This window comes from Crinia signifera, chromosome 5 (assembly GCF_055691185.1).
Source record: "Crinia signifera chromosome 5, ASM5569118v1, whole genome shotgun sequence".
NCBI classification, from domain to species: domain Eukaryota; kingdom Metazoa; phylum Chordata; class Amphibia; order Anura; family Myobatrachidae; genus Crinia; species Crinia signifera.
Genome location: NC_139221.1, coordinates 239,646,943 through 240,800,375, shown reverse-complemented (window position 1 = coordinate 240,800,375; position 1,153,433 = coordinate 239,646,943). Strand labels below are relative to the sequence as shown.

At 43.1% G+C, this 1,153,433-nt stretch overlaps 6 protein-coding genes and 2 long non-coding RNA genes across 23 annotated transcripts; 3 read left to right on the top strand and 5 right to left on the bottom strand.

The window, feature by feature from the left end:
• Positions 1 to 200,731: 200,731 nt before the first annotated feature.
• On the bottom strand, positions 200,732 to 218,026 carry LOC146080959 (uncharacterized). Of its 3 annotated transcripts, none has more exons than XR_014475041.1 (3): positions 217,922 to 218,026; positions 204,400 to 204,508; positions 200,732 to 200,977 (listed from the first exon to the last, which is right to left on the bottom strand). It is a non-coding gene; the product is annotated as an uncharacterized LOC146080959 (long non-coding RNA). The 3 variants fall into 3 exon arrangements; XR_014475040.1 differs by lacking the exon at positions 217,922 to 218,026 and adding an exon at positions 215,274 to 215,374; XR_014475042.1 differs by lacking the exon at positions 217,922 to 218,026 and adding an exon at positions 215,164 to 215,195.
• RARB (retinoic acid receptor beta) lies at positions 214,874 to 965,611 on the top strand. 11 transcript variants are annotated; one of them, XM_083188721.1, is made up of 13 exons: positions 214,878 to 215,081; positions 376,278 to 376,434; positions 421,754 to 421,892; positions 490,093 to 490,183; positions 523,693 to 524,192; positions 767,038 to 767,121; positions 816,122 to 816,270; positions 874,839 to 874,980; positions 908,768 to 908,928; positions 924,161 to 924,337; positions 954,305 to 954,509; positions 955,617 to 955,775; positions 964,062 to 965,610. In XM_083188721.1, the coding sequence occupies exons 5-13, from the start codon at positions 524,015 to 524,017 to the stop codon at positions 964,253 to 964,255; spliced, it is 1,449 nt and encodes a 482-aa protein (XP_083044847.1). In that variant the 5' UTR covers positions 214,878 to 215,081; positions 376,278 to 376,434; positions 421,754 to 421,892; positions 490,093 to 490,183; positions 523,693 to 524,014; the 3' UTR covers positions 964,256 to 965,610. The 11 variants fall into 11 exon arrangements, with proteins under 11 accessions (XP_083044851.1, XP_083044847.1, XP_083044846.1 ...); XM_083188720.1 differs by lacking the exon at positions 421,754 to 421,892; XM_083188725.1 differs by lacking the exons at positions 421,754 to 421,892; positions 924,161 to 924,337 and having other exon boundaries at positions 214,874 to 215,081; positions 964,062 to 965,611.
• LOC146079662 (uncharacterized) lies at positions 314,633 to 316,806 on the bottom strand. Its single transcript, XM_083186344.1, has 2 exons — positions 316,741 to 316,806; positions 314,633 to 316,018 (listed from the first exon to the last, which is right to left on the bottom strand). The coding sequence occupies exon 2, from the start codon at positions 316,015 to 316,017 to the stop codon at positions 315,079 to 315,081; it is 939 nt and encodes a 312-aa protein (XP_083042470.1). The 5' UTR covers position 316,018; positions 316,741 to 316,806; the 3' UTR covers positions 314,633 to 315,078.
• On the top strand, positions 417,129 to 417,665 carry LOC146079661 (uncharacterized). The gene is made up of 3 exons (XR_014474679.1): positions 417,129 to 417,246; positions 417,328 to 417,445; positions 417,533 to 417,665. It is a non-coding gene; the product is annotated as an uncharacterized LOC146079661 (long non-coding RNA).
• LOC146080954 (uncharacterized) lies at positions 839,801 to 846,211 on the bottom strand. Of its 2 annotated transcripts, XM_083188716.1 has the most exons (3): positions 845,977 to 846,211; positions 844,492 to 845,782; positions 839,801 to 843,729 (listed from the first exon to the last, which is right to left on the bottom strand). In XM_083188716.1, the coding sequence occupies exons 2-3, from the start codon at positions 845,103 to 845,105 to the stop codon at positions 840,495 to 840,497; spliced, it is 3,849 nt and encodes a 1,282-aa protein (XP_083044842.1). In that variant the 5' UTR covers positions 845,106 to 845,782; positions 845,977 to 846,211; the 3' UTR covers positions 839,801 to 840,494. The 2 variants fall into 2 exon arrangements, with proteins under 2 accessions (XP_083044842.1, XP_083044841.1); XM_083188715.1 differs by having other exon boundaries at positions 839,802 to 845,782.
• Positions 965,612 to 965,846: 235 nt separating the features above from the next.
• TOP2B (DNA topoisomerase II beta) lies at positions 965,847 to 1,047,092 on the bottom strand. Its single transcript, XM_083188717.1, has 40 exons — positions 1,046,494 to 1,047,092; positions 1,023,054 to 1,023,233; positions 1,022,218 to 1,022,308; positions 1,020,979 to 1,021,042; positions 1,018,014 to 1,018,159; positions 1,017,490 to 1,017,587; positions 1,015,274 to 1,015,486; positions 1,015,023 to 1,015,196; positions 1,012,701 to 1,012,802; positions 1,011,609 to 1,011,746; positions 1,011,243 to 1,011,381; positions 1,009,352 to 1,009,509; positions 1,008,837 to 1,008,962; positions 1,007,799 to 1,007,909; positions 1,007,616 to 1,007,721; positions 1,006,961 to 1,007,070; positions 1,006,196 to 1,006,288; positions 1,005,992 to 1,006,106; positions 1,003,212 to 1,003,333; positions 1,002,164 to 1,002,312; positions 1,001,839 to 1,002,070; positions 1,001,382 to 1,001,516; positions 1,000,984 to 1,001,184; positions 998,930 to 999,125; positions 998,196 to 998,287; positions 997,783 to 997,938; positions 987,665 to 987,748; positions 986,274 to 986,468; positions 985,492 to 985,636; positions 985,026 to 985,193; positions 983,920 to 984,130; positions 983,750 to 983,829; positions 982,946 to 983,053; positions 982,582 to 982,689; positions 981,592 to 981,699; positions 980,254 to 980,364; positions 979,717 to 979,821; positions 978,970 to 979,095; positions 978,202 to 978,302; positions 965,847 to 966,189 (listed from the first exon to the last, which is right to left on the bottom strand). The coding sequence occupies exons 1-40, from the start codon at positions 1,046,572 to 1,046,574 to the stop codon at positions 966,028 to 966,030; spliced, it is 5,340 nt and encodes a 1,779-aa protein (XP_083044843.1). The 5' UTR covers positions 1,046,575 to 1,047,092; the 3' UTR covers positions 965,847 to 966,027.
• Positions 1,047,093 to 1,067,010: 19,918 nt separating this feature from the next.
• NGLY1 (N-glycanase 1) lies at positions 1,067,011 to 1,131,332 on the bottom strand. The gene is made up of 12 exons (XM_083188718.1): positions 1,131,038 to 1,131,332; positions 1,116,161 to 1,116,275; positions 1,112,565 to 1,112,777; positions 1,104,433 to 1,104,595; positions 1,096,561 to 1,096,780; positions 1,091,853 to 1,091,974; positions 1,088,059 to 1,088,204; positions 1,082,728 to 1,082,838; positions 1,077,441 to 1,077,605; positions 1,072,307 to 1,072,492; positions 1,069,466 to 1,069,643; positions 1,067,011 to 1,069,020 (listed from the first exon to the last, which is right to left on the bottom strand). Exons 1-12 carry the CDS (start codon positions 1,131,157 to 1,131,159, stop codon positions 1,068,848 to 1,068,850), a joined length of 1,914 nt encoding a protein of 637 aa, XP_083044844.1. The 5' UTR covers positions 1,131,160 to 1,131,332; the 3' UTR covers positions 1,067,011 to 1,068,847.
• OXSM (3-oxoacyl-ACP synthase, mitochondrial) lies at positions 1,130,779 to 1,152,736 on the top strand. 3 transcript variants are annotated; one of them, XM_083188734.1, is made up of 3 exons: positions 1,130,779 to 1,131,058; positions 1,140,062 to 1,141,041; positions 1,152,243 to 1,152,736. In XM_083188734.1, the coding sequence occupies exons 2-3, from the start codon at positions 1,140,068 to 1,140,070 to the stop codon at positions 1,152,643 to 1,152,645; spliced, it is 1,377 nt and encodes a 458-aa protein (XP_083044860.1). In that variant the 5' UTR covers positions 1,130,779 to 1,131,058; positions 1,140,062 to 1,140,067; the 3' UTR covers positions 1,152,646 to 1,152,736. The 3 variants fall into 3 exon arrangements, with proteins under 3 accessions (XP_083044860.1, XP_083044859.1, XP_083044858.1); XM_083188733.1 differs by having other exon boundaries at positions 1,130,779 to 1,131,251; XM_083188732.1 differs by having other exon boundaries at positions 1,130,784 to 1,131,425; positions 1,152,243 to 1,152,735.
• Positions 1,152,737 to 1,153,433: the final 697 nt, after the last annotated feature.

Here is a 1,153,433-nt window from a genome sequence, read left to right as displayed (position 1 = left end):
GGGAGGAAGAGGGGTGGGGAGGGGGGGTGGGAACTGAAAGCATTTGGTTTAAGTATCTACATATATACGTATCAATCGTCTGAGAGTTGGCTGTAGGGGAGGAGTGTGTGAGTCCTCTATGTCTAGATCTCTGGGGGGGGAAGGGGAGGGGGGGTTTATGCTATCTGCAAATTCTTGCTGGTTATTTTAAGTGTGAGAGTAGGTCAAGGGATTCTAAAATTTTGTTCTGGGTGGCAATTGGGCTAATTTTGATGTAAGGTTTCCATTTTTTTAGGAAACTTTTTGTTAAGGATTGAGTAGCGTGGATATTGTTGTATCTATCATAGGTCATGTAACTGTTTAGCATCTCCTCCAAATCAGAGAGATTTGGTTTGCGATGTGTAATCCATGACTTCAGTATAGTTTTCTTTGCCACCGTGAACAAAATTGTTAGGAAAGGTATTATATAGGTTTGATTGTCAGAGAGGCGCCACTCATCAAAGTTTAAAAAGAGTATTGGTGTGGGTAAAAGTTTTAGTTTTAGTGAAAAGTGTTTCTCTATGTAATGCAGTATTTTATACCAGAACTTCTTAATGTGTCCACAGGTCCAGAAGTTATGGAACAAAGTACCGGAGTGATAGCCGCATTTCAGGCATTTTCCAGTTTCAGAGGGGTCGAAGTAGCTTCTTTGCTTTTGCGAAATAAAGGCTCTGTGAATTATTTTGTAATGTGTTTCTTGTAAGGCCGAAGCCTGGAGGATCCTCATTGTGGATCGTAATACTTATATATATCAGTGGCCTGGATCAGGGGGATATCCTTCTCCCATGCAATCTTTGTTTTTTCTTGTGTTGTTAATAAAAAATTTTCTTGTAATGCTTTGTATATGAGTTTTGATTTAAAGGAACCAGCTTGGAGTTTGCTGATCCATGAAGTTAATGTAGAGTGGGATGAGGATATTATATTGTGGGTAGAAAGGGATTGCACAAAGTGCTGGATTTGTATTATTGGGAATAGGGCATTAGAAGGGAGGCCATATTTATCTCTAAGGGCAGAGAAGGGTAGAGTTTTCCCTCCCGGATCAAACACTTGGGAGATTAGTTTTAGACCTTTCCCTTCAAGTCTATTGAAGGCTGGGTTGTTTACTCCGGGGGGGAAAAGAGGATTTCCACAGATTGGCATCCATTCCGTATTCTGGGGGTCAATTCCTATTTCTCTGCATGTCTGGTGCCAGGCCTTATGGATGTCTTGGAACATTGGGTTTTTGTATATTTGTAAGGGAATTTTGTTTTTTGGTGCATGAATGAGAGCTTTGGGTGAATAAGGGAAGAAAGCAGCCTTGTCCAGTTCATATAAGGAAAAGGAGTTAGAGTCCTGTAACCATCCTAGTGCCACACGGGCTAAAAGGGAGCAGGAGTAAGTATTTATATCTGGTAGGCCAAGACCTCCTTCTGCCTTTAAAAGGCTGAGTTTGGCCCAGGCTATTTTTGGTTTCTTTCCATTCCATATAAACTTGGAGCAGGTTCGGTTTAAAATCTTGATGTCTGTAGGTGCTATTTTTAAGGGTAACATTTGCATGGGGTACATTATCCTGGGGAATATGACCGTTTTCACCACCTCGATCCTTCCCAAAAGGGAAAGGGGTAAAGAGGCCCAGTCTGTGAGGGTTTTCAATATTTTTGGTATGATACAGGAGTAGTTTTTTTTGTATAAGTTTGTGAGTTTATTCGGAATCTGAATGCCCAGGTATTTTATATGGGATTTTTGGATTTTAATGGAATTTAGAATGTCGTCTGGTGGGAATATGGGTGGGGGGCCTTTTAAAGGTAATAATTCGGATTTATCTATATTCACTTTGTAGCCCGAGAAACTGCCAAACTTCTGTAGTATTTGGAAGATTTTCGGTATTGCATGCTGTGGGTGAGACAAGAATAAAAGCATGTCATCAGCAAATAATGAAACTCTAAGGTCTATGCCGCGGATCTGGATTCCTTGGAATTCTGGGGATTCCCTTAGATGGATGGCTAGTGGTTCCAAGGCCAGGGCGAACAGCAGGGGTGATAGAGGGCAGCCCTGCCTCGTGCCTCTCAGGATGGGGAATGGGTCTGATAACAAGCTATTACATATGATTCGCGAGGATGCTCCCTCATATATCGTTGATAGGAAGTGGGTGAATGCTTCTGGGAAGGCAAATTTTCGAAGTGTATTATGCAAGTGCTCCCAGTGTACCATGTCGAAGGCTTTTTCTGCGTTGAGTGATAATATCGCTTTTGGGTCCTCCGACATAGCACACTGGGTAGCATAAATTGTCGAGAGGACTCTTCTAATATTTATTGTGGAACTTCTTCCCATGACAAAGCCTGTCTGATCTATGTGGACTATTTTGGGTAGAATTAATTTGAGACGTTCTGCCATGATTTTCATGAGTAGTTTATAGTCGATATTCAATAAAGAAATTGGTCTATAGGAACTGGGCAGAGCTAAATCTCTACCTGGCTTCGGGATCACTCTGAGAATAGCTGAATTAAAGTGACTGGGCATCTCATTTGTCGTTAGAATTTTATTAAAGGCTTTGGTGAGAGTTGGGACTAATTTAGGGGCTAGCAATTTGTAATAGTCTGGGGTAAGGCCGTCTGGGCCAGGAGCTTTACCTGTTTTTAGATCTGAGAGGGCCCTTGCAACTTCTTGTGGTGTGATGTCTTGAGTGAGGAGGTGTGAATCTTCCTCTGTTATTTGAGGGGTTGTGATGGTTTCCCAGAATTCTTGGGAGTTTGTGGGTTCTGATTCTGGTGCAGAATATAGATTAGTGTAAAAGTCACAGAGGACCTGTGCTGTCTGGGGGTTTGTTGTGGTGTAGGAATTGTCTGCTTTGCGAAGGGGGCGTATTGTTGCCGGGGGGCTTTGGCCTTGTAGGAGTGAGGAAAGTAGTTTGCTGGATTTATTTCCGAATCTATGGAACCTAGCTCGTTTAGCGAAGGAGTAAATAGATTCAGATTTTTCTATCGAGGCCTCATAGGTCCTCTTTGCAGCTAGGTAAGTATCTCTATTTGAGGGGGAGGGGGAGACCCTGTAACTCCGAAAGGCGTCTGTAAGCGTTAGTTGAGCTTGTAATTGCTCCCGCTTTGCTTTCTGTTTTATGAAAGCCATGTGGGAGATAATTTCTCCTCTGATTGTGGGTTTGGACGCCTGCCAGAACAACAGGGGATCCGCCTCCTCTGTCTCTCTGTTTTCTTTGGCATAGTTGTCCCATGCATTTGTTACTGCATCTCTCAGGTGTACCGATGACGCTAAGGCAGGTGGGCATCTCCATGTTGTTGTAGGGGTTTGGCTATTGGTGAAGTGAATTTTAATGTGCACCACTGCGTGGTCAGAGAGAAGGATTGGAGCCATTTCCGCATATTCTACCTTGGGGAACAAGAAGTGAGAGAGCAGGATGTAATCTGTCCTGGACATTCTATTGGTGGCTGCTGCTAGGCAGGAGAAGTTTTGTTCTGTGGGGTGTGAGACCCTCCAGGCGTCTATCAGTTGTAGGCGTTCACACAGTTTTGGGATGCCAAATTTGGGGAGTTTACGTGATGGGGTGTGATGTACTTGCTTATCTAAGGCGTTAGAGGAAACAAGATTTAAGTCCCCACATAGTACCATTGGGAGGTGGTGAAAGGGGGATGATACCGAAATTATTTGTCTGAAAAAGGGGTTGGAATATTGATTGGGGGCATACACGTTGAAACAGACAAATTCCTGCTGCTCATATTTCAGGTGGCATAATACAAAGCGGCCTTGTGGGTCCGCGACAGTTTTCAATATTTCTAAATCTATGTTTTGTTTTGCTATGATCACCACACCTCTTGACTTTGAGTTATGAGAGGATGAGGCTAACACCTTCCACTTTAACATGTTTAATTTAACAACTTCTTGTGGTACCAAATGTGATTCTTGAATACAGACCATGTCTAATTGTAGCTTATTTAAGTACACCAGTATTCTCTTCCTTTTCACTGGGGAGTTGATTCCTCCCACATTCCAGCTACCAATTTTAAGTGCCATACTTGGCGATCACTAGGTACATATTAGCGAAGGTTATTACAATCAAATTTGGGTTACATCTGGGATGCACGAGGTAAAATGCTTTCTTTCCCTGTGGGATTTGGGTGGGAGGTTGGGACAAACTAGGGGGTAGGGGGGGGGAGAAAATAAAATCAAAACTTAGTAGCCATAGTGGCCTGCTTCCTTTAACAATTGGGGGAGATGAGTCCATCTCTCCCTACGTCTGCGCTTTATAGGCTCCTATGCCTACCAGCTCACTTCTGTTAAGTAACTATGTAAAACTGTAAACAGGTTATAACATTTGTGACATTTGTTTGCTTAGCAATACACCCCAAAAAACCTGATCCGGCTGTAGAAGATCTCAACTGCTTCCTTCTTCTGGAACGAGGGCCGGACAGTTCAATAAACATGAGTGGGTGTGGGGGGCAAAAAACAATACCCGGCAGTGTCTATGTGGGCCGCCAGGGTTAACTGTGTTCAGGTACCTTCTTTTGGTAAGTGTGGTGGGGGGGGGTTAGTCACAGTCCGACATCTGGGGGTGTCCGTGGTCTCGGGTGTGCTCCTCTCTCAGAAAAAGCTCTGCATCACGTGCCGACATAAAGTCTTTATAATCAGTGCCGTCGTAAATCCTCAGTCTCACAGGATACATTAGGGCAAATTTCCTTTCAAGTTTAATGAGACGTGAACAGATGGGTGAAAATTCTTTTCTTTGTTTCATTAACTCTGCAGTGTAGTCCTGGAATATAAGGATGCGATTGCCCTCCCAGGTAAGATCTCTGTGCCTGCGTGACATTGTCCAAATAAGCTCTTTGTGGAGAAAATTAAGCGTCTTAAAGATGACTGCTCTGGGTCTGGCACCCTCCTGTGGGCGTAGTGGGCCCAGCCTGTGTGCGCGCTCCACCACCATGTCTGAGCACCTATCTTGAATGTGAAGCATTTCTGGCAGTTTATTTTTAATAAACTTCCTTTAGTGTCTCTGGTAAGCCAATTATGCGTAGGTTCTGTCTCCTGGATCTATTTTCCAGGTCCTGCACTTTATTGTACAGATACATCAAGTCTGAGGAGTGTTGCTTCAACATGGGCTTTATTTCTGCTATGTCTTGGAAGCATTCCCCCACTCTGTGCTCAACCTCCGCAGCTCTTTGGTGCAGCTGTGCTAGTTGTGAGTTTATCTTATCGGTCTGGGCGTCTAGCAAGGGAGCCATTGCCGCCCTTATCGCTCCCACCATCTCCCCGTATGTGACTGGGTCGTCTGTGTGCGGGGTTACCTTTTTGCTTGAACCTGGGGAGGCTGGCTGGGTATTCATTGTGCGGCTGATAGCTGGTGTGGGTGAGGGCGGCTTGGCTCTGGGGGGCAGAGGGGCTGCTTTCAATTCCTCCGTCCGCGTGTGATCTGCTGCGGTCGCCATCTTGGGGGTGGCAGAGGCTGGCGTTTTGGCTCTGGCTGTACGGGATCGGGAGCCTGGCATGTCCTCCAGGATTCTCTCCATGCGGGGCCGGGGGTCTCCGGACACAGGTAGTGAGGCGATTGCGGGGGGTTTGGAGGCTTAAAAGCCTAGTAAAGGTGCTTGTGAGCCGGTCAGCAGCGGAGCGCTTCTCACATGCGGCTGTTCATGCCGCTGCCGGAACCGGAAGTCCAACTCTTTTTTTTTAGTAGCTGTAGTAAATTTACCTCTTACATCCCATTTGCATCCATGTACTTCTGGGCAACATTTGATATGCATTTTATATTAAGAATAAAATAATTATAAAACAAATCTCTGACACAGTGGAAACTACTAGCCACAAGAAAATAGTAGTTAGTATGTTAAAGTTAGAATAATAAGTTCCACCGAAAACACTACAGTTGGGATGTAACCTAATGATTGGTAGTGAAATGACCACCCTTGAAGACGCCGCTGTATCAGATCACAATGAAATTTACAGTATAATATATATATTATATATTTAATTAAAACATATATATAAAAAAACCTATTAAGAATGCACTCCGACAAACAATTTACATACACAGGCACATTATACAACAATACTTATACAGGTTGAATATCCCTTGTCCGAAATGCTCTGGACCACAAGCATTTTGGATAAGGGATATTTCCGGATTTTGGAATATTTTTTCCCCCATACTTATCTGGTCCCCTGGTGGTGCCCCGATGGTCCCCCAACATTCCCAGTGTTCCCCGGCATCCATGGCGGCCTTTAGGATCCTCTTCAGCAGCATCTCTAGTCCCAGGGGTGCACTGCATTCGTGACATCACCGGCGCACCCCGCACTCGCGCAATGCACCTCTGAGACTGGAGATGCCGCTGGAGAGGATCCTGAAGGTTGTCATGGACATCGGGGTCAATGTAAGTATAAAAAAAGGGTCGGGGGTAACCCCCCCACCCCCCCCCCCCCAAAAATATATAAATTCTAAAAAATATATTCTGAAAAATCAAATTGAGGCAATAATAAGGCATTTATAGATGTCCAGATGGATATAGTAATCTAAGCATATCTAATTTATAACATACAGTATTGCTTTATTATGTGTCTGTGTGTGTAAATTATTTGTCGGAGTGTACTCTTGATTTTAAATCAAAAAATTAAATATTTACTATTTAAACTGTGAATTTGATTGTGAACTGATACATCAATGCCTTCAAGGGTGGTCGTTTGACTACTAATCGTTAGGTTGTAGCAAGAGGTACACAATTGTCTGTATTGGAGGCAGCAGCTACGTCGGGTCTTTTATAAAGTATAAGATTATATAAAATGTTGCCACTGTTATAGGGACTACTTAAGGTAGTTTTGTTTCATTTGGGATGTATTCTGGGAATAGAGTCTGGCTTGGGACTGTACACATTCCTTATGCACTGGGACGCCAAGTATCGAATAGTGCTTAACATTATTGTATGCTGTAGTTGGCCAGCAGCTCTTATTCTCTGCAGCCAGGTTTATTAATAGTAACAACTAATAGTAACAAATAGTAATAACTTGCTTCCAGAATAACTTGCAGCTAGATTGGCTAATAACTGGTAACCTCTAACTTGGGGTATACCTGGCAATTTAACATCTTTGCTGCTGATAGTTAATAGCAATTGCGGTTTTTACCTATGGCCTGCAGGGCTGCAGCTCCCCCAGGTAAAATCTGCCACTGTCTCTGCCTAAAAAGAAGCCAGATGCAGTCTGAGAGACTGCACTAGCTTCACTGTGACTGACAGTGACTCAGTGGCGTAACTATAGCCCCTCAGCCCCCACTGTGGCAGGGAGGCGCTGAGAAACTGTGAGCGCTGGTCTGCGGGGCTATGGTTACTATGCGTCTATGGCCAGGACTCTCCGTCTCCTCCTGGCCCCACAGCGCAGAACTCCTCCTGCAGTGCTAATGAAAACCACCCCTCACAAAATGGCTGCCCCATCCTTAGAAATTGTCTGCTATTAGTGGGCAGCCATTTTGTGATGGTCATTTTTCATTAGCACTGCAGGAGGAGACGGAGCCAGGAGGATATCTGCGCTGCTGAAAACGGCGAGGGGGGTCACATATATCCTAGTTTTGCCACTGCAGTGACTCCCTATTGGAAGTCAGACCTGCCAGTCACTCAAGGCAGTCCCATCAGGTGGTGTTCCCTCCTTCTGGGATGCCTCTCTATGGGCCAGATGTATCAAGCTTCACAAAGTGATAATATGGAGAGTTATAAACAGCCAGCCAATCAGCTCCTGCCTGTCATGTTACAGGCTGGGTTTGAAAAATGACAGGTAGGAGCTGATTGGCTGGTTGTTTATCACTCTCCATTTTATCACTTTGTGAAGCTTGATACATCTGGCCCTATGAGCAGCTGCGTGGTAATCCCTAAAAATGGGTTCTGCGGATGCGCAGTACTGCGGATGATACTGCGCATGCGCCGGACCCGGGACCGTCAAAACGATTCTACGGGTCTGCTCCCGAAGCAGCCACATAGAGGCTGGGGCCAGAGCATGCACAGTACCAAAGAGGCTACTGCGCATGCACTGGTTGAGCAATGGTGATCGGGACAAGACGATGGAGGCGGCTGGGACATGCGGGAACCAGCAGCGGCAGCACCATTGGGGGGGCGACATCTCGGCAGCTCCTCTCCTCCGTCGAGGTAAGAGCCGCCACTGGTTTATAGGCATCAAGAGTTACCATACAGATGTGTCCTCATACACCTATCATCTAGGTGTGGGCAATAAGTGGCCCTCCAGGTGCTGTAGAACTATACATCCCAGCATACACTTCTTTAGTTTTTCTATGTGGCCATACTAAATCTGTTGCAAAGCATGCTGTGGTGTGTAGTTCCACAACAGCTGAGAAAGTAAGTAAAAAATGAAGATTCCTCCCACACCAGGATTGTGCTACAAACGTACTACTAGTACAATTCATTCCAAATGTATCCCCAAAAAACTGGAGCAGGAAAAATGTTTTTCCTCAAATAGATTTACAGGGGACTAGGTTCCGCCATGAATTTGCCTCTAAGAGTGAACTAGAATAAGGCCCAATGTTCCTGCAGGAGGTGTCTAAAAAGAAAAAGACACCTCCTGCCAGCATCTCAGAACTGAGTATTTAAGGGGGTAATCAGACCTGATCGCATGGCTACGAATTTGCCAGCGTTCAGGTAGATGCTGCCACACTAGAGTGAAATCCCGCCTCGCAAATTAATGTGCTTGCTTGGCGAATGGATGCATAGGGCTGCAAAAACTCCCTGTTTTTTTCTGGCACGCCTAGTGTTTTCTTGGCACTTCCAAGAAACCACAACCAGTAGAAAAAAAACTCAAAAAGACGCCCCCCCCCCCCCCCCCCCTCAGCCCTCCTTTGGGTGCTTGCACCGCCCGCACAGTCCCTGCAACCCACCTTCCCAAGCAATCCCCACACATCGCTGTGGAGCGAAGCGCTGGCCAACATCACCCCCAGTTGGTCACAAGCACACCCCCCATTGTGTTCGTGTCATTACTGTGATTACTGTCATTTATGTAATAAGTGGAAACTTGATATTTATGTATTATTGCATGTGAATTTTATATGTGTATTTCCTCACCGAGTGAAAACACTGCACAATAACTAACTTGTCAGTCATCATTACCGCACACACCTAGGGGCGGAGCGCAGCGCTACCAACCTATTTAAAATATTATGGTATGTTCTGCAATTGAACAGAATTGTATACTGTAAGCGTTAGAAGATATTCATTACATTACAGTATATTTAGGGTTGAAAAAAAAATGCCAAGGGCTTCGCTGTCAATTACAGCCCAAAGGGAAAAAGCCTGCGACCCCAATCAATGTTTTTCTATGGGGAAAAAAATCACGACTCTGAAGCTTTATTCCCCCACAACCTGACCACTTACCAAACATCTAAGCCTAAGGGGAATGATGAACTCATCGGACATAGATTATGTGCTGAAAAAGCATTCGATTTGTCAGTATCTGTACCGTGAACCACATTTCCTTCATGTTTTTCATTTTATGAAGCAAAAATGTAGTTATTCCAGCAACATAATTCATTTTATCATTTTCAAAGTTGTGTTCAATAAGCACTTTTACTTCCCTGTTACATTTAATTTCTCTTTTCCTACTGTCAAATGTCTGGCTGGATGTTCTTTAGATCAGAAGAGCAGTATTTATTTAAAACATTCACATGTCATTTTACCGCGATGCAGACTATCACTGAAAAAATAACTGTATGCCCGAAAAGGAAATAAATATAAACACACCAGCAGTTATCCCAACTGGAGATGAAACAAACCATCACATGCATCTTAAACATCAGCTTAGCAAATGCTGACTCAGGCACATACAGAGATTTAATTAAAAACGTATATAGCTAGGGGCATGGCATTGGCGTGAGACAAGATGTCTATTTATCTGAGGAGCTCCCAAAAAGCTTTTTAAAAAAAAAAGGAAAAAGCTAATTTTGGTCAAGGACTTAAAAAAACAACATAGGCCATAAGCAGCACAGAGTACACAAGAAAGCTAGCAGCCACTAAAGCAGGCCATGGGGCCTGTCATGGTGCTGTTATATGCTGCAAGGTTTACTAGCTGGGCTATCTTCTGAGAAGTCTCCTCATGATGCTCCTGTTGAGATAACCTAGTATACTGTGTTTGCAATCCTGTAGTACATATTCTTATGATCATCTGATTGTTTTCAGCCATTCACAAACACGTTGGGTGACATTTAATGGGATGAGATTTTTAGTCAGAGCCGGCCCTAGCCTAAATGACGCCCTAGGCAAGATTTTGGCAGATGCCCCCTAGCACCGCCACTAGTTCCGCCTCTGACCCTGCTCCCCTTTCCCAGCACCATCAACCCTCATTATAGCAGTCATCATTTTGGTGCTCCTACCCGCAATATTTTAAATAAAAATAGTGCACACATTTGGTGTGCAGCCCAAACAGGGGTGTGTTCTTGCTGGGAAGGGGCATGGCCACACATTTTTACCCCCAATTCAAATTATGCCACACAGTAGTGCAATTTTATTCACATTATATTATGCGATGGTGTCCCTTATTCAAGTTACATCACACTGTAGTACCATTTTACCTTATATACATTACTCCTCACATTATTCACATTATACCCTTAGAAAAAAATCCTGAGAAAATATTGTATTTTAACCACCTCCATGGCCACACTGCAACCCAGCACAAAGCAGTGTGTGCTGGGCAGAGGAGAAGAGCTGCAGCTGCTGCTGTCACTTAAGGGGAGGGGGCCCGGGGCCCCCACTGGGCCCTCCCATCAGACTTTGGCCTGGGTAATTTGTACCCCCTACCCCTTTCTCTCGGCACCCCTGATAATACCACAAAGTAATGCCCCTTACACATGACACACATTATTAATGTCCTTATAACCATACTGCCCCTTACACATTATGCCAACCTTTATTAATGCCCTTCATACACATAATGACACACATAATTCCCCTTACACATATGTTGCACATTATTAATGCCTTTATACATATGACACACATAATGCCCATTACACATATGTCGCACATTATTTATGCATTTATAAATGACACACATAATGCCCCTTACACATATGCCGAACACTATTGCACAACCAACCCACCCGCAGACAGTACTCGCACAGCCGCTAACACTGTGACCTCTGCTTCTGCTTGGATACAGATGTTTCCTCATACATCTTGTCTCAATAGGCCATGCAGCTCCTGGTCAGTTCTGCTAACGTTTGGTGCCTTTTTTTGCTGAAAATTCATCTTATTTGCATTGTTATGGCCAGCACACACAAGGAGCTTCCAATGATTAAAATGATATGTGGCATGCATATATATTCTGTGCGACTGTGGCTGTACCTGAATACGGAATGCTATGTTATAGTGATTTCCATATGCAGATACAGCCTCACTCACACACAGAATATAGGCGTGCTGCATATCATTTTAATCAGCAGAAGCTGCTGATGCCCCATGGCATACCAAATGCCCTAGGCAATTGCCTAGTTTGCCTATGCCTAAGGCCGGCCCTGTTTTTAGTCACTTTTATAGCAAAGGACAGCTCTTGCGTTAAGAGCTGTCCTTTGCGGTGAGAGTCTCCCCCTCCCTCCCACACCCGGCGCTGCTGCTGCTGCGCCGGGCTCTCCTCCTCCCTGCACCTGGAAGAGGATCAGTGCAGGGAGGAGGTCACAGGTCCGGGCAGCACAGCTCTGAAGCTATTCCAAAAATATGGGGGACAAAAAGCGTAGCTGTCCCCCGTATTTCTGAAACCAGCCCCGGACTCTTAGACCGGTCCTGTTTCCAAAAATCTGGGGGACAAAAAATCTGGGGGTCCCATGTATTTTGAAACCAGCACCGGGCTCCAACAGCCCGCTGTGTCATGCCACAGCCGGGGGACACTTTTTACATAAGGTCCCCCGGCCGAACCATGAGCAACGTGGCTGGTCAGCCTTGGACAGGGTACCTGGGGGAGTGGAGACCCCCCCAATAAAGGTGTCCTCCAGGCTTCACCCATCCAGGGCTGAAGCCCAGGGCTGTCACCGGCATCCCAGGGCTTTGGACGCCAGCATGATAGGGTTAAAACACTCATTCATAACATTGCTTTATACAGGTGAACTACAAGTGCCAGCAGGCCTCCCCCGCATGCTGGGACTTGGCGAACCACAAGTCCCAGCATTTAGGGCATTAATGGGCCCGCTGTGATGGGTGGGTGTGATGATAGTGTGGGCCACACTATGATGTATTGGGGTGCAGTGCAGTGCAGCACACCAGACACCACAAACAATATAAATAAAAGAAGAAAAATATCTATATATTTCTTTAGCGTACACTACACTGATTGACAGAAAGTGACACACAGCCCCTTATAATTATAACATGACACACTGACTGACACAGCCTGCCTGTACACTACACTACATTGACTGACACAGCCTACTTTGCCCACTATACTAACTGACTGACAGTCTGTCTGACACACAAACCGAACACAAGACCCACAAGATCCAGCACAAGACAAGACCTAGCATGAGACTCACAAGAGTGACCCAGCACAAGAGTGAGGGCCAGATTCTCTAAGCTTCAAAAGTGATAAAAAATAGAGAGTGAGTGATAAACAGCCAGCCAATCTGCTCCTGCCTGACATTTTTCAAACAGTCTGTGACAGGGCAGGTAGGAGCTGATTGGCTGGCTGTTTATCGCTCTCCATTTTATCACTTTTAAAGCTTAGAGAATCTGACGGGCAGATTTATTAAGCTTGGAGAACAGATAAACTGGAGATAAAGCGGAGAAAAGGTAAGAACAACGTAATGGCTAGGTAGACATGAAGAGTGTTAAACATGGATAGCTGGGTGGGTACCTTTAGAGCATGTGACTCGGAGAGCCAATGATTTGGCTAGGTTTGGCAGCTTAGCTGAAATAATATCCCTGTCAGGAGGAGGAGTCTTCCTGTTTTTCCTGAAGGTTCCCCGCCCTCCCTTCCCAATTTTACGGCGTTAAAGGGGTGGGTGTAAGCGCGTTAGCTGTTAGGCGGGAAAGAACGGCAAGTTGATACATTTTAAAGCGTTATTAAGTTAGGTTTGCTGCGTAGTTCGGTTTGTTTCGGTGCGCTTGCCTCTCATTGGCTTAGGCCTTAGCTGTATCACCCGCCCGGGGACAGCGAGCCCACCCGGCTGGGTGGGCAGTCAATGCTGTAGTTTAAGTGAATACCGCTTGTTGTATTAGGCCGAACTACGTATGCCAGTTTGGGGTGGAGTTAGATAATAGCCGTTCTTTCTTGGCCACCATTTAAATTAATTAATAACCTAAATTAAATTAGCTTAAAATTATTCTCAAAAAAATGTATTCAGCTAACAAGTTTCTGCCAAACCTAAGTCTCCGTGTCTTTATTTCTTATATAGAAGTTAAGTTTTATGTGGTCATCTGGTACATGCAATGGGTCACACACATCCGCTATTACAATGTTTAAAGGAGATAAAGCACCAGCCAATCATCTCCCAACTGTCTTTTTCAAACACAGCTGATTGGCTGGTGCTTTATCTCCTTTTCCCTTTTCTCCGCTTTATCTCCAGTTTATCTCTTCTCCAAGCTTAATAAATCTGCCCCTGAGTGTCCTAGCGCAAGAGTGACCCAGCTCATCTCTAAAGGTGCCCATACACGTACCGATTACCTGGTACTTTTTGTGCTAAATCACATGCGATCAAAAGACGGTACAAAAAGTATGTGCAGCACATACTTTTTGTAGTGTGCGATTAGATGCCGTGGGAGAGCGCATCTCATCGCATAGGATCGCATCGGGAAAATCGGTGCGTGTATGGGCACCTTAATTAAATCAATATCATAAATTTCCCCAACTGTATAAATAACAGAGAAGTCACTGATTTTGCAATCTAGCAATGTTTATTTCTGTCGTTTGTAAAACTGACAATCTATTTTTTATAATAAAGTTGGAACTTAACATGAAAATTCATCAAAAAGAAGAAATCCTCCCCTCGTATCTTATCATAGCTAGGTACAAAACATAACCAAGGCTCAGGGTTTCCCAATAGACTGGGATTCCACATTGAGGCAAAAACTTCACCCTTCTGGAATCAGATACTTGCAGGTCTTGGATTCAATATAAGGAGGGTGTGGTAAAGAATCACTCGGCCCTCTGCAGGCTGTACTGTGTATTGTACATGCCTGGCTGGGGGACCACCGGGTGGGGGATGCATTGTGCGACTGCAGGGTTGGGGGTGGAACCGCACCATTGTCGCTGTGGGCAGCTGCCTGGGACTGCTGTACCCACAGCACCCCCCTGTCGGTGGCCCTGTACATTGCTGTAAATTGTCTGAGCTGTGTATTATAGTCAGTCATATCTCCCAACTGTCCCAATTACAGCAGGACAGTCTTGCTATTTAGAGAGTGTTCCGCTGTTCCTCCCATGGCTGGCAATGTTTGGTGGGCAGGGGGGCAGTTAGGGGGAGCCGGAGATCAGCCAGTGATCGCTGAAGAGATGCCTGTGCACAATTACACAGCATCTCTTTAGTTCAGGGAGGAGGGAAGGACTGCAGGGTGGGGGCTGCACATTTGCTAGGGTACTGTGCACTCCCCAGAAAATGGGAGTTGTGATGTCAGGCCACGCCCCTCTAACCAATGGTAGCTCTGACTCTTTCCAAAGGCTCTGTTCAGGTTGGACGAGCCTTTGGCATGGCAGGTCCCGAGTTGAGGGAAGTTGGGAGGTATGGTCAGTGTATACAGAGGCATAATTCTGTGTGCTGTGCTCTGCGCTGCTTTATTGGCTTAGCTGTGTATTATAGTCACTGTCAGTGTATATGGGGGCACACTGCTCTGTGTCGCACTGTACATTGCTATACATTGTCTAAGCTGTGTGTCAGTGTATACAAGGGGCACACTGTTATGTGCTGCACTGCACCATATACAGAGTTTGCTCTTGGAATTGTGGAATGTTCCCCATAAGATTGGAATTGACAGACTGTAGATATATTTATGGAAGGATTTGATTCTTTTGCGAGCACACCGGAGCATTTGAGGCTACTAGCATTAGTATGTTGATCTAGGGAATTTTTTGATTGCAAGCATGGCGTCAAGGAGAAATATTTCCCCTTACACTAGACCGTGTCTTTAAGATTTTTTGCTTTTTTTCTGGATAACTAGGGTGTTTGAGTTGGACTTAATGGGCATACAGTATGCCTTTTTTCAACCTAAACAACTGTGTAATTCTGTAATTATATTTTTCAATCAGTGCGTGAACACACATGGAGACTCATTTAAAATTGAGCACATGTCTGTTTTTTGCATAAAATATGCATTTTTGTTTCCTGGACATGTGTACAATGAGCCCCATTGTCTATGATACAGCCTTGCAGGAGCGGTCTCTTGCATCACACATACCTAAAACGCAAAGTAACATGACCTTTATATGACAGGTGCAGCCTGACTACTTTGAAACTAAGGGGTTTATTCTAGTTCATTCTTTCTGACAAAATCCTTCTTAGATGGACAAAACCATGTGCACTGCAGGGGGGCAGATGTAACATGTGCAGAGAGAATTAGATTTGGGTGAGTTATTTTGTTTCTGTGCAGTGTAAATACTGCCTGCTTTATTTTTACACTGCAATATAGATCTCACTTTGAAGAAAAACCCCACCCAAATCTAATTCTCTCTGCACAAGTTACATCTGCCCCACCCGCAGTGCACATGGTTTTGTCCATCTAAGAAGGATTTTGTCAGAAAGAATGGACTAGAATAACCCCCTAAGAGAGGAAATAACTCAAACTATACTTTTAGCTTACCACAATCACTATCAGTGGGCGGGATGCTCTAAACCAGAAATGCGGAAAAAAAACATTATTGGGGTTTTTACCGCATTTCTGTTTGCCGTAACCCCCCTCCGCAGTGTCAGCGCTGCGGAGGGATTCCCTGCAGAAGCCTATGGGCTTCTTACCGCAGCGCTGTGTGAGGGATTTGTCACGGATCCCTCCCAGCATGCCCAGCGGTCGGCGTTGTGCTAAATCTGCCCCACCTACAGTGAACATGGTTTTGCCCATTTTGAGAATACATTTGTACTGAATAAGGGCCAATGTGTAAATAGTAAAAAAAATCTTGCCAGTTTTAAACACAAGTAGCTGTCTTACCCAAGGTTCTCTGCTGTATGTAGATTCCAGCTATGACATGCCCCACATTGGGCGCCAAATGTGACAAGGAATCACATACACTGGATCGAGATGAAGTCTTTGGGCGGGATGTTATAACATCCGCGGCCCCCCTTCGCCGGACATCGCATTTTTAATAACGGCATATGCTGTAACATATGCCGTTATTAACGCAAGGGACAGCTCTCAACTACTGTATTTCCATTTATTTTGTTCAGTAGTAGCACACCCCTGAGTAACCAAAGGGCATTGTCCAAACTAGATAAATAATCAATAGGGGGCCTCAACGATATTGTGATTATAAAACACACATACATCCCTCCCATGTTAAATGCCCCACCCCACCTCCCTCCAAGGCTTAACCCAACCCTGTGTGTTGCTATAAACATACTTACCTTTATGTACCTCACTTAAACAGATTTATTTAAATGGAGCTATACAAAATTGCAAACGGTATTGTCCATATAAAAGTCTGGTTAATGTGAACTGTAATGATGGGCAGTTTGGCTTAAACTACACTCCATTATTTTTCTTCACTTAGAATCGATCTTTCAATAAAACTTCAGCTGTTCCAGATGTTTTTCATCCTATTCCCAAGAAATAGTGTATGCTTGTATGGCCCCAGATGGAGCAGAACAAAGAAGGATGATTAATGGATCTCAAATGCAATTTGACCTATAAATATTTTGAAGTACTTAAATATATAGCATTTTATATTTGACCACCAACAACTTCCTAAATACAGCTTGGTGCTTCATTACATTTGTTAATATTGGTAGGTAAATGTTCAAAATAAATATCAGATGCCCCTACGAGTTCCAGGAAGATGTTTTATGTTAACAGAGATGTGTATTTAATATATTATCAATTGAGTCAATTGCAGGTAGCAACACCTTTGGTAATACAGTACATACAGTATTAGTAATTAGTACATAAGTCCTAAATGGTTTTCTATTATATTTTCCTCTCTTCATAGTAAGGTAACTTTAGGCAGTAAACGAGGGCATAGAATATAAAGTGAAATATGTTTTGCCCAGTAGATGTAAATTATATGGACATTGTCATTGCCCCATGTAACCTGTATGTGGCATGCAGGGCATCTGGAACAGCACTTTGCTTTCTCATAGCCCTTCCAATCAGCTGTCACTGAACTGCCAGAGCAACCATAGGAAGGTCCAGGTGCTCAGCTTCTGGCCTAGTCCCAGCAGCAGGCCACCACAACACCATCTGAAGCATCATTTGGACATTTTCAGTTGCTCCACTTATAACCCTAGTGCTGGTGGCCCTGTCCCCTATTTGTGATTTCATGATATTGCAAGATCGGAGGCAAGTTCAGCACAGGGCTCCTTATTGGCGAGTTTCAGCCCTGGCTCTGAACATTAGGGAGGAGCTAATGTAGGAGAGGCCACATTGTTGTAGGACAGCATTTACATTATTATCCTAATGACCAACTAGTCCTTATTTCTAAACCATAACATTATTTTTAGTTATATTAAGGAGTAAATTACTTAAGTTCGAAAAATGAAAAAGGTAATGTATCCCATACCAACCAATCAGATGCTGTATACCACATGTCTTCAACCTGTGGCCCTCCAGATGTTGTAGAACTACATGTCCCAGCATGCCCTGACAGTTTTGGCATGCTCTCATAGGAAAAAATGTGGCAATGCATGATGTAACATGTAGTTTCACAACATCTGGAGGGCCACAGGTTGAAGACCCATGCATACTATTTTCTAGGATGTAATATAGAAATGAGAGACATAATCTGATTGGTTGCTATGTGTAACATTGCCTCTTTAAATTTTTTATATTTTTATATTGAAAGAGGGGAGTTTGTATATTCTCCCCGTACTTGCGTGGGTTTCCTCCGGGTGCTCCGGTTTCCTCCCACATTCCAAAAATATACTGATAGGCTAATTGGCTCCCAACAAATTAACCCTAGAATGCTTTATTGTGTGCGACAAGGATCACAAACACGGGGACTCATGGAGACTATGATGTTTATTTTCACAGCACGTCACAGCATACCAGGTTGATTCTATATGTGATCATAATTACAGGCAGCAGCATACAGGCAAACGCAGCATAATAGGCTCTTGAAAGGCTCCAATGGTCCTTAAAATAGAACACCCCCGACCTATCACTTGGGTAGCTAATCCACCATCAAGAGCAAGGTGACTCTGCCCTGGAAACCCTTATCTCAGGAAATCCTAGGTGCTGCCAATTACACACCTGACATTCTGCTACTGCTTCTAAAATCTGGTCTGGATCCTCCACATTACTTTCATGCGGGGAGATGCTGTCTCTGCCACATGTGCTATATGGATTTCTAATAATTAAACATTAATTTCATAATATTTGGACTTACTGTTATTTATTGTTACTTAGAATATATGTTTTTCAACAGCATTTATCATGCTTGCCTATTCTCTGGTGTCATGCGAGGGTATACTGTGCTGCCAGAGAGAAGAGGGTCTGCTCCCAAAAATTGTGTTGCTCTCAGCCAACCAAAAAGAAGAGCAAATCTCCCGCATCCTCCCTTACAAGCATAAATTGGCAAACCAAGGAGGACTCGATAATACGACTTGCGCTGAATTTTGTCATCATAGCCCCTATTCCCAGATTAATTTATGCGTCAGACATAAATCAAACAAGAAACAGAAAAAAAGAAGACACTAACAACCCAATACAAGCTAAGTGAATGTAAAATAAGGGAATTACATTTTGTTCATGTGTGTATGTACAATAACCGCCGCTATTTTTATTGGGGAAAAAAATCTGTTTTTAAATATCAACAAATTAAAATCTAACCTAGTTTTGAATGTATGTAAAATGTTTTCTTGGCAAGAAGTGTAATTTAAAAATGTTGAGGCTTCTAGATTTTCTCTTTCATTTACTGACATCTAGTGGTAATTTAAATATTTGCAGCATGTAGTATTTACTGTAGATGTGTGTTCTAGAATTTATACTCTTCAGTGTGTTCAAGTTGTTTGGTTGAAATTTCAGTTTATAAACTGAATGAATTACAAAAAGATAAATAGCACAGAAAACCTTATGTTTTCAAAACAACATTTTTTTTACCTGATCTGTATCATCAGTTCCGATATTTTACATGAAAAGTATTACAATCGCGTTACTGTACGTCTAAGTTTATAAAACCACACATGGGGCCCTTATTCTGATCGGTGCGGATATATCCGCGTGCGTTCGCCCCGCCGATGTTTTGTGTCTGCGCATGTGCAGAGGCGTCTCTGCGCATGTGCGAGCGGGGCGTACGGCCAAATCCTGCATGATCTGTGAACACTCCGAACAGGGGGTGGAGAGGGGCGTGAGGGGCTATTTGGGCTCATTACCATATGCATACGCCCCGCGTTTCATGGGCGTTCCCATGCAAACGCTGGGCGTACGTATGGTAATGCAGTCGTGACGCACGTGTAGGGGGCAGACATATGACATCGCCGGATGTCAGCTGCCCGCCCAGATCCCTGCTTTTGCACGGAAACATGTCCGTGTGGTCTGAGGTTGCGGGAGCTGGTGGAGCACTCGGTCCTGCATTCCATGGTCTGCGACCATCGAATGATGGGGGAGGTTCCCTTAGATGGAGGAGGCGTATTCCGTGAAAAATACACGTGCGGTCCGTTCGGCCAGCTTCTTACCGCATACGGACGGAGTTGGCGATCCGTATGGAAGGCGGGGTTTCGCACGCACGGTTCTGGCCGCATATTCGGCTCCGGCCGCACCAATCAGAATAAGGGCCATAGTGAAGTAGATTTTCTTTTGGTGTAGATCGGATTATGATAAAATAACCCCATTGCCTGTCTTTGTTCTTAGGGGCCCATCTGGTGTGTAGGGCAGGATTATAAAAAATCAAACCACTGCCAGGATATTATTCCTAGTCCCAAGTACATGTGATATAGGCCCAGCAGAATTGGCAACCCCTTCCCTCAAGTCCCTAGAGAAACACGTAGCAGTTACCAATCTGGTGGTGGATGCTTCGGTCTCCCTAACTTGAGACAAAAAAGGGAAATCCCAGCAGGTACTCCAGCGCATCTCATCGTACGCTGCACATACTTTTTGTACTAACTGTTCATCGCATCGCATTGCATGCACAATGCATGCACAATGTACTATATAAGTGCCAAACGGATCCGATGAACGGACCGTCTATGGGCACCTTAAGGGTGATAAAGAGAGATAAACATCCAGCCAATCAGCTCCTTAATCCTTTTTTTCAAACACAGCCTGTAACATGGCAGTTAGGAAGTGATTGGCTGGAAATCTATCTCTCTTTATCACCCTTGTGATAAAGAGAGAAAAAGCTCTTATTAAAGCTTAATACATCTGCCCCAGTGTGTGAGGTTACTAGGTTTATGTGTGAATTATTCTCACAAATTGTGAGTCTTCACCTTGGAAAAAGCAGCAGCTAAAGCTCTGGTAGCAGTGGCGTAACTACTGTAAGGCAGCCCCAGCTGCCACTTGGGGGAGCAAGTGGCAGCAGGGTCCGTGTGGGCGCCTCCACCCACTGGATGCACTGACATGCTGCTGCCTGCTGCTGCCCACTGGCTGAGCACCGGAGGCGAGTCAGCCGCAGCACAGGTGCGGCCATGGCAGAGACAACAAATCCCCCCTGAATAAATTGACTGTACACAGAACCAGCTATTGGCAACTGTGTACAGGATGGGCAGGCGGACAGGGGCGTGCTAGGGCAGCCTGGGGTGCGTCGGAGACAAGGGAAGCAGCAGTGTCTCCTGTTCTCTCTTCCCCTATCTTGCTTCAGCTTCCCCGTTATGCGTGTGATGTCATCACGTCACACGCTGAAGAAACATGCTGGAGAGGAGCTGGGGGGGGGGGGGGGGCACAAACTCTTTGGTAGGGGGGAGCAAAATTTATAGTTACGCCACTGTCTGGCAGGGTATCCCAGTTCATATATGAATCACAAAGGATAAGTACACACTACTACAATCATGTCGTCCACTCCTAAACACTGTGCCCTTTAGTGATAGAAGTAGTGGTTAGTTACAGAGTCACACTTACCTGTCTGGACAACATATCACTGTGAGGGAGGCTGCTGAGAAGGGTCCAATGGGGGCATGCTGCAAGGAAACACGTCCACCAGGTCAGGCACAGTCCAGATATGCCCTAACCCAGCAATGGCTAACCTTTTTAGCTTGGTGTGTTGAAAATTGTGAAAAAGTGTAGCCTTCCTCGAGTCGTGTGTCACTTCAAGAAATATCAATAATGTATTATTATTATTTATTAACATTATGCTCCATTGTACATATGCCACACACCTTTATGCTACAGTATACATATGCCACACACCGTGATGCCTATTATGTGTATCAGCCTTCCTGAATACAATGCCTGCACTGCCATACTCCAGGCTGCACGTCCACTCAGAGCTACAGTATCTACTCTGGTCACACACACTGTGATCTGCCTGCCCCGCACACACTGAGCACTCTGCATTTCATGTGCTTGCTGCCTCCAGCTCCCAGCCCCCAGGCAGCTTCTGCAGAAGTTTGTGACCTTGACCCACATGCTGCTGGAGGTGCCCGGAGATAGAGAACATGCTTTGGCTATGAGTAGGGTGAGGTGCAGATGTGCCACATGGTGTACACCTGGCACTCCAATCACACAGTACACATACACAATCATTTAGAAAAATCTTTCCTGTTCACTTAGCGCAGTTTCCCCAACCAAAACCCTTTTTACTCCAACCACACACGCAGCCCAGCCCAGCACTGAGCGCTGGTGAAACTTTGTCTGGCGGGCGGGGGGTCCATTTCAGTGCGCACTCCGCAGACCCCGCTGGGTCCTCCAAGCCACTGTGGGGTCTGCGGCCTTATACAGTAGTTACGCCACTGCCCCCACCCTATCCCCGGCCAGCACGTGCCACCCCTGCAAAGTTTAAATAGGTCACTCACTGTCTTGGTGATTTGTTAATGCTTCTTGGTGGGCTTCCTGGGCATGAGAGGAGGAGACAAGACAGATCAGCACGCGCTGATCTCTGAATCCGCTGAACCAGCAGGCGGCTGCATTCATCAAAGCCCGCGTCTCCTGGGAAGAGTGAAGCTCCCTGCCCAGGCATACCAATCATGCACCGAGCATACTGTATCTCTCCACACACCGGCACACATGTCACTCAAAGTGCCTTGGCGTGTCATGAGTGACATGCATGTCATAGGTTAGCCATCAGGGGCCTAGAGTTAGGTTCAGGGATTGATTAGCCTCTGATCTGATTCCAGCAGGTAAATAAGTCTTGTCTACACTGGCAAGGAACCACCTACTGTGGCCATTTCCAGCAAGCCTGTGCTTGCCGGGAACCCTATTCTAGATGTGGGGGTTTAAGAAGAGGTATTACCTACTTGTGTATCATGTTATCTCTACAGTCTTTTTAAATGTTTAATGCACTACTTGCTGTTTGCTAAATACAGAACATTGGTCATAACCTCTTTAGTTATGAGGGTATGGGTCATTCCTAAACTCTATAGTGTTTTTGAATTCAGGAAATAAAAGTAATCTAACTGAATATTAACTTTGAAAATCTACTTTATTGTGAATGGGACCATGTACGACAAGCTGGCATATGTAAATGGAGTCATTGGTTTACATAGGTGACCAGATACTCATAGCAAGAGAAGGGCAGGTTTAGGGGGGAGCTGGGGGCAGCTGAAGCAGGTGGCGGGGGACTCCAGCAGGTGGCGGATGGCGGTGGAGGGATCCATCGGAACAGGGAGCGCAAGAGTCCCCTTGTGTGTGCGCCCCCTTTCAGCGGATGGTGGGGGCTGGCGGTTGGCGATTCTATTGCGTGGAGTGCGCAGCGAATCCCGCGAGGGGACGCGGATACCTTCACAGGTATCCGCGTCCCCTGGCGGGCTTCACAGGTGTCCGCGTGGCGAGCCACGTGAGGGGACGCGGACACCTGTGAAGGCCGCCAGGGGACGCGGATACCTGTGAAGGTATCCGCGTCCCCTCGCGGGGCTGGTTACGCTCGCCACGCTTCGGGCCACTTTCTATTCTCAACTCCACGCCGATGTGGATAGTGGGGGTATGAAAAGGTCGTAGGACACGTACCGCCGCCCCTCGCGGGCTCGCTGCGCTCGCCACGCTTCGGGTTCACGTTTATAGTGGGGGGGTGGCGTGGGGGTGCATTTAACATTGTAAGCACCCATTAGGGTGCTCAAAAGCACCCTTTAGTGTGCTTATACGATTTTTCATCGCATAGGGGGTCAAAATCGCATCGCATGCCATCGGGTACATGGCATGCGATGCGATGCGTTCATCGAACGATGCTGAAATCGGGCGCCGCCAAAATACACAAGTACCAGGAATTCTGCTCTCGAGAAGAACTTGGGGGTCATGAAAAATTGGGTAATAGTGCATACTGCTCAAGTGCAGCAGCAAAAGCAAACCGGACACTGGCATGCATTAAAAGGGGAATGGATTCAAGGGATGCCAATGTTATAGTGCCTCTTTACAAGGCATTAGTGAGACCACACTTGGAATACTGGGTGAGATTTAATAGGATGGAGATTTAGAAAGTGAGAGATTTGGTAAGAAATCTCCAGTTTTTTTAAAGCGGCAATCATTTTACAAAACTTGTTTTGCAGTGTAAATGATTGCCGCTTAAAAAAAACTGGAGATTTATTACCAAATCTCTCGCTTTCTGAATCTCACATCCTATTAAATCTCACCCACTGTGTCAGTTCTGGGCACCGCACCTTACAAAGGTAATAAATGAATTAGGGCAGGTACAGTGAAGGGCGACTAATCTAGTAAAATGTCTTGAATCACTAGAATACAACGATAGGTTAACCAGGCTGAATATGTTTTCACTGGAGAAACAGAGGTTGAGAGGTGATATGATTAGTATATTCAAATACAGAATTGGGAATCATATGGAACTGGAAGATGATTTGTTCACTAAGAGAAGGAGAGGAGAGAACCCCCTTCACTATCCCCATCAATTGCAGCCACTAAAACAAGATAACACGCTGGGACGCCGGCTGAACACTGCTTGCGGTAGCTGTGGCAGCTCCAGTGTACAAATGCTGGAGCGGAGGTGAAGGGGGGGGGGAGGGCTTTACGTTCTGTGGTGGGTTTTGCTGGGGCAGGACAAACCTGCCCTGGTAGATTTGTCCTGCCCCAGCAAAACCCACCAGTCAAGGGGTTAATGAATATATTAAACCAGGTGGGTCCCAATATTGAACCTTGCGGGACTCCACTTTGGACCTTATCCCAGCTGGAATGCATGCCCCTTACCACCACTCCATGTCCCTGATTGCGCAACCAGTTTTTAATCCAATCGCACATTTTATCTCCTAACCCTAAATTACCTAGTTTTATTAATAACCTTTTATGAGGCACCGTGTCAAAAGCTAGCGAAATCAAGAAGTATTACATTGACAGATTTCCATAAGTCTAGCCCCCTACTGTTTTTCTCATAGAAGCTAATTAAATTAGTCTGCCATGATCTACTTTTGACGGACCCATGCTGAGCCTTACTTATCACCTTCTCCTGTTCTAAGAAATTTGGATACTATCTCTTATTATTCTTTCTTATATTTTCCCCACAATGGATGTAAGGCTGACCGGTCTATAATTTTCAGGGTTAGTTTTGCTACCTTTCTTCCATATTGGTACTACATTAGCTATGCGCCAGTCCCTTGGTACCATCCCCGAGTTTATTGATTCATTGAATATCAGATGTAATGGTAGTGCTATGACATAACTAAATTCCTTTAGTATCCTAGGGTATATATCATCCAGGCCAGGAGATTTGTTACTGTTTACGTTCTGTAATTTATTTTTTACTATTTCCTCACTCAAACATACAGGGGGTTATTCTAGTCCATTCTTTCTGACAAAATCCTTCTTAGATGGACAAAACCATGTGCACTGCGGGTGGGGCAGATGCAACTTGTGCAGAGAGAATTAGATTTGGGTGGGGTTTTTCTTCAAAGTGAGATCTATATTGAAGTGTAAAATCATGCAGTCAGTATTTTCCCTGCACAGAAACAAAATAACTCACCCAAATCTAATTCTCTCTGCACATGTTACATCTGCCCCCCTGCAGTGCACTTGGTTTTGTCCATCTAAGAAGGATTTTGTCAGAAAGAATGAACTAGAATAAACCCCACAGTTTGGGAGCAGTCAAGAGCCGAGCATTTAATCTCTGGAAGATGTTCTGAAGATTCTTCCCTTGTAAATTCCAAAGCAAAAAAATATTTGAATAATTCTGCATTCTCTTTTCCTTCTATTACCAGGGTCCCCCTTCTGTTACCAGGGTACCCCACTCTCTCCCCTTCTGTTTCCATTAGAAACTACTTTATTTATAAATCACTGCCATATTGATATGCTGGTATATTAACCCTTTGATTACCAACATCTGTGTGAGAGATGTGCAAATATCCGCTAAAAATGCCAGCGTCGCTTACATTTGTTATATAAATTCAAATAAAAAATGTGTAAACAACGATTATATTTCTGGGTAAACATTACAGGTCATTATGATGAATAAAAATGATTGCTTGGTAATTTTCACACATATTTTGACAAATTCATTTGGCACTCAAAGGGTTCATTCTGACTCATTTCTTCCAGGAACTGTATTCTTGTCTGTTTGTTTACACCCCTGATAAACCTGTTTTTTCATCTGAACATTTATAATTCATGAATTGCCTGAAGTCTACCAAAAAGATTCCCTAGCAGTCTTATTTAATTGGTTAATAATGATGCTAATAAAGATCAGATAATTACAGATGTGCACATTCAAAAATATGATCACAGTAGAATCTATGAGTTACTTATAGGAAATCTATGAGTTATTTATAGGTAACTGCAAGATTTACCATGCTCTGCCATGTACCCCTTTGCAGAACTCACATAGTGTAATGTTAAGACATAAAAATATTGCTTTCATTTGTTTGTAATGTGGTAGTGTTGCATCTTTGGTGGAAGTTAGTTTTTGTGAATTAGTAAATCCATACTTATTTCTGTAGTTCAATACGGTGAGAAGACTTGATAGTAATTGATTCACAAATCAATGTACTTGAGAGCTGTTACCAAGTCAGGAAGTCATTTCCCCACCAGGTGGCACCATTTACCTCTTAGTCAGAGACATCTTTCCATAAGGCAATATACGCCTGGAATTCAGGAAATTGTTACTGTGATATTCATGTAATGGCCTGATTTACAATGCATGATTTGATAGTGTATGTATTACCATTTTTATTAGGTTGTAAACCTTATTGACTGTACCCAGTGCCATGTCTGCTACAATGCTTGGAAACAGCCATTTAATTGTTTGACTTATAAAATAAACAAGCTGGATACATACAATGATTTTCATAAAGAGCGTCATTTGACATCAACCATCACATCTCAGACTCTGCTGCTTTATCTGTCTAACTGCTGGCCATGGCCTCCTATGTGCCTTGATAACACTGATCACAACTCAAAACTGCCTCTGTCACATACAGCACAATCTGAATGAATATTATTATCCATTATGGTGCCATAAGGAGTACGTAGCTTCTTACAGAGTATATAAACAGTATGTAGAGAACAATCAAAATATTGCAGAACATGGTTTATAAACATTACAGCAGTAGCAGCAGTCATACCCAGAAGAGCAGCAAGGCAGTCAAACCAGTGGCGTAACTATGTAGGGTGTAGGAGATGTAGTTGCTATGTGGCGTGGGCCTTTGGGGGGTGCCTGAGGGCCCAGCAGGCAATCTGCTGCACCCTTTATTTTCTATTTAGGAAGTGCTGAATGGGCAGGGTTGTGACTAATTCCCCTTCGCCCAAACAGGCAGCTGTGATGATTTGCTTAATGAAGGGGGTCCAGCTGATCCTACAGTCTCCCCGACACCCTTCTCTATTTTTTCTGCCCCCCCTGTGGGGCATTGTAGTGACAGTTAGGAGGGCTCTTTCAAGATATGGGGCCCAGAAGGTGCTAGTTATGCCCCTGAGCCAAACCCAAGGTTTGGTGCAGTTGTAGATAATGGGAAGGAGATGATGGTATTAGTGAGAGAAGGAAACATATATGAGGGAAGAGGGCCTTGCTTATAAGAGCTATCAATGTAAAGGGGAGTGGGAGACAGGCAGGGGTCACACAAATTAGAGAGACAGTGATCACGAAGCGTGGAGCCATGACCTGGAAAGCTTTGATAAAGAAGTGAGCCAATTTGGAATGTTGTAGAGGCATGGAGAATCTGTTAGGGAGAGGTAGGGAGTTCCAGTGTTAGAGAGAAGTACAGCAAATCCCCATGGTGGCACAAGTGTACAGACCATCACTCTCCCAGCATCCATGCGTTCCTCTCCTGCTGCAGATAATCTGACTAGCTGCAGAGTTTTCTATCCCCATACACTTCAAAACTTGAATGAGAAGAACATGCACCTTGAAGCTACCAGTATCCAGTCAGTGGGTCAGCACCATATTTTCGACATGCATAAGGGTGACACACACAAAAGGTTGACATCGCACTAGTAGACACATGAAAAGTTCAACATTTTTTGGATTCTTTTTCTTTATTTGGACTTTTTCATACTTTACCATCTATGGTTGGGGTATGGGCGATTGGGTTGACCCATATTAGGTTGACATACATTGGGTCGACCACTGATGGTCAACATGGCTTAGGTCGACTCATGAAATGGGTCAACATGGCTTAGGTTGACAGGGTTGGAAGGTGGACACAAGCATCATGTCGACAATGGCTATGTCAACAGTCAAAAGGTCAAAATTAGTATTTAACTTTTTTGTCCTGGATGTCAACATGGACGACACCATAGTGTACCACGTACCTCAAAACATCCAATGTGATAATGCATTGGTCCACTGCACACAACAGACAGAGACCCTTATTCTGGTTCACTTGCAAATGCAAATTCTTTCTCAAATGGATAAAACCATATGCTCTGCAGGGGGGCAGATGTAAAATGTGCAGAGAGAGTAGGATTTGGGTGAGTTATTTTGTTTGTATGCGATGCAAATACTGGCTGCTTTATTTTTACACTGCGATATAGATCTCACTTTGACGCAAAACTCCACCCACATAGAATTCTCTTGGCAAAAGTTACATCTGCCCCCCTTGCAGTGCACATGGTTTTGTCCATTTGAGAAGGAATTTGCCCTTGCGAGTGAACCAGAATAAGCCAGAGAGCAGTTCTAGGGTACGAGTTCAGCAGTAAAACTGCACATACAACTACAGTATGCAAAATTACCCATACCCATAGATAATGAGGTTTGCTTTGTATATATTTTCACACCTACATTATAACTGGTATAGTGTACATTGCATATAAGAGTCAACAAAGACAAGTAAACTTCCTCTGCAAGAGTGTAATTGTGAGTGAACAGTTAACCACGATATGTTGAAATTTCTACAAGATCAGCAGTCATAAAATGCAATTTTGTCATCTCTCAGCAGTAGGCCTTTACTACAGCAATTTTCATGTAGCCTATTACAGTACTAACACATACTAACTATAGGCCATCTAGAGGGACATTATGATTGTAAATATGCTACCAAATTCACAACACTGCAAAGTACTTGCTGTCTATGGGGGCTTACAGCAGAGTCTGGCAGAGTTCTCATGAATAGCTGATGCACAGTCAACTGGATAATATTCCTAATTTTTGTTTCCCTCCAGGAATGAAGGGACAGACCTCACTAGGCTTCAGCGCATTTGACCATTCCACTTTAACTATCTCAGTGTTACAGTATATTATTTGTTTGAGGCCCTATTTTATAAAAAAAATATGCTGGAGAGGGTTTAAATTGATAAAATTTGCAACTCTTAAATTCTATAGTGGTCAAGTCATGCAGATCTAAGCAGATGAAGGCAATAATGCAATAACAGTGCATGGTTTGCGGTCTGTTATTAATAGAGACAGGATTATATGCAACAAAAAAAGCTTGAAATATGCATGAAAAATACCAAAAATATGCATGAAAAGTGTTAAAATATGCTACATTAAATAATAAAAAAAAGTAATTTTTAACATATTTATTTAAAAATCAGCATACAATTTAGTGCAAATAAACCTCAAAAATAGGCCCACAGCATCTGCAGATGTCTAGTGTTGTGCACAGGATTTTTTTTTCTTCCTGGCTGCTACAGCATCCAAAGCTCTTCTTGCATCAACTACATGGCTTCCTCCCTGTGCCACATACTACATGTGACACAGCATTTTCTCTGCGCTGCCTGATGTCACAACCCTTCTGCCCGCCTCCTCTGCTGCAGAAGTCTGTCTCTTGGTGTAAAGTCCCAGGCCAGGGGAGGGCAAAGGTTCAGGAGCTTCATAATGGCATCCGCCCCAACTGACTTTTATCAACATGGATTGGCAGCCTAGAGCAGTGTCAGACATAGCGTACATCCAAGGTTCCCCACACTGCGCACATATTGCCCCAGCCTGCACACTCTACCACTACCTGGCCAGCAGGGCAAAGCAGTGCTGTAACGCGCGGATGGGAAGAGGGCGGAGCCTAAAATATGCACCATCACTAAATTTTAGGTAAAATATGCAATAACCAGTGAGAATGGGCAAAATATGCAAATGCAAATGCAAATATGCAAATGCATATAATCCTGTCTCTAGTTATTAATTATAGACAGTACAAAATAAAATAAATATTTTGCAAACATTACTTTGCAGCCTCTGGATCAGGTTGCACTGCAAGAAAAAAAATGATGGATTTTATGTTTTAATACATTGGTGTGGACCACATTTAAGAATCATTTTAGAATACAAACATTTGAAGAAAATACAAGCAGAAAAATGACAGTTAACTGAAAACATGCGCGGTCCAAATAATGGCCCTTATTCTGATCGGTGCGGATATTCCCGCATTCTTACGGTGCGGTCCGCACGCCACGGTGTTTTGCCGCGTGCGGCCATCGTCCGTAGAAACGCCCACGTGTCCTCCGCATTCGGACGGACTCACTCTTTAAGAACAGGGCGTGTTTACGGACGACATACAAAGCATGCGTGTGCGGGAGAAACACTCCGATTCGGCACGGTATTACAGAGTATTACAGAGTATGCTCGGGAATACCGCATTCGAACGGGAGCCAAGCGGTGCTACCGCACGTAAGCGGAGTATTTACGCCAAACAACCCACTATGAAGTATCTTCTGCTATACATCACATGACCCACTTATTCAATTACCTATCCTCATAAAAAACTTCTTATTTTGAATTGGAATCAATTAGATGCCAATATATCCTTACAAGCATGCCTAACACATGCATTGCACACATTAACCCTTACAGCAATTGAAGTGCAATGGTTTCAATTAAAGCACTGACAAGCGTCCTATTAGTGAGTAATGAGTAAAGGAGTAGATTCTATTGGGTTCAGGTGTTAATGGTTGTAGTCATTAGGCGTACGTTCGCCTAGCGCATGAACGAGTGGTGTCCGCAAAGCAATAGTACACTTGTGGACACCGCACATTTCTGCCCTTTTTGATCGCGTGCATTCGGAGTGGTTTCCGAATGTACGCCCCCCAACATAAGTGTACTCCCCCGTGTCCGCCCATGTTTCCGCCCCGTTTTGCCCACTTTGAAACTACGCCCATGTGTCATTCCGCATGACGCCCATAATACGCCCCTATTTCCCGAATGATAGCGGTGAACAGTTCTGGACGGGATCTGGCCGAACTGGTACCGAGTCAAGGCGTGGCACATGCGCGTTGCGTTCTCCACGCATGCGCAGACGCCGTAAACACGCGATCCGAAAGTATGCGGTAAAGTCCGCGTCAATCAGAATAAGGGCCAATATTAGTTACCTTTAAAAGCACTGTTACATGACAATTATTTGGTTGAATTGGAACAAATGCTGCCTGAATTAAATTAGTGAAGACTAAACTAATTCTAAATCATTCCATGAACAGCGTTGTGCTTCTATTCTAAGGGGGACACTAAGGTGGGAGTTCTATTTAAAATGGGATGTTGCTATGGGCAATCAGAACCTACTTCATATTTATTTAGCACCTCCTAGTAGATAATAGATAGGATCTGATTGGTTACCCATAGCAACATCCCATCTGAAATAACCCCCCTCACCACCATCACCATTTTATTAAATTTCCCCCCTAGCAATCTGTAGCGCTTTATTTTAGTTTCCTAATCACATTCTGAAAATATTTGCCCAAATAGGTCCCCTGTAGTTTGAAGCAATATCCAGTCCACTCTCACCACTGTCCTTCTCAGAGAGTCATACAGGAAAAGCAATCAATTCTTCTAGGCTTTGTAGCTGCCCTCTGACGTGTATCGGTAATTCCAGTAATGGGCACAATGTGTAATGGGCAACACGGTGTGTGGCATAACATGTAATGGGCTTTCAGTGTGCACTGTCCATGTTGCTGCTCCTTGACAAAAAATTTGTTAAGTCCTGGCATTATGTGCAATGGGCATTGCGGTGTATGGCATAACATGTAATGGGCATCCCGGTGTGTGGCATAACTTGTAATGGGCATTACTATGTGTGTGATGTAACATGTAACTGGCATTAAGGTGTGCAAAATCAAGAATAAAAAAAAGCAAAGGTTAAAAAAAATACATAAGGCGGGTCAAGGGGCGGGGCTGGGGTGGGTCAGTGGGTGGGCAATGGTTGTGTAAAGGGGCTGGCCACTGTCTGGGAATCTCTCAACACAAAGTGGTAACCCTAACCTATAAGCATAGTCACCTATAAGAATAGCCATCACAGCTGGACATGCTGATTTTTACTCTTTCCAGCTAAGCACAGAATAAGGGATAACTTTACTGAAACTTCTAACAATAAAAATAGGTGAAGTGTCCAATAACGACCAATCATATTCTGTCTATCATTTCTCTATTGCATCCTACACAATTCTAGACAGAATCTGATTGGTTGCATCACCTATTTTAATTTTTAGAAGCTTACCTCTAAGAATCAAAACAGGACTACACTACTTTAAGATCTTGAAATGACACAGACATTCCTTTACTAAATATAATTAGTCTAAATTATTGTTTCTATATATCCATGTCTTACATAAAATTAAAAATGCAAATAATGGCTGCATAGTTAAATCATTGTGGAGTGTTTTCACATCTCATCTCATACACAAGTCTTCCATACCTGCTGTGCAATTGATAGAGATGCTCATTTTTATGTATACTATAAGGAAAACAGATGTCTCCCTGGAAGATTATGTTATATCACTGTCAGGTTATATCACGGTCACTAAACTATTGCTTTTTGGCTGCATGAAATCACAAGGGTAAAAACACCTTTGCTTTACTAGCTGTTGTGTCTTAAATGAAACACACTCAGCAGAGATGTGCGGATAGTTGATGTGTTACAGACTGACATTGTGGCTGAGTTTATTGCACCTATCCCCCCCGCACCCTGTAATCACACTCTAGTAATATGTCTTTGTTGTGTGTTTCTAAACATCACATTTTCGAAGACCCATTTATCCTGTGATTTTCCATCTGTAGAAACTGGCAGAAAATACCTTTATCCTGTTTAGTCTAAAAGTAACACTGAATTTGTAAGTATATGTATATGTATTTTTTTCTCCCGTACCTGAATTTGTTAATGAATTGTTTTTAATTGTATTTCTCCATTGCTCTCATATACATATGGTTTTTGAGTAGTGGATCATGCTTTAATTAACTTCCAGCTGTAGATGAGCATTTGCTAGTTAGCCATGTATATAAACCCTGCTATACTTACCAACGGACACGCCTCCTGACAAAGTCCTTGATGATGAAACGCGTTGGGTGTGGCTTCCTGACGTACTGTGTCCAGGTCCCGTCTTGTGTGAACATCGTGGAGACGCTGCCGCTAAACCATCTGGCTGGTGCACTTGAATTCTGACGGTGGATGTGCTGTGCGGTTATGTCCTATGCTGATGAATCTTTTCTAATATGTACCTGAGCTTTTATATTTTTTTAGTAAAGGATTGATATATGCTTGCTCATTGGTGCGCTCCTTCTTCTTTCTTTTCTATATGTATATGTATGTATATGTAAGTATAACTTGCAGCAATTGTATTCGATGATCGAGTTAATGTAATCTGATTGGTTAAACTCTGAAAGTCTGTTTGGCAGGTGCTGTATAACACCTTTTCCTGAACATCATTATTTAGTACAGTCACATGTACATATGGTCATGTGTATACACGGTCATGGGATCTCTTTCAGTATCTGTTTTACATCTCTATCAGCTCACCACCAGATCACAATTCCTGGGTGAAATGTAATAGGATGAGAGATTCAGAAAGTGAGAGATTTGGTAAGAAATCTCCAGTTTTTTTAAAGCAGCGATTATTTACACTGTGACATCAAATTGGTTTTGCAGTGTTTAAAAAACCTGGAGATTTCTTATTAAATCTCTCACTTTCTGAATCTCTCATCCTATTAAATTCCCCGGTACTTGTGAGTTATCCGGGCGTCCGATTTTTTGATTGTATGCCTTAAGTTAAGGCATACAATCAGATGCGATGCGATGCGATATCGCATCGCATCGCATCGCATGCGACCATCGGATGCGATGACCCGATTTTTCCATAGGAATCAATGTTAAAATGATTCCTATGGAAAAAGGGGTCCTTTTCATACCCCTACTATCCAAGTGGGCATGGAGTTGGATATAAACCTGTGGCGAGCGTAGCGAGCCACCGAGCCCGAAGCGTGGCGAGCGAAGCGAGCCCCGCGAGGGGACGGTATTCTGTGTCCCCTCGCGGGGCTCGCTACGCTCGCCACGCTTCGGGCTCGGTGGCTCGCTACGCTCGCCACAGGTTTATATCCAACTCCATGCCCACTTGGATAGTAGGGGTATGAAAAGGACCCTTTTTCCCATTGAATTCCATGTTAAAATGGACTCAGTCCATTTTAACATTGATTCCTATGGAAAAATCGGGTCATCGCATCGCATCCGATGGTCGCATGCGATGCGATGCGATGTCCCGATCCGACCCGATTTAAAAATCGGACGCCCGGATAACTCACAAGTACCAATTCCCCCCCTAGTCTCTGTATGCAATACAAAGAGCTCAACAAAAATAATTGAACTAGATGGTTCAATTATTTATTAATAATATTACATTAATTATTAAATATGTTTCATTTTATAGAGAAGTTGGTGGTTTGTAGTAGAGTGAAAGAAGAATCGGTTTGTTTGTAGCCACTTCGAGGAACCAAGGAAAACTGATCTGTATCGACGCATCAAGGGAAATAATTCTAGGGCTAAAAGTCAAATTTTAACCTCAATTTTTAAACAAACAATACAATGTGCAATTGTAAATTAACAATTTGTCAGAAGCGGAGAACTTAGGGGGTTATTCTAGTTCATTCTTTCTGACAAAATCCTTCTTAGATGGACAAAACCATGTGCACTGCGGGTGGGGCAGATGTAACTTGTGCAGAGAGAATTAGATTTGGGTGGGGTTTTACTTCAAAGTGAGGTCTATATTGCAGTGTAAAAGTAAAGCAGCCAGTATTTACCCTGCACAGAAACAAAATGACTCACCCAAATCTAATTCTCTCTGCACATGTTACACCTGTCCCCCTGCAGTGCACATGGTTTTGTCCATCTAAGAAGGATTTTGTCAGAAAGAGTGAACTAGAATAAGGCCCTTAATCTTAAAAATGGTACATCATTAATGGATTTTGGTTAAGGATGAAACGAGAAAAAGGGATCGTAATTTTTGCATGGGTCACCTAGTAGGAGTTATTTATTTTTCCTTACATTTTAGACATACCTCAGGAGGAGAAGGAGCCCTTCCCCTCTTATTAGAGAAAAGGAAACCAGGTCTCTGGAGGACCTGTCTGCAGAGAAAGGGAAGGACGTATCAGGCCGTAGAGGCCTGTGCTGTGATCAAGACTGCTTGCTGTACCCGAAGTGCAGAAGGTAAGCAGCCTTACTTGTGCTGCCTTTGTATGCCCCAAATCTATGTCTCCAGAATAACCAGTGGCTGGTTCTCAAGCTTGTACTGAGGTCCGCGTGTGCTCGTGCTGCTGCAGGTGCACAGAGCTCCAGGGTCCAGTTCTGGTGCCGGATGTAAGGCGGTGTCAGTGGCCGGCCTCCGAATGGGGTCGCGTGTGCGCATCCTGCAGTAGCTGAGTGGGCTCTATTATAGCTGACAGATAGTGGGAGGGGGCAGAGACTGCACAATGGTGTGGTAGCAGCACTGGTGGTAATATACCAGTGCTGCTAGTCTTATTAGTGTGTGGAATCCCCTATGTTTTTCATACAGTGAGCAGATCCGGGGCAGCTGGAAGGTGGAGGGGCGAAGCTAAGTCAGTTTTTAACTTTCATTTGTAAACAAACAATACAATGTGCAATAACAATGTGTCAGAAGCGGAGAACTTAAGCTTTAAAATAGTACCTCATTTATCGATTTTGGCTAAGTATGAAGGGAGAAAAAGGAATCCTCACCTAAAATCACCATCTAAAAAAATTATATATGATGATTATGCAACACATTTAGGTGCTACATTTGGGAAGTTTTGTGCTTCATTGTATTTAGCACAACAAAATTTGGTACCCAAACACCACAGAATTAGCTTATGCCTGTAAGATACTGTATACAGTATTAGCGAGTGGTCGAAGTGTAAATTTTAAAGTGGGGGTATGAAAACTTGAAGGATGTTTCTATGTTCGTGCCTTTGGCGTGTGTGCTCCAGAAAAAGGGGTGTGGTCACTCAAAAGGGGGCGTGTCCTTCAATGTAGTGTGCCATGCCATATACCTCTTATACACATTATGCAACACAATAGTAGACCCCATTATACTTGCCCCTTAAACATTATGCGATACACAATGAGCCAGAATTCAAATTCACGTTAAGGTGCCCATACATGGAGCGATGTGATCCGTGCATTTTAAAGTAGATAGCATCGCATCTAGTTAAAAATGTATGCAATGTAATCTAGTTCAAAAATAATGTGCAGCACATACTTTTTATGCTTTGCGATGCGGAGGACCGCTCAACGTCTCACAAAACAGGATCGCTCTGTGTATGAGGACCTTATGCCAAAATTAAAGTGCCAAAATTCACATCCTGGTACCCGGACTGAGCCAAAATTCACATCCTGGTACCCGGACTGAGTCAAAATTCATATTATGCCACCCGGACTGAGCCAAATTCATATCATGCCACCTGGATTGAGACAAAATTCACATCATGCCACCTGGATTGAGCCAAAATTCACATCATGCCAGAGCCAAAATTCACATTATGCCACCCGGACTGAGACAAAATTTACATCATACCACACTGAAAGAACAAAAAATCACATTTTGCAACACGTATTGAGCCAAAATTCACATTATGCCACCCAGATTGAGCCAAAATTCACATCATGCCCAACAGATTGAGCTAAAATTCACATCCTGCCACCCGGACTGAGCCAAAATTCACATCATGCCACCCGGACTGAGCCAAAATTCACACATGCCACCCGGACTGAGCCAAAATTTACATCATGCCATTCAGACTGAGAAAAAATTCACACATGCCACCCGGACTGAGATAAAATTCACATCTTGCCACCCGTAATGAGCCAAAATTCACATCATGCCACCCGGATTGAGCCAAAATTCACACCATGACACCCGGACTGAGATAAAATTCACATCATGTCACCCAGGTTAAGCCAAAAATAATGCCATGCCACCCGGACCGAGCCTAAATTTACGTCATGCCACTCGGATTGAGACAAAGTTCATGTTATGCTACATGGATTGAGAAAAAAAATCATGTTTTGCCAAACTTTACATGTAATTCGAGGACGCAGGGAAAGGAAATACAGGGAGGCAGGTACTGCTGGGAGGCAAGAAACAGGGCAGAGGGGTGGCAGGGACAGGAACCGGCACAGGAGGACTTTGGTGGCACCTTGGATCAGCATCGAGCAGGCTGGCCATTCTCCATGCTTGCTGCTGCTGCATAGCGCTGTGCTGCCTCTGCACAATATTTTAATGGAAAGTAAACACACTTCCGGGTCCCTAAAATAAGTGCCGGTATGCCATACTTCGACCACTGGTATTAGCAATATAGAAAATATATTGCTATTTAAAGTTGTTTTCTCCATCAAGTTCAACCTGTTTAACTAGACTCATTGGACTAAGGGGGTTATTCTAATTGCTTCGGTCCTCATTGCGACCGATGTGGCACGTCTGCGCATGCGCATTTCGGTTCGCCAGGTGCACACACCCTAGACAGTGTGTGGGGGGGCGGTGATGGGCGGGGGGCGCTGGGCTGCCCTATAACCATATGGGAACGCCCAGCGTTCCATGGGCATTCCCATGAGAACGCTGAACGTTCTCATGTTAATGAGGTTGCGATGGACATGTGGGGGGCGGGCAGCTGACATCACTGGATGTCCTTGCACAGGGCGTCCACAGTTTAGAGTGACTATATAGGTCACTCTGAACTGCATGCAGTTCATGGTGACCATCAAATGATTTGTCCCCGTCTGCGAATGGATGATGATGTAAATCATCCATTTGCAGCCGTGCGGGGGGCGCGGCGGGAGAGGGGGAGGCAGCCGTCACTGCGGGCGGAGGGTGGCATCTGATGGACGTGCAAGGCTGCGAATTTCGCAGCCTTGCGAGTCAATCAGAATAAGGTCCTAAATCCTAGATCCGATCTACTTCCTCAGAATTGTATATTTTGATTCTATCAACTGAATAACTATTTTGTTGGATATGGCAAAAGATACCCCGCTGACACCCCCACTAGACCATAACTTGCTGATTATAGCCCTAAATGTTATTATCTATCAAGTACTTGTTCAATCTGCAGAAACTTAATTTTATAGTGGGACAAGTTTTCCAAAACTTTAATATAATTAAGTGTTGAAATTTTAAAATGTAAACAATTTTCAGTAAAGTACTGTTGCTTTTGCAAAGAATAAATAAAATGGGAATATACAATTTTAATTTACATCATGTGAAAAAAAAATGCATTTTAAATCTGGGTCCTAGTTCTGTACTATCAAAACATTTTTATATTAATTAATCATGGTCACCTGGTTACAGTGAGGGTTTTTAGTCTTTTGGAGTGGAAACTGCCAAAATCCACTTCAAAGCACTTCACAAACGCTTGTAAAATACAAAGAAGAACTCTTTCATTGTCTTGGCAGCAAAAGCTGCGGTACTGATGTTGATGTTCAGGCTCCACTGCTGCCCCAGGGCAAATGCCGGATTTCAAGAGCCAGGGGGTTTTCAAATAGTATAAGATTTTATAAAAAAAAAAAAAGGAAAACAAATAAAGAGAATGGAACATCCAACATCCGACATTACTTTTTGATAATTCTAATCACTTGTCTTTATGCACTTATTCAAAGGCAATGTAAAAAGTCTGTATATTTGTATAAAATATTGAATAAAATGAGTGAGGTTTTCTTCACATGCTCTTTGTGTCAACTAAATTGTCCTCAGATGCCTCTTCTACCCAATCATTATCTTTTCCTTACATGCCCCCACTGCCAAATAGTTTTTTCCTCAAATACCCCCTTTGTACACCAGCACTTGTTAACATGCCTTTATGTACATAATATTTGTGACAGTAAGAACAGAGCTGGCCCTAACCAATTTGATGCCCTAGGTAAGATTTTTACAGATTTTGCCCCTTTAACCCCTCAGCTAACTTTACTCACTCAGCACCTCTTCCTATTAAGTCGCAAAGTAGTGTCCTTTATTCCCTTTACACCCCATGTATTGCTCCTATTCATATTACACCCCCATTCTGATGGTTCAGCACTTGCTCCGAGGCAAGAAAGAAGTGCCACACATGATCAATGTGTTGCATGTCACCTGTCACGATCCGAGTATTAAAGCAAGCTCTCTTACCGGCTAAATATCTGTGCAGGCTGAGCTTGTGTTTCAAGTCCATACGCAGCCGGAGTCCTGTGTGCTGTGATGCTGTCCTGCGGTCATCTCCTGGTTCTCTCAGCACTGCTGAGTCTGCGGCTGTGCAGTGTGCGCTGCTCCTCTCACGCTGAGTGACAGTGTCCTGTGTCCGGCAGTCTCCCAAGCTGCCGCCATTGCTTCTGGCCACAAGCATGGTGGATGCAAACAGACATTTCCCGCCTTAGCCTGACATGGGGACTGCCATGCTTCTTTCAGTCACATGTCATGCAGAACCAATTATATGCAGTCTAAGCTCCCTGTCAAACCTACCTGGCCAATCATGGCCTTCCATTTGGTATAAGTATGCTGGGAGCCCACAGACCGATGCTAGTGCTTCAATTGTCAATATTCTCCGGTTGGTGCAGTTGTCTCTCTCTCTCTCTCTGCTGCAGTGTGCTTCATTCCAGGTATTCCAGCTCCTGTGATCCGGTGTCCATTATAGGATACTCACAGCAGTTCTTGGCCTAGCTCCTCAGGGAATGTTCTAACCATCGTTCAGTATTCGATGTTCCAGCCATCGTTCAGTGTCCAGTCGATGTTCTAACCATCGCTCAGCATTCAATGTTCCAGCCATTGTTCCATGTCCAGTTGATGTTCTAACGATCGTTCAGCATTCGATGTTCCAGCCATCGTTCTGCATTCCATCTCAATTCCAGTCAACTCAAGTAAAGTATTGCTCTCACATTGGAGTTGGCTGTTTTCCACTTAAAGGACTTCATCAGTCCGCTGCACTGCACCTATACCAACTGTCCTCCATTGTTATTGTTTACCATCCTGCATATTTACTTCCTGCTCGTTGCCAAGTACAACCTTCCTGTTACCATCTATTTCAATAAACCTGGTTGTACTTTTATCTGGTCTCCTTCCTGCCTCTGGGTACACTACGGTGCTAGTCAATGCACAAAGGTTTCCTGAAGCCTCCTCGATTAATTTATCGGTCTGAGTTCCCACTAGAGGTCTTAGTCACAGTGACTCAGACCCCTGGTGTGACATCACCTACCTTGCACATGTGCACTGCTGTAGTTTCCTGGTGTCTTACTACAGGGGTAACAATGGTAGGTTCCTTAAGTTTACCTGAGCTGTTATTGATCATATATTGCTGTGCGGGGGTGGATCCAGAAGAAAATGACATGGGAAAGGCCACCATGATAGCGGAAGGAGGTTGGATACCTGCAACAAGTATAAAGCATACATGCTTCTTAGCACTGAAATCCACCCTCAGATACTGTACATCATCCCCCCCCCTAGCACAGAACAGATATATATTTATCTCCCCTTAGCATTGAATAGCCCTATCCCTCCAGACAGATTATCTCTCTATAGAACAGAACAAAGTATCATCAAACCGGAACTGTACTGCTTAACTTAGGTCCTTATTCTGGTTAATTTGCTCAGACTCGTGCACGCACCCTTGTGAATGACCCAAACCCTGCCTTGCCAAATGGTTAGCCCACACCACCCATTCGTGGGCCACATTCTTCGCAAGGCTTGCAAATGGATGTTTTTACATGAACATCCAATCACATGCCAGTGGGAACCTCTACCATCTTTCGATTGTTGCTGACCATAGAATGATGGTGAAGGCGCACGCATACAGTATGTAGGGGTGGACCAGACCACTCATAAATATGAGTGAAGAAATGTAGGGAATTGGGCTATGTCAGCTGTCCGCCCCCTGCACGTGCGTCATGACCGCATTAGCATTTGTACGCCCAGCGTTTTAATGGGAATGCCTATGAAATGCAGGGCCTACACATATGCTTATGCCCCAGCACCCCATGTCCCTCTCCACCCACCGCAAGGCTGGGAGCATGCACTCGGCGACCAGACTTCTCACCGAGTTCACACTCAGCATATACACATGAGCAGAAATGCTGCTGCACATGCGCATATGCAAAACATCGGTCCCTGTGCGAACTAGCGGCCACTGCAAATGAACCAGAATAAGGCCCTTAGTGTGTATTAATATCTTGTGTTATACTAGCATATCTATAAAAAGATCAGGGTGTGTGGTGAACACGAGCCGCTGTATCAAGGACATACCTTCCAACTGTTCCCATTTTTGCTGGGTCTTTTTTTCTTGGTGCTGTCCCACAAATGGGCAGAAGTGTCCCGCAATGGGGGGGGCAGTTGGGAGTCACTCAGTGGCTCTACTCATCTAAGCACTGAATGTGGGTCAGAGGGACTTAGGGCATGCCAGGAGCTCATAGAGTGCTGCACATGCCGTCACTCCACACACCCGCACTCCCTGCACTCATTTAATTATACTTACCACTCCATTGGCAGTAGACTCTGGCACAATGTCAGGGTCTGTCACACTGCCGGAAAGGAGGGAGCCTGTGTGCAGACCCCGATTGGACCCCCTCTTCTCTGTAACCCCCTTAAAGCGCCTATTTTGTGTTCATTGTAAAATGGATTATACATTATAATAGATTTGTACCTCAAAATTAAAATGCCAGAAACAGTTATGATAATTATTTATTTATTTATTTATTAATAATGAGGTACAAATACATTGTTATATGTACAGTATATGATGTTAGAGTTTAGGGTTTTCTCTTACATTCTCTTAATTATAAAGATATCAGCTAGTTAGAAATTGAAATGACCTCCTATACCTATATAAGTTCCAACTTTATGCAATCAATTTGTTAATCACTGTTTAGGATCATTAGCAAGGTTCCATATATTCCTATGGAGTTATAGGCACTAATATAATGGCCACAGAATTGTATGTACTGTATTAGGCCCCAAGCGTGTAACATTAGCTCGCCACATTCATTGCAGAAGTCGGAGATGCAGACTGCTAATTACTCTAATGAAAGTTGAAGCAGATGATCAGATCTATCTAAAGGCTATACAATATAATTCAATAATTTAAATATACATGAAACCCTGAGCCTGTAGCTATTTCTCAAACAAAAATGAACAAATTGAGCAGTGCTTAGATCCAAATACACATTATTATAAAAATTATAGATACTGTTTATTATACCAATAATAAGATGTGAATAGAAAGATATACTATATGCACGAGTCACAAGCTAGGTTAAAATAAAACGTGTATAATACTGTATATATAAATGTACTGTAAATGTTCTCTTGTATCAATATTTTATACATTTATTGTTATATATTTTTTGCCAAAGTCAAGACTTTCCGTTCCACTGCAAGTGTGATCAAATTTGCTGAGATAGAACCAGACTGGATGGCATGAGATGGAACCAGACTGGATGGCATGAGATGGAACCAGACTGGATGGCATGAGATAGAACCAGACTGGATGGCATGAGATGGAACCAGACTGAATGGCATGAGATGGAACCAGACTGGATGGCATGAGATAGAACCAGAATGGATGGCATGAGATAGAACCAGACTGGATGGTATGAGATAGAACCAGACTAGATGGCATGAGATGGAACCAGACTAGATGGAATGAGATGGAATCAGACTGGATGGCATGAGATGGAACCAGACTGGATGGTATGAGATAGAACCAGACTAGATGGCATGAGATGGAACCAGACTAGATGGTATGAGACAGAACCAGACTAGATGGAATGATATGGAACCAAACTGGATGGCATGAGATGGAACCAGACTGGATGGTATGAGATAGAATCAGACTGCATGTCACATGACATAGAACCAAACTAGATGACATGAGATGGAACCAGACTGGATGGCATGAGATAGAACCAGACTAGATGGCATGAGATAGAACCAAACTAGATGGCATAAGATGGAACCAGACTGGATGGTATGAGTTTAACCAGACTGGATGGTATGAGATGGAACCAGACTGGATGGTATGAGATTTAACTAGAGTGGATGGCATGAGATGGAACCAGACTGGATGGTATGAGATTGAACCAGACTGGATGTCACATGATATAGAACCAGGCTGGATGGCATGAGATGGAACCAGACTGGCTGTGAAGACATAGAACCAGACTGGATTGCATAAATTGGAACAAAGACTGGATGGCATGAGTTGGAAACAAGACTGGATGGCAAAGAGGTAAGTGAAGAATTGTCATGGTCAGTCAGCTTCACAAGTAGCAGAGCATCATTCATATCAAGGGTTTAATGATAAACTGCAGTGATAGCAGGATTTACATTGCTGCAATAAGCATAGCAAAAATAAATCCTGTCACTGCCTATTAATAAATATGTCCATAAAGATTGAAATGGAGCTTAATTATAAACAAACACACTTTTAAATGATAACAAATACTTTCTATCACAGATCCATTTTAAACCAAAATTGCTTTTGATCTCAACCACCAACTACAGGCCAGTACGAAACAACATAAAATACTAACATTGCCTGACGTTTTTGATCTCAGTGAGTGATTTCTTCAAAACTATGAACATCTTTGTGTTGATCCTCAAGGTGATATAGGGGCAGATTTATTAAGCTTGGAGAAGAGATAAACTGAAGATAAAGTGGAGAAAAGGTAAAAGGAGATAACGCACCAGCCAATCAGCTGTGTTTGAAAAAGACAGTTGGGAGCTGATTGGCTGGTGCTTTATCTCCTTTTACCTTTTCTCCGCTTTATCTCCAGTTTATCTCTTCTCCAAGCTTAATAAATATGCCCCTAAGAATGAACTTCCCCCTCCTCATGGTGATATCCACCCTAATACATGATGCCCTAATCAATTTCCCATACTTGTAAGTATTGGACTCTCTACAATTGACCTAGCCCTGTTTCTCAATCACAAAAGATCATATTGTATTTGAGATATACTGTAGGCCTAATTCAGTACTGGTTGTAGATTTGCGCAAATCGCAATTCAGAGTTTGTAGCAATTCTGCGCATGCCTGCATGCATGAAACTGCAGTCACATTCTTAAAAATGTGACTGCAGGCTAGGTGACAGCGGGGGGGTTAGGGACCTGGGGGTGGCACAGTGCTGGGTTGGGTGGAATTATCGCATTGGCTGGGCACAATCCAGACGACGGAGGCAGTTTCGGGGAGGTTTGCAGCTTCTGCATGACATCACACACAGCCGCTGCAAGCCACAAGACGGTGCCTTGGCGACTGCCTTTACTAGGCTGGCTGGCACTCAGCGAGTGCTAGGCTGTGCAGGCAGGGGGCTACCATAGACACTCTGTGCTTCACATTTCTCCATTACGATTTAAAAAATGTAGCAATCACATCACAGGGAGTGATCCGGCATGCAGAGCTGCCTTGCCCTGTCCTGGGCAGCACATCGCATGTCAGGGAGGCAATTGTAGTTTTGCGTTGTTTTGCAAAACTACAACTGAAGCTACATTAGGCCCATAGTACAGTACATGGTCTCCTCTTCTTGTCCACCTCTTCCATTACTAACTTCCTCACATTTCACTTTCCACACCTACAGAATTTACCCTCTCTAACATGTAAGGGGTCATGTTCGCTAACACATCCCCTCTCATGCTTCCAAATGGGAGAGAGATCGTTTGATAGTTGCACACCGAAGGATTTTCAAGCATCCCCATGCCTGCATGCGTAGGGGAACGCCCAGCATTTTTATGGGAATAATCATAAAATGCAGGGAGTCCCCCTGCTGCCATCCCCTGCCCGCCGAATGGCTCAGCGAGTGTGAATCTCGCCGAAGCCATTCGCTCCTTGGGTATGCGCATGTACATAATCACACATGTGCATGCGCAAACACCAGACATCGGGGATGGGGACAATTTCAGACCCAAACAAATGGGTCTGTATCGGCGGGATGTACTAAAATTAAAACGCGGTCAAAAATAAGTAAACCGTTGTTTTTCGGAATTATCCTGTATTTTCCATATGTACTAAGCTCCGGAATGCGATACATACTAGAGCACATACTGGGGGCAGTGGGTAATGCCATCTGTATGTGGCATTAGCTAATAATAGCCTATGCACTTCTCTTCGCATTTTATCCCTGAGCGCCCCCTGCAGCCACTCTGTTACTCTGCGCAGCAGGACTGCTCTGTGCCCTATTATAAAGGATAGCTGCACCACATTGAGACTAAAATGCATCAAAAAAAAAAAAGATGTCCGATGCTAGCTGAGTGTGCCATGAGAGGCTGATTGGAGCAAAATCAAGATGTGAGAGGATACATCTCTATAGGTCATGTCTTTTACCCAAAGCCCCCTCACCCCCTTTTCTTCAGAGCCAATTAATCATGTTTATTGATTAAAAGTCAAATAAAAACATATTATCAAAAATAAAAAAAATAAAGATAGTAATGAAGATAGACATATCTTGGAATTAATGTCCCCAGTTCTGCTGCCCCAGAAAACCCGCTGCATGAAACAGCTGCCTGTTTTTCTCTTTATATCTTATAGGCCCATCATATCTGATTGTAAAGATATGAAGAGTTAAAGATACTTCACTATTGATTACAATTCATTTTCGGAATGTGTGGAGTGAACACAGGAGCAATTATACCAACACTGCTTCGGGACTAAGAAATATACGAGGGTCTGCCAAAGCCTTCTGCCACATAAACAAGGAATGACCATGTCAATATTTCTCAATCTGTCTGACATATGAGACACCAGCAGCTTTGTAACTGTCTGCGGCTTTGGCTGTTAGGGCAAAAGATAGTTTTTACAAGCAGATTTGCGGTACTCTATAGCTTTTCGGCCATCTTGTTGAAGGTGTGTAATATCTAACTTTAATCTACCTGTCAATCTTTGAAATATGTTACCATGGGGAACATCTGAAATAGACCAGCAAGACAAATTAGTCTAGCAGCTCACAATCCGCTCTGTAACATCATATTGCTTTTAACAAGAGAAATACAACAGCCTTGGGAATGGCTTAAATAAAGTTTCCCTGTGAGAGAGCAGGACTAAACATTAAAGTGTACCAGTGGCTTACACAGAAGGGAGGCAGCCATCTTGTGGACTGCACTACTTATCATGAAAAGTAGGAGATATGGACATTGGGGAGACACAAGGAAAAATGGGTTTATGTCTCAACTGATAATTATCAACAAAAAATGGGTAATGTGGTTTCATCATAGATTAAGAATCGGAGAAATCTGACATTTTCCAGGCAATACCTTTACTGTTTTCTCTTAAAAACAATGCAGCCGTAGCAGCAGACTATAGTATTAAGTGACACAAAGCTGAGGGTGACATTGAGCCCAATGAAAATGAATACTTTGCTTTAAGATGATTATTCCAAAGCATGTACAGTACTGACATTCTCTAATTGTGTGCTTGTTTTTAAACCCTCATGCCAATTACAGTGTGATGCTGTGAGACCATGGGACAGAAGATTGTCGGAGGGTTGAATTTGTTGCAGCACCGCTGAGTTACAGTGCAAACACAACCTGCAGCATCCCTGTGATTAGCGGTGGTGCATGATGAGTCTTTGCGTGTACACCTCAAAGTCAGGTTACTAGCTCATGACAGAATGAATAGCCCGGCGGTTTCAGTAAATGACTGTCCCCGCTGTACTGTATGTCCACATTTACATTATAAAAACACTACAAACAGTGATACTTGCAGTTAACTAATTGCATTAATGTTAGAGAATCCCAGCGTGTTTTTCTTATAAACATGCAACTCTTGAATATTTATGCATTTTTCCAGACAAATGTTCAAAAAGAATTGTAAGCCAATTGTAGCCGCAAAGCCTTGGGCTACTTGAGTTATATGTTGAAAGAATATTCAGGCAACAAAACAAAATCGAAAAAGGACACACTTGTACTTCTAGCATCTGTTTCAGCAACCAGCCTTCTCTTTAGTCTGTGCATAATCTATTCTTTACTGTATCTTGCGGCTCTGTTGTAGTCATTCTCCTTCTGGACTCATTTTATACAATTAAATCCCCATTTAATCTCTTTAAATTGGCAAACATGTCCAACAATGTATATAACAGTACCTGCAGTATGTTTACAATAAACTAATAAATGGTCCAATAAGAACAAATCAATATTGTTTCATCAGATTAAGATTATACATTTTTTTTAATTAATTAAAATAAAAAATAAAATAAGTTATTAGAAAAATATGAGATCTACACACAGGAATTTGGGAAGAATTTGCCAATTAAACCTTGCGGACTACTAGACGTAAAGCCAAACCTGGCCATTTAATGGACGTGTTTTGTAACTAGGCTTTTGTCATGTAGCAGAACTAAATCTCACCTTATTTTAAGGTCTTTATTCTACTCATCTTCCTAATGAACACAGTATATTGTCACATCGTGTATTATGTTTATGTAGTGAAGAGACACGGGCCCACCCGTCTCTGGGGAAGATCCAATTACATGCCAGCTGCCATTATACTAACAGTTGTTTTTAGATGAAGTTTCTGTTATGTGTTCCAGTATATGGTTTCAAATATACATAACCTTGGATAAATACTAGCATAAATGCAGGCAAGTGTTTAAAGCTTTGAAGGAAAGAAGTTTGTTTTAAGTGAAGTCAAGGATAGTGATTTGAAGAATATACAAAGAATTGCTGAACGATAAATAATGTACTGACAGTGGCTAACCAGAATGCTGTAACACAAGGACCAGCATATTTGTTGTTTAGGGGCACACTGCAGGAAGCGCCATGCAACAACCTTTTATTTGAACACCTGACTTTCTACAATTACAGATCTCTCTATCTCTCTGACAATTTTGGAATAATAGTATTGCCTGAACATGCATGCTACTAACTACTAAACCGGGGGGGGGGGGGGAGAGACCACTTACAGATGTGTCCTCATACTGTACAGTACATCTAGCCTCGATATGCACTGTAGCAGGAGATTCTTGGTGGGGTGTGGTATAACACCCCAACAGTCGGGATTCTGACAGTCATTAGCTGGACGTCGGAATCCCAACTGCCTGGACTCAGACAGAGGGTTGAGCACAACGAAGCCCCTTGCGGGCTTGCTGTGCTTGCCACGCTGCGCTTGCCACCTATTTTATTCTCCCTCTATGGGGGCTGTGGACCCCCACGAGGGAGAATACCCGCTGCCCATGTGTCAGGCTTTTAGCAGTTGGGATTCCGACATCAGGGTAATGACTGTCGGAATCCCGACTGCCGGTGAGTCCTCCGGCACCCGCCTGGTGCGTGCCTCCAAGCCTTGTGCAACTCCTCTAGCATCTGGCGTCTTTTTACCACTGCAATTCGACTAGGATGCCCCAGGAGACTGTGCCCACTTATTTGATATCTGATAATTGTATATCTGTGTGTGACAGCCTGTATATGTAGAACAATGGAACATGGGAAAATGGAACATGGGAAAAAAGCTACTGCCAATGCATTGCAGCACTGTGTATTCATTCTCATAGACTACATTGCTCACAGACATACAGTACTAGCACTGCAGATCAAGTTACCTAGCACAGTCTCCTGGTGCATCCTAGTCACATCACATTGCAACTAAGGGGTACATTTACTAAGATAGGCGTTTTATTGAAAATGGGATGTTGCCTATAGCAACCAATCCAATTCTATGTATTATCTTCTAGAAAGTGCTAAATAAATAATAAATAGAATATGATTGGTTGCTCAGGGCACCTTCAATTGAACTTTGATCTGAGTAATTTTTACCCCATAGACGCCTATTTATCAAAAAACAAGCCGAACACTGGCAAAGGACCTGCAAGACCAAAAGGGGCTTTTTTGGTGCGATTGCATCAAAGCTGTGGTGGACACATCCATATATATCCAGCACTGACCACCATGGACTACAGCCAGCCAGGTGTACGGACACACAAACTGTACCAATCACACTTCAAAATGCAGATTACTATTACCCATAGTCAGTGCTATTTTCCCAGGAGCCAGCAGGGACTCAGTTCCTGAACCTCTCATTAAATATCACTCTTTGCTAGCTCTGTACTATTTACATACAATTCTTGCTATCTGCATTAGATTTGCACTATATAGTCATTGCTGCCCTGTCTATCTATTTCGATTTGTGCTGTCCCAGGAGCGTGCATCAGGATCGCAAGGTAAAAAACCTGTTCGATCTGCATGCGATCCCGATGCAATTTTGACAATATAGTCCAAATCTCATGCTGATTGTGCCCGTGCATACACACCATAACACTTGGCAAAATCAGCTACAGTATATGAATTAGATTTAAATGTTAACTTTGTATCCTGTGTTTAACATATTGCTTTCAAGTGCTTATATAAGTTTCAACCGTACTTCTTTATATGCAGTTATACTGTAACACATTAATATTTACGAATAGTAATAGATTTGATTGCTTATTTTGTATCTAACCAATAGTAATTTTACATGTTGCAATTCTAATGCATTCTTTCTATACTTGTCATTGAGGGCCAGATGTACTAAGCTTGAAAAGTGATAAAATGGAGAGTGATAAACAACCAGCCAATCAGCTCCTACCTGTGATCTCACAGGCTGTGTTTGAAAAATGTCAGGTAGTAGCTGATTGGCTGTTAGTTTATCACTCTCTATTTTATCACTTTTCAAGCTTAGTACATCACGCCCTGAGTAACTACAATTCTGTATACAACTGTACCATACTACTTATAAATACAAGCCCACGTACAAAGGTTTTTTAATGATTCCTCTACATTTGCACAGATGATGCAATGCCTCACATTATCATGTCACAGTTGAGGTCTGGGTTTCAATTCCCACCACAGCTGTAACTGTGTGGAGTTTGTATATTCTCCCCATGCTTGCGTCGAGTTCCTCCAGACACTCTGGATTTCTCCCACAAACTAAAAATATACTGCCGGCAAATTGTCTCCCAACAGAAAATAACCTAAAAACAGTGGTTCCCAACCACTAGGCCAAATGTTTCTTATTGACACATTTGCCAAAAAATATGAACTAAAGGAATTTGTGTTTATATTCCATCCATTCCTAGATTTGATTTTGTGGTGAGGGACAGGATTTGCTTCTGTTTGTCAACATAAATTATGATTGGAAGCCACTAGCATTGGTTTTGCCTATTACTTTGACCATAAATAATTTGATTTGGTCCTGGACCACCAACCCAGTGCACCCCTGCAAGTGTCCTGAGGGACCCCAGGGAGCATACAGTTTGGAACCACTGCCCTAGAGTGTTAGTGTGTGTGTGTGTGTGTGTGTGTGTGTGTGTGTGTGTGTGTGTGTGTATGTGGTAGGAAATTAAGATCTAGTGGAGCAGGGACTGATGTGATTGGCCAAATAGTCTGAGCAAAGTGCAGGGCTGGATTAAGGGCCTAATGGGCCTGGAGCTAAAAATGTTCAAGGCCATATTATGAGAAGTGGAGGAGGTGAGACCAATGCCATGTAGGCAGATAAAACCCATACTCTATAAGCCTCAGTGTCTCCCTAAATATATAAAAGTACAAATATTGCATGAGTACAATTTTAATACTTATGATTTATGACCAACCATGTGACCAGCTGGTACTTATCATGCTGTCATGATGATGGCCCTATTTTTATGAGGAGGCCTGGAGCTCCTTCCGCCCCATTGTTAAATAAATAATCTATCTCAAACCATATCCAACTCTGGTCATGTAAATCAAATATGATTTGAAAACAAAACATTTAATAGCCAAACCAAATCAGTTAACTATACAAAGACAGGAGAACCATGCACATCACCTAGACATCTTGCAAAATATTAATTTACATCTTGAAGATCAGCCTACAAATGTAAAAGCTTGGCCGAAAATTGATACTATAAAAATATATACACAATAAAAAAGTGATCAAGTTTATATTGCACTTTCTGGGGAATAGTAAATCAGCTATTTTTAAGGATGTGTTTCATTTTTGTATTCCTCCAGGCATCTTCTGCACTCCGAGAGAAAAAAAAATCAGTTTATAGGTAACAGTAAGACTGAAATGATTCATATAACAGCGACAGCAGGCAGCAAAATGAGTCCCTAAAGTGGCAATATCGTTACTTTTTGTTTTGCTTTAAGACTGCGAAGTGATGTGTAATTTATCTCCGATGCTTTCTATTTGAATAGTTATAAGGAGTTTAGAAAAACATTATCATTGGCTGAAAATTCATCAGGAAAATATAGTTTATTCAACAATGACAGTCATTTGATCACATGGGAAAACTGCAATCAGAAAATAGCCAGCAAACAATAGCATGCAAATGAAGTGCTGGTATTCTGGGAAATGGAAACTGCTTTGTACTGGATGGGATTCAAGAGGCAGTTTGCTATTCACAGACAGATACAAAAATGAAGCCTGATTTAGCCATTTCTCTTTTATCCAGTCTAATTGTTTAGATATAAGAGTGATTTGGGCATTTCCATTTTATGTAACAATAAGGGATTAAAAATACACCTTCATATAAATAGCAAATTATCTGTTAGCTACATAGGGAACTACTGGTTTTACTTGTATAAGTAATTAGCTTATAAAGCTATCCCATACAATATATAGTAATAATCCATTGTGCAAAGTAACCTTAACTTATTATTGCAGTGTTTTCCTACATTTTTCGTTTTCTTTTAGCCATGTAACATCTGTAGTCATGGGAAAGCCCAGAAGCAACTGCCATGATTGAACATCCGCAGGGGGTGGGGGTGGGGGGGGATGGGGGATGTGGGGGGTAGAAACAACCTTAGCCTACAGTATGGGGGTTATTCTGATTCACTTGGAAAGGCGCAATCACTGTCTAATGGACAAAACCATATGCACTGCAGGTGGGGCTGATGTAACATGTGCAGAGAGAGTTAGATTTGGGGTGTACTTCAGTTCAAACAATAAAACACCCAAATCTAACTCTCTCTGCACATGTTACATCAGCCCCACCTGCAGTGCACATGGTTTTGTCCATTAGAGAGTGATTGTGCCTTCCCGAGTGAATCAGAATAACCCCCTATGTGTGTAAATCAGGTGAGCAGTTATTAATGAAACATGTATTCATATCTCCCAACATTTTCAATCTTGAAATCAGGACGCTCAAAGGAGCGTGGTCCATGTCAAATGGGCCAGTATGGTTGCGGGTGATAGATCTACAGTGTCTACATAGAAAGTCAAAAGAACTACCCCGAAATGTGCAATAGATCAACTCAGCCAAAAGGTCGACAGGGTCAATAGTTCGACATGCACAAAGGACGACATGCAATATTGCATATCAGCGATTACTTGCAAATCCATTTGCAACTCTTTACATCTAATGATTTTGCAGAGCAGTCAGCGCAGTCTGTGTGTAACCCAGAACCTACTCAGCCAGTGCAATAGGAAAAGGCTGATCGGGGCCGTAGCTGACATCACACACCCTCCCTGAGAATGCTTGGGTATGCCTGCGGTTCTACTGACACTCCCAGTAAACGACCAGGTGACGCCCACAAACACCGGCTTTCTGTCAATCAAGTTGCACGCGGCTTGCGATTAAATAAGACGCTGGATGTTATCGCTTAATGGCCTCTCGCACGCATGCTGTGATCCGTACACATGCACAGTCCATCAATAATCGGCCTGTCTGCAAACTCGCAGCCCAGCGATCCAGGTCTGAATAACCCCCTGTATTATAAAGTGTCTGACATGTAAGAGACAAATTATTTGAAACATTCCAATATACTTTTTATATGGAATCCAAGTTACTACCTTATGCTAAAGCCATATCCCATAGATGTAATGCGAGTGTTTGGCCATCTGCAAATGGAAACCCTTGTTTCCCTTTGATTTTACATGTATAATAGTGCATTCTAAATGATCCATATACAGTAATAGTTACCAGCCCATTAAAATGACAGAACATCATAGTAATGCATACTTGCCGACTTTTGCTGGCTGCCTTCCGGGAGAGGGCAGCCAGCTACGTTATACAGGGGGGCGGGGCTATCGCCGGGAGCTTAAGAGACAGATTGGGGGCGGAGCCACAGACGGGCTTCCCTGTTGGGGGGCGTGTCTACAACGATCGGGTCATTTTAGCCCCGCCCCCGCCGTGCAATGCTGGTATTTCAGGCATTGCACGGCGGGGGGCGGGGTTAAAATGACGCAATCGCGTCATTTTACTCACGACCCCCCCCCCCCCGCCGAGGGGCGGATCGCGGGGGATTGGGGTTAATGCGGGAGGGTTGCCCCCCTTTCCGGGGGGCCGGGAGGGGGACCCGATTTCCGGGACCCTCCCGGCCATTCCGGGAGGGTAGGCAACCCTGTAGTAATGTCAGTGCCATTGGCTCTGCGTGCAAGAATGGGACAACACTTGAATTGCTCCATCTAGTGGCTGCCGTATTTTCAGAGAATAAGGAGAGGCTTCATAGCAGCCTGGAGGCGACAGCCTCCTACTCCCTACTCCTGGCACTATTGGATTGGGGTGCTGCTGCTGCCTAGTTTCTGCTCTTGTCTTCAACAAATCAGCATTGAATATGAATGTATTAAGTGATGTTGTACACGGGGATGAATTATTAGGTCAACAGTGTCTAGGTTGACAGGCAGTAGGTTAGCATGTGAAAAAAGGTCAAAATGATGTGTGTCGACTTTGACAAAAGGTCAACACATGCATAAGATCAACATGAAAATTTTCAAGACAAGTTTTTTTTCACTGGGGTGTCTATGTCAACATCTGTGTGCGTGTGGTGGGGGGAGGGTAGTAGGGCTGTGAGGGGGGCACTGCAGAGGGGCTACCAACAATACCATAGATAATCCTGCAGAATGGATAATCCGACACAGTGTCAGAACTTGTGGTGTACCTGTAATTGATAAAAAAAAAAAAATTATATATATATTTTTGTCTTTTTTAACACTTTTTTTTGTTTCATCCTGTCTTGATTTGACTATTTACTTATTAGGGGTAAAACACACAGCTTTCTCAGTGACTGGGAACACAGAGTTTATTTCAATATTTAGAGTCACCTCCCCATACAGCAGGGCTGGGCAACACCGGCCCTCCAGATGTTGATGAACTACACATCCCAGGATGCTTTGCATTAGTTTTGCTATGTGGCCATGCTGAAACTGATGCAAGGCATGCTGGGATGTGTAGTTCATCAACATCTGGAGGGCCGGTGTTGCCCAGCCCTGCCATACAGTGAACTGTATACCTGTGATAAATCTGCTGAATCACATGGTCCAGTGGTAGCCAAATCCAGTCCTCGAGAGCTATCAACAGTTCACATTTTCCAGACAACCTAGCTGCTGCACAGGTGCACTCATTACTCATTGACACATTTTTAAAGATCCACAGGTAGACCTAATTACTTCACTTGTGATTCTGTGAGGAGATCTGGAAAACATTAAAGCCCTGTACGCATAGATTTTTCCAGATTTTCGATTAAATTCTGCTTATAGAAGCAAAATCGGTACTTGTGTATTATCACGCCGCCCACGATTTCCATCGTAGGGCATTGTACAATCAAAAATCGGTCGCATTGCATGCGATCATATCGCATGTGATGCGATGCGACCCGATTTTTAATTGTACAGGCACCCTGATGCCTGATTCCTATGTTAAATGCACCCCCAGTCCCGATTTTGAATTGTACATCCAACCTGATGGCTGATTACTATGTTAAATGCCCCCCATTGTTAATGCAACGCCACGATAAACAGCAACCCGAAGCGTGGCGAGCGCAGCGAGCCCGCGTGGGGTGGCGGTACGCGTCTTCCGACCTTTTCATACCTCCACTATACACATCAGCGCGGAGTTGACTTTATATAGTGTGGCGAGCGCAGCGAGCCACCGAGCCCGAATCGTGGCGAGCACAGCGAGCCACGCGAGGGGACGCAGATTACTTCACATGTATTCTGCATCCCCTCGCTGGGCTCGCTGCGCTCACCACACTTCGGGCTCGGTGGCTCGCTGCGCTCGCCACACTATATAAAATCTACTCAACGCCGACGTGGATAGTGTGGGTATGAAAAGGTCGGAGGACGCTGCGCTCGCCACGCTTCGGGTCGGCGTTGATAGTGGGGTTGCGTTAACAATGGGGGGCATTTAACATAGTAATCACCCATATCTCCGAGGGCATATCTCCGAGGGCCAGCAGTTTCCTGTGGTGGGGGATCGTTAGAAGTGCCCCCTGCCAAGCGCTGCAGAGCAGGGAATAGACGCTCTGCACATGCACAAAGCAGCTATTCAGAGAGGTAAAGGGGCTGGGGGCATGGATTAGAGCTTGCTCATTGAGAGAGAAGCTTGCAGACTAAAGTGAAGCTTGAATATTTAAGTGACTTGTGAGTTGGAAACAGAAGCAGGTGAGTTAGAATACAGAAAAAGGTGAGTTTGAACACAAAAGCCAAAACACATATAATTATTGTTATTACCATACATCTGATACAATGTTTGGCCTGGTGCAGTGCAGTGGATGTAATGCATTTGTTTTGAGGGAGACATTCTGGAGACTCGGCTGCTGTCCAATCTGCAAACAATTTTCTTTGCTGCAGGAGGAGATAGCTAAACTGCATGCTGAGCTACGTAGGATGTCTGTGTCCTTGCAACCACCACTGCCTCAGAGAGCCCCCAGAAGACATTCTGCCTGGACTGCTGTGGGCTCTGAAAGGCAGAGACTGACAGAGGGCATCAGACACATTCCCCAAGTGGTCACACTGCAAAACTCATATGCTGCTCTTGCAGGGTTGGAATGTATGACCAACATAGGCAATAAAGAACAGGAAGATATGAGGACTTCTACCTCTTCTAACTGTAGGACCAGGAAAATTTCACCTCCAAAAAGGACTGCACTTCTTTTGGGAGATTCCATAATTAGAGGAGTTAATCTGGGAAATGCTACTAAAGTAGAGAAACAAGTAAGGTGCTTACCTGGAGCCACAGCTCCAAGAGATAAAGAACGCATGCTAAGAATTGTAAAGGCAGCAAGAAAAGATGGGGAGGTGGATGTCATCGTCCACCTTGGCACAAATGACCTGGTTAATGCTGAAGTCAAGGCCGTAAAAGATGAATTTAGAAAGTTAGGAACTGCTCTAAAACAGGTGGCAACCACTGTAACTTTTTCAGAAGTATTGCCAGTACACCAAGGGGAAGATAGAACTCTGAGAATTAGAAACTTCAATGTTTGGCTAAGGAATTGGTGCAACGAGGAGAGATTTGGATATTTAGGTCAAAGTCAAGCTACCTGGCAAGACAGAGCCTTATATAAAAGTGATGGCCTGCACCCATCTTCAAGGGGAACGAGAATATTAAGTGAGAAGTTTGGAAGCTTCATAAGCAACTATTTAAACTAGCAGAGGGGGGCAGTGAACCAAATAAGAATGAAGAAATCTGCTCCCCCAACCTAGAGGTATTGTCTCTGCAGGCAAATGGAACAGAAAGCCTATCCACTGCAACAGAAGATAATGCCGATCAAAACCGAATAGATATAGGCAGAAAGATGAACATAGCTAGCAGCAGGAGAAGCACAAACACAACTTTAAGAGCTATGTGTGCAAATGCTAGGAGCTTAGGAAATAAAATCCCAGAACTAATTGCAATAATGACAAGGGATGAACTGGATATTGTGGCTATTACAGAGACATGGTGCAATGAAAATCATGACTGGGACATAGCTATACCAGGATATACTTTATTTAGGAAGGACAGAATGGGAAAAATTGGAGGAGGGGTTGCAATATATGTGAAAAAATATATAAAGACTATCTTAATACAAAGTATTGAAGAAAAAACGGAGGCCCTTTGGGTGACCATAGAAACAGGGGAGAAGGCGATTCTTCGTATAGGGGTGATCTAGAGACCACCAGGTCAGGAAGAGGAACTAGACAAGAGCTTATTGCAGGACATCAATAAAATGGCATTAAAAGGAGAGGTGATAATCATGGGAGACTTTAATCTACCTGATGTAAACTGGGAGCTGCCTGTTGCAAGTTCCACCAGAAGTAGGGACATGCTGAATTCCTTGCAAGGAGCATCCCTCCAGCAATTGGTGAGGGAGCCCACTCGTAAGGACGCAATATTAGACTTAATACTTACAAATGGTGACAGAATATCTGACATAAATGTGGGTGAAAATCTGGGATCCAGTGACCATCAAGCAGTATGGTTCAAAATAAAGACAGAGACTGACTCATCGCACACAAAAACAAAGGTGTTAGATTTTAGGAAGGCTGATATTGTAGAGATGGGAAACTCTGTAAGGGATTCTTTGGCAGAGTGGAAGAACTTGGAAGGAGTGCCGGATAAGTTGGAAAAATTAAAAAGTGCAATTCTAAAAGCAACAGAACTTTGTGTGAAAAGAGTTAGGAAAAACACAAGAAATAGAAAGCCATTGTGGTTTGCAAAAGAAGTAGCAAGTATTGTGAAAGCAAAAAAGTTGGCCTTTAAGAAATTTAAGCAGACGCAGAAGAAAGAGGACAAAGAGGTGTATCTTGTTAGACAGAAGGAGGCTAAGAAGGTAATCAGATGTGCAAAAGCACAGGCTGAAGAGAAAATGGCCCTGTCAGTGGGTAAAGGGGGGAAAACTTTCTTTAGGTATATAAGTGAAAGGAGAAAAACAAAAAGTGGAATAATTAGACTGAAGACAGAGAGTGGAAGTTTTCTTGAGGGGGACAATGTAATAGCAGATAATATTAATAATTATTTCTGCTCAGTATTCACTGCTGAAAGAGAGGGGAAGGGGCCACAGTTAAGTTGCAAGTATAGTCAGAAAACTGAGGGAGAGACAAGTACATTTACAGAGGAGAAAGTCCTCACAGAACTCTCAAAACTGAAAGTGGATAAATCAATGGGGCCAGATGGGATACATCCAAGGATACTAAAAGAGCTTAAAGGGGAGCTGGTAAAAACAATAAAATAATTATTCAACCAGTCACTAGCTACTGGAGTAATCCCAGAGGACTGGAAAACAGCGAATGTAGTCCCACTGCACAAAAGTGGAAGCAAGGAAGAGGTAAGCAACTATCGACCAGTGAGCCTTACATCAGTAGTAGGGAAATTGATGGAAACACTCTTAAAACAAAGAGTTGTTGAATATCTCAAAACCAGCAATTTACAGGATCCAAAACAGCATGGGTTTACTGGGGGAAGATCATGTCAAACAAATCTTATTGACTTTTTTGACTGGGTGACTAAAGTAATAGATCAAGGTGGGGCTGTAGATGTAGCTTATCTAGACTTTAGTAAAGCTTTTGACACTGTTCCACATCGCAGACTGTTAAATAAACTTGAAAGCTTGGGATTGGATTCTAAGATAGTTGAATGGATAAGAGCGTGGTTGCAGGACAGAAAACAGAGAGTTGTAGTAAACGGAGTACAGTCAAAGGAGGGAAAGGTTACAAGTGGAGTACCCCAGGGATCTGTACTTGGACCGGTGCTTTTTAATATCTTTATTGGTGATATTGCAAATGGAATTGAGGGTAAAATGTGCCTTTTTGCAGATGACACAAAGGTATGCAACAGGGTAGACACACCAGGAGGGGTAAAACAAATGATTGAGGATCTAGGCAGATTAGAGAAATGGTCAAGAGAATGGCAACTACAGTTTAATGCCAAAAAATGCAAAATCATGCACTTGGGTCTCAGAAATCCAAAGACTCAATATAGTATAAATGGCACTATAATGGAAACTACTGAGGAAGAGAGGGATCTAGGTGTCACTATTTCAGGGGACTTAAAAGCAGGTAGGCAATGTAACAAAGCAATGAAGAAGGCAAGTCAGATGCTTGGTTGCATAGGGAGAGGTATCAGCAGTAGAAAGAAAGAAGTAATAATGCCACTGTATAGGTCATTGGTACGTCCTCACCTAGAGTATTGTGTTCAGTTCTGGAGGCCATATCTCCAGAAGGATATAAATACATTAGAGACTGTACAAAGAAGAGCAACTAAAATGGTGCATGGCCTACATCACAAAACGTACCAGGAAAGACTAAAAGATCTTAATATGTATACTTTAGAGCAGAGAAGGGAAAGGGGGGACATGATAGAAACTTTCAAATATATCAAGGGCTTTAACAAGGTACAGGTGGGAATTTTTTCACAGAAAGAGTAGTAGATAAGTGGAATAGCCTCCCAACAGAGGTGGTAGACGCAAATACAGTAGTACAATTTAAACATGCTTGGGATAAGCATATTGATATCCTTACAAAAAAATAAGGATCAAATATGGTTTGAGGTAACATGTTTAAAAAAAGGGGCAGACTAGATGGGCCAAGTGGTTCTTATCTGCCGTCAAATTCTATGTTTCTATGTTTCTATGGAAAGCAGCTTACACAGTGCTGGCCATGTCCCCATAGTGAACTAAAATAGAGGCAAGGCCTGCGGTTTCAGCATCCCCTTAAGGCCAAGCCTCCTATTACATTGGCCATGCCCCTATTTCAAGAGGCAACCCGATTTCTAAAGTGACAATGTTGGGACTGTAAAGGGGATGAGTTATGTTGTAGAGAAAGATATGCCGATTTTATATAATGTTTCTTTTTGGGCAATCAATTACAGATCGTGTTTGAGTTAAAATAAACAAAAAGGTAAGTTTTTATCGCCAGATCAAAGTTGGGACTTTCTATGCAGTGGGAAGGCAAGACTCAGATGCAAAAGCAAACAATCGTGTATTGTATGCCAGTTTTCAAAAGAGATGATGCTAAATGGTGAGAAATTTCTGCGGTCATAGATGTTAACTCAATTGTCAGCAACAAATTATACTGTATTTGCTGCTGACTATTTGCCATTGGCTTGATTAAGACCCGATCACAGGGTGCGCAGTGTGCAGCTGTGAGCGAGCCATCCTTGCGAACACAGCCAATGATGGCTAGCTTGCAAGTTGACTCACAGGAGCTTGGGGTCATATCACCAGCATTGGTATTGCCTCAGAAAATGCAGGTGGCTCCCAGATCCACATCTCCCCACAGCCATCGCATCACTGAGCAAGTCTCTGTTTATGTGGCGCTGTACACAGGGGGGAGAGGGGGAAATCCTTTGATGGTCAAATGAATTTCCCCCTCTTCACACAGCTGCGAACATTCGCATCTGTACACATTGGACCTTATTCTGATTAGTTAGTTTGCACAGAGGCACTGGCGTAACTATATGCAGGGTGCAGGGGATGCAGTTGCTATGGGGCCCGACAGGTTGGGGGGGCCCCAAGGCAATCCCCTGCACCCTCTATAATATAGTGAGACCAACATGTAACTTACTGGTTGAGAGGACGGAGGTGAAGCTGCTGCAGACTCCGAAAGCACTGTACAGTAGCTGCCGCTGCCCCATCATGAGCATGTCACTGTCTTACAGGGTGAGAGGACGGAGGTGAAGCCGCTTCATGTGCAGTCTCTGAAACTACAGTAGCTGCGGTTGCCGCCTGCGCGCGGCTGACAGACTGTTCAAGCACTTTACTGCGCGTCTGTCAGCCACGCTCAGCCGGCGCCTCAGCTACTGTAGTTTCAGAGACTGCAGATGAAGTGGCTTGACCTCCGTCCTCTCACCCCGTAAGTGACATGCATTGCTCATGATGACAGGATGGGGCAGCGGCAGGTACTGTACAGTGCTTCCGGAGTCTGCACACAAAGCAGCTTCACCTCCATCCTCTCACTCAGTAAGTTACATGCTCAATCATACTGACAGCCAGGGCTCACAACCTGGATGGGGCAATGGCAGCTACAATAAAAACTATGGGGAGGGGGAATCGGGAAGGTGGAGACATATTTGCATAACAGTGGAGGTGGCATAATAAAGGATATATGGGATGTGCGGGAAAAACAATGGCTATACACTGGAGGACATGGGGAACAATTAGGCCTATGCGGGCAGAGGGTGGCACAATAATGGATATACAGGGAGGAGGTGATGGCCCAACCTGGCCTGTGGCAGCAGTGATTAAAAATAAAAATTATAAAACTTTGAAGGGTGCATTGGGATTGCCTTGGGGCCACCACAAGTCATTGTGCCCAATAAAAATTGCATCCCCTCCACTCTCTGTAGATAGAGGGGCCTGCCTGCCTCTTCGGCTATGCCCTCTCCTGTTCATCAAAGCCCCCTCCCATTTGTCAGTCTGTCTCTCCGTCTATTCCTCCGGCCGGCTGGGGAGGGGGGGCCTATCAAGATTTTGTTACGGGGCCCGCAGAGTTCTAGTTACGCCCCTGCACAGAGGACCGATGTTTTGTGTCTGCGCATGTGCAGACACAGGGTGCGTGCACCCACGCAAACTTTCGGTTCGTCGGCACCCTACACGCATATGGGAACGCCCAGCGTTCCATGGGTATTCCCATGAGAACGCTGGGCGTTCCCAGGCTAATGAGGCCGTGACGGACCTGCATGCGGCGGGCAGCTGACATCACCGGATGTCAGCTGCCCGCCCTGTCCTTGCACAGAGCGCCTGCAGTTTAGAGTGACTATATAGGTCACTCTGAACTGCGAACACTGGAGAAATCATTCAATGGTCAACGACCATCGAATGACTTCCCCGCCTGCGAATTTATGATTATGTAAATCATCCATTCGCAGCCGTGCAGGGGGTACTGCGTGGGAGGGGGGAGCGGCCAGCACTTCGGGCGGAGGGCGGCATCTGATGGACTTGCAAGGCTGCGAGTTTTGCAGCCATGCGAGTCAATCAGAATAAGGCTCATTATTTCACTCATGCAGTGCGGTGTGGGGCAGTTTTTACCTGATCTCTGGTCTCCAAACCCTCACAGCCCAGCTATCAGGTCTGAATCGTACCCTTAGGTTGAACAAAACCATTGATGCCAACAAAATTTTTTTTTTAATGGAAATGTAAAGAAAAAGTGTAAGGACATTTTGCACAGATTGCTTGATGTCACGTTGTTTGTGCCAAGCAGAATCTGGCATTCCTTGACTACAAGGAAACTTCATTGAGTAAAGGGAACTTTCTTAAAATGGTTAAGACAGGGTTGCCTACCTTTGGGCTGCCCTCTCCTGAAGAGGGCAGCCAGTTCTTTTGAGGCAGGGGGATGGGGCAGCTGATGGGGTAGGAAATGGGGGTGGTGCTAGAAAGGTATGACTCTTTTCACGTCAACATTTTTCCATGTCAACCTAATGTGCGTGCCGACCGAATGGCCATGTCGATGCTTGTGCTAATGCATGTCACCCTATAGTGGTCAACCTAATGACTGTTGACCTAAGTTCTGTCTCCAGTCTTATCTAGCACCGAACACTCAGAATGAGTTTATAATATGTGCCCAGGCAAGACATGTGAAGGAGCAGCTTGTCATGGATATAAAGGGGGGAATTTAATAGGATGAGAGATTTAGAAAGTGAGAGATTTGGTAAGAAATCTCCAGTTTTGTTTAAAGTGGCAATCATTTACACTGCAAAACCAGTTTGATTTTGAAGTGTAAATGATTGCCGCTTTAAATAAAACGGAGGATTTCTTACCAAATCTCTCACTTTCTAAATCTCTCATCCTATTACATTTCACCCAAAATCTTTAAAATGATCATGTTCAGGGCCGGTGCAAGCCCTGTTACCGCCCCAGGCGACCTGCCGCCCCTGCGCCCCCCCCCCCCCCCCCCCCCCGCGCGCGCGCCGCTCCGACCCAGTCCACAGGGGAGGCTCACGGGGGGAGGGTGGGTTGACAGCAGGCACCACCTGCGGATTACAGGGGGGGGTGGGTGCACGCCTCTCTGCACCACTGATTGCCAACTAACTCCGGGGGGGGGGCAGCGGGCTTAACACTGCAGGCAGGAAGGGGGAGCGGGCACCTGCAGCAGATTGCTGCCGTCTAGCAGGGAAGGGGGTGCAGTGGTGCCGCTGATTTGCAACTAGCTCTTGGGGGGGGGCAGCGGGCTTAACACTGCAGGCAGGGGGGGCGAGGGCGGGGACGTACGGCTCACCTGCTCCCTGCTAGTACGAACTCCTGGTCACGTGCTGTACTAGGCAGCGCAGAGCTTTCTTCTTCCTGCTCTCCTGCAGCTCTTTACCGCCCTCTAGTGGCCGGCACCCTAGGCAAATGCCTAAAGCTGCCTAGTGCTGGCGCCGGCCCTGATCATGTTTGTCAGTACACCTGACCTAACACATACTGACCAGATGTCTGTAATCAATGATATGAAAGTTGAAGTAAAAGAGGTATTTATTGGATCATTCCCTTTAAAGGGGAAACAGCTCCAGTCCTCAGTTCTGAGTTTCTTACAACACTAGAAAATGATGGATTGGACATAATGATGTGCCTGGCTCAAGGCTACGATAATGATGCCACTATGGCTGGAATCCAGGGTACTAGCCATTTTTCTGAGAAAGAACAGGAAAGCTATTTTTAGTGGATGTGTGGACCATTCACTTAATATATGTGGTCAGCACTCTTTTGCTGAAAATGTATCATGTGTGACAGTTCTCGGAAAATCTTGAGACAATGTTTTCTTTCTTTGCTGCTTCCAGGAATCAATGGTATTTGAACATACTGCAGTGTATTATTTGTATTGTATTATTTGTGTTATTTGAACATACTGGAGTGTCACTGAAAAGGCTATCAGCAACATGCTGAAGAGCTCATTATACTGCAGTTACACCAGTTAAGGAAAAGTTGGTAAGTTTTGATCTACACAAGAAGAACAGCACAAGGTCTATTGCCTGCTGTCTTTCATTCCACTTTTCTGTATGTCCAGTTCTTCTGGTGTGATGTACTTCACCAGACCAGACATAGGGCTAAACTCTCATGGTGGTGACAAAGCTAGAGATGCTTAAAAAATTTCTGATTGAGGAACGCAATTAACCAGTAGAGTATGCAATTCAACAGATGCTTTCAAAATCAGATGAATATGGACATTCAGTACAGAAAAAGCCAGGTTCAAGAAGAGTTTGGCAGTGGAACAAACAAGTGATGCTGGACTCTACCCTCAAGAAGAAAATAAGCAGGTGATGCTGTAGTGCATTTGATTATTTTCTTTTTGCAGATCAGATCAGGAGCCATCCTGGAAATAGCAGCCATGTTTGAAGCCACTGATAAACATTTTAAGGTGTCCATTCCAAAATTGAGCACTTCCTATGATGAGTTATGTGAAAGTTGTATCTTTTAATAGAAATATCAAGCCTGAAAATGCACCTGAAAGCAGCAAATGTTAATTTGATTTGCATAGGCTGTGGCCGGTATAGGCTCAGGCTGTGTGCATGGTATAGCTGTGTGCACAATATTTGAAGAGCATAATTTTAAAGGGCGGCTTCATTTAAGCATAACTGCAACATTATACCGGCGTTCTAGACATATCTTCAGCTTATCCTGAATGAACTGACTTCTCTTCTCATCCAGGTAACCAACATTCTACATAGTTGATCTGGGCTGCAGATTTTTCCACCTCCTGTCCAGGGCCGGCGCTACCCACTCAGCAGCTCCTGCAAAGCAGGGAGGCGCCATGCTGAAAAGGCGCTGTCTCCCTCCCTGCTCTGCTAAAGCTGCCTCAGCCCTCACTGTCACTGCCTCCTGCACGCCGCCCCCAGCATCTGTCTGACAGCGGGCAGGCGGCAGTATAAAGAGCTGCTCCCTACACCACACACAAACTGTCCTCCTCCTGTGACCTGCACCCTCTTCCTCGCGGACACTTGCGCTGAGGCATGAAGCGCTGTCTGTGAATGCCTTGATGACATGTCATGTTCGGATCCTCCCCCTACCAATTGCTCCTTGCGCCTGTCAGCTGTCAAACAAATGATGAGCAGGCAGCAGCGCCGCCTCCCCTTCCTTCCCTCTTCTCAGTGTGCTGTGCCAGTGCCACTGTCAGTCCTCAACACTCCATCCCCTCTATCTCCTCCCCTCTTCTTCCATCTCCTCCTTCTCTCCCCTCCTTTCCCCCTCAGTCACAAGAGGGGTGTAATGGCGTCCTCAGCATCCTGCCTACACAGATAGAAGAGGAAGGACTGCACAAGAGTTAAACAGCAAAAGAACAGTGAGTCTTTTATTATACATGTTTATAACAATTTTTTTTTAATAATTGTAGACTTTTTTTATATTAATTTAGACATTTTTTAAATAATGGGCTGGGTTATGTGCCTAAAGGTGGCCATACACGCTGCAATAGCAGCATGCGATGCAATGTGCACTCCTGCGGGCATCGCACAGTACAAAAAGCATGTGCTGCACATACTTTTTGTACTGCTTTTGGATCGCATCGCACACACATTGCATGCATGCGATGCGATGCGATCTAGCACATAACGTATGCGATTCTCGCAGTGTGTATGGGCACCTTTAGTGCCTGCAACATTTTGCAGACACAGCACTGAGATGGTGTATGCATACATGTATATGCACCCGAGATCCTCCATAGGATCTCATGTTGCATACACTCCCACAAACGGGCTGCAGCTTGTTGCAATGGCAATGTGAAAGGGTGCAAAATTTATGGTTTGCAGGAGGGCGCCGGACACCCTAGCACCGGCCCTGCTCCTGTCCTAGATTGAGTGGATATTGTCATAGGTAATTGTTCATTCTGCACACTGCTTTAGATAGGTGAAATGTGTAATTTACTAACTTAATTTTACAAGTTAACTAGACAATCTCTCTTGCCTCTGTGAAGGGAGAAACTTCATATAATTCTTAATGATACATGTTATCTTGGAATTCCATGGTTGTTTCTGTTAGCCACTTTTATTACTTTTTATTGTAGTAGGGGGTGGGGAATGGGTGGTAGAGTTCAATTAAGGAGAGCACGTGTAATGTCTCAGCATTTAAGGATCATTGCATAGGCTGTGGCCGCTATAGGCTGTGTGCATGGTATAGCTGTACCTTCAATGCCTCCACCTGTCCTGCACTTCCAATGTCAGTAGGTGTCTCCCAAGGTTCTGTTCTTGGTCCTCTTCTCCTCTCTCTCTCTCTCTCTCTCTCTCTCTCTATCTATTCTTGGATGATCCAGCGCTTTCTTAGACTTAAAATGTCTAGGACTGAACTGTTCATCTTCCCACCCTCCCACATAAAATGCAACCATTTTTCATCCTAACAGTCTATACTCACTGCTACCCCTTCTGTGTCACTCCTGTCTGTCTTACCCTCCCCTTTAGAATGTAAGCTCTCACGAGCAGGGCCCTCTCTCCTCACATACTTTTCGTAAAATATATCTTTGCCACCCCCAGTCCCCTGGTGTAACTATCCTTGTTTACCATGTACTTGTCCTAAATTGTCTTGTACTGTTATTTGTTTTTTGCTCTTTTATGTATTGTTAGGCACTGCAGAACCCTTGTGGCTCCATGTGAATAAACAATAATAATAATCTGAAAATGTTAAATGTTCTAATGTACTAGCAGAATGAGACTTTGTGGAATATCTACCAAACCTTCTACTTAAGCTGGCCATACACTTGGAGATTTATTGCGCAATCTGGCTGGTTGGAACAAAAATCTGTTAATTTATGGGAGCAAATGACAAGTGACCCTTTGCTTTGAAATGCTGGAAAACTGACAAAGTGTCATTCAAATATTACCAGATTTTTGTTCCAACCAGTCAGATTGAGCAATAAATCGCCAAGTGTATGGCCAGCTTAAATCTTAAATTCTTTTTGACAATCTGTGTGTCTGTGGCTAACGTGAGAGGAGCTTTTCAAAGCTGATACAATTTGTGATCTATTATCAGTCAAGGCTTTCAGATCTTGCAATACTAATGCAGGGTACACACCACGACGACCCGCTCACGATGCACATCATGAGCGGGTCGTCAGTGTCTCGTCCGACCCGCTCACGGTGACGCGGGGGGGGGCACGACCCGCTCACGATGTCCACCGTGAGCGGGTCCGATCTGATGGCGACCCGCACCCGGCTGTATGGTTATCCTTCAGATCCTACCTGCAGCAGGTAGGATCTCAATAACGACCGACTGACCCGCGGGACCGCGCATCGGATCGGTATCGGTCCACACCAGGACAGAAAAGGGCCCAATCACCACACAATCTACATCCAATTGGTCAGAATTGGATCTAGATTGAGGGGATCGGGCCCTAGTCGTCCTGGTGTGTACCCAGCATAACAATTGAATGTGAGTTAGCGAAAGGCATTGGCATTGATGAAGTTTGCATTATTGAAGGCCACAAAAGAAAGTTTTGATAATTTTGTTGAGATGTTTACTAAAGACTGATTCAGACCCAATCTCTGGGCTGCAAATTGGCAGCCTGAGCAATTATGGGAGGATTGCGCATGGTACGCAATACTCATGCACAAGCCATCCTAGCGATCACAGCCAGTGATGGCTAGCCATCGCTGATCTTTCACAAGTTGATTGACAGGCTCCAGGCATTTGGGTGTGTAACGCCTAAATTTTTCCTAGAAGTGCCCCAGAAAATGCAGACAGCTCCTGGCCGTTGGGAAAGAGGGACACTGACATCATCAATGGTCCTGATCTCCCCACAGTCTCAGCTTATGCTACACATGGGGGGGGGGTGTGAATTTTGATGGTCGAATTTCTCCGGCAGTCATGCACATCGGTGGGATTTCGCTCATGCGGGGTGTAAGACAGTGGCAGGGAAAGTCATAGACGGCAGGTACTTTTCCCCTAGAATCCTGTCTTATGGCATATAGACTGCAGGCTATTTCAATCTGTGTGGTAAGCTCCGGCTTACAAAGGGTGTTCTGTCCTGGGCTGGTAATCAGGAGAACACCTGATTCTTTAAAAAGGAGTCAGCCCTCTCCTTAGGTCTCTCTCTCTCTCCCTGGGTGTTGGAGGCAGTAAGCTGCTGCTAGAGAGAGACAAGGCTGTAAGTACTGCATTACTTGATCTATATCTGCTGTGTGTGTCCAGTGTCACATAGTGTGGCCCTGGTATAGAGAGGGACGTTTATTCTGTTTAGTTAGAGCTCAGACGAGCAGGTTTTTGTTTTCTGTTTTGCCTGAAGTGTAAAGGCTGTTGTTAGTTTCTTGCTCTGAGTGCTGCAATAAAACTCAGGCAAGCCCTGTTTTGGACCCAAGCCGTGATGTCACTGTCTAAGTCTGTGCCAAATCCTCACCTGTGCCTACCCGTTTGATGCTAAAACCCCACATATGGTGGAGAATGCGAGCAAGCATCTCACTTAAAGAGACATACATCGAACTATAGGACTTTTGCTACAGCAAGCTGGAAGTTGTTGCTAAAGGCAACCAGCCACAAGTGAGTGTCTGGAGTGCACTGATACTTGCATGTCCTGGCTAAAGGCTGCTGTAACACTGCAACAGGAGACTGTTAAAATGGAGGACCTTTTAAAACACTTGGTGCAGGCAAATGAGCTGCAGCGGCAGGCCAACGCACATCAGCAAAAGGTGCATGAGGAGGCCATGCGTGCCCAGGCTGAAACCAATGTTTTGCTGCTTGAATCCAACAGACTAGCCTTAAAGGAACAGCAGCAAATTAATCTGCAATTACAAGAGCAAATACAGAATGTGGCTAAGAGTGTGGCGCAGAGTGTGCAAACACCCCAACCCTTGCTTCCAACCACACGGGCTGCAGTACAGAAATCTCTGCAAAAGATGACTCTCACGGATGATGTAGAGGCCTTTCTTGCGGTGTTTGAACGTGTAGCAGAGCGTGAACAGTTACCCGTGGATCAATGGGCAGGTGTGGTAGCACCTTTTCTAACTGGAGAACCACAAAAGGCGTATTTTGATCTGAGTGAGCAGGATGCTAACGACTACGCGAGACTCAAGGGAGAGATCCTTGCTCGCTTAGGCGTAAACATGAGTGTGCGTGCCCGGAAGGTGCATAACTGGACTTTTTCTGAACAGTTACCTGCGCGGTCCCAAATGTATGACCTGGTTCACCTGGTAAGGAAATGGCTACAGCCAGAGGAGTCTACACCAGCGCAGATCGTGGAGAGAGTCGTGCTGGACAAGTATCGTTGTTCCTTACCTCCAAAGGTTCAGCGCTGGGTCGGTCAGGGCGACCCTAATGATGCCGAGGGGCTTGTCAACTTGGTTGAGAGGTACAGAGCTACTGAAAATCTACTCCAAGAAGTGCCTCCTGGACATTCCACCCTCAAGAACAGCAAAGCGGCCGGATCATCTGGTAAGACTGTTCCGTTTACTAGAGGGGTGAATAATGTTGTAAAGGGAGGTGGCCTAGATGGGGAACAAACAGTGGAGAGGCGTTCCCAAGGGACAGTAGGGTCCAAACCTGGGTCGCAAAAAGACTGGGGCCGCATACAGTGTTGGCGTTGTCATGGACCTGGGCATATTGCTGCCAATTGCCCCCTTACTTCTGAGCCAATGGAGTGTGATACAACCTGGCGAAGCTCTTTATATGCACGTTCTGTTTTCTCTGCTGAGACTGTGTCAGAAACTGGACAGCAAATATGTCATGTAAAGGTGGATGGTTATCCCGGGAGGGCTCTACTGGACTCTGGGAGTTTAGTTACACTCATCCATGCCAGCTTGGTAGACCCTCGGACACTCACAGGACGTTACATAGGGGTCTTGTGCATACATGGGGACACCAAGGAGTATCCCACAGCTTTAGTCCAGCTAAAGAGTACTTGTGGAACTGTGTCCCATGAAGTGGGCGTGGTAGAGACCCTGATGCATAGTGTGATCCTGGGAAGAGACTTCCCATTGTTCTGGGACTTGTGGAAAAAGAATGTACACTGCACTAGAAATGATGTTAATAATGAGAATGTGTGCCCTGTGATTAGTCCTGAGCCTTTTGATCAGGATACTGAGGTTCAAACGGTAGGGGTGACCACTATTGAATCTGACCGTTTTCCCCTAGCTGTTCTTGCAGGTGAAGCTGAGGAGCAGGAAGAAGCATGTGACATGCCTGAGCTAGAGATGTCACGTGATAATTTTGGGACTGCTCAACTTAGAGATCCCACCTTATTAAGAGCTAGGGAAAATCCTAAAGTCATAAATGGTGAGCCCCAATACCCCAATGCTGACAAAGAGTTCCCAAAGATGGCCGTTAACCAGGATCTACTGTATCGGGTAGATAAAAAAGTGGGAAGTGTAAATTATAAAGTGTATCAACCAGGTAAACGGAAGCCAGAACAGTTGTACCATGTGAACTTAATTAAACCCTATAGAGTACCAGAAGCGCGTAGACAGGCCATATCTGGGGAGGTCCAAAAACGTTACCTGGGGTATGTTATCGGGAGAGGTATAATAAAGCCACAAATAAATAAAGTGGAGGCTATCCAAGACTGGCCTCGTCCTTCAACAAAAAAATAAGTCAGGGTTTTTTTGGGAATTCTGGGGTATTACCGTAGGTTCATTCCCCAGTTTGCAACCATGGCAGCGCCCCTAACCGATCTTACCAAAGGAGGTAGGGCAGTTATGGTCAGCTGGAACCCAGAGGCTGAAAGGGCATTCCAAGAATTAAAAGTGGCCCTTTGTAATCAACCAGTCCTGATCACTCCAGATTTAAAAAAAGAGTTTGTCGTACAGACTGATGCTTCTGATGTGGGACTAGGTGCTGTCCTCTCCCAAGAAGTTGGTGGAGAGGAACACCCGGTAACATATTTGAGCAGGAAGCTCACACCTACGGAGAGAAACTACAGTATAGTCGAGCGGGAGTGCTTAGCAATCAAGTGGGCCCTTGAATCCCTAAAGTACTATCTCTTAGGACGCTCCTTTAGATTAATCACTGACCACTCCCCACTTACATGGATGTACCAAGCCAAAGAGAGAAATGCAAGGGTCATGAGATGGTTTCTCAATTTGCAAAATTTCAAATTTACAGTGGAACACAGAGCAGGAAGGCTTCAGGGTAATGCCGATGCCCTATCCCGAACATACTGCCAGTTGGCAGACAGTGTCCGACCCCACAGGTTCGAACAGAGGGGGAGGGTATGTAAGACAGTGGCAGGGAAAGTCATAGACGGCAGGTACTTTTCCCCTAGAATCCTGTCTTATGGCATATAGACTGCAGGCTATTTCAATCTGTGTGGTAAGCTCCGGCTTACAAAGGGTGTTCTGTCCTGGGCTGGTAATCAGGAGAACACCTGATTCTTTAAAAAGGAGTCAGCCCTCTCCTTAGGTCTCTCTCTCTCTCCCTGGGTGTTGGAGGCAGTAAGCTGCTGCTAGAGAGAGACAAGGCTGTAAGTACTGCATTACTTGATCTATATCTGCTGTGTGTGTCCAGTGTCACATAGTGTGGCCCTGGTATAGAGAGGGACGTTTATTCTGTTTAGTTAGAGCTCAGACGAGCAGGTTTTTGTTTTCTGTTTTGCCTGAAGTGTAAAGGCTGTTGTTAGTTTCTTGCTCTGAGTGCTGCAATAAAACTCAGGCAAGCCCTGTTTTGGACCCAAGCCGTGATGTCACTGTCTAAGTCTGTGCCAAATCCTCACCTGTGCCTACCCGTTTGATGCTAAAACCCCACAGGGGCAATATGGGGCATTGTGGGGCAGTATTTACGTGATCGTCGGCTCCAAACTCTTGCAGCCCAGCGATTAGGTCTGAATCGGGCACTAAGTGCTAAAAGGCAGCTCTATTTCTTACTGTTTATGTTTTTTTGTGGTATTATTTCAGGTGTGCAAATAGATTAGTATATAATTGTTGCTTATAATCATTTTAATATGGTTTCACATGCTGTTCATGAGAGTTTCTCTTGGTGTCTATATCACTATGCCCTATTCAGAATCTTGGGTAACACATGAAATAACCTCATTGCATTGCAAAACAGATTACAGTCTAATTTTGTGTCCAGTAACTAATGAAACTGTTGAGTCTAATAACACCGGTCTACAGAAAAAATTCTTTGAGTCTTTATTTTAATGACTATTTTCTGATTGTCTATATCGAAAAATAACAAAAACCTTTGTTTATTTTTTAAAACCTTTGCTTTTGTCCGCCTGTTGATGACATCATTCCTGCTGGCGATAGCCGGGAGGCGTGGAGAGAACGATTGCACATGACCTGCACAGCCAATCAGTGCTGTTACAGTCACTATGGAGACAACAAACATAAACAACATTTAAAACCACATGGATATCAAAAATAAGAAGTGCACAATGTTATAACCAAAGGGACATCAATCATCTAATATATATACACTGTTCTTCACTTTTAGTTAAACTAGTGGTATTACGTAAATATCACCACCGATGTTTATTCAGATATCGCTATTACCATGTCTAAGTTCACAGTCGACACCAAAAAGGTTGACATGAACAAGGACAACACTAACAAAAAGTTGACCCAAATAAAAAAAGACAACATACATGTAGGAAATGTTGACACATGACAGATCAATATTGGCCAACCAATCATCGGCAATGACAAAGAGCTGATCTAATGCAGAAAATGGGCGTGTCTTAGCGCCCACGATGCCATGCCCTATTTTAAATTGGTTGTGACCTAGTTGGTACAAGCCCATGCCCCATTTTTGCGACTTAAGAATGACGTTTCTAGGAGCATGACCTTGTGTCAAACCTCAGTTTTTAGTTAGGCTGGGGGTGTGATAAGCACATTGAAAATGCACAATTTACGTAATCATCCCAATACAAAAAAACTGTACCTTTTCACTTTGCTGTCATTTTCTTTAGTGGGACATTTGATCCTAGTTTTCAATATTTTTTTTTAAATTCTGGCTCGTATGCAGTTGAAGCTACTCGCAGAAATTCTCTAACGTGTGTCTGTAAGAACAAATCGATGTTTTGTTTTCACTTGTTTAAGTGTTGAAAAAAATGACTCTCAAAAGTAACTAGACAGCCTCCACACCCACTCTGTAGCCACATACCTTATCTGTCGTCCATCCATCGCACCCAGTCCCATCAGAGCCGGCCCTAGCCTAAATGATGCCCTAGGCAAGATTTTGGCTGGTGCCCCCTAGCACCACCACTAGTTCCGCATCTGACCCTGCTCCCCTTTCCCAGCACGATCAACCATCATCATAGCAGTCATCATTTTGGTGCTCCTACCTGCAATATTTTAAATAGAAACAGTGCACACATTCGGTGCGCAGCCCAAACAGGGGTGTGTTCTTGCTGGGAAGGGGCATGGCCACACAATAGTACCCCCAATTAAAATTATGCCACACAGTGCAAATTTATTCACAATATATCATGCGATGGTGTCCCTTATTCACGTTACATCACACAGTAGTACCACTTTACCTTATGTACATTATTATTCACATCATACCCTTAGAAAAAAATCCTGAGAAAATAATGTATTTTAAGCACCTCCATGGCCACACTGCAACCCAGCACAAAGCAGTGTGTGCTGGGCAGAGGAGAAGAGCTGCAGCTGCTGCTGTCACTTAAAGGGAGGGGGCCCGGGGCCCCCACTGGGCCCTTCCTTCAGACTTTGGCCTAGGTAATTTGTACCCCCTACCCCTTTCTCTCGGCACCCCTGATAATACCACACAGTATTGCCCCTTACACATGACACATTATTAATAGCCTTATAACCATAATGTCCCTTACACATTATGCCAACCTTTATTAATGCCCTTCATACACACAATGACACACATAATGCCCCTTACACATATGTTGCACATTATTAATGCACACAAGGAGCTTCCAATGATTAAAATGATATGTGGCATGCCTATTTTCTGTGTGTGGCTGTACCTGCATACAGAATGCTATGTTAGTGATTTCCATGAATACACTATTTCATATGCAGATACAGCCTCACTCACACACAGAATATAGGCATGCTGCATATCATTTTAATCAGCAGAAGCTGCTGATGCCCCTAGGCATTCCAAATGCCCTAGGCAATTGCCTAGTGTGCCTATGCCTAAGGCCGGCTCTGAGTCCCATACCCGTCATGGGCTCTGTTCCCACTCCCTAATGCTGGGTACAGTATGCTCTCGTGCGATGTGAGGTCAGGACATCAGTTCAAGCACACAGCTGAGTAGCGCACAGTCAGAGGAGGCAGCTGTTGTGGGAGCCACATCTCATTAAGAAAAGAGTTACATATGGTTCAAGAACCACAGGTTGACCAAGCCTGCCCTAAACCATTGCTGATGTATGGGCTTCCCCAATTGATGATTGTGATGAAAAGTTGATCACAATCACCATTACAGATTGACCAACATGTTGGACAATCTGCAACAGATGGGACTTGCAATTGCTAATGTATGGTGAAAATTGGTCTTTTATGTGACTGTTTTGACAATCATACAATTCTGCCACTGCTGACAATCACTGATACAGAGATTACAATTAGGTGGTGTATGGGCATTTTCAGATTTGAAGATCCGATTTGAAGATCACAAAAATCTGTAAATCACTGCTAAATATCTGATTTTAAGATATTGGGAAATTGTGCAATCAGGCACGACATTGCAAAATCTTCAAATCATTTATTACAGATTGCTGATGACCAGCTCTAATGACTGTCTACCTCAGGCATGTCCAAACTATGGCCCTCCAGCTGTTGTGAAACTACAAGTCCCATCACGCTTTGCCACAGTTTTGCTATTAGGGGATGCTAAAACTATGGCAAGGCATGCTGGGCAGCTGGAGGGCCACAGTTTGGACATGCCTGGTATACCTAGGCATGTGGCATACTTGCCTACTTTTGAAAACTAGTTTCAGGGAGATTATAGTTGATAATTGAGGGGGCGTTTCATGCTCCACCCAAAGGGTGTGTTTAGTTCCATATATGGAGAGATTGTAAATAGAGATTGTGCACATGGCACCTAGAAGCGTGGGTGTGTACTGCTACATCTGAGAGGAATCTTTTAAAATTACTTATATCCAAATGTAGATGAGCCCCAAAGCAGTTAGTAAGAGCTACTGTACTTGGTAAAGTGCTGGGAAATGGTGCTGATGGTTCAATGTAAATGTATCTACATATATCTCTCATTCCTTTTTTCCCCAAATGTGTGACACTGTAATATGGGCTAGGTGAAATGAGGGAGATTGCTAGACTAATGAGGGAGAGAGGGAGATTGCTGCTATTTCAGGGAGTCTCCTGCAGAATGCAGGAGGGTAGGCAGCTATGGTCTGTGGCCTATACCACACCCAAATAAATATATAAAATAATCTTATTTTACATTTACTGGCATGAACACATCTTTATTCTTTAAATGAAAGAACAGACTGTGGCCACCCACCCGTTATGCACCTAATTGTTTACTATTTGCATTCATGCAAATTGTATAAATAAGATTTTGTCACAGAAAATACTATTTTGCATGATATTCTAAAGCACTGATTGTGAGTTTACAATGATGATTGTGTTACAATGCATGTAATATATATCATATCCTTCTGCTACGACAACCTTGACCTTCAGCTCCTTGCCATGAAAATAATGTTACATCATATCTTAGAAGTACAATGTAATCATCTTGTCTGTTTGCAGCATTAAGACAGTCAACAGCACTTGATACAATCAGCATGTGTCTTGATATGAAGGCACATTGCGACAACTCTAACTGAATGTAGTTATTCGACTGTCATGAAATGCACCTTATGGTGATAAATGTTGGCTATAAAGTTGGGAGACTATAACATAAACATGTTTCATGAAGAAATACACTAACAGAATTCACTGCTAGTTTATTGTCAGAAAACTGCATTCCATTTATTGTGGCACAGTTTACACAGTGACTGTCACTTTTCTGATGCTCGTTACATCTTTAGGAATAAGTTATTATACAGAACAGCAGCTTTCTCTGTTTTTACTGGTAACTAAATATAATTGGGATAAAATATATTGTCATACTTGGAATAACTGTATTAATCATTCAGCACTTCCCATGTAACCTTTGGCAAGATATGGCACAGAGTGCACAGGCAGAGGGAACATGGGCACTAAGTGGCTCTATGGTGATCCAACCAAATGTTAGTAAAAACACTTCTTTCACAACATCTCACTTCTGAATATTTAAAATTTACATAAGTATAACTGGTGTTTGTTCTGTGATTAGATCAGGCATGTCCAAACTGTGGCCCTCCAGCTGTTGTGAAACTGCACATCCCAGCATGCCTTGCCATAGTTTTAGCATTCCCTAATAGCAAAAGTGTGGCAAGGCATGATGGGACTTGTAGTTTCACAACAGCGTGAGGGCCATAGTTTGGACATGCCTGGATTAGATAAACATTGGCAAAATGAGTAGGTGAATATATATATATATATATATATATATATATATATATATATATATATATATGGTCAGACTAGCCTGTTGGCTAGCTGGACAAATCTTCAATAGGCACCCCTGCTTCACGTTGACTCCATGTCCATACAGAGATCACTGAGGAGTTTCTTAATCAGTGCAAGAACTCTTCTGCAATGCCTGCCGTGCTCTGATTGGCTAGGCGACACATCACTCAGCTAATTATAGCAGGGAAGTGGCCTCCATTGACTGACATGATAGGAAGAAACATGAGGCTGTTGGATGCTGGAGAGGAAACTGCAAATAGAACACAGGAAATATGATTAGTGTCAGTCAGGGCTGGATTAACAATGGGCCTGATGGAGCTACAGCACCAGGCCCACTCTACAAATAGGCACATTTTGTAGCTTAGGGCCTGGGCTTTCCAATGAGCCCCGTATCGCTAGCCCCCTGGGAACCCGGAGATACCACCATGCAAAGCTGGAACGTTTTCCCCATAGGAGAACATGGGACCCGCTAATTCCGACCCCCACCCGGTTCCAACAGCTGACAGTTCCCCCTCCAGCATCTTAGTCGAACCCAAATCGTTGGGCCTTCAATCAGATACCAGTCTGGTCCATATGGGTTCATTGGTTCTAGAGATATTGTGGGTAAACCAATGTTTTCATTTCTGAAATGTAATTTCATGACTGTTCATGTTGTTTGAGGACAGATTTCTCTGGAGCCAAATGGCCCAGTTTCACGGGACCAAAATCATTCAAATCCCACATGTAAATGGGTCATTTGGTTCTGAAGATATAGCTGGTTGTTTAATGGGGGGGTGGGGGGTTCTCTCCCCCTATCACCAGAAAATGCAGGGACTAGGCTGGTGTAAAAGCCCGGGAATGTCCCTGCAAGATCCTGGGACCATATTCCTGGGTTAATCCCTGCATTGTCTGAGGTGAAAGGGGTATTATTTTAAATAGCTGGGACCTGCAGTGGTCTGAATACAGCCGGGCAGCCCCCTGCACTCTGGCTGGCTGTCAATGGCTGTCATTTCTGCTTGGCGGAGGCTGTCCCCCAGTTACCGCGAGCATGTATTCCCAATTGGCAATGAGCATGTAATCCCACATGGCAACGAGCATGGAACCTCTGGCAATGAGCATGTAGGTAAGCAGCACTTATGTATGGACATTTGGTGTGTGGCTTAACATGTAATGGGCATTATGGTGTAAATTTTTTATGCACGCCTTTGGCGCGCAATGCCCCTGTTTATGCAGCATATTGTGCATTATTGCTTAATCTGTTTGGTATAGTGTGTATTTTGGCTCAATCCATGTGGCAAAATGTGAATTTTGTCTTAACCTGTGTGGCATAGCGTGAATTTTTGACTAAGCAATTTTGAGCGAGATTTTGGCTAGATGCACTGGAGATTTTAACTAAGTGATTTTGTCTAAGTAATGATAGTCTATGACAGTGATGGCTAACCTTGACAACAGCTGTTGTTGAACTACACATCCCAGCATGCCCTGCTATAGTTTTATTGTTTGGCCATGCTAAAACTGATGCAGGGCATACTGGGATGTGTAGTTCAACAACAGCTGGAGTGTCAAGGTTAGCCATCACTGGTCTATGATCCAGTCAAAATTGCCTTGCCTGCAAAGTCAATATATGCTAAACAATATATGCTAGACAATATTGACTAACGGGGAGTACATAGGGAGAACTTTTAACAGGAGATTTTGACTAGATAGTCAAAATCTCCTGGATGGTTAGTCAAAATCTCCCTATTTTTCTCCTGCTTAGTCAATATTGTCTAGCAGAAATTGCTTAGCATAGATTGACTGTGCAGGCATGGCAATTTTGAATAGATCATAGACTATCATTGCTTAGACAAAATCGCTTAGTCAAAATCTCCAGTGCATCTAGCCAAAATCTCTCCCAAAATTGCTTAGTCAAAATTGTCCATTAGTCAAAATCTCCCTGTGTGTACACCCCTTAAGCAGGAGAAAAATAGGGAGATTTTGACTAACCTTCTAGGAGATTTTTACTATCTATTCAACATCTCCTGCCGAAATCTTAAAGGGTGTACACACGGGGAGATTTTGACTAATGGACAAGTTTGACTAAGAAATTTTGACTAAGCAATATTGGGAGAGATTTTGGCTAGATGCACTGGAGATTTTGATCAAGCGATTTTGTCTAAGCAATGATAGTCTATGATCCAGTCAAAATTTCCTTGCCTGCAAAGTCAATCTATGCTAAGCAATTTCTGCTAGACAATATTGACTAAGCAGGAGAAAACAAGGGAGATTTTGGCTAACCTTCTAGGAGATTTTGACTATCTAGTCAAAATCTCCTGTTAAAAGTTCTCCCTTTACTGTGTGTAAACCAAGCTGAATTCAAGGGTTTAGATTGCAAATATGGACATGATTTAGCTGGTTTTATCAATTTGTATCAATATTTTGTGTATTTTTATTGATTTTTCAATTTTTTTCAATTTTAAATGGAACCAAAATATGAATGCGGACCAAAAAACTTGAGGGTGGTTTTATCAAAACCAAAACATATGGTTGAATTAGAACCAAAAGAAAAGCACAAGGCTCCACACACATCTCTGGATTAAGGGGGAAATTTACTAATATGAATTCTTAGAAAAAAATCGTATTTTCCTAGGAAAATACTAATTTTTGGGGTGTATTCGTATTTTTGGCATTTACTATGCCAAAAATACAAATATTCGTATTCATATTGATTAGAGATGTGCGGCGGCCACTTTTTCGGGTTTTGGTTTTGGATCTGAATCTCCCTTCGTGTTTTGGATCTGGATTGGTTTTGGCAAAACCACCCTTTTGGGTTTTGGATCTGGATTTTTATGAAAAAATGCTAAAAATGGCTAAAATAACAGAATTTGGGCCTGTTTTTGCCCCTAAAGTATTATTAACCTCAATAACATTAGTTTCCACTCATTTCTAGTCAATTTTGATCACTTCACAGCTTACAAAATTGTTTTCATTTAATGTAGTTGGGCCAAAAGGGTATACCGAGGTAGCTGGATGACTGAGCTAAGCGACAGCAGTGGGCATCACATACTGTTCATGTGGACTTTACACTTCCAACCTGGCACATCTTGGAAGCAGAGCGGCACTGCAGGGGCAGACAGGGTGGCAGTTTAATAAACTATCCCAAAAAAAGAGAAATGCTCCAAAGAGCAAAAAATACAAAGAGGTATCGGCCTTGTCATGACTGGTGGTAGCAGCTTCAGCACTTCTATCAGGTTGCTGATCTCCCACTATTTCCTCCTCCATCATCCTCCAAAAATGTGACTGAATATATGTCGTCACAGTGGACAATGGATATATGTCGTCACAGTGGACACAGGATATATGTCGTCACACTGGACAATGGATATATGTCACGCTGGACACAGGATATATGTCGTCACACTGGACACAGGATATATGTCGTCACACTGGACACAGGATATGTCGTCAGTCGTCACACAGGACAGGACACAGGATATATGTCGTGAGTGACTTGTGACACTGGACAATGGATAAGATATAGGCCGTCCCACTGGACACAGCCCCTTGTATTAATGCTGCCCCTGTACACAGTGTACTACTCAGCAGCACTGCAGCCCCTGTGTGTGAGCACTGCAGCACTGAGTTAGTTAGTTAAATCACAAAAAAAACACAGGGTTCAGGGCTAAATAAAATAAATCACAACACAGGGCTTAGGGCTAAATAAATCACATCAGGGTACGGGCCACAGGACAGCCCCTGGACAGTGGACACTGCAGCCCCTGCGTGTGAGCACTGCAGCACGACACAGGATATATGTCGTCACACTGGACACAGGATATATGTCGTCACACTGGACACAGGATATGTCGTCAGTCGTCACACAGGACAGGACACAGGATATATGTCGTGAGTGACTTGTGACACTGGACAATGGATAAGATATAGGCCGTCACACTGGACACAGCCCCTTGTATTAATGCTGCCCCTGTACACAGTGTACTACTCAGCAGCACTGCAGCCCCTGTGTGTGAGCACTGCAGCACTGAGTTAGTTAGTTAAATCACAAAAAAAACACAGGGTTCAGGGCTAAATAAAATAAATCACAACACAGGGCTTAGGGCTAAATAAATCACATCAGGGCACGGGCCACAGGACAGCCCCTGGACAGTGGACACTGCAGCCCCTGCGTGTGAGCACTGCAGCACGACACAGGATATATGTCATCACACTGGACACAGGATATATGTCGTCACACTGGACACAGGATATGTCGTCAGTCGTCACACAGGACAGGACACAGGATATATGTCGTGAGTGACTTGTGACACTGGACAATGGATAAGATATAGGCCGTCACACTGGACACAGCCCCTTGTATTAATGCTGCCCCTGTACACAGTGTACTACTCAGCAGCACTGCAGCCCCTGTGTGTGAGCACTGCAGCACTGAGTTAGTTAAATCACAAAAAAAACACAGGGTTCAGGGCTAAATAAAATAAATCACAACACAGGGCTTAGGGCTAAATAAATCACATCAGGGCACGGGCCACAGGACAGCCCCTGGACAGTGGACACTGCAGCCCCTGCGTGTGAGCACTGCAGCACCTAGTTAGTTAAATCACACTACAGGGCTCAGGCCACAAGTCTACAACACAGGGCAGTGAGGGCAGGTCACGGAGCACAGCACGGAGCACATGGCACGGAGCACAGCACAGGGCAGTGGGGGCAGGTCACGGAGCACAGCACAGCACGGAGCACATGGCATGGAGTACAGCACAGGGCAGTGAGGGCACAGGTCAGGTCACGGAGCACATGGCACAGAGCACAGCACGGAGCACACGGAGCTTCCCAACCACCCTCTTCCCTCTCCAAGATTGGAGTGAAGATGGCGGGCGCGCGTGCGTCTTTTATAAGATCCCGCTCCCGCGAGAATCCGACAGCGCGATGATGACGTTCGGCCTCGTTATTGGTCCGGAATTCAGGCGGGAACACCCGAGCCGGCTCGGATCTGGCCCGGATCCCCGATATTCGGATCTGTCGGATCTCGGGGATCCGGACCCGCTCATCTCTAATATTGATGAGACATTCGTATTTGTATTTACAAATATGAATGCATATTGATGGGACATTCGTATTTGTATTTACAAATACGAATGTCTACACCATACGACAGGAATCACCATTCAAAAGAATGGTGGTTCCTGATTTACTAAGCAGCCATATTGAAAATACGGCTGCTAATTGGCGTAAAACGGCCGCGAATATTCGGCAGGAAAATACACTTTATTTTCCTGTCGTATTTGGCTTTAGCATGCACGGATCAGTCAGATCCGTGCAGGCTTCAGTGTAAAAAAAAAATAGAGAAATAAATAAATAAATAAATAAATCAGCGTGGGGTCCCCCCCACAGCTGTAACCAGCACCAGGCTGAAAGAGTTATAGTAAGTCCTACTATACATATATGCTGAGTGTTAGTCTGTGGGACTGTGTTTGGGGCGCAGGGCTCTTTGGGCTGCTGTTGCTGGGCTGCTCCATGGCATCATATCGTACACTTTCCATCACCCCTTTAGTTTGTTTAATATATATGTAGCACCCTTCACATTTATTATTACCTCTTACCTAGGTAAGTCTTATCACATATAATTTCCCCTATCCCTTTTACTATCACTTCAATTTCACACTAATGTGATGCCATGGGGTGGCTCTGCTGGGCTGGCCTGGGGGGTCCTGTGCCCTGGACCTGTCTCAGAGTAGTGTTAGGGACTTGTCCTATTGAGGTAACCTGGACGTGGTGGACAAGCCCATAATAATGGCCATCATTATGCTAAGAACCTCAGAAATGCAATATAGCAATGATATTAAAAGATCTAGCATTTATATTTAGTGTGCACCTGCAAACTCTTCCTCCTGCTTGCTGCACTACAGGTCTCAGCAGGTAGCACCTCATATGTCCAGGGTGTGCATTTTAGGGCCCCTCCCCCTACATGAACTCTATTCACCCTGAAGGTCTAAATGACCAAGTGGAATTGAATGTCTGTCTTTGAAACCCACACTCGATGTAATTTTCATTTATTATTTGTATATACCTTACCAGTATATATTTGATATATTTCAGGAGTATGAAATAATAGATACAGTATACAATTATTTCCCTTATCCCTCCTCTTAAAATATTCAGGACAATATAGCTCTCCCCTTTACCAATCACTATGGGTCACCATAGTAACCGTTACATCGTAACATAAAATACTCATATTATAAAACCTATCTTCAACCTCTATTATTTTACCAGTATGTAATAAAGAATGATCTTTCTGTTTATCGTATATGGTATTGTTTTATTGGGTAATAATAATATGTACATAAAACGGAGCCGGATACCGGAAGTCCGTTCCCCATTTATCTGAAAGACCTCGAAACGATATGCCCGAATATATAATTAGAGACATAATTCACACACTGGCCCTCCACGATGCGTTCCACAATACCGGAAGTGACGCCGGTCACCAGCCTACTACAGAAAGTCTGACGTACAGAACACACGCCGGCTGTTCTATCCACCCCTTCCGGGCAATATATGCCGCTGCCCTCTTTCCACTCCTCATCACCAGATTCCTGGTTATATAATTACCTACTGTACAGCAATGATATTAACGTTCATTTGCGCTCCACATACCGGAAGCTGAGCGCGGCATGCGTTCCAGCGACCGGATGTGTAGCGCAGATGACACTAAGAGGTAATTACACCTGTATAATGTGTTTTTCTATATGTATGGTTTATAACTTGACTGCCTCCTTTTTTGTCCTTTTACTATATACAAATATATAACAATTTTATTGGATTTATACACATTTTTTAAATGACCAATTGGGTAAACTGTCTGAGGTCAAATGTTGTACTTCCTGTTAGATAGTATAAAACCTCAGGTCAGACCTAGAATGGCATACCTTTGATAAATTCATCTGTGGATGACGAAACGCGTCAGGCCTGCACACCCCTATTGCATCCCTGTGGATTACAAATATTGCCTCTTACTTGGACCAGCTTTCCGAACTTTTACCGGTACCAACTGGACTTTCGAAAAGGGACACCACCACCTGCTGAATCTTTCCTCACAACGGGAATTGAGACATCATGCTGCCAGTCAGGTATATGGATACCCGCCAATCCAGTATTAATTGACTATTCAAATAGGAGAGTAGCACTAGGAACAAGTGAGACTTTATTTCAACTATCCAAAGTCCACATCCATTTTTTTCCATAGGGGTGAATATTGCTATTTTATTGATCTTTATTGCATGCAAGCTATATATATATATTTTATATGTATATTGTGATTTTATATTGTACTAATGTGCCAATGATAAATTAAAATCATTTATTATATGTAATAGCCAACTGGTCACAACCTATTTTTTTTTTACATTTAGACGCTCCACTACCAATTTGCTTTTTTTCTGTTCCAATATCTATAAGGGTCTGACCACCCCCAGGTGTGAGCTGCTCAGCATCAGACAATTCACCTCTCTAGCGCCTGTCTATATTCTCTTACATCTAGGTGGTAGAGCATTTATATCTTTTTTTTTACAATTAGAGATGTGTGGGCTCGGATTTCCCTGGTCCGAAAGCCCACAAGAACGGCATGAATCCGAGCCCAGATTCGAGCTTCCCCTCTGACTCGGATCTGGGCACGTTGGCAACACGTCATTGCCCGGCACCAGATTCTCGCGAGATCCAGGTCTCTATATAAACCGTGAGCATCCGGTGCCATTTGTCACTCGTGAGTTGAACTTCTTAGAGTAGGGAAGGGATAGTCAGACTCTGTGTGCGGAGCTTTGTTAGGTTAGGTAGGTTAGAAGGAGCTGTCTTTCTTTTGCTGCTGGGGCAACTGCCAGTGCCTAGTGCCACTGTCTGCACTGCCAGTGGCTGCCAGCCTAGCCAGTACTACATGGCCACTTCATTGTATACAGTATGCTCACTGTTAACCACTTGTATACCAGTCTGCTGGTGCATCTGCTGTATATTATTATTAATACCTCCCTGCTGGTGCATTTACTGCTGTATGTAACTAAAGTAAACTATATACAGTATATACTCTCTGCTGGTGCATCTACTCTACTGCTATATACTGTAAATATTAATAACACCAGTGTACTGGTGCATCCACTGCTGTATATATAATACCTCTCTGCTGGTGCATCTACTGCCGTATATATAATATCTCTCTGCTGGTGCATCTACTGCCATATATATATAATACCTCCCTGCTGATGCATTTACTGCTGTATATAACTAAAGTAAACTATATACAGTATATACTCTCTGATGGTGCATCTACTGTACTGCCATATAAATATTAATAATACCAGTGTACTGGTGCATCTACTGCCGTATATATAATATCTCTCTGCTGGTGCATCTACTGCCGTATATATAATACCAGTCTGCTGGTGCATCTGCTGTATATTATTATTAATACCTCCCTGCTGGTGCATTTACTGCTGTATGTAACTAAAGTAAACTATATACAGTATATACTCTCTGATGGTGCATCTACTGTACTGCCATATAAATATTAATAATACCAGTGTACTGGTGCATCTACTGCCGTATATATAATATCTCTCTGCTGGTGCATCTACTGCCGTATATATAATACCTCTCTGCTGGTGCATCTACTGTACTGAAGTATAAATAAATAATACCAGTCTACTGGTGCAGCTACTGCTTTATATATAATACCTCTCTGCTGGTGCATCCACTGCTGTATAAATAATACCAGTCTACTGGTGCATCTACTGCCGTATAAATAATACCAGTCTACTGGTGCATCTACTGCCGTATATATATATATATATATATATAATACCTCTCTACTGGTGCATCTACTGCCATACATATAATACCTCTCTGTTGGTGCATCTACTGTACTGCCGTATAAATAATACCAGTCTACTGGTGCATCTACTGCCGTATATAAATAATACCTCTCTGCTGGTGCATCTACTGCCGTATATATAATACCTCTCTGCTGGTGCAGCTAATGCTGTATAAATAATACCAGTCTACTGGTGCATCTGCTGCCGTATATATAATACTTTTCCTAATGGTGCATCTACTGCTGTATATATAATACCTCTCTGCTGGTACATCTACTGTCGTATAAATAATACCAGTCTACTGGTGCATCTACTGCCGTATATATAATACCTCCCTGCTGGTGCATCTACTGCCGTATATATAATACCTCTCTGCTGGTGCATCTACTCTACTACCATATAAATATTACCAGTCTACTGGTGCATCTACAGTACTGCTGTATAAATAATACCAGTCTACTGGTGCATCTACTGTCGTATATATGATACCTCCCTGCTGGTGCATCTACTGCCGTATATATAATACCTCTCTGCTGGAGCATCTACTCTACTACCATATAAATATTACCAGTCTACTGGTGCATCTACTGCCGTATATATAATACCTCTCTGCTGGTGCATCTACTGCCTTATAAATAATAAAGACAGTTCCTTCTAACGGTAAGTAACAAAGCTCCGCACACAGAGTCTGACTATCCCAGCCCTACTCTAAGAAGTTCAACTCACGAGTGTCAAATGGCGCCGGATGCTTGCGGTTTATATAGAGGTCCGGATCTTGCGAGAATCTGGCGCCGGGCATGTCCTATTTCCACAACATAAGGGTGGGTGGGTGTGCCCAAGGACAATTCCATCTTGCATCACCATTCATTAATCCCACTTCTGAAAGTCATTGATATGTACGATAAGTGGACTCGTCTTTAATCACATACAACTGTTTGCGCTCAAGTGGTAATAATCACAGAGCTGAGCAATCCCACTGTTGAGAGTCATTGATATGTAAGCTGCATGAATCGCCCACTGCTCCTCGGCTGGTGGTAAACACGATCAAGCCAGATAGGGGTCTTATTGGGTATTAAACTGACAAAAACAGATACACACTCGCAGAACAACTCAGTACTGCACAGATCACCTGATCCTCACCTGGTGGTAAACACGATCAAGCCAGATAAGGGTCTTATTGCATATTGAACTTTGCTTGTAAGTCAGGTTGAAAGTCTCGCCTAGCTTGCTATAAAAAAGAAAGTTGATGCAGTTCTGTTGGAACTTCGTAGCAGATCTCAGTGCTGTACAAATCACCCACTGCTCCTCGGCTGGTCAGAAGGTTCCATTCCTTTGCAGCTCCGCAGTGCAGCTATTGCATTGCTGCACGAATTGCCCACTGCTCCTCGGCTGGTGGTAAACACAATCAAGCCAGATCGGGGTCTTATTGGGTATTAAACTGACAAAAACAGATACACACTCGCAGAACAACTCAGTGCTGCATGAAACACCCACTGCTCCTCGATTGCACATCGTAAACACGATTTTGGGGCCTACTTTTTCAAACTACCATCGTGTCTGCCTCTGCAATGCTACTCCTACTGTAGGTGAGCTACATGTTTGTGCCGCACAGTTGTGTGGCTTAGCATAGTTATCCAGCTACCTCGGTGCAACCTTTTGCCCTAAAAACAATATTGTGAGGTGTTCAGAATAGACTGAAAATGAGTGGCAATTAATTTTATTGAGGTTAATAATAGCGTAGCAGCAAAAAAAAAATCTGCGGTTTTAGCAGTATTTATGCTTTTTTTAAAAAAAATCAGAACCCAAAATGTTTAGGGGATGTTTTGGCAAAACCCATTAGAACCCAAAACCTGAAGGTAATCAGAACTCAAAACCCAAAAAGTGGCCAGTGCACATCCCTAATAACAATAAATAGACAGGGCCATCTTAACGTATGGTCACAGTGGGCAACTGCCCAGGCCCCCCCCCCAAATCTAGGAGACTTCAAACACGGGGCTGTTGTGGGGACATCTGCACTCAGGCTGTGCCTCCAGAGCTTCTTGGGAGGCGAGTAGAGAGGGCCACCCAGCTGCTCTGACTGTGATTTATACACAATTGGAGCAGCATGCAGCAATCTCTACTTGCCTTCCGGACTGCAGCCAGACAGTAAATGTCTGCCAGCATGCTGATTGGTGGATGGAGCTATCCACCAATCAATGTACTGAGAGCCATTCAGTGTATGGAAGCATGTGGACAGAAGGTGCAGGTCATAGGAAGGGTAAGTTATTTTTTGTTGTTGTTATCGTCAATGGGAGGGTAGGGTTCCCAGTTCCTTGCTTTGCCCAGGGCCTGTAATATTCTGGTACTTTTGAATAGGATCAAATAGAATACAAAACACATAGGATACACTAATAAATCAAATGAAAAAGCACAGGTTAATATTTTAAACAGCAAATAATCACTTCTGACCAGAAATTATAAGGCTAATGAAAGCAAAATAAAAATAGCATGGAAACAGTACACAAGATAGAAAAAAGTCATACACAGTAGGCTCAGTGCCATCTCTCCATTAGCTGCAATTAAAAGTAAATTGTCAGGATGTATTATCATTGCGAAATACAACCCGCCCAGCATTGCAGCTAAACCAATCACATACAGTATGTATTAACGATGGACATTTCTTGCAAAAATAGCTGCCCTTTGCAAAGCCGCCAGCGCAGAATGAGAGAGTTTCCTTGGGTCTCCCTCACCTTCTATGCCCGGGAGCCTCCTGCTGCAGGCAGCTGCTATTGCAACCTAAATAATACCTATATAAACCTACAGGGTAATATGTGGACCCTTGACTGAGCACCCCCTAAAGAGCCTGGATGTCTGTCTGTTGCAAGTCTCTAAGTGGGGTTGGAGGAACAAATGCCTCCATTTTGAATACTTAATAAAAACTTGAATAAATACTTGAATACTTAATAAAAACACAATGCACAATAAAATGGTCTGACTTAGATTTTCATGCTCTTTGACTGACCTTATGCAATTATGTGCAGGCAATTAAGGGCCTTATTCTGGTTGGAGCGGCCGGGCCGTACGCGTACGTCCCGGGGTTTTTCATGATCTGCGCATGCGTAAATTCGCTAATGCGCAGGCGCGACCACTCCACAACGCTTACGGACGGGTCTCTACGTGTGAAAAAACCTGTACGCGAGTGTACGGGCATTGGGGGCGGCATAGGGGCGTGATGAGGGGAGCAGCCGAAATAATGAGGGAAAATGGGCGTAAATATGGGCGTACACGGGGGTGTGCACCAAAAATGAGCGGTGCTACTACCGCACGATCGACTAAAGCACCGTTCATTTCGGACACCAAACAGGCGGCTGCCAACCGCCATCTCAAACCACCCCTACAGATACCGCATGCCAGCGTGAGCTAATTTACGCTGATTACTACCAAACACATACACCTGAATGTAATAAGCAATGCTGCAGTCTATTAAGTCCAAACCATGATTTCACTACCTGCAAGCCACACACAGCACTCAAACACATTGGAAGCTTATCTTTCTATACTTCTCTACATTTAAAGGTTGGTTTAATTTAAGGTAAGAATCTTTTTAAGACCTGCTTATATATGCTAAGGTAGGTATTTGCTAAACAGTTATACACATTCACTACGTGCTTTCATAGACTTTACACAGTAGCACACTCAATCTACACAAGTCGACATGTGTCAACGTGTTCACTCTAATACAAACATAGGTTTTGTATTTAGGATACAATAACATAAACCACATCTAACACCTACAAAGGATGTTTCAGCAATGTTTTAAGCCCATGCCCACTATTTTGCACATTAATTAATTCAATCAATTAATTAATTTTCATAATTAGAGTTGAAAGGCAACATTTGCAGGTCCATATATATGAAGGGTATGTCAGCGTACACGGACGTACGCTCCCTCTCATGAGCGGTGACATAAGCTGACTTTTCTATTGAAAACAATAGGGACCCGTCCGTGCAAGCTGGCGTACGCTCAGATAGCCGCAAGAAGTCGGTGGGGAGACGGACGAAAGACGTCCGCGTACGTTGCCGTACGCTCATTTGTACGCCAGTTGTCGGAGTGTAAGGGCTGGGCCGGCCGCGTACGTTGCCGTACGCTCATTTGTACGCCACTCCCCTTCTACGGTATTTCTGCCCGTACGTAAGCGGCTGATTTGTGGGTGGACCTAACCCTAACGGCCGCGTACGGCTAGCGTGCGGTAATGGCGAACGTACGCACGTTTGGCCGCTCCGATCAGAATAACCTCCTTAGTGTGGTACGCATCTTCCTTTCATTTCCACTTGTGCCTAAAGGCTGAAAATGACTGCCGTGTCCTCATACACTGATCATCCTTACGCCAGTACAAGTGAGATGCCCAGAAATGAGTAGCATATAATATTTTTCTTAAATATTTTGCATCTTATTCGCATTGCCGACAAGGTAAAAAAAAGCTCAAATTGTACCACAGATGCTAAATTGTGACCATAAAGGAGTTGATTGTACAGAGGGGCATTTCTATGCCTGGTGACACCCGTTGCGTTGCAATTCCCCCTGTGTGGTCTCGCTGAAAGGGGGCGTGGCCTTATGGGCTGACCCCATTTTCATGACTGCGGGTACAGGAAATGCTGGGATACCCCCAGACGCTGCTGAGGCTGCACTGCCGCCTCCTATACGCTTACAGGAGCTGAGTGCTGCACTTAATGTTACAGTGCAGCACCTAGCTTCTGCCACTAAGAAGGAGCTGGCATTTTGTTGCCACCCCACTGAGGTTTACACCCGGATGTGACCATCAACCCCTAGTTAAGCCACTGGTTTTACAGTCGCATATTAAGCAAGGAACTTAGCATGAGGAAAAGCCATGATTGCTCATCCATTTACACAACTTTAGACTCAGTCGCACACAGATATACAAATGTTGCAAGCCCCAGTGGTCAATGTATGATAACAATGTAACTTTGTTGCTTCCAGTTGTATTCTGAATAAGACGCACACTTGAGGGAAAATGATGCACACTTGGGTGATTGTGACCAAGTCACCCGAAACCTGAGTGTGATTGCACATATTGAGGTCGCAAAAGGGTATTTATAGATGGACTAAGCAGACCTGAGGGTGTGAGCTTACACAGAGATCCATCTGATTTTGGATAGATACTTGCAGCAGTTATAGAGCTGGTACATAGGCCCTTATTCAGATCTGATCACAGTACAAATTTGTTCTCAAAATGGGCAAAACCATGTGCACTGCAGGTGGGGCAGATGTAACTTGTGCATAGAGAGTTACATTTGGGTGGGGTGTGTTGAAACTGAAATCTAAATTTCAGTGTAAAAATAATGCCAGTATTTACCCTGCACAGAAACAAAATAACTCACACAAATCTAACTCTCTCTGCACATGTTACATCTGCCCCACCTGCAGTGCACATGGTTTTGCCCATTTTGAGAACAAATTTGTACTGTGATCAGATCTGAATACGGGCTATAGTGTGCAGATGTAGATGACAGCTACTACAGCAAGCGGCTGGATGTGGGCAATGCTGCCAAATAGGTATATACATATGGGCAAATATCCACATTTGTTTTGATTCAGAAAATACAGCCTTGTGACTGAGGGGTAGATTTATTATAGCGGCGCTAAACGCGCTGCTATAACAGTTCCTGCTTTGCCTCATTAACGAGGCTAAGCAGGAGGGGACACCGACAAGATGTATTACCATCTTGCCGGCCGAAGCGGGGGAGCGCTAACTCCTCCCTCCGGCGATGTCCCCTCCTGGAGACAGCGCATCAGTTAATACTGATGCACCCTCTCCTTCCCCCCGGCCAGCTGACTGCGCATGCGCGGAATCTCGCTACTCACATGAGATCCCCAGCGCAGCTCAGAGCCAGCAGCAGGGACAGCGCTGTCCCTGTTGTGGTTCTGAGCATCTACCACTACTAAAATATGTCTTCTATGAAGTTACCATTATTATGTTATACAGAGAGCAGCTGAATATGAAAAAGTAGAATCATTTTGCAGATGTCATGATAAATGAAAAATAAAAGCTGATATACATTTTCTGTATACATGCTATACTGTGGGTGCTAATTATACCCCTGGAACATCAAATGAATAATTAAAACATGAGCTACTCTCAAAAGTTAGTGCTCCCACGCAGCTTGGTGCAAACAACTTTTCTGGCTTGTACATGCCAAATTCTATGGGCAGTATTCAATGAGAAAGTTCTCCGTGCATGGAGAGCGTTTTATTTCGCTCTCCATGCACTCTCCGTGTTTTAGCGGAGATTCTCCCTGTTCCGGAGCCTCCTGCTCCCACTATTCAATGTATTTAAGACTCGCGGCCACTCGCGGCGAGTCTTAACCCCTGCAGCGGACGAGCGTCCGCGGCAGGGAGCTTTCAGGGAGCCGGGGGACGGAAGCAGCCAGAGAGATTAAAGTCTCCCTGGCTGCTCCAGAGGAATGTGGAGGGGAGGTGGGCTCCCCTGGACCCAGGCAGCACAGGCTGCCCCCCCCTATAGCCAGCGGGGGACCCAGTATTCACTGCACCTGATTGTGCATATTAACGATCGGGTGCAGTGAATATATGAATATCTAATGAGCGGCTCGAGCACTCCGGCCCCCTGCTGGCTGCACTGTGTAAAAAAAAAAAATAATTAAAACAAATATTTTTTTTAAAATTAAATATATATTCATGTGCTATAAGCACATGAATAAAAATAACATGCCCCTTCACAGAAAAAAAACAACCTGATTTTTTGACACCAAAATTAAAAAAAAAAACCTTTTAGTTTAAAAGTTCACATTCCAGATCTCCATCAAAAGATGGAGAATTTCTACACGGAGAGAGACGGAGAAAATCACTTAGAAAGACGGAGAATATTTCACATTGAATAGGGTTGCTCGCTTTTGGAGAGCAAAATGCTCTGTCCAAGGCGAACAAAGCACAAATTCTCCATAAAACACGGAGAATTTTTCTCATTGAATACTGCCCTATGAGTGTATGATTTACCCTGCAGATACTCAGGCCTCATAGCCATAGATGCATACCATATATATTCGAGTATAAGCCTACTTTTTCAGTAGTTTTCCCAGTTTTTTGTTGTAAAATTAGGTGCCTCAGCTTATATTCGGGTCGACTTAGACTCGAGTATATACGGTAATCTAAACCTCTGTAGAAGCACTTAAATGCACTTTCTGACCCAGATCTTTAATGTGCATATGCTGCCCCCAGTGACAGCGACACGCGTTGGTGATCCAACAGGACCTTCAGTGGACATTCTATCCACAACCTGCTTAATCCTCTGGACTTTGCAATATCTACTGAAATACTTGATACCTGGCACTGTGCACTTTCAATTTTCTTTATATGTATTGGTTGACTCATTAAAATATATGAGCGCTGCAATATCTCTTTTCTTTCTATATGTGCATATATCTGCTGATGAAAGCATTTTCCTATACTGTAGTAACTAATGACCAATTTAAAGTCCAATGAACGATTATCATTCCTTAGAACGGTGGTTTCAAACTTATGGCCCTCCTTCTGTTATGGAACTACACATCCCTTCATGCCCTGCTACATATTTTATATAATAGATTGCTAAAACTGTGGCAGGGCATGTTGGGACGTGTAGTTTCACAACAGATGTAGGGCCATGAGTTTGACACCACTGCCTTAAGGCCCCCATACACTAGCCGATTTTGGTCAGATTTAGGCCAGATCAGTTGGATCTGGCCTAAATCGGACCAAAATCGGCTAGTTTTGATGTCCCCTAAGATCCGATGCGCGGTCCTGTGCGCATCGGATCTGCGTCGGGTGGTCGGACCTGCTGCACGTCCGACCACCCGACTTGGGACCTGGTGGGGCGGTGCGGCGGTGGAGGGAGCAGGGGGGGCTGGGGACGCTGCGAGGGACACAGGCGGCATAGAGCCGGACGGGGGGAGCCGGGAGCTGTCAGCACTGAATAAAAAAAAAAAAAGCCCATACAATGAATGGGCGGCCTGTGATTGGCTGAGCGCTCTCTCAGCCAGTCAGCAATTAGCTGAGAGAGCGCTCAGCCAATCACAGGCTGCCCATTCATTGTATACAGTAGGCTTTTTTTTCTAGCACTGACAGCTCCCGGCTCCCTCTGCCCGGCTCTATGCCGCCTGTGTCCCCCGCAGTGTCTGTGTCCCCCGCAGCATCTGTGTCCCCCGCAGAGTCTGTGTCCCCCGCAGAGTCTGTGTCCCCGCAGCGTCCCCAGCCCCCCTGCTCCCACCAGCAGCCCCCCCTGCTCCCCGGGTTTTTTACATGTGATAAATCGAGACGATTTATCACATGTAAAAAATGGCACATCAAGTGCCAATCTAATCAAGCTCCCCCGGGGAGCAGCCGGGGAAGCTCAGGGGGAAGTCGGGGCCGACTTGTCCTAAGGACAAGTCGCCCTAGTGTATGGGGGCCTTTAGACTTTCATAACACCTGATCACTTGTAATATCTAAGTGCAAATTGAGTATATTAAATAGTTCTGTTGCTTAGTTAGTAGTATAACGTGCTACATTTATTAATATTGAAAGATGTTGGTAGCTCACAGATCGCGCTAGTTCTCCACTAATAATTTTTGAGTAAGTAATTAAGCTGAAAGAATATGTTGGTAGCGTGAGAGCTGGTGGATCAGGTCTTCAATTTGTTATCACGCACATTTACTTGACTTCTGCCTTGAAATCGATGTGTGGCAAAACCAAGGAATGGCTGCGTAAGTAATTTTATTTTTCATGATTCAAGCCCTAAAGGTCTTGAACTGTCAGATTTATTGTCCTTCCCATTTTATGACTTTTAGTTGTATTTATTCTTTTATGTTTTCCATCAGCCGTGTTTACATGGAATCCAGTCTGTCGACTTTCATACTGTTAAATCATTTCTTTAAGCTTTAGCTTCTGTTCAGCATCAATCCCCTAAGACATATCATTAACATGAATCATTTTGGAAAGTGTTTGGTTCAGTATGAACTTCTCATTGAATCAATCACTCACTGTGATGGAACGAAGTGATGACCTTCAAAGAATTTTTGTACCACAGCAGAGAATCCAAAGATGGACATTTTTCTTTTATTTATTTATTTACTTATTGCTATTGTATTAGTGTCGGTTTCCTTTTACTCGTGTCTCCCGAGGAACTAACCAGGAAAAAGAGAAGATTGCGTTTAAATGGATTTGTCTGTATTTATATGTATTTAAATTAGTATTAATTAAAGAATTCTAATTAAAATGTTGAGTTCTGTGTTATAGTAACTACCTGTTGGCAAACACCGTAATATTATTTTGGTTTGTAGAATAAATCATACTTCACAACTTCTTCACCTTTAGAAGAGGGACACTCACTCAGCGGAGCTGCGCACGTGCCCGAAAGGGGGATGTGACCTATGCAAATTAGGGTTTGGTCTATGCAAATGAGAGCGCCGTTGAGCCACACCCCTGTTTTCCGCCCTTTGCGTTGCTGACACTGCGGCCCTGGTCGCGGGGCGGGGCCGCCCCCCCCAAAAAACGGGATGGTCCCGAGAAAAAAACGGGACAGTTGGGAGGTATGGAATGAATGCTTAGATTTTTAATTGATTTGTCCCAAGATAAGATCACTCTCAATATATGTTAAGTACTGTAGTTTAATTCAGTTTTCTAGCTCATGATATTTATGTGCTGCTAGGTCTGCATAATTGGGATGTACTAATGGGGCCTACACATGGGGTGACTTCAGGGTATTTTCTAAGCGATCTCACTAGAAAACGCCCCTACATAGCTCCATGTGTAAGCGATAGCAATGTGCAGCCCCGCACGTCACTATCGCCCAGTGATTGATATCCAGCATGCTGGATAAATCTAGTTTATGGCCAGTCTGGGCCAATGTTCTCACCGGAGAGCACTGGCCCTAACAAATTTCTCAGCACTGACACATAACTGTGCAGTGCTGTGTGCTGAACAAACTTGCCAAGCAACTCCCTTGCCTCCTGTGTCTGGCACTGTGTGCAGCACAGTGTGACAGGCCACGGCCGTGATGACCCGGTGCATGCGGTGTCACACTAGATGCCAGCAGCCCCGGCACCATGGGCAGAGGCCGTGATGACCTGGCACATGTGCAGTCGCACTAGGAGGCAGCATCCCCAGCGCCATAGGTGTCCTCCCTTCCGTCGGCTCATTCACCGAGGCCTCCTGCTCCCACCATACTGCTTAAAACACTGACACTAAACTGGAGTGAGTATTAATTACTGTATTTAATTATTAATACCCCGGGATTGGCTTCCCTAGTCGCGGCTCTTTGTCTTAACGGAACAAATTTTGGGGCTCTTTGTCTTTGATTGGTTGGCCACCCCTGTCCTAGAGGGATAGCCAATTGTATAAGGGAGGCCTGTCCAATTATCCCTGATAAGCCAGCACGGTCCACAGCTCATTGGGGATTTTGTTTCACCTCTGGCAGGCTTAAGGTCCATATTTTGAGCTCAAAGTCTCCTAATGTGTATGGACGGCCGAAGAGCAGTGATCACTAATGCTCAATCCCGCATCATCACCGGCCAGCGGCGGCCATTGGCCTGTGTTACATGCAATGTGAACCACTTTCCATGGTCTCCTCCCCTGTGAAAAATTGGTGGGCCGGGTGAAAATCTCTCAGGGTGTATGCATTGAGCATTACATTGCTGATGGGCAAAAACATCCAGTGTGTCTACTAGAGATGGGCAAAACGGGTCACTAAGAAGAGCTGAGATCGAGCGGTCAATCCGTGAAAAGATCTGAATCTTTTAGACAGGTCCTCGGCTCGCATTGAAAAAAGGGGTAATTTGACAACAACGAAGCATAATTTGTTTTACAGTTATCATTTATTGCCTTTTTTTTTTAAACAGTGAGCTGAACAAATAAGAACATACATGACCAAGTAAAACACTGATCGATGGCTGGGTGCAGAATCGCCATTGATGGCAACCATCGATGACATCTGTTTCTTTTACTTGCAGTCGCAGCACTGTACTCAGTCTCCAGAGTTAGTGCATCTCAGCTGATGGTTCACCTTTTTGGGATTGGCGGCTCACTTATTCTTTTGTGGGATCCATCTCTAGTGTCTACGCCAGGGCTGGGCAACACCGGCCCTCCAGATGTTGATGAACTACACATCCCAGCATGCCTTGCAGCAGTTTCAGCATGGCCACATAGCAAAACTAATGCAAAGCATCCTGGGATGTGTAGTTCATTAACATCTGGAGGGCCGGTGTTGCCCAGCCCTGGTCTACACCTTTAAACATAATCCCTCTAGAGTGGCCCTTTTCCATGTAAAAACAAACCTACAGCAGCAAAAACAAAAAGGTGTCACTGAACCCATATCCAGATTAAGGCTGTGATGCAGGGGATACTTTACCCTGGGCCTCCCTCCATCCAGCGAACAGTGACATCATTAGCTCTCCTGATTCCTGTCTCACTGTGTGAGTACTACAGAGGCTGCTGCTATTCTTGCATGTGTCAAGACAGATGACAGTAGATTATTTTTTTCTATGAGTATTTTAAGGTTCAGGTGTCTTTGTTCCGCTACAAGAAAACTTTATAAAATAGTTGTCTCTCAATTAGGTGGAGCTAAAATGAATCATTCCAATAGGGACAAAATCCTCTCTACTTGGACGTCCCTCTTCATTTATGATCACCTGTGGTGGAACACCTTTCGTATCAATTAAATGGTTCAACACAGGTGACACCAATCATATATTTAGAGAGAATGGGGCATATGTATCAAACTGCCTATAACGTTTTTTTAAATAACGAGTCCCACTTCTCCAGCATAATGTGGAGAAGCAGGAAAATGTTATAGGCAGATGTATTAAACCCCCCCAAGCCGATAAGGAGAGCCGCTATGCCCAGCGTGAACGGCTCTCCTTATCGTCTCCTCCTGGATGCTGGGCTTGCCCCCAGCATGTCAGTTGGCGTTGCAGGGGTCCTGGCTGGCGGGTTTCCTGGTGCTTCGAGATAATGTCTCCAAGCGCCGGCTCAGGACTCAACTTCACCGGCATCGCCCACCTGGCATAATGCCAGGGGGACACTGGTGTAAAAGGTAACAACTGCCTGGTCACATCCGGGTCCAAAAACCCGGGTGCGACTTGGCAGTTTTGGTGTAAAAGTGGTATTAGAAGGAAATCTAGGAACAGTGCATTGTGTCCCTCCTGGAAAGTATCATGTTGGGAGGTATGCAATTATAAAGAACATTTTTACACACAGTCACCCACAGATCACTCTCTATGTACTATTATTCATATATAAAACTGATTCAGGTTAATGGATCTACAGTGTCTAGATAGACAGTCAACCGGTGGACATTTTTCGGGACTAATTTTTCTAAACTGGGGCATTTTTACTTCACCATCCATGTCAGCATAGAAGGAGAAAATAATAGTGTGGCGAGCGCAGCGAGGCACCCAGCCTGAACCATGGCGAGGGTACACATTACACTAATTGGGAGTTCATGTGAAAAACTTATGTCGACCTTTTCATGTGTCTACCTTTTTCATGTAAATCTTTTGACACTGTCGACCTATTCCATGACAACCTTTTTGTGTATATCTATTGACTGTCTAGATACATTCTATTCTTATAATACACACCCAGATCACAGGTATAGATCATTAGCTCGACCAAACTAAGGTTGACATGCATTAAGTTGACCACTGAAGGTCGACATGCCTTAGGTAGACATATGAAAAAGGTTGACATAGCTTTAGGTCAACGGTCATTAGGTCGGCACCAGCATTAGGTCAACATTGGGAAGGTTGACAGTCAAAAAGTCGACATGGGTTTTTCACTTTTTTTGTGCCGAATGTTCACACAGTAGACATGGACACTGAAGAAGTGCACCGGGTCCCCTTGCTTCGGGCACAGTGCCTCTCTACACTCAGCACACTATTATATTCGGTACTTGTGTAATATCTGGGTGCCCGATTTTTTCATCGCATCGCATTGCATGCAATATAGTGGCATACAATTCATGCGATGCGATTTTTCATTATAAAGACCCGATTTTTAATTGTATAGTCACCCATGGGTGATTTCATACCCCCACTATCCAACTACGCATGGAGCGTGGAAAGCGCAGCGAGCCACCGAGCCCAAAGCGTGGCGAGCGGACGCAGTATACATGTAAAGTATTCCACGTCCCCTTGCGGGGCTAGCTGCGCTCGCCACTCTATATAAAATCAATTCCATGCGTAGTTGGATAGTGGGGGTATGAAATCACCCATGGTTGACTATACAATTAAAAATCGGGTCTTTACAATGAAAAATCGCATCGCATCGCATGCCTTAAGTAGTAGCATGCAATGAAAAAATCGGGCGCCCAGATAATACATAAGTACCTTATATTCTCCCTCCACGCCCTATTGGGTGGGAGGGCAAGAAATACTCACTGAGAGCACGTCAGTTCCCAAAAACTGTGAAAAACCCATGTCGACCTTTTGACTGTCGACCTTCCCAATGTCAACCCAATGCTTGTGTCGACCTAGTGACCATGTCAACCTAAAGCCATGTCGACCTTTTTCATGTGTTAAACTAAGGCCAGTTGACTGTCGACCTACAGTAGTGACCATATAATCAGATCACTGTCTAGGTACAGTATTTAACCTACAGTATATAAAACAACCACACACAGATCATTGTCTATGTATAACACCTATATAAATCAACCACAACTGTGGATCACTATGTATAACACTATATAAAATAACAACAGCCACAGATCACTGTATATGTATTACACTTACTGTATATAAAATAACATGTCTTACACCTATATAAAATAAGCACATCTACAGTATGTATTACACCTAAATAAAATAGCCAAAGCCACAGGTCACTACCTATGTAGGCTACGGGTTATAGGGTCGACATAACTAAGGTTGACATGCATTGGGTCGACATGGGCTTAGGTTGACACCTCAAAAGGTATATGTGGGCTTAGGTCAACACAAGCATTGGGTCGACATGGGCAAGGTCGACAGTCAAAAGGTCAAGATGGCTTTTTCACATTTTTTTTGGCCCGGTTGTCAACACAGTCGACATGGACACCAGTCAGTATTTAGCTTGCACAGAAACAATAAAACACCCAAATCTAACTATCTCTGCACATGTTACATCAGCCCCTCCTGCAGTGCATATGGTTTTGTCCATTAGAGAATGATTGTGCCTTTCCGAGTGAATCAGAATATCCCCTATGTCCTTACACAATGGGTTACAATAACAAAACCTCTCACTGCTCACACTACAGCAGCTCTGTGAAGCTAATTCAGTAGAAGGAATTTCTTGGATCTTTCTCTCACCTCACTTGACCTGTACACATGGGCTCTTAACTCACACACTTCATCAAAAAGACACTTTTAGACTCCTACAATCACCCAAATTGCTAATTACTTTTGCATGACTCCAGCTTCTTACTTATAACTATAACCAAATCTGTTGTTTCCTCTTTATTCATTTACATGACACACTTGCATAGTTATGCCTCTGTATTGAGGTCATGTTGGCATTAATAACGTACTTACTGCATCACAGCCATGTGCAATGTGTTAAGGTGCCCATACACCGAGATGATGTGGGCTGATTGCAATGAATCAGGCTGTGAAATCGGCCCAAATTGTCTCGGTTTGATGTCCACTCAGGTCAGATGTGCGGTCCCGTGCGCATTGAACCTGAGCAGGTGGTCAGAGCTGCTGGCCGTCTGACCACCCGTCCTGGGACCTCCTACGATTGTAGCGGGGGGGGGCTGCAGGGTCCATGGCCAGCTGGTTGGGTGGCGGCTGGGAAGCGGCGTGGGTTGGGCAGTGGGGTCCCTGTGGCACTATTCACCGGGTGGTGGCAGGGGAAGCACTGCTGAATTTGGAAACACTGGCCAGACGCTGATTGGCGGAATCTTAACCAATCAGCGTCCAGCGAGTGTTTTCAAATTTGACAGCGCTTCCCTGGCTGCCGTCTCGGTACCCATCCAACGCACAGACACACTGACCGGTGCACAGAGACCCCTCTGCCCGCCACATGACGCAGGGACCCCGCTGCCCGACCCACCAGCTCCCCGGGGATATACATACAATAAATAACATGCAATTTATTGCATGTATAATTTGGCACATCAATTAGGTATGTTGGATGCAAAGCAAATACAAATACAGACACTGGTGATGACTACAGGAGACATACATACATACATACATACATACAGCTCCCCCTCTTCCATTGCACAGAGCTAAGCAGTGGGTATAGACAATGGTGATGACTACAGGAGACATACATACATAAATACTTACAGTGGCATCTAGAAGGGTGGGTACTTTTTGTCCAGGGCTGCTGAAGGGGCCTAGCTCCCGCTCCCCCATTGCAGATAGCTGGGCAGTGGACAGAGAGATGACAGGCTACTGCCGCAGCACAGCCTCTCTCCCCAGCTCAGCACATGCTGCTCAATGACGTGTTCTGAGCTGGAGAGAGAGACAGATGCAGCGGCATGTATTTTCTCATAGGGTGTGGCACCTCCCCCTGCATTTTATCGGGCCCAGATGACCTGTTGATGCCCCTGTATACATACATACGTCATATAGTGAGCACCATTGTCATACTGGCCCACCGGGAGAACAGGAAAATTCTAGGTGGGCCCCAGCGCTGATAGCCTCTCCTCTACACTAGAGCAAAACTGAAGGGAGGTTGTTGGAGAGCAGACTAGTTAACGCATGCTCTATTTGAGTTGGATACACCCTCTTGGCAGACATTCTAAAGGCACACTTCCACAGCCATTGCATTCCAACAATGGAACCTGTCCTTTAAAAAAAAGCTTCAATCAATAGATGAGCTGTTTTGTTCAAACATGCCCTATTAAACTGATTCATACTCTGCACTGCACATACAGTACTCTGGGCAGATTTATTAAGCTTGGAGAAGAGATAAACTGGAGGTAAAACGGAGAAAGTTAAAGGAGATAAAGCACCAGCCAATCAACTCCCAACTGTCTTTTTAAAAAACAGCTGATTGGCTGATGCTTTATCTCCTTTTACCTTTTCTCCGCTTTATCTCCAGTTTATCTCTTCTCCAAGCTTAATAAATCTGACCCAGAGTGTCTTGCTGTTAGAAAAGGAAAGATGAGAGTAGCATTCTGGGCAGGGCATTATGGACTGGACCATGGCAGCTGTACTACAGATAAGTCCTAGGTAGGAAGATTTACTTTCTGAATAATTTCATAGTACACATTTATTTGTTTTATTTTAATGCTATTACATACCCTCAGGCAGAATGATTAACTTTCCCCAGAGACTTTATACTCTTTGCTTATAGTGCTAAATTGTCTATTCCAGCACAATAAATGTGATGGTAAAGTTTGCCAAAAACTATCAGCTAGATTCATTATCTGTGTAGCTACAAAGTTCAGCTAGTGAGACTAGAGGAGGATTGGGCTCTCTTGTACTTGGACATAGCAGAAAGACAGCCACACATTTACCTGACTCCACTTTAACGTTTCATATTTAGAAAAGCCTTAATCATCTGATGATTTCTTTACATACCTTCCAACATCTATAGGGGAGAAATATGGAATAGGATTCCTTTACATACCTTCCAACATCTATAGGGGAGAAATATGGAATAGGATTCCTTTACATACCTTCCAACATCTGAAGGGAAGAAATAGGTACAAATTCAGAAAGAGGGCGTGGCCAGGGGTAAAGTGGATGTGGTCACGCCCCCCTTTCCAATACTTTCAATGGACGGTTGGAGACTGAGAAACCTGGTACAAAGCTCTTTTTGGCCGGTACAGGACATAAAAAAAATATACTAAATTGGCCAAAAAGGTACAGTTGGAGGGAATGTCTTTTTCATAATGATTACGCCTAAAAACGTATACAATTACTATATTTTTGTATTTTTTTTTTTTTTTTTAAATGATAGGACAAGTCAATAAATCAAAGGAATATGCAATTAAATATCATGCAAGTTGCAGGCCGCTGGGAGGTGGCCATGAATTAGCCCATAGACTTAAAATAGAAACTTTTTAAAAGGCAAAATCATGTTATACCCCTGAATCTCTTTAATGCAACAAAACCAGCACATGACAGGGTGGACACCAACATGATGTCTCCATTGTTTGTAAGGTGATTGCTACTCTATTCATGTTACACAGCTGTATTTTGTAGTGTCATGTAGAACTTGGGTGGAGAAAATACAGAACAAGAGTCAGGTGCACAATCCTGTGTTTGGAACAGTCTCTATAACAATGGTTTGGACCACCTTTGGTAGTCTTGGCCCAGTTAGGCACAATAGCAACATCAGTTACTAGATCAGCCTATCACCACTTTAACACCATCGCCTTCATTTCAACTTCTATGTTTTCTTGTTTTAGTCTAATTTATGTCAAATTTACTTCATAACAATAACACAAGAGGTAAAGGACATCAGGACCGTATTTATTACATTAGTTACTATTATGTATGTAAACAGCTTTAAGAAAGTTTGGTCTTGGCATTTACTTTTTTAATGTTATTGTTTTTTCTACTTTTGTCAAGGAGATCTCAGTAACACCTTGGGCAAATTACTTACTGTAAATTAAATTCGAAGTTACCATCTTTGAAACTAGAAACATCTTGCCTTCTTAATGCTCAGTTCCTCACCTATGGAAAGTCCATTACTGATAGATAGACAGACAGACAGATAGTTATTCTCACCTCAGAAAAGAATCCATAGCTCCAGCTCTTTCTTAAACAATATTGCTTCTTTCCTCAACCATGGCTTCATCATCCACACCTTGGTTTGGAATCAAGCACCTGCACAGGACAAAAATGTCATTTATGCAAAATTTAGAAAAAAAAGATGTATTTGTAAGGCACATCCTGATTCTCTTCTAGACATTTGTAATAATAGGAATGTTCTGCGAAACAACCATGCATGGTTGCGGCAGTAATTTGCATTCCTATTGGATATCAGTAAATTAATCCTTGGCCAATCCTCAAATAATTTAATCTATGTATAATTTTAGAATTAAATTTAATTTACTTAACCCCAGGGTTGCCGGGTGGAAGAGGGGTGGGTATTAATTACCCAGGCACGGATCAGCACCGACTGACCTGTGCGGTAACCTGGGAAAAGTGCTTTTGCTATTTATTTTAAGAAAGCATGGCCACACCTCCTTGGATTTAGCCATACCCCCCCCCCCCCCCCCCCCCTCAGTACCCATAGCCACACTTGGCGGCCCTGCTTGCCTCTACCAAGTAGCCAGATCTCGATTTAGGTTAAACTCTTCAATAGATTGTCGGGTGTCATACAGTTACTTATCACATTGTTGTTTTTATTTTTTCAAGGGTCCGAAAAAGGAACCTACAGGTACAACAATTTTAAATCCTAGTTTGTGCATTGCAAGGTAGCATACAAAGACTTCTATTTCATACCTCACTGTTAGAATTCCTATTTCTGAGATTAGTATTCCTAATAAGCATAATACAGCTTTCCTCTCAAGCACATTTCTATGGTTGGTTTTCAGCAACCATTGTGAAGCAATTATTTGGTATTTCAGCACAGTCATTTATGATGTCAATTAACAATGGAAGCAGACATTTTTCTTTAAAATTAGCTTTTTGAGATTAACAAAACTCAGCATTCATGCAAGTCTAGTTTTATGGCAGAATTTTTAATCCCTCTCAACAACCACCATTTGTGTTTTGATAATGCAAGAGGGATGAATGAAAACATATAAGTACTGTAAATCAGAACTTTCTTATTGGAATTTTACTAATTAGTTTGGATAGACAAATAACAAAGAAATGTTTCCCCACATGCTGTGATGCCCTTTATCTGCCCTGAGCCGAAAACATAAACAACTAAATTTTAATCAAATAATTTGCATTGCAAGTAACTTAAATAAAATATATTTAAAGATAAGTTATTTAAATTTCACTTAAAGTCTTGGAATTCCTGTAAAATAATGATTTTCCTTTGAAAGCAACTTCTATTAACTTGTATTTACAGATATGAAGTCAAAAGATTGATATACAGTAGATATAGATTTCATGAATATGCTTTATTGTGTTATGTAAACCATTTTCTGCATTGCAAATGTCAGTTTGACAGGCCAAACTCAAATTAAAATCAATTTAACAGCAAAACGGCAAATCCACGAGATTGATATGAAGATGCTTAAGTGTTACCTTTAATAAAAAGTCAAGTGTTCCTATTTCAATACTAATATAATTGCACCTTGCTGGTTTAATGTATTTTTGTGGCCTAAACAATCAGATTTTAACAAGCCTTGGTTCCAGCTAACAAAAGATTTGTGGATTATAATTACGGTGATGCATGTATAGTGTCAAAAAGATCCGTGAGTTTTTTGTTGTTATGTTTAATACCCTGTTTTATTGCACTAATTTAAATTTAATGTCTGTCTCTAGTAATAACACTCAAATAAAACTAGAGTGATGTGTTTTCATTGTGATATTTATATAGACAGCTTCCTAAAATATGGTAGAACATTACAGTATCTCAGTTTTATCTAAGAAAGCTTTGTATAGGTCTGTAGAGCAGTTTGTCTGGGTTTAGTATATTTTAGGCTTCACAGTTGTCTCTAGGATGCTAGTGTCCCAAAATAGCAGGGCAATAGTGAAAGGGTACATTATGGGCTTGTGACCGTGCTAATGTTTATCAGCTTTTAAGAGGAGGAATCAAAAAGGACTTATTCAAAAAGGACTGGTTAGGTTGCAGTGCTAAAACAGGATGTAGGATAAGGGCGAAAGCACTTATTTAACATTTATTTTAAATTTTTACTAACCCTTTTTTTGCCAAAACGTTTTCATTTAGCTTTGGCATACTGTAGGTGGACTTTGCTGCGAGCAGCTGTATTTCAATAAACTGGACTTCCACATTCAGGTCATTGTGCCTGACTCAGAGATGGATGTGCTAAAGTTGCTAAAATATGCTAATGAGGTGGGAGATGTCTTTTGTAAATAGACTTTCCCTGCCAGCTTCTGTGATCTGCTAGTGAGTCTGAAGACGCAGTATTGGATATTTGAGGTTACACAGGATAGCTGATTCTGTCACACAGCTGGGGCCAGTGAGGCTGCATTCAAGGATGCTGCCATTGGACCTGTGTGCCCAGAAAATTGGGCAGAAACAACCATGTTTTCTGGAACACTGGACATCACAAATTGTCAATCAAGCTGCGGAATCGGGGGAGACAAGAAATATAAAAAATTATGGCTCTGTTTAGCTAGTTCAAAAGCGGATCTCTACCTCCAACACCTATAGGTATGCAAAAAAAAAAAGAAAAAGATAGAACAGTTTTCATAAAATCAGTAGAAAAAAATGTAAATCAATAAAAAATCAATTACCCATTAGAGCAATGATTTTCAACCTTTTTACCTTGCGGCACACTAAATAAGATTTTCAAATTGCCAAGACCCACTATGAGATCCCCACAGGGCAAAACACATTGTCCCCCACAGGAAAAAAAACCTATTGGCCCCCATATAAAAAACAATCGCACTGGTCCCCACAGATAACAAAATAAAATACATTGACCCTTTACATGAAAAGAGGGGACCAGTAAATAACAGTTGAACTGGTGGTGGTTGTAAACTGGTTTGGGCATCTCTCTAGATCTGGGGGCACACTTGAGAACAGCTCAAGGCACACTATTGTGCCACGCTACAGTGGTTAAAAAACACTGCATTAGTCAAAGTTAGAAGTATGGACATTAACCATCCCTGTTATATAACTTACAGATAATTCATGCAAATTTTTAATAAAAAATCCTGTAAATAAAAACAAGCAGTCCAGAATCATTTACCAACAGTTTTGGAACCTTGTGAGCGATCAGTATAAGAGGAGGCTACTTCCAACAAATGTGAAAAAAACGGTGTTCGTTAAAATGAATTAAACCTTCATTGAGGAAGACCTGATATTAATTATAATTATATTATAACAAAAACAAATTTATTCTGGATTACAGTGGGAATGAGGTAATATTGTGCGATGATGATATTAACAATTTCTATATATTAACAATAGGAGGGTGAGGAGGAGTCTAACATGTTCCAAATGTGAGTATGAAAAACAAAACTGATGGCTTCCTTAAGTCCACTGGTAGCTTCATTTATCCAAACCACAAAGATGTGGTCTTCTGTTGGGGCCCAAACAAATTATAAAATATATCTACGCTCATCGTTGCTTTGTCTAGGCAAAGGTTTGACTAGTTTGCCGTGATACGCACACATCTTAATTGCACTTGCGGCCATTAATATTACATTATATGGAAAAAATCACATCCCGGCATAGGACTGAGCTTATCGAGAGTACACGTGTAACCGCATCAGAGCCATGATGAGCATGGCTACATCTCTCCTTGGCTTGTTAAGCTGTGTATGTCCTTTTTACCATAAAATAAAAGGGTGAGTAGGAGGGCCCAAGGACAATTCCATTTAAAGCTCTTGTATTGTCCGGACTCCTGAGGCATATGTTTTGTTGCATGGATCAGTTTGCAATTGCATTAGAATTTAGAATTTTATAATTTCCTCAAAGCTCACATTAGGGTGTTTTTTACATTTCTAATCATTTCTTTTTTTAAATTCTACTTTTCTTTATAAATTTTAATGAATAATCAATCAAAATTAATTAATTCAAAATAGACCTCATATTAGGATGCATGCTTTTTTAAATTTCTAATTATATGTACCTAAATAGTTTTTATTTTATGAATAATCAAATAAAAATAATCATCAATAAATTCAAAATAGATATCAAATCTTACATTAGGATTCTTGGTAGGGGGTTTACCTTTTTTTTTCTTAAATTATTTTTACCTTTTAAATTGCAATGAATAAACAATCAAAATTAATTTGTAATTAATCAGATTAAATCAGTCATAATTAAACAATCAAAATTAAACATTAAAATCTCATGCAGGGATGCATTTTTATTTTACTCTCTTGTATTTTACTTTTTTTAATCAATTTATCAATTAATTATTCAATTGATGAATTAATGCTTTCCACTACATAATCCAACTCAATTTCTCTGTATTGCTCTAAGGCCTCTAATTGAGTTCTGGAGTAATAAAAAGAACAATCTTTGGGGTCATTTTGTTTATTAACCTGCCATCCTGTCTGCCACTGCTGTGTCACAATGGCCCTTATTCTGATCGGTGCGGATATATCCGCGTGCGTTCGGCCCGCCGATGTTTTGTGTCTGCGCATGTGCAGAGGCGTCTCTGCGCATGTGCGAGCGGGGCGTACGGCCAAATCCCGCATGATATGTGAACACTCCGAACAGGGGGTGGAGAGGGGTGTGAAGGACTATTTGGGCTCATTACCATATGCATACGCCCCGCGTTTCATGGGAGTTCCCATGAAAAGGCTGGGCGTACGTATGGTAATGCGGCCGTGACGCACGTGTAGGGGGCGGAGATATGACATCGCCGGATGTCAGCTGCCCGCCCAGATCCCTGCTTTTGCACGGAAAAATGTCCGTGTGGTCTGAGGTTGCGGGTGCTGGTGGAGCACACGGTCCTGCATTCGATGGTCTGCGACCATCGAATGATGGGGGAGGTTCCCTTAGATGGAGGAGGCGTATTCCGTGAAAAATACACGTGCGGTCCGTTCGGCCAGCTTCTTACCGCATACGGACGGAGTTGGCGATCCGTATGGAAGGCGGGGTTTCGCACGCACGGTCCTGGCCGCATAATCGGCTCCGGCCGCACCGATTAGAATAAGGGCCAATGTTTTCTATATATGCAATATTCTTTTAAAGTAACGGCCATGTGTTTGTGCAACTGTTCTGTCACTTCACTTATCCAGCCAACTTGCTGCAGCCCTTGGTCAATATTTGTTATTGTTATTGTGAGGTGTGAGATGGTCAGCGAGATGAAAGGGATGTTATTGATGTTAATAATACTATAGGAGCAGAAATAGGTCCAAATTACATCATCTGTGCTGTTAATCAATTTTCAAGAAATCCAAAATCAAATAATTTGATTAAAAACACTTGAGGATGGTTGTCAAAACTGAAAGATAAAAAAAAATACTGGGGGTGGTTTTGGCAAATCCAAAGTGCTAGAATTTAAGGACATCTCTACGCAATACCCAAAAAATATTTATAGAGCCACAGAACAGTACCATGTAAAGTTTCTATAATTCTCTCACCCACATGGAACCCAAAGCTTTTAAAGAAAATCTTCAGTTGTGCCTGAGAAAGTATATTATATCGAGCATGGTAATTTAAGGGGAAAAAGTCATCTTGCTTACTCTTGGTTGGTATTTTATCTTTTCAAAGTTTGATCCAACTCTTCCTTTGCCTCTTTTTCTGTTTCTCCCTTTAGGCCATGTGCAAAAAGAATTTTTTGACTGATATAGTGCTTTCTGAGTCATATCATGCAGATAAACAACACCTTTAAGTGAAAAAAAAGTTAGGATATACATAACTTTATTGATAACGTTATAGATCCACAAATTGGGAAGGCAAAGATGGTCTGAAATGACAAGAAAGGTAGCACCCCTTACCCAGTCATAGTGCACATAAAAGATCATAGTGTAGTATTTATGGTAAAATATAGATTTTAATTTACACATAAAACTCACAATAATTTGACGTTTAAAATCGCATGTATCAGACTCCCACTGGCAAACTGCAACAAGATGAATTTTTTCTGGATCCGGGCCTCTTTGATGGCATCAGAGGGATGAAGGGATTCACAAAACCGGTGAAGGGATCCTCCTCATCGAACATCAGGAAGCCAGGGCAGATGGGCAGGGAAGTCTGGATTAAGCTGGTAAGTACCACCACTTAACGCATTTCGGACGCACTGCTCCTTCTTCAGAAGTGTGGTACAAGTGGGTAAGCAATCTCCTTATATCCCCCAAGAGTAAATGGACAAAATGATAGCACCTGTATGAAAGATGGCTCCAGCAGCACATGGATCACCAGAAATGAGCTCCGGGCCGGGACCAGAAGTGGATTGATGTCACTTCTGCCGGAAGAATGCGGGACATGCTGACCGGAAGTCATACATACCCCACTTCCACCGGCTCCAATCTGAGGTGAGTTCCTGTGCTCCTCGGATTGGAGTTGCAGAATCTGGGATGACTGGGATGACCATGACTGGGATCTTTATTCTGTCACACATACCACAACCTGATTACTCATAATATTTTGATAATTATGTGTGTCTCTCTCTCTCTCTACCTCTATCTTTTTATCTATCTCTCTATCTCTCATACCTAATTACTCAAAATATTTAGCTCTATCAGTAAATTAAAGGTGTGAATCAAGTGTACATACACAAAAAAATAAGCTAAGAATGCCTTGTTCTATTTCTAGATCAAAATATTCTATAGAAGCAGTTATTACTGAAGTTTTCCATCCCAACTTTTGGGTCACCGCTATAGTTATAGTTCAGAGTTGCACATGCAGTAGCTGCTCTCTTGCTTAAGACTCAAATGTCTAATGCAAGTCTAGCTAAATTCTTATGCTTTATCAGAAATACCCAGGATGCTATGTTATGCTTTGATTTACAAGACACTGCTTTATATAATTCAGATGGGTCTTATTTGAGATTTGAGAAAGAGACTTGGGCTTCAGAAAAATGCAGTGTGTTCTCGAAAAGAGGTCAATGAAAACAATAGTTTATTTTCAGCATATTCAACCAAGAGTTTGGAAAGAAAATCTGCCAATAACTTTACTGTTTCTTGCTATGCATTTTGATGTGACGAATGGTAGTAAAAAAATTGTGAAAATTTTTATGTATCATATGCACAGATACAAAATATTTATGTGCATAACTATTTACCTAGTTTAGTTCCACTGTATATCTAATAATGTTTGAAGAATAGTGCTAAGCAACATGTTTCCTCACCTCAACCTAAACTTGTTAGTTAGAAATACTCACTCTCCTATGATTATCCTCAAGTATATATAGTGACTGCTGCATCTGAATCATGTATTGCCTCACTTAATGGACATCTAGTAAATGCAACAGTGCTTCCATATTTTGCTAATTTGCAGAGTTGTATGGCACAAGTATGCATTCCTCACTAGATCATAATATACTGTTTCAAAATATGCAAAAAGAGCAGAACAATATTGCGAGTCAGTGCTATTACACCATCCATATGAAACCTGAAAATACATAGGGGAAATTTACTAAGATGGAAATAAGACTCCCACTTTCCCTTTCCTTCCCCATGCCACTTCCCTACTTTGAAGTCCAACTTCAATTCAAATAACACTAGGTAAAGTCTAATCCGATTTCTCTCCCCCAATGGTTAAGTTTCTCTCTATAAATGTAAATGGCCTAAACTGTCCTAACAAAAGATGCCCAGCTTTAGAAACTTTCCACATTGAACGCGCCAAAGTAATTGCCCTCCAGGAAACTCACTTCCTGGCTTCTGCCCTCCTAAATTTCACAACACTCGTTATCCTCTAGGTTACTTCTCAAATGGCCCTGCCAAAAGAAATGGTGTAGCAATTCTTTTTCATACCTGTAGCTCTGTACATTTCAAAGAAGTTTCCCAACATTCAGATAAAGAGGGGAGATACTTGATTCTAGTGGGAAAATTAGATGACGTAGGAGTTACCCTCATCTCACTTTACGTTCCGAATACTAAAGAAATTGCATTCCCACACAAACTCTTTGAGACAATCCAATTGGTTCAAAAGGGTCGTGTGGTTGTTATGGGCGACTTCAACCTGGTTCTAGATGAGAAACTTGATAAATCCCCTGCCACGTCCAGGTCGCTTTCAAACTGCCATCCGTCACTTACTCTTAGTTGCTTACTCGCTGAGTTTGACCTTTACAGTATATGGCGCACGCAATCACCTTCAATTAAAGATTATACTTTTTCTCGCACGTTCATAACTCATACTCACGTATTGATCTAATAGAGGATAAATGGTCACTGCAACACACTACCAAATCAACTATTGTACCAATTAAGTGGTCTAATCAAACGCAATTCTTCCCTAAACCATGGAGACTTCCGGATTACATTTTAGACTCCCCTGAGGCCTCAGTACTTATCTCAAACACCCTTTCTACATACCTAGAACTTAAGAACAGGTGGGTGGTTGGCGCTCTCTCTATGGTATATGAGTGCAGCAGCTGGTCTCCAAAAATAAGAGGGAGGCCCCTCTTATAAATTTGCAATATAAAGGAGATAATTGGATACCTGCGCTAAAAGGACAAGAGTGAATGAATAACTGAGGTGGGTAATGAAGTGAATTATATAAACAGTGTGGGTAAAGAAAGAAAGGTTTATTAAACACATTGGCAAAGATGTTATGATCACGAATGTGGTAGAAATAATGTTGCAGTTAACGTCACTGCAACTATAATGGGAAGTCCAAAGAACAAAGTCAAATACGGGTAACCCCCGCTTCACCTCACAGGTGTCTGCGGTCTGGTTGCCTGATAGTATCTCAAGTGCTGTGTAAAAGTCCAGGATCTGCACTGAGGTTTCCGGGGCGCAAACAGTGGGGTATTGCAGGAGAGTGTCACAGTCTGTGGGGGTCAAGTAAAGTGCTGAAGTGCCGGTGTCCCTAGCACTCCCGGTGGTGCACTGTCACACTTACCTGATACCCTTGGGCTTCCTGTCTTCCGACCGTCCCTCGCCGTAGTTCTCTTAGGTCCTCTGCTGATGCCTGCAACTCTGTGCAGCAGTGTAGGTTGTAGATCCGCGGCTGTACAACGCTGGCAGACACAACTTCCGGGTGCCGCTGGGAGCATGCATCGTGAGTGCGGTGTCAGCGGAGTGACGCGCGCTCAACTCCCAACTGGGAGGAGACTAGTGGGGTTGTATGGGCTTGATTGGCTCCAACACGTATAGACCCTTGAGGGTCTTCTTCAGGAAGCAGTGTTCACAACACTCAACACTCATTCCCAATCTGATCCATCCGGATCAAGTAGGTTTTGTTAGAGGTCGCCAAGGGACAGATAATACTAGAAGAGTATTTGTCCTTGCGGAATACATCTCTCGCAAAGGAGACAAAGAATCTTCCAATCTTTAGATGCCGAGAAGGCTTCACTGGGTCTTTTGCGCCATACTGGCCCTTTATAGCTCTCCCAACGCGGTAGTGTTTAGTATCGGTTTTATATCGCTCCCCTTTAAGATCTCCAATGGAACAAGGCAGGGGTTCCTCCTGTCTCCCATTATGTATGTGTTAGCTATAGAACCCCTCGCAGTGATGATATGTCAGTCCTTAGCCTTCCCAGGTGTAAGTGTGGGCTTGTCTACTCATAAGATAAGCATGTTTGCCGATGATATCCTTGTCTTGGCAACATAACCTGACACCTGATTACCTGCCCTACATGACATTATTGATTGTTTTAGCGCAGCGTCATTCTATAAACTGAATATGACCAAAAGTGAAGCCCTGCCATTCAACCTGAGCATAGAGAAAATGCAATACAAATATATTTGGAAGAAAGATTACATTGTATACCATGGAATTAATATCCCCATCTCCTTATTCACGGTCACAGACATCAACTTCACTCCTCTGATTTACCAGATCGATGCATTATTAAAAGCTTGGTTCAGCCTGGAAATATCTTGGCTTGTAAGGATTGCAGCATTTAAAATGTCAATATTTCCAAGACAAATGTACCTTTTTAGTGCGATTCCATACCTAGTCCCTCAGAAAACCATTAACCAAATTCAATCTATAATTTTAAAACATATTTGGAAGAACCCCCCCCCATTCCGCTTAGCATATAAGAGATTAACTAGACTGCGGAAACATGGGGCCTAGACTTAAAGAAATACCAACTAGCTTGTTTAGTGGCCCAAATTAACAACTGGCCTTACCTGAAGGCAAAAAAACAATGGGCTGGATCTGGAGAGTCAGCTGCAACCCAAGTTCAGACTAGCAGTCACTGGCTTGTGTATTCTGTTTGAGCTTGCTTCCAGACAGCTTCCAGGTTTTCAGAACCTTCCAACCTGCAAATCTCACCTGTTCCTGCTCCCGGATGGGTCCAGACTCTTTTACCTGCTTCATTCTACAGTCTGCTGTATTACTCCATTGTCTCCGATCCAGTCCTTTGGTCATTCTCCAATATAAGTCACCCAGACTCCACTAATGCTTCATTCTACAGTCTGCTGTATTACTCCATTGTCTCCCGTCCAGTCCTCTGGTCATTCTCCAGTACAAGTCACCCATACTCCTCTACCTGCTTCATCTCAGAGTCTGCTGTATTCTCCAAGTCTGGTTCCAGTATATTCTCCAAGTCTGGTTCCAGTTTTGTTCTCCGAGTCTGGTTCCAGTGTTGTTCTCCCAGTCCGGGTCCAGTGTTATTCTCCCAGTCCGGGTCCAGTGTTATTCTCCCAGTCCAATTCCAGTGTTATTCTCCAAGTCCATCCTCAGTGGTGTTCTCCAATTCCATCTCCAGTGGTGTTCTCCAAGTCCGTCTCCAGTGTTGTTCTCCAAGTCCATCTCTGGTGGTGTTCTCCAAGTCTGTCTCCAGTGGTGTTCTCCAAGTCCGTCTCCAGTTTTGTTCTCCATGTCTCTTGAAGGGGAAACAAAAAATGTGGACTGTAACCTTAAAGATGATTTTTATGATTTGGAGAATTTACTTAAACTAGAAACACGATGCTGGTTAGATAGTGTCAATCTCCAAAAATATTTGGATAAAAAAATGATCCCCAGAGGCCTCAGACTTTTTAAGCCCTCGATATTCCAAGACAACATTCATTATCAGGGCGAATGGGAGAAACAATTAGATATATACTCCCTATCCCTTATGGAATTAGTTATATAGACAAGAACAGGTTAAACAGACAAAGAGTCAAATATCGAGAGCTTAAACTCGAAACTGGAACCTTTTAAGAACACTAAGGAGTTCAAAGAAAGAGACACATTAATCACAGAGAGGATCTCTAAGGAGGTTATTCTGGTTGGTGCGGTCCGTTCCGAAATCTTTCAGAGCGGACCGCACGCCACGCTGTGCGGACATCGTAAGAAGAAACGCCCACAGGTCCTCCGCATTCGGACGGACTCTCTCTTTAAGAAGAGGGTGTGTTTACGGACTACATCCAAACCGTGCGTGTGCGGTGGCCACACACAAATTCTGCACGGTCTTACAGCGTCAGAACGGACGGGAAGCTGCCGTGCTTTCAGCATATATTTGTGTGTTTTGTAATGGTCCATTTAGGCTGCAATGGTTCCAATTGAAGCAATGAAAAGAGTGTAATTAATGGGTAATGAGTAGAGGAGTGGATTGTATTGTGTTCAGCTGACAGTGGTTCAGGTGCGGCCGTACTAATTGGGCGATCCGAATGCCTAGCGCATGACCGAGTGGTGTTGGCAAAGTAATATTTGCTTATTAAGACCGCATATTTCCTGGCTGTTGGTTAGTTTGCAGTCGGTGTTCTGTCCGAATGCACACCTACCAGATTTAGTGCACTCCATCGTGTACGCCCATATTTACGCCCAGTTTAGCCCTTGTGTAGTTCCGAATGACGCCCATATTACGCCCATATTTCCCGAGTGAATGCGGTGCACATTTCTGTACGGTATTAGTGAGAACGAGTATGGAGACACATGCGCATTGCGTTGCCTACGCATGCGCAGAGGGCTAAAAACCGCCATCCGAAAGAATTCGGTAAATTACGCATCGACCAGAATAAGGCCCTAAATTTGAACAAACACTAATGGAAACAGGGTGTTCTAAATTGAAAAGGGATCTAGAGGATTATCAAGGGGGTTCAGTTATGACCTATAAGAATAAAAATAATAATAAAAGAACCGTACTTGTGTATTACTACGTTGCACGCGATAATACACAAATACCAAAATAACTTATGCCAACCCACAAAATCAGACAGGGAGGTCACAAAATTCTTATCAAAATTGACCTAACCATACACATCAGATTAAAAGGCGCTCCAATCGTAATTATGGAGAGGATAGATCTCAACCTATGGCCTCATCCAAATCAGATTTTACTCATACAGAGAAACCAACACTAAAGGGGAGGTTGAAAGAGGTGCTAGACCAAAAATAAAATCTCAAACTATTCGTGACACCACTAATCACCAATTAGAAGTTTTTTTAGATCATCCAATAAGGAGGAGATATCCCAGCCACCAATCAAAACCAGACCATCGGTCAGGAACCAATCAAAACCAGACCATCGGTCAGGAACACCAAAAAGGAGGAATTCAAGTTTCGAGGAGGAAGGGGTTGGAGAAAGGTACGATCAAAGAAACAGAAGATAGAATTTAATTCTAAGTGCAGTATTCAATGCTCCCGATTCACTGGTTTTTTTGGGGGGGTTTTTTTGCCTGAATCGGGCTGTTTTCACTCCTTGCGGTGAATCTTTTTCACTGAAAATGTGATTCACCCTATTCAATGTTCATTGTTTGCCGAAAGCAAACAGTGAATGCCAGCCAGTTCTACGTTCCATTGTAATTTCGCTGCAATTTGCTGGTGTATTTCAATGGGGTTTTCACTGGAATTCACCGAGAGTGTATACAATGCTAGGATGGAGAACTGCTTTCAGCATGATTTTCACCATGATTCACCATTTTGAACTGCAATGTGACCTTTTAACATAAAAGGGTTTTTTTGGGGTGTCAAAAAATCTGATTTTTTTTTCTGTGAAGGGGCATGCGATTTTTATTCATGTGCTTGAAGCACATGAATGTATATTTAATTTGTAATTATTATTATTATTATTTTTTTATTATTCACACTTTCGCCAGCAGGGGGAAATTAGAGAATTGGTGCCGGGTGCCGCGGCCGTTGGTTTACCCTGCCCACCTTATATCTGGCAGATTGTCGAGCCGGTATAGTGGGATTGGCCAGGAACGCTTTGGCGCCTTCTATGCAGAAGGCTTATGATGCGGCTTGGAGGGATTGGCAGGCGTTTCTGTGTAGGTATGGTCAGGAAGGTGAGTCCTTGGAGGATAGGTTGTGTGCATTTGCTTGGGAACACTTCAAAGCAGGGAGGGCAAAAGGGGCCATGTCCACTGCCCTTGCGGGCATTGCTTTTCATTCGCGTATAAGAGTTCAGGAGGACCCCACGCGGTCTTTTGTCTTGAAAAAGGCAATGAAAGGTTGGGCAAAGGCGGTTCCGGTGGGCAAGGATTCGCGGAGGCCTATAGATTTGGCTTTATTGAAGGAGTTAGTGAGGATCTTGGCGGAAGTCGCCGAGTCCGAGTTCGAAATCCTGCTGTTTCGCACAGCGTTTGTAATGGCATTTTTTGGGGCATTTCGGGTTAGCGAGCTGGTTGCCAAGAGCAAGAGTGATGGTAAATCTGGTTTGCTGTTCAGTGATGTTCAATTGCGCAGCGGAAGTGTGCTTTGCAAGATAGTTAGGTCCAAGGTGGGTTGCGTTACAAGCACAGAGCGAGTCGGAGATTTGCCCAGTCCAGTTGGCGCAGGCTTATTTGGGGATCCGCCCTGTGGGGGTTGGGGGTCAGTTTTTGTTGCATAGAGATAAGTCTGCACTTTCTAAGTTTCAATTTGCAGCTGTGTTAAAACGTTGTCTGAGTGCGTTGGGGCTTCCGCCTCATGAGTATGGTTCCCATTCCTTTCGGATTGGGTCAGCTACACAGGCTGCGGCAGCTGGGTTGTCCCCAGGGGTGATCCAGGCGCTAGGCCGGTGGAAGTCTGATTCGTATAAAAGTTACGTTAGATTGGATAAATTGTAGTTGTGCCTGTTGCGCCAACCCTAAAACGTAGTTTACTCCCGGTTTTTGAACGAAAGCGTTCAGGAATCGTGGGTGTGAAGGTTGTATTTACTTTTTCCTCCGAGGGGGCCTAAATTCAATTGGCAAACCAAGGTCCACGGGAGGTTTTTTAAGTTTTCTCCTTCACATGGGTTGAATATTTAAGTTTGTGTGCTTTGATAAGTTACTGACGGTAAGGATTCTTCTTTTTTCAGTTTCAATGGAATCCTCGGGACAGATATGACTCATTGGCCATTCCTTTATTTACTGGGCAGGGAGGTCACATGAATATTTAGGAAACAGGACAGTCAGGTGGATAGGTGTAAGAGGCATGCGCTGGGGAGAATTTTTGAATGAACTTTTCAGGCATGAGAGGAATTGGGGTCGTCCCCAGTGGTTGGTCATCCACCTGGGTGGCAACGACATGGGGATGGTCAAGGGCATAGACTTGATTTTAAGCATCAAGTCTGATTTGGTGGCCGTGCGGGCTCATTGGCCCGAAGTGAGGATAGTTTGGTCCGAAGTTATCCCTCGGTTCCATTGGCGGGGAGCTGTCCGGACCTCAGCTATTGAGAAAGCACGGAAAAAGGTGAATTCAGCGGTAGGCGTCTTTGTCAGGGTTATGGGCGGTAGAGTGGTAAGGCATCCTTCACTTGTGCTGGACAAAGTGAGATATTATAGAGAGGATGGGGTGCATCTTTCCCCTGCGGGAAACTGCATGTTTCTTGAGGACATCTTCCGTTTGTGGGCCTGAATAGTTGGGGTCTTTATTCCCAGATAGTTATATTTTTCTTTTGGGGATGGCGGCTGCGGTTGGTTAACCTTGTTGTGGCGGGAAGTCGCTACCAGCCAGCGGTCATCGTGGGGCACAAGCGGTCATCGTGGGGCACCACCCCTTTCGTAGGACGGCGGGTGGTCCTTCCCATGCGGGTGGACAGGGGGCGTTCCCCTGCGGGACCGTCCGCTAAGGGCTCAGCCATGGTAGGGGGTGGTGAGACCCTCACGGTGCAGGTTGTGCCATTAGGAAGCGGTGGTGAACCCTTCCTGCAGTTCTGTTTTACGTATTTCAAATTGACTGGGCTGGCGTGTTGGTAGCGGCTTAGTCTTTGCCATCCTCCAACCTTTAGTTTAAAGTTAGGGACTTGATATCCAAATTCAAATCCCAAATTTACTAGTTTAGCTTACAAGGTCTTCAATAAATATTCCTCTGACCTTTTTAAACTTAATTCTTGGAGTCAGTGTGGTTATTTCTTGTCCGTGTGAGTTATTTTGTGTCGTCTCATTTATTTTAGATAAGGGTCTATATTAATAAATAATGTAAAGGTATTTAAGTTATGGGCTACTTAAATTGGCTGAGGGCTGCCTAAGCCAGAGGCCATATAAGAGCCCTGACTTAGGTCACAGAAAGTTCAGCAGGGAAAAAACTTAGGCTAGTCTGTTCTGCCTGGATACGAGCTGGTGATCAGGCAGGGACCTATCAGGAGGTTAGTGGGAGTAGCCAGAAGTAGGTTATATAAGTCAGGTGATCATGTGACCTCTTCCTTCTTTTACCATTTTGAAGCCCTCCCTCCCACCCTATTTATCAGGCTCATCGGGGGGGGGGGGGATGGTTCATCCCTATGAGCGGTGGTTTTTTGCAGAAGTGTTTTGCAAAATTTTTATTTTTGTGGCTTTCCAGCCAGTATGGCGGGAAGTCGCTACCAGCCAGCGGTCAAAGGGGGGCACAAGCGGTCATCGTGGGGCCCCACCCCTTTCGTAGGACGGCGGGTGGTCCTTCCCATGCGGTTGGACAGGGGGCATTCCCCTGCGGGACCGTCCGCTAAGGGCTCAGCCAGGTTAGGGGGTGGTGAGACCCTCACTGTGCAGGTTGTGCCATTAGGAGGCAGTGGTGAACCCCTCCTGCAGTTCTGTTTTACGTATTTCAAGTTGACTGGGCTCGCGTGTTGGTAGCGGCTTAGTCTTAGCCATCCTCCAACCTTTAGTTTAAAGTTAGGGACTCAATATCCAAATTCAAATCCCAAATTTACTAGTTTAGCTTACAAGGTCTTCAATAAATATTCCTCTGACCTTTTTAAACTTAATTCTTGGAGTCAGTGTGGTAATTTCTTGACCGTGTGAGTTATTTGGTGTCGTCTCATTTATTTTAGATAAGGGTTTTTATTAATAAATAATGTAAAGGTATTTAAGTTATGGGTTACTTACAGAAAAATACTCAAAAATACACGTGTCAGAACAAGGCTAGCTACTATATTTAATTTTTGAACACTGTTTATGTCTATTGAAAAACACAGGCAAAAACCACCTTAGGGCCCCCAATATAAATTACAGCTAGCAAACTGCTAATACTTTATATCAGATGTATGTATAGTAGTACAATTGTAAACTGTATTAGATGGATACATCAATTTTGACTTTGATTTAGTGAGCAGAAAGTTATGCGTGACAAGCTGATAAAGATGTTCATTATACATACTAGATTCATAACATTAACTGCTAAGTCAATATGCCTCTAAAATGTTAACTTCCCAAGCAAATTCATCAATATTTATTACAGATACCAAACTTCCCAAATATTTAAATCAGCAAGATTTATCGCAGTCTGTATTCTACACAGAATTAGAATTACACAGGAATATTTTGTTTTTCCCTGTACTGCAGCAAGCCTAAAGAAGAAAAAAGTGAAACTACATCTCTTTCTCTCTCACACAAGTACAAACACAGAGGCAATCACAAGGTAGCAGACTAGCTTTTAAAGCATTGCTTTGAGCAGGATTACTAGTATATATATATATATATATATATATATATATATATATATATATATATATATATATAGAGTGTTTGTGGTTCTGGCACTCACTGCTTAATGAGGGTAATGGTATCCTGGTGCCTTCCGATGGGTATCCCTCCTGCCAGGTAGGTATAGCCAAACATGTAGAATATGCGGCGGCACTCAGTAGAAATAAAAGTCGACACAAAGCCTTAAAGACGCCAACGTTTCAATGTTTTTCACATTTTCGTCAGGGCAGCAAACATACATGTACACTCACCATTTTTGTAGTGCAGCCATCACCAGAACCTCCCTCCGGGTGGGCGCCGGCAGACGCCGGTGTCGCGCCCGGAAGTTGTCACCCTGTGCTCCCATCACCACCATCTTGAAAACTGGAAAAGCAGCATAACATTATGAATAGAAGTACTGGCAAATATTTGTACAGACACAAATACCATAACAACATACTTAATGCATGTAACATAGCCCATGGACTCATTTAGTCCTACAGGGCTCATTGTATCCAGCAGAAAGATCCATTTAGCTTCCTTTTGCAACAGGAGTTTTGACCTATTGCCTCCTCTGCGAAGAGGCGGCACATGATCAATGATCATGTGATGTAATGCAGTGGGGGAGTGGCCCGCCTCGGCATAGTGCCTAGCAACGGGTTGTATACTGTTGCCAGTAAGGATCGCAGCACGGATAGCTTGTCTATGCTGCGCCATTCTGGTTTTAAACTGGCAATCAGTTTTGCCGATGTAGTAGCGGCCACACGGACAGATTAATGCATATATAACATAGCACGATGTGCATGTCAGTCTATGGAAGATTTTAAAGGTTTTTGCAAGAGATGGATGTTTAATAGAGTCGCCTGTTAACATGTATCCACATGTAGTGCAACCTGTGCACTTGAAGCATCCATTTTTAGGAGTACCCCAAAAATGCCCAGTTGTTTTTTTATTGAATCCCGTAACATCTGAGTGGACCACATAGTCTCTAAGGTTTTTACCCCGAGAATACCCAGACATAATTTTTTTGGAATTAAGGGAGGGAAGACTAGGGTCAGACGTTATAATGGGCCAATATTGCTTAACAGCTTGCTGTGTTAAATCTTGTGGGCCAAATGATGGTATCCTTTAAACACTTTTTTGTTTTTTTGGCCAGCGTACTGGCTCTAGTTTTCTGCATAACCTGTTCTTTAATAGCTAAGAGGTCAGATTTTATGTACCCCCTTTGTACAAATTTGTCAATCATGACATCCATTTGTTTAGAAGCCTCATCATCATTGTTACATATCCTGCGGACCCTTAAAAGCTGAGATAAGGGTAATCCCTTATGTACAGGTGGGGGATGGAAACTAGTAGGAGGTAGTAACACATTACGATCGGTCGGTTTCACAAACAGAGTAGTTTCGAGGAGATCATTGACCTTCTCGATGCGGACATCTAGGAAATCAATTACTGAAGGAGAAATCTTAAAGGTAAGTTTGACCGGACTGCTGCTTAAATTGTGCTCATTAATGATATTATCCAGAGCATCATTGCTGCTCCCCCAGATCATGATCATATCATCTATATATCTAGAATAATATATGATGTGCTTGGAAATATTAGTTGAGGAAAAAAAAGATGTCACGCTCAACCATAATCATGTAGGCGTTAGCATACGCCGGCGCGACGGATGATCCCATTGCGCAGCCGGCCAGTTGTAGGTAATAATTACCGTCATAAAAAAAGTAATTGTTGGTTAACACCTTTTCCAATAGACCACAAAAAAATTATATTTCAGGACCGATATATGTCGAGCAAGATGAAATAAGCTGACGAGTAGCGGCAATGCCCTGGGCATGTGGAATCAGTGGTGTAGCTAGGTGCCACAGCGCCCGGAGCAAAGGCATGTTTCGCGCCCCCCCTCCCCCCCAATTTGTAGTAGGTGAGGCTCCTGCACAGTGAAAAGTGGGCAGGGACCAACATTATACTACGGTACTTATGTAGTAACTGGGCTGCCGATTTTTTGATTGTATGCCTTAAGTTAAGGCATACAATCAGATGCGATGCTATGCGATATCGCATCGCATCGCATCGCATCGCATCCGATATCGGATGCGATGACCCGATTTTTCCATAGGAATCAATGTTAAAATGATTCCTATGGAAAAATGGGTCCTTTTCATACCCCTACTATCCAAGTGGGCATGGAGTTGGATATAAACCTGTGGCGAGCGTAGCGAGCCACCGAGCCCGAAGCGTGGCGAGCGAAGCGAGCCCCGCGAGGGGACGGTATTCGTCCCCTCGCGGGGCTCGCTTCGCTCGCCACGCTTCGGGCTCGGTGGCTCGCTACGCTCGCCACAGGTTTATATCCAACTCCATGCCCACTTGGATAGTAGGGGTATGAAAAGGACCCATTTTTCCCATTGAATTCCATGTTAAAATGGACTCAGTCCATTTTAACATTGATTCCTATGGAAAAATCGGGTCATCGCATCGCATCGCATCGCATCGAATCGCATGGTCGCATGCGATGCGATGCGATCTCCCGATCCGACCCGATTTAGAAATCGGCAGCCCAGTTACTACATAAGTACCTATACTACACACCGTAATGCCCATTGGACATTTTAGTGAACTCTGTAATTCCAATTACACATAAGCCCACACATGATGCCTATTGCATACTATATAACATTCCGCAATGCCCATGACATACTATATAACATTCCGCAATGTCCATGACATACTATATAACACACCATAATGCCCATGACATACTATATAACACACCATAATGCCCATGACATACTATATAACACACCATAATGCCCATGACATACTATATAACACTCCGCAATGCCCATGACATACTATATAACACTCCGCAATGCCCATGACATACTATATAACACTCCGCAATGCCCATGACATACTATATAACACTCCGCAATGCCCATGACATACTATATAACACACCGCAATGCCCATGACATACTATATAACACACCATAATGCCCATGACATACTATATAACACTCCGCAATGCCCATGACATACTATATAACACACCGTAATGCCCATGACATACTATATAACACTCCGCAATGCCCATGACATACTATATAACACTCCGCAATGCCCATGACATACTAAATAACACTCCGCAATGCCCATGACATACTATATAACACTCCGCAATGCCCATGACATACTATATAACACTCCGCAATGCCCATGACATACTATATAACACACCGTAACGCCCACGACATACTATATAACACTCCGCAATGCCCACGACATACTATATAACACACCGTAATGCCCACGACATACTATATAACACTCCGCAATGCCCATGACATACTATATAACACTCCGCAATGCCCATGACATACTATATAACACTCCGCAATGCCCACGACATACTAACACACCGTAATGCCCACGACATACTATATAACACTCCGCAATGCCCATGACATACTATATAACACTCCGCAATGCCCATGACATACTATATAACACACCGTAATGCCCATGACATAATATATAACACTCCGCAATGCCCATGACATACTATATAACACTCCGCAATGCCCATGACATACTACATAACACTCCGCAATGCCCATGACATACTATATAACACACTGTAATGCCCATGACATACTATATAACACACCATAATGCCCACGACATACTATATAACACTCTGCAATGCCCATTACATACTATATAACACACCGTAATGCCCATTACATACTGTACTATAAAACACTCCGCAATGCCCATTACATACAACACACCATAATGCCAATTACACATTTGACACATAAGTGCCACTTACCTCAATGCCAGGGGCTTCATGCTCAATGCCAAGGGGCTTCATGCTCGATGCCAAGGGGCTTCATGCTCGATGCCAAAGGGGCAGTAGGGTGCAGCAGGGTGGGCGGGTGCAGTAGGATGCAGCAGGGTGGGTGGGTGAGTGCAGTAGGATGCAGCAGGGTGGGTGGCTGCAGTAGGATGCAGTAGGGTGGGTTTGTGGGTGCAGCAGGGTGGGTGGGTGGCTGCAGTAGGATGCAGCAGGGTGGGTGGGTGGCTGCAGTAGGATGCAGCAGGGTGGGTGGGTGGCTGCAGTAGGATGCAGCAGGGTGGGTGGGTGGCTGCATTAGGGTGGGTTTGTGGGTGCAGCAGGGTGGGTGGGTTATGTGGTTAGGAGGGTGAGTGCAGCAGGGTGGGTGGAGGGTGGGAGTACACCATAATTACAGCCAGGCGCCCCCCTGCCTGTGCTCACAGAGACAGTGTGTGTGTGCTGTGAGTGTGCACCCCTCCCCTCTCCTCCCCCCTGCCAGTGTGCACACTGCCGCCCGCTCACGGCTCTCTGCGCTGTGTCCGGGGCTACTTAAAATTCATATCTCCCGCTGGACCGCTAGCCAATAGGCGCTCGCGGTCCAGCAGCCATCAGTTGATTGGCTGCTGGACCGCAAGCGCCCATTGGCTAGCGGTCCAGCGGGACCCGGCGTGAATTTTACATAGCAGCAGCGGACGGAGTGGGGAAGCAAGCTGGCGGGCGGGCGCGCCGGGGAAGCTAGCGGGCGGGCGCGCCGGGGAAGCTAGCGGGCGGGCGGGGGAGCTGGCTGGCGAGCGAGCTGGCGGTGCCATAGCACAGCTCCGGCGCCATGCAATCATCCTGCGCCCGGAGCGTGTGCTCCGCCGGCACCGCCCTCGCTACGCCTCTGTGTGGAATGCACGTATATAGAGAGCATACATCAATGCTAGAAAGTAGACAGTCACTAGGTATACTAGTCAGTCCATCCAAAGCCTGTAAAAGAGCAGTAGTATCCTGTAATACAAAGTTGGAATTTTGTATACACGGCTGGAGATATATATCCAGGTACATGGATACAACATGAAAAATAGACCCCCTGGCAGAGATGATGGGTCTGCCAGGGGGGTCTACCAGCGCTTTGTGCACCTTGGGTAAGGTATACAACAAAGGTCTGGTAGGGCAATCGGTAACAAGCAGGTCATGTATTTCTTTAGTAATGATCCCGTTAAGGACCGCACTGGAAAGGTAGGCATCCAGATCACATTTGTAGGCGTTTGTCGGATCTCCCGTTAGACGGGCATAAACAGCTTCATCAGCAAGTTGTCGTTCTATTTCTTTTTTGTAGGCTCCAATGTCCTGCACAACGATCGAGCCCCCCTTGTCAGAGGCTCGAATAACTATGTCCTCTCTTTTTTCCAGGCTCTTGAGGGCACGCCATTCATTTGGAGATAGGTTGGAATGCTGTTGTTTAGGCTGTGATTGTGTATCGTTGAGAGAATTCTCGACCAATCTAGTAAAGGACTTGATTGAAGCATTTGCAACGGGGGGGTCAAATGTGGAACGTTTCTTTAGTTTCTGAAGTTCAGGAGGAATAGATATCTTTCTGTTGGTTTGGCTATGATCTTTAAAATAATCTTGGAGCTTCAGTTGTCTGTTAAGTTTGTACACTTCAGTTTTCCAGAGGAAAGGGTCGTAGTTGGTAGTGGGGACGAAATTAAGTCCTTTGTTGAGAAGACTTATCTCATCATCTGTCAGAGGACAGGACGAGAGATTAAAGATCAGGTCCGTTTGCCCCTTGGGGGAGGCTTTTGACCCCTTGATGCATTTCCATTGGCCGCCTCTCCGGTTGTATCGTCGGGGAGTTTTAACTGGGCACTTGTGCGGATCGCTAAAGGGATTGGAGCTTTCTTGGTTCTCCGTTTGCTTACTTCCCCCTCACTGGCTGATGTACCGGACTCGTTTGAGGTATCAAATCTGTAACCGCGTCGAGGTCTCCTATTGGAGCTGTTTCTGCTAGTGGCTTCTGTACCACCTGTCAGCCACGCATAAACATTGTGGGACTCGTAGTCGTGATTAACCTTGTTGTATTTGTCCCGTTTATATTTCAGGAGATCTCGCTTATATGTGTCCATTTGGCTTTGTAATTTTTGTAGCCAATTGTCACACCAGGGGGCTTAGTCGACAAGACTGAGGCCTCTGGTGGGGACCTGGACCGGTACCTGAACCGGGGAGGTTGGAGAGGACCCTTGCGCATGAACTGCGCGACAGTGCACCCAGAGCCAATAAGCAGTCAGAGGTAAAAGTACAACCAGATTTATTATGCAGAAGGTTGTAACGGTACAGGCAGTAAAGTATGCAGGAGTAATGACAGTTCATGCAGATTGCAATACTTTACAGATGGGATGGATATGGTATCGATGGTGGAACATCGGATGGATATCGGATATGGAGACTGTGGGTCCGGAATGACGGACGGAAGATAGGAGCTTGACTGTGGGTCCGGAATGACGGACGGAAGCTTGACTGTGGGTCCGGAATCTCGGACTATCGATGGTGGAACATCGGAGGCGGATGATGCTGGAGCACGGAGGACCAGAGTCCCGGAGCTAGGCTTGGTCGCTGGGCTGACGAGGCAGGCTCACAGGTGATGGAATAACCTGGACTTCAACAGGAGATGGAATAACCTGGAATACACTGCAGCATGGAAGACAACACCAGCAGAGAGATACACTTGCACGGAGACAAGGACAGCTGACCATACACAGGAGACAACTGAAGCACTAGCATTGATCTGAGAGCTCCCAGCATACTAATACCCACTGGGGGGCCAGGATTGGCCGGGCAGGTATGACAGGGAGATCAGATCAAACAGGATTGGACAGTACAGACATGTGACTGGGAAGAACATGGCAGCCCCCATGTCTGCTATGGCGGGAAAGTGTGTTTGTGCACGCCATGCTGGATACTGGGAGCAATGGCGGCGGACAGGTGGATTGCCGTGCACTGGGAACTGTCACTGGGAGACAGGAGAGCGGTGCGCCGCGCAGCCGCGGACTCAGCAGCGCTGAGAGGACTGGAGGATGGCAGCGGTGATGGCGCACGGCAGACAGGACGCCGGCAGGGATGACGTCTGGACCGCAAGCTGAACCTGCGGAGGCACTTAGCCGGTAAGAAAGTCTGTCTGACAGCTCGGATCGTGACAGCACCCCCCCCTTTAAGGGTGGCCCCATGACACCTTTTAGGCTTGCGGGGAAACTTGGAGTGGAACGCCCGGATGAGTCTGGGAGCATGGACATCGATGGCATTGGTCCATGATCGTTCTTCGGGGCCGTAGCCCTTCCAATCGATCAGATATTGCAGACGACCATATCGGATGCGAGAGTCCAAGATTTTACTGACCTCATACTCTGTTCCACGCTGGGTGCAAACCTTAGGAGCCTTGGGGAGCTTGGAATGAAAGCGATTCAGAACCAGCGGCTTGAGCAGCGAAATGTGGAATGTAGCTGGCACTTTCAAATAGGGCGGCAACTTGAGCTTGTAAGCTACTGGATTAACGACTCGCTCAACTGGGAAGGGACCAATATATCGGGGAGCGAACTTCATCGATGGCACTCTCAATCGAAGATTCTTGGTTGACAACCAGACACGATCTCCTGGACGGAGGGCTGGCACAGCTCTGCGTTTCCTGTCGGCAAATTTTTTGTACCTGCTTGAAGCTTTCAGGAGTGAAGAACGAATGAGCTTCCAGGATTTGACGAATTGCCGGATGGTCGTGTCGACCGCTGGAACAGAGGACACAGGTTGCAGAGTGAAGTCAGGAACTCGAGGATGAAACCCATAGTTGGCAAGGAATGGAGTGACATTTGATGAAGAATGATATTGGTTATTATGGCAGAACTCTGCCCATGGAAGGAGTTGAGCCCAGTCATCTTGGGAAGAAGAGACATATGTGCAGAGAAATGCTTCAAGGTCCTGATTCACCCTCTCCGTTTGGCCATTGGTTTGAGGGTGGTAGGCTGTGGAAAACTTTAACTTGACTTGAAGCAGGGAGCACAGGCTTCGCCAGAATTTGGCTATGAATTGGACTCCTCTATCGGAGATGATTTCAAGAGGCAGTCCATGAAGCTTGAATATCTCTTTAATGAAGAGCTGGGACAGCTTGGAAGCTGACGGAAGACCGGTGAGGGGAACGAAGTGAGCCATCTTGGTGAACCGGTCAACAATCACCCAGATGGTGGTGAATTTGTCAGACTCTGGAAGATCAGTTACAAAGTCCATAGAGATATGCGTCCAAGGACGATGTGGCACTGACAGTGGCATCAATTGCCCAGGAGGAGACTGACGACTGGTCTTGTGCTGAGCACATTTAGCACAAGAGGAAACAAAGTCCTGTACATCTTGTTTGAGGGACGGCCACCAGTAGGACCTGGTGATAAACTCGTAAGTTTTCTGAATGCCTGCATGGCCAGCGAATTTTGAAGAATGCGCCCAACAGAGCAACTTCTTTCTTAGAGCTGGCTTTACATATCTTTTCCCTGTAGGGGGCGTGAGATTTGAAACTCTCGTTGCGGAGAATGCCACTGGATCAATAATAAAGTGTTGATGCGTGGACTTGGACTCACTTTCTTGCTCCCATGAGCGGGAAAGGGCATCAGCTTTTCGGTTTTGTGTCCCTGGACAGAACGACAGCTTGAAACGGAACCTGGAAAAGAAAAGTGTCCATCTGGCTTGACGGGGATTTAAACATTGAGCAGACTTGAGATACAGAAGATTCTTGTGGTCTGTGATAATTGTGATCTCATGAACAGCGCCCTCTAGAAGATATCTCCATTCTTCTAATGCCAACTTGATGGCGAGGAGCTCTTGATCGCCGATGGCATAGTTACGCTCTGCAGGCAGGAACTTACGGGAGTAGAACCCACAGGGATGAAGACGACCATCGGGCGCTTTCTGCGAGAGGACTGCCCCGACACCCACGGAGGAGGCATCAACCTCGAGAATAAAGAGCAAGGTGGTATCAGGTTGTCTTAAAACAGGAGCGGAAGTGAACCTCTGTTTCAACAGATGGAAGGCTTCGATGGCTTCTGCCGGCCACTTCGCTGGATTAGACCCCTTTTTAGTCAAGGCAGTGATGGGAGCCACAATAGAAGAGAAGTTACGAATGAATTTTCTGTAATAATTGGCAAAACCCAGGAAACGTTGAATACCTTTCAGCGAAGAGGGAATTGGCCAATCTTGGATGGCCTGCAGTTTTCCTGGATCCATTTGAAGACCGGAACCGGAGACAATGTACCCTAGGAAGGGTATAGACTTCACCTCGAAGACACACTTCTCCAGTTTACAGTAGAGATGATTAGCTCGCAGCCGGGACAGAACCTCTTTGACCCAATAACGATGTTCTGTGATGTTATTGGCGTAGATTAAAATGTCATCGAGATATACAACTACATGACGATACAGAATGTCCCGAAAAATCTCATTAACATAGTGCTGGAACACGGCTGGGGCATTGCTGAGCCCAAAAGGCATGACGAGGTACTCATAGTGGCCGTCTCTGGTATTAAACGCCGTCTTCCACTCGTCGCCCTCTCGTATGCGGATGAGATTGTATGCACCCCTCAGATCGAGTTTCGTAAAGATGGTTGCACCGCTGACACGGTCAAACAGCTCGGTGATGAGGGGCAACGGATATCGGTTCTTTACTGTAATGTCATTGAGGCCGCGATAATCAATGCAGGGACGTAGGCCTCCATCCTTCTTCTTGACGAAGAAGAATCCTGCGCCAGCAGGGGAAGTCGAAGGACGGATGAATCCCTTTGCCAGATTTTCCTTGATGTAATTGGTCATGGCTTGAGTCTCTGGAAGAGAGAGAGGATAGGTTCTACCTCTGGGTGGTTCTTTGCCTGGGATAAGTTCGATAGGGCAATCCCACGGTCTGTGAGGAGGTAGAACATCAGCGCCAGACTTGCTGAATACATCTGAGTACTCTTGGTAGGGAAGAGGCGGAAGGTCTGCTGCATCGGCTGAAGAATGACGAGCTGGGAGTACCTTTTGGAGACAGGTACCAGAGCAGGAAGGATCCCAGGAAAGGATTTCCGATGTCTTCCAATCAAGACGAGGATTGTGAAGACGGAGCCAGGGTAAACCCAGAACCAGAGCATGAGTGGCTCGGGGTAAAACCAGGAAGGACAAAAGTTCAGTGTGCAGGACTCCCACTTTGACTGCAAAGTTCTGCGGGAGACTGTCGCATCAGGAATCCTACTGCCATCCACAGCAGTAAGGAAGACAGTCTTGGAAAGACTTTCAGTGGGTAACCCCCACTTGCGGACCAGTTCTGCAGTAACGAAGTTGCCAGCGGCACCGGAATCAAGAAGTGCGGAGACAGTCTTGAAATGCTGACCAACTTGTAGGGAAACTGGAAGGACACAATCAGTTGCTGATGGAGAGGACTTAATCACTCCTAGCCTACCCTCTCCTTGACGGGCTAGGAGGAGGAGTTTTCCTGACGCTTTGGGCATGCAGAAATTTGATGTGCAGGATCGGCACAATACAGGCAGAGCTGTGCCAACCGTCGACGTTCTCCTGGAGACAAACGGAAACGGTTTATCTCCATTGGTTCTTCTTTGGAATGGACCGCAGGAGCAGTGGGTAAAGAAGGCGGAGGAGTTGGCACTCTAACTGGAGCGCTCTTGTGACGTTCTACAGCCCTTTCTCTGAAGCGTAGGTCTACTTTGATACACAATGAAATAAGGTCACTTAGACCTGAGGGTAAGTCTCTGGTAGCGAGTTCATCCTTGATACGGTCGGATAGACCCTGCCAGAAAGCTGCGTATAAGGCCCCATCACACCAGGAGAGTTCAGACGCCAGAATATGGAACTGGACCAGATATTGCCCGACGGAGCGGGATCCCTGTCTGAGACGGAGGAGTTCAGTGGAGGCAGATGCTGATCGCCCAGGCTCATCGAAGATACGCCGGAATGTTGACACGAAGTCCTTGTAATTGGACAGGATGGCATCAGATCTTTCCCATAAGGGAGACGCCCATTCTAACGCTGCTCCACACAGGAGGGAGATGATGTAGGCGATCTTGACCCTTTCAGTAGGGAAGTTGCTGGGTTGCAGCTCGAAGTGAATCTCACACTGATTGAGAAAACCTCGACAGGTCTTGGGGTTCCCATCATACTTGGTGGGGACAGACAGATGAAGGCGAGGTGCAGCAGCCATTACAGGAGGATGAACTGGACTTGGAAGTTCTCTGACAGGCTCAGGGCCACTGAGAGTGGTCTGTAGCTTATCCAGCCGGGAAGACAGATCTTGCAGGCAATGAATCACTTGGCTCTGCGCAGCCTCTTGCTGATCCAAGCGAACAGCCAGTTGCTGTACAGGGCTGGGTGGAGATGCTTGGTTTGCGGCTGGATCCATTTGGCTAGTGCTTACTGTCACACCAGGGGGCTTAGTCGACAAGACTGAGGCCTCTGGTGGGGACCTGGACCGGTACCTGAACCGGGGAGGTTGGAGAGGACCCTTGCGCATGAACTGCGCGACAGTGCACCCAGAGCCAATAAGCAGTCAGAGGTAAAAGTACAACCAGATTTATTATGCAGAAGGTTGTAACGGTACAGGCAGTAAAGTATGCAGGAGTAATGACAGTTCATGCAGATTGCAATACTTTACAGATGGGATGGATATGGTATCGATGGTGGAACATCGGATGGATATCGGATATGGAGACTGTGGGTCCGGAATGACGGACGGAAGATAGGAGCTTGACTGTGGGTCCGGAATGATGGACGGAAGCTTGACTGTGGGTCCGGAATCTCGGACTATCGATGGTGGAACATCGGAGGCGGATGATGCTGGAGCATCGGAGGACCAGAGTCCCGGAGCTAGGCTTGGTCGCTGGGCTGACGAGGCAGGCTCACAGGTGATGGAATAACCTGGACTTCAACAGGAGATGGAATAACCTGGAATACACTGCAGCATGGAAGACAACACCAGCAGAGAGATACACTTGCACGGAGACAAGGATAGCTGACCATACACAGGAGACAACTGAAGCACTAGCATTGATCTGAGAGCTCCCAGCATACTTATACCCACTGGGTGGCCAGGATTGGCCGGGCAGGTATGACAGGGAGATCAGATCAAACAGGATTGGACAGTACAGACATGTGACTGGGAAGAACATGGCAGCCCCCATGTCTGCTATGGCGGGAAAGTGTGTTTGTGCACGCCATGCTGTATACTGGGAGCAATGGCGGCGGACAGGTGGATTGCCGTGCACTGGGAACTGTCACTGGGAGACAGGAGAGTGGTGCGCCGCGCAGCCGCGGACTCAGCAGCGCTGAGAGGACTGGAGGATGGCAGCGGTGATGGCGCACGGCAGACAGGACGCCGGCAGGGATGACGTATGGACCGCAAGCTGAACCTGCGGAGGCACTTAGCCGGTAAGAAAGTCTGTCTGACAACTCGGATCGTGACACCAATCACACGAGGGATCTTCAATGAAAGCCTGTTTGTGCGCTGTTTCAAATGTGCTAATCTTCTCTTTGGTAACATTAAGTTCTCTTGTTGATTCTTCAATTAACAAAAGAAGAAGGTCCAGCGAGCACTTATTCAATATGGCACACCAGCGCTTACAAAACTGCGTGTTATTACGGCCGATGGTAGGTATATTGCGCACGCGAAACCCGCGTGGAATTTTTTTAGCAGTAAAATATTCGGACAGAGTAGCCCCATGATAATAAAAGTCCGTTTCCCGTCTCTTTAATTTAGCCCAGTCTCTGAACAGATCCTGCAGCGGTATGCTGTCAGTTGCTGCAAACACTTTTTCTGTGTAAACAATATTGGTGGCTTCCATATCAGAGAAGGTTAATACGTCGCCCACATCCAAGGTGACCCTTTCTGAAGCTTGCTCCATGTTGTCAACAAGATGATATGAAAAAAATTCACCAAAACAATCGCAGTGTCACCTGACACTTGTCACAGTAAACCACCTGTTTACTTGGTCCAACGAGGGCCAGCCTGCTACAGATTAAAATGTCACCAGGGTGCCTGAACAAAAGAAGGATGCAGCACACGTTGCTCCGTCAGATAGAGAGTGTTTGTGGTTCTGCCACTCACTGCTTAATGAGGGTAATGGTATCCTGGTGCCTTCCGATGGGTATCCCCCCTGCCAGGTAGGTATAGCCAAACATGTAGAATATGCGGCGGCACTCAGTAGAAATAAAAGTCGACACAAAGCCTTAAAGACGCCAACGTTTCAATGTTATTCACATTTTCGTCAGGGCAGCAAACATACATGTACACTCACCATTTTTGTAGTGCAGCCATCACCAGAACCTCCCTCCGGGTGGGCGCCGGCAGACGCCGGTGTCGCGCCCGGAAGTTGTCACCCTGTGCTCCCATCACCACCATCTTGAAAACTGGAAAAGCAGCATAACATTATGAATAGAAGTACTGGCAAATATTTGTACAGACACAAATACCATAACAACATACTTAATGCACGTAACATAGTAGGTCACAGAAAGCATTGTAAGCCCACTACTCTGTTTGTGAAACCGACCGATCGTAATGTGTTACTACCTCCTACTAGTTTCCATCCCCCACCTGTACATAAGGGATTACCTTTATCTCAGCTTTTAAGGGTCCGCAGGATATGTAACAATGATGAGGCTTCTAAACAAATGGATGTCATGATTGACAAATTTGTACAAAGGGGGTACATACAATCTGACCTCTTAGCTATTAAAGAACAGGTTATGCAGAAAACTAGAGCCAGTACGCTGGCCAAAAAAACAAAAAAGTGTTTAAAGGATACCATCATTTGGCCCACAAGATACCATCATTTGGCCCACACAGCAAGCCAAACAGCCCGCAAAGCTGTTAAGCAATATTGGCCCATTATAACGTCTGACCCTAGTCTCCCCTCCCTTAATTCCAAAAAATTATGTCTGGGTATTCTCGGGGTAAAAACCTTAGAGACTATGTGGTCCACTCAGATGTTACGGGATTCAATAAAAAAACAACTGGGCATTTTTGGGGTACTCCTAAAAATGGATGCTTCAAGTGCACAGGTTGCACTACATGTGGATACATGTTAACAGGCGACTCTATTAAACATCCATCTCTTGCAAAAAAATTTAAAATCTTCCATAGACTGACATGCACATCGTGCTATGTTATATATGCATTAATCTGTCCGTGTGGCCGCTACTACATCGGCAAAACTGATTGCCAGTTTAAAACCAGAATGGCGCAGCATAGACAAGCTATCCGTGCTGCGATCCTTACTGGCAACAGTATACAACCCGTTGCTAGGCACTATGCCGAGGCGGGCCACTCCCCCACTGCATTACATCACATGATCATTGATCATGTGCCGCCTCTTCGCAGAGGAGGCAATAGGTCAAAACTCCTGTTGCAAAAGGAAGCTAAATAGATCTTTCTGCTGGATACAATGAGCCCTGTAGGACAAAACGAGTCCATGGGCTTACAATGCTTTCTGTGACCTACTATGTTACGTGCATTAAGTATGTTGTTATGGTATTTGTGTCTGTACAAATATTTGCCAGTACTTCTATTCATAATGTTATGCTGCTTTTCCAGTTTTCAAGATGGTGGTGATGGGAGCACAGGGTGACAACTTCCGGGCGCGACACCGGCGTCTGCCGGCGCCCACCCGGAGGGAGGTTCTGGTGATGGCTGCACTACAAAAATGGTGAGTGTACATGTATGTTTGCTGCCCTGATGAAAATGTGAATAACATTGAAACGTTGGCGTCTTTAAGGCTTTGTGTCGACTTTTATTTCTACTGAGTGCCGCCGCATATTCTACATATATATATATATACATATATACATATATATATATATAGTCAGTACAGATGGGCGGCACTCACAGGATTTCTTGATGAACAAACGTGTAAATTTATTTCAAACACGATCCAACATGTTTCGGGTCTTGCCCGTCCTCAGGGATCTGAGGACGGGCAAGACCCGAAAAATGTTGGATCGTGTTTGAAATAAATTTACACGTTTGTTCATCAAGAAATCCTGTGAGTGCCGCCCATCTGTACTGACTATCTGCAAGGGTGTAAGACCCCACCGTGGAGGGCACCGGGTATTACCTACGTATTCAAACAGCGAGTGCCGGGCAACAAGAATATATATATATATATATATATATATATATATATATATATATATATATATATGGAAAAAGAGATGGGAGGAAGCGCTTCATAGTGCAATATTATTTTAATAAAACAAAGTATTTCCTTTAAAAGAGAAATGCAAGTAATCAATTACTTCTACCCTGGTTTTCAGCAGTGTGGGCTAAAAATACCACATGGTGTTTTATAAAACATTTATATCCCGGACACCTGGTCACCGTAGGTCTCTGCAGTCAGTTCTTATTGGGTCCCGCTGTAGTGTGTGTGTACTGCCGACACACTGTCAAGGCTGACCAGCTTCTCTCCCGCACTGCACAAATGATGGACCGGCTTCAGGTGAGTGTATGCGTCTGGTAACTCGCGCCCAAACGCATTTCGTCGATGACTTTGCCAGTGGGCACCATATATATATATTTCAGTTCCCTTTATTGTGTGGTACTTTGAGGTAATTCCCCCTGGGCAACGAGCATGTAATGCTCCCTGGGCAATGTGCATGTAAACTCCACCCAACAACAAGCACGTAAACTTCCCCTGGACAACAAGCATTTAAGCCCCCGGGCAATGAGCATGTAAACTCCCCCTGGAAATGAGCATGTAATCCCCCATGGCAACAAATATGTAATCCCCCATGGCAATGAGCATGTAATCCCCCCTGGACAACGAGCATGTGTTCACCCCCTGGGCAATGAGCATTTAACCCTTCTTGCAACGAGCATAAAACCCCTGGCAATTAGCAAGAAACCTCTGGCAACAAGCATGCAACCCCTGGCAACAAGCATGTAGGTAAGCAGCACTTATATGGCGTATTATGTAACAGATATTACGGTTTGTGGTATAATACAATGGGCATTAAGGCATGAGGTATATTGTATAATAGGCTTTAATGTGTGCGGTATAATATATAATGAGCCTGTGGCGTGCACTGTTCCTATTTTTATGGTGAACGAGGTGGTACTAAAACTCCATGTAATGGGGTGGGGTTGAAGGGGGTACTCTCATTCGATAGGAAGGGTTTAATGATGAAGGGGGTAGGTGCTCTCATTTGCTGAGGTGGGGGGAGTTTTAATAAAGGTGGTACTCCAATTGGAGGTTGTCAGTTCAGAGGTGAGGCTGTCTGCAATCGGGGCAGCTATTATATGGTCCTTTTGCCACCAATACTCCCATCCTCCCTGCCTGCTCCACACCAGTACTAGTGCTTGAGAGGGTGGGGGCCCCAGAAATATTAGTGTATGGGGCACCAAGATTTCTGTTGACAGCCAACAACTGGCAAAGTGAATGCAAAACAATTGCAATACAGAGATGCTAGCGCATCTCAAAACTGCAATGCACTTGCATAACTATGGTAGCCCCCTGCCTGATCGGCCTACTGCGAAGACAAGCTCTGTGCCACCATTTATATATATATATATATACGTCTAGTGTCTGTGTGCCCCCGAAACACTGCCATCTGTTGGCAACAAGTGAAACTACACCTACTAGCTTTGGAAGCATTTGCTTCGAGAGGGCTTACACTGCCATCTGTTAGTAGCAAGTGAAACTACATCTACTAGCTTGATCTATAGACCAGCTGTCTCTGAGTCTGAAGCTTCAGGTTCTAGAGATTAAGGTCAATTTCTGAGGCCTGATTTTAGTTCATTATTTTATTCCTTGATATACCTTCATGAGCATTTTATGTACATTTGTCATCATCCTAAAGATGCAAGCTACTTATAAACATCTTACAAAAAGAATTTTTTGGGGGGAGAAGTCCAACTAAGAACGAAACGCGTTGGTTACTTCTGAAAAAAAAAAACATTGCAGAATGTGTTGACATGTGCAAGCTCACATCTAAGAATTTTTTGGTACTTGTTTCCTAGCACGGCGCCCATCACATTGTATACCATAAGACTAAATATGTATTGCGATGCGATGCTGCGCGATGTTGTACGATAAAAAATTGTATGGCATTGTATGCCATACAATGGCATACAATGCGATGGTATACGATTTTTTTATTGTACAACCACCCAGATGGGTCCTTACAATGTTAAATGCCCCCCCACTATCAACGCCAACCCGAAGCGTGGCGAGCACAGCGACCCCGCGAGTGCGGCGGTACGCGTGCTCCGACCTTTTCATTCCCCCACTATCCACATCGGCGTGGAGTTGATTCAATATAGTGTGGTGAGCGCAGCGAGCCACCGAGCCGGAAGCGTGGCGAGGGGACATGGAATACATGTAAAGTAATATGCGTCCGCTCGCCACGCTTTGGGGTCGCCACACTATCTAAAAACAACTCCACACCGACGTGTATAGTGGGGGTATGAAAAGGTCGGAGGACACGTACCGCTGCCCCTGGCGGACTCGCCGCGCTCGCCACGCTTCGGGTTCGCATTGATAGTGGGGGTGGCAGTGGGGTTGCATTTAACATTGTAAGCACCCATTACGGTGCTTATACAATAAAAAATCGTATCGTATCGCATGCATCATATGCGGCTATATGGCATGCAATGCGATGCGATGGCATAAGATGCCATAAGATGAAAAAATTGGGCGCCGTGCTAGGAAACAAGTACCAATTTTTCAATAAAACTCTTTGGATAAGACTTTTTCACCTGATTCAAACCTTGGGAAAGCTACAGCTCTGCTAAAAGCTGAAATACCCTTTTGTGGGCTTAAGGATAGCGCTGATTCACTATTGTCATATATATATATATATATATATATATATATATCCAAAAGAGCCCATCCAAAACTGAACGAAACACAAGGACCAGCACACCACCATCAAGGGCATGAAGGAGATGTACTCCGAAACGGCCGTCGGGCAGCACAGTGTTATGGAAGGGATACGCTGGCACTCTTATACATGCAGCTCCCTCTGAAAATTCTGATAAGTATCCATGACGCTTGTAATCTACTTTACTGGATTTACTTGTGATATTTTTATTCACTAAAAAGACTCTTTTTTGCATTCTAAAAACGGTGGTGTGCTGGTCCTTGTGTTTCGTTCAGTTTTGGATGGGCTCTTTTGGATATACTATTGCTATGCTCCAGCACCTGCAAAAATTGAATTATTAAGTGTGCGGTTTTTCTACCTGGTTAAATATATATATATATATATATAAATACTCTACTTATCTGTAATAATTGCTTGATTGAGAACACTGCAGGTGAGTCTTTATTTAAGCAACAGCATAGCAGGTTTCTCTGATCCTCTAGCATCCAGCAGTTTCCAACTTGTATAACATATATCTCTAACTGCTCCTTGGCTTCAATCAATGCTAATTTGAAATTGTTCAATTAAAATCAGAACTAAATGTAGCCGGTTAGCACTTAGGCAAGCCAAACAAATTTGTTAAAGAACCATTAACATTTATGCAATGCTGCATCAATCTCGAGCCTCAAAACTTTGAGATAACATTGCAATGCCTATTGCTAATAACTGGTTGATGGTAAAACATACATGAGTTAGAACTACTGTAACTACAGTAAAAAAAAAAAAAAGATAAGTGCACCTTTGTGTGTATGAGGGCTGTATGACACACTGCCCCAGTAGCACTCACATATCATGTTGTGTAAACATGAGCACCAGGAATTCTATCAGTGATCACCAATTGTAAAGTGTTTTGATCTAAGATATAGATAGAAATGTTATGGGTAGATTCAGAGATACTCTTTGCAAAAGCTACCAGCTTTGGAGCGAAATGCATTAGTTGAGAAGGACCCAATATCCAAACATTATTGAAAGGCTTAAACAACAGTTACTCCAACTCCCTGTACAACTGCCAGCATTTAAAAAAAAATGATAGAACAGGACATAGCCGACAAAGCAAGCACAAACCTGGATGCGCAGACACTACATTGGTGGGGCCTCAGTGATCATATTTCCTGCATGGAGGACAAGCTCCAGAGACATATCTGCCAGCCTCTACATCTCCCTGATTAAAGACAGGTAATGTGACTTACAGTACCTTTCTTACTGCATATTAAAGCCATTACATTCCATTACCCTGTATTATCCATATTAACAGCTTTTGGTTGGACACATAATATATATTTTGCTTCATTTGGACATTGATTCAACGTTCCTTACTGGCAGCACTGCCATCAACATCTATGTATTAAACAGTCTAGCCAGGACTTTTTTAGGAAATGATCTGCCTCTTATAGTTATTAATACTGCAAGCATTTACTGAACTGTAGCTATTGGCATAATTGTCTATAATGAATGATTACAATGTATGATATTAATTATCCACACCAGTGTCTAGTTCTTTAATTAATAGCGCAGTATTCGTTGTTATGTTTTCAGTATACTGTGTATACCCATGTGAAGCATGGGTTTTTAACTTGTCTCCACAAGCAAGTTTGCAAATCTGCAGCTCATAATACTGTATAATATATATTGTATTAGTGTATAACGCACTCATTGACTTTGATCAATTAAGAATTCATTGCGCCGGAATCTAGTAGTATTTGTAAAATGTCGACAGTGACAAAAGGCAAATACACAAAAAAAGCATGCCATTTTTTCAAGGGCAATTTTGTGTCAATGTCAACCCCCACTTAGTGTAGCGCACACTGAAATGGCTTATTTCAGTCACCACTCCACACTACCATTTCCAAGTGGATGGTAAAGCAGGAAGAAGTGTAAACATTTGGGAAAAAAACTGTGAAAAACAGGTCAACCATTTCATGTGTCTGCAATTGACAAATCAACCTTTCATTGTGTCAACCTTTTGTCAGTGGCGAACTAGTGCATGTTAACTTTATGTCAATGTTTTCCTATTGCATGTCAAACTTCAACTTTTTGATTGTAGACATTTTCTGTGAGCCTGTTATGATTGTCACAGGATGGTACAATGTTGGGTACCCTTTACCTAGCACGGCGCCCATCGCGGGCATTGAATGCACTAAAAAATCGGGTGCGATGCGACCGACGCGATGCCCGCGATTTCCCATAGGGAACAATGTTAAATGTCTCAATTGACCCGATTTTCCTGTTCAATGCCTCAATTGACCCGATTTTTCCATAGGAAACAATGTTAAATAGCCCACAGAGGCCAAATAGGCACCCTGAAGTGTGAAATGGCCCCCACAATTGTTAACGCCACCCCACGCTCAACGTGAACCCGAAGCGTGGCGAGCGCAGCGAGCCCGTGAGGGGCGGCGGTACACGTCCTACGACCTTTTCATAGCCCCACTATCCACGTCGGCGTGGAGTTGAGAATAGAATAGTGTGGCAAGCGCAGCGAGCCACCGAGCCCGAAGCGTGACGAGCGCAGCGAGCCCCGCGAGGGGACGCAGATACCTGTGAAGCCCGCGAAGGGATGCGTTTACCTGTGAAGGTATCCGCATCCCCTCGCCACGCTTCGGGCTCGGTGGCTCGCTGCGATCGCCACACTATTCTATTCTCAACTCCACGCCGACGTGGATAGTGGGGGTATGAAAAGGTCGTAGGACGCGTACCACTGCCCCTCGCGGGCTCGCTGCGCTTGCCACGCTTCGGGTTCACGTTGATCGTGGGGTGGCGTTAACAATTGTGGGGGCCATTTCACACTTCAGGGTGGCTATTTGGCCTCTGTGGGCCATTTAACATTGTTTCATATGGAAAATCGGGTCAATTGAGGCATTGAACAGGAAAATCGGGTCAATTGAGACATTTAACATTGTGAGAGAGAGAGACTTTTCAACCCGGCACTCACTCCAATTACCTCAGGCAGGTAAAATGCTTCGGTGCCCTCCGTGGGCATAACCTAAAATTTAGATTTCAAAATATGACAGCGGCACTCGTAAGACTTGTAATGCAGGTAAAGGCGAAACTTTAATCCAACATGTTTCGGGGAAATCGCCCCGTCATCAGGCAACCCTGATGGCGGGGTGATTTCCCCAAAATCTACCAAACACCATAATGCCACTTAAAAATTATGCTACATAAGTGTTGCTTACCTACGTGCCCATTGCCAGGGGTTCCATGCTCATTGCCAGCGGTTCCATGTTCGTTGCCACATGAGATTACATGCTCATTGCCAAGTGGGAATAAATGCTCGCGGTCACTGGGAGACAGCTGCCGCCAGGCAGAAGTGACAGCCATTGACAGCCAGGCAGAGAGTGTGGGGGGGGGGGTGGCTGTATTCGGAGCACTGCAGGTCCTGGGTATTTGATATAATACCCCTTTCACACCAGAAAATGCAGGGACTTACCTGGCAATATAGTCCCAGGATCATGCAGGGACATTCCCAGCCTAGTCCCTGCATTTTCTGGTGTGAAGGGGAGAGAACCCCCCTCCCCTTTAACCAGCTATATCATTTAACCAGCTATATCTTCGGAACCCACAGACCCATTTACATGAGACAAGTATCATTGACGAACTTTAAAGTGGGCTTCAAATGATTTTTGTCCCATGAAACTGCGCCATTTGGTTCCAGAGTAATCTGCCCTCAAAGAACATGAACAGCCATGAAATTACATTTCAGAAATAAAAAAAATCTGTGGAACCAATTAACCCATATGAATCAGCCTGGTATCAGAGGCCCAGCGATTTGGGTTCGAATGAGATCAACTTCGAACTTCTGTGATGCCAGGAGGGGATCTAGCAGCCGTCGGAACTGGGTGGGGGAGACAGAATTAGTGGGTCCCATGTTATCCCATGGGGAAAACGTTCCAGCTTTGCCCGGCGGTATCTCCGGTTCCCGGGGGCTAGCGACACGGGGTTGGGCTCGTTGGAAAGCCCCTGTCCTCATTTACAAAATGGGCCTATTTAGAGAGTGGGCCTGGAGCTGTAGCTCCATCAGGCCCATTGTTAATCCGGTCCTGAGTCCACCATAGACAAATTGATAATCTGTGAGGATGAGGAAGTACACACTGAAGGGGGCGAGGAATCAGAGGAGGATGACGAGTGACGATGACATCTTGTCTCTGTAGAGCCAGTGTATACAGGGAGATATTAATAGTTTTTTTTGTGTGGGGGCCCAAACCAATCATTTCAGCCACAGTTTTGTAGGCCCTGTCACTGAAATGTTTGGTTTGTTAAAGTATGCATGTCCTATTTCTGGTTCCCGGGGGCTAGCGACACATCTTCTTCAGGAGATTCAACACTGCTCCTGAAGAATACGTGTTAACACGTCGAAACGCGTTGAGCCACCGTTTGTTTGCAGCTCCTATTGCACCAACTACCAGACCACCCGGACCGGCTTTGCAGCTCCGCAGTGCAGCTATTGCATTGCTGCATGAATCGCCCACTGCTCCTCGGCTGGTGGTAAACACGATCAAGCCAGATAGGGGTCTTTTTAAGGCCTAGTTTTTCAAACTGCCATCCTGTCTGCCGCTGCAGTGCCACTCCTAGATGAGCCACGTGTTTGTGCCACACACCTGTGTGGCTTAGCATAGTTATCCAGCTACCTTGGTGCAACCTTTTGCCCTAAAAACAATATTGTGAGGTAGGTGGTGTTCAGAATAGACTGGAAATGAGTGGAAATTAATGTTAATGAGGTTAATAATAGCGTAGGAGCAAAAAAATATATATTATGAGATTTTAGCAGTTTTTATGCTTTTTTAACAAACATCAGAACCCAAAACTTTTAGGGGGTGTTTTGGCAAAATCCATTAGAACCCAAAACCTAAAGGTAATCAGAACCGAAAATCCAAACCGCGAAAAGTGGCCCGTGCATATCCCTAATTATTAGTAAACAATGCAGCTGAGATATAGGGAAGTGAATGAGAATAGATGCAGGTTTAGATTGTAGGTGAGTAAGAGAGCTGTAATTGAAATGCAAGAAGAGTGCTGTGAGAACAGGAGGAAAGAGGACCCTGTTCTAAGGAGCTTACAATCTAGAAGGAGGAGACAGACAGGTGACATGAGGTGCAGGTAAGGAAACCCGAAGGCAAGAAGTGAGCATGGCAGGGATGGTCAGGACATGAGGCAGCAGGTAGAGAGAATGGGCAAATATAGTAGAGGTGTAATATACATTGGGGTAACAGGAAGAAAATATAAGAGAGTAAAATAGAGTAGCATAAATGGCAGTATTAGAACAGTGGTAAGTTCAGTATGAAAGTAAGATTACACATGTTTCATGGAGCAGCAGATGATATTTGTAGCAATAAGGGAGCAAAGTGGTCCAGTCACATGGGTGGATGCTATAGTCAGAGGAGTATCCAGAGTAAGTAGCTAGTTGAATGCAGTCCATAGCAGAAGAGTTGGCTGACAGATGTCACAATGTCATAGTCCTGCAATGCTCCTCTGGGATCATTATGAGTGGTCAGGATATCTTTATGGGGCCCTAAGCAGGCTCCTAGGTTGACTTGTGGAAAACCAACCACTGGGGGGTAGGTCTCATTAGGTGGGGCTGGGATCTTGAGAGTTTGGACATCAGAGGTAACCCCCAATCCTCACCTTTCTTTGCACAATTATCCTCCACCATTTAAAAAACATAATAAGCACAGCTTTCACAATAACCGAACTTCACATATATAGAAGCAAATGGATGTCCCTACATTCTTAGCCTTTATCAAACAGAGTAGATAGCCCAAATAAATGACAATCTATTTAGAGGGAACAAAACTCTGGTAATGTATTGGAGCACATGATAATCATTTGCTCCCAAACACAAGAAAATGAATAAAACTGATTGTTCCGATTAATTTGTTAAATTAAACCGATATAACCAATTTGTCTGAATGATCATTGTCTGTTTTCCAATGTTTGGGAGCAAATGGTTGATTGTCATTTGCTCCAATACATTAACAGATTTTCATTTGCACCAGATTGGATAGATAAATCTATAGATATGTACCCAGATTTACACTCCCAGCTGAAATAATTTCCTATATACAGCATCTGTTTGTTGAATGTTCACCTACTGTATAGTAATTGAATTTAATAATTGATAGTAGTTTGTAGCAGTATAAAGTAAAAATTGTAATCTCATAGTAAATAATTGGTTTCATATTCTGTAGGTAAAACTCCTGGTGTTGAGTTCTGTAATCTGCAGTGAATTTGTGTGTTTACATTTAATACCAGCATGAGACATAGTCAACAAACAGAAATCGTTTCAAGACTTGACGGGCAATTCTCTTTAGAGTTTATTAGTCTCTATCATGCCCAGTGGATTACGCTGTATTGTAGATATCTTGGAGATCATATTGACAGTTATTCCTGTTTACAGACTCTCTGGTAAAATGCTGAAGAGCATAAACTGACATGATATGACAAAAGAAAGAGATGAAATGATTAACTGCAGGTCTTCATTGAGTATTAGATGTCAAGTGAACTCACAATGAACATTCCCAGGAAGACATCCGTCTATAATGCTCTAATTAAAAAGTATAAACTCAAATCAACACAGTGTGAGACCTCCGAGTTTGCTAGGAGTTAAAATAAACAAAGAGAAAATAAAAATAAAAAACACAGCACTTCAACATGTAGTTGATATTATTTTAGTTTGTAACTGTACGTTCAATAGCTGTATGTTATTTTTTTAATAACTTTTATGTACTTTCATCTCTGCTAACTTTGTCTTATGAACATAAACATTAAATAAATGTTGTGATAAAAAAAAAAAAAAAAACAAGGCATCTACTTAAAGATAAACTATCCTCAGGATACAATTTTTAATATGTTACACAAACGTAAATAGAACACTGTGATTTCAGTTTAAAAAAAATCAGATCTTGTTCATTTTGAATTAAATGTTATCTGTGTAGACCCCTCTTATGTAGCTTTCACATCACATAAAACATTTTGAAACGTTTTGAAAAACTGTAATTTTAAATGGTATTTTAAACGGGTCTAGTGTTCATATTGCAGCAGATTACCATTTAAAAATACTGTTTAAGTACCATTCACATCACCAGTCAAGCCGTTTAACCTCTGAACACGTTTCTACCCACAGCTTATTTCCTGGTTCAGGGAAGGGACACAAGACAAGGGACAGCCTATCACAGTGCTCTAACCTTTATTTTTTACTAAATACCATTTCAGTGCCATTCAGACAGCACAAAAAACGGCTCTGAATTGGCTTTAAAACGGGTAGGACTCTGCTTTTTAAACGTGTTGAAATACCAGTTAACTTTAAATGGTATTTCAACTATGACACTTTCACACTGCAGCCTTAAACGTTTTAAAAGGCAAAAAAACGGCAATATACCGTTTTAAAAGTGTGATGTGAAAGGGGGGGCGTGGCTTGGCGAGCGTCCTGACCAGCCACGCTTTAGCTTAGCTCCTGCTGCGCCGGCCTTTTAACCTCTTCCTACCCGCACTACACCCCATCCCAAATCGCCTCTTACCTCCTACCCAGTCCCCCCTGTGCCCGGCTGACCTCCGACCCCTACCGCGGAGCCGGGGAGTGCTTTTAAGCGCTCCCGCGGGTTGCGGCCTGGTCGGGAGGCCGGAGCCGGGACCTCAAGTTCCAGCGAGAGGCGACGCTACGATCGGCGGGGTGCCCGGAACTCGCGACACCCGCCGATAAGGAGAAGAAGACCGGGGATAGTGCAGCAGCGGCGATCCCCCACAAGCCCGCCGCCCCACCAGAGCCTGCCCCGGACGCCCGCCGCCGACCGCTACCACGAGCGGCCGCCGGGACCGGAGCTACAGCTGGAAATAGAAGCGGTGAGTGACAGCTGCTGCAGCCGGGAGAACACACCAGCCAGAAGACACCCCGCTGGTGAGCCCTCACTGGGAGCCCACATAAAAGCTCCCCCCCCAATATTCAGACTAAAGGCCACATCAGTCCCCACTGACCTGCCGGCGCCATCTTGAGGGCTGCTGCTGGGCATTTCAATCATACAGCCGCCCTGCGTCTCACTGATCCCCCTCACAGCATCCCTATCTGTGACCTCCCCCCCAGTTGTCCCCCTGGCTCTGTCCATCAGGGGCAGGGGGCAGCTATAACCCAGCAGCCTATATTACAGAGCAGGCACCCAAGGGGCTCAAAGTCAGCATATCTCACCGGCTCTTACTGCTGGACCCCCCACACAGGACTCCCTGGGCAAAACATGCCCTAGCAGACCCTGCTTCTCGACCAACATACCAGCTCCCCCTCCCAGATTGGGCGGCGGCGGCCACCCTGGTGCGGGCTCCCGGGGAACTTAAAACCAGCACACATCACCTATTCATACAGACGGGAGCTACACACAAGACCCCCTGGACAAAACACCCCCAACAGCCCCTGCTTCCTGACCGCAAACACCGGCTAAGCAGCTGGCGCTATATGTTGCTGTGTCAGCTACACCTCTCATACATCAGGGCCCTGATGCCTATCTACATGCCCGCCTGAGCACTCCCGGGGACCCGCCGGGGCCATGATTGTCCCTCAAGAGTGATCTGTCTTCAGTCTCCGCTTGGCTAATCTCCACAAGATGAACGCTCCATAGCCGTGTTAGCCACAACTCTTGACCTTGTAGCCTTCAGTTGATGATGTCTCAAAAAAGCAAGAAGGCCGCTCAGGCAGCAGGGAATTTCTTCGGCTCCAAATCCAGACCCACCCTAAGCACGTCGCAACTTTCAGACTCCCCCACCCGCCCTGACGCAACGGACGCTGTCATAGACCCACAGATCCAAGCGGTTATGACAGGGCTTCTGGAGGGCGTGCAAAATGCATTCAAACAAGAACTCGCCAAGGCCGTTTCAGAGTTCCGCTCAGATCTTACTGCCCTGGGCAACAGAACTGACGCCCTAGAGACAAAGGTGGACGACATGTGCCGCTCCCAGGGGCGTATGGATAAGGAACTCACCAGGCTCCATGATGAGTTGGAGGCCCTCAAAGAACGCCAGGAAGACCAAGAAAATCGGTCCCGACGTAACAACCTGCGCATCCGCAACGTCGCGGAATCTGTCATGGGGACCTCCCTACCGTCCCTTCTCAAAGACCTGTTCCAAAAAATCCTTCCATCCTTAACAGATGCAGACTGCCTACTAGACCGGGCCCACAGAGCCCTCCGGCCAAAACCTCCTACTTCCCAACCCCCAAGAGATGTCATCGTTCGCTTCCATTACTATCAGACGAAAGAGAGAATTCTTGCTGCCACCCGAGACACCCCTACCATACTATTCCAGGGGATGCAACTACAACTCTTTCAAGATCTGGCCCCATCAACTATCCAGAAACGGAGAGACCTACAACCGATCACGAGAATTCTCCGTCAACACAATGTCCGATACAGATGGGGCTACCCCTTCATGCTTCTGGTATCAGCCAACAACTCAACGCATAACATCAAGAACCTGGCTCAAGGTCAAGAATTCCTGTCCAAAATGAATCTCACCCCGAACCCGCTAGAAGAAGCTGAAGCGAGCAACTCCCTCCCAAGATCCCAGCGACAGTCTCCTCCCCTACCAGAATGGACGAAAGTTGCCCATAGACGAGCAGAGAACAGCGAACCGAACTGAACCGACTGCGCTGATAACCCCGCTTTCAGGCTCACGAAGCCGACCCGTCATGGGTGAGATCTAACCTTACTGTTGTTTAATTCAATACTATATGTTGTTGTTTTTCTTTTTGTTTTTCTTCTCTTCTTCAGTATTGATATAAGTTTTGTGGACGTTCATCTATATATAAAGACTGACTTCATCTTTATAAGTTACCTGAGAACGGGACATGATTGGCCCAGGTGGTCCTAGGCCCAGGACTGCCATTCTCTTGTTGTTCCCACCACCCCCCATACTCCCTTACATAAAAGTTCACTATGTATATTGAATTGTGCTTTGATATAGCGGCCCCAGATTGGGACCCTTCTTTTCAGGGACTGTGCCCCTTTGGGCCCTCTAATTTTCCTCTCTCTCAAACTCTCCTTTTTGCTTTCTTGCCCACTCTCTCTGTATCTTTCCCCCCCTCCCGCCTTTCCCCCCCTGCCCTCCCCTTTCCCCTGGGGTGGCCTCCACCCTCTGACGGGCTCATCTTTATAGAATACCAACTACTTAACAATGGCCCTTAAATTTCTATCCATAAATGTTAATGGATTGAACTCCCCTAGAAAACGAACGACTCTCCTGGGAGCTTGCAGAAGGGAGAAAGCATCTGTTGTTTTTCTGCAAGAAACACACCTTACAGGTAACCACTCTCAGCTAAGAGGCCGTTCCTTCTCCAACACCTTTTTTGCATCAGCGGACTGCAAAAAACGTGGAGTCGCCATCCTCTTACGCAATGATGTACCCTTCACCCTGATTAAAACAATTACTGACCCAGAAGGCAGGTTTCTCATCCTCATAGGATACATTAGGTCGTTGACGGTGACCTTGGTCTCACTCTATGCCCCCAATCAGGATCAATCCCAGTTTTTTGATACCTTCTTTAAAAGATTGAACAAGGTAGCCCAAGGCCACATCATTATTGGAGGGGATTTCAATACCGTCATAGACCCATTGCTAGACAAAACCCACTCCTTCTCCCGCACCCAAACAGCTGAGGTCTCCAGGTCCACACGCACCCTCACGGCCGCTTTGAAACACTATGGGTTACGTGACTCCTGGCGACTATCACACCCACACACTAAAGATTTCACCCACTTCTCAGCCCCCCACCAACAGTACTCCAGAATTGACATGCTCCTCATTTCCTCCTCTCTCATACCACAGGCTAGAGAAGCAGGTATAGTGCCGTTCTCTTGGACAGATCATGCAGGTACCCACTTCGAACTTACCCTTTACGAACGCCCCCCAGGTGCACATAGATGGAGACTAGACGATTCCTTATTAACCCACCCCTCCTCCCTGAAGGAGGTCAAATTAGCCATCACCAATTACTTTAAAGAAAACTCCACTTCAGAGACCCCTGTGGGCATTGTCTGGGAGGCCCATAAAGCAACGATCAGAGGCGTGATAATCTCTAAAGTGTCTTCCATTCGGAAGAAATGGGCCTCACAGATACAAGTGTTAGAACTACAGCTGACTACCTTACTGGACCAACACAAAAGCACCCCTTCCCCCGACCTTTTGTCCCAGATTGAAGCCGTTAGAGGCCAATTGAACACACTCCTGTCCCAACGAGCGGCTAATATCCTCGTAAAACTCAGGCAACGTTTTTATGATAAAGCGGATAAAATCGACTCGCTATTAGCTAATAAACTTAGGCGTCAACAGGCTGCCAGGTTGATTGAAAAGATACATTCCACAACACTAGGAACTCATACATATGACCCCAGGGAAATAGCGGAGGAATTCCGAATTTATTATGATTCCCTCTACAATTTGAAGACCCCCCCCTCTACACACTCCCCTGACCGAGACGAGCTGCCCACGTATCTTACAGACACCCCCCTCCTGTCCCTGTCAGAGGAGCAACTCGAATCCTTGAATGGAAAAATAACGGAAGAAGAAGTTGTCTCTGCAATTCGCTCTATGCGATCTCACGCAGCCCCGGGCCCGGACGGCTTTACGGCCACTTATTACAAACGCTTCGCAAAAGAACTGTCCCCACATCTCGCGACCCTATTTAATAACATACTTGAAGGCGCATCCTTTCCCCTTGAGACAACCCTGGCGGACATAGTGGTGATCCCCAAAGCGGGCAAAGACCCAACTAACTGCGCGAACTATAGACCGATCTCGCTGCTAAACGTTGACTTAAAACTTTATGCAAAAGTTCTAGCCGGGCGCCTGGCGATGTTGCTCCCATCCCTCGTCCATCCAGACCAAGTAGGCTTCATTCCCGGACGCCAGGCATCGGATAACACGCGGCGGGCGATTGATCTCATCCATGTCATCCAAAAACAGAAAAATCCAGCCCTGCTGCTATCCCTAGATGCAGAAAAGGCATTCGACCGTATATCGTGGTCGTTTGCCTTTGCAGTTCTGGAAAGGGTGGGCATCAAGGGACCCTTCTTAGAGGGAATCAAGGCCTTATACCGCACACCGACCGCCCGGGTTGTAGTCAACGGGACAAGCTCCGACCGCTTTAACATAACCAATGGCACCCGACAGGGATGCCCCCTATCCCCACTGATCTTCGCCCTTGTCATGGAGCCTTTGGCTGCAAGGATACGCAATAATCCAACCATCCACGGCATTAAAACTGGCTCCTCAGAGCACAAAATAGCACTATATGCAGATGACGTACTTTTGACACTCTCTGACCCAAAGAACTCTGTCCCCTCCCTATTATCCGAAATACAACAATACTCCCATCACTCAGGTTACAAAATAAACGTACAGAAAACTGAGGTTCTCGACTTCCATGTTCCTGGACCCCTGAAAACAGACTTAGTGACCCTATTACCATGCAACTGGAACAAAAAAAAGGTCAAGTACCTAGGCATATATCTAACTCACCATTATCACCAACTCTTTCAGGCTAACTTCCCAAGGCTGTTGGACTCAATAAAAACAGACCTCTCCACCTGGTCCTCTTATTTCATCTCGTGGATAGGCAGAATAAATTCAATTAAAATGAACATTCTCCCGCGCCTGCTTTACCTCTTTCAGACCCTCCCTATATACATCCCCCCCTACGTATTCAAAACATTACAATATCAATCATCCCAATTTATATGGGACAAAAAGCGCCCACGCATACGACTAAAATTACTGCAAAAACCCTCCTGCCGGGGTGGACTGGGGATCCCAGATTTCAGGCGATACTATTACGCCTCGAGCCTGTCCCAGTCGGTGCAGTGGTGCAATCCATGGGGTACATGTAAGGTCTGGGTGAACATTGAATCCGAGGACATAGGTCTGTCCACAATGTCGTCCCTTCTCTGGCTACCTAGACCGAAACGCCCACGCTCAGTTGTCTCACACCCGGTAATTTCTCGTGCCCTTATGATCTGGGATAGAGTGAACAAAACGCACAATTTAGCCCCGCTCCCTTCCCCACTGATACCACTCTGTCATAACCCGGTTTTCCCTCCCGGCTTGGGTCGCTCCACCCTGTCCAACTGGTTGAAAGAGGGCATCTTCTACTTAAACGATATAACAGACACCACAACCTTTCCTCAGTTCTCTGATATTCAGGGGGGCTCGGCGATCCCTAACACGGAATTCTTTCGCTATCTCCAGGTCCGCCACTTCCACTCTAAAATCCTAACCACCCTAACAGCCAGACCTCTGGCGTCATTCGAATACATCTGTTGGAAACGCAATACATCTAGGGGACTGATTTCTGCGATTTACTCCTTGTTGGACAATCACACGTCCTCGTCTAGGGCCCAACATGAACTAGCTTGGGAAAGAGACCTTGGCTCATCCCTGGATGATGAAGACTGGGAGGAAATACGCGACAACGCGGCCTCTAGCTCGATCTGTGTTAAAATCAAAGAAAACACATACAAACTTTTATACCGCTGGTACTACGTTCCTTCTAGGCTACATAGGATGTTCCCTGATGTGTCCGACAGATGTTGGCGAGGGTGCCCTGCGGAAGGTAACTTTCTCCACATTTGGTGGACTTGCCCGAAGATTGCTGGAGTGTGGAGGGAAGTGGTGGACCTACTGACAACCCTGCTGGGAGTTGCTGTGCCAGCCGACCCTAAATATTTCCTACTCCCACTAAAACCCCCGGTACTTAACTTACACCAACACAAGTTATTAAGACATATCTCCTCGGCTGTAACTTGTCAAATCGCAGCCGACTGGAGGAAACCCACTTTGGCCCCTCTGCAGGCAATGCTCTCACGGATATGGTACGTCTACAAGATGGAGTTTATCACTGCGAACATACGTCACTCACTCAAAACTTTCCACAAGGTCTGGTCCCCTTGGTTGTCCCAACAGAACTCGTCACCCCCATTCGATCCCCCTTGATGGAGACCACCCCGCTTCCCATCACCCTCCCTATCCCCACCTCAGCCCCCCCCCCCCCCAGACTCCCCCTTCTTCTCCCCCTTCTTTTCTTCTTCTATTACGGACATTCTCCCCTCCTATAAAAAGCTGCTGCGGGGCCTCCATAAGAATACCACGCAATAATACAGAGAGACGTGGAGACCTCCCGTTCTGCTAGAATCTTTCCGCCTCTTCTCTCTTTCTCTCTTCACTCAATGCTCTGTGCTCTTCTTACTGTTCTTTGTTCTTTCCTCTCTATACTCTGACTACATTATAAAATTTGGCAAATTGTGATACTCGATACCTAGATAATCTTGTGTAACAGCTGGACTGTGATCATCTCTGTACCATCACCTTTGCCTAATAAAAAACGTTATTTAAAAAAAAAAAAAAAAAAAGTGTGATGTGAAAGCTACATTAATTAATTAACTATTATTATTGTTACCAATTATTTATATAGCGCACATATATTCCACAGCGCTGTACAGTGAATATTTGAACTTTCACATCAGGCCCTGCCCCGGTGAAGCTTACAATCTATATAACCTATTACATGTACATGCACACACATTCACTCCAGGGTTAATTTTGCTGGGAGCCAATTGACCTACAGTACCAGTATATTTTTTGATTGTGGGAGGAAACCCACACAAGCATGGGGAAAATATACTCACTCCGCACAGTTTGGGCCATGGTGGGAATCGAACCCTTGAATTCAGTGCTGTGAGGCCGTAATGCTAACCATTACTATGTTTATTTGTTCTTTTAATAGGCATTTCACTTCCGTAGGACATGTTTTAGATGTATGTACTACAAGACAGCAATCCAAAGCCCATTGTCTGGATTGGGACTATGAGTAGTTTCTAGCCCAAATATCACCTGAAACCCCCTTCAAATGCACATTCACTCCATACATGGCTGTTACTATTATACCTACAATTAACCCCTTAGAGTGGGTTCTAAGGCTCATAATTAAAATAAATTTGGATAACAGGTACTTCATTGGATGTGCTAGGTATATATTGAATAAATAGTGTATATATATATATATATATATATATATATATAGTAAATTTGCGGTGGGGCACTCGTGGCTATTCTTCCATAAACTAGACAAGCCAGCTAGTATGCAGCAACGTTTCAATTTATTTCTCAAATTGTCGTCAGGTTACAATTTGAGAAATAAATTGAAACGTTGCTGCATACTAGCTGGCTTGTCTAGTTTATGGAAGAATAGCCACGAGTGCCCCACCGCAAATTTACTACATTTTTCTAAGTGCTGGCACCGGCGCTACTGCATTTGGTTATAGTGAGTGCCAAACCCGAGTTGGATATATATATATATATATATATATATATATATCTCTTTGGTTGAGCACCGGATCCTGCTGTTATTGTTAATAAGAGTGTCGGAAAACTTTGGATTGTACATATATATATATATATATATATATATATATATATATATATATACTGCTTTACATGGTGCCTTATGAGATATGGGTGATGAATTCATTCAAAGGGGATATCATAGAGCTGATGTTGAGGCTTCTATCCAGCAATGTTTGGCCATCAATCAAGAAACCCTTCAACCGAAAAGGATACAATTATCAATCATATGATTTTTCCAACCACATACTCTATTTCTTCTGGAACGGACTCTGTTATATCCAAACATTGCCAGAATAAACCACTATTTGCATACAAACGCAGTAGCAACCTTAAGGATTTGGTCACATTCTCTGACATTAGTCCTACCTGTCTCCAGGAAGTATGGATTGTTAGATTTGAAGGTTGGATCATTTAAATGTGGGTCCTGTGTCCATTGTTAGTTTTTACTGATGGGTGACTCATTTATACATCCAACAAGTGCTGATGTATATAAATTACAGCAAAGGATGTCCTGTGTGTCATGGGCTGTGACCGCAGCCACCGCTGTTATTTATGTTCTATATACTGACCGGATCAGCACTCCAGGTTTTGGCTTATCCACTTTGCTGGTTTCCATGCATGCCTTAGTCTGTCTTGGGTATGGCCACTTGGTATATACAGTAGATGTGCTCTAAGAACTGAATCCTGACGGTTATACTCCTGTTATAATCCTGTGATATTCCTTTGTTACTCTTATTATATTCCTTGATCCCTGGTGATTTCTATGTTCCCAGAGATTCTCAGAGATCCTAGTAAACTCCTGTCTGAGATTATTCCAGAGTCCAGTGTATTCCAGCCTGTGTATCTATGACCTTAGTGCAACAGCTGTGTCCTAGATTGTGCCAGCCTGTGTCTGAGCATTCCAGTAGCATACCTGCCATGTGTCCTGTGAGATCCTGCCTGTGTCAGTTAATCATTGCATCCAGTTTGGGAGATCTTATCTGTGTCCAGCTTCAGTACGGAGGTACTATGAGTACCAGCGGCTTCCCCACACATTGTGGAAGAAGTTGCACCTTTCATTACTATCTGCCATTGGTATTCTCACAGCACCAGCTGGAGCGATAGGTCTTGTCTCACGACAGAGTAACTGCATGATAACTTGTCTTGTTTGTTTGTCTCATGGCAGATGCCATAGACGTTGGTCTAGCCTTGCAACGTTGTTCCATAGTCAGTTAGGTTGCAGACCTTGGTTATAGTTCCTGTTTTGTTTATTGTGACAGATTCACATTACAGCGGTAAAGGCCACAAATCCTCTGTTCAGTCCTTGTCTGCAAGGTTGCATGCTCTAGTTTTTGTTCATGTGCAGAACCTATCTTTGTGTCTAGTCAGTTACTATTACCCTAACTCGGCTGGGACTTTGTGTCACCGTGATAGACCAGCTGGCATCCGAGTATGGAGTGGAGCTAGTCTGTCCTGGAAAGGTGGCTATTATTGGTAAAGTCTATGACCTCGGCAGGTGCCAGCCGACTCAGGGTATAGTAAGAGTCAGGGTCAGGCTCAGGTGCTGCTGTGGCTTCACCACCACGGCCAAAGAAGCACAATACAGGCTGTAATAAACACCCTGCAGACCTGCCAGTCAGAGAGAGGGTTAACTCTGAGTTACCATAACACTGTGAAAGCAAGTTTATAGTATACACTATGTCATCAGAATAAGAATCAGCTTTATTGGCCAGCTATGCTTGCATATACTAGGAATTTGATTTGGATTGCTGTGCAACAGCCAGTTAGGTAACAGTTAAATAGTGACAGTACAGATATACATAACATGTACAGGTATAAACTAGAAGTACCCTGGGAATTATAGAGGCAGAGAACACATACCTGGCGAGCTGCACAGCGCCTAGGCAGCCATCCGCGGCACCCATTGGTCATTGCAGCAGCCAGGTAGGTGACAATACAAGCAGAGACAGTACAGTTATCACACAGGGAACATATTCAAGAACATATGCACGCCGAGCTGCACAGCACATAGGCAGCCGTCAGCGGCGACACTGGTCGCCACAACAGCCAGGCAGGCAACAATACAAGCAGACAGTGCAGTTATCACTCAGGGAACACATACCCGCTGAGCTGCACAGCGCCTAGGCAGCCATCAGCGGCGCCACTGGTCGCCGCAACAGCCAGGTAGGTAACAGATATGCAGACACAGATACAGTACAGATTGTTGTGCAATGTACTAGACAGGGGAGACATGGGAGTTACAAATGGCTGAATGCACAGTTCCTAGGCAGCCATCAGCAGTGCCATCTTGGTCATAGTTACTTCCAGGTTAGCAGCAGGGCCTGAGCAGGCCATTTTCCATATTCAGTGAGGTTTTTTGGCTGAGTCTCGATCTACTGGGTTTTCGAGTGTGTCCATGGGCCTTGGCTGGGGATGCGGCTGAGGGGTGGGCCAGAGTGGGGTGGGGGGGGTGATGTTTGGCAAGGGGCCGGGGTTGGGCCTTCTTTTGGTTGCAGGCCTATTGGCTTCCCGGCTCCTCTCCAGGCTCCAGCGTGTGACGTGATGACATCACACGTGGAGCAGTTGAAGCTGAGGCAGGGACCAGCAGACACTGCTGCTTCCTCTGCCTCAGTCTGACACTTCAAGGCCACACCCTGGCCGCCCACCCCCCTCCCATTGGATATCTCGCCCGCGAATTTTTTTTTTTGACAGATCCATCATGGCCGCAGCTGCGTCGACTCAGCAAGCTCATGGACAGCGGCGGGCAGTGGCAGGTGGCGGTGTGATTTCATGTGTTTTAAGTCAAACATATAAGTTTGTTATGATGACACAATTGTTTATGTTTACCCATAAAATTTACAAAAAATAAACATTTTAAATGTTTAGTAAAAAATAAAACAAATGTTTGTTCAAACAATACCAAAACATTTTGCAATAGCAAAGTCGTTATGTTCCAAAAATGTAAATATCCCTAAACATTTTTGACCCTAAACATTTTTGTCCAATAAAAAAGACAGAACACCACGAGTATGTAAAGGAATATTTTTATTTCCATACCCTGTATCATTAAAACAACTTTCACAGTCTTTCCATAGGCGCCCCATTCCATCGTGACCCACCTCTGGTGTATTGTATTCATCTGGGTGTTGTTGTGACTGGGGTGTTTGCGTGATATTACTTACTTCAGATGGGTGGCAGCCTTACGCTTCCTGCACTAGGACCATGTTCTAAACAAATATGATTTTCACATTTTGCCCTGTCTTGGTATTCCCCCCTCTAGTGGGCATGTCATCACTGCCCCCTATCTGAAGTAAGTAGGGGCTCATCAGCAGCCACCTCCGCTGCCATACTCTCTATGCCTTTCCTCTGCCATTGACATCCTCCACACACCCTTACTCAACAAATACTAAACATTGAGAAAACACACACGTTTCACTACCTGTTGCAAACACTCTGACACACAAAGAAACTCTGACAGTACAATAAAAAGACAGTGAAGACAGGACCATCTTAGTGTGTAGGCTAACTGGTCATACTCCCAGAGCCCCATGACTAGGGTGAGCTGCAGTGACTTGGGCCTCTGGATCTTCTTGGGAGGCAAGTAGAGAAAGCTGTTACACACAATCAGAGCAGTCTCTGAATGGTGGATGGCTGGAGCTATCCACTAATCAAAGTGCTGAAAGCCATTCAATGTATGGAAGCATGTAGAAAGTGTAGAGAGAGATAATTGTTATACCCAATTATTCCCAAGAATGGGTGTATAGAGGCCTCAGTGCATTGTTTTGCCAAGGGCCTACAATACTGTTTAGATTTCCCTGAATGAAGACAGAAATATATGACAAATATATAGAAGTATAAACACATGACTACTTACACACCAAGCAACAATCAGAAAATCACTAGCTCCTCCTGCAATTGCACAATATACCACACCGTCCATCTTCCTTCTTCCATCTTCAAACTCCAAACTCTGCAACCCACAAAGTACAAGAAGTGTAACGTGTATTTGAAATCCTTTAGTCATGCCTGAGACTTTGATTTGTTGTGCAGCTGGAGTGTAGTGGAAGCTGGGGACTTGATAACTTGCACCCACATATGTGGGGAAACCTCAGGGATTGAGGTGGTGTATAGGTACCAAAGGTGTGGCTGAGAAGACGTGGTCCAGAACAGATAAGTCAAATATTATGGTAACTTATTGAAGATAAGTACAGAGTCCATGATTCAGCAAGTATCGAAATAATACTAAAAATGGAATGGAACTGGTAGAGTTCTTGGAATCACCTGGAACCGAAAATGAATTGAAAATGAATTGAAGCTGGCCTGGAACCGGTAGGATTCTTGGAATTGGCTGGAGCTGAAATATAATTGGAGTGGGACTGAAACCGGTATAGTTCTTGGAATCATCTGAAACCGAAATATATACTGGAATTAGATACTGGAATCGGTAGTAACCGATGGTAGCCGGATAGCAGGATTGCCTGATGATGACCATTGATGATGAGATGATAATAAAGCTATGATGCACTGCAGGTGAGTCAAACATACGTAGTATACCAATAACACAGGCACTTGATAAAGGTTCATTGGTGATGATGGCCTCTGATGTGGTTTACCGATGATGATGTATATCAATGAATACCCTGGTGACTGGTATAATGAGATGGTACTGCAGTGATAAGCTGGTAGCTAGATGTAGTAAGCAAGGATTGCAGGAAGGCAATGGAGTTCAATGGTATCGATGGTATCCGGACAAATGTAGATAACCCGGAATAGAATAATTAATACTGGGAATCGGCTGGAACCGAAGGACCACTGGAAAGAATCAAGATGGAGCAAGATGGAGTTTTGCACGATGCTGTGAAAAGCAGGATATACTCAGGAGCAGAGCTGGAGGTGCAGCTACTCTAGAGACATCATTGCACTGACCAATTGGGGCTGCGCTCCCAGCAACCTTATAGTGGCTGCTCACCACTGACTGTGACCCAGTGATGTCAGTCATGTAACAGGATTGGCTGTGGGAAGTCATGTTACCTGATCTAAAATGGCCGTGCCCATGGCCGGAGAATGGAGGGAATACCGGCGTACTGGAGGCATTGCTGCAGCCTGCAAACATGGCGATGAGGATGAGCATGGCAGAGGGCTATGAGAAGCAAGTACCTGTTGCAGAGGAGACTGTGCCTTGGTGTTTGGATGAGCATTGTTGGACAGACGCCATTTCACCTGCAAACTGCACACTGTACCGCAGAGCAAGCTTATAGAGACACTTGAATGGTAAGAAAGTGTATCTAAGTTTCTGGATCATGATACATTTGTATGGTCCAAAAAACATATGACATATACTAATCCAAAACACATTTCTATCTTTACGTGCGTTTATTTGCCGGTGTTTTGCATTTATGAGTGTGTTTTGAGAATAGTCGCCCGAGCTAACATGAAAACACAAAATACGACTGATAGTACATTTGTGTGTTTGATTCTGAAAATACGAGCTCGTGTTTGAGTGATGCTGAACATGTTTTATATCGACCAAACACAAATCTTAGCACACACTAAATGCCTGATTCAGACCTGTTCACAGCCCAGTGAACAAGTAAACACCGCCCACCACCCGGCCAAAAGCCCTGCCCACCCCATCTGACATGCGAGGGGTTGTTTTCCCTAACACTTGCCCTTGCATGCGGCCGAATGGAAAATAAATCATTCTTCCAGGCTGCATATGGCTTTAGTAATGCTACGGCTGAGCAAGGTTGTAGATTATACTGTGGGGGGGCTGAGTTCATTGGTATAAACTACCACTGCTCATATTTTTTCAATAATAAACAATGTATTTCCAATAATAATAATAATAATAATAATAATAAGAAGAAGAAGAAGAAGAATAACGTAATGTCTGCAATAGGCATGGAGTGGGTTAAACATCCAAGACTGTTGTGTGACCTAGGGAAGCATGTGACTCGGTGGTCCAATAAGGACTTAGGGAAGAGCAGTGTTAGCTGGGATATCAGGGCAGGAAAGGGAGGAGTATTTCTCTCTTTCCTGAAAGTTTTCTGGTGAGTGGATCTGTGCCCCTGAGCTCCCCAGTTAGTGTATAACTGTATTCAGTTGAGTGCTGATACATTGCTTTGCTGCCTCAGTAGTGCTTTCCCTGACTATTACCATGCCATGCATACCTCCCAATTTCTGAAGATTGCTAATAGGGACTCTCACAGCGCCCGCAAGGGGCATCGCCTATGCTAATTAGGTCGCGATGTATGCTAATTAGGTCGCGGCATATGCTAATTAGGTCGCGGTATATGCTAATTAGGTCGCGGTATATGCTAATTAGGTCGCGTTATATGCTAATTAGGTCGCGGTATATGCTAATTAGCCGCGATTAGGCCCCCCCACCCCTCTGCAATGCTGAGTAGATGCTGTGCGAAGTCAAGGAGGCCTGAACAGACGCTGTGACATCATCCCTGTCTCTGGTCCCCGTTCACGGATGGGCTTGTGGTAGACGCCCGGCTGCAGGTGAAGCCTTGGAGGCTCCTGCGCTGCGGCCTGCTTCCGGCCCCAGGCCCCGGGGCGGCTAGAGCCAAGGGGTGGGACGCCGTGGGGCAGCAAGGCCCGGTGTTGTAGGTGAGCGCTACAGTAGCTGCGAACATTAGGGGTCGGGCAGCGTGGGCCAGGTTAGTGCGGGCAGCATTTACATGTCCTCATCGGCCAACTGTGAGGCGCTGCCACCTAGGAGACATACTACTGCACGGGCTTCTGGGGGGTGGAGTCAGGGGAATTGGCAGGCTTCCACCGGTGGGGTGCTCTGGATCCAAGGCAGGGTCTGGGGGTGCAACCACGGCTAGAGTCTCCACTACCTCCTGTGACCCCTCTCTGCTGTCCGCAGCAGTGTCCTCCGTTGCTGAGGCTCTGGTGCCCATTGTGAATACTCTGCCCCGGGAGACGGTGGGGTCCCAGACAGTTAGAGGATTGGTCTCAGGGGGCACAAAGGAGGCCCATTCCAGGGTGCTCAGAATTCTTGCAGGCTTTCAGGGATATGGGGTCAGCTGTTGCCATGATGGAGAGGGAGACACTCTGAGGTGATGGTTCTGCAAAGAGCCGCATACGTGACCGAGGCCTACAGTCCTCGGGGTCCCCCCCCCCTTTTTGCATGTTCCCACAGATGTTGAGGCACAGCTGGACTACAGCGAAGAGGATTCGTTCGCTGCTGGCGAAGTCGGGGAGGACGATGCAGATGATGACACATGGGCTTCTCAGCCTGAATCTTCAGACGTCAAGTCCCCACGGATTTTCGGGCAGTGGAGTCGGCTATGGAAGCGGGCATGGATAGTGATGCTGATGTTGGTACATGTACGGCGCGGCCTGGATTTTCAGGTGAGGGGGCTGAGCCTGTGTCGGGCGGCTTATCTGGCATTTCTCACTCGTCCCTCCCCCCCATGGGGTTGACATTGGTTGGGCGCTGCGAATGCACAGCAGTCCTTCAGGTATCGAGGCATTAAGTGAGAGCCGTAGGGGGTAAATTTAGAAGGATGACTTTATGTACTTGTTCAGCCTAACCGACGAGTCCAAGTAAGCCTCCCAGGCTCGGTGTTCCTATGTCTCAATTAGATCAGCCTCAACCCCTAGATCAGTGGTTCCCAAACTATGGGCCTAGGCTCCCTGGGGTGCCTCAGGATACTGGCAGGGGTGCCTCGGGTTGGTGGTCCGGGACCAATTCAAACTATTATTTACGTTCAATTATTTACGTTCAATTATTTCTGGACAAAACCAGTGCTGGTGGCTGCCAATCATAAAATGTGTACAATCGGAAGCAAATCCTGCCCTTTACCACATAACTGACCCTAAGAGAAATATATCAACAGAATCTACTTGATTTGATATATTTTTGGGGCCTGGGGGTGCCTTGGAAAAATTCTGATACTCTAGGGTGTCGCAATTAGAAAAAGATTGGGAACCCCTGCCCCAGATACAGCGTTCCTAATAAAGTAGTTCAGCTCAGGGACCATCCTTCTCCAGGGCATTTCTCCAGAAGGGTGTGATTATTACTGCAGAATAAATAGATTACATAACATGGCGGTGGAAGCGCAGTACCAGCTAATGAGTTATTTAGGAGCATCAGCCTCTAAAGCTTGGATTAGCTGTATTCTAAGGTACAAGACCTGTCATTTGCTTTGCAATGCTAAAATTACGATGAGTGAGGGAAAGGTGACATGATTGGCGGTAGAACACATCAGGTAAGCGCATGGGCAACGCTGTGTTCTCGCACAGTAATATTCCCTTCTAAAAATTTCCAGCGCTCCAGGCTATGCTACGGACGCATATCTGGATTAGGGGTCGTTCAAATCAAAATATTTGCTTCTCGAATGTGTGACGAGCAGCAAAATAAAAAAAAAAAAGGCAAAATCTCTAGCATTGCAGTAATAATCATTATTTTCGATAATAATATTCCACAATAATACTTCTAAAATGTATTGGATGCCAAGAACGAAATGAGTTTTGGTGGGCATACGTGTCCAGGTGAATTAAAATATAGACTTTAAATTCAAGGCAGCAATCTATGGGTGCATAGATCCCCTGTAACACACTACGTAGTATGGGAACAATGTACATCACCACTACCAATTAAATAGCAGCAATGCCATGAATAAATAAATCAGGATTATAACACCTTTAGCCTGTTATTCACTAGCCTTAGCGAACGGATCTGCTGTGTAGAGGCGAGGAATACTTCATCGTCAAGTGTTGCCGATGGGGTGTTCCATTTCTCATGCATAATTTAAGGGGTTACACACCTTTACACTGGGGCGTTGAAGTGTCCCCATGTCAGGGCTGTATCTCTCACTACCTTTAGGAATTGCTTTTTGTTGGCCCTGCTTATTCGGAACGCTGCGCTAGGCTCCTGGGTGGTTTCCGTTCGCTATTCGGACCTTTTGGTGTGCTAATTGCTGAGGTTGGAATGGAGGAGCGGTTACTTACCTGTCCTTTCTGGGAATCCAGATTGCCGCTGTGTATGACCTCTGTTACCTGAAGTCATTTGTACCCATGGGTCACTTGTCTGCCACTCACTAATAAGGGCCGCTGCGGGCGTGTCCAGATCCCATCATCTGGTTCGCTTGTCTACCATAATTGGGCAGGATGGTATCCAGCTGGCTCTAGTAGTTGTCAATGCAGGGCTGCAGCCATCTACCCAGTAGGCCGGGTCTTCTTGGTTGCGTGGGCTAGGGGCAGCTCACCCTGCAATGTTTTCACTTCCCAATTCTATTTAGGGAACGTATGTTCCGGGCGTTGGGTTGGCTGATCTGCGCAGTCAGGTTGGCGGGGGTTGGGGTTAATGTTGTCTATTCTAGGAGATGTTTAGTGCCGGGAACTTCAGGGTGGTACTGGCGCATTACCTAATGGGTATTTTCTTTTTTCTTTTGATTTTTCCAAAAAATGCCCTCCCCTCCCCACCACCCCATCACCTTTTGCTTGCTGCTGGTTTAGGGTTGCGCAGACACTGCTTACGATACGCTATTGTCCGGGAGGAGTCTATCCTTGCTGTTTTGCTACAGCTGCATGGTGCCCCTCGGGTGCCTTATCTGGTAGTGCTTTCTAGGACCCGCGCTGCGTTTTTTGCTGGCATAAGATATCCGACTAGTCCCCGGGGTTCGGGGGTTTAAGATTAGACGGCCGAGATGGATCTGACGGCTGGGGGCGGAAGTGTGTCCTTGGTTCCTGTGGTGCCCTAGGTCATCCTCCCAGTGGCCTTGGCAAACATTTATACACTGGTCAGGCTTTCCTTTGCAGGCTCTGGCTCCTGCAGTTTGGTGGCTCTCTGATGACCTGATGTCAGTTTGCTGGGTCGAGGTGGCGTTGTCCAGCGAGTTTCCATTGGGAATTTGGAATCCATTCCCACTGCCTTGGGGCTGCCACATCGGCTATAGCCGCTCAATTGGCCTTGTCGAGCTTTAAATCGCTAGGAAGATGGCGCTCCGCAATTTAAATAGGACAGTAGGCCTCACCTACTGCGCTGTAGGTCCTTGCGCTTTGTATGTATGTGTTTGATTGAGGTCATTTGTTTATTCCCCCATCCTTGTCCATCCTACTCGGGGATTAGCTACGCTCTGCTGTTGGGCCAGCGTCCGGAGTTTTCTCGCTTTTTGCCTGAACTGACGGACTGAATTTGATCACTCTGATTCGGCTATAGTCTCAATTAAGAGTCCCTCAGCAGGTCCAGTCGTTTTTTCTCCGGCCGAGTACACCCGTTTTTTCCTTATACCCTTCCATTACCTTGCCCTCCCCCTGTTTGTCTCTTTCCATCTTTGTTTCCTGGTATGGCTTCAATTGGTATTGGAGCATGTCTTAAGCACCTAAAATTGTGCTTCAACAGAACAAATTTATTTTCTTTTTGGCAGATCCTCCTATTATACTTAGGTCAACCCTTTAATATAAATACTACTAGTCTCCTCTTATAGCTTCTCCTTTAGAGGTATGAAGGATAGGCTCAGAGTGTGCATAGTTGAACATTCATTTGTGTATTGGGCAGCCGGCTGGGCCTCATCTGGGGGTAGGCCGGTTGCGAATTCTCTGTTAGTCTGGTGGCTTGGAGTTCGAGGGCCGTACTGGCTTGAGTTTAGAAGCGTTCCTTGAGGTGAACGTCCGCCAGTGTCTGAGGTCTTTGGTACTTCAGCTGGAGGCAACAATTTGGGAAAATGTCCCGATTGAAGCTGTCGGCCTTGATCTTGAGTGATCTTGCAGCCATTAATACAGCTTGGTTTTTCTGCACCTTGGTTGGTCTCCAATTGTTTCCCCGACTCCGTTTTGAGAGATGTTAGAAATGGTAAGGCTTCAAATGAGGCTCGGAAGCAGCTATATCGGCGGTGGCACAGTGGGTTCTAGCTGCCAGAGGTGCTGTTGACCCACAGGAGAGGATTAGGTTTTGGTGCCATCAGGTCTTCCTGCCTAACGGGGTGCATTTGGTTAGGGATGGTTCATTAATTTTGGAGGATCTATCTCTGGTTGTAGCTCAGTGCGTTAGGTTGGTGGCCGGGCGGGGATTCTGGGCTCAGAGTCCCCGCTTTGGCGGGAAAGAACGGCAGGTGAATAGAATTAGTTCTTATTCAAATGATGATGCTACGTATATGTTTGCTTTTCGGTGCGCTCGCCTCTCATTGGCTTAGGCCTTCGCTCGATCTCCCGCTCGGGGGGCAGCGAACCCATCAGATGGGTGGGTAGTCAATGCAGTAGGTCGAGCGGATACCGCTTGTTAGGGTAGGCTTGATTACGTATGCAGATTGTGTGGGTGGAGCTTAGTTAATTAGCCGTTCTTTCTGGGCCACCATTAATTAATTAATTATTAATAAATTAATCTAGCTTAAAAGTGCTAAAATAAATCAGCTAACAAATTCTGCCAAACCTAAGTCTCCGAGTCTTTATTTCAGGTTTAGTTTGTAAGTTTTGAAATGTGATGTATATACATGCTAGAGGTCACACACATCAGATGCTAGGATGTTTAGAATAACGTAATGTCTGCAATAGGCATGGAGTGGGTTAAACATCCAAGACTGTTGTGTGACCTAGGGAAGCATGTGACTCGGTGGTCCAATAAGGACTTAGGGAAGAGCAGTGTTAGCTGGGATATCAGGGCAGGAAAGGGAGGAGTATTTCTCTCTTTCCTGAAAGTTTTCCCGCCCTCCCTCCCTTGTGTTATTATGGTTGGGTGGGTGTTAATCGCGTTGGCTGATAGGCGGGAAAGAACGGCAGGTGAATAGAATTAGTTCTTATTCAAATGATGATGCTACGTATATGTTTGCTTTTCAGTGCGCTCGCCTCTCATTGGCTTAGGCCTTCGCTCGATCTCCCGCTTGGGGGGCAGCGAACCCATCAGATGGGTGGGTAGTCAATGCAGTAGGTCGAGCGGATACCGCTTGTTAGGGTAGGCTTGATTACGTATGCAGATTGTGTGGGTGGAGCTTAGTTAATTAGCCGTTCTTTCTGGGCCACCAAAAATTAATTATTAATAAATTAATCTAGCTTAAAAGTGCTAAAATAAATCAGCTAACAAATTCTGCCAAACCTAAGTCTCCGAGTCTTTATTTCAGGTTTAGTTTGTAAGTTTTGAAATGTGATGTATATACATGCTAGAGGTCACACACATCAGATGCTAGGATGTTTATAATAATAATAATAATAATAATAAAAAAGAGAGAGCCCCAATGGCTAATTGATCAAATTACCTATGATATTGTTAATATGATTGCTATTGTTAAATTAGCTTCAATTAAATGAAGAAAAAAGTTAAAGATCAAATTAATTAGAAGACTGTGCCAAGTGTGATAGAACACAGTGCTTGGAGCTCACTTTTCAAGTAATATGCGTCTGATTGACAGTAAGAAAATGAAATGATCATGCAAAGGCTATGTATAAATAGGCTTCTTACAGTAATTTTCTGTTTGAAATAGGAACTTATACATACAGTACACAGTGCCTAATCAGAGAATTTGCAGAGGGCTGGGAGCAGAAAGCTGCCGCCCGGACAGAAACATAAAATGTCTCTTGCAAAATTGTAAATGCATCGCAAAAAGGGATGTATTCTTAAATCCAAAACACCAACCATCAAAAAAAATTCCATCTGCAACAGCCTCGGGGTTCACCAAATATGCTCAAGAATCTGTCTGGAAGATGGTCATCGCTGATGTCAGAGACCCACCTGAAAACCACCTTGACACACCTGCATTTTCACAAACACACCCAGAAAACACTATATTTCTGCCCCTAAATGGCAAACTCTGCGATATCTATGCATATGGATATTTTTCACTATTTGGTTGATTTGTGACTTTTCCTTTTAGCGATCAATGCTGAATTAAGCTCACAGTGCATAAAAACCTATACATACAGAACACAACTGTATATTTTGAATTTGTAAATGGCTCCATTGTAATTATGCAGACAGCAGAGGATTACACAGAATAGAACAGAATAAAATAGACAGAATACACCGTGGAGAAATTGCCAGTTTACGACATACATGTGTTCTCAGTTTATAAAGCAACATCCTGCCTCCCTGGTAATATAAATGACAAATATCCTGAATTCTACACATTTTTGTTTTTTATTCAAGAACTGTTTGATGGTTCAGCCAAGTAAATAAATAAAGAGGAAACAAGATAAATGTACGGAAATGTTGGAAATTAAAAGATAGGGAAATAATGAAGTATTTATCTAAAATCTAGTCATTCTAATAAAAGGGTTCATTGTTTCAGTAAGAAGGATAACTGGGTACATTCGGAAGGCTTATTGCAATAGTGTTGATGGATGCATTGGAAAAAAGTAAGCTTTTTTTTTTTTGGCATCACTTAAGTTTTAAAGTAATGTGCACTAAACATCTGAATCTATTGTGACTTGTGCCAAGGAATGCAGAGAGAGTGTGTAAGAGCCAGTCTTCTACCTATTATGGTTAGAGAACTGTAGTATACTGTACCAATGGTGATGCATCAAGAATCTTGACATGATAAAACAGAACATCCATATATTAGACGGAAAAAAAATGTACTACAGGTTGAGTATCCGGTATCCGGACATCCCTTATCCGAATTATTCCAAAAACCGTGGTTTTTGGAATCATTCGAATTTTTTTTTTTTTTAACCCCTAACCCTCTTTTCATACTTACCAAGTCCCCGGGCGTCCACAGCAGGCCTCCGGCATCTTCTCCAGGGTCTCCAGCGGTCCCAGGAATGCATTGCGCGAGTGTGCGCGCGCGCCGGTGACGTCACCGGTGCGCGCGCACACTCGCGCAATGCATTCCTGGGACCGCTGGAGACCAGGAGAAGATGCCGGAGGCCTGCTGTGGACGCCCGGGGACTGCGCGGACGCCGAGGGACGCCCGGGGACCATCAGGGGACAGGTAAGTATGGCTGGAAAAAAATATTCCAAAAACCGGAAAATTCCCCTATCCGAAATGCTCGCGGTCCCGAGCATTTCGGATAGGGGATACTCAACCTGTATTGAACTATATCAGATACATGAAAACACTTATTACAGTATTAGTTTATGGAATAGATAAAAGGTACTATACTGTATTGGTCTAATCACATTGGTTTTACCATGATAATCTATATCAGGGATTACCAAACCTTTTCAGGTCGCTGTCCCCTTGGTTCCATACATATATTCCAGCTCTCTCCCACTCATTGTACCCAAAAGGATTTAGTCAAAATTAAGATACATGTTTTTGTTTGATCAGTTACTAGCTAATTTGCCTGGATTCAGCCACTGGGCGGAACCTTGTAACCCTTTTCACCACCCAAGAAGTTGATACCCTGTGGTGTCTCTGCTTAGTGGGTGGCTGCACATAACTGTGACAGATTCCAGGCCATCCGACTGGTCACCCAGCAGATGCACAGGCACAGTTGACCAGCTGTCACATTTTTAAAGAGCTCAGTGATGATGCATTGTGAGTGGCTGTGAGACATTTTGCCACATACTGTAACTGAAATGAAGAAATTCATTACAATGATTATTTAATTCTGCACATCTATGATGTGGCCTGATCAGGCAATAGCATCATTCAAATAAGTCACTTATAAAAATCACCCTTATGCTATTATATTATAGATATTTATTTCTTATTTATTTGTTAACAATTTCTTATACAGTACAGCAAGTTCCATTGCGCTTTACAATTACAAATAGGGATAAAACAAACTGGGTAGTTACAGACAGTCAAAATGGTAGGAGGCTTGAAAGCTAACAATCTATAAGGTAATAGGCATCGATAGATAAGGACAGGTGTTATCTATTGAATAGTGGTCCCCCAGATTGCAAAAGTTCTTGGTAAGCTGATTGATATGGTGACTCAGCAATGCTGGCCAGGGGTCATGAGTATGGAAGGTGGGTGAGAATGTAAGTGAGCATGTTTGTGCTGTACAGTAGGAATATAATTGGATAGCAAAGGTTCATGAAGTTTTTTGTGGGCGGTTCTGGAATCTGATATGCTTGTCTGAAGAGGTGAGTTTTCAGGGAACACTTGAAGATTTGGAGACTAGCGGATAGTCTGATTGAGCGTGGTAGGGCATTCCACAGAGTAGGTGCAACCTGAAGAAAGTCCTGCAAGCGTGAATGGGAGCAGGTAATGTGTGTGCATGAGAGATGTAGATCTTGTGAATAGCAAAGAGGACAAGTTGGGAGATATTTTGAGATAAGATAAGAAATGGTGTAGTTTTATTTATGTCCCTGTGTAGGTAAAACTAGTTTATATTGAATATGGTAGAATACAGGTAGCCAATGGAGGGACTGACAGAGCAGTTTTGCATACGACGCATTCATTATAGATTGTATTGGTGAGAGTCTGTAATGGGGAAGACTATTGCATTAATCAATGCGGGAGAAGATAAGAGCCTGGATTAGAGTAGCATTGTCTTGTGTAAGGTATGGGCATATATCATGTGACATCATTTTAAGACAGATTGAATGTGGGGATCAAAGTACAGTTTAGAGTCAAGGTGAACATCTAGGCAGGGGGCTTATTATCTAGGTAGGACTGATTGTGGCGTTCTCAACAGTGATAGAGATATCAGGTTGAGAACTACTATTGGTTGGTAGAAATATAATTAATTCTGTTTTTGAAGTATTCAATTTGAGGTGGCAGGATGACATCCATGATGAAATAGCAGAAAGGCATTCAGTAGCATGGCCCAATACAGATGGTGATGGGTCTGAGAGGATACAGTAGGTAAATTAGAGTATCATCTGCATACAGATGATACTGAAATCAAAAAGATCTGATTAGTTTGCCAAGAGATGTGGTATAGATTGCAAAAAGCTGAGGACCCAAGACTGAGCCCTGAGGTACTCCAACTGACAGAGGTAGAGAAGAGGAGGTGGAATAAATCCAATGAAATAAATAGTGAAAAGACTATCATCATGGTATCTGGCAATAGAGTGGCAACTACTGCAGCCATGGAACGTATGTTGAATCAGCGGAGAAACTACAGGTGTGCGGTTTGTGCCATTGCCCAGTGTGCAGGATCCTGGGGTGACACGGTTGTGTTTCTACAGCACCAGTACTTCGAACCCTCCAGGCAGTGCTCTTCTTCCTGGTGTCAGAGGACTCACCACATCACTGTTACCATCTGTGCCTGATTATCTCTCATAGCCTTGGTAGGTTACTCTTGAGGTTCTTCTTCAGTCCAGTATTTGGCATCATGACAAGCACACAGTGAAAAATGCTATGACATTTAACCTTTTTCCTGCATGCATTACAATCTTTAAGCATCCTTTTACATAAGGATAATTCCACAAATTACATATATATTTTGACCTTGGTTATTTTTGTGAATTTCATCATCTGAGTTTCACTTAGAAACCAATTTTTTCTATATTTAATAAGGGTGCCAGATGACCTCCAGACAGTCGGGATTCCAATGGTTAATAAACCAACATTTGAATCCTGACTGTTAAATGCCCGACAGTCGGGATCCCGACTTACAGGGACTATTTTCCCTCTTGGGGGTCCATTATAGAATAGAACCTGTGGCAAGTCACAAAGCCTGCAGTGTAGTGAGCGCAGCTCACTCGCAAAGGACATTGATGTGCTCTCCCCGTTAGAATATCGGCAGTCGGGATTCCGATGTCAGTGTACTGACTGCCGATATTCTTTCACCCTGCTAAACCACACCAAATTAATAACATAAACAACATATTAAAAATAATTTCCATATCTTGACAGGGTTTGCACGTGCAACTATTACAGTCGTTTTAATTATTTTATGGTTAAATTTTTTTTTCAAACAATTATTTTGTGGTATAAATGCTTTCTACACTTACAGTATGAAATCTAAAGATAAAAATAGGAGTATGGAATTTCTGCCTCAATTCAGCTCCTGAGCATGTACTGTATGTGAATCATAGTGCAAATTAATCCTGAATGTAAGACTGATTTGAGGACTGACCTTGGATTTTAAAGCAGGGCCTAGAGCGCTGGCAAGTATACAGTGCTCTACCAGCCAAACACACCAAGCCGAAATACAAATGCAAATGATGTGTTCAATATTTAATGTAACAAAAGCCTCACTACATGACTTTAATATGAAAGATTCCATAATTTAGACACACACAGTAATACACATAATTTTGTTCAACTTTTCAGTAATTGGGGCACGTATAAAAATATATCTAATGATTTTCTTCACATAATTTAGTGTTTGTTTTTTATCTACTATATTGATTGCATTATATGTATGCCAATAATGTACCGTTGCACCATTTTTTTGTGTGTGTTTAATCTCATTATGACCTAGATTTGTCAAAGGGAGCAATCATGCAAATGAGAGTTAATCTACTCCTTCATCTACATTGCCAAATGAAGAAACAGTTTGTTTATAAGAAATATCCCGTAATGTTTCTGATATAAAGTAATGTTATTTACAGATTTAAAGTGAACTTGTCATTTTGAAGAGGAATATGTTTACCATATAGGACAGCTGTGCATATTTCTAATACAGAACAGTTCATGAGGCTTTAATGAAAAGGTTTATTTTAATAACAATTTCCTTTTAATGTGCGCCTTTTAATGTACGGTACTCTTTACCTAGAAGGGCGCCAGCGATTGGAATCGCGGGCGTCGGGGGTAAAAATCGCGGTCATCGCGGGCATCGCGGGTAAATCGCGGGTACATAAAAATCTGCTACCCGCGATGACCGCGATTTTCCCATAGGGAACAATGTTAAAAAGGCTGATTGAGCGCGATTTTCATGTAAAATGCCTCAATGCCCGCGATTTGGCCATAGGAATCAATGTTAAATGGGCTACAGAGCCCAAATAGGCACAATTAACCCTTAAATGTCCCCCCAAATTTTTAACGCCACCCCACGATCCACGCCAACCCGAAGCGTGGCGAGCGCAGCGAGCCCGCGAGGGGCGGCGGTACGCGTCCTCCGACCTTTTCATGCCCTACTATCCACTAGGGCGTGGAGTGAGAATAGAATAGTGTGGCGAGCGCAGCGAGCCACCGAGCCCGAAGCGTGGCGAGCGCAGCGCGCCCCGCGAGGGGACGCGGATACCTTCACAGGTAAACGCGTCCCCTCGCGGGCTTCACAGGTGTCCGCGTCGCCACGGACACCTGTGAAGCCCGCGAGGGGACGCGTATAACTGTGAAGGTATCCGCGTCCCCTCGCGGGGCGCGCTGCGCTCGCCACGCTTCGGGCTCGGTGGCTCGCTGCGCTCGCCACACTATTCTATTCTCACTCCACGCCCTAGTGGATAGTAGGGCATGAAAAGGTCGGAGGACGCGTACCGCCGCCCCTCGCGGGCTCGCTGCGCTCGCCACGCTTCGGGTTGGCGTGGATCGTGGGGTGGCGTTAAAAATTTGGGGGGACATTTAAGGGTTAATTGTGCCTATTTGGGCTCTGTAGCCCATTTAACATTGATTCCTATGGCCAAATCGGGTCCATTGAGGCATTTAACAGTAAAATCGTGCCGGTCGGGCCATTTAACATTGATTCCTATAGGAAATCGGGTGCATCGCGTCGCGGGCATCGCGGGTACATTTATGGACGGCCGCGACGCGACCGACGCGATTTCCATGTTTAACATGGGTTTCAATGGGAAATCGCGGGCATCGCGTCGGTCGCGTCGCGGCCAGACATAAATGTACCCGCGATCACCACGACGGGCGCCCATCTAGGTAAAGAGTACCTCCTGTACTCTTTCTGACAAAATCCTTCTTAGATGGACAAAACCATGTGCACTGCAGGTGGGGCAGATGTAACATGTGCAGAGAGAATTAGATTTGGGTGGGGTTTTACTTCAAAGTGAGATCTATATTGCAGTGTAAAAATAATGCAGCCGGTATTTACCCTGCACAGAAACAAAATAACTCACCCAAATCTAATTATCTGTGCACTTTTTACATCTGCCCCCCTGCAGTGCACATGGTTTTGTCCATCTTAGAAGTATTTTGTCAGAAAGAGTGAACTAGAATAAAGCCTGATATTCAGAAGCATGGGAAGAAATTGGGCCTAATTCCAATTTGAACCCAAACCTTATGGTTTGTGTATAAATATAATGTTTGGGGAGTCTCTGCAAGAGCAAGCCCCTCTCTGTGTATATCCAGCAGCATGAAGGGTAGCACAGGGGATGGCACCAGACACCATTCTTCAAAACTTAATTTTTAAGGTGTGACGGTCCGGGGTCTGCATAGTCGAATACAGACTTCCTGGACCCAGCTGTCTAGATCTGACGGACAGTTTCCATAAGCTTCAGCTTACACCGACTGCCTGGTTCCTAAAACCATAACGAATCGGCAACAATCACGATAATAACCCAGGGGTGTGACCTCAGATGCAGCACTCAGATCCTTGCTAAGGCAAACAGGAGGCATATATCTCCTTCAGATACTGCTTGGGCAACTGTCTATATGCATTTTTTTGGGGTAGATAACTCCCTCTATGGAAGTTCCCAAACTGAGTGCCATTGCACCATGGGGTGCCACAGAGCATTTGCAGGGGTGCCCTGGATTGGTCATCCAGAACCAATTCAAATTATTTATGGTCAATTTAACAGGCAAAAGCAGTGCTTGTGGCTTCCAATCTTAAAAATATTTGGAGAAACAGAAGCAAATCCAGTCCCTCACCACCTAAATTATCCTAAGGATGACATATAAACACAATTTATTTAATTTCATATTTTTTTTACTAGTACTAAATAAGAAACTATTGTCCTAGGGGTGCCATGAAAAAAAAAGTCTGATACTCTAGGGTGCCGAGATTTGAAAAAGTTTAATAACCACTGCAGTATGTGATATCAACTGACATTAATCATGACCAAGGCCCAAGGTACCTGAAGCAGCTTCTGATCCCATACTGTCCCATCCGATTTCTGGGATCTGTAGATGAAGGACTTCTATTAGTACCTAGAATCTCCCGTAATTCATCTGGAAAACAAGCTTTTAGCCATGTGGCTCCAACTCTATAGAACTCACTTCCCCGCACAGTTCGAGAGGCCACCACTATTTACTCAAGCATTTCTGTATTTCCCTTAAGTATCATTTATGAAAAGCTTTTCTGTACTTCATTGTTCCTGTACTATATTACATTTATGCTATCTGTTGAGCGCCTTGAGTCCTATTGGAGAAAAAGCACTATATAAATAAAATTATTATTATTATTATTATACATTAACAACTGCAAAATCACAGTGCAAATACTGTATTTCAATTTAATCAGAAAGATTAAAGAAGTTTATGTGCTTATGTAACAGTAGAACACCATACGGTACTACAGGAGCTTTAATCTGCCTCTGATTGAATTGCACAGTTGAATTGAATTAGTAATAATAAATAAACAATAAAGTAGTAAAAAAGGCATGGTATGTGGTTGTTAGGTCAATAGGTCATCTACTTTTGGTAAACAGCCAATAAGTCAAAACATGAAAAAGGTTGACATGGTTTAGGTCAGGATGTTCAAAAGGTTGACATGAATTTTCCATTTTTTTTTTTTTGTGAATTACCTGTTCATACTTCATCATCCCAGTGGGCACAGACGGAGAATATAACAGAGTGCACAAAGCATGGCGAGTGCAGTGAGCCATGTGAGGGGACACGGTACACTAATACTGTGTCCATGTAGACATAGGTCGACATAGACACAAACAAAAAAATTAAATCACGTTGACCTATTGACCATGTCAATCAATTGATCATGTCAACCTTTTAAACATGTTGATCTAAATTCTAAATCATGTTGACCTTTTCCATGTGTCGACATATTCACTGTTGACCAATAGTGGTCGACCTATTTACTGTTGACCTACTTATTGTCCACCTAATGATCCACACTCACCCGCAGCTACAGCCACTTTACAGTCGGCTAAGAATCAGTACCTTGTTGTGTGTGTACTTGCTATATGAGCTATTTCTCAGGTCCGGTCTAACATGACATCAATGATCATGATATGCTGGATGGTGATTTCTATAGCTTTCAAAAAAAGGACACAGAACAAGTATAAAAAAAGGCAACTGTATCTATAAATCTCAGTGTTTCTTATTTCTAAGGCAGATAATTTATTACCTTTTTGGCTCCAAGAATATTGTACAGCACTTGGTCATCACCTTTCACATTCTTTACTACTATATATTTCCTAACACTTTACTGTTGGATCAATCTTCTCCCATCTTTGGTTCTCCTAACTCTGTTATTGTGACATAATTGATTGATTGTTGCTATGAACTATACATGCTTTGGGACATGAAATAAAAAAATAAAAGGAAAGAACCTGAGTTTTTGGTAGTTGAACATGGACTGCAATACGTTTTTAAAGGGGAAGAAAAAAAAAGTCGATACTACAGTATATCTGCAATATGTTATATGTTAATAAACTGTCACCTTACAAGCTTATAAATGACAGGTGTTTGGGGAAAATAGAATAGAAAGCAACTTAACTGACTCTAAACATACAGTATGTACATGCTTGTCATATCCTCTAATACACATTGCATTTATCTTTTGCTACAGTACAACGGTGTTACTGAACAGTCAAATATAGAAGAATTTGTTATTCACAGAAGAACATGTGGATTAGGATCAATATAATCAGATTTTGGACATTCTGGGGCATATTTAACAAGTGATATTCTACTTATCACTTGTTACTAATCTTAACAGGTGCTTCATTTATTACACCTTTCGGCAAAATGCAGTTTGGTGTGAAAGAACCAAACCTTATCACCCAGGGGGAGCAACTCAGCATTTCATCCCGGGTAATTAAAAGGATTAAACCAGGTTCCCACTCTGTATAATGGGTGACTCAGGTTTAACGTGAATATGCCGGAACAAGGTCAGACCCATGTCTGACCCGTGTTTGCGATGTGAAAGGGGTATGAGTAATAACAAGACAACTAAAATATCACTCATTGTTACATCTGCCTCTTTGTTTCTTTATTGCTTTAATGTGTAATCTTCATCTGTCTGAAACTTGGTAAAATAGTTTTTTTGCATTTTAAATGTTTAACTATAGAGATTTTGAAAGCCTTTGGAACTTGTCTGAAACCAGTCCACTGAAACGGTGCAAAATTCACAAATTTAGATAGTACTTCTCAAATTATCGCAAAATCTAAAGATTTGACCTGTTTCTGGCTGAGAGTCAATAGGTCTTCCCCAAAAGGTCAACAGGCAAAAGGTCGACAGGGCGAAAAGGTCAAAATGATGAAAGCTCGACATGAAAAAGTTAGATCCATGACAAGCTTGACATGAGTTTTTCATAGTTTTTTACTGGCTTGTCCTTACAACACCATCTATGTCAGCATAGAGGGAGACTATAATTGTGTACCGAGCCCGAAGCAGGATGAGCCATGCAAGAGTATGCGTTACACTAATTGGGGTCCATGCAACAGTTATCGACATAGACACCAAAATATGTGAAAACCTCATGTTGACCTTTACATGTGTTCACATTGATGATGGCGGTCCAGTGGAAATTTTTATGAATGCATGGCAGTGGGTTGCACATGTGCGGCCATGAGCCATTGATAGCTCAACCAAATTTGGTTCTGTGGCAATGGTTGGAAACTGTCAATGGCATAACCCAAAGCAAACTGCATTTCAGTGGAAATGGCTACTTATACCTAACCATAATCCCAATATTTAACCTGCTCACTGTAACTTAACCCTATCCTCTCCCTATTGCTTAACCATAACCCTCCCATCCCACAGTCTAACTCTAATAGCAGCATCCTGAGAATGTTGGGATTTCACATGCTGATATTCAAGGTCTGAAGTTGACATTATGGTGCCAACATTATGATTTACAACATTTTGAACATCAACCAGCTGCATCTCACTGTAAAAAAACTGACATATAAAGAAATTATGTCAATATAACCATAATAAATTAAATGCCCCTAAATTGTAAACAGCATCAAATCATGTTCCCTGATCCAGGTATTTAATAGGCTATTTACTGTAATCTCATCTGAGATACCCACAAAATATTTGCTAGAACCAGGGCCGGGTTTACCACTAGCCAGCTGCCTAGGAAACTGTGATCTGTGAGGGGTACCACCGAATCTGCCTATAACAAAACTAAGGATATCTATGAGTAAGACATCCTTGTTGTACTTAATGTAGGTGGCAGCTGTGGAACTTCTACACTCCTAAGACTCCACTTCCACACCTTCACTTGAGGGTCTAGTGGCAGTGTTGGGTTTAAGTTTTGCCTAGGGTGCAGAGAAGCCTTACACCAGCCTTGGCTACAACAAAATGTATTCACTGAGAACAACCAGGCAACACAAAAGCAGGTTCTTTGGATGTTAGCATGTTCATACATTGAGTTAACGATCTGAAATCCCTGAAGGATGCTATACTGTATATTCTTCTTCATTTCTACTGTATAATCAGCAAACCACTGCCATTGGAATGCAGTGGAGCGCAGTACATACAGCAACCTTGCTAATGGTATCTGGACTGAAGGTATTACCCTTTTCATCTCTCCAAAGACCCTAATACCAGCTGTAATATAGCGGTTATCTAAACATTGCAGGACTTGTTTACCCAGGTGGGAATCATTCTGGACTTTTGCTATATCAACTACCCTGATATAAGACACTGAATCAGGCCCAGAGGAATTTTATGTTTTGTGTTTGTTCGTCTGGTTAGTGTATACCGGTATTAGGAGACACTCCGGTACTCTTTACCTAGAACGGCGCCCACGATGTCCATCGCGGTCATCGGGGCTAAAAAATCGCGGGCATCGCATGCACTAAAAAAACGGGTGCCCGCGATTTTCCCATAGGGATCAATGTTAAAAGTGTGATTGGACGCGATTTTAGTGTTAAATGCCTCAATGCCCACGATTTTTCCATAGGAAACAATGTTAAATGGGCCACAGAGCCCTAATAGTCCCCCTGAAGTCTTAAATGGCCCCCACAATTTTTAACGCCACCCCACGATCAACGTGAACCCGAAGCGTGGCGAGCGCAGCGAGCCTGCGAGGGGCGGCGGTACGCGTCCTCCGACCTTTTCATACCCCCACTATCCACGTCGGAGTGGAGTTGAGAATAGAATAGTGTGGCGAGCGCAGCGAGCCATCGAGCCCGAAGCGTGGCGAGCGCACGCGGATACCTGTGAAGTCCGCGAAGGGACGCGTTTACCTGTGAAGGTATCCGTGTCCGCTCGCCACTCTTCGGGCTCGGTGGCTCGCTGCGCTCGCCACACTATTCTATTCTCAACTCCACGCCGACGTGGATAGTGGGGGTATGAAAAGGTCGGAGGACGCGTACCGCCGCCCCTCGCGGGCTCGCTGCGCTCGCCACGCTTCGGGTTGACGTTGATCGTGGGGTGGCGTTAACAATTGTGGGGGCCATTTCTGACTTTAGGGTGACTATTTGGGATCTGTGGCCCATTTAACATTGTTTCCTATGGAAAAATCGCGGCCATTGAGCCATTGAACACTAAAATCGCGTCCAATCACACTTTTAACATTGATCCCTATGGGAAATCGCGGCCATCGCGGGCATCGCATCGCACCCGTTTTTTAGTGCATGCGATGGTCGCGATGGTTGCGATGGGCGCCGTTTAGGCAGAGTACCGACACTCCTTAGCTATTTTACTCAATTTTGACTGTATATAATATATCATTCTTATCCATACCATCCCTTATGTGTATTATAAATAAAAACACTATTTTTATTTTTACCCAATAGTGGTCACGTTTATTTGTTATTTAGCAGTGGGGTTTGCGCACAGTTATCCCATCTTCCTTCTTGCTAATGGTGTCTGCCCATCTATATGTGCTGGAACATAATGGGCCAGATGCACTAAGCTTCAAAAGTGATAAAATGGAGAGTGATAAACAACCAGCCAATCAGCTCCTACCTGCTATGTCACAGCCTGTGTTTGAAAATGTCCAGAAGGAGCTGATTTGCTGGCTGTTGATCACTGGCAATTTCATCACTTTTAAATCTTAGTGCATCTGGCCCAATGTCCTTACAAGACACCATTGGTTGCACCATACACAGTCCTATAGCAATGTGCAATTTCTCTGTCTGACTATTGCTTCATATGCTTGTGGCTGTTATGTTTGCATCTCTAAATCCAGCTTAGGATAAATAGTTTTTTACTGGCTTGTCCTTACAACACCATCTATGTCAGCATAGAGGGAGACTATAATTGTGTGCCGAGCCCGAAGCAGGATGAGCCATGCAAGAGTATGCGTTACACTAATTGGGGTCCATGCAACAGTTATCGACATAGACACCAAAATATGTGAAAACCTCATGTTGACCTTTACATGTGTCTACATTTTTAGGTCCGATGGTGCACATTGATGATGGTGGTCCAGTGGGAATTTTTATGAATGCATGGCAGTGGGTTGCACATGTGCGGCCATGAGCCATTGATAGCTCAACCAAATTTGGTTCTGTGGCAATGGTTAGAAACTGTCAATGGCATAACCCAAAGCAAACTGCATTTCAGTGGAAATGGCTACTTATACCTAACCACAATCCCAATATTTAACCTGCTCACTGTAACTTAACCCTATCCTCTCCCTATTGCTTAACCATAACCCTCCCATCCCACAGTCTAACTCTAATAGCAGCAAATATCTAAACATTGCAGGACTTGTTTACCCAGGTGGGAATCATTCTGGACTTTTGCTATATCAACTACCCTGATATAAGACACTGAATCAGGCCCAGAGGAATTTTATGTTTTGTGTTTGTTCGTCTGGTTAGTGTATACCGGTATTAGGAGACACTCCGGTACTCTTTACCTAGAACGGCGCCCACGATGTCCATCGCGGTCATCGGGGGTAAAAAATCGCGGGCATCGCATGCACTAAAAAAACGGGTGCCCGCGATTTTCCCATAGGGATCAATGTTAAAAGTGTGATTGGACGCGATTTTAGTGTTAAATGCCTCAATGCCCACGATTTTTCCATAGGAAACAATGTTAAATGGGCCACAGAGCCCTAATAGTCCCCCTGAAGTCTTAAATGGCCCCCACAATTTTTAACGCCACCCCACGATCAACGTGAACCCGAAGCGTGGCGAGCGCAGCGAGCCTGCGAGGGGCGGCGGTACGCGTCCTCCGACCTTTTCATACCCCCACTATCCACGTCGGAGTGGAGTTGAGAATAGAATAGTGTGGCGAGCGCAGCGAGCCATCGAGCCCGAAGCGTGGCGAGCGCACGCGGATACCTGTGAAGCCCGCGAAGGGACGCGTTTACCTGTGAAGGTATCCGTGTCCGCTCGCCACGCTTCGGGCTCGGTGGCTCGCTGCGCTCGCCACACTATTCTATTCTCAACTCCACGCCGACGTGGATAGTGGGGGTATGAAAAGGTCGGAGGACGCGTACCGCCGCCCCTCGCGGGCTCGCTGCGCTCGCCACGCTTCGGGTTGACGTTGATCGTGGGGTGGCGTTAACAATTGTGGGGGCCATTTCTGACTTTAGGGTGACTATTTGGGATCTGTGGCCCATTTAACATTGTTTCCTATGGAAAAATCGCGGCCATTGAGCCATTGAACACTAAAATCGCGTCCAATTACACTTTTAACATTGATCCCTATGGGAAATCGCGGCCATCGCGGGCATCGCATCGCACCCGTTTTTTAGTGCATGCGATGGTCGCGATGGTTGCGATGGGCGCCGTTTAGGCAGAGTACCGACACTCCTTAGCTATTTTACTCAATTTTGACTGTATATAATATATCATTCTTATCCATACCATCCCTTATGTGTATTATAAATAAAAACACTATTTTTATTTTTACCCAATAGTGGTCACGTTTATTTGTTATTTAGCAGTGGGGTTTGCGCACAGTTATCCCATCTTCCTTCTTGCTAATGGTGTCTGCCCATCTATATGTGCTGGAACATAATGGGCCAGATGCACTAAGCTTCAAAAGTGATAAAATGGAGAGTGATAAACAACCAGCCAATCAGCTCCTACCTGCTATGTCACAGCCTGTGTTTGAAAATGTCCAGAAGGAGCTGATTTGCTGGCTGTTGATCACTGGCAATTTCATCACTTTTAAATCTTAGTGCATCTGGCCCAATGTCCTTACAAGACACCATTGGTTGCACCATACACAGTCCTATAGCAATGTGCAATTTCTCTGTCTGACTATTGCTTCATATGCTTGTGGCTGTTATGTTTGCATCTCTAAATCCAGCTTAGGATAAATATTTGAACATAGTTATCCTGAAAATTAATATGTGTAATATAATTGTCTAATTTAAATCAATTAGTACTGATCACTCAGCAGGCTATCTGTATATGAAGATTGTCTTGTTACTTGGAATAAATCTGATATCAGACTGGTCTGTATATTCTCTACCCATGGAAACATCACATGTATGAACTCAGAACAGCTTTAATTGGTGTTATCTTAAAATTATTTCTTATATAGCAAATTGAGAATGAAATAACAAATCTTAAGCAAAATGATCATATACATGCGTATATTTATAGAGTTTAAGAATTATTTGCAAATAGAAATTAAATGTACAATATGTTAAAATCTGTCAAGTTTTACAGAAGTCTACAGCTGAGCAAATAAATAGGATATGTCTTCAATTCCAGAACTGATTGTAACTCAGAATCCCAGCAGCGATCTAGATTGGTCCACTGAGTGCTATCTGGTATATTTATTGTTAGTATATTTGCTTAGAAGGTGAACGTAAACCTTTATTGCACAGGATATTTAGGAAAGTCTTGAAAAGAAACAAAACCATTCAGTGCTAAATATACAGTATAAAGGTTTTTGTTTATGATTCACAAAATAGCCAAGGCAGGAGTTAAGCTAGGATCTATTTTACCCAGGGCGAAGACCCGCCACACACACATGCACACACATATGTACAGTACTTAACACGTTTATTCTTAAACATCCCCACTTGTCATCAGACATTCTCATATACGCATGACATGCCATCAGACATCCCCACATGACTCTTGCATATGCAATCAAACATCCACATATGTTCCTTACATGTCCATCAAGCATACCACATGCCCTATTCATGCCATCAGACATACTGTACATGCGAGTAATCAAACATCATTAGCACCTGAAATGCCATCAAACATGCACACATGCCTCTTACATGCCATCAAACATCCACATAAGCCCCTTACATTTGGCATAACTAGATGCCCCTTACATGCCTACATGTCCCATAAATACCATTAGAAATGGAATTGGCTCCTTCACACATCACAACATGCCATTCATACACCCATTAGACTTCCCCACACATGATATCGGCCCCTCCACCCAAAACAACCACAGGTATGTAACTGTATTTATATATTGCCCAATATTCACAATAGAAGGGCTAGCTGAAGGTCACTTGGTCTCCTAGGTAAAAATGTTTTCCAGCAGACAGCATTCTCTGTTGAGATCATTCCCATGAAACTGCTGGGTAACGGTTGTTAGAGGAACATGTGATGGCCTCCACCATCATTGTTGTATTCTGCCATATAAGTTTTAATGCGATGGTAACTATCACATCAAAATAATTAAATGGGGATTAAACATTCCAATGGGACAACATTAGGCGACTGGCTACGGAGATATTGGGCCCCCCGGTCCCTGATTTTTGTCTATTTTCTCACTCTAACATACCTATATCTTCTTTTTTTTTTTAAATACGTTTTATTGTAGAGGTCACAAATATGCATGGTTATGTCAAGGCAATGATACATTCCTTGTTTGACATCAAAGCACCGCGCAGGGTGACCAATTTTTCCAGAAACACAGAAACACAATATTTGTAAACATACATGTAAATAAAGAAACAGACAATACAAGGGAAGGATATGGGGAAGGGTAGGTAATGGGACAACTATGTCTAGCTTTCATGAGAGGCACAGGGGTGGCCATGACATGTGATTTTATATAATTAGGATTACTTTAGACCAGAATCCCTTCCAATGAATCAAGCGTTGTTCAGTTGGCGGACCAAGAACCATGAGGTATTCTCGTATAAGCGTAATATTTGTGATTGGGTGTCACTAGGTAAGGTTTCTATATATGACCCCCATTTTTTATAGAATCTCATCACCCCGGATTCAATGTCTGGTATTGTGGCTTGTCTCTCCATATAGAGGGTGTTTAAGAGTGTGCTCTTCGTTTCCAATATGTATGGGGCAGATTTTTTTATCCAGTGTTTCATCACTAACTTCTTTGCTATGCCTAGTATCGTAGTTATTACTGGAAGTAGTGCTTTCTTTTTTCCTCCCCAATCCCATTCGCCCATTTCCAACAATAGACAGGCCGTGGGATTTTTTGTTAGTGACAAGTGGAAAGTGTAGTTTATAAATGCGAACAGTTTGTTCCAGTATGTAGCGATCTTGCTGCACCGCCAAAGGTTGTGGAACAGAGTGGCCCTTCTCTGTCCACACTTAACACAGGAGTCAAGTTCTCCAGGTTGTATGTGTGCTCTTTGTATCGGGGCCACATATGCTCTGTTCAGTACCTTCCAGTGTACCTCCTGGAGGGCCGCTGAGCCAAGGTATTTCATAGTCTGTTGGCAGTGCTTCAAGACCGTCCCACAATTCGGGATCGTGGGTATATCTGATTTCCAAGCTGTCATGGTTCTAAGCCATTTCTTCTCCCCTTCCGTGACCCTCGCCTCTGCGTAATAGTACCTTAGCCTATATGTCCCAGTGTGGGCCATTACCATGATGTTGTGTATCGGATCCTTGTCTCCTCCCCCCGGGCCAGCCGGAGGCAGGGACTGGATCATATGTCTCACTTGCAAGTACATGAAGAAGTGATTCTGTGTCAAACCAAACCTATCTTTCAGATCTGCAAAGGACCTGAGGGAGCCTCCCGGATCATATACATCCCTGATCGCCGCCAGACCTGCCTTTTTCCAGACCAAATATTGGGGATTGTCCAATCCCGGGGTAAACCCCGGGTTGCCCCAGAGTGTAATATGCCTTGAGACCCGGGGGGATCGCCCCAATGCCTTGTTCGTGTAGTTCCAAGCTTTATATGTGTCCTTGAATAAAATATTGTCCAATATGTCGCCTCTGATCATGTTTTTGGGGGAGTGAATTAATGCTGCCGGGGAGTACGGGGCAAACAAAGCCTCTTCAAGAGCTTGGTTAGTGAACGTGGACTGTTGCCAGAACCAGTCTGTTATGTATCTAAAACAGACTGCTCTGCTAAACATTGCAGAATCGGGTATATTAAGCCCTCCTTCAGGTCTCGGAAGTTGTAATTTGGCGTATGCCACTTTAGGCTTTTTATCTGCCCACAGAAATCTGGAGAAGACCTTTTGTACTATAGAGCAATCATGTCTGGTGAGGGATAAGGGTATCATTTGAAGCAGGTAGGACAGCTTAGGAAATACTATACTTTTAATAACCGCTGCCCTGCCCAGCGTAGAGATAGGGAGGGAGGACCACCTCTGTAGGAGCGCTGATATTTCGGCTATCACTGGACGAAAGTTTACTGCGTAAATTTCTGACACGGACCGAGGGATGCGGACGCCTAAGTATTTCATAGTGTGGCCTGCTGCTGCAAATTGGGTTAGGGGGGATCCTGGAGCAGATAGTTGTTTAGGTCCTGTGAGGACCATTAACTCGGATTTATTATAATTGACCTTGAATCCAGAGAAGGAGCCGAATCTCTCAATGATAGATATTATTTCTGGCATGGCCTCCTCTGGGTTCGATACAAACATTAGCATGTCATCAGCGAAGAGTGCCAACTTGGCCTCTTCCCCTCCAACTTTGATTCCTTTGTATGTGGCAGATGATCTTAGGGCTATGGCCAAGGGCTCTAGGGCCAGTGCGAATAGTAGTGGGGATAAAGGGCATCCCTGTCGGGTGCCTCTTTGCGTGTAAAAGGGTTGGGAAAGAAATCCATTGTTAAGTATTTGAGTGGCGGGTTCTGTGTAAAGGGTTTTGAGTAAGGTGGTGAACTGTGCAGGGGCCCCAAATCTGTGCAGTGTTTCCAGGACGTGGTCCCATGTGATCAGGTCAAATGCTTTTTCCGCATCCAGGGAGAGAACTATGTTCTGATCCCTGGATGGGTGAGTCTTGAGCCACTCCATAACTGCTAATAATTTACGTATGTTCACAACAGACTGGCGCCCCCACACGAATCCAGATTGATCCGGGTGGATCAAGTGCGGGAGTGACATTTTGAGCCTGTCTGACATCACCTTCGTAAGTAGCTTATAATCTGTGTTTAACAGAGAAATTGGTCTATACGAACTAGGGTCCTCGACGTCTCTCCCTGATTTGGGAAGGAATCGTATAATCGCTGAGTTGAAATACTTAGGAATGACCTCACCAGACATGACTGCATTAAACATTGCCGCCAAAGGGGACATTAATTTAGGTGCTAGAATCTTATAGTATTCGTTGGCGAACCCATCTGGGCCTGGGGATTTCCCATTTTTAAGCCCTGCTATTGTGGCCTGAATCTCTTCCGGGGTAATAGGTGAGATCAGAGATTCCTTCTGGGCATCAGTGAAACTGGGTAAATTGAGGTTTGTCCAAAAGTCTTTTTTCACTGTGCTGTCTATTACGGGAGAGGAGTAAAGGGTAGAGTAGAATTGGTGGAACACCTCCGCTATGTCAGCATTCTTTTTTTTCAGAGTACCCCGTGGGTCTCTGACCGCTCTTATAATATTAGGAGGGCGCCTACCAGCTAGCAAGTGTGTTAGTAGTTTTCCGGCTTTATTGCCAAACCTATGGAATTTGCTATTTTTAAGGAAGCTAAGCTTCTTCTCTAGGCCCGTTAATATATTGTCAAAGTTCGTCTTGTCCCTATAATAGTTAGCTTTATTAAGCGCTGTGGGGTTGTTTTTAAAGGTAATATATGAAGCAGTTAGGTGAGCCTGAGCTTCTAAGTAGTTTTTATTTAGGTCTTTGTCCCTTTTGCCGCAATAAGACATGATGTTCCCTCTCAGCACAGCCTTAGAGGCCTGCCAGAACAACAGGGGGTTGGTTGTTTCTAGGTCTGCATGTGTATGTTTAAAATCCATCCAGGCCGCCTCCAACATGGATCTGAACTGGATGGAGTTCGCCAGGTAAGCTGGGAAGCGCCATTGGCGGATCGGACCCCTGTCAATCTGAGCAGCCAGTTGCACCCAACACAATGCATGGTCTGAGAGGCTAATTGTTTCTATCTTGGTCTCCGTCACTCTAGGGAACATGTGCCTGGGGATTAGGATGTAATCAATCCTGGAAAGAGTACCGTGTGCAGCGGAGAGGCACGTGTAGTCCCTCTCCACTGGGTAGCATGTCCTCCAAGCATCTACCAGTTGGTAACGGTCGCACAGGGAAGCTATGGTGTTGTCAGCTTGGCGTTTGCGGTTAGGCAGAGTGGTATTCCTATCTAGTGTGTGGGATGCTACAACATTGAAATCTCCCCCCAGGATCAAGGAATGGGCCTGTAATGTGTCTAATTTGGCGACCAGGGATGTATAGAACACACGTGGGTTTGCATTGGGAGCGTATATATTACAAATTGAATATGGAATGTCATCTATGGAGACATTTACTATCACAAATCTTCCCTCCTCATCAACTTCAGTCGACATTACCTTGTAGTCAATAGCGCTTCTTATGAGGATCGCCACCCCCCGCGATTTAGAGTTGAAAGAGGCCGATGCCATCACCGACCATTTCAACATGTTGAGCTTCACAGTTTCACGGGGGACGAGGTGAGTCTCCTGAAGGAGCGCTATGTCCAGAGACATCCTATTCAAGTATGTAAGTACCTTCCTGCGTTTAGCAGGGGTGTTAAATCCACCAACATTCAGCGAGCCTATCCTGAGCCTCATCACTCAACCTGTTGTTATATGTTCCGAAGTACGTCCCATACCTGGGTGTGGACACAAAGGGGAAAGGTGAACATACAGGGGAAAATCAACATAAAAACAAAAACATACATATAGTACAAAAAACAGTGCTACCTCCTGCTGTGCCGTAGCAGGCAAGAGGGATAGAACTAATCCTACTTCTATCAGAACTTCCACAAACACCATCCTCCTATCTAGCGGATTCCCCTAATTAACCCCACCCCCCCTCCCCCCATCCTTCAGAACGTAACAAGCAAAAAGAACATAGAGTCCCGCACAGCCCATGGGTTTAGAAGTCATATGAAAAGTTCAGTTCCCCTTCCAAAAGGTCTACCTATCCCTATGGCTCTAAACTAGGGGACCCAAAAAACATAGCTATAATCTTGTATACTAAGCTGTGGCCCTATATTCGGTACTTTACCCACTTCTATTCTAATTTAACGAGTTAACTCTACCAACCCTAGCAGTAAAAATCTCTCCTAACTAGCAATTATACCTAGGCATAGACTAACTACACCTTTTGTACTTTAGTCACTTCGATATGACAACTTTACACCTTGAAATCCTCTCTGGGATGCGATTATTACCCATACAGTTCATTTTGCATGATCAGCGGTATCCTGTTGATCTGGGTCATTGTCTGCTGCCTGTGCCTGGTCGGCCAGGTAGCCCTCCGCATCAGCCGCTGTTGAGAAGTCTCTTGACCTGTCTCCTTCAAATACCCTCAGACGGGCCGGGTAGAGCAGGGCGAATTTCCTCTTAGCATTAAACAGCTTCGTGCATATTGGTGCGAATTCCTTTCTGGCCCTCGTCACTTCCGCAGAGTAATCTTGGAATATAAAGATCTTGGCGTCATTCCACTTTAGGTCTCGATGTCTTCTGGACGCCGACCAAATGGCCTCTTTATGTAAGTAGTTCAGGCATCGGAAGATTACTACTCTGGGCCTATTTCCTTTAGTGGTACGGGTAGGGCCTAGTCGGTGGGCTCTCTCAATCACTATGTCCTTGCATTGCTCCGTAATCTGAAGCATTTCGGGCAGAGAGATTTGGAGAAATCTGTATAGGTCGGTGCCCCTAATGTCCTCGTCCAGGCCCACAATCCTCAAATTGTTTCTCCTGGATCTGTTCTCCAAATCATCTATCTTGTTTTGCAGGTCATAGCATGTCTGTTGAAGACTAGAAGAGGAGTTCTTAAGAGTGGCCACATCCTGGAAGAGCTCTCCTACCCTGCTGTCAGTGGCATGTTGCATAGTGGCCACCTGTTTTAACTGGGCTGTTACATCTTTTATAGCCGTATTAAATTTAGCTGCTTGTGCTTCCATAAGGGGCCCCATGGTCTCCTGTATGGCTTTCACTACTTCAGAGTATGTGACCGGAGGTCCTTCGGGGACATCAGTAGGCTGGGAAAACAATATCTGGGACGCTGTGTCACCTTGCTTGGTATGTGGAGCAGCCATTTTGGATTTGGTTTGTGACTGTGATCTAGTAGTAGATTTTGATCTCTGTTCCCCTTGGCTGTGTTTCTGTGATCCCCTCGGCATCTGTGGAATGGGGAGCCTGTCCCTCCACTGCCCAGGGCTCTGCCAGGGTCTACCGTGTCCAATATTAGCTGAACACTGTGGGGTGGGGAAGTTACCAATGTAGTTTACAGGTATGGGATTGAAGAATTTCTGGGGTGCCCCGCTATGTCCTCTCCACCAGCCCTTATCAAGGTCTGCTTCAGCTGAGTCTGCGCCGGTTTATTTCCCCCTGGACTGCCCGGGGGGGGGGCGATTTTGCTTTATTTTTTCCCCCTCCTCCTCACCTGTGTCCCTGGCAATAACAGTATCCCCTAGCAGTGTAGGGGGGAGCAGATAGGCTTCGATATATTAAAGTGGTGTGCCTTGACACAGGGGGAGCGGTGAGCTTCTGGCAGCGCTGGTGTACCTAAGATGGCCGCCGCGTCTGTGGGAGCGTGAACTCAGCTGGTGGTGTGCAGTGATGTATGGCACAACTCACCAGATCCGTAGGTATGGATGTGGGGGAGGCCGCCGGCGGGTGAGCGGTGTAGTCTCCGCTCGGCTGTCTCTCCCTCCAAGCGCCGACGCAGCAGCGCGTCTGTCAGGCACAGCTCGTGGAAGCGGGCGGGTCTCTCTCCCTCGTGGCGCGGCGATGGAGTCCGGCTGCGGGAGCGCTTGTTCGGGTGCCGTCAGATCTGGGCACAGCGGGGCATGTCGTCAGTGGCGGTGCATCATCCCATGGCTTCCAGGTCTGTTTAGGGGAGCAGGGGGGGCCGCGAACGCCGGGGGTGCAGCGGAGATCTCACTAGCTGCGGCCGCTCACATCGGGACCGGAAGCGGAAGTCACATACCTATATCTTCTTACAACAAATCCCTATTGAGGCAGTGGAATAACGCAGCAAGGGCAATTATACCAGTACGCTGGCGATCTACAACTCCACCGCCCTTATGGGACTGTTGTAATCTCTTGAATTTTTATATGGGTAAGGATTACATTTTTTTTCTCTATCTCAGAGAAGCATGGGCTTTTCCAGACCATATGGTTCCGGTGGTTAGAATTCAAGACAACATCTTCGTATAAAGATTTAATACCCACAATGCTGACCTAAGTCTGAGAATTAGACAGAGAATAAGCTACTAGGTAGCTAAGTGGGCGCTGACAGTGGATGTTTTGTAAAGCTGCTACCACTGGGACTGAGTAGGTCCCAAAAAAATAGAGAAGGAACAGAGAAAAAGGTAGCGCTTGGACCAATGAGGATTTACAATAAAAAATTAAATTTATTGGTACACATACATGTTATATCACATTAAAAAATGAAAAATAAAAACACTGCCCACCAAGCCACTAATGTCAATGGGTTTTCCTAAGTCTGAGAATTAGCTAATTAGCGTTCTGGCTGCAGTCCTCATAACTATGCGGATTATGCACCACAATACATTTTTTGTTTACTCTCTCCTTTTAATTGTTACATTCTGGATGGACTTCCCTGTCAGATATCCCCTCCCTCTCTTCTTCCCCACTTTATGCTCTGTTTCTAGCAGGTTCATGATTGATGCCTTTGTTATACATTTATGTTTATGGTCATGCTTTTTTATTTCAGTTTGGCTGAATGTTATTGTTCTTATGATCCAGTATACCATTTCTACATGTCTGTTGATATCTGAAGAATTTATAAACAAAAAAAATCCAAATGGTTAATTCTTGAGCTGAAATTAATCTGTATATCGACATTGAACGGCGATCACTTGATGGCCACTACCATCATTAAGCCACCATCAAATGGTGAAAACCCTAAAAATAAACACAGAGAACCCTCTCCTGTGTGCCTCCCCAAGCCCAATGTGCATCTCCCCTCCGCCTCTGTGCCCACATAACTTCTCTGGGCCCCCTTTTAAATCCTGGATCGGAAACACTTGCCTCACTATCCTCGACCTAGATTTTACATTGGGCCAAGATGCAGAATATAATCCTTTGGTATATTAAAGCCTAGTTTTCTGTCAAAGCACATGGGTGGAGTAAGAAGAGTAAGAAGAACAGACTGTGAATACTGATGTTACATGCCAAGTAAGACATAGGTACATTGGTGTACTTCATTTGTACAGAAGCTGAATAAGGGATTTAATTGATGATTTCAATTAAATAAAGTGGTGGAGAAGGTACATGTTTATTGGCTTCCTTATTTGGTGGAAGGGTTTGCTCATATTTGCTGTACAAACACTAGCATATACAGTAAAACTAGTTGGTCAGACTTCGATGTGACATCTACAGGTTATTGCAGGTTCTCCATCTCTATGCTTCCAAGTGCTCTTCAGAAATAACAGACAACTCAATGTACTGTAGAATATACAATAAATATAGGAAACAAACTGTAATGACACTGGCCCTTATTCTGATCGGTGCGGATATTCCCGCATTCTTACGGAGCGGTCCGCACGCCACGGTGTTCTGCCGCGTGCGGCCATCGTCCGTAGAAACGCCCACGTGTCCTCCGCATTCGGACGGACTCACTCTTTAAGAACAGGGCGTGTTTACGGACGACATACAAACCATGCGTGTGCGGGGGAAACACTCCGATTCTGCACGGTATTACAGAGTATTACAGAGTATGCTCGGGAATACCGCATCCGAACGGGAGCCAAGCGGTGCTACCGCCCGTAAGCGGAGTATTTACGCCAAACAACCCACTATTATGTATATTCTGCAATACATCACATGACCCACTTATTCAATTACCTATCCTCATAAAAAAATGCTTATTTGGAATTGGAATCAATTAGATGCCAATATATCCTTACAAGCATGCCTAACACATGCATTGCACACATTAACCCTTACAGCAATTGAAGTGCAATGGTTTGTATTAGACCCTGTGTAAAAGATTATAAACAATCTACACATATACTGTTTAATGTGCAAAGAAAACCAACAACTTTGAACTTGCATAAATTATTTATTACGAGGAACAATTAACAATTAAATATCCAAAAAAAAAATAAAAAAAATTAAAGAAGTAAATCGCGCAGGTCCTGCAGATCCGCGATTAATAATCGTAAATGGTGTTCCGCACGCAGGAGGGCCCCACGAACCCCCTCATCTGCCGGTGTTGTGTCATCTGTGGGCATGTCAAAGGGGCAAAAATTAGTCATGATATTCATGCATACATTTCACATACTGCTACATAAATTGCAGAAATGCTAGGTGACATGTGTATATATATATATATATATATATATATGTAGAGAGATAGAGACACACATAGATAAATAGATATGACACACACATATATACATACATGCAAACTTATTTACTACATACTGTGTTTTTTTCCCTCTACCCTTTACTCTGCAGAAGACATAACAGTCATAGTGTTTCTTCTCATTTACAACCCACCCATGACTAACCAATGACAAGCATGTCATGGCCTCCGTCAATAAGAACTTGTCACAATCTCCTCAGTCTAAGTTCAGTGATGGTTCGTGGCATGGGAGTTATGCAAATGTCAGGAATGCACAGTACACATCCTCAAAATCATAATTCAGTCTAAACCAACCTACAATTCTGTGAGGCCAAAAAAACAATCTGAACTACAGGGGGTGTTTAGGTAGAGGAGGCTACTGGGACACTGGCAACTTGTGACTCCATTCCAAGGTAGGCCGGCCCATACTCCATTTATAGCATACATCCTATAGTTTATAAATAACATTCAACAACAATATAGATTCCACTATATGATGGGTCAGAATCGAGGCTTGCAGCAGGTGAATTTAATCCACAAATGATCCACTCATCCCTTTACTCCAGGATCCTGTTTAACTGCAACGGTTATGTGGCAGTCAAAATGGAGCTCCAAGCCATCCCACAAACCTGTGTAATTCAGAGGTGTCCTGGATGAAAGGGATGCCTTGGACACCCCATCTAACCCGTCCCAGTATCTGTAGCTACCCACTTTGGGGTCTGTATTAATAGTATTGTACCAAAATTTTTAATCACCAGTGCTACATAACAAATACCAGTCCAACTACTTCATGAATGATGCATTATGTAAACATACCGATCTGATGGGACTCCGGGGCCTCACACGCCTCCTCCCCCTCGGATTCGGACACCTCTGGGGCAACCGTGGCCTCCTCAGCCCCCTCCTCCGCCAGCTCCTCCGCCACCATCACCTCCTCCACCTCCTCCGCCACAACCACCTCCTCCACCACCACCACCTCCTCCTCCACCACCTCCTCCACCACCACCTCCTCCACCTCCTCCTCCGCCACCAACACCTCCTCCACCTCCTCCTCTGCCACCAACTCCTCTTCCACCTCCTCCACCACCACCTCCTCAGGCACCTCCTCCTCCTCCACCACCTCCTCCACCATCTCCTCCACCATCTCCTCCACCATCTCCTCCACCTCCTCCACTTGCTCCTCCACCATTTCCTCCTCCTCCTCCACTTGCTCCTCCTCCACCCTCGCCGCCACCTCCTCATCACGCTCTTGCGCCTGCTCCTCCGCCAGGGCTGCCTCGGCCTGCTCCCGTGCCTGTCGTGCTCGGGCTCGTGCTGTGTGGTAGAAAACAAAATCATGGTCAATGTCGGGTCATTGGGGCACATGTAGTAATCCATAACAAGACATACATGGAAGGGTGATAATGTTGGCAAACGATGCTTGAAAGTAGCACCTTACTGTTAATGGACTCCAAAATGTGACATTTAAGTTATTATGTGATTGTTAGTAATTTGTTCAATCATTACAACCCTGGCATTTATCAATGTTGAACACATATTAGATCTGGCACATTGTATGCATCTGAATCATGAATGCTATGTCATTACATATAAAAGCCACATGACTGCATGTTAACCAGGAAGAAGCACACATAACAGTCTATGGACTTTTAAACCCATGGACACCCACTTATCATGAGACACATTTTATTGTTTATAGATGGTATGATGTAAGTGCGAAATTTCATAGCTAAAATACTCACAATCAGCTATCTCGCCCCTAATTTGCTGGAGAAGCTGGGGCTGGCGCCTGCGGAGGTCCGACCACCGCCTCTCGAGCTGGCCGATGCTCCTCCGCACCCGGGTGCGGGCGTAAATCCGGCGCCCTGCCGCAGCATAGGCCCGCCGCTTCTGGCCATTTGTGATAAAGGGCCCCGCACGGCCCAGCCTTGTCTCCATGACGGAGACCAGAGCCCTCAGCTCCGCAGGCGAAAATGGCTCTGCCCTGCATGTCTCCGCCATGTTAACAATGGCATCAATCAACCAATCAGGTGGTGTCATTGGTTTATCACAGTTATTTGTGTTAATAACTTTATTGTTCATCTTTACATGAACAACGTCTCTGCGCCAACACAAATGGTGACAATTTCGCATGCCTTAAAAACAGTAGTGCTGATGTATGGGAATGAACAAATCTGATATATATAAAACACAGTGTGTATGCACTTAGCAAATCCAATAAGGCCTCGCTCCGCCAAGCAACGCGTGCTATAGCTTAGCAACGCATAGCTGTACTTAGCATTACTTACTCTATGCATCTATGTGTATGCGTACATTTATGTTTAAAAGACACATACACATACTTGCAGGTATCCTGAGTCCAGCATTATACACCAGCGCTGCCTGCCTGGCTGCATGGCTGCCTGCCTGCCTGCCTGCTCCTTGAAATGTTTAAACATGTTAATAAATTGAAATATCATATATATATATATATATATATATATATATATATCTGCAAACAAATCATACATCAACACAGGAAAAAATCCCCAACACATTAGAGAATAAATCAATGTACTCACCAGTCATCAGGGATAGTATCAACTACAATAATGAAGATATAACAAACACATAAGATCCCTTGTACAAGGTATAATAATGAGCACCTATATTGTACTTCCCCCAAAACTAAGCACATATGATAAATATCTACTATTTCTTTGCCATTAGGAGGGCAGGCTGGCTAATTGTCGTTTTGTAACACTGACAACTACCACACTGTACTTATTTGAAGGGGTGATTTTTACAACAATTGGTGTGTTCTGGTCCACTAGATAAAATGTACCTGAAGTATCTTAGCGCCACAGAGTCCCGCAGCTGGTATCCCCTCCGGCATTCAGGGGCGCGGGATGGGCGCATGGGCGGATCTTGCGGCTCAGATGGTACCTCCCACTCATCAAAGGGTATCTCACGCCGCACAGCAATGTTGTGGAAAAATATACACAGGCCCACGATCCTCGACACCATTTGAGGCGCATACTGTAAGTCACCACCAGTGCGGTGGAGCACTCTAAATCGACCCTTTAAAAGGCCAATTGAGCGCTCCACCACTTGCCTGGTGGCAACATGCGCCCGATTGAATGCCTCCTGTGGGCCCGGTGCTGGGTAGCTGTACGGCGTAAGTAGCCAGGGCGTACATGGGTAACCGGAGTCACCCAGAACCCACGCATCACGGCCTTCCAGCTCTTGTAGTCTTTGCCATATCCCGGTTTGTCGGATGACATGAGAGTCATGGGCACTTCCGGGAAACTTCGAGTTGAAGGCGAGAATCTCCATGGATGGGCCACATACCACCATCACGTTCAGTGAGTGGAACAATTTGCGGTTCCTATATATCTTCTCACTTCGAGATGGAGGCACAAATGGTACATGGGTGCCATCCACAGCCCCTATCACATTAGGGAAGCCAGCAATTTGATGGAAGGCCTGCTGGCTTCTGCGCAGGGTCTCGGTGGCAAATGTCATGGCCATGAAGTGCCCCTTGCGCCTGAACATGGCCGACGTCACACGCCTCAGGATTCGGCAGAAGGCCGGCTGAGATATTCCAGCAAGTACTGCCACTACTTGTTGGAATGATCCTGAGGCGCAGAAATGCAACACCGCCAGCAGCTGTGTGTGAGGCGGAATTGCTGTCGTGATCCCGTGTAGAGGTTCCAGATCACTCTCAATTAACGAGAGCAGATCCAGAATTACATGTGGCGGTAACCGGTACCTAGTAAGTACCTCATCATCGGGCATAGCAAACAGAGTCACCCGTGTGCGATAGATTCTAGCACGTCCTGGCCTCCTTGGGCGACGAGTGGGGAGAGCCGCAAGTGCCCTTAGCCTCCTTTCCATGTCCCGCATCATTGCTTCAGCAACCTATAAAGAAATGAACATAAATACTGATGCACCTATGCACATAATGGCCATATCCCACTACAAATAGATTTGTAGGCTTCAATACGTACAATAGATGGCCGCCCCGTAAAATCCCGAAGATCCATTTGACTCTATAATGATGTAACAATAATATGAACTCAATACACACCGTCCTAAACACACAGATGCTTACAACATCGAACTACTAAACACTACTTGAGTATCAAAGGTGTCTGCATTTGTTGCCGACATCATGTACTATGAGACATTCCAGCTATTGCTGGGACATGTTGTCCTGCAATAGATGAACACACACAGGTTTAAGACCTGTGAGTGAAATAGTGAACATGTGACATGTTGCAATAATGCTACAAAGACTTTGCTGGCCCAACAATCTGTAGTCAGTGAGGCAATGGTGCATACATTCATACACTTACATTGTTAATGGATAACATATCTACAAGGACCATGGAAGAGCTTACCTTAGACCCTGACAAGTCCAGATCTGGAGACAAATGATTCTAGCAGCAACTCACTATTTATAGGCCTGTCACATGTGTGGTCTATAACAGTAGTGATGAGTATTGCATGACTTGTGGGCTGGATTTTCTAAGGGATTGGGCTACTTTTAGCTTGCAATCAAACGCCACAATACCACAGTAGTCATGAACCAAATGTCATGTTATGCTAGCAAATAGCATGTGTATTGTGCGATAGTCACAGGTGTATCAGAAGATTCTATGCAATGTTAGAATTGGTGACCAGTATTTCATGTAGAAGTTTCGCCAGGTTTTACACAATGGAATTTCCGCCACCGTATGCGGCGCGAAAAAACAGCGACGTACGCTCGTGCACGGAACGCAGCTGCCGCGGATGTCCGCCAAACAGGATACACAAACAGTATATAAAGGTGTATTAGAATGTGACAATGTTGTTGCTAACATGTCTGGATCACAACCAGAGGTGGACCAGGAGCTGCAGCAACTATTTGACCAGATGGACTCCAGCACCACCTATGTGCCACTGCACATGCAGCCAGTGGGTAATGAGGAGGCTGCTGGCCCTTCTACAGCAGGGCAACCTGCACCTGACCATTCTACAGCAGGGCAACCTACACCTGGCCCTTCTGCAGCAGGGCAACCTGCAGCTGTCTCATATGCACCATCAGAAGAATCTTTTGGAACACAACCGGGGACTTCACAAGATAGTACCATGGCCAGCACTTCAAGTGCAGCGACACGTGCCAGGGGGCGTGGCCATGGACGTGGCAAGGGGAGAAAGAGGGCAACAGAGGAACCAACTACAAGAAATAAGGCATATGAAGCACAGGAGCTTGCCATCCTGGTTCCCCGAGCACGTGATTTGATTGAGTGTCCATCAGAGAGGCTGACACACACACGCAGATGGAAGATTTGGGAAGAGATAACGGCAGAGATTAATGAAGTTGCGCCACAAGTTCGTGAGGCCGACCATGTCAAGAAGAGGCAAGTTGTTTTGTGATACATGTGCCCAGTAATAGACAAGTAATGATTGAATTCATGCTTAGATGGATTTTGCAAATGGCCGGTGAGGTTGTTACCATACACAGACATTATTGACATGTTATTTGGTTGAGAGTTAGAGTAGGGTGATTGTGAATGTGTATTGTAACGGTTGATATCATAGTTGCATGTAATGTTATCTTTTGGACATTAAGCACATGTCGTAATATGTAGCACAGAGCAATGGCAGCAACAGCAAACATCTGGAGTGACATGTATTAATATGTCAACTTACATTGCAGGTGGCAGGACTTCAAAACCAACCTGAAGAGGAAGATGACCAAGCGGTGGGAACACAGCCAGACATCTGGGGCCGGGCCCATGCCATCAGGGCTAGAGTTCACCCCCCTGGAGTTGATGGCCGAGAGCTGTGTATCAGTTGAGGAGGTCAGGGGGGTGAGCACGATGGATAGCGAGGCCCCAGCTGAAGTGTTTGCGTCTTTTATTGAAGGTAAATATTTGTCATGCCATAAACTTGTGCAAGTAATTATCTTAGAATGTGTCCTAATTGTGTTTATCATTTTCCACAGACACCCCACTGCTTGGTGACGACTCTGGTCAGGAGGTGGAGGAGTCCGTGCCACCTGGCCCCAGTGGTAGGCCTGTGCAGCAGCAGCCATCGGCCCAAGCCGATTTGGCCAGGTTGGCCCAGATGCTTGGGGACATAAACCAGCAGGGAGAGTTGGCATCAGAACGGATGCATAGGACCGAGGAGATCATGGCGAGCTTGGTCAGCACCCAGCAGGCCATCGCTGGGAGCCTGCAGGCCATGGCTGAGGCGCATCAGGCCATGGCTGCAAGTGCTCAGGTGCTGGCCGAGCAAGCCACCCGCCAAAATGATCTCCTCCTCCACCATAATGAGCTTATGGTGGAGCTAGTTACCAGCAACAGGGTCCTAATGTCATCCGTTTCTGGTGCATTACCACCAGCAACACTCCCTGCTGGCAGGAGGGGTAGACCAGCCAACCCCTCACCAGCATCTGCTCCACCTGCCCCAGCATCTGGCCGTGCCCGAAGAGCTGCTGCACAGGCCAAGGAGCCTACCAAGGCCAAACATGGTCGAAAATGAACTTGTGGCTGCATTAATCTCCACCGTTATCTCATCCCAAATCTTCCATTGTACTGTGTGTGTCAGCTTCTTGTGTCCAATCACGTGCTGAGGGTAACCAGATGAGCCCTTGCTTCAAATGTCCTTTTTGGTTCCCCTGTTGCCCTCTTTTGCCTGCCATTACTGTCAGCTGCACTTGATGTGATGTTGCTAAGTCCCCGGTTGTGTTCAAAATGATTCTGCTGATGGTGCATATGAGCCAGCTGCAGGTTGCCCTGCTGCAGAAGGGCCAGGTGTAGGTTGCCCTGCTGTAGAATGGTCAGGTGCAGGTTGGCCTGCTGTAGAAGGGCCAGCAGCCTCCTCATTTCCCACTGGCCGCATGTGCAGTGGCACATAGGAGGTGCTTGAGTCCATCTGTGTGCAATTATATTTGTTTTGTATTATAATTTATTTTGGTACATTCCTGCCATGGTTTGTTTGTTTTGGTATTTTTATTTTTTTGTCATTGCATCACAGTGGCATTGACTGTGAAATGTATATAAATAAATTTCTTTACTTTACAACAATTGTGTGGTTTAATTAGTACATGTCGCATACACATGTGTATTGCTAGTATTAATATTCAGTCATGTCCATTGTTAGCAGGTTTAAAGTGTGTCAGAAGTACAGCATATGTGGGTGATTAGTAAGGTTTCCTTGAAGCAGCAATGGTTTCAATTAAAGCACTGACAAGCGTCCTATTAGTGAGTAATGAGTAAAGGAGTCGATTTTATTGGGTTCAGGTGTTAATGCTTGTAGTCATTAGGCGGTCCGTTCGCCTCCCGCAGGAACGAGTGGTGTCCGCAAAGCAATAGTGGCCTTTTGGACACCGCACATTTCTTTCCTTTTTGTTCGCGTGCATTCGGAGTGGTATCCGAATGCACGCCCCCCAACATAAGTGTACTCCCCCGTGTCCGCCCATGTTTCCGCCCCGTTTTGCCCACTTTGAAACTACGCCCATGTGTCATTCCGCATGACGCCCATAATACGCCCATATTTCCCGAATGATTGCGGTGACCAGTTTTGTACGGGATTTGGCCGAACAGGTACGGAGTCAAGGCGTGGCACATGCGCGTGGCGTTCTCCACGCATGCGCAGACGCCGTAAAGACGCGATCCGAAAGTATGCGGTAAAGTACGCGTCAATCAGAATAAGGGCCACTGTGTAATGCCATACCTTATGCCACCTTCTACTATTCCCTAGGTGTGCGTCTGTAACATACAGTATAGAAGGGTGCACCTGTCCCAAGTGTTGGGGCCTCACTTATGTAATTTATTTTTATAATTTACAAATTTTGCATTTGTATAGTGACCATGTACCGGTTACTACAGTTCCACACATCCATTTTGCCATGACTTGTACAGTATAAAAGGATTCTCAATGACGCCCATGGATATAAACACACAATAGACAATATACAGTATAGACTTACTGTATATTAATTACTTTCATATCTGTTATGAAGATCTTTTATGTATATTGCAGTGTACATAAACCTTTTTGCACAAGTGACCTTGTTGCACTTGACAATTGGTTGTTTAAATATAAAAACCAATAGTAATATCATTTAGGTATTGTTATAATCCTGCAAACCTGCTTGCATCGTTGCTTGCGGCTAGAGATACTGTATCTTATGATGCTGTACTATAGGGAATAAAGTACAGAATAAAATAAGTTCTGAACAGAAATACATTTGAATCAGATATGCTGTATGAACTTAGTGATGTAAACAGAATATTGAAACCATTAAATGGTTATTGTATAGTTTTATATAAAAATAAATAATAATTATTAACACAGTAATTCAAAAAAATGTATTCTCCGTTGCTTATCTTATTGAATCTAACCAATAGTGCTATGACAGTTTCTATTTTGTAAATTCAATAGTTTTTATTGAGTTTTGTACATAAAAAATGCACAAATGCAAAAAAAAGAGAAAACAATGCTGTTACCATACAAAGAGTTTCAAGTGTCATTGTACTTGCTAATAAAAATATTTTAAAAACAAATATGCAGGCGTTTATTTTCTAAACCATGCTTAGCGCTCACTTATTTCTAAAGCACATTTCTATTTGAAAAAAAAATGTATTGGGTGTGAGGCTTATTCTGGTTGATTCGTTAGTATGCGAATTTGCACCCTTGCGAGTCATCCAAACCCCACCTTGCGAATGGTGGCCGGCTGCCACCCATTTGCAGGTGGATTCGCATGCAGGGCTTGCGAAAGGGATGTTACATACATTCGCATCCTTGTGGTATCCGCCCCATCATTCGATGGTCGGTCATCATCGAATGATGGCAAAGGCGCACGCAATATAAAAGTGACTCTAAAGTCACTTATTATATGTGTGTACGCTTGGGGGGAAATGGGCCGGTGATTTCAGCTGCCCGCCCCCCACACCCGCGTCATCGGATTTTAGTATAAGAATGCCCAGCGTTCTCATGTGAACGTCCATGAAACGATGGGCGTTCCCATATGCTAATGGCCGGCCTGCCACCCACCGCATGGTCCGGTGTGCGCACCTGGCAAACTGATTGTTCGCCGTGACCTTCATGCACCCAGCACATGCGCAGATAAGCACATGCGCATACAGCAAAAATTGTCCCCGTGCGAACGAGCGGCCACAGCGAACAGACCTGAATAAGGTCCATAGCGCAGATGTCTAACGTGTGTAACAATAAAGAGTAGATTATCTAAGAATTCCCAGAGGAATGATAGAAAGGGGATTCTTGCCATCGATCCCTAATTCTGTGATACTTACCTTCCGCACTACACGATATATATGTGAATTTCTCATGACCAGCCACCTCATCAACCCATTGATCCACTTGTGATGGGTGATGAATAAGCCACGGATATGGAATGTCTAGGGCCGAGTGAGTTCTGGAATGGGAATTGCGGAATTGAGCGGTACAGGCGTGCCTCAGGTGTAAGCATCTAAAGAAATATGTATTGGGGATCTGGAAAGCAATCTGCAATTGTTGAAATGTCTTAAAGATGATACATCTGGCCTATGGAAAACACATTCCATTTACCCTATATCACACACAGCTGCATAACAGAAAGTTCCCCAAATCCCTTAGTACCATCTAGGGGTGAATCTGAGTCCCAGTCAACCTTCAGATAACAAGCAGTAGCCCATTTCCAAACCAATATGGCTTCTCTCAATATTTGTACAGGTATTTTGGTAGTTAGCGTACTCAACGAAGTGACTCTGCGGCAGCCTGTCTCTGTCCCCGGTGTCCATGGCTCTGTCCCCGGTGTCCATGGCAAGCCTAGTGAGTGCCTCTCACACATCGCCGGTAACCGCCAGATCCCCTGCGCTGGTGGACGCTGGCGGAGAGGGGATAATTCAAGCGTCGGCAGAGAGGCGCTCCAGCTGTCTGAGACGCAGGTGCGTCTCAGACGCTCCTGCATCTCAGTAATTATTGTGGCAGGGTATGGCAACCCTGCCCGTGACCACTTCAGGGAGACGGGGTTAGGGGGTTCTCTAGCGCGTCTTGTGCACAAAGGGGGTATGCGGACGCAAGTGCGTCTTATGCACAATAAAGGAGGCATTTGGCAGTGCTCCATGTTACATACTGGCAAATGCCTCCTTTTCAAACCCCCACAGTCCACGCCAGCCAGAAGCATGGCGAGCGCACGCGTTACACACCCCCCCGACCTGTTCATACCCCCACTATCCACCTCAGCGTGGAGTTGATTTTATAAAGTGTGGCGAGCGCAGGGTTACATGGGCGGACCCAGAAAATGCTGAGCATTCCCATGGGACTGCAGACGGGAGGAGGTGGGCTGGGAGCTTGTGGCTGATGTCATAAGACGTCCGCTGCCTGCCCTGTCTTCGGACAGAAGTCCGCAAATATGTCTCCACTGACTTATATATGCGTTACCTGAAGAAATCATTTGATGATTGGTGACCATCGAATGATTTTTCCAGCAGCCGGACATGCGAGGGGATGTATTTTTGTTACACATCGCAACCATGCGAGGGGATACAGTGGTGGTGGGGGGGGGTCGTGGGGGCAGCGATTCGGTGGGCCAGGCCCTCTGGTACTCGGTAAGCTGCGAACTTCGCAACTTACAGAGTCAACCAGAATCAGGGCCCATGCTCCTATTTTACTAAATAGCTCCATTGAAATTAGACAGTCTGTCCAGATGTACCTTAAGTACCTGTGTCTTGTCCAGGTGAAATAAAAACAAATGTCCTTTTTCTTATATCCAACTGAGATGGTTGAGAGAGTTCGGTAAATATCCCTTTGTGACTGAACCATACTTTGAAAATAAAACTGTTTCATCCACTTAAAGAATAATAATATTGTTCAATTTATACCACAATAAGCGCCTCCACTCCGGATTATGCACGTAACACTGCAGCTTTGCATTCTAACAAATGATTCATTGAAATAACCGTAAAAAAATATTAACGTGGATGTTAATTTTTTATGCCTTTTTATTTATTTGCTTTATTGTTCTTATAGCCACCAGATGTTGCCTCAGGAAGTTGCAACGAGAAGTGAAGATCTGGCAGCAGAATAATTAAATGGGAAAATGTTGGCAGGCTTCCTGCTATTTCCTCCAGTACAGAGCGTTTATGAATGAGAGAGTACAGTACCACAGTGGCTCCAGTGCACAGGCTCATCTTTTATCATGTAACGATTTTCCATCGGAGCAAGCAGCAAAGCCAAGGGCTTATTACACCCTCTGCATAAAGTTAAAAAGACATTATTAATAAAGTGTTCATGTTGCTTTCATAAACAGTTCAACGGGATTGCCCGCTGACAAGCGTTTATTACACTTAATAATGTTTACATAATTCTTGTGTGAACTCATTAGAACTGTCACATCTCAAACAATTTTAGAGGTTTGTTTATCTGCAAAGATTTCGGTTCACCTAACAATGCAACAATCCCAGTTCTTTACATAGCACGCATTCCTTGCCCTGACTGCAGCAGCAACTGGAGAACGTTGGTCTTAAAACCAGAGATAGTTCTCACTTCATCAATGAGATTTTGTTTACAATTGTTTTAATACTGTTGCTAAGATTTCCTAATTAGAACCTGTACCATTATTATTATTATTTTTTAAAGATAAGGACCGGCAATGAGAGTTTAATAGAGAGCTTCCTTTAGCTTGTGTAGCTGCTAATGGATGTCCCTCAGGCATATGGACCACAACTATGACTAGCCTGCTGGAGACACAGCTGCCAAACCATTCCAGCTAATCAAGCCTGTATTCTTTCCCTCAGCCTATTTTAGTACGTAGCCGATTCTGTTGTATGATTGGTCACTTACTTATGCTTGCCAACTGGGCCAAACACTGCCAAGCATCCCTTGGGTTTTGAGGTTTAGTAAAAAAAAAAAAAATCTGTACGTTGTATAATATATTGAATTAAAGCAATTTTCAAAACAATGTGTATGTTTGTTTAGTTTCAGAGCAAGCATTTATTTATTTAATACCAGTTATTTTTATAGTGCACACATATTCTGCATTGTTTTACAGAGAATGGTCCGCATTTTCAATGGTGTGTGTGTGTGGGGTGGGGTGTACGCATGTGCATATATGTGCATGTGCAGTCCCTCTGTGCAAATGGTAAGTATCACATGGCAGGCGACGGCACCAGGGGAACGCCCAGTGTTTTATGTGGCTGTCCCCATGAAAACGCTGAGCATTCCCCTGGGAATACAGGCGTGGTGTTGCCTGCTCGGGGTGGCCGGCTGACATCACATGACATCAGCGCCTGCCCCATTTGCACCAATCAACAGTGGAAATGCTTTTATTTCTGAAGGGAAGTATAATCATTCGATGGTCGGTGACCATCAAATGATTTCTCTCCCCTTCGGCCAGATGCGAGGGGATATGTTCTTGAGTACATCCCCTTGCATGCTAGCGTGGAGATGTGGGCGGCACTGGTGGCGCGCAGGGGGATTTGCGGTGGGGTGGTGGGTGGTCCGGTCCTGTTCGCTAGGCAGCCTAGTATATATACGCGCACACACTTTCACCATAGAGTTAATTTTGTTGGGATTTCACCATAGAGTTAATTTTGTTGGGACCCAATTGACCTACCAGTAAATTTTTAGGTTGTGGGAGGGAATTGGAGCACTCGTAGAAAACCCACACAAGCAGAGGGAGAATATACAAACCCCACATAGGTAGGGTCATGGTGGGAATCGCTCTCAGTGCTGTGAGGCAGTATTGCTTTAATTAAATACATTTACCTTGCTATCCAGTCATTAGGTCTACAGTGTCTAGGTTGACAGTCAAAAGGTTGACAACTGTTAGCTGCTAGTGAGAACGTTGACATGGACAAAAGGTTGACATACAATAGGTCGACTTGGACAAAGATTGACACAATCAAAATGTCAACATTAAAAGAGTCAATAAGAAAAATGTAGACATGAAAAAGGTGGACATCCACGTGGGCATAGAGTTAGATTATAATAGTGTGCCGAGCGCAGGTGTCCATGTCGACATATATTGACATAAACTCCCCCAAAAAACATGAAAAAATCATGTCGAACTTTGTTGACCTTTTGATTCTGTTGACATTTTGTCCATGTTGACCTACATTATGTCGACATTTTGTCAATGTCTACCTTTTGACTGTCAACCAATAGTTGTTGACTTTTTGACTGCAGTTTTAGACAGTGTAGACTTAATATACCATAACCATTTACCCTCATGTATTTACTTTAAAGAGAAAGTTTGCATGGACTAACAGCATGGACAGCACTGTCCCTGCTGTTTAGATAGGGCCAAAACCAGCATTGGGCAGAAAGGTCAGCTATGCTGACCATTCATACATTCAGCCTGCTATCATATAGATAGCAGCGGGCACTATGGTTTTCGGAATAATTTTGATAACAAATATCTGGATAATATCTGGACAATGGATACTCAACCTGTACTTTATTTGCTGTACAGTAAAATGATTGAAAAAAAGGTTAGGGCTAACCTGGAAAGCTGCTATTTAAAAAAAATATACAAAAAAAAAACACTTTTCATTAAGTGCTATAGAAGTCTAAAGGGAAGCATTTATATGCACTACACTAGTATGTTACAGGGATACAACATCCCTCCATGTTAACAGTTGCCATGCCGCTGCTTCCTGGGACACGGCTCTGTCTCAGCGTATCTCCGAGTGATTGCATAGCTACTTGTCAGTGGAGGCTGGCTCCCGAAGTAGCCGGTAGCTTCTGGCCATTGGGGGAAAGACAGGGGAGGTTTCCTGAGGTTACTAGATGTCCAGATTGCTGGAAGGCTGCAGGTGTAAAGCTGCAGCTGTGTATCCTCTCACCTAGACCTCATGGTGTTGATTGTCTGCTCTCTCTATGATTGGGGGTTGGTCTTTTATAATGCCCTCTGTCTTTCCTACAGTTATAGATTATAGCAGAGGTTCCCAAACGCAGTCCTCAAGGCACCCCAACGGTCCAGGTTTTATGTATATCCATGGCTCAGCACAGATGGTTAAATCAGACTGACTGAGGTACTAATTAAGTCACCTGTGGCCAAGCATGGATATATTTAATACCTGTACTGTTGGGGGGCCTTGAGGACCGCGTTTGGGAACCTCTGGGTTATAGCACTTGTAGTTATCTGGTCTGGTCCTTATACTGCTATTGAATCCTCTGCCTGTGCAAGTTGTGCTGCGGTTCCAGCTATTTATGTCCACTGCAGACAGTTTAAAACAGTGGTAGCCAACCCTAGCCCTCGAGAGCTACCAACAGTTCACATTTTCCAGACAACCTAGCTGCTGCACAGCTGCACTCATTAATCACTGACACATTTTAAAAGATACACAGATGGAGCTAATTAGCTCACTTGTGATTCTGTGAGGAGACCTGCAAAACATGCACTGTTGGTAGCTCTCGAGGACTAGGGTTGGCTACCCCAGGTTTAAAAGCTTTAAAAATACTTGGGAGTTTCTTTGTACCCCTCCTTGTTGCATTTATATCTGCATTTATAACACCCTGTGCATTGTTGCATTTGTATTCTTCATATATATTATTATTTATTACACCCATATTATTTACTACAATGCATTGTTGTATTCATAGACTGTGTTCATTGTTGCATTTAAATCCAATATTATCTGGTGGTGCATAACACCTGAATTACAGACTCACATTTCAGTTCAGTGTGGTTCCATTCCCTGTGGGCTTCAGTCCTGTTCTCTTCCCTTGCACAGCCTCCAGTAGTCACCTTGTCCTGGGGGCATCTGAGTACTGGGCGGACCTAATTTGCAGAGGAAAGGCAGGTACTTGTGAGTTATCTGGGCTGCCGATTTTTTGATTGTATGCCTTAAGTTAAGGCATACAATCAGATGCGATGCGATGCGATATCGCATCGCATCGCATGCGACCATCGGATGCGATGACCCGATTTTTCCATAGGAATCAATGTTAAAATGGACTGAGTCCATTTTAACATGGAATTCAATGGGAAAAAGGGGTCCTTTTCATACCCCTACTATCCAAGTGGGCATGGAGTTGGATATAAACCTGTGGCGAGCGTAGCGAGCCACCGAGCCCGAAGCGTGGCGAGCGAACGGTATTCTGTGTCCCCTCGCGGGGCTCGCTACGCTCGCCACGCTTCGGGCTCGGTGGCTCGCTACGCTCGCCACAGGTTTATATCCAACTCCGTGCCCACTTGGATAGTAGGGGTATGAAAAGGACCCCTTTTTCCCATTGAATTCCATGTTAAAATGGACTCAGTCCATTTTAACATTGATTCCTATGGAAAAATCGGGTCATCGCATCGCATCGCATCCGATGGTCGCATGCGATGCGATGCGATGTGCCCGATCCGACCCGATTTAGAAATCGGCAGCCCGGATAACTCACAAGTACCGAAAGGCATGCAGCTAAAGGTGAAGTCTAGCTTTCAGGAGGCTAGAGGACTGCTGTATCCTAACACTCCAAACCATTAGTACAGACATTCCCAACTATGGTCCTCAAGGGACACCATCAGTGCCTAGTGATATTTTACTGATATCTAGGCTTCATCACAGATAGCTAAATCAAAATTACTCAGGTACTAATTAAATCACCTATATACACTGTGGCCCTTATTCAGATCTGATTGCAGTACAAATTTGTTCTCAAAATGGGAAAGACCAAGGCCCTTATTCAGATCTGATTGCAGTACAAATTTGTTCTTAAAATGGGCAAAACCATGTGCACTGCAGGTGTGGCAGATGTAACATGTATAGATAGAGTTAGATTTGTTTGAGTTATTTTGTTTCTGTGCAGGGTAAATACTGGCTGCTTTATTTACACACCCCACCCAAATTTAACTCTCTCTGCACATGTTACATCTGCCCCACCTGCAGTGCACATGGTTTTGCCCATTTTGAGAACAAATTTGTACTGCAATCAGTTCTGAATAAGGGCCCATGTGCACTAAAGGTGAGGCATATCGCTTCTCGGTCTTTTGGCTAAGATCAAGGGCCTTATTCTAGTTCACTCTTTCTGACAAAATCCTTCTTAGATGGAAAAAAACATGTGCACTGCAGGGGGGCATATGTAAACTGTGCAGATCAAATTAGATTTGGGTGGGGTTTTACTTCAAAGTGAGATCTATATTGCAGTGTAAAAATAAAGCAATCAGTATTTACCTTGCACAGAAACAAAATAACTCACACAAATCTAATTCTCTTTGCACATTTTACATCTGCCCCCTGCAGTGCACATGGTTTTGTCCATCTAAGAAGGATTTTGTCAGAAAGAGTGAATAAGGCCCAAGTGTAGAATATGTTCTTATCAGTTCATTCTGAGAGGCAGCTCTGCTCCTTGTTTCTTGGACCGACAACAGTCCTTCTCAGGGCTACTGCTGCCAGGCCGAGAAGAGCGAAAGAGCGAAGACATCAAGAGTACAAGGAGGAGAAGACATCGCTGAAGAGGGAGAAGCCGGAGAAGACTGAGGGTCAGACTTGCTCTGCCCTCTGAAGCGACTGCCGACCCTCCTCCTCTTGACGCCGAGGAAAAAGACGCTTCGCCCCGACTGCAAGTAGCAGAGGACTTTGCCTGAAGAGGATTGCAACGCACTTTAGCCACCTTGGAGAGGCAGACTTGTTTGCTATGCCCTCTCAAAGCCTTGCAGCGCTCCTGAGCTGCCCAAGGAGTCAGACTTGTCTGCTCTTCCCTCTGAAGCCTCCACCACTCCCCAGCCTCCGTGGAGGGTTAGACCTGCTTTGCTCTGCCCTCTGAAGCCGTGCATTGCTCTCTAGCCTCCTTGGAGGGTTAAACTTGTGTTGCTCTGCCCTCTGAAGTGACCTCTGACTCTCCTCCTCTCAACGCCAAAGAAGAGCCTTCGCCTCAACTTTGGCTGCCCCGAGAAGCCGGAAGGATGGCCACAGCTGCTCCAGTCCTGGTGCCAGCCTCAGCCTCCATTTCGGCCTCCCTCACTGGGAGGAAGCCCGGGAAGAAGGGAAAGTCACTGGCCAAATGTCTGACCGGATTGGCCGGCCCTAGCTCCACTGCCCCTTCTGCAACACCTCCAACGGTGCCCATCCAGGAACACTCCAAAGGCCTTCCAGCCCTGGATGAGGCAGACCATGGTGATGAAGCTAAAGGAGGTAGGCGGACGGGTGCCAGACATGACGGTTGAGTACTTCGGCAAGAAGATGGTCCTGGAGCAAGGATTATCTGCACCTGAAATGCTCAGCATCTAGACCTTCTTCAGAGGCATCTTCTACGCCACCTTTGCCTCCATAGCAATCTGCACGAGGTATTGGGAAGCGGTGAAAGCAGCGAAGCCTGATTCCCCTTTCTCTCGCTTTGTGGGCAACTGCCCTATTCAAAGAGAGGAGAGGCGGGTGACGGTTTCAATGTGAAGCCCACACATGCCTGTCAAAGACATGATCACATTTCTCAGCCGATCCTGTACCATAATAAAGGACCCCTCAAGCATCCTTTACGAGAATCGACTCTGAACTGGAAAGTGGTCGGTGATTGTCAAGCTGCACAAGGACACTTCGTGCCCAGACAGAGTCAAGCACCTCCGACCATGCATCTACCTGGGGGGAACTGCAGGACTTATCCACTACGTGGACCAGCCCCCCACTTGTTGCAAGTGCGACGGAAAGGACTACTTTGGGAAGGAATGCAAGGTCCTGGCTTGCAGGGTTTGTTGAATGGCCAGCCACGAGACAAAGGACTGCCCCACGAAGAAGACCTGCAACCTGTGTGGCTCGGTGGATCATGTCTACAAGGATTGTCCCAGTAGAGCAAGATCCTATGCCGCAGCAGCATCGGGTGTGGTCGTCCCTCCCAAGGTGCCACCCACACCTGTACAGAGGAAGACGATCCCGCAAAAGCAAGGCGGTAAGAAACCTTCCCCCACCATTCCTAACCCTCCTTCCCTCCATCCCTCTGTGACAGCAACTCCCATCCCTGCTGATTGCACCACCCCTCCTCCCTCATCCTCCCAACCTGTGATCCAACCCACCCTTCCTCCCACCACCCCCTCTGTCCCCCTCCCTGTCCCTCTCCTCTCCGAGGAAGAGTATCAACCTCTTGACCCCACAGGAAATGTACAGCCGAGAAGGAAGAGGAAGGAGTTGGACATCCCAGCTGCTAACCCAGAATCTTCCAAGAAAGCGGCAGTTGAATCGGTCGAGCCAGACCAGGACTCCCTCGCCCTCAAGGAGGAGATGGAGGCATATGCAGAGGTCTTCGAGGAGAGTGGGGTACCTGAGCTTGACAGCCTCAACAAAATAGACCAACTGCTCAACACCATCGAGACACCCCAGCAGGGAGATCCAGTGGCTGACCCAGAGGAAGCGCCTCCCGATGGGAGTGGTAACGTAAACGTACTGTAACCATAACCTTTTCATTAAAAAAATGGTAGCTTTTAACCTTTTTACCATTAATGTGAGGAGTATTAAGGATAAGTGCAGACATCAATCTATTTTTTTCCTTTCTTCACATTCAGAAATGTGATGTGTATATGTTGCAGGAATGCTCTCTCCCTTTCTCCAGGTATTGCAAGCACCTGGCCTGGCAGCGGTCCCATGGTCCGTCCTACTGGTCCGGTGGAGGTGAGTGTAAATCTGCAGGGGTAGCCATTCTTAATAGGGGGAGCCTCTTCACGTTAGATTCTGTTCAGGAGTTTGTCTGCGGCAGGCTACTTGTCGTAGATGGCTCCTTGGCTCCTGGGCAGGTGAGCCTATCAGGCTAATCTGCGTGTATGCTTCACCTATTAAGAATGAGCGTTTGGAACTATTCCAGACCTTGCGGACCCAGCTAGCCACCTCCAGCGCGGTAGTGATGGCCAGGGACTTCAACTGAAGGGGATGGTCGAAGCACCTGCAACTCTGCGAAGCTGGATATCACGTCCAACCTGCTCAGGGAAATAGTGGCCGAAGCATCACTGTGGGACGCTGTGGGCTCCATGGGTGCTGTCTCAGTGAATTTCACGTGGAGCTACCCCGATGGTTTTGTGCGTTCCCACATTGACTTTGTGTTCACATCCCGGGCAGTGCAGCTGGTGAGGCATTCTATGGTTCCCTGCTTCTTCTCTGACCACAGGGCCATTCTCTTCCAAGGGGTTCTGGGCCATGGTTTTCCATCTAGTCCAGGCTCCTGGAAGTTGAACTGTGCCCTACTGGAAAGGGAGGAAGTACAGAGCTTAAGGATGCCTACATCACATGGAAGAATGACAAATGTTATTTTGACTGTATGTCTAAATGGTGGGAATATGCCAAGTCTAACATTCACAGTTTCTTTCAGGTCAAAGGGCGTATCCAGGCATGCGACCATAGGAGGTACCTCAGAAAACTGCAGCGTGAGCTCCAGTCCCTGGTGGACCTCTAGCGATGCGGCTGGGACGTGAAGGATGACCTGGACGAGACCAAAAATAGCCTGAAAAGGCACTTTGAGGAGGAGTATCGTCTTCCAATCCAAGGTGGAGAATCTGGAGAAGGGTGAGAAATGTTCTTCTTTCTTTTTCAGAAAAATCCACTCTGGCCATATGCCCCGAGCTGCGTGATGAGAATGGCATCCCCAGACAGAAGAAGGAGGGCATGATGAAGGTCGTTCGCGACTACTACAGCGACCTCTACTCCCCTAAGACTACAGACACCGATGAGGCGGATAAGTTCCTGTCAGGCATCACTAACTCTATTGAACCTGCAGGTAAATCAGTCATGGACGCTCCCTTGACGCTGGAGGAGGTGCTCTCTGCCGCTAAATCCTTTATGTAAGGTAGGACTCTGGGTAGTGATGGTCTTCCAGAAGAGCTTTATGTTGCGCAGTGGTACCTCATTGGCCCAGACCTGCTCGAGCTGTGCGAGTAGATGGTGGTGGAGGGCAAAATGCCTCCTTCGCTGACGGAAGGAATGATCACGATCTTGTATAAGAGTAGAGGGAGAGATGTGACCTGAAAAATTGGCGTCCCATCTCTCTCGTGAATGTGGACTAAAAGATCCACGACAAGGTACTGGCCAACCGGCTGAAGCCTGTCATTGGGCAGATCGTTCATCCAGACCAAACCTGCGCCATTCCCGGCCGTAGAATCACAGACAGCCTTGCCCTCCTCGGAGACACAGTCCATTACGTGAAGGACCATAATGTGCGCACGGCCCTGATCAGTCTTGATCAGGAAAAGGCCTTTGACCGTGTCTCCCATGAGCTGATGGGCAAGGTACTGTGTAAATTTGGTCCTGGTGAGCTATTCTGTTCTTATGTTAACCTGATGTACCTTGACATTTACAGCTCCATGTTGGTGAACGGTTGGAAGACTGACCCCTTCTCAGTACTGTCTGGGGTCAGACAAGGCTGCCCTTTTTCACCTCTTCTTTTTGTTTGTGTTATAGAGCTCTTCGCTGTATCCATCAGACAAAATCCAGAGATCAGAGGGACCACAGCACTGGGTCCAGACCACCCAGAGGCCAAGTGTTCGCTGTACATGGATGACATCACTGTGTTCTGTGCATACCAGAGATCGGTGACGGCCCTTGTTCAGACCTGCGAAGACTTCGGCCCTGCTTCAGGAGCAAGGATCAACCTTGGCAAGTCAGAGGCTATGCTTTTCAGAAAGTGGCACCTGTCATCCTCCATCCCATTTCCATTCATGGTAAAGCTAGACCTCGTCAAGATCCTTGGTGTCTGGTTTGGGGGAGAGGCCCTGAAGTGCTGGGATGAAAGATTGGCTACGATGCTCTAAAAACTCAGACTGTGGAGTCTCAGAGACCTTACCATCGAAGGGAAAACACTTGTGCTGCTTAATGAGATTCTTCCCGTTCTTCAGTACACTGCCCAGGCCTGGCCACGGTCTGCAAAGCCATCACACGGGCCATTTTCCACTTCATCTGGGGCTCCAAAATGGACAGAGTAAAGCAGATTGGTATGTACAAAGTTCCCCTCAAAGGCGGCAAAGGCATTCCAGACATTACAACTATGCTGAGAGCCTTCTCTGCATGTAACTGTATACGCAGAACTCTTATTGACAATTATACTGGCACTGCGGGGAACTCCATGTCCCGCTTCTTCCTCCTTCCAATGTGGAGGACCCTTAAATGGGAAAAGTGGAACAGCTCCATCCCTTACAACTGGACTACTCCATGGGTCTACCTGGACATGTCCAAGTTTGTGAGGGAACACCAACTGGAGGGATTGACAGAAACTTCTTTGGTGATAATGCTTCTACTGACTACCTAAGCCAGCATAGAGAGCTGCAGATAGGGATCCCAACTCTTACGTTCCCCTCAGCTCTACAGCTCTCCCTGGCTGCCTGCTAGAGACAGCCAAAGTCTCACTACTACAAAGCCTGTGTCCCTCAAGCCACTCCACCCCCTCCCCCTGTCCATACATACCCACACTTCTGCCTCCTTAATTATGGGTACCTGCACATCACAATGGGGATGTGGGTTAATAGAGATAAGAAAGATGGGAAAAAGGAGAGAAGAGGGACTAAAAATACAGAAAGAGGGGGAAGACATTAATTGCTGAATAAAAGAGAGTGTGGGGTGGGGGTGAAGATGAAAGACAAAAAGGCAAGCAGAGATGAAAGAAAATGAGAGAGGAGGGTGGGGACAGAGATGAGAGAGAGAGTAAAAGAGGGGCAGAGATGAAAATAAGATAGACAGCACTAAGAGCTGGTGCACTCCCATTACTCCTTAAACCCCATAAATCCCTTATTTTACCTAACAGGGGTAATATGGACAGAGAACAGAGACACATGGGAGACAGAAATGAGAGGAAGATGGGGGAAAGGAACAGGAAAGTGAGAGATGAGGGAGTGTGAAAGAGATAGATGGGGAACAAAAATGAAAATAATGGGGCATAAGGCTAGAAAGACATGAGTGGCATGAGGCTTTATAGACACAGGAGGGACATGAGGCTGAAGAGACATGGGACAGGGCAGCCGAGAGGGGAGCCACACCTTCCACGAGTAGGCCACGTCCCCAAAATTTTACCGGGGCCCGGCAAACCTCTCGGCTGCCCTGCGTGGGGGACATGAGGCTGGTTGGTACACAGGGGGAGCATAAGGTTGTATAGACATTGGGAGGACATAATGCTGGAGAGACATGGAGTGGGAGGCATGTGGCTCAAAAGAAATAGGGTGGGTGGCACGAGGCTTGAAAAATAGTGATGGAAAAAGAATGTGAACACAGAGAATGTTTGACTATGGACCAAACATGTGGTGGAACTGATGAGACTCCATGGTGGATTAAACTATATGGCAGCCACACTAGTTAACAACCTGGCGACTGACAGTTAAAAATACTAATTATGGTTATGCAGCTGTAATATTCATCCATGTGGACCATTCTTGGGCTATCCAATATATATATATATATATACACACACACACACACACACACACACACACACACACACACACACACACACACACACACACACACACACACTAATGTACTTATTAAAGAGCACTGCTATATGCTGGCCAAACTGCATATTTGTATGCTACATGATGCAAACATGTATTTTATGCAATAAATGGTTGCCATTTATCCCATGAAATTCTGACACTTTGGCTTAGATGTTTAGTCCTCTGCTGAGAATATATAATGTGAAAGAATAACTGGATATTTATAATCATTGCACTGCTAGGATGAAAGTCACTGTTAAGAAGTCAATGCTGCTATTTACTGTTTTAAATCTATGGAGGCTGACATCTTGTTTGTAATAGATAGAGGAGGCTTTGTCCAATACTGTGGATGTCAGCAGAAGATATTTATCAGGTATAACAGCATCCTTAGGAGCCCTATTCATACTGTATGGAACAGATTCACAATATTGAGCATGGTCAAATGACATTATTCACTGGGCAAGCATCAATTATTCTTGACAAAAATTATATTATAACCAACAACAACAACAACAAAAAATTACAATCCCATCTACTTGCAATCAATCAATTCACACAATGATTAATTCTAATGGTCAATTCATTTGTATTTCTTCAGCATGCAGTGAACAATGCACACTTGAAACATAGGCAGTAACTGACAATGCAGATAAAGGTCTACATTGTGCTGACTGAATCGCTGGGCTAGTGGTAAATCGCTCAGTGTGTGTGCACTGAGTGATTTAAAATCCACCGATTTCAGCGATCATCACTGTGCAAACCCCAGAGTGTATGCACCTTTATCCGGTAAAAGTTATATTGATTAATAGTTATAAAGATTTAAACTTCTCTAATTACTATACTACAACTGGTAATAAGATGATTTTGTAGTCATTGTTGTAAATGTATTTGCTACACTATGGATGATGTACAACATATAATTGCTATTTGCACATATCAGTTTATTCAACGGAATGTATTAACCATACCACAATGAGACATTCCCATACTGAACACACCCATCCACAGACCTGGAAAGATGATTCTGAAATCATGGATAAAACTGGATTTATACTTAATGTGACCCATTACTTTGGTCCTACAACTCCTGCCAATAGTAGAGGGAGTTTCTGTAACTTCTTAAGGTAACCCTGATTTTAAAAAGTGCATAAAAGGCAAACAAATCCATCGGAATTGTGTGAAAATGGCCAAAATTGCATAAGTGTACAGTATATGGCCAGCTTTATTGGGCTGCAGTTTTTACGTGTTAATTAATATCTCAGTTATTTGCACAAATGCTTTAAAAGATGAATTAACCAGGCAATTTACCATTGAAGTGGTGTGGTAATACAGGTTGAGTATCCCTTATCCAAAAATCCGTTATCCAAATTATTCCAAAAACCATACATTCCAGGAAGTGCAAATATATACTAAACATCGGCACTCACCTTTCCTAGTTTTGGGGTGCCCTATGGCTTGTGATCACAATGTTTACACAGAAATTGTAGAGGCTGATACATTGTACAATGTATCAGGAATATAGAATAAAAATATAAAAATAACAAAAAATAGGTTTCTGACAGTAGAGACAAGGAAGAGTGCCAGAGTGAAATTGGCAGAGTCTCAACAACAATGTCAGGGATACATCACACCCTCCAACGTGTTTCGGGCCTGCCAATGGTCCTTGAAAAAGTAATGTAAAGCCAAACTAAAGAGCCAGTCGTTGCCGTGTTGACTTATAGAGGGTACACACGGTGAGATGTGCACTATTTTTCTATTCGATTTTACTTATAGAAGCAAAATCAAATAGAAAATCGAATGGTCATCGAATGTTTTTTTTTTTTACATTCGATGCAGATTCGAATCCAATGCGTTCTCCCGTGTAGTGTCAATCAACGGGAAAAATAGTCTTGTCAGGCAAGACTACATAGTACAGATCTGTAATATATAGTCAAATCAAATGCATTTTGCATAATATTTGATTAGATTCCAATGTGTACCCACTATTAGTCCTCTGGAGTGCTGCTTCAACTATATATATATACAAACTCTCTCTATATATACATATACATACACATTTTTATTTTCTCTCACCCCACAAACTGGTGAAAATGCAGTAACTGTGAGGAATGAAAGACCTTTGATAGGTCTTTCAAGGCGACCCCCCTGCCCCCCCCCCCCTCTCCCCAACGGGCACTGATCGTCTGTCTCACGGGAGTGCCGCAGCGTCACCTTAGGTTTCTGCATGGAATCGCCAGCTTTTGCTGGCGATTCCCTCTGCAGCGCTGCCACTGCGGAGGGGCCAGAGAGCATACATAAATGCGGTAAAAAGCCTGATAACGGGTTTTTACCGCATTTCTGTTTTAGAGAATCTCCCCCTTTATCACCCTTGCATTTATCTCTTGATAAGGCTTAATACATCTGCCCCAAAGAATTAGATGGATGCTCAGCTGCGACAGGGTAAATGTGTATCACGCTAATGCTGTACTACCAAGGTTACATACGTCCCATAATGTTGTACAGTATCTAATAATAGTACTGAATGTTTTGTATACGAATATATTGTATATGAATGACACATGGATATAAGCAGCCGCAGGACTGCGCTCTGTGTGCATGTGTAAAATTTGCAAGACAAGTATAGTAAGTGGCGTCCCTTACAAGCACATCTCTCTCTGTACAGACATGTGTACTGGCAAAGGCACAGCGCCAGGAGCGCAGTAAGATAGCGTCACAGAGCTAGTATAGAAATGTCACCCCCGGCTGGTGCCCGGCCGGGCAGGTGGCAGTAGCCGGGGCAAGGGACCTCTGCACATGCGCTGCCTCCCCGGGTCTTCCCTGTGCGCGGGAGGGGGGAGCTGCTGCTGCAGAGCGCGGCGCTTGTGTCTCTCATGCTGCTGCTGCTGTCACTGGTGCTGCTGCTGGTGCGCTCTGCCCGCCGCCGCTCTCCCTCTCCGCCCGTACCCGGCTGCTGCTGTGAGAGGCGCTGTGCAAGGTAAGCCCGGGCACGGGGTGGCAGTCTCTGCTGGCAGCGGACATGTTTGTGTGTGTGGTACCCAGGGGCATCTCATCCTCACTCAGCTTATCCCTTGGCGAGGGCAAGTTTCTGATATCTGCAGGTCTGACCGCCTGCTGTGTGCAACCCGCGCCGGGCGGCTGTCTGTGATGGGACACGCGTGGCTGCTACCTGTTAGTGACACTCATCCTGCTGCTGCTGCTGTTGTCACCGCCGGACACTCCCGCCCCACGTGCGTGGGACATACTGGGTGGCGTGGCGGAACTTTTTTCCTAATTTTAGAAGAGGTTCTGTTCTCTCCTCCGTTGACAGTTTAATTTGCATGTATGTGTGCGTTTATGTGTGTGTGTGTGTGTGTATAGATACAGAATATATATCTGTATAGATACAGTATATATACTGTATCTATCTATTCAGCATAATCTGTCATGTGTTTGTTTGTGTGTGTGTGTGTGTGTATATATATGTATATATATAATATATATATGTGTATATATAATATAATGTATATCATTGATAACATCATCATTGAGAGCAGATTGTGCCAGACTCACTGGCGGCCACGGTGCTACATCTGTGAATGAATGATAGCTGATGCCCTCTGCCTGCCCTGGCACCTGCCATACATTCCCAGTAAGGGAACCTGTATTGGTAATTGCATTATTGTGGCAGGGAGCATGGGCACTTGCCATACAGAATCATTGAGGGCACGTGTGTTTGTACATTACCACAGCTTGGGACATGGGCACCTAAAGGGCTGCTCACACCGGTTCTGACTTCTTAGTGCCAATCACAAGTTAAGAATTGAATGGAAAGTGCATTATGGACAGGACAAGTAGGGGCATGGGTTTGTCCATGATCCCAATGTGCACTTTACTGTAGGTGTGTTTTAGTGATGCATTGTTTAATGCAGTTTCCACATGCTGTACACACTGTACGTTGTACTTTTGCCATTGTAGGGGTAGCACGAGAAATCAGCTCTTCTACAGTATTTTCTAAACAAACAAAAAAATGCAGTTTTTTAGAATGCAGCCCATAAGATATCATTCATCCTGCTTCTTATGTGGTTTTCAGGTGTTACATATATTTGATTACAATCTTAAACTGCTGCAAGTTTTCCTGTTTAACACTTGTTACCAATGCAGTAGATTGTACAGTATGTACATACAAAGTACAGTATTGGTTGAATTAGGTTTCCTCTGTTTTCAATGAGTTCACTACTACTGTATATTTGTGAATGATGCATTGGAGGTGCATAAGAAATTGCAGGCAGAAAACATGTTGTAGTGTCTCAGTTCCTGTATGTTCCACCTGCTGATGACCATATTGTGAGTAATGTCAGAGCTGGGTTAGTGTGCCCTCGGTGACCCACTGCTTCCGATCCCTTAATTGCATTAGTGCATTATGTGTAGTGATTACAACAGGAGGTCATTTTGTCCCCTCCCCGAGTCGCCAAAGCATCAACTTCCATAATTATTTAACCTCTTTACTACATAAGCAGCATGCAACCATTGTTGAGGTTAAGTAGTATGGAACGCATTATAGCTTTGGGGGCAGTGGAACAATAACCGGACTGTTCATGCTTTCAGATTACTACTTTCTGTAAGGATAGTGTTTACACATTTGATTATAAACTGCTTTGACAGGGGAAGTGCATGATCCAGAGAAGTGTATGACAGGGTCATTGCTGAAATATCTAAAAACTGCAGGATGCCTGCCCAGATCAGCAGGACTTCACTCATAAAGGCACCTTGAAAAGATGGACTGAAAGTACCTTTAATACGGTCTATAAAACATTCAACTATTTATAGTCCTACTCGTATTTTATATATATATATATATATATATATGTATATATATACCTGTCGGCGGCACTCAGCCAAGGAAGAGGTCCCACTAAAGGTATATCATACCATTAGTGGGACCTCTTCCTTGGCTGAGTGCCGCCGACCGGACCATATTGCGATTTGGGACATAGCTCCTACTTCTTGTAAGGCACTGCCTGTTTATAGCTTTTGCTACCTGTCTGGAGTTGAGTGCCGCTACCTTATATATATATATATATATATATATATATATATATATATATACATATATATATATACATACACACACACACACACACACACACACACACAGGAATAAACAAGGGCGTCACTCCGGGTCTTTTAAATGTGAAAAAACTTTAATTTGCGGTCTACATCGTTTCGGGACACACACTCCCTTGTTTATTCCTGCATATTGGCGTGCACCAGCAACAGGACCCGCGGGAAGGCACCCAGGCAGGCTACCATTATTCCACCCAGAGAGGCAAGGAGTGATGGTCTTTCACCATATATATATACAAGAGGGCATAGGTCCCCGGCACTCCGGATAACGGGAAAACTCGCCTGGTGCCTTTCGAACTGTCCTCTGCATCCAGGCAGTGGCAATATATACGTGGCAGCAGCAATATATACGTGCGATGCGGCGGCACTCAGGACTTGGAAAAAGAATCAAGCAAACTGCGTCTGAGGTTCAACCTTTCAACGCTTTCGCGTTTTTATCAAGAACAGAAAAAAATGTGAAAGCATTGAAACGTTGAACCTCAGACGCAGTTTGCTTGATTTTTTTTTTACCAAGTCCTGAGTTCCGCCGCATCGCATATATATATATATATATATGTATATATATACTGTTTTCTGAAGGCGGCACTCAAAATAAATCAGCCAAAGTACAGTAATTTGGTTTCAACTTTTCAAAGCGACTTTTAATCTTTTAATATGCTTCTTCCTCAGGACACAAACATACAATAAAACAATACAGGTTTATATACATACCAACTCCCAGTGCATCCAGACGCTGGTTCCCGGGCACACACGGTGGCGCAGCATCATGATGTCATCAACCCGACTCCGCTGCTGTGACTACACGTCACATGCAGCGTGTCCATTAATGCATCGCCACGCCCGCTGTCCGGCTATCCATTACCATGACGACCCGACAACAAAAGTTTAAAAACAATGGAACTTGACATATACCGTAAATATACAGACTCAAAAATCTACATATACAATAACAAATTACGTTCACATAGTGACAGCAGAATACATAGTGGCTACAGTATATTACTTTATAAAAAAAACAGTGTGGGCCAGGGGATTCATTCAAACCACCTGTTGCTAATGTTCCCAGGCTTTGAATCCACATAGCTTCACACCTCAATAGTTTTAATTGGTGATTGCCTCTGCACAATGATGCCGGTATATGATCAATAATAATGCATAAATATGATCAATAATAATGCAATTTTATAAAGTAATATAGCCACTATGTATTCCACTGTCACTATGTGTATGTCATTTGTTATTGCTTACGTAGATTTTTGTACCTGCAAATTTATGTCAGGCGCCATTGTTTTCAAACTTTTGTTGTCGGATTGACATGGTAATGGGTGGGTGGACGCAGTGACCCATTGATGGACGCGCTGCATGTGACGTGTAGCGGAGTTGGGTTGATGACGTCAATAGTGGGTCCCTGGGACCCCTCACTCACAAAAATCGAGGTCACACCTGACCTTTTCTGGGTCCCAACGGAATAAAGTCTCCTCTCCCCTTCCCCCCAGCATGGCACATACTAAAGCCTCCTCCTCTCCCCACATGACCATATACCCTGAGCCGAGGGCCGGCCTGAGCCTATTTTTTTTCTGGTAAGCAAACATAGATTTGGGCGCCCCTCACTATGACTGTCGTGGATACGGAGGGAAGTATCAATTGGTCCACTCACATAAAGCAAGATAGACATATAGTAGAAAAGACATAGGGGCCCATTTATCAGGCAGGGTGGAATATTACTGCCCCGGATCGCATTGTAAACTGGGATGTATCCCTGACATGCAAAGACAGGGCTCCAAAAGGAGCCCGACCCTGCGATATGCTGAGCCGGGCGCCAGGGGGTCTGTGCATGCACGGTTAGTGCTGACCCCTCGCCGAACCCACCGACTGCACTGCCCTGGCAGCAGTGCGATCCGTAGCCCATAGGCTACAATGGGTTACCGCCATCTCAGAATGGCGTTAGCCAAGGAATGTGAAGCGCTGCAGCTTCGCATCCCCCATAAAAACCTATGGGGAATGCGGCCGGCGGCGATGCAGGAGGAATCGCAGCAGGTATCGGAGATTTCTGCTATGGTCCCTCCGACATACATTTGGGTGATACTTAATATTTGCAGCTAACCCCCGAAAAGGGGAGTTTTGTGGATTTAGATGCAAATATTGAATGGTAAATTGCATGTGTTTGTGGGGAAGGGGCATGACCACATAATAGTACCAATTCACATTACACCCCACTATAGTGCCACTTATACACACTGCACCAGCTAGAGCCACTTGGACACCCTGCGACAGGATTACGCCACACTATAATGACCATTACGCATTATGCCACACACCGTTATGCCTATTACACATTATTCTACCACCATTATGCCCATTACACAACATGCCACACCGTTATGCTCATTACACAACATGCCACACACCATAATGCCCAGTACATATTGTGCCGCACACTGTAATGCCCAATACTCCTGCTTATACATACTTTAATATATATCACACCGCCTCTGAAAGGGGGCACCTGGCCTCCCCCTGGGACCCTTAGTTATGATAACACAAGTGCAGTCCAGGCAGTGGGTGTAGCATAGGGTGCCCAGCTGCATGTCTTATTTAAATCATAATTTCTGAACAAAATGAACTTTTTTTTTTACAACTATTAATAATTAATTTATTTATCATTTTCAGTTGATGCAATAAGGCTGCAGAGTGTATGCTGCCACACAACTACTTATTGTGAGCATCATCCCTGAAAACACTCTGTGCTGCACTGTAAGCTAGTAGAGAGGAGGTAATGCAACTACTAGGTGACAATATGCCACTGTCACTGCGCACAGGTACAGGACGGCTACTGCTACACTCGTGCTGCTCCCTGTAGGTCACCACCGCGCACACTGCTGCTGATCTCTGGCTCCGGTCGCCCAATCCGGGCGAGGCGCATCCCAGGGAACCTGCCCCTTTTGAACAAGTGAGTCCCTGATCTCATTTTCGGTCCATGCTCTGGACCGGGTGCCTTGCTGCGTTCGGCACACTATACTGTTTCCCAGTCAGTGTCCAGATGGATGGGAAAGTATGAAAAAGGTCAAGAAATAAAAGAAATCCCCAAAAACTTGTGTCAAAGTTGTTGACCCTAGGCATGTATGTAGACCTTTAGACCATGTGGAAAATACAGTATGTATATCGACATGGTGTTCACAGATTGACTCTCAACCTAGACATTTTCTGTCAGCCATTCGGATACCATCTTCCACATAGTCCTTTTGCTGAGTAGAAATGACCATCTACCATTTTAATACTGTATGTTTTTTTTTCTCAGAGCAACCACCTTACTTCACATAATGGAATTTGATTTTCCCCTAGTCTCTGCAAGTAGTCACACCAGTACAACGCCTCTGTACTTTGCAAGGAGTGGGCTCACTGTGCTTTCAGTAGCTCATTGCATTATCAGATGCCTCGACAAATGCCTCTGGCAATTTGGCTGCATTTATGTAAACTCAGTCTTGCGCTCCGTGGCCATTTTGCTCTACTTGCTGCTACATTATAAATAACATATATAGGGCCAGATTCTCTAAGCTTCAAAAGTGATAACATGGAGAGTGATAAACAGCCAGCCAATCAGCTCCTGTCTAACATTTTTTAAACCCAGGGCCAGATTCTCTAAGCTTCAAAAGTGATAAAATGGAGAGTGATAAACAGCCAGCCAATCAGCTCCTGTCTGACATTTTTCAAACACAGTCTGTGACATGGCAGGTAGGAGCTGATTGGCTGGCTGTTTATCACTCTCCATTTTATCACTTTTGAAACTTAGAGAATCTGGCCCCGTGTCTGTGACATGGCAGTTAGGAGCTGATTCGCTGGCTGTTTATCACTCTCCATTTGATCACTTTTGACGGTTAGAGAATCTAGCCCATAGAGTATGGCATGGAGCATTACATTCTAGCACATGCGGTTACTTAGCACCGTGGGTCATCCAGTTCGATATATATATATATATATATATATATACAGTATATGATGTCACAGAGCCGTATGCAATGCATCAGAATTATAATATCACTGGATGGCACGCAGTGTAATAACGTATAGAATAACATAGAGGAACACACAGCAAGTTAGAGCAAGTGGACTATATATATAGTTATATATGTGAGTAATTAATTCTTTTAGACAGACGTGTATAATGTAAATGTGAAAGTAGTATCATCAGTCACAGATAAATGCAAATAGACATCCTGTAGCAGTTTAGTTTATATTAAAATGGCATTGCAGTAGTAACACTGACGTCATCTAGAGGAAGCTGAACATTTTCAAAATACTATGTACGACTTGAGTGGCGTAATTCAAAAAGGGTGAAACTGTACCCTTGTTTTTCATATTTAGCTTATTTTGCAATGTTTACACTGATGGCCCGTTTTATCAGGGTGCCGGTAAAAGGGCAAGGCATATTTTGCCCTTTAAAAATTGCCCATGGTGCGTCACCTGGTAAAACATCTCTTGCACCAAGAATAGAGCTGGTGCTGACAATGATTGCTTCCACAAGCGGATGAAGGTGCAAAATATTCACTTTTACACTGGGTCTGCTCTGATGCGCAAGGGACAGTGCAGCAGATCGAATGTCAGACATGGTATTTGGGCCGATTTCACACAATTTCTCAGCTTGATACTTCAGAAATTGGGCCCAAATCACATAGTGTATGGGGGCCATTATAGTTGATATATAGCATGGATTTACTTTGGGGGAGATCAAGTTCAACAAACCTTTTTGACTTTTTTGAATGGGTGACTAAAGAAATGGATAAATGTGGGGCCATAGATAAAGCTTATCTAGACTTTAGTAAGGCTTTGACACTGTCCCACATTGCAAACTGTTAAATAAACCTAAAAGCTTGGGATTGGATACTAAGATAGTTGTATGGATAATATATGGGTTGCAGCATAGAAAAAAACAGAGGGTTGTAGTAATTAGAGTGCATTCACAGGAGGAAAATGTTACAAGTGGTGTACCACAGAAATCTGTACTTGGACCAGTGTTTTTTAGTATCTTTATTGCTGACATTATGTAGATATAAGGTGGTGTACCTGTGCGCTGAGTAGAAGTGATTTGGACTAGCTGCAAAGCACTAACACGGTCTGACTAGTACCATTTGCATAGGTTTAACATATAGAAGATGGGTTTGTGCTGCACTCCGTCCCTATGTGCCTGGTCTGTGTGTCAAGACCTATTATAAATCTACCTATGTGCTGATAATTAGTGTTCCCGCTAGGCTGTTTTAGCAAAATGCGCCCTGCCCGTCTAGCAGCGCCCGCTAAAACAGCCTCACGGGGAAGCCCAGCGTCGCCGTTGACGGTGATGCCTGGCGCTTCCCCGGCAGCACAGGGGCCGGGCCCGCCCCCTTTGATGACTGTGGCGGCCGGGCCTGCCCCCTTTGATGACAATGGCGGCCCAAGCATGGCTTTTTCATTACGGCGGCGGCCCGGGCACGCCCCCTTAATGACGTCGGTGCCCGGGCACGCCCCTATCATGACGTCGGCGGCCCGGGCACGCCCCCAGCTGTGACGTCGGTGTGCCCGGTCCACCCCCCAGCGCCCTGCCCGGTGTCACTCCTAGAGTGAACACTAATAATTATGACACAAATGTGGGTTTCAACAACTTTACTCAAATAAATGGGAGTTGTTACATACATTGGTGTGTACTATACACAGCGGTGAACATCCCTAGTATCTGCAGATCATATAGCACCGTGCCCCCAAATTTGCACACTGGGCTCTCAGCCTGTCTTGCTAAATAAGGGATAGCGGTCTCTGATCTGTTTAAGTGGATGATTGAAGAAGTCCAATGGTTCCCAAAGGGAAAAATAAATAAGTATTTTGCACAGTCTAAAAGATGTATCTGAGTGCGGCCTCCCGCTAATCAGATATACATATGGTGGCCTTCAGGTACGTCTTTTTAAAGCTGGTGATGGAGTGCACTCTTGCCTCCGGGCCATCTGGGTACCGCACGCGTGTGGAGACACAGCATTCTGTGACCACGGCTCACTCCGGTGGCTGCGAGTTACAGAAGGGTGAAGCATGTCGCTCCGGCCGCCACTGGTAGCGTGTGCGCCATGTCGACCTCTCTGTCTGGGATCCCTCCTGCCTCTCCTCGTACTCACGGCCTTCTACTTACCCTTCCCCATGATATGTATATTCCATTGACGACTTCCAGTTCTGGCTCCCGTTCAGCTGTAAGTTCTTCCAGGCTGTCCCCATTTGCGGGTATGGGTGCAGGATACTCTGGCGTGGGTTAAGTCTTTATGTGTCTGCTCCAACGCGTTTCAGCTCTTTAGAGCCTTCTTCAACGAGTTTTCATTGCTGACATGCAAATGGTATTGAAGAGAAAGCATATGCCATGGGTCTTCAAACTGTGGCCCTCCAGATGTTGTGAAACTACATGTTCCAACATGCATTGCCACATTTTTTCCTATAAGAGCATGCCAAAACTGTCAGGGAATTGCGGGAACATCTAGTTCCACAACATCTGGAGGGCCATAGTTTGAAGACCCATGGCATATGCCTTTTCGCAAATGACACAAAGGTCTGCAACATGGTAGACACACTAGGAGTGGTAAAACAAATGATTGATGATCTAGGTAGACTAGATGGATGGTCAAGAGCATGGCAATTATAATTTAATGCAAAAAAATTAAAAATAATTTCTTTAGGTTTCAAAAATCCCAAGGCTATATATACTATAGTATTAATGGCACAATATTTCAGACAGTCGGAAATATCGACACATACGTATTTAAGTGTTATGATTTACTTATATTTTGGTATTATTTTGGGCTGTTGTTTATATATATATATATATATATATATATATATATGTGTACAGTTGAGCCCTATTTTCAAGGGTTTGTTCATTTGACAATAATGTAAATTCTTTATGGTACATTGTTAACATATATTTTAGCAGAAAATTACAGCCAAGTTATTTCATACAATATACAGTTATATAATTACTTATTTGCTTACAGCAAGTCTATATTGATATGTACCATTTGTGGGTCTGTTGGGAGGGAGATACGGAGTATGTCTTGTGAAATCTTAACAACGTCTGTCCAGAAGGGTGCAATGAGTGGGCATTCCCACCATATGTGTAGGAGAGTTCCGGTGGCTTTCTTGCATCTCCAGCAATTTGCCGAGATATTAGGGTTAATGATGTGTAAGATAGATGGATATCTGTGCCACTGCATGATTATTTTGTATTGGCTTTCTCTAGTTGTATTGTAAATAAAGACAAGCTAACGTTACTTGGCCAAGGAACAAAACAGTGAAATTCCAGGGGTCATATGACTGTTTTAAGATCAATAATGTTTTTTCTTTATTAATTTACTAAAAAACAATATTCTTCAGTGTTTGATAAATATGCAATTTTGCCTATGTATGGTGATATTAGCAGGCTGCAGTTAATAACACCAAGATCATTATTTAAGACCCCCATGCTGGCAATAAAGGGATGAGTGGATATTGAAATCTACACTTCTTTATGTGTATTTTATCAATTATATACCATAGAAACGTAATATACAATTATATGCTATGAGTCTAAGGACACCCAGGATGTTTAGTCAAGCTATAATCATATACAGGTTGAGTATCCCTTATCCAAAATGCTCGGGACCAGAAGAATTTTGGATCATGGATATTCCGTATTTCAGAATATTTTTATTTTTCAATGATGAATCTTAAGGTATCTTGCATTTTATGTATGTATAAACACATCAAACACATGAAATACACACAAATATATTTTATTTGTGCATAAAACAAGGTTTTAAAACATGAAACAAAGTTTGTGTACAATCTCAGAAACTGAATTTGAATGGCAGGCAATCATTTTCTTGCACATATTTAGTGGCAGTTACAAATCATGTTGTCAGTATTTCCAGTTACATATCATGTCCTCAGTACTGCTGTTACAGATGTCCCAAGTAGGTTTTTCACTTTCTGGAATGTATGGTTTTCGGAATAATTTAGATAACAAATATTTGGATAAGGGATACTCAACCTGTACAAATATCATCAGCGCTTTGTTAAGAGAAATTAATAAAGCTTCATATATAAAAAGTAAAAAAGGTCTATTTAATCCTTAAATTGCACAAATGACATACATAAACTGATACCATTTACCCTTTTATATTGGTACTATGGTCAGACCAAGTTTTGTTGGTACTGTATTTCAGTACTGTTTCAAAATGAACCTCCCTGCAGTTGATCATATTAAAACTGGCAGCTGCCATAAATTAAAGGAGAAATAACCAGTTATTATGTTATATTAGCAAACCATGTTGGTGAATCCTGTTTTTTTTTAACAGAAAAGAATCCATGTTGATTGATTGTCTCCTCTGTTGCACAGTTACAAATGCTGATCATCCCAAGGATGGAAAAGTGAGAGATATCCAGTTAGGGCCTTATTCTGCTTGGAGCGTCCGGGCCGTACGCGTACGTCCCGGGGTTTTTTACGATCTGCGCATGTGCAGATACGCTAATGCACCGGCGCGAACACTCCACAACGCTTACGGCCGGGGTCTCAACGTGCGAAAAAACCTGTACGCGAGCGTACGGGTAATGGGGCGGCATAGGGGCGTGTTGATGGGAGCGGCCGAAATAATGAGGGAAAATGGGCGTAAATATGGGCGTACACGGGGGTGTGCACCAGAAATGAGCGGTGCTACTACCGCACGATCGACTAAGGCACCGTTCGTTTCGGACACCAAACAGGCGGCCGCCAACCGCCAGCTAAAACCACCCCTACAGATACCGCATGCCAGCGTGCGCCTGAGTTGGCTAATTAACGCTGATTACTACTCAAACACATACACCTGAATGTAATAAGCAATGCTGCAGTCTATTAACTACAAACCATGATTTCACTGCCTGCAAGCCACACATGCAGCACGCAAACACATTGGAAGCTTATGTTTCTATACTTCTCCACATTTAAAGGTTTGTTTAATTTAAGGTAAGAATCTTTTTATACGCTAAGGTAGGTATTTGCTAAACAGACACATTCACTACCTGCTTTCATAGACTTTACGCAGTAGCACACTCAATCTACACAAGTCGACATGTGTCAACGTGTTCACTCTAATACTAACATAGGTTTTGTATTTAGGATACAATAACATAAACCACATCTAACACCTACAAAGGATGTTTCAGCAATGTTTTAAGCCCATGACCACTATTTTGCACACAATCTTCTATTGAGTTAATAGAAAACAATAATTGAATAACAAATAGATTAATTAATCAATTGTCAGATTAGTAGTTGAGAGGCAAGATTTGCAGGTCCATATATGTGAAGGGTATGCCAGCATGCACGGACGTACGCTCACTCTCACGAGCGGTGACATAAGCTGAGTTTTCCATTGAAAACAATAGGGACCCGTCCGTGCAAACTGGCGTACGCTCAGATCTCCGCAAGAAGTCGGTGGGGAGACGGAGGAGAGACGGCCGTAGACGGCGCCGTACGCTCAGTTGTACGCCAGTTGTCGGAGTGTAAGGGCTGGGCCGGCCGCGTACGTTGCCGTACGCTCATTTGTACACCACTCCCCTTCTACGGTATTTCTGCCCGTACGTAAGCGGCTGATTTGTGGGTGGACTTAACCCCAACGGCCGCGTACGGCTAGCGTGCGGTAATGGCGAACGTACGCACGTTTGGCCGCTCCGATCAGAATAAGGCCCTTAGTGTGGTATATTACCATAAAGGGGGATATGTACTAAGCATTGAAAAGTGATAAAATGGAGAGTGATAAACCACCAGCCAGTTAGCTCGTAACTGTCATTTTTCAAACCCAGCTAATTGGCTGGTGGTTTATCACTGACCCAAAGAGAAGCACAGTTAGGAAATAAATACTTCTCTTTTACATTTAATATATGAAGTCTTATTAATGTTTCCTTGGTAAGCGCTGTTATTGCATTTATTTGTATTTATTGCCTGTATATTGGAGAAGGACTACCCCCTACTTTAGAATAGCAGCTCTATCTTAAATACTAACTATTAGTAGTAGTTCTGCTTAACTGTCAATGTTACTTTTTGCGGAACCAACACTGAGGGGGAGAACTATCAAACTTATAAAAAGGAAAGTAGAGATTGTTAACAATATTAAATCAGGTAGTAGATATGATTTTCTAGACCTTAGTAAATTAATCACAGCTAAAATCTGAATGCTTTCTATGGGCAACAACTGGTATGGTAAATCTAATCTGTAGGCTGGTATCCAGTGTTATTGCCATGCTGATGGCTGTTTATTTCACATCATACTTTGGATACTTATGGCACCTGAATCATAATCCCCAATAAATACCATGTACTGGGGCTAATTGGATAGCCTTGGCCAAAATCATTAGCTGCGGTAAATTAACGCAGCTAATAGGTTCCTGGCCTATAGTCTTTGATGGCTTGGAATAGGGCTAATTAATCTTTCCCAACTGCATTTATAATGCTAATAGTGCACTTGTGCGGATGAGCCCGTTCTCTGAATATGCCGTTAGACACTGAAAGTAAAGGTCTAACAGGTTACTGTGGTTTTAGGGAAAATGTGAACTTTTGAGAAATGTTGGAACATAACCCTGAATGTCTTGTAGTTTGGTAGCTAACAGGCTATTTTTGCTTCCAAGTGCCTCCTGTCATGGTTTGTTATTTTCAGTATTGATGAATATATCAAATGCCTATTTTTATTGAATCACCCTGTAGCTTGTGTGTGGCTCATTAAAGAGGAAAAAAGGATCAACATTTGTTTTTATTTTGTTTATTGCATGTGCCTAATAAATAAAGTTAATGGGGATAGTCTAGTATTCCAAAATAAACAGGGAGAGAGGATTTCGGTACTTGTTTCCTAGCACGGCCGCAAAGATCATGATCGTGGGCATCGTGAGGAAAAATCGGGGGCATCGCGGCCATCGCATGCACTAAAAAATCGGGTGCGATGGCCGCGCCGCGATGCCCGCGATTTCCCCATAGGGAACAATATTAAATGCCTCAATTTAGCCGCAATGCCCCCGATTTCCCATAGGAAACAATCTTAAATGGGTCAATTTACCCAAATCATCATGGGGAACAATGGTAAATGGCCCAGAAACCCCCCAAAACACCCCTGAACAGTGAAATGTCCCCCAAAAGTATTTTACGCCACCCCACGATCAACGTGAACCCGAAGCGTGGTGAGCGCAGCGAGCCCGCGAGGGGCGGCGGTACGCGTCCTCCGACCTTTTCATACCCCCACTATCCACGTCGGCGTGGAGTTGAGAATAGAATAGTGTGGCGAGCGCAGCGAGCCACCGAGCCCGAAGCGTGGCGAGCCCCGCGAGGGGACGCGGATACCTGTGAAGCCCGCGAAGGGAAGCGTTTACCTGTGAAGGTATCCGCGTCCCCTCGCGGGGCTCGCTGCGCTCGCCACGCTTCGGGCTCGGTGGCTCGCTGCGCTCGCCACACTATTCTATTCTCAACTCCACGCCGACGTGGATAGTGGGGGTATGAAAAGGTCGGAGGACGCGTACCGCCGACCCTCGCGGGCTCGCTGCGCTCGCTACGCTTCGGGTTCACGTTGATCGTGGGGTGGCGTAAAATACTTTTGGGGGGACATTTCACTGTTCAGGGGTGTTTGGGGGGGTTTCTGGGCCATTTACCATTGTTCCCTATGATGATTTGGGTAAATTGACCCATTTAACATTGTTTCCTATGGGAAATCGGGGGCATCGCGGCTAAATTGAGGCATTTAACATTGTTCCCTATGGGGAAATCGCGGACATCGCGTCTGGACCATTTAAGCCTTTTTTAGCCGCATACGACGCGACCGACCCGATTTTGACTGTTTTCAATGCATTTCAATGGGAAAATCGGGGGCATCGCGTCGGTCGCGTCGTATACCACTAAAAATAACACCCGATGCCCGCGATTGTGGCCGTGCTAGGAAACAAGTACCAGGATTTCTCTAGCTCTAAAGCTGGATACACACTGGGCAATATTTCATCAAGGATATGGATATGGGCATCGTTCTCCGGCAGCACCGCTGATATAGTTAACTATATTGGTGGCCGCAAAAATCGTCTCGTTTTTACCCAGCACTAGAACTGTGTGTATATATAATATCAACACCTTGCATTCGCTAGTACCCTGACATAGCCAAGTAGAGGTGCTAGCTTTAATACATTCTATAGGTCAATGAAGGGACCCTGATTTCTTTTTCACTTATTCAAGGCTCTGGCAAGCGCAGAGGCAGCATATGCTGTAACGCTTTCACCTGCGCTCGCCGGGCTTCACTGGCATTTTGATTTACCACCTGCCCCGCCATGCACCCTATTCAACGCTTCAGGGGCTCGCAGCCCCTGACGGCGAAATCACCCAGAACGGCGACACGGAGGCGACAGGCAGGCAGGAGGGAGAAAGGGCGGTCGCTGCGGAAGGACGGAATGATGCGCTGCTGATTACATTACATATTGCAGGGGGGGGGGGGCGCCACTGATCTCACATAAGGGCTGCAGGTGCCCCCTGCCCGCTGGTGGGTGGCATGCAGTGGGGTCTGGCAGCGCAGTCAGGTCGGGTAGCGCTGGCGTGCAGGGGGTCCCTGCGGCATATGTGAGATCAGCAGCGGGGTCCCTGTGGTGGATGGGAACTACAAGCCCCTGCCCGCCAGTGCAAACCGACCGGATCCTGCGCTGCCAGACCCCACTGCATGCCACCCACCAGCTGGCAGGGGGTCCGTGCAGCCCTTATGTGAGATCAGCGGCCCCTCCCCTGCAATATGTAATGTAATCAGCAGCGCAGCATATGTAGTGTGATCAGCAGTGCCCCCCCCCCTCTGCATATGGTATGTTAAAAAAAAATATATATATGTATATATTTATGTGATGCTTGTCAAGTAAAAACAATAGCAAGACCCTTCAAATAATTAAATAACTTCTTTTTGGGAACCCCCAAAAAAAAAGAAAACCTTTATTTTAAAAGAACACATTCTAGTTGACCAAAAAAAGATGGCGAATGCAATACGGAAAAACTCTGCGAAAATGACGGTGAAAGCAGTTTTCCTTCCTAGCATTGAATACACTCTCTGCGAATCCCAGTGAAAACCCCATTGAAATACACCAGCGTCTTGCAGTGAGCATGAAACAGAGACCTGTCCGGCATTCACTGTTCGCTTTTGGTGAGCAGTGATTGTTGAATAGGGTGAATCACTTTTTCAGTGAAAATATTCACCGGAGAGCCAGAAAACAGCCCAATTTGCCGAAAAAAAGCAGCAAATCAGCGGCATTGAATACTGCCCTATGTCATAAGGAGTTATATATTTATTTAGTATGTTTATTGTTCTTAAGTACTTGAGTTACATCAGTATACTAAACATTTGGACATCAAAATAAACCTGTAAGTAAGGTCAAAATGTAAATTATTTTCTTATTAAAAAGAATCTAATTTAGAAATACAATCTGATCCCTAGATAAGTTTGAACTATAGGGGTGTACACACGCTTCGATTTTAACAGGTTTTTGATTAGATTTTGCTTATAGAAGCAAAATCGAAGCAAAATCAAATGGTTTTTAAGATGCTTTCGATCTGCATTTGATTCGATGCACGCTCCCGTTTTCTCTATATCGAGAAGAAAAATATATTGTACAGGCAATTCAATCCAGTAAATCGGATGTGTACCATACACTGCACCTTAAATGTAAATCAAATTCAATATCGAAATCAATATCTAATGCAAAAGTACAGATCTAATGCCAAATTGAATGCAAAGCTCTAATGACAAATCTAATGAAAATTCGAATCGGACATCATATCTAAAGCAAATTGAAGCGTGTGCACACACCTTAACAATTCAGACAGGCTAATACAAATACAGACCATGCACCACTAATGGTGACATGATGCTAGGTGTTTACATGTGGCTCCTTTCCACTATACCCCCAAGTAAATGTACTGTACTAGCTGACACAGGGATTGGTGTTACTATAGTGTTCTCGGCTTCATGTTTCCTATAAAGACAGTTCACATGGAAATATGTCTATGTGAATGATAAGCTTTAAACAATGCACACGTTTTAAAAATAGTTTTTAGTCATTTACATAAAACAATTATAAAGTCTTACAAATATTTTTTAAGATGACACAATTGTTTTTTCCACTGTAATTGAGGATTCCACTTAAAAAATGAACGTTGATTGGCTATCTCCAGAGTTCTAATTTAATATTTTTTCTTTATATGATATTTTACATTTGGAAAAATCTCATCAGCAATATTGTGGCGTATGTATGTTTCCTCTGCTCTCTCCCCTTCAGCTGTGTCCTGCTTGTTAGCGATGAAGTAGAACACTCACCGTTAATGCATTGCTGTCTATACATCGCTCAAATGAAGTTTCAATGAAGCTTTAAACAGAATTAAATGAATTGTGTAACTGCTGAACAATGCTAAAGTACTGTTTTGCGGCTATAAAATAATCAGCTAAAAATAGAGAAAAGTGTTATAACAAGAAAATGGAGAGTGATAAACCACCAGCCAGTTAGCTCGTAACTGTCATTTTTCAAACCCAGCTAATTGGCTGGTGGTTTATCACTGACCCAAAGAGAAGCACAGTTAGGAAATAAATACTTCTCTTTTACATTTAATATATGAAGTCTTATTAATGTTTCCTTGGTAAGCGCTGTTATTGCATTTATTTGTATTTATTGCCTGTATATTGGAGAAGGACTACCCCCTACTTTAGAATAGCAGCTCTATCTTAAATACTAACTATTAGTAGTAGTTCTGCTTAACTGTCAATGTTACTTTTTGCGGAACCAACACTGAGGGGGAGAACTATCAAACTTATAAAAAGGAAAGTAGAGATTGTTAACAATATTAAATCAGGTAGTAGATATGATTTTCTAGACCTTAGTAAATTAATCACAGCTAAAATCTGAATGCTTTCTATGGGCAACAACTGGTATGGTAAATCTAATCTGTAGGCTGGTATCCAGTGTTATTGCCATGCTGATGGCTGTTTATTTCACATCATACTTTGGATACTTATGGCACCTGAATCATAATCCCCAATAAATACCATGTACTGGGGCTAATTGGATAGCCTTGGCCAAAATCATTAGCTGCGGTAAATTAACGCAGCTAATAGGTTCCTGGCCTATAGTCTTTGATGGCTTGGAATAGGGCTAATTAATCTTTCCCAACTGCATTTATAATGCTAATAGTGCACTTGTGCGGATGAGCCCGTTCTCTGAATATGCCGTTAGACACTGAAAGTAAAGGTCTAACAGGTTACTGTGGTTTTAGGGAAAATGTGAACTTTTGAGAAATGTTGGAACATAACCCTGAATGTCTTGTAGTTTGGTAGCTAACAGGCTATTTTTGCTTCCAAGTGCCTCCTGTCATGGTTTGTTATTTTCAGTATTGATGAATATATCAAATGCCTATTTTTTATTGAATCACCCTGTAGCTTGTGTGTGGCTCATTAAAGAGGAAAAAAGGATCAACATTTGTTTTTATTTTGTTTATTGCATGTGCCTAATAAATAAAGTTAATGGGGATAGTCTAGTATTCCAAAATAAACAGGGAGAGAGGATTTCGGTACTTGTTTCCTAGCACGGCCGCAAAGATCATGATCGTGGGCATCGTGAGGAAAAATCGGGGGCATCGCGGCCATCGCATGCACTAAAAAATCGGGTGCGATGGCCGCGCCGCGATGCCCGCGATTTCCCCATAGGGAACAATATTAAATGCCTCAATTTAGCCGCAATGCCCCCGATTTCCCATAGGAAACAATCTTAAATGGGTCAATTTACCCAAATCATCATGGGGAACAATGGTAAATGGCCCAGAAACCCCCCAAAACACCCCTGAACAGTGAAATGTCCCCCAAAAGTATTTTACGCCACCCCACGATCAACGTGAACCCGAAGCGTGGTGAGCGCAGCGAGCCCGCGAGGGGCGGCGGTACGCGTCCTCCGACCTTTTCATACCCCCACTATCCACGTCGGCGTGGAGTTGAGAATAGAATAGTGTGGCGAGCGCAGCGAGCCACCGAGCCCGAAGCGTGGCGAGCCCCGCGAGGGGACGCGGATACCTGTGAAGCCCGCGAAGGGAAGCGTTTACCTGTGAAGGTATCCGCGTCCCCTCGCGGGGCTCGCTGCGCTCGCCACGCTTCGGGCTCGGTGGCTCGCTGCGCTCGCCACACTATTCTATTCTCAACTCCACGCCGACGTGGATAGTGGGGGTATGAAAAGGTCGGAGGACGCGTACCGCCGACCCTCGCGGGCTCGCTGCGCTCGCTACGCTTCGGGTTCACGTTGATCGTGGGGTGGCGTAAAATACTTTTGGGGGGACATTTCACTGTTCAGGGGTGTTTGGGGGGGTTTCTGGGCCATTTACCATTGTTCCCTATGATGATTTGGGTAAATTGACCCATTTAACATTGTTTCCTATGGGAAATCGGGGGCATCGCGGCTAAATTGAGGCATTTAACATTGTTCCCTATGGGGAAATCGCGGACATCGCGTCTGGACCATTTAAGCCTTTTTTAGCCGCATACGACGCGACCGACCCGATTTTGACTGTTTTCAATGCATTTCAATGGGAAAATCGGGGGCATCGCGTCGGTCGCGTCGTATACCACTAAAAATAACACCCGATGCCCGCGATTGTGGCCGTGCTAGGAAACAAGTACCAGGATTTCTCTAGCTCTAAAGCTGGATACACACTGGGCAATATTTCATCAAGGATATGGATATGGGCATCGTTCTCCGGCAGCACCGCTGATATAGTTAACTATATTGGTGGCCGCAAAAATCGTCTCGTTTTTACCCAGCACTAGAACTGTGTGTATATATAATATCAACACCTTGCATTCGCTAGTACCCTGACATAGCCAAGTAGAGGTGCTAGCTTTAATACATTCTATAGGTCAATGAAGGGACCCTGATTTCTTTTTCACTTATTCAAGGCTCTGGCAAGCGCAGAGGCAGCATATGCTGTAACGCTTTCACCTGCGCTCGCCGGGCTTCACTGGCATTTTGATTTACCACCTGCCCCGCCATGCACCCTATTCAACGCTTCAGGGGCTCGCAGCCCCTGACGGCGAAATCACCCAGAACGGCGACACGGAGGCGACAGGCAGGCAGGAGGGAGAAAGGGCGGTCGCTGCGGAAGGACGGAATGATGCGCTGCTGATTACATTACATATTGCAGGGGGGGGGGCGCCACTGATCTCACATAAGGGCTGCAGGTGCCCCCTGCCCGCTGGTGGGTGGCATGCAGTGGGGTCTGGCAGCGCAGTCAGGTCGGGTAGCGCTGGCGTGCAGGGGGTCCCTGCGGCATATGTGAGATCAGCAGCGGGGTCCCTGTGGTGGATGGGAACTACAAGCCCCTGCCCGCCAGTGCAAACCGACCGGATCCTGCGCTGCCAGACCCCACTGCATGCCACCCACCAGCTGGCAGGGGGTCCGTGCAGCCCTTATGTGAGATCAGCGGCCCCTCCCCTGCAATATGTAATGTAATCAGCAGCGCAGCATATGTAGTGTGATCAGCAGTGCCCCCCCCCCTCTGCATATGGTATGTTAAAAAAAAATATATATATGTATATATTTATGTGATGCTTGTCAAGTAAAAACAATAGCAAGACCCTTCAAATAATTAAATAACTTCTTTTTGGGAACCCCAAAAAAAAAAGAAAACCTTTATTTTAAAAGAACACATTCTAGTTGACCAAAAAAAGATGGCGAATGCAATACGGAAAAACTCTGCGAAAATGACGGTGAAAGCAGTTTTCCTTCCTAGCATTGAATACACTCTCTGCGAATCCCAGTGAAAACCCCATTGAAATACACCAGCGTCTTGCAGTGAGCATGAAACAGAGACCTGTCCGGCATTCACTGTTCGCTTTTGGTGAGCAGTGATTGTTGAATAGGGTGAATCACTTTTTCAGTGAAAATATTCACCGGAGAGCCAGAAAACAGCCCAATTTGCCGAAAAAAAGCAGCAAATCAGCGGCATTGAATACTGCCCTATGTCATAAGGAGTTATATATTTATTTAGTATGTTTATTGTTCTTAAGTACTTGAGTTACATCAGTATACTAAACATTTGGACATCAAAATAAACCTGTAAGTAAGGTCAAAATGTAAATTATTTTCTTATTAAAAAGAATCTAATTTAGAAATACAATCTGATCCCTAGATAAGTTTGAACTATAGGGGTGTACACACGCTTCGATTTTAACAGGTTTTTGATTAGATTTTGCTTATAGAAGCAAAATCGAAGCAAAATCAAATGGTTTTTAAGATGCTTTCGATCTGCATTTGATTCGATGCACGCTCCCGTTTTCTCTATATCGAGAAGAAAAATATATTGTACAGGCAATTCAATCCAGTAAATCGGATGTGTACCATACACTGCACCTTAAATGTAAATCAAATTCAATATCGAAATCAATATCTAATGCAAAAGTACAGATCTAATGCCAAATTGAATGCAAAGCTCTAATGACAAATCTAATGAAAATTCGAATCGGACATCATATCTAAAGCAAATTGAAGCGTGTGCACACACCTTAACAATTCAGACAGGCTAATACAAATACAGACCATGCACCACTAATGGTGACATGATGCTAGGTGTTTACATGTGGCTCCTTTCCACTATACCCCCAAGTAAATGTACTGTACTAGCTGACACAGGGATTGGTGTTACTATAGTGTTCTCGGCTTCATGTTTCCTATAAAGACAGTTCACATGGAAATATGTCTATGTGAATGATAAGCTTTAAACAATGCACACGTTTTAAAAATAGTTTTTAGTCATTTACATAAAACAATTATAAAGTCTTACAAATATTTTTTAAGATGACACAATTGTTTTTTCCACTGTAATTGAGGATTCCACTTAAAAAATGAACGTTGATTGGCTATCTCCAGAGTTCTAATTTAATATTTTTTCTTTATATGATATTTTACATTTGGAAAAATCTCATCAGCAATATTGTGGCGTATGTATGTTTCCTCTGCTCTCTCCCCTTCAGCTGTGTCCTGCTTGTTAGCGATGAAGTAGAACACTCACCGTTAATGCATTGCTGTCTATACATCGCTCAAATGAAGTTTCAATGAAGCTTTAAACAGAATTAAATGAATTGTGTAACTGCTGAACAATGCTAAAGTACTGTTTTGCGGCTATAAAATAATCAGCTAAAAATAGAGAAAAGTGTTATAACAAGAAAATTAAGGCCTTAAAGGATCGTCTGTAATGAACATAAAGCAATTGATGCTATGATAGAGTAATTATTTTCGTATTTACATCATTAACGATTGTAATTTAACGTTAATGTCTTGGTATTTTATGCCTTCTCATTTGCAGACAAAAGCACATCTGAGACATCATCAGGGAGTAATTTGGTAATATAAAGTCATGAATAGAAACACTAAACTATGCTCAGAACTCTGACAAGCACAGTGCCGCAGAATAACCTCATTTTCTGTTTATTATCTACCTTTATAATTCTGTTTACCATCGTTGGAATTAATGAGTAGATAAAATGTCTGCAGCGTTCTTCCTAACTTAATGTACCGTTGTGATGTTAAACATTTCTGAACAAAAAAACAAAAAAAAAGGGGGGTAGAAACAGCATACATATTCATAGATAAACTAAGGAGATCTAATATATCCCTTTAATAATATCTTTAAATAGACACAGAGCAAATGAGATCAGCTTCAGGCAGCCCCTGCCTAAGTCCTTTGAAGAGTTTTTTGTCTGTGAGGCATACATCCCTCTCTGAATACAAGCGAATCCTTTCTATCCTTTTTTGCACATTTGGGAGTTGAGAATATGTTTGTTATGCAATGAAAGGCAGAGCAGATGAACTGCGCAGGGAAAAGAGGATCAAATCAACCCAGATCAAAAATGGTAATTTATCTACATTTCTTGTTTTATCCTAATCCGATTGTGTCACGTGGCACTTCAGAACAGTCAAGAAGTGACGTGCGACCTGCGCTGCATAAATATTACGTTGTTTTTTTTACCCTCTGAAATAAATGCTTTCCTTCAGGTTGGATGAGTGCACAGGATTAGGAATCTTAATACAGACCCAGACTCTTGAGATTAAAATGACTGCAGACTTCAATTATGAAAAAAATTCATGTTTGGTTAATCTCTGACATTATTTAAGCATTGTATTTGCTGTGGTGAAGACTGCATAGTGTGCGCGCGGGTAATAATTAACAGCTTGCTTCTACTGTGCTGACAGAATAGATTACCGTCATACTCATAGAGTACAAAGAGTAAATATAGTGACATCCCTTGTATGGGCCTAGAATACGCAATACATCTGTAAGACAATACTGGTTCTACAGAAGATTAGCTGACATTGTTCTGTATGTTCTTCTTGCTGCATTTCACCGTACCTTCCGACTTTTATAAAAATGCAATTGGACCTTTTGCAACTGCGCATAAAAAGGGGGCATGGCTTAATGGGAATGTCGTACCCACAAGCCATGACCCGCTGTTTTCAACACCCTGGAGGAATTCTCAGCTCTCCATGAGCTGATGCCATGATCCTGGCCCTTTTTCCACTGCATAGATGCTACATGCATATGCATGGCATCTATTCACCATTGGCTCTGTTAAGCAGAATAGTGGGTGAGAAGAGGCTTTCCCAACCGCCCATCAACTACCAACCACAGGACAAGGCCCGCATGACTGCCCAGTCAATATCAGGATGTTTTTGAGGTATTTTACTTTTAAACAATTTTGCTAAATTGATATTGGTATTCAGGACTGGTGCAAGAATTCTATGTGCCCTAGGCAAAACTATGCAGTCCCTGCTTCCCCAATAGCCTCCTCTAAATTCCTTATATACAGTGGCGTAATTACCGAGGGTGCAGGGGTTGCAGCTGCTATGGGGCCCGGGCAGTCTCAGGGGCCCGCAGCTCCCCCTGCACTCAGTAGTTATACCAGAGCAACAAAGTGTCAGTGACACTCAAGAGGCACCTGACGCTGCTCTCCCCGTGTAGCGCGCACCGCATAGTGAGTGATCGGCACCAGCAGGAAGGTGAGGTAACCACTGGGGGGGGAGGAGGAGGATATGGCGTCTGCAGTGAAGGAGGACCGGGGGTGCTGGACTGAGCAGAGCGGAGCGCGGGAGGAGAGTGAGACTACAACAGGAAAGGAGGAGAGTAAGTGATTTGAAATCAGGGCAGTGCAGCAGCACGGACGGGACTCCAGCACTCACGACAAGTTTGAGGCCCCTGGCGTCCACTGACTGCAGGAGTGGACTTGCTGAGCGCTGGTGTCCCGTCCGTGCTGCTGCCGCTGCCCTGATATTGCGGCAAATCCTTTTTCATGCCCAAAGTGGCATGGGGGGCGGTGGGGTTTTCTTAGGCAATAAATGCGACATCTTATTTATTTTATTGCATTATTGCACAATTATATTTTAGATCTCTACCCCTCAATGTATCTCTCTTCCCATCATTCTCCTTTCTTTCTCTCCCTGTCACTATACTTCCTTCTCTCTTTCTCTCTCTCCCCATCGCTATCGCTCCTTTCCTCTCTCCCCATCGCTATCACTCCTTCTCCCTCTCCCATCACTTTCTCTCCCTCCCTCTCTCGCCATCACTGTTGCTCCTTCCCTCTCTCCTATCGCTGTCGCTCCCTATCTCTCACGACATTGGCAGGTATTCAATGCTGTGGGCGAGCCGCGACAGGGAGCAGGGCTTCCTGCTCGCTGTCACCACTCACCCTGTCAGTATTCAATGCAGCCCCCCCCCCCCCCATACGCCAATTCCCCCTCGCTCCATTTTTTGAGCGAGGGGGAATTGGCGTATGCGGCTCCAGAAGCAGCAAGACTCGTGGCTAAATACAGCAAGTTTTCTGCATTAGCCGCGGGTCTCGCTGTTTTGGGGAATTGTCGCTGTCCTGTGACGGCGAGGATTTCCCCAGAATGTTAATTAGAGCGAGTGGCCGGTGCGGGGGTTAAACAGCGAGGATCGCTGGTTTTCTGCAATCCTCGCTGTTTAACCCCCTCGCCGGCCGCATTGAATACCTGCCATTGTCCCTGGGGGGGGCCCCTTTCAGTATTTTGCTATGGGGCCCATTAAGTTCTAGTTACGCCCCTGCTTATATACACCCGCTCCAGCCCCATTGTCGTATTCTTTTAAACCAGATTTGCAGATGTAAAAAGACGCTAAAGCACTCGAAAAGAAAAATCCTACTTGCAGGAAAAATTGTTTCAAATTCCATATACTTCTGGACTACCTTTAATGCAGTGTATTTCAACCACTGTGCCATGGCACACTAGTGTTCCCTGAGCTGTTCTCATGTGTGCCCGCAGATCTAGAGATGCCCAAACCAGTTTACAGCCACCACCAGTTCAACTGTTTTTTACTGTACTCTTCTTTTCAAGTAAAGGGTCAATGTATTTTATTTTTCACTAACGTCCTTGATGGGATACTGGGAATGGTCTTAAGACATTGGGTATTAGAGGGTATCCGCAGGAGACAGGCACATCTATAACTTTGAAGCTGGGTGTACTGGCTCCTCCCCTCTGATTCCCCTCCCATGAACCAGTTTAGAAAAATGTGCCCTCAGGAGAGGATGCACACTGCTGGAGCTCCAGAGAGTTTGTCTTCAGTTTTATTTCTTTTATTATTTTGGGGTTACTGTGTTGGACTTCACAGTATCCCTGCTTCGAGGGAGTCAGTTGAGGAGGGTTCAGCTGCAGGCCTCTTAAGGTACCGAGCTGTCCCTGCTGCAGGACCACTGTCCTGAGAGGGTGTTTGTACTCACGGGCATTGCGCTGCAGTGATACTCACCCCCAGCATGCCGCACACTCCTGACACAGTCCGAAGACGTCTGTGGTGAGTAGAAACCGGGTCCCCACAGTGGGGTACCCCGGCTCATCGTGCGGCAAGATGGCGGCGGCGGCAGACGCGGTACCCTGCACAGGGGCTGCGCAGACCCCCCGTCACAGACTGGCTGAGGGTGACAGTCCCTGGGCTACCAGGGCAGATCCCACCTTAAAACGCTGTTCAGTGTAAAGGGCGCCATTAAAACTGACAGCCAGCGCCAGTATAAAGATCAGTGAAGCCCCTGCGCCATCACAGGGGGGCGGGGCTTCAGCGGAGCGAGGCCAGAGCTCTGAGCGCGCATACACTACTTCCTGCTTCTCCCTGGGCGCCATTACTGCCTCCAGATCACTCCTCAGCGGTGAGGTGTTGGACAGAGGAAATCTGCAGAAAACAGCAAGTGTATTTAGCGCTAAAATCGCTTAATTGATCACACTGTTCTGTGTTTATGCGTGTTACCAACTCCTAAATAGGAGTTCAGGTTGTACAGGGTGTGCTGGTCTCCTCAGTGTAATCTGAGCGCTCCCCCACGTGCTTGTTAAGCTACACACTTCCAGTGATAGAGCTCACACATATATAGCTACTATACACTGCACATTGAATATATATATATATATTTTTTTTTTTATATATAATTTTTATTGAAATATAAGCAGTTAACATCACATAACAAGTCAATAAAGTTCGCATCACAGGTACAGGTAGTATAGGGTACATGTATACTTAGACATATATATATATACATCGATAGAAGGGCAAGCAAGGGTTGCAGTACTAGGGTGCACTTAGTTGGTATTAGGAAGTATGGAGTAGCATTCCAGGTTTTCCCGTGGTGAATTAAAAGGGTGGGGTCCCTTTCTCCAAGACCGTCATGTTGTACCAAGTGGACAATTGTACGGCTTTTCTAATATTATCTCGTTCTGTGGGGGTCAGTGTTAGTATATAGGGCAGCCAGATATCAAAAAATTTAGAAGCCCGGGATTCCACATCGAGCACACATTCTACCCAGTCCATCTGGTACATGTAGATCAGTCTAGGCATAAAGAGGGATAGTGGTATGTGGTCTGCGTGTATCCATTTTGACAGTATGTTTTTTTTTGCTGCCGCAGCAATCCTTGCTAAGAGAAGGCGGGCTCCCGAAGTAGGTTTGGGGGTGAGGGAAGAAGGGTAGTAGTTCCATAGGGCCCAGGGCATAGTAATTTTAAACGATATATGTAAAGTGTTGGCGATATACGACTGCACTGCGTCCCAAAAGAGCTGTACAATCGTACAGGACCAAAGACAGTGGGTGATCTCTGCATCGGCCGAAGCACATTTGAAACAATTAGAGTTATCAGACATCCCTGTGAGATATCTCAACTTTGGGGTGTAGTAGGCTCTGTGCAGGATTTTGTATTGCATTTCGGCATATGATGCAGAGACCAATTGCTTGTTAAGTCGGACTGTGAGTCTGATTACATCCATTGTGCTAATTCCCGGGGACGTGTCATGCCATTTGGATAGTCCTGTGGAGTTCATTGTTAGATCTATTTTCTTCCGTGTCAGGTCATATAGTATAGAAGTGGATAGTGACCTGCCTTTGGACGTGATTATTAAATTATTTAATGTGTTGGTGAACTCAGCTTTTGGAAGAGTAGTTATTAATTTTGAAATATAACTTCTGGCCTGGAAGTATGCAAAGATTGGGAAGGTTATATTTGGGAATCTTTCCTGTAAACTAGATAGTGTGAGTACTGTGGTGTACTCCGCGTCTAGAAATTGGTGTACAAGTCGTAGCCCCTGGAGGTGCCATCTCCCAAAAATTACATCTGGGTTACCACCCTGGAAGGCACGGTTATGGGTTAGTGGCATAAACAGGGAGCTAGTGGTAGGCAGTTTGGAGCGCCGGCGTGTAGAACGCCAGGCTAGATAGGGAGTAAAAAGTAGGGGGTTAATTTTCACATCTTGTTCTATCGCTGACAATGGCAAGTGTAAAAGTGCCGCCAGGGAGGAGTTCGGGAGGAATGCCTGGTCTAAAGTTAAGTTAACATAGTGGTTTGTCCCTCCCACCCAGTCCAGAGCATACCGCACATTTGAGGCCAGAGCATAATCTTGTATGTTCGGGAGGTTAATGCCTCCTAGCGTTAGGGGTTGTTGCAGTTTAAATAATGCAATTCGGGGGCGCTTTCCAGCCCATATAAATTTGGTGAGAGCCCTGTTAATTGACAGAACATCTTGTTTACTCACAAGGTATGGCAGCATCTGGACCGGGTAGAGGAGGCGTGGAAAGGATATCATTCTAAATAATTGGCATCTCCCCATGTAAGATAGTGGGAGATGTTGCCATTTATCAAAATCTGCCTTCATTCGGGAGATAAAATACGTATAGTTAATTGAATATAGATCAGATAACTGTCTAGGGAACCGTAAGCCTAGATAGATCAAATAATCTCGTGCCCAACGGAATGGGAACGGGAAGGGCCATCCCTGCATGGCCTCAGGGAATATTGCCAATGCTTCTGTCTTATCAAAATAATCAAAAATCCAGATATCTCATGAAAATCTGACAGGGTTCGCTGTAAGCCAGGTATGGCCACCTTGGGGTTACTAATATATAATAGTAGATCGTCTGCAAAAGCCGACACCTTTATTTCAGATTCACCTAGGGATATGCCTCTCCAGGTATTATCTTTTAAGAATGTCCTAATCAGTGGGTCTAGGGCCAAGTTGAAAAGAAGTGGCGAAAGTGGGCAGCCTTGTCGGGTCCCTCTATGCAATGAAAAGGCCGTGGAGTTTAAACCATTAACCTTCAGGTGCGCTGTAGGACAGGAGTATAACATACTAAATATTTTCATAAACCCGTCTCCAAACCGCTGGGCCTGGAGTACCCTAAGAATATGCGCCCAGGAAACTCTGTCAAACGCCTTTTCGGCATCACAGCTAACTATAATAGCTTCCTTATTGGAGAGCTGTTGAAATTTATGTAGGGCAGCAACTAACATTCGTATATTGTGTACAGAGGTACGTCCCCTCACGAAGCCATTTTGAGCAGGATGCAGAATCCTGGGTAGAATGGTTTGAAGCCTCTGAGCTAGTAATTTGGTAAAAAGTTTTAAATCCTGGTTTAGCAAAGAAATAGGTCTGTATGACTGCACCTTCATAGGGTCCTTCCCAGGTTTGGGAAAAACCACAATTCTAGCTTCGGTGAAGCCATGTGGGGCAGGGCCTCCCACAAGCATAGCGTTGAAAAGGGAGGTGAGGTGAGGTAAGACCTGTTCATGTGCCATGCGATAAAATTCGGCGCTAAAGCCATCGGGGCCCGGGGACTTGCCATTTGCCAAAGACTTGATGATGGGGGATAATTCTAAGTCAGTGACAGGGGAAGTCAGCGCTTCTCTTTCCTCCGAAGTAAGCTCGGGTAGGTCTGCTAGTCTAAGAAAATCAGAGCTCGCCTCAGGGGTGTCAGGTTGGGCTGAATAGAGTTGTTCATAGTATTTTTGGAATGTCTGGAGGATCTCCCGAGGGTTCTCAGCTAGTGGGCCCTGGGGTGTTTCAATTTGTAAAATTTGGGAGGGGGCGGATTGGGAGCGGACCAGATTAGCTAGCAGTTTCCCAGCCTTATTACTGCCACGAAAATACCTATTGCGTTGGATATTATGTGTAAATTGGGCCCTCTCTGTGCACAAGGCATCATAGGTTTGTTTGGCAGCACGGTATGAATTCATTGCCTCCTCGGAGTCTTGTAAGAGTAAGGTATCATAGGTCTTAGCTACCCTAGAACTGCACTCCGCTATGGCATTTGCTAGTTTTTTGCGTTTCCTGGCCACATACTCCATGATCTGTCCTCTGATCACCGGCTTGGCCGCCATCCAGAACAGATTGATATCCTGCTCATGTTCTGCATTATCTTTCATGTATGTAAGAACTGTCTGTCTCAGGTGGGCCTGGAAGTCTGTGGAATTAGCCAGATAGGAGGGGAATTTCCAATTATAGGATGTGAGGATTGGGTCATTTAGGGCTAACGTAAACCACATCGGGGCATGGTCTGATATAGTGATAAGGTTGATCCCTGAGTCTAAGACCTTATGGTATAGAGAGTTTGACAGTAACCAGTAATCTATCCTGGATGAGGAGTGGTGGGGGTGTGAGTAAAAGGTATACTCTCTGGATACTGGGTAGCGGCACCTCCAGGGATCGCATAAGCCCAGGCCATTAGTTAGTAAACTTATAGGGGTTACATCTCTTCCCCCGATGCCCCTCCCCATGTCTGTAGACCTATCAAGCCCATTGGATTGAACACAATTGAAATCTCCACCCATTATTATTTCCCCCTCTGCCCATGCCAAAAGTTTAGTGTATATGTTAGTAAAAAACATTTTATGGTGGCTTACCGGTGCATAAATAGCGGCTAATGTGTAAACTGAGCCGAACAATAGGAGTTTTAGAAATATGAAGTGGCCCTCTTGATCCGACCATACGTCCTGAATAGTATAAGGAAGGTGTTTGCGAAAAAGTATTAATACGCCCCTGCGTTTTGAGGTAAAGGAGGCCGCCTTAAATTCACCCACCCAGGTATCTCTCAAAACATTATTATCGCCTATATCCCAGTGAGTCTCCTGGAGAAATGATATGTCTGGTTTTAGCCGTTTGAGATGAGTCAGTATCTTACGGCGTTTAATGGGGGAGTTTAACCCTTCCACGTTCCATGAAACAAATTTTAAAGAAGATTGCACCCTAGTGGAGCTGGTAAATGTAGTGGACATAGCTACCCGATGCCCGCCCTGGGCCAATCAAACTTTAGGTAACCAATTTCTAGAGTTCTCCTCCCCGTCCCAGTGAGCGGGTCGTAGAACATACGATGTAAATCATAGTGAACCACTGTACCTGTAAGAACGTAAAATTTTTCATATGCAATAACTTGAAATGTAAACCAAACATTTTTAAGTAGTTTCAAGAACCAAGGGTGCAGCTGGCATTGCTGCAACATGACACAATAGAATATTGTATACCGCGGGTGGACATCCGCAGGGGAAAACATCTGAACAATGTAATGAGAATAATCAACTGTGGGGAATGTTTTCGAGTCATGGCTTAACGTAGCATTCTCTGGCAGGAGGGGGATAGGGGGTATCCTGGATGCAATAGGCGCACCGGTGTTGGAAGCTGCACATGACATTATTATGAAGAGTATTGTAAGTAGCAGGACATTATAAGAGTAGATGAGAAATTTACACATATAATAAGCTACACATGAAACGAGCTGGAATGAAAAACCATGTAAAGGATATGTTGGCAGAAGCATTGTATAGCAGGAAATGTCAATCTGCGTCAGACATGTGTGAGGTCGAGCCATCTTTGAGGGAGTCAATGAAGTTGCTTGCGGCTTGTGGAGTGTCTAGGAAGTAGGGGCGTCCCTCGTGGAAAACTCGTAGTTTGGCCGGATATAGTAAGGCGAATTTACGGCCCATTTCAAATAATTTCTTACACGCCGGTGCGAATTCTCTCCGTTGTGCCGCCACCAAGAAAGAAAAGTCTTGAAACAACAGCAATTTGTTTCCTTGGTATTGTAAGTCCTTGCATTTTCTGTAAGCCTCCAAGAGGCGGACCTTGTCCGCATAGTTAAGAATTCTCAGAATAACCGGTCTTGGTCGGTCGCGTGAAGTCTGCCTATCCGGTCCCACCCGATGTACTCGCTCTACCACCAGGGAACCCTCCGGTGACACACAGCCCAGTTCCCGAGGTAGCCAGTCCGCGACCAGGGGCATAAGCTCTGAGTTTTTAACGGATTCCGGCAGGCCAACGATGCGGATATTGTTCCGTCGATTCCGGTTCTCCAGATCTTCAAGCTTATCGTGTATGGTGGTCACCAACTTCTCTTGCGCCGCAATTGTGGCTTTGGACGCTTCTAGTTCGTCCTCCAAATCAGAGATTCTCTGTTCCGCTTCGGACAGCCTTTGCGTGTGCTGTGTCAACTGTGTGAGGGTCGATTCAATTGAATCTTTTATGGGCGCCAGTTTTTGATCCAATAATGTCGCCAGTATGGCCGTGATCTCTTGTGTCGACACAGCATTGGCGGTCGGAGAGGAGGGAGTATCCAGGTCTCCCTCCTGTCCCGACATAGGAGAGTTGGGTGAGGATTGAGAAGTAGTAGCTTTCCCACGGCCCTTGCCCTGTTGACTGCTCTTTTGGGCCCTCTGTGGGCGAGCCATAAATTTATCCATAATGACTGGGTGCAGCATACAGGGATCTGGAAATTGGTCCGTCAGATGTCACTCAGGCGTCAGTAGCAGATTTTACAAAGGCACACCAGCGGGGTGCACAGCTCCCCTGACCAGCAGCGGTGAGCTTGTGCAATTAGACCAGCCACCAATGTAATGCGACCAATAAACAGCAGGTATCCCAGTAGTGTAAGGGGCAATGTCCAGCACAGTAAAGCAGTTTTGTGTATTATACTGCAGAGGCACACCAGTAAGGTGCACAGCTCCCTTGGTCAGCAGCAGTGTGCCTGTGTAAGTAAACCAGCCACCGATGTAGTGTGGCCAATGAACAGGGGGTGTCCCTGCAGTGTGGGGAGCAGAGTCCAACACAATAATGCAGTTTTGTGTATTATATTAAATTGATTTGGGTTGTGGGGGTGTAGCCAGCAACTGCCCAGTGATCTTCAGTGCAGTGAGGCAAGGTAGGAGATCTGTCCACTGGTGAAGTTAGGGGAGAGGGCAGGAATGGCTGGGGGCACAGAGTAATGGCGTCTGTCTCAGTCCCCCTCAGCTGGCCTAGCCAGTAGCCGCCTGGTACCTGTGTCTCTGTGCGCTCCAGCACTCCCCAGGCTGCGCTGTAGTGTGTGCGTCGTCTCCCCCGTCCACCCGCGATACCGCTGTTAGTCGCGGGTCCCGGGACTCCAAAATCGAGGCCGCGGTCTCAGCTTCCGGGTAGGCCGCAGCACGGATCTCCGCGCCCGGGCCTCTCGGACTCGGCAGGGGGCTCCCGCCGTCTCTCCGGTGCCTCCTCCTATGGGACTGGATGCCGCTGCTCCGGTGAGTGGGCTCTCCCCCAGCTTTTAGGGGTTTTAGCCCCGGAGCTCGGCCAAGATGCGTCCGTCCAGTCCCATATATATATATATTTTATTTCATTGTGATTGTGGTGTGTTTGTGGAAGAAGGGTTACTTATTCCTCCAACATGGTGAGGAAGTTAACCTGTCTCATTTGCAGCAGCAAGTTTGTGCCTAAGTCCACCTCACAGATTACCTGTGAGGAATGTATGTCCACTCAAACGAGTGGGGCAGGGGTTTCACCCCAGATCAGTGGTACTCCTCAATCAGACTCACAAGAGCCTGAGTGGGCGGCAGGCATTAAAACCATGCTGCAGGCAGTGTCAACTCAATTGGCTGCAAATACAGTGCAGACCAAACAGGTGCAGCAGGACTTAACAGTTCTAGCCGCACGGGTGGATAATATAAACGCCACCACGGGCCAGTCACGGAAGCGTGCTGCGGCCGCCATGTTGCCTGATTCAGATGATGATCTGCAGGCGGGTGACGACACAGATGATAATGTGGATGACGGGGCTCTGATCCCTGATTCACAGTCATCTCTTAGAGGCCCAGAACCTCTTATTACAGCAATAAGAGAAGTGTTAGACCTTCCCTTAGCAGACATGCAGGAAGGTGACCCGTTTTTTGGGTCCCAAAGGAAACAGCAAATTGTTTATCCTGAACAAGTTGACCTTGATGAGACGTTTAAGGAGGCTTGGAAACAACCTGAAAAGCGTTTCCAACTTTCTAAAAGGTTTAAGTCCAACTTTACCTTTGATCCCGCCACTAGAGCAGTGTGGGAAGAGCCTCCGGTTGTGGATGCATCAGTGTCCAGACTGTCCAAGAAGGTGGTTCTCCCCGTTCCAGGGGCAGCAACACTAAAGGATAGTACAGACAAAAAACTGGATACTACCCTTAAGTCCATGTACACAGCGAGTGGGGCGTCTCAGAGACCTGTCCTCGCCAGTTGTTGGATGGCTAAGTCCATTTATACATGGGCTTCCCAAATCCAGGAAGGCATGCTGGCCGATATGTCAATGGCGCAAGTCGGAGAGAGACTTCGCCATATCCAGGATACTGCAAAGATCCTGTGTGACACTCAAAAGGAGCTTGGAGCTATAAATGCTCGCTCTTCCGCAATGGCGGTTTCGGGCCGCAGGGCACTCTGGTTAAGGCAATGGGTAGCTGATCCAGAGTCAAAGCGTAGTGTGGAGAGTTTGCCTTTTAAGGGAGAAAAGTTGTTTGGTAGCGAACTTGACGACCTGATATCCAAGGCTACAGCCGGCAAGTCGACTTTTCTGCCGACAGCTTCCACGCACGCAAAACGTCCCTTTCAGGGGCATGCTTCCCAGTCCTTTCAGGCGTCTCAGTCCTTTTGGCCTTCCAGGCCCAGGCAGAGGGCGAGAGGCTCCAGCTCGGCCGCCAGAGGGGGCCGCGGTAGGTTCAGAAAGCCCGCCAGCACAGGATCTCAGGATCGTGCCGCTAATGCCACCGCCTCTAAGCCTGCGGCATGACTCGGGTTCCGGCCCTGGAGTCACTTGCGAGGTGGGGGGTCGCCTGTCAGCTTTCAGCCACGTGTGGTCAGTCTCTCTCCTGGATTCCTGGGTGAGAGATCTTATTACCAACGGCTACAGGTTGGAATTCGAAAGACTTCCTCCTCACAGGTTCTTCAAATCAGGTCTGCCGGCCCTACAGGCGGATCGAGTGAACTTACAACAGGCAATACAACGCCTGCTAACGTCACAGGTCATCACACCTGTCCCATTGGAGGAACAAGGAAAGGGTTACTACTCCAATCTGTTCCTCGTGCCGAAGCCGGACGGCTCGGTACGCCCCATTTTAAATTTAAAGTCATTAAACCCTTTCTTAAGGGTTTACAAATTCAAGATGGAGTCCCTCCGGGCAGTAATAGCAACCCTGGAGGAGGGAGAGTTCTTAGCATCGCTGGATGTGAAGGACGCCTACCTCCACATACCAATTTGGGGTCCACACCAGGCTTTCCTGAGGTTTGCACTAAAAGATCTGCACTTCCAATTCAGAGCGCTGCCATTCGGCCTGTCATCAGCGCCGCGTGTGTTCACGAAGGTTATGGCAGAGATGATGGTACTGCTCAGGAGGTCGGGTGTCAACATCATCCCCTACCTGGACGACTTGCTGATCAAAGCAAGGTCGGAGCAGGTCCTGTTGCAGGATATAGCAAAAACCAGGCAGGTTTTATCCGAGCATGGGTGGATCCTAAATATCCCCAAGTCCTCCCTGACGCCGTCGCGTCGTATCCTCTTTCTAGGAATGTTCCTAGACACAGAGTTGAAACGGATTTTCCTCCCTCGGGAGAAGATGGAAGCCATACAATCCCTGGTGATGGTGATTTTGGCAAAGCCTCAGGTGTCGGTTCACCAATGCATCCAGCTATTGGGCAGGATGGTGGCCACCTTCGAGGCCATTCAGTTCGGACGCTTTCACACCAGGGTGTTCCAACTGGATCTGTTGGCAAAATGGTCGGGCTCCCATCTCCAGATGTACAAGAGGATTTCTCTGTCGCATCAGTCCCGGCAGTCCCTTCTATGGCGGACCCAGGAGTCGAACCTGCTTGCAGGTCGGAGATTTGGCATCCAGGATTGGGTGCGACTCACAACAGATGCGAGTCTGCAAGGATGGGGTGCTGTGACCATGGACAGAACCTTTCAAGGTCAGTGGACTCGGTGGGAAGCGAGACTCCACATCAATATCCTGGAGCTGAGAGCTGTATACTATGCAGTGTTACAAGCCCAGGATCTCCTCCAAGGTCGGGCGCTCCAGATACAGTCCGACAATGCCACAACTGTGGCCTACATAAATCGCCAGGGAGGCACGAAAAGCAGGACTTGCATGAAGGAAGCCTCCAAGATCCTGGCTTGGGCGGAAATGTACGTGGTGGCTCTGTCGGCCATCTTTATCCCGGGTGTGGACAATTGGGAGGCGGACTTTCTGAGCCGTCACGCCCTCCACCCCGGGGAATGGAGCCTAAATTCACAGGTGTTTGCAGCAATTGTGGACCGTTGGGGCCAGCCATCGATAGATCTGATGGCATCCCGGTTAAACCACAAGGTCCCCATGTATTGCACAAGGACCAGGGATCCCTGCGCAGTGGCAATAGACGCCCTGACAATTCCATGGGTGTTTCCCTTGGTGTACCTGTTTCCACCCATACCACTGCTGACAAGAGTTCTAAAAAGGGTTCGAAGTCAGGGAGTGGAAGCCATTCTTGTGGCTCCGGACTGGCCAAGAAGGGCTTGGTTCTCGGACCTACAGAGCCTGCTGATCGAGGATCCTTGGCCTCTGCCTCTAAGGAGAGATCTTCTCACACAGGGCCCTTGCGTCTTCCAAGATTTAGGGCGGCTACGTTTGTCGGCGTGGAGGCTGAGCGGAAAATCTTAGCTCAGAAGGGTCTGCATTCATCAGTTATCACCACGATGATTCAGGCCAGAAAGCCGGTGACAAACACCCACTACTACAAGATCTGGAGAAAGTACGTGGGTTGGTGTGAGGAACAGAAGGTCCCCCCTGCGAAATTCAACCTGAATAGGTTATTGTGCTTCGTACAAGCGGGATTGGATTTGGGTCTCCGTCTGGGCTCACTAAAAGTACAGATTTCGGCCCTGTCCATATTCTTCCAAAGAAAATTGGCTATCATCCCGGAAGTACAGACCTTCCTTCAGGGAGTGCTTCACATCCAGCCTCCCTTTGTACCTCCTACACCTCCTTGGAGTTTGGACGTTGTTCTAAACTTCCTTCAATCCTCCTGGTTCGAACCATTGGAGTCGATTGAATTGAGGTATATCACCTGGAAGGCAGTGGTCCTTTTAGCTCTAGCCTCGGCTAGGAGAGTGTCTGAATTGGGAGCCCTTTCCTGTAAGAGTCCCTATCTAATTTTCCACTCAGACAGAGCGGAGTTGAGAACAAACCCGCGTTTTCTCCCTAAGGTGATTTCTTCCTTTCACCTAAATCAGCCAATTGTAGTCCCGTCTGCATCTAGTTCGCCGGATATTCCGGTATCCCTGGATGTGGTGCGTGTCTTGCGTGTGTATGTCCAGAGGACGTTAAGAATCAGGAAGACAGATTGTCTATTTATTCTGTATGACGCACAAAAGAAAGGACACCCTGCATCAAAGCAATCCATTGCTAGATGGATTAGGACTACAATCCAACAAGCCTATGTGACGGCAGGCATGCCGACCCCTCCGGTTTTAAAGGCTCATTCCACCAGATCGGTGGGCGCATCCTGGGCGGCTGCTCGGGGTGTGTCAGCTCTGCAACTCTGTAGAGCTGCTACATGGTCGGGGCAACACACCTTTGTAAAATTTTACAAGTTTGATGCCTTGGCCAAAGAGGATACCCAGTTTGGGCAGGCAGTACTGCAGCAGTCTCCGCACGTACCCTCCCTTTCTGGAAGCTTTGGGACATCCCCAATGTCTTAAGACCATTCCCAGTATCCCATCAAGGACGTTAGTGAAAATAGGAATTTAATACCTACCGGTAATTCCTTTTCACGTAGTCCTTATACTGGGATACTGGGCGCCCGCCCTGTGCGGGGGTCTGGCTGCAGCTTTTTACTGCTGAAAGAGTTCAGAAGCTATCTAATTGTCTTCTGGTTCTAAGGTCTAGTTTAGTGACCTTTGTTAAAGAAAATCCACCCAGTTGGTGGTATTATAGTTGTTTTTTGTTTTTGATGAATGCGGGTGTGCTGGCATGAATCTCACCACACTATTCACACTTATGTTTACATAGGTGACATATAAAGTATTCCTCTCATATGTACATTCTCCTTCGGGCACAGTTTTTCCATTAACTGGTTCATGGGAGGGGAATCAGAGGGGAGGAGCCAGTACACCCAGCTTCAAAGTTATAGATGTGCCTGTCTCCTGCGGATACCCTCTAATACCCAATGTCTTAAGACCATTCCCAGTATCCCATAAGGACTACGTGAAAAGGAATTACCGGTAGGTATTAAATTCCTATTTTTGTTACCTGTGGGGACCAGTGTGATTGTTTTTTTATATGGGGGCCAATAGGTTTTTTTTTTTTTCTGTGGGGCCAATGTGCTTTGCCCTCATCCTGTGCCTTGGCAATTTTAAAATCTTATTTAGTGTGCCGCAAGGTAAAAAGGTTGAAAATCACTGCTCTAATGGATAGCTTTACTAGAGTTTCAGCAGGCAACCAATCATATTCTGTCTAACATTTTCGAGGGAACAATAAGGAAATGATAGACAAAATCTGGTTGGTTACTATGGGCCACATTACCAGGTATACTTTTTACATTCTTTACTAAATTTCCCTCAAGACTCTTTTTATTTAAATTTATCGGTAATTATAAAACAGAAATGTTCATGTTATATAATAACAAATACATCTAATTAACAATTGAACAATAACATTTCTAAACTTCTAATATTTTAATTAGAGGTTTTTTTTCAGACTCTTAAATAATACATTTTTCTATTGCATTTAACAAAGGATTGTATATTTACATAAAAGCTACATCAGAATTTCACAAATGCTGCCAATTCAGTCCATATCTATGTGTGAGTCCAAATAGTTAAACCAATTTAACTGAGGGGAATTAAATGACACGTCTACAATGATTATTATTACAAATAAGCTGAGTCGCAGTCCAAATTGCATACAGATACAAGGCCCAAAACAAGGTACAGCTTAAATCAATGCACAAATCAAGTATATAATTCAAAACGTACAAGTGTAAGTTATTCTTTACCAAGAAAGTAGTAAGAGTCCAGACCCGAAAGAGGCTGCAGGACCCAGTAGAACTAATATAATAATACAAGAACAATAGGGAGATCTCCCACTGCCTTTTCTCATACCACAGCCTATATTTAAGGGTGTCTCTAATCCTTTTCTGTGGAGAGTCCACTGGGAGAGTATCGATATAGCTCTACCAGCATTCAAATAATTTTTTGATCCATTTTTTCTTTAAGCAACCTTTGGCAACTCTCTGGCCTATGGTGATAATTCCATGGATAACTCATTTTGAATTCAATGGCACATGATTTATTAAATATCCTATGGACTGCATCTGCAACCTAAAGTGACATAGCAAAAGACTTGTCCAGAGATAGTGCTATAAATCTGCCTCCAGGGTGTGGCAAATAAGGCATTCACCTGACGCAAGATCTGCGTCTCTCTTCTGCACGGATCGCTAGCTCCCATTCACTATTACAGGACTTTTTACGTGCTGCTCCCACCCTATGGAATGCCCTTCCACGCACAATAAGACTTTCCATATTTAAGTTCCACACACATATTCCTCTGAGGCACTTATGTATTATATAGCTTCCCTTCCGGACTTGTAACTTGGTGGGACTGCTATGCTATTACTGGTGCCTGTCCTTGTGTTTCCCTCCTATATCCCTATAGATTGTAAGCTTGCAGCAGGGCCCTCTTACCTCCAAGTCTGCCTGTTGCTACCCAGTTTGTTTTATCACTGTCTACAATTGTAAAGAGCAATGGAATCTGCTGCACTGTATAACGAACTGTAAATAAATAAATGAAGACGTACCTGCTAGATGTTGTCGACAAGACTTTATAACATTTTTAAGCAAGAAATTTTGTGAGTTTGGGAAATCTGACAACCATTTTCTCTGTTGCAATTGTTGCAATTAAAAGTATGCCAATGTGTATTATTGGAAGACTTTTACAAGCTTGTGCGAATAATAATATATTCTGGGATGTAGGATCAGTTATACAATTTACATCATTAAGGCTCTCCCGCCACAAATGCAGTGAAAGGGAAATTCACTATTATCTAAGAAGGCCAAATATTAAAATGTATAAGCAGTCAGACCCTGTCTGCACCACTCCATTATGTTTTAAGCTCTGTTCATGCTCTGGTCCATATTCTCTGCTATAATCTGGTGCTTTCCAATTTATCCCTTAGATTGAAACAATTGAAATAATGCATTAATGGTTTAACAGTTTATCGATGACAATTAAAATATAGAATTCGATCGCAGCTGTTCACATAATGGGAAAACTATAAAACTCACCACTGAATGGTTTCCCCCTCTTGTCGCAGCCAGGACTTACTAAGTGCTGTGATGGCCATGGGGAGAAGGAGGCTGCTGCTGATGTTAGCGGCCCTCCCTCCCAACGCCTGGGGAATGCTTGCGTTTTCTTTTACAATCCCAGAAAACGCTGATGTTACGCCCCCAATCGCCCGGTGCCTGTCAATAAACTTTTGTACGGCCAGCGTTGGCTAGCCATTGCTGGCTGTGATCACAAGGACGGCTTGCATTTGCGCTCTCCGTACCATGTACATGAGCAGTCGTTCGATAATAGCCCATGCTGCGAAATTGCAGCTGTGCAATCAGGTCTGAATCAGGCCCATAGGGACTAATTCAGTAATTGCAAAGCAAAAACTTTCTCTGCTACAATGCAGGTTGGGCTGATATAACGTGCAGAAAGAGTGGTATATGGGTGAGGTGTGTTCAAACTGACAGCCAGTATTTACACTGCACAGAAAAAGATACCCAAATCTAGCTCACCCAAATCTAACTCTCTGCACATGTTACATCGGCCCCAACTGCAGTGCAACATGGTTTTTCTCGTTAGAGAAATATTTTGCATGTGAGATCCTTACTGAATTACCCCATTGAGAAGCATTGATAGTTTGTATTGAAATATTACAAAATAATGTTATTAGATTTCTGTATCCCATTGCCTATAAAAAATGTATTTAGAACACAAATCAAATAAAACATAAAAATATTTGCTGCTGTGACAAACCACCAGTCTCTGCTAATTAACATCTCTTCGTTTCCAGCAAAAATGAAATCTGATTGGATTTTTTTTACAGATTTTGCATTCTTTATTTCAAGCCCTTTCCATTGCAAGTCCTCTTTTCATTTTTCCATCACGTTACTTCTCTTTCTATATGCAGCCTCAGAACAAAGTTTTAGATACTTCTGCGTTTAGCCTGCAGCTTTCCCAGTATGTAAAGTCGAATATTCCTCCATCTTCTAAGGTGTGGACTCAGATCAAGGTGAACAATATCAATGTCCTGTCCCTTTGTTCCCTGCTTTGATGCCACACCTTCAAACAGATGCGTATTGTCAACCTGTGCTGTGTTTGGGGCACTGTGACTAAAATCACAGCCACAGATCTGCACTTGCTCAGTGCGTCTTTTGCTCATGAAGATCCAAAAATATCCGAGACCTGCGTAAAGTAGCAACATTGAGGAAAAAGGTAGGCTAAAGACAGGTCAAATACAAGTGACTCTCATCATTGAAAAATGTTATATCAATTACAGTATCTTGCTAAAAAATACTATTCCTAAATACACCATAGGCATAGTAATACCACTTTCAGACAGCTGCGACAGAATAACCTGGCAATTTCCCTGCATTTGAAGCGCCAGGTTATTTGGCAAATCTCCAGTTCTAACATTTAGAACCGGGAATTTGCTCAATTACATGGGGATTGCACGTGTGTGAAAGGGTCAACCTGTATCCGAAACTCTCCTAAACTCTCCATGGTCTCCGACCATGGTCATTTGCAGGGACAGAGACTCGGAGGTTATGATCCGGGTTGACCCTTTCACACAGAAAAAGGACTTGTGTATTTCGTGAAATTCCTGGGTGGAACTGCTTCACCCTGGAATTTCGATTTCTGTGTGAAAGAGGCATAAGACACAAAATTGAGGAAAAAATTGAGCAAATTGTATGCAGTCCATGTAAAAAGGCAGGTCTGATATAAGTGATCACACCTTCATCGTTATGTTTAAACTGGGATTTAATGCTAAACATTTGTGACAAAATAACCCTGAATCCTAAATATGTAGTTCAATATGGGCCTAATTCAGGTCTGATCGTATCTGTGCCCATAATTGCCAAAGTTCAATTTTTTGGTACTTTGCGCATCCACGGGACCAAGGGCTGCGAATGGATGTACACATCCGTTTGTTGGTGCCCACACTGAGGAGAAATCCTTTGATGGTTACTTGCATGTAGTGACACAAAATCGGGGCGGACACTGAGGTCATGCGCCCGCCCAGAGCAGGCAGAGGAATGCCTGCATTCGCTGGGGTCTGACAACCATTTTTATGGACACGCCCATGAAACGCTGACGGTCCACCCTGGAGTACCCTCTGCCTGTCAGGACATAAAATTGCATCTTGCACTTGGTGAGATTTGGGTGAGAAGGGGCATTCTAATAAAGGCCATGTACAGTAAGTGCTTAACTCCAAATAAATGCAGACCTACCTGAAGACACCTTTATGCCCGTCTGTAACCTGTTTCATATGCCTGAGGGCTGGCGCAAATACATGATAATGTTGGCAATGGTAACTTCCGACTGGCTAATTGTTATTCATGTTGATGGTTTTGTTAATGTTGAAATTAGACTGTGGATGAAAGTGCTCAAATTAAAGAAAGATAAAAATATCTATGTACTGATAGATATAAAATGATTACCTTATTTATCATTAGGCAATCCAGGGATCGTGGCTGGCAGCACAACTGACAGGAGAAGTTGTTCTAGGCCAGTGGTTCTCAAACTGTGGGTCCTGACCCCAAAGTGGGTCCCAAACTTCTCAGCTTGAGGTCGCGACTCCATGTTCCTGACCATCAGGCTGATGATTTCTAATTTCAGGAAGTGATCTAAAGAGTCTGAAAAATCTGTTGAGTTGTCTGTTATTTTAAACTCCTCATATTATTTTGTGCTTTCACAATGCTGCCATGTATGTGCTGTCAGCTGACTACACATGTGATGTGATGACCTTTGGCAGTAACTTGCTGGGGTCCTGTCATTATTTTTATTGTTGGATGGGATACCAGAGCAAAATAGTTTGAGGACCCCTGTTCTAGGCCATGCTTTTATATCTTACTTTCTCTACCCGTGTTACATTTGCCCCACCTGCAGTGCAACATGGTTTTAGTCATTTTGAATATCTCATTGAGGTGGTATATCCGTCCAAACACCAAGCCTTTGTATTAGCCATGCTCCAGCACCACCAGATTTTACCACCGTAACCTTTTATAGATGGGGATATTTTTTCATAGGGTGTGCTGCAGAGGTTGTTACTAAATAGCGCACTCAGGGCCTGATTCAGATCCAATCGGTACTGCGCGCATTCACACGCAGTACAGATGTTGTGCGTCTGCGCATGCGCAGGCGGGTATCTGCGCATGTGCAGGCGTATGGTGCGTGCACCCACGGCGACCTTTCGGGTCACCGGGTGCACGCACCCATGCCGGCGTGGGGGGTGGAGATGGGCGGGGGGCGTCGGGCTGCCCCATTACCATATGGGAACGCCCAGTGTTCCATGGGCGTTCCCATGAGAACGCTGGGCGTTCTCATGGTAATGAGGCAGTGACGCGGGTGTGGGGGGCGGGTAGCTGACATCACCGGATGTCAGCTGCCCGGCCATATCCACGCCAGCGTGAACGCATATATCCGCAACTGAAAAGTCACTTGTATATGCGTGTACGCTAAACATCATTCGATGGATGTGGGCGGTTACCCGAGCCATGTGAATGGATGTTTATGCAAAACATCCATTTGCAGCTGTTCGGGCGAAGCCGCACTTTGGGGGAGGGGCGGTCGTTCGCCGGGCGGGGTTTGGTGGACTCGCAAGGCTGCGAATTCGCAGCCTTGCAAATCAACCTGAATAACCCCCTCAGTTTCTCTCTTCTTTTTTTTCTCTTTCATTTTATAAAGTGTGCTACATAAACTGCGGTTACAAGCCGGTTGGTTGCTATGGCTATTTTATCTCCGGCTAAGGTTGGATACATCTCCCCTTACAAACAAGTTCACCAGAAAACTATCACCCTGACAATACCATCTTCACTGTGTTTAGTACTTTGATCACATTGCCTTTGCTACCCAATAATGTTGGTGTATGTCAGTGTTGTCCTTACCTGGGATGACACCCGATGTGGGAGTGCTTGTTCTTTGTGAGTTAATGTCACACTGAATGTTGGAAAGGGCATGGCCTTGCGGGTATGGGACATGACCTCACAGGAATGGGCGTGGCCAGACCCCCATTTTTCGTCACTCTGGGGGTCATGGAGCTGCTGAGTGCCCCCCAAAGGCTAGTCAGTATGGAATACTGGCTCCTTCAGTACTCGGTAGCCAAGCACTGCTTGTAATGTTGCAGTGCAGGACCTGATGCCCCCCCTTGGCAAGTGACACACGGTTGTGGGCAACCCCCCTAGTGATGCCATTGGTGTGTGTGAATATTGTGGGGCCACAACAGAAAGCCATTTTGTCAGGCTACACTCCAGGAGTCATTATACATCCATCTTGAATATATTTAACTTTCAATAGGTCTTATTTAATGCGTGGCATCTGTCTGGTCCCTGTAGACTGTAGCACTGTACTGTATATTCTCCCAGCATGACTCTACTGCTGACTAATGATAATCTTCATCTGTTATACCCGATGATGTTGAGTTTCACCTGCAGCTGATGAGGTTATCACTTTCTAGACTTATACAGTGGCCTCTGGTAAGGGTGGTAGTGCACAAATCTCCTGACATCTTAATGCTGGTTCGAGTGAGAAGTAAAGTTCTCCTGATATCTCTGCTCATGGCTCCACAGAGAAAGATACCTGCCAGGGAAGATTGTCACTTAATTGATGTGCTGGCTAGTAGCAGTACAGTGTTTAGATCAGGCATTCCCAACCGCGGTCCTCAAGGCACACCAACAGTGCAGGTTTTGTAGATATCCAGGCTTGAGCACAGGTGACTTAATTAGTATCTGAGGGATTCTGATTAAACCATCTGTGCTGAAGCCTGGATATCACTAAAACCTGCACTGTTGGTGTGCCTTGAGGACCGTGGTTGGGAATGCCTGGTTTAGATGGTCCTCGATTGTATCTTGTGAGTGAACTACAAAAGGAATTAGGGAAGGAATGAAATATTCCAGTCATTTTCTTGTGATGCAAACCTAACATGATCTGCTTCCTCTTACTATTTAGTGAAAGCATTAAAACAGTCTTACATCTTGATATGTCTGCTGTGCTTATGTTTTCTGATAAACTAATGTTCTCCTCCCCTAGAAATGCACCTGGCCACTTAATGTTCTTAATGGTTACTCTGCCCAGAGTAGAGATGCCAAACGCAGGAAGAGGATTGGTGGGCTCCCAGGATTTAGGGTATTTTTGACCCGGTTTTGATTCCTAGATTGGAGCCTCCAATCCCAGGATTTCAGGATCGATATCCACATGTGCAATTTATCCCTTTCTGCCAGGCAGTCCTGAGCAGCAGAAGCGCACAGCTCATGGACTGCCTGGCAAACATGTTGTTTAACGGCGTATTATGATGTTAAAGGCCCTGAAGCACAGCCACGTACCTACCCTCCCCCCCCCCCCACCTGCTGAGGGACTGCTAAGCAGTTCCCAGCATGGCGCAGCATCAGGAGGTCACTCCCAGGAATCCTGGAATTGACAGGTTTTTTTTAATTCCAGGACTGAAAAAGTGTTTGGCCTTCCCAGCCCAGAGCCCCCTGGTCTCTGCTTTTCTTATCATGATTAGATGTTGTGTTCCTAGCTGAGAATGCTGGGACAGTTTACATAAAAATACACTTTTAAAAAAATTCAAGAGCTTGTCAACAAATCCTCACTCAGATGTGGTATAACTGCTTCAGGCCTTTGCACATTTCATGTGTTTTTGATGTATGAAAACTGGAAGATGTGCCTTGATTTCCATGATGACAGGCCAGCATTTGACATAAAATGAAAATCCATGAAAAATACATGTGCTTTATTAATACTGTAGTGAAAAGCAAGAAAAATGCAAGTGTAAATAAGTCATTACTCAGCAATAAAATACATAATTGGCAGTGTGCTGTATATGTTTTCCAGTACCATGACCTTTTATAAAGGATTTACAAAGTTCAGGTTAAACCCCCCAAACTTGAGAATTAATAGTATTGTGTGTTTTTAAATGGGAGAATAGTATTGAATTTCGAAGCATCAAAACCGCAGAGAATGCTTGGAGGATTGCATGACCTTCACTTATACTGCTTTCACACACTATATTTTTTAAAAGGGTCCATCTTGGGTGTGACCTCACTGAGATACCTTATTATACTGCTGGCCTGACCTGGCTCATTGCCAGGCCAATGACACAACCGGAGCCCCATGCTGAGCTCGTACTTGGAGATAAGATCAATTCCAAGCGTCTGGCTCTTCCCATGCTGTTAATGGGTCTTGAATGGCATTGACCCAGGCTACATGTTCTAACTGCCCCACGAGCTGGATTACCCTGTTTTTTAATCCTGCCCGTTATCTAGATCGCTGGGCCCAGGTTATTCCAACTGGGTTCTTTCACATTGCACTATGGGGACGATTCTGGTTCACTCTTAGTGAACCAAATTCGGCCCCTGCCCCAATGGTCGGGGTGTGTGCATGTGCATTTCTGCGCATGCGCAAACCCAGACCGTGAACAACCTCAGCGATTTACAATGTTGCTGGGCTGTTCGCATCTGGGGGGAGAGATGGGGTGGTGGCGGCACTGGGCCATGGGAATGCGGGCGGGATGAAGTCTGCCGGGGGCGGGCGGCTGACGTCACATGACCTTAGCCGTTTGCCCTGTCTTCGTCCCGGTGAATATAAAAGTACATTATTCTCGCTCTCCTTATATAAAACCTGATTGTTTAGACATTTAGGTAATGCTGCAAGAGCATCAATACCACTTCTATGGAAATCCACAACCCCTCCCATACGTAAATCCTAGTTTGCCAAAATCGACTATTACATAAACATGGAGGATGTATTACTATGCTCAGTCGACAAACACTCAGACTTTGCAACCACCTGGCTTCCCTGGGTAGAATACAAGAACCTACAGGAGTACAAGACTCTATTTCTTAACTAGACTAGCTGAATACAGCACTAGTCTATCATAGCTTTAAATCACCTCTATCTGTCTCCCCTACTTTGGGAAAGGTCAACTCCCCCTCCTCTTCTTTTTTCTCCTCTCTCTTTCTCACCTGACCCCCTTCACCTCAGTTTGTTTGTATTATTGCGATTACCTACAACACACTTTACTAATTATACCCCTTTTCCATCTACAAGCCGGGTCGCACCCGGGATTTTGTACCCGGCTACAACTTGGGTGCGACCCGGCTTGTGAACCCTTTTACACTAGAGTCCCCACCCGGCATAATGCCGGGCGGGTGACGTCATTGGGAGGCGGGGTCGGGGAGGCGCTTTGCATTGTAGTGAATGGGACCCGGGTCTCATCGACTGGTTTACACTACACAGTGACCCAGGTTGAACCCGTGTTCAACCCTGGTCGCTACCTGGATAGAAATGCAGGGTCTCACGACCTGGGTTATTTCTACAGGGAGCGTTTCCACCTGCCTAAAATCCCGGGTTTTGCGCGCTCACGTGCAAAAACCCAGGATATTTAGGCTGGTGGAAAAGGCGTATCAGTTTACAGACTCTTGAGGACCCCCTTTTTGCAGTGGCCATTTTGTTACCCATTGGTCTGTCTTGCTGCGTCGAGATATGTTTGCTATATGTATGTCTTCTCTGAGTGAAATTACCTCAGTCTGTTACTTCTGTTATTCCTTTTAAATCTCAATAAAAACAGATTATACAAAAAAGTACATTAACAGTTACATGTATGTTCTATGATGAAATTACATGTAACTGTTAATGTACTTTTTTTTATTAACTAAATGATAATGACTAGTTCACTGTACATGGATACTTCAACATTGGCATCCGGATGGCTGACAGACAATGTATAGGTCGACAAACATATAGTCAACATATTTAAATGGTCGACACAAACATTTTTCCATTTTGTTTAGACTTCATACTTTTCCCTCCATGTGTGCACTGAATGGAAACAGTAAACTGTGTCAAGCAAAGCGAGGAACTTGGCTCGAAGCAGTTTGAGTGAAGATAGGGAACGTATTACAGTAATTGGGGGTTCATGTGCTCAGGTGTAGACATTGATACCCGTAAAAGTGAACAACTGATGTTGGCCTTTTTCTGTGTGGACTATTGCCCATAGCAACATCCCATGTGAAATCGAACTCCCATCTTATTAAATGTCCCCCTAACAGTGAGAGCTGTATGATATTGCTAGTGTGGCCTTTTTGAAGACAGTTTTAATTTACATTCATGACTTGTGATTAATGACAATCCATTTCTATCAATAGCATTCTATATGAATTTGTTTCATGCAAGAAAAATATAAAACAACAATATTATAGACTTAAAAGCCGAAAGCATAGCAACATCCCATGCGAAATATAACTCTCATATTAGAACATTTCCCCCTTACTGTCCACTCCACCTTACCTGCCAAGCCTGCTTGTCCCACACCTTGCTGTGCAGGTCATCATTATTCCACAGGGGCAGTAGGTGCTTCCTACCTGTGCACAGTAGTCATAGGGATCCTGTACCTGGATTTGTATTATGCAGTGTATTGAGCAATAAAATATGAATGAGACCCTTTTAACAGTGTGCCTGTTGGATTATAGGCGCGTTTGACACCTGTACAGGTGTTATGGATATTTCTGCTTCCCGAACTTACATAAAATCAGTATAACCTCAAAAACGGACTTCTGCTTTGACAAGAATTAAATATTAAGCTTGAAGACTGGTGAATGATCACCTCACAGAGAAATGGTTCATTTGGTTATTGTTTGGGCTTATGGCACTTGCTGAATGAACATTTATGAACATACATTTTCGTAAAGGGACAGTTTACTAGAACTGTAATAGAATAAACCTTGGGAAAGAGGCGATCTGTGTCACAAAAATGCTTTGTTTGGAAGGGAAGCCAGAACTCCACCATTTATCTTGGTAAATGATTATTACAGTTCCATTGACATTTCCTTATCTCAACCAAGTGGTACAGCTGCTCTTCATGTTAGTGAATGCAGTATGAACAAATTAAGATGCAGAGTGTCTTCAGTGCATTTATTTATTTGAAAGTAAGCAATCTTTGGGTGTATGTAACCATATCATTCTTAGTTCTCAACTGCTTTAAAAATATTCAGAATTTCTGCTGAATTTTATAGCACTATTTACACATGCTGCTTGACATTCTGGCTCACCTCATTATAATCATGTATCTTCAGTATGTTGATTTTGTTCTATGTAAATTGTGTGTAGTCACCCAACATACTGTACAGTACTTTGTTGTCCCTCAATGTATGAAATGCCAGTGTGATACTCCCCCTTTGTGTGGCATATATTGGGGTATATTCAGTCAGCTGCAGGGTGAACTCCAGGGTTAATTGTTGGCTAGCTATTTTTCTGGGTTCCGAACATTGGGAATTTACAAACGGAAACTCATGGATTCCACTTAAACTACAGAATCAATGAGTTTCCCCTCTGGCGGATCCACTGGTGCTTCTGATTATGAGTATGCCAAACACCTATCTTTCATAGTCTAATGTAGGGTACACACCACGATGACCCGTTCACGATGCACATCGTGAGTGGGTCGTCAGTGTCTCGTCCGACCCGCTCACGGTGACGCGGGGGGGGGCACGACCCGCTCACGATGTGCACCGTGAGCGGGTCCAATCCGATGGCGACCTGCACCCGGCTGTATGGTCGTTCTTCAGATCCTACCTGCAGCAGGTAGGATCTGAATAACGAACGACCGACCCGCGGGGCCGCGCATCAGATCGGGATCGGACCAGAAAAGGGAAAAAAAGGGCCCAATCTACCTACAATCTACATCCAATTGGTCGGAATTGGATTTAGATTGAGGGGATCGGGCCCTAGTCGTCCTGGTGTGTACCAGGTATAACTCTTTGCTACTGGTCCATGCAGAATATTGTCATTTCACATGTGGACATTCTGCATATACCAACATATTAAATGTTGACATTTTAACAATGTTGACATCAAACCTGTTTGATATTATCAGTATCAACATTTTGACTGCATTCCATTTATGGGTTAGGTAAATTTGCTTTAGGAAAAAACAATTAAAGCAAATAATCCTATAAGTATTGTAAAAATCAGTGTTTGAGCAGTTGGATTTTATCAATGTCAAAAAATCCAATGCATGAGGTATATCCTAAAATGGCCACCATATCTATTTTTTCATACCTGTTCATCATCTGTATTCACATCATGTTTGTCAGTGATTTTCAATCTTTTAAAATTTTCAAGATTCACCCTGGTCCAGAGATGGACCTCTCCTAGGCCTGGCCCAATCCCTCGTCGGTAAGATGTTTTTATATTCCGATGACTTTTCTTCAGAGTGTCTCCTTATTCCTATATATTCAATGGTTTGTTTCTCCCCAAAAATAAGATTAAATAACACTCATAATGCATTACCAATGTATAATATTTTGTACAAGGAAACAACCCAAATAAGTGTAACTGCGTACCGGAAGGGGGCATCTCCTAGGCCTGGCGCAATCATGTCCTTTTTAGAGAAGAAACAGGCAAAAACTCTGTCCTTATTCCTTGATTACCTCTGAAACAAATGGGAGGGTGCAAATCTCATAGTGCACTTTATTTAAAACAACAAGACAATACAATAAAATAGAAAAAAATCTTAATACTGTAAGGGGCCTTATATTTTAAGGCCTTTGTGATCGTTTATAGGCGGTCGATGTTAATACCGGGTAACACCATCCAAATACTGGCCAGCAAGCACATCAAATATCCGTGATCCCACATGGTCATAAGAGCAAACTCCTATACCACCAGCGCATTTTGGCTATCTCAGTGTACCTTGAGGAAGGCTCTGAGATAGCTGAAACTCGTTGGTGGTATTTAGTTAGAGTGATATTGAGTTGTTATATGTGCACAATCTCATGTCTAAAGTGACGGGATATCGTGCAGCGATATAAAATCAATCTATTTTTTGGTGCATATCACACTCATTATGGTAAGGGTTAGCCACGCATTTGTGCATTTCAGATCACCACCCCCAGGTGTAGCAAGTGGAAATGTTAAAGAAAAACTATTGAATAACACCTATAATGTGTATGTCTGTAAATGTAGCTTGCAATTGAATACAGAACATAAATGTGGAATACAAATTTACTACTTTCAATGGTATGGTAAAGATGAATGTAATTAATATTTGGATGAATTTCAAAGTATTAAATCATGTTCAAACAGTGTTTTGCATGTTGTTTGCCTTAAACCGTATACAGATGAATAAAATGTGTTTTATGTTTAAAAACATCACCACACTGATCATAGTTTTAAAAGTAAATGTTATACTGCATGTTGGTATTGCTTCCTTTGTATCTGCTAAAATATGCATCCTTTTGCTTCAATTAGTTTTTAATTCATTCTTCACTAAATCTTTATCTGTCTATACACTTTCCATTCCCTCAGCCACATTTTATTTGTAGCTTATTTTTCAATGTACAATATCCTCTCCTATCTCATTTACTTTCAGTTATATTTACTTTTCCAGCCTCCCATGGCTCAATTTTCATTTTAGAAAATTACCCTACCCCCTTTGATTTAATTATGAAGCTGCAGGGTTTCAGACAGTGGAGATGATATGTTTTAGTTAATGAAACTGCCCAGGTTCCTCTGAGAATGTCTTTTTAGCTTGAAACTATGCAGTCCTTGGAAATGGAATTTTTTAGACTTATTGTTGTGGTTTATAGGAGACCCCCAGACAGGCTGAGTACAATAGGAGCATCAGCGATATTTCACACAGTGCCCTGTTTTACAGTATGTACAGTATATTGTAGGGGTGAATCTGTTGGTAATCCCTTGCTTTCTATTTAGTTCTGATAGCTCTTGGGTCTGGGCAAATGTGACCAGGTTGCTCTGCATATATGACAACATTAATCAGTTATGGTTACAGATATAGGGGGTTATTCTGGTCGAATTCACAGTCCACCAAACCTCGCCCGGCGAATAAACGCCCCCACCCCCTCGAAGTGCGGTTTTACCCGCACGGGTTGCGAATAGCTTTTTTGCATAAACATCTATTCATATGCCTCGGGAAAGCGCCCACATCTTTCGATGGTTCGCGACCATCGAAAGATGTGGTGCGTGCACGCATATAAAAGTGACTTTTAAGTCACTTACATATGCGTGCATGTTGGCACGGATATGGGCGGGCAGCTGACATCCGGTGAGGTCAGCTGCCCGCCCCCCCCCCCCCACCAACGTCACCGTCTCATTACCATGAGCACGCTGGAACGCCCATGGAACGCTGGGTGTTCCCATATGGTGATGGGGCAGCCCCGCGCCCCCGCCCTTCTCCGCTCCCCTCACGCCACCATGGGAGCGTGTGATGTGGGCTATACCCCTAAGTCCTTTACTGTATAATCTGTACTGTGCAGCTCTATTTCATGTGGTTCTATACAGATAGTTTACCTGTGGTGTGTTGCTAATATTTAGGTTGTTTCATAAGACATTATTTTTAGATTATGACATTTTTAATATTCCAAGGACTAATGTACAACAGATTTATAAGAAATCCACTTGCCTTCAATATCAGAATCTAGGAGATATTATTTGTACTTTAAAGCTATCCATAGTCAGCCATTGCAATTGTGACATCTGCAGGTAAAAAGTATGTACTACATACTGTCGATGGCAAATCTCTTCTGGTTTGCACTGGTTTGTAGCTGCAGTATAAGTAAATGCCCCCATACACTGGTCTGACTTGTCCGAAGCACAAATCGGCAGCTCCCCGGGAGTACTTCATCCAATTTGGCACATGATGCGCTATTTTTACATGTGATATATCGCATGTGATTTATTGCATGTAAAAGGACTTCCGGGGAGCTGCCGGTAGGTTGCGATACATTGGTTGCGATACATTGAAGGTGCTAAAAAGCACCCACAATGTGCAATTGATTGCTGCTCATACGATTTATGTTATGTGCAGCATGTCAGACCTTCTACTCCGACCCAACTGGGCGTTTTCCGTTGATTAATTTAGGTCTTTAGTCACAAGAACTGGCATTCCTTGGCTCAAGTGTCTGCCACGATGCTGTTTGCGCTGCACTACAGGCACAGCACTGCTTTGTAGTGTCGGATTTCTGCCTGCATCTCACGAGGAGTGCCAGAAGATATAGAAATACTATTCATATTGCTTTGAATTGAATTGATCGTAAAATGACTGAAACAGGAATTCATTTCTTGTCTAACGGTTGTTTATGCCACAATTGGCCTAAATGGCTGCGTTTTGGTATTATATGGTAGCATTTTGCTGTTCTGGGCGGTATTCAATGAGGCTGATTCGCCAGGTTTTTATGGCGATTTTGTGCTATAAGGCGAATTTCTGACTAAAACTGTGAATCACCCTATTCAAAGACCAGATGACGAATACATTTCAAGGTTTTTTTCGCCTATGACTATGGTTTTTGGAATAATTTGAATACGGGATACTCAACCTGTACTATTAGTGAAAACCAGGTGTGTTTGCTATTCCAAATTCTGCAACCCAAAAAGCAGATTATCAGTAGCCATGCAAATACTAGAGGCACTCCTGAAACTATTATCTAACCTGTTTTGTAAATGGTTAAAGAAGATGTCCACCAAGCCATGGCAAGAGAATCCCGGTGTCGTAATTGCGTACAAATGTCTCAGGTTCAGTTGAACTCTTTTGGAGTTCTAACCACTGATGGAAATGTTGTGTTCTGTTGTGTCTGTTTGCCTGACAGAATAAAATATTGCTATAAGTCTTTTGCAGAGCACTCAGTATTTTATAGCTGAGATTGGGCAAGGTCTTTGATGTGAAGTGGATGCAGGGGACAAATCTAATCAAGTTACAAGCATTTTACAGTGAAACTAAAACCCAGAGATTTATTTCCCAGACTGTACAGCTGTTACAAAATCATCTTTTTTAGCCGTACATTAAATCAAGTTGCAGAATTTGTATATGTATCTACTGTAGTTTCCTAATTGCTTTGTCTCATTTCTTTAATGTGCATGTAGAGGAAGTAATGTACTTTTATGTCATTCACCAACATTGCGCATTAAAGGCATTGCATATTATTTTAGATAAATGTATTTATAGGAGCGTTGTTTATTACTTTGCATAATCCAAATCAATTTGAAGCTGTGATGTAGGTTACGCTAAAATTAACTTTGAGGAAAGTAGCATCACTTGGAAAGCACTGCATGAATATGTCCATTCTGCAAGGGCTTGAGTTCTAAACTGAGTGAAATTCTGATTTGATAAGAAGGCATAATAATAGTATTATTAATGATCATATTTGTCAAATAGCATCTAAAGGGTGACATATAATAGGATGAGAGATTCAGAAAGTGAGAGATTTTGTAAAAAAAAATTCCAGTTTTTTTAAAGCAGCAATCAATTACACTGCAGTTTGATTTTGCAGTGTAAATGATTGCCGCTTTAACAAAAATTGGAGATTTCTTACCAAATCTCTCTGAATCTTTCATCCTATTAAATTGCCCCCATAGTGTTTGCTTTGTACCTGTATGCTTTGCACTGTATATAGATATACATTGTTATTATATATGTTATTACAAACATTAGTGTTCTCTGTTCTGTTTTTCTGGTTTGTCACAAAATGTTTATATATTCATATTAAAGGACTGATCGAGACTGTGTGTTAAGTATGGCATTGTATACTATTGGTCTGATTAGGAGATGGAAGCAGTAGCGTAGCTGCTGTGTCTTTGTGCGCATCAACTGTATTATAATATCCCCTTCCTAGTCTTGACTCCTCCCCTTCCCAGTCCCCTACCAACAACTATATTTAAGTAACTATACTTAAATTACTATATTATATTATACTTAATGCCCTCTGTAGTGCTTCTTCATAATGCCCCTCACCAGGGCTCGACAAATTTCTTAAAAATTTGGAGCCAGGATGAAAATGTAGGAGCCAGATAAACTAATAAGGGAGAGTGCGCACTGAAGGGGTGCCCCAAAAATGTACACACGCCATAATGCCCATTTACATATACCACACACCGTAATGTCCATTACACATTATATCAATCATCGTAATGTTCATTACATATAATACCACAGGCCGTAATTACATATTATGCCACATAAGTTCTGCTTACCTACATGCTCGTTGCTATGGGTTTTGTGCTTTATGCTAGGGCTTAACATGCTCTTCCAGGGGTTAATATGCTGTTGCTATGGGGTTACCATGGTCTGCCAAGGGTAAATGCTTGTTGCTACGGGGTTACCATGGTCTGCCAGGGGTAAATGCTTGTTGCTATGGGGTTACCATGGTTTGCCAGGGGTAAATGCTTGTTGCTATGGGGTTACCATGGTCTGCCAGGGGTAAATGCTTGTTGCTATGGGGTTACCATGGTCTACCAGGGGTTAACATGCTCTGCCTCTATGGGGTTACCATGGTCTGCCAGGGGTTAACATGCTCTGCCACTATGGGGGTTAACATGCTCTGCCACTATGGGGTCTAACGGGCTGAGCAGGGTGCTCATGCTTCTGCGGCAGCCGGACTGCCAGATGGGGGTGGCCGCAAAGGCCTGGGGGTGCGAGATGACAGCCGGCTCCTACACAGCGACCGCAGCGCTCCGCGTAGTGGCTAATAGTGTGGCAAAACCCTGTGAAGGGAGCGGGAGAGCAGGGATAACGGGCACATGAGTGTAAGATCCGAGCTGCTGCTGGAGGCCAGGGAAGGCGAAAACCCCCGTCATCCGTATCAGGCTATCTTAAAACTTGCGCCAGATCAGAGCCAATCAGGAGCCAAGCTACCACTGCCGCTCCTGATTGGCTTCCGAACTGCTGACCATGACGGACCTGCTCTTGCCTCTCTCTGGCTCCTATACAGCCGGTGGGAGCGGAGGAGGGGTTGATGACTGGCACTACACCACAAGCCCACCCGGCAAAGACCAGGTCGCAGAATTTGGTCGCCGTGGCGACCTGGCGAACGGGGTTTGTCGAGCCCTGCCCCTCACACTATCTGTGACAAATAGGAGCGAAGGATAACCACTATAAAATAATGGGCACTAATGAAAAAAATATATAAACAGATAATTAAATATATACTCTTTGAAAAAGTCCTAAGGAGAGCGAAATGCGTTAGTGACTACCCAGTCGCCAGAGGATCAGATTTCTATACTCTGAATATCAGTCTTTTACCAGCTTCCTGTACCATCATGTCCAACGCTCATTAAGTGCGTTAACCCACTCCGGCACAATCTGCTCCAGACCATTTGGTCTTATTACCACTATAGAACAGACTGACTCCAGGTGTATCTATCAGCGTGGGTGAGAGACACACTACCTGTCTGGAAAACCCAGTCCGCCAGTGTCTGGCTCCCCGTTACAAGCATACAACACGGGTTGAGCCGACATACTGACGTCACATCACCAGCTCCCCGGATTGATACTAAACAGCATCATACTCCCCGCTGCAAATACTACAACACGGGTCGCAGTCCCCAGCTAAGCCGACTTAATTGGAGCAGAAGCACTGTGACTTGCAGGTGAGAGACGCATCGGCTGTGAGTTATATATTCCATCCCCACTTGATTCCTATCTGTTCCCACGGGATTTCCTGCCGTGTGTGCCTCATATGGTTTTGCCACAGGTTGAGAAACTGAGCATTTCTAAATATACAACTAACTATAGCAATGCAGCTCCTTATTTTATTACTGGATCTCACTAGTAAGCTGGAGTGCGGACTATGGGGAGATTCTCTAAACTAAAAATGCGGTAAAAACCCCAATAACGGTGCTCTGAGTATCCCCCGCCGGGTTATCGCGACTGGGGGGGGGGGGGGGCTTATCGCGTGAAAAATCAAGCCTATGGGTGGGCTTCTACCACAACCCACCGCGGCCCCGCACTGACCCACCACCGCCCCGCATCGACCCCCGCCGCCCCGCATCGACCCCCCTCACCTGTGTCCGGGCAGCACAGTGCTGTGCTGCCCGGACCTGTGACCTCCTCCTCCCTGCACTATGATCCTCTTCCAGGTGCATGGAGGAGGAGAGCCCGGCGCGTAAGGGAGGGAGGGGAGAGCCGCCGGGTCCCCATGGGACCCGCTGACTCTCACCGCAAAGGACAGCTCTTAACGCAAGAGCTGTCCTCTGCCATAATTATCGCATATGTTAGTGCATATGCGATAATTATGAGTGAAATGGGCAGCGGTGGGGGGGCGGAGCTGGGGTGCGGAAGATAGAACATCCCCCCTATATTCAGAGCAGATCTTGTTCATCTGCAATAATTTAAATGTTTTTATTGCTGTAGCTTATTTCTATTATATTAATATTAATTCTATATTGTACCTTTGTGTGAATATATTTTTCTAGGTGGCCACCTAAAATCTTACAATAAATAATTGTTATATATTTTAACTGTATTTGTGCATTTGTACAGGTGGATACACCCTTGGTGCCTTAAAACAAATTGGCGCAATATCCCCAACCTTTCCAAATCTGTGACATATATACAGATGTGTTCTCATACATCATGCCTCAGTATGCCATTTATCGTGAGATGCCTGGTGTGAGTGAGCCAGCAGGTTTTGGGTAGGTCTGATAATGTTGGACTCATTTTGTGTCGTATATGTGTCTTATTCACATCCCTATGATATACATTTGTATACAGTATGATAATCCTTATTCCTGTGGCTGTAACTGCATACCAAATGCTACATTACAGTTATATCCAGGAACACACTTTAACTTAGCATTTCATATACAGATACAGAAACATTATGCAAATACAGACACAGAAGCCGTAAAAAAGCCGTTTTATATTATGTATGTTTTACGGCGTTTTGAAAATGTGAAATTAAATAAACACTTAATTAAAAAAAATACAGACACAGAATATAGCAGTGATGAGGAGCTGTTGTTGAACTACACATCCCAGCATACCATGCTACAGTTTTGATATTTGGCCATACTGAAACTGTTGCAGGCCATGCTTGGATGTGTAGTTCAACAACAGCTGGAGTGCCAAGGTTCCCCATCACTTGAATATAGGTATGCTGCATGTAATTTTTGTCAGGTTATTCATATAGTAGTGCAAGTAAGACGCATTTAAATGGACAAATATGCACATAAATACAGTCATGGACTCGGACTCGCCCCACAGCATGGTGTGACTAGAAGGGCTGTTTATCGTGACTGCAGCAAGGATATAGGAGGACACATGTATGCACAGAGGAAGGAGACCATATTGTAACAGCAATACATTTCACTCTTTTGAAAAAAACTAAATGTTAGTCCACAATTTTACTCACCTTCATTTGTTTCCAATGGCTTAGCATGCTTTGGGCGGGGTGGCTCTGGGAGTTATACAAGGTGGAGTTGGCAGACGCAACTACTCACATTGGTACAACTGTGACTTCCATTATCACTGCAATTATCACTCTTACTATCTGTGCATCAATGAGCTATGAAAACTGTGCTGTCAGATCTATGGGTTTTTCTGTTCCGGTAGTGAATGTAGTGGGCCATTGGTGGTCGCAGAACTGTGAAAGCTGGGTGGTCTGAGGGAGCTTCTGCACAGGACTGAGATGTGGAATATGTCTATGGTTCTGCTGAGTCTACTGAGTATCAGGGAGTTGGTGGATACCCAAGATAAAGGCATGGAGTCTTTTCCAGAGACCACAGCTGTGTAAAGTAGTCAAAATTGTACATAGCCAAAATCTTACATAGTCAAAACCACTCTGTGTGTATGCACCTTCAGATTCAGGCTCTAACATTAGGAGCTTCAGAATCCACAAAATTAAGGATGACTGTGAAAGAGGCGTCCGTGTTGAATGTAATGCAAATGGCAGTTGTTGAACTTCTAAGTAGCCACCTCCACACTTTCACCTGAGGTTCTGGAGTGTTCAGTATTTGTGTGTGGGTGGTGGTGGGAGCAGTAAGCTGAAGTTTTGCCTGGGGTGCCGAAAATCTGAGTGACTAAAGCTGTGTACACACGTGGGTGTGCTCCTGCAACCAGCGGCCTCCCTGGTGCAGCATGTCACCCGGAGCAGGAGGTCAGCGGCGGATACCCATACCCCGGCGCAGCATGTCCCCTGGAGCAGGCGGTCAGTTTCGGACACCCACCCCCCAGTGTGGCGTCCCCCCAGGTGGAGCAGGTGAGCGGCACCCGCACAGGGTGGAGAAGCATGTTGGCAGTGGAGGCACCTTCCAAACCCCCCCCCCCCATCCCTGGTGGTGAGCAGCGCCCGCACCGGCTCTGGCTGTGTCCCCCTTCAGCTTTCCCCGGCAGTGTCTATTTTCCATCGCTGATGAAAAGGAGACACCTAAGCAATATGATTGCTGAGCAATATATTGCCAGCAATCGTATTGCTCCGTGTGTTAACAGCTTAAAAGTCATACAACCCAAATATTTCTTTCCTATGAAGTTTATTTAGTATTTTGTGTTTTTTTAAATGCAAAATAGTGTGGGTCCTACATTATTACAATTATTATTACAACATTATAATCAGTATATTAAGATGGTATCATCTGTGACAGAATGTGATTTCATTAGGATTTTTTGAGGTGCTTATTTCTCTGATGTTCTTTTGTTTAAAATGTAGTTGTCAGTGCCAGAGATCAGCTTGTATTAGGTGAAGGACTTGAGGTGTCTTGGAAAAAGATGTTAAGAATGGGAGAATGGTGAGAACATATTCTGCCACTGATGGCCATCTAGAGATTCTACATTCTTGACTTTCACTTGTTTTGGCCTTTTTGTTATTAATTTGTGCCAGGGCATTATTGTTCCCTGATTTATTTTTACTTTACAAAATAGGATTTTTTTTTGTCGTTTTGAAAGACAATAATAACATGTCAGCATTTTGTGTTTCCCTCTGAAAGAGCAAAGATTTTTTTTTTAAATATTGTATTGATTAAGCTGTCAAATTCACTAGAAGAATTAAGGAGAGTTTTTTCAATAACGTCCATTGGACACCAGGTAGCCTTGTTTAGAATAGGATGCAAATGCTAATAGACAAATATCATCATACTTTCATTAACCTTAACTTTTGTTTATGAATACATATCAGATTGATATCTGCACGATTTGCCATATCAGAACAGCAAATCACTTATTATATGATGTGCACGCTCAAATATGCTATCTCATGCGTCACAGTGCATAGTAGTAGTAAAGGATTGAACAATTATCATTCTGTCATTCAATAAATCTACCTGGTGTGAATTCGACCTGACCATTGGCTCGATTGCCGCCATCTTGGTGTGTACCCACCCTTGGTTGTTAGAAATTGCCCTGTGATGCCCCTGGAACGCAGCTTCCGGTGGTTGCCTGGCATCTGGGATGATGCATCTCTTTCGGCTGTAGCGGCTGGTGGTGTGCGTTCGGTGTCTGACAGTTGAGGGTCTGCAGCGCTGGGAGCAGCTGGTTGCATGGCAATGGGGATTGTGATGTCGGACAGGTGTTCTCCATTGCCTGGCAGCTGATTAAACAGGTGTTCACTTTTGGGTGTACATTGAAGCAGTTGCATACTTTTTTGTTTTTAGGCAGGTGCACTTGTGAGTGGTGGCTCTCCCTGTTAAAGGTACTTCCTGCGCACAGAGACTTTGCTGATGATAATCTTCTTGTTCAGAAAGCCTCCAGTCCTGTGTGCTGTACTCTCTGCCCTGTGAGACTCAGTCCTGTGTGCTATAGCCTGTCTTTATCAGGTGTATTAATTTCTGATTCACATTAATGTTTGTTTTGCGTATTTCTTTACTAGTAATGTGTACACAAGGTTACAATCAGTATGAGATTTTGACTATATAGTCAAAATCGCATCGGGATCGCATGCAGATCGCACATGTTTTTTACCTTGCGATCCCGATGTGCGGTCCCGTGGCAGCACAAGTCGAAACCCAGATAGACAGTGCTGCAATGACTATATAGTGCAAATCTAATGCAGATTGTATGAATTGTATGTAAATAGTACAGAGATAGCAAAGATTGCATAGAACTCAAATCTTATATCGAATAGCAAGGGAATCTCACCGTGTCTACACATACTTAGGGCCCCCGTGCACTTTTCCAACTTATCTGAGGGACAAGTTGGACCTGATTGACTTGAGATTTATCCTGTGCAGGAGGATCAATCTCTTGGTTAGACCCAATGCGCACGGGAACGTGCATTGAGTCCTACAGCATCAGGCACATCAGATTTTGACAAGCACATCAGATCAGATAAATTGGCCCAATCCATCTGAATTATGTCAAATCTGACAAAATCTCAAAAGTGTGGGGTGCCTACACTGGCACCAGTAGCATAAGTCCTGTTAGCATCCAAGTACCTGTAGGCATACAAAGCCTTATGGGAACATGGATATTATTATCATGAAGACCTACTGGTGACCTCTGTGAGTCCTAAGGTGAGATTTTTCCTGTGTGGTTTGTACTAAATCGCATGCATGCAATGCGATCCGAAGGCATCCAAAGTATGCGCAGCACATACATTTTGCACTGTGCGATGCCCACGGGAGCGTGCATCGCATCGAATGGTGCAATCGCATTGTGTATGGGCACCTCTCTACAAAACTTTAATGGGCTCTCAAGACTCACTTCTGGACGAAACCCAGCCAAAACTCACCATAACTGTCTCTCATACTTATTGCCTACCACATCTGTGTCACCTCTACTTGTCTGCTGTTATACCACATTAATGTAACTGCCTTTTATATATGTGGCACTACTGTGTTTAAGTAAATAAAGATTTATGAATGTGCACACGTATACTAACAAGGAGTGGAGTGATACACAAAATTGTGTGATCTGTCTCTGAGGATAGGGGGATAGGGGCGGAGTGATTTAGTCTGGTGTGAGGAGTCTAATGAGGAGAGCTCTCTGAGATAATGGAGGAGAGAGAGGAGTGCTGCATGGGCTTAGAGAGCTTAAAGCTAAGAGCTGATACCAGGGTCCTTGGGTGTTATGAGACTGGAACTTCCAATCCAAAAATATGGTCCCCCTCTTGGAGAAGGGTGGGTAAGCCTCCCAAATTCAGCTGGCTCCCCCTGCAGTACCCTGCTCTATTGGTGAAATACCTGTATTCGCAGCTCTTTGGGAGGGGATGGGGCCAAAGTTACGCAAATTGCATCATTTAAGCCCCTCCCATTCGTAAAGAGCCACAAATAGTGGCATTTTCTGTGCTGGGGCCAGGGATTGATGACATCTTCTCCTGGAGAGGAGACATGTATTTCACCTCAGATGTTACACAGGCTGTGCAGGAGAACACAGAACTGTCACAGGCAATGTTAGCGCCATTATCAGAAAGGTCGCAGTTCACCTCTGCACAGTGACTCTACATTCTCAGAATTAGGTGCACACTTGCAAAGACTGCCTAACATGGGACTTACTATTAATGTAGACAGGAGTTATAGTTATTGCCCAACGTCTCAGGAAAGCTAATAGGAGTTATTAGCCTGAAGTATTCTACAGTACTCCAAAAATGACATCCAGTGACACTGGCTCCTAGAGATCCTGTGATCCTTGGTTTTGATAGCACTCAGAGGCTGTAGAGATTGCGAACAGTCTGATATTTCATTGGATGTATTTTTGTCTGCTGAAGATCAGTCTTCTCCCCAGTTGGAGAGATCCTTTTCTAAACCTGAAGCTGCATACTTCCCACTGCGATAGGAGAGACTGCGTGTAGAACACCTTTTTATTTGAATTCGCAAAAACCGGGTCCGAGAGACCGAGCTCACCTTAAATTGATTGGTTCATCGCCCCTGATGAAGTCCCAAGGGACGAAACGCGTTGTGCAGCGGATCTGAACTATATGTGGCACAAATCAAAAAACCTGTGAAATGAAAACTGAATGTGCTGGATTTAACCTTCCAATAAATGTTGATTTGTTTTTATTCATTTTATTTGATTTAATGTATGTAAAGCCACAGAGTGGTACACTTAGCGCACCCCTATCCTTTCTCTCTTTCCGTCCTATCCAACCTGTACCTTTATTGCCAGCAAGGTACGATAGAGGTGCTGCTCTTTGAAGCACATTATTGGGACCACAACCTTCTGTCCTATATATATATATATATATATATATATATATATATATATATATATATATGCAGTATTAGAAAGCCAGCAACATCCAATTGTCAGAAAGTGTCAAAAAATGTATTAATGGCATAATAAATTGCATAAAACAGACACAAAAAGTCATGAAAAAAGCAGGAGAGAGGGTGTACTAAGCATCATGGTAAGTAAGAGTATTCCACCCATCAGGTCCCGCATGCAGTCCCCATGGTGGGAATGGGTGGAATACTCTTACTTACCATGATGCTTAGTACACCCTCTCTCCTGCTTTTTTCATGACTTTTTGTGTCTGTTTTATGCACTTTATTATGCCATTAATACATTTTTTGACACCTTCTGACAATTGGATGTTGCTGGCTTTCTAATACTGCATGTATTATACCATATATGAGCCTGGCACTCCCCAACTGAATTTGTAAGTGTGCAGCCTAGTCTCAAGACCTATATATATATATATATATATATATATATATATATATATATATATAGAGTCCTGGGGGTGCGGCGGCACTCAGAATAGAAATAAGACGCGTAGGCAGAGGTTTACCAACGGTTTCGGAGCCTTGGCTCCTTTATCAAGGTGTCATAGAGAACGGAGGGCACCAGCTTATTGGAATTTATTTTACCTTCTACTACACTTTGGAGTGCCGCCACAGGATTGTATATATATATATATATATATACACGGAGAGTGGATATATAGCGCTATTAAGTCCTCAGTCCAGCATAAAAGAGCCTCTGATTCACAGAGCTATAAAAGCACCAAGTCCCAGTAAGACTGCAGCTCCCTCAAAAGAAGACTCCCTGGATCCTCAGGAGTAAAGGTGATCTGTAGCGAATAGACAAAGAGAGGGGCGCTCCATAGTGCATAAAAACAGTTTTATTCAAATAAACAGCAAACAGCAGCAGCAAATGGTCACAAGTTGCTCGTACCAAGTATTTCAACAGTTGTGGGCTGGATACCACATGGTCTAAACAAATAGATGTTACCAGGCCAAAGCAGGTCCAACGGGAGTCCGGGGCACCGTCAGGAGCACAGCCCACGCCGCTTTCCCCAAAGGGATGCACAGCGTGCCGGGAACCTAAGCAGGAACAGACCGCCGGAGGACGCCTGGAGGCAGGACAGCGAGCGTCACCGTAGCCACGCCCTAACGCGTTTCGTGGAACACTTCGTCAGAGGGCGTGGCTATCGGGCGCTCGCTGACGTCTCAAAAGGGTGTATGTAGCCAATAGGCTCTCACCCTTTACGATAGGTAAAGCATCTTAACCTATCACATATAGCACCTGTTCTTAACCAATCGGACAATGACTTAGCCCAGATTGACAGGGTAAACAGCAAATCCTATTGCACATGCCTGGTTTCAATACAGCATTTTGCGAGCAGCACTTATAGTTTTAAAAGTGACTCAGTATGATTAAAAAACATATACATTTCATTACACAAATATTTACACTGTTTAAAACATGATTAAATATAGAACAAATCGGCACTTGGTATATACAATAATACATGTTGCACATCCTAGCCGTAATGCGTTTGCTGTCATTAAAAAATCACATTAAAAACAGATACATAAATTTAACAACTACATGAATTAACCTAGAAAAATATTTCATAGGGTATAGTGCTATCACAAAATTCATGTTTCATGTCCATAAAAGGAGTATATGAAAAAATATATAAAAAAATACAATTCATAAAGAGAATAAAAAAGGCATTAGAAATAATATTATCATTTTAAAAAGGGTGTGATTTCATATCCCTCATTCAATCCTTCAGGCGTCAGGGTATTTAGATTCAGGATCCAGAATGACTCTCTCTTTATCAGATCCTGATCCCTATCCCCACCTCTCCTGTTGGCATATACAATTTCTATACCTTTACATTTCAAACTGCTGGGATCGCTGTTATGAAAATTTTTAAAATGTCTTGGGACACTATGATTTAGCACCCCATTCTTTATATTCCGTATATGCTCCAGCATCCGGATTTTCAGGTTACGTTTAGTTTTTCCCACATATACTTTACCACACCCACATGTAAGCATGTATACAACAAAAACAGAATTACAGTTAATAAACTGTTTGATTAGCATGTTATCTTTGATTTTGTTCCCCTTTTCAATATAAGAGCAGACCTTACATCTTCCACAGGGGAAGCAACCTTTAATGTCTAACATGTTTCTGGGGACATCACTGCTAACGGGTAGCTGTAATTGACTTTTCGCCACCATCGACTTGACAGTGGTAGATCTTTTATAGACAATTTTAGGTCTGTCTTCAATATAATCTTTTAAGACAGGGTCCAATTTGAGCACATGCCAATTTTTTTCCATAATATTCTTAATTTCCCTCTGTTTATCGTTGTATTTAGTGATAAACAGACAGTTAAGTTTGTCATTAGCCTCTTTTGATGTTTTATCCTTATACTTAAGAGTTTCTTCCCTCTCTTGGGATCTAGCTCTTATAAAGGCTGTTTGTACAATGCTACTCGGGTACCCCCGTTCCCGAAACCTGGTTTTATAGATCTCAGCCTGGTCGTCAAACACTTCCAGGCTGGTACAGTTTCGCCTAAGACGCAAAAACTGTGAAAATGGAATGTTATTTTTCCAGGAATTCAGGTGACAGCTGGAGTACTCGAGGTAGCTATTACTATCGACCTCTTTAAAGTAGGTAGATGTTTCGATAGTATTAATCACTGGGAAATTTTCCACACTTAACATGAGGTCTAGAAACTCAATTTTAGTGGTTTGTATATTTGAAGTGAATTGGAGACTAAAAGAATTTACATTTATTTGCTCCATGAATTTCTCAAATTCGTTCACCTCACCACTCCAAATAATCAATATATCGTCGATATATCGTTTGAACAATTTTATGTTTTCATTTTGGGAAATAGTGGGCGTGGTGGTCTCCCACTCACCCATGTAGAGGTTCGCCAGGCTTGGGGCCTTTGTCCTGCAGCACAATTATTTTGAGTTTCTGGATGAGTGGTTCTTGCAGGTTTGGGGCACGGCGATGGGGACGATCTGTGCCCCAAGCCTGGCGAACCTCTACATGGGTGAGTGGGAGACCACCACGCCCACTATTTCCCAAAATGAAAACATAAAATTGTTCAAACGATATATCGACGATATATTGATTATTTGGAGTGGTGAGGTGAACGAATTTGAGAAATTCATGGAGCAAATAAATGTAAATTCTTTTAGTCTCCAATTCACTTCAAATATACAAACCACTAAAATTGAGTTTCTAGACCTCATGTTAAGTGTGGAAAATTTCCCAGTGATTAATACTATCGAAACATCTACCTACTTTAAAGAGGTCGATAGTAATAGCTACCTCGAGTACTCCAGCTGTCACCTGAATTCCTGGAAAAATAACATTCCATTTTCACAGTTTTTGCGTCTTAGGCGAAACTGTACCAGCCTGGAAGTGTTTGACGACCAGGCTGAGATCTATAAAACCAGGTTTCGGGAACGGGGGTACCCGAGTAGCATTGTACAAACAGCCTTTATAAGAGCTAGATCCCAAGAGAGGGAAGAAACTCTTAAGTATAAGGATAAAACATCAAAAGAGGCTAATGACAAACTTAACTGTCTGTTTATCACTAAATACAACGATAAACAGAGGGAAATTAAGAATATTATGGAAACAAATTGGCATGTGCTCAAATTGGACCCTGTCTTAAAAGATTATATTGAAGACAGACCTAAAATTGTCTATAAAAGATCTACCACTGTCAAGTCGATGGTGGCGAAAAGTCAATTACAGCTACCCGTTAGCAGTGATGTCCCCAGAAACATGTTAGACATTAAAGGTTGCTTCCCCTGTGGAAGATGTAAGGTCTGCTCTTATATTGAAAAGGGGAACAAAATCAAAGATAACATGCTAATCAAACAGTTTATTAACTGTAATTCTGTTTTTGTTGTATACATGCTTACATGTGGGTGTGGTAAAGTATATGTGGGAAAAACTAAACGTAACCTGAAAATCCGGATGCTGGAGCATATACGGAATATAAAGAATGGGGTGCTAAATCATAGTGTCCCAAGACATTTTAAAAATTTTCATAACAGCGATCCCAGCAGTTTGAAATGTAAAGGTATAGAAATTGTATATGCCAACAGGAGAGGTGGGGATAGGGATCAGGATCTGATAAAGAGAGAGTCATTCTGGATCCTGAATCTAAATACCCTGACGCCTGAAGGATTGAATGAGGGATATGAAATCACACCCTTTTTAAAATGATAATATTATTTCTAATGCCTTTTTTATTCTCTTTATGAATTGTATTTTTTTATATATTTTTTCATATACTCCTTTTATGGACATGAAACATGAATTTTGTGATAGCACTATACCCTATGAAATGTTTTTCTAGGTTAATTCATGTAGTTGTTAAATTTATGTATCTGTTTTTAATGTGATTTTTTAATGACAGCAAACGCATTACGGCTAGGATGTGCAACATGTATTATTGTATATACCAAGTGCCGATTTGTTCTATATTTAATCATGTTTTAAACAGTGTAAATATTTGTGTAATGAAATGTATATGTTTTTTAATCATACTGAGTCACTTTTAAAACTATAAGTGCTGCTCGCAAAATGCTGTATTGAAACCAGGCATGTGCAATAGGATTTGCTGTTTACCCTGTCAATCTGGGCTAAGTCATTGTCCGATTGGTTAAGAACAGGTGCTATATGTGATAGGTTAAGATGCTTTACCTATCGTAAAGGGTGAGAGCCTATTGGCTACATACACCCTTTTGAGACGTCAGCGAGCGCCCGATAGCCACGCCCTCTGACGAAGTGTTCCACGAAACGCGTTAGGGCGTGGCTACGGTGACGCTCGCTGTCCTGCCTCCAGGCGTCCTCCGGCGGTCTGTTCCTGCTTAGGTTCCCGGCACGCTGTGCATCCCTTTGGGGAAAGCGGCGTGGGCTGTGCTCCTGACGGTGCCCCGGACTCCCGTTGGACCTGCTTTGGCCTGGTAACATCTATTTGTTTAGACCATGTGGTATCCAGCCCACAACTGTTGAAATACTTGGTACGAGCAACTTGTGACCATTTGCTGCTGCTGTTTGCTGTTTATTTGAATAAAACTGTTTTTATGCACTATGGAGCGCCCCTCTCTTTGTCTATTCGCTACATATATATATATATATATATATATATATATATATATATATATTTACATGTGCACAGAAAATAATTTGCTATCACTTCCTTACTTTTATTATTATTTGTCAGGGCCGTGGTGCTGACAGAGGGGAAGCCAGGAGCATTACTGGACTTGCCTGCGTGCGTAGCCGACCATTAGCCGCCTCATACACAACCCGGCAAAACTCGAAAGCATTACTTGCAGTGTGGTAGGGGACGCGGTCACGGCAGGGAAGCGGCTGCCGTGTCCCCGCGTCCCCTCCCACACTCCCAGTAATGCTGTGCGCGGCGAGCACAGTCTTGCAGCGGCTGCGGTACTACACTTCTTTTAGCCCTGCCGCTGCCGGTTAAATGACAAGCGGCTCAGCTAGTCGGGCCGCTTGTCATAGTGACAGAGGTCAGTGTGGCTGGCCAGACCTGAGCGTCTCGCAGGCCGCATCCAGCCCGCGGGCCGCCTGTTGCCCACCTCTGACTTACACCGTGTATTTCTTACATTAAAAGTGTATGCAAGCAAGTACATTTAATTTGTTATAAATTGCTACTGCTTGTGGTAACCTCATGTTACTCTTGTAGGCAAACAATTTTACAAAGTGTTCCAGTGTAATAAAAATTCAAAAGGAAACTGGTAATTTAATGTCTGTGTGATATATCTTGAAATTCATGTGAATTTTTTCCTTTGAGTGTTACACTGCCCCTCCAGTTTAGAATGTAAGCTGTCATGAGCAGGGCCCTCAACTGTAAGTCACTGTTTTGCTTATTCGTTTATGTACTCTGTAATTTGGTGCTGTGGATCCCTTGTGGTGCCAAAGAAATAAAGGATAATAATAATACAGTGACGAGGGATTTGGTTATGGGGGAAGGGTATAGGTGGTAAAGGACCCCATATACTGTGCATCTTCTTCTACAGGAGAAGTCGCATCTAATTCCCCTTAGCATGTGGCTCTTCTGCCTGTATTCATACCGCTGGGATAGGGGCCGTGCTGAAGATCTTACATGCAGCACATATGCTCTCCGGGTCCGATCCGATGCATAGGGGTTCGCGCATCGGATGTCAGACACATGCTATTTGGGGCAATGTCACAGATTTATCGGCTCGATCCTGCAGATCGGGTCAAATTAGTCCCAAATCTCCAGTAGGGACAGAATACTTACTAAGCACATTAGATCATTCTACCCAAACTGCTTGCCAAATTACTGCCGACTCACAAGTAGACGCTGAAGCCCCTACAGCCACTGGGACTGCTGTGCCACCAGGGAATGTTTGGTCAACATTCTATCCTGTCAACATGGTCACTGTCAATATGCTGCAAGACAACAGGCTCATTTTGCACTGAAGCACAAAGAAGTAATACATGTGGACCTAACATACCACGCCCAGTGACCATGACCCCTTAGAACTAAGGTCTGACGTTTATCATGGATACCTGTTCACTTAATGCTGTTCCTATACAGCAGAGTTGGGGAACCTCAGGCCATATGGCCCCCGTAGCCGGTCTGAGTGGCCCACCCACCCGCCCGGCACCTTTGCCGGGAGTCAAGTACAGGGGAATTATCGTGAGACATCGGTAGTTCTCGCAAGATTCCTCTTTATCAACAGCAGCCGGAGACTGTCAGTCCTATTCAGTGGCAGCCGCCGGAGCGTAGGACGGCTGCAGCAGGACAATTTGTAAGATATTTTTTTACATATGGCCCCCGAAGGATTTTTTCCCCATACAAACGGCCCTTGGCACAAAAAAGCTTCCCCACCCCTGCTATACAGTATATTAAATTGGGATAGTGATGTGGAATCTAAATTTCTTTAAAATGTAAAAACCTCATTCAGTTGTTGTGATGGTCTTTGGAGCATTTAGTGTGTCCAGCTGTCATTCAGTATCATAGTGTAATGAGAAACAGAGTAGCGTAGTGGTTAGCATTGATACCTCATAGTGCTGAAGTCATGTGTTGAATCCAACCATATCGGAATACATGGCTGTAAATAAATAGTAGCTCAGTGGTTTTTGTATGTTTCTTAATAGCTGTTCCAGTAGACAATGTACACATGAAGCAGGAGGAAACACCAGGCTCTTAGCATTCAGCATTCTATTACAAATAATATGAAAACATGTCAGGCCATTGTAGGACGGCCTATATATTACTCATTATGATGGCTTTTGTAAGTGAATTAATAGTCTTGTCAAAGATTGCGGTGAATGTAGCATTGGTATTATAGTATTAGCATTAGTTTTCATAAATATTTTATTCTCTGGATCTAATTTGAAATGTAATTACACAGTATACGGCGATCCTGATTTGTGCCATTTGTGAGCCACCTAAATGTTTATAAAATATAGATTACTGTAACATTTGTGGTTTCTACAAAAAGCCCCAAGCCTTCCTAGATGCCTGGAGCTCCGAGACAAATTTATAAAATTAAAAGACAGGTTTTCATTTTGGTTGATTTTAATGCATAATAATAATGATCACACAAAACACAAAGAGCCATAAAATAACAAACTAGAAATGTGAATAGAAATATAAGTCATTCAGTATTCTGTGCCCTAAAGCAGCTTGAAGCTGTAATGTGTTGCTATAAATTTGACATGCAAGGACATTTATCTAATTTATCACTTTAGTTCACACACACAAACACACACACACACTCACACACACAAACACACACACACACTTGTTGCACTGACATGCATGTACGGAGTGACAAGTGATCACACTCCAATATGACTCCCATTATTATATTCTGATGCACATGAAGTGAGTACAGTATCTGGTACTTATTTGTTAGTTGGGCGCCCACTAAGCTATTTGCTTAGTTTTACGCGTCCGTTCGCCATGCTTCGGGCTCGGTGGCTGGATGTGCTCGCCACACTATATAAAATCAACTACATGCCGACATGGATAGTGGGGGTATGAGCGTAATTACTATAGTGGTCGCCCAACTAACATATAAGTACCCAGTATCTCTCTACACTGAAGAAGTGTGAGAACCAGGCATATATTAAGCCTATAAATTCAAAATGTCCTAATGACATCACTGATCATTGTCTCTTCTAAATACCAATAGACGCAAATGTCCTTTCTGATAGTCAATCTTTATATGTTTTAAGGTGTACACACACACACACACACACACACTTCGTTTTGCTTTAGATTCAATGTTCGATTTGATTTTTCCATTCAATTTGGTATTAGATCTGTACATTTGTATTTTATTCTATATTGATTTCACAGTGCACACAGTGTACCCATTCGATTTACTAGATTGTATTCGATATAGTCTTGCCTGCACAGTCAATTTTTCTATTCAGTTTAGACAAAACGGGAGTGCCCATATCATGGAATGCGGATCTAATGCATCTAAAAACCATTCGATTCTAGAAGCAAAATCGAATTGAAAACATTTCAAAATCGTAGCATGTGTATACCCAATAAGGTTTATCTTGCAACGAGTATGGGTCATAGGGTCACCAGAACTTAGGTCGACAGTCATTTGGTTGACCACTATACTGTAGGTGGACAGTCACTCGGTCGGCACATGAAATAGGTTGCCATGCATTAGATTGACAAGGTCATTAGGTCGACACAAGTGTTAGATAGACATGGAAAAGGTCGAGATGATCCTTATAAGTGGTACCGCTCATTTCACTTGCCATGCTTCGGGCACAGTGCCTCGCTATGCTCAGCACACAATTAGATTCTCTCTCTCTTTATGCCCACTTGGATAGGAAAGTATAAAAAAATCCACCTTTTTTAAAAACAAACAAATATGAAAAACTCATGTTTTCCAGGTCGACCTAATGACCATGTCGACCTAGTGACTCGACCTATAGCAGTTGACCTAATGACTTGACTTAATGCTTGTAGACCTAGTGACTGCATCCCTTGCAACAGATACAGTTTGGGAGAAGATACATGAGCTAAGAAACTGACTTGAAAAAAGTAAAGTCTTTTTGTGACTGTTCTGAAGAATTGCCACAATTCTAATGGAATAGCTAGTCTGAGTATTCCCTTATTGTAGTGGCTGGAGACACAGGGGTAAATTAAATGGATGCCGGATCTATTCTGAATTTCTTTTGACGGAATGATCCGTCATCCATTATTCAATGCAGCGGGCAAATTTGGATTTGGATTTGCCCGCTGAATTGATGCTCACCCGGCCAGCGTGGGGACTGGTTGAGCGTGGCAGGCAGCGGGAGCCGGGCCAGAGCTAGGATGGGGCCGGGTGAGCTACTCTCACCTGGCCCGGCGGCTGTACAGGTGAGTGCGGCGGGAGGGTATGGGAGGCGGCTGACAGGAGGACTGCGCCGTGTAAGCTGCTGCTGCTCACCTGGCGCCAACCTCCCTGCCCCATTACGACATCTTTTCATCTTGGATTAAGATTGCCGGAAACAAGGCCATAAGCTTTCAATTTTGGCTGTGTTTCCGTCAAAAGTAGGTGGTTTAGCGGCTATTCTGTCAATTCACCTGGATTCGGCAGGTCGGAACACTCCGACCTGCCAAACAAACCCAGCTTGAATAGATCAGAACCCCTTCCAACCTATTCATGTTGAAAATTGCCATCTTTTCAGCAAGACTGCAGTTTCGACATCAATTGAGTATACCCCACAGATAATAATTTTTTCTAGCTTTTTTTTACTTTTTTTGAGTAAGGGCTCAACCCATGTTTCCTACAAGTGTACGAGATACTGAACAGTGGTTCGACAGCCCTTGTGCAAAGAAACTGTTAGATATATGCTATATTAGAGATATACTCAGTGGCAGTACATGTTTGGCTGTGCTGCTTTTGCATACCTGTAGTCTAATCCTACTGTACATTGTATAGCTCTCCTGCCATAGGCTCCTCCATGAAACCACAGTAAAGTTTGCCTATCCAATTAATGTGACATTAGGATGATCAAGAGCTTTCAGATTCTAGACTTGGTTATCTTCCTAGCCATTTTGAGTAGGGCTGTTTTATAATAATTCAGTATTAAGGGCAGTTTATTTCAGAACTGTGTATCATATTCTTTCTCTTCCCAAACGCAGATAATTTCAGAGTCTGCAGTAAATAGTCTTTGGGAGAACATTCATCTTAATTATGCTTGCTATAACAATATAGCAGGGGTGGGGAACCTCAGGCCCGGGGGCCGTGTGCGGCCCCCGTAGCCGGTCTGGCCCTCCCACCCGAATGGCAGCTTTGCCGGGAGTCAAGTACAGGGGAATTCTCGCGAGAGGTCAGTAGTTCTCGCGAGATTCCTCTTAATGAACATCAGCCGGAGACCGTCAGTCCTATTCAGCGGCAGCCGCCGGAGCGTAGGACGGCTGCAGCAGGACAATTTTTAAGAGAAATTTTTACATATGGCCCCTGAAGGCTTTTTTCCCCATACAAATGGCCCTTGGCACAAAAAAGGTTCCCCACCCCTGCAATACAGGATAAATCATTTGACCCCATGTAGTTAAATCCTTTTCACCTTACAGCTTTAAGGAAGCAAAAGGTAATTGAATGTGGAATGGATTGTTCTTAGAGTTATTTCTAAATATCTTAATTGAAAGAGATGCCATGGAATTTGGATTCTTACTAAATTGGATGCTGAATTATGAGGAAGAGCGAGCTGTAGAGTCTCTGTGTGCTGAATTATCGGTCTGGTATAGAAGTTACTGAGGGTAAAAATACTGTAGCAGCACGGATCGTGCCGCTATAGCTCTTCTTGGTTTGCCTTCATACAGAGGGCAAGTAGGTATCAGTACCACCAAGATGTATTGGCATCTTAGGCACCAAAGCACTCCCCCCTTCCTCGATCCCTGCCATAGCTCATCTGCCACGTTCGGGCGACCCCTGCCAGAGCGCATAGCGCATCAGCATTGTTCCGCTCAGCAGTGCTACTCCGCAACTGACCTGTGCATGCTGCACCACAAACTGCAAAGTCCCCACTCAGAAGTGCTGCAAAGGGGGACAATGTCCCCCTTGGCAACTGACTTGAGTCCCTATAAGCCAAGGTTGCGGTAAAAAAAATTTAAAAACATATTTTTCAGATTCTTTGATATGGTTTGAATGGGGCATTATGGGATTTGGTGCAATCTATAAGTTATCAGCAAATAAGGTAACCATACTGTACAATACTGAACTGGAAAATGTTGTTTTGCTCCAAACTAATAGTGGTTAGTGACTGGAATTTATACCCTTGTCTTTCGTCTTTTGCAATTGGAAGAGTGTTTGTTTGATAAAGAACTATAAATCCTTATTCTAAATGATCATGAATTTGGGGGGATAATTTTTGCCTAGTTTCGTAGAGCATATGTGAATTGCCAAATTCATTTTTTCAAAACCTTATTCTGTGTCTATTGAAAGACTTATCAATAGTTCTATGGCATTGCCCTTTGTCTCTCATGGAACTAACCCTACATAATCACCATTCAATGGGTTTGAGCAAGCTATTAATTTAGTTCTCACAAATGTACTGAAATCAGGATACTTCTTTGGAGAGCTTGTTCATACTAAAGTACATTTGGTGCAAAACTTGGGCTTGTCCTGGTTGGGAACTAGTAAAGATATTTAGCGTTACCAACAGAAACATCCATCATAGGAATTGATTCTGGTTCACTTGCAAATGCAAATGAACCAGAATCTCTCTGCACATGTTACATCTGCCCCACCTGCAGTACACATGGTTTTGTCCATTCCAGAGAGAATTTGCTTTTGCAAGTGAACCAAAAGCAGGCCCATAGTGTGGTATGATAAAGGAATCATGTTCAAGGATAGAATGGCTACTCCTTTGGATTTTGACTCAGGGTTGGCTTTAAAAAATGTGGGATAGTGTTCATTCATAAAGCTGGAGCTGCATGATTTGTGAAGCATTCTTATGGCATTACCCCACATCAGCATAAGGATTACATTAGTACTGTCAATGGGAAGATAGTTGATACCTTGTGACTTATTTCAAATGTGGCCAAGCCTTTTACCTTTTGCATTCAAGGATTGTAATACAATATAATGGTTTCTGAGATTGTGCTATTTTATCAGTTCTTTTCAATGGATGAGATATATATGAATCTTGATATTGCCAACAGAAAGTGTGTCCTGTGTCTGAATGGAAGTGGGAGTGGTGCGAATACCGAGTGGAAAAAGTGAACAGATGCAAACATAGTCATACTAAATAGTAACTTTATGCAGACATAAACATGCTGAATGTGTCCATTCTGTACTTGCATCTTAATCCCTGGATGCTCATTCTGAAGCAAAGAATAATGAGAAGGAACAATTAGGATTTCTGTATCCCATCATGTATTCTCTTCCCTCTTGAGCTGGGGTTGAGATTTTTTTATACAATGGTCTGAGTCTGACGTCTATCTTGCGCAGGCTGGAAGACAGGAGCTCCATCTGACTGGAATGCGTAAGTGTCTCACACGTTCGTTTGTCCCAGTCTCAACACAGCGGAGGGGAAGGGATTTCCTGCCCATCTCAACTTCAGGGAGATGGGCAGGGCGAGTGGGGGTTGTGGGGGGGGGGGTTTGCGAAGAGCCAGCGGTGGGAGGCAGCGGGCTCCGACAGAACGAGGTATGCAAGCGTCTCATGTGGATGACGCACAGCGGCTATTGGTGATACTGTCGCCAGGAGCTGCTCCATTAAGATTGTACCGTGTATGGGCACCTTTAGCTTTGATATATACCACCCTACTTTTTTAAAATATTTTACAAACAATAGTTTCTAGATATTTACTTCACTGTCTTTGACAAAACATACATATGAATGCCATACTTGTTTTCACATACTGTAGGGCCTAATTCAGACCTGATTGCAGAACAGATGTGTTCTCAAAATGGGCAAAACCATGCCCACTGCAGGTAGGGCAGATGTAACATGTGCACAGAGAGTTAGATTTGGGCGAGTTATTTTGTTTCTGTGCAGGGTAATTACTGGCTGTTTTTTTACACTGCAATTTAGATTTCAGTTTGACTACACCCAACTCATATCTAAAGTGGCATACAAGGGCCAAAATTGCACAGTGTTAATGGGCTTGCGATACTGATGCATGGCCCCGTGAGGTCGTTATTTCAAGTGAAAATAGGCTGTGTAGGCACAGTCTATTTTTACTACAGAGCAGATTACTACTGGCATCAGCAAGTGTCTATGCACTTTCTGACGCCGGCACCCCGCCAGGTAGCGAGTATATGCCCCCCAACTCTCTCTCCACATTACTTTTGTCCACCTGGTTTTGTTTATTTTAAGAACATGTTTTCTCTGCAATCGGGTCTGAATTAGGCCCCTACTACAGGCATTCATTCTAGAATTCAAAATATATTGTAACTCAAACTAATACTTTCTCAATCTAATAGATTTATTGTTTTTCCTTCTATAAAGCCTTGCACACAATTATATTTTTGATTGTATATCAATGTCCCTTATAATGGATTTATCCTATGTAAGTGACAATAAAGTTGGGCCAACTTGCATTTATTGAGAAGAAAACTAAATTTGTTATCTGTTTATACAGTATAAATAAAGACTTTCGTATTTTTAAAATGTAATTATCAACATTGCACTCTTTCAACTTTGACTTATTATTTAAAACCCCTCTCTATTTAGTATATTAAGATGATTGTATTATGACTCCATTTTGTAGTAGTTCATACTGTACTTTATAATTTTTTTTATTTCACTTGGAAAGTTTAGCTACCATTTTCCTGCAGTCTATTAAATTTCAGCCTGTTTGCAGATGTCTGTTTCATGTGCGATTTGATTTTATGGCAGTATATAATGACAATGGTGCTTCCATATCAATGGCTTTTCATTGTAATTGCCATCACCATCGACATACTCACATGGAGCTTGGACTGAGGTCTGCTTGCAAGCAGCACTTTTATCTACCTGTGAGCTCCTATCAGTGTGTCTGTAAATTTACGGAAGTGATTCCCTGCACACAACATACTTTATGCTAACATGATTGGACGTCTCTGGGTATATGTTTTATAAGTATTGTTTCCCTTATATGTTATGTACTGTTGATCACTGTTGATCATTTTTGATTGCTACGCTTTGTTTACTCTCAGAATCTGCAACTGGCTGATTAGCCCCACGTGTTTAATTGCTGTTTTCCTCCAGAAACATAAATATTCAACTGTCGGTTATCACATTGAGCATTGCTCTGCAGGTAATGACGTTGCATAAGTTAATTTTGTTTTCAAAATTCAATAATTAATCTAAAATGTGTCTGAATAAGACTTGTGTTAATGATACACCTTTCAGTGCTCAAATCAATTGTGAATAATTAGATTCTACTGGGAAAAAATAATTAAGTAAGCATTGAATTCCAGTCATCTAATACAGAATATTTGCTAAACAGTTTTGGCAGCCGAGAGTACTTATAGACTCTGAGTGATGAAAAAAATATAAATGATCCCTGCAGAAGTTATATTTAGAAATATGTAGAGAATTTTATTGGACCCATATCATCATTTTTGCCAGTGATACAAGGAAACCAGTTATCTACAGTACATACAATGGATGGAGCCATTTTGTGAACTGATCTACAGGAATATTCATGAAATTGCAGTACTTAAATTTAGTGATATCACTGAGGCATGAGGCATAAAGAAGAGAGTTTTCTCCTGACCAGATATGCTGTGTACTATTAGTGCATAATGTTCAAACGGAACCCTGCAGCTAATTGAATTTCCCATATAGGTTGAATATTTGATCACATTTACATAATGCCTCCTCCCTCTGTGTGACTAGTCCACTGCAGTATTTATACATGTAGGCACGGTGAAATCTATAGCAGTGCGACACCGCTGTGTATCTTCGTACGGCTGCAGAATGTTTTTAGATAACATCTTTGAAACGCTGATTATTTGATACTACTTGATAGACCCCAATTGAGAAATTTAGCTGGTCATGTTTAGTGCAGCAGTCAAATATATTGGTCATAATAAAACTTCTGAGGCAAATTAAGCAGTTCAGCAGGGGGTTCCTCGAGAGCTTCATGAAGCTATATTGCATTCAGTTTTAATAGCAAGGCTCCAAAAAAAATAAACAAAATAAAACCTTTAGTAAAATGTCTGTTAAATGCTCAGGTAATTTTGCTTAAGCCGCAGACGACATCTCATATTCTGTACCTTTAGAATTTTTCATTATGTAATTAATACTGAAAGCCCAGATATCCTTTGTTCACACCACTATGTGGCTTCTGCATTTGTGAATATATAGGCTCTGTGATCCTCTGGATGCAATGTCTTTCTGATAAATATTCCTGTAGTATGTATTTAACCCTTTGAGTGCCAAAATCTCTGTCAGAGATGTGCAAAATATTGGTTTAAAAATGCCAGCGTTACTCACATATGTTATATAAACTCAAATAGAAAAATATTATATTTCTTGTATAAGGTAAACATCACAGGTCATTAGGATGAATACAAATGTTTGTTGCAAATTTCACAGCAATTTTGACATATTCACTTGGCACTCAAAGGATTAAGCTCCAGAGGTTCCATTTGGGAGAAACCAGTAAATGCATGATAATGAAGGATACTCCTTACCGTTGTGACCTTAGAATCTGGGGTCACATGCGTGTCAGCAGGCAATGCTTGTTCACCAATAAATACTAATCACTTGCAAACGATACCTGTCACATATCACATACAAAGTAAAAACCCAACATGCACAGCCTCAGACCACTCAAACAATTTTCTATTTCAAATTAAGCTGCAGCATTGAAAATAGACATGTCCAAAAACATGAATAAAATGCCTGCAGTTGTATGCTTGCAAGCGATTTGTTCCATATAGTCTTCAGGAGGGTAATATGCTTCCTGCAGCACTGTCCAGCATGGTCCTAGCCTGTATTATTAAAGCACATGGAAATGGGGATAGACGGTATTTCGCAAAGTATTTTTTCCCCTCTCTACTAAGGTACTAGCATGGCTATGCAAAAATACAAATAAAAAGTATTCTGCAGGAAACAAAAAGCTTTTTATAGCACAATGATTACAAAAGAAGACAATAAAAGAAACTTGCAAACATTAGAGGTTTAGTAGTACAATTATATGTGGTGGAACATTGTATGCCCCAGTGTGGTATACGGACAATGGGTGTTATGCAGACCTGATTGCAAGGCTGCTAAAAAGCAGACCCCTGTGATCACGTAGCCAACACCGCACCAGAAGGGAAACCCCCCCCCCCTTTTTATGCCTGCCAATAGGCTACAAAAATATTGCAGCCCTGCAAAGAGGACAACGAGGATTCCCTTAAACAGTGAGGTCCGCCTCAAATGAAAGCCTGCTGCATTTTGTGGCGAGCCTCGCTGTTTTAATGGGTGCACTCGCCATTTCCACTTTGCAGAAAAGAACCAGCGAGGTGGAAATGGCGAGTGAAGGGGTTGAGTTGAATATACCTTGAATATACCTCAATGTATGATTTAGACTGCCATTGCCAGTGTTCAGAATGCCGGCATCACTCGTACATTGCATGTCATTTTCATGGTGCATAGCAGCTCTTACCAACTTTCTATTGTGTATGTTTATATATGATTACTTACAGTATATTTGTTTAGAGTATCTTAACATATTTTTTATTATTATTTTTTATTTTATTATTATTATTCAAACTTTTATTTATTCTTTGTGCATTCAATAACTTTGCCACAAAAACTTGCGGCTTGTCACAGGGGAAAATTAATAGCTGTATCTTACATTACTTTGATGTTTGTTTTGGCTCTTTTGGTATTTTATTAAATGATTTTCATTTTATTTTCTAAACAATTTACAAAAACTGCATAAAAACCCAAGTAGCTCTGATAATAAAATGTTCTACTATGTACCGTAAGAAATATTACTACTTTAAGCAAAAAAAAAGTTCAAATATTGCTGACTTGTACAGTTATATGTAGTATGTGGTGTTCGCATAATTATTCCATTGTAGTTATGATAGAAAAAGAACACACACTGTGAAGGTTGTGCCTTGAGTACAAGTAAAATGAAAATGGTGTGTTTTCTCTGCCCATGTCCCACTCTGTGAGCAGCTAATGAAATGCATAAAGCATGACACTGGTGTCTCAAACTGCAGATCAGGCTAGCTCCGTAATAATGTCAGCAGTTATGTCTGGATTGCATGACATGGGTTAAATTGGTAATCCTTGATGCTCAGTGGTGCACATTTTTCTTATGTGCTATTGTATTGCTAATATTTTCCTGACCACTTCACAGTTTACAAGTTACACGTCTATTTATATTACATATGTGTTCACATATTTCTTTTAATGACTTTTGGCTGAATCTCTATTTAAATTGAACTCAGTCTTCGGGGGCGAGTCTCTAACACAGAAATGCGGTAAAAACCCTGTTATCTGGGTTTTTACTGCATTTCTGTATGTTTTGTCCCCCCTCTGCAGTGTCACCGCTGCGGAGGGAATTCGCCAGCAAAAGCTGGCGATTCCCTGCAGAAGCCTATGGGCTTCTTACCGCAGCGCTGTGTGAGGGATCCGTCACGGATCCATGTCAGCATGCACTGCGGCCGGCGCCGTGCTCCACACAGACCCGGAAGTCCAGCACCGGCGCCGCATCGCAAGGGACAGCTCTTATAGCAAGAGCTGTCCCTTGCGTTAATAACTGCATATGTTAGAGCATATGCCGTTATTAATAATGCGATGCCCGGTGATACAGGGCAGCGGATGTTAGAACATCTCGCCCTCAGTCTTTAAGACATTGAGTAAGCTAATTTACCTTTTGTTCTTCCCATATGATCTTTTATTTTCTCTATTACATTTTCTTGTATCTCCAAAGAGGCATTGTGGTTAGCTTTCTCCAGATTGCTGATTTATTGAATAGTAACAACTTTTGGTGGTCATTTATGAAAACCAAATGTATAGTAGCTGTAGATAAAGTGCTGAAACCTTTATGGGGCCTTCACATATGTAGGCATTTTCGGAGCGATTGTAGTTCATTTAACTACATTTCTCAGTAAATGCCCCAACGTTGCTGTGTGTGTAGAGGCCATAGCGATGTAGACGCGCGGCCCCGTGCATCGGTATCTCCCTTTGATTAGTAACCTGCACGATTGTTATTAGTCAGTCTGGGCCAGTGTTCTCATCGGAGAACACTGGCCCTGCCACATTGCTCAGCACACAGTGCTGTGCAGTGCTGTGTGCTGAGCAATCAGAACTTTCTGAGCGATCTAGCATCGTTGATAACGCTCTCCTACACACATCGGTATGTGCGTAGGCCCCATTAAGTAACTAATAAGCTTTTTTCCTTTCTTACTTTCTTTCTCTCTCTAAACTATACTAGGAAAATAGCGGGCACAGTTTGATTGGTTGCTTTGAGCTGTAGATTTTTTTAACACTGCCTCTTTCCTCACTTGCTTACAATGCATTTTGTACATAAATGCTAAGTGAGACAAAACATGAATAACTGGACCTATAAGTTATTTGTTTATTAAAAAAAGTGCAGCAAATTATCCGCCATGGTAAATAGCACAATGCCCTGGCAGCTACAGGGAATAAGCTGAGCTGGCACAGATTTCTGTTACTTTGCTGGTAGCAGAATAATGCATCCATGCTTGAAACGCTGGTAGTTGAAGCCTAACACGGCTTTAAGTGCACTCCTCTATCTTCTCGGTAGCCAGCAATGAATTACCTCATACATTCTTCTTTTTCCTCAACTTTTGTACTTCTGTGCTTTCTTTTGGTTGGGATCTGAAACACAAGATGTCTGCAGGCATTGACATTATATACTGTACAGTACTTCTGTGAAATATTTTTATCAAGTGATGTCTTAGAATGTGATCATCTCTTATTTCTGCCATCATTCCTCACAAATTTTTTCTACTTATTTAAAGAACTGCTCTCTATAGCTCTCTGAATTACTCTTTGAATTTATAGCTTATCCATTACATGTACTTTATCCATTCCAACTCAGCGGTATATTCAATTAGTGTCAGATCCATTCTGACATTCATTTGTCGGAGTGGATTGGACACTGCCTATTCTTTCAGAATGATGGATTTGGCAGCTGCTGCTGCTCACCTGGCTGGCGCTAGAACCCAGGTGCGCTATGGCAGGAGGCGGCCGGGAGGCGGGAGCAGCTCTCACTCATCCCGGCGTGGGGACCTGTGAGTGAGGAGGAGGGTCTGGGAGGCGGTCGGGAGGAATGTGCCGGGTGAGCTGCTGCTCACTAGGCGCCGTCCTCCCTGCTTCAATCCGACATTCAAGTCTGATTGAGATTGCTGTACACAGTGCCAAAACCTCAGATTTGGCTGCGTTTCCAACAAAAGCTATTCCACCAATCCACCTTGTTTCAGACACGTCGGAACATTATGACCTGTCAGAAAAAAACAGACCTTATTGAATAGGTCGGAACCCCTTCTAACCTATTCAATTCGGAAACTGCGGTCTATCCGACAAGACTGTATTTCTGACAGGAATTGAATATAATATACATATATATTAGAGTTCTTTCCTTGGATGCGTCGATACAGCATGGCTAATCGGGCCTGCACACAAAGCGATGTAGGGGCATTGTCGAAGCGATCTTACTAACCCCTACATTGGCTATGTGCAGCCCCTACATCGCTACTTGTGTAGAGTCCATAGCGATGTGCAGCCGGTGATTATTAATCGTACAGGGCCAGTGTCCTCAACGTCGCCAGTGCCCTCAACATCGATATGTGCAGCATCTCCCCGTGTGTAAGCCCCTTAAGATGATCAGTTTTGCTTGGCTACTTGAAATGGCTACAAATGAACTGGTTCTTCTTTCATCCTACTACAAACTAATAAGCTCGCTATAAACCTAATTGTATGTAATTTGCATGAGAAAATTTCACATGGGCCACCTAGATATTAATATTTGAAATCAAAGAAGCAGTTTGCTGTGTCTTGGGAATGGGCATTCTCAGTGGAATCCAGATGGAAGTACACAATAAAAAGACAGTCAACATGTTGACAGGGTAATGCTGGGGCCCTTATTCTATTTGATTTGGACGGATGCATATTTCGGACAGGAAGCGAGTGTTCTTAGCTCCGCCTACCATACGGATCGCTCACACCGTCCGAATGCGGTAAGACGCCGAGCGTATGGACCGAGAGTGGATGTTTCATGTGAACACCTCCTCCATCTGTGGGAACCTCCCCCATCCTCCGATGGTCGCCGACCATCGAATGATGGACCGAGCGGTCAGGCAGCACCGAGTGCACCAGACCACTCAGACATTTTTCCCTATGAAAGCAGGGATATGGACGGGCAGCTGGCATCCGGCTATGTCAGTTGTCCGCCCCCCACATGTGCGTCACAGCCACATTACCATAGGTACGCCCCACATTTTCATGGGAACACCCATGAAACGCGGAGTGTACGCATATGGCAATGTGCCCAAACAGCTCTTCACGCCCCTCTCCACCTCCTGCTCGGATGGTTCCGTACGATCGTTTTCTGCATGGACCTCACTCTGTGTTCGGACGTGCGAGGCGTTCGCACATGCGCAGATACGCCTCTGCACATGAGCAAATACCTAACACTGAGCCAGACTCAATCAGAATAAGGGCCATTGGGTGAAATTTAATAGGATGAGAGATTCAGAAAGTGAGATATTTGGTAAGAAATCTCGTTTTTTTAAAGCAGCAATCATTTACACTGCAAAACTAGTTTGATTTTTGAAGTAAATGATTGCCGCTTTAAAAAAAACCCTGGAGATTTCTTACCAAATATCTCACTTTCTGAATCTCTCATCCTATTAAATTTCACCCATTATGTTTTAGCAGGATGCAGGCGAACAGAAGCTATTTTGCAGGATGCAGCTTTATCTGTTCACACATGTGTCCACACATGGTTTTTCATGATTTCTAGAGTTAAGCACTTGGGGGGAGGGTTAGGGTTAAGGTGCCCATACACATTACAATTATTGTATACAATATCGCATCTCATCGCATCTTGGTTTTGTGCAGCACATACTTTTTGTACTAGATCTCATCTCATCGCAAAACCGAGATTCGATGAGATGCGATATTGTATACAATATTGTATACAATAATTGTAACGTGTATGGGCACCTTAAGGCTGATAGAGAGGACTGCTAGGGTTAGGTACTTATCAGAGGTTTAGGTAGTGGAAAAGGGTCAGTTACAGTTAGCTGCTATGTATAGATTAGGATTACTGTAGGTTTAAAACAACACAAAAAAGTTGACCATTTACTATATCGACAATATGCATGGTAACGTTTGACCCTGTCGACCTAAATCCATGTTGACTATTTACCATTGACCTTTTGACCCTGTCATAATATATAGACTATCAACCATCTGGTGCAGACCTACTGACAGTCTATCTAGACACTGTTGATCAAATAGTAGGTGTGTTACATTTATTTCTAATGTATACAAAAAAATGTGACCTTGTACAAAATCGCTGAAAATGCAGCAAATAGCCCCTCTTGGCGCCGCAGGTCATACGAGTTTTGACTTCAACAAGCGTCTTTCTCTCTTAAAATGTGCATTTTATTTGCATAAGTAAAAAAATGTAAGCTAGTTTACATTTATTCATTTTAAGTGCGACATTTGTACATCTGTGTGCTTCTAAGTCTGAATCTGTTTAGCAAGTGCTAGGATGCAGCAGCCAATATTGCTGCATCTTGGAATGTCCCAGCCTTGACATATTGTTTAGATATAAGGTGTATGAGGATGCATCTATGCACCCATGCTGCGTACAGTTCTGTGTACATCAGCATAGCTGTTAACATCAACCAAGACAATCAGTAATTATTAAGTTCATTTTTTGCCATTTGCAAATTAGCATCAGCAATCATAAATGCTACCAGTTTACAGTCAGAAAAGGGATTCTGAAAGCAAAGTAATGACACGTAAAAATGACTGGGAAATGTGAATTCCTGTTAAAATGCTAAATGTGTTTCTTGTGGGACAGGGAATCCATGCTCTGTTTACCACTACTCAGACTCCAGAGCACTAAATATTTCTGACTGTGAAATAGATGCGTTCTTGGCGATGTAGCTCAAGGCGAAGGTTACCAGGTGAGTGAATTAACCGAGGACACCTGTGTACAATATATCTTGCACAGCTGATCTATTTGCGAACTGATGACATTTAAACAGCTGGAACACCATCTTTTCTGTAAATTCCTGATTTAGTTAGGGATCTGCAGCACAGCTTTTAAAAAAGGAGGACCACATAATTAGCTTTGATCCAACGAATTGTATGCTATCCTCTACAGTATAGAACATTTTTTACAAATAAAAATGTTGATCTTTGGATATGGGGATTTAAATTGCACTGCATCTCATGCTATCTCCTGTTGCTCTGTAGATTTGGTAAGTTCAGTATGGGTGGATTCAGTATGAAATCCCGGCGGTCGGGATCCCGGTGTTCAAAATCCCGACGCCGGAATCCCGACCGCCGAAATCCCGACAAGGGGGGGGGACGTGGATAGACACATTCCCAATTTTACAACATTTTCCACTAGCATTTCTACAGACGCAGCACTATGTGGCTGGTCTCTCCAGAGTGCTCTCACCAAAGGACTACAGTAACCCATTGGATACGTTGTTGTTAAAGGAAAACGTCTCTTGTAATGCGATTTCGACTCATGCATTTCTACATACTCCTCTTCAATATGACAATTTACGAACTGGGATGACACAATGGAGAGAACACCTACCTATGTTGACTATAAAAAAATTATTGAAAGCCCTAGAAGTTTCTATTAAACTGGTACCAGCTGCGTCATATGTAGAAATATTTCTTAATGTGTTACATAGAACTTATTTGTCACCACAGCATAGATACTTGATGGGATTAATCTCTGACCATCTATGCCCGCGATGTGGTACACAAGGGGCCGAGCTATTTCACTGTCTGTGGAAATGCCCAGAAATAGAGAGATGTTGGGCTCAAGTATGGAGATATACTACACAGTATTTAGTTTCTGCATTATTATTAACTGCAGAATGGGCAATCTTTGGTCTTATGCTGGAGGGTACTCTTATCAACCAAGGAGTACGCAAACTCTTGATTATTATATCAGCGATTACCAAAAAGTGTATATTGCTATTTTGGTTGCATACTACGGCACCACCATTCTCCTTTTTTTCTTAGAGAATTAAATTATATATTTAAAATGGAATGGTTGGAAGCATCCATGAGAAAAGATATAGTTGCTGAAAATTTTTTCAACACATGGGAAAGTTAAATTGAAACACAAACCCATGATATAAAGGTCCATATATGGAGTTCTAAATTGGGGGCCTAGAAAGGGGGAATATTGATTGAGAGGAGAACCGGACCGACCATACCACGCAGAGATAATTACATTGGTTTTCTTTCTTTATGAATAATCAAGAATTGGAAGTGTTTGTCAATTTTTTTTCTTCCTTTCTCTTTTTTCTCCTTTTTTTTTCTTTTCTCAATTTATATCTGTACAGAAAGTCTTTAGCTAAGCATGGTACTGAGAGAATCTTGATGATATGAAAATAATCTTGTTTATTTTACTCTTTTGTATCTTAAGTTTTGCACTATATACAAGCAATTGGTTGTATTGATTTTTTATTTTATGCTTCAATAAAATAAATTAAATTAAAAAAAGTTCAGTATGGCGTTCAATCTTAATGGTTAAATTAATTTGCTACAAGTTGGGTTCTGTGAGCCGGTTTCACAGTGAACATTCACTATGATTGCATTTGCAATTCAATTGAAACATTGCATTGGTTATATTGAGGAAACTCACTTTTTCCTGTGCAGCCACCTGAGCCAGTCAATAGTTAGGGGATAATCTTTATTTTAAGCTAGTAATGCCGGGATACAGTGCAGAATCTCTTGAACATAAATCATGCACTTGGGTAGTGTGTGCGTGGGGGGGGGGGGGGGGGGCGCAGTGGGAGTTTGAACTACAGTATATATATCTGACAACAAAGACAGTTAAAGTTCAATAATGGGTTAAATAGATAGTAATAGTTTTATTTTTATAGAGTTTTTTCCAATAGGACTCAGACCTCACATGAACACAATACTAAAGATTTAAGTAATACAGCATTAATCAGACAGGTTGTGTATTCCACTCTCACAAGATACCGTGAGAGGCAGCTGGAATAGTCCACCCCATGCCACAAAATGGGGTGATTGCAGCTCAGAGTAGGGTCCCAACAAAACTGTCAGGTCCATGTATCTTTCTTCCCATAAACAAGTGCCACAAGGTATGACATGTACACTAGTGTTGTATTAATGGGAGAGGGGATTTAGAACCTGCAAATGGAAGCTAAGAAGCATTTATCAACTTTTGACAAAATAGTATCAAAACTTTGAAAACTCACTTTACATACATTTTTTCTGTAACCAAAAATGCTAGGAAGAATTTCATTTTTTGAAAGATGCATACTTGTTAGAATTTATCCACCATTAACGAACAGGGCAAAAATCAGCCACTTGTTACATATGACGAACCTTTAGTACAGTACTTCCTTACAGCCATTAACATCTTCTATATGGTACTGCTGTCTCAGATGTTACTTTTTGGGGTCTAGGATGGTTTCTTCACTCTTTCACAAACATTTCCCAGCTCACAGTTTGTAGAGAAGCTGTACAGCCTCGCTGCGAGTCCCACACACTGCCACTTCTCACTGATACTCAGATTTCTGAGGGGCCTGCATTTACTCAGTGTATGCGAGTTTCATGATACAAACTCGCTCCTAATTGAATTAGCCCCACGGTGTCTTGCCCAGCTCACGGCAATGCCATCCACTGTGTGTGTGTGTGTCAGCCGTTTAGATAAAAATAGTACTGGAGGCATGGAGGATGCTAACATGATTAAAAGGCAGTTATTGGACAGGAGCAAAACAGAAGTGTCCCATAGGGACAGTATCTATTGATGTTATGGTGACTGGAATTGGTATGTGACACACATGTGCCTTTATATTTATGTGAAGTAAAGTTATAATTCAGTAAACACTCTTTTATTATCATTAATTGTAATTACTAACATTCATGAGCTTTTATTACGTTTTAAATTTAATTTAGTGCCATGTGTAAATGTTTAGCTTTATTGAACATTTTATCATTTGCAGCATAGCAATAGCAAAACTAATACTGTATATATAGACCCCATATAAATGGATGAAGCCTAGCGTGTGATTCCTTAGTGATTAAAGCCATCTCTCTTGGCTGAGACATTATTATCCCCCCAAATCTTTAAGCTTTTCTGGAGCACTAAGGGTTAAAGAATTCCTCCTTTAAATAAAATATGTAACAAAGCTAGAACAGGTCCACAAATATCTGCTTATGTTTTATTAGTGCAACCACAGGATCACATTTTTAATGCAGTTTTATGAATCCCAGTAGCAGTTGTTTGGCCTTCTATTGGGTCAATGGGTGCTTGCAGTGATATCACAGCACTGCCTGCTATAATTGAGGCAGTAACTTAAGTTTCAAAATTTATAGCAATTATGTATCCAGAAGCAGAACTGAAGATTATGCTACAGTTTTTACTTAGTTTTATAATGCGAATGTGCACAAAGCAGGCATGCCTATGTCTGTGCCATGTTTTTTCTCATATATTCAACTTACGCTGCACCACAGGGACGGGAAGAAGCAGTAGAGCCTAGGCTAAGTACAGAATGGGTGTGCAACTAAATTACATGCGGATGGAGAAGTATCAATAGGGCTGGTGCAATTATATGAGATCAGTAGGACTTAGCTCCTGCTTTTTAGCTGTTTGTGGATTAAACTACAGTTTACAGAACTTCATTTATGTCCTTCATAGCTAGTGTATGTTCTGATATTTAATTAAATTTATTAGCACCTGCCTGTTCACATTACTTCCCCATTTATACCCCTTTAGACCAGCCTAAATAACCCGGTTTTTGCACTGGAGCGAGCAAAAAGCCAGGCTTGCAAGCAGTGTAAACGCTCCAATTTGAAATGACCCGGTTCACGATACCCCAGGAATTCCAACTGGGTAATGAGCAGGGTTCAACATAGGTTCAACCCTGCTCACTGTACACTGTAAACGAGTAGCCAGGGTCGATGCAACGCAGGGCCTGATGCTCTCATCTCACAGTGCCGGCTCAGGGTCTGCCTCCATTGATGTCATTAGCCTGGCATTATGCTGGGTGGGGAGGCAAAAGGGTCACAAGTCAGGTCGCACCCAGGTTAGAGCTGGGTCTAAATCCTGGGTGTGACCCAGCTTGCTGGTGTAAAAGGTGATTACAAACAACTGCTGCAGGAAAAACAAATCTTATTTAGTTTTTAAGAGATAACTAAAGGATATTGTATTTAATTATTTTTACTATATGATAAGAAATAGTTAAGTTTAAGAAATAAAAATGTGCGGGTTCTCCCCCATCCAAATTCATAACCAGCCCTGGATGGCATTGGAAAATAAGCATAACATTGTTGTAGGGATATTTTCCGATGAAAAGCACCAGGCTGCTAAAGCAGGGAGATGACCAAAGCTAGGGATCCCCTTGCAATAATTCCTAACCAGACCCAAACTGGTCAACCTAAGGCTCAAATCTCTTGGAAAGTCTGGACTTTTAGCAGTAATTGAGAGACACCAGCCATCAGGTGCATCTTTGTCAACATTTTAACTGTCCACATATTATGTTTTTGATTACCTTTTTGTTGTTTTTTCACCTTGTCGATATTTTTTCAGTCAACATTTTTCAAAACTTTCTTTTAGTGAAGCATAATATAAACTTACAATCAAAATGTCATCTTTGTGTACAGTACATAAAACTATATATTATTATTACAATTTGATATGCAATACAAAGAAATATATACCATTGTACATTGTGTAGTAGTATCTTTTGTTACAATTATCTAGCGCAATATATTAAAGGGATTTTGGGGAAGTATGCCTGGATCCGTGCCCATTCTTCCCTTGCAAAGGGGTACACTATCAGCAGAAGCAGTGTATCTATAAATCATGTAACAGCAATCGATATTCGAGGATCTCGTAAATACATTTCTGTTTCATACCATAATGTATTTTTAAAACATTTTCATATCTGCTCTTTCAGAGACTCTGACAAGGTTCTATGTAACTTTTCCATACCTTGACATTTTTTTCAGTGAGCTCTCTTTTTATAATGAAGCCTCAAGCCACTCCATTGTAAAGATATAAAGCAATTTTGCCAAAAGAAGTGATAATGGGGGGCTGTAGGTTGGATCCACACATAATTTTTTTAGCAACCGTAGATATTATTATGAGAATTTTCTAACTCCATATGCTATTTGAGTTCTTTCTGGTGTAATGCCAAATATCGCCCAAATGTTGAGGAACGTATTTCGAAGTCTGGATCCAAAATATCGGGAATTCCCATAATCAGTGAAACAATTCTGCTCTTTGAGATCCACACCTGGGACATGAATGATTTGTTAACATTTCCATGAGATATTAGTGATGTTGCGACAAATATGTTTTATGAAGTATATTTAAAAATAATTTCATAGGATGTTGCTGATTCTAATTTAATGGATAATTCAAATGATTTTAGTATTTTGGGGGGGGACTGAGTGATGGGAATTGATTCCTCCATTGTGCTAATCCTGTTTTTTGAGTCTCATAATTTAGAGGGCTATGAAGGAATGAGTAATGCACAGAAATCGCTTTGAAAGAAGAATATTCCATCATTAGAAAGTTGACTTATAGGTTGTTTTAATCTTTTGGGGAAAGCACCTCGGAGAGACCAGCCACATAGTATTGTGCCTGCAGGCATGCCAAGGGAAAAGGCCTTATTATTGGGAACTGTTCCACTGCCTGCACAAATTGTAATGTTTCCCTGTTTCACAGTTCATGAGTTGTTATATAGTTTTTAAGCCATTCTTGTTCCATATTGTAAAGGGGTAACTTGTGTTTCTGTTTTGAAAGGACAGATTATGTACGAAGGGTAGGAATATTATTATTAACAGTTTATATTAATTAACAGTCTTATTTAGCGCAGCATATTCCGTTGCACTTTGCAAAAGGAGACAGTGATACAACAAACTGGGTATTTACAGACAGTCAAATAAGGATACTTACAAATGTATAGTATTTTTATGGTGTAGCGCTGTGCTGTGGACATCAAAAGTGGGTTTGCACAAACTGATATGGGAATTTCTTCCTCTTGTATGTGCAAGAAAGAAATTGTACTATTGCCAATTAAGAAAGCTGCCTCTGTAGTAGTATTATAATAAATATTATCCCCATGTAGCCAGTCTGGTAATTAACATTAATGGGAAGCATGACTGTATTCCGTATAATACCTCCATTAAATCTTGTTGTTTTAACTTTATCAGACTAGGGGGGAGATTCTCTAAGCTAAAAATGCAGTAAACCCCCCCCCCCCCCCCCCGTTATCAGGGTTTTTACCGCATTTTGGGATGCTGTAAGCATCCCCCGCCGGGTTACCGGCGGGGGGCATCGTCAGAAAAATCTGGGGATGCCCCATAGAAGCCAATGGGCTTCTACCACAACCCTCCGCCGCCACCCCGCATGGACCCCCGCCGCCCCGCATCGCCCCTCTCACCTGTGTCCGGGCAGCACAGAGCTGTGCTGCCCGGACCTGTGACCTCCTCCCTGCACTGATCCTCTTTCGGGTGCAGGGAGGAGGAGAGCCAGGCGCAGCAGCAGCAGCGCCGGGTTTGGGAGGGAGGGGGGAGCCACCGGGACCTGCTGGGACCCGGCGACTCTCACCGCAAAGGACAGCTCTTAACGCAAGAGCTGTCCTTTTCTATAATTATCGCATATGTTAGAACATATGCGATAATTATAATTGCGATGGGCGGCGAAGGGGGGCGGAGAGTGTTAGAGAATCTCCAAAGGAAAAATATTGTGGAGCGCTAAAAACGGATCAATTGGATATTACAAGGTTAATTTATTAAAAAGAAACATAAAAAAGTCATCAATGACAATAATTTAAAATGGTATATGTATAAAGGTTTAGACAATCAAGGTTTATACTTATATATCTGGAACACTGCTGGTTTTATCTTGCTCCCATATAAATACTGGGCTCCTTGATCCACTGGATTTATACCCCTTGATGGTATGAAAAACGGAATACAGTGCTGGATTGCGAAAATAACGCTGTAGGATGATCTTGTTCCCAATTTATTGTGGGGTCCTCACAATGGTGTGAAATTTGTAATCCACAGTGGGTTTGTTCACGCTGGAGGATGGTCTTATTCCTGGATGTTGGAAAGGTCCTCACAATATATGCGGAATTGGGGATCCACAGTGGGTGGGAGATTAAGTCCCATGCAAGGAGGTAGCAATCCGGGTATTGGGCAATGAGGGGGTCCAAGGGTGGGCAGGGAGTGATGAACGGCAGTGTCCAGAATGATTTCAGAGTCCAAGTTAAAAGTAGCAAGTGCTGCCTAACATGTTTCGTCGTAACCTTACGACTTTATCAAAGGTATCATACCTTTGATAAAGTCATAAGGTTACGACGAAACATGTTATCCCCAAAGAGATTGAATGAAAAATTAAGTATGCATTGCTTTCTGTAGATATATGTGTCTTTATTGATGCAGATATCAGCATAGTTGTTCTAGTGTTGGCTAGTTTGCCAACATACTGTTGGATAGCTTTACTGTATATACAATATAACTTCTTGTGTAACTGATTGATGTGTCTATTCTTGCCTCTTTATAGCATATGATAATGCAACTATTCCTAATATTATGACAGCCGTTTATGTACATATTTGCATTTCTTTTGTTCCTTTAGTCTAAAGTATTTTAATATATTTGGTTTTAAATTTTGCACTGGGCATAGGGCGCACTGAGGTTTCCCTGCACCTTCACCCGTTCAGCATGCCGCTGATTGGTCAGTGTTGATCAATTGGTGGTAATGTGGATACAGGTGTGATTGGCGGTGGCCTTTGTTGCTCCCTAGCCTGATTGGTGAATGTGGACTCTGTGGTGAATAAAAACCTGCTTTGATTCATATGTACCTTGTTCCCTGACGACGGGTGAAATATCCCGAAACATGTCGGAATAAAGACATACTTTTTGAAATTGAACAGCCTCATGAGTGCCGCTTCTATTTGTTGGTATATGTATATATATGTATATATATATATATATATATATATATATATATATATATATATATATATATATATATGTCTTCCCCTGAGATTGCCTGTATGCTACTGCCTGTAAATATGATCGCGTGTGGAATCAACCTGGTATGCTGTGACCTGCTGTTGAAAATAAACATCAAAGGCTTAATCTGAGTCCCCGTGTTTGTGATCTGTGTCACAATATACTGTATATAGTGTGTGTGGATTTAGGAGTCTTTGGAGGAGGTAAGTGTAGTTGAGGGGGGGGGGGGGGCGGACCCAACACTGCACCACTGCATGTGAAGGAGACTGTTTTTCATAGCACCTGTTTATTTTCTCGTACCAGCATGAAGAATAGAATTGTTATAAATGTGTTATGGAGAATTTTAAGGAATTCATGAGGAAATTTTGGCAATGTCTGTTTAATTTTATCCTGCAATAATGCAGGTGCAATTGAGACAGATTTGTTTTTCCTCGTATAAGACCCCCTTGTGGTTACATTATATGCGTGTGTATATTCTGGGACAATTTCACAACATAAGCATTTTTTCACTTAGACAGCTTCCATAACAAATTGAAATAAAATCCAGGCCTGATTGATGTTCTCTGTGTCATGCACAGACCAAGTTCCATCTATTAAGTGTGGTTTGCTAAGGAAGCAATATTACAAGCATTTTGATGTTTTTCTTATTAAGCAGAAAAAAAGTCCAGCAACTGCCATACAGCTTGCGTTAAATAATGCAGAGAATGCAAAGCGTTTGAAGCAGAATTTAAATGTATTTTCTTCCCCCATAAGGTACAGAAAATGCTCTTTTCTAGACTGAATATTAGTATAGACTATTAAATTCGTAGGATGAAAGAGAGTGGCTGAGTACAACATAATGGAGTCTACCATATTCATCTCTTTCAAATATGACCTCACTCAACCTTTCCTATTTTACAGTGGATATTCTCATTCCCTTAATGAACTGTTCTAACACAAGTCTATTTTGGAATGTGAAACTGTCTCTATACCTAACAAATGTCCTGTCTTTCTCTGTCCAATATATAAATAATATTACAATACTACAATGGTCACTTTTTGGAGCAAAGAGACTTGGGGGGGTTATTCTGGTTGGTTTGCAAAAACAAACTCCTTTAATGGACAAAACCATGTGCACTGCAGGGGGAGGCTGATGTAACATGTGCAAAGAGAGTTACATTTGGGTGGGGTGTGTTCAAACTAAATTGCAGTGTAAGAATAAAGCAGCCAGTATTTACTCTGCACAAAAACAAAATAACCCAAATCTAACTGTGTCTGCACATGTTACATCAGCCCCACCTGCAATGCACATGGTTTTGTCCATTAAAGTGTTGAGTAAAGCAGAGTATGGTCCGGACCTTGCCCTACTTGTAGCTCCATAATGATAGGCTACACTCTGCCAACTGCACATGTAAAGTAAGTTGTAATGGCGCTACCATTGGGAGTTACTAGACCATCCTTCCTACAGCCCTGACCTGACACCAAGTGTTTTCAAACTCTTTGAGCCATTGAAAAAGCACCTGGGCAGAATCAATTTGCAGCAGATAGTGAAGTTCAGCAAGTTCAGCACCGCTTACCCACTTGGACTGTCTGGTGAGTGCTTCCTCCATCCTCTTCTTTGCTCTGACGGGTTGGTGATGAGTCTTTTTGCCCCCTGGTGTTTGCTTCTTCCTGCTTCAGCAGCTAGCTCCAGTGTCTCCTCATGGTGTAAGGCAGGAATGGGGAACCTCAGGCCCTGGGGCCGTATGCGGCCCCCGTAGCCATCTGAGTGGCCCTCCCACCCACCACACAAGATTCCTCTTAATCAACAGCAACTGGAGACTGACAGTCCTATTCAGCAGCAGCCACCGAAGCGTGGGACAGCTGCAACAGGACAATTTGTAAGAGACATTTTTAAATATGGCCCCTGAAGGATTTTTTCCCCCATACAAACGGCCCTTGGCACAAAAAAGGTTCCCCACCCCTGGTGTAAGGGATGGCAGCAACATGAGTGTCCACTGGGAGCTGTCATCTTGTTGGAGTTCAACAAATAGACAGATGGACATTCGCCCATCCACACTGCAACCAATCAGCAGAACACAGGAAGTTTAAAGCTGAGGCTCTGACTTCAAACAGACGCCAATACAATGCTTTCAAACTGCTGTAAGGTTCCGCATCCGGAGCTCCAGCTAAATTCTTCAGATCAGCATTGCTGTATTCTTCGTTTCTTCAGCTCCAGTCCAGTAATCCTGGTAAAATCTCCAGAGCAAGTATATGTACAATTAATTGTTTCTTTGGTACCGATCCAGTAATTCTTGTAAAACTCTGGATCAAGGATTTCCTCATTTCTCCAGCTCTGGTCCAGGAATCCTGGTAAAATCTCTGGATCAAGTACTTCATATTTGTCTTCAGCTCTAGCCAGTCATTCTGGTAATTACCTGGATCAGTACTCCTCTTCTCTTACACCTGTCTGCAACTACGACTTCATCTGTCTTTGAATATCTATTCATCAGTTGCCAGCGTTGATCAGTCCATAAAGAGGTCCAGACAGGGGGCTGCAACCTGCACCATAAGGCCACCAAAATCCACACCTCCTTGAGGTGGTTCTCTGTGAAGACAACTTGCCATGTACTGGGTAACATTGACTCCTTTTGGAATTATCTGATGTTTTCTATTTTATGCTCAAGACTTCATCCAATTTGCAAGACTACAATAATCATCTACCAAACTTCCGGTACCTCAAGTATTCACAAAAAAACAACCTGTGTGATACGGGTGCGTCCTAATACATCTAGCCTCAATTCATCAGTCACAGCAAGATGCATCACAGGAGTGAGCCAGCAGTTCCCAGGCACCATGTTTTCAGCAAATATGCATACAGTATTATTCACATTTCTACAATGTAACATCATTTTGTATATGAATACAGAAGCAGTCACACACAGAATAAGAATGCTGTCTATCATTTTAATCATAGAAAACTGCTTGTGCATTCTATTAGCATAGCAATGCAAATATGATGCATTTTAATGGAAAAACAGACGTAGTGCTACCGAGATGGGACACAGCAAGCAAACTTTGTTTTATATGGAAAAAAAGAGGAATTAAGAATGAATGTGCCAGCAGTGCCTCTCATTATATTTTGGGAGGTGGTCTCATCCACAGTGGGAAGTAAGGTAGGTGGAGTGAACATTGAATGAGTGCAGCTACAGTAAGCGAGAGCAGGATTACCATCTCTTTTGTTACACATAGAGGGACTTATTAAGGATTGCATGCTTTAAGACATGTCAAACTTTCAAAAACAGTTTCTAAGAAAATTAGTAATAGTATGCACACTGCTTCAACAAGGGGCATTTTAAGAGATGAGGAGGCCAGCTTGATCTGGAGAGGTTGAATAATAAATAGGGGTCCACAGACTGTCCATGTTGTATCCTCCAGCTCTGACTTCACTGCTGTGTATGATGACCCAATCTGATTTTATTTTTTTCACTACATTTGTGCATACGCTTTTTCAATGCCCTTCTGTATTAATATAATGATGTTATTAGTGCCTTCAAGTTGATGATAACGTATGGCAGCCCAATGGATAGCTGACTTGAACAAACTTCAATCTTTAGTCAAGGGGCTTAGTGTAAATAGTGTGGCATCCATTGATTTGATTGTATCAAGCCATCTCACTGCTACAGTAGTCTTCTCCTTGTTCATTGGCATTCGACTTTTCCAAGCATGAATTTCTCTAGAGATCTCTTTGTTCACATCAAAGGCCAAATGTAATAGCCCCCTATTTCAGCAGCCGTGTGGGATGCCACTTACTAGGCAAATCCATGCTGGCCGAACTCGGAGGTTATTGCATTTGGCTGAATGTATCCAAAGTAGGAAAGGTGCAGTCATGTGTACTTCTAGGGCGAGCTTAGCTTTTATCTTGTCTAATTAATGTATTGTCATCAATATTTTTTTACCATCAGCCAGCAACTTTGTCACAAAATCAACTTGACACCTTTGGATACAATTGTGGTCACCACAGATTTTTTGAAATAGTACTAAAGGGGCATACACATGGGGCAATTTTAACTATATTTCTACGAAGTTTGACTAGATGGCTTAGAAATGGAGCACTGATTGCTTCAGGTGTATAGTGACGGCCACGCCCTCACCCGCAGGGAGAGACAGTGCTTGGCGGTGCTTTGCCTGTAAACAATAGGCATAGTGCTTTGCCTGTAAACATAGCAAGTGTGCACTGATGATGACCATGTCTATAATTCTAAGCATTCGAATAGGGCAGGTTTGGCTATTTACAGAAGATGTACAATGATTCCGTACATGCGAAGCGGTTGTAATTGAGCCTGACATGCATCAGAGTTCTAATGAATTTAAATTGGTTGTCATTTTTTTATACTGAGATTTCAAAAGGAATTAGAGATTCGGAATTGTTACATTTTAAAGTGTTGCACTATTTGGCTTCTGACTTAGTTTATACTTTAACTGCCAATAAAACATTTTCTCTTTTGTTATACTTCTCTGACAAAGCAATATGACATGGCACATTGGATCTTTCAATCAAGCCACAAGCCCCAAAAGCTTAAGAAGTGACTGCGAAAGTGCCATTTACTGGTCGTCATCTTGCCTAGCATCTGACATTAATAGTCAAGGAAACTAAATCATCCTCTTGCACACAGACACAATGGGCCATAAGCTCTGATCCCAAATGGGAATAATATGTTGATGAATTCTCTCTCTCATCAGCTGCCAATCGCTTTCACTTTCATTGACATTTGTTTCTTCCCCATATCTTATTTGCCTCATTAAGGACCATATGTCAGTGTGTTTTCTAGTTTCCCATAGCAAACAACATTCCCTTGTACAATTGCATTACTTTACTGACAATTAAGAGTTCCATTTGTGCAAGGTATAATCTGATGATGCTTACCGGTTTTCTCTGCTGTGCAACGACAGTTTGCAAATAGTAATGAGACACAGGAAAATAGAAATGTAATACAATGAGGATGTTATCGACGGTGGAACACACTTGCCAAGATGACAGCAGTGCTGTTGGCTAGCATTTGGTTGCCATAATTAATGTGTGGAGATGACAGATCCATTGGCATTTAACGTGGGTGGTTTTTCCAAAGCTTTGCAAAATTTATATCCGTATTACTCCAATGTATAAGAAACAATCTAGGTCACATTCACAAAAGCACTGCATACATGGCAAATTAAATAATAAAGGAATGATGACCCTTTAAATAATTTACAGGACAAAAATAATACTGTATATATTAAAATATATCTTCCGTCTGCGTACTGCATATAATAATGTTGCGTTTGAAGCTTCCCTCTGGAAGATCCACATCACCACATTTCTGAAGAATGTCTTTGTTACAAGTTTGGAAAGTAAGGTTATTCTTTTATTATATAGTCACAATTGAGACTTTAGGAAGAGATCCTGAGTCAGGTTGGTGCAAAGCTCCTGACAGCATTGACAGAGATACCCATGGTAATGAGCAAAGGATGACAGAACAATTAATGTAATGGCAGGCAAACTCCTATTTATCAAAATCAGCCCCCTCATTAGCCACTTAGAGATATGGCATGTCAACACTTGGTTCATAAATGTGTTAATGAACCTGTGAATGCAGGTAATGAAAAACAAGATAAAACATTAAAGACGTAAAGAGTTGGGGATAATAGATTCTGAGTTCTTGGTTTTATAGATATGTTGCTAAATGGCTGCTAAAATGCTGAGGTCAAAACATTTTCTCTTTTAAAGATTTTTTACTTTTAAATGTTAATGTATTTGAGTAGTACTATTTTTGTTAGTTTGCTAGCAGAGTCAGTGTCCTGTATCTTTCAGTATAGAATCAGTCAATGTAATACCAATGTTATGAAGGTTTAAATAGACTTAATTAGAATTTTGGCATTATGTTTCATTTTATTTGCTATTGTGAAAATATGAAGATCTCTGTAGTAAATGTGATTATTGTTTTTGGTACTTGTTTCCTAGCACGGCCACAATCGGGATCGGTCGCGGCTCTTATTTAGTGCACTTTAAGGGCCGCGATCACCCCCGACGGACGCGATTCTCTTGATTTTTGCTAATCCTGTGTATCGTGTACCATGCTTCAATTACCGCGACACGACCGACGCGATAATTGAAGATTTTCCTGAAATCGGGTGGATTACCAGATATCGGTCCCATCGGGAACACTAAATGACAGGATTTATTGTCCCCGACGCGACCGACGCGATAATTGAAGCATTCACCGATATCGGGGGTTTTAACATATATCGGTCCCATCGGGAGCACTAAATGTCAGTATTCAATGCCCCCGACGCGACCGACGCGATTTTTTTATCAAAAGCAGCCATTTTATGGTTGTACATGGCTGCTTCCAATACAACCCCACATTTACACCCACATGTACAAGTTGCACCCTATTTTTAATGCGGGGTACACACCAGGGTCGTCAGTGTCTGGTCCAACGCGCTCACGATGACGCGGGAGGGCACGACCCGCTCACGATGTGCACCGTGAGCGGGTCCGATCCGCTCAATAACGACCGACCGACCCGCGGGACCGCGCATCGGATCGGAATCGTTCCACACCAGGTCAGAAAAGGGCCCAATCAACACACAATCTACATCCAATTGATCGGAATTGGATCTAGATTGTGCTGATCGGGCCCTAGTCGTCCTGGTGTGTACCCAGCATTACTCCACCTCAACTATCGGTCCCATCGGGAGCACTGAATGTCACTATTCAATGCCCCTGACATGAGCTACGACATTTTTTTTATCAAAAGCAGCCATTTTATGGTTTTACATGGCTGCTTCCAATTGAACCCCACATTTACACCCACAATTACAGTTTACACCCAATTTATAACTAAACCTGAACTATCGCTCCCATCGGGAGCACTGAATGTCTGTATTCAATACCCCTGACGCGAGCGATTAAATGTGTTTTATTGCAAACACCCATTTACAATTTACACACTATTTCAACACACTATTTCAAACTACACCTGAACTATCGTTCCCATCGGGAGCACTGAATGTCATTATTCAATGGCCCTGATGCGAGCGACGCAAATTTAAACACACATTTACACCCGAAATAATAAATAACACGACACATGATAATATATTTCAACACTTTTATTGAAAAGTTATTTTTTTTACCTTTCTTTTTTTTAAACCTATTTCAAAATTTATTATTTTTTTCCTTTTTTTTTTTTTTTAATGAAACATATTTTATTACATTACATAGAAAACAATCAATAAATACAAATATTATGTTTTTTGTCTTTTATTTTTTTTATTTTTTTTTCTTTTTTTAAATTTTTTTTTTTTAACAATTTAAATGTCATTTTTAAAATATTTTTTGACATTTTTCTTTAGGTTCATTTTTTTTTATTTTTAAACAATACGAATGTCGACACACAAAATACAAAATCTCAATAAATACAAATATTATGTTTTTTGTCTTTTTTTTTTTTGTTTTTTTTTTTCTTTTTTTAATTTTTAATTTTTTAACAATTTAAATATCATGTCGACACACAAAATACAAAATCAGAAGAAGTTGATCGATCAGTACAAAGAGAATAGATGCCTGGCTATCACAACCAGGCAAATTGAAATGAGGCGTGGGAAGATCACGGCACACTCCAAAACAGTGCCCACTAATGCAAACAATCACATGAATCCGAAAGAAGTTACAAATATGCAGAACAGTGGTTAGTGAAGGAGCAAAACTAGTACAGCCATCGCAAAATTCAGGAAGACCGCACTGCAACGTTCACCAACCAAAATTGTAGTACATGACTAAAAACTCATTATTGTAGAGTACTCAGAAAGGAAGAGAAACAAGAACATTGCTGCCAAATTATAAATTAAAAGTCAAATTAGCCGAATTAGCCGAATTAATAATTTGAATAACGCTCTTCGCCTGGGGTGGAGGGCTGCACATTCCGCAATGCGGAGTACACAGCACCAGGCAAAGTCGAGGGATCAGTGGGAGGTGGCATAGGGGGTCCCGGCGCATAGTAAGGGGCAGGCGGAGGAGCAACCGGCGCACTGAACATGGGGGGGTGATGTGGGTGTGGGCGTGGTGGCTGTCTGTGCGCATTGCGGCATGACGTTCCGTTGCAGTCAGCACAGATATCATCCTCTGCTGCCTGCAACATCAGGCCATACAGCACACGCTTAAAGTGGTGTTGCGTTGATCCCTTCCACTTTCGCATTTCTGCGCACACATGATTCGTGAACATTTTGCAGTCATCTGAGGGATTGTTTACTGCTTCCTCCTTGTATGGGCAGCAATATTCCTGGCCGGTAGCAGCAGGTCTTGTCGCACGTCTCCTTCTACGCCTCCTGGGGGGAGCTGATGAGGTGCTCGCCACCGCAGGAGGCGCCACCTCCGACAACGACTCACCCTGCTGCGACGACTCAGAGGGAACTACTACGTCAGCACTCTCCTGTGCAGTGGATGAAGAGTCTTCATCCGTAGCAGTTCCCTCTGCTTCCCTCCTTCCTTGCTCCTCCACAATAAAGAGCATACGGTCGTAGTACCACAACTTTGGCTGGTACACATCTGCAGGGTCAGTTCCTGAAGACCGCGACTGCTGGACCCGATTGTGCTCCTTCACCAGCACTGTCCGCATATTAGTGAACTTCTTTCGGACCCACGTGACGTCTGCATTAGGGACACGTCTCAAAGCGTAGGCCGAGATCTTCCCAAAGGCCTCATTCCTCTTTGCCTGGTTGTGAAAATCCATGTGATCTTTTCGCCACAGACATCTATTCTCTTTGTAGAGATCGATCAACTTCTTCATGACGTTTCTATCAACCTCACGGGCCATTCTGTAAAAAAAAAAAAAAAAATTAGGTTTACACTATTAAAATGAGCGCACTGCACTGTTATTCATTAACACACTACAAAAAAAAAAAAAACATTTACCTCAGTCAGTAGCAGGTGTAAAAAAAAAAAAGAGTTTTAAACTAATTCCCTTAAACGGCCAAAAAAACACAATCAAACTGAAATACAATCCGCAAAAAAAAAAAATTTTATCTGAGATATTGATAGCATATGATATAATAAATGCAATTTACACCACATTTGACAACAGAAGTAATTATATATTTGTGTCCCTCCACTATACACACGCACCCAAAGCGTTGCAAGCGCAGCGAGCCCCGCGAGGGGACGCGGATACCTTCACAGGTAAGCGCGTCCCCTGGCGGGCTTCACAGGTGTCCACATCACCACGGACACCTGTGAAGGCCGCGACAGGACGCGCTTACCTGTGAAGGTATCCGCGTCCCCTCGCGGGGCTCGCTGCGCTCGCCACGCTTCGGGCTCGGTGGCTCGCTGCGCTCGCCACACTATTATATTCTCAACTCCACGCCGACGTGGATAGTAGGGCATGAAAAGGTCGGAGGACGCGTACCGCCGCCCCTCGCGGGGCTCGCTGCGCTCGCCACGCTTCGGGTTCACGTGGATAGTGGGGGTGGTACACTGTGAAAAAAAGTCATTTTAGGTACATTAACAAATTTATTAGAAGCACAATTTAAGCACAACTTACATTATTCTGTTCAAAGGTAGAATTGCCTTCCAAAATATTCAAAATATCTTGTCGGTCAAATTCACCGATAACCGCAACTGCAATTCCACAAAACAGATAAAAAAAACATCAATAATCAAAATGGAATGACATTCAAATCCACCCCCACTATCCACGTGAACCCGAAGCGTGGCGAGCGCAGCGAGCCCCGCGAGGGGCGGCGGTACGCGTCCTCCGACCTTTTCATGCCCTACTATCCACGTCGGCGTGGAGTTGAGAATATAATAGTGTGGCGAGCGCAGCGAGCCACCGAGCCCGAAGCGTGGCGAGCGCAGCGAGCCCCGCGAGGGGACGCGGATACCTTCACAGGTAAGCGCGTCCCCTGGCGGGCTTCACAGGTGTCCACATCACCACGGACACCTGTGAAGGCCGCGACAGGACGCGCTTACCTGTGAAGGTATCCGCGTCCCCTCGCGGGGCTCGCTGCGCTCGCCACGCTTCGGGCTCGGTGGCTCGCTGCGCTCGCCACACTATTATATTCTCAACTCCACGCCGACGTGGATAGTAGGGCATGAAAAGGTCGGAGGACGCGTACCGCCGCCCCTCGCGGGGCTCGCTGCGCTCGCCACGCTTCGGGTTCACGTGGATAGTGGGGGTGGTACACTGTGAAAAAAGTCATTTTAGGTACATTAACAAATTTATTAGAAGCACAATTTAAGCACAACTTACATTATTCTGTTCAAAGGTAGAATTGCCTTCCAAAATATTCAAAATATCTTGTCGGTCAAATTCACCGATAACCGCAACTGCAATTCCACAAAACAGATAAAAAAAACATCAATAATCAAAATGGAATGACATTCAAATCCACCCCCACTATCCACGTGAACCCGAAGCGTGGCGAGCGCAGCGAGCCCCGCGAGGGGCGGCGGTACGCGTCCTCCGACCTTTTCATGCCCTACTATCCACGTCGGCGTGGAGTTGAGAATATAATAGTGTGGCGAGCGCAGCGAGCCACCGAGCCCGAAGCGTGGCGAGCGCAGCGAGCCCCGCGAGGGGACGCGGATACCTTCACAGGTAAGCGCGTCCCCTGGCGGGCTTCACAGGTGTCCACATCACCACGGACACCTGTGAAGGCCGCGACAGGACGCGCTTACCTGTGAAGGTATCCGCGTCCCCTCGCGGGGCTCGCTGCGCTCGCCACGCTTCGGGCTCGGTGGCTCGCTGCGCTCGCCACACTATTATATTCTCAACTCCACGCCGACGTGGATAGTAGGGCATGAAAAGGTCGGAGGACGCGTACCGCCGCCCCTCGCGGGGCTCGCTGCGCTCGCCACGCTTCGGGTTCACGTGGATAGTGGGGGTGGTACACTGTGAAAAAAAGTCATTTTAGGTACATTAACAAATTTATTAGAAGCACAATTTAAGCACAACTTACATTATTCTGTTCAAAGGTAGAATTGCCTTCCAAAATATTCAAAATATCTTGTCGGTCAAATTCACCGATAACCGCAACTGCAATTCCACAAAACAGATAAAAAAAACATCAATAATCAAAATGGAATGACATTCAAATCCACCCCCACTATCCACGTGAACCCGAAGCGTGGCGAGCGCAGCGAGCCCCGCGAGGGGCGGCGGTACGCGTCCTCCGACCTTTTCATGCCCTACTATCCACGTCGGCGTGGAGTTGAGAATATAATAGTGTGGCGAGCGCAGCGAGCCACCGAGCCCGAAGCGTGGCGAGCGCAGCGAGCCCCGCGAGGGGACGCGGATACCTTCACAGGTAAGCGCGTCCCCTGGCGGGCTTCACAGGTGTCCACATCACCACGGACACCTGTGAAGGCCGCGACAGGACGCGCTTACCTGTGAAGGTATCCGCGTCCCCTCGCGGGGCTCGCTGCGCTCGCCACGCTTCGGGCTCGGTGGCTCGCTGCGCTCGCCACACTATTATATTCTCAACTCCACGCCGACGTGGATAGTAGGGCATGAAAAGGTCGGAGGACGCGTACCGCCGCCCCTCGCGGGGCTCGCTGCGCTCGCCACGCTTCGGGTTCACGTGGATAGTGGGGGTGGTACACTGTGAAAAAAAGTCATTTTAGGTACATTAACAAATTTATTAGAAGCACAATTTAAGCACAACTTACATTATTCTGTTCAAAGGTAGAATTGCCTTCCAAAATATTCAAAATATCTTGTCGGTCAAATTCACCGATAACCGCAACTGCAATTCCACAAAACAGATAAAAAAAACATCAATAATCAAAATGGAATGACATTCAAATCCACCCCCACTATCCACGTGAACCCGAAGCGTGGCGAGCGCAGCGAGCCCCGCGAGGGGCGGCGGTACGCGTCCTCCGACCTTTTCATGCCCTACTATCCACGTCGGCGTGGAGTTGAGAATAGAATAGTGTGGCGAGCGCAGCGAGCCACCGAGCCCGAAGCGTGGCGAGCGCAGCGAGCCCCGCGAGGGGACGCGGATACCTTCACAGGTAAGCGCGTCCCCTGGCGGGCTTCACAGGTGTCCACATCACGACGGACACCTGTGAAGCCCGCGAGAGGACGCGCTTACCTGTGAAGGTATCCGCGTCCCCTCGCGGGGCTCGCTGCGCTCGCCACGCTTCGGGCTCGGTGGCTCGCTGCGCTCGCCACACTATTATATTCTCAACTCCACGCCGACGTGGATAGTAGGGCATGAAAAGGTCGGAGGACGCGTACCGCCGCCCCTCGCGGGGCTCGCTGCGCTCGCCACGCTTCGGGTTCACGTGGATAGTGGGGCTGGTGTTAACAATTGTGGGGGCCATTTCACACTTCAATTACCAACCACTTTACATGCAAATTACTATAAAGTAGACACAGCATACTGCCTGCTGCACCATTTCAATAACAAGCACAACACACCTCAAACTGCTCTATTTAACAAATATGTACCAAGAAATCATTACAGTCTATGTCACCATGCATTACTATCAGAAACAACAGACTATTTTGTATGTATTATAACACACAGTACATCATTTCCAGGCACATATTCTCTGCACATAAACCTGTGTTATCCATATTATCATTATTTCCTTGACACTAAAGTCATACACTTCATTAACTACTGCACATAAACACTTTATAGCTATTTAGATAAGCACTACCCCTTGAACATAAGCATTATCCACTCTATACAGCCAATGATAAACCCCTAATCCTCAAACAAATGATATATGAAGGACACATGTATAACCACAGTAAGCACCCCTACCTCTCCAAATCCCCCCCCCCCACCCCCACCCTTCTAACCCTGTATATATTGTTCACAAACCCAAAGGCCCACCTATGCTCAGTAAGTCTGTAAATCTACTTACTGTTTTGTGCAGGGGCAGGGAGACAGACACAGCTGCTGCGTAGTGCTCTCACTGATTAGCATCAAAATGGCTGCTGATGTCCTTCCCCAGAGTGCTTTTGGCGCGTTTTTTCCGGCAGGCAGAAAAATCGCGTCGGTCGGGCGGTGATGTTACGCTCACGACAATGCATAAGACCGACCGACGCGATATTTCTTTGTACATTGACGGTGTAGCGCGTAATACCGCGCGTAATACAGGGAGTTACTTCAAAATTGATCGGTCGCGTCGGTCGGAGCCATTGTAAAATGCTCCCGACGCGACGGACATGTTAAGAACAGTATTAAGCACTGTATAGTGCTTATACTGATCGGTCGCGTCGGTCGGAGCCATTGTAAAATGTTCCCGACGCGACGGACATGTTAAGAACAGTATTAAGCACTGTATAGTGCTTATACTGATCGGTCTTGTCGCTCGGAGCCGTTGTAAAACGGCCCCGACGCGACGGACATGTTAAGATCTTGATTAAGCACTATATAGTGCTTAATCAAGTACATGTCACGTCGGTCGGCAGCATTGAGCTGTTAAGCTCACAGTACATTGCGGCCGACGCGATATGCTTTTAAACATGTCAACATGTGTATCATGTTGACATGTCGACTAAACATGTCAACTTAAAGTTGAGCATGCTTAGTATGCTTAAAAAAAGTGGTTCTCTGTGTCCAAACCATGGTGAGGGCCCCAAGCCCCAGAAGCCTATGACAATTATAATGTTAATAACCCACACAGGCTTCTTGGGGTTTGCTGCGCTTACCACGATTTTAACTTAGTACTCCACTACACTCACCGCGCTCCAAAAATTATTTTGAAAAGTGGTGGTGTGACTACATAGCATTCATCCATCACAAATCATTCACCTGAGACAAGAAACACAAGTGTTTTAAAAGCATTTTTGAAAATTTACTTTGGAATTGAAAATAGAAAAACTTCAATGGCAAACAAAACATATGACATCAGCATTAATGGGGGACACAGAAATGGGGGTAAATCTCAAGAGTCCTTGGGCAATAAAGTCAGGGCAATTAGTATGCGGGCAAAAGGATTCTCTTGTCCCAGGCTCTTCCGCCACATGAACTCCTCCAGATAGCTCTGGAGCATATGCCTGGCGGTGCCCCTGTGGCGTTTATTCCGCCACTTACATGCCCCCCACATCCGTTCAACATTCTGGGTATGTACCCCTGTTGTAGGGTCTACAAAGTTATAACGGTGATTGACCTGGGCATGTTCATATCCTGCAGCATTCAGCTGGGCTGTACTGTAGGCTCTCCAGCAGTCAGTGTACACATGAGAGCCCGGCTCCACAAACTGCAGGATAGCTTGCATGAGGGTGTTGGCGTCCCGAGTGGCAACCTTGGTGGCGAAACATTGGCCAGTTTCTCTGCATATGCCACCAAATACCCATTGCTGGGGCAGTACTCGGCCAACATTGGCTTGCCTTTTGACGAAGAGGGTCTCATCCACCTCGACAATCATGCCGGGACCTCCGATCCGGCGCTGCGGCTGCGCCATGAGGTCCAGCAGGCAGGCCTCCCTCATATACTTGTTGTACAGGACAGCCGTCTTCTTAGAGAGGGACAAATTCTTCTCGCAGTAGTCAATGCTGGTATATTCCTGCACCCAGGAAAATATGAAGCGGACCAGCGTAGCGAAAGGCAAACGACAGCCAGGAAAGAACAGTCCTGCTCTCAGACTCCTCTTCAAACGGCAGTCCCTCACGTTACAGCGCCACATGGTCTCCTTCAAATTCAGCCGCATCGGATGACCATTGTCGCATGTAGCCTCTGATGGCAGCAGATGATGGCGCTGCAGAAACGCCACTGCCTCCTCCTCACTTGTAGGCAGTGAGAACATATTCACCTCAGCCATCTCAGAGGTCTTGAAATCACCCACAGAGCACTCCACAGCAGACCAATCCACAGCTCAGGACTAACGATCAGCACGGCTCAGGGTCAGGATCAGCAGAAATCAATCGCAGAATAATCAGGATCAGCAATAATCCACTGGAACAGCAGCAATCCGCAGCACAAGGCTCACGAACAACAGCAAATAGTATTCAAAGCACAAGATCAATCAGGGAGATATCACCAGCAAAGGATCAATCAGCCAAGAAATCACCAGCAACTGAATACACGTCTCACTCCTACCGAGACAAACCCACAAAGGCAGTAGGGGAAAAAAGAACAGAAGGGGCTGTCAAAGTAAGGGGCCGGACTATCACAATAAATATTGACATTGATGCTGTAACTGAGCAGATTACAGAGGGAAGATTTCATATTGACATAGAAACACACACTCCAACACATTAAAACATATGTTACTAGGTAGATTTTATAGGGGGTCGGACTATATAGATTAATTGGGCCTATTAAAATGGGCCTAAACAGCGGGAAAATCGTTGGGCCAATGGGACAGATGAAAATCGTGTGCATCGTGAGCATTGGGGGGTTTAACTTAAACATGCGACGCGACCGACGCGATTTAATAGAGAGATCGTGAGAAAAGAAGTAAATCGGTAGTATCGCGTCGGTCGGGGGTATACAATTAAAAGGGCCACGACTCAATCAACAAGATGCCGATATGAAAACCGACGCGAAAAAAAAACATCGTGAGTACATAACTATATCGGGGGTATCTTATCGGTCGGGAGCATCGTTACCATACAAAAAAACCACCGATGCGACGCGATGCTCAAGACTCTCAAGATTGCTATCGGTGTGGCCGTGCTAGGAAACAAGTACCTTGTTTTTAATTTGGCGCTTCTAAAATATGGCAGCTTCTTTTCATTTAATTAAAAGTAATATCCGCATACATGTTTAGAAGAAAACAAAGAAGCTGTAATATACAGTACAATGCTTATTTTATTATTTCACCATTTTTATATACACTAAAATCACCCATTTTGGGTAATTTCTTTTAGGGTTAATCTATTCCACGCAAGGTAATCCTACGCAGAGCGCCTAAGATGGCTGCCGCACCTGGTACCTTGTCTGGGTGGAGTACATAACCCAAGGAAGTTATTATCCAAAATGCTGCACCACTCCTGCATTATGCTTACTGTATGCTCAACGGTTTATTTTGTCTGTCACTTGTCTGTTGTCTGTTACTGTACTACTTACATCCTCTGTAATGTGTGCATTGTTATAATGTCTGTAAAGCGCCTTGAGTCCTGTTGGAGAAAGTGCGCTATATAAATTAAACTTACTTAACATTTTTATATAGTCTAACTCCCATTGTAATTTTTTCAAGGAAAATGTGCGTGAAGTTTATGAATGTATAAAAGAAGGAGTGTATGACGTAAAAATGGTATAAACACAAGCAGTGGTGGTTTTCACCTGCTGAGGGGCTGCCCGCCCCCCAGGTAAAATCCACCACTATATGAAGCCAAATGTCTCTGAGACTGCACTATCTTCACTGTGACTGGCAATGACTTCCTATTGGAAGTCTGACCTGGCCTGTGCAGCAGCCCATAAAAAAGTGTAGTGAGCATGCGCAGTACTGAGGACGATACTGCACATGCGCTGGACCCTGAATATGTGTCTGTGGACTGCTCCCGAAGCCGCTCATAGAGGTACTTGTGTATTATCACGGCGCCCATCGCATCGCATACCATAAGGCATACGATGGTATGCGATGCGATATCGCGCAATGTTGTACAATGTCATACAATTTTAAAATTGTATGATATTGTATATGGCATACAATGCCATACAATGCGATGGGATGCGATTACAAATTGTATAAGCACCCTAATGGATGCTTAAAATGTTAAATGCACCCTAATTGGTGCTTACAATGTTAAATGCACCCCCACGCCACCCCCCACTATAAAAGTGAACCCGAAGCGTGGCGAGCGCACGCGCATAACTTCACAGGTATACGCGTCCCCTCGCGGGGCTTGCTGCGCTCGCCACGCTTCGGGCTCGGTGGCTAGCTGCGCTCGCCACGCTATATACAATCAACTCCACGCCGACGTGGATAGTGGAGGTATGAAAAGGTCGTAGGACGCGTACCGCCGCCCCTTGAGGGCTCGCTGCGCTCGCCACGCTTCGGGTTCACGTTTATAGTGGGGGGTGGCGTGGGGGTGAATTTAACATTGTAAGCACCCATTAGGATTCTTATACAATTTTTAATCAAATAGGGGTCTAAAGTCGCATCGTATGCCATCGGGTGTATGGAATGCGATGCGAAAAAACATTGCACGATCAATATCGGGGGCACCGTGATAATAAACAAGTACCGCCATCGCATGTGCAGTACTGAAGATGCTACTATGCATGCCCTGGTCCAGCGGCAGAGACCAGCTCCGGCTATGGAGGGGACCAGCAGCAGAGATGGGGGCCCCGGTAGCCTTGGTTCCGGGGCTGGTTCGGGGTTCCAGGGCTGAAGAGTTCCTTCCACAGGTCCCCCATGGATTTCTTCAGATCCAGGACCCCGGACTCTTCAGCCCTGGAGCCCCGGAACCAAGGCACTGGAACCAAGGCACCGTACCCGGACCCAGGGACCTACCGACTGGCTCAAGATAGGTAAGTATCAGTATGTATGGGCTTTGGATGTAATAAAGTTTTATTTTTATTGTGTGTAAGTGTGTTTATTTGACTATTTTTATTACTGTGGAACTACAAGTGCCAGCGGGCCCTTTAATGCCCTGCATGCTGGGACTTGTGGTTTTCCAAGTCCCAGCATGCGGGGGAGGCTTGCTGGGACTCATAGTTCCACAGTAAAAGACAATAAATTTTATTCTAATTTTTTTACACTTCAATCAGCCCGGTGACCACCGCACTGGTTCAACGGGGACAGCACCAGGCTTCAGCCTGATCAGGTAAGTCCTTAATTGGGGGGTCCCCACTCCTCCAGGGCCCCTGGGCTGAATGCTTTGGCCGGGGGGACTTGTATAAAAAGTCTCCCCCCGGCTGTGGCATTAGCCTGCTGGCTGGTTTGGCCTGGGGCTGGTTCTTAAAATACGGATGACCCCTAGTCATTTTGTCCCCCCGTATTTTGGGAACCAGCCCCGGACCTGGAGCCTGGGGCTGGTTTTAAAAAATCAGCGAAGCCCTATTTGTCGGGTTTCCTGATTTTCATTGCCATTTTTATTTTAACGTGTAAAAGGGTTCCCACTTCAAGAAAAAACGGATTTTAAACGGGTAAAACTCTGTATTTTTAAACGGGTACAGCAACCTGGAGCATTCCCACTGCAGCTGTATCCGTTTTAAAAAGCCAAAAAAAACGGCAAATTACTGTTTAAGGGCTGCAGTGGGAAAGGGGTATTATTAAGGACTTTGCATCAGTTACCACCTTGGGACACTCCGCATAGTCAGGGAAAAAGGCGGATTCACCACTCTTTCCACAGATCTATCGCCACTTTATCACCGGTAGATTCTCGGTTATTTGTGCCAACTTTGGGCCAACCACACGTACACAGGCAGATGTCATACATACCCTACGAAGGGTGATAACTATTTCTACAGCTTTATTCCATTTAAAAACTCATGGGTATTATAGGAACTGACTCTCTGGATGATTAAATTACCTTGTGGGTGTCCTTATTATTATTTTGCACTTATATTTTAATGCAGTTTTAATTTATGTCTTTTATTATATTTCATTAAAAATCTGGTAAAAGATCTATTGATTAATTAACCTTGTTGTAAGCATTGTGTGTGTGCTGCTACCCCCCCCCCTTTTTTTCTTGACTGATTTTTGGCGATAATTATTTATGCACATGTGCAACCGCTGTGTGCAAGTGGCCACAGAGCTTGCATACAGATGTCCAATCGGGGGTCGTGGGGTGGCGGGCCAGGGGATTCGTCCATGGGAATGTCCAGCATTTCATGGGTGTTCCCATGAAAATGCTGGCCACTCCCATGGAAATTCCCAGATGGTGCGGGGGGTGGCAGCTGCCTGCCTGCTACCCGCACAGAACACACAGAGATCTGAGACACCACAGAGGTGTCTCAGATATGTGAGTGCTGGAGAAATCATTCGATGGTCACCGACCGTTGAATGATTTCTCCCCCACACCCGAGGCTGCAAATGGATGATTATGCAAATCATCTATTTGCATCTGTGCGCGGTATCATGGCATGCAAGTGGGCGGGTGGTGTCTGGGGGACTTGCAAGGCTTTCAGGCCTGCAAGTCAACCAGAATAAGGTCCTAAGTTTAAACGGCCCATTGGAATGTATTCTGGATCAATTGTGAAAAAAATATGACAATTATGGAAAATGTTTACATTTTTAATAGGGATTTAAACTTGGGGTTTTACTGTATACTTACAATGCATGTGTTGCCTTTTTTATATAACACATACAAGATATGTATATGGCTATATTCTTCATTTGTTATTGCATCAATTATGCATACTTGATAACTTATATAAATCTCTTTGATGAATTTCCAGTGCAAGCTGGTAAGGAGTCTAGGTAATGTAGGTAATTTAATGTTGTAGACACACAGCCCCTTAGGGGTAAATTTACTGAAGTGGGAGTTCTATTGAAGATGGGATGTTGCCCATAGCAACCAATCAGAGTATATGTATTATCTTCTAAAAGGTGATAAATAAAAAGGAAGTAGAATTTTATTGGTTACTATGGGCAACATCCCGTCTTCAAAAGATCTCCCATTTTAGTAAATTTCCCCTTCAGGAATCTACGTATATTGGAAAAGCATGGATTATGAGATAACATTCTTTAGAGCACTTGTTGTTGGAATATCATCCACAGTCAGTTTCTTAATACGGTTTTCCTAATGAAAGCTGATTGACTTTTCTAATAGTTGTTCTTGCTTGTTTATATATAGTGTTTCCCATCGTGTCACCGAGGTCCCAGTAACCAGCGTTCTGATTCATTCAGACTGTTACCGTTTGCTGTCACAAATAGTTTCTGAAAAGCCCCCTGAATATTCTGTGGGTACATTTGAGGCACACATTCTTTGATCATAAACATATGAAATATTTCAGTTTTCCTAAAGATGGCTCCTTTCGCTGCTGACAAAACTGAAGAAATAAATGTAAAAAAAATTCTATCTGACCTGTTTGCATAAATGATAGGCCCATTTTATGTATTTGTCTGATATTTTCTAATTGCTATTTGATACAAGAGGAGCTTTCGGAATTTTTAACTAAGGAAGGCACAAAATAAATGCTGTTCAAGGGTTTCTTCAAAATAAAAATCTATTGTATAAAATCTAGTTTACTGTGTTCAGGCTTCTGGTATGTATAGTTTATTGGTCTGGCTGCCTTGGTTTCCTGAATTTATGAGCTGTGTCACTAGCTGCTCCAGTCTTGGCTTTCAGAATGTACAGTTGCTAATACTTTGTGCCATGATGTCCCTTACAGCTGCCTTAATCAGAGTTATGGGCTGTTTAAGGGAGGCGCGCAGATTCTCGAAAATCTGCTCAGATTGAGACTTGTGTGGTCACTGGTAAATTCACCTCTTCCACTGCTAGATGGACAGGCAGTGGCATTGAGGGGGTGGGGAGAAGGTGGAGGGAGGGTTGTGTTTTTAGAAATGGGATGTGTCATGTATGTTTCTGGGAGTTAGAAGTCTGCATGTAACCACTTTCTGACCTTGCAGTCCAGGCTTCCATTGGCCAGTTGCACTAACTGAGACTAATACCACTTTCAGACCACAAATGCCGGGTCTCACCCGGGATTAGGACATGGGTCTCATCCCCGGAGTGACATGGCATTTGCGGTTTGAAAGCTCCACGTCCGACCTGGCTTATTGCCGGGTCAGTGACATCACCCGGGGCGAAGCTAAGTGATGGCGTGTCATCCGGGGGCTGGGGAGGAGACAGCGCTTGGAGCAGACAGCGCTGCCTCCTCCATACTGTGAACAGGACCCGGGTCGCTCGACCCAGGATACCTGTTCACACAGCAGTTGACACGGGTCAGAGCGTGTTCAACCCTGGTCATGACCAGGGTTGAACTCCTGTGTCGCTCCACCCGAGGTAGCCCTTTCAGACCACACCTCGACCCGTGTTGGCGCCGCAAGGACACGGCAATAACCCAGGTCTAGAGTGTGGTCTGAAAGCGGTATTACTCACCTAGACATCAGCGGGAAACAAGTTGCAATGTTGAGATCGCAGCTACATTAAGGCAGTTTCTCTTCTATTGAGAGGTCTTCTGAATTCCCCTACTAGACATTGGATGAAAGTTCAATGCTGTCGGCATTCTATCCATCTCTGAATCAGGCCAACCAGTCAGCTCCTGCCAGTTTACAGGCTCTGTTTGAAAAACTACAGTTAGGTGCTGATATTTTGGTACTTTATCTCCCTCATTTATAGGCAATGACTCTTAAGGCCCCATATACTTGTCCAATTTGGGCACGATTTCACTCGATTCCAATGAGTTTGTGCCCAAATCGGATGTGTCTGACATCTGATCCGATGTGTGGTCCCACATGCATAGAGTCAGACACGGAGATCATACGTGCTGCACGTATAATCTATGTGTCGGACCCTGTCCCGGGAGCAGGGAGCGCGGAAGGGCCACATTCGATGTATTGCATGTGATCCTGCTGCCCAGGGAAGGTCCTGAGCGGCTGGAGCGGGATTGTATGGAAATTCTCAGTGGGAAGAAGTTGCATAGTGTATGGGCACCTTCACAGGCCTGTATAATTGACAGTTACCATACTAATAGAACACCATAGAACATATTATGCAAATAGGGGCAGATGTACTAAGCTCTAGAGAGAGATAACCCAGAGAGAGATAAAGTGCCAGCCAATAAGCTCCCAACTGCCATGCCATAGGCTGTGTTAGAAAAAGGACACTTGTGGGCTGATTGGTTGGTAGTTCATCTATCCTCACTGTCTCTCTCGAAGGCTAAGTACATTTGCTCCCATGTTTGGAAAGGGGACTTACACGGTGAGGTTCGGTTGGGAAGATTAGATCTTACACAGCAAGCATATGGCAGATTGTTATAACACACTAGATCATTGCAGGTGTAGTCACCTTCTGGGAGACAGCTGTTTTATAGGCTTTTAAATATAAAAGGAGTGCAGACATTATCAATTTACTGTTATTTCTCATATTTGTACAGCTATTTACTTATGCTGTAGGAAGAAAAAATGGGTTCTGATTGTTTGTGTACATGTAATTAAATTAATACTCTTGTGTTAAAATCAAGGCATAAATAGGAAAGTTTTTTAGTGTTCTGCCAATGCTTAACAAGTATTAATGAAGGGTAACATATGGCTCAACATGCTTGTCTTCTAATTAGTATCATCAAATGTGTCTCTGTTTTTATTAGGAAGTTTAGTTTAATATGGCCTAAAGCACTGTAATTGCTTACTATATTTTTGTGATAGTATCTGTTTAATGTTTTTCTTTGATATCCTTTATTGCTTGCAGCACATGTGACCACACACTGTGCAATTACGCTGTGCTGAACCTTTTTACGTGTATGAATACAAGAGATGGCAATCGTGCTTGACTGTTCCATCTGTCTGTCCATGTTTATGATGCAAGTGTTCTACATTGCAGTGTAACTGTTGAACAGGAAATGTATTTAGCAATGTACAGTATGTTAATACTGCCTCAGCTGTGAATGTGGATGCAGCGACTGTATGGAAGAAGAGCAAATGCCACGACCGCCTACATTTTTATTGAGACGCTCACCGGTAGCTTTGTGAATTTCAGCTGTTGCATACAAAAATGCAGCATCAATCCCAGATCATTAGATTATTAAACTTCTGGTTAGCTCTATGATTGCACAGCATGGGCACAGATAATAAAGCAATAGAGCCACTGTAGCTGCATACATGTCACAATGCGCCTTGCTGGAATCGATCAACTTCATTTACTTTACTTAATGGAGCACAGTTTGTGCACCCAGCTCTGAAACCTCTGAAGGCCAAATGCTGCCCTCTGAATCGCAAAGATACTTCATTTCATAAAAGAGTATGGCCCAGGATTGAAATGTTCATTTCTTGAGAAATTCTCCAGCATATTATATACTAACCAGATCATTTCTATTAATTTTAAAAGCTATAATGCTTTTATTATTATTTTATAAAAACATTAAAAAGAATAGTTTTGAAGGGAAGCAGTTGACTATACAAATGAAATTGTATTGATTTGCGTATGCTAGGTAATGCCCGCATGGTGTTCAAAAGTTAAAATTAAAATGGAGGGTTATCTCCAGTTTTGTTAAAGCTGCTATGGATTGATGTTCCCAGCATGGTTTGAAAAGAAAAGAAAAACATAACCGTGCTTTTATGTATCTACCTATGTTTATTTTGCTGCTATTATGCTGTAGTCCTTTTTGTTATGCAATGTCACATATTTACTGCCATTTTCTAGAATTTACATTTTCTCATAGAAAATTATATTGTTGACTTCCATGTGTTTGTATTATTATATTTTGTATGCTGTCCATTTTTACTGCGAATGTGATTTATTGCTCTATTACAAAAAGTTTGAAAACTAATTAAAACATTTCTGTTTTCACAATAACTCACGTTTTATCGTCCCCATTCGAACCAGGAATAATGGTGTCCAGTAACTCTTTTGGCCTGTAGCCTTAAGATGTTGGAAGCCTGTTCCAATTGGGTTCCAAACTTATGCTGGCCACACATCAGACCAACTTTCCTCCAACATCCAACTAGTTGCTTGGATGGAATAAAAATATGGTACTGGATGGGAGCAAAGGACAATCAGAAATGTGCTCACAAACACAGGAAAATGGACAACAAATATTCAGTCAAATTGTTTAAATCATACAGGTTCAACTACAGTACCGTGTCTGAGCGTTTTTGTCTTTTTTCAGATTTTGGGAGCAAATTTCTGAAGTAAATATTAAATTTGCTCCCATCTAGTACCATATTTTTATTCCATCCAAGCAACTAGTTGGATGGTTGGAGGAAAGTTGGTTATAATGTGTGGCCAGCATTTAGAATATTGATTTTTGGTTGGATGTTTTACATGTAAAGGCGCAGACATTTCAGATGATGAAATTAGCATTGGAATGTGTATGCAGAGTTAGTTTGTGGCCTTGGCTTTGGTTAGGCTGTTAATAATTTCTTGGCTGAGATGCAACAAGTTGATGGAAGCTTATGTTTTAACTCTACTACTTGTTTAAAAACTCCTTGACTGCTTTTGAATGAGAGATGCCAAGGGGGGCCTATGGCTGTGCCTGTAGTACTAATCTTTATGAGCTTTAGTTTTGGCATCGACTGCGTTATTTTCATCTGTGGTTAGAGACCTTGTAGTTTCACATCAGCAAGTCTCTGGCCCAACCCAACATGTTCATGATGATAAAACTAGCATTGGCCATATTGCACCTCCCAGTTATCTTGTTTTGTTAATCGTTGGGACAGTACGTGAACAACATGGTTCACAAATCTTTTAACTCTTCCAGGACCAAAGTCTATTGGTTCGTGTTCCGAGGGATGGCTTAGGTCATCCAATTTACAGTACTTTCAGTATCCTTTTATCTTTCTTATTTTATGCATCTTGTACTTGGGGTTAACGCTTGCTGTGACTGGCAGGACTGCAAGATCTTGATTACAGCCTGATTTTTATTCCTGTGGCTGAGGTGGTGAAGTCACAGCAGTACCTGAGCCTGAACCTGCCTCTCTCACTATACCCTGCGTCGTCTGGCACCTATGCTGGTCTTAGACTTCACCACTAATAGCCACCTTACCAGGGCAGATTAGCTTCACTCTGTATTTAGATGCCACCTGGTCTTTCGTGGTGACACATAGTCCCAACCGAGTCAGGGTACCAGTAAGAGGAAAAATTAACTAGACAAGACAAAGATAAATTAGGCTCTGCACATAAACATGGACTAAATAAGCAACCTTGCAGACAAGGACTGAACATAGGATTTTTGGCCTTAACCGCTATGATACAAATCCGTCACAATAAACAAAACAAAACTAAATACCAACTGCAGATAGTAATGAAAGGTGCCATTTCCACCACAATGTATAAAATGACTAAACAGATATAAACAGGACTACAACAGAACTGTTACAGTCTTTAATGAGACATGAACAGGACTATAAACGGCGGTTCTGTGTGCTGGAAGCATACCTAAATACCCAATGGTTTAGGAAACAGCCACACCCAAAGACTAAGGTAGCATGGAAACAAGTCAAGATGGATCACCAAAACCTGGAGTGCTGATACGGTGAACACACAAAACTCCAAACAGAACATTGCTTATGCAGCAGTGACTGCTGCATAAACTCTGATCCTCCGGAGGCGGGACGTAACACCCACTGTGGAAGCTATGACAGAATGTCATGCAACTTTCTTTTTCTGTAGTGATAGTAGATACAGTGCGGCCACAAAGATGCTCTTATGAGCAACCCTGATGCAGGACCTATGACTTGGCATGCTGGCTCAGGCATCAGACATCATTTAAATAAGGACTGCTACGGACATTATTGCCTATATCAAACCCTCCATTAGGATTCTTTGAACCTCACCTGCACCATGGATACAGAGCCTTCTCCATAAAACAAGAGTGATATTTTTGGAAGATACCTGAAACGGGCGCAAAATTGCAGTTTAGGGTAGCACAACACCTCCCAAAGGATGTCACTAACAGTGAATAGACGAAGAGGTGGAGATGGAGTATTCACCCCGAACACCTACATACAGTATATGGACAATAACACAATAAAACGGGATGCGGTCATTTGGTCTACTGCATTATGGTAGAAAGTCATTAGGTCGAATCCATTAGGTCGACATGCTAAAAGGTCGACATGACTCTAGGTCGACATGGGAAAAGGTCGACATGATTCTAGTTCGAAAGGTCATTAGTTCGACAGGTCATTAGTTCGACAAGGTCATTAGTTCGACATTGTCTATGTCGACATTCACAAGGTCGACATGGAGTTTTTCACTGTTTTTTGAGCCAACATGTGCCGACAGGCAGTATTTCATGCCCTACCATCCACTAGGGCGTGGTGGGAGAATAAAATAGTGTGCCGAGCGTAGCGAGGCACCGTGCCCGACGCATAGCGAGCGCAGCGAGCGATGCGAGGGGATGCAGTGCACTTTAAACTGTGTCCATGTCGACTGTGTTGACATTCAGGTAAAAAACAGTGAAAAACCCCATGTCGACCTTGTGAATGTCGACATAGACAATGTCGAACTAATGACCTTGTCGAACTAATGACCTGTCGAACTAATGACCTTTCGACCTAGAATCATGTCGACCTTTTCCCATGTCGACCTAGAATCATGTCAACCTTTTAGCATGTCGACCTAATGGATTCGACCTAATGACTTTCTACCATAATGCAATAGACCAAATGATCCCAACCCCAATAAAACACTATAAAACAATATTATTGTGTTTTATAGTTCTATTGTGTAATTGTCCATATACGTAGGCGTTCCGGGTGAATACTCCATCTCCACCCCTTCTTCTTAAAAAGCTGAGGACTCCAGTTCACACTAAACCCATTATATTTAAAAGCTTTTCATTTTATTAGGTAGTGTAGGTTAGTTGTTTTTTTTTTATTGCGCTATCTAAACCTGTACAAGCAAACTAAAGATCTTATACATTTGAACTGTTTTATCGCTAAATAGGTATTTTAATCTAGTCACAATGTGAAGATATACCCTGAAGATTAATACTTTCAGAGCGGGATGCATCAATACTGCCACTAACCACATTTATTCCGATGCTTAATAACACCATATGCATAAATAAAATCATATGTATGCATAAATAAAAATCACAAAGCACAACTCTTGCGGTAAGAATGGTATTTTGAGGTGATTGGACTTTTATGACCCCAAGTTCCATCTGCGCATATGTCGAGTGACGCACAGGGGTGTGTTGGGAGGGATCCCAGGGGGCAGTGTGATAGAAATGTATAGGCTTCTATAGGGCAACCACATCCAAACTATCACATTTAAGGGCTTGATGCATATGCAGTACATGGCCAAACATGGCATTTTTTAAGCTTCTTGCATTCTGCCCATGGTTTTCACTCCCATTGGAGACTGTACTTTGACGAAAAAAATCTGCACCTAGCATGGCACTGGTGTAGTGGATGCTCAAGGTGGGTTTCTTTTTCCAAAAAGAAGCATTGTAAAACAAGGATGGGCTTTTAGCAGTATTTGTAATTAGCAACACATGCACACATGGACATGGTAGCCTCCGACTCATTTCTGGCCTTCACCCTTCTCTTAAGTACTGAGTTTATTTTTAAGTCCTAGTAAGTGGTTATTTTTCTTTTTCAATTGTAAGTAATTACTGTATTGAATTCAATTACATGATATTCCCTTTAGTAAGTAATCCCTATGGCATGATTATTATGTTGTTATTATTTAATATTTTTGATAACTTTTTTGATGAAAGTAAAGATTAATGTGGAGATCCAAAGCACAGAGAACAGATACCACATACGTGGTGTCCATGTTATTTGATGCCATCAGTTTGGGGCTAGGGACTTAGGGGGGTATTCACTTGCTCGACTGCCGTGACCCAGTACCGTTCTCGGTCAGCTCGGCCGAGAACATGCAGACGGGATTCAATGTCCCGCCTGCAGTGGGACGAGATGGGGCATGGCCGCGAGTTGCGGCTGGGAAGAGGCGAGCTGCAGCCCGCAGTTCGTCACTTCCCGGCTGTTCTCGGCATATCGAGCCCGACAGCTAGTGATACCCTGCTCAATGCTGTCGGGGAAGACAGCATTGAATAGGGCCCGGCGGGCATCTCCCCAATGGGAGGTGCTCGCCGAAGATTGAATATCTCCCTATGTGTCCAAGGATTGCGTCGATGGACATAGACTTACTGGATACATGTGTCCGACAGGGAGATTCAGCTTATGCAAGCTGGCTGGTGTACAAGCATTGCAAATTGTGACCAATTGTGGATCTTGCTAAGGCATGCAGGAGGCATCTATCTCCTGCAGACACCTCCTGCTGCATTTGAATTTTATTTGCACAGAATTGCACATCTGCTTCCTCTATACAAACATGAATTAGGCCTTGTAAGAGGATTCTTTCCAAGTAAATGTGGTTTATTTAAGTCTACTGTATGTGTACAAGGAAACTGAAAGGCCCAGAGAGAACTCTTGCAAACAGTACATGTTAAGGGGGTTATTCAGACCTGGTTGAAGAGTAAAAACCCATCCTGTGCAATGCTGCGAATGGCATGCAAAAATAACGGTTGTCTGCGTTTAGCTGCAAATCCATTCTCAACTCACTCACCATCTAATGATTTTTCATTGATCGATAATTGCCTGCCTTTACAAAATACAGGGCTGCGATCAGGTCTGAATAACCCCCTTATTCCCTGGTTGCATTTGAACCCATGGTTTCAATGATAAGCATTGTGACACTATGCCATATAGGGTTTCATATCATAAGAAGCCAAGCTGTAATATTGCAAGACATTTTAATTGCATTGTGTCAGATGATGTTATAGTGTTGCTCACACCAGAATACTAAATTATTTATACATAGTGTTTGGATTACTACAGGGATCTTGAAGCACATTAATAATAACAATGGAATAGAACCTATTTACAGCATGGTGACAAGTGTGCAAGTATTAAATGTGTCTAAATGCTGCATCTCATGTTTAGTATTTGCACCACCTAGCTTGTTTGCAATCGTATTAATGTTTAGATTAAATTGATATTTGTACTACAGTATATGGTGTTTGCTGTCTTTAAACATTAGTCAGTGCATAGTAATCTCCCTCTGGCCAGAACTTTGTATTTTTTCTATAAAATGCTAACAGAGACATCATGAGAGATATTGATGTAAACTAAACAGACCCTTAGATTTAATTACTTTTGTGCCCAAAGACGTATAGGACATATTGGGCGAGATGTAATAGGGTGTGATTTTTTTTAAACTGTGTGATTTTTTTGGGGTCAAAAACAGCCAAAATCGCAAGTTTCCTACAAATCGCACATGTAATAGTGTGCAATTTGAGGTAAAAATCGCACATTTTGCCGTGACCAAAATTCTAAATGGCATGCAGATGTTTTCACATAGAAGTAGAGGTGGTTCCTTGTGCTGAAATGGGTTTAAATACTAAGCTGCTGCCATAGGTGGGGTAGTTAGTCCCACAAAGAGTAATAAAAAACAGCTGCAGAACCTGTGTAAATCATAGGGTTCCACAATTGTCTCTTCCATCCGGGGGGTGGTCGGATCGCCATCCGTCAGAAAGGGGGCACGCGCACATCCCCTTCAACCAGAGCTCTTTGCCGCCAGAACCTGATGCTCGCCCCCACCTCCCCGCAACCCCCCCTAACTCTGCCCATCTCCCTGCAGCGGAGATGGGCAGGGTTTGCGTCCCCCCGCCGCTCGATAACTGGGATGCGCTGCATGTGGGACACTCACGCGTTTCAGTCAGATGGGGCTCGCCATCTCGCCATCGGGGGGCAATCTGGCGAGCCCCGGCGCTGGCTGAGAAGCGCTCCATTTGTATATCTAGGTGTGTGTGTGTGTGCACACATAATTTTCTTTACTTTTTTTGCTCTATTTTTAGGTTTACAGTAAGCAGACAATATGTTGCGTATTCAATCAATAAATACATGTTTGTTAAATAACAATTTATGATAAAATATTTTTCTAGTCCTTTGCTCTCCATTTTTTGTACACAGTGAGAGACAACACTACATATTTTAGCCTGAAATTTATCTTCACATTCTATTTAAGTCTACTTGATGTAATCATGTTGTCTCTGGAGGGAAATTATTTTCTGAGGTGATCTCTTTCTCTCCTGAACTAAATGTGTTTTATTTTTTTTATTTTTTTAAGTGTTAAAGACGTTTCACCTAGGATGCAGCTTGAATCCTCAGGTAAAATCTTCAACCCTTAAGATGCAATCGTGAAATAAATATTGCAGAATTCCCATAATTATTACACATTGATAGCTTATGCAGGATTTCTCATCCCTGCCTGGGATGCCTCCCAGGTATTGATTGCGAATGATGAATGCAGCTTGCTATTAATTACACTGCCAAAGCTAGAAAGCAGTTCGGATCCTGTGGTTCTCTACCACTTTCCTTTGATGAATTGCCAAAGGGGACCTTAGCACATGAGTTTTAACTGATAATACTTTGCATTTTGGAGCATGAGATGCATGCAAATTGCCCTATAAAATATTCAATACTCTGCTTTCATTTATTTTTCCTATAGAAATGAAGTGAATTCACCCTGAACAGTAATGGCAGCCATTTTTGGCATATTATATAATGTGTCTTATATTAAGTAGTTTGTGGAAGTACACATTACGATAATTTGGAGATGCATTGCAATCTTATTTTATTTAAGCTTTTAAATAAATATTTACTAAGGCAACTGAAACCTACATACATATTGTTGTGGCTAGAACCCTATGCAGAATATTGACAGAGTATTAATAGTATAAGTGGTAAAAATAAGAGTTATACCATCACTGGCCAATTACTTAGTACAAAAACATACATTTTTCTAGATATAGGTTTATAATAAAATACTTAGGAGCAGATTGATCAAAGCTTAGGGCAGTATTCAATGAGAAAAAATTGCCGTGATTCATGGCGAATTTGTGCTTTTTTCTCGTTGGAGGGAGAATTTTGATCTCAAAAAGTGAACCACCCTATTCAATGTGATATTTTCGCCGTCTTTCTAAGTGATTTTCGCCGTGTCTCTCCATGTAGCAATTCTCCATCTTTTCATGGAGAAGTGGAATGTGAACTTCAAAATGTAAAAAAAAATCCTTTTTTTTTTTGTGTCAAAAAATCAGGAATTTTATTCTGTGAAGATGCATGCTATTTTTATTCATGTGCTTATAGCACATGAATATATATTTAATAAAAAAAAATATATATATATATTTTTTTACACATAACAGCCAGCAGGGGGCCGGAGCCGAGAGCCGCTCATTAGATATTCATATATTCACTGCACCCGATCATTACATATGCATGATCGGGAGCAGTGAATATACCCGGTCCCCTGCTGGCTCTGGGGAGGGGGGGGGGCAGCTTGTGCTGCCTGGGACCCGAGGAGCCCTCCTCCCCTCCACATACATTCTGGGGCAGGCAGGGAGACTTCAATCTCCCTGCCTGCCACCGTCCCACGGCTCCCTGCAGCGGACGCTCGTCCGCTGCAGGGGTTAAGATTCGCCGCGAGGGGCAACGAGCCCCTGTGACATTAAATAGTGTCTAAAGAACCGTGACGGAGAATCTCCAAACATGGAGAATCTCTGTAAAAACACGGCGAGTGTATGGCGAGAGAAAAAAACCTCTCGCCATGCACAGAGAAAATTCTCATTGAATACTGCCCTTAGAGAGAGTAAATGGAGAGCGACAAAGTACCAACCATTTCACAAGAGCAGATTGGTCGGAGTTTTATCTCTCTCCAGGCTTTGATATATCTGGGCCTTATTCTGTAAGATGTACCAAATCCTGATACGAATGAAATTGTGAACCAATTTATATACTGATTGACCATTTAAAAGGATGGAAAAGAACTTTCAGTATGCATGTTATACGGTCAGAATAATGATATTAGAATGCTGATATGGTCATAATGTTTACATGGATGGGTGGTCGACATCCAAGATGTCAATAAGAGCAGAATGTCAACTTGCCATAATGTGGGGTACTCCATTAGATCAGATTTTTCCACTTTTGGAAAACATGTAGATCGTCGTATTACTTGCTGATCCACATGTTTTAGAAAAAAATGCGTCTGTTTTCGACTATTTTCCACCAATGCATTTTCAAATTTTTACTTAAGCGAAACTGCATCAGTGTAAAAACCATCCGAAAAGGACCGCAATTGAATAGGGACAGTCTGATTTTTTTTCCAGCTATTTGAATACCTCAAATGTCTACATTGTGAATGTCAACAGATTCAATCCCATCCTGATTTTTGTTGATTTTATAGGGTTTGGTTTAACCCTTTGAGTGCCAAGTGAAGTTGGCAAAATTGTTGTGAAATTGACAAGCAAACATTTTTATTCATCACAATGGCATGTAAAGTTTACCTTTTATAGAAAATATTGGGTGACATTTAATGGGATGAGATATCTCGATTTTTAGTAAAAAAAGGTCAAATTGGCATGTTTTTCCAAAATCACCAACTTAATAGGATGCAAACTGCGGAAATCGCACATTCTGAACTGTTGATTTTTCGACACACTTCAATTCCCATCCAGATGTTTTCCCATTAAAAAGTATACAACTCGCAAATTTAATAGGATGCGATTTTGTCAAAACTTTACCAAAAATCGCAACACAAACAGACGAGGTTCTGACCGACGATTTTGACCAAACCATGCACAGACCAGTGTGATCTGTGTATGGTTCTGTCTTAAAGTGTAAAAGTTACAATAAAAAAATAAAATATGGTGTGGGAACCCCCCTCCTGAATATAACCATCCCCGGGTTTATTGAGCCGGACCTGGTTCCAAATATACAGGGGACATTTAGGGATTCCCCGTATTTCTGATACCAGCCACGGACTCCAAAATATGGGGGGACAAAAAAAATAGGGATCCCCCATATTTTGGAACCAGCACTGGTCTCCAACATCCCGCGGTGTCATGCCACAGCCAGGGGATTCTTTTTTGTCACAGTGACTGCTCAGCCTTTGTCGGGGTACCTGGGGGAGTAGGGACCCCCTCGATAAAGGGGTCCCTCCCCAGGCATGTGCGGCATTAATAGGCCCCCTTGGGCTTGTATTTCACCTGTAAAAAGAATGTTTAAATAAAAACACACACACACACACAGAAAAGTATAACTTTAATACGTACAATAATTTTACACCAGTATACATACCATTCCAGTCTCCAGTGGTGACTCTCTGCTGCAGCTTCACCCCGCACTGACTGTGGGGTGAGCTGGCTCCCCTCACACTGACTGCGGGGTGAGTCGGCTTCCTTCGCACTAATGACATTATCCCCTCTGTCATCCTGCTATAGAAGCACTCAGCCCTGATTGACTGTAGGAATCTCCATGGAGAGGCTTTCAACTAGGTGTGGCTCAATGCTGGTTATGCTCAGGTGGGGGGACCCAATGCCATTTTTGTTTTTACTAAATACCGTACTTTCATGTCTTAAAAATTCGCACATGTCTTAAAAATTTTAACATTATTATTACTAAAAAATCGCAAATGTTCACTAATTCGCACATGACTAAAATTCACACATTTTCATGACTGAAAATCGCACCATATCACACTTTTCACCCGCAAATTTACATAACATTAAATAGTAGATTTTTTTTTATAATTCACTTTTTCAGAAAATGCGATAATGTGCGATTTCAGAATCTTACTACAAATCGAATCCCATTAAATTTCACCCATAATCTTTTTTACACAACATTTTTAATTCATATAACAAATGTGAGCGATGGCGGGATTTTTAGCCAGTATTTTGCAAATCTCTCAAAGAGCTGTTGGCACTTATATTTTGCGCATCTCTCACCGAGATATTGCCATTTTTTCCGGATAATTTTGCACATCTCTCACAGAGATGTTGGCACTCAAAGGGTTAAGGTTAGTTTGAAGACCACATGGTCAACAACTTGAGTGTCGAATCCAGTCCATGACCACGTTCTGGATGGCGACTTTTCATACCACACCCACACGCATACCATCATAAGTACTGTATTAATGGTAATGGGTTACTGGTAAAGCACAATTTGTCCATGTTGTTCTTTGCTTAATTTACCCTGAAAAGAGTAGAGGGCAGATCACATAGGACAGTGGTTCCCAACCTGGGGTACTAGTACCCCTGGGGGTACTCTGCAGACCAGTTGGGGGTACTTGAAAATAATATTGGTAATGGCGGACGATGAAAAGGTCTTCTGATGGTTGAAGAATACCCAATGCCATGGAGACAAACCATGTTGCGTCATATGCCTGACCAGCAATCCACTGGGAGCTTCCCATGCTGCCGTCAGACATCAGCAGTCATCTGCCCAGCACTGACAAAGGTGGAGGAAGTAGCGGCATTAATCCTACCGGTGTTGGTGGGAATCCTGGAGATAATACACAACCTGTCTAGACACAGAAGGGCATGATTCCTTGCTGTATACTACTCCTCCGCTCCTCCTTAATATAAGGACATGCATAAGGATCCGCATACCGCTAAGTACTGTCCATATTTCAAAATGAGAGGAGGGGGTACTTATCAATGAAAAGCCTAATCAAAGGGTACGGTAGAGAAAAAAGGTTGGGAACCACTGACATAGGGGCATAAAGGAAGCATAAATGCATCTTGTCCTACTCTACATGTGAAAACTGCATGGAAGCTACATAAGTAAAAAGACACCCATTGCCCACTGATCTTCTGTGATCCAAATATGCAGGGTCAAATATAATAGGGCAGGGCTTGGCAACACCGGCCCTCCAGATGTTGATGAACTACACATCCCAGCATGCCTTGCATCAGTTTCAGCATGGCCACATAGCAAAACTAATGCAAAGCATCCTGGGATGTGTAGTTCATTAACATCTGGAGGGCCGGTGTTGCCCAGCCCTGCAATAGGGTGTGAGAATCATAAAGAGAGAGATAAAGTATTGGGAGCATTTTTTAATTCTTTTAAAGCGGAAATCATTTACACTGAAAACCAGGTTGATTTTGCCATGTAATTGTTCGCTGCCTTACAAAAATGTTAACACTATAGCAAAATCATTAACTTTTTGATACTCACAGCCCCTGGAGTATCAGATCAACTGCATTAGCATTGGACATACTGTATGAGTATCCTTCAGATTACTCAGCATGTCCGAGGTCACTGAAGCTACTTATAAGGATGCAGCCACTGGCTTTGGCATGTCCATAAATTGGGGTAGACATTTCCCCCTGTTTTCTGAAACACTTCCTGTCACCAACCAGTTGCTGCCCTCAAACACCAGCAGCATGTCAATCATGCTGCGGCATTTGGGGCAGTACTAGTGTCATTGGGCAGGATGTTCTAACAGCTGCCTCCAGTTTTCACAACCCCCCCCCCCCCACACACACACACACACACACACACACCTCTGCCGGCTACTGCATCGATTCTAATCACATATGCTCTAACATATGTGATTAGTAAAGCAAAGGATAGTTCATGCATTAAGAGCTGTCGTTTGCGATGCAGAGTCCCTCTGCGCATGTGCAGAGTCACGGTACTGGCCGGGGGGCAGGCTGTGTGAGGAATCGGTGACAGATCGCTCACACAGTGCTGCGGAGAGAATCCCATAAGCTTTTACTGAGCTTGCGATTCCCTCCGCAGCACTGACCCGGTGTGTGGGCTTTAGAGCATAGGTAAATGCAGTAAACCCCTTTAACAGGGTTTTTACTGCATTTTCACTTAAGAGCGCCTCCCCTTTGCTCACTCGGATCTGCACATGCGCAGTGCAGCTACTGCAATGTGTAGACCTTTAAACATTAACCATCTGTGAAAAAAAATCACCTTTGAATCAGCCCTATATTTTACAAGTTCAGCAAACTTATGGGATGCAGGTAGTTAATGCAGTATTCGCATTAGGGTTTTTTAAATGGGGGTGCCTCTTGCTGCCCGATTTTAAAAAGTGAAAATTGTGGCCTGCCCCTTTAGCAGTTCCCTACTAAAACAACCTGCTTGTGCCATCACTGCTGCCACCTATTCACATTAAGCAGAGAGCTTGGGAGAAGACCAGCACCTCTGTCGGCCTCTGTCTACCCCCAAAATTACGCCGGCGGGGCTGTCCCACCATTAGCGAATATGTAGGTCAATACCCATGCAGATCACCAGAGGTGTAGTTTAAATTAATTGCGATTTACAGAAATACTGTAGATTAATGGTAAGGGACACATGTTTGATAAAGCATTTTTTCCTGACTGCCTAGTTCTTAAATGCAACGCATATGCAGGTTAGAAATATAAGCAAAAATATGACTCCATTTAACTTGGTTCAATTTGAGTGATGTCTCTGTAATATAGACATTTTTCTTTGTGAATTAATATATGGAAGATCCTATGGTTTTACCAATGTTTACTATATTATGGGGTGACCAGGCGTTGTCAGGGAGGAGGGTGTGTGCTGTCAGCTCCGGCCTTGATCAGCCTTTATCTGTCACACAGGCAGAGAAGTGTTCTGGGTTACACACACTGGGAAACTCATTCAATGGTGAGTGAGTTGCGAATGGCGTGATTTCCCAGCCTTACTGGCTATCTGATGGCAGGTCTCTGCAGAGCAGCGATCAGGTCTAGTGGGTTACACTATGTTTCTCGGGGAAGGGAATCAAATCCCCAATAAACTGACCAGTTTTGAAACACACAGATTTCACTGAACATGCAACCTAATAGGATTGCACAAAAAACAATATTGGAGGAACATCGGGATAAATCACGAAAAATTTACGTTTTCGCTTTTTTCTCCTGTAATTGCATACCCCCTTTGTGTTAAAAAGTTGTAACTCCATTTTAATGAGCAAAGGTGAAGTGCACTGGCCAAAAATGTACAATATTGATTTTACCTGTATGTTGTAAATGTTTTTGCTATGCACCTGAAATTTGGCAAATCTGGAAAGCAGTGTTATTTTCTCATAAATATAAATCCAGTTTCTTTTTATTTAAAACTTTAATTTGAGAATTTTATTTACTATCCACATACAGTATCAACATCATACTGTAAGTTTTTGAATGTTGCTTTTTGCCACTATTGCAGACCAGTAAAATACTTTCTCCTCTTAAAGGTCTAAAGAGCAGCAGTTTGCGCAATGTGCAATAATTCATCATTTTCTAATCTAGAAGTTTATTAAGGTAATTTAATTCAAATGAGGCTTTTAGTCTGTGTCACAGGCTTCCAGGAGTGGCAGAATTACTTGCATAAGTGAGTTGGCTGATTAATGGTAGAGTTATTGTATCATCATGTCTTAGTATACTTCCTGTTTAATGTCATCTGTTTGCAGAATCATGTGCTTTTAAGACAATACAGTATGTGTACTTTTGTTATGTTATGTCATTATTATTAGCTTAAGTCTTTAAGGAAACTTATAATTAGCTTTACATTAATTGCCTTCTGAGTAAAAGCCTCCAGCATCCTAGTATTTTACCTTACCAGCTGCATATATTCAGGAACTTCATCTCAAGATAATAGATTGCTTTACTACTTATGGTGTGTACACACTTGTACAATGTGCATGTGATTTTGAGTATATTGTCAAAATCTCATCGGGATCGCATGCAGATCGCATGGGTTTTAACCCTTGCGATCCCGATGCGCACTCCCGTATCGCAGCCAGAAAGTCTTGGCTGCATAGACTATATAGTGCAGATCTGCACTATATAGTCAAAATTGTATGCAGATCACATGCGCCGTGCGATGCGATCCCGATATGATCGCATCGCAAGACAAAATCGATAGTGTGTACACACCCTTACTTACTTATTTACTTATTTATGTTTTTATTTACTTAGCTATTTATTTATTTATGGGTGTATTATCTGTGACAATTACTAGCCCAGTGCTTTTTAATATCTTTATTGGTGACACTGAAAATGGTGTTCAAGGGAAAGAAGATTATGTATTTTATGGATAAAACAAAGGTATGTAATAATAATAATAATAATAATAATCTATATAATAAGTTGAAGAGAGTGTGTGTGCGTGTATGTCTGTCGCATTGCGGACACACCATGGCACTCAGAGCCACCAAATTCAGCAACAAAATACCTCTGGACCCGGTGGTGTGCACCTCGAAGACGTTTTGGGGAAATTTCACTTAGCAAAGTTTTTTAATTTGCCTTGATTGATGATCTGGGAAGAAGATTGACGATCTGGGAAACCGTTGACGAAGGAATAACTCCACACCTGATTTCATTGCGGTCATTGAGTATGAATGACACATTCGCACATGATGGTGAAGGCTTTAAACAATTAGGAATAATTGAGGATATACATAGACCACACATCACACACACACATACACATTGTACATGCACACACACACAGTACACCACATACGCACACATAGCACACAAGACACACGTATATACGTAGCGCACCTCACACACGTACACATTGGACAGATACACACAACAAAACACACACACATAACACACCACTTAAAGTACAACACACACCCACATTCACTACAACACACACCCAAAAACAGTACAATACACAGAACACACACACTTAAACATTGCACAGATACACACAGCACACACCACACATTTATAAATAGCACACCTTACGCACTCACACATAGGGCAGATATACACAACACACACTCATAACATACCTCCAACAGCACCACACACACCCACATTCACCATACACACCAAAAAACAGTACAACATACACAAAACACACACTTAAACATTGCACAGATACACAAAGACACTACACACACATACTGTATATACATAGCACACCTTACACACTTACGCATTGGACAGATACATAAAACACAACACAACACACACAACCACATACACTACATCACACACACACATCAAAAAGACAAAAACATTACAACACACACAGAACACATAAAAAAAGAATTTGCCGTTTATTTAACAGTCTGTACCGGCAAATAAAAACTGTACCTAATGTACAATTTTTTCTTTTTTTCCCCATATCCGTCTCTCCAGTCCTCCAGCCTGTCACTGTGCTCTCCGGCTAGTTGCACTGAGAAATCTTTGTCCTGGCCAATGCACCCATTGATCAAAACAAAGTGGGTACACTGCACTCACCCCGTTAGTCAGTTGAATGTTAAGCACTGTTTTGCCTTATGGGTTTCCCAGACTCTTTTGGTTCATAGATAAAGTTTGATCGATGGGCATGAGCGCTGCATGTATTTCTTTGAATGTTATGAGTGTAAGAAGTTGAAGAATAAGACTGAGATGAAGATTTGTCACGTTAAAGTGTACAGTTTACTCAATAAATCGCGAAAAAAATATGTGTACATAGAAGTACAATCAAGAAATGAAAGTAGGATTAAAAAATAAATTCTGAATCAAATTAATAATTGTTTGGATGGGGGTGGGTTGCGAAACAAATCTATAGGTGGAGGGGGGTATGGATATTGTGGGCATAATTGGTGTTTGGTAGACCTACAGGGGGTCCCCAGTTGATTAGAAATTTTCACTACAGTATCACCATAGGGGGATGTCCAAATGGGACATCCCCCAGTGTCCCATTTCTCCCTCAGTGATTGACTATCATTAACCCCTTCCCGCCGCAGCATGTTTTTGCCTTCCTGACAGAGGCCTTTTTTTCAAATCTGACATGTATCACTTAAGTGGGGATAACTTTTTTTGCTTTTACTTATCCCAGTGATTTTGAGATTGTTTTCCCGTGACACATTGTACTTTAAATTAGTGGTCAATTTTGGTCGATACAATTTTTTTTTTTTTGTGAAAAATACCAAAATGTCGTAAAAAAAATGGAACATTTTCTATTTGCAAAATGTTACATTTTCTGCTTGTGAGACAAATAATCATACCACTCAAAATAGTTAATAACTAACAAAGACCATATCTATACTTTATTAAAAAATCATTATTTTAACCTCCTTTAATTTTTTTGGACACTAGGGGGCAGCAGCGTCTAATTTTTACACTACACGCAGTTTAACGCTGGTTTTGGCTGTTCATGTTTGAACAGCCAATCACAGCGATCGCCCATGACGGGGGGCATAGCTGCCCCCCCTGGGCAATGAGGGAGGATGTCTGCTGTCAGGGACAGCAGACATCATCCCTCTGTCACCGCGTCTCTGGACGCGGTGGCACTTTAAAGTCATGACGTATATATACGTCATGTGTCGGGAAGTACATCCCGGCCATGACGTATATACGTCAAATGTCGGGAAGGGGTTAATGGAGACCGTAGGCTCAAGGAGAAGAGACCTACGGGATTGTAAAGGGTTCCTAAAAGACCACCTGGACCTCAATTGGGAATCCCCCTATGGTGACACTGTAGTGAAAATCCCATCAATTGAGGACCCCCTGTAGGTGTACCAAACACCAATTATGCCCACAATATCAATACACCCCACCTATAGATTTGTTTCGTAACCCACCCCCATCCAAACAATTATCAGTTTGAATCAGAACTTATTTTTTAAACCTACTTTAATTTCTTGATTGTCCTTCTATGTACACTTATATTTCACGATTTATTGAGTAAATTGTACACTTTAACATGGTAAATCTTTATCTCAGTCTTATTCTTCAACTTCTGACACTCCAAACCTTATCAATGCACCCACTGATGATTGCAATGGCTGGATCGGTGGATTGGCCCGGCGGGTATAGGGAAGAACTTGGCCCATTGCACCCATTCCCAGTGGTGCATTGCAGTGGTGCGGGTAGCGTGCGTCGGGTTATGATGTCATGTGGCCAGGCCCGCGGACCTGCTCCCACACTCAGGGGCTGCCCCACTGTTTGGTAGAGATGCCCAGTGCATGTGCTTTACAGATCTTCAGACCTCAGAGACTGCAGCAGGCAGGATCGGTGAGGGGAGCGGCAGTGAGCATTTAATTTTTAATTAATTATGGCGCGGTAAGTAACGCCCACCCCGGTCTCCACGCACTCAGCGCCTGTAATTACAATTACTAGAAACTGTACCATTGAAAGTACAGAAATGGTGGTGTGACCACGTCCCTTTCTGATTTTATACCGATTTCTGACCCTCAGATGCTGGAGGGTATGTCATAGGTGCTAAATCTCAGGAGTGGATGTAGAATTCATCAACACATACAAGTTATCAACTCAGGAGTGTTGTGTTTCAAACAACAACACCATATCTGATTTCATTGCCTTTAATAAGTAGCAATGCAAACACATTCTAACATTATGGTGGAATCTATAACAAATTACAATCGGTCTTTGGCACAGCATACTGTAAGATTAAATTTTTCAGCAATTTTGGAAATAAAAAAAACCCCAAGGTTTTCCCTGGCAATGCCGGGCGGGTTAGCTAGTAATAATAATAATAATAATAATAATAATAATATTACTTATATAGCACTTTTCTCCTAATCGGACTCAAAGTGCTTGCATTAGCCTTTTACAGCACAAAATACAAAACAAACTTAACAACTTAACAAGGGACATTAGTGAAATGCTTGGGTGAACAGGAAAGTCTTGAGTCTATTTTTGAATGTTTCCAAAGTGGAAGCTTCTCGAACTGAGGGGGGAAGTGAGTTCCATAGAGTTGGCACGGCGCTGAAAGCTCGACCATCAGATGAATTCAGGGAAATTCTGGGTACTGTTAGTAGTCCTTCATCAACCGATCGCAGTAATCGAGTGGGACAACAAGGGATCAGATGCTGCTGCAGGTACCTTGGGCCCTGGTCATGTAGAGCTTAAAAGTCAGTAAGACAATCTTGAAAATTATTCGCCAACTTATAAGCAGCCAGTGAAGGGAGTACAGAATGGGTGTTATGTGGCTGGAACAGGGCTGATTGGTTAATAGACTGGCAGCTGTATTTTGTACCATCTGCAAGCTATGTACGGTAATTCTTTTGCTGGGAGAGGTAGAGAGCATTGCAGTAGTCAAGGCACAATTATACAAATGCATGTATGACTTTAGGCAGATCTTCTGAGGGAATTAAGTGCTTAATTCTGGCTATATTCCTTAGATGATAGAATGAGGATTTATTTGTGGCAGATACCTGATGTTTAAGTGTCAAGCCACTATGCAGGACAACACCAAGATTCCGCATATGTTCCGTATTTTGAAATTCTGCATCCCCAAGCGTAAGTCCTTTTGGTTGGCTCTTCTGCAGTCTTGTCCTGTGACCTATCATAAGCACCTCTGTTTTATCAGGGTTCAGTCACAGCCAACTGGCACTCATCCACTCCTGTAGCTCAGATATACAGCCATTTAGGGTTGGTAATAGAAAGGTATAGAGAGGTTGGCGGCGCCAAGAGTTGCAGCCGTGGGTATATTTGTGGGGCACTAGCTCCCCTCGGGTACACGTTCAAAAAAGCAGATAAATATACACTTCGGCGCTACTCAACAGAATTTTTACAGAATTTTTTATACAGTATGTCTGGTCTTGCTGGACTCTATTCCTCCTGGTAACGTCTTAAGGGCACCTACTGACCTTAATGAAGGTCCCTATGTGCCCGTAGAGGTTTCTTTGGTCTTTATCAGGAAAACATTGGTACTCCCAGCAAATACAGTAACAGGATTACTGACCTTGTACAAAGGCCCTATATTCATATAGATGTCTATTTTGTGTTTGATTGTTTAGTGGGTATAAATACCCTGATATTACAACACTCCTCACACCTTGAAAAAGGGCTTACCTTAGAGCCCGAAACGCGTTGGTGAGGACTGATCCACAGCATAGGTGAGACCCTTTACCACTTTTTTCCATCTGGTAGCACTCCTCCTAGTATCCGGATACAGGGAGTGAGTTGCTTTTGGGCTCACCTGAAACTGTGTGTATTTTAATCTATTGTTTTGCATGTTTTTTATTGTATACGTCCTGGAATAAAATATCTTTTTGCTACGGCTATATCTGAGCCTTATTACAAGGGGATCACTGGACGTGGACATGCTTAAAGATACCTTTCTATGAACATAGGGCCTCATTTTGAGGTGAGTGTGTTTCCTATGACTACATGCGGAGTGAAGTTGATGCGATTTTGGTGTTGTTGAAAGAACAATAGGACAAAGATACCTTTATATGAATATAGGGCCTTTGTACAAGGTCAGTAATCCTGTTACTGTATTTGCTGGGAGTACCAATGTTTTCCTGATAAAGACCAAAGAAACCTCTACGGGCACATAGGGACCTTCATTAAGGTCAGTAGGTGCCCTTAAGACGTTACCAGGAGGAATAGAGTCCAGCAAGACCAGACATACTGTATAAAAAATTCTGTAAAAATTCTGTTGAGTAGCGCCGAAGTGTATATTTATCTGCTTTTTTGAACATTTAGGGTTGGTATTGGGTTCTCAGTACCTGGAGCAAAGGACAGGTATAGTTGTGTATCATCTGCATAGCAGGCCATGACGTCTGATTATTTCACACAGTGGTAGCATGTAAACAGCAAAAACCATGGGAGACAATATGGAACTCTGCGGGACACCACATGGAAGTGGCACTGGTGATGATGAATACACTCCAGATTAAACTCTCTGTGACCTACCGGTGAGAAATAATTTGAACCAGCTAAGAACCGTGCCATCCAACCCACAGAATTTTTTCAGGTGCTGAATTAGAATATCATGGTCCATGGTATCAAAAGCTGCTGAGAGATCCAGTAGGATTACGATTGAGCAGTCACCTCTGTCTCTTGCCATCAGAAGATCATTAAGCACACATACCAGGGCTGTTTCAGTGCTGTGTCTTCTCCTGAATCCTGACTGGAATGGATCATAAATATCATGGGCTTACAGGCTTACAGGCGGGTTTCTAGTTAAGTTGCTACCACTTTCTCAATAACCTTTCCTAGAAAAGAAAGGCTTGATACCGGTCTGTAGTTGCTCATGCATTCGGGTCTAAATTATTTTTTTTAAGATGTGGTCTAACAATTGCTTCCTTTAGTGGCTCAGGAAATATGCCTGTTTGCAGAACTATTTTTGCAAATACAGGGCCGATTATATACATGCACCCTATTAGCAGCTTAGTTGAGGCAGGATCCAAGTCACAGATGGTGGGACGCAGCCTTCGGATAATTTCTGCAATGTCTTTTACATCCATTGGGTCAAAGCTGTTCCAAAAAGTCAGGTGGCTTACATTTGCAAGCTTGATAGTTTGGAACTCCTTTGATGACACTGTGGGGATTCCAGCCTGGATGGAGGATACTTTATCTGCAAAGAATCTCATTGCAACTTGACTGGGAGAGGTCTTCATCAGGCTGCAGTCATGCTGGTTTGCAAAGCTTCTCCACTGTACGGAAAAGCTGAGCAGGCCTATTGTTTGCTGCTCTGATCTAATTTGATAGGAACTCTTTACGTGTGATTGTTGATTGATAGTCTTCAAAATGTTTCATTAGTTTTAACTTATCCTCTACCATGTTTGACTTCCTCCACAGTCTTTCAAGTCTACGACCCCTTTTCTCTACCGTCCAATGGGATACTGGGCTTCACTACTATGGGGATTGAGACCTCCGCAGGAGAGACAGGCACATAAAAGAACTTTCAGTGTGGGTGCACTGGCTCCTCCCCTCAATCTCCCTCCACTAGTCAGTTTTGAAAAATGTGCCTCAGGAGAGGCAGTGCTTCTGGATGCTCCAGAGTTTTTCTACATTTATTTTCAAGTTTGTTATTTTGGGGCGCTGTGGTGACCACACAGCTGTCCTGCTTCGTGGGTGTCAGGGGAAGGGTCAGTCCCCGACCTCTTCAGGTGCAGAGCTGACCCTGCTACAGGACATTTCAGGTCCTGCGTGGGACTTGTCACCGCACAGCATTGCGCTGTGGCGAGCAAGTCCCCTAGCCGCCGCACACCCCTGACAGGTCAGAAGACTTCAGTGGTGAGTACAGGCTGGGGGTCCCACAAGGGGTCCCCGCAGCCATTTCTGGTGCGGCAAGACGACGGTTAGTAATGGCGGCCCTCCAGCAGGGACTGCGTGAACACCGCGTCTGGTAACTGGCATAGGGGTGCTGCCGCTGGACCACCAGGGACACCCCTCAGGTTAAAATGTATGATACATATATATATATATATATATATATATTTACACCTTATGTCAGTATAAATATATAGAAGCGCCAGCTCCGTGTACAGGGGGCGGGGCTTCACTCAGAGCGGGACCAAGCTCTGCTGGGCGCGCGCTGTCACTTCCTGCTTCTTCACACGCTGCCAGACTCCATTACAGAGGGCTCCTCACTGGCGTGGTGGATCCGGGTACTTGCAGCACGGCAGAGACAGCAGGTTTTTTATAGCTTTTTAGCGCTGCTGCGCTATCTGGCTGATTCAGACACTGTGTTGTTCATATCACTGTGTTTAGCGTTACCAGCTCACCCAGATCTGTGAGTTCAGGTTAAGGGTGCACTTGGCTCCCCAATTGCTCTGTTTATTCCCCACTGATTAGTTACAGCACAGCATAAAACAAACACATACCTGTAGTCTGTTTTTTCACATCCAGCAGTGTGGTGTGTGCACGTGGGTGACTGCGTGGGGGTTGTGTTGTATTGCAGACATTGTAGTACTATCTCATCATGGTGAAAAAGTTCACTTGTATGGTGTGTAGCACCAAGTTTGTGCCAAAGTCACAGTCCCAGGTTACTTGTGAGGCTTGTATGTCACCACAGCCCAGTAGTGCTGACACCCAGATCAGTGGGGTACCCCCACAGCTTGTGGGGCAGTCGCAGGCAGACGAGCAGGAGCCTGCGTGGGCCTCCAACATAAAGACCTTGTTGGATTCTGTGGCTTCACAGCTTTCCACTAACACTCAGCAAACGCAGAGGGTTCAGAGGGAATTGTCCATGTTAGCTGCCAGGGTGGATATTCTTCATACCCAAAATGTACCTCCTCCTCCCGCACAGCCTCAAAAGAGGCAGGCTACTGCTATGGATCCTGACACAGATGAGGACGATGAGGACATATTGGAGGAGGGTGAGGAGCAGGGTCTGCAGGAACCAGCTCCTGAGGCGGCAGTGCATGGTCCCGAGCCCCTTATCAGGGCCATTAGGGATGTTTTAGATCTCCCAGTAGAGGCATCCACAGAAGGAGATCCTTTCTTCATGACTCAGAAGAAACAACCAGTGTACTTCCCTGAGCAGGCAGAGTTAGAAACTGCTTTCAGGGCTGCATGGCAAAACCCTGATAAGAGGTTTACTCTTTCAAAAAGGTTCACAAATGCATATCCTTTTGAACCTTTGGGCAGAAAGAAATGGGAGGAGCCACCGGTAGTGGACTCCTCTGTTTCCCGCCTTTCTAAAAAGGTGTTGCTACCAGTCCCAGGGGTATCCACCCTTAAGGATGGGGCGGATAGGAGGCTGGAAGCTACCCTCAAGTCCATATATACGGCTAGTGGGGCATCTCAGCGCCCAGTTTTAGCCAGCTGCTGGATGGCTAAGGCAATTCATACATGGTCAACCCAGATTCAGGAAGGGTTGTTGGGTGACATGACTGTGGCCCAGATAGGTGACAGTCTGCGTCACATTCAGGATACCGCTAAGATCCTGTGCGAGGCGCAAAAGGAATTGGGCGCAATAAACGCGCGCAATTCAGCCATGGCAGTTTCAGCCAGACGGGCCTTGTGGCTACGTCAGTGGTCTGCAGACGTAGACTCAAAGAAAAGTGTGGAGGGTATTCCCTTTACAGGAGAATGGCTGTTTGGGAGTGAATTAGACGGTTGGATTTCCAAAGCCACGGCAGGAAAATCTACCTTCCTTCCATCAGCTCCCACGGCTGCAAAGCGTACCTTCACAGGTGCTTCCCAGCAGTCCTTTCGTGGGAACAGGTTTCGCCCCAAGGCCAGGGGCGCCTCCAATGCCAGCAGGGGCACGAGAGGCAAGTTTAGGAAGCCTAGCTCCTCCAACACCCAGGACCGTCCAAATGCCGCGGCTTCCTCTAAGCCTGCAGCATGACGGGGTTTTCCCGCCACGAGACTCTCTCGCGGTGGGAGCGCGATTGTTGCATTTCAGCCAGGTGTGGGACGCATCGGGTCTGGATTCCTGGGCCAGAGGTCTCATTTCTCTAGGTTACAGGCTGGAATTCGACAAACCTCCTCCCAGACGATACTTCAGGTCGGCACTCCCAGCATCCCAGGAAGATCAGGTGCTCCTTCAGGGGGCCATTACCAGGCTGCTTCAGTCTCAGGTAATTGTACCGGTGCCAGACACGGAGCAGGGCCAGGGATATTATTCCAACTTATTCCTGGTCCCGAAGCCAGACGGCTCAGTAAGGCCCATCCTGAATCTAAAGTCACTGAACCCCTTCCTGCGTGTGTTCAAGTTCAGGATGGAGTCCTTGCGCTCTGTGATCGCCAGTCTGGAGAAAGGGGAGTTCTTGGCCTCTATAGACGTCAAAGACGCCTATCTACACATTCCTATTTGGCCCCCACACCAAATCTATCTCAGGTTTGCCTTGGGGAAATACCATTACCAATTCCGGGCGTTGCCCTTCGGCCTGTCGACAGCCCCGCGGGTTTTCACAAAGGTAATGGCGGAAATGATGTCACTACTCAGGATCCGAAGGGTCAATGTAGTGCCATACCTGGACGACCTGCTAATAAAGGCAGGGTCGGCGGAGGCTTTAAGCAGTGCTCTCAATCTGTCCATACAGGTTCTAAGAGACCACGGGTGGATCCTGAACATGCCCAAATCATCGCTGGTTCCGGCCCAGAGGATGGTTTTCTTGGGCATGATCCTGGATACATCGGAACAAAAGGTCTTTCTGCCGATGGAAAAGGTCACTGCAATTCAACAGCTGGTCAGGGAGGTCTTACAGTCACCTCTGGTACAGATCCATCTTTGCCTCCGGCTTCTAGGCAAGATGGTGGCTTCATTCGAAGCAATACAATTTGGCCGTTTCCATTCCAGGACTTTTCAATTGGACATTCTGACAAAATGGTCCGGCTCCCCCCTGCAGATGCGCAGAAGGATTGGCCTTGCAACAAGAACCAGGATCTCGCTACAGTGGTGGCTAGATTCATCCAATCTGTTGGCAGGCAGACGGTTCCAAATCCAGGACTGGATTCTGGTAACCACGGACGCCAGCCTAAGGGGCTGGGGAGCTGTGACACAGGGAGTCCGCCTACAGGGTCGATGGTCCCCACTGGAGTCGGGCCTTCATATCAACAAGCTGGAGTTGAGGGCGGTTTACTATGCCCTGTTACAGGCAGCTCCATTGTTACAGGGCAAGGCGATCCAGGTCCAGTCGGACAATGCCACCACTGTGGCCTACATAAATCGGCAGGGTGGTACAAAGAGCATGCCTTGCAGGAGGGAAGCGTCAAAGATATTGTCTTGGGCGGAACAGAATGTCCTGGCCCTGTCTGCCATTTTTATCCCGGGGGTCGACAATTGGGAGGCAGACTTCCTGAGTCGCCACGATCTTCACCCGGGAGAGTGGGGCCTTCACACGCAAGTGTTCAATGCCATAGTGGATCTGTGGGGGCTCCCTCAGATCGACCTGATGGCTTCACGTTTGAACCACAAGGTAGCAAAGTACTGTGCACGGACCAGAGACCCAGGGGCCATAGCGGTGGACGCTCTCACCTGGACTTGGGATTTCCAATTGGTGTACTTGTTCCCACCTCTCCCATTGTTGGCTCGGGTGCTAAAGCGGCTCCGGCATCAGGGGACGGAGGCAATACTGGTGGCACCAGATTGGCCAAGAAGGGCCTGGTACGGGGACATTCAGGCCATGCTAGTGGAAGACCCGTGGCGTCTGCCCCTAAGAAAAGACCTGCTCCTCCAGGGCCCGTTCGTCTTCCAGGACTTACAGCGGCTACGTTTAACGGCCTGGAGGTTGAGCGGCAGATCTTAGTCCATAAGGGTCTCCATCCCTCGGTCGTCACTACAATGATCAAAGCCAGGAAGCCGGTGACGGCTTCTCATTATCATGTAATATGGCGAAGATATATTGCCTGGTGCGAGAAGAATGGCTTGCCTCCGGCCAGTTTTCGATTAAACAGCCTACTACGTTTCCTTCAGGCTGGTTTGGATAAGGGACTCAGATTGGGTTCCTTAAAGGTCCAAATCTCCGCACTGTCTGTGTTTTTCCAGAAAAAGATTGCGGCCTTGCCGGAAGTGCAGACCTTCTTACAGGGGGTTCTCAGGATTCAGCCCCCCTTTGTGCCTCCCACTGCACCATGGGATTTGGAAGTGGTTCTTACTTTCTTGAAATCAGCCCGGTTTGTTCCACTGGAGGAGTCTGAGCTGCGACACCTCACGTGGAAGACAGTTGTTCTGCTGGCTCTAGCTTCGGCCAGGAGGGTGTCCGAGCTAGGGGCCTTATCTTGTAGGAGCCCTTACCTTGTGTTCCACAACGATAGGGCGGAACTCAGGACTAGACCACAATTCCTTCCAAAGGTGGTGTCAGGTTTCCACCTAAACCAACCTATTGTGGTTCCTTCTAGCGCAACACACCCTGATATACCAGATACCTTGGATGTGGTCCTCACCCTTAAGGGGTATGTCAAGCGCACAGCTAGGATCCGTAAGACGGACAGCCTGTTTGTGCTTTATGATGCGCAGAAGAAGGGTTTACCTGCTTCAACGCGTACCATTGCCAGATGGATAAGATGTACTATCCAACAGGCTTATGCATCAGCTGCTTTATCGCTTCCTTTCTCAGTAAAGGCTCATTCAACCAGGTCTGTAGGTACCTCTTGGGCGGCTGCTCGAGGGGTGTCGGCAATGCAGCTCTGCAGGGCCGCAACTTGGTCAGGGCAACACACATTTGTGAAGTTCTACAAGTTTGACACCCTGGCCAGGGAGGATTCCCAGTTCGGGAATGCGGTTCTACAGCAGAATCCGCACGTTCCCGCCCGTTCTGGTAGCTTTGGGACCTCCCCATAGTAGTGAAGCCCAGTATCCCATTGGACGGTAGAGAAAATAGGATTTTGGGTACCTACCGGTAAATCCTTTTCTCGTAGTCCATATGGGATACTGGGAGCCCACCTCGGTGCGGCTTTTCTGCTGTCAGATACTATTTCATTGTTAGGCTTATTGCCTTGGTTTTCTATAGGATAGATATGCCTATAGATTTGTTTTCTAGTTACAGGTGTCCTCTTAAGTTGTTAGGATTCACCTCTTTTTTTATGTTGTTGTTCGGTTGGGTGTGCTGGATGAATCTCACCACAATATTTTATCACATACTCCTCACATGCTCTCCTTCGGCACAGTTTTTGCATTAACTGACTAGTGGAGGGAGATTGAGGGGAGGAGCCAGTGCACCCACACTGAAAGTTCTTTTATGTGCCTGTCTCTCCTGCGGAGGTCTCAATCCCCATAGTAGTGAAGCCCAGTATCCCATATGGACTACGAGAAAAGGATTTACCGGTAGGTACCCAAAATCCTATTTTCTTGAGTTCACTAACACGGTTGTCAAACCAAGGGGCTTAACATCGTGGTGTATGGGGACGTATACGCACAGGGGCTATAATATCCATTGCAGCTGTCACAGCCTTATTATAGCAACAGGGTAGACACACAGTGAGAGGTAAAACACATACTGTAGTTGACAATCTAGATAGATCAGAGGAATGATTAAGAATGTGACAATTAATACCCCTAAAACATGGCTTCTGCTTAAAACACATACTGTAGTTGACAATCTAGATAGATGAGAGGAATGATTAAGAATGTGACAATTAATACCCCTAAAACATGGCTTCTGCTTCGTATTTATTAATACTGCCTAACACATAAGCCTCTCACTAGTGCAATGCCTTGGGGTGGTTGACCTGTGCCGACTTGATGGGTCCTGTGCCCTTGACTGGAACTTTAGTGTCAGGGACCCACCAGATAAGGTGATCTGGTTGAGGGGTTTTTAGAGCCATTGGTGTCTCACAAGGCTATCCAGATAAGAAATTGATGTGCGCAAATATACCTTTATGGGCATATAGGGCTTGTTACACAGGTCAGTAAGAAGGAACTCCACCTGAGTTGATGATTTCTGAAATTGAATTATTGACTCATCAATTTTTCATCTCTTATTCCTTTACCGCTTACACAAGCTGTTACCAGTGAAGGAACACCACTTCAACAAAAAAGAAGTGAACCACACACCTTTATTATAGAGACAGCGCATCATTGTCCACCTCTTTTGTGTTTTTTGTGTATATTGGAATTGGGGTTGGTAACCCAAGGTGTGACACGCTGCCGCAGTCAGGTTTGGCGCAGTTATACCTCCACTAGAGTTTCTTGTTTGATCTGGTTGCAGTTGGTGGATCCTTAATGTTGCTCAATGTTAGAATGCATAGTTTATTATAATTATTCTGATTAGCAGTGCTTAGTGCTATGCCGTATGTCAGGAATATCCTATCCTGCAGTGTTCCCAGGGGTTCATTCAGCCGTCCTTATGTATATACAGACTTTAACTACCAAACTGTTACCTCCTATGTTAATACTGAAACACTTGCCTCAGACTGATTGTGCACCTGGGAATTCCTCTGTACAGACAGTATTGTATCGGTGATCACAGAACAACTGGTGATTACTTATGTGCTTGTTTGCATTCATGAACACTCTCTTGTGTCCAGTCTCACAGATGTTGTCACTCATCGCTGTATCCCGTGCTCCCAAGCATGTATCCAATGGAGTTCTGGCCATTCCATATATAGGATGCTGCTTTGACACTTTTAAGCTTACTAATAAACTAGTGCTAGATTAAGAGGGTGGCACAGGGGGTTAGTACCTCCGGGCCTTATTATCTTAGGGGCCCCTAGTGGAGTTGTGTAGGGACTATATTACTTCTCTACCGGCTCCGCCACCATCAGCAACACTCTGAGCAACAGGGAGAGCTGTCGATGGTGTCGGAGCCTGGAAGCAATGTAGTCCCTGGCACCTGCATCTATTTGCCCGCATCACTCCTCAAGCAAAACGAGTGACATCTAGAAACTGCACATCTGAAACAGGAGCTTGGTGATCAGGAGCAGAAGACAGACCTGACTATGCTGGGATTCAGAGGATTATTAACTTGGCTCGCTCCAAGCAACAGCAGTGGGAGAGCTAAGATTTTTAAATATGGGGGTAGGGGTGGGGGTAAGCTTCATTAAATATATAAGGGTTTAGGGATAGGTATATCATGGTCAAGGCAATCTCTGTTCTCACTGCCGTTGACATGTACAGATGATCTCTTTTTTTGTGGCTGTGGAATTGCTTTATCTGACTGCCGGTTACCACCCAGATACAACATTTATTACATTGGAATACATACTATATTTACTATATTGCATGTAGAGGAGGGTGGGGAAAGATGATACAGTGTCCCATAGTTAAGGAAAAATGAGACGGAAAGGAAATTATTTCAGGATGTATCCTATCAATCTAAATTATAAAATTAGAAGACCACTACATTCTAGTGTTATATTGGGCGCTAATAAACCACAAAAAATATATATACAATAATAATCAAAAGTATATTTGTATATAAAGATGATAGAGTAATCTATAATAAATATAGCTCAGCTGCAGTACTCTATACAGTATGTACAAGTGTGTGTACAAAAAACTGCCTTTCATCTGGACCTATAATTTACAGGTACAGGGTATGGTCAGGAAAAACGGCAAAACCAAAGGAAATTGAGTTTCTTCGTTAATTGAAGATTTGGACACCACGGATGAATGCACTCGTACAGACAATTTTAATAATAATTAATAATATAATTTGTATTTATTTATAAACAATAAAAATAATTTTATAAACATAATTTAGGCAGCCACCTGAAAAATAAATGATATACAACAACAGTACAGTGATAAAATAAATCAATATAGTATAAACATTTAATATAGTTAAAAATGAGCCTTAAAAGAAAACTGCGATACCCACCGAGGAGAGTCTTTTAGTTATTTATTTATTTATTATTTATTTATTAACAGTTTCTTATATAGCGCAGCATATTCCGTTGCGCTTTACAATAGTTATAATACAGTATCACCAATTGGACAAATTTTGCATATGAATGATGTTATATGCGCACGCTAAGCATGTCTCTCACTTGCGCCTGATGTGCGCCAATGGCCTGGCAAATGGTATGGGTTAGATTGTCCCTCCAGTGTGAGAAGGTGGGAAGCAGCCTTGTAGATGATAAGGCTAGTGTGTCTCTCACCCACGCTGCCGGAGGCGATGTTGTAACGGAGCGGCTAGCGCCTCTCTCTCACCTGCACTGCCGCGTGCTCCCACTCTCACCGGAGTTCTCTAGGCCTTCACTGGATGTGGCTGTGCACGGTGACGTCAGATTTGCCTTGGTATTTTTTCCAAATGATGGATGGTGAAATCACCTGTTTAGACAGATGCAGGGGCAAATGCAGCTGGTTTCTGGACTGGTATTCCAGAGTACTGTTGGCTGGGTGACCCATCTAACGTGTTTTTCCCTATCTGAGGGCTTTTTCAAATGATAAAAATACATCTACGTATAACAAAGGGTTATGAAAATAGCGTCTTGGTTTCCACTTTCCAACCAATATAATGTATATTAATGGCAGATATTCATTGTGATCTGGAAAAGCAATATGCTCTTACACTGCATACAGGGTGGAAAGGGAAGCAGTGCTAAACACATTAACAATTATAATGTATAAACAAGCGGGACTGTTTACACATTAATTATTTTTATTATTAAAACATTAATAACAATTAAATATGACAAGAATAAATGGTTATTCTATAGGATATGAAGTCTGAAATGAATAGCACATGGGGGGGTGGCACAATTTATCGTTATTAGTTCTCAGTTTTTGGCAATGTGGTGACAATGTCTGAACTGACAAAGTATGTATCTCACCGCTGGAGGATTGGTAGGTGGCAATTTAATTAAGAACACCATTTATTTTGTTTTATTTTTTTCTCTTTTATACATTACTGATACAATTTATTATATGTTAATTGTATTTTCTGCAATTCATCTTGGATTACTTTTCCTTTTGATGGTATTACACTTCACCTGGGACATTTGCTACCTATTGAGTATTCTAATTACCTAAATGAGATCTGAAATAGGGTTACAATTGATGACTGTATACATATGACTGTACAATTTAAAACATATAAACATTTTGCCTAGATCTCAATATTTTCATGGAATGTAAAACATCAAACTGGCTTTATAACGCAGTGGGAGAACAGGTGTAGCCCTTATATTATGTCTCATGTATGCTTTCTACTTTCTACAATACGCATGTTTGTGAATGAGACACTATAATAAATATGTGACATCAGGTATTTTTATGCCTACCCTGATATTGGGTGGGATGTACTATTGGGAAAATGCTGTAAAAAATGTAATTACAGAGTCTTGCCGCATTTCCCTTATGTAACACGACCACCATGTCTCCAATGTGGAAGGTAATGCCAGCAAAAGACACATCTGGCCTTCTCTCCGCATTGCTGCCCTAGTAAATATATTTTTATAATGTGACTTAGATTTCTATAGGGGTTTATTTTATTGTATCATTAGAGATTTGGTTTCACTATTGTTGGAGTGAATGGTAAATACCAAAGGAGTTAACACCATTTTATTATGATAAATTGAGAAATATTATATTTCCAGAGAAGAAATGACTAGAAAGCAACTGATAATTTCCCCCTATATATTATGTGTCTCTGTGTTTACTCAGCTTTGTGATGTATATTAGTCACAAGGCAATGTGCGTGCACATTCCAGTGTTTAGGACAACATTTTCCCATTAGATGATCGCTACCAAAGGACACTGCTGCCTTTGTTTATAAAGCCCATATATTCCATCATTAAGTATGAGGCACAATAGCAGCCAGAACATCAGCGAGCACTGTTAATGAGCTAATAGAAAGGGCTGGAGACAAAGACTAGCGTAAGCACTAGTCTCACGCATGTATGGCTTTGTATCAAGTTACCACCTCCTTCATTTATTTCTGTTTTACAACTAGTGAAACGAAATATTTTAGCTATTAAAATGGCATCATTCACTGAGAAACTAGACTAAACTTAAGCTTATATTAAAAGACACATCATTTCTTTTTAACCCTTTGAGATGCCAAGTGAATTTGTCAAAATAGGTGTGAAAATTGCCCAGAAAACATTTTTATTCATCAAAATGACCTGTAATGTTTGCCTTATATAGGAAATATAATCTTTTTTTACCCAACATTTTTATTTTGAATTTAAATAACAAATTTGAGCGACGCTGGTATTTTTAGCGGATATTTTGCGCATCTCTCACAGAGATGGTGGCACTCAAAGGTTTAAATATTATATTCATTCATGTCAATTACCTCATTTTTGTAATCATGGCAATGGCGCAGTGCGAGATGGGCTAAACAGTGTGTATGTACACAGGATGGACTGGTTATTAGATGCTATGACTCTTACAGAAGGAATACAGAGCACTGTTGAATACTCTGCATATGTATTGTAAATGCTTTAAGCATGTCTTAAACACGTTAAGTAGTTATGTTAAACATCCATTAGCAGGCCCTGCATGCAAGGGGGGGTGCGTGGCCTGGCATTCGCCAGGCGGGGTTTGGTCGACTTGCGAGTCAACCAGAATAACCCCCATTATACCCCGTGACTGTAATTACTTCTATATCAATAACTTACAGGATAAATGGTGTATTATATTTTATGTACATTTGATGCAAAAAATGGATTACATTTTTCTGTGCTTCTTGATGTGACTTTCATTGGGCGGGATTCTCTAACATCTGCGGCCGAACATCGCCGGCTACCGCAGACATAATTATCTCATATGCACTAACAGTTGCGATAATTATGGCAAAGGACAGCTCTTGCGTTTAAGAGCAGTCCTTTGCGATCTGGCACATCGATGTGCAGCGGGTCCCGGCAGCTCCGCCCTCCCTCCCTTACTCGGCTGGGTGCTGCTGCTGCGGCACCCGGTAGAGGATTTACAGTGCAGGGAGGAGGAAGTCACAGGTCCGGGCAGCAAAACGCTGTGCTGCCCGGACGCAGGTCGAGCGGGTTATCCTGCATAGCAAAATGCTGTAAAAACCCCAATAACTGTGTTTTTACAGCATATTTTGTTTAGATAATCCCGCGCATTGTCCGTAGAATTTATGAATTGCGGCTAATTAGACCCATGAAAGATTAAACACAGATATGTATTTGGTGTTTTAGGCAGAAAATAATAATTGTCTTTTGGGAACTATTGGATACATAGTTACATACCTGTAGTAGGTAAGGCTGAATAAAGACTTGCGTCCAACGAGTTCAACCTAGTTATGCTAAATCAACCTAGATGTGCTTATATTAAATTAATACATTGCACCTATGCTTCTTATAAATACCCCTGGATGTTTTTGTCCAATAAGTGTTTGTCCAACCTTGTTTTGAATGTAATTATTCTCGAAGCCAACACCACCTTTCCAGGAAGAGAGTTCCAGAGTTGGTTGTGATCGGATGACTCAATATTTTTATAATTTACTCCCACATTATAGCATTTGACCTACTTTTGGTATTACAACTGTTTTAGAGACCAGGAACCTTTGCACCTCTTGTTGTAGGTGAAACATCCCTGGGCTGGTTTGGTTGAGTTATATTTTTTTCACTGTAAACAACAGTATCATTTCCAGTTACTGACTGTGTGCTAAACCAGGATCTCAGAGAATGCTCTCTATCAATTCAGCCATAGGAGCCTGCATACTGGGATCTGTAAAAAGCTTGTTACAATAGTAAGGTATATTTTATCCCTGGCATTGCAAATGATATTGAAGAAATGAAAGCCACTTCATGGCTAGTTCATATGTAAAGACAAATACATGGATTGATTTTTTAGTTTTACTGGTATGGAAATGAATAATTGTAGAAAATATATTAAGCTACTTTTCCTTTAATGTATCTCACTTTTCTGCATTGGATAAATCCAATCAAACACTGGCACATGCATGACAGATTTTAGATGCTATGCTTGTTTTTACAATTGTACCATCATCACTAATTACATATTGATTGCTTGGTGACCAAATTAACCCACTTTTCAGTTTAGCTACTGTGTAATCCATACTACAATCACACCATAAACCATATAGTACCCTCTAGCATTCAGTGCTAAATTATAAGGTCCACTGCAGAGGCTAAATTCTAGAATCTGTCAGCAGCCATAGGTTCTTAATGGCCAAGAGCCCTAGGAGGTGGTGACAGGTATCCTTGATAAGATGATCAAGGCAATCCCTGTTCTCACTGCTGTTGACATTTACGAATGATCTCTCTTTTTGTGGCCTGTGGAATGGCTTTATCTAACTGTGCCGGCTACCACCCTGCTGTCGCATTTGAGATACAACATTTGTTCATAACATTGGAATACATACTATATTTACATTGGAATACATACTATATTTACTATGTAACATGTAGTGGAAAGTGGGGAAAGATTAAATATTAAAAATTGTCCCTAGTTAAGGAAAAGTGAGACAGAAGGAAAATTAAAACTTATACCTGTATTTTAGGATTCATCCTGTCAATCTTAATAATAAGAATCTATGTATAACAATGGGTATTGCATATATAAAAATAGCATCTTATGAAGGTAAATCTCACTTTATGGATGTGTTGAGCGATATAATGAACACTGGAAACTCATGCAGTGGTAGTATCCATTTTTTTCAGCTGAAACAAATATGGAAATGCAGCCTATCAATACACTAGGAAGAGGGGGATCTATGAGTCGCTTTCATTTCGCTTTCAACTGATGATACTTGCTCCTAGTTAATATACTGCACTCTAATTAATACTCATTCAGCCAAGAAAAATGGCCACCACCAAAGGGGACAGGTGCATTTTAAATTTCACAGGCTATGAGCAAACTTAGGAACTGTGCTGTTTATTACCCATCATCCTACAGCCATGCTTATAAGCAATATTACTTGGTGTTTTTTTTTTTTTAAATCTTTGATGCAATCCATTTTCCAGTCTTTTTGATAGCTTTTAAAGCTTGACCGCTGGGGAAAAATTGCCTAGTCCTGTAGTTAAAAATATCACTTTGATGGGCAGTTCTGTTATTTTCTTACCAATAAAACGCTTTGCCTTTAGGCCCAAGGGCACGATAAACTGATTGCAAATGTCCTATTGATTGTGCCATATGTTAGCACTAATTATATTACAAGCTAATGTAAAATACAACATTCTGAGCATAGGAAGCTAAAGTATACACTTCAATGGCATCTTTACAGTAATCGTCTGCTGGAAGAAATTGCTAACCTTATAGTTTAGAAACATATGTTCCCATTTTTCTATTATCCCCAGCTCTCTCTTTTCCGTAACTGCATGTATCACATACGCTGCTTGCCTGAGAATGTTTGCCTGACAGAGCAGATAGTAACAGTTTAACAGGCTTTCATACTGGGCTCTTTTCTTATCACAACCCGGGGCAGATGTACTAAGCCTTGTCAAGAGATAAAGTAGACAGAAATAAAGTACCAGCCAATCGGCTTCTGACTGCCATGTTTCAGGTTGTCTTGAAAATGACAGTTAGGAGTCGATTGACTGGTTCTTTAACTCTCTCCCTGCTTTAAAACTCTCCAAAGCTTAGTACATCTCCACATTAGGGTGAATGCAAGGCTATTAGAGCAGGGCGCTATACCATGCTTATTTTATAAGCTAAATTTGAGTACACTTTTTTCAATGAGCCATAAAAGCAGTCAGTCACTGTCAGATATATTCACGTGCATGATGTGAATCATCCTGATCCATACCTTTTCTCTTCGTGTGGTCAACCATAATTCCTGCATGCCAGATGGAGGCAGGGCTGGTGACAGTCCACTAACTATCAAGGCATAAGTCAGTGGTTCTCAAACTCTGTCCTCAGAACATCACACAGGTTACATTTTCAAGGTCACCCGGCAGGAGAACTGCATCACTGCCACATTTTAAAATCTACTTGTGACCTGGAAAATAAGAACTGTGTGGGGTCCTTAAGACCGAGTACTGAATGTTACATCCCCCTCCACAGTTGTCCTGCAGTGACAACGAGTTATATGCCCTCTCCTTGCTAACTGAGGGAAGGTCTTCTGACTGTGGCATTTGCTGCTGATCTTCAGGTGCCAGATAACAAATAGTTCCTTGCAGGGCTTAAAGTGGTCATGCAGAGGAGGGGGAACTCATTTCTCTATGCCAACTATTTACACCCCCTCCCCCCATTAAGCAGTGGCGGGCCAGTGGTAGAGTCTTTGGCATCCTCCTGCAAACTAGAATGCTTTTCTTTGAGAATTACTGTGCACGGCCAATGTGGAGGTTGAAATTTTCCACCTCACCATTGGAGATGGTGGAATTCAGTTCCACCCCGTTCTCCCTCACTTAAACCCCTGGTTCTTTGCATGCTAGATTCCGAGAGCTGGGATCCTCTGCTTCCAAGTGGCTGCCTATGGCAGCAATGACACCCTTCGTCCAATGCTAAAAGCTATAATAGTGATCATCATATGGAGGGGCTAACATCTATCTGAAACTATGCTACTACAGACAGCATAAGAGCCAAAGCAGGTTGATCCTTTGCTAAAACATTTTAAAAAGACCCAGTGGCATGCAACAGCGAGGGTCCTGTGTGGAGATTTGTTGATATTGCAACCATCCTTCCCTGCTTTCATGAAGTGATTAATTGTTAACACCTGAACAAAAATGGTCTACTTTCCCATTTACCCAGGGATAACTATAAGACCATAAAGCAAAGAAGACAATAGTGCAACACCCTTTAACACATGTAAAGGGTAGGCCCATGCAATGCACCTAGAATATGAAGATGGTGTAAAAGATATATATATATATATATATATATATATATATATATAGGTGCTGTAGGCGGCACTCCAGGACTCACTTGATATAAAGTACAAAACTCTGGTGCCTTCCAAGGAGGGAAGTTGGTCCCACGTAGTGTAGAGGTATGGGGGATGGCGGCACTCAGCAAAAATGACACATGAGACGGTTTTGGTGGACCGACGTTTCAAAGCCCGCAGGCTTTTTTATCAAGGTGCTAAAGGTGAGAACAACATAATACAGAATGAATCTTACCTAAATAGTGTCTGCCTCCGTCCGTGGTTCCCGCCGGCGCCGGTCAGTGGGACGCGCTGATGGGTGACGTCACCATTTCCGGATACGCGTGCAGGGAGCACGGAGGGGGGCTCGACTTCAGTGAACCAATAGGAACTGCAGTAAGAAAAAACAATAACAAACGAGTGAAAATGCACATTAAGAGTATCGAAAACAAGATACATACATGGTGATAATTAATTAAGATACTGCAGGTTACTTAGTGATAATAAAAAAAGTGCACATGTGAAAAAGAATAAGAACAACTATACAAAGTATAGCAGACGGCTAAAAGCTGTGCAGACGCCGGGTGACATGCCAGGTAGTTATATAAAAGGATATAGGTTCTCAATAAGAATTCTAATAACCTCGCAACGTCTAAGACGGGCAGTGCACAGCATACAGATCAAACTATGGAGCTATTAGGGATAACATGCATGTCCCGTATGGATGTAAAGAAGTGACTACATAGGCCATGTCGACTAACGTTTGTTAGAGATGACTAAAACGTTTCAAAGAAAACAGCTAAGTCCCAGGTTTTCATTCAATCCCTTGGGTGCCAAAGTGTCCAGGGTGTAAATCCATCGACTTTCTTTTTGCAGCAGTAGTAAGGATCTATTGCCGCCTCTGGCCAAGGGTGGTACATGGTCGATGATTTTATATCGAAGTGTTGCGATGGAGTGGAGAAAATACATAAGTCTTTGGAGAATCCCCCGGGCAGACCAATAATCTCTGCCCGGGGTTCTTTATACCAACCCATCTCCATTTACTTGGACTTCTTCTTGCAGCCATGTGTCCAGAATGAAGCAACCTATCTTAAGGATACCACCACGCTGTTACACAAATTGACCCAATTAGGACAGCTTCCAGATGACTGCATCCTGGGGACCATCGACGTAGTAAATTTGTACACATGCATACCGCATAGTGATGGACTTAAAGCTGTACGCAGTTTGTTGACCAACAATGACCTGTACAAAGGGCCAGAGATACCATTTTTCTGAAATTATTAGAGCTCACGCTCAAAAGAAATTTCTTTATGTTTAATGGCAGGTTCTACTTGCAGTTGCGTGGGTGTGCGATGGGTCCTCAGTGGCCCCATCATTCGCCAACACGTATATGTATAGTATTGAATACCCATTATTCATTAACAATCCTCTAGTGCGCCCACACCTGACGTTTTATACACGCTATATAGATGACCTATTGGTCATCTGGTCAGGTAGCGAAGTGTCATTTACTAGCCTTATTGACTCACACAACCTCTCGGAGTCACCCATCAAGTTTACGTATTGTATGCATCCGACCTCAATACATTACCTGGATGTTAACATCTCCATCAATCAAGGCAAAATTGCCACTTCCCTGTACGTTAAACCTACAGACCGTAACACCATCTTACTAGCATCTAGCAGTCATCCAGCCCCCCTCATTAGGGCATTACCCCATTCACAGATGCTACGTGTTAGTAGGATAACCAGCGAAGATTGTGATGTACAGCCAGCACTCAACCTCATGGCTGAAAAATTCATTCAGAGAGGTTACCCAGAACTACAAGTGTCAGCAACTAAGAAGAAAATAGCAGCTATGACAAGACAAGCCACCTTAGATGCTAGACCTAAACGGGCACAACTTGATCGAGTGATCTGGGTCAACAAATTCCACAATAACAGCTCCAAGATTAATCGCATTGCCAAAAATCACTGGCCTATCATCAATACTGATCAGGCACTCACCTCTTTAAAATCTAAAACCATCATGAGTGCCTACAAAAGAGGCAAAAATCTTAAAGACCTGGTAGTACATAATGACATTCGATATCCCCTTGCCCCCGCAGCCAGCTTTTTGGGCACTCCAAAACTGGGCTGCTATCGATGCTGTGGATGCGTCACCTGTAGCCACTTGGTGCCGGGGGACAGCTTCCACCATCCATATACAGGCAAAAAATTTAAAATCCATTACAGGTTGGGATGCATGTCTAAATATGTTTTCTACCTGATCAGCTATAAAGGCCATGTCGGCAAAACGGACCGCACCTTTAAAGAACGAGCTGCTGCTCACAGATCAGCTATAAAGGCCGCTATAGCAACGGGCAAAAGTGAACAGCCAGTTGCAAGGCACTTCAGTGAAGCTAAACACTCCATCGCAACACTTCGATATAAAATCATCGACCATGTACCACCCTTGGCCAGAGGCGGCAATAGATCCTTACTACTGCTGCAAAAAGAAAGTCGATGGATTTACACCCTGGACACTTTGGCACCCAAGGGATTGAATGAAAACCTGGGATTTAGCTGTTTTCTTTGAAACTTTTTAGTCATCTCTAACAAACGTTAGTCGACATGGCCTATGTAGTCACTTCTTTACATCCATACGGGACATGCATGTTATCCCTAATAGCTCCATAGTTTGATCTGTATGCTGTGCACTGCCCGTCTTAGACGTTGCGAGGTTATTCGAATTCTTATTGAGAACCTATATCCTTTTATATAACTACCTGGCATGTCACCCGGCGTCTGCACAGCTTTTAGCCGTCTGCTATACTTTGTATAGTTGTTCTTATTCTTTTTCACATGTGCACTTTTTTTATTATCACTAAGGCCCTTATTCTGATTGATGCGTACTTTTCCGCATACTTTCGGATAGCGTCTTTACGGCGTCTGCGCATGCGTGGAGAACGCAACGCGCATGTGCCATGCATTGACTCCGTACCTGTTCGGCCAAATCCCGTACAAAACTGTGCACCGCAATCAGTCTGGAAATATGGGCGTATTATGGGCGTCATGCGGAATGACACATGGGCGTAGTTTCAAAGTGGGCAAAACTGGGAGGAAACATGGGCGGACACGGGGGAGTACACTTATGTTGGGGGGCGTGCATTCGGATAGCACTCCGAATGCACGCGAACAAAACCGATAGAAATGTGCGGTGTCCATAAGTCAAGTATTGCTTTGCGGAAACCACTCGGTCTTGCGGTAGGCGAACGGAGCGCCTAATGACTACAAGCATTAACACCTGAACCCAATACAATCGACTCCTTTACTCATTACTCACTAATAGGACGCTTGTCAGTGCTTTAATTGAAACCATTGCACTTCAATTGCTGTAAGGGTTAATGTGTGCAATGCATGTGTTAGGCATGGTTGTAAGGATATATTGGCATATAATTGATTCCAATTCCAAATAAACATTTTTTTATGAGGATAGGTAATTGAATAAGTGGGTCATGTGATGTATTGCAGAATAGACATAATAGTGGGTAGTTTTGCATAAATACACCGCTTCCGTGCGGACGGACCGCTTGCCATCCGTTCGGATGCGGTATTCCCGTGCATACTCTGTAATACCGTGCAGAATCTGAGTGTTTCCCCCGCACACGCATGGTTTGTATGTCATCCGTAAACACGCCCTGTTCTTAAAGAGTGAGCCCGTCCGAATGCGGAGGACACGTGGGCGTTTCTACGGACGATGGCACTTTTGGGCGTTTCTACGGACGATGATCTCTGATCCCCTTGTACCATGGATTAATCTAAGACCCTGTCATGTGTAACTAGGAGGGCTGTGACACAGCACATAACAGCTCTGGTAAAGCGCTATACTATTATATCCTATAAAAGACCAAGCTTAAATAATACACATTACTTATTATTTATTAACAGTTTCTTATATAGCGCACACATATTCTGCGGCGCTTTAAAGAGAATATTTGAACATTCACATCAGTCCCTTCCCCAGTGGAGCTTACAATCTATATTTCCTACCACATGTACACACATTCATTCTAGGGTTAACCTGCCAATTTTTACCTACCAGTATATATTTGGAATCTGGGAGGAAACCGGAGTCCCCGGAGGAAACCCATGCAAGCATGGGGAGAATATACAAACTCTGCACAGTTACGGCCATGGTGGGAATGAAACCCATGACCTCAGTGCTGTGAGGCATTAATGCTAACCATTACACCATCCATACTACCCAAACTTCAGTTTTTGTGTTTGTCCAAAATGTTATCCTTCAAAAATAAATGTGTAAATCTTATTAATTGTGATAAATTCACTGCCCCATAGAGTAGTGAGCAATTTTGAGCAAATTCGAGCTGAAACCAGTCTGCAAAGGTTTTGAAATCCGGAGTGGTTGGTGGCATTTAAACACTGTGGTAATGGCACGTTGCACCAGATGCAATTAAAAGGATTGTCCCAAAGTGTGCCCTCCTGGGTGATTAGCACCTGGGCCATAAAACTTTACCCATCGGCACTAATAGTAATCAGGCAAAGTCTGATCTTAACTTAAGTCACTAAATAGTTATAGTTTTGATCTTCACATATGCCCAGTGTAATAGATATCAATGGTGAACAATACAGTATATTCACCAAGGACCGGTTTTGAAAGGTGTATTACATGTAATGTTAAAGTTTTAAATCAGCTGCAATTTAGTTTGTTTGTTAGAAGCACAATGTCTGTGACTGTGCTTCTATCTGATCAGTCACAATTTATCCTACACGCAATAAATACCAAAAATGTATAAACAAAATGGCAAAACAATTACAAGAAAAACAGAAAATAACAGACTACGGCTTCAGCTGTATTACTGAGCTCATTATAAAATGTTATTTTTTTTTCATAACTTCTCTTATATATTAGTTACTGTTGTCCACCAATGAACTATAGAAATCAGATGCCTTTCTATCTAATGCTGTCCTCCCCCCACCATTTCTAGCTAAAATATCAGAAACTGCTGGAAGCATACGCTGTTTATTAAGACACTATTGTAGCATTTACAAATGGCCTTATTAAAAATTAATGCTTTGCACAGACTCAAATGTTGCTTTACTTTTCCTAGTAATTCTGTGGAAATGTAGTTTGTTAGCTGCCTCTGTGGATACATAAGGGAGCCATCTCAGAGAAAATTGATGCATCATACTCAGTAACACGATGTGTTAATTAGTTAAACTTGTCTCTCGTTTCTGTACATAAAAGTCTGAATAAGTAGAGTAGAACATCCCTAAACGAACATACTTTTTTTTTTCCTTTTTGTTGTTAAAGTTACATGAGAGAAAGAGGTAAATATACACATAAATAAGCAACGTTGCTACTTTATTGTACAAATAAAACATGTTCCCTTTTGTATATTACCAGGAACCAATCCTTGGCGGAGTAACAGTTACATTATATATGGATTTGTGCCGAAAAACCTTATTGCAGGGGGCCGTGCATTCTGGATAAATGAAGGCACCACAAATAATCTGATGTCCTCAGATTCATCCTGTAGTATCTCACTGTATGCCACCAAATTCTCACAATAATGGGTTCATTGCCACTTGAGTATTTAAAAAAAAAAAAAAAAATTGTATTTAGTTTCGTCATGGCAAGAAGATGAAATTGTAATTGGTAGACACCACCCTCCTTCTCAGCTCCCCATATTGTAAAATTTGTTCACAAGCTTGGATATCCTATATAACCTAGGCTGTGAGAGTGCCTTAAGAATTGAATTTTGGAAACCCAGCCTAATGGTGTTTTGTAGAATACCAAATAGCATCTACACTTAAAGACTTAGGGGGAAATTAAATTGTTTTGTGGTCACCCAAACTACTGGTTTGCAGGCCATTGCATGATTTGCACAGTTGAGTTACAATTTAAGGCAAAATTGAGTTAACATTTCAAGTATTTGTCCAGCACTGTCAATATACATACAAGTCATTTTTTTTGTTTGTCCCTGATATAATGATAAGCACTACTATATAATGTATATATATACTATATAATGTTTGTACCATTGGATTGAAGTATTGCTTTTTTGACATTCCTTGGGGGCAAGTGGAGATGGCTCTAAATTACTTTTGTTTCCAGTTAAGTAGCTGGTTATAGGGAATATACTCTGTCAAATAAATGCTTTTTAGTAAAGATATCATTAAGGGTCATAATAAATCAAATGCATGTTAGATTTTTGTAATAAATAATTAAATATATGCACTTAAATTGGTGAAGATTTGGGGCATTTACGAATGCCCTGGTCTCTTTCCCTTGTACCATGTATAGCATGGGTCCTCAAACTGTTTAGCTCTGGGACCCCATCAGACAATAAAAATAATTACAGGACCCCAGCAATTTACCACAGATTGGTCGCCACACGTGAGTTCAGCAGACAGCACATACATGGCAGTATTGTGGAGGCACAACATGATTGGAGGAGTCTAAAATAAAAGACAATTCAACAGACTCCTTGATTCACTGACTGATATTAGAAAAGTCATCAGCCTGATGGTCAGCAACATTCGCGACCCCATGTTGAGAAGGCCGGGACCCACTTTGGGGTCAGGACCCACAGTTTGAGAACTGCTGGTGTATAGGATAGTTGAGCCATGTTGGCACCCTGCAGGGCTGCCAACAGGGGGGGACATACTGGACTCCAGTCCCAGGCACCTGGCAGAAAGTATAATTTGTCATACTGTAGATTAGTTCACATTTCCCCAATGTAGAGGTAGAGTAGTGTGGCCTGTGCTGCGGACATAGGTAGACTCACCAGGCACATTGGGTGTTCATGAAAGGAAGGAGGCCCTGCCTATTTTGTCAGTCCAATGCCCCATAGTTTCTAATGGCAGCCCTGCCACCCTGCAAAATGTTTCAAAGCGAGGGGCATATGCATACTTGGAGGCATGTGAATAGCAGATAGAGACAGCTGCACTTAGGTTCAGATTTCTAGTAGCTGGCCATACATCTACAGATTTATTGTCCGATCTGGCTGGTTGGAACAAAAACCTGGTAATGCATGAGAGCACATGACAGTTGACCATTTGCTTCATAATGCTAAAAACTGACAAACTGTCATTCAGATATTACCAGGATTTTGTTCTAACCAGCCAGATCTGACAATAAATCTGTAGATGTATGGCCAGCTTTAAAACTCCCACATTTTCCCACATATCTTATTCTTGAGAATCATTTAAAGCTTACCAGTGAAAAAATGTTGTTGGTAAGTGATGTGGTATCATCTGAGGAGTATCATTACACCAGAAACATGGCTAGATTTTCCAGACTACGATCCATACTCGTGTGTGCTGATTCACTGAAGTCATCTGTCATTGCATCTTTATTCAGTGCCCTAAACTATGGGCCACACTGTACAGTGCACACTTTATTACTCAGGATAGTGTACTTTCTGGAAAAACTTTTCCCTTTAGCATGTACCACTTCATTTACCTCCCTTATTTCACTTGCTTGCTTTTACCGGACCTTTCCCCAGACTACTTTACTATTTTCAGCATCCTATTTCTCTCTCTGACATCATATTTTACTTTTCACTACTTCCCTCCTGGTTTGTCTGCACTCATGCATAACACACACAAGCAACAGCAAACCCCATCTCCTTTTCATTCCCACTGGCAGCATTTTTACCATCACTGTGCTCTGACCAGTCCCCACTATCTACTCACATTCCTCATTCCATGCCAACACATTATATCAATCTTGTACTTGTAGTCCCCCAAACATAATTAGATTTCTCCACTTCCTACCACCTTTTTTATGGACGCTGGGATGCAATGTATGTCTGTAACAAACTCACAAACCATTCTATATTCATTTAAAAATTGCTCAGCATATTTGCCTTAACAAAAACCTTGCTTCTGACATTACATGCCCTGCAGAAAAGCAAAATGTGGAGCGCTAAAAAGGTTGGATCAATATGGTAGGGTAATATTCAACAATCTATGTATTGCTATAATGTGTGGGGATTATCCACATAAACAGGTATATATCTGTGTACACAGTTACAATTCAAATATTTAAAAGTGTTACATACAATGACATTGAAATAATAAAATGGGTTTATACTTATAGGCTGGATACTTGAGGAATTGTCCTTTTTGGAGGTGGTTGATATTATTGTATGGTCTGTAGTTGGTAGTAGGTGGGGTCCATAAACCTTGCCGGATAAGAGACGCTGGAGGATGGGTATTTGCCCACTGGGATCGTGGGTGTCCTCGACGAGATGCGCTCCTGCAATCCTTAATATGCAGGTGGTGGTGTCCCCAAAGGTGGATGGTACCAGGTGGTATGAGTGTCCAACAGACAGTAGCAGTAAACCAGAATTGTACTCCAAGGAACAAAGTATCCAAATTGGCCAAAAAACCCACGTAAAATCGGCATGTAAAATCAGCAGGTGCTCTCCTAATTGTGCCCTGTTTGAGGGGTGCTTAAATGGGACTTTTTTTTACCGGTTAATTTAGTTTGGTTCAGGCGCTGTATACAGCTGAAGCTGACACCAGTTAGCAGATTGGCATTATAAGAAAAGATCAATTGAATATCACTTTGCAAACTCCCTTGTTTTTATACTGGAGAACAATTGAATTCCTCCCGTAAAAAAAGTCTTCTAAGCTGTGAAGTCTCATTGCTACCTTCTTCTTCCCTCTCTTTTCACCTGCACATTATTTTAATCCCTTACAGTCAAAGGAAAAGTAGACAATAACTGCCCATGCCAAACCCCGCACACCTGTCCACAGAGCATGCTTGTGCCTATCATGGTGTTCATATTGGCCTTAGGGTTGTTTTGGGCACACCTGCGTGGAAAAGTGTTTATGACCCCACAGATGAGCGAGACGAGAGCTGTAAGAGTGGGTGGGCAATATATGTATATGTTTTTAGTTGTTTTAGATAACCCCAATGAGCGCTATCCATTTTCAATAAATTCACTTAGCAAATTCCTTTTACTGTATGGTTCCCTTCGATAATGTGTAGCTAAACAACTTGCACTGTTTGCAATAACATATCCATCCTTATGTGGGGAGAGACATTCATTACTCACTCTGTCTGCATCTGTGATTAATGGCAGTGGTTTGGTGAAATGAGATAAAGCTGATAAATGACAGTCACTCAGTTCACATATTTCTAGTGTACTTTATCCATGATTTATCCACATTGGCCACCAAAGAGCAACCTCTGCATTTTAAATAGGTTTACGTATCATTAAATTATATTATGACAGCTTTTTTAACTCTGCTGTTCACTGCAATATTTAAAAGTGAAATTATAAATCAAATGGAGTTTTACCCAATAAAAATAATACTGTATTGCATTCAAAGTGATATTTGCACTTTTATTACTACGATCTGTTTTATTTGCGTTTTCATTGAGCCGTTATAACTGGGTGTATTTCTTTTTTGTATTGAGGTTGTGTTTTCAGTCAGCAGATATGTACTTGCTTTTCTGTTATGAAATTGTTGGGGAACAAAATGATCGCAGGTGTAATTGTGGTAGCAACAAAACAAGCATTAGCTTATTTTAACTTACAGTATTAAAATATAATTGATTATAATTATCAACTACGCCTTCTTTATACAGTTATATAAAGTGTTCGAAAACTGATGAAATTACACATTTTTATACTATTGTTGAGTGTTTTTCTTTTTGTATATCATTTGAGCACCGCTACATAATAAACACACTCCATTATGTTTTAATGCTAATGTGCATTGATTAGCAATGGTATTCAGTGAAATATTGGGAGTGCTACATGATCACAGGACGAATCATTTTGGATCAGGTTAAATCATGCACATGATCTAATTACTTTTAAGTTACTATGACAGAACTGACATAATTTGTTTGGGATGTCTTCATTTTGCAGGTACCCATAGACACAGAGTTAACAACGGGATGTACAAGTGAGAAGGATTGGAGTACAAGTTGAGGTTATATGGATGTGTAAGTGTCACCAAAAGAAGTTTATGACAAAGATAGGAATCCATATCTACTGTACCGAAACGAAGCCATTTTTTTTTACGGTAGGTGAAACTGTTTTATTGTATTCTATGTGAGTACTGTATCATAGTATTGGTATTGCATTGAGGCCTTGACAACAATCTTTCATATTGGAAGAGCAAAAGCTACAATGTAAAATACTGTATTTAATAAAAGCCAGTAAAATGGAAAAGGTGATGTTGAGTCTCCCATATCTGAAATGCTTGGTACCAGAAGTATTTTGGATTTCGGGTTTTACTGTATTTTGGAATATTTGCATACCTTAATAAGTGGTCTTGTGGATGTAACCCAAGTTTACATACAAAATGCCTTTATGTTTCGTATACAGTACTCATAGCCTGAAAGTAATTTATACAATATTTAAAATAATGTGCTTGGAACAAAGTTTGTGTACATTGAACAATCAGATATCAAAGGTCAGTATCTCAGTCTAACTCAAACTGCTGATATATTTGTGATTTTCATACTGTATATGAGAAACTTCGCCTATACTAACCAGTTATAAATTGATACTGTATATTCATAATTTACATTTGTAAGAATAGTATACTACTGTAAGCTAGTTATTGTAAGGTACATTAATTAAATGGCATTGTTAAGATATGATAACATATTCTTAAAGCTGTGCCTTTCTTTTATGTAAGATTGTCAGATTGTTTGAAACACAACACATGAATGTGAGATTTCTAATAAATATAACAAAACTATAAAAATGTTGGGGTATATCCTATGGTAAATTTATGTGGTTGACTTCACTGGTGTTATGCATTAAAACGCTTTAGCACGTGAAGCAGAATCCCCAATTAGCCGCCCTCAGAGACCTGTTATTCAATGATAACAAAGGATCCAGTAACTTATTCCAGATCCCATGTGTTATCGTCCCAAAACTGATTATTAACCACAAAGTAAAAATGGTCTCTAATAGAATAGAATAGAATCAACTTTATTGCTTTCGCACACTAGGAATTTTTTGTGGATTACAGTGCAGCATCAAGCAGGGATGAAATGGGGGGGGGGGGGGGGAGAGACATTACATACAGTACATCCATTGAGACATTGTACACATTACATTGAGAGCATTTAGACATAACTTGCGGGGATCACATGCCCGCCAAGCTGGACAGCGCCTAGGCAGCCATCAGCGGCGCCACTGATCATTGCGGCAGCCAGGTAGGTAGCAATATAAGCAGGGACAGTACAGTTATCACACTGGGAACATATACCCGCTGAGCTGCACAGCGCCTAGGCAGCCTTCAGCGGCGCCACTGGTCGTTGCGGCAGCCAGGTAGGTAGCAATATAAGCAGGGACAGTACAGTTATCACACCGGGAACATATACCCGCCGAGCTGCACAGCGCCTAGGCAGCTATTCAGCGGCACCACTGGTCGTATATGGCTAAATATACATTTTTATTTGCAGTGCAATAAATTACCGCTGGCAAAAGAATCCCCCCCCCCCCCCCCCCCCCCCCCCCAATTTACAAAATTACATTTCGCCAACAGGAAAAACTTATAGTCATATTACAACTTGGAAGAACTCACCTTCTCATTATGATAAACACTTCTATTCCTTACTGACATCCTACACAGGGGGCTATGTAAGTAATTAGCATCAGAAAGGGAGTGAGTGTCACTTAAATACAAATAAAGCTGTGTCAAAGCTCAGCGGGTTCAGTAGTAGCTTGTGATCACAGATTGCGTTTGTCTGAACAGTTCGGTCACTGGCATGTGACCATAGCAGTTTGGTCATTTGTCTGCGGGTGAAATGTGTTGAAATACTGTAGGGTGGAGTTGTCCATTGATATTGTGTTTTCGTTATTATACTTAGCTTGGCTTTCATTTTGTGTTCAGTTTTCATAACTCAGTAGAAACATATGGGGTCAATTCGACTAGACACAAATTACTCACAAATGGCTTTTTGTTTGTTGCCATATAGGGCTGCGTACATAAATCCATAAGCCCAGGGTCACATTGGCCCATGATTGAGGGTGAGTTGTGGTTTTATCAGTGCTGTTTCCACGTCATTAAAATGGCAAGTTCCTCTCCTTATGTATAATTGAATTGACCTAATGTTGTATATATTTAGTTATCTTTAGTTGTTTTTGTTATTGTTTTTCTGTTTGAATAATGTAATAAAGCATCTGCCTTAATACTTCCTGTTTATTACTGAATGAGGGATTGGGGGTAGTAGAGTGATAGATTATTTTCATCTGTATAATCCCCCCATACACCCCCCCCCCCAACACACACACAAACACACTTCCTTGATGGAATAAGACTCTACTTTTTCAGGTTAGAGGGCTTCTAAAGGACTTTTCCACTGATATTACTATTTAGCAAAAATGTAGACTATCACCATTTTTAAGACCATGGTGTGAGGTTTAAAAAAAAAAATTGTTTTATTCACTTTACTTCCATTGTTCCTTTATAGTTTTATAATTTCAGTGTAATGTTAAGAATGTGCATATGTGATACGGATTTTATTGAATTATAATTTAATTTGTAACTTTAGCAGGTGGACCGATGTCAACATTAAAGCATTTTTTTGCCTGTGAAGTTAACATCAAAGTGTCAGCTTTGAGATGTACATCAAAGTGTTGTCAACATTTGTGTTAACATTGAATATAATTTGAGAATGTAAGAAGAAAGTTTGCTGTCAGCATATATGAAATGTAAATAGGAGACCATTGTAAAGGTCATCACGTATAAGTTAGGAAGGAAAGTTAAATAAAAAGTCCCTAAACTCAAACCTGCATATTTTTATCCAACAGGTAAAATATGCCTTACACAGAATGCATTAGAGTCTTCAGATGCATTAGAGTCTTCAGATTTGTAATGAATAAACCTGACCTCTATGTAAAGACTCTGAACTACTCTCATGGTTTAATTTTTAATTACAATGCTAATTTCCTATCAGGTTAGTGGAAATTCAGTACAATAAATAAGGGATTGCTGTTTTGGCAAATTGTCTTTGAGTGGTGTGATTACCTCGGAATGCTTTTCACAACATGAGAGCGGCATCATCATGCATTCCTTCATACAATCCTCCGTTTAACCTTTTAGCGCTAGCTGTGCTCATGTTAGTATTCACTGCACTTAGTAGTCTGTATTAATCTTGTATATGTTTTCCATCTCTTAATGTCTTGGCTTAAATTATCTGGCATACCGTATTTTATTCTGCAAATTGAATTATCCCTTGTGGCCTGCTAGTCCTATAACCAGAACTATAAATTCAACTGGGAACTGCTCATTTACATGCAACAAGCTTATCTTGTTCTCTTACAAGACCAGGCCTATAATTTTAGTGTGTGTGTTGTGTGTGTGTGTGTGTGTTCTGGTATTTATCACATTGTGGGGACCGGAATCTGTTTACACAGTCACGTTGTGGGGACCTTGTGCGGTTTGAGGACCAAAAACCCGGTCCCCAGAAGGGAAAGCTTTACAAATGATTACAGGGGGTACTCGGAAGGTGCTAACGTGATTTTTAGCATTGGCCCATAATGCATGTTTATTAGTGAGTGTGTGTGTGTGTGTGTTGCTTCATTGCGCCCCCTTATAGTTTCTGGTTGGTAATGCACTCACTGCCTCCCACACACACATATTCCAAATATGGTCATGTACCACCCACTTCCTGGTCCCCGCTTCAACTGCAATATATGTTTTCTGTGTTAAAGGTGGTTGCAAAAGGTTTTTTTTTTTTTTTTTACAGAAGTTGCCTGCTAAAGAACTAAAATGTATACAATTTAACAAAAGTGGAAGACATGATAGGTACATTTGTATAACAAACCAATATAATCAGCGTTTAGCCTTTAAATTAAGTTAATTAGCTTTAATTATTTAGCAGGATAGCTAATTAGCTAGCTAGGTGCATGCAATTCATTGATAAAGGAGTATACTTTTGGAGGGGATATGATCACTAGGTCGACAAGGGGAAGGTTGATATGCATAGGGTCGACATGTCTGAAGATCGACATGAGGTTAGATTAACAGGGATATTAGGTCGACATGGGCTAAATCAACAGTCAAAAGGCCGACATGGTTGTTTTTTTTAGCCGACATGTGCCGACAGATGGTATTTCATGCCCTACCATCCACTAGGGAGTGGTGGGAGAATAGAATAGTCAACTGTGTTGACATTCGGGATAAAAAAGGTGAAAATCCTCGTGTCGACCTAATGACCCCGTGGACCTAACCCCATGTCGACATTCAGACATGTCAACCTTAATGCATGGCAACCTTCAGTGGTCAACCCAATGCATGTCGACCATCTTCTTGTCGACCCTATAACCCATACTCCTTTTGGAAGATATGTGGTGAAATTGAGTGTTAATATTTTGCTTTAATGTATGATTTTAATTTTACCAGAACTAAATATATATTCCAGTTAGAGGAGTTGGCACACTCCTTACAGCAATCCATAAGTGCCTGGGGTGTCCATCCAATGGTTTGTCAGGCCAAATACATAAACAGCAGGTAGGGAAGAATGCACTTTTATTCTCTCATGTTAGTCACAGCGACATCCTTTGGTCATGTGTCGACGTTTCGACCACGCACAAGGCGGCTTTTTTGAAGACACCACCACAGTATCGCCTTTCTGAGATTTGAAGTGCTTCACAACATGGGGCACATATATATATATATATATCTGGAAAAATAGTCTTGTCACTCCAGGGGACTTTGTTCAGCAGTTTTTTATGTAGAATACAAGGCAAAGTTACATGATATCAGTCAATATATATATATATATATATACCTTAATATACAGAAATCTAGATTTCAGCATTGTTTGCAAATAGTTATCATTGTAAGTGGGCATAACCATGGAGATATACAGAAAAGCAAGCACAAACAAAAAAAGTACTCTAATGTTGCAGTATGCAGTATATTTTAAGCCACATTTAGAGGCTACTACTGTAAGTGCAACGGAATCTGCTACACTATACGGTATAAGTAACTGTAAATAAATAAATATAGTACCAGAGGTGCGATCGCACTTGGCCAATGGTGAGGCCAGTGTGTGTGTGTGTTTTCTGGTAATTATCACATTGTGGGGACCGGCATCTGTTTACACAGTCACGTTGTGGGGACCGGCATCTGTTTACACAGTCACATTGTGGGGACCGGCATCTGTTTACACAGTCACATTGTGGGGACCGGCATCTGTTTACACCATACCTCCCAACTTTTCATGTGAAGAAATAGGGACACTCGCGCGGCGAAGCCGCGCGAGCGCCTGGAAAGGGGGCGTGGCGTATGCAAATGAGGGCGCGGCTTATGCTAATTAGCCGCGACCTCATTTTCATACGAGAATAGACGCTGTGCGCATGCGCACAGCGTCTATTCTACTACATTGGGGGGTCTCCCAACTGCCACCCCCGCAGCGGGACAATGCCTGCCGCGGGTGGGACGTCGGGACAGGACCCGAAAATCGGGACTGTCCCGACGGAATCGTGACAGTTGGGAGGTATGTTACACAGTCACATTGTGGGGACCGGCATCTGTTTACACAGTCACATTGTGGGGACCAAGAATCTGAGCCCCCTAAAGGAAACCTTTTCAAATTAATACAGGGGGTATTCTTAATGTGCCATTGTGATTTTTAGCAGGTCTACTAGTCAGTTTGTTTGTGTAAGTGTGTTGCTTCATTGTGCCCCCTTATACAGTAGCTTCTGCCTGCATAGTGTGCATGCGCAGGGTCCACTGTTAATGCAAGTTAAAAATTAAAAAAAGAAAAAATTACATTTTTATTTTCTTTTTCTTACTGCACACCATGGTAACTGTGGATTGTGGATGTAATTGAAGATAATAATAATAATAATAATAATAATAATAATAGTAAATTCAGTGATTTGTATCTATTTTTAAGATTTTTTTTTATAATGCAGAACTAAAACCAGAAACACTCTCTCAAGTGCACTATTGTAGGTGAGAGGTTGTGATTGAATCAACAAATAACATGTCTGGTCAGTGCTGGTGTAATGACAGTCTGCTGCTACTGTTTGTGTGTATAAACAAGCTGACCAGACACCCCCTGCAGTGAAGCTTCCAGAGTGGCTTCATCACAGAAGTATGTATATAGTATAGATGAGCGCTGGGGCGGATTGGGGACTAAAAGTGGCCCTGGAAAATTTCTGAAAGTGGCCTCATGTGGGCGGCAACAAATCAATAAAGGGTGGAGCCAACATAACACTAGGTTGGATTATTACATCACTATACTTAGATACATAATTGACAGGCAAAACTAATGCCACACACTGTAATGCACATTACACATCATGTCACGGCTTTACAAATTTTTGTAAAACAGGGACAACAGGGATAGTTCGTGCCGCAGGCGCGCGCCAAAAATTCACACCATAATGCCTATCACACGTCACACACCCATTACATAGTATACCACATGCAACGATGGCCTGCCAGGCTTGCTGGTGCCGGCCCCCCAACTAACAACTACACCACAGCACTATGGCTAGTGCCGTACAAGAACCGTTGTTAGTGTTACCTATGATTTTAATGCTAGCCCACAAAGCAACTTACTGAAGACTTTTTTTGAACCGTAATCCTGTATTAAAACATACATCGCTCTCATACATACTCCGCCACTCTCATACATACACCGCCACTCTCATACATACACCAATCTCATACATACACCGCTGTCTTACATACAACACCACCACTCTCATACATACATACACCACTGTCTTACATACAACAATGCCACTCTCATACATACACAAACCTTAATCATGTATTAAAACATACATCGCTCTCATACATACTCCACCGCTCTCATACATACATACACCGCCACTCTCATACATACATACATACATACACCGCCACTCTTATACATACATACACCGCCACTCTCATACATACACCAATCTCACACATACACCACTGTCTTACATATAACACCGCCACTCTCATACATACTACATGCATACACTGTTCCATTCATCCCATCCCTCCCTTACACTAGTGCACGCACCGTAATCCTGTATTAAAACATACAAGCAGCCCTGGGAGAGAGGCAATCATTTTGCATATTCAGTGATGCTGGGCTGCTGGCAGTGTTGCTTGCAGTTAGTTGATGCCACAGCCACTGGACTGCTGAGAGCAGTCTTCTGCTGCTGTGAGAGAACTCGGAGCAGGACAGCAGGAGCCACGAATGAGGACTCCAACTTCTGCGCAACACAGGCTTCTCCTGTTCTCCTCCCACCCTGCCCCAGCACAGTTTGCACCTCTTGTAATGTGCGCGGTGACGTCTAATGCCGTCCCAACGCACATACAATCACAGACTCAGACTGAGACTGTCACTCCAGAGTCCGCTGCCCCGCCTCCTTCCAGTGCACTCCCCGGCGAACAGTGCCCTGCCTGCTACTGGATGCAGCCTCTCTCCAAGCAGCTACTGTCCTGCCTCCTCTCCAGGCCATGTATGTTACATAAAATAAAAATGAGTCCCTGGCTATTGCCGACCAGCGGTCGTCCACGCCGCACGCAGCAGCGCTATCCACTGCACTGGCCCCTCCAGAGGCGGAACAAGCGAGTTGTGGGCCCAGGTTCAAAATATGGTTTGGCCCCCAAACACACAAAAAAAAACACATTGTGGCTTGTTTTGTTTACTTCAAATTTAAAGCCCATTACACATTCACACACTGTAATGCCCATTACACATTCACACACAATGATGCCCATTATACCGCACAATGTAATGCTATTACACATTATACCACACACAAAAATGCCCCTTACATATGATACAACATGCTATAATGCCCATTACACATTATACCGTACACTGTAATGCTCATCACATATTATGCCAAATAAGTGCCACTTACCTACATGCTCGTTACTAGGGGCTACATATGCAATGTTAGGGGTTGCATGCTTGTTGCCAGGATATACATCCTCATTCCCAGGGGATTACATGATTGTTGTCAGGGGATTTATACTCCTTGCCATGGGGGGGGGGGGGGGTGTTACATGCTTGTTGCCCAGCTCTGTGGTCTGGGCTTGGTGTTCTGTGGTGGAGACTGGATATAGGAGGGTGGTGGCTGACTGACTCCGCAGAGGCACACGGGAGTAGAAGTTGCTGCGGCTGGGCATACGCTGCAGCTTTCCTCTATGACCAGCAGACATTTTTGTAAGGGGCATCCCAAGGCCGTAACTAAAACTTTTCGGGCCCCATAGCAATGTTTTGAAGGGGCCCCCATCTGCAGAGACAGGAGATATAGGGCATATAGGTATTTTGCACTCTCCTCTGACTCTAACACCCACAGTAATGATAATTGGCCCAGGCCCTATCAAAGGAAAACATTTTGGAATATACAGTATGACTGGGGAACCTCAGTGGTGTTTCCCACTATGCTTCACCACAAGACTTACAGGCATACTCAGCATATCTCATGACCCACTTAGCCTGCCTCCCGAGTTCCCACCCAGAGGCCTCCTAGAGCTGGTTGCATAGAGAGACTTATGATGTGATGACATCATCATTTCACGAGACAGAGCTCTGCATCAGCGACTTCCAGAACGAAGTTTAAACACGTTTAAACATGTTACCTCAAACCATATTTGATCCTTATTTTTTTGTAAGGATATCAATATGCCTATCCCAAGCATGTTTAAATTGTACTACTGTATTTGCCTCTACCACCTCTGGTGGGAGGCTATTCCACTTATCTACTACTCTTTCTGTGAAGTAATACCTGTACTTCCTCAAATTTCCCCTGAATCTTCCTTCCCCTAGTTTCAGTGCATGTCCTTGTGTTCTGCACCAGGTTTGAGAAGTATGAATCTATGCAAGTAAGCAGGTGGATGCTGAGACTTACAAAATTTAAGTTGAGGTATTTATCTAACGTATAATGTCCAACATCTGAGATTGAATATATCCACCCCAAGTATGTAGGAAATGCTGTATAAAAATGTTATTTATTATTAACAGTTATTTATATAGAGCACAAATATAATATATTCCCTACCACATGTACACGCACACACATTAATTCTAGGGTTAGGTTAACTTTATTTGGAGCCAAATAACCTACCAGTATATTTTTGGATTGTGGGAGGAAACCCACGCAAGTACGGGGACAATATACAAACTCCACACAGTAAGAGCCATGGTGGGAATGGAACTGTTACGTAGTAATGCTAACCATTACACCATCCGTACTGCCCCTTACTTGTGTAGAGAGGTATCTATCCAAGCCTTTCTGAAAATGAAGAATAGCTTTTCTTTGACAATATTTATGGTGGGAGAATATTTACTGATGCAAGAGGTGTCTGAAGTAATGCGAGCGGAGGAATAAATGATCCCCAAAAGCACCCAAGAGAGTGAAAGGGGAAAACTATGAAGCAATAGCTCATACTCCCTCACCGGTGTCCAAAACCTTTTGATTAATGAGCATACCCAGAGAAATAGTGTAGCTGGGAAATATAGAACATTTGGATCATGATGGTGTCTCCGATATTCCGATCGCATTTGCCCATGATGGGAATATATATATATATATATATATATATATATATATATATGTGTGTATGTATGTATGTATGTATGTATATATGTGTGTGTGTGTGTATATATATATATATATATATATATATATATATATATATATATAAGCTTATAGCTTCTCTATATCTGGTGATGGGCATTGGAGAGAGTAGGATAGCGCTACCAGTACGTTGAATACCCAAAGGTGTGTTTAAATTAGAGAAAAAGAAGACTCATGTGTGGGGGCACTCATAAATTATATACAAATATACCTGTATTGTATCTCATATGTAAAAGGAAAATATGCTGAAAAGGTGGTGTGGCAATTACTAGAGGCCCAAAGGTGGTGTGGCAATTACTAGAGGCCCAAAGGTGTGGCACTTACTAGAAATCAACGTTGAATGAGTTCCACTTCATCAACAATATCACCAAATGAAGTAAGATTACATCAACAAAATCTTTCATATATGCCTCCTTTCCAATAACTGCCATTTTTGGCTATAATGGGCACTTTAGTGCAAAAATAGAAAAGGGGATTTTTGTAAGAACTTACCGTTCGAACTCCTTTCTCTGAGTCCAGTCCGGTGACACAGCTTCACCTTGGGATGTAGGAGGGTCCGCAGGAGCCAGGCACCTATGCTGAAATCTTTCCTCTGGTTGCAGGCTCCTCCCCTTGCACATCCCATTATGCCTCAGTTCACTTTCTAAAGCACACTAGGATACACAACTCAGTGCAATGCCCGACATCTTATATGCACAATCATATAACCATAACATGATACACATGAATGGTATGACTTACTGAGCGTAGGGGAGGGATCGCTGTGTCACCGGACTGGACTCAGAGAAAGGGGTTCGGAAGGTAAGTTCTTACATTCATACAAATCCCCTTTTCTCTTTCGTCCAGTCCGGTGACACAGCTTAACCTTGGGACGTTCACGAGCCGGTATTATGGGAGGGTACGCTCAGACTGCCAGTTCTCATCACTGCCCGTCCAAATGAAGCGTCCTCCTTCGCAAACTCATGGAATCTGTAACATTTTGTAAAGGTGTGAACAGAGGACCAAGTGGCAGCCCTGCACAACTGCTCTGCTGTAGCTCCATGACGCACAGCCCATGAGGAAGCAACTGACCTAGTGGTGTGTGCATTAATCTGAGAGGGAACAGGTCTACTGACCTTGGTGTAAGCAAAGGCAATGACTGACCTTAAACACCTGGCAATCATCTGCTTAGACGCAGGCCATCCTCTCTTATGCACATCATACAAAAGCAACAAATTCCTTAATTTGTCCCTATTTTTTGCCCCTTCTGGAGGGGAAAACACCAGGAGCACAATTTCCTGGTTTAAATGAAAAGAAGAAACCACTTTTGGTAAAAACGTAGATACTGTTCGAAGCACAGCCCTATCTTCATGAAAAATTAAATGTGGAGATTTACAGAACAAAGCTCCTAACTCTGAAACACACTTAGTCGAAGCAATGGCTAACAGAAAAGTCAATTTCCAAGAAACATATTTTTGGTCAGCCGACCTTAAGGGTTCAAAGGGAGGGTTCTGCAGAACTGACAGAACCAACGATAAATCCCAAAGCGCCACCGGCTGCCTATATGTTTTTTTTTACCTGGTAACATAAGCCAGGCCTCCAAACTGAGCCGAGCTAGGTCCAGGTGCAGAAATGGCCCTTGTCTTAGAAGGTCCTGACGAAGAGGAAGGGGCCAAGATTCCGCTGATAACTTCAGAATGTCCGAATACCACAACCTCTTGGGCCAGTCTGGTGCAATCAGAATTGCCTGCACTTGTTGAGACTTTACCCTTCTCAATACCCACGGTATCATTGGGAACAGAGGAAAAATGTATACCAGGTGAAACTTCCACGGAACCATCATGGCATCCACCGCCCAAGTGGTTGGGTCCCTGATCAAGTCCTCTCTGCTGAGAAAATCCGCCTCAAAATTCCGGATCCCCGGAATGAAGACCGCAGACAGAACTGGAATTTTTATCTCTGCCCATCTGAAAATTTTCGAGACTTCCTGCATTGCCATGCTGCTGCGAGTCCCGCCCTGATGATTCCGGTAAGCCACTGCCATGGCGTTGTCTGACTGAACCATGATCGGAAGGCCTATCAAACAATCCTCCGCATGTTGGAGGGTTTTCCACACTGCACGAAGTTCCAAAATATTTCCAAATATTTATTGGAAATCTGGATTACTGTTTGGACCACAGGCCCTGCAACCGAAGGTGAAGAGCAACCGCCCCCCAACCCCTGAGACTAGCGTTGGTCGTTATGACCACCCAGTCCCAAGAACGGAGTGACCATCCCAGCTGCGAGGTTTCTATGTCCGTCCACCATAGTAAGGACTCCTTTGTCTCCTGAGAAAGAAGTAACCTTTCTTGTTCATGGTTTTCGCATTCCCTGACTAACAGGAGAGGATGTTCCACTGAAGAGTTGTGGAATGAAACCTGGCAAACTGTAGTGTCTCGAAGGTCGCCACCATTTTGCCAAGGAGCTTCACCTCTTACCAAACTGTAGGCCTTGACGCCTGCAGTAACAGTAATACGAGGCTGACAAATGTCGTAACAGTAATACCAGCTGACAAATGTCCCTCGGTTTGGACTCTGGTAGAAAAACCCTGTGCAAGTGGGTGTCCAATATTACTCCCAGATACAGCAGTTTCTGTGAAGGGATTAAATGGGATTTAGGTAGATTGAGTACCCAACCCATGTCTCTCAAGAACTGTGTTGCCACCGACAGGTGTTCCTGCAACTTGCTCTCTGACTCTACTTTGAATAGCAGATTGTCCAGGTAGGGAATAATCACTATTCCCCTGAGTGTCGCTGCCATGACAGCCATCAGCTTTGTGAATACCCTCAGTGTTGTAGCCAGCTCAAAGGGAAGAGCCTGGAACTGCAAGTGAGTCTCCCCTATCGCAAAGCAAAGTAAGGATTGATGCTCTGTTCATATGGGTATGTGAAGATATGCATCCTGAATATTTACTGATGCCAAAAATTCCCCAAGCTCTATACTGCCAAGCACTGAGCGCAGAGACTCCATGCAGAAGTGATCCACCCAAAGGTATTGGTTTAAGGACTTCAAATTTAGTATAGGTCTAACTGACCCGTCTGGTTTGGGTACCAAGAAAAGGATTGAGTAAAAACCTTTCTTGCGTTTCTCCTGAGGAACCGCCGGGACCAAAAACCCCTTTTCCCTGAGAGCCAACGCCGCCCCCAAAAAGACCGTGCGCAAACTGGCTTCTCTTGGCAAAGGGGTTGGGAGAAATCTCTGTGGAGGATTCCCCCTGAGATTTATCCGATAACCTCTTGAGACAATTGAAAGAACCCAAGGGTCTGAGGTTGGAATATTCCATTTGTCCCGAAACTGCAGGAGGCGACCCCCTACTCTGAATGTAGAACAGGGAGCCTCCACCCTTTCCTCTCCTTTAGACACCTGCTTCTTTCCAAAGGCTCCAAATCTGGATTTGGAAGCTTTTCCTTTACCAGCCGGGAATCTACCTTTTTCCGCCTGTCCTTTGCTGGGCGCTCCCCCTCGAAAGGATGAGCGAAAAGCAGGTTTGAAAACTCCAAATTTTGAACCTGAAGCTTTAGTAGTGGTAGGAAGAAAGGTACTCTCCCCCCCCTGTGGCCTGCTTTATGATGGACTCTAGTTCAGAACCAAAAAGCAGTTCCCCTTTAAAGGCCAAGGACTCAAGGGATTCGCTATCTGCATCCCAGGCCTTAAGCCAGAGGGCTTGCCTTGCAGATACCGACGTGGTGGAAACCTTAGACGCCATCTTAGCGCCTTTTTCACCAGCCTCAGTGATGTACTCTGCAGCACATCTGAGCTTCTCAATTAAGAGAAAAGCCTCAGAATCAGGTTGCAACTGATCTCCAAAAGCCTCAGCCCACTTAATCATTGCTTTGGTTACCCAGGCTGAAGCAATAATGGGAAGGAGTGTATAGCCCACTCCATCAAAGACTGCCTTAAGGCATCCTTCCACTTTTTTATCTACCGGGTCCCTGAAGGCCGCGCCACCCTGGACCGGTAAGGCTGTGGCTTTTGACAATCTAGCCACAGGAGTGTCCACTAAGGGAACTTTCTCCCACAACATTACATGCTCCTCAGGCATGGGGTACATATTTGCAAACCTTTTAGACATAGTCACTTTCTTATCTGGAAACTTCCAGGCTTCTCCCAACAGGGAGACAATACCTTTTTTAGAAGGGAATGTAACAGACTCTTTACGCATTCTATTAAAAACACAATGCGCCTGAACCCGGTCTTCATCAGATACGTCCAAAGCCTGTTTCACGGCAAGGATTTAATCCTCAATGTATCGGGACAGAAGCATCAGCCTCTACCCTTTGCTCCCAACGTAAATCATCACGAACACCATCCTTGCAACCAGTCTAATATATATTGCATAAAGACAGATTGCGTAAATGTGGTATTCCCAATCCTCCCTCCGCCTTTCTAGCATACAATTTAAATCTAGATATATGAGGTTTTTATCAAGCCAAAGGAACCTGAAAAAGGCAGACATTACCTTTTTGGTGTCAGATTTGGATAATTTAATAAGAAGCATTTGTATGCAATACGATAGCTTAGGGAATACTGTAGACTGCAAAACTGCCGCCCTTCCTAGCAGCGAGAGGGGGAGAGATTTCCATGTCTCCAACTGCCGTATAACGCTAGTTATAATATGGTCAAAGTTACATTTATACAACTGGACTAATTTGCTGGGAATGTTGATCCCAAGATATTTAATGACGTGTTTGTTAATTTTGAAGTGTAAGAGGGACAGGATCTCTGAATTACGAGAGGCATCCGGGGGTACTATAAGAGCCTCGATTTGTTAAGGTTGACACTGAATCCTGCAAAGGATCCAAACTCTTCAATCAGGGTAAGGAGCGCGGGAATGGAAGTAGGTAAATCTGATGTGAACAGTAACATATCATCCGCAAACAGACAAAGTTCCACAGTGTTAGACCCCACTCTGATTCCTTTAAACCAAGGGTGAGAACGTATGGCTATTGCAGGGGGCTCTAGGGCCAGTGCAAATAACAATGGTGACAGGGGGCACTCCTTTCTAGTCCCCTTTTGTATCAGGAAATAGGAGGAAATATATCCATTACAAGCCACCTGGGTTTGAGGTTCATGGTACAGCAACCGAAGCAGCGACCCAAACTCCCTGGAGAATCCGAATCGATCCAAAGATTCAAACAAGTGGTCCCAGGTGACAAAGTCGAATGCTTTTTCAGCATCCATCGACAATATAACATGAACACCTGAACCACCCATCCGCTCCAGCCACTGCCAAAACTTTACGGACATTAATAACTGAATGTCTCCCATGGATAAACCCAGTTTGGTCCTTAGATATGACTGTGGGTAAAATATATTTTAGCCTCTCGGACAAAATTTTGTCAACAACTTATAGTCACTGTTGAGGAGGGAGATAGGATGATAGGACCCTGGGTCTTCCCTATCCCTGCCTGGTTTCGGTAGCAGTGTAGGGTAAGTATCAGAGATACTAATGGGGTTGATCCTCACAGCAGGTAGCACCTTTACCACTGCAGAATTAAAATAGAACGGCAGAGGTTTACCCTGCAATATAGCATTAAACACCTCAACCAGGGGATTACTCATTTTGTCGACCAACCAGAATTTTATAAAACTTCCCAAAAAAAACATCCGGGCCCGGGGCCTTCAGAGGTTTGAGTTGTTTAATCGTCCGAGATACCTCCTCAACATCTATTGGTCTGATCAAACCAGTCTGGGCTGATTCTGAAATCTGTGGGACTTCAATAGAGGCCCAAATGTTTTTTTTTTTTTATTTCCGTGTCAATCGGCCCTTGTGAATATAGGCCCTTATTCAGATCTGATCGCAGTACACATTTGTTCTCAAAATGGGCAAAACCATGTGCTCTGCAGGTGGGGCAGATATAACATGTATAGAGAGAGTTAGATTTGGGTGAGTTATTTTGTTTCCGCGCAGGGTAAATACTGGCTGCATTCATTTTACACTGCAATTTAGATTTCAGTTTCAACACACCCCACCCAAATCTTCAGTCTCTCTGCACGTGCTACATCTGCGCTACCTGCAGTGCACATGGTTTTGCCCATTTTGAGAACAGATTTGTGCTGCGATCAGATCTGAATAAGGGCCATAGTTTCTTATAAAACTCTCTGAAGATATCTAAAATACCCATGCCCCCATGTGACCTAGTCTCTTGCTGTGTTTTTTCAGGGCCGTCACTATAGCAGAAGGCCGTGAGCCCCTTATTAAATTAGACAATAAACGGCCATTTTTATTCCCATGCGTGTAAAATGCTTTGAGGTCGGTGCCTCACTATGTGAGGCACATAATGTTCTCTCTCCACATCCTAGTGGATAGTAGGGCATGAAATACCACATGTCGGCACAAAAAAATTTGAAAAACACATGTTGACCTTTTGACTGTTTGTGTTGACTTTTGTGACCCTGTCGATCTTAGCCATTTTATTTATTTTATGGTTTCTTATATAGCGCAGCAGATTCCGTTACAGTGTCTTATATAGCGCAGCAGATTCCGTTACAGTGTCTTACATAGCGCAGCAGATTCCGTTACAGTGTCTTATATAGCGCAGCAGAATCCGTTATAGTGTGTTATATAGCGCAGCAGAATCCGTTACAGTGTGTTATATAGCGCAGCAGATTCCGTTACCGTGTCTTATATAGCGCAGCAGATTCTGTTACAGTGTCTTATATAGCGCAGCAGATTCTGTTACAGTGTCTTATATAGCGCAGCAGATTCCGTTACAGTGTCTTATATAGCGCAGCAGATTCCGTTACAGTGTCTTATATAGCATCCCTATAGATTGTAAGCTTGCAGCAGGGCTTTTCTACCTCCAAGTCTGTCTGTTACCCAGTTTGTTTTTTCACTGTCTACTATTGTAAAGCGCAGCGGAATCTGCTGCGCTATATAAGACACTGTAACGGAATCTGCTGCGCTATATAAGACGCTGTAACGGAATCTGCTGCACTATACAAGACACTGTAACGGAATCTGCTGCGCTATATAAGACACTGTAACGGAATCTGCTGCGCTATATAAGACACTGTAACAGAATCTGCTGCGCTATATAAGACACTGTAACGGAATCTGCTGCGCTATATAAGACACTGTAACGGCATCTGCTGCGCTATATAAGACACTGTAACGGAATCTGCTGCGCTATATAAGAAACTGTAACGGAATCTGCTGCGCTATATAAGACACTGTAACGGAATCTGCTGCGCTATATAAGACGCTGTAACGGAATCTGCTGCGCTATATAAGACACTGTAACGGAATCTGCTGCGCTATATAAGACACTGTAAATAAAGAAAGAAATATAGCACAGCAGATTCCGTTACAGCGCCTTAAATAGCCCAACAGATTCCGTTACAGTGTCTTATATAGCGCAGCAGATTCCGTTACAGTGTCTTATATAGCGCAGCAGATTCTGTTGCGCGTTACAATGGTAGACAGTGATAAAACAAACTGGGTAAGAACAGACAGACTTGGAGGTAGGAGGGCCCTGCTGCAACCTTACAATCTACAGGGATATAGGAGGGAAACACAAGGACAGGCATCAGTAATAGCATAGCAGTCCCACCAAGTTACAAGTCCAGAAGGGAAGCTATATAATACATAAGTGCCTCAGAGCCATGCCAACCTAAGACCTGTTGACCTTCAGTGGTCGACCCAATGCAAGTCGACCTTAATACTGTCAACCTAAATGACCGAATACTGCATCCGATAGATATGATCTGAAGTGAATAGAGTAAAATTTTAGACCAGGGTCAGGTCAGATTTCTGGGAGAGTTTAAGAGAAATCTTAAGAGATTTGGAGCTTCAGATATATCTACGTAGTAAATCTGGGATATTTTATTTATTTATATATTAACAGTTTCTTATATAGAGCAGCATATTCCATTGCTCTTTACAAAATGAGACCGTGATACAACAAACTGAGTATTTATTTACAGACAGTCAAAAGGTAGAATACATATATATATATATATACATCTGTGTTCACACTTTTTGCTTTTGGTGGGAGGTCTACAGAGGGTCTGCATATTCTATTTAATCAGGATATAGTTTACACTGTGAAATGTGTTAGAAAATGTTCATTAGGACAGAACAGGACTTCAAGACCCCCTGGACTGATACAGCATTCCTTGATGGCTTTGGCTGGCTTGCGGGGGAGGGGGTATGGTGTTGCAAAGTACAGTTTGTTACAGTGGAAGGGGGAAGGGTATTGCTAGACTATCCACAAATTTGCCTCACATTTGCAGTAAAATATATACAGTATTTTTGCACTATAGCTTTCTTAAGAATACCACTAGCATAACAAAAGCAAAAAAATTTATGTGGGGTGTGTTGAAACTGAAATCTAAATTGCAGTGTAAAAATAATGCAGCCAGTTTGTACCCTGCACAGAAACAAAATAACTCACCCAAATCTAACTCTCCCTGCAAGTTACATCTGCCCCACTTGCAGCACAGCATGGTTTTGTCTATTTTGAGTACAAATTTGTACTGCGATCAGGTCTGAATAAGGGCCAAAAGGCATTGATGCAACAGTTCACAGAAAAGCCTCATTACCTTTTCACTAGTAATGTCCTACCAACCTTCATTAAACCAGGACAATAGCATATATGGAGTTAAGCTGATTATATTTTTCGCAACCTTATATGAATTTAGTAATGTTTTTGAAATCTATAAATTAAAAAAAACATACTATTGTTTATTGCAGCATAATGCGCTTTAACCTATTTAACTGTTAATATATTGGCTTATCTTTTGCATAATTATATGCTGTAATGTAGACCAATCATGTTCCCAGCATAGGGTAAGCAAAACTATTTTTCAGACCAATTCATGTTTAAAATAAACTGCCACAAAATACTGCACCTAAAGAACAGAGCGTAATGCATTGTTTACTGAACTAAAGGCCCATACACACTAGACGATTTCAGCTGAAAATCACTCAAAACAGCCGTTTTGACCAATTTTCACTGAGGCGGGCCGTCAGCTGGTTTTACCAGCACATCTAGCGATGATGGCTGTTTTTTCATGGAATCCAAAATGGCGTGACCGATTTTGATTAAATTGTCAGGCAATCTTCAGATTAGCCCAGTGAGTGTTCCTTTGAAGTTTGGTATTTTTTGGCAAATTTTACCAAAGTTGTGCAACGGAACCAGATTGACCATCAAAAAATTGTCACCAAATTTAATCGAGGCAACAATCATCTGTGGCAAATTCAAAGGTGAATACGTACTGATTCCACGCATAACGATGATTTCCAATGATTTACCATTCAAATTCAAGCGGCTCCAGTTCCCTTTGCGTCTTGCCTTTGCTATTACCATCAACAAAGCACAAGGCCAATCGTTGACTATTGCTTGCTTAAATTTGGAAAATTCATGTTTTTTACACGGCCAGTTGTATGTGGCTTGCTCCCGTGTTGGCACACCGAAAAATTTATATGTTTTTACTCCAAATAAAAAAACAAAAAACATTGTCTATCTGCTGCCCTTAAGATCAATTAATACTTGTTTAGTTTCACGGCGGCAGCTGTATGCTACGCTATGCTTGAATCTTGGCAGCACACCAATGGCTGCTGCCAAGATTCGTTATCAGCGTAGTGCCAGCAGGAGTGCTACTCTAAGATCAGGTCAACGGCTGTCGGAGAGAGGCTTGGAGGAGCATGGAGTAACAGCTGCACGCTGCATGCTGTACCTCCCACCAAATATCCGTGCATGTAGTCCAGATTCACATGACTTTTTATCCCCCCCTAGCAGATCATAGCCGGCGGACAAATGAGCACAAATAGATTGCCTACTTGCAGGCTTGGTGCGGGAGAACCCCGAGGACGGAACCGACGAGTGGGTACAATTAAGAAGCCGGGAGGTACTTCCCCGGCCACGCAGTACTTCCGGCCGAGTACACGTGTGGAGGAGAGAATGGCAGCTAAGGCAGAGGACTGGCTCTACAGCACGGAATAATGTGCTAATGGACATTAATTAACAGATTGCATCCCATGAAAGGGGAATATAATTAATAAACAGCATTTCGGATGTTGAACTGACTCTTTGCAGTGGAGTAGGAGTATCTTGGACATCGGGCCCTAAAGCACAAGCTGTTCATCCTATAAAGTCCATCACTATACCTCTTGAAAGGGAGGGGAGGTGGAAAGGTGAAAAAATGGGAAAAACTTCAGCAGCAGTGGCTGCGGATAAATAAGGAAGATTCACACGCAACCCACAAACCTGCCCCACAAAGCGTTCTCCCTCCTCTCACTCGGAAATGGATACATCAATAACGGAGCCACTGCAGTCAACACAACAGATTCTGCAGGCAATAAATGCATCTGAGCAGCGGGTAACAGAGAAGATTAGTCAAGTACAAGTAGATGTCTCTTTATTAAGACATGATCTACAAAACATCAGAGAGAGGGTACAAGAAACAGAGCACCGTATTTCAAAACTGGAGGATACCAATACCCCCCTACTAAAGAAAGTTGAGATTCTTACTTTTAAGATAGTGAATATTCAATTTAAAGTATCAGATATGGAAGGGAGGCTCAGGCGAAATAACATACGAATAGTGGGGCTCCTGGAACGGGCAGAGGGGACATATCATGAGCAATTTGTGGAACAGTGGCTTAAGCATATATTCACAAAAGAAGTATTCACGCAACAATTCACTGTAGAAAGAGCACACAGAATACCGCTAAGACCACCACTGTCCAGGGCCCCCACAAGAACTTTGGACATAAAGTATTCTATGATATTTCCTGCGAGATTACGTGTAGTCTATGAAAATGTCACCCATTTCTTCACCAGCCCAAAGGAGGCGGAAACCTGGCTGGAAAGTAAAGGAAAATAAAACATTGTGGCCAATATTATGGCTCTATGTCTGCTGGGGGGGATTTACCTGAACCTCTATCCATTTGATGGAGGAAGCAAAGGGGAAATAGAGAAAATCCTTTTTTTTTATTTTTTCCTCTCTCTTCTTCTCCTCTTCCCCTCTCCCTCTATAAGATCACAATATATTAATGTGCTAAAGGGAAAAAGGGATAAAAAAAAAGGGGGAAAAAGAGGAAAAATCTTAAATATAATATTTACTAATGATAAGCTGCTGTTTGTGTAGTAGAGTAAAACTCAAGATTGGAGGGGAAATGGAAATAGGATGGGGCCTAAAACGAATGTAGATCACAAAAGGCTCTGGTGCCCTGGCTATGGGCTAAGTGTTATGCCCTTCCCTTTTTTTTCTCTCTTCCCTCCTTCTCTATTCCCCGCCCTACTAAATATGCATGGGAACTGGGAAAAAAGTGGGAAAGGTGGGAGTCTCCATGTGCTATTAGAGCCATGGAAGTAGATAGGTTTCCATGCCCATGGGGAAAATAGCAACTATGGATAGAATTTTGGGAGATAGGTATACCTTAAGGGTTAAGAATATACAGGGAGGGTTAGGGAGGAAGGGTGGGATGGGTGTTATATGTTTGGTATATGTCTACAAGTTAGTAATATGTGTAACAGGTCACCAAAAAAAAAAAAAAAAGAGTTAAAAATATGTTTAATGATCAATGGAATGTATAGGGAATATCTTGGTTGGATTAGATTAGTAGATATGGATGAGTGATCGACTAAAGGGGGTAGGCTTCCTGAGCTGGAATGTTCGGGGACTCAATAATAAAATAAAAATATCTCTAGTGATGTCCCAGCTCAGGAAATACGATGCCGAAATTATCTGTTTGGTAGAAACGCACTTCTATGGAGAAAGGACGAAAGCACTGAAGAAGCCATGGGTGGGCCATATGTTTGACTCAACATTCACCAATAACGCTAGAGGCGTTACGGTTCTGATAAAAAAAATCAATAACATTTCAAATAGAAACCAGCATGATCGATCCATGTGGTAGATTTATTTTTCTAAAGGCTATTATAAACTATAAGCCTATGTATATATTAGCAATCTACGTCCCTCCTCCATACAATAATGATATAATGCGTCAGGCAATGGTATTTGTATCAGGATCTCCAGAAACCCCGGTAGTATTTTAATAAAATAATGTGTAATTTGATAGATGGAAAGTAAAAAGTGATCACACATCTACACTAGATAGAACTTAACCAACTGCCTTTTCAAAATTGGTAACAGAAATAGGCTGGATAGACATCTGGAGAATTAGAAATCAAGGAGTCCTCCAGTTCTCCTGCTATTCCGCTACACACAATACTTTCTCTAGAATAGATTTATTTCTGGTATCCCCTATATTGGCCCCGGCAATAATTAAAGTCGAACATCTACCAAAAGGAATCTCAGATCACTCCCCAATATACTTGAAAATTAATATGAACCAGGATTGAGAAAAGACAACTTGGAAATGAAACGGTACTGCTTTCCTAGCACGGTGCCCACGATCTAGATTGTATGTGTGGGGCTGATATCTCAAGCATTGCATGCATCTTATGTGTTTGTGCGGCATAAGATGCATGAGATGATGCCTCCTTTCCCCCTCAGTCACCAGTGCTGCACATACTTTTTGTACTGGACAAAAAAAAGGGGACTTTTTTCCAATCGCACAGGTAGCAAGATAATTAAATATGTAGTATACCCCTTTATTGGATTTTATACTCTCTGAGTATTTATACTGGGGTGTGCTGCCACTGAGACAGGGATTGAACACAAATAGAAGAGAAAAGAAAAGACTGTCATGAGTGTGGCGCACTCAAAATAAGGAGGAAGAATGTTAGTCATAAAAATTAACCTTTAATGTTTATTCTTTAAAATGGCGACATATAAAAACACAACATACAGGGGTAGAAAATGGGGATAAGAGTAAAAAGGAAAAAAGATTTTTCCTGCTTAGTGAACCCCACTATCCCTTGATTTACTGGTGGGTCAATTATCAGTTGGATATTGTACACGTTACGAATCCTTTATTGTTCTCACTATGGAGTGATTGTATACGTGCACTGATATCACAATCTTTATTAGTTCACAAAATAAGTGAATCCCCTTGAAATTGGTTCACATCCAATTGGATGCGTTTTTTTCAAAAATCTCCTGGTGTGTATCAAATTATTCACAATAAATTGGTTATACCCATCATTGGCTGTGGTTTTTTCTAAAAAATAAGAGGTGTACAAGCAGTATTCCAACAATGCATATAATGCATGTGCTATAGGGCAGGATTCACTATTGTGCAATCGCCTGCTCCTATAGGAAGAGCACAACCAGCATTATTATTGGTGCTTTTAGGGCTGAAATTGCCTGATGTATGTTTAAAGCATGACATGCATATATTATATGAACAGGCTTGCTGTATGCGGTCGCCCGTTACTGAGGAAAAAGGCACTCAGCGCTAATAGGTGCTTTTCACGCTGGAATTGCCTGAAGTATGTTTGTTACTTCAATTCGATTGTTACAATTTGTTGGTTTGTAACACAATGATGATTTTAATAAATTGTTGCAAGATGTCTACAGAGGAAACACATTTGTGTCAGAAATGCTTGTACATTTTTGTATAATTACTCCTAGCAAGAAACCTGCTGTGGGCTGTATTGTTACAGCCCACCGGGTACAGCCCACAGCAGGTTTCTTGCTAGGAGTAATTATACAAAAATGTACAAGCATTTCTGACACAAATGTGTTTCCTCTGTAGACATCTTGCAACAATTTATTAAAATCATCATTGTGTTACAAACCAACAAATTGTAACAATCGAATTGAAGTAACAAACATACTTCAGGCAATTCCAGCGTGAAAAGCACCTATTAGCGCTGAGTGCCTTTTTCCTCAGTAACGGGCGACCGCATACAGCAAGCCTGTTCATATAATATATGCATGTCATGCTTTAAACATACATCAGGCAATTTCAGCCCTAAAAGCACCAATAATAATGCTGGTTGTGCTCTTCCTATAGGAGCAGGCGATTGCACAATAGTGAATCCTGCCCTATAGCACATGCATTATATGCATTGTTGGAATACTGCTTGTACACCTCTTATTTTTTAGAAAAAACCACAGCCAATGATGGGTATAACCAATTTATTGTGAATAATTTGATACACACCAGGAGATTTTTGAAAAAAACGCATCCAATTGGATGTGAACCAATTTCAAGGGGATTCACTTATTTTGTGAACTAATAAAGATTGTGATATCAGTGCACGTATACAATCACTCCATAGTGAGAACAATAAAGGATTCGTAACGTGTACAATATCCAACTGATAATTGACCCACCAGTAAATCAAGGGATAGTGGGGTTCACTAAGCAGGAAAAATCTTTTTTCCTTTTTACTCTTATCCCCATTTTCTACCCCTGTATGTTGTGTTTTTATATGTCGCCATTTTAAAGAATAAACATTAAAGGTTAATTTTTATGACTAACATTCTTCCTCCTTATTTTGAGTGCGCCACACTCATGACAGTCTTTTCTTTTCTCTTCTATTTGTACTTTTTGTACTGCTTTCGGATCACATCCCACACACATTGCATGCATGCCATGCGATGCGATCTAGCCCATAACGTATGCGATTCTCGCAGCGTGTATGGGCACCTTTAGTGCCTGCAACATTTTGCGGACACAGCACTGAGATGGTGTATGCATACATGTACATGCACCCGAGATCCTCCATAGGATCGCATGTTGCATATACTCCCACAATCGGGCTACAGCTTGTTGCAATGGCAATGTGAAAGGGCGCAAAATGTATGGTTTGCAGGAGGGCGCCGGACACCCTAGCACCGGCCCTGGATAGAACCCATGACCTCAGTGCTGTGAGGGAGTAATGCTAACCATTACACCATCTGTACTGCCCCGTATATATAACACATGGTGGGGATAGAACCCATGACCTCAGTGCTGTGAGGCAGTAATGCTAACCATTACACCATCCGTACTGCCCCGTATATATAACACATGGTGGGGATAGAACCAATGACCTCAGAGCTATGAAGCAGTGAAGCTAACCATTACACCATCCGTACTGCTCTGTATATATAACACATGGTGGGGATAGAACCCATGACCTCAGCACTGTGAGGCAGTATTGCTAACCATTACACCATCCGTACTGCCCAAAATTAACTACCTGTTGCCAGATCCGGATGAATGGGGAGTTACAGGAGATACGTACCACCGGAGACCCAGGGGCGAATTTAGGGGTCAGGCCGCCCCTAGGCACAAAAATGCCCTCACCCCCCACCCCTATTTTAACATATTCATTATATATATATATATATATATATATATATATATATATATATATAAAATTATATACAGCAGCAGAAGGAGCAGTTACCTGGGAGGTATGCTGTAGGAGGCCACATTATCTATTCAGCCGGGCAGAAGCTTTCCACAAACACACGGGGGGGCCCACGTGGCTCTCACCCACATTAGACTGCAGCCTTGAGCGGGGGAGGGGGGGCGACTGTAGCCGCAGGCAAGAGAGGAGTGGGGGGAAGAGTCAGACTGTATCCCGAGGATGGAGGTTCGGGTGCAGAAGCGCATTGCCTGGCCCCCCTGCACACCCAGTCAAACAGCTGTATACTGTATTTCTATGGGCGCCGGGCAGGGCGGAAGTGGCTTTTGAGCCAGTGAACCGAGCGGAGAATCAGCCGGACGCGCAGGGGGACCATAGTACTAAGGAGATAGCCGATGAGCTGATGATTTACTGTGCATTGCAGAGCGGGTGGGCAGCGGTGGGTGACGAGCAGTGCTGCCGCTGACATATGATGAATCAGGTCGGCGGCGGCGCCGCTTGTCACTTGCCGCTGTCCACCCGCTCTGCCATGACAGCCAATGCTTTAAATAGCTGTCATGCCTGCCGTGCCGCCCTCGATTGGTGCCGCCCTGAGGCCCGTGCCTCACGGGCCTAGGCACAAATCCGGCCCTGCGGAGACCCTGTCTGAACGCCCCCCCCCCACCACAGATCAGACATTCATCTACAATCTGCAGCCCTGTGACAACCAGCACTAATAGCTGTCATACTGACAGCGCTGTGCTCGGCTGCCACCACCAGCGGCATCCACTGTGCTAAGCATGATAGCTGAATGCCTGTGACTGGGCTGCAGCCCATAGAACCTGGGTTAGCACCTGCAAAGTATCAAGGCCAATACTGCACATGCACCAGTCCTGGTGCCTGTCATCTCTATTGTACAGGCACAAGAACCATGATTTAACTTCTATGGGCTACAGCCGAAGCAGCCCATAGAATCTGGGTGGATGCTCAGTACTACGCATGTGCTGGTGCCTGTCATCTGCCTTGTACAGGTGCCGGGACCATGGAGGCAAGTGAGGGGTGCCGGCAATGTGGCCAGTGGCAGCCCTCCTCCTACTATCTGGTAGGAGCAGCCACTGCTACTGAGGCATAAATATACCTGCATATACTGATGGGCACTAGAAATGACTCACTAGAAAGTGTGAAGAATCACGATAATTTACAGACATATATACTGTACATATATAAATTAATGTGTAATAAGTTCTAGCACAGGTTCTCAAACTCGGTCCTTAGGACCCCACACAGTGGATGTTTTGTAGGTTTCCTCACAGAATCACTAGTGAAATAATTAGCTCCACCTGTGGATCTTTTAAAATGTGTATCCGAGTAATAAGTACACCTGTGCACCTGCCGGGTGACCTGGAAAACGTGAACTGTGTGGGGTCCTTAGGACCGAATTTGAGAACCCCTGAGTTATAGCATAAGGTCATGGGTTCTATCCCCACCATGTGTTATATATACAGGGCAGTACGGATGGTGTAATGGTTAGCATTACTGCCTCACAGCGCTGAGGTCATGGGTTCTATCCCCACCATGTGTTATATATACGGGGCAGTACGGACGGTGTAATGGTTAGCATTACTGCCTCACAGCGCTGAGGTCATGGGTTCTATCCCCACCATGTGTTATATATATGGGGCAGTATGGATGGTGTAATGGTTACATTACTGCCTCACAGCACTGAGGTCATGGGCTCTATCCCACCATGTGTTATATATACGGGGCAGTACGGATGGTGTAATGGTTAGCATTACTACCTCACAGCGCTGAGGTCATGGGTTCTATTCCCACCATGTGTTATATATACGGGGCAGTACAGATGGTGTAATGGTTACATTACTGCCTCACAGCGCTGAGGTCAAGGGTTCTATCCCCACCATGTGTTATATATATGGGGCAGTACGGACGGTGTAATGGTTAGCATTACTGCCTCACAGCGCTGAGGTCATGGGTTCTATCCCCACCATGTGTTATATATACGGGGCAGTAAGGACGGTGTAATGGTTAGCATTACTGCCTCACAGCACTGAGGTCATGGGTTCTATCCCCACCATGTGTTATATATACGGGGCAGTACGGACAGTGTAATGGTTAGCCTCCATACTGCCCCATATATATATATATATATATATATATATATAACACATGGTGCCTCACAGCACTGAGGTCATGGGTTCTATTCCCACCATGGCTCTAACTGTGCAGAGTTTGTATATTCTCCCCGTACTTCACCTCCCACAATCCAAAAATATACTGGTATATTTGGTAATTGGCTCCTAACAAAATTAACCCTAGAATGTCTGTGCGTGTACATGTGGATGTTGTATGGAATATAGATTGTAAGCTCCACTGGGGCAGGGACTGATGTGAATGTTCAAATCTTCTCTGTAAAGCGCTGCGGAATATGTATGCGCTATATAAGAAACTGTTAATAAATATATAATAATTAAATAAGGAAAAGAAATGGGGGCACAATCAGTATCAATTAAAAATCAGCTGATTGGCTTAGAGCTCAGTCAATCAGCGGCCGCCCAGTTTTTGAATAAGATTTTTTTTCTATGCTCCCGCCGTTCGCCACTGCTGACTTTGCTCTCCGGTTCCCCCCCTGCCACGGACCCTGCTCTCCTGCTGCTCCCCGGGTCTACATCTGATAAATCGAGCCGATTTATCACATGTGAAAAATGGCACATCAAGTGCCAAATCTTATCAAGCTCTCCCGGGGAGCTTCCGGGAGAGCTCAGGGGAAGTCAGGGCCGACTTGTCCTTAGGACAAGTCGGCCAAATGTATGGGGGCCTTAACAGCTAATACCGGTATACATATACATAAGGACAAACATAAAAGAGTCCAATGCAAATGCAAACCAGGTGCAGCTTAATTAGCTGTTAGAAAAAGTATTTTAGGATAATTGGAGTGATTTGAAATAAACGAGTACCTGTTTCCAGGGTCTTCCATCCTGAGGAAGCCTTGCTGGCGAAACTAGTCGATGTTTGTGGAGATCCCGCCAATGCCGTTTGCGCAATACGGCACTGACGGGTAAGTCTGCCGGCAGACCCCCTGTACCCTGGAAACAGGTACTCGTTTACTTCAAACCACTCCAACTATCCTAAAAGACTTCCCAACAGCTAATTAAGCTGCACCTGATTTGCATTGGACTCTTTTATGTTTGTCTTGTGACCCCCAGTACTTATGTATATGTATACCGGTATTAGCTGTTACATTTATATAGTGTAGTACTGTAGCATACTGCTAGCATACTATCCTATATAATCATTTTTGTCGTATTATTATAAATACTATTTGCATTGCTTTTATAATAAATATCCACTTTTATTTTCACTAAACCACTGTGTACGTAATATTTTTCATATTGGAAGTATAGCGCAGGGTGTACATCTTCCCCCTTGTTTCCCTATTGCTCACAACTTTGGGTATTTGTAGTGTACCCACACACCCAGCCACTGTCTACCAGTATTATTGGTCTGTGGCACAGTCTTCTCTCCCCTCTCACCCAGATCATGGGTTGATATGCCAGATTGATCAACCCGGGATATTTAAAAGTGGCAATATATTGCTAGCAATATATTGCTCAGCAATCATATTGCCCCATGTCCCGTTTTCATCTGCAACCAGAGATGGTCGCAGATGAAAATTTAAACACTGCTGGGTGAAGAGGCAGGGGATGTCGCTGGTCAGAGGAGCATGTTCCTCCGACCAGCGACCATTCAGGGGCTGAAAATGGGAGCGTGCACCCGGCGATTTATCGCTGGTGCACACTCCAATCACTGGCAATATGGTCGCTCAGTGACCATATTTCCAGCAATTTCAGCCCCTATCGCCCCCGTGTGTACACAGCATTAGACTTCTCCACAACCCGGGTTGAGTCACCTAAACCCGGCAATAACCCAGGGTATTTTGCCGCCTTGAAAGGGGTATAAATAAGAACACCTACATACACACAGCAACAGTAATATAAGACCCTATACATAGCCCCAATGGACAGAGAACACAATTATAATTACACATGGTGTATCACAGTATGCATATCACCCCTATTACACAGCCCCTAATATAGTACACTTATACATTACCATACCCTCCAACATCTAAAGGGCAGAAATTGGTACAAATTGGGGGTGGGGGCATTGCCATGGGTAAATGGTGTGTGGCCAGCACACAGTGATTATGCTGATGGTTACACAAATCCTGTGTGCAGCAGCCCTGCATCTTTCTGCTCTGCCTCCCCTACATGTGCTGCTTCCACCTGCCGGACTCTGCCGCTTTGATAGGGGCAATTTAAGCCCCATTTCTAAGCCATCTCACTAGATGGCTTAGAAATGTGCATGGAACGCTCCATATGCTTATGTACACCCTATAGCGATGGTGATGCACGGTCCAACATGCTGCCATAACCGGCAGGGATAGACAGTGCATGCATTGTCTATCCTGCTTAGAACGCAAGGTTATGCCTATTACCATAAGCAATACCCTGCTCAGCACAGATGGCTCAGCACACATCGCGGGTGCATCACATGTGATCTGTGCTTCAGCACCTTGTTCAGAACGGGGCACCCATCTCCCCATGTGTACACAGCTTAAATAAGAGATGAAAGGAGATATTCGGAATATGGTCATTAAGTCAACCCTAATTAGGTTGACATTTATTGGGTTGACCACTGAAAGTCAACCAGGCTTAGGTCGACGGGTTGGATGGTCAACACAAGTATTAGGTCAGCATGGGTTTTTTTCACATTATTTTGAGTGGACATGTGCCCACAGCTGGTATTTCATACCGTACCATCCACTACAGGTCGGTGGGAGTATAATAGTGTGCTGAGTGCAGTGTGGCACTGTGCCCGAAGCATGGCAAGTGCAGTGGTACACTTAGATGGTGTCCATGTCAACGATGTCGACATTCGGGTTAAAAAACATGGAAAACTCATGTCACCATGTCACCTATTTCAAGTGTCAATCTAAGCCCTCTCGACCTTCAGGTCACCCCCAGACTAATACAGCACAGCACTGCACCACTGAACTGTACTAGATCTGAGTTTATTGGGAACAGCTGCGCTCGGATCCCGTCTCAGATCGTGAAGTTCAGGTATGTTCGGATCTCGGAGATCCGAATACGCTCATGCCTACTATATACACACTTCTGTGATGAAGCCACTCCTGAAGCTTCACTGCAGGGGGTGTCTGGTCAGCTTCTATATACACACAAACAGTAGCAGCAGACTGTCATTACTCCAGCACTGACCAGACATGTTATTTGTTGATTCAATCACAACCTCTCACCTACAATAGTGCACTTGTGAGAATGTGTTTCTGGTTTTAGTTCTGTATTATACATTTTTATTTTATTTATTATTATCCTCAATTACATTCCCAGTCCACAGTCACCATGGTGTGCAGTAAGAAAAAGAAAATATTGACATTTTTTTTCTTTATCTTTCTAACTAATGTTAACAGTGGACCCTGCACATACTATAACGGGGTGCAATGAAGCAACACACACACAAACTGACTAGTAGACCTGCATTATGGGCCAATGCTAAAAATCACATTGATACCTTCAGAATACTTCAGTATTTATTTGAGAAGCTTTCCCTTATAGGGACCACATTTTTGGTCCCCAAACCACACGAGGTCCCCACTATGTGACTGTGTAAACAGATGCAGGTCCCCACAATGTGATAATTACCAGAAAACACACACACACACACGTGTGGACCCGGCGTATAAACACTGGCCTCACCATTGGCCAAGTGCGATCTATCTACAGTTACTTATATAGCGCAGCAGATTCCGTTGCGCTTACAGTAGTATAAATGCGGTTTAAAGTATACTGTATACTGCAACATTAGAGTACTTCTTTTGTTTGTGATAGCCTGTCTGTATATCTCCATGGTTATGCCCACATTCAATGATAAGTATTTGCAAACAATGCTGGAAATCTAGATTTCTGTATATTAATATATACATATATGTGCCTCATGTTTATCAAGCAAACCAGATTTCAGAAATAATGTATGCATATATATAAGTATTAATGGTACTTGTTTCCTAGCGGGGTGACCACTAAGCTATTTGCTTAGTGGGCTATTCTGCGTAGTGAAATCGCATCGCACATCGCATTGCTTTGCTTTTTGTGCCGTGTGATGCGATGAGATCTCAGTAGTTAATTTATTCACTGCACCCTGAGTGGAATGGCATCGCACAACGCATCTCATGGCCCTTTTTTGTGGCATGAGATGTGAAATGTGAGATGCGATCTCAATAGTTAATATGGTAAAACACCACCACTCTCCACGTCACCTCGAAGCGTAGCGTGCGCTTTCATACCCCCACTATCCACGTTGGTGTGGAGTTGATGTTATATAGTGTGGCAAGCACAGCGAGCCACCGAGCCCGAAGCGTGGCGAGCGGACGCGGATTACCTTACATGTATTAGTAAATTCTTAAATATTGTGAAAATGACTACAGGGTACAAAGCATTAGGGTTCTATACATGTGATTTTGTTATTGATGTCCAGGTAATGAATCATTCAATTCTTAAATGTAGATTCACTTTTAAAATCCTTTTTGTAACAAATAATCTAAGCATTTACTTGATAAAGATGCTGTCATATGTCATTAGTAATGTACTTGTTGCAAGGTCCCCACTAGTCAAAGGTGAATGTGTGTGAACTATGCAAATAAAATGGAAATGAGGTCCCCATTAGCCATGTTCACTTGGGTTTTTTCAGGTCCCCACTAAGCATGGTCAGAACATTACTTCATAAATTTAGATAATTGAAGTTGTGTATAAGTTAGTAAAGCTATGGATACAGTTACTGATTTTTTTCATACTTCTAGAATGTTTAGAAAGGGTGGTCCCCACAAGTGATGATCAGAAAGTTGGTCCCCGTACAACATGAAAACCAGTATGTGTGTGTGTGTGTGTGTATATATATATATATATATATATATATATATATATATATATATATATATATATATATATATATATATATATTTATATATATATAAATATATAAATAATCACACATCAAGATAGATCTATATATTTAGATATATATCTATATCTATATAAATATATAAATAATCACACATCAAAGCATGTCTCTATTTTATCAACATTTCTGAGGAGCCTCTCTTCTCCCCCTCCTCCCAGTTGCACCTGTGACAGTGGCGCCACCAGCTTGAATCAGCAGTGTATGTAACGCAACCCCCCCTCTCCCCTCTTGTGGACATATTATGTATAAGGGACAACACTATTTTGAGTATTATGCGTGGCTCTACTGCTGTGGGCATTTTTGTTCACTACTACCATGGGCATTATTTATGCCACTACTACTGTGGGCATTATACTGTATTTGGTACTACCCCTGTGGGCATTTGTGTGTCACTAACACTGTGTGCATTTTTGTAGCATTACTATTGTGGGCATTATATATGGCACTACTACTGCAGAATTTTTTTCACTACTACTATGTGCTTTATTTGTGTCTTTATTACTGTGGCTGTTGTGTTTAAGGGGCACTGCTACTGTGTGTTATGATGTGGGTTTTAACCAAAGCCGTGACCTAGACTGACTCTGTTGACCTTTTTGGGAATTACTTGCTCCTGCGATACTAGGATTCACCTAAAATAGCCATGTTTTAAGGGGCGAATTAGGTCCGCCCCAACTCTGTTGCCACCAGGTTTTACAGGGGACAAAGAGCCAATTATCCCTACAGAAAGTACAAATGGAGAACTGTCTTAAGGAACCTTAAACGAAGTAATGGAAACCAAAGAGAGCGGCAGACCACCGCAAAAACGAAGAAAGCAATCTAATCACACAAGCGACACAAGCTTGCAATCAGGGAAGCGCCTGCCAGCCCAACCTTCTGGGCCTGAGTGGCTCCAGCTGCGGTTGGCATGCATCTAAGTGTCATGGTAATTAGACACCTGCCAGTTCCGGATGCAGAAGTGACTGAGCAGCATCTCTGGTTGCAGAGCGACCAGCTAACCAGACGCTACAGCGGTGGATGTCGCGTGGACCAGCTAACCAGACGCTACAGCGGCGGATGTCGCGTGTCATAATCTGCCATACGTCCGAGAAGGAGTCTGAAGTGACAGTGGCTAACACTGTGGGCATTATGTGTGGCACTACTACTGTTTGCTTTATATGTTTGGGGCACTGTTACTGTGGGAATTATGTTTCACACTACTCTGGGCATTATGTGTGAGGGGCATTACTGTGGGCATTATTTATAAGGGGTACTACTGTGCAGCATAATGTGTATAAGGGGCACTACTGTGTAGTGTAATGTGATTAAAGAGCACTACTTTATGGGACATCATTTGAATAATGGGCAATACTGTGTGTGGTGTAATATGAATCAGCTGCACTACAGGAATAAGATTGTGCTGCTGTGTTGCGTAATTTGTTGCGTAATTTGTTGCGTAATTTGAATTGAGGGTACTATTGTGTGGCCACGCTCCTCCCTTGTGAGACCACACCATCTTTTGTAGGTTGATGACTCTGAGGATTTAAGTGATGACTCTTGTATATCTATGTGCGACTGAGTCTCTGAATCTGTATTGCAACAACAGATTTGTTTCCAGTGTAAATTGTGTTCAGTTGTTTATACAGACTTAGGCCCTTATTCTGGTCCACTCGCAAAGGCTAATTCCTTCTCAAATGTGCACTGCATGGGGGCAGATGTAACATGTGCAGAGAGAGTTAGATTTGGGTGAGTTATTTTGTTTGTATCCAGAGTAAATACTGGCTGATTTATTTTTACACTGCACTATAGATCTCACTTTGAAGTAAAACCCCACCCAAATCTAATTCCCTCTGCACAAGTTACATCTGCCTCCCCTGCATTGCACAAGGCTTTGTCCATTTGAGAAGGAATTTGCCTTTGCGAGTGAACCAGAATAAGGGCCTTAGTCAAACACAATATACAAGTGTCAAATATCAAATTATCGACACAGTCTCTTCATGCTTCTCTGTATAGAACATTGATTGACTGACTGAAAACCTCTTCTGTATAGTAAATCTGTAATCTGAGCAATTTACATATTTCTCTAATAACTATGGTAATTCTTTATTTTCCTGTATGTTTACGGGTGTGGGTTGATATGTTGACAGTCATTATGTCAGCATGATCATAATGTTAGAATGTGGACATATTGGTCCTGGTGGCCCAGTATGACTTACCTACTCCAGCATGGCTTCCAGGTCCTGGTGGTCAAGTGACTGTCATTTTGTGTCACAGTTGTGTTCTCTTGGTGTTCTGGTAAGCATTTTTTTTTTATTAACTCCTTTTCCCTACCCTTACTCTCGACCGGCATCATAACCCTTATGTCGACATTCTGACATTATTGAAGATTCACATGTCGGCATTCTAACAAAGTTGACAATTTGGCTGACAACAATTTAACAAAGTGAACATCTTAACTGTTGACATTTGGAATGTTAGCATTGTGATTCTTGACCTGTATTGTTCCTTTGTACGGCGCTGCGAAACACCTGTGGCGCCTTATAAATAAAATTATAATAATAAAAATTTTCTCCGCTGACACTGGGTGGAATGTATCAATCCATCCCAACAATCACTGCATGTATAAATGCTGTATGGATGAATAAAATCACAAAGGACAACTCTTGCAGTAATAGCTGTGCTTTGCAATGATAGCACTTTCCTGTTTATGACCTTTGTCCTATCTGCACATGCGTTTGATGACGTACATGCTGTGAGGGGTGCTGGGAGGGATCCGATTGGAAAATTTCTGTTATGTGGGTCAGTGATCAGCTATTTGAAGATAATGAATTCTGCTCATAGATTTATACCATGTTTGTACTGTACATTATGAATTTTCCATCATGAAGACCAGCACAGACATATATTGATGTGTCCATTGTCTCTGTTTATTTTGATTAGGACAGCATATGCATTATACAGTATTTTTTTGCCTGGTGGAGATATTCAGCCATTACCCATTCTGATAATCACATTTCTTTGCTGTTTGATGTCATTAAGAACTTAAAATCCAGTGCTTTGAATTCAATTCTTCAAATGAATCAGCAAATTATATGATACAGTATGATTCTGTTGGGTTTGGTATGTAATGTTGACACCAGAATTGTCAATACTGACATACTGTAGGGTGATATCCAATTAGCCGTGTTGAACTACTGCGGCTAATGAATTGTCCCAAGCTATCCAAATAGCCCTGATTGCTGGCCTTTATTGGTTAGGCACACAAAGCGTAATCCCAGATTAGTGGCCTAAAAAGTGGTGATAACACACGTGCCATTGATGCAGATCCTGGATATCATGTGCTATCAGCGAAAGAAGGAATTATTTTCCCTTATAAAAAGGGCTTTAATTGATAGCCCGATAATAACCTAATGACCATCAGTCAAAAAGGCCTGCAATTCCTTAATCCATGTCTTCCTTAATGTTTTTTCTTTCAGGACCATGTTGGCATTATGTTCATGTTGACATGTTCACTGTCATTGTTCTGAATGTCAAGACAAAAACTACATACCGATGATGTGCAATCAAGTATCAAATCAGTGCAAGAATTAATAAAAGGCCATTATTCTGGTTCACTCGCAAAGGCAAATTCCTTCTCAAATGGACAAAACCATATGCACTGCAGGGGGGCAGATGTAACTTGTGCAGAGAGAATTAGATTTGGGTGAGTTATTTTGTTTCTGTGCAGGGATAATACTGTCTGCTTCATTTTTACACTGCAATATAGATCTCACTTTGAACTAAAACCTACCCAAATCTTATTCTCCCTGCACATGTTACATCTGCCCCACCTGCAGTCATAGGCGTGCGCAGCCCATTTTCTTAGGGGGTGCACCATTGGAGGGGCGTGTCCATCACCGCTTACTGGGCATGTTCATCATTGCCTATTATTAAGCATAATGCCACACACTGTAATGCCCATCACACATGCCCCCTATGCACACACAGGTATATACATACAGAGCCCCCACACACATAGTATACATATACACAGCCCCCTACAGTATGCTCACACATATACACACATACACCCCCTCTATGCATGCACACACACACACACACATTATACATACAGGCACAGCATGCACACACATACACACACACAGATGTATTGTAGTATACACAGAGCCCCCTCCCACACACCCACACAACATACATACAGTATACACAGCCCCTCTATGCAGACACACATGCAGTATACATACAAAAAGCTGATACATACACACACACCTTTTTGACATAATAAAAAGCAGGCAGCATGATTAAAGACAAATATAAAAAAAACTTTTTATACACCCCCCCCCCCATAAAACAAAGCCATAGACTGCCCAGATAATATACAAATACCCCTGTTACAGCACCTCCCGAGTCCCGATAAGTTGAGCACACCTGCAGCAAATTTCAATCAGCAGGCAGGAAGTCCTCACTCCTCCGTCCCTCCTCACCCAGGCAGCGAAGCTGTGCACGTCAGCTCCCCCTAGAGGCAGCCAGGGGCGTCACTAGATACAGATAGTACTGTAGTATCCTGCTGCAGCAGCCTCGGCCACGTCTGTCACACACTGCAGCCGGCCCGAGCTTGCTCCCCGATGTCGGCTCTGGCTGCAATTGTGAGGGGGGTGCCCATCATTAGGAGGTGCCTGTGCACCCCTGGCACCCCCTGTGCGCACGCCTATGCCTGCAGTGTACATGGTTTGTCCATTTGAGAAGGAATTTGCCTTTGCAAGTGAACCAGAATAAGGGCTATAGTCAAGACATTGGCAAGGTTAGGAATAATGCTTTTATATGAAATAATAATTTTGTCCCTTCAAATTTGCTTTCGTCAAAAAATGCTCCCTTTGCAGCATTTACAGCATTGGAGACCTTTGCCAATTTGTCGAGGTAATCTCAAGAAATTCTCCCCACTCTTTTTGAATCACCTCCCACATGTTGTATTGGCTTGATGGGCACTTCTTGCGAACGATAAAGTCAAGCTGCTCCCACAACAGCTCAATGCGGTTGAGATCTGGTGACTGCGCTGGTCACTCCATTTACAGACAGAATACCAGCTGCCCGCTTCTTCCCTAAATAGTTCTTGCATAATTTGGAGGTGTATTCTGGGTCATTGTCCTATTGGAAGAGGAAATTGTCTCCAATCAAGTGCTGTTAACAGGGTATGGCATGGCATTGCAAAATGGAGTGATTTCTTCCCTTTTACCTTGGACAAATCTCCCACTTTACCAACACCAAAACAGCCCCAGACCATCAAATTACCTCCACCATGCTTGACAGATGGCATCAGACACTCTTCCAGCATCTTTTCACTTGTTCTGCATCTCACAAATGTTTTTCTGTGTGATCCAGACACCTCAAACTTCCATTTGTCTGTCCATAACACTTTTTTCCAATCTTTCTCTTTTATGTCTGTGTTTTTTTGCCCATATTAATCTTTTCTTTTTATTGGTCAGTCTCAGATATGGCTTTTTCTTTGTCACTCTATTTAGAAGGCCAGAATCCCTGAGTCTCCTCTTCACTGTAGACTTTGACATTGGCGTTTTGTGAGTACCATTTAATAAAGCTGCCAGTTGAGGGTCTGTGAGACCTCTATTTCTGAAACTAGATTCTATAATGTACTTTTCTTCTTGATCAGTTGTGCACTGGTGACTTCCACTTCTCTTTCTACTTTGGTTAGAGCCTGTTTGTGCTGTTCTCTGAAGGAAGTAGTACACACTGTTGTAGGAAATGTTACATTTCTTAGCAATGTCTCGCATGGAATAGCCTTCATTTTGAAGAATAAGAATTGATTGTTGAATTTCACATGAAAGTTCTCTTTTTTCTGGCCATTTTAAGAGTATAAATGAACCCACAAATGTGATGCTACAGATACTCAACTACTTCAAAGGAAGGCAAGTTTTATAGCATCTCTAACAAGCAAACCCGTTTTCAGAAATTGCAAAATGGTTTTTCAAGGGTTTTCAAATCATCCATTAGTCTTCTAACGCAATTAGCAATGTACTATTAGAACACTGGAGTGAAGGTTGCTGAAAATGGGCCTCTATACATCTGTTTAGATATTCCTTTAAAAAACAGACGTTTGCAGCTACAGTAGTATAGTCATTTACCACATTAACAATGTATAGAGTGTATTTCCGATTTATTTAATGTTATCTTCATTGAAAAAAACGCCTTTTTCTTTAAAAAATAAGACAATTTTCCAAGTGAGCCCAAAATTATGAACGGCAGTGTATTTTTCTCCAAATACCGAGACTCAGATACTTCACCAACTGGCCAGGTGCCTTCCACTATATAGTGCGTACACATTAGCCGATATGCATGATTATATTGTTTATGTTATTAGTATTGTACATATACAGTAGTTAATGATTATCACATAATGTGTATGCACCTTTAGAATATAAGCAGGATTAACAGAGAATTTCCTTTATCCTAAATTATACTTGTTCTATAAAATTACTAAAGACTATTCAAACTTATTTTTAGATAGAGCAGATGCATGAGAAAAATAGGCATTCTGTAATCTGTGCTGTAGAGTTATCAGCACAGAATATATAAACTCAACCAGTTTGTCAGTACTTTTGGTGATTTTGAACAAGGTGTACCAAGAGGTTATTTTTGCCATAGAATGATCTCTTTCAAAGTAGACTAAAAGAGTGTCCAGCTTGGAGGGAGGTAAAGATTTTGAGAGATAACGTACCAACCAATAGGCTTCTATAGATTTTCCAGACATAGCCTATAAAATGTAAGGTATAAACTGTTTGGGTAGTACTTAATCTCTCACAAATGTTATCCCTCTAATCTCTCTCCGAGCTTTAATAAATACCCCACCTCCTGTAAATAATCATTAGATGAAATTCAATAAATTTTGCATTGGATTCTGGAGTTATACTGTATTTAACATTTATACATGTTGTCAAACCTGGATACATGGGAAACCTCTATTACTAGTGCTTATTGTGAGGTCCTGACATTTCAGCACCAAAAATCCTCTGTTAGTGAGACTGCCAAGCCTCTTTTAACTGAGATTGATGTTTAGGAATAATCACATCTAAAACTGAGATGTTTGCTGTTAGGACCTCTTTCTGCCCCTGATACCCCTTTTCCATCTGAAACCCGTGTTAAACACGGGTTTTTGAACACGGATCATACCCGTGTAAGACACGGGTAAAAACACTGTTCACACTGCACATAGACCCGTGTTATACCCGTGTCGGAGCCTTTTACACTAAACCCGGGTAAACTTTGAAAAATCCCAAGAATGCCCACAAGACATAGCTTTTTTCCAGTCCAAACCAGTTTGAAGTCACAAAGGGGACAAAGGGGAGGGGTGGTGGGTGGGGACTTCTTACAGCATTGCAGCAGTGGAGTCTGAGAGAGTAGCTGTGTCAGTACTTGTGGAGTATCACGGCTCCCATCGTATGGCATCGCATGCCATATGTAGTGGCATAAGATGCGATACGATTTTTACAGATTTTTGAGCATTTTTGCTCAAAAATCGTATGCGATCGCATCGGATGCCATACGATGGCATCCGATGCGATGCGATGGTACCCGATTTTGCACTGAAATGCATCAAAATGCATTGAAATGTGTATTAAACTTGTGAAATGCCCCCAAATGCCATTTTTCATAGTGCACCACCCCCACTATCAACGTCAACCCGAAGCGTGGCGAGCGCAGCGAGCCTGCGAGTGGCGGTGGTACGCGTCCTACGACCTTTTCATACCCCCACTATCCACGTCAGCGTGGAGTTGAGAATAGAAAGTGTGGCGAGCGCAGCGAGCCACCGAACCCGAAGCGTGGCGAGCGCAGCGGATACCTGTGAAGCCCGCAAGGGGACGCATATAGCTGTGAAGGTATCCGCGTGCGCTCGCCACGCTTCGGGCTTGGCGGCTCGCTGCGCTCGCCACACTTTCTATTCTCAACTCCACGCCGACGTGGATAGTGGGGGTATGAAAAGGTCGTAGGACGCGTACCGCCGCCCCTCGCGGGCTCGCTGCGCTCGCCACGCCTCGGGTTGACGTTGATAGTGGGGGTGGTGCACTATGAAAAATGGCATTTGGGGGCATTTCACAAGTTTAATACACATTTCAATGTATTCTGATGCATTTCAGTGCAAAATCGGGTGCGATCGCATCGCATGCGATTTGATCGTATGCGATGCGATGCGATTTTTAGCATACGATCTGCATACGATGCAGGTCGTGGGAGCCGTGATACTCCACAAGTACCGCTGTGTCTATGCTGGACTTGCAGACATTTTGCAGTATTTTGCTGTACTATTCTGCCATGGACAGCTTGATGCAGCTTATAACACTCTGCTACCTACTGCTGCGCTGGAGGAGGAGGACCCAATTCTTTGCGGAGAGGGAGAGTGCTCGTCGCCATTATTTGAGGAGGAGGATAGTGCTGTTATCAGAGAGTGTTTCCACCATCCTGAAAATGAGCACTGCACCAACCAGAAGAATGTGGATGAGAGATCGCAGACATGGGGAGGCTTTCATGCAGACATTTCTAAGTTTCCAGGATGAGCAGTGGATGGCACATTTCAGAATGTCCCGTGCTACATTTTTCTATATTTTGGAACTACTGTCCCCTGCCATCACGAAGCAGACCACCAAGTTCAGGAAGCCTATTGAGCCCAGCAGGAGGTTAGCAATTGCTATTTGGTGGTACGCTACCCCTGGAGAGTATAGAACACTCTCTTGTCTATTTGGTGTAGGAATTGGCACAGTGTGCAAGATTGTATACCAAGTCACACGGGCATTGCTGAAAACCCTATACCAGCGCTTTATATCCTTGCCACAAGGACAGCGGCTAGAGGACACTGTCAAGGGATTCAAGAGGCATGGATATCCTCAGTGTGGTGGAGCAATCGATGGTACCCACATTCCCATCATTGCCCCCCGTGATAATCCCGCAGACTACTATAACCGCAAGGGGTGGCATTCTATTGTCCTGCAAGCTGTAGTGGACCATAAATACTGGTAAACAATAGTTTACTATTTTTTTTGAAAGGGTGGGCATTTTCTTTGGAGGAACAATATGTAATATACCATTCTTTTTAGTTTCACAGATGTGTTCATAGGTTGGCCCGGTAGGTCACATGATGCGAGGGTGCTAGCCAATTCAGATCTGTACAGTATTGCGGAGGACCAGCTAGGTGGATGTCTGTTCCCTAGAGAGGTAAGAAATTTGTACCCTACACTTTATGTTCACCCATAAACCAATATTTATGTTTTGAACCAGGAATATATATAATTCTTTTTACAGAAATCGGTGACTGTTGATGGTGTGGAAATTCCGGTCCACCTCATTGGTGATGCAGCCTACCCCTTGCAGCACTGGCTGATGAAGGGCTACACCCAGCATGTTCAACTGTCGCCACAACAGATTGCATATACCCATGCCCTAAGTTCTGCCGTATGGCAGTTGAAAATGCTTTTGGCCGATTAAAAGGACGCTGGTGTTGCCTCATGAAGAGGAATGATGTGGACTTAAAAATCATGCCAGATATTGTCGCAGCTTGCTGCATTCTGCACAATATATGTGAGCTGCAAAAGGAAAACTTTCTTCCTGAGTGGAAGGTGCTGGACCAGGAGTTGTTGGGAAACGTACATGATGCAGCAGGCTATGAGGGGGTGCATAGCGTTGCCGCAGAGCGGATAAGAGCCACAATAACTCAAAACCTTACATCAATGTTGCAGTAGGGGACACAGAGAAATATTGCTGGTTGAACAGTTTGTGTTTATTCATTTTTTGTATACTTGAAGTATAATTATAAAACATGTCAAAAAAACTTTCGTGCATGTTTTCAAAACTTGACATACAGGTACAAAATGGCTTGGTAAACATTTATTAGTGCAAAAAATATAAGTGCAAAGAGAACACAAGAGGGAGGAAGATGTATGACGCAGTGATGGGGGGGGGAGAAGTCATAAAGTGACAATCCTATCAGCTCCTAACTGTCCCTTCAGAAACCCTTCATACACTTAACAGTTTGGAGCTGATAGAAGGGCCTAAAGCACTATCACTGCTCCATACATCTTCCCCTCTGCTATGCCCATTCTAGTTATCACGTGGACCTAATTATTTCAGGCCTAATAACGTACATCCTTGAGGTAGGGAAATATATATATATATACTATATATTTTTTAAAATAAAAATAGAGCATGCGCAGTCCCCAAAACATGGGGATGGGGCCAAACTTGCTATATTACGAGTGAACCAGAATCAGTCCCTTAAGCCTGGGTGCTTAGAGATGTGTCCTCATACACCTAGCCATAATACGCCATGTGGCACAGGCACAAGTAAGCCACAGTTTGCGCCGAGTGTCTTTTTATGTCATTTTTGAACAATGCAAACAAACCGCTTAATAAAACTGCAATTTGTGCCATTATCACAGAGTGTAGGGGAAAATTACAGTGATGCTGAGAATGTTTCAATTTACATTGATCACAGTAATCATCTAACTGGTTTCAATCATGCCTTCAATGATTTGACCACAAGTGTGTGAATAGATTGGACACTTATTGACCAAGGTGCTAAAGGACAGACTCCCCTGGGTCCATCTTACCATTACTTGTTGTCCCAATAATAAATTAAATCCAGGAGTACGTCCCAGCTGTTCAAACAACTGTATTTGCTGATGATATTTAAATAACTGTTCATAAATAACCAAAGTCTCTTTAGTTGGAACAAATGTGTTGTGGGAATGTAGGCTCCAACCACCATGCACCCTGTACCCTGTCAGGATTAAAAAAAGTAATAGATTTCAGTATTGGTAATATCAATTTTAACCCGGCGGTTGATAATATATAAAAATTGAAGCCTAATAAGTTAATGATAATGGTTTCTATACTAGGGGTGTACCCATTTGGGTGCACGGTTTGGCCACAAAAAACTCATACACTGTTTTGTATTTCTACTTGTGTGTGCACGCCCCTTGTATTTGCAGTATACAATTTTTTTTAAAGTGGTTGCATTATTTTTGCAGCCAAAATTTCCCCCGATGACAAAAAAAAGGTGGATACCATCCTGTGTTTTCCAGCCGATCTGGTGGTCTCTGTGACTCCCAGTCACCCCCTTCATCTGTCCACTGTGGAGGAGGATGCTGGGAGGGGGATGGCTGCTGGGAGATTTGATTTCCCCTGCTGCTGCCCCTGAACACACATATGGGGGGGGGGGGGGCTCACACACACACAAACACATACCCCTCATGGGTCTCACACATACTTACACACCGCTGTGGCAGAAGACTAGCCTGTCAATATCAGGAGGATGAAGATAACCCCTTAAGTAGGTGAGTAATTGAAGTTTTCAAATAGCTTAATTAGTCTTTAAACCTCTTCATTATTCATTAGTAGAGGTGCCACAAGAGTCCCAGAGCAAATCCTGATATACCAGCAATCTATTCCATATTTACCAGCATCTACATTCAGCTGATTCTCTGATATACAATACAGGTACACCACCGATTTTCCGGCATCATCGGTTCCAGTGCCATGCCGGATTATCGATTTTGCCGGATTATCGAAGGTTTCTAGTTTTTACTAATTTTGCACCTTCAGTACATTTCTAAAGCAATAAACAGTCAAATATATGCCACAGCATAATATTAATGAATGAATAAACACAGTAGTGTATGCAAAACTGTTTATTAGTGTAGTACGTGCTGTATAAGCAAAAAAGGTATCAGGTACATTTACATTAACATTTACATTAACAGTAAGTGCAGTATGAATGAAAGTCTTGCTGGGACCTTGGATGCCATATCAGCCCCACTGCTGCCTGCTGTGTCAACTGCAGTGTCCTTGGAAGCTTTATCCAGTGGCACTTGTTTATGCTGTGTCTTCCGCCCATGTGCGGTACTTGCTGGGACGTTGGACGCCATATCAGCCCCACTGCTGCCTGCTGTGTCACCTGCGGGATCCTTGGAAGCTGTACCCAGTGGCACTTGCTCATGCTGTGTGTTCCACCGATGTGCGGTACTTGCTTTGACCTCAGACGCCATGATGCTTCCTGTGTCACCTGCAGTGTATGCGGAAGCTGTACTCACTGACACTTGCACTTGTTCCAGATTAAAAGAGTTCATCAACCTCTTTTAATCCAATTTTGCTTTTTCCGGATTAAAAGAGGTCCCTAAACTTCTTTAATCCGGACAAATCAAAATTGTCCGGATTAAAAGAGGTTCCGGACCAAAGGTTGCCGGAAAATCGGTGGTGTACCTGTATACACAGTGTGCAGGGCCGTAACTAGGGGGGTCGGTTAGGGGGTCAGGAATGCCGCTCATTTGCTCCTCCACTCTTTCATCTACCCTCATCTCCGCCGCTCCCTTTCTCCCACTTTACCTCCGCTCCGTCTCCTGTGTATCAGCAGGGGCTTTTCTGGGAGAGAGAGCAGGGAGAGTGGCTGGAGCAGCATCACGTCACAATCTAGTGACTACCCTGGCATGAGAAACAGGACGAAAGACATGGGACCAGGCCGCTGCTGCTGCTGCCGAGGACCCTTCTGCTGCTGCCAGCCCCTGCTTAGGTACTCTGCCTGCATTTGGTACAACACAGTTATTATTATTTTGTGTGTGTGTGTGGGGGGGGTCCACCAGATTACTTGTTTGCCCTGGGCGCCAGAATTCCTAGTTTTGGCCCTGCTGTGTGTGATTACAGCATCTTTCCATCTTCCTAGTGGTAGGTTGAATTAACACTAGTTGTCATTTTATCAATATCATTGCCAGTGCAAAGCAAATGTGACTCATTTTAAGAATGTATCAATAAATTGGTCACAAATGGATAAATGTTTTACTTTAATATTAAGCTATCAATGTGAACCATATATATATATATATATATATATATATATATATATATATATAAATATATAAACTTACTTACTGAACCTTTCACTGTTACACACCTCTAAAAAGGGCAGGAATAACACTGGGCCCAGATCATTCTATCTGGCTGACCAGCCGCACTGTTACATAATAATTCACACACCGCGATCGAATCACACCCCCGCAAGGCACCATTCACTACACAGACACACTCGTTAGATAGACGCACATCTCAGACGATAGCACACTCACATGCAGGCACCATCTCAAGAGGTTGCCTGCCACACACTACCACCCTCACGCTCAGTAGCCAACACACACAGACACCTACACTTCAACATCATCATTCGCACAGAGACCGGGACGCCAGACAGTTTAACACATTCTTTCAGCACCCTGACCAGCGGCACACTTACTACGGCTTAGCGCCGCTGTCAGCAGTAACTTGCTGTACTACACAGCATGGTTCGCAACATACTCCATACATCGCTGACACCCACTGACCCGCTCGATAACACGCATCTACCACCCTCCGTTTCCCACTGTTCACCCCGTGGTCATGCCCTTTCCAACACATTACACACTTATAGATGGTGTTGATTCACAGTGGTTGTACTTCACATACCCTTCTACTATTTACGTATCATTTTTGGTAACCTAGGACACGGTGATTGACACACGCCCCCAGGTGATGTAGGTAACGTTGGTGCAGGGGCGCCAGTGACGTCATCAACTCCCCGCCGGGGGCCAGCACGGGTGGTGGTGACACAGAGTGATTTGACTGTTTGACTGCTATATATGTAAGTACCTTTTGCTTCACTTGTTATGTCTTGATAAAGGGCTACCAGCCCGAAACGTCGATTTGCACTATACTTGTGTCTTTTGCTTCATTTTGATTGCTGCCGCCGTGCAGCTTAAAAAACCTTAGAGTGACTTCAGAGATTTATTATATATATATATATATATATATATATATATATATATATATATATGATTGAAACGTTGAACTCTCTGCCGCACCTCCTGGTTATATATCTATCTATATATATATATATATATATATATATATATATATATATCTTTATATGGTTATGGATCCCTAAAAAAACACTGTCTACATACGATTATATTTTGTTTTGATTGTTGAATGGTTTGGTAAATGAATATTCTGTTTTAAAATCTTTAAATAACATGATGTTGATAGACTCTCTTATTGAGCCACTGTCACAGCAGTTTAATGACAAATTCTAACAAAATTGTATTCCTTTAGCTGCAATAAGAAATTATTTTTTCCAGTGACAAAATGTAATGGGTCATAAATAGACCCCTTAGGCTCACATCTGCCCTCCTGGGCTCACATCAGCACAACTGGGCACATATCAGCACTCTTAGGCTCACTACAAAAGGGCCTGCATTATCTCCAGTATTCAACATATGGCATCCTAGGGGCACTGGTGATTTAGAATGCAAAATATATTCTGAACATATTGTCTGCATTCATTAGCTACAATGTTGTGTGGAGTATGCCTGCTTTTTCAAACTCTAATCTTTCCCTAAACCTAGGGATCCTGCTTATGGCGACAACCATCCCTCTGTGTGCATTGCCATTAGTGTATGCTTGAACAGGGACCCGAGTGCAAGATGTTTAACATATTATAGGTGGTGTACTGTACATAATATTTTCACTGACCCTTTATTTCATCTGCATGTTCCAAATGTGTGCAAGAAGAAGTCCTCCATTTTGTAACACAGCTGAATTGGAGTGGAGAATAAAGGGTGTCAAAACATTAGTGCTGGCATTCCCAACCACGGCCCTTAAAGGCACATTAACAGTGAGCATTTTAGTGATATCCAGGCTTCAGCACAGGTGTTTAAATCAAAATAGCTGAAGTTCTAATTAAGGGCCTGATTCAGGTTTGCTCGTTAACCTGTGAACATTGCAGCATATCGAGCACCTGAGACGCTGCCCTGCTGATTACCCACCCCCTGCCGCTGATTCCCCTTGGTACCATGCACTGGGAGGTGTAACAGACACATCCCCTCGCATGCCTTCGCCGTGCGAGAAATCATTTGATGGTAGTCGACCATCGAATGATTCCTCCTGCCTCTGCAAATAGAATTAAGTGAAAACTGACTTTTATTTGCCTGCGCCTGGACAAAATGGGGCGGGCGGCTGATGTCCTGTGATGTCAGCTGCCCACCCCTGGCAGGCATCGAACCGCCTGCATACCCATGGGAACTCCTAGCATTCGGCTGAAACTGAAAAAGCAGTGACCAGGCTGGGACTGGAGGAGATTTAGGAATCGGCTGGAATAGAAGAAGACTGCATCCAGACTTGAACCAGAGAATATCAGACTCATCTGGAGATTGTGGCTGGACTGGAATCAGAGAATACTGGAATCATCTAGAACCAACGGTGACTATGGCTGGGCTGAAACTGGGGAATACTGGAATCGTCTGGAACCAATGTAGACTGTGGCCACACTGGAACTGGAGGAGAATGTTGCTGGACTGGAACCTGGGGATTACTGGAATTGTCTGGAACCAAAGGAACTGTGACCAGACTGGAACTGGAGGAAAGTGGTTACAAGGTCTGACTGATATTGACCATCGATGGTATCACTGGAGAGGGAGAAAGCAATACTGTTCACAGCAGAAGAGTAGACAGCTTTGGAGAAGTACTGCTAACTCAGGCACAGGCAGGAGTTCACCGATGATAGTTGCTGACTTTGGTGACTGGTATCGTTAATGACTCTCTGAGGTGACTGGTAAACAGGAGATGAGCTTGAATGCTGGAAGCAGTTAGACAATGGTAGTGCTAGGAATCAGCTGGAACTGAATGATTGCGATCCCGTAATAACTGGTTGAAGCCAGGCTTTGCAGCAGGGTGGCAACTTGCCCTGGCGACTGTGAAGCAGATAGATTCCCGCAGGAGCTGGAAAGCAAGATTTAGCTACAGTATGCTGATCACATCATTACACTGGCCAGTTGGGGTTGTTTTCATAGCATAATTCTAGTAGCCACTGGGAGCTGATTGGCTGCAGTGGACAGGTAACAGAAGCTGGTATTGCAGAAATGGCTGTGGTGAATCAGGTGCGCCCATGTTTGGTGCTTGAAGGGAAATCTGGCATGATTCAGTCAGGTTTCCCTGCGACCTGTAATAATGTCAGCGGCTTGGAAATCTGTGAGAAGCCGGATCAGTATGCTGTACAGCAAAGGTATGAACAGTCATCAATAATTGCTATGCAGGCACAGAATTAAGAGACTTGGGGAGAAATTTACTAAGATCCCTGATTACGGCCATTCCATGTACAAACGGGTACAACTGGGATCGTCCGTAATCAGGCCGAAAATACGAACTGAGGATACGGCTAATTTACTAATCTGCTGTATTCTCAAGATTTGTATTTTCCGATGATGAAGTGATTCAGATTTGGCTGCCGAGTTTCCCTGGCAGCCAAATACGAGCGAGTATGAACTCTGCACTGATCAATCAAATCTGTACAGGCTTATCTGTGTAAAAAATAAGTAAAATAATTAATAAAAAACTGCATGAGGTCCACCCCCAGCACCTGGCTCTTTAGACTGGTGTTGGTTGCTGAAATACAGGGGGGAAAAGACCTGGGGTCCTCCTGTATTTCTATAACCAGCACTGGGCTCTTGGCCTTGCCCTGGTTCTCAAAATACTTGGGACAAAAGAAGTAGGGGTGCCCCATTTTTTGGAAACCAGCACTAAGCTCAAACAGCCATCACGGTAAAGCTGGGGGACACTTATTATATTAGGTTCCATGGCCAAAGCATTGCCTCTGTGGCTGGTCAGCCCAAGCCAGGTCCCTAGGGGAGTCCCTAAGAGAGCTCCTCTTGGCAGACAAGTTAGCAGACCTCAGCCAATTAGGGGAGTGCTTCTGATGTTGTGCTCTCTGATTGGCTGCCGAGTCCTGCTGTTACAGAAGTCACGGGGAAACCCGGCATTCAGGTTAAGGAAGCCCATGTGTACACATGGGCTTCCCTCAATTCATATTTTACTGTTTTTTTATTTTTTTTTAACCCTGTGGATGCCTGCCTGGACAGAAGAGGACCGATCTACAATAGATGGATGATAATTATAATTTTCTGTTCCCACAGGTACCTTTTTGGTTCCTAATGGACAAGTGGACCAAACCAACGGGATCAAGATAGGTAAGTATGTATGAGTGAAGTATGTAAAGTTATACTTTACTATGTGTTTGGGTCTCTTATTTAGGCATTGGTTCTGTAGTGGGACTAAAAGTACAAGGGACCCATTAGTGCCCCACATGCAGGGACTTGTTGTTCTCCAAGTCCCTGCATGTAGGGGAAGCTTCCTTGGTCTTGTAGTTCTACAACAAAGTCAAATATCACCATTATTTTTACACCATCAGCCAGGCACAGGGGACAGCCTTAGGCTTCAGCCCGGGCAGGAGGTGCCCTGAAGGGGGACACCTTTATTGGGGGGTCCTCAGTCTCTCACGGACACGGTAAGGCCAAGGAATGGTTATGCTCATGGGGGAGGACCCCACACAGTTTTTTTACTATATAAAATCTTCTATTTTTTACACAGAGAAGCATCCACGGATCTCACTGATTCTTGCAGGCTACAGCTAAATATGCATGGAAAATGTGGAGTATTTTCCATTAGTATTTTCTGCTAAATTCCTAGCCAAATGTTAATAAATGAGCTGACGACCATAGAACTCATGGCCACATATAGCCAAATTCTATGGACGGTGTACTCATTCGTACACCCAAATTCGACTGAAGTTGCCCATCTGTCATGAATCTGTTTATTACAGCTTACCTGACTTGAGATCCTCAGTCTCTGCTAAATTCAAATGCATCCATGCTGCCACTCAGTCAGTGTAGTTCTGAGCATTGCTGACTGACTAAACACCTGAGTGAATCCAGCCTGCAGTACAGATCTTCTGTAACCCTTCAGTGCCCTGTTCCTAGTCATTTACTTGTCAAGTCTAGCCTGAGATCATCTGAATCCATACCTTGGATTGCTAATCACCCTAATTCCTGCCATCAATCCTTGCAAGGCAGGAGAGATAAATATCCTGCATTCAAGACCAGACATTGCTTTTCAGCAATGTCGAATCTAGATGACTGTTACCTTATGCTCCTATTTATCTAGTCCCTGGTTCCTTTGTTAGTTTCCAGCTGTTATCCATCATCTGACACTGTCCAACACCTAAGCCGCATCCACTAACCTGGTTCTGCTTTCTGTCCGCATTTGCTGATCTGATCCTGCCTAGCTTCCCAGCTGCTTCTTAGGTGCTAATCTGCAGCTGTTTGGCTTCCTAGCCAAACCCACTAGTTAGATCCTGCTCGGCTTCCCGACTGCTCACTGGATGCTTCTCAGCTCACCAACCACTCATTGGCTGCTGTCACATCACTCTCTTTCGGATCTGGACATCCATTACCGTGAGCCCTGACTAGGTTACAACCAGCTTTCCTGCCGCAGACGGCTACTTATCTGCTGATCGGCTCCCAGTGACCGTGGCAATCAGTCGTTTCCAGTTAACCAGCCGCTATTCAGCTCCCAAAGTCTCCGCTGATCTGCCACCATCTTGTCACAGTACCCTGCCTGATAAACAGGTATTATTTATTATTTATTTGCCAAGAAGGCAATTCCAGTTTCTGTTACCCAGTCCAAGGAATATTATTATTTAGTTTATTGACTCTCTTCTGGGCACATATACGTCCCATAGAAAAAATGGTTTTTAAATCAGAAATGGGCGCTTCCCTTACGGATTTCAAATATGTAAATAAGGGGGGATGGTAATATACTCCCCTTAGAGATGATGTTCAGATATCCTCTTCTCCTCTTTAGATATGTTCCCTTGGATCCACCGAGTGTTCATATATGGAAGGATATAAAGGAATAACAATGGGTGAATCTGCATCAATAATTGAATAAATTTCCCAAAACACTTTCTGATCTATGTATTTTCACAGATGGTCTGCGTACCCAGACTCACTCAGAAAGATATGTGATACACTTATAAAGGTTTCTTTTTCAGAGGGTAAAGGGGGCGTACCCGTACTCACGATGGGATTGATGGTCCAAAACGTATAAAGGTATCTTTCTCCAACAATTGATGGGAAAAATTCTTTTATTTCAACAATAACAGCTTAAAACGTTGTAAGATAAAAAGCCAGAACACAGGAGGTGTCAATTCCAGAGTCTACGCTCAGATTTCCAAGGGTCCGGACCTGGTGTCTGTGCGGACTTCTGGTCTTACACTCACCTGATATTTCTGGTATCCAAAGCACTAGGTCAGGAACAACATGTTTCGAGACTCTTAGGTCTCTTCTTCAGGCTCCTCTAGGAAATGGTCCCTGGGACCCTATTTTACATTGGATTCAATGTAAAACTGTCCCCAGATCCCAATTTGAACCCCCCTGATGGGTCAAATGCCCCCATTGTGAACGGCACCCCACGATTGACGCCAACCCGAAGCGTAGCGAGCCCGCGAGGGGTGGCGGTACGCGTCCTCCGACCTTTTCATACCCCCACTACCCATGTCGGCGTGGAGTTGAGAATAGATTAGTGTGGCGAGCGCAGCGAGCCACCGAGCCCGAAGCGTGGCGAGCGGACGCGCATATCTTCACAGGTATAAGCGTCTGCTTGCCACGCTTCGGGCTCGGTGGCTCGCTGCGCTCTCCACACTAATATATTATCAACTCCACGCCGACGTGGATAGTGGGGGTATGAAAAGGTCGGAGGACACGTACCGCCGCCCCTCGCGGGCTCACTACGCTCGCCGCGCTTTGGGTTGGCATCAATAGTGGGGTGGCGTCCACAATGGGGGGAGCATTAATTAATACCCATGACGGGGGCATAAACAATTACAAATGGGCCATATCGGCCCATTTCCCATTGTTTCCTATGTAAAATATGGTTAATCGCGTCCATCGCATCTTGGCACACGACCGACACGATCAACGCGATTACAACAGTAAAAATAATTTAACATTGAACCCTATGGCAAAATCGCGTTGATCGCGTCGGTCGTGTCGTGTGCCATGTTAATGCACGCGACCGACGTGATCAATGCGATTTTGACTTTGCAGGCAAAATGGACCTGATTTCAAAGGAAATCGGGTCCATCGCGTTGGTCGTGTACCTTAACTTAAGGTACACGACCTGTAATGACGGACGCCTTGCTAGGAAACAAGTAGCCCTTTTTCATATAGCTAGAATGAAGTCAGAGTCATATCAAAGTAGAACATCATGTGGTTCTCAAACTCTGAGCCATATCAAAGTAGAACATCATGTAGTTCCCAAACTTGGAGCCATTTCAAAGTAGATCATCATGTGGTTCCCAAGTATTTTTGAATCTCTGCACTCTAGAGTATCAGAATTCTTTTCACATTACCCATAGTTCAAAAGTTTATTTTTGATAAATTTGGAAAACATATAAAATGAAGTTGTGGTAATTTATCTTCCTTACGTTCAGAATTGTGGTGGTCGACAGTGTTCACCTCTGTTTGTCACAAGCACTGGTTTTGCCTATTACAAAAAAAAAACATTCACCATACATTTTTTAATTGGTTCTAGACCCCCAGGCCAAGCAAGTGCCCCAAGACACCCAGATTGGGAACCAACAATGTGTACAAAGGTTTAATACAATAATAATAATAATCAATCATCATCATCATCATTTATATTATTATTATTAATTATTATTATAAAAAAAATATGTATATAAATAGTTACTAATAAAGGTTGAGTCTACCATATCAAAAATACTTGGGATCAAAAGTATTTTGATATTCGATTTTTACATATTTTGTTATTTTTGCATACTGTAATGATGGAATGGGACACAGGTCTAAACACAGAATGCATTTATGTTTGATGTTGTTAAACCTTATACACATAGCCTGATGGTAACTTAAAAATAAAATATTTAAATAAAAGTTTGTGTACAGTGAACCACTAGAACTCAAACATGGGCAACCGGGCAAAAACATGTATTTTGTGACGCATGCTGCTACTATACATGCAGCAAAGTTGTAATGGGACATATCTGTATTGCTCTTTAGATTTGGGTGGGTTATATTTTTTTTCTGTGCAGAGAAAATAATTGCCACTTTAGCATGTACTGTAGCCTACAAAATTCTATAAAACACTGCAGAAAGCGTATTTTGCTGTAAGAGGCTCAGTGCCGGCTCCTGTAATCTGCTGCTGCTTCCAAAGATGCATAATTGGCTTATTTGCGTGAACATTGAAAATTGAAGTAACCCTGAGGTTACTCAGGATGTCCGATGGAATTACGCCAGTGGAGCCAGTGAAACTGCACCCAAGGATGTAGCAATTGGCATCAGCACACCAATAAAATAGGGTTCACAAGCCCCCATTATCTGAAATGCTGTCCCCAAGGTCCAGCTGGGATACAATTGATATCCTGGCGGTGGAGATGCCAGTGGTCAAAAGACTGACCCTGGCATCCTGATACAGAGAATTCCAACAGGAGCTCCATAAGTTTCATAACCCTCTCCCCCAAACCATGTCTCCCTGCTTGCAGCCTAGCTCTTCCCCTTGTACAGCCTGACCTTAACCATTGCCACTAGTGCCTAATCCTAACCCCCATGCCCTGCCACCTAAACTTAACCCCCTGCTCCACAACCTAACCCTAACCTCTCCCCCTGTAGTCTATCCATATGTCCCTTCCCAGTGCCTAAACCTAACCCCCACCCTTGCTTGGCCTGAACCTAACCCGCCATAGTATACTTACATCCGGGATGCCAGCTGAAGATTTCCGACATCAGCATCGTGATGTCCTTCAAAGTTCCAGTGCCGGTGTTCCTGTGGCAGTCAGGATGGTGACGTTGGTATACTGAAGCTGGCATTCTGATTGCCAGGATGCTAACCGCATCCAGTTCAGCCGCATAGCACTTATGCTGCATTTTTTGTAGAGCTGCAAGCGGTATCACAGACCCAGATCTGCCCATGTATAAAACATTGGAGCTTTGTGTAAATCTCTGGATAACCTGGATCATCACATATCCTGCATTTTATATACTGTATATTGCAGGCCCACATTTTGGAAACGTTATAAATTACCTAAATAAACAACTTCTAACCAGCTGAATTCTGTACAGATGTAATTTATGTGATGATGTCTTGTATCACAGCAGATTATTGCAATGAAATGGTGTCTGTTGGAAATGTCTCATCACCATGAGCTTTGAGACTCGTTTGACTTTATTTTTAATAATGTATTATACACAGTATTAAAAATAAATACACCAGTTTATCATCAGATAAGACCCCTGTTTCGCCAAATCCGGCATGACCGTCTCAACACCTCTGCAAATTCAACAATACTGACATTTAAAGCTATATTATAAGAAAGACAAAGCATTTGAGCTCAGATTGTTTGGATTGTATAATGTCAGTATAAATAGCTGTGATTGACTGGTTTTGGGGAGCACATATGGAAATAATTTGTTGCATTCCAGCAAGATTAAAGCGTGGTTACAAAGAATTTCACTGGCTCTTTTTTTCAGCCAGAGTGAATAAAGTTTCAAAGGAGATTTTACTATTGTTTCTTATAATGGGTACCACAGTGGAGTCAAACATAGGGCAGATGGATGAAGTGGCCTTTGCTAGCCAGAAAAAGTAAAAAAAAAAAACTTGAAGTGTGTCCCGATAGTTATACTCAAATCACACCATAATTTAAGTCAGTTTGTAGTCCTGGAAAGTGTTACACCTGGTGTTTAATACAAGAACACTATCTAAACCAGATTAGCATTTGCTGTATGTAAAACAGATGTTGTACACTACATGAAGATTCATCATAAATTACTGCCACATGGGGTCAGGCCCTGACAGGGCAAAGCTTACACTTATTAGAGATTAGCTAATTTTAGTACATCTCTTGAACTACTAAATGATTTATAACGCAATGGCAGTTTGATACGGCAGATGGCTTCATGCACAATTTTAAATTGTATTAATATAGAGAGATGTTTTTATATTGTATTACCTACCATAATAAGCTAGGGTTGCTTATATCTACACTACCTACTCTACGGTTGAGGTTTTCATTAATGTGTTCCGCCCAAATCAGTGAGTACAGTAAAAAAGAAGAAACATTAAGTGGCGCTGGTTTGATGAAAGATCATACAATATTTAATAACAATTAAAAAACATGACATAAATAACACAACAATGGATTAAAAATGGTGATTATATAATATATTAATAAATCTGGACCGGAGGCTGAAAGACAGGGACCAATAAAAAGTTTGTTTTAGCAACTGGTTAGTGAGGTTAATGTGCCCACTGGGCTGATAGTTACCACTGATGGTTATGATTTGTCCAATTCCGAATGCAGAGTTGCAGAGATGTCCTTAGATGGATATGACAATAGGGCTACAATGGCGAAAACCCAATGATGTTATGGGGCTAGATGTTGAATGAGCCACGGGTTTCTTGCGTCGCTAGAGGCTCCAATCACAGGGATGGTGTGGAGCAGGTGTCCTCAGGGTTGGTTAGGTTTGTAAGACCAAATGGTCAGTAATTCAAGAGGGGGATGTCCAACCTTGATTCCTGCATGTAGTGTGAACCAACATGGTGGCAGAAATGGTAACCAGCAGTTGTAGGAGTAATTGATGAAGTGTCCTCTGCGTGAGGAAAGTGGGCAACCAGGAGCACTGAGAGGTCCAGATGGTTGAAATCAAGTGAGAGTCAGCTATTCTGGTCCAGGATAACCACTAACACATTTCGCTGCTTGGAAAGGTGCAGCTTTATCAAAGGTGGACCTTTGATAGTGTGCAGACCAACATAGTGAAGGTGATACAGGTCCACTGTTCAAGGACCGAAACGTCGGAGCGATGTGATACTTTAATTATACTCTGATGACACTGTTGGAAATAAAAAATCTCTTTTGATTTTATCAAATCGATTCTTCTTTGATAAACTGGCGAGTGCTTTATTCCGTATGTTCATATACAGTATTTGATCACGTATCCCTTTTATTATTGTTTTATATTATGTCCTTATATTAATGTCTCCTTATGTATTAGGCATTTAGATTCATTTATTATGTATATATGGTGCTGGTGTTGTTTAGATGCATTACCATGGTGACTGAGTAACGGTGCTACAATCATATGCCGATCAGATAACATTACTTGACTTCGCGTGGTACTTGTTTCTATTTATGGTAAGATCACTTATACACTGGTTAGCCTGATAATAATACTTTTGTGTTGAAACGTTGAACACTTTATTACATTTTATTGTTTGAATTCGGCCGGAGTGCTGCACATCCTTGCCACAGTATTTAAATCCTGCTGCAAAAAATCAATGAAAATCATTTTTATATTGAAAAAAAGTATGTTTTTAACTGGATTTATTATCTTCATTTTTTTCTTGAAAAAGTAATTATTTCTAACTTTATTAATTCAGGATCCAATATATCTTTTGGTTCTCTGAGTGTATGTGTTAGTGATATTGTTCAGGACAGCCCCCCATTTCAGATGAAAAACACATGTACAAGTGACCAGCTGAATTAGGGGCTTGTATGCTTGGCAAGGCCAGGAGTTTCCTCTCTATGTTTTATTAAATGTCAGTATAGGCTGAACACCGGGGGTGTAAGCATTGTCACACACAGTTATGAAAGCCAAACCATACAATTTGATATTAGGTGCTGATTTAATATTCAGTACTGCTGCTGGGCCATAAGGGGGATTACCAAACCCCTTTGTGGAACAATAATGCAGAAAAGAAAAAGAGTGGACAAGCGCTGTACTGAATATAACAATATAAATTTATTAAAAAATATATATAAAAGGTATTTCAAATATAACAATTGGCCATTTTCAGACACACAAGACTTACATACATATAAGACAAACACACCCCTTGATGGTGAACTGGTTATATAATTTCACGCAGTCAAGTTTCTTCTATTACCCGATTAATCGGTTAGTTGGATTAGTTTTTGTATAGCGACACAGTCCCCACTATATGTGCACATTGGTTAGTGGTATATTAGTTTGTAATCCAAGGAGGGCTAAAGACAGCTTACTATCACTTGTAGATTTCTCCGACCAGGTAATTTTCAGGTCTTATCCAAGATGTTCAAGTGGATTGCAGCTTGCCAGTGTCCCCCTGGTGTCTCCTCAACGCGTTTCTCCGCCTGGACAATCTATCAGCGGCTTCCTGAGGAAGGTCTTATCCAAGATGTTCAAGTGGATTGCAGCTTGCCAGTGTCCCCCTGGTGTCTCCTCAACGCGTTTCTCCGCCTGGACAATCTATCAGCGGCTTCCTGAGGAAGCCGCTGATAGATTGTCCAGGCGGAGAAACGCGTTGAGGAGACACCAGGGGGACACTGGCAAGCTGCAATCCACTTGAACATCTTGGATAAGACCTGAAAATTACCTGGTCGGAGAAATCTACAAGTGATAGTAAGCTGTCTTTAGCCCTCCTTGGATTACAAACTAATATACCACTAACCAATGTGCACATATAGTGGGGACTGTGTCGCTATACAAAAACTAATCCAACTAACCGATTAATCGGGTAATAGAAGAAACTTGACTGCGTGAAATTATATAACCAGTTCACCATCAAGGGGTGTGTTTGTCTTATATGTATGTAAGTCTTGTGTGTCTGAAAATGGCCAATAGTTATGAAAGCCTAATGAATCTTGAATTAAAGTTTAAGTGTGTAATGTGCATTTGGCTATATAGGAAAGCCTATTTGTTGTGACTGTGAAACTTTTAAATAAATGCCATTCTCATCAACAGCTTCCTGCTTGTAGTAAAACAAATAATTGTAATGTGTCATGCATGTTGTGTGATTATTGTAATAGATTATGTCAAACTGGGTTTCCTTATTTGGAATGGAATGTAAGATATTGCTGCATATTTGTTAAGATTGTGAAACATATCTAACAGGTACTGTAGCTTATTTTTTCCTACCTAAACATTCTGCTTTGGATGCACCTCCATTCGCCATCACATAATTTGCCTTTTTTTATGCTTAGTGCATGCTGCCATGCATCTGCCATCTGCTGACCACAGGTGTATGGTAACCTTCTGGTAACTTGCTGGGGTCCTTTAGTAATTATTATTGTCTAATGGGGTCCCAGAGCAAAATAGTTTGAGGAACCCTGGCTTAGTGCATAGGGTGTATCATACTTACCTACCCTCCTAAATACTGTAGGAGACTCTCCCTCTTTGGGGTAATCCCAAAGCGGGGGAGTCTCCTGCACGAAGAGTGGACACTTCCTAGGGAAGCATGCAGGATATGCAGATAAAGTCGGGAATCCCATGTTCTCTCTGAGGGGGCAGGGATTGATGACCCTCCACAATTAACCGATTTCCGATCTTGGGACAGGACCTACTATCATGCCCACTTGGCTTGATACATCCGTCCCCTGCGTCATATAGTTACTCCCCTAGTTTTGTATGACCCGTCCCTCATGACAAGTGACCACGCCCACTAAAAATAAAACACTTCTCTAAGAAAACGTCTACTTGCACCACTGAGTGCACCCATTCTGTATAATATATACCTGGTATTTTGTATATTAGGGTTAGGTTATACAGGGGCATACCTCCCAACTGTCCCGCTCATCGCGGGAACGTCCTGTTTTTTTGGGACATCCCACGTCCCTCCCGCGGCCAGCAGTGCCCCATGGCGGGGGCAGTTGGGAGTCGTTGTCTTCCCCCCTCCCCCCCGTCCATGCGGAGCTGCTGGGCATGCCCCCACAGTGGCGAAAATGGGAAATAGCCGCGCGGCACTGCCACAGGTACAGGCCACGCCCCTTTCCACCAGGCCACGCCCCAAAAAATTTGGCACATGCACTGTCCCACGATGCTGGATTGAAATGTTGGGAGGTAGGCAGGTGCCATTTTATCATTAAAAGGATTTAAATGCATCAGTAGGTTATGCTTGTATCTGCTATATATGTTTGTTTAAAGTCCAGGGAATAGGTTTCAGAACTAATACATTCCCCACTTTGACAGCTTCAGGGGGGATTGTTACAATCCAGTTGCTTTTCAATTTTGATGCTGTTTATATTGTGTCAATGAAAAACATGCTGTCACCTTCAAACAACAGTCTGGTTTGGTCACAGGGGATTTTGGTCACAGAACTTTAAAAGCCTTTACAGAATGTGACAAATAAATAGTATTATCCGCACGCAGTCCACTTTCTGTTAGCCCGTGATAAGTAAGTTCAAAGACAGTGCAGCAGAAAGATACGTCAAGTGTGTAGGTACCAACTAGATATGTTTATTCTGCCTCTGAACTCAGAATGAAACATTTCATCTATTATTACAATCTTGGTGCTCTCATTTCAATTGTGATGCTTGGAGCATGATGTAGTGAAAAGAAGCACTGTCTAAAATAGCCTTCAGATAAATGAAAAATGGCCCCAATGTACAGCAAATGCATGCAGTTTTGTACTGTTTACTAAAACAAACTGAGATATAAGTTTATTGCTTAGCAAGTATTTATCTGAATGAAAGCAGTCATTGGTTTCTGAAAATAAAACAGATAAATCATACAAGATACTTTGAGGAATAAAAGGACATAATTCATTTGAATCTACATATACAGTAATGTAAAACACAGAATCAAGGACATATGCACATTAAATATATATATCTTCCAGCGACATATAATAAACATTCTGTGTGTTGCAGCTGTGCAGACAACATTGTGCATGTCTGCATAAAGTTAGCTAACCTTCTTGGGTGATATTAAATATTCATGAATGTTAATGAGAGTGTTTTCTCATATACTGGCAGGCGCATGCTCACTGTACTGAGAAACATCCAGAATTGATCCTGATTGTCTCAGATTGATCACATGAGATTATGGCACAGGATTTTCAACCCACAGGACATCCAGCATCTGCTGTAATTTAAGTAACATGACATTAAAGTTGATAGTAGAAAACCGTAGAGAGGGGGAAAGTGAGGCTAGATATGTACGCAACTCCGTTTTAAACCTGAAACTGTTATGCATGCCATACATCAGACCAACTTTTCATTCAACCATCCAACTAGTTGGTTGGATGGAATAAAAATCTGGTACTGGATGATGTAATTTGTGATTCAGTCATTTGGTCACAAAATCTGGAAATGGAAAAACTGTGTGCAGTGACGGAACAAGTGAGTTGTGGGCCCAGGTGCAAAAATATGTTTTGGGCCCCCCACCCCCTCAAAAAAAAGCAGTGTTTTTTTGTTTTGCTAACATGCAAGGTTTTAACTGCCTCTGCTAAAGAAGATGATAAATAAATATAGTGTGCTGCCAACCATTCCTCTTAAAAAAAAAAAGTCTCTTACTTTAGAAGAATATACATCCAGGGAACAATCAGTCATCGTCTCGCGTGTCACAAGTAAAATTTTCACAGTGTCATAATTCAAAAAAAGAGAAAGTGTTATTATTATTAAGACCCCCATACATTACACAGTGTTTGGGCATATTTCACCTGTTCCTGACAGATCGGGGCGAGAAATCGGCCCAAATCGTATGCCATTGATCCTGTGCACATTGTACCTGAGACCGCTGACCTCGGACCCCCCTCACAGAGGTGGTGAACAGGGGTCACATGAGATACATCACATGTGAAAGGACCCGGGCGGCTTGCGGGGGATCAGCTGGCCATACACTGCTGTGATACATCTCAGTAGTGTATGGCCACCTTTACCCCGTGTTTCTCTAACATTTCCAACTGCTTCTCTTTTCCAGTGCCCCCTCTTAATGCGCCATCACTGTAGTTATTTTGTTAAGCCCCTTCCTGTATTTTTATTATTATTTGACAACCCCCTCCAGGGCACGATTAAAGGTTCCAGCCACCCTAGGCTAATAAAGAAGTGGCTTTACCCCCCAACACCTTACTCACAATAGGATCAGTAGGGTAGATTTATTAAGCTCGGTGAAGTGATAATGTGGCTGTACTTTATCACCAGCCAATCAGCTCTTAACTAAGTTACAGGCTTGGTTTTGAAAACTGACAGGTAGGAGATGATTGGCTGGTGATACAAACCAGACAGTTTATCACTTCACCGAGCTTAATAAATGTACCCCAGTGTGTGCCGAAGGCGGGCGACAAAACTTTAGGGCATGGCGTCGTGGGGAAGGGGCATGGCCACATAATAGTGTCACTTGTACACATTGCATCAGGTAGAGCCCCTCATACCCCTCTGAAATCATGGGTTCTGAACGATCCCGTTAGACACACTGTGCCAGATTTACACACAACATAACGCCCATTATACATTGTCACACACTGTAATGCCAATTATACATTGTCACACACTGCAGTGCCCATTACAAATTATGCCACAATGTAGTGCACATTACCCATTATGCCACCTACGTAATGCCCATTACACATTATGCCACACACATAATACCCATTTCACATTATGCTACACACGTAATATCCCTTACATATTAAGCCCCAAGTAATTTCCCTTACACATAATTCCCCCAGTAGTGGCCCTTACACATTGCCCACATTAGTGCCCTTACAGAATTCCCATATTATTGCAGGAGAGGAGAGAAGAGTGGAGGAGAGCACTCACTGCCACGGCCCCGTGTGGTGTGCATTCAGCTCCTATGCTGCTGAGCAGCTCATACCAGGGCTGATGGACATTTGAAATATGGTACAGGCTCGTGAGCCAATCGGAACTCGCGGCCCGACAGCCAATCGCTAACTGCGACTGCCGATCCACAAGCTCTGATAGGCTGGTGGCCAAGTGCCATATTTCAAATGTCCGTCAGCACTGGTGTGAGCCCCTCTGCAGGTAAGGAGCTGAGCGCACACCCCACAGGGCCATGACGGTGGTGAGTGGCCCCCTCACTGTAGTATAATTATTAATTAATAGCCCCTTCCCTGTAATATAATTATTAATTAACGCCCCCCTCCCTGTATTATAATTATTAATTAACGGCCCCCTCCCTGTAGTATACTTATTAATTTCACAGTCCCCTCCCTGTAGTATCATTAATATTTAATTTAACTGGCCCCCTGTCCTCTGCAATTAAAATGTCCCCCCCCCCATAATAACTTAAATAATACCTTAGATTGTATGGCCACATGTTGAGGCTCCGCACTGCAGTGATCAGATCAGACAGGAACCCAACTTCCTGTCTGACTCTGAGTGCAGTGTATTCTGGTCTCCCATTCAGCAACAGGCAGCCTAACGATTGGCTGCCTGTTGCTATGCAGCAGCTGCTGACACTGACAGGAGGCGGAAGGACCGTCCGTCACCCCCAGCATGGATGCAGATGCCGCGACTGCATTCATGCCTGTCAGCTGTCCGTCACCTGCCCGGCGGCATCCTGTCGGGTGCGTATCTCCTGGCCGCGGGCCCGCACACCCACGCTGCCGCTGCTTTAAGGTTAAAAAAAAAAAAACGAATTGGCAGCGGCGGTATGCGGTGTGGACGGCAGCGGCCCCATGATCCTGTTGGGCCCCGATGCACTGCACCGGGTGCACCGGCGGTAGTTCCGCCTCTGACTGTGTGTCAGACAAGGAACTGACACACAGTTTAATCTGTTTGATTTAAAAATGTAACTGAATGTTTTTGTCCATTTTGCTGGGGTTGTGAGGAAATTGCTGATTGTTGGATGAAAGTTGGTCTACTGTATGTGTATTTCATAATAGCAGATTGTTTAATGCAATTGGCTAACCTCAAATGTTCAAATGTGTGGTGCAGAGAAGGGAAATGGGGAACATGATAGAAACTATTAAATATAGGTTCAGAGGGGGAGACATTCTTCAAAGGAAAAAAAGTACTAGAACATGAGGCTATGCCCTGAAACTGGAGGGAGGTAGGTTAAAGGGGAAATTTAAGGAACATTTAAGTAACAGCAAGGGTAGTAGAATTGGGTAAGTGGAAAAGCCTCCCATTAGAGGTGGTAGAGCAATTAAAACATGCTTGTGATAGGCATATGAATATACTTACAATAAACTAAGGACCAAATAGGGATGACATTATACAGTACCGAAAGGATAAAAGAGACTAGATAAGACAAATATGTTTCTGTTCCGTCAAATTCTATGAGTGAGATTTAATGGGATTTTGCAGTGTAAAGGATTGCCGCTTTAAAAAAACTGGAGATTTCTCACCAAATCTCTCACTTTCTGAATCTCTCATCCCATTAAATCTCACCCTAATTTTCTGTGTTTTATTTTGCAAGCGTTGAGATTTTTTTTCATCCAAAATAGTTTCACAAAGGTTATTAATTATCTTTCACCAGGCCAATTTATTATACTTTGGAGATCCAATAATCTCATATGGTTTAGAACCAACATTTGTGATGTGTGTCTAGTTTGCTTAAATGAAAGCAGATTCAATGAACAACCCACAAAGTTTTGGCCAGTTTTAAAAGTATTAACACCATTCCTTTTTTTAATTTATTACATGAATGTTGGGCAGCCCGAGCAGATTGATTGATTTCTTTCTTTCTCCACATGTACACGCACAAACATTCATTTTTAGGGTACATTTTGTTGGGAGCCATTTAACCCAGTATATTTTTGAGTAATGGCTAGCACAGCACTGAGGCCATGAGTTCAATTCCCTCCATGGCCCCAACTTTGTTGAGCTTGTATATTCTCCCCGTGCTTGTGCAGGTTTCCTCTGGGTACTCCGGTTTCCTCCTACAATGCAAATTTATACTGGTAAATTAATTAGCTCCAAACAAAATGAACCCTAGCGTGATAGCATTTATGTACATGTGGTAAGGGGGCCTGATTCAGAGTCGCTTGCTTAGCAGCGTTCTTTCTCTGCTTATGAAAACTGACTTTTATTACAACCGCTATCTGCCAAAGACGGGGAGGGTGCTGACATCATGTGACATCAGCCACCCACACGAGCGGGGAATGCCAAGCCTGCGTTCACGTTGGAATGCCGGGTGTTTTCATGGGGATGCCCATAAAACACTGGCTGTTCCCCTCCAGCAGCCCCTGCCGTGTGAACGCTTCAGCGAATGTAATACGTACCGAATGCGTTTGCACAGGGGCATATGTGCAAATACGTGTATCCGCAGACAGACCCCCCACCATCAGAATGGGGCCAATTTGGCCTCTTCTGATCCAAGCTGAATCACCCCCTTAGATTGTAAGTTTCACTGGGGCAGGGACTAATGTCAAATATTCTCCGTAAAGCGCTGAGGAATATGTATATAAATAATGGTAAAATTGCTATTTGCTTAGCACTATCATATTTTATTGTAGACAAGGTTGCATTTAGTTTTTTGTATACTGTGAAATATAAAATCATTCTATTTCAGACTCTGATACATACTTGCTGCTACGTCTCAGTGTAATAAAATCATATTTTCTGTGCATCCCAATGGCTCCTTGCACAATGTAAAGGTGATAAATAATATGTCTCACAGTTTCCATGATATAATATATTTTTACAATAGTGCAATCAGTTTTGGAATGTCCATTTGTCATGCCTGGCAGATTTTTCTTGAGCATCAGTATATCTTCCTTCATAAGGAAAGCTGAGTGTTCCCTTTAGTGTTTGTAGCCTTTCAAGTCCTGCACATTGGGCCTGATTCAATCCTGATCACTGGGCTGCAAATTCGCAACCTGAGTTATTATTGAAAAACTGCGCAATTATCTGTTGTGGCTGGTTTACATAAATACACTACATACTGTATGACCACTTACTTAGGAATTGCCTTTTGTTTTTTTCTATTATGTCAGCAGCGCTTTAGTTACTGTTGTCTAGATGTCTGCTGTGTAACTTTTATTGTTCTACAATTATTGTTTTCTTGAATTATAGTGATTATATGCACTCTACATTAGGGATCTATTTTTTATGTTTGCTTTTTGGAAACTCTTTGAATGAAGGTGGGTGATAAATTACAGTTCAGCGAGGAGGATTTGTTTGGTTTTATTTCTATGAATCGATATTGCAGGAAACAAAACATCAGCTAATGTATCATAATAGACTATGAATAAGGGTAACATTAGACAATATTTACAACGATCTGCACAATAAAGACCATTGTTACTAATATTTTATGCACATCGTCAGGCTTGTACCAACTATATTGTCTGGTGTGCAAACACTACATTGTTAACAATCCAAACACCCGCGTTGGTGACCCCCTCTGCCGTCTGTGGTGGATGTGGCCAAGATATATTTTGTGAAATCAGTCAGTAATACCCCATACACACTATCCAACCGTACTCCAACCTGGCAGCGGCCGATATTGTCAACAATATCAACCACCGGCGGCTGATATTGTGTGTACACACTGAGCGATATCTGCCGCCGATATAGTTCAGCGATATCACTGAACATGCAGGTCGTTTGGGAATAAAGCCAAATTGATCTGCAAGTTCAGTAGACTTCAGTCATCGTTAACGACGCGCAGGAGCATGCATTGGTAACGATATTGTTTGTACTGCCCTATTGCCCTGCGATATTGTGTGCATTGCCCTTTCTGAGCGAAATCTTTCACTCTATCCTCTAGTGTGTATGGGGCTTAACTCAGAAGAGGATGCTGTGGAGGAGTGAGACTGTTCTGGACAGGAAAGTCATGTTAAATACTAGTAACATATTACAACATACTAGTAGTACTAAATGAAGCATGTTGACACTATATAGTAACATTCTTAAATGGATAATTACAGCATATCTGCAGTTATGTTTATAATGCATGCATATTCATGCCCGTGTCAATGGGCTATTCATTTACCTGTATTACAAGACTCAATTGAAATGAATGGCCCATATGTGTGAATGGTTTATTCATACTCTTGTTTAAGCCTTGTGGCTGTTTGTAAAATGAGCTCCCATAAATAACAGATGAACATAAGTGTGTTAAGATGACAGTGTCTGCGGTGTATCTGACAATTCATTGGGTAGATAGGGGCATTCTTTAGTGTGGTAAGAGATAATTAGATGAGATCTGATGAATGGAGAGGATGGAACATTCCCTTATGGAGATTCATCAAAGTTAATGTAGTAAGTTGCCACATTACCTATAAACAAGTGTTTGTTCACTATTACAATATTTACTAGTGCCAACATATAAATGGATAATCTCACAGTAGTGATGGTTATGAGGGAGGGAGTAAAGGAAGATGGGAAACAAGCCTGTCATAATTAATTCATGGGTGAAAGTAACAGGATATCTTCTGTCTATCCACAATGATTAGAGTAGGGTACCTTGGTACATTTTTGCTTGTGTGAAGGTGTTCCCCGGAGAGTAAGATTAACTGGTACTTAGAGAAGAAGAAGTACTCTCTTTTTTGGGGGGGCAAAGCTTTTAAGAAATGATTAAAACTTAATATTTAATATACTGTAATTGCTAATAAAAAGTGTAAATTATACAAATACACCACACACAAATATAAAACAAATATAGGGGATGATTCTGGTTCATGCGCTCCCATGCGAACTTGCATGGGAGCACAATTTTTTTAATCTGCACATGCACATCTCTGCGCATGTGCATACACTGTGTATGAGCGGCCACGGCGAACAGAGTGTTTGCTGGGTGCTCACACACAACAGTGCAGGCATGGGGCGGCGGGCCTGGGGATTCGCTCTTGAGAACGCCCAGCATTTCAAATGCCCCGATGACGCGGGTGCCAGGGGCGGCCAGCTGACATCACCGGATGTCTGCTGCCTGTCCTGTCCTCCCACAGGACACATGTAAAACTAAGACTTCTGAGAGCATCTTAGTTTTGCATGTGCTCACCACATGATTCGATGGTCGGCGACCATCGAATCATGTGGGTGACACCCCATAGGTTGCAAATGAATGTTTATGCAAAACATCCATTCACAGCCATGTGGGGATCACGGCGTGTGAGGGGTGGGCGGACATACCTGCGGGTGGGCTTAAATAGACATGCAGTGATGTGTGTCAACAAGAATCACCTCCATAATGTCGCTGGGAAATATCACACAAAAATCATGCAATTATAAACAGGTGCATGTGATTAGCCTGCAAAGTTCTCAGAAATGTCAATAGTTGCCTCCAAATAGATATGACAAATATCAATAATTGTCCCTAATTGGATATGACAATAGTATAAGGAATTAAGACACTGAATTAATTAAGTAAATGAGAGAAAATTATGTATATCATTAAGCAGGGGAACAGTGTCCAAGTATTAAATGTTTCAAAAGTCTGCAAAAAATTTTTTTTAGAGATACAATGTAATGATAAACAAATAAACATTCATAATTGAAACCAATAAGCCGAAACCCAGCAAAAGTGAAAATCAGGTACATTCACATTATAAACCCTGGATTTGTACCCAAAAGGTTATGCTAAGTGAGCACCCTCTGATAGACAAATTTGGTATTTTTGGATAGCAGTATATTGTTTAGTACATAGAATTGGATGTAGAAATGGGGTTTGTGTATATGGGCGCTTAGGTAATAAAACAATTAGAAAAAATTATATTTAAATTACATACACACTTTAGGAATCCACCTGTTTGACTCAGGGTCTAAATTTCAAGACCTTATGACAATTTATTGGTCTCACAGGACACTTACAAACAAGCAGGTTAAAAAGGCATAGAACCACCGACTGTGGTAAAAGTTCCTCAGATACCAGGATATTACCGTCCGCAGCAGGTCCCTGATTGGAATTAGGGAAAGTGAGTGAGAGGGTGCCGGCTCCACTATCCTCCACCGATGATGTGCTTCTGGATAACTCCTTAGTACTAGGCTTCAATGTCACCAGTCTGATGCATTTCGCACCCTCCAGTCCTTCGTCAGAGGCTTGGTGACTAGCTGTAATTGGCCTCTCTTTATACCCCTTCTGCCCTTTAGCTAATTAGATACAGGTGCCGCCGCCGTTTCCCTCATTCTCCCCAATCAGGGAGACCTCTGTGAAGCATATTCTGCTTTCCGTATCTTCTTAACAGATGACTTCCGGGATTTGGAAGCGGAGATGAGTTTGTGGAACGCACGCTGCGTTCCACTGGGATGGAGACCTTCTTACTTCCGGGAAAAGGCACTTGCAATGAGGTTTGAAGCGCATCCTGCGCTCCACCTGGCGATCTGTATCTATTTTTCTTATGTAATTGAAACGGAATCTTCTGTTCTCACTTATAATAGCTGTTCTTCACAATAACAATTTAATAACCTTGTTCTATGGGTCATCGATCCACAACGTCCTCATTTGTAACAGGTTATTTAAAATATCGATGGGGTATATAAAAGAGATAAAATGTGATGAAAATACAAAGATAAACAGTGGTTCACAAAAAACATTTAAGTTCGAAGTCACCATTTAAACCGTGTGGCACCAGTGTATTTAGCTTATTTATCCACCTCATTTCATTTTGGGATAATCTCTGGTCTATATTCCTATTTCTCCAGTCTGGTGCTATGGTTTGTATTCCTAAAAATGATTTTAGGTGACATTCTTTAGAATTATGTTTAATTTTAAAATGTGACGATACGGTATGTGTGGCTAGGCCCTTTCTGATATTATAGATATGCTCGGCCATACGTGTCTTTAATGGTCTGGCTGTTTACCTACGTAAAAAAGACCGCAGTCACATTCTAAAATATAAATAACATTTTTTGTATTGCAAGTTATAAAATCTCTAATTTTATAAGTAAAATCATTACACTTAAAATCTTTTTGTTTGCTTGGACCTTTTGTACTTCTGCACATTAAGCACATTCCACAACGGTGGAATCCCTGACTTCTCGTACTAACCCTTTTTTCTTCTGTGAGTTTGCTTTGAACAAGTTTCTCTTTGAGGGATGGTGCTCGACGATAAATAAAACTTGGGCCATCTGGTAAAACAGTTTTTAAAATCGGATCACTTTTTAAAATGTGCCAATTTTTCTTAAAAATAGTCTCAATTTCCCTGGTCTGTGCATTAAAATTTTACATAAAAGCCGATTCTATTGATTTGTTTTTTTTTTTGGATACTTGTTTTCTCTTTTAATAAGGTTGATCTTTCCACAGCTTTTGCTTTATTTTCAGCTTCCTTTATTAGACCATTACTATACCCTTTTTGTCTGAAGCGTGAGGACATTTCAAGGGTTTGTTCCTCACAGATTTTATCTTCAGTACAATTCCGTTTAACACGGATAAATTGACCATACAGGATGCCTTCCAGCCAACGTTTATGGTGTTGGCTGGTCTTTTCTATGTAGCTGTTGGAGTCTGTTAGTTTTCTGTGGGTTTTTGTATGGATGGCGTTTTCTTTGTTATAAATATTTAAATCCAAAAAAACTATTTCAGATCGGCTAACATTGAATACCAATTTTATAATAAAATTATTAGTATTTACATTTTCACAAAAGACTGTTAGTTCTTCTTCTGTGCCACACCAGATAAATAAAATATCGTCAATTAACCTTTGCCATGACACCAGATTCGCCCCCAAGCTCTCGCCTTGCCAAACCACCTGATCTTCCCAATACGCCATGTATAGGTTGGCATAGCTAGGGGCGAATCTGGTGCCCATGGCGGTTCCGATCAGTTGCAGATAATAAGGTCCGTTAAAATAGAAATAATTATTTAAAAGAATAAATGTAATACCCTTTCAAATAAATTCTTTCAACTGTATATTGTAATCAGATTTTTCAAAAAAATATTTTACAGCTTTTAAACCCATTTCATGATCAATGATTGTGTACAGGGTAGACACATCTGCACTCACTTATGTGCAGCTGTCATCCCACTTGATCTTTTCCATTTTATTTAAGACATCTTTAGTGTCTCTTAAATACGCCTTTGTTGATTTTACCATGGGTTGAAGAAAATGATCTATATAAGCAGATAAATTAGATGTAATACTATTTGAGCCAGAAATAATGGGCCTACCTGGGGTTTTTTGTGGGTTTTTGTGGATTTTGGTGTAAAACAAATATTGCAGGCACTGTGGGGTTTTTAATATTTATAAAATCAAATTCTGTTTTTGTCAGAACTTTATCTTCCAGTGCTCTTGTACTTAGTACCCCCAATTCTTTTTAAATAGTATTGGTGGGATCCTGCTTTAATTTTTTATATGTTTCTCCACTTTTTAGTTGATTATCTATTTCTTTGAAGTAAACCTCCTTTTTCAAAATTACAACACCCCCGCCTTTATCGGCATGCTTCAATATTATTGTTTTGTCTTCTTTTAAAGATTTAATTGCTGCATATTCTTTGTTGGTGAGATTTTTCGTTTTTTTGTATTTGGATTTTACTATTTTTTCCGTTTCCTCGCTCACCACTTTGCTGAAACTGTCTATAAAACTACCTTTGATATGGCCTGGATAAAAAGTGGATTTTTGTTTAAAGGTTGATGTTGGTAAATCCTGTTCTAATTGTGGTTCTTCACTAACATTCTCGATATCTTTTTTTGTGAAAAACTTTTTGACCGTTAATTTTCTGGTGAACTTTTGGATATCCAGAAAGAGATCAAAAGGATCTATTTGGCTTGTGGGGGCAAATTTGAACCCTTTTTTGAGGATTCTCGCCTCATCACTTGATAATACTCTATCGCTAAGATTGAATATTTTTGTGGAGTCTTCCTGAACAACTTGATTGGTGGGGATACTTTTCAGTTTTTTTAACCTTTTTAGGAATCCCCCCTCTTTTGCCCCTTGTGGTCTTTTTATTGATTTTTACATTATTTTTTACTTTCTTGGTTTCCACCTTTGACCTTGATCCCACTCTAAAAAAGGCGACCTGGATTTATTAAATGTTTCATACCTGTTTTGATGTTGAAAACACGTATAATCATCTTGATTAGGATCTTCAAAATCCAAACGTCTAGGGACATATCTGTCCTCCCTTTGCTTATACGGTCTGGAGTTATCTCTCCAATTTTTGTACCTTGGTCTTTCTCTCCAACTCGGTTTATTATTTTCCCTCCAGTTTGAGTTTAAATTTGGCCTTGGGGCGGAGACCTTCTTACTTCCGGGAATCAGCACTTGCAATGAGGTTTGGAGCGCATCCTGCGCTCCACCTGGCAATCTGTATCCATTTTTCTTATGTAATTGAAACGGTGGAGGATAGTGGAGCCGGCACCCTCTCCCTCACTTTCCCTAATTCCAATCAGGGACCTGCTGCGGACGGTAATATCCTGGTATCTGAGGAACTTTTACCACAGTCGGTGGCTCTATGCCTTTTTAACCTGCTTGTTTGTAAGTGTCCTGTGAGACCAATAAATTGTCATTTTTGCCTAACAGAATTGCACTATGTTTTGCACTGGCTTGTGTCTCATCAGGTTAAGGTCTTGAAATTTAGACCCTGAGTCAAACAGGTGGATTCCTAAAGTGTGTATGTAATTTACATATAATTTTTTCTAATTGTTTTATCACCTAAGCGCCCATATACACAAACCCCATTTCTACATCCAAACATATTTTAGGCCTGTGGTGAAGGTCTTGTGTGTGAGGTGGGCTGCACTGGTGTAATATCAGCGCCGTCTTTGAACCAAAACTACAAAACACTGTAGTACATAGAATTGTTAAAACGCTCTATCCGGACCAAAAGTACTAGTTGTATGGCCCGTTATGGTAATTGCGGATAGCAGTATATAGTTAAGTACAGAGAGTTCTTGGATCACCCTATCCGGACCAAACAGATACTGTAGTAATTGGCTAACCTTAGGAAATTAGTCAGAGCTTCCCGATGCCAGTATACATTCTAAATTAATGATAGATAGAAAAAGCATAGTATCAGTCTGATGCTTATTAAGGTGAACAAGCCATGCTATAGAAACCCACACAGATGGGCAGATGTATTAAGCCTTAACAAGAGATAAATGCAAGGGCGATAAAGAGAGAGATAAACATCCAGCCAATCACATCCCAAATGCCATGTTACAGGCTGTGTTTAAAAAAGTCAGTAAGGAGCTGATTGGCTGGACGTTTATCTCTCGTTATCACCCTTGCATTGATTTCTTGTTAATGCTTAATACATTTGCCCTAGAGTCTGGGACTGCTGCTGCTTGCGACCTAAAGTGTTGTGGCAAAACTATTCACAAGTGAGCAGGCCCACTTAGGTCTCAGTGAATTGAGGGCAGGATTAAGGTGAGGGTATGCAGGAGAGATGTGCTTCTTTTTGGAATCATGCCACGTGCATCGGGACTGTGAGCGCTGCCACAGCAGCGAGATCAGGGGTCAAACGACCATTTCGCAAAACATGCTTCATCAGTGATGAGTAGGGGTTCTCCCATGGCCTGTTCTATACGTACAAGTCCACCAATCTGGGGCCTGCATGTATATTGTAATTGTGACCAGTTTTATTTTAATTAGAAGGTCACGTTGAATGACGGGGCCGTGGCTGGTATGCAGGACAGTGAGAAAAGGAAAGAGTGAGTGAAACACTGCTCCTATTGCATTAGGCGGGACGGGTGCCAGCAGGGAAATAATTTGTGCTGGAAATATTAAAGCGTCCTACTAGGGGAGAGGGATGTATATAATATGGTTGCATACATTAATTTGAATAGATAGTAATTTTAAGACATGATTGACATGGCCAAATTAAAAAGAGGAATGCGAACAAAATGCAATATAATTAATTAGGAAATTGGTACCCATAGATCAAACTTGATAATTTAATAAATACTAATCTGTGGTTTACTGAAAAAAGGGGGGGGGGGATATTATAATAATAAAATTATGGTGGGTGAAGCCGGTTTGTATGAGAGATGACCATTATAGGGTGTCTAATTATAATATTATAAAATATATATATATATATATATATATATATATATATATCGGATTATGTAGCAGGGTGATTTGGCACTCACTAGAAATAGTTCAAAGGTCCCTGTTGCCATCCGATTTTAAGGAGACAGATCTCCAAGATACATCATCATTCGCGGCGGCACTCAGGTAAAAAGACACGGTAAACAGTTGCTGGATCTAAGCCAACGTTTCAAAGAGTTTATCTCTTTTTCGTCAGGGCAAACCTCGTTTGCCCTGATGAAAAAGAGATAAACTCTTTGAAACGTTGGCTTAGATCCAGCAACTGTTTACCGTGTCTTTTTACCTGAGTGCCGCCGCGAATGATGATATATATCGGATTAAGAATAATTAATGAAGATATATTTAATCAATGCCACAAAAAATACATGCTAATGAATTGCAAAAATGGGGGGGGGGTGATTGTTTAAGGGGAATATAATATATATGAATAGTTATAGTAATAAATATAAAAGGGTTTATTATATATTACTGTGAAGGGGAGTGAGAAATTACATGAAACTGGTAAATGGAAATATGTACATGCAACAACGTAGACATTAAAGGCAACATTGTATAAGGGGGAAGTACGGATGGTGTAATGGTTAGCATTACTGCCTCACAGTCTGAGGTCATGGGTTCAATTCCCACCATGGCTCTAACTGTGTTTCCTCCGTGTACTCCGGTTTCCTCCCACAATCCAAAAATATACAGGTAGGCTAATTGGCTCCCAACAAATAACCCTAGAATGTCTGTGTGTGTGTGTACAGTATATGTGGTAGGGAATATAGATTGTAAGTTCCACTGGGGCAGGGACTGATGTGAGTGTTCAACTATACTCTGTAAAGTGCTGCGGAATATGTATGCGCTATATAAGAAACTGTTAATAAATAAATAATAAATAAATAAGGATATTATAGTGACAAGAGAAGTTAAGAGCTGGCAAATGATTAGGTGATTAGGAAAAACTGAAGGGAAAGAAGAACAACTATATAGAAAAAATCTATGACAAATACATAAATGGAATACTAGTGTAAAATATAATACATTTAGTATAAAGTAAAGGTTGATATTGCGTAAGGACAAATTGGGCTAAGTGAATGGAGGAGAGAAAATAAAGAAGGGTGCATGAATATAGTGTCCCTATAATCAGAAGTGAACAAAAAAGTAAATAGAGATATATATGCTATATGAGAGCAGTTTAGACATTGGTGAGGAACTACTTTTAATATACTTTATACAGTATTGAATGTGCTATTTTTTCCCCAAAACAATGTTTTTTTTTAATTTGAAGTGGGTAAGAAATAGTAAGAAAGTAGTGTAGTTACAAATTGAATGATGTGATGTTAGCTGAGGAAAGGATCATAGTCGATATTTTCATTGAGTCCATGTGGGTTTGTGGTGTTGAGTTTGAAGATCCAATGACACTCCCTCCGGAGTAATTCACAGGTCATGGTTACCATCAAACTAATGGAATTGGTCATTTTCAATTATGATGACACTTATATAATATGCTCTGGGAACTATGGTCCCATTTTGTTACATAACAAACAAGCAAGTTCCAGAATACATAGAAGAGATCAGAAACATGGCGAGGCATCTCTCAGTATGAAACATTGTATGCTGCTAACATTCATGGAAAATATTAACACATTATATATATATATATATATATATATATATATATATATATATATATATAATAAAATTCTGCTGGAACAAGGTTTTTCTAATTGTTGTGTGTAAACAGCTGTAGAAATAAGATGTTTTTGCTGTGCCAGTGCAGTAAGTGTATCACATGCAAGTCAAGGCCATTAAAACTCAGTTGGACGGTGAAAGGGCTAGTGAGCACAGTGGGAGGGAGAGATATGCTGGTAAAATATGCATCTTCTATAACTCTTTTCATAACCTAAATTGCTGCGGCAAAAACAAGGTGGTGATGTGATACACTTCAATGGTTTTATTGTATCTGAAATAGACACTATTTTCATATAAGCCTTGGGGGGTTGTTCTAGATTATATGTTCAGTGTTTCCAAATGCAGAGTATATTGTAAATCGATAAGCATGGCTGCTTTGACATTACATGCAGAAAATTATAGGAGCTGCTTTACTGAAGTATAAGTTAAAGAGCGGTTTGTGTTCCTAAAGATTAATGTTAATTTTGAGAACCGGTGCCCAAGGCCTTTGTGCTGTTTTAACGCTAAGAACAGATTTTGCTTCTATCTATCTATCTATTTTAGATTTCAAAGATTTGCTTAGTTGCATAATATTGAACCTGTTGTCACATTGGGCCTTATTCTAGTTCACTCTTTCTGACAAAATCCTTCTTAGATGGACAAAACCATGTGCACTGCAGGTGGAGCAGATGTTACGTGTGCAGAGAGAATTAGATTTGGGTGGGGTTTTACTTCAAAGTGAGATCTATATTGCAGTGTAAAAAAAAGCCAGTATTTTCCCTGCACAGAAACAAAGTAACTCACCCAAATCTAATTCTCTCTGCGCATTTTACAACTGCCTCCCTGCAGTGCACATGGTTTTGTCCATCTAAGAAGGATTTTGTCAGAAAGAGTTAACTAGAATAAGGCCCATTGTGTTTAAGTTGTCAGGATCTGGTCTTGTTGTGTTCCTGTCAGTGACTGATGGGACAGTGGAGGGCGCAAGAAACCGGAAACTAGGTGACTTGTACAGGCACTGATTGGAACGTAGTAATCATGCAGGAGCGCAGTTGGGACAGAGAGTTGGCAAATACTCAGGTAGAGGGGCGCAGAGTCTAACTTGCCAGCATTCTTTGCCAGGGAACACAAGGGGTTATACAGATAGTGGTAGATGCTCAATTAGTTCAGTAATACTACTCAGGTGCATGAGGGAGGGGTTAATACTGAGTAAGTAAAAAAATACATGTTTCCCCCAGCTCACTGAATAGTATTAGTAACCAATCTTGAACACTACGTGATAATAGAATTCAGAGATATTGGTTACATATACCTGCGCAGGTGTATGATATGCCCCCAAGCCACGTCAAGGTTTCTCTGTATATTGGGGGTCCCTAGCGCTATATCTAGGTGCAGGGTGTGGCACCCGAAAAACTATCATAAGCTAGAAAGCCCAGTGCGGCACGCCAGTGAGATACTATAGTGTTAATAAATATTAGTGATAGGAAGCCCAAGCTATATATATATAAAGAGAGAGATTAAAAAAATATAAATTAAATGTAATTAAAATAGAAGAGAGTGAAAAGTGTTAATAGAATGTAAGGGCATGCTGCACTAAAGCCACCCAGCTCAACCAGACCAGTAAAGTACAATACAAACTTGGGCAAATGGGTCGTGTAATGTACAATGGTCAGCTGGAGTGTCTGAGTCCCCTAGGCAAATAATTTCATAAACAGAGCATCCTGCAGTTCCCATAGATGATGCAGTATACAGTAAGCATAACTGATGGCATGGGGTCACTCTTTACATTAACTCACTAGCACGGGTCGCTATCACCAGGTGTCATACACTAGCAGATTATTGTGCCGCTCTCCATGCTCGGAGACCCGGATTTGATTCTCTAAGTGTTTAGAACATTCTTTTAAGAAGGTTGCGTCAAACTTAACATGCTGTGTACAATTTGGAATTCTATAGGAGGAGGTGGTGTACCTCCTTTTTATAATAATGGTGGTTTTGAGTCTGTGTTGAGGGCGCTGAATTATAGGTGTCTGCAGCACTGGTCACTATGGTTACTTCCCTAGTAACCGAAATGACAATATGGAATTTATGGTGTTAAGTGACTTTGTGCGCTGACGCCCTTCCACTGATACACCGTGGTAAGTGGCTAAATGAAACCACCTTAATGTTTTACACCCCTTAGTGAATTTAAATATAGAGAAATTATACTCTCCTTGTTACACTTTTCTTCACCTCATCAGAGGTTCTCCATGTCAGTTAAATGGGGACATGAAAGACAATAATAGTTCGAAGGGAAAATAGTGTGATATTGCAAATATAACAAATTTATTCAGAACAATATACACAAAATATGTTAATTACAGTAAAAATCTTCTAAAAAAGACCATGTGAGTGGGTCTCGGGTTTGGATGGAGGTTTACCAGATTTTGGAGTTAGAAAAGCCTGTAGAGGGATCTTTTCCTCAAATAAGGGCCACAACCAAAGTGCCAGCTTGCTGCTACGCGTGTCGGAACTTCCTTGTTCCTTCCTCATACTGCCTGAGGAAGGAACAAGGAAGTTCCGACACGCGTAGCAGCAAGCTGGCACTTTGGTTGTAAGGAATCCAGATTAACGGACGGGAGAGACGCTTGAAGGCCTGGTTTATCCGGAAGACCAGTGGCCCTTATTTGAGGAAAAGATCCCTCTACAGGCTTTTCTAACTCCAAAATCTGGTAAACCTCCATCCAAACCCGAGACCCACTCACATGGTCTTTTTTAGAAGATTTTTACTGTAATTAACATATTTTGTGTATATTGTTCTGAATAAATTTGTTATATTTGCAATATCACACTATTTTCCCTTCGAACTATTATTGTCTTTCATGTCCCCATTTAACTGACATGGAGAACCTCTGATGAGGTGAAGAAAAGTGTAACAAGGAGAGTATAATTTCTCTATATTTAAATTCACTAAGGGGTGTAAAACATTAAGGTGGTTTCATTTAGCCACTTACCACGGTGTATCAGTGGAAGGGCGTCAGCGCACAAAGTCACTTAACACCATAAATTCCATACCTCCTTTTTATGTTACAGTGGGCGGCACCTTTTTAATTAATTTTTATTCCACAAATCTTTTTGTTTGATTCTCTAAGTGACAATGTTTTTTTTTCACTCTCTTTTTTTTTTTTAGTTCAGCATTCATACAGTTATACACACTACTTTACTGTACAGTACTGTATGGTTAATAGACATTTTTTCTTCAAAATGCTATTGCATAGGTTATGCATGTACTGTATATGGGCACTTCTGTACGTGTGTCTCACACGCACGCATGCCCCATTCTCGGTGAAAGTACTGTATACTCGCTAACTTATCCCCATAGCCCGTTATAAATAGTGTAATGAGACGCACATCTATGCAGTAGTATTTTCGGGAAAAACTGTGTCTAACATACTGAACAGTACAGTAATGTACGGTAAAATAGTTCTTGCGCTACAGTGCATTTCAGTGGAAACTTCACGCACACGCAATCCGGATTCTTTCGCTATAGCTTTGCATTAGACATCTGACACATGCACATTGGTGATTTTGAAAAGCGACATTGCGCTGCCGTGTGACTAGGTGCATGGCTCCATCTGTAAATACTGTAGGATATGTGTAGGATAGTGTAATATAGGGAATCAGGACAGACCATTGCATTACTGTGTTTCCGCTATGAAAGTCATACACCACTGTTTATATCCCAATTTTACTTTATTTTGCTGTTTATTTGGAGATACGCCTGTTGTGTGTATGCTTGCAGACAATATATTTCTTTTTATGATGTTTCTGAGATAGCAATAGATGCTCTGCAGCCGCACTATAGGCACTACAAGAGCTGAGGCGTCAGGCATGCCTTGCCGGGCAGCTTACAGCAGATACATTAATGTTTCATTGCTTCTGTATTGGAATGTTTTGTGAATTATCCTCTGAACTCGGCACAATAAAACAATTCCCAACAAAAGCTGTAATAAAGCAGAATTATGACTTGCTCAGTGGAGTAAATCTACCTGATTACTGCAAGTGAACAGTTTATAATATTATAAAATCTAAATAACAAAGGAGTTATGTTATAGTGAAGCGGGAGACCATGGGCAAATGTAAGCTCCTGTGAACCGTAACAGTGGGGCATAGATCATTCCCAACGACGTCATTACATCATCACATCAGAAGTAACGCTCCCCATTCATCCCATTCCCTGCTCAGTAATGCTACAGACGGTGCAGGCAGGTATGTGAGGTGCTTTGAATTTTGATAGGAAGGAGCGATTCCTGCCTCTTTATACGGTCATAAATCTACATGGGAATATACATATTTTTATTACTTCTCAGATAATATTACAATAGGAATATTATAAGCTCATATGTTATGAAAGATGATGTGGTTAGAATTACGGCTCTTTAGACTACGGCTGACATTTATAGCCAGACCTGTCACGCGCTGGTTTAGAAACACTTCATTGGGAATTTTGTATATGGACAACCATTTGGGAGCTGCAGTAAATATATTTTAGTGGAGGTAAAATCTGAAATCTGCTTAACACCTGTACTTGCTTAGCGATTTTATGCAGAACCATTAAAAGTCAATGCTACAGATTTTCTGCCAAATTTATGCATGTGCTGAGGATTCTGATAACCAGAGAAACTTATTGTGGGGTATAAGCCAAATCCTGTGTCGAGGTGTTCCATATAAATGATATTATTTATCACAATTATGCAATCTATACGGTTGTAGTCAGGCAAGACGGAATGTTTTATTCTCAGTAATTGCCATTACAGTCACATTCGGACATCATGTGTGAACTGTGTCACTTTCCGTGACTCTAGGAAATGAATGCACTCATAAATCAACTGCACTTTATTGGCAGTGCCATCCCCATTGTTGCTTTCAAGAGTTTTGTCCTGCTTTGCCACAATTCCCTGTGTATCCCCTTGTTTATTTGCTGCTCTCGTCTTTGTTCTGTCTGAAACTTTGATTTATTGCTCTATATTATTAATGACTCTGGGTTATAGCAAAGTCACCTCTCCTCCTCTTTTAATCTAGTTTTGCCTAAAAAATCCATGCACTCCTGCTTAGCTAAAGGTCTGCTCCTGGAAACTTTATATTTTCTCATCTCCTGCAAACCCAACAGGAGGTTGTTAATGATCAAACTTCTTTGCTGTTGCAATCTGGATTGTGAAAGTTACACACACAAAAGGAACCACCTTAAAAGTGATTTATGAAGATGTTCTATAACAATACAAATGTATTTCTCAGGATCTTAAATGTGTGTGCGTGCGTCCACCTAAATTCTGTTTTTATGTTTTGTTGCGTTACAAAAACAAGTATATTTAATTTTTTATATAATGCCATCAACATTATTTATAGTTTCCTGTAATAAAGTTATGTGATGATCCCAATTTACTGGGAGGGCCAGCGCTGGTGAGCTTGTTTGTAATGTCAATTATTAGGACTGACTGAGATATAAATTGTTATGAATGTTATGTTTGTTATTTTAAATATTCTGATGAATACTTGATAAAGTAAAAGAAGTTGCTAATGCCAAGCAATCAGCTAATAATTGACATTTTATAGACTGGGGCAAGATGTACTAAAAAGAAAAAGTAGCAAAAATATTTGGTTGCATATTCCTTATTCACCAAAGATGGTGTTGCCTATAGGCTTCTTATCTCCTTCATAACTGAAAAGGATCCGATTGGATCCTTCCCAGTGTCCCCTGCAATGCAAACATCATTCTGTGCATCCACAAAAGGGCTCCCGTATCATAAACCCGGAACTCCTTGTATTGTAAAGGACAGCCCTTATTATGAGTGCTGTCCTTTGCTGTCTAGGTACGTATTGGCATGGTTAATCCGGTATGTACCCAATAAGTGTCAGGATGTATTGTATCCATGAAGCAATGCATAGTACATCTCGCTCTGTGCTGGATGAATGACAATTAGGAGATGATTGGATGCTGCAAGCAATGTCTCCACTTTATCTATCTCCAAGTTTTGACTAATTTTTTCTCACTCATTTGTCTCCTGTAGTCAATATCCTTCCTTTACGGTCCCCTGGGAAATGTGAATTCAAGGTTTTACTGTACAAGGATTTGTATCACTGTGATATAAGAAAGATTTCAAATGCAAAGCACTACAATGTTTAGGCCAACCAATGGCAGGCAAGGTTGCTGAAACATCAGTAATTCAATAGATATTGAGAGGAAACAAGAATATTATCCAATTCAGCTATGGACTGTTATGACATCAGCGTGTTTTGACATCACTCCCTGCTGTCACTCCCAAACATCACTGACATCATTGACATCACTCCCTGCCGTCACTCCCAAAGTCCCTTTGATGTTCTTTAATAGGATAAAAAAATAGTTGGACATACTAAATAATTTCATCCACTGTATGTGGGCAGTCAGTTTACCTTAAACCAAAAAACCTAGAGCCTGATTCAGATTTCTACGCAATGCAAATATTCACGGAGCTGAGCATTTATCAGTAGTAGTACTCTATCAACGCTGGCTGCAATCAGCAGCAAAGATATAGTGCTATTGATTGTTTGAGAAGGGACCCAAATGTGTATCTTGCCTAGGGCCACATGAGGTCTAAATCTGCCTCTGACTAGGACTCTGCAACTGATGTTAATGATAAACCTATTTACTATTGCCATCAGATCATCAATGGTTGTTCTGAATCTTTTGTCACAGTTGTTATGCTCAGGTATAATAATAATAATGTTATTTATATAGCACTTTTCTCCTAATAGAACTCAAAGTGCTTGCATTAGTTGTTTACAGCACACAATACAAAACAAACTTAACAAGGGACATTAGTGAAATGCTTGGGTGAACAGGAAAGTCTTTAATCTATTTTTGAATGTTTTCAGAGTGGAAGCTTCTCGAACTGAGGGGGGGAAGTGAGTTCCATAGAGTTGGAGCCACAGCGCTGAAAGCTCGACCCCAGATGAATTCAGAGAAATTCTGGGTACTGTTAGTAGTCCTTCATCAACCGATCACAATAATCGAGTGGGACAATAAGGGATCAAAAGCTGCTTCAGGTACCTTAGGCCTTGGTCATATAGAGGTTTGAAAGTCAGTAAGCCAATCTTAAATAAATTATTCACCATCTTATAGGCATCTAGTAAAGGGAGTACAGAATGGGTGTTATGTGGCTGGAACGGGGCTGATTTGTTAATAGCTTGGCAGCTGTATTTGGTACTATCTGCTAGTGGTGTAATTCTTGCGGAGAGACCAAGGTAGAGGGCATTGCAGCAGTCAAAGCGCGATAATACAAATACATGAATGACTTTAGGAAGATCTTCTGAGGGAATTAAGTGCTTGATTCTGGCTATATTCCTATTATATGTTGGAAATATGTTGCTGCTCAGAGACAGGCAAGCATTCAGTTTCATTGTGCTTCCTATCAATACATGCAAATTTACAGGGCAATAAGGCTCTAATGAAGAATAATGGACCTCTGCGTGATTGAGCAATTGCAAAAAGTTTAAGTAAACCTGTCCATGTTAAATTCATATACCACATGCTTAGTATTGTATGTGCACAAGAGATAATAATTACTGTCCATATGGCGGATTGCATGTGAGCTAGGTAATATCTGGTTTGTATAAACTAAACAGTTTATTTTTATGACTTTAGTGCTGCGATAATTTGGTACTTGCAGGAAATTTAATGCCTTCAAATTAGCTGGAAATTTCCTGCACTATTTGCAATTTTCACCTAACGGATTGCCAGCCATCACAGGGTTTAATAGAATTATTTTTTAATAGACCAAGAAATTGAGTCCTGTTGATTATGAAGATGGAGATTTTAGTTGGGGTTATCAGATACTCTGAATATTTATCACCACTAATATGAGAGAATGAGAAACATGGCTGTACAGTTGTCATACCACAGTCCCTGCATTCAATAAATAGGAATATCGGGAAAGGCTAAAAACATATTGTGACAAGGATCACAAAAACGGGGAAGAAGATTTTGATGTTGCATATGTGATCATAATTACAAGCATTAGCATACAGGCAAACACAGCATAACAGACTCTAGAAAGGCTCCAATTGTCCCTACAATAGAACACCCTGGCCTCTTGGTTTGGTAGCTAATCCATCATCAAGAGCAAGGCGACTCTGCCCTGGAAACCCTTATATCAGGAAACTCCAGGTGCTGCTGATTAGACACCTGGGTTTGTTACTGCTCTAAGGGGCACATTTATTAAGCTTGGAGAAGAGATAAACTGGAGATAAAGCGGAGAAAAGGTAAAAGGAGATAAAGCACCAGCCAATCAGCTCCCAACTGTCTTTTTCAAACACAGCTGATTGTCTGTGCGTTATCTCCTTTTACCTTTTCTCCGCTTTATCTCCAGTTTATCTCTTCTCCAAGCTTAATAAATCTGCCCCTAAATCCTGGTCTGGATCCTCCACATTACTTTCATATGGGGGGGAATGCTGAATGCCACAATATATTTATTCCTATCTACTACTGCAAGCCCCTACTACAGCCAGTCTGAGTTGGCGATAGTATTAAGAGCTTTGCAACAGGACCTCAAAGATCCTTCTTTTTCTCAAAAGTTGTACCCTTATCAGGGTACAATAATATTCCTGCAGATGGTACAGTTGGATACACATTATACAACAATGTAGTTCATGATTTTCTTTGAACTCCCTGGAACTCCCTGACAAACCTTATCTTTTGTAAAAACTGAAAAGCCCCATAAACACTAGAGGATATAGTAAAAGATATCGCTCAGGAAGGGCTTTATGTGTGTATGGGGCTAAAGACTACAGAAAAAATATATATATTAGTGATCTCATCCAGGAGTTTTACTGAATACACACTGGGCTGGGCAAATTGCGGCACTGCTGATTACTATATCGGCAGTGCCACGGGCTAACGATATAGCACATATAGACTATGTTAACGATATTGTTCAGTGAAGTCATTTGGGCCCCCTTTCGCCATACATGCAACTTTGACTATATAGTCAACATTAAGCTGCATGTGAACAATGAGTTTGAGTGTGCATTGTTAACGATTGAGCTTACACACTAAATGATATGAGTGTTACGGTATGATGTTAATGATATCGGTATCATGCACATCATTAATGATATATATCGCCCAGCGTTTACCATGTATTAAGCTGTCAATTGACATTATTATCAGGATTGAGCTGCATGTACAGATGACCTGCGGAAGAGCACATTGTAAACAATATAGTGTGTACAGAGTAGACTTTATGTAGAGAAATATTGTTAATGATTGACATTATCTTGCATATCATTTAAATTATAGTAGCCAGCTGACTTTGCCATTTAAACCATTACCACCAAATATTTGTCAGACTCTCTGACATCTCACCGATGTAGACTATTACATTAGTAATTCTCTGTGGTGGTTGTAAAATCAATATAATAATACCACCAATAATAATTGAAATAAATCACAGTAACAGATGGAGCCAGCCTTAGCTTGCAGGGGCTGGCAATAGAATCGCCAGCTGCCAGGCCCCGCCATCCATCGGAAGGGGTCTCGTGCGCCCCGTTCCGACGGAGCTACCTGTCGGTCCTCGCCGCCGGTGCCTGTTGGTATTGGCTGCACCCCCCCTAACCCTGCCTGTCTCCATGAAGTGGAGATGGACAGGGTCCCGCCACCCAGCCACCGAGTGACTGGGATGCACGTCCCAGTCTAATGGAGTCCTTCTTAGCCGGCGCTCGCCCGCGGGGATATTCTGGCGAGTGCCGACATTGAATGAGAGGGGCTCCATCTGTAGTTCAGTTTCTTGGGGTGACATTTAATGGAATTAGATATTCCGACTTTTGCGATTTTTAGTCAAAAATAGGCGAATTTGCACGGTTTTCCAAAATCCCCAAGTTAATAAATAGGAGGAGGGAATGCAGAGGAGACACAGAAGGAGTAGGCTGGGATAGAAGGAGGGATGCAGAGGGGGACATAGGAGGAGGCTGGGATAGGAAGTGGGATGCGGAGGGGACACAGGAGGAGTAGGCTGAGATAGGAGGAGGGGAGGCTGTGTAACTTATATCAGGGATGGCATGAAGTTGGGAATAAGAGTAGGTGGTGGTGGAGCCGGGGAAAGGAGGAATAGGCTGGTATTGGATTAGGAGGAGGAGTACAGCGTATTAGTTGAATGCCAGGACAGAATAGGCACTGGGCAGAGCTGGAGTCAGGAGGAAGTAGGCTGGCGCAGGACATAAAGCTGCACACATTATAGAGTGAAGGGACTCCTGGGGTCAGGGCAGGTGTGACACATTCTCCACTGACAGCAGGGAATGCAGGCAGGGTAAGAGAGCAGCATAGACAGGGTAGGGAGTGGATTCATGTGTGTGCACTGTTCCTCCATACTGGAGTGTCTGCCAGAGATGCGGCCCCCACTCAGCAGCATCACATGCTGGAACCGGCCTGTCACCCTGCACGGCCCGCCTCTCAGTACTCAGTAGGACTTACAGTACATGCCGCTGTCGTTGGCCCCTCTTGTAGCCATTTCATATGGCGCTGGTTTGTGAGCCCCACCGGCTGCCTGCCAATCAGAGCTCATGTCCGACAGCCAATCCCCGCGACTGCTAGTATGCAAGCTCTTATTGGCTGGCAGTCGGCAGACGCATAGCAGCTGCATAGAAGAGGGGTGAGAGAGAATCCTGCCTTGCTCTGTCTGTACTTTCTCAGTGAGATCCTGTACTGGCATAATTACAGGGGGTGCGCTGAAGGGTGACACCTGAGTGCGGGCCGCACCCCCTTAGTGAAGCCACTGATAGTATGTAATGTTTAACAATATCAGCAGTTGTGAAACTATGTGCATGCCCCAAAAACCTCTATTTGGAACATTAGCATTAAATGAGGCCACCTTGCTGGGATCTGTAGTGCCGCAGCAGCACTATATTGTATAAAACATACCAAAACAGCATGACATGTATTTTACATTAGAATGCTTATTTTTGGGCGGAAATATGCCAACACTTACCTGGCTGTGTTGGTGATGCTGATGTGTCAGCAATATGTAGGCTGGGAAGGACCTCTTGTGGGATGATTTTTTCGAGGTTTTCCTCATAGGAGGTGTACATTAGGTCACTTTGGTGCTGGTTCTGCCCCCTATGCGACTTGCCTTTTTTTTTTTCGGTGGCCATTTTGGTTTTGAGGAGCCGCTTTATATCATTGAAGCACTTCTTCACATTGCGCACTTTGCGCTTGTGGTTGCTTACGGCATTCACCGCCCCAGTAATCTCCTCCCATATTTGCCGCTTGTGCATCATATTGTTGCATGCATTATCATTGCCAAGAAGGTGGTTGAAAAGGGGCACAATGGCACGGATAAGGGCCAAATTTTCTCCGTATGAAAAACGCACATGATGCCCACTAGGAGTTGGCCCTGTGGTAGAGCCTGCCTCCCCTTCCATCTCCTCCTCACCCTCCTCCACCGCGCCCTCCTCATCTATTCCTGGCTAGCATCCCCCTCCTCCTGCCAGTCTACCACAGACATAATAATACACAAGAATTAATATAAACTTCCTTATTGCGCCACCTAGTGGGGTACAGCTCTAGTGATACCGAATAAACTTTTCACCAAAAGTTCAAAGATATACAGAAAAAAACAAGATTGTGTCACACTAAGCGATCGCACATAGATAGAATATATTCACTTCCCCTTACATCAATATTTTCTGTAAAATCCTGAAGGAAATTGTAAATATTTTCTGTGATTTCAAGGGTTCAATAAAATCCTGCAGGCAATTCTGAAACAACTCAGAGAAAGACATAGTGCAGATAGTAAAATCACCATGAAGAGGTTGAATTTTGAAATCTCACATGTTAAGTGATGTTATAATAGCAGATTACGGACACTGATGTCCTGCATAGGTCACTCTGGCCACGTACTGATGTAAAATTTCAATAGGTACCTAAAACTTAGAAGGTATATTATAGTGCAACACTGTATAGATAAAGTATCACAAATGTTTTATAGGTTTGCACTCACAATAGGAGATTAAAAACAAGAATATAACACCACAGCCGGTGTAATGAAGCAATACTGGATAAATGGATATCCGCCAGGGATAATACTTGCTGCAAGTTTAGCCTTGGGGTGCCGGCTCCTCCAAATGGTTTAGACAGCAAGCAGCATCCAAAGCGTCTTCCGTAGGGTCCAGTGAGGTGGTGTTAGGCTTAAACGCGTTTTTTGGACCTAGGGGGTACTTCCTCCTGGCACCCCAACTGTGTCGACATTCGGGTAAAAAAACTGTGAAAAACCACATGTCGACCTTTTGACTGTCGACCTAGCCCATGTCGTCCTAATGCTTGTGTCGACCTAATGTCACGTCGACCTAGACCCATGTCAACCTTGATCCATGTCGACCTTGACCCATGTCAACCTTAACCCACGTCGACCTTGCTGCATGTCGACCCAAGTGGTGTCGACCCAATGCTTGTCGACCTAGTTGTTGTAGACCAAATTATCCACACCCCACTGGTGGGTCCCAAGTCTTAATCTGCCATTGTTCTATCTGGTTCCCCAGGGAGGTACTGTAGTTCACAATAAATTGTATTGTGTATGTGACTAGGCGACCTCATGTGATCCAGACCTATGGGTATGCCCCACTGATCTAAAGTATGATATTATTTTGTTTATCCTTGTTTTGTCAGTTTTATTGATAACTATTAACTGACACTCAATCACTTTTAAACTGTGGCAATTTCTTTGTTGCTATAAGAAATTAGAATGGCCTCCAGTATCACCCCTGGTGAGCTTCGCTGTGATGCATAACATCCTTTTAGGAAACGGTTGAGGCATCCAGTACTCATTCACTTGAACTGTCACGTAAGTACGATTGATCACCAAGAGGGAGCTTCTGCTCTGTGATGACCTTGCTCAGGTACAGCTTACACGGCTTAGCAGGATACAATTTGAGTTCAGCATACTAAAATAAAATGGAAATGTAGTAATGTGTATAGATGTAAAAATGAAAGCATAGAGGTCAGTTATGTTTTTACAGAGATGTAGTGGTGTTTCGGATATTTTTGCCCTAAATTAATGTACTGATTTTTATGGAGATAAGGGGAAACAGGCCAAACTTGTCACATGGAATAGATTGCAGTTACAGTGTAATTGGAAGGCTTACCTTTTCAGGTTAGTGGTCTGGCAGGGATTTGGAGATTCCAGAACAGTAGCAACTTGCACAAGAGTGGGGGTTCCATCGGTAGCTGCATGTCATTGATTATCCTTTTGTGTACCTGCAGTTTTACTTAATATATCTCCTCGGATACTGTTAAATACAGACAGTCAGAATTCTGACTGACAGCGGCTATCCTCCCTCTCCATGACCCCCATAGAGGGAGAATAGAACCTGTGGTGAGCCAGCAGTGTGACAATTCCCGGCAGTTGGGATTCTGATGTCGCACTAATAACTAGGAATGTGCAGATCCGGATTTACCAGGATCTCAAAACTGGATCTTATTGGCTATCCATCTGTCACATGTTTTGGAGTCAAAACATGTGACAGCTGATAGCCAATATGATTGAGTTTTGAGATCCGGGTAAATCCGGATATGCACATACTGTACCTACCTCTGTTTCACCAAGTAAATCTGGAGCTTTGGAGCACCCTTTGTTGTGGTGTATCACAGCTTGCTGTGTTGTTTTCCTTTTTCATCCAGTGGGGGCGTAGGAATGCATCACGCAGGGTATTGAAAAGTGAGGTAGCGGAGCAAGCAACGAAGGGTTACAAATTTGTATCCAGCATGCTCCGACCTCCCCTATGCCCCACCCCCTGACCCCAGCTCACCAGTTTCTTTGTTTGGTGCCGGCAGGAGCAAGCACCATTTTTAGTGGGGCTGTAAGCCCCTGGTCACTGGATTATTTATTCATTAATTTTTCTTTAACAATATGAGCCAGCGGCCGGGCGCTCTTAATAGCAGTTGCCCGGCCCACAGCTCCATCACCCGTCGGAGGCAGCACCAATAACTGGGCTGGTGACTTTTGGCATGGCTCCTGCCACATGCAGCAGTTTCACAACAGAAGGGCTTAGGGTTCGCACAGCCATGAGCCACTGCCTGCCTTAAAATGGCCTATTCTCAAGCAGGAGCTATAACTCGTCCATCTCTTGTGGCTGCCTGGGTGACTAAAGCTGTTGCAGAATAGGCTAATAAACTGGCCTCACTGATGGTTCTAGCCATAGGCCCTTATTCAGATCTGATCGCAGTACAAATTTTTTCTCAAAATGGGCAAAACCATGTGCATTGCAGGCGGGGCAGATGTAACCTGTATAGAGAGAGTTAGATTTCTGTGAGTTATTTTGTTTCTGTGCAGGGTAAATACTGACTGCATTATTTTTACACTGCAATTTAGATTTCAGTTTCAACACACCCCACCCAAATGTAACTCACTCTGCACATGTTACATCTGCCCCACCTGCAGTGCACATAGTTTTGCACATTTTGAGAACACATTTGTTCTGCAATCAGATCAAATCTGAATAAGGGTGTTGCTAGGCCATGTTAAAAACAGAGGGCTAGTACTTATCTTGGGGAAACAGCCATAGACTCTGGGGTTCTAGCATCTTAGGTGTCTGCAGCTACTTTTGCAGCTAGATGCACACTATGGTTAAGATCCTGGCGTGCGGATAATAATTCTAAAAAGGCATTAGAGGCCCTTTTAGAATTATTGGCCCGGAGTTGGATAAGATTATTACTACTCTTGTGGCATCCACATCTGCCTTTTTACCCTCTGCTTCTCTCCCTAGGCCTAAAACTTTCCCCCACAGCAAAAAACTTCTAAGCCCTGGCAAAACAGCCCTGGGTTACTAGACATCCTGTTTTTAAACAGCCAGAAAAGCCTACAGCCTGATGGGGTGGACCTCCACCTAGGGGGGTAGCCCTGACTTTGGGGTTTTGTCCCCCACATCAGTTTTTTCGCTCTTGTCTACTGTACCTCAGGACCAGGCGAGAAATGTGGTATTGTATAAGGCAATTCGCTCACTTTTGGAACAGAGCGGTCAGAGGTTCTACACAACCCTCTTCCTTGTCAACAAATCAGATGGTTCCCATCATCCAATCCTAAATCTTAAAAAGCTGAATGTCTTCCTTTGAGTGCTTAAGTTTTGAGTCCCTTTGCTCTATCATATTGACTCAAAAGACTTCTTGGCATCCCTGGACATCCAGGATGCTTACTTGCATGTCCCGATAGTGTCAGACCATCAGTGTTTCCTGAGGTTTGCTCTTTTGGAAAGTCACTTCCAGTCCAAGCCTTACCCTTTGGCCTTTTAACTGCCCCAAGGGTGTTCAGTGTTCAAGGGTGGCAGTTACGTTGGCTCACTTACACCATTGAGGGGTTCGAATTGTACCATACCTGGATGATCTACTCCTGCTTGCATGACCATCTGCAGATCAGAGTCTGTTACAACAGCATGGCTGGAAAATCAGCTGGAAGAAATCGTCTTTAATACCTTCCTATGGAATGCTTAATTTAATAGCCATTCTGAATTCTCTAATATTTCTTCCCAAGATTTAGTCTGTACAGACCAGAATAAAGTCTCTCCTGCACCCTTGAAGGGTATCTGTCTACACCTGCATAAAGGTTCTGGGGTCAATGGTGGCCACTTTCGACATGGTGGAATAAGGCCAGTTCCATTCTTGCCTACTTCAGCTTCAGATTCTTTATCAGGTCAGGAATTAGATGATCACCCTGTCCCAGGAACTCGCTCTCTCTCTCACTTGGTGGTTGAAACAGAACAACCTTTCTTAGGGACGTCCATTTTGAAACCCCTATTGGATTGCTAATTATACCAATTTCAATTAGCCATTTTAAGTCCGTCAGTTCAGGCAAAAGGCAAAATCACCCAAGACTTCTGATGACAACAGCAGCAAGTAGCTAGTCCCCGAGTAGGGTAGACAAGGGGAACAAGACCATCACCAACTATAACACAGTACTTAGGTCCTTGGATTGGTTCCCTGGATGTTTGGTGGCAGTGATCTTCTTGATTTCCTTTAGAGAATCCACATCAAAGCATAGGGCGTGCAAATGCTGTTAATGTCCAGCCATTGTGTCAAGCATGGTATGTGAAAAACATGCTGACAGGATGTCACTGCTACTGTCTCCCAATCCAAAACTGTGAGATGCAGACGGTACAGGAATGTACTGCTTCTCCTTCTTTCTGTATCGCCTATAGGTTGGTAGGCAGGCAAAACGGTCTCTTTATGAAGGCTGCCCCATATCGTAAGGTCTCTGTCCTATGTTGCTAGTGAGACTTTGCTGGCTTTTCCTTCATTTGCTGCTCCTCCTGAGAATGGCCCTGCCGATGTTGCGGCTCTCCATGAGAAATATCACTGTTTTCACTTAAAATAGGGGCTGTTTTCTGGGATTTTTTTTGTTTGCATGAGGCATGTCATCTGCATGTTCCAGACAATTTTCAACTGAATAAATTACCCATCAAATGTTTCAGACTATATATATATATATATATATATATATATATATATATATATATATATATATATATATATATATATATATATAACTGAGCTCTAATTGGTTAAATGATAATTGAAATATACTAGTATTGATAAAAAAGGATATCCTTGTTAATGAATAGTGTACTCATAAGCATTTTTGTAAAAAAGCTTGTGGACAAGTCATCCCATTTCCTCTTTCCTACAAACACGATTCTGTACAGAGATACTACCTACTCTCTTACATAAGTTTTATCTTGGCGCGTGGTTTATATGTGAAATATGTTGGAAATATGTTGCTGCTCAGAGACAGGCAAGCATTCAGCTTCATTGTGCTTCCTATCAATACATGCAAATTTACAGGGCAATAAGGATCTCTAATGAAGAATAATGGACCTCTGTGTCATTGAGCAATTGCAAAAAGTTTAAGTAAAAGTAAACCTGTCCATGTAAAGTTGATATACCACATGCTTAGTATTGTTTGTGCACGAGAGATAATAATTACTGTCCATATGGCGGTTTGCATGTGAGCTAGGTAATAGTTCAATATCTGGTTTATATTAACTAAACAGTTTATTTTTATGACTTTAGTGCTGAGCTAAATTGGTACTTGCAGGAAATTTAATGCCTTCAAATTAGCTGGAAATTTCCTGCACTATTTGCAATTTTCACCTAACGGATTGCCAGCCATCACAGGGCTTAATAGAATTATATTTTAATAGAACAAGAAATTTGAGTCCTGTTGATTATGAAGATGGAGATTTTAGTTGAGGTTATCAGATAATCTGGATGTTTATCGCCACTAATATGATAAGACATGGCCGCACAGTTGTCATACCACAGTCCCTGCATTAAATAAATATGGAAATCTTAAAAACATATTTATGGAGTGTGGCTTGGTTGGCTAACTGAGAGGCCGTATTGAGGTGAAGCTCCCGGACCCCTGATCTCTCCCCTGGTTTCCCGCTGTATCACAGTGCCTTTACCGCTCACCGTCACCCCCTTTCTCCACCTCCGCTGCCTGCCCTGGACCATGACACAGAGATGGTGGAGTGATTTCCAGCCCCCTGTGGGTTGTGGCCTACCTGGCGTGTGCAGCAGGGGCCTCGATTTTGCTGCCAGGCCAGACATAGAGCTCCCCAGCACAATCTGCTGCCGATCAAGGCCCACACAAGAAGCTCAATGACGCATTGCCCCCAAAATCTCCTTTCCTTCTCGAAAGCCCCCATGACTTCCCCTCTACAATAGGACCCTCTGTTGACTGCAACACCCACTCCTGCTACATCGGGTGACCCTGCTCCTTTTCCAATCTATGGGGTTGCCCGTGATTCTGAAGCTCCTCTTACAATAAAGTCCCTTTGCCAAGTTTTATCCGCTTTCAAGTCTGAATTATCCAAAGATCTGCTGTTCGTGAAGTTAAAATTTATTGCTGTTGCGACCACACTGATCATCTAAAACCAAAAACGGAGAAGCTTGTTGCTTCAAATAACGACTTGCTTTTTTTGCGTGAATGTCAACAACAACATCTGGAACAATTCAAGAGTAAATTTGCAGACCTGAAGGACAGGTCAAGGTCATGACAAAACAATATTAAGGTCAGAGGCATTCCGGATTAATTCCCAACTCAGAACTAGAGGATTATGCCTGTTCCCTATTTCGCAAAATGCTCCCTACTCCTGATATCAAGGATCTTCTGATTGACCGTATTCATCTCCTCCACGGACCTGCACGTCTTCACTGTCAAAGAATGCATCCTCCATGCAGCAGGGAACATGAAACTTAAAGTGGCCATAGACACGCAGATTTATCTGCAGATCTGTCTGGTTGGAACAAAAACATGGTTATGGATGAGAGCAAATGACAGTTGACCATTTGCTTGGAAATGCTGGAAAACTGACAAACTGTCATTCATCCATAAAAATGTTTTTGTTCCAACCAGCCAGATCTGAAGATAAATCTTACTAGTGTATGGGCACCTATACTAACATCTTGGGAGGTCTGCAACCATTGCAAGTGGCGAAAGTTTGTGCCTTCCAGTACCGATCCAGTACCGATGGGGCTTTCCGGTCAAGTTGATAGTTTAGTATGAGGACTCTTCATATACCATCTCCTCCCTTGAAGCTTGCTTCAAACTGCTAATGGATTACGATATCTCTTAAACCAAGGCGGGCTGTGCTTCTTCGCAAAGAATGGTCAACTAGTTTAAGCTCTTTAGACTCTTTTCTTTGGACTAATTACAAGACTTTGTCCTCTGATATACGAGACCTTAATTCCCCTCCACCGGGATAGGAATACCTTGATAAGTATATCTTAATTTCTGTTTGTATTCTGTTCTTTTGGTCATGTTATTTCAGATTTACTTTGCTATTGGAATCTACTTGCCTTGTAGACTATAATTTTGATATGCTTTTCGTTTGGAATGTGTTTATTTTCTTAGAGTGTTACATGTTACTAATTTACATTACTGTTTGAATGGCAGCATTCTCTCCGCCAAGCTACACCCCCCCCCCCCCCACACACACTTTCTTTGCAGTACTGCAATTGTTTTTCCTTAGTCATGCAGGTCCGATAAACCTTTTGGTTTTTCTCCCCCTTCAACTTCCCCTTTTTCTTTTTTTGTTTTGTTTTTGCTCGCATCCTGAGATTATCCTTCCCCTTTCTTATCCAGAATGTTGCTACTACATTACACAGCACTGTCCATAACTCCTACTCTAGAATCAATTTGATTCTGTTTTACAAGTGGTCCCTGCAAATAACTAAAGCTGTAGATCCCCTTCCTATCACTTGGTTTGACCATGCTCCTGTTGTCTGGAAATGGGACCTAACCTGTTCTTTAACGAGATCTCCTCTCTCAGCGTGCTTCCTAGAAGTTCCTTGAGTTTCCAGAAGCACGCATCGTGACTATCCCTAAACCCGGGAAGGATTCAAATTCTTAGGGACAACCATGTCCAGCGACCTAAAATGGGGATTAAACATAACCACAACCATCAAAAAGGCCCAACAGCACCTGTTCTTCCTGAGGCAACTCAGGAAATTCAACATCCCACAGAAGCTGCTGTGCGTATTCTACACAGCCATCGTGGAGTCATACATGGACTCTGCAAACTACCTGGTAGGGATTACAATAAACCAGTTAAGGTGGTTATTCACTAATGCAATAGAGCCACTTTGTATGTGATTCTGATGCATTGCTGCGACAGATACCATGAAAATTATACATTGCATGTAATTTTTCTGCAATTGTGATGTGAAGCACTTTCCTGTGTTCCTTGAATCGCAGTCGCAAATCCTACGGGCTGCCAAAAATGTTCATCGCAGCCTGTAACCCTTGCTAGGATTCCATACAATACATTGGGGTAGATGTATGAATATGTCTTTAACGTGTAGGAAATATCGAGTTCCTCTTCTCCTGCCATATCAGGAATTTGTCGATAAGGAGAGCCGTTATTTTCTCAGCCCAAGGCTCTCCTTATCGGTGCCTCTGTGAGAACCATGCATATGCCTTTAAAAAATATCCCTCTCTTCCCAGGCCGGCACACTGGTTCATACACCCCCCATTATATGCTAAAGGACCACATACAATGTATCATATGAGATTCTGCCGGCAGCTGCTGGGTGAGTTGGCGGGGTATTGCATGCAATGTTCCACATGTGATACCTAGCCCTAGTGGATGGGGTCCTTCACACTTACTAGCATTGCATTGAGGGGAAACATTGAACTAATCCACTGCAACCAATTAGTAGATATATTTTCTTTTGGGAAAATTAGACCAAGAAAGCAAATTTTCACCTAGAAATAATGATGAAGATGTATTAAGTTTGGTGAAGTGATACATTGGACATAAAGTGGGAGCACCAGCCAATGAGTGCTGTTTGAAGAATGACAGTTAGGAGTCAATTGGCTGTTGCGTTATAACTTTCCACTTATCACTTCACCAGGCTTAATAAATCTGCCCTAATGTTTCTAAATGGTTAACAGTAAACAGATTTATTTACCACTCAGCTCTTGGTGAAGATCATTATGACTAAAAGTGGTTTTATCTAAATTATTGGTTTGCCACATGTAAAAACTCCATGTAAATTGAGTATCCAGTCTGCCTAGTGATCAATAATCCTTACACTTTAATTAGGTAGCTCTGCATTTACTGAAGGATGAGCACAGTGTTTAATCATAGTGAAATAACATCTGTGTCTATCACTCCTCCCCATTGCTGTTTACCATAGCATATAAGCAGACAAAATATGCTTTGCAAAAATATATAATGAATAAGGTCATTAGATGTTACCTATATGAATCAACTTTTAATAAGATTTTAATAAGTTTAGAACAAAGTATGTAAAAAAGAAAACTTTTGATCTTTAAATAAATCCTCTTGATCTCTACAATCATTGCAAGTAATTATTTAAAACTGTATTAGAGCTAAACTACATTACTGTATATATATATATATATATATATATATATATATATATATATTTAAATAAAAGGAACAAATAATACTGCTTTCACATTGCACAACCTGCTCTGACCCGTTTTTTTAAACGTTTCTTTAACCGAGTCAGAGCAAGTTTAACCCCCTTCACATTGCATGTTGTAAACGGTATATTACTGGTTAATTACCGTTTTTGTACCTTTCACATTGAACCCGTTGTGAAAGGTACACGGTAATTAATCAGTAATATGCCATTCCTCCCTTGGTGCTTGCCAGCGCACTCAAGCACACCAAGCAAAGCTACTCCAATGCTGGGCATTAGAGCTGCATTGCTCAGGGGGTGACCCGGAGGTGGCAGCCAAAGCAGCAGCCCCCCGCCGCCGTACCAACAGCCAGACCAGTACCTACCTCCCTCCCCTTCCCCGGGCAGAAGCCCCACTCACCTGCCTTCAGCAGCATCTTGCTGTGCGGCTGCTGCCTTCACCCCCTCTGCTCCGACCTGCGGGAGCTGTGGCCGCGCAGCTGGGATGATTTGTGGAGGCCTGTTAGGAGCGCTCCCGGAGCGGCCACTGCTCGTGTCCCTGGGCCACCCTCACCAACATCTCTCTGATGGAGACTTCCGTGGGACCGGCCGCAGGCAGGGGGCGACGTGGGAACCGGCTATTCTCCGCGGGGGAGCCTTTTCAGGCGGACTTCCCCTCCGTGACCCCGGCCGTCAACGCTGTCTTCTGCTGTCTCCCCAGGTACCTGGGGAGGGTGTGGGATATGCCGCTTTACCTGGGGAGGGTGTGGGAGATGCCGCCGGTACAAGGGGGGGCGTGAGTTTCCACTGGCCAGGTACCAGGGGAGGGGGGTCCAGTGTGTAAGATCCAAAATACCGGTTCAGACCCGTTCACACTGCAGAAAAAACGGGTCTGAACCGTGCAGGACTCTGCTTTTTAAACGTTTTGAATTACCGGTTCTCTTGAACCGGTAATTTGAAACTGGCACTTTCACACTGCAGCTATAACCGTTTTGAAACGGTTAAAAATCGGCAATTTACCGTGTTATAGCTGCAGTGTGAAAGGGGTATAAGTGCGCAAAGATAAACCTTGAATAAATAAACGTGGTAGTCCACAGATATACTGTATAGGGGTTAATAGTTCCAGTCCAATCACTGAAGTGCACTTTGGGCTTGAAGTTTTAACCCGGCTGCTCTTGGTTGCCTGGATTCCACAGCTCAATTGATTCTATAAGAAAAAATAAGAGCGCTCCATAGTGCAATATCAAACAGGTAAAAAGTTTTTATTTTAAAGCTTTCAGATGCGGACAGATGCAGGGTAACGTACCAAATTGAGCGGTTCAACAACCGCAACGTAACAGCATAAGTCTCTGTGTGTCACACACAGTTGGAGCGGTTACACTCACATTCGGCAAACAGACAACGACCGCCACGCCAGGCCACGCCCCTGGAGAGACTTATGCTGTTACGTTGCAGTTGTTGAACCGCTCAATTTGGTACATTACCCTGCATCTGTCTACATCTGAAAGCTTTTTTAAAATAAAAACTTTTTACCTGTTTGATATTGCACTATGGAGCATTCTTATTCATTCTTATAGAATATATATATATACACAGTATATATAGAGGTCGACTGTAGACAGAGGCGGCACTCGGCGGGCTTAGTGAAAAAACTTTTATCTGGAAAACTCCAACGTTTCGGAGCAAGTGTGCTCCTTTTTCAAAGTGTACAAAATTACAAATGAAAACTTCTTACCTTAAATACCCCACCGCAAGTGTGTGAAGAGGTTCCGTATATGGGGCTGGAGCCGGCGTCTGACGTAGCTTCCGGCCATACGCGCTGTACAGGCGCGCGGCGGCTATGTAGTTGCTAGGATACTGGTAGCTGTCGGGTGAGTGTGACGTACACGCGTCCCCGTTGCCCGGATACCTGCTGTCATTAGCCTCTCCATTCCCGTAAGCGGGGCCAAACTGTGAATACAAAAAGCAACATGATAAGTGCTGTAATAAGAGTCTGTGCCAATCAGCCAGACTATGGGTGAATCGTGTGATGTAGTGATCAATAGACAATGGTAATAAATGTTAAAACATTAAAAACACTATACAGGACACCCAAAGGTAAGCGTAATTAGTTATACATTTTCTAAGCAAACTGAAAATTAATAGCTCAAAGTCCCGAAGGGGGGGGGGGGGGGGTCAGGAAGGGCGGATTGCAGCTGGGTCGGGGGGTAGAGAAGTTTCTGTAGAAACGGACATTACTCGTTAGCTGACAAACTTCTAAGGCCTTCTAGGAAGGACTATATACTGGGAAGTGTTAAACACTAAGCAAACCTGGAAATAAAGGCATAATAGAACAAGGTGGGTACTGCGTCATACTAGATGGAGACAGGGAACTTCTCGGAGTCCCTGATGGGAGCCAATAAGAGGAGGGAGGTTATGGTCCAGGTGTGGGTCTGACCTGACCCGTCAATGTGCTCTACTGTCCAAGGTTATCACCGTGTTACTTGAACACGCTAAGTGACAATCTGTCATTGAGGCCCTTGGGCTTGCAACAGTCCAATAGGTATATCCATTTGGCCTCGCAGCGCAGAAGTGCACCCTCTCTGTCACCTCCTCTATTAGAAGCTGGTATGTGATCTATTATTGTGAACTTCATGTCCTTTAGGGTATGTTGTGACTCGTAGAAGTGCCTCGCCACCGGTTGGTCTGATGCTTTGAATTGGAGGGCGTTCTTGATTGCAGACCGATGTAGTGCCATACGTTCTCTTACCGTCCTCACCGTTTTTCCCACATATTGTAAATGGCACGGGCATGTTATGAGGTAAACGATGAAGGAGGATCTGCAATGCAGCACGTGCCTGATTGAATAGGTTTTGCTGCCGTCCCTGTTCGAGAACGTACTCCCAATGTTCATGTTTTCACATGTGGTGCATTTGATGCAGCGATAGCAACCTGGTTGGCGGGTCATGAAGCTGCGTGGTACCTCAGCTTTATTGAAATCAGAGATATCTGAATGGACCAGATGGTCTTTTAAGTACTTCCCTCTACTGTAGCAGACCATTGGTCGCATATTCCTATAGCACGGCAGTTCCTTGTCGGTGGCTATGATAGGCCAAAGGGCTCTTGTAGCGCGAGGTATAACTGGACTGCTGGTGTTGTACCTAGACACCCATGGGATGACTGCCTTATTCGCTTTGATCTTAGATGTCATCAATTCCTCTCTAGGAATCTGTAATACCTCTTGTTTCTGTTCCTCCAAATCCTTGATGCTGTATCCCCTTGCTACAAATTTATCCACCATGCGGTCTAGTTCAGCTGGATGAAATGCTGGATTGCTGGTTATCCTCGCTGCCCGGATCATCTGTGATCTCGGGAGACCTCTGATGAGGGACCTTGGGTGGTGGCTGTTGGCTTTAAGCAGGGTATTCTTATCGGTGGGTTTGTTGAAGATGGAGGTCTCTAGCTTCCCATTGTTGATGGAAACCTGTACATCTAGATAACTGATTGTATGGGTTGAATACTGATGTGTGATTCGAATGGGAGAATCTCTGATGTTGATCGAGGCGAGCATGGACTTGAGCGCCTCTTCCCCCCCTGTCCACAGGAGGAAGAGGTCGTCAATGTACCGTGTGTACAGTAGGATGTTCGCCGCTGTGCTGACATCTTCAAAGAACATGGCCCTCTCTTCGTAAAACATGAAGAAGATGTTAGCGAAGGAGGGCGACACGTTGCTCCCCATTGAGCAGCCGTTCAGTTGCAGGTAATGCTTGTTATCTAAAAGGAAGTAATTCCTCTTTAGGGTGAGTGACAACAATTGTATGAATAGATCTATGTCAAACCCTCTATAGTTCTCTTTGGTGAGGAATTCCCGCATCACCTGGAGGCCGCTGTCTTGGGGGATACTTGTATATAGACTGCAAATGTCTATGACACATAGAATCGTATCTTGTGGTACTGTGTCTACTTCTCTCAATTTTAAGAGGAAACAAGTCGTGTCTTTAATATAACCCTTTTGTTTAAGGATAAGAGGCTGAAGGATGGAGTCCAGAAATTGGGAGATAGGCTGGTAGATGCTATCTTGAGCCGAAATGATGGGTCTCCCCGGGGGTGATGTTAAGCTCTTGTGTATTTTTGGTACTGTGAAAAATATGGGGACCCTCGGATGCTGTTGAGATAGGGCCTTCCTCAGCTGGTCAGTTATGGTACCTTCGTTCACTGCCATCTCCAGGATCCCATCCAGTTCTTTCTTGTACGAAATTGTTGGGTCATGGTCAAGTTTTGCATAAGTGTTATTATCAGCCAATTGCTGTTCGATCTCGGCTCTGTAGTAGTTTAGATCGAGTACCACGATGCCCCCGCCCTTATCGTATATATATATATATGTGCACTAATGTCAATAGATAAAGGCCATTTTGCTGAAGTGCAAAGTTGCTGTGATACAGATATGTCTTCGTAAATGATTGCTGCAGTCACGTTAAACAGCCCTAATGGACACCAGGTCATGTGAGTCTCTGCTATCATTGGATGTGCTTTTTGTATCTTTTTGTATATATAGAAAATGCAGCAATCAGAGTTTGATATGTGATATTTATATATCTCTGTGTGAATGGTTCTCTGTATACGAAGTGCAATAATGTAGCAGCCACAGCATTTTTCCAATGCAAGTTCCATTACGACCATATACAGACTCAGTCACACACCATATAAAATTAATCAGCACAGTCTCCTGCTGCGTCATAAACACATTGCGTTGCAACTAAGATGTAACAGAGTTGCATGGGACTTGGCAGCTCACTCGCACCAGGCATTTCAAGCTGCATGGCATATTGAGGCTAGATGTATGAGGACACATCCGTACATCTGTCAAGCTCACGGTTTGTTCTCTTTTCAGTGGATGACCAATTCCAAACTTTTGTTCTTCTCTAGTTATGAGAACTGTTCTGGGATGCCCTAGGCCCAGCATGGTTCATACATTTTCCATCATCTATAGGAGAATGATCTTTTCTCTTTCTCCTTCAGCCAAGGTATTCTGCTATACCAAGGAGGGATGTGAGAATGCTGAGCCAGAGTGCATGTTTGATCATGAGCTCTTGAAGAAACCAAACCTCTTTAAATGTTTATAAATGGAAAAATAAATGAGAAATGCACAACGTGCAACTAAACTACTTTGGAATGCATAATAAACAGTCAAACATAGGCATAAATATAATTAATTAATTGTCAAACTGATTTTTTCCATTACGATCACGGGCAGAAGAGGCAATTTGATACTAGTGCTGGGATTAAATGTTTCATCAGAAGTGCCTATTTAAGGATCTTTATGGAACAGCAAGTTAGTCCCTAGGGCAAGCCCATGTCAACTGCAATAAAGAAATCCATAAAAGTGAACTACTGTAGATGGATTTTTGCAAGATGCTCAGAGAGAGCAGGATACATTTTACTACATGAATGCACCGTGGCTGCTCTCGAGAACACTCACTGTGTGTGCCTGTGTGTTTCTTGGAGGGGAATTTTGAATGGTGGACTGCATTTGTAGGTTGCGCTGCTGCTTCATTGAGTCTGCCCAGTGATGGCTGTGTGGGAAAGCTGTGTAGCTAGGATAATTTGTTTCTATATGTAGGGAATGTAAAAGAAAATGAAACACTCTTTCATATGCTGTGTGCAACATTACATTTTATATTTTGTTGTGTTATTTATTCGGCCATCATCCACTGAGTGGGACACAGAGGATGCTGGGTTACGGTCATTGGGTCTACAGCAAGTTGGTAGACATCGGTAGGTCAACATTGGGATAGGTCGACAATCAAAAGGTTAACATGGGTTTTTTCACTGTTTTTTGAGTTGACATGTGCCGACAGGCGGTATTTCATACCCTACCATCCACTAGGGCGTGGTGGGAGAACAGAATAGTGTGCCGAGCGCAGCATGGCGAGTGAAGCAAGCAATGCGAGGGGATGTGGTGCACTGGAATCCGTGTCGACATTCGGGTCAAAAAACAGTGAAATCACCCATGTTGACCTTTTGACTGTCGACCTAGACCCTGTCGACCTATTGTTTGTGTCAACCTATTGACCTGTCGACAACCCATGTTGACCTTGACCCATGTCAACCTAGAACCATGTCGACCTTGACCCATTTCGACCAAACGGTGTAGACCTAAAGCTTTTCGACCAACTTGCTGTAGACCTAATGATCCAAACCCCTTTGTACCTATGATGTCCAATTATTATCCAATTATTGTTTTGTCAATAGTCAGACTGAAACTTGTCTATACTCAAGAACCCAGAATCTGGGCCTTGTTCTGGTTCAATCTTAGAGGCAAATTCCTTCTCAGATGGACAAAACCATGTGCACTGCAGGTGGGGTAGATATAACATGTGCAGATAGAATTAGATTTGTGTGGGCTTTTTATTTAAAGTGAGATCTATATTGCAGTGTAGAAATAAAGCAGTCAGTATTTTCCCTGCACAGAAACAAAATAACTCACCCAAATCGAATTCTATCTGCTCATGTTACATCTGCCCCACCTGCAGTGCACATGGTTTTGTCCATCTGAGAAGGAATTTGCCTTTAAAGGTGCCCACACACTAGAAAGATCTGCGATCGTAAGATGTGCGCATAAATTAGCCTTGAAATCTTTTTTCCGTCCTGAAATTGTCTTACTACTGACCACTTGGACAGTGGCATGCTTGCTGCAGATTTTGGTATTTATTGCTGTTGTATATGCTATGCATTTTTTCAATTCATTAAAGGTGATTATGTAAAATACAAAAGGGTTATTTATTAGACAATTGTATTTATACATGTCTATGACAATTTTACACTACATTATGTGATTTATGATGTCATAATTTAAGGAATGTAAAATTAGTTTTGCATGTTTGTAATCCCTTTACTATACAGCTTCCGATATTCTCTTCTAAGTGCCAAAATCAATTAGCTGCAGTAACAATCCACGGGCTAATTCTTGTCACAGCGCGCTCCAAGACACGTAGCTTACCTGGTGTCCATTGTGTTACCCGGAAGAGAGTTAATTTAATTGTCATTGCTCGTATTTAGACTGCATAAGGTATCGTTTTTTTCAAGCAGCCTTTCTAGACAACATGCTGTTGGACAATTAAACAGAGTTTCCTTCCTTGACAGTTATCTTGCTTGGAATCATCCACTCACAGCCAGTATTACACCCTCACAGTCAGCTGATTACACCCTCTAATCCTATTCCAGCTGGAGAGACAAAAGGGCTTCAGCACTTAAGGTGGCCATACACACGCAGATTTATCTTCAGATCTGGCTGGTTGGAACAAAAACATGGTTATGGATGAGAGCAAATGACAGTTGACCATTTGCTTGGAAATGCTGGAAAACCGACAAACTGTCACTCATCCATAACCATGTTTTTGTTCCAACCAGCCAGATCTGAAGATAAATCTTACTAGTGTATGGGCACCTTAAAGGTGCCCATACAGGGTACAAAATTCCTGTGCGTTTTGAACTACGTCGCGTGCAATGCGATCGGGACCTAGTTCAAAAAGCACGGGCTGCACAGACTTTATGTGCTGTGCGATGGGATGCACACGGTACCACGCATAGCATTGCACAGCACCCTCGCACCGTGTAAGGGCACCTTAAATCTAATTAAGGCCAGTGCCTCAAGTCCCCATTCAGCATGTGAGCTTGGTTCCTGCTCTCCTGGAATATTGCCTGTGCTATTTGTTTTAATTAGTTAATCCTGTGTTTAGAAATGGAGTGTTTGGATGCCGCGCTGTGGACTAATCTAGTATTTGGGCTGCGGATTGTGTATTAGGTACACTACAATTACCTAAATATATAGAAAAGGTGGAGATACACCGGAAGGTGTCACTCCGTGCTCAGTCACTAGAGAATATTGTATTAATCAAATGAAATGAAAATGAAAGTGATGTGTTAAATCCTGTGTTACTGTACCTGCTGGTCCTGCTCCGCAACCTAGCAATTCATGTCACCTGTGCTGCTGGTCCTGCTCCGCAACGCAGAAATCTATGTTACCTGTGCCGATGGTCCAGCTCTGCAATCCAGCATTTCTTGCCACTCAGTGTAATTACTTCACTACGCAACCCAGGGACTTGCGCAACCTGAACTGTATATACCGAGGAGGAGCTATATTAAGCCATCCCGTTTTCTTAAAATGACCAGTATAAAGACATCTATACAGGGCCGGATTCTCAGCACCCTAGGCAAAACTTCAACCTACTGGTCGCTCCCGCTGGTGGATCATGGTGTGATGTTCCTTGTGCCCCCGTGGGCAGATGCCCTTTGCCAGATTCACGCCAGGCCCACGCAGTGTGGGCGCCGCCATGACACCTGTGACCAGCTACTGTGCAAACCAATCACACTGACCTAGGGTGACCAACTCATCCCTTTAATCCAGGACACATATTAATTATACAGGTTCTGTGGCTGGCTTTCACTTGGTTTTAAACTGCCGCACCTCAAGACTCCATTTCACCTGATTTTAAACTGCCACAGAACCTGTGTAATTAATATGTGTCCCGGATTAAAGGGATGAGTTGGTCACCCTACACTGACCGCTGGTCTGAACTCTGACCTGTACACCTGTAACAGAACCAAGGTGTACACTGACACTTCCTGGTTCTGATTGATGCTGCGCCTTGCAGCCAATCACGAACAGGCAAGGGGGATATACATCAGGCCTTGGGCCTAACTTCCTTGCCTTGAACAATTGCTTCCATCTGTTCCCTGAGTGAACTCGTTCCCAAGGCTCCTGGCTATCCAGTCTCCAGTGATACCATCTCCAAGTGTCCTGCTGCTACTGCTGCTACTTACCTGGTTCCGTTCATCCCCAGAGACTCCTGCTAATTCCATTACTGCGGTTGAGTGAGCAAGCTATCCCCAGCAGAGGACCCCGCTGGCACTGGCTAGCAATCCCCGCTAGCTCCCAGGCTAGACCCATTAGCTCCCAGGCCAAACTACTTTTAACCATTAGTGACTTTCTCCATCTTAGTCCTATTCTATCGACAGGCACTGTCAACATCCAGGTCGACTCTCAGCTACTGTCGTCTCCTAGTAATAAGAAAAAAATTGCCCAAAGGGCAAATCGGGCGCAAAAAATTAATTAATAATATATGTTCAAATAATAATTGATGCACAGCTTAAAATAAATGCTGCTCCCAGTAAAAGGACTAAGTCCTTCTTAGCGAGAACAAGAATTATAACAAAGAAAGAGAGCGCACTGTGTTGATCAATTGTAAATTTTTACTGAACAATTAGAAATACATTTAATATAATATAAAAAAATTATATGTAAAATTAAAATATAAATGAATAAACAGACAATATATTTAAAATATATGCATGAAGCACTATGAATTCATTAAAAAACCTTCCGACTGTGATCTGCCAGATTTGTTACTTTATGCCTTGAGTTCAAACAGTTCCCATGGAATCAATAAAGTTCCTTTTAATGAATTGAACTGGAATAGTGCTGATAGCTATCGGTGGGGGAATGCTCCTTATTTGTAGTGAAAAAGGTAAAAGTTATATTACCAGGTATCTCCTGCAGGTAGGTGAGATGGTAGAATAAGATCCCGATGGACTCCCGCTACTACCGGTGTTGCTCCGATGGTGAGGGAGCCGGTACCGGGAGCAGGTGCCTAAGGTGGAACTCAGCGGGTCTGCTAACAACCGACACGGCCCCGATGGAAAGGGAGCCAGCGACGGGAGCTGACAGGCTGAAGACTGAGTCAGCGTCCGGACGGTCAGATGTAGAAAACGTCTCTGCGCACCTGTGCAGGGAATAAGCCGACGCGGCCCCGATGTGCATGGAGCCAGCGCCGGGAGCTGACACGGTTGGAGAGGAAAAAACGTCCGGACGGTCAGATGTAATGAGCGTCTTGATACACCTGTGCAGGGGACACCGGAGAGGAGAGCCTTAAGCTTGTTGGTGGGAGCAGTCCAGCAATAAGTAGCACAAAAGGGGGGGTCAATTCAGGCAATCTGGAAAAGGATCACGATCGGAATTTAAGTAGAATCTTGACGCGTTTCTCCGTCCTTCTATTGCTGACGGTTTCATCAGAAGATGGTCTGTAGGTGATCAACCCAGGTATAAAAAGGTGGCCCATCCAATCATTGGAGGGCAGCAATCTCATGCACCTGTAAGTTGTTTTAACGAATCACAAGTCGGAAACCTTATTGCTTCATAGCAAGCTGTGAGTTTATAATTTATACACAATAAATACTTAAACTAAAAAAGTTCTTTATACATGGTGAGAAACATATATAATAATAAACATAAACAATCAGATAAAAAACTATCTTTTAAATGGCATCATCAAACGTTTATCGTTTATACATTTATTCTAAAGGAGAGAGAGAGGGTATAGATTTATTTAAATATACATGGTTGGAGTCTGCAGCTGTCATAGCACTGCAAGGTGCACATTCGACTATGAGCGGCATAGCTCAATCGAGGAGGGTTCTAATCCCGCTTTGGGACCAGAGTCAAACAATAATTTTAATTAAATTTATTTTCTTGCTTTTAAAAGAGAAAGGACCTTGTATAAGATGAGCGGGCCACCTCAAAATGTTTTATTAGATGGCTTATTTATACATTATAGTGGAAATTATGGAAATAAGTCATTATCAAATAGCTCTATATCATATCTAAATTAGCATATGCAATACAATTGTGGACATCAGAAATAAATAAATAAATCAATAAATAATAGCGGTCACAATAATAAAAAAATGATAAATAAAAAGTATATATATAAATATATAATAACCAATAACAAAAAATAAAAAATAATAATAGTAATAAATAAATTAGAGAAGAAAAATTGTCGATGCCTGCTAGCATGTAAATATATATCTCATCATTTTTATATATCTTTGTACCTTTATATTTTTGCATTTTTATATATCTTTATCTCTTTTCTTCATAATAACACGATTGGTATTTAATTATAGCAGAAAATACTACCAGAGAGAAATACCGCAAAAAAGAAAGAGAAAAGAGAGAGAGAGGCGAAACCCATATCATCGACCTGAGGTCACCAATATAGCAATCTTATGGAAAACATACATTATCTATCATATAACATTAATTCCTATTCTTATTTTCGCATATTTATATACATGTTTTTAGTGATTATTATTTAGTGATATAACAATTTTTTAGTTCTTGAGTTTTTGATTTATTAGCGGAAAATTAACACAGAAGGGGGGGGGGGAAGAGAGAGAAAAGAGGAAAAGTAGGGACAAAAATTTGGTAGTGTATCGATTAAAGGTACTATTCAAAGAAGAGGGTGGAAAAGAGCAGAACTTTTTATTTAGATATTGTTTAGTTCTATATTGTCATTGAGACCCATTGGAAATAGGGTCCCCAATGAGAATATCCAATATGCCTCGCGGGCACAGAGACGTTCATAACGGTCGCCTCCCCTGGATGTTTCTTCTATATGTTCAATGCCCTGTATTTTCAGTACACGATGGTCACCATTATGTTTATTTCTTACATGCTTTGATAAGGAATGTTTTAAAAAACCTTTTAACACATTTCTTCTATGTTCGAGGAATCTAGTGTTCATTGTGCGAATAGTGCGTCCCACATATTGTGATCCACAGATACATGTTATTAAATAGATCACATAGTTCGTTTGGCAATCAATGTGACTTTTAATGATAAAAGAGGAGCCTGAATTTGTTGATTGAAAGGAGGTATTGGGTTCTTTTATATGTTCGCATGTCATACATCTCTTTTTCTTGCATTTAAAACATCCCTTGGTACAAGCATGTTTTATTTGATCTTTTTTATTCTTGTCTACAAAATGGCTAGGGGCCAAAATGTCTTTTATGGTTTTATTTTTCTTAAAGACTATTTTGGGTTCCTCATCTAGATGGGGGGCCAGCAAGTTGTCACATTTGAGTACTCTATAATTATTTTTAATTATTAGTCTTAGTTGGTCTGAATATGTGTTATATTTTGTGACTAAAATTGGTTTATCCAAAAATGTGGGTTTAGAAGTTGTTTTAGATTTAAGAAGGCTCTGTCTATCTATCTTCATAGTGTCTTTTTCAGCTTTCTCCAAAAGCCATCTAGGATAACCCTGTTCTAAAAAAGTTTCAGTAATCTCTTTTGTTTGTTGTTCAAATTTAACTAGGTCAGAACAGTTTCTTTTTATTCTACAATATTGGTTTTTAGGAATATTTTTTATCCATGGTTTAAAGTGGCAACTGTGGTAGTTTAAATAACCACCATTGTCCACTTCCTTTTTGAAAGTTGATGTGCTGATTTTGTTGTGCGCTCTCTTTCTTTGTTATAATTCTTGTCGTCTCCTAGTGACTAACAACACCTGTGTCATCTCCGACGTTCACCAGTTGCTGTGCTACTGTATTGTTGCATGTACATCAGTTGCCGACATCCCGTGTCGACTGTGCACTGAAGTGCCCCCAGAGACTTTGCAAACATCTTCCTGGTTATCGACATCAACTACTAACAGCTCCCAGGTCGTCACCTCCAGCTCCCAGGCCGTCCTGTAGCTCCCAGGCTGCCAACTGTCATCCCTGGCTCCCAGGCCGTCCCGCAGCTCCCAGGCTGCCTACTATCATCTCCGGCTCCCAGGCCGTCCCACAGTTTCCAGGCTGTCTACTATCATCCCCGGCTCTCAGGCCGTCTCAAAGACATTCTCTCAATCCTCCCGTGTCCTCAGTCCCAGCCTGCGTCCAGAGGAACAGGGCAGGGGGCCGCGACCTGCCTGTCAGACGCAGCCAAGTCCATAGTTCCTTGCAGGACTCCCTGGTGAATACCGCTGGCAAGTTAGACTCCGCGCCCCTGCTTCTGGTCTCTGCCAACCCTCTGGTTTGCTGTGCCCGGGTCCCCAGTGCATGTCATACATAAAACCTCCTGCTTTCCAGCGCCCTCCACTGGTCCACCATGGTCACAGCCGGGAACGCAAGAAACCCCGGTGCTGAATACCCCCCCCCTGAGAGAGCAAAAATAATTTTTTGCTGCTCGAGCATCTAGTCATAGCTCCACCCACTTGTCGGATTAGGCTTCACCCACTCTCGGCATTATGCCGCAAATCACGGGGCTGTATAATGATGGGAGAGCTAGGATACTGGAGATGCATGGCATCTGCCTGAACTGGTTGAAAATCTTTTTACAGCCGTCTCTATGTCTTGCTCTCTTAAAGCCTTGTGAGTCCTCCTACGCCTCTGCATATCATGCGCAAACACACAGGAAGGCACCCAGGCCATACCGGTACAGCGATAAAAGATATTTTATATATATATATATATATATTTTAGTCCAGTTCTCTTTGAGAGATATGGGCACTCTCCGTTATAACAAAGAAATCCACTTGCTATAAAATGAGTGGTGATTTTATTGTATAGATGTCATCGTCGTTATGCAGATAATCACAATACCAATATGCTCCGACGTTTCCGTCTGTCATATATGGACCTTTCTCAAGGAGCATCAATTGGTGTAATAGGAAGCATAATTTTCAGCTTAGTAGGGACAAACCATCATGGTGGGAGGAAGATCCCATGGTGGGAGGAAGATCACATGATATATATATATAATTGTTATTATTTATTCCACATGGAAACCCCCCTTTACAAATCCTGCATTTGCATGCAAGAAGGGGTGTATGGATCCGCACAGACTCAAGTCATCAATTAGAATATTCTAAATAAATCATCTGTTGCCTGGTGACGCATGAGCGCTGCGCTATCAGGGATAATTGAATTTGCGACACGCCGCGGGGACCCCGATCACGTGACACCACGTCATCAGGAATAGCGGGGACACGTGGTACATGACCCAGACCAGGAGTTGGGCTATTGGTTACAGCCCTGTCAAGTGACACAGGGGAGACCGGGTCACTTAGCAAAGTATACTAATAAGATCTACTTGATGTTTGGTGTGCTGTGTGATGCCGGAAGTCCGGGTCACACAAACACCGCTTATTGGTGAACCCCCCTCCCCGCATCCAGGAGTAACTTAGCAACCACCACTGTAAACAATGACTCCAATTGGATTATAATAGTTGTGAGTCACTGTCGCTAGGTTACCTCTATATACAAATTCTGTCATTATTCATATGATTATTTACTCAATGTATTATTTACTAATGTTTCAATACACTATTTAGTCTGCCTCCTATTAAACTCTCTGCTGCTAAAATTAATTGTCAAAATGTTGATTTTTATAATGCATGCTGCTGGATTGCACACACCGGGTGCTAATCAGCAGCCATATTGGATAGGGTATATAAACCCTCTGTGGTTAAGCTAGCAATACCTTTTGAAAAAGATGAAGCTAAAGCAGCGAAACATGTCAAGGCACCCCAGCGATCCACCATTGCTGCTTTATTTCTTTACCAAAGTCCCACACTGCATCCATCCTGACAGTCCACTACCAAACGAGGGATTGCCATCTATCCTCCTGGTTTTTCCATCCTTTAAACCAGCCGCTTCCACAGCCAGAAATCCTCGACACAGATGTTTCCAGAGGAAAAGGGTTGAGATTGTCCCCCTGAGGCTCCAAATGGAATAAAGGGGTGTGCTATCCCCCAGAGGCACAAATAGAGGTACCTGGATATGGACTACATTCATTAATCCAATAGGATCGGACATTTGCAGCTATTAAGTGGAACCAGTGGGTGAATATACTTAACCAAAACGTGATTTTGTCATTGAATTTTTGTTTCATGTATTGAATTTACATTTTTATCTTATCATATCTATGTAATTGCATTTTTAATAATAACTTGTATTACCCTATAATATCTGGTGATCAGCGCTGTTACATTTTTTTCCCTTAACCTTTAGAAAGGACTACCCATTGTAGTTTCCATTATAAAGCATTCTTATATAGGGATGCAGTGTAAATCCCGGCGGTCAGGATCCCGGCGTTCAAAATCCCGACCACCGAAATCCCCCCACGTCCCCCCCCCCCCCTTTTCGGGATTTCGGCGGTCGGGCTTCCGGCGTCGGGATTTTGAACGCCGGGATCCCGACCACCGGGATTTAATACTGAATCCCTTATATAGAGTAGCTAGTACTATGTATGTGACATAGGAGGTTATTCTGATCGGAGTGGCCAAACGTGCGTACGTTCACTATTAACGTACGCGGCCGTTGGGGTTAAGTCCACCCACAAATCAGCCGCATACGTACGACCAGAAACAACGTCGAACGGGAGTGGCGTACAATTGAGCGTACGCCAACGTACACGGACGGACCAGCCCTTACACTCCGACAACTGGCGTACAACAGAGCGTACGCCACCGTTTACGGACGTCTCTCGTCCGTCTTCCCACCGACTTCTTGCGGCTATCTGAGCGTACGCCAGCTTGCACGGACGGGTCCCTATTGTTTTCAATAGAAAACTCAGCTTATGTCACCGCTCGTGAGAGTGAGCGTACGTCCGTGCACGCTGGCATACCCTTCACATATATGGACCTGCAAATCTTGCCTTTCAACTACAATTCTGACAATTAATTAATTATTCTAATTGTTATTCAATTATTGTTTTCTATTAACTCAATTGAAGATTCTGTGCAAAATAGTGGGCATGGCCTTAAAACATTGCTGAAACATACTTTGTAGGTGTTAGATGTGGTTTATGTTATTGTATCATAAATACAAAACCTATGTTTGTATTAGAGTGAACACGTTGACACATGTCGACTTGTGTAGATTGAGTGTGCTACTGTGTCTATGAAAGCACGTAGTGAATGTGTATAACTGTTTAACAAATACCTACCTTAGCATATATAAGCAGGTCTTAAAAAGATTCTTACCTTAAATTAAACAAACCTTTAAATGTAGAGAAGTATAGAAAGATAAGCTTCCAATGTGTTTGAGTGCTGTGTGTGGCTTGCAGGTAGTGAAATCATGGTTTGGACTTAATAGACTGCAGCATTGGTTATTACATTCAGGTGTATGTGTTTGATTAGTAATCAGCGTAAATTAGCAAACCCAGGCGCACGCTGGCATGCGGTATCTGTAGGGGTGGTCTGAGCTGGCGGTTGGCGGGCGCCTGTTTTGTGTCCGAAATGAACGGTGCTTTAGGCGATCGTGCGGTAGTAGCACCGTTCATTTTTGGTGCACACCCCCATGTACGCCCATATTTACGCCCATTTTCCCTCATTATTTCGGCCGCTCCCCTCATCACGCCCCTATGCCGCCCCCAATGCCCGTACTCTCGCGTACAGGTTTTTTCGCACGTAGAGACCCGTCCGTAAGCGTTGTGGAGTGTTCGCGCCTGCGCATTGGAGATGGTACGCATGCGCAGATCATTAAAAAAACCCGGAACGTACGGACCGGCCGCACCAACCAGAATAAGGCCCATAATGTGAATAAGGGGAATTACTGTGTATTGCATAATGTGAATAAGTGCTACTACTTTTTGGCATAACTTCAATAAACGGTACTACTTTGTGGTATAATGTGAATGAATGGTACTACTCTGTGTCCTAATGAGAATAAGGGACACCACTGTTTGTAACATAATGTGAATAAGGGTATTACAGTGTGGCATGTAAATAAAGGGCACAACTGTGTGGCATATTGTGAATAAGGAGCACTCTGTGTATGCCACACTAAATAACAAGCACTACTGTGCATAATGTGAATTGGGTGTTCTACTTTGTGACATAATGTGAATAAGGGGCAGTTATGTGTGTTGAATAATGTGAATAAGTCACACTACCATGGACATAATGTCATTAAAGGAGCACTACTTTGGCACAGTGTGAATAAGGGTGTCTACTGTGTGACATAGTGTTAATTATGGGCACTACTGTGTGGCAACTGTAACTGGGACCCTTAATGTTATATTTTCTTCTAATACCCTGTTATCTACATTCCCCGTAGTGTCTTCTCTGCTGTTTTTACATAAATGGTGTGTTAGGTAAATCAAGCTGCCACAGAAGGGGTAACAATTATACTGGTTTTATAGCAAAATCCCACATCAGATGCAGTATTTGGAACACGGGTCCGGGTCAGTTCCGGGATTCACAGCATTTACACTGCAATGCCAACCCGAGATATTCCCGGATTGGCACCGTTTGCACTGCACATGGGTACGGTGTCTTGAAGGCCGACGCTTGGAGATGACATAATCACCAAGTGCAGGGATATCGGCTCTCTGGGACCCCGACGGCACCACAAGTGGGAGCAAGCCCAGCATTCGTGAAAGCTGCTAGTTGGCTGCCCAAGCATCCATCCGTGCGGTGAATGGACTACGCACACAGACATCCATTCACCTCTTCCCTTGCACCACTGTTGTCTTCCTAGCAGGGCAGACAGCAGACTCATGTCAGTTGACCCGGGTTTTCCCTTTACATTGCCCCCAAATGCAGGTTTCACCCGTGTTCAACCCTGCAACATTTCCCAATTTGGATTGTCGGGTCTTTGGACCCAGTTATTTTTTTAAGGGGCCATATACACTGAGGCCTGACCTGGGTTAACCGGGCAATATCCTGGGAAATTAGCTTGGTGTAAAAAGGGTAATAGCTATATAAGGTCACCAATTTAAATGAATTTATGCAACCCCCCCCAACAAAAAAGGTTTTGGTGCCCTGACTGTATCTCTTAATATTACTACTGACTGCATACTGTAACCTTACCTTAACCTAAATGATGGATGGATGGATGGATGGATGGATGGATGGATGGCATTTTACACATGATCATAGGTTTATCAAATGTTGTTAGCACTTATTGAATGTTATATTTTTTTTTATGTGGTTGCTGTGTATAGTGGTATCACAATGCAAATGCAGTATTGCATGCAGCAATTACAAACCCCACCCAAATCTAATTCTCTCTGCACATGTTACATCTGCCCCACCTGCAGTGCACATGGTTTTGTCCATTCAAGAGAGAATTTGCTTTTGCAAGTGACCCAGAATCAGGCCCACTATGCAAACGTCATGCTATGTTGCATGTTGTATGTACAGCAACAACACAAGAGGACACATCTGTATGTTCGAACATGTAAGACACAGCTTTGAAATTTGTATTTTATTTCACCTGTCTGCCTCCACTTCTGATGTCTCAAAGGCTTGGGTTACACATAGAGTTTTACAGGTCCTATTCAACAGGATCTGTTTGGCAGGAAGAAATCTGCACTAAGTACGCATTTAGTTTTATGTGGCCGTCTACACATATGCGGCGATCCCTCACCCAATGGATCAGCAGGATTACAGGACAACCGGATAACAACTACAACACATACATTTGAATGTATGTGTTAACACAATGCGGTTGTACCGCAAACCCTACTACCTGCTGGAAGCTAAATTCGTCCTGCTAAAACGTATCCTGCTAAAATGCAATGTGTGAAGCCAAGAAAAGGTCCTGTTCTGCTGCATCCTGCAAAAATGCTATATGATGCCCAAGCCTAATGGTTCTATAAAGGATAAATTCTTTACTGGCCTATTTTTTGTTGTTATTTGGTTTTTAATCTAATATTGGGTTTTTCAAAGCCTGTTCCCTGAGAACTTCTGGATTCCAGGAACCAAGATAAAATATTAAAATACTAATTTTATTTGTTTGGAAATATCTCATTTTGATGTAATTAAACTTTCTTTGTGATTTTTAAGTTGATAAAATATAATATACTGTGCAGCATTTGTCTTCATTTGTATAACTTTATTGTAATTAAAGCTTATTTGAATATTTATTTTTGTTTCTCGTTACTTGATTTTTTAGCTGTTAAAGTTCATCGTGTGGACTATACGAATCATTGAGCATGCTTTATACCTGTCAACCTTTACAGAAGAGGAAAAAGAGTAACTTAAAGGTAAAGTAGTTTGACTATTTATCCTAGCACTCTGTCCTGCAATATTGCATTTCAATAGTGATATATCTAACTGTCCTCCTCACATAATCCCATTAAGAAGGCCAATAAGGATAAACATTTGGGTCCATACACTCAGGGGAGCCGAGAGAGGGGGGGAGCAGGTACTAATTACCTGGGCCCAGGCTTGCTGAAGGGGCCCCGCAGGGGCCCTGGTTCGACCCCTCCCTTCCCCCTCCGTCCCTCCCAGGTATCAACAGTAGCACACACTTCTACAGCATGTGCTGTTCTGACAGCAGGCTCAGCATGAGTTTTCTTTTATCCACCTCTAAACATTTTGGGGGTGTGGCCTAAGTGTGGGAGGTGCCCACACACACACTTAGGCCACACCCCCAAAATTTTACCGGGGCCCGGCATTCCTCTCGGCTGCCCTGCATACACTTTACTAATGACACTTTAGTTTTGGAACTCTTCCTAAATGCTGGCTAATGTTGCGCATTGTGTTTATTATTCCAAATTGGGGACCTGAATGACCTTAAGATCCCCTGTTTCCTAAGAACCTGGACTCCTGCATTTGGGAAGTTTTGGCGGAACATGCAAATCTAATGTATACAAAATAGTGAGAACTGATTTTTATTCACGTACACAAATGGGAACTGTACATAATACAGCACAGCACACAACCTTTTGCCTTTGCATTTTTACACAGAAATGCACCATTGTCTACCATTTCTTATTTCCCTCTATAACTATCTATGTAAATATGATGTTACATTCCCTTAATGTCAGTTCCGGGGGGTACCGACAGGATAGACGAACCACATTCCCACTTGGGGCCTGATTTTGACCTGCTAACTGGGCTACGAGATTTCGGAGCCCACAGAGCAGGTAAACACCGTCCGCACAAGTGATCTCGCCCATGAGCAAGACAGCAAGGAGTTCAGCGAGCAGGTAAACGCCTCACCATACCACCCCACACGAGAGAGACCCCACCCATGTGCATGGCAGCAAGTAGCCCAGTGAGCAGGTAAACACTGCCCTGCAGGCAAATGCTGCACCATGCTTCCCCACACAAGAGAGATCCCGCCCATCAGCAGAAAATACACACACACACACACACACACACACACACACAGGTATATACTTTTTTTTATTTTTTTACACATTTGAATGTTCTCCATTGTTTTTATTATATGCATGGGTTTGTTGAATTGGCATTTTGATACATTATTTATCTTTATGAGATATTGTTAATCTGACTATACTGGACTGCAAAAAACTGATATTTTATTGGTTACATCTAAGCATATCATTATTTAAGTGTTCTTGAGTCATGTGACCACATGGTAACTAGGAAACCGATAATTGTGCTCTCCTGTTTTGAATATAGTTTGAGTCTGTTTTACAGTCAACATTATTGATTTATAATACATTTTCAAGTGTCTCTATTTCCTTAGTATAAATGCTAGTTTTGATTCATGTCAGTCTGGATGTCTTTTGTTGATTGAATCAATTTATTAAATTGCCCTTGGTCAAACTGGAAGAAAATGTTAGCTGAAAAAAATATTATGTTGTGCAGGAAGTACAGTGCTTGTCTATATTTTTCAAAGGTTTTCTTTTTTTTTTGTTCTGACAGAACATTAGATGACTTTTATAAATGTTCTGTAAGAAAATGAGTCCACTGTTTCCTTTGATTTACAGAAGACAGTTATTTTTCAAGATTTGGTGCCTGCAGCATTTGGTATAATCCATTAAAAGTACCAAAGAAAGTGGTGATAATGTAATGCAACAGTTAAACTATTTGTGATTAATTGAATATTTTGTAACCAGCTGTGTAATTAAAGTGCATGGGTCTCTACACAGGCATCCATTTTGTAGGCTTATTCAGTGTTCTTTAACAAGTCTCGCAGAACAAACATTCATTCAACATAGATGATATGATATCTGTTCTAATACTGATGGCTTCATCTATAACAAACCCCAGTGATTTTATATTTATGTAGAGCTCACAGAGGGATGCGGGTAGCCAACGCCTGCATCCGGAACATAAATATATAGAGATGGTCAGCGATAGGTTTGTGTGTGTGCATGTGTGTGTGTCAGGGGTGGGGTGGGGGGTGGTTAGGATTAGGCACTGGGGTTAGACTGCAGAGGGGGAAGGTTAGTGGTAGACTGCAGTAAGGGATGGTTAGGCACTTTGATGGGAAGCTTAGGGTAGGTTGCAGAGAGGGGGGATAGAATTACGTGGCATGATACAATGATTAGGGTTAGGCTGCGGAGGAGGGTGGTTAAGTTGCAGGGAAGAAGGGTTGGCAGAGAGCAGAGGGAAGGTAAATATACTGTCCCTTGTCTGGATTCCCTCCTTCGTAATGCCGGCTTTGATATTCTGACCCTCTTTCTTCTGTGTGCATTCCCTTGCAGATATATCAGTATCGGCATACACATCTCACAATTAGATCTGCTTATCCCAGCATGCGCTTTTCACAATCCTGCCTGTCCCAGCATATACTATACATCTCACTAGGGCCACTGGAGGGCGGCATGAAGGGAGCTGGGATGGGGGTAATGCGGGGGTGTTGTGGTGTGAGGACCTCACCCCCCCTTCCCCCCCCCCTGGAGCTGATGAACCCAGTACGGCGGGTCTGCCGCACCCCCCTTGGAGCAATTGAGCTACCGGGCCGCCGCCTGCACCCCTCCCTCACTGGACGCTGGCGGCCGCACCCCCCCTCACTGGAGCACCCCCCCACCACGGAGCAAATGGGCTGCCCCCCCTCGCTGGAGTAGGTGTGCGGCAGTTCTGCCGCAACCCCCCACCACGGGGCAATAGGTCTGCCCGCACCCCCCACGCTGGAGTACCGGGCCGGACGTTTGAGCAGTTGAGCGGCAACACCCCCCCACCCCCATTTTGCCTGGGGCGGTGAAAGTGCTTGCACTGGCACTGCTTCTCACAATCACATCACTCTGTCCCAGCATAGGCTAACATTCAATCAACATATCACACACAATATACAACTCAATTGGTATTGGTAAAAAATTGCTGTTATTCTTGAACTTTGCACAAGTGTCCTTTATCAAGTTAATCAGCACAGTCTTCTGTGTTCTACAGATGTGCCGACCTGCATATAGCCTCCCTGCATGTTAAAAAAGCAGCAGCTGATTAAATTGATATGCACCATTCCTATGTTATGTGTGTGACTGCAGCTATATCTGCATAAGTAATTTTATGCATTTCGTATGCAGATACAGGTGCGTTCACACAGACTATAAGCATAGCAAATAGCATTTTAATCTGCAGTCTTCTAGTGCACCATATTTCAATATCAATGCAAATAAGATACATTTTTGTTAAAAAAGATACCCAACACTGCAGTGGGACCTTTCGGCTCACTCATACCAGGCATCTCCTGTTGTGAGGCATATTGAGGCAAGATGTATGAGAACACATCTGACAATGATGCATTTTCAGCAATAAAGACATCCACCACTAGCAGCATCACATGGGACTTAGCATGCTTAGAGGGGCTGTTTGGTCCGACTGCATTGATATGAGTACACATCTGTTCCCCAAAAATTATATATCTATCTATATTTTTTTTGTTTTCAGAAGAGTTTATGCTGCAGAAGCATTCAAATTATGTAAATTCCAAATGATCCTTTTCCAAGAATTATGTCCGTTTTATTAAGGCTTCTCTTGGGACCTGTTCACACTTTCCATGTTTGTTTTACTAACATTAGTGGTTATTAGTGATGTAACTGCAGAGGGTGCAGGATATGCAAATGCTATGGGGCCTAGCAGCTGGGGGGGGGGGGAATCCCTTGCACCCTTGCACCCTTTTTACTTTTTTACCATATCTTTTTTAATTTTGCCGCGTGAGCATGGCTGTGCTGCCGAATATGCCCCCCTCCCTCCCTCCCTCCCTTCCTTCATTGGCTACTACAGCACTGATGAGAAGAAGCAGCAGGACCCAACATAGCTGCAGGGGAGCCAGCGCCAGGACACAGGAGATCCAACGGCAGCAATACACAGTGCCAGGGAACCATGCACTGTGATCCTTTGCCCTGCTTCACATGTAGGCAGGACATCAATTGTATATGCTGATTCCCCTTTAGGAGCAACAACTAATGCCTGATTCTTGTGATCACTGAAACACACCCAGAATCCCTATACCGTCTCTACAGTGGCCGCATGCTGTTACTGGGCCCTCTGCTTTCTATTCTTACTGCTGCTGGCCAATGTGCACTTTGTCCTCTCACTGTCTGTATTGACATATCAAGCTGGGGGTCACAATTTTTTGCTGCTCTAGCTTTACACACAAGGGCAAAACAAGGGTGGTCAGGAACATTTCCACTCAAGTGGGCAGACTCATCAATCATCTATTTAGGGAGTAAAATATCGGCACACTCTAAGGACATATATAGTAACAACATCCAGCCCATAATAGCTTGCATAAGGGCAGACTTTAAGAGCTGGAGATGCCTGCCTTTATCCTACATTGGGAGGTGCCACCTGATTAAAATGGTGGCCTTCCCACGACTACTATATTACATACAGATGTTACCAATACTGATTGGGGAGGCAGACCTGCGATTATTAAATACTGCTATTAGTACCTTTATGTGGGCAGGGAAGAAAGCAAGAATATCGTTATATAAGCTGAGCCAGAAGACCAACATGGGAGGTATACATCTGCTGTGTATACGGAGTTACGGGCTGGCGGCTAACTATAGGTACGCAGTGGACTGGATAAATAATACAGAAAACTTTGTGAATATAGGATTAGAACAAGCATTCTGCCCAGAACTTCCTTTAAGTAATCTATTGCACATGAGACTATCCAAATTCCCAACTAAAATAATGGAAAATCCACTACTGATTACTACTTGTAAAGCATGGAGAATTGCACGAACTAGGCTAGGAATATCCCCATATAATTCAATATTTTCTTCAGTATATTATAACCTAAAAACCCAGGAACCACTTATACAGAATAAGAAAAACATCCATAAGTGGAAAAGGGAGGGGATTGAGATTATATTGGATGTATTGGACTGGGAAGATTTGTCAATGCTATCTTATGAGAGTTTAGTCGAGAGATACCCTGAGGCAAACATCCCAATATTTCACTATCATCAAATAAGAAGCTATGTATTGAGCATACTGAATAGATTATCAGATAGGGAGCTAACGGGCCTGGAAGCTGTGACACGTCAAGCAGCCAGCAAGGGAGCCTCTACATCCTTATTGTATACACAAATTAAAAAACAGGTCCAAATTGAAGACATACAGACAGGGATGGCAAAGTGGAGTACGGACCTCCCTGGGCTCTCCCTTCAAACCATATTGACGGCGTTTGTCAGAATAAATAAAAATCTAGTAACAGCATCATATATGGAAATGCAGTTTAAGCGCCTGCATAGGGCATATTACACCCCCCCCCCAAAAAAAAAAATTCAAATGGGAGTGTCCACAGACACAAATTGTTTTAAATGTGCAACCCTGGGTGCAGATCTATATAAGTGCATGTATGGATGCCCAGAAGTGCAAAAATATTGGAAGATACAGTAGTTGTGGCATATATATATACAAACCACCTACTGTATTGACATAGATCTTACACCTGAATGGGCCTTATGGGATAAAACGTTGAGTAACACACAGAACAGATTGTCGCAAGGGCAGCGGAAATTTATAGCCAAAATAGCGGCAGCAACACGGAAAACGATTCTTTCACAATGGACAGCCACCAATACAGTCTCAATCACCCTGTTAAAGCCTAGAATCTCGTATCTATATTAGATGGACTGGATAGAGATGGTCACAGATAAAGATAAAAGGGTCAAAGCTTTCTTTGACACCTGGATGCCTCATGTCAAAAATTTCTCCTCCCTTGTTAGAGATTTAATAAGAAAGACGGTAATTATGACATCTTGGTATAATATGGAGATGGAGGTAAATGGATCAGATCCCTTCTGAATAGAAGGAAAGATAAATTATAATATAAGGTAGCAAGTAAGGGGGATGGAGAGGAGGAGAACAGACGGTATACAATGGGTGCTGGGAAGGGATACCTAAAACGTATAGGAAGAGGAAAGAAAGAGAGGAACAAGGGTGAAGTAGATAGGGGAAGTACTGTAATGTATACACAAGAATATATACAATGTATGGTAATGCAAATTCCATCAATATCGCTGTCTGTGGTTTGTGTTTTTTATTCTTCTTTTATATGAATAAGGAAAAATACATGCTGTAAAAAGTAAAAATGTTATATGTATGTGGAAAACTTTTTGTAATACTAATAATAGTAATAATAAAAATTATGTGAAAAAAAAAAGAAAGGAGTGTGCACACATCATTCCCACTGTAGTTTCCATTATATTTCATTTTTATGTAAAGTATCTTCTACTATAATGTGAATAAGTGGAGCTACTATGTATTGCATAATGTGAATAAGTGGCACTACTATGTGGCATAATGTGAATAAAGGGTACTACTTTGTAGTATAATGTAAATAAATGGTACTATTTTGTGGTACAATGTTAATAAGAATTTTCCTGTGTGGAATGTAATGTGTGGCATAATATGAATAAGGGGACTGTGGGTGGCATAATGTGAATAACGGGCACCACTGTCTAGCATAATGTGAATTTTTGGTACTACTTTGTGGCATAATGTGAAAAGGGGGCAGTTCTGTGTGTGGAATAATGTAAATAAGTCATACTACCATGGGCATAATGTCATTAAAAGAGCATAACTGTGTTGCACAATGTGAATAAAGGTGTCTACTGTGTGACATAATGGGAATTGTGGGAACTACTGTGTGGCATAGTGTACAAAGGAGGCATTATATTGCAGCACATATAATGTAACATTAATAATATGAATGTTGTATTGCTGAGGTATATATTGCTGTATATATTGCTGTAAAAATCCGCTTTAATGTCCAAAATGATTTCCTTCAAAATAAAATGTGTCCTTCAGTGATCAGCACCCTGTACAAAAAAACAATAGAATGAACAATATCAAAAGTTTCAGGAAACCATTTGAAGTTTACGTCATATAAAGTTTTCTGAGTTTTAAAGGGCTTAAGGCATCTAAAGATATCTTTCATCTTCAATAAATTGTGCCAATTGTCCGGAGGCTATTGAGATGATATCACAAAGAATCAGTCAGGTATAGGCTCCACCTTTTGGTGATCATGATTAAAAATTGATCGGTATCGCCAAATCATATTTTATATCATCTAACTATAGTTGTGCTTTGTTTGGCTTCTGTTTGGCAATCGTTTCATCAACAGACTGGGGAGGGAGACTGTGCAATTGTAAGGGCTCGGAGGAGTGCCACCAAACCTGGAAACACCCCCGGGTGCAACAATACACAGAGGTGGTAATATACACAATACTGGTGCAACAATGCACAGAGGTGGTAATATACACAATGCTGGTGCAACAATCCACAGAGGTGGTAATATACACAATAAATAGAGGAAAGGCTGCAGGGGGAACCCCTGAGTTATCTGGGAAGATGTTAGACCACAGATGACGTAATCCGAAACTGCAATACAGGCACAGGAACTAGCAGGCAGAGAGCTTCAGACAGGAACCAGGAACACACCACGAACTCCAGCTAGGCAGGGTCCAGGATGCTATAACTGGCGCCTGTCAGATAGCCCAGCCGGCTTTTATTCAAAACTGCCGCCTTCCCCGGCGGAAGTGACGTCGGGTGCACCCGACAACTGGCTCCCCCCTGCTGCCGTCTGTGCGGCGGAAGTTTGTGGCGATGCCTAGCAACGTCACGACACTTCTGCCCGGCGATCGCCGGAAAGGTAGCCGCTGTCCCTGTGCCTGCAGCGCTGGAGCAGACAGGCAAACAGGAATGCGGCGGAGCCCAGACCAGTGCCTAACAGCAATAGTGGGTTGGGGGTGCGAATGGTCACCAATATACTTAACCTGATGGTGGCAGTGGTGTTGGTAGTTAGGGTGCATGGATCTGTACTGGTGCCACAGCGTTTATCTTGATAATCCTGGTAGAGGAATGCTTGTCATTGAGGCGGAGATTCTCTAAGCTAAAAATGCGGTAAAACCCCTGTTATCAGGGTTTTTCCGCCATTTTGGGATGCTGTAAGCATCCCCCGCAGGGTTATCGCGGCGGGGCCTATGGGCTTCTACCGCAACCCTCCGCCGCCCTGCACGGAACCCCGCTGCCCCGCATCGCCCACCCTCTCACCTGTGTCCGGGCAGCACAGAGCTGTCCTATCCGGACCTGTGACCTCCTCCTCCCTGCACTGATCCTCTTCCGGGTGCAGGGAGGAGGAGAGCCCGGAGCAGCAGCGTCGGGTAAGGGGGGGAGGGGAGTGTGTGTGTGTGTGCAGGGCTTAAGTTTAACAAACCCAACATAAAATAGCCAAAATACTGTAGCATACAGTCAGTTGGTTGCACAGCTAACTGCAATTCAGTTCTAAACACGTGTTGCATATTCCTGCTTATGTGAACAGATAGGTAAAAATATGGGATATTTGCCCTCATTCTGATATGATAGCTCCCCTGCGCGTTTGCACAGGGGAGCTATGTTTTGCAACTGCATAAGCATTTATGTGCATGTGTAGGCACTTAGTACGAGCGGGCGCAGCAAATTAATTATTCGCCGACCCATTTGTACACAGCAGTGTGGGTGGGGGTCGAGGGGTAGCACCCATGGGATCATGCTGTAGTTGTGTGCTGCTGCTCCTGGGGACGCCCATGAAATGGGCGTCCCCAGGAGCAGCAGCACACAACTACAGCATGTGCTGTGCTGACAGCAGGCTCAGCATGAGCTCTCACGCTGTCAGTGAGACGCTCATGCTGAACCTGCTCTCAGTACAGTACATGCTGTAGAGGTGTGTGCTGCTGCTGCCCGGGAGGGAACGGGGGGGGGGGGGTTTGGACCAGGGCCCCCGCCTTGCCCCTCCAGCAAGCCTGGGCCTTGGTAATTAGTACCTACCCCCCTCCCCCGTCTCAGTGGCCCTGCCTGTATCTGCATACAAATTGCTATGTTATACTAATGTTTTACTGGAGACAATGTAACATAGCATTTCCAAAACAGATAAAGGCGCAGCTGCACAAAAAACTTAGGCATGCTGCATGTCAAATTTATCAGCAGAAGCAGCTTGTGGTTGCACCACTAGGATGTATTGCAATGGGGTACTGCAATGGGGTAAAGATGCACACAAATGTGAAGCATCAGTTTAACACACAAGGGGTCTAGATGTATATTGATACATCAGATTGGGGCAGATGTATTAAGCCTTAACAAGAGATAAATGCAATGGTGATAAGGAGAGATAACAATAACCTTTTTCTGCTTGAATTGGCCCCTAAAAATTGAATGGTAGTTTGCAAGGTTAAAATAATGTACAGTTGAATGCAAAAGCCTTAATAACGGTTAATTCAATTTGGAAAAAAAATCAAATTTTCAAACACTAAATAAAAATGTCATTTTAGATTTTACTGGCTACATTTTAAATACTAAAAAATATGACCTTAATGGTGATGTTTTTCAAATAGGCTTTATTTCCCAAGTACCTTATTAGTTTATTTTTAAATTTAAAGAACTTTTTACTATCCGTAAACCACACATAATTAATAGATTTCAGAGATTTGATCGTAGAAAAAATTCCTGACAGATTTTACCTTCAACAAAATCCATCAAACATTCCACTTAATGGCCTTTATTCAGGTCTATGCACTCCCAGGCGAATTTGCACGAGTGCACGATGTGTGCATGCGCTGTGTGCGAGCAGCCGCGGCAAACAGAGTGGGTGGAGGGTGTGGGGCGGCAGGCCAGGGGATGCCTAGCGTGGTACAGGTGCCGGGGGTGGGAAGCTGTCCTCGCACAGATTTGCGCACCACATCATTTGATGATTGCCGACCATCAAATTATGTGGGTGTCGCCCCATAGGCTGCAAATGGATGTTTATGCAAAACATCCATTCGCAGCCGTGCGGACGGATTCGCCCTGGGCATGGGACCAGCGGTTGTGCAAATGGCGGGCTCACTAAAAAAAAAACAGTGCTGCGAACTTCGCAGTGCAGTGTGAATCAGAGTAACCTCCGATATCTCTTCTTCATCAACAATAGATATCATCGTACTGTGATCTTGTAGTATTATATGTACGGTATGTAAGAGAAAAGTTATTTTTTCTCTTAAGTTTCACTTTGTATTTTTATTATACACAGTAATTATATCAGTTCCTAAAACTGTCCATACATGCCATAACAAAATCACCATCTAGTTAACCACATATATGACCCAGCACTTTCTTAAATACTTGTGGCTGTTAATTAGAACAGTAGATACTGTAACTGCAAGCACAGGCCAATAACAGTCACCCAACAATTTAATTGCATAGCGTGCATGATAATAAGTGTATTGATTTTGACAGGATGATCATCAGACAGCTTGTCAGGTAATTTCGGGTGAGTAAACTGATCCTTTAGGATGTGTTTTGCCGCCCTCAGGGTGGCTTTTTCAACAGGAATGCTGCCTTCCGGGTGCGGGAGGGTGGTGCAGCCGCAGCAGTCCGGGGCCTGCTGCGGATGTTTATCCCCTGCTATTGGGACCCAGGTCAACATATTACACAGCCCAACGAGCTGTGTGACCTTCAGTGCCTAATTAAAGATGTGCAGGTTATTGTATATAACTATAGTTGGGATCGAGGGAGTGTAAACTGGAGGAAATAAGAATAATATTTGTTAAATTATTGCATGCCTTCCCACTTTTACACTTGCTGTTATTTTATAAAACATTTGGCAGGCCCAGTACAACAGGTAAAAAATAATTTCATGCATTTCTGTCCTTTCCAGAGTAAATATTCAATATTAAATACATTTTCAAGACTGTGGTGTTATGCTGTCAATAGATCTCATTTACAATTGCATTGAAACACGCTCAGAAAATAATTTTGGTTTTACTTTATTGTCTTCTCAGCACACATACCCTGTTCTTCACACAAGTGCAACTAGATATACTTGTTAAGAGCAGGTGACAAATTACAATGCCAACTGCAGCAATCTAAGAAACTCCTTAAGAAACATGCCCTATACATGCGTTATTTCAAATGGCAATGCCCACTGCAGCAAACTAAGAAACTCCTTAAGAAACATGCCCTATACATGCGTTATATTGTTATGTTCCATAAAATTAAATGTAATTTGTGCACCAGTGTACCTACTACAAGCACCCTCGCTCTGTCTAACGTCACTAACTGGCCACACAAATTTCACCTTCTGTGCGGTTGCTACCACCCTGCTTCACAAACCAGTGCCCTGTGCAGGTGCTGCTGCCCTGCTTCACAAACCAGTGCCCTTCTGTGCATGTGCTGCCGCCCTTCACAAACCAGTGCTTTTCTGTGCAGGTGCTGCCACCCTACTTCACAAACCAGTGCCCTGTGCAGGTGCTGCTGCCCTGCTTCATAAACCAGTGCCATTCTGTGCAGGTGCTGCCGCCCTACTTCACAAACCAGTGCCATTCTGTGCAGGTGCTGTTGCCCTGCTTCACAAACCAGTGCCCTTCTGTGCAGGTGCTGCTGCCCTGCTTCACAAACCAGTGCTTTTCTGTGCAGGTGCTTCCGCCCTGCTTCACAAACCAGTGCCCTGTGCAGGTGCTGCTGCCCTGCTTCATAAACCAGTGCCCTTCTGTGCTGGTGCTGCCGCCCTGCTTCACAAACCAGTGCCCTTCTGTGCAGGTGCTGCTGCCCTGCTTCACAAACCAGTGCTTTTCTGTTCAGGTGCTGCCACCCTGCTTCACAAACCAGTGCCATTCTGTGCATGGGCTGCCGCCCTGCTTCACAAACCAGTGCACTTTGGCAGACAACAAGGCGCCTTTCAAAGCATTACTATTTTGTGCTTCACCTCATCTATTTTCTCCATTGTATATAATTACTGGATCATAATATCCTGTATGTTTTGGCATTGCAATACTATCTTTTTTGGCATGAAGCTAATATTATTCACAGCTTCAGAATTATTAATGTTACTGTAGTCCGTCTTTTAAGCATCCGTCTCTTGGAGACTATTTATTTTTACGCTTTCTTGAAGCTACTTTCAATATGGTGTTCCATATGCTCATTACATTGGGATTTTAAGATGTTAACTTAATGTGGCTATTGCAGTCATTAAAAGCTGTTTTGATTATATAGAAATGTGCACTCAAGCATGCAAATGTTTATGCACATATTGTTAGTACAATGCGTTCCCAAATTATCTGTGAGTACTGGCATATATTGCATATTTTATGTTACTTTACATTATATGGTCCGCTCCAGAGATGGCGGCGATATATACCCATCCAGCCAGGACTTTTCTGTCTCCTCCCATCTACTTGTTTTATGTGCCTATATTTTCTGCATGTGTACTTCAGTTGCATATTGATTACTATAGTTTAGAACTGCGTGTACTATTTATGTTTACAGTATCTAGTGTATTTTTACAAATTGTATATACCATTCATTCTTTGATATAATATTTTGTAAATGGTTGCAGTAATAAGCATTCACCTTTGAGAAAAGAAAAACATCATACAGTCAAAATTTTGACAGATAGAACTGCATACAACCCGGGTCAGATTAAGAGGTGGATGGAGCTACAGCTCCAGGCCTCCACATAAACATTCACCCACCATATTTACTACATGATAATGATCAACCATCCAGATGTTCCAATAGTCAGCAATACATCATTAATATTAAAATTAGGTTTCTAGTTGTTTCGCAAAATTATGCAGTTTTTCTATATACAGTATTCGATACCTACGTATTATCTGGGCTCCCATGTTAAATGCACCCCATTTTTCATACCCCTACTATCCAACTAGACATTGAGTTGATTTTATATAGTGTGGCGAGCGCAGCGAGCAACCGTGCCCGAAGCGTGGCGAGCGGACGCGGTCTCATAAGAAAAACGGGAGCCCAGATATTACATAAGTACCCAGTATTCTGTATTTAGGGGGACATTTAAGGTGCATACACACGGTTCAATTCCATTTTTTATTAGATTCCTATTAGATATGGACTATTCGACCAGCTCTGAACTTGTTTCTACTGCTTTTTGATTTCCACTATTTTCTATTCGATGTTTAATTCGATGTGCATTAGATTTGCTGTTAGATCAATACTGGTTTCAGGCAAGAGATGGACATTGAATCGACTGCAAGGGTGAACACATTAGATTTGCACTATCTACTATATAGTCTTGGCTGCCAAGACTATTTTTCTATTTGATTTACACTACACGGGAGCGTGCATTGGGATTGAATCTGCATAGAATGTAGAAAAACCATTTGATTCTCTATTCGATTTTGCTTCTATAAGCAAAATAGAATAGAAAAATAGTGTATATCTCACCATGTGTATGCTCTATAAGACAGTGTAGTGTATGGCTCTGGCCACACCCACAAAGCACTGGTCATATCTACTCTTCTTCTCAGTATAGGGCCTTGAACATTTTCTTCCCCAGGACCAGTGAGGCACACACAACTGACTATATTATCAAAATGATCACTTAAATAAGACATGTAGAGTAGATCCTGATTTTTTTAGTATACAGTATATGTAACTTTGAGGCAGATGTACTAATTGTCAGAGAGTGAGAAAGTGGGGAGAGAGAAACTGCAAACCAACTCGCGTCTCAGTCAGATGGGGCGCCTCTCCGCCAGATTCTGGCGCTGGCGCATCACCAGCAAATATGAGAGATGCTCCATCTGCACGTGGCACCATATACTAAGACTGATACAGGTGACCACCACATATCTAAAGGCAATCTATCAGGATTGTGGTTCTTACTGGCATACACGCAGTGGAACACCCTGATAACACAGATTGGTCCACAGCCAGAGCATATGGTGTGATCCAATACTGATGAATTCACCATCTTTATCATCGGCACCATGTTTTAGCAATCTGACATAGGTGACCGTCCATCAGTATTTGATAGAGCTTTCTTTTGACTCCTTAGAAAGGATCCTCTTTGGAGCAACGCTCTGTATAAATATATGAACATCACCGATGCACATAGCCCACAGCTGGGTCTATTTATTACACGCACAGGACCAGTGTGTGAGTCTACGACATATGGAGTAACAACCCTAAGAGGTTATGTGACCCACCCAATTCGAAATTTAAAAAAACTTGTTACTAAGGGGCAGATTTATTAAGCTTGGAGAAGAGATAAACTGGAGATAAAGCGGAGAAAAGGTAAAAGGCGATAAAGCACCAGCCAATCAGCTGTGTTTGAAAAAGACAGTTGGGAGTTCATTGGCTGGTGCTTTATCTCCTTTTACCTTTTCTCCGCTTTATCTCCAGTTTATCTCTTCTCCAAGCTTAATAAATCTGCCCCTATGTGATTTAATTGACTGATTGCAGTACCTCAAGTCAGGTACACACAATCCAATTTGAAATACAACCTAATAAAGTGATATATTCAAGTGCAACATCTGCCTGCCACCTTAGTTTTAAAAGTGTGGTCCCTACCTATGTAAGTCTATTTGTGTGTTTTTTAATATTTTCGCAGCCTTTTAAATAAAACAATAAAGGTTACATTTTATATTTCTTTTTTGGTGCACCGATACAGGACATTCTTTCTTCTGTAATCTCTCTAAACTGTTCATGTCCAATGGTAGCACACCTCCTGATCCGATAATAAGCAATCACTACATAAGGACCAATAAGGGGGTCCACCATCTAAAATTTTAGTCTTGTGCGACTGGCAAACCCACCTCATATTGTCCAGTTTTATTATACATACATAGACAACCTTTTCATCTCCGTATTCTTGTCTGTGTCTTCACTTCTTTTTAATTAAGATTCTTCACAGACACACACACACACACACACACAGACACACACAACAGCTCAGCCGTTAGTAGGCTTAGTTCTTAATTTTATATTGGTGCTGTGAATGGTGAGAGAGGAGTGGAGAGGGATAAAATACCAAACAATTGGCTCCCAATGTTAATTTTTTAAACATAGCATGTAAAATGACAGTTAGTGGTGACTTAGTTGAACCTTTATCTCTCTCCACTTTAGCTTTCTCCAAGATTTTATGGGGTGTATTTATTAAGATGGGAGTTTTATTTCAAATGGGATGTTGCTATGGGCAACCAATCAGATTCTATTGGATTCTAGAAGGTGCTAAATAATTAAGAAGTAGATTCTGATTGGTTGCCTATAGCAACATCCCATCTTCAATAGAACTCCCATCTTATTAAATGAACCCCAATAAATCTCCCCCTGATTAGCTGGCTAGAGGATACAGGCTAATGGCTATTATGCTGTTGTGTAGAAGCAATAATCGTCTACTGCACATAATAGAGGCACTATGCATGGAATTTGGGCTGTATAGCATATTTAGATTAATATCTTGCTTCAACCATCACAAATATGTCCTGTATTTATTGTTTATTGCTCCTAACTTTGCATTGCCCTCTACAAAAGCCCTGATGTGTATGTATATAGGTAGTCTATATTTATTCCATCTGTAGTATTGCTTTGGAATTGTGTTTGTTAGTATGTACAGATTACAACATCATGTGCTGATAAATAGCAAGCAATTACCACATACACACTCATTACACACGTCTAAAACAATTTTCCATTGAGCTATCCATCCTATGGTTTTGTGCAGTTCATCGCAAAACACAGAAATCAGATTACATTTCTACTACTAATCTAGTTAAAGACAATCAAACCTTATCTCGGATTAGATGGGAAAATGGAAATTTCTGCAAAACTGCAGTAAAAGACCATTACTTTATGTAATTAAAAAAAAGCAAGAACAATGAACAGAGAAGAAGATTGTTAGCATAATTTAATAGAGATGTATTCAGCAATTGGCCCAATAAAGATGAAGTAAAACATTGTACTCTGTTAAATGTCAATCTAGAAGAGTGTATTCTACAAACTAAGCAACAGTGCACTGAAAGTATCCACTCTGCCTTATCAAATCTGTGATAGAGAACATCACTAGCACCGGAATGGAACAGGAAGCTGTTATATAAATGCCCTGCCAGTTACATGATTATACAAGTTGAGTTGTTTAATTTGGTGTAATGAGTTTTAGCATATAACTATTTAAATGAACACACCTGTGAAGTGTGGCTCATTGTGGGTGATGGGATACTTTTGAGCATGTACAAATGTGTGTTAGTATCAGTTTGAAAACAGGTAAACTCTTCTAAAGGGATGTGTTTAACAATTGGTCCGGCATGGTTGGTAATTCCGTAAGTACTGTAGATAGAAGCAAGGGAGAAGGTAGGTGGTGATAGTATGTTATCAGAGACATTAAATGGTGGCATTGTTGGCTGGCCTTGTAGGTGAGGATGGGTAACTTTGGAAGGCATGAAGAGCCAGTGTATTGATTTGCTATAATGCATATGATTTGGATCAGTGGCAGAAAGTTCAGTCTTTCTTACGCATTTAAGATGGGTAGAAGAGAGGAAAGATTAAGGAGGGAAGAGGGAGAGGGGATTGAGGGAAATGAAGGAGCATTTTGGTTGCAGGACACCTTGACCTCTCCCTCTGAGCGTACTTGGAATGAAGTTTTCACCTACACCTCAGTGAACACTATTTGTATTACTTACTTTGCTACGCACTATTTTTAAGTGTTTGTTATGTAAAGCAACTATTGACCATAAAAAGTGTTTATTAGGCACTATATTTTACATTAAAGAACAAAAACAATTAGGGCTTGGAAATGTGCCAACATCCTTGAGTTATGTAGATGGGGTTGTACTCTATTCCATTAACTTTCCCTTATTGAATTCATGGATATTCATAGTGGAAAACACCTGTGATACCTTGCAAGTGCCTCTTCTATCATTTTAAACTAATTTGATAGGCCGTTCAGCGAAACATAATATTGTTAATGCTACTGTATATAGGTAAACCAATTTCGATAAAATTGTAATTAGATGTAAATACATATTACCTATGTTGTCCTTTCTAATCAGACATCACAAAAGGTAATCATTAGCAGAAGATGACAGCTGAAATATGTTTGCAGCAAGTATTACTACAGTAGCTCAAAAATAACCTTCATTGTACGGTGGCTACCGTTCTTGTTACATGAAAGCATCCAGAGTTGCCTTAATCTATAAGCCCTCCTCTTAACTTTTCTGTCACACGGTTCTCTCGCTAACCTTCTCACCTTTCCATTTTGCCCTCCAACTATTATCCCCTCCTAGAAGAATGTTTGTTCTGGTAGGGCCCCTTTTTACTTGTTATTTCTGTATACTATTCTTACCACTAGTGTACTTGTTCTCTCTTAACATGGGTATAGGATCAGTGAGATCTATTGTACTTCCCCCCTGCGGGTCATCAGTGCCTTCTGCCTAGCTAAAGCTTTACCCTTTTCTTTCCATTGTCATTGCATGTTTGTTGCTTTATTGCAATGTTTATATTTGTTTTGTACGCCCATGATTCTAAAGGCTCGTACAGACTAGATTGCTTAGAAATGAAGCATGGATCGCTCCATGTGTATACCCCAAGCAATGGTGATACGTCACCATTGCCTGACTGTATGTAGTAAAAATATAGTCAGATCGCCGTTGTTTCTACCAGCGAACACTGGTCACCACAGATCGCCCAGTACACATCACTGGTGCATCGCATGTGTGTCAGCCATATGTGCTTAAGTACATCGGTAAACACAGGGCTGCAGTTGCCCCATGTGTCTGGGACTTTAAGCTGGGTATACATTGGAGCAATGGAGATTCCTTCCAACATTAGAACAAATCCTCATTAGTCTAGATCTGGGGTAGCCAACCCTTGTCCTCGAGAGCTACCAACAGTGCATGTTTTGCAGGTCTCCTCACAGAATCACAAGTGAGCTAATTAGCTCCATCTGTGTATCTTTTAAAATGTGTCAGTGATTAATGAGTGCAGCTGTGCAGCAGCTAGTTTGTCTGGAAAATGTGCACTGTTGGTAGCTCTCGAGGGCTAGGGTTGGCTACCAGTTGTCTAGATCGCCCATATACGCTGGAGCAGTGGTAATGGAGAACCTAACTGACATTGTTTTGTCCAACATTAACATGCATGACATTGCTAGCGATGTCTGATGTGCAGCATATCGAATCGAGCATCGTAGCAAATGACCGCGGTTGTGTGCATATTGTGCATACACACTGGGCGATACGGATGATATGCTGGTCTGAACCGCATATTGCTCAGTGTTTACTGTTGGATAATTTTACAGTTTACTGTACAGTTTTTGTTTTTAGGTCTACCTTAGTGGTTAGTGGTGCCTAACATATACGAGATACAAGTAGTAATAATATTAATTACTAGTGATGGAAGGGATAACTTGTTCTATGCACAGAGGAAATCCGGCATGGAGCCAGAGCAATAACAGAAGAGAGGAACCTATATGACTGTCTCCTACTACTGTAACTAGATTAGAAGAATAAACTGCTCTGCTTTCCCAAATTAACGAATATGAGTGGGACATTTGGTGGTCAGATACAACATGCAGTAAGCATGAAGTGCTTTAAAGAGACATTTGGCTAGCATGTTGTAAACTAGAGACTCCACTACTGAACACTTGTGCAAGCTTTAATTAACATACCAAGTTGCTTGATATAAATGTAACTGATTATTAAACAAATTGTTCTGAGCTGTACTAAGAGATAAATGTTGTTCTCGGATATCCATTAGCCACTAATAAGATTATGTTTGTCTTTCCTGTTTTCCTTTCTGTTTCAACTGTATTGCCTTGTATGAACTGATTGGGGCCTGAACAATGACTGACTGTTTTCTTTAATGTACTATGCTTATGGGAAAGACAATGGGAACATGCACAGTTGTGTGACTTCATGAACATACTGGGCGAAATGTAATAGGGGGCGATTTTTTAGACATGTGCGATTTTTGAACAAAAACGGCCGAAATCGCACGTTTTTAAAAAAATCGCACATGTAATAGGGTGAGATTTGCGGTAAAAATCACAAATTTGCACATTTTGAAGTGGCGATTTTTAGTCACACTTCAATTCCAGTCCAGATGTTTTCCCCTTATAAAGTATACAACTTGCAAATGTAATAGGGTGTGATTTTTGGTAAACGTTACCAAAAATCGTCAAAAAAATAGACCAGGTTCTGACAGGCGAATTTGACAGAATCTTGCACAGATCATTAAGATCTGTGCATGGTCAGGTGTAAAAAAATGTGTAAAAGTATATATATATATTTTTTTTAAATGGCGTGGGGTCCCCCCTCCTGAGCATAACCAGCCCCGGGCTCATTGAGCCGGACCTGGTTCCAAAAATACTGGGGACAAAAAGCGAAGGGGTCCCCCGTATTTCTGAAACCAGCCCTGGACTCTTGGACTGGTCCTGGTTCAAAAAATACGGGGGACAAAAAATCTGGGGGTCCCTCGTATTTCGAAACCAGCACCGGGCTCCAACAGCCCGCGGTGTCATGCCACAACCGGGCGAAACTTTTTTTATAAGGTCTCCTATCCGAAACATGAGCACCATGGCTGGTCAGCCTTTGATGGGGTACCTGGAGGAGTTGGGACCCCCCCAATAAAGGGGTCCCCCCCCCAGGCTTCACCCATCCAGGGTTGAATCCTGGGGCTGTCACTGGCGTCCGTGGCCAGTGGACGCCGGCCTGATATGGTTAATTCTCACATTCCTAACATTGCTTTATGCCGGAGAAGTACAAGTACCAGCAGACCTCCCCGCACGATGGGACTTGAAGAACCACAAGTCGCAGCATGCGGGGCATTAATGGGCCCAATGGGACTTGTAGTCCACCTGTAAAAAGAATGTTAAAAGAAAAGACACACACAGAGAAAAGTATAACTTTATTTCATACACATAAACACACCTCACTTTTACACCAATATAATTAACAATCCAGGATCCAGCGCTGGTCTGTCTGCTCCACAGCCAGCTCACCCCGCAGTGACAGCGGGGTGAGCTGGCTTTTTCCTGCACAGCTAACAGCTTCTGTAGTGCTGTCCCAGCGCTACAGGGGCTGATAGTATGATTGCCTGATGCGTCTCCATGGAGTGTGTGTCTTGTCTTTTAACATTCTTTTTACAGGTGGACTACAAGTCCCCGGCTGTGGCATGACACCGCGGGCTGTTGGGGCCCGGTGCTGGTTTCAAAATACGGGGACCCCCAGATGTTTTGTCCCCCGTATTTTTGGAACCAGGAGAGAGTCCGGGGCTGGTTTCAGAATTACGGGGGACCCCTATACTTTCTGTCCCCTGTATTTTTGGAACCAAGTCCTGCTCAATGAGTCCAGGGCTGGGCATGCTCAGGAGGGGGGACCCCACGCCATTTTTTTTTTTTTTGTAACACAAAATCGCATGTCTGAAATTGCGCACATTTTCAAGTCTAAAAATCACCCGAAATTGCACCATATCGCACTTTTTTGCCGCAAATTCACATCTCATTACATATGCGAATTCGCTGCAAAAAAAATATTTTTGAAGGTGCAATTTCGGGCGATTTTTGGACATGTTCAAAAATCGTACCCTATTACATTTCACCCTATTTGTCATTTCCAATAAATGTTATAATTCCAATTTGTGTTAGCTATCAGTCATCTCTATTTCATATTTCCATTGTAAAAGCCATAATCTGCTGCCAGGCCCAGGTTGTTTTGTCCACAAAACAAATGTGTCTGGTTAAAGATTGAATTTACAGTACATTGCCAAAGTCTCTCTGCTTCTCTCAATGTGCAGGCTTTTACATTTGGATCCTAGAGTTATTTAATTAATTAATTTTGGAAAACTGGATTGCTATAAAGTTAGATCATAGGAGAAGCCAATACATGTACCATGCTTTGCCATTAATAATCTCTGCAGGCTGTCACCACATGCACACATCCATATAGACAAGACATACTCCTGATGCAGAGGATATTCTTTTGTGTCTGTACTGTGTTTGCTCCATAGAGAACTGAATGACACAAGAAATATGAAATGAAATCAGATGTTATAGTGGAGGGTAAACTGCATTTCTTTGAATGTTAGAACATCTTTATTTTAGAAAATCATTTTGTAGTTGCTTTATTAAATGCTGTTCTATTCATGAAAATGTACCACCCAGATCCACAAATCTATTATCCTTTAACTATTACAGATGGCTCTAGTAACAATAACTCTCTGCAATGGATGTGGATGGCACAGTCCTAAGCTTATTAAAATCACTTCTCACCAGCAGGTCATAGAGTTTCATCTGGAGTATACACATCATCACCACCATTGCCACTACCATGTGGTTTCCCACAAGGTTCTGTACTTTCTCCCATGCTTTTTGCAGTATACATGCTACCACTTGGTGAAATAATAAGGCACAATGGCCACTGCTATGCGGATGATACACAACTGTACCTGTCCTCTGCTTAGGTTACCAAGAACCCAATAACCTACATAAATGGCTATCTAAGCTCCAAGAGTGGATGAGTGCTAGTTGATTTTGACTGAATCCTACTGGATTTACGTTGTCCCAGATTACGGCTTGACAGATATCAGCCACAATTGAATCTCCATTCTTTCATATGATGAACATAGCCAGAGTCAATCAATTAATTCTGTCTGAAGATCTGTCTATTATACATGTATTTGTATCAACTTGATTAGACTCCTGCAATGTCCTCTAACTTGGTCTCCCAGCAAAATAATTGCATTGATATACAGTACAAGGTTGGCGCTCTATGAAAGATTTACAATAAACAGCAGCTGGTCTCCTAACAAAGAGGAAGACCACCCTCTAAGTGATAGATAGGTAAGAGAGAAGTGATTAGGAGACCTGCACTAAGGACTATGGATATTCCTATCTAGATGCATACAATATGAGTAGGTAAGGTAAATATAGGATGTGATGTCGGAGTAAAGGTAAAACTGAAAGAGGTTTATTGATAATGCTCAATAAAAAGGTTAATAAAGTGGGTGGGGGAATGTGCACACCGCTGCACCTGAAAAGGTGTCTGCGGTCCGTGTCACAGTAGGGAATGGGGGATACACCCATGTGTAACGGGTGGGTGAGAACCAGAGTTCAGGGGTGGGTGGTGGGGCTGAAGTCTCTGTTGGGGTCAAGGTAGTGTCGGAGTGGTACCAGAGGCTGGCGTCCCTAAACCTCTGGTGGTGCACTGTAACACATACCTGATACCCTCTAGCTCCTGCTAGTCCGACCGTCCCTCGCCGCGTCTCTGCTGGGTTCCTGCTGTCACCTGCCCGGCTGGCAGTATAATCAGCTGTAGTTCCATGCCCCTTGAACACATACAGCTGCAGCTTCCAGATGACACCGTGTGGAGTGGCATGCGCTCAACTCCACCAGTGGTGGAGGAGACTTGTGTGGGAAGAGAGGTTGAGGATGAGTGGTGTCTCCAACGCGTATCGACCCTTGCTGGGTCTTCATCAGGGAGCAATGAGTGCTGGGCTGGGTGGTTCTGTGTGAGGCAAAATAATTGCATTGCTTACAGTTAACAAAAAACACAGCTGTCTTTTAACCATTTAGTCTTGTTCTAGCTACATAACATCTATTATATACTCACTCCACTGGCTGTCTGTAAGATGGTGAATTGTTTTCAAGAATGGCTCACTTTAAAAGCCCTATATGACCAGGTCTTCAGATATCTGAAGCATACTGTATTGCTCCTTTACTGCAATCTGTAGATGAAGGAATTTAAGCAGTTCCTAGAATCTCCTGTAATTCATGTGGCGGTTGAGCTTTTAGCCATTCTTATTAGACTTTTTGGAACTCACTTCCCCATACAGTTTATTAACAGTTTCTTATATAGCGCACACAAATTCCGCAGCGCTTTACAAAGTTCAATTGGCTCCCACTCTAGAATCCTTCAAAAACAGATACAGGACTTTCCTGTTTACAAAATAATGTCCTTAATTGTTCTTTAGCATCTCCATGCTCTATGTATTTTATGAAAAGCTTTTCTATACTTCTTTGTTTTGTATTATTTTCATTATATATGTTAAGCCTCTTGGGTCCTATTTGAGAATGAGCAATATATAATTAAAATATTATTATGAGCCATATTTTAGGTTTCCGATCCATATCTTTTTATTTCCTACTTGGTCATGTTACCTAAAGTATTGCACATGACCAAATCTGTCTATATCAAATATTTACAGACTTATTACTTGCATTACCAAGTTGTGTGTTGCACATTACTATTTTGCCTTTCTAAAACAGCACTGAGGTCAAGGGTTCAATTCCCACCATGGCTTTAACTGTGCAGAGTGTGTATATTCTCCCCGTACTTGCGCTGGTTTCCTCCGGGTACTCCAGTTCCCTCCCACAATCCAAAATATACTGGTAGGTTGTTTAGCACCTAACAAAATGAACCCTAGAATGAATGTGTGTGCGTGTACATGTTGTAGCGAATATAGATTGTAAGCTCTACTGGGGCAGGTATTGATGTGAATAATATTCTCTGTAAACCGCTGCAGAATATGTGTCTGCTATATAAGAAACTGTTAATTAATAAATAAATAAAAATGGTACTTGTTTCCTAGCACGGCGCCCATTGCATCGCATACCATAACACTAAATAACGTATACGATGGTATACAATGGCATAGGATGCGATCGTATACGATTTTTGATTGTACAACCACCCTGATGGGTCCTTACAATGTTAAATGGCCCCCCATACTCAACGCCACCCCCACGATCAACGCCGACCCGAAATGTGGCGAGCGCAGCGAGCCGGCGAAGGGCGTTGGTATGCGTCCTCTGACCTTTTCATACCCCCACTATCCACATCTGTGTGGAGTTGATTTTAGATAGTGTGGCGAGCGCAGCGAGCCACCGAGCCCGAAGCGTGGCGATCGGATGCGGAATACGAGGCCGAAGCGTGGCGACGCGCAATACATGTAAAGTAATCTGTGTCCCCTCGCGGGGTTCGCTGCGCTCGCCACACTTTCTAAAGTCAACTCCACTCCGACGTGGATAGTGGGGGTATGAAAAGGTTGGAGGACGCGTACCGCCGCCCCACGCGGCCTCGCTGCACTCGCCATGCTTTGGGTTCGCGTTGATCGTATAAAATCGTATACCATTGCATGCATTGTATGTGGCTATATGTCATGCGATGCGATCGCATAAGATGCCATAAGATGAAAATATTGGGTGCCATGCTAGGAAACAAGTACCATAAAAATAAATAAAAAATTGCTTAAATGCATGTACTTTTATTCTGAGACTATTATTGCTGCTAGTGACCGTGATACCATTGGCTGTATTGACCAGTGAGTACTAGTTACTTGCACAAACTCCTATTCCTGATTGTGAATCCTGACATCACACATGTAGAAATCATTACAAGATCTAATATAATAAGATTGCCTTGCTATACAAAGTTATTGTGTCTGTGATCACGTTATATTCAGTTTATGAACCTTTGGCATTCTAGCTTTTAAAGCCATCTGTGCCCAATAGTTGGTGATGGTAGACGTAGATTTGTCATAGAAATTAATTTTTCAAATATTTAAAGTACAGTCTATAAAACAGAGGAATATTTATAGCCATCATTAGAAATTTCGAAGCCTACCTTCACGTCCTGTTATAAAATCTCAAGTAAACCTGTATTGCTAAGCATGACATTGCTAAGGTCTCACCACTAATTGTAAGATAGGAGCTGTGGAAGGATGATTTTTGTCTGCTGCGGTTAGCAATGAAGGGATGGATGTCTGTTCATGTGTCTTCCACGATTTAAGTGAAAGAGTTAGGTTGTACATGTGTCAGACCTTCAACTTATCTATATTGAAGTTTATCTGGAAGTGCAATTTCTCAGATAGATGTTAACAACTTATGACATTGAACTATATTGCTAGAAAAAAAAACAATATTCTTTAGTACAGATAACAATTTTAGCTTCAAAATACATTTGTAATTGGGGAGCCAATCCCGGGGCCATTTTTTCAGTCCCGGGATTGAAAAATGCTCAATACCGGGATTGCCAGGGTCACGGGATTAGCTTCCCTGCCCGGCCGCCCCACATATTTACTTACATGTGCGGTGCTGCCGAGTGGGCATGAGATGGTGCCAGAAGCCGGGTGGGTGGGCTATTTGTCCTGAAACCGGGCAGGACTCAATGGAATGTGGCAGAAAAGGCACCGTGCCCAGGACGAGGTGTGCTGTGTGGCCTGCGCAGCGTGACCTCTAACCTCGTAACGCTGTGCAGAGCCGCACTGTCGGGAACCGGACAAGCCAGGCAGCATCTGAGCACGTGCTCAGATGCTGCCCTGCATTAGACTACGCATGAACTGAATCACAGAACTGAAAATGGGACGTTGTGATTTCTCAAAACACCTCCAGAGCAAGTCAGATTTTTCCTTTGATAATTTGTGACCTAGCATAACTCCTTACCCCTGATAATTAATTATGCAATTGGAAGTGTACAGTTAGCTTAATTAGTAATTAAATAATCATTCATCTTGCAAAGTGTGTTCTTCCACCAGTGTCCTGTATCAGCTCTTCTGCAGTAGTGAGTATAGTTAGGTGTTTGTTTTTAAGTGTATATGAGTGTGTGTAACTGTGTATGAGTATGTGTGTGTGGGTTGGGGGGCTCCCCTTCCTTCAAACCAGTGAAATTTCCTCCCGGAAGCCAGCCTACATCTCCCAGCAGCCCTTGCACATTCCAGCAGGACCCTCCCCAGTGAGACACTAAGGGCGGGATGTATCAACATACATCGCCGCCCTTTGCACGGCAGCCGCCGCGATGCTACCGCATATGTACTAACATATGCGGCCAGCATCGGGCTGCGGTAACGGAGACCCCCACGATACCTGTGATGTGGGCTGCGGGGGTCTCCGTCACCTCCCGGCGGCTGCCAGCGTCCCCCTGCGTCTCCTCCTCCCCCCTGAAGCCGGATGTCCTGCCGGCTGTGACACCAGGGGGAGGAGGAGGTTAAAGGAGGACGGGAGGGGGGGCGGCGCGCGTACGGCGGTCGGCGAAAAAAGCCGATAGGCTTCTATAGAGTATCGCCACCCTCTGGGTGGCGATACCCTGGCCAGCGAAAACGAGGCGAACCGGTGATGATACATAGGAAAATGCAGTAAAACGGGGGTTTTACCGCATTTTCCCTTTAGTACATCCCGCCCTAAGGATGAACCCAGAGGTGCATTAGTAACAAAATCTTTATGCAATGCTCTAAGGCTTATAAATGCACAAAATATTATTTTTACAGCTTAATATGTACTAAAGCATCTAGTGACCTTTATAAACCCAGGCATTAAAGGAACAATACAGTAAATATAACATTAGAAACTGTTAAGATAAATTGTAATGTGCAGTTGATGCACACAGCTTTGCGCCAGTGCTTCTGGATGGTGCATACACAACATATTACAGTCTGCTCCATAAAGCGCAGCTGCAATTTGAGGGGTATATTAAGTGCTAATGTGGTAAGAGGACAATTATTCCAGGTTTGTTACTAGTCCTATCCTATCTGCGTATGCATCTAGTGATGGGCATGCCACAGCCGGTACTTAGACACCCATAGGCAGAGGTGAAAGGCAGGGTGAACCAGTACCCCCCAGGCAGCATTTTGGTGGTCCCTAAAGGGATGTCCCCGCAGGCTGCGTCATCTCCAGCAGCCTGGTCCCCAGACATCCAAGCCCCTGGCGCCCCCTGGATGATGTCACACTGGCACGACAACACAGGAGGCCTGTCCGCAGACCAGTGGTCTGACGCCAATGCTACCGGTGACCCAACTCCTGGTGGCGACCCCGGGGAGAGATCTCCGGACCAAAAGGTGAGGAAGCCTCTGCCTCAGGAGGCCCCAATGGCGGACCAAGACCTATCGCCGACCTAGCCACTGCCCCTGCTAGTTCCCACAAGCAGGCTCATCCATCACCCGCAAAAGCCAGAGGGAGAGGAGAGGATTTCCTGGTCCCACGCAGCAGCAGGCCTCTGATATATTTGTACATGTTAAGCATGTCCCCCCTTAAACGTTTATTTTCTGTAGTAAACAATCTTTCTGAGTAAACAATCCTAAACGGTTCAACAAGTTTCTGAGTAAACAATCCTAAATGGTTCAATCTATCTTCATAGCTTAAATTCTCCATTCTTTTTCTTAGCTTTGTCGCTCTTCTTTGGACTTTTTCCAGTTCTATGATGTCCTTTTTATAGTGTGGGGCCCAGAATTGTACTCCATATTCTAGATGTGGCCTAACCAATGCTTTGTATAGTGGCATAATTACATTTGAGTTCCTAGTTTCCATATTCCTTTTTATGAATGCTAGTATCATGTTTGCCTTAATTGTTGCTATATGACATTAAGCACTACACCCCAGTTTGTTATCTATTTGAACTCCTAGGTCCTTTTCAAGTTCTGAATTACTTAGTGCCTCCCCGCTTAGATTATAGCTAGCACATTGATTATGTTTACCAAGATGCATAACCTTGCATTTATCCACGTTGAACCTCACTTTTCACTTTTTTGCCCACTCATCTAGATTGTTAAGATCATTTTGAAGCACGGAGACATCCTCCGTTGATTTAATAACTCTACTCAGTTTTGTGTCATCAGCGACGATGGATACATTGCCTAGAGCAATTTACATCAAACTCGGTACATACATGACTTCAAATCTGGAAAAAATACTGCTGTGGTAAGGCACATCTAGCACCCCTGTGGTGGCCAAAAAAGGGGGTTGGCCTCTACACAAAATGAGTCAGGGAAGCAAGGAATCCAGCATAACTCTGGAATGCCTGGAGCAATATACACCAAATTTGGTACACACATAACTTACAATCTGGGTCCAGGTGCCTAAAAAGGGGTCCGGCCACTACATAAAGTGGGTCAGGGAATGGCAAGGTATGGCAAAGTTGCATAACATAGAGGGGGTAGAGTACATTGGTTCAGATTAGGTTTATGGCCACTTAGACTTCCGATCCCGACCCCACCAGGGGCCCAAAAAGGGGTACGATTGCTACACAAAGTTGATCAGGGAAGCAACAAATGGCAGAGTTGTATAACAGAGCGGGTAGAGGACATTGATTGGGTCCAGATTAGATTCACAGCCACTAAAACCCGCAATCCTGACACCGCCAAAAAGTGGTTTGGCCACTACACAAAGTGAGTCTGGGATGCAAGATATGGCAGAGTTGCATAGCGTAAAGGAGGTAGAGACCATGGGGTTTAAGAATAAAAAATGTGCTCAGATGCAAGAGCCCACCACAGACAGGTCTATGACAGTCACACCATGGGCATGGTGAGCGGTTAAGCATAAAACAAAAGAAGGATAAAGTGCAAGTAACGCTAATTGTACAACCAAGCCCGAGCAACGCCAGGTACCTCAGCTAGTCCTACATACCTGTAAATGTACATCTTGCAAATCAATACAGGAAGTCTTATGAATATAACTGCAGTCCACAAAGACCACTGATGAGTAAGGTTTTATACAATAGATAAAAAGAATCATAAAAAAAAACATGAATACTCCTCCTGAGCAGCATCCTGTGTACACTAGTGCTAGTATTAGTGTTATCATTGAGAAATTACTCGTTAGTAGTTGTCCTGATTGATCTTGTCTGGGCCACATAGATTTCACTGTGTAAATTAAGGTGGCAGTGCTTGCATGGGTTTGGTGTATTGCCATAGTCTGAAGGCTGTGTTTCAGTTTAACTAACATTGATTTTTACTCTTCTCCTCAGACTTTCCGTGTTTTTGAGACAATTTAATTTTATCCCAAGGCTTTTCAAAAATTGATGCTCTGTGCAAGAGTGTCATGTTGCAGAGTTTGCGTCTCAAAACAGTTTTTTTTATCTATGTTCCTAATCTAATAGCCAGACCTATGGATAGGAAGAATTGTTTTTTATCTGCTTCCCTAATCTAATAGCCAAAGCTATGGATAGCCACATGTAGGAGCAGCGTTTCCAGGGACTGTGCAGTATTTTAGAGCAGACGCCACGATTGTACATGCAAGTCTTCATCCTGAGGCTTGTGCCCCTTTACTAGTGCTCTAAATACTGCACAAGCTCAAGCAAGACATAGCTCCTAGGTGTGTGCTAACCACAGTTCTCGCTATTATATTAGGAATAGCAACATAAAAAAGAACAATACTTTCTATGCATAATCTGGCTATAGTGATTTAAGGAACTAAGCCTTGGAGAAGTGGTTTTAAATAAAGGGCCTAATTCAGACCAGTTCGCTAGGCTGCATTCACTCGCAGCCTAGTGAACAGGTCAGCACCGTCTTGCCGAACGGCCATCCGCGCCGCCTGCATTCCCTTGCTAGCATGCGACCACACATCCCCTCCCATGCGGCCAAAGGGGAGAGAAATCATTTGATGGTCGAAGATTTCTCTCCCCTTTGGTAATAAAAGTCAGTCAGAACTGACCTTTATTTCCGTCGGAGATCGATGAAAAGTGGGGAGGGCTCTGAGATCATGTGACGTCAGCCGCCTGCCCCGAGCAGGGAATGCCATGCCTGTGTTCCCAGAGGAACGCCCAGCATTTTCATGGGAACGGCCATAAAATGCTGGGCGTTCCCCCTGTTGCCTCAGCAACTGTCACACTCAACTAAGGCGTTGCCACAGGGGGTCAGCACATGTGCAAATACGCGCGCGTGTATAACCCTCACCATCGGAATGAAGCTGAATTCAGCCCCTTCTGATAGCACTTATATCAGGTACAAAGTCCCAACCAACCAGCTCCTAGCTGTCATTTTTCAATATTATATTGATGCTGGGTAATTATGTGCTGACTACTGAGAAAGTGCACCTCTGCATACTCTACTCAGCGGACCAAGGTATTGTCCTTCTGAACCTTATACTACAGTATATATGTTTACTCTGTTATTCTCATAAGCATCATTATGTAAGGAATGCATACAGATGACTGGCTAAAGGGGCAGCACGTATGGTGTAATGGTTAGCATTACTACCTCACAGTACTGAGATCATGGGCTCGATCCCCACCATGGCCCTAACTGTGCGGAGTTTGTATATTATCCCCGTGCTTGCATGGGTTTCCTCCGAGTACTATGGTTTCCTCCCACAATTCAAAAATAGACTGGTAGGCTAAATGGCTCGCAACAAAAATTAACCCTAGAATGTCTGTGTGTGCATGTACATGTGGTAGGGAATATAGATTGTAAGCTCCACTGGGACAGGGACTGATGTAAATGTTCAAATATTCTCTGTAAAGGGCTGTGGAATATGTGTGCGCTATATATGAAACTGTTTATAAATAAATAATCCTCCCTTCCGGCATCCTAAAACTAACACCCCTCTTACCATAAAGCACAGTAAGAAATGAGTAACATTTTCCGTAGGACATGTACAAATCATAAATGAAAGTTGTTTGAAATAATAATTCACTTTAAAACCTCAGATGCTTATAGACGATCAAGACAGAGTTGAATGCAAAGAATATATGTTCCTGCCTTGCTTACACGGAACTAAATATTTTGCAGTTTGCTCAAATCTTTTTCAACTGACAGCCTTTATCCGTATGCTTGGTGTGAAGGCAGGTGTATTTATGCTTCTACATAAAGTCTACATAGCCCACAATTATATCACTGGTCACTGCCTACATGAAAGCAACAGGGTAAGGCTTACTTCAGACACAAGTGGAGAGGCAGATGAATTGGATGTGACTCAGCATCAACCGGAACTTGAGTCTTGATGCATACAACATGCAAAAACACACTCCTCTCCTCCAGTAGGCATGTGTCCAATGCACCATAATCCTCCTAGTTATGGCAACATGGAAAAATTTAACAAAAAAACTCCAAAAAACTTTTGTTTCATTGCTGTCAGTGCCATTCATCACAAAGCTTGTTCTTCGGCTCTTCCACCACAGAACAATATTTGAGGTAATATTCTACCCAATAACTAGAGTAAATACTGTAGCTATTGGGAAAAAGAATGTACTAAGTACTGTACAGTAGGTGTCAGACAACCTATTTTATTATAATCATTGTTATTGTTTATTGATATGGCACCACAAGGGTTCCACAGCGCCTGAGAATACATAAATGAGCAGAAAAAAAGTACACACATCGACATACGCATGCCGACACCTACAGATCAGAGGTCACCGTGAGCCAATCACAATGCTCCCAGTCCCCTTTTCTTTCTCCTCTTTTTCTCTCTAAAATGCTCGGAACTTGTGGATTATCTGGGCGTCCGATTTAATGTACATTTTCGTCTAATTTGATCCGCGATGCGATTTTGCGGCCGATTTCCGGACGCTATTTTGCAGATTTTCTGACATTTCCTGCCGATTTGCATGCTATTCCATCCTTGCACAAACCCAGGTACTTGTTTCCTAGCACGGCGCATACCATGGCATAACATATGCGATGGTAAGCGATGTGATTTTCGGGAAAATGCCCCAGATTGTACAATTAAATATCGCATAGCATCGCATGCCAGCATTACTTTACATGTATTCCGCGCCCGCTCGCCATGCTTCGGGCTCGGTGGCTTTCTGCGCTCGCTACACTATCTAAAATCAACTCCACGCCGACGTGGATAGTGAAGGTATGAAAAGGTCGGAGGAGGCGTACCTCCGCCCCTCGCGGGCTTGCTGCGCTCGCCACACTGCAGTTTGGCGTTGATAGTGGGGGTGGCGTTGACAATGGGGGTGCATTTAACATTGTAAGCACCCATCAGGGTGCTTGTACAATTAAAAATCGCATTGCATGCATTCCATGCCACTATATTGCATGCAATACGATGCGATGCACTACAATGGAAATCGGGGGCGCCATGCTATGAAACAAGTACCCACCCTCATTATCCAAGTCAGCCCAAAGCGTGGCGAGTGGACGCGGAAAACGATCCCGAAGCATGGCGAGGGGACGCGGAATACACGTCAAGTATTCCTTGTCTCCTCGTGGGGCTTGCTGCGCTCGCCACGCTTCGGGATCGTTTTACACGTCCCCTCACGGGACTCGCTACGCTCGCCATGCTTCCGGCTCGGTGGCTCGCTGCGCTCACCACGCTTTATTAAATCAAAACATCAAAAATCGGCCGCTAAATCGCATCCGATTTTTGCATGCGATTTGCGGACGATTTTCGGAAGATTTTGCGGGCGCCCAGATAATAAACAAGTACCAAATGCTCTCTACCCCTCGCCCCTCTCCCCCTATCTCATCTGTTCTTTCCTCTTTTTCCCTCTCCCCCTGCCCCCATTCTTTCAAACCTCTCACTCCCCCTCCACCTCAGCTCTCTCCTTATCTCTCTCTGGGCTAGATATATGAAGCAGTGATAAGGGATAAGAAGTGATAAAGTGCCTTGTACTTTATCGACAGCCAATCAGCTCCTGACTGTAAAGTTACAAGCTGGGTTTAAAAAGGAACAGTTAGGATCTGATTGGCTGGTGATAAAGTAGCATGCACTTTATCACTTCTCCCTTATCACTGCTTCATACATCTATCCTTCCTTCCCTAGTCTTTCTGCGCTCTCTCTCTTCTCCCCACGCTTCCCCTCTCTTCAGCAATCTCTCACATGCTCTCTTTCACCACCGCTCCCCCTTGCGCTTTCTATCTAGCTTTCTCCCTATGTCTAATCCCTTTCTCTCCCTGACATGCTCTCTTATTCTCTCTCTCTTTCCCTGTCCACCCCACCCCTTCTCTCCTAGACACTCTTTCTTACTCTTATCTTTCTCTCCATGACATTCTCTCTTTCTCCTGCTCCCATCCCTCGCTCTATTCCTCATTCCCCTTTCTCTATTGGACACCCTCTCTTTATCTCACACATCTCTCTTTTTCTCATTCCCTCTTTTTCCATGAAGCTCTCTTACCTGACCACCCCTCTTTCTCGCTCCTCTCCCCTTTTCACTCTCTTTACCTGACACTCTCTTTGTATCTCATGCCACTCAATCTTTCTTCTGTCACTTTAAGGAGCACTTTAGTGACAGTAGGGAAGGGGGGTGTAACTGAAAAGCATAATATGTGATGGGACCCAAAAACAGTGGCGTAGGACCCCAACTTTACAAAGTGAGGGGTCCCCTGGACCCACAATTGTTTTCAGCGAGCGCGATCACTGTACTGTATTGTGTTTTATAGAGCAATGATTTTTAGATTGTGATGATATATTATTACATTATAGTGTAAGGGTATAAGAACAATAATATAACTAAAAGTTATGTCTGGAGCGTTACATTGCCTCAGCATGGGAAACCAGGATGGAAGATTGTAGGTGAAAAACTGGCTTAAATGTATCTATAGAGACCAAGGTTTTGCAATTTTTAACTTTCTTTCCATGATTTTAGTATATCTAGGTCATTGTTTCATGTGTGATGCATCTTATTCCTTTACCCAAGAATGCACAAGACAGCAAATATTTCCCAAGACGGTAGATGATTTGTTTATCGCTGCTACAAATGCATTAATGAAAATGGTTTCTGGCTTTTAAATGCTTTTGTTTTATACACAATGCCATCATTTCAATTGTGAAACTCTGCACTTATTAAAATATCTTACTACAAGCTGAATTGCATTCCAATGATTTGCATGTATTTTTATATTTATTATATGTGTATTTCTTTCTTTTCTGTTTTAGTGATTTGGGTGAAACGCACATCCACAAAGCGATCGGGGAATAAATATACTGGCATCATAGCAAAACAAAACTAAAATAAGAAAACCAACAACAACATAGTAGCAGGATTGGAAGCACAATATTAAGCCATTTTTTATCCGCAACAATTTTGGGCTGAAGACGTTAATCAAATTTTCTGCGATTGTAACCAGAATCATTCCTCAACTGAGCTGAAACTCTGTATACATTTTTAATGTATTTTCTCCTAACTAGTTATTTGTCAGCTGGAAGGGATGGTGCGTTCTATTCACAGATGAGTTATCATACGCAATGATATTTTAATATGACAACCAGCAGTCGTTCATGTCCTCTCCCAGCTGTGAACGGACATATGAATCACTATCCAGCCACCCACTATCCTTTCTTGTTTCCTCCTGTTATTGGGGGGCTCCCCCTTCCAGCATTACATGGATTTCAAGGCCATCCTCCCACAAGCAGTTGCAGCACACCATCTCCAGCAAGTAAGTGTAACGTAACCATATTGTATGCTGCTGTGTCATGTCATGTTTTCTATAAAGTGGCTTATTTCTCATTGGTTTGTTAAAACATACACAATACCCATGGAATGCAAAAACATAGGTTTGGAGAATTATGTTTATGCACAGTGGTTTTATATTGGATATATTTATTTTTATGTCAAAAGCATTGGGTTTAGATGATTCTGGATTCAGAAGTTATTGGGATGTGTTTTAATTCTATATTATATTGACTGTAAATGTCTATTCGACAGCGCTAAAAGCTGTCTATACAAATTTTGTAGACTAAAATGAACTAAGAAACTCAATTGAAATAAACAAAACAATACAAACTTAGGAAATTTATTTATGTGCATGGAACAATTCCTGGAGTAAGATTGGAGTTTGCTGTTTACTTCTTATACAGAAAAACATGATTCCCCCATATAGAAAATGGGGGATAGTGTGGGGTGTCACATGGATCTGTCTCCTGAACTCAAGAACTGGTTTGTGACTCAATCTATTTAGGAGTGAGTTTCTCACAACCGCGAGTCAGTGTGGCAACAGTTAAAGTGTGTGCACACGCATTGATTTACTTTCGATTCGATTTGCTTTCGATTTCACCTATTCCACCCCCTTTCGATTTGGTCTTTCCTTTTACATTTGATTTCACATTCAATCTGCACTTTTGCATTCAATATCAATTTCGATATCGAATTTGCTTTACATTCAAGGTACACATCCGATTTACTGGATCAGATTTGATTTTTCCTTACCTGCACAGTCTATTTTTCTTTTTGATATAGAGAAAACGGGAGCACGCATCGAATCGAATGCAAATCAAAAACATCTTAAAAACCATTCTATAAGCATTCTATAAGCGAAATCGAATTGAAAACCTGTCAAAAGCGAAGCGTGTGTACACCCCTTTACACACTCAAAGTGCTTGCAACTTCCAAAGTACTCAGTTCCAAAGTGCTTGGAACTGAGAAACACGCATACTGTACCTCTCACCTGGTGAGATACCTCACACCTGATTGCAGTGTTGCACCTGACCCCTTAGTGTTGTGTCATCAGACATGTAACACACATTTAATGTACTGTATTTACCATAGTAAAATATTACTGATATGTAATAAAGTACCCAGTGATTTGGGTCTTATCTAGCACTTGTGAAAATACACAGGGTTCACCCTATTCTAAGCATTATCATCTATATATATATATATATGTCTAGTGGGTGATTGTGTGTCTCCGAAACACTGCCATCTGTTGGCAGCAAGTGCAACTACATCTCTTTCTCTGTCACACATGCACAAACGCAAATTAAATCACAAGGTACCAGACTAGCTTTCGAAGCATCTGCTTTGAGCGGGCTTACTAGTGTAAAATAATTGGCGCTATACAAGGACATGGCATTTGTAATGCACAACTTTTTTTGCTAATAGAGGATCACAGGAACTGCATGTCATTGTGACCCATTTTTTTAGTTAGTAAACGCTACTATTTTTGTCTTTCCTGAACTGCCTTGATATCTTGGATGAGCTTTTAGAAACAGTTGCTGGAATTGATCGTTGATGTATGTTAATGTTTTGTCTGTTTGCAACTGTTCCTTGGGACATGTTTACTAAGCAGTTGCTCTGGTGAATCACCCCTTAAGGAGGGGGGGGGCGGTGATCACGGCGCGTCAGACGTAGGACGGAAGTCCGGAGCTCTCTGACGTAGGAGGAAGGAGACGCCGAGGTGATGCACGCGGCTGACAGAGGGAAAGCCTGATCCCGCCCGACTCCCTCCCAGCGTAACCCGCGTCCTCCGAATGCTGAGTCTGCCCGACTCTCTCCCAGCGCGAACCGCGTCCTCCGAAAGCCAGTAAGGAGAGATGCCGCGAAGCTCCGTATGACAGGCAAAGTAAGGTGGCAGCTCAGAAACCTCCCTCCCAGCGCATCCCGTGCCCCACATTTGGAGCGTACCCGCTGTGAGGAGCAGTGAAGCAATGAGCGGCGAGAAATAGTGAAGCAGCGGGGAGTGAAGTGGTGGCTCGGAACTCTGAGACACTGCTCCTGTGCCACAGATACCAGACAACCTCTGATGGCAACCTGCGGATAGCGGATGAGTGCCGGTGATATTATCTGGCTTGGAGAAGGTTCAGCAGAGACGTGCCCCAGCCTACATCGGGTGAGACAGCAGGTCGCATAACGTGGGGATTGACCTATAAAACGTGCAGTTTGCCTGCCAAAAAAGCTTGCCAAAAACCCTGAACGCTATATGGTAACTGAAGATCCGGCAAGAAGGGAAAACTGGTGTAGGATCTATGGAGATGGCTGATACTGCATGATCCGGATGGTTCCATCATAGCTGCACTGAGAAACCAGGAGGGAGATCCCTGAGCCGGTATCGTGAGTACGGGAGAATATAATTTGTTGCTTATTTATTGTTATTGACTGGTCTGCCGAAGTCTGTGTTTAAACATGGGGAAAACTGGGCAGGCATCTGCAGCTGCAAAACTTGAGAAGTTTGCTAGAGGCACTCCCCAGACACGGTTAACTACAGGGGAAGCCAGACAGTCAGTTTCCCCCCGTAAAGCTGAGGTATCCGGGACTAGTATGTGTGAATCACTGGCTGAGGCCTCCTTCCAGCAACTACTGGAAGCCATAAATGGGTGCGAGAAAAGACTGGGGGAAAAAATAGAAAAAACCCAAGCTGATATCTCGTTATTAAGGCAAGAAGTCCAAAGTGTAAATGCAAGAATGGATGAGGCGGAATCAAGGGTCTCACAATTAGAGGACTCGCAAAACACAGTAAAAACCCAAATTAATCAAATAAAAGGTGTGATGGCAGGAATACAGTCCCAGGTCTCTGAAATGGAGGGTCGGCTGAGGCGGAACAATATCAGGCTGGTGGGGGTTCCCGAGAGAACAGAGGGGGGTGCCCCGGAAGAGTGGCTGGAAAAATGGCTGTCAACAAGCTTCGGGAGAGAGGCATTGTCCCCACAATTTTGCATCGAAAGAGCCCACCGGGTACCAGGAAGACCGTTGCCACCGGGGGCCCCACCAAGGATGCTGATTGCAAAAGTAATGAACTTCAGAGACCGGGATGTGATTATCCGCCAGGCCAGGTCAAAAAGCCAGTTGGAAATCAATGGCGCAAAAATTATGATTTTTCCGGACTATTCAAGGGATGTACAAAAGGAACGTTTGAAATACGTGAACATTAAGAAGAGGTTACGAGACGCAGGGATTCAGTACTCTGTGATGTTCCCGGCGAAACTCAGAATCATAGTCGATGAAGAGACAAAATTCTTTTCCTCAGCAGAGGAAGCCTCTACATGGCTGGAGAACTATAAAGCAAAAAAAAAAAATATAGTAGAAGGCTGACTTACTGAGGGATGGGCTAGATTGATATAGGGTCCCATGGTATAAAGGGAGGCCGGGTCCCGGCAGATGGTAAAGGCGGGGGCCAGAACCAAAATTTCCATGATGTAAAACGTTAATCTGGTATAATTGTTTGATTTAGTACTGGCCTGTTTCAATGGCTGGAGGCTTGGTAATAAGAAGGAGGAGTATCAAGGGTGATGTTGGGGGGGGGGGGGTGGGGGAGGGCGGGCAATTGGGGGAGTAATATACGTTGTCTTATTTAAAAAAAAAAAAAAAAAAGTCGTGCATACACAGTAAATATGTTGCATAAAATGCTATGTCAGAGAGCTCACTGTATTGGTGATTATAAGGAAGAAGATTCCATTCTTTCGCCCCTTGAATAGAAGGAATTATCCTTAGTGGATATTGGGAGTAAGTGTGAGGTAAGGGGGGGGATTGGGGATTGAGCGAATGGTATGATGAGGGGTGGTAGGGGTATAAGGTATCCTTATGGGAAGGTATACAGGGAGGGGGGTGGGGGGGGGGGAGGGGAATCACTGGCCTATTTAAGAAAGGAAAAAGAGTACACATAAATGGTGAAGTTTTTATATTGGAACACCCGCGGGCTTAATGAAAAGATAAAGCGGACCACAGTATTGAATCAAATTAAGAAGCACGGAGCACAAATTATATGTTTAAGTGAGACACATTTAACAGAAGAAAGAGGGGGCGTGTTAAAAAAACCGTGGGTTGGATCTATATTTCATTCTTGTTTTACGAACACATCAAGGGGGGTGTCAGTTTTGATTCACAAAAATGTGCCATTCAACTGTAAAAGGAAGGCTATAGATAAATATGGTAGATATATTTTTTTGGAATGCCAGATATATAGTATGGATATATGTATTTTGGCTGTATATGTCCCTCCACCCTTTCAGTATGATATCTTGGAAAAGGCTGTTGAATTCGCGGCCAGTGCAACAGGGTCAGAAATTATGTGTCTCGGTGACTTCAACAACGTAATGGATCCGGGCATGGACCGATGGAACAGGGGAGGGGGAGGAAGCAAAGTTGGGAATAAGGGGTTTAACAGATTTATGATGGATATCGGGTGGAGAGACGCCTGGAGGGAAAAATACCCTGATAGCCAGATGTTCTCGTGTTTTTCCAGATCATTAGAGGCATTGTCAAGAATTGATATGATTTTTGTCAATGATGGATTGCTCCCAAAAATAGAAAAAGTAGAATACCTCCCGCATGGTATATCAGACCATTCCCCCATTCTGATACAGGTTAGTCTACAAATAGATAGAGGACAGCATATGTGGAAATGCCACCCAATCTGGCTAGAACAAATAGGAACGGGTGGAGAGTTGGAACAGGAATGGGAGGAGTTTTTCTATAACAATGCTAAGTCTGCACCTGACTCCGTGGTATGGGATACAGGGAAAGCGGTAATGAGAGGGTCATTAATTAAACAAATAGCACAAATAAAAAGGGTAACTAGGGAAAAGAAACAGGAACTAGAGAAGAGAAGTAATGCCCTAGAGAGGTTGTATTGTATGGATAAAACGGAAAAAACCAAGAAAGAATGGCTGATAGTAAATAGGGAATGGAAAAAGGAGTTGGAAATAGATGCAGTAAGACAGCAAAGGTTCCTAGCCCATGGGAAGTATATAAATGATGATCGACCCGGGAGTTATATGGCCCAATTAATAAAAAATTCATCACCTCAAAACCACATAATTAAGTTAGAGGCTGAACCAGGGGTAACGGTGGAGTCCAATCCAGAAATTGCTCAAGTGTTTGTTAGATATTACAAAGAACTGTATTCATCCTCATTAAGACAGGGGGAGACAGAAATTAAACAATATTTAATGGGGATACCAACCCCGCAAATAAATGAAGAACAGGTCGCAAGATTAGAACTGCCCATAACGGTAGAGGAGACTATACAGGCTATTAGGAAACTCCCAGGTAACAAGGCATCTGGATGCGACGGGTTACCTGTAGAAGTTTTCAAAAAATATAGTGAGAAGTTAGCCCCACGACTAACGAATCTGTTCAATAATAGTATAAAGGAAGGTAGGTTGCCCGAATCAATGGACGAAGCGTCAATAGTGGTAATTAAAAAAGAAGGTAAGGACCCGAGTAAACCTGATGCATACAGACCAATTTCGTTAATTAACGTAGATGCAAAATTGCTGGCAAAAATACTTTCACAAAGATTGGAAACTGTACTGAATAGTGTCATTCACCCGGATCAAACGGGGTTCCGAAAGGGTATGAGTACGAAAGAAAATATAAGGAGATTATATACAAACCTACAGGCCCAAAAACAACAGGGGGAGGGGGAGAAAATGGCAGTTATGCTATTGGATGCTGCAAAGGCATACGATTGCATAGAGTGGCCATATTTATGGGCAACGTTGGGGAAGTACGGCTTCGGTCCAAAATTTATTAGTTGGATAAAATTACTATATAGGAACCCTAGGGCTAGAGTCCAAGTAAATGGGTATACGACAGAGACCTTCGAGCTGGCTAGGGGAACGAGGCAGGGGTGCCCACTATCCCCTGCCTTGTTCAATCTGGCAATCGAACCGCTGGCCTGTCTACTGAGAGCCACCCAGGAACTTGAAGGGAATGGGGACAGGGAGGAGATTGTCTCAATGTACGCGGACGATATGCTGATTTACTTGAATAATTATCAAAAAGATATACCAGTTGTTTTAAAAATAGTGGATACATTTGGAAAGTTCTCAGGTTTGAGAATAAACTGGGGAAAGTCTAACATCATTCCACTAATTGGGCAAGCGAAGGAGAGAAGGGAAGGAGTCTTGAGCTGGGTGGATGACACCAAATACTTGGGAATAATAATATCTAATAGAACAGAGCAGTTTATGGAATTAAATATGGATCCACTAATTAAATTTTATCAGGACAAGGTAAAAACCTGGAGTAGGTTACCCTTAACGGTAACCGGGAGAATTAACTTAATAAAAATGATGATACTGCCAAAGTTTCTATATGTGTTCCAAAATTCACCTGGTCCGATACCAACAAAAACATTTAGAAAAATTGATAGTATCTCATCCTCACTAATATGGGCAGGGAAAAGGGCTAGAATAAAAAAAGAAACGTTAAACAGGCCAAAAATAATGGGGGGATTGGGATTACCAAATTTCCAGATTTATTATATAGCTGCACAGCTGGTCCATACCCAGGATTGGATTAGAGGGAAGGAGAGCCAGTTGGTTAAAAAAATAGTAGTAGAAAATTGTGGAAACATGTCACCTAGGCAGGCAATAATAATGGGAAACCAAAAAAAAACTAGAAACCCACTGATTAACCAAGCAAAAAGTACTTGGGATAAAGCAAACAAGATAATGGGATATGAAGGGATTGACCCTGAAACCCCTATATGGGAAATAAAGAATAATGGAACAAATAAGAAGGGAAAGGAGGAAATAAGTGAAACAGAGACTAGGGTTCCGTGGGGGAAGGTGGGAATAAATAATATTGGACAGGTATATCAAGCGGGACTGCTAAAAAGCTATAACCAATTGGAAATAGAATACAAGCTCCCTAGGGGATTCTTTTTTCGTTACTTGCAATTGAGGAGCAATCTAAATAAAAAATATGGAAGTGAAAGACTGATGGTGGTAGACTCCCCCATTAAGAAATTGATGGACAGAGAAAAGAGGATGAAGGTGTCTGAAATATATAAAATCCTGGTAAATGAAGTGGTAAACCCCCAAATTGAGAAGCTCAGACAGGATTGGGAACGGGAGGTGGGGGGCTTGAACAATCAAGAGTGGAAGAGGGCATTGGCCTCTCCCACGAGGGCAACTGAAGCTATTAGACATCAGCAGATACAGTTATATATTTTGCATAGAGCATATGTCACACCAGTTAAAATGCGGAAGTATGATCCTCGCAGGAGTGACATATGCCCTAAGTGTAAAAAATATCCGGGCACCTTCTTACATTTGGTATGGGAGTGTGAGGTAGTCAATGGTTTTTGGGGACAGATTGGCCAGATATTGAATAACTTGGGAGGCCCAGGAAGAATGTATGGGGCTAAAGTATGCTTACTAGGTATCAATGGAGATACTGAAAGGGGGGACATTAACAATCAACTGCTTGAAAAATTGTTGGCAATGGCAAAAGTGATAATCGCTAGGAAATGGTGTGCACAGGAAAAGCCGGAGGTGAGACAATGGCTAAAATTAGTGAATGACACGGTGGAGCACGAGAGACACATGCACCTTAGGAGACGAGGAAATACTAATAATTTTGAGAATATATGGTCACAATGGATACAAAGTAAATACTATAATGAATAGAAAGAGGATTGGCACAGGGAGTAGGTAACATATATGATATAGAAAGGAAGTAATTATAACCAATAGTTGGGAGGTATAGGCAACAGTGATTTGGGGTGGGGGGATGGGGGGGGGGGGGGTGAGTGGATGTATGGGTGGGAATGTCTTTATGGTGTTAGGAGCGTTGAAAAAAAAAAATGAGAACCTTCATAATGGGTAATAACTAACAGTACAGCTCCTGTGATATGTATTTTCCTTTTTGTATGTCTTTTGAATGAAATGATAATGTTTGTCGTGATGAAAATATAATAACAATAAAGAAATACTGAATTTAAAAAAAGCAGTTGCTCTGGTCACAGGATTAAACAAGGCAATTATCTTAAATCTAAAACTAGGAGAACTTTGTATTCATTTTAAATCTCATTGCTAGAACCCACAGATAAGTACCAGCTTTGAAAAGCTTCCAGTTGGGGTTCAATTTTTTTAAGCTTTCTCCAGCACATCCAGAGTTAATGAATGATAACCAGTCACCATGATATACTATTGAGCCGGGCAAAAACGGGCCAGGATTATGACTCTCAGAACGTTACGACAGTCGGAATCCAGGATTGAATACCCCACTCTTGTTCAATATGGATCTTTGAAAGTAGTTTTAGAAATGACTGCACTGCAGGAAATCAAACTCACATGAGTGTCCTGATCAAAAAGGGGACTGTCTTTTTTTTCCCTCTGACAGCCGATTTCAAAGGCCGGATATCTGTTGGCCCAAATAATCTCAGGGCTGCATCTTTTAGTACTAGTGACAACAGTGCATATACAAAAAAAAAAAACAGAATTCCTGTTCTGTTATCAAACAATATGAACATTTCTTCATATTTGAGAATTCTGCCACGTAAACATCTCACCGGAATCATGTATTTTATGGAATAAAGTCTATTAATGCCCCAAAAATGTCATATATGGTGTGCCCAAATAAAAAGGAGACTTCTGCTGGAACAGCGTTGTATCTAAGTGCAGTGGGTTAATATGTTTGCCGATAGATGGCGTGGTATTTTTCCCAGTTGTGTATGTGTAGTGATTTCTTCTTCCTGAAAAGTTATTTGCTTGGTCGGATGCATGATGGATTCCTACAGATCGGCGCAAAGAGCTGTTATTCAAATTCTTCACTCAGAAGGCGAGCATGCTTCAGAAATTTATCGTAGGATGAAGGCTGTGTACGGAGAGCAGTGTCTCGGCACATTGCACCATATTCCATTGGTGTCAGCGTTATGAGACGGGTCGCAAAAGCATCAAGGACTTGCCACAGCCCAGGCAGGCGCATGTTGCCTACCTGAATGCCCACCCACAGGGATAATGTTCAGATTCCATAGTGTAAACGTTGGCAATCTCACTGGCATTATCCACATATTTCTATGCTATTCCTCCAGACAAAAGGTTATTTGTTTTTCTCCTTTTTATTTTTAGATGTTTCTGTATGACTATGTAACTATTTTATCACATGTTGTTGTTTTCTTTAAAGCATTGTATATATTTCTGCTTATAAACTTAAACGTCTTTCATTATAGCTCAAGAGCTCTAGTCTCTGAGGAGAAATAGACTGTGTACAGTATGGTGCATATTATATTATATAAGGCTGTGATAATTATTAATTGCATAGATATACTGATGTAAAGATGCGCCCTTCTATTATTAAGGTATAGGCTTATGGTGACCTTTTACACAAGTGTAGGGTTCAATTGACTGTGTCTAGGTAGACAGTCAATAGGTTGACACCAGTTGGTTAGTAGGCTCAAAAGGGCAAAAGTTGAATAGTCGACACTAAAAAGGTTGACACCTGATTCTATTATTTTAAATCTTAGCCCTAACCTATTCCTTCCCCAGTCCCTAACACTAACCCTCCCATTAGTGCTTAACCCTCCATTTCCACAGCCAAATCCTCCACCAAATACCTAACCTCCCAATTGTATGTCAACCACGTAAGTGCGTTTCGACCATGTACTGTCGACCTTTCAACCCAGTTTACCAATTGATTGGTGTCAATTGACTTCTAACTGTCTGTCTCTCATACAGATACGCTTTTTTACCACGTGGTGCTGAACTACTAAACTCGAGTATAATACTAGGATTTGGATATTGGTTTTCTAAGTAACTGATAATGCATTAATTAATTAATAAAGAAATTAAACTGAGCTCTACGCCCACAAGAGAGATGATTGGTCTGGTTTTCTAATCCTAAATTTTATTTCTGACAGCACTGCTTTCTTAATATACAGTATATTCTAGTTTTAGTTGCTAAAATTGACAATGAGCAAATGTGTATATTTGATTTTTTGTGGGGGTGGTCATTGGTAATTCCGGATTACAACACTTGCACAATTAATTTTTTTCGTTTTTCAAAAATTTGATTGTCAAGTATATAATGGAAATAAATGTAAACAAAAAGTATTTCAGATGTGTTGGGTTGCTGTTCTGGGATTGTCTTCTTCATTCTAGCAGGGAGATTGTAATTCATTTCTAAAACTACTTTCAAAGATCCATATCAAACCATATTCAATCGTGGATTCTGACTGTCATAACGTTCCTACAGTCATAATCCTGGCCCGTTTTCGCCCGGCTCAATAGTATATTGACAGGTGGAATTCAATGTTCCGCCTGTCCACTGTTGAAAAGGGGGCGTGTCAGTGAAAATGGCAGTGGATTGTAGAGATCCAGCCATGAATTCGACAATCCACGGCTGTTTTTGACAAAACAGATCCGAATGCCTTTAAAGTCAGATTCGTTTTATTAAATCCGGCCTTCAATACTATTGGAAACTACAGCATTGAAACAGCGGTGGGAATTGAAATCCGCCCATAATCCTAAAAGCAGAATCTAATTCACAAAATAAATATCATGTATGCCAGGCCGAGAAGTCATCCTTGAATTCAGACAACACGGGTCTAAAGAACGGCAGACTTGAAATTAGAGCACAGTCCCTTCCTCAAGCTGAACTAATTAGAAAGAAGACCCAGTCAGCACAGCAATCTGTGCCCTGATAAATATAGGTGCACCTTTTTGTTTTTGCTCAGATATATATATATATATATATATATATATATATTTTTTTTTTTCATTTTATATTATTATTTATTTTAACACACACATAAACACACACAAACATATGTAATTCATGACATTTTTTCCCCTCAGCACACTGAGTAATGTTAGTAACCAATCTAGAACACTACATGATAATAGAATTCAGAGATATTGGTTACATATACCTGCGCAGGTGTATGCTATGCCCCCAAGCCGCGTCAAGGCTTCTCTGTATATTGGGGGTCCCTAGCGCTATATCTAAGTGCAGGGTGCGGCACCCCAAAAACCATCATAAGCTGGGAAGCCCAGTGCGGCATGCCAGTGATATACTAAGTGTTTAACCCCTCCCTCATGCACCTGGGTAATGTTACTGAACTAATTGAGCATCTACCACTATCTGTATATATGTAATTCAGGTTTTGCATGTTTTATTCATATTTCCACCCACTAGCTAGAAAACCCAATAAACCAGAAATTTTTGAGTCGTAGGGTCTCACAGTTCATGGTTTCCAGTTCACTGGACGATTTTAAAATGTAGCAGCTGGTGATATACAGTGCAGCTTTTTGGTGACCTTGAAAACGTGACCTGTGTGTGGTCCTGAGGACTTAGTTTGGTAACCAGTGGATTTGTTAATTGCCACTGATTTCTTCCCAGCAAGCATATGATAACAATAGGTTAGAACTTAGAAGGTACATCTGCTTCAGTTTTTAACATCAGTTTAATTCCGAACTTGCAAATATTTAATATTACAGCAGCTTAAGCTAACTTTGTTCAAATAATTAATTTTAAAGCCATTGGCACCCATAAGTCTTTGTGGGTGGGTGATGTGGGGTGGGGTGGGGTGGCAGGCAGCTGAGCTCCACTATAAGTAAACACATGCCCAACAGGAGACGTGTTCCTTGATCTGTTGATAACAGTGTAAACTAGAGAAATGTCAGGAATGCTATGCACTCTCTTAAATCGAATTATGTTTAACATTCATATTTTCAGTGACAGATAACCGCCCTTCTCACGAACATATGTAATCAGCCAATTAATTACTCCAAGAAAGTGATTTCCACTGTCCCATGTTGACAGAATACAATATAAATGTAACGTATAGAATTAATTAATACAGTGGTTTGTATACAACTCATTGCTTCTATTGCATTGTTTTTGTTTTGTTTTTTAATTTGAGGAAATTATTTATTATGGTCTTCTAGTATATTTTATCTCACATACTTTAGATATTTAGGTCATTTTCTGCTACTAATAGATTCACCCAGGGCTATCCAATTAGCCTTGATATATGGCACTTATCGGTGATTATACTTTGGATGCCTCAGGTACCCAAAGCATAATCTACAGTATGACCAGAAGCTGCCAGAATTTATCCTGCATCCAATATGTTACCACATGATCTCTTTTTCATCCACTGAAAAAAGGAACTATAATTGCATAGCGCAATAATGTAAATAAATCTCTCTATCAGGCCATTTTTATTGTATGAAAAAGGATCACCAGTAATTGGATACCAGCCTTAAATTATTTTTGTCCTCTTAATATACCAGTAGTTGTGTCAAACAGGACATGTGTCAAAATTGAGGCAGTCTTCTTTTTAAATCTATAACATTGCTTTTTTTTCCTTAATGATTTCATATCTAAGAGCAATATTGTGAGTGCAGTAGAAGTGTATTTCCCAGGTCCACTCTATGGTAGAAATATACTTACTCCAATTATTATTTGCTAATTTAATTTGCTTTACAGATTATGCAAAAAAAATATTATATTTTATCATAATTATGTTATATAAGTATAATAATACACTCATATTACAGTATATACAGCTATACAAGTGTTGATTTGCGTTGTTGAGTGTGACCTTTGGTCTTTCTGATACACTTATATGAAGTTTAGCCTCAATATGATAAATATATTATACAAGGTTGTAAATGTCAGTACAAGGCTGTATGGATTTTCAGTTGTTAAAATCAATATGGAACTATGTAATGTTACATGACCTTTTCTGACATTATATTGACTGCTGTTTAAACAAAGACAAATGTGTATATCAGGTGTTACCTGTCTACCTATTCGGAATGTTTGACTTGTAATGTCAGTTTATATTACGTTGGATACATAGATGGTCTTTAAGTATCATTTAGCTCTTTTAATGTCTTAAATGTTAAATTAAGCCTGCATCTAGGCATTTGAGACTATGTTTCACTATCTCTGTAATCTTTTCTCCCTTTACAGTTTTGTGTTATAATAAAATTTTAATATAGAAAGTGAGAGATTTTGTAAGAAATATCCAGTTTTTTAAAGCGGCAATCATTTACACTGCAAAACCAGCTTGATTTTTCAGTGTAAATGATTGCCGCTTTAAAAACCTAGAGATTTCTTACTAAATCTCTCACTCTCTGAATCTCTCATCCTATTACATTTCACCCTAAATGTCAACTGCTTTAAAAATCTTGATTCTTTCCAACCACCATGCAGATGAAGACATTTGCTAGAGGGAAATTGTAACCTGGCTGTTGATACCACATCATTTTATTTTTATATATGAACCATACTTGCCGCCCAGGAGGGAAAGTCCTCTGCACCTCTCCATGTCTGCCAACTTACAGAACACAAGTGGGCAGACTGTGGAGGACCAATGAATTGATTCTTGCAGAATATGGTCATCATAGCCCCAATCCTCCTAAACATTGTCTGTTTTTACAGTGCTGTATAGTGGGGCAGAGTCACAATGATGCGATCATGCATCCATGCCCGCCGGGCTGACCCTTCTTCTCATTGGCCCTGCCCAAACTCTAACCAGGCTGTTTCCTCCCGGAGTTGAGGCCTGAACCCAGAGGAGTATTTTCTGAGCCTACCTTTGCACCTCTGCATTTACAAATTGTGTACAAACCAGTGGCAGAAAGGATTCCTCATACTTTAGCTGGGTGACACTTTGTAGGAAGATCGCATCAAAACCTAAAGGTATTCTGTATCTTACATTCTGGTATACAGCTTTCATCCAACACAGTAACTGTGCCTCTATCTGTTCTCTGTTCTGTGCTTGATTCATGATTGTAAGGAATTGCACATCTGCCAGGAAACACCTATGCATTTCCATGTCATTAATGCAAATGCAGCAGGAGGCATCATTCTGTAGGAGAGAACTGCCTCCTGTTTGATTGGCGAGGATCCTAGTGTTGCATTTGAGGATACAATCTTGTTTCATTATTGGGACCATCAGTTGTGATTTTCAATGGTTCTAAGCACTGTCAATCCTGCGTAAGATAAAGCTTACTTATACTGGCCATTCTATTTGGACATCCAGGATTTCCTTTAAAATGGGCTGAGACACAATTTGAATAGCGGCGCCAGGTTCATCCCCTGCTTCTCCCCCCTCCTCAAATGCCATAGCATGTTGTTAAGCATGGTGCAGCTGACGGGGCTGTGAGCAATGTCACCAGATCCTGCACAGACCTCCCAAACATTTTATTTGCATCCATTCATTGGGTTTGCATTACAATTATTGTCTTGTTTTCTCTTTCAATGGTCCTGGTGACACAGCTTCACATTGGGATGTAGGAGGGTCCGCAGGAGCCAGGCACCTATCCTAAAGCTTTTGGAGGGTAGGCTCCTCCCCTACTGCATCCCAGATTCCTCAGTTCGTGTTAGGTGCCCACTGGAGTGGGTGCTATTCTAAAGGGCTGCTGGAGCAGCCGAAGGAGTAGAGTTAGTTAGGGTTTTTATTATTTTATTAACTTCTACACTAGCTAGGTAGGCACAGTGGGAGGATTCTCATTAGTGAATCCTCACACTGCTAGCGCAGCAGGAGCTGACAGAAACGAGTCCTGTCAGCTCACTGTGCACGAGGGAGACGCTGTCTGGCCTCCCTGTGCAGCGCTTACAGCTTCTTTTAAGAAGCTGCCTGGGCTCCGGAGCGCTCTGAAACCGGCTTCACGCTAGGTGGGGATCATGGGGAACAGGCGCTCCGTGATGGCGGCGGCCATTTTCTGCGGAGCTTACACACTGAGCTCCTATACTGAGAGGACAGCAGTGTTGTTACAGGCATGTTCCGAGTGGTCCCCAGCTGAGGGGGAGATACTGGAACGAGGAGATCCTACAATGGGAGCGGCTGTCTGGGGGTAGTTGGCGCCAAAAGTCACAGACCCCGCAGCAGCAGGGACTTGGTCCCTTCCCTCACTCTGTTTTTGGCGCCATTCAGAACGCTTGCAGCGGAGCTGAGCTGGCTTACTGATCCTGACAGAGTGATTGGATTTCCTGGGCTTCGCTTTCCCCATTCGGAAGACTACAGAAAGCTAAGTGACTGAGTACACTGTATAGAATGTATGTACATTTAATGCTGTGACTGTGTTATTGAGAACATCATGTCTGAGCAACAGTCTGTGGTTTTGGGGGAGGGAGCCTTTAATGCATTGAGCGCTTGCAGTGGTTGTACACTGAAATTTGTCCCTAAGGGGGGCTTTTGTATTTTATGCGCTGCTGTGAAACCCATGGGGAGTGAACCCCAGAGGGTAGTGCATCGGACCTTGCGAGGGCTGAGTCCCTGAGAAAGGTCGGATAATGCTTTGGTGCATTACTGGACAGGCAGAGTGATGGCTGGTAATTTCCATAGACCAGGGCCATTCTCTCAGCAGTCCGGCCAGCTCTTTGCCTCGGACCCAGACAGATCCTGACTTATACAAGTCATGCAGGATACTGCTATGGGAATCAGCAGGTTTAAATTACTTGTTTGACAAGCTTTATGGTTATTCTGGGGGGACCCCTAAAAGGTCTTATTCAGTGCCATTATTAGCTGCTGATGAGGAGGGAGAGTACACAGACATACCCTGGGTTCAGGGTGATGTTTCTGAAGAGTCCTCACCCTCAGGGGTGGAGGATTTGATTACTGCTGTAAACAGACATTGAATTTGTCTGTGAAGTAAAAAACTCCTGCTAAGGTTGTTTTTAAGAGACAGCGTGAGGGAAATGATATCTCTCTGCAGACAAGGGTTTACAAGATTTATTGGAAAACCCCTGACAAAAGGCTTTAGATGCCAAAATAGATGGTTAAGCCTGTATCCCATGCCTGAGGATCATGCAGACCTCTGGGAAAATGTTCCAGTGGTAGAGGCTTCTGTGGTATACTTGTCAAAAGCCACTGTGCTACCAGTGCAAGCCTTCAAGCAAGCAAGTCCTCTGATTGGCTTCAGTCTGGGTCTCTAAGGCCAGGATTGGTGGGTCAGTGACCTGTGCTCTAGTTGACATACTGTTTTGTGTGTGTTGTTACTATGCAGAGAAGTCTAATGCTGCTGCAGAAAGGTGATTCAGGCTGAGCAGGAAGCTCTCAAAATGGCTGCCAGAGTTTCCTCAGTGTTTGGAAACCAGGAGAGTGCTCTGGCTTATAGCTTGGAAGGCAGATAACAAGTCTAAAAAGGCTTAGAGGCATTTGCTTTTAAAGGAAAGCTGTTATTGGTTTACAACTGGAAGAGATTAATAAGCAGGCCACAGGTGGAAAAAAGCACTTTCCTGCCTACCCCTGCAGCCAAAGCAGACATCAAGGTTTTCTGCTTTCAGGCCATCCTTTCGGCCCTCCCCTAGAGGAGGTGCGTCCTTTTGAGGACAGTCTTTTAAGGGATAGTCTCAGTCCTCCAGGGGCAAGGCCCCAAAAGTCAAAATTTGGTTCTTTTTATAAGAAACCATAGGAGAGGAAAAATCCTCCGCATACTGCCAGGGGTTTTGCCCGGCGGTGTTTAAGGAGGGGGGACGTCTGTCACTGTTCAGAGACGCAGGGGCACTGTTAGACCGGAACGCTTGGGTTAGAAATATAACCCAGGGTTAAAAGATTCCCTTCAAAGTTCTTCCACCGTGAAGGTTCATTCCTACACCACTACCAAAGGAGGCTCGGCTCCGTACAGCTCTCTTGGGAGCGGCTCATTCTCTTTTAGAGAAGGGTGTGGTAGTCCCGGTCCCCAGAGCGGAGGGAAAAAAGGCTTTTATTTCACTCTGTTTTTGGTGCCCAAACCAGACGGGTCTTTCAGCTGATCCTAAACTTAAAGGCATTAATAGCCATTTGTGGGTAGACCATTTCAAAATAGAGTCTCTACGGTCTGTGCTGCTAAGCCGGGACCAGGGAGAATTTTTAGCGTCCATGAAGGTCCAGGACGCATACTTGCAGGTTCCTATCCACCCGGAACATCAGGCACTATTGGGGTGTGCAATAGGAGACCTTCTCCTGTAATTACAGGCGTGGCCTTTTGGTCTGGCCACAGCGTCAAGGGTATTCACCAAATAATGTCAGAAATGGCGGATGTGCTTCGACTGACGGAAATCATGGTTATTCCATTTTTGGACGACCTGCGGTTTAAAGCGGAGTCAGCAGACAAGTGAAGAGTCACTTGGCAGAAACCATCAGGTTTTGCAGATTCACGGCTGGCTTTAAATTTACAAAAATCTCAATCGGTGCCGTCACAGAGACTCCAATTCTTGGGGATTGGTCTGGATACCCAGTTGCATTGGGTGTTTCTACCAGAGGCATAGGCCAGGGATCTGGCTGCCTTGGTACAGGAGATCCTAGGGTCTCAGAGCACAGCAGCATGGAGGTGCCTCAAACTGCTGGGGAAGATGATGGCGTCTTTCGAGACGTTACAGTTCGCCAGGTTCCTCTCTAGAGTGTCCCAGTGGACAGGGAACACTCAGACCATGAGGTCAGAACAAATGGTGTTGTTTTCAGAAACTCGATCCTTCCTAAAATGGTGGATGGAGGTGGATTCCCTTCGGGGGAGTCGGTCCCTGCAGTCCTGGAGCTGGGTGGTAGTCACTACCGACGCCAGTCTCAGAGGCTGAGGGGCAGTAGTCGTGGACCTGCGTCTGCAGGGCTTGTGGACTTTAGAGCAGAAAGACTGATACTTTACAGTCTGCCTTACTGATCAACATCTTGGAACTGAGGGCTGTGTGGAAGAGGTTTTCTCTGGCGGGAGAAAAGATTACAAGAGCTCCCTTTTAGGCATTCAGACCGACAACGTCACAGCTGTGGCGTATCTGAATCACCAGGGAGGCACACACAGCAATCTGGCCATGTGGGAGGTGTCCCGAATCTTCTTGTGGGCGGAACAGAATGTTCTAGCATTATCAGCAATCTTCATACCAGGAGTGGAGAATAAAGAGGCCGACTTCCTGAGCAGGGAGAAACTGATGGATGGAAAATGGAGGCTGAATCCACAAGTATTCCACTAGATTACAATAAGGGGGAAACCCCGGATAGGGACCTGAAGGCATACAGGTTCATCCATCAGGTACCCAGGTTGTATGACAGGACGTGGGATCCACTGGCAGAAGCAGTGGATGCCATGACTATCCCCTGGGAGGGGAATCTTCTTTATGATTTAACGCCAGTTCCAATGCTGGCAAGAGAGTTGAAAACAATACAGGCCCAGACAATTCCAGTAATTTTAGTGGCCCCAGATTGGCCAGGGAGATCCTGGTACTCGAGGCTTCAGAGATTCTCTGTGGACTCGTGGCGTCTACCTCTGAGGTCAGACCTTCTAAAACAAGGACCGTTCAACCAGCTGGATTCAGCTCGATTAATTTTGACGGTCTGGCTGTTGAAACCGCCATTTTGAGGAATATAGGATTCTCAGAGGCGGTGGTTAACGCAATGAGGAAAGCCAGAAAGTCAGTGTCTTCTGTAAATTATTTTGGGGCCTGGAAGACCTATATTTGGTGGTGTGTAAGACAGAGGTCACGCACATCGAGATTTAAAATGGCTAAATTGTTGGAGTTTTTTACAGGAGGGCCTTTCCTCTGGGTTAGGCCTTCAGTCACTCAGAGTACATATCTCGACCGTGTCAATTTTTCTTTCCAAAGAAGGATTGCGTTAGAACCAGAAGTACAGACCTTCCTGCAGGGGGTTTATCTATTGAAACCTCCCTACAACCAACCAGTAGCGCCAGGGGAATTATCTCTGGCTCTGGAGTACCTTAAAGAGGCGCCTTTTGAGCCGTTAAGGTCGGTTGACCTTAGTTTCCTTTCAGGGAAGCTGGTATTTTTGTTGGCGGTGGCGTCAGAGAAAAAAAAAAAAAAAAAAAGATTGCTTTGTTCTTCAAGTCTTCCTCCCTTATATGTCATGATGATAGGGCTGCCTTTCGGACAGTACCCCTAGATTTTTTACCAAAAGTAGTCTCTGCTTTTCATCTAAATCAGGAGATTGTTCTGCCTGTGTTTCAACCCCCAGAGGGTTGTTAGGAAAAGGGACAAATTGAGGAATTTGGATGTTGTGCGCGTCTTGCGCGTTTATGTGGACAGAGTTAAGAGTGTCAGAAAGACTGATACTTTACTGGTTTGTATGACATACACAAACTTAGTTGGCCTGCTTCTAAGCAGACCATTGCTAGGTGGTTGCGCTCTGTTATTGCGTTTGCATATACTAAAGTTGGTAGGCCTGTACCGGCCAGGATTAATGCGCATACCACCAGGTCGGTTGCCACCTCTTGGGCGGTTCGACATGGGGCAACAGCTGAGCAGGTTTGCAGGGCTGCCACTTGGTCTTCTGTTCATACTTTTGCCAAATTCGATAGGTTCCATGAGTTCGCGTCGGTGGACGCATCATTCGGGCAAGCAGTGATGAAAACTGCAGACCTGAGCGTACCCACCCAAAAGGACCGGCTCTGGAACGTCCCAATGTGAAGCTGTGTCACCAGGACCATTGAAAGAGAAAAAGGGATTTTTGTAAGAACTTACCGTTCGAATCCCTTTCTCTGATATGGTCCTGGTGACACAGCGATCCCTCCCTTACGCTCAGTAAGTATGCCAGTGTTCATGATGTTTCATGTTATAATTGGTTGAAAAGTTAAATTTAAAATTGTGCATATAATATGTGCAGGTGTTTGTACTGAGTTAATGTATTCCAGTGGCTTTGAAAGATTGAACTGAGGAATCTGGGATGCAGTAGGGGAGGAGCCTACCCTCCAAAAGCTTTAGGATAGGTGCCTGGCTCCTGCGGACCCTCCTACATCCCAATGTGAAGCTGTGTCACCAGGACCATATCAGAGAAAGGGATTCGAACGGTAAGTTCTTACAAAAATCCCTTTATTGTTTTTACACTAAATGAACTAGATGAGTATGCAAAGAGGTGGAAAATGAGGTTCAATGTGGATAAATGCAAGGTTATGCATCTTGGGATGCATAAACAATATGCTAGTTATAACCTAAACGTAGTCGCAGTTGGGTAAATCAGAATTGGAAAAGCTTAGTGTCACATAACAACTAAAAAGGCCAATAGGATACTAGCCTGTATTAAAAGAGGTATGGAGTCTAGGAACGCTGATGTTATTATGCCTCTTTATAAAGCATTGGTCAGACTGCACCTAGAGTATGGAGTACAATTCTGGTCCCCATACTACAAAATAAGACATCAGAGAACTGGAAAAAATCCAAAGAAGAGCAACAAACCTAATAAAAGGGTTGGAGAAATTGAATTCTGAAGACAGATCGGACAAATTGGGATTGTTTACACTAAAAAAGAGGCGTTTAAGGGGAGACATGCTTAACATGTACAAATATATCAGTGGCCAATATAATGAACTGTGAGGCACCCTCTTTGCTTTGAGAAAGCACTCTAGGACACGTGGGGAAGAGTTTAGACTAGAGGAGAGAAGATTTTGTACCCTTAAAAGAAAAAACTTTTTACGATCATGGCAGTAAAATTGTGGAACTCTCTTCCTGCAGAAGTGGTGTCGACAGAGACAATACCGTATATACTCGAGTATAAGTCGACCCGAATATAAGCTGAGGCACCTAATTTTACCACAAAAAACTGGGATAACTTATTGACCCGAGTATAAGCCTAGGGTGGGAAATGCAGCAGCTACTGGTATATTTCCCTGTATAAAAATACCAGGACACAACAGACTGCTCCCCTTGCATAATAGCAGGACACCACAGGCTGCTCCCCCTGCCTAATAGCAGGACACCACAGGTGGCTCCCCCTGCATAATAGCAGGACAACACAGGGGGCTCCCCCTGCAGAGGACACCACAGGCTGCTACTCCTGCACAATACACCACAGGCTGCTCAGGCTGGGACACCACAGGCTGACCCCCCTGCTCACCCCTGGGACACCACAGACTGCTCCCCCTGCCTAATAGCAGGACACCACAGGTGGCTCCCCCTGCATAATAGCAGGACACCACAGGTGGCTCCCCCTGCATAGGACACCACAGGCTGCTCCTCCTGCACAATACATTACAGGCTGGGACACCACAGGCTGATTCCCCTGCTCACCCCTGGGACACCACAGTCTGATCCCCATGCAAGGGACACCAAACACGGAGGGGGAGGGAGCAGCCGCCACTTACCTCCTCCACCGTCCGACTCCAGCGTGTTTGGGGTGCGCCGCTGACTGGCTCCACGGGGGGGGGGGGTACGCGGCCGCCACCACTGCCCTGCCGTCCACTTCGCTGCCCGGCTGCACTTTAAACATAGGCGCGGCTACGGCAACATGGCCGCCGGCCTCCTGCACTGAGGACATGTATAGTGCAGGAGGCCGGTGGCCATGTTGCCGTAGTCGCGCCTATGTTTAAAGTGCAGCCGGGCAGCGAAGTGGATGGCTGGACGCAGCAAAGAAGCCACTGACTCGAGTATAAGCCGAGTGGGGGCTTTTTTCAGCTAAAAAAAGGGCTGAAAAACTCGGCTTATACTCGAGTATATACGATAAATTAATTTAAAATAAGGTTGGATACCTTCTCAAAGGACATCATGCCCCTTCCACAATCCATCCCCTACGCCAATGGTTCCCAAACTGTGTGCCTAGGCTCCCTGGGGTGCCTCAGGACACTTGCAGGGGTGCTTTGGGTTGGTGGACCAGGATCAATTCATATTATTAATGGTCAATGTAACAGGCAAAACTAGTCCTGGTGCTGGTGCTGGACAAACAGGAGCAAATCCTGTCCTCACCAGATAACTGTGACATACACTTAATTTAATATGTTTTTCTAAATTTCTCAATAAGATACATTTGGCCTAGGGCGCCTTGAAAACATTTTGATGCTCTAGGGTGCCGTGATTCAAAAAAGTTTGGAAACCACTGCCCTACGCTGTTCTGATGGCACCATAACGACCTCTAATGCCCAAATATCCCAAACCTTAAATTAATTTTATAGTTTCTTATACTCATCACCTACATCAGATAAATCCACGGCCGATAGCTTTTGGGAAAATATAAGTACCCCACAACACCCTCTAACTTCGTCAGACAATCACAGTAGAGATTTCTCATTAGAAAAAGTACAGACTGCCATAGCGGGACTGCAGCCTGGGAAAGCCTCAAGCCCTGATGGCCTAACCCCAGAATATTTTAAACTCCTAGCACCTAAGATAGCACCAACACTAGTAACAGTTTATAACTCCATATTACATGTAGATAGAGCTCCACTATTTTTCAATACAGCTACTATTAAAGTACTCCCAAAACAAGGCCGGGATCTTTCTGATCCAGGCTCATATCGTCCTATCTCTCTATTGGATATAGACTATAAAATACTCACAAAAATTCTGGCAGAAAGAGTGAAGTTAATTCTCCCTACCCTAATTCATTGCGACCAAACAGGATTTGTGATGGGTAGGAACCCTGTAACTAACATCAGAAAGGATTTGTCTGTGTTGCACCACTCCCAGTGGGCTGTGTCGGACACCTCGTTGGCGATTTTGTCACTGGATGTGGAAAAGGCATTCGACATGGTCCACTGGGACCACCTATATTCTGTTCTATGAAAATTCTCTTTTCGCAAAAAATTCATCACCCTACTGAACACATTATATGCTGACTCAGCATCCAGAATATTATGCAATGGTATTCTGTCCGATCCATTCACCATATTACGAGGGACCAGACAGGGATGCCCCCTGTCACCCTTACTTTTGCCCTAGCCCTGAAACGCTTGGCCATCGCCCTCCACCAAACCCGACCTTTCAGAGTATCCAAATAGGTAAAGTAGACCTTTGTGTATCTCTATTCGCAGATGATAAGCTGCTATTCCTTACCTCACCAGAACACTCCTTACCTGCAGCTTCCATATAATTCAGCAGTTAAGCTCCTTCGTCGGATACAAAATAAATGTAAATAAATCAGAATTGTTGGTGCTGAAGGGACCCCCCACTCTTCACAAATAGAGCAGATCTGCGTTCGATAAAATTACAATCTTCCCAACTCAAATACCTAGGGGTGCAGATTCCTGCTACCATATCTAGAGTATATTTATCCAATTTTGATCCACTGATCTTATCATTATTCAAATCCATGGACACGTGGAAAGAACTGCCCTTGTCTCTGCTGGGGAGAGTATTACATACCTCGACTATTGTATGTAATGCAGATGCTCCCAGTACCAATATCTAATTGTGACATTCAACGACTAAACTCCCGCATATCAAAATTCCTATGGAATCATAAAAGGCCTAAAATAACTTTGCATAAGTTACAATTACCCACGACTTTGGGAGGCCCGGGTATTCCTGACTTAAAACAATATTCGAGAGCTCTTTTGTGCCGCTTTGCTTTGGGATGGTTAATTGAACTCAGTAATTACTCGGAATACAAAATAGACTACGTTATATTTGCCCTTTACTCCCCTGGAGCTTTCCTACATGCCCCGCCCCCCCCCCCGATCTCGCATATCCTACATAACAAATTATTTAGTGACACACATACGACGTGGTGGTCTGTCTCAAAGGCTCTTGGTTGCGACCCCAAAGTCTCACCCTGGCTGCCCATATGGGGTAACCCAATGTTCACACCCGGCGTTGATAGCTCTATATTTTACAGACTCCGCCAAAAGGGACTAAAAATCATATAAGTATTTGATCCAGGAGGGCATTTATATTCCATTACTGAGATCCAAAATTTGTTGAATCTACCTTCTAGTAGCTCATTCTTACTATTCCAATTACGACATTACGCTCAGTCCCTCACTCTGTTGTTCACACCCACACCCCTGCATTGATTACAATGATGAGGTTATATCTAAAATCCAAACAGGTAAATTCAAAACAAAATATATCTATGAATCGTTAGCTTTACTACCTGCAGAGCATACCTGGAAACATATAACACTAACATGGTCAAGCGATATTCCTATATTATCAGATAACATTTCGATACATAAATATTATCACAACACGCTCCGCATTCGAAGATCATCTGTCCTCCAGGAGGTTGACATTAAATTGCTCCATAGAGCATATGTTTCACAACATCAAAGGAGTTATTACGTCCTAGAGGAAACAGGAATGTGCCTTAAATGTCGATTCCAAACAGCCTCCTTCCTTCACAATTTTTGAAACTGCAGACACATAAAGAGATTATGGTATAAACTTGTTTATTACATCAACTGCAACTTTAACCTGAAAATTTGTCTCAATCCTCTTCCACTACTTTTTGCAAACTTTGAACCTTGGTCTCTCCCACCTGGTTGTAACCACTTAATACCAATCGTAACATTGTTACTATCGCCAAGAAGTTAATTTTGAATTCCTGGATAATCTCACATATCCCTTCTGTGGCAGAGGTTGAAACACTACTTCTAAAATACATGTACTATGATAGATATGATACCCTGAGACATTTCAATGTACCTTCATCTCGCTTCAACTCTGTTTGGGGCCCGTTCATAAAGACACGCTGTACTTTGAGGTAAAAAGTTTATATAACAAATAATAATCTTAAACAGTATAGGAAGGTAAACAATGTTTTAGCAAGCAATAAGGTATTTAAAACTGTAAATGTTAAAAAGACTTGACTGATTTCCTGACTTAATGCATGCTGGCGTCCCAGCTGGAGCATATATATATAATGGGAATAAATGAAGTATAATCCACTTAGAATAAGACGCTGGGTGTAGCAAACACTTAGTAGCCAAAAGTGGCAAAGCAGTTGTAAAGCCAAAGAAAAGCCTGGGTTAACAAGTAAGCTAACATGCAATGAGTTCCATACAGGCAGTTGGCGAGTATGCAATTAGCTGCTGTGCCTGCTTGTTAGTATAGGTAGGAGAGGTCAGAGTTAATTGTGCACCCATATACAGGAGTCCCGGGTGAAACCTTTCATATGCGGGTAGATGATGTATCAACTCGCTGTCATTGAGGGTATGATAGCGGCGCCTCCGCAGGGCAGATGGGAGTCCGATGCCGCTGGTTCCACACTGTGGGAGGCGATCACATGCGACTCCAGGAACCAGCATGCACGGCAGTGGTGAGAGCGGAAGTGAGAGCGTCAAAGTGGAAGAAAGTCAGGGCGGAATTCAAGAACAAGTCTAAGAGGGGTATTCAATCACTAGCGACCATCTCCCCACGGGGGAGATGGCCACCAGGCCATATTCAATGCTGCCTTCCCTGACAGCATTTAGCAGGGTATCTCGGCAGAACGAGCCTGACTTTACAAGCTGTCGGGCTCGTTCTGCTGAGAACGGCCGGGAAGTAACGAGCTGCCTTTTTCAAGCTGTGTATTTATAGGCCAGAATCCATTCAATAATTGATCAATGAGTTAATTAATACTGATGTTAAGTAAACAGGCTATTTAATTAATACATTATACTACAGCGTGTCCTCTACCTAATAGATTCATAATGAAACAATGTTCATTTAGTAAAAAAAAAAATTTTTGTATGTTATTTCTAATTAATGGGTCATCAATGGATAATTACAGAGATATAATAATAAAAATAAATAAATGTAAAAAAGAGAAATAGTATCAGAAAAATTATAAACTGATTATTATGAGGAATCCATTAATTGGCACATATAAAGATTGACTATTTTATAACATGTAAACATACTTGGACATATAGATAAAGATATATATATATGTCCCAGAGACCAGCACACTCCACGGCAATATACTGAGTAATTACAGCTGGGTGCCTGCACAAACGATAGATACTTGCAGGGGTGAGAGCGGCACTCGCAGCAGAAGAAAAAACACTTTCAGTACACTTGTTCAGAGCAACGTTTCAACGTCCTTTGGACATGAAGAAAATGTCCAAATAAAGGACGTTGAAACGTTGCTCTGAACATGTGTACTGAAAGTGTTTTTTCTTCTGCTGCGAGTGCCGCTCTCACCCCTGCAAGTATATATATATATACACTTATGTATAGAAAAAAAATTTATTTAAATTTTATGTATAAAGATGTTATTAAAGGAAGTGAAAAAACTTTTTAATTCAATTCAATTGACAGAGTCTAGAATAAATGAATACCTAAAGAATTAATTAATTAGCTGAATTTAAACAATTAAGGATTGGTACCTTCCAAGCAGTGGAAAATTGTCTGGAAGCAGCAGAGAGAGAGGAAATTGCAAACCCTAAGGGAAAAGGGAAATTTTTTTTACCTTAAAGTACAGCGTGCCCTCCATCATTGTGCTCAGCGTGATCTTATTATACATATTTTTTTTACATACTAATCCATTACCTTATTGACAGCGTAGTGTACCCCCCAAAAAACACTTGTTCCAGGAATTTCTTAGAGTTTAGCAAACTCTCCACACCTGCAGCAGCCATTTAAGGTTTTAATTATCGCAGAAAATATTCATACGTTATTCATATATACAAACTAGCGCCGGGGCTCTTGAGAGAGTGGGTTTCCTCCTGTCAAGAGAAAATCTCCCTATTTTTTCCCGTTCATAAAGAGCCACAACCCCTCCTTAAAAGATGACATCTGTAAACTGTTTGAAACACATATAGATAACTTTGTTATTTGAGATTATACAGTATACAATTACAATGATTGAAATAACAAAACTGTCATATGCCCCCTCCCCCTACTCTACCCCCTTAGTTTGTAAATCATAAAAATGAAGGTTTATGAGTTCATATATTTGCTCTCTTCAGAAATTATATGATACCGCATTATTAGTAGAACTACGTGTATTTTTACTTGCCAGATACCAGGCAAATGTAAAGTGTACTTATTTTTCCATAATATGTTCCTATTGTACACCCTTACATTATGTACAAATGTTGGTATACCATGTTATTTCACACTTAAACCTGAATAAACATTTAAAAATAAGGTTGGATAATCATCTATTGGGCATGGGCACCCAGGGGTACAAATAAATAAATATCAAAATCTGTGTATAGATAGATAGATTTCAGTTTATATAAGGCATGAAGCAGGTGGATCATGCACTTAAGGGGTGCCGGACGGCTCCCCGACAGTCGGGATTCCGACAGTCAATACTCCGACGTCGGAATCCCGACTGCTACCTCGTGGGGGTCCATGACCCCCATAGAGGGAGAATAAAATAGGTGGCGAGCGCAGCCACACCCCACTTAAGAAGGTTGAACTTGATGGATGCAAGTCTTTATTCAGCCTTACTGACTATGTAACTATGCTAGACTAGAGCATCAAGCGTGTGGCAATACGTTAACATATTTATTTTAATTCAATAAAAAACAATGTAATAAAATATATATTATAAAAACAATTAAGACCGCAGTGTGCACTTTTATTCAAATGATAAATGAAAGTGTATTTAAATGGATAGTCACCAACTAGGTCTACCAGTACTGAGGAAGTTCATGTTGTTTCCTCAAGAAGATGGATGAAATTAGTTGAAATGAGGATCCACTTGTATAGTCAGTATACTGGGCCTTTAAGGAGGTGGTGTTCCTCCAAGAAGATTTTCCTTTAAAGCAGTGAAGTGGATGGTATCTGGATTCCCAGGAGATAATGCTCCTGCAAGCTAGTTTCCTTGCCAATGTTGGGAAAATACAGTCCTTAGTGGTGGGGGAGCAACAGCAATGGGCTTCCAGTGAAGTGTGGTATTTCACAAATATTATGGACAATTCCAGGTGGCAACGAGGGTGGACAATCCGGATTACAAACTGAGCAGCACACCTGTAGGAATTCCTTTCTCTTTTTCATGTTTGTGCAGCGAAACGCGTAAGCTGTTCCCGCAGGTGTGCCATTCAGTCTTAATAGTTTTTATAGTATATCTTTTAATATATTGTTATTTATTGAATTGAAATAAATATGTTAAGGTATTTCCACAGGCTTGATGCTCTGTAGCGAAGTCATATCTCTTCCTGTATTTGTGCCTTAGTAAAAAAGCTGGACATCGGTGAACACTTTTTTTTATGATTTGTAAAATTAGAAATATACAGGAAAAGTGTTACTAAAATTTGCTCTTACATAAAACATAATTTTGGAACGTGTACAGTACATGGTTTCAATGATTTTAAACAATGAAATATTTAGCAAATTGACGCTGTGTCCACGATGTTTATATTTATATTTTTAATTTGTACTTTCCATGCTGATTCATGCTGGAAATGTACAGTAGTCAGGAAAAGGCAGAGGACAGAGCAAAATAGCATTTGCAGTGGGTCTACTCTAGGCAGAGGCAGCTAGCTCGGATTCCAATAGCTTCTGCAATGATAGGATTTAATTTACATATATATTAGGGGATACTGCAAACTGCTATTTTATTTTGGACAACCTGTGTTTTTCACATCGTTTGCATTAAACAAAGCAATTGCTGTAACATAATATAATTTTAATGAGATATAGGCCGGCCATAATTCCTGTTTCTTTGGTATCTAAATATCTGACCTAGGTTTTAATAGGTACAATTCTAATTGTGTTTCAGATTTTTTTACTTTCAAACTGGCCACAATTGATTTAAAGTAGTTTCATTTGGAGGAAGTAACGTTAAGGTTGTCCTTCAAGGGTACATCTTTAGTCTGCTACTTTATTCCTTATTTACACATGAATGTGCATCATCTTTGCAGAGCAGCAGTGAGTGGATAATGTGCGACCCCAGCATAAGGAGCTATGTACTGAAGATGTGTTACGTGGTCACTCACCTAAATGTCATACCTCAGTGTCATGGCCTAGTGAACACTATGATGTGCATGCCCCCTTTGGTGTGCACAGTGCCAGACTGGGTCATCATGTGCCCACTGGGGAATGCAGAGGTAGGTGCCCACATATGGGGGGTGAAACACCTCCAGAGCAGGTATGGCATACCTCACAACTTCTGGCTTCTCAGAAACGGGCCAGCTGCGCACGTGCCTCAAAAGGGGGCATGCCCTAGCGGGATGACACTTCCAAAGGCCACGCCCCCATTTCCCATCCCTCGCCAGCACTGAATAGACGCTGTGCGCATGCAGTTTGGGGTTCTCCCAACCCCCCTCCCCCCCCACCGCGGGACACCAGCGGCCCCGGGCAGGACGTGGGAACATCCCCGAAATCCGGGACATTCCCGCGGACAGAGGGACAGTTGGGAGGTATGGGTATGGTCAGGCACCAAGGAGGCTTTGTTAAGCATTATACAGTGCAGGGATTGGGCCCCTTTGATAAATAGTCCAGGCATGATCATTTAACAGATTAACAACATCAGTGCACTCTAGAAAGTACACCATAGTCCAGTGCAATATAATGTATAGTTTAAGTGCACAGTCTGGAAACAGATTTCAAACCTGATTGAGGGAGTGGGCCCTCAAGCATTGGGCCCACCGAGGGTCTGCCCTTTGGTGCAGGCCAAACCTGGGTGTGCACAAGTTTTCCGCAAACGCTGTATGAGAATCCTGGGAAGCATGCAGAAGATAAAAACGACATTGATGTTACACAGAACTACCTGTAACATGATTTTTTTAAGCATACAGTAGTTGTGTGTCAGTAACATGCATGCTTTAAGCGTTGTACAAAATATAGTTTTCCAAAAAGTTATTTTTGAGCTTATAAATATAACAGCCTGAGGGCCAGATGTACTAAGCTTCAAAAGTGATCAAATGGAGAGTGATAAACAGCCAGCCAATCAGCTCCTACCTGTTTTGTTACATGCTGTGTTTCAAAAATGTCAGGCAGGAGCTGATTGGTTAGTTGTTTACCACTCTCCATTTTATCACTTTGAAGCCATCTGGCCCCAAGGGTTTGAAAAGTAATCTGACTACATAATAAAATTCTTCTATCTAGTGAATCCATTTTTACATCATTTCACATGTGCTTCTTGTCTATGAAGTTGCACTTGGTGTGCTGCTTTGTTTACACAAATGCAATGATTTACTGTTCCACTACAAGAGCTATATTTCTAGTCTAAGTAGTACTTTTCTCACAATTGATGGGACCTGGAATCCTTACAAAATGTCTTTTATCTGATTGCTGTGAATTTTCTTAACAAATGAGTGATCTGCTCAATATCTTCTTACAGTCTCTCTGAGATGAATCTTCCAGTTTTTTCTTCTTCTTTGACATGACATATTAAACATGTTCAGCTGTAATTCTTCCAGCTCTGGAATAATTTTATTGATTTTTTTATTTTAAATCCTTCCCCCCCCCCCCCCCTTTAATTATTTATGCTTTTTTTTCAACAAATGTTTTATGCCTTATACAGTATGTTTTTATATAAAGAGCGAGCAAGGGGCTTATGTTTTACATGTAAGTCATTCATTTAGGCAACCACACCCAAACATTATACACCCATATGCAGCATTTGAATATACAGGTTGAGTATCCCGTATCCGAGTATCCGTTATCCGAATTATTCCGAAAACCATACATTCCAGAAAGTGAAAAAAATATATTTTTTTTTGCTAAAAACTCACTGGGGACATTTGTAACAGCACTACTGGTGACATGATATGTAACTGGCACTATATATGTGCAAGAAAATGATTGCTTGGCAGAGCCGGCCTTAGGCATAGGCAAACCAGGCAATTGCCTAGGGCATTTGGAATGCCTAGGGGCATTAGCAGCTTCTGCTGATTAAAATGATATACAGCATGCCTGTATTCTGTGTGTGAGTAAGGCTGTATCTGCATATGAAATAGTGTATTCATGGAAATCACTGTAACATAGCATTCCGTATTCAGGTACAGCCACAGTCGCTCACAGAATATAGGCATGCCGCATATCATTTTAAGCATCGAAAGCTCCTTGTGTGTGCTGGTCATAACAATGCAAATAAGACGAATTTTCAGCAAAAAAGGCACCCAACGTTAGCAGAACTGGCCAGGAGCTGCATGGCTTATTGAGTCAAGATGTATCCAAGCAGAGGCAGAGGTCACAGTGTTAGCGGCTGTGCGAGTGCTGTCTGCGGGTGGGTTGGTTGTGCAATAGTGTTCGGCATATGTGTGAGGGGCATTATGTGTGTCATGTATAAATGCATTAATAATGTGCAACATATGTGTAACAGGCATTATATGTGTCATGTGTATAAGGGCATTAATAATGTACAACTTATGTGTAAGGGGCATTATGTGTGTCATGTGTATAAGGGCAATAATAATGTGCAACATATGTGTAAGGGGTATTATGTGTGTCATGTGTATAAGGGCATTAATAATGTGCAACATATGTGCAAGGGGCATTATGTGTGTCATTATGTGTATGAAGGGCATTAATAAAGGTTGGTATAATGTGTAAGGGGCATTATGGTTATAAGGACATTAATAATGTGTGTTATGTGTAAGGGGCATTACTGTGTGGTATTATCAGGGGTGCCGAGAGAAAGGGGTAGGGGGTACAAATTACCCAGGCCAAAGTCTGATGGGAGGGCCCAGTGGGGGCCCCGGGCCCCCTCCCCATAAGTGACAGCAGCAGCTGCAACAGCTTTTCTCCTCTGCCCAGCACACACTGCTTTGTGCTGGGTTGCAGTGTGGCCATGGAGGTGCTTAAAATACAATATTTTCTCAGGATTTTTTTCTAAGGGTATAATGTGAGGAGTAATGTACATAAGGTAAAGTGGTACTACTGTGTGATGTAATGTGAATAAGGGACACCATCGCATGATATAATGTGAATAAAGTGGCACTAATGTGTGGCATAATGAATTGGGGGTACTATTGTGTGGCCATGCCCCTTCCCAGCAAGAACACACCCCTGTTTGGGCTGCGCACCGAATGTGTGCACCGTTTCTATTTAAAATATTGCAGGTAGGAGCACCAAAATGATGACTACTACGATGAGGGTTGATGGTGCTGAGAAAGGGGAGCAGGGTCAGAGGCGGAACTAGTGGCGGTGCTAGGGGGCACCAGCCAAAATCTTGCCTAGGGTGTCATTTAGGCTAGGGCCGGGTCTGTTGCTTGGCATTCAAATTCAATATCTGAGATAGTACACAAATTTTGTTTCATGTTTTGAAACCTTGTTTTTTGAACAAATAAAATATATTTGTGTGTATTTTATGTGGTAATAAAATATATTTGTGTGTATTTTATGTGTTTATACAGCATACATGCAAGATACTTCAAAATACATAATTGAAATATTAAAATATTCCGAAATACAGAATAATCCGTTATCCAAAATTCTCCTGGTCCCGAGCATTTTGGATACGGGATACTCAACCTGTATATCCTTAAGCCTGGAGAGGGGACCTGCACTCAGCATTGATGGCCTAGAACAAGCTGATGACAATAAGGGCATGAGTTTATAATAGAAATGGCAACATCTGCATATAATATACAATATACAGTATCCACAAACATCTATGATATAAATATATACACGCCCAGTGTCTACTTCAAATACTAAGTAAAACAAAACTTAAAATTTTATATATATATATATATACTCAGTTTGCGTGTCCGGCACTCCCCGCTTTTTGTATACAACTGTTATGCCCGGGTGCCTTCCCTGTGGCACTGTGTCCACCAATATTTCCTCCAAAAAATAGGCGTCACTCCGGGACTTTAGTGTAACAATAAAGTGACATTTATTCCTTCTCCACGGTCTACGCCGTTTCGGGTGTTTAACCCTTCGTCAGGACCAGAAGATATCACAACAAAAGTGCACTAAAGTCCCGGAGTGACGCCTATTTTTTGGAGGATATATATATATATGGAATTAGTACAGATGGCCTCCCAACAACCACATTCTATATGATATTAGCAAAACATAAATTACAGTCCTTATGGTAATCACAGCAATTTAAGGCAAGACATTTCTTTCCATAAATTAGTCACCAGGTAAATTGAATTTTCTGAATTATGTTGTTAAGAATATTGCATATCATATGCAAATGGCTAAAACAGGCCAAAATACCGCCGCTGCGTGGTTAGAGAAATATTCACGTACACAAACCAATGCCGATAACAGCTCACAGGAGGCTACCCCTTAGTCAACCCTTACTAAAACAACTAGTGTACAGCAAACCCCCCAAGTGACTTTACAGCAGGTCCTCGACGCAGTAAATAAATGTGAGGTTCGTCTCTGAGCAAATAAATCAGGTCCAGTCGGACATAATGCTAATAAGGTGTGATGCTCAAAAAACAAGAGAGAGAGTGACTGAACTTGAAAGTCGTATGTCCGCAATTGAGGATGCTTCTGGGCCATTGCAAAAGACAGTCAAAATGCTGACGGGGCAGCTAAGTGATATGCGCTTTAAAATATCGGACATTGAAGGGAGGATGAGGCGTAACAATGTACGGTTTGTGATTCTGGAGGAGCGGGTGGAAGGAAAGACTCCCGAAAAATTCCTAGAAGAGTGGTTGAAAGAGGATTTGTGGGGGGGGGGGGGGGGGATTTACAGCACATTTTGCTGTAGAAAGGGCACATGGGCACATAGAGTGCCAGGCCGGCCACCGCCTCCAGGAGGTCTGCCGCGGACCTTTATTGCTAAAATCCTTCACTTCAAGGACAGAGACACAATCTTAAGGATGGCCCGGAATAAAGGGGACTTTGGATACAAGGGTGCAAAGGTCTTAGTATTCCCCGACCTCCCTCTGGAAGTGCAACGAGAGAGAGCTAAGTTCTGAGAAGTTAAAAGTAGGATGAGAGAGCTCGAAGTGAAATATTCAATGATGTACCCCTCAAAATTGTGAGTGATCTCAGGGAGAGAAACAAAATTCTTCCTAAACCCAGGTGAAGCAGCCAAGTGGCTAGATAATAATTATCCGGGCAGGAAGCAACTTGGTTCGGACTGAAAAATTCTGTCTATGGTTGATATGTATGCATTGAATAAATATAAAAGGGGGGCGGGGAAAAGGATGGGATAAAAATCCAGAAAAGTCAAATAAGTGCAAAGCTGTGTGGATGGGTGGGGGTGCGGGGGATATATTGAAGTTAAATATGAATAACAGCTGGAGAGCCGGCCGGGCGTTTGGTGGCTATTAATTAATCAACCCCTTGGTAAAGAAGGGAAAACTGGTTAGTTCTTAGTGTAAGGGGTTAAGTTGGGAGTAGGTATGCCTAAGGGGGTAGGTAATACAGGGTGGGGGGGGGGGGGTGGGGGGGGGGTATGTGTTAAATGTGATATTTGTAAATGTGAATCATGTATGTAGCTTGCAACGGAAAAAACAACAACTTAAAAACAGGCCTCATGGAGGAAGAGAATGTGAGTACGGTGTAACCTGAAAACATACAGTTTGTCAAAGTAAACAGCAATGGTTAGGTGTATGTACAAATAAATATGGACCACAAGTGTAGTTAAAGCAGCTGTATATGGGAGTGTGTAAAGCTCCCTGTAATAGATAAAAAAGAAGAATAAAGATTATACATAGCTGGGTTTATACTGAATAGAGTCTAATACAATTTAACCATATATAAACATTTATTAAACATGATTTAAAACATAAAAAAATAGAAATTTTTTGGAGAATTCTCTATATCACCAATAGGGATTGGGTAATGGGCAAATTGGAGAGATATTGCTCCAGTGGGTGGAAAGATGGATCAGTTCAGATGCACCTGTGGTGGCAGAATATTTACCAAGTGATGTTCGGCAGTCTCTCTCCTATATACTGGGGAGGAGGAAAAGTGAAGTCCCGGCAGAATCTCCAGCGAGTAGCGGATCCAGATTCACTCAGAAAGACCACAAGGAGTTTTTTCGGGTTTTGGATAACCCAGATGTGTCTTTGTATTGAAGAAATGCTGAGATTGTGGATTCCTTGAATTATTTAGCTGGTCCGGGTAGATAAATAAAGTGCAAATGCAGACTTGGATCGGTAAAGTGCAGGTGCAGGTGACACTGATAGCAGCTCAACGCGTTTCGACGTGTTGGCACGTCTTCTTCAGGAGCAGTAAGTGATTACTGCTCCTGAAGAAGACGTGCCAACACGTCGAAACGCGTTGAGCTGCTATCAGTGGCACCTGCACTTTACCGATCCAAGTCTGCATTTGCACTTTATTTATCTACCCGGACCAGCTAAATAATTCAAGGAATCCACAATCTCAGCATTTCTTCAATACAAAGACACATCTGGGTTATCCAAAACCCGAAAAAACTCCTTGTGGTCTTTCTGAGTGAATCTGGATCCGCTACTCGCTGGAGATTCTGCCGGGACTTCACTTTTCCTCCTCCCCAGTATATAGGAGAGAGACTGCCGAACATCACTTGGTAAGTATTCTGCCACCACAGGTGCATCTGAACTGATCCATCTTTCCACCCACTGGAGCAATATCTCTCCAATTTGCCCATTACCCAATCCCTATTGGTGATATAGAGAATTCTCCAAAAAATGTCTATTTTTTAATGTTTTAAATCATGTTTAATAAATGTTTATATATGGTTAAATTGTATTAGACTCTATTCAGTATAAACCCATCGCTGTATAATCTTTATTCTTCATGGTTAGGTGTATGACCTGGAATGTAAGAGGACTGAATGAAAAAGTTAAGTGGTCAATTGTACTTAAGCAGTGTAAATCACTAAGGCCCTTATTCTGATCGGTGCGGCCGGATCCGAATATGCGGCCAGGACCGTGCGTGCAAAACCCCGCCTTCCATACGGATCGCCAACTCCGTCCGTACGCGGTAAGAAGCTGGCCGAACGGACCGCACGTGTATTTTTCATGGAATACGCCTCCTCCATCTCAGGGAACCTCCCCCATCATTCGATGGTCGCAGACCATCGAATGCAGGACCGAGTGGTCCACCAGCTCCCGCAACCTCAGACCACACGGACATTTTTCCGTGCAAAAGCAGGGATCTGGGCGTGCAGCTGACATCCGGCGATGTCATATGTCCGCCCCCTACACGTGCATCACGGCCGCATTACCATACGTACGCCCAGCGTTTGCATGGGAACGCCCATGAAACGCTGGGCGTATGCATATGGTAATGAGCCCAAATAGCCCTTCACGCCCCTCTCCACCCCCTTTTCGGAGTGTTCACATTTCATGCGGGATTTGGCCGTACGCCCCACTCGCACATGCGCAGAGACGCCTCTGCACATGCGCAGACACAAAACATCGGCGGCACAAACGCACGCGGATATTACCGCACCAACCAGAATAAGGGCCTAAATGCGGATGTCATATGTCTTCAGGAGACGCATTTGTATGGGGATGATATGCTTTCATTAAGGCGCCCTGGATTGGTTCCTCTTTTCATGCTCCGTTTACCTCCTCTTCTCGGGGGGTATCAATTCTTGTTAGAAAAAGCATATCATTTGAGTGTATTACCTTCAAAATTGACCCGGGGGGGGGGGGGGTAGATTTATATTCCTGGATTGCTTTATCAATGCTGTTAGGTTCTGTATTATGTCGGTGTACGTTCCTCCCCCATTCACGTATGAGGTATTGAGGATGGCGGTGGATTTTTCGGCGTCATACCCAGAAAATAATATAATATGTCTAGGGGATTTTAATGCTGTTATGAATCCCGTAGTAGATAGTTGGAGTAATAAAGGGGTGTTGGTTAATGTAAGGAGAGGTATAGGAGATTTTATCAGGGAAGTAGAATGGTCCGATGTCTGGAGGTATAGACACCCTGTGGCAAGACAATATTCATGCTACTCTCCAGCCAAAAAATCATTCTCCTGGATAGACCTGATACTTACATCAGGGAACATTGTGAACAGCATCCTTTCAATAGAATATAAATCCCGCGGAATATCTGATCATTCCCCAGTGGTCATGCAAATAGAATTAGAAAAGGAGGTAGGATATAGGTATTGGAGACTTCAATCTGGGTGGCTGGAGCAGATAGATAAACCGTAGGAGGTAGTAGAAGAAATGGAGAGATTCTTTGAAATAAATATAGGTACAACCAAATTCAATAATGTATGGGACTCATTCAAGGCTTTTTTTAGGGGCTATATGCTTAAGAAGCTAACTACGATTAACAAAAATGGTGCAAGAAAAAGTCTTAGAATTGGAGGTTAAAATGAAAAAGTATGAACAAGGATATATTCTAAGTAAAACTAAAAGTGATAGAGAGGCCTGGGTTAGGGCGCAGGAAGAATGGGTAGAACACTTGCAAAATATGGCCAAAGTCAGGATACTTAAAAGCTCCCATCAAATGTATGTAAATATGGATAAAGCAGGGAAATATATGGCCTTAATATCCAAAGTAGATAGACCCACGAACATAGTGACTAAAATAACCTCTAATACTGAAGAAATCCATACTAACACTGCCAAGATTACTGATGTGTTTGTGAAACATTTTAAAGAGGTATACCAATCTAGATTAGAAGATAGAGGGGAGGAGGATGTACAAAGCTATATGGGCAGGATTGAACTACTAAAGTTAACCCCCGAAACAGCAAATAGTTTGGAGACCCCCTTTTCGTTAGAAGAAATAGAAGCGGCGGTAGCTGCACTGGCGAATGGAAAGACGCCTGGTATTGATGGGCTGCCGGGGGAGATGTACAAGAAATTTGGATCTGCTTTGATACCTAGATTATTGTACCTGTTTCAGGAAATGGAAAAAGAGGCAAAAATAGCAGACTCAATGACAGAGGCAGTGATCACAGTTATTCCTAAGAGTGGCAAGGACCTGATGAATGTAGACTCGTATCGGCCAATATCCTTGATTACAGCCGATGCGAAGATCTTTGCTAAAATATTGGCTAATAGGCTGAATCGGATAGTCAAGGATATAGTGAGCCCAGATCAAACAGGGTTCATGAGTGGGAAAGCTACCTCGGAAAATCTTAGACGGGTCTTTACGTATCTCCAGACACTAGATTTTATAGGGGCGTCGTTCGACGCCAACAAGGCGTTCGACTCGGTTGAGTGGCCATACCTGCATGCAGTATTGAAGGCCTTCGGCTTCGGACCACGCTATATCGGATGGATATGGAAATCCAACAGCTAGAGTAGCTATAAATGGATTTGTGTCAGAGCCCTTCTCCCTGTCAAGAGGCACACCTCAGGGGTGCCCCTTATCGCCACTGCTGTTTGCAGTGGCAATAGAGCCAATAGCATGCAAAATAAGAGAGGCACTTGGGATAGAGAGGAATCTAAGGTCAAAAAAACATAATATTGTATCCTTATACGCAGATGACCTGCTAGTCGGTATAGCAAACTATCATAGGGACCTGCCGAACGTGATAGCCCTACTCTTTTCTGGCCTTACAGTTAATTGGAATAAATCCCATTTATTGATAGTGAAAGAGGAAGGTTGGGGTGATTCTAGGGTGGATACCCCTCTTCCAGTGTCAAAAAAAAATTAATACCTGGGGATTGTTATTTCTAAGGACCCTAAAAGTTTTTATTCAGATAATGTAACCCCTTTAATTGAAGACATTAAAAGTGTAAATGCTGGAGGAAGCTACCATTAACTTTGATGGGGCGTATACATCTCATAAAAATGGTGAGCCTGCCCAAGGTCTTGTACATCTTCCAACAATCCCCGATATTTATTGGCGAAGATACATTTAGGAAAATTAATAGTATAACTACATCTTTCATATCGAGAAACAAACGCCCGAGAATTAAAAATGATACCCTGATTAGAGAGCGAGGACGGGGAGGGTTGGCAATGCCAAGATTTAGGCTTTATTATCTGGCAACTCAGCTAGCCCACATTAGTAATTGGATCAGGGAGGGGGAAGAGCCACCCGGTCTGCTGGATCTGGTTGGAGTGGTTGTCCCTGGGCACACTCCGCTACAAGTAGGCTTGGCGGTGGGGTGTGGCCGGAGGACACCACCGATCTTGGTACAGGTAATTAAGGTATGGAAACGAGTGGGTAGAGTTACCAACCACAAAGGACTTGATCCTGATATGCACCTCTTTTCCTTCAAACACATGGAAAAACTGAAATTAGAACAAGGGGGTAGAATATGGAACAATTATGGTATTACTGTATTGGGGCAGGTATAAGATAACAACATACTAAAATCTTTCTCACAATTCAGGGTGAATATGGGATACCTAAAACAATGTTTTTCAGATATCTGCAAATGAGGAGTGCACTCTCCCAATATATTGGGGGTGAGAACTCACAAATAATTATTGAAACACCAGTAAAAAACTTTATTAACAAGACTAGTAGAGGGCAGAGAGTCTCTAAAATGTATAAATATATTTTAAATTGTAATCAATTGAATGATCTCCCAGAATTGAGAACTAAGTAGAGGACAGACATTCCAGAGATTAGTGATGAGGACTGGATACTGGCCATGGCATCAACAAGGGGCGCGACTAATTCCCTTATAGTCCAGCAGGTCCAAATAAATATACTACATAGGACCTACATAACCCCTGTGAAGTAGATTTGCGGGCAACAAAGTGGATAGTTGTCCAAAGTGTGGGGAACCGGGATGCTCGCTTTTCCACTTGCTTTGGCAGTGTAAAAAGGTGCAAACCCTCTGGCAAAAGGTTAGGGATATACTGATAGTTCTAGGAATCCCACACCATAGTGTGCAGCCAAGCAGCTGTATCCTGGGTATTTGGCCCCGAGAAAACACTACATCAGAAATAAGACAAGTTGCTTTAAACCTCTGCACGATTGCAAAGGTTAGTATAGCGAGATCCTGATTGGCCAAAGAAGGTCCAGATATTGGTAAATGGATAGAATTAGTAAATATCACATTAAAGCACGAGAAATATATTCACATGTCAAGAAAAACAGTAACACAATTCTACAGGGTATGGGGGGGGTGGTATAATAAGGGATATATATAGGGGGAGGGAAAATGTATGATGCGGTAAAGAGAATTGAAGAAGGTTTGGCCTCCTCTAAAATGTTTTTTTCCCCTCTTGGTTAGTCTTAGTCTTTGTAATTTTTCTTCACGTTGTTGTACTTAATAAGGTCTTAGCAAGGCGATCGATAGAAATAGCACCAATAAATATGATCGAAAGTAAGAGCACGAATGAATAAACACATATTGGGAGTTAAAATAAATGATGTTGCTATATAAGAGCAAGGTAGGGAAAAGAATAACGTGTGCTAAATACACTTAAAAACGCACTAATAGTAAAATTAAAGAAACACATATAGTAAATTAAGACCGGAAAGGTCAGTAAGAACAGTAAAACTAGGATCCAGAGTATAATCAGAGGTGGATTTAGCAAAGTAGTTGGTTTAAGTATAGGAAGGTAACTAAGTAGCAGATGATAGGAGAGAGAACGTGAGGACCTAAAGAAATATCGAAGTTAGGTGAAATCATGTTGTAAGTAATGTGCATTAATATTTTCTCTGTGTTGCAACTAGTGTAATGTTTGTAATGTTTGTGGACGGTAATGTTTATTCATTGCTGATGTTAAATGTATATGTCTTGTTTATATTTTAAAAAGCTTCAAATAAAAATGATAAAAAAAAAAAGAATATTGCATATCAACCAGTATTGTTTTTTATCCCAAAAGACTCAAATCTTCTGGTTAGTAGCAAGCATTTTAGGACATCCATATATATTTATATATATATTCTAATGCTCATTCTCTTTGTAATCCCTCAGTTCTAGCCACCAAGTTAGATTTCCAGGATAAATAACAAGGGTGATTTGTCTCTTACTTTCGGCCCCTGGAGCTGCCGAGAATGAAGCCTTAGGGTGCTCATACACAGGTCTAATTTTGCCTGTTTGCATCCGATTCTGAAGGTTTGGACAATATATCAGATAAAATCTGGCCATTTGACATCTGATCCAACCCAATACGCTTCCTGTGCACAATGGATCCTGTAGATCCTACCTGCAGAATGTATGTTATAACGGAATTGGATGCATCAGTGTAGATCTCAGGTGCTTTTTTAGCAGCCGCAATGTATTGCATCCGATCAGAGCTGTTGGTGTGTGCCAGCGGGGCCGCATGCGATTTATCGCATGTAAAAAATGGCACATCAGGGGCCAAATCTCATGAAGCCCTCCAGGAAACTGGCAAGGAACTTAGGTCCGACGTGCCTCCAACAATTCGGACCTATGTATGGGGGCCTTTAGGGAGGATTCTTGACACGATTCCCATATCGGTGAATTCCCAATGTAACAGTGGTGGGCACTGGCCAGCGCATGCAATGCATTTTTTACTCCACCATCTTTTATTGAGCAGCTTCCTCAGAAGTATTTTACAAGGTATAGCTATTCTGGCATATTTATTGAGTGCTGGTACACTGATTATACAATGATGATTGACTGATTGTGTCTTGGCCATTGCAGATGATAGTTCTTTTAATTTATTAGCTTCTTGGCTATTTCATATCATATCACAGCCATTTATTTGCATTTTTATAATGATATTTCCATTTTAACTACTGCAGAAAAGAAGATTCCCAATTCATTTTAAATGAGAAAATAAGAGTTTTGTTTAGATAAATTTGCACCTAATTCCATTTTATATTGAGAATGCAACATTTTGACACATTATATTGTGTTAAAATAGGACATGCACTCTTAACACTGTTTACTTGCCTCTCTACACTCTGATAAGGCATAAGTATGCACAATTGTTACACCCTATTTACACCCTGTTACAAATGTTATTATTTTTTATATTGACACAGCTTTTAGATTCATGTAGCTTATTCAGATTGATTCCCATCCCCCGTAGTTTCGTTTCTGCCCATGTGCGGACACATGGTGCGTGCACCCACTGCAAACAGTCTGTTTGCCGAGTGCACGCCCCCAACATAGCGGGCGGGGGGTGGGGAGCCGGTCTGCATCATTACCATATGAGAACGCCCAGTGTTTTATGGGCGTTCCCATGAAAATGCTGGGTGTTCTCGTGCTTATGAGGCCGTGATGCGGGTGGCAGGCAACTGACATCACCTGTCCAAGCGTGCACGCATATGTAAGTGACTTGAAAGTCACTTTTATATGCGTGCACCTTCCATATCTTTAGATGGCCGGCGATCATCAAAAGATGTGGGTGTCCAGGTTACCGGGTAGTAGACGGGCGGTGCAGTCCGACTGTCTGCTCATGAACAACAACAGCCAGTGGGGGAGGGTTTCCAGGTGGCCGCGGCGCTGATCTGAAGTCAGGCAGCGGCCGGAGGGGGATCCGTGTGTGACCACTGATGCGGGGGGATGGGGTTTTCCAGGCTCCCGCCCAACTCCCACTTGGTCAGCCAGCGTGAAGAGAGATAGAGTCTCTCTCTCTCTGTATAGTGGCAGCCTGACAGCCAGGCCCAGTAGGTTTCAGAGGAGCAGCTGCAGGCACTCTGAGGTGAGGAAGGTTTTTTTGTTTATGACTATTTTCCCTGCTTGCATGTATGTCTGTAATAGGCATCACGGTGTGTTCCATACTTTTTAATGGGTATTATGGTGTGTGCCAATGCCAAAATGTGTAATTACGGGCATAACGGATTGTGTCATAGTCAGTAATGGGCATCACGGTGTGTGCCATACTGTGTAATGGGCATTACGGTGTGTGTCATAATATGTAATGGCCAGTATGGTGTGTTCCATGATGTGTAATGGGCAGTGTAATGCCTCCTTTTTGTGATGCCACTCCTTCTTTCCAAGAGGCCATGCCCCCTTTTTGCTTTGCCGCGCAAGCGTCCCGCCTGCCGCTCGTGGGCATCTGTATTTAAAATGCCACGGCTGATTTCTGGTCCCAATCTGGCCCTGTATCTCTGTAATGGATTTACAGAAAATTGTTGATTCCAAACCTTCTTGATACACAACATAGTTTACTTTCATTAACACCTTCCCACAGGACGCTGCAAACTCCAGACACATCACCTGGGGTGAGCACTCTGGACAACAGCAAAAGCTTTGTCAGTCACTAATCCTCCTGCTAAGAAATGGTAATTACATACGTCACAACTTTCAAATCACGGTAGAAGGGACAAGGCGCACAAATCACATCACTCCGTCGAGGCCACGCCCCTGTTCTGCTGCTGTGGGTGCCTGGCCAGTGGCTCTGTGAGCTGCTGGCCATGGCCACAGCGCCTCTGCCTGTGGGAATACATGCGCACAGCATCTATTCAGCAGTCTACTCCTAACTCCCCCCTCACCCCGCCATGGGACACTGCCAACCCCCGACGATCCCACAAATATTGGGACAGTTTGGAGATATGCAATTAGCTTATCAATATGCTGTAGTTACAGAAGCTAGTGATACGTTATCCAGTCATGTACAGACAATATACAGATGGGGTGCCTCTCAGCCAGCAATGGGGCGCGCCAGAATGCCCCCGCTGGTGAGCCGGCATTCCATCTGACTGGGACACCCGAGCATCCCACACGCACGCACGTCCCAGTTTCCGGGCGAAGGGGTACCTGAACCCTGCTCGTCTCCGCTTCAGGTGGACAGGCAGGGTTAGGTGGCAGCGGGGAGGTGGGAGACGGCGGGGACCCGGGGGAAGCTCCGGTTGAAGGGGATGCGAGTGTATCTCGTGCGTCCCTCTTCCGGCTGCTGGCGAATCTACATCCAGCCCCTGCAAGAATGACAGATGCTACATCTGCACTGGATTTTTCCCTTTATACATATAAAAAAATCTTAAATATACTTTCATGTGTTTTACCCAAAAAGAGAATAAAAAAAGGGAAAACAATAGTGTAACACAGTTTTATATATAAATACTGTCATATAATGTATATGGTGAAACTCGTACCCTTCTGATATGTCTACTCAAGTAGACAAAAAGGCATCTTTGGGGGAGTGGTAACATCACTGTATAGACAAGCCAATTTGTTGATTCATAATTGCCATAGAAGAAAAACTGAATATAGTGCAATACAGTTTTTTTAATGGTTAAAATGATATACATATACAATGAACAATGACAGGATGGACTCTCGCCAGACGCCTATGTCTACAAGTGTTTGCAGTCAAAAGAGCGGTTGTTATTCAAAAGGGGGTCACAGGCGTCCCTGGTCACTCCATGGGTCAAGTCACACCAAGTCCCTCATGTATCCTCCAGCCGCCGGGCTAACTCTCTCTGCACATGTTACATCAGCCCCACCTGCAGTGCATATGGTTTTGTCCATTAGAGAGTGATTGCGCCTTTCCGAGTAAATCAGAATAACCATCACAGGGGGTTGTTCTGGTTGATTCGCAAGGCTTCGAATTCACAGCCTTGCGATTCCACCAAACCCCGTCTGGTGAATGAACGCCCCCCCCCCCTCGAAGTGCGGGTTTGCTAGCACAGGCTGTGAATAGATGTTTTGCATAAACATCCATTCGTATGCCTCAGGTAACCGCCCACATCTTTCGATGGACTTTTAAGTCACTTACATATGCGTGCACGCTGGAACGGATATGGGCGGGCAGCTGACATCCGGTGATGTCAGCTGCCTGCCCACCACACCAGCGTCATTACCATGAGAACGCCCCGTATTCTCATGGGAACACCCATGGAACACTGGGTGTTCCCATATGGGAATGGGGCAGCTCGGCACCCCCCGCCCTTCTCTGCCCCCCGCATGCCATCATGGGTACGTACACCCGGCGAACTAAAAGTTTGCCGTGGGTGCACGCACCATATGTATGTGCAGACTCGCAACATCGGTCCTCCGTGCGAATGCAAGGAGGACCGAACAAATGTGAGTAACCCCCATAGTCCATAAAATGCCAAGAGTTTATCACGTGTGACTGGTCTCTTACTACATTGTTCTACAAACCTTGTAATTGTCTTTATTTGAAGCCTGTTTGTCCTATGCCACTATATTATAGCTTAAAATATAACACTTTCGATGGGAACCCGATATACAGTGGATAAAGAGCTTATGATGTGTACTATATTTGTAAACTCTAAAATACATTTTATCCTCACATTCCATTTCACTCTAATACATGGAAAAAGATGTTTTATTTGCCATCTTAAAGATCAAAAAGCAGCTGTCGCTGCTAAAATAAACATCAGAAAGACAAAAATAAACTTTTATGGGACAATAGGAGGAGAATGATCAGCCACATCAATTTCATCCAGCAGCTGCTAACACAAAACAGCACTTTACTGATTGTGGCTCATGTGTCAGGATTCTTATGCGGCTCGTGTCTGAACACTCCCACTCCCATCTCAAACAACTCATAATAATAACACGCTGGATGCATGATGTGACGCCAAAAACATAACCACACTCTGTATGCCATTACAGCCATCATATTGTGATACTAAATGGCAAAAAATGACAGGGGTAGAATGGGTTTTTTTTGGAGCGTGACAGATTTAGAGTACGCACTAACAGAAGCTCATTTGTTTTATATCCATATGGGAAAATACAATGAAGGTTGGCAATGCCACTGTTATTAAACTTAAACCTCTGAAACTAGTGTTTGGTACATGGCACGCTTATACTTGTTTGTAGCTTAGTGCTTTACTAATTATATGGTTTAGTGTCATTGTGCAGCTTGATCAGATGCGTTCAATTGTTTTCATCTACTACAAGCCGCAATCACTGGCAGTGCTGCAGTAATCTGGGTATGCGGTCGATAGGCCAATAGTATAAAGGTCGACAGGCCAAAGGTTGACATGTTCAAAAGGTCGACACAACTAAAAGGTTATAACGGAAAAGGTTGACATGAGTTTTTCAGAATTTCTTTATTCATAAACTGATTTCTTTATACTTTACTATCCCAGTGCGCATAGAGAGGGAATAAAATATTGTGCCCAAAGCATGTGACGTGTCACACCAATATGGTATTTTTGTCGACATAAAAACAAAAAAAATCTAAAATGCATGTCAACCTTTTCACGTGTCAACCTAATGCATGTTGACCTTTTCAGGTATCAACCTTTGGCCAGTCGACCCATAGTGGTTAACTTATTGACTGTCAACCTAACTACTGTCATCAAAACAATCCCCCCCCCAGTAACCAGTATAGAGCAAAGCACAGGTGGACCAGAGTGTTTGCATACACAGACACTATGGAGGTCATTCTGGTTTAATCGCTCCCCCGCATGCTCACACGGGGGATCGATGTTTAGCTACTGGGCATGCGCATAAGCAGTTTATGATAATAGTTAAAATCTAATTTGCTTTGGGCAACATTCCATCTTTAATAGAACTCCCGTCCTAGAAAATGTACCCCTTAGTGCTGCCAAAGGTGTCTATGGCAACGTAGTGTAGTAACCTACACTTAGCACCAACAGGCTGTAGCTAGAGAAATTTCCATTCATACATATAGTATGGCGAAGCAGTGTGTTGAGGGATTTTTTGTTAATTTTTCAATTCACTCCCCTTACAGTATCTCCGCTTTGTACATGGACCCAATGCTACTCAGGAAAGATCACTATTTGTATGTGATCTGTGATACCTCTACCCCATTACCTTTCCTAGGCATCCTGGTCTCTCTAGCTTGCAGAATAAACGAATCTAGTAATTATTTTCTTATTATGTAATCAGTGGGACAAATGTTCAGCTTTGTACCCAAGTGTAACATCTATTTACACAAAACCGCTTTGTAGCCTAAGTGATTAGAATTGACAAACTAGTAAATCCTGTGCTAAATAGACAATTACTGTTTCCATTGTATAATGGAATAAAGAAACTGTTGGCTATCAGTTGGTAACAGTAATTTGAAAACAAAAATGGAAGATTGAATTCAATGATCTGGACAATGGGGGTTATTCTAGTCCATTCTTTCTGACAAAATCCTTCTTAGATGGACAAAACCATGTGCACTGTGGGTGGGGCAGATGTAACTTGTGCAGAGAGAATTAGATTTGGGTGGGGTTTTTCTTCAAAGTGCGATCTATATTGAAGTGTAAAATCATGCAGTCAGTATTTTCCCTGCACAGAAACAAAATAACTCACCCAAATCTAATTCTCTCTGCACATGTTACATCTGCCCCCCTGCAGTGCACATGGTTTTGTTCATCTAAGAAGGATTTTGTCAGAAAGAATGAACTAGAATAAACCCCATTATTATCAAAATGAGGGGTGAGAAAATATAGAAGGGTGATGTGACCTTTAACCCTTTGAGTGCCAACATCTCTGTGAGAGGTGTGCAAAATATCTGTTAAAAATGCCAGTCGCTCACTATTGTTATATAAATTAAAATAAAAAATGTTGTATTAAAAAAAATAAATAGATTTCCTATATAAGGTAAACACTGCAGGTCATTGTGAGGAAAAAAATGTTTGCTTGACAATTTTCACACCAATTTTGATAAATTCACTTGGCACTCAAAGGGTTAAATATATAAAACATACACAAAATATAGGTGGAGAATGTAAAGCACTCTTAGAATAAAGATATGTGTGACTTCCCTCTGTCTGGTAGTCAGGACGTCTGGTAGTTCTGAATATCACATTTGCTCCGGATGAATGAGTTCATGTAAATGGTCATGAAAAAAAAGAAAATACAACAAATATTGTAGTAGTCTATATGACCAAAGTTGAATACACCTTAGTGCATATTAATCCTGAATAGGTGTTTCTTTTAAAATATCCTTCCACCTTCATAAAGTATTAATGGTGTCGTACCGAAACTCACATAAGTGAGGAAAAGTAGACCGCATATAAAGGTATCTTTTTAAGAGATGTCGTACCCCCACTCACAGCATGCTATCGTAGATCTTTCTTAATAAAGGTATCTTTACTGAAGGTAAAAGAAACAGACAGGAGCACTTTAATGAAGACTTGCAAATATAAAAAAAAGTACTACCAATGGATATTTTGAATAGGCATTTATCACTGGATTTAATTCAAAACACAAAAATATAGAAAAAAATTCTACAAACACATTGGCCAATACTCAAGAAAGATTAATTGGAGACCTTCTTCCAAATAAACCAGTATGCATCTATAAAAAGGCACCTAAGATTGAGATCAATAACAAACAAGTGAACATTATAGAATTCATTACTTGCAATAGTCAGAATGTCATCTACACCATTAAATGTTCATGCAACCTATTTTATATAGTAATGACATCACGTCCATTAAAAACACGTATTTCAGAACATATACGTAACATTGAAAAAGGTCTAGAGACACATGCCTTATCACTGCATTTCAAACAATGGCTTAAAAACTATCACTCCAGACCTTAGCGATAAAGATACGGCAACCAGACTTGCCAAAACTGAAATGCAATTAATTTTTGATTATAAAACTCTCATAACCACAGGAAATAATAGTGATTTTGAAATAAAATGGTTTCTGTAAAAAATAATATCCCTTATAGGTTTTTTTTATGGATATGTTTGCAATCTGGAATTTATATACTAAAGAATTTTTCTTTTTCGGTAGTGCTCATCATCCATCAAAAGAATTCACCATGTGCATCATTTTTACTAAATTTAATGTTTATAACGTATCCATGTTTTTTTAAGATTATTTATGTTTGTTTAAAAAAAAAAAAAGTAAATTGAGAAGTGCAGTCATCCTGATATCGTATTAGATCTAACTAAGAGTATAATTCCCTGGAACGCGAATCCAGGAAGCCTGCCGGCTTCGCGGACCGCATATATCTAAACTTCCGGTCCGGTGGAACACAAGAACAGGAAGTCGGACCCTGGTGGAACGCAGCCCACCTCCGGTAATACGTCCGCTGGTGAAATACGGATACTACAAAGCCACGGTTCAGTTTTTAACACATTTACTCACCATGTAGTGAGTTTGACCTCAGGATGGCTGCACACTGTAATTATATAAACTATGTACAAAGTTTTATCACATTCTGATGAATCCGGAAACCGGAAGTGAGGTTACTGCCGGTAATATGGTATAAAAAAATTAAAGACAAACAGCACCCCTTGAAAAAGATCCCTAGGATCGAAATGCGTTGGGTGGCAAAAGGAGGACCTTATTCTGCACTCTACTGAGACTGGAACACTTTTTCATCTGTGTGGGCATTTGGATCCAACCACACCCAGGTCGTTATTCCATCTTTTCATATATGTTCAGTTCTCACCCCGATTGTGGCTAGGGTCCTCCCCCTGATTTGTATTTTATTCTTTTACATGTGTGTTGGAGTGCGTCCAAATAAAATGGTGATTTGACATAATCCATGTGTTGCAAAGACACCTTAATGAGAGTTACACCACGTGATTCACAGTGAGTTGGGGTACACACTACCATTGGAGATCCAGTATAGATACCTTTATTAAGGAAGATCTATCATAGCATGCTGTGAGTGGGGGTACAACACCTCTTAAAAAGATAATGTTATATGCAGTCTACTTGTCCTCACTCATGTGAGTTCCGGTACTACACCTTTTATACTTTATGAAGGTGGAAGGATAATTTAAAAGAAACACCTATTCAGGATTAATATGCAATGAGGTGTATTCAATTTTGGTCATATAGGCTACTACAATATTTGTTGTATTTTCTCTTTTTTCAAGACCATTTACATGAACTTATTCATCCGGAGCAAATGAGATATTCAGAACTACCAGACGTCCTGACTACCAGACAGAGGGAAGTCACGCATATCTTTATTCTTAGAGTGCTTTACATTCTCCACCTATATTTTGTGTATGCTTTATGTTTATCGAAGGAGGGTGATCCTTCAATAGGTGTTCGAGTTAGTAGAGCAGCTGTGCTAGAACGTGTAATATATTCCCATAGGTTAAATATATGCTTTTGAAATAAAACATGGGGGGGCCTGACCGGGAAGCTGAGAGGACGCATCAGTATACAGCTCCCATTACTCAGCGACATTTGGTGCTGAGGACTTGTGGTTCAGTGCCCTCTGGCTATCTGACTTCTCTTACCCAGCCGGGAGAAGCATAGCGGAGTCGGGGAGCTGTTTTAATGGCTTCTGCAGACTGCGGCCTACTGCTGAGCGGTAGCTGGGGACTGGAGTTTGGGTATGGGCCGGTATTCGGGCTCCACGCTGGGCACGGTGCCCACAATCTCCCCCTGCATCACACTGGAGACCACCGGTGGTTGGAGACACTCGCCCCAACAGCAGAGACCCTTCTGGATACCCTCACCCCAACCACATCTCAGGAGGGAGGCAAATAAAAGAGGTGAGAGGTGCTTAGCAGTTCTGGGCTGTGGGCCCGGCAGCCATCTTAGGTGGGGAAGCACTCTTGTATCCTTACAGTTACCCTTGGCTGGCTGACCCTGCAGAGGGATTAGGGAGCTGGGTCAGGGGGCTAAGCATACCCTGCCCTCGCACCCCCCCCCCCCCTTGTAAGCGGACCCACAGCCCCAGAACCCTCGAACTGTGTTTTACACTACTCAGATGTGAGACAGCACCTCATCTGCTAACATGCTGAATGCTCTACAGTAATGTTGGAATGATAGTATCCCATCCATGGGTCCTTCAGCTTAACTACACCCTGACATACGGGATGAGTGAATGCCTAACCTGCTTACCTATGCAATTTACATAACATGCTAATAGCTACCACACCTGCAGTCTAATTCTAACCCAGAGAATGGCTTTTTTTAACAATAATACTACCATGCCATCGAAGAGAGGGAGTAAAACCCCTAAACAACCTACTCCTATACAGTTCAAGGAACCAACCATGCAGAAGCAACTCCTCTACTCCATCAAAGTCAACCCCCGGCCCCTAACACCTCCTCCAAGCCCTCTTCCTCCAGCTTCTTAGCTGACTTGGAAATGAAGCTTGAGCCACAGGCACCACTTACAACTCAGGCTATTCTCAGGCTGTTTACAGTGTTCTGGGCTGACATTATCACCACACTAGAGTCGATCCAAACAGAACAGATTTTGGAGGAATCACGGACAGTCAAAGATGCAAGAATTGGTGACCTCTCACAATGACCTCCTAACCTCTCACTCTGAACTATAAGAGGAAGTCGTCTCGATGCATTAAAAACTTCCTGACCTGGAGGACAGGTCGAGACGAAACAACCTTAAGATCAGAAGAGTTCCAGACTCAGTTGCCCCTGTGGAGCTAAGAGACTATGTCAAAATGTTTCAGAAGCTACTGCCAACGGCCACACCACAAGACCTGATAGTGGACCAAGTTCATCGATTGCCCAAAACTAGAGGGAAGTATGCATCCAGTTACCTGAGAGACGTTCAACTGAGAATACACTTTTTTCTCATTAAAGCGGACATCCTCAAGGCCGAAAGACGCTCGGATGCCCTTGTTGGGCTGCAAATCTACTCCCATCTGTCACAATATACCCTGGCCACGAGGCGTGCCTTCCATCCCATAACGCCTGCTCTCCGTGACAATGACATCCAATACAGATGGGGCTTCCCTGTAAAGATCATCATTAGGTACGAATCATCTTCCTCTGTGATTTCTTCATTTGATGCTGGAGTCAAACTCTTGGCAGACTGGGACATCACGAAATAAAACATGGAAAGTTGCCTCCTTGATATTGTATTCTCCCTCATCTTACACCAGGCAATGTGACCTGTTGTAGTAGTGTGTGTCCAAGTATTCGGGGGATTGGGGACAGATTGTTCTTACTAGAATTATTGCTGAAATTTCACTTGGCAAGAAGCTTTATCGTTCATTTGTAATTATTATACAACTTGCTGAGAATTTCAATTGGTTTCAATTGTTATTAACAATACCTGGTTAGTGGCTAAAAAAGCCATCATGAAGATGTGGTTTCACAGTTCATCTCCAACCGAAAAAGGATGAGATAGAGATTTGCAGTAAACTTTCATTATGGACAAATTAGATGCTGAAAGACATAAAGGCCAATGCACTAAGAAATTCTTTAAAAAAAATACAAAATAAAATAATAGGTTTCATTATCTTCAGTTTCACACAACAATTAATGATCACTTTTCAGCACACTGCATGGTTTGTGAGCCATTTAAGGGAGCACTAGGGAAATCAGCAGTAGTGTGAGTGTAAAATAAACTGATAAAGGATTATCGGGAGGGCAACTGCGGTGGGGGTAAGGGACTAGTAATTTGCTTTGATCAGATGAGTGGATCTGGTATCTGATACTCCATTCTTCTATACCTGTTCATAAACCAAGAGAATCTTTGTGTGTGTGTGTGTGTGTGTGTGTGTGTATATGAGGGAGTGCCTCATTTTTTATTTCATAGAAAAGACGGGACCATTTGAGAGGATAGCAGCCTATCGCCAAAAACAGAACTAGTACAAAATAGATTGAAAATGTTCTCATTAAATTAAATTTAGCTTAATATAGTTTTTTTTTATTAAAGATACTGTATACTGTTGACACTGATCTGTCTCAAACTTGCTGGTTTGGAGAGAGGTGGCTGCAAAGACAGGGACTGGAGGTAGCAAATAGGGACTGTGGTTGGGGTGGAGAGTTTGTGGGCTAAACACTGTATATGTCCGGATGAGATTTTTCCAAAATGAAATTAAAACCTTGATGATACCAGCGTGTTTGTGAAATGATTTATCATCAAGCCATGGGTACCGCACCTTTGGAATAAATATATATATATATATATATATATATATATATATATATATTAGCTAGAGCATTTTCCATACACAAAATGTTATAAAAACATGTTTAGTTTGCTCACCCACCCAACCAGAAGTTTCCTCCAGATATTTTCTTTGCGTCCCCCATTTGGTTAACTTTAGACTGGTTTCCTAGAAGGGAGTGTAGGGTGCAGGAGGGTGGACAGGGAGCCAGACTAAAATCAAAACAATACACAGCCTGCTTCCAAGAGACTACCAACCATACAGTCCTGTTGGCAATGAATTAGGATTAGCATTCATTTTCGGGGGGTATTCAATAAACCCTGAATCTGTTTGCAACAAAAATCCCCATGGCGTGAGGAAAGCTATTCAGTTAAATACCCTTTTTGCTGCACCAAAAAAAAATCAGAACTCGCTTGTGTACAGGTATATTGTGGAGGATGAGGATGGTGTGGCAATGTAATCCCTTGAGTCTCCCAGATTGTACATGCAGGACTAAGGACTTCAAAGGAGTCGTGTGTTACGGTTGCCGCCTGGGCACTGGATAGAAGTGCAGGGAGCTGGAGGTCAGGCGTGAGCCCGTACCCGGGACCGCTGGTTAGGATGGCCACAGCGAACCCTACACTGACTCTATTGAGTACCCCGGGCAGATGACAAACCCCTACGGGAACTAGGCTTCACCTGTGGCCGCCGCATTCAAAGGAGCGAGTTAGGCCCGCTCCAACCTTGATGCAGCCAGGTCTTATGGATGGACAAAGAGTGAGCGATCGTCAGGGGTAACTCAAGAGGATGATCTTACTAACGGGCCTGACTAAAAGATGCCCCTATCTGCCGGCACCTGGCCAATGACGGGAATGCAACCCAGTCGCAAGCACCAGTGACACAGTACGGGGAATGTCCACAGAAAAATGTAACAAGGCTAGGAGGCGAATCCCCAAAACAAAACCAGGACTGAATGGGGAGGCCCTGCCTAATAAATGAACTGAAAGGACGAGCAATCGATAAACGAACGTAAATAACTGGTAGCCACCAGAGATGGGAAATAGGCTAGGCCCGCGGCGGGGCGAAGTCCTGAACCCCAAAAAACTAAACGGGCTGAACAGCCTAATAACTAAAGGAGCTTGGCAGCGCTCCAGACGAACAAAGAGAAAATGACCAGGCTCCACAGGAGCACTTTCGTGACAGGACCGAGACTGGACACTGACCACCACAAGACGGAACCGGATCTGGACCAAGACGGGACCTGGAGAGGACCGGATCTGGACGGGACCGGAACAGGATGGAGACAGGACTATGTCTGGACCAGGACAGTGACTAGACGATGACGACGACGCCCGGCGTCGCCTGGTTGCTAAGTAATGCGATCCCCGGCGTTAGCTGTTGCCTGGCAACCGCTGGGCGGCTGCCAAGGAACGCCGAGGCTAACTGTGCTGCTGGCTGGGTGATGACGCGCCCCGGCGGAATTGACGTCGTCCGCCAGGCGGAAGTGTCCGGGCCACCCTTCTAAGGGCGCCTGGACTCCTGCTGCAGCAACGCCGCAGCATAGAAGATGCCTGGCGCTGCCTTTGGAAGTACCCGGAGTGCCCTTCTCAGGGCGCCGGGGAACCCTGCCGCAGCACAGAAAAGTCAGCGCTGCTGAGATCGTGTGTGACGACAAGACTTTTGAATTGTTTTAGGAGACGTTTTGCAAGAAAGAATAAATGTATACAGTACAGTAGCTGCAGAAAGAATATGGCTAGCACTTCGGGATCTTTAGCAATCAGTAAATTACTAACTACAAGGCTGCCACAGTGCAAGAGTTCATTACATGTGATTAGCGAGATGTGAGCAAATGTGTGGACTTGAGTCTTTATTGAGTACTGAATAAGGAAGGAATGTATTCTGCAGATGATATATAGGGAAAAGTGTCAGGATCACTGACAGATTGCATGTATGGAATGAAAGAGATGGAAAACACAAAGATGAGCTTTGGGCTATGAGCTGCGAAGCGTCATGTGGTTATGATCTTGATAAAACTGTACTTTTATTATTGAGGAAGTTCTAAGTCAGATTTTTTTAGCCAAGTGTCTGTGAATCCGTTATTAAAATGTGTCTAGTTCCCTATTAAAATACATAACTAAAAGGAACTAATGTCTTATGCGGTTTAAACATTCATATGTTTTTTTTGATAGATTGTATTCAATTTGCAATAAATTCTGCTGATTGCTTCATGCTGCCAGCTTGGATATAGTTTGTATTTTGTCTGTACAGTATATTGATTGTGAGCCTATTGGCATCTGGAGACAGAAATTGTTAAGACAGAACAATGCAAGGCTGCTTTTTGATTTATCTGTTAACCCCTTGAGTGGTGGGTTTTGCTGGGGCAGGACAGCAAAACCCACCACAGAGTGTACTGCCGCCCCCCATTGCTCCCCTTTCTGTCGCTTCCTCCCCCGCAGCCCCCTCATCTCCACTTCAGCGATCACACGCCGGAGCTCCCCTGCCGCTGCCACTGCCACCATTCACAGCAGAAAGTTATCAGGTGGCAGGTTCGGGGCAGCTCAGAAGGACTCAGGTTCGGGGCAGCTCAGGAAGGACCGAGTCCCCTAGGAGCCACACTGAACATCCTCGAGCCTGCCGCTTGCTCACTTTAACTAATGGCGGCAGGGGAAAAGGCAGGGGAGCTCCGGCGTACGCTCGCCAGAGCAGAAGGGCGAGGGGGAGCGACAGGAAGGGAGCGAACACTAAGGGGGTGCCCCAGAGAGGTGCACAGCTGCAGGCACCACTGGTACACTCCTTCATATTGATGGTATGGCCAGAAATTTTCCGGGATAGCCCACTGCGGCAGCGCAGAGGAGCATGGAAAATTTCCGGGTATACCACTGAAGTGGTTAAATCCCACAAAATAAAGTTCAGGGCTTGTGAAATAATTGGGGTTGCCTCAGAATTGATGCAATTTTACTAAAACGTGACTTGCTCAGCAGACCGCAGGTATCTACAAATATAACATAAGATAATATGTTGCCGGTGATGTATCAAATAAAATATTTCATCATTTTATAATACATAATACAGATGTATCCTTATATACCTATCCTCATATCACAGACTGTATGCGGTCATTAGGTTGAGAGTATCTAGGTCGACAGTTAAAAGGTTGACACATTGAAAATGTCGACATGGGCAAAGGCTGTCATGAGTTTTTCATGTTTTTTTTTTAACCCGGCTTGTTCATACGTTACCATCTCAGTGGACATAGAGGGAGAAATAATAGTGTACCAAGCACAGCGTGGCACCGTGTTCTACGCATGGCAAGCGCAGGGGACGCAGTACACTAATATGGTGCCAATGTTGACATTGACACAAAAACATAAAATTCTCACGTCGACCTTTTACCATGTCTACATTTTCCATGTTAAACTTTTGTACATGTCGACCTAATGTTTGTCAGCCTTTTTAAAAGTGTTGAACATTTGCCTGTAAACCAATAGTTGTCGACCTATTGATCCACACCCATTAGAGATGACTGTGTGACTCAGTCACTCCATAACTCCTATCACATAGTTTTGTACCAAGACATATCACAATGCACATGAGTACTGTTGGCACTGCTGCTGGCATTGGCAGCTGCTATGCGTGATAGTAACTTGGGTAAATGACAAAAGACTGAGGGGTAGATGTATGAAGGGAGGAGGAGGATAAGGGAGGAGAAGTGATAAAGTGCCTGGTACTTTATCACCGGCCAATCAGCTCCTGACTGTTAAGTTACAGTTTAAAAAGGGGCAGATAGGAGCTGATTGGCCGGTGATATGACTGTTTCATACATCTACCCCTGAGAACCAATAAGCATCATCCATGCCATGCCAAACAGTACTGTGTTCAATCTGTGACTTTATGTCATTTCCATTGCAACAAAATACAAATGATACATTCCTAGGACTTTGTAAATACCTTTGACTATAGCTACAGTATGATGCTAATTCAGAAATCAGTTTGGAAATCACTTCCCATATGTGGGGCAAAAAGGATGGTGTATGAAGCACACATCTGTATTCTACTACAAATGCAAGCATCTGTACATAGGTGACAAGGTGAAGTCTTTCTCCAATGCTGAGGAATTATATACAGGTGCAGTATTTCTTGCATTAGGTTTGGTTTTCCTGCAAATCGTGTGTTTTCTGTAAAACATTGCTACTGTATTTTCTGTGTCATTCTTTCCAGGGATCATAGCAGTTATGTTGGGCCTGCTATAACAGGTGGATATTAATGAAACTGAAAATATCACTAACAATTAAAATGACCCCCTGTACTCATGTTTTAATCAGCTACTTGCTAGATCTTGACTGGCTTATATTCCAGTAACAGGGATGGCGCGTTCTGCATCTACTTTCTCTACTTAGGAAAGATAAGTACATTGGGAACAATTCAGACCTGACTGTACGGCTGCAAATTCGCACAGCGGTTGATTATCCCTGAACTGCGCTTGCGTATGGGCTGCAGTGCACTTGCGAGACGGCTTTCAGAGATTAAGTCTTTTTATATTCGCAAGCCATTTGCAAGTTGATTGACAGGATTTAGGCGTCTGTGGGTGGTAAGCGGGTCATTTCATGGGAGTGCCAAGAAAAATACAAGGGTTTTGAACATATTTGCTCATCTTTGACGTCTTCGCAAAGCATACTGCACTAGTTTCACTTTAGCAGGGCGCCGTCTATCTGACCGCTGCACATTCGTGGCCGTGCAGTCAGGTCTGAATTACCCCCATTGGCTTTTACTACATCATTCACACATTTATTATACATATGTCATTTTTATTTAATCTATGGCTTGACCTAACAAAGGGTGCATAATAGCGCTGGTATCACGTGTATTGCATAGAATGCATATTTTTTATTTATAAAGTTAATAATATAAGAAACAATAATTCTAAGATAAACTTAAACCATATCAAATGCTGGCATGTGTATCACTATAGGTGTGGTCCATAAGAAAATGAGTATGGAATCCGTAATCCACTATCTACATATATGATATGGGAGTTAGGGGAAAACTTTATATGGTATGTCACCAGTATTATGTCCCTCTTGAAGTCAGCCATCTTGGGTGCAACTATATTTTGTTATTTGTTTTAACGTATATTTACGCATTCTTCAGTTTCAACTGAAATTTGTTTTGTTTTTTTTGCAGTTACTTTGTTAAAACTCAATGTTTGATATGTCACATCACTACCTTTCCAAATGGCTGACTTCAAGATGGCCACAATACTGGTGGACCTAAAAGTTTTCCCAAACTCCTGTATCCTTTGTATATCCACTGGATACATTTTGTACTCATTTCTAAACTTATGGACCAGGGTTTTTCCACACTTATGGACCAGATCCATAATGGTCCATAAGTGTGGATTCCCTGTGGTCAGTCCATAAAAAATGCCTACTGTATAAATGGACATGTTATCTAATTTCTAGCACATTTGCAAGTCCATGCAGAGGCATAAATCTGGGAGGTAATGGAGTCAACTGCCACCAGGCTCCTGCTCCCAAGGGGGCACCCCTTCTCCCCTGTGAGTTTGAATCAGTTAATAGAAAACCATCAATATCGCTTATTTGGTGGTTCCCCCTCTTTGCAAGACAATACACTCTCTTTATTCTACAGTAAATATAATTTTTGTAAGTGTCACATCCTAGCTATATGAAGTCACTAAATTACATAGCTCTGTCTCATCGTAAGGGAATTACACATATTCAGAATCTGCATTCTTACTGTGCAGGACCAAATAGCTATATCTATATCTATAAGGTGCCACAGGTTCTAATCCTTTGTATGACTGCCAAGCAATATACAGTATTTGTTTCATGTAAATAATAATAATGAATGTTAATAAACGTTGTACAATGTATCAAGATTTATAGAAATATTTTGTGTATTGTTATTTTCTATACTGTATGTATATGGAGGAGGGGGGGCGGCACCAATATTTAACTTGTATGAACTTACACCACTGAAACCATGTTGTATGTTAAAGATTTTTTATTTTAATATTCTATTGCAGGAATTAGCTGAATAATACAATGATTAATGGGGGTTGTGTGGGTAGATTTTCTTTTTAATCTGGTCAAAGATGATGAGCCGGACAGATCTTTTATAAACAGCAAAGCAGCTGCAACATTTATTTCGCCTTTCCTGATCTTGGGCTACATTAACCTACTGTAACTTCCATCCCTGTATCTGCCAAAATCCATATTAATCTTTCTTTACAGACTTCTATGTAGACCACAAAGAATATTATATAGTCTCCCCATTTGGACAGCCCCGCCATCTTTTTCTGCTCCATATCACAAATGACCTATTTTCTTGTTTGTCATGTCTCTTGCAAGAACTCCATATGAGCATCTGGGCTTCAAAGGCATCTTTTAGGATTTTGGAGGGGGCTGGCAGAGTATACGGTATGACAATCAAAGACCTTAAATCTAGAATGTTACATACTTTAATATGTGACTCATTAGGTAAAACTCACTTTCATTTACAGTCTTCTGTTTCTGGGCTTCAATCCCCTTGTGTTGTTGATAGAAGTCGTCATAACACTATATAGTGCACCTGTGATTTATTATTCCTTCACAAAACAAGCCCACAGCGGTAAACGCGCAGTTTTTGTTTTTTGAAGAATAATTTATGTGTAAAGGCATCCAAAAAATGAATAAAAAGATAAGTAAACTTAAGTATCTATCAATTCAGTTGATATGTTCAAGAGTATGTACTTCACAGTCTTTACAAAGAGCATATGAAGCAATAGACTCAAAGTAGCATTATGTGTTGAACTGTCATTGTCCTATTTATCATTGTTCGGCCACAACATATTTGATCTTTTTGTGCAAATTAACAAGATTGAGTGCCTGGCAGCAGCACTTATCTTTCTGCAGGCTGGGCAGGTATCTGTGCATGTGTGACAGCACTTTCAATGCACCAGCAGAAGAGCGAGGGAGTGAACAGCTTTCCATAATGTCCTGCTATGTAAAGCCGTCCACCACAGGGAAAATCGCTGAAATTGGCAAAAACCACTCAGTGTGTATACACTAAGCATTTTTTTAAACCCAGCGATTTTCCCCATAATAGTTATCAATACACGCTGGGCAAAAACACCCAGTGTGTGTATGGACCTTTAGAAGTAGATCTTTAATATAACTCCCATTTTAGTAAATAAACCCCGCTTAAAAAGCACAATACAAACTGGTATAGTGCCAAACTGATTTGTTAATATATATATATATATATATATATATATATATATATATATATATATATATATATTGGATTGTATATGTATATGTATATAGATATCTAGCGAAGATTAAACTGCACTCAATCCCAAAGCAGTATAGATATTACCGGGGTGCCATCCAGGGACCGTCGGCGTGGTCAATTGTAAAAGATGGATAGGGAGGCGGCACTCACTCGGATTTGTTAGAGGTTGAATAAAGTAGACGACTGTCAAACTTGCTGTCAACATTTCAGTTTTATTTACAAAACTTTCAGGACAAAGCATAAGTGCAATATACAGGACATTTATAGACAATTGAAGAACACCCACTGTGTGCCCAACTCCCACCAAGGGTAGGCCAAGGATAGGGCAATGACATCACCCAAATGGCAAGGCGCTGTTTACAATGCTGTCAATGGTTACAGGAGTGGGGGGTGGCTACCACACAGTAAAAGGAGAAATATTTTATGTACAACAAAGAGTCAAATAGAACTCCACGCTGTGGAGACTGCTAGATCTGAGACCTGTAAGGTGGACTGTACCAACGGGGCGCAGGCAGGGAGAGCCAGCATCTTAGTGGGGTACCGCGACCTGGATCAGTCACTGTATCAGGGGGGATGGCCACAGACAGTATGTGTGGGTACTGGCCAATAAGGTATACGGTGCGAGGGTTTTGGCGGTCAGCTGACTGGCTCCATTGCAGTCAGACCGGTTTATAGGAAGCAGTTCAGCAGGAGCATTTCATTTAGTCCAATAGCACCCACTGTATTTAACCAGAATATCCAGCTAGATTCTAGTTGCAGCAATTTTTTTACCCAATCCTCAGGTTGCTCTTGGGTGGTTCCTTGAAGGGCATGTCTGATGGAAGTGCGGTGCATTGCCATCCACTCCTTGAAAGCACAAATGGTTTTGCTCAAATACAAAAGACCATAGGGGCACTGGATCACATACACCACAAACTTGGTGCTGCAGGTAAGTACTTGTTTGATAGGGATATGGGTACCTCTGTGCGGATGTGCGAACGAGTCTCCTGCCTCCATAGGATTACAAGTGGTGCACCCCACACATTTGTAGCATCCATCTCTGCGAGTGATAAAGGTGCTCTGTTTAGGTGGTTTAAGGTTAGTAATGTCATTTCTCACCAATATGTCCTTCAAATTACTAGTCCTAGAGTAACTCTGCATCACAGTAGTCCCCCTGGCAAACAGGAGATCCCGGTCGGTTGCCACCATCTGCCACAGGTTGTTGGTAACCTTTCTGTTATGTGCGGACCGTGGGTGGTACTGTTGCACCAAAAACATTATTGGTTGTGCTGTTAGTTTTGGCTTTTTGTTACAAAAGGTCACCTCGCTTTAATTTTTGCGGCTTTGAGCTCGCTGGGGCGATAACCACACTGTATGAACTGGTCAATCATTCTGTCAATTTCCATTGTTGCAGACGCACATTAATAATCTAGGGAAGTGGTTAACATAAGCTATGCAATATAGGTTAAAACAGGGTGCATGAGAGAATGTTACCACAATAAGACTATTTATTAATATCAGTTAATGTAGTGAGTGCAGAGCCCCTGCAATTTCTGTTTAAACAATGTGGTCACAAGCCATAGGGCACCTCAAAACTATGAAAAGGTGAGTGCCAATGTTTAGTGTAATATATATATATATATATATATATTTAGTTATTGGATTAGCTATTGCTTTATTATTAGTCTTGTTTCACTTGGATTGTGGTTTTAACTGTCACACTTTCTCAAACTGTCTACTGTGCAGTATATTCATCACTATCTAGCAAAACTCCATCAGTTATTAATTTTGTTTCCGGTGACAGAGATCGATAACATAGTGTAATGCAGCTGTAAGCAAATCGCACATTTAGCCCAATAATTAAACTAGTCCATTAGCAGCAGATTTCAGCTGAGTTGCCTGGTTCAGCAGAGATAACCTACTTGACGTTTCTTTTTTTTCTCTTTGCTTATTTAAAAACTACTGTTGGAAGCTTCCTGTCTCTCTAGATTAACAGTGTGGTTCTCCAGGAAGGTATCTAACAGTAATTCACAAGATATTTGTTGATTAATTCTATTACCTTTCAAATAAAATGTCTCCAGTGAACAAGCATATTGTACATTTACAATTTGCAGATAAGGTTAATTTTGCTAGGGCACTGTTTCAATCATTCTTCATGCATGCTTGATGCCTACTGGCAGGCAGCCGGTAATAGGGGAATAGTTAAGAGACGTCTTCTGCTTCCCGACTCTAATCTCTAACACTATTATACTCTGTGGCAGTGAATGGCTTTCAAAAGCATCTTTTATATTGATTAAAGAATGGTTACATTCTTTACATGTGTGTTTAGATAAATAATCATATGAAAATATTAACTCTTGTGTAAACTTCTCTAAAGCACTGGTTTTGCGATTAATTCTGGAATATCAGATTAAGTACAGGTCGGGTCTCCCTTATCTGTGTATTCCAAAAACCGTGTTTTTGGGGTGGTTTTCCCCCCACCCCTTTTTTTCATACTTACCTCATCCACCCATGTCCATGGCGGCCTCTGGGATCCTCTTCAGCGGCATCTCCGATCCCAGGGGTGCATTGCACAACCGCGCACTCGCTCAATGCACCCCTGGGACTGGAGATGCAGCTGAAGAGGATCCTGAAGGCCGCCTTTGAAGCCGGGGGACACCGTGGACTTAGGGAAACCATCGGGGCATCACCAGGGGACCAGGTAAGTGTGGAAAAAAAATATTCGAAAAAACTAAAAAATCCCGAGCATTTCGGAAAAAAGAACATTCAACATGGGCACTTTGTTGCAGTCGGGTCTTGCGAGAGCTTTGATGATCCCCTGTGCTAGGGGGCATTGTTTTTTGTGGAGTTGGCTATATCTGCACTCCCAGACCCTTGGATCGGCCCTGGCTAGGGTCATCTATAACTGCCCCATTCTGCTACTCTTTTTACTACTTACAATATTGGCTTATTGATCAATCTTAATAACTTTGAAAGAAGATGGAATTCCTGAAATATGGCTCCATGCAGTGAACAACATCAGTTATTTGCAGCTAACAATTCTTTTGACATTGAAGAAAATATAAAAAAAATAGCATTTCACCTTTTCTGTGATAATTTTAATAATCTTATGGGATGAGGGGAACAATGTTTGCTTCTGTTGAAGGAGAAGATTTAGTTAAATGTGAGATGCCTTTCTCATCGTATAACTACTGCTAATGCGCCAAGACCAATTTTATTTATTAGTCCTTTAATGAGAATTATAGAGCTTCTAATTTTTGTTCATACCCCCATAAGGTTTTAACTGAATATCTCCTAAAAGTTACTGAAAATCCTGTAGTAGCTTTATGAAATGTTTGCAATGTTTACACAAATGTCATCAAATTTAATGATTCTCAAATTAAATAGAGTGCCTGATTTGCACAGATTTGCAGACAAAGTAAAAATGTTGTGTACAGTATTTTTAATAGTATGGTTCACATAGTGATTATTTACAGTATAAAATGTACAATGAACTAAAACAGCATTAGTTAAGAATTCTCTAGTTGCCTTTATGGAATTTTCAAATATCTGATTATTCCAAATCGTTGTTTACCTTTCCAGTGTGATGACTAAACCGGACACACAATGAGTAAGAGTGGTAGCCTACAGGCACCATATAATTTACCGCTCCTAATAGGTTTTACCGGGGGCTATTAAATTTACCCCGATAACCGGCATCGGGGTTATGCTTTGGGGCCTTAGCATAATCAGTGATAAGCAGCCCTTGGAGCTGCGATAATAAATGGGATCAAGAACTTATTGCAGATTCCATCTGTTATTGCCCAAATAAGGGTAATTAACAAAAAAAAAAAAAACTGGTCATAATTTGATAACCTGATAATTACATTTTGGGCTAAAATCTCGATAATAGTATTTTTATTTTTTTGTGGGGGGGGGGAGGCGTAGTAGCGCAATGGATACCACCCTGTTAATTATTACATGTACAATACCAATAATCAGTCACACTTGGTTCCAGCAGTGTGCTGGATTATTGGAGGTATCTCCCAAAGCGTGATTGCCCCCAAACCTGTCCCGGTAGTATACCTGTATATGTGTTTTGTTGATCCTATAAAAAAATGTGTGCACTGAACATTCCTGTACCTAAATAGATGAAGTGAAAGGGATTTATGGAAAAGGTCAGCATGACTCCGGATGTGCATTAGCAGGATTTGTGTTGACAGGTAAAAGAAGTTGGGGTTTGGCAAGCTCAGTCGATTAGTACTAATGTGAAATTATACAAGAGAAGATTTACAAAGCTGTAGTCCACGGCTACTGTCATTCTTTCTCAAATGTCATTCAAGTAAATGGAAGGCAGCAGGATAAATGGAAGGCAACAGGAAATCATAGTCTGTGTCATTTCAAGGAAGAATAACTGATCCTTGTTCCTGTTGTATAAATTACCCTAGAAGAACAGTAGTAAAAAGGTAGCAAAGTATTTGAATGTATTACATTACAGTTGTAGCCAGAATATTAAAGTAAAAGAAAAGAAAACAATACTTTTTAGATTACTATACAAGTGATACAAATGATTGCCAATAGTGTGTATATCTGTGCTGAGTGATGTAAGCAGTTTGGTATGTCAGGATTAGGGGGGTATTCAATCCCACCAGTAACAGTCCGAATTGTTGAGCATTTGTTTTGCTCGACATGAAAATTTAGCTCGACAAGTCGAGTTCTCGCCTATTCAAACTGTAATTTCAATCTCATCAGTAACAGTGCGAATTGTAGAGCATTTGCATTTGTTTTTCTCATTTTGCTTGACTGAAAATGTAGCTCGACAAGATGAGTTCTCCCCTGCTCGACAAGTCGAGTTCTCCCCTAGAGAGGAAAGTGGCAATTGTGTCAGAGATAGGCTTCATTTTTGTAGTTAATGATATGAAAGTAGATATTTGTTAAAAACGTCAATTCTCCTATAAAAACCATTTCCAAATCAGCAGAATGCACAATGCTGGTATCTCCCTGAAGTCTCAGTACAGTGAGAGCTCTGAGGTAAACAGAGTGCATTGTGGGAGAAGTAAACAAAAGTATGGCAACAGCAAACATTGAATCCTGGGTAAATCTGCCCCAGCATGAATACAAGGGACCTAAACATAGGTGTTTGGTCAAACCAGAAGTAGACACAAATAGACATGTATACAGAAGACTTTCAATGGGCAAAATCCAGCACAGTGAACATGAAAGGTGATCAGAAAAAAAGTGAATAATTCTTATATGGCAAATGGAATAATTTAAACAAATGCATAATAATACAAGCTGAAAACTGATGCTGACAATGGAATAATGGAATAAAGCATACCATATAAACATGCAGCAAATGGAAAATGAAACAAAAGAGGAATACAGGTATTTAGCAAAATCGCACAAAGGCAGAAGTCAAGATAAGCACTACAAACATTAGGGAATCCTGCTTATACACTTAACACAATTTTTGGACATGCAAGAGAAACTCCATTGAGAAATAATTGTCAAGTTAATTTTGAGGGAAGAGCGATTTCAAACAGTCGAGGTCAGGTGTATTCTTTGACATTGAATAGGATGCAGGAATTATCTCAACAGATTTTACCCAAAATAACTCGAGAAATGTTCAACTCGACAGTCGAGGAAACCGAAAACCAAATCAGGCCAGCTCTGCTCGACAAGGCGAGAAAACTAGACAATGAATAGGCGACCTCATAAAAAAGCCACCTCCTGTCAAGAAAACAACAAAGCTCGACATAAATAACAAGCTCGACAGACATTGAATACCCCCTTAAACTTTGTGCATACACTCTACAATACAATATAAGAAATTACCTCTTGCTATAAAATAAAAGGGCATTAGAAGCCACCAATTGAGTTCCTGTCAATGTAAAAAGTATCTTTTAACCCCTTCCCGACATTTGACGTACATTTACGTCATGGTCGGGAAGTACTTCCCGACACATGGCATAAATGTACGTCATGAGTTCTAACTGTCACCGCGTCTATAGACGCGGTGACAGTTTGGAGATGTCTGCTGTCCCTGACAGCAGACATCCCCCCTCGCTGCCCAGGGGGGGCAGGGATGCCCCCCCCGGTCGGCGATCGCTGTGATTGGCTGTTCAAATGTGAACAGTCAATCACAGCGTTTCCTGTGTTACCGGCGGCTAAGCCGCTCGGTAACACAGTGATCGGTGGTGATCGGTGCTGTTAAGTACAGCACCGATCGCCAGCACCCCCTCCCACCCACCCGGCAGCTCACCCGGCAGCTCACCCGGCTGTCCCTCCTTCCGGCAGCCGCAGCGCACGCAGCGCTTCCCCCCTCCCACCCCCCCGCCAGCTGCAGCACAAATAAAAGAAATAAAATACATAAAATGAGATGTAAATGTTCTGAATTATATATATATATATATATATATATGTGTATATATATATATATATATATATATATATATACACATATATATATATATATATATATATACATACATATATACACATATATATATGTGTATATATATATATATATATATATATATATATATATATATAGACAGATAGATAGAAAGATATTCCCGACATATGACGTATATATATACGTCATGGTCGGGAGGTACTTCCCGACCGAAGACGTATATATACGTCATGGTTTTAAACTGTCACCGCGTCTATAGACGCGGTGACAGTTTGGAGATGTCTGCTGTCCCTGACAGCAGACATCCCCCCTCGCGGCGATCGCTGCGATTGGCTGTTCAAATGTGAATAGCCAATTGCAGCGTTTTCTGTGTTACCGACGGCTAAGCCGCTCGGTAACACAGTGATCGGTGGTGATCGGTGCTGTTAAGTACAGCACCGATCACCACCGATCGCCAGCCCCCCCCCCTCCCACCCGGCAGCCCCCCCTCCCACCCACCCGGCTGCCGCAGCGTCAGCACCCCTCCCACCCCCCCACCAGCCGCAGCGCCAGCCCCCCTCCCAAAGCTGGTGAGCAAAATGGGGTCACATGTGGGGGGGTTCCACTGTATTGGTGCTTCGGGGGTCTTGCTAATGCGACATAGCACCCACCATTCATTCCACCACCAAATATCACTCCTTCCCTTCTGAGTCTTGCTATGCACCCAAATGGTATTTTTTGGTCACATGTGAGGCATTGCCGTACTCGGGAGAAATTGGGGCACAGATTTTGGGGTGCTTTGTCTCCTTCATTCCTTGTGAAAATGAAAAATTTTGAGCCAGAACTGCATTTTTGTGTAAAAAATTACATTTTTTTTACACAAAAATGCAGATCTGGCTCAAAATTTTTCATTTTCACAAGGAATGAAGGAGACAAAGCTCCCCAAAATCTGTGCCCCAATTTCTCCCGAGTATGGCAATGCCTCACATGTGACCAAAAAATACCAGTTTGGTGCATGGCAGGACTCAGAAGGGAAGGAGTGATATTTGGATTTTGCAGCACAGATTCTGGTTGAATGACCCCTGAAGCACCCATACAGTGGAACCCCCCCACAAGTGACCCCATTTTGCAAACTACACCCTTTAGGGAATTCATCTAGGGGTATAGTGTACATTTCAAACCCCCAGGGGTTTCACCAATTTTGATACAACTGAGCTGTGAAAATGAAAAATTAAATTTTTTACACAAAAATGCAGTTCTGGCTCCAAATTTTTCATTTTCACAAGGAATAAAGGAGACAAAGCACCCCAAAATCTGTGCCCCAATTTCTCCCGAGTACGGCAATGCCTCACATGTGACCAAAAAATACCATTTGGGTGCATGGCAGGACTCAGAAGGGAAGGAGTGATTTTTGGATTTTGCAGCTCAGATTCTGGTGGAATTTTGGTGGGTGCTATGTCGCATTAGCAAGACCCCCGAAGAACCAATACAGTGGAACCCCCCCACAAGTGACCCCATTTTGCAAACTACACCCCTCATGGAATTCATCTAGGGGTATAGTGTACATTTCAAACCCCCAGGGGTTTCACCAATTTTGATACAACTGGGCTGTGCAAATGAAAAATTACATTTTTTACACAAAAATGCAGTTCTGGCTCAAAATTTTTCATTTTCACAAGGAATGAAGGAGACAAAGCACCCCAAAATCTGTGCCCCAATTTCTCCCGAGTATGGCAATGCCTCACATGTGACCAAAAAATACCAGTTGGGTGCATGGCAGGACTCAGAAGGGAAGGAGTGATATTTGGATTTTGCAGCACAGATTCTGGTTGAATGACCCCTGAAGCACCCATACAGTGGAACCCCCCCACAAGTGACCCCATTTTGCAAACTACACCCTTTAGGGAATTCATCTAGGGGTATAGTGTACATTTCAAACCCCCAGGGGTTTCACCAATTTTGATACAACTGAGCTGTGAAAATGAAAAATTAAATTTTTTCATTTTCACAGCCCAGTTGTATCAAAATTGGTGAAACCCCTGGGGGTTTGAAATGTACACTATACCCCTAGATGAATTCCCTGAAGCGTGTAGTTTGCAAAATGGGGTCACTTGTGGGGGAGGTTCCTAACTTTTAGCATCTTATGGTGCCTAGAAACCTACATGGTGCCTAAAAAATAATCTCATAAAAAGGAGGCTCCAAAATCAAGTAGGTGCTCCTTCTATTATGAAGCCTGTGGTTTGGTCAACGTGCACACTAGGGCCACATATAGGATATTTATGAAAACAAAAGAATTGGGGGAATCAATTTTTAGTCACATTTCTCTAGTAAAATCTACTGTGTTCCTTAGAAAAATGTATTAAAATTGCAAATCTGCAAAAAAAAATGAAATTTTGAAATTTCACCTACACTTTGTTTTAATTCCTGTGAAACACCTAAAGGGTTAACAAACTTCCAAAATGCTGTTTTGAATACTGTGAGGGGTGCAGTTTTTGAAATGGCATCATTTATGGGGGTGTCTCACATACAAGTCCCTCAAAGTCACATCAGAACTGAACTGGTCCCTAAAAAAATCAGTGTTTGAAATTTTCTTGAAAATTTGAAAATTTGCTATTCATATTGTAAGCCTCCTAGTGTCCAAAAAAATTAAAAGGAAGTTGAAATAATGATGGAAACATAAAGTAGACATATGGTCTATGTTAGTTATTAACTATTTTGAGTGGTATGATTATTTGTCTCACAAGCAGAAAATTTAACATTTTGCAAATTGCTAAATTTTCCATTTTTTTCCGACATTTTGGTATTTTTCACAAAAAAACACAGACTGTATCGACGAAAATTTACCACTAACTTGAAGTACAATGTGTCACGAAAAAACAATCTCAAAATCACTGGGATAAGTAAAAGCAAAAAAAAGTTATCCCCACTTAAGTGATACATGTCAGATTTGAAAAAAAGGGCTCTGTCAGGAAGGCAAAAACATGCTGTGTCAGGAAGGGGTTAATATCCATATATTATAACAGTAGGGGTTACAATATTCTATATACTATACAAGTCGCTGACAATATTTCATTCCATCACATAACACTTTCACAATGATTTGTGTGACACAACTTGACAATGCTATATACCAGTTATTCTTCATTGCTGGTTTCTGTCCTCCTTGGGCTCGATGCTAATACCAATTGTAAGACTATATTTTGCACATACTTTTCACTTGTGTGTTATAATGAAGTATATTTGAGGATGCTTAAAACTGGTACAGTCACCGTACGTAAATATTCCGAAGAGTACAGAAATGGCTCAGTAGCATGTATGGGCTCAGCACTGTTGCTTTCATTAGGTGCATGTAGGTGGTTGCCTAGGACACTAATTGTTAGTTGGCTCCCAAAGCACAATCGAGCATCTTTTAAATGTAAAGCTGCTCAGGTATGGTTCAATAGATCTACAGTAACAAGAGGTAACAAGTAACAACTCAATAGGTTGATCCCAAATGGTCAACATGCAAAAGTTACACAGTAGAAAAGGGGGGGGGGGGAATTAGTAAACTCTGCGCTTTGTGGAAATGCAGCAGGACTGGTATGTATAAAGAGGCCACAATTTCTATATATGAAAATTAATTATTTATTAAGTTGCTTCAGAATACATATAAAATGTAGACATAACCCACACATTCTACAAATACACAGGTGGCTTGGAAAAATATGAACTGTTGGTAGATCTTTAGGACTGTTTTGGCCAACCATGCTCTAGACAGTATGTTCCCATTCTTGGCTGTGTAGAAATATACATTTCATAATAGATGTTTGAGATAACAGCAAGTGTATGTCACTACTTGACATCAATTGAAATTTGACTTCCCGGAGGTGAACTATTTATGTGTTTCCATATGAGACACTTGAACGTTCAGGTCCAAATTGGCATATGGTGGACATGTCCCAAGATAGCACTATACTGGTATATGATTGATCACTTTAGTTATCAGATTTGCAATGTCCCCATTGTTAAAGGCCCATGGTCTTTCTTTCGGATCTACCAATCACAGCATTGAATATTGTCACCAATTAATTGGTGGTTCTAATATTGAACCCATTCTGAACCGATCAGCATTCCCGTGCTTATCAGATCGGAGCCGATCTGATATGATTCCTGAGGGCTGCATATAGAATTTGGCAGATCGCATACGATATATCATATGCAAAAGGGCTGCATTTGATATACAGTATGTAATCCTGATGTCCAGGAAGCATGGTGGCTTCCTGGCGGGCAGTAGCAAGGCTGCATGCAATACCTTGGCTTAGTGTATGGGCACCTTAAGTTACAGTACTCTATAAAAGTTGGCCTCTGCCAATTAAGGATAAGATATACTGTATGTATTAATAATATTTTTTTTTAATTACTGCAGATTTGAGGCTTGTGGTACCAATTTCAAAATGTCTCACTCCCCTGCCACATGCACTGACTTCACTGCCCTATATTATAATAGTGCCACGTTTTCTTCCTTTTACAAACTTGCATCCCCTGTTGTGACTATATTACATGGATTTGTACTGTGTCCTATCTTTCGGGTGCCTTATCAGCAGCCCCTCTTTCCCTGCTATCTTTATAATTTAGCTGTCTCTAACCTGTTGTTTGCATTGTGTTACCCTGTTGTGTACCTTTGCCTAGTTATGTTACTGTTACCAATGATGTCATGTTCTCCAGATGAATACTTGATACTACAATGCCTTGAGTTTATTTACTTTGCACGTCAAATATAAAAAAAAACTCCAGATGAATGATGTATGAATGTTTGTATATTTCACATATGGTATATAATACACTTAATTTTTATTTTTATCTTAACTAACATATTTATTGTCTCAATATTTAATTTAACAATAGTGTTGAGTGTTTTATTGCCAATATCCGCTCCTTAACTGTACAATAATATCGAGCAGCAATGCTGGAGATGTGCATTTCACCTGATGTTTAAATTTGTCATGGAAAGAACCCTATGAATAGGAGTGCCATTTTCAAATATGAATTCAGTCCCCATAACTAGGGTGGCCAATCCTGGGATCGGGGGATCCCAGGATATTGCCCTGATATCGCAGTGAATTGAATCCCAGGATTAGCCTGCACATGCACAATCTAATGCCGGCAGTATCTGAGAACCCGCTCAGGTGCTGCCGGGCTACTCCCGTACCCGACTGTGCGGCTTTGTGCAGTATGACATGGTCACAGGTCAAACTGCGCAGCCTGCCCGTGGCATCTCTATACCCGAGTCACCTCCACCAGTCACACTGACCCTGAGGTGCAACTCCCTGTCTGTGGCATTGGCCCACAGCCACAACTCTTTGCCCACACCACCTCCCTGCTGGCGTCAACTCTTCTCCCAGACCTCTCTGGCCTCCACACCATGTAGGTTAACCTCTGTGGCAGCTGGGGGGTTTTTGAGGGGAGGGGGTGTGTGATGGCAATTTATTTTAATTACTGCACAGATATTAAGGAGGCTCAATCCTGGATATCACAGGATCGCTCATTTTTCAGTCCAGAATCCTGGGATTGAAAAAGTGCCTGGATTTGGCTACCCTACCCATAACTATATCACAGCCAATCTTGTAGGGCATCTCTCTGTTCCCACAGTGATCCTGATCTTAGAACTGCTTGTCTAGTGTCTCTCACAAGGAGCAATAAATTGAAGATAAAATCAATTTATAGTCTCCATAATAGAGAGTTGATTGCATTTTTGGTTTGTTTGGTTTAGTTATGACTGCATTGTAATTATACCATTGTATTCATTCAAAGTGAAAAAGTGAAGAATTAAAGGAATATTTATATATTTCCAAAATGTATATTATAAGATAAATGTAGAATTGATAGTGCAGTATATAACCAAGAATATATCCAATAATAAACACAAACTAATTTATAATATATCAACCCAATATCAAATTATTTTAGTGTAAAAATATATATATATGTGTGTGTGTGTATATATATATATATATATATATATATATATATATATAATATATACACTTAACATCGGCACTCACCTTTCCTAGTTTTGGGGTGCCCTATGGCTTGTGACCACATTGTTTAAACAGACATTGTAGGGGCTCTGCACTCACTAAATTAACTGATAATAAATAGTGGAGATTTGGTTCATGAATTGATCAATGCATTTAAGCCTGCAGCCCCCTTCACGGGACCCCACTGTGTATATATATATATATATATATATATATATATATATATATATATATATATATATATAGACTACAGGCCATGAAATGTCTTTAGGTTGACAGACATGCATTTGTTGAATCACTGAAGGTCGACAGGCCTTAGGTTGACACATGAAAAGGTCGACATGGCATTAAGTCAACACAAGCTTTAGGTCAAAATTGGGAAGGTCGGCAATCAAAAGATCGACATGGGTTTTTCACTTTTTTTTTCTACCGACATGGTACCATGTGGGAATTAATGCCCTACCAGCCACTAGGGCATGGAGGGAGAATATAGAGTAGCGAGTGAAAATGTCATGTCGACCATTTGACCGTTGACCTTCCCAATGTTGACCTTATACTTCTGTCAACCTAATGACCCTGTTTACCTAAAGCCATGTCGACTTTCAGTGGTCGACCTAATGCATGTCAACCTTAGTTTGGTCGAACTAATGACTCATGTTCATTCTATGTAGGCTGCTGTATCTTAAATGCCAGGCTACCAATAACTGATCTATTTATATAATTATACATAAACTGAATGTTTTATTGATTAAGGGGGGTATTCAATGTCAGGGTCACGGCTTGCTCGACCGCCGTGACCCAGTCCCGTTCTCGGTCAGCTCGACCGAGAACATGCAGGCGGGATTCAATGTCCCACCTGCTGGGGAGCGTAAAGGGGGCGTGGCCGCGAGTTGCTGCCGGGAAGAGGCGAGCTGCAGCCGGCAGCTCGTCACTTCCCGGCTGTTCTCGGCAGAACGAGCCCGACAGCTAGTGATGTCGGGCTCGTTCTGTCGAGATACCCTGTTCAATGCCGTCTGGGAAGACAGCATTGAATAGGGCCCGGCGGGCATCTCCCCGACGGGAGGTGCTCGCCGGAGATTGAATATCCCCCTAAGTGTGATTGATTAATTCAAATATTGTACTACCATTAACCAAAGTTAATAACGTGCTTGTGATACAAAAATGAAGTGTATAACTACACAAAAATTTTCACATTGATTTAATATTTTTTAATAACTACCATGTTTCTTCGACTGAGGCGAGTATAGCGTTTTAAAATGATTAGACTAGTTTTTGTCATTGGTTAATGTCTTCAGACAATCAGGATTATTTTGGTGGTGAATCAAAAATATTTTGCTACTGTAGTGAGAATTTAAAAATATTTCTGATCGGACTATACTGCCTGCTATTCCTTATACTGGCTATATGTTCAAAAATAGATTGCTGTGGCGTCTACTTGTCATGCCTCGATATTTGGGTAACACAGGCATGTTAGATAGTAAATCACCCTTTTGACGTTACAGTTAAGAAAGTCTTGAATCAGTCATGCCTGAATGTATTTATCTACAAACTCTTTGGTTTTCATAATATATGCCTAGCAGTTGCCACATATGCAGAATTCTGTTCTTATAATCCAGTTTATAGTAGATATGTTTCATATTTTTGGATCGTCTTCAACACATTTTCACCCCATCACCAATGATTGTGGCTAGGTCTGGGTCCAACTGTAATACTGTACATGCAAATATATTTTTTTTAGAATTCATTTGATCTCTTGACTTTCTTAGGTATACATGCCCATAATTTGTAAGGGTTCATTCTCCTGTCTTATTCTCCTGTCTATGGTTTCTCCTTCAGATAAATCAATGAATCATGAATTGTTGTTCTTGCTGATTCATATGCTTTCTTATCAGAGCCTCTTGCTATAAGTTATTGTTTGAGTTCTAAAGATCTCTTCTCAAAGGTTTGATCTTTAGTACAATTCCTGTGGGTTGTCAAATATACACCATCCTGATAATCGATGTTGGGGATGAGAAGTCATCAGAATACTGTTGGTTTTACCTTATAACAGAAAACTATAAGTTTGGAAACCTAAAGGTTCATCCTATATAGAGGATTTCAGTGCAGAACAAAAAAAAATGCTCTTTTTTGTTAAATCCTGGATACTGATGGTTGCAGTTTTCTTCCAATGGATATAGGAAGCAAGCCATTAATCCTCCCTGACAGAGGTCATCAAATCCAGAAATCAAATCTCTTTCTGGTGCATTTCCATAGTGAGATTGAAGTGTATATATTTTTTTTGTAACATCAAGTACAGAATGTATGAACCATTTATAAAGTGAAATGGCTGTATACTGTAAAATGTAAAGAATGCAGAATTATTGCTAGTTTGTTCAACCAATATATATATATATATATATATATATATATATATATATATATATATATATATATATATATTTCCACTGGAGAAGCTGGCACTCTGCTCTTAGGAATAAAATTTCCCTGGTGCCATCAAAGAAGTAGAGGGTATATGTCAACGGGAGTTGCGGCACTCAGATTTATGAAATAATCACGCTGTACATATATATATATATATCAGTCCCGAAAGGGATGTCACTCAGAGATTTTTTAAATGAATACACGTGACAACTGTAGTGTGGTCAAAGTTTCAGGGGAATTAGCCCTTTTATCAAGACCTTGATAAAAGGGCTAATTCCCCTGAAACGCTGACCACACTACAGTTGTCACGTGTATTCATTTAAAAAATCTCTGAGTGACATCCCTTTCGGGACTGATATCATTTATACTGGATGTGCACCATATATATATTTATATATAATAAAACATAAAATTCAAAGAGATAGGAAGAAAAAGAAGAGAAGATAGAGAGAGAGGAATCGCCTGTGGTCCAAAAATACCCAATACCCTATATGTAATACAGGATATCAATAGAATTGTATGGAAGGATCAGATAAAAAAATATTAGACTCAAACCATAGTGTCATTTTAAAACAGCTATGAATTAGTTTTTTAATGAAATATCTAGGGGGTATGCAATCTGGGATCATGGCTGTCGAACCCCGCCGACAGCCGTGATCCTGGTCAGATCAACCGCATAATGACAGACGGGATTCAATGTCCCGCCTGCCAATGGGTGAAAAAGGGGCGTGGATCATGACAATCCACGGCCGTTATCGGCAGAATGGGCCCGACAGCTTCTGAAGTCGGGCCCATTCTGCCGTGATCCCGCATCAATGCTGTCGATAATGACAGCATTGACTAGGGAGCCGCCTCTATTTCCCATGTCGGAAATAGTGGCGACACATTGCATACTCCCCTAAAGTGTCAAAGATTCCCAAATTTGTAAGAAAAATGAAAGCGTTGTTTTTTATGCAATGAAGTCTCCATCCAGTCCATCTTAAACACATAAAAAAAATTTGGTACTTGTTTCCTAGCACGGCGCCATCGATTTTAATTGTACCCATCGGGTCGGAAAAATCGCGTCGATCGCGTCGCATGCCAACCAAATCGCATGCGATGCGATCGACCCGATTTTTACATTGGAATCAATGTATAGCGGGGTGGCGTTAAAAATGGGGGGGGCATTAAACATACTTTTTAAACATATTCAATGTGAATTGTCACATTGTCACCTATGTAAAATCGGGGTGATCGTGTTGATCGCATCGCGGGCCATTATAATGGCCCGCGACCGACGCGATCAACCCGATTTTCACTTTAAAAATAATTTAACATTGTTCCCTATGGGAAAATCGCGTCGGTCGCATCACGGTCCCTTATCAGTGGCCAAGATGGACGCAATCAATGTGATTTTCACTTTTACCGGCAATTAAGCTTCTAAGTGACAGAAAATCGGGTCCATCGCGTCCATCGCATGCCTTAAGTACCTTAACTTAAGGCATGCGATCAACCCCGACGGGTGCCGTGCTAGGAAACAAGTGCCAAAAATTCTCATGAAACATTTGTAAAGAAGGAGGGGTGGGATGTATCCATTGTTGAAGAAAGCTTTTCCTCGCCACTGCTGAAAGGATTAACAATAACTTACGACAACCTGAGGAAACTTTTGATGTTGTTGATAAACCAAAGATGACCCACTCTGGAGATAGTGGTAAAAAATGTACTATATCAGAGATTGCTAAATGCTTTACTTGAAGCCCAATACAATCCCACAGACAATGGTATAGAGTAGCGTCAGGTCTGGCACATTTTAAACAAGTCGATGCAGAAGATACTGTACTCCTATAAGATTACAACGGGATGGGGAGAAGTATCCTCTGTGAAAAAAAAATGAAAGAACATTTAGAAGAACGATAGTGGTTTCACTAAGATTAGGGAAGTGTCTCTCACCTTGTTATAAAAGTTTCATAGTATCTTTCATAATATGGAGTTCATAATGTATAAAACAGAGAAATATCACCTTTAGTATTAGTTGAGGATTGAAAAGCCGAGTCCAGCCAGTGCATCCAGTTCATGGGAGAGAGATAAGATATTACTTTAGACACGTAGGGCGAGATTTAGTGGGTTTACCGTTTTTAGCAAAATGCGATTTTTGCTCAAATCGCCCTATATCGCCTTTTTGCCGTGAATTTGCATATTTAATGAGGTGTGTATTCCGGCATGAAAAGTGCGATAAAGTGCGATATAGGGCGATTTTCGGGATGAAAAGTGCGATTTTTTTAGTCATGAAAGGTGCGATTTTTGTAAAATGTGCAATTTTGTGAAAAAATAAATGGCGTGAGGTCCCCCCTCCTGTACATAACCAGCCCCGGGCTCATTGAGCCGGACCTGGTTCAAAAAATTCGGGGGACAAAAAGCGTAGGGGTCCCCCGTATTTCTGAAACCAGCCCCGGACTCTTGGACCGGTCCTGGTTCCAAAAATACGGGGGACAAAAAATCTGGGGGTCCCCCGTATTTTGAAACCAGCACCGGGCTCCAACAGCCCGCAGTGTCATGCCACAGCCGGAGACACTTTTTACACAAAGTCCCCCGGCCGTACCATGAGCACCGTGGCTGGTCAGCCTTGGACGGGGTACCTGGAGGAGTGGGGACCCCCCCAATAAAGGGCCCCCCCCCAGGCTTCACCTGTCCAGGGCTGAAGCTCGGGGCTGTCACCGGCGTCCCTGGCCATTGGACGCCGGCCTGATAGTGTTAAATTCACATTCCTAACATTGCTTAACACAGGAGAACTACAAGTGCCAGCAGACCTCCCCCGCATGCTGGTACTTGGAGAACCACAAGTCCCAGCATGCGGGGCATTAATGGGCCCGCTGGGACTTGTAGTCCACCTGTAAAAAGAATGTTAAAATAAAGCACACGCACAGAAAAGTAAAACTTTATTACATACTATTTTTCGCATCTCATTAATTATGCAAATTCGGGAAAAAGTGCGATATGGCCGTTTTTGCGATAAAAATCACAAAAAACACGACATCGATCTCTATTAAATGTCACCCATAGTGTTTGGCTTGAAGAATGGCTAAGTTGTAAATTTGTATAAAAGAATATTTGGAGTGTGCGTGACAGAAAGTAAGGTTACGACATTCCTGTTGATTAGTAAGTTGATGAACTGTAGTAAGACCTTCTGCTGCACACCTGTTAAAAGGGGTAGAGGCTAATCCTTGTCGAAAGTTTATATTGTCTAGCAATAGAATAAATAAAGAGTAAGAAGCATAAAGATTCCATTTGTTGCAGGTTATTATCCAATAACTCTTATGGGATTTCAAATCTATTAAAATGTAGAAAACAAATTGGGACTGTAGTTTTAAGAAAAGATTTTTCATTTATATAGTATCACGTATCAGAGCGAAAGATCCGATCCTTAATATGCCAGCAAACTGCAGCATAATTGTAAATTTCCATATTTGAAAAATTAATACAAGGATTAAAGTATATTTTAATCAAATGATGGAGATCTTTTGCTACATCAAAGATGAAAAAGTTGATCATCTATGAATCTCAGCCAAAGAAGGATGTTTTGGGTATGTTGTTTAGCAACCTCAGTAAAAACATGTTCTTTTTCCAACAAACCCATGTATAAATTAGCATAAATTTGCACGAAGATAGTGCCCATAGCAGTGCCCTGCAGCTGAAGGAAAAAATTTCCATTGCTGTGAAAAAGTTCTTACTAAATACAAATTCCAACAGTTTAAGACAATATGTACAATCATAGTGTGTTTCCATGTTAACATAATAGTCAATAGCGTAAAAAGGCCTCTGGTGTGTGTATACTTGATTACAACAATTCTTTGTCTCACTTGACATATTATGTTGTACGATGGAAGACTAGGGACAAATATATAAACGTATCTATTAAGGAAATAGCTTGCTTTCCATCCCAGAGAAAGTGGGCCTTCCTACTATTTTTTTCCTGCTCTTGCATACTTTTGGTAGCATAGCTATGTAACCACGTTAGGGTTAATCACTTCAGGATATTCATATAAATATTTTGTTAATGGTACCATTGTCCAGGGCATACTCAAGCATGTTGTCATATGTTCTGACACTGTTATAACATTGAAACTATTACTGTTTAAACTAGGAAGAATGAATGATAGAACAAACTACTTTATATATGCGCTTTTTTTAAATCTTGTGATACACATGTGTGACCTGCTAAAATATTAAAGGAATCTATTATCCTTTCACACTGTGATAACATTGCATAATCTGGTGGATTTAATCTAAAACCCTGAGACCAAGGGCATTATTTTACCCCATAAGAGGAGTGATTGGTATAGCCTATAAACCTAAATTAATCTTGCAATTGGATACCTAATCTATGGTGAATTATTCTGAATTACTAATACTGATAGATACAGTCAAGTCCATGAATACTGGGACTTTGACACAATTCTCATATTTTGGGCTCTATACACCACCACAATGGATTTGAAATGAACCAAACAAGATGTGCTTTAGCTGCAGACTTTCAGCTTTAATTTGAGGATATTTACATCCAAATCAGGTGAACAGTTTAAGATTTACAACGGTTTCTATATGTGCCTCCCACTTTTAAAGGGACCAAAAGTACTCGGACAAACTAAATTATCCTAAATCAAACTTTCACTTTTTAATACTACAGTATGTTGCAAATCCTTTGCAATTCAATTACAACTTGAAGTCTGGAATGCATAGAAATCACCAGATGCTGAGTTTCATCTCTGGTGATGTTCTGCCAGGCATCTACTTCAAATGTCTTCAGTTCCTTCTTGTTATTGGGGCATTTTCCCTTCAGTTTTGTATTCATCAAGTGAAATGTATGATCAATCGGATTCAGGTCAGGTAATTGACTTCCCCATGGCATAACATTCCACTTACTGTATTTTCCTTAAGAAACTCTTTGGTTGTTTTTGCAGAATGCTCTAGGTCATTGTCCATCTGCACTCTGAAGCACCATCCAATGAGTTCTGAAGCATTTGACTAAATATGAGCATATAATATTGCCGGGAAACACTTCAGAATTCATCCTGCTGCTTTTGTCAGCAGTCACATTATCAATATATACAAGGGAACCAGTTCCATTGATTGTTGACTTTGACATATATACACCTACCTCCTGGAGAGTGTTCTTGATCTGGCCAACTGTTGTGAAGGGGTTTTTCTTCACCACGTAAGTAATTCTTCTGTCATCCACCACAGTGGTGTTCCGTGGTCTTCCGGGTCTCTTTGTGTTGCCGGGCTCTCCGTTTCATTCATTCTTTTTTCAGTTCATTCTTTAACAGTTGATTTGGGCACACCTAATGTTTTTTTTGCTATCTCTCTGAAGGATTTGTTTTGTTTTTTTCAGCCTAATGATGACTTGCTTCACTGATAGTGACAGCTCTTTGGATCTCATATTGAGAGTCGACAGCAATAGATTCCAAATGGAAATGTCACACCTGGAAACAACTGCAGGTCGTTTACCTGCTTAATTGAGGATGAAATAACAAGGGTATAGCCCACACCTGTCCATGAAATAACTTTTGAGTTGATTGTCCCATTACTTTTGGTCCCTTAAAAAGTGGAAAGCACATATAGAAACCATTGTAATTCCTACATCATTCACCTAATTTTGAACACTTTTTTTTTTCATTATTCACTTTTCAATGTAGTCCCCATCCCTTTCTACGTATGTGTGCCAATGCTTAACGAGTCGGGCACACCCGTCAGAGAAGAAAGCTGGTGTTTTTTTTCAATACCAGGATCAAACGTCAGCTTTCACCTCGTCGTCCGAGTTGAAGTGTTTACCCTAAAAGTGCTCTTTAATTTTTGGGAGGTTCTTCCACACCAGTTGTACAGCCTCGACCTTGCGTCCTGTGACTTCCACCTCTTCCCAGGAGGGTCCCAGAAATCAGGTCCCCTACCGGCAACCGGAAAAGGGGGAAATCCTCCCGGAAAGCTGTCTGGGAGGGTTGCCCCATGACGGGGGGGTCTGTAGGATCAAATGATGGGAATAGCCCCGTCCATCTGGCTGCATTCTCCCAGAGAGAGCCAGAAAGTAGGCAAGCCTGTCACAATTTGGTCAAATAAAAGGCTTACCACATGTATGCAGCAAAGATCTTTTGATATCTAGCATGTACTGTCTATGATTTTTAATGCATTGCATTAATGATTTTTACCATAGTAATGCATAATCAAATATGTGTATTTATTTCTTTAATTTTAGTACATGGAAATGCAAATTTACTTATTATTGATGGATATGTTTTTTTTTTAATAAAGATGTTATTGCAACTGCAGGTTGAGTATCCCGTATCCGAATATCCAAAACCCGAAATATTCCAAAAACCGCAGGGTTTTTTCAAAATATTTCGTTTTCTTGGGGGGTTTTTTTGGTTATTTTCCCCCCACTGGCCCTGTTTTGATACTTACCACGTTCCCTGGCATCCATGGCGGGCTTCAGGATCCTCTTCAGCGGCATCTCCTGAAGGCTGCCTTGGATGCCGGGGGACCAGCACCACCAGGGGACCAGGTAACTGTGTTAAAAAAAATATTCCAAAAACTGGAAAAATCCCTTATTCTAAATGCTTGTGGTCCCGAGCATTTTGGATAAGGGATACTCAACCTGTATATCATATTTTGAATCTACTTATAGCAGTGTTTTATCTAAATCTTAAACCATTGTGATGATCATCTATAAACTCTGCAGCGAGTTCCCTTTCAGTCTCTATATTGCTCCCTACGGTCTTCATCTGTCTTACAAATGAAGGCTATCATTTTAATGTAAGGAAATGGGTAGAAGTCATCTCTATTGACATTCTTGTTTGCTGTGGCATCTTCTCAGCTAATGATTCATTGTACAGAATATTAAACATGATTTGTCATACCAACCAACAAGGTTTAGTGTTAACAAGTAAAGCTAAGCTAACATGAAAAGCTAACTTTTATCACTAAAAAATGTATTGTCTGTGATTTTTCACCCTGCCTAAATACATTAGAGATTGAAAAGAAAATGTCTTAAAAGTAACATTGAAACAGTAATTTCTGGTTATTTTTTTATCCTCTTTAAGGGCCCACAACAGCATAGGCATACTGCGTTTACAAACCTGTTCCTCAAGAATGAAGACCAATTTACCAAACATCTGCCCAGACTGTGTATTTTGTATTTTATTGTAGCTTCCTGAGAACACACCACCAGTTATCCAAACACATTACGTCATCACTCCAACTGCACATTGCATTATAGAACATCACTAATTAGTTTAATGTTCTAGAACATTTTTCAGATGCTTAGGATTCATTAGTAAATATCAGCAATTTTGTGTGGTATGTTTCACAGAATTTGTTTTCATTTTACTGCTATAAAACCAGTTTTGTTTTTTTAATGTTTTGGACAGATGTGAAAGTTTGGGACTTCAGGTGTATAGTGAGTGCAAGTGAGCTGTGACTGCATCTTGGAAGGATGCATTTGCCAATAGCACAGGGAACTCGATCTTGGCCATAACCAAAACTACTGCAGACCTCTGGGCTTGACAAGTAATGGGACTCTTCTCAGAGGAGCACAATGCCAGGCCAGTGTTGCCTCACCCAGCATTATAAATGATGCAAGTGTTGCTCCCGTCTGTTGGCCCACCTCTCCCTCTCCTTCAGTCAGTTCTGGAGCTGCTTCAGCATTCATGGAAGATAAAAATCAGCAAGTTAGTTATCTGTGTATTCCAAAAAACGAAATATACCGAAAACCGTGGTTTTTCGGAATATTTTGTATTGGATTTTTTTTTTCCTCCCCAGCCCCTTTTATTCATACTTACCTCATCCCCCAATGTCCATGGCAGTCTCCAGGATCCTCTCCGGGCCCAGAGGTGTAATGTGCAAAAGTGCGGACACACCGGTGACATCACCGACGCGCCATGGGACCGGAGATGCCGCTGAAGAGGATCCTGAAGGACATCGGGGGACACTGTGGACATCGGGGGACCATCGGGGCACCACCAGGGGACCAGGTAAGTATGACATTTTTTTTTTCCAAAATCCGAAAAAATCTCTTATGCAAAATGCTTGTGGTCCCGAGCATTTCGGATCAGGGATACTCAACGTGTACTACAGTTTGGCATATCATTTCATTTGGTGAGACTGTGTCAGCTTATAATGTGAAATGCAGGCATGTACAGTGTGGCATATGTGAAATGGAGCATATGCAGTTTAACATATAATGTTAATTGACAGTATGAACAATGTGGCATAAAATTGTGTGACATATATTGTGAATTGGAGCATGCACAGTGTGGCATATAATGTCGATTGGCAGCATGCGTAGTGTGGCATATAATGTTAATTTGCAACATGCACATTGTGGCAAATAATGTTAATTGGCAACATGCATAATGGGAATTGGCAAGATGCACAGTGTGGCATATAATGGTTATTGGCAAGATGCGCAGTGTGGCATATCGTGAATTGGTAAGATGCGTAGTGTGGCATATAATGTCAATTGGCAAGATGTGCAGTGTGGAATATAATGGGAATTGGCAAGATGCACAGTGTGGCATATAATGGGTATTGGCAAGATGCGCAGTGTGGCATATCATGTGAATTGGCAAGATGCGTAGTGTGGCATATAATGTCAATTGGCAAGATGTGCAGTGTGGAATATAATGTGAATTGGCAAGATGTACAGGTGCCGGATGACTTTTCGACAGTCGGGATTCTGACGTTCACCCCCCTGTCAGACTACTGACAGTCGGGATTTAGAGTGTGAGAAATGACTGGCGGAACCCAGATGCACAGTGTGGCATATAATGTGAATTGGCAACATGTGCAGTGAATTGGCAGCATGCGCAGTGTGGCATTTATTGTGAATTGTCAATATGCGCAGTGTGGCATTTAACATGCGAAGTGCAGCAAATACTGTGAATTGGTCAAATGCACAGTGTGACATATATTATTAAATGTAATCTAAAATGTATTTCACAATGTTAATATTACTAAAATGGGAGGCAAGTAATTATGGACATTTACAGTGAGTGAAAAAGGGTGGTAGCCTCGAACTATAAGGGGTAAATTTAATAAAGCTTCTAAAAATGAAAAGAGGTGATGTTTACCATATCAACCAATTAGTTTTTGTCTATCATTTCCCAATTGCATCCTAGAAAATGATAGACAGAATCTGACAGGTTGTAATGGGCAACATCACCTCTTTTCCTTTTTAGAAGCTTTCGTAAATTTATCCCTAAAAGTGTGTTAACCCATAGAATAAGGTATAATTTCCTGGACCTAGGGGTTAACATGTTTGTGGCACCAGCAATCAGGCCATTTAACATGGATTACAGGCTTGAAAATAAATCCTTGCTGACTGTATCCTGCTGACTTTTATTGAATAGCTCCAACAGTTCAATTAGTCTTCTGTAAATTAAGGCATCTAATTGAATTCCACCTTAAATCTTCTCAGGGATTGGCAGGCCAGATGGTCACAAGTCATTCACTTCAAATTTCCATCCTACTGAAGTATTATATTTATGAAGCTAATTTATTTATCCACAAGATAGATGAGAATTTCTAAACACGGATGTACATCCCAAGGTTGCAACTTGTTATTCAATAGGAGAAACCATGATAACACAGGTCTCAATGGAAGTTTACATGGATTTTACTTTCAGCGGATGTGTATATGTAAAGTAGAGGGAAATATTGAATAATCATGCACTTGGAGGCATTCAGTTAGCATATTGTGACCAATAAAGTATTGTCATTTTTTTGATTTTTTTCTAAAAAGCTAAAAAATGGGTTTAGAAAAGTTGCACGTGTATTTTGGATTGTTTTATAGATGGGATTGTTTTATAGATGGGAAGTGGTTATTTCCAATAATTTTTTAACTTGATTAAAAAATTATTAGAAATCACATTACAGAAGATTTTTCTCTAGACCGAAATACTGTAGCTCTAGGCTTTAATTTGGTGATCAATGTTTACTTACATACTCACTATCATTTTTCCACTGTTACATTTATCACCTTTTAGGAAACTCAGATACTTTGCTTATAACCACTAGTAGCCCTCCATACTGTTACACAATGTTATTTGCCACCTTCCTGGGCTTCAGGATGATTTCATCCCTGTGTCATGCAGTTCCCCCAAATCGTGCACTGAAGAAATACTGTGTGGGTGCATATTGTATGTGAATAACAAGGATTGCGGGAGAGTGTAAAGCTGCCCATACACAGAGCAATGTTCGGGTGTGATGCGCACTCCTACACACATCACATCACACAGCGCATAAAGTATGTGTGGCATGTACTTTTTGTACTAGATTGCATTGCATCTTGTACAAAAAGCAGGCTGCTGCTGTAGCACATCACTTGTGCGATAGGATCTAGTACAGAAAATATCACAGGGTGTATGGGCACCTAAGCGAGATCCCCCATGTGTAAGTTTGTGTAACTGAGTTAGGTGATGGTGAGGAGCTACAGCGACATCTAACTGTTATGGAATGAGAGGATGGTGGATCTTACCATACTTTCAGTTGATCAAAAGGGTTGGAGAATATGTATTTGGAGGACATGATCAGAGACTCAACTAAAGCTAGAAAGGTGACAGATCATTCAACTTGCCACCCAGACTTGCTCATTGCTAAAGTGCCACACAAATACTGCTATCGGCCTCTGTTCCTGTATCGCTTCGTATATGGCTGAGTGTATGGACAAGTTATGGAGAAGCAGACTTCTACTGTATTTGAAATGCAGGTTGAGTATCCCTTATCCAAATATGTTATCCAAATTATTCCGAAAACTATAGTTTCCAGAATGTGAAAAAAAAAAAAAAATTCTTGCTAAAAGCACTACTGGGGACATTTGTACCAGCACTACTGGGTAAATGATATGTTACTGGCACTACTGGGGACATGGTATGAAACTGGCATTACTGGGGAAATTATATGTAACTGACACTAAATATGTGCAAGAAAATGATTTCTTGTCATTCAAGGTCAGTGCCTGAGATAGTACGTGTTTGTACAACATAAATGCAAGATACCACAAGATACATCAATGAAAGATAAAAATATTCCGAAATACGGAATAATCCGTTATCCAAAATTCTTCTGTTCCCGAGCATTTTGGATAGTGGATACTCAACCTGTATATGCCAGCAAATAGATGATTTTTGGAAAGAAGAGAAAGTATGTCTCTGTGTGGTGCACAGGTTATTAAGAAAGTAAAATGTAACTTTTATTTGGATATGTTTAAAAGAATGTAGCGAAATATAGACAGACAGTGACACATAAAGACACACACAGTGTAGGTTTAAAAAGGATAGAAATCCTTACTCAGTGTGATCCAACTCAATATCCTCCTAGATGTTGGTTAGATTCTATGTATTAGTAATAATGGTTTATTGTACAGTTTTCCACAGTGGAATTTTGTGCGTTTAAGTCGCCTATTACTGATCTGCTGGTAACAAAATAATCTGGGTTTATGTTCCCCTGTGATGTTACTGATCAGATTACTTCACTTCACAAATAGGGTAGGCAATATAGTGCCCCGTGGGTCACCCCTCAATCGGTGCGTGTCTGGTGAGATCTGCCGTCTCTGCACCAGCACTGCGCGCCGCAAATGAGAGGGAGAGCCGCGTCAATGAGGACGTGTACCCTGCAGAGGAGCTCCGGCGTGTTAGAGTCAGCGCCGGAGATCTCCGTCTGTTAGGAGTCAGATCTGAGCGCTGCGGACGTCACGCAAGTAGCGCCTCTGACTGAGCGGTCCAGTGAGAACTGGCATACCGCTCCGACTAAACGATTTTAAGCTAATACAGATCAAAATACATGTAATCCCTATTACATGTATTTTGATCTGTATTAGCTTAAAATCGTTTAGTCGGAGCGGTATGCCAGTTCTCACTGGACCGCTCAGTCAGAGGCGCTACTTGCGTGACGTCCGCAGCGCTCAGATCTGACTCCTAACAGACGGAGATCTCCGGCGCTGACTCTAACACGCCGGAGCTCCTCTGCAGGGTACACGTCCTCATTGACGCGGCTCTCCCTCTCATTTGCGGCGCGCAGTGCTGGTGCAGAGACGGCAGATCTCACCAGACACGCACTGCTTGAGGGGTGACCCGCGGGGCACCATATTGCCTACCCTATTTGTGAAGTGAAGTAATCTGATCAGTAACATCACAGGGGAACATAAACCCAGATTATTTTGTTACCAGCAGATCAGTAATAGGCGACTTAAACGCACAAAATTCCACTGTGGAAAACTGTACAATAAACCATTATTACTAATACATAGAATCTAACCAACATCTAGGAGGATATTGAGTTGGATCACACTGAGTAAGGATTTCTATCCTTTTTAAACCTACACTGTGTGTGTCTTTATGTGTCACTGTCTGTCTATATTTCGCTACATTCTTTTAAACATATCCAAATAAAAGTTACATTTTACTTTCTTAATAACCTGTGCACCACACAGAGACATACTTTCTCTTCTTTCCAAAAATTGTCAAACCTGTGTCCAGTGGTAGCACACCCTCCCTACTCACGGTTAACCAACCGATGTACAAATACACTGAGGGTAAATGAGAACAATACTGCTTTGATAAAACCTGTGCGACTGATTGCCCCACGTTCCCCTTTCCCCAAAACTCAGCAAATAGATGATACAGAGGATCCCTATAACTATCTAACAATGGGCCTTATTTTGGTTCATTCTTTCTGACAAAATCCTTCTTAGATGGACAAAACCATGTGCACTGCAGGGGGGGGCAGATGTAACATGTGCAGAGAGAATTAGATTTGGGTGAGTAATTTTGTTTCTGTGCAGGGAAAATACTGACTGCTTTATTTTTACACTGCAATATAGATCTCACTTTGAAGTAAAACCCCACCCAAATCGAATTCTCTCTGCACATGTTACATCTGCCCCACCTGCAGTGCACATGGTTTTGCCCATCTAAGAAGGATTTTGTCAGAAAGAATGAACCAAAATAAGGCCCAATGTTAGGAGGAACAAAGATTATTAGTGATAGAGCAGCCAATTAACGGAAGAGGTATGTGCCTATGATTTTTCGGTAAATAAACCTTAAAACTGTAGCTTCTTTAATACTTGGCTGAAAATCACTAAAATCAGACTACAGGGTCCCATAAGCTACAATTGCTAATATTTCTTTCCATCCCTGAGAAAGACTTTATTTTATTTCCAATACAAATAAAAACAGGATGCATGATAAACTGCCACAAAGAGTCATAACCTCGCTGAGGCTGGATAAACTAAGAATTCAGTGTAGATGGTGTGCCTTCAGCTGAGCTGCAGTCAATGAATGGGGTTTTTTGTGTACCTTGCCAACACATGCCACATATTAATGTTTTACGTCTCTTAAATGTTTTATTCTAAGCACTAAGAGCTTTGAACAGTGCTCATAAATTTATTGCATTATGCTGTAGTTCTTTAAATACCCTCCAACTACACACTCAGGACAGCTATGACCTCAACACTTATTATCTCTGGTTCCTAAATCATGACAATTTTAACTTTTATGTTAAACAAGATTTGTTATGAAAGCATCTGGCAGTTACATCGTTCCATTAGCTTAATGGTGAGTGTTTAGGGACTTTAAAAGATAGAACAAGTAAAACATCATAATAAATTGTTATGTTTTGGTACTTGTGTTTATGAATGCCTCTCATTTTTAAGTATTTTATGGAGCAATAAGAAATAGTCCATTATGCCATTTACAAGATAATGTAAATTGCAGAAACTATGTAATAGACAACCTTGAAGGTATAATCTCAGGTAACTACTGTAGTACAGCAAGATGTGCAAGCGCAAGCATATCTACTGAACATGACACGGTGCTCATTCTTACATATTTGTTACATTGAGGGGTCTAGTAATCATTAAATAATTATCTCTAGTGATAATTATGGTTTAAGCTCACTGCGAGTTTAAACAAGCTTTCACAGGTGTTCAACATGCTCTTTTACAAGAGTATCACTGCAGAGACAACTTTTTCAGAAGTGACAATTGTGGCAGTGACAGCATACTGTACTTCCACACGAGGGTAATGTGGACGATCCAGTCCAGTATTTAGAACAGCAACAGCAAGGCTAGGAAGATCCAACCTGTTATGTATTGTGAATCACTTGCTGATTAGCAGCACCTGGTGCTTCCTGATATGTGTTCAAGACAGAAGGTTGGTGTTCTCAATTATGGTTAGTGTTTCAGCAGTAGGCTTGATGGGGTCCGGGGATTCTGTTAGGGATAATCTGGAAGTACCCTTATAGTGAGAACGGCTATTGCTATAACCTGGGGACTGTCATGCCGTAAATGCCAGTCTGTTATCCTGGAATGCTGTCTATCTGCAGAGAATAAAAAAAAAACTTCATCTTTAACCGGTGCAGGTGTCACATTTGGCGACATTGCAACCGGCAGGAACCCTGGTAAAGCAGTTGGCAACATTTTTTGCTTGTCTATTTATCTGATTAGCCTGTTAAACCTCCTCAGTTTGTGCCTGACTCAAAATAGAAGGGCAACTTGGAATTGTTGGAGGTTGTATGAGTGGCAGCCAGCCTTAAAGGGCCACCATAGCATAAAATATTATTTGCTGTTTTTTGTTAAGTGGCCAGTGAAGAAGGCAGGTCTAAGCTAAATCTGTTTTGTGAGTCTGGCCCATTGTATCAAGCCTCCTAAAGGTGCACAAACACAGGCTATAATCACTGGCAATATGGTCTCTGAGCGACCATATTGTCAGCGATTGGAGTGTGCACCGGCTATAAATTGTTTTTAGCCCCTTTATGATCGCTGGTCGCAGGAGCTTGCTACTGCAACCAGCTGATTCCCTCTGCGGCTCCCCTGGCAGAGGTTCCCTTTCATCAGCGACCATCTCTGGTCGCTGATGAAAAGGAGACACTGAGCAATATATCGCCCCGTGTGTAGACAGCTTACGTTTTCCCTTAAACGGGAAATGCAGGCTACTATGGAGCCATTAATAAAAATGTTGGCTGAACTTTCTGCAGGGCAATAAACCCAGATACAGGGGCATAAAGCTTATGTACAGTTGCTGCAGGAGGTGTAGCAATCTCAAACTAAAGGTCCATACATACTGGGCGTCTATGCCCAGCGTGTATGGACAGCGATGATGACACACTGAGCAGCTTTCCCCCTGCCCGCGCCAATGGAGGAGGGTGGACGGTGTTGCATAGCGGAGCGCTATGCAAAGCCATCCTGAAAGCCGTTCATCTGCTGGTATAACCAGCAGATGAGCGGCTTTCCCAGCGATGTTGCGGGAGCGCACAGCAGCGCTCATCACCGGGCCATATACACTGGGCGGCCGGGCCATGTGCTCAGGAGAATGGAGGCAAGAAGGAAGCCACAGAGCTGTATAACAGAATCATACCTACCAGACTCTGCTGGTTTCAGGGTCCATGAGTTTACTCGCTGCGCTGCTTAGCGGAATAGATGATGCATAGATGCCATGCGCATGTTAGCTGCAGCTATTCACAAGAGCTACTGTATGGACAGGGGGAACATCCAGTATCTCCTGGAGTGCTAAGCATGTCCCCAGTATAATGACATTCATGCACAAGGTGACATTTTTGATCTATGTAGAAGTACAGCAGGGTCCAACCGTCCTCCAATAGCACATACAGCTGTTTCTTGATGATGATGGTGTCAATTGCCTGTATATTAACCCCTTCCCGACATTTGACGTATATATACGTCATGGCCGGGATGTACTTCCCGACACATGACGTATATATATACGTCATGACTTTAAACTGTCACCGCGTCTAGGGACGCGGTGACAGAGGGACGATGTCTGCTGTCCCTGACAGCAGACATGTCCCAGCATGCCCAGGGGGGGCGGCGATGCTTCCCCCCCGTCGGCGATCGCTGCGATTGGCTGTTCAATGTGAACAACCAATCGCAGCGTTTTCCTGTGTTACCGGCGAATCAGACGCGAATCAGACGCGAATCAGACGCTCGGTAACACAGGGATCAATCACCGCCAGGTGTGAGGGGGTCACCGGTGATGACCACACCTCACCCCACCTGCCCCCAAGGCTGTGATTGGTCCGTCGGAACGACGGACCGATCATAGCCATGGCGCGTGATTTAAACTAACGGTGACTGCGCTGCAGACGCCATTCCGGTCTGGAATTGCGTGCAGAGCGGTCACCGTGCCAATCTGTCGTGATACTGACCTGATCCTTGCCTGATACTTACCTGATCACCGCTGGTAGCGTGCTGCCAGCAGCTGGATGCTTCCTGGATCTTGTGACTTCCTGTGTGCTGCTGCTGCAGTGTCATAGAGTGACAGATAGTGAGAGATAGTGAGAGATAGTGAGAGATAGTGACAGAGAGTGCTATATTTTGTGTCTGCTGCCCCCCCTTTTGTGCTGATCAGTATATCTGTGCTGATCAGCAACTTTTTGGGGGTGCAGGGTTTTTTTTTTTTTATATATATATACCTGTCAGTTGCACCAAAGGTTGTGCTGCCTGTGCAACTGACTGCTGCCCCCCCTGCTGCCCCCCCCCCTTTTGTGCTGATCAGTATAAATTAACTGATCAGCAACTTTTTGGGGGTGCAGGTTTTTTTTTTTTATATATACCCTGGGGTCTTGCTAATGCCACATAGCACCCACCATTCATTCCACCAGAATCTGAGCTGCAAAATCCAAAAATCACTCCTTCCCTTCTGGGTCCTGCCATGCACCCAACTGGTATTTTTTGGTCACATATGAGGCATTGCCGTACTCGGGAGAAATTGGGGCACAGATTTTGGGGTGCTTTGTCTCCTTCATTCCTTGTGAAAATGAAAAATTTTGAGCCAGAACTGCATTTTTGTGTAAAAAATTTAATTTTTCATTTTCACTGCCCAGTTGTACCACAATTGGTGAAACCCCTGGGGGTTTGAAATGTACACTATACCCCTAGTTGAATTCCCTGAGGGGTGTAGTTTGCAAAATGGGGTCACTTGTGGGGGGGTTCCACTGTATTGGTGCTTCGGGGGTCTTGCTAATGCGACATAGCACCCACCAACATTCCACCAGAATCTGTGCTGCAAAATCCAAATATCACTCCTTCCCTTCTGAGTCCTGCCATTTTTTGGTCACACATGAGGCATTGCCGTACTCGGGAGAAATTGGGGCACAGATTTTGGGGTGCTTTGTCTCCTTCATTCCTTGTGAAAATGAAAAATTTTGAGCCAGAACTGCAGTTTTGTGTAAAAAATGTAATTTTTCATCTTCACAGCCTAGTTGTACCACAATTGGTGAAAACCCTGGGGGTTTGAAATGTACACTATACCCCTAGATGAATTCCCTGAGGGGTGTAGTTTGCAAAATGGGGCCAATTGTGGGGGGGTTCCTAACTTTTAGCATCTTATGGTGCCTAGAAACCTACATGGTGCCTAAAAAATAATCTCATAAAAAGGAGGCTCCAAAATCAAGTAGGTGCTCCTTCTATTATGAAGCCTGTGGTTTGGTCAACGTGCACACTAGGGCCACATATAGGATATTTATGAAAACAAAAGAATTGGGGGAATCAATTCTTAGTCACATTTCTCTAGTAAAATCTACTGTGTTCCTTAGAAAAATGTATTAAAATTGAAAATCTGCAAAAAAAATGAAATTTTGAAATTTCACCTACACTTTGTTTTAATTCCTGTGAAACACCTAAAGGGTTAACAAACTTCCAAAATGCTGTTTTGAATACTGTGAGGGGTGCAGTTTTTGAAATGGCATCATTTATGGGGGTGTCTCACATACAAGTCCCTCAAAGTCACATCAGAACTGAACTGGTCCCTAAAAAAATCAGTGTTTGAAATTTTCTTGAAAATTTGAGAATTTGCTATTCATATTTTAAGCCTCCTAGTGTCCAAAAAAATTAAAAGGATGTTGAAATAATGATGGAAACATAAAGTAGACATATGGTCTATGTTAGTTATTAACTTTTTTGAGTGGTATGATTATTTGTCTCACAAGCAGAAAATTTAACATTTTGAAAATTGCTACATTTTCCATTTTTTTACGACATTTTGGCATTTTTCACAAAAAAACACAGACTGTATCGACCCAAATTTACCACTAACTTGAAGTACAATGTGTCACGAGAAAACAATCTCAAAATCACTGGGATAAGTAAAAGCAAAAAAAAGTTATCCCCACTTAAGTGATACATGTCAGATTTGAAAAAAAGGGCTCTGTCAGGAAGGCAAAAACATGCTGCGTCAGGAAGGGGTTAAAACCATGCAGTCAAAAATGTTTAACTTTTAGAATCAACTTTTAGAATGCAAAGAATGGCTGGTGTTTAATGAATTAAGGAGAACTGAGATGTGTGCTACAGAAACTGTGTTCATGCTTATTATGCCCAATATCATCATTTTGTACACCTCCCTTCTATCTGGATAGCTAATGAAGGTCCTTGCTCTGAACATTTCTGACGTGAAAGAAGGCGAGCTAAGTGAGGACAGAAACCTCCTGTGGAGCAGAAGGGCTGTGTGTATGAAGGATCAAATAGATGCATTAGGGATGCAGTTAGCTTCCCTGAATCGGGGTCAGCCCAGGAAAGGGGGGAGGGATATGGTTAGGTTGCGCGGAGGGGAGGGGATTATGCTCCAGGAAGGGAGGGTTACGTTTGGGGGAGGCGGGTATACTTACTTGACCCTTGAAACGATTCCCACCTTCAGATGCCAGTGTTGGTATTTTGACCACCTCCATCCTGATCACCGGTCATCCATATAGATCCCTTTTATTAGGCCTGCCATTAAAATAGACCCCACTCATTTACTTAAATTACATCTAAATCTGATTAAATCATGCCAATCAACAATGGGACTGCTGATTGCTATGATTGCAGGTACATTTGCGAGTGCTTTAATTGTTGATTATTAAATCAAACCCTCTGGGAGGGTTTCAAATATGGGACATTTGATCTGTCTGACTAATGTTCTACATAAACAGTTGAAATACTCTGTCTATTCAAATCATTAACCTGTGCACTATCTACTCTCTCCCTGTTCTTCACATTTGTGAGTGCTACAAGAGACTGTTCTTTAGTATTTTAGAATAACTGGATCAAATGTTAGTATTTAAATCTACTGTATGAGATTGGGGGGGGGGGGGATTCTCTAAACTAAATATGTGGTAAAAACCCTGTTATCTGGGTATTTACCACATTTTGGGATGCTCTAAGCATCCCCCGCCGGGTTTTCGCGACAGGAGGCATCGCCAGAAAAATCTGGTGATGCCCCATAGAAGCCTATGGGCTTCTAACGCGACCCACCCGCTGGCTCTCACAGCAAAAGACAGCTCAACGCAAGAGCTGTCCTTTGCCATAATTATCGCATATGTTAGAGCATATGCGATAATTATGTAGGCGATGGGCGGCGAAGGGGGGACAGAGATGGACTGCGGATGTTTGAACATTCCGCCCTAAATCATTCTGAAACATGTATTAATTTTATTGTTGGTTTTGTATGAAAAATTAACATATGCTTATACAGAGTTAGAAATCAATTTAGTTAGCTGTGAGGGGGGGGGGCGAATTGCTGTTGCAACGGCATCTAATTTTGCAACCTCGTGTCATGAATTGGGGTGTTAGAAACACTTTCCTACCCCTTAAGTGTCCCTCCAGGCTTGCTCTGCATTGCGCTTCCAGGAGGTGAATCCAAGTATACATGCTGCGGACATTCTGGCATCTCTTCGGCGCATCTGTGCTCCATACTGTAACGCTCTCTGCAATACTTTGGCACTCTCTCCTGCCTCATCTGTGGCTGTCTCTCTCTTTGTTGCAGAGTACTGCTCTCCATCATTACTGCAGGCCGCAGCGATGCTGCATACAAGCCAGAATTCCCTCCATTCTCCAGCTATGGGCGTGGCCATCTTGGATTCAGTATCATGATTACTTTCAGCCAATCCTGTTACCACTGTTATGAACATCACAGAATTGCTGGAATATGGGCATTCCCATATGGTAATGGGGCTGCGCAGTGACCCCGTCCTGCTCCGCCCCAATCCCCCCTACCCCCACTGCGCACGCCTGGCGAACCAAATGTTCACCGTGCACATGCACAGAAACACGCATGCACAGATGCACAACATCGGTGCACGGAGGACCGAACGGATATGAATAAGGCCCAATATCCGATACACTCCTACAGCTCTCGCTGATTCCGTTCCCTACTGGTTCCATTCCGGTCATAGGCTCTATACTTGGGCAAACCAGAGTCCAAAGACTTTACAGTTACTACTGTTTCTTCTAAGACTAATGGTGTGTACACACAGAGGGATTCCCTTGCTATTCGACATTAGATTCGAGTGCTATGCAATCTTTGCTATCTCTGTACTTTTAACATACAATTCATACAATCAGCATTAGATTTTAACTATATAGTCATTGCTGCCCTGTCTATCTGGGTTTCGATTTGTGCTGTCACGGGAGCACGCATCGGGATCGAAAGGTAAAAACCTCTGCGATCTGCATACGATCTGCTTACGATCTGCGTGTGTTTTTGACTATATAGTCAAAATGTAATGTCAAATCTCATCATGTGTACACAGCATAACACTTTCTAATAGTAATTACCATTGTTTATGTTAATAAATAACAATTTTATTTTTTATTCCTGCTTCCTCCATCATTGGTCATGCTTCCGTGCTCTGCATCCACACCTGAGGTTATCCACATATGTATAAGGGAACCCATCTTCAAATTCACACCAACAAACACTTCAGGCCTGACACCTTGCAGCACAATCTTGCTATGATCAGGCCCCCATTTCCCTTGCAGTAGATGACACAGGTCTACAGGAATAGTGTGCTGAGATCATCCCTAATGCACATGTGTGAATTGCTGGCTGGCTGGGTCAAAAATGTCCAGTGATATTTGCAGCTCTGCTGGGCTGACGGTGCGGTAAGTATAATAAAATTTCTGCAGAATGTGTGGTGTATAGGCCCCTTTGGACCCAGGGGCCCATGTGCACTGCACACCTTGCACCAATTATAGATACAGTTGGTCTGTCATTCTAGATTAATTATTCTCAAATTCAGACCAATGATAACATAACCTGATGCCTCAAGCATCTTTACATACCGTACATACCTTCCAACAGAATGCTCTGCTCTTGGTCTTCCCTCATAAACCCTGTACAAACTAGAAGAGAAAGTAAAAGTTATCATCATCATCAATAATGACCCCTTCCCTTTCTGTTAATCACCGACGAAGGAGGACCTCATTAATGAGGACCATGCTGCAGAACATTTTGTTCCTCCTGAAGATGATCATGTTGAGAGGTGACAGTGAAGAAGTTACTCCAATTGGTGCCCCAGGTGAAAAAAAAGAGTGTGATTTGCACTATTATGAAGGGGTGGTGAATAACAGTATAAATACAAAATTATACTACCATTCCATCATATTGTAACACAAATGATGAAGTCTCATCTGATGATGCTCCCAAATATGCAAAAAATAAAGGGCTTATAATAGTGAAGCCAGTTTTTAATACACATCAAACAATAGACTTAACATATACAAGGTAAAAATGAATCCGGTTAACAAGCTGCAAGAGGGCCAATTACCAATAGATGTATCAGAACTGGTTCCTCAGAAAGGAAAGGGTCCTTCTGTCCTCCTTGTCCGGATGAATACGCCACAAACGTTCCACCAACGCGTTTCGACCCTATCAAGTCAGGGTCTTTCTCAAGGCTTGTCACTTAATATTCTGGCCTTTTACCTGTGTATGATCTGGGTGTGGAATATTAGATAGACGGTCAATAAGTCTACCCCAGAAGGTTGATAGGGTCAAAATATCAACATGAAAAAGAGAGACACCCATGACCTCTAATACATTGGTGTGAAAGGTGGTCATTGGTTGGGCCGGAAGGGGGAGAAATCTGTGAACATTAATAGAGGGAGGATGGGGTGTACTCTGTGCAGTGCAGAGAGAGGGTATTGTAAATGCCATATCCTGTGAGGCCAGGTCCCTTGTCGTGAGACCTGTTTCTGGAAGCATGTGATCCTCCGGCATGCTAAAATAATAAGCCAACCACCACTAACCTTCCCTCTTCCCCTATCATGGTCCCATACACCCCCACCTGCTTCATACTTGTCTACTATATTTGAACATCCATGGGTGGTATTGCCCATAGCAACCAATCCAGCTAGGCTGCAACTTATATAAATAAAGTCAAAATCTCAAGTAAATAGAGTAGATTATATGGTTCTGAGCCCTGGGGACACAGCCAAAATCTTACCACGTGTTTGCACCTTATGTGTTCTGAGTACATCTTATGAATATGTAAGCGGAATTGTGGGCCCTCTAGAGTTAAGCAAATGTAGAGATTTGCCTACTTTCAGACCGATCCCTTGCACCACTGGTTCACATCCATACTGTTGGTGATGACAACTACCTTTAAGCCCAGCATACACTAAGCAGAGGTATCACATGCAGCATACCGATACCGCAGCCACTGTTCGCCGAGGAGCTGTTTGGGTTCTCGAGTGTCAGGATCATATTCGATACATTGTATTCTCTCCTTTTACATACAATGTATTGTATGCAAGGCCATTGTCTGCCACAGGATCCGATGTGCACGGAGCTGTGCACGATGGGTCAAAATCATGTGAAAACAGGCCATATCGTATAAGTGTGTGACCACCTTACAGATGTATAGGCAACGTATAGGTCCCGCCTCCTCTGAATAGAGGTTCACATTTATTTCAGAGAACACAATCTGGCCGGCTTACATACACCTCTCAGTCAGCCTTTCTATACTTTATCTTTTGTTCTATGTTTCTCTGCTGGATTCCTTTTATCAAAGTATTCCTCAGAGGTGTGATGTAATACTTATATGGCTTACATTATTCCTATCAATAATGCACAGCCTATTTATTCATATGTACAGTATATAGCTTAGTGACTTAATTGGTGAAATTTAATAAGATAAGAGATTCAGAAAGTTAGAGATTTGGTAAGAAATCTCCAGGTTTCTTAAAGCGGCAATCATTTACACTTCCAAATCAAACTGGTTTTGCAGTGTGAATGATTGCTGCTTTAAAAAAAAATGGAGATTTCTCACCAAATCTCTCACTTTCTGAATCTCTTATCTTATTAAATTTCACCCAATGTGTTTTTTCATTGTTACTCATCATTCTGTAAAAGCTATTGGATTGTATCCAAAAAGATTTGGATACACACACAAAAAAGTACTGATATTACCTGTATCTCTTTTCTTGACTTAAGCCGTGTACGCACGGCAGCGATATTGGCTGATATCGCTGTCAATATGGTTGCTGGCGACCATATTGCCAGTGATGGGAGTGTGATAAATCGCCGGGTGCGCAAGCTCCTGCGACCAGCTGAATATTTTTTTCATCAGCGACCATCTCTGGTCGCCGATCAAAAGGAGACATTGAGCAATATATCGCTCAGCGATATATCGCCGGTCGAAATATCGCCCTGTGTGTACGCACCTTTACTTGTCATATAGAGAGAGAGAGATTATAGAAAAGGGTTGTTCTTTTGTAAAGCACAGTAGTGTAGTGTAAACACAGTGGGATTCAGGGTCAATCTCTGTTCGATTTGGACTATACAGTTCAAATCAATTTAGCCTGTATCGCACATGTACAGCAAGAAATTGATCCCGCACAGTCCAGAATAGTCTATGTCTGCCATACTACCAAGTGCTCAAAGGGTTGTGAGATTAGCATTTGCATATTTCCGCAACCACTGTCGAGAGAGCTGCTGCGATAGTGTTTGCATTACAGACCATCACAGAATCAGGCCTACTTTATTTTGTAACGAGCAGTGCGGCCAGTTCACTCACCTCAGGCACTGTTCTAAATTCTTCGTTTTAGTACACTTGTACAAAGAATAAAAACTATTTCCACGGAACCGACCATTGTGTAGCCAACAGAAAATCATAGCAAAATACTGGCTATTTGTTCCTGCATTTCCAAGAATGCACAAAAAGCCTTTTTTTCTGATTCGGATGCTCAGATAGAACATTCTGTGCTGTTCACTGGCTTTCATAACAGAATGAATTGTCTCTGAAAGTCTGGCAAATGTTTCCAGGTAATTACATTTCAATGAAGTTTGTGTGTGTGTATATGTCAGTGAAAAATTGTATCAAGAAGGACAATGTAAAATTAGAAGCATATATGTTATTTGAGCAATAAAGGACAAGCTAGTGTTCACAATGTTTCATTTGAGAGGAGCTGCACAGAGTAATGCAGATGAGTGCATTAATCTTTTCGGCTATTCGGAAATGAAGCGGTACATACAATAACTTGTCCTTTATTACTCTTCTAATATAGCTCTTCTCTCAGATTCTGCATTAAAATTAAAATATGGGCACTTTAGGAGTTCAAAAGAGACTACTGTATGTCTTTGCTGTTAGGGACAAGTACATTTTTCAAACCAGGCCACTTTGTAAGAAATCTATCTCTCACTGACTCAGGAATATGCTCATGCACTGTTAATTGGATCGCCATAAAATCTTGTACAGCTGTTGCAGAGACAAAATGCCAATCTCAGCCATTTTGTTCCACGTTTCGTTATGAAGCAATGATATAGACAAATTGCAATGTACTCAAATGTTTCATTATCCATAGGGAACGCATATTAATGTTTGGGCAAAATATCTATTTATCTATCTAACTTGCAGTAAAACCGCTTTCAGCCCCAAACACACTAGATAATATTATAAAAGAGATTGCTCATTTGGGACCTTCTGAGCGATATTGTTTAAAAAAAATCATCAAGTTTGTATGTTCAATATCGTTAACGAAGAGCATTCCTGCGCATCGTTAACAACCCCCTATCATCTGTGCTGCATGCTCAATGTTGACTATATCACCAACAAGGCATGCAGTAGGGGGGGGGGTGACTTCACAGACTATATCGTTTACAATATTTTCAGTGTGTGTGCACAATATCGTTTGCCCGGGACACAGGGAAATTTCAAGGGTACATCACTGATCTCTCATTGAGTGAATGTCTAGTCTACTGTGTATGAGGTTTTATAATAGAAGTTTTCTCACTGTTCCTGGACTTCTTCACCACTGTTTTATTGTTTTCAGGTTGAACGCAAAACAGTAACTTTCACAGAGAAGTATGTTCACACCCCTGTCTAACAGATCTACTCCCTAGTCACCAGCCATATGGCATTGGTCATGCATCATACTTACCTTCTCTCCCAGATTGGTTGGGAGGCAACAGAAAATCATGTGGCATTCCTGGTCCCTTGAAAGGGCAGGCAAGTCTCCTGGAATTGCTCACCACCTTCAGGTGCCTGACCCACCTTAGACATCCTTCAAAGTGGACAATCTGGGGAGGCAGATGACTTGATTAACGCCATGCATTGCTGGTTATATGTGCATTGATGGGGCATGTCCATGATGACACAATCAAGTGTCCATGCCCCCATACCGCCCATAATGATAAGGTCACACCCCCTCTTTATTGACCTGGCTGTCCCCTCCCACACGTGGAAACCAGAATTTTGGTGACCAATTTTTATAAATGTAAAAGAATGAACCATGCGCTTACCTACATAAATCTATTTATTTATATAACCTTTCATAATTCTCATCTGGATTCATTAGTGCATACAATATTTGGAGATGTGTAAATTATTAAGATAATGTGATGTTATGTATAGAGAAACATGTATCTGACTGTAAAAAATATAAGGATTAACAGAAGAAAAATATAAGAAAATATTCAAGGACACTTGTAATTACATTGCTTCGCAGCTAGGTGGCGATTGCTCCACTAATGAAAACTACAGTAAAGTGCCACAGATAGATATGTGAAGTGCCATCATCATTTACCGGCCATCTTTGCTTCCAATTTACTTGTCGATTTTAGCTCCATAGGGGTTGGCTATGCTCTGCAAACATTTCCCCACCGGCTTCCTGGTGCTGAATGAGCGACTACGTAGCACATTTCCAAAATGGTGGCAGGCAGAGACTTCTACTAGATTTACAACAGCCTTTACATTATATACCATTTTCATTACAAAAATATTGCATACATGGTGACAAACTGCGAGCATAGCACTGAGCATCATCGACATTTACCGGCCACGAATTACAAAAGACTTCTGATTTCCTACATTGTGTGAATGAGATGACAGGTCTGAGGTATATTATCCCTAATGACCTAGCGGCTAAGCCCACATAATGCCATACAAAGCGCCAAGGGTTCGGATCCCGCTATGGAACAACTAATATTTTTTATTACACTGTTGTTTTATATTTGTACATTAAAATATGTCTATATTTATGCTTTGCTTCCACTTTACTTGTGCACTTAATTTGGGGTGCAAAAAAATGCTTGTCAGTTTCTCATATTCTACTGTATGTGTGTGAACTCTGCTCCTATCCCCATAACTGTGCTCCTCACCCCAATCTCTCTTCTCTATACTTTGCCACTCAGCTACAATGGATGTTAAACTGCTAATTGACCTCATAGCACACCCCAATGTACAGTATCAAGATGGAAACCATTACCTACAGTTGTTACTCTGCTAAACCTCTACAGAATTATATGCAAAAACTGGCCTGCATTCTCCCAGCTCCTGCATTACATCTTCATATGGATGGACTGCATTCTCTTAGCTTCTACAAAACCTCAACAGCAATACCCTTAAGAGCTGGCCTGCATTTTCCCAGCTCCCGCATCAACCTCAGCTGGCCTGCATTCTCCCAACTCCTGCACCAATTTCTGCATAATTGCGTGCCTGCATTCTCCCAGCATTTGCACACTAATGCACATGCACCCAGTACCTATGCCTGCTCCTTTGATTTATCTACAGGTCAGTCTTATTACCTGCTTCTTACTATACCTGCAACTTGTCATTGCATCTAAGTTACAGAGGGCTGTGACCTGCACGTCGGGGGCAGCGAAGACCATATCCCCTAGCAGGGTTCCCTGGCAGGAGTTAATGTGAGGGGGGAACAGAGTTCCACCTCTACCACAGCCCTGAACAGCAAGTTCAACAGAAAAGCCTGTCCCAGAGGCTGCTTATTTTGGCACAGCTTATATGATGTCATTCCATCACCGCCGCTAAAGTGAAGAAGAGAAGCAGACTCTGTGCTTGCTGAAGACAGGTGAGAGGGGGCTGAAGAGACACTGGGCATGGAGCTGTTGAGAGACATGGACAGTGAGCTGCTGAAGTGACAGAAACAGATGTGTATAAGCAGCACAACTGTGGATTAATATGAATCAAGGACACTACATGTAGTGTAATGTGTATATGATTGTTCTACTGTGTTGTAATGTGTGTTGGGGGGGGGGGGTCGGTGTTAGGGGAAATATGTTCCACCATCTCTACAGCACCACTTTAAGCCCTGTTCCCTGGTGAGTCAGTCGAGGCCCTTCTTTTGATCCTCCGGATCCACCAGTTAGAATATTTACACAATATTATTGTATTTAAAAAAATATATATGTTTTTGTTTACCACTTTCTGATTGGGCAATTTAATGTCCAATGCGGCTTGGAAACATACTGTACTGTAAAGTGGCATATAGTAACAGAAGAAATGAAAGCATGAGTAAATGATTGATACGATCCACATGAATTTAGAGCAACCTGCAGCCCTGCATCAATGTGGAAGGCAGATGGTACTGTACTTTACAGTATGTTTATATTTTTAGTTAAAGTGCGTGATCTGTATTCAGCATGTATGTAGCCCAGTGCTCTTCTGTAAAGCATATTACTGCATTTATCATACAGTAAAGTAGCTGTTGGACTATATTACTGTACTCAATGGAGATCTACTGTACTCAATGGAGATCTCACACATTCGCAATGGTGATTTTTAAAAGAGGCATCTGGTGGATAAACATAAGCATTACATTCACTGGCAATGCCATAATAGCCATTCTAGCCATGTAGCCCAATGCTTCGCCATGGTGCAGTGCTGATTGCTTTGCCATCAGACCGCCATAGATAGGCTAGATGAGCATGGCTATCTCTGAATGTGGTCAGTCCATTTTAGAGGAAAATGCTGCATTCAATGTCAATATTTAGACCTTGAGTTTGTAATGTTTTGCATTCATAAATCTATTTGTTTTTGCATTTTTTCAATGCTGTTACTAAGTCTTCACCTCTCCAAATCATATTGACAAATAGCGTTGATTTTTAGTCCAGTGGGGTTTTTGTTGTGTCTCTCCAAAACTTGAAGGGACACACTGTGCATCCATAGTCCTTTTTTAATGTTAGATGTTTTAGCTATTCGGATTCTCATTTTCCTTTTTGTTTTGCAATTATATATTGCAGGCCACATCGATTCGCAACTTTTTGCTTCCCATGTGATTTGTCTGTGATATTATTCTTTATTTGTTTGGTTTGAGTGAAATGTTGTTATATATTATGTTTTTTGTCTCTTTGTAGTCTTACAACCCAGACATCTGAGGCATGAGTGGAAGCCTTGAGATTCTGCACTTGTGTTTTTATTTGTGTCTGTGGGGCGGAAAATTGTGTCAGTTCTTGTTTTTCTCTTTGAGTGCCAAGTGAATTTGTCAAAATAGGTGTGAAAATTGCCAAGCAAACATTTTTATTCATCGTAATGTTTACGTATAAAGGAAATATAATATTTTTTTACACAACATTTTGTATTTAAATTTATATAACAAATGTGAGCGACGCTGGCTTTTTTTGGCGGATATTTTGAACATCTCTCACAGAGATGTTGGCACTCAAAGGGGTGTATTCAATGCCGGGGTGAGCGGTGACAGCGAGCAGTGCTGCCTGCTTGCTGTCACCGCTCACCAGATCAGTATTCAGCTCTGTTTTTGGAGCGAGGGGGAATCGGCATATGCGGCCGGAGATGCAGCGAGACTCATGGCTAAATGCAGCAGGCTCCCTGCATTAGCTGCGAGCCTCACTGTTTGGGGGAATCCTCCTTGGAATGTTGGTTTTCTGCGATACCCACCATTTATTTTATTTATTTGGTACTTGTTTCCTAGCACGGCGCCCATCGCATAGCATATGGTATGCGATGTGTGCGATGTGATATTCATGCTAAATTAACTGGAGCGCTTGTACAATGAAATATCGCATAGCATTGCATGACAGCAAATGGCATGCAATGCGATTTTTAATTATACAAGCACCAATGGGTGCTTTCAATGTTAAATGCACCCCCATTGTCAACGCCACCCCCACTATCAACTCCAACCCGAAGCGTGGCGAGGCCGCGAGGGGCGGCGGTACGCGTACTCCGACCTTGTTCATACCCCCACTATCCACGTCGGCGTGGAGTTGATTGTAGATAGTGTGGCGAGCGTAGCGAGCCACCGAGCCTAAAGCATGGCGAGCGCAGCGTGCCCCGTGAGGGGACGCGGAATACATGTAAAGTAATCCGTGTCCCCTCGCGTGGTGCGCTGCGCACGCCATGCTTCGGGCTCGGTGGCTCGCTGCGCTCGCCACACTATCTAAAATCAACTCCACGCCGACGTGGATAGTGGGGGTATGAAAAGGTCGGAGGACGCGTAACGCCGCCCTTCGCGGGCTCGCTGCGCTCGCCATGCTGCGGGTTGGCGTTGATAGTGGGGGTGGCGTTGCCAATGGGGGTGCATTTAACATTAAAAGCACCCATCAGGCTGCTTGTACAATTAAAAATCGCATTGCATGCCGCTATATTGCATGCAATGCGATTGTATAGTAATACAATCAAAATCGGGGACGCCGTGCTAGGAAACAAGTACCATTTATTTAATTTATTTACAGTTTCTTATATAGCGCAGCATATTCCGTTGCGCTTTACAAAGGAGACAGTGATACAACAAACTGGGTATTTACAGCCACTCAAAGGTATGAGGGCCATTTAACCTCCTCGCCGGCAGCTTGCCCCTGCATTGAATACTGCCCAAAGGGTTAAGGTTATTTGTTCATTTGTAAATGACTCTTGGTTTCTGTGGTATGATGGTTTTTATGTCATTGTCCAGCATCAGGATGGATATGCCAATACTTGGAGAATTCCTTCACACTATTTATGGTTTAAATTGTACTTTGTGATTAATATGGTGATTACATTTTCATTCAATGTGTTTTTTCTTTTATATTGAATAATCTCAGTTCTTTTCATAAGTTAAATTTTTTCGTTTCAGAATTCAACAATAGATCTTTGTAACCATTATTTATGAATTTGTATTACATTATTAAACTTTGTTTCTTGAAAATTCTTTCTTCTGTGCAATTTCTCTTTATTCTCCTTTTTGGCTTCCTGAGGTGTCATTTAGTCATTTGATACGATGGTTACTGCTGTGTGGTAAGATATTGTTGCCATCAGATTCTTTAATGCATGTTTTTTTTTCATGATGTGTTCATCCTGTATGTATTTACATTGAGAAAAACTACTTTTTGCTTATCTGTGACTGTGATGAGTTCAATAGCTAATATATGCAGTTCTTCTTGTGAGCCTTTCCAAATGTGGAAAAGGTCATCTATGTTTCTGTGCCTCTTCCCATTGGACGACGAACAGTTTGCGTATTAGGGGGTGAAAAATGTCCCCATCGCAGTTACCTTGATTTGGAGCTAGATTTTCCCATTATACTAAAAGTAATTATTGTTTAATATAATTTCAATGTGTTCTGTTATGAAGTTAATTTGTTTGTTCGGTATATCTGTTTTGGTTGATTGCATAGATTTTGTGTGAGCGCACCCACAGGTGTGTTTGATACACATGTTTAGTGATTTTACATCACTCATTCAGAGTGTATATGTTTTGTCCTGTTATATTTATTTTAAAATTTGTTAAATAGGAAGGGTGTCGTTTAAATAGCTGTTTTTTTTTTCATGCCATGGGTTGCAGAAAGTGGTCGATGTATTGTGATAAATTTGTGGTGAGCAGAGATAATTGTTCTACCCTGTGGATTCTAAAAATTCTTGTGGATCTTGGGCAATTGATAAAATGTCATAATTTTCTAATGTTTTTTGGTGATAAAGTTATGTTTTTAGAAATAATTCCTAATTGTAAGCGGTAGTTTAGGAGTTTTTCCTGGAATATTTTTGTTGGGTCTGAAGGTATTTTCCTAAACGTTTCCTCATCCAATAAAAGTCTCTGAGCTACTCTATAGTATTGTTCTTTATACAAGATCACCAACACTCCTACCTAGTTAGCAGTCTTGATTACCACTGTTTTATCTTTTTTTTTAAAGTTGTTTCAAGTTATTTATTTTCTCATAATATTAGAGTTGTCTGTCTTTCTATTCAGTAAATTTCTTATTTCTTCTTCAACAAGTTTTTGAAAGGAATCTACTGTATGTGTAGTGGCCGCAGGGGCAGATTGGGAAATAAAACCAGCCGGGGAAATATCTGGAAGCAGCCCTAATGGGGGGGGGGGGAGCAGGGGGAACGGTCTTGCGCGCCGGAGGTGCGCCAATTTTTTTGGGGGTGTGGCCTATCAGTATGGGGCGTGGCCTATTTCACCAAGGCCCATTATACATATACCTTACACTGTGATGCCATTATACCTATGCCACACACCGTCATGCCAGTATACATATGCCGCACACCCTGATGCTCCATTACACATATGCCACACACCGTTATGCCATTATACATATGCCGCACACCCTGATGCTCCATTACACATATGCCACACACCGTTATGCCATTATACATATGTAGCACACCGTGATGCCCATTATACATATGCCGCACACCGTGATGCTCCATTATACATATGCCACACACTGTGATGCCCATTATACATATGTCACACACCGTGATGCTCCATTATACATATGTCACACACCGTGATGCTCCATTATACATATGTCACACACCGTGATGCTCCATTATACATATACCGCACACCGTGATGCCCATTATACATATGCCACACACTGTGATGCCATTATACATATACCTCACACTGTGATGCCATTATACATATGCCAAACACCGTGATGCCCAATATACATATGCCACACACCGTGATGCCCATTATACATATGCCACACACTGTGATGCTCCATTATACATATGTCACACACCGTGATGCTTCATTATACATATGCCACACACCATGATGCTCCATTATACATATGCCGCACACCGTGATGCCCATTATACATATACCAAACACCGTGATGCTCCATTATACATATGTCACACACCGCGATGCTCTATTATACATATGTCACACACCGTGATGCCCATTATACATATACCAAACACCGTGATGCTCCATTATACATATGTCACACACCGCGATGCTCTATTATACATATGCCACACACCGTGATGCTCCATTATACATATGTCACACACCGCGATGCTCTATTATACATATGTCACACACCGTGATGCTCCATTATACATATGTCACACACCGTGATGCTCCATTATACATATGCCACACACCGCAATGCTCCATTATACATATGCCACACACCGTGATGCCCATTATACATATGCCACACACTGTGATGCCCATTATACATATGACCCACACCGTGATGCCCATTATACATATACCTCACACTGTGATGCCCATTATACATATACCGCACACACAGATGCCCATTATACATATGCCGCATACCGTGATGCCCATTATACATATGTCGCACACCCTGATGCCATTATACATATGCCGCACTCCCTGATGCCATTATACATATGCCACACACCCTGATGGAGTTTTGTACCCCTTTAAAAAAAATATATATACACACACATAAGGGGGGCACAAAACTTCTTCACATGCAGCAACTTATATGCACTTACACTTGTGAAGAGACCCCATCACACACACCCCCTCCGCATAATAACAGCAAAAAGAACCCCCCTCCCACATGCAGTACATATACTGTATATTATATTAAAACCAGGTATATATATTTTTTTAAAACAGAGCCCAAATCCCAAGCCCAAAGAAAAGATTCCAGCCTTACATTTTATGCTGCTTCAGCTGCTCAGCCGGACAACCACGCTGCACTGCAGCCGCTCACACTAGACGCTAAAACTTTATAGTGTAGTAGTGGCAGACTAGCCGGGTGCGCGGTGACGTCACCCGCGCACCCGCGATCGATGTCCTCCTGGCCACTTCTGCATAGAGCCGCGGGAGGAGCAGCGTGGAGCTGCGCATGCGCAGCTGCCCTCCCGCGGCCATCTTTAAATTTCTCAGTGCCGCAGACAGCCGCGGCCATATTTCTTATGGGCATGTGATGGATGCTGCGGCCGCTAAACGCTGTAGTCGTGCGGTCCGCGGCCCAGCCAGGGGGGCGAGCGGCCTGTTCTGGTCACTTGTGGACCGGCCCACCGGGAAATTACCCGGTTTCCCGGTGGGCCAATCCGCCCCTGAGTGGCCTTGCACTGTGCTGGTTGACACTCCCCCCCGCTATAGAAGGTAGTTGTTCTGTGAACCTTGCAGGACTACAAGTGACTGTATTAAGCCCTTTGGATGTAATGATAAATGCATGTGCAAATTCAAACAGCATCTCATTCCTATGTATCTCTATCGCAAGGTGTAACTGTGTTTTATGGAGATTTCTATCTGCCCAGGTATGTGTATTTCAGAGTAGAACTGTACATAGGAATGAAGATACTGTGAGATACTGTCATTTCATTAGGTCATACTTGAAATTTCGAAAAACATCCATCAAGCAACAGAAAGAAAATGTACATGTCATGTTCTCATTTGAAGCAGCTGCATACCTTGTAGGATCGTCTTGTATAAATAAATGATCATATACTCATTTTCTCTTCTCCAAAACACAATGAAATGTCTCCAGTTTTATGTACCTTTCCAGTACTGAATACCAGAAGCAAAGTGTTTAGTCAGTAACACACCATTGGCAGTAAAATCTATGCCCCAAACTGTTATTTTACATGTACAGATTTTAGAGAATATTTAATTACAATTACATTTGGTAAAATAAAATAATAATAATAATAAAAATACAATAAAATTAAATAACCACATGAACAATCTTATTAACGTTTGTTACAATCATTGGTCCTGATTCAGAGTTGATTGCAAAAGCAAAATCTTTCTCAAATGAGCAGAGGTGCACTGCAGGTGGATCAAAGGTAACGTGCAGAGAGATTAAAATTTGGATGAGGTGTGTTCAAACTGTAATCTAAATTGCAGTGTAGAAAGAAAGGATGCACATAGGCAAAACCCCACTCAGCAAAGATCGCTCGCTTGTGTGCTGCGATGTGTGGTGAGCGATCTATGCTTAGCAGGTTGCTCAGCACGGAGGCTGGTGTCACCAAACGTGAACACGGGGCTTTACTCTTTTTTTCTTAAAGACAACCTTTTAAGTCAGATACTATTGTTGCAGCTTAACCACATTATAAGCCCCGCCCATTAGAAGTGTTACATGCTGAGGGGATAGTCTTCTGTTATGAGGTGAAGTAATACTCTAATGGGTTTCATGTGTTCATGCAGATGTAAGCTGGACATTTGGGCTGGACACTGAATTATGTTGAAATGGACAATAGGCCGACATGAGTCTTTGACAAATTTTTCCCCATTTTGGAACTTTATCATCCACATACAGTAGACTATGACTAGGCTGAATCATGGTGTGCTCCAATCTACAAATTGACATAAAAAAAGTGAAAAACTCATGTTGAACATTGCTATGTCAATCCTTTCCCCATGTCAACCTTGTGCCTGTCAACATTTTGGGGTTGACTTGGACACTTCCGACCTATTTCTTGTTGATTCTATGATCCACACTTGTCAGGGTGAGGAGCATGGTGTGGATTGTCCCTGTACATGTGGAGTTCTTCCTTTGGGTGGCTTTCTGTAGTTAAATAATGAATCAAACACACAAATGTATCAGTATTGAAAATAAAAGCTTTTTCCCAACAGAAATGTACAAAAGAATTAAATAAAATTATTACAGAGGTTTCAGATGTTCAAATTAGTTTTTTTCTTTTGGGGTGTCTGGTATTTTTTCCGGGATACTCCTCATTATTCATGCAGGTCTCCAAAACCTTGGAAAAGTGTCCAAATATCCCATTTCCTGCCCACTTCCAGGACGGGGAGAGTATACCTGGGATTCTTGCTGTAGATTACATAAATTAATTTTACTTAGCCACCGCCCCTTCCCGTGGACCTGTACATTGCAGCATTTTGGTGAGACAGAAGCAGGTGGTAGTGATGAAATAACCCATCCCACCCCCAATGTGTCCTGTAGTGTCTCCTCTCCTGACTCTTCCTAGAGAGGAAACCATAGAAGTAGGTAAGCTTGGCCTTGAGGGAGAGGTATAAAAATTAAATTAATTACGGCGATAATAAAATAATGATTATTATCAGGGCCACCACCACAAGGGGAATGCCAGCTTGCAGAATGCTGTCTCCTCCGTATTAACAGGAGCAGGGTGTTGTAGCTTTTTGTGAGGCCACGTCCCCTATCTGCAAAGCCAAATCTTTTTTCAACTCTTGGATTCCCCTGGGCGGTATACAGTATTATGTCAACACATATAATGTTGACGTGCATTGGGTCGACCACTGAAGGTTGACATGGCTAAGGTCAACACATGAAATAGGTTGACATAGTTGGAAGGTTGACAAAGCATTCGGTCAACAATGGCTAGACGACAGTCAAAAGGTCGACATGGGGTTTTTCACTTTATTTAAGCCAACAGGCGGTATTTTATGCCCTACCATTCACTAGGGCATGGAGGGAGAATAAAATAGTGTGCCCAACATAGTGAGGCACCGTGCTTTAAGCATGGTGAGCGGAGCTAGCAGTGCGAGGGGACGCGGTGCACTCTGGCAGTGTCCATGTCGACATTCAGGACACAATACAAGTCAAAAACCTATGTTAACTGTCGACCTAGCCATGTCAACCTAATACTTAGGTCGACCTTCCAACCATGTCCTTAGGCAAGTAAACATATTTCAGGTGTCGACATAAGCCATGTCGACCTTCCATGGTTGACACAATGCATGTCGACCTAATATTGGTCGACCCAATGACCCCTACTGGCCTCACCGTTACTGGTGCTGCCACTTATTATTACTATAATTACTATGTGATCAGTTCTGCTAGAGAGTGCATGGAACTAACCGCTTTAGACAAGGTTGCATATTTGTGAAACTTAAGGAGCCCACACACGCACCGTTGCCGGCGGTGCGATGCTGTACGATGGGGTGCGCGCTCCCGCGGCACCTCATCGTACAGTACAAAAAGTATGTGCTGCACATACTTTTTTTACTAGCTTTTTCTAGCATAGCATCGCATCGCATGCACATCGTATGCACAAGGCATACGATGCGATGCTATGTGTGCTTATTAAGCCCACAACGCACGCCGGGATCGGTGCGTGTGTGGGCTCCATTACCCTTGTTCTTTTTATAACAATTGTTCTGTGGCTGTTATGCTGAAGCACATAAAAAACCTTCATCAGGGAATAGAAGTTTCAAAATTCTAAATTGGCGACTTGCACTGACATTATCTAACGGTAACCACATGTTTTAGGCTGTTAGCTAAATGAACAGTCTTATGCTGATACAGTACACTTAAAAGAACTAGGTTAAATATGTTATGTTGTTTTTGCAGGAAGAGAACAAAGTTTCTAGCTCCTATAATTCTGTTTCAGCGAGGCACATAAAGTCACTTTTAAATTGGTCTACATTGTCCAGCAGCAATAACATATGTTTTCTCATCGTCCCCTGACATAAAATATAAAGACAGGAAGCCAACTACACAAACAATAAAATGCATTTAGCCCAGATTTACTTCTGCGAAATGTAACAGTCTGGGTGGCCATAACTCTACATTATGCAGTATTATGCTTGTATCAACAGGATTAACAGACACCTCAGGGAAGAGAAGAACAATTCTCTAAGCAAAAATATAGAAATGAGCAGCTTTCAAGCAGATGTACAGTAATGCGTTTCACCTCTGCTGGTCAGAAAACAAATTTCTCCTCGTTCAAGCTTACAACAAAAGCACCTGGGAGGGATCCGCCGCTCACAGTCCCAGCAATTTAGCAGTTAGTGTGAGAAATTACTGGTGTCTATATGGCAAATACAAATAATAAAAATGCACATAATGTACCTCTCTTGTTTCCCCTGCCCCCCTGTTATCAGAGATGCCCATGGTGATCAGGCAGCTGTGGGTGATGTTCCATCGTCTACAAGAGTAAGTATCTACTGAAGCATATAATTGACAATATTTTAGAGAAGTGCTGTTCTCTCAGGTAATTGATGTGTATTAGGGCTTTGTTTTGGTTGCAGCAAAAAGCTATGTCATTATGCACATAATATTCTACTTTTAATAGCAGCATTATTAAATGTATCCATGGGCATAACTGTAGGGGTGCCATTTCTAGGGGGCCCTGAGGCTTAGGGGGGTCTTGGACCCAGGATATAAAGTTGCACACCAATTTCCCAGATTTGACAAAATTGCGTGACATTACACTTTCAGTAAGAGGAGTATGTAGTGGATGTTATAATGGCAAGGGGCACTGTAATGCTGCATAATATGTACTGTAAGTCAGTAATGTGGCATAATTTGAACTGGAGGTCATAGTCATTTGAGATAATATGAACTGTAGGGCAGTGTAATGTGTCATAATCTGTTCTGCTTATTGTCATGTGGAGGGTACTATAATATTACATAATAGGAACTCTGACACTGCGGCATAATATAAAATGGATGCACATACAGTGTGGCATAATTTGAACTGGAGGTCATAGTAATTTGAGATATGAACTGTAGGGCAGTGTAATGTGTCATAATCTGTTCTGTTTATTGTCATGTGGAGGGTACTATAATATTACATAATAGGAACTCTGACACTGCGGCATAATATGTACTGTAAGTCAGTAATGTGGCATAATTTGAACTGGAGGTCATAGTAATTTGAGATAATATGAACTGTAGGGCAGTGTAATGTGTCATTCTGCTTATTGTCATGTGGAGGGTACTATAATATTACATAATAGGAACTTTGACACTGCGGCATAATATAAAATGGATGCACATACAGTGGGGCATAATTTGAACTTGGGCACTGTTATGGGTCATAATTTTAATTGGATGGCACTGTAATTGGAGCACAGTATAAACAGGGTGCACTGTATTGTGTCATAATGTGAACTGGGGGCGCCGAATGTCTAAATGTGAATTGGGGACACTGTGTGGTATAATGTGCCCCGGCAGCCCTACAGTGTGACATTATGTAAACTAGGGAAGAACAGTGGTACATAAAAATAAAGGGCACTGTTATGGGGCATAATAGGAACTGCTATGGCCAGAAAATGAACTAGGGCATTATTATGTGCCATAAAAGTAATAACTGCTGTGGAGAGCTATGTCAAGTATTAAGCTAAGGGACCCACAGAGTTCTCAGTACACCAATGAATATATCTATTGCTTACAGTATATACAGAGGAGGCAACAATTTTGTAGGCTGTATGAAGTCCTCACTGAAATGACTGATATGCTTTGAATCCTATTTGTACAAAGGATTTTGGACCAGATTCTCTAAGCTTTAAAAGTGATAAAATAGAGAGTAATAAACAGCCAGCCAATCAGCTCCTGCCTGACATTTTTCAAACACAATCTTAGTTTAGACATGGCAGGTAGGAGCTGATTGGCCTGCTGTTTATCACTCTCCATTTTATCACTTTTGAAGATTAGAGAATCTGGCCGAATATCTGAACTAAAGTGCTTCTTCATGTGCACTGATTCTCTATTTCAGTTATCTAGGGTAAGTCAAATTAACCAAGCTAGTCTTTAGAATATATATGGGAATTATCTATCTTAAGTAGTAATCTTATGGAAACACAGGACATTTTTACCCTGATTGGTTATAACCAATGCTATAGAAAGCTGGACAAACATGATTTAGGTTGAAAAGCACTGCGCATGCACGGCACTGCGCATGCGCAGAACCCATTTTTGGGGACTGCCCTGCATTTGCGCACAGAGAGACATCCTGGAGGGAGAAAACACCTCCTGATGGGACTGCCTTGAGTGACTGGCAGGTCGGACTTCCAATAGGAAGTCACTGCCGGTCACATTGAAGCCAGAACAGAATGCATCTGGCTTCATAGGCAGAGAGAGCGGCAGATTTTACCTGGGGGGGGGCTGCAGCCCTTCAGTCCATAGGTAAAAACCTCCACTGATTAAGGTTTCCCCTGGATGGCTCTTGCCCAGAACCAAAGTGATAAAACATATTACATAAGGCGTTTCAGTCTAGAAATGGCCAACCACTGATTCTGTATGGATAGTCCAAATCGATAGAGAATGGGTTTATGTGAATCTGACTAGAAGATGTATTATGGGAAGAGATCCCAATATTTCTGAACTATAATGAATAGTTACAATATGTAAAAATCGAAGTACAGTATTTTGGAACAGTGAGATGTTTGAGGAGAATGTTATGCGATAGGAATGGATGTTGTTATCTGTGTTTAAATGGATATCTACTTGTATGTACAGATGGAGCCACGCTTATCTAGACTGCCTGTGGCGTTTGGCCCGCCAACTCGCCACAGCACGTCTAGTCGCATGTTATCACAATAAGTAGTGAAAAATACCAGTTTATGGCTACAAATAGGTGTATTCGTAGCCATTTGTCCTTAGTAAATTACCCCCATAGAAGCCAGTATGATGACACATCTGCAGTAGAAATGGAGATGTTCACCAGTGTAACCCTTCCAAGAAGAATTCATTCCAGGAATGAAGTATACAATATCTAGGGGTCACAATCATTCTATCTCCATTTCCCCATATGTTTTTAAATTCTGCTCTTCTCTGTTCGCCACAAATGCCATATATTCTGGGACATTCCACAGGTGATTTGTTATTTTTTTCAGTCAGAGCTCCTAATAGCAGTGGCGGTTTTTACCTATGGACTGCAGGGCTGCAGCCCCCCCCCCAGGTAAAATCCACCACTGTTTTCTGCCTAAGTGAAGCCAGATGCAGTCTGTGAGATTGTACTGGCTTCAATGTGACTGGAAGTGACATCCTATTGGAAGTCCGAACAGCCAGTCACTCAAGGCAGTGCCATTGGGAGGTTTTCCCTCCCTCCAGGAAGTCTCTAAGTGCACAACTGCAGGGCAGCCCCTAACACGGCTTCTGCGCATAAGCAGTACCACGGACAATACTGCGCATGCGCCGGGCCTGGGAACCTGAACAAAGCCTGTCCATGGAGGCTTGGGCCAGCGAATGCTCAGTATGAATGAAGTTACTGCGCATGCGCTGGCCCCGTGCAGGGGACCAGTGTCTAGGACTGGCGGCAGTGGGAAGCACAGCGACGGCAGCTGAGGAGGGGGGCCCGCATTGCGGCAGCCCCCATCCTCCGAAAGGGTAAGAGCCGCCACTGCCTAATAGTAACCTCAGAGTGGCAGTCTGTGGTCGAATGAAAGTTTGTGAACGCAGGTTACCAGCAGGATAAACAAATGTAGTAGTTTTTTTCATAAATGTTTCCATGCACATGAAGAATTAGGTGAAGAACCACTTTAAGAGATGAAATGACAAGCTGCTATTTTCTAATGGGAATAATGTACTTCTGTGCTCCAAAATAAGACAACTGGTGATATGTATAATTGGATTACAGAGGTACTGTGTGAGCACTGCTGGCATTGGTAATTGTGTGTAGGCATCAGTAATGAAGAGTGTAACCTTAATTATCTGTTTACCTCACATTTTATTTCCTTCTTAATTAAACTGAAATAAACACTGTGAGGAAAACATATAAAAAAACCTTTGCGCTGGATTTTGTTTATTCACTTAACTACCGACATAGAATAAGTAAATGTGTTAATTGTATTTAAACCTGTTCAATATTGAGGAAAAATAAAAACATTTGCATTTAGCATTCTCATTCAGCCTGAAAATACAGTATGCTTGTCATTTATTAAGGTTCTATGCAGAAAGCTTACTAATTACTATGTCTTGTTTCCTATAATCGCAGAAGCGTCATCATTTTCTTTGATGACTTCTGAACCAGAGCTTGCCAGCACTTACTATAAGGTGATTAGGTGACACAAAGAAAGTAAAGCGTATTCAATATTTATTGCTACAATCAGAGACGGCCTAAGGCATAGGCAAACTAGGCAACTGCCTAGGGCATTTGGAATGCCTAGGGGCACCAGCAGCTTCTGCTGATTAAAATGATATGCAGCATGCCTATATTATGTGTGTGAGTGAGGCTGTATCTGCATATGAAATAGTGTATTCATGGAAATCACTGTAACATGGCATTCCGTATGCAGGTACAGCCACAGTCGCACACAGAATATAGGCATGCTTCATATTATTTTAATAACTTCAATAAAGTTGCACTACTGTGTGGCATAATTTGAATTGGGGGTACTATTGTGTGGCCATGCCCCTTCCCAGCAAGAACACACCACTGTTTGGGCTGCGCACCGAATGTGTGCACTGTTTCTATTTAAAATATTGTGGGTAGGAGCACCAAAATGATGACTGCTATGATGAGGGTTGATGGTGCCAGAAAAGGGGAGCAGGGTCAGAGGCGGAACTAGTGGCGGTGCTAGGGGGCACCAGCCAAAATCTTGCCTAGGGCATCATTTAGGCTAGGGCCGACTCTGGCTACAATATCTAGATTGTTTATTTGACAGCTACCTGCAGCAATTGCCATACATATGTAAGAAATACACATGACTCTTTGTTAAGATGAAAAGTGACAAGAAAGGTAGTGTAACATACAGAGCTGTTCTTGGTGGGGACATCAATTCCAGTGTGTACTCCTTAATGGTAGTGACCCTAAAAACAAATAGATTGAGTATATCATTCTTGAAAGCAAGCTATTTCGTGACATTTCTTGAGCAACACAGTTGGGCCCTCATTCTGGTTGATTTGCAAAGCAGCGGGGTTTCGCTGCTTTGCGAGCCAACTAACACCGCCCGAACGCCTGCCCCCCTCGCTGCCCGCCGAATTTCCCCGCAGGCATGCGAATGGATGTTTTGCAAAAACATCCATTTGCAGCCTTGTGTGGGGACCCAAAATCATTCGATGGTCGCCGACCATTAAATGATTTCAGAATGTGTCACTCTCTGGTGACTTAGATTAGCGGCACCCTGTTCCATGAGCAGTAAGAGCAGCTGACATCCAGTGATGTCAGCTGCCTGCCCCCTGGAAGGCAGGAAGGCATCCCCGTTCGCATGGGGATGCCCAGCGTTTTCCTTGGTACTCCCAGAAATCACCAGCACCCCTCCTGCATGCACCCCCCTACTGCGATCACCACTGAGACTATGCAAGTCTCCGAGAGCGCCCGCAGAGAAAACCTGCACATACGCATGTTCGCATATGGACGCTGTTGTGAATTTGTAATGTAGTGTCCCAACCAGAATTAGGGCCTTAGTGTAGTGGTTAGCGTTACTTCTTCACAGCACTGATGTTAAGTTCTTCCCCAAAACACTATAGGCAGCGTGTAATGCGTTGCAAGTCAGCTGAGGGTTTTTAAAGGGGCAATCAATTAAAGGACAAATCCATGTCTTGAAAATAACTGCCCTGTAAACAAAAAGCTCAGGATGGCCCCAAACTCGCAACGCATTATATCCCCCTGTGGGCCTGATTCAACATGGATTTCAAAAACAAAATGCATGGCAACTGCAGATGGTTCAATTGTAATAATGTGCAGAGAGATATTTGGGTAAGTTATTTTCTTACTGTTCAGGGTAAATATTGGCTACTTTATTTTTACACTGGAATTTAACACACCCCACCCAAATCTAACTCCCTCTGCACATGCTACGTTTACCCCGCTTGCAGTGCAACATGGTTTTGCCCATTAGAGAAAGACTTTGCTTTTGCAATCCATGATGAATCAGAACATATGGGGTTTATTTAGTAAGATGGTAGTTCTATTTCAGATGCAATGTTGCACACCTACCTGCGCCAATAAGATACATATATTTTGCCTGATGCAGCCATGCATTTGCATTTGCAATTTAAATATGTATATGCACCTGTATGCAGAAATCTTTAATCACCACAGCCAGACATAGGAATGACCATCGACAATCAATGATTCAAAATCATTGATGGTCTACGATCAATTTGGAATACTTTTACCACCATCGATAAAGCACAAACAATGAATATATTACTGTTGTTGTTTTTAAAAAATTGCTGGGTCATGGAGCTTAGCTCCGCCCCCCAACAATCCTATGAAGTCTTGCATCAGCAGCGAAACGCATTGAGTTATGGAACACCAGTAATTTTGCACTGCTTTGTCACGTTTGGAAAAATCTCCCAAAGTGCCTTCCTATATTGGAAGTTTGCTCTTCATTGGCCCCAGACTCCACCCAGCCTATATCCAGAACCCAGATGGCCCCCAAACTCGCAACACATTATATCCCCCCTGTGGGCCTGATTCAACATGGATTTAAAAAACAAAATGCATGTGCACTGCAGATGGGGCAATTGTAATAATGTCCAGAGAGATATTTGGGTAAATATTGGCTACTTTATTTTTACACTGGAATTTAACACACCCCACCCAAATCTAACTCCCTCTGCACATGCTACGTTTACCCCGCCTGCAGTGCAACATGGTTTTGCCCATTAGAGAAAGACTTTGCTTTTGCAATCCATGATGAATCAGAACATATGGGGTTTATTTAGTGAGATGGTAGTTCTATTTCAGATGCAATGTTGCACACCTACCTGCGCCAATAAGATACATATATTTTGCCTGATGCAGCCATGCATTTGCACTTGCAATTTAAATATGTATATGCATCTGTATGCAGAAATCTTTAATCACCACAGCCAGACATAGGAATATCCACCGACAATCAATGATTTAAAATCATTGATGGTCTATGATCAATTTGGAATACTTTTACCACCATTGATAAAGCACAAACAATGAATATATTACTGTTGTTATATAAAAAAAATTGCTGGGTCATGGAGCTTAGCTCCACCCCCAACAATCCCATGAAGTCTTGCATCAGCAGCGAAACGCATTGGGTTATGGAACACCAGTAATGCTGCACTGCTTTGTCACGTTTGGAAAAATCTCCCAAAGTGCCTTCCTATATTGGAAGTTTGCTCTTCATTGGTCCTAGACTCCACCCAGCCTATATCCAGAACCCAGATTCCACCCCAGCCAGGCTTTGGACCACCCATGTTGTGGAGGAATGCCACCTCTCTAAGCCGCCTGGATAAGGAATAATTGGACCTTCACAATACATTCCACCCCTTTCATATCATTGCAAACCCTTGTGTGGAGGAATGCCACCTCTCTAATGGTTATCTGGAAGAAACAGCTTTTGGGATACCCCTGACCATAACCACATTAGGACTTTATTCTCATTTGGGCCCAAAAAGAGGAGACTGGAAGAACAATAGTGATATAATATAATTTATTTACATTAATGCAGCTATTTCCACATTACCTTTTTAAGAATATTTTTTTGTATAGTAATTTTTAAGTGTTATAATAAATATATGTACACGTTTTTATCAATTGCACAACCTGTATCAATCCTCTTTTTTTACTGCAACTAACTATCCATGCTGGCTCCTTTCCTCTGATGCAACTATCTTTTTTCACAATGTATTTGTCGTAAAATTGCCTTGTACTTGTTTTTACTCATTTGTGTATTATGTGTAATAATTGGAACCCTTGTGGTGTAATTCAGATAAATAAATGATCATAATAATAAAAATAAGTGGCAGTGAAATACAGCACCGCATTGCCCATGGCAGTCATGTCAGGAGGAAATGGCAAATGGTAGGAGGGGGAACAAGAAGGAACATTGTTGCTATGGTCAACAGCTCATGGTGCAATGTCCAGCTGGCCAAGATTTTGTAGTTGGGAAATGCAGTTCCTCGTCATGTGAGTGAATCGTTCATGTGATATGATAATGGAAAAAGTACTTCATTAATAAATAATAATTTACATTTAACCCCTTGAGTGGTGGGTTTTGCTGGGGCAGGACAAACCTACCTGGGCAGGTTTGTCCTGCCCCAGCAAAACCCACCACAGATCGTAGGAGCCTTCCCCTGCTCCCCCCATACCTTTGCTCTGGCATTTGTACGCTGGAGGCTGAGCTCCCCTGCCGCCGCTGCCCCAGCCGCCATGTTAGCGGCGGCTCGGGAGGAATCGGGTGGCTGAACTCCTGAGCGCTCCCGAGCCACCTTGAACATCCCCGAGCCTGCCGCCTATGTCACTGCTGTAAAATAAATGGTGGCTGGGGTCAGGGGAGCTCTGGCGTACGATCGCCGGAGCAGAGGTGATGGGGGTTGCTAGGGGTTGTGACTGGGGTCTATAGAGGTGGTGAGCCAGTGGTGCATGCCTGGAAAATTTCCGGGCATACCACCCAAGGGGTTAATAACAAAAAAGGCAGAACAAATAACAGCCTTGTTGCATTAGATTAAACTAATTTCCCACAACTCCTCCCTGTCTGGAGATGTGTATCCCGAATTGGCAGAGACATGTACAAAACTAAATAAATTGTTTTCTAATAGTATTAAATTATCAGGGATGAAGTGTACGAAACATTTTTACCAGTGGGGCAATAAACCAGATTCCCCTTTACCATTCATGTAGTAGAAATAGCCATCTCCTCAATTCCACTATAGCTTACCATTAAACCGTTAACAGAAAGCTTGCTACTCTGCTTCTCCAATTTTTTTATTCTATCTCTAAAGGGTAAGGATCCCTTAGTGTATTTGAGCTACAGACCAATTTCTCTCCCTAATGTCGACCTTAAAATGTGTGCTAAATAGATATCAACCTTCTTACACAGATAATGCACTGGGACCAAGTGAGTATTGTTCTAGGTCACAAGACTAAGGATAATACAACCATAGCCAGGTGCCCACTATCCTCATGTCAACCGATGCTGATAAAGTATTTGATTAGTTGAGCCTATATTAGATCTGTTCTTGAGTACATTGGATCATAACTTATTGCTTTGCAAAGGTTTATAACACTCTATGCTAACCCCTTGTCTAGAGTCCAAGTTACTGGTGCTCTTTTAGACCCATTTCGTATTAGAAATGGTACCCGCTATTGTCCCCAATTATATTTGTTCTCTAAATAGAAGCCTTAGCAAGATCTATCATGACCAGCCCACATATTTTTGGCATTCAAGTTGGAGATGTAGAACATAAATTGATCTTGTTTCCCAGATGACTTACTGCCTACAATTTCCCACACTGTCACTGCCCTCTCATATTTAGTACTACAATTTGAGAAATTCTGAAACCTGTCCAACTTACAAAATACATTTCTCGGTCTAGCGCCCTTAACATTTCTTCCTCCCCTTCCACTGTATTGGGTTTCCAATGTGTATTCCCCTACCATCCTTCCCACATAGCATATCTTGGGGTTAACATGCTCACCAGACTGCTTTATGTTCTTCGGGTTTTAGTGATTCAAGTCTCTGACTCTTGGTTTCATTCACTCCACCTCTTAATTGGACAGTTTTTTGGTCCTACAGAAGACCTCAAAATAGTGTTATCATGAACAGTTTGCTGGTCCTAGACATCAAAATATAATATTGTGCCATTCTTCTTAACGGGGTTCTTGAACTGAGACTTAAAACAGTGGGTCACAATATAAGGCTTTTGTATTCAGCAACATGCAGAGATCATTTCTTAGCTTCCAAAATTGGCTTCCTGGTATTTTTCCTTTTCTCCCAACAACCTCACCCATGTTATTCTGCTCTGTTTTTGTCTCTCTCTTTTTTTTGTACAGCAGAGATTGTATATGTGGCGCAACCCTCTTAAACGATGTTCACAGACTTGTTGCATAGAAAGCAAGTTTTATTAAACATCAGCAGAAAAAGATAAGTGCTAGAACAAAAATAAAATGCAAATTATGATGCAAAATGTATTGAATATATGACTGTACAAACGACCAACGATAACAACTATTTGAAACTTTTATTGTCATATATACAAAATGGAAATATGTAATATATACCAATTGTATTGTACAAACTATGTAATGTGCACGAAATGTCTCAATAAAAAGTTTATAAAAAAAAAAAAAATGCAAATTATACAATACTTATGGAATACACTATTGTCCTGGGTGCAAACAGCAATAAACATGAAGTATCTCACCATGTGTAGATACTGCGGTGGGCTATGCTTAGGGACAAGACTGCGGCACCACCGCAGTAGGCTTAGGTAGTGGATTTCTCCGGTGGCCAAAGTGCAAGTGCATCCAGATAAAGTGTTCTTGTGCCAAGGTGCTCAGTTTGCAAAGGCATTAATTAGCAGCAACGCGTTTCGGAGACCTCCCTGTCTCCTTCCTACACATGGTGAGATACTTCATGTTTATTGCTGTTTGCACCCAGGACAAAAGTGTATTCCATAAGCATTGTATCATTTCCATTTGCATTTTATTTGTGTTTTAGCGCTTATCTTTTTCTGCTGATGTTTAATAAAACTTGCTTTCTATGCAACAAGTCTGTAAACATCGTTTAGGAGGGTTGCGCCACACTATAAAATCTCTGCTGTACAAATTTGGTAGAGTGGACTGCACCCTTTTAATTTGTTGCGCTCTTCCTTCCACAATATTTTTGTTTTCACCCAGAGTCTTTTTTTTTTTTTTGCAAACCCCATCTTTTCTCCAGGTGTACCTCTTCCCATTTTTACAGTTGGGTCCATGTGGGTCTTTTTAGAATTGGCATGCAGGTGACTACTTCTGATGTTAAACATTTCTCACCCACCTTAATTTCTGGAATGTTTGCAAATAAGACACTTTCTAGCCCTAACTAATAGATTAAGCCTTATGGGAAGGAATTGAACTCCTTTTGAGTTGCTTTGAATTGCCCCCTACTTCCGTTCCCACACTGTTTCTACACTCTATTGTAAGATAGCCACTCTGGGGGGTATTCTGATTCAATCGGTACCCCGCGCATTCACACAGGGGACCGATTGTTTTGCATGCGGATAGGTTTATATGCGCATGGGCAGCTGCTGTGTGCGAGCACCTATAGCGCTCGCACACAAAAGTCAGGGCAGGGGACATGGGTCGGCATGCTGGGCAATTTGCATATGGGAATGCCCAGCATTTCATGGGCATTCCCATGCTAATTGCCCGATGACTCCTGTGCAGGGGGCGGGCAGCTGATGTCAGCTGCCCACCCTGTCCTCTCACAGGGCACCCGCAGATCAGAGACACCAGAATTGCAAGCTCTGAAGAAATCATTTGATGGTCGCCGACCATCGAATGATTTCTGCCCAGGGCTGCGAATGGATGATTATGCAAATAATACATTTGCATGCCTGCTGGGGTTTGGGGGGAGGGCAGGCGGCCCTTGGTGGACTCGCAAGGCTGCAAAATTCGCAGCCTTGCGAGTGAACCAGAATAAGGGCCTCTATCTCAACTTGTTCCTTGCAAGATAGATTTAGGCAATCTTTATGTAATAGGGATTGGAAAAACATTTCTTTTGAAGCTTATACCCCTTTCACATCGCAGACACGTTTTAAAAACCGGTATTTTAAAACGGTAATTAAAACGGGTCAGAGCCTTAACAGTGACCCAGATTACCGTTTTAAATACCGGTTAAGTGTCACATAGCACTTGAAACGTTTCATCCAGAACACGTTTCAAGGCAGTGTGTGACGATTGCCAGGGGCGGATTTAGGGGTGTGTGAATGCAGGCAGCCTGACAGGGACACACAGAGGCTGCCGGGCATCGCATAGTGACCGCGGACACAGCGGATCCCTTTAATGAGGTGAGTGTAGTGTAGCCGGCAGCTCAGTGGATCTTACCACCGCCGTGCTGCAGCAGACCGGAGCCTGTGCGCGGGCAGTCACCCTGGTGGTGCTACGGCTGATCCCTGCAGTGCAGCCTCTCCTCCTACCGTGCGGCACGGTCCGTGCCCTGACGAGCGCAGTGACAGCACCTTGCGTCTCTCTGCGGCGGGGGCACATGAGCAGCTCCTGTGGGCGGATTCAGGTCAGGCTGCTGCCCCTAGGTGAGGGGTGCATGGGACGGCGGCGGGAGGGACTACTGTGTCTGCAGTGGTGAAGGGGGGAGTGCGGGACTGCCTGCTGCACTATATAAAAAAAAAACTTCAAAGGGTCACTGACAGTGAGTTAACAGGAGAAGAGTGGAGGAGAGAGATCTCCAAGCCCCAGCGCTCACCTCCGCTGGCTATTTGCGTCCAGCCTACCCCGCTCGATCCCCGGTGCCTGCTGACATATAGGAGGGGAGGGGGCGCCACAAATTGTGCTTGTGCTTGTGTTGTTTGCCTGAAATACCGTTTCAGACAAACTGTACACATTCACATTGCACAAAAAACGGCAAGGAACCGTGTAGGACTCTGCTTTTTACACGGTTCGAAATGCCAGTTAACTTGAAACGGTAAATTGGCTGTGGTGCATTCACAGTGCAGGCTTAAACGTTTTAAAAAGGGAAAAAAACGGCAATATACCGTTTTAAAAGTGCGATGTGAAAGAGGGTATTACTCTAACTCAATTGTGTGACATTCAAAGAAACCTTATGCACTGCAAAGAGGTATCATCTTTCCTTCTATGCTCTCATCCACATTTCAACAGTACCCTCAGGTCCTACCTTTTGACTACTGGCCCATTCTAAAATGCCTGTGAACAACTATAAAAAGTCCTTATTTCACCTCCTTGGCAATGCTGCATGCTTAGTCCTTCCTATACTGTATTTTGGAAATCTTTCCTACCTTACAAATACAGAGATTGGTTCTGAAAGCTATACTATTTTATGTCTATGGAAGAGATTTTGTAATCTTAAAATAGTCTGTCTGAGTTCACTAATACATGTACATCAGATGATTTTAAAACATATATGTATCCACTAAGTAGTCTGTCCTTTCTTTCTTTCTCTATATTTTATACTTTTATACCCTTTTATCTGTTGCTTTGCCTTTGTTCTCGCTGAACCTTTTTTTCAACATTAATCACTTTGGTTTTGTAATCTGCTTTATTCTCATGATCTTTCCTTAGCAGTTGATTGTCACAGTTCATTTTTACCACAATTGGTATATTTCTTCTCAAATACAGATGTGTCCATGCACTAACAGTCAGGTTAGACATAGCGTGTGAGTTCTGTTTGATTCAGTAGAGCCAGACATCCTTGTGCGCAAAATGTTTCCATGATTCAAGGCTGGCCCTGCTGCTGGGACTTCAGTGAGGAAAGATGTCCCAGAGGTTGATAGTGGGCGGCAGATGCAGAATTTACCCTTTCAGTTATTTCCACTGGCCCTTGAGTCCGGTCGGGCCCTGGGCGGGTGCCTAGGTTGCCTTGCAGGAAATCCATCCCTGCATGTTCCAGTTTTACACAGTGCACTCTATATGGAAATGATCCTTGACTACTTTCACTTTCTTTTTCCCCTCTGCCTGTGCAAACATCTGCTTCATCACAAGTGGAGCCATGTTGTTGCTGCAGAACAGCCATTTTGTGCTTTGTAAATTAGCTCTTATATTGCAGGTGCACCATGCAGAGGAATGCACTTACCATAGAGCTAATCTTATGTTTATAACAGCAGGGGTTTATAGCTGCTTACATAGTGTGTTAGACACAGCTAACTGCACCTCAGGTAACATGATCTTTATTACATTAATGGGTAAGCCCTAATGCAATCTTTGAATAAGGGCAATGGAGATGAACTAAGTATAGAGTTTTCTATAGTCTTTCCTGATTGTCTGAGGTGGAGGATGCATGGTAGGACACTTAGCTATGTTGTACAATAGAATGATAGTGTTTTCTAGACATTATTATACAGCATTTGGCATGTAGGAGGTTAAACATTAGATAGTTCAAGTCAAGGCCACTTGCTTCAGTATGACTTCACTTTGGCTGGGGTTTCCCTGTAATCCATTTAGCAAATTAAAGAGATTACTTTTATTGGTGCCATTATCTCCTATTCTCTTGCGGTTGAACCACTTAACCTGTGCTTAATTGAAAGAGATACAAAGGGTACAGTAACAAATACAATCAAATAAAAGGCGCAATAGGATCTGTAGACCAAACAAATGATCAGCACTAGGCTAACAATAGCAGATTAGAGGTGAGATCAATTAATTAGAAGCTATTGTTGGTGTTGGGTGACTGCCAAGCTTTCTAATAGCGTAAGCCATCATGTCGCTGTGTTTTGGTGGATTTTAATGACTAGGAAGTTAATGTGTATATTAAAGTAATTACTTTCTTTAATAATTACTATGTGCAACTGCAAGATGCAAGCCTAGGTCGGTGTGTAGAGCTGTTTTGCATATGATCATGGGGGATTACAATGAGAGTATCCAAGAACATCCATTGATATCTATTACTTATTTAATGAGTAATGGTCATGTTAGTGATATAAAATTACATGCCTTTTCCAGATGCCAGGGGTGCTTTGTTATTCATTTTTTTTGTTTTGCTTTGTGGCATCTCCCTGTTGCTTTTAAAGAATTAAGTATTCCCCCAACCCTATATTTTTTAGCCACCAAAAAAGTAGAATAAACATGACATTTACATATGTAAAGCTAGACATAAGGGAATGTTGCAGTACACATGCATAATTAATGCTTGAATGAATGACATAAAAAATGAGAAATAATTAGAGGAAAAGGGAAGCATTAGAGCTGAGTTAGAGTGCTAGCACAGCAGGATGAAAGCTGGTTCATTCACATCCAGCTTATAGACCGTTCAGCATTAGTCTCAGAAGAGCAGAATCAGACTGGACCTTAATATTATCAGAGGGTTCTCCAGTAGCTTATACATTTAGAAACCTGGGGAAGTGATGATGTTTTTTTATATTGATATAATTATTATAATTGTAATATTTATTATTATTAGTTATTAATATTCTTATACATCACACCAATTTCCATTGTGCTTTACTATTGGAAATTGGGATAAAACAAATTGGGTAGTTACAGACAGTTTAAATGGTAGGAGAGCCCTACTGGCAAGTTTAAAAGCTATAGGGATGAATGATATGGTGATCCAGCAATGTTGGTGTGGGGTTAGGAGGATGGAAATGTTATATAGAAAATAAGTGAGTGTGTTTGTGATGTACAGTGGGGATGTAGTTGGATAGCAAATGTTTAGAAAGGTTTGCCTGAGGAGGTGAGTCTTCATGGAACGCTTGAACATTTGGAGACTAGAGGAGAGTCTTATTGTCAGGGGCATAACTAGATATCAGTAGGCCCCATAGCAAAAGTCTGTAAGGGCCCCCCCATTTACCAACTGATGGTGATAAATGTATGTAAAACATATTACTTAGGCAGTAAAAATGCCCCCCCGCAGCTCTGTAGTTACGCCCTTGCTTATTGTGCATGGGAGGGCTTTCCACAGAGTGGGTGCAGGATGAAGAAAGTCCTGCAATTGTGAATGGGAGTAGGTAATGCGTATGGATGAGAGACATGGATATTGTAAAGAACAAAGATAACGAGTTGGGAGATAATTTGAGATAAGTGAAGAGATATACATTTTTGTAATTTGGTGTATGGCCTTGTGTGTAAGTTAAAATAGTTTATATTGAATACAGTAGAACACAGGTAACCAATTGAGAGACTGACAACAGTTTTGCAGATGATGAACATTTATCAAGGAAAATCAGCCTTGCAGCTATATTCATGGCAGATTGTAGTGGAGACAGTCTGTATTTGGGAAGACCGGTAAGAAGACTATCGCAATAATCAATGCGGGAGATGATTAGAGCATGGACTAGCATTTTAGCAGTGTCTTGTGTAAGATATGGATGTATTTTGGATATGTTTTTTAGATGTAGGTATTTAGAGACAGATTGAATGGGTGGAACAAAGGATAGTTGAGAGTCAAGAAGCCTGGTATAATTGAAGCCTGGATATAAGAAACACCAACCATGATAGAAACAGGAAGAGCTACCTGTAACTTCCTGAAGAAGAACACAACTGTCAGCAGCCTTGTTGAGGACAATTACCTATTTGTGAAAACAAAAGGCCTGATTCCAAGTCCAATGGCTTTTATATATTTACCACACTCTTGGTTTATGTAGTATATAAACCATTCTAACTAGGCAGGAGCATTCAAAGGGAGGCAAAGGGTCTTAAGCCCCATACACACTAGGCAACCAGCATCAGGGCCTATATTGTAAACAATATCAGCCGTAGCCACATGAATTGAGCAAATACACTGAGCCATATTGCTAAACAATATGGTTCAGTGACGTCACAAGGACCTAAACTTGCAGGGCATTGGCTATATAGCCAAAATTGACCTGCATGTTCAGACAGCGTATCTTTAAGCATGTATGGAGCTTTAGAAGGATGTGATCTAATTATACCTAAAATATGTTTTACACCTCTGTTAAGAAGCCACTTTTGGATCATGGTCCATTGTAATTATTTTGAGCATTTTGTTTCTCCTTTTACAAGTGAATGGACCTCAGTTTAAGCCCCCATTATACAAAACATATTCTGAATATATTCAACTATTTTTTTTTTTTTAGGGAAAATGTGTCATCTTGGTTAACTTTAGAGTAGTATAGGAAATATAAGAAGGAGTCTTAAGAAGCAGAACAGAAAAGGCAGAGATGCCTTCAGATGAAGGATTTACATAATAAGATACAATGTCTTGAGGCATGACACATTAGTTCAAATAATTTGAGAACTCACAGATCTCCAGTGGACTTTTAGAACCAAACTAGACACACAGGACTAAAAGGGCTTTTGAAAAATAAGCACTCAGAAGTTTGATCTTCTACACAGTAATACGTGTGGGACATTTATTGCACATTCCTTAAAGAAAAGTTAAGCACCTCTTGAACCTTCTGTAAAAGATATTAGAAAATATATCTGTTTACAGCTTTCTAGAATTACACAAGAACCCTCTAACAAATTAGAATCTCCTTTGTCATTTAAGAATGGTAATAGGTTTGTCCCTAAACACCAACATGGGCACAGATGGGGTTTCATATTGTATTATTATTATTTTTACAATTGTTATAATTAATAATAACATATATACATTTATTATATATAAGTAGCATATTCAGATGGGTTTTACAATCAAGAATACCGGAAGACAATTGTTGTACAATAACCATGCATTGGACATTGTATGAACCATCGGACATTAGAACAATACTATGGTTGCTGAGAATGTCCATGAGAACATGTCAACTTTTGATATAGCTCTTGACAGAGATTCTGAAGCGCTCTCCTGAGAATTTTTTGAATATACACATACACACAATCTTTGCATACCCTCCAACATCTGAAGAGCAGAAATTGGTATACATTCATGTAAAGGGGGTGTGGCATCACAAAAAAGGGCGTGGATATACACATTATACCACACATCTTAATGCCCATTACACATTTTAGTAAACGCTGTAATGCCAATTACACATAAGGCCACACACCGTAATGTTACACATTGTGCCACACATCATGATGCCCATTACATACTATATAACAAACCATAATGCCCATTACATATTTGACACATAAATGCTGCTTACCTAGATGCTTATTGCTAGGGGGTTCTTTCTTGATGACAGAGGCTTCATCATGCTCGATGCCAGGGGCTTCATGTTTGATGCCAAGGGGGCTTCATGCTCGTTGCCAAGGGCTTGTTGCCAAGAGGGAGTGCATTGCATGTTGCAGGGGGAATTAAATGCTGATTGTAAGAGGGGGATTGCTCGTTGCCAGGGGGGGGGATTGCTCATTGTCAAGGGGGAGGGAATTGCTTGTTGCCAAGGGGGAGCCACAGGACGCACACAATTGAAAGAAATGACAGCCGGGCAGAGAGAGCTGTCTGTGCGCTGCCCGGCTGTATAGTCAAAGCAGCATTAACAATGCTGTGGAGCTCAGTTCACTTCAATCATCCTTGCATTTTAGTGGCCACTTATTTGAATAGGATCATAAGGAGGAGTATTCTCTTTCAAGTACAATACAATTAATAGATTGCCGACGTTATGGTTAAGCATTGCAGGGAAGTTTTGGCTGCAGGGGGGGGGGGGATTAGTATTAGGCTGTGGAGACAGTGATTAGGGGTAATGGAAAATATCTTCCACAACTACAGCTTGTCAGAGGGTGAAACGTGTGCACTTCTCCTCAGATGAGGATGTTGGGGACGCAGTTACCACCAGGAACTGGAAAGTGATCACTGGGCCACCAGGGGTAAGGTGGGCCTAAATGTAAATGGCCCTTTATGTAAATGTTGCTGATGACTGCGAGAGTGCACATTGCCAGTGACATATTGAGTACACACTAAAAGATGTCCCCTATACGTTGGTCATATCAGCCATATTGGATGACATATTGCCTAGTGTATTGGTTTATTGGTTCCCAAACTGCGTGCCTTGCAGTGGCGTAACTAGAAATTTTGAACCCCCTGCCCAAAAAGTGTGTGCCCCCCCCCCCCCCACACACACACAGACATATTTTGGTAATACAAGCAGGGCAACAGTGAGAACAGTAATAATACCCCCCCCCCCCCCAAAGAAAAAAAGTGAATAAAGTAAAATAATTTGTGCATACCTATGGTGTGTGTCTTCCAAAAAGGTGTGTTGTGGCCTCGTTACAAGGCGTGTGGCCTTGCCACACACTGAAATGCTCATTAGACAATATGCCACACACCATAATGGTCGTTACACATTATGCCACACACTGTAATGGTAATTATACATTATGCCACATGCTGTAACCCTCCACCATTGCCCCCATCATTTCCCTTTACAACTAGTACCCCCAGCAGTGCCTCTTACAATGAATGTCTCCAATGGACTCAACAGTCTGGGCCGACCTCCACTGCTGATGGCCACTACTAGCCTTTCGTGAGGCGCTGACTAGCAGGGTGCTGTCTGCACCAAGTGTCACCCTTCAGAGGGGAGACACCATGCCTGTACCTCCTGCACATACGGAGTGTCAGCTACAGGGCCTCTGGCGGCCCCTAGCCATTTGAAATCTTGTGCAGGCTCTTGAGCCTATCATTTCAGACACATGGCCCCTGCACTACATCACTACATGCTGCACTATACCACTACACTAATGCTACACTACATCCCCTACATGCTGCACTTTACCACTACTTCCCCCTTACTACTACAGGGTACATTTCCAGCGATAATACTGAAACTTTTAATGCCTCCCTCCATGGGCTTCCCCCCTTTCTCAGCCCTCACATGCTCCAGCTGGGGGACAGCAGTAAGGACCCACTGGAGTTGCTGCAGCTGGCCTGACTGACCTTTTTATAAACCACTGCGGTGGTAGCACGGTCTTTGATAGGTGCTGTGGGATCCCTTTCTTTGTGCAGCCTTCCAAAGCAAACAGGAGAGCAGGAGATGGAGGCGGACCTGGGCAGGAGCGCTGGCGTTCTTCCCTCAGCCTGGGAGGAAGCAAGGCAGGACCAGGAAGCCTGGTCAGGCAGGGCGAGTGCCACAGTCCAGCACCAGGAGCCGGTCCCTTACATAGATGCATGCTAGTGGTGCCTAGCAGCATGTCACTGTGTGTGTGTGTGCACTGTGCAAAAGTGGTGCCCTGGGGGAGGAGCAGCAGCATTAACCTCTGCATTTGGTGCACTCGGGAGGGAGAAGGGAGGAAGGAGGGTGCGCCGCATGGCTAGAGTCAGTCCGGTCTCTGCTGCTTAAGCAGGCAGGCGGTAGCTCCCGCATCTGCCGCAGCAGCATCCTGGACCCGGCGCTCCCCGTAGACCCCGTTGGCACTGGCTCCCCCAAGCCACCACGGGTTCTACCTTAGCATTGCTATGCCACTGGTGCCTTAGCACCCTGGGATGCCTAGGAACACTTGCAGGGGTGCCTTAGATTGGTGTTTCAGGTACAATAAAAAAAAATGCTGAATGTAATAGGCAAAATCAGTGCTTATCTCTGCCAATCCTAACATATGTGGACAAATAGAAGTGAATCTGGCCCCTTACCACATAACTGACTCTTAACCCATATAAACTAATTTTACTTTTTTTGTTTTACTTTTTTTCTAAATTTCTCAATAAGAAAGTTTTGGTCTAAGTGTGCCATAAAAGAAATTCATATACTTTAGGGCACCGAATTCAGTAAAGTTTGGGAAAAACCTTATCTAGTGTGTATACAACTTTAGGTCAACATTCTATCATGACAGTGACCTTTAACTGTCTACTTGTCCACACCACCAACCTAATACAACATCCGGTTTACAGTATTTAATGTATTTCAGCAAAAGACCCAGTAATGTATGTAACTAATTTTTAATTAACATTTGTCAGCCTTCCCCCAGATTTCAGCTAAAACCATGGTTTTTGGTCTGTTATTTGCTATAAACATAGTGTGTATTGTTAAAGTGAATGTTTTGGTGATTTATTCATCTATATTTTGTTACTGTTCACTGTGTGGATGTGACCTGTCAGGCACAGAGCAGGACAGTACACGACGGGCGTCTGTAAGGGTGACCAGAAGTGGAAGTCCTTGCTGTGAAGTAAAATAAATCTGTCTTTTGTTAGAGTCAAAATAGTAAATGAAGTTTAACTATAATAGTTATGAATATAAGATGGTGGTCTGCTTTGATTTAAAGCATCTTAGCTTAGATAAAGTTACTAATAATAAAAAAGTGTAGACTGTGGTTTTTTTTATGTGTCCTGTCTTGAATAAAGCAAATGAGAGGAGAGTCAAGCTCTGATCCCAAAATGATGCAATTTTAATCAAAGTAATTTTAGTCCCGTCTCAATGAAAATCCGCTCCAATTGCATCAATTTTCCTACGACCAGGCAAGGCCTAATGCCATGATTCACATGGCCCCTTTTCCCCTGCCACCCACCTGCTTAGGGCATCTCCCAGAGAGGAACTCATTAAAGGTAGGCAAATATGATGCATATGAATATGTGTGCAGCTCTCACTATAGGCTTCTTCCATATGCACATCTTTTGAATAATGTATGCAAAGTTTGGTATATAATAATATACATCATTATAACATATAAAACTGTTTGCATATGGCTCACAGAATATTTTTCTGTTGCTTTGATTTATTGAATGATTTTATGTTTCATTTTTTTTAGCTTTTAAATATATTAAACTGCCACAACCCTGAGGTTTCCAAAGACAAACCAGGACATCGCACCTATCTGCCTAGTTAAACAATGTCAAGATTGCTAGCATTGTAAAGTAGAGGGTGTGGCTCTGATGATTTAGTGCAAATCACACCATTGAAACCCTGGGCTTCTCACTCAGGAAGTGGGCTGTGCTGGATGGACTTGAATAGTATTGGCAGCTGTGAGCGCTAGCCGAGATTCGGGAGCCTCTCAGTCATTTCAGGAAAGTAGCAAGCATGAACCGTCATGAGTCTACCCCGACACGCCCTTTACCTGTCAGTCAGGCTTGGGCCAGGGAGACATTTGCAAAAGGCGCTCACAGGCGGCCTCTGCACACGCCCATTACCCACAATGTGCATGTGCAGTACCCCCACCATCGGACAGGTGCCGAATTCGGACCTGTGTGTGCTGGTTTGAATTAGCCCCACTGACCAGCCCTAATCTAATTTCAATGTAAGTCATGTTTTATGGACTACGTGATAATTGGTTCCACATCTGTAAATTAAAATACTTTAATTGTACAATCTAACAATACATATTTTAAGTCTAGAAAGAAAGCTGTATACGCAACTGAAAATATCTTTGACAACATTAAGAAAAAGAATTCCATCTAGACAAATGTTGCATCCAACAAAATGAAGTGCAACGTGCTAAAACTAGCCTTGTGTCTGGGTTCAGCAGGAGGGCAGCTATCAGTCTGCTGGCTGTGCTCAATAAGGTGTTATTGCATTCGCTGAGAATTATCACAACATGGGGTTGGTTTTTGTTTTTTTATATTGAATGTATCCAAAATCTTAAGCCTGAGGCATGCTCATTCTTTGACATGTCTGATATGTAACAAACTTTGCCTCTCCTGCTAACTTTCCTGCTCTTGTTCTCGAACGGACTACAGCAGCTTAGGATTCAAGGTGAAGATAATTACAGAAGACGGTGAAGAAAATATCTATGGGGAAAATTGTACTATAATATATGTGTGCATATAATTGTACCCATGGTATTGTAGTAAGTTACTATTAAAAGGTGGCCAGATAAGCAGACAGTGACAGAAATCTTCAAAGTAATAAATTAAACATCACATTAATTACTAATAATAATTCAGGGTTCTGGGAGATAACAAAATTGAGGGCTATATTTAAATTTGGACATAAATATGGCCTTAGACATCAGAGGCCAAATGTAATAGGGTGAGAGTTTCAGAAAGTGAGAGATTTTGGGAGAGTTTTCCCTTTTTTTTTTAAAGCAGCAATCAATTACTCTGCAAAACCAGGTTGATTTTGCCATGTAGTTGATTGCTGCTATAAAAAAAGGGGAAAACTCTCCCCAAATCTCTCACTTTCGGAAACTCTCACCCTATTACATTTGGCCCCTGTTGATGTACACACCCTTCTAGAATTTAATAAATTAATATTGCATTAGTAATATAGGATATAATATGGCCACATGAGTGTACGACCATTGGCGCCGCTGATGGCTGCCTAGGCGCTGTGCAGCTCGGTGGGTATGTGTTCCCCACATGTAATGCCTTCACCCCCCCCCCCCTTCATCCCTGCTTCATGCTGCACTGTAAATCCACAAAAAATTCCTAGTGTGCTCAAGCATACATGGCCAATAAAGTTGATTCTATTCTATTCTATGTTTCGATTCAGCCAGCAGACCTGATTGCATAGCCACAAATTCACACAGAGGCCAATTACCAACCAATCGGGAAAATCAGGCAAGGACCTAATGGCTGAAAGGGAGTGTTACTCTCTATAAAATGATCTGGCAACCCCTGATACAACTAGAAGACCAGGCCTAGGGGTAAATTTACTAAGATTGCATGGGTACGAATGCACCAATTCCTACCTATTAGATTTTATTATGGCCAGGATCAGCCAACATTCGTACTGCTGAATTTGGTTATGAAATCAGTCGAAAATATGAATGGAAAATGCAACACATTCCACTGTGGCTGTTCCCTGAGCCAAAACATGCCCTGACTGGGTCTGTGGAGGAGTGGGAACCCCCCAATAAAGGCCCCCTGGCCATGGGCTGAAGTGTTAAAATAATAATAATAATAATAATATATTGGGTTTTGTAGAACTACAAGGCCCAGCAAGCCTCCCCTGCAAGCTGGGACTTGGAGAACCACAAGTCCCAGCATGTGAGGCATTAATGAGCCTGCTGGAACTAGTTCTACTACAGAACCAATACCCGAATAACTGACCCAGACACATAATAAAGTAAAACTTTATTACACACCCCATAAATCTTAAAAAATGTTGATCAAGGAGGTTTGAATCACTTCTCCAGTAAAAACCCTAAGGGTACCTGTGAATAAAAATGATACGCACAGCCTCTGGTGTAGCTCTGGCCTCTACTATTCCTGTAGGCATCCATGGGGTTAAAAAAAAAAGCAAAAACCTGATCCAACGAACTTGAGGAAGCCCATGTATACACATGGGCTTCCTTCCCCCGAATGCCGGTCTGTCACTTGCAGGATCTGTGAGCCAATCAGGGAGTGCCAAGGCAGCAGCGCTCCTCTAGTTGGCAGAGCTCTGCTGACCAGTCATTAAAAATAAGCTCACTTTCTATTATAGTGCGTTAGGAAACCATAAAGGTTAATTAGGTTGAGTTTGTGGTCTGACCTAATTAACCTTTGTGGTTTAGGAACAACAAAGTTCTCCTTTAGACAGGGGAATCCTTCACCGTTCTAAATAGAAAGTGAGCTCTGTATTTCCGTCTGGCCTTTTTAGTAATATTTCTTGCCCTCCCAACCCCTATCCTCTAATCCTGGCAAACAACCAACATCCCCCTTGTCACAGCCCGTCACCCAACACCCATTGTCCCCACTCCTTTTGTCACCCCATACGCATTATTTCCCACCTTCCTGTTCATAGACTCATTTCACAACCGCTACCCACTAGTCACAGCCCGTCACCTCACATATACGCGATCCCCACTCTTCCTGTCACCCCACACATTGGTTACACTCACCCTTTCACACTACACCCATTACACCCCCACCTTCCTGTTCACAGACTGTCACTCCACACCTGCTACCCATCAGTCACAGCCCATTATGCCATACCCAATGTCCCTACTCTTCCTATCTCCCCACACACAAGGACCCCACTCATCCTGTCATCCAATACCCGTTACCCTCACCTTCCTGTTCACTGACAATAACTCCACATCTGCTACCAAACGGTCACAGCCCGTTACCCCACACCCATTGTCCCCACTCCTCCTGTCACCCCACACCCATTGTCCCCACTCATCCTGACACCCTACACCTTCCTGTTCACAGACTGTCACTCCACACCCACTAACCTCCAGTTACAGTCTGTTACCCCACACCCCTTGGCCCCTACTCCTACTGTCACCCCACACCGATTGTCCTCACTTATCCTGACACTCTGCATGCGTTACTCTCACCTTCCTGTTCACAGACTGACAGTCTTCCTCCGCTATTCACCAGTCGTAGCCCGTTACCTCACACCCATTGTCCCCACTCCTGTCATCCCACACCTATTGTCCTCATTCATCCTGTCGCCACACACCCATTACCCTTGCCTTCCTGTTCACAGACCCGCTCCATACCCGCTACCCACCAATCACAGCCCGTTACCCCACACCCATTGTCCCCACTCCTCCTGTAACCTGATACCCATTACCTCCACCTTCCTGCTCACAGATCGTCACTCCACATCAGATACCCACCAGTCACAACCCATCACCCCAAATTGTCCCATTGTCCACACTCATCCTGTCACCCCACACCCCTTCCTGCTCACAGACTGTCACTCCACACCTGCCACCCACCAGTCACAGCCTGTCACCCCACAACCTTTGTCCCCACTCACAGCCTATCACCACACACCATCTAAACACTCACAGCCCATCATCAAACACTCATTGGGCAAGATGTATTAAGCCTTAACAAGAGATAAATTCAAGGGTGATAAGGAGAGATAAACGTCCAGCCAATCAGCTCCTTACTGACTTTTTTCAAACACAGGCTGTAACATGGCAGTTAGCAGGTGATTGGCTGGACATTTATCTCTCCTTATCACCCTTGTATTTATCTCTTGTTAAAGCTTAATACATCTGCCCCATTGTCCGCAATAACAGCCCATCATCCCACAACCGATACCACCATTTAGTCAGTCCAAGGGTCATAACTAGGGTTGTGCAGACGATGCTGAGCAAGCAGGACATTTGCCCTGTGGGCGTACTGTCTGCATCCACCCCGTTTGCCCATTTATTTATCTGTATCCTCTAATGACTGCCGCTCCTCCTGCTTTCCGGTGCCTCTGCAGCATCCAGCACCTGCGGCCCTGAGCTCTCTCTTCCCTTGGCCATTGCATGCTGACATCACTAGCTTTCCATATTGTGCAGCAGAACCAGGCAGCCAATATGCAAGTAGGACAGTGTGCAGTGTAGACAAAAATGCAGTCTTTTCAGGTGTCATGAGCTCCCGATAGAACTTCCTAACCAGGGATACCAGTGTTATCTAATGAGAGCATTCAGGCCTAGAGAGAGACACACAGACCTTTGGGTTTCTTTGGGCACAGCATTAGCAACGCTATAATCGCAACAAGAATTGCATAAGCATAAACTTTTGCCCGTCCTTTGGGTAGGCCTTAAGACTAGTAATAATAATAATGTAAACTCCACAATGGTAGTGTTAACCTTTAAAAAAGTTTACAGAACCAAAGCAATGACAATTGTGTTAAGGTTCAGATGGATCGGCCATGAAATCGTCCCAAAATCAAATGTGCAGCGCATCGGGTAGGAATCTGGAGGTCGGACAGGCTGCATGTTAAATTATCGGATCGGACCCATCACTGGCACATTATGGGTGCTTTTTAAGTAGTGAAGCACTGCTGGCACACACTTATTTGTGGGGCGGGGTCCATGGGACGGGTCGGCGCAGCGGTTGGGGAGGCATCGGGGTCCGTGCAGTGCTGTGGAGACAGCGGGGTCCCTGTGGAGGCTGGGGAGGCAGAGGGGTCCCTGCGGCAGATGGGCAGTCAGCTGCGGGATCCCTGCGGCAGATGGGAACTAGTAGCGCTATTGGCGGGAAGTGGCTGCTGAACGTGCAACTATATTTTAAAAAGACTGGCGGCCATTTATTGGCTGAGAGAATTCTCTCTGCCAATCAGCAGCCTCCCATCTGATTGGCTGAGGGAATTCTCTCAGCCAATAAACGGCCGCCAGTCTTTTCAAAATATAGTTGCATGTTCAACAGCCACTTCCTGCCAATAGCGCTAGAATAAACTGCCGGACAGTCTTTTCAAAGTATGGTTTTACATTCAGCAGCCGCTTCCCGTGCCGCCAATACTGCTACTAGTTCCCATCTGCCGCAGGAACCCCGCTGCTGAAAGCCCATCCGCTGCAGGGACCCCGCCGCTGACTGCCCATCCACCACAGGAGTCCCGCTGACTGCCCAGCCGCCACAGGGACCCCGCAGCCCACTCCACACAGACCCCGCTGCCAGCTCCCCAGGGATTTACATGCAATAAATTGCATGTAAATTTGGCACATCAAGTGCTAGTGTATGGGGGCCTATAAACTTTTGGGCCCTATTGAGTTGTAAATTTGGCATGGACTAGCAGATGAAGGGTTAAGTATTTGTGTAGGCCATGGACTTTGCATACATTATGGTCAAATTTTGGACATATTGCAAACATTTTCAAATTTTCTTTTGTTTTGTCGGTGTTCTTTACATGTAGTAACGATTATATATTTTAATTTGTGAACTACATACACAATAACGATTTTTTATAAGTTTGATCTTCATGTAATTGTATAATTTAAAAACACACAAAAATTAAATTTGTAAGTTATACAATAATTGACTAGTTCCTGCAAATGGTAGTATTGTACAAACAACATTCAATAAATGAAAGCATTATTTGAAATAATAGTGGTGTGCCTGTTTGCTTTTGTTTTCACCATGTTGTTCTTAATCAAATAAAAAATAAAGAGAAAAAAAATAAGAGGGGGGAGGGAAGACCATGCGTGTCCAAGATGTCCACCCCAAGCTACTATTGAGCAATTGGTGTGTCTTGTCAAAGTGTTCTGGTTTCATACCAATAAATTAATATGTTAATAATATATTTTCTCTAGATCTTATTTTTTTACCTTAAGCATAAGCTATAATTGTAGGGGTTCTCTGTGGATCATTTGTGACATAGCTTCTGAGCAGTGCTGTGTGTTCTCTTGTATAATGAAGACTAACCTTGGGGAATGGTGAGTACAGGCTTCACCTGCCAGTCTTTGCAACTAGATCTCTATAGCAACTTCACATAAATCAGGAAAATGGCCTCTTTTGTAAGTTGGTTAATAGGCACAACATGCTTCTTTAGAAAATCCAACCATTCTTTCAATAGACTTTGATTGAAAGTCAGTCTTTTCTACAGATACATTCACATTCACATCTAGTAGCAGCTTGTATGGTTGTCCAATATCTAATTTATTGCCATTTAAGGATCAGGGCGAGAAAATATGGTCCTTAGAACAATGTTTACATTCAGAGGCATAAACATGAAGCTACAAAAGATCTTTAGTTTTGTTCTTAATGCTGAGGTTTAATGATTTCAATTGTTTTTTTGTTTTTTTCCTTTCTCTTGTTTGGCTATTGCTCTTGCAAATGAAATTTAGTTATGTTGTGATTGATAATCCCTTAGCCCCTTTGGAGAGCATATCACATTTCAGAGAAATGCCTTACAGGCCACTCGGAAAGATTTGTACCAATGATTCAGCTTTAGCTGCCTTGGAAACGGGACAGAACCTTTTGAAGTACGCTGGTACCAATCGACCGGTCACAGTCGCGTTAGCCCATTCTTGTAGACTGGTATGTAACAAAAGATAATGGTAGGCAGATGGAATGTAGGGAGAACATCTCCAGGTTAGTTGTTATCGCTTAGCAATATTCCCAGCTGCCAGAAGTGTATTGTTTGAAGTGCAAACCTTGGGAGTCTGAAAAGCTGTAAACGGCAGCTCTAAGGCAAACACTTCTAGAAACTTAATGTGATTTTTTTTCCGGTGAACTAAATCTTCTTTAAGGATTAATGAGCACTTCCTGTTGTGAAAATCACTGCAGAGTTACAGTACACATGCACTTGCATATGTAGTAGTAGTTGAAGAAGAAAGTTCTTAAGATATTGGAAACGATGAGGTGACATATACAGATGTTTCCTTCCTTATCTTTGCATTTCCCTATAAACACATAAATAGTGCAAATTGGAGTGTTATGTCTGGCCCAGATTTTGGTGACAGTGAAAGCTGGGATTTTGCAGTTCTGGACCTTCAATCCATATATGATCTATATGCCTCTACCAAACTAATTTCTAGTAAAACCAATGTCCACTGTACTAGTACTATCAGCTCACAGAAAATTGAACTTTTTTTATTTAAAAGTTATCCTAAATGTAATGAGAAAGTACACCAACTTCCTGTATCCTGTTTACTTCCCCAATGAGTAGATACAAGGTGGTGTACCCGCGCACTGAGTAAAGGTGATTTGGACTAGCTGCAAAACACTAACACAGTCTGACTAGTACCGTTTGGGTAGGTTTAACATATGGAGAATTGCCTTGTGCTGCGCTCCCACAATAAAATGGACTGTCCAGGGGTTTGATGATGCAATCTGTCATGACATGCTACCCAGTACTGAAAATTGCAGCCTTGCAGATAGTATGGAGCCTTGTTATTGTAATTCACAGTGCCATATCTTGAGAGGATTAGCAAGGTTCAAAAATTCGCAAAGATGCTTTTTACATTTATTTGCTTTTAGAAGACTCATTTAGATCCTGTCAATAATGTCTCCAGAGATGGCTACTGAGAGCAGCAACATGTATGGGTACAGAGAGTGTGTGGCCAAATATGGGTAGACTTGGCCATAGACCCTAAAAAATTTAAAAAATAGTTACTGAATGTCCCCCTTAGCAGCTGGCCCGATCTGGGCTCCTCCAACAAGCCTGGGCTTAGTAGTTGCATCCTGCCCTGCTACTTTCTGTGTGTCGCTGGCCAGCAGAGTAATCCAACAACACAGACTAGGCACTGTCAACAGCTTATAAAATTTTGAGCCAGGATCAAGTACCATACACAAAATGGAAATTTTGTAGGAAGATCTGTGATGGAGCGGATTAATTGGTAGTAGTTGAATGTAATCCGGGAAATGACTTGGTGGGTAGGCAATTTAATTAGTGGCAGTTTGATGGATTTTATTCTTGATAGCAATAGGAATTGCCCAAATGAACATGATAAAGTTGACATATATGAAGCATTTTATGAAATTTGTTTGCTAATACTAAAACACTTTATCCTGCTCCATTAAGGAGATCTTGGAGCAGGAATTCCATGGTGCTGAAGCATGGCACAATGTGATTTATGTTGTAATGCAATGGGAATTGTGTTTAATCTGACAAAGGTAACTGCAAATCGCGTCTTCACAACTCTATTATGTCCCCCTCCCCAGCGAGTGTGGGGAAAAGGGAATAAAGCTGTACTGGTAGTTTAATTGGCTCCCAACAAAATGAACCCTAGAGTGAATGTACTTAGTGTTCATTCTAGCACTCGCCAACTTTGAAAACCCATGCAGTTCCTCTTCCCTGCTTGGGGTGTCGCTGTCTGCTGTAGTGCTTCTAGCACAGTGTGGTCTGTATATCAGCACTGAAAGTTGGCGGGTGCTAGAATGAACACTAGTACTTGTGATAGCAATATAGATTGGAAGCTCCACTGGGGCGGGGACTGATATGAATGTTGAAAATATTCTTTGTAAAGCTCTGCGGAACATGTGTGCACTATATAAATAACTGGTAATAAATAAGTAAAGACTTGAGAGTGAGCGGGAACTTCCCCAAAATCCTAAAATATCAGGAGAGTAGGCAAATATGTAACTATGTTCTATATATGTAATGTTATAAAACTTCCATAAGCACACAATCACTGGCTGTGAATTGGGGAAAAAAAATAAAATGGCAACTACAGTAACTTTGCACCTTAGTAATTCCATTTTACACTGCAGCTGGGGCAAATGTTAAATTGCAGGCAGGTTTTAATTGAAGAGAGGTGTGTCCAAAAAATATTCTTAATTGCAATGTACAAAAAAACTGTCCGGCATTTGTAGGCTTATAAAAGCAGCCAGTACTGTAGAAATAGGAGTGGTGTAGCCAGGGGCACTGATAGGTAGGCCAGGCCCCTTTAAAATGGAGGTGTCTTGGGTGGGGCCTCTGGAGGGGGCGTGTCCATACCCCATGGAAAAAAAAGACAAGAGAAAGAGAGACGGCAGGCTGTGTCTTTCCCAAGCCCAGCACACAGCACTGAGCTGGGGAAAGAGGCTGTGCTGCGTCAGCAGCCTGTCATCTCTCACCTTGCTGCCCGGCTCCCTGCAACATGGAAGTGGGACCTGGGCCCTTCCAACAGCACCACCACCCCCCCTCTATCTTAACACCACTGGGTGTAGCTACAGATTTTGTGCCTTCCAGACAAAAATGTTTCAGTAGGACCTCTATTGTCTCACCGAAGAAGGTGGGCATTTTTCAATATATTGTTAGCTATGCCTGGACTAGGGCACAATACCTAGCAACATTAGAAGGCAAGTTTTTGCTCTGCAAGTCACTGCACCCTATTTCCTTGAAGGTAGAGTTACCAACTGAAGGCAAATTGTCCACTCCGATGGTCTTAGCAGCAAGATTTTAATCTGCAATTTCTGCAATGTAAAACCAACTAGACATAAAGCATTAATGGTATTTTTTAAATCTTAATGCAGTATGCCTATAAACTGAAAATAATCTTTTTATATTATAACATAGAAATAAGAGATCAGGTACACCATACAGCCATTACAATTCTAACACTTTGAGTGCCAAGTGAATTTGTCAAAATAGGTGTGAAGATTGGCAAGTAAACATTTGCGTTCATCATAATGACCTGTAATGTTTACCTTATATACTCTAGGAAATAAAATGTTACTTTTTTTACACAGTTTTTTATTTGAATTTATATAACAAATGTAAAGGATGCATGCATTTTTTGCAGATATTTTGCACATCTCTCACAGAGATGTTGGCAATCAAAGTATTAATAAATGTAATAATTATATATCATATACAAGGTTTTTGTCATGAAATTGGATGTGGCGGTTTGGGCGTGCCCTGTGCCCCAGAGCTCAGCTGTTTAATGTTAGGGTCCTACTCGAAGAGGTTACTGAAACAATTGGTGGGTAGGCTTATAATATTGACCAAGTTTATGCAAAAAACCTTGTATACTGTATGTATATAATAATTACATTTATTAAAATTAGAATGGCCATATGGTGCACATTCGTGTGCAATTGAATTCCCCTCTGTATATAAACCTTGTTTGATGTCAGCCTTTGTCTAGTGTATTGCAAAATGGAAATATTGCATATACAAGTATTAACAGCAATTAATAAATAAAATCTTATAATATGGAGAAAATTATTAGAAAACATCCAAAACTATTATTACATTTTCACGCTATGTAAAATATAAAGATTAAAAAAGTTTATTGTTCATAAAAATACATTTAGTAAACATCACCTGATTGCCAAATTAATCAGTCTTAATATTTTACATATTAAAATAAAAATAGTTTCTTGATTATACATTACTGTACATATATAATTGAAGCAGATAACACTGGCAAAATTAAAACTCAGGTGGGGTAATTAATAAGTGATGATTATACATTTAGAAATTCATTGAATTGTAAACATGGATTTTTATTAATTACTTGAATTTCTTTAACTACATTTCTTTTTTCTTTAAGTATATGCTAAACTCATTTCAGGACATATGTTTATATTGAAAATATATTGCTTCATACCTCAAAATGAAATCCAATTACATAAAAGAAATATTTAAAAGAAGGCATAGACCATTAGATTTTCTGAAGTTTATATCTTCATTATTGATCTCTTAGCAATCATCCAGTTTAACTTATATTATCAGTATAAATTGTTTTGCAATACATAATCTAATATATCGCTAATTCCAGATGTGATCATCCACCTTACCATATATTAGTCCCAGAATATATTGTTTTGTAATACATAATCTAATATATCACTAATTCAAAATGATCATAACTTATAATAAAAATAATTTAATATAATTAATTGTTCAAATTATCTATACATTGTGAAAAATGTCCTGAACGCACAATGTACCTAGCTATTCATAAATCAAAGGTAATCCATATAATATATATATATATATATATATATATATATAAAGTCATCAATTGTGTGTATCTCCATTGATCCAAAAATCTATAAATAGAACAACCTATATGAAGGGAAAAGGAAAAGTATAGAAATACTGTACATATGTACAGCATAAACATAAACACCAGTCTAGTTCATACAAATTGTCATGACTTAAAGGGGTATTCAATCTGTGCCGATTCTTTTGAAAGTCGGAAAATCTGCACGTTTCCCTGAATTTCCAATCCAATTGCCGATTTTTCGACTGTGGGAAAAAATAGGCATTGTCGGAAAACATGTGGACCGACGAATTACTCGGCGGTCCACTTGTTTTAGTAAAAATGATAAATTTTCGACTATTTTGCAACAATGCAGATTTAATGTTTTATTGAAGTTGTACTGTACCTGCATCAGCGGAAAAAACATCTGAATATGGTTGCATTAATTAGGTATGTCTGGACATGATTGAATACTCTATTCCTTAAATAAATTAATATTTCAAATTAAAACCTGACCTTGCTGATAGTTAATCCATTGTGAAACAAGTTCCTGTCAATTGATTACATCACTGATGCCTTTTCTTACTACTTCTAGGTTGGTATTGTCTGAGACCATTTCCTATTCATTATTATCACAATATAAATAAACAATATAAATCATAACAATGGCCCTTATTCTGGTGGGTGCGGTAATATCCGCGTGCGTTCGTGCCGCCGATGTTTTGTGTCTGCGCATGTGCAGATGCGTCTCTGCGCATGTGCGAGCGGGGCGTACGGCCAAATCCCGCATGAAATGTGAACACTCCGAACAGGGGGTGGAGAGGGGCGTGAAGGGCTATTTGGGCTCATTACCATATGCATACGCCCCGCGTTTCATGGGCGTTCCCATGCAAACGCTGGGTGTACGTATGGTAATGCGGCCGTGACGCACGTGTAGGGGGCGGACATATGACATCGCCGGATGTCAGCTGCCCGCCCAGATCCCTGCTTTTGCACGGAAAAATGTCCGTGTGGTCTGAGGAGCTGGTGGACCACTCGGTCCTGCATTCGATGGTCTGCGACCATCGAATGATGGGGGAGGTTCCCTGAGATGGAGGAGGCGTATTCCGTGAAAAATACACGTGCGGTCCGTTCGGCCAGCTTCTTACCGCGTACGGACGGAGTTGGCGATCCGTATGGAAGGCGGGGTTTCGCACGCACGGTCCTGGCCGCATAATCGGATCCGGCCACACCGATCAGAATAAGGGCCAATGTTTGAAGCAGGCCATCAAATTACCTGGTGTATTCTATGGTGCTATGCCACTCATTTTAAATCCATGTCAGTAAAGCTGGTTTCACATTGCAAAAACCTGCTTTCAACCCGTTTTTGTAAACGTGCCTTAAAACGGGTCAAAAGCCAGTTAAACCCCTTTCATATTGCATGTTGTAAAGGTATATTGCAGTTTCAATACCATCTTTGTACCTTCAGATTCAACCCGTTTCACCCATAGAAAGCCATACAATGTAATTTTAAATTTTTTCCTGCTTGTGGGCGGGGATCAAGTGTGGTTATCATTTGTAGCAAATACCGTTTCTGAGCTGTTCAGACTGCAGGGAAAACGGCTCTGAAACATGTAGGATCCTGCTTTTAACACGTTTCAAAATACCGGTATTTTGTAACCGGTAAATTGATTTTCATATTGCAGCTGGTACCGTTTTAAAGCAGTTAAATATCGGCAAAATGCCGTGTTAAAACTGTAATGTGAAAGGGGCTTTACTCTGCCCTATCTAGATATTTCGGATTCCAGCAGTTTGTCTGCGGATCTGAATTACGCATGTGTATCAGTTCTGCCAGATAAAACAATACCCTAACCTAGCAACCCTTTGTTAGTTTACTGATTAATTTGTTTGCACTTATCTATGTAAAATAATTTTTATCATCGGACTATGTTACAAAATCTGTGCTTTGTACCCAGACTCTGTGTACAAAGCACAGATTTTGGCTTATTTTCTTCTGTCGTAAAGTTTACCTTCAGGTGTTCCTTGTGAACACTATTACTGTAGGTAGCTTCTGCCTAATTCCTTTGTTCACAGTATTGCTCACAAGGGAACCAGACCCTAGAATGTCCCCTTAAGCTCGGCATACATTAGCGACAGTGCAAACAATACAATATCGCTATTTTCCTTGAAATGCCTGGTACTCCTGGACAACAATATAGCACATACACATCAAAGGACATCATTAACAATATTGTTTATTGGCCACATCCAGGTCTACGCTGTTGTTGATGATATATTTACTGCATGTATAGATGGCAGGGAGGTTGATAACAACCCACGAGAGCGTGCATTGTTAACTATATAGTACTTACACATTAGATAATTAGCACAGAAATAGTGTTATTGATATCGTGCATATCGTTAATGATAATCAGCTAATGTGTACCAAGCTACTGTTCATCTACATAAAATGGCTTGCAAGTATACCATGTCCGTGAATTACCTCATTATACCTTATTATACATTATGCCTTATTATTTTGTTAAGCTGTGACAATTGATTGATCGTGCACACAGCCAAAGAGCTGTGCCAGGGCCATGTGAGTTTGGGGGGGCAGCGAATATTGTAACCTCCCCCCCCCCCCCATCCTCACAACATGTCACGAACTGAGGAGAGAGGCTGCAGATGCTTGCAGGCAAGGGGGGGTTATTTAGTACCTATTGGTGGCCCTGCCTGTACATCTAATAGTCATTATATAGGAGCTTTAAGAGTTATGTCTGTTGGTGTTGCACTTGAATATACTGAGGGCCTGATTCAGACCTGTTCACTAGGCTGCGTACAATGGCAGTCTAGCGAACAGGTCAGCGCTGCCCTGCTGAACAGGTTAGTCGGCCACCCAGAGCAGGCATCAGGCCACCTGCATTACATGGGGAAGGTCTAGCGGTTTTATGGGGACACCCATGAAATTCTGAGTGTTCCTCTGATGCTGGTATTTATAATTATAGATAGTTTTGTTTATTGCATCTATTAATGTGCATTAAAATTGAATGAGTGATGGTATTTAACAAAGAGCAGAATTTAGTACTTATCTGTTATGGTCATAATTGAAACTCTCCAGGGGGCAGAAGCTGGTATTTAGCACTGACAATTTCTAAGGTTCTAACTGGTAGGTTGCACCATCCAAGTACCTTGCCCACACTGCATAGCTGCAGAGTTCCCCACCCCTTTCCTCCCCCATTCTGTTGATCAGTCTCTGCACCCTCCCTCTAGTTTAGTGGTGTACAAGCTGATCCTCTTAAAAAAAAAAAAAAAGTTATGAAAGCTCCACCGTGCCCACGACTACAGCTCTGTGTATATTCAGGGGTACCAAACCACACATCAAAATGATAGAATAGAGCCTGGATTGCTGTGTCTTCAAGAAGTTGGGAAGTGCAGTCCTCTTTCAATCACAAATCAACTAGAAGGAAACAATATTAAGACAATTTCAAGACAAAGGCCCTTATTCTGGTTGGTGCGGTAATATCCGCGTGCGTTCGTGCCGCCAATGTTTTGTGTCTGCGCATGTGCAGAGGCGTCTCTGCGCATGTGCGAGCGGGGCGTACGGCCAAATCCCGCATGAAATGTGAACACTGTGGAGAGGGGCGTGAGAGGAGAGGGGCGGAGAGGGGCGTGAAGGGCTATTTGGGCTCATTACCATATGCATACGCCCCACGTTTCATGGATCCCTGCTTTTGCACGGAAAAATGTCCGTGTGGTCTGAGGTTGCGGGAGCTGGTGGACCACTCGGTCCATCGAATGATGGGGGAGGTTCCCTGAGATGGAGGAGGCGTATTCCGTGAAAAATACACGTGCGGTCCGTTCGGCCAGCTTCTTACCGCGTACGGACGGAGTTGGCGATCCGTATGGAAGGCGGGGTTTCGCACGCACGGTCCTGGCTGCACTGTATTCGGATCCGGCCGCACCGATCAGAATAAGGGCCAATATGGGAAGAAAAGTAGATATATCTCATTAGTTTACAGAGTGTGGTTCTCCCCTAGAAATGACCTTTTTTCTTAAAACAATACATTCACATAAAGGTTTCTTTCGGCTGAAGCCGATATCTCAACACACAGTAATATACGTAGCAGGAGACCATTCACTCTCGGAATCTCCCCATAGGTTAGACGCTCACCACCATATCAATCCCTATTTGTATCAAAATGTATCTTGGGTTTTCAGCCACACTTATCCTCCTTACACAGTAAAAAAAAAGATACTTGTACCATAGATGAATCCACAATGATATTTTATTGCATAAAATAGTACAAAAAGTCAAATTAAAGCATAAAAACAGGATAGGACAAAACTCAAGTGAAGTAATCCAATCCCTCCTTTTCTCACCCGAATAAAAGGAAAGGAAGAAGTCAAGCGGAACCAATGGAATTGGTTTGGGTTCATTCAGCCAGAGTGTTCCTCAGCTCACCAACACCTTTCAGGCATACTGTGCCCCTTTTCAAGGTCTACACATTTGGGTACAGTGTGTTGAAACTGAAATCTAAATTGGAGTGGAAAAATAAAGCAGCCAGAATTTACCCTGCACAGAAACAAAATAACTCACCCAAATCAACCTATCCCTGCACGGATCGGCTTTTTCCATTTTTGAAAGCTATTGCTTTGCTATCTATGCTTAATTAGGCCTATAAGTAGTTAAACGTATCATACCTCAATCTATATATCATCTATAGTACAAAATTCACCATTCATCATTGTAATGTTAAGCAACTTAAAACCCCAAAACATAATATAGGACACAAACAGTCTACTAAAGAGCATTGCTTTGCTTGTCCGTATACAGTATGAAACACACCACCTCTGTGCTGCTTGATAGAGGATCAGGCTGCATGTTCTCCATTCGCAGTACTGTAGAAGACTATTGTGATTATTCTGACAGGCACTTACAAATAATTTTGTCTTATCGAGTACCTAGGAATGTTATTTCTATATTTACCTACAGTATACAGCTGGGGCCGGTTTTATCTTTGCTGGCGAACCGCCAGCAGCATGCTGCTGGAGATCCGCCAGCAACACGGCGCTCCATCTGACTGAGACGCGCGTGCGTCCCCCACGCACGTGCATCTCAGTATCCGGGCGGCAGGGCGGCGAGGCGGACGCAATACTGTCCGCCTCCCGCTCGCTAGTGCTGGGGGGGACCCGAGGAGGCTGCGGGGGGTGCGGTCGCCCGGTGTGGGCACCGGGCGACCGAGGGCAGCACCGTCAGAAGGGGACAAGCGCACCTCGTGCGCACGCGTCCCCTTCCGGCATACAGATGTCGGCGGGGCAGGGGATGGCGATGGCGACGCCATCGCCATCACCTGCAAAGATGAATCCCGCTACATCTGTATGAATACGCTTATATTGGACCAACTAATCCTGTGCCAGAGTTTGGGGTGGGCAAGGTCCTAAGGGGTCCCACTATCGCTGCTCCGTGACACCTGCACTCTGTAGTTTCACAGATCAGACCTACCCTCGGCTCTCATTCAGAAGCAGAGCCAGCCACTGCACATGTGGAAAAATAATGATGGCAAAACCATGAATGGCACCACTCTGCATGGTTACGACCATCAATGGTTTGTGCCACAATCACCATACTGATGACCGTCCATAGCTCTGGGCACTAAACTATTCTTGTGTGTGTGTCTCTCTCTCCCTCTCCCCCCCCCCCCCCCCCAACGCCCCTCCTCCATTGCGACATAATGGTTGCCCTGGCATCATTGTTTTCCCTACTGTGGCTCTGAACTAGACATAGAGTAAGTGGTCCTCTCAAAGTTGCATTTGATACACATTTAAACATCACCTCTAATTCTCATTGGCACTGAAACTTTGTACTTTTCCACTACTTTCCTTATATCACTGTTATGTCTAATAGCCCAAAGACCATAATTCTGCATCTTCTTTGTACCTTTCATTCATTTAATTGCAATTTTACACACATTGCCTTAATGCCCAGAACATTTGATTCTTAATGTGCCACTTTCCTCTCACCTCCTCACTCCGCATGATGAATCTCTCCTTTGCTTCAAGCTGTTATTCTTGTGCTGTATCCAGATTTGTCCTGTCACTTTCCATTTATATATTCACTTGTATGTTTTAAGACCAATATTTGATAATAAAGTTACAAGGATTTGTGTTACAGAATGGCAGTTAAGTGCATCCGATTGTATTCAGAGAACAGACTTGTAATTTACTGTATATTTAATTTCCTGTTCATTTTATCTTCGTTTTCAGAATATCTGTTTTGATTAAAAACAATGACTATTTTGTTAGTAAAATCTTTTTTGCATTCTTTACTGTACCTTATCTAGAATATAACTAATACATGTATTACATTTTACAATGATTTCTTCACTTATGTTTACACTAAACATTCATTATGCTTCATTTCCTAAATTGTATTGGGCCCGACTCACAGGCAAACGCTAAACAGTGTGTGTGGATGGACTGCTCTGTCCATTGATGGACCGCTTTTTCTGTGATATGGGAGTTTCTCGGTGGCAACTGGGCAGCAATCGTGAACACATAACTAATCCATAACATGGTAAAGTCATGGGAGTGTTGTGAGCATGGGGGTGTGAGTACTGGGAGAAAGAACTTAAGGGGCGAAATGTAATAGGGTGCGATTTTTGGACGAGTTCCAAACTCGTCAGAAATCGCACCTTTAAAAATCGCATTTTTAGACGCTAATTCGCATATGTAATGAGATGCGAATTAGCGGCAAAAAATGCGATTTGCCGCGATTTAGGTCGATTTTTAGTCATGAAAATGTGCGCATTTTCAGTCCTGAAAATGTGCGCATTTTCATATATGCGATTTTGGTTGTAAAAAAAAAAAAGAAAAAAAACGGCGTGCGGTCCCCCCCCTAAGCATAACCAGCCCCGGGCTCAAAAAGCCGGTGCTGGTATAATAAAATCAAAGGAACAATCAAGTTGGGGTTCCCTGGATTTTATAAAACCAGCACCAGGCTCAAGGTCCGGCGCTGGTTCCCAAAATACGGGGGACAAAATGACTAGGGGTCCCCCGTATTTTAAGAACCAGCACCGGACACAACCAGCCAGCAGGGTAATGCCACAGCCGGGGGGAGACTTTTTATACAAGTCCCCCCGGCCAAAGCATTAACCCCCTGGCTGGTCAGCATGGGCAGGGGTCCTGGGGAAGTGGGGACCCCCCCAATGAAGGGGTCCCCCCCCTCCAGGACTTACCAGCCCATGCTGATAGTCCGGGGCTGTCCCCGATGCCCCTGGGCGGTGGGCATCGGGCTGATGACTTGTGTAAAAAAAAGGATAAAAACTATTGTTCTTTACTGGCGAACTATGAGTCCCAGCAAGCCTACCCCGCATGCTGGGACTTGGGGAACCCCAAGTCCCAGCATGCGGGGCATTAAAGGGCCCGCTGGCACTTGTAGTTCTGCAGTGAAAAAAATAGTGCACAAAATCACACTGACACCCTGTAAAATAAAACTTTAATACACACAAAACACACACACACTGATACTTACCTACCTTGAGCCCGTAGGTCGGTCCCTGGATCCTGGGTCCGGGCTCCGGGGCTCCAGGGCAGAAGAGTCCGGTTCCGGGGCCTTGGTCCTGGTTCCGGGGCTGGTCCTGGGGTTCCGGGGCTCCTGGCGTGAAGAATCCGGGGTCCGGGATCCGTGGTAGTCCAGAGGGGTACCTAAGGAGGCAAATCCTACTCACCTGCTCCCCGGCGGCGACCTCCGGTGACAGCGCTGCTCCCGACTGGTACCCGGCTTGAAGGACTTTGCCCGGCGCTGAGATGTTTCCTCTTCGCCGTCTCTGAACAGAATGATTTCTCGGCCAATCAGGAGCCGAGAAACTCGGCTCCTGATTGGCCAGAAATCATTCTGAATATAGACGCCGACGGAGTAACATCTCTGCTCTGGATGCGCTGAGATGTTACTCCGTCGGCGTCTATATTCAGAATGATTTTTGGCCAATCAGGAGCCGAGTTTCTCGGCTCCTGATTGGCCGAGAAATCATTCTGTTCAGAGACGGCGAAGAGGAAACATCTCAGCGCCGGGCAAAGTCCTTCAAGCCGGGTACCAGTCGGGAGCAGCGCTGTCACCGGAGGTCGCCGCCGGGGAGCAGGTGAGTAGGATTTGCCTCCTTAGGTACCCCTCTGGACTACCACGGATCCCGGACCCCGGATTCTTCACGCCAGGAGCCCCGGAACCCCAGGACCAGCCCCGGAACCAGGACCAAGGCCCCGGAACCGGACTCTTCTGCCCTGGAGCCCCGGAGCCCGGACCCAGGATCCAGGGACCGACCTACGGGCTCAAGGTAGGTAAGTATCAGTGTGTGTGTGTTTTGTGTGTATTAAAGTTTTATTTTACAGGGTGTCAGTGTGATTTTGTGCACTATTTTTTTCACTGCAGAACTACAAGTGCCAGCGGGCCCTTTTATGCCCCGCATGCTGGGACTTGTGGTTCCCCAAGTCCCAGCATGCGGGGTAGGCTTGCTGGGACTCATAGTTCGCCAGTAAAGAACAATAGTTTTTATCCTTTTTTTTACACAAGTCATCAGCCCGATGCCCACCGCCCAGGGGCATCGGGGACAGCCCCGGACTATCAGCATGGGCTGGTAAGTCCTGGAGGGGGGGGACCCCTTCATTGGGGGGGTCCCCACTTCCCCAGGACCCCTGCCCATGCTGACCAGCCAGGGGGTTAATGCTTTGGCCGGGGGGACTTGTATAAAAAGTCTCCCCCCGGCTGTGGCATTACCCTGCTGGCTGGTTGTGTCCGGTGCTGGTTCTTAAAATACGGGGGACCCCTAGTCATTTTGTCCCCCGTATTTTGGGAACCAGCGCCGGACCTTGAGCCTGGTGCTGGTTTTATAAAATCCAGGGAACCCCAACTTGATTGTTCCTTTGATTTTCTTATACCAGCACCGGCTTTTTGAGCCCGGGGCTGGTTATGCTTAGGGGGGGGACCGCACGCCGTTTTTTTTCTTTTTTTTTGTTTTAACTATTTTTTTACAACAGAACCATGCACAGATCTCAATGATCTGTGCATGTTTCTGATAAAAGCGCCAGGCAGAACCTGGTCTATTTTTTTTGCGATTTTTAGTAAGCTTTACTAAAAATCGCAACCCATTAAATATGCGACTTCTATCCTTTTTAATGGGAAAACATCTGGATGCGATTTTTAGTCTAACTAAAAATCGCACCTTTAAAAAATGCGATTTTTCCCGCAAATCGCACCCTATAAAATATGCGATTTTCGGGAAATGGCCGAAAACGGCATATTTTGGGGGAAAAATCGCAAAAAAAAAAAAAACGCACCCTATTACATTTCGCCCAAGGTGTCCATACACTTATATGATTTTGGTTCTTTTCACCCGATTCTGATGAATCGAGCTGAGAAATCCCATATGTGGCCAACACCCGATTCTGATTCAATGCACGGTCATGTGAACCTTGGATCATATCCAGAGATCGCTAGTGCTCCACAGAAGATTTATTGGATCCGGAGCATTTGCTAGTGGTCTCATACAATACATTGTATGCTAAAGGATGTATACAATGTATTGCATGTGGTCCAGTTGCCGAAGGACTGTTGCCTAGGTATCGCTTGCGAGGCTGCATGCGATACCTTGGATAAGTGTATGGGGTCCTTTAGAGTGTGCACCTGCATTTTCTTTTTTTTTTCTGTCTGACACCACTTATGCCTAAAATTGGGGTGTGCACTTCAGCCACTTCCCACCCTCCTATAGTTAGTCAACGCGTTTCGTCCTTTCTTTAGAGGGACATATTCATTTTTTAAATTCAGTTTTTTTTATTTTACAAAATACTTTCTTTTTAAAGCACCAGACATAGGCCCTTATTCTGATTGACGCGTACTTTTCCGCATACTTTCGGATCGCGTCTTTACGGCGTCTGCGCATGCGTGGAGAACGCAACGCGCATGTGCCACGCCTTGACTCCGTACCTGTTCGGGCAAATCCCGTACAAAACTGTTCACCGCAATCAGTCGGGAAATATGGGCGTATTATGGGCGTCATGCGGAATGACACATGGGCGTAGTTTCAAAGTGGGCAAAACGGGGCGGAAACATGGGCGGACACGGGGGAGTACACTTATGTTGGGGGGCGTGCATTCGGATACCACTCCGAATGCACGCGAACAAAAAGGGAAGAAATGTGCGGTGTCCAAAAGGCTAGTATTGCTTAGCGGACACCACTCGTTCCTGCGGTAGGCGAACGGACCGCCTAATGACTACAAGCATTAACACCTGAACCCAATAGAATCGACTCCTTTACTCATTACTCACTAATAGGACGCTTGTCAGTGCTTTAATTGAAAGCATTGCTGCTTCAAGGAAACCTTCCTAATCACCCACATATGCTGTACTTGTCACACACTTAAAACCTGCTAACAATGGACATGACTGAATATTAATACTATCAATACACATGTGTATTCGACATGTACTAATGAAACCACACAATTTTTGTAAAGTAAAGACATTTATTTATATACATTTCACAGTCAATGCCACTGTGATGCAATGACCAAAAAATAAAACAACCAAAAAAAAAAAAACAGGGCAGGAATGTACCAAAAGAAATTATAATACAAAACAAATATAATTGCACACAGATGGACTCCAGCACCTCCTATGTGCCACTGCACATGCGGCCAGTGGGAAATGAGGAGGCTGCTGGCCCTTCTACAGCAGGGCAACCTGCACCTGACCATTCTACAGCAGGGCAACCTGCACCTGGCCCTTCTGCAGCAGGGCAACCTGCAGCTGCCTCATATGCACCATCAGCAGAATCATTTGGAACACAACCGGGGACTTAGCAACATCACTTCAAGTACAGCTGACAGTAATGGCAGGCAAAAGAGGGCAACAGGGGAACCAAAAAGGACATTTGAAGCAAGGGCTCATCTGGTTACCCTCAGCACGTGATTGGACACAAGAAGCTGACACACACAGCACAATGGAAGAGTTGGGATGACATAACGGTGGAGATTAATGCAGCCACAAGTTCATTTGCGACCACGTTTGGCCTTGGTAGGCTCCTTGGCCTGTGCAGCAGCTCTTCGGCCACGGCCAGATGCTGGGGCAGGTGGAGCAGATGCTGGTGAGGGGTTGGCTGGTCTACCCCTCCTGCCAGCAGGGAGTGTTGCTGGTGGTAATGCACCAGAAACGGATGACATTAGGACCCTGTTGCTGTTAACTAGCTCCACCATAAGCTCATTATGGTGGAGGAGGAGATCATTTTGGCGGGTGGCTTGCTCGGCCAGCACCTGAGCACTTGCAGCCATGGCCTGATGCGCCTCAGCCATGGCCTGCATGCTCCCAGCGATGGCCTGCTGGGTGCTGACCAAGCTCGCTATGATCTCCTCGGTCCTACGCATCCGTTCTGATGCCAACTCTCCCTGCTGGTTTATGTCCCCAAGCATCTGGGCCAAGGTGGCAAAATCGGCTTGGGCCGATGGCTGCTGCTGCACAGGCCTACCACTGGGGCCAGGTGGCACGGACTCCTCCACCTCCTGAGCAGAGTCGTCACCAAGCAGTGGGGTGTCTGTGGAAAATGATAAACACAATTAGGACACATTCTAAGATAATTACTTGCACAAGCTTATGGCATGACAAATATTTACCTTCAATAAAAGACACAAACACTTCAGCTGGGGCCTCGCTATCCATCGTGCTCACCCCCCTGATCTCCTCAACTGATACACAGCTCTCGGCCATCAACTCCAGGGGGGTGAACTCTAGCCCTGATGGCATGGGCCCGGCCCCAGATCTCTGGCTGTGTTCCCACCGCTTGGTCATCTTCCTCTTCAGGTTGGTTTTGAAGTCCTGCCACCTGCAATGTAAGTTGACATATTAATACATGTCACTCCAGATGTTTGCTGTTGCAGCCATTGCTCTGTGCTCCATATTACGACATGTGCTTAATGTCAAAAAGATAACATTACATGCAACTATGATATCAACCGTTACAATACACATTCACAATCACCCTACTCTAACTCTCAACTAAATAACATGTCAATAATGTCTGTGTATCGTAACAACCTCACCGGCCATTTGCAAAATCCATCTAAGCATGAATTCCATCATTACTTGTCTATTACTGGGCACATGTATCACAAAACAACTTGCCTCTTCTTGACATGGTCCGCCTCACGAACTTGTGGCGCAACTTCATTAATCTCTGCCGTTATGTCTTCCCAAATCTTCCATCTGCGTGTGTGTGTCAGCCTCTCCGATGGACACTCAATCCAATCACGTGCTCGGGGAACCAGGATGGCAAGCTCCTGTGCTTCATATGCCTTATTTCTTGTACTTGGTTCCTCTGTTGCCCTCGTTCTCCCCTTGCCACGCCCACGCCTACTGGCACGTGTCGCTGTACTTGAAGTGCTGGCCATGGTACTATCTTGTGAAGTCCCCGGTTGTGTTCCAAATGATTCTGCTGATGGTGCATATGAGCCAGCTGCAGGTTGCCCTGCTGCAGAAGGGCCAGGTGCAGGTTGCCCTGCTGCAGAAGGGCCAGGTGCAGGTTGCCCTGCTGCAGAAGGGCCAGGTGCAGGTTGCCCTGCTGTAGAATGGTCAGGTGCAGGTTGCCCTGCTGTAGAAGGGCCAGCAGCCTCCTCATTTCCCACTGGCCGCATGTGCAGTGGCACATAGGAGGTGCTGGAGTCCATCTGGTCAAATAGTTGCTGCAGCTCCTGGTCCACCTCTGATTGTGATCCAGACATGTTAGCAACAACATTGTCACATTCTAATACACCTTTATATACTGTTTGTGTATCCTGTTTGGCGGACATCAGCGGCAGCTGCGTTCCGTGCGCGAGCGTACGTCGCTGTTTTTTCGCGCCGCATACGTGGCGGAAATTCCATTGTGTAAAACCTGGCGAAACTTCGACATGAAATACTGGTCACCAATTCTAACATTGCATAGAATCTTCTGATACACCTGTGACTATCGCACAATACACATGCTATTTGCTAGCATGACATGACATTTGGTTCATGACTACTGTGGTAATGTGGAGTTTGATTGCAAGCTAAAAGTAGCCCAATCCCTTAGAAAATCCAGGCCACAAGTCATGCAATACTCATCACTACTGTTATAGACCACACATGTGAGAGGCCTATAAATAGTGAGTTGCTGCTAGAATCATTTGTCTCCAGATCTGGACTTGTCAGGGTCTAAGGTAAGCTCTTCCATGGTCCTTGTAGATATGATATCCATTAACAATGTAAGTGTATGAATGTATGCACCATTGCCTCACTGACTACAGATTTTTGGGCCAGCAAAGTGTTTGTAGCATTATTGCAACATGTCACATGTTCACTATTTCACTCACAGGTCTTAAACCTGTGTGTGTTCATCTATTGCAGGACAACATGTCCCAGCAATAGCTGAAATGTCTCATAGTACATGATGTCGGCAACAAATGCAGACACCTTTGATACTCAAGTAGTGTTTAGTAGTTCGATGTTGTAAGCATCTGTGTGTTTAGGACGGTGTGTATTGAGTTCATATTATTGTTACATCATTATAGAGTCAAATGGATCTTCGCGATTTGACGGGGCGGCCATCTATTGTACGTATTGAAGCCTACAAATCTATTTGTAGTCGGATATGGCCATTATGTGCATAGGTGCATCAGTATTTATGTTCATTTCTTTATAGGTAGCTGAAGCAATGATGGCGTACATGGAAAGGAGGCTAAGGGCACTTGCGGCTCTCCCCACTCGTCGCCCAAGGAGGCCAGGACGTGCTAGAATCTATCGCACACGGGTGACTCTGTTTGCTATGCCCGATGATGAGGTACTTACTAGGTACCGGTTACCACCACATGTAATTCTGGATCTGCTCTCGTTAATTGAGAGTGATCTGGAACCTCTACACGGGATCATGACAGCAATTCCGCCTCACACACAGCTGCTGGCGGTGTTGCATTTCTGTGCCTCAGGATCATTCCAACAAGTAGTGGCAGTACTTGCTGGAATATCTCAGCCGGCCTTCTGCCGAATCCTGAGGCGTGTGACGTCGGCCATGTTCAGGCGCAAGGGGCACTTCATGGCCATGACATTTGCCACCGAGACCCTGCGCAGAAGCCAGCAGGCCTTCCATCAAATTGCTGGCTTCCCTAATGTGATAGGGGCTGTGGATGGCACCCATGTACCATTTGTGCCTCCATCTCGAAGTGAGAAGATATATAGGAACCGCAAATTGTTCCACTCACTGAACGTGATGGTGGTATGTGGCCCATCCATGGAAATTCTCGCCTTCAACTCGAAGTTTCCCGGAAGTGCCCATGACTCTCATGTCATCCGACAAACCGGGATATGGCAAAGACTACAAGAGCTGGAAGGCCGTGATGCGTGGGTTCTGGGTGACTCCGGTTACCCATGTACGCCCTGGCTACTTACGCCGTACAGCTCCCCAGCACCGGGCCCACAGGAGGCATTCAATCGGGCGCATGTTGCCACCAGGCAAGTGGTGGAGCGCTCAATTGGCCTTTTAAAGGGTCGATTTAGAGTGCTCCACCGCACTGGTGGTGACTTACAGTATGCGCCGGAAATGGTGTCGAGGATCGTGGGCCTGTGTATATTTTTCCATAACATTGCTGTGCGGCGTGAGATACCCTTTGATGAGTGGGAGGTTCCATCTGAGCCGCAAGATCCGCCCATGCGCCCATCCCGCGCCCCAGAATGCCGGAGGGGATACCAGCTGCGGGACTCTGTGGCGCAAAGATTCTTCAGGTACATTTTATCTAGTTGACCAGAACACACCAATTGTTGTAAAAATCACCCCTTCAAATAAGTACAGTGTGGTAGTTGTCAGTGTTACAAAACGACAATTAGCCAGCCTGCCCTCCTAATGGCAAAGAAATAGTAGATATTTATCATATGTGCTTAGTTTTGGGGGAAGTACAATATAGGTGCTCATTACTATACCTTGTACAAGGGATCTTATGTGTTTGTTATATCTTCATTATTGTAGTTGATACTATCCCTGATGTCTGGTGAGTACATTGATTTATTCTCTAATGTGGTGGGGACTTTTGTCTGTGTTGATGTATGATTTGTTTGCAGATATATATATATATATATATATATATATGATATTGGAATTTATTAACATGTTTAAACATTTCAAGGAGCAGGCAGGCAGGCAGGCAGGCAGCCAGCGCTGCTGTATAATGCTGGACTCAGGATACCTGCAAGTATGTGTATGTGTCTTTTAAACATAAATGTACGCATACACATAGATGCATAGAGTAAGTAATGCTAAGTACAGCTATGCGTTGCTAAGCTATAGCATGCGTTGCTTGGCGGAGCGCGGCGTTATTGGATTTGCTAAGTGCATACACACTGTGTTTTATATATATCAGATTTGTTCATTGCCATACATCAGCCCTACTGTTTTTAAGGCATGCGAATTTGTCACCATTTGTGTTGGCGCAGAGACGCTGTTCATGTAAAGATGAACAATAAAGTTATTAACACAAATAACTGTGATAAACCAATGCCACCACATGATTGGTTGATTGATGCCATTGTTAACATGGCGGAGACACGCAGGGCAGAGCCGTTTTCGCCTGCGGAACTGAGGGCTCTGGTCTCCGTCATGGAGACAAGGCTGGGCCGTGCTGGGCCCTTTATAACTAATGGCCAGAAGCGGCGGGCCTATGCTGCGGCAGGGCGCCGGATTTTCGCCCGCACTCGGGTGCGGAGGACCATCGGACAGCTAGAGAGGCGGTGGTCGGACCTCCGCAGGCGCCAGCCCCAGCTTCTACAGCAGATTAGGAGCGAGATAGCTGATTGTGAGTATTTTAGCTATGAAATTTCGCACTTACATCATAGCATATAAAAACAATAAAATGTGTCTCATGATAAGTGGGTGTCCATGGGTTTAAAAGTCCATAGACTGTTATGTGTGCTTCTTCCTGGTTAACATGCAGTCATGTGGCTTTTATATGTAATGACATAGCATTCATGATTCTGATGCATACAATGTGCCAGATCTAATATGTGTTAAACATTGATAAATGCCAGGGTTGTAATGATTGAACAAATTACTAACAATCACATAATAACTTAAATGTCACACTTTGGAGTCCATTAACAGTAAGGAGCTACTTTCAAACATCGTTTGCCAACATTATCACCCTTCCATGTATGTCTTGTTATGGATTAATACATGTGCCCCAATGACCCTACATTGACCATGATTTTGGTTTCTTCCACACAGCACGAGCCAGAGCACGACAGGCACGTGAACAGGCCGAGGCAGGCCAGGCCGAGGAGGAGGGGCAAGAGCCTGATGAGGAGGTGCCGCCGATGGTGGAGGAGGAGCAAGTGGAGGAGGAGGAGGAGCAGATGGTGGAGGAGGTGGAGGAGATGGTGGAGGAGGAGGATGTGGTGGAGGAGGTGGTGGAGGAGGAGGAGGTGCCTGAGGAGGTGGTGGTGGAGGAGGTGGAAGAGGAGTTGGTGGCGGAGGAGGAGGTGGAGGAGGTGTTGGTGGCGGAGGAGGAGGAGGTGGAGGAGGTGGTGGTGGTGGAGGAGGTGGTGGTGGTGGAGGAGGTGGTGGTGGTGGAGGAGGAGGTGGAGGAGCTGATGGTGGCGGAGGAGGTGGCGGAGGAGGGGGCTGAGGAGGCCACGGTTGCCCCGGAGTTGGCCGAATCCGAGGGGGAGGAGGCGTGTGAGGCGCCGGAGGCCCAAGAAATCGGTATGTATACATAATGCATCATTCATGAAGTAGTTGTACTGGTATTTGTTATGTAGCACTGGTGATGATAAATTTTGTTACAATACTATTAATACAGAACCCAAAGTGGGTAGCTACAGATACAGGTACGGGTTAGATGGGGTGTCCAAGGCATCCCTTTCATCCAGGACACCTCTGAATTACACAGGTTTGTGGGATGGCTTGGAGCTCCATTTTGACTGCCACATAACCGTTGTAGTTAAACAGGATCCTGGAGTAAAGGGATGAGTGGATCATTTGTGGATTAAATTCACCTGCTGCAAGCGTCGATTCTGACCCATCATATAGTGGAATCTATCTTTTTGTTGAATGTTATTTATAAACTATAGGATGTATGCTATAAATGGAGTATGGGCCGGCCTACCTTGGAATGGAGTCACAAGTTGCCAGTGTCCCTGGAGCCTCCTCTACCTAAACACCCCCTGTAGTTCAGATTGTTTTTTTGCCCTCACAGAATTGTAGGTTGGTTTAGACTGAATTATGATTTTGAGGATGTGTACTGTGCATTCCTGACATTTGCATAACTCCCATGCCACGAACCATCACTGAACTTAGACTGAGGAGATTGTGACAAGTTCTTATTGACGGAGGCCATGACATGCTTGTCATTGGTTAGTCATGGGTGGGTTGTGAATGAGAAGAAACACTATGACTGTTATGTCTTCTGCAGAGTAAAGGGTAGAGGGAAAAAAACACAGTATGTAGTAAATAAGTTTGCATGTATGTCTATATGTATGTGTCATATCTATTTATCTATGTGTGTCTCTATCTCTCTACATATATATATATATATATATATATATATATATATATATACACACATGTCACCTAGCATTTCTGCAATTTATGTAGCAGTATGTGAAATGTATGCATGAATATCATGACTAATTTTTGCCCCTTTGACATGCCCACAGATGCCACAACACCGGCAGATGAGGGGGTTCGTGGGGCCCTCCTGCGGATGGGCCACCATTTGCGGCTCCTAATAGCCGATCTCCAGGACCTGCGAGATTTGCTGCTCTAATTTTTGATTTTATCGTTTTATATTTAAATGTTAAATTATTGTGAAAATAAATGGTTTATGCAAGTTCAAAGTTGTTGGTTTTATTTGCACATTAAACAGTATATGTGTAGATTGTTTATAATATTTTACACAGGGTCTAATACAAACCATTGCACTTCAATTGCTGTAAGGGTTAATGTGTGCAATGCATGTGTTAGGCATGCTTGTAAGGATATATTGGCATCTAATTGATTCCAATTCCAAATAAGCATTTTTGTATGAGGATAGGTAATTGAATAAGTGGGTCATGTGATGTATTGCAGAATAGACATAATAGTGGGTTGTTTGGCGTAAATACACCGCTTACGTGCGGAAGCACCGCTTGCCTCCCGTTCGGATGCGGTATTCCCGTGCATACTCTGTAATACTCTGTAATACCGTGCAGAATCGGAGTGATTCTCCCGCACACGCATGGTTTGTATGTCGTCCGTAAACACGCCCTGTTCTTAAAGAGTGAGTCCGTCCGAATGCGGAGGACACGTGGGCGTTTCTACGGACGATGGCCGCACGCGGCAGCACACCGTGGCGTGCGGACCGCACCGTAAGAATTCGGGAATATCCGCACCGATCAGAATAAGGGCCATAGTGATTTTAACAAATTCTTCTTCGCAATTGAGTTAGAGACACATTTTGGATACAGGAGACTCACACATTACAGACAGCTGTACCCCCACAAATTTAGCACTTCAACTGAGTTATCAATAGGCTTGTATACAGTATAAGGACTACATGCAGTCTGTAATAACACTGCTATAGCTGCCAGAAACTGTAGGATCCACTGACCTTTGCCAACTCTTGTATCTCTGCAGTATCTGTTCCATTTATCTGGATGGCGATAACAAAAACATTTCTAAAAGCTTTTATTTCCTTTTTCAAATCAAGTAATTCTTAATGTGTACATTTGTAGTAAATGCTGTCTGTTTTTATATTAGTGTCTGCTGTCTGTTTTTATATTAGTGGAAACATTTTTGGCTTTCAGAGTAGAGTTGGATAGACAAAGTGGTTGCTTCTCTTGAAAACCGTAGCCAGGGTAGATTTATATCAGTCAGTGGCCTTTGCAATATGTATAATGCAATGATAAACTATCACCACTTTCTTATTGCCCCACCAGATACTCTAGGTGTCTGGTTCCAGAATGTGCAGTCAAATTATACATTGTTAGTCTACTAGAGCATCAGTAATATGGTTAAGCAGTACCATGTATGAACTCCTCACTTGGTTTGTTTGTATAGAAGTTACATCAAGCTAAGCCTTCCTCCCAGTGAAAGTAAACAGTCCTGAAACACTGTTTCCTCCTTTATAAAGAGGCCCTGTTTTTACAGGCTGTGTCCACTGTAATGGATTACCAAGTTCCTCTGTGGTAGCTGGCAACAACCCTTATGTTTATTGCCAACACCCTTTAGCTTGGATCCTTACCACTGCAGTCCCAAATGGGTCCTCCATGCCCCAGTACGACACTGTCGCTGTGTTAGACTGGGACTGTGTCGGCTTTTGGCATATAAAAGTTGGGAAATCATGCAACAAAACAAAAACTTGTGTCGACCTATGTCAATTGAAGCTTTTCAACCTTTTGTACCTATTAACCTTAAATTATGTTGAGCTTTTTTTACCTGTCGAGCTAATTCATGTCATTCTCTGTATTTGAATACCACCAAGTATTAGCTATACCTGCTAAAAAAAGACCACAAAATGTAAAATGCTTAAGGTCTGAATCGAATGTTTGCCACTGTGCAGTGGGGGCAGGGAGCCACACATACACTTTTCCTTTTCACACACACTTTTCAACCATGCCTCAGCACATTACCAATGGGACCAGATGTGTGTTGCCTCATTTGGGCGATCCGGTCTTTAATCCTGTTTTTAAATTCATCCCAGACACATATTTAATACATGTAGAGTATGGCACCACCGTGTGCCTGGTACTCAGCTGCTGGACTTTAACCTTGGAGATAAATGTGGCATTTCAATGTGATACGCAGTGTTCCCTACTTGTGTGGCACCGCCGTGTGCACAAACGTGTGTTTCTTTGAGTGCTCATTGTGATTTATGCAGCTGTCATGCCCTGAGGGGCTTAAGTACCACAGCACTGCCGTGCTGCCATTAGTCTCAGTTGATCCGCATTAGGTTGTTTCTGGATTAGCCTTAACATGTCTGGATGCCTGCTATCACCACCCATCATGGCCTTACATTTCCCGTGGCAACCCTATCTCTCTTAGCAACCATTCTGCACAGCAGCACTTGGTTACCTTGTACATTCACTCAGTGCCGGGATCCACCGTTCCATTGGGCTCTGGACACAACAACTCTTTCACATCCACACTATAAATGTATATCACAACACATCCCCTCCTCAAACCCTCTGCCCGTACCGCAACAAGCACCCTAACTGCCTCTGACAGATACAAGAGGTGCTACTGGCGGCCTTCCGTACACAGGCAAACGTCACAGGGATTCCCCTATAATGCGCCCTATACACTCCCCTGGCAATTAGACTGGGAGCCGTGGACAGCGCATAGCGTGGTGCTGATTGACAGCTCCACAGATGACAGCGCTGGGCAGGATTGGCGCCCTTCTCTAAGCTATTTAAACATGCCCAGTGTTGGTTTGCCTTATCCCTGATGAAAACTGGTTTAGCTTCCAGTTGAAACGGCTGTTGGGTCAGCCAGTATGTACCTGTACCTTTTTATGCTGTAAAATCCATTACAAGTTTTTTCTGCTACTAAACTGTGAGTGCTGGTTGTGTCCTTTCCTTTGCAGAGGTGGGGTATAGTGAGAGAGAGCTAGAGAAGAGTAAAATAGAAGGTGAACTTCTTGAACGTGCAAAATATTGATTTATTCTGGCAACAATAGGTAGCAACATGTCAACATTTTGGTCCCCTCATGGACTGGAAACTTTGAAATGCTGCTGCCTATTGTAGCCTGAATAAATCAATATTTTGCACTTTCATTTCAAGACTGTTAAGTGCACCCTCTTTTTTGCTTTGTTTGTAAATTGGAAAGGACATTGCCTCTATTTTGGTTGCTACCCTAGCAAGTGATATATGGAAGTTATAAGTGCAGGCCTGTTGGTATACACACATATGTCACACACAGCCACCCTTGATTATACGGCGGCACTCTGGTAATGAATAATGACAGACTCAGATACTGTATAGTATCAAAGTTTAGTTTGGCTTTAATTCATGGTTATCAAGACAAATGTTGCAGACTAAAACACTTTCCCGTATAGCCTGCATTACCCATATTGCCTGCATTACCCATATAGCCTGCACCACCCACATGTATCGGCAGGAGTTGGAGTGTGGAGCCCACCTTTGATGTCATCACTTATTGCCCATTATCCTGGCAATCCAATATGTTGTTAAACAGGTTCAATCACAGTTTGCAAAAATAAATAAATCAATTGCATCATATGTCAAAATATTAGAGCAATGCATCATAAGAAGTTATAATAAGCTATACTATAATGAAATGGCAACAAAGATAAGAGAAGTTATTCTAGGAATGCTTATCACTAAGAAAGAACCACTTGTTCATGCTCATTTTGGTGAGTTATTTTGAAGCACCTGCTTAGAAGTCCACTGTAACGTTGAAGGTCACATCTGTAACCAAAGCAGCATGCTGCATCCTCCATACCCAGGTCATGTCAATCTGTCATAACAACATCACTAAATGAAGTGATTAATGGGCATCACTAGCTCACTGAATAGATGGTTCCACTCCAAAATAGTTATTTCCAAAATGCCTCACTTAGGCCCTTATTCAGATCTGATCGCAGTACAAATTTGTTCTCAAAATGGGCAAAACCATGTGCACTGCAGGTGGGGCAGATGTAACCTATGCAGAGAGAGTTAGATTTGGGTGAGGTGTGTTGAAACTGAAATCTAAATTGCAGTGTAAAAATAATGCAGCCAGTATTTACCCTGCACAGAAACAAAATAACTCACACAAATCTAACTCTCTCTATACATGTTACATCTGCCCCACCTGCAGTGCACATGGTTTTGCCCATTTTGAGAACAAATCTGTACTGCGATCAGATCTGAATAAGGGCCTTAGTTACTGGTTTCCTATTTAAAGCTGCTCTACTGGACAGAAGCTGGGTAACTCTAGTGTATGTGTGCAAGCCAATAAAGAGCAGCAATTGCAGGTTCTTATTTGTCTTTATACTCAGAATTTTCTTATGTAATACTATTTGAGGTACCCGACTTGCTCGGGTCTGTTTGCATTACTTGAACTTCTATTGAGGTGGCTGCCTACTGTCATTTTTGCCTGTAGCCATTTTTTTTTTTATTGTTCCTTGGGAGGCAGTACCTTTGCTGTTTTCTGTAACTTTGTAAATACATTTTATTTTGGTATTTTTCTATTTTTTTTAATTATTTTTGGAATTTTGTATTTTTCTGGGGGGTATTTTTGTGAGTCTGAGCTGTTCTTGCTGCTGCCTTTCTTTTAGCATCAGAGGATGCCCAGAGATTGATTTAGTTTAGGGGTCATTGTACCGTAGCTCACCTGAATTTCCAACTCTCCCAATTTTGCTTTCCAAACCAATTGCCACCCCTCTGTGAAATTTTCATTTAAAACTGACCACTGAAAGATGCAGAACAGGCTACCCTATTCAATTTTCTCCATGGCTCCCACCAATAGGAAGTCACACCAGGAACCTAAACAGTCAGGCATCCCAGACCATTTGCCATCCGTCTGTGACATTTCCATCAAAATTCATCTAGTGGGAGGCCCAGAACACGCTCCACAGGTGAATGGTCTGCCCTCTGTACACCAACTTGACATGGGACAGAGGTACTGAACACTCCAATATGCATCCCAGATAATTTGTCAACCCTCTCTCTGAAGTTCTCATACAAATTCGGACAGTGGAAGGCACTGAACATGCTCCCTCTTCCCATGGTGTGCCCAGCATACACCTTTCTGTGGTCAGCTCCTGGACACATTTTTAAACCCCATGTCTTCTATCCCCTCTACAGTATGTTATGCAACTTTTCCATATATTGCTTCCCTGACCCACTTTGTGTAGTGGCTGGACTCCTTTTTGGGCTCCTGGGATCCCCACGGGGTCAGGATTGGGGGTCTTAGTGGCCGTGAACCTAATCTGGACCCAATCCTTTTTTCTTAAACCCCATGTCCTCAACCCTCTCTATGTTATACAACTTTGCCACATCTTGCTTCCCTGACCCAGCGCAACCCCTCCAACACCTATCTGAAGCATCTGAGAACATAGTTTTTAAAAGAGAGGGTACATAATACCAACAATATAACATATAACAGTTTGTATACATTTTCCTTAATCCTCACACAAATCGAGCTAGAGGCAGCATTATCCCAAATTTCAGCCCATTCTTCGGAATCTATAGTGTCCTAAATCTCGTTCCCATGCTAGCTTGTGCAGGTCACGAGTAGTACTTGTATCCTCTCCTAGGAGTGAATAAATGATAGATATCAGTCCTCTAGTAGATGATCGTTTCCAGCCAAAATATTCAAAGGAGGTTAGTGTTCTAGCAGTGAGGGTGGATACAGTTTTAAAGTGGAAGTGTCCAATTTGCAAGTATCTAAAAAAAATCTGTGGTTGGGACAGCCGTTTCATCACGAATATCTGAGAACTGAGGAAAACTGGTATCACTGGCTATATCGTTCAGATAATAAATATTTCCAAGTCTCCACTTAGTAAAGGAGGATTTACAAAGACCATGAGGGAAATCCGGGTTGTGAAACAATAGGATCAGTGATGATGGGTTTGGGGCTAAACTAAAAACCACTAATATATTATTTTTGAACTACTTTAGTGACATCAGTGAGGCATGAGGCATGTGGTATCATGCCTCAGTTATGGCACTTAATTCTAAGCAAAATGGTTGGCTGTATTATCAATCAGTCCACGAAATAGAAACAAGCAGAGACATTTCTGCCACAGGCATTAAGCCTAGAATAAAGGTGAGCTAAAGCTTTACTTTCGAGATATGCATAATGACAAAGTTGTGCCCATAATGATCTACTGAATTGACCCTCTAATGAAGAGAACATAACACAAGTTGGTGTCCTTTAAAAAGTGCAAGCCCATGAAAAAATATACAAATGGGATTTATTTGAAAATGCATAAATATATTAGCTACAGCGATGTATAAAAAAGTTTGTGCTCCATCCTGTTTTTTTGTACTTCTGCTGTTACTTTATTATTATTATTATTATTATTATTATCTAGTGTTCATTCTAGCACCCGCTATCTTTGAAAACCCATGTAGTTCCTCTTCCCTGCCTGGGGTGTCGCTGTCTGCTGTGGTGTTTCTAGCACAGGACTGGATTGCATATCAGTGCTGATATACAGACCACACTGTGCTAGAAGCACTACAGCAGACAGCGACACCCCAGGCAGGGAAGAGGAACTGCATACGTTTTCAAAGATAGCGGGTGCTAGAATGAACACTAATTATCTTAAAACAAAATTGAATGTAAAACAAAGACAACTTGGCTAAACACAAAACACATTTCAAATTGATCAAAAAGTTTTCAAACACCAACTGGCCCTTTGTGAAATAATAATTGCTCCGTTAGTTACTCAAACAATGAACCAAACTGAATTGAATTTTGTTAATTTTTAGAATAAATAATAAAGTTTAATTACTGTTGAAAGTAAATATCACTGAAATAGAACCATTCTAGCAAAAAAATGAGAAATAAAGTTATAGAAAATCTTTTTCCTGCAAAGGGTTACTACGCCATTTCAATTTCTCTGGGATAGTGGGGTGAATCCTCCCAGGAATCTTACTTATCAAAATTCCTACAAAGAGTGCATTGATGATTTGTCAAGCAAGCCACACAATAACCCATAAAAACAACTGATCAACTGCAGGTCCTGTTCATATCAGGTATTGTCAGTGCCCATGTTTTCCTGTAAGAAAGAAACTGCAAAAAGTTGGTGCAAAGTGAAACCCACATATGGTGGTGGTTGTGTGATAGTGTGGGGATGCTTTACTACTACTGGACCTTGATAACTTTCCATATTTGATGGAATCATGAATTCTGGTCTCTACCAGATTATTTTTAGGGAGAATGTACAGCCATCAGTCCTTGATCTGAAACTCATGAGCAATTGGACTATGCAACAAGAGAGTGATCCAAAGAACAAGTATAATCCACCTGAAGGGATTCTAAGAACAAAATTATGGCTTTGGAGTGGTCTAGTGGTCCAATTAAGATGTTTCATGACCTTAAACAGTCTGTTCATACTTGAAAATCTCAATTTTAGCTTAATTAAAGCAAAGAAGACTGGACAAAAATTCCTCCACAATGATGTAAAAGGCTTATCTCCTGTTACCAGAAGTGTTTGGTTCCAGTTTTGATGCTTATTGTTACACAATGAGTTATTAGTTTGGGTGGTGAGCAATAAATCTGACACATTACTAATATATGGTAGGTGTAGGATAATTATTATTTATTTATTTTTAAACTATTTTGTGTTTACTCAGGGTGTGTTTGCCTTACAATATTTAATATGAAGACCTGAAGCAATTAAGTATGAGAAATATGCAAACAAAATTGAAGAAATTAGAAAGGGACAAAAAACTGTTTTTTAGGTAATAGAAGAAAGATCTATGCACATATTTACCATTTGATCTGATGGCTTCTAGTTCTCTGACTTTTTTTAACCTACTGTAATATGATGGATTATTTTTGCACTCGCTGTACTTTTTAATCAGTTTGCTGAAAACAGCCATTCTGATTGTACTTTTGTTTGGCCTGTATAAATCGGACATTGTCTCTCAGATACTATTTCACGGCACGATCTACAAATTCCATGTCAGCAGCAGGTCGTGTTTATCTTCTTGGCATAGAAATACCTTAAGTTTCCCTTCCCTTTCGTTAGTTCCTGAGTGACAGTGAAAAACAATCCCACTTGAGACTCAATGAGACTAGGACCTTCCAAATGGTCTGTCTTTCAAGTGGAATGCACTTATGTACTCCTGTGTTTCATAATATTAACAAATGTTAAACACTTTGAGAGTGCTGTGCGAGATGTCATGGTTTGGATGTTCTATTCATTTCCCACTCTTTGTGAAATGCATGTTAAGAGAGGATTTGTTGATACTGTAGCAGCATGGGAAAAAAGAGTCTGGGATAGATTTAGAGCACAGAGGGATCAAGCGTCCTTTTGCAGTGTTATGAACAAAGAAGTTTAAAATGTTTAGATTGGCTACTCTCACGCACAATTAATTGTTATCAGGACCCATGTGAGAACAAAAAAGGAAAAGTCATAATTGCTTAGCCGGAAATGCAAAGCTCAGTTTAGAGAACAGAAGTGTGAGGGCATTGGATTTCATTGACTTGGTCTCTGTGGAAGGCTGTCTGCCCCACAGGAAGGCCCTGCATTCCTGTCCTCTCGGTGAACCTGCCTGAAAGGAATACAGGAGTTATTGGGTAATCAAGGCTTGTCAGCACCTTGGTTATGCAGCATGGTTCAATCCGATAATGTGAATGGAACCTGTAATCGCACTGATGAAAAGCACACCCGTTTGAAAGGGGTCTTGAATGATTTTTTTGTTCATTTTCTGTTTACATGCAATGTATTATTGATGTCATTACCTTGTAATACAGCTGCTTGTTTCATAGGAGGACTTGGAATTATTCATTATTTAAAAAAAAAAAAAAATCAGCCTTGTTACATGAAGAAAATTGCATTCGAATGCTGCAACTGAAACATATTGATTTTCTGGCACCAGACTTTTTAGATTAAAAATGCCAATACTAAATCCTTTCATGACCTATAGTTCATATGAAGTTCACTTGTCATTTACTATTATTTTGAAAAAAAGGGGGTCAAAAAATATCTTTAATGAAAACATAGTATGCAAACATGGCTTCATGGCATATTGGAATATGGCTGTACTGAGATAGAATACAGTCTTGCTGCCTTATGGTAGTAGGCCATGTTATATCTGTAATAATCAGTTTTAATGACAATATATGTTTCTATTGCATCTCCCAATAGAGTAAATGTTTTGCTAAGCTTTCATCCAACCGATGCAATGTGTTTAAGCAAATACCAGTTCAATTAAAATCCAACTTTTCAACCCAGTATGCAGTGTTGGTTTCTTCAGTGATTCAGCAATAATCCAGAACACCGTCGTCTGTAGACGGTTGGCTATGTGTGAGTCCTAGAATACTTGTCTTGTACCTGGTTCTAAATTGCTGCATCAGCTACATGTGCGGTCATTGGTTGACAAAGTTAATGATCCGTACCAAAATTGACCACTTTGGCTGTAATTTGTATGTAATGCAGTAGTTAGGTGGCTGGGCAGGATAGACGACAGCCCAGATTCTACACAAGCCTCTCTGTTTTCGTCTAGATTTATTATAATGGTTTTAAAACGTGCTATATAATTAAGAGCAAACCGTTACCTTGTAATCCTATTTAGTGTTCAGGTTTGCAATTAGAAAATGTATCCCCATCATTATGGGGCATACACACTGAGCGATTTGTGCTTAATGTCTACGCGATTTAGCTAAACTGCTTAGAAGTTAAGCAGAAATCTCCCTGTGTGTACAGTATGACCCAATAGGTCTAGTTTCAAACATATATGGTAGCAGTGGTTTAGGATTTGGGCCAATGCCCTTTTCAAGCTCATTATATGCAGATAGCAGCCTAACGTAATGAGGGTCTAGAGCACATACTCTTTACAGTTATCCGTGAAATAATGATGGCCTATGCAAGGTAGGGATCATTTTTGCTTGCTTATAACAAAACAGTATTAATATTCACATTATGCCTTGGATAGAGAATGTTTCAGCATTTTTGTTTGCTGGAGAACGCTTGCTATGTTAAACGTATTATTAATGCAACTGTAGGCCAGTGGAGATGGCAAACATTGGCATTTGATCTATAAAGTGAAAAATGCAAAGACAATGTTTTTATTTTAATTAGTTGCCCAAGGGGTATGAATGATGCAGCTTTTGTGTTCTACAGACTTTCAGCCCACCGACTCTAATGCAAGTGTTTATTATAAGAACAGGTCAAGCCTATTGATTTCCCTGGGGGGTTTATGTAAAAAGTCATACCTATTCACTTCTTGGCTTACAGTAGAATAAGAAGCCTCCTTGGTTTCTCTTAATTTATCCTGGGCTCCCCTGATATTTGCACAAACTGTTCATTTATTTTCCTAGGCAGGGAGAGTCTACTTCATTAGGTGGACTCATGAGCTCTCATTTGCCTGACAGTCATAAATATTTTACATAGAAAACTGGACCTATGCCGACTCCCACACATTTAATTCATGGGCTGTTTATGTTACTATGAGACTTGGCTAATACAGCATCTCATAAAGTATGGCCACGTGCATATGTACTGTTGTGATGTCCATGGTAAGCAGATGTTATTACAAATGTGTTGTAAAATAGAAGCAGAAGGATATATTTTGATATGAGTTTAATTTTTTTGAGTTGTGATTGTTAAACTGGGTACACACTAGGAGATATATTGTACAATATATTGTCCCATCATGGATCCCAAGAACATATTGAACACAAACTCAATGTTCCACCCATCATTCATTGGTTCATATCATTTCATTTGCTGCACGACAGATGACACAATGCATTTTACATGCAGTACTGTATGTAACAATATTGACCCAGTTCTGCCTACCATACCGCTGGGACACTTACTGCTCATGCCACACTTATGGTATAGTGCCAACATGCTTTGTCCATTTTAAGATGCTTAGACTTCAGTTTTCTCAGCCTGCTAGGCAGCAGTCTACATCAGTGCGTAACCTGAAGTACTGCTGTGACTTGTCCCTATCACCTGACCATGGTTCATCCATTCCTAAACCATATTAAGACTACATGAACCACCTGACTCTGCTCATCCTCTCACAACTAAAGGGCCCCATACATCAGCAATTAATTGTACAATTTTCAGAATGGAGATGATTGCCACAATTAATTTTAGATGTGTGGGCTCCCCTTTTGGCAATCCCAATCAAAATCGCCAATCGATTGCTTAATCAGGTTTTTAAACATGTTTAATAATCTGGTATTATCTGCAGATCTTTTTTATATGTGTGGGCATTCCCAATTCGTCTTCTTCATCTATTTACATGACATGACAATCGATTGGGCAATTTCCAGATATGAAGATGCAATCTTTAGATGGAAAAATCTGCCGATCACTGAAATAAATCTGTAATGTGTGGGCAAAGTCAGATAAATTGTAAAATCCATTTATCTGGCCAAAAAATCCCTGTATCTGGAAATCCATAAATTGTGATTGCTGATGTATGGGGCCCTTACCCAGGCATACAAATTCAATCAACTGACACTAGCAGCAGCCAGTATAACGTCTAAGCTCAGTTCCGACTGAGCCAAAGCTAGACTGAGCTCCAGGACTACTTTCCCCAAAGTAGTGATATCCTGTACAGCGCAGTACTGTCAGCCTGCTACACTTCTGCTGCTTAACCCTACTCCTGAATCCTGCATCTAGTGCTATCACTAAAGACTCTCCAAGCAACTCTCACAAAGCCTCTCCAAGCAACTGTGCAAAGGGCCTAATTCAGACCTGATCACAGAGCAAATTTGTTCTCAAAATGGTCAAAACCATGTGCACTGCAGGTGGGGAAAATGTAGCATGTGCAGAGAAAGTTTGATGTGGGCGAGTTATTTTATTTCTATGCAGGGTAAATAATGGTTGCTTTATTCCTACACTGTCATCTAGATTTCTGTTTAGATACACCCCAACAAATCTACATTTTCCCAACTGCAGTGCAACATGATTTTGACCATTTTGAGATAAAGTTGTTCTGCAATCAGGTCTGAATTAGGCCCATGGTCCAGCCCCACACCCACAGCTTCTATCCATCCTGGTCTACAGTTTGCATCCGGTCCTGCCATCATTTGTGTGCATCCAGATCCTGGATTGCTGTCACCAAGTAAAGAGAGTGTCTTATTATTACCTATAGTACCAATCCAGTATTCAGCCTAGTGCTACACTCTTCCCTGCTGCATATTCCATTTTGTCATCAGCATCAAAGTCCCTGGTGATTCAGTGGTCAGAGTACGTCTCTCTTTCTCTGTTGAGACACATGTTCCATTCCCAGTCATTGATTCCATTAACTCTTCCACAGGATACCAATTGCTTTTCCCAGACCAGCCAGTCTCACATATAGTCACGCTCGGTTCACAAACAAACAAGCGTGACAGATACATCATGTTGTCGTATGATATATCATGATGTATGATTACATTGTGTCGCACCATTCCTGGGACATACATTGTCCTAATGTGTTCTCAGCTTTACATACTTTCCCTTAAGACTGACGGTGCACACAGACAGTACAATCTGATTGTGTGGTGGTCTGATTGTGTGGTGTCAGACATGGCAACACTTGCAAGTTGAAATTTGGGTACTTATGTATTATCTGGACTCCCATGTTAAATGCACCCCATTTTTTCATACCCCTACTATCCAACTACGCATGGAGTTGATTTTATATAGTGTGGCGAGCGCAGCGAGCCACCGTGCCTGAAGCGTGGTGAGCGCAGTGAGCCCCGCGAGGGGACGCGGTCTCATAAGAAAAAGGGAGTCCAGATATTACATAAGTACCGAAATTTGTCCTCTTATCCAAAGAAAGAGTTTACTGTTAACCTGAGTAAGTCAAGTTGAATCTTGCTTGCTTGTGGTGTGTCGAGATAGTTTTGCAGCCACTGGTGACAAAACTGCTGGCCAGTTTAGTAAAGCGGACCTACTAAACACAGAGTTGCCTACACCCCAGCATTCTGCAGGAGACTCCCTGAAATAGCAGCAATTTCCCTGACTCCTTGAAGAGTCTAGCAAATCTCCCTCATTGCACCTAACCCACATTATGCAGTTGGTACATTTTTGGGAAAAAAAATTAATAAAACAGATTCATATACATTCAAATGGAGCCATCAGTGCCGTTCCCCTACATTGGTTATCTGGCACATTGGTCCCTATGGCTACATGAATTTAACATAAGGTTTTCCGTGACCACTTATTCGGAACCACTGGTAAAACACAATACATGATCAAGTACAGTAGATCTTACTAACTGCTTTGGGGCTAATCTACATTTGGATGTAAGTCAGATGTAGCAGTACATGTCCTCGATTGTAGGTATCACCTTCACAATCTCCCCAATATAGACGGTATGATAAAACATTATAATGTATGCAGGGAGATTTACATTTTCCCCACTGAATGCAAAATGGCATACAACGTCATTTCCACATATCTAGGGCTCAGTATATAATAATGGTGGTACAATGTCCTCTGATGAATTTCTCCAGCAGCAATTGGCTTAAGGTACCCATACATCCTATTTGGGCCATTTCACCCGATCCCGACAGATTGGGCCGAGAAATCGTCACAAATCAGACATGTTTGACATCCCCCTTGGGTCTGATGCGCGTTCCTGTGCACATCACATCTAAGCCGGAGGTCGGACCTGCTTCCCATCTGACCTCCGACTCGGCCCCCTTCCCAGCACCAGGGAACAGGGTCGCATGCGATACATTGCATGTGAATGGTCCGCATTGCAGTAGTGGATGGCCACTTTTACACCTTCATTAGCTGTAAATATGGCTTTTCCAGCAGGTGCAGAAACACTGACCACATCCCATCAGATCTACATATGTGAAATCACAAAATAGTACTTGTGGGCTCTGTGCATAAACAAAGGCATATCTAAAAACGTGGAGAAAAACCCTATCCCGGAGTGGGAACAGAAAAGTGTATAAGGGTTCAAATGTAATAGGGTGTGAGAATCAGAAAGTGCGAGATTTTACCTTTTTTATTTTTTTTTATAAACGGTAATCAATTGACAAATTAACCTGGTTTTTCATTGTAGTTTTAGAACAATGGGAAAACTCTCCCAAAATTTCCCACTTTCTGATTCTCACACCATATTACATTTGGCACAAAGTGAGTAATGTGTAATTGATAACTAAATGAAAAAAATCTGTCCATTTGCTCAGTGAGAATGGAATATTGTTGCTTCATTTTGTCTCCTTGTCTTGTCCCAGATGGATTTGACACATAAATACCATTAAAATTAATACGGGGTAACATGCAACAAAATTTTACGAATTATATGAATGTGCATACAATCCTCTCCAAGTCAAAGTAAACTGATTTCCTGCAAAATTCCATTATGATCAAAGTGGCTGATTCAGTCCTGCATGCTGTACAGAATCAGTTATAATTGACAGATATTTTCTGGACTATGCATGTGTCCCGAAGCTGCGGTGCGTATGTGAAGGGATGGTCCTTCGTGTGGAAGGAGAGCGTTGTAGGAAACGCGGGACTTTATCCAAAAGCGCAGTTTGACTGGCCCTCGCTTCCGGACATCCTGAGTAACTTCTATGTCCAATGCTGTGGCCAATGGTTGCGATGTTTATCTGATGCTGTGTCTTTGGACACAACATCAAATTAGAGAAACTGCAGATGGGTGTCTCCTGAGGATTTTAGACAGGATTTGTATCCACCTCTGAATAAGCCCCCCAAAATTTGGAAAATAAAATAAATACATAGTGAAATACTGTTATGACAATTGGTGGTGAAGATAATCACACATAAAGATCATTTCATACTGTAATTGCACAAATTACATCCTTAAGCAATCAATTCAATAAAATCAAATTGTCGTTGTGATCATGTGGTATAAAAGTCTACATTTGCAATGTCGACACATTGTCAAAATTGCCTGATTGGTGGCAGCTGACCTGTCAACTTAATCCTAACTTCAGCCTAGCCATAGCCCTATGGTAGTTCCGCCTCTGGATGGAGAATACAATGTATGAGCAGCCTCTTTACTGATGTTATGGCCTATTTTCTTCCAGGGAGGCTTTCATAGGCATGGCTGCAGGATTTTGCACCCATGCATAGTGCTTGCTCTAGGTCTACTAACACCCGGTGTGATAATTTTTGGAGACAACCCCCCCCCCCCCCCCTTGTACGAGCTCCTTGACAAGTTGGTGTGGCCTCACAACAAGGGCATGGCATCAAGAGGAAAGCTGTATGATGGGAAGAAGATGATGCCTTGGAGAGGGTTAGGGTTACAGGAGTGAGATGGTGATGTGGAGATAGGGAAATATTAAATAATCCTGATTGAATATTACATTTTAAGTATTTTGCTGACTCATCTTTATAATGTACACTACACTATTGATACCTGATTTGCGGATTGTGCAAACGCTACACAAGTACATTCTGAATACATGACACACTCATCCGAGTAGCACCTAGCAATGCATGAAATGTGCACTTAATATACAAAGATTACAGTTTGGTGTTTAGTTTTCCTTTAAGAGTACTCTCTCATGACCATCTGTCTGTGGCGGTAATGATAATCCACAGATGTAAACATATAACAAAAGCATAGCTGACTGGAGGCAAAGGCACATTTATTAATTTACTCAATCACTGCCACACCACCTGGCCCTGGAAACCTTATGTCACCGAGGTTGTCCCAGTAAGAAGATACAATGGCTTTATTATGACATTTTATTGAAGGTAATACTGCATTCCAGAGACATCTCTGTGCTGTAGACAGTGCCCAAATTTGCACAATCAATCTACGATGTGCTGCGAGGCTGTGCAGAAATATTAGAAATGAAAATCGTTAATCGATTCAGTTGACTGCACATGGAAAATATATTAGGCCTCTTTCTATCCGCTATTTATGCTATGCTGAAATGTTCAACAAATACTATGTTAATAGAGGAACTAGCTAATCTATTGGCATTTTTCCCTGGTCATACACTGGATGCACAGCAGTTCAGTTACCCGCGTGCACCCCCTTCCGCAGTGCCCAGCTGTCATTGCAGCCAGCTCACTTTTAGGTTAAAGCATATTTTATCCTTAATTGCTATATTTGGTTCTCACGTTATTATAGCAGTTCCTTGGGGTGCGTTTAAATCCACCTTATTGTAATAGATTATGGAATATAATGGCTAATGTGTCTAATGTAGAATAAATGGCTATAATGATTTATGACGCAGCACTTCAGTTTTATTGAACATATGGATCATTGTACTAAAATGGATGGTGTATTGCTAGTTTAGCATAAAATACTGAATAACACATCCAAGAAAGTGAATGGATCATCCAGTTCATAATATGCTGCCCCTTCAGCAGAGAGATCTTTAATAAGCAAGAGTGTCATTACACTTGAAAATGTATGTGTAGGCAGTCTATTATCTGAGGCCAAGCCGGTCGTATGATGCTCAGATTATTAATGCACAGAGCTTTGTGCATGAAAATACACTGCTGTTTCAGCCCCCACTTTTTTTCTATTTTTTTTTATTGCTAGCCTAAATTGTAGGCACCGAGTATTCATTATGAAACTAGGATTAAATACTGAGCCAGGTCTAGTTTATTTTCTGCCTGAACATGCAAATGTGGCTCATTTTCTGGGCACATATATAAATAATATATGTGATAAACCGTAGTTGGCAACTTAACTTTGCTACCCATCCGGCTATACAGTGCCAAGAAACAGGACATTGAATTGCAGGGGCAGAGCTACAATGACGCAAATCAGTGGCAGGAAAAGTGGGAGACTTGTCCACCTTTTCCAGGTGGTCAGAAGCGCTGTTTGATTTTCAGGAGCTTACTGGCCATTCCAGGAGGGTAGGCAAGTCTGTGATACCCAAATCATTGAGTGGAAAATTAAAAGTAATACATCATTTTTCTGGACTTTCTGTTTTCATTGTTCCTTTTTTTGTTTTTTTTCTAAACATTGCTAAAGAGTACTATGAGTCTGAGTAGTAAGTACTATAGCAGTTTCCTATATCTGTGAAAGCCGTTTTTTTTTTGCAGCCAAACGATGAAGGTGCATATGCACTGACATGAGGACGGCCACCAGCATGAGCGAACCACTTGTGGCTAATTGCAAATGCACCACTGATAGTTGCTAACCTTTTTGTGCTATTGTTACATTACTGGAAGCTCACAGGGGGTTATTCAGACCTGATCGCTGATTTGAGATTTTTTGCAGAGCCCTGCAATCAAAAAGTCACTGCCCAGACAGAGTAAAATCCCGCCCTGTGCAATTCTGCAAATGGATTGCAAATATCTTACTGATTGGCTGTCAGCTGGAAATCCATACGCAACTCGCTCACGATCAAATGATTTGTCTGTGCATAGGGTTATGGCATAATGTACCCAGAACCTGAATTACGTATTTATCCTCTGTTCTGCTCCTTATGCTGGCCACACATCAGACCAACTTTCCTCCAACCACCCAACTAGATGCTTGGATGGTATAAAAATATGGTAATGGTTGGGAGCAAAGGACAATCAGAAGTGTGCTCACAAACCCAGGAAAATGGACAAAAACATTCAGTCAATTTGTTTAAATCAAACAGGTTCAACTACAGTACCGCATCTGAGCGAAAGTTTTTGTCCTTTTCCAGATTTTGGGAGCAAATTTCTGAAATAAATATTACATTTGCTCCCATCCAGTACCATATTTTTATTCCATCCAAGCAACTAGTTGGATGGTTGGAGGGAAGTTGGTCTGATGTGTGGCCAGCATTAGTCAGGTTACACATTGCTATATCCACACTGCCATGTTGTAGTAATAGAACAGGGATGGGATGAACCTTTGGCCCTTCAGCTGTTGTTGAACTACACATCCCAGCATGATGTAATAGCATGTGTAGTTCAACAACAGTTGGGGGGGCCAAAGGTTCCCCATTCCTGTTATAGATACAGTTGCATTCATAGTCTTAAAAATGTTGTCTTATTAGCAGATGGGTCTATTCTAACCCTAGATCTAATAAATTACCAGGTAAAATATTTCATTTATGAAAGTTTATTGTTGCTTGATTTTTTATATGGAAAAACCTTATGAAATTAGTCAGATAATTGTAGCTCGGCTGGAAATGTGTTCCCTGTGTGATAACTGTGCTTTCTCTGCTTGTATTGTTGCCTGCGTGGCTGTTGTGGCGACCAGTGGCGCTGCTGACGGCTGCCTAGACGCTGTGCGGCTCGTCGGGTATGTGTTCCCTGTGTTATAACTGTGCTTTCTCTGCTTGTATTGTTGCCTGCCTTGCTGTTGCTGTGACCATTGGTGCTGCTGATGGCTACCTACTGTAGGCACTGTGCAGCTCGGCAGGTATGTGGTCCCTCTGTGATAACATGTATGGTTGCCTACCTGGCTGTTGCGGCAACCTGTGGCGCCTCCGATGGCTGCCTAGGCACTGTGCAGCTCAGTGGGTATGTGTTCCCTGTGTGATAACTGTACTGTCTCTGCCTATATTTTTACCCACCTGGCTTTTGCAATGACCAGTGGCAACGCTGATGGCTGGTGGCTAGGCGCTGTGCAGCTCAGTGAATATATGTTCCCTGCGTCTATAACCCCCAGGGTACATCTAGTGTATACCTGTACGTGTTATGTCTATCTGTACTGTTACTGTTGAACTGTTACTTAACCGGCTGTTGCATAGCAATCCAACTCTAATTCCTAGTATATTCCTATATATATACCTGGCCGATAAAGCTGTTTCTGATTAAAATGTGTTGTTCCCTGCCATGAAGAGGTTAATAAGCTACTTGCATGCCAGACATTATACCACTGATTTGTAAGTGCCTTTAGGGCTCCTTCCGAGCTGTAGTTGAAAGACATCCACCGCAGCAAGTGTAAAATCTAACTTTAAACCCCATTTTGGAAGAAGGTGACACGCTGTCTGTTTGGCTGTTTTATCTTACCTGAAAATGGCAGGAAATCCATAAAGTATAGGGCTTAGACTAATAACCTACTTTGTTTCTTATCTTGTTATTGTTAGTTAGAGCAAGCTAATGGGCACACTTAGAAGCCTCACAATCATTTACTTTTGCCACAAGCCTTCAAGTATGTGATGTGATCTGATTATTAGGGGTGTTAAGTATGCTATGGGCTGTTAAATCTCCCAGCCTGCTCTCCAGGTTAGACATTTTCTTGCACATTACAGGTCTGTAGGTTAAATCTTGTGCCCAAATCATTCAGTATAAATTGGCTGCACTGTAAAAAAAAAGCATTGTAATTGTTTTGCAAATAGAATTGTAATGGAACACTTGAAATTTAGTAAAACAAGATTTTTTGTAGTGTGGATTTATATAATTATCACCGAGCATTGTCACTTAGGCCCTTATTCTGATTGATGCGGATATTCCCGAATTCTTACGGTGCGGTCCGCACGCCACGGTGTGCTGCCGCGTGCGGCCATCGTCCGTAGAAACGTTCACGTGTCCTCCGCATTCGGACGGACTCACTCTTTAAGAACAGGGCGTGTTTACGGACGAAATACAAACCATACGTGTGCGGGTGAAACACTCCGATTCTGCACGGTATTACAGAGTATGCACGGGAATCCCGCATCCAAACGGATGGCAAGCGGTGCTTCCGCACGGAAGCGGTGTATTTACGCCAAACTACAAACTATTATGTCTATTCTGCAATACATCACATGACCCACTTATTCAATTACCTATCCTCATACAAAAATGCCTGTTTGGAATTGGAATCAATTAGATGCCAATATATCCTTACAAGCATGCCTAACACATGCATTGCACACATTAACCCTTACAGCAATTGAAGTGCAATGGTTTGTATTAGACCCTGTGTAAAATATTATAAACAATCTACACATATACTGTTTAATGTGCAAATAAAACCAACAACTTTGACCTTGCATAAAACATTTATTGATTAGAAAATTTAACATTTAAATATAAAAGGAAAAAATAATAAATTATAACAGTAAATCTCGGAGGTCCTGTAGGTCGGCTATTAGGAGCCTCAAATGGTGGCCCATCCGCAGGAGGGCCCCACGAACCCCCTCATCTGCCGGTGTTGTGGCATCTGTGGGCATGTGAAAGGGGCAAAAATTAGTCATGATATTCATGCATACATTTCACATACTGCTACATAAATTGCAGAAATGCTAGGTGACATGTGTAATATATATATATATCTATATATATATATATATATATATATATATGTAGAGAGATAGAGACACACATAGATAAATAGATATGACACATACATATATACATACATACATGCAAACTTATTTACTACATACTGTGTTTTTGTCCCTCTACCCTTTACTCTGCAGAAGACATAACAGTCATAGTGTTTCTTCTCATTCACAACCCACCCATGACTAACCAATGACAAGCATGTCATGGCCTCCGTCAATAAGAACTTGTCACAATCTCCTCAGTCTAAGTTCAGTGATGGTTCGTGGCATGGGAGTTATGCAAATGTCAGGAATGCACAGTACACATCCTCCAAATCATAATTCAGTCTAAACCAACCTACAATTCTGTGAGGGCAAAAAAACAATCTGAACTACAGGGGGTGTTTAGGTAGAGGAGGCTCCAGGGACACTGGCAATTTGTGACTCCATTCCAAGGTAGGCCGGCCCATACTCCATTTATAGCATACATCATATAGTTTATAAATAACATTCAACAAAAAGATACATTCCACTATATGATGGGTCAGAATCGACGCTTGCAGCAGGTGAATTTAATCCACAAATGATACACTCATCCCTTTACTCCAGGATCCTGTTTAACTACAACGGTTATGTGGCAGTCAAAATGGAGCTCCAAGCCATCCCACAAACCTGTGTAATTCAGAGGTGTCCTGGATGAAAGGGATGCCTTGGACACCCCATCTAACCCGTACCTGTATCTGTAGCTACCCACTTTGGGTTCTGTATTAATAGTATTCTAACAAAATTCACCATCACCAGTGCTACATAACAAATACCAGTACAACTACTTCATGAATGATGCATTATGTATACATACCGATTTGTTGGGCCTCCGGCGCCTCACACGCCTCCTCCCCCTCGGATTCGGACAACTCCGGGGCAACCGTGGCCTCCTCAGCCCCGTCCTTCGCCACCTCCTCCGCCACCATCAGCTCCTCCACCTCCTCCTCCGCCACCACCACCTCCTCCACCACCACCACCTCCTCCACCTCCTCCACCTCCTCCTCCGCCACCACCTCCTCCACCTCCTCCACCTCCTCCTCCGCCACCAACACCTCCTCCACCTCCTCCTCCGCCACCAACTCCTCTTCCACCTCCTCCACCACCACCTCCTCAGGCACCTCCTCCTCCTCCACCACCTCCTCCACCACATACTCCTCCTCCACCATCTCCTCCACCTCCTCCACCATCTCCTCCACCTCCTCCACCATCTGCTCCTCCTCCTCCTCCACTTGCTCCTCCTCCACCATCGGCGGCACCTCCTCATCAGGCTCTTGCCCCTCCTCCTCGGCCTGGCCTGCCTCGGCCTGTTCACGTGCCTGTCGTGCTCTGGCTCGTGCTGTGTGGAAGAAACCAAAATCATGGTCAATGTAGGCTCATTGGGGCACATGTATTAATCCATAACAAGACATACATGGAAGGGTGATAATGTTGGCAAACGATGTTTGAAAGTAGCTCCTTACTGTTAATGGACTCCAAAGTGTGACATTTAAGTTATTATGTGATTGTTAGTAATTTGTTCAATCATTACAACCCTGGCATTTATCAATGTTTAACACATATTAGATCTGGCACATTGTATGCATCAGAATCATGAATGCTATGTAATTACATATAAAAGGCACATGACTGCATGTTAACCAGGAAGAAGCACACATAACAGTCTAGGGACTTTTAAACCCATGGACACCCACTTATCATGAAACAATTGTTATAGTTTATATATGCTATGATGTCAGTGCGAAATTTCATAGCTAAAATACTCACAATCAGCTATCTCCCTCCTAATCTGGTGGAGAAGCTGGGGCTGGCGCCTGCGGAGGTCTGACCACCGCCTCTCTAGCTGGCCGATGGTCCTCCGCACCCGAGTGCGGGCGAAAATGCGGCGCCCTGCCGCAGCATAGGCCCGCCGCTTCTGGCCATTTGTTATGAACGGCCCTGCACGGCCCAGCCTTGTCTCCATGACGGAGACCAGAGCCCTCAGTTCCGCAGGCGAAAACGGCTCTGCCCTGCGTGTCTCCGCCATGTTAACAATGGCATCAATCAACCAATCATGTGGTGGCATTGGTTTATCACAGTTATTTCTGTTAATAACTTTATTGTTCATCTTGACATGAACAGCGTCTCTGCGCCAACACAAATGGTGACAAATTCGCATGCCTTCAAAACGGTAGTGCTGATGTATGGCAATGAACAAATCTGATATATATAAAACACAGTGTGTATGCACTTTGCAAATCCAATAACGCCTTGCTCCGCCAAGCAACGCGTGCTATAGCTTAGCAACGCATAGCTGTACTTAGCATTACTTACTCTATGCATCTATGTGTATGCGTACATTTATGTTTAAAAGACACATACACATACTTGCAGGTATCCTGAGTCCAGCATTATACACCAGCGCTGGCTGCCTGCTTGCCTGCCTGCCTGCCTGCCTGGCTGCCTGCCTGCCTGCCTGCCTGGCTGCCTGGCTGCCTGGCTGCTCCTTGAAATTTTTAAACATGTTCATAAATTCCAATATCATATATATATATATATATATATATCTGCAAACAAATCATACATCAACACAGAAAAAAGTCCCCACCACATTAGAGAATAAATCAATGTACTCACCAGACATCAGGGATAGTATCAACTACAATAATGAAGATATAACAAACACATAAGATCCCTTGCACAAGGTATAATAATGAGCACCTATATTGTACTTCCACCAAAACTAAGCACATATGATAAATATCTACAATTTCTTTGCCATTAGGAGGGCAGGCTGGCTAATTGTCGTTTTGTAACACTGACAACTAACACACTGTACTTATTTGAAGGGGTGATTTTTACAACAATTGGTGTGTTCTGGTCAACTATATAAAATGTACCTGAAGAATCTTTGCGCCACAGAGTCCCGCAGCTGGTATCCCCTCCGGCATTCAGGGGCGCGGGATGGGCGCATGGGCGGATCTTGCGGCTCAGATGGAACCTCCCACTCATCAAAGGGTATCTCACGCCGCACAGCAATGTTATGGAAAAATACACACAGGCCCACGATCCTCGACACCATTTCAGGCGCATACTGTAAGTCCCCACCAGTGCGGTGGAGCACTCTAAATCGACCCTTTAAAAGGCCAATTGAGCGCTCCACCACTTGCCTGGTGGCAACATGCGCCCCATTGAATGCCTCCTGTGGGCCCGGTGCTGGGTAGCTGTACGGCGTAAGTAGCCAGGGCGTACATGGGTAACCGGAGTCACCCAGAACCCACGCATCACGACCTTCCAGCTCTTGTAGTCTTTGCCATATCCCGGTTTGTCGGATGACATGAGAGTCATGGGCACTTCCGGGAAACTTCGAGTTGAAGGCGAGAATTTCCATGGATGGGCCACATACCACCATCACGTTCAGTGAGTGGAACAATTTGCGGTTCCTATATATCTTCTCACTTCGAGATGGAGGCACAAATGGTACATGGGTGCCATCCACAGCCCCTATCACATTAGGGAAGCCAGCAATTTGATGGAAGGCCTGCTGGCTTCTGCGCAGGGTCTCGGTGGCAAATGTCATGGCCATGAAGTGCCCCTTGCGCCTAAACATGGCTGACGTCACACGCCTCAGGATTCGGCAGAAGGCCAGCTGAGATATTCCAGCAAGTACTGCCACTACTTGTTGGAATGATCCTGAGGCGCAGAAATGCAACACCGCCAGCAGCTGTGTGTGAGGCGGAATTGCTGTCGTGATCCCGTGTAGAGGTTCCAGATCACTCTCAATTAACGAGAGCAGATCCAGAATGACATGTGGCGGTAACCGGTACCTAGTAAGTACCTCATCATCGGGCATACCAAACAGAGTCACCCGTGTGCGATAGATTCTAGCACGTCCTGGCCTCCTTGGGCGACGAGTGGGGAGAGCCGCAAGTGCCCTTAGCCTCCTTTCCATGAATGCCATCATTGCTTCAGCAACCTAGAAAGAAATGAACATAAATAATGATGCACCTATGCACATAATGGCCATATCCGACAACAAATAGATTTGTAGGCTTCAATACGTACAATAGATGGCCGCCCCGTCAAATAGCGAAGATCCATTTGACTCTATAATGATGTAACAATAATATGAACTCAATACACACCGTCCTAAACACACAGATGCTTACAACATCGAACTACTAAACACTACTTGAGTATCAAAGGTGTCTGCATTTGTTGCCGACATCATGTACTCTGACACATTTCACCTATTGCTGGGACATGTTGTCCTGCAATAGATGGACACACACAGGTTTAAGACCTGTGATTGAAATAGTGAACATGTGACATGTTGCTATAATGCTACAAACACTTTGCTGGCCCAACAATCTGTAGTCAGTGAGGCAATGGTGCATACATTCATACACTTACATTGTTAATGGATATCATATCTACAAGGACCATGGAAGAGCTTACCTTAGACCCTGACAAGTACAGATCTGGAGACAAATGATTCTAGCAGCAATTCACTATTTATAGGCCTCTCACATGTGTTGTCTATAACAGTAGTGATGAGTATTGCATGACTTGTGGCCTGGATTTTCTAAGGTATTGGGCTACTTTTAGATTGCAATCAAAATCAACAATACCACAGTAGTCATGAACCAAATGTCATGTCATGCTACCAAATAGCATGTATATTGTGCGATAGTCACAGGTGTATCCGAAGATTCTATGCAATGTTAGAATTGGTGACCAATATTTCATGTAGAAGTTTCGCCAGGTTTTACACAATGGAATTTCCGCAACGTATGCGGCGCGAAAAAACAACGCCGTACGCAGGCGGCCGTTATGCTCGAGCACGGAACGCAGCTGCCGCTGATGTACGCCAAACAGGATACACAAACAGTATATAAAGGTGTATTAGAATGTGACAAAGTTGCTGCTAACATGTCTGGATCCCAATCAGAGGTGGACCAAGAGTTGCAGCTACTTTTTGACAAGATGGACTCCAGCACCTCCTATGTGCCACTGCACATGCAGGCAGTGGGAAATGCTGAGGCTGCTGGCCCTTCTCCAGCAGGGCAACCTGCACCTGGCCCTTCTCCAGCAGGGCAACCTGCACCTGGCCCTTCTCCAGCAGGGCAACCTGCACCTGGCCCTTCTACAGCAGGGCAACCTGCACCTGGCCCTTCTACAGCAGGGCAACCTGCACCTGGCCCTTCTACAGCAGGGCAACCTGCAGCTGCCTCATATGCAGCCTCAGCAGAATCCTTTGGAACACAACCGGAGACTTCACAAGATACTACCATGGGCAGCACTTCAAGTACAGCGCCACGTGCCAGTGGGCGTGGGCATGGACGTGGCAAGGGGAAAAAGAGGCCAACAGAGGAACCAAGTTCCCGAAATAAGGCATATGAAGCACAGGAGCTTGCCATCCTGGTTCCGCGAGCACGTGATTGGATTGAGTGTCCACCGGAGAGGCTGACACACACACGCAGATGGAAGATTTGGGAAGACATAACGGCAGAGATTAATGAAGTGGCGCCACAAGTTCGTGAGGCGGAGCATGTCAAGAAGAGGCAAGTTGTTTTGTGATACATGTGCCCAGTAATAGACAAGTAATGTTTGAATTAATGCTCAGATGGATTTGGCAAATGGCCATTGAGGTTGGTACGATACACAGACATGATTGCCATGTTATTTAGTTGAGAGTTAGAGTAGGGTGAGTGTGAATGTGTATTGTAACGGTTGATATCATAGTTGAATGTAATGTCATGTTTTTGACATGAAGCACATGTCGTAATATGTAGCACAGAGCAATGGCTGCAACATCAAACATCTGGAGTGACATGTATTAATATGTCAACTTACATTGCAGGTGGCACGACTTCAAAACCAACCTGAAGAGGAAGATGACCAAGCGGTGGGAACACAGCCAGAGATCTGGGGCCGGGCCCATGCCATCAGGGCTAGAGTTCACCCCCCTGGAGTTGATGGCCGAGAGCTGTGTAGCAGTTGAGGAGGTCAGGGGGGTGAGCACGATGGATAGCGAGGCCCCAGCTGAAGTGTTTGCGTCTTTTCTGGAAGGTAAATATTTGTCATGCCATAAGCTTGTGCAAGTAATTATCTTAGAATGTGTCCTAATTGTGTTTCGCATTTTCAACAGACACCCCACTGCTTGGTGAACAGTCTTCTCAGGAGGTGGAGGAGTCCGTGCCACCTGGCCCCAGTGGTAGCCGTGTGCAGCAGCAGCCATCGGCCCAAGCCGATTATGCCAGCTTGGCCCAGATGCTTGGGGACATTAACCAGCAGGGAGAGTTGGCATCAGAACAGATGCGTAGGACCGAGGAGATCATGGCGAGCTTGGTCAGCACCCAGCAGTCCATCGCTGGGAGCATGCAGTCCATGGCTGAGGCGCATCAGGCCATGGTTCAGGCGCATCAGGCCATGGCTGCAAGTGCTCAGGTGCTGGCCGAGCAAGCCACGCGTCAAAATGATCTCCTCCTCCACCATAATGAGCTTATGGTGGAGCTAGTTAACAGCAATAGGGTCCTAATGTCATCTGTTTCTGGTGCATTACCACCTGCAACACTCCCTGCTGGCAGGAGGGGTAGACCATCCACCCCCTCACCAGCATCTGCTCCACCTGCCCCAGCATCTGGCCGTGGCCGAAGAGCTGCTGCACAGGCCAAGGAGCCTACCAAGGGCAAACGTGCTCGCAAATGAACTTGTGGCTGCATTAATCTCCACCGTTATGTGGTCCCAACTCTTTCATTGTGCTGTGTGTGTCAGCTTCTTGTGTCCAATCACGTGCTGAGGGTAACCAGATGAGCCCTTGCTTCATATGTCATTTTTGGTTCCCCTGTTGCCCTCTTTTGCCTGCCATTACTGTCAGCTGTACTTGAAGTGATGTTGCTAAGTCCCCGGTTGTGTTCCAAATGATTCTGCTGTGGCTATGAATGTGTGCAATTATATTTATTTTGGATTATAAGTTATTTTGGTACATTCCTGCCATGGTTTTTGGTATTATTATTTTTTTTGGTTTTTAATTGCTTCACAGTTTCATTGTGTGTGAAATGTCTTTAAATAAATTTCTTTACTTTATCAAAATTGTGTGGTTTAATTAGTACATGTAGAATACACATGTGTATTGATAGGATTAATATTCAGTGATGTCCATTCTTAGCAGTTTAAAAGTGTGGGACAAGTACAGCATATGTGTGTGTTTAGTAAAGGTTCCTTGAAGCAGCAATGGTTTCAATTAAAGCACTGACAAGCGTCCTATTAGTGAGTAATGAGTAAAGGAGTCGATTGTATTGGGTTCAGGTGTTAATGCTTGTAGTCATTAGGCGTTCCGTTCGGCTACCGCAAGACCGAGTGGTTTCCGCAAAGCAATACTTGACTTATGGACACCGCACATTTCTATCGGTTTTGGTCGCGTGCATTCGGAGTGCTATCCGAATGTACGCCCCCCAACATAAGTGTACTCCCCCGTGTCCGCCCATGTTTCCTCCCAGTTTTTCCCACTTTGAAACTACGCCCATGTCTCATTCCGCATGACGCCCATAATACGCCCATATTTCAAGACTGATTGCGGGGCACAGTTTTGTACGGGATTTGCACGAACAGGTACGGAGTCAATGCGTGGCACATGCGCGTGGCGTTCTCCACGCATGCGCAGACGCCGTAAAGACGCTATCCGAAAGTATGCGGAAAAATACGCATCAATCAGAATAAGGGCCTTAGTCATCAACATTTACTGTAAGTGTTTTTTTTTCTTTTAACAAAGGAATAACATTCAATTGTAATTTATACGTTACGGACATGAATAAAACATTTTTTTTCCCTCCTATATCTATGACCCTATTTCTCTGGCCACTGACTGGCGATACCTCACGAAATTAAACATTGTACAAAGGCTTTCTCAGACTTGATCAAAGAATCCAGAATTTTAAATGTGTAATATATATACTATTCCCCGACTCAAAGACCAGGGAATCAGGGCGTTGGCCCTGTAAATTTGTAATGACAGGGATCGTGACACAAGAGAGAAATTTATATACAAGTGTGTGTTGCGCAATTAATGGCAGCTGACCCAGAGTTTTGTCACAAACCCAAAATATTATAGTAATAAAGAAAGTAGTTTTGTGTCAGCGCCTGCTGTTTTTAATAATTTTCAACACGGTTCTCTTTGAAAAAGATATATACATTTTTTAATTATGCTAAAAAATATATGACAAATTAATACATACAATTATACATATAAAATACAATTTAAAATGCGAAATCTGGTGCTGATGTGAATCAATTAGCCAAAATTGGCTTTAGAATTTGCAAGATATATCACAGAGTCCCGTAATAGGGGAAAAAAAGATTGCTGATAAATTATATTACCATCCTTTGGCGCTTTGTTGCGTTGGCCAATTCAATTCACTTGTGACAAAGGTTAAGGTTCAGTTGCCTTATAATTTCAAAGGCTCAAGGGTCCTGAATCGACTGTCCTCCTTTTCGTTTTCTTGGATAATTAGGGATATGCTTGAAAACCCAAAATGAATGAAGATTGTCCAAGATGATTTTCTGGGAAGGAATGGACGTCTCAGGATAAAGTGGTTGAACCTAGTCACTTGGGTGATGAGGATGGAATCAGCATATGAGAGTCGCTCAACGCGTTTCTCCGGAACCTCCGGCTTCCTCAGGAGCAAGTGTATATGTGGGACAGTTTGTCCTGGGTTTATATACCTACATGGCCAATTAGTTTCACTGATTCGCATTTGTGATCATAAAAACAATAAACTAATATAATCAGAGAACCGTGTATAGTTTAACAAATAAAAATATCTAAAAATGACAGGAGACAGATACTGATTCAGACTAATAGAAATTTTCAATAATGGTTGAAATAGAACTTATTTTAGAGGTCTCAGATCTAAATTGCGATCATGTGACCCGGAAGTGGGTCCGATTTGCACTTTCAGCGTGAACAAAAACATTATGCTCAATCTAAACAAAACATATCTGGCATGGAGCGACTCAATATGGACTAGGCCAGCGGGTAGTAGAAATTTCGCATCCCTGTCTCGTGCCGATTGCCGGTATCGGCAACAAAGGCTAAGGACGCTACTTACCACTCCTCCCCCAGCGTCTCTGGTGTTGCCCGGCAACGCTCGGTCACGTGATGATACACGACCGGACGTGCCGTGCATTTCAGAAGGCACCAGGAAGAACAGACGCCTCACCCGGATGTTCGTCAGGCGCCGCGTGCCTGTGCAACGCAGCTTGTACCTGACGTCACCGCGTTCGGCGTACCGGTCTAACCTGAAGCCCTCTGCGTCGTCATGACGACGCGCCAGAGACTGGTTGCCATGGTGGCATCCCACTAAGTCCGTTGAGTCGCTACATACCTAAATATGTGGCAATTTGAAACGAGACATTGTCTAATTACAATTTTATTGAAAAAGGAGACAGTTGTATAGTATAATATTCTAAAAAAACGTACGTTACGTTTTTTTAGAATATTATACTATACAACTGTCTCCTTTTTCAATAAAATTGTAATTAGACAATGTCTCGTTTTAAATTGCCACATATTTAGGTATGTAGCGACACAACGGACTTAGTGGGATGCCACCATGGCAACCAGTCTCTGGCGCGTCGTCATGACGACGCAGAGGGCTTCAGGTTAGACCGGTACGCCGAACGCGGTGGCGTCAGGTACAAGCTGCGTTGCACAGGCACGCGGCGCCTGACGAACATCCGGGTGAGGCGTCTGTTCTTCCTGGTGCCTTCTGAAATGCACGGCACGTCCGGTCGTGTATCATCACGTGACCGAGCGTTGCCGGGCAACAGCAGAGACGCTGGGGGAGGAGTGGTAAGTAGCGTCCTTAGCCTTTGTTGCCGATACCGGCAATCGGCACGAGACAGGGATGCGAAATTTCTACTACCCGCTGGCCTAGTCCATATTGAGTCGCTCCATGCCAGATATGTTTTGTTTAGATTGAGCATAATGTTTTTGTTCACGCTGAAAGTGCAAATCGGACCCACTTCCGGGTCACATGATCGCAATTTAGATCTGAGACCTCTAAAATAAGTTCTATTTCAACCATTATTGAAAATTTCTATTAGTCTGAATCAGTATCTGTCTCCTGTCATTTTTAGATATTTTTATTTGTTAAACTATACACGGTTCTCTGATTATATTAGTTTATTGTTTTTATGATCACACATGCGAATCAGTGAAACTAATTGGCCATGTAGGTATATAAACCCAGGACAAACTGTCCCACATATACACTTGCTCCTGAGGAAGCCGGAGGTTCCGGAGAAACGCGTTGAGCGACTCTCATATGCTGATTCCATCCTCATCACCCAAGTGACTAGGTTCAACCACTTTATCCTGAGACGTCCATTCCTTCCCAGAAAATCATCTTGGACAATCTTCATTCATTTTGGGTTTTCAAGCATATCCCTAATTATCCAAGAAAACGAAAAGGAGGACAGTCGATTCAGGGCCCTTGAGCCTTTGAAATTATAAGGCAACTGAACCTTAACCTTTGTCACAAGTGAATTGAATTGGCCAACGCAACAAAGCGCCAAAGGATGGTAATATAATTTATCAGCAATCTTTTTTTCCCCTATTACGGGACTGTGTGATATATCTTGCAAATTCTAAAGCCAATTTTGGCTAATTGATTCACATCAGCACCAGATTTCGCATTTTAAATTGTATTTTATATGTATAATTGTATGTATTAATTTGTCATATATTTTTTAGCATAATTAAAAAATTTATATATCTTTTTCAAAGAGAACCGTGTTGAAAATTATTAAAAACAGCAGGCGCTGACACAAAACTACTTTCCATAGTGACACAAGAGCCTTTACTGATATGTCCTTTTACATTTCTCCTCATATAGTTTCCTATGTATCCATTCTTTAGCATGATGGCGTAAAAATGATTATGCATTTTAATCAATTCTGAAAAAAAAGATTTTTTTATTCCATTAGGCCACCAAATGTCTTCACAAGCTGCTGTTTACATCTTTCCAGGGTACTCCCTGATTTTTCTACACTTCCCCTGGTACAGGGCCTAAAGTCTCATGCCCAGTATACCTAGCTCCTGCCCCAGCCTCAGTGCCCACCTATCAGCACCACAGCCAGGAACCTTGAGCAGCTATCTGTACACCTTTGTCCTTCCAGATGTTTGTTGGTTTCTTCCTCAGGGATCAGTGCTCCCTGAAAGTCAGCAGGGGTGGAGCATTTTCTTTGTGGAGTTTCTGTGCTCCCTCTTTGTCATGTTCCAGGTCATATGTGTTCCATATGTTGTTAAGTTTCTGTTATACTATTGCAAAGCTTTGCATCTTGTGAACATAGTCACTCCTGATTTCCTGTAGCTAGGCACTGATGTCATTAGCCCTGCCTTTCTTCCTATCTCTAGCACATTGTGTGTCTCCCATTATCTTTTACCCTCATCTAGATACTTCACGCATGCCTCTTCAGTTTAGTTGACACTGTCTGACAAAGTCTCCTGGTGTAAGTACTGGTTTAATACAGACATACATACAGACATACACAGATGAAGTGTCTTCGAATCCTTACACTTACAGCCTGGTTATTGAGTCAGAATACTGTCCGGTAGGAGTGAGCAGAATCTCCTGGTGCCCTTCCTTCAGCTCATGTATCCAGTAAAACTGGCTTATCCCATACTCCGCATTTCTCCCTTTGGTCCAAGTCCTCTGAATTTGCACCACAGCCTACATGAGGAGCTCAGACCTGGGATTTGGTAACATTAGTACAAGATTTATATAGCTGTGCTCACAGTTTCACAAATAAATAGGGGAAATGGAGCAGTGTTTGCACAGATTAGTTAATGGTAGACCTCTTGCTAAAGGATAGATGCTTCAAGTTATAAAGCATCATGGAGGTAGCACAGTAGCACATTCCACATACCAACAATAAATGTGTAGTGGTCTGGAAGAAGTTAATGGGCAGCAGAACAAGACCTTGGTGGTGGCTGGAGCACACACGGCAGCACAGTGTCTATCTCAAAAACCATTGTCCCCATTCCCCTGCAGCTTGGACTTATTGCCTTCTACTTCTGTGCTGCTTGAGTCTATTACACCTCATCACTGGTGTAACTAGAGGCTTGGGACCCCTAGCAAACTCTCAAGGTGGGCCGCCTGTTTGATTTCTATAAACCCTTAGGTCTATATGTGCTTCTGTGTAGATATCACCAGACTCAAACAGGGGACTGACAGACAAGGAGGGAGCTATACAGAATGCTGGCCCGAGGCACTCCCAGGGGACAGGCACCAATGGGTAGCCCACCTCCAAATGTGGACCCCAATGACAGTGGAACCTCTTCAGAAAAGTAGCAGAAAATTGTGGGCCACATTGACTCAGCAGGCAGCAGCATTGACATGGTCGTGGCAGGTGATGATCTCGAAATCCAGGCCACAGCTTCAAGCCTATCAAGATGCCAGAGTTCCATTAGCCCTCTTCAGCTTGTGTGCCCCTGAACATTTGCCAGTCTACCAACCCTGTAGTTATGCCACTGACCCTCATCTATCCATTCGCCGGTGCAGCAGAAGTGTCTTATACTTCTGAAAAGCTGTCTCTGCACAAATATCAGCTTTGCAGAAGTGAATGAGGAATGGTAAATGCCCCTGAAAGTGGTAATCATGATAAACAGTTTGTGAAGTGTCATAAGGTTACCTTGACAAAACAGTCACATATATAACATGGCATAGATAATATAGAGCCTTTAGAATGCTTATAACATGGCATAGATAATATAGAGCCTTTAGAATGCTTATAACATGGCATAGATAATATAGAGCCTTTAGAATGCTTATAACATGGCATAGATAATATAGAGCCTTTAGAATGCTTCCTGTCACATGACAATGGAGAAGCTTTCTAACTAACTGGCTCTGACATAGAGATCAGGTTATGCTGTCCTAATTGTCAGATAATTACAGGTCAAAAAAAAACAAAAGTTGATTGTGTGTGATTTGTTTGTATGCGATTGTGATTGTATTATAACATTCTTATAACAGTTGTAAGATATATGAACATCAGTAATGACTAAGGTTATGATTCAAAGATACAGCTTATGAAGCCATTATACTTAAATGATATTTGCTACTGAACTTAGTGAAGAGGTTCCTTTTATGTGCTCGGTACATACACTTTGTATTATCTGGATAAAAATGAATTGTGAACACAAACTGCAAACCATTGGACTTGTTTTGTTTCATTCCGTATTTCGATAGGAAGCTCCCGGTGACCCTCAGGAAACAATCACATAATATTGCTATTAAAAATGATCTATACAAAGTACTTCCATGGTAAAGAATGCATTGCCTAACAAGATTGTACAAGTTTACCCTAAGGCCATACATGTGGCCCACTATAAAACACAAAGACCAGAGTATACAACCAATGGAACATCAAGTTCTTGGGATGGCCTGGCTTTTCCCCCTATGATGGGTGACTTTTAATGTCTTCACAGTTGTGAAGTCACAGCTTTTTTCATTGTGAAATGTATAAAACTGTAAACCTCTGACTCTGAAGATCAGAGCTTGGGGCCAGTACTGTCTTTTTAAATGGAATAAATCACAAAAGTAAATGGTTTTAACATAATGAATAAGCTTTAGGAGCGGAAACAAAATTATTGAGAGACACTTTTGTACAGTGGCAGTCAAAGCGATCTCTCCCACAGGACAAAAATAAGACAGATTTGTAAATTACTGGACCCAAATCTCTTCAAATAGCATTTAAAACTGTATTACCAAATAAGAAAATAGCCATGTAAGAAACCATCTTATAATAAGATTTGTGGATGGTGAGTGAACAAAAGGTGTAAAACTTTCCATCTCTCATATCTAAAACACCAAAAAACATGCTTAGGGATGAATTCATACAAATTGCATTTGGCATCACTTTTATCATGTTTATTGTTCTGACTGGAAGATAATAAATATCACAGCAAATAGTTGCAAACAAGAAACACAGTATAGAACACAGCAATGTTAGAATATATTTTTTGCAAAATTTCCCAAAATATACTGGCACTAAGTTGGGCTGTACGGATGGTGTAATGGTTAGCATTATTGCCTCACAGCACTGAGCTCATGGGTTTGATTCCCACCATGACTCTAACTGTGCGGAGTTTGTATATTCTCCCCATGCTTATGTGGGTTTCCTCCGGGTACACAGGTTTCCTGCCACAATCCAAAAATATACTGGTAGGCTAATTGGCTCCCAATAAATTAACCCTAGAATGTCTGTGTGTGTGTACATGTGGTAAGGGATATAGATTGTAAACTCCACTGGGGCAGGGACTGATGTGAATTTTCAAATATGCTCTGTAAAGCGCTGCAGAATATGTGTGCGCTATATAAGAAACTGGTAATAAATAAATAATAAATAATGTTCTCCCAACAAGAATTTAAGCATAAACGTCACCATACAGTATGTGGAGCTGGACATGCCTTTTGTGTGTAGTATGATACACCTCCCCAATAGCATGCTACATTCTACTGAATACTCAGCAAATTAGAATACTCAGCAAATTGGCTATCTTTGCTGATGACACAAAACTGGGTAGGGTGATTAAAACGGTTGAGGATGCCTGCACACTACAGAAGGACTTAACAAACTAGAAGAGTGGAGAAATTGAAAATGAGGTTCAATGTTGTTAAATGTAAGGTTATGCACCCTAGGAGACATAACCAGTGTACTAACTATACTCTAAATGGAGTAGAGTTGGGTAAATTAGAACTGGAAAAGGCAACAAACTGGGGTGAAGTACTTAGTGCCAGGGAGAACCCAATAAGGCTAACTAGCCTGTATAAAAAGGGGCATGAAAACTAAGGACGTCAACATAATTATGCCACTGTACAAGGCATTGGTTAGACCTCATCTAGAATTTGGAGTGTAATTCTGGGCCCTGCACTATGAAAATTACATTTTAGAAATGGAGAAAGTCCAGAGAAGGGCAACCAAGCTTATAGAAGGAATGGAGTCTTTAAGATACAAGAACTAGCCCGTTTGGGAATTTTTTAATTTTTTTTATTTAGTCAAAGCTTCAAAACGTGTCAAAATAAAAATACTTGCATCGTATGAAAAGAAAACTACTACAAAAAAATCACCAGGTACAGAAAGACAATATAAATATTTGGTCCAATTATGTGCTAACAAAGCATATGAAAATAGTATTATTCGGAAGAGATCGGAGGAGGATACGGTCCCCATACCAAATAGTTCTTCGAAAGCAATGGTGTATGGCTTGCCTAGTGGACAACGGTAGGCACAGGTATTTACAGTAGGCACATGTATTTACAGGAGACAAGTATCAAGTATAAAAACCTGGAGCCAAGAATGCAGCCCCTGGGAAGACTTATCTAGAAACAAGCAATTGTTTAAAGCACATGTTAGGATTAACCCCTGTTCTATATAGAACAGGAAACTATAGCTAATAAGGTAGCTTGAGCAGTTGCTGGATGATCAGGATAAACAAATTACATAAACTAAACTGAATACTGGACACAGGACAGACAAGAGTAACTGACAAAAACCAGGAGCATAGAGGTGAGAACGGCCCACAATTCCAACCCTGACTCTGTTAATCCCTCCAGAGATTATGGGAACTAAGACTTCACCTATAATAGCCACGTTTTAAGGGGCAAATTAGGTCCGCCTCAACTTCGTTGCCACCATGTCTTGCAGGGAGACAAGGTGCCCAACACCTTCAGAGCAGACAAGAGGAAAACTAATTTAACCCCGGGGCACAAACAAAATATGACACCGCTGTGCTCCCCGGGAGGGAATCCTCCAGCAGTCTAACATACATGTATACAAGCAGGTGACCCCCTAAGCGGATCTATACAGGAAGGTAGTGAAGTAGGAGATAAAGATACAGTTTCCTACCAAACTACTGTAAATGCAACAATGCATGAAGGTGTTAAACATATACACAATAGTTTTGGAGCTAGAGCTTTTAGAGCTAGAACCATAAATGCAACAATGCAAGAAAATAATAATAATAATAGAAAACTACCTATGCAGTGCGGATGATAACCCGAAGGTGTGCAAGAGAGACAATATAACTCCACACAGATATACACTGCATAATAGACAAAAGAGAAAATGCTAAAGATGGTAAAGAGAACTTATCTCTTGTTCAGACAGGGTCCGGGAGGAACCAGGAGTCAGGACCAAGAAGCAGGACTCGGACAGGAACCCTGGTGTCAGGGCCAGTGGTGGACAGCTGGGGACCAGGGACACAGGCTGGACAGGCTGCATGAGACAGGAGTCTAGACTACAGACACATGGTTAGAAGCACATGTTCCCTTCACTGAGGAACAGGAAGTGTAACCAGCCGTGAGCAGCTGGTCAGAATCCCTAATGAAGAGTAACCAGCTAATGAGAAAATCAGTGCAGGTGTGCTTGCTGCATAGAAAATCCAGTCCAGGTTGCTTAGCAACAGCTTCATAACAAAGCTAGCAGCAGCACACCTGACAGCACTGAGGATTTGTGAGAGCTCTCCTTATATCCACACAAGTGGCTGGTGATTGGCTAACTGGGCAAATGAATGCAGCAGAGGCCAGGAATGGTCCAAAGGATTTGTGTCATGTGATTGTCTATGGAAGCTGTGGTTGGTGATTCAGCAATCAGCAGACCCTGTGAGACTTGGCATAAGCAGGGAGCACCGCATAACCATCGCTGGGCACTATGGGTGATAACGGGATTGCTTGTCAGTGATTGGGAGAGTTGGCTTCAGACCTGCGGTGCAGAATACTCCAACACGCCGGTAAGAAGCATGTAAGCGTGCGGCTATCCTGACAGCAAGTGTGTCAGATCCCTAAGACATTTATGTTAAAAGGGGGGTTTCCAAACTCTTTTTGTATTATTTTGGTATTAGATCACATTTCCTAAATGTATAATGAGAATGTGATCTGGACGAATTTACCACCCATACCCCCCACCCCAGTGTGATCAGCTGTTCACTAAAAAAATGAAAATAAATTCTCACCTAACCAGGCAACTGTAATCATGCTCTAGTAAGGGCTGGCTGTCATCGGCACTACGGGTATTTGTTGCTCCTGTGACCCCTGGTGCATTAAAGTGAAACTAAGCATGGTTGCAATCGCTATAGTGCAACTCGCCATCGATAGTGTTAAACTATGCAGTTGATGACCATTGATGTTTTTACCTATAAATGGTCATTATTTTTTTTTTTGATTGAGTGGCCTGTGGGACAATTAAAACACGGGGGCGGGGCTTCACGGGTGTCAGGGGGTGCAAAACATTAGTTTTGCTGTGTCATCGATGGAGGGAAACTATCTGGTTCTCCCCCATCAATGGCAAAATGATTTTGAATCATTGATGGTCAATGGCCATCCATAAGTGACACTGCAAAGTGGCAGCTTACTTTAAAGAACCAGAGGTCAAAGAAGCAATAAGCCCTGATGACCAGCAGCCCACGGGGGCGTGGCTCCGGTCCAATCTCTGGGTAGATGAGTATGTGCATAGATGGGGAAGGGATGTCGTGGCACAGGCTCATCATGACGGTAGTGGCGGCAATATTGCTTACATGCATAGTGTTAAGCATTAGGAGAATATGTAACTAAATATAGTGTATTCTCATTACTGCAAGAGGACCCTCTGACATAGATCTTGCCTTACCTATATACATTTATTTATTAACAGTTTCTTATATAGCGCATACATATTCCGCAGCGCTTTAATGAGCATATTGGAACATTCACATCAGTCCCTGCCCCAGTGGAGCTTACAATCTATATTCCTACCATATGTACACGCATACACAGACATTCTAGGGTTAATTTGTTGGGAGCCTGGAAGAAACCCACGCAAGTACGGGGAGAATATGCAAACTCCACACAATTAGGGCCATGGTGGGAATTGAACCCATGACCTCAGTGCTGTGAGGCATTAATGCTAACCATTACACCATCCTTATTGCCCCAACATGAACCCATGACCTCAGTGTAGTGAGGCAGTAATGCTAACCATTACACAGTCCGTACTGCCCCAACATGTACAGTATACATGTACAGCATAACATACCTACTTGATAATAAAAGGCTAAATAAAGCACAAACACTAGCGGGATTGTTTGCAAGTGATACGGGAGCTTATAAGAAGCAGGTATTAGATGTAACTGGAACTAAAGGAACTCTATCATCCAGTGACTGTAGCCACAGGGACACTTTTAATCTGCGATTTTGGCAAATTTTGATAATACTAAATCAAAACGAAACCTTTCTAAGTATGTCAGGATTCATGTATTAAATTCATTACTCTCACCACAAGCTGCTGTCTGATCTGCCACAGGGTATAATTGGGGAGAAATCCAATACGCAGGCCTCCTGGTTGTGTTCTTCCATTGAACTCTGTGCAGGTCAGAAAGGCAGCACTAGGCAGACACAATGACTTCAAGATGTATGTCGTGTAGAGGTCTTGTTTGTTTTTTTGTATCAATGTAAAAGCAAAGTAACACTCCAGACAAATACTACTTTTGAGTAGGGGAGATGGACAGCAATAACAAAACAAATCTGCTCTCCGCTGGTGTTTTCATAAAAGACAAACTAAACGCCGGCTGTGTGACCATATGAGCAGGCCGCTCCATTCCAGTGAACGCTTTTCTTTTTTTTTTTTTTTTAAAGAAACTGCATGAGATTTGAAACGGGACAGCTTTCTGTTTCATGGGAATGAAGGAGAAAGGGACGGCTAAATTGTGCAAACAAACACAGCTGTGATTTTCTTCGCTCAGTTTTTTCATTTAATTTTCACTTTTCCAAAGTAACTCGGCAAACTCAACAAGGCCTCACCCATGACAGGATTACGGGCCTGAGTGATAGGCCAAGCGAAAAGATGATGTGAGCGGATGATTAGCAGATGTTGTACAGAACGCAGGAAGGAAACTGGACATTTTCTGATGACAGTAAAAATAGAGTAGAAATGCAGATAACGTAAACATTATTCATCCTGCTATTGGTGATGCTCAACGTTCAGTGGATTACACAAGCTACTGTGTGATGCTATGATTTTGGAACTAAGAAAATATGTGTTGAAACATGAGGATAGTGCTTGTTTATTGGTTGCGCCAGTTACATTGCTTGAACTGCTTTTATGTATATTTATCTGGACAGCATAGTTCTGCTTGAGCTGTCAGTCAGTGTTATGCGCAGGGCAGTGTGTAGATGTCTACCTCTGCTGTTATTGTCGGATTGCTATAAGCTGAATCACTGTTTCTGCCTTCCGTGACAGGAAAACTGGTAGAATACTTGCAATGGGTGGGCCAATAAAAATTCCTGTCCCCTCCGTGAATGTCGTGCGGGAGGAATTGTTTATTTGTATTGGGCCTGTGGGAAAAGATTTAAACATTTTCCATGCGCTGGTCGGAGAATATGAAAATGGTAAAGAAAGGATTTGAATAGTTATATTTATAGGGACATTGTTAAACAAAACAGCTTAACAGTGATTAAGGAAATCCCTTGCAATATTAAGGCTAAACTCCCAAGTTCTCATGGGGATAAATGTTGATTTTTATAGTAATGTTCCCATATTTATGTAAAACAAAAAGAGTAAATGTATAGAAATATGTATAACTGCTGAGATGTTCTTCCTGGAAATAAATATATAAATACATTCGGATGACCGGTGGTGGGGATGACAGCGGATAGAATACCGATGTCAGCATCCTGATGGATTGTTAGTTACCTTTTAGACAGGATAAGGGTGTTAATAAAATGCTAGAATGTGCATTTATTAGTAGAAAAATTATTTAATTGTGTTTAAAAAAGTGCTTAATAAATATTAGTGTGGGAAACCACTAACCCAAGAGGAGCCATGCTCTAGAACAGTGGTTCCCAAACTGGTGTACTTGTACTCCTGGGGGTACACCGGAGACAGTACACAGCCAGCGGCCAGACACAGAGGCAACCGATTCCTGACCGCAGAGTACTTCTCCGCTGCTCCATAACATAAGGATATGCATACTGCTCACTTCCACTCCACTCATAGGTTCTGGGGATATTTCAGATTGAGAGGAGGGGGTACTTAAAAATTAAAACCCTAATCAAGAGATACAGGAGAGAAAAAAGTTTGGGAAATGCTGCTCGAAAATCTAAAACTATGAAATTGTAAGGCCCCCATACACTATGCGATTTGTGCACGATTTCACTCGATTCCGGCAGATCGGGCTGAGGAAACAAGTGAAATCGCCCCACATCACATGTGTATGACATCCAATCCGATGGGCGGTCCTGTGCACATCAGATCGGAGCCAGAGATACGTGCTGCACATAAGATATATCGGCACATCGCAATATATCGCATCTGATGCGGGGGCGCTGGGAGCCGGAGGGGGCATGCAATTTATCACATGTAAAAAATGCCAAATCGTATGTGAGGCTTCCCAGGGTGCTGCCAGGGAAATCAATGTGCTGGGCTAGGAAGAGAGGCTGTGCTGCAGCAACTGCACTGCACGGCTAGCTGCAGCGGGGTGGGTGGGGGAGGTGGTTGAAAAATGACCCGCTCCCCCCTTCTGGGCTATTTGACACGCTCCGGCACCTGCCAAAGCCGTGCTGCACACAGTAAATAATGGACACGATTGTGTCCATTCACATGGGACGGCCCGGCTTCTTGGTCGTGCGGGCTTTCGCCGCCCGGCAGTAGCTGTAGCGTGTGAAACAGCCCTCCCAGGGCCACTGTCTAAGTCACAATAAACAAAATCTAAAACAGCAGTGATATTAAAACACAAAACATGCCATATTTTGCTTTTAATATCAGTAATTTTAAATGTTATGCTTAAAGAAGAAAGCTACCACTTAAGTGAGTTTGCCTTATAGTGTTAATTATTCAAACACATTTCTTTGGCTTGCATGCACAACATGGAGTGTCTTGTGTGTAGATGTTAATGTGCAAATATCCTATTGATGCAGTTATTCTCATGAAAGCAAATTGCTGTGCAAATCAAAATTCATAATTTGATTGTGTGTGACAAATATTGTCGATGAACTTAGTTGACATATACCTGTCAATTCAAGTTATACGTAATTTTTCAAGAAATCTTTTCCTAATAAGATAAATGTGAACTAGTCTTAATTGGTTTAAAGAGGTACAGTAGTTGGGACTGGTTTAACCCTGTGCCTGCCAACGTGTGTGTCAAAACTGTATAGAATGACTGCTGTGGCCCTGAAATGCATGTACTGTACTATCTAGAACAGTATCTGAACTTAACAGTAATAAGGTCGACCAAGGTCAACATGCATTAGTTCAACATATTCAATTGTTCACTGTCAACCAAACCCATGTTCAACATTATGATTTGTGCATCATTTGCAACATATATTGCAAAATATTCCAAGCAGTGTCAACTAGGAATACATTTAATAGGAGCAGGGCCGGCAACAGAAATCTTGGGGCCCAGGACACTGATATCTCACCGAATGCGGATTGTTATTACATTGCATATTGAATGCATTTTTTTATTATTAGAAATAAACAAATAATTAATATCTACAATGCAATATAATAGGGAAGAGTAGATGAGAGGGCAAAGCACTGTGCGTTGGGTGGTTTGGTGTGTTGCATGATGTCAGTAAACTCATTAATACGGGTAGCCAGACAGGTAATTAAGCAGCCATGCTTACAGACCCAGTGTCCCTCAAAGCCTTGGGGGCCCTCAACTGGTCGAGGCCTGGTATGAGTGTCCCCTTTGACCCCCCCTGTCGCCTGCCCTGAATAGGAGCTATTAAATGTCTTCTTGCTTTCAGAATCTCGCATCTGCATGTATCCTGCTACTAACAGGCATACACAAAATACTGATGCAGTCTCTATCTGTCCTGCATACAGTATAAGCCCATAGTCTCAACTCTCTGCTCACTACCATGCACAGCACTATAGTCTATAGTAAGTGGCCAGTGAGACGTGTGGCAGCAGTGTGTCCACACATGCCCAGAAATAAGTAGTTCCAGAGTTGGTATAGGAGCCTGCTGGAATAAATGGTTCCAGGTGCCACTGTAGGTGCCTTATGATGGTGATTTACCTATAACTCAGTGGGAGGAGATAGTAACAGGTGGTTGGTGACAGTGAGTAGGAATCTGTATACCCTAGGTGTGGCAGACTAAGCACACCCAGGTTGCTCAATAGAGTAACTTCACAGCAGTCTCTATTGACCAGTGGAGTAAAGGCCCACACACACTAGTGCGATTTGGACTTTTTTCAACTGATTCCGATGGATCAGGCCGAGAAATGTGGTGTAATCCGGCCAAATTGCATGTGTTTAGCATCTGAACCAACCCTATGGTCCCGTACGCAACAGGTTGGAGGTTGGACATGCTGCACAGAAGATAAATGATACGTGCAGCCTTCTGGTGCATGTTGCGGGTGCTAAAAAGCATGTATCGCATCTGACTTCCCTTGAAACACCCTCCGCTCCCCCCCCCCCCCCCAGCAGCCCTTTTTCATGTTGAAAATCGCATGTAAAATTGGCACATAAAGTGCCAAGTTGGATGAGTCGGGGAGCTGCTGGGGGAAAGTTCAAGGGAAACCTTGTCTGACTTGTACCTCAGACAAGTCGGACCAGGAATATGGGGGCCCTACGTCCATTCTTTCATAGTTATTGTAAATGCCCAAAATGTTGTTTGTTTGTTTTACAGCTGACATCCATTACTAAATGTCCTATTGAAAGAGCTATTTCACGTTTCCTGATTCTACAGTTTCCTTGTCGGATATTCTTTTTTTTTTTTTTTTTTATAAATAAATTTTATTAATGAGATGCCATGGATACATAAAGAAATAGTTAGACAAATAGACATGGTAAAGAATATGGTCCAAATATGTACAAATTAATGCAAAAATTAGGAACGTACGCAGAGGTTCCCAAAACCTGGACCAAATTCTAATTCTCCAAATATCATGCTAATGATTTTGGTGAATACCCTGCTTTATCCAAATCACCCTGATTGAAATGTAATAAAACACACCATATTGTCAAAAAGAGTCTGTGTGCCATTACATGAGATACAGATGTGTCCTCATACATCTAGCCTCAACACGCCACAGTGTGAGATGCCTGATGCATGTGCTCCACCAGGTCCCATGCAGGTTTACTTGTGTCGGTGTCTGGTTTTTTTTTTCTCTTGTGCTGAAAATGCATCTTAGTCGCAATGGGATGCAGCTAGGATGCACCAGAAGACTGAGCTGAATAATTTTATACTGTATATGACAATTACAGTATATACTGTAAGGCTGTATATGAAACTTACAGTATATACTGTAAGGCTGTATATGGAGCACAACTGAACTTGTATTATCGAAAAAGCAGCAGTACTTCATTTACAGATTCAGAGGGGTAGATTCTATTAGCGCCAAAGGGTGCGAGGTGCTATTTGGGTGTTGTTTAAATGCTGAAAATGGCACCCGAATTAATCTTGCACCCTTTGCTGGGCCAAATTCCCTTAAAATTGCTCACACCGCTATGGAGGTGCGAGCACTTTTAAGCAAATTCAGTGTGCCATAAAGTGCGCCCGGTGCCTTGATGATTTGCAGGTGCGAATCATCTGCACCTAATAGGATCAACCCCATAGACTCCGTCGCACACACACTTGACTGCAGCAAGTATGTATGATGACACCACTTTGTGCAACACAAAAGTAACCATGTGACATCACAGTGTCTTATGTGGGGCATTTGCACTGCATCTGTCCAGGAGTCCCTCCCTTATTTGAAGTTATTGTAAGAAACGAGAATGCCCTTATTTAAAAGAAAAGAAAAAAAAAGGGTTGCGTGTGCAATGGTATAATAGGGCCTTATTCTAGTTCACTCTTTATGACAAAATCCTTCTTAGATAAAACCATGTGCACTGCAGGTGGGGCAGATGTTACTTGTGCAGAGAGAATTCGATTTGGGTGGGGTTTTACTTCAAACTGAGATCTATATTGCAGTGTAAAAATAAAGCAGCCAGTATTTACCCTGCACAGAAACAAAATAACTCACCCAAATCTAACTCTCTCTGCACATGTTACATCTGCCCCCCTGCAGTGCACATGGTTTTGTCCATCTAAGAAGGATTTTGTCAGAAAGAGTGAACTAGAATAAGGCCCATAGTGTGTGCAGGTGTCCTGAGCATAGGTTTTCATGCCTTTCAACAAATATCAAACACCAAAAATATAAGAGTACTGCACAGCACTGATGGTAGTGTATAACATTAGAATGAAACCATCAGTAAATAATGTTATATTATGCATGTGTTTGTTTAAATTGTTAATAAAGTTATTATACAGTACCTACATTGTGTAGATGCTGAGGCAGGCAGTGAGGTGCACTGAGAACAAGTTATAAACAGGTTTTACTGGCAACATCTGCAGAGATCAGAGAGGAAAATATAGTTCATGGTATACTTTAATCACATGCTCTAATCCCATTACTGTGCTCAAAGCTTGTTATCTGCCATCTACTGTTCACATATTTAATGGTATTTTATCAGAATTCTTTTATTTTTTTTCAACCGCGATGGCTTCATTGTATTATTAGAATTCAAGGTTACATAGATAAACATTTGCATTTGCTGTTGTAATGTGTGTTGGATGTCAGTAGTGCTTTGAAATCTCTTATCGACAATCACAGGCTTTAATTTACTTCAGTTCTAAAGGGAAATAGGTGCACCCCCCCCCCCCCCCCCCCTTAAGGCAGTATTTCTGGTAGATAAAAAAAAATCAGTGTGCTCTTCTCTGGGGCCCTGAGAAAACAGCTGTGAGGAGGCAACAGACTTTGTGATTACTGCGGAAGTGTTGACCAATACAAAAGTGTAAGCACAGGATTTTCAGCTTCCTACTGGGTCTTCCTACTGGGTCTCCTGCTTGCGCCCATCATGCTAGTCCCAAGACTCCACTAATAGAACAGCCAGCTCAGAGATAATTTGCAGATAAACTTAAAATTCTCTATTTTTATTACAATTTTTTTTAACCGCCATTTACAGTTTACCTGGCTGTCACCTAAAGCAATGTTGCTGACTAAATGACCACCATGAAAATGCAGCCTCATGTGCACAGTGCACGGTGTCAAACCCAGATTTCATGGATTTCAATGCAAATCTGCTTTCCTTCTACTATTCAGTGTTCAGCGGCTCATTCAGCCACTCATGCTCTACTTGATCAATGGGCTCATTATCACCTTCTAATTACCTACAGATTTCCAGGTGTGTCCATTATAATGAAACCTCCCTACTGTTACACTGCGATAGCCACAGGGTCAGCCAGGAGGAACCTATCCTTCTCTCCTTGGCATGTGGCTGTCTATTAGTAGTGATTGAAATGATAACATTAAGAACCCGACTGACCAATTATTTGCTATCAACCTTTGCATTTCTGTGAAGAGAATTAATTAAACAATATTAATGATTGGGGAGAATGCTATTTAAGCCCCAGTTTGTACTATCTCCTTGTATAGATGAAAGGGGTTAACATGTTTTATATGAGTTATCTATATGGCTTTTCTCTTGCCCTTCTGTTGATTTCCCTTGCGTTGTATGGGGAATAATGAGTAGATGATTAATACACTGCTTTTGTTTTAACTCTCCTTTGTGCTTGTCTGGAATACAGTGATGGGATTTGCAGATGTTCAGACATGTAATACATAACGTGATGACAGATACGGCTGAGACATAACCATGTCAGGTTATCTGCAATAATAAAAACACATTCCTGGACTTTGATCTATGTATTAGCATTATCTACATTCATGGTCTGCTAGGGGGAAATATATTACTGTGAAAACAATAGGGTGGCTTGAGATGTTCCAGTAATGTAGTGGATTGACTTGTAATATACAAACCATGATCTGTGTTAAGTAGATAACAGATAATTGGACGGCAATAAGAAGCTGGATATTAAGTGCAACTGCTTAATAAGCACAGCAGAAAATCATATTACTTGGCTGTTATCTCCATAGTAACGGAAATCCAGCTCCATATCATGTATGAACTGCGCACAGCTCCCTTACCGTATTTTGACATACTAAGTGCTTTGGATTTGTAGCCACAGTCTAGATGTATGTATTATTTTAACTAATAGATTCATTTTAAAAAAGGCAGTACATACAGTATGAGTAAATTAAATTAAAGATAAATGGTTTAAACATGAACAAGTTGATTACATTAAGTATTCCTAGCCTCTAGGTGCATCTCAGTTCAATATTAATATTCGTTCAAACAAAGCCTTCATTGACAGTAGTCATATCAATGGCATTTCAAGGTGCACAACCACTTCACCATCCTGGGGAAAAAAACTGATACTCCAAGTGCATGTCCACTTCACAGTCCACAGCAAGGGCGTAACTACCATAGACATTGGCGTAACTACTGATTGTACGCCCCCACGCCGGCTCCTGCTGCTATAATGAAAAGTGACACTTAGAAAATGGGCATTCCCCGTAACGCCGTAGGGCATAATAATGGATATTTTTCTTCCCTTTACTAAGCCCGTCGTGTGTCGCCGTCTATTCGTCTTCTGGAGACCATATCTTCAGAAGGATATAAATACATTAGAGAGTGCACAAAGAAGGGTAACTAAAATGGTGCATTATTTATTTATTTACAGTTTCTTATATAGCTCAGCAGATTCCGTTGCGCTTTACAATAGTAGACAGTGATAAGACAAACTGGGTAACAACAGACAGACATGGAGGTAGGAGGGCCCTGCTGCAAGCTTACAATCTATAGGGATATAGGGGGGAAACATAAGGACAGGCACCAGTAATAGCACAGCAGTTACAAATCCAGAAGAGAAGCTATATAATACATAAGTGCCTCGGAGGGTTATGCATGTAGAACTTAAATATGATAGGCTTGCCTGAAGAGGTGTGTTTTCAGGGAACGCTTGAAAGTTTGGAGACTTGTGGAGAGTCTTAATGTGCGTGGAAGGGCATTCCATAGGATGGGAGCAGCCCGATGAAAGTCCTGTAATAATGAATGGGAGCTAGTGATCCGTGCAGAAGAGAGACGCAGATCTTGTGTAGAGCGTAGTGGTCGAGATGGGAGATATTTTGTGATAAGTGCAGAGATATATGCTGGTGCAGTATGGTTAATAGCTTTATAAGCAAGTAGAAGTGTTTTATATTGAATACGGTAATATACAGGCAACCAATGGAGGGACTGGCAGAGCGGATCAGCAGACGATGAGCGTCTTGCAAGGAAGATCAGCCTAGCAGCAGCATTTAAAATTGATTGCAGTGGTGAGAGTCTGTTCTTGGGAAGACCAGTTAGGCGACTATTGCAATAATCAATGCGGGATATAATGAGTGCATGGATAAGAGATTTGGTAGTGTCTTGTGTGAGATAGGGTCGTATTTTGGGGGATGCGGTCATTTGGTCTACTGCATTATGGTCGACAGTCATTAGGTCGAATCCATTAGGTCGACATGCTAAAAGGTCGACATGGGAAAAGGTCGACATGATTCTAGTTCGAAAGGTCATTAGTTCGACAGGTCATTAGTTCGACAAGGTCATTAGTTCGACATTGTCTATGTCGACATTCACAAGGTCGACATGGAGTTTTTCACTGTTTTTTGAGCCAACATGTGCCGACAGGCGGTATTTCATGCCCTACCATCCACTAGGGCGTGGTGGGAGAATAAAATAGTGTGCCGAGCGTAGCGAGGCACCGTGCCCGACGCATAGCGAGCGCAGCGAGCGTTGCGAGGGGATGCAGTGCACTTTAAACTGTGTCCATGTCGACTGTGTTGACATTCAGGTAAAATAACAGTGAAAAACCCCATGTCGACCTTGTGAATGTCGACATAGACAATGTCGAACTAATGACCTTGTCGAACTAATGACCTGTCGAACTAATGACCTTTCGACCTAGAATCATGTCGACCTTTTCCCATGTCGACCTAGAGTCATGTCGACCTTTTAGCATGTCGACCTAATGGATTCGCCCTAATGACTTTCGACCATAATGCAATAAACCAAATGATCCCAACCTGTATTTTGGATATGTTTTTTAGATGCATGTAACATGATTTGGAGACAGATTGAATGTGGGGAACAAAGGATAGTTCAGAGTCGAGGATGACCCCTAAGCAACGAGCTTGTGGGGTAGGGTAGATTATCGAGTTGTCAACAGCGATGGAGATTTCAGGATGGTAACTGTTCTTAGTTGGCGGGAATATAAGTAATTCCGTTTTGGAAATATTGAGTTTGAGTTATGACCTACATGACAAAACATGGTGCATGACCTACATCACAAAACTTACCTAGAAAGACTAAACTATCTTAACATGTATAGTTTGGAGCAGAGAAGGGAAAGGGGGGACATGATAGAAATCTTCAAATACTGTATATGAAGGGTTTTAACATAGTACAGGAGGGAAATTTTCTTCAAAGGAAAAGAAGTAATAGAACATGAGGACATGCACTGAAACTGGAGGGACTACCTCCCTGTTCAGGGGAAATGTTAGAAAAAATTACTTCACAGAAAGGGTAGTGGAAAAGTGGAATAGCCTCCCATCAGAGGTGGTAGATGCTGAGACAGTAGAACAATTTAAACATGCTTGGGATAGGCATATGAATATCCTTACAAAGAAATAAGGATCAAAAAAGGTTGAGATTACCTAAAGGATAAAAAAGGGGCAGACTAGATGGGCCAAATGGTTCTTATCTGCCATCAAATTCTATGTTTTTATATATATATATATATATATATATATATATATATATATATATATATATATATATATATATATATATATATATATATATATATATATATATATACAGGGGGCCCAGCACTCACTACAACAGACTAACTCACCTTAACTTTCAAATAATCAATTAAATAAATAATGGGGTTTTAGTTCATGAATTATTCAATGCATTTAAGCTTGCAGCCCATCGCCATATATATATTGTATTCCTGGTGACGGGAATGCTATGCTGTTCAAAGATACCTTCATTTGTTTGACACGCCTTGTTCACATGTAGGCTTATGTAAGCATCTTCTTAAAGACACATAGGAGTTGCATCTGAAGGTTTTCCCACCTGTACGGTGTGGACCTTTTCTGGATTATCATGTTGTTGTCAGAAACCGCATTACCTGCTAGCTGGTGTGTCTTGCGGCGCAGGCCCCTGTCCTGTGCCGTCTCTAGTACTCTCCATGGCAGGATCTGAGTGGCATTACCCTGAACTATTGCCAGCGTCCCACGCTGGTCCCGGGCCAGGCCCACACCACATGAGCGCCGCCATGACACCTGCAATCACATGACTCTGTTGTCCAATGATTTCCCTGTGACCTTGTTGCTCTGACCTGTGCACTGACCATGTGACTAAAGGTGTGCACAGGTACTTCCTGGACTTAATCGCTGCTTGCGGCTTGCAGCCAATGACAGGCCAGCAGGGGGATATAGCTGAGGCCTCTGGCCCATTACCCCTGCCTTGAACAACTTATCTGATCCCTGTGTATATCCAGTCCTCAGCGTTCCAAGGCTCCAGGATCCTGTCCAGTGACCCTCTGGTTACTCTGTGTAAAACCCTGAGCAACCTGCTACTGTCATCTGCTGCTATATTAAAGCTCCCTGGCTCTCCTCTCCTGCCAGGTTACCTTCCTCGCTGTCGTCCATCAACAGCTCCCAAGGGAAGAGGATAGGGCACTCCAGCATCTTCCAGCAGAGTTTGCTATTGCCCTAAAAGGGACATACCACCTTTTGACTCCCAAGTCAACACAGGCGTGAACTCTCCAGTTTTCTGTCAACATTCCTGTCGGCTCCCTGGCCATCGACTCCCAGATCGACAACAAGCTCCTGTCGACTCCCAGGTTATCAACAAGCTCCTATCGACTCCCAGGTCATCAACAAGCTCCTGTCGACTCCTAGGTCGTCAATACCCCTCCGGCTCCCAGGCCGTTGACTTCCCTCCGGCTCCCAGGCCGTCTATAGTACCGTTTCAACTCCCAGGTCGTCAACACTCCCTCCGGTTACCAGGTTGTCTACAGTACCATGTCGACTCCCAGGTCGTCAACACTCCCGACCAATTCTCATGCTGTCTACAGTGCAGATATGGCTCCGAGGCTATCAACCCTCCGTGTCGGCTCCCAGACCGTCGACTACCCATCAACTCACAAGCCACTGTTATCTCTCCGGCCTCCCAGGCCAGCGCAGAACAAGTATCCAGTACCAAATTCCTCATTTCCAAGCTCACTGCCACTAGTCTCCATCTATCTCCCGTGACTGGCCAGTTAGCTGTGGGGAACTCATGTCAGAAGGCCGCGACCTCACCCCCGAATGCAGCAGTCCAAACCTCCTTGCCTGGGTCACTGTGAAAAACCATCGGTGGTGTTAGACTCCGCGCCTCTGACCAGAGTCTCGTCAACTCCCCCTATCTAGCTGTGCCCACAATGTCAGTGTTACTCATATAAACTGTCCATATCTAAAGCCTCCCATGTTCCAGTTCCCAGCATCCAGCACTGGGCCACTGCTGCCACAGCCGGGAACACCAGAGACCCGAGCCCTGACAGCTGTCCTATATTAATAGGCGTATGCATGTTTCAGTTCTGTACTGATCTGTTTTTATGTTTGTTTCTTCCACACGCTCATTATATAAGGACCTACTGTAAGAATTGTAGAATGAACAGACTCCACTTGATTTATATTGAACATTCATTGTGAGAGAGAATCCTAGTTTGGGACAATCTGTCTATATTCTTTTCTATATCCAGTCTTATGACCTGATTGGTCCTATTCCTCACTGACTACATCACATATCTTAAAGAAAATGTTGAATTAATTTAGTTGTACATTACATGCACTTGCTGTGTGTACTGTAGAGGAACATACTGTAGCTGAAGCTGGGGAAATTTGTGAGGCTTTAGCCTGGATGAAGTACAGTACTTTTTTTCTCATTAGTTTATGCTAGAAGTACTGAAGGATAATTCTACTGTGACACTTTGCCTGGTCCTGGATCCTCATTTCTGTGAGTAATTCAAACTGTGACCACAATTCTGAAACCATTATATTTAACCAAACTACTTATTTCTGGCTTGTCGATTCAATTGTAATTGTTGCTCCATGACATGCATGCCATAGAAATGGTTCCAAGATGTCATTATGGGGTCTGCACAAACCTGATATTGAAATATATTTTAAAGGAAATAATTTATACTGGCCGACTCTCATAACATCTGTGGTGAAGCCTTATTGGTAGACACTTCTACAACTCATTGTAATAAGATGTGGAAAAAAAATCAGATCTCACTAAATTATAATGAGAATATATCAAAGGCTCACAGGCCTAAAAATAGATTCAATGTGATTCCTTTAACTGGAGGGACATTAGACTTTCAAATTTCTCTTAGCTCTTAGGCTGCCCATACAAGCTGCTTTGTTGGCGTGCTGTACTAGCACGGATCACATTGCATTGCATGTGCATCCGTTGTGCATGCAATGTGATGAAACCTAAGTACCGTATATACTCGAGTATAAGTCGACCCGAATATAAGCCGAGGCACCTAATTTTGCCACAAAAAAATGGGAAAACTTATTGACTCGAGTATAAGCCTAGGGTGGAAAATGCACAGGGTCTAGGGCAGGCATTCCCAACCACGGTCCTCAAGGCACACCAACAGTGCAGGTTTTAGTGATATCCAGGCTTCAGCACAGATGGTTTAATCAGAATCCCTCAGATACTAATTAAGTCACCTGTGCTCAAGCCTGGATATCTACAAAACCTGCACTGTTGGTGTGCCTTGTGGACCGTGGTTGGGAATGCCTGGTCTAGGGGCACACTGAGACACACTTTAAAGGGTCTAGGGCATGGGTCTTCAACCTGTGGCCCTCCAGATGTTGTGAAACTACATGTTCTAACATGCATTGCCACATTTTTTCCTATAAGAGCATGCCAAAACTGTCAGGGCATGCTGGGACATGTAGTTCTACAACATCTGGAGGGCCACAGGTTTAAGACATGTAGTCTAGGGGCACACTGACACACACTAACACCAGTGGTGCGAGTAGAAAAAACGACTTAGTGGTACTGTGCTGCGCGCCTTCGGCGCGCAGCGAAAAATGGGCGTGGTCAGGGGAGTGGCCATGGGCGTGGTCATATGACACAAGGGGGGTGGTTACATGCCACCGCCCCCCCCCCCACAGAGTCTGTACGCCCGCTGACATACTATATAACACCACAATGCCCATGACATACTATATAACACTCCGCGATGCCCATGACATACTATATAACACTCTGCTATGTCCATGACATACTGTATAACACACCATAATGTCCATTACATACTATATAACACCGCAATGCCCATGACATACTATATAACACCGCAATGCCCATGACATACTATATAACACTGCAATGCCCATGTCATACTATATAACACCGCAATACCCATGACATACTATATAACACCGCAATGCCCATGACATACTATATAACACTGCAATGCCCATGTCATACTATATAACACCGCAATACCCATGACATACTATATAACACTGTAATGCCCATTACATACTATATAACACACTATAATGCCCGTTACATACTATATAACACACTATAATGCCCATTACATACTATATAACACTGTAATGCCCATTACATACTATATAACACCGTAATGCCCATTACATACTATATAACACTCCGCGATGTCCATGTCATACTATATAACACACTGTAATGCCCATCACATACTATATAACACACCGTAATGCCCATTACATACTATATAACACAGCGTAATACCCATTACATACTATATAACACACCATAATGCACATTACATACTATATAACACACTGTAATACCCATGTCATACTATATAACACTACGCAATGCCCATGTCATACTATATAACACAGTGTAATGCCCATCACATGCTATATAACACTACGCAATGCCCATGTCATACTATATAACACTACGCAATGCCCAACACATACTGTATAACACACCATACACATTTGACACATAAGTGCCACTTACCTACATGCTCAATGCCAGGGGCTTCATGCCGATGCCAAGGTGGACTGAATTTGCTCGTTGCTCAGGGGGATAGATCTGTGCCACTGTGCTCATTGCCCAGGGGGATATATCTGTGCCACTTTTCTCGTTGCCCAGGGGGATAGATCTGTGCCACTTTGCTCGTTGCCCAGGGGGATATATCTGTGCCACTTTGCTCGTTGCCAAGGGGGATATATCTGTGCCACTTTGCTCGTTGCCCAGGGGGATAGATCTGTGCCACTTTGCTCGTTGCCCAGGTGATAGATCTGTGCCACTTTGCTCGTTGCCCAGGGGATAGATCTGTGCCACTTTGCTCGTTGCCCAGGGGGATAGATCTGTGCCACTTTGCTCGTTGCCCAGGGGGATAGATCTGTGCCACTTTGCTCGTTGCCCAGGGGGATATATCTGTGCCACTTTGCTCGTTGCCCAGGGGGATAGAACCCCCCCCCCCCCCCCCGGCAGGCAGGCACATACACAGCCCCCTGTGCCTGCCCGCCCGCACGCTCTCGTCTCTCCCGCTGTGTACGCGGGGGAGACGTGCTGCTGCTGCTGCTGCTGCTGCTCCTGATAGTTACAGCTCCTGCTGCTGGACCGCGCGCTAACCAATAGCCGCGCGCGGTCCAGCAGCAGGAGCTGTAACGAAATCATGAGAGCAGCAGCAGCAGCAGCAGCAGCACGTCTCCCCCGCGTACACAGCGGGGGAGACGAGAGCAGGGAAGACCCGGCGGGGGGGAGCGGCGCTAGCGCGCATATGTAAGTGGCCACGCCCCCCGCCACTTACATATGCGCACATGCGCAGTAAATATTTCGGCCTATTTGTTATGGCGGTACGGGGTACCGGCACCATTTGTTTTAATGGTACGCCGTACCACCCCGTACCGCCATAGTTGCACCCCTGACTAACACTGAGGGGAGTTTTAAGTTGTGGGACCCATGGTAGAGGGGTTAACAGTGAGGAGAAAGTGATTGATCCAAAGATGGCTGCTGTCACTGTGAAGGAAGCAAGTCCTCCACAATGCCTTTTACCTCTCCAGTGCCCAGCAGAGCGTACAGGGATCCAGGCACCTGGTAAACCTTAGCAGGGTAGTCAGACCCTCAAGGTCCAGGGTCAGTAGGTGCAGCTCCGGCTGTAAAAGTCCGCGATTTTCGCCATGGAGCCCGATTCCCGGCCTGGCTCCAAAATTTAGGCCCCGGCTTACCAGTCATGATAGGCCTCAAGCGGAAAAACTGTCCACCAGGTTTGCAATGAACAGCGCTATGCTCAGGGGACATCTGGCTATCAGATGGAGCCCAAACTGAGCAGGTACAGCGCAGTTAGAGGGGAATAGGGTTGTGGGAAGGAGCATTAGGCCTGGATCCACTTCCTCACAGTCTAAACTACAGTTACCGTATTCACCCTAGTATAAGCCGAGGAGGTGCTTTTTCAGCATGAAAAATGTGCTGAAAAAGTCGGCTTATACTCGAGTATATACGGTACAAAAAGTATGTGCTTGCACATACTTTTTGTACTTAGGTTTTATCACATTGCATCGCATTGCATGCACAACGGATGCACATGCAATGCAATGTGATCCGTGCTAGTACAGCAAGAAAAGAACGCCCACAAAGCAGCGTGTATGGGCTGCTTAAGGCCTGATATATTTTTATGCAGAACCAGCACGGGTGCGATAAGATCCCACTACCCCCCCCCCCCCCACCCCCCTATTATTGTTGACGCCCTGTCCTTAGAGGCCACCTCTCCGCTTTGCTTCTTACCTTATGTGGGCATTACCCACCACTTCCAAGCACAATATACTATCGCATTCCCCAGTAAGTGGCCAAACCTCCTAAAATTGCATTTTCAGTGGTGTGGCTACATATTTTGGTTTGCTGCATCCCAACCAGAGGGAGAAAAAGCAACCAATTAATCTGACAAGCAGGAGGAGATAATGAAGAGAGGAGTAGATAGGAGAAATTCGGAGGAGCAAGATAAGAGGGCAGCCAAAGATAAGTAAAAAACAGATCAGTTCCCTGAGCTGATTGGCTTTGTACTGTGACTGCCAGCCTAAGCATTATCCTCTAGGCTGGTAGACAGAAAGTGAACCTGACAAGACCGGGGACTGATCCCGGCAGTAAGTAGGAATTCATGAAATTCAAAGACTGGTCCTGGAGGAGGGGCCAGCTGCAAGAAAGAACAGATTTGGGCTGGCACAGTTCTCTCCTGGCTCATGGACCCATGTGCACTGCACACCCTGTACTCATGATAAACATGCTACTGCAATGGAACCAATAGCCATATTATGGGGTCACTCAGACCTGATCACTGCTGTGCGATTTCGTAAGTCGACCGATCATTGCACAACCATGCATGTGTACGGATCATAGTGTACAAGCCCAAAATCCAGAGTCTATTCTGATCAATAGCTGTTCACAAGTTGATTGACAGGAAGACACCATTTGTGGGTGTCATCCGAGGTCCACGACCCACATAGAGGTATAATAGAATAGGAGGTGAGTTGTGAACCTCACCAAGCCTACAGCGCAGCGAGCCCACAAGGGGCTTGAATGCACTTGACCCCTCTCGGGTTCCTGAACATTCGGGATTCTGACTGTCAGTAAGTTATACCATACCTGTCACCAGGCCATTTTCTGGGAGTGTCAGGAAAAATGCATACGCCAACGCATTTCAGGGATGGTTTCTATCGCACAGGTAGAGTAAGTTCTGTTTTACACACAGACTGGCATGGAGAGTGAGTTGTGTATGGATTTGCAGCTAGTCACCGATCGGAATTATTTTCACAATCTATTTCTAGACTTGCATGGGCTGGTTTTGCACTTTGGCAGGGCGGCAGCTACAGTATCTGATCACAGTTACGCAGAGCAGCGATCGGGTCTGAATAAGGGCCAATAGACAAGCGAAAGAAGGAAAAAAACAATCACAGACTGGTGGTTTATTGCATATATTATGTTAGGTAGATTAAAGGAGACTTTTTATTTAATTAGTATTCTAAAATAAATAGTTTAAAATCTCATTTCCCATGCATCTCGATGCAGTGGACATTTCCAGTATCAACACTTCAATCAGACAGTGTTTAATGAAGACATAGGCAGAAACTAACCCGGATATCTTTTATGTTAGAATTATAATGTTCTTTGCGCATGCATTGCCTGAAGCCTCATAAATATAGAACTAGTCTATGCAAAGCAGCTCCCTCTCTCCATACAAAACGCTGACTCAACAACTATTATTTGTGCCTATAAATTATGCACTATTAAGTTTATAACAGTCTCTGTGAAGACATTGAAATTAAACTAATTGACTTTGTGTGTATGTGTGTGTATAATTTGTACAGCAGGCAAAGTAAAAATGTAAATTAATTTACAGATTTTTCTAACAGATATATTTCAGAATTTGTACAACGTTCTGTATGAGTTAAATCCAAGGTAGACAGCTTATGGGCCCAGGCACTGTCCTACTGTACAACTGTTCCCAATAATAACCTGCTATTACTAACAGGAGTCATAGTCATGGGGCTTATACAGATAAGTCCATGGTCAGCTGACCCATTCGCAGTTGTGGCTAGTTTGCCTCAAATAGTGTGCTTCCGGCTATGTCCAGGTACATGCACAGTGCCTTAGGGAATGCATTAGTGCGTACATACCCGCTTCTCGTGGCAGCAAGGTGCAAATAGTCGTTGTCTTGATTCGTGCACACATGGACATGCATTGTGGCAAGGATGAGGCTGGACAGATCTTTAGCTAAATAGGCATAAGGTTTTAACAACAAGTTGGCCCACAACCTGAATTCATTAGGGTTGAATCAATATAGTAGTGAAGTGAGTGAATAGCACCAGGAAGCAGCTAACTAGTGGATTTGTGTTTGCACCCCTCCTGGGGTGCAAGCAGAAATCCAACAAAATAGGGGCGGTGATGCTTTTTGTGAGAGGCAATTATGCCTGAAAATGCCAGTACTCCCTGCCACTAGCTGCGCTGCCGGATCTCCCCACCGCCATCCAGGGTCCCAGCACCTTTACAATTCAGTTGACAGACACCGGGCCCAGTGCATGTGCAGTATCAGCGACAGTACTGAACATGTGCAAAAGCCTGGCATCTATGGGTTGCCCCGGCTACAGCCCATAGATTCCGGCTAGGGCTGCAAAGTAATGTGGTGTGCAAACGGTGAGATGTTGGCTACAATTTTGACTATATAGCCCAAATTGGATAGAAATAAGATTGTACCTTAGCCCAAATTGGATAGAAATAAGATAGTTAGCCCAACTCACGCAGTGTTTAGGAGGCTTGTGATACCGATGCACTGCCCAACTGCGGCGGTATCGCAAAGGAGAATAGACTGTGCAGGCAAGTCTTTGTCGTCTGTAGATTGTAATTGGCCTAAGGCCAAATAGCAAAATAGTAAAAAATTGCAAGTGCAGTTAGACAAAGTTGTAGAGTCAGAATAGAATAGAAACACGATAGTTCATCTAGGATCCCATTTCTCTGACTATCGCAGTCCTGGACTGGCAGCCCCAGAGGAAGGAAACCCCTCCCAATGGACTGTCAGGCAGGATTAGCTAATTTGTGGCCATTTTCGCAGATCCGTGGCCGCATTGAATAGGTGTGTGCGCCGATATTTCCACCTGTCTGAAATACATATCAGCACGTATTGAATACTCCCATAGTTGCCTGTTATAGGTTGTCAGTCCTAATTGTTATTTATTTGCTTCTATCTTTGTAGCCAACACCTCCCTCTTCATATGTGTACCGTATGTTGTCGGCATGTAGGGCATACTTGCCTACTTTTGAAAACTAGTTTCAGGGAGATTATAGTTGGTAGTAGAATTTTGAACAGCGCCCCATTGAGGGGGCGTGTCATGCACCACCCAAAGGGCATGTTTATTTCCATATATGGAGAGATTGTGAAAAGAGACTGTGAATGTGGCACCTAGAAGCGTGGGTGTACTGCTACATATGAGAGTAATGTAGTAAATGTGTAAAATGACATACTGTATATCGAAATGTAGATGAGCCCCAAAGCAGTTAGTAAGAGCTACTATGCTTGGTTAAAGTGCTGGAAAATGGCGCTGATGATTCAATGTAAATGTATCTATCTCTCATTCCTTTTTTCCCAAACAAAAATGTAACAGTGTAATGTGGGCTAGTTGAAATGAGGGAGATTGCTAGTCTAATGAGGGAGAGAGGGAGATTACTGCTATTTCAGGGAGTCTCCTGCAGAATGCAGGAGGGTAGGCAATTAAGATGTAGGGAGAACAGCTACCACTACTGAATGTCTAAGGTGGCTTATTAAAGCCTCTTAATGAGCAGGATGCAGCAGAAATGGCCAATGTGTCCGTCTATAGGAAACCCAACCCTATAGTCATACATAGCATCAGCAAGCTGAGCAGTTGTTTGCTGCATTAATGCAAATATAAATGCACAGGGAGTGAAAACAGATGGTTTATACGTAGGCGCTGGGGGATCAGATGGCATAATAGAGTAGCATAGAAAGTATGGGAAATTATTACATCCCCAGTCGCACAGCAGAGCCTTTTCTGATGACTAAAAGCTTGAAGAATAAATGTAAATTGTGTCAGTATAAATCACAGTGGCACTGACTTGCAAGCAACCTGCTCCCACCCATTGATAAGACTGATGTCCTCTGTTACTAGTTGTGGGATATATACCCTTTCATGGATCATACTACACCAGTACTTCCAGAGCCCTCCAGTATTTGTATAACCTTTCAACACGAATAGCTCAGCATGACATAAAGAATCCGAAGGCCAGACACTTACGCTAACAGCTTCCTAATAGGTAGTTGCTGAGTGTGTAACAGACCATTCAGTTTATGCTATGTTCAACATTTGAAATATTAAATATCATAGATCTAGAAAACTTGAGATGTGTTTTGTGCCGTCATCTGTCCTGTGTATTAATGTTATAGATCAGTCACCTGCAAGTGCCTCATTTCCAAGTGCCCTGCAATACTAACAGTTTTGTTCAAATAAATAGAACTCACTCGTTAAAATTCCCCATTTATTTTTATCTCTGATTTATGAAAAATAGCGTCTACCAATTTCTGAATGCTGTGAGGTAAAACATCCAAGTGTTATCTTGTGCGTTCAACTTTGGCAGAGTACATTGAAACTGTATATTTAAAAAAATAAACATAACTTTTTTTGGGATGATTGACTTCTGTGACAAACTCTCCTCTTCAGTAGCTTCAACATGCATTTGACATTCTACCTGCTAATATTCCGGCATGTGCTGAACTTCACCTCTTCACTGATATGTGGTTTGGGAGCGTTACCCCCGCTCCATAACTAGCGCTGTGCAAAGTGTGGTGCCTTGCACACTTAGGAGGTCACCTGGGGGTGGAAGAAAGTGGAGAGAAGCACAGTGCTGAACCAAAGATGCCTCTCCTCCTAAACCTCCACTGTGGGCAGTAGCACCTAGCAGGGAAGAGACCTCTCCTCCCCACTCCCTGTCTGAGGAAGGAAGCGGCAGCTCTGCTCCTCTCCTACTCTCCTATCTTCAGCAGCAATGTATGCCAGATGCTGGGCTGAAAACCATGATGAGCATTACATTATGTGTAAAGGCCACTACTGGGGGCATTATGTGTAAAGGGCACTACTGGGGTCATTAACTGTAAAAGCAGGAATAATGGGGGGGGGGGGGGTATTACATGTAGCATAATGTATGGCATAATATGTAAGTGGCATTTCAGTTTGTGGCATAATATATTATGGACACTACAGCATAATGTGTAATGGGCATTATGATGTGTGGTATAACATGTACGGCATTAAGGTGTATTGTATAATGTGTAATGGGCATTATGGAATGTCGCTTAAAATGTAATGGGCACTACGGTGTGCTGTATAATTTGTAATTAGTGTTCATTCTAGCACCCTGCTCCTTGTAAAATCCTTGTAGTTCCTCCTTTCTGCTTGGGGTGTCGCTGTCTGCTGTGGTACTTCAAGAACAGTCTGGTTTGTATCTCAATGTTGAGATACAAAGCAGACTGTTGTAGAAACACCACAGCAAAGAGTGACACCCCAGGCATGAAGGAGGAACTGTAAGGATTTTTCAAGGAGCAGGGTGCTAGAATAAAGACTATATTATGGTCATTGCGGTGTGTGGTATAATGTGTAATAGGCCTTCCATTTGCTGTATGTGTAATGGACATAATGGTGTGTGACATAATATGTAATGGGCACTTACAGTGTGCTGTGTAATCTGTAATAGGCACTACAGTGTGCGGTATAATGTGTAATGGGCATTATGGTATGCTGTATAATTGGCACTATGGTGTGTGGTATAATGTGTAATGAGCATTACGGTGGATGGCATAAAATGTAATGGGCACTATTTTGTGCGGCATAATGTGTAATGTGCATTATGGTGTGCGGTGTAATGTGAAATTGGCCTTACGGTGTGTGTTATAATATGTAATTGGAATTATGATGTGTGTAATAATGTGTAATGGGCATGATGGTGTGTGGTATAACTACGATGGGTGGCATAAAATGTAATGGGCACTACGATGTGTGGCATATGTGTAATGTTCATTATGGTGTGTGGTATATTGTGAAATAGGCCTTACGGTGTTGCTTTTACTATGTAATAGGCACTACGATGTGCAGCATAGTGGGCAGTACAGTGTGTGACCATGTGTAATGAGTGTGCGTAATCCTGGCACAGTGTGTCCAATGAGCTTTACCTGGCACAATGTGTCTAAAGGACTGTACATGGTGCAATGTATACAAGTGGCACTACTGTGTGGTGTAATGTAAATAACTGGCACTACTCTGTAGTGTAATGGGAATTGGTATGATTATGTGGCCACACCCCTTACCCACAAGGCCATGCCCTTGCGTTTCTGGCACAGGGCACCAAGATGTCTAGTTACGACATTGAATTAACCATAGGGCATTTTTTCAATCCAGGATACCCGGGATTGAATTACTTATGTCACACTTAGCTGTCACTAATAAGGGGCCTGGTAGTTTTGGCACGGTGGCAGGCAGCAGCAGGTCTTCTTAAGCATGGTACAGCGGACAGGAGCTGTACGGCACAGAGTAACCTCTGACATCACTTCTCAGCCATGCAGCTAGAGGCAAAAGCAGCTGTCAGGATCAGAGATATATACTGTAGGTGCTCAGCGAGGGGTACGGTCATTAGGTCTACAACAACTAGGTTGACAAGCATTGGGTCGACACCACTAGGTCGACATGCAGCAAGGTCAACATGGGTCAAGGTCGACATGGGTCTAGGTCGACAAAAGCATTAGGTTGACATGGGCTAGGTCGACAGTCAAAAGGTCGACATGGGGTTTTTCACTGTTTTTTGAGCCAACGTGCCGACAGGTGGTATTTTATGCCCTACCATCCACTAGGGCGTGGTGGGAGAATAAAATAGTGTTCCCAAAGCATAGTGAGCAATGCGAGGGGATGCGGTGCACTACAAACTATGTCCATGTTGACTGTGTCAACATTTGTGTAAAAAAAAACAACGAAAAACCCCATGTCGACCTAATGCTTGTGTCGACCCAATTCCATGTCGACCTAGACCCAGGTCGACATTGCTGCATGTCGACCTTAACCCATGTCGACCTTGCTGCATGTCGACATAGTGGTGTCGACCCAATGCTTGTCGACATAGTTGTTGTAGACCAAACGATCCACACCCCTCAGCGCATTAAAAAAAAATATATCAATTGTGGTATTCAAATCCCAGGTTACATGTTATGTGTATTGTAGTTGTGAACCTCCAAGTGTAGCCTATGCTGTACTCTTGTCCTGTGACTTATCAGAAGGACCTCTGTTTTATTGGGGTTCAGCAGCCAACTAACACTCATCCACCCCTGGAGATCAGCAAGACAGTCATTTGGGGTTGTTATGGTGTAAATTTACAATATTTTCTAAAAAAAAAAAGATGTGATGTTGCCCATAGAAACCAATCGAATTCTGTCTATCATTTACTAGGATGCAATAGAGAAATAGACAGAATAGATTTTTTCTGTGCTTTCTTGATAATATAAATTGCTTCTGTTGTTTCTCTCTCAAACCCTCACAAGAGCTAGATGGTTAGAGATGGGTCGTTAGCGAACGAAGCGGGTCTTTTGAACGGATCCCATAAAAGACTGAGGGAGCCGCCGATCCCAAAAAGGTGACCCGTCGTTCTTTTACTTTCAGTTTCGTTTTACATTACAATGCATTTTCCTGAGCTCAGCACTGCCACCTGTGGCAGCTGAGATGTACTAACTCTGGAGACTGAGTACAGTGCTGCGACTGCAAGTAAAATAAAGAATAACAAGGCTGCTGCTGCTAGGGATGGCCATCGGTGCAGACGCCATCGATGGTTGCCATCGATGGCGATTCTGCACCCAGCCATCGATCAGTTTTACTCGGTCATGTATGTTCTTATTTGTTCAGCTCACTGTTTAAAAAAATGGCAAAAAATTATTGTAAAACAAATTATGCTTCGTTATTATCAAATTACCCCTTCTTTCAAAGTAAACCGAGGATCCGTGTAAAAGATCTTTTCACGGACTGATCTGCTGGATCCCAGCTCTCGTTAGTGACCCGTTTTGCCCATCTCTATGATGACTTCATAACCCTACCCACTGATAGCTGAGTCATAAAAATGAATTCCCCATTGTTTGGTCTCCACCAATAAGCTTTGTTGCTCCACGTTGCCATGGAGACAAGATAGCACCATTACACTGTAAAAGCTGTAATGCAATGAGGTAAAGAAGTGCAGAAGAACATGGCAAAAGTCTAGAAGCTCCACCCATTTCACAAATAACAGTTATAGATAGACAGCTGTGTTAGCGCTGAGACCCGTGACCTAGATAAGGTTTGTGCTTTGGTGCCCTTTATTTCTTTTAATTACCTTTTTCTCTTTGGAGGAGCAGTTATCTGTATTTTTGTATATTATGTTCTTTATTTTACTTTAAATGCAGAGACATAATTATTACTTGCTGATGTGCCCAGGATTTAACTGGGCAAGGGTTTGCTTTGCAGGAACAATTGACCCCTTTTCACCCCATTAGGAGCCTGCAAATAACTGTTAAGCAGCCCATACACGCTGCAATGCGGGCTGTGCGTTCTGTGCTTTGAGGTGCGCGCTCCCGTGGCACCTCATCGCACAGTACAAAAAGTATGTGCTTGCACATACTTTTTGTACTTTGTTTTCATCACATTGCATCGCATTGCATGCACAACGCATGCACAGGCAATGCAATGCAATGTGATCCGTGCTTGTTAAGCACGGAACTCACGCCCGTATCGGGGCGTGTATGGGCAGCTAATGGGCGGTATTCAATGAGCCTGATTCGCCATGTTTTTATGGCGAATTTGTGCTGTTTGGCGAATTTCTGACTAAAACGGTGAATCACCCTATTCAATGACCACATGGCGAATACATTTGAAGGTTTTTTTCGCCATGATTCACCGAGTAGCAATCGCTATCTTTTTATGGTGAAGTGGAATGTGAACTTTTAAAATAAAGTGTTTTGTTTTTTACATTTGGTGTCAAAAAATCTGTAATTTTATTCTGAGGAGGGGCATGCTATTTTTATTCATGTGCTGTAAGCACATGAATATATATTTAATTTAAAAAATTTTTTTTTTTTTTTTTTTTTACACAGCAGCCAGCAGGGGGCGCCGGAGCCGAGCCGCTCATTACATATTCATATATTTACTGCACCCGATCGTTACGATCGGGTATAGTGAATATACGGTCCCCTGCTGGCACCCCCCACAAAGTTCTGGGGCAGGCAGAGAGACTTCCATCTCTTTGCCTGCCACTGTCCTCAGGCTCCCTGCGGCAATCGCCGCAGGAGCTCATATTCGCCAGTCAGGGGCAGCGAGCCCCTGACACGTTGAATACCGGAGCCCGCCGGCTCCGGAACGTGGCGAATGTGCAGCGAATCCAAAAAAGGATTCGCTGCACCTCGCAGGTATTCTCATTGAATACCGCCCTTAGTCTTCAGTCTCCCCAGCAGGTTACATGTTTCATGTAGAGTTCAATTGCCATATTTTCCAGAGCACAATGTAAATGGCACAGAGATGTATTATGAACATAACTCCAATCTGTCCTCAACGCTGCAGCCAGGCTTATCTTCCTTTCCCACCGCTCTAATTCAGCCACTCCCCTTCAACAAAATCTGCACTGGCTCCCATTCCCCTACAGAATCCTCTTCAAACACCTCACACTCACATACAGGGCCATCTCTAATTCCATTGCTCCATATATCTCTAACCTCATCTCCATTCATACACCCTCCCGCCCTCTACGGTCGGCTGACGACTGTCGTCTCTCCTCCACCCTGATCACTGCTTCCCATGCTAGAGTACAGGACTTTGCCCGTGCTGCACCCCTTCAGTGGAACGCACTCCCTCGCTCCATTAGACTCTCCCCGACCTTGCAAAGCTTCAAACGGGCACTGAAAACTCACCTATTCATCAAAGCGTACCCTTCCACTGCATAAACTAGCTGGTTCTCTGACCCCTTGCCTGTTTACATCCAGCTATCTAGCTACCAACCACTTGCTTGCACCTCTTGTAATCTGTCTGTCTCCCCTTCCTTCTAGATTGTAAGCTCCTCCGAGCAGGGCCCTCTTCCCTCCTGTTGTCAAAGCCCACTTCTCTTCACATTTCACTCACAGCTCTCCTATACTCAAACACTCAGTGACCATCTTCGTCTGCATACTCATCTCCATCATTGGCCTCAAGCCTCTAGTTGTATGTTGATTGAGTCCTCACTACTTATATTTAAGCTGTAATGTGTATTGAACTGTGGCGCTCTTTATTTGTACTGTATTTTTGTTATTTATTCAGTGTTATGTCAAGTTTTGTCTCCCTCTACTGTTCCTTTGTACGGTGCTGCGAAACACTTGTGGCGCCTTATAAATAAAATTATAATAATAATAATATAATAATAACTCCAAAATGAAGCAACCAATTACAGTGCCAATATATATATATATATATATATATATATATATATATTTATATATATATATTGACTAGCTGATGTACCCAGTTTCAACCGGGCAAAGGTGTGCTTAATAGAACATTTTTTCCCCTTTTCACCTCTTTAGGAGTCAATATCCAGGGCCGGAGACAAAGAGGGGGGGGGGGAGATAAAGGGAACATCCGTACTGGGCCCCAACCTTATGAGGTGCCCCGAGGATCTGGGTTAGTTCATGGGCTGTAACCCTGCCTGCAACATTGCATTGTCTAGCAATGGTTTATAACGGTGCCGGCTGGGCAAGTATCTATCAATAATAATGAGCTTATTGACATCACGCGACGCACCAAACCACACAATGCACAATGCTGCACCCTCTTATCTGCACTTCCTTATTACATTGCATAATGAATATTAATGATCAGTTTTTTTGTAATAACAAAAAAAATCACATTCAATATGCAATGTAATAAAAATCTGCTATTCAAGAGAGTAGCGTTGAGGGGGCCCCAGAGATATTAGTGTACTATACTGGGCCCCAAGATTTCTGTTTCCTGTGCCCTGTCAATACCCCATAGTATCCCTACTTAGTGGGTGGCTGCACATACAGTAACAGAGGGGTAGATTTATTAAACTCTGTGAAGTGATAAAGTGTCTGGTTTTTTTATCACCGTCCAATCAGCTCCTACCTGTCATTTTTCAAACCAAGCCTGTAAATTCACAGTTAAGAGCTGATTGGCCGGTGACAAAAACCAGAAAGTTTATCACTTCACAGAGCTTAATAAATCTGCCCCACAGTGACCATTTCCAGACCACCCAGCAGGTCACATGTTCCGGGTCACCCATCAGGTGCACAGCAGAGCTGACCAAATGTAAAAGAGCTTAGTGGTGATGCATTGTGATTGTTTTGTCACATAACTCCAAAAAAAGCAACCAAATACTATGCCAATTGTACAGAACAAGAGCTTTCATTTCATATATGATGTGCCTGCTCAGAAAACAGCATCATAGAAGTAAATCATTTATAAAAATTGCCCTTACGCTATTAATATATAGATACAGTATTGTTAACACTGAGAAAAAAATTGTAACTAGCTTAGGCAGATTCAAATATTTAAGCTATTGTTTTCCTACACATAAGTGAATATATAGATTTTGCAAGCACAGGTAATTTGCAGTCTCATACCTAACACCCCTTTCACACCCCCAAAGTTACCTGGGTTATTGCTGTGTCATCCCAGGTTGATTTGCGGCATGAAAGGACCACTGACCAAATTCCCAGGTCGAGCAACCAGCCATTTTAACCCTGGTCACAACCAGGGTTGAACATGGCTCTAACCCAGGTTGCTGTGCAGTGTAAACAGGCAACCCAGGATGAGAGACCCGGGTCCCGTTCACACTATAGAGGAGGAAATGCTTGGAGACAGCGTCAGCTCCAAGTGCTGCCTCTGCCACCAATGCCGCCTAAAACATATAAACATCTCAAATGGCCACATGGATTTGTTAATCCACATGTATTCCGACAGTCGTAAGCTTGAATGCCGACTGTCAAATTGACAATGGAAACGGCCGAGATTCCAACTGTTGAAAACGTTCTGACAGTCACAATCCACATTGAATACCCCCCAATGTGTACAACTTATAGTACATCAGCCAGTCAATAGCTGTTATATTAAAATTCAGAAGTAGTAGTTTTCTACTCCCCATTTAATATAACATGAATGCAAAAAAAACAACAACCAAGAAATCAATTTCACTGTATTTGTAATACATGTCAAGGCTAAATCAGCACTTTAATTAATTAAAATGCAATAACTGTTGTGTTATGTGTGCTAATTATTTGGAGCTGCTTGTAAAATTGATTTTATGTAAACATAATATGGCTTTAGAAAGCAAAGTATTTATAGCTCACGTGTTGCTCCAAATTTATAGACCTTTCTGTCGTTCATGTGTCTTATATTTCCAGCACTTAATGGTTTGTTTAGACAGTCTTAGTGTATATTAACTCCCACTGCTTTATTCCAGCTACCACTCTTCGACAGTTACCTATGTTACACAGATGAAATAAGGCTCCTAATCCAAAGAACATAGAATGCTTTGTTACATTGTAATCTAAAACTGTAATATCTCAGTATTGACTGAGCAAAGCTAGAGAAGATTTAATATACAGATTGTGTTAATAATCTGTTTGAATATTATGCGTGTATATGCAAGAGCCAAAAGAAATTAGATACTTTCATTTTCACAGTTTTTCTGTGGACTAATGCTTAAAGAAAGACTTTGGATGAGGAGAAATAATAGAATTGGTTATGTTAGACTACACGGCCTAAAGTTCAATACAAATTGACATGATTTAGCTGGAGGAAACATGTTTGGTGCTCTACTCTCCCCATTAGACTGATGATAATCATTATTTGTTATTAGAAACATTTGTTAAGTGTCAGCTTATTCTGTAGCTCGGCATTATGTGTAAAAAGGCATTCTATTTACGGTACTATAAGCAGAATTAAAGCTGCACTATTCAGTGTGAGATCTTTTCAACAATGGGTTATAATGGAAGTCAATAGAAGAGAGCACAAGGATGGACTTGCTTACTGTTTTTGACTGTTTTTTTTTTTTGTAGCTGCTTTATACTGCCAGCTTTAAATATACATTACATGTATGGATTCCATTATGTGTCGCCCTCTTCTTAACACCACCTTGATATAGTAGCAGTTCAGGATGTTATTACAGATGTGTCCCCCGCACACTATTGCTGCAGTGACACCAAACATCCCTCCAGGTCCAGTGTGACTCTGTTTCCACTGAGTGTCTTTTTAGCTTAAATGTTTAGCTTAAATGTGTGTCTTAATCTCAATGGGATGCAACACAACTGTCCCACGAGGTTGTGCTGATTGATTTGATATGCAACACTTGTATATCTATGTGCAGTGGCGTAACTATAGAGGGTGCAGGGGATGCAATTGCTATGGGGCCCGGTGGCTTGGGGGGCCCAAGGCAATCCCCAGCACCCTCTTGGAGTTTTTCTTTATTTTTTGTAATGTAGTGCTGTGGGCAGCGCCGAGCCACAGTCCTGTGCTCTCCTTGCCAAAAGTGCCACCGCGCAGTGGTCCTGTCATTAGGCTGTGCCAGGTGCCCTCTATTAGCAGCTGTGGTCCTCCCGTTTCCAGCTGTCAGCACATGTGAGAGGGAGACCTGGTGCTGCTGGTGGAGGTGAGCTACAGAACTGGAGTTGCCAACCTCCCAGACACCCCTCCTCCCCCACTGCAGCCGCTAGCATCAGGAGCTGGACCTCAGAACATAACTACTAGAGAGAAGACCCGCCCCTCCCGCTGACAGAGATCACAGTGCAGCCACTCAATACAGGCTGCATGAGCACAACACCAGCGTAGCCACACCAAATCCCACGGAGCCACAATACACCACCATGGGAGCAGAGGGTGAGCAGTTACTGCAGACACATCACTGTGCTGGGAGCTGTAATGAGTGTGGGCCAGGTCAGTGTTTCCATCTCCTGTCCCCTGATCTAACCAATCAACCAACCCCCTTTTCCGTGGCCCCCACCATCCCAGTGTCTTTCACTCTGCTACTTGCTCCCTCTTCCCTCCCGAATCACCAACTGCCCCCACCTAACCCACAACCAGTCACAGTGCCCCTTATACAGTGTGTCCCCATTTTCAGACTAATCAATGCCCCTCTATATATAAATTATTATCCAGCTTGGCTACTCCTTCCTTCTACTCTGTCATCCCCCTCCCCCTATGCTATGCTGACCCCAAACACCCCCTCCCCCCCCATCCCCCTCATTCAGGTGGAACAGTGGGGGCCCTTTAAAAATTTTGCTATGGGGTCCACAAAGGTCTAGTTACGCCCCTGGCAGTACCTCCAATTCAAGTTACGCCACAAAGTAGTGCAGTCACATGGCACCGCAAGTAGTGTCCATTATTGATATATTGTATGGAATTCAGAAGTACATATTTTGCATGTGACTGGAACCTTTTGATATTTCCCATTTTAAAATTGAGATGATGGCTAAAGCAAGTACCGAGGAAGACCATATTCCTCATTCTGTAGTGGGACTCCTGTTAGTCACTTATAATTTTACCCTTGTGTGTCTTATTTTCATGTAACCTATATAGCACACCCAAGATGGCCGCCTCTCCTGGGACTCTCTTGTGTAGAATGAGCAGTGACTGGTTCTGATGATTTAGCAAGGATCTCTACTACTCCCTGTGTGTAGGAAGAATAATCCATGGATTTGATGACCCAAATGGCTGATGCATCCTTATATTACATTTATATATATCCTTATATTACGTTTGTTGTTTCTGTATTTTATTCACAGCTAGACCTCTGTATTATGTTCAAAGTTTCTGAAAAGCATATTCAGTCCTATTGTAGAAAAGTGCTGTGTAAATATAATTCTTCTTCCTCTTCTTTTCCTTCTTCTTATTAATCAGGAGTTTATCACCCATATATGATATTATTGTCGTGTATGCTGGCAGGTGAATAAATGCCCGTACACAGCATCTACTAACTTAGAGAGTGCTGGACACAACCTGAGAATGACGATAGGCGGTGCCATGAATCTCACCCCTCCTCCCTTCAATACGTTCTTCCGCTCCCTGAACCATCAATGCAGGGATATATACAAATGATTTAAAGACATTGATCCATTCTCATAATTACTCCATAAGCCCCTCCCATTTGTATGGTCACCTCAGGGTCTAAAGCTGGCCATACACCAGAACGATTTCAGGCCCGAACACACGATTTTGACGGGTCGTGCGATGCATTGTGTGTGTTTTGAGTGCAAATCGTGAGATGTTTTGGTACGATGCCCCTCCCCCCGAGCGACTAGGCGGTCACCGCCGCATCACCCGTTCCCCCTCCCCACCCCTGGAGTTACTTAGCGACACTCGCCGTATCACCGGCACCTCCCGCCCCTGTCAACTCCCCCTGGAACAATGCAGTGGCCGAATTGCAGCGCCATCACCATTTACCCCACCTGTCCTCACTGCGGCCTCCTCACCTTTGGGAGCATTTATTAATACAAAAAAAAACACATTCAGACAAAATACATTTAAAAAATAAATTCAAACTTTTATTTTAAGTAAAATGTATATATTATTTTTACTCTGCATTGTAAAATAGGGAATTCTGGAACAAGATTTTGTTGCAGAATTCGTACAAACTTGTCCTATAAGAGGAACACGATGGCAGAAGCCTCAGGACTCATGAAGAGTCATCCATCAGCTCTCAGGAGAGGAAAACCCTCTCTGGGGGAAACCTCTGGGGACCCATGGCTGATGGACTGCCCGTCCCTCTAGGCATTAAGAGACTTTGCAGAGTTTGCCCAAACCACCCACCCACTAACCTTGTATAACCCGTCATCCCTTCTGTCACCCCAAATCTGTATTTTGACCTTTTACCCGGTGAAGAACGCACCTGATGGCATCAGGGGGGGGGGGGGGGGCGCTGAGCACGCGCATGTCTTCAGTGAGAGAGAGAGAAAATATGGGGGAGAGAGAGTGATGGGGGAAGTGGATAGAGGAGAGAGAGACAATATAGGGAGGAGAGAGGGGGTAAGAAGAGAGAACCCTAGCACCTGTGATTAGGACTCCATGTAAGAAACAGCCAGAACCCCTTTAGGACTCATCTCTGGTTCTATAAGGGGTTAGGGCTGCAATGATATATATAGGACAGCTCTAACTCTGTTTCCTATGTCCCCACTGGGTCTGAGCTCTATGTACATACACAGATGGCGCAGGCTAGTAATGTTTCATGGATGGCATTGGCTGGTAATTTGCCATGGAGGGACCTGGCCGGTAATGTGCAAGGATGGAGCTGGCCGGTAATGTGCATGTGAGGGACCTGGCTGGTAATGTGCACGGAGGGAGCTGGCTGGTAATGTGTCATGGATGGCTCTGGCTGGTAATGTGTTATGGAGGGAGCTGGTTGGTAATGTGTCATGGAGGGAACTGGCTTGTAATGTGCATGGAGGGAACTGGCTTGTAATGTGCATGGAGGGAGCTTACTGGTAATGTGTCATGGATGGCGCTGGCTGTAATGTGTCATGGAGGGAGCTGGCTGGTAATGTTTGCTAGAGGGAACTGGCTTGTAATGTGCATGGAGGGAGCTGGCTGGTAATGTGTCATGGATGGCACTGGCTGTAATGTGTCATAGATGGTGCTGGCTGGTAATGTGCATGGAGGGAGCTGGCTGGTAATGTGCATGGAGGGAGCTGGCTGGTAATGTGAATGGAGGGAGCTGGCTGGTAATATGTTAAGGAGGGAACTGGCTGGTAATGTTTCTTGGATGGCGCTAGCTGGCAAAGTGTCATGGAGGGAACTGGCTGGTAATGTGTCATGGATGGCGCTGGCTGGTAATGTGTCATTAAAGGTGCTGGCTGGTAATGTGTCATTAAAGGTGCTGGCTGGTAATTTTTCATGGATGGCATTGGCTGGAAATGTGTCTTGGAGGGAACTGGCTGGTAATGTGTCATGGAGGGAGCTGGCTGGAAATGTGGCATGGGTGGTGCTGGCTGGTAATGAGTAATGGATGGCATTGACTGGTAATGTGTCTTGGAGGGAACTGGCTGGTAATGTGTCATGGAGGGAGCTGGCTGGTAATGTGTCATGGAGGAAACTGGAAAGAAGTTCCTCAGGAAGGTTTTGACTTTGTTGCCAAACATATGCTGGGTCCTAAACACTTGCCCAGTACACCATTTCAAGGCCTCAATTGATTAGAGTATTATATATATTTATATATTTATATATATATATATATATATATATATATATATATATATATATATATACTGCAGCAAATCGATTAGCGTCAACGGACTTTCACAGAGAAATAATTTGCACTCAGAGGCTGCCCAGTTTCAGCAACATTTCATTGCTTTAGTTAAACATTGTCATCAACCTGATGACAATCTATTTGCTGAAGTATATTTCCATGTGATAAGGAGGATTATGCTCCGGACGAAAGTATTGCTCTAAGCGAGATTGCCGGCTGGTGGTACAAGTATATATATATATATATATATATATATATATATATATGGGACTTCGGCCTGGCACTCTCCTAGCATACACTCGCCCCGGTGCCCTCCCGACAATGTTAAATTTCAAAGCTGGAACAAACTGCGGCACTCACTGGTTTTGTAAAAAGTTCAAATAGGAGCATTTGTTAAAATGCAGATCTCCGATGTTTCGGGCTGTCGCCCCTTTTTCAAGGTGTAGGTGAAATCATCCTGATGATGAGAATAAATCTCGAAAGATCTTGAAGAAAACTGCGTGGTCTTAATTATTTGTGAAAGACATCACAGTGCAGCCTATGATGAATGGATGTATGCCACCCTTGATATGGGTTAGAGCGGAGGAGGGCACCTGGTGCAGTTTATATCCAAGCAAAGGAGTGACGGCTTTTCTCCCTTATATTGACAATTATTTATGGCCATTTCAAGCATATATACAGTATATAGTGACAGCTATAACTTTTACTTAAATCCTTATATGGAAAAATAAATTATAATTCAAATATTAATAGATTCAACAAAGAAATGGGAGCTTTCTTCTAGGCTCTTTACTCCACATTCACATAGCACATTCAATATTTAAAATAAGTTATTTGTATTTTTTTTTATTTTCAAAATATAATAATACTTTTCTTGTGAGTACAGGTAAACTTGTTATATATTCCTCAATGTCCTGGGAGACTTCATTTCATATAAGCTCATCTAGTATTCTTTTTTTTTTTTTTTTTTACTGTAGCCCAATGTGCAAGGATGATTGGCACAGATACATTTTTATTGTTGATTTGTTATGCAGAGCCAAACATCTTCAAGTGAATATGCAAACTTTTTCAGTATATAGTGTAACAATTTGTAGATCAATCCAATGAGGTGCAAATTTTCAAATACTTGTTTCATGAAACTGGCATAACTACAGAATGCAAGTTCCAGTTAGAAATGCCAATTTGCAGTAGTCACGGCAAGGGTGTCTGATTTTTTTTTTTTAAACAACAACTTTTTACAAAATGAGCATGCATAAAAATATCTATATTAAATAGTAATCTCATTGTTTTTATAAAAGTTTGTAAAATGTTGGAATCAATTCTTTTATCTCTTATCTACAAGTTCAAACCCCCATATCCCATCAACACACGTCAACCTCCTGATCTCACCTCATGCGTGGGTTTTCTCCGAGTACTCCGGTTTCCTCCCACAATCCAAAAATATACTGTTAGGCTATTTGGCTTCCAACAAATTAACCCTAGAATGTCTGTGTGCATGTACATGTGGTAGGGAATATAGATCGTAAGCTCCACTGGGGCAGGGACTGATGTGAATGTTCAAATATTTTCTGTAAACTGCTGCAGAATATGTGTGCGCAGGGGCGGATCCAGGATAAAATGACAGGGGGGGCACCATGATAAAAAAGGGTTTGGGTGGGGGAGGGGCGATGTTAGTGGTGCCAGTGTACATGCTAAGAGAGCTGCAGGAGAGGGTGGGAATGGAATTAAAAATAGGTCCTGGCATTTAAAGTACGCAGGCCCACCATGGCGACAAAAGTGAAGGATGTAGTTGTGCGCGCGCCAAAGGCGCGCTCTGGAAAAGGGTGTGTGGCCACTAAACAGGGTGCGTGTCAACACCATATACAACTTCTACACATTATGCAACAAAATACTAGACCCCATTATACTTGCCCCTTACACATGATGCCAAATGGAATGAGCCAAAATTCAAATAATGCCACATGGATTGTGTCAAAATTCACATAATGCCACATGGATTGAGCAAAAATTTACATAATAACACACACAGAATTGAGCCAAAATTCACATAATGCCAAATGGATTGTGTCAAAATTCACATAATGCCACACGGATTGAGTCAAATGCATAAAATGCCATATGGATTGAGCCAAAATTCACATAATGCCACATGGATTGAGCCAAAATTCACATAATGCCACACGGATTGAGCCAAAACTCACATAATGCCACACGGATTGGGAAAAAATTCACATAATGCCACACGGATTGAGCCAAAATTCCCATAATGCCACACGGATTGAGCCAAAATTCACATAATGCCACGGATTGAGACAAAATTCACATAATGCCACATGGATTGAGCCAGAATTCACATAATGCCACACAGATAAAGCCAAAATTCACCATACACTTTATAAACAGGGAAATTGTCCACCAAAGGCTCGCATTAAACATTTACACCATAATGTCCATTACACGTTAAGTTACACGCCATTATGTCCATTATGTGTTATGCCAAACACCATAATGCCTATTAAAAATTATGCTACATAAGTGCTGCTTCTCTACATGCTCATTGCCAAGGGTTCTATGCTCATTGCCAGAGGTTCCATGCTCGTTGCCATGTGGGATTACATGCTCATTGACAAGGGCGAATACATGCTCGTGGAAAATGGGGGACAGCCACCGCCAGGCAGAAATGATAGCCACTGACAGTGGCAGAGCCTGGCTGTATTCAGAGCACTGCAGGTCCCGGCTATTTCAAATAATACCCCTTTCACACCAGAAAATGCATTCCCAGGTTGGCCCCTTTTACACCAGCCTAGTCCCTGCATTTTATGGTGTGAGGGGTAGAGAAAACCACCCCTCCCCCCTTTAACCAGTTATCTCATTTAACCGGCTATATCTTCGGAACCAACTGACCCATTTACATGAGACAAGTATTATATTGAATAACTTTTGAGTGGGCTTTGAATGATTTTGGTCCAGTGAAACTGGAACGTTTGGTTGCAGAGTAATCTGCCCTCAAAGAACATGAACAGCCATGAAATTACATTTCAAAAATAAAAAAATCGGTTTACACGCAATATCTCTGGAACTGATTGACTGATTTGGACCAGCCTGGTATCATATTGAAGGCCCAGCGATTCTGTGATGCCAGGGCGGGAACTGGCAGCCGTCGGAACCGGGTGGGGGTCGGAATTGACAGGTCCCATATTATCCTATGGGGAAAAAACGTTACAGGTTTGCCAGGCGATATCTCCGGTTCCCGGGGGGCTAGAGACACGGGCTAGGCTCGTTGGAAAGCCCTGGTCCTCAGCTACAAAATAAATGACAGGGGGGCACATGCCCGGGTGCCCCCCCCCCTGAATCCGCCACTGTGTGTGCGCTATATAAGAAACTGTTAATAAATAATTAAATAAATAAATTATAGAGCTTTTTAGAGAAAGTCACCTGAAAACCGATATGCCTTTATTGTCCATACTTTATTATGCTATTTAAAACACTTCAAGTGCAGGATCATTATTAGGAGTAGTGTACCTGAGTTTCTGCACTGTGTCCAGATATTTTACCTTCCTTTAAAAAAATTACCTACACCTATTTAAACAAAACTATATTTTTTAAATTATAGACCTACATCTCAGAATCAGGCAAATGTCTCCAATTATTTGATTGGCATGTCAGCTGAGTACTTTTAGGTGGAGAAAGGAAGAATAAGGAGGTATCAGGCTGTTGAGAGATCTCAGCAAGATACTCTGACATATAGTGAGAATGTTTCATCAAAGGGATATGTGAAAGTACTTGTCTATTCAGCACAAAGGAACTGAATCAGCAAACATAAATATACCATTACTTTCACCTTGGCTTCATTGACATTGCTTGAACAGGCCCTTGAAAGTCTTTTTTTTTTTTCAGTTTGTTACATGATTATGCAAGCAAGGTCAGACAGGCTAAGAAGGAGGCGTACTCCATAAGAGCTCCACCCCCTGCTGTGGGGGCAGGGCTCCAGGAATTACAACAGTGGCCAGAGTAGTGCACTTTATTTCGTAATGACTGTTACAATCATTGCTGGAGTCAGAATGCACACAATCCCCCTCCACCTCATACATCACTGACATGCCAGTAGGTTTGGACCATCTTTAATCATGTCTTTAATAAAGTCTTTAATCATGAGGTGAATAATCAGATTGCTTTGCTCATCAGACATCACTTAGGGGGTGTGAGGAGTCAGACTGTGCAGCTGGAGGAGCTGGATTTGGGTGGGAGATGCCAGGAAGGGTGAGGACTGAAGAGACCAGGTGTACTTCTCACAGATGGATTTTCTGCCCACAGGATTTCCAAGTTAGTTGAAGAAACTGGGATGTCAGTATGGGCTGCTCCTTCCTTGCTGGGCTTTATGGGCCGGTACACATGAGGAAATGCTAGTTTCTACATGTTTGTAGTAATACAGGGTAGTGATAGGGCTGCCTAATATATTATTCAGCAAACTCTAAAAAAGTTTTTGGAATTTGTGTGAAGGTGGCATTGGTTCCCGGAGCCCGATCCTCATTATGCAAAGATAGTCAGGAGTTGTGAAGAGAAATCATGTGGAATTATTCCACCAACATCACATGCGTCCACAGGTCATTAATTCTTTACTTTTACTGAAGAAATAATAATATTATTAATATATTGCTTATCTTCAGTAGGACTCAGTCGATTCAAACCATAGAACGTAGAGGTCAGTCCAATTAGGCGCATGTCTGCGAGTTTGTCTCATGAAATTCAGACTTGAGCACAAATGTGGCCACCAGCAGAATTATACCAATTATTAACACCTATTTGTGGTACTTGCAGCGGTGGTTTGCAAAATTTCTATCGGACTGCTCCATATCATGTGCACTGTGATAGCTAGAAGAAACTTTAGCCAAACCAACTAGCGTTCAACTCTGTATTATTCCCATTATATGCGGTGAAGAAGATTATGTAATGATGAAAGCACAAAGTAGCCACGGATGGTGTCAAAATCCCGGTGGTCGGAATCCCGGCGGTCAAAATACTGATGCCGGAATCCCGACCGCTGAAATCCCGACAATTTCTCCCTCTATGGGTGAACACGACACCAATAGAGTGAGAATAAAATAGTGTGCCAAGCATAGCGAGGCATCGGGGCCTCAAGGGGGGGGGGGATCCACGCACCCCCCTTGTCGGGATTTCAGCGGTCGGGATTCCAGCATCGGTATTTCGACCGCCGGGATTCCGACCGCTGGGATTTAGTACTGAATCCAGCAGCCATGTGTCCTGGCTTTAGCCTGTATACATCATTTCCATTGATCCCTGAATATTCATTGATAACTTGTGATAATCTTGTTATACAATGATAACAATATATGGACTGACTTTTAAAGCACCAGTTTGCATGATTTTCAATTTGTACAATAAAAATACTAAACAGTAAAATAATCAGGGAGATACATTTCTGTAATTCATACTAATGAAGGGTTTTCATCTAGAGCTATTTTTCCCTTACTGAATAATACATGAATTGCAGTATCTCAAGCAACTGCTAGTATTTTTAAATTAATTCTTTCTTCAATTACAGCCTTTAAACATGAATAAATAAATAACAAAAATATATAGGACTGTAAGTAAAGGATATTCCCTGTTGTATTTAGTAAATGTAACAGCGATCACTTTGGCACGTGATAGCATGTCAGTCTTATTGGTCTTGGCATGTAAGGTGTTTGCTTCCTCCAGTCTAACTGTAAAGGACCACAGAATATAAAGCTGGGCACACGCAAACCTATTTGTGGAGAGCCAATTATTTAGCCCAAATGCAGAGTACCTGTATCAGTGCCGAATCTAGCCAGGCGTGTTATAGCTAGATCCGGAAATGATACAGGTACTCTGCATTTGACCAAACAAATGGATATTTAAAGGGGCTCCTGTTAGAAATAGGTTGAAACTACCACAGTCCATTTTCCTCCCTGACAGATGAATTGAATTCAGGGCTGAGGCATCTAGGGACCTAAAACATAATGACACTCATTCAGTATTGTTAGTCTGTGCCATTGATACACTGAAATTAATTGGTTGTGATTTGATGTTACATAACGACCACTCCCCAGAGGAGAAGATGGCTCCATGCAAGTTAAGAGGTGAAGTGCCAGTACCTTTCGCCATGAGGGGAAAATGCATAGAACTGACATTAGTTTAGGGCTAAAGGCTACACTACAGTGATTTGCAGATGATTTCACCGATTTCGGCTGAATCATGCTGAGATATCGGCCCATATCGGATGTGCATGACATACCATCGGGTCCGATGCGCAGCCCCGTGCACATCGGACCTGAGTCGGAGGTCCGACCTGCGATTGGTTCCTGATGGCGGCTCCAGTTTTGAAATAGCCGTGGAACACGTGCTCTCATACAGCCGGGTGGATTGACAAACTCTCTGCCCGGCTGTTACCACAAGCGCACCTGGGCCACGACTCTGTTCGCCGTGGCGACCTGGCCCCTGGGGTTTGTTGAGCCCTGCTGTAGATCCTTTGATTTGTTCTACACATGTTAAGAGTGAAAAGATTAAACAGCACATGAAAGTATGACCTACTGCCACTCTGGGACCACTTCTTCATTTAAATATTTATGATGTTCTAAAATAACACTCAGTCAGCTTCAGTTATGACTTAAGCATGAGTGTGTGATTTGATCTTATTGCAGAAGTACAAAATGTGTATCATAATAATTCTCAAGACAAGGCACAAAATTAAATCTACTTATATTAAAGGAAGAAACCTATTGCAAATCCTTCCACAAAACAGGAAAAGGTCGGTACCTGACCATCTACATGTTAAACCCCCATCTATCTAATTAAAATACATTTTCCTTCATAATACATTTTGGGATTATAATTATTATTATTTTTTTTTTTTTTTGGGGGGGGGGGGGTATGTTGGGGAAGAATTCCGTTTTTTTTTTTTGGTACATTGCATTTGGTAAACAAATCCATGCCGTCTCAATCTGTGATGAATTTAGTGAGAGATTGGAACTATCTTCCATCAGAAGCCAGGGGGACAATTGTAAGAATTGATCCTCAATCGCATCCCATTACTTATCTGAACCAGTCCGTGACTCTTCTCAAAATGACTCATGTTATGTGAAAAAGGGACCGATTCAGACTTGTTCACAAAGGTCCGAATTCGGCCCCAATGGTGGGGGAGCGTTCATATGCATAGTCACTCATTCGCATAATGATGGACAGGCAGCCACAGGGCTTTATGGGCATCCCCCCAAAATAAAAATTGGACGAGCCTATGCCTGCTTGTGGGGGGGAGGGTGTCCCCAATTCACCAATCTCTGTTCAATATAAAAGTAAGTATAGGCTGTAAATGCACTGAAGTCTATAGTAAAATAAAGTCAGTATTCAGTCTACTTCTTATTGGATTAATCAGTTTAGCCCAGGTTGTGCACAGATAATATAGTCTAACTGACTGAAGCACTCATTTAACTCCATTTAAGTATGGATATCCTTCAATCTTGGACAGTTGGGGTGCCTTTAGGACCGTGTTTGAAAACCGTCAGTTTAGGTAATCAAATTAGATAGGGTTAAATTGATGGAGGATGGCAGTGATAGATCTTTTGCTGGAAATGTGTGTTTTTCTTTAACTGAAAAGTGAAATCAGGTTCATTTAGGCTGTGTTGAATGTGATTATTTTTGTTCTATGTAAGAGATTGCATGAACTTATGAACCTGTTGTAAAGGTTCTACTTTGTGACAGTAAGGATGTGGCATTATTTTTTGTAGACAACATTATGTAAGGGTATGGATTTGATGGCTTCCTAGTAGTCATGTTGCCATATGACCTAGTTGGTATCTATCCTTAGGTACTATAATTTTGGTTATTATGTTTTATTTTCCTATTAATCACTATAAGGGATTGACCATCACATAGGTGTCATTATGGAGGACACAATGTTGGTGTAATCATTGGAAAAATTGTGGGTTATTTCGATGGCACAATGCTCCTGTGATAGTGCGGAATAAAAGAAAGTGAAAATAGAGGAATGCTTCTCTTCCTTTTTCTTTCACTAGAACTTCTTACTCAGTGTAATGGATGTACATGATCAAATATATATAGGGAGAGGCAATAGACTCCCCAGCCTATATAATATGAAGTGTCACACTTGCTGAGGCTTATAGTGTCACACATGAAAAAATGCAGGAGCACTATTCAAACATTACCAATTACAGTTGTAATATAGTTGACAATAAATTTTGCAATAAATAGAGGTTTGTTGGGGGGGTTTTTGCACAATTTTTTCCAGGTTTATGCACTTTCCCGCCATGTCCAGTTAACCTCATCAGGTAAGTCCGAAACATTGTAAGGGTTCAAGCCTGGAGCATGGGACACCCCCAAAACCAGCTCAGGCAAACCTCCCTGAAGCATCACACTAGTGGAGCAAGTGGACTGTTAAAGAGTGTTATATGCCCTTTCGCATCGCACCTCAAACCCGGGTTTTTGCCGATTTGACCCAGGTTGAGGTGCAATGTTAAATCTCCAAACCTTATAACCAGAGTCGACAAGCCCAGCAATTCAATCCGGGTTTAAAGAAGATTTAAAGCTGGATCGCCTGTGTATAAAGGGCGACCTGGGTTTAATGTGAACATGCTGGACCCTAGTCGGACTCGGGATCGAAATCCTGGGTCAGTGATTTGAAAGTGGTATTAGATAAATAAGAGCAGCAACTGCATGTGTTAGGAGTGGTACAGAGGTGAAATATAATTGTGTGGCAGATCCGTCAATATGCTGTGATAAATATCTCATAGGTGATTGATTGTTTTATGTGTATTTTCCTGTTATTTTTTAGGACTGATTAAATGTTTCTACAATGACAAATGTTTCTATTTTGACTTACTGTATATACCACGAGTACGATGGTCTGTATGAAAGTAAGTCATGTCTGTCCGATCTTTGTCTGAGTCCTGTAACAGTTCCTGCACAAGCTGTATTGCTGTTATGATGAAGAACCTCCAAATAAGGATTTGCAAGTGTTTTTTTTGTTCATTACTATGTTTACATTTACAGTATAATCTCCTTAAAACTAACTTTCAAAGGTCAGCAAGTATGGTGCATGTAGTTCTAATACTTCTCTTCGTTTGAAGAATATTTCCCTGTTGTACTTTGTTAAACCCTTAGTATTTTTTAAAGTTTCTATCATGTCCCTTATTTCTCTTCTCTGCTCCAAACTATACATGCTCACTGCAGTACAGAGCCAACCTGTAACACACACAATGGACCGTGAGGTGGATGCAACTAATTTTTAAGGTGCCTACATACAGTGAGAGGTGTGCTAGATGTGATTTGAGCTATACAATTTGGACCAGTGATGCAAAGCAGCGGAGATTTTTTTGTAGCTGGCTTTTAAGCTGAGACAATTTTCTTGTAGGTGTATTTTAAAGACAGATCAGTGAAGCCATGTTTTCTCCCTTATAACTGTGGAGGGATGCGGTCAATATGCCGGCGGTCGCAATCTCGATTGACGAAATACCGATGCCGGAATCCCAACCGCCGCAATGCCAGCACTTTGTCCCTCTATGGTTGTCCACGACACCCATAGAGGGAGAATAAAATAGTGTGGTGAGCATAGCGAGGCATCGGGCCTGCAGCGAGCCCGCAAGGGGGGAGCGATCCATGGCCCCCCCTTGTCAGCATTTCGGTGGTCGGGATTACGACGTCGCTATTTCGACCGTCGGGTTTCCGTCCGCCGCCATTTCATACTGAATCCACTGTGGAGGCTCGTTTCCACAGTGCAGTAATCAATATAATAAAGTAAAAAAAAACTGAATTACAATTTATTCGACACTATCAGCTGAAGCACAGTTATTTTATTAGTGCTGGTTTTTTTTTACTATCATCTATTATTTATTTATTTACAGTTTCTTATATAGCACAGCAGATTCCATTGCAATTTGCAATTGTAAACAGAGATAAAACAAACTGGGTAACAGACAGACTTGGAGGTAAGAGGGCCCTGCTGTAAGCTTACAATCTATAGATACAGTATATATGTATGTGTATATGTCTAGTGTCCGTGAGTCTCCGAAACACTGTCATCTGCTGGCAGAGAGTGAAACTGCATCTCTTTCTCATACATGCACAAACACAGAAGGTAGCAGACTAGCTTTCGAAGCTTTTGCTTCAAGCGGGCTTACTAGTCATTTATAATTACCATTGTGATACCTGTGCAAGTATTTCATTAAGTTTACTAAAAGTATACATTTTATACTTATGCATATAGAAAAGTGCAAATAAGTTTAAGTTATTATTTTAGCTGTAGTGTGTATACATTTATAATACATTTATAATACACACATTATTTATATATATATATATATATATATATATATATATATATATATATACACATATATAAAGTGCTATCCCATAAAGGTATGTGTACAGATTTATAACTTATTTAACCCTTTCCCGACATTGCCTTTTAAGGTAATTTTTTTTTTTTTTCCTCCTTGTGTTCAAATAAGCGTAACTTTTTTAATTTTCCGGCTATATAGACACATGAGGGCTTTTTTTTTGCGGGACAAGTTGTACTTTCTAATGGTACCATTTACTATACCGTATAATATTCTGGGGAATCAGGAAATAATTCAATGTGGGGTAAAAAAAAAAAAAAACGCAATTCCACAATTTTGCGCTGGTTACGTTTTTTTTGGAGTTCATAGTTCGTTTAAAATGATGGGTTATCTTTATTCTATGGGTCGTTATGATTCCGGTAATACCAAACTTATATAGTTTTCGTTACATTTTACCACTAAAAAAAAAAATAGAAAATGTTACGGTTTTTCGAATTTGCGTCGCGTCGCCATGTTCTGCGGCTTATAACTTTTTTATTTTTCCACCTACGGACCTGGGTGAGGGCTCATTTTTTGCGGGCTGAAGTGTACTTTTTAATTAATACCATTATGGGATATGGGCGACTTTCTGATCTCTTTTAGCTATTTTTTTTTGGGTAGGCGATGCGACCAAAAAGCGTAGTTTTGGCGTTGGGGATTATTTTCCGTTTACGCCTTTAACCGTGCGGGATAACTAATGTTATATTTTAATAGATCGGACTTTTAGGAACGCGGCGATACCAAATATGTTTATTTTTTTTATTATTTATTTATTTTTATTTGGGAAATGGGGAAAGGGGGGTGATTTGAACTTTTAATATTTTATTATTTTTTTTTTATTTTTAAACTTTATTTTTTTTTTTTTTTTACTTTTACTACAAGGCCCCCTAGTGTACTTGACCACTAGGGGGCGCGATCGCCTGTACTAGGTTCAGCCATAGAGCTCTATGGCTGAACGTAGTGATTTTTTTCACTTCCTAATACATCCTGCCTGAGGCAGGATGTAATAGGTATGAATACACGGACAGCACAGGGGTCTACATTAGACCCCTGGCTACCATGGCAACCGATCGGCACCCTCCGATCGCGCTGCGGGGGGCCCCGATCGGCGCCGGAGGGGGGCGCCCCCCCTCCGATCAGCTATTTAAGCACTGCGGGCGCTTTGCCCGCGGTGCTTAAAGGGTTAAACGGCCGCGATCGGCGAACTCGCCGCTCGTGGCCGTGAGAGCAGGGACATGGCTGTAATATACAGCCATTACCTGCTCTCTATCAAGCCAGCTCACTCCGTGATCATTATTAGTAAGGTAAAGAAGGGTGGCAAGAGGTGCAAGTAATGATGTGTTTTTTTATTTTATTTTATTTTTAAATGGGGGGGGGATGTAAAATGTAAACAAAACCTCCCAAAAAAATGATATCTCAATTCTCATTAAAATCTATTGCATGCATGGTTTGTAGCTGAAAGATCCAAACCATTTCTTCTCTTGACAGGTTATTGGCCAGATCCTATTTCTCCCAGTTTTACAAGTTCTTTGGCTTTACATCATACGTAATTCAAACCCAGATGAATTGACTTTTAAAGTGAAATGTCTGGAGAGTGCTTGACTGTCTACTTTGTTTTAAATGTTGCGGGTGTGTTTCCTGGATCCTCTCTTTTAGTGGTTTTCTAGTCTTCCTTATGTATTTCTTTCCACAGTTGAATTTCAGTAGGTATATAATAAGTGGGGCGCCCGATAGTGCAATATTGTTTTATTTTAAAATGACACAAACATAAAAACAGATGGTCACTCTATGTACACGCCCCTACGCGTTTCGTCACTGACTTCGTCAGTGGCCAACGTGACGTGATCCAAGCCCCTGGCAACCAGCACACGCTTCTAGCTGATCCAATGCCAGCCTGCAGCAGCCGGAGACGCCGGCAATTTTCCCCGAGTCTGCCTTGCAGTGGTCCCATGAGTTCAACCATTCTGTAGCGGTGATTGACGCTGTGTTTGCTGATTTTGCCAGTGGAAATGTTGTGAACCTAGTGGTAACCAGCCCACTCCAGACGTGTAACTCGGTACAAGTCTTGTACATAGAGTGACCATCTGTTTTTATGTTTGTATCATTTTTAAATAAAACGATATTGCACTATTGGGCACCCCCCTGTTCCCTCTTTTTTCCTAGAATTCATCAGGTGCCTTTGGATAGGGCCCTTTGCAGTGGGGAGCAGCGGTCCAAAAAACAAGAGGACAAGTGCATAAATATTTCTGGTTTCTGGAGAGCACTACAGCCCTGAAAAGGACTATTTAAAAGCAGGTGTCAGCGCTCCATATCCCAAAAAATTATTTTGATATAATAATAAGTATAACAATTCATGAAGTTTTTGAATCTATGCTTCTTGGTGTTACCCATATTGCTGTAGAGAGAGAGATTTAACTTGCTGCATGTTCAGGGAAACTTGGTAACTGCTGTTTGACTTTTGTTTAAACTATGATGATTTTTTTTTTGTTAATTTACTGTAACTGTACCAGGAAATAAAGAAATTGAAAAATATTTGTGAATAGCTTTTCCATTTTTATTCTGCCAAGTTTTGTGCTCACCATACTCTTACTAGTAAGATCAGAATAAACTTTATTGGCCATGTGTTCTTGCGTATACTAGGAATTTGGTCCGGATATCAGTACAGTTACAAGCAGGGAACACAAGGGCAGGCGTGACATACAAAGACATTTCAACTGTTTATCAACATACAGTGGATGTTAAAGACGACTCAATTTAGCATTAGTTTGCAGAACATTGTTCAATTGGTGAATTGGTATCGGAAGGAAGCTTCTCGCAGTTCTGGATGACTTGGCAGGGATCGACCTGAAGCGTCTACGCGATGGGAGAATGTCAAATAGGTAGTGGCCAGGGTGAAGCTTGTCTGCTGTAATCTTCACCGCACGTTTCTTGACCCTGGTTGAGTACAGTTCCTGTACAGGGGGGAGGTCAGCCCCGATGATCTTCTCTGCTGTCCTCACCACCCTTTGCAGTCTGCGTTTGTCGGACTCATGTGCCCCTCCGTACCAAATTGGGATCGAGGAGCATAGAACGGATTCCACGATTGCCGTGTAGAAGATACGCATCAGCTCTGTTGGGATGTCGAATTTCCTGAGTTGTCTCAGAAAGAATGGCCGCTGCTGGGCCTTTTTGATGGTAGTGTTTATGTTGGGGCCCCATTTGAGGTTGCGGGATATTCTTGTCCAAAGGAATTTGTAGGACTCGACCTGTGGAACCACGCTGTTGGAGATGACTAGTGGGACCAAGGTGTTCGGTTTTCTTCTAAAGTCTATCAACATTTCAACTGTCTTGGCAGGGTTCAGGTCAAGGTTGTTCATGTTGCACCATTTGGTTAGCCTCTCCACCTCCCTTCTGTATGTGGTCTCCTTCCCTTACTCAATAAGGCCAATGACTGTGGTGTTGTCTGCAAATTTTATGATTTTTACTGACTGCTCAGCTGAGGAGCAGTCATTGGTGTAGAGGGAGAAGAGCAGGGGGGAGAGGACACATCCCTGGGGTGCACCAGTGATGATCTTCATTGAGTTGGACGTGTAGGCTCTGGCTTTCACCACCTGTTCCCTAGCTGTTAGGAAGTTTACAATCCAGAGGCATGTTTGTTCAGGGACTCCTAGGGCGAGAAGTTTGGGCTGCAGGATGCAGGAGGAGATTGTGCTAAACGCCGAGCTGAAGTCGATGAATAGGACTCTCGCATGGGTGCCAGGGCGATCTAGGTGTTGCAGGATGTAGTGTAGCCCTTGGTTGACTGCGTCTTCAACACTGTTCGCACAGTATGCAATCTGTAAAGGATCTAGATTTGAGTTGGTCACTTCTATAAGGTGCTTCAATACTAGTCTTTCAATTACTTTCATGGCCACTGATGTCAGAGCAATTGGCCTGTAGTCATTTTGGTCTTTCGCAGGTGACTTCTTGGGCACCGGAACAATGATTGAGCGTTTACAACAGGCAAACAGTCAATCCCGGGATCGAGCATTTTTCAATACCGAATCCCGGGATTAAAAAAATGCCCCGGGATTGGCATCCCAAGTCATGCGCTCTTTAAACATACACTCCATTTTTCCTATGTAGGGTAGGCCACATGGGCCAACATTTTGATAAATTCCATACTTAGATGTACAGGTTAAATGGTGTCATATGATTTACCAGACTGGGGATGTTGAGAAGTGTCTCCTGTAATTAAATACCTGCAGGTAGTACAACCACAAGTGTGACAGCCATTCCTGGGTTCCGCAACATCTGCTTTTACTAAAAAGTCTACTTTTACTGTTGTTTCGCCCCCCTTCAATTAACATTAGCTATTAACTGTCTCATATAAGACACATTTGCTTAAGACACATTTAATTAATAGTGCAAAAAAAAAGCTGCTTTCTGAGGCATTTAAATAAATAATTTAACTTTTTTTATATTAAATACAGATATTTGTATTTTATTTTAAAAAAAGTGAGATAAGAGTGTGTGTATGTGTGTGTGTGTATATGTATATATATATATATATATATATATATATATATATATATATTAGGGCGGAGTGAAAAAACTAAAATTGGAAAATTCAAAATCGGCTAGTGTGGGAAAGTTGTGACTTGACCTGAATAAGAAACGTGCAAAAGCATTTTGATCTGAGTCAACATCTTCTGTTCTGGCAAGAGGCCTAAAGTTTCACTTTTTTTGGTGAAAATTACAAAAACTATGAAGATGCTCCGATCTAGTTATAATTATGTCAGGATGTCTTAGAGTGGTTCATTAATATACTTTAGCATAGTAAAAAACAGTACGAGCTTGTCCTAGTGCAAAGTGACTGACTGGCGGGAGAAAAAATCCCTAATAATTGACCCATTTTCATGGTCACAATTGTGAATATTGTGTGTTTTCTCCTGAACGTGTTTATAATAGAAGAAGCACAAATACTCTAAATGGAATTTCATTGACACTGTGTGAAATATAACACTGCATAATAGCCCTTAATCAGACCTGATCGCAGTACAAATTTGTTCTCAAAATGGGCATAACAAATGCTGCATTGCAGGTGGGGCAGATGTAACATGCTGAGAGAGTTAAATTTGGGTGGGGTGTGTTGAAACTGAAATCTAAATTGCAGCAGGTATTTACCCTGCACAGAAACAAAATAACTCAACTGTCTCAACACAAATCTAAAGGTGGCCATACATCTACAGATCGATTGTCAGATCTGGCTGGTTGGAACAAATACCTGGTAATATCTGAATGACAGTTTTTGGCAGTTTTCCAGCATTTCAAAACAAAGCGCTCTCATCCATTACCAGTATTTTGTTCCAAACAGACAGATCGGACAATAGATCTGTAGATGTATGGCCACATGAACTCCCTCTGCACATGTTACATCTGCCCCACCTGCAGCTGCATTACAGCATATAATTATGTCAAAGATAAGCCAATATATTAACAGTTAAATACATTAAAGTGCATTATGCTGTAATAAGTATTGCTGATCAATCCTGCCTAGCAGGGCTGTCTTTTTGTATGGGCTTAATGGGCACTTGCCCAGGGGCCCCCGGCGTATAAGGGCTGTATGTTGATAGCTGAGGATCCCCTTTTATCAGGGATACCAAAATTTTGAAAATCGTCAATGGGGAACTGCAGATATCCAACTTCAAAGCAGCAGTCCACATCCGACCTGTTAATTACAATTTCCAGTCATATTTCTCAGGTTCTCTCTGACACTAGCGGCTTGTCTCTATCATGCCCAGAACCAGAGATATCAGCCTTCCAGCAGCCGATCCCTGCTCCAGCTCCAAACGTCTGGTGTAGTTTTATATTTTTGTCAATGGATTGCTCTAGCTCCTGATCGCTGATACCCAAGTTCCCAGCACCTCCTGAAAGTTGGGACTCTAGGTTTTTATACTAGGCTAAGAAATCTATTTCCAGATAATGGCGATATCTGCAGTCAAACAAGCTGCCCTTCCACCGGAAAATGACGAATATTAAGCCCACTCCATTATCCAACCGTCCCCTGTGTATAAAACACCCCCTACCTCCCTGGAAGTCATTTACAAGGGACCCTTCATACAGCTCAGTGCCCCCTTCCACACGTTAGTGTTCACCCTCCCACCACCTGTGCAGTAAAGGAGTAATTAGCAGAAGTTATGCTGTGTACACACGGGGGAGATATATTGCTCAGCCATATATTGCTGAGCAATATATTGCTCAGTTTCTCCTGTTCATCAGCGACCAGAGATGGTCGCTGATGAAAAAGAAACTGCTGGGGGGAGCCCGGCAGTGGTAATCAGCTGGTCGCAGCAGCATGTTCCTGCGACCAGCAATCACCACAGGGGCAAAAACGGGAGCGCGCACCCGGCGATATATTGCCGGTGCACACTCCCATTGCGGGCAATATGGTCGCTGAGCGACCATATTTCCCGCGATTTTGGACAAAATCGCCCCCGTGTGTACGCACCTTTACAGCTCCAGGTCCTACATGTTGAATGGAAGATAGAGCACCCCCTGCCACCCGTGGGACATCAAAGCTGCTGCTGATACAACCCCCCCACCCCTAGGAGGGGAGAATGGGTAAGGGCCCCAGTGCATTGCTTTGCCCAGGTGCCCACACTGCTGTTAAGACGGCCCTGCTGCCTAGAAATGAACACAGTGATTGGCATATATGTACTGATGGGCACCACTCATAGAATGATTAACCTGTTATTTTTTGAATCAATGTTCTTGGTTTTTTTCCCCCTAAACATTAGATGTATTTGTTTATTTATTTATTTACAGTTTCTTATATAGCTCAGCAGATTCCTTTACGCTTTACAATAGTAGACAGTGATAAAACAAACTGGGTAATGACAGACAGACTTGGGGGTTAGAGGGCCCTGCTGCAAGCTTACAATTTATTACATCATAATACACTTCAACGTATTTAACAGTTAATATATTGGCTTATCTTTGGCATAATTATGGGGGTTATTCTAGTCCATTCTTTCTGACAAAATCCTTCTTAGATGGACAAAACCATGTGCACTGCGGGTGGGGCAGATGTAACTTGTGCAGAGAGAATTAGATTTGGGTGGGGTTTTTCTTCAAAGTGAGATCTATATTGAAGTGTAAAATCATGCAGTCAGTATTTTCCCTGCACAGAAACAAAATCACTCACCCAAATCTAATACTCTCTGCACATGTTACATCTGCCCCCCTGCAGTGCACATGGTTTTGTCCATCTAAGAAGGATTTTGTCAGAAAGAATGAACTAGAATAAACCCCAATATGCTGTAATGCAGCCCAATCATGTTCCCAGTATAGGGAATGCAACACTGTTTTTCTGTCAATAAACAGAAGTGATATGTAAAATGATACATTAGACAGTTTACACTTACTTGTAATACTTATTGTAACCGTTACTGTTTTTCAATAACAGACTGCAACAGTTATGTCTTATTTATATACACAGGATTGTCTATCTTTGTATATGCACTGCAAAGAGAGCAGCATAAATCCAATTTCATGTATTTCAGTGACACTGTGTGAAATATAATCATGCATAATGGCCCTTAATCAGACCTGATCGCAGTACAAATTTGTTCTCAAAATGGGCAAAAAAATGCTGGACTGCAGGTGGGGCAGATGTAACATGTGCGGAGAGATTTAAGGTGGCCATACATCTACAGATTTATTGTCCGATCTGTCTGGTTGGAACAAAATCCTGGTAAAAGATGAGAGCAAATGACAGTTGACCATTTGCTTTGAAATGCTGAAAAACTGTCATTCAGATATTACCAGCTGTTTGTTCCAACCGGCCCAATCTGACAATCAATCTGTAGATGTATGGCCACCTTTAGATTTGTGTGAGTTATTTTGTTTCTGTGCAAGGTAAATACCGGCTGCATAATTTTTACACTGTAATTTAGATTTCAGTTTCAACACATCCCACCCAAATTTAACTCTCTCAGCACGTTACATCTGCCCCACCTGCAATGCAGCATTTGTTTTGCCCATTTTGAGAACAAATTTGTACTGGGATCAGGTCTCATTAAGGGCTATTATGCAGTGTTATATTTCACACAGTGTCACCGAAATTCCATTTAGAGTATTTGTGCTTCTTCTATTATAAACACGTTCAGGAGAAAACACACAATATTCACAATTGTGACCATGAAAATGGGTCAATTATTAGGGATTTTTTCTCCCACCAAAGTCATTCACTTTGCACTAGGACAAGCTCGTACTCTCTTTTACTATGCTAAAGTATATTAATGAACCACTCTAAGACATCCTGACATAATTTTAACTAGATCGGAGCATCTTCATAGTTTTTGTCATTTTCACCAAAAAAGTGAAACTTCAGGCCTCTTGCCAGAACAGAAGATGTTGACTCAGATCAAAATGCTTTTGCACGTTTCTTATTCAAGTCAAGTCACAACTTTTCCACACTAGCCGATTTTGAATTTCTCAATTTCAGTTTTTTCACTCCGCCCTAATATATATATATATATAATGCGAACAGTCGTCACTCGCTTTCCTGGTCAGCTGCGTGGTGCTCGGGGCAAGGGGGTATGTAGGAGACGATAACCCGGCACTCACATATCAAAGTAAGGTTCACAGTTCAAGATACTGTACTGCCTGACGACGGATCCAATAAAGGGATCCGAAACGTTGCAAACGCAAACTATGAGCCTGTGAACCTTATTTTGATATGTGAGTGCCGGGTTATCATCTCCTGTATATATATATATATATATTGTAGCAAACGACCTTCCACCATAGAAGACGCTGACGCAGTTGTAGGTAAAAGCAGTCCATTTACTTAAACAGCACTTCAAACAGATATTTTCCAAAGCAAGTTTACTGGGACCTAACCAGTCCTCAAACAGCATGTACTGTGCATAATCTCAGGCTCCCTGTCACTAACCCACTTGCCCACCACCCTCTATCCCCTGGCCACTTGCTGGCATCAGGAGCCCTGAGCCCTTGCACTAATGAGCTTTAAAAAAAGTGTGACACGTGTGCCTGATTACTGGAAGCGCTTGCTCCAACACCTGGACAGGATCTGCATGGATGGGATTCTCCAGTATTTCTATAAAGACCCATACACATTGGACGATATTGAGCTGAAAGCTGCTCAAAACACCAAGTTGAGCCTGGCCTGGCAATGAGCATCATCTCTGGGAAAGCTGCTCATCTGTTTGTATTACCAGCAGATGAGCTGATTTGTGGATGGCTTTGCATAGCGCTGCACTATGCAAAGCTGTCCGCCCCTCGCTGACCGTGCCGGGCAGTGGGAAAGTGGCTCAGTGTGAATGCAGCGATGACAGCGGTCATCGCTGTCCATACACACTGGGCATAATTGCCCAGTGTGTATTGACCTTAAGTCCTAAACCCAGGTAGTTTTGGCCTGGGGAAACTGAACAACTGTGCCCTGCTCTGCAAATACCGGCATCCGGACTGTAGTGCCACTATCATCATATACAGTGTGTGTATATATATATATATATATATATATATATATATATAAAGCACTTACCCCCCACGACGTGAGGAATGGAGCCGGCACACGGAGTTGAAGAATAGGTGATTTAATAAGTCAGCATCATGTAGACAGTAACAGCTGCCAAAATTTTCGGGGCGTGGGCTAATTTCGGGGCGTGGCCTATACTCGCAGCTCTCCCACGAGAATACGCCCCCCATTTTGCCACTATGGGGGCATGACCCAGAGGCTCTGTGAGCCTCTAGCCATGCCCCCAGCCCCCTGGCTGTGGGAATAGACGCTGTGCGCATGCGCACAGCGTTTATTCCCTGCTGCTTAGCAGCCGACAGGGGGGACTCCCAACAACCCCCCTTCACCGCGGGACACTGCTGTCCGCGGGTGGGACAGCGGGACAGGCCCTAATAATCGGGACTGTCCCGCTAAAATCGGGACTGTTGGGAGGTATGCATCGTGGGGGGTAAGTTCTTTTTATTATCAACCTTTATGTGCCTGGCTTTGTACATTTTACCAAGTGGAGTGCTCACCTGTGACCCCTTCTTATAGGAAGAAATGCGGGCGTCACTCCAGGACTTTTCTTAGTGCAAAAATGTAATGGGGGTCAACGGCGTTTCGGGCCCATCATGTCCTGATGACGGGCCCCGGCCAGAAACGCCGTTGACCCCCATTAAATTTTTGCACCAAGAAAAGTCCTGGAGTGACGCCCACATTTCTTCCTATATCTACTGGTGTATCTGTATGCTAAACCTGGGAAGGCAAGGTTTCCTATTTATATCCTTACTATTCAGGAGTCTCTAGTTGATATCATTTGCTGCTGAGTGATTCTACTGATTGTTAATAATTGTATCTATGTAAACAGGGGAGAGTCCCTATGCATATGATATAAAAGGCAATTGCAGATAATAATTTTAAAAAATAGTTTAAATGAAGAAAAATCATAAAAAAATCTTCATGGTGTCCATAAATACCTTTTGTACATGTACTTCTGCCCCACTTCTGGTGATTAATTTTCATTTTCTGCACTTGTGTATGTCCTGGTTCCCGGAAGTGTTAGGCTGAGCACATCTGAGGCACATTACATGACCAGTGATGCAAAGCAGCGGCAACAGTCTCTTAAGCCGAGACTATTTTCTTGTAGCTGTAAAACAGGCATGTCCAAACTATGGCCCTCCAGCTGTTGTAAAACTGCAAGTCCCATCATGCCTTGCCGCAAAATTGCTATTAGGGAATGCTAAAACTATGGCAAGGTATGTTGGGATGTGTAGTTTCAAAACAGCCGGAGGGCCACAATTTGGACATTCTTGGTGTAATTAATATAAGGACAAATCAGTGAAGCTACTGTATGTTTTTCTCCCTTATAACATTGGAGGCTTGATTCGATGATGTAGTAATAACATATAATAGAGTAAAAAAAACACAACTGAAGCACACAGTTATTAGTGCCCATTGTGATACCTGTGCAAGGTGTATTTAAATAATTGTACTAAAAGTATAAATATTTATACTATACTGCGTGTGTGTGTGCAAATGCCTTGTCGTAAAAGTTAAAGTTATTATTTTAGCTGTAGTGTGTATTATATACATATATAATAATAAAGTGATATTCCATAAAAGTGTGTGTACCGATTTTAGAGCTTATTTAAAGTTTATTTTAGTTTTAAGCATATCGTAGGATCTACTGTATTTCTGTTTACTATGTTTAATGCATGCAGGGGATTCTTAACTGTTAGTTTACTTGTTAGTTACTTGTTTTATTGTTGTCATTGTTCCCAATAGTTAATATTGTCCCTGAGTTTGCATACAACTGGATCAGTCCCCTAGTACAAATAAATGTTTACCCAATAACACCATGACTCGAAGGATATGGTGTAAATGTGTTAACATTATTTAACTAAAGAATTTAATGTTATTGGCTTTTTTCTATTTTCATTTTTTAACTGTAGAGGTTGATTTTTGTGTGACCTACAGTATTTGTCAAGCTGTGAAAATTGTTATGCAACATTGCACCATATATTATTGTTTACACCTTTTCAGAATTCACAAACAGGCACGTAACAAGGGATGTGCAACCAGTGCCTTTGCCTAGGACACAAAGCTGAGGGGGCAGGAAGTTGCTATCCAATGACACCTGCCCACTTGTGGGGTGCCTGAAGTGTGCACCTGGCAGCCACCAGTTTCTCTGCAGCTCCACCAGCACTTGCATACCTCCCAACATGTCCCTCTCCAGGAGGGACACAATGCTCTGTTTCTGGACATCCCTCTTAATATATGATTGCTTTCACCTGTTTTGAACAGGTTAAGTGATAAGAAAGGGTTTTCACCACCGGTAATAGCAATTATAAATTAAGAGAGAAGTCCAGAAACAGAGCACCGTGTCCCTCCTGGAGAGGGTCATGTTGGGAGGTATGATGCTTGTCATGACATCACATGTGTCCTGGGTATGGCACCAGAGATTCCATGAAATATTTATATCTGTGTTTTACACTTTAGAATGTTTTGTATAATGAAGCATAATTTTACTGTATGTAATTCTTACCATCATCCTGGGGCGTAGGACTGGATTAAGCCTTTGGGGGACTCGGGGAGAGGGGGGTGTATATTAAATTGTGCATACCTTCCAACATTCCAAAATGTGATTTTAATGTATAGAGACACTCAATTCAATAGCCCCTTCAATATGTTGGGCATTCTAACTTATGTAATGTAAACCCCATCAATATAATTTTATATAAATGGAATAAACTTGTGTGTGGAATGAAAGACAACATATCTGGCACATAACATATGTGAATGTATGGCATGTCAAATATAAATATGTGCAGAAACATCATAAATGTGTTTAACATGTGGTTTGCACTTGCATTCTTTGGTCTATGTTCATAAATGATCCACTTCATTTAACAATGCTGCAAGCTGGGTGTCATTAAATAATTACTGTTCAAAAACACCCTTAACATATATGATTTCAGTACAGGTAACTGCAATAGTAAGGTCTCTGGGAAGTTTAGAAGCTGCACATTTTGCACCGGATAAAACAAGTCATAGAGGGTTTCTATCTGTATTATATGACTTTATGGAATTATAAGTTATCGAAAATGTTTGTACAAAAGGTATGTACATATTGTGCTGTAACTTTTAGCCGCAATGTTCAGTGGGATTTTTGTTACCGGTGATGTCACAGATGTCAAAAAAGTATCACTGATAAAAATCTAAACATTGCCATTAAAATTCCACTTTCTGGCCAACAATGTCCAAACTACACCATTTGAGGTTTCCTTTGAGGTTCATCATGATTACAGTTATTATATTACAACATTATTGCAATGTGATGCTAGCATGCATGTTAGTTTATAATAAGCTCAGTAATACATTACACAGATCTTACAGATAGCATATAAATACATTTAATGTTAATATATAGTTGTATCCATTATGCATTTAATTATTTTAGTTTGAGAGTGCTAACAATTTAAACAGTCTATTTCTACATATTAAGATATTTTTTTGTGAATATATCCAATTACTATTATAGCATAAGACCACCCAAATCCAAAGAGTAATCTCATTTTGCACTATTCCAGAAAAGTAGGTGCACACTTGCATACCTATATGGTCTGGTTTTGTGCTGTTTCAGCTGATTTGCACTTAAGGAGCCCACACACGCACCGATTCCGGCGTGCGTTGTGGGCTTAACTAGCACACATAGCATTGCATCGTATGCGTTGTGCATACGATGTGCATGCGATGCGATGCTATGCTAGAAAAAGCTAGTACAAAAAGTATGTGCAGCACATACTTTTTGTACTGTACGATGAGGTGCCGCGGGAGCGCGCACCCCATCGTACAGCATCGCACCGCCGGCAATGGTGCGTGTGTGGGCACCTTTAGACGTTCCATTTCTGTTTGCACGTTCCTGAGAAGCCATGTTAGTATAATTGCCGACAATATACTTGGTAATAAGACTCCTATGGGACATCTGTCACTGATCAGTGTTCTTGAGATAAATCAGAAATCATTGATTACCATGGTGGCTAAATGATTATTCCCATATGATGATCATACTGTACTGTATGTTTGTTTTTTCTGTGAATTGAATGTATTGCTGTTTGTTTTGCCTCTGATCCTTAGCTGTATGTTCTTTACTATCTATTTGTATTGCTATTTGTTATTTTATTATGATTTAAGAAGATGTTTACCTTATTTAGGGCGGGATGTTCTAACATCCGCTGCCCATTATCGCCCCCCTTCGCCGGCCACCACATTCTTAATAATCGCATATTCTCTAACATATGCGATTATTAACGCAAGGGACAGCTCTTGTGATAAGAGCTGTCCCTTGCGATGCAGTGCCGGCACTGGACTTCCGGGTCAGAGACCCGGGAGTCCGTCTGCGCATGCGCAGAGTGATGGGGACGGCGGGGGGCATGCCGGGAGGGATCCGTGATGGAACCCCCACAGTAGCGCTGCAGTAAGAAGCCCATAGGCTTCAACAGGAAATCGCCAGCTTTTGTTGGCGATTCCCTCCGCAGCGCTGCCACTGCGGAGGGGCCATAGAGCATACATGAATTCGGTAAAAACCCTGATAACTGGGTTTTTACCACATTTCTGCTTTAGAGAATCTCCCCCCAAATCTGCCATATATGGGGTGATGTGACAGCACTTAACCAACCTTATCCACTCTGTGTAATTATTTTTCTGTATTGTACCTGTAGTAAATGGTATATCTATAATGAGTTCAGGGTGTGCATTTTCACAGGATTTTGCGCATGTGCAGCAGGGAAATGGATCAGAGCAGCGCCACTATCTACCGATGAGGGAAGGGAGCCCAGACTGAGGTTGTAAATGGGCCCCATCTTCTCTTGATGCACCCTGGACTGTAGACTCTGCTTAAGGACCTTATTCAGGTCCATTCGCTCCCCCGCATGTTCACATGGGGGAGCGATGTTTAGGGACTGCACACATGCATAAGTATTTATGCGCATGTGTCCCGTTCGCACCTAGCAGTGCAGGTGGGGGCGACAGGCTGCGCCCATGGGAACGACCAGCGTTTCATGGGTGTTCTCATGAAAATGCTGGGCATTCCCATGGTAATTCGTTGATGATGCGGGTGCCGGGGGCTGGCAGCTGATGTCAGTGAATTTGAGGTGCCCACCCATTTCCCGTACAGGGAGCCCACAGATCTAAAACACTAGATAGTGTCTTAGATTTGCGTGCACCTTAGAAATCATTTGATGGTCAGCGACCATTGAATGATTTCCTCCCCGCATGCAAGCTGGGAATGGATGTTTATTCTAAACATCCATTCGCAGGTGTGCGGGCAAATTTGGTGTGCGAGGGGGGCAGCGTTCGTGCGGGCGGCGGTTAAACCACACGCAAAGCTGAGAATTTTGCAGCTTTGCGTGTGAACCTGAATAACCTCCTAAATCCAGTTGCACATTATTAATGTACAACTGACTTTATATTGTATACACGGTAAAATAACAAAGAAATGTAACCTGCACTTGTAGTTATCTAAGTCTATTGTAGTGCACAAATATACTGTTGTAGGTGTGGCCCATTATCTCCAGATACACCTTTTTGGAATGGCACTGCCCATTAATTTACACTAGATTACTTGATGGTGGTCATAGTAGAGTAAAATTATGCCGTATACATTTTTATTTCTGTCCTTTTTAGCTAAACCTGAAATCGCTAGTTAAATGAAAGGAAGGTGACAATATTAGCTGTTTTCTAAATACTTTATAGTTCTAAGTGAATAAATGTTATCACTAATATAAAAAACTGTATAATAATAGTAATAATAATGATTAGGCATTGTGCCTATAAGCCTGGAACGTGTTATCCTAGCCTGAAATATGTTTATGGATGAGGAGACGGGTGTAGGAGCAGCAATTTACTAATCTAAATGTTGGTAAATGGTCCTCTGAAGAGGGAAGCACTACATCCTTCTTATGTTGAAGAAGCGAAAGGAAAAAACAGCTTTCATCGATGCCTCAACAGTGGCCTCTTGTGCTGATGGGGGCCTGCAGGAAAGGGGGGGGGGTGATTAGGGATACAGGAACACAAGCCTCGGCCGATAGGCGAACTGTTATGTGATATTAACACTGAACCTGCTGCTGCTGCTGGCGTGCCCTTTATTGTGTGCCGTCTTATTGTTCTAATAAAGAAAAAGCACTGAGCTCTGATTAAATTTGGCATATGTGACTTCTCACCCCAGGCTGCCCCTTCATCAGGACATAGCTGCGGATTAATGGTCATCTGGAAAGATTGTAACACACTACGGTGGAAAAACAAAATAAATAAATAAACACATTGCATTCATTGTATAAATGTCTTTGATCATTAGGCAAATATAAATTATTTCTTAATATGATGTTCCTGAAAATATGTAATAATCATAAATATTCATATTCAGCAAAACAAAAACAAAATATAAAAAGCAGAAGGGTTGTTTAGTTTTCTGAAGAAAAAAAAATTCCAATACATTTTACAATTAGCAAAATAAAAAAATGTGAAGGGTCCATAATGAGGCTGTGTGCATGTTGTCCTGCTATCGTCCATGTTGCACGTAGTGTATGTATATATATATAGTTTATGTAGCGCAGCCTGCATCCCTGCTCTGCCTGCCTGTGTGTGTGTGTGTGTCTGCTGCTTGTGCAGGGTTGCTGCTAGTCTTTAAGCTGTGTGAGAATCCTGGGAGTTGGTGATGTCAGACTGGTTTGGGTCATTTGAAGGTTAGCAGCCTAGGAAGGGTTCATGGAGAGTTCACTCGCATATATTAGGCAATGCAATCTTTCATTTTGTGTGACACAAGTAGTAGGAAGTGAGCTGCTCAAAAGCAGAAGGATCTATTCGCAGCAGAAGGGGGGACCCGAGTGCTAGATGAAATAAATGTTGTTATTTTTGCAGACTTTGAGTTCAGTCGCCTCTGAAGAGCTGCTTGCAGCTTATTAGCTGCTACAGGAGGCTCGAGCAGCATCAGGAATTTAGAGACATTTTGCCTGCAGCTGACAGATTGGATTTCTCCGTCCCCCTCTCCGGCTTTGCTGGAATGGCTGCGAAGCTTGGAAAATAGTAAATGATCATTTGGATCAATTACAGGCTTTTAGCTGTGTTGTCTGTCATAATTCATGATTCTGGTCTGGGAAATAGACCAACAGCCGACGTGCCAAAAAAAAGGGGCAGAGTTTGATGGAGTTGGGTGTACTTTTAGATGCCATTTTACTCTGCACCTAAAGGAAAAGCACTTTTACAGGCATTCTGTATAGGGGGGAATCATGTTTGACTGTATGGATGTTCTAGCAGTCAGCTCTGGGCAGATGCTGGATTTCTACACTGCGAGCCCGTCTTCTTGCATGCTCCAGGAAAAAGCTCTTAAAGCGTGTTTCAGCGGATTGGCACAGACAGAATGGCAGCACCACCATCACCGGCACAGTGCTCAATGTAGGTCCCCTTACCAGCCTGCCTGGCTTTATTTTCTTCTCATCACTGCTTCTGACTGCATGCCATAAATAACTGAACTCTAAGATGACATCCATTAAAACGCACTCCTTCCTTTCATCTTTAGTGTCACTGGCAAGTAAAATTAATCATTTACGGTAAATTATTGCATATCTTTAATAGGAATCATTTAATTTCTCATGTATTTGTTGCGTGTCCTTTTATGACTGTTTATGACTAATAAAATTGTGAATGTATATGTTGTATGTACATACTTGTTTATACCTATAAAGACGGCAATATCGTTATTTTATTATATATCTTATTATATATATCCATTACAAAATCCCTTATATCTCTTATATCCCTTAGATCACTTCTAAGTTTACATATTAATATTATTTCACTACTAACATTATGTCCTAGTTACGGGAGAGTAATACTGTATTACTTAAACCGCGTCATCTGTAAAAAAGAACGTATAAAGTTTTTTTAATTTGATTTACCAACAGAGCAATATTTTTGTTTTCTTATTTGTGTTTGTTTGTGTTAGCATGTGTTATATGGCTGCCAACTAATGTCGTGTTTGGTGCTTGTCTGTTGCTATTACTAGGACTGTCTTCAAAGCCATAATTCTTGAGTTTGACCTTAGCACCTTTAAATTTGCTTTGCTGGGACTTAAAAGTTTGGACTGTGCTAAATAAGCAGGGCTCCTGGTCACTTGTCTAGCCATCAATTACAGGCAGTGGTTTGCACACTTACAGTAGGAGGAAGAGCTTGTGCTCTGTGAAGTCCTGTTATCTGATGCTGACCTGGTGCCGAGAACACATATATTGTAAACAGCAGTGGTGCTTAGCTTCAACTTTGAGAAATGACCATAGGCACCAGAATGTGCAAGCCATTCACTGCTCCAAGGAGCCTGCAGGATGCTGCTTCCCTCTGACACTGATTTAGATGAATTGCTCAGCTATTTATCACAGTGGTTTTAAAACAGTGTTCGACACCTCGGCTGTGGATTGTTCCCTCAATTAGGTTGTTACTTCTTTTTTTTTTTTTGGTGCTTTATGAGCACTGAAAGCTCAGTATCACTAAATGTAATTTTCTTTCTTCCATCTAAACGTCTGCCATAAAATAAAATTGTGGTTCCAAGCGCCCACCGTAACATATTTTCAATCTTTCAATGAACTATGACAACATGGTTCGGGTATGCCAGTGATACTTTATGCTGTTGTTAGATAATAAAAAAAAAAAAAGAGAGATAATGTTTCACTCAAATTACCTGTTCTAGATTACTGTCTACTAGAAGTGACAAAAGATGAGGAACAGTACGGTCTATTTAGATCATAGGGTATCGTCTTAAGAAACAGTTCCCTAAGTTTTTCAAATGTACAGTATCTACCATTGGCATATTATGTATTATAGGGTATAAAGGATTATCATAATGGTCCGGTAGAAGTTGCATACAGTATGTGCACCGTAGCGGGGTGTTTGTATATACTTTTTTTTATCTCTGAGGAAGTGGCCTTATCAAAGTAATCCTGAACCCTGTTTATATAAACCATGAAAGTGGTAAGCATATTACTGGTTTGTGTTATATCCAGGAGATAGTGATAGTGACAGTACACTAGTTTACTTTCATTTTTTTGTAACCTTGCTTATATAGCCATTGGAAGGCATGGATGTTCCATACACTCTTGAATATGTTATTAAACTGCTTCTACTTCTTTTTTTTCTTCCCACTGTATGATTGCATTTCAATGTGTTCACTGCCTCCTCCTCCACACCACTCCCTCTGTGTTTTATAAATCTGGCCTTTACATAAATTATTTTCTAGTGCTTTCGTGAAAGAGTATATAAACAGATTTTTCTTCTGCTAAATTTTGGCTTGTGCAGTTTGCCTTGGAAGGATTCCAAGTGTAAAACTCATAGCAAAAGAGTAGAAAGGAGGGGAAAAAAATAAATGAAAAAATATTAAACACAAACATTCATTGACAACATTTTTTTACGGTTTTCTTTTATTTTCTGTTTATTCAGTAAAAGACTGTTTATGTAATCTCATCAGTTAAAAGAATATATTTCAGTTGATGTAACAAAAGCGTGCTTTTACAAAAAAGTCTAAATATTTTATGAATGTTGTGATTGTTGAATGGGGACTGAAGTGTACCTTCAAGATTAGATGTACCTTCAAGATTGGGTACTGAAAAAAAACAATAACTGAATTCAGAATTGGAGTGATTTTCTAAGCCCAAATATAAAACAAGAATAAAAGTCATGACGAAAATGAAAATTGATTGCGTACAATAATACTTTTAGCTGATTTATTTTATTGAGTATAAATAAAAATTGGTTGTATACTCCTAAAGTAGCTTAAATTGTGATTATTTACACAATGCATACATATCATATTTAAATCATATAGATAGGGGTATTTATCAAAGCTTGGATAGAAATAAAATTGTTAAATATAAAGTACCATTCCAAAAATAAACTGGTGTTATCTGTCTCCCAACAAAATTAAATGTAACATGAATGTGTGTGCATGTGGTAGAGAATATAGAGGGTAAGTTCCACTGGGACAGGGACTGATGCCAATGGCCAAATATTCTCTGTAAAGTGCTGTGGAATATGTGTGCGCTATATAAATAATTGTTAATAAAGAAACAAATAATCTATAAGTACCAGCCAGTTAGTTTCTCCTTATATTTTACAGGCTGTGTTTTAAAAATGACAGGCTGGTACATTATCTCTCACTATTTTACCTCTACAAGCCTTGATAAATACCCCCACAGATAGAAATAGACTTCACAATTTAATAAACCATTTTCTCCTGATAAAGGGGGTTCATTATAAAATCTCCGGGAGAGATAAAATGGTAAGTGATAAAATACCGGCCAATCAGCTATTGTCTTACATTGTGTAGGCCGATTGGTTGTAACTTTAATCCCTCATGATTTTATCTCTGACCAAGCTTTGATAAATACACCACTAAATATGTGTTACAGTCAATGTTTTACTGTAAAGAAGCAGAAAAGAGAAGAACATCTGTGTGTTACTGGTGATTTCCTTAGCGTATCTGTCCTGATTTTGCAGGGGGAGTAGTGTCCCGTCAGTGGTGTTATATACATAGAGTAGGAGAACCTACGCCTTTTGCGTTCCTGCGATAAATTACGGAAGTATTTATTGTCTGGCACACAGCCTTTGCAAGTAACGGTGAATACACAGCTTTTGTAGCAGCACTGAGGAATTTAAAGTAAACTTTTAGTACTGATACTGGGCTTTTAAGAGGTATTTTATACTCAGCTCTGTTATCTGTTATATTCTTTTACTGCAAAGCAGAGATTTATAGGTGTAGTTATTTTTTGTAGCATCGAAATAATGGTTGAAAGTTTTGTAACAGTAACATTTGGGCTGTGGCAGTCATCCATCACCCATTACTTTGAAAGAAAATACAGATTTTATGAAGACATCTTGTTTTTTTTTTCATTCACATTGGGTGGGTCGGTGGTTTAAAGAACATGCTACATAGTAGAATTTATATGCAGGAGGTTTCTATGGTTTATACTGGTGTTTGACGGATTGTGGATCTATATTTTTATTATTGTTACAACCAGGGATATTTTTTTTTCCTTCCAAAGTAATTATAGTAGAGCTGCTTTCTCCATATAAACGCTACCACACATAGTTTGCCCTGCCCATTGCATTGATTTTCATCACCGCTTGGGCTGATGGGGGGAAAAATCCATCTGGTATTTCTGTGACCAGTTACTGCGGATTCGATTTTCAACAAGGTTAAATATCTTTATTATATAGGCATTTTTATTTTTGTAATTGTACCGGAAGTTGTTTCTATAAGTAAAGCAGTGGGTGTTAGCAGCTAATGGTGGATGTTGCAGATATTATATTTGTGCATGACGGAAGCTACTACATACGTAACTTCAGAGAAAATGGATTTCTTCGATATTTCGTGTGTACATAACCACTGCTGGACAATTTTAATATAAAGCACATCTGACGTTAGCTAGTTTGTATACATTTATTTATAGAGGTTTAATGAATCCGTATTGACAGTAGCAAAATAAATAATATAAAAATACATTAAAAAAATATGTTCATTTTGGGAAGTATAAGAAGGACTGCGGACTCAGACAGTGATGCTGAATAGTCAGGGAAATAAAAGATAGGGCAATAGATAATCACGGAAGACAGACAGACAGAAGGGTCTTTAGTACTGTTTTACATTTACTCCTTGTGTTTCTTCTACTTATATACCCTAAAGTCCGGCCTACGTAACCCATAGATGCCATTCCAAATATGTTCTCCTATTTAGAAAAAAATCATCTAAATATTAAATGAACTACAAAGGGGGCAAAGATTGGAGAGTGATGAATTGTGAGACATAACTGGGGAAATGTAATAGGATGAGAATTTCAGAAAGTGAGAGATTTGGTAAGAAATCTCCATTTTTTTTTTTTTACAGCGGCAATCAATTACACAGCAAAATCAAACTGGTTTTGCAGTGTAAATGATTGCAGCTTTAAAAAATCTGGAGAATTCTTACCAAATCTCTCACTTAAGGTGCCCACACGTGATACATTTTGTACTAGATGCATTTTGTATTAGATCACATCTAGCTCAAATTGCATGTGATAAGCTACAATTTGAAGTAGATTTATTTATTTACAGTTTCTTATAGCGCAGCAGATTCCGTTGCGCTTTACAATTGTAAACAGAGATAAAACAAACTGTGATGCGATCTTGTACAAACAGTACGGCCTGCACATACTTTTTTAATCTTGCGATATGAACTACGTGGTAGTATACACATCACATCGCAAGCCAAAATAAATACGGTGCGATTTCAACTATAAGCGATGCGTATTGAACTAAAAAAAAGTTCAAACCACATCTGAAAATCGTATTGTGTGTGGGCACCATTAAAATATCAACCGCATCTCCTGTCATTTTTTTTAAACAGTATGCAAAATGTATGATAGAAGCTCATTGGCTAGTACTTTACGTCTATTATATTCCCTCCCGAAGCTTTGATAAATGCCACCCACCTTGCAAAGAGTGTGATAGAGAAATTTGTGCACTGTTCATATTAAGCTTCTTATTATAAAATATCACTTTAAAATAACAATTCTTAGTGTTCTTACTGGACTACGGAGATCTGGCAATTTGAACATTAATATCTGCAATGTAGATCACACCCAGTTTATTTGTTGAATGTCCATTGTGCTTCATAATCTGCAAATGCAGTGTGTGTGTGTGTGTGTGTGTGTGTGTGTGTGTGTGTGTGTGTGTGTGTGTGTGTGTGTGTGGTTGTAGTCAGCACATAGCACTGCCTAGAGGCTCATTCAGACATCCCCTTTCATCAGTTTTAACTTTTCCCTTTCTTCTTCCAATATACAGTTTGCCTAGCCTACATTTATCTGTTATATAAGGCAGTAAATTCTGGGAACCTGGGAGATCTTTGCCTCAAGTGTCTATTTCCAGATTGTACATACTTTGGCTTGCATCTACCTGATAATATGTTTGCATTATATTTTGCGACTAGCCAGGGTAAATATCAGCTCATTAAAAGCGGAGGATAAAAAAAGCAGCGAATAAACCACCGTAAGGGTGCTGTGAAAATTCAGCCAGTTGTTCAATCAAAAAGCTCTGTGAGACGTCCCTTAATGTGCCCCATCTACACCCCATTTTTTCCCAATTTTTTGCACATGTAATGAAATCCTGTTTGTGCACTTTATGCAAATGTAATATCATATATACAGATATACACGAAGAACGATTGGTTTACCTATTTTGCCATGGCGAATGTAAAATTGGAGGCCTCCACTGGGACATACATATGCTTCTTTACTCTACCGTAGTATTTTACTTTTGTATTTGTATTATTTTTAAAAGGCAGAATTGGAAGTTGTGTAGTCCTGACATTATAATACATTATTTTGTATCTTTCTCTGCAGTTCTGCCACAAGAAATAGCACTCTCTCCTGTAGTAGAAATGATGCACCAACCGGGCGGGGGACTTTAAATATTTCTGTACGCCAAGCTAGCAGCTACACCGCTGTGTTGGATTGGTCAGTAAAAGGTTAATTAGCATTTGTAAAGGCTCCAACAAATCCCCCTTGTAACCAGATGTGTGAAATTATCAACACGTTTGCTTTTTCTTATACATTGCAATATGATGTGACCTCCAGGATATATATGTGACTCATTTGCTGAATGTGCTTGTGCTGCATTATCTACTGTCCCATTTAACATATTAGTTCTCCTTCTCAAAGATCTTTGGGTTCTGTGTTGAAGCGGTTCTTGCAATCGGTTGTCAAATTAAACCATTAAAACTGCAAGCCAAATCACCTTTACTTTTTCATCAAAGTCCGCAGTTGTGAAAAGCTGCTTTTCTGTAGGCCATTTCAGGCTTCAAAAGACTAGTCTGGGCTGCTATAAAGCTCAGGGCTATAATTAACTGAAATGGAAATGAATGCGAGTGAAAATTTAGTTCCTGATGTTTTAATCTGGAGTTGCATTTCCATGTGTTACAGAAGAAAATTCTTAAAGGCAAACTTAATTAGTTTATTAGGATTGTCAGAACATGTTGACTTTAATAGAAAGGAGCTTGATATGTTATTTTTGCTGCCATCATTTATATTCAATAAACATATTCCCTGATTTGATACTATCCCTAGAACCTAATCCCCTAATACATGTTCTATGGGCTTTCTTTATTTATTTTAATTATACGGTGCTTTACCTTTTCTATGTACTAGTAGATATAATGTAAGCTGGTAGCAATATTTTATAGGGTTTGCTTCGTTGGCTCGACAGTGTCAATGTTGACCCCAAAAAGGTTGACATGGGAAAAAAAACGTTGTCCTGAAAACAATCAACACATAAAAAGGTCAATATGTTGTTTAGTTAGTTTTTTTTTGGGTGTCAATTTGTACTTGTAGTACTGCTGATTTGCTCCACTAGTGCTGCACTTGGCACAGTTTACCGTTCCCAATAGTAGTAGATGTGGATGGTAAAGTATGAACGGTAAAAAAATGTAAAGATATAAAGATTGACCATTTTACCATGTCCACTAAATGCATGTTGACCAATAGTTGTCGACCTATTGACACCTATTGACTGTTGACCAACAGTCTGAATCACAATTTTTGTCCTAGTGTTGCATAGTAGTGTTATTCATTTTTTGTTGTTGGGTGTTACGGCAAGTGTTGTATACACTTTAGAAAGTACTGTATATATCCCATCTAGTACATTATGTATGTGTTTAATTAAGGGACAGATTTTATTTTGTTGTCTTTGTTTTTTTGTCTTTTTTTCCTAAATATACCATATTTTTTTCTGTAAAAATGTGAAGGTTCATGCAAAGCCCCACATGTTTTCACAAATTAATGTTGAAACAAACTTTTTATGGTTACGTTGTGTGAGTGAGTGTTTTGAGCACATGTTGGAAACATAAGATAACACCACAATTCACTTACGATGGTGAAGGCACCAAATATTTATGATCTTGTCCTAACACCATTCACAGTCAGTATAAGTTATTAAATAACTCCTTTGTGCATGCTCAAAATTGTTTGATTACACTGCATATTTTCACCAAGTAGCCATTAATGGTTTACTTGCAATGGCTGGCTGTCATCCTGCGATGGTGGCTCTTCTGTTAATATTAATGGCAATGTTGTGATGGTCATCCCTAATCTAGGACCAATGTCAGACACACACTTTCCCCTCTCACATTGCTACAGATGTGTGCTGACACCTCCTAAAGACATATGGTGTACATGAGCTGTCTATTCTGCTGATGCTTGTAACTCCCTCTCAGCTCAAAGCAGAGCACAGTAGGAAAGGGTACACTGCACTTGCAGTCAAGGTGTGGGCAACAGGAGGACTCTAGAACACAGAGCTGCTGCTTTGAGCACTCCCATTCTGCAAATCATACCCACCAATGTTCATACATGCAATGCAAGCCCTCGGCTGCTCAGCCCAAAATCTGCATCATGCCAAGATAACACTTTGCTGTACTACTCCAAACATTTTCTATTAAACATGAGCCTTTTTCAAGTCCACCATTCAGGGCTGTTCTGTCTAAGGGGGAGATTCTCTTAAGCAGAAATGCAGTAAAAAAACCCGTTATCCGGGTTTTTACCGCATTTCTGTATGCTCTGTCCCCCCTCCGCAGTGTCACCGCTGCGGAGGGAATCGCCAGCAAAAGCTGGTGATTCCCTGCAGAAGCCTATGGGCTTCTTACCGCAGCGCTGGGTGAGGGATCCGTCACGGATCCCTCCCAGCATGCCCTGTGGCTGGTGCCGTGTTCTTCACATGCGCAGATGGACTCCCGGGTCACAAACCCGGAAGTCCAGCACCGGACCCGCATTGCAAGGGACAGCTCTTATCGCAAGAGCTGTCCCTTGCGTTAATGATCGTATATGTTAGAGCATATGCGATCATTAAGAATGCGGTGGCTAGTGAAGGGGTGTTAGAACATCCCGCCCTAAAAGTGTTCACTTGGTTGGGAAAAGAAAAATGTATAGTTTTAGACATTATAATAAGAAAATAGTCAACCTACTGTAATAATTGACATCACAATTGCAAATATTTATTTATACAGAACGCATAGCTCTGTAGCATGGTAGATCTGATAACATCAGTTCCAATAGTTATTTTCATGTTCAACCTCTGCATTACTGCTCTTCCTGGCATCCCAGTTTATTCTATCGCTGTAAATGTGGCCTGAAGTCATATATATATATATATATATATATATATATATATATATATATATATATATATATTAATAAGATAAACAAGACACTGTACTGTTGTTTTTGAAGCTATCTGTGACCTGAGTGCCACTCCCTGTCTCCTATATATATATATACAATATATATATACATATACATGATTATTTCCTGTGTGGTATGCCAAGGTAAACAGTTGGGAAGTATTTTCCTGCATCATGCAGTATTTGTATGTGTATACAGTACATAAATGATGGTAAAATGGCTACCATTACTGCCTCACAGCGCTGAGGTCATGGGTTCGGTTATCACCATGGCTCTAACGGTGTTGAGTTTGTATAGTCTTCCTGTACTTGTGTGGTTTCCTTCAGGTACTCTGGTTTCCTCCTGAAAACCAAATACATACTAGTAGGTTATCGGCTCCCGACAAGAGTATGTGTATACATACTGTACATAAGCAATATTATTCTGTATGTAGCACCTGTTGAGTATGTTTATAGAAAGATGATGAATATTATTCTGTATGTAGCACCTGCAGGGAATGTGCATAAATAGATGATGAATACTATACTGTATGTTTATAGATAGATCATGTAGCACCTGTAGGGAATGTGCATAAATAGATGATGAATACTATACTGTATGTTTATAGATTATCATACTGTCCATTTAAATTGGGACACTAATGAATTACACAGGTTTGCACATCACCTGGTTGTAAACAACCACAGAACATGTTTAATTCATGAGCGTCCCCATTTAAAGGAATATATGATAAGCATACGATTGTAAAGATAGATGATGAATGTTATGTTGTATGATTTTGCATTGTAGATGTATAAATACAATATAAATATTTGCTGATTGTAGTACTTGTAGCATATTAGCATATATGTATAGATTGATTATACATAGTTTGCTTATAGTTGTACAGTGTGCGTATATATTATATATATATATATAACGAGAGAGAGAGAATATGCATATTTATCTTCCTAAACCCAGAGTTGGTGTATGCATACGTCCTAACCACCCAAATTCTGGCAGGATACTACTGATTTGCTAGTACTTCTTACTACCATAACAATCTTGATTTAAAAGGAGATGCCTCAATTTTACATAACATAAAAATGGTGTGTTCTGGTGAAAATGCCCACTGAAGTGATAATCACGTCCATTATTTTACCTTTATGCCCCCAGCATGCTGCACCCCACTTCCTCTCCTGATATGGAATATCCCACTGTTGCGAGGCTTGTGTACAGTATGTAGTATTTCTAAGGTATAGGATTGCTGCATGCGGTGTCTGCAGATGATGTAGCATCTGCAGAGAGCGTTACAGTTGAGTGGGGTGTGTACTTCAAACTGATATTTATATTGCAGTGTAAAAATAAAGTAGCCAGTATTTACTCTGCACAGAAACAAAATATCACCCGAATCTAACTCTCTCTGCTCATGTTACATCAGCCCCACCTGCAGTGCACATGGTTTTGTCCATTAGAGAGAGAAATTGCTTTTGCAAGTGAACCCGAATCAGGCCCTATGTGTACAGTATACATACAACATTGATATTTTCTCATGTGTCTGTATGTAGTAATTGTGGAATATTGCATGAAATTTAATATTCCCTCAATATTCTGAGTGTGCCCCTGCTGCAAAACGTTGTACCCTCTATTCCTACACATTACTAATATTTGTATTTAGGATGTGAAAAAAGCTTTTGAATAGTATCAATTGGGGAGGTGAATATTTAGGGATTTGGGGTGCATGGCCCCATTGGTTTGATAATGTCAGTGTTTGTTATTGTGCAGCTTATATAGATAGAAGTGCTTTTGCTTGTGTTTTGAAGGGCATATAGCACTAATTGATGTTATTGACTTGAAAATTCACAGCCATTACAAGTAACCTGAAAGACGGACAGAATAAAGAGCAATAATCCATAGAGTTCTAGGAGTGTTTCATGTTTGTCTGCAGTGCTTAACATGATCAATATTAACTGCCCCATTGAAACTAACTGCTGTATCAAATAACAGTAAATCAAAGGAATGTGCTTACAGATTATTTATTGAAAGCTTTAATTGTTCGCTGGGGCCCTGCTTATCTCTGCAAACAATGGACACGACTGTCTCTCAACGCTAAACATTTCTCTGTTTGGGTCTTGGCATGTTATCTTTTGTTTTGCTGTCAACAAAATAATGCAAAAGTTAATGTAGCATCATTACTTGTTTAATAAATTGCATGCATTATTTCTATAACTTTAATCACTACTAAGATGCAGTCTATTAACACATACACTTGTGACGTTGAAATGCAATGTAACATTGTGTTGTTCCCTACGTTAATTACAGTTAATACTAACCAGCAGCTTCTCTGCTATTAAAGGATGTCTGGGGTTTGGTTGGTGCCTAGTGTTTCCTGTCAGTGGCCCTGTAACATCATTCATAACCAGTGAATGTATCGCTTGTGCAGGGCCGGCGCCACCACTAGGCAGCCTTAGGCATTTGCCTAGGGCGCCGGCCACTGGAGGGCGGAAGAAAGGAGCAGGAGGTCCCCCCCATAGAGGTGAGCAACTCACACCCCCCCTCATCCGACACCCACCCCCCCGAGCGATGCGGTGGGGCCCGCCCAGCATCACCCGGCACCATCCCCGGATGTGCGCCGGGTCTAGATGGAGGTGAGCGCCGATCTCCCCCCCTCCCCTACCCGCCCCTCCCTGTTGAGCAATGCCCGGGCTGCACAGTACATCACCCGGCACCGTCCGTCCCCTTCCCGCATGGAGCGACGGCCGCACACACACACCACACATCCCCCGCACGGAGCGATGGCCGCACCGCTGCCCCCCCGCCCCGCACATGGAGACGGACAAATTCTTCCTCCCACCCTAAGCCCCCTCCCCCCCACCGCACGGAGAGCGCTGGGGCACCCCCCCGCCCCCCGCCTGGGGCGCTCCGGTGCCATGCACCGGCCCTGCGCTCGTGTAAACTTATGAGATGCAAATAGAACATGGTCCCAATACCACAATGACAGTAAAGGTGCCCATACACAGTACAATTATTGTATACAATAATGCATCGCATCTCATCGCATTGCATAGGTTTTGCAATGCAATGAGATGAGATGAGATCTAGTACAAAAAGTATGTGCAGCACATACTTTTTGCGCTGTGCGATGAGATGTGTGACGGGAGCGCGCATCTCATCGCACCCAACAATTGTACTGTGTATGGGCACCTTTAGGGTTGTAGACAAATTCGTTTTGAATTTAAAACCTTAGAATGTAGTCGGCCATCATGTAGATGTGGAATTGTAGTCTTGATGGAAGACATGCATATTTTAGCCAATCACATTTCAGTTTATGTATGAAGAACAAATCATAATTTTATTTTGAAAATTTTACAACAGACATACGTGTCCAGGGCACACAACTGAATTTGCTATCAGTATGCCATATTTAGAGAAGGGGGGACATCAAAACTGTATGTTACACACGTATTGCCAAATTCCTTTCAAAGTCATCTATGATGAATATTTTATTGAAAGGATTATGGTCAGTCTGCATTTGACTGTATTTGCCAATTTCATCATCTGTTCCTCCCATTTATACCACATTAACCTAAAACCACAATATCGTATGTGCAGTCTCTGAGTGACTGGCTTAATTTTACCGTCAGTGATTGTGGAAATATTTGATTGCTCTAGGGTGAGGTGTATCAAATCAAGTCTTGGAGAGAGAGACAGTGGAGAAATCAGCTTCTGTTACTTATCTAGCAGTGTGATGAGTGACTGGTTGTGTTGAGAAACTACTCCACCTTGTACTGTGGATCTGGTCGCTCCACTATTCCATATTATAGTTACAGCTTCAGTATAATAAATACATGTATACGTTTTGTTAACTAGATAGATGGATCTGGTTAATATATTCCATCTGTTTCCATGGAAGATATGTGTGATTTGTATGAAAGGTAAAGGCTTACTGTACAGTACAACAATGATTCTCATACTTATTCAATGTATTTTTCTTCATTTTGGTGGTGTGCTGGTCTCCTTTCGAGTTACCTATAGGAGCTGGAAAGTATGTTATATAATGGATTATGGGACTGCAGCACTTGAAAATTCCATTTTAAGTGTCCGGTTTTTCTGTTTCTCTCTCTCTCTCTCTCTCTCTCTCTCTCTCTCTCTCTCTCTCTCTCTCTCTCTCATACAAAGAAGAACACTAAGGAAAGTAAATTTAATATATAGTTATTAGTGCACTTGGGCCCTTATTCTGATTGAGTCGGATGGCTCCGAGTGCGGACGGCCGGCCAATGGTTGGTGTTTGCGCATGTGCAGAGGTGTATCTGCGCATGTGCGAACACCTCACACGTACGAACACGGCGTGAGGTCCGTGCAGAAAATGATCGTACGGAACATCCGAGCAGGGGGTGGAGAGGGGCGTGAAGGGCTGTTTGGGCTCATTACCATTTGCGTACACCTTGCGTTTCATGGGCGTATGGTAATGCGGCCGTGACGCACGTGTGCTTTTATACGGAAAAATGTCTGTATGGTATGGAGCACTCGGTGCTGTTTGACCACTCAGTCCATCATTCAATGGTCGGCAACCATCGGAGGATGGGGGAGGTTCCCACAGATGGAGGAGGTATTCACATGAAACATCCACTCGCAGTCCGTTCACGCGGTATTTTACCGCATTCGGACAGTGTGCGCGATCCATAAGATAGCCGGGGCTAATAACACTCGGTTCCTGTCCGAAATAGACATCCGTCCGATTCAACTAGAATAAGGGCCTTAGTATTTTGCCAGTCCCAGGGCACAGATAAATGTGCCCTTCCTTCACTACCTCTGCCCAACAATCATCTGCCGACTGACTGAGAGCTGGACTACAGAACCAGAGATCACATCTGAGTTGATTGTGATTATTTTGTTATCCTCACACCACTTCACAACACCACTTTTGTTGTGAAGTCCTGACAGTTTTTTGAATGGAAACCATTCCACAGATGGGTGTCTACAAAGGAGGCAGGATAGATTCAGGAGATCATGGGATACTAGGACAGAAATACTAATGCATCTGTTGGCAATGCAGTTTTATCACATATGACATACTTATTGCGTTCATATACTAACATATAAACTATTACTGTATGTAGTTTTATGTCTGAGGTGTTCTTTTTAAAAGAACGCAGTTCTACAGTGAAGGGTTTTTTAGCCAAGCCTTGGTGAGAGACAATGCGGATAGATATAAAGTACCAGCCAACTAACTTCTGTCATTTTTTAAATGCAGCCTGGAACATGACAGTTAGGAGCTGAGTGGTACTTTATCTCTAGCTCTCCACTTTATCACTCTCCAAGGCTACAATAATATATGATTCTGCTGTGTGCTGGAGGGGTACGGGTCATAAGGTTAACAGTGTCTAGGTTGGCAGGCAAAAGGTCGACCACTATTGGTTGACAGTCAATAGTGAAAAAGGTCGACATGCGATATGGTCAAACGGTCGACACAAGCAAAATGTCAACATTATTTTTTCACGTCTTTTGTGTCTATGTCAACACTGTATGTGTTCCGTATCCCCTCATATGGATTGTGTCTATTATAGTCTCCCTCTATGCCCAATGGCACACTATTATAGTCTCCCTCTATGCCCACTGGCACACTATTATAGTCTCCCTCTATGCCCAATGGCACACTATTATAGTCTCCCTCTATGCCCACTGGGATGATATAAAGTATGAACAAGTTTTATTTTTTTTTTAAATCATGATAAACTCACATGGACCTTGTTTCATGTCTGCATTTTGCTTGTCGACCTTTTGTCAACATTTTCATGTGTCAACGTTTTGACTGTCAACCAATAGTGAATGCTCTATGAGCTATACTGGCAGCAGTAGCTCGCATTGTTAATGATACTGAGTGTACACAGCAGAGGATATTGTAAAAGATATTGCTCAGAAATCCCGTTCAGAACGATACATTTTACAGTATCCTCTAATGCTGTGGTTCCCAAACTTTTTTTAATTGCGGCGCTCTATAGTATAAGAATTTATTGAGAAATCCCCCCCCCCCCCCACACTGGTTTTGCCTACTGCATTGACGATAAATAATTTGAACTGGTCCAGGACCACGGACACCCCTAATTTTCCCTGTATTTCCCAGTAGCATTAACTGGAGAATAAAAGTGGTTCATCTGAAATTGTAGGGTAATTATTACCGATCTTGATGTTTATTTTTTTGTATTGCCTTACAGTATGAAGTACATGGAATAATGTATATCTTTTGCTGAAAATGGCAGCTCCAAACACATGCTTCTTTCAGTCAGCATGGCAGATTATGTGTGCTATGGCATTTACTGCACAGCTAAAGCTCCAAGATTCAACGATTGGGCAGTCTCCCCCTGTGGTAAACCCATGGCTCATGTGCATTACCCATAGATTTCGGTTTAAGTGCCTGAAATCTATGGGTTATCCCACATGGTAAGCCCCAGAAGATGCATTTTGATGGCCCATGGGGCTTACCTTAGGGCAGCGGTGGGGAACCTCCGGCCCGCGGGCTTTGTGGCCCGACAGCCACCCACCCAACGGCTGTTGAAATTGTATTGTAATAAATGCTAATGTTCTAGCTGCAGAGCTGGATTAAAGTGTGCTTCCTCTGTTTCTGCAGAGCAGCCACCACCCACTACAACTCCTATCAAATTACAGGATCAGGTGCTTCAGATTTACTATGTTAAGCTGGGTACACACTGGTAAATATATCTGCAGGTGGATCGGTTAGCATCTTCTCCATACACACTGCCTGGTCCATCAGGAGTGACACGCCCAGGAAACGAATGGTACGCCTCTTGCCATGCCTTCATCCCGCCCACCCCCTCCCCCCCCCCGTGCGAACACCACGCCGACTATGCAAGGCGCCCACACAGAAGCCCTGCACATGTGCATATGACAATATATACATGCAAAGAGTTTAAACATCAGTCCCCATACAAACACGCTTAGAATCAGGGCGTATATTCAGTATCTGTATTGTACTTGATCTGGGATTAGTTATTTTAAACCAAAAAACATTTATACATTTACTCTTATTCATTATAGTATCTTATTACAGGATCAGATGATTTTAGGATATAGTAGATTTCTTTATGACTGAAGAAATTTGGATTATTTGCCACAGGTGTGCAGTAATTTGTTGTGAAATATAACACATTATCATAGTGTTATCAAACCATGCAGTAGTCACACTAATTTCCCATATAAATGGACATCATTTTCAAGGCAATGCATAGATCAATTAGTATCATACAGTGCAGCTGGCGTGAATGAATTAGATAAGTGTAAACTGCATTATTGTCTACCTGGCAGCCAGATCCTGAACTCAGTTTAATGCTACAATTGTCTGACATTGCTAGCATTTGATTTTTCAGTACAAATATAAAACAGTTTAATGTACCAAAGTAAAACTATTAAATACAAAATGTTATTACCCCAGCATCTCACAGTAATGCAGATTACTGGGATGAGAGTGCAAATTCTCCAGTATCTTACTAGGAATATTGTGGTTGGATTTAAAAATAAAACAATGTAAATATTACATAAGAATTACACACCTTCAGCTTAGAATATATAGTTGGAACGAAGCCACAACTTTCACAGCTCTGCGAATATCATTAACACACTGTAGCAATGTGCCCGCAAATGCGAGGAAGGACCCAGTATGGGATGGCCTTGCCTTGTGCTGAGTATTTATTGTCACGACCACCATAGCTGCTACCCGGTTCCCCTGTGCTGTGCCTAGCCCTAAGACCTATATCAGCGTGTCTACTGCCCTGGCACTCACCTCCGCTGCTGTTCCCCATGCTGGTAGTGTGCATTCGCTCGCGCTGTCACCGCCAGGTGACAGTGGTGGTGTGTACTCCTATGCCATGCGGGGTCTGGGTGGCGTGAGACATGAGCTGCCATGATGGGTCTGTGTCTGCTCAGGCCTCTGGCTGGAAATGCCGGCAGCAGAGCATCCGTGCACAATCACCGCCGGCTGGTTTCTGTCGCCTCCTCTGGCGGCGCCCATCTTTTGGGATCCATCAGCCTATGCTGCGCAGCTCCACTCAGTGCTGTCAAACAGCAAGCCAATCACGGCGCAGCTTCCCCTTCAAATACTGACTTGCCGGGCAAGACCGGCAGTCAGTACAATGATGTCTATCCGCACGCATCATTGAACTCTCCTGGCTGTCTGTAGCGTTCACTACAGTTCCTGCGCCTCCGGTGAAGTCATTCTCAACTCCTGCTGATCGTCTCACTGCTATACTTTAACATCACGGAACCTACTGCCGCCTATACGGACTGGACAAGGTTAGCCCCCCAAAGGGGTATTATCTTTCTCCTCACTCCTGACGGTTACTCTCCGTGGTCACTACTGGTTTCTGCAGCCACGATCCTACTCGGCAAGATCATTCGTACTTTATCAGCCAATCTTCATCCAACCAACCAATTCTTCATTCAACCATCCAATTGTTCTTTCAATCATTCAATCCTTCAATTCTTTATCCAATCATCCAATCTTCATCCAACCATCCAATTCTTCATTCAACCATCCAATTATTCTTTCAATCACTCAACCCTCATCCAATCATCCAAGTCTCCATCCAATCATCCAACCCTCATCCAATCATCCAATTCTTCAACCAATCATCCAGTACTTCTTTCAACTACCCAATTACCAAGCATCTTCAATCTTTCCAATAAAGTATTGCATATTATTGACTTTATCATATCAGAAACTACAGTTTTACTATTGTGCCATCATTCATATCCTGTATCGCAGTATCTTCATTAAATAAGGTTTTATTTGATCTCATTGCTTCACTCCCTTCTGTCGTTGATGCCACAACCTTATATCAAAGCACCCAGCCTCCGTTACACTCCAGCTGGTGCTTCACGAAACGTGACATTTATTTATTAACCATTTCTTATATAGCGCACACATATTCCGCAGCGCTTTACAGAGAATATTTTAACATTCACATCAGTCCCTGCCCCAGTGGAGCAGACATACAATCTATATTCCCTACCAAATGTACACGCACACACATTCACTCTAGGGTTAATTTTGTTAGGAGCCAGATATATATAATCAGTATATTTTTGGATTGTGGAGGAAAACAGAGTACCCGGAGTAAACCCATGCAAGTATGGGAAGAACATACAAACTCTGCAGTAAAGGGCCACTTAAGGTGCCCATACACTAGTAAGATTTATCTTCAGATCTGGCTGGTTGGAACAAAAACATGGTTATGGATGAGTGACAGTTTGTCAGTTTTCCAGCATTTCCAAGCAAATGGTCAACTGTCATTTGCTCTCATCCATAACCATGTTTTTGTTCCCACCAGCCAGATCTGAAGATAAATCTGCGTGTGTATTACACTTGTGAGATTTTGTCAGATTTGACCCAATTCAGATGGATTGGGCCAATTTATCTGTCAAAATCTGATGCGTCTGATGCTGTAGGATCCAATGCACATTGGGTCTAACCAAGAGATTGATCCTCTTGAACATAGGATAAATCTCAGGTCAATCAGGTACACAAGTTGGACAAGTGTAAGGGGGCCTTTAGAGCCATGGTGGGAATCAAACCCATGACCTCAGTGCTGTGAGGCAGTAATGCTAACCATTACACCATCCATACTGCCCCTGGGAAGGGACCTTCTTCATGTGTACAAAATGTCGTAAGCATCGATGAGCAGCTCTATTCCATTTTCCATCCTTACTGAACACAAAAATCCATTCAAATGTTGTCACATAAATTAGATCACCTAATTTTAATGTATGAACGTTTGAATGTTCTGTGTATCACATTTTCTTTATTTTTTTTCTAGTTTTATACATGTTTGTTCCCTTTTGTAAAATGCTGCCATATATGGTTGACTAAAGGAGTTGTTAATCAAAAGTAGAGATAAAATTGCGAGAAATACAGTACAAGCCAACCAGGTTCTGTCTTGCATGTTTATTTATTTATTATTTATTTATTAACCGTTTGTTACAGATGTAACCGGGCTCATCTTTGCAGGGGATGGCGATTCTACCGCCATTCCCCGCCAGCGGCCGGCTACCGCCAGCATGGCAACGGAGCTTGGCGGGGGTCCCCGCTGCTTCCCCCGCCGTCGCCGCCGGTCCCCCTCACCTGTGCATATCCGCTTTCAACATCTATAGCATGTGCATTATATTATTATTATTTATTTATATAACACCATTTATATTACACAGCTCTATACAGAGAACAAACATTCAAGTACCATTTGGAAGATGTCATTTAGGGTATGGATCATAGGTTTAACAATTATTAGGTTGACCCCAAAAGATCAACATGTAAAAAGTCAACATAGACAAAAAGGTTTTCACAAACAAAATGTTGACACAGAAATAGTTGACATGAGGTGTTTTCTATTATTTTTGTTTGGTGTGAATTTGTAGATTTTAGCACATGGACCCTCAATTAGTGTACCGTGCCTCCTCGCATGGCTCATTTTGTTCAACATGCTTCAGGCAACTTCACAGTTTGCCATCCACGGAGATGGTAAAGTGTGAAAAAGTTCAAAAGAAAACAAAAAACATTCATGTTGACCATTTTTCCACATCGACCGTTTGACCATTCTCAACCATATGTCGACTTTTTGACTGTCGACTTAGCATCGAGAGCTTGTCAGTTAATCAACTAATGTATTTTTGGACAGTGGGAATAAAACTGAAGCCACCCAAGTAGGGCAGCGGTAGCAACAAACAGTGGCACAGGGAAGATTTCAGGAACAATCAGAGATAGAAAGCAAAGTGTGAGGGAGAAGCATTCGTAAATTCAGCCCTTGATGTCCAAAGAAAATTCAATATGAATAACTTATCATCTGGCGGTAACCCCCCTTTCCCAACTCTTAAGCTAGTTCTGTTGAGTTCTGTATGATGTGTAAAATCCATTTAATTGTACACTTGAATACTGATCGATATTGGGTAGAAAATACAGATGTCTTGCATAGTATGGGAGTGTTTCCCTTTTTCTCTTAGCGTGAATTGGTTATTCAGGATAAGAAGCCCTTGAGAGTGGAGTCTTAGAAGGTGCTGCTTGATAAATTCCTTTTGTTCTTTTTGCAGTGTTCCTTAGAAGTGCTAATGTGGAAATTGTCATCCAGATTAAATAGTGATACATCGCACATCAGTCATCTCCCTGAATATTTATGTAAAGATGTTTTTGCTTATCCTCCAAGTGACCACATATTGGCTGGCAGTGATGCTGAGCTGTGACTATATAATACTGCTTCTCTAGTACTTGTGTTTAAAGTGAAGGTAGTTATTACTTAATCTGCAGGTCTCCAGCTGTGGTGGGATTACAAGTCCCAGCAATTCCCTGCTAGCTCTGAACAAGGAGATGCAGTAGCAGATGTCAATACTTTAAACCGCTCATTGAATAGTCATGTCTTCTGTACAGTATACCCAACGCTGCCCTATGCTACTCAGAGGACATTGTCCAAGTGTTCATTTATTTTGGCCACCATAATTTAATTAATAAATTTATGTCACCTTTAATATACTGTTTATATTATATTGCTGTCTTAATTTAATCACCTATTACCTCCCTCAATATAATACTAAAATTATTTTGTTTTCCCATACAATACACATTAATTGTTTTTGCCCACATAGGGCCAAATGTATCAATTTTCAAAGAATGATAAAGTGTAGAATGATAAACAACCATTTGATCGCTCCTAACTGCCATCACTCTCCATTTCATCACTTTTTGAAATGTTATGCATGTGGCCCATAAATACTTAAAAGTGGGACTAAGTAAAAAGCGGACCTGGACAGAACACCGGACCGGACATCAAACTCTGCATTCCGGAGCTTGTAGTATCCGGTCTGGGGGGGGGGGGCTGCAATAGCTTTCACAAAGACATGGTGAAGGGGAGATTACAGCTTCCCCGTGTGGTCTGGACCATTCCGGTTTTTATTACATCCCCGGACCATGCAGGGAGGCTGTATTCTCCCCTGTCTCCTCTCCCTGGTGACAGGTGTCAGAGCAGCCCCACCGGATGGGACACCCCCAGCAATACACCCCCCTGAACCAGACACTACAAGCTCCAGAATTACATGTATTGATGAATAGAGCTGGTCCAGTGTCCCAGGGTACTGTCCAGCCCGGTTTTTACCCATACCCCTTAAAAGTTGAGATTTTTCTCCTGTAATGACAGCAGTTTGTGCAGCAGCGTTTTACTTGTTTGTGATTATGCATTCACTGGTGCAAGCATCAGTTATTCTCTGAGCTAGGTGTATTAAAACTATTTTTATATTTGTGTCTGCAATTGTTATCCTGAAGCTCTCGTCCTTGAGTTTGTCAAATATAGCTGCAAGAACGTAAAATCAAAGCCTTCAGTTACTATAACATTTTGTTTCTTTTGTGACATTCTTATGATCTGCACCTGTTGCATGGATTTGGTGAGAATAGCAGGGATTCAAAAGCCAGCAACAGTTCCCAGTCAGCATCCAGTGTGACCGGGTCATGTACCCTCCCCTGGGGGTTATGGCTAGGTTACTGCTAAGTCAAGGCTGGCAGTCCTCCTTGTAACACCTTTCCCCTGTAACCAACTCCAAATCGCATACTGTGCTCACAGACCAAAACATGACTTCACTCTTTTGTACAACCGTGTGCATTTCCAGACTTGTGTTGTCCAAATGTTTGCTCATATTTTACTCTGGAGCTTTAGAACCCTGTCTACTATGAAATAGCAAGGAACATTCTAAGAATAACAGATTTTCCTAAGTACATAACTTTTCTTAAACGGCTCCAGACAGAAGATAAGCTCATTTTTTTTTTTATATACTTTATGCGTATAATATATATTTGGCGTCATATAAATAACTCACACAATGCTCTGCACATTTAAGCAGCAGAGAATCTGTTTCTAATTACTTGTACTCTAGTTGAACTTTGGCGTTTCCTTTGACTTTCTGCCTAATGCCTGTGAGCTGCAGGCCATGCACTGCAGAAGTGTATGCACACACTAAGAGAATAGAAAGTCCACACCGGCTTCTTTTGGTGCCAACAAAAATGAGGGCTAAGAGAATGCAATGACCAAGGCAACTCTGCTATTCACCCTAATTAGCTCAAATTGTTCCTTTCCCACCAGGGATTCTGAGCTCATTGCTCGTAATCCCCCCACGCTATGCAGGAAATGCCTTTTGTTTTACAACTCCTTTACGTTTAAAGCTCAGCTGCCCAGACCATATATGAAAATACAGTACGCGTTTTATCCTATATGGCTGTTGAAAAATAAAATATATTTTGGAAGAAAAGCCTGCTGCTTCTAATCAGGAGCCAACAGGACTGTCTCCGTGTCCCTGTGTGTTCTGCAGTACCGTTAGCAAGCGTACGCCAGGCGTGCTGCACCTTATTAACCCTTGCAGAGCTATACGTGGTTTTTATAGCATAGACATCTTCTACTTTATTTCAACTCAGAAGAGAAATTCCAGACATGTTGGGAACTGTCAAGGGGGCTATTGTTCCAGGATTTCTCATCTGATGTTTGCGTTAAGTAAGTCATGCTTATTAATCTACCAAGACGAATGCCATAAGGAAACCTGTTTTGTTTTTCTGTCATTTACTCTCCCTCTCACCAGTTTACTCTTTTTTTTTTTTTTTTTACTTCTTTATCTGTGCAAAATGTACATTGCTAACATTTTTTCCTCAGTATGTGATCAGTGTTAAGACTGGTGATATGGAGACAACACAGGAGTTAGGGAGGAATTTGTTGACACACATAACACAGAGAAAGAGAGATTGGCCTCCTCTTGTTCCGCTGAGGGAGTGGAATGCGTCGACATGTACGTTGGAGAATGTTCTTATTTCAGCACATATGATGTGCTTTCAGCAACTACACAGAGGGCTGGCAATGCATGCAGCTTATGCCTGCAGGTAGTAAGGGAGGGCGAGTTACAGGATCAACGGGAGGTGTTGGAAACCATATATTGCTTTAAGTGATCAATCAGCTCCCTCTGTGATCTGTCTTTATATCTCCCAGAGTCCAATTTCTGAGCAGATGTCAAGGCTTTCACTTTGAGAAGACTATTAAGATATGTAAAACTAAATATACCACACACTGCAACAGCCAGAATGATATATAACTCCACAGGCAGAGCTTTGTGTTATGTCTTGTACTTTTCCATAACAGACTGACACTTTGGAATATTAGAAGCACACCCCACTGTATTTGTAACTTCTATTAAATTCATACACTTCTTCTAATCATTAAGTGCCCCTGGAAATGGCAAGGCCCATGCCATCCTGTAACTTATTCATGTTGACCTCACTGTATAAGGTCATGCATAGGTTACGGCAGTGGTTCCCAAACTGTGTGCCGTGGCTCCCTGGGGTGCCTCGGGACACATGCAGGGGTGCCGCGGCTTGGTGGTCTAGGACCAACTCAAATTATTAATGGTTAATTATTTATGAGCAAAACCAGTGCTGGTGGCTGCCAGTCATAGAATGTGTACAAACAGAAGCAAATCCGGCCCTTTACCACATAACTGCCGCTAAGAATCGCATATAAACCCAATCTACTTAATTTTTTTGGGACCTAGGGGTGCCGTGAAAAAAATTCTGATTCTCTAGGGTGCCGTGAATCAAAAAAGATTGGGAACCCCTGGGTTAAGGGAATGTAGTAGATTGTAAGCTTGCAGCAGGGCCCTCTAACCGCCAAGTCTGTCTGTTGTTACCCAGTTGTTTTATCACTGTCTACTATAGCGCAACGGAATCTGCTGCGCTATATAAGAAACTGTAAATAAATAAATGCAATAATTTCACACACCATCCAAGGAATCCGATAATGTATTATGGTGAGAGCCTGTACTCGTCTGCCTCATCCTTGGTGATGTGTAAGGCACGTGTTTATAATGTGGAGGGCACTGTGCCACGGGTCCACGACCAGCATCCCTGCATATGACACTCATTCCTCACATAACATCCTGACGGTACAGTCAGGATAGTGTCGATTAGGGAGGACAATCCAGGCCTTTTTTAAGGCCCAGAATTAAAAAATGATCAATCCCGGTATTCCCAGGATCCGGGGATTTGATGTGGTGATAGCACTGGCAGGCAGCAGCAGGACTTATTAGCTGCATAACATCCTCCTACCATTCCTCAGTCCTTATCTCTCTCTCCCCTTGGGCATGATGCGTTACCATCAACCTCCCCTTACCGCCTCCCTCCGCCGGCTACCTTAGCTCTAACATATGCAATTTGTATCACAAAGGGCAGCTCTTGGGATAAGAGCTGCCCTTTGCAAAGCAGCTGGCGGGGGGTGATTGGGTCCCCACGGCTCTCCCCTCCTCCTATGCCCGGCGGCCCCCTGCTCAGATGGCTGCAGGGACTGCCGGGCTCCTCCGCCTTCACCTTGCACCCGGAAGGTGCTAGGGAGGAGGAGGTCACTGGTCCGGGCAGCACAGCAGAAGGCTGTCCGGACATCAGGTAAGGGGGTGTTGTGGGGGTCATGAAGAGAAACCTAAAGGCTTCTATGGAGTATCACCTGTGGGGAGATTGCGATGATTTGGTAGTCTGGAGGCATCCGAACTGGTCCCCAAATAAAGGGATGTGATGGGGGTGCCTAAGGGAGGCCTGATTCCTATATCAGCCCATGTCTGTGGGCTGCTTTTGGAGCTAAATGTTTAGCCCTGTGGTTTCACATAGGCCCTTATTCTAATTTCTGCATTCGCACGGGGGACCGATGGTGATGTTCTGCGCATGCACATATTGTCTTATGCGCATGTGCGGGACTTCTGTGCAAGCGCATTCGCCGAATTGCACTGTCGGCGTGGCGCTCACATGGGGGGGGGGTGTGGACGTGGGCGGTCCCCCAACATGGGAACACCAGCATTTCATGTGCAATCCCATGCAAACGATAGGCATTCCCATGTAAATGGCGGCGTGATGGGGGGGGGGGGGGGGCTGTCTTCAGCCAGAATATTATATTTGTGAGCCCTGGAGAAATCATTCGGTCTGTGGACACAGAATAATGATCTCTTCTGCTGCAGGCACATGCGAGGAGATGTGTTTTCACAACACATCCCCTTGCATTGTTACGGGGGGATACCAGTGGGTGATTCGGCGGGGCGTCAGGGCAGGCACTCTTGGACTCCGTCAACTGCGAGCTTCTCCGTTTATCGAGTCAACCAGAATCACCCCCATAATCTGCAAAAGTATCTCTCTGTGTTTTACACCAGAAACAATGTTTACATCGTAGCTGCCATGTGACAGATTTTCAACTGTATTTTTATTTTAAATTGAGGGAAGCTCATTAGGTGCAAATTTGTGCACAAAGCAAAATATCAACAAAGTAGAAAAACCATGTTGGGGGAAGGGGTACAAATAGTTTTTTTTCTATTTTATATACATTTGCTTTTAGCAAACAAATGCTGAAATTTTTGTTTTTACACTGCAATTTCAATTTTAGCTAGGATACCCCCTCCCAAATCTACATTAAATCTGCCCCACTTGCAGGTCAACATGGTGCAAAGTTACTCCTCTTTTTAGTAAAGGTGCATACACACGGTGCAATTTTGTCTTATGATTTTGTAAGTCAATATCATAAGAAACGTTAGCCCAAATCGCTGTTTTAACTACTTACAATACCAACGGGCTTCCCCGCAAGTAAAAATAGACTGTGCATGGCAAGGCAAATTTGTCTATATCACATACAGTATACTTGGCCATAGGCCAAATCACACAGTCAAAATTGCAAGTGCATATAGTCAAAATCGGCTCCATGTACTTCAAGGAAAATCATATAGTCAAAGTCATTGATAGCCAATATCTCACCATGTGTATGTACCTTTAGTTTATCATTCCTAAAGTTTATTAAGATGTACTACAGAGTGGAGAAGAGGCAGATTTTTCATTAGAATGGTTTTTATATCCATACCTCCCTAGGGCAGACACACTCTAAAGGTCCTGTAAAATGTCCACCCGTGTCATATCCTGATCTGAGAAGAATTGTTGGCCCCTCTCAGAAACATCAATTCTCTCGGGCTATCGGTAGACAAAGCACCTTAGGAATTACTATTTTTATTAAGTTATTTCTTAAAGTTGTTATTAATGATTTATTATTTTACACAGTTTCTTCAGTGTCATGTGGCATGTGATGAATTCAGCAGAGAGGCTTTGGAATGCCTTTATGATCTCCGTTTTCTCTGTAAAATCCTCCCACTCCTTCTCCCCCTGTGCATCCCATGACATGGAGAGAGATTAAGATGATGTTTCCTTTGTGTGTTTCTGTTCTTATACGCATATTTTACAGTTTGGCAATACATAGGATTCACCTTATTTACATCTGTACATGAGACACATATAATAGTAAAAAATGCATAAGCACAACTATGTGCTGATAGTGGGGCAATCAAATGGTTGGGCCATTTGAATTCCAGCACGCAGCATGCAAAAGGAATTGGTTGTGTTTTGGAACGACAAACAGGGTTTGTGTGTTTTTTGCTGAAGATAGAGCCTCTGAACAAGCACGTCAGGCAGTAATACCTATAGCCGGCAATAGCGTACCCAATTAAGTAGATTTGATAATGGTACAAATGTCTTGTCATTTATTTGTTCCTTAGATATTTTCTTTGCTTTATTTAACTTGTTTTTCTAAAATATTGTTTTTTTTTGTGGCTTTTTTAAGTATGGCCTATTTGCAGGAGGAGTGGCAGTGAAATACGCGGGCTCCTCCAACAAGCCCCGACCCAGAGTAATTAGTACCTACCCCTCTCAGCAGAACCCTGACAATACTCATTAGCGATTTTACTAGCAGTCTGTATGCTACTGCTAATTCCAAATGAATTTGCATTTGACTAGCCTTTTATTAGTGGCTTTAAATACTAATAATGCCTGTGCCACTTTTTTCTAAAGTACAACTACAGTATATCTTCATAGCTGATAGAATTTTACTCTTATTAAAACAAAGCCTTTATTTCTTGATTTTAAGAAAAACACACTTTTCCATTGATATTGAAAAGGACCAGACTGTCTTCTAGCATGGCTTTAGCTGTGTAAAGGACCTATCTAGCCATTTTTTTTTCTTTTTGGACCTAGAAAGAAAAGACTGTTAGAAGCCCCATTTTTGAACATGACACATACAACTGCCCATGGAATAAGAAATGAGTTTGCACGTGAATACCTGCTACCTTCAAAGGGGTCGATCCATTTTAACCCCGATGTGCGTGGATGATTTGCCGAGTGCGAATCATCACGACACCGGGTGGGCCAAAGTTGCTGAAAAGTGCTCGCAGCTCCATAGGGGTGCGAGCAAATTTCAGCCAATTCGACCCTGCGGAGGGTGCGAGTTAGGGTTAAAAACAGCACCCGATCGGCAACTCACACCCTTCGGGGTTAATAGAATCGACCCCAAAGATTGTCCTTGGCCCTTATAGATGAGCATTGCAAAAGATATCCTGATTGGAAATTTAATATATTGAATTAAAATGGCACATCTGTTGGTATGAGAGAGATTAACAGATTTTATCCTGCATCACATCAATGGCGAACTTAACATCTCAACTTCTAAAAACCCACACTTAAAGCAAAAGATTTAATTATTGGTAAAACACAACATTACTTGAAACTATGTGGAAATCAATGCAAGGAATATTTTCACTTCACATTTTTGCTTCCTGGTTCCCATCTTCAATGAACTAAATTTGAAGAAAATGATGATTCTCTTTGGGAAGTGGCAGTAGAGATCCTATTCAATGGCACATGTACAGTATGTTGATGTATGCAGTGGCCCTGTTGCTCCAAAGGATGTAATTTTTAAATTATTTGATTTGACTAAATTACAGTGGATGCATATAACCTGACTGTGTGGAATGGGGTATCAGGAGCAGACTGACTTACAGAACAGAAATTAGTATAGCTTCCAAAAGGATTGTAGTTTTAGAAATCACTGCAGAACAGAAATCATTGCAGAGCAACATTGGAAACCATAGTCCGTAACTGTCAGTGCAGGTGTAGTTTGGCAATTGATACTTTGATACTGCTTTTCCATATGAGCTTGGCCTGTTCCACACTGGTACATACCAGCCTGTGCCTCCAGAGCAGTGCAGTTTTCGGCACTGGACAACATCCATGAACTCCACAGCCAGGTTGGTGGCCACCATGTAGACTTACGTGTTCAAGACAAAGTCCAAAAACCTAATCCTGGTGAAATTACACCACCATGCCAAGTTTGGTGGAGCTAAGTACAAAATTCTGTCCGTGTATAAAGGACAACCAGACAGACAGAGACACATAAACACTTTATCACTTATTATATAGATGTAGACAGATTGGAAACCAGACCTTCACCATTAACTGAACTTAAAATTGACATGTATCCACAAATTACTTAATTTAATATACTTTTCTGAATTTCTTAATAAAAAATGTTTAGCTTAGGTGCCTTGTAAAAAGAAATCCTGATGCTGTAGGGTGCTGTGATTGAATTGAAACAAGTTTGAACCACTGCCCTAAAGTTCAGTTTCATTGATTAATAATAATTCAAGCATTACGAAATTGGAAATTTGGTTTGGTCATGAAAGGGTAAGCTCTTGTAGTGTTAAAGAAAGTGTATCCAAACTGAAATGTCTGAGCTGCAAAGAATTGAGCTGTTGATATTGAATGTCATGTTGCAGTCTTCTCCTGGGTAGCATTAGAAAACTATTCTTTTTGTATAGATGTGAGAAGCAATATGCTGAAAATAGTGCACATGGCTGATAAATATTCTAATTTGATACCAAAATAGTTTATTTTTATATACTGCAGCACCATATAAAAATTCCTCCATGTGTTACCCTTAGTGGTGTCATAGTTTATATGCAAGGGAATACAGTTACTATTAATGTAAGTTGAGGATGTTAATTGTCATTTAATACAGGATTTTTTTTTAAATGTTTTGTATTGATTTATTTATTTTAAACCAGTGTCTGATATTAAAAGATTGAAAATAATGTAGGTTTTTTTTTATTATTTTTAAAACATTTGTATTTGTGTGCCTACTTCTGTGGGTTAATGTATTGTTTCTATATCATCATCTGCTTTACTGTATTGTTTCCTCATTATGGTGTTCTCGGCTATTCTACATACGATGCATTCTATCTCACATGTTGGCGCAGTGAAGGCCCCATTGATAATATCCATTGATGTCATATTAGTACTTGTACATCGATGACATGCCAGAATGTTGTCCCTAGCTCCACCAAATTTGGCAGTTCCCAGCAGAAAATCATCTAGATTTTGGATTATAAATTTTTCGTTAACATAAAGTGTACAGCTAAAGTGAAAGCTGAAGTAATTTTGACGTAATTTGATGGTGCATTTTGACAATCAGGTATTTACTAAAGTCAAAACTTAAATCCCCTCAGCATCACCCTCACAAATCCCCTCAGTATTAGAGATGTGCAGGCACTGATTTACTCTGATTTCAAAGCAGGATCTTATTGGCTATCAACTATCAACTGTCATGTGATTTGGGATAGCCAATAAGATCCTGCTTTGAAATCAGAGTAAATCAGAGTAAATCAGAACGTGCACATCTCTACTCAGTATTTTGATGCAGCAAGTCTCCAATGACCTTGTTTGAAAATGTTCCACTACCACCAAGATTTTTACTAAAGCTTCTATAACTGAAAGGAGGTGATGTTGCCCATAGCAACCAGATTCTGTCTATCAGTTTCTAGGATGCAATAGAGAAATGATAGACTTAATCTGATTGGTTGCTATGGGCAACATCACCTATTTCCTTTATAGAAACTTTAATATGCTTACCATGAAGTAAATAAGCTACTTGGAAACTAAACACTGTAGTCAATTTTGTTGGGACGTTGGTTCTATTCTGGTCAATTTTAAAGGGATCCAAACATTTTAGTAAATGTACCCCCTACTATCTGTGATTGCAATACAACTATAGCACAAACATATGCTAATTATGATTTAAAAAAAAAAAAAAAACAGCAGAATAACAAAGAGAAGCATAGTAGGTTTATGACATTCAAGTGTGAGTTCTATGTTGTACATAATAGACATTGAGATTACAGATTACCTATACATTGTTTCAATAAAATATGTTTGCTCCATACCGCCGGATTTATTTATATGTGATAAAAACTGGATCTGGTAGGTATTCCTGATAAGGGGTTACAAGCAAATCTGTGGCTCAACAACCAGGGTATTATCAGACACCCATCAGTGTCCAACCATACTATATTTATTGATGTCTATGCTATCCGGAGGAATTGTGCTGTAATTTGAGTATCATGGCCTCTGTATTATGTGGCCTACCAACCAAAGCCATGTAAACAAACCATGTATATTCATTAGGTAAATATGAGCCATGCTGTATTGGTTCCTTTGTTGACTACATTTATTATTTTTCCTCTCCTGAGTTTGTAGTGAATTGTGGTGGTTGGTCGAAGTTACACTGAGGAGTAGAATTATTTTCAAATTCAGCAATGATCAGCTGTGATTAATGGATTTAAAACCGCAATTGTAATTAATGCTAAAAAAAGAGCCTGATTTAGCAATTCTTTGTTAATGTTATTTGAAATGCATCAGCCAAAGCTACCAATCATTGGCTGATTTAAAAATCTGGCAAATAGTAACTCTGCCCCTAATTGTGATGGTACCATAACTCTCAGAGAGAGTTACACATGGTTCAACATGGTACCTTATCACCGGATAGTCAGCTCCTAACTCAGGGCTCGACAAATCCCCGGAGGAAGCAGAATCTGGTCGTGGGCAGATCAGTGGCATCGCTGGCAGCGGTGCCTGACCCCCAGCAGTGTAGGGTTCCCGTTAGGTTGATTTTGCGGGGCACTGCAAACCCATTATTTCCCTTTATTCCAGTGCCTTGCCCCCTTTTGAAACATTATGGTGCGCCCCTGCCCCGTTGCTGACAGGCGGATGGGCGGGATGTGGCTGTCAGAGCTGTGCTGCCAGCCGCTCTCATTAGAGATTGGTTGGGCAGGTGCTGACCTGAGCGGCAGGACGGGCTAGCGGTGCCCCCATGCAGCAGCTCCCCGGGGGCCGGGGATGTCATTGAGGAAGAAGCGCCAGCCGGGCAGGCTTTGGCTGCTGTATTCTACAATGATGCTCCTGCTCCACAGGGCCGCGCATCCCTGTCGCTGTGTGGGCTACACACACAGCGATAGTCATGTAAAATCGCTCAGAAAGTGGATGAATATCGCTCTGTGTGTAGGGCCTAGTAGGCTCAGGATTATGTGGATTTCCACTAACACACTTTTGTATAACATTGATGTGTCACCCGCTCTCCTTGCTCTGGAGGTGATACTGATAACAAGCAGCATAAAGCAAAGTGCACGGAGTAAATAAGCAGTAAATACAGCAGGGAGGCAGCTTTCCTTCCAGGCTGCACATCATGGCGACACATTCTTCTCACTGGTACGTCCCTGATCAGGCTGCAAGTCTGACATTCAGAGCTGTCCAGACAAGAATTATTAAATCAATTCCACATTCCTTAAACTTGAACTCCAGCTCCATTGAACCATTGGCCAAGCAGCTGGCTGGACAAAGCGCAGCATCTGTCCCATCAGCTGTGTTCAGCGCAGACTGTGTACTTGTAACCATCTGTAGGCATTTATTCCGGGAGTATCAACTGAGAACATGGGTGCGACATCTCTTAGAACATCATGATTCAAATGTATCACGTTCATAGAAAACATTGATTTCTCCTGTAGTTCTCATAATACATGCATGCCACAGAAATAAAGTCTTAAGGAATATAATAAAGTAACATATCAAAACCGAGGACAAAAGCGCAGTAGAAGCCATTGTTTGGCATTATCCATGAAAATATTATCACTGCTACAGAACTTAATTGTTTTATACACATTTCACTAAGGGATATTGTTCTCTTCTTTGTTTTTGTAGCCATCGAAACACAAAGTACCAGTTCCGAGGAGCTGGTGCCGAGTCCTCCATCCCCTCCCCCTCCTCCTCGAGTTTACAAACCCTGTTTTGTGTGTCAGGACAAGTCATCTGGATATCACTATGGAGTCAGTGCATGCGAGGGGTGCAAGGTAAGTGTACATGTCACCTGTTCTTACAGAGGCTTGCAAAGAAACACCAAGGAGCAGGCTATGAATTGAACTGCATCTTTTAATACATTTTTTTCCTATGTGCCTTCAAAGGGCATTTAAGTACATGTGGTTATTACAGCTACAAATACATACAAGTGACATTGGTCCCTATACAGTACCATGGAAATAAAAAGATAAAATAGTCTCCCTGTAAGTTTTCAAATAACTAATAGTGCCCCTTTATATATTTGTATAAGTAACAGGAGTGGCCCAGTATAATTTTTCATTCATAATATACAGTATATAGCTGATACTACCCCCTTAGTTTACTTGATGTCTTTTGGATAGCAATATTATTTTGAATCCAATATTTTGCTATGGTGTAGTGGTTTTTGTCATTCTTTTTTTAGTCTTTTTTTTTTTTTCAATTGTAATCCAGTGGTAGAATGTAAATCTAATAAAAGCAACAGGGCCTGAGGAGCTCACAATGCAGTACAGCAATTCTGCAAATCAGAGATGGTTTCATCTGTCAGAACTGCTGTGGAACTAAATACCCTAGCATGATCCAGACTGGGGCACATGGGTCTACTTTTGAGCTTTAATATATATATATATATATATATTGGGCAATAGTTTTTGATCTTTGTTCTGGTTGCCATTTAAATGAATGAAAGCATTAGCGCTGAAGCTGAATCCGTCAAGTCAAGAACTGTTCCAAGCCAAGTTATATTTGGCTCCATTAGAGCCACCACAAGCCTGCTTCTTGCTAATATTGGGATAGCCTGCCTTATTTTAAAATCAGTGATGCGATCTTTAAAATCTTTAGTGTTGCATGACCTAAGCCATGTCGACCGTCAGTTGTCGACCCAATGCATGTCGACCTAATGACAGTATTCCTGGGAATGGACATGGATTAACATGAAAGGAACAGAAGTGATATTAAATTGATGCATATAAAGTTAATGATGTATAAAACGTACAAATGTGTTGTGGTATGCATTGCTGTATTTCACCTGTGTCTTAGTTGGCCACCTACAGTGTACCTCTCTATCAGTCCAGGTCATTTCTGGCATATTTAAATAGTAATTGTTATAATATAGGTATGAAGTGCGTGACTATGATAAGGTTTCACTATCCTCTACATGGGCTACAGGCAAGGTTAATACATGAGTCATAAGTACAAAATAGCCGGTCTTTTCAAGGGTGAGATACAGTATGCTTCCCTCAGTATTTTACTAAGTAAATGGAAGCCAACACAGAAGATGAACATTTCCAGATACAGTTCAGGACCATCTTAACACATAGGCTTATTGGGAAGTTGCCCAAGGGCCCGTCAATCCTAGGGGCCCAATACCCAAGCCTTTCACCATCAGTGCAAAGGGACCCTGATCCGCCGCACTGTGCGCATAACAGTGCACCCTGATAGCCGCCTCTCCCGTCCCACAGAGCATTACTGGGACAGCTGCTGTGATTGCACAGTAGTAACCAATCAGTGCAGCGCAATCTGCAGCAGGAGGTGGGAATCAGGATCGCTGCTACAGTATGCCTCACTTGACTGTGCCCTTTTTTGCATATGAGTGAAAGTGCAGCTGGTGCATGCTGTTTAGCACATTTCCATGGCCAAATGCTCTGGATTTAGCCACATAAAACAGCTAAACATGTCTAAACTATTGGTTGCTATTCCGAAACTGCAGCATGGGTGCCGAAAACCATGACTTTTCACACTTCTCACCACCTCAGGAGGGTGCAAGCAGAAATAATGGACATCCTTGGCACTTGCACCCAATATGCAAAACAATGGAATAGCTATGCTGGGTGCAGGGTCTGGGTTAAGGTTTTCCTGGGCTGGAGGCTGAAAATGTTCAAGGGCCTACTATGAAAAGCAGAATGGGTAGTGCTGTGTGGGCAGTGCCATGTAGACCCCATTCACCGTCAGCCCAATGTCTCCTTCGTTATGTTAAATTGCATAATGTATGGGCGACGTATAGCCAGCTGGTGGCTGGTTCTAATTAAGTTGCCTTGATTATGGGCCTCTTTGTATGTGGAAGCCTGGAGCTGGAGCTCCATTTGCACCATTGGTAAGCAGGCCTTCATTAGGTGCTAAAAAAAAAAAAAAAATTCTGTAAATGAAGTAATAGAATCTGAATCTGAAGATATTAATATTGTGTCCAATCCATTATCTATTCAATTTCCCTTGAAATCTAGAACACCCCTGATCATGCCCACACAGAATGATTGAGTAAACGATCAGAGGGGTGTTCTGAATTTAACGGGAAAAAGGGTTGATATTGCATTAGATACAAAAGCTATCAGTGTGACTCAACAGAAAGTGACCCATGGTCGGGGAAAGGGGAGCTGGAGATGCCTCTCCTGTGAGCCAAAGAGAGATTCTGCGGTAGCGGTGGGCAGGAAGGAGATTTCCAAACTCCCATTCAAATGAATCAGCGGATGCCCAGTCATGTAAATGGGAGTTTTAAAATTTCCAGCCCCTCTGCCACTACCACAGTGGGTAGCAGAGCGGGAGATGCCACTGTCAGGACCAGGAGCTGGGTCATCAGCTAGAACTGGACCCAGGGGGTGGGGGTTGGGAGATGCCTCTGCCAGGAGTTGGGTCATGGCCACATCATTTAGCAAGCCTACACATGGAATGATGTGGTTACTTCCTGCACAATGGGTCATCTTTCTTTCTGCCTGCTGACGGGATCCGCATTTGATCATGATCTTGCCCACACATGGTAAGTTAATAATAGATTGGTCATTCCAATTGTTCGGAAACGGCCATATAATTTAATACATCTTACCATGTGTGGGCACCTTAATAAACACAGCTGGAAATTGTCATTTTTATTTTCTTATGTTTATAGTTCGTCTAGTCTGCTATGCAAGAAACACAAATATTTACATAGATAGATAGATAGATAGATAGATAGATAGATAGATAGATAATTGTAGTTTACCAAGCATGAACTGTATATGCCCATGATAATGAATTATGTAGAGTATAACATTGTCAATTACAAACACATTCTGCGTGATGTACATATGTGTTCCTGTCACTTAAGATTTATAGTTGCCACAAATCCATTAACCTCTGATCTTTCAATGTCTTCTAATTGGTCACAGTGCTGGTGACGTTCTCCTGTATGAGGGAGCGTGGTTTGTGGATGTGGTCGTTTTCTGCTCCTTTTATACAAGGCCAAAATAGAAAGAATATGATACGGATATACTGCTCATACTTGGGATTATTTATGAGTAAAGTCATGTGCTTGCTTTTACTCCAGGCTTTGGAAAGCAAAGTGGTGCTGTTTTTTTCAGGGGTGTGAAAGATGGGAAATTCAGCATGACCTCTTGCTTGGCAGCTGAATATAAAGCAGTGTGTTTATACTAAACTTTGCAGTTGCGGCAGTTGTTGCAGTTGAAGCAAACACAGCATAGTTGTGTTTAATATCCTAATAAGGATCATGCAAGTTGTTAATTGGCAGAAATCAATACATGCTCAGTCTAATGAGGGAGAAACAAATCTATGGTGCTGGGAGGGTTTTGACCTGATGCTGCACCTTTGCATCGCTGTACAACGGAAACCATGGTGGAACAGGCATGTAAAACTACTGTAGCTGGGCAAATTACAGTTTTATGCACCCAAGGGTGTGAACAACATTTGCTGGCAGAGCATGCTGTGGTTTGTAGTTCAACAACAGCTGAAGTGCAGCAAGTTACTTACATGTTTTCCCCATGGGGTATGTTATTCCTGCAGTTATATTTGCCTTTTACACAGTGGTGGCGTAAGTTCATCCCAGTTGCCCGGAGGCAAGATAAATACCAGTTTGTGTCCCACTCACACACATACCCAGGATTAGAACCTGTGACCTGTTTCACTGGATACAGACACCTTACCAATAGAGCTATTCGCTCCTGCATTGTAAATTCTGAATATGTATAATTGTTAGTTTAAAATCCATTACTATTAGGTAGTATGTAGTGTAGTATCGTCATATAGCTAGAATTAACATGCTTCTTATGCAGGAGCACATCATTATTATTATTATTATTATTATAATTTTATTTATAAGGCGCCACAAGTGTTTTGCATGGCCATACAAAGGAACAGTACAGGGAGACAAAACTTAGTATTACATTGAATAAATAACAAAAATAGAGTACAGGCAGGGACGGACTGGCCATCTGGCCTTGTGGGCCGATTTTGTACAGGATGCAGTCATCCAGTCCCTGAGTCTGCCCCGCTGCCTCCCTGTCCATCTCTGTGGCCGCCGCCGCGTCATTTGCATAGTGACGCCGCAGTGTCATGACGTCAAGGCGCGGCGCTGCTCCTGAGCCCGCAAGCCACCCCGCTGCCTCCAGTCCGAATCCTGGCTGCCAGCACTGCTAGCGGTAGTAAGCCAGACCGCACACCCCCTGCGCTGCTGGCGGCGGTAAACTGAACTGCTTTCTGCCCACCCCCGGCACTGCAAGAGTGGAGATGCTTGTGTCCCGCATCCCCCACACGGGCGCCCGCCCCCCACACGCTGATCGGGAGCTGAAGACTGAGAAGAGACCCTTCGCATCCAGCAGCCTCTCAGGCAAGATGAGTCTCTTCTCCCCATCGAGCTGCACCACGCCAACAAGGAGGGCAGGAGAGTCAGAAGTGACACCAGTCTCCAAGCAGCAGCAGACAGAACTGTAATGTGCTTGGGCCAGGTCAGTGCTGCAGTCCCCCATCCCCAACCCAGTGTCCATAGGTGCCGATTCTGTGGGTGCTTGAGAGCACCCACGGAAATTATGAGCACCCACCCGCTCAGTAGTGGCCCACTTGCCCGTGTCCCACTGCACTCCCCCTCCCTCGTCGCTTGCACAGGTACTGTGTGGGCATTTATGTACCTGCACTGTGGGGGCATTTATGTATTTGGCACTGTGGGGGGGGGGGATTTGTACCTGCACTGTGTGGGCATTTATGTATATGGCACGGTTGCCATAATTTGAATATTGGAGACAACTGTGGTGCGTAATATAAATCAGTATTATTTTGTGACCACGCCCCTTTCCCATGAAGCCACTCCCCTATTTTTTTGGCTTGAGCACCCACCAGCAAAAACATAAATTGGCACCTATGCCAGTGTCCCATTATCTAACAAACAATCCCCTATATTGCTTCCACTCCCCCTCCCCATCCCAGTGTCTGCCACCTTGTTCTCCCCTTTCCCTCGCCAATGGGACAACTGCCCCATTACACTGGCCCAATCTAACCCACAGCCAGTATAATACCAGTGCCCCCTCCTTTCCAGACAAGTGATTGCCCCTCCCACCCCCATTTTACTGCCCCTCTTCCCATCCAGGCCAGTTAATTATGTGTAAGGGACATTACTGGGGGGAAATATGGGCATTACTTGTGTGTCATAATATGTAATGGGCAATACAGTGTGCGGCAATGTGTATTGGGCATAACGGTGTGTTACATATTGTGTGTGTAATGGGCATTACAGTGTGTTCCATAATGTGTAATGGGCATTACAGTGTGTGGCAATGTGTAATGGGCATAACGGTGTTTTACATAATGTGTAATGGGCATTACAGTGTCTTCCATAATGTGTAAGGCCTCATTTTTGTGATGCCATGCCTCCTCCCCATGAGGCCATGCCCCTTTTGTTGCCACGCGGCTTCGCCATGCAAAGGTCCCGCCTTCTGCAGGTGGGCCTGTGTGCTCAAAATGCCAGTGCCGATTTCTGGTCCCAGTCCGGCCCTGAGTACAGGTAAAGAGCGCCACAGTTCAATACACATTACAGCTTAAATATAAGTAGTGAGGACTCAATCAACATATTAATAGAGGCTTGTGGCCAATGATGGAGATGAGTATATGCGGACAAAGATGGTCACTGAGTATGGGAGAGCTGTGAGTGAAATGTGAAGAGAAGAGACATTTGACAAAAGGAGGGAAGAGGGCCCTGCTCTGAGGAGCTTAGAATCTAGTAAGAAGGGAAGACAGATGGATTACATGAGGTGCAAGTAAGTGGGCGGTGGCTTGATAGCAGGATGTAAGCAGGCACGGGGTCGGAGAACCAGCCTCAGGACTAGTTTATGCAGTGGAAGGGTACGCTTTGATGAATACTGTAGGTGAGTTTTCACATAGCTCAATCAGTACAGGTATCTGCTTCTAGTGGAACAGGTCACGGGTTCTAATACAGGGTGTGACACTTGCAAAAATTCTGTTTAGAATAAAGAGAGTGTGACGTCTATTGTCCTGCTAGGCGGAGGAGTCAGCCACAGAAGCAATATCTATGGCTTTCAATTAACTGATTCAAACTCAGGAAAGGTGCCCCCTTGGGAGCAGGAGATGACTCCATTGCCTCCCAGAGTTACGCCTCTGCTTCTCCAGTTTGTAGGCAGTTCTTGCTCATTTTTAATAAAACATTTATTGCATTTATTTTACTGTCAACTTGTTGAAGGTTTACTGCTATATAAAGCATGCAAATGTATCTTATTCCCCTAAGTAATTAGATACAATGAACATTCTGCAGAACATAAATCTGAATTACACATGTTTCCATACAGTGTGAAACCACATTAATGGTACAAATCCAATCCACATTCTTTTGGCCTGATGTTCTGCAATTGTCTATACTTGTAGACATCATACATTACACAAAGCTCTACTCAGCCGTCTCAGTGCCGCATGGATTTTCCTTGTACCAAATGAACCCGTTAAAAAAATGAGCAACTTTCATTATTGCAAAGAAGTTGTTGTAAGGCTGCAGTCTTTCTTTCTGACACTTTGTGCCCTGTATTGCAAGATCTGTAGAAGGGGGACCAAGAGCCGTCTAATGCTGCCCGCACAAAGGACACATTGTTCCGGGTGAAGAGAAGCTGGTGCTTTGGCAAATGCTGCTGTCTGTTAGAGCCTTGTTTCTTGTTCTGAGTATTGAAAAGGCGACATTCCTTAGCTGGCAGTGCTCACAGCCCACTGCTTTCTCTCGTCTTTTACAACTTCTTGATTTATTCCAAGACAAGAAATATATATATTTTTACAGGAAAATCGTCATTGTTTGTTATATTTTGCATTTTTAAATAAGGAAGTGCTGTAGAGCAGGAGTAGCCAACATGTGGCATTCCAGTTGATGTGGAACCACACATTCCATCATGCAGGGGATGAGGTCCTTTGGTCTACATAATGATGGTCGACAGTCATGAGGTCAACACCATTAGGTCGACATGGGTCTAGATTGACATGGGGAAAGGTCGTTAGTTCGACAGGTCGTTTAGATCCACAGGCAAAAGGTGGACATGGGGTTTTTCACTGTTTTTTGAGCCTATATGTGCCGACAGGCAGTATTTCATGCCCTACCATCTACTAGGGCGTGGTGGGAAAATAAAATAGTGTCCCGTGCGTAGCGAGGCACCGTGTCTGATGCATTGCGAGCGGATGCGGTGCACTTTAAACTGTGTCCATGTCAACTGTGTTGACATTCAGGTAAAAAAACTGTGAAAAAACAACCCCATGTCGACCTTTTGACTGTCGACCTAGACATTGTCGAATTGATGACCTGTCGAACTAACAACCTGTCGAACTAATGAACTTTCTACCTATAATCATGTCGACCTAGACCCATGTTGACCTTTTCCCATGTTGACCTAATGGTGTCGACTTAATGACTGTCAACCATCATGCTGTAGACCAAATGATCCCAACCCGCATGCAGTGTTACATAGTTTACTGCTAGGCAGAGGCTGATTTCCCACAAGGCTGCCTAGGGCCCAGCAGGTCCCAAGGGGCCCCATAAAGATATCATGGCCATCCAAAAACGTTCCCACAGATACAAAGCTTACTTCCAAAAGACCTACTGCCCGATTCAAATTTGTACGCAGTGCTGATGTACACACAGCTGAGCATTTATCGGTAGTTTAAGTGACAACATTTTAAAAATGGAAAACGTTTGTCTTTGTAAATATTTTTTTTTTTATTTACAGTTCTGCTTTAAATTTTACAGTGACATGACACCGTTTATTTCACTTCCAACTTTTTTTTAAAATTAAGGATTAAGCATAACATGAATTCTGACAGTTTACAATACAGTCATACAGAACATGGAGCAGAAGCAGTCCAAATCAATTTCTCTAAAGAGCATTTGAATATGGTTATTACGGATATTTAACATGTTACTTCCATTTGCAAATAATTCTATATGGGCGCGGCGGGAGAACCACACTCAGTCAACCCCAGAATTAACCAACCTGAAGATCACTTGGTGAATTTCCAGAAATAATTTGAGTCTCATACCATTGCGTTGAGCTAAAGCATTTGTATATTAGTTAAGCGGAGTTGATAGGGAATCAATTAAACCCTCCCAAATCTGAAAATACTGTTCTGTGCGTTCTTGCTTCTGGAGGGAGGCTTCCACCCACTCCATGTGGAAAACGTGAAAAAGTTTCACTCAAAATAACTGAACTGTGGGGGGCTCCGTTTGGATCCATTGGTGGAGGATACATTTACGGGCCACCGCTGAGATTATCAGCATCATTTTTGTCCAAAATGTGGGAGTTCTTAGTAAGATTAGGATGTTAGGGGGAAAGATTCCCAAAAGTGCCCATTCTGCTGTCAGCGGCAGATGGTTTAGTAAGTAAGTCATTGAAAACCCTTGTACTTGCGGGCTATAAGTGGGCAATCCCATATTGAATGTCTAAACATTGCACCCGAACTCCCACATTTTGGACATAAATCCGTATCTGAGATACCCATGACAAAGCATCTATGTGGAGAGAGATATCCGTTATGATAAATGTTATAAAGCATTTCTCTATACATAGAGGAGGGCAATGTCCTCCATGCATATTGAAAGGATCGCAGTATGTGTTTCATTGTATATTGGGGAAAAATCTGTGTCCATGTAGACATACCCGTGCGTATGGTAGCTAGGTCCATAGGGGCATGTAATGTCTGATAGTAGGTGGATATGGCCTTCATTTCCCCTTTTAAGTATAGAATTTATATTAATCCAAGACTCATCTGAGGCAATGCAACTCAAGAATTGTGTTTTCACTCAACTTCTCTTTTACTTTTAGTTTGAACATGTGCTGAAATGGTGTATCTGTACTGGGTGCACACTGGCCCATGGGGGACCACACTGCACACCCTGCATACATTTCTTCTAAACGTATCTTTTCAGAGTAGCTGCATATTTGGGTTTATGTAATATGAAGGAAATGTAGGGGTCCAGATTATTAAGACTTGCATGTTGTTGTTTTTTTCTGTTTGACCCCTAATAATTTAGGACTATCTTGGTCACACAGCAACTCATGTGAAATAAAAGAATTTTATGACAAGGGGCATTTTGTCTTTCCATGATGTTTCGGCTATCTTTGTGGCACATGACATTTGCTTAATATCACCCATCTATACTTAGACCATCAAAGAAGTAAATTCAATTCAAAGCAATATCTGTGAATTGACGACATTCGTACTGTTCTGATAACTCATGCCCACAATTATCTCAGATTGTCAATTGCGGCCTGTAGATGTGTGCTTTCAAATCTTGGCTGTGCCATGAGACTGTACATTCATACCTGTCACCGAATGGATCGTCCCAGTAGTGTCTGAAGTGTTATCCTGAATGGTTCTAGCCCTTCATTTTTTTGTTTCCCTCAGTTGGTGAGAAAAAACTTAAACTGTCTTTATTATTCGTTTATCTGGCCTCTACCTTTCCTGCTCTTATCATTTTATATCCTCTAAAGTAATAATGTTTTCAGTGCTTTATCTCCAAATGTCTTGAACACATTTAGTATCACTCACCCGCTGTTGCACTGCTGCCTAAAAATAGAATCCCTACTGTCCGTAATAAAGCGAATCTTCTTCTGACCCAATTACTTACTGTGCAAAGTCCTGTGATTTGGAAGACATAAAAATCGAACCATTCTAGAAGGCTACTGGGAAGAATGAGGCTTTCATAAACAGATCTTTTTTCCTTTTCTACGAAATACTGAAAATATTTCTGTCACTGAAATGGTGTATTCACAGTGAGTTTCATAATGAGATCCTTGGATGTTTAGTTTTGGATACACACTGACAGCTTTGTAGAGCGTGATTTGCCAGAATACTGTCCAAAAGATGCATTGACCGTTGTCAAATGATCAAAAATTCCAGGTGCAGAGATTCCCTTCCTTCTGCCAATGGTAGCCAAACCAGACACAAGGAACGAATCAGCACTCAGAGGAAATGCACTAGAAACAGATTGTCAAATTAAGTTCTAAACACTTGAAAGTACTCCGAGGATATTATAAGTGCATCTCCTCTGATTGATGACTCCTTACTTGTTGTTACTGACTATGTCAAAGTACTATAATAATATATTTATATTATTTGTATTATTACTCGTTACTGTATTTTTTCATTTTCTCATTTCAAACCATGATTGGCTTGTCATCATCTGCTTTAAAAAAAAAAAAACAACAACATTGTATAGTACTAATGCAGTTTTCATAATTTTATTTCTTATTGTATAATTAGATGTATTCTATAAACAAGAATAGCTTTAATGGTTGAACCAGTGCTGGGAGGTATTTTAAAAATACAAAACTATTTAGATGCTTATTAGTAGAATGTAGTGTACACAAAACTTATTATATGTTTAATCTTTCCATATATCCCTTCTTCTTTCCCTTACCTCTTTCTTTCGTCAGTAATCTCATGTGCCAAACCTTTCAAAAGACTGGGTGGCACTCTTATTGGCTAAGAGAGCGCTCTCTCAGCCAATAAGCGGCTGCCTGAATGTGAGGCCTCTGATAGGCTAAGAGCTCTCTCAGCCAATCAGAGGGCCACCCAGTGTTTTGAAATGTTTTATCAAATTCTGCTGCCTACATGCCACTACCACATGCCAGCCCTCCTGTCGCCTGCTCCACTACACTGATGCCCGCCACCCTTCTTCCAGCACCTGGTGGCATGCAACATCGGGTACTGGAAAAAAGCACTTAAGAGGCGACCAGATGCAATGGAACAACGCATTGCGTTGTGTATGGGCACCACATGCTATATTTTATGTCTCGTCATATGGTTCTCTCTCACTCCCTGCTACACTCTCACCCAGGGCCAGATGCACTAAGCTTCAAAAGTGATAAAATGGAGAGTGATGAACAGCCAGCCAATCAGCTCCTACCTGCCATGTCAGAGACTGTGTTTGAAAAATGTCCGGCAGGAGCTGATTGGTTGGTTGTTTATCACGCTCCATTTTATCACTTTTGAACCTTGGTGCATCTGGCCCCCAATGCTTTACTCTCTCCCTTTTTCTACCACTCAGATTGTGGGGACAATCTTTGGTAAGTATGAAGCCTGAGTGACACGGGCTAGAATTCTGACACACATAAGGGTCATGTGGGGACAATTTTAGATAAAGTGTATTGGGGATTCTGCATCATTTGGTGACTTTAAAAAAAAAAAATTGAAATTAGGGGAAACTATGGTAATGTGTGACTCTTTTAAAAGTAGGAAGGTCACATATGTGGCCCTAATGAGAACCTTCAGTTTCTTTCTTTGGAAAAAACAGGAAATGAGTTGCAAGCCCAGCCAAACGCAGATTAAAGGAGGAAGAAAATCTTCTAAACTAATAACATGCTGGATACAGACTTACAAAAGGCAGCATATGGGCTAGCATGGACAGTGTAGTGGTTAGCATTACTGCCTTACAGAACTGAGGTCATGGGTTTGATTCCCACCATGGCCTTAAGTGTGCAGCATTTGTATATTCTCCCCGTTGCCCAGTGTCACACCCGAACTTGCATGGGTTTCCTCTGGGTACCGTTTCCTCCCACACTCCCAAAAATATGCTGGTAAGTTAATTGGATTCCAACAAAATTAACCCTGAAAAGAATGTGTGCATGTACAGTACATGTGAATATAGGGCCTGACACCCACTGACTCAGATTGTCATTATACCTTGTACACTTGATACTACACATAGCTATTAACCTATGAAAAATATTTGGTACTCTTTACCTAGAAGGGCGCCCATCGCGGGCATCGCATGCCATTATAATGGCATCCGATGCGATGCCCTCGATTTTACATAGAAATACATGTAAACATGTAAATTGCGTTGGTTGCATCGCATGAGACCAAAAAATCACATGCGATGCGACCGACGCGATTACCGTGATTTCCCATAGTGAACAATGTTAAATGTCCCAATTGACCCGATTTTCCATAGGGAACACTATTAAATGGCCCACAGAGGCCAAATAGGCACCCTGAAGTGTGAAATGCCCCCCCCCCAATTGTTAACACCACCCCACGATCACACCCCCACTATCCACGTTGGCGTGGAGTTGAGAATAGAAAGTGTGGCGAGCGCAGCGAGCCACCGAGCCCGAAGCGTGGCGAGCGGACGCGGATACCTTCACAGGTATCCGCGTCCCCTCGCGGGCTTCACAGGTGTCCGCGTCCCCTCGCCACGCTTCGGGCTCGGTGGCTCGATGCGTTCGCCACACTTTCTATTCTCAACTCCACGCCGACGTGGATAGTGGGGGTATGAAAAGGTCGTAGGACGCGTACCGCCGCCGCTCGCCACGCTTCGGGTTTACGTTGATCGTGGGGTGGCGTTAACAATTGGGGGGCCATTTCACACTTCAGGGTGCCTATTTGGCCTCTGTGGGCCATTTAACATTGTTCCCTATGGAAAATCGGGTCAATTGGGACATTTAACATTATTCCCTATGGGAAATCGCGGTAATCGCGTCGGTCGCATCGCATGAGATTTTTTGGTCGCATGCGATTCGACCGACGCGATTTTTTACCTTGCGATGCCCAAGATCAAAATCGTGGGCGCCCTTCTAGGTAAAGAGTCCCAAATATTTTTTATCTCATAGTTTCTTCTCTCATAGATATATACTGTAGGGGGGGGGGGGGGGGGGTCAATATTTAGAAAAATTGCTTGGAAATTACACTACTGATACTCCGCTTTTATGTGAGCTGTATGTGGAAAACAAATACCGTCTCAGTCCCTAACCCACATATTACTATTTTGTTACCTTTTGTCATTCAAAATATGTTTTTTTTTCCATTATGTAGAATTTTGCCAGCCAGGGGAGTATTTTAAGTTGTATATTTCTATATATGTGCAAATTTCTTATTACACATAGGGCAGTATTCAATTAGCTGTGATAACCCATGTTAGTGTGAAAAACTGTGAATATACAGTGAATTGTGAAAACCCCAATTCAATTTGGTGCGATAATTTATTGGCAATCATTTTACAGCGAATTTCACTTCACCTTTTCAAAGTAGGTGCAAATTTGGGGAAAATCGGTATTTGAAAGCATTTTGTTCAGAACCCCTGGGGAAATACCACCAACACCTTGCCGGAATGACTAATGAGGCACTCTTACTTTTTTAATCATTTTAATAAGCAATAATCATCCTTGCAGGTGGGAGTAGTTTTTCCACTTTTTTTTTTAAGATCCCATAAAATGACCCAAATATATACTATTTTTATGTACACTGAATGTAATGAGAGCAATTATTTTGGCACAAAAAAAATTGCTATTATTGAGTTATTTTCCATTTTTTTTTAAATCAGGAAATACATTGCCACTTGTACTATAGGAATCAGGGCCGGACTAGCCATCTGGCACTTCTGGCAAATGCCAGAGGGGCTGATGGCCAGGTGGGCTGATATCATCCACAAGGTGAAAGCTCCGCCTCCCAATCGGCGCACAGACTGGTGGCGGGTCTGGCAGCTCTCTCTGTGCGGCACTGAGGCCCAGGAGATAAGGGGGGAGGGTCACACGCCACTATTGCTCTCTCTCTTGCAACCTGGGAGCAGCAGTTCGCGCATGCACAGTGCATGTGTGCACACACATGCATGTTCCTGGCATTTGCATGCACGACAAAGGTCGCATGCATGCACAAATGCCAGGGCCGATTCTGCGGCCCAGTCTGTCGTTGATAGGAATTTTCAGTATTTCCAAACACTTTGATTTAGACCACAGGTTCTTAAATTCAGTGCATGTTTTGCATGTCTCCTCACAGAATCACAAGTGGAATAACTAGCTCCACCTGTGGATCTTTTAAAATGTGTCAATGAGTAATGAATGCACCTGAGCACCTGCCGGGTGACCTGGAAAACGTGAACGGTGTGGGGACCGAGTTTGAGAACCCCTGATTTTGACAAATATAAAAGGCCTATTTTATAATCTAGTTAAAATTTTAAATAAATCAGATTATTATTCTTACTTTTTTTTACAGAGATGCCTGATGTCTAATTCCTCTTTCACACTGCAAATGCTGGGTTGCGCCCGGGATTTGGACACAGGTCCATCCCGGTAGAGACCCGGCACTTAAGATGTGAAAGCTAGCACAGCAACCTGGTAATAAGCTGGGTTGCCGGTCGCTGATGTCAGACAGTGCGGGACAGAGCAGTGGGGCGTCATCGGTTGAATAGGCAGCGCTTGGAGCTGATGCTGTCTCCAGGTGCTACCTCGTCCATAGTGTGAACGGGACCAGGGTCGCTCAACCCGGGTTCCCTGATAAGACTGCTCAGCAACCCTGGCCAGAGATGTGTTCATCCCTGGTTGTGACCAGGGTTGAAATGCCGAGTTGCTCGACCCGGGAATTTGATCAGTGGTGCTTTCACACCACAGATGAACCTTGGTTGATACAGCAATACCCCGGGTTGCTTTAGCGTTATGAAAGGGGTATAACTGAAGTTGAGACTTTACTGCTGTTGTACATAATCAACTTTTCATGAAAGTAATACATCCTTCCGTTACCCTTTGTGATAGGAACACTGACAGAGGAAATTATATTGCACACAGGAACATAACAGACATCTTTCTTCTGTAGAGGACAGTGAAATATTCAAGCAGGGCCATAGGGGTGCAGGAACAATCTTAACTTCAATATCACATTCCTCCTCATCTTTTTAAAGTACCAATCACCACAAAAAAAACAATAACTATAGTAAACACATAATATTTATGAATTTGTACTGATTTGTGACATAATGACTAGTGCTGGATTGTTCTGATCGGAGAATTGAAAAGTGGAACTGATTTTTATTATCTGAATTGAACTTTGTTCCTGTGGTAACTTCAGATATAGGGGTGAAGTGATGAAATTCTTTTTTACAAGGCCTGGCAATATCGGTCTTGCAGCTTCTTCCATGTTTCTTAAAGTGTTTCTTTTGCTATTAGCCGGAACTTTATATTTGCAACTTTTGAGTTGCAGAAATTGAAGATCTTTTCAGCTGAATCGATCAGATCATCTGTTATTCTCTGTAGGCTCTCTCTGGCAACCAGATGCTTAAATGTTCCACCAGTGCCATCACAAGGGGATTTATGATTACAAAAAATGCCCATGATGTTTTCAAAGTGAAGTCTCGATCATGGCAGCACAAGTTGAGAAAGTTTTTGCATTCTTTTACTGCCCAGCACATCCATCTCTAAAGTAACACAAATTTTTGGACAGCAGGAATGTTTTTTATTTTATTTTTGATGTACTGAATAATTGCTTTCTGTGTTTCGTACACTAATGCGACATCATGCTCCAAATAAGCAGATAAGACACATAAACTTGTGTTTAACAGGTCATCAGACTCATGGTCAAACACATGTAATCACTGCTGTGATTTTGATAGTTATTATGTGCTGCACATAATATCTATCGACAGGAGATTCCACCAGCAGGCCTGTGCATCACGTCGCATGGTACACAAAATGTGCATACAATCATTCGATGTGGTTGAAATCAAATGATTGTATGCAATATCTCATAAGTGTATTGGCTACATTTGGGTGGATAATGCTTATTAAACCCACTTTCTTTTTTGCAACAAACATAATTAAGGCCCTTATTCTGATCGGTGCGGCCCGATCAGAAATATGCAGTGATGTGCGTCTTGGCGAATCCCCGCCTTCCATACGGATCGCCACCTCCGTCCGTATGCGGATATGTGGCGGTCCGCATGAATGTGGACGGGGATACGCCTCCTCCATGGTGGGAGCAGCCCCTGCATTCGATGGTCGCCGAACATCGAATGCAGGGCCGCACGCTCCACCAGGTCCCGCAACACAAGACCACACGGACACTTGTCCGTGTGAAATCTTGTATGGGGGCGGGCAGCTGACATCCGGCGATGTCAGATGCCCGCCCCGTACCCACACGTCACGGCCTCATTACCATGCATACGCCCCGCGTTTGCATGGGAACGCCCATGAAACGCGGGGCGTATGCATAGGGTAATGAGGATAAGTAGCCCCTCACGCCCCCTGTGCGGCGTATAAAGAATCCATGCGGCGAAATCGCCTGCACATGCGCAGAGTGACCTCTGCACATGCGCAGACGATAAACATCGGCGGGCCGTACGCAAGCGGGAATATCCGCACCGATCAGAATAAGGGCCTAAGTTTGAAGTAAAGAAATGTTTAATGACTCTACTGATACTGATAAAACCTCTTTTTTTGGCATGTTGTAAATGACAAAGGTTCAAAATTGATTGAGTGGATTAGGAATTTAGTTTTTTTCCACATACACCTCACATATAAACGGAGCATCGGGAGTGGCATTTCTGAGCAATTTTTCAAAACTCCCCCCCCCCTATATCTCAGACACTATGAGGCCTAGAGAATTTTTTTTTTTACATGGTTAAAAGCTATGCGGTAGTATCAATGGAACAAAGTGTCATGAAAATCGTGGGTGTCATGCCTGGTTGAACTGACATGAAGTGACCCTAAAGTTAAGCCCAGTACTAATGGCCACACATATCATCATGCATGCCCAACAGGTGGAACCATTTGAACAATTGGAATGAGTGTCCGCTAAGCTTGGGTTTCCACATTACAGTTGCATTTTCCCTTAGACTCTGCAAATATCAATCATGCATTTTAACCACATATGCGCACCACCTGCAACTAAGACCATAGCACACGATTCACCACAAGTCACTTAGACTTTTATACACAATATTTAGCCTACATATATGCTGCTAGGTTGGCTAATCCCAGGATCGGTGAGATTAGGCCCCAAAAATTCTAGGATTTTGTTTTTGAGAAATATTTTTATGTTTTTTCGTAAATTAGGAAGTACAGTACAATAAATTAGGAAGTAAAGCATGTTACAGAGAGAAACATTCCTGGATGACTTATAGTTCTCCTAACAGCAAATATCTAAGTATTATTGGTACTCTTTACCTAGAACGGCGCCGGTCGTGCTGATCGCGGGTACATTTATGTATGGCCGCGACGCGACCGACGCGATGCCCGCGATTTCCCATTGAAACCAATGTTAAACATGAAAATCGTGTCGGTCGCGTCGCGGCCGGCCATAAATGTACCCGCGATGCCCGCGACGCGATGCTCACGATTTCCCATAGGAATCAATGTTAAAAGGCGCGATGGACCCGATTTTACTGTTAAATGCCTCAATCCACCCGATTTGGCCATAGGAATCAATGTTAAATGGGCCACAGAGCCCATTAACCCTTAAATGTCCCCCCAAATTTTTAACGCCACCCCACGATCCACGCCAACCCGAAGCGTGGCGAGCGCAGCGAGCCCGCGAGGGGCGGCGGTACGCGTCCTCCGACCTTTTCATGCCCTACTATCCACTAGGGCGTGGTGTGAGAATATAATAGTGTGGCGAGCGCAGCGAGCCACCGAGCCCGAAGCGTGGCGAGCGGACGCGGATACCTTCACAGTTATGCGCGTCCCCTCGCGGGCTTCACAGGTGTCCGTGGCGACGCGGACACCTGTGAAGCCCGCGAGGGGACGCGTCTACCTGTGAAGGTATCCGCGTCCCCTCGCGGGGCTCGCTGCGCTCGCCACGCTTCGGGCTCGGTGGCTCGCTGCGCTCGCCACACTATTATATTCTCACACCACGCCCTAGTGGATAGTAGGGCATGAAAAGGTCGGAGGACGCGTACCGCCGCCCCTCGCGGGCTCGCTGCGCTCGCCACTCTTTGGGTTGGCGTGGATCGTGGGGTGGCGTTAAAAATTGGGGGGGACATTTAATGGTTAATTGGCCCTATTTGGGCTGTGTGGCCCATTTTACATTGATTTCTATGCCCAAATCGTGTCCATTGAGGCATTTAAGTGTAAAATCGCGGTCAATCAGGCTTTTTAACATTGTTCCCTATGGGAAAATCGCGGTCATCGCGGGCATCGCGGCCATCCCGATTTACCCGCGATGCCCGCGATTACCGCGATGACCGCGATTTTTACCCACGACGACCGCGATTTCAATCGCTGGCGCCGTTCTACGTAAAGAGTACCGTATTATTTCTAAATAACAATAAACATTAAAGGGAAAAGGGGGGGGGGAGGGAATATGTGGGAGGGGGGAAGACAAGACAAACTATGAAATACTTACATTTATTTAGGGTTTCCAATCCCGATATTAGACTGCGCATGCAGGGAAGCCAATCCCGGGATCCAGGTAAACCTGGTATTGAACATTTTTCAATCCTCTATCCCCGTTTGGGGGAGGCTGGGCCCTTCCTGAGGAGCAGGTCTGTCCCAACGCCCTAAGACGGGTGGCCGCATGGGAGCTCCGGTGACAGGGGTCCGTGGCGGCCATATCCTTCCAGTGTCTGCCGGGCAGCAGGGTGGAAGCATTGAGGACATTGCTGGGCAACGCTGCGGTGATGCAGACAGAGGTCTCAGCTGATGCGTCCACGCCAGATGAATGCGGGCTTTTAGAATAAAACCCGACTCAGCCTTCTCAGAGGTGACGGTTATAGCGTCCTGTCTGCCTGTCCAGTCACAGTGTGCTCAGCGTGTTCCCTGCCTCCTTTGGAGATTCTCTGGCTGTTCTGCTTGTTCCACCAGCGTAAGTCCAGTTCTTCTCCCTTATCTTTATATTTTGGTTTATGTCCTCTATATGCATTGTTGCACCTCCTGCATTAAGGAATATTGTGTATATCAGTTAAGATCCTGTGCATTGTTGCACCTCCTGTATTTTAGGGATTTGTGTATCTTACTTTAGAACTTGTGCATTGTTGCACCCGTGGTTCCGTACCAACTCACATATTGGGGTTGGTGTGTGGTCAGCTCCTCCATATCCTCCTGCAGCAGCCTTGTTACTTGTTAAGACCTGGCAGTGGACCTAATTCACCCCTTCAAACGTGGCTGTTAAAGGTCAAGCCTTAGTTTGTAGGAGGCAGAAAGGACTGCTGGGCATCAGCAACCAGGTCACCACACCACCACTCCTAACAATCCCGTGATTGAAAAAATGCCCTGGGATTTGCTTCCCTAGGCGTATCTAATGGGTGCAGGGTAAAGCTTTCTATTGTGCTATATTGCTGGTGTCCTTCCTATACCTATTGCCCATAGTGCCATATTTTCGGCAATATCTACAGAAATATAGTGCACTGCAGATAGCATTGTAACTGCTTCTCAGTTTGATATCTTATTCCATCCTATACAGTCACTTTTTTTATGTAAATCTGCTAGATTTGTTATCACTTAATACATGGTAATATGTTTATATAAGTAGTATAAAATGTATTAAACCAAGGAACAATGTAAGTGTGTAGGAAAGCTTAGAATAAACTAATGCGGTGTACACACCCTTCAATTTAGGGTCACTTTTGATTCAATTTTGCTTCTAGAAGCAAAATCGAATCGAAAATTACCCTGAATCAAACAGTGTTAAATGTCTTGTACATGTTCATGTACAGATGGAGTGCCTAGAAGAACTGCCAGATCTCCTGAGCTGTCACAGGCTGGCGGACAGAAGCTCCATCTGACTGGGACGTGCAAGTGTCTCACATGCTCACTGCCTGTCTCTGTTTCAGGGAGAAGGGCAGGGCGAGTGGGGGCTGTGGGGGGAGACGGGGGAGCCGGCTGTGGGCTCTGACAGAACAGGGTGCACAAGCGTCTCGTACGCGCACCCCCTTCTGTCGGATGGTGCACAGTGGCGATTGGCTTAGATCTGGAAGGTTTACACTGCAAGCAGGGAGGGTTTAGGATAAGGGGGTAGGGGACGAGGGTTAAGTCGCTTATGGAGCCCGTATTGTTTCAGGATGCGGGGTTCGTTTTTGCCAGCATCCCCACCTCCAGAATGTAGTATGTATACTATTATTATAATAATATTAAATATATTCTATTAATTTATATCTTCCATAATCCTTCAACTATTGCTCAAATTATTATTATTTTGGTACTTGTTTCCTAGCACGGCCACACCGATTAAGATCGGGGTGGTCGTGCTGAAAAAAATCGGGTCGATCGCATCGCATGCGATTTGGTCGCATGCGATGCGATCGACGCGACCGACCGATTTTTGACCCGATTTTTTCATTAAATCCAATGTAAATTGGGTCCCTGGGACCCAATTTTACATTGGATTGAATGAAAAAAATTCCAAACCCCCCCAAATTGAAGCGCGTACACAGCGCCCCACGATAGACGGCAACCCGAAGCGTGGCGAGCGCAGCGAGCCCGCGAGGGGCGGCGGTACGCGTCCTCCGACCTTTTCATGCCCTACTATCCACTAGGGCGTGGAGTGAGAATAGAATAGTGTGGCGAGCGCAGCGAGCCACCGAGCCCGAAGCGTGGCGAGCGGATGCGGATACCTTCACAGGTAATCGCGTCCCTTCGCGGGCTTCACAGGTGTCCGCGTCGCCACGGACACCTGTGAAGCCCGCGAAGGGACGCGTTTACCTGTGAAGGTATCCGCGTCCCCTCGCGGGGCTCGCTGCGCTCGCCACGCTTCGGGCTCGGTGGCTCGCTGCGCTCGCCACACTATTCTATTCTCACTTCACGCCCTAGTGGATAGTAGGGCATGAAAAGGTCGGAGGACGCGTACCGCCGCCCCTCGCGGGCTCGCTGCGCTCGCCACGCTTCGGGTTGCCGTCTATCGTGGGGCGACGACGGGGACATTTATAATGTGAAATGGGTCATATTGACCCATTTCACATTTTTTTTCATTTTTACACCATTTCAATGTTAAAAAATTTTTTAACATTGAATCCTATGTAAAAATCGGGTGCATCGCGTCGCATCGCGTCGGGACCAATGTTAATGGTCCCGACCGACGCGATGCCCCCGATATTTTACCGTTCCCGACAAGATTTCAATGTTAAAAAATTTTTTAACATTGAAGTCAATGCAAATATCGGGGGCATCGCGTCGGTCGCGTCGGGACCAATGTTAATGGTCCCGACCGACGCGATGCCCCCGATTTTTTGTTTCCTAGCCGGCAAAATGGACCTGATTTCAAAAGAAATCGGGTCCATCGGGGTAATCGTGTCCCTTAATTAAGGGACACGATTTCTTACGATTGTGGCCGTGCTAGGAAACAAGTACCATTATTTTTTTTGGTGGTGGGTGGGGGGTTTGTAAATGTATTCAGATTACCTGCACTCAATGTCTTGCATATTTATTATATTATTTGATATACAGTTAAAATGTGGCCCACACGGGTCAATAGAATTTTGTTTAGACTCAGGAAGCTTCCTCAGTATGTATTATTAGTATGTACAGTATCTTAACTGCAATATCCTGTGAGCAGGATAAAGCAATTACCTGGAAAGGACATTTGTAAACAAGCTCTTTCTTCTATGGATGGTATTCAATGCCACCAGCGAGGGGGTTTCTGCAGCGGGGATGCCCTGTTTTTGGTGAGGATTGTCAAAAACAAGCCATCCTCACCGACTAACCCCGCTCGCCGTCAGCAATGTTTCTGGGACAGCAAGGTTCGCCACAAATGCAGCGAGCCAGCTTCATATAGCGCTGAGCCTTGACATTTGAAGGCCGCCCTCGTCGTTTCCACCTCCCTGAAAAGAACCAGTGAGGCGGAAAGGGTGAGTGAAGGGGGGGTCAGTTGAATACTGACCGTGAGCTATGACGGCGAGCAATTGGCACTGCTCACCATCATAGCTCGCCTAAAGGACGTTGAATATACCCCTATGTCTGCATATAGATTACTAGATGATTCTTCCTCCTGGCATGGTGAACAGCTCTTCTAGTCATGCCATGCTGTGGCGAGCGTCTTTTTGCACAACTGTTCAATTACTATGCAAGTTGTGTGCAAAATTATGCAAACACAATGCTAAATTGGGAAACTTAATACTGTATGTAATATATCATAAATACAATACATTTTTATGGCCAAACTATACCATCAGTGATAATTTACAATCATCATATCTTTTGAAACACTGATAAGATTTCTCTGCAACTGTTTCATACATAAAGTAATGGATCTAGTCATATTTTAAAGGGAAAGTGCTTGAATATTGCTTTTCTAATTGTACAATCTGACGAAATGAGTTGGTTCTATTCTGTGCAAAACAACCTGTCAGCTGATAAATTAACGATGCTGGGGTGTTATTCCAAGCACCCAAAGTATATTCGTGAGCCAAAAAAAGGTAGCAAAGAAATAAAGAGCTCGCAGGGTTCCCAGGTGGAATGCACGGCCATATTATTTCCGCCCAGAGGCGGAAATTGGAAAGTGGAAGCTAGAACGTTAATGCAGACAGCGTCTGATATAAAAATAGCACTGAGCAAGGCACAGACACACTTCTGACGAATGAGCAGTTAAGCGTGTCTTGCTTACCTTTTTAATCCAGAGGGTGGTGCAGATGGACTTTTGTTGATTGAGAGTGACCAGATCCGGAACTGGAATCTTATCCAAAGGGCCCAAAGCTGCTCTGCTTGAACCCCTTGGTTTTTATATGCTGTCATTCATTATGTTATTGTAAGTGTACATCCCCATTAAATTCTGTGTGTGTTTAAAGTTATGCACTATGTACTCTCTCTTTTTTTTACCTTCTATATTCATTGGAGGAGTAACAAAAAAAATTGCATACTTTTGAGCTGCAGAAATTGGATGGGAAACGCTTACAAAAGGGTGGAGTGAACATCATTGGTGACATTTATGTTGTTATATCCACCTTGGTGCCACTAACTTCTCTGAGAACCCTGCTAGCACTTTATTTCTTTGCTACCTTTTTTTGGCTCACAAATAATTGTACAATCTGTTCTTGGTATTTACAACATAGAATTTCCTTTTCTCAGTGATTTGGAGAGGTTTTTTCTCTTCCAACTTTACACCTTTGGTTCTACAAGTGTCAATACAGTTGTAATGAGATGTTATCACGTTTTGAACTGTGCTGGCCCTGGTGATTACAAGGTAAGTCCACAGGGCAGTATGAAGGTTAAACTATAACCCTGATCTCCAGGACATCACAGAAACTTCTTGCTTGTTTGCAATGGAAGTTATTTGGCCAATTAAAACCACCTACACATAGGATAAAATACAAAAAGTACACGGCATAGACTGTTTTCTGTCTAGAATTGGTATCAATATTCTTGGGCATCACTTTTTGTATGACTCTTTCAATAAACATTTAAAAGGGGAAAATGTATATAATCTACTACATTGTGGGGGTTATTCTGGTTCACTCGCAAAGGCAAATTCCTTCTAAAATGGAGAAAACCATGTGCACTGCAGGTGGGGCAGTTGTAACATGTGCAAAGAGAGCTAGATTTGGGTGAGTTATTTTGTTTCTGTGCAGAGTAAATACTGGCTAATTTATTTTTACACTGCAATATAGATCTCACTTTAAAGTAAAACCCCACCCAAATCTAATTGTTCAGTCTCTCACTAAGCAGCTTGGCAAATTCGAAACCTACAGCATAACCCTCCTTTACTTTTCAATAATTGATCTTGATATACGATGTCTGAAGAACGGTATTTATTATCCAGTAAAGGGATCATGTATATACTGTATATGCGATGATTGATTAGATGGTGCATATACAATGAATTGGGTAAAACTGTAAATAAAACATAAACATGCAATTACAATCTGCACATAGAAAAATGCAAGGTAAACATGCAGTACACATAACATTGTGCATACATCCTGACATTATGGGAAAAGGTATATGCTAGAGTGTAACTGGTATTGCTAACATACATAACTGCCTAAATGAGTTAGGGGTGACACAGTTTTGAGTGATAAACTCACCATCGAATGCTGTATCAGGCTGGACCATGTGAGCTGTGTCTGTCTGCATACATGTGAAACTTAATATGGCCCCTGATGATCATCTTTGTCCCAGAATGCATTGCTAGCTAGCTAGCTACAGAAAGCTAAGGGGGACAAACTACCTAGCATGCAGTAGCTCTGTACTGACCACAGGAAGGAGTGGATTATGCAAAACAGAGAAACAATAGAACACAACAGAAACTTATGCTGAAGGCATAACACTCCCCGTCTGGTATCACTGATACCATATATTAAACTCTAAGATGATAACAGTAAGAACAGTTCGGATACTGGTCTGAGATAGAACTTAGTCTCTCCTTGTTTACAGACCTTGACCTCCACCTTACGGACTTTCCCATCCTTACTTGGGAATGTTTTGGTGACAAGACTTAAAGGCCACTCATTACGTTGTGCCTGACAGTCTCTGATGAGCACAATGTCCCCTGGTTTTAAGTTGGGTTGGGCAACTTGCCATTTGCTTCTTGGTTGTAAGGTAGATAAGTACTGACTTTTCCACCTGTCCCAAAAGGTGTTTGCAAGGCTTTGAACTTGTCTCCATTGACGTTTAAATAAGTCTTTGGTGTTGAAATCTCCTGAAGGAGCATAAGCAGTCCCAGTCTTCTGAGTAAGAAGAGTGGCAGGGGTAAGTAGAAATGGGTCCTCTGGATTGATCAAATCTGTCTGGTACAAGAAATCAGGTCCCGTGAGCCATGTGGTGTCTTTGAGGAGACTGGCTGGAACGGCTCTTGTGGCGTGATCTGCGGGGTTATGAGCAGTAGATACATAGTTCCACTGTTTTGGATTGGTAGATCTCCTGATCCTTAGCACACGGTTGCTGACATAAACATGGAAACGTCTGGTCTCGTTGTAAATGTACCCTAATACTACTTTGCTGTCAGTGTAGAATTCTGTTTCTGAGAGTTCGATAGGCAACTCTGATGAGATTAATTCAGCTACTTCTACGGCTAGTACTGCAGCACAAAGTTCTAGCCTGGGCACTGTGTGTTCTGGAAGAGGTGCTAGCTTTGCTTTGCCCATGACGAATCCAATGTTACATTGACTTTTATTGTCCATGGTTTTGAGATATGCAACAGCAGCAATTGCTTGAACTGAAGCATCTGAGAATACACACAGTCTCTGCTTTTGCACTTCTGTGGAAGGTACAGGTGCATATGGGCGTCTAATGTAAAAGTTGGTTAAGGCGGACAGAGAACTTTTCCACTCTTCCCACAATTCCCTTTTTCCTAGAGGCAGAGGGGCATCCCAGTCGGATGATTCACAGGTTAGGTCTCTGAGCAAGGCTTTACCTTGAATGGTGACAGGAGCTGCAAATCCTAAGGGGTCGTACAAGCTATTGACAGTAGATAAGACACCTCTACGAGTGAAGGGCCTTTCTTCACTACTTACTTGGAAGGTAAAGGAGTCAGATTTCAAGTCCCATAAGAGTCCAAGGCTACGTTGGGCTGGTGGCGAATCAGTTCCTAGATCCAAATCCCTTAAGTCAGTGGTATGATCTTGTGTAGGGAAGGCTTCCATTACTTTTTTGCTGTTGGAGGCTATTTTGTGAAGCCTGAGATTGGAACAAGCGAGCATTTCCTGAGCTCTCTTGAGAATGCTGATTGCGGTCTCTTCTGTTGGCATAGATTTCAAACAGTCATCCACATAGAAATCTTTTTCTACGAGCTGTCTAACATCAGAACCATACTCTAGTTCACCCTCTTGAGCTGAACATCTGAGTCCGTAGATGGCAACTGCAGGTGAAGGGCTGTTACCAAAGATGTGTACCCTCATGCGGTACTCTACAATGTCCTTAGAGGGGTCGTTGTCCCTGAACCAAAGGAATCTTAGGAAATTCCTATCCTGTTCTCTCACAAGGAAACAATGAAACATTTGCTGAATGTCAGCTGTGAAGGCAATAGAGTCTTTTCGGAATCGTATGAGTACTGCAAGGAGTTTGTTGTTAAGGTCTGGTCCTGTCAGGAGCACATCATTTAAGGAGATACTTTCAAATTTAGCACTGGAATCAAATACAACTCTGATCTGACCTGGTTTCTTTGGATGGTATACTCCAAACATTGGCAGGTACCAGCATTCATCTTTCTCTTTAAGAATGGGAGCTATCTCAGCGTGACAGTTTTCAAATATTTTGCTCATGAAAGAAAAGAAGTGATCTTTCATCTCTGGTTTTCTGTGAAGATTGCGTTTAAGTGAGGAGAAACGTTTGAGAGCTTGTTCTCTGTTGTTAGGTAGACGTTGTCTGGGTGTTCTAAACGTTAGAGGGGCAACCCAGCTGTTGGTATTGTCTTTAACTAGTCCTTCCTCCATTATTTCCAAGAATAGTTTGTCTTCTATGGACATTGCTACTTGGTCATCCCTTTTTGTTCTTTGGAAGACTGTGAATCCCAGATGATCTTGGTAGTTGTCACAGATCTGGTCGTCACTAAGAGAATATATGGGAGTACAGTGTGGTAGTTCCTTAATGAGGAAGTGGTTGTGACATGGTTGAAACAGAGAAGGGCGTCCATTTTCTAAAGTGCAAGTAAGCATGGTATTGATAGAAGCCGGTTTGTGCACACTCCCAAGGCATACCTCTCCTATTATGACCCATCCTAGGTCTAAACGTTGAGCATAAGGTGCATTGTGTGGACCATTAATCTGACTTCTGACTTTGTGGACTCGTAGGAGATCTCTCCCGATGAGTAGAGATACCTGGGCTTGTGAGTCCAGTTCTGGTATCAGATGTGCTATACGTTTTAAATGCGAATGATGAAAGGCTGCATCTGGTGTAGGAATTTCAGACCTTTTCTCTGGGATATCATCGCACTCGGTAATTGGTGGTAAGGGAAGACGTGTCTTACCATCTATGGATTCCACTATATAGCCAGTGGCTTTCCTTCCTGCTGCCTCAAAACTCCCTGCACAGGTTTTTAAGGAGTAAGGGGTGCTGGGGCCTCTGATGTTAAATGTCTCAAAGAAGTTTGATCTGGCTAGAGAACCATTACTTTGGTCATCTAGGATTGCATAAAGTTTGACAGCTTTATCTGGTTGGCCTTTGGGGTAGACTCTGACTAAACAGATTTTGGAGCAAGATCTGTTGCTAATGGCATCTTTGCAGACTTCGGTACATTGCGCAGTCATCTCTGGTGTTGCTGCGTTAGTGTCTTTTTGCTCCGCATTGTGCTCCCCGCCATGCTCTGTGTCACTGTGGCTGTTTTGTAAAGCCCATGGGGGAGGCCCAGGGTGTAAAGCTGTGTTGTGACTTGTGCTGTGACATTCTGTGCAGTTAGGACTAACCTTGCAATCTTTGGCGAGGTGAGATGAAGAAGAGCAGCATTTGTAGCAGATACCATTTTCTCTTAAGAAGGCCTTACGGTTCTCCAGGGACTTTTCTCTGAAGGCTCTGCATTTCAGGAGAGGGTGTGGTTTGTGATGCAGAGGGCACTGCTTGGCGGGATCTTTCTCCCTGGTCTCTTGGTGAGCAGAGCTGATAAACCTGTGGGAAGAATCTGAGTTATGAACGTTAGTCTTGTGAACTGTGACTGCAGTTTTGCGAGGGTTAGGTAGCGCAGGGGTAGTGCCTGTTAGGGTAAAGGCAAAACTAGGGTCATTCCTGGTCTTGGCTTGCTGACTTACAAAGTCCACAAAAACAGAGAATGGTGGAAATGGTACCTTGTTACGCTGTTTGAACTTTGAACCGTGGGTAATCCATTGTTCCTGTAGATTATAAGGTAGTTTTTGCACTATAGGGTTAATGCCTCTGGCGGTGTCTAGGAAGGCAAGTCCTGGCAAGTCTCCCTCACATTTGGCTACTTGGAGCTCCATTAGTAAGTCGCTTAACTCTCTAAGTCTCTGATAGCCTCTGTTAGGTAGCCTAGGAAAATCATCAATCCTTTTGAATAGTGCGTTTTCTATTACCTCTGGTGAACCATAGCACTCATTAAGTCTGTCCCAGATCATTTTAAGGCCATACTCAGGATGGTTAATATTAATCACTCTTATCCTTCTAGCATGTTCAACTGATTCATTCCCAAGCCATTTAATTAAGAGGTCTATCTCTTCACTATATGAAAGGCCTAAATCTTTGATTGCGTTTTGGAAAGAGGATCGCCATGCTCTGAAACTCTCAGGGTGATCATTGAACTTTGAGAGTCCTTTTGTGACCAGGTCACGGCGTGCAAGAAATCTGGCAAAGTCTAATGTATCTTGATTGGCTCTAGGTGCATTAGCATGGTGGGTAAGTGGTGTGTTATCATACCTGGTAGGAATGACTGGTTCCTGCTGGCTTGTATTTCCCCACCTTTGTGTGTAGGAGGTAGTGCCATGGTTGTAGTTTGCGGCTACAGGCTCTTGGCGTGAGGGTGAGTTGTCTCTCATGGATCCACTGTGATTGGAGTCTTCTTGCTTGCAGGTTTGCAGTCTGCTACTGACTTGTGGTGGCACTGCATAGTGTACTTGGCTTGTTTCATTTATGAAATCTGATTGCATATCTTGTACTGGTGGAGCGTTGCTGCTATTTGCGGACACTTGGCGCACGTATTCTGCTGCACGTTGCATTGAATTCTGTGATCCAAGTTCTGCATCAAGTATATTAATGGTTTCTCTTATGTTGACGCGTTCTGCAGACTCTAAGAACTCTGCTTCGGCCATAGCGGCGGCAGCTTCCCTCTCAGCAGCAAGCTTCTCACTAATTGCTTCTAAGCGTTTTTTCTCTACTTTCAACTGCATTTCTCGCTCAGCAAAGTTGGCCCGTACCTTTGCAGCTTCTGCTTTTGCACGTGCAAGGATGGCTGCATTGCTAACTGATGTTGATTTGGAGGAACCAGAGATGTAGGACCTTGTTTTGCATGAAGATTTTGTTTTATGAGACATAATGATGAGGTGTAAATGCTTGACTGCGTAGAGACTGCTGTATTGCCGTGTGCAGGTATCTGTTCTGACAGTGTAGCAGGGCTCTGTGAAGTCAGGTTCTTGGAACTGTTAAGCTGTTTGACTGTGCAGGGACTGCTGTATTGCCATGTGCAGGTAGCTGTGCTGACAGTGTGAGGTTTCTGTGTAGTCGAATGGCGGTACTCCTATTGCTGAGTTGCCACTGTTAGTAGACTGTATAGAAAACTTGTGCTGTCATATGCAGATAGCTGTTGCTGGCAGTGTAACAGATCTGTAAGTCAGTACATGTGATCCACTTGCTGACAGACAATGCTGCTGACAAATTCAGGATGTATGTTTTAAGTTGCAGACAGCCTGATATTTTGCTGACAAATCAGTGTTCATGTGTCCAACTCGATGGTAGCATCGATGGCATCGATGGTTTGCTGATGAAGTCAGTGTGCATGTGTCCAAATGCTGATAGCATCGATGTTTTACTGTTCAGTCTCTCACTAAGCAGCTTGGCAAATTCGAAACCTACAGCATAACCCTCCTTTACTTTTCAATAATTGATCTTGATATACGATGTCTGAAGAACGGTATTTATTATCCAGTAAAGGGATCATGTATATATATGCGATGATTGATTAGATGGTGCATATACAATGAATTGGGTAAAACTGTAAATAAAACATAAACATGCAATTACAATCTGCACATAGAAAAATGCAAGGTAAACATGCAGTACACATAACATTGTGCATACATCCTGACATTATGGGAAAAGGTATATGCTAGAGTGTAACTGGTATTGCTAACATACATAACTGCCTAAATGAGTTAGGGGTGACACCGTTTTGAGTGATAAACTCACCATCGAATGCTGTATCAGGCTGGACCATGTGAGCTGTGTCTGTCTGCATACATGTGAAACTTAATATGGCCCCTGATGATCATCTTTGTCCCAGAATGCATTGCTAGCTAGCTAGCTACAGAAAGCTAAGGGGGACAAACTACCTAGCATGCAGTAGCTCTGTACTGACCACAGGAAGGAGTGGATTATGCAAAACAGAGAAACAATAGAACACAACAGAAACTTATGCTGAAGGCATGACACTAATTCTCTCTGCACAAGTTACATCTGCCCCACCTGCAGTGCACATGGTTTTGTCCATTGGAGAAGGCATTTGCCTTTGTGAGTGAACCAGAATAAGGGCATAGCTGTGAGACCCGGTGGGACATATTACACATTATGTTGACTCATTAAACATGTTATCTCATTGGCTTTAGCACAGCCTTCACAGACCATGTTTATAGCTCTACAAAAAAACTGAGAATTGATTAAGTACAGTAAGGTTGCTCTATTGCAACATACACATAATGGATTCTATTGTATTCTGATGGAATGCTATGGTTCTCTGTGCCACCTCAACTCTTGTCATTCTGGGCACCATATTAACCTCTCCCATGTTCTAGACACAATTAAACAAGTCCTACTTAAATAAATGGCAAGCACGTCTTACTGGCTTTCCTGCATTAAGGTTACAGCTAAATACTGTAGTTGCTCTGGCTTTAAATTAAAGCCACTAGAACCTGCTTTAGTCATCTCACGGCAGCCTCTATGGTTTCAGGTATCACTCTTCATTTTCCACAAAGTGGATAAGATATCCACACAATTAAAAGTGAAAAATAATCTGTCTTTCTTTGCCAGTGGCGAATGTTCACCACACTAATACAATAGATCTTGAATAATTTATGCCCACAACTTTCAGTTTTTTTTCTACTTGCAATCTGTAAATGAGGACATCTAATGCAGCTGACTGAATGACACTTGATCTGTTACCCATTAAGATAACAAGATGAGGGGCAATGATTCAGTTGAAGAGTTTCTTCCCCTTTGGGGATTTATAACAGATAAAATATTAAAGGTAAAGCTCAAATTCATGTCTCGTAATAGTAGTACTCCGCACATTCTCTATGTATACAGATCTATCTATCTATCTATCTATCTATCTATCTATCTATCTATCTACGCTATCTATCTACGCTATCTAATCTATCTACCCTATCTACCTATTTATTTATTTATCTATATCTATCTATGCTATCTATCTATCTATCTATCTATCTATCTACGCTATCTAATCTATCTACCCTATCTACCTATTTATTTATCTATATCTATCTATCTATCTATCTATCTATCTATCTATCTATCTATCTATCGTATCTACGCTATCTACCTATTTATTTATCTATCTATATCTATCTATCTATGGTATCTATCTAGCTATCTATCATCTATCTATTATCTATCTATCTATCTATCGTATCTACGCTATTAACCTATTTATTTATCTATCTGTATCTATCTATCTATCTCTCTATCTATCTATAGCTGTGTACACTTGCTTCGCTTTTTCCCTGTTTTCGATTAGATTTTACTTATAGATGCAAAATCGATTCGAAACCTAATCAAAATTGAATTGTTTTAGGACACTTTCGACTGGCATTCGATTTGATGCGCGCTCCCATTTCCTCTATATCGAAAAGAAAAATAGACCGTGCAGCCAAGTAAATATCGAATACAATCCAGTAAATTGAATGTGTACACTGTGTACACTGTGAAATTGATATCGAATTGAATGTAAAAGTACAGATCTAATGCCAGATCTAATGGAAAGATCTAATGCCAGATCTAATAGAAAACTGAATCTAATACATCGAATCTAAAGCAAATTGAAGTGTGTGTACACAGCTAATACCTTATTGACAGATACGATACCTTAGATACTTATGGATAATGATCAGGGTTTATTCACATCAAAGCCATTAATGTCATCATAGCACAGACAAGTCAGACTTGTGTATGGGGATCTTTACTGAGTTCTACTTTTTGTGCATACAGTATATGCTCCCTTGTGTGGTCAACATAGCAAAGGCACAACCATCTATTTGTGATCAAACACCCATGCATGCATGCAGAGAGAGGACAGATGTCTCTCTCTCCAGCTCAGGACACAGCATTGAGCAGCATGTGCTGGGCTAGAGAGAGAGAGACCGCTACAGAGGCAGTTATCTCTCTCTGTTCCCAAATCTCTGCAAAGGTGGAGGGGGTTAGTAAGCCCCGGCCCCTCCATCTGACCCGAGCCTAGGTAAAGTGTACCCACACTCTGTGCCACTTCTGAACCACAATTATCTATGCACTTGGTTTGATGAGATCTGTCATCATTATCACTGCACATTTGCACCAACAATATCCTCGGTGTAAGAGATCCATCTGAAAACATGTGTATATATTTAATAAATAGATGTAGATGATATACAGTATATCTATCTATCCTACCTCTATGTCGGTTTGTTTCTACCTAGTTTTTTTTAAATCATTGTTGTTTCCAATTGTAAAGTGCAACGGAATATATATAAGAAACTATAAATAAATGAAATATCTCTCTCTCTCTCTCTCTCTCTCTCTCTCTCTCTCTCTCTCTCTCTCTCTCTCTCTCTCTCTCTCTCTCTCTATATATATATATATATATATATATATATATATATATATATATACGGCGGCACTCGCACGATAAAGACCCAAGGCAGGTTTAGTTAAACCGACGTTTCGTGGCTGGTGTCGCCACTTTAGCAAGGTGCCAAAGAACAATAAGTGCATAAAACAAACTTACTTAAGTAGCCCCGGGTGCCGTTCGTGACGCCCGGCGTCCGTCTCCGCTGCGTCTAATGATGACGTCATGCGTCCACATCGACGCCGTGAATCACGAAGGAGACCCGTGGCACGTGATCTGTGTAAACAATAACAATAAGATGAGACAATGATACAGAAAAAAGCAACATTGTAACAATACATCAATATATAAAAAAGCGTATATAAAATCTAAAATCCAAAGTCGCAACCCAGTGACAACATGATAATGAAAGCGCTGTATACAAATGACAGCAAATCGCATCGTCATCATTAGACGCAGCGGAGACGGACGCCGGGCATCACGAACGGCACCGGGGGCTACTTAAGTAAGTTTGTTTTATGCACTTATTGTTCTTTGGCACCTTGATAAAGTGGCGACACCAGCCACGAAACGTCGGTTTAACTAAACCTGCCTTGGGTCTTTATTGTGCGAGTGCCGCCGTCCCTCTACATCACTATGTTTACCTGGCTCACCGCTGTGAGCACAGGTTTGGAAGGCAACGCATCCCTTCAGCTGCTACTTCTGAACATTATCCCCGCTGGGACTATTGCCTATTTTGAGTGCCGCCCCAGCTACCCTATATATATATACATACATCAGGGGTGCCGACTTGCAAAAAATCCTCTCCGGGAGAAGTTTGGGGGTGGGGCTTAGCGGTGACGTCATTAAGCCCCGCCCCATTAAGATAAATATTCGAAATAACTGATCTCCATGAAAGGGGCGGGGCTAAAATGACACGATTGTGCCATTTTAGCTCCGCTTCCTCCTCTGAGACCCGCGGATTGCGGCATTTAAATGCCACGATCGGGGGGGGGGGGTTGAGTGGGGGTCCCCCTGATTCAGGGAGGGTTGCCCACCCTTCCGGGGGGCCGGGAGGGGGACCCGATTTTCGGGAGACTCCCGCAAATTCCGGGAGGGTCGGCAACCCTGACATACATGTATGTAAAGCTCTGTATAGCTTGGCAACTGATTATAAAGTGTATATTAAAAATAAATAGCAACAATTTAAGACTACATCACAGTATATGAATAATTTTTGGGACTGTTTGCACTAGCAACAGATTGGTGAATTTAAACAGTATAATAGATAATTGTCCAGACGCAATAGACTTTTGCTCAGCAGGACTTACATAAATATCCTGTGTTATTGCCGGTATACTGGAATGTGTCTTGTTTCTTCCCCGTCTTCCTCCTCCTGTCACAAATAGCTAAAATACAAGTCCACATTCCTTTCAGTGCAGACATAGGGAAGATGCACCAAGCCTTTGAGAGATATAAAATGGAAGATCATTTATATAGCACAGTCTTCAAAATGACAGAGGCTAACTGGTTGCTTTGGACAACTGTTCCACTTGATTGCTCTCCAAAGCTTGATACATTACCCCAATAGTCTCAGAACCCAAAAGTTAGGTCAGTCAGATTTTCCTATGTACAGAGCATTTCTTGCACTTACATAGTTTAAAAGTTTATTAGCCATGTGTGCTTGCGCACACTAGGATTTTTTTGCGGATTACAGTGCAGCATCAAGCAGGGATGATGGGGGGGGGGGGGGGTGCATTACATACATTACATTGAGACATTACATGCGGGGAACACATACCCGCCGAGCAGCACAGCGCCTAGGCAGCCATCAGCAGCGCCACTGGTCGCTGCAGCAGCCTGGTAGGTAACAGTATGAGCAGGGACAGTACAGTTATCGCACAGGGAACACATACCTGCACAGCGCCTAGGCAGCCATCAGCGGCACCACTGGTCACTGCAGCAGCCAGGTAGGTAACACTATGAGCAAACGCATCACAGTAAAACAGAGACAGTACAGTTATCACACAGGTTACATATGGCTGAGTGCACAGATCTTAGGCTGCCATTTGCGGTGGTGGAAAGGGGGGGGGGTCGGGGGGAGAGAGAGTCACTGAGGCCTGGGGAGAGTCAGTCAGTAAAGCCTGGCACTGGAGTTGGGCCCTCTCTGGGCTGAGTTCCACGCCGCTGCCCCCGATAATCTTATAATACCTCCTCCCTGGAGGGGGGGGGGGGGCACCACAGAATAGAGGGCACCCGCATCTGCCGGTGCTGGGGGTCAGCGGCTGGGGCCTGCGTTCCTGATCACTTCCAGTGTACATAATACATAGTAGTTAAAGCTGAATAAAGACATGCGTCCATCGAGTTCAACCTTGGTAGACTACAGCTGTCAGTCAGGACCAGGCATCTTCACAACCTAAAGTATCACAAGATCTGCGTTCTAAGATACTGTACCAAACCAGGAAGTGTATTTAGTCAAAATATACACTGCTCGATATGACCTCGGATCCGGACTGCTAGGCATCCATCAGGGTCATCCACACATGTGCTTGCAAAATCTGGCTAATGTGTGACGTAGGACAACTAGACAGATCCTGCAGGCCTCTATTAGCATCTTTCCACATTGACCACAAACCACGGGCAGATGCAGTCATCATATGTATAGTACCACTGAGAATGATTTGACTTATTAAATCTGCACAGGGAATAGTAATGTCATCACAGTGGTTATATTATCTGCACTCTTTAATTAGCACTGCAGATAATGTATAGTGTCAAGTGAACTATACACAGAAATAAAGCAATACATGTAGCTGAATGTCATGCTTGGATGGGCAGGTTTATAAACTTGTAGATAAGTGATGCCTATGAAACAAAATCATTTTGGCAGCCAGCCTAGTACATGTCATGTTGATATAGCAAAAGATTAAAATGCCAGTTTCCCTTAGTACTGGATACAGGAGGCTGCTGAGTGCTTGGGTTAAGACAAAACAGTCCTTACCTGTAACCAGGTGGGAGGTGAATATTCACATAAGTCATGTGACTATATATATATATATATATATATATATATATATATATGTGTGTGTGTGTGTGTGTGTGTTTGCAGTAACAGCTTTTCTGTATTTCATGCAGTTTGTCTACAGTACCAGGGTTACAGCTGGTAATCTCTCCCAACTGGACGATGTATATAATTAATCACAGAGTTTGGGAGGAAAAGCATCCAAACATGAGATCAGAACATTCAATGAAAACAATAGACTGTGCTACACTTTGGGCCCGATTCAGACCTGATCACTGTTTTTGCAGCCCAGCGAGCAGTTAGAAGCCTCCCTGCCTGAGTGAAATCCTGCCCTGTGCCTGGCTGGGTTACGTTATATATCTACTGTACAATGTCTAGGTCTACAGTCAAAAGGTCGACCACTATTGGTCGACAGGGTCAAAAGGTCGACATGAGTTTTCATGTTTTTGGGTGTCTATGTCGACATAGGTTGGTATGGACACATCTAAGTGTACCACCTCCCTTCGAATGGCTCCCTACGCTTAGCACACTACAGTGTTTTATTCTCCCACCACGGCGTAGTGGATGGTAGGGTATGAAATACCAACTGTCGACACATGTCGGCTAATTTTTTTTTTTACTCACGTACACCTTTTTTTATGTAGATCTTTTTCGTGTCGACTTTTGACCATGTCGACCTTTTGACTCTCGACCTTTTGACTGTCAACCAATAGTGGTCGACCTTTTGACTGTCGACCTAGACACTGTAAATCTAGGAGGAAATCCATTTGTAATCACTCACCATCGAATGGATTTTCCCCTCGCCTTCCCCCGTGTGCTTAGTGCTGCAATGACCCTGGGGATCTCCCAGAGATGCTGCTGAAGTCAGCGGCCCTCCCTTCCGATGTCCGAGAGACACCTTCGGTTTTCAGCGGGATTTCCAGAAAATGCAGAGTTGCTGCCCACAATCACTGGCTGCCTGTCAATCTTTTTGCGAATAGCCATTGATGACAAGCCATCCCTGGCTTTGGTCACAGAGAGACCTTGCACATGCACACCAAGAATCGTGCGCATACACGATCCCTCGATGATCGGTCGAGCTGCGAAATCGCAGCCCAGTGAATGGGGCTGAGTCAGGCCCCATGCGTGATTTATTTACTGGTATAAAGATGGCAGCTTAAAATATCAAAAAATAAAATATCAGGCTTGCACTGGATATTTATTTGCATTTCTTTCTGCTTTGTTGCTGCACAAGTGACCCTTTGTAGGCCGCATACTTTCATTTCATACATACAGTAGGTGCATGTGACTTCACTATATTAATGTGTCTGTAGCTTCACATCATTGTTTTAAGCTGCTGAATTCACTTTTTAACACTCAAGACTTGTCTGTGTCTGCAGATGTGTATACATGTTAAACTGTCATAAATGGGACCCATTATTTATTATTGCGTAAACTTCAAATGGCGTAAAATTACCATTGTTTGAGTTGTATTGGACATAATAAAATAATGTGATGCTTAACAATGCTTGCATAAATGTAGCACTGACTGTGCGAACAACTTGAGTTGGGGGGGGGGATTCAATTAGGGGTGATATTTGTTTACGCAGGTTGTAGAAGCTTTTTCATGGTAAAACGGGCTGCATTTGGGGATTTTCTTTCACCAGCTGGTAATTGGCTACCTCCATAGTAATCTGTCCATCCACACTACCATAACCAGACAAGGAGACCGGTAACAAGACACACCTATTTGCTGCATAAATGTAGTCATATGTTTATGCTGTGAACATGATTGCCTAATACACAGTCTACATACTGACAAGTAAACGTAAGATATAATACAATACATGCTCACACCACTAGTCAAATACAATATGTTTATTGCATGTATTTTTTTTTCTATTAATTATCACTATTATTTACATTGCTTGACATTAAAGAGAGCATACCAGAAAAAAGGGACATATTGAATGACAGGTAATTCCGATGTGTACATTATAAAAGATTTGTAAATATTTTCCAATTTAGGGAGGAAAAGCCTCACGTGAACTAATAAAGAGCACATGCCAAGCAACTAATAGAAAGTATTTATCTGCTTTTACCTTTTTAGATTTATTAGAGACTAATCTGTTGATTATTTAAAAATCTTGAAATGTTTTCAATATTTCAACTATCTCAATAATTACCGTACAACCAATAATCCCCAGTATGGCTCTGTTTTAGTATAAACAACATTTATACTATTATTATTGATTACCAGGTATTTATCTAGCTCACACATATTATGTAATACTGTACAGAGAGTATTCACATCAGTCTTACAATCCATATTCCCTACCACATGCGCACACATTCACACTAGGGTTATTAGAATCTTTTTCACAGAAACCAAATAACCTACAAGTATGTTGAGGAGGAAACCGCAGTGTTCAGTGGAAACTGAAGCTAACACAGAGGGCAGTATTCACTGCCGCCAGCGAAGGGGGTGTCTGCGGCGAGGGTGGCTTGTCTTCGGCGAGGATCGACAAAAACAAGCCACCTTCACCTTTTAACCCCCGTGTCAGCCGCTCGCCCTATTCAATGTTCTTGGAGACTGTGGTGCCGAGCTATCGGCACTGCTTGCTGTCACAGCTCGCCAAAGAGCATTGAATACCACCCACAATATTGAGCACCATACCTCAGTGCTGTGAGACAGCATTGCTAGCCACTATGCCACCTACTCTGCCCAAATATAATACGTCTGAATATAAACATACTATATACATCTGTTGCTTATGTTTCATTTAGAGGTGCTCAAGTCTGCATTGGCTTTTACATAGCATGTTGTCTTAAATTGGGATAGACTCTGGAATAATCCCTTTTATTGTTTGTAAAAGAACCAACCTGTGTTTGAAGACAATGCTGCCATTGTTCCACCATCAGCATGTCTGCAGGTGGCTGGTGCAGCCTTGCGGGAAGAGTAACCTTATATTCTTCACAACTCAGTAACATAATTCTGGTCACAATGTCAACTTTTACATTAACCACTCTTGTTTTTTTCCCTTGGATTAAATGTTTCTGTTTTAGAACATCTGTTGTTAGGATTCAGATTCTAATTATGCTATAAAATCATACAAGGCAACTTCTTTAAGTAAAATACGGTCAGTGTGACCTACTGTACCTAGTTCTGTTGCTGTGAGAGCCTGTAAACATGTCCTGTAAAGTAGTATGGTGCTCCGCTATGTGGAATCAACAAATTAGTTAGATCATTAACCTGCTGTACAGATACAGTAAACTGTAATGTGCTGATTGGCTGAAAATCATTCTTCCCTCAGCCAATCAGTGCATAATCCAAGTGGGAAATGGCATCCTCAGGTAAGCTGCTGTATATAAAGTAGGTACATACAGTTTCTTGACAGTACGCGGGAGGGCGATTCTCCAGAAAGTGAAAATAAAGTCCTGTGCATCACACACTATGGCCTTTATTCAGATCTGATTGCAGTACAAATTTGTTCTCAAAATGGGCAAAACCATGTGCACTGCAGGTGGGGCAGATGTGCAGAGAGAGAGTTAGATTTGGGTAAGGTGTGTTGAAACTGAAATCTAAATTGCAGTGTAAAAATAATGCAGCCAGTATTTACCCTGCACAGAAACAAAATAACTCACACAAATCTAACTCTCTCTATACTGTACATCATGGGTCCTCAAACTGCGGCCCTCCAGATGTTGTGAAACTACAAATCCCAGCATGCCTTGCCACAGTTTTACCACTCCCTTATAGCAAAACTGTGGCAAGGCATGCTCTGATTTGTAGTTTCATAACATCTGGAGGGCTGCAGTTTGAGGAACCATGCTATACATGTTACATCTGCCCCACCTGCAGTGCACATGGTTTTGCCCATTTTGAGAACACATTTGCACTGCGATCAGATCTGAATAAGGGCCTATGACATTTTCTTTCCTTTTAAACTGGTCTATTAAGAAGTTGTGGTTATATGAAAACCTAATTGCTTAGTAACAATGCTGTTACTAAGCACTAAAATGTTGGTATTTTGTTGAAATATGTAGTTTGAATTTGTGAAGCTGTCCTATTTATCACCGAGAATCACCCTGGATTGGAATCTCATTTGTTTACTTAGTCAAAACTCTGGATACTACTGGACAATAAGACTGACCTGTATGAGGGATACAGGTAAGTATTGTGTGTGAGAGAGTGTAGGGCTGCAATACACGTTTACAACATTCGATCTCTGTGTATTGTGGTTTTGGAAAAAAAATATTTTACGGGAAAACTACAGGTTCCAGTGGACCCTTAATGCCTGGGCTTGCTTATACTTGTGGATCAAGTTCTGTCACAGGCTTACTGGGACCTGTAGCACCTGGTGCCCTCCCTGGGCTGGACCCCAGCGGGGGTGGCAGTATTCAAGTATGCAGATGGATAGCACTCAGGTGACTTGAAAAAAGGTAAACCATACATGCCCAAAGTGTGGTAGCTCGGGGGCGACATTCAAGCACTGTATGTGGGACTGCCCTCTCATATCCCGGTTTTGGAGACAGGTGCAGGGATTCTCTAGGACCTACTTATTAAACAGCCTTCCTTTGACGGCGGAATGGGCCTTGCTGGGTATGTTCCCCCCCAATACACCAATACTACCCGATAGTAAAAAAGTAATGCTTATAATCTTGGCAGTGGCCCGCAAATGCATCAGTGGATCCATGCGGACCCTCCAACCGTACAACTGTTTAGGGCGAAACTTTTCCATGTCTTTCATATGGAGTGGGTGGAGACATCCTTACAAAAGGAGGAACGCACAGAAAAACTTTTCCAAATATGGGAAGGCTTTATTGACTCTTTATCAAATGATCTTAAAGTACAGATTTACAAATGTTTTAGAGCCACACAATGGTACGAGACTAGGAATCTCTTAGGGGATGCCCCGATAGACCTTCCAGCAACATAGTTGTCTCACGTGTTGAGGGCCCTCCGGCCGTGTTCGCCGGTATCTTTGTCATTCCTCTGCTCGGCAAAGCAGGATAAGAAATATTACTACTCAAATGTACACTGATTTTATACTGCATTATTGTGATTCATACAACTGCATTTTGTTCACTGTAATATTGTAATGCTCAATCCTAAATAAAAATATTTAAAAAAAAAAAAAAAGAAAAAAGGTAAACCAGCTTGTCTACCTTTTTGCAAGTCCCATGAGTGCCGACCATCTGCATACGTACACATATATATATATATATATATATATATATACGCCCCTCACATCTTTTGTGAATTATTAGCACTACACCTCTGAGTTCCAGAAACCCAATAGCTCTTGTGAGAGTAGCGACAGCCCCCCCCCCCCCACTTCCCCATATAAGCCCTTGGTGTAGGGCAGAGGTGCTCAAACTAATTTGCTCTGGGACCCCATCCCAAAAATAATGACAGGATCCCAGCAAGTTACTGCAGAAGGTCATCACATCACATGTGTTGTCACCAGACAGCTCATACATGGCAGCATTGTGGAGGCACAAAATGATAGGAGAAGGCTAAAATAACAGGCAATTCAACAGATTTTTCAGACTCCTTGAATCACTGACAGATTAAAAAAGTCATCTGAATGATGGTCAGCAACATGGAGTCACGACCCACATACCCTCCAACATGGCCCATTCCATGAGGTACAAAATGCTCGGTTTCTGGACTTTCCTGCCAGTTGCAGTTGCAGAGGTGGGGCTGCAGCACAGTCCAATATTCACTGTCCTGGACTCACTGGCAGTTGATGTGACCCCCCTCTTTGACTGTGCTGGAGTCCAACCTCTGTAACTGCCACTGGCTGGGAAGTCCAGGAACAGAGCATTTTGTACCTAATGGAATGGGTCATGTTGGAGCGTATGGACCCCATGCTAAGAAGGTTGGGACCCACTTTGGGGTCAGGACCCACAGTTTGAGAACCGCCGGTAGGTTAACAGACTTTTGCTACATGTTTGTTGAACAGTGTGGAGTCATTTGGGCACTATGTCCTTTTTATTATATGATCAACCAAAAGATAATGTTGTGTGTTGATTCAGTATTAGTTTTGCTTTTGGAGTATAGTTTTTGAGATTTAGGACAGAGTTGCTAGTGATGAAGACACCAGATATCTTATTTACATGGATTGCCTTTTTAAATGTCTAGTTGGCCATGAGACCTAAAAATATCCTAACTGTTCGGGAGGAAGGTAGCAAGCCATCATCCATGGAAGAGACAGACTATAAACAAATGTATGCACCTCTATGCCAGGACTATCTGAGTATACTCTGATATAGAACACTAGGGCTTCAATGGACAATGCAGGCTGGTCATTTCTGCATAGTGCCATTGTTACCATGGTATTGAAACTATATGAAAACGTAAACAACATAAAAGTCAAACTATCCAGTGTCCATGATTTTTTCCAGCTAATGATAATACAAGGTAATGAGTCATTTTAGAAGGTATAAGATATATATGGTATGTCTAACAGGAATGTAGTCACCATGCTGGTAATTGGGGTACAAGCAATCAAACTCCCAGCACTGGAATACTGACCGGTGGCCAATATCCCAAAAGCTGGCATCCCAATCGTAATAGGAGCTATTAGATTAAGACTGATATCGGGGTGATAGATTTTGGCATATGGTGGTAGGTTTAAGTTTGGGGGGGGGGGAGAGTTATAGTAGCTTGCTGAGAGTTAGGGTTAGGCACTAAGGGGGAAGGTTAGGGCTAGGCATTAAGGGGGAGGGTTAAGATGGCCCTGCATGATGTGCTGTCTTAATTGTGATGTTATTAACTGTCAGCCTCTGCAGGAAGTGTACACAGCATGGTATACAGAAGGAGCCGCTCCCGGCGCACCATCCATCAGAATGAAGCGCACGAGACGCTCATATGCCCATTCTTGGCAATGGGATGCACGAGCACGTGAGATGCTTGTTTGTCCGCCAGCGCTTGCCAGGTATACAGATATGACAGAGTCTGGCCCCCTCTGTATGTGCAGATTTATGTCCCACCAGCTTTGCTACCCAGCTGACGTGGTTTGCCTATGAGCAACATCATTTACAGACATAACGCTGGTACACATATGCCTGATGAACCCAATATATATTGGCTGTTCAATGACCAGCCGATATATCGGTCAGCGTTTAACCAACATAAGACGCAAAATTGAAAGAAAAATATGGTACGTATATAAAGATACATCTGTATTACTAAATAATACATGGAGGTGGAGGAGGTGAGTAATGGGATGTTTTGTACTCTAAAGCTACAGTATATGTTCCTTGGACTTTGCCTGATTTTTGTTTGTTGCCTTCAGTTTCTTTGTTTTTAAAATAACTAAACCTACTTCTTCCAAGGTGAATGTGATTATGGCTTGTTGGGAGAGACTAGAGACTTGGCATTGTGTACAAAAGCTTCAGTAGAAGGCATGCAGTGTGTTATCTATGTGGGTAGGATTACTGAAGGTTATATCAATTATGATAAAATCTTGCAAGCTTCCAAATGATCTGCTTAGGGTCATGGGTCAGTTCCCCATGGCTTATTTGGATGGACAGTTTATTGTGCTGTGTCCTAGGCTTGCTCACTAGTATGCTTTCTGTCTTATCTCGCTATTTATAATACATCTGTTTGAGCCACTGAAAAGTGTTTTCAATTTGCTATGACTACAGAATATTAAGTCCTAACCCTCCTCTAGGCCTTCTACAAATGGCTTACGTGTTGTGGATTTAAGTTAAGGCTCTTGGTTCTCAGGTTTGATCTCTAGGTCTGTGATCTGAGCTAGCTTATCTTTCTTGACTGAAGCCTCTCAAATGGCCCTTTCTAACTGTTTTATGGGTGTCCCTTAGGACCATTGGATAATATCAAGGGAGTAATTTTAATTTAGTGTTATCTTCCAGGGTCCCTGGGATGTTATGACTAATAAGACGGGATTCATTAATGCTCCAAGTGAAAGTGAGTGCACAGTCCAAAATTCCTGATATATCAACTGTAATTTGGTATTTGATCAGACCACCTGTTTAGATGTATGCAAATATTATTTATATTTTTTTGTGAGTGTGTTGGTGAGAAGAATTGTATCTAGTCTGGAACAAGCACAATTAATAAGTAGTGCTTATAATGCTACATTAGTCATACGCAATGAAGGAATGTGATAAAAGCATATTATTTGGCTGATTCTTAGTCAGTATTTGTGTGTTTTGCTGCAGTTGTATCTGCAACTAATGCAGCTGTAAAGCCATTCAATGATGTGCACCAGTGTGTCCAAATGTGCAAGGACTGTGGCGCCCACTGCCAGGTTCCGTAGAGATTTAGGGGTGAATTTATGAAGCTTGGAGAAGTGTTATCTATCCCCATAAAGAACGTTATGAGCAAGGTGATAATGGTTCAGCCAATCAGCTCTTACCTGTCAATTTACATATTGTAGCTGATTGGCTGAACCATTATCACCTTGCTCATAACGTTCTTTTTGGGGATAGATAACACTTCTCCAAGCTTCATAAATTCACCTCTTAGAGACCACATGGACGATTGTGCATCAGTTGCACTATTAAATCTTGCACCTGCTCTATGTATAGTAAGATGGGGATATGTGTGGGGAGGTGAGGGGATCTGGGAGTGTCATAAGGACAACACTTCTACTGTGAGCGGTTGAGATTCTCTGTATGGAACCACTTTCAGCAACAAGCCTGCTAAGCTCCCATACGATACCTCCCAGTCAACTTTCAGGAACATCCCATATATTACCAAAGTAGAATCTGATTGGTTGCTATGGGTAACATCCCATCTTCAATAAAAATCCCATATTAGTAAATATACCCCTAGGTTTCTGTGCAAAATTGTGTCTTTTTTTTCTGGGTGCACTTGGTACATAGTTTACATGCTTACTATAAATAAAACCGTTCAATTGCTGCCCTAAGATGTGTTTCTGCTGCGCTATCATCATCTCTACTTAACTTTTGTTTTATTAGCTGGGTCATTGGTGAAGATTAAAGTAGACCATAAAGGACAACTGGGCACAAAGCAGAGCCGCATATTGTCGCTGCCTAGCAAGCAGGTAAATGCCACCCCACCAAATGCAATCACATGCGAGTGGGTGTGAACTCTTACACACCCACTCGCATGCGGATGCACGGAGGAGAGATCATTTGATGGTCACTCACCCGGTCTGAATAGTAAGTCTACACTTACTTTTCAGTTGGTGGCTTTCCACCGAATTGGAGACCGGCACTGACATCATGTGATGTGAGCCACTCACCCACCCCGTGGATGCATGGGCACGCCTGCGTTCACAGGTGTACGCCTAGCGTTTCTATGGGTTTGCCCACCATTTTTGTGTGCACGCCCACAAAATGCTGGGTGGTCCCCTGCATCCGCCCCCTGCCTGCCCATCATGTTCACTCCAGGGGTTTGCACATGCGACCTAGACTTGGGTCTAGGTCGACAGGTCATTAGGTCGAAACAAGCATTAGGTCGACATGGGCAAGGTCGACAGTCAAAAGGGTTTTTTTTACCCGAATGTCGACACAGTGGACATGGACACAGTTGAAGTGCACCGCATCTCTTTGCTTCGCTCGCAATGCTTCAGGTGCGGTGCCTCGCTGTGACCTAGACCCATGACGACCTAGACACATGTCGACCTAAAACCATGTTGACCTTGCTGCCTGTGGACCTAGTGGTGTTGACCCAATACTTGTTGACCTAGTTGGTGTAGACCTAATCACCGTATCCCCCGCCATGTATGTGTGCCCTAGAGAAAGATTATGAAAATGAGATGATTTGTAGAACAGCTAATAAAATTAAGTATCACATATATGCTTATAAATTAATGTACTGTACTTGCTACTGTATTTAAAGGGAGTAAAATAACTATTAATTTGCTGCTTTAACTATATGCATTTATATATTTATCATTTAAAAAAAATGAAAAATAATCCTGAAAATGATGTTAAACTACAAAATACTGGAAATGTAATGTGAAACAACAGAATTTTCCCTTTCTGTTCTGTCTCCAGGAAGAAAAACTTTCTGCAACACTTATTCTTTTCCTTCCCTATGAATTTACATCATGTTGCAGTATTGCAGGATACTTCTTTCAGACCTATAACCCAAAATGGAAACCAATAGTATTTCAGTCTTATCTGGCTTGTCTGGGAAGCTCTAATTAACATGAGCGTTGGCTGTGTTCATTAGTCTTGTTTTATCTGAGGTAGTATGCCTCTGCCAAAAAGTCATTGCAGTTATCTTTAAAATATTTGCAGTAGTTATGAGAATCTATGTCTAATTAACCTGTTAACAGTTGACATTAATTAGCCAGTATGTCACCGAAGCCACTTGTATAAAAAGATGTGGGCAATTTTTTGCACTGTTTAAGCTGGAATTCACTTTACACAGACAATAACGTGTTATGCACAGTAAGATTGGATGGTATTATGGTTGGCTGAGCTATCTGTAACTGGAGAGGGAGGAGGGATTCAATTGTGGCCAGGAAATAAAAATAAACCCTAATTTGCTATTCAGTTAGGGGACAAAAAATGGGGCAAGGTGATTTATATACAGAGAGAGAGAGAGACATGCACCTCCAGAGCAAGTCTGATTCCTAAAAACTGTTCATTTTAGAAAACAAAAATCACCTGGGCCTGCTTTGAGTCCCCGTTGGCACCCCCCATCTGAAGACTAATTAAGCAAGTAGCTTAATTAGTAATTAATTGCCTTCCGAAGCGGGGTCTTCTTCATCCAGCATTAGGAGCTGGGTCTTCTGCAGAAGCAGTGAGTATATACTGTATAGTGTGTGTGTGTCAGGGACGTGTGGTGAGCTAAATGGCTCAAGAGTCCCTGGCAAGTACTAGAGCCAGATATTAACACAATATATGAGCCTGTGTCAGAGGGAGAGTGTTTGAGCAGGATTCTTTTAGTTGGATACCGCAAGTAATCCAACATTGGAGGTACGCAAAGTTTTTAACATTTCTAAACACCCCCCTCCCCCTGTGAGTTTGTACTGCTTTGAGAAAGACTGTGACAGACTTTTATAGAGGTATTTTGGGGCAGCTGCCCAGCAAGTGCCCATACTGCTAAAGTGGTTCAGTTCTCCATTTACAAGCCTGGTCCTGGCATTGCATGGAGTATTCTGTAGATTTATGCAATGGACTGACAATGATAATCTTGTTATTTATTGCAAAATGTTTGGGGTGTTCATTCTTATGTGTATACTAGTTACCAGCCCGGGAAAATGACGGCACAAAAGAACAGTAATGTCAGCGCCAACGTCTGTGCGTGGGCAAATGGAGCGACGCTGAAAATGCTCATTTGGGGGCCATCTAGTTCCCACCAGTGCACAAAAACTTCTCTCCCCTCCCCCTTAAATGTGTGGAACAATGTTAGGCCTTTTATTATATAAGTTTGGGAGACTTGGGATGTGGGGATCACTTTTTTCATAATTGAATCTACCTTTTTGGTTCTGGGTGTATTTTGGTATGTCTCTCACACAAGTGTTTCTCCAACTCCAGGTCCAGAACGTTGTTAAAATAATATCTGAAACAACATGAATGAATCTGGCCCCAGCCCACATAAGTGTCTCTCCAGCTTTACTTTCTTTCATGTCTTCTGGCGGCTGTATTCTGGCTGCCTGCCATCATGGCTCCTCTGCTCTGCCTTTCTTAGCAGTGCTACATGACATCACGCATGCTGCCCCACAATCAAAAAGAACAACTTCTAGTTCAATAAAGCTACAGTGGTTGCAATAAAGCAACAGCCTAACATTGCTGATTAGAATTAAAGGTGCATACACACGGGGGTGATTTTGTGTAATATCGTGGACCATATTGCCCGCGATGAGAGTGTGCACCGGTGATATATCGCCGGGTGCGCACTCCCGTTTTTACCACTGTAGTGATCGCTGGTCGCAGGAACATGCTCCTGCGACCAGCTGATTTCCACTGCCTGGCTCCCCCCGGCAGTTTTTTTTTCATTAGCGACCATCTCTGGTCGCTGATGAAAAGGAGAAACTGAGCACTATATTGCTCAGCCATATATTGCTCAGCAATATATGGCTGAGCAATATATCTCCCCCGTGTGTATGGGGCTTAAGATGTCCTGCCTACCCATGATTCTCTAGTAGCAGGGGTTAAAGTGAGGTGGAACTGAGTTCCCCCCAGTGGCGTAACTATAGCACCGCAGCCCCCGCCACCGGGGGGGCGCCGGGGGCTGCGGTGCTATAGTTGCACCTCCCCCCAATCCCCCGCAGGCTTACCTATTTCACTGGTCCCGGCGGCTCCGTTCTTCTGCTGAGGACCACCACAAAATGGCCGCCCCCATACAGCAGACAGAAACTGTCTGCTGTATGGGGGCGGCCATTTTGTGGTGGTCCTCAGCAGAATGTAGCTACGCCGCTGGTTCCCCCACCTGTAATGGTAGGGGGAACTGAGTTCCACCTCCACCATAGCCCTCGACAGTAATTCCAACAGAAAAAAGCCAGTCCCAGCAGCTTCCTTTTCTGGCACGGTGTATGTGATGTCATGCTGTCAACATTGCTGAGGTGAAGATGAGACGAGAGGTAGCTGCTGGACGGAAAGGGACAGATATGTGTCATATGTCAGATATATGAAATGGGCACTTACTGTGGACATTTTTTGCTAGTGGTACTACTGATGTGGGCATTATGTGTATAAGCAATACTACTGTAGGCATTATGTGCAAGGGATACTACTGTGTGCATACATGTAAAAGAGACACTTATGTGTCATAATGTGAATAAGGGGCACTACTTTGTGCTGTAACATGAATCAGGGTCACTACATGTGGTGTAATGTGAATATGATTGTGCTAATGTGTTGAATAATTTGAATTGGGAGTACTATTTTGAGATCACTGTCCCTTTATAAAGTATAACAGGTATGGCACAAAGTTTGTAGTTTGCATGGGGTGCCGAAAACCCTGGCAGTACCCGGGGCTCCACCTAATTGGGGGGGGGGGGGGGGAGTCTGTGTCAGGGGATATGAGTTCCATTACCTCTCTAGGACCACTTTAAGTCCTGTCTAGTAGGTTATAGTATATTAGTCTGTAGCTCTACTAAATGGAAGGGTGGAAACAAATCACCACACCATTTGACATTTCCTTATATGTAGTAGCTTCAAAAGGTATCCAGATGATTGGTCAGTAGGTCCACACCATATGGTCGATGAAGAAGAAGGTTGTCAGGTTTAAATGGTCGACATGATGCGTTGTTTACACATTTTTTTTGTTTTGCATTTCTTTCTACTTTTTTTTTTACCATCTGCAGCTTGTCTGAAGCATGGCAAGTGTACACTAATTGGGGTGTTATGTATTTAAGCTTATGATGATACCCAAAAAAAACCACTTAAAAATGTTGACATTTTCATGTGCTGACCATTTCTGTGTAGACCTTGTGCATGTCAGCTATTAAGGGCCAACCTAGACACTGTCAATCTTTTTGCTGTCGACCTTTTGAATCACACCTCCATCAAAATGTGTACATCAGTGAGGTGGACTCTTTCCTTTCTCATATAATAAAATGTAATTTATCAGTAATTCCTGGCAGTGGGAGTTGTTGGAGGGGCAGCTCCCACTGCAGATGTAGTTGGGAAAGACATTAGCGAAATATAATGATCCTTCAGTACATATTAGGGGGGGGGGGATGCTCTAACATCCGCGCCCCCTTACCGCCGCACATCGCTGGCTACCGCTAACAAAATTATCGCATATGCACTAACATATGTGATAATTATGACAAAAGACAGCTCTTGCGTTAAGAGCTGTCTTTTGCGGTGAGCAGGCGATGCATGGCGGGTCCCGGCGGCTGCCCCCTCCCTCCCTTACAAGGCTAATTTTGCTGCTGCTGCTGTCCTCCTCCCTGCACCCGGAAGATGATTTTCAGTGCAGGGAGGAGGAGGTCACAGGTCCGGGCAGCGGTGCGGGGTGGCATGGGTCGCTTTAAGAAACCCATAGGCCAGCTTTTGCTGGCGATACAACCCCCCCCCCCCCCCCGCAGCGAAAACCCGCCGTGCGGTAAAAACCCAGATAACGGAGTTTTTACCGCATTTCTGTTTTAGCGAATCTCCCCCTAGTGCTTTTATAATTTACTGTAAAAGGTAAGGAAATCATTTAACAAACATTGCATAAAATACAAAGCAGGAATACTAAAGGGCATATCATATTATCCCCAATTCAGCTTCAGCCAATAAAACCATCTGGATATCGCAATTAATGACTAATGGTCATTATCCCAGTATCCAATTAGCGGTCATTTCTATCAGCTAAAAATGGACCTGTGATTGGGCAAAAACACCCCCGACAGCTGCATATCAGGGATTCTGTAAGATATGCGAAGCATAATCACCGATAACAGCAGCTATCGGGGAGGAGGAACCCCAGCATTGGGGCTAATAAAACAGCCCTGCAGCGACCTATTTGCAGTAGTGTATAACCGCTGCTAATAGGATATCAGTGATAGGTAGTTATCCTATTAGCAGCAGCAAATTACCACTGCTAATAGATTCGCTGGCTATCCTATTAGCCTCGATGCCGGCATGCAGATCTTCAGATACCACTACTTTAGAGCCACGATAACACATGGATCCAGGAACCTCTCCCAGATCCATTTTGTGACTGCCTGAAAGCGGGCATTTTTGGGCTGAAAAAAGGGCAATAATAATATAGTGCGACCTAAAATCATGAAATGAGCCCCAGGGTTACATTTAACACATAGTTAGTGTATAAGTATAGTGCATGTTTAACCCCATGTTCTGCTCCATCCTCAGGAAGTCTGCGTTCAGTGATGCAGAGCTCAGCATGTCACTCATACTGCTGCTAAGTGGGGACTTCATATGCTCTGTTCCCCCACCATCGGGTCAGTAGGTCATCAATTGGGTGTACTTACTAACCTTATCAGGCCCCAATATGGTGCAGTTCTATCTTCCTGGCTCTTGAAATGCTGCTTGAGACAAGTTTTCTGTCTCACAACCTTGACCGTATATATCAGGTCCTTCAAACCATTGGGCGTGGGTTAAAGGACGTGAGTGGTGTAGTGACATCACGTGGCGGATCCAGTGGACACAATATAAGTGAGTGTCTAAACTGTGTGCAGACTGAGATCATGGTACAAGCAGCTATCCAGAGGCTCAGAAAAATACAACCCCCGTAACGGGTGTGGGTTGTTAGGTCTACACCAACTAGGTCGACAAGCATGTCGACCTTGACCCATGTCAACCTAAACCCATGTCGACCTTGCTGCCTGTTGACCTAGTGGTGTTGAACCAATGCTTGTCGACCTAGTTGGTGTAAACCTAATGACTGTGGTAACAATGTTACTGGAGGCCCTATAATAATGTGGTATACTGTGTGTGTGTGTGTGTGTGTGTGTGTGTGTGTGTGTGTGTGTGTGTGTGTGTCGGTGTGTGTGTGCTTCAATTTATGTGTTTTGTACTGTAAGATTAAAAAAAAGGTATTCCTAATAACTGCTGTAGAAATAGAAGACATTCATGACATACAATTTCAAGTTAATGTGCAAATATAAAGTGCAATACTATATTTTATTAGGGCCCATAATTGCTAATGAGGGTAATATGTTGGAGCATGAAGTAATAACATGAAGAATTGTAAGGCAAATATCCATTTAGTAGTGCAGGAAAGAGAGAGCCCACCGTGGACTACAGGCCAGGTAAATAATGTATACAGGCAATGCAATGCGGGGGACTCTGGGGAGCAGATAATAAAGCCAGCAGGCCAGTTGGCTCCTATGCTGGGAAGAGTTATGAAATGCGTTGGTTTATATTTTATAATGACTTATAGTTCTTTTTGCAGTGCAGCTTATTGATACTTAGTTTGAAATATGTACCAGCTCTAAGTACTATTATATTTAGCAGGTGGTTTTACAGTTATCAACAAATGTGTACTTTTCAGCTGATATACTCTAAATTATACTCCCCTTACTGCCCACCCGGGACTCCTTCAGGAAATAAACAAACATCAGTACATTTTGGTGTCTATTTTTCATGGCAAAGGAGCAGATTTTATAGGAAAATTAAGATAACTAGTTTCATATATTGCTTGTACTTACAATTTGCTAATGCTGTAATCATATTATCGTTGGAGAATGGAAAATACTTTCTGCTTTTTGTTGTCATATTTTGTAATTAAGGCTAATGAGCTATTACAACATTTCTAACATGAATAATTTCCATTGGTTGTGACTAGTGCAGTAAACATTACACAATAATAGTTCAGTGGGATCCGGTCAGGATCCCGACAGTCAGAATACTGAGAGCAGGATCCCGATGGTCAGAATCCCAACTGATCCAGGAGGTAAGTATCTTCTTTAGGTTTAGAGGGACAGGGTTAGGGCTAGGTTGTGAAGGTGGGTAAGGTTAGGCTGAGGGAGGGGTGGGTAAAGGCTAGGATTAGAGGCTAGCAATTTGTTTACCATGCCATGCCACGCCCTTTGCTAATAAGGCGATCCGGTCCAAAAAGTGCTGCACATTCTTTTTGTACTTTCCAATCGCTCTTTAATGCTTAGTACGTCTCCCCTATAGCATTTTATAACTGCTGAGCAGCTGAGCTAGCACCATCTACATCCAGAAACACAGGAAACTTCATAGATGGAACATCTCGTTCTCAGAACTGAGGAAAACAAATTGAAATTTGCAGTTTGCAATCTATGGTCATTTAGTAATAATAGAGGACATATTTTATGAGAGAGATAATAGTAGTGAAGGAGGCAATATGTTTCTTGAAATCGGCTAAACTTTTACTGCCAATAGGCGGACTTTACATGAACATCTCTATAACAAAATGGGGGTAATTCAGATGTGGATGAAGTTTCATCATGTGGCGCAAAGTACTAATTACAGTACCTTGAACATGTGCAGGTCCCATTGTGCGCATGTACGAACAGGTCCTGTGACAATGGTGGCAGTGCACTATGGCATCGGACGCTCAGTGATTGACTGACTGATGCAATTTGGGTATGGGGAGGGGGCAGTGAAAGCCTCGGATTCTCCAAACTGAAGTGCATAGCACCCATTTTGGGGGGGATGCGGTCATTTGGTCTACAGCATGATGGTCGACAGTCATTAGGTCAACACCATTTGGTCGGCATGGGGAAAGGTCGACATGGGTCTAGGTCTACATGGGAAAAAGTTGACATGGTTCTAGGTCATTAGTTTGATGGGTCATTAGTCAAAAGGTCGACATGGGGTTTTCCACTGTTGTTTTGAACCGACATGTGCCAACAGGTGGTATTTCATGCCCCACTATTCACTAGGGTGTGGAGGGAGAATATAAAAATAGTCCTAGCATAATGAGGCTAAGTGCCCGAAGCATCGCAGCGAGCGATGCAAGGGGATGCGGTGCACCTTAAACTGTGTCCATGTCGACTGTGTTGACATTCGGGTCAAAATACAGTGAAAAACCCCATATCGACCTTTTGATTGTCGACCTAGACACTGTCGAACTAATGAACTAATGACCTTTCGACCTAGAACCATGTCGACCTAGAACCATGTCGACCTAGAACCATGTTGACTTTTTACATGTCGATCTAATGGTATCAACCTAATGACTGTCGACCATCATGCTGTAGACCAACTGATCCCCACCCTTTTGGGGAATCTCCGTCAGGATGGAGATTTCCGGGCCTCTAGGCAACATCTGGGTTATTCTGGCTTGAGTGACATCATGGGTAATATAGCCAGCTGGTTTTGTTGCAGATGATTCTACACTGCATCCTAGGATGTAGTTCGGATCAGTAATACAGCAAGAGACATGACACCTCCTGCTGTTTTACCAGATAATGGCTATCGCTGCTGCTTTTTTAGAAACAGCAGTAATACCACGTCCATACGCATCTGAATGAGGTCCAATGTACGTGATTCAGAGTTGGACGAAATATATAATTGGGTCAGAGTTTGGCAGGGGTGTGCAATGCGGGATGATCTCTGACTTTTTTTTTTTTCATAAAGGGTATGGGTTTTGCATGTGAATGTTTGCCTCTTTCAAAAAGCTGGCGCAGCGCACATCCGGCAAACTCAGACCTTTTTATATAAGCCCTTTGTATCAGATGTGGCCGCATTTTATGCTCCAAAATAAATGTGTACAGAATCTATGCATATCCATCCACTTGTGAAAGTAGTACAAGAGATCAGTCTGCATTTACATAGATCTCTGCATACACCCACAGTTATGCCAACACTCCTGCAACTGCAACACAACCTCAGATGGCTTTTGTGGGCCCATCAAATATGTTAGTGAGTAACTGATAACATGTCACTGGCTGACAGACCATGGAAGTCCTGTAGCATTTGGACATGAATTTGGAATGTCTTTTAATCACTAAGGTACTGTTTAAAATCATGTGTGAACTGGAATATGAATGCCCCTTGATTGTAATCTATTGCTGAATTACGCTTACACTGCCAGGAACTATTGAAGCTAGGTACTTTAGCATTGTTGTTGCACTATGAGGGAAATGCAGTACTTAAATCAGTCCTTTAGTGGTTGTTAGATCCTTGTCCAACACTTCCCTCCAGCCAGAGGATGGCAGAAGTGTATAAAATATGTTCTTAGGTCCAGGATTCCCCTATTAGGAAACCTTAGGTGATACAACTGACCTAATGGGTAAAGAACCTCCACATGTCATGATCTCAGAGCAAGAGCTGAATTAAGTGCAGGGAGATGTGGGTTCTGAGGTATTATGGTCAGAGGAAACATAATAGAGTAGATATGTTTTAGCTAACATAGCAGGTCAGTTGGTTTACTACTAGTGGTAGATCAGAATTCCATGGTAGGATAATCCTTGGGGGGGTTTGAATGGATACTCCCTCTACCCTCACACACTGATACATATCATATTGGCATGAACAAGATAATTCCTGTTTATATGCACCGTGTTGTAATAGTCAGTATGTCTATGAATTGTAGACCTCCATGAGCCTTGCATCAATACTATGTGTCCATAGTACACAAATAAAGTTCCTACTCATCCCAAACACCATTCTTATTTTATTTAGTGCTACAGTTGTCAATTTAGCTCACATAATTTGCATGTCAACCTTCTGCATCAATGGCATATATTCAACTGATTTAAAAACTGCCGCCTTGCCAAAAGTTGTCAGTTGTCGACTAGAATAGGTCGGAAGAGGTTACAACCTATTATTTTTTTTGGATAGGTCGGAATGTTCTGACTTTCTGGAAAGCAGGTGGATTGGAGGAATAGCCGCCAAACCACCTGCTTTTGACGGAAATACAGCCAAAGCCGAAAGGATTTGGCCACTTTTCCGGCAATCTCAATCTGACATAAAAAAAATGTCAGATTGAGGTAGGGAGGACTGCACCGGGTGAGCAGAACTAGCTTACAAGGCATCATCCTCCCGTACCCTCCTGCCGCCTCCCACTGTGCTCCCCTGTCCCGCTCACCCGACCCCATCCCAGCTTCCCACTGCCTCACGCCGTTGCACTCACCTTTCCTTTATTATGTTCTAAATACCCATTAAGTGAAGAGTTGACTTATACTGACCATACACTAGATCAACTTTCATTCAACTAGTTGGTTGGATGGAATAAAAATGTGGTTATGGATGTAAGAAAATTAAATTTGCCCCCAAAATATGGAAATTGACAAAAACTGTCTATCAGACAAGGTACTATAGTTGAATCTGGTTAATTTAAACAATTTGAGTGAATGTTTTTGTCCATTTGCCTGGGTTTGTGAGCAAATTGCTGATTGTCATTTGTTCTCATATATTCTGGTACTATATGGAGTAACTAAAATGGAAATTCTATTTCAGATGGGATGTTGCTATGATCAAGCAATCAGATTCTATGGGGGAAACTTATTAGGATATGTAGTCTACTTTACATGTGATGTTGCTATGGGAAACCAATCAGAATCTACTTCTTATTTATGTGGCGCCCTCTAGTAGATAGTAGACAGGATCTGATTGGTTGCCCATAGCAACATCACTTGTGAAGTAGAATACACATCTTAGTAAATTTCCCCCTATGCATAATCTTCTAGAAGTTGCTATTTAAATACAAAGTGGATTCTGATTGGTTTCCCATATAAACATCCCATCTGAAATAGATCTCCCATTTTAGTAAATTTACCCCATACAGTACCATATTTTCAGTGCAGCCAAGCAAATAGCTGGATGGTTGGATGAAAATTGGTCTACTGTATGGCAATCTTAAGAAGGCTGCCATATATTGGTGTGGGATGGCGGTCTGACAGTCAGTATCCCGACGTTGGAATCCCGTCTACTGGTGCTCGGAAGGTGGCGAGCCCAAAGAAGCCCCTTGCGGGCTCGGTGGCTCGCTTCGCTCGCCACCGTTTCTATTCTCCCTCTATGAAGGTTGTGGACACAAGGGAGAATAGCCCCTGTCAGTCAACATCCCCCCTCTTGGAGCACCGGCAGTCAGGATTCCGACATCGGGATACTGACTGTCTGGATCCCCCCTGTCGGGCAGTCATCTGGCACCCGCCATATAAAGGGTGTTCCCAGGAGTGCCTGCTTTCAACAGAGGAGTTACTTATCCAAACTATTACTTTGGCAACATTTTATTACTAATGCTATTTCAGTAGAAAATACAGAACTACCTCTGAATACCACAATGTTTCATTGTGGGAAGCATATGCTGTATTTGATACATTGTAATGCCTTTTTGTGCAGATAATTGATCTAAGCCAAGTTGGCATTACAAGAGAGGAATGGGGGGTTCCAAAGACAGTGCAGTCTGTTTATAAATGTCTGATTTACAGCTGCCCTTGCACTACAGCAATATTGTGACAGTGTAAACAGGACAGAGCAGTTTTCTGCTATAGCATCACTACTTGCTGCACCTAGTTTTCACTCATTCCACTCAATAGAAGGTTTATGGCACTCGGAGATGCAGTGATAGTTTCATCAATAAAGGAGTTTTGCAGGCTCAGTTTAATCTCTGTGAATGTGAAGCGAAGCTGAGCTGTTTTAAGTTTTTAAGAACATAAGCTGATAAGACAGCCAGTGTTCTACCTGTACTCGTTAGGGTTTTCAGAACAAATGAATGACCTTACTGATCCGATATCATAGGATAAGATGTAAGTGGAATAGGGATTGGGGCCAAAGCAGAACTGAAGCCCCTTTTCAACTTACCCAAAGAAAATCAATAGAGGGCAGTTAGGATGTTAGCTTAATATTAGGTGAATGTAATTATCCGAAGTGCTCACCCTTGCTCCTTAGCACTAAGCCAGTTAATAGGAGCCCGTTTAGAATGTAATAAATGCATTAATGCAACATGTCCCGTTATTATTCATTTTATATATTCTATTTACACAAGTATTGGTTATAGGTTTCTATGATTGTACTGTATGCTTTGAAGAGTGATACTGACATGAGAATGCCAGCCAATGGTCAGACTATGAAGGCATTATACACTAATGTGCAATAGTCAAAACATTAATGATGTAATTATATTGGAGAAAGATAAGTACATCTGTTAGTTACTTTACTTATATGGAATGTCAGTAGGTCTGAAATTACTAATAGATTTCCCTGACTAGAAATTGCTAAATGGAATTAGTACAATCTCTCTGTTTTCCTATTATTAAAGAGTTGTGTCTAGATCCACTTCTGTACTTTGACCAGGATGTGACGTTATGTTAGGGCAGAAGTTATACATGCCCTCACTGCGTTTTTAAATTGTATCTATAACTTCCGTATGTGTAGGTTATTTAATTTTATTGCAGCTGGATTGTACCCTCGTGGGCCCGCTTCACTCGCCACACGGTGGCTTGCTCCCCACACTATTATATTCCACCTCCGGGTATATGTGGTACCCTGAGCATGATGGGAAATGTCAGAATACAGAAGTGGGTCTAGCAGCAACCATTATTAAAGTAGTGGGTTTTGTAAGGTCACCAGTTAAATAGCACACGTTACTGTCAGAATGACCCCCTCCTATCACCACTGGTTGATCCCATCTGACTTGATGATTGGCAGAGTTTCAGATTCCTCCTCTCCTGGCTTTAGCTGTCACACAAACATTGTTCCTAGAGGAATGACACTGCAAGTGTGGTATACGATCGTTAGGTCGACAGACCTAAGGTCAACCTGCATTGGATCGACCACTGAAGGTCAACATGGGCTTAGGTTGAAACCACAAAAGGTCGACATGGGGGTATGTTGTCACAAGCATTAGGTTGACATGGGCTTCGTCGACAGTCAAAAGTTGAACATGGGTTTTTCACGTTTTTTTGAGCCAACATGTGCGGACAGGCGGTATTTCATGCCCTACCATCCACTAGGGCATGGTGGGTGAATAAAATAGTGTGCTGAGCGTAGTGAGACACCCTGCACGAAGTATGGCAAGCGAAACACTGCACCAATATGGTGTCCATGTCGACTGTGTCGACATTCGAGACAAAAAGCGTGAAAAACACATGTCGACCTTTTGACTGTCGACCTAGCCCATGTCGACCGAATGCTTGTCTCAACCTAATGACCCTGTTGACCTAACCCCATGTCGACCTTTAGTGGTCGACCCAATGCACATCAACCTTAGTTCTTCCGACCCTATGATCCATACCCACAAGTGTGAACCAATCTGAGCAGAAAGGCAGACCTGCAGTATTACTTACTCTTCATTGGAAGGCAACCATCAAAATAATAAGAGTGACGTTTCATATATGACTGATGCATTTGCGGTAAAAGTCTCTGTTAGAGAATGGTAAAGGCACAAAGTGGGCACATGCTGGTAAAAGTGTACTATTTCACAGAGCAGAGTGTGGTCTGGGGGTACATGCTGGTAATATGCTGGTTGTATATACTATTTTGCTAAATGCTAGGGAAAATGATATTTCCTGACAACGCGTACCACAGATAGAGCTATTGGTAGTGTACAGTGCTTAGAAATGAGGCTATGCACAAACTGATTGCATTAGATATTCCTAGCAAGCAACTGGTTAAACTCTCCATGAACCTTTGTCTGTCAGGTATCATGCAGTCCTCCGGCAACCTGCAAGCTCCAGTATCAGCTTCCCAGCTCTGCATCATAATCTCTTCAATATGCTATAGTGTTGATTAAGCGGATCGCTCTAAAGAGCAAGGAAACGGATACAAAGTCTTTAATTTTTCATTTGGGTTTTGAATGGTCACATTATCCAGCATTTACATTTAATGGTGTTTAATTAGCTAAATAGAAAAAAACTGCGGTGTGGCAAACGCACTTTTCATGTCATTCTCTTTCTGCCCATCCCACTACAGGGCTTCTTTCGGCGGAGTATTCAGAAGAACATGGTTTACACGTGTCACAGAGAAAAGAACTGTGTTATCAATAAAGTGACACGGAATCGCTGCCAGTATTGCAGGCTACAGAGGTGCTTTGAAGTGGGAATGTCCAAAGAATGTAAGTTCAGTTTCTACCAATGAGGAAAGTAAAATGTGCTGCATATATTCTATTCTATTATATGGTAAGGATTTGGGGCTACTCTTTTCACTAGAAAGTAATATCGAAATCTGCTCTATTTAGTGCTATATAATCCTTAAATCAGTGGTTCCCAAACTTTTTGAATCACGGCGCCCTAGAGTAGCAGAATTTTTTTCACGGCACCCCTAGGCCAAAAGTTCCTTTACTGAGAAGTTGTGTTTATGTCATCCTTAGGGTTAGTTATGTGGCGAGAGACAGTATTTGCTTCTGATAGTCCACATATTTTATGAGGGGAAGCCACAAGCACTGGTTTTGTTCATAACACTAACCAATTTAAATTGAAATAATTCCTGTAAAACCAAGCCGAGGCACCCCAGCAAGTGTCCCGAGATACCCCAGGGTGCCACGGCACACAGTTTGGGAACCACCGCCTTTAAATACATATTCTAAGATGCCATGAAGTCCTAAAGTAGCTGTCTAATATCCATATATCTATCTAGGAAAGCACACAACGTGTTGGGCACCATAGCAAAATGTGGTGACTAGGCCTGTGCTTGTGATCCACTATCTGGAGGCCCTGATAATGCTCTCCTAAACACAGATTGTGTGTGTCTGGAAGAGCAGAGTGCAGTCCCTGTGAGAATGTACCACAGTGTACCACGATTCCAATACATTTTCATCACTGACTCAAATCACCCTTAAGATGAAGGTGAACCATATGACAAAGCCACTTTTCAATCATGGGAGTTTGACCATGGGATGCTTCTAATGGACAGGTTCATCATCCTGGATGGTCTGTTTCAAAGATGAATCCCACAAACTTTCACTATAAAAACAAATCATGGTTATAAAGAGCAGCCACAATAGTTTAATACACTAAACACACTTTACTAATGACAAAAGATCATAAATGCCAATAAATTCCTAAATTTCTTATAATAAAATTATCATTGTCCCTTCAAGGGTAGGGTAGAAGTTCTGTTCCTTATCACTGAATGTGTTTCATCTGTTTGAACCATTAGCTGGACTTCATCAGGAGTACATTGCCATATTGCCTTTGCATCCAATCAGATTCTAGCTAGTTCAAGTACAGTATATTCTATAAAATGTCTGGTAGCAACTGATTGGTTGCTATGGGCAACATGTCCAATGGTCCACTTTTCCACTCTTAGGCCCGGTACACATCAGGACCAATTGTCACGATAGTCTGAACAAAATTCCCTGTTGGCTGTACACAAGTTCCATCCTTAATTGCAGTGCACAGCACTGTATTCATTATCAATTGATTGGACATGCAGCACAGACAAACAGAAAATGCCTTATATGATCTGTGGGAGAATGCAATTGGGCAGAATAGATGACATGTACAATTTGTCATTCCAATGGGTTGGGTACAGGATTCTCGTGTTTATGATGCAGGTGTATGAAGATCGACAATGATGTCCTGTATCTCGGGATCCAATTGGTAAGTATCCTTAGCCATCTCTCCCCTCTACCCTAACCACCTCCTCTTTAGTGCCTAACCCAAACCATCCCCCCTTTGTGCCTTACCCTAACTGTTCCCCCTTAATCCCTGACCCTCCCTTTTTATTGTCTAATGCTAACACTCTTCCTCTGCAACCTAACTCTATCCCTACACCTCCCCCACACAGCCTAAACCAAACCCACCCTGTAGTGCCTAAACCTAACACCCCCCCCCCCCCCCCCCCCATATCATTCTAGTTTGTGCCTTTGGAACACTTGGCAAATCTCCCTCTACGCTTGTTAATATGTTGGAAGTATATGGAACCGAATCATAAATGGTTGTGGTTCATAGGATCGACCACAGGAAGGTCAACCACTGAAGGTCACCCTGAAAAGGTTGACATAGGTCTAGTTTGACAGGATCGTCAGGTCAACACAAGCATTAGGTCAACATGGAAAAGGTTGACAGTCAACAGGCCGACGTGTTTTTTTTTTTTTTATTCCGAATGTCGACACAGTTGACATGGACACTGTATCAGGCACATCACCCTCCACACCCTAGTGGATCTTAGGGCATGAAATACCACCTGTCAGCACATGTCGGCTCAATAAATGCTTAGAACATGTGTAATGGGGTGGTAAAATTATCCAACTCATAACAGCCTGTTGAGCATCCAGTTTAACATGAATTACCAACTATCTGACATGTACTTGTCATAATATTGTTTTGGACTTGATTGACATTGACACAGGGAGGAGAGCATAACAATTGTGGCTGCCCAGCTCTCAAGGAGTAATGAGCAAAAGTGATACATTCCTAGTCTGTACTTATGTCCATTTTCCTCATAAGAGATTAAAATGTAAAATTCCACTGTCCGTATGGATCAGTTGTGCAGTGGAACTTATTGTGATAGAGCACTCCTGATTAAATATTCCTTACAGGCCTGGGATTTTTCAATTTCAATAATGTATATCTACACCAGAAGAGCAATCACAGAATTTTAATTATTTTGCCAGCCAAAGAAGGACAAACCTAGGAACTGAGGGAAAAGGGCTGTTTCTGTTCAAAGGATTACAGTGAATAACAAATCCCCTTGGTAACTCATTCAATTAACATGTTGCACCATTTTACTTAAACAACTGCTGTGCTTAATTCATGACTTTGATGACTTTCTGAGAGAAAAGTGCAGTCAGTTTTTTCAGCACATTAATGCATGCCAAGAGAGTAAGCCATAAAGACCCTCCAACACCATCTATTTCATTGAGGTGTAGAATGCTCTGTTTTGGAACTTCCACTTCTCCCTCTATTTACTTGGTTATTTTAATTAAGGTCACTTTCCTGTCTTTAAGCAAAGTAACTTAGCAGCCAACTTTAAAAGATTTAAAGGTCATAGTCAAAGTCACACATAACTTTTTATTTTGAGGATTATTTCCCTTTTTGTCTGTGTGGTTATTAGCATGTTGGAAAGGAGAATGAGGTCCATCTGGTTGTCCATGCCACCAGTCCAGCTCTGGTTGCTTGATCATTTAAAAAAAAAAAAAGTGTGTGTGTGATGACCCCTGTAAGTTTGTATTGAAAATTACTTTATTTGTAATTACCTTCATATGAAGATGGCCATTTTTGTATCACAGTGTATGCATTTTCACTGAAGTTTGAAGTGAATGCAAAAAAAAAACATTCTTTTCAGCACAATGCAAGCTACTTTTTTGTCATAACTATTACCTACCACACTTCCTTATGACTGAAATACAAGCCCAAATTAATATTCAGAATTTTTAAAAAGTATATTTTTTCAATTATATTTCAGGGGGAAGGAATAAAATATTAGAGTTGTAAGTTTATTTGGGAGTAGCTATAAACTCAATGATTTGAAAAACAAATTTTGAGTTATCTACTGTATCTTGTCTACTTTTTTTTATTAGAGCACTTTGAAATTGCAATTTTTTGTCTGTTTTTCACCTTAATTGACCTTTAATTTTTCTGGTGGGGGTCATGTTAAACCAATTAAATTAAATGAATACGTACCTAAATTAAAGTAATATTTACCTAAATTAATATTTACCTGCAGTGGAATTACATGTAATATTTGGGTTTTCCAAGCTTGGTGTAACTTTGGTCCACATGGAATATGAAACTCCATATATTTTTTGTAATACATATATATATATATATATATATATATATATAACAAATGGGGGGGACCCCTTCCTGCGCTAATGGAATAGGAGCAGCACCTCTGAAGGGTCTTCTGTTAGACAAGACCCAGACAATAGAAATGGAACCCCTGCTGCATGTTACTGCTCCAGATCTCTCTACTAATTCTGTTCATCTGGCAAAATCCTTGATTGTTTACACTATACTAGGACCATTCCTTGTCCCTTTTCGATTGTTGAAAACACACCGGATTGATTCTGAGGCATTAAGCTCCAGACAAATTGTATATAGGACACACATAGTCACTGCTGATTGCAATGTCCGCCCCTGATGAAGTCATCACATGACGAAACGCGTTGGGCTATCTATTTGTGATCAAGATCTCCTGAATTGAACAGCAATTATTTATGTTCACCATTTGTATATTTGCGATACCCTAATAAGAGCTTGTTTTATTTCTGTACATTGTACGTATATTTGTACGTTTTATATTAAATATCAAATGTTTAAATCTGTATCGATTGTATACTAGCGCACTCTGATACTCCCCCTTTTATATATATATATATATATATATATATATATATATATGTCTGATGATGGAGGCTACTTATATATTGATGGGATTGGTGGTGGGAGTTTTTGTAATGTATCAATATTCAAGTAATATAGTTGTAGGATGTGGGCAGTTTATGCAGAGTGCCGCTGATTAGTAGATCTCAATGGGACTCTGCACAGATGTTCTCCCCCACATGGAGCAGCAATTATGGGAGCTGCTATTAAACCAATAACATCCTCAATACTATAGCAGGTTTATCACTACGGTAGCATCTATAGGTAACGTACAGTGCATTAGAGACTCCAGCATAGAAACAGAGAGACAGAGATGTTGTGGAACAAACAATACACATAAAACATAATGGAAGATGGAGAATTCAAAAGACAGTTAAAAAACTGATGGGCACAGTTTGATTGTATTATTTGAATACCTACAACACACTTTACTCTGTTTCCTCATTTCCTCCTATTTAATCAGTTTACAGACCCTCGAGGACCCTATTTGTAGTAGCCATTTTGTTACCAATTGTTGGAAAATGTGCGTCGAGATATGTTGGCTATTCATGTTTCCTTTTAGTGAAATCGCCTCAGTCTGTTACTTCTGTTACTTCCTTTAAATCTCAATAAAAACTGATTATACAAAAAAAAAAACTGAGGCAGATGTATTAAGCTCAGGGCCGGCGCCACCACTAGGTAGCTCTAGGCATTTGCCTAGGGCTCCGGCACCTGGAGGGCGGCAGTTCGCCCTCACCCCCAGCATTTAGCGAACGGTACCTGTGAAAAAACGTGCGTCTCCGGCGTCCCTGCTGAGTGCTGGTGCGTGCAGGGGTGTCCGTGCCGCCGGGGGGAACCTGCGGCGCTGTTATTGTGTGCAAGCTGGCCGCGGCCGGCGGGGTCCCTACAGTGAATAGAAAAGCGCTAGTTATTTTCTATTCACTGTAGGGACCCCGCTGGCCGCGGCCAGCTTACACACAATAACAGCGCCGCAGGTTCCCTCGGCGGCACGGACACCCCTGCACGCACCAGCACTCAGCAGGGACGCCTGGGACGCACGTTTTTTCACAGGTACCACTCCCCCCCGGTACCGGGGCGCCCCCACCCCGACTCGATGGGGCGCTCTGGTGCCTTGCACCGGCCCTGATTAAGCTCGATGAAGTGATAAAGTGTCTGGTTTTAATCACTGGCCAATCAGCTAGTAACTTTGAAGTTATAGGCTTGGTTTGAAAAAAGACTGGTAGGAGCTGATTGGCCGTTGATAAAAACTAGACACTTTATCACTTCACCGAGCTTAATAAATCTACCCCACAGTCCATACACTAAGAAAGATCAAATACCCCAGCAGTTGCTGGGAGCAACTGCTGGTAGTTCTATAAGCTAGAAAACCTCTGGCATATTTTAGAGTCCATTACTAGTATAAATTAGTAATATAACTTTATCTTTCAATCTTCCAGTTAATAGCCATACATTTATATAATTAGATTTACTATAGTTGTCCTGGGATATGACATAGCTCTGTTCTGTTTTCTGTGTTAAACTAACTTTGTATCAACAATGCTGCTTTGGGTCATATCAAGGATGAAAAAAATAAACCACGGTACTTGTTTCCTATCTGGGCGCCCGCTAAGTTAATTGCGCACCATGCTATTCTCCGTATAAAAATCGGATCGCATCGGATACCACAAATGCACATACACGATATTGAACGATGCGATCCGATCCGATTTCGTTCCCGATTTTATGTTTGGCCCATAGGATGGGCCATCTGTAACACTACTGTATTTATTAACCCTTCAAAGCCCTCCCCTTGTCACATCTGCACAGAAACACAGTATTGACGTCAACCCGAAGCGTGGCGAGCGGCGGCGGTACACGTCCTCCGACTTTTTCATACCTCCACTATCCACGTTGGCGTGGAGTTGAGAATAGAATAGTGTGGCGAGCGCAGCGAGCCACCGAGCCCGAAGCGTGGCGAGCGCACGCGGATACTTCACAGGTATCCGTGTCCCCTCGCGGGCTTCACAGGTATCCGCGTCCCCTCGCGGGGCTCGCTGCGCTCGCCACGCTTCGGGCTCGGTGGCTCGCTGCGCTCGCCACACTATTCTATTCTCAACTCCACGCCGACGTGGATAGTGGGGGTATGAAAAAGTCGGAGGACGCGTACCGCCGCCCCTCGCGGGGCTCGCTGCGCTCGCCACGCTTCGGGTTGACGTCAATACTGGGGTGGCGTTAACAATGGAGGCGCATTTTAAACCATCAGGGGGGGTTTCCTATACAAATCGTGGGTTTGCGGGGTTATTACATTGAAATCAATGTAAAATCGGGTCTCAGGGACCATTTAACATTGATTCCAATGTAAAATCGGATCGGATCGGATAGCATCGTATGCCATCGTACATCATCGAGTACCGAATCCGATGCGATGCGATCCGATTTCATTACGGTGCCGTACGTAGAAAACCTGGGCGCCCAGATAGGAAACAAGTACCTAAACCACTTTGCATGATGATGTAAACAGATAATTACAAAGCACAAGAGGAAAGGAAAAGCAAAACAATAACTTAAATGCACATGAAGGTGGAAATCACCTTTCATATGTTGTCCTAAATACCGAAATGAAAAGTGCAGCCTTTGGCAATGCACCACTAGCTGACCCTACTGTCTAGCAAAGCATCATGGGAGAAATGGTTCACAGTTGCTCATCGTTATACTGAGCTATCTGGTGTGGTGTGGTTTCATTCTCTTTCATGCGAAACCACTCTCCCTTGCTGGCTTTCATGGTCTTTCAGGGAAAGTAAGATTGAATGATATTATTCATAATTTGCTCTATGTTCTGTAAAGATGGTTATGTAATAGCAGTAATTGCATCAACCCATCTAATGAGCATTTCTTCCACTACCATGTATGACAGATTAATAGCCCATGAATTCATTTTCTGCTCGTTGTGCTTTACAAAAGTATTTCACTGAGCAATTAATAAGCTGGTAAAGAAAATAATACTGTTGTTTTCTCTATTAATATGATGTTAACTCCGAGCAGAAAAGCATCTTACAGGCGCCTTTTATCTTGTTTTCTTCAGTGAATTCCGTTCTAATTTGTGACTGCATAGAAAGGTCATTCATTAACGGCATTCAGGCTGTTGTCTGTTCTTTCTTCGTCTAGGAACTAGTTTCTATGCAATTTCCTAAACACACTGTTGTAGTTCATCAAATGTGTTCAAGAACAGATAGGCGAGCAAAAGAGCCATTTTGGCGCATCAAAGTTAATCACAACCAGAGATTAATGTAGGATCGTAGCAATTGAATATACAGTACTTGAAGGTCAGATGCAAAGTTAAGTGAACTCCAGTTTTGGTAGCTTATCTTATGTGAATTTATTGAGCAAACGCTCTCATGCTAACGCAAGCCTGCAGAGTGAAACACATTGCAAGTACATCTACACGCATAACCTGATTGATGGAATTGGGTATGATGGGGTGTTCTCACATAGGAAAAGTTCAGTAGGGGCATGTTCACACACATGCAGACTTGTACATATATGTATGTTAGAAGGAAAAGTACATTTTGCACTTACAATAGGTGCAATTCACCTTGTTGATGATCAGTATGTTATACAGGTTGAGTATCCCGTATCCAAAATGCTCGGGACCAGGAGAATTTTGGATAACGGATTATTCCGTATTTCGGAATATTTTAATATTTCAATGATGTATTTTGAAGTATCTTGCATTTATGCTGTATAAACACATAATATACACACAAATATATTTTATTACCACATAAAATACACACAAACATATTTTAATTGTTCAAAAAACAAGGTTTCAAAACGTGAAACAAAATGTGTGTACTATCTCAGCACTGAATTTGAATGCCAAGCAATCATTGTCTTGCACATATATAGTGCCAGTTACATATCATGTCCCCAGTGATGCTGTTACATATGTCCCCAGTGAGTTTTTAGCAAAAAAAAAAATTTTTTTCACTTTCTGGAATGTCCGTATTTCGGAATAATTCGGATAACGGATATTCGGATACGGGATACTCGACCTGTAGTAGAAAGTTAGGACAGACACTGGCTGCCGGTCAACAAATGGGTAACAGTGGGGTGATCCCTCTTACCCCCAAATAGACAAAAATAATAGAAAGATGATACCCTAATTGTCTGGTGCCTTAGCAGTCAAAAGACAGCCAATAATGGTAACATCTCTCTAGTGTTTTTATCTGTGCATATGCTGCCTGTGGAGTGGTGTCCATATCTCCATGTATATACAACTTTGCTTGCTATACACTTTATTCTTGGCTATTGTGAACTTGACTTTCTTTCAAGTCTTCTCAAACTGTGACATTTCTTCTCTTTCATGGAGGAAATTCTACATTCTTTTCACAGGATTGAAAATTGCTCCAGATGCTGAAACACCTGCTCCAAAATGTGTTAAATTAGTCCATAGTTTAAGGTCCATGGCCAAGATCTAAAAAGTTTAGCTGGTAAATAGTACGGATATAAGAAATATGCAACACCCTTCCAAAAATCCTCTATTTTAGGAGAATTGACCACAAAATTTAGTATGATAAGTAGGCCCAATAAAAAGCTATTTAATGTAATTGTTAATTCTAGATTGATAGGTTGTAAGCAAGGCCCTTTTACCTGCCTGTCTCCAACTTTCCCGTTCTGTATTATTTTATTAACATTTTTCTCCCAGTTGTAAAGCGCAGTGGAATTAGCTGACACTATATAAGAAATTGATGATGATGATGAATAAGGTGATATAATTTACAGTCAACATCATTATATTTCAGATGTTTAAACCCACTTGATCTAAAAGCTTGATAACAATAGATAATGTAGTCCACTTAACTTTAGTTCCATTCATTTAATTATTTCATGGTACGGTAATATTACATAAATATTTTTGAACATAATAAGGTTAATCTTTATATCAGCTCAATTGGTGTCTTAGGTGTAGTGGCAGTTTTATTAATATACACTAACAAAATATTAGGGAAAATACAGCTGCAGTTCTTATTTTGGTATAAGAGGTTACTAAAAGAAATACAAAAATCTTGTGATGACCCGATCATCGTTGGTTCAATATACAGTATCTACAATCAATGTTAACAAAAGGAAATCCCTGATATTAATATCATTTTGTTTAAATGTTTATATAGATATATATATATATATATATATATATATATGCAAATAAAGTCGTGTTGGATACGTTTTTAATAGTTAGATGTACTAATCTGAATTTATTATTATTATTGTTATTATTAATAATAATAATAATAATAATACTAATAAATCCCAACACCTTTGTTGGATGGTTAAACTAGAACAAAATAGAGTGTAGAGTGTGAAGGAGGTAGCGGAGACCTGGCTGAGAAGTTGTGGATGTGGTGAGGGGGCAGCTGCCCGTTCACACTATAGAAAATGATTATTTATTTACCCCTTGCGAGAACACCTACAATGCTTCTTTCTACAATTCTATTAAATGTTGATATAAGTTCTTGTTCTGAAATATTTGTACATTATTGTAGGTTCTGACAATTATTATTTTGTACATACTGCATATATTTCTATGGCATCATAAATAGGTTAATTTACCTATTTACAGTGATCACAATAATTAAGCTGTGCTGTATGTTTAAACTGAGCTGTTGGCAACCATTTTTAGAAAATGTAAAGTTCTTACGATCTAAAGATTGTCTCCTTTATTTTTGGATGTAGCCTACTGTATTTTGTGTTGGATTTTTTATGCTATCGCTCATGTACAAGGCAAATTCTGCAGTTGACATTGAAAACTTACACATTGGAACCCTGGAGGCAATGCCTGGGGGCGATAAGCATTTAATTAAGTGCAGGATTTCACTCTCTGTGGCCTGAATACATAACAAGGTTTTTATTGTTGTAGATATACAGTAACTGTTTAAATAAAGAATATAACTTAAGCATTTATGGGAGGATTCTTTTTTTATTTGGATTGCATCTGATTGGGATATTAGCTTTTACCTTTCAAGAAATGCAAAATGTTTTGGAGCTCTCTATATATAAGAAAGCCAAATAGCCTGACCCACTTTCTTTTGCCCTTTATCTGTGCAAAAAAAGTAAATGTTATATAGCCCTACATTTAATTGGCTATATATTATATTTTGTGTCCATAAGCGTTGCTGCTTAAGTGGCAGGAAACATAAAAGGCCATTGCAGAGAACACTAATTACTTTAGAATTATGTGTTTTATCTCTTCATTTTTCTTTCAAGTTATGATTTACTACTGAGAAATTTGATTACAAGTAAATGAAAAGTAACAGAGTGACGTTAACTACTGAGCAGTTAAGAAAGCGGTTTGAACCCAAAGGATTTATGGTATCCTTAATTAAATGGGAATAATACTAAAAAAATAGTATTAGTAATATTAAAACAGATGATAATAATAATAATAATAATAATAATAATAATAATAAATCATAATAATAATAATAATAATAATAATAGAAGCCTAGAACACTTTTATAGCTTTCCTCAAGAACTTTGGTATTTTTGTGATCTGTTGTTTGACTTTATTTTGAATATGACTGTGCCCACAAGTCAGCAGAGCCCTCGTAAGCTGGGTACACACTGGAGCAATGGGGATTTGTTCTGACATCCTCGTCAGTCATGATTACCCGTACACACAGAAGCAATGTTAATGAAGGATCACTGTTCCATTCTTCAATAAGGGGCATGGTGTCGGTAGAGATGTCACTTGATTTGATATGTGGCACATCAAACCTAGCGGCATTGCAAGTGACCATAAGTTCACACTAAGCAATCCATCTGACCAGGCGGCCTATCGCCCAGTGTGCACCTGGCTTTAACTCTTTGGGGGGTATTCATTTAGTAATTTTTTGGGGTTAGCCAAACAAAAAATTCACTTCTGTAAAAAATCAAAACCGAATTGGCGGAGAATTATTGAAAACAGCCACAGTTAAGACTAAAACACGTGGATCTGGGAGTAATTCATGCTGATTTTTCGAACACTCGAAAAATATGCACTTTAATTGAATAGGTCGAATGTAAATTGGAAAAGTGGTTACTTTTTCAACTGTCGGAAAAACAGCACTAATTGAATACTACCCTTTGTATTTCTGATATTACCCAGTCTTGTCTTATTACTGTTTTGTTCCCAATTATAAAGTACAATGAAATATGATGAAGCTTCTGTGTGTGCATGTGAATTTTATATATTGGGTGGTCCTAGCCTCCTACCTTACTAAAGCCCCATAAACATTGGGCGTTTTCAGCCATTATTGCTGGGGATATGGTTGCTGAGCGACCATATCCCCATGTGTACAGGGCGACTGTTGCCGGTAGCGTGCTCCAGCAGCCAGCCCTGAAGTGGTAGCTGGTTACAGGAGCTTGCTCCTGCGACCAGCGGCTCCTCCTGGCGGTCAGCTGTTTCCCCCTGCGGCTTCCCCCGGCATATGTAATCATGTAGTTTATATAGTTTTATACTTATTACAGCTAACTGTGGCACCTGAACAGTGTCTGCTGTATAAAACAAATTGTTGGAACTTGTTGTTGGATACAACTCTACAGCTGTAGACATATTTGTTTGTAGCACTTTCAACAAAGGAATTGTCCTTTTCGGGGCAATAAGTGGTAATAAATGTCATCTTGTGTCAATAATGCTGAAGTGGTAAAGTTTGCAAACTCATGCTACTTGAGAGTAACTTTCTATGCAAATCTTAACTATCTGGAAGAATGCAGTCATCCGGTAACAGCAGTAATAGAAATAGAGCCCAGTAATGTTCATTGGTAGGAGTGCCCTCTCTCACCTTGCTGATTTCTCCAGTGCAGTCACCTTCCTCTTCCCTGTTGATTTCCCTCTTATAGCACAGACCTAACAGTGAACACAATTTGCATACCTCTTACAGTTGAAGCAGGCATTGACCGCTTACGTTGGGTACACTGTCAGTCTGATCTATCAGAAATGGGCAAATATCACCAAGGGTGTACCCAGCTCTAGAAACCTAGGGTGTACCCAGCTCTAGAAACTTTAGAAGGCAGCAGCAAATACATACCGTTTTTCCAACTAACATGAAACACATCACTCCTCATGCAGCACCAGTACCAATCTTCTCTGTCTAACCATAATCTGTCCAATACCTGCGATCTCTCTCAGTTATGGAGGGGAATAGGAGGAGTATTGGAAAATAGATATTTCTAATGTTATGAGATATATATACGCTAACTACTCCTCACCTCTACGAGTTGAAGTACCAATACTGATCACTAGAGGCCACTGAACAGACCAAATTACTCCTTTGTGTGCTACAAGATGTATTAACAGAAAGTGAAAGCAATTTTTGCAGGAATACTGTTTCAAACTCGCTGGATATGGAAAGAGGGAGCTGTGAAGACAGAGATTGGAGGTTGGAGCAGATAGGGACTGGGGGTGGGGTGAAGAGTTTGTTGGCTAAAAACTGTCACAGCTCAAAGTGAAAGTACAGATGGAGCCGTGGTCATTATTAGCGCTAGTGCACCAAGCCAGGTCCTGATCGCTGGGACAGGGGCACTTGAGCATCTCACAGGCTAGCGCGTCCATTGCCACGAATGGGGCATGCAAGCATCTCGCACGCATGCCTCATTCGCGGCGTGCAGAGCCATTCCCCTGAGAACTGCAAAGATGACTCCATCTGTACATTGCAGATGCCGTTATCTTGACGGGCTTTTAACTAATTGACAGTAAAAGAGAACCCTGTAAATGTGGGTATAAATGGCAAATAAACACATTATGTTTTGTTTTCCTAAAGGCCTGTACACACAGAGCAATTCTGCCTTATTTCTAATTGATATGACTAGAAACTTAGCATGATTCGCTCCATGTGTATGCCCCCGAGCACCGTTGCCTGACTAGCTCTTGCATGCAGTGAAAATCTAGACAGATCACCAGTGTCAGCACAGCGCTGGTCAGCACAGATCACTCAGCACATATCGCATGTGTGTCAGTGATATGTGCCAAGTGACCTGTGCTAAACTAGATCTTTCAGCACAGGGCTGAAGTGTTGCCCCATGTGCATGGGCCTAACCCTGGATCTGATTAAGGAATAGGCTGGTTAGGCTGCAGCCTGGAGAGCTGGGTCCTGGCGGGTGCAGCATCGATACAATAGATTGCGCTTCCTCGTGCTGCTGGAGTTGGGGAGGAGCAAGGCCTTGAGAGTTCCCCCCTAGGAACTGTGGGAGTATTGGTGCCTGGTGGGTTTCCCAGGGTCACTGAGGCAGGGATGTCGGGAAGAGGAGATCACGTGATAGCTGCAGCTTACTCCACCAATGAGGCTGTGATTGATGCCACTGGCATTATGAATGGAGCTGAGGCCTAAGACTGTTACAGATTGTTATCTAAATATGAGCCAAATAATTGGTGGAGAAGGGGGTGGGGGTGCACTTCTGCATTAGCCCAGAGTGACTGGAACCCTGGCCTTAAGACTACAGGTTGAAATTGATGTATATCTAGGCTCCAATACTATGAAGTCTAAAGCCCTTAATCCTCTACTCGAAAAATTCTCATTTATAAACAGATTTTTAAACCCTAAATCTGCATCCGTCACAAATACATTAGTAACAAATCACAGAACGTCAATGGTGCCCATCAAGCTTCTATATGTGTCTTTTTGCTTTATCTACAAAGGGATTTTCAGAGACAATTCACATTAAACATTTTTTCTGATATCAACATTTTCTTAGGAGTTGATTTAGAATTAAACAAAAGAGGCATTTTTAAAGAAGAAAGATGGGACTACACATATAGCTTCCATGTATCTATTCTTAGTTGCACACTGCAACTGAAATCTGGGGTGTGATGCACCTGGTTCAAAGAAGTGGCAGTCATCATAATCATCAACAACAACATCTCCGAAACAGTTTAGTTGTAAAGTTAACATATAAGTGTAACTAAAAAGTAAGTTAATCAAGATTCAAGTGCAAGATTGCACAAGTTAAATTGTACATACATGTGCAGTGCAGCAGTTTTACGCCATCATTATTGCGTCGAAATGCACTTACTGTAAATGCAGCTTATGTGATTTAGTCGTGGTCTCAACAGCACTGGCATTATGACAGAATCTAATACGTGTACATCACTTTTCCCTTTGCAGCAGTGGTGGTGTACGTTTTAGTACATTGACCTGACTATGGACACTGGAAGAAGTTGAAAAGTTATTTTTTCTTTGGACAAAAATAGTCTTGAAGAAATTTGGATGACTTGAAGATATTTGGATGACTTCAGCAGTATCTTCTTAAACGCCAACAATTTGATTCCAAAAGGATATTGCGTATCAACCGTAAAAACAAATACTTTCAGTTGTGTAATGAATGCAGCACAATAGCCTGCTCTATTTATAGTAAAATGTACAGGAAACTCACTTGGGCCAATACTCAGGACAGGGCAGCTAAGGGCGTACACATGGAAAGAATAATATACAGGATAAATGTGGAAAGAATAATATACATGATAATATACACAATAAACTGCTGACTTTCATACCGAAAGTCAGCAGTTTATCTCAAGCTGTTACTTACTGTCTTATTTTTTTTTTGTATTCTAAATGGATCCCTAAGGTATCAAACAGAAAAAGGACAGCTAAGAAGCAAGCCTTGCAAAACACACAACCTCTTTACTCCATTTCAGACGTCATATGACATCCAAGTTACAGCCTTTGTTTCCGTTTCTCAGCCAAGATAACTGGGTCAGTTAATCCAAGTAGAAAACGGTATTTTAGTGAGTTAACTCTGTGCAATGAGCTGCTAGAAGAAAGTCATCCGTATGTACTTTGCTACAAGCGACCAAAGCCAGCCTGGCACTCACATTCAGAATCGCGGAGTAAAAAAGAAAAAGATTAATTTGAAATTAAGAATTTCAAGTTACTCATAAACAAGTTACTCTATAATGTTCAATTTTTTCAACTCGTAAATCATATTGGCATCTTGCCCTTAAAGGATTTCATATGAAACTAAAGGTGCTGGTAGAGCTGCAGGTCCTGGAAAGTAGTATAAATAATATATGTGAGACCCAGGTCAAAGAAGGATTTCAGACAGTTTGACCTCAGCTGACAAAAAGGCAGCATTTAAGTCAACCTCCTAATTACTGTGGCAGGTTCCCAGTTACTGCTGTGATCCTGTTTCTACTAAATCAGAGGAAAGCCAAGTAACACAAACGGCAAGCTGCCATATGAGTTTAGGCAAAGCAAAAAGACACATTTAGAAGTTTGACGGGCAACTTTGACGTTCTGTGATCTTTGCATATGATATGAAAAGCCATCAAAAGAAGTGAACAATACAGTATGATGGAAGAAGTACACTAAGAATATGTGAATCACTGCCTCTACAATATAAAATGTAAGGATTGAGTATAAAATATAATCCAGAATGGAGCCTACCTTTTACTGGAACCTGTTGGTTTTGTTTGATTCTTATGCTGTTTAAGGTACTGTGCATAGTTTGTCGGGCAAATAAATCTACAATTAATTTATATTGTGAAGATACTGGGTTTATGTGGGCATTATTATTTCTGATTGTGAGTTTTGGCCTTGACAAAGGCACTGATTATAGCTCCTACTTGGTACCCGGCTCCCTTATGGGTTCTGGGATCAAAGAGCAAGAACACAACAGCCAGAGTTCAAAAGGCACTTTTATTACACACATGCTACATACATGTAAACCATTACCACCCTATATACAAATGATACCGGTAGCAAATATAATGATTACGGATACTGTAAAACAGCACAAAGGGTAGTTTCCACCTACTAGACAGTCAATATTCACATCAGTGACTCCAAAGGAGTGTTAGCCTGGAGTTCTTCACTGATGGAATCTGGAAAGAGGGTTGTCCCTTGGAGAATTAACAGAGGACAAGGTACTACTGGGAGAATTCCAGCAAGGCTACTTCATGTGTCTTAAGAAGCTGCTTCCGCGGATTCTGGACACTGATGTATATTACTTGCTGTCCCTGTCCTGGTACACCCTCTACCAACGCCCCTCCTGCAGGAACACCATATCAGATGGAAAGTAGACTTCCAATGGGTATACACTATGGGTGTGTATCCGTTGTTGAACCTTCTTTGTTGAGTATAGTTTGCTGTTAGCAAGCGGAAATCTAGAGCTGTCTCTGAGCCTGTAGGATTTGAAAACTTGTAGACTAGCTCCAAGAATGAGGACAGAACATCCCAGCACCTCTTGTACAGACCCCTTTTATCTGTTTGTCCAGCACAGGCATTGGGTGTATCTTGTATCTCAGGTTGTAAATCTGTCCCGGAATGGGGCCCAGCCCATCTGCTGGGGTCATCAAGTCTGCTTGTGATTTTCCATAGGTCATTATGTGTAAGGCTTGGGTTATCCAACATTGGGGGCTAGGAGGGCTAAAGGGCACAAACGTTTCCCTAGACATCATTTAAGAAAGAAACCAAAGATTGCCTATAATATTCTGGATTATTACATATTTGTGATTTACTTTTGCTACATCTCAGATAATATGCATAACGATCGCCAGAGGGAAAGCAGGAATGTGACATCTATATATATACACTTACATGGTGAATGGAAGGCTTAAATTAAGGTATGTTTGACTAAGATATGATTACAATGAATCTCCTGTATTCAAGCACCCACCCAACCACACAGCCTGTCAACACTGATGTGGGCTGTCTACAAAATGTTTTTAGCCCCAGCTGGCTGGGGCTAAGTGATGTGCACTGTCGGGGTGCTTATAGGTGCAGAGCGTGTGCTGACACAGAGAGGCCAGGAATCTATAAATCACATGCTGCAGGGACAGCGTCAATGATCCACAACTTTTTGGAGTGGGCCTTGAGCAGTGACTGGGCTGCAGCAAAGTGAGTTTTGGACCCATGGCAGTATCTGCTACCAAGGGACTCATGTCTGTAAGATAAGTTATCTTTCTTACCTCTAGCAATAGGGTAGTTTATTATCTGTGTTTTACACTAACACTGGAATACCTTAATGCCTTCCACTCTTACTGAGTACTGTATCTTTCTGCCAGGATGCATTCGGCATCCTCGTGGTCAGGAGGCCGGCATTTACTATAAAGATGCCAGCATCCCGATTACCACTGGGAGACCAGTGCCGGAATCACACTATCAATTAGGATGCTGGTACCGGAATCCTGAATACCAGGATGCCAAACTTAAGTATATCACGGCAGGTTAGGGTCAGGCCAGGAAATGGGGGCTTAGGTACTAGAGAGAGACTCAGGCTGCAGGGAATGGGGGGTGTTTAGGGTTATGCTGTGGATAGGGAAGTTTGGGGGAGGGAGAAGGTAAGTACCAGTTGATTATCCCTTATCCAAAATGCTCGGGAGAAGAAGAATTTTGGATAAAGGATTATTCCGTATATTTTTATATTTGAATGAGGTATCTTGAGGTATCTTACATTTATGTAGTATAGGCACATCAAACACATGAAATACACACAAATATATTTTATTTGTGCTTGAAACAAGGTTACAAAACATGAAACAAAGACAAAGTTTGCGTACTATCTCAGATACTTAATGTGAATGCTAAGCAATCATTTTCTTGCACATATTTAGTGCCAGTTACATATCATGTCCTCAGTAGTGCCAGTTACATATCATGTCCTCAAGTAGTGCCAGTTACAAATGTCCCTAGTAGGTTTTTAGCTGACCCCTTTCAGGATTCCCTCCATTAGGATGCCGGTTTTGGCATTCTTACTAAAAGAATCCTGCCTGATTGGCATCTGTATGTATCCCCTTCCTTTTATCACCTTCTACAGTGTTTTTTCTATCCTATTTTCAACTAATCACCCCTCTCATTTTCCCCTATTCTTCCTCCTACCTCCCGTCTCGACCTATTCCTTTTTCTCTCTCTCATCCTTCCTCCACTTTCTCTTCCTTCCCCTTTTTCCCCTATTCCTCCTCTTTTCTCTGACATCTTGCCCTATCCCTCCTTCTCTCTCCTCCTCTCCAGTCTCTCTTTATTCCTTCCTCTAAACCAGGCATGTCCAAACTATGGCCCTACAGCTGTTGTGAAACTACACATCCCAGCATGCCTTGCACTAGTTTCAGCATTCCTTAATAGCAAAACTGTGGCAAGGCATTTTGGAACTTGTAGTTTCACAACAGCCGGAGGGCCATAGTTTGCTTGCCTGCTATAAACTTTCTCTGCCTATTCCTCCTCTCATCCTGCAAAGCATCAGCTCTGCCCAGCCCTGCCCCAATGCACTGAAAGTCACTCATCTCCACAGGAAGGTGAATATATACTGTACTGTTTGTAGATATACCTACATACATATAAGAGAGCGCCACACAATTGGATGAATATTTATAAAATGTATTGTTAATTAGACAATATATTAGAAATAAAAAAATATATGCATATATACACTTATAATAAAATAATATAAATAAAAAATAGACATATATAGATTGCACTTTCTGCTGAATTAATGTTAAATTCAGATATAGCCAAGTCCTGGAAAAATATTAGAGCTCCACCATTTTAATATAGTTTCAATTGCTTAATGGGATGGAAATTGAGATTCTCACGCTCAGTTGTATTTTGGGGGTGTAAGGGCGATCCAAAACTGCGGAAAGAAATTCCAATTGCTGCTTAATGCTTTTGATGTGGAGTCCACCAACACCAGTGGGAGCCGGAACTCGTGGACGGCTCCAGCTACACCTGCACGGCAGGCGTCACCTGTTGACGAGCTGCCACTGTTGGAATCAGCAGGGAGCAAGCCATCCGTCATTCGATTGCGGGACACAGCAGCAGTGGACTCAAGCTTGTTCCGGATCTCGGTGTAGACGGCAAACCAAATTGCCACAATCAGGGTTTGAACGTAGGACTCCAATATAAAAACCAAGCAGGCTGTATTTGCAGGGGCATTGGAATTGAAATCCCCAGATCCTTGCCGAGTTTCTCCTTTGTTAATACTGTATTAGATTCCAGAGCTCCAGTTCTGTACAGTATGTCACTAGTGCCAGTGAGTTAATTGGCTGTATTCACATGAATGCTAGTTTATCCCAAAACAACCATCAAATCAAAATAATATTGATTTGATCTTGAAAAAAAATTAAATGTTTTAAAAAAAGACAGAAAATTAATCAAATCAAATATATAAAAACTGAGCAATAAAGCCTCTATAGAGCAAATACTATATCAATAAAATGTACCCATAAACAACTACATACGGTAGTTATCAGGTTCACATTACAGTTTTCTGATCGTAGACTGTTGCTTGGTAAAACTAAAACATGTTAGGAGATCATTTGCGTGGGAATTATCAAGATTTGATCATTTGTGAGGGGTGCGTCAACATTTTCACTGTATAGGGACCTCCACAAGGTTTAATCTGGCAGTGACTGTATTATGGCAGGATTCTTTTTTTGGACAATAAAAATGGACTGTAATTGGATAGAATGAGAATTGGTCAAAAGAAGCGCTATCAGGCTGTTTTTGTCAGCCAAAAACAAGTGTACCTAATTGGATATCGGCCTAGTTGTTTGGGACCAATACATTTTGTACAAGGTGAAACCATTGTGTAAGAGTGTCTGCAGTCCTGAGCAAAGACAAAGACAATTGGGTCCATAGACAAAGAGAGAGAGAGTATGCAATAGACCCAATCCAATTCACCCTCCCAAAAAAACATTGGGAGCGGAAAAATTCAGTTATTTGCTTTTTTTTTTTACAGATGGTTTTTATTGGACTATTCAGTTAGATCGCCCGATAATTAACACATTTCATGGCGAAAAAACAAACAAACGATTCAATGAAACCTGTATGTTTACATTCTCTGCTTTCATGGATTTTGCATCCCTTGCTTCAGGCAGACAAAACAAAATCCCAGATAAGCTGTAAGGTGTGCCGGCTTATCAGAGGCAATAGGCCGGCAACCAGACAATTAGCCACGATCTGTAAATGGAACCACCACTAATGGCAGAGAATATAATGTAAAACAAAATAAACTAATATGTAATATGATGGAAAATGGGATGATCTACTATCGACGCTCTGTGTATAAAATGACAATTGCCTAAATGTCATACTACTGCTTTGTTAAAGGTCTCCTTTCTCTCTTTGGTGGCTCCTCCTTTTTTCCAGAGGCATTCAATTCAGTTTGGGTAGGGAGGGGAGGGGCGCAGATTTTACAAGCATTTTAGTTGTCTGAAAACAGATATGCCACTTTAGGTTTGGCAGAAGTACAGAAAAGGTCATTTCAAAGGTTAATTCTTTTTTTTCTTGTCTGAAGATACTGAAAATAGACAGTCTCCCATGCTGTTTTATAGACCCAAGTGTTTCTGTGGAGTTCACCGCAATATTTATTTTTATAACTCTTTGGTTTTCTGTATAAATGCTCTTTTACACACCACTAATATGAAATGTTTGCTTTTAACCAGTCCACAGTCCTCTGCTCAGCCAGTATATTGCTACATCCTCAGGCAATCAAGGGGTGAGGGACAGGATGTCCACCTTCCCAGGGATTTACTGTATACTTTCACTGCTTTTAATGGTGATATGGCATTATATTTTACAGTGTGTTTATGACCTAAACCAGCGACATAAATTGTACACAGTATAACAAATTATTTCTTATAAAAATGGGATAATAATAGTTTACCAAGTGACCTGGAGTAGTACTGATAACACTTACTCGGTTGTCCTTTTAAATGAACTTGGTAGAAGGGAATACAGAGTAACAGAAAATTGTAAGATTAATACGTGTCAGTCTCTGTAATATAAACTGATTGTCATCTCCAGACAGTCCCTGGATTGTTTCAATCCAGCCAAGTATGGCTGGCTAAAGTGAAAACATATTAAATGCTGTTTAAAAAAATACCCTTATTTATCCTTAATTAAAACTGAAAAGCCACACACATTAAGGTAACGCTCTGGGTGCCTTTAGAATCACATTTAATGATAATTGATTGCAAAATGTAATACGCTTGAGAAGGGATAAGACATTTTAAGCAACAGGAATCTCTCCATAATAGCCATAAGGGAAGAATCTGCAATCAAATAACATTAGTCATGGAGTAAAGTCTGTAGGAGCTCGGCATGGTGGTGGTCATACAGGAGCTGGTGGTGGAGAGAGGCATGTGGTCATGGTCCAGGTCGATGAGTTAGCTAAGTAGGCAGTTGCACATGTGAAGGGCTCGGGGGTGCAATACACAGTAATGTGAGTGTTAGCAAAAGGTTAGAACTGTGATAATAACTTAAGTAAGCTATAAACCTATATTTAAAAGATGTTACAATATAGAAGGTTAAATATGCATATAGTTAAAATTAGTATTACAATATGTAGCACCAATGGTGGATGGGCAATTAGAGTTAGAAATTAGGACACCAGACCAGGGTGGGCTCCAGCTTCCCCACTTCCTCTCCTACTTCCATGCAGTCCACCTTATGAGGATTCTGGAGTAGACTCGTGAGACTGATAGGAAGCAGTGGGTAGATATTGAATCAGCCTCACTTCCCTCTATGCACTCAGATTCCCCCTGGCTATCCAGAATCCCCAATGTTTCCTACCCATTGGAGGGGCCCACTTTTATGAGTTGGCGTCGCCTTCGTTCACATCCTTTTCTCTCACCACTTCCTTCCCCACTCACTCCTCTCTTCAACAATCCGTCATTCCCACCGGGCTGTGATTCCTCACTCTTCCGTTCTTGTCGTGATAAAGGGATTAAGAGGGAAGACATACTATTAGACTCATCAGGGGTACTACCCTTCCCGGAGATACAAGCTAAGTGGAACCTGACAAACAAAGAAATATGGAGATGTTTACAAATTAAACACTACCTGACAAAATTATTCTCTCCTATAGCCAAAAGAAGGGAGCCAACTCTGTGCGAGAAAATGTGCCTCTCCCAGACATCCCCTCGACATACTCTATCCACTTTCTATAAATTGATAATAGAGCAAAGATTCTCTTCCCAATCTTAAGGAACACCTTTGCCTCCTCTGTCAATGTTCTGACATTGGAAACACACTACAAAGTTCTTACAAGATGGTATCGATGCCCTAGCGTGTTAGCTAAGATTTACCCAGGAGTCCCCAAGATGTGAAAGAGCGGTGGGGACCCCTCTCCACATCTGGTGGGAATGCCCTCCCTTTCAGACATACTGGCGCAAGATTGTAGAGGTGACCAATACCATTCTCAACGAAGACGCTCTACAAAATGAATGGGCACAAATTCACATAGAATCACTCCAAAACTTGTGGAAAGCCTTCCAAGATCTGTTATAGCTGAAAAAGAGGGACCAACATTCCCTGATGGTGTAATGGTCAGGTGCCCAAATACTTTTGTCCCTATACTGTATCTGTAGGATAGCCCATGGTTGCCAATTGAAGTCACTGGGAAGCCTTACCGCATCATATCATGCAAGCAACTTTGTACGTGGACAAACCAGTATTGATGGTGTAATGGTTAGCATTACTGCCTCACAGCACTTAGGTCATGGGTTCGATTCCCACCATGGCTCTAACTGTGTAGAGTTTGTATATTATCCCCGTACTTGCATGGGTTTCCTCCGGGTACTCCGGTTTCCTCCCACAATCCAAAAAAATATACTGGTAGGTTAATTGGCTCCAAACAAATTAACCCTAGAATATCTGGGTGTGCGTGTACATGTGGTAGGGAATATAGATTGTAAGCTCCACTGGGGCAGGGACTGATGTGAATGTTAAAATATTCTCTGTAAAGCACTAAGGAATGTGTGCGCTATATTAGAAACTGGTAATTAATAAATAATAATAAACCAATTTGCAATGCAAGGGGTGTAAATACTTACATTTTTTGCATGCAGAGTAAATTCTGGCTGCTTTTGCATGTAGCCCCAAAATGCTGGACAACTTTATTTATACACAGTGATTAATATTTTGGTTTCAATCTACCTCTCTAGAATGTAAACCACTGTGCCACACCTGTAGTGCAACATAGATTTAGCAAGTTACAGTACTTGTTATATTCTTCCCACAGTTACATACTTTTTTACTTCATTTTAAAGTACTATCAGTTTATTTTATAGTACAGTACACTGTCTTATTTTATTCCCAGCTGATAATCAGGCCCATTGGTAATCGTAAAGGGGGGAATAGAGATAAATTATTCTGGTCATGAGGGCTGCATACGGAGGCTCATTCAGGTGCAGTCACAAATCGGCTACTGTATGCACATTTGCTGATGTTTTCTTGTTGCACATGCGGCTGAGCCACAGTGTGCATGTGCAGCGATTGAATTGTGCTAGCATCAGTGAATCACAAAGGAAGTGGCAGGGAGATGGCGTTTGGTTGGTGGTTATTGGTAGAGGTCAGCCAAATGCATGCATGCCATGACCATTTTGACATCATGTTCTGGGCATGTGTAAATGAACAGTTGCGATCTTACTTGCTACAGAAGAGCTTTCCGTGTCCCGGGATAGCAGCTCAGCCCGCGTGGCTACACAAGACTCTCTGACATAACAACATTTGTGAAAGATGTTTTAGCAATTACGGTATAGGCTGTTGGACGGAAATAATGTGATAGCAGTGGGCGCCCCTATACTCAGGTTAGCTTCTGCCCACATTAGTATATTGCGCACATCAAAAGATCGCAACATCAGCAGCAGGGTCGTTTCAATAGAGGAGAAGACCCACGTGCAGCCTCCGCTGCGGGCCCCCTCCTCACTGACCGTATGCGCAAATTACTCGGAAATGGTCGCAGCGGCTAACTGCACATGTTGCTTGAGAACCAGTCATTTCTTACCGCTGCGCTAGGTCCAAACTGTTGGTCTTCACACCACAGGTTGTTTGTTCTACATCATTCAACATCACTTCATGGATAATATATCATCATATATCATCATATATATCATCAAGACACAGATAATGATAGGCGCAAGGAGGATACTACTAAGGGAGCTGAAAACTGCTTTACTATATTGTGATAGATGCTGGCAACAGTCCACAGAGGACATCTCCGCCTCTCAGCTCCTAATTCTCTCAATAAATGAGAAGACAAAACCTACTGGATCCAGACTACTTCATTAGCATGGTTTAATGAACCCCGCTCCCAAATAGCCAGTGTGTCGTTGCTTTCTCTTGGATTCGATGCTTTGGGATGATCTGTAGTACCTCTGATTGTAGTGACGTCTGAGGAATAAAATGAGCCAGGGCTGGTAAGCTGCAGCCACAGAATTTGGAATGACTGACTGTCCCCGGGGACAGAATCACTCAGTCTTGTAGAATGGGGTGACATTTAAGAAAGAAACGCAGAGGAAAATGTCATGCTTAAAAAATTAGGTTCAAACATGTTGGCTTCTGATTTATTTTTATTATAGTCAGGGTTGGAATAGTGATAGATGATCAGTCCTGGAAATGTTTGATACATTTTTCACTTTTTGTTTTAATCAGAATAATCTAATTTTCTGTAGTATTGGGAGTGTGGAAACCGAAGCTGATGAGGCCAGATGGATAGTTTTCAGTTATAAATCTCAGCAATAATCTGATGAAGCTAGCAGGAATGTAACAGATTTACCCGCAGCGCTCTTTTATTAAAACTGTTTGCAAGTGTGCAAAAGGGAACTGAAATATGGCAATTTATGCAAAAAAATAGACATTTATCTTATCTAACACAGTACAGTAAATCAAGATAATTAAGTAGTCACTACCTCGGTATTTCACCGGAAACAACATCATGGCATATTGCTAAATTAGCACTCACATTTTATGTATGCATGGAATAACAACATTGTATAAAACACAACTGCTACAAGATGGATTTATATATATATATATATATATATATATATATATATAGAGAGAGAGAGAGAGAGAGAGAGATAGATTCATAAATATTAGACCAATAGCTGATTGGTTAGATGGACAGGAGTTAGCATTGGTGACTCCCAGCACTGTGCTAGATTTTTGGCACATCTGTATAAGAGTTATATCACATCTATGTTCCTCCGATAGTAGGTTAATTGGTTTCAGATTGAATCAAACTTAATGTATGTGCGTCAGAGTGCTGGAAATATTTCCGCTGTGGGATTAAGCACTCTCGGAATGCATTATGTGATATGTAGCAATAGAGATATTAGGTACAGTAAATAGTTATTAACAATGTGAGCAATAAAGATGACAGACAGATACGTTGATTTAATAAAGGCGGATTTAAATGGATTGGTCTGTCTATATAAATGTTTTGCACTTAATCCCATTACACTAGACATGACAGAATCACCAGTATAATATTAGTTTTGCTATGAACATTGCAGAGTAGTTCTCTATATTGCTGGTTTTATTATGTCCTGTTTTAATTGACTCCACAAGGTCATTTCTGTTCACCATCACAGAGACTGGCAAAAGAAGGTTTGTGGACTTCAGCAGCACACATTGGGCCTTATTTTGATCTGAGCTCAGTACAAATTTGTTCTTAAAATGGGCAAAACCATGTGCACTACAGGTGGAGCAGATGCAACCTGTGCAAAGAGAATTAAATTTGGGGGGGGTGTGCTGAAACAGAAATCTAAATTGCAGTGTAAAAATAATGCAGCCAGTATTTACCCTGCACAGAAACAAAATAACTCACACAAACCTAACTCTCTCTATACATGTTACATCTGCCCCACCTGTAGTGCACATGGTTTTGCCCATTTTAAGAACAAATTTGTACTGAGCTCAGATCAGAATAAGGCCCATTGTTTGCAGGCATAGTGTTATTATGTCCCTGCTCACTACCATTTGTTTTATATATATATACTGGATGAGTGAGAAATAAGTTACCCACTAGCGCATCATTTGAATTGTCTGTAGTTTACATATGTCTCATTCGGAGCAGTATTGCGCAATCCAGATCCCTGTACATATATATGTGGGTACTTGTGTATTTTGGCGGCGCCCGTCGCGGGCATCGTGTGCCTTAACTTTAAGGCACACGACGCGACGCGATGGACGCGATTTCTCCATAGGCTTCAATGTTAAAATATTTTTAACATTGAACCCGATGGAGAAATCGGGTCCATCGCGTCGCGTCGTGTGCCTTAAAGTTAAGGCACACGACGCGACCGACGTGACCGACACGATTTCTCCATAGGCTTCAATGTTAAAATATTTTTAACATTGAAATACTGTCGGTCGCGTCGGACTTGTGATTATAATGGCTCAAGATCAAATGTAGTTGATAAAGTCCATGTAACATAGAAAACAATGGGAAATGGGCCAATATGGCCCATTTCTCATTGTATATGGCCCCGTCATGTCCAAATATAAATGCCCCCCATTGTCAGCGGCACCCCAGTATTGACGCCAACCCGAAGCGTGGCGAGCGTAGCGAGCCCGCGAGGGGCGGCGGTACGCGTCCTACGACCTTTTCATACCCCTACTATCCACGTCGGCGTGGAGTTGAGAATAGAATAGTGTGGCGAGCGCAGCGAGCCACCGAGCCCGAAGCGTGGCGAGCGCAGCGAGCCCCGTGAGGGGACGCGGATACCTTCACAGGTATCCGCGTCCCCACGCGGGCTTCACAGGTGTCCGCGTCCCCTCGCGTGGCTCGGTGGCTCGCTGCGCTCGCCACACTATTCTATTCTCAACTCCACACCGACGTGGATAGTAGGGGTATGAAAAGGTCGGAGGACGCGCACCGCCGCCCCTCGCGGGCTCGCTGCGCTCGCCACGCTTCGGGTTGACGTCAATACTGGGGTGCCGCTCACAATGGGGGGGCAGTTATATTTGGACATGACGGGGACATATACAATGAGAAATGGGCCATATTGGCCCATTTCCCATTTTATTCCATGTAAAATGGACTTTATCAAGTCCATCTTATCTTGTGCCATTATAATGGCACAAGACCGACGCGACCGACACGATTTCAATGTTAAAATATTTTAACATTGAAGCCTATGGAGAAATCGGGTCCATCGCGTCGGTCGCGTCGTGTGCCATGTTAATGCACACGACGCGACGCGATGGACCCGATTTTTCACACACGATGGACGCGATCCTCATCGTGGGCGCCGCCAAAATACACAAGTACCTATATGTGTATTTTTATATATATATATATATATATATATATATATATATTGAACATCAATTTAAGCAAATAGCTTTTGAAGGGTTGTAAAAATATTGTACACACTGAATTTGCTGTTGTTTTCTTTCTGAACATGTGAATTGTAAAAATGCACTATTAAAGTAGTACACTATTCCAGTTATGTAGTGCCCACTGCACCAGCCCAGTTGACTTTCATTATTATGGCATACGTAGAACATGTGGTGGCACCTGTATAGGCGGTGTATTCCTGCATTTAATGTATGGTTAGTATGCAAGCGGGTATGGTACTGTATGTTTTGCAATAATCACAATGCTGACAGTCATTACGCATACACCATGATGTTGACATGTACAGCATGCCAACACCCACAATGTTGACTTTCAAAATGTCAACATGTTCAAAATGTCGACTCAATTTTAAGCACATAGCTAAAGTTTATTTTATTGATGGTTTAATGGTATCTACTTTTTCACATGTCAGCATTTTAACTATGTTGACGTTATGACATTCAACATTAGGGTGTGGCTCTTCCGACTGTTGACATTGTGATTGTTGGAAATTTGACTGTGCAAGCAATCCTCAGCATGTGCCAATAGACAGTCACTGTAGTGTGTAGTAGGTAGATTCTCAGCAAGGCATAACTGCAGCCACTTGTGATGTCACCCTCCAGGCAGGAACAAAGGCTGTATGGGAGGAGCATGTCGTATTCTTCCCAGTACATTTACAGGGGTGTTCTCTGTTGTAAAGGAGGGCACACAGCACATTTCTCTGAAAAATAACTAATTTGGCACAATACAGTTGCACATCTGTGAGATGGGTTCCCTTGAAATACTCTATGCAACATGGAAAGCACTATGACGTAAGCAGTTGTTGGGAAGCAGAAATTCGTGAAATGTGTGTATTTTTGGTTGAGAATGCTGGAGAGAATTTAGTATTTTCACATAAGGCTTTTTGGAACGGGATTATCAGGGAGAGCTCTAGCTGCAGCAATGGAGCAGAGAAATGATTCCCCTGTGAATGATTTGCTTGTATCTGGGAGTCCTTGGCAGCAGTTCATAAGACTGCCCTAAATAATGTGTTTGTGTTCCACAAGCATCATGCAGCTATTGAGCTAAGTACTTGCAGGAAAGCTGTCAATCTGCTAATAGGGCCAAATCCCACAATCTTACAGCATCATTGTGCAGTATCCGTAAGAATAAATGTATACAAGTCAGCTACAATAAATCTGCAGTATCTATCTATCTATCTATCTATCTATCTATCTATCTATCTATCTATCTATCTATCTAGTATAACCCCAGTTTGATGGTGGAGTCAACAAGTCAATAATCTCTGTAAATCTGAAATCCTTATAGTCGCTTCTGTCATTAATGTGTGGTAATACGAAATCATTTATTTTCTCCTATCTTTTGTAGAACATTTATGTTCTATAGAACCCTTGTCCATTATATGAGCACTATTTCACAAGGATGATAAACAGAGGTCAGCACATATATGCAAGCTGCACCACTGGCTTGTCTTTCCCAGTGCTTGGGGGTCATTCTTCTCTGCCAGTGCCCTATTTATGTAATCCCTACTCGCACACTACTCACTTCATTCATTAGGTTTTGTAAGCTGGTGGCAGTAAGCGAGAAGGATTAGTAGGTATCAGCAGAATTTGGGAACCACTGCTATATCTCCTAACCCTAAAAGGCAGACCGGATGGGCCATGTGGTTCTTATCTGCCATCAATTTCTATATTTCTATAAGACTGTACAAAGGGGCCGATTCGTACGGGTCCAAATTCGGCCCCATTTTGGATGGTGGGGAGGTCTGTGCATGTGCATGCTCAATTATGCGCATGTGCAGATCCACTGTGCGAACGCCTTTGGCAAGTATCACACTCGTCAAGACTTTCACACGGGCGGGCAGAGGGCACTGCAGGAGAGTGCCCAGCATTTTATGGGTGTTTCCATGAAAACGCTGGGCATTCCCTTAGCAACGCAGGCGTCAACCCGTCTGCGTTTCCAAGGGAATGCCCAGGGACCGCACGCGAGAAGCTAGAGGAATTAACAGTAACAGTATCTGCTTACTCTGATTTAATCTACTTCTACCTAAATTCTAAACATACATTATGAACATTCTTGAACACACATGTACTGTACTGTACCATATTTAGTGGTTTGTTTGTTTTTTGGGTACTTGTGTATTTGCAGGGCGCCCAATTTACATACGTACGGCACCGTAGAAAAATCGCATCGCATGCAATTTTGCTATGCAATGCGATTTTCCTTAGTTAATTTTTAGTGCACCCTTGCCCGCGGATCGTATTGCATGCCATTTGCGGTGCGATGCGATGCAATTTTTCATTGTAGAAGCACCCATGCGATGAGATGTGATGGAACTTCATTTTAAAAGCACCCACGCACACCCCCACTATCCACGTCACCCCGAAGCATGGCGAGCGCACGCGGTTACGCGTCCTCCCAACCTTTTCATACCCCACTATCCACGTCGGCGTGGAGGTGATTTTATAAAGTGTGGCGAGCGCAATGAGCCACCGAGCCCCATGAGGGGACGCGGAATACATGTAAAGGTATCCACGTCCCCTCGCAGGGCTAGCTACGCTCGCCACACTTCGGGCTCGGTGGCTCGCTGCGCTCGCCACACTTTAAAGATTCAACTCCACGCCGACGTGGATAGTGGGGGTATGTAAAGGTCGGGAGGATGCGTAACCGCGTCCACTCGCCAAGCTTCGGAGCATCACATTGACATGTACACTGGGGGTGTTTTGCTAAATCACAGGGTGTAGTGAATAAATTAACTAGTGAGATCGCATTGCACGGCATGAAAATGTGCCATGCGATGCGATTTCACAACGCAGAATAGCCCACTAAGCCAATAGCTTAGTGGGCGCCCTGCAAATACACAAGTACCGGTTTTTGAAACACTGTAATGAGGAAAGCAATATGTAAATTTAAGTACACACTATACAATTTGCGGCAATGATATTGACTGCTGCCGGACGAATGATAAGGATATAGTGGGTACACAAAAGACGATATGCACTATAATATGTCGTTATCATGCATATTGTTTGCAAATATCTTAATACTGTGTACCCAGCTTTAGGGGATATTCAATCTCCCACCAACATTCCTGACAGGGGAAATGGTGGCGGGGCCCTATTCAATGCTGTCTTCCTCGACGGCATTGAACAGGGATCTCAGCAGAACGTGCCTGACTTCACAAGCAGTCGGGCACATTCTGCCGAGAATGGCCAGGAATGGACGAGCTACCGGCCGCAGCTCGCCGATTCCCGGATGCTTCTCGCAACTACGCCCACTTATCGGCGCTCAGCAGGCGGGACATTGAATCCCACCGGCAAAATCTGGGGGGGGAGATGCAATGAGGCCGCCACGGTTGCTCCACAGGGGGGGGGGGGGTTGGGTTGGGTTGCTGGTGGATGCGATGCGGCCGCTGTTTTGCTCCACGGGGGGTAGGGGTGGCGGGTGGGGGTGATACCGCCAAGTCACTTCATGGGGGGGCCTGCGGCAGCGGCCGCTGAGTCGCTGTGGGGGGGAGGAGTGACAGCCACTCACCTTCATCAAGGGGGGTCCTTGCTCCCACTACCGCCCTCCAGTGGCAGGCGCCCTAGGCAAATGCCTAGAGGTGGCGCCGGCCCTGCACCCGTCATCCAAGACCAGATGTAAATGAGTGTATATACTGCATTCTCTTATAAATATATAAAGCTATATAATATTCCAAAAAGAATACAAAAAAATGCAGTAGGATAGATCTCTAATAAAAGTGATGATCAGGACATATTTCTTGGATTGATTGACGAAAGACCGAAAAACGGTATTCGGACTCAACAGTCATAAGGTCGACCACTATTGGCTGACAGTCAAAGGGTCAACAGGGTCCAAAGGTCGACAGTGAAAAAGGTCAACAGGGTCCAAAGGTTGACAGTCAAAAGGTCGATGGTCAAAATTTCTACATTCCTAGACATTGTAGATCTAAAATACTATAACCCGAAAAACAATAGTCTAGGATGAAACTGCAATAGTGGACAATTAGTATCTACACCAAAACAAATACAGATACATTTTATTGGCAAGAACAGGTAGTATTAGATCACATAAACCGCTTACATTTTAAATCCTTATTGAACCCTTGTGGTATCAAGATCTTATAGCTATATATACAGTTCATTTCAGCTTTTGCTAGACATTTGCTGTATCTCTCTGTCTTTTGTTTTCCTTAATCGCTTTGAAAGATGTGGATGTTCCATCGGTTGCAAAGACATCAATTCCAAGGGTACCAGCAAGTACAGTATGACAAATTCAGTATTCATGGACAGGATGTGCAGATCAAACATTTTGTGGCCACACCAAAAATGTAGTATGCGCAATACAATGTTTATGCAAAAAATATTACATTGCCAATTATATTAATATTAATCCTGAAAACATGTATTAGTGAACATCTCAGGAATATTAAAAAGGGACTTGAGACCCACGCCTAATGACAGTACACAACAATTCAAACAATCGCATAGAAAATTTTCTAGGCATAAATGTACAGAATCTCTTGATGTACAATGTTCCTGTGAGGTGCATTTATGAGCTTCTTATTTAATAAAAAGACAGAATTCAAAACTTGGAACTCTTGAATGTGGTAAAAAATACCAGGTTTCTATAAAGTATCCCTTCGGTTTTGACTATCAGTGAAAGTATCTTAGACCTCACAGGGTATACAAATATCAATAGGAGCCCATAGGATCAGGGTTAATTACCAGTTAGGGTAGTGCTCCTATGTGTGACTCTGCATGAATTAAACAATATATATATATATACTCACCCAAATCTAACTCTCTCTGCACATTTTACATTGGTTCTGGTATAATGGGTCAATAGTGTCTAGGTCAACATGCATTAGGTCGACCACTATTAGTTGACAGTGACTATGACGACACCTAAAAATGTCAACACAAGCTTAACGTCAACACAAGTTTTTTAGGCTGGAGGAGAGAAAATGTTGTACCCAAAGGCTTTTTTTACGGTCAGTCCAGTAAAGTAGGAAGTGTTGTCTGCAGCCCAATAAATACTTTTAAATTAAGGTTGGATCAACATAAATTGTGTGGAATCGAAGTAAAAAATTAAAAAGGGGATTTAACATCTTGACCAGGGGTCATCAAACTATTTTGCTCTGGGACCACATCAGACAATAAATATAATTATAGGACCCCAGCAAGTTGCTGCAGAAGGTCATCACATGACATGTGTAGTCAGCAGACAGTACATACATGGCAGCATTGTGGAGGCACAAAATGATGCGAGGACTCCAAAATAACAGACAATTCAACAGATTTTTCAGACTCCTTGAATCACTTACTGAGATTAGAAAAGTCATCAGCCTGATGGTCAGCAACATGGAGTCGTGACCCCATGCTGAGCAGGTCGGGACCCACTTTGTGGTCAGGAAATGCTGTGTACACACGGGGGCGATATGGGCTATAATCGCTGGGTATATGGTCGCAGGCGACCATATTGCCAGTGATGGAAGTGTGCCCCAGCGATAAATCGCCGGGTGCGCGCTCCCGTTTTCTGCCCCATTGTAATCGCTGGTCGCAGGAGCTTGCTCCTGCGACCAGCTAATTACCGCTGCGGTTCCCCCAGCAGAGGTTCCTTTTCATCAGCGACCATCTCTGGTCGCTGATGAAAAGGATACACTGAGCAATATATCTCCCCCCTTGTGTATGCACCTTTAGGGGTCCTGTAAACGATTGAACTTGACGTAAGTATTCTTTCAACCTAAACTATTAGGTTACTATATTACATGATGGGAAAACCATTCAAAACCACTCACCATTGAATGTTTTTCACCTCTTGTCGCAGTGCACAGTAAGGCTAGACTTACTCAGCGCTGCAATTGCCATGGTCTAGAAGGAAGCTGCTGATGACATCAGTGGCCCTCCCTCCGGGACACTCCTGAAAACGCACTCCCAAACGCCCGCAGGTGTTAATCACCCTGTAAGCAGCCTGCAGAGGGCTTGCACAAGTATGCTCTGAAGCGAGCGCATGCGTGGTCCTCTGATAATCAGCAGGGCTGGGTTTTCGCAACCCTCCGTACAAACCTGAATCGGGCCCTTTGGCAGATAAATGAAGGACACGGGCAGAAGCATTAGGAATATGATAGCGTTCTGTAGGCATGTCCGGGGGAGTGCCCTTATACTTACTTTCACATCACAGAGAATAATTAACATTACAGTTTATTTGTATTCAATAAATGTACTATTAAATAATTCAAATTTTTATAATCTTGCTTTTAATGTGGATCCCCAAACAGTGAGGACTGTCATAAGTACATTATATATGACCACATCAACATACACGGGTGTGTTGTTCTGTCATTACAATATGTGCATGTGTCTTCCATATTTACTGTACCCACACTATTGCATCCACTCGGCATTACAAACCATTAGATAGCTTTCCTCACACACATGGATTCATGTTTGAGCCTAGTAGCCGGTATTTTAAGTGTCTTCATTTCTTTTGCAGCAGTCAGAAATGACAGAAACAAGAAGAAGAAAGAACCCTTGAAACAGGAGTGCACAGAGAACTACGAGATGACAGCAGAGCTCGATGACCTGACAGAGAAAATCAGAAAAGCGCATCAAGAAACCTTCCCCTCCCTGTGTCAGCTGGGAAAATACACTACGGTAAGTTCTACCTGCTAATGATTTAGAACCGCTGTACTCCAGACGCTGCTCTCACATGTAGGATTACATTTTCTTTTTATCTACTGCTAGTCATGATTTATGAATGTGATGGTAAGAATCCTGTTACATGTCCTCCAGGAGGAAGATGAAGAAGATTTGGTCCAGAAACTGCACTCCTTTACACTCTGCATATTCTCTACACAACCTGGCGCTGGTTATTACACTCATATTATTACAATATAGAGTTTTCTCATCTTGTACATTTTAGTTCTGCCACTGTTCTGTATTCAGCAACTTTCTCATAAACAGTGTGTGAAATATAGTAGGTACACTTGGTGTAATGGATCTGATATCAGAGAATGAGTGTAAGAAATTAGGAATAATCTAAAATTAGTGTAGGCAGAACTGCAGTGAAGCTGAACAAGCCAAAATTGGCACATGGGCAATGAAGCTGAGACGTGCTCACACACACATGACACTAGTAGGCTTTAGCAAGGCAGGATCACAATAAGCAGGCGGTGGACACAGAAAGTCGCTGGACAAATATCCCAGGGCTTCCTCTGACTGGATTGCTGACTGTATAATTGGTAGAAAAACAATGTAATGTATTTGCAGCATAGAATCCAGGGTTCCAGGTCTTGCCACTATTCTCCCCTGTCAAGGGACGTTTCCAAGGCAACCCTTTTGTAGTCCTTAGGGTAACATTGATGGAACTCTCCAATTCTAATACATGGGACATTTTTATTTTCAGTCTCCCAATATCTAGCCATAGCCCTCTCATTGGGCCTTATTCTTGTTCACTCTTTCTGACAAAATCCTTCTTAGATGGACAAAACCATGTGCACTGCAGGTGGGGCAGATGTAACTTGTGCAGAGAGAATTCGATTTGGGTGGAGATCTATATTGCAGTGTAAAAATAAAGCAGCCAGTATTTTCCCTGCACAGAAACAAAATAACTCACCCAAATCTAATTCTCTCTGCACATTTTACATCTGCCCACCTGCAGTGCACATGGTTTTGTCCATCTAAGAAGGATTTTTTCAGAAAGAGTGAACTAGAATAAGGCCCATTGTAGTGGCATGTATTTTAAAACATTCTTGATTTAACTTTTCTTTCCATCGCATATTTATGTTTTCCATGAAACCGTATTGGGTTAGGTACTGGGTGTGAGCATTCGGGATACAGTATGTATTCTATCCATTTCAAGAAAGTGATAAGCAAGTTGGATCCATCTTTAACTAAATGTGACAGGATTTTTGCATTGAGAGCTACGTGACTAATGAAGATTGGACACAATTTTAAAGAGGACATTAATTATTTCACTAATAATTATTAATTATTCTTTAATGTTCACTGTAGGCAGAGAAAACCATATCTCCTATGTAGTAATCAGAGATTTCTGTGGTGTCTGACAGATAACTGTGCAGCTTCTGGTAGTGTTGCATGACGCAGCTCTTGGTCTATCTGCAAAGCTGTAGGCCTCTGACTGACACCTAGTACAGAAGGGAAAAAGGGTAGATCAGTATTGAAAGCTGGATAATATGCATAATATAGTCATTAAGAGAGAGGGGAGCTGGCAAATGTTACTGTATGGAGCTTTATTTTTATAAGTAAACTGCTGTTGGTAAGATGTTAATCAGATCATACCATTGGTACATTCTATTTTGTCATCAAACTATAATTGACATGCTGATAAAGACCATGGTGTTGATTATTGTTAGACAACGCATTCTTATGGATCTTAACGCACATGCACAAGGCCGTCCTAGCGGTGGCCATGCGCAAGTGGATTGACAGAATGCCAACATTTGTGTGTGGTAACCGGCCATTTTCTGGGAGGGACTGTGAAAACTCATGTGTGTGACGTCAGCTCTGGCCTTCATTCAACTGCTTCTATCACAGACGCTAAGTCCTGGGCTATGTGCAGACTGCACACACTTGAACTATCATTCGATGATGAGCGGCTTGCAAATGAATTTGCAGCTAAGCACCAAGCCAGATAATTTTCGCAAGCCTTGCTAAGCAATTTGCAGGCTTGAACGGGGCGGGATTTCACTCAGACTGGGCAGCGGCTATATAATCGCAGGGCACTGCTAAATCGCGTTGCAGCGATCAGTTCTGAATAACCCCCTATTTTCATTATTTTGCAAAACTAATTCTAAACGTTTTAATCAATTGGAACTTAACCTGGGATGCAGTGATCTCATTTCATCACCAAATTAAAAGTACAGTATGTTCAGCAGTTGGCAGATCGTTAGTTAGAATGAAGTTAGACATTTTAGTAAGATAATCTTCAATTTCTGGAATAGTATATTTTACTCTTTGGAGTTGGGAACTTTAACAATAAAATTGAGAGTATAACGAGAGCCGGTAGTAGGGGTTGTTTTCAGGAGTCTTGGGAAGGAGCAAATTCTGGTTCCTCTTAAAAAGTTCTGATGAACTGCAAAGCTTCGTACACATCAATGCTTTAAGCTATTGTATTTACACAATAGCGACCAGTCATAACATGCAGCTCAATCTGAAGATATGGTTAATTACATCTATACTCCTGGTTGTGGCCAATGACGATATCCTTTGTAAAATTGTTCACCGTGTACAGACTATTTAGTTTGTCCGAGAGTTCAAGGGAAATCATAAAAGACATTGAGGGGGTATGCAATCCCGGATCACGGCTGTCGGTTCCTCCCAACAGCCGGGATTCTGGCCTGTTTGTCCGACAGCAAATTGGCAGGCGGGATTCAATGTCCCTCCTGCCAATCGCCGAAAAGGGGGGTTGTCCGTGTAAATGGCCGTGGATTATCGATATACAGACGGGATCGCGAGAATCCACGGGCCCGGCAGCTTTTAAAGTCGAGCTCATTCTGCCGTGTCCCTCTTCAATGCAGTAAAGACAATATTGAATAGGGCCCAGCCGCTATTTCCCCCATTGGAAATAGCGGCAGAGGATTGCATACCCCCCATTGTGTAGTTTAATATGTACCCAGCTTTAGACTAGAGCTATCACTGGGTGAAATATTCCTTGAAAAAAGGCATCATTTATGGTTAATAATTCTCCTATATCTATCTATTAATAACAAAAGAGTGATTTTTATGGGTGACTTATTTCTATAATGCCGTTGCACAACCTATACCAAATTAAAGCTCTTGGTCCATAAATGTGCAGAATGAAATTCTTATCACTTGCATAGTTTTGGAGTTGTGGCAAATGTCTGTTCAACATCACCATTGAGCTCTTTAAAAATGGGACAATTGGTTAACTCTGCCTGTGCACCTGCTATGTGACCTGGAAACTGTCACAGTTATGTGCAGCCACCCAATACACAGGGATACTACTGGATATTGACTCCTAAGGGCCTAAAAAGGGGTAAAAAGTTCCACCCATCTTGCAGGAATAGATAATATTCCTCTGGGAGAGGACAGCTCTCCGCAGCAGAATACAGATACGCTCTTGGCAATGGTTAGTAGGATGACCAATAATAGGAGAGGTACTGTAGAGTGGTTTTAGATGCACAACTGATGCTTATGTATCAGTCAACCCCTTATATGAAAGATCTTATCTATATTGGTCGGTTGATAGAAGCAATATTTTTTTTATATAAATTGTCTGTAAAAGTTTGTACACCAAATCCCTTCTCTTCTTTCTTAATTAAGGGATTAGTTATTTAAATTAAAAATGTTGTTTTGCTACGATCCACTCTTAGACCTCACAGGTAGATGATGTTTCAGAGAAATTGGATTTATGTCTACTGCAATTCAGTTTAATAAATTATATAATTTATGTTGGTGGAGAGGTTCTATAACAAGTTTCACAAAAATATCCACAGGTCACCAAGGTAGGCAGCCGCAAACTGCTTCCTTGATGATGCAGGGACATTACAGAGGCGAAAACACATCACACATTGCCAGTCATAATGCAACCTACTTGAATACAAAGCCATGTAAGATCATATCACAATATTTCCAGGATCTCAGGGATCTGTGGTAGATAATACTGATTTTCAGGAGTTATTGTATCCAGTACTAGACTATGCCAGGGAAATCAAAATCAAAGGCCTTATAACAAGTTGATGTAATTTGAGTCGTAAGACAAGAAATGTGGCTTATAGGGAACAATGCAGAAGAGATTATTTGAAATCAGATGGATTTGCGGTGATTGGACTCTTGTGACAACTCCAGCAGTTAAACAAAAGTTTCCATATACCGGTAGTTTCCTTATAAATTTCATTCTAGGCTAGATGAAGATACAGTATGGACCTCGGCATCATGTGGTCAATGGCAAACTCTCTTATAAAGAACTATCATTTATGTAATTTATTGGATCTTAAACTTAGTCCTCAGGACCAAAACAGGTGACATTTTCCAGGTCATCCGGCAAGAGCACTGTGTATCACTATCACTTTTAAAAATCCACAGCTGATGAACTGTGTGGGGTCCGAGAACTGAGATTGAGAATCTGTGCTGTTGGGGAAAGCATGTTTACTGTCCGTATTTATCTATAGCAGCAATAATTGGGGATGTATATTATATCTTTGGTCCTCTTGACATTGTTAGAACAATAAGATGCATAGTGAACACGCTTAGAGGCAGAGCTTTGTAGCTTTAGCAGCGCCTCTTTCCAGAAGTGATGGGACCACCAATCACATGCATATGGATTGGCTCAGGCTTTAGTCGCAGAATAGAAATCATTTTAGATAAACATGGAGTATTACGATATGGCCAACTTTTATATGAAAACCTTAAGCAGATCTCACGCGCTCGCGCATCCATAGCTGCGAATGGGGCGCTCGTGGTTTCATCTGTATGTATATACTGTATGTCAATAAAGGAACACCTGTAGATAACTTCAAAATGCTGCAAAATGTCAGTAGTTAGTGGAAAAACATCTTCTTTCTTCAGATGACAACGTCCTTGATTATAGACATACAGTAAAAATACAATATGATAGTGTACTATTGGGGCAGATGTATTAAGCTTTAACAAGAGATAAATGCAAGGTTGATAAAGAGAGATAAACATCCAGCCAATCACATCCTAACTGCCATGTTATAGGCTGTATTTGAAAAAATTCAGTTAGGAGCTGATTGGCTGGACGTTTATCTCTCTTTATCAACCTTGCATTTATCTCTTGTTAAAGCTTAATACATCTGCCCCCAATGCCCCATGGGTGGTAAATTAAGTATGTTGTCTGTCTCTTAGTAATGCAATGAGAGATAGACGCAAAAATAATTAGTCATAGACGAAATTTATTAAATAGACTCAAAACGTAATGGGTAAAGGGGATGCAGTCAATATACCTACGGTCAAAATCCTGACAACCATTGACCAACGGTCAAAATACTGGCATTTAAAATGTCAACACGGTCAAAATACTTACATTTAAAATGTAGACAGGTCAAAAAGTCGACATGAGTTTTTCCTAAGTTTTTTCATTGAAACCGACTTGTTCATACTTTACCATCCCAGTGGACACGTGGGGGAATATAATAGTGCCTGAAGCATTTCGAGCATGGCGACATGAACTCATACAGGGTTCATGTCGACCTATGTCAACAAACAGCCCCTCCCCCCCCAAAAAAATAACTTGTGTATACTTTTTGACCGTGTCAGCATTTTAAATGTCGGTATTTTGACCATATTGGTATTTTGATCTTGCCGGTATTTTGACCATCGGTCAATTGTTGTTGGTATTTTGACCGTCAGGATTTTGATTTTAGGTAAATCATACCGAACCCGGTAAAGGCAGCCATACCATTTAGATGGTTAGTATTGCCATATTCAGTGTCAAGTTACTTACACATAGATATGCAGGACACAGGAGCACTAACCACAGGATGGAGGAGTGATACAGAGGGCCAGGGCTAATGTGCTTTGTTTAAAGCCTTGTATATTTTGTTATGAAAATGACTTGTATTTTATCCATATAAGGATAGATGATTCTCTGGTAATGATGCATGCCTCTAAACCTATGTTTGGAGATCACAAAAGAAAACAGAATTTATATTTTTATGAACTGCAGCCATTTCTTTGTAGTGGAAAGAAAAGGGAAATTCTGATTAGTGTAAGTGTACTTGCACTTATAGTGTGTCGGGGCTGTGATTGTGGTTTGGCACTATAGCACGAGCGCCCAGAGAATGACCTCCATCAGGAAACACAACACCCGGCCAGCTCAAGCACTGAGCAATAGATGTTTAAGATAGAGTTTGCCATTCTCATCTTGGATGCAATAATACTCTCTGGATTGTGCTCTGATACGTAAGCATGAGGTGTAATCAAGAATTTAAAAGCTTAAATTATTCAAGCTAAATGCTAGTGAAATGCCAGCACTGCGCTTGAGTTCCACTTCTTGCAATGTGGAACATTATTTTGCAAGGGTAATAATTTATTTAAATAGGAAAAAATGTGTCCTTTGAAGGCATGCAGACAGGCTACAGATTTTAAATGAAGACACGGATGAGCTTGTGTAATGTAGACAATGACCGATCTCTCAGACTTGTATTCATCTTTGATACCAGTTTATTATATTTTCAGAAGATGTACAGTACATATTTCTGTGATTGTTCATTCCTAGGAAGCTATGGAAATGTAAGTTGAGATGGATACAGAAACTGCAGACACTGGGGAAACTTGCACCTAGCTAGCGCCTTCCCAATTGTTGCTGCTTATGCTTGCTTTTAGTCAAAACAATCAATGCAGACGTGCTGTTAAATAACAGGAATTAATGTTGTGGCCAAGCATGTTCTTTCCTCCTGGGATCTACATGTATTCCACATTGATCGTCTGATAAACCTGAGGTTGAAGACACAACCAAACACATTCCTGGCTTTAACTCTGTGACATTGGATTTCTCAGTTATATGAAATGTCTAAGTCTAAAACGTGTTTTAGTTGGACTAGTATAATCTCTTATTGGCTCAATGTGTGTACTATGCTGACAAGTTTCTATTGCGAACATATAGCTCAGAGGTTCCCAAAGGCAGGACTCAAGGCACATTGCAAGTGCTAAGTATATCCACAGCTCAGCACAGGTTGCAAAATCAAATTGACTGAGGTACTAATTAAGTCACCTGTGGCCAAGCATGGATATACTGAAAACCTTGACCATTGGGGTACGTTGAGGGCCGCGTTTGGGAACCTCTGATATAGCCAATCCCAACACCTAAACAGCTTTGCAGAAGGGAAGCACTTGTGCAACTCATGCCGGAATGGTGTCCTGTCAGGCACACCTGTACTTCACATGTAGAATACAATGCCTCCAAATTGGGCAATTTCGGTTCTGCTGCTGAAGGACTTAGCAGCACTGCAGCTCTTCATGTAAGCAATATTGCCGGGATATACAGTAGTAATTTATATTGCGTAGTGTTCATTCTAGCACCCGCTATCTTTGAAAACCCATGCAGTTCCTCTTCCCTGCCTGGGGTGTCGCTGTCTGCTGTGGTGTTTCTAGCACAGGTCTGGTTTGCATATAAGTGCTGATATACAGACCACACTAAGCTAGAAGCACTACAGCAGACAGAGACACTCCATGCAGGGAAGAGGAACTGCATGGGTTTTCAAATATGGCGGGTGCTAGAGTGAACACTATTGCATATGGTTAGCTACTTCTAAATCATCCCAATGTAAGAGAACTTTACCCAGTGAAGTGGGAGTCCTTGTATTTGTGAGGCCCGGGCTCCATAAAACAATGTTATATTAAACAAAGTCCTTTTGAGTCTCATCGCTTTGAAATAAGACAATCACAGAACAAATGTCAGTAACAGCTTTTAGTGAACGTATTGACGATTTGGGGCATAGAGAATTTTTTTTACGCATATATTGTTTCTAAGGGAGGGAAAGGGGTTTGGCTTTTTCCAGCATGTTGGAAATGTTGCTCATGCACACCGTGGCATCACTGAGGTGTGATACCAAAGTGCCCATCCCTCCTTAATGACAAGTGCCGGTTTCTGCACTATAACATTAAGCGCAGAATCCGGCTCCTATCCTTGTGTAGAAGCTGGGCGCTGAAGCTCGCATCTCCGGAACCCCTGCAGTGACTAAAACAGGGGTTTGAGCCATACGGCCGCGCCCCCTTTCCCGCAAGGCCACCACCCTAATCTACTTGGTCATGCCTCTGTTTTTGAAGGTACCACACTGAGTACATATAAAGGTAGGGATGACACTGCATGCACATAGCACATACCTTGTCCCAATTCCCCAACTTGGCCAATTGTGAAAATTGCAATAGTGACAGTGACTGTTCAGTTGCTTGGATACATTCTTGTGTTGTAGTCTATATTCTAATCTATGGCTTTTTATTTACCTGTGATTTGTGAGCATAATTGTACAATGTCACCTATATTACTGATCCATAAAACTCAACTTGTGTACAGCTTCGGTTTGGATTATTTGAATTTCACTACTGTGTATGTTGGACTAGTATCCCCTGCCAGTGAGTGTAATATGCTCTACGATGATAGTGCTGGCAGGTTGTTGGCCACAGTTCCTGTTCTAGTTATGGGAATGATGGAGTGACATATCTCATGTACACAGTGTGGCTCATGAAGAGTAGGAAATACAGTACATAAAATGTTTTGTGTATAATATAGACTTCTGTGCTGCGTATGTGAATGTAAAATGCACACACCTACTGTACATATAGCTTTCTGCATATTGCTGGCATGCCCGTCGAGGACTTACAGAGCAGGAGGAAAGTATGCTGAGTACAAGGGTGGGTTCATAAATCCAACATAATTAGCTATATTCACGGTAGCAGGTACAGCTTTTAGGGGGCTAATGTCAATTGGCGGTACTATATAACCCCTTGTGATTGGCTGATTGCATGTTGACCCCGTAGAATACATAAAATATAGCTGTCAATTAACATTGCTCAGTTGATATCTCCATTTAGACTATTGAAAGGGGAAAACAACTGATCGGGAGAAGTTTGCACATAATTACATTTCATGTGTAATATGTGACTTGGCATTGACTAGTAACTCTGAAGACCCTTTTCTTTCTTGTGTATATGACATTTGCACATTATAATTTTGTCTTCAAACAGGGTAATGAGCCATTTGTATGTAGTAGTACTAGTAAGACATCTGTATGGTATTGGGGTGGTGGAGGGAGAGGGGGGAATATAGACATTTGTACACCTGATGTATGTCTAGCACCAGTGTTAGCTGGAGATGTGTCTGACACCCTATAGATGGAAGTACGCATTCCTTACAAGCATCTTATGCGTACATTAGGTGCGCAGATGCTGTGGCGAGTGACTGCATGGCCAGTTTGGAATGAAGCAGTGCAGAGCCCCCATTCTGTTATGTTTAGGCCAATGAACCATTTTCATCTGTAATTCAGTGACTAGCAGGGCATGCTGAAACTTGTAGTTCAATGACAGCTGTAAAGCCAGGTGCTGGCTATCCAAGCCAGGACAATTATGGGAATGACATGAGTATTGTTTTGATGTGGAAGGTTCTGAGCTGCAGCTATTTCTCAGACATGCAGACTTTTCCATATCTAGTTATATAGTGCAGCAATCTCGGCCTAGAAGCATACATCAGTAATATAATGTATGTAATAGACCACCCACTAAAGTAGCTTACACGTGACATGACCAACCACTGAAGTGTCACTCGCTGCGACATACACTAGTATGCCGGAAAACAAACATCTGTGTGATATTTCCTAATGCCCTGAAATTACGCATTATATTACAGCAACATATTATCTGGAATATAGATTACCCCCCCCCCCCCCCCCCCCTCCACCTCGGTCTGTCTACTAGGTATTGCCATTACATTTGCATTTTGTGTGGGATACCTTTGCATTATGTGTAATAGAATATGTGTCAAACTCAATGGCATGATAAAGTAATCTCATATAATACTGATGAATATTTTGTTCACACTTGCTGGTTCCATGCAATGTCTTTTTTTCCAGATGGATAAACTATTGCCAAATGATTTCCTGCTGTAGGCTCTGCATTGTGTATCTCTTTACCATGCACTATTTCTATGGACTGGATAAACTGGCTATTAAATTTAATTACAGCCCGAATGACTGCACATCTTGATTTTTCTTTCCCTTCCCTGATCTCATTTCCTCTTGATGGGCTGCATTTTGCCCAGGTCTTTCAGGATTAAATAAAATAAATCTGAAAAATGTACAGGCTCGCTTACTGGGAGGAATGTCTTAAAGGGCACAGAGATGGCTGTTAACCTGCTACCCTCACGCTCTAGAAAAAGCGTTTCGCCATCCTGCGCTTTGCATTGATAAATCTTGTGACAGAGGAGTCCTTAACCTGTACACTCTCATCACAAAGCTGTGATTTTTATCAGCTGCCATGGCCGATATTATATGATGGAAATGACAGCTTTATTCTCAGCAACAAAGAGAAAGTAATTGTTAGTGAAGCTGTTGCAATACATCTGTCTTGCACTGATCTTGACACGGCAAGACCTCTAACAGCTACACGTAGGCGAGTTTATACCTAGTACCATCATAATCATAATTGGCCCAATATCTAAGCACTTAGTCACACAGATAGATGGTTCCTATGCTGTGAAAGTGATCCGACCAGCTCCTGCTAACTTATTTCACGTTGAGTTTCGGGTTCTTGTAATTATTAATATGGTGCATTAATTAACATGGGGAAAATGGACTATGGCGCAATCAACCAGACTTGTGACTATTGTTGTATTCCCATGTTATATATATGTGTGGAGATGATTACGTGTAGTTTATAAATAGTTATTTATTGGTTTATTACGAGTTAAAAATAAATATTTGTTAGGATGTCATAATCAAGTGATTTGAGATGATTTCACCCGATTTCCGATCCACTGGGGGCCCAGTGGCGTATCTACATATGTGGCAGACCCCGCAGATGCTTGGGGGAGTAATGCCAGCTGGGTCTGTGGTGGGCACCGCTGGCTGAACTGACAGGTGACCAAGGCAGCAGTGAGCGCTGAGCTGGTCCAGCCCTGTACATATCTAATGAGTGCAGTGCATAATGAATATTGAATGAGCGTGTCCCCGCCCCCTGCAAATGTCATTAAAAATGCACTGCGCAGGGACCCCGCTCATTAGATATGCGCGGAGTGGGACCAGCTCAGCGCTCACTGCTGCCTGGGTCACCTGTCAGCTCATAGTCCATTGCCTGTGGGGGAGGGGGGGATGGAATTTTTTTGGGCAGGGGGGAGAAAAATGGCCTTTAGCTTTCAGAAGGTTTATAAGAAAGTGAGGTGCCAGATGTACTAAACTTTAAAAGTGATAAAATGGACAATTATAAACCACCAGCCAATCAGCTCCTCCCTACCATGTCACAGGCTGTGTTTAAAAAATGGCAGGTAGGAGCTGATTGATTCCTGATTTATCTCTCTCCATTTTATCACTTTTCACGCTTAGTACATCTGGCCCTCAATCCGTAGACATCACACTCACAGACAGAGTGAAAGGGGACATTAATCTGTTTCACTCTTATGTGATGCAACGTTATCAACACCCTTCATGATAGTTCAACAGTTGTGCAAACAAGCAATTTATGGACTTATTTATTTGTTTGTTTAAAACAGGGACACCTAATACCTCTGGATTTCGTTTTAATTGTCTTGGTACTATAATAAATTGAGAATTTATGGAATCAACATTGTTCTTCCCTTAGTGACTCTAGCATTTACAACTGCCATTAATCTTCTTCCTGCAAACGACTTACTTTGTATTCTTATTTTATTACTTTTATATAATTGCATTTTTTTTTGCAATAGAATTCTGTCTTTCAGAATTCTCTATTCAGCCTAGCAATCACTCTTCTGTCATAACTGAGTGACTTCATAACAGCTGGGACTGACCCAACTTCAACTGCCCCAACTCTCACCCTGTGCCTCTTTGTTCCTTTTGAAACATTTTTATGAGGTGGCTATATATGTATGTGTGGTACATGATCTCTTGCTGGATCTGATTGAACCAAAAATGGCTTCGCGAGAAAAGCCTGTGGAGTTTCTCTCTAAGATATAATGAAACAAAAGCATTGGGGGGTCACCAGTTGGACTTCTCTGCTGCAAACTGATGATTCCTTCTTTCTCTGTCTTAGTTTGCTGGTTTATGTAACATACTGTATGTGTCTTTTGTTACACAGCTTTCAGAAATAACGTAACAATTGTACTACTAGTGACCTAGCCAAAAAATAAAAAAGCTATTTATTTTACAAATACTTTAATTGTCTAGAAATTCCTCCAAAATTAAATTATTAAACAAAATTAAATTATTATTATTATTACCAGAAAATTTACTTTTATGAGTCACTCATTTATATAGTGCCATTGTCTGAGCAGCACACAACATTTACCAAATGAAACAATTATATTGGCATTGTAATTAGTGGCTTCATAAAACTGTAAATAAATAAGTTATATAGTAAAATGTCCACCTGCCATTTGCAATGTATCACCATTGTGGTAGTTGGTGAACTCTCCCTGTGCACTTGCTGGCTTACCTGGAACATGTGATCTGCTGAGTGGTCTGGAAACCGTGACAGTTATTTGCAGCCACCCACTAAGCAGGGATTTTTCAAGGGGGTGAAAAGGGATAAAATGTTCCACCACCCAGCAAACCTTTGCCCAGTTAAATCTGAAATAGTTTTTATTTAAGTATAGAGTATCCACATCATTATTATATATTGGTATGTAATATATATATATATATATATATATGTATGTATGTGTGTGTATGTATGTATATGTATATATATATATATATATATATATATATATATATATATAAATTCCTGGAAATTCCGCACCTATCACAGACGAGTCACCGCGGTGGTGCTCACTCCAAGGATAAGATATCCAGACAATAAAGAGCAAAGAAAGAGGGCACTCACCAATCGTTGAATAAATTTGAAGAGAAAAACGATTTATTGATGCTTACATGACAGGGATATATATATGTATACATAACACACAAAATCTCTTGAATTGTGCTGATTTTAAATTAGGAAAAAAGTGGTCGCCGACAACACTTGGCTCCTTACTAGTGAGGCCCAACAATCCAACTAACCACGCCATAGTGTTATATGGTGCCCAAATGTAACAGTCAGTGGTAATTCCTGTCTTTCCTTATTTCACACATCCAATAGTAAACAGTTTTTACTTTTTTATATATAAAACATTTATTAAAACACAATTTTAAAACAAGTTTTTCATGGTACTTTTCTTGTCATGCGAGGGACTTTCTTTAGATTATGGATGAGATCGTATACCCAAAGCATTTCGTCTCGTTATGAGACTTCATCAGGGGTGTGACATTTTGTTAACATAAATCTTTAAAGGTCTTTACAGGGGTTCAATGGGTAATACCAGACCTGCCTTCTTAGTTTGCTTTGATATGCAAAGATTTGGCCAATAGTCCATTCAGTGATGGACATTCAATATTATTATTAGATGTAGCCCTGTGTTAAAGGACTTTATAACCACATATAGTAGTGTTTCTTCTTTAAATGATCTTTTCCTTCTTTAAGCTGGTACGTAATAAGTACTCTTTCCCATTGGGTAATGGGATTATTACTTGACCAGTAATGTTTCACAGATAATAAAGTCCAAAAAGAAAAAAACAATAAAGGGTAATAACCCTCAATGAATCCTCCCAAGGGCGAACACTCTCTTGTCCTTAGGTGGTTTTTAGTCAAGGTAAAAATGTGGCCACTTGGCCACTCCTGGTGAACAAGTGTCCAAGCTGCAAAAAGAAAAAAATATTTTTTCCCCTCTGTCGCACATCGCCAGCTACTGCATAGATAATTATCGCATATGCTCTAACTTATGCGATAATTATTGGAATGGACAACACTTGCATTAAGAGCTGTCCTTTGCGATGTGCCCGGCGATGTGCAGCGGCTCTCCCTACCTCCCTTACCTGGCCGGCTAATGATCCTGCAGCTGCTGCAGGCTCTGCCCCCTCCTCGCTGCACCCCGAAGGGGATGTAGGGACTAGGTAGGAGGAGGTCACTGGTTCCTAGTCATTTAGTAGGAGGAAATAAGGATTTTACATGTGTTATGGGTGGGGGCAGTACGGATGGTGTAATGGTTAGCATTACTGCCTCACAGCGCTGAGGTCATGGGTTCTATCCCCACCATGGCCCCAACTGTGCAGAGTTTGTATATTCTCCCCGTACTTTCGTGGGTTTCCTCCGGGTACTCCGGTTTCCTCCTACAATCCAAAAATATACTGGTAGGTTAATTGGCTCCCAAAAAATTAACCCTAGAATGTCTGTGTATGAATGTACATGTGGTAGGGAAAATAGATTGTAAGCTCCCCTGGGGCAGGGACTGATGTGAATGTTCAAATATCTCTGTACAGCGCTGCAGAATCTGTGTGCGCTATATAAGAAGATGCTAATAAATAATAAATAAAGTACAAAAGAGGGGAAAAATTTTTTTTTTCTTTTAGACTATGACAAAATAAAAAAAATAAGACTTTTGTTTTTCTTTTATAATAAAGTGTTGAATTAAAGTTTTGGAAAGTTGGGGAGATTTCCCTGAAAATTAAGTTGGGGATTGATTACTGTAGCATGCATCATCATATCCATTTGCCCAATATAGTAATGCTTAAATGTGCAGCAATGGGTCACACGTGGTAGGTCCATGTTGGCATAAATCTTGTTGCCACACCCTCTGCACTTTCTAGAGAGGCAGGTCCCAAAAGTTCGCATATAGGGTTACCAACCCTGGTGGAGAAAAAACATGTGTTCATGGTCTCTCTCAATATGGTAGTGGGATAAGTCCAGTGCTGCTTCAGGGTGAGTGGGCTGACAGTTTTTATTATTATTATTAGTAGTAGTAGTAGTAGTAGTACTGCACATTGCATCACGGATGGGATGGGATGGGTTTTGCCTCAAAAACATCCAAAAAAATCCTAAAAATAAAAATAAAAATGTGCACCTTTCAACAGTATATTACATTTTTACATTCATTTAGAAGTAGTTCTGTATGCACAATTATGCATTAACCCAGTCTTGTAGATCAGCAGCTGGAGGTTAAAAGCTGTTATGGCACTCCTATAAATGGTCAATCCTGGCAACACTGAAATATGTTTCTGTCACTGCCGAACATTATGAAATGACTGAACATTTCTTTATTGCACTGTTGGCATTATTGCACATCTTTATGAATGCTGTGGTCCACATGTAGATATTTAAATGTTAAGACGTTTCTATTGAGCAGAGCATTTGGGCTAATGCTGTTCTTTGTGTCCCGCAGAATTCCAGCGCTGAACAACGTGTGCGGCTAGACCTTGGGCTATGGGACAAATTTAGCGAACTTGCAACAAAGTGCATTATTAAAATAGTGGAATTTGCAAAACGATTACCCGGATTTACCAGTTTGACCATTGCAGATCAGATCACTCTTCTAAAAGCAGCGTGTCTGGATATTTTGGTGCGTATTTACTTTTTATTTATACTACATTTCAGTGGCCATTGATTTTTTATTTTGTAAAAGGATTTTAAGACAATTTGGCAGTATTTCTTTCTTAATAATCTGCTTGTGTAATAGGTCTTGTATAATTCTAAACGGTCAATTTATCAAGTAGTGAAGAGCATTATTGCCAGCAAAAAAAGGTATTTGAGACTGGGCTTCTCTGAGTTCGTAAGGGCTACTCTCCAGCTATAGCTTCCCCAAGCAAGAATAGGAATACCAATTTACAAAGAATTGCAGGAATCAGAGCCGCATTAAGGATGGGGGGCTCAAGAGGTCAGAGGCTTAGAGGCTTGTGCTGAGCTCTGATTGGTGGAGCTCATCGCATGCTTTTTAGGCCCTTGGAGGATAGCAGCAGCAGCCTCATTTTTTTTTATTTATCAGAGGCAGCACTGAGCCTGTGAGGTCTCCTACAGAGCAAGGTACAGAGGGACAAACACAGGCTTTTCATGTGGTATATATATATATATCCCCTGCAGTTAACCATTGACCATTGATCCTTTAACCTGAGCCCTTTATGGGCACTTCCCCATTAGAGCTTTCAGATTATCAGCCTATTGTACATTGTAGATCCTGCAAGACATCTAATACCAGCAGGTTTGTACGTACTCTCCCATGCCATTTTTCCCTATTATTTCTGACCACCTCCAGTTGAAGACCACATTAACAACGCCCTGATAATCCAGATGCCCTGACTAGCACACTTACCCATGAAGTTTACATGTACTCTCCCAGCAACTGTGTAGTTTACATGTACTCTCTTAGTGCAATGTTCCTCCCTTTGTTCCTCCCTTTGCTTTATAACATGTCCATAAATTTGAACTTGCCTCCTAGTTTATTTGAACTAGTCAGTGACATTATACATATGATATGTATGAGATACATCAGGCATGTCCAAAGTCAGGCCCGGGGGCCAATTGCGGCCCGTGCTGTCATTTTAAGCGGCCCGCAGCCTCCAGCTGGAAGCGGGCAGAGCATCAGATGTGGGAAGCACAACACAGGACACTAAAGGTGGGGCCCCGGCGAGCGTGCCTTTACCTTGCTGTCTGCTGCAGTGAGGAGGTGCCGGCCGCCACAGTCAGATGTGTTTGGTGTCCTACCCCTGCTGCTGCAATTGTATATCACCATACTCCACAATCACAGTGACAGCAGTGTGTGGGGAGGAGGTGCAGCAAGGGGGAAGCTTGCTCCCGTAACATGCAGAGCGAAGGAGGGCAGCCAGGGCCGGCGCCACCACTAGGCAGCTCTAGGCATTTGCCTAGGGCGCCGGCACCTGGAGGGCGGCAGTTCGTCCCCTCACCCCCAGCGACCTGTGTAAAAAAATTGCTGCCCCGGCGTCCCTGCAGTGCTGGGGCGGTCAGGGGTGTCCGTGCCGTAGGGGTACCTGCGGCGCCGTCATGTGTATAAAGCTGGATGTGGCTGGCGGGGTCCCTGTAGTGAATAGCAAATAACTAGCGCTATGCGCGCGGCGGCGCTGGAAGCGCTAGTTATTTGCTATTCACTACAGGGACCCCGCCGGCCGCAGCCAGCTTTATACACATGACGGCGCCGCAGGTACCCCTACGGCACTGCAGGGACGCCGGGGCAGCAATTTTTTATACAGGTACCACCTCCCCCCGGCACCGGGGCGCCCCCACCCCGACTCGCCTGGGGCGCTCCGGTGCCTTGCACCGCCCCTGAGGGCAGCAGCAGGAGCCCAAGCATCTCCTGTCCTTGCAGTGCCTGCTTTGCTTCTCCGTCCTCTGGCTCACACAAGGGGCTGGGAAACATACAGAGAAGGGAGGGGGCAGAGTGGGGGACATACAGTGAAGGAGGGTCAGGCTGGGGGACATACAGTGAATGGAGGCAGTGATGGCCATTCAGAGAAGAGGGAGCAGGGGCAGGCTGGGGGACATTCAGTGAATGGTTGCAGAGTGGGGTACATAGTGAATGGAGGTCATACAGTGAATGGGAGTCATACAGTGAAGGAGGGTCAGGCTTGGGGACATACAATGAATGGAGGCACTGATGGACATTAAAAGAAGGGGGGCAGGCTGGGGGACAGAGTGAATGGGTGCAGAGTAGGGGACATACAGTGAAGGAGGGGCAGGCTGGGGGACATACAGTGAATGGGGCCAGGCTGGGGGAAATACAGTGAAGGGGCAGGCTGGGGGACATAGAATGAATGGGGGCAGAGTGGGGGACCATTCTGATGTGATTAATGATTCAAAGAATGTCAGTCTGAATGGTCGGCCCCCACACATTTACACTTCACCAAATCTGGCCCTCGTCGCTAAAAGTTTGGACACCCCTGATCTACATGCAAGGCTTTGCTGCTAATTTTGCCACTTGCATTTATATGCTAGTGACTCTATGGTCTTTATGTTTGTACTGCCTTTACTCTGTGATTTGACAGTGTAATGGACCTGGGGAGGGCATGGACCTGATACTTCAACCTGGGTTGTTTCTTTTCACATATACCGAAAACCCAGGGTGATGCTCCTTTACATGTAAAATCCCAGGTTGTGTGAAAGGGGTATCTGTATGTATATATTTAAATAAAGCATTTTTGTATTCAGAATTAGGAAATTTGTTTATAAATAAATACCGGTACAGCTAGCAGCTCAGTATAGCACAGCTGTCCTGGTAAAGTTTGATTCATTCCTTACAGCAATATTAACGATTTTCTAGAGAATCTGTATTATCGTCGCATATTAGTAAATGGGGCCAAACAGTGATTAGAAGACTTTGGTGTATACTCTTATTCTCTACATTCCATTGTTTTTATTAGTTATCTGGTACATTATTATTCACGCACTAGCAGTATTTACTAAACATAATGATATATATATATATATATATATATATATATATATATCAAGTGGTCCAAAAACAGGCAGAGGCACTCAATGGACTTTAGAAATGACGTTTATAGTGCTAGGTAGAAACTGATGTTTCGGGGTACTTAGACCCCCTTTTCAAGGTGTACAGAGAACACACCTTAAATACTTGTGCTGCATGTGGGTTGCGGTCCCGTTCCGGGAGCTGGCGCCGGGCGTGTGACGTCATGTCCGGGGGTGTCTGTAGTAGCGCCGCTCTCAGCGGCGTTCTGGTTGCTGGGTTACAGGGGCAGGGCTTGTATGCACCGATCACTGCCGCCCATCTAGTGACAGCTCTGAATGCCGGGGCGCCACCTCGTTTGAAGGAGCGTCCCTGTTGCTAGGACACAGTCAATGTAGCGCGGCGCCGTGCTCGCAGAAGGGGACCTGAAACACAAGTAAAGCATCTTTGAACAATATAGGTACAAGACAAATCGGAAAACATAGTGCTATACAATTTTAGGAAGCAGGGAGGGAATGGAAGCTGCTACATGGGTGAAACTAAAAGCTAAACATTCCTGAATGTTGGATGAGGAGGTGCTATTTTGAGAGTGTCCTGACCAAAATTGGTAATTTTACCTCAGAAAATTACCTATAACAAACAACCAGAATTATCCCAAACTGGTTGATCAAATCCATAATACCATATTGATGTTTTTAAAATGTGGAACAAAAAATCATATGGATCAGCAAAGATTCTTGTTAGGATCACTGTTCAGATCGGTTTTACCCCTGATGAAGTCGTAGTGATGAAACACGTTGGGTATTTCATGCAATAAAAATATTATTCATCTCAAAACGTACTGTGCATAATCATTACGAATACATCTACCATTGGACACATGGAAATGATCTCCAGAATGTATTTCTGATTTTAATTTAATACTAACTGGGAAGTACATTTTATGTATTAGGTTGCGCACCCCAATCACTTTTTTTGTTATATATATATATATATATATATATATATATATATATATATATATATATATGGAATAAACAGACTGGCACTCCGGAGTGCCAGTCTGTTTATTCCTTATCTACACCCCTCCGACGGGGCACCAGGGCAGCTGAGTGCTAGTGGAGAGTGCCAGGTCGACACCACCCCTATATATATATATATATATATATATATATTAGCATTGGGTAAAGTAGGCCAAGAGAAAGTGACTATTATTACATAACTAAAGCGCTGTGGCTTTAGCATTAGGGCAGTCAGCAGGGCCGTTTCTAGACAATTTAGCTCCCAGGGCGAAGAAATAAAAATGCGCCCCCCCCCCAATACATAGCATGGTATTATAGTAATTTCGCGCGCCGAAGGCGCGCGCCGAAATAGGGGGTGTGGCTTGATATTAAAAGGGGTGTGGCTTAATGTAAGGCGTGGTCTAGCAGGAAAACAATTACCTTATATCACACTTTTGCAACCTGCAAGACCAGACATTGGTTGCTGCAGGAATTGTTATTGTCCTCCCGCACTTAAGTTGGCTGGCTGAAGGCCACACAATGACCTAGTACGCCTCACAATGACAGGCTACTTAAATCATTATACACTATTTATCTGTGATGCCAATTACACATTACGCCGTACACTGTGATGACGATTACATATTACGCCGCACACCGTGATGACAATTACACATTACACCGCACACCAAGATGCCCATTAGACCACACACTGTGATGGCAATTACACAATACTCCCCACATCGTAATGCCCATTACACATTATGCCCCATGTGCCGCTGCCGCACAACCGATGCTGTTTACTAATATGCCCCCACAGTGCCAGATATGCCCCCACAGCGCCACAAATATATACCCCACAGTGCCACATATATGCCCCCACAGTGCCACACATATGCCCCCACAGTGACACAAATATATGCCCCCACAGTGACACAAATATATGCCCCCACAGTCCCACAAATATATGCCCCCACAGTGCCACACATATGCCCCCAGTGCCACAAATATATGCCCCCACAGTGCCACAATTATGCCCCACAGTGCCACACATATGCCCCACAGTGCCACACATATGCCCCACAGTGCCACAGATATATGCCCCCAGTGCCACAGATATATGCCCCCAGTGCCACAGATATATGCCCCCAGTGCCACAGATATATGCCCCCCAGTGCCACAGATATATGCCCCCCAGTGTCACAAACATATGCCCCCAGTGCCACAGATATATGCCCCCAGTGCCACAGATATATGCCCCCAGTGCCACAGATATATGCCCCCAGTGCCACAGATATATGCCCCCAGTGCCACAGATATATGCCCCCCAGTGCCACAGATATATGCCCCCCAGTGTCACAAACATATGCCCCCAGTGCCACAGATATATGCCCCCAGTGCCACAGATATATGCCCACAGTGCCACAGATATATGCCCCCCAGTGCCACAGATATATGCCCCCCAGTGTCACAAACATATGCCCCCAGTGCCACAGATATATGCCCCCAGTGCCACAGATATATGCCCCCAGTGCCACAGATATATGCCCCCCAGTGCCACAGATATATGCCCCCCAGTGTCACAAACATATGCCCCCAGTAACAAACTTACTTGGAGAGGGGAGGGGAGCGCATCGTGCTTCTCTCCTATCCCGCGCCCGAGCTCCTATTGGCTGACAGCGGCAGCCCAGTGACGTGGGCGAGGGGACGGAGAAACGCACGATGCGTTCCCCTCCCCTCTCCAGCGTGGAGTCGGGCGGCCGGGGAGACAGCGGCAGCGGCTGCGGCTGCGGGCGGGGGGGTTAGACTGCCGGGCGCCCTGGCTGTTTCAGAGGCGGACAAGCCGTGCGGCGCCCCGGGCTGCTGCACGGCTTGTCCGCCTCTAGAAACGGCCCTGGCAGTCAGTCCTATGTCATGTGCAAATAACTGAATGTGAAATCATTGGAGGGTGCCTTTGTTGTACACCCATATATGTATGAATTGTCTAAAGGCGTAATCACAATTAAATGCATATTTTTGCAACATTCTATAGTGCCATTTAGCACCTTGTCTGGCTGTACTCACAGTTATTTAGCATCTTGTCTGACTGTACACACGTTATTCCTTCTTTCTCCATAACCAGCTGTCTTCAGAAATGGCTAGGGCTCAGTTTACTCAGCACCACCGTTCCAGTACGGCAGCATTGAAGAATTATGAGAAAAGGTGATTGAGAGACTGACTGTGTATGTACTAGAGATCTAGAATTCAGCAGCAATATGTTCACCTTTCAGTGCTAGGTTGTCTTCCATTAATGCATGGGTGTGGTATGACGCCCCCACAGTCAGTATACTAACATAAGAATCCTGACCGCCAGTATGCTAACAGGGGGCGAGCTTAAATAACAGTGGCGTAACAACAACATTTGCCTCCCCCCCCCCACTGGAAAATTTCGGGGCTCCCACTACCTAGTAAAGTAGAAAAATAACCCCACTCTATCCTGCCTTGCTTGCCGCCACCACCTTTGAGTCTGTGGCCAGGACCGCAGACCTACTTGTCTGCGTCCCAGCGCTCCTTCTGGCTCTTTATGCTAACAAAATATTATCTTCACAAAATGGCTGCCCCCAACAGCAGACCATTTTTAAGAATGCTAGAGGAGACAGTCGCCTCCTATAGCATCCTCAAATCTGTCTGCTGTAAGGGGGCAGACATTTTGTTAGCTTTCATTAGCAGCACTGCAGCAGGAGCCAGAAGGAGCGCTGGGACCGCAGACAAGTAGATCTGCCGGTCCCAGCAGCGGCAAGCGTAGGGTTTAGGCAGGGCCTGGCAGCAGCGCAGCGATAGACCCCACAGACCCCCGGCGCCCACATTTACCCAGCGCCTCCCTGCGACCGCGGGTTTTGTAGGGCTATTGTTACGCCACTGGTAAAGAAGCCCATTGCAGACTCTCTGCACGCTTCACAGGTTTTATTCTCCCTCCATGGGGGTTGTGGACCCCCACAAGGCAGAATAGCCTCAGTCTGTCAGGTTCCTGACTGTCGGGTTTTTCAACAGTCGGTATTCTAACGTCAATATACTGACTGTCGGGATCCTGACTGTCCGGCTGTCATTCGACACCCTAATGCAAAGTACAGTTCTCAACCAACAGCACTGCAAATATATGTTTATAGTGTGTGCAGTATGTCAAAAACGAAATGTTTATATATGGCTAATACATGTCGTTTAGGTATCACTGGTATACCCCACTGTATGTAGGTTCACAAATTAGGCAAATCAGGCCTCTTGATGACTCAAATTGTGCCCCCATTTTGGCCAGCCACCTACTTTTCAATGCCCTAATTCAGGCATGTCCAAACTATGGTCCTCCAGCTGTTATGAAACTGCACATTCCAGCATGCCTTGCCATACTTTTAGCAAAACTGTGGCAAGGCATGATGGGACTTGTAGTTTCACAAAAGCTGCAATGCCATAGTTTGGACATGCATGCCCTAATTGCACCATTGTATAGTGGGGAGGAGTCTTGATGACACAATCTCGCCATCAGGCCCACGTATCACCCACTTGGCCATACCATGCCCCCGTGCACTGTGCACCGTCCACCTGGCTGCCTCCTCCACAGTAGAGTCTATAGACCCTTGTAGGTCAGGGGTCTTTTATATCTAACTCAAAATTACAATCTCTTATCAAAAAACAGCTGTATTTAGGGATTACCACACATGAGATTATTGGCTTTATTTGGAAAGCAGTACAGCAGTAAATTACAGTCCTCATAGCATTCTTGTTGGACTATGATAATGCCAAATGTACCAAAAGGAAACATTTCTTAATGGTGTGACAATAAGATGAGAACCTTATAGAAGAAAAGTTATGCTTTTTCATAATTCAGCCCATTTATGTTTTTGAAAAAAGTGCCCTGTTTTACTTCAGTGCAGTTACTACCACCGCTAATCTGAGCGTCAGTACTTGCAGCTGGTCACTAGTCATGGCAGATTTAGGATTCATTTTAATTTCCAATGGTTTTGTGTACAGGTTGTTACGTCAATCTGGTCAAAATTGTTAGGTCGATTGTTAGGTCGATCTGGTCAAAATGTCGATATGGAAATGGTCAACATGAGTTTTTCACTTTTTGATATCTATGTCAACATAGGTCAACATGGACACCGTATAAGTGTACCGATGTGCTCGCCTTGCTTCGGGCACGGTGCATCACTGTGCTTATCACACTATGTTATTCTATCTATGTCTATTGGGATGGTAAAGTTTGAACAAGTTGGTTTTAAAAAAAAAATCACAAAAAACTCAAGTAAACCTTTTTCATCTCGACATTTGCTTGTGTCGATCATTTGACCATGTCGACCTAATGCCTAATGTCGAAGTTTTTCACGTGTCGAACTTTTGACTGTTGACCTAGACACCGTTGACCCACCGTTGAGTCACAGTTTTGACTAGTGCAAGGAAAGGTGAAGTAAAATCCGAGAGTACAACTAATAATAATACAAATAATAATAAAAACAATGAAGACATTTCTGCTAATAATGATGACTTAGAACCCTGAGGTATCCTGCAAAAGCAGATCATAGCTGCTCTTATTAATCATGCTGTGGCTTCCGCTCAGTGCGTACTGGCTGCATGACCTCCTCTTTATCCCCACTCAGGAGCAGTGGTGAATAGGCTCTCATGTATGACATTGATTTATAGCATAAACAGAAGAACAGAGTAAAATGTCCTCTGTTCTGCTGAGGCTGCCCTGAGGTTTTCTCTCCCTGTGAATTCATTCATACTGTACTCTCTTATCATACTAGCTTGTGTGTGTGGTCCCATTCTACAAGACATAACCATACATCACTGATTACATGCCTGTCATTATTACACTATTACGATAAGTCAACGCCGCCTCCCTACTAATCCTGGACACATGCTGTGATTTATTGAGGAAGATTTTTCCCTTTCTTGGTAATCACTGTATTAGTTGTGGTCAACTTCTGCACAAGAATTCTCATAATATCATTGGCACAATTGCAGTTATTATATGCCCTAAATCTACACTAAACCTACTGACTTCTGTGTTATTTTTGTCACAAGGTTGAAAACTTTACTTGAAATATTTTGGGGGCATTTTGTACACATAGTGGCTAGCTTCAGGTGTGTATGTATGGTCTCCTTGTGTTTATGTGGGTTTCCTAACTGTACTTAGTTTTCCTTCCACAATCGCCATTGATTATAATAGGAAAACACATGGATTATGTTATTTTACCCAGCAAATAGTTGCTGATAAAGCTTTCTTCTGTCTTGTGTCTGGTTGTCATGGGACTAAGTAAAAACCGGACCCCGGAACGCCGGACCGGCCATCAAACTCTGCATTCTGGAGCTTGTAGTGTCTGGTCTGGGGGGTGTCTTGGCTCGGGGGGAGGTGCCTGTGATAACTTTCACCACATGTGGAAAGAGAGATTACAGTCTCCTCGTGTGGTCCAGACCATTCCAGTTTTTGCTACATGTCCGCACCATACAGGGAGGCTTTATTCTCTCCCTCCTCCTGTCACATGCAGCCCCCCTGGACAGGACACCCCCTGGTCCGGTATTTTGGACATGCCAACCTCATTCAGATGTGTTATTAGTAATTATAAAGATGAAGAAATGGTGTGTCTGGAATTTGTTAATACTGCATTGTTTATGGGGAATAGATTTACATGTAATTTTTAAGATGTTTGACATACATAGCGAAAGGTCATATACTGTGTCCTAGCCCTATTCTTCTCAAGTGGTCCTCCAGACATTAAGGGGTATACCGTATTTACTAAACTGCAGGTTTGCAGAAATGGAGATGCTGCCCATAGCAACCAATCAGATTTACGCTATTATCTTCTTGATGGCGCTAGATCATAGAACCTGATTGGTCGCTATGAGCAACATCACAACTTTTGTAAATCCACACTTTTGTAAATACACCCATTATAGTCCAGTTTTAAGGATATCCATGACTGAGCACAGGTGACTTAATCAGTACCTCAGTCATTTTAATTTAAACATGTGTTCTCATGAATGTGTATCCTTAAAACCTGGACTGTAAAGCTGGGTACACACTGAGTGATACGTTTTTTAAAATCCATTGTGTACATTCAATATTGTTAACGATGGGCGCTCCTGTGGGTCGTTAATGATTTCCTCCGTCGTCTGTACATGCAGCTCAGTTTGGAATATATCGTCAATGACTCCATGTATGGGGCGAGGACAGGATGGCACCACTGAGCGATATCGTTTGTATCAATAGTGGCGTGTCTATAATGATTACGGTTTGTGTGGTGCCCCTGAGTCCTAGGGGGGACCACACTGTACCCATTTTTATGATACTTAAATTGTTGGAAGAATGGAGCAGCAGCCATTTTTCTGGCGATCTGTGCATGTGTAGTAGAGTGTGAGTGCTCTTGTGCTCCGACCCTGAAACACACTGCGCTGTTCTCAGCTAGGAGGGGGCCCGGCTGGAGGAGAGTGCACACGGCCTCCTCCTCTCTTAAAACGCCTCTGATTCCTCGTCTCCCCACCAATCTCACACCCCGGCAAAGAATAGAAATAAACACTGTTTATACACAGACAAAAAGCTCCATCAACGTGAATTTTGCAGTGTATGTAACAATTAACTGAATTATAGGGACCCATCAGCATCAGGGAATTACAAAGGTGTTTATTGGTTTTTAATGCACGTTTATAAACAAAACCCACAAAAAACATTATCCATTTTCCCAGTATAGGAGCCTCATTATGCACACTCAGTATGCTAACCAGCATACGTGGGAAGTGCTATCTCCCCTCTGCTGCACCTCTTCTTTGTCAGCTGTCCTGACCAGAAAGAAGCGCTGGGAGGGCTGGCATCAAGGAGGGAGACTTATGGTAGAGTGACACCGCTCTACACGCTGACTCGCATGCTAATAAGCCAAACAAACAGAGCAGAGCGTATCGAGCCACAGCCTTCCTGCTTCCTACTGGTCAGCGGGAGAGCTAACAAAGAGGCTGAGGGCCATGGAGGGAGATCGCATGGCCCTGTATGGTGAATTGGATGAGGAATAAAAAATTGATTTAAAAACATTTATTTAAATAAATTTAAAAAAGCCTCATAAACCTCTGGGTACATGTCCACTCTATGTACTAGACGAACACTTTTGGCAGAGGGAAAAGGACAATGGGAGGTACTGTATGTAAGAGCGTATTAAAGTTAGCACATAACTGCATCTGATCCTGTGTTTCTACAGGACAGCTCGTTAGTTAATTGTCACCTGTGATTCATTAGACCAATTGGAGAGTATGTTAAAAGCCAACTGGGCTGTGATTCGGGGCCCAGTGTTTTAAAGTGCACTGATAGGTAATTTCTGGAAATGTTCTTGCTTGTAGTATGAGGTTTGCTGTTTATATTATCTCCTGTTGCTGCTGGCTTCATGCATGTTGTAATGAAAGTATTACTTTAAATCTGTGTTTGTTTTGGGGTAATAAGTAACCCAATTGTAATGAAAAGAGCAGATTGTATGTAGCTGGCTTGTGTTAGATAGTGTGTTCCATTTGGATGTGCTACTAGAATGGGTTTCATCTACAGAGCTACATATACACCTTCTACCTGAGGAATAGGTCAGTAAACAGGAAGGTGATACCTACTGTAGGATGGCAGAAATGTGCATCAACACTGTTCTGTCAGCAAATAATGAACTCAAAAGTAGGATCGTTTCCTGCGGCCAACATATGTGCTTAAGGGCAAAATTGGGACTTATTAGCTAGAATGGACCTCACCTCAGCCATAGTCAGGGAATAGATAATGTCTCTCAAGTCTCTCTCTGCAGGTGTGATGCTTTTTGGAAGGTTTACAGTATATCGGTGAGCTGAGAAATGTGCACCTGGCATAGAATAGGGGACAGATGTATTAAGCCTGGCGAAGAGATAAAGTTGAGATAAAGTGGAAGGAGATAACGCACCAGCCAATCAGCTGTGTTTGAAATATGACAGTTAGGAGCTGATTGGCTGGTGTGTTATCTCCTCCCACTTTCTCAACTTTATCTCCAGTTTATCTCTTTGCCAGGCTTAATACATCTGCCCCAGTGAGTGACACATAAGCATTGTTATAGAGTTCTTGCTTTTGAGCTCAGCGCTGGGGAAATACTGACAATGGGAGCAGAACTTTAGTTGGGACCATCCACAAACAGCACATATCTGGATGATAAAATACTTATCAATTGCTTATTTAAAGTAGGAAGGAATTTGATACAAATGTATTGTAACAATAACAACAACACATTTCACGTTTTGAATACTTTATCAGCAAGTACATTGTACGAAGCAAGTGACTATACCCTGGGAATCAGGGCAGCACTTTCCCCTCACTCTCTAATGTATAAGTATATGTATATGTGGTTGGCGCTCAGCTCTAGTTTCCCAGGGCTAAAATTCAAAAGCTGTGGGGCGTATATTTGAAGCTGTTACATGGCTGAATGCTTTCATATTATTGTGAGTGAAATGTATTTTTCTAAGTGGGCCCGTACCTTTCGGTGACCCCCTATGATTTATTGACCTCACTGTCATCTTCTTTGAGTCCGCTCTGTCTGACTTCCAGTGTTTGATTTCCTCACAGTGACTAACAAGATCTCACAGATCTCTGTGCCTCTTCTTTGTTGGTCTTTTCATGTGAGGGGAGCGCCACACTCTTGGTGAAAAATGAAGAGTTTTGTTAGTGCAGAAAGGGAGTACTTTGCATGGTCAGGCTGGCTGGAATGTGTGACTGATCTGCTGATTCTCTCCTGCGCCACCATTCTTGTGCCTGCCATGGGAATGCAGCAAATGGTGCTTACCATCCCTCCCCTCATTGGGCACATGGCTTCCCTGACGGTTTGCCAGAATCTTCCTGTTAGTGACATTTACATGTGCCCCTATTTTCTGCAGTAGTGTCATTAGCAAGGTGGCAGATACAGGACATCAGGACAATTCCAAGCATTGCAGAAGGTTTTGCACATGACAGGCAGTAACACAGGTGTCCTGTAAAGGGAAGCGCTAGTGCATGTCTATTCTCCATATTGAGCGATCCATAGTTACAAATACATAATTGCAGGCTGCAATATACAGTGGAGGACATGGACATTCACTCGGGGTCACTGCAATGTTCACCTTGAATGCAGTATGCTCTGATTGGTAGATGAACAAATTGAATGTATGAACGTTGCCGCATAAGGAGGAGCTTTAACCCCAGAAGCTTATTACATTAGACTGGCAGGAGCCTTAAATCATATTTTATTCTATTGGGCATTGTACTGTCTCAGGGGGTTATTGTGGTCCCATAGGTCCCCCGTGAGTTCGCAGAGGGGGCCGATGTTTTGCTAATGCACATGCGCAGTTCTGCCAGGTGTGAGCGGACACGGGGGAACTGCTAGTTCGCTGTCCTGTTCTCACCCACCAGTGCGGGCGTGGGCAGGCGATGACGGGATGCACCCATGGTAATGTGATGTTCCCGTGAAACCGCTGGACATTCCCATGGAAGTTAGGCAGTGACGCGGCTGCCGGGGTCGGGCAACTGACATCAACGGATGTTAGCTGACCATCTTGTTCCCGTACAGGGAACACGCACTTAGTTTTGCGTGTACATTCCAAATCGTTTGATGGTCACCGACCATTGAATGATTTGGCCCACGTACACAAGGCTGCGAATGGATGTTTATGCAAAAATCAATTTGCAGCCGTGCGGTGGACTTGGCGAGTGAGGGGGGTCGGGCGGCTGTAAAATTTGCAGCGCTGCACATGGACTAGAATAAGGTCCTTAGTCTCTGTGGCTTCGGTTTGCCTCCATTCTGCTGCTCAAATTACAAAACTGCTCCTGTCGCATGCAATCCCTACAGTTTCTGTACAATTCCAGTGGTTGTGGATCTGCACACACAATATCTGTACTGCACGTGTGTACATATCTGTCTGCGATTACAGTCACCGTGCACACAAAGCTGCAGCATGATTGATATGCTGTGGTCATTTGGGGGCAAGTAAAGTTTATCAACAGCCTTTATTGCAGAAAAAGAGGGTGTGATGGCTATCGGTATGTTAACCATCAATGGTGACCATTGATGGTTCCATTGGCAGTTAACCATGATGAAAGATGAAGCACGCAATGATTACTTCTCTATTACTCACTGGGTGACTGTCCAATTAGAGGTGGATGTGGGCCAGTGGTGAATTATTGATGGGGCCAGTGGTTGTGTCCTTGATCATAGCTTCACTGGTCACTATGTGAAAACTCCCGATATTCTGAGTACCCTGAGTGTTACCCAGATAACTGAGGTTCACTCCAATGCTGCATATTCGGAAGCAGCAGCTTATCACAGAAGCTGGCAGAAGACATCCTGAGAACAGGAATTACTGGGTCACCTTGCTGGGTGCCGGACAAACCTTCTGGGCGCATCATCATAAAATATTTTTTTTCTGGCATTACATGTTCCCTGCTCCTCATAAATGACGTGCAAAGTGTAATTTGCTTTATTTTGACATACAAGAAATGGATTGGAAAAACGATAGCACATTTCCCATGTGACGGTAGTGACATTACAAGTAGACTTTTTGCAGGGTGCTGAGTGTATATCAATGAATGCACAGTAATGTTAATGTCAGAGCCATCAGTATTTAAATTATTAAAAAAAGGCTGATTACTTACACCGCATCCAAAGGAGAATTGTAATCATGGTGTGTGCATGCATGAGCTTTCTCGCAGAGATAGGAAGACACCAAATGGTTGACATGCAATTGGTCAACATGGGAAAGGTTGACATGAGAATGGTCAACAGGGTCGACATGAGTTTTCCACTTTTTTTGGTGCCAATGTTGACACCTGTCAACATGGACCGACAATTAGTGTACCGTTTACCCTCGCTTTGTTCGCCATGCTTTAAACCTGGGGCCTTGCTTTGCTCAGTACACTATGCCGTTATCAGGTGTAGTTCATGTGGATGGTATAAAAAGTAAAAAAAAAAGTGAAAAACTCATGTTAACCATTTTTGGTGTCGACCTATTGACTGCCTGTATTGACACTGTAGATCTATCAATCGGAACCAATACAACTAGTTGGGTTTAAAATGTGGGTTAAAACCGGTAGTGTGCCTGTGTGTGGAAATGATTTGTGTGGGGTCACCAGCATACATACTCCATACATACATACATACATACATACATACATGAGTTCACCAGCATACATACTCCATACATACATGAGATCACCAGCATACATACTCCATACATACATACATACATGAGATCACCTGCATACATACTCCATACATACATACATACATGAGTTCACCAGCATACATACTCCATACATACATGAGATCACCAGCATACATACTCCATACATACATACATACATACATACATACATGAGATCACCTGCATACATATTCCATACATACATGAGATCACCAGCATACATACTTCATACATACATACATGAGATCACCAGCATACATACTCAATACATACATGAGATCACCAGCATACATACTCCATACATACATGAGATCAACAGCATACATACTCCATACAAACATGAGATCACCAGCATACATGCTCCATACATACATGAGATCACCAGCATACATGCTCCATACATACATGAGATTGCTGACTATTTCAATGGCCAAATACTGTACAAATCCATGGCGCCAAAGGCTGATGTACAGGAATTGTTTAAAGCCTATATTGTCAATCCTCCCCAACCAAAGAGATTTACACCTGGCAAGTGCACTGCACATCTCAGGTCCAACACACTGCTGAGGAGGGGGCAGTGGTGGTGTCCTTGGATGCTGCCATGGCCTTTGACTTAGTAGGGAGAGAGCATTTTTGGGAGGTGTTTTGTTGTTTTGGTTTTACCCACAATTTCCTGTGCTTGGTTTTACCTCTGAATACCTCCCTTAGGTTGGGTTTCAATGAAGGCTTTTACATCAGAATTGTTGGCCAGGCTCCAACGCATACACTGCTGCTAAACAATGTGAAAGCCATTAGAGGAGCGGACTTGCATGCATTTTGGATTCAGGCCCATAATGTGCATTCAGATGAGTTATTAGTGCTGTATCTGTAGAACAAGTTGGTATGTACCAAGAGTAAACTTTATAAGAATTCTCTTTAATTGAGACACTGATGGAACACTTCAATATGTTGAGACAAATAGCTTCCCAAGTTTCCTCTCCCAGAGACATACCCAGATCCCATTCCCAGGAAAGTTCCTGGTCCGCTAGGGCAAGGTGATCCTGAGACAGGACAAAATGGTAGATGTGGGAGATACTGCTGTATCTGTTGACCGGAGAATACAGGGGTGTTCCATCGCATTGGGAGTGCGTAGAATTTGTAGAGATTGGTAAAAGCAGGACTGCGGTAGGGAGTGTCTCACACAGTTCAGAGAAAGATGGAAGAGCTGACCATCAAGGAAGTGGCGAAAGCAGGTAATGCCAGCCACCGACCAGGTGGAAGCCACGTGAGGTGAGTTGCCAGGTGGTAAAGAGGAATGATGCGCGTCCTTTTCAGTTTAATCACATCACATGGCAGTACAATAAGGCCGGTATGTACTCGATAGGTGGCAGGGAGTATTGCATCATGGGTTTAATGCTTAGTACATCTCTTTCATTATCTGTTAACATTCACATCTACTTTGTAGAAAATATGTAGGTGTAAGTATACTAAGATTTGAGTTCTATTGACTATAAGATGTTGGTCATAGCAACCAATCAGATTCTATCTATTATCTTCTAGAAGGTGCTAGACTCTGATTGGTTGCCATCTTCAATAGAATTCCCGTCTTAGTAAATTTACCCCGTACTGAACAAATGATAAAGTATCAGATTCAGCCACCATGACCACTGCACCAAGGTCACTTTATAGAGTGCTCTATTCGAGCTGTAAATTAGCACTATCCTTCTTCTGCAGCACATATATTGACTACTTCAATGTGTATTTCTCTTCAATACATTATTCTTCATAGTCATCATTATTACATTTGTTTGTTTTCTACATCAAGGAGGATTCACTTGTTTTAAACCCTTTCCCAGTTACTCGGCTTTTAAATATTTATTAGAGATTCTGTATGATATTCATGCAAAACCTATGAAGAGCACTGTTCATTGCCTAATTTACCTGTAATGTGCTCCCCACCACTCTCTGCCCTGTCCTTAATCGTCCCATCATGTGCAATCCTTTTTTTAATTTGAGATTAAACATTTATGACCTATGTTAGATAGCTAATTAGGTAATAATAGGACAATTGTCATACCGAGCTGCTACATTAATTGTCTCTTTATTTTTGTAATGAAGTGCTGCCTGGATTTCTGTTCATCTTAGGCTATGTTCTAGTATCATACAAAACTATACTCTTCATCTAATGTTAATTTTTTTTTTAACACATACTATAGCATCGAGGGTAGAGGTGATTATTTAATCGAGTGTGATATAATAATATTACCATCTCCTCCATACTTGGGATGGTGGACTGTGGGGTGGCTGCTGGCGGTTGCTGCTGCTGTGCGGGTGGGCTGGTGGCTCCATAGGAATGGGTGCATGTGTTAAAGCTATCAATGCATTAGGACAGATACATTGATTAGGAACTCTATTAAAATAATCAAAACACTACAATGTAATTATGGTTTTAATTTTATTTTTCAGGGGACCTTTTAATACAATATAAAAGCTATTATTTAAATATCAATGTGTTTGTGACATGTATGACAACATGCTATGTAATGGTTGCAGGTCTTAATGTCACACTGCTGGGAATGGTATTAATATTATGTGACATTATAGTTATTTTACTGTGGACTACCTGGTTATTATACAGTGGTTCGACCACTAATGGTTGACAGTGACTAGGTCAATACTTACATACCCTAGGCCGACATTGACAGAAGGTCAACACAAGTAAAAGATCGACATTGACAAGGTTGACACAAGTTTTTCACTGGGTTTTTGGTTAATATTTTGACATGGACATGGTATAAGTGTACCGCTATTATAATATAACCCTATGCCCACTTGGATGGTAAAGTATGAACCAAGTCGGTCTAAGCAAAAAAGCATGAAAAACTCATGCCGACCATGTCAATGTTTACCTTTTATTTGTGTTGACCTAGGGCAGGGGTAGCCAACTCCAGTCCTCGAGAGCTACCAACAGTTCACATTTTCCAGCTCACCTCGCAGGTGCACAGGTGCACTCATTACTGATTTTAAAAGATCCACAGGTGGAGCTAATTATTTCACTTGTGATTCTGTGAGGAGACCTGGAAAACGGTAACTGTTGGTAGCTCTCGAGGACTGGAGTTGGCTACTCCTGACCTACTGTAGGGTATGTTGACCATTTATATGTGTCAACCTAGTCAGGGTCGACACTGACGCCCCAGGGACCGGATACCGGCCTCTGACCCATACAGGTGTGTTTAATGTGTGTGTATTTGTGTCTTGTAATAACCAGATTTGCGGGAGCCATTCCCCTTGGTGCAGCAGCTGAGGGATAATTAAACATTGCTGTTTTATGGGTACTTGTGTAGTTTCACGGCGCCAGCATGGCACCGTGCTACTTCTGGTTTCTACGCTCGGCAAACTATCTAAAATAAACTAACTTAACTCTATGCCAACATGGATAGTTCATACCCCCACTATCCATGTTGGCATGGAGTTGATTTTAGATAGCGTGGCGAGCGTAGCGAGCCACCGAGCCCGCAAGGGGACTCAGACGCACCGTGCCATGCTGGCGCCGTGAAACTACACAAGTACCATTTTATGTTTTGTAGTACATGTACCTGCATCATAAAGGAGAATAAACGTTATGTCCATTAGGTGCTAATGTTCTCGCTTACACACATAATGGCCTGATTGTGCTTGGCTTGGTAAGCAGTGACACTATGACAACACCATGCTGGATAAGCAGAGACAGTACCAGGCTACCGCTTGATGAATACAGTCTCACCTGCAGAATCATGGGCAGACTTACCTCTGGAATCGGGTGAATAAAAACAGAAAAGCCCAAAAGACGTCACTTCTTTTACTATCAAAAATCTGTCAAGACCTGGTGGACCCCCGTCAGAAGGGGAAGCGCAATAGAAACCCATAGGCTTCCATTGTACAATGCCGATCTGAAGATTGTGTTGCCCAGCGCATGCAAGCACCATAATCTATCGCATTGCTGGAGGCTGGAATTTACACTTTGCTGTCCATGGAGAGTCATGCTGGAACTTTTAGTGCCACAACATTTGGTATCCATGATTTGCTTAAGCCTGCTTATTGTCAACATTGCTTACCTGTAAAGCCTATTCTGTCTCCATCTGCTTATCAATGACTCTCATCTTTCCCAGTGCTGCATCTCTCCTGTGGGACACCTTATCTCACCCTGCGTTCACCAAAGCCCATCACTGTCTCTCCACATCTACGCTAGATGCCCTAAAAAATCTTTGGGACAATTCGGTTCCATGCGATGCCAATGATCTTCCATCAGAACACTGGGAACTGCAGCATTACGTGACTGCAACATCATTTATTTCACCTGCTTCCATAGGGATGCACTGGATAATGATCATTGTTGATCTGACTTCATTCTGACTACACATCATGGCTTTACATCATTGGCATATGTATAATGGGAGGACACCTTGTTCCCAGGGACCTGTGCATGCCCAATAGACTCTGGTGCAAAGGCCAGAGCTGTCTTGCAATTGACCAGCAGAGAGAGGAGGGGACCGGCAATGATCCTTTACATGTGATCCCTCCCCTCATAATCTGCCACGTTACTAAGAATTGAATAAAAACTGGGTACACATTAGATGATATGTGTACCCAGCGAAGCTGTGCGCAGCAGGACCAGGTGGAAGTGCTGACATAGGCAAGTGCATACACACTCGCCAATGCCTGCTGTGACCAGCAAAAGCGGGGGAGGAGGGAGCGCAGCATGGCTTTTGATGTCCTTTGTTGGACTTGGAGGATGTCGCTGGCAACACCGCACATCAACGTCATAGTGCGTCTACTCTAGATGATATACATGAAAATGTAATTATGACTGCCCCTTATCGTCTACAATATCGCCTAAGTCTATTGGCTCTTTTAACCCTTGTCATCTGTTTTTTCAGTGAAAGTTGTTCTGTGTATGCAGAGGTGTAACTAGACATTCGTAGACCCCATAGCAAAAAGTTTGTATGGGCCCCCAATTTAGCAACTGTTAATAAATGAATATAGCACATATACCTTAGACCATGGGTCCTCAAACTGCGGCCCTCCAGATGTGGTGAAAATACAAATCCCAGCATGCCTTGCCACAGTTTTCCTATAAAGGAGAGTTAAAACTGTGGCAAGGCATGCTGGGAATTGTAGTTTACAACATCCGGAGGGCCGCAGTTTGAGGACCCATGCCTTAGACCATGGGTCTTCAAACTGTGGCCCTCCAGATGTTGTGGAACTACATGTCCCAGCATGCCCTGACAGTTTTGGCATGCTCTTATAGGAAAAAATGTGGCGATGCATGTTGGAACATGTAGTTTCACAACATCTGGAGGTCCGCAGTTTGAAGACCCATGCCTTAAACTGTAAAGATGGGCCCCCTTCAGCTCTGGGCCCCATAGCAGTTGCACCCCCTTGCACCTTTGTGTGTATCTTCCCAGTTGTACAGAGCTGGGGAATATGTTTGACAGTTAATAAATAAATGATGACGATAATAATAATAATTAAGAGTAAATATCCTTCCCATGCAAAGCATGCCAAACCTACTGATTATGAGGATATTGTTGGCTGTGTGCTTGTTTGACTGATCTCTGCTTTATATAATCTTTCTTACATAGCAATCACAGCAAGGTATTCAATCACTATAACTGATCTGGCCTACAGCAGTCATAAGCTTAAAAGGATTCTTATGGAAATGGCCTAGCAACTAGTAATGAAGTGTCTGTTCATTTACATATAATCACCCAGAGTCCTTGGATGGAAGTCTGCTGTTAGCTTCCGAATTGTCATGACTGACAGAGCTGTCTGGCACATTGTAGATGTATCTTATATTCCAGATGTTTCATTTTTCTTTGCTTTGCAATATTGCCTATCTTCCTTACTAATGCATGATAAAAACCGCTCTGCAATGGTAGCAGCAATGCAAAAGGGTTCTGCAATTTCATATCTTTCTGTATAACCAGCCAGGTAATAGGGAAGCAATTTGGTCACATTTCAGATCCACACACACATACAGTACATAGCCCAATCTGTGCAGAAACTAAGGTTGTCCATTGTCGTCTTTTATCGATTGCTTTAAACTTTCATTTAGAAACCATTGATTAAAGATTAAGCCATTGATAGGTTAAAGTTGTGCACACGCACACATGCACACACACATGCACGCACGCACAGCGTGGCCAATATTAGCAATGAAAAGCTGCCACCAATACTATTAGTATCAGACCATTGTTGCTAGCTGATCAATGATTGATGGGTAACCCTTTCAGAAACTGTACCCCAATTTAATGAGTACAGGCCACAGAAGTATCAGTGAATCGCTGGCAGTGCCGATACTGTGCACATATGTATCCTGGGCGACCATCACTGACACACATGATGTCACATAACAAGTCTGGGTACAGGAACACGCATCATGCTTCTTGCTGAATCCCTGCACCCAGAACGGAAGTACTTGTTGCACGTCCCTCACTTTGGCCCAGATTGCTGGGCCCCACAGCAACATTTGTGTAAGGACCTAGAGTACTGCTGACCATCATCATTGTATATTTGCTGCAAAATGTATTTTCTTCTCACTCAGTACATGATAAATGTGATGCCTATGCAATAAATTCCAAATGCAATTTGACCTTGTGTGAATTCATCCCTAAGCGTTTAAGTATGTTTTGAGTATATTAAATGTTATTTTCTAGTTAACACCAGACTGTCTGCATCTTGTATGCACTACCTATATTTTTTGGTTGCGCTGTTTCCATACTATTATGGACACCAGGTACTCTTATTAAACAAGTGTGATTTACTAAAGGTCGATTACTAGCAAAAATTCTTACCCTAATGGGCCCTCCACACATAGCGACGTGTGTAGGGAGAGCGTTCTGAGCGATGCTGCTTCGCTCAGAATGCACATTTATAGCGATTTTCAGGCATTTTCTTAGTGAATTCGTGAAATAATGTAAAATTGCTCAGAAAATGCCTGAATATCGCTCCGTTTGTAGCGCCCATAAGTCACTCACTAGCAGCAGAAGCATGATGTGGATGAGTGCACACCAGAACAGATAAGAATACCCTGTGTGACCATGTGGTTCTGTCTCTCCCTCCTGTCAGGGGTCCTCACAAGGGGGAAATGAGAGTCATCAGTAGGAACTCCTTAGTAGCTATAGCAAATCTCTGTTATTAACGCAAATCATTGTCCTTGTGAAGAAGCTCCTTAGTGTCACCCCTGACAAAATCTGAGATATATGACTGAAACCTGAGGCTTCTGCAGGATGTGGAATGGTAGGCAACTATGACCCATTTCCTTTAGATGATGCATTTTCTGCAATTGGCATCATCTTGGCACCACCCAATGATTAGCATCACCCTATGCCCTGGCTCTGGCCACTTGCATTGCCCCTCCGAGAGTTCCCAGCATACTGTATAATTAAAGTCAGCAAGTGTGTCTTAGGTATGTATATGCACATAATTTTGATTTTTCATGCATGTGTCTTTCCCTGCTTACATTTGTGACGCAAATGTAGTTGAAACAAAAAATGACTCCTGTAAAATGGGATGTATAAGAAGCTGTATGACTCATGTATTATGTGGGAATGGTAACATGGCCAGGGCAAATGACACTTCTAGCTTACCCTTCTGCTGGAGGTGTGGCTATGTAACTCAGTCAGTTCATATGCATTATGCACACGATAGGGGGGTGGAGCCAAGATGATACCGACTCCTACACAGACCCGGTCCTGTGTAACCACCCTCCCCTCTCCCTGTGTCGATGACCTCATGGCTTGCAATAGTCTTTCTTTATTTACTTACACAAATCATTAAGTTTTAACTATTTCAAATGCATCTGACGCCAGTAAGCTACAGACAGATCATGTGACTGCGGCTTTCCTCCTGTGTTGTTACCTAGCAGCCTGCAGCAGCTTTGAAGTGTGCTGGATGATAGCTCACATGGAGACATCTTTTGGACATTTTTTTCACTGTGCTTAGGGGCTGATTCATACCAGCTCGTAGCGGACCAAATTCGGCCCCATCCCCGATGGTCATGGTTTGCGCATGCACAAATATTCGCAAGTGAAAACCACGGGAGGGAATGACTTTGACAAGTTTGACACTCGCCGGGGCGGAAAGGGGGCGGGCATACGGCGGAAGTAGGGGAACTCCCAGCATTTTATGGGCATGCCCATAAAAATGCGGGGCGTACCCCTGCATACCCAGGCGTGTCAATGCCTCCTTGGTGTGGACGGCTGATGTCACCAATTCAGTGGAGAGTGGGTCAGTCCAGGCTGACTTTTCTTAGGGAAGGCAGGAGAAATCATCCGATGGTGAGCGGCCATCATATGATTTCTCCTCCTTGTGGCCACATGCAGGGGGATTTGTTAGCGTACGCATCCCCTCGCATGCTAGTGTGGGGATTCGATCAACGAGGGGGGGGGGATGAGCATTTAGTGGGGAAGTTTTTACCTGCTCACTAGGCTTTGAAGATATGCAGCTAAGCCGTTGGTACCCAAACTGTGCGCCTAGGCTCCCTGGGGTGCCTCGGGACACTTGCAGGGGTGCCTCAGGTTGGTCGTCCAGGACCAAATCAAATTATTTATGATCAATTATTTCTGGACAAAACCAGTGCTGGTGGCTGCCAATCATAAAATGTGTACAATCAGAACCAAATCCTGCCCTTTACCACATAACTGAACACACAATCTACTTAATTTGATATATATTTTCGGTACTTGTTTCCTATCTGGGCGCCCACTAAGTTAATTGCGCACCATGCTATTCTCCGTAGAGAAATCGGATCGCATCGCATCGTACACATACACGATATTGAACGATGCGATGCGATCCGATTCGATTTCCCATAGGAAACAATGTTAAATGGCTCAATTTAGCCAAATTATCATAGGAACAATAGTAAATGGGCCAAAAACACCCCTGAACATTGAAATGTCCCCCCCAAAAGTAGTTGACGCCACCCCGCCATCAACGTGAACCCGAAGCGTGGCGAGCGCAGCGAGCCCGCGAGGGGCGGCGGTACGCGTCCTCCGACCTTTTCATGCCCTACTATCCACGTCGGCGTGGAGTGAGAATAGAATAGTGTGGCGAGCGCAGCGAGCCACCGAGCCCGAAGCGTGGCGAGCGCAGCCGGATACCTTCACAGGTAAACGCGTCCCTTCGCGGGCTTTCCAGGTGTCCGCGTCGCCCGCAAGGGGACGCGTATAACTGTGAAGGTATCCGCGTCCCCTCGCGGGGCTCGCTGCGCTCGCCACGCTTCGGGCTCGGTGGCTCGCTGCGCTCGCCACACTATTCTATTCTCACTCCACGCCGACGTGGATAGTAGGGCATGAAAAGGTCGGAGGACGCGTACCGCCGCCCCTCGCGGGCTCGCTGCGCTCGCCACGCTTCGGGTTCACGTTGATGGCGGGGTGGCGTAAACTACTTTTGGGGGGACATTTCAATGTTCAGGGGTGTTTTTGGGCCATTTACTATTGTTCCTATGAGAATTTGGCTAAATTGAGCCATTTCACATTGTTTCCTATGGGAAATCGAATCGGATCGCATCGCATCGTTCAATATCGTGTATGTGTACGATGCGATGCGATCCGATTTCATTACGGTGCCGTACGTAGAAAACCTGGGCGCCCAGATAGGAAACAAGTACCATATTTTCTGGGGCCTAGGGGTGCCGTTGAAAAATTCTGATACTCTAGGGTGCCGTGATTAGAAAAAGATTGGGAATCCCTGAGTTAAGCGTACATATCTGAATCAGGCTCTAGTGGGCAGATTTATTAAGCTTGGAGAAGAGATAAACTGGAGATAAAGCGGAGAAAAGGTAAAAGGAGATAAAGCACCAGCCAATCAACTCCCAACTGTCTTTTTCAAACACAGCTGATTGGCTGGTGCTTTATCTCCTTTTACCTTTTCTCCGCTTTATCTCCAATCAGCTGTGTTTGAAAAAGACAGTTGGGAGTTGATTGGCTGATGCGTTATCTCCTTTTACCTTTTCTCCGCTTTATCTCCAGTTTATCTCTTCTCCAAGCTTAATAAATCTGCCCCTCAATACTCTGTCCATAGACAAGAGTCGTTCCTCATGTGTATCCGGCAGCAGCCAGCTATGCCTTTCATAAATCCCCCTTTTATGTATAAACACAATGCTGTACATCACAATGTGCTGGTGACTGTCCGCTGTGTATCACATGCCGCGCACTATCGGGAGCTGGCATTGGGAAACTGCAGCCGCCTCTTCTGGAATAGAAAATATTTTACTTGTCAACAAAAGCGTTTTTATGGATATATGAAGCATTTGACTTCCATGTGACACGATGTACAACATAAATGTCTGCTTCTGCTATGTGTGAATGTAATAATGAGGTCAATTCTCATTCAGCCTAGAGCTGTTCATCTTCCCAGTATTGCTGCCTTACAGCCATTGTGGCTGCTTTAAGCATAACGTTTTCTAATGTCATTAGTGGTGAAATGTGTAAAACGCTATTGATTTTCCACTATTCATTATTGCGAGAGGAAAGTTCTACAGCCAATTGTGCCAGGATTATAGTTAATAACAGCACCGTAACTTCAGATTAATTGTTGATGTGCATTTTAGGGCAAAGTAATCCTAATACTTTATTTTAAGCCCAAGCAAGACGTGTGTGTATGAGTATGACTGATGCTGCAGTAATGCTATAACTCCTAGCTGGTTTAGCCATTGATCTCGGAGATCCCAGTTATTCATCGCCTCTTCTGCGTGAGTTGTATCATATTAAGCTGAGCCTATATAATGAGCAACAGGAATATATGGATGTGACCTATTCATCGAGAAGTATATAAGTACATTTGTAGAACGGGAACAGATTATGCATAAACACCTGTGCCATCATCATTGTTCCGGGCAACAGTTAATTGAGTCCACCTTAGTACTAGTGCAGTTATAATCAATTCTCAATTCAAGTTTACAACAGCTTGACGATGATATAACAGTCAAAGTCAGTCGCAGAAAGTATTAATGAAGACCAATCTGCTAAAATGTAATTAGCAATTAATTTAAGCAGGAATTACAATGGTATATATAGTTAAACCTCAGGCTTTAACGCCTGTGATAGCCTTGTTAATGCCTTTAAAGAAACTTGTTAATGGTCATTAATATGGTGTATACATGGGCTTCAGATAAATTTTGGCTAAATGATTTGGCTTAGTCAAAATCAAGATGTAGCCCCTGGAGATAGCCGGCTGCCACCCCCAGCCTCAGCCCGTGTGAACAGCCGGATTCACTGTGCGGCATGCAGTCAAAATTAACTTGCATGTACAGTCTATTTGTCCGGGCATCAGTAACACCCGCTGTGTACACATGGGGCTAACCTTCTAGGCGATTTTGACTATCTAGTCAAAATTGCCTGTATGAATTGCCTAACACGATTCATGCATTAACAGGTTGTGGCACCTGCAGGGCCTGATTAAGGGTCCCAACTGCCCTAGGCTAAGTTACATCCCCCCCGCCATACAGTAATTATAATTTTTTCTATGTTCTCGTTGCCTGGGGTTACTTGTTCATTGCCTGGGATTGCATGCTAATTGCCAGGGTGTTTCTTGCTCGTTGTCAGAGGGTTACATGCTCGTTGCCAGGGGGGGTTACATGCTTGTTGACAGGGGAGGCATATGCTTGTTGCTAGGGGGGGGGGGGGGGTCACATGCTCGTTACTGATCAGAGCACACCAGCACTCCAAGAATCTGCACTTCCGGATAGCGCATGGAGTCTGCAGAGACCAATAATCCTTGGGGTAATGGTAGCCTCTCCTGCTTCAGTTATATTCACATTAGGGCAGATTGAAGATTTAACTTTTCACACGAAATCCCCCTGCATGGGTGTGATTGCAATATGCTAGAAGCAACAACCACCACCACCACCACCACCACCACAGAATAACGTGAACTGAAGGCTTTATTGCACACACACACACACACACCCCCGTCACCCCTGCAAACACATGCCCCCCCACACCCTGCCAAAGGCATCCCTGTGAAGGAATGCAAACAGATGTGTACGTGTACCGTAAAAATGCGCGGTCTATCGATGTTTGAATGGACAGCAAATTCGCGTTTGTGAGTAACACTGTCTTCCTCAGAGCATCGATAGTGGTACTGCACATAATGGTGACAGAAGGATCTTGAGCCTGTGATACTTATGCCACTCTGTCTCCAAGCCAACCCTAAAGCGCTGCTGCAATAATCCTTTATGTGTGTTGTTGGCAATAAGGGAGACATGAGAAACTTTGGGTAAGTTCGGGACAACTAGGTGGTATCTTCCCCTTTCCATCTGTGACTTTGTGTAGAGCCAGGATGTGGAGAGGGGCCACAAAATCTGATTAGCACATCACTGATTAATGGTCACATGAGAGGGGGAAGTTTCGTGGCATTCCAGTATGCAATCACAGACTTCGAACTGGACCCCAGATTGTCGACATTCACAATGCTGCCTTGTCAGAATGTTGACAGACAGAGTGTTGACACACCATGTTGGTTAGGCAGCCATTAGAGTTAGGTTAGGCTGCAGGTAAGGTCAGGTTTTGATTAAAAGTGTATGGGAAATCAGATTGTCGATATACTGACTGACAATATATGCATCGCTGTACCTTTATCCAGTCTTTTAGATCCCTTACCCAATATTCTTAGTTACAGTATAACCTAATTTCTCCTAACAGAAGGTGACTGAGAATGCAGAGTTCCCGTCAGCCTTCCAGGGCTCAATTCCTGAATACAAAGCCAGTTTATTCCAATGTAAGATCACGTCATCCTGTTACACCAGTTTAGGCAAAATATAAAATAAGGCCGTTATCTATATATGATTAATAGTATCTGGTTATTATGTCATTATACCTGAAAGACAATAAGCGATAGGCTACTACTGGTATATTTAAACTATATATTTTGTTAAGGTTTTTTTTTCTAAATGCCCCAATAAAATAAATCCAATCAGGAGTATTGCAGATCTTGATCTCTGAAGAACCTGATTTATTTTGCAAGGTTCTGTTGGGTTTGTAGTGTCCTGCTTATCATGTGGTTCTGTAGATAAAGATGGACTCTGTGACTGCTGAGTCCTGTAACTGCTGTTTTGCTGTGTCGGTGGATAAGGACACGGAGCTATACACCTTGCATTATTTAGTAACATGACCTTCTTGCTGCTCTCGTTTGTATGCAGTGTTATTCTCTTTATCAGCGCCCCATCAGTCCTGATGAATGACGACAGGGAAGGTCATCAGTGATCTCAGCTGGTATAAGATGCGACACATTCAGGTTATGATATGTAGAAAGGTGTCAATAATCCTGAACATCTTAATGCACTGCATATACTTATTCCAACACTCCCATAGGACTCAGAGCTCATTAGAACCGCTAGTAACATATAAATAGTGATTTTATGTTAACATACATGAATGCAGAGGGGGCAATAAACAGTCCTCCAACTGCCTTGGAACTACACATCCCAGAATGCCTTGCCTCAGTTTGCTATCAGGGCATGCTACAACCACTTATTGCCTATCACTAATAAGTATTCATATCACAGTAGTAGCATGTACCATTTAGCATAAGACATAACGGAGACAAACAAGGGAGTAGACAGACATGGAAGAGAACCCTGCCCATTAGTGCTTGCATTCTAGAGCGATGGGGTGCTGGGGTAGAAGCAGTGATAAGGGAGGAGAAGTGAGCAAGAGGAGAAGTGGCCCATGGGAACTAATCAGCTGCTCTGTATGATTTAATATTATGCAAATTATAAATGTCACTTCTGCTGATTGGTTGCCATGGGCCACTGCTCCTCTGGCTTACTTCTCCTCCCTTATCACTTCTTCATACTTGTCCCCTCTGAGACAATACGGGCTAAAGGAACATTATGCTCAGAAGTCAGGTGGCTAGCAAAGTACGTGATGGCTATATAGAATATAATTTTTTGCAATCAGTGATGTGCACAAAAGTATATACAAAGTTCTGGGTCCGAAACCTATGGGAGTTGCAGTTGAAATAGGGGTTGGGGGGTGGTTTGCAAACCAGATAGGAGACAAGAACGCTACATTGCTGCCTATTTGTAGCTAGCTGTCTGGACCGCACCACCAAAACCTCAGTAGGTTTCTAACTGAAGCCAACACCTCTGCGCTGCCCTTTGATTGCCACTATAGTTGCAAACACTGGCCACTGCTTTGCAGCTGCAGACATCGTTCTGGACTGAGTGTGCATGTGGAAATTTAGTTTGACATTTTGCACTAGTAAAAGTTTTCGACAGAGCGCTGCCTTTATCCACAAAATCTTTGGAGGAGATCGCATCCAACACAAAGTAAATCAATGGAGAAAATTAGGATAAGAAACATATAAGACACCATACACAGGTGAAAAGTATTAGTTTTCAGTGACCTAATACAATCTACTACGATGTATGAAAAGTCAAGCTTCAAACTGAAGCATTAGGGGACGACGTCTAGCATCACCGGAAGATGGCGGTTAGCCTATTCTAGCCTATGGGCAAGTCTAACACAGAGTTTTGGGAGAGTGATCCAGAGGTCACATGTGTGCAGTATGCACCAAGGACCCAAACCCTGAAGCACAGTAAATATATATTTACTGCTCTGCTTCCAGCTCTTCAATGGGGCGGGCTCTTATTGGAGGTGATGAATTATTTTCTCATAAATTGGCAATGTGAATATAAGCTATCACATCCGCATTAAAATAAGAATGGTAATACATTGGACCAATAGCAAGAGTCTGGATGTGATTGTTGTGCACAATTTGGATGTGGTAATCAACCAATACTGTATTTATGGATTTTATTTTGTATTACCTGTACTGCAAGTAGGTAATCCCAGTGCAGCAAGGAATCACAATTACTCCGAATGTTTTGCCTGTGGTGTGTCATCATCTAACCTGTAAAAAAAATAAAAATATTTTTTTTGTTTGTCTACAGATTCTTCGAATTTGCACAAGATACACCCCAGAGCAGGACACTATGACATTCTCAGATGGCCTTACACTCAACCGGACTCAGATGCACAATGCTGGGTTTGGTCCACTCACTGACCTCGTGTTCACATTTGCCAACCAGCTCCTGCCCTTGGAAATGGATGACACGGAAACTGGCCTCCTCAGTGCCATCTGCCTAATCTGTGAAGGTGTGTTTCTTGTTTGCACGTCCTGATTCTATGCACTTACAATGGGTCTGTGTGCTTAGATTACTTTTATTGAACTGGAAAGAAACGCCTTGTGTAACATTTATAAATTGATAACTACCATGGCAGAAAACTACAGACAGAAAGATAATGATGTTTGATTATTTATAGAAGCCATTATAGATGCCAACAATGGGCACCTTACTTTTTTTTTACTTACCATGCCAGAATCTGAATACACCAAATGTGTGCACTTTATCCTGCCCAGAAGTATATAATGTAGGCCTCTGCACTCTGGGCTGTGTCAGGGATTGCTGTAATGCAGTCTATAGTGTCAGTGGCTGTGATAACCTGCAGCTCCTGTACCATGAACTTTATCCTGCCCAGGAGTATAATACGTTACTTTAGGCTGCCACACTCTGGGCTGTGTCGGGGATGGCTGTAATGCAGTCTATAGTGTCAGTGGCTGTGTTAATCTGCAGCTCCTGTACCAGGCACTTTTATTCTTCCCAGGAGTATAATACATATGTTTAGGCTGCCCCTCTCTGGGCTGTGTCGCTGATGGCTGTAATGCAGTCTATAGTGTCAGTGGCTGTGATACGCTGCAGCTCCTGTACCTGGCACTTTAAAAGCCTTAACATTTCACCCAAGGATTGTTTTCCTCTAGTTACAAATGAGAGGCAATCAGTGCTCATTCCCTCTGCCACTTGTACCAGAATGCTTGGCTGCACGTAATGTATCAAAGCTCTTACAAAATCCTTGAGTACCCTATATAAAATATATAGAAATTGCTCCTGTACAAATAACTTCTATCATGGGAGAATAGTGTATGTTGCAGTGAAGGAGTGTCTGTAGTATCAGGCATACAAGCAATATATTTGTAAAGAATTGGATCTGAAAGGCACTCAGATGTCAGCAGGCCAAATATAGCTCTCCTGCTAATGCAACACAACAATTTGTTCAACCAGATGGCACGGTTTCTATTTGGGGCTTGCAGATTGCTGCCATCTACTGGTTTACCTGTATGTGACCTGAACACCATGAAATGTAAACTGCTAAATTCTCGTATATTCTATGTAAGATCTGTAATTTTTCTGTTTATGAATCTAGACCGTCAGGATCTTGAAGAACCAACTAAAGTGGATAAGCTTCAGGAACCATTACTGGAAGCACTGAAGATTTATATCAGGAAGAGAAGACCCAACAAGCCCCATATGTTTCCAAAGATTTTAATGAAGATCACAGATCTTCGCAGTATCAGTGCAAAAGGTACAGTTCAGTAAGGATGGGGTTTGTGGGGTGCGGCAGCTATGAGGTCACAAAGTACCAGCACATCCCTTTACCCAGGGCCTTCGCTAATTATGGGTGTTGTTGTTTTTTTTTTTAATAAACTATTCTGCTTCTGGTCTGAAATTTATATATACAAAACAGACATTGGGCCAGATTCTCTAAGCTTCAAAAGTGATAAAATAGAGAGTGATAAACAGCCAGCCAATCAGCTCCTGCCTGACATTTTTCAAACACAGTCTGTGACATGGCAGGTAGGAGCTGATTGGTTGGCTGTTTATCACTCTCAATTTTATCACTTTTGAAGCCTAGAGAATCTGGCCCATTATGAGAAGAGTGTGTGTGTGTATATACGTGCACACACTCAGTGGACTTGAAAGTTTAACCCTTCAGAATTCTCTATACTTCTGCTGTAATTCAGTCTAAAACTACCTCAGAAAAATTATCCAATATCACATATCTGTGAGTGGCAAAAGTATGTGAACCTTTATGCTTAACAGATATTTTGAAGGTGAAGTTAGAGTTAGGTATTTTCATACTATGGGATAACAATCAGTAGGCAAGCTTTTTTTTTTAAGAACATGGTCACAACACGTTTTTGGAAGTGTATCATACCACGAACAAAGGAGATTTCTAAATACCACAGACGAGTTGTTAATGGTCATCAGGATGAAAATGGTTACATAACCACCTCTAAAGAGTATGTACTCCAGCAATCAGCAGTCAGACAGATTATGGGCCTTATTCAGATCTGATAGCAGTACAAATTTGTTTGGAAAATGGGCAAAACCATGTGCACTGCAGGTGGGGCAGATGTAACATGTGCAGAGAGAGTTAGATTTGTGTGAGTTATTTTGTTTCTGTGCAGGGTAAATACTGGCTGCATTATTTTTACACTGCAATTTAGATTTCAGTTTCAGCACACCCCACCCAAATTTAACTATCTTTGCACATGTTACATCTGCCCCACCTGCAGTGCACATGGTTTTGCCCATTTTCCAAACAAATTTGTACTGAGCTCAGATCTGAATAAGGCCCTATGTACAAATGGAGGAATTCCAGACCAGGAGTGGTCGACCAAGAAAGATCAATGTGCCTCATAGTTTGCAATGTCACAAAGGAACCCAAGGTAGGTCTCTATTGTGTACATGGCAGAACTGCAAGGAGAAAGCTGCTGCTCTCCAAAAAGAACATTGCTGCCCATCTGCAGTTTTCTAAAGATCACCTGGACAATGTTTTGTGAACAGATGAGACCAAAATTTAGCTTTTTGGTTTAAATGAGAAGCATTGTTTGGATAAAAGAGAACAATGCATTCCAGCATAAAAAACTCATACCATCTGTGAAACACGTGTGGTATCATGGTTTGGACCTGTTTTACTGCATCTGGCCCATGGTGACTTGTCACTATTGATGGGACAATGAATTCTGAATACCAGATATACCGTAAAATGTCAGGACATCAGCCCATAAGCGGCATCTCAAGATAAAAAATTAGGAATGTTTATGCTTGGAAAGAGGCATTTAAGAGGAGACTTGCTTATTGTGTACAAATATATCAGGGGGCAATATAATAAACTATCAGGCCTCCTCTTTGCTTTGAGGTCAGAGGCTAGGATGCGTGGGCATGTGTTTAGACTAGAGGAGATTCAATACCCTTAGAAGGAAAGGATTGTTACAGTTATCTTAAATTAAACAACTTACAGGATCCAAAACAGCATGGTTTTACTGCAGGGAGATCATGCCAAACAAGTCTCATTGACTTTTTTGACTCCGTGACCAAAATACTAGATGAAGGGGGGGCTGTAGATGTGGCATATCTAGACTTTAGTAAGGCATTTGACACTGTCCCACATCACAGGCTGCTAAATAAACTTGAAAGTGTGGGATTGGATTATAAAACAATTAAATGGATAAGAACCTGGTTGCAGGATAGGAAACAGACAGTTGTCGTAAATGGAGTGCATTCTATGGAGGGACATGTTACCAGTGGAGTACCCCAGGGATCTGTACTTGGACCAGTGCTCTTTAATATCTTTGTTAGTGACATTGCAAATGGTATTGAAGGGAAAGTATGCCTTTTTGCAGATGATACAAAGATATGCAACATAGTAGACACACCAGGAGGGGTAAATCAAATGACTGATGATCTAAGTAAACTTGAGAATTGGTCAAGAGAATGGCAACTACAGTTTAATGCTAAAAAATGCAAAATTATGCACTTGGGACTCAAAAACCCAAAGGCTCAATATAGTATCAAGGGTACTATAATGGAAACTACTGGGGAGGAAAGAGATCTAGGAGTCACTATTTCAAGTGACTTAAAGGCAGGGAGGCAATGTATCAAAGCAATGAGGAAGGCTAGTCAGATGCTTGGTTGCATAGGGAGAGGAATCAGTAGCAGAAAAAAAGACGTAATAATTCCACTTTATAGGTCATTGGTACGACCTCATCTGGAATACTGTGTCCAGTTCTGGAGGCCATATCTTCAGAAGGATATAAATACATTGGAGAGTGTACAAAGAAGGGCAACTAAAATGGTTCATGGCCTACATCACAAAACTTACCTGGATAGACTAAAAGATCTTAACATATATAGTTTGGAGCAGAGAAGGGAAAGGGGGGACATGATAGAAATCTTCAAATATATCAAGGGTTTTAACATAGTACAGGTGGGAAATTTTCTTCAAAGGAAAACAAGTAATAAAACACGAGGACATGCACTGAAACTGGAGGGAGGTAGGTTCAGGGGAAATGTTAGAAAGAATTACTTAACAGAAAGGGTAGTGGATAAGTGGAATAGCCTCCCATCAGAGGTGGTAGAGGCTAAGACAGTAGAACAATTTAAACATGCTTGGGATAGGCATATGAATATCCTTACAAAGAAATAAGGATTAAAAAGGGTTGAGTTTACCTGAAGGGTAAAAAAGGGGCAGACTAGATGGGCCAAATGGTTCTTATCTGCCGTCAAATTCTATGTTTCTATGGGCCTTATTTTGGTTCATTCTTTCTGACAAAATCCTTCTTAGATGGACAAAACCATGTGCACTGCAGGGGGGCAGATGTAACATGTGCAGAGAGAATTAGATTTGGGTGAGTTATTTTGTTTCTGTGCAGGGAAAAAACTGACTGCTTTATTTTTACACTGCAATATAGATCTCACTTTGAAGGAAACCCCACCCAAATCTAATTCTCTCTGCACAAGTAACACCTGCGCCCCTGCAGTGCACATGGTTTTGCCCATCTAAGAAGGATTTTGTCAGAAAGAATGAACCAAAATAAGGCCCTATGTTTCTAAGGAAAGGATTGTTACAGTTAGGGCAGTATGGGTATGGAACCCCCTTCCAGAATAGGTGGTGTTTGCAGACACTATAAATACATTTAAAACAAGGTTGGACAAACATTGGAAAAAACATTCAGGGGTCAACCCATATTCACAATCTAGCCCAAGGTTGAAACAAAGGAAATAAATTCAAATAAGAATATCACATACACTATACACCCTAATAGGGCCTGTAAAAAAAAGGGTTAAACTTGATGGACGTTTGTCTTTTTTCAACCTCAACTACTACTTTGTAACTACAGTATGGGGGAAATTTACCAAAATGGATTCGTAAAAAATAGGTGAATTCGTAGGCAGAAATACACCTATTTTTTACACATTTGTGTTTTCGGGATTTACAATCCCGAAAATACAACAATTCGTATTCCTAAAGATGGCACATTCATATTTGTATTTACAAATACGAATGTCTACACCATCGATAGAATACGACAGGAATCACCATTCAAAAGAATTGTGGTTCCTGATGTACTAAGCAGCCGTATTATAAATACGGCTGCTAATTGGTGTAAAACAGGCACGCAAATACGACAGGAAAAAACACCTTGCTTTCCCTGTCGTATTTGCTTTCAGATCCGTGCAGGCTTCAGTGTAAAAAAAAATAGAAAAAATAAATAAATAAAAAACCAGCGTGGGGTCCCCCTACAGCTGTAACCAGCACCAGGCTGACAGAGCCAGGGCCGGTAATTAAAAATCAGGGAACCCGACAAATAGGGGTTCCCCGATTTTTAACAACCAGCCCCAGGTCCGGGGCTGGTTCCCAAAATACGGGGGACAAAATGACTAGGGGTCCCCCGTATTTTAAGAACCAGCCCCAGGCCAAACCAGCCAGCAGGGTAATGCCACAGCCGGGGGGAGACTTTTCATACAAGTCCCCCCGGCCAAAGCATTCAGCCCTACCGACCAGTCAGCCTGGCCAGGGGCCCTGGGGGAGTGGGGACCCCCCCCAATAAAGGGGTCCCCCCCCTCCAGGACTTACCTGACCAGGCTGAAGCCTGGTGCTGTCCCCGGTGGCCCTGTGCGGTGGCCACCGGGCTGATCTTGGTGTAAAAAATAGAACAATAAACTATTGTTTTAAACTGTGGAACTATGAGTCCCAGCAAGCCTCCCCTGCAAGCTGGGACTTGGTGAACCACAAGTCCCAGCCTGCGGGGCATTAAAGGGCCCGCTGGGTCTTGTAGTTCCACAGTAAAAAGTGGGGCTGGTTGTCATATATGACTGCTTTGTAATTTCCCCTCCGGAACACGACTTTGCATACGACTGAAACAGTCGTATGCAGTCGTAGGGAAAATACTAATACGAAAAATTAGGTTTTTCATATTAGTAAATTTCCCCCTATGTGTCATGCAGTAAGACATCTACCCAAAGCACACAAGACATTCGACCAATGAATGGTTGAAGAATAAAAAATGTTTTGGAAGGGCCAAGTCAAAAGCAGCCCATACACGCTGCGATCCCGGCGGGTCCGATGTGTGCTTTGAGGTGCACGCTCCCGCGGCACCTCATCGCACAGTACAAAAAGTATGTGCTTGCACATAGTTTTCATCACATTGCATCGCATTGCATGCACAACGCATGCACAACGCATGCACAGGCAATGCAATGCGATTTGATGCGTGCTAGTTAAGCACGGAACACACGCCCATAGCTTTGTATGGAGAAATGGAGTCAAATTCCTCCAAGCTGATGTTCAGTACTAATGAACAATTACTGGAAATGTTTAAATGCAGTTATTGCTGCGATAGGGGGTCATCCTGTACCAGATAGTGAAAGCAAAGGCTCACATACTTTTGTCACTCACAGATATGATATAGAAGATCATTTTCCTCAATAACATTTTTTTGCATGTTTAAGTTTGTTTTGTTGTCAATTGTTTGATTTGGTTCTCTTTGCGTGAAAAGGTAGTTATAGACCACATTTCAACAGAAATATAGAATATTCTGAAGGGTTAGCAACCTTTCAAGCACCATTGTATATACATATATGCCTGTTTGCTGCGCCTTCTAAGTAAACAAACTACATTAGAGCTGCTCTTCTGCCCTGTTAGTGGGATAGAAACATGAAATCGGGTAAGGGAAGGATATTGAAAACGCGCTCAAGAAGTTTCTGTTGATCTTTTTGTGTTCAACTATTGTAAGTCACACTGGAACAATTGGGAATCTAGGTTTGCTACCTTGTGATTGGCTCTATGTTTGAGCATGTGTGAGAGAGAAAGAGATCTAGTTTGCCTCGCTGCCAACAGATGGGAGTGTTTCGGAGACACACAATTGGACACTAGACGCACGCATACACACACACACACACACACACACACATATATATATATATATATATATATATATATATATATATATATATATATATATATATATATATATATAACCTGCCCTGTGCAAATCTTGCTATTGAATTGCAAAAATAATGCTATGCAGGATTTTTTCGCACATCCATAAGCAATTCACATACCATAATATGATTTTCCTCTGTGTAAATGCGAGTTAAGCTGGCCATACATCTACAGATTTATTGTCCGATCTGGCTGGTTGGAACAAAAACCTGGTAATGGATGAAAGCAAATGACAGTTGACCATTTCATTTGAAATGCTGGAAAACTGCCAAAACCGGTCATTCAGATATTACCAGGTTTTTGTTCCAACCAGCCAGATCTGACAATCGATCTGTAGATGTATGGCCAGCTTAAGTCTGACCCTTCCAAACTTTGCAACTTAACTCCTTCATTGGCAGTAAAGGCAGATGCATTAAGCCTGGCGAAGAGATAAAATGGAAGGAGATAATGCACCGGCCAATCAGCCGTTTGAAATTAGTTGGGAGTTGATTGGCTGGTGCATTATCTCCTTCCACTGTATCTCTTCACCAGGCTTCATCTGCCCCATTATGCATTACAGTTAAGCCCGTCCCGGCCAATAGGAGTCCGGGAAGTGTGTAATGAATTATGCTCCTTCCTGGGCATATGATCATTTTATATGTAGGTTGAAACACAATCATTAACTAACCCAGAAACAGCTGTGAAGGAGGCTTAACTGGATGAGAAACAGCCTCCCAAAGGTGACAGGTCATATACCATAGCAAAACAGAGGACAGGAACAATCCACACAAACTGGTGTTTCAAGATGTGCTGTTCAATCTATTTTGAAGAAGCACAAAGAAACAGGAAAATGTTGTGGACAATAGATGCATTGGTCAGCCTAGGGAACTTGGTGCATCAGATGAAAGACAAATTATGCTAACTTCCATTTGAAATGGAAAGATGCCAAGCAGTGTCTTTAGCTCAGAACTGGCAGAAACCAGTGGGACCCAGGTACACCCAACTATCATTTGGAGAAGTCTGGCCAGAAGTGGTCTTCATGTTAGAATTACAGTAAATGGAGTTGGTTAAGATTAATGGTGCCCTTAGTGCTGAGAAATACAGACAGGTAACATACATACAGCTAATGTCATTAAGAACTATCTTCAGTTTAAAGAACAAGTAGTTCTGGAAGTGATATGACCCCACAGAACCCTGATCTCAACATCTTGCAGTCTGTCTGGAATTACAGTACATGGAGACAAGATTTGAGCAAGCCTACAGCCACACAAGGCCAGTTGTTCGTTCACCAAGATGTTTGAACAACCTTCCTGCAGTTTCTTCTAACACTGTGGGTGAAATTCAGTAGGATGAGAGATCCAGAAAGAGAAATTTGGGAAAAAATCTCCAGTTTTCTTTAAAGCGGCGATCATTTACACTTCAAAAATCAAACTGGTTTTGCAGTGTAAATGATTGCTGCTTTAAAAAAAAACTGGAGGTCTTACCAAACCTCTCACTTTCTGATTCTCTCACCTATTACATTACCCCTATATGTCAGTATACCTAGAAAAACTGATGGGCGGTCACACCAAATATTGTTTTGATTTAGATTCCACTTCTGTTCATTAATTTTGTATTAAAATACAAACTTTTTGAAAGTATTTTTCCACACCTGGCAATTTTGTGCAATACACACTCACAATATCCATTATTCCTAATCAACTGTCCTGATGATGGGGTGTTCGTGTTCCCTGAAAAGTTGCTCAAAGTTCCAGTAAGTTTCACCTTGCTTGATGGTTCGAGTTCTGCCTTTTTCACTTTCCTGCATTTGTGGAATGCTATCCCAGAGGAGGGCTCCCAGTCATGGTATCTGGGTGTTTAATTCGTGGAGTGCCAAATCTGTTGGTTATATATTTTTTGTATGTATGTGTGTGTGTGCGCAGCTATCACTGGGAAAATCCAAACCGTGAAAAAATAAAAAATGTAACCTAAACCATTTTATTCAGCTGTAATGGTGTATTCCTTCTCTTACCTAAATGTGCATATCTACGCTCCATAATAATTTCAGCCGACAAAATCTAAACGATCATTTAGGCTTTGTAAGGATCAGCAGCTCCCCATCACGTTGAATTTTTGTATGTATACCCTTAGACGCTTCCATGTGACTTGATGCACAGTCCAGATGTAGAGGAGTATTCAAGCATGGTTTCAGACTGTCGGAACTTTCTGACAGTCAGAATCCTGGCCCGTTTTCACCCAGCTTAACAAGACTTGACGGGCAGCATTCAATGTTCCGCCTGTCGAGTGACGAAAAGTGGGTGTCGGCCATGGATTGTCGTCAAAACAGATCTGACTTGTTTTAAAGTCAGATCTGCTTTGTCAAAATCTGCCTTCAATGCGGTCGGAAACGGCAGCAATGAACAGGTGGTGGGCACTATTTCCCCTGTCGTAAATAGCACCCGGGATTGAATAACGCCTGTAGCCCAATTTATTATAAACAATTTAGTCACATGAAAGTCTGCTCTTTGCAAATGACCACACACAAAATATATTCAAAAATGAATGAACATTGGAGGTCAAGCAAAACTATAACAATTAAAATATCTTTGTCTACTTGTATAGGTGCAGAACGTGTGATCACATTGAAGCTGGAAATACCTGGATCAATGCCACCACTCATTCAGGAAATGCTGGAGAACTCAGAGGGGCATGAGGCAACAGCATCCAGTCCCAGCGAGAAGGCGGCAGAGCACAGTCACAGCATCTCAACCAGCTCAGACGAGGAGCAGGTCAGCACATGTGCAAAGGTGCAATAATGGCCGAGGAGACACTTCAGACATTCCCCAAGACAGTATGCACACAGGGATGACAAGCAAGGCGCATCTTTTCCCCATTGCTGGATTTGCAGACCCAAAACTTGTTTAAATTCCCCAGCAAGAAAAGACCAAGTTGGTTTCCTTTATATAAACCTATATACTTTTGCTGTTTACATTCTTCTCTTCGCTGGACTCTTACAAATAGAAGGAAAAAAAAACACTAATGCAGCCATTTTACAGAACAAGAAATAAAGCTAAATCTATTTTCTCCTCTGATCATCAGATTGCATGATCTTTGAAGACTGCTATGACTATGTACATAACCTATTTACTGTTCTCTCTGCTGGATGTTTGGTGCTTTCCTTTGGTCTTGCATACATGAAACTATCAAGACAAGGTAACAGAATGGACTGTTGTACATGTCCGCGTGTGGAACGTAGACGGTCACATAGGTCATACCATGCCCTCAACTGCATTGCGTTTAAGCTCTTCTGTCCTGTGTGAGGAAACTGCAGAAGAACATTCACTACATTATCTGAAGCCAGTTTTGTATCTGAGTAACTCTGTTTGGTTAGAAGACATTTCATTGTAGAGTTGTCAATGTCACTTTAACAAGGTGGATCAAACAGATGTGATTGTTTTGGTGGATGATATTACAGGTGCATTACTACAGTAAGTGTAGCCTCAAAGGCACTTTCCAGTGTTAAAATGTTTTTTTTTTGTCTGTTTTTCATTTTCTGTTTACTTGTTCACAAGCCATTAGCAAAATGTTTGTGAGGGGTACACTACTTAGGAGTGGGTATTGCATAAAGGTTCCCCCAATTTCCCTTAACACATCTCCTGCACAATTGCTCAGCCCACCAACCACCTCTTAAAAGTTTGCCATAACAATTCTGGCTGAAAAGCCGTTTAGGCAAAAGCATGGCGAGAGCGGCAGCCCTGCCCTAGGTAAGGCAGGTGCCGGTTCCCTGGAGCTGTCCTCTGATAGGCCTGCGCTGCTTAGCAAGAGGTAACTAACACTACAATCTGAGGTTACCGGCACAAAGTGGTAAAGTCAACGCCTCAGCCCCACACACCTAACACTCAAAGCCCACCCATTTTTTTTTGTTTTAATCTGTTTGGATCACAGTGACGGTGATACCACAGTAGACATTAACACATAAAAAGTGTTCCTAGGTCTCATTTAAAGCACTAGTAGAAATTTTGGGGGATATTTTAGCAAGTCTTTGATGTATTCTTCACTGGCTCGGTTTGTACATTGAGATTGTTTAACAATGCTTTCTATGTTCATATACTGTTTACCTTTTTTTCCATGGAGTCTCCTGGCAAAGAATAAAATATATTTATTTTAAAACAAAGTATTCTTTGATTAGTTTGATAGAAAAAGAAGACAAAAAAAAATATGCTTTACTTTTTTTTTTAATGTTTTGTCTTCATTTTAAAAAGCAGGGTTGCTGTGTTTTGTATATATCCCTCCCCCCACCCCACCCCCTCTGTATTTGATCAGGACAGTTAAAATGTGTGCTTGGGCACTGCTGTCTAAAACATTTCTACAAGGCAAATTAGAACAGAGTACATGACAATTCATGAGTAAAAAAGAGCAGAAATCTGTATGTGTAACAACAAATGTTAAAATGCCTACACGATAATAAAAAACATCAATTACGTCATCACATAAAATAAGACAATGTACAAAAGTCTGCAACAGGAGGGACAAAAGGACTACACAAGATACTTTGTTGGAAAACATTTTGTGCTCTTCGGGCACATAACTAATACATAACAAAATCATCTTCTTCTTCATCGGACTCTGCAAAATATTTTACTTCTTTCCTGGCCCGGCCAGGCCTCTGTCGCGTCACGCTTTCAGAACGGGCTTCTGATGGGAAGATGTCCCCGTCTGAATCATTGTCCATTATTGATTTTTTGGACTTCTGCAACAAAGAAGAAAATGAAAGTTGTAATAAAGGTTCATGCACACAAGCACCATTTTGTTACAGTTACTCGTAGAGGGACTGTGCTCTGGCCACTTTCCATCAGGTAATCTGTATTTGTTAGCAGTTACCTGATGGGAGTACAAACGAGAACTACACATTACTGCATTCATGTCAATGATTAGGCTTACCAGATACTGCAATCTCAATGGATTATAATGTAGTATAATTAGGTCATGTGTGCCTTGCACTAACTGCACGTTACGTTTCCTTGTGCAACGGCGCATATTGCAGTGCATTACACATAAATGTTAGCCATCAGATAAAACCACACTTATGCTGGGAATACACATTACAATTATCTGGCCGATCCACCCAATATCATCAGATCGGCCAGTTAATTGCAGCATTTATATTGTCAACCGATCCAGGAATATCAGTTAGTCAATTATGCGGCATCGCTCAGCATGTTCCTCCTATTCAATATTTTGAAAGTGTCAGCCGCATTGGGCAGTGTATGCCCTACCTCGGCCTTCCAACAGACATTTCCCTTTATCAATGACATGGGAATAAGGAAAGGGCTCCACCTTGTTTATGGAGTGCTGACATCACAGCAAATTCACTGAGATCTCAGTGTCAGGTAACATGTCTGACAGGCATTTATCTGCTTGTGTATGACTGGCATTAGATATACGCCAGCAAAACCGTATTCTCACATCCACTTTGTCTACTGTTTTTTTGTGACTAACCCATTTCTGCCTATCTACTGGAGCAGAATGCTCACACCTCAAGTAAGAACAAGCAGGCTGGGGAAGATCATGGTTAATAACAGGATTTGGGTACTTACCTTCTCTCTGGAGTGATACTAACAATGGGTATAGATTATACTTGCCTACCTGTCCTTCTCCTGGACTTCCCTGGTAATGTATGATTGCCAGCACCTGTGGGGAGCTAGGTAAAGGCATCTCACCACAGGTGATGGCAATTATGCATTACCAGGGAAGTCCAGGAGCAGAGCATTTTCTCCCTCATGGAGAGGGTCAGGTAGGCAAGTATGGTATAGATATCTAGTCATTGGGAGCTGGCACTTTAAGAATTTTACTCAAAAAGGAACACCACCAGGAGGGTGAACTACACAGCCAAATTGCGATGCTGAAGCTGCAAAAGGTGTCAAAACTGTAAAAATGCAAAAAGGTATTGTGGCTTGACCACGCAACCTCTCTACACAGTTCTTCCATAGGAGACCTCACGAGCAGCCACCCATATGGGTCCCACTGAGCAAGAGGAGTAAGCTTTCACCACCAGAGGAACCCTGGATGTGGCCAGGTAAGCTTGTTTGAATGTAAGGGGGAATCTAAATGCACCTTTCCCAACTGCCTAATTTCTTCCTTCAAAATGGTTTCAATCAGCCAGTAATAACAAATAGGAAAGTGAAAAAAAGGAAAGAAGGATGAATCCAAGGCACTTGGTTAGATGTAGGTGATTGAAATATCTCCTCAATATTAAAGGGATTTTAAAAACATTTGGTGTTTTGTCTACTGTAGATATACAAGTCAGACTAATCCTTATCTGCCGCAGCCGTGGTCCCGGCTTCCAATCAGATAGCAGGCTCGTCTCTTGATATATTACTTGGTGGGCAAGCGTGAATGCATCTCCATATCTGGATATGGCTTTGTAGCAGGGTAGATATGATACAAATGATGTAGGTGTCAACATCCACCTGCTGCCAGCCAACGTGTTTCAATCCCCTTAGGGATCTTTGTCAAGGCGCAGGTGGAGGTGGTCACCTTTTACAGCTCTAGGTATTCGCCATACATATTTCAGGTAAGCTTGTCTAATCGTAAAACAAATCCAATGCACTAGCGTCTGCTTGGAAGTCAGCCGAACAAACAGCGAATCGGACTTCCGCATAAAAGCAGTTCTGTCCAAAAATGTAAACGCCAGTACCACGCCACAATAGGCTGATTAATGTGGAAGCTGGAATGACTGGCAACTGCACTCTTAGAAAAGAAACAGAAAAGGCAGAAACTTGGACCTTAATGAGCCAAGACACAAACCAGCAGTTAAACTTTACTGGACTTGAATCACACCGTGTTGCAGAAGATGATGAGCATGTTGGAGAGCCAAAAAGTTCTTTCAACTTAAGATATTTAATTGCGAGAGCCGGGTGGCTTTCCGGGAGGGTTGCCCCTCTTTCCGGGACCCTCCTGGCCATTCCGGAAAGGTAAGCAACCCTGGTGTAGCTTGCAGTGTCAACCCTTAAGAACTTACAGCGCCATCCCCATCAACGTTCGCTGCCTACACCATCAGCCTGTAACATGCGCTGCTGAAGAAAATTATTGTCAGCATCTTCGTATCGCCAGGGCCACTGGGAGCCAGAAGGTAGTCTAGTAAGCTATATCCGCTTTGTAAAGCCAGCGCTACAGGCCGATGAGGGAACCTAATGACCGGCTTAATGTCTGGCCTCCCGTTAGTTAGGCGCTATACTCAAGAGCTGTCTGTGCTGGTCAAACAAGGGGACCACGCTACATGCATCACTGTCTGAGTACCCGAAAACGGTGGTCTCATCTCCACAGACCCCTGTGCAAACTGCAGTGGTGGAGGAGCCTCTGCGGCAGCTCCCATAATGTGAAGAGGCAGTGCAGCAACTGATAGATCCGAGGGCACTAATCTAATACCGCCCATACACGCTGCGATTCCCGGCGGTGCGATGTGTGCTTTGAGGTGCACGCTCCTGCGGCATCTCATCGCACAGTACAAAAAGTATGTGCTGCACATACTTTTTGTTCTTGCTTTTCATCACATCACATTGCATGCACAAGGCATGCAATGCGATGTGATGGATGCTATTTAACCCCTTCCTGACAGAGCCAGTTTTTGCGTTCCTGACAGAGCCCTTTTTTTCAAATCTGACATGTCTCACTTAAGTGGGGATAACTTTTTTTTGCTTTTACTTATCCCAGTGGTTTTGAGATTGTTTTTTCGTGACACATTGTACTTCAAATTAGTGGTAAATTTGGGTCGATACAGTCTGTGTTTTTTTGTGAAAAATACCAAAATATCGTGAAAAAATGGAAAATTTAGCGATTTGCAAAATGTTAAATTTTCTGCTTGTGAGACAAATAATCTTACCACTCAAAATAGTGAATAACTAACATAGACCATATGTCTACTTTATGTTGACATCATTATTTCAACTTCCTTTTAATTTTTTGGGACACTAGGAGGCTTACAATATGAATAGCAAATTCTCAAATTTTCAAGAAAATTTCAAACACTGATTTTTTTAGGGACCAGTTCAGTTCTGATGTGACTTTGAGGGACTTGTATGTGAGACACCCCCATAAATGATGCCATTTCAAAAACTGCACCCCTCACAGTATTCAAAACAGCATTTTGGAAGTTTGTTAACCCTTTAGGTGTTTCACAGGAATTAAAACAAAGTGTAGGTGAAATTTCAAAATTTCTTTTTTTTTTGCAGATTTGCAATTTTAATACATTTTTATAAGGAACACAGTACATTTTACTAGAGAAATGTGACTAAAAATTGATTCCCCCAATTCTTTTGTTTTCATAAATATCCTATATGTGGCCCTAGTGTGCACGGTGACCAAACCACAGGCTTCATAATAGAAGGAGCACCTACTTGATTTTGGAGCCTCCTTTTTATGAGATTATTTTTTAGGCACCATGTAGGTTTCAAGGCACCATAAGATGCTAAAAGTTAGGAACCCCCCCACAAGTGACCCCATTTTGCAAACTACACCCCTCAGGGAATTCATCTAGGGGTATAGTGTACATTTCAAACCCCCAGGGGTTTCACCAATTGTGGTACAACTGGGCAGTGAAAATGAAAAATTATTTTTTTTACACAAAAATGCAGTTCTGGCTCCAAATTTGTCATTTTCAGAAGGTATGAAGGAGACAAAGCACCCCAAAATCTGTGCCCCAATTTCTCCCGAGTACGGCAATGCCTCACATGTGACCAAAAAATACCAGTTGGGTGCATGGCAGGACTCAGAAGGGAAGGAGTGATTTTTGGATTTTGCAGCTCAGATTCTGGTGGAATTTTGGTGGGTGCTATGTCGCATTAGCAAGACCCCCCAAGCACCAATACAGTGGAACCCCCCCACAAGTGACCCCATTTTGCAAACTACACCCCTCAGGGAATTCATCTAGGGGTATAGTGTACATTTCAAACCCCCAGGGGTTTCACCAATTTTGATACAAGTGGGCAGTGAAAATGAAAAATTACATTTTTTTACACAAAAATGCAGTTCTGGCTCAAAATTTTTCATTTTCAGAAGGTATGAAGGAGAAAAAGCACCCCAAAATCTGTGCCCCAATTTCTCCCGAGTACGGCAATGCCTCACATGTGACCAAAAAATACCAGTTGGGTGCATGGCAGGACTCAGAAGGGAAGGAGTGATTTTTGGATTTTGCAGCACAGATTCTGGTGGAATGAATGGTGGGTGCTATGTTGCACCAATACAGTGGAACCCCCCCACAAGTCACCCCATTTTGCAAAGTACACCCCTCAGGGAATTCATCTAGGGGTATAGTGTACATTTCAAACCCCCAGGGGTTTCACCAATTTTGATACAAGTGGGCAGTGAAAATGAAAAATTACATTTTTTTACACAAAAATGCAGTTCTGGCTCAAAATTTTTCATTTTCAGAAGGTATGAAGGAGAAAAAGCACCCCAAAATATGTGCCCCAATTTCTCCCGAGTACGGAAATGCCTCACATGTGACCAAAAAATACCAGTTGGGTGCATGGCAGGACTCAGAACGGAAGGAGTGATTTTTGGATTTTGCGGCTCAGATTCTGGTGGAATTTTGGTGGGTGCTATGTCGCATTAGCAAGACCCCCCAAGCACCAATACAGTGGAACCCCCCCACAAGTCACCCCATTTTGAAAACTACACCCCTCAGGGAATTCATCTAGGGGTATAGTGTACATTTCAAACCCCCAGGGGTTTCACCAATTTTGATACAAGTGGGCAGTGAAAATGAAAAATTACATTTTTTACACAAAAATGCAGTTCTGGCTCGAAATTTTTCATTTTCAGAAGGTATGAAGGAGAAAAAGCACCCCAAAATCTGTGCCCCAATTTCTCCCGAGTACGGCAATGCCTCACATGTGACCAAAAAATACCAGTTGGGTGCATGGCAGGACTCAGAACGGAAGGAGTGATTTTTGGATTTTGCAGCTCAGATTCTGGTGGAATTTTGGTGGGTGCTATGTCGCATTAGCAAGACCCCCCAAGCACCAATACAGTGGAACCCCCCCACAAGTCACCCCATTTTGAAAACTACACCCCTCAGGGAATTCATCTAGGGGTATAGTGTACATTTCAAACCCCCAGGGGTTTCACCAATTTTGATACAAGTGGGCAGTGAAAATGAAAAATTACATTTTTTTACACAAAAATGCAGTTCTGGCTCAAAATTTTTCATTTTCAGAAGGTATGAAGGAGAAAAAGCACCCCAAAATCTGTGCCCCAATTTCTCCCGAGTACGGCAATGCCTCACATGTGACCAAAAAATACCAGTTGGGTGCATGGCAGGACTCAGAACGGAAGGAGTGATTTTTGGATTTTGCAGCACAGATTTTGGTGGAATGAATGGTGGGTGCTATGTTGCACCAATACAGTGGAACCCCCCCACAAGTCACCCCATTTTGCAAAGTACACCCCTCAGGGAATTCATCTAGGGGTATAGTGTACATTTCAAACCCCCAGGGGTTTCACCAATTTTGATACAAGTGGGCAGTGAAAATGAAAAATTACATTTTTTTACACAAAAATGCAGTTCTGGCTCAAAATTTTTCATTTTCAGAAGGTATGAAGGAGACAAAGCACCCCAAAATCTGTGCCCCAATTTCTCCCGAGTACGGCAATGCCTCACATGTGACCAAAAAATACCAGTTGGGTGCATGGCAGGACTCAGAAGGGAAGGAGTGATTTTTGGATTTTGCAGCTCAGATTCTGGTGGAATTTTGGTGGGTGCTATGTTGCATTAGCAAGACCCCCCAAGCACCAATACAGTGGAACCCCCCCACAAGTGACCCCATTTTGCAAACTACACCCCTCAGGGAATTCATCTAGGGGTATAGTGTACATTTCAAACCCCCAGGGGTTTCACCAATTTTGATACAAGTGGGCAGTGAACATGAAAAATTACATTTTTTACACAAAAATGCAGTTCTGGCTCAAAATTTTTCATTTTCAGAAGGTATGAAGGAGAAAAAGCACCCCAAAATCTGTGCCCCAATTTCTCCCGAGTACGGCAATGCCTCACATGTGACCAAAAAATACCAGTTGGGTGCATGGCAGGACTCAAAAGGGAAGGAGTGATTTTTGGATTTTGCAGCTCAGATTCTGGTGGAATTTTGGTGGGTGCTATGTCGCATTAGCAAGACCCCCCAAGCACCAATACAGTGGAACCCCCCCACAAGTGACCCCATTTTGCAAACTACACCCCTCAGGGAATTCATCTAGGGGTATAGTGTACATTTAAAACCCCCAGGGGTTTCACCAATTTTGATACAAGTGGGCAGTGAAAAAGAAAAATTACATTTTTTACACAAAAATGCAGTTCTGGCTCAAAATTTTTCATTTTCAGAAGGTATGAAGGAGAAAAAGCACCCCAAAATCTGTGCCCCAATTTCTCCCGAGTACGGCAATGCCTCACATGTGACCAAAAAATACCAGTTGGGTGCATGGCAGGACTCAGAAGGGAAGGAGTGATTTTTGGATTTTGCAGCACAGATTCTGGTGGAATGAATGGTGGGTGCTATGTTGCACCAATACAGTGGAACCCCCCCACAAGTCACCCCATTTTGCAAACTACACCCCTCAGGGAATTCATCTAGGGGTATAGTGTACATTTCAAACCCCCAGGGGTTTCACCAATTTTGATACAAGTGGGCAGTGAAAATGAAAAATTACATTTTTTTACACAAAAATGCAGTTCTGGCTCAAAATTTTTCATTTTCAGAAGGAATGAAGGAGACAAAGCACCCCAAAATCTGTGCCCCAATTTCTCCCGAGTACGGCAATGCCTCATGTGTGACCAAAAAGTGGCAGGACTCAGAAGGGAAGGAGTGATATTTGGATTTTGCAGCACAAATTCTGGTGGAATGATGGTGGGTGCTATGTCGCATTAGCAAGACCCCCAAAGCACCAATACAGTGGAACCCCCCCACAAGTGACCCCATTTTGCAAACTACACCCCTCAGGGAATTCATCTAGGGGTATAGTGTACATTTCAAACCCCCAGGGGTTTCACCAATTTTGATACAAGTGGGCAGTGAACATGAAAAATTACATTTTTTTACACAAAAATGCAGTTCTGGCTCAAAATTTTTCATTTTCACAAGGAATGAAGGAGACAAAGCACCCCAAAATCTGTGCCCCAATTTCTCCCGAGTACGGCAATGCCTCACATGTGACCAAAAAATACCAGTTGGGTGCATGGCAGGACTCAGAAGGGAAGGAGTGATTTTTGGATTTTGCGGCTCAGATTCTGGTGGAATGAATGGTGGGTGCTATGTGGCATTAGCAAGACCCCCGAAGCACGGTGAAATTATGAACCTAATATTCCATAGATGTGTGGTATATTTTAAAACACTCCTTTATACATAGGCCGGGTTTGTCGGGGCAAGTGTCACACTGGAAAATAGTTTGCTTTCTTATTCCCTTTTTATAGCAAACTTTGCACCTTTTTTGTGTCCTGCCCTTTTTTCCAGTGGAGGGGATTTCATCAGGAAAATGCTGCCCTGGTACAATACGGGGGCCAGTACTAGAAGTACTGGGGCCCTCTGCCTGCTGGTTCCCAAATATTAGGCCCTTTATGACTTCCTCTTGAAAGTGCATAAATGTCCCCCTCTGGCCGGTAGAACGGAATAGCACGTAAGCGTTATACAGTGCCATCTGGATGATATACACGGCCACCTTCTTGTACCAGATTTTTGTTTTCCGCAGGGCACTGTACGGCTTCAGTACCTGATCTGAAAGATCCACTCCGCCCATGTACCTATTGTAATCCAGGATACAATTAGGTTTTGAGGTGTGGGTACTGGTACCTCGTACAGGGACGGAGGTGGTACTGTCTCCGTGAATTGTTGTCAGTATAAGGACATCCCTCTTGTCCTTATATTTGACCAACAACATATTTTCGTTGCATATTCCCCTGCTTTCACCCCTTCTCATTACTTGGGCAATGTGCGTTTTTGGGAGGCCTCTTTGGTTCTTGCGCACAGTACCGCAAGCTGCTGTACCTCTTGAACCAAGGGCCTTAAACAGGGGGATGCTGGTGTAAAAGTTATCCACATAGAGGTGATAACCTTTATCCAGGAAGGGGTGCACTAAATCCCAGACAATTTTCCCACTAACACCTACGAGGGAGGGGGGGCATTCTGGCGGTTCAATTCTTGAATCCTTCCCTTCATAAACCCTAAACCTGTGGGTGTACCCTGAGGTGCTTTCACACAGTTTATACATTTTTATGCCATACCTTGCCCTCTTACTGGGAAGGTACTGGCGGAATTTAACCCTTCCTTTAAAATGTATAAGGGACTCGTCGATACAAATAAATTTTTCAGGGATGTACACCTCTTCAAATTTGGCACTGAAATGATCAATGACCGGCCTGACTTTGAATAGCCGGTCAAAGGTGGGATCATCTCTGGGTGGGCACTGTGCATTATCGGTGTAATGTATAAATTTAAGAATTGTCTCAAATCGAGTCCGGGTCATGGCCATACGGTAAAATGGAGTACTGTACAGAACATCTGTACTCCAATATTGCCTAATTTCTGGCTTTTTTACTATGCCCATATGAAACACCAGACCCCAAAACGTCATCATCTCTACTGCATCTACAGGGGTCCACCTAGCAAATGATGACGTGGGGTTTTGAGCAATAAACTGCTGGGCATATAAATTAGTTTGGTCCACCATTAAATTTATAAAATCATCAGAGAAAAATAATTTGAAAAAGTCAATTTCTCTGAGACCTGTGGAATCAAATTGGATTCCTGGCATGGCCAAAAACTCAGGAACCTGGGGCTCAAAATTGTCTGGTGGTGGGGTCCATACGAGATCAATTATTGGGGGGGGGGTCTCAGCTGCTCTACGGGGGCGTCTTTGAGGGGGTCCCTCATCACCAGAGGAGGAAGAGGAGCTTAAGGCGAATCCTTCAAATTCCCCGCTTGCATCACTGGCTGTGTCAGAGTCAGAAGCAAGCATGGCATATGCCTCCTCCACTGAATACATTCTCCTGGATGACTGGGAGGACATTTGGGAGGACATTTGGGAGGACATTTGGGATGCCATTTTTATTTTTGTGTTACTGGTAGTGAAATGTTTCAACACGTGTATAGTGTAGGGGGGGGTACAAACTTTATTTCAATCCGGGGGGTATGTAGTGTGTAGTGTGTATGTGGTGCAGAAAAAAAAAAATACTTTATACCAATAAAAAAAAAAAAATGAAGGGGTTAAAAATAAAAAATTTAAGGGGTTAAAAAAAAAAAAAAAGGTCCTGCGCCAAAAATTGAGCACAGATGTTGGTCAGTAACGTCTGTCACTGAACAGCGCTCAAAGGCAACAGGAATTTGATCAAAAAAAAAAATAAATCGATCAACCCTGTGCCGAAAAAGATGATCAGTGATGTACGTCACTGATCAGCGCACAGCGGCCACAGGACACCCACAAAATCACAGTGTGTGTAAAAAAAAAATTAAAAAAATACCCCACAGCACACACACAAAAAAAAAAGGTGATCAGTGATGCGACACTGATTACCAGTGAGGTGCAGCAGGTGCACAACCTTTGGTGCAACTGACAGGTATATATATAAAAAAAAAAAAACCTCTGTACCCCCAAAAAAGTTGCTGATCACCTCAGATATAGTGATCAGCACAAAAGGCGGGGGCAGCAGACACAAAATTTAGCACTCTCTATCACTCTCTGTCACTATCTCTCTCTATCTCTCTATCTCTCACTATCTATCACTCTATGACACTGCAGCAGCAGCACTGACAGGTATATCTATATATAAAAAAAAACCTGCGCCCCCAAAAAGTTGCTGATCAGTTAATTTATACTGATCAGCACAAAAGGAGGGGGCAGCAGTCAGTTATATAAAAAATATATAGCACAATCTGTCACTATCTCTCTCTATCTCTCTCTCTCTATCTCTCTCTATCTCTCTATAACTATCACACTGCAGCAGCACAAAATATAGCACTCTGTCACTAGGCCTCTCTATCTATCTCTCTCTCTCTATCTCTCTCTCTCTATCTATAACTATATCACACTGCAGCAGCACAAAATATAGCACTCTCTGACACTATCTCTCTCTCTATCTCTCTCTCTCTATCTCTCTATAACTATCACACTGCAGCAGCACAAAATATAGCACTCTGTCACTAGGCCTCTCTATCTATCTCTCTCTCTCTATCTCTCTCTCTCTATCTATAACTATATCACACTGCAGCAGCACAAAATATAGCACTCTCTGACACTATCTCTCTCTCTATCTCTCTCTATCTCTCTATCTCTCTCTATCTCTCTCTATCTCTCTCTCTATCTAGCTAGTACACTGCAGCAGCACAATTTCACAGGAAGGCACAAGTAGCAACAGGATCCAGGAAGCAGTGATGAAGCAGCGATCAGGTAAGTATGGAGCAAGTATGGAGCAAGGTTCTGGTCAGTATGGCGGCAGGGGGGTACGGTGACCGCACTGCACGCTATTCCAGACCGGAATGGCGTCTGCAGTGCAGTCACCGTTAGTTTAAATCCCCCTCCTTGGCTGTGATTGGTCCGTCGGTCCGACGGACCAATCACGGCCTTTGGGGGCGGGCGGGGTGAGGTGGGGTGACACCAGTGTCACCCTTACACCCCGCGGTGATTGGTGCTGTACTTTACAGCACCAATCACCTCTGATCCCGTGTCACCGGCGAACGTTATTCGCCGGTGACACAGGAAAACGCTGTAATTGGCTGTTCACACTGAACAGCCAATCACAGCGATCGCCGACGGGGGGGGCGGCATCGCAGCCCCCCCTGGGCATGCACGGACATGTCTGCTGTCAGGGACAGCAGACATGTTGAAACTGTCACCGCGTCTATAGACGCGGTGACAGTTTAAATCCATGACGTACATTTACGCCATGTGTCGGGAAGTGCTTCCCGACCATGACGTAAATGTACGTCAAATGTCGGGAAGGGGTTAAGCCCGGAACGCACGCCGGGATCGCAGCATGTATGGGCAGCTTACGACTGGCTTGTAGGAGGGGGAATAGAGAGGGAGAGGAACAGTCACACTGATTCAAATTCCTAAAGTGCCTGCTCCCAGTGACTACCAATCTATACATACTGTCAGTATCACTCCCTGTAGATGGAGGAGAAAGACAATAACGATGTTTCCTTTTACAGTGTGGTTGCGATCGCACAGATAGAGGCATAGGGGGATCACGTGAGTAAACACACGAACCACTATGCATTCAATGTAATGGGGACGGGGTGGGTGCGCATGTATGTGGCATGGAGATATGCAGGAAGAATGTAGCAGGAAACCTCTGTATCTGTTCTATGTAACACCTGGGTGAGGATTAAAAGCATTTACGTGGATGAACTTGCAACTACAAAACAGGCTCCAATGACAGTATGCCAGGTGGAGGAACAGGGAAATGACTGGCCATTTACAGAGCAGGATCACTATTTCTTTTCTATACACTGGCACAAGAAGCATCCTCTACACAAGTGGGTTCCAACCTTGGTCCTCATGTACCCCAACAGTTCACTTTTTCCAGGTCTCCACAAAGGAACAAAGTAAAATAAATAGCTCCACCTGTGGATCTTTTAAAATGTGTCAATGAATAATGAGTGCACCTGCCGGAAGAGCAGGAAAACATGGACTGTTGGGGGTACTTGAGGATCGAGGTTGGGAACCACTACTCTACACCTATATTATTGCACGGCTGTTTGAACAGCACCACACTTACTTTGCTGGATGATGCTGGCTTTGATGCCGATTTCTTTGCAGGATTATATTCTCCTTCATTTTCTGAGTCAGATGTTTTTCGTTTCTTTCCTCTTCCTTTTGCTTTCAATACAAAGAGAATGCATGTGAAAGCCTTGCTGTACAATATGGAATACATTACTGCCCTCTAGTGGTGAAAGGTTCATTTGCAAGCTACAAGTCAAAATGTACATCTTACCTTGGTTTTTGTTTTTATTATATTAAGGAACATTTTAAAATTAGTACAAGAAATCATAACTTGAATACTTTTGATTAAATAACAGCAGTACTGCTCTGGTATATGCCCTATATGAGTCCTTCCATGCACCAAGTAGTATTTGGGGCAGTGCAGATGGCATAATGGTCAGCATTACTGCCTAACAGCGCTGATGTCCTGGGTGTGATCGAACCATGGCCCTTACTCCCCGTACTTGCGTGGGTTTACTCCGGGTACTCCGGTCTCCTCCCACATTCCAAAAATATACTGGTAGCTTAATTGGTTCCTAACAAAAATTAACCCAAGAATGTCTGTGTGTGCGTGCACATCTGGTAGGGAATACAGATTGTAAGCTCCACTGGGGCAGGGACTGACAGTGAATGTCCAAATATTATCTGTAAAGCACTGCGGAATATGTGTGCACTATAAATAAATCCATTTCTCTTTAAATTAATGTTGCTAAAATTTTCTATACAGTATATTAGGTGCTATGGATGAGTGCTTATCCCATAAGAAGAATGTACTTTACTTTACCTTTGGGCGTTGTCGATTTCTTTGGGGATCCAAACTCCAAGTCAGAGTCTGAATGAACCAACACATCCGACTTCTTTGGCTTCGGCGTCCGTCTTTGTTTCGGGGTACCATCTGAAGGGGTTTTTGCTGCATTTGAAAATGAAATGGCAACAAAATGAAATCATTGGGATACTAACTGCAGAATACATTTTTCCCATCATTTATTTTACTGAACATATAATAAAAAGACCATTTATTTTGTTTATGGATCTGTGGATATAGCTAAACCCATACATAGGGAGCGGCTTAAACAGCACATTAAAAAAATAACAGACAAAAAGACAAAACAACAAAAGAGGTGGTAATAACCAATATAGTCAAATCTATTGAAAAATGCAGTGGTTCTCAAACTCGATCCTGAGGACCCCACACAGGTCATGTTTTCCAGCTCACTCGGCAGGTGCACAGGTGTATTCATTACTCAAAGACCCATTAGAAAAGTTCCGCAGGTGGAGCTAATTATTTGACTTGATTTTGTGAGGAGACCTGCAAAACATGCGCTGTGTGGGGTCCCAAGGACCAAGTTTGAAAACATGTGATCTTATTAAATACTTTTTGAACTTACATTGAAATGTGCGTAAAATATGAATATTCATAATCTTCCTTTACAATTGCTCGGCCATGCCCAGCTATAACTTGGGTTACAACTAAGAGAGGGAAAACCAAGGGGAACTTTTCCAATTTCCGAATGCAACAGGCTCACTTTACCTTTCTTAGTAGATGCTTTGCTGGCTGGCTTTTCTTTAGACTTGTATGTGAACGAAGATAAGAGCGGAGAAGATTCATCATCACTGATATATTTCGGTGCATCATCTAATATAATAAACAATGCAGGATATAAAAATGAGGCAGGAGGGAAACTGTTTCACAAACCAGATGTTACTGACACAGGGAGCATAGAACAGGGTGGTGGAGGTTTGCAGGTGCACTGTATAACCATGACAGAGGAAGGTCACATTTCTTTGTAACATTTCTGCACTCTGTATTCTCATCCCTGCAGCATCTGAGTTATCCTGGCTAGTGCGTCCATTTCTGACCTGCTACTTTCCCCATCAATTCCTCATAAGACCACAGACGGGAGGAGCCATGCATCAGCTACAGATATGGCAATTGCAGGTGTGAATCAAGGCAGTAAATTCGTTTTTTTTAGGAAGTGGCCAAGAGGCCGGTTATGGAAAATTTGGCAACATTTACAATAAAAAATGTTATTAGTGTATTCGTTAGATAAATATAGGATAACTTTACCTTTCTTGGTAGATGATTTGCTGGCTGGTTTTTCTTTAGACTTGTACGTGAAAGGCGAGGATAAAAGCGGGGAAGAACTATCATCGTCACTGTTGTATATTGGTGTCTCTTCTAACCAAAAAAATGCATGATATCAAAAGACGGCGCAGGGATATTTAGGATTCTTAAATAAGGACTAAGAACTATGACATAGGTAGCAGACAAACACGGAGATAACGGAGGTACACCAAACACAAGGCTTTCACACATGAATTAACAATGCTGGAATGTCCTGATTGGCTATAGTTCTGGCAGGCATAGCAGTAAGAGGAGACCTCAGTAACTCAGAAAGAGGGGTGGTCTGTTAGGACACTATCAGTAGCTTTTCAGTGACCAAATCTATTAATGGTTCGTGACCAGCTGGGTTTAGGGTGATGGCTGCATCACAGAACTACAGCTGTAGCAGGCATACTTTTCCAGGTTTGTGAAATCAGTGGGGTGCATTTTCCTAGCATGGCTTGGGTACAGTCACTCCCCTAGAAAGCATAGCCAATGTTTGAGCGGTCCTCATTACCCAATGTTGCAGAAATCTTTGCAGATGGTGATATAAAATAAACCCTCCATATGCGTTGAGCATGCAGGGTTAGCCAAGAGTTTGAGGGTAGGACAATATTCTCCAGCACAGACAGCAGCTGAGGAGTTCTAGACTGGTGTTATTCCGGATATTGGGAAACAGGATACCACAGCACATACAGGCTGTGTGCAATGACAAAACTCCTATGCAGCCTCCACTTGTTCACTACTTGTATATATTTCTTTAGGTCAGTGGTTCTCAAACTGTGGGTCCCGACCTTCTCAGCATGGGGTTGCGACTTCATGTTGCTGACCATCAGGCTGATAACTTTTCTAATCCCAGTCAGTGATTCAAAGGGGGAAATTTAGTCATGTGTAATCTACTTCACATGTGATGTTGCTATGGGCAACCAATCAGATCCTGCCTACTATCTTCTAGAGGGTGCTAAATAAATAAGTAGATTCTGATTGGTTGCGCATAGCAATATCACATGTGAAGTAGAATACACATCTTAGTAAATTTCCCCCAAAGGGTCTGAAAAATCTGTTGAATTGTCAGTTATTTTAGACTCCTCCCATCATTTTGTGCCACCATGTATGTGCCATCTGCCGACTACACATGTGATATGATGACCTTCTGCAGGACCTTGCTGGGGTCCTGTAATTATTTTTATTGTCTGATGGGATCCCAGAGCAAAATAGTTTGAGGACCCCTGCTTTAGATTTAACAGTTAAATACAAAAAAACAAAAATATAACGATCCCCCATTGTACAGGCTCAGCTTACCTTTCTTAGTAGCAGCTTTGCTGGCTGGTTTTTCTTTAGACTTGTAGCTGAACGTTGAAGAGAAGAGGGAAGATTCATCGTCGTCACTGGTGTATTTTGGTGCATCTTCTGTGTAAAAAAAAAAAAAGACCATTCCATGAAACACTCAATGGCCACCATAACTAATGTGCTAACTCCCCAGTTAGAGACAGGAAAAACCTCTGGGACGTACACAGCAATATTTCCCACATCCTGTCCTCACACTGCCCAACCGCTCACGTTTATTCAGGATTTCTTTACTCGCACACTGATGACTTGGCTGGGTCATTAATTGTCTTGTTTCCACAGGACAGAAATCCCCAATCATGGGATGCTGGGGGGGGGGGGGGGGGGGGGAGGACCTGGGATACAGTGATGGTTACATATTGTGACCTCTCAACCCCACTGGTACTGAAGAGACCTCCCCACAAGTGACCGAAAAATATAAAATCAACACAGATAGGGATTCTGCACAGCTAAATAAAAAGGTAGTAGTTCCATTATGTATTTTTTAAAACACCATAGAGCAGCTTTAAAAATGGGACAGACCCAATCATGATACTAACAGTGCAGAGTGGAAACAGTTAGTAAATAACCGCTCCGATTCTTCTGCCAGAGAATAAGCAAAAATCCACATGAAGAAGGTAACGTCTTGGTGTGAGGGGAGGTCACCCTGTTAATGTTAACTGGGACCAAAGCCCAGACAGAAGGAGGGTCATAGACCCCTATCTTGGGGTTTCTTTTGCTTGTCCCTAGTCAGCGTATTAGGCTGGGAAACCATTTGTTGGCATTGATCAGGAAATACCAGCATGCAGCCAAGTGAATATTTCAGACACAGAACACTGCCCTCTGCAGCACGGTTACCCCTCCTGGTCTTAATAGGACATATCACATACTATGTCGTACATAGGTTAGCCACTGGTCAATTTTAAAATAAAATACATTTTAAAACCAACCACCATCAAGTCTTACCTTTCTTCGTAGATGCTTTGCTGGCGGGTTTTTCTTTAGACTTGTAGGTGAGCGTTGAGGATAAGAGGGGGGAAGTTTCATCATCATCACTGTTGTATATTGCTGCATCTGGAAATACAATAAAAAGCTCAGCTCACGCAGCAGCGACTGACTGGCAAACTAGACATGTCTGGTACTGAGCAGCCCAATTATTTTTCTTCCTTTTTCACAGAAAAGACAAGTCACATTTGTGAGAACCATTTATAACCGGGCTGCTTTGGAAAGCTGAACTCTTGAGCTCACAAACCACTACAACACCCATCGAGGTTAGTATAAAAGGTCAGCTTTAGTAGTAATAAGAAGCAAAAATCACCTTCCACATTACCTTTCTTAGATACTTTACTGGGCGCCTTTTCTTTAGATTTGTAGCTGAACCCTGATGTGTAGAGAGGGGAGGGCTCATCGTCTTCACTGTTATATTTTGCAGTATCGTCTATAAAAAATAAATATAAGAGAGAACTAGTTTGATACACCTTGTTTGTAATTATCCATTTATAAAGTGATCCTCACAACCAGGTATATTATACTGCACTAAAATCTGTTCCTTCTATTATATAATCACCTCCTTGTAACCCCACTCATATACAGATGCACCCTCATATCTTTGCTGCAGTCATGCCCAACAGCGGCTTTTGGCATGCCATGTCACGTGAGAATCTTCTCGCATCTGGCGTTTAGCCGAATATGTGTCTTAGACACAACGCAACGCGGAGGCACGAAGAGACTGCCGATTAATGGGATATACAGTATGACACTTCTAGATCTGTGCGCAAAGTGCTACAATGTAGCTTAATTCTCAGTACATGTTCTGTTCTGTATACAGGCTCAGTCACACAACATACAAGTGTAATAGCAAATTAGTCAGCAGAGTCTCCTTGTGCAACCTTGTCGCAAGATGTATTTCAAGGGAAAAGAAAGATGTCTGACATTAGAAGAGTCTCATGGGATCTGGCGACTCACTTGCGCCAGACATCTTGTGCTACATGGGGTATTGTTACTAGATGTAATAGGACACATCTATATATATGCCTTTTGCCAGTGTTCTAAGATGGCAGTATAAAGAGGGAGCACTGTATTGTAGCCAGGGTTAACTGGTTTACTCTATAAGACCATCAGAAACCTCATTTACCATCATCAACTTTTTCAGAGAACGAGGTGGAGGAAAATATGTCATCAACATCCTTCTTCTTTTGAGTCTCTGATGACTTTCTGTAGGTTGGAGAGATCACGCATTAGCAATAAATCCAATATATCAATATAAGTAATAATTTACTATGGCGCCAATAAGGGAAAGCGTACTCCGTGGATGCTGTTGATTTGAAAGGCGAGAAATCGTATTCATCCTTCTCCGGACTGTCCGAGTGGGCATCGTCATTCTGATTATTGGAAACAGAACACGACCTTGGCTTCAAGTCATCAAAGTTGTTATTACTAATAATTTGGTCATCGTCGTCATCATCATCTGCATCTTCTTCTTCAGAAAAGTCAAAAGTATACTTGGGTCTTTCAGCTGTGGTAAAGAGGGAACCATTAGGACTTACAGTAGGTATAGATACACAATGTGATCTAGTGTTCAGATTTATAGATTTCACATTGTTTAATCGAAATAGATGATAAACTTCAGGATTTAGCATTCAAATCAGTCACGATATCAATGCTATCAATGTACACAATGGGCCTGATTAGACAAATCACATACAAGTGGATTCTAAAACAGTACTACACACACACACACACACACACACCCTATTGATCTAGGCCGGCATACCTAACATAAGAGCTAAATATGTTCCAGAGGATGCAACTTAAATTCTAGGTGGACGGTACAGTAGATGAGGTTGTTTGCCACATTACGCCATTGCAGAGTAGAAGCGATTTGATGGCAGGAGGATTGCCACTGCGTGATATAAGCCACATCTTATAATAAGTTGCTGACAATTTATAAAGCATGGTATTAGGGTTTTTATGATCTAAAACTTTATTTGGGGTGTCGACAGTCAAAAAGTTGACATGGGGTTTTTCACTGTTTTTTTTACCCGAATGTCGACACAGTCAGCATGGATACAGGTTAAAGTGCACCGCATCCGTCGCCATGTCTCGGTGCCTCGCTACACTCGGCACACTATTTTATTCTCCCGCAACGCCCTAGTGGATGGTAGGGCATGAAATACTGCCTGTCGGCACAGGTCAACTCGAAAACCAGTGAAAAACCCCACGTCGACCTTTTGATTGTCAACCTAATGACCCTGTCAACCTAGACACACATCGACCTAAATGCATGTCGCCCTAATGACTGTCTAACAACTTACACTGGGGTCAATACCAGTTTCAGCATGTGAATTGGAGGCCTCTTGCAACACAGTGAAACAAGGCTGTAGCGTCAATGTGTCTCTATTACGCCTTACCGGCAGCTCTCCTCAATAGGTTATCCCGAGGTATAACCACAGGTTCCACTACTTCTGCCTCTTCTATATCACTGTCTGACTTGGATTCATCTTCTGACCAAGGGTTCCTCTTCTTTCCTTTTTTGATCGAGGACTTTGGAGTCAGAGAGTTCTTTTTGGCTCGAGGGCCTAAGCAAATCAATAATAAAAAAAATAAAAAAATTTAAGCAGAGGCAAATATATATACATATGGAACAAACGACAACACAAATTGTGTAATTACATAGTTATAATCTAAAATAATATATATTTAATCATTATGCATAATTAGAAAATGGTTTTTACACCTAATATTTATTTGAACAAATTTTTTGAATTGTGTGAATGGCTATCAAACGAACATAATGAATTGTAAATAATTTACTAATGAACAACAGTATTTAAGGCCCCATTAATACAGTGATAAAAGCTAAAATGTTCCTCATACCGGGTTCTCTTTCTTTCCGCTCCCGCTTCGGTTTTACAGGTTTCACTGGAGTGGTTGTCTGAGAGTCTTCACCACCTCCGTCTACCGGAGTTGAGCTAAACTCATCATCAAATTCCAGTTTCAGTGCTAAAGAATCAATTTCACCCTTCACATAAGAACAAACAAGGGGGATTAAACATCATTAAAAACAGACAATTTCGAGACAGAGGGGTAGATTTATCATTGGGCTGGCTGTGTGACCCGCATCGCCTATATGTGAAACTCGAAAAAGCAAGTGTTAACTCACCTTCATGGCAAACTCCACTCTCCCTCTACCAGCTTGTAACCGGCACATGCGGAATCTTTTCCCAGTGGCTTTTTCCAAGTTCCATAGCAGTTTTCATTAAAAACTAAGGTTCTTAGAAAAAGCGGATAAGCGCTTAGCAATGGCCGCTTTTGAAAGAGTTTGAATAAAGTTGGTCAATACCACCGACCAGGACATCTACATGGTATCTTAAACATAGAATGACAGCACATAGCACCCATGGCATGTAGTAACAAATGAGGGGACAACAGTACCCACATGTTACCACTCTCCCATAACAACTACCCAAGAATCCTAACCCCACAACTAGATAGAAACAATGTATGTGTTGGAGAATGGCTGCACCCTCCATAAGGTGAGAATACTAGATAAGCCAAGTCGTTATCTGCCGTTAAGAGTTGCTGATTGGCAAGGACAGAACATTCTACTTGGATTCTGTGTGCAGTGATCCAAGTGTTCGATAACAAGTCAGCCTCACCTTCTTTTTCTTGAGCAGCTTTTTGCTGACGTCGGCTTTCATTGCGCTAATCTGGGGTTCTATCCTCCTGCCATACATTGAAGGCAGGGTCTCTTCCAGCTGGAGCTTCTTCATTTTTGGTTTGCCAACTTTCCCTTTTATGGGTTTCCCTGCAAAACCAGCTAACACGTCCTCTCTCTCCTGAGCCTCCACTTTCTAAAGCAAAGAAGTGAAATGACAAGAAAGAGTCAACAGCATATTCACAAAGAGACATTCTGCATTCAATAGGCTCATTACCAAATTTGCATATCTATTCAATTAGTCCTCACTATAAAATACTTTAATTGTACAGAGAAATGAACTGGTCAGCTTGACAGTACAGTATTATTGAGCTCTTTAGAAGTACATTTCAGTGCAACTATGTAGCTGGTCCATTGTATACAATAGCCACTTGTCCAGATAATAATTAGGACCCCGTGACCTTCAATTATTGTACTGTATGACACCCCGGTTAATTATGGCAGATTGAATCTCATTTCCTTTTTTGGACAGTGTTGCAGAATAGAATTGCCCTCTCAGAAGAATAATCATCGAAATAGGTTTTTTTAAGAATCCCCACATTTGTGAATTTATGTAAATAGAAGTTACAGCTTTTCTTGGATGCAAGTCTTTTTCCAAGCATCCTGCAATAGGGCCGTTTAAACCAGGGGAGTAGAGACAGGGGTTTTACGGGACATGAAGACACGGTCATAGTACAGTAAGGGGGTGTTTTCAAGGTGGTGACTAAGATGGTCGCCAAAGAGTGAATTTTATCATGAATTTCCTTATGTAACACCATTAATGTAAATTATGATGCAGCTAAATTCAAAGCAAAATGACAGTGTACCATATATTAATTTCACAAAAGTTATGTTTATGCACTTTTTTTTGGGAATGGGGAAAGGCTACCCTTGTGTTAAATGTAAATAAAGCACGCATACCCGCATGAATCCAAAACTGGGCACGACTGTTTGTTGCAGTGAAAGCCGTGCACCCATTTAACTATCCCCCTAAGTAAAACAGGACACCGTAGTCTGGCGATTACAGGTTACTCCGGTATCACATTTGTTTCTTTGTAGGAGATACTAGTGCTCTGTTATAAGATCTCTTGCTTACTAGCAATAGCAACGTTCTAGTAAATAGTCTTCAGTCCTATATGAAAGAAAAATCTCACCAGTGTTTGGATCAATAAATTTAACTCCAAGAGGAATATTCACTAGGTTCCAGAAAGTGGTAACTCCAATGCTATAAAAGTTGTTTTTGGAATAGAGTTTTATATCTTAGATTTAGTGATTGCTTATACTAAAAATAAAAATAGCATTGCTTTATGAAACACTTCATACTTAATCACAAAAGAAAGTTTTGGAACCTACCTCAAGTTCTTCAACAAAAGCTGCCAAGTCTTCCTTCCAGAGGTCGGATGGAGATTTTCTCTTTAGGTCATTCAGCTCCTTCCCCTAGAACACAAGTAAAATGAGTAACTCATTAGTACATACATCTACTGCAGACAACTTACAATCGGGATACTTTTTCTTAAGGCTGCTAACACAAGACTTACCAATGAGGTGCAGGCCTGCATATAGTCACTGGCTAGCTAGGAGCAGTTATCAGACTATGCAGTGTGTATAATAGCTGTAATCTTATGGACACAAAATTGTGAATATATACACACATATATACATACACACATTATATATCTATATACATAAATACATACATACTAGTAAGCCCGCTTGCAAAGCAAAAGTCAAAACTGTTGACACACTGCTGACTTTTTTGTTCATTGCACTTATGATTTGAATACACTTTTGCCACTTTTTTTTTTTTTACAGTGCCGCCTCCTGCCCTCATTTCCCTGCGGACTACACCCCTCTAATTCAGCACAAGTAAACCAGATATATATATATATATATATATATATATATATATATATATAGATATATAACATTTGTTTTTGAAGCAGGCACTCACCATAGGCAATTTTGAGCAAGTTGGATCAAATTTTATTTCAAGACATCAAAAAAGTTTGGTCGACGTTTCGATCCTCAACAGGGATCTTTGTCAAGACAGAGGTAGGTCACATCTCAGGACAGGCAGCACCAGGCAGTGTACAAATGCAGTCTCCCATTCAGCTATTTATGGTAGCACTAAGTAAGTGATAGACACACCTACTTCCTGTGGACTCAACTACCAGGAAGTGTTTTAAGAACTATGTAATATAGGGCCAATAAATGTAATATAGAATGCCACAATATAAGATAAGGTAGCGTCTTAATGTGAATAATGCGCAGCACCAAAAAAGAAGTTAACAGGTCCCAGGTTTAAGCGCTAAGGAGAACGAGTTCCGTCTAACCGGAAGTGACATGCGTTCCACCGCCGTGGAACGCATGACTAACCGGAAGTAGCCGGGATTGGCCGCTCAATCGCGCCAAAACCCGCAGCCGGATATCTCAAGCAGTGACAGGAGACGGAAATCAAGTGCGCTCCAGCCATTGGAGCGCACAATTAAACGGAAGTATTGGGCTTGCGTGTCAGACAACTGAAGCGCACGCCACGTGGTAGGAAGTCTAAATAAGAAGCAGGGATAGTAGCTTGCGCTCCAACTAAGTGGAACGCAAACCGGAAGTAAGACTAAATAGTCAGCGCATTAAATCTAAGGACCATAGGTGCAAATACATTTTTTATACTGATAACGTGCCACCATATAATGCCGAACTGGAGAGATTGCCTGATACTTCACATCATAAATGACAACAATAAAAACTCATTTTTTTTCAAAATTTGCAGATAAAAAATGTACAGGAAAATTAAATAATGTACATTACATGAAAATAATATTTAAAAAATAATAAACATAAACATAAAAAAACAAGACAAAAAATTGAAGATATTAGCAGCATTGATAACTTCAATTAAATTCCCTAGAGAAACACATTGTATGAAATATATTCATTTAAGCCCCTAGGGGCTACTGTTCCAAGGTCATAAATCCAGCGTGCTTCGCGCTGATGAAGTCTTTTCACCCGATCTCCTCCTCGCAAAGGAGGGGGTATGTGGTCAATTAACATGCATCTCAGACTAGCAACAGAATGACCCAACTGTTGAAAATGCTTGGCCACCGGTTTGTCGGACACCTTATTTTCAAGTGCCTGCCGTATCGACAGGCGATGGTTCGCCATCCGCTCCCTAAAACATCGTGTGGTGAGTCCCACATAGTAGAGTCCGCAGGGGCATATCAAGATATAAATCACAAATGATGTTGTGCACGATAATCGGTGCTGAATCTTGATTTTTTTTCCCCATATGTGGGTGGGGGAATGTCTGTCCAGCAAGCATGGATCGACAGGTGGTGCAGTCGATACACCGAACACACCCCAACCGTTGTGTTGGTAACCAAGAGGTGTTGTTACCACTAGGCTGTGATGTAGGTCGCATGAGCATCTGCTTGATATTTGGTCCACGACGGTAGGAGAGCATAGGGGCTTTTTTGCTCACATGAGACATCTTAGTGTCTGTGGCCACAATTGGCCAATGCTTTTTGATTGCTCTACCCATCTCGTCGGATGCCGTGTTGTAAATTGATGTGAAGATCATGCGATTCTGTTCAAGTTTACGTGGTGTTGCCAACTGCTCTTGCTGGTGCCTATTGAGTGCCTTGCGAAGACAACGCTCGATGGTTCTTTTGTGATAACCCCTTTCGATAAAGCGCCCACTCATCTCTCCAATTTGTTCATGTGCTGTAGAAATCGATGAGTTGTTGCGTAGCACTCTAATAAATTGAGAGATGGGAAGACTCTCTTTGAGGGAGCTCGGGTGGTGACTCGAAGCATAGAGTAACGAGTTGCGGTCAGTCTCTTTACGAAACAATGTAAAACCAATCTTTGATCCTTCCTTGAAGAGTGTAACATCCAGGAAGTTTATGCTAGTCAACGAGATGCAGTGTGTGAATCGAATGGTTGTATCAAGGGAATTTAGTATTCTAATCATTTGAAGAAACTCAGACTCCGTGCCAACCCAAATCAAAAAAATATCGTCAATAAATCTTTTGAAACACAAAATTTTACTGGAAAATGCAGGCATGATGTAGCTGTTCTCATAATTATGCATGTAGAGATTTGCATAGGACGGGGCCAGGGAAGACCCCATTGCGGTCCCCGCCCTCTGCAAAAAATATCCTTTACCATACATAAAGTGGTTATGCCGCAATACAAGTTCTGCCAATTCAAGAAGGAATTCGATCGGGGGACCCACATTAGGAGCAGACTGCAGACTTTTTCTAAGTGCTTCTAATCCACCTTGATGGGGAATAACCGTATACAATGAGGTGACATCCATGGTAGCAAAAAATGCCCCATCTGGAATGTCCCCCAAGGAGGCGATTTTCTCGAGAAAGTCTGAGGTGTCCCTTATGTAGCTCCACATTTGTTGAACATGCTTCTGAAGAAAAACATCAATAAAGATAGCCAATGGCTGTAGCACAGAGCCCACAGCCGATATAATAGGACGTCCAGGTGGATCATCCAGCCGCTTATGGATCTTAGGTAAGGTGTAAATATACGGGCATACTGGATGATCCACCTGGAGAAACGTCAACTCATCCTTGCTAATCCAACCTGACTGCAAACCCCTGCCAATGGTACCATCCACCAACTTTTTAATATTTAACATAGGGTTAATCTTGAGCTGTTCGTACGTGTTCACGTCAGAAAGTTGTCGCCGAATTTCGGCATCGTAAGATGACCAATCCTGCACTACCACACCCCCTCCCTTGTCCGCTTGACGAAAAACAAGTTGCTTATTGCCCATAAGGCTACGAAGTGCCAAACGATGTTCATGGGAGAGGTTGTCGTAGCGTGGTTTAAGGTGCTGTGCTGACATGTTATGTTCGACCAGACGTGAAAACGTACGAATGCTGGGATTCACCGAACAAGGATCAAAAGTACTTCTCTTAGGCAATTTGTTAACAGTCTCAGGTAAACTCAAAGTTTGAGGTCCAAAGAACTCACGTAAACGTAGCTTGCGACCAAATTTGAAATTGTCAACAGACCAGTCAAATTTATTAGGTTTCACTGTTGGAACAAAAGTAAAACCTAAACTCAACACTTCAAGCTCAGACTTTGTAAGTTCCTGACTAGAAATATTAAACACAAGTTCATTTATTTTCCCCTCCTTCCTTTTCCTTTTCCCACCGCCCCGCCTCGTGGGGTATTTTGTGGGCGGTGCGAAGGATCCGGGAATTTCCGGTGGAACGCATGTCACTTCCGGTTAGACGGAACTCGTTCTCCTTAGCGCTTAAACCTGGGACCTGTTAACTTCTTTTTTGGTGCTGCGCATTATTCACATTAAGACGCTACCTTATCTTATATTGTGGCATTCTATATTACATTTATTGGCCCTATATTACATAGTTCTTAAAACACTTCCTGGTAGTTGAGTCCACAGGAAGTAGGTGTGTCTATCACTTACTTAGTGCTACCATAAATAGCTGAATGGGAGACTGCATTTGTACACTGCCTGGTGCTGCCTGTCCTGAGATGTGACCTACCTCTGTCTTGACAAAGATCCCTGTTGAGGATCGAAACGTCGACCAAACTTTTTTGATGTCTTGAAATAAAATTTGATCCAACTTGCTCAAAATTGCCTATGGTGAGTGCCTGCTTCAAAAACAAATGTTATATTATTGGGACTGATACTCCTCTAAAGTGGAGCACCGCTGAGTTGTCCTATGTTCTTTCAGAGTGCGGTTCTAACTTCGATTGTGTATGGAGACTCTGTGCAAGCTACAGATACCTCTTTGTGCCAGCCCCTGTACTACCCTGTGGGGTGATTACAAGATTTATTCCAAGGAACCACATGTAATTTTCATGGACTAAAAGCAATATCCAGGAGTGTGCATGAGCTACTTCATGTCTTTATGATCTTAGCTATTTTAAAATCATTTCTATTGAAGGTTGCAGCATTGTTTTTTTTGATTGTTTGAGTTGTTTATATACTCAGTTCTCCGTGCCACCCTATCTTAAGTGCATATAGTATTATTATTATTTTGTTTTTTGCCTTACTGGATTATGTCACAAGTATCTGTTCCTATTTTGGATGATGCTACATTGGAAAGAGCCCAGAATGTTCTGGTATCTCTGACCGATGATGAGGCTGAAAAAGTACTTTTTCATCATTCAGATTTTCTATCTCTGCCTGACGATAAAGCTATAGATATTTATCATAAGCTATTAAAATTAAGAAAAAGAGAGGTTGATTTGACCTTGCACGGTCAATTTTTGTCAGACTATTACAGAAACAAGAGGATCCCTAGAGGCTTTAGGGTTAACAACACACCCACCATCGGCCGCGGAAACCTTGCGTTCTGTACCCGATGGTGTGGTGTGTTGAATAAGTGCTCTTTGGACCTCTTGTTGCTTGTGATAGAGGAGGTGGGGAGTGAATTGACTAAGATCAAAAGTGAGATTGCTATTTTGAATTCAGCCTCTGCACCTGTACTAATCGGGGATACCACAACAAATTGGTTGGAAAAACTCGGTGAGCAGATCAACACCTATCAGAGTGATCTAATTTCCTTTAAAAAGAAAAAACTTGAAGTGGTCAACCAAGATTACACCAACCACCAAGTTTATCGGTGGTTGAAAGGTGAACCCCGTAGATTCTACAATAGGGGTGAGAACCGTAATTATAGACCAAGAGGTCATTCCTCTTATAACAGTTCTTCACAATCTAATTCTGAGGGTGAGGGCAGGCCACCGAGGGATTTGACATCATCAGCCGCCTCCTCCTCTTCCTCTTTTTTAGGAAGGGTCACCCGGAAATTCCCGGATCCTTCGCACCGCCCACAAAATACCCCACGAGGCGGGGCGGTGGGAAAAGGAAAAGGAAGGAGGGGAAAATAAATGAACTTGTGTTTAATATTTCTAGTCAGGAACTTACAAAGTCTGAGCTTGAAGTGTTGAGTTTAGGTTTTACTTTTGTTCCAACAGTGAAACCTAATAAATTTGACTGGTCTGTTGACAATTTCAAATTTGGTCGCAAGCTACGTTTACGTGAGTTCTTTGGACCTCAAACTTTGAGTTTACCTGAGACTGTTAACAAATTGCCTAAGAGAAGTACTTTTGATCCTTGTTCGGTGAATCCCAGCATTCGTACGTTTTCACGTCTGGTCGAACATAACATGTCAGCACAGCACCTTAAACCACGCTACGACAACCTCTCCCATGAACATCGTTTGGCACTTCGTAGCCTTATGGGCAATAAGCAACTTGTTTTTCGTCAAGCGGACAAGGGAGGGGGTGTGGTAGTGCAGGATTGGTCATCTTACGATGCCGAAATTCGGCGACAACTTTCTGACGTGAACACGTACGAACAGCTCAAGATTAACCCTATGTTAAATATTAAAAAGTTGGTGGATGGTACCATTGGCAGGGGTTTGCAGTCAGGTTGGATTAGCAAGGATGAGTTGACGTTTCTCCAGGTGGATCATCCAGTATGCCCGTATATTTACACCTTACCTAAGATCCATAAGCGGCTGGATGATCCACCTGGACGTCCTATTATATCGGCTGTGGGCTCTGTGCTACAGCCATTGGCTATCTTTATTGATGTTTTTCTTCAGAAGCATGTTCAACAAATGTGGAGCTACATAAGGGACACCTCAGACTTTCTCGAGAAAATCGCCTCCTTGGGGGACATTCCAGATGGGGCATTTTTTGCTACCATGGATGTCACCTCATTGTATACGGTTATTCCCCATCAAGGTGGATTAGAAGCACTTAGAAAAAGTCTGCAGTCTGCTCCTAATGTGGGTCCCCCGATCGAATTCCTTCTTGAATTGGCAGAACTTGTATTGCGGCATAACCACTTTATGTATGGTAAAGGATATTTTTTGCAGAGGGCGGGGACCGCAATGGGGTCTTCCCTGGCCCCGTCCTATGCAAATCTCTACATGCATAATTATGAGAACAGCTACATCATGCCTGCATTTTCCAGTAAAATTTTGTGTTTCAAAAGATTTAATTGACGATATTTTTTTGATTTGGGTTGGCACGGAGTCTGAGTTTCTTGAAATGATTAGAATACTAAATTCCCTTGATACAACCATTCGATTCACACACTGCATCTCGTTGACTAGCATAAACTTCCTGGATGTTACACTCTTCAAGGAAGGATCAAAGATTGGTTTTACATTGTTTCGTAAAGAGACTGACCGCAACTCGTTACTCTATGCTTCGAGTCACCACCCGAGCTCCCTCAAAGAGAGTCTTCCCATCTCTCAATTTATTAGAGTGCTACGCAACAACTCATCGATTTCTACAGCACATGAACAAATTGGAGAGATGAGTGGGCGCTTTATCGAAAGGGGTTATCACAAAAGAACCATCGAGCGTTGTCTTCGCAAGGCACTCAATAGGCACCAGCAAGAGCAGTTGGCAACACCACGTAAACTTGAACAGAATCGCATGATCTTCACATCAATTTACAACACGGCATCCGACGAGATGGGTAGAGCAATCAAAAAGCATTGGCCAATTGTGGCCACAGACACTAAGATGTCTCATGTGAGCAAAAAAGCCCCTATGCTCTCCTACCGTCGTGGACCAAATATCAAGCAGATGCTCATGCGACCTACATCACAGCCTAGTGGTAACAACACCTCTTGGTTACCAACACAACGGTTGGGGTGTGTTCGGTGTATCGACTGCACCACCTGTCGATCCATGCTTGCTGGACAGACATTCCCCCACCCACATACGGGGAAAAAAATCAAGATTCAGCACCGATTATCGTGCACAACATCATTTGTGATTTATATCTTGATATGCCCCTGCGGACTCTACTATGTGGGACTCACCACACGATGTTTTAGGGAGCGGATGGCGAACCATCGCCTGTCGATACGGCAGGCACTTGAAAATAAGGTGTCCGACAAACCGGTGGCCAAGCATTTTCAACAGTTGGGTCATTCTGTTGCTAGTCTGAGATGCATGTTAATTGACCACATACCCCCTCCTTTGCGAGGAGGAGATCGGGTGAAAAGACTTCATCAGCGCGAAGCACGCTGGATTTATGACCTTGGAACAGTAGCCCCTAGGGGCTTAAATGAATATATTTCATACAATGTGTTTCTCTAGGGAATTTAATTGAAGTTATCAATGCTGCTAATATCTTCAATTTTTTGTCTTGTTTTTTTATGTTTATGTTTATTATTTTTTAAATATTATTTTCATGTAATGTACATTATTTAATTTTCCTGTACATTTTTTATCTGCAAATTTTGAAAAAATGAGTTTTTATTGTTGTCATTTATGATGTGAAGTATCAGGCAATCTCTCCAGTTCGGCATTATATGGTGGCACGTTATCAGTATAAAAAATGTATTTGCACCTATGGTCCTTAGATTTAATGCGCTGACTATTTAGTCTTACTTCCGGTTTGCGTTCCACTTAGTTGGAGCGCAAGCTACTATCCCTGCTTCTTATTTAGACTTCCTACCACGTGGCGTGCGCTTCAGTTGTCTGACACGCAAGCCCAATACTTCCGTTTAATTGTGCGCTCCAATGGCTGGAGCGCACTTGATTTCCGTCTCCTGTCACTGCTTGAGATATCCGGCTGCGGGTTTTGGCGCGATTGAGCGGCCAATCCCGGCTACTTCCGGTTAGTCATGCGTTCCACGGCGGTGGAACGCATGTCACTTCCGGTTAGACGGAACTCGTTCTCCTTAGCGCTTAAACCTGGGACCTGTTAACTTCTTTTTTGGTGCTGCGCATTATTCACATTAAGACGCTACCTTATCTTATATTGTGGCATTCTATATTACATTTATTGGCCCTATATTACATAGTTCTTAAAACACTTCCTGGTAGTTGAGTCCACAGGAAGTAGGTGTGTCTATCACTTACTTAGTGCTACCATAAATAGCTGAATGGGAGACTGCATTTGTACACTGCCTGGTGCTGCCTGTCCTGAGATGTGACCTACCTCTGTCTTGACAAAGATCCCTGTTGAGGATCGAAACGTCGACCAAACTTTTTTGATGTCTTGAAATAAAATTTGATCCAACTTGCTCAAAATTGCCTATGGTGAGTGCCTGCTTCAAAAACAAATGTTATATTATTGGGACTGATACTCCTCTAAAGTGGAGCACCGCTGAGTTGTCCTATGTTCTTTCAGAGTGCGGTTCTAACTTCGATTATATATAGATATAGATATATGGATATATAGATATATATATATATAGAGAGAGAGAGACAGACACACACACATATACATATTTTGGCCTTGATAAGGCGGGTAATACCGCAAAACGTTAGCACACTTCAATGATGTATTTGAAAACTCTGTGGGAGTGCCAATATCTTGAGGACATTTATACTACATCTGATTGAGCACCCCGGCAACTGTTCACGATTATTGCAAGTGCCGGTCCATAGAGACATATACATATATATAAATATTCAATCAGATAGGTAAGAAGAACTGCAGAGTTAATCTAGTTACAATAGCATAGAACCAGTGTCAGTACATCATATACATGACCCCTCTACTGCTGACATGCTGTATACCTGTCTGTACATAGCAGCTTGTGCCCCCACCACTATATATCTGCTAGCTTACGAAGGGAACCACAATACAGTTGACTATGCCCAAGAGTACCAACAGCACTGCTACATATATCAGCAAGAGCAGCCAAGTACACCTACATATAAGCACACCGTGTACCCACCATAAACTGCACCTGCAAGCATTCACATGTAATTGGCAGTTGCTCATAGCTTTGCCGGGAATTAAGAAAATGTCATGTTTTCTATGGAGCCCACCCGTACAGACTGACTCTTGTTGGAAGTGGAGAGCAGCAATATGTATTGGACGACTACATAGTGAAGGATTACTGAAGCTAAACACCAGCCGCCTGCTGTGGGGAAAAGCAAACACTGTTTTACAGCCATGAGCTAAATGTCCTGTAAAAGTGCTGTCACTTTTTGGAATACCTTTATTAATTGCTGAGCTACACTAAAACAGAGACCATCCCTTTGGAGGGCTTGGACACATTGTATAAAGGTGGGGGGTCAGAAACCAAAAGCAATGGACATCTGGGACCACGCACTGTCATGCGAAGAGACAGTCACTTCAGCTCCCCGCAAAGCTGGTCACCTGACAACCATTTCAATAGCTTTACATTTATAAATGCACACAATTTGTAGCTTACTGGGGTCTAAACAGAAACCCCATATTGGGGGGAGGGTTCCAACATAATAAGGTTATCTGCTCTGACTGACCTATACCCAATCCCTATAACTTCCACTAACAAGTGTGTTCTGGGCGTAAGAAATAGATGCAGTACCCACACAGCATTTCTGAAGTCCCATTGTATAACCTAGAGCATAAACGGGATGTTACATAAGCCAGGCACCTTTGTGTAATTCTGTGAAACAATGACAGTAACCAAAAGAAAGCCATGTTACTCAGTGTCTGAGAGTTACACTCCTACCTTAACATCCCTCTGTCTAATAAGCTCATCCACTCTCTCCTTGGAAAGGCTCCACAGAGACATATTGAGAATGTAGTTAAAATCTGGCCCTGATGCAGAGCCAGAGTCTGAGGAACTGTCCTCATTCTGATCTTGGACATCATCTTCCTCCGTAGCCTGTAAAGAGATCACAATCAGTGGGATAGTTATGGCAGACACGGAAGGAGGCCAGCAGTGGGGAAGTGTCCACTACCCAGACATAACATATGGCATGGACTGGTGAAATCTGTGATTAGGAAAACTTCATGTTGGATTTGCCTAGCTGGACCACACTTCTATCCCGTGAGACTACAACATTGCAGATGCCCCATTTTTCAATCTTAAAACGTAAAAATGAAAAACAAAATTCACCAAAGAAATCAAACCTAGGCTACCTTTTCCTGCGCTTCCTTCCATGATTTCACAGGGTCCGACTCGAAGCCCTTCTGTACCAACATCTGAATCAGATCTCTCTTGCTTTTGTTCTCTACATGGAAATAACAGCACATAAAGGTTACCACAGCTAATAGAACAGCACATAAGCACATAAAGGTGACCACAGCACATACCCTCAGAGACAATATCCAAATGACTAGGGAACATGAAGAGGCAATGCCTTTCTATACAGACTGCACAGTTTATTAAAATAACTATCATACGGCTGGAGTCCAGCTGGGTCCACGCACTGCTCCCATTTGGTCCAATGATATTCTGGGTGTGGCATTTACGTTATAGAGTATTATATATTATATTGCAAAATGTATGTTTTAGTGTGAAGTTGTTCGGTTTTGTTTTATGCAAATTTGATATCTGCATTTCTGATTTATCGGCAATGTGATTGCAGTTTCTGTTATAAACAGATCAAGATTCTTCAGTACACCCCAGCAAGTTATTCAATGCATCACCGTTATATGTACAGCAGCCTTAATAGAAGACTTGTGTAGATTAGTTATCTTTAGATTATCTTGTGTATAACAAAAAAAAAAAAAACAATCATAGCATCACTCCACCCACTGTTCATATTAAACCTATACTAATGTGTAATTGAAAAACACATTTAAAAAACTGCCTGTTATTAAAACTAGACCATCCAAGCTATCCTCCATAATACAACACTTTAAAGGATTACCTATAGCGATCTTTCCTTGGATCTTCTCAAGAATAAACCTGGCCTGATTGTTGAGTTTTGCCGTCTCCGCACCAAGCATTCCTATCAGCCACTCTTTCCGCAGAGTGTAGTAATGTAACCGTAAATCAAAGAACTCCTTCAAAATGTCTTGTACAGTGTCGTACTTCTTCAGACAGCCCATGTGATCAAACAACACCTGCAGTTAGAAAAGGTAATCGTGTTACATTATAAAGTATGGATAACTGCCCTATTTTTACACTTTATTTTCTCGGACTGAATTGGGAGACACTGCAACCAATGGGTACAGAGAGAGTGTGCAACACTTAATAACAAAAACATTTAAAAAATAAATAAATATCGACCAAATTTGAACTCTTGTCCACACTGGATATGCCATGGTAAGGAGCCACACTTACCAGTGCCAGGTGAATAGCCCTCAACCTGGCACCCTATTCCAATATCAGACTCCCATTATACCAGTTATGGTCTCCGGCACGTGAAAAACCTTGATACTGCCAGCTTATGGGGCTAATTGAACAGCCCATGTGGGCGGGATGAATTAACTACAGTAATGTTGTATTGATAGCATTACACCATTCTTGTAAATCTGTTGAACTTACACTTCTACAGGGGAAGAAAGACTTACTTTGTGCAATTCCCACAACAAGAGAGCTCTGTGCGTTTCATCCTGGGACATGCAGGTTTCGGTTGCACATTCAGTTTTTTTTTTTTGCTGGGCATCTCTGAGCACTAGTATCACTGAGATTATACTCTGTTTGGCTGTGTGTTAAGTCAGAGGCCAAGCTGCAAAGTCTCATGCCAGCCTACCCTTTCAACCGTGGAGGACTGTTGTGCCAAACAATTGTGATGCAGGCGTTAGTGTCAGCTAATCACCTCTGCTCCTGGGAGTTGGGAGTAGCTGGGACAGGACTGGTGGTACCCGAGCTCCTGCTGCTGGCTGTCGTTGCATCATCCAGTGCCTGGGACTGGCCCTGCTTGCCTTAAGTTCCATACTATCACACTGCCAAAATAGCGCTGCCCATGGCCATGAAGTGAATCTGACTTGCTTGCGCTGTTCTTTTTAATAATATATTTTTATTGACTAACTTAATAAAGCAATTGTTTTTGTTTTTTTCCAATATCTTAAATCCCAGGATGGAAAGAAATTAGGCGGAATTGGCTTCCCTACCAGGGGCTACCTGATCTTCATGCCATACTTTTACTTTGTCTTAGAAATAAAAGGAGGCCAGTTTCAGACAAAATGTTTTTCAATCTGTAACATTAGGTAGTTCGCTCATTTGGGGGACGCTTTGGAAACTCAGTGGTTTGTGTGGCCACAAAGATGCCATGGAATAGGTCTGCTATGCTTTGTTCAATGTTTTAATATTACCTTTTCATTTTTCACATCCTGGGACGGTGTTAGTCATATAAATGAAGTATTTCCAGACAGAGGGGGGTAGTCAATCTATTTCGCTATTTCCACCGGCAGAAATAGCGGCACTTGCCTATTCATTGCTACCGCTTCCAACAGCACTGAAGGCTTTCAGATTGGTCTTTTTTAAAGTTGAATTTGAAATGTCTGAAAGGGCCGCTAATCGTCGAAATTCGTGGCTGTTTATGTCAATTTAGCATCCATTTACGACAAAACATGGCTGTTCCGACACTCGGAACATTAAATACAGACTGTCGAGATACAGTCAGAACGGGACAAAAAAAGCCGTGAATACGACTGTTGGGAACGTCCCGACAGTCGGATTCAGAATTGAATACCACCCCAGAGAATAGAGGGGGATAACCTCCGATTTCATCCAGTTAATTCTTCTAGTGACCAAGCGCCTGCACACAACTATACACCCTATTGTTGCAGTATCCCTCCAATGTAAGAGAAGTCAAGCTACAAAATAAATGTAATAAGGGGTAAAAGGTGCTTCATTTAATGAGGAGTAACATAGGGTGTGAGAAAGTAGACCAGCGACACCTCCACAGGTGCATCCCACAGCTGTTCTCACTCTGAAATATCCAGAGCACGCAGGCAGAGCTGACTAATGACTTACCATAGAGTTGCAAGTAAGACTGGTCTGCAGTTTGAAGACTTTGTGCAGGCCGGCAGCTTCTGCCTGAGCCAACTTTTCTTCTGTCATTCTGACAACGAATTTCACAGTTGTGTCAGTGTGGTATTCCTTGTAATCCGATATCAGAGCTGGGGTTTTCTCTGTCCCATTAAGCATAGGCTCCAAAACCTGCTCCTTGTAAACCTATGAAGAGATCGTACATTTTAATAAATGTGATAATAAAAATAATCTACCAACAATACTGGTTTAATTGCCCAGAAATTCCATCTCTAGCTACTGTATTATTCTAAAATCTTTAAACCAATGGTTAGAAATGCCATGTATACAGATAAACTCTGGGCACAAATTTGCTCATTATTTCCATATGAATGTCCACTAACCTGAGTCCACGTTCTGACAGGGAGCTCTGTGATTTCTACAGTGTTTCGATCAAGAACATAGACCTCCCCACTCACGGCATACTGGTTCTGACCAATCTCCTGAAGTGTACCTTTGAAGTTCTTGTAGCTTGGAAGCTGCAGGACATACATAACAAAGTGAGTCCAAATGAAGCAAGTAAAAGGCAGGTACTTTATGTGCACAAAGCAAAAAGGAAAGAAAGATAACTAGCACTGCTTAACTATTGACATACTAACACAATAGTTGATTAATGTTAAGAAATGTACAGGTCTTTTCGCTTCATAATACAGAGGAAAAAAGGCAACGTAACTAATACAGACTGTCAATATCACACATACAATGGACCGACAATAGAATATGGTTAATCATTCCTTCCATGATGTTAGAGCATTTGCTGAGAACAATCGGCTTTTTACAATAACAGTGCACAAAGCTTACCATGGGGTATGGATCTAGGCCATCCAGCATTCTCTTGACATTATTCACAATCTCTCTTGTGTCATAATTGGGAAGTTTACAGGCCCATCCAGTACCAATACCTTCAGCTCCATTGACCAAGACCAAAGGTATAATAGGCATGTACCACTCTGGTTCCACTCGCTGGTTATCATCATACAGGAACTTAAGCAGGTTATCATCCATACCAGGGAACAATAACCTTGCCAGTGGGCTGCAGAATAGGAAACCAAAAAGTTAGAACAATGCTATACAAACTCCCTAAAGCAACTCAGGATAGGGGAGGATCAACCACATTGCGACTCACCTTAACATTGTGAAAATATAACGAGGACTAGCAGCGTCTTTGCCACCATGCAACCGCGTGCCGAACTGACCGATGGGCTGCAGTAAGCTCACATTGTTACTTCCCACAAAGCTCTGTGCCAGGTTCACAATGGTCATCATCAGTGCTTGCTGGAACCAGAAAGAATTACTAGGACATGGGGACATTCTGACAGCATTATAAACAATAAGGGAATATTTTAATAGCGTTATTAGGTACTTGTTTCCTAGCAGGGCGCCCAGTTTTCTTACGTACGCTACCGTAGCAAAATCGCATTGCATTGCATCTCATGGGCCATTACAGTGGCATGCGATGCGATTTTTTTATGTTATTTATTCACTGCTCTGTTGGCCCTAGGGAATTGCATTGCAACTCCCTGAAAAATCGCATGAGATTTTATAGGATGCGATGCCATTAGCTATACACTTGAATGACATACAATGAGGTTTCACTGACCCCCCCCCACTATCCACGCCACCCCGAAGCGTGGTGAGCGGCGGCGGCACGCATCCTCCCGACCTTTTCATACCCCCACTATACACATTGGCGTGGAGTTGATTTTATATAGTGTGGCGAGTGCAGCGAGCCCCGCGGAGCTTCGGGCTCGGTGGCTCGCCACACTATATAAAATGAACTCCACGCCGAAGTGGATAGTGGGGGTATGAAAAGGTCGGGAGGACGCGCTCGCCACACTTCGGGGTGGTGTGGATAGTGAGGGGGTTAGTGAAACCTCATTGTATGTCATACAAGTGTATAGCTAATGGCATGGCATCGCACCCTATAAAATCTCATGCAATTTTTCGGGAGGTGCAATGCAATGCAATCCCCTAGGGCCAACAGAGCAGTGAATAAATTACATTACATTAAATGGCCCATGAGGTGCAATGCAATGCGATTTTGCTATGGAGAATAGCCCTGTACGCTTACAGCATACTGGACGCCCTGCTAGGAAACAAGTACCCATTATTATAACATGGGGACATTCCTAAAATTATAATTACTGGTTAGTTCGGCTTTAAGTGGCACTTACCTCCCCATGATGATAAGCCGACATTTCAGCCACAGAACCAGCCAGCTGAGCAACTTTTACTTCACGCTTATCATTTCTTTTAAAACAAGTGAACAGCACTTTCCTTTGTCCAGGTTTCAGACCTAGTCAAAAAAAAATTAAAAATAAAAGTGACTTTGGAGATTTGTCCCTAAGTAAACCTAAACACCCATGAATCACGGCATTGCTCTACTAGCGGATAGATGACAGGAGCAGGCAAAAACGCATAGGGCAGAACTTCTGGAAACCAAGACTAGCTAGGGGATTACTAAAACAGACTTCAGCCACAAAGTCAGCACACGCACTCCCCTTCAGCCCACGTGTATGTGACCACCAAATCAGCTGCACTGCTCCCTCATTCCTCCACGTGCCTAGGGCCTGCAATCCATTCTGAATGCAGCTGTGCAGCTCATTCCGTGCTAAATGTACATCTGCGAATCTGCTAATCAGTCCCTCCATTGGTTCCCTTTATTCTACCATATTCAATACAACATACTTTTACTTACACACAAGCCCATAAAGTAAACTATACTACTGTACATCTCTTATCTCATAACCCTTAACCCAACTTCTTTGCTCTTTACAAGATAGGTCTCATCCACAAATGTTTGCACTAACTCAGATGTCAGGACTCTGTGGAATGTCCTCCCACATGCAAGAAGTCTACAAACCTTCACGTGTTCCCTGAATTAAAATTTTTAGGCAAGTAAAAAAAAAAAAACCCACATAACCTTAATTAAACTTCCTGCCTATCCAATTACATCCCCACACACATAACCTTTGTTTTTCCCTTCCTTCATGTCCCCATGCCAATATTGCGGTGTGACCATAAAACAGCCAACCAAGAACCTTTGCAATCTGGTGGACTATTAAGCAATTGGGAACACCTGTCCTAGTATAATTCCCTATCTCCCTATAGACCGTCAAATGTTTCTATATTAGTAGTCCAGGTCACAGAAGTAAGGTCAAACATTTTACTGTAGAGCCAAATAATGGGTGCGGTCGCTTGGGATGTGACTGCAGCCAGATATAACCTCTCACATAGCCCACTGCATGGGATGTGCATTTCTCCTCCCTCCCCAGCCACATAAGTGCAGAATTGATTTCCTGCTGCTGGTCTGGCATGTAATCATCTGACTGGCAACGTCACTCACAATCTTGATCCCTAGAATGCTGTGTAAACAGCATTCTGGGCAGTAAAGTGCGCTTTACAATGAGGTGGGGAGGGGGAAATGACTATCATCTTCATCCACTGTAAAGGAGGGAGAGCTCTATGGCCACTAAAATATTTCAATACCTTTGAAAACAAGTAGAAATGTAGAAACCACACTGACACACAAATAAATTATACAGTCACTAATCCACACTGCAGCAACCTTTGCAAATAATCAAGTATATAGTCTTCCAATGCTCCACCTGATATTTTCTGTCAGCTCCTCACTGGCCCACGATCCGAGCTATTAACCTATCTAAGAGCAGTATGCACTCATAGACCTGGGTAGTGGAAAGACTGAGTGGGCTTCTGGGGCTATTGCGGAACTCACAATAAATAGCGGAGCCCAGTGAAGCTCCACAGCATATGGGATCGTCACAATGATATGGTCAGAGCAGTCATTTATAAAGAATGTACCATTTCTATACACAATAGTAGATAATATAACAATATCCTTTTCATAGAAGCAGTTTAGCACTGTGTATTATAAAGAAATGATGTTGACACTATGATGTCAGTATGTATAGAATGGCAAGAGTAAAGAGGTTTACTTCAGAAGGTTGACAGATGACATGCCATCCTCTACAATGTTGATACTGATGTAATGTTGATAGTCTCAAAGTGCTAACATTATGGACATTATAGAAACCAATGTTTTGACATTTTGAATTTCAACCTCCTGACTGGAACCTGCTGCCATTATATCCAGCACCGGATAAATAGATTTCACTCTGCAGAAAAGAAAAGCTGACACAGCGCTAAGCAATTTCTCACATACATTTGTAGGAAGATGATGTTAGTGCCCCGTGACCATCGTTGAAATATGAATGATTAAATAGAAGTAGCAACCACCCCCTTTTTCAGGGTAAACTACAAATATTTAGTATTCCCAATGTATTCCTGAGGGACCTCCGATACCTGCTTGTGAGGGTTCCATTCCCTCCGGCAGCCAAATCCACATAGCTTTCTATGGGGGATGCAATGCTGCCAGATTTAACAACTTCCAGAAGCATTCTGAAGGTCGGCCCAGGCAATTAATGGGCCACTCCCACCAAGCAGCCTATGGGCTTCACATTGCAAACCTAGTCAGCAAAGGGTTCCCTGGAAGTGGCCAGTGTGCATATGTGGTCAGTAGGAGTGCCCATGTACAGTAGCCCTGCTTCCACATGGAGCACGTTTCTGCAGGTGCTCTATAATACATGTGTTATAATTGCATTGCGATTCTGCAAGCTAATATATTGCATTGAATATCTGATTAATAATAATAATAATAATAATAATAATGTATTGTCACTACAACATTAAAAAATGTAAAGTGAAAAATGGACCCCATATATAATTCACACACACATAAAAAGGAAAAATACTCTAGATTCCAAGAGCCTGCATAAAGTCCTATATAAAGCACATTTTTGTCAATTTAGTGTAGAATTCAGTGAGTTCTTTCATAAACGTTATCCCTTCAATATCTAGCCTTCGGTAAATACGAAGAGGAGTGACTTTTCATATTCCAAATCAGATAGTAAACAGGTTTGTGAATCCTACTCACCGTCAACAAGGGAAGGAATGGACCGTTCATTGTCAGAGTTAGAGAACAGAATCAGCTCTTTGTTAATGAAGTCATTGAAAGTCAAGTGCTTTGTGGCTGTGCCATACAGGAATTGCTGCGGGGGACAAAAGGACGCCCAATGAGAGAAGACCATTGCAGACATGCTGGCCTGACCACCTTTATTATCTTCCCTACTGACGTTACCTCAGGTAGCCCGTGCAATCGGCGTTGGCGTCGGTCCTCCATAAAGTTTGTGAGCCATTCTTTTCGGTCATCAATTTTCTTTTTGCTGAAAGCCTGTGGGGTTCAGGGTAGATAACCTGATCAGACAAACTTCAGGAAATCCATACGCCAAAGAAAAACCATAAAGCAAATCAAAGAATGCCATCTAGACATCAGACACAGAATGGTAATTCTCACTTTTCGGCATGGTAATGAAACTTACCATGCCATGTGCCGTGGTTGATGCGGAGGACTACCTTTTGATGCAGTAAGCAATTGTTTCTTGCATAAGTAGCCCTATGTAAGTGGACATAGTGACTTAAGAAGGCAGTCATTTGCCGCAAAATTAACAATACACCAAAATGAAGTCTCTCTGCAATTGCTGCCAACTAAGAATATAGCATGTGTGTGTTCAGACACGTATCCCCCCACATGGCTGGGATAGAACCAGAAATGAACTCATAAATGGAAACTTTTTTGTGTTAAAAAAAAAAATAAACCTCCATTATTAGAGATCATACTTCAGCACAGGGTGCTATAAGTACCTATGTTTTATTTCTTTACAGCATTTAGAACACTTTCTCTTTAAGGTCCAGATGTATCAAGCTTCAAAAAGTGATAAAATGGAGAGTAATAAACAAACAGCCAATCAGCTCCTACCTGTCATTTTTCAAACCCAGCCTTTAACTTTTCTGATAAAGCAATGTTTGCTAACACGCGCTAGGTAGGAGGAAGTGTGGTCCTTACCAGAGTGATTGCAGCATCGTCCTCTGGCCCGATATATCTGAAAATAATTCGGTGCCTGTCCATGTCTGCAAAATACTCCTTGGCTTCTTTTGCAGTACTTGTACCCAAACCTGAGTAACAGAATGTGGTGTTTAGATTCAGTTTATAGTCACATTGCAGAAAACAAAACATGAAAACTATTGTGTCAATTTCAATCACCATAAACATTGTGCTTCCAACACTGCAAACGGACCACATGTCAAAAGTAATTCTACAGGTGTAGCTGTCAGATTCAGTGTTATAGAAGATTTTACATAGCTATAACTGCTGCTGTAAATATTTGGGTCTTAATATTTGCATCAATGCCACCTGGTGCAGAATTGTTGGGGTAAGAGGTGGCTATCACACTGGATTCTGCCATTTTGTCGATGGAATAAATTGCTCATGAAGACACAGGAAAACTATTTGATAACTTCCAGTGACATAACGGAGTATCTCATTTATGCCTGTGATGTCACTAGTGAATTTGTGGCTATCAAAACAGCTTCCTACATTATGTGCTGGACCATATATGCTAAGAACAGCATCAGCCTTCTGTGTAGGGAAGAATTCTTACAAATGAGTTAATGACTACTATATTTGGCATTAAAAAAAAAACAAAAAAACACACACACACCTTTGTAGTACTTTATCTTCCACAATTTCTGGTTTTCTATTTGTTTTTTCCATTCATCAAACTCAGGAATACTGTAGAAAGCCAACTCCTGTTTACTTTTCGTTGCCTTGGAAAACAAAGATTCTCACCTGTTAAATGCACCTTTACATTGAAGAAAACAACAAAGATTAAAACTAGCGGTACCTTAACAATTGGAGTAATGAACTCCTCGAGAAAACTGTGTTTCAGCAGAGAGGGCCAGTTGTGATGGAAAAAGTTAATCAATAAGCCTTTAATATGGGAGCCATCTTGATCCTGAGTAATGAGAAGGGATCATTATTAGCATTTATTTATAGGGTACCACAAAGTTTCACAACTTTGTATGAAGCATCGATGCAAATGGTACACAACACAAAACAGGAAATCAAAATATCTATGCATAAATTCAAGCAGATTCTTAATAAGATGCGTATTACATTTATATACTGGAATAGTTACTTAAGCTTTACGAGTTTTAAATAAGAATTTGAATGTGTGAGGGTTGGGGGAAGAGTCTGATGAAGACAGGGAGTGTTGTCCATAGATTAGGGGCAGCATGAGAGAAGTCGTGAAAAGTATGGTGAAAGAAGAGGACAGTATCAAGTCACCAGTTGATCAAAGCGTGATGGAGGGAGAGGAGGTTGGAGATGTAGGTGATAGAGGAATATGTGGGCTTTAAAGGCGGGGGTGAAGCTCTGAATGGAACTCTAAAGGGAATGGGATGACACTGGAAGGATTAGAGTGGTGAGGCAGAAGCAGCGCTGCAAGAAAGGTCCAGCAGAAACACCAAGAAAAAATTGCAGGGGATACGAGAGAGGACCAGAGATTTTGTCGAGTCGAGTGAGGTGAAGAGCCTAATCCTAGCAATGTTCTAAAGGTGGAACAGACAGGAATTGGTGAGGGACTGTACATTATGAGTGAAGAAGGGTATCACCAAGGCAGTGTAGTATCAGGGGGACGGAGATGAATGTGGTATTGTTTGCAGTGAGCGAAAGGTGTTGCGGGAAAGTAACATGAGGCGTTTAACCTTTGCAATATTAAGCTTGAGAAAGTGAGTAAAGAGCACTCGAGAGCAATGTATAAAGGTTTAAAGTATATGCACCAGCCTGTTTTACAGTCCTATATAGCCTTCAGCATCATGAAAAGACTATTCTGAGAGAGATGGTGGCTAACCAAACATTACTGGAGCTCCAGCAAAATTACCTGATCTGTCATAATCATGATTTTTCCATAACGCAAAGACTTGAGGGATTCTTGATCATCATAGCTTTTTTTGTATTGCAAACCAACAATTTTAATTATGTTGTTAATTTCTGCATTTTCCATGATCTGTTAGGAAATAATAGACAAGAGTTATTTTTCTGATGTGTTTTGAAGTACAAACAATCCTTTCTATACACAATAATCACAGTGATAATACATAGTGGTCAGATTCAACCAGTTCCTGCATATAACATAAGATCTTGTCATAAATTAAATAACTAAAGTGTTAAAAATATATATATATATATAGTGCAAAGCCATTGATTCTACATTGCATTTTTACAACAGCATGTCTGCACTTAGTCAAAATAAGTTTTTTTTTCTTTCCAGACCGTGCACGTGTTGAGGGTTCTGGTTTTACCGTATTACTAATGGTTTTATTACCTCTAGCTTCTTGCCATCAAATGTTTATAGAGAATGAAAAGTGTTTAATGGGCAGCTGAGTAATTAATTACCTGTTTGTGCGAAGCTTCTCGTACATTAAGGATTTTTCCTCTGAGGGGGAACACCCCATACCGATCTCGTCCTATAACACCCAAGCCAGAAACTGCCAAGGACTTAGCGGAGTCTCCTTCTGTCAGAATAAGTGTGCAGTCTAGGGAATGCTTGCCACCTATAAAGGAAAAGAAATCACTAACCACGATGAAACAAATCATAAGTCTGAGCCTGTTATGTGACTTCAAACATATCCTATGGATTTTTTTTGAAGATATACTCTTCGTACGAGACATATAGCAAAAAAAACAACAACTGAAAGCTTGGTGTAATGGTTAGCATTACCTGCCTCACATCATTGAGGTCATGGGTACACCATGGACCTAACTGTGCGGAGTTTGTATTTTCTCCCAGTGCTTGCATGGGGTTCCTCGGTGTACTCCGGTTTCTTCCCACAATCCAAATATATACTGGTCAATTAATTAGCTGCCAATAAATTAACTCAATCATGTCTGTGTGTGTGCATGTGGTAGGGAATAAAGATTGTAAGCTCCACTAGGGGCAGGGACTGATGTTGTTCAAATATCCTCTGTAACACGCTGAGGGATGTGTGTGCTATATAAATAATTGGCAATAAATAAAACTGGTAATAAATATTGAAAATCTTATGAAAACTATGTAACAAGCATAATTTGCATAATGGGGGTTTGTACACTTTTCTAATGCACAGAAAACTTCCGTCATCAATGACATTGCAGTCAGCATCAATGTCATTTCTCGGATAAGCAAAGTATTGGGTACTTGTTTCCTATCTGGGCGCCCGCTAAGTTAATTGCGCACCATGCTATTCTCCGTAGTGAAATCTGATCGCATCGCATCGTAAACATACACGATATTGAACGATGCGATGCGATCCGATTCGATTTCCCATAGGAAACAATGTTAAATGGCTCAATTTAGCCAAATTATCATAGGAACAATAGTAAATGGGCCAAAAACACCCCTGAACATTGAAATGTCCCCCCAAAAGTAGTTGACGCCACCCCGCCATCAACGTGAACCCGAAGCGTGGCGAGCGCAGCGAGCCCGCGAGGGGCGGCGGTACGCGTCCTCCGACCTTTTCATGCCCTACTATCCACTAGGGCGTGGAGTGAGAATAGAATAGTGTGGCGAGCGCAGCGAGCCACCGAGCCCGAAGCGTGGCGAGCGCAGCGAGCCCCGCGAGGGGACGCGGATACCTTCACAGGTAAACGCGTCCCTTTGCGGGCTTCCCAGGTGTCCGCGTCGCCATGGACACCTGGGAAGCCCGCGAGGGGACGCGTATAACTGTGAAGGTATCCGCGTCCGCTCGCCACGCTTCGGGCTCGGTGGCTCGCTGCGCTCGCCACACTATTCTATTCTCACTCCACGCCCTAGTGGATAGTAGGGCATGAAAAGGTCGGAGGACGCGTACCGCCGCCCCTCGCGGGCTCGCTGCGCTCGCCACGCTTCGGGTTCACGTTGATGGCGGGGCGGCGTCAACTACTTTTGGGGGGACATTTCAATGTTCAGGGGTGTTTTTGGCCCATTTACTATTGTTCCTATGATAATTTGGCTAAATTGAGCCATTTAACATTGTTTCCTATGGGAAATCGAATCGGATCGCATCGCATCGTTCAATATCGTGTATGTGTACGATGCGATGCGATCAGATTTCTCTACGGTGCCGTACGTAGAAAACCTGGGCGCCCAGATAGGAAACAAGTACCAAGTATTGTTTTGCATGTTACATAGCAAAATGTAAACACAATGGCAAGCATCTAGGTTTTGAAAAGTAATGGTAACTTTTACTCACATACGTTTGTGACAGACTAGTAGTACTTTTGTTATGTTAAGTTTAGGGATCTGCTAATATGGATAACCAGGACTTACCAGCATCGTTTGCATCGTCCAGCTTGGGAATGCCTTTGATTTTGCTGTGCTTCACAGAAGAACACTTCTTGTTTAGCTGTGTTTGGGCCTTAAATTTCACCCAATTAAGAATACTTTCCACTATGCCACAATTTGATGCCTAAGAACAAATGAACAATAAAAAGAATTACACTCTTTATACAAGTACTCTGACCCAAGTTAGTAACAACTAAAGAGTATCACTTACATTTGTATGTTACTGTAGAATATTTGTTGTATAGGTTTTACAACCACTGTTATAGTAAAGAAAATAAATGTCCAAAATAATATCTATGTGATGATGAATCAGGCAGGAATATTCCTCATGCAAGACATACGAATACTCACTGCTTTTGAAAACTTCTCTGACAGTGGACACTTGGAGCCAAAACTTTTTGCCTGGAGGGTCATGTTCTCTTTTGTCTGAGAATCAAAGGTGGGATTCTCAATCAAACAATTGACAAAAACCCATACGTGATTCTTAACCTGTTAATAGAAGCAAAGGCACAAGTTAGTATTTCTTAACAGCAAGTTTTAAATGGTTCCAAATTTTACAAGTTAAAAGCTTACTTAGTATTCAGAAACACTTTACACATTAACTGAAGCCATCTTAATTATCACAATACAGCTCATTTACATCTACAAAATTATAAGGAGGTAATACAATGTTTGCTGAGCCAAACTGAAATAAACATGAATAAAAGACCACCACTGCCAATGGTTACATTAGCAGAAAATGTAGTATACATAAGGTTTTAGAAAGGATTCACTGCATTCTATAAGAATATTCGATGGAAATCCTTATAGATGCACAGAACACACAGGTGGCTACACATAGATGCACAGTACACACAGATGCACATTACACTTATACCCCTTTCACTTCACACAAATAACCCGGGTTGTTGGCGGCTCCACCCGGGTCGACGTGCGCTATGAAAGGACCTTCTGAAAATACCTGGGTCCAACCACCTTGCATTCTGACCAGGGTTGAAAGAAGGGTTAAACCTGGGTCGGACCGGGGTTCTGTTCACATTATAAGGAGGAGGCAGCGTCAGCTCCAAGCACTGCCTCCTTCTACACCCCCCCCGGTGACATGCTGCCGCTCCGCCCCTTGATTAGGTTAGTGACCCGGCACTGCAAATGCCTGGTTGCTCCCGGGGGGGCGGACCAGTGTCCAAATCAAGGCATTTGCGATGCAAAAAGGGTAATAGATGGCATTCCAATCCATCAGCTCCGTTAAATCACTTATGGACGCTTGAGCGAGCTATAATCAAAATTATTTATTCTGCCATTTAGGAACAGCTGTGGCAATGACATTAACCGTTGACAGATATCTAGCAAACAAAAAGGTTTATTAACAACTTTGCATGCTAACAAGTAACAATACATTTCTCTAATGCATATAAGTCCTTTAATGCATGATCTGCTACACAGTACCTGGAAGGGCTTCACAGAAACTCCAGCCTTGTTCTTCTTCTTCACAACTTCAATAAGTTTAGAGACTATTTGATCCACTACATAATCTACATGTCTACCACCCTGCAAAAAAGAAGACACATGTGGTTAAATATAGAGTGAAAGGAAACAATTGTATTTGTGCATGTTAACCCATTTTGGGCTGTTGGGGGGGGCATCAATTTTTAAAACGTTAAGGCGATATGAACACATCTACCCCTCTATAACAAAATCCCAAGGACAGAACCAGAAGTGAGCAAGACCGAAAGAACATAGCAAGTAAAATAAAAAAAACAATAATCCAACCAGGAGAACAGTGAGACAAGGAAACAAAAACAAGAACAGAAAGGGATGGCATCAAGTAACCGAGTCAGAGCACTCAGGATTCAAATTGTAAAATGTTGAATCTGTAGAAGTTTTGTAAAGCTGTTTATATCAAAGAGCAGCTGACATCTAATACAGATTGCTCAGTTTGGGCCCCATGGTATGTCTCCCCAGGAGGCATTGCCCAATCTGGCCACATTCACTGTAGGTTGGTCAGGAACAGGATAATCTTACTCAATGTAAGCATCACAAAAAAACAGAAGTAAATGACAGTAGTCTGTTAGACTGCGGATAATCTCTTGTCTCCACAATGTAAAGGATCAACAGATCATGTATCCAGTTTAATTCATAGACCAATAACCAAGTTCAACCAAAACAAATCCTCTTAGCCTCACATCACAAGCTGTAGATCTCCCAAACACTTGACACTAGCCCTGAGAATGGTCTGAGACGTACATTCAGAGAAAATATGAGCTCTATCAAACAGCCATACTACATTATTAAAAAAAGGTAGTAGAGGTTAGGGTAAATTTACTAAAGCTTCCAAAAAAAGTGATGTTGCCCATTGCAACCAGAGTCTCATTTCTGTTTTGCATCCTAGAAAATTATAAACTCTGATTGGTTGCTATGTTAGCAAATTTACTCGGTTAAGTTTGGAAATTAAAGGGTCCCTTGACTTAACAAATGTGGTCTTGGAGGCACCAAAATTAGCCCTTTGCCATGCTTACAATGTCTGTGTACAATGACCTTAAAAAAAAAAAAAAATCAGATGAGACCAGAATCATTAAAACACCTCATCACTCTTTATCTTGATAAGCACCCAAGGGGCTGCCATTTAAGTGCCCTTGAACACCATGTCCTCGAGCCGAATCTCTCCATGTTGTGGTTCAACTGAGATGTCACCATTAGGCTGTTAAAGAGCTGGAACACTGATGGTGTAATGGTTAGCATTACTGCCTCACAGCACTGAGGTCATGGGCTCGTTTCCCACCTTGACCCTAACTGTGCAGAGTTTGTATATTCTCCCCGTACTTGCGTGGGTTTACTCCGGGTACTCCGTTTTCCTCCCACAATCTTAAAATATACTGGCAGGTTAATTGGCTGCCAACAAAATTAACCCTAGAATGTCTGTGTGCACATGTACATGTGGTAGGGAATATAGATTGTAAGCTTCACTGGGGCAGGGACTGATGTGATTGTTAAAATATTCTCTGTAAAGCGAATATAAGAAACTGTTCATAGCTCTGCCCATCATGTCTATGCTGGTATCTACCATAGAAAGGACAGGGTTGATGTAGTCTAAAAGATTTGTTGAAGCCACAGCTATGGAATTGTTTGATTGGATCGTAATGACCTTTCCCCGCATAGAACTCCTATCCAATTAAAGTGAAAACGGACTTGAGTTTCAGCACCTTTGACTAGACAACATTCAATATGGAAAGACTAGGCAAGGGCAACCTATTGGACATGAACATGTGATGGTTCCGGTCATAGAAATAACCAGCAGGTAGCTGTCCAGGTTCTGTGTGTACAGTGTATGAAGTTACACAGACCGCACAATGTAGTTACTCCCTGTTTCACACAATCACAGTATAATTGTCCTGGTTTCTAGCAGTACACTGTACACTCAGCTTGTACATTAGGCTTCAGATAGGATCAGTTTCCATTTTCTAACTAGCCAAATTATTTGGGATGCCTTCATTGGAAGACTTTCTTTCCATGAAAGAGAGAACAGTAGAGGACAATAAACCTATACTTTACTGCATTCCTTTTATACCAACCTGGAAAATATAGGTGCAACTATTAGGTAGGACAAAAATACATCACACGGAATTAAGCATCTCCACTATTATTCATAGCCATACTGGACAAGGACAATACTTCCCTTCTAAACCTCTGGGCTTCTACTAAGTTTTACCAAAATTAGCATAATGCAAATAATAAAAGTCAAGTTAGCAGTGTACAAAAGCATGTACGTACCTTTGTGGTAGCTATACTATTTACAAAGCTGATCTGCTGGAAGCCTTTTTCACTCAGTGTAAGACACACGTCCCACCGATCATTCACAACTTCATGAATTACTTTTAATGCAACACCGGTTTCATCCAGTTTCTCCTTTACGTAAAGATCTACGTAGCTACGGAATCCATTTACCTACAGAAAGAGAGACATGATGGGCACTGGCCTGGAATTTACCGGGTCTAAAATTTGAAATTGTAGAAGACACTTACAGGCAGCTTCTTTCCATTGAGAAGAACTCGAACACCTTTGCAGGACCCTGCAATGTCATAAGCTCGCCTTGTTAAGAGAGCAACAGTGTCCTTATCTAGTTTATCCATTTTAAATTTGGATAGATCTGGCTGGAATGTAATACAAGTGTAATCATCCCCGTCAAAATGCTTGATCTTCGGTTCTGTGGTTTTAAGCATATTGTTCATCCATGTCTGGTTGGGTAAAAAAAACAACAACAAAAAAAAAGTGTTAGTTTAAAATATGGATAGTAACAAGTTCTTGTGTTGGAAGCTGGTCAAAACTATGCAACAGCTAAACAGACCACCAATATTAATCAGATCGGAACAAAATACTGCAGTTCTGCAAACACATTTCACTAAACAAGCTATCCACAAACATTACAGTTCCAACAATGTAATTGTTCTAACCAGATCACTCAAGTGAAAAATAAGACTGCTTTGCATATTAAAATTAAGTTCTGCCAGGGGAAAGACATTGCAGTGTATGTGAGCTGCATGAACAGTTGCAGAATTTATTGGGATTTAATTAGCACATTTATAATACAAACACTTAAAGCTGTGTGGGTATGTTTACTAGCCATTTTGCCTTCTCTTTGTGAAAGCAGAAAGACCAACTGCAAGTCATAATGAAGAGCTTGTGGCTTGTGAGTGGTCCTCCACTTCACCCCACACATTTTTTATTTGTTCTGTAGAATCAGCCAGAGGAAAAGAATGCATGTAGCAACCCCTTAAGGCAGTGATTTTCAACCTTTTTACTTTGCGGCACACTAAATAAGATTTTAAAATTGCGAAGGCACACCATGAGATCCTCACAGGGCAAAACACATTGGCCCCCACAGGAAAAAAACAAACCTATTGGCCCCCATATCAAAAACAATCACACTGGTCCCCACAGGTAACACAAATAAAATACATTGGCCCTTTACATGAAAAGAAGAGACCAGTAAATAACAGTTAAACTGGTGGTGGCTGTAAACTAGTTTGGGCATCTCTAGATCTGGGGGCACACTTGAGAACTGCTCAAGGCACACTAGTGTGCCACGGCACAGTGGTTGAAGAACACTGCCTTAAGGCTTTGGCTAAAAGTAGGGTCACCTAAAGAAAAATAAAGTGTACCTGGGAAGAGACACCTCTTTAATCATCTGTATACATCTTTAATAATCGGTTTACAAAATCAGTACAGAGGAATAATACATTGTGGAAAGCTAGGCAGCAAACACCCGAAACCTGTTCACACAGCCTGTCAGGACACAGACTTGAGTGTTTCACATGACACCTTGCACTTAGATTTTAAGATTCAGTAAGACTCTGTTCGTGAGGCATTCACCATCGGTTCCTAAATCCATCACACAAGTACAAAAGCACATTACCATAGAAATCATCATTGAAGACCATGATTTACAATAACATACTGCAGCGGTATCTATACAGCACCGAAGGAATAGTCTAATATATGGGCATGAGATCCTTTATATGTCATTTTGTATTGGAATGTTTAATTTATATACTTAATAGCCACCCAAATAGATTAGGGTTAGCTGTGTAAATCAGCTAAACCCAATAAGGTCCTGGTTAGCACTCAGGACTTTGCTAGTGTCTGCCATCACCTTAGGACACTGCATACAGAACTTACGCCATCATACTCATCTGCAGCAACAAATGAATGATGCAGTAGGCCCGCATTACTGCCACGGGGCATACACAAATGAATCGCCCTCTTCCACCCACTCAGATTATTATTCCCCAGCGATATTAGGCACTCCTAGGCTTCCTTTTGTTATTGATAGTCATAAAAGGAGCAGCTATAGGTGGTTTACTAGCACACAACAGGCTTACTAGCGCACACCTTTTTTTCTACGCAAAAGGATTAGATTAAAATATGTGGCCAACTTCAATACTCAAACACAATGATATATTTTTACATCACACAAAATAGCGAAGTCCTGCCTAAACAATGTAACATAAGCAGAAAGATACAGTTACTCAAAACAAATTGAGGGGTAGATTTATTAAGCTCTGTGAAGTTATAAATTGTATGGTTTTTATCACCCGCCAATCAGCTCCTACCTTTTTTTTTTTTTTCAAACCAAGCCTGTAACTTCACAGTTAGGAGCTGATTGGCCGGTGATAAAAACCAGACACTTAATCACTTCACCAAGCTTAATAAATCTACCTCTCAGTACCTAAGCACATACCTGTTTAAAGCTGTGTTTGTATTCCTTGCAAGCTGTTTCCACTGTGAATTTTGTACTGAATATATTGCAAAGTTTAGCACCATAACCATTACGCCCCCCTATGAGAAAGAAAAAAAAATTGTACTTTACTATATAATTAATTGATCTCCACACAAAGCAACTTTCCTTGGGTGTCCACATGCTGTTGAACTACAACTTGGAGCACAAAAACAGTTCCACTAAAGCTAGAATTCACAAGGTTTCCAAGTCAGAAAGCACAAAAACAAAAAAAAAAAACTATAAAAACTCTTCTCATCAGTCATATGAGCAGATATTAAGGGCACAGAAATATCAGGCCTCCCAGTGACATTGGGAAACCAGATCTCATGGGCTGAGCTATTGTATTTCTGAAACTTCTTGGAAATGTTCAGCCTATACTGAAATGGAACATACTAAAGAAAGGAGCTACAGTGAAGAAGCCTTACATGAATACAGAATATATACTAGATAAATGAATCGGTCATGATCAAATCAATAAAATGTACCTGTAACTTTTTTCTCCTCATCATCATAGTTGCTTGAGGTCAATAATTGTCCAAAAATCAGTGCAGGAACATAGACCTTTTCCACTTTGTGTTCCACCACTGGAATTCCTTTGCCATTATTCCATATACTAATGATATTAGATTCACTGCGAGCACAGAAAAAGGGGTCACATATGACATGAGAAACGTTTCAAAATTTCCATACAGACTGTAGAATAATGCGGCACTCCAGACCTTTTCAAAACTTGAATAAATTTTATTTCAGCACAGAAACTGCTGTGCTGAAATAACATTTATTCAAGTTTTGAAAATGTCTGGAGTGCCGCATTATTCTACAGTCTGTATTCTCCCTGGATGAAGGCACCCAACAAGTAACCAGCATTTCGGTGGTGTGCCCGGCATTCTACAAAGTCTAATATATATATATATAGTGATTTTCTAACCATTTGTCACAAACTTTTCTTTCACTCATGGTAAGTGGTTGGGTGAAGCCATTTATTGTCAAACAACTGAGTTTAAATCATAATGACACCAGAAACTACCCGGATCAAGAATTTACATACCCTGGAGAGAGTGTGTGTGTGTGTGTGTGTGTGTGTGTGTGTGTGTGTGTGTGTGTGTGTGAGAGAGTGTGTGTGTGTGTGTGTGTGAGAGAGTGTGTGAGAGTGTGTGTGTGTGTGTGTGAGAGAGTGTGTATATATAAAAAAAAAAAAATCACTGAGTTTATGGTCTCCTAACAGACCCTTGCATCTTTCATCCAGTGCTGCACTGACGTGTCTGGATTCTGAGTCATGGGGTAAGCAAAAGAATTGTCAAAGGATCAGAGGGAAAAGGTAACTGAACTGTATAAAACAGGAAAAGGATATAAAAAGATACCCAAGCAATTGAGAATGCCAATCAACAGTGTTCAAACTCTAATTAAGAAGCGGAAAATGAGCGATTCTGTGGAAACCAAATCACGGTCAGGTAGACCAGCAAATATTTCAGCCACCACTGCCAGGAAAATTGTGCGGGATGCAAGGAAAAATCCACAACTTCATAACTTAAGCTGAAATACAGGACTCTCTGAAAAAAAGTGGTATGGTTGTTTCAAGCTGCACAATAAAAAGGCATTTGAAGAAAAATGGGCTGCATGGTCCAGTCGCCAGAAGAAAGCCATTACTACGCAAATTCCACAAAGCATCCCGCTTACAACTCCAAACAGCGCAGAGACAAGCCTCAAAACTTCTGGAACCAAGTCATTTGGAATGATGAGACCAAAATTTAACTTTTTGGTCACAACCATAAATGTTACATTTGGAGAGTAGTCAACAGAGCCTATCATGAAAGGTACACCATTCCTACTGTCAAACATGGAGGTGGATCGCTGATGTTTTGGGGATGTGTGAGCTACAAAGGCACTGGAAACTTCGTTGAAATTGATGGCAAGATGAATGCAGCATGTTATCAGAAAACACTGGAGGAAAATTTGCACTCATCAGCCCGGAAGCTGCGCATGGGACGTACTTGGACGTTCCAACATGACCATGATCCAAAACACAAGGTCAAGTCGACCGGTCATTGCCTACAGCAGAATAAAGTTAAGGGGTACTCTTTACCTAGAAGGGCGCCCACGATTTTGATCTTGGGCATCGTAAGGTAAAAAAATCGTGTCGGTCGCATCGCATGCGACCAAAAAATCGCATGCGATGCGACCGACGCGATTACCGCGATTTCCCATAGGGAACAATGTTAAATGTCCCAATTGACCCGATTTTCCATAGGGAACAATGTTAAATGGCCCACAGAGGGCAAATAGGCACCCTGAAGTGTGAAATGCCCCCCCCCCCAATTGTTAACGCCACCCCGCGATCAACGTCAACCCGAGGGGCGGCGGTACGCGTCTTACGACCTTTTCATACCCCCACTATCCACGTCGGCGTGGAGTTGAGAATAGAAAGTGTGGCGAGCGCAGCGAGCCCGAAGCATGGCGAGCGCAGCGAGCCCCGCGAGGGGACGCGGACACCTTCACAGGTATACTCGTCCCCTCGCGGGCTTCACAGGTGTCCGTGTCCGCGTCCCCTTGCGGCGCTCGCCACGCTTCGCGCTCGCCACACTTTCTATTCTCAACTCCACGCCGACGTGGATAGTGGGGGTATGAAAAGGTCGTAGGACGCGTACCGCTGCGCTCGCCACGCTTCGGGTTGACGTTGATCGTGGGGTGGCGTTAACAATTGGGGGGGCCATTTCACACTTCAGGGTGGCTATTTGGCCTCTGTGGGCCTTTTAACATTGTTCCCTATGGAAAATCGCGATAATCGCGTTGGTCGCATCGCCTGCGATTGTTTTGTACATGCGATGCCCGCGATGGGTGCCCTTCTAGGTAAAGAGTACCAGTTAAGGTTCTGGAGTTGTCATCTCAGTCCCCTGACCTCAATATCATTGAGCAACTCTGGGGAGATCTCAAACTTGCAGTTCATGCAAGACAGCTCAAGAAATTACAGGAACTGGAGGCTGGGCAGCTTTACCATCTGAGAAAATAAAGAGCCTCATCCACAACTACCACAAAAGACTTCAAGCTGTCATTGATGTTAAAGGGGGCAATACATGGTATTAAGAACTGGGGTATGTAAACTTTTGATCAAGGCCATTTGGGTAATTTATGTTGTCATTATGATTTAAAAAGAGTTAACACAGTTGTTTGACAATAAATGGCTTCACCCAACCACTAACCATGAGTTAAATGTCAAATGTACACAATACAACCAAAAAATTGTATTTTAGAAAAAAAAAAAACACACAACAAAATAATATCTCCTATAATTGTGTCTCTGGAAACAATGTCAGCACAAGAGCTGTTTGCCAGGAGCTTCCTGGATATAGCAAGAATACACTACAAAACACACTAAAAATATATATCACAGCTGTATAAAGTGAGAAATATAATTAACCACAATATGAAATCTGAAGATGTTTTTGTACTTACGGATCAACAGAAATTTTAATGCAACTCATGTTTTTATCCCTTTGTTTATTGTCAGCTGCATTTACTATAAAATTAAAAGAAAATTAGTTTAAAGCCAATCAATACATTGAACACACAGTAAGTAAAATGTATTAGATGCTGATTAGTTATACATATAATAATACAGTTATAATCTACAGGCATGTCCTGAAGGTAATACTGTATTGTTGGGTCAAAAATTCAAGATGTCAAAACACTTAAATTGGCTAATTAAAAAGAACCATACTTAAAAACATATTTGCTTGTGTCTAGCACATGGCAATGTATATACACAGGTACACGGTTTGTATTTTTTCCCCCCCCAAACTCTGAGCTGTTGTGATATCACACAAGAGGGGCACTTAGCAAGCAACTATTATGTGTAAGAACCTGACACATCCCAAATAAAACAGAGCCTTTTCTTTAGGGAACAAAGAGTGCTTGAGCCTATACAGTATATTATCCGCTAGCGAGCTGTATTTGGCAGTCACAATAGACATCCCTATCACAAGTGCTGAGACAGCTAGTAGAAAAACACCATCTACTGAGAAAGGGAAGTGGATGCAACAGAGACCTAGTCAAACACTTAAGCATACATTGGCCATTTGATTAATAAAAGAAATGGTCAGCTAATAGCCTTCAATTAGGAGGACACCTGCACCACTAACATGAAGGAAACTGTTTGAACATGTAAAAATGGCAATCATATGGGTTCATGTATTTGAATACAAAAAATAATTAAAGGTTGAGTACCCCTTATCCAAATTGCTCAGGACCAGAAGAATTTTGGATAATGGATTATTCCGTATTTTTGAAAATTTATATATTTCAATGAGGTATCTTGCATTTATGTTGTACAAACACATCAAACACATGAAATACACACAAATATATTTTATTAGTACACAAACTTTGTTTCATGCACAATCTCAGACACTGAATGTGAATGCCAAGCAATCATTTTCTAGCACATATTTAGTGCCAGTGACATATCATTTCCCCAGTAGTGCCAGTTACAGACGTACCCAGTAAGTATTTAGCAAACAAAAAAAGAAAGTACATTTTGGAATAATTTGGATTACGGATATTTGGATAAGGGATAATCAACCTGTACTACTTTTTATAAATGCCCATTAGAATACAGCAATTTTGGCACCCTTTTTCATAAAGGCCATGACATGCATGTGACATAAAACTAAAGAGCTCTGACACATAACTTACCCAGAATTTCATCAAATATTTTATACAATCCTGGCACATAAGTAATGTCCCGGCAATTCATTCCAATGTCTTCATCAAAAACCCACATGGCCTAAACAGAAAAATACACAACATGAAAGAAACATTCCAACATCCTTAATTTAATAAAAGGTAATTGTACTGGTAACTTCAATGAAGGTGCTACACAATTTACAATTCACTCCCCAAGCGATATCATTAATGATATACAGTATGGGGGGGGCTCTCAGGCAAACTATACCGTGCATATCCACTGAATGATATCATCCACTGTATACGCACACAGCTCAGTGTGTTACACATTTTAAAATAAGAACGTTCACAAGGGCCAAAATGAGCGACATTGTTTAAAATACTGCATAGTGTGTATGCACCATCAGAAGTATAAACCAAAGGCAACTGTAAAATAAGTCTGCGACTTGCTAAAGGTGCTGGCAATACATATTTTGCACTTGCTGGCACCGAAGAAAGAAAATATGTAAGGACAGACATTAGCACAACAACTCTGAGGCGCTTCAAACAATGGAACAATGCTTTGTTTTATTACCAAGCATTTAATGTGGTCTTTTCTCATTATGCACATCTTCAGGCCTTGTGCAGTGACACACATAATACAGCAGCTCATTAACCTAAACACTACGCATAAAATAGAGCATCTCATATTTGTGACTAAATTAATGCTTTAAGATCCCCTGAAGACCAGGGCATGGTGCGTCTACAGTTCTGATAGTTAGCAGATGTTGGGTGAAAATGTGCTTTAGGGTGGAACTAGCCATTAAACCTCAGTCTTGAAAAAAAATAAAAAAATAAGTGGGCACCTGAGTGACCGGTTCCACAGATCCGATGTATGTGTCAGGCCGCAGGAGGATGTGCTCAAGCTGAGTCTTCTTCTGGTAAACTCTCTCTACAGACATCTTCTTGGAGGAGTCGTTCTTGTTCTTGTTATTGCTTTCAGCTTCCTCTTTTTTTGCTGCATTATTCTGGTTGTCAAACAAAGTCTGCGTGCAAAAAAAAATAAATATATGAATTAAGACAAGGCACGATAGCATACCATAAGGGTTTTTTTTTATTCCTAACAGACTTCCCTAGAAAACAAAGAACATACATACTGTACATTGAATTAATGTACAGTAACCAACTCTTCCATTTATAGATGAAATTAATTATTAATCTCAATAACCAAATGGGTCCTTTTGCTCATTATTGCACCTAGCTCTACTGTGCATATAATGTCCTTTAGTTCCCAATGAAGGAGGTACAGTAAATGGCGCTATGCATTTGGGGAGATGGCATCCCTCTGTACTAGGCATTTGGACTGTTTACGCTATTTTGTCAACTACTACTTAGTAGACCAATCGGTGATCCATATACACAATAGCCACCTATATTAGAGGCATAAAAAGCCTGTGAGACAATTTAGAAGCTAGCAGTATCTACGGAGCATCCATGGCAGTTCTACATCCGTAACATTAGTAAGAATTACTTGAACAAGCCAGGCACCAGCAGCACCTTTTTTTTAGATACTGGCTATGTGCCTTCTGGGATGTATCCAGGGCTGTATCAAGCACAAACCGTTGGCATGCCGCTTATATCCCTTTCCCACTTAATTTAAAATCCCAGGTATTTGCACTTCAATGTATCAATTTTGCTTGAACGCAAATAACACAAGGCAAAGTAGTGGGTCCCTGACAAAGAATGGACTGAAACCCAAGTCACTCGTCTGAAAGGAATATGATGTTATTATGTTAGCCAAAACACATACATAGCACGCAGAAATACTCCTTTCACATTGCACAAATAACCCAGGTTCGACCCGGGTCAATGAGAAGCGTAAGAGGGTCTTTTCAAATGTCCTGGGTCAACCAGGCATTCTGACCCAGGTTAAAAGAAAGGGTAATCACATATGGAAAGACTTCACGCTGAAAATTGTGAAGAATACTCTAGCCTACATTAAGAGCCTCATACATCAGCAATTAATTGTGACAATTTTCAGATATGGAGATGATTGCCACAATTAATTTTAGATGTGTGGGCTCCCCCTTTTGGCAATCCCAATCAAAAATCGCCAATCGATTGCTTAATCAGATTTTTAAACATGCTTAATAATCTGGTATTATCTGCGGATCGTTTTTATATGTGTGGGCATTTCCAATTCGTCTTCTTCATCTATTTACATTATGAACAGCTGAAATGACAATCGATTGGGCAATTTCCAGATATGAAGATGCAATCTTTAGATGGAAAAATCTGCCGATCACTGAAATAAATCTGTAATGTGTGGGCAAAGTCATATAGATTGTAAAATCCATTTATCTGGCCAAAAAATCCCTGGATATGGAAATCCATAAATTGTGATTGCTGATGTATGGGGCCCATTAGCAGGAGGTATAGCTTTTCCAGATACAGTACAATTTCTGCCTGTATAATTTCCCTGGTTCGATCTGGAATCACCGAAACCATGGGTTATGCTACAAAGTACTAGTTGTTCCCCAATGTCTCTCTCCAATTTATTGTGAATGCCGCCCTCCACCATCCGTCAATGGGTGGGTTCTTGTACATCAATTAACACTACAATAGATGTATGGCATAAAATGGTCTCGGCCTAAGAGGCAGCAACCCTACTGTCCCCTTTTTTATTTTATTAAAGGCATTGATGTTACTAATTAAGAACCTAGTATTGGATAACTAGTGGGCTGGAATCAATAGATCGCTTTACTGGAGATAGTTTAATGTCCTTTTTTCAACTGCAAACTCAACACAACATCCAGAAATAAGATTTTATTTTACAAATAAGACATTGGCTCCAATCTTCCCTGCCCTCTCCACAAAAGAAACCAGTGTTCCCAGTCTTTATTAAAGCCAAACTTGTTTTGCCTTGAAATAGGGAAGGAATCACTTAATGGTATCAATTTCAAATGTTAGACAATCTGAAACTTTAATTTGCCTTTTTTTTTTTTATTAAGTGGGAGAGAGACTTGGCCAGACGTCTTAACGAAAAGGCCTGGGAATCAATTGTTGTCTCTTGTTTCAAACTTTCCAAATGCATTAACCACTCAGAAATGTGGTCCCAGCCGCTGCTCCGACCCCGCTGCCTGATCCCACAGAGGGTTTTTTACATGCACTAAAAAGCATGCGATTTATTGCATGTAAACATGGCACATCAAGTGGCAAATAGTCAGGAAGCCCTCCAGGGGAGCATAAGGGCAAGGACAAGTCGAACTAGTGTATGGGGGCCCTTACTGTTATCCCTTAGTTATCCCTAGGTCGCTATGGGGATTTACATTTTAAATTCCCGGGTCACCAGTGTCCAAATTCTGGGAGGGACTCAGCATTTGCAATGTGAAGGGGGTAAGACACTGCTCACAAGGAAGCAGCACATCACTGCCTCACTATGACTATGGATGTCAATCCCGGGGCATTTTTTCAATCCCGGCAGCACATCTGAGCCATGTAAGGTGCTCAGCACTGCCTGGCTTTTAAAAAATAAGTGAATTTTGCATAGCCGCAGTAATCCCGGAATCCTGGGATTAAGAGCTTCAATCCAGGGATTCAAATCCCACCTATTTTAGGCCAAAATCCCGGGATGAGCCTCCCTAACTATGACAGATATTGCGGACTGAAAAAAAATCCCAAAATGTTAAAATTTACCACATGCAACCATATCTCCAGTGACTCATGCTGAAATCGCACCAAGTGTACGGGGCTTTAGTGCTGTATCCCATGAGAGTCAGTGTTGCACCCCTGAGTCAATGAGGTATATTCAATTCCAACAGGTGGGCAATAGTAACATAGGCTAAGACATTAGTCCATAGAGTTCGACGGTTCGACACAGGTGTGGAGTGTGTTACAAACCAGTAGTAACATGAAAAACCTACAGAAGTGTCACACTGTATAGTGTAGGTTTCTCATGCTACTACTGGTTTGTAACACACTCCACACCTGTGTACAATCACGAGGCAACTTCTGCGCAAAATACTGAGCGACATAAATTATATGAAAAACTGGTATCAGGTGACCAATGATTTAAACCCTAATTACTTGTTACCAAATTTTTGGTAAATATACTAGGCATGATGAGGGTCACCATTTAAACTTTGTGTAATCAGACTGGCCCCACATGTCGCTCATCACTCTTTGTTTTACATTACTTGTGTCTATTAGTTGTGTCTTTGGTTTATATTCGTTGTGTCTAGGAGAATATTCATAAATATTTATTTTTTTTGCATGTTAATTTTTATTTGAATTAAAGTACAAATGAAAGGTTACAACAATGGGAACATCTTCTTTTCGTATATGAAAGGCTCAATCTTATACAATCTCATCTGACACATAAGATAATGTATTGTAATCACATAAGAAAACAAAAATGTGGCATAAGAAATAGCCCTACATTTGGATACAATTCCCCCCCCAAAAACCTGCTAAAAATAGACTTGTTATTAATGTGTGTAGCAGAAAACATCTCAACTGTATGTTATGGAGAAAGGAGAAGGGGGGAAAGAAAGAAAGAGAAGATAAGGGGAAGGGGGATAGGTCGGTTGTGGGGACCAACAGGAATATCTAGCGGGGATTACGCTGTTTACTATTAGTGTGCTGGGGCTCAGGACGTAGGTTGAGGCTTGTTAACGATGTTTTTGTATTTATCTGTTTCACAAAATTCTAACCAAGGGAGCCAAATCCTGGAGTATGTTTGGAATTTGTCAGGGGATGACATTATAATATCATCCATTCATACCTCCCAACTTTGCCAGTTCAGCAGGCGGGACGACATTTTCGGGGGCGTGGCCTAATTTGGGGGCATGGCCTATACTCGCGTCTCTCCCGCGAGGCCACGCCCCCATTTTGCCGCTATGGGGGCATGACCCAGAGGCTCTGTGAGCCTCTAGCCATGCCCCCTGGCTGCAGGAATAGACGCTGTGCGCATGTGCACAGCGTTTATTCCCCGCTGCTTAGCAGCTGACAGGGGGGACTCCCAACAGCCCCCCCACACCGCGGGACACTGCCGCCCGCGGGTGGGACAGCGGGACAGGCCCTGAAAATCGGGACTGTTGGGAGGTATGTCCATTGTTCTGTATAACTCTATTCTTTGGAACCAGTTTAAAAGGGATGGAGGGGAGGTTGATTTCCAGTGGACTGGTATGACTGCTTTTGCTGCGCTATTAAGGTATTTCAGTATGGATTTTTTTATATTTTGATAATGGGGAGGGGTGTAAGTTTAGTAGCCAAAATTCTCCATTGTCTGGAATCTCTGGGCCCAGTATTTCTTTTGTGGTCGCAATCACATTGTTCCAAAAGGGCCGTAAATTCGGACATGTCCACCAAATATGTAATGGGGAACCAGGGTCGGCGCCACATCTCCAGCATGTTGTAGAGACCCCCGGAAACATTTTGGAAAGCGTGGATGGACAGCGATACCAGCGCGAGATGACCTTGAAGTGGGTTTCTAAAGTAAGAATGTTAGTGGAGCTACTCCATGATTTCTCGAAGATGGAAGCCCACTGTGTCTCACTTATTGTCAAGTTCAAGTCACTCTCCCAGTTTGTTTCAGAAATATTTTAATGCATATCCAACAAAAATTATTATTAAATAAAATGTATTAGCGGTTTGCTAAGGTGCACATTTAATGAATTATATACTTAATCCAGTGAATGGGTTGACTTACTCTTATTTAAGTTAGTTTAATTTATATAGCGCACTTTCTCCAACAGGACTCAAGACGCTTAGTTAAAAGACACAAAAGCAGCCGCAGCAGCAGATACTGCAACATGGGTTTATTGAAGCATCGTCAGGCATAATACATAAGAACTACAAATATAAAACACAAACTTTTTATTTGCCATTAAGTGCAGAAAACGCCAGCCTGCAATGGTTATTGTAGTGCACTACGCACCCGACGGAGATTACAGGTGACTAAACCAGAAATGTTGCAGTGTCTGCTGTGGCTACTATTGTCTCTTTATTAATGCCACTGTGTACATGCATATACATATATTTGCCTATACACACATATACATATATACACACATATATATATATATATATTGGAAGTTTGGCCTATAAAGGAGGAATACTCTGTGCTGCTGGGATTAACTGTTTGGTGTCCAGACCTCCTGCTCCACTATACCCAGAAGTTTTCAGTGTCCCCATGGAGAAAGGGGAACAAGGGTTAAATTTTATTAAATGGTGTAAATCAAATATATACTGGTGGGATAAAAGAAAAATGTCTAAGCATCCCTGGCCCAGTAGAGCTTACAATCTATGTTCCTTACCACATGCATACATGCTTTCACGCTAGGGTTAATTTTATTTTATCTACCAGTAGATTTTGTGATTGTGCTAGGAAACAAGAGTACCCTGAGAACAACCCACACAAGCTCAGGGAGAATATACAAACTCCACTCCATTAGGGTCATGGAAGGAATCAAACCCATGACCTCAACGCTGTGAGGCAGTAATTTACGGTTTACGCTGGGCTGTTTTAGCAGGACCCTGTCCGTTTGTTACTGCTGCCTTGTGAATTGATGCTGTGCAGCATCTATTCAAATTGACCAGAGCTTAGGGGGAAGCCCAGCACCTCCGTAAGTGTTGGGGAGTAACCACACTGGTGACATTGGCTGGCCCAGCCCACCGCATGTATGCTGTCCCTGTATCCCTGCCCTAGTGGGAACACTAGTAATGCTAACCATTACTCCATCCATGCTGCCCATACCAATCAGCTTCTACTTGTTTTATAGATTGTACCTTGGTTGCTAAGGAAAACGTCACTTATCACTGTTTGATACATCACCTCTTCAATTTTGAAGCGCAACAGAAAACAGGCCAATTGTAACTGCAATAATGGAAATTATTTAAAAAAATAAAAATTCTACAGTTTCATCTGTGCAGTGTAAACTCTAACTTTATATAGACGTTAAAGTGCTTCAGCAAATGATAAAAGAATAGGACACATTTTTTCTTAATTTAATAATTACTTTTAGAATTTCTTACAAAGCGACTCTTGGTGTAAGGGTGAAAAAAAATGTTTATATTCTAGGGCGCAGCGATTCAAGAAAATTTGGGAACCATTGTTCTATACCAGCAGTTCCCAACCCGGGTGTGTAACGTGGCGGACCCAAATGGGGGTACTTGAAAATAATATCGGTAATGGCATTTTTTCGTGTTGTGAAGACAAAGCGCGTTAACGTCACTTCTGGTTTTTGGCCAATCAAGCTCCACCTGCAACAATATCATTAGTGCCTGGCTCCGATCTCCATCAGCGCAATACACCAGCTGACCATCCCGGTTTGGCTTGCCGAAGTGTGGAATGAAATCCATTCCCAGTGAGTTCTAAGGAAGACGCCAGGCTGTCCATTGCTTGTCGGGAGACTTTCTTAAAATAAAAAGGAACACGAACACTTCTGGGACTGCAGTGCGTTTTTAACCTAATTGGTGAATTTCTTGATTATTTAGCCAACCTAAGAAAATTATTCCCTAACAAAAATAAACTTTTTTTTTTTTGCATGGAGGGAGGGGTTCTCAAATGAAAAGCGGAAGGAAGGGAGGGAGAGGGAAAAAAATAAAAAAAGGTTTGGGAGACGCTGTTCTATACCATTGCAGTTGATACTCAAAATCTTATGCTGCTTTCACATTACAAACCTGCTTTCAACCAGTTTTTGTAAACGTTTCTTAAAACGGGTCTAAAGCCAGTTAAACCCCTTTAACATTGCATGCTGTAACTGGTATATTACCATTTCAATACCGTTTTTGTACCATTCACATTCAACCCATTTCACCCATAGAAAACAGTGGATGTCATTTTAAAGGGTGTGGATAGTTTTATCAACCATAGTTAGGTCGACACCATTGGGTCGACAGGGGGCAAGGACGACAGGGCTCTAGGTCAACAGGTGTCTAGGTCGACATGTGACAAGGTCAACATGGGACGACACATGCGCTAGGTCGACATGGACACCGTTGGAAGTGAACCGCAGCCCCTCTCATCACTCGCAATGCTTCGGGCACGGTGCCTCGCTGCGCTCTGCACACTATTTTATTCTCCCAACATGCCCTAGTGGATGGTAGGGCATGAAATACCGCCTGCCGGCACATGTCGGCTCATAAAAAAGTGAAAAAAAAAAAAAACCATGTCGCCCTAACCCATGTCGACCTTCTGCCATGTTGACCAGGACTCATGTTGACCTTCTGCAATGTTGACCTAGACACCAGTCGACCTTCCAGGAATGTTGACCAAATGATCCCAACACCCGCACAGTATGCACTGAATTAAAGCAGTCTCCTCTCTGCTCTTTACTTCCTGCCTGTGCCTAGTGAGATCACAAGGGAGATAGTCTATCACCCTTTAGATCAGGCATGTCCAACGTTGGCCCTCCAGATGTTTTGAAACTACACATCCCAGCATGCTTTGCAATAGTTTTAGCATTCTCTAATAGCAAAACTGTGGCAAAGCATGGTGGGATGTGTAGTTTCATAACATCTGGAGGGCCAACGTTGGACATGCCTGCTTTAGATGGTTTATGAGTAAAGGTGCCCATAATGAGTAAAGGTGCCCATAAACTGCTGCGATATCTCGCAGCAGTGTACGGACAACCGACAGCCTGCGAGACGCTGGGACCTTTCTGGTGGGAGGAACGCATGCGATCCGTTGTGATAAATCGCATGTGTCCCTGCTTTCCGCCCGCCTCGCCGCCAGGAGGAACGGGTGGTCGGACGGCCTCAGTGTATGGGCACCTTAATAGTAATCTTACCAGTGGTCGAAGTGGAAATTTTGAAGTGGGGGTATGGAAAAGTAAAGAGTGAATATAGTGCGCACCTTCGGACACCCCCCTGTCCATCAACGTCCCCTGCCAGACTGCCCCGTTGTACAGGGGTATTACAAAAGCACAATATGTGCTGCTGAGTGATCAGAGAGCATCCTGAGGGGGAAAAAAAACTTTTTTTTTTTATCTTCAGATTAAAGTGGGGGTATGCCATACCCCCGTATACCGCCCCACTTCGACCACTGAATCTTACTACAAACTCAGGGAAGAAACTACCAGCACACTGTTGTAAGATGTGCGACTTTCTAAATATTTCATCTTGTGTGAATCGCTTTGATGAGCATTAGTTGGGACTTCGATCCACTACTTCAGGGGTGTCCAAACTTTTTGCAACGAGGGCCAGATTTGGCGAAGTGTAAATGTGTGGGGGCCGACCATTGAGCCTGACATTCTTGGAATCATTAATCACATCAGAATGGTGCCCCACTCTGCCCCCATTCACTGTATGTCACCCATTCACTGTATGTTCCCCACTCTGCACCCATTCACTCTGTCCCCTAGCCTGCCCCCCTTCACTTAATGTCCATCAGTGCCCCCATTCATTGTATGTCCCCAAGCCTGACCCTCCTTCACTGTATATCCCCCACTCTACACCCATTCACTCTGTCCCCTAGCCTGCCCCCCTTCACTTAATGTCCATCAGTGCCCCCATTCATTGTATGTCCCCAAGCCTGACCCTCCTTCACTGTATGAACCCCATTCACTATGTACCCCACTCTTCCCCCATTCACTGTATGTCCCCCAGCCTGCCCCTGCTCCCCCTATTCTGAATGGGCATCACTGCCTCCATTCACTGTATGTCCCCCACTCTGCCCCTCCGTCCCCTGTATGTTTCCCAGCGCCTTGTGTGAGCCAGAGGAAGGAGAGGCAAAGCAGGCACTGCAAGGACAGGAGATGTTTGGGCTCCCGCTGCTGCCCTCCTCCGCTCTGCATGTTACGGGACCAAGCTTCCCTCTTGCTGCCCCCTCCCCAAACACTGCTGTCACCGTGATTGCGGAGTAGGGTGATATACAATTGCAGCAGCAGGGGTAGGAAGCCAAACACATCTGACTGTGGCGGCCGGCATGTTTAGTGTCCTGTGCTGTGCTTCCCACATCTGATGCTCTGCCCGCTTCCAGCTGGAGGCTGCAGGCCGCTTGAAATCACAGCACGGGCCGCAATTGGCCCCCGGGCCTGACTTTGCATGCACTACTTGATCTAACATGTTTAATTAACATGCTCCTATTGTAGTATGTTAAGATTGATAAAGAAAATGGATTTATTTCCCTTGTCATTTTTAAGATTCATTGTCGAATTTTACATTCCTGATCTCCAAGTTGGCATTTTGTGTGGGACTGTGTCTGCTAACAGCTTGAGATTATATTAGGTGTTTCTTTATGCGATGTTGCTTTATTGTTAGCACTAAACTTAATCAGCAGATATTAGTAAATGCTTTTTATTATCTCTTGTGGATGCTCAAAATGTTATTAGTTATTTTATTCTGTCAGTACTTATATGAGTTATGAATTTTAATTGATATTAAAAAAAAAAGTGTGAATAATATAATAAATATCAGATCCCTGACTTCGTATGAATATTTATATATAAAAGCGCAAACACACACACACACACACACACACACACACACACACACACACACACACACACACACACACACACACACTTGTTCAGGCTAGCTACTGGCAATTAAATTAGTTCCTCCTCACATTAAGCACTGATTTTATGTGCATGTTTTTAATGGCTGTAAAAACCACCAAGATGTAACAGCTGAAGAGCATGGCATAATGCCTGACTGAAGAGTATTCACTGACCATGTGGTACAAAAGGAAAAATAAATATTGGATTGGAATGTTAATAAGTAGTGTTGCATTTTTCTTTGCAGACATTTTACTGCTCATCTATGAATTTATTTTAATTGAATTAAATAACACAAACGGTTCTTGGAATCTAAAACCCCTACAAAAAGGAGGAACTCTGCTCTTTTAGAGGCACATTCAATGGTTTGTAGTTCCTGTCTAACTATATGTGAGCTATTCAATTGTTTTTGAGACTGGCTCAGAGACAGTGGCCCTTATTCTGATCGGTGCGGATATATCCGCGTGCATTCGGCCCGCCGATGTTTTGTGTCTGCGCATGTGCAGAGGCGTCTCTGCGCATGTGCGTGCGGGGCGTACGGCCAAATCCCGCATGATATGTGAACACTCCGAACAGGGGGTGGAGAGGGGCGTGAAGGGCTATTTGGGCTCATTACCATATGCATACGCCCCGCGTTTCATGGGCGTTCCCATGAAAATGCTGGGCGTACGTATGGTAATGCGGCCGTGACGCACGTGTAGGGGGCGGACATATGACATCGCCGGATGTCAGCTGCCCGCCCAGATCCCTGCTTTTGCACGGAAAAATGTCCGTGTGGTCTGAGGTTGCGGGAGCTGGTGGAGCACTCGGTCCTGCATTCGATGGTCTGCGACCATCGAATGATGGGGGAGGTTCCCTTAGATGGAGGAGGCGTATTCCGTGAAAAATACACGTGCGGTCCGTTCGGACAGCTTCTTACCGCATACGGACGGAGTTGGCGATCCGTATGGAAGGCGGGGTTTCGCACGCACGGTCCTGGCCGCATAATCGGCTCCGGCCGCACCGATCAGAATAAGGGCCAGTATCCGAGCAGCAACAAGCTTAAAGTAGGGCTTTGGGGCTTGCCTGCTATAACATGGCACTTCACATGGGGATGCTGTTTAACATGGATAATCCTATGCATTCTTGTGAGAAAGGGTATCCGGACTATTTGTCTACAACAAGAAGATAGACAGACCATTAGGTCGACAGACCATTAGGTCGACAGACCATTAGGTCGACAGACCATTAGGTCGACAGACCATTAGGTCGACAGACCATTAGGTCGACAGACCATTAGGTCGACAGACCATTAGGTCGACATGGTTTTTTAAACTGTTTTTTGAGCCGACATGTGCCGACAGGCGGTATTTCATGCCCTACCATCCACTAGGGCGTGGAGTTAGATTATAATAGTGTGCCGAGCGCAGCGAGCCCGAAGCATTGCGAGTGATGCGAGGGGCTGCGGTTCACTTCAAACTGTGTCCATGTCAACATTTAGGTAAAAAAACAGTGAAAAAACCATGTCAACCTTTTGACTGTCAACCCAATGGCATGTCAACCTATTGAGTTGTCAAACTAATGGTGTCGACCTAATGGCTGTCTATCTTCTTGTTGAAGACAAATGGTCCCGCATCCGTGAGAAAGAGGGACTGGTCGTGGAAACAATTTAATAGCTCCAGTGCAGCATGGATGGAAGCTACAAGCAACTGAACATTTCCTGCTTACATTTAAGGGATGTACACACGGTGAGATTGTAGCAGGAGATTTTGACTAGATAGTCAAAATCTCCCTATTTTTCTCCTGCTTAGTTAACCCCTTCCTGACAGAGCCAGTTTTTGCGTTCCTGACAGAGCCATTTTTTTCAAATCTGACATGTTTCACTTAAGTGGGGATAACTTTTTTTTGCTTTTACTTATCCCAGTGATTTTGAGATTGTTTTCTCGTGACACATTGTCCTTCAAGTTAGTGGTAAATTTGGGTCGATACAGTCTGTGTTTTTTTGTGAAAAATACCAAAATGTCGTGAAAAAATGGAAAATTTTGCAATTTGCAAAATGTCACATTTTCTGCTTGTGAGACAAATAAACATACCACTCAAAATAGTTAATAACTAACAAAGACCATATGTCTACTTTATGTTGCAATCATTATTTCAACCTCCTTTTCATTTTTTTGGACACTAGGAGGCTTCAAATATGAATAGCAAATTCTCAAATTTTCAAGAAAATTTCAAACACTGATTTTTTTAGGGACCAGTTCAGTTCTGATGTGACTTTGAGGGACTTGTATGTGAGACACCCCCATAAATGATGCCATTTCAAAAACTGCACCCCTCACAGTATTCAAAACAGCATTTTGGAAGTTTGTTAACCCTTTAGGTGTTTCACAGGAATTAAAACAAAGTGTAGGTGAAATTTCAAAATTTCTTTTTTTTTGCAGAGTTTCAATTTTAATACGTTTTTCTAACGAACACAGTAGATTTTACTAGAGAAATGTGACTAAAAATTGATTCCCCCAATTCTTTTGTTTTCATAAATATCCTATATGTGGCCCTAGTGTGCACGTTGACCAAACCACAGGCTTCATAATAGAAGGAGCACCTACTTGATTTTGGAGCCTCCTTTTTATGAGATTTTTTTTTAGGCACCATGTAGGTTTCTAGGCACCATAAGTGCTAAAAGTTAGGAACCTCCCCCACAAGTCACCCCATTTTGCAAACTACACCCTTCAGGGAATTCATTTAGGGGTATAGTGTACATTTCAAACCCCCAGGGGTTTCACCAATTTTGATACAACTGGGCTGTGAAAATGAAAAAATTAAATTTTTCATTTTCACAGCTCAGTTGTATCAAAATTGGCGAAACCCCTGGGGGTTTGAAATGTACACTATACCCCCTGATGAATTCCCTGAAGGGTGTAGTTTGCAAAATGGGGTCACTTGTGGGGGGGTTCCACTGTATGGGTGCTTCAGGGGTCATTCAACCAGAATCTGTGCTGCAAAATCCAAAAATCACTCCTTCCCTTCTGAGTCCTGCCATGCACCCAACTGGTATTTTTTGGTCACATGTGAGGCATTGCCATACTCGGGAGAAATTGGGGCACAGATTTTGGGGTGCTTTGTCTCCTTCATTCCTTGTGAAAATGAAAAATTTTGAGCCAGATCTGCATTTTTGTGTAAAAAAATGTAATTTTTTACACAAAAATGCAGTTCTGGCTCAAAATTTTTCATTTTCGCAAGGAATGAAGGAGACAAAGCACCCCAAAATCTGTGCCCCAATTTCTCCCCAGTACGGCAATGCCTCATATGTGACCCAAAAATACCATTTGGGTGCATGGCAGGACTCAGAAGGGAAGGAGTGATTTTTGGTGGTGGAATGAATGGTGGGTGCTATGTCGCATTAGCAAGACCCCCGAAGCACCAATACAGTGGAACCCCCCCACATGTGACCCCATTTTGGTCACCAGCTTTGGGAGGGGGGCTGGCGCTGCGGCTGGTGGGGGGTTGGGAGGGGTGCTGGCGCTGCGGCAGCCGGGTGGGTGGGAGGGAGGGGGGCTGCCGGGTGGGAGGGGGGGGGCTGGCGATCGGTGGTGATCGGTGCTGTACTTAACAGCACCGGTCACCACCGATCACTGTGTTACCGAGCGGCTTAGCCGCCGGTAACACAGAAAACGCTGCAATTGGCTGTTCACATTTGAACAGCCAATCGCAGCGATCGCCGCAAGGGGGGATGTCTGCTGTCAGGGACAGCAGACATCTCCAAACTGTCACCGCGTCTATAGACGCGGTGACAGTTTATAAAACCATGACGTATATATACGTCTTCGGTCGGGAAGTACCTCCCGACCATGACGTATATATACGTCATATGTCGGGAATATCTGTCTGGAAGCGTATATATATATATATATATATATATATATATATATATATATATATATATATATATATATATATATATATATATATATATATATATATATATATATATATATATATACACACATACATACATATATATATATATATATACATATATACATATATATACACATATATATATGTACACATATATATGTGTATATATATATATATATATATACATATATATATATATATATATATATACACACATATATACACATACATATATGTGTATATATATATATATACACACATACACACACACACACACACATATATATATATATATATATATATTTCACTGCAATACATTTTATTATTTACTGCTGCTGCTGCAGCTTGCGGGGGGGGGTGGGAGGGGGGAAGCGCTGCGTGCGCTGGGGGAGCCGGGTGAGCCTGCTGTTCCGGGCGGCGGAGCTGCCGGGTGAGTGCCGGTGGGTGGGAGGGGGGTGCTGCCGCTCGGTGGTGATCGGTGCTGCACCGATCACCACCGTTTTCTGTGTTACCGAGCGGCTTAGCCGCCGGTAACACAGGAAACGCTGTGATTGGTTGTTCAGATTTGAACAGCCAATCACAGCGATCGCCGACCGGGGGGGGCACCCCTGCCCCCCCCTGGGCGGCGAGGGGGGATGTCTGCTGTCAGGGACAGCAGACATCTCTTAACTGTCACCGCGTCTATAGACGCTGTGACAGTTAGAAACCATGACGTACATTTATGCCATGTGTCGGGAAGTACTTCCCGACCATGACGTAAATGTACGTCAAATGTCGGGAAGGGGTTAAAATTGTCTAGCATAGATTGCTTAGTATAGATTGCCTGTGCAGGCAAGGCAATTTTGTCTAGATCATAGACTATCATTGCTTAGACAAAATCTCCAGTGCATCTAGAAAAAAAAAAAAAACCCTCAAAGCTTCCCATTAGCCAAAAACTCCACGTGTGTACACCCCTTTACAATAGTGAGGTGTTCAATTGCAATTGCAGCATTTTGGTAAATGAAAAGAAACTGAGATATGAGCAATTTCTTTTTTCATTTTAAATTAAGGAAATCGAACCTACACAGTTAGCGATTTAGGGGCATTTTCTAAACGATCTCACTAGATCGCTTAGAAAATGCCCTACATTGCTCTGTGTAGGGGCATCTCTCTCAGAAATTAATATCCAGTATGCTAGATAAATCTAGTTAATGCTGGGGTCAGGGCCAGATCGCTCAGCACACAGCGCTGGCACATTGCTCATCTAAATAAATCTGTTCTCACGGAAAATACTGGCCCTGACCAATCGCTCAGCGGCACATTGCATCGCTCAGGATGCTCATTTCCCCACATGTGTAGGCCCCTTTACACTATTGTACATTCTTTAATTCTCTTTCGGTTCTACTTATGGGGCCTACACATGTAGAGATTTGTGCCAGCAATTTAGAACTGGATATTCAGCATAGATTCCCCTTGAGCTTCCCAGAAACTAGATCGCTCAGAAAGTGCCAGCGATGTGCACCTGCGATTTAGCATGGGAGATCTAATACGGCCTACACACATGCCGATATTAAGGCATTTTCTAAGCGATTTTGCTTAGTTTGGCAAAGTCGCTTAGAAAATGGTGGGGATTATATCGGCAGCAATGTGCGTCCCCGCGCGTCTTTATCGCTGGCCGAGATTGATGGACAGTGTCCATCAATCTCGGCATCGGCAGGGTTCTCCCACCGGAGAACACTGGCGCTGTCTGCTCGCTTAGCACACAGAGCTGACAGCTCGCTCTGTGTGCTATGCGATAGCGGCGCAGCACAGCCCGACCTAGCATAGCTAGGTAGCCCTGCACACATCGCTATGTGTGTAGGGCCCATAAGTTAGGCAAGTAAATTAACTTGCTTAACTTAAATCTCCCATGCTTAACACTGATCGCCATCACCCACAACACAAAACATGGGCGATGTGCAGTCTCTTGCTAAGCGATCTGACTAGATCAGGCATGTCCAAACTGCCACCCTCCAGCTGTTGTGAAACTACACATCCCAGCATGCCTTGCCATAGCTTTGGCATTCCCTAATAGCAAAACTGTTGCAAGGCATGATGGGACTTGTAGTTTCACAATAGCTGGAGGGCCATAGTTTGGGCATGCCTGGACTAGATTAACCAGCAGGCTAGTTCTGATGATAGCGACATGCAGGGCCATGCATCATTTTCTATGGGCCCACACACAAACAGCAGGGTGTTAAATTTCAGTTTGCCCCCATACATCAGGAAAGTTGGACACAATCGTGATTGTAAAGGCCCCCATACACTAGGATGACTTGTCCTAAGGACAAGTCAGCCCCGATTTCCCCTGAGCTTCCCGGGCAGCTCCCTGGGGGAGCTTGATAAGTTTTGGCACTTGATGTGCCATTTTTTACATGTGATAAATCGGATGCGATTTATCACATGTAAAAATATGGGGGGGAGGCATCAGGAGCAGGCTGGCAGTGGGTACCTGTCCGGGGAGCGGCAGGAGCAGGGACTGGTCCGGGGAGCGGCACAAGGTGTAGCGGCAGGCAGCGGATGGTTGTGGGTACCTGTCTCCCAGAGTGGGTACGTGACCGGGGAGCGGCAGGAGCAGGGACTGGTCCGGGGAGCGGCACAAGGTGTAGCGGCAGGCAGCGGAAGGTTGTGGGTACCTGTCTCCCAGACTCCTGACTCCCAGAGTGGGTACCTGACCGGGGAGCGGCAGGGACGCCGTGGGGACCGCAGAGCGACGGGAGAATAGAAACCATCCTATTCAAAAGACCGGGCGGCCGCTGATTGGCTGAGTGCCCAGTCAATCAGCGGCTGTTCAGTCTTTTGAATAGGATTTCCTTCTATTCTCCCGCCGCGCCCCCGGTCTCTGCTCAGCATCTGCGCCGCGGTCCCCGCTCCCTGCCTGCCGCTACACGTTGTGCCGCTCCCCGGACCAGTCCCTGCTCCTGCCGCTCCCCGGTCAAATACCCACTCTGGGAGACAGGTACCCACAACCATCCGCTGCCTGCCGCTACACCTTGTGCCGCTCCTCGGATCAGATGTCATACCCTACGCAATTTGGCCAATTTCACCCGATTTCTCGGTCCAATCATCCAGAATCGGGTGAAATCGGGGCCAAATCGCGTAGTGTATGGGAGCCTTAAGACCGGTCTTTCTGATGTATGACCACCACAAGAGATCTGACTTAATTTGACTAGATCGCTTAGAGCAGTGGTAGCCAACCCTAGCCCTCGAGAGCTACCAACAGTGCACATTTTCCAGCCAACCTAGCTGCTGCACAGCTGCACTCATTAATCACTGACACATTTTGAAAGATACAGATGGAGCCAATTAGCTGACTTGTGATTCTGTGAGGAGACCTGCAAAACATGCACTGTTGGTAGCTCTCGAGGGTACTCTTTACCTAGAACGGCGCCCATCGTATGCACTAAAAAACGGGTGTGATGCGATGCCCGCGATTTCCCATAGGGATCAATGTTAAAAGTGAGATTGGACGTGATTTTAGTGTTCAATGCCCGCGATTTTTCCATAGGAAACAATGTTAAATGGGCCACAGAGCCCAAATAGTCACCCTAAAGTCTGATATGGCCCCCACAATTGTTAACGCCACCCCACGATCAACGTCAACCCGAAGCGTGGCGAGCGCAGCGAGCCCGCGAGGGGCGGCGGTACGCGTCCTCCGACCTTTTCATACCCCCACTATCCATGTCGGCGTGGAGTTGAGAATAGACTAGTGTGGCGAGCGCAGCGAGCCACCGTGCCCGAAGCGTGGCGAGCGCAGCGAGCCCCGCGAGGGGACGCGGATACCTTCACAGGTAAACGCGGCCCTTCGCGGGCTTCACAGGTATCCGCTGCGCTCGCCACGCTTCGGGCTCGGTGGCTCGCTGCGCTCGCCACACTATTCTATTCTCAACTCCACACCGACGTGGATAGTGGGGGTATGAAAAGGTCGGAGGACGCGTACCGCCGCCGCTCGCCACGCTTCGGGTTCACGTTGATCGTGGGGTGGCGTTAAAAATTGTGGGGGCCATTTAAGACTTCAGGGGGACTATTCGGGCTCTGTGGCCCATTTAACATAGTTTCCTATGTAAAAATCGCGGGCATTGAGGCATTTAACACTAAAATCGCGTCCAATCTCACTTTTAACATTGATCCCTATGGGACAGGGCTCGACAAATACCGGTCGCCAGGTCGCCATGGCGACCAGATTCTGCTTCCTGGCGACCAGATTTTTTGGGAGAGGGGAAGCAGAATCTGGTCTGGGCAGGTCAGTGGCAGCGTTTCCTAGCCCCCACCTGCTGGAGGTCAGCAGAGCGGCCAGGGTGCATGACCCCCCTCTCCCCCTCCCAAGGGACCAGCGGCAGCGCACTGAGCAGCGCCCGCCCCCTGGAAGTCAGCAGCGCGAGCTGGGTGCCCGACCCCCCCTCAGGGAACAGCGGCAGCGCACTGAGCGGCGCCCGCCCCCGTCCCCTGGAAGTCAGCAGTGCGGGCTGGGTGCCCGACCCCCCCTCAGGGAACAGCAGCAGCGCACTGAGCGGCGCCCGCCCCCGTCCCCTGGAAGTCAGGAGCGCGGGCTGGTGGGTGCCCGACTCCCCCTTCAAGGACCAGCGGCAGCGCACTGAGTGGGGCCCAACCCCGTACCCCACCTGCTGGAAGTTAGCAGCGCGGACAGGGTGTCCAACCCTCCCCCCTCCTAAGGGACCACCAGCGGCAGCGCACAGAGTCTGCAGGAAGTCAGCAGCGGCAGCGCACCGTCGACCACTTCAGTGCGGCAGCTGCTGCTAAAGAACTCGGTGCCTCCTCTATGCCCCGTGTAAGCACATGTTAACCCCTGCAGAGAATGTTAACCCCTGGAAAAGTATGTAACCCCAAGGGGATAGGGAAGGGGATATGGGGGGCGGGCTAATGCACACTACCTGTTGTGTCATGTTTTGCCCTAACCACCAGCATACATATGTCATCCCCTCCCCCCCTGTGTGGGCCTGCCCCACCTGTGTAGCCTGCACCCCCCTGCAATTGCCAGCCTGCCCCACCTGTGTAGCCTGCACCCCCTGCACGTGCCAGCCTGCCCCACCTGTGTGGCCTGCACCCCCTGCACGTGCCAGCCTGCCCCACCTGTGTGGCCTGCACCCCCTGCACGTGCCAGCCTGTCCCACCTGTGTGGCCTGCATCCTCCTGCAAGTGCCAGCCTGTCCCACCTGTGTGGCCTACACCCCCCTGCAAGTGTCAACTTGCCCCACCTGTGTGGCCTGCAAGTGCCAGCCTGCCCCACCTGTGTGGCCTGCACCCCCTCTAGTGCCAGTCTGCCTCACCTGTGTGATCCCCCCATACTGTCTGCCCATTTGTCCATCTTTGCCCCAGTCCATCCATATATTCATAGATGCAGCATATGGTGCTCATTCCAACCATTTTCCCCAATCTGTACTGTACCTCTATCCATCCATCCTACCTGACTGTCCTGGCAATGTCTCTCCTGCTCACTCTCCTTTTTCTACCCCTATCTCTCCCTGACTCTCTTGCTCTCTGACACTCTCTTTCTCTCCCTCCCTGATGCTGCCTCTCTCTCCCAGACACCCTTTCTTTTAGTTACGCCCCTGGCCATGGACAGTACGGCGTTTGGTATTATATGTAATGGGCATTACGGTGTTTGGTTTACTGGGTAATGGGCGTTACGGTGTGTGGTATATGTAATGAGCATTATTGTGTGTGGTATAGTATGCAAAAGGTTTTTCGGTGTGTGGCACAATGTGTAATAGGCATTGTGGCATGTGGGTATGTGTAATGGGTATGTGACATGTGCAATAGGCATTATGGTGGGTTTTTTTGGCGCACACTGTCACTATTTTTTTTCTGGCTCCTACATTTTCATCCAGGCTCCTAGATTTTTAATAAATTTGTCAAGCCCTGCTATGGGAAAATCGCGGGCATCGCACCGTTTTTTTATGTGCATGCGATGGCCGCGATTTTGTACCCCCCGACGCCCGCGATGCCAATCGCGGGCGCCGTTCTAGGTAAAGAGTACCCTCTCGAGTACTAGGGTTGGCTACCCCAGGCTTAGAGAATAGCTCTTTATCACTATATGTGTAGGTCCCATTAGAAACAAGAAGAACAATACTGAAGAGGATTATAAAGAGAAAACCTTATCGCCAAAGCAACAGCATTAATATTTATTTTAAATTGACTTAAGAGCACTTTATACTTCACACATTTTACAATTGAGACAAACAGCAATACAACAAGACAATGTATGGAGAGCTCTGTTTCAATCTAAGTGGAATTAGACATTTGATTTCTTAGCATTTTTTGCGTATCTGATCAGCCAAATAGCAATGAGCAAAAGTCCATAGGAGGTCTATGGGGTCGATTTCAACTCAGCACGCACCGAACAGCTCCGGCAAGGAGATCCCGGAGCCATTCAATTCTGCATGTTAAGCCAACATAAACTGGGTGTTCAGTCGCAAGAAGCAGCGTTCTCCAACTTAAGTTCCTGCCTCAATGCTGTTTGCGTCAAGCTAAGGGACAAAAACAGCATTGTAACAGCAGTTTAGTTGGAATACTGCTTGCACCCCCTCCTGGGGGGGGGGGGGGGGCGCTTGATGCCGGTGACATGCAAGGAAGTGGGGGGAAGGGGGGTGCGTACTTGATGCTGGAGACACAAAATGAGGGGCACTTGATGCTGAAGATACACAAGGGTGGGTTGGTTGAATGCATGGGATGGGATGAAACGCTTGCAAGAGTGCACTTGGATGCTGTAGACCAAATTTGACATAAATTAGTATTTAATATGTATTTGTGCACATTTTGGGAGCAATTCAAATGTATTCCCCCATAGCTGTCACTCCATTTAGAAGACACATTTTTGTCTTGCATCAAGCTAAGGTGGTGATAAGAAGTGTGCAGGAATGTCTGATTTGGGTGCCTTTATCAGGACTTTAGATTGGTTTAGCTGCTATACACTCATCTATACCCCATCTGATTGGGCACCTAATCAGAGCAAGAATTGAAATGCTTGGACAGGCTCACATTACTTTGGCCACCTATTAAAATAACTGGACCTGGCATAAATCCAGCTGCTAATTACCTCAAAGGGGTCCATTCAATATGGTGGGCAGTGAATAGCGCCGAGAGGGAGCTCCTGACGCTATTCTTATCAGCAGGCTTTTAACTGCGACTAATGGTTTTCGCCTTGCACCTGTCCTGTAATCTGACAAAACTAGGGCTTCCATGCCATTTTAAGACCTAGTACAGCACAAAAAGCATCGCAGGGGGACACTTGCGACTAAACACCCGTGAGTACCAGCATTCTCCAACTGGCAGCATGCGGATTAGAATAGTGCCGGGAGCTCCCTCTCATCGCATTTTACTCCGCACCATGTTCATTCAACCCCAAAGACTGGTAAAAGCCTTTCCCCACCCCAAAATTAGGCATTAACGTGTAGAAACACACCGATTCCACATAAACTACAATGGGTTTTCCCAGCGCCTCAAGTTACGATTGTGCCATTTTCGCACACACGTTTCCATGCAGTTTCTGAAAATAACACCCTCTGTGATTATTACACAGGTGAACCCCGCTGATTAAATTGGGTCAATGTGGTAATTAGCTGCGGGACAAACCAATGGGAGACAGAACCAAAATCTTTCCATTCTAAAAAGGTGCGTACACAGGGGTGATTTTTGCTAATATCGTGGGCAATATGGCCGCTGAGCGACCATATTGCCCGCAATGGGAGTGCGCACTCCCATTTTTTCCCCGTAGTGATCGCTGGAACATGCTCCTGCGACCAACTAATTTCCACTGCCAGGCTCCCCTGGCAGTTTCTTTTTCATCAGCGACCATCTCTGGTCGCTGATGCAAACGGGACACCGAGCGATAGTGTGAGCGATATATCGCCCCGTGTGTACAGGGCTTAAGCTACGTAAAGTTACACTGCAAGCCCTCTAGCAGCTCATAGCTCTTCCATACTAAATCAGACCACGCTTACACTGTGGCTCTGACCAATGTCATTCCTGAGTCGGAGAGGACATCATCAAAAGTCTGTCATAAGTTTTTTCTTTCCTCCCAGGGACGCTTCACTCGTCAAAAACCCGGGTCTAGGTGGAGGTGTTTGAGGGGTAGAATTGCTTTGATTGCATGGTCTTTTACTATACCCTACCAACACTCCATCTAACAAACATATCTAACAAGAAAATACAAAACCTCTATCTACCGGACAACACATTACACAGAAATCTAGACCAAATTTTTAATTACCTTTTTATACCTCAATCAGATCACTAAAAAGCATTATACAACCTCAAACTCTTTCCATCTGTCCACATCACCATAACATCCATAATTCATCAGAATCTACAAAATACCACACACGGATAGAGAAACATCATGCTAATTTGATTGGACAACATATAAACTCGCCTGTGTCAGATACAACTACACATTATCCCTGAAGAAGGCTTCCTGTAAACTGGAACGTAGTAGGACACTATCCAAACTTTTCCTTGCACATTGACATCGCGCCTCCATTCGAACAGGAACATTACTTTGAATGAGACAGAAAGCCTTTGCCAGAAGTGCACCTTCTAGTCAGCGTAGTAGTCTAGTTACTTCAGATACCGGCAGAGCCAGAAGATTAGGCCTTATTTGCAGTCTAACCTTCTGCTCTACAATTCTTCCATTTGTGTGACAGCACCAGGCCAGGGAAACATCAGGATCTTTACAGAATGGTACAGCACAATCCTACCAGCAAGCACACTGCATGCACAAATGCGCAAGAACCACTAACTAGACTTACCAGTGTGTATAGAGACACTCCACTTTGTTACATTATACATAATAATTAGCATTTGATAATGAACCCAATGATGCTACGCTCCACTGATATTAACACATCTTTGTAATACAGAATAACAGAATAGTGTCTACCTACACATCTGTGCATTTGTAACAAAGACATTAATAGAAACAATGATACATTCTTGCACAATCTTCCAGCAATACTCAAGAGTCTCATCTACCACCAGAGATTAGACTACCTGTACAAATAAGACATCAGTTCATACAGCACGTCTGTAACAAAATATATTATTGGAAATTGTGTCAGTTTTTTTTTACTGTACTCCACATCAACCTCCAGTTCTACTTCCCTGACGACCATTCAAATACATGGGTACAAGGATCACAGAAATAGCAGCCCTCCTTATCCATTAACTAATTATGGTACCCCTAGCCTCTTGAGCAGCCCCAACCTGAACCCCACAATTATATTGTTAATATCAGGTTTGCATTAAGCAGAGATAACCCCTTTTTATACACACTACTGTATAACGATTTAGTCAGGACCACTATCATTCTACAGTACCCATAGTACTTGCTATAGACTATTTTGCAGCAGTATAGAAGCTACAAACTTACTTTCCCTCAGAGCAGTAACTGCAGACACATACCACCACCACTACTACATGTTTTACAATTCACATGTAAGAACACGAGATGGACTGAACACCGATCATAGTCCAGCTCATCACTAAACTAACCGCAGTACTTGACTTGGAACTGAAATCATATGGACACCATTACATAAGCAGCATGCTGCCCTCCCAGGACACTTCTTTGGTTGCCACATTTTGACTACCAGCTACCCCCATACATGCCCCATCACACAATGCAACGTAACCAATGGAGCGGACCAGAAACTTTCTCATGCACATGGAGCATTACCAGCCTACACACGAGCAGCATCATCATCATCATCATGCAGAGGGTCCCTCATTGTTCTACCCTCATCTAACACCCCCTGTGCAATGCAGGTCTGAGCACTCACTGCCCATTCCATTCCCAGAGGGTGAGGTTGTACGGAATGCCTCGGAGTGGGCACCACGCTACCCCCCGATGCCAGGGCCTGCCCGCTGCACTTACCACCCAGGTGAGTCCTCCGGTGCCTAATCCTGCTGCTCCTCCACCTTCACCACCACCACCACCTCCAGTGAATTTAGACATCTTCCTCCTCCTCCTCCCCGAGGACTGCGGTAGCGGCGTACTAATATCTGCGAGAGGCAGCTGCTATTGTGCCGCCGGCTCCTCCCCTGCTAGCAGGCAGATGCAGTCCCGCACAGTCCGTCTGTATGTGTGCAGCCCTCGGCCTCGCCTTGCACGTCGCACCGGGGATGTGGCCTAGTGATGCCAGAGTCCCTGCGCCTGGGTCCCGGGGGCCGCGAGTGAGCCAGGCTCTCACTCTAATAAATTAATATGAACAGACGGTGCCGCCCGGTGCGGTGCGCTCCAGCCTCCCGGTGCAGTGCGGCCGCCGTGCTACAGCCTCCCGGTGCAGTGCGGCCGGCGGGGGCGCCTCATGTGTAGCGGGCGCATCAATGACGCAGGCACCGTGTGTGAGCACGGACAGCACAGCCTCGGTCTGCGAGCCTGACCCCCGGTTCCCCTCCTCTTCCTCCCGCAGACAATACACAGCGCCGCTTCCGCTCTCCGCAGTTCCACACGGGGGCCCGGGAAGATGGGCAGCCAATAGGGTGGCTCCGAGGACGTGACGTCATGCTGGAGTGGGGAGGGCGAAACGACGCTAGAGGGGAGGACGGCAGAGACGAGAGAGCGTGACGTCACAGAGGCAAGGCGGCATGGTGTCTGCTTATAGGTGACGGAAGGAGCAGGGGGCTGGTGCTGGCTGCGGGGTGAGAGGTTACGGCCTGAGAACATAGTAGTAAGAGACTGGCCAACAGAATGGTGACAAAGCAAGGGCTGGTACTGGTGCTGGTGCTGGCTGCAGGACAGGGGGGACTGGCAGTACAGCAGGAGAACAGACTAGTAAGAGACTGGCCAATAGAATGATGGTAGGATGGGTGATAGAGCAGGGAATGGTACTTGCTGCAAAACATGGTGACGATGGACACCAATTAACCTTTTATAACACCACCGTACAGTATAGCGTTATGCAGCTCCATATTCTGTTATACAGGTTACATGGGTTTATAATTAACAGAGCACTGTTGTGCAGCTGTTTTGGCCAGTGTTGTGGTATAGAAAGCTGACCATACAGATATGGGTCCTAGTAATAATATCAGGTAGACATTAATATTATATGAATACGGTAAGTAAACACAAGCAAATAGATAAGCACGGGCTGATGTGAATGGCCAGCTATTCTCTGTAAATTGCTGCAGAATATTTGTCCGCTACATAAATAATTGATAAAAATATAACCAATGAATTAAGGGACTGGCTCTAGGTCACACCAATACCTTCTCACAATCTATGCATTGTTGCATATTTCCATCCTATTGAAAAGGAATGTACACACGGTGCGATTGGGTTGCTGCGCGATTTTGGCTTAATATCGATCAGTGTATGTTTTTCATCAGAGATTTTGACTGAAAATCGCAAGCAATTCTGTCTTACAAATTTTTTTTAACCTCTATTCAAATTTATTTTTGATTGACATGGGTTGTGGGCAGTCCTTCTGAACATAATCATGCTGGCCAACACTAATAAACTATACATGGGTGACAAGGGCATTAGTTAATGTGCCCTGGTGTGGCAGCAGAAGTGGGCTGCAGACAGGGCTGTGGAGTCGGAGTCGAAGGCAATTTCGAGTACCTGGAGTCGGAGTCGGCACCGACTCTGACTCCGAAAATTATAATTAATGACTTCTCTACTGTAAGAATAAAGACCAATGCATGCAGTGCCTCACGTAACCGCAAAACGAACACGTTAAGTGACCGTGAAAAAGCATGCTTTTCATGTGCTTCACTATATGGCACGCAACGCACAATTTGGAGCACCAATGCTTATAAATGTATTATCCCTTGTAGTTTACAACTTATTTCCAACGTTCAATAAGGTTTTCAATACCTCGTTGGTAGAAATCACCTGGTGTAGACTCGAAAAAATTCATTCAACCAAGCTCTCCCACCATATGCACAAGATCTTTTTGCGCGGATGAAGATCTTGTTTCATGCGCGGGGTTGTTTGTTTACCTTGGCTAAGCCATTCCTTACGCTGGTTCATAATGATGTACAGGCACCATTTTTCATCGCCAGTAACGATTCGGTAAATAAATCGTTCCTTGTGTCCATTAATTGAACAGTGACGAGCAAGCAAACCAGCGGAGATTGTAGCTCGTTGATTTTTGTTGTCGTCGGAACTCACGCTCCACACTTCTGAACCTTTCCTATTGTTTTTGTTCCCAAAAACAACCAAATAATGTGGTTTTTATCTTTGAACTGGTAAAGTTCCTGTTCCTGATGTTTATGCCTACTGCTACTATTCAGCCATTTAATTAATTAATAAAAAATTAATAAAACTTTGTTTTCATTGTGTTTGTCCTTTGCTTAAACCAGGCATGTCCAACGTTGGCCCTCCAGATGTTGTGAAACTACACATCCCAGCATGCTTTGCCACAGTTTTGCTATTAAAAAATTCTAAAACAATTGCAAAGCATGCTGGGATGTGTAGTTTCAAAACATCTGGAGGGCCAATGTTGGACATGCCTGGCTTAAACTGTTCAATACAGTAGACTATTGGCTTCCCAGCCTCTAGTTTCTGTAGTAATAATATGTATGTTGCCTTTCTTTCCTTCAAGGAATGTATCAAATACATTCGCATATTAATACAGAGGAGTCGGAGTCGAGGAGTAGGCATCAGGTGTACGAGGAGTCGGGGTCGGATTCGGAACATTTATCTACCGACTCCACAGCCCTGGGAGTGTTGTTCACTTGGGGCTGCTCACCTCACTCCTCATGGCTACGAGAGGAATGGTCCGGGGGAGGCCCTGGTGACCTAATTTTGACTAGAATGCACTGTGCATCAGTGATTTCTAGTCAAAATCGAAGGAGTATGCTCCAGCGGCCATTACGGGGCTTGATGCTGGAGCTCACTTCTAGCCATATCGCCCTGTACACACTACAAAACATGGGCGATATGGTCGCTCAGCGACCATTTATACCTTTATCCTCATGGCATACAATAATATTATTTACATATAATAAATTCAAGTTAGTTAATCAGGGTATTTTTGGGGGGTAAATCATGTCCCTCATACTGTCAGTTTATAAATATGAGCAGAAATCCTGCATAGGGAAACCAGTAGTGCACACATATGGTTTTCTAAGTGCTTAGAATATAGGACAATTATGAAAATGATATATTTTATTTAGATACTTGTAAGCTACTTTTCAATATACACAGTACCAGATTAACAATGGGGCAGCTGGAGCTGCAGCTCCAGGCCATCACATAACGACTGGCCCATCATCATGACAGCATAATGTGCACCAGCTGGCCACATGGTTAGTCATAAATCAAAAGTATTAAAATAGCATTTCTATTTTATACACAAAATTATGCCATTTGTGTACTTGTATATATATATTTAGGGGGACACTAGGGCTTATTGTGCATGGGTTTTACATGCCTACACGACATTGTCCTCACCTCCACTTCTTATAATAGGCTCCTGAACATTTTCAGCTACAGGCCCATGAGGCCCTTTATCCGGCCCTAAATATACTCACCATTAAGATTTAAGCCCATGTCGTAAAGTGACATTCGTTTTCCAATAAAAGTAGTAGAAAAGAGTAGAAAAAGGTTTCCTCGTACCGGAACCACAATTTCACCTCAGCCTTGGGGCCCGATTCTCTAAGCTTCAAAAGTGATAAAATGGAGAGTGATAAACAGCCAGCCAATCAGCTCCTACCTGTCATGTCACAGACTGTGTTTGAAAAAGTTAACAAAATCAGCTGTTCGTCAACAGGCGACGGCAGCTGGCAGAGTGGCTTGAGCGGTCTGCAGACTGCATAAAATTGTTTACAATCGGCCGCTATCTACCATCATTTTTAAGCTGGACACTTATTATTAGAAACCTTGGCTCAAAGGAGAGCATATACCCGCAATTGGGACTACTGGCTGCTGCTATGATTTCACATTGAGTGTAAATATGTCCATTCATTTATAAATTTTATATTTCTATTATTATGTGTTTATAATTTGATATAATGTTGTTTTATATATTTTTAATATAAAAATAAAATATTATTTGTACCATCCCCAATCGTTTGGCGCTCTCTGGTTGTGTATAGTTACCAGTACACACTCCTTGTCTTCCCTTGTATTTAATTTGCAAATATATCCAATTTGCTAATTGGGAGCTGCCAACCACTAATTTCCCTTATCATCCTTCTATTCCATAAGTGTGACCTTACCAGTGTTTGCGCCCAATGTTTTTTTTTCTAAAAACCTAGGTTTCTTGTGTTTGAAAAATGTCAGGCAGGAGCTGATTGGCTGGCTGTTTATCACTCTCTGGGTGACATTCTATGCTCTGCGATTTCCGTTTTTTGGCGTTATTTAGACCACAAAATGGCGATATCGCATTTTTCATTAAAATCGCCAATTTATTGTGATGCGTTAAGGGGCAGAAATCGCATATTATGTGCGTTAAGGTATGCGGACCAAAAGCGCGAGATTAATTCGCACTTTTATCGCATCCAGATGTTTTCCAATACAAAAGTATACAAATCGCTTATTTAATGCTATGCACATTCGCAATTCGCACTTTTTAGGTGTCTAATTATCGCACTTATTTCAGACCTGGTTCTGTTTGGCGATTTTGCACAGAACTCATTTTGGACAAGTGCACACATGGTTAATTTCACCACAGGTGCCCTCATTATCACTCACAAACACCCCTACATAAACCCCAACATCAGTAAGGACACCTGTGAGGGTTTAAATCATGTACATTTTGATGACTATTTTCAAGTTGCTTATCTGTGATGTGTCCCATTTGGAGGAGCTACGCAGGAGGGAGGAAGCTGCGCAACAGATCCTGGTAGCCCCCCCACTACTGGTTACCCCACGTATGTATGGTGCTCGCCTGTACCTGGACTACCTGTCGGATCAACAGGTTGTGGGGATGGTTACGCTGAACCCCATTACCCTGTTGGAGTTATATGAGCAGGTGAGAGATGATTTTTACCATTTTGTGGGAGACAACTATGCAGTGTCTGCCCAGCACAAATTAATGTGTGCCCTCTACTATTTGTCCACAGCCTCCACTTAGTCTGTGACCTCATGGTCCTTGGTGGTATCACAGGCCACTTTCTCTAAGCATTTTACTCAAGTGTTACTTGCTAGAAAGAAGTTGTTGCGGACATACATCAGCAGCCGTAACTTTTCTGCTAAGCACATGTGCCCTGTACTCCAAAATGTACCAGTGTTGTAAGTGTACTCATAAACAAATTATTGACCAATACCATCTGTTTCCACCCACATTTAACCTAACACACAGTCCCCAACGGATGCACATGGTGGTGCTGACCTATCCCTTGCTGCTATGTAGCTTCTAAGTACTCTTGATACATGTATGAATGAAGTTTGCAGTCAAACATGGCTCACTGGTGTTGTGGAACTACATGTGCCAGCATGCCCAGACACACTACAACCATTACAGTCCAAACCATGAGTGTCAGAGCCTGCTGGAATATGTAGATCCGCAACCTTTGCCTGCCAAGGAGTTATACCACACTACTTTAGTGCAATCCCATAGTCATATACCATTACAATATGTTATAATTCACACATTAATTTATATTGAGAAAAAGACACAAACACAATGGTATGCGGTTAGCAATTTTTACTTCTGTTTTTTTTGGTGAAGCATTCTGCATTTTGACATGTGGTAAATAACAACTGTGGGGCCATGTAAAAAGATGTTTGGCATTTCACTAACTAAACAAACAGATATAGCAGCTACCTTCTCCCAGCATCAGGCAGCCCTACACCACTTCTAGACCCTGCACTAAGCCCACCACGGGTCCTCACACTCCGACGGGGTGGGGAAGTGGGGGAGCCACTTATTGGGGTGCTGGATACACTGCTGAGGGTTGATGCAGTGCCACCTCCCACATTGGCTTCCTGCTGCTGTATTTGGGCCTGCATAGCTAGTAAGGCATTGGTCTGCGCTGTGCATGTTTGGGTTAGAGCTGTGAGACTTTGCGCCAGGCTTCCAATATGCCTATTCTGCTCCTTTATTGCAGCAGTTAGTTCTGCAAAACGGGTGTCAATGCTGTTGGCAATGCGCACATGAGTGCCTACACCTACCCGTACACTACGTGCAATTTTGCGTAACTGAAGGAAAGTGTCACGCATGTACCCCTGTATATTACCTATTTGGAGGCTTTGGGAGGCCATGAATTCTAACTGTTTGTCCTTGAAATTAACCAAGGAGTTAGCTACTTGGGAAGCACTAGCTGCTGTATGGGGTGGGTGAGTGGTTGGGGGTGGGTTGGGAGACACCCCACTTGGGGGAAGATCACTCTGTGACGAGGTCTGCATTTCTTCCTCTGCCGCAAAGGTGTCGACCGGATCAAGAATGATGTCCATTTCGTCTAGCACCAGTATTCAAGAATCTGTTGTGTTGCTCCCTAGTTGTATAGCACCTGTGGATACAGATGAAGAGGTAAGTATTGATGCATATATAGGCCACACTGTCGTCAACACTGTTTTACATAGGGCTATAGATGGCTGACGCACATACCTGGGGGTGTTATGAACTTACACATGTACCCCGAAACAGCATGCAACATTGACATTAATAATATATGACATGCCTAGCTCAGATTACATTCATTTCTGTTGCAATGTAGCAGCAGGAGCTGAATGTAGTGTGAGATATTGTTGATGTGACATGGGTGTGTGTACTGTATGTGTAATGGGGTGTTGTTTGTTCATTTACCTGCTTCCGCAGATTCAGCAGCAACGGGCCTTCTTTTCTTGGATGCCGCAGCACTTCGGGACGGAAAATCTGTGCAAGGAAAGATGGACAGGCATTTTTGACCTTGCTATGGCTAAGCATTTTCAGAAAACATGCATTGAATTAACAATAATGGACAATACCCAATGGATAAGGACTGCATTATTTCTTGGCCACCTTTTTTTTGGTTTATAGGCAAATATTTTATTTAAAGCTTAGTAGTAAACTATTGTACACATGACAACTATTGGTTAATCGGTGGTATGTAGGCATGGCAGCTAAACCACCAGTTCACCTCAGGGTTTTTGTACACATACATGTTAGTCTGCTAGAAAGAATGGTACACTGTTAATCAATATGAGCAGTTGTGGAACTACAGGGCCCAGCATTATCAGCAATTTCAAAGTAGGAGCAGCCATTTTCTTGTACATGACCTTGCTGGGCTATGTAGTTCCACAGCAGCACTTTACAAAGCATAACAATACAAGTGCACATTACAGGTATAATACATTGGCATGTATGTTAAAGTTTGCATGGGGTCACACTTACCAGCTCTGGTTGGCGTTTGTGGCCTATCAGAATCCGCCACATGCATGCCAGGCAGGACCTCAGGGGGGATGATGCGCTTCAGCTTCACCTCATACGCATTGTAGCTGACAGTGGTGGGGCTTCCTCCTCCAGTCCTGGTGGCCTCCTCCATCTCCAGGGCCATTTTATGTTTCAACTGCCGTTTGATGTCGTTAAAACGCTTTTTTACATTGCGGACCAGGCGCTTGTGTTGACTCACAGCGTTCACCGCCTGGGTGATGTCCTTCCATATAGCCCTTTTGCGCTGTGCAGTGGTCTTGTAGTTGGTTTTTCCTAGCAAACGCTCAAACACTGGCATGATAGCCCAGACAAGTGCTACATTTTCTTCATACGAAAATCTCACCATCCGGCCACTTTTGGTGCGACCAGCTACCACCTCCTCCTCCTCATTTTCACCACCAGCCATGTCGCCCTCCTCCTCCATGCCAGTGTCTTCCTCCTCCTCACCAGCATCCTCCTCCACCTCTGACATGTGGCCCTCCTGCAGCTGGTGTGGGGTATGGTCTAGGGCTTGGCTGTAGGATGGGGATGCCAGCGGATCCTCAACCTCCTCCTGCTGGGGCTGGACGGCCAGGGTCTGGGCTGAGGCTGGCCTTGCTGTGGCCATGCTGCCTGCCACACTGCTGCCTCTCACACTTGACTGGCTGCTGCCACTGCTCCCTCTGCCACTGCTCCCTCTGCCACTGCTTCCTCTGCCACTGCTCCCTCTGCCACTGCTCCCTCTGCCACTCCTCACTCTGCCACCAACACCTCTTCCTGAACTCACACTTCCACTGCTCCTCTCCATGCTCCTTACTTCCTATCAAAGAGTGAAACGGCGCCAATGCCCCTTTATATAGGGGGTGTGATGCATAATGGAGGGGACCCAGGTGGGCCAATAGGTTGTGGGGTTCTTAGTGATGCGGAGACAGTTTTGTAATTCGCACTCCGGTTGGTCCAAAACTCGCACATGACCGGCGGAAGAAATCGCACTTTTTTGTTACTAAAAATCGCACTTTTTTGTTACTAAAAATCGCACCACTTTGCCGCAAATCGCCCCTCTTCGCACTTTTCAGCCTACAATGCGCATTACATTAAATAATCGAATTTTGGCTGAAAAGTGCGATTTTAAAAAAGGCGATTTGCGGCGATGTGGTGCGCGAATAAAACATGCGCATTTAGCGCAAAGCATAGAATGTCACCCATTTTTTTTATCACTTTTGAAGCTTAGAGAATCTGGCCCACAATCTTACTGTCACTGTTGAAGCATTTGCTGCCCAAATGTCCTCTGACAAAATGAAAACAGATGAAAATGGCTCATTGTGAGGTCTGGATGACCAGAATAATATAGTATATAGCACCCCCTTAAGTAGCTGTAAAATGACCATGAGTGGGGTAGGCAATCTCACTCAGTGCGTATCTTGCCAGATGTATGCGCACTTGGATCAAAAGATCCTGGGAGAATACATCTGTGTGAAGTGCGTAGAGATGACTGCTTTGGAAGCCCAGATTTCTGATCCAAAGCAGACCGTCGAAACTCTGAGGGACATTGCCAAATTAGAAGAAAGCTTCCGCCTCACGGTGGAAACTTTGGAGGATCAGGGGGTATTAGCAATAGACGAGGAGGGTGAGACAGCTAGCTAGGTCACAGTTAGAAGGGCTAGTAGGGGGAGGAAGAGGCAGGCCAGTGCTGACTTAACCAATCCCAGTAGATTTCCCAGACTGGAAGAAACTACTGCGAATGTTACTTCAAATCTGGTGGGGCCGGATGTGACCAGTAACTCTAGCAACCAGGGGACTGGCACATCAGCCTTAGTGGGGGCTAGGGAATCAGGGACAACAAGACAGATGGTGGTGGTAGGGGATTCTATCATCCGTAAAACAGATAGGGCAATCTGCTACCGGGACCGCTATAGTCGTACAGTTTGTTGTCTTCCGGGTGCTCGGGAACGGCACATCGTGGACCGGGTGGACAGATTACTGGGAGGGCCAGCGGTCATGGTGCATGTTGGCACAAATGACCAAGTCAGTGGCAGGTGGGGTATCCTCAAAAACGATTTCAGGGACTTAGGATGCAAGTTAAAAGCGAGAACATCCAAGGTAATTTTCTCAGAAATATTACCTGTGCCGCGCGCTAGTCTAGGGAGACAGAGGGAACTTATGGAGCTTAATGCATGGCTAAAGGGATGGTGCAGGAAAGAGGGGTTTGGGTTCCTAGAGCACTGGTTGGACTTTTCAAACAGGCGCCATCTATACAGCACAGACAGATTCCACCTGAATGGAAAGGGGGCGGCGGTGCTGGGAGGCAGGATGGTTAGAAGGTTGGAGTAGTCTTTAAACTGGGTATGGGGGGGGGGGGGACGGGACAGATAGATACTATGGGCATGAAAGCCAGGGCAGTGAGGAAAGGGTAAGCAAGACTGGAGGTTGGAAAAGGGGGGTTGGGGTGAAAAACTAGATTTAGTAAGAAATCTGAAGCACATCAGGAACACAATCACACCTTAACGAAAAGAAAAATAGTCAAAGTAAACTGAAATGCTTGCTGGCTAATGTACGAAGCTTGGTAGGAAAAATTGGGGAACTGGAAACTTACTATGTAAGAAATCATTTAAAACCGTGTGAGAAAGAAATGAGCTCGGAGATGGACAAGGATAATACTGAGGCTGTGTGGGCAGAAATAACTGAAAATAACAAAAAAATTAAAACTAAAATTTTAATAGGGGTATGCTACAGACCACCGAACATTAATTAAAGGGACGAGTCTCTACTATTAAACCAAATAAAAAAATCGTCAGATCAGGGACAGGTACTAATTATGGGGGATTTTAACTATCCAGAAATTGATTGGACAAATGAGTCAGTCAGAAAAAAGCAGAGGGTTAATAAACTTACTCAAGGATAAATTTTTCACACAATTGGTAGCAACTCCAACTTGGCATTATTGGATTTAGTATTAACAAATAACATAGATTTAGTGTAAAATACCAAAGTAATAGAACACCTAGGGAACAGTGACCACAACATGGTCTCACTAGAAATCAACTACAAACTACAACATAAGGAACGGCTAAAATATAAAATTTTAGAAAAGCTAACTTCAAATTATTCAGGGAATCTTTAAAAGAAATTGAGTGGGAATTGTTATTTGAGGGGAAGAATGCAGAGGAAATGTGGGAAACACAAAAAATGTAGTCGAATCACTAACCACTAAATACATCCCAAAAACCAATAAAGGTAAATTCTATAAGAAAAAACCATCATGGTTGGATAAAAAAGTAAGGACAGCAATCAACAATAAGGCAAGAGCATTTAAATTTTACAAAGATAACGGGAATGATGAGGCATTCAGCAAATACAAAGAAGTAAACAAAATTTGTAAGGGGGTAATCAAAGTAGCTAAAAGAGAAAATGTGGAGCGCATAACCTCTGAGAGCAAAACAAATCCCAAAATGTTTTTCAAATACATCAATAGTAAACAAATAATTAAAGAGAACAAAACAAACAAATCACCAGGCCCAGATGGGATTCATCCAAGGGTACTAAAAGAATTAAGGGAGAAATTAGTACTACATTTTTGATAACTCACTTACATCGGGTAAAGTACCAAAAGACTGGAGATTAGCTGAGGTAGTGCTAATATTCAAAAAAGAAAAAAGGGATGACCCAGCTAATTACAGACCTGTGAGCTTAACATCAATAGTGGGTAAATTATTTGAGGGATTTTTAAGGGACGGTATCCAGGAATATTTAGATCTTCATAGTTTAATTATTATCAACCAACATCGGTTTATGAAAAATCGTTCATGCCAAACAAATTTACTAGGCTTCTATGAGGATGTCAGCAAAAATCTTGATAATGGAAATGCTGTAGACGTGGTCTACTTAGATTTTGCCAAGGCCTTTGATACAGTGCCACACATGAGGTTGATAAACAAAATGGAGGAACTGGGACTAGGGGTAAGAATTTTTAGATGGGTAGGTAACTGGCTGTGTAATAGAGAACAGAGAGTGGTCATGAATGGAGCAGTATCAAATATGATACCAGTACTAGTACCTCAAAAGTCGGTACTAGGGCCCATATTTTTAAATATATTTATTAACGATATTGGGGTGGGAATACTCAGCAAATTTTCCATCTTTGCTGACGACACAAAATTGAGCTGAGTAATTAGATCAACTGAGGAACGATCTTAATAAACTAGATGAATGGGCGAATAAGTGGAAAATGAGGTTCAATGTGGATAAATGCAAGTTTATGCACCTTGGGAGACATAACCGATGTGCTAGTTATAACCTAAGCGGGGAGGCATTGGGTAATACAGAACTTGAAAAGGATCTAGGAGTCCAAATAGATAACAAATTGGGGTGCAGTGCTCAATGTCATATAGCAACTAACAAGGCAAACAGAATACTAGCATGTATAAAAAGGGGCATGGAAACGGATTCAGTATTGAATCCCGGTGGTCGGGATCCCGGTGTTCAGAATCCCGACAGCCGAAATGCCGACAAGGGGGGGACATGGATCGCCCCCCCTTGCGGGCTCGCTGCGCTCGCCACGCAGCGGGCCCAGTGCCTCGCTACGCTCGGCACACTAATTTATTCTCCCTCCAGGGGTGTCGTGGACACCCACGGAGGGAGAAAGTGTCTGCATTTCGTCGGTCGGGATTCCGGCGTCGGGATTCTGAACGCCGGGATCCCGACCGCCGGGATGGTAACTGCATCCCCATGGAAACTAGTGACTCAAAAGTAATTATACCTCTGTACAAAGCATTGGTTAGACCACATCTTGAATATGGAGTACAATTCTGGGTCCTGCACTATAGAAAGAACATCATAGAACTGGAAAGAATCCAAAGAAGAGCAACAAAGCTAATAAAGGGATTGGAGAATTTAAGCTACGAGGACAGATTAAACAAATTGGGATTGTTTACACTAGAGAAGAGACGTTTAAGGGGGGGACATGCGTAACATGTACAAATATATCAGGGGCCAATATATGGAACTGTCAAGCGCCCTTTTTACCACAAGGAAGGACTCTAGGATATGTGGCACAGTTTAGATTAGAAGAAAACAAATTCTGTTCACTTAGAAGGAAACAGTTTTTCACGGTCAGGCCAACCAAACTATAGAACTCTCTTCCTGGTGAGGTGGTGTCGGCAGACACATTAAATATTTTTAAATAAGGTTGGACAAACATTTATTGGTAAAAAACATCCAGGGGTACAAATAAGAATAGAATATCAAGATATAATGCATAAAATAAGGGTTAAGCTAATAAACCAAAGTTGAACTAGATGGACGCAAGTCTCTTTTCAGCCTTAATTACTATGTAACTATGTAAATGTGCCAACATCATAACATCCATGCTATGAATTACTCGCATAATGAAAACATAGGGAGACTTACAGAGAGAGAGAGAGAGAGAGAGAGAGAGAGAGAGAGAGAGAGAGAAAGGAATAACATACACTGGATAAAATTAAGTCTTTATTTTATTTTTGTAGCAGGTAATCAGCATACCAGGTAAACAGCATATGCAGGGATGGTTACAGCATTGCAGCATAGTACAAAATCTCAGTAAGTTCCAGTGGTCCCTACCGTAGCCCAGATATATATATATATATATATATATATATATATATATATATATATCTGGGCTACGGTAGGGACCACTGGAACTTTACCTTATCACAGCCGCATGGAATAGTACCTCATAAAGAAGACAATTGTAGTTCACCACTGCTCTGTATAATCTAGCTCTCTCTGAACATGTTACATCTGCCCCACCTGCAGTGCTCCATGGTTTTGCCCATTTTGAGAGCAAATTTGTCCTGTGATAAGGACTGAATTAGGCCCTAGGTCTAATTGACTTATCTCACTATCACTGTAATGATACAGTTATGAGTCACACATTGCAACAGTGAATTGTAATGTTCATTGACACATTGTTTCTTGATTTGGAAGCTGCAACTCATTACATGCAGGATACACTGAAGTCAGCTACATTCTTTTCTTGTTTCCAAAATGTAATACGTTGGACTATATGAGCATAACATTCATATTTATGGGACTTGTTTATGCCCCTGTCACACAATGGGCGGTATTCAATGAGCCTGATTCGCCATGTTTTAATGGCGAATTTGTGCTGTTTGGCGAATTTCTGACTAAAACGGTGAATCACCCTATTCAATGACCACATGGCGAATACATTTCAAGGTTTTTTTCACCATGATTCACCGAGTAGCAATCGCTATCTTTTTATGGTGAAGTGGAATGTGAACTTTTAAAATAAAGTTCTGGGGCAGGCAGAGAGACTTCCATCTCTCTGCCTGCCACCGTCCTCAGGCTCCCTGCGGCAATCGCCGCAGGAGCTCATATTCGCCAGTCAGGGGCAGCGAGCCCCTGACACGTTGAATACCGGAGCCCGCCGGCTCCGGAACGTGGCGAATGTGCAGCGAATCCTAAAAAGGATTCGCTGCACCTCGCAGGTATTCTCATTGAATACCGCCCAATGTCTTCCTATTAATGTAATCACGAGATGAAGACTGAGCAAAGTAACATCCTCTAATTAAATGCACATTAAACGGAAAAAAAGCTAAAGATAAGCTAATGCTGGGATACACTGTCAAATTATTGGCTCAATGATCAGAAGATAATCATCTGATAGGGCTACTAATTGATCACTGTATTGACCTGATTGATCAGTAATTATTGGACTGCGACTGTCGGACATATTGTAATTGTATTTCCTCAGTTACCCCCCAGGTGGACAATGCATATATTGTGGCCATACACACTGAAATATCTCACAGTATATGACCAGAATATCTGATCAGTTTAAGCTTGCCATCTAAAATATGATTTTTCTTACAGACAGTGGGCCAGATGCACTAATATTCAAAAGTGATAAAATGGAGAGTGATAAACAGCCAGCCAATCAGCTCCTGCCTGACATTTTTCAAACACAGTCTGAGACATGACAGGTAGGAGCTGATTGGCTGGCTGTTTATCACTCTCCATTTTATCACTTTTGAAACTTAGTGCATCTGGCCCACTATATGCCCAGTTTAACTCTGAAAATCTCCCTGCTGAATAACCTGCTAAGAGGAATTCAGCATTGTTAAGACAGCATAGGGTTGTGTTACCTACAGTAGCTCAGCTAACATAATCATGGTACTCCTCTGCAGCTCCTGCTGTGCTTACACTTGCATCATCCATTTAATGGTCAGTACACTGGGGAAAATCACCCTGGAGAACATTGCAGGAACACAAGGTAGTACTCGTTCATCAATAAGAATGAACAGATATTACAGTGACCCATCCAATCAGTATTCTGTATAGACTTTTACAGATCACACTATTCATATGAAGTTATCCAGGATATTTATCAGCAAAGAACGTAAGAAAACCAGCAATGGGCTCCATTAAAATATACAGACAGTGGCACATATGCACAGGCCTTTAACCCATTAAGGATCATGTAAAGCTTTGCAGGTCCCCATTGTCAGGTATAGGCAGGGCCGTATGGAGGGGTGTGCGGCCGATACCATTGCACAGGGTGTATGTCCTTGCGGTGGTAGTAGTCATACTTACTCATCCACTGCAGCTCGTATCCTGCTCCTGCACTGTGTGGGAAGAGATGTTATGTCTGTATGTCCTCAAGGACCGTACGTGGGAGCTGTTCTGCTGCATGGAGCAGTTTTTAAGATGCTCAGCTCAGCAGGCTAGCGAGCCAGAGCAATGTGAACTGGGGAGTTTATTTATGAAGACTTGAGTGCTGGTGGGGCGGATGCAGCAGCACCGTTATGGGGCTGGGTATACATTAGGTAACACTATCATTTGTGTTTAAGGGGGTATGCTGGGGGAAGTGCAAGTGCATCACATAGAAATGTAGATTACTTAAAATTTGCCAAACTGCTAATGTACACAGTACTGTATATGTCCCCATTTTGTGCTGAACTGATCTTACACTGGGATGCGGTCAATTTGCCGGCGGTCGGGATCCCGGCGTTCAGAATCCCGACACTGGAATCCCGAAACTTTCTCCCTCTGTGGGTGTCCATGACACCCATAGAGGGAGAATAAAAAAGCGTGCCGAGCGTAGCGAGGCACCGGGCCCGCTGCGTGGCGAGTGCAGCGAGCCCGCAAGGGGGGGGCGATCCACGTCCCCCCCATGTCGGGATTTCGGCGGTCGGGATTCCAGTGTCGGGATTCCGACCGCCGGGATTACGTATCGGATCCCTTACACTTGGGCCTACTATCACATGGAGAGACGTCTCGGGTCGTTCATATGCAAGTTAGTTTCAGCAGGGACAAAGGAAGCAAATTATGTTATGCTCCTCCTCAGCCAGTGACGTGCTCAGTCCTATACCTGAACCATCCAGCACTCTTCTCTTCCTACTCTACTACCTTTCCTCTTAATCCTATACCATCACACATGAAAAAAATCTATGTCTCTTGTACTCATCCAAACTTTAACTGATATTTGTTATCTCACTTTCTCTCTACTGGTATATTTCCTTCAATGTTGAAGCATGCGTTAATTACTCCCATTCTGGAAAAACATAATTCTGGCCATACTTTCTCTCAAACGACCATCCTACCCCAAAAAACTCAATACCTAGGTATCATCCATGTCTCTGAGCTGTCTCAAAATTATCTTACATGCATTTATAGCCATGGCCAAAAGTTTTCAGAATGACACAATCATACATTTGTACAAAGTCTGTTGCCTCAGCTTTTATGATGGCAATTTGCATATACACCATAATGTCATGATCAGATAAACTGCAATTCATTGCAAAATCCCTCTTTACCATGACGATGAACTTAAATCCCAAATCAACACTTCCACTGCATTTCAGCCCTTCCACAAAAGGAATAGGAGAGAGAGAGACTGTGGGGCAGATTTATTAAGATCGGTGAAGTGATAAAGTGAATGGTATTTTATCACCGGCCAATCTGCTCTTACCTGTCATTTTTCAAACCAAGCCTATAAATTCCCAGTCAGGAGCTGATTGGCCGGTTATAAAAACCAGACACTTTATCACTTCACCGAGCTTAATAAATCTGCCCCAGAGAGAGACAGAATACTGTTGCAAGAAAAAGTATGTGAACCTTTGGAATTACCTGGATTTCTGCATAAATTGGTCATAAAGGGGCAGATGTATTAAGCTTTAACAAGAGATAAATCCAAGGGTGATAAGGAGAGATAAACGTCCAGCCAATCACCTGCTAACTGCCATGTTACAACCTGTGTTTGAAAAAAGTCAGTAAGGAGCTGATTGGCTGGACGTTTATCTCTCCTTATCACCCTTGAATTTATCTCTTGTAAAGGCTTAATACATCTGCCCCAAAATTTGTTCTGATCTTCATCTAAGTCACAACAATAGACCAACACAGTCTGCTTAAACTAATACCACACAATTATATGTTCTCATGTTTTTATTGAATACACCAAGTAAAACCATATAATGGTCATTGGGCTTAGGATATTAAGAAAAAGCCAGGCCAATGGGCCAGAGAAAGCCAAGAAGCCTTGTATATGGGGTTTATGCAACAATATTGCAGATATACGTAGAGTAGACACAATGTAACCATCTGGTTGTGCAGTGTAATCTCTGACTAAAGTTTTTGTGAAATGTCAAGGCACAGAACTGTATATATACAGCACTGCACACCAAAGAAGTCAGCATGTTCACTTCCTCAACAAACTTGTGGAACTCAACAGAAGCTTGTGACTTGGTGGTACAACATGCCTGCCAGGTTTAATAGTGTTAGCTCAAACTTGTCTGGGAGATCATCAGTGGCGATGAATCCAAGGTCTATAGTTTCAACCCCTAGACCAGTGGTTCCCAACCTTTTTTCTCTCCCGTACCCCTTGATTAGGCTTTTCATTGATGATAGACAGTACGAGTGGAGTGGAAGTGAGCGGTATGCGTATCATTAAGCATGTGCTTATATTAAGGAGTATTGGACAGAAATCGTGCCCTTCCGTGTCTGGCCGCTGGTTGTGTATTGTCTCCAGGGTTCCCACTTACACCTGTAGGATTAATGCCGCTGCTTCTTCCACCCGTGTCAGTGCAGGGCCGATGATTGCTGATGTCTGGGGGCAACACGGGTAGCTCCCATTGGATTGCTGGTCAGGCAAAAGCACAATGAGACGCTGAAGACAGAACCATAAGTGACACAACATAGTTCTTCTCCATAGCAATGGATCGTCTTCTTCTTCTGCCATCAAAAGGCCTTTGTTAATCTTCCGCCATTACCACTATTATTTTTAAGTACCCCCAACTGGTCTGCAGAGTACCCTCAGGGGTACTAGTACCCCAGGTTGGGAACCACTGCCCTAGACCAAACAACGTTCAGTACAGTGGAGGTGATGCACAACAGACGTTCTGACATGAGCGCAGCGTGGCCAAGCAGATTGTGGCTAAGAATGGCCATGCAGCTACTGTACCACGCACCCAGCAGAGCACCTTCACTGAGGACTGGTGCACCGACCAATGCCTGCCGCAAGTGCAGAATGCCACTTCCAGGCACCATCCAATAACTCATACCCTTCTCCATCAAGACAATGCATTTGCTATTAGTGGTGGATTTTCTGGACCATAATCACATGCAGGAGTTGGGTCATCCACTGTACAGCCTAGACCTGGCCTTCTCTGACTTAGGGGAGTATTCAATGATATATTTCTCCATGTGCAGCGAATCCTGTTTAGGATTCGCTGCACATTCGCAGGGTTCAGGAGGGCTGCAGCATTCGCTGCCAGCCCTCCCTGCCACCCTATTCAATGCAGCAGGGGCTCGCTGCCCGTGCTGGCGAATTTTAACACCTGCGGCGAACGCCGCAGGGAGCCGGGGGGATGGAGGCAGGCAGGGAGATGTAAGCCTCCCTGCCTGCCCCAGAATTTGTGGGGGAGGGCTCCCAGGGCACAGACAGCAGAGGCTGCCCCCCGGGAGGGGCAGGGGTAGAGAGCCGCTCCTCTGGTCCCGCACGTAACAAGCCGGGACCAGAGTGAAGTGAATAATTGAATATTAATGAGCTGCTCACGGCCCCCTGCTGGCGAATGTTTAAAAATATAAAAATATATTCATGTGCTGCAAGCACATGAATAAAAATAGCATGCTCCCTTCACAGAAAAAAAAAATCGGATTTTTTGACACCAAAAACCCCCACAAAGAAACGCTTTTTTTTTTTTAAAGATCACATTCCAGTTCACCTAAAAAAGATGACGAATGTAAAACGGAGAATCATGGCAAAAATCAATGAAGAAAGCAGTTCTCCATTTGAGCATTGAATACACTCTCGGCGAATCCCAGTGAAAACCTCATTGAAATACACCAGCGAATTGCAGCGAGCATGAAACGAAGAACTGGCCGGCATTCACTGTTCACTTTCGGAGAACAGTGAACATTGAATAGGGTGAATCATATTTTCAGTGAAAAATAACAGCCCGATTTGCTGAAAAAGCAGTGAATCGGGAGCATTGAATACTGGCCAAAGTGTTCCCACAAATCAAGTGTATGATGAATGGGTGAGACAGGTCCAGCTGTTTTACTAAGTGCAAGCAACTTTGCATAGATACTTGGGGAAAACGTAATATTCAGTTTGTAATTATACTTTTGTGCATCCAGAATCTTATTGCCACACCCCTCATATACTTGTGAGAGAGGGCAGAGAACACTCAGATTTTTGCACGCAGACTAGCTGTGGTTAAGCAGTGAGCTAGTGCTGTGCTAACGATGCTTAGGTTGTTTATCATATTTGCTGAATGCTGCCAGTTAAGCGCAGTCTTTCATTTACACCTGAGAAACTGTATGTACATTTCAAGCACAAAATCCCAACACTAGACCCTCTACTGTGACAAGTACCCCAAAAGGGTATTAGGCCATTTTTTGAAAATATATCCACCATTTCAGTGGTTATGACATGCCTTTCCCCACATGTTTTTGCCAAGGTGCATATTGCTCCTTTCGCTCATTTTTTAAAATTGACTCCTAACTATGCATCAGACCCACATAGCACACATTAATGTAATATATTTTCTTAAAGTGTACATCTTCATGGCAATTAGAATTGTGCATATGGGATGGGTATGGGATACTGGCAGTTAAGATGGCCATGGTCAGAATACTCACCCTAGCTTCCTGACCAAAAGAAGCACCTAAACTAACCATAATCCTAACCCTCCCCAGTATACTTCCTTTCGGTATTACTGCGTCAGCTTTATCACAGGTTTCAGAATGCTGGTGCTGGGCTACTGATAATTTTATTATGCATGTGGTAAATTGCCACTAAGGGGGTGGGAAGTGAACGGGTGGTTAAGTACTATGCAGTTCTTTTTACTCCTAATTGATCACCAAAAGCCTATAAGATGCGGCTGTGCCAGGTAAAGCCATGTGCAATGTGTTTCAATCAACAAAAACTTAAATTACTGTGTCAATTACTGTGACAGAGTTGCCATTGTATATTTGCCATAGCCAATCATAGTTTGTTACTGTCCTGATGCATCTAAATGGAAGTACAGAGATCTGCTATTTGTTTTCCTCTTTATTAGGAGAATTAGATCTACGATACAGACGCTTCTGCTCAAGAAGTTTACATCAATTTGCCTAAAACACAAACGTACAACCAAAATCGACATTTTTTGGAGTCGGACGCAGATGCAGACTTCTTTGTTTATATAAGGTTGCGACAAAGTCTTTCCCTGGGGGAGATCAGTGCATCCAAATGTGCAAGGACTGAGATGTCTGCTGTCAGCATCTGTAGGTGTTGAAATACCAAATGATGGATCTTTAGAAGTACCATTTTTAACTTGCCCCCAACCCTATGCAGTTTTTCTGTCCAATTGTGGCCTCTTATGTGAGTGGTGCAGCATCTTTGTATGCAACTGCCTTCTCTGATTCACCTCCGACACTCCCATTAGATGCAATATATCTGCATCTTTTTAGCAAGCTCCACCTCTAGGAACGCCCTTCACATCTCACATCATGCATCCAAAGCTGAACTGCGAAAGTGCCTTGATGTCAATTAGGGAGGACAAACCCATGATGTAGGAAATATCTGTCTGTTCAGAGGTTATGTTTAATTCTAATAATGAGATCATCAGTTACTTTAGGTAACATTTTATTGATATTTAAATACAGACCATGCACAGACTGTAAAAATATAGTAGGTTTATTTAAATATGCAAGACAATGTATACATCCATACACATTATTGTAATATGACAGTGGCATCATCTACTTCCATTAGGAAATAGATGAGAACATGATCATCTGTGGCCATGAAAAGTTTTGACAAGTACAGAAACTGTGTGCCATCTCTGAAGCATACTTGCCTACTTTTGAAAACTAGTTTCAGGGAGATTATAGTTGGTTGTAGAATTTTGCACAGCCCCCATTCAGGGGGCATGTCATGCTCCTCTCTAAGGGCGTGTCTAGTTCCATATATGGAGAGATTGTGAACGTGGCACCTAGAATCATTGTACTGCTACATCTGAGAGGAATCTTTTAAAAGGACTTAGATCCAAATGTAGATGAGCCCCAAAGCAGTTAGTAAGAGATACTGTACTTGGTAAAGTGCTGGGAAATGGTGCTGATGATTCAATGTAAATGTATCTGTCTCTCATTACTTTTTCCTCAAAGATGTAACAGTTTAATGTGGGCTAGGTGAAATGAGGGAGATTGTCATTATTTCAGGGAGTCTCCTGCAGAATGCAGGAGGGTGGGCAGCTATGCTCTGAAGTAATAACAAAAAACTCGTGGACTTTAAATGACTCATATCCACAAAGATTATCTCCTAGTTATATTATGTTCTTAGATACATTTGAAATACGGAATGGAAACTGAAGTAGGGCTTCATAGTAAATGTATACGGTGGGACTCTCTAATTCCAGCCACATGCTGGCAAATATATCGTGGGTGTGCCGACAGGTGTGTGATAACATCATGTCTGAACAATGATGTTCGCAAACATATTATGTTGGATGTTCAGCACAGATGATGGCCAATATATTTGCAGATACATTGATGCATTGTGCGGTGTAGACTGCTCTAACAATTGCTTCAGAAGCCTCTAGTAACTGACATCACAACTGGGTTGGCACATGTAATGCTGCCCAGTTGCGACATCAGGAACACCACATCAGGTTGACGATTGGTAAGTTTGTATGCACTTACCGATCCTCAGATAGGTCTGTCTGCCTAGTGCAGTGGTAGCCAACTCCAGTCCTCAAGAGCTACCAACATTTCACATTTTCCAGCCAACCTAGCTGCTGCAAAGGTGCACTCATTACTGACTGACACATTTTAAAAGATCCACAGGTGGAGCTAATGACTTTACATGTGATTCTGTGAGGAGATTCGGAAAACACTAACTGTTGGTAGCTCTCGAGGACTGGAGTTGGCTACCGCATGTCTAGTGTGTACCCAGCTTAACTTTCGCAAAACTAAAAAGTCACAGCCTGGTACTTGAACTTCCACAACACTTAGATAGCCACAGATTGCCACTAGCAGGTGGTAGAAAGGTAATTACATATTTCTAATGCAACTGATGCAAACCTTATATTACCCACAATACCTGGTATCTGTCAAATGAAAAATCAGACTAGTGTTTCAAATGAAAAAAAAAAAAAAAATCATTTAAACACCTAATTTATTTTTTAAAACATTAAAATGTAATCTTTTTTTTTTTTAAATATGTAGACTGATCCTGTTATGATAAAATATAAAACCAGCATTCAGCAAAAGCTAGTGTTAAATTATTTGAACATAGTAAAATAACCATGGGAAGGTAAATTGTCTGTGTAAAACCCCAAATATCTCAATCCATCATACCAAAATCCTTTATATTTCCAAATGAAATATACATTCATATCAAACAAACCATTAATAAAAAAATGAAATCCACCATTAAAAAAAAAGAAAAGAAAAAAAAAACAATTCCTAAGGATCTTTAAGCGTTATAATTATTTCCAGAGAGTTGCCGTTCTCGGTTAGGCTCTCCCGAAACAGTTGTGTATGTTGCCATGCAGCGGTCCCTTCTCCATCACTGAGTTCAGCTTCCAAAACAACTTCCGATGAATTTAAAAACTCTGGATAAGAATGCAGGTTCTTATCTGAAAAACAACAAATGGTAAGTTAAGGATAATATACTGTGATCAGCAAAACATCATTACTATCTGCTGTAGGTACAGCAAGCAGCAAGTCTATAGCGGATTGGGTGTGGGATGTACATTGCATACAAGGCTCCAGGTCAAGGGTGGCTCACACTGTGCAGCCAGCACTCCCTGCAAATACCACTGCAATTACCTGCTGTACTTTTCTGGATATTTATTTCAAAATATACAGATATATGTCTGTGTATGTATGAGCTCCTCCTGACGACAGGGAGGTGTGTCCCTGAAACGTTGAGATGATGAGGCAATAAAAGTATAGGAAATCCTTGCAGTGCCGTGTTTGGAACCATGCCGGTGGAACCCAGGGTTGTATGCTATATTACAAAGGCACGCGGCAGTCGGATTCTTTTCTTAAATGGTCAAAAAACTTGCTAGAGCAACTTACCAGCATTAACTTCCACTTGTGTTTCTAGAGAATACAGCTTCCATTTAATTTTTCCACTGTGGAAGGTTTCACTAGTTGTCCGGATACTTATATTCTCCACTCTCAGTCCTACGGAGGAACACTCAAACTTCCAACCGATTCTAGCTGATGGCGTTTCTTCCCTGCGTGCTAAATACACCTGCAAAAAATGTATCACATAGGGATTGAAGTTGGACAATAAAGTCCAGGAAAGCCAGGTCAGAGGCAAACTTGCTGTCCACATAGCTTTGAAATAATGGCATGGATGTCTGTGACAGGGATAATATCATGATACAAGAAGGGGAAAGAAGGCAAGTAGGAAATCACAGACTAAGACATTAGTAGAAGCAGTATCTCTAACAGTGAAGTAATGATGAGGGTCTTTCAAAGACTGTGCTGTACAATGCGACTTCATAGTAAACAAAACTACATCCAAGTCATGCTGCTGCCTTATGTCTGGTTGGAACCTGTTATGTGTGTGAACCTGGCACGCTGTGTAGCCAAACACACAATTACTGGTGATTCCAAAGTGTATGCCTATCAGTCATAACGCCCCCTCACAGCTGATCTGGGGCCCGATTTAGGTTGGTTTGCAAAGCACATTTGGTTTGCTAATGGACAAAACCATGTGCACTGCGGGTGGGGCAGATGTAACATGTGCAGAGAGCGTTACATTTGGGCAAGTTATTTTGTTTCTGTGCAGGGTAAATACTGGCTGCTTTATTTTTACACTGCAATATCAATTTGAAGAACACGACCCACCCAAATCTAACTCTCTCTGCACATGTGACATCAGCCCCACCTGCAGTGCACATGGTTTTGTCCATTAGAAAACCAACCTGAATTACCCCCTTGATCTAACTGGGCTGTTGAGCAGTGTTTGCAATTACAGTAGGTTCATTTTAGAGAGGGCATGTAGGTGTAACTGCGGGCCATGCCAACTGCGTACACAGAGACCCATCTCTTACACAAGGTATGAGGGGGTTTCAGCTAGAGCTATGTTATACATGGTCTGTCCAGAAAGTAATGAGACTAAATATGTGAAAAACAGTTTATTCAACTTTTAGTCACATAGGGTTGATATTCTTCAAAGTACAGTACAACACTTGAGCATCAGTACACCATTGCCAGAGTGTCTGCCCAGCTTGGTACACCACCTGGAAGGAGTTAACTGGAACGTCCTTGTGTGCCCTTGTCGCAGCCGCTGCCTATGGTCTGAAAACTGTGTCCTGTTAGGCCGTGCTTGATCAATGGGAAAAAAGTCATCAGCCGGGGCCAGGTCCAGACTGTAGGGTGGTTGAGGCAGTGTTGAAGCGTTGTGCTTGGCCAAATATGCTCTTATTTGCATCGATGTGTGACTTTGTTCATTGTCATGATAGAGGATCCAGGTAGTGGCAATCTACTTGCGGATGGAGAGGTCAGTTTCTTAACCCCTTTGAGTGGTGGGTTTTGCTGGGGCAGGACAAGCCTACCAGGGCAGGTTTGTCCTGCCCCAGCAGAACCCACCACAGGACATTGGAAGCCCCCCCCCCCACTCCGGCGTTTGTATGCCGGAGCTTCCCTGCCGCCGCTGCCTTAGCCGTCACATTCAGCAGTGACATCGGCGGCAGGCTGGGGGATTTTCCCGGTGGCTCGGTAGGACTCGGGTGCCTGAGCACTCCTGAGTTCCCCCGAGCCGCGCCGAACAGTATCCTGAGCCGCGCCGAACATACTCGAGCCTGCCGTCGACGTCAAAGCAAAGGTGATGATGGGGGGGGGGTGTCTCTAGATCATACTCAAGGATCCAAGTTTTATCACCTGTTATCGCTTCCAAAATTTGCAGGAAATTGCTACATGCTTGTCTTTTTGATCGGGAGTCCAAACTTTGGCAACCAATCGGACACACACCTTTCGCATTGCTAATTTGCTTATCAAGATCTCTTGTACAGTCGTTTTTGGAAGTCTCAACCTTCTGCTACCATTCTAACACTCAAACAATGGTCATTGTTCAAAACAATATGCACTTTGTCTACATTTTGCTCACTTCGGCTTGTTGAAGGTCATCCAGAGCATGGTTTGTCTTCTCTGTCATCCTCAAAGAATTTATTCCAGTGGTTAACTTGCTCCTTGGATCAGGATTCCTATTCCAAGGCCTTTTGAAGCATGGCAAGCGTCTCAGTACCCAATTCCCCAAATTGTATGTGCTAAAACTTAGCACATACTATCGAGCAACGATATGCAATCATCTTGAACCTCGACTGAGGTAAAAAAATTACACTTTGTTTACAGCTCAATCCATACTCTGTAAAGGCTCACCGGTAACTGTGCTGACGTGAATGGCGGAAATTTTTTACCATGCGCCTCTAGTGCATGCCGTCTCATTACATTCTGGACAGACCCTGTATGCATAACTTAGCAGCATTTAGGCAGTTAGTTCCATGCACTGACATTGCTTCAATGTTTTTAAACTTTTTTGGTTTGGTTTCAGCTTTAAAATAATTACAACAATTATTTCAGATTTACAGAAACCGGATTGGTTTTATTTACCTTAAAGTTCATCAAGTCCAATGTAGGTCAGTGAATGGAATAAATGGTACTTATGTAATATCTGGCTCCCGCTTTTCTTATGAGACCGCGGCCCCTCGCCATGCTTCGGGCACGGTGGCTCGTTGCGCTCGCCACACTATATAAAATCAACTCCATGCATAGTTGGATAGTAGGGGTATGAAAAAATGGGGTGCATTTAACATGGGAGCCCAGATAATACATAAGTACCGAATAAACCAGCCAATCAGAATGATATTACACTGTATCCCATCACCAGGGTTAGTGTTCTGGACATACCATTTTCCAGTCATTTTCAACTTTCCTACATATAGACTCGGACAGCCAGACTCCATTTTCCCATTTGGCAATCATCTCATTGTTATTTGAGACCCGGTTGTAACAATCCTCAACAATGTTATATTGAAGATGGAAGCTCTTGGCAGCTTTCTCCTTGTCAGAAGGGACAAATATGACACTCTTATTCTAGTTGAAAGAAACAAAAACATTAATATAGTTACAACTTGCAAAATTGTTGATAATTTTCAGTTTAAGATGACGGTACTTATGTAGTTTCACGGCGGCAGTTACGTAGTTAGCATAGCGTCCCTGTCAGAATCAGCATAGTGTTCCCACGGCTCGCTTAAGTAATTAGCGTAATCAATAGACCATGTTCCCGCGGCCACTTAAGTAGTTAGCGTAGTCAGTCAGGCGCCACTGTCAGTATCAGCTTTGTGTTCCCGCCCGTTCGCGGGCTAGCCGGAGCTTACGGAGTTAGTGTAGTCAATCAGCGCTTATTACACTGTGTGGGAACCATTGACAATTTTAACCTGCCTGACATGACAGGTGTGAATGTGTTTTTAAAACACCCCCACTATACACGCCAGCCCGAAGCGTGGTGAGCGCAGCGAGCCCCACGAGGGGACACGGTACGCGTCCTCCCGACTTGTTCATACCCCCACTATCCACGTGGAGTTGATTTGATAAAGTGAATACATGTCAAGTAATCTGCGTCCGCTCTCCACGCTTCGGGCTCGCCACACTTTATAAAATCAAATCCAAGCCGACGTGGATAGTGGGGGTATGAACCGCGTCCCCTCGCCATGATTCGGGCTGGCGTGGATAGTGGGGGTTTCAAATGGAGGCATTTACCAGTATGTAACATGGAGCACTGGCAAATGTGTCCTTTATTGTGCATGAGACGCACTTGCACACCGCACCCCCCTTTGTGCAGGAGACTCACGCGCTACCGAACCCCTAACCCTGTCGGCAGGGTTGCCATACCCTGCCGCAATACTTACTGAGACGCACAAGCTTCTGCGTTTGACAGATGGAGCGCCACTCCACCGATGCCCACATGATCCCCTCTCTGCCAGCCTCCACCAGCGCAGGGGATCTGGTGGTTACCGGAGCTGTGTGAGAGGCGCTCACTAGGCGTGCCAACGACAGAGCTGCAGCTCCCGGGGACAGTACGGTGACTACGCAGGGCTGCCGTGGAGACACTACGCTAGGTAGCCGTTGGGCTACACTGAAAACGTAGCTTAGGCTGCCGCCGTGAAACTACACAAGTAAGGCAGCCGTTGGGCTACGCTGACGATGTAGCTTCAAAAGTATCTTAGGTTGCCGCCATTAAACTACACAAGTACCAAGATGACTGTTCCATGCAAAAAAAAAAAAAATCTCTTCATATCAATTCATAAACATCATTGGGCAAATATTCATAAATACACTTTGCAGTGTTTATAAACTTTAACCAAAGCCAATAAAAAGGTACTGTAGGCTGAAATAATTGCATCATTATTTAGATTTGTACAACTAGTAACAATTTATTTATTTATTAACAACTATATATTTCAACAATAATTTATTGTAGAACTGTACAAAAAAGAAATAAGGTGCTCATACATGCTGCGATTTCAGCATGCGCTTTGAACTTTTAAAGTTCAAAACGCATCGCCTTAAATCGCAAAGTGTACCTGCGGGGATGCGATGCGAGTCTCCGCGGGTACAATGTTGTAAAGCACAAAAAGTATCTGCAGGCAGTACTTTTTGTGCTTCATTGCATCGCATCAGTTTTGGAGTACATGGGATGAGATGCGATGCGATGTTCATTAGTGACTACTAACTTAAAAAAAAAAAGGCTGAAATCCCATCGCATCCGCACATTACAGTACATCGCATCGCATCCCCTTCCAGTGCCAAAATCACCGTAAAAGTTCAAAATGCATAGCACATGAATATCGGTGCGTGTATAGGTACCTATACTAAGAGAAAGTGTACACAAATAGCAATATCAAATAAGCGTTACCATGATGTTAAAGCTACATCTTTGCAAAATATTTCTTCTGAGGAGGTGGTAATATGGTAACCAAGCAGTAAACATTTCTTTCAGTCCAGACTTCCCTGTTAATTGACATTTCTAGCCAGCCCATAGTAAATAAATAGGAGATTTGTGGCCATTGTTAATGCCACAAATCTCCTATTTGTTTTACTATGTAAGGTAAGGAATCAGAGGAGACCTACTGAGATAGTATAGTTTTTATTCCCGCTGCAGCATTTGTTGCTTATAAAAGTTACAAGGGCCCAATGGGGCTTATGTTTGGGAGTTAAATATCTCGGGGAGCCCATTCTGGAGATATGGTAAAGAAGGTTTATCTACTAAGATTAGAGTTCTATTTCAGATGGGATGTTGCTATGGGCAACCAATTGGATTATATATATATATATATATATATATATATATATATATATATATATTATCTCCTAGAAGGTGCAAAATAAATAAGATACTGATTGGTTGCTATGGGCAACATCCCATCTGAAATAGAACTCCCATCTAGTAAATGAACCCCTTAGTGTATTCGGAATATAATTGTGAACAAGGGTCTACAATTTAGCGACTTTTGGGCAACTCCACATACAGAGGTAAAGACCTGCGTCAAGTGCCTCACATTTGCAACATGTAGAGTCAAATTAAACCTCCATTATAGAACGCAACCTAGGAGTAATGTAAGCCCGGTGTAGGAGCTTATAAGACATTTCAGGATATGAAGCAGATGGATATCAAAATTTGATTAAGACTTGTAAAGGCTGTAAGTACAAATATAAGGGGTATGGAAGGAAAGTCAACTGTCCAATTGGCAATACCAGACTGCATAGTGTCTTAATAGAGCGTTTAGTGTCTGTGTATAAAAAACATAGAAGAACTACTACCAGGCCTGGAACGCAGCACATCATCCAACTTGTCTTGGTCTGGTTATTAAGATAGTCATTTTACTACATAACTACTTATCTGGTAGTAAACAAAAAGAGAGAGGCAGGTGAGAAAATATCTTCACCAGCTGATCATTGGAAAGTACTTTTAGTGTCAATGGATTTACTATGCGGAGACCCCAGCAATACATGCAAGCATGTCATGTAGTTGAGATAGATGTGAGTGGCCTCTGAAATCCTGAGTTATGAAGTAAATGGAGAAATAAGGTGAGACACCCATCCTAGAACAGGACATACTCCATGCTGCACAGGTGCTAGTCAGTAACAGATTGTTAGCTACAGAAGATGGGAAGGCTACTGGTCTCATATGTAAAGGGCTGGATAATGGAATGTTGGGACAGAACACTTAAACAAACGGGTGTTCGCAAAATTCGCGGTTTCTTGTAACCAGTCTACGGCATAGCGATAGTTTGCTGCCAAGACATAACTTCTGGACATGGAAGGTTTATGCCCCCAAAATCAGGAGGTTGATCAATTCTTAAATAATAATATTCCATTCTTTTTCCCCAGCCCAAATAAACTTACTGATGGCTTTAGCTAGGATTGTAAAGTCAGAATCTGTTGTTAACACGGGGAGCATTTAAATTGGATACAGGAGTCGGGGAAAGGAAATCATCTTTGCACATGCCAATATATGAAAGCGGCAAGTGTATCCAAGACTGGAAATCAGGTATTAGCAATAATTGCCAGGACATTAGCAGTGTAAAGTCCAGAGGGGTGTTAAGGCCTGAATACATCAATGAAGAAAGCCCATCTGAATGGGAAAAGACCATCTCAATTCACTGCCACCGCACATGTAAGGCTAGGGCATCCGTTTTAGATTTATTAATCTTGAAGCCAGAAATGAATTCAAAATTAGGGAGTATCTGTAGAAAACCTGGAAAGACCAAGTGTGCGTTAGTAAAATACACTAAGGCAGTGGTGTCAAACTCACACAACAGCTGCTGTGGAACTACACATCCCAGCATGCCCAGACACAGATTTAATATAATGGATACGAAAAACTGTTGTAGGGCACGTTGGGATGTGTAGTTCCACAACAGCTGGAGTTTGACACCACTGCACTGTGGGGCAGATTTATTAAGCTTGGAGAAGAGATAAACTGGAGATAAAGTGGAGAAAAGGTAAAAGGAGATAAAGCACCAGCCAATCAACTCCCAACTGTCCTTTTCAAACACATCTGATTGTCTGGTGCTTTATCTCCTTTTACCTTTTATCCGCTTTATCTCCAGTTTATCTCTTCTCCAAGCTTAATAAATCTGCCCCTAAGTCTTTCAACACACGAAGGCCAGTTTTAAATCCATGCCAATCAGCAGACAAATAAAAGTGTCAAAGGAGGGGATCTAGGGCCGGATTAAAAATAATAGGGGAGAAGGGGAACCAGGCAAGGTTGCCATATTGCAGCCGAAAATGATCCATGTTTAAGCCATTCACAGTGATGAATGCTGTGGGGTTAGAATACAACATGTGAAAACACTTCAAAAATTGGACCGGAATTTTGAACATAATGCACCCAAAGCAAATGGGACCAGGAAGCCCGGTCAAATGCTTTGTCAGCATTACTTGGCAAATATTCTACATCTGCCTTTAACAAATCCAGAATGTGCAGAATGAAGCAATTTTGTTACCAATGTTTGCAAACGCTGCACTATAATAGTGGAAATGTTTTAATCTTGATTTAAAAAACAGATATGGTGATAGGACTGTGCTAGTGGGGGGTCTTTCCCTGGTTTGGGTATCATGACTATTAACTTGATTAAGATTAGAGGGGGGCATGTTGCCAGTCAGAAGAAAATGTAATAATGTTAGTAAATGGGGAAAAGGGTGTGGGAATAATAATTTATAATATTCTGCACTCATCCCATCAGGACCAAGGGTCTTACCAGTAGCCAACTGCCCCACAGTGAATAATATTTCTTGTTCTGAGATTGGAGCTGTGAGAGTGTCTTCCAATGTCAAAACAGGAAGGTCAGCTGTATGGAGAAATGCCATATCCAGCAGCATGTGATCTGAGTGGGCGTAATTTGTATTAAGATCTCAAATGTAATTATTTTTGTGCACCTTATTTCTCTCACTCAAGTCTATAACCGTCAACCTCCTTAGCCGTGTTAGTCTGGTTGTCTATAACGGAAGGGTGATAGATATAGAATTGATAAATTACTTTGAAATCGCTTTCTCCTCGTGCTACTCTCCACGCTAGGGATCCAGACTCTCGGCCACCAAGCTCTCCAGGTTTGGGTGTCTTTGGAGACATGAACTCCACAATTTCCACAATCAGCCTCCCAAGGAGTTCATTCTTCCTCTGTTCTGGTAAAGACTGCTGCCTCTACGGATAAAAATCAATAGGAATCTGCTGTAGGTTATGTGGGGAAAAAAAAACATTTGTACATGCTTTTGTTTACTTAAATATATATTTTTCTTTGATGACCACAAAATACCAACAAATAAAAAGACTGACTTTGCTTAAATGATCGGACTCCTGTCTACCAAATATGGGTGCACCCCAAATGTCGCATATTGGAAACACCTTTTTGAGAGTTTTTTTTATTTTTTTAACAAGGTAGTTCAGACTCAAAGGCTCAAAGGAAATAGGGGAGGAAAGCCAGGCACACATACACATCCACAAATGAGAGTCAGATGACATGGCATAAAGAACACAACCAAGGAAAACCAGGAGAACAAGGGCATCCAGCAGTATGCAGTCACTTTCCCGACGGTCAAAATCCTGAAGACGAAATCCCGGCACTTTGTCCCTCTGTGGGTGTCCACAACACCCATAGAGGGAGAATAAATTAGTGTGCTAAGTGTAGCGAGGTGCCGGGCCGCAAGGGGGGGGGGGGAGGGCGCCCCCCCATGTCGGGATTTTTGCGGTCGGGGTTCCGGCGTCGGGATTTTGACCGCCGGGATTCCATACCAATTCCCATCCAGCATCCCGCATGGCCCCAGAGAAGCAGATTTATCAGGTAAGGACCAAAATATTGTTTTCTCTTTCAGTCATGGAGAGCACTGGAAATACCATAGGGATTTACCATAGCTGTCTACTAAGGGAGAGAATGCTCCTGAGTAGCATGGAGGACCCTTCTTTCATGGAGGCGAAGTTGTCAAAACAGTAAAAATGAACAAAAAAATGGTGGGATTCTTTTATTAACACACTGGATGCAGCAACTTTAAGTCACATTCTTAAACTGTATGAAAATACTGATTGGTATCTACCACTGTATGATTTTGTTTAGTCATCTCTATACCCAATTTCTCTATTTACTTATCAGTTCCTTGGAAACTTATTTAAGATACAGTAACTTTATTATTTACTTTATTATACTGCATTTTCTGATTTTCACTATAATAAATGCATGTTTTATATTGAAGCCATTTGTATGTCCTCCCTCTACTATTAAGACTAAAAGGTGACCATACATCAGAAAGATATTGTACCCAATCATACAATCTCAATTGATTGCAAGATGGATTGTATGCAGATTGTGTGCACATCTTGTGTACACAATCATGCAGCAGATGGATTGTATGACTGATTGTATGATGGATTGTGAGTATATTGTGTGTCCAAAAACCACCAAGGACTGCTGGGGATTTCAAGGGAAATTGTACACAATCATGAGTGCAATCGATCTTAAGATCGATCTTTCTGATGTATGGCCAGCTTTACTTTCCTTTCTCTTTCTCCCTCTTGTGTTTTCCCCTCGCCTTACATTTAAAATGATATTTTTGAAGCTTTTGTTTATATCTGCAATTATTTGTGTATAAGTCTTTGTTACTAAATTTATCGGTACTTGTTTCCTAGCACGGCCACACCGATTTACATCGGGGTGGTCGTGTCGGAAAAATCGGGTCGATCGCATCGCATGCGATTTGGTCGCATGCAATGCGATCGACGCAACCGACCGATTTTCGACCCGATTTTTTGATTGAATGAAATGTAAATCGGGTCCCTGGGACCCGATTTTACATTGGATTCAATGTAAAATATTCCCAACCCCCCCAAATTTAACGGCGTAAACCCCACCCCACGATAGACACCAACCCGAAGCGTGGCGAGCGCAGCGCGCCCGCGAGGGGCGGCGGTGCGCGTACTCCGACCTTTTCATTCCCCTACTATCCACGTCGGCGTGGAGTTGAGAATAGAATAGTGTGGCGAGCGCAGCGAGCCACCGAGCCCAAAGCGTGGCCAGCGCAGCGAGCCCTGCGAGGGGACGCGTATACCTGTGAAGTTATACGCATCCGCTCGCCACACTATTCTATTCTCAACTCCACGCCGACGTGGATAGTAGGGGAATGAAAAGGTCGGAGGACGCGCACCGCCGCCCCTCGCGGGCTCGCTGCGCTCGCCACGCTTCGGGTTGGCGTCTATCGTGGGGTGACGACGGGGACATCTATAATGTGAAATGGGTCATATTGGCCCATTTCACATTTTTCACATTTTCTCACGATTTCAATGTTAAAAAATATTTTAACATTGAAGCCTATGGAAAAATCGGGGGCATCGCGTCGGGACCAATGTTAATGGTCCCGACCGACGCGATGCCCCCGATATTTTACCTTTCCCGACACGATTTCAATGTTAAAATATTTTTTAACATTGAAGCCTATGGAAAAATCGGGGGCATCGCGTCGGTCGCGTCGGGACCAATGTTAATGGTCCCGACCGACGCGATGCCCCCGATATTGTGTCCTAGCCGGCAAAATGGACCTGATTTCAAAGGAAATCGGGTCCATCGTGTGGATCGTGTACCTTAACTTAAAGGTACACGATCCATAAGATTGTGGCCGTGCTAGGAAACAAGTACCAATTTATCTTTTAAACACAATAAAATGTGGGTACTCTACCTAGAACGGCGCCCATCGCGACCATCGAATGCACTAAAAAACGGGTGCGATGCGATGCCCGCGATTTCCCATAGGGACCAATGCTAAAAGTGAGATTGGACGCGACATACATAGGAAACAATGTTAAATGGGCCACAGAGCCCAAATAGTCACTGTGAAGTCTGAAATGGCCCCCACAATTGTTAACGCCACCCCACGATCAATGTCAACCCGAAGCGTGGCGAGCGCAGCGAGCTCGCGAGGGGCGGCGGTACGCGTCCTCCGACCTTTTCACACCCCCACTATCCACGTCGGCGTGGAGTTGAGAATAGAATAGTGTGGCGAGCGCAGCGAGCCACCGAGCCCGAAGCGTGGCGAGCGCAGCGCGCCCCGCGAGGGGACGCGGATACCTTCACAGTTATACGCGTCCCCTCGCGGGCTTCCCAGGTGTCCATGGCGACACGAAGGGATGCGTTTACCTGTGAAGGTATCCGCGTCCGCTCGCCACACTATTCTATTCTCAACTCCACGCCGACGTGGATAGTGGGGGTATGAAAAGGTCGGAGGACGCGTACCGCCGCCCCTCGCGGGCTCGCTGCGCTCGCCACGCTACGGGTTGACGTTGATCGTGGGGTGGCGTTAACAATTGTGGGGGCCATTTCACAGTTCAAGGGCACTATTAGGGCTCTGTGGCCCATTTAACATTGTTTCCTATGGCCAAATCGCGGGCATTGAGGCATTTAACAGTAAAATCGCGTCCAATCACAGTTTTAACATTGATCCCTATGGGAAAATCGCGCCCATTTTTTATGTACCCGCGATGCCCGCGATTTTTTACCCCCAACGCCTGCGATGCCAATCGTGGGCGCCGTTCTAGGTAAAGAGTACCAAAATGTGTTTATAAAAAGGGGAAAAAATGAGGATGGGATAGAAGGAACATCTAGCTTTCCTATGAGGTTTGAATAGCAAAGGGACATGGAAAGTTACTCTCAAATCTATAAGGGACATGAGAAATACCTGCAAATCCCTCTATAAACGTTTACCCATGCACGCTGAAAAACAGCTTCCCAAGGTCGCCTTGACCTTGAAATATAGGCTAAAACCCTGACCTACCTTAGGAGCGAAAGGAGAAACCTTGGGTTTAGCGACTGAGAGGCAGAAGCGATAATTCTGTCCATTTCAGGACCAAAGAGTACCTCAAATGAATAGAAGGGATTCAAACTCTTTTTGGATTCAGTACTGGTCCACCTAGAAATTAAGCCAGAGTGCTCTTTTGTCCAACACTGCTGAGACGAAGACTCTGGCTGACTGAATGTTAAAGTCTGAAGAAGCCTGAGATAAGTGGCAGGCTCTCTGACACTCTCTAATGTAGGTAACAGATCAGAGTGTTTCACACTCGAAGGCCTGCATATAGAAAGTTGTCCCACATCTACAACGGTAGACACAAACTGAGGCTAAAGCAGAACACCTAGCAGCTCCTGCCGCCGAGAAAACTTCTTTGAGAAAACATTCCAATTTTCAATCAAGAAAGTGTAGAGGCTTTCACTAATCAAGCTGTGGAAGCACCAACTGGAGATCGGGATTCTCCATTTAGACCTGTCCCACATTGACCCATGTACTGGATTCAGAGACTGACACTGATACAACACTTCCAATGCAGGCAGCCAGCCAGCCCATTTCCCCAGGAAGAACATACACCAGTTAATGTTTCATTATTTCTTGGCAACCACATAGACATATTCTTTAAATTTTCTAAGAAATGTGTCCATTTGGTGACATTGCTCTATTGAAGTCTAATGCTAAATTATTATTATTTATTACTAGTTATTTATATAACACACATATTTTGCAGCGCTTTACAGAGAATATTTGGCCATTCACATTAAAATTACAATCTACAGCAGGAATTTTTTTTAAATATATTTTCAGTAAATATATTTGAAATTAGGCTATTGTAATAACATTTTCACCAAATGTCAGAAAAACCCATGTTATCCACACATGCAAAGAAATCAAGCCACAGATGTCCATAAATGAAGTGATGTGTACTAATGTGAAATGACACGGGGTAAAAAGTATTTAACATGCTTACTGTACTTTATCTGTCTTTGTTGGTAATGACAACTTCAAGATGCTTCCTGTATGGAGAAACTAGTCTCATGCATTGTTCAGGTGTGATTTTGGCCCATTCCTCCACACAAGTTTTGAAGGTTCTGAGGTCCTCTCTTACCATTAATTTTCAATTGGATTCAAGTCAGGTGATTAGCTGGGCCATTGTGGCAGCTTTATTTTTTTCAAATATATTTACAAATATATATATACACTGAGAAAAATGTTTACATTGATACTTATTTTACCCGCTGTATATTCCATACATGTACACTTACACACACTCATGTAGGGTTCATTTTTTTGTTCTATTAACCTTCATGTACATTGTTGGAAAGTCGGTGGAAACTAAAGTACCCCAAAGTGAGAACCTGTGCATTATCATGGTAATACAGCTCACATAAGTGTTTATATATAACTAAATCTGCACATCATGCTATCCCATTCATTTACTCAAAGACAACATTTAAGCCTATGTAGGTAACAAAAAGAAAATAGTTTCTAAACTGTAATACCGTCTTGTTTAGGCCAGCGATGGTTTCCCGCAGCCAGCTTTCTCTGACCTCTTTTCTTCTTGCGATCACCTCTTCATGTTTACATGAATACCTCCAGGTAACATCAACAACCTAGAATATTTATAGGACATTTTACAGGCCATTGGATACTAATAGAATACAAGTTATTATAACTACAAGTGTATGTGACTCTCTGGGCATAGATTACTAAATTATTAATTTGAGATTGAAACTATAATAATAATGTCTATGGCTGAATCCAATTTCTTCTAAACCCATCATGTGCTGCGGGAAAGTAACTAAAAAAAACTGGCACCACAATACTTGTGAGTAAATAAAAAAGTATGGTGCTTAAAGCACTAAATCTGTGTAATAAAAACATTAAATGCGTTTTACAAAATTTAAAAGTCCTTCTAATGTTTTAAAATTACTAAATCTGGGTGGCATAATCCAATATGGTTGATATGGTTATCATTTAAAACAAAGTGCAAAAACCAGAGCAACTGTACCAGAAGAGCGTCTCATATTGTCTCCAGGATTCACACAGCTAGATTTTATGACCAATCCAAACTCTTTCCCTTAAAATCCAGAACACTCCTGGCCAAACAATATCATGCACACACACACAGAACTACTGAGTAAACAATCAAAGGATACACATCATTGCTATATTATTCATCATGACTACACCCAGAATGTGTGACAAATCTTGCACGACAGATTGAATACTGTATATCAGCAATCTAGATGAATGACCGGTGGTTACATGCATTGGATGGTTATCATGCCCACACATGAAAACATTTTAACTGATTGATCGTTCCAATTGGTCGAAAAACAGCCATATCGTTTAATGGGGCAGATGTATCATAGCAGCGCTTATCGCGCCGCTATGATACTTACTGCTTCGCCTCAATAGCGAGGCGAAGCAGGAAGGGACATCGACAAGATGTATTAACATCTTGTCTGCCGAAGCGGGGGAACGTTAACTCCCCCCTTCGGCGATGTCCCTTTCTGGAGATAGCGCATCAGTTAATACTGATGCGCTATCTCCTGTCCCCCGGCCGGCCGCACTGGGCATGCGCGGGATCTCGCAAAAAACGCGAGATCTCCAGCGCAGCCCAAGCCAGACGCAGGGCTAGCGTTGTCCCCATAGTGGGGGATAGGACAACGCTAGCCCTGAGCTGGCGAAGCGGCCGGGGCGAATTAACGCCTTGAAGGCTGTTAATACATCGCCCCGGCCGTTAATCCCTGGGGGGGATTGCAGGGACAGCCCCGCCGAGCGTAACTCGGCGGGCTGTCACTAGCGCACGTTAGGTGCGCTAGTAATACATTAGGGACAGACGTAATCCCCCCCAGTTAACCAGCGTTAAGTGCATTTTTGCACTTAACGCTGGTTAATACATCTGCCCCAATATATCTTACCGTGTACAGGAAGCTTAAGCCCCATACACTTTAGATGAGAAAGTACAAGATATTACTCAGAAGGACCCTTCTGAGCGATATCTTTTACTACTATATCTTATTTAGTGTGTACACACCATCAACAATGCACGCTCCTGTGCATTGTTAACTACCACGTCCCTGGGTTGAACAGTTCAGACAAGGGAGAACCTTGTTAACGCTCCACCGGTATCGGCGGCAAGTGTGTGTACACTTGTGGAAACCAGCACCCCTCCTGTTCTCTCGGTCACCAATGTCCTGGGTACACACATCGGCTAGTGTGTACCCAGTTTAAGAATTACAATTACCTTACACACATATAACCTGTTTCATAGGTTTACATTAAAGCTGCTACAGCATTAATAAAATTAGATATGTACAGTAGATATTGTTTTTATTAAGTATAGCGTTGCCCGTTTTTTTGTTCCACCACTAATGCTAACCATAATGTTTTGTGGGTTTGATAAATTTGCACCAGTAATTTAGCGGTCACATTTCTCTACTGCAATTAAAATGGTTTTGTACAAAATAATGAAAAGCATTCAGCCAAATATATCCTGCATACGATATGTGAGAGTGAAAAGCTGTTTGTTGTGGTGCTGAACACCACAACCATTTCATCATCTATATAAAATTTCGGTACTTGTGTATTATCACGGCGCCCATCGCATTGCATACCATAAGGCTTAACATGGTATGCAATGAGATGAGATGCCATGGGACTCGATCTAAAGGAGCCCACACACGCACCGTTGCCGGCGGTGCGATGCTGTACGATGGGGTGCGCGCTCCCGCGGCACCTCATCGTACAGTACAAAAAGTATGTGCGGCACATACTTTTTGTACTAGCTTTTTCTAGCATAGCATCGCATGCACATCGTATGCACAAGGCATACGATGCAATGCTATGTGTGCTAGTTAAGCCCACAACGCTTGCCGGGATTGGTGCGTCTGTGGGCTCCATTATACAATTTAAAAATTGTATACCATTGTATATGGCATACAATGAGATTTTAAATTGTATAAGCACACTAATGGTTGCTTTCAATGTTAATTGGCCCCCATATAAGATTTTTTATTGTATAAGCACCCTAATGGGTGCTTACAATGTTAAATGCACCCCCACTATCAACGCCAACCTGAAGCGTGGCGAGCGCAGCGAGCCCGCGAGGGGCGGCGGTACGCGTCCTCCGACCTTTTCATACCCCCACTATCCATGTCGGTGTGGAGTTGATCTTATACAGTGAGCCCACGCTTCGGGTTGGCGTTGATAGTGGTGGCGGCGCATTTAACATTGTAAGCACCCATTAGGGTGCTTATACAATTAAAAATCTTATAGGGGGGCCAATTAACATTGAAAGCACCCATTAGTGTGCTTATACAATTTAAAATCTCATCTCATCGTATGCCATTTACAATGGTATACAATTTTAAATTGTATAAGATGCCATAAGATCGAAATCGTGGGCGCCGTGCTAATACACAAGTACCTAAATTTCTAATGTCTGCGTGTCTCCGAAACACTGCCATCTGTTGGCAGGGAGTGAAACTACATCTCTTTCTCTCCCACACAAACACAGAGGCAATCACAAGGTAGCATTTGCTTTGAGCGCGCGGTACTCTTTACCTAGCACGGCGCCCATCGCGGGCATTGAATGCACTAAAAAATCGGGTGCGACGCGACCGACGCAATGCCCGCGATTTCCCATAGGGAACAATGTTAAATTTCTCAATTGACCCGATTTTACTGTTCAATGCCTCAATTGACATGATTTTTCCATAGGAAACAATGTTAAATGGCCTACAGAGGCCAAATAGCCACCCTGAAGTGTGAAATGGCCCCCACAATTGTTAACGCCACCCCATGATCAACGTCAACCCGAAGCGTGGCGAGCGGCGGCGGTACGCGTCCTACGACCTTTTCATACCCCCACTATCCACGTCGGCGTGGAGTTGAGAATAGAATAGTGTGGCGAGCGCAGCGAGCCTCCGAGCCCGAAGCGTGGCGAGCGCAGCGAGGGGACGCGGATACCTGTGAAGCCCGCGAAGGGACGCGTTTACCTGTGAAGGTATCCGCGTCCCCTCGCCACGGGCTGCGCTCGCCACGCTTCGGGCTCGGTGGCTCGCTGCGCTCGCCGCACTATTCTATTCTCAACTCCACGCAGACGTGGATAGTGGGGGTATGAAAAGGTCGTAGGACGCGTACCGCCGCCCCTCGCGGGCTCCCTGCACTCGCCACGCTTCGGGTTGACGTTGATCGTGGGGTGGCGTTAACAATTGTGGGGGCCATTTCACACTTCAGGGTGGCTATTTGGCCTCTGTGGGCCATTTAACATTGTTTCCTATGGAAAAATCGTGTCATTTGAGGCATTGAACAGTAAAATTGGGTCAATTGAGAAATTTAACATTGTTCCCTATGGGAAATCGTGGGCATCGCGTCGGTCGCGTCGCACCCGATTTTTAGTGCATTCAATGCCCGCGATTTTTTTTACCTGCGATGCCCACGATCAAAATCGTGGGCGCCGTGCTAGGTAAAGAGTACCGAGCGCGCTCACACATACATACATACACACACACATATATATATATATATATATGTATATGTGTACAGTCGTCTGCAGCACTGGGGACTATAAATAACTCACACAACAACCAGCTTGGAAGTTAACTTGCAGTCATTTGCTAAGCAATTTGACTAGATTTTGACTGCATGCACTGACTTAGTTAACAAAAGATATTTAATCTCTCGGAGCATACACACGGAGAGATCTGTGCTTACTTTCTAAGAAATCTAGTCAGATCGCTTAGAAAATAGCACAAATTTGCTCCGTGTGTACACCCCTTTAGATGCTTATGCACCAAGTGCCAATACCTTATCCCTAGCAATACATTCCAACATCCATTAACTGGTAAGAAAAATGTATATCCGCCATACCCTTACTTGTAACACCACATTTGTCACAGATCAACTCATATGCCCATGTGGTTTATCATATATTGGCAAAACTGAACGAATGTTCAAGGAGCACATGACAGCTCATCTCTCAGCAATTAGATTGGCCATATTGAAGGGTGAAAGGAACAACCGATATAGGTCAAATACTGACTTATAGAATGTACAGGTGAAACAGCCAACATGACTTTGGGTCAACAGGTCTTTGGGTCAACAGGTCGCGAGGTCGACATGGTTTTTTTCACAGTTTTTTTTACCCGAATGTCGACAAATAGCACGAGTTAGCAAAGATTGCATAGGAAGTCGAATAGCAAAGGAATCTCACTGTGTGTAGACACCATTAGAGATCTAATGCCCTGCTATCTGTTATACATTAAATATAGTCTGCAGACAGTGAGAGTAAACAGCAGCCTGTAAGCCAGCAAGTGTCATTATTTGTTCATTGTTGATAGGTAACTATGGTGACAGGGGAGCACTTAGAGTGATCCCATCATCATGCGCGATGCTTTGTATAGATTAGTAGGTTGAAGGTGGAACATAACCTGTGATGTCATATTAGGTATAAACAATAGTACCATACTTATTTAGCTGCTGCTATGGTTTTGAAAGGAGAAATAGCCATTTAGTCACGGACTACAAATGAAGCACAGTATTTAGAAGTTGCTGGGGTTTATTTTATGAAAGAAGGATGAAATATTTCAGTGTATTTTGGTTTAAAATAAAATGCTGCAGATTAACGTAAAGGCTTGAATATATTTAAAAACAACTTTTCCTGTCTGGTTTAATTTTCTACTATTTTTGCAAGTGAAGGTTAGATAGTAACAGTGAGTACCTGCTAAATGATGTTCCAATCAACAGGTCATTTCACCAGAAAAACAGATGCACTACAGGTGGTGCTACTAAGTTTATTATAAGTAAACGGAACCTATACCTACCTCCTCTTTGGAGAAAGCTACAATATACGACAGCTTCTTTCCCCATCCCACCTCATACAAGAGAGGCTTATCATAAGCATTTTCACATGGGTCACAATGAAGCCATCTGTTTTGAGATGAAGCGAACACCTCAGTCCAGACATGATCTGCAGGATGAAAAAAATATGCACTTACAGTATTGTGTGGTATTCTGTTCTACGTTCCTTAGGCATACATAATAAAAACTACCATGTAAACGAATGGACAACAATTGTGCATGCACACAAGTAATGGCTAAAGCAACATCAAAAAGGGACCTTCTAAACTTCTGGAGACTCTAGAACAGTGGTTCTCAACCTCGGTCCTCAGGACCCCACACAGTGCACAGTGAAATAATTAGCTCCACCTGTGGATCTTTAAAAAAGTGTCAGTGTGTAATGAGTGCACCTTTGCACATGCTGGGTGACCTAGAAAACGTGAACTGTGTGGGGGTCTTGAGGACTGAGGTTGAAAACTACTGCTCTAGAACTAATAAACTTTAAAGGCTAAGGAGGGAATTCAATTCCAGACAAATACCGAATTTGCACATAAGTGCTCGCTACCCTATGGCAAAGTGAACACTTTTGTAAGAGATATGACTGCCATGAAGTGTGGCAATTGCTGTGCCGATTCAGCTGGTCAGCTGTATTCACCCACAATTGAATCCCACCTAGAAGTCCATTTTAAATGGTGCATTTCATTAAGGTATATATATACATATACATACACACACACTTTATTGTACTTCATTGTCAGCTCCTGCTGGGGTTGATTTAATAAATGATGTTTGCAAAACTTTTGTAGCATTGTCTGTGGTTTTTCATACTGCTGATTTACGAAGGTCAAACAAAACCACAGCAAAACCCCCATTTAGAAGGCAAATACTCAAACCTATTATTTTACATTAAAACAATAGAAACCACCAGCAATTTCGAAAATATCTGTAGAAAAAAAAACTCAGACAAAGGCAGTCTACAGTGCTATTGAGATCATTTGAACCCATAAATCAGTAGTTGTAAATAAATAAATAAAATACTTACATACAAATGTGGGGCCTTACAATCTAGCCAGGTAGTAGCAAAATCAAGACACACATACACAAAATATGGTATCCACTTGAAATTTCTACAGCCACCGTTAGACTTTGCTATCCAGGGGTGGTGCCACAATAAAAGTGAGACACACAGGATGGGGTTCCCCTGCCAAGTGATTGATTAGCACGGGGCTGGTTTCCCTAGTGTTAGACAGCGGGAGAAGCAGCATTCTAATTGGCTAGCAGTAACTCTCATGGAGAAAGTTCTTCACTGTTTCACATGTTCTTTATTTTTTGCCAAGTACATGTGTGCCCACATAGAAGTATGGAGTTCACTGTAGGCAAGTAAAAAAGTGCTTAAGAGTATCATTTCCTGGGCCCCCCACACCGTCTCCTGGCTACTAAAGCCTTGTGTTAAAAAAATTTGGTGGGGGTCTCATGCTTTTTTGACACTGTGATTTTTCTACTACCAATATAGGACTTAGGGCCTAATTCAGACCTGTAAGCAAGAGTGCCATTTTGGAGGTGGACAAATCCATGCTTCACTGCAGGTGTGGCAGATGTTACATGAGAGATTTACATTTGTGGGGTGTGTTCGCACTGAAAATTAAATTGCAGTGTCCGAATAGAACAGGCAATATTTACCTTGCACAGAAACTAAAAATAACTCACCTGAATCTAACGCTCTCTGTATACGTTACATCTGCCCCACCTGCAGTGCAGCATGGTTTTGTCCATCTGCAAAATTTGCAGCCTTGCTAACTGGTCTGAATCAGGCTCTTGGTGATGTCACTATTCTGGTGTGGATCAAAATCTATTTCTTTCTTACTGATATCATACAAAGGGCCAGATTCTCTAGGCTTCAAAAGTGATAAATGGAGAGTGATAAACAGCCAGCCAATCAGCTCCTACCTGCCATGTCACAGACTGTGTTTGAAAACTGTCAGACAGGAGCTGATTGGCTGGCTGCTTATCACTCTCCATTTTATCACTTTTGAAGCTTAGAGAATCTGGCCCAAAGACAGTGCTAAATGGAATCTGTGTAGAACTATAGAAGCACCGCCTTTTGTGGACTGCTGCTTAGAACATTTTTAAAAATAATTTAATTGGAATTCAGCAGCAGGAGATAATGGGTGGAGGGGAGGAATGTTGTCATGGATTCAGTATTGAATCCCGGCGGTCGGGATCCCGGTGTTCAGAATCCCGACGCCGGAATCCCGACAGCCGAAATGCCGACAAGGGGGGGACGTGGATCGCCCCCCCCCCTTGCGGGCTCGCTGCGCTCGGCACGCAGCGGGCCCGGTGCCTCGCTACGCTCGGCACGCTATTTTATTCTCCCTCCAGGGGTGTCGTGGACACCCCAGGAGGGAGAAAGTGTCGGCATTTCGGCGGTCGGGATTCCAGCGTCGGGATTCTGAATGCCGGGATCCCGACCGCCGGGATCTTAACTGCATCCCTGTTGTCATAGGGTTTACATTTCCCATAAGGATCCATTTCATAAACCTTTTAGCATTATTTCTACTAGAATGTATGTATCATTTACCTAGAGTGAGCCAATGGCGGGCACCATCCTCTATTGACAACATTGTTGAGGTTGTGCAAAACCGCTAAAAAAACTCAACTCCTGCAACTTCCTTTGGTACTTGTGGAGTATCACGGCTCCCATCGTATGGCATCGTATGCCATATGTAGTGGTATACGATGGCATACGATGCGATGTTTTACCGATTTTTGCTCAAAAATTGTATGCCATCGCATGGCATCGTATGCCATATGTAGTGGCATACGATGTTTTACCGATTTTTGAGCATTTTAGCTCAAAAATCGTATGCGATCGCATCGGATGCCATACGATGGCATCCGATGCGATGGCACCCGATTTTGCACTGAAATGCATCAGAATGCATTGAAATGTGTATTAAAGTAGTGAAATCCCCCTAAATGGCATTTTTCATAGTGCACCACCCCCACTATCAACGTCAACCCGAAGCGTGGCGAGCGCAGCGATCCCGCGAGGGGCGGCGGTACGCGTCCTACGACCTTTTCATACCCCCACTATCCACGTCGGTGTGGAGTTGAGAATAGAATAGTGTGGCGAGCGCAGCGAGCCAGAAGCGTGGCGAGCCCCGCGAGGGGACGCGGATACCTGTGAAGCCCGCGAGGGGACGCGTATAGCTGTGAAGGTATCCGCGTCCGCTCGCCACGCTTCGGGCTCGGTGGCTCGCTGCGCTCGCCACACTATTCTATTCTCAACTCCACGCCGACGTGCATAGTGGGGGTATGAAAAGGTCGTAGGACGAGTACCGCTGCGCTCGCCACGCTTCGGGTTCACATTGATAGTGGGGGTGGTGCACTATGAAAAATGGCATTTGGGGGCATTTCACAAGTTTAATACACATTTCAATGCATTTCAGTGCAAAACCGGGTGCGATCGCATCGCATGTGATGCGATTTTTAGCATACGATGAAGGTCGTGGGAGCCGTGATACTCCACAAGTACCCTTCCTTTAAATCCTATTACATCGTGATTTGGCAGATGAGGCCAGCCATAGACAGTGGGCTCACTACAACCACACCTTGAATATGGGAGGAGCTACCAAACAGAATTTTACTAATGAATACTGTTCCTTTAAGCTATTGTTCAAAGCAAGTTCATTATTGAAAATACATTTTACATTAGATTTTAAACCAGGAATGGTAAATATAAAACAAAATAATGAAGCCCCCTCGGTACTCTGCTCACCTGTAGAGTCCCACACATATCTTGCTTCCAGCCCCACCGCCCTGCAGCACAGCGTAAAGCAGTTGGCCCACTCTCCACAGCGCCCACGCCTGGTTTCTAAAAGCTTTTCTGGGTCATTGTATCTAGAATGTTTAACAGATTGGTGTTTCTTAACTACTAATTTTAGCCAGAGAAAACCAATTTCACATTGCATTTATTTATTGGAACTTTCACAAAATTTGCAATATTTAAAATTCTAGAAACTGTTTGACTAAAAGCATTTTTCCATTGCACACATATGTTGATCTTTCTTAAGGTTGTCACAGAATAGCACAGCACAGCACAGGGTAAGAGTTTTACTATATAGACAGCCCTTGGGCCAAATGTAATAGCCTAGGCTTTTGGCAGCCGTGCAGGATGCTAGGCAAACTGTTTTTTTTTTTAAAGGGGCGATCATTTACAAGGCAAAACCATGCCTTGTAAATGATTGCCCCGTTAAAAAAAACCCCTCAGAGTTCAGCTGGCATCCTGCGCAGCCGCTGATCTCAGAGGCTATTACATTTACCCACTTGTGTTGTGGCTTTAATAGGATTCTAATAGTGTATTAAACTAAATGATAATAATAGGGTGACAGAATGAAAATTATGGTTTGAACAGAAGAAGTTAAAAGCCATTCCAGGAGATCACTGATATTTGGGTGAATAGTCCACACAGACTGATGGCAGCCTGATGCCCAGCATAATGGTTGTGTACAACACACTTCTATGGGAAAAAAGGGTCCAGCAGAAGTGAAGAGATTGTCAGACACCAGGAAACTCTCCAAGTCCTAGTGGGCCTGGTCTTTCTTCATACCGGCAGGAGAAGATAGGAGATCAGTGTTGGACGCACACCAGTAATTGGGAAACTGCCCAAAGCTTTGTGAAATTAGGCACCATGTTTATAAACTTCTGGGATTGGGTTTCATTGAAATACTGCCGTTTAAAGAGACACCATGCTAATTGATGATTTCTCCAGTTCTATAAAAGGTAACAATGCCAGCCATCATAGTTTGGAGATACCAGAATATATAAACTTTTTCATTAACTATTTAAATTTTTCCCAAAAAGCACTCAGAATGTAAAAATATACATATTTAAATAATATATACCAAGAGGGTATTTTGCACTCCCCCATACCCTGTGTATATATGGGCCTGCATTGAAAAATGACCTTCCCATCCCCTCCCACGGTGGAAAAAAGATTGCCAGTGTCTCCCCCTTGCCATGTCACTGTACTTTATTATTTTAGATTATATTAGCTGCAGTACCCAGCTCTGCTAACAAAGAAAATGTGTGTCGAGTCAATGACTCAAAATATAAATAAAAAAAATATGTCAACGTCCACGTGCTAAGTTTCCTTATTCTTCACCTGTTTTGGTGCCTAATTCAGTATAGGACACTGAATAGCGAAAAATTGCTCTTCGTCAATTTTCGATATGCGCTCACTGTTTGCGGGTGATAGAAGCTGTGTGGTGTCACAGGCAGCTGCTGCGACCCAAAACATACCAGCCCGGTGCCTGCCTCCTCAGCTAGCCCATGTGCCAATGCATGGGTGCCCATAAGCTGCTGCCTGCAAGTGAGGGATGCACTGCTGGTGATGTGCTACTACCCATACAGCAGGATTACGGTGCTAATGGTAGACTAGTGTTCATTCTAGCTTTTTTTTTGCAGGGTGCGGTGCCCTACCCATATTTTTAACTTGTAAAGCCACCCTGCCCTATAAATTGCTTTTACTGTGTGCCCTTTCGCCACAAGGTATTGCATGCTCATTGCCCAGGGGGAGTTACAAGCTTGTTGCCCAGGGGTCGGGTAAGAGCTAATACGCCGTTTTCAGCAAAGGAGTGGAGCGGGCTGTCAGCACGACGGGGGATGAAAACAGCGGACATGCTTCTCAACTGTCAGCCACATTCCGTCGGGCTGAGATGCCGCTCACCTCCTCTGTGGAGAGCAGCAAGTCAGCTTTTCCAGCCCACTGGGTAACAAGCTTGTAACTCCTCCTGGGGAATGAGCATGTAACACCCCCTGGGCAACGAGCATGTAACACCCCCTGGGCAACGAGCATGTAACACCCCCTGGGCAACGAGCATGCAAAACCACCTGGGCAACGAGCATGCAAAACCACCTGGGCAACGAACTTACAATACATCCTGGGCAATGAGCATGCAGTACCCCCTGGGCAACCAGCTTGAACGCCCCCCCAACCAGCTTTATGACCTCCCTCCCCCCAGCCATGGCAACCAGCTTGAAACCCTCCTGGCAACTAGCATGTAGGTAAGCAGCACTTGTGTGGCATAATATGCATTGGGCATTACAGTGTGTGGCATAATTAGTGTTCATTCTAGCACCCGCCATATTTGAAAACCCATGCAGTTCCTGTTCCCTGCCTTAGGTGTCGCTGTTTGCTGTGGTGTTTCTAGCACAGGTCTGGTTTGCATATCAGTGCTGATATACAGACCATACTGCTAGAAACACTACAGCAGACAGCGACACCCCAGGCAGGGAAGAGGAACTGCATGGGTTTTCAAATATGGCGGGTGCTAGAATGAACACTAATAATGTGTAATGGGCATTACAGTGTGTGGCATAATGTGGAAAGGGCATTACGGTGTGTGGCATAATGTGTAATGGGCATTACAATGTGTAATGGGCATTACAGTGTGTGACAATGTGTAATGGGCATTACAGTGTGTGACAATGTGTAATGGGCATTACAGTGTGTGACAATGTGTAATGGGCATTACAGTGTGTGACAATGTGTAATGGGCATTACAGTGTGTGACAATGTGTAATGGGCATTACAGTGTGTGACAATGTGTAATGGGCATTACAGTGTGTGACAATGTGTAATGGGCATTACAGTGTGTGACAATGTGTAATGGGCATTACAGTGTGTGACAATGTGTAATGGGCATTACAGTGTGTGACAATGTGTAATGGGCATTACAGTGTGTGACAATGTGTAATGGGCGGAATCCTGGTGCAGTGTGCAATTTTTAAAAAAAATAAAAAAATCCCACAGTGAACACTATAGACTACTGCCTGAATTACCTGCTGCCCATGCGGCAGGATTATGTTGAAGCTGCTAATGAACTGCTGCCCGCAAGGCAGGGATGTCCTGGTGCCTAGGCAGTATGATCAAACTGCTGTCTGTGAGGCAGGGATGCGCGGGTGCCCATGCACTGCTGGAAATTCACTGATAACACTGCTGGTGATGGGCTGCTGCCCATGAAGCAGGGATGCACTGGTGCCCATGAGCTGCTGCCAGGCAGGGATTCATGGGTGCCAATGCACTGCTGCCAATGCATTGCTGCCCGCGAGGCACACAGGCACTGCTAGTGATGCAATGCCGTCCATGTGGCAGGGATGTACGGGTGCTATGCAGTAGGATTGTGATGCTGCCTGTGAGGCAGGGATGTGGGGGTGCCCATGCATTGATGCTCATGAGGCAGGGATGCATGGGTGTCTATGCACTGCTGGTGATGCTCTACTACTACCCCTGCAACAGTATAACACTGCTGGTGAGGCAGGGATCTGTACTGTTGCACACAAGCCAGGGGCGCGCTGGTGCTTATGCAGCAGGACTGTACTGCTGTCTGTCTGTGAAGCAGAGATCCGGGGGTGCCCATGTGTTGCTGCCCACAAGGCACGGATGTGCTGCTGGTGACTCAATGCTGCCCCTGAGGCAGGGATGCACAGGTGCTCATGGGCTGCACCGGTGCCTGTGTACTGATACACTGTTGTTGATACAGTACTACCCCTGCGGCAGGAAAAACTCATATTGAACATATACTGTGTCAACTATTGTCATGTCGACCTACTAACCCTCAATGTTAGCCAATAATGGTCGACCTAAAGTCTGGATCCTGGGGATGAAGTCCCGAATTGGAGACTGATAGCCAAGACAGTGGGGTTGTCATTCCAAGTTTATGCTTGAAGCTAAGGCCTAAAGCCCTACATCCATCTTATGTAAAGGACACTAGAAAAGCAAAATAATTATAGGAGGGCTTAGTGTTTATCAGTCTAAAGCCCCATACACGATAGTCAATCCGCAACAACACCAATATCAGCGGTAATGGGGACCCGGTGGGGTACCAGCATCGGCAATCGCATTTACACTTGCCAATGCTGGCGGGGAGGGAGTGACGTGGGGAGCAGGGATTTTCTCAACAAAATCCTCCCTTGTCTGTCCATGTTTAGACGAGGGAGGGGGTCGTTAACGATGTGTGATAGCGTACAACATTAACAGCAAGTGTGTACACACCAGAGGATATTGTAAAAGATATCGCTCAGAAGCCCCTTTCTAAGCAATATCTTTTACAATATCCTCTAGTGCAGGGGTCCTCAAAACTACTTTGCTCTGCGACCCCATCAGGCAGTAAAAATAATTACGGGGTCCCAGCAAGTTACTGCAGAAGGTCATCACATCACATGTGTAGACAACACATGGCACATACATGGCAGCATTGTGGAGGCGCAAAATGATGTGAGGAGTCTAAAATAGATAATTCAACAGATTATGCAGACTCCTTGAATCAATGACAGCTTAGAAAAGTCATCAGCCTGATGGTCAGCAACATGGAGTCGCGACCCCATGCTGAGAAGGTCAGGACCCACAGTTTCAGAACCACTGCTCTAGTGTGTATGGGGCTTAAGATATGCCGAAGCCATAAAGCAGAAATTGTAGAACTCACCTTGGGAATCTGTTGATGCACTGACAATTTTTACAGTAATGATTCTCCACCCGGTTTGCCCCCCACCGCAGATCATCTGCAGAAGGAGCAAGAGATTCTTTAGCTTCAGTCTGATTTCCACATTGGCTACAAGGAAGACAGTTCACCCAATGGAAGAAGTCCTCTTTAAACCAACGTAACAGCTCTAATGTCAAGAAATCATCTTCATTCACAGTGGTTTCTGTAAAGGTGACAACAGCAGTTAAAATGTTAAAACATGACACTGTAAATGCCTTTCCCCTGCAACAGTACAAAGATGTAAATATTCTTCCACCAGCATTTAATAACAAAACAGCAAAGATGGGGAGACAAACAAATGCATCTTTCTGAAATTACAGTATGTTCCTTCCAAATCTTTATGTTCATTTACATCAGACCAGACTAATAAGAACACATAAAAAATAATATTTCTCTTGTTTAATAACCAACTTTATTTGGAAAATCAAATAAGTACATACTTAGAAACTGAATTGCAACTTTCATAAGCATCAGGTTAGTTTTATAATAGCTACACAGTGTACACCTAAAGAGATTATTATATTGCAGACAACTGCAGATAATGCTGTATTAAAGGCATATTAAACAGAGGGCAGTATTCAATGAAAATATTCTCCATGTTTGGAGATTCTCCGCCACGGCACTTTAGATAGTATTCAATGTGACTGATACTCGCCTCCCCTCGCGGTGAGTATCAGCCAATCCGGCGTATGAGGTGACGCCGCAGGGAGCCTGAGGACGGCGGCAGGCAGGGAGATGGAAGTCTCCCTGCCTGCCCCAGAACGTAAGTGGGGGGGAGGTGGGCTCCCCGGGAGCCAGGCAGCACAGGCTGCCCCCCCCCCCGGGAGAACCAACAGGGGGCCGGGTATTCACTGCACCCGATCGTGCATATGTAATGATCGGGTGCAGTGAATATATGAATATCTAATGAGCGGCTCGGCTCCCGGGCCCCTGCTGGCTGCTCTGTGTAAAAAAAAAATATATATATTTTTTTATTAAATATAAATAAATAAATAAATAAAAAGAATATATAGTGTACAAGAAAATATAATACAGAAGGTAAGTCAGAGTAATTTGCAGCCACTGTCCTAGTCTCTTGGTTTGCAGATTTCAGTCACAAAAAAAATAAAAAATAATTTGGGTATTTCATGTTTTCTTGCATTAGTTGGGGGTTATTCTAATCAACATGCTCCCTTGCCCGTTCGCACAGGAGAGTGATGGTTTGGAACTGTGCATGAGCATACACATGTATGCACATGTGCAGCCGCTTGGTGTGAGCAGACGCGTCAAATGGCTTATTCTCCGGCCTAGCAGTGCGGGTGGGAGGCAGCGGGCCATCATCGCGCCCATGGGAAAGCCCACCGTTTCGCCCGTGACGCGGGTGCGGGCAGCTGAGGTTAGCTGCCCGCCCGCTTCATGCACAGGGCACTCGCAGATCTAAGACACCAGAGAGGTGCTAACACTTTAGAAATCGTTCGGTATTCGGCAACCATCAAATGATTTCACCCCCACACGCAAGGCTGTGAATGGATATTTATGATAAACATCCATTCACATGTGTGCGGGGAAATCAGCTTGCGGTGGTAGTAAGTCAGACTTCTTCAGCTCCCCACTAACAGCCACTGTCTAAATCATTCATGCATCTCCAGAAGACCGCCCATAAGTCAGTGGTTCCCAAACGGTGTGCCGTCGCACCCTGGGGTGCCTCAGGACCCCTTCAAGGATGCCCTGGGTTGGTGGCACAGAACCAATTATAATTATTTATGATAAATGTAATAGACAAAACCAGTTCTTGTGGCTGTCAATCAGAACATATGTGGACAAACAGAAGCAAATCCTATCCCTCACCACATAACTGACCCTAAAGATCACATATAAATACAGTTTACTTAATTTAAAAAAAAAATAGTTCCTGAATTTCTCACTAAAAAACATTTGCTGTAGAAGTGGCGTGAACATTTTTGGAATTCTATGGGGTGCCGAAAATCCAAAAAGTTAGAGAACCACTGCCATAAGTGCTAGACCACTTAATTCAGCCCTGACTGTATGAGTGACATTGTTACTGTACATATAGTTTAACTAAAAGAGGATTTTGGGTACTTACCGATAAATCCATTTCTCTGAATCAGCAGGTGACACTGGAACTCACATTGGGTTTAGAGCTGGAACAGCTGGGAGCTAGGCACTACTAATTTGATTAGGGAAGGCTACTCCTCCCCTCTAAGCCCCATCAGCCCCCAGTTAGGAAATTGTCCTACTAGAGGAGATGGTAATAGTAAATCGTTCATTGAGACAACAACATTCATCAAATCATACTATAAAAGTAACCGAACTTGCACGAAAGAACACAAAAGGCAGGAAAAACTCCAGAGCTGGGAGGGTGTCCAGTGTCACCTGCTGATTCAGAGAAATGGATTTATCGGTAAGTACCCAAAATCCTCTTTTCTCTATCATGCAGCAGGTGACACTGGAACTCACATTGGGGAGGTTCCAAAGACCATGCCCCGGGTGGGAGAGCTCTGTGGATCCTGCAACACCAGACGACCAAAAGTCGTAGATGAAGAGGCAAACGTATCAAACTGGTAAAAGCGAACAAACGTGTTCACTGACGACCACGTGGCCGCCCTACAGAGCTGAGAAGCCGTGGCTCCCCTCTGAGCGGCCCAGGATGTACTCACCGATCTCGTGGAATGTGCCTTCACCGTAGAAGGCGGCGACTTCCCTGCCTGCACATATGCCTGTGCAATGGTCAGACGTATCCACCTGGCCAAAGTCTGTTTCGACGCCGGCCATCCTCTGCGGAAAGCGTCATATAAAACAAAAAGACAATCAGACTTTCTGATAGATGAAGTCCTTGCCACGTAAATCCTCAGCGCCCGAACAACATCCAATGTAGACTGAGAAGAAGAAGAATCACTCCGAAAGGCAGGAACCACGATAGGCTGATTCACGTGGTATTTTGACACCACCTTTGGAAGATAAGACGGATGTGTATGCAACTCCGCTCTATCCTCATGGAATATAAGATACGGAGCCTTACAAGATAAAGCGCTCAGCTCAGACACTCGGCGGGCTGAAGCTAGAGCCAGTAGTAGAACTTTCTTCCAAACGAGGAACTTTAAGGTACCTCCTCTAAAGGCTCAAAAGTCCTGGACTAAAGGAAAGAAAGGACCAAGGCTAAGTTCCAAGGAGGTGTCGGTGGGACAAACGGAGGCTGGACCCGTACAACTCCTTGAAGGAAAGTCTGGATCTCAGGAATGAGTGCTACCTTCCTCTGAAAAAGAATGGATAGCGCCGAGATCTGCACCTTCAGAGATCCCAAACGCAGACCAGCGTCCAAGCCCCTCTGGAGGAACAACAACATCCTGGACAACTTAAAAGTTCTGAAAGGCCAACCCTGAGATCTGCACCAGTCCGCATAGGCACGCCAGATGCGATGATAGTGAGCCGCCGAGGATGGCTTACGAGCCCTCAACATAGTCGGAATGACTGAACTTGGAATTCCCTTCGCCCTTAACACTTCGGTCTCAAGAGCCACGCCGTCAAATGGAGGGACGACAACTTCTGATAGTGGAACGGACCCTGTTGAAGAAGGTCGTGCCGCTGGGGAAGAGGAAATGGTTCGTCCGCCAGAAGCTGCTGAATGTCGGAGAACCAACTTCTGCGCGGCCAACATGGGGCAATGAGAATTGCCTGGACGGATTCTCTTTTCAACCTCTTTAGAACCTGACCCAGAAGTGGAAGAGGAGGAAACAGGTACACGAACCTGAATGTCCACGGCATTGCTAGGGCGTCTGTCCCTATGGCGTAAGGATCTCTTGTCCTTGCCACATATCTTGGAAGCTGATGGTTTTTTCGGGATGCCATCAGATCCACCTCGGGAGTCCCCCAACGATCCGTGAGCTCCCGAAACACCTCGGGATGTAGAGTCCACTCTCCTGGATGGAGATCCTCTCTGCTGAGAAAGTCTACCTCCACGTTCTCTACTCCCGAATGAACACGGCAGTAAGAATCACCTGCCTGCTTTCTGCCCATTGCAGAATCTTGGATACCTCTGCCATGGCCATCCTGCTTCTCATGCCCCCCTGTCGGTTCACATAGGCAACCGCTGTGGCGTTGTCTGCTTGAATCTTTATTGGTCTTCCCTGAAGATAATCCTGTGCTGCTAGCAAGGCGTTGTAAATTGCCCTTAGCTCCAACACGTTGATGGATAACTGACTCTCTCTGAAGTCCCATCTCCCCTGCAGACGAAGACCGAGCACCACTGCTCCCCAACCCCTCAGACTTGCGTCTGAGGTTAGGAGAATCCAGTCCCAGATGGCAAATCTTTGCCCCTGTCTGAGGTGCTCTGAGTGAAGCCACCAGAGTAAGGCCTGACGAGCCCGGGCTGAAAGCCGAACCAGTCTGTGTAGAGACAGATGCGACCCCGCTCCCTTCCTTAGGAGATCCAGCTGGAAAGGTCTGGAATGGAACCTTCCCCACGTTACCGCTGGGAAGGAAGCCACCATCTTTCCCAAGAGCTGAACACACAAGTGAAGCTGAACTCGACGCGGTTGCAGAACCCTGCGGGTCATCGCTGTTATGGAACTGATCTTGTCCTCTGGTAGGAACACTCTCTGAACCGAAGTGTCCAACCAGAGTCCCAAAAAAAGAATCCTCTTGGAAGGAGTCAGAGTGGACTTCTTGAAATTTAGGAACCAACCCAGGCTGACGAGGGTCCGAACCATCAGATGCGCGTGTTCCTCCAGTAATTCCACCGACGACGCCTTGATGAGCAGATCGTCCAGATATGGAATTATGGTCACCCCCTGATGTCGTAGAGAGGCGATAATGACTGACAGAGTCTTTGTGAAAACTCTGGGAGCCGATGATAACCCAAAAGGCAGGGCCCTGAATTGAAAGTGATCCTTCCCTATGGCAAACCTTAGGTAAGCCTGGTGAGGCTTCCAAATGGGAACATGAAGGTAGGCATCCTTGATGTCCAATGATAGCATGAACTCGTTCGGTTCCAAGGATGCAATGACAGAGTGAATCGACTCCATCTTGAAAGGTTGGTATGATACCAATAGATTCAGGGACTTGAGATTTAGGATGGGTCTGACTGACCAGTCTGGCTTGGGCACTGCAAAAAGATTGAGTAGTACCCCCTGCCTCTCTGTGTCGACGGAACCGGGATGATAACCTGAGACTTCAGCAAGATATCTATCGCCCCCTGAAGAGCCGACCTCTTGTCCTGAGACACGGGAAGAGCCGTGGTGAAGAAACGTGTGGGGGGAGGAAGGTCGAACTGGATTCGATAACCGTCCGAAATGAGCCTGCGAACCCAAGGGTCCTCCGAAAGGGAGAACCACTGGGTTCTGAAGTCCAACAGGCGAGCTCCCACCACCGGATCCCCCACAAAAGCTGGCAAACCGTCATGCCACCGGCTTCTGAGGTGGCTTAGACTCCTGTGGTCGAGCGTTGGATTGAGGGCGGGCTCTAGCCCGAGAGCCTCTGGAGGCCTGAAATCCACGTCCTCTACCACGAAAGGACTGCTGCGGACGAAAGGACTGAAAAAAAGGTGGTCCTGTATAGTGACACCATGCAGGTGGAGCTGTTGAGGGAAGGAATGCTGACTTCCCCCCAGTGGCCTGCGAAATCCACTTATCAAGCTCCGGTCCAAACAGGATGTCTCCTGCGAACGGAAGCCCTTCTACTGCTCTCTTGGACTCGGCATCTGCCTGCCAAGAACGCAGCCACAATGCTCTCCTTGCGGAAATGGCGTTGGCCGAAATACGAGCAGATATAAGCGAAATATCCTTCGCCGCGTCACCCAAAAAGGCTGCAGACTCCTTTATGTGCTCTGCTAATTGACCAATCTCATCCCGAGACATACCTGAATCCAAACCCTCTAGGATCATTTCTGCCCATCTAGCATTTGCCTTGTTTACCCAGGCCGATACTATGGCAGGTCTAAGCTGGGCACCCGCCGCCGTGTAAATGGTCTTTAGGGTGGCCTCTAGCTTGCGGTCCGATGGATCCTTCAAAGAAGAAGCTCCCGGAACCGGCAATGTCGTCTTCTTGGATAACCTGGACACAGACGCGTCCACTGGAGGCGGAGTCTCCCACTTGCCTAAAGCAGCTGGATCAAAGGGATATAACGATGGAAAACGTCTAGGCATCTGAAAACGCTTATCCGGGTTCCTCCAGGCTGCTAAAAGTTGATCCTGGTTTGGACAAGGAAAAACAATAGCAGACCTCTTTGTCAGACCAAACAGGTCCAATTCCTGCGGTTGAGGAGCAGGGTCCTCAGGTAAATTAAGAACCTGCTTCACTGCAATAAGGGCCTCAACGCCCCCAGGGGTAGGCTCCGGTTCAACAGGATCATCCTGCACCTCCTCCCACTCTCCTTCCTCCATTTCTTTAAACGGAGGCTCCTCGTCAGAATCATCCGACTGAAACGCAGCCTGTAAAGGCCGCTTCTGGCTAACAGAAGCCTGTTTGTGGGTCCTATTCATTGAAGAAGCTAAGGACTCCACAGACTTAGCCAGGGTTGAGGCCCACGCTGGTTCAGCCCTGCGTGACTCTGCCAATTCCGCCGATAATTTGGACATATTCCCTGCTAGCAGGGAAGCCCAGTTAGGAGCAGTGGGCTCGTCTATCAAAGACCCCGTAGGGGAGGCAGAACAGACCTGACAAAGCGTTGGTTTTCCATCTGCAGAGTATTGAGCAAATTTGATGTTACAAGAAGTGCAAATGAATGCCTTCTTGGAAGCCTTGGTGCCTAACCTGCCCGTCATGCTCCCCGCGCAAGTCCGGTCCACACAACCTCTTGCGTCCTCCACACACACACACACACACACACACACACACACACCACACTAAAGACACCAGGGGCTGCGGGACCTGGAGGGAAACAAGCTTCGACACCCCAGAATTCACCCCTAAATATCTACCCACAAGGGGTTAACCGGAGTCGCTGGCTGCAGTAGTCCTATGGAATAGGAAAAGAGCAGCCTTTTACACATAGCAACAATTGTCTGTGTGTGTGTGTGTGTGTGTAGCGCATAGCAAATGGCCGCGCCGTGCCCGCCTCAGGCTTAAAGCCTAAACATTACATCACCCCCTCCCCAGCAGCGTCTGTAACAGCGCCGCAGCGCGCACCTCTCACTCGCGCCCAGCGCTCCGCTGACGCCCGCTCCACTCCCGCACACCCCTGCCCCTACAAACACTAGGACAGGGGAACCAGAGCAGGAGAGCCGGCAGAGAACAGCGCTGCAGCGGCGGCGCGAATTCCAAGATGGCGGCGCCGCGATGCTGCACGTGAAAACGGCAGCAGTTAGGAGGGGGACAAAAAAGCATAGTACTTACCCTGAGGCTGCTACCGCTTGAGTGGCTGGCAGACCCTTTGTAGCATAGGGCTGGCAGGAGCACAAAACGTCTGGGCAGGCACCTTTAGAGAGGCCCTGACGACAACCTGGTTCAGAACCAGGGGCGCAGGAGACCCGGACCCAAGCTTTTAAAATAAGCAGGGAAGGGCTCTGTATTCACAGTGTAGATAGTAGAAAAACGAACAACCTGCAGGAGCAGGTAGAATGGTGACCAGCTCCCTGAGCACAATTTTCTAACTGGGGGCTGATGGGGCTTAGAGGGGAGGAGTAGCCTTCCCTAATCAAATTAGTAGTGCCTAGCTCCCAGCTGTCCCAGCTCTAAACCCAATGTAAGTTCCAGTGTCACCTGCTGCATGATAGAGAAATAACAATAAATAACACAAACTAATACTTTTAAACCACAAAAGTTGTCACAGATCTGAACTATGCTTAATTTGAATCGATGTCTGTGTATTAGAACAATTACCAGAGTCAATGCTTTTGGCCTGCAGCAGCTTTTCTTGTGCTTTTTCCTTCAGTTCCGATACAGGGATGTGTTTGAGTGCTCTTTGCTGAAGAGCTGGCAGCTCGTACATTAGAACATGCTGAAAGTTGGACTGCAAGGTCTTGAAAAATGTGATTTCAGATGCCTAAAAAAAAAAAAAAAAAAAAAAAAAAACAGAACTGATCATTATTTTTTACAAAATGTCAGGGATCCCTAAATTTGTCACCATGTAATAAATGTCACTACTGACACTGTAGGTAATCATATCAGCTTGTGCAGTGACACAAATAAACAAATACAGGTGTTACATTGTGCTGCCTGTCAATACTCCTTTCTCCAAAATGCACTTTCCATGGGCTGCTTTTTACCTGCTTCCACATGAGTAGAAGTGACTTCCATTAAAGTCAGAGATTATTTGTTCTGGCAGACTTGTTGTATCCATCAAGGTCACGCTCTTATTTAGCTGCATGAGGTCTGTAGCAGTGGTGAGTGTAGCTCTGCACTTATGTAACCAGTTATTAAATATCAGGTGGGTAGGCATACTGGAATATCCACTGGCCATTAACATGTTATCTTAAGTGGGATTTAAAATACTTAGGGGGGTATTCAATGTGCTCCGAAAAAAACTATTTTACGTTTAACAATATGTTTTCGTTTATTTCGCATCAAGAATCCTTTTTCGCTATTTTTTTTTTCGAGGTATTCAAAGGTTTTTTTTCCGGAGACAGCAAGAAGTGAAAAAAGTGAAAAAAAGTGAAATGTATCGAAAAATGGGCGTGACTTTTTCGCTAAGCGAAACCTGTCTCTGGCACTTGGGAATCAACTGCAATGGCATCAAGGCAGACATCAAACTGCAAAGGGCTGTTTGCGGAGGCAGCAGGAGACGTAAGGACCTGCAAGGGGAAACATTAATGGGAACATAGAGAGCTGGTCAGTAGTGGCCCTGTTATAGACAGACATGGCACCGAGTTACACCTGGCACACAGCGCATGCGCCCTTGGTTTGTTTTGGGTTTAAACTAGGGAATGGGTCTTCAACCTGTGGCCCTCCATCAGGAGTGTCACAGATTAAAGACCAGTGGTGCAGGGGCACATGAATCAGCTACTTACCATTTCCCCACAGCAGCTGAGAACTGGGGCCTGTCTCTGGCACTTGGGAATCAACTGCAATGGCATCAATGCTGGGAAGTGAATTGTAATAAAACAACTAATATTTCACACAAATAACAAAAAAACAAAATAAGGGCAAACAATCCTACATATATTTTATTCTGGAGATCAAACGAGCCATTACTTAACAAAATACAGAGTTGAATCTATGAATTCGTCACCCGTGACATGGTGAAAGGAAAATTGAGAAGAAGAGCATACACGCGGAAACATTCATATCGGTATCATATCATTGAATATGTCTGAGTGAAAAGTCGAAAAAAAGCTATAAAAAAAAGTGAAAAAGTGGAAATATCGCTACCGAATCAAACGAAAATGCATCGTGAAAAAAAACATTTCACATACTCGAAAAATGACTAGATTGAATAGCTGAGGACTCTCCGATGTGAAAAAGTGAAAAAAAACACGTGAAAAAAACCATTTCGATAACGATTGAATACCCCCCATAGGGTCACTAAATTAAAAACGCAAATAAAAGGCACCTGGCGAGATATACTGTAACATACATGTTATATCTTTAGGTTATTTTTTTAATTTGATTTTTTAATTTTTTTTTTTACAATATACTGAGGCTATAGAAAGATCTAACGCTCGTAGGATTTTAACATATAAATAACTACTTGAAGTTGTATAAAATGCTTAAATATTATCCCCCCCCCAAAAAAAAAAACCTTGGTAAAGCTAGTTCTATTTATTAAACCTTTGAGTGCCAACATTGCTGTGAGAGATCCGCAATCTGGTACAATTGCCAGCATCACTCACAGCGATTGTTCATTTATTATAAATAAATCCAGCTAAGTAAATTAATTGTAGTTAAATAGTGCACCCAAAAATAGAACAGTCGCTGAGAGCGACACTGGTATTTTAGCAGATATTTTAAAGATCTCTCGCAGCAATGTTGGCTCTCAAAGGGTTAAAGGACTGGGGCAGAGTTGTACAAAAGACCATGCGATTATTTGACGTTGGTGGGAAGGGCCATAACTTTGGACAAACATGATATTTAACTATTATTCATTTCAGTTTTGAGTAGTAATGATTGCATAGTGCACTTGCATATATTTTTCTATGTGTAGTGCTATAAATATCAGCATGGTAGCGCCTCACATTACAAGCAGTTAGGATGTGCAGGCTAGAGCCTCTTCCCCTATAACAGGATTTTGGTATTCACCGTTAAATCCATTTCTCCAAATTTACAGGAGACACTGGAATGTAGACTTTACAGTGGGTACATAATTGTAGTAACTGGGAGCTGGCCCTTTAAATAATTTGAGTAGTGTCAACAACTCCTCCTTTATACCCCTCCCCAACTCAGTCTTAGTAAACCGCGCCAAGAAGAGTTGGAAATTCAAAAGAGAAGGAGCAAAGAGACACATAAACTTAACACAAACAGGACAATGACATGGAAACTGAACAATCATAAAACCGTAGAAAAAAAACCCATCACCCAGGCAGGAAGAACAGTGTCCCCTGCGGATTCGGAGAAATGGATTTAACGGGAAGTCCCAAAATCCTGTTCTCTCTTTCATTAAGCAGGGAACATTGGAATGTAGACTTTAAAGTGGGGATGTCCCAGAGCTCCCAAGTGTCTGTTTAGGTGCAGGCCATCCAGGACAAAAGCAATCATACCGGACAAACAAGGACATCCATTTTCCACAAAGAAGCAGTCCTATCCACAAAGAACCTAAGCACTGGGACCACATCTAGGGACCTAGATGCAGAATAAAATGCTACCACCAGAGGTTGGATTTAAGTGGAAAACAGTCCACATGCTCTGTCCATGTGGAAGATAAAATAAGGAGTGTGACTCGATAAAGCGCCTAACTCCAACACTCGCCTGGCAGAACTTAGGGCAAGGAGTAACACCACCTTCTAAGACAAGTATTTGAGCTCCACCAATTCCAACAGCTCAAGAACAGATGACTGCAGAAAGGAAAGAACAAGATCCAAATCCCTTGGAGCCATGGATGGAACAAACAGAGGATGCAACCAGACCACCGCTTGGAAAAACATCTGAACATCTGGCATAAGAGCTATTTTCTTTTGAAGGAAAATGGACAATACCAAAACTTGTACCTTCCAAGAACCAAGCCGCAGGCCTGTCAGAAGGCCAGCCTGAAGAAACAGCAGACGGTGAAAAGCCTTGAACCTCAGAGGAGCTACTCTCCTACTTTCAAACCAAGATATGACAGCCTTCCAGGTGCCGTGATAATGTTTTAAGGTAACCTCCTTTTGGGCATTGAGCATGGTCAGAATGACAGCTAGGGGAATCCACCTGCCTCTCAAGGGGGCCCCTCTCAACAACCATGCCATTAAATGTAGACACTTTAAGTCTGGAAATATGAATGGGCCTTGCTTTAGACGATCCTCCCACAGAATGTGTTACAGATCTGTTATGTATACTGTCCTATATATTTTGTATGTTTATTTCAGGCACTATATACACTTTTGTTTAACTTCCGGGGATCGGATGAGTGGTCCCTCCCATTGTAGGTGGGTGTAGCCTTCAATGGGGATAAAAGGAGATCCCAGACAGTGGGAAAATAACCTTGAAAAATAAATTTTCATGTCGAAATGAGTTGGTGTTGGAACGTGTCATCATCTCTTGTTGTTTCTAGATCCTCACACAGAGGAAGAGGCCATGGCTGGTTTATTTGATGCCTCTGAAGGTCCGAATACCAAGCTCGACAGGGCCAATCTGGAGCCACCAACAGAACCTTGACACATTCTCTCTTTATGAGCCGCAGAAGGCGATGAATCAAAAGGAAAAGGAGGGAACAGGTTGACAAAATGGTAATTTCAAGGAATCACTACAGTGTCGACCACCGCCGCTGCTGAAGCTCTTGTCCATGAACAATATTTTGGTAGCTGATGATTCCGGTGAGATGCCATCAGATCCACTTGTGGAAGGCTCCACTGTTGTGGTAAAGAAAAAGTTGGGACCCCGACCACTGAGCTAACAGGTCCAGCTGAAATAGTCTGGAGTGAAATAGGGCATACGGCATTGCCTCAAAGGCTTCCACCATATGACCAAGGAGTCTAATACATAGAAGCACTGATACCTTCCTGTGCATCAAAATCAGACTGACCATGCCCTGGAGAGCTGATACTTTGTCCTGAGGGAGAAAACCCTGTTGCTTCTGAGTATCCATAATCATGCCCAGGAACAAAAACAAAAGCATGTGTGTCAGTTGTAAATGTGACTTGGGAAGGGTCAGAATCCACCTATGTCTGTTGAGGAGACTCCTTGTGACCTTTATGTTCCGTGTCAGCTGATTCTGTGAACGAGTATTTAACAGTAGGTCGTTGAGGTAGGGAATCACTGTGATGCCCTGTCACCTGAGAATAATCTTCATGTCTCCCATAACCTTTGGAAAGATCATGGGGGCCACTTAAATGCAGTAGCCGGAATTGGTAATGAAGAACTCTCAGAGCGAATCTGATGAGGCTGCTACATGGAAATATGTTGGTATGCATCCAAGGATACAAAAAACTCGTCCTGCTCCACACCTGCAATCCTGGAGCAAAGAAATTCAAAATTTTGAATTTGAACTCTCTCAATTATGGGTTGAAATCCTTCAAATTGAGAATGGTCAGTACTAAACCATCTGGTTTTGGTACCATGAAAAGGCTGACGTAATACATCTGTTTCTTCTTATTTGTGAGTACCAGAAATCAATATTCCTGCCAGAAGCAGTTTCAGAACACGCTTGCCGTCTGAAACTCTCAAACCCGTAGAAAAAAAAAAAGTTAGGTAAAGGAAAATAAAAATCCAGCTTGTTCCGGTGAACGATTAGATCTCGTACGCACACATCCTGGCATGATTGTGTCCAAATAGCTCGAAACACCCGCAGACAGGTTCCCACCCTGGTATCCCCAAGGGGAGAGAGAAAACTGTGTCATAAATTGGGCTTTGGGGTGGACTTAGGGTCCAGTTGTGAATCTGTTGCCATAGCTTGACCCCTGCAACAGAATCCACGAGAATGTGCTGAAATACCTCTGGAACAACCTCCCCCCCCCCCCCTAGGACCATATGGACCAACCTTAAAAAGGAGTGCCTAGGGGTTGGAGCAGAAGGAGGAAGAAAAATAAGTCTACCCCACTTTTCCCCAGTTCCTTGGGATATCTTCTTATAAATTTCCTCTCCAAAAAAGTACTGTTCCAGAAACGGTAACGCCTCTACAGCTTTGTTGGATTTAGCATCTTCCATTGTCTGAGCCAAAGACCCCTGTGGGCAGAAATGGCCAATGCCGAGGATCTGAAATCCAGATTACATACATCTTTAGAAGCCTCCCGTAAGTATGCCGCTGACTCTTGTATATGTTCAGCAAGGTAAGCAAGCTCTTCAACTGGTTTACCGGCCTGGAGACCTTCTACCAAATGAGATGTCCAAGCCTCAACAGCCTTATTCACCCGGCAACCAAACGTAGCTGGATGCAGAGTCACTCCATTTGCCATATAAATGGATTTCAAAGTACTTTCAAGCTTTCTGTCAGCAACCTCCTTCAAAGAGGTGGCTCCTGGTACAGGAAGTACCATCCGCTTAGATAAGCAAGATACAGAAGAGTCAACTGAAGAGGGTCTTCCCAAAATGTTCTGCTATCAGAAGCAAAACGATAAAATGCCAGAAAAGAACGTGTCATCTGAAATCTCTTGTCAGGATGCTGTCAGGCAGATTTAAGTATATGAACGTATTTTTTTTAAAATATATTTTATTTATTCAAAGAGAAAGCAATGATAGGTAGACAACATCATACAAGAATAGTGATATAATAAAATAACATTGACATGTCTCTGCATTTTTCTTTGGCATTAAATAATAAAGAGAACAAACAGGAGTAGAGGAGAAAATGGAGGGGGAAGAAAAGTAGGGGACAAAGACGGGTCCAGATTTTGTATAGAAATGGAGTGATATTAAATGCAGCATAAGTTAATGGGAAGAACAAGGACGACTCCGGAGGAAGAGCCCAGGGGCTGTATAACTAACAAGTATGTAAGTATAAAAGCAAGTCATCTATTTAAGGTGGCAATGGGTGGTACATTGTTAGCAGCCAAGCGCCCCAAATCAGTTAAGTATCTAATTAAATTCCTCTGAATTCTGGAATACCACAGTTTTGGACTGTTTGGCCTGGCTCTAACTCTCCAACTTTTTGTACTTGGCGCACAGCAGAATCAAAGCCTCAATACCCAGAGGGTCGGATTCCTGCTCTGCTGAAGCCTGTAGGTCCCCTCTGCGGGCTTCTGCACGCCCCCAAGATAGACTTCAGCTGGCGGGCCTGCTCACATTAGTGACATCAGCGGGCCCGCCCCGCCGCATTTAAAGTGCCCCTTTTCCACCAGCACCCTGCCCTCCTGAGATGCTGGAGGGAACACTAAACTTACTTTTCTGAGCGGAGGCTGGAGAAATCAATCGATGGTGAGTGACCATCAGAAATCATTCGATGGTGAGCTACCATCGAAAAGATTTCTCACATTGTAGTGCGAGGACTCGCCTGGCAGGGGGGTGGCAGAACAGCATTAACCTGCTTGCTAGGCAGTGAATATATGCATTATTCTATGAAGATGCCTCTGTTCCAGGGATTGGAAAGCACATAAATATAGGTAGAACAAGATATGCAGAAACCTTAGCTGCTGTCTGAAAAAGATCAAAGACAATTTAAGAAAACCTAGAGTATTGCACTTTGTAAATTATTTTGTCCTATTCAGGGATAGTGAAGTTCTAAATAAATCAGATTTCACTCCAAATGCAAGAAAAATGCACAAAGATGTAACACTTTCTAGAGCTTGTACATTTAATGGACATTCTGAAGCCAAGCACAGGTTACTGCTCTCAGTTATCAGCCATTAAACTACAGAAAAATGTAATGTCCAGTATTTGGCCAGTTTGGTATTATCCAACAATTTCACATAACCACATTGCAAATTAGGCTTTTTGTGGACCTCACTATCTATTGGTCATATACAATATTGAAAACGGATTGTCTGTTCTTATTACACTATATGTGAACTGGCAGCAAAGGCAGGAGGATTTATATTCTAGTTTGTTACCAGATTAAAAAAAGCTCAATGTGTTCTTGGTAAGATAACTTTGTTGGATGATAAAGCTTAATGCTTAAAGGGGCCTACGCACGTAGCGATAAAGGGGCCTACGCACGTAGCGATAAAGGGGCCTACGCACGTAGCGATAAAGGGGCCTACGCACGTAGCGATAAAGGGGCCTACACACGTAGCGATAAAGGGGCCTACACACGTAGCGATAAAGGGGCCTACACACGTAGCGATAAAGGGGCCTACACACGTAGCGATAAAGGGGCCTACACACGTAGCGATAAAAGGGGCCTACACACGTAGTGATCTAGAGCTCTCATGTTGAATCTCCCATGCTAAATCTCTGGCACAAATCTATGTGGCGGGCCTTCCCGGACAGCAGGTTTGCATGCGATAATATTGCATTTGGTCCTTTTGGATGGTATATAATCGCAAGCAAACCAAGCCAAGCCAAACAGGCTCAGAAGCAATCCAAGAGGATGTGCACAGGATCACTGTCAGTCCCCAGCAATTTGGATTATTTTCCTGTGATTGGTTGCCACAATCACAGGAAAATAACTTCAACTACAAGGAAAATCGCCAAGTACATGGGGGCATTAATGGGCAGATGTATTATGCTTCAAAAAGTGATAAAGAGAGAGTGAAAAACAACCAGACAATCAGCTCCTACCTGTCATACTACAGGCTGGGTTTGAAAAATGACAGATAGGAGCTGATTGGCTGGTTGTTTATCAATCTCACTTTATCACTTTTTGAAGCTTGCTGCATCTGGCCCTAAGAGAGAAACTTCATATTGCCCAAGCTTTACACTAATTATTGCACGTAATTAGTAAGTAACTTTAAACCGGATATAGTGCATACAGTTTGTTAGGTCAGTATACATCAAAGTAAAGTCCATACCAAAAAATTGGAAGTTGCTGGTTGCCGGACATCTGATGCCGGCTGCGGTCTGCTTGCCAGGCTCGGATTAGGTGCCACCTGTGTGCCTAATGTATCTGGTTCTGGTGCATTTGACTCATTAAGCTGTTTGTTTCTCTCTGAAGCAAGACGGTCTCTAACTTTCTGCAGCTTCTCGACCGATGCCTTCTTAGGAAACACAAGATGGGTCTCTCCCTTTAGAATAAACATATGTAGATCATTATAAGTTAGCGGTTAGTAACAAGGTTAGTGAAAGCTGTTCCTGTTTAATAGTAAGAATCACCACTAAAGAATGTAAACTCTTACAAGCAGGGTCCTCTCTCCTCGTGTGCTTTTTCTTCTCATAGATTAACCCCTTACCACGTTCAATGACAGATAACCCTAGGTCTCCATCACCCTAAAAATTACTCCAGTGTCCTGTCCCCTGATGCAATGCCTTTATTTACCATTTCCTTGTCCTAAATTGCCTTGTACTGATATGCTGCCTATACACTAGGGCGATATTGCAAGCAATCCTTTGATTTTGACCACATCTGGGCAATAAATTGAAGTATTGTATGAACATCGAATGGGTCCCGACACAATGCGCGGGCCGAATGTCACGTCGATAGATATTATGTACTGCACATAATATTAATCGAATTGCAAAAGTGATCACATGTGGTTTGCTAGCTGCTGCAGAACCCTTGTGGTGCCGGATAAATGCAGTAACATGTTAACAAAAAATTGGCTTGCAATGAAACAGTTTAGAAGGTTCTAGAAGGACCTTTACTGGTACAAACATCTTGGAAGAGTTCATCAATTGGGGGCTCCCACTCACTTGAATGAAGCCATACATGGTTTAATATCTCATCTTCTAGGAGGTTGTCAATGCATCTTGTAATATTTTAATAATGTATGAATTTTCAATCTTATACATTCAATTATTATAATACAATGACATTCAAGTATTTGCCATTTTGGTGATGGCTTTCTTATTCCAGAATAGGTTGGAGGCATAATATTACATCTAGTGTATATCTGTACGTGTGATATATATCTGTACTGCCACTGTTTTGCCTGTTCCCACCCTGGCTGTTGCACAGCAATCCAAATCGAATTCCTAGTATACGCAAGTATACCTGGCCAATGAAGCGGATTTTGATTATCTACCATATACATTGTTTCCTTCAAGGATTTTATAGGAGGATTTCCCACATGGTAAATAAATATATTAGATAAGCCATCTTGATTTATATAAAACAGTATAAACAACATATAGATTTGGAATACTTAATGTAGGTGTCTAATTGCAGTGCTACACTCTGACCCTTATTCTGGTTCGCTTGCAAAGGCAAATTCCTTCTCAAATGGACAAAACCATGTGCACTGCAGATTGGTAGATGAAACATGTGCAGAGAGATTTAGATTTGGGTGAGGTATTTTGTTTCTGTGCAGGTAAAATACTGACTGCTTTATTTTTACACTGCACTACACAATTAAAACACCACCCAAATCTGATTTATTATTTATTAACAGTTTCTTATATAGCACACACACATTCTGCAGCACTTTACACAGTATAGTTGATCATTCACATCAGTCCCTGCTCCAGTGGAGCTTACAATCTACACCAGGGGTGGCCAACTGGTCCGAGGTAAAGAGCCGGAAAATATCGGCAATCAAGCCAAAGAGCGCGCGGCAAAAGGGGTGTGGTCAGGGGCGTGGTCATATGACACAAGGGGGAGTGGCTACAGGACAAAACTTTATGCCCCCAGTGTCAGATATGCCCCCCACAGTGCTAGGTATGCCCACAGTGCTACACATATATGCCCCACATATATGCCCCCACAGTGCTAGTTATGCGCCCAGTGCCATATATACCCCCACAATGCCACACATATGCCCCCACAGTGCTAGTTATGTGCCCAGTGCCAGGTATGTCCCCCCAATGCCACACATATGCCCCCACAGTGCTAGTTATGTGGCCAGTGCCAGATATGTTACCACAATGCCACATATGCCCCCCCACAGTGCTAGTTATGCCCCCCGTGATAATTTCCCAGCAGCAGCACTCACCGTTGTTGCTGCTGCTGCCGGACGGGGAGAGGACAGTCTGGCGTCCCCCTGCAGTCCGACTCCTGCATGTCACGGAGGGGAGGAGAGCACAGCACAGCGCACGTCTCCTTCCCCCCTCACTTCCCTGTGACTGGTCCATCCACGAATCAAAGCTCGTGGGCCGGCTGCTGATTGGCTGCCGGCCCAGTCATAATGATGCACACTAAGGGGTAGGAGAGATGCACAATGCGCGCTCCCCTCCCCTCAAGAAGATGGATTTGGGCCGGGGAACAGGGACGGAGGGCAGCAGGAGCCGCACTTAGCAAGGTGGAGAGCCACATGCGGCTCGAGAGCCGCGGGTTGGCCACCCCTGATCTACACCCTAAAAATATACCCTACCACATGACATTCTAGGGTTAATTTTGTTGGAAGCAAATTGACCTACCAGTATATTTTTGGATTGTGGGAGTAAACCGGAGTACCAGGAGGAAACCCACGCAAACATGGGGAGAACATACAAACTCCACACAGTTAAGGCCATGGTTGGGAGTCACCCCAGCATGTGCACATCGTCTATTCAGCAATGCAGAGGGACAGAAAATGGGGGCATGGCATAATGATATGCCATCTGCAAGACCACGGCCATAGCATACGTACAGTAACTTCGGAAAATCGCATCGCATGGGCCATTTTAAGTGGCATGCGATTTTCCTATGTAATTTAATCACTGCTCTTTCAGCCCTGGGGGGTCGCATTGCATCTCCCGCAAAATCGCATGCGATCACATGCGATTTTATAGGGCGTGTGATGCCATTACATTAGCTATACAATAATATGATTGTATGACATACAATGAGGTTTTAGGCACCCCCCACTATCCATGCCACCCCGAAGTGTGGCAAGCGCAGCGAGCCCCGCGAGCGGTAGCACAAATTTTAAAACCTTTGCCTTCGTTACATGATTGCCTGTCCTGCCATTTTAAAAAGCAATGCACCAAATCGGGTTTCCATGATATGACGTTATCACTAAACACCTCTAAAAGTTTGCGACTCATTTCAGCTGCTGTTGTGCCGGTTAGACGCAGAAATCTCATCACACCATGCATCTCAGTGTGCGACCCACCATCTTACAACTGATGTTGGTACAGTATGACTGATATGAGGCACAGTCCACGAGGTGAAGCATTGGTCTATGCCAGTGGTAGCCAACCCTAGCCCTCGAGAGCTACCAACAGTTCACCTTTTCCAGACAACCTAGCTGCTGCACAGCTGCACTCATTAATCACTGACACATTTTTAAAGATACACAGATGGAGCTAATTAGCTGACTTGTGATTCTGTGAGGAGACCTGCAAAACATGCACTGTTGGTAGCTCTCGAGGACTAGGGTTGGCTACCCCAGGTCTATGCTGACAGGAAATTAGAATGAAATAGAGTACATTACATACATGAATGGTCTTGTTACCTAACTGACAGCATTTAACCATCCATGTACATACAAGCTAGTCTTCAGAAAATTGTATATATTTTTAAAAAGCATACCTCTTCAAATCCCATTTCAAATAAACATTCAACAGCCCCAGGAACTGGCAAAAGTCTGGTGGAAAATGCTGTGTTCCCAATCCTTATGGATCTGTATTTCTCTTCGTTTGGACTCCTGTTGGATTGAAAGGGAAATGCTAGTACTTAGTGCTTAATGTCAGGGGTTGGTTGGTATGGTTAAAAAGGACTACTAAGCTGAGAACTGGCCATATTTGATTCAATCTGTTATTTTTTTTTTTTTTATGAATTATGAAAGCCTTGTATTAACCCCTTCCCGCCGCAGCCTGTTTTTGCCTTCCTGACAGAGCCCTTTTTTTCAAATCTGACATGTATCACTTAAGTGGGGATAACTTTTTTTTGCTTTTACTTATCCCAGTGATTTTGAGATTGTTTTCTCGTGACACATTGTACTTCAAGTTAGTGGTAAATTTGGGTCGATACAGTCTGTGTTTTTTTGTGAAAAATACCAAAATGTCGTAAAAAAATGGAAAATTTAGCAATTTTCAAAATGATAAATTTTCTGCTTGTGAGACAAATAATCATACCACTCAAAATAGTTAATAACTAACAAAGTCCATATGTCTACTTTATGTTGCCATCATTATTTCAACCTCCTTTTAATTTTTTTGGACACTAGGAGGCTTAAAATATGAATAGCAAATTCTCAAATTTTCAAGAAAATTTCAAACACTGATTTTTTTAGGGACCAGTTCAGTTCTGATGTGACTTTGAGGGACTTGTATGAGACACCCCCATAAATGATGCCATTTCAAAAACTGCACCCCTCACAGTATTCAAAACAGCATTTTGGAAGTTTGTTAACCCTTTAGGTGTTTCACAGGAATTAAAACAAAGTGTAGGTGAAATTTCAAAATTTCATTTTTTTTGCAGATTTTCAATTTTAATAAATTTTTCTAAGGAACACAGTAGATTTTACTAGAGAAATGTGACTAAAAATTGATTCCCCCAATTCTTTTGTTTTCATAAATATCCTATATGTGGCCCTAGTGTGCACGTTGACCAAACCACAGGCTTCATAATAGAAGGAGCACCTACTTGATTTTGGAGCCTCCTTTTTATGAGATTATTTTTTAGGCACCATGTAGGTTTCTAGGCACCATAAGATGCTAAAAGTTAGGAACCCCCCCACAAGTGACCCCATTTTTGCAAACTACACCCCTCAGGGAATTCATCTAGGGGTATAGTGTACATTTCAAACCCCCAGGGGTTTCACCAATTGTGGTACATCTGGGCTGTGAAAATGAAAAATTACATTTTTTACACAAAAATGCAGTTCTGGCTCAAAATTTTTCATTTTCACAAGGAATGAAGGAGACAAAGCACCCCAAAATCTGTGCCCCAATTTCTCCCGAGTACGGCAATGCCTCACATGTGACCAAAAAATACCATTTGGGTGCATGGCAGGACTCAGAAGGGAAGGAGTGATATTTGGATTTTGCAGCACAGATTCTGGTGGAATGTTGATGGGTGCTATGTCGCATTAGCAAGACCCCCGAAGCACCAATACAGTGGAACCCCCCCACAAGTGACCCCATTTTGCAAACTACACCCCTCAGGGAATTCAACTAGGGGTATAGTGTACATTTCAAAGCCCCAGGGGTTTCACCAATTGTGGTACAACTGGGCAGTGAAAATGAAAAATTACATTTTTTACACAAAAATGCAGTTCTGGCTCAAAATTTTTCATTTTCACAAGGAATGAAGGAGACAAAGCACCCCAAAATCTGTGCCCCAATTTCTCCCGAGTACGGCAATGCCTCATGTGTGACCAAAAAATGGCAGGACTCAGAAGGGAAGGAGTGATATTTGGATTTTGCAGCACAGATTCTGGTGGAATGTTGGTGGGTGCTATGTCGCATTAGCAAGACCCCCCAAAGCACCAATACAGTGGAACCCCCCCACAAGTGACCCCATTTTGCAAACTACACCCCTCAGCGAGTTCATCTAGGGGTATAGTGTACATTTCAAACCCCCAGGGGTTTCACCAATTTTGATACAACTGGGCTGTGCAAATGAAAAATTACATTTTTTTAAACAAAAATGCAGTTCTGGCATAAAATTTTTCATTTTCATAAGGTATGAAGGAGAAAAAGCACCCCAAAATCTGTGCCTCAATTTCTCCCGAGTATGGCAATGCCTCATATGTGACCAAAAAATACCAGTTGGGTGCATGGCAGGACTCAGAAGGGAAGGAGTGATTTTTGGATTTTGCAGCTCAGATTCTGGTGGAATGAATGGTGGGTGCTATGTGGCATTAGCAAGACCCCCAAAGCACGGTGAAATGATGAACCTAATAATCCATAGATGTGTGGTATATTTTAAAACACTCCTTTATACATAGGCCGGGTTTGTCGGGGCAAGTTTCACAGTGGAAAATAGTATCCTTTCTTATTCCCTTTTTATAGCAAACTTTGCACCTTTTTTGTGTCCTGCCCTTTTTTGCAGTGGAGGGGATTTCGTTAGGAAAATGCTGCCCTGGTACAATACGGGGGCCAGTACTAGAAGTACTGGGGCCCTCTGCCTGCTGGTTCCCAAATATTAGGCCCTTTATGACTTCCTCTTGAAAGTGCATAAATGTCCCCCTCTGGCTGGTAGAACGGAATAGCACGTAAGCGTTATACAGTGCCATCTGGATGATATACACGGCCAGCTTCTTGTACCAGATTTTTGTTTTCCGCAGGGCACTGTACGGCTTCAGTACCTGATCTGAAAGATCCACTCCGCCCATGTACTTATTGTAATCTAGGATACAATTAGGTTTTGAGGTGTGGGTACTGGTACCTCGTACAGGGACGGAGGTGGTACTGTCTCCATGAATTGTTGTCAGTATAAGGACATCCCTCTTGTCCTTATATTTGACCAACAACATATTTTCGGTGGATTGTGCCCTGCTTTCACCCCTTCTCAGTACTTGGGCAATGTGCGTTTTTGGGAGGCCTCTTTGGTTCTTGCGCACAGTACCGCAAGCTGCTGTACCTCTTGAACCAAGGGCCTTAAACAGGGGGATGCTAGTGTAAAAGTTATCCACATAGAGGTGATAACCTTTATCCAGGAAGGGGTGCACTAAATCCCAGACAATTTTTCCACTAACACCTACGAGGGAGGGGGGGCATTCTGGCGGTTCAATTCTTGAATCCTTCCCTTCATATACCCTAAACCTGTGGGTGTACCCTGAGGTGCTTTCACACAGTTTATACATTTTTATGCCATACCTTGCCCTCTTACTGGGAAGGTACTGGCGGAATTTAACCCTTCCTTTAAAATGTATAAGGGACTCGTCGATACAAATACATTTTTCAGGGATGTACATCTCTGCAAATTTGGCACTGAAATGATCAATGACCGGCCTGACTTTGAATAGCCGGTCAAAGGTGGGATCATCTCTGGGTGGGCACTGTGAATTATCGGTGTAATGTAAAAATTTAAGGATTGTCTCAAAACGAGTCCGAGCCATGGCCATACGGTGAAGTGGGGTGCTGTACAGAACATCTGTACTCCAATATTGCCTAATTTCTGGCTTTTTTACTATGCCCATATGTAACACCAGACCCCAAAACGTCATCATCTCTACTGCATCTACAGGGGTCCACCTAGCAAATGATGACGTGGGGTTTTGAGCAATAAACTGCTGGGCATATAAATTACTTTGGTCCACCATTAAATTTATAAAATCATCAGAGAAAAATAATTTGAAAAAGTCAATTTCTCTGAGACCTGTTGAATCAAATTGGATTCCTGGGATGGCCAAAAACTTAGGAACCTGGGGCTCAAAATTGTCTGGTGGTGGGGTCCATACGGGATCAATCATTTGGGGGGGGGGGGGTCTCAGCTGCTCTACGGGGGCGTCTTTGAGGGGGTCCCTCATCACTAGAGGAGGAAGATGAGGTTAAGACGAATCCTTCAAATTCCCCGCTTGCATCACTGGCTGTGTCAGAGGCAGAGGCAAGCATGGCATATGCCTCCTCCGCTGAATACATTCTTCTGGATGACTGGGATGACATTTGGGATGACATTTGGGATGCCATTTTTATTTTTGTGTTTCTGTAAGTGTAATGTTTCAACACGTGTATAGTGTAGGGGGGGGGGGTACAAACTTTATTTCAACACGGGGGGTATGTAGTGTGTAGTGTGTATGTAGTGCAGAAAAAAAAATACTTTATACAGGAATTTGATCCCAATAAAAAAAAAAAATTATATCAACCCTGTGCCAAAAATGCTGTTCAGTGATGTACGTCACTGATCAGCGCTCAGCGGCCACAGGACACCCACAAAAGCAACGTGGGTGTAAAAACAAAACCCCACTGCACTCTCCAAAAAAAAAAACCTGCAGATCAGTGATGCAGTACTGATTAGCAGTGAGGGGCAGCAGGCACACAACTGTGGGTGCTACCTGACAGGGTATATATAAAAAAAAAAACCCTGCACCCCCAAAAAGTTGCTGATCAGTTAATTTATACTGATCAGCACAAAAGGGGGGGCAGCAGGGGGGGCAGCAGTCAGTTGCACAGGCAGCACAACCTTTGGTGCAACTGACAGGTATATATATATATAAAAAAAAAAAACTGCACCCCCAAAAAGTTGCTGATCAGCACAGATATACTGATCAGCACAAAAGGGGGGGCAGCAGACACAAAATATAGCACTCTCTATCACTATCTGTCACTATCTGTCACTATCTGTCACTATCTGTCACTATCTGTCACTATCTGTCACTATCTGTCACTATCTGTCACTATCTGTCACTATCTGTCACTCTATGACACTGCAGCAGCAGCACACAGAAAGTCACAAGATCCAGGAAGCATCCAGCTGCTGGCAGCACGCTACCAGCGGTGATCAGGTAAGTATCAGGCAAGGATCAGGTCAGTATATCACGACAGATTGGCACGGTGACCGCTCTGCACGCAATTCCAGACCGGAATGGCATCTGCAGCGCAGTCACCGTTAGTTTAAATCACGCGCCATGGCTGTGATTGGTCCGTCGGTCCGACAGACCAATCACAGCCTTGGGGGGCAGGTGGGGTGAGGTGTGGTCATCACCAGTGACCCCCTCACGCCCCCTCCCACCCGGCGGTGATGGATCCCTGTGTTACAGAGCGTCTGATTCGCCGGTAACACAGGAAAACGCTGCGATTGGTTGTTCACATTGAACAGCCAATCGCAGCGATCGCCGACGGGGGGGAGGCATTGCCGCCCCCCCGGGCATGCTGGGACATGTCTGCTGTCAAGGACAGCAGACATCGTCCCTCTGTCACCGCGTCCCTAGACGCGGTGACAGTTTAAAGTCATGACGTATATATACGTCATGTGTCGGGAAGTACATCCCGGCCATGACGTATATATACGTCAAATGTCGGGAAGGGGTTAAAGAAGACCGAAACTATTGTATTTCTGTGATAACTGTGCGTGTTGCTAACATTATCATACATTGCAGGTTGGGGCTAATTCAGTAAGGCCCGCAGATTCCCAAAATACACAGATCGTCACCATAGTCTAAGAAGCAACAGGGGTGTTGGTGCAGTCTGAGCAACGCAGGGGAGTCCGGACCTTTGTTTGGGAGGACCTGAAACATGTCCGGCCTGCTCCTTGCTGCGCAATATAGCAATTCACCTTCAAAATTTTGCGGGACCACGACAGCAAGTGGCCAGGCAGGTGGGTAGGTGCCCCACACAGCCTGCCCCCAGGAGCTGCAGTTCTGCTAAATTATTGAATTATGCCCATTGAGTGAAAAGGGTTTGCTCCTAAATCAGATCTAGAAACTGTTGTATGTCTGCAGCACTCATAATTGAACCGTCTCTATTGCCTATTGATCAGATGTAATAAAAAAAATTGCAATCACTCTTGCGAAAACAAGAATTTGATGCATCTGTAGACAGCTTAAAAAATAGTAACAAAAGGAAAGCGGAGGGCGTAACCACGGCTGCACGTGTGTGGCGCGTGTGACGTCACGCGAGCAGGAGCTCCGGCATGGCACTGAGTTAACCACGCTACTCTCCTAGCCCACGCTGTATGTCCTAGGCTCGCAGTCTGATGACCCCCCCTGAGCAGGCTACCTGGACCGGGACCGTGAATTCTCCCCGGTGGTAACCGGACGGCGTGCTGAGCCGCGGGTGGAACCTTGCCGCCCGCGAGTGTGTTTGCTGGGGGCGCAGTGTCAAGGCGCACCATCGAGTTCCGTCGGCTGCCAGCAGGGGATCCCAGAGGAACGTCACGCAATGGCAGTGAGAGTGCCGGAGCCCGGGACGGCTGACAGAGCCTGGGAAGTGGGAGAGCCGGCTCTTAAGCCCTATAATCCACCTCGTATCCACAGGATCACCGGCAGACAGTAGTCCTTGCAAGCGCAAGTGGGCACAAGTCATAAGGTACTCTGACTGCATTTCTCTGTGCAACTGAGACCCTGCTAGCACAGCCTGTGAGAGAGGCCGGCACAGGGCTGAGGAGTCCCGGGTGTGAGTCGGGACTGTTTGCTGAACAAATGGGCCGGAGTGCTGCTTGGTAGACACGGACTAGTTCCAAATAGCATTATAAAACCTTGCTGAACTCCCTGCTGCTGGGGGGGGGGGAGGTGCAGTTAAGCTGTACTATTGTGCCACATGAGAGTGGTATACCTCTGTGACTTTATGAATCCTGGCAGGACTGATTTGTGACTGTTTTGTCTAGCCTGAGTCTTTGACTGTTTTTTTTTTTTTGGGCCCTAATATCTGAGCGGACCTAGGTCTAACGGGGCAAGTACGAATATTCAATCCTAGTCTAGTCTAGCTCATTGTGAAGCAACATGCCCAAAGCCGGGACCTCAGCCACCACAAGGCTGGAAAAGTATGCCCGAGCAAATCCCTCCCAACCCACCACCCCGCAAACTACCCCCTCTAAAACCATTGCCCTGCCACTTGCCCCGGAGGTCACTCTGCAGCAAGTTTTGGATGCTGTGTCTAAGTGCGAAACTCGACTCCTGGAACAGATTAACAAGGTCCAATCAGATATAATGTTGATCAGGGATGATGCTCAGAAAACCCGAGACAGGGTAACGGAGTTGGAGAAACGTACCTCAGATATAGAGGACATTATGGCTCCCCTGCAGGCCCAGGTTAAGGCTATGTCTGGGCAAATATCAGACCTACGATTTAAGGTCACAGATTTGGAGGGTCGGTCTCGGCGAAATAATGTTCGGATCGTGGGTCTGGAAGAGCGTATAGAGGGGCGAGAACCAGAAAAATTTGTAGAATCGTGGCTGCTGCAAGAATTTGGGAAGGAGTCATTTTCACACCAGTTTACTATTGAGAGGGCACATCGTATTCCCACTCGCTCAGTAATTCCAGGAGGACAATCACGCACATTGATCGTCAAATTTCTCCACTTCAGGGACCGGGACTAAGTCCTGAGACTAACTCGTGAGAAAGCCGAGTTCGGCTACAAAGGGTCGAGGGTTTCCATCTATCCTGACTTCCCGTAAGAGGTCCAAAGGGACAGGGCAAAATTCCGCCTCGTGAAAGCCCGGCTGAGAGAGTTGGAATTAAAATATTCAATGCAATACCCTTCTAAACTCCGTGTTGTAGCAAAGGGAGAGACTTTATTTTTCCTAACAGCAGCTGAAGCTGCTAACTGGCTGGACAAATACTATCCGGGCAATTCTAGCATGCAGTAGGAAGTGGGTTTTGGGTTGAAGGTGATCCCGGGCTCGGGATGTCTCTTTTTTTTCCTTTTATTTCATTAGTCCTTCTCCTTTCTCCTTCCTTCCTTCTTTCTTTTTTGTCCTTATTTCCCCCTACTTAGGAAGAGCATGGGTCTACTCAGTAGACAGTGGCTAGGTTGAGGAATGTGGTTAATATAAAAAAAAAAAAAAAATGAAACACAGTAGTCTTAAAGACATAGGTAAATTTTGTGCCGGGGCTCCGCCGTGCATGATGTGGTTATTGGGTAATTGTCCCTCAAGTGAAAGAATAAGTTGGTAATGGAAGGTTTGGGTATAGGTATGCCTTATGGGATAGGTTATACAGGGTGGGGGGAGGTGGGGGAGGGGGGATATATGTTAAATGTTGTTTGTTTTTCCTTTTTGTATAATGGTGGAATTGTTGTTTTTTTCTGTTGCAATTTTTACTCCCCTCTCATAGTATTCCAAAGTATTCTGTCCTTCCAGTTGTTAACTGAAGCTTATGGTTAAAATTGTGACATGGAATGTCCGTGGCCTTAATGATAAGGTAAAATGGGCTCTTGTTCTCAAGTATTGTAAAACTCTGGAGGCTGATGTGATTTGTCTACAGGAGATGCATTTGGCTAGGGAAAAGTGCTGTTCTTTGAAACGACCCTGGATTGCGCAAATGTTCCATGCTCCGTTCACGTCAGCCTCCCGAGGAGTATCAATCTTGATAAAAAGATCTGTGGTATATGAACATATTTTTTGCTCAGATTGACCCAAGGGGTCGCTATGTGTTTCTTGATGGTATTTTTGGCACTACTAGGATATCGTTATTATCGATTTATATCCCTCCCCCGTTTGCCTTTGATATTCTTAGAACTGCTTTAGAGTTTATAGTGGTAAGATCTGATAATCCCTTCATCTGTGTGGGGGATTTTAATATGGTAATGAACTATGACCTCGATGTTTGGTGTCCCAGAAGGAGTACCCCTTCCGGTGAAAGTTCTCTTGCCAGATTCACGCTTGAGTTGGGATGGTATGAGGTCTGGCGAGAGAAATTTCCCAATCAGCGACAATATTCTTGCTACTCCCCTTCCTATAATAATTTTTCACGAATTGATATGATTTTTGTATCAAGGGCCTTGGCGAATAAAATATCGCATATTGAATACAACTCAAGGGGAATTTCGGACCACTCTCCGTTGGTAATGGTTTTTGACACAGATAAAAGTCGGGGTTTTAGTTATTGGAAACTTCAACCAATCTAGTTGACCCAATTGGAAAACATCAGTGATCTAAAAACTGACCTCGAGGTTTTTTTTGGGTTCAACATAGATTCGGCTAAAGCGGGTAGTGTTTGGGATTCATCTAAAGCGTACTTACGTGGTACCTTGATTAAAAAAATAGCGTATGCCAGAAAACAACTCCAGAGCAAGGCCATAACATTAGAGAACACAATGTCAGATCTAGAACAAACTTATACATTAAATCAATTGGATCTTGTTAAACAAGAGTGGCTAATGGCACAACGGGCCTGGGTCACACACTTACAGGAAATGGCCAAGTTTCGGTTATTAAAAGATTCACATAAAACGTACCTAATGGCGGACAGGGCTGGCAAACTGATGGCCTATATGGCAAAAACTGACGAACCCCCCAGGATAATCTCCAAAATGTGTTCTCTTGAAGGAGAAACGTTTAGTGAAACCTCAAAAATAACTGAGGTGTTTGTCAATCACTACAGGGAAATATATCTCTCTAAATGAACTCCTAAGTATAATAATAGCTTGGCCTATTTGAGGGCCATTGATTTGCCTGCTCTGTCAGACCAAGATAGGGTACCTTTAGAACTACCGATCACGCTGGGTGAGGTGGAATGTGCAATAAGAAATGTAGCTTCCGGAAAGGCCCCAGGTATTGACGGCCTACCAGTAGAAATATATAAGCTCTTCAGTGACACTTTGTCCTGCAGGTTACTATATTTCTTCCAGGAAATGGAAACAGAAGGCCAATTATCACAATCTATGACCGAGGCAGTTATCACAGTGATTCTCAAGAAGGGCAAAGACCCCTTAAGGGCAGACTCCTATAGACCCATCTCGCTGCTCACGGTCGATGCTAAGGTGTATGCAACAATTTTGGCCAATAGAATCGGAGAGGTGATAGATAAATTAGTCCACATTGACCAAACAGGTTTTAGGAAAGGGAAATCAACTTCCATAAATGTTCGACGAGTCTTCTCCTACTTGCAGGCGAGAAAAATGACGGGATCAGAGACTGCCCTGGCCTCGTTTGATACAAATAAGGCCTTTGACTCCCTGGAGTGGCCATACTTAAGGACCATTCTGGAGGTATTTGGCTTCGGGTCATGTTTTATTAAAAGGATCCTTATGATTTATTATAACCCTACTGCACGAATTACTATTAATGAATTCGTATCGGACCCATTTTCTATATACCGTGGGACGAGGCAGGGTTGCCCGCTTTCCCCCTCGTTGTTCTCTCTGGCCATAGAGCCAGTTGCTTGCAAACTGAGAAACATACTGGGTCGGGGAGACCCGGGCGGGGGAGCGGGCAGCCTTGTCTCGCTCTATGCGGACGATTTACTGGTGGGGATGGCAAGCTACAGGCAGGATCTCCCCTTGGTGATGCAAGTTCTCCAGGAATTCGGCCTGTATTCAGGACTAACAATAAACAGCAGTAAATCCCACTTGCTAGTGGATAAATCGTATAACGGGACACGGGTGGAACCTGATATAGTAATCGACATACCGAGGGTAGAAAGATTTGACTATCTGGGGGTAGTAATCTCTAAAGATGCAAGAGACTACGTCAAATACAATATAGACCCAGTAATTGTTTTAATTAGATCTAAATGCAAGAACTGGCTCAAATTACCTTTGACAGTAATAGGAAGGGTAAATCTCATCAAAATGATGATCCTACCAAAACTACTTTATCTAATGCAACACTCCCCTGTATACATCCCTGATGCGATATTCAAGAAAATAAATGGGATAATAACCTCCTTTATATGGAGAAATAAAAGACCGAGAGTTAAATTATCCACACTTATGAGACCACGAGACCTCGGAGGACTCTCCCTCCTCAATTTTAAATTGTATTATCTCTCAACGCAATTGGTTCATCTTCGAGATTGGGTTGCAGATCCGTGTAATTCAGTAGAATTATTAAAGTTAATAAATAAGACCATTCCGGGCCATTCCCCAATACAAGCTATCCTGACAAATAAATGTCGTAAGAAATATCCCCGATTCTTACCCAAGCAATAAAAATTTGGAATTGGATCTCTAGGACAATAGGTCATAAAGATACTGACCCTGAAACAAGTCTTTCTTCCCTGGACTCTTTTAAGAATATCAGAAGGCATCAGGGAATGGCAGCTTGGTCGCAGTTTGGTATAAGTAATGTAGGCCATGTGGTCATGCAAAATGGGGTTAAAACATTTGCCCAACTGCAAGTTGAATTTCAAATCCCAAATAGCATGTTCTTTCGCTTTCTGCAGCTCAGAAGTGCAATGGAAGAACATCTGCACGTATCCTCTAGTACTATAAAAGATCATCCAGTTAAAACATTTCTACGGAATTTGGGACCGTCTAAAGGTGTATCCAAATGCTACAAGTATATTTCATCTATATTGCTGACCCCCGGCCTACATGATCTTATGACAAAATGGTCCAAGGAAATTCCTGACCTCACATCAGATGACTGGGATAGGGCTTTGGCCATACCCAACTTAGCTACCACTTCCCTTAGGACTCAGCAGATCCAATTTAATATTTTGCACCGTACCTACATAACTCCGATTAAAATTAAAAAGTTTGCAAGGGATAAAAGCGACTCCTGTCCAAAATGTAGAGCTGCAGGTGGTGACTTTTGGCATTTAATATGGCACTGCACAACTCTGCAAAAATTTTGGAAGGAAGTTGCGGAAGTGCTGATAAATATAGGTATCCCTCGAAGGGAAATATGCCCTAAGGCGTTAATATTGGGGGTATGGTCTAGGTCTGGGGTGGCATCGGATTTAAGGCAGTTGGCCATTAACCTCGGAGCACTTGCCAAGACCTGTATCGCCAGACTGTGGATGGCAGAAAAAGCACCGGATATTAATGACTGGGTCAAGTTGGTTAATTATACGTTTGAACATGAGAGAGCTGCGTATCTATCTAGAAATAATATTGGCAGATTTCACGTAGTATGGGATAAATGGTATTTTTCTTTATACTCTAAAAGAGTTTTGGATACTAATTGATACATTAAATGGAGATATCCTCACTCTGTTCACAAAAAAAAAAAAAATCACTGTTAATAAGACACTAAGTACAGATTAATCTCACGAATGCGCGTAAGCTCCTAATCTTTAACACTATGATAATAAATAATAGATTAACTCAGGTTAAATTAATAATATGTATAATAGCACTAGTTGATAGAACTTTTCGTAACACCAGTAAAAATAAAGTAAAACCAATATTAAAGGATAGACTTAAAATAAAAATAACCAGTGTGACTCAGCTGCCCAGTTACTAGGGATCCGGGAAGGCGATACAGGGCGGGAGATGACTGGAGGGACATTCGTCTTATCTGTAAAGCTGGGTACACATATGTACAATTTCCTTTTTCTTGCGACCGTTCGATCGACCGAATACACGTTCGGCCGTCCAAAACATACGACCGTTCTGCGCGTACACATATGTACAATTTTACTTGCGACGTCCGATGTACTCCCGTCCAAACAATCGCAAGAAGAAGTATATGAGAGACCCTGTAACCCTTTGCCTGCTGTTTTAACTAATGTGTGTATAATGCCTCACTGCCCAACACTTTAGAGGCATCACTTTAAGACATTAATCAATGTTGAAGTTTTAATAGTGTGTTATGGTGCCCTGAAAAGAGCTTCCAGCACACTCTATTAAAACTTCAACATTGATTAATGTCTAAGTGATGCCTCTAAAGTGTTGGGCAGTGAGGCATTATACACACATTAGTTAAAACAGCAGGCAAAGGGTTACAGGGTCTCTCATAATGCAGCATACCACCGTGCTTTGTCAAACTGTCAAGCATATCGATCGAACATGCGTACACACTTCACTTTTGTTCCGATATGGAGCCGTCCTGTCGGATGAAATATTAAGCAGCAAAGAACCTTCGACCGACCGACCGTGGACGGCCAAGAGCGTTTTTGGCCGTTTATCGGTCGCACAGCAGCAATTGGGACAGCGTACACACCTATACAATCGAACGGCCGTTTGCCCCCAGATTGGAAGAACGGCCCGACGATTGTATATATGTGTACCCAGCTTAACAGTGAGACTCAAGGGGTTGGAAGATCAAAGGGTTTAGGGGGGTATATGGTCTCGGTAGGGAAAGGTAGCAATTCACCAAATGTTGTTTGTATGTTATGTAATTTTTGTATCTTTATCGTATTTATGTATGTGAAAAAGTATCGTAAAGTATTTTTATATTATGTACTTTTTGAAAATCAAATAAAGAAACAATTTAAAAAAAAAAATAGTAACAAAAAAGCTGTAACCCCCATTTCCAATTAAAAAAAAAAAAAAGTAATCACTCGATAAAGCAAATTTCAAATCAGACACGGGGGTGATGGGAGCAGTGTGCTGAGCAATCTAGTTAAGCACAGATCGCTCAGCACACAGCGCTGCACCAGCACTGTTTGCCGAGCAACCTGTCACGGCCAATTGATGCACTGCCGATGACTAGATTTATACTGCATGTAATATAAATCTAGTCAGACGACTGCGAAGTGCAGGACCGCGCATCGATAACGTCTAGGTGGACAGTCACTGGGTCAACAGTGACTAGGCCATTGCCTAAGAATGGTTGACATACCTTAGGTCAACAATGACAGAAGGTCGACACTCAAAAGGTCAACAAAAGTTTTTCATGTTTCTTTTTTTTAGACCGACTTAGCTCATACTTTACTATCCAAGTCAGCAAAGAGTGAGAATATAATAGTGTGCTGAGCGCAGTGAGGCACCGTGCCCGAAACATGGCGAGTGCAGCAAGCCATGCGATGGGACGCGGTACACTTATGCAGTATCCATGTCGACGTGGACACCAAAAATATGTATCGACCTTCTGTCAAAGTTGACCTACGGTATGTCGACCATTTTTAGGCGTCAAACTAAAGTCTGTCGACTCCCTATCCCATAACCTGCTATTAGGGGGGAGGGCAGGAGGTAGAGACACATGGAAAGTGGGGGCTCAAGCGGCTAATGACACTGCTATGGGTGGAAGGCTGATATAAAAAGGTGTGCAACATGGAAGGGGGGAGCGAGGCGCAGGTGGGAGACGTAGAAGGTATGAGTGAAGCACAGGTGTGAGACATAGGGCCGTATTCAATGAGAATTTTGACGATGTGCAGCGAATCCTGTTTAGGATTCGCTGCACATTCGCCACTGCCCGCCGCGTTCCGGAGCCTTGCCGGAGTCAGGCACAGATGGTGGCAGACATGGAAGGGGGGAGCAAGGCGCAGGTGGGATACATGGGAGGGGGGAGCGAGGCGCAGGTGGCAGACATGGAAGGGGGGAGCAAGGTGCAGGTGGGATACATGGAAGGAGGAGCAAGGCGCAGGTGGGATACATGGAAGGGGGGAGCGAGGCGTAGGTGGGAGTATTGGAAGGGGGAAGCGAGGCGCAAGTGAGATACATGGAAGGGGGGCAAGGCGAATGTGGGAGACGTGGAAGGGGGGAGTGAGGCGCAGGTGTGGGATGGAAGGCGGGAGCAGGTATGAGATGTAGAAGGTATTATGAGCGAAGCACAGGTGTGAGACGTAGAAGGTATGAGTCAGGCACAGATATGTGATAGGGAAGGGGGGAGAGGGGGCACAGGTGTGAGACATGGAATGTGTGACATTTTTTTTTTTTTAATATGGCCCACTGGAGACTGCTGATTTACAGAGACACGAAGCTGTCACTGCTAGAAGGAAGTAGTAGCCGGCGTACTAGTATACAGTAGTACATGGTGGAGCCACAGACGCGCAGTCAGTGCCGGGGCAGGCAGCTTCCGCTACTGGCTGCTAGTTACTATCCGGTCATTGCCACCGGACCTGCCGCCGCTGCCTTCTCCGCCGTTATTACTATAGTCACTTAGAAGAACAGTGATGTAACGTGTCAGAGTCACGCTGCCGGAACACATGTGGCGGTGTGTGAACGTCACAGACAGTGCAGCAGCCGCCTCACCTCAATATATTGTCGGCGTAGGTAAGCAGCAGCTGGGAAGCGTCCATAAAGACCTGGCGCCCGTTCTGGCAGAGCTCGGTGATGGCGGAGGTAGAGGAGGAATCGTGGGCAGCAGCCGCCATGACTAGTAGCAGCAGGCCAGACAAGCAGGGAAGCCTATGGTACCGGGAAGCGGGGCAGGCACACGGCGCAGGGCCGGATGTGAGGAGCAGCAGTCAGTGTACACCCTCTCCCCCTCACACCCGCCGCCGGAACACACCCACCGCACAGTGAGTGACCTATCTCCCCGGGCTGCCTGCCACACGCCGTGACTGAGCGCAGACTAGCGCTGTAGCTGTGACCCCGCAGCTCTTCCCTGCACTGCTTACACTTTGTGGGGTTCTGTCAGGTGAGTTACTTTTGCTGACTGGGTCAGAGGGAACAGGTGCAGGGACAGGGTGCTGGATTGGGCAGTGCAACACCGCAGACCATCACGCAGTATGTACCCATGGACAGCAGCCCATCACGCAGTATGTACCCTATGCACCATAGCCCTTCACGCAGTATGTACCGCAGCCCATCGCGCAGCGCAGTATATACCCATGCAGCTCAGCCCATCGCGCAGTATGTTCCCATGCAGCGCAGCCCATCGCTCAGCATGTACCCACGCAGCGCAGCCCATCGCGCAGTATGTACCCACGCAGCACAGCCCATCGCGCAGTATGTACCGACGCAATGCAGCCCATCACGCAGTATGTACCGACGCAATGCAGCCCATCACGCAGTATATACCGACGCAATGCAGCCCATCACGCAGTATGTACTGATGCAATGCAGCCCATCACGCAGTATGTACTGATGCAATGCAGCCCATCACGCAGTATGTACTGACGCAATGCAGCCCATCACGCAGTATGTACTGACGCAATGCAGCCCATCACGCAGTATGTACTGACGCAATGCAGCCCATCACGCAGTATATACTGACGCAATGCAGCCCATCACGCAGTATGTACTGACGCAATGCAGCCCATCACGCAGTATGTACTGACGCAGCGCAGCCCATCACGCAGTATGTACTGACGCAGCGCAGCCCATCACGCAGTATGTACTGACGCAGCGCAGCCCATCACGCAGTATGTACCGACGCAGCGCAGCCCATCACGCAGTATGTACCGACGCAGCGCAGCCCATCACGCAGTGTGTACCGACGCAATGCAGCCCATCACGCAGTGTGTACCGACGCAATGCAGCCCATCACGCAGTGCGTACCCACGCAGCTCAGCCCATCACGCAGTGCGTACCCACGCAGCTCAGCCCATCACGCAGTGCGTACCCACGCAGCTCAGCCCATCACGCAGTGCGTACCCACGCAGCTCAGCCCATCACGCAGTGCGTACCCACGCAGCTCAGCCCATCACTCAGTATGTACCATCGCATCCCATCACGCAGTATGTACCCACGCAGCGCAGCCCATCACTCAGTATGTACCCCCTCCCAGCAGCCCACCACGAAGTATGTACCCACGCAGCGCAGCCCATCACAACACGCAGTATGTACCCATGCAGCGAAACCCATTACTCAGTATGTACCCCCGCACAGCAGCTCAACCTGAAGTATGTACCCACGCACCGAAGCCCATCATGTACCCATGCTGCACACATTACCTACAGTATATTGCATACACTGCTGCCCATTTTATAGTCACTGGTTTGCTTCTAGTCTATCTATCTAGCCTGAACACCTGTGGCCTGTGTCCTATGGGCTCAGCTATCGCCTAATGTAGGATTGGCCATTGACCATTGATGGTTAACTGGTGATGGTACAGATCTTGCCCCGTCATTGCCCCTGACACATACACAAAGCCCTGGCCCCAGCTCTGATTGGTGCATAGCCCAGTGAATAAAAGATCAGTGATGACAGGCCACAGATGAAACTATCAGTGATTCCCAATGCTGATGGTTTTATACCATCAAAGTTAAGTCTTAATGGTTAACCCACTGAAGGCCATCCCTCACCTAATGCTGCTCTTACACCAATCAGCAAATCTCTTATGGCCATTCCAATTCGCCGATTGGCAAAGTCCAATTGGCAAAATACAATTTGCCAAATCAGATCATCAATTTTAAAGATTCTCCAACATGCTGGATTTTGTCAAGATATCAATTATTTTGTTTTTTTAAGACCATCATTGGGACAATGCAGAATGTATGGACTGCATAACTTCCATTGCTCTATGGCAGAAATTTGCAATCTTAGTTCTCAAGGTACACTAACAGTCCAGAGGATCAATCCTTTTATCTGTGATTATCTCGCTGCTGTGATTCATTGCGGCAGCGGCCATACTTTATGGTGCCACACACAGGGCTCTGACCAATTTTATGTAAAGTTGGGCTGATTTCAGCCTATGAAGGGTTCAAGTTTGGGTGCCAGTGTTGAAATGTTGCGGTAACAGCACATTGCACCCTTTGCAATCACACTCGCTATGTGTATAGGCCTCATTAGTAGCATTGCAGTTAAGACATATTCAGCAAAAGAACTCCCAACACTAAAAGAGTCACGCACAACATGGCGTGCCAAGAGGTGCTGCTTGGTGTAACTGCAGCAAAGATGTATGAGCAAATGACTGGAAATTCAATATTTATTTGAGGTATAGAAGCAATGCAGAATAGAGACTCCTATTGGGTCTTCACTGTAGTGAAGCCAGATGCAGTGTGTGAGAATTAACTGGCTTCACTGTGACTGGCAGTGACTTCCTATTGGAAGTCCGATCTGCCAATCACCAAGGCAGTCCCATTGGGAGGTGTTCCCTCCCTCCGGGATGTCTTTCTGCGGGCTGCTGAGCAAATTCCCCGATTGTGCATGCGCAGTACCTACATCGGTACGGCACAAGCGCTGGAGCCTGTCATCTGTATTATACAGACGTCGTGACCATGATTCCCTTCTATGGGCTATTGCCGAAGCAGAGGTTCATACTGCACATGCACCAGTCCCGGCGCCTGTCATCATAGCACAGGCACCGGGAACGCTAGTGAGGGAGGAGCTAGGGGTCAGCCCGTAGCATTACACATTCATACACCTGACTGTACACCAGGACTTTGTAGCAGCCTTTACATAAAATCAAAATGCACGACCACCAATACACTGCATCCACCTCGTCTCAGGATTTATACGGTATTACCTGAATATATACAAATGAAGTATTTTTTCATTATATTGATCCTGTTTTGGAATGCCCAAAAAAAATAACAGTGTTTCTTGGATTACAAATGACAAGATTAAATTAATTAAATTGCATTAGAATTATATTGGCCAATACATACAAATTAAATCACAACAAAAAAATCCATATTAAATTAGTTGCCTCAAGGGATTGCAGGTTCATTAGTACTGATCCTTAATCCCTTACAAAACTCCGTTCTCCACAGAAAATCAAGGCTCCGTGTCCCTATGCGTGTCCTGGAGAATGTCCCAGGTGCTTTTTAAGGATCTTCTAACTATATGTGGCCAGAATACACCAAACATCCAAAGTATAGTCAACCCTTTTACGCATTTTCTCAATCATACATGGTGCTACCATGGATGATTAAAATACTGCCACAACTCAGCGGCTGCCTCTGAGGAGTTCTGTGAGTTATTAAGGTGCATTCACGTAGATAGATTTGGGCGTTCCTGAATGATCAAAACCACCAATTGTTCAAATCGTTCCATGGGTATGAACAATATTGATGCAGATGCATATACCCGCCGGTCGATTATGGAGGTCTAGGGTCTTTAATGCATGTAGAAAAACCATAGACCAATCGTTTTATGTGCACAATGAACGATTTGGTAAAGACTGTCTCCAACTCCCATCCACTATCGTTAAAGATCAATCGTTCATGTGTAATTGTTTGTACAATTGTTCACTGTTTGACACCAAATCCTTTGTCCAGTTCTGAGGAAATCATTAACAAGATTGGATCGTTTGCTAAATCTTTCTGTGTATATGCACCTTTCACTTGTTACGTCATTCAAGCATTTATACTAACCACTGATATTTATAATTAGAGACTTTCTTTTGCTATCTATTAACAGCACAGTTAAGCATGACCAGTTTGGCATACTAAAGGGAGGATTAACTAAACATCATCAATTAAACCATTTTATTAACTAGCAGGATGGCTCTGATGATATTAGATCCTATATAATAGAGGAGCTATTTACTACTAATGAACCTGCAATCTCTTGGGACAACTGTTTTAATGGGGATTTTTAGTATTTTTTTTATTTTTATATTTTTATTGTGATTTCATTTGTATGTATTGGCCAATATAATTATAGTGCAATTTAATTCAAAGGTGTAATTTCCTCTCAATCCAAGAAGCGCTGTTTCACTGTCTTTTTCTGTTTTTCTATTTGAAAGGGTAGAATATACCCTTATGAAGCAGCTGCAATTTGGATTGATTTTTAGATCAGCTCTCAATCAATAGTGTGTTTTAAAAAAAAGTCTTTCTCTATTCCCTTATCTTTTCCTACTTTCCCTTTTATTTTTTCTTTCTATTTCTTCTACCAGTTTTCTCTTTCAATTATCCTGTATAACTGCTTCACATTGGGATGTAGGAGGGTCCGAAGGAGCCAGGCACCTATGCTAAAGCTTTGAGAAGTGGGCTCCTCCCTTCTGCATCCCAGAATCCTCAGTTCGTATTAGGTGCCCACCGGAGTGGGTGCTTTGCTGAAGCTGGGCTGCAAAAGCAGCCAAAAGAAGGTAGCTAGGTTTTTGTTATTTTGTTAATTTTACACTTAGGTAGGAAACACGTATCCTGTCAGTGCCCTGTGCACAGAGAGAGATGCTGTCTGGTCTCTGTGCAGCGCTTATCAGCCTCCATATAGGAGGCTGCCTGGGCCCTAGGGTAGCCATGAACCGGCTCCCCACAGGGGGGGGGGGTCATGGGGGATGGGTGCTCCGTGATGGCATCCGCCATTTTATACAGGGTTTACAAGCTGAATCTCTGCAGAGAAAGCAGCTTGTCACAGGAGCCTGCGGGCAAGTCCAAGGGACTCTGTAGCAGGGACAAGTTGGTCTCTTCCTGTTACTCTGTTTTTTGGCGCCTTTGGAAACGCTGACTGCGGAGCTGAAGGGAATCCTGCAGAGTATTGCATTTCTCCTGGGCATCGCCATCCCCGCTGACCAGATAAGGGTCTTCAAGCTGCAGACAGATAAGTACTCTGGCATATATTGACTTTGTACTATACGCCTGACATTTTGCACTGTGTGTTCTGAACATGACAGAAGGGCATTCTGCAGTTGGGGGGGAGGGAGCTCATTCCAGATTGAGTACATGCAGAGTATATGATTTGCAATTAACCCCTGAACAGATGACTCAAGGGGATATTTGCCCTCTTTGTGCTGCTGTCCCCAGGGGAGGGTGGAACAGCCAGAACCAGCGTGGACTGTGGCCCTGGGCAGGTCAGTTACCACTTTGGTACAGGCAGAGGGATGAATGAAGTCTCCTAGACCAGGGTCATCCTCTCGGCAATCTTCTGGCTCCTTTCCCTTAACTCAAGGGGATCCAGCTTTTCTGTAGGTGATGCAGGACACGGCTCAGGGTATTCGCAAGTTTAATGCACTTATGTATAAGTTTGCTAAGGATCCTGATGTTACATCGAGACATTCTGTTTCTTCTCCTGTTTTGGATGATTTAGAGGAGGAGGTAGAGTGCAGGTCTGAAATGCCCTGGGAGCAGGGGGAGGAATTGGATAATTCTGTCCCTGGTGTAGAAGATTTGATAATAGCTGTTAAACAGGCTTTAAATGTTTCTGATGACAGTAAGACCCCAGCAAAGGTTTTTTTTTTTAAAAGACAGCGTAGAGAGGCTGTTACCTTTTCTTCAGATGAAGGTTTAAGACATGCGTCTTCAACCTGTGGCCCTCCAGATGTTGTGAAGATACATGTTCCAACATGCATTGCCACATTTTTTCCTTTAAGAGCATGCCAAAAAACCTCAGGGCATGCTGGGACATGTAGTTCCACAACATCTGGAGGGCCACAGGTTGAAGACCTGTGGGGCTTGGAAAACCCCCGATAAGAGACTCCAGATGCCAAAAAGGTTTTTGAACCTATATCCTATGCCAGAAGAGCATGTTAATCTGTGGGAAAAGGTTCCCTTGGTAGATCTGAGCACCAGTTGCTAGATTGTCAAAGGCTACTGTGCTGCCTGTGCAAGGATCCGGTGGAGAAGAAATTAGAAGGTAGTCTCAAAGCAGTTTTTGAGGGTGTGGTTTTTACCCTTAGACCTATTATTGCTTCTGCATGGGTGTCCCAGGCTATGATGGTGTGGGCAAATTCCATGTGTGTGTTGCTGCAAACAGATTCAGAGGCCTTGGTTCTGGCTGAAAAAATGAAAGCGGCAGCAGAGTATAATTTGGAGGCTGGAGAGGAGGCTCTCAAAAAATGGTATCCAGAGTGTCAGCTGTCTCTGTTAATGCAATGAGAGTTTTGTGGCTCAAGGCCTGAGATGAGGACAATGAGTCCAAAAAGTCTTTAGAGGCTTTGGCCTTTAAGGGTGATTTATTATTTGGATCGGAATGGGAATCCATTATTAAACAGGCTACAGGTGGGAAAAGTACCTTTCTGCCCACACCTGCCGCAAAACAGAATTCTAGGTTCTCTGCCTTTCGGTCGTCCTTTCCTCCCTCCTCCAGAGGAGGTGCATCCTTTAAGGGGCAGTGCAGCAGAGTAAAGTTTCAGGTTGGGAAAGGATCCCGTTTTGGTGCCCTCAATAAGAAACAGGGTGCCAAGACTGATGAGAAACCCTCAGCATGACATCCAGGAGACTTCCCTATCTGTCCTCAGAGTGGGGGGTCGCCTCTTGGAGTACCAAGACACCTGGGCATTATTAGATCAGGATCCTTGGGTCCTGGATGTGGTGTCTCACAGTTACAGGATAAACCTGAAAGGGATTCAGCCAAGCAGGTTCTTACCTACACCATTGCCCAGAGAGACACGCCTCAGAAGGGCCCTTGTGGGAGCGGCGCAGTCTCTTCAAGAGAAGGGCGTGGTAGTTCCAGTACCTCAGGGGGAGAAAAAGAAGGGGTTCTACTTCGTTCTTTTCCTAGTGCCCAAACCAGAAGGGTCATTCAGACCAATTCTAAATCTAAAATCTTTAAATCTCCACTTATGGGTGGATCATTTCAAAATGGAATCTTTGAGGTCGGTTCTGTTGAGCCTGGACCAAGGAGAGTTTCTGGCATCCATGGATATTCAGGATGCATATTTACACATACCTATTTGCGCAAAATCAGTCTTTACTGCGTTTTGCAATAGGGGACTTACACCTCCAGTTTCAGGCGTTACCTTTCGGGCTGGCAACAGCTCCGAGGGTATTTACAAAAATAATGCCAATAATGGCGGCAGTTCAACGATTAAAAAGAATAGTGGTTATTCCTTATTTGGACGATCTTTTGTTCAAAGCGGAGTCTGCAGAGAGGTTACAACAAGACTTGACAGAGGCTATTCAATTTTTGCAGGATCACGGCTGGTAGCTAAACTTTTTCAAAAATTGGTGGTAAATGTCTCCTGTCAGCTAACTGTAAAACTGTCCCAGCAGGATAATCATAAGGCTGAACAATCCTAAAACAGAATGAGATAAGAAATTAAATAACCTCTGTTCATTTGACCAGAAAATCCTGTGTTGCCATCAGCCACAAACACTTTATTCTGACCTGGAGAGGGGAAAAAGATCCCTGAATGGGGAGTTACCATGGATGGAAACATTGTCTTTGAAGTGAGACATGGGTTGCTCCTTCGTCTCTATGATGACATCCATTATCTGAAGTGGCTTCAACTTCGCCTCACCGTTCCATGCTACATGTAATCGGATTGATGGGTTTTATTTTCTAAAAAAAAATGTAAATTTCTAACTATTATATTCTTGTAACTTTTCTTTAGCGAGAAGTTTTGAAGCCTTAACGTAGATTAAAAAATCTCAATCATCGTTCTGGTGTCTGATGTTTTCCAACCCAAGAGGCATGTTACCATTTAATTTTTGTATTAATAACTTGGTGTGGATAAAGGTTAGAGCTTGCCCAGGGTGTGGCCCTAAACCCAATACTCTGTCTGGTGGCAGTAACCATGTTGTTTTATTGCATGCCCTGAGGTTATCGTTAAGATGTCACAGGCAGCGATTCTCAGGATTGCTGTATCTGGGGAATCCTTGCCTGGAATAGTGACACAGAGGGCATATTGCTTAATATGTACAGTTTATCAGTGAATAGAGGTAGTAAAGAGAGTGTCAACTGGGTAAGAAGTACATTAAGACTCAATGCTGCAACATATTTGATATTAAAGGTCACAGTAGCAAAAGAAAACAAGTAAGGTGCTACCATGGATGATTGAAATACTGTCACACGTCAATAGGAATCAAATGATTTGTGATAACTATAGGAAACAACTTCTGAGAAATTGGTTTTAGATGAACTGTCTTAAAGCCTATTTTACCAAGTATCGCTAATCTGCGTTGACTGTGAGTAGAAAGTCGTTGCCCAGACAGAAAAAACGCCCCGTACAAATTTGCTAATGCATCGTAGATTGCTATACACTCGCAGAGCCATACGCAAATCCCGACACATAGACGTCTGAGCAGATCTGAGGCTGCCACTAATTTGCAACTTAGTCAGGCTGGACGTGGCCAGCGCTGATGGCAGAGACTCTCCCCAAAAATCCCTGGGCACTTTTTTTTTCAACCTCACCTACAAAATAGCAGGTTTCCATCCAGAGATGCCAGCTTCCTGTCACTCAGTATTAAATTGTTTGTGCACTTTCTGTCTTATCATATATAGTTACTGACCACTGCTCCCTGATGACCGATTGTGATGATACTGGGCATACAAGCTGCCTGGAAAAACGTACCTAAACAATGGTGAAAACCGTACTTAACTTGGTTCAGCTGTTTCTCAGTCCAACAAATAAACAGATTTTCTCATTTATAAGATGTAAAGTATGGATAGATTATTCAGACTACCGGTTGTGTAATTTGTATCATCTGGTGTTTTCTCCCTTTCCAGACACTCATGACTTTCCAAGTGAGAGGGGTAATAATGTCTCGTCAACTCCACCATTTATTACTAAAACATATTAAAAGATTTTATCTTGAAAGAAGAGGTTTGAATACTAATGCAACTCAACGACGAGTTGTTGTGACTGGTATTGGCATAGTGTCACCGTTAGGTGTTGGCACCCAGTTGGCATGGAATCGTCTCCTAAAAGGAAAAAGTGGAATAGTTGCTCTAGAAAGTGATGAATACCAAAATATCCCTTGCAGGGTAGCTGCTCGTGTACCAAGAGGACATGGAGAAGGAGAGTTCAATGAAGAACTATATGTTTCAAAGTCAGATGTTAAAGCAATGTCATCTGCCACTATTTTGGCTTTAGCTGCTGCAGAACAAGCATTTGTTGATTCCAACTGGATGCCGGAGACTCAAGAAGATCAAGAATCCACAGGTGTGGCAATAGGCATGGGAATGGTTCCTCTTGGAGATGTTACAGAGACTGCTCTCCTCTTCCAAACAAAAGGCTATAACAAAGTCAGTCCCTTTTTTGTTCCAAGGATCCTTATCAATATGGCAGCAGGACATATCAGTATCAAATACAAACTCAAAGGACCAAATCATGCGGTTTCAACAGCCTGCACAACTGGAGCCCATGCTATTGGAGACTCATTTAGATTTATCACTCATGGGGATGCTGATGTAATGGTGGCAGGTGGAACAGAGGCATGCATCAGCCCATTATCACTTGCCGGGTTTGCAAGAGCTAGAGCACTTAGTACAAGCTATAATGCAGATCCTAAGAAGGCATGTCGGCCATTCCATCCTGATCGAGAAGGTTTTGTTATGGGAGAGGGAGCAGCTGTGTTACTATTAGAAGAATACGAGCATGCACTGGCAAGAAATGCTAAAATCTATGCTGAAGTCTTGGGCTACGGATTGTCAGGGGATGGTTGTCATATAACCGCGCCAAGTCCAGAAGGTGATGGAGCATTCAGGTAAATGTCAAACTTTCAAGCATACTTAGTCTTTGTTAAGCTTAAATTGTCAGCTATTTCAATCTCCGTTTGTAAAGGTTAAGAGAAAAGAGTAAACAGCTGAGGTGAGTAAGCATCTGATTCATTTTTGTTTTACTTTATTCCTACCAAAACATCTATTTTTGCCCGTGCATCTAGTTTCATTAGAAACTGACTAATGTGAAGGTAAAAAATTAACACGTTATTCTAAAATGTTGAACTCTTAATTTAGCTGTGGCATAACTTTAATCAGTGCTAGGTCTGCAGGACACATGGGCCAAGGAAGTACCAAGCCAGAGGCGGATCCAGGATAAAATGACAAGGGGGGCACCATGATAGGAGAGGGTTTGGGTGGGGTGGGGGGAGTGTTAGTGGTGCCATTGTACATGCTAAGAGAGCGGTGAGAAAGAGGAGGAGAGCAGAGAGAGGGCAGGAATGGGATTAAAAATAGGCATTTAAAGTACACAGGCCCACCTTGGCGTCAAAAGTGAAGGATGTAGTTGTGCGTAGGCGCGCTCTGGGAAAAGGGATGGGGCCACTCAAAAGGGGTGTGTCCTTGAATGTAGTGTACCTCACCATATACCACTTCTACACATAATGCAACAAAATACTAGACCTCATTATACTTGCCACTTACACATGCCACATGGATTGAGCCAAAATTCTAGTAATGCCACACAGATTGAGCCAAAATTCAAATAATGCCACACGGGTTGAGCCAAATTCACATAATGCTACAAGAATTGTGCCAAAATTCACAATATGCTTCATAAACAGGGACATTGTGCGCCAATAACACCATAATGTCCATTACATATGCCAAACACCATAATGCATATTAAAAATTATGCTGCATAAATGCTGCTTACCTACATGCTCATTGCCAGGGGTTCCATGCTTGTTGCCATGTGGGATTACATGCTCATTGCCAAGGGGGAATACATGCTCCCGGTAACTGGGGGACAGCCGCCGCCGGGCAGAAGTGACGACCACTTAACTGGCTATATCTTTGGAACCAACTGACCCATTTTACGTGAGACCAGTATCCTATTGAAGACGTTTTGAGTGTGCTTCGAATGATTTTGGTTCCGTGAAACTGGCCCATTTGATTCCAGAGAAATCTGCCCTCAAAAAACATTAACAGCCATGAAATTACGTTTCAGAAAAAAAAAATGGGCTTACCCGCAATATCTCCTGAAACAATTGGCTGATATGGTCCAGCCTGGTATCAGATTGAAGGCCCAGAGATTTGTGTTTGTATGAGATCGACCATGAGCATCTGTGATGCGGGAGGGGGGGGGAATTGGCTGCCTTTGGAACCGGGTCGGGTGCGGAATTAGCGGGTCCCACATTATACTATGGATAAACCGGTCCAGCTTTTATTGGAAAGCCCCCCCCCCCCCCCCTCGGAATCCACCACTGTACCATGCCACTGACTCCACAACCAGGACAGGCCCTACTGTGTGCCGCTGCCATGTAACCTTTGTTGTAGCTTTCTAAAAACATTGCAACAAGATGGAGGTTTTGAAGAAGTTGTTAGGAGGCTAGCTGCACACGGGCCCTTCCATACATTCACTCCTCTCAGGATTATTTGTTACTAGACAGCAGGATTCAATTTTCTTTTTGGTACTTGTGTAATAGCACGGCACCCATTACATAGTTAGCATAGCATCTCTGTCAGTATCAGCGTAGTGTTCGCGCGGCCAGCGTAGTTAGTGTAGTCAATCAGAAGTAGCGTAGTGTTCCCGCAGCCGCTTAGCGTAGTCAGCATCCCTGTCAGAAGTAGCATAGAGTTTCCACGGCCAGCGTAGTCAGCGTTCCTGTCAGATTCAGCGTAGTGTCAGTCAGTCAGCGTTACGCAGTTCCTGAAACACCCCCAATGGTGTGGCGAGCCCCGCAAGGGGACGTGGTACGTGTCCCCCCGACCTGTTCATACCACCACTATCCACATCGGCATGGAGTTGATTTTATAAAGTGTGGCGAGCCCCGCGAGAAGATGTGGATTACTTTACATGTATTCCGCGTCCCCTCGTGGGGCTCACCACACTTTAGAAAATCAATTCCACGCCAACGTGGATAGTAGAGTTATGAACAGGTCAGTGGGGAAGCGTAACGCGGGGCTCGCTGTGCTCACCATGCTTCGGACTGGCGTGGATAGTGGGGGTTTGAAAAGGAGGCATTTGCCAGCATGTAACATGGAGCACTGGCAAATGCCTCCTTTATTGTGCATAAGATGCTCTTGCACCCACATACCCCCTTTGTGCACGAGACGCACGTGCTACCGAACCCCCTAACCCCATCTCCCTGATGTGAACACAGCCAATGTTGCCGTACCCTGCCACAATAATTACTGAGACGCAGGAGTGTCTGTGACACATCTGCGTCAGACAGATGGAGCCCCTCTCCGCCGGCATGATCCCCTCTCTGCCGGCGTCCGCCAGCACAGGGGATTTGGCGGTTGCCGGCACTGTGTGAGACGCTCACTAGGCTTGCCGGGGACAGAGCCATGGACACCGGGGACAGAGCCGGGCTGGCGTGGAGTCACTATGCTAACTACATTAGGCAGCCGTTGGGCTACGCTGACAGCGTAGCTTAGCCTACACTGAAAACGTAGCGTAGCCGGGCGCTGTGCTATTATACAAGTACCTTCTTTTTTATTTAGAATGGACAGTAATGACTAAAATTGCTTTGTGTAGCAAATAGTTTATATGAATAATCATTTCAGGTCTTTGAGTTTATTACAAGCAGAATTCCAGGGAATTGTATTTCTTTTATCCATGTAGATCAATAGAGAACACTGGGTTTTGGATGAGCTGGAGTCTTGGCACTAAAAAGTTACAGTTTTAACTAGGCACACTCAATGCACACACTGGGTTAAATTTACTAAGATTGAATGGGTATGAATGCACGTATTTCTACCCATTCGATTTAAAATATGGCTGTAAAATTAGCATCAGCTAATTTCGAATCAGCAGAATTCGGCAACTTCAGTCGAATTCTGGGGTATGAATGAATACACCATCGTTTGAACTTGGCCGTATATGGCCAAGGTTTCTATGGTGGTGTTCTCGCTTACATTCGAACTGCTGAATTCGTAGCCAAAAATAGGAATGGACAATTTGCGTTTTTGGTTGAAACCTGCAAGGATCAGTCAGATCCTGTAAGGATCAGTCAGCATGGGGTCCCCCTGCCCAAGTAATATCATCCCTCTGCTCTTTGCTTCGGTCCAGGTTTCTCGAATACTGGGGAAAATTAAATCTGGTCCCCCTGTTTTAAAGAAACTAACACTGGGCTCTTGGCCTGGTCCTGTTTACAAAAATCCAGAGGACAAAAAAAAATAGGGATCCCCCCTATTTTTTTTAACCAGCATCGGGCTCCAACAGCCGCTGGTGCCATACCACAGCTGGGGAAACTTTTATGTAAGTTCCCCCTGATAATGTAATGTGCATCTATACATGGATACATACTGTACATTACTAATTCCAAAATAATATACTTTTACTTAACATATAATTCATAAACAATACAACACCTAAATACTGCCCCTTTCCCACTGCAGCTCTTAAACGTTATATTGCCATTTTTTCCCCACAATTTACCGTTTAAGGCTGCAGTGGGAAAGCGCCAGAGTTGAAATACCGGTTAAAGTTAACCGGTATTTCAACCCGTTTTAAAAGCAGACTCCTACACGTTTATGAAAGACAGGCACTCTTTTTTAAACAGTTCACTGCGATGGGAATAGCACTTAAATGGTATTTAAAACGGTAATCTGCTGCAGTGGGAATTCTAATACAGTTTTAAATACCGTTTAAAAATACCAATACTTAAAACGGGTCTGCAGTGGGAAAGCAGCATACATCTCTTCTCCTTTTTCTACATGTTTCCCAACTGGATCCATACACTCTGCACAAGGTCTCTCTCTCTCGTCCACACTAATTATTTGCTCCCATTACCTATTACAGGAGTTTATTTTTTTGGCTGAAACTAATTTTCTTATACATCAAGACTTTCCTCTAGCCCAGTGATTTTCAACCTTTTTTACCTTGCGGCACACTAAATAAGATTTTAAAATTGACAAGGCACACCATAAGATCCCCAAAGGGCAAAAAACATTGTCCCCCATGAGAAAAAAACAAACCTAATGGCCCCCATATAAAAAACAATCACAATGGTCCCCACAGGTAACAAAAATAAAATACAGTGGCACTTTACATGAAACGAAGAGAGCAGTAAATAACAGTTGAACTGGTGGTGGCTGTAAACTGGTTTGGACATCTCTAGATCTGGGGGCACACTTGAGAACAACTCAAGGCACACTAGTGTGCCACGGTACTGTGGTTGAAAAACACTGCTCTAGCCTCTTTCAGGCAGCTTATAAAATTTTAGAGGTGTCACTGGTTAAGCTGGCCATACACCAGAATGATATCTCTCCAACCAGCCAACTAATTGGCTGGTTATAAAGATAATAGTTTGCTACCAAACACTGAAAAACATCCAAAAATAGCCCTAATGGTCCTTCCAACTCAAAAATCAAACCTGTTACGGGTACGCTTTCTCTTTCCTGAAGTGTCCTCCAAGACAATTCTTCTCTACCACTCCACCAACAGACCCTGGAAAAGCATAGACAGTGAAGGCTGTCATCCCTGTCCCACTGTCTCAACAGAAATGGGTACTATTCTACACTCTTTTTGGTTCAGACACCAAATGGGTCCTTTTTTTATTCAGAATTTAAAGTTGCTGAACAAATACTTTGTTACCCAAGTTCAGCATGAAAACTCTAGGCTCCATTGTCCTGGCAATGTGGCCTGGGGAATATATGGTCTCCTCAGATAAACAGGATGGGTACCTATAGCACCCTGTCATCCACAATATCTCATTTTTGCTGTACTGCAGAAGCATTTCCAATTTCAAGTCATACCCTTAAGACTGTCTACAGCTCCCAGGTATTCAACAAGTTCATGGTGGTGATGGCGGATCATATCTGGGGAAAGGAATTTGAATGCTTTCTTACCTGGGCAACTGAAATTGCACATCCTTCAATCTGCTCTACTGTCAAAGGGTTTTAATCTGGGCTCCATGGTATCTACCTCTGACATGGTGGAATACACCCAGTTTTATGCCAGGCCTCTGCAATGCCTAATGCTTTCCAGATGGAAAGGTCTACCCATCAGAATCAAATCTCAGACCATGATCCTTACTCAGAAGATTTACACATCCCTCTCATGGTGGCTACAAGCAGCCAACCTGGACAATTGGCGACCATTCTGGGTTTGACTCTGGACTGTTACCATGGTCTCCAGCTTTCGAGGGTGGGGGCTGTCACGGGCAGTCTCTTCTTCCATGGCCGCTGGTCTCTATCATGGTTTTTCAATCAAGATCTTTGAAATTTGGGCTTGGTGCCGGGCATTTCCAAGGGTCTCATAAGGTTCTGTGGTACAAATTTAGTCAGACTAAGCTTATATAAATCGGCAAGGAGCCACTCTCGGTGCAGGAAGTAACTTCGATCTTCGATTGGGGGAACTCCATCTTCCACCCATTTTCCGCAATATTCATTCCAGGTAGGGTGGCCAATCCCTGGATCAGGATCGGCGGGATCCCAGAAGTTGGGCCCAAAATGTTGAGGATTTCAATCCTGGAATTGGAGTATCCAATCCGGGAATTTCAGAATTTGACTGCTCATGCAGAGTCTAATGCCAGGCAGCGTCTGAGCACTCGGTGGGTGGCCTGCGCAGTGTGACTTAGTCATAGGTCATGCTGCGTAGGCCAGATCTCCGCCGCTGGTGCGCTGCCACGGTAACATTCATTTTTGAGCGAGTGGCCTAATTGTGGAAGGCATGGCCAGGTCCCCTTGGTACAAAAAAGTTTTAGTGCAGCTGTGGTGCAGGGGGGCTGTGGAGCCTCTCAGCTGGGTCAATTTGGGCTCAGCAGCCTCTCTGCAGTGTAGCACACTCCAGCATGTGCTGTGCTGCCGCTGCTTGGGTGGAAGGGGGACTGGGTGTGGCAGACCAGGGCCCCCACCGGGTCCCTCTATCAGACCCCAGCCTAGGTAATTGGTACCCACCCTCCATCTCTGTGGCCATGGTATGCTCTGTGGATATCAAGGAATAGTTTTATTTAATACCTTATATGTGTGAGGTTAGCAGGCTGACCGTAAGTCTGTAATTATGATATTTTATTATTTGTAGTGAAAAATGTACACTTTAGTCAGTCTGTACCCTGTAGTCTCTATGTATGTCTATATACCCCCTATATGTGTGTGTAGTTCCAGATCATATATTATTAGGCTGTATAATCCCACCAGAAATGTAATGTCTGTATTTCCCAGGACTTTATTCATGTAAGCATTATACCATTGATACCATTGGCAATCTCCACAGGGGGTGATCCAATTACCCTGCTATTGTTCTGCTATTTACAGGAAAGAGATAGCAGAGGAACCATCTCCACAGGGGGGTTTACCATTCTTTGTAAACCTCTGGGCTCTAGCAGACTTTGTGGAACCAGGCACCGCAGGGGGTGATCGAATCCCCCTACTATCAACAGGAAGGTTGTCCACAGGGGGTGATCAGCCCATAATGTAATCAGCCGATTATTGTTCCTGCTGTTTACATGAGGGTGATAGCTGAAGGACAATCACCGCAGGGGGTGATCAAATTCCCCTGCTATCAACAGGAAGGTTGTCCACAGGGGGTGACCACCACATAATGTAATCAGACTGTGTTTTGTATCTTGTATTGATACTCCCTTGCATATCTGTGGTCACTTCCAGACTTACTGGAACCGACCCCAGCAGGGGGGGGGGGGGGCAGCAGCAGTAGCTGGGAGGGGATGATACCTGACTCTTGAATCCACCAATCAAGATCCACTGCAAGCCCACTTTTGGTTTGTGAACCGTGGGAATTTGGAAGTTTTTAAAATGACTTGTACACCTGCCAGCTCAGTATGTTAGTCGCAATCCTGGCTAGAGGTGATACTCTGCCACTGGATCTTGTGGAACACATCGTTTGCCCGGGAAGGGGGCATCCTACCAAGCTCTGGTGTGGAGCGTCTGTGTTGTGGGGATTTACACAGGTTTCGGCTATCACTGCTGTGTGGATTAAGTGATAGTTTGTGCTTTGGAACTGCTGCTACAAGGACTGCCATTGGACTGCTACCCGATAACATTTATATGCTACATTTGCCTCTTGTTCCTGTCTTTATCTACATGTGTGTGCTGTGATAAAAATAAACCATATTTTGGTTTCATCTGCTCGGTGTCTGAGTGATTGAGGAACTCGTACCCTCACAATATGTACAAACACATTTGCTTGATGATAATGACACAGGTTCTGTTTTGGAGTCTGAATGTAACAAAAAAATCATTGATTCAGAATTCCGTACTCCAGTTAGCATCTTATAGAATACAGTTCTGCCTACAGTATAAGCTATGCGCGAAGTGTGTGGGTATTATTATTATTATTATTATTATTATTATTATTATTATTATTACTACTACTACCTGCAACTTATACTCCATCCTGTAGTAGCCATTTTATACAACTCTGAAAGCATATAAAGGATGCCCATTTTCATGATTTCTAAACTGGCTAATTCTGTGCCCTTTGCAGACCCTGACTTCTGCAGCCTTATAATTATACAGGAAATATTTAGCATATTATAATAATTGCATAAATCAGCGCTTAAACTTGAGATTCCTGTACTCTGTATTCATTCTAAAATCTGTATTATACAGTTTGGCCTTGCATGGCAACCATTGCATACAAATGTCTGTCATTTCCATGGAAACAAGATTTTCATTCATTTTTTTTTTTCTGTCTTTTTTTTCTGTTTTAATTGGCTCTGTTCAGTGGTTCATAGAGCCCTCACTGGTAACCGCAGTAGAATAAAAAAAGCAGTCATCAAAAAGCACCAATACTTGGAAAAGATGGTAATCTTAACCTAGGAATAAATCTATATTTCTCAGAATCTACAAGGAATCAGAGCTTTCAGCATAATGAAAGCCTCTAGCAGCTCTCATTTTATTGAAGGAAGAGTTGCTACTGAAAATCATGGTTGTTTTCTTTACTCAGTCCGATGTTACAGTAGGTGAACCTGTCGGAGTCTGCACTCTGATCCTTAAGGGCATACACACGTAGAGATGTGTGCTAAGCAATTTTGCTAAGCTATTGAGGGTAGGCAGATTGCCTATGGATAGCATATACACATCCAGCAATGTGTGCTAAGCGATTTTACTTAAGCAAAAAAAAAAAAGGCTATCGCTCATTCTGTACACACAGAGCGATTTGCAGTCAATTTCTATGCAATTTGGCTAGATTTTGACAGCATGCACTGACTTAACTAGCGGGCAGTAGCGACATGCGGGACAGCGCATCCCCATCGCTCAGGAGCATACACATGTAGCGATTTGTGCTTACTTTCTAAGCAATCTAGTCAGATCGCTTAGAAAATAGCCTAAAATCGCCCTGTGTGTATGCCCTTTTTAGAGTACAAATAAACAAATACAGATTTGCATTATGGTCAGTGGTTACATTCTAGAAATTGTTTTATTACCTATAGCAACACATTCTATTTAGGAATTTAAAGATGTGTTTTGACAGTGGACACCTTTTTACACATCTGTTATAGTACATTGGTTTGTGCCTTGTCCACTGGTGTGAACGAACAACCGCCTATACTTCATGTGCTACAAGAATTTCTTATTTAGAGGAAGTCAAATTTGTGTGAAAATAAATAAAATTCCAAATGATTCACTATTTTATACACTCCTAAACAATCTTTAGTGTTTGTATAAGCAACACAACACGCTGACTGAGTCATATTAGGGTGTCAAACCAGTCTGAAAATTTAAAGGGGATTTTTACTTATGGGCTGCAGCCCCCATTGTGAAATCCGCCACTGTTCTCTGCCTAAGTGAAAGTCCATGGCCAATATGTAAAAGCCTGCACTGTGCACTTATTTCTTGAATGCAGCTGCAGAAAGGTCTGCGGTTTGTCCCACATATTTGTGGCTTGAATACGGTTACCTGTGGTTGTCCTAGTCTTGAATTATGGTGATAGAACACTTTGCACAGGCTCATCTCACTCATACCTGGACACAGAGAATAGCATGCTCCTCACATTCAGTGGCATCGAGAGGGGGTGGGGAGTACTTTTTACCCAGGTCAGATGGAGGGTCCCAGGGCCCGCTAACCCAACGCCCTCTCTCCTTGCAGAGAGCTGGCCACAGGGAGAGAGAGAGAGAGAGAGAGAGAACAGGCTGGCGCTGCTGGATCCTCTGTCCCCTGCCCAGCAACTGCTGTACAGTGCTGAGCTGGGAAGAGAGGCAGCAGCAGCCTGTTATAACTTTCCTTGAGCGATGCCGTCTGCCGGTTTAGGACACCGGTACCTCTGCAAAGGTGTTTTTTTTTTTTTCAGGAGCGTGGCCATGCCCCCTGCCATTAGCCATGCCCCTTATTTAACCAGGGCCTGGCTGAGCTATTGGCGCCCCTGCTCACATTCTCCTCCCATCCCTTACAAAGTCTGCATGCCAGAAGGAATACTATGTTTGAGGTGTGATAGGATTGTATATAGGGAAGCCAATCTCTGGGCATTTTTTCAATCCCGGGATTGGCTTCCCTGATAAAATAAAAACGCCCCGGCCGCACCCGCATATTTACTTATATTTGCGGGTGCGGCCTGGAGCAGGGTGGGCGTGCAGATACAGCCGTGAGCTGGGTTGCTAGGTGGGTAGACTAGCAGATATGGCCAGGAGCTGGGTGGGTGTGCTGATAATGCCAGGAGCCGGATGCTGGGTGGGCGGGCGATCTGATAGGGCCGTGCGGCTGTGTGGCCTGCACAGCATGACATCTGACCTCGTCAGGCTGCGCAGTGCTGCCAGGTAGGGGAGAAGCCGGGCAGCGCCTGAGCGATCCCGGTATTGGCCACCCTAATTGTATAGTGGGCCTGAATTACAGTATGTATGTAAGTAAAAAAACAAATAACACTGTGTTTGGAGCAAACCATGTTGCCATGCAAGGGGAGCAAATACATTTAAATATTTTCTGTGCAGGATAAATACTGGCTGATTTTACATGTAGCCCCCAAATGTTAGCTTTATTTGCAATATAGATTTCAGTGTGAGCAAACCCACCCAAATCCCAACTCTCTGGGCCAGTTACTTGATTTTGTTGTTTTACTTACAAACATGAATCATGAAATGTGGTAATCTGACTTTTTAGTAGTTTGTGTATTTACTACGTAATTCTATATCGTGGAGCAGAAATGATGTGCTGCAAATTGTGTTGTGGTGGTACAGTATAAGCAATTTGTTTTAATGTTGTTAAGTGAGCTGATGCATACATGTAAGAAATTGTAGGTTACCATGTTAATCGCTTTCATGTAAATAGAAAGTTGTGTTTTGTAGTACTGTGCATGTAACTGAAGTGTATGTGTTTATGGCAATATTGCTGTGATTTAAGATACAGAATTCATATTGGAATGTTTTTGGGTGAACTTTGTGTATATGGTTTAGGACTGATTTATATTCAACAATTCTGGCTGTATACTCCGCAGTGTTAATAATGTATATGTATAGGCTATGTTTTTGGTAACCTGCTTATAGAACATATTGGGTGCAATTCAATTGTTTATGCATGCCCAATCTCGCCTAACGTGACGGGAGATCAGGATGGTGCAATTCAATTATTTTTTAAAATTGCGCCGAGCATACCTAGAAGTGCCGGGCTAGTTGTGTAAAACTTGATCAAAGTCCTGGAAAGTGCCGGTAGAGTGCCTAAATGGCACTGAATTGAATTGCTGCTGATGGGTGACTTCTAGTGGCGGATGCCCATTAAACATCTGAATCCCCCCCCCCCCCCCTTCCCCCATTGAATGTATTCAGGGACAGATGCATTTGCCACAGGCTACATACTGTATAATTGTTAATGATGATAGCAGTATAGAATGCGACTAGGTTTGCAGTACTATTTTTAAATGAGAAGTGTAGCTAGATCTAATACATATATCTTTGGTTATGAAGTCAGACCTTTGATGACAATGGTGCCTGTTTTATCATATACAATTGGAGTTTGGGAGTAGGGGTGAGTAAAAGGAAATAATCACAAGGCAGATGTGTCACAATATCACAAAGATGTATATTGGGGATTGTTATCTTAAATGATGTCTGTTTCTTTCTTGTATAAATAGGTGCATGAGGGCAGCCATTAGAAATTCCAGACTCCAGATTGAAGATGTGGGCTACATAAATGCTCATGCAACCTCCACTCCTCTTGGGGATGCCGCAGAGAACAGAGCAATCAAAATGCTATTTAAGGAACATGCATATTCTCTAGCAGTATCTGCAACTAAAGGTGCTACAGGTCATTTGCTTGGCGCTTCTGGCGCTATAGAAGCAGCCTTCGCAGTTCTTTCCTGTTATTATGGAATAGTGCCGCCTACTCGAAACCTTGATAGAACGGAGCCTGAGTTTGACCTTAATTATGTCCCTGTTATAGCACAAGTGTGGAAACCTGGAAAGAGACGTGTAGCTGTAAGCAATTCATTTGGTTTTGGAGGCACAAATGCAGCACTGTGTTTTGGGAATTTGTAAAAGGTTTTGTTTTAATTTTAACACTTCTTGCTGATTAAATTTGAAAACATAAACTTTGTCTGAAATTTGTTGAAATTTAGGGGGGGATTTACTAAAGGAAATTTGTAAAAAATAGGTGTATTTGTATCCAGAAATACACTTATTTTTGACATTTACTATCCCGAAAATACGGCAGTTCGTATTTGGATTGATAGCACATCAATACGATTACGAATTGCCATATTTTCGGGATAGAAAATATCAAAAATAAGTGTATTTCTGAAAAAAAATACACCTATTTTTTTACAAATTTCCTTTAGTAAATTTCCCCCTTAATCTTTTTTTCTTCACTTGTATGAATGTTTCATTAAAATGATAATAACCCCAAAATCCAAATCTACATTATAAAATGGAACTTTCTTACATCACACATGTACAAATGTCTCAATACTGTGACCGATGATGTGCAGCAAGATCTTCCTATGCATCATGTAGCGGAGTGGAAGCTATTTTTACATCTTACTACAGAGGCAAAACGCATCATCCTTCATTGATTTTTTAAAAGGAAAAATTACGGGGGTAGGGCTTCATGGGTGTCAGGGGCGGAGCTATGCTGCGTGTTCCGGCCCCTTGGGGAAAAAGCAAAAACTAAACTATTCATTTAAGATTGACATTGATGGTGGGAAACCATCTGGTTCTCCACCATCGATGGTAAAACTATTCGACATCAGCCATAAACCATCAATGATTTCTAATGATCGATGGCCATCCCTAAGCCATACCGTTCACGCAGCAATAAAAATTCACAA

What these genes read in the sequence shown, in the direction of transcription:
- LOC146079662 (XM_083186344.1), bottom strand. Translation starts at nt 316,017, where the DNA reads ATGGCCCGTGAGGTTGATAGAAACGTCATGAAGAAGTTGATCGATCTC.
- RARB (XM_083188722.1), top strand. Translation starts at nt 524,015, where the DNA reads ATGACAACCAGCAGTCGTTCATGTCCTCTCCCAGCTGTGAACGGACAT. An exon ending in AGTGGGAATGTCCAAAGAAT is followed by an intron (nt 874,981 to 908,767) that starts GTAAGTTCAGTT and finishes TTTCTTTTGCAG; the next exon opens with CAGTCAGAAATGACAGAAAC. An exon ending in CATCTGCCTAATCTGTGAAG is followed by an intron (nt 954,510 to 955,616) that starts GTGTGTTTCTTG and finishes TTATGAATCTAG; the next exon opens with ACCGTCAGGATCTTGAAGAA.
- LOC146080954 (XM_083188715.1), bottom strand. Translation starts at nt 845,105, where the DNA reads ATGTCTCATAAAACAAAATCTTCATGCAAAACAAGGTCCTACATCTCT.
- TOP2B (XM_083188717.1), bottom strand. Translation starts at nt 1,046,574, where the DNA reads ATGTCTAAATTCACTGGAGGTGGTGGTGGTGGTGAAGGTGGAGGAGCA. An exon ending in CTGTGGAACCGGTCACTCAG is followed by an intron (nt 1,022,309 to 1,023,053) that starts GTGCCCACTTAT and finishes TTTTCTGTTTAG; the next exon opens with GCCATGTGGGTTTTTGATGA. An exon ending in CAAAGCATCTACTAAGAAAG is followed by an intron (nt 979,096 to 979,716) that starts GTAAAGTGAGCC and finishes TTTCAAATGCAG; the next exon opens with CAAAAACCCCTTCAGATGGT.
- NGLY1 (XM_083188718.1), bottom strand. Translation starts at nt 1,131,159, where the DNA reads ATGGCGGCTGCTGCCCACGATTCCTCCTCTACCTCCGCCATCACCGAG. An exon ending in ATATGTGTGGGACTCTACAG is followed by an intron (nt 1,088,205 to 1,091,852) that starts GTGAGCAGAGTA and finishes TTCATCCTGCAG; the next exon opens with ATCATGTCTGGACTGAGGTG. An exon ending in TTGAAAATGACTGGAAAATG is followed by an intron (nt 1,069,644 to 1,072,306) that starts GTATGTCCAGAA and finishes CATTTTTTGCAG; the next exon opens with GTGTATTTAGCACGCAGGGA.
- OXSM (XM_083188734.1), top strand. Translation starts at nt 1,140,068, where the DNA reads ATGACTTTCCAAGTGAGAGGGGTAATAATGTCTCGTCAACTCCACCAT. An exon ending in GAAGGTGATGGAGCATTCAG is followed by an intron (nt 1,141,042 to 1,152,242) that starts GTAAATGTCAAA and finishes TTGTATAAATAG; the next exon opens with GTGCATGAGGGCAGCCATTA.